The following is a 1,106,388-nucleotide window of genomic DNA, read 5'->3' as shown; positions in this document are numbered from 1 at the left end:
TACACCGCTGCCAAGACAAGTAACCACCTCATTTCCTCCCTGGTGGAATAATATTGTTATGGACCAGTGACTACTGAGTATATTCTATTCTTCTTCTTCTTCTCCTCCTCCCCCTCCCCCTCCTCCTCCTCCTCCTCCTCCTCCTCTTCTTTTTTTAACTAGGAGTGTTTATTATAGTTATTCAGCTCATACTCAACCATTGTAATTGGATGTATTGTGGGGACAATCATTTTATTTTCTAGGCCGCCTCATGCAGCCAAATCTGGACCTAACGCAGAGGTCCAAACATCACCCAGAGATCCTGTGCTTTGAGCTGGATGCAGAAATTCGATGGAATTTGGGGTTATATTTCTTGGTGAGGGAACTAATGTGTAAGAGAAGGGTGCAGATGGGTATTTGTTGGCTAAAAGGTGGACTGCGGCACAGACCACTAATTGTTCACTAGAATTTATTATTTTTCTCCTCCTTGAACATATGTCTCCCCAGTCATATTACATCATCCATTTTTCTTTGCAGTTAGTTAGGTACAGCCATGTGATTAGTTTTTACCATTGGTAAGGGAGTAGAAATAATGACTACCATTCCTGGTTCTAGGCCTTAAGACATGGGGTATTTCTCCCTGACATCCTCCAACCTCTTTCTCCTTCCAGTTTGATGAAATACAGACATGGGGGTGACCTGCCTTCCACCATGCAGATAACTATAGTAACCTAGGCAATGGTGCAGCAATAAGATGAAGCTATTTTTGCTCAAGATACACTCTCTATGCAACTCTCCATTGCTTTGTGTCCTGGAGGCTTTCTGGGCTCCATTAATAGCTCCCTGCCTTCTGGATTCTAGCTGGGAGGGTGGCAGGGGAGTTCAGTCAAGATATTTATTCCCTCTGCTGTCTCTGCTGAGTTGTCATAGGTTAGCTGCCTCTTTCTACCAATGACCAGAGCATCTATTGAGAGAGTCTCCACTTTATCTACTCTCTTCTGGTTCTAGTAACTGCTTCCACCCCTTGTTCCTTCAAACCTAGGGGACTCCCGCCCCCCCCCCCCAATCTCTCTCACTCCATTGCTAACAATGGAGTGTTGTACTTTTTCTTGTTAGTTTCTTTTCTACATTCCCACCATTGTGTCAATAGTCCCTTAAAAGAACTTCTCTCAACAGCCCTGTTTGAGTGTGCTTTCTCTTTCCTGCAAAATTCCTATCAGTGATCTCTCTGGATGGCCCCATCAAGGGTCGCTGCCTCATCAGTCACTTTCCTGAAAACTGCAAAATAAAAGAGAAATAGATCATCCTTTTTTTTAGGCACTGTATGTTTTGTTTTGTATGTTACAGTAGGTCAGCCTTACCCCAATTAATAGTGTTATATTTTTTTCTAGGAGTTTGTTCTTTTCATAAAAATTTCACATTTGTTGGCACAAAGTGTTTCATCAACCCCTCTTTTTATCTCTGTATTATCTATAGCATCTACATGTGTTATTTTTATTTCTGACATTGGATAATTGAGTCATTCTTTTTTCTTTGCAAGTCTCACCAGATGTGTATTAGTTTTTAATAATCTTTTTAAAGAATGAACTTTTGGCTTTTGTTTAATCTCTGCATTATATGTGGTTTTCTGTTTCACTTTTGACTATCATTACAAATTAGTCCAGAGCTTAGCATCTTAAAACAATCAGAAACTTTTATCACTATGCACAGTTTTTTGTAAGCAAAACAGAAATGGAAGTGTTTTTGTATAACCTAGCCTCGACAGTCACACATCACATCTAGAATATCCTACTGATTACACAGATCAGCCATATTTGATGTAGAAGGGAGCTGTGCAAGAGAATGAATACCAGAAATTAAGGATCATTGGGGGCCATCTTGGAGCTGTCTACCACATTGGTTTTTGCACTTATCTTTACTATTTTCTTTCCTGAGCTCAACCACCTCCTCTTCATCACCCTAGTATCCCTACCTGCATCTCTGACAATTTAAACAGAAAGACTGGGGAAGAAAAGGCAAAGGAATCATCAAAATGCAGCATCTATTGTGAGGGGCAATCCCTCTCCCTCCCAAGCCAAGTGAGGGAAGAGGCTCAAGATAAACACATAAAGATTGGAAGTGCCTACACGAAGGGACACTCTAGAGCTTTGTAACTTTCTAGGCCCTCACTGTGAAAGGACATATTGGTCCCTGGCAATGAGATCCCCCAAATCTCTCTGGGAGTTTTATCATGAAGCCTTTCCTAAACTGGCCTGGGAAGAAGGCAGGGCAAATTCTTAGGAACACACCAGGATCTAAATACACTTATTCTTCTCATCTCTGGATCTCCATGTCCCCCCTAGTCTGGTAAACTTTATCTAATTTGTAGTTGTAAGGGTTAAGGACAGAAAATAAGACATATTTTCCGAAACTGGCTGTATACATGCTTTTAGTTATTTTTCTCTGTGTCCCCCTAATGGTTAGGCTTCTCAAAATTAAAATCTGAGAACTGACTATAACATTTTGCTGAGTCATTCATCCCCTAAAGCAATGGAAACTGCAATCCTATTGTCTAAATCAGAAAGGGTTACATGGGCTAAAAATTTACCCGGCTACAAAACTTTTCAACAAAACTTACATCTAACTGAGCAAAATGACTTAGGAGATAAAAAGGTCACCCCAACACCCCATCCCCAGAAGAGAAAAAAAAAAAATTAACCAACCACTCCCCAGCAAAAGTCACAAAAAAGGAAGGGGGGAGGGGGCTTCCCTGGTGGCGCAGTGGTTGGGAGTTCGCCTGCCGATGCAGGGGATGCGGGTTCGTGCTCCGGTCTGGGCCGCTGAGCCTGTGCGTCCGGAGCCTGTGCTCCGCAACGGAAGAGGCCGCGGCGGTGAGGGGCCCGCGTATCGCAAAAAAAAAAAAAAAGGAAGGGGGTGGAGTGCTTGTGTATACTAAGTCCTGTTAATGATTTCCTAAAGGTTGTCCTGGTTTTTGACCAAGAAAGGGACACTTCTGTTCATTCTCATCAAACTAAGGTTGAGTTGGTCCGTAAGACAAGATTTCAATACAATACTGTTATTTATTTCAGCTTCTTTAGGGCCAGGTGTATGGAATGTTGCTTAATAAGTGTTTATTGAATCAACCAGAAGAGCACGTTTGAAGCAGCTGAGGATAACAGTCCTGAGGCACCATCTCCTGGGTCAGAGCCAAGCTGATTACAACACTTCAGATACAGATATCCCTACAAATAAAGACCTGTTACAAAGATCAGATTAGCCCTGCCCTGCCTTAAAGTAGGCAGTGTGGTCTTTGTCAGATTTTCCAGAATCTGATTTCCTGTGTCTACGTTGGGGAATGCGAGTTCAAGGAGGACTTTGGGCAGTCCCATGATGCCAATTCTTGCTTTTATCCATGGGCTGGGCACTTGATTGGTAGTTTGTGCCTTGTGCAATTGAGGGAAGAGAGGGGGAATTATAAATATTTGAACATTAGCTTTTCTCCTGGTCTGGACTGCAGGAGGCTCAGAACATCACAGTTGCAGGAGGTTAATTTTGCCACACAGTTACCAAGGAGCCCTAGGTGAGCTGGACACCTCACTTACCACAGCTCACTCATCTTATTGTAGAAAGAATATTGGGGGTGGTAGATAAAAAGAATTAAGAGGTTTAGTTTCTTGTTGGACTGTCACTATCTTGACTTGCAATTAGGTGGATATTACATAATCTCTCTGCTTCTTTACTTCTATCCATGAGAAAAGTCGGACACATTTTTATTGGTGTGTCCAATAAAAATTTATTATTTAGTTATTTTTATTGTCATTTACTTACAGTTCCAGTCATTATATAATTAAGGGTTTACTTTTACCAAATATGTAGACTTTTTGGAATATCTGGACTCTAGAGCACACAGTACAGAGCTTTGTGAAATACGGTGCCTATGAGAAGCTTCCCCTGGTACACAGAAGCCACAGAGCTGCCCTGAAGCACTGAGCCATTGTTGGCATACTCAGTGCTTATCCTGGGCTTCTCAGACAAAGCATTCTGGATGCGAAGTACCTGTCAAGAAAGATCATTCATTAGTAGACTATGAACAAACAGCCATCAGAGATGTTTTCCTTCCCAAATACTCCAGGAGTAATATGTTTCTCAGAAATCAATAAGCTAAAAATCCATACATCTTCAATCTTTTCTTTTTCTTCTTCTGATGAAAGTATCAGTGTCCTAACGATATCTAGTCAGTCAAGTGGACTAGTGATCTCACATTAGCCAAATTCCTCAGCAGATGGTTTACACAATTTTGATAGTTCAGACTTCTCTATAGAGAGAGGTAAGAACCGTGAATGCTCTTATCTAATCTTCGGTGAACAGTGTTGCTCCCTCTGTGGAAAGGTTCTTGCCTTTGACTGGGCATTCAGGATGAGGAGGGAAACATGGGACAAGAAAATGAAGGGACAACCAGTTAGCCAGCCAACCCAACCCAGAACCAGTAGATGGTAGTTTTCACAGCTGGACCCCTCCCTCAAGGAAGCATAAAGAATGCTTACTTTGGAATTCAATCTGACACTGTACTGTTATATAGTACTGTTATTGATCCACAGGATTTACACAGTTTAGTTTGCTAATCAGTAAATACATAAGTGCTCAGGTTTCCAAATAGCCTGGATGAAGTTCACTCAAATAGGGCATGATGTGAATTAAATTAGGATTTAATTGAGGATTAGGATTTCATGAGTCATGAGTCTATATCAACATCTCTTATTAAAATAGAATTTAGGGTTTTTTGTTTTTGTTTTATCTTGAGAAAGATCCTACAACTTTATCTCAGGTTTGTTACATGGAAATACTCAAGCTGGAACTCATGTAGAAAACATTAGCCTCCACCAAAAATAAAGGGTGTCAGTAATTATGAAGAAAGAAGTCTTATCTAAAATAAACAAATGATTAAACTTGAAAATGGAGACAAGAAAAAGAGTCTAAACAATTTTCTTATCATTCTGTGGATCGTATTTTCATTCTCTTAAAGCAGATGTTGTTGGGCATTTGTAGAAAAGTTATATGTATCACTTTGGGGGGCATATATCTGAGGCCAGGGTAGCTTAGGATAACAATTCTTCAGGTTCTAGTCTCAGGCTGGACTTTTGTTTCTTTTTATATTTTTTGATGTTTTGGGGTGTTTTTTTTTTTGTTTGTTTTGTTTTGGTTGTTGTTGGTTTTTGTCAAGAAATTGTTGACTAGGGAATTCTCTGGCAGTCCAGTGGTTAGGACTCCGGGCTTTCACTGGCGAGGGCATGGGTTCAATCCCTGGTCAGGGAACTAAGATCCCACAAGCCATGTGGCAGAGCCAAAAACAAAACAAAAAAAGCTGTGACTAATATGTTAATAAAAGAAACAAATCTCTTAAAAAAATTTTTTTTTAGACTAAAGAATAGCAATATTGGAAGCAGAATAACTGTATGTTCTACTTTACCCACTGGGCCAATTACCAGGGTGGGATTTGAGTCTCAATTTCCCAACTCCCCAAACCTAGATTCAAACATTCTCCTCTTTGTTCAAACTTTACCTTCTCAATGAGTCATAGCCTAGTCTCCATATTTAATAAGACCTGCCATCCCTCTGTTCACAGTAATCCTGATCCCTTTTACTGTTATGCTTTTTCTTCCCATAGAACTTACCACTTGCAAACTTACTATCTAATTTACTTATTTCTTATGCTTATTGTTCATTGTCTTTCTCCCTCCCTAACAGCAGGGATCTTTGTATGTTTTGTTTTCTGATTATTTTCTAAGCATTAGAATAAAGACTAGTACATTATAAGTGCTCAGTAAATTTTTGTGAAAAAATCTCTCCTAGTATGTGTGCCAAGAATTTATATCTGTATTTAAATTCACTAGAGATTTTTTTATTCTTAAGCTCAATGCTATAGAAATTGCAATGCTTTATTTCTAATGCCATATAAAATTCAATGGCATATGATATTATTTTAGAAGAGATTTAAAAGAACATCTATAAAGTGAGACATTCTTCAACACTATCATATATAATAGAACCTGCGGGCAAAATCTAATTTTGTTATGAGACTAGAGTCGTTTAAACCCTTTCATGGGAGCTTCCTGTTGGGCAGTATGAAAGATGTTTCCATATATGACTCTCCCTTTGCCTAACTTTAGGGCCTGCTCAGAGCCTACATCCTGATTGGAACTATGATATGGGAATCTGGGTCAATTTGAATAATCAAGCTCATATTTTCCCATGTTTCCCAATAGCAAGTACAGCCTTTGCAAGGATGGGATATGCTGTTTAGCACTGATGTTAAACAGTCACCAGGTGACTTGAAGGGGTTAATGGGCTGTATCTCCCCATCCTGCCCCAAATCTTTACTCTTCCCATATGCAGAATTTGTTCAGTTCTGGAACATCACATATGACCTGCTAAATTCTCCCAAGTCACCTCAACAAATTGATTGTTCTTGCCGCTTTTCCCATGAGCGTAGAGAAGTATAAGAACTTACTTCTGACCCTGGAGGATCCTCAGTATTATACATCAGCAGCTTGATGGCATTAGGATGGCATCCTGCCAAAATATCTCCCGTGTCAGGATCAACAGTTAAGTTATCCACTAAGGTGCCCAACTGGATTACCTTCCAACAAAGAGGAAGTAGTGAAGACATTGTTTTGACTTTCTTCCCTACCTCCTCCCTCCCACCAGCTCCTTCTGGCTCCTGAAATTAGATTTTTGCTACTGAATTTTAGAAGTGCAAGCATAATCTCACCAACATTCTTCTAAAACAGTCTCGTTTCCTTCATTCAGGGAGCGCATTCCCAGGTCAAGCTTGGGAACTAATGTAATAGAACACGTTGTGTGGGAAGACAGGGTACTTTTACCTTAAGTTGAGTTAAATCCCAGTTGTCATGTTTTTTCATTACATGAATGTTCTTATCCAGTACATCAGCTACATAGATATACCTTTGAAGTAAGTAACATTTACATTTAAGCAAGTAGTAATGAGAGATGATACTAACTTTTATTTTGGAGAAGAAGTATACAAATTCACAATAGCTCAAAGTGCCACTACAGTGCCTTTCTAAACTACAGTAAAAGATAATGGACTGGTATTTTTAATACTCTTGAAGTGCTTTAAGTAAGCGTTGAATATGAGATATGACCATAAGGTAATGGAATTGTGTTTCTAGCTGACATATAGGCTCAGTCTCATCAGTTATGAATCACACTTTATTCTTTAAATTGAATGGAGGTAAGTGGACCTCTCATAAGTCCAATAGAGCCTATACTTCCAGAAACTCATGCTTGAAAAGAAGTAGCAGATGATCATGAAACTCAGTCACAATTATTTTTAAAAAGAGGAAGAATACTTAGTGTAGTTTTCCACAGGGATCATCTCTATTTATTATGTCACCTTTACATTTAATATTCATGGTACTCTTCTTTTTAAATAACCTTCCATTTTAAAAACACTTTAAAAGAGTTTCTCATAAAATTTTATGCTGCATAAAATAATGTCTTCTCATAGAAAATTCTGTTGTAGTATAACAGTAAGTCTGAAACTTATACAATCCCAATGCCCAATCTAAGTTGGGTCTCCCTCTCCAATAAGAACTTTTGGGTAACTGAACTTAGTATAAGTGATTAAAGACCTTCTAGCTTCATAAGGGGCAGAGGTATTCTGCATTTATACTCTTTTCTAGTCACATAAGAGTCTGGAACAAGGACCTCATATCCTTGAGTCAAAATCCCTCATTTTGTTGGGGGACCCTAAAGTGCAAGAGGGCATGGTTGGCTTAAGATCACACATTTATTGTGAACCCTGGCCACGCTGGATCCCTCCACACATGTATTGACTACTTAAGCCTCAGGAAGTAAGCACTTCTTCAGGGAAGGAATCCATGAAAATGTCAAGGGTAAAGGGTTGGAATTTATAAAAGAGCTTACTTCTTGTCTGGTGAGATGGTGATCCCATTGGCAGAAATAAATCCTTTGGCCACCACTTTAACCTCTCTTGGACTGTAGAAAAGAATGTAAGTCCAGCGAAGATCCATGACCATCTCTAATAGTACCAAGAAGAAGTTGGTAAAATAGTGGTCTCTGGTGGCATAGAACTGTTCTGCTCCGAGAACCACAATGTCATTCACACTAAAATGAAAAAGAAAAAAAAAAAAGAAAGAGACAGAGAGAGGAAAAGAAAAAAAACCATGGGCTATTTAAAATCACTAAATCTCAAAGACCTATAAATTCATCAGTTTGAAAAAGTATACATGAACTAGTATGGATTAAAGGATTCCACAGAAAGTACATGACTTTTCATTGCCCTGATGGATTTTCTTTTAGCCATTTGTTATTTTCTCACTCCTCCCTTCCACAGAAATCAGCAAAAACAGACAAGTATACAAATAAACCTCAAATCTATATCTGTTGGCTTGCGACTGTTTTTTTTTTTTTTTTACAGGTGAAAGAGGGATTCTATAATTCCCAACACACTCTGAACCTGATAGAACAAATCTAGGTTTTTTTAAATTATTATTATTTTTCTTTAAACAATTGCCAAGACTGGAATCAAAGATAAATAGAAGGCACAACAGTTTTGCTCTGGTTTTATGTTATTCAGATTTTTAAAATTTTTTTGTTTTCTTTTTTTTACAAATACAAATTAAACATGAAAAAACTCTACTTCAAAAAAAAGTCTAACAGTTCAAGAAAAGCTTATCAGTTGCATTCTAGACATTTAAAACCTATCTCACAATTTAAATTTCAGTGGTAAAAACAGTAGGTTTTGGAACTGTTTGGTGATCGCGTATCCAAAGAAAAACTCCACTAACACCTTTTATTCCATTTTTAACCATACCAGAGAGAATCTAAATTGTCAATTTTTCCAACGGCAATTTTTCTGCACCAGAAGGTAGTCCTGACTCTCAAAGAAGAGACAATTTGGGTTTTTCCTGCCTTCAAAATGTTTATCAAATCCTGTACTTCTCCCAGGATTTTGAAACATGTAGAAAATAAGTAAGAAATATTCCAGTGAATGAAACATATCAAATGTCAGTAATAAGGAAGAAACATTCCTTTGGGGAAACTGTTAAAAAAAATCCAGTCTGTATATGCAAGTAAAGCAGGGAAATGCAGTCTTTTTTTTTCTTCTTTAAAAATCCATTTTTCCTAAAATATCATTCCACAAAATTGGAAGTGAAGGACTAAAATGGGGGTGGCGGCTAAGGAGCACACACCATTAACACAAAAAGTAAAATTTTACAAACTTAAGCAGTTTATGATAGACTAGGATCAGATTCCAAGATACCAAAGGTTGGCTGAAGAAATTTACCGTTTTGTGGGAGCTAGGGTTTGTACTGCTGCCTGAAGATCGGTGAAGAGCAATTCACTGCCTTGGAGCACTGCCCCTTCCCACTGCAAATCCTGGTTTCTGCACCATGCCTCCACAGGGTGGGCCTCTCATCCCACCACCCAGCCCACCTCGAGGGCCTCCAGGTCCCTGCAGGTGGTTATCTCGGCGGTCCCCTTCCTGGGCGGCTCGAGTCTTCTTTTCTTCCACATTCAGATGGACCTCACCTCTGAACATGATGGGCCTGTTGCTAAGCACCTTCTGAACAGGCTCAGAATCATCAAACACAACGAACCCAAAACTGGGTAATTTCCCACTGTTGTTAATATGCAGCTCCACCATATTCCCCTAATTTTGAAAAAAATCTTTAAGCTCTGATCTGTCCACCTCATGATCAGGTTGCCGATAAAGAGCTGGTCAGGCAGATCAGCTCGGTGCTTTGTGTCCTCCTAGAGGGGTGGGAGGGAGACGCAAGAGGGAGGAGATCTGGGGATATACGTATACGTATAGCTGATTCACTTTGTTATAAAGCAGAAACTAACACACCATTGTAAAGCAATTATACTCCAATGAAGATGTTAAAAAAAAAAAGAGTTAAAAAAAAAATGAAGTAATGTATGTAGCTTCCGAGATGGGAGTCTTTAAGAGGCAGTCCAAGATCCACCATGCTTCACTCACTCTTCCACAGTAACCAGCAACTTTTCTGATAAACGAGAGTGTGGTCCTCTCTTAAGGTTCTAAATGAGGACACCATAAAACTGACTCCCTGAATCACCTACATTGGATATGTAGCATGAGTATGAAAACAAGACAAAACTTTGTGGGTTTGAGCCATTAAAGATGCTAGGGTTTTTCTTTCCTATTATTGTAGCAAGACCCAGTTCATCCTGACCTTTATATTTTCTCTGCATAGGTGGGATTATGAGTGTTATTCTTTCTTATTTATGTTCAATACCATTGAAATTTTTAAATGAACAAGTCTCATTCGCACAACAATTAAAACAAAATCATTTCTATTTTGGAAAAGAAAAAAAGAGATGATGACTAGAAAAAAATGTAAAAAAAAAAAAAGATTGAACCTGTGTGTGTGTGTGTGTGTGTGTGTGTGTGTGTGAAACTTCTTTACTCAGCAACTTTCTAAAATACACAATATTGTCAATAAAGTTAATGTGTCACCCTTTCTAATGGCATTTATGATTTAAAAAAATTTTTATTTTATATTGGAGTATAGTTAACAATGATGTGTTAGTTACAGGTGTACAGCAAAGTGATTCAGTTATATCCATACAAGTTTACATTAAATTTAGGAAAGAAAAATTTGGATGAATCAGGAAATACTTTGAGGTTTTGTTGTACAATGACTCTCCCCATGTTATTGGGCTACTTGTCTTTTAGGTCTCAGCTTACGCAGTCCTTCTTCCAAAAAGTATTATCACCATAGATTAAGTTAAATTCCCTCATAATTTGTTCCATAGCACTTTGTTCTACCCTTTGAAATGCTTGGGTATGTGTTTATCAGGGCACCTCTCAAGGTCCTCTTTAGATCCTCAAAGCCACGCCTGCCCTATTCCAGCTGGCACTATTTCAACCAGCTCTGCATAGGATCTGACAGACTTTCCACAGTGTACCCTTATGGCGCCTTACCTCATGTCTGTTATAGGCCTCTTACTCCCATTTCCAGGCTTCCGTGTCAAATTCAAAGCACAGGATATCACCAGACTTGCCTTGCACATGGGTAAAAAGGTATGTGCAGGAATTAACACCCCTTGAGGCAAACCTCTGACTACTGAGAGATGGGGGGCGGGGGTGGATAAACTCCTCTTCCTTTCTTATCTTGGCCAGATTGTCTTGAAATGAGGTTTATGTTGCTTACTGGAGGGCAATCCCATGGTTTCAAGCAGTCAGTTGCACTTAGCAGTAGCTGGCTTAACAATGCATTTGCTATAGACTCTCTCCCATATGAGTTTCCTGGTGCTGCTGTAACAAAGTACCACAAACTGGGTGGCTTAAGACAACACAAATTTACTGTCTCATAGTTCTGGAGGCCAGAAGTCTGAAATCAAATTGTTGACAGAGCCATGCTCCCTCTGAAGGTTCTACCGGTGGATCCCTCCTTGCCTCTTCTAGCTTCTGGTAGCCTCAGGCATTCCTTGGCTTGTAGACGCATCCCTCCAATCTCACTTTCCATCTTCACACGCATTCTCCCCGTGTGTCCGTCTGTCTTCTTATAAGGACATCAATCATATTGGATTAAGGGCGCACTCAGCTCTAATACAGCCTCATCTTAACTAATTACATCTGTAAGGATCCTATTTCCACATAAGGTCATGTTCTGGGGTATCAGGGGTTAAAATGTCAACATATCATTTTGAGGAGACACAATTCAACCCATAACACTCCGCTTTCCCTGCCTCAGGCTGGTCTCTGACTTCTGCATCCTGGGCTGGCACTCCCTAACAAAGGAGCTGTGTCTTGAGTTTTCCCTCAGGCTGTGCTTTCTGAGGCGCTCTTCCCACAAGGAGATGTTATTGCATTTGACCCTCACAATCACCAGGTAGGTAAGTCAGGCCTTTGAGGGAAACCCCATTTTGCTGAGGAAAACTGAAGCACAGGTTAAGTGACTTGTCCACAGTTTCTCAGTCACACAGCAGTGGCAGTCCTGGTCCCCACTGAGCCTCAGAACCCAGCACAGTGCATCATGGGAAAAGTCAACAACTTCAAGTTCTCTTACTTCTTCTGCCTCTCCTTTTGTTGCCCCTAAATTCTATGGGGAGAAATTCAAATGTGTTGTTGCAAAAGAGAGCAAAGGAGAGAAGATGAACTTCCTTCCTTTTCTTTCCCTACTCTTCTACCTCATGGAAAGATTAACCTCTACTGTTTTAGAACCAGTCTTTCAGCGTTGAATCCATTTTATAAAAGATTCTTCACTGTTTGTTACAGGCTTGAAACAGGCAACCTAGCCAGTAAAAAACTTACAATTTTTCTCAAAGCTGTTCACCACAGTGATTAAGAGCCCAGCTTTGAATTCAGATGGGTCAAGGTTTACACCCTAGTTCTACCACTTACAAATTATGTAATTTGGGTAAGTAACTTACCCCAAACTGCTCTAAGTCTCTGTTTACTCATGCCTAGTACTAAAGGCACTTGTGAGAGTGAAAGGGAATTAGGGGTTTTGGCACAGTGCCTGGCACATAGTCAATACTTAATAAATGTGAATTTTTATATAGGCCTACAGGCCTTTTTTCAAATGTTACTTTAAAACTTTGATTGAACAAAGGAATGGTCCTTCTGGAGGCTGGTTATAACACCCAATGGGTATGGCTTTCAGAATACAACCTACCAGGACAACTAAAGGGTGTGGGTGTTTAAAGAGCCCAATAGCAGGTTCTGCGCTGTTGTGTTATGGAGGATGGAATTAGAGCAACTTTATAGGGTTAAAATGCTTTCAAAAAGTTGGAGAATATAAAGATATTCAATACCGAATACAGCAATTTCTAGTGAGGTGCTGGGCAGTGTCACCATGAGAACCTTTAGAAAGCTTTAGAAGAAAAAGCTTCAAAACAAAAGTTTAACAAAGGCTGTGAACTAAAGAAAACAAAGCACACAGCAGAGGCACAAATGAAATACTTCAATTCCATACCTTTTGAGAAGTTCGTGTTTTATAGTTTTCAGGTGTACCAAAGAACGTTGTTGCTCCTCAAATTTAAATATCTCCACAGTGGACTCCATGTGGGGATGGTTCACAACATAAAGATAAACAATTTGGTCTAAAGTGGAAAAAAGACATAATTTCCAAGAAGTTTGCTTCTGTTGCAACTATTATTACACCTAGTGTAGAACTTGGTCACGTCCAAGGATTTTTCTTATACATCTTGCATTTGATCCTTGCAACCCATCTGATAGGTAAGTCAAACAAATGCCAGAATCCTCATTTTATTGAAGAAACTGACACTCAGAAGGTTAATAACTCATCAGCAATTTCATCACCACCCAGTGGCAAAGCCAAGCCCACATGTTTCTGCAATGCTCCCTTCAGCCTCACCTGCACACCCTCTCTAACAGGAAGATGCAGAACTACAGTGGTACATAAACACGGATGTGGTTTCCCAAGGTGGCCCCTCAACAAGAGAAGTGGGTACAGCAAGCAAAGCTTTGCCGAGAATTCTTTTCTGTGAGAACTGCCTACATTGCAACACACGTTCAAGAAGTGTCAGGCCTGTGTAAATATTTTAAAATGAACATTTCCCAGGTAGAGAATGAACTCCTGACACAAGTCACCTACCTGAGGTTGCAGTAACGATATTTAGTTATTCATGAACCCAGTAGACGTGGAAGGTAAATACGAATGTAGAAGAAAATAGATTAGCCATTTTAGGTATAACCAACCTCAGGAATGTTCACCTATCTGTTCTCATACTGGAATGTGAACTGCTGTGAACAGGATTGGGGGCAGTACTCTAGCTTCTCAGAGTCCTGTTTTCTGACTTATAAGGAGTTCTAAGTCAGATGCACTCTGGAGTTTGAAAGAGCCTGGGCCCATGCTCCCATTCAGGATTTGATCTGCGTTCATCTCCCCAGTTCCTTTCTTGATGGGGTTTCCAATCATGCAGCGGGGCAAGCCAGAGCCCTGAGATGTGGGGCTTATACTCAGGGCCCCTGAACCACAAGGGCACCTTTACCTGAATTAAGGAAAAGTGCTCCCTCGCAGATGAATCTTTCTTTTGGTCTGACCCAACTCTGTTCCAGGGCACGGCAACTCTGTTCCAGGGACTTGGCAAGCAGAACCTGAGTAGCATTTAGCCCTCACATGGCCCTTCGACAAGACATTCTTGCTGGACACAGCATGAAAAATACATTGCTGCTCTGGCTTTACCCCCTTCTTAAGGCATCCTCTTTTCATACAAGAGATGCTTGGTGAGAAGACTTTTGTTTTCTGTCTTCTCATTCATGCCAATTTATGTGTAATGTTTTGGCCTTATGAATTAAATACATAATTAAGGGAGGTCACTAACAAATAAAATAAGTTGTCAATCATAACACACTTAACTTCTGAAAGCCTGATTATATGCCTGAGGATTAATCTGTAAACTGGTCCTATCTTAAAAAAAAAAAAGAAAAAACAAACCAAAACCAACCCTCACCTCCCCTTCCCCCGCTTACAAAAAACACAAAAAACCCAACTCTAACACTATCCCATGGAATAAAATAGCTCCAGGCTAATCTGATCACTCATTACACCTTCTCCAATGAAGCATCATATGTCTAGTCAGGTGTCAGGCAAAAAAGTGATGACTCTCAAATTATTTAAATAGAGCCAGGAGCCCAAATTTCACCTGAATTAAGGACGTAGGATTAGAAGTAAGACCATCTGGGTTCTACTTCTGGCATTGCCATTTACTAATGACAGAAGTGAAGTCACACTTTACTGCATGTCTCTAAACTCCATTTCTCCATCTATAAAACTATCAGTATCTGCGCCCTGCCTGACTCATAGGGTTCATTCATTTATTCATTTAACACATGTTCACAGAGCACCTAACATGCTGTAGACACTGTTCTAGACTCTGGGAATCCAGCAATCAACAAGTCACATATGCTTTTATGATGGTTACATTCTAGAGAAGAAAACAGGAAGGAAATAATTAGTAAATAAAAGAATATGGGAGTGGGGAGATATGCCTTCTTCATACAGTGGTACCCACTTGAAAAGTGACAGTTAAGCTTGGATCTAGAGATGAGAAGGAGCCCACTATAGAGCAATAGTGGGAGAGGGAAAGAATGTTGTTATCTTTTAACATTAATAAAAAGCATTAATTACCATTTTGATGAGTGCTAAAAGAGGAAGTTCCTTGAGAAGAAATAATAGCAAGGTTCACAGCCTGAAATAAGATGATGGGAAGGCTTCCCTGAGAAGGTGACATTTAAGCTGAGACCTGAATGATGAAAAAGAATAAGCCAGAAATAAATGGAAAGACATTCCAGGCAGAGGGAATTACAGATGCAAAGTCCCTGAGGCATTCAGCATTCTGCAGGACTAAAGGAAATCCAGTGTGACTAGTCCAGAGAGTCAGGGAGACAGGGGTGTCCACTGAGGCTGGAGAGAGCATCCAGATGCCAGAATATGTAGGTGTAGCACCTAGGAAACCATTCTGGAGATTTGGGGTTTATCTTCAGAGTGACAGGAACAATATGGTGAATTTTCACAAGGGAGTGACATGATCAGATTTGTATAAAAAATAATGCTTGCTTATAAAAATGGCTTGAGTTGGTACAAGAGGGAAAGTGCAATCAGGGACCACTGCAGAATCTAGGATAGACATGTTGGGGACTTGGACTGGGATGGTGCAGTGAGGATGGGGAGAGGTCAGCAGCTTGGAGAGATATTTGAGGGTTAAATTGGACAGAACTTTGTAACTAGTTGACTGAATGCGACAGGGAGAGGGGAAGAGTCAAGGTTAGGCCCAGAGTTTTATTTTGAGGAATAAAATATATATAAAGTGCTTTATAAACTGTAAAGCAATATAAAATTGTTAGGTACAATTATCTTTTAAAGAAGGGCTTGCTAGGCAAGTAAACATCATATATTAGATTTCAGGGGAATATTTAACCTACTTAGTAAAATAGTATTCAAGCATTTTAAAAGGTACCCATTTGTTTAAAAATGAACAAGTCTGTTGGTGCAGAGGAAAGAATGAAACATTGATCGGTTGGATAAGTGGATTGAGATAATTATTAGTCATTTTTTATTCATTTAAATCACTCTAGCAAATTTAACTTCACAATTAACAATGCCTTGTAACTTCAGTATGTATTTGGAAGAATTAAAACACCATTTATTTTAAAATTTTGATTTGCAACATTTCCATTTGGCCTTCCCTTCACGTATTAATAGTTACTACTAGTGAGGCTTCATTCTTATCTCCTACATGATCTGTGGACCCACAAATATCTAAAAATTAAGTTAGTCTGGAATTATAAACTATAAAGTAAAAACTAATATTGGAAATTATTGTTTTAAAGCATATACAGTGTATTCATAACTATGCTTTGCTTTCTACAATAGCTTTTTTGAGATATAATTCACTTGCCATTAAACGCACACTTTCAAAATGTATAGTTTAGTGGTTTTTAGTGTACTCACAGAGTTGTGCAACCATAACCACTATCTAGTTCCAGAATATTTTCATCACCCTAAAAAGAAATCCCATATCCATTGGCTGTCACTCCCCATTCCCCGCCCCCCCCCAAGTCCCTGCCAACCACTAATCTACTTTTTGTCTCTATAAATTTGCCTATTCTGCACATTTAATATAAATGGAATCATACAATATGTGGCATTTAGTCATTGAATTCCTTCACTTAGGATAATGTTTACAAGGTTCATCCATGTTGTAGCATTCATCAATACTTCATTTCTTTTTATCGCCGAATAATATTCCATTGTATAAACATACCACCTTTTGGTTATGCATTCAGCATTTCATGGGAATTTGGATTATTTTCACCTTTTGAGTATTAGGAGTAATGTTGCTATGAATATATGTGTGTAAGTTTTTGTATAGACCTATGTTTTCAGTTCTCTGAGGTATGTGCCAAGGAGTAGAGTTTCTGCGTCATATGGTAGATCTACCTTTAACATTTTGGGGAACTGTCAAACTGCATTCAAAAATGACTGCACTCAATCCCACCAGCAAAGTGTGAGGATGCCAGTTTCCCTACGTCCTTGCCAATGTTTGTTACTGTCTGTCATTTTAAATTATAGCCACCCTATGGGTGTGAAGTGGTATCTCATCATGGGTTTGATTTGCATTTCCCTAATGACTAAGGATACTGAGTATCTTTTCATGTGTTTATTGGCCATTTGTGTATCTCTTTGGAAAGATATACTGAGATCCTTTGTCCATTTTTTAACTGGGTATTTGTCTTTTTGTTGTTGAGATGTAAAAATTATATATTCTGGATATAAGCCTCATCAGATATCTGATTTGCACATCTTTTTCTCTTATGCTTTAGGTTGTTTTTTCACTTCCTTGATGGTGTCTTTTGAAGTTTTTAATTTTAACAATGTCTAATTCATCCATTGTTTCCTTTTATGTTGCTTTATAAATGTCACGAGATTATTTTCAAAGGGCCTTTAGTTTATATGTTAGATTTCTGAGAACAATATCCCAACTGGTTTTGATGGTCAGATGAGAAGAAAAGGGGGTAGGAGAAAGAGGGTGTGACCACAGTCTAGTCTCCCCCTCTTTAACGTGACGTTAAAAAATGTTTTGATACATATTTATTATCTTATAAATATACATCTTCATGGTAAAATAGCATCTTCCCTCCTTTCACATACATGTTGAAGAGTTGAGGATGAGTGGTTTGTATTTCCCTCATTTTCCCCTTATTCTTAAGCATTCAAGCTTTACCTTTGTCGATGAAAGTACTGATCCCATGTGGATTAAATGATGCTTTGTCAAAACCATCACTGATGTTTAGTGCCTGGACCCTTGGGTTTTGCTCATTTAAATCCATCAAGAAGATTTGTCCTGGCTCATCTGGTGCAAAGTTTGGCATGCCTGGATATTTTAATCCCTTTAAAATATAGAGAATAAGTATGCAAATATACACATATCAAAGCAACGTTTTCACATGGAAGCTAAAATCTCAAGGCCTAACAAAAATGTTCAAAGCTCTAAATTTCTTTTAGATTTCTGGGATTTTTTACACTGTCAGGTATTGCCATTATCTGATCTGAGGAATTACCAATGTCATCTAAGCCATTGCAAATGGGAATATGGGAAGAACCTATGTTCAATTTTTAATATATAGAGAAGGAATGAGACCAAAAATCATAATGCAAGAGACTAAGCTGTATTACTTTGTTTGAGTCCCTTGACCTGCCTGTACTACAGGTTTCTCATTTATAAAATGAGGAAATTAAAATATTTAATTGAGAAGGTTCTTTCTAGTCCTATTCTATATATAATGAACGCTCCTCAAAGCAGAGAGAGGGAGGTATGGGTTTATTGCACTGCTCCCATCCTACATCCTTTATATTATGTCATGACAAAGAGAATAATCAGCCAAGAATTAACAGAGGGTAACCAGTTTCATACAGTTTACTATTTCTGACCTATTTTGTTCCTACAGATATGTCCAAAGATTTGGATGTGAATCCTTTTCTCCAAATATTGTAAAAAGTTCATTCCAGTAACTTGAACAGTGGCTTTTTCTCCTGGAAGAACCAGGTGTTTATCAACCAATAATAGGCATCCTGAATGTATTGGGCCTTTGCTGCATCCCAGGTCATTGTGTCAAAACTTGGGGTTGGTTTATTCTATACCAATTACAAAACTCAGCCCACTTCCTCCCTGTATCCTTCCCCCATCACTCTGATGTATATCAACATCAACAATATTGTATCTATCTTTCCTTGTACCCTCATTTCCACTTATAATCAGTTTAAATTCTTTCCTTCTCTCCCTCTCTTTTCCCTCCTTCTTCCTTCTTCCTACTCTACCTTCTCCTTTGCTCTCCCTCTCCCCTTCCTTTCTTACATACACACACACACACACACACACACACACACACACACACACTCTTACTTACAATTATACTATTCTTGGCCCTTCCAATGTCCCTCCCTTCCCTGCCCCCAACCCCTGGGGTAGTCAATCTTCAGTTTCAAACAACCCCACCTATATCTTCAAGCTTTTCTTAAAACAGTTCTTCTATGCTTAAATCTTATGGGAAATCTAGCTTTCCCCAGACAATACTGGCCACTGAAGCCCACAGTGGAAGGTCTATTCCCTCTATCATTCCCTCTCCTTAAGTCACCACACCTAGAGGAGAGATCGGCATGTCCCTAGCCACAAACTTCTGCTTCCAGAGCTCGAATCTGCCATCGTCAGTCAAGAGCCCATCTCCTAAGGAAGACTCACTCTTTGCTTACTGCTTCCTTATCAAATTCTTTGCCACGTCCCTTTGCCCTGTTCTAGCTCTTATACTGTATAGGGCTAGTCTAAATTCTCTTCCTGCCCTTTCCTCCTCTGTCCTCATCCATCCCTCTTTCCTTCTCATTCTACACTCTTCCCTTGTAGCTCTTATTTATAAGGTTACAGGTATTTCTTCTATACCAGTGATTTTCAAATATGCACATTTCCCTGGAACCCCTCTTTGGAGCCCTAGCTTGCATCCCAACTTCTTCCTAAGGGCAGCTCAAAATCAAATGGTCAAAACCAGAACCATCTCTCCTAGAATCCTTGATCTCATTTGTATCTATTCTTCTCTGTTAAGGGAATCACTGCTCTCCCCAACATCAGGCCAGAAAATTGAGTCTCCAAGTCTACCCTTCCCTCCATAGTCAATTTGTCACCAAGTCCAGTAACACTGGGGGAAAAACGTCAGAGACATCTAATTCTTCCCTTTTTCACCTAAGGAAAATTAAGCCCAGAGAAGTGAATTGCCTAAATCACTCAGATCATTAGTTGTACAGCCTCTTTCTGCCACACCGTAAAGAAAGGTTTGACAGTAGAGAATATTGCTCAGGAAGGTAGCTCAAGGTGGAACACCACAGCAAGTACCGTGGGAGCTTGGGGGAATGTGAAGGCACTGACAGCTAGTAGAAGGACTGGGTGGTCTGGAAATGGAAATGATTTGATTGGGGAATAAGGGTAGGGCATGGCAAACAAACTTGGCCTACGTTAAGCATCATGATGAATGAAACTCTTCTAAGAAATGGCTTCACACTTGCCTGGTTTTCTGTTTAAGGCAGTTGGGTAAGAATCTGTGGCAAGTGATTGCAAGCAATTCTTTTGATACCATTCACTACTGAAAATGGTGAAAATCACCTGCATGTGCAGGCATCTTATTTCCACCAACAGACTACAGGTACATGTGGACAGGCATGGAACTCCTCCACTGCCCTCATTCACCAGTACATACATTCAGTAAGTAGTCAAGCACCTGTGTATGCCAGGTAGTATGTTAGGTGCTAGTGTGGCAATGTACATTCCAAAGTCCTGGTCTCAAAAGGATTGAAATCCAGGGAGGCAGCACTGAGCAAGTGTATCAGATACGGTGTGGCATCTAAGACCCTAACCACAGGGAACCTGTAGGACCATCAAAGAGCCTCCTTGCCCAGAAAGAGAGTGTTAGGGATTTTCCTGAGGAATTAAAGTGCCACCACGATGAGCCCTCATAGAGAACTAGGCGTTAGTCAATAACATTGAAGAAGGGAGTAATCTTGCAGGCAAAGAGCATGCCAAGTCCCAAGGTAAGGAAGCAACAGCCTGCTTGGCACCTCTAAATACACTAAAGATATCTATTGCACAGAATTACTCTCTAAATCAGCATCTTCCAAACATGTTCTAGGATGGCAAGAAAGGGCAGTAGGAGGTAACCAAGAACAAGAACTTCAATTTATTGCAGTACAGAAAGATTAAAAATAAGCAAAGAACATTATCCTTATCCTATAAGAATGAGTTGTTTGTTATTTTGCAAAAAGAGCTAACATTTCTCATGGAATTATTTGTGATGAAAATCTCTACTTTCTGAATAGCAAGAATTTAGTACACTTAGTTCTAGTGAAAATAGAAAAGAAACATATAGTAGGAACTACAAATATTATTTCCTAATAGCAAAGAAATCTCCTAGCTGTAAAGTAATTATTTTTAAAGGTCTATTTGGCATAACATTGAAAATCTAAATTGACAATAGGTAATTTAAGTCAACAAAGAAAAAGCTTTTCTAGACAGCTTTGTTTTATTTTTGGTTTTGGAGGAAAACTAAAGAAATAAAATCCCTCCCACTCACCCTCCCACCCTCACATGTACCACCAGCAGCAGCAATTTAAAATCCAAATGAGACCCTGACTATACTTAAGAATTTAGAAATTGGGGCCATTAAGGAATATTATATTATATTATATGCCCTGTTTCTGGCCAAAAAGATATAGATTTAAAAATTTTATGTTATTTGGTAGTATTTTATTGGCCAAAATGGAATATTAGAGCATGCAATTCCAGCAATCAGAATTCACATTGGAAATGTAGTCAATCTACTTTTTTCAAAATCCTAGGTCCCGTTCCAAATGCAACTGATTTAATAAGTACATGATAATTTTCAACATCTTCACAACATATACATTTTAATTTATTGAAATTCAGTCCTTCACATAGCTTCCTCATCATCCCAAACCTGTGAAGGTTGTATTGAGAATAAAATGCAGGTTTTTCCCTACTCCTCTTTGAAAGAGCTTCTCTTTGAAAGGCAAGGGATCCAAGATGGAAAATGCTCAGGATTTTGAATTGAGTAACATGGTTAACGTTCAATCCACAAACATTTACTGAGCTCCAAACATAGGAAGGCATGATGAGAGGAATACTAATTAGTGAGAAGATGATTTCCAGAAGCTGAGGCCCAGCAAATAGGGTGATGATGAGGATGAACAACAGCTGAGCAAATCTGGTGCCTCGTCTAGGAATCTAACGGAATTCAATATACATTTATTGAGACACTACTGGGTATATAACTGCCCACAGGGAGTTGCCCACCAAGGGTTAGGCAAGCCTGGCATTTCCGTGGTATCTTAATTAGCCTTCTGGAATCCCATTTTGGCTTTTTTAGTTGACTAGTTTACCCACGGGCAGGATGAATGTATAGGGATCTATCTGGCAGCTGTAGTCGGCAACATTAATGTACTGTCCATGCAGCAATTGACATGAGCATCTGAGGGACATGGAAAATACTCACACTGGAGATAAAAGCCAGCCCCCTAGGAAGTATGTCGATATCTTCAGAGCCATTTTCTGCAAAAGAAGCAGAGGATCAGAAAGATGCATGTACAAAGGCTTAAAAAGTAAATCTCACACATAGTCAAGACTTTGAACTTCTTCTGGAAACTACCTTAACTTTTTTAACTATTTACTTGGGAAACTATATTAACTTTCAGGACTGCCACAGGCATGATACACTCCACTAAAACCTGAGCCAGACTCTTGAAATACTAAATTCTTTTTTTTTTAGAAGTCCATTTTCAGGAGGAAAAAAGCAAATAACTATAAAACAAATTCATATCCTAGATTTATTCTTTAAATAAAAACTCTCAGGGTATGTCCTAAGAGATTCAGCTTTATTCCCCACAGAATACTTATCTACAGACCAAGTGATAACATTTGGAAAGTCCTCACTGCGAAGCTCTCTTAAAGGCCTTTCTGCCAAGTATTTCTCCTCTGCAACTTGTTGAGGCCTGAAAAATCTATCCTTCTCCTATCATACTGGGAAATTACTGAGTAACTGTTCTCTGTTATAAAACCAATAGATCTTAGGTTGAACTATTGGAAATAATTGAATTTGAAACATTTTAGTCAGATCTTTTTCTCACTGAGAGCTGGTCATGAGCATTTTTCTATGGAAAGAGGCATATGATAAGTAAGATATGACTAAGAACAGGATGAAAAAGGGGCTCTCGTAGCTTCTAGTAGAGAGATAGACCCACATATAATGTGAACCCAAGCAGGCAGCATTGAGGGTGAAATGAAGGCAATGGTTATTGAGTGTGGTAAACTGTAATTTACAAATATGGTAGAAACAGGATGTATCAAAGCCACATGCTCTTTTTTTTAATTTGAATTTTATTTTATTTATTTTTATACAGCAGGTTCTTATTAGATATCTATTTTATACATATTAGTGTATATATGTCAATCCCAATCTCCCAATTCATCCCACCACCACCACCCCCCCACCCCACTTTACCCCTGTGGTGTCCAAATGTTTGTTCTCTACATCTGTGTCTCTATTTCTGCCTTGCAAACCTGTTCATCTGTACCATTTTTCTAGATTCCACATATACACAATAATATACGATATATGACTTACTTCACTCTGTATGACAGTCTCTAGGTCCATCCACGTCTCTACAAATGACCCAATTTCATTCCTTTTTATGGCTGAGTAATATTCCTTTGTACATATGTACCATATCTTCTTTATCCATTCGTCTGTCGATGGGCATTTAGGTTGCTTCCATGACCTGGCTACTGTAAACAGTGCTGCAATGAACATTGGGGTGCATGTGTCTTTTTGAATTATGGTTTTCTTTGGGTATATGCCCAATAGTGGGATTGCTGTGTCATAAGGTAATTCTATTTTTAGTTTTTTAAGGAACCTCCATACTGTTCTCCATAGTGGCTGTATCAATTTACATTCTCACTAATAGTGCAAGAGGGTTCCCTTTTCTCCACACCCTCTCCAGCATTTGTTGTTTGTAGATTTTCTGATGATGCCCATTCTAACCAGTGTGAGGTGATACCTCATCGTAGTTTTGATTTGCATTTCTCTAATAATTAGTGATGTTGAGTAGCTTTTCATGTGCCTCTTGGCCATCTGTATGTCTTCTTTGGAGAAATGTCTATTTAGGTCTTCTGCCCATTTTTAGATTGGGTTGCTTGTTTTTTTAATATTGAGTTGCATGAGCTGTTTATATATTTTGGAGAGTAATCCTTTGTCCATTGAATCGTTTGCAAATATTTTCTCCCATTCTGAGGGTTGTTTTTTCGTCTTGTTTATAGTTTCCTTTGCTGTGCAAAAGCTTTTATGTTTCATTAGGTCCCATTTGTTTGTTTTTGTTTTTATTTCCATTACTCTAGGAAGTGGGTCAAAAAAGATCTTGCTGTGATTTATGTCAAAGAGTGTTCTTCCTATGTTTTCCTCTAAGAGTTTTATAGTGTCTGGTCTTATATTTAGGTCTTTAATCCATTTTGAGTTTATTTTTGTGTATGGTGTTAGGTAGTGTTCTAATTTCATTCTTTTACATGTAGCTGTCCAGTTTTCCCAGCACTGCTTATTGAAGAAACTGTCTTTTCTCCATTGTATAACCTTGCCTCCTTTGTCATAGATTAGTTGACCATAGGTGTGTGGGTTTATCTCTGGGCTTCTATCCTGTTCCATTGATCTATATTTCTATTTTTGTGCCAGTACCGTATTGTCTTGATTACTTTAGCTTTGTAGTATAGTCTGAAGTCAGGGAGTCTGATTCCTCCAGCTCCATTTTTTTCCCTCAAGATTGCTTTGGCTATTAGGGGTCTTTTGTTTGTTCATACAAATTTTAAGATTTTTTGTTCTAATTCTGTAAAAATGCCATTGGTAATTTGATAGGGATTGCATTGAATCTGTAGATTGCTTTGGGTAGTATAGTCATTTTCACAATGTTGATTCTTCCAATCCAAGAACATGGTATATCTCTGCATCTGTTTGTGTCATCTTTTCCAATTTGTATTCCTTTTATTTCTTTTTCTTCTCTGCTTGCTGTGGCTAGGACTTCCAAAACTTTGTTGAATAATAGTGGTGAGAGTGGACATTCTTGTCTTGTTCCTGATCTTAGAGGAAATGCTTTCAGTTTTTCACCATTGAGAATGATGTTTGCTGTGGGTTTGTCATATATGGCCTTGATTATGTTAAGGTAGGTTCCCTCTATGCGCACTTTCTGGAGAGTTTTTTAATCATAAATCGGTGTTGAATTTTTTCAAAAGCTTTTTCTGCATCTATTGAGATGATCATATGGTTTTTATTCTTTAATTTGTTAATATGGTGTGTCACACTGGTTGATTTGAGTATATTGAAGAATCCTTGCATCCCTGGGATAAATCCCACTTAATCATGGTGTATGATCATTTTAATGTGTTGTTTGATTCTGTTTGCTAGTATTTTGTTGAGGATTTTTGCATCTATATTCATCAGTGATATTGGTCTGTAATTTTCTTTTTTTGTAGTATCTTTGTCTGATTTTGGTATCAGGGTGATGGTGGCCTCATACAATGAGTTTGGGAGTGTTTCTGCCTCTGCAATTTTCTGGAAGATTTTGAGAAAGATGGGTGTTAGCTATTCTCTAAATGTCTGACAGAATTCACCTGTGAAGCCATCTGGTCCTGGAGTTTTGTTTGTTGGAAGATTTTTTTTTTTTTTTGTGGTACGTGGGTCTCTCACTGTTGTGGCCTCTCCCGTTGCGGAGCACAGGCTCCGGACACTCAGGCTCAGCAGCCATGGCTCAGGGGCCCAGCCACTCCGTGGCATGTGGGATCTTCCTGGACCGGGGCACGAACCTGTGTCCCCTGCTTCAGCAGGCGGACTGTCAACCACTGCGCCACCAGGGAAGCCCTGTTGGAAGATTTTTAATCACAGTTTCAATTTCACTACTTGTGACTGGTGTGTTCATATTTTCTATTTCTTCCTGGTTCAGTCTTGGAAGGTTATACCTTCTTAAGAATTTGCCCATTTCTTCCAGGTTGTCCATTTTATTGGCATAGTGTTGCTTGTAGTAGTCTCTTATGATGCTTTGTATTTCTGCGGTGTCTGTTGTAACTTCTCCTTTTTAATTTCTAATTTTATTGATTTGAGTCCTCTCCCTCTTTTTCTTGATGAGTCTGGCTAAAGGTTTATCAATTTTGTTTATCTTCTCAGAGAACCAGCTTTTAGTTTTATTGATCTTTGCTATTGTTTTGTTTGTTTCTATTTCATTTATTTCTGCTCTGATCTTTATGATTTCTTTCCTTCTACTATTTGGGTTTTGCTTGTTCTTTCTCTAGTTCCTTTAGGTGTAAGGTTAGATTGTTTATTTGAGATTTTTCTTGTTTCTTGAGGTAGGATTGTATTGCTATAAACTTCCCTCTTAGAACTGATTTTGCTGCATCCCATGGGGTTTGGATTGTTGTGTTTTCATTGTCATTTGTCTGTAGGTATTTTTTGATTTCTTCTTTGATTTCTTCAGTGATCTCTTGGTTATTTAGTAATGTAGTGTTTAACCTCCATGTGTTTGTGTTTTTTACATTTTTTTCCCCTGTAATTGATTTCTAATCTTTCAAGCATTGTGGTCGGAAAAGATGCTTGATATGGTTTACATTTTCTTAAATTTACCGACTCTTGATTTGTGACCCAAGATGTGATCTATCCTGGAGAATGTTCCATGTGCACTTGAGAAGAAAGTGTAATCTGCTGTTTTCAGATGGAATGTCCTATAAATATCAATTAAATCTATCTGGTCTATTGTATCACTTAAAGCTTGTGTTTCCTTAATTTTGTGTCTGTATGATCTGTCCATTAGTGTAACTGAGGTGTTAAAAGTCCCCCACTATTATTGTGTTACTGTCGATTTCCTCTTTTATAGCTGTTAGCATTTGCCTTATGTATTGTGGTGCTCCTATGTTGGGTGCATAAATATTTACAATTGTTATATTGTCTTCTTGGATTGATCCCTTGATCATTATGTAGTGTCCTTCTTTGTCTCTTGTAACAGTCTTTATTTTAAAGTCTATTTTTTCTGATATGAGAATTGCTACTCCAGCTTTCTTTTGGTTTCCATTTGCATGGAATATCTTTTTCCATCCCCTCACTTTCAGTCTGTATGTGTCCCTAGGTCTCAAGTGGGTCTCTTGTAGACAGCATATATATGGGTCTTGTTTTTTTACCCATTCAGCAAGCCTGTGCCTTTTGGTTGGAGCATTTAATCCATTCATGTTTAAGGTAATGATTGATATGTATGTTCCTATTACCATTCTCTTAATTGTTTTGGGTTTGTTTTTGTAGCTCCTTTTCTTCTCTTGTGTTTCCCACTTAGAGAAGTTCCTTTAGCATCTGCTATAGAGCTGGTTTGGTGGTGCTGAATTCTCTTAACTTTTGCTTGTCTGTAAGGCTTTTGATTTCTCCATCAAATCTGAATGAGATCCTTGCCAGGTAGAGTAATCCTGGTTGCAGTTTCTTCCCTTTCATCACTTTAAATATATCATGCCACTTCCTTCTGGTTTGTAAAGTTTCTGCTGAGAAATCAGCTGTTAACGTTATGGGCGTTCCATTGTATGTTGTCATTTTTCCCTTGTTGCTTTGAATAATTTTTCTTTGTCTTTAATTTTTGTCAATTTGATTACTATGTGTCTCAGTGTGTTTCTCCTTGGGTTTATCCTGCCTGGAACTCTCTGCACTTCCTGGACTTGGGTGGCTATTTCCTTTCCCATGTTAGGGACGTTTTGGACTATAATCTCTTCAAATATTTTCTGGGGTCCTTTCTGTCTCTCTTCTCCTTTGGGACCCCTATAATGTGAATGTTGGTGCATTTAATGCTGTTTCAGAGGTCTCTTAGGCTGTCTTCATTTCTTTTCATTCTTTTTTCTTTATTTTGTTTCACGGTAGTGATTTCCACCATTCTGTCTTCCAGGTCACTTCTCCGTTCTTCTGCCTCAGTTATTCTGCTATTGATTCCTTCTAGGGTATTTTTCATTTCAGTTATTGTATTGTTCATCTCTGTTTGTTTGTTCTTTAATTCTTCTAGGTCTTTGTTAAACATTTCTTTTATCTTCTTGACCTTTGCCTCCATTCTTTCCCGAGATCCTGGATAATGTTCACTATCATTATTCTGAATTCTTTTTCTGGAAGTTTGCCTATCTCTACTTCATTTAGTTGTTTTTCTGGGGTTTTATCTTGTTCCTTCATGTGGTACATAGTCCTCTCCTTTTCATTTTTTCTATCTTTCTGTGAATGTGGTTTTTGTTCCACAGGTTGCAGGATTGTAGTTCTTGCTTCTGCTGTCTGCCCTCTGGTGGATTAGGCTATCTAAGAGGCTTGTGGAAGTTTCCTGATGGGAGGGACTGGTGGTGGGTAGAGCTGGGTGTTGCTCTGGTGGGCAGAGCTTAGTAAAACTTTAATCCGCTTGTCTGCTGATGGGTGGGGCTGAGTTCCCTCCCTGTTGGTTGTTTGGCCTCAGGCGACCCAGCAGTGGAGCCTACAGGCTCTTTGGTGGGGCTAATGGTGGACTCTGGGAGGCCTCACACCAAAGAGTACTTCCCAGAACTTCTGCTGCCAGGGTCCTTGTCCCCGTGGTGAGCCACAGCCACCCCAACCTCTGTAGGAGACCCTCCAACACTAGCAGGTAGGTCTGGTTCAGTCTCCTATGGGGTCACTATTCCTTCCCCCTGGGCTCTGATGCACACACTACTTTGTGTGTGCCTTCTAAGAGTGGAGTCTCTATTTCCCCCAGTCCTGTCAAAGTCCTTCAATCAAATCCTGCTAGCCTTCAAAGTCTGATTCTCTGGGAATTCCTCCTCCCATTGCCGGAGCTCCAGGTTGGGAAGCCTGATGTGGGGCTTAGAACCTTCACTCCAGTGGGTGGATTTCTGTGGTATAAGTGTTCTCCAGTTTGTGAGTCACCCACCCATCAGTTATGGGATTTGATTTTACTGTGATTGCGCCCCTCCTACCATCTCACTGTGGCTTCTCCTTTGTCTTTGGATGTGGGGTATCTTTTTTGGTGAGTTCCCATGTCTTCCTGTGGATGATTGCTCAGCAGTTAGTTGTGATTCCTGTGCTCTTGCAGGAGGGAGTGCGCACACGTCCTTCTACTCTGCCATCTTGAACCACTCCTCACATGCTTGTCTTAAAATGTGATGTTCATACTCTTCCATTAAGAGGCTACATCTGTATCCTCTCTGCTTGAACCTGGGTAGACCTTCCTAACTGCTTTGACAAACAGAATGAAGAGGAAGTGATGCCACCTGACATACAAGGTAAAGTCATAACCAAACCTGCCACTGCTTTCTCTCTCTCTCAAGGCATGTACTTTGGGACCCCTGAACCTAAAAATAAGAAGTCTGGTATTTTAAAGCTACAGAAGAGAGACTGTGGAGAGACCACACAGTGCAGAGAGAGGTCTGGAGGAGTCTCACATGACTTCAGTTCCCAGCCTTTCAGTCACCGTAGCTGACGCAAATGGAACAGAGATGAGCTGTCTCCACTAAGCCCTGCCCAAACTGCAAACTCAGAAGCAAAATAACTATTGCCTTTTTATTTTTTAAAAAAACAGGGTATTTATTTATTTTGGCTGCGTTGGGTCTTGTCGCTGTGCATGGGCTTTCTCTAGTTGCAGCTAGCGGGGGCTACTCTTCGTTGTGGTGCATGGGCTTCTCATTGCAGAGGCTTCTCTTATTGCAGAGCACGGGCTCTAGGCGCGAGGGCTTCGGTACTTGCAGCACGTGGGCTCAGTAGTTGTGGCACGCTGGCTCTAGAGAGCAGGATCTGTAGTTGTGGTGCACAGGCTTAGTTGCTCTGCAGCATGTGGGATCTTCCCGGACCAGGGATCGAACCCATGTCCCCTGCAAGGAGATTCTTAACCACTGTGCCACCAGGGAAGTCCTATTGTCCTTTCAAGTCCCTAAGTTTTGGGGTAGTTTGTTGCACAGCTATAGTAAATGGAATACATGGGAAAATGGTTACCTAAGGTAATGGGTTATTAGTGTGTCAAAAGGCAATTGAGAGAGGATAGAGGAGAACAGGGGAAAGAAAAGTGGAACAAAGCCAAAGAAAATGCAAATTTGAATCAACAGAATAATAAACAATAGGCACTGAAAATTGGAGGACAGAGATTTAATTATATTGATTATGCTGAAGGTTGAAACTAATCCCCAACCAGTAACCTAATAATTACATTAATCAGAGCTTTCCATTTTCTAAGCAGTCCAGTTAATCAAGATTTACCTATATATGGTATTTTGATGGCCTGAAAGATTTAGTGCTTTTTCTACATGGAGTAAAATAGACTTTGGGAGAATCCAGCAAAATGAATAAAGCAATTTTAAAAACCATGTTGAATATGGGTGGGTTAGTTTTTGAACAAACTTTTTTCTCTCACTTTTTTTTTCTCTAAACAATCACTTCTTGGTTTCCTTTTGCCCGAGCTCCTTCCCACCTCCATCCTGGGTGTGGATACTCCCCAGGCTCTACCTGCCCTTGGCTGTTTCTAGGGGCAGAGTACTCATCCTACCTGCATCATTGACTCTAGCCCCATGGCTTCAGCTTCCACTCACATGCTCTTGATTCTCCAATCTCTAAATCAAGCCCAATTTCCAGGCCTCTGTATTCACCTGTATATTAGACATTTCTACCTGGCCTTTTCATTTCTCATACTCAACATGTCTCAAACTGACCTGGAAATTTCCCTCTTGAATCTGCTCCATTTTCTACATTTCAATTTCCGTGGATGACACTTCTATCCCCCAAGTACACAAAGTAGGAACCTTGGGGTTATCTTTGATGCTTTCCTTTTCCTTACTCCCCCAATCTAACTAATCACAAGGCTTTCAAGCTCTAGAACTCCCTCCTGGATTTCTATAATAGCTTCCAAATGGGTCAGCTTTGCTCCCCTACAACCGTTCTCTGCACTGTTGACAGTCATCTTTTTAAATTGCAAAGTTGACCTTGTTATGCCCCTGCTTAAAACCCACCAATGGTCCACTAGGGCTGGCAGTATATATCCCCAGTTCTCCACAGAATTGAGGCTCTGGTCTCAATTCTTGTGGCTCCCACTCTTCACTCTCCATTCCAGGTGTGCTGCAGTACTTCTGTCGGCAGTTCCTAAAATGTGCCAGACTTACTCACCTACATGCCTGAGCACATGCTGCTTCGTGCTTCTTGGCAACCCACACCTTTCCCACAACACCCTCACCTCCACTGGGCTGAGTATCACGGGCTCTTAAAGATGAGTTGGATGCTACCTTCTCGGGCTTTTCAACCTCTCTTGGCTTCAGCATCCATTTTATGTACTAATACAGTCACCTGTGACTGCATCCACCACGACAGTTTCCACACTTGGGCTGCGACCTCCTGCATGTGTTAATGTCCTACTAGAAAGTAAGCTTCCTGGAAACAAGGACCAGGTTTTATTCAGTACGGTATGCTTGCACCCAATATAATACCTGCCTTTTCACTGTAAAAGCTTTCAGTAAAAGCTGGTATGCTGACTAAAAATTATACACTGCTTTAGTTTCTTGAACTTTGTCTTGTCTTGAGGTTAAATTATTGACAAGTGTGTGTTAAGTTCTGAGTAGAAGATGTCCTGAGTTGTATACTCTCTGGTTTGGTCTTTTTATCTTCCATACACCATGTCGCATATCTCCCATGATAGCATTAACCACTTCAGTAATTCACCTGCAATAGGAGTGGGCATTTTCCAAAGGGACTATGCTTGTCTTTACTTGCTCTACCCAGAGGATAGGGAAGCTGGTGCTTTGCACTCAGATGTGAAAAAGAATTAGTAGCTGACTGTACTTTACTCCTGACCCTCCTTTGCCCTCCTCCCCCACCTACACTGCATCTGCATGATGGCCGAATGCATCTCAGAAACAGTGGCACCTGTGGGAGTAAGAGTCCCCAGGAACCCGTCCCTGAGTCCCCTCCACATACTCGTTAACCTGTGCACAACTAATCTTACTTAAAACCCCACTGCCAAGTCTAAAACAAGGCTTACAAATAGGCATCTACTGCCTTTTAATCTGTCAACCCTATTAGTTGGCATAACTTCATTTCTTTGGCCTCCAGTAGTTCTCTACAGACATCCTGAAAGAATGTCACACCAAATTACTATCAAGTAATATTATCCTCATTTCACATCTTGGAGAGAAGGTTCTGAAAGCCAGCTAAGAAAACAAATGGAACCTACCGTGGAGTAGAAACATATCTTGGAGAAGCTGGAAGCTATAGGAGGGAAAAGAGATGAAGGGGAAGATAGGAAGACACCACATACAATGGCTGTCTGTCTACTTGATAATCCTGCCAAGGGCAAGCTGATAAAGCTATTCATATTTCAAGTGCAGCTTTGATTAACCAAAGGACTTCCTAGTTAAGACAATCCTTGAGCCTCAAAGCCTTGGAAAAAGGATGAACTTAACACAAAAAGATCTTTGAGGTATGGTTTTTGGAGGTTAGAATTATTTCACCTTTCAACCTTTCTTCCCAGAAAGAATACTGGGGAAGGAAAACAAAAAAAGGAAGAGTTTGTTCACCAATAAAATTAACCACAAAACTCTAGGTCTTGAAGAAAACACAAATCAGAATTTTTCCCCAGCTCTGTTACTGCCTACCTACCACACCCTGCCTTCAATCCTTTAGTGTTTTCCATTGTTTCATAAAGCTTTCACTCTGGAATAGTTGGGTCTTGCGAGTATTATCTTATTAGTGAGGTTTATTTCAATATCTAGCCTGCCTTGTCTCGGTCAGCTCTATTTATTAATATTTCACCTTTTTGCACCTCAGATTTTCTGTTTTCTGCTGCTATCATACTTCCCTGAAGCTTCATAATAAAAATGTGCTGTCAGTAGATAAGAAAGGCAGTGTTACACAACAGAGAGTACAAAGGCATAGAAGAAAACTGCTCTGACTCATAATCTAGGCCTGTCACCCTCTAGTTCTGGACCACTGGGCAAGTAACTTCATTCTTCTGGGTGTCAGTTTCCTAATCTACAAAGACAGATGGCAGCACCCACCTTATAGGGTGGTTGTGAGGATGATGTAAACGTTTCCAAAGGACTCAGCAGAAAGCTCATAGACACTAGGCCTTTGATAAGGCAGTATTATTATTTTTAGATATATAGCAATATTGTCCTACTGACAAATGACCGATGATCATTCTCACTTGTTTAGTTCTACAAATATAAAATGTACACAGGCCAACAGACATGAGAAGCGAAATGACAGTTTTTTCTTCTGCTCTAGTTTTAACTTCTCAAGTCTGTTTGAATCATACAATCTGAGAGTTGGACTAGATATTAGAAATGATCTAGTCTAATTACCCCTCTAAATTACTTGGCAGGGCTCTTATCTTTTGAGAGATATATGTGTAGTCAATATGAATATTACTCCACAAGACAGTGAACAAATGATTAAATGTTATATTTCCTTATTTTTTAAATCAAATTCAATCTGACCCTGAGCCCACGTTCCACTAAATTGGAGGGAAATTCAACCTGAGTCTCTCTGCCAGGGTTGTGCAGATACCATAGGTGGTGAATTTTAAAACGACGCTGAATATTTGGGAAAGTCCATCTGGCCTTTATTCTACGCTAGTCACCACTGAATTACTCACTGCCAAGCCCCTGTGGTCCCTTTAACTTAGACAATTTTGCCACTTCCACGTCCTGCGTGTGTGCGCATATAACCTTTGCTCGGGCTGTGACACACGGTATAAAGGATCCAGCCTCCCTAAAGATACTTTCTAACCATTCCTTCCTAGGTCTTGATCTTCCCCCAGAATGGGCCAAAGGTCCTTGTTATTCAGAAAACCCACATATTCTTCTCCCATCTCCATCAGAATCCCTTGAAGGAGCTCAGGTTTTTAAAAACCAAACTGAGGAAGTAGTTTGTCATCAGTTCATTCTGCTTTCTAGCTGGCAGCACAGACCTCATCTAAGACCAGTGAGCACAAGGACCAGGCTACTTCTCTTCCTTTTTTAGAAGTTGAGAGGGAAAAAAGACAGAAAACTAAAATCAAAAGGGCTCTTATTTTTTCTGATGTATATATGTATATCAGAAAAAATATATACATATATATATATTAGTAACATATCTTGGAGAGCTATATAATATATAATATATATATAATCTCTCTTATGTCACAATAAACTATGCTTTCATCCTGTCACATACTGAAATAAATCACAGTCCCTGACCCTAGGAGGTTTACAGTCTGATTGTGAGAGAAAGAAAGAACACTGCTGGCTCTAAAATAAAGCATTTAGTAGGTGTCACAAGTGAATCATAGTTTCAGAGTGCTGTGAGAGTTCAGAGGTACGAGAGGAGTTTCCAGCTGATTTCAGCCAGCAGAGATGAAGAAATCATTGGGGGTAATCTCATGAGCAAAGGTGAGAAAATGAAAGAACACATTCCCAGAACGGTGAACAGAATCTAGCTAGAATTTTGTTTTTCTAGTAGTATTGTCAGGGAGAGTGAAAGACTTGGAGCCAGAAGAAGCAGTTGAGGCAGTAAGGAGTAAATGAGATCAGCTCTGTGTGGCGGCCCAGGAGAGGCCAACATATCTCACGTGAAACAGTGAGCGATGAGGGGACAACAAATGGTTGCTAAATTTTGAACTGAGTCTCTTTGACAATGCGGGTACCATGCTTAGGAGAAGTCTAGAAGAAGAGCTGGTTATAGGTGGGGGCATGAGGGAGGAAATGACAGAAAGGTAAAGTAGATTTCAGACGGGAAAAGAAGGCCTGCGGTTTGAGTGATTAGGGATCGAGCTCTGGATTTTCAATTAATTAAAAAAAAAACAACTCAGTTGGTTGTGAGGTTCTTGAGAATAAGGGCTAAGTCATATTCCTCTTAGTACTTGCAGATAAGTTTTGAAGGAAGTGACACTTGAAGTTAGGAATATCATCAAGGAGAGGGGAGAAGAAAAAAAAGAAGTGAGATAGGCAACAGAAGAAGACAGAGAAGGAAGTGAAATTTCACAGAAGGGACAGGAGCACAGTTCAGCAAGGGACCAACCAAAGAGTAGTCAATAACATTTTTCAAATGATTGAGAGATATCAGTAAGAAAGAGGACTGAGAAAAAGCCACAGATTTTGACATTTAGGAGACCTCTTGGAGATGTGGGATGAGGTAGCTTGGGTACAGCTGATGAGGCTGAAGGCTCAATAGGAGGGTTTAAGTAGCAGCAGCAAATTAAATTAGCTGGCGGCCTTTGTCAGGTGGATGGTACCAAGAAATTGTACTGTCACATACATACCAAGTCCCTCAATAAGGTGGCAGTTCTGGGGTTCTACTGGCTCCACTTCTCGATATGCATTAGTTCTTTCTCTGTAGAAGATAAAAACATTGGAGGTCAACGCACAACATCCAAAATCAATGTCTAAACATGGTCTTTAATCACCTTCATATGCATTAACTCTCTTTCTCATCATTTATGGATGATATCACAAATAAGTAAACATCTCCTTTTATTTATTTATATAATGTGGACATTATCTGGGTAATGTGCCTATATTACTTATTTAATAGTAAATAAATATTAATTTAAATGCACAAAATAATATTATTTAATGTGCTAAAGTATTGCCTATTATAAATCTGCACTTTGGTTCCCTTAACCCCCTATAGTTTTGCCTTTTGATCCCTGTGCTCCCCTACTGCTTTCCCAAATTCAACAGGGTATTTTAATAGCTAAACCCTGTAACTTTTGCTTTAACTTTATTATTTTTAAATTTTTACGCTAATTTACTTTGCAAGTATTTAAAATTCATTAAACTGACCACAATTTAAACAATTGGCCAAACTATTTCTGAATAGTGTTTTTGTTTCCACAGTGAAACATTCTTCTAAATACCAGGAATAATTTTACATTTTTATTAAATTGTATTCAGGAAGACTCTACACTTAGACTTATCCTACTGTCACTTTAAAAAAAATACTCCTTAGATCAGCTTTATAATTATTTTTTTTTTTATGATTCTCTCACTTGGGTGCATTGGGAGCAAATGTAACAATAAACTCTTTCAAGCTGAACTAGAAAGTATTATCAAAAGGCATTAGGCTCGGGAATTCCCTGGTGGCGCAGTGGTTAAGAATCCACCTGCCAATGCAGGGCACGTGGGTTCGAGCCCTGGTCAGGGAAAATCCCACATGCCGCAGAGCAACTAAGACCCTGCGCCACAACTACTGAGCCTGCGCTCTAGAGCCCGTGAGCCACAACTACTGAGCCTGCGTGCCATAACTACTGAAGCTGGCGTGCCTAGAGCCCGTTGCTCTGCAACAAGAGAAGCCACAAGGAGAAGCCTGCACACAGCAACAAACAGTAGTCCCTGCTCTCCGCAACTAGAGAAAGCCCGCGCAGCAGCGCGAAGACCCAACGCAGCCAAAAATAAATAAATAAATAAGTAAATTAAGAGGGAAAAAAAAAGGCATTAGGCTCCTCAGTAGATTCTAGACGTGAACCTCTGAGGAGACAACCAGTTTCTACTTAAATAAATAAATAAAAACAACCCAAAGACAATTGAAGGCAAGTAGAGGCTAATAGATCCACTCAGAAATGCACATCGTCACCTAACGTTTCTTCTTACCAGCCCAGTATTAACTTTTCCTGAGATATTTCTGGGATGGCTATCACCAGGAGATCTTCCAACTCAAAAGGTCAGATACCTACAAAATGCCAGGCTCCCCCTGCAGGTTTTGGCTCATTTCCCTGCCGTCCACCTAGCTCTTTTAGTCTGGGATGAGTTGGTAACCCAGTACTCCTCAGTGTGGAACTTGCCTTGGGCAACCTCTGAGTCAGCCAAAAAACATCCAGCTTATAGGCTGGCTCCCTACCCCAAGTTCAGCGCTTCCAAAAGAGTTAGTTTGTTCAGGAGCTGAATGCTAAAGGCGACCTGGGAAAGGGATGGGTGCGGGGCGGCATTTCTGCCCCACCATCTTAGGAAAGGCAAGAAGTCAGCTCACTCTATGTGCGCTTCTCAAGGGACAGTTTGCTAGGTGGGATTGAGGAATGGGGTCCCAAACTGCTCATTCTTACCCGCTATAGGAAGGCGGCACCGGGCAGCCCTTAACCTAACTTGGAAGAAGAGAATAGGAGCCGAGGATGTTCTCATCAAGATGCCAACTCACCTAAGCGTCATTAACCTCTCCCCGATTAGGGCCAGGCCGGCGCCCAGCAGGGTAAGCGCCACCAGCTTCCCCATGGTCTTGGGGCGCGACGCGCGAGCGCAGGCGCTGGGGAGGCGCTGCGGGCTGGCGCCTGCCCCGCCCCTGGTGGTGCCCACCTCGCCCGTCGTTTCCTCCCGGGCTGGTGCGCTGCCCGGGCGTTGGGCTAAGGTCACGTTGTCCCGCGCCGCCCCGCCCCGCCGCGCCGCCCCTAAAGGTTCAAGGCCATTTTTATCCGCGTGAATCAAAGCTACCTTTATGCTCGAGGTTCAAGGAAACATTTACTCGCGGGATTCTTTTATTCTTCAAAGCTCAAAGTACAGAGACGGGAGCCGTAGCCCTGGGTTAAGGTCTGGTGTTCTCTTGGCAGCTTTGGCAAGATCCCACCGGTTGCTGGGACGATAGAGGAGGCGATTTGCTGCCCAAAGCTGCGGAGTTCTACCTCATCTCCTCGTGTGGCCTGAAGTGGAAACCGGAGGGGCGGGGGAGCGCGGGGAGCTAGAGTTCAGAGCTCGAAACTTTGCGTTTGTGGAAGGCAAGGAGTAATATGAGACGGCGAATTGATCCCTCGACACAGGGAGCAGTGATAAACGGAAGGATGACGACCAGGTTGGAGGGAGAGGGGCGGAAGGTGAGGAAGACTTGAGTTTGGGCAGAGCAAAGTAGCATCTTCAAGCATGATCTGTTTTTATTTACCAACAGAAAGAAATAGTACTAGATCTGTTGAGTTTAACTGAGTAAATGTGTTTGAGAGAATACAGAACTGGAGATATTAAGGAAAGAAAAGGAGGTTTCTGACCTGTGGGATACATGAATATAGTCTAAATACGTAATTACTGTAGGATAATAAAGCCTTCCATTTATGCAGCACCCACTATGTGCCTGGGATTGTGCTTAGAACTTTGCCTACTTTTGATTCTCGGTACTTCTCTGAGGTAGGTAACATCCCAATTTTATAGGTGAGAAAACCAAGGCACAGGGTAGCTGTGTAACTTGCCCTAGGTCACACAGCTGGAGAGTGGCAGAGTCAGGCAGTCCGGCTCCAGACCCTGTGCCCTTCCTTAACTGTGCTGTGGAAGAAGGGCTGCTAGAGGAACACTGTAACATCTGGAGTTGTATTGATAAGATCATTATTTCTAAGATTAATTTTAAAAGAGTTCAAGCAGAGGAGGAATTGAATGCTGTTTTCATGAGGACATAGGAGGAGAGATATGAAGAAGAGAGGAGTGCTCCCAAAGCTGAGGGGCCAGGAGGCGTGGTGCAGGCGTGCATCCAGAGTTTAAGGCTCAGGCTACCTGGGTTCTATCCAGCTTGGATAAGGTGCTCAACTTTCCTGCCCCGCAGATTCCTATTTTGTAAAAGAATGTCTGCCTCATACGTGGCTTAAAATCAAATGTTATGATGAGAGCAAAGTGCTCACCACTGTGCTTGGTACATTGTAAGAAGCCAATAAGCATTAACCATCATTTAAATCTGAACCTCCTCCACCTGAGAGTGTAGGTTAATTGTAGGGAGAGACCCCCATCCCATTGATCACTGGGTCTTCCAGTGCCAGCCACAGGACTTTGCACTTAATAGTTAGCCTCTAAAAATTGATTAGATGGGTGGATGCAAGATATGGACTTGGGAGAAGTAAATATTGGGAGAATAAAAAGAAAGGATGATGAAATAGTAGTAATTGTTCCTATGTACTAAGCATTTTGCATGCTTTATCATATTACTTCTTATTATCCTCATTTTACAGATAAGGAAAGTGAGGCTTAGAGAGGTTACATGATAACTTACATAAGGTTACATAACTAAGAAGTGTCAGAAATTCCATTTGGATTGAGACCTACTGACCCTAGAGTACTTGTTCCTATTTCGCTGTGTTTGCTTGCTCCCAGCATAGCATGAAGAAGAGGGTAAGAAAAGAGATATATTCTTGGGCAATTGATTGCAGGTGCTGTGTCATCTATAATTTGTTTTAAATTTCTTCACGTTAGGCAGAGGAGTGTGTGTGTGTGTGTGTGTGTGTGTGTGTGTGTGTGTGTATTGACTTTAAACCTTAAACGTGGATAGTTATCATCTGAATACCATAATCAGTGATTCAAACCCCTAGCCTGGTTAGTTAGCATTAAAGAAGTCCAAACTTTGGAGATCACCATATCATGTATAACCATCAAAATCTGCATCTGGAGAGTTCACTCATTAACTCAAGAGATATTAGAGATAATTATTCAAGGTAAAGCTAGTTTTGTCCAAAATATGTGGATTAGCAAGACATATTGTGTCAATCTAAGCAGCTCCAGCTCTGCCTAGAGTAAGAACAAGAACAAGGAAGCCAGCATACTCAAACCAGTGAAGTGGGTTCTTGGCTGTCTTAGTCCATTCAGGCTGCTATAACAAAAAACCTATAAACTGAGTGGTTTAGAAACAAGAAACATTTATTTCTCACATTCTGGAGGCTGGGCAGTCCAAGATCAAGTTGCCGGCAGATTCAGTGTCAAGTGAGAAACTGCTTCCTAGACTGCTGTCTTTTTGCTGTGTCTTAACGTAGTGGAAGAAACAAGGGAGTTCTGTAGGGTCTCTTAAAAGGGCACTAGTGGGCTTCCCTGGTGGCGCAGTGGTTGAGAATCTGCCTGCCAATGCAGGGGACACGGGTTCGAACCCTGGTCTGGGAGGATCCCTACATGCCGCGGAGCAACTAGGCCCGTGAGCCACAGCTACTGAGCCTGCACGTCTGGAGCCTGTGCTCCGCAACGGGAGAAGCCGCGATAGTGAGAGGCCCGCTCACCGCGATGAAGAGTGGCCCCCGCTCGCCGCAACTAGAGAAAGCCCTCACACAGAAACGAAGACCCAACACAGCCAAAAATAATGAATAAATAAATTTTTTTTTAAAAAAAGGCACTAGTGCCGCTCATGAGCGCTCCACCCTCATAAGCTAATCACCTCCGAAGGTCCCACCTCCTAATACCATCACCTTGGAGGTTAGGACTTCAACATATGAATCTGGGGTGGGACAAAATGTTCAGACCATAGCACCAGCTCTAGAACACTGTTGTATGCTCTGTCCACACTATTGACCAAGGAAGATTCTGCTTTCTGATCTGAAGTGAGCTGAATCCTCCCTTCAGAACTTAGTCTCAGACTGAAACTTTCTGTCATGTGCTTATTGAAATACACAGGACAGAGCTGGGACTTCACTGACTTTACAGAACAACGGATCACAGGATGATTTTCATGCCTCCTTGGTAATAAACATTCGTGTGTGACAGATTTGAGTTTGAGCTTTGTGTTTATTGAAACATACTGTCTGGCAGTGAGATTGTGGGGAAAGGGACCCATAGCCCCTCATCCGTATCTAATCTTTGAAGGCTAATCTTTGAGTGTAATGGTCACTCAAACCCTGTCAAGAGGCCAGATTGGCTTGATGCAGAGACCACTGAGTACATCAGTGTCATAAAAAGGGACTTAGTGTCATCGAAAGAGCAGGACAAATGAATTCAAAAGTCCTGAGGTCAAGTCCCAGTTCTGTGTGGAAGTGACTCTTTAGTCTTTAGAAATCACCTATTCCCTCTGGGCCTTTCTTACGTATACAGTGGGGCTCCTCAAAGAACTAATAGGACCGAATGGAAGCATGTATGTCTAAACAATAAGTGCAGTACCTAAATCTAGTTAATCCAACACCATGGATAATCAAAGTACCATTCAGGGGGATGCAGAATGTACATACGTATCATCCTATGGTGGAAAAATTAGAGGAATTCTATGTTTTGCATGTGTATGATATGCATAGAAACAGTCTGTGACACAAACTGAAGAGTTGATACATGAGATTGGGGTCATGGAGATTGGGGAGGTCAGTGATCATGGAAGGAGACTTTGCTTTTGTTTTGTAAGGCTTATGATGTCTGAACATTTTAAACCATGTATTTTCATCGTGTTTATTATCATACAATTTTTAATTTAAAACGATCATTCGTATTAGTGAATCTTGACCAGGAGTGATAGAGGGAGAGAGCAACACATCACAAAAGAGAATGTGGTTATATCTCAATAAAGCTGTTTCAGAAAAAAGAGAATATGGATTTTAGAACATTTGAAAAAAAGAAATGTGCAGAACGGTGTATAGTCTGCTACCTTTTGTGAAGTAAAGGGGAAAAACAAGAATATGTATTTGCATCTGCCTGTATTTATATAAAAATATTTGAAAGATACACTTCATTTTGGAGTAATCCAAATTACTTTACATACAGGTGGTATGTAAACCCATTGGAATGAAAGGGAGAGAGGAAAGAGGAAAGCACCCAATTTTGGCCCTCAAGAACCATTACATTTCTATTTGGATGAGGTACAGGAAACAGCAAAGGAGTCAGAAAAGGGATAATGAGGGAAGAAAGAGGAGAATAGTATTGCAAAAGCCAAGGCAGAAGCGTGTTTCAAGAAGGAAGGAAGAGGAGAACATGCCAAATGCTGCTAAGAACTCAAGTGAGATGAGAGTGGGGAGAGATGTAATTGGATTTGACAGCACAAAGATCTCTGATGATCTTGATGAGAGCAGTTTCTGTGTGGCAAGAACAGAAGCCAGACTGTAGTTGGTTGAGAAGTGAATGGGTAATGAGTAAGAGGAGGCAGTGTGTGTCTCGAATAATTTACTTATCATGGCTGTATTAATTATGTGTTATGATGCACTAAACTATCCCCAAACAAGGTAGCTTAAAATACATTATCTCAGCATTGTTGTAGGTCAGAAACTGGAAGCAGCTTAGTGAAGTGCTTCTGGCTCATGGTCACTCGTGAGGTTGCAGTCATCTGAAGGCATTTCCAACATGACTCACTTGCATGGCTGTTGGCAGGATTTAGTTCCTTGCCACGTGGACCTTGCCACAGGGCTGCCTGAGAAATGTCCTCACAATAAGGCAGCTGGCTTTCCCCAGTGAGTGAGTGACCTGAGTGAGGGAGCAAGGAGGAAGCCTCTGCCTTTTATGACTGAGTCACATGTCACTTCTGTCTTATTCTGTTTATTAGAAGTCAGCCACTAAATCCAACCTACTCTTAAGGAGCAGTGCATTAGGCTCCTCTTTTGGGGAGGAATGTCAAATTTGTCGATAAATATATATATATGTATATATTTATTTATTTATTTATTTATTTATTTATTGCGGTACGCGGGCCTCTCACTGTTGCGGCCTCTCCCGTTGCGGAGCACAGGCTCCGGATGCGCAGGCTCAGCGGTCATGGCTCACGGGCCCAGCCGCTCCGCGGCATGGGGGATCTTCCCGGACCGGGGCACGAAATCGCGTCCCCTGCATCGGCAGGCGGACTCTCAACCACTGCGCCACCAGGGAAGCCCCTGTGGACATATTTTAAGCCACCACAGTGGAGTTCAGAGAAATGATGTGGTGGTTAGAAATGTAGGGTCAAGGGAGTGTTGTTTTTAAAGTGGGAGATGCAATTAGTATGTCTTTGTGCTGATGAAATCAGTAGGGAAAGATGAAGATGAATCAGTAGGGAAAGAGTTTGATGAAGCAGAAGAGAGAAGGGATAATAGAAAAAATGAAATCCTAAGGACAGCTGGAGGACACCTTCTCCACTTTAACAGTAGAGATAGGAGGAGATGGATGTAGCTATAGTGAGAGGTGTAGATTTGGTGGGGAAACGTGAGGGGACTCATGTCTGGTTGCTTCCATTTTCTCAATGAATTATAAGGCAAGGCCTTCAAGCCGAAGTGTGAGTAGATGAGGGATGGTGGGAAGTTTGAGGAAAAGGAGGTATAAAATTATTAACTTAAAAGGAGAAAAGCTAACCTGCTAAAGAAATTGAGGATTGCTTGACATTTTGAGTACCGAATATGAGCTTTGACATTCATGCAAGAGAAAGCATTCAGCTGTTTTGTGATTTTCCCAAATAACATATAGCTGCTCAGGTGCGTATGTGAAGTAAAGAAATGGTTTGAGTTTTGCCCCACAAGACATTAGAAAAGAAGTACAAAGGGATTGAGAGTATATTCAAGGAAGTGATTAAAGGATGGGAGCTAGATTGGACAAGGAGAGATGTTACGCAGAGTGGGGACAGTTGGAAAGGGAGAAAGTTCTGAGGCAGGCGTTGTCAATGAATTTGAGGTTGGAACAATTTCAAACATTTTAGAACAATAGCGCTACCCGAGCAAATGACTTGGAAATGCAGGAGGTGGTTGTTGGAGAGTCTGAGACTTGAAATAAAGGTCTTACAGTGAGAAAGTTTCTGATACAGAATATGGCCATGGGAGTGGATAGCTGAGGTAGTGGAAGAAAAGGGTATTGGGAGTGAAGAATCAAGGCACTAAGAAGGTATGAGTTGGAGGATTTATCCATGTAGAGTTTTAAATCACTGGGAAAGAAAATGGGATAGAGACTTTCTGTTTTATTAGATCATTGTACTAATTTCCTACAAAATAAATATTATCCTGATTTTGGAGATAGAAATTAAGGTAGAAATCTGTAAAAAGGTAAGGAATGGCTCTCTATAAACTGATAGAAAATAATTTCCAGAAAAAAAAAGAGAGAGAATGTAGAAGAGGGAGAAGGGGAGCTCAATAACAGAGAATTTTTTAAGAAATAGAATACTGCCTATCGATATTAATGCTAGAAATAGTAGAAGTAAAATCACCATTTGCAACTCCAATATAATAATAATTGGGCAAGAATCATTAATGGGTGCTAAAACCAAACAGACGAAAAGGTTTAGGGAGCAGAATATTCGCTTGGATCTATAAAAAGAAAGGACAAATTAACCCTGTTGATCTGGTGGTCACCAGCTTAATCAGTTGCTCAGATTTAGCATCACAAAGAGTGGAACAACCTGTGTTTATATTCCGATGCAATGCAATGTGAAGTACATGTCACTTATTCGTATTCTTGTCAAAATTGTTTAACCTGAATCTAATCAAGCCTCAAGTAACTTCTAATTTACAGGAAAGTGCTACTGAATTAAGGACTCCAGGAAGAAATAAATTCAGAACGTAGGTTATTCCAGAAGATATCTTGCTTGCACTGAAAAAAAGTGTCATGAAAAACAAAAAAACAAGGATAGAAAGGCTGTTTTACATGAAGAAGGATTTTTTTGTAAGACATGAGTAAATGTGAATTCTGATTCTTGATTGGATCTTGGATTGGGGGTGGGGTGGGAGATGGGAGGGTTAGCAACTATTAAAGGAATCTGGAGACCACTGAGAACATTTGAATCTGGGTCAGGCATTAGATGGCACCACTGATGCTGGTGGGTGTTATGATAACATTGTGGTTATGTAGAAGAATGCCCTCATATTTAGAAGATGCAAGCTGAAGTATGCAGAGGTGAAGTTTTATGATAGAAGATGCAAGCTCAAGTATGCAGAGGTGAAGTTTTATGATATCTCCAACTTACTTTCAAAGGGTGCAGAAAAATAAAAGCATCTTTACTTGGAAAGGTAAAGCAGAAGTGGCAAAATGGTAACTGGTGATTGGTGAATACAAGTGAAGGGTATATGGGCAGTCACTGAACTACCCTTTCAATTTTTCTCTGAGTTTAAACATGTCAAAAGTGGTACGGGTGGGGAAATTAGGTTTCTCTAAATTATTCTCTAATTTTTTTAATTAATTAATTTTATTTATTTTATTTTTGGCTGTGTTGGGTCTTCGTTGCTGCGTGGGCTTTCTCTCGTTGCGGTGCGCGGGCTTCTCACTGCAGTGGCTTCCCTTGTTGTGGAGCACGGGCTCTAGGAGCACAGGCTTCAGCAGTTGTGGCTCGAGGGCTCTAGAGCACAGGCTCAGTAGTTGTGGCGCGCGGGCTTAGTTGCTCCGCGGCATGTGGGATCTTCCGGGACCAAGGCTTGAACCCGTGTCTCCTGCATTGGCAGGCGGATTCTTAACCACTGCGCCACCAGGGAAGCCCTAAATTATTCTCTAATTATATTTCTATGTTTAGTTCCTTCTAATCACCCTATCTGCCTATCTGTCCATCTATCTATCATCTATCATCTATTTTCTCATTTGTTGAATCTCCTACTAGAATATAGGCATTGTATCTGGTTCATGGTTGTATATTAATACCAAGCTCAGGGCTGGTTACAGAAAAGTCATTCAGTATATTAAAAACTTTTTAAAGTGAACTGAAAGTTATTCTTTGCAATTATAAAAATTAGACTAGGCTCTTTTTCCTTCTTCTCTGCCTTCTGCTTTATGGAATAAAAATCTCGAAAACCAGAAGCAGAAAGCTAATAGAGCACTACTGGGATTCTTCCAGCCCTCCTCTCACACCCAAAAATGTTTTGTAGAAAGCCGAGGGAGTAAGGAAAACTACAGGTGGCCAGAGAAAGGAGGATGTGGGTGGTGTGCTGGTAGGTGCTGTTAATTCTTCATTGTTTTGCCAAGTAAATATTCATCAGCCTGGATAAGCTGTGTCTCTGAGAGAGCATTCAAACTGAGCAAATCTGGTCCAGAAAAAGGATCAGCCTTAGATTAGTTGTCAATAATAATTAATCCATACACAAAATGAGAAAAAGAAATAGTATAGCTTATATTTAATTTTCCTTGCTCCCCGTGTTAGGTATGCATGTTCACATTCAGCTGTTGTAAAAGAGCTGAGGTTTTGTTTAAAAAAAAAAAAGAAAAAAAAAGATACTTATTGTCACTTAACAGGATCTCAGATTTAAAAGAATTAAAATATACACACACACCCCCCACCTGAGACCTAAATCCACCTAGTGGTGGCCTATCCCAATTGCAGTTTCAGTCCTTTTGAATGATTGGACCTCTTAATAACCAACCAAATTGTTAAACTCAGTGTATGATCCCAGTAAGATCACCATAAATAGGTGCACAATATACTTATGAATCCCTCATGGCCCATAGAGGCCAAAAACCAGAGTTTATTTTTTTTAAACTTTTTAAAAATTCTAAGATAAATAATACATGTGCCTATTAACTTTTATTTACTTTTGTCCAAATAAAATTTCTAATAAATACAATGGAAAAAAGTCCATCTTATGCCTACTGTATTCTGGTACTTTTCGTGAATGTAGCTTTTTAGATAGGCATTGCTCATAGTCTAAAATCTAAAACATATGCTTCTTGGTTTTGGATCCCTAATGAATAATATTTAATATTGCTTTATTCACCTGTGACTTAATGTCTTCTCCATGAATAATGCAAACAGAGAAAATGATGATTTTAGCATGAAATACATCCAATATACATTAGTAACAGACTATATAAAAATGTAAATAAGAACATAGGCCAAATGGACAGGGGCCAAGATTAAGAATACTTATGCAATTTACATTTAAGTCTTTAAATGATCCATCGAAAAGCAGAACTCAAGTTGATAACTATAAAAACAGAAGAAACTATATATTAGGAAGAAGAGTAAATAACGAGATCCTCATTAGTTCCATGGCAGAAGCATCATGCAGCGGATAATGGTACAGCCTCTGACATCAGAAATAGATTGAGAGCCACCCCTTACCAGGTGTGACCTGGAACATCTGTGAAATGTTAAGAGTGATATAATATCAATACGTACTCCCTCAGGGCTGTAATTAGGATTAAATGAGATAATGAATGTACCACTTTTAATGCATTGTCTTTCACTTCATAAGTAAATGACAAATATTTTGATTATAATGATGCTAAAGATGGGGGAGCGTATGAGAAGTGAAGTGCTTTGGTAAGTTACAATGGAAAGAGACATGTGAAAGTCTCTCTTCAGGGTTTAAGATGAATTTACAGGAGGTACAGTGAGTGGAAAGAACGCTTCTCTATGAGGCAGACCCTGATCCTGTCATTGCTGGGATTAACCATGTGGGCCTGGATACCTGGCTTCATCTCACCTGATGAAGTTCACGGCTGTGTTCAATAAGGAGGTGGCATGACTGACCTTCCAGCTCCAACCTGTTATCTCCTCTTTGTATGCAAGTTGGGCTCCCATTAAGAAATAGAGCTGATGGAATACTCCATATTAATTGAGAATTCCAGTTGCCATATTTAGTTATTCTTTGTTTTATTTTATTCAAATAGTTTAGTTTTTCAACTGAGAAAAATTAGTATTGCCATGCCTGCACATCCCAAGGTAACCCCACAAAGAAGTGGCCACTTTCTCATTCTCCCGCTGAGGATATGCCTTGAGAATTAAGCACAGACAAAACATGGATTTTAGTTAGTCTTTAATATAACTCCAACTCTTTAATAGTAAACAAAGATGTAAGTACAAAACATCAAAACATGTTACCTATCAGTAGTTCTGAGTCACAGTGGTCACACTGGTGGAGCTGAGGTCACTTACATTTTAAGGAAATATAATCTACCCTGTTTCAGTGGAATTCATGCTCTGGCAGTTGGAAAGCAGGCTTATTTTATGCAAAGTGTATTCACTTTACTGAAAGCAGCTCTCTTCTCTCACCTTTACTTGGCAATTTAAAAAACTGTTCACTTTCCTTTTGCGTTAAAAGTGCTATGTGAACTGAAGGGGGGCTTTCATTACTGAAATAAATTTACTATACATGTCATACATTCCTGGGTCAACGTTGCTGGTTAAACTCCCCCAGAATTAGCAATTCATAGAAAATTGTTAAGAGAAGATAGCATGCCTGCATAGCAAAAGGACCATTTAGAGTTGACAATACAGGGCTCTGTGGTATAAAGTGCCTATAAGCAGCTTCCTATCATACACCGAGGCCACAGAACTTCCCTGGAGAACAGACCCGTTGTTGGCATAAACTGTAGTCACTGTAGGCTTCTCAGATAGAATATTCTGGATGCGGAGAACCTATTCAGGAGATACAAACGATTAATATAGAACCACCATCCACCCAGTCACTCAGTCACCAATAATCTTCCACAAAGACCCAATGATTAAGAGGACATGCTGTTGAAAATAGCAGTTACCAATTTTTTAATGTTTAAATTACTTTGTTAAACCTTCAAAGAAAGTACTTTCTTAAACCATCTAGTTATTGCATGCCAACACAGGATTGAGTGTTATTATAGTAATTGAGCATTAATAGAAATACTTCCACACTAATGTGCCTACTTTCTCACTGCTTTAGCATGAACAAAAGTAGTGACATGTGGAGAGCTGACAGTAAGCCAGGTATTTAAAAAATTGCCAGTATACCACACAAGGAGGGCACATGTTTTTATAAAAAGGTCTTTTGACTAGTTTCCACCATAATTTAATACATCAAAAGACTACCTTTCTAAAAGTGTTTGAACAATGTGAAATTCTGCCAATTATTGGCTTAAAGCAATTACGAAACCAACCACCACATAAGTTTATTGTATTATTAGTTTAAAAGGACTTGAATAATTAAGGTTGAAAAACTAAAAAATATAAACACCTCTGATGAGGGAGGATTGTTCGGGTCATAAACGAAGAGCTTCTGGCCATTAGGATGACAGCCTACCAAGATGTCCCCCGAGGAAGGATCAATAGATAAATTATCCACCAGTGTATCCAACTTGAGTACCTTCCAAATGAAAAAATGTCAATATCTAAATGCCATGAGAAATTTGATTAAATAATTTAGGGCTAAACTTTCTTGCCCCTATGCATATGGGGATGTTTCACCCATCTCCTGCTTCCACCCTTTAACACCAATATTGCTTAAAATAAATTTAATACACTGGTTTAGAGTCACTTTTCATTTTTCCTAAAATTAAGAAAGCTGGGGCAATAATCAATCTCTCTAAAAAATGAATTCCTTTCCCCTTAAAAGATGCACAGTGATCAGTTAGCTCAAGGAATTCATTCAAAGCAAAATAGGAAATTCTTAATCAATCTAAAATATGTGTTTTCAAGCAGGAAGAAAATAATAATGGTGTGGAACCCAATTTCTACCTTCATTTATTATTGAAAGAACTGACAACTTGTATAAATCTTCATTTCAGAATTCATCTATTAGTCTTTTCAATTGTGAAAATTCTTATTGGAATTCATCAGGTGCCGTCAGTACTTCATGGAATGGGCTCTAAATCTGATGCAAATATCCCTCCCAACACACTGCTGCATGTAATCAGTCAGTTCTTGTGATTGTGGGGAAACAAGAGACTTGGCCAGTTACAGAGAGGAAGCAGTGAAAAACCCAGAATAGTAACACTGGCTATTCTGTTCTAAGTGAGGAATTGTTATAGTATAACTATGTAATTTCAAGATTAATGTCTACTTTAGATATAGAAAGAAATATTTTACCTTCAATTGAGTTAAATTCATATTAGGGTGTTTTTCCAAAACGTGAATTTCATGAGCCAATATATCAGCAACATAGATGTACCTTTGCAGGAAGGACATACTGGTTAGAGCCCCAGGCTAATATAAAGCTTCATTAACACAGTATGACGAATAAGTCTTAATAACCTGCCAAGAAGTTAATCAATGATGGGCTCTCAAGGAATGCTTGATAAAGGTCAATTTTTATTTAAAAAGTAAGCTTTCAAAATCAATTCAGTGTTACTACAACAATCATGGAACTGTTAAATTATTTTTCAAAAAGTTTGTAAGGAAAAATAATATGGGACATCATTTAAAATATAAAGTCTGTGATATTTGCCACTGAAAGGACAGTAAAACAAATATTTGGTTTCAAAAAAAAGCTTTTACATTCTACAATATAATTTGATATTTCAAGGGATCATTTACATGTAGAAACATATGGTATAAAACAGAACACATTTTATTAGAATATTAATACTTAATATTTAATAAATATTTATTAACATATCGAGAAATGTAAGAGTTAGAAATAAGTATCTATTCAGAACAGTCTGGCTATATCTAAGGAGGGTGAATTAATGGACTGCTTCACGGTAATTTTTCTCATTGAATTGCCTGTTCCATGGCAACTGTTCTATTGAGCAATTATAGTGTGTAAAGCCATGAACTCAGTATTGTGACAGATATAAACATGAAGAAGACACATTCTTTTCTCCTGAAAAGTTTGTAGTGTGTTGGGGGTGATCAGATGGTTTAGACATATTAAACAAATAATACAGCATGATTGGTACCATAAGACATATTTCAGGTCTAGAAACTGAAGAAATCTCTAACTCCTAAAAAAACAGAAGGGCTTACAAAGGAAGGGGGCATCTGCAGTGGACATGGAAAGAGAGACTGGATTTGAGGATATGAGGACAAAGCACCTTTTAGGCAAAAGAAAACATGTGAACAAAGGCACAGGGGCAAGAATAAGAGAGGCAGTTTTGCAAAATAATGAGTTCTTGTCTAAAGCATAGTAAGTGTGGAAACAGTAGAAGAGGGAGGTTGGAACTAGCTTATTAAAGAAAGTCCAACCCATTAGCCTGCCTTGATTTGATAAGCAACTGGGGTCCACTGAATTTCTGGAATAACAGAGTGGCATGATAACAAATGGTCAGTTCAACAATTACTAACCATGTGCTTTGTGACTGGCTGTGCTCAGTATGAGGATTCAAAGATGAAGCAGACTGAGTTCCCTCTTTGGGAGATTTTGAAAGGGCAGGGGAATATAAAAGATGAAGTTGGCAACAGTGCGAAAAATGGAAGTGGACTGAAAACAAGTGGGAAGAAAGTGTAATACTCCAGCCAGAGAGGGTGAGAACCTGAACCAAGCAGGTGTCAATGGGAAGAAAGAGGGGGTGAGGGTCAGGGACGGAAGCACAGATAGAACCAGTGTGACCTGCTCAATGGCTGAATAGGAATGGTGAGAGAGATGGAGTTAAAGCTGGATGCCCTATTGTTATTATTTTTAGCTTGGGTGACTGGAAAGTTTGACTGTCATAACTGAAAGATGAGAGTTGAGGAGAAAAACAGATTTGGTGGGAGAGGTTGGATTGGGTCAGTTATAGACAATTTAAATTAAATGATTCTCTATTCATTTTTCTGTAATCAACAAGAAAGAAGAAATTGTCATGAAAATAGACATTTAGTTGTCACAGAATGCCAGATTTATTTCATGTTATATTTGTAGTAGTTTAAATTGTTCAGTGTGCTAAGGTAGTAAAAGGGAAAGTTAATAAAGACTTTAATATCCTTCCTATAGGTTACAGTTGGACATATAAAAATAGTGAGATAATTTGGGGGGGCAATTTGGCAGTATCTATTAAAGTTAACATTTAAAAGGAGCACCCTTTAAGTGAGTAGTTCTATTTTGAGGGGTTTGTTCTACAGAAACACTTGCACAAATGTGCAAAGAGGAGGCGCTCATAGCCCCACATTTAGCCAGTGCCCAGTGGGCATCTGAACCTAGGTCTATATGACTCCAAAATCTGAAGATTTAACCACTATGCTGTATGTAATTCTCCCTTGGGGGGTTTTTCCTTAAAAATATTTGGATAAGTTTCAGTGGTAAATGAGAAATAAAAAATGGTTTTTATACAGAAAAAAAACCCCCCTACATATCCATTTATAGAGAATTGGTTAAATTAGTTTACAATCATCCTGAAAATGGAATAATATGCAGCCAATAAAACAATGATATATTTATTTAAAAGGAAAACACCTACCTAATACTTTAATATGTATATATAAATATGAACCCATTTTATAAAAATTTACATTTATAAAATTAAACTCTACAAGGATATATACCAAATTTATATACTGTATATAAATATATATTTATATATTACATGTAAATATATAGTACATATATATATTTTATATAAAACATTATCTATTTAATAATATATTACATATATGTATTCTATATTGTAGTATTATAGTAATATTTGTAAATATTATATATAGTATATTTATCATAGACCAAAAATATCAAGTAAGCTATTTCTACATTGAAAAAAAAAAAAGCAAAGTAAAGAATTTGGCCCAGCACCTTGACTGAGAAGAAATGAAAATACTTCTATAAGAGAGCATACTTTTTATCAGGTGAAATATTGATCCCATTTGCTGAATCAAATCCTTCTGCTACCACTTTAACTTCATCTGGACTGTAGTAAACGACATTTGTCCAGTGTAAGTTCAAATATGTTTCCAAATACTTTAAGAAAGGATCAGAGAAATAGTGGTCATTGGTAGCATAGAAATGTGCTGGTCCAACAGCTATGATATCATTCACACTGGAAGAGAAAAATAACATGTGAGAGAATATAAAAAGCCAGTTGGTCTCAGTATTAAAGATTAAGTCTCCAGAAGGTTTACATAATATGTGCTTTAAATTTTTGGTGAGAGGTTTCCCAGGAAAAACTCAGCTAAAATCACATGGCTATAGTCATATGTAATCTACTATAATATCATTTGCTGGAGAACAATTTTTTATGGTACCAGGTAATTTGAAGACAGGTCATTTAGCAATTATGGCAGGTTATTATAAAAGGAAAAAGAACTTGGTGCCAACAGAGTGTGTTTTTTGACAGCAAGAAATGTAGGGTTTAACAACAATACGAAAAGACAGAGCTGTCCAAGGGAGAGAGCTCAGTGGAGCCTCATTGGCTGGTGAGCTGATTGGGCTGTCAATAACATTTATGTAGCTTCCATATTCTCAGTTGCTGGATTTTCCTGAGTTCCTTTGCTTAGTTATTAGTCAAACTAAGGTTGACTGTTCAATTTCTACCTGACTCACAAAGGCGACCTGCCAAGAACGAACAGGCGCTCAATAAACACTTGCGGAGAGATGAATGATGAAATTGCCATAGTGAAATGCTTCAGGTGAGAGATTTATATGCGAAAAACAATTACATTTTTAAAACCAATTAGGTAAGGGTGTTATTAAATTTAAATTCCAATTACCCTATGCAAAAATGTCTGAAAGAGCGGCTTTCTCCTTTGTTAAAGGAAAAACGGAGCTACAGGGAAGGTGGGTCCCCTCTCTGAAACAGCGCCCTAACGCAAAGGCTGCCTGGATGGTACTCATGCTCCTGTTTATTATGAATTGAATTTTTGGGAGAATGGTTGGCAGTTACACACTTAAGTCCTAGATAGGGAAGTAACAGAAATTAAAAATATTCATCAAGTTCAAACTTAAAAGATGCAGCTGAGCCGGGGAGGGGCACATAATTCTTTTTTAGTCACATTATCAACCAGCTCTATGTTCTTGAAATAGCAGTGACCCACTTCCAATTCTGCAGGACCATTGGCCCACAGCTACCTTGTGAAAACAGTTCTTGTTAGTCCCATACTAAGCATACAAACGCCATATAAAGCAGACTACGCTTCCTTGGCAGGACAGGTGTTATTACTATTCGGATGATGAGTCATCTGAAATGGGAGGTGACAGAAGGAAAAATGGTGAGGTTTGTCTTCTACTCTCAAGATGTCCCTGAAGAGCAAATCCTCGGTAGTCCAGCATTTCCTTATTTCTCAAGGGAGCCCACACAGAACACTGATATAGACTTTCCCTGCTCTGCAAGGAAACTATGTATACACACATACACATATAAATACATGTATTTGTTTATGTGTATATATATATGTGTGTGTATTTCAGCTCTTACAAAAGGTGAAAGGACCATCATAGGGAATATTTGAAAATGCTACAGATAAATCAGAGAATGAACAAAAGGACTAATTACCTTGGAAGAAGCTCATGTTTGATTGTTTTTAGATGCAAAAGAGAATTCTCTTCCTCCTCAAATTTAAAAATTTCTACTGTATTTTTGAATTCTGGGTGGTTTACAACAAAGAGATAAACTGTGTTATCTAAAGAATTGAAAGAACAGAGTTAATTTACAAGACATAACCATAGGACCTCTGGGCAGACACTGACATTTAAATACCACGAGCAAGGAAAGGTTGAATGTATAAGCTGTTAGACGACCTAACAGATCATTCTTCTTCCCCGTCTTTCCCATCACTGTCTGTCTGGTGTTATTTCTGATCATTGGTCCCCTGACCTTTAAGAAAGAGTGTTTCCCACTCCATATACAGAATTCATGAATAATCTGTTAATAGTTTAATTCACAAATATAGCTCTTTTTCAATGTAATGATAATAGATATTTGAAAAGGTTATGAAATCTAAACATTCTTTCAGGTGTTAACCATTAGAAATTTCTAAATGTAGTATAACTTACTGCCAGCTGAAGAGGCAAATAATGGACTTATTTGTATGAAGAATACAGAAGTAATTCATGAGTTAATTGTTCTCTTACTACAGATATGATCCAAATCGATTTTCCAGAGTCACTTGCAAACCACTGTAAGTTTTTTTAATGTTGGTAGCTCATCAGCTCTTACCATCGTCTATGAAAGTGCTGATACCATGTGGATTAAATGAAGCCAAATTAAATCCACGGCTGATTCTTAATTCCAGTGCCCTTGGGTTTTCTTCTTTTAGATCCATCATTAGTATTCCTCCAGGCTTATCTGGTGCAAAACTGTGGAGGCCTGGACATTTTAGACCCTTTTTAAAACAGAGGAAAAAGTTAAATATAAAGGCTTAAGTATTTTTATAGACTAGAGTGGCAACTATAAATAAATGATAGAGACTTTGGCTAAAGGTGGTGGCATAAACCTGCAAACACAAAGAGAGCAGAGAGGAAACAATATAAAAAAATAATAATTGGAAGCTGGGAGGCTGAAAGCTTAACAATAACTGATATTTCTGAGTTGAGGCAGAAGACTAAGGGTTTAGTCTCTTCAGAGGGTAACCAGAAGGTTGGTGGACTGGGAGATAACAGAGTTGAGGGCGGGGATAAGCCACTATCTGACACACATTCATTCTCTCCCCATTGTAACATGAGGTGGGACTTTGTCTCATTTGTTCACTGCTAGACCCCAAGGCCTGGATCAGTGCTTGGCGTGTAGTCAGTCTGTCCTTTTCCTACTGTTTCCAAATGTTGCTTTTATCATGTACTAGATCCCTATTTACATTTTGGTCTGTTTGGACTCATGTCTAAATCCTGTGATAATATGCCACTTTTTAATTACTATAGCTTTATTTATAAGATACAATATGTATATATATATGGCAAGTCCTCACATCCCACACATTGCTTTACCTTTCCAAAATAGTCTTAAATATTTCTGCTCATTTATTTTTCTGTATAAATTTCGGAAATTAAGTTGCTGTTCAAATGGAACCTTATTAATTACTGGTAGTAGTAGTAGTAGTACATTTTCTGTTTGTTTTTTCCTAGTGCATGGGAAAGCCATTGAGTTTTATATGTTCATTTTGAATACAACCCTATCACTCAACTCTCCTATTAGGTCTAAGAGTATGTCAGGTGAATCTCTTAGACTGTTCAAAAAACAGGTAATCACACTATCTGAAAATAACGTCAGTTTTGTCTTTTTTTCTACCTCAAATTTCTTTTTCTTGTTTTCTTGGGTTATTAAGAACTCTAGTAGATTACTGATGGTTACAGTATTTTAGGGCATTTTCTTCCTTTTCTAAACATTAATGAGAAGGCAGTTAATGTTGCACCACTAAGAATGGTATTTGCTGTAGGTTTCTGGAAGGTTTCCTTCTACTTCTAGTTTTTTTGGAGCTTTTAATCAGGAATGAGAGTTGAATTTCATTTAATGCTTTTTCAGCCCTCACTAAAATAATCGAGGTCTTTTCTCTTTTAAATCTTTCAAGTCATACTTTATGCAAATTTAAAAGAGTACCCAAAAAATCTCACTTTATGCACAAATTGTATTTAATAGAAATTTTCTCCAATTAAAAAATATCTATCAAAATTACACAACTTCAAGGCCCAACAAGTAGAATAAACTGCAATTATGCTATTGCTACATGGCAGTGCCAATTCAGTGGTTAATAATCTCTATTCTTTATTAATGTCCCATAAATGATAGGGTTTCAATGCTCAGGAAGCTCTACCAGGGATGTAATAACTCTCCAGAGTTATTGTAATACTCTCTATCATTTTAATCTGTTTTTTCTCTTTTTCAAATTTTATTTTATTTCCACCTGTGGTAAAATATACATAACAGAGAATTTACCATTTTCACTATTTTTAAGTGTACAGTTCACTAGTGTTAAGTACATTCACACTGTCATTTAAATCTTTTTTCTATTCTATGTCATCTAATTCCTCATTAAGTGTGATGTTAGTTTTGAGATGCCCCTCAAGCCTGTAACTGTGGAATAGGATGGGCTAATTGGCTACAATGCTTGGAAGAATAAACAAATGCTATGATGTAGGAGGTATTCATTTAGAAAGGAGTGCATTCTGGGGAATATTAGAGACAATGCTGAGTAAATTAAAAAAAAATCAGTAAAATGAGATTGTTTCTAAATTTGAAAAAAAGAAAAGAAAAGAAAAGTCATATAACCAAGGAAGGATAAGAGAAAAACAAGCAGAAGAAATTCTGTTGACTTGGCTACAAGATCACTGTGACTATATTAAGCCTCTCAGCTAAAATGGCTGTAGATGTCTTGTGCTTGGAGACCTCACCCCTCCTAATTCAGATTTATTCCTGTGGGGAGAAAATCTTGAAATAGGTGACTTCTGGATTACGCAAATCTCTGAAAACAGCTTCTCTGCAAAAAAAAAAAGCAACTGCCTTCTACTCTACTCTGGATATTTGCATTTTAGTTATGAATAATGTTGACTAGGAGTCTCAGTGCTTTTTCCTAAGAATATAAGATATGTGTGCAAGCATGTGCTTCTACACAAACCCAGAGTCCTCCTAGAAATGTCATTTTACTCATTGTGTGTAGGTAATTAACTAAAACTTTTTTTTTTTTTTTGCGTTACGCGGGCCTCTCACTGTTGTGGCCTCTCCCGCTGCGGAGCACAGGCTCCGGACGCGCAGGCTCAGCGGCCATGGCTAACGGGTCCAGCCGCTCCGCGGCATGTGGGATCCTCCCGGACCAGGGCACGAACCTGTGTCCCCTGCATCGGCAGGCGGACTCTCAACCACTGTGCCACCAGGGAAGCCCCTTAACTAAACCTTTTAAAGCCATAGTTTTAAAATTTAATATTAGGCTGGCCAAAAAGTTCGTTCGGGTTTTCCCGTAAGATGTGATAAAAACTCGAACAAACTTTTTGGCCAATCCATATAAATATCAATGTTTCTGCTAAAGTCTACAGTATTTCTTTTCTCCCTCTGTGGTAAATAACCAGCCACTCACAGCCTTTCATATAAAAACCATCAGGAACCTGAAGAGTGTTCTAACCCTCATTCTCATCTCAGCTGAGTTCTCTCACCTTTCTCATAAGTCTGACAACTATTTTATTAGTGTTGTGACTCTCTTCTGAAGCATCTCCAAGTTTTTCACATCTTTCCTGAGTCTCAGTGCCTGAAAATAATGGCTGCTGAGAGGGAACAGAATAACTATAGGCTGCCTTCAAAGTTGGATACTTCTTTCTCAAGAAAAACTGAATCCATGAAGATGCCAAGGTCCCTCACCTTGGCCCACGCCAGGGAGAAGAGAGAGGTGGTCAGAACTTCCTCCTTGGCCCACATATACAATTTTCTAATTAGAATGCATATTGGTGTAGCCTAGCATCACTCAGGCCAATCAATTTTAAAGTCTTTGTAATGTATGCCTGAAAAGGTTGTTATTTTTCAGCTTATAAAAATTAAGGCAAAAGTGAAGGGTATAAATAAGCTCAGTCAATGACATTCCACTTACGTTAGGCTATTTGGGGAAAAAGAAAGAAAGCAAAAGCACTGGCCTTTGTCTAGGAAAGTTGGTATATTGTTTGAAAATAAATAATAACAGCAAGAATACTAGTTTCAAATTGAATATCTAATGGAAAGGTAGATGCTGTATTTAAAATAGCATAATGTAGTATCAAATATCCACAATAATGCCCCAAATATCCTTTTTAATAACAAACTTTTAGAAGACAGATTGCATTGGAATATTTTAGTGCAAGCCAGTGGGAACATAAAGAGCAATAAATCAATTGGCAAAGACTTTTTCATCCCTACATTCAGAGGAGCTGGAGGAAAATTTCCAAGATCCTGTTTGACCTGTCTTTTTGTTTTTGAAACTGAGGAACTTTAAAAACAAGTTACTGCTCTGAAGGCCTCATCAAACTCCCTTGTACCTCCTCCACTGAGACTGGGGAAGGAAGATACTTACCACGCTAAAGAAAGCCAGACCATTGGGAAGTATGTCAATATCTTCAGAGCCGGCTTCTGTTAAGTTCAAGAAATAGATAAATGTCATGTTCGAATTCTGTGACTTGTTAGGTAGAGCTTTGTTTACTTTATCAGTATCTGCATCTTTCAGAATGGTTCCGATTTTTTCTTCCAAGGAACCACTCTCTTTAATAAACGTCAGTCTAAATCCTTTCCTGCAGTGAACTTCTGACTTTAAATGTTAGAGATTTTATGTCTACTCAAATCAAAGTCAAGTAATCACCACATTTCCAGCTATAATACTGAAAAAGTTGACATCTGTACACTCTTATGATAAACATCCAGATGTCTGTACAAAAGTAATTGACATCAGGGGAATATTACTTTCAGAATGAAGGGCTCATCTTCATTTAACCATGCAAATATTCTTGTCCCTTTCTCGGCTCACTCAATCGGAAGCAAACACAGACTCTCTCATTAACAGAGATAAAACACCTGGGATTATACAGTCCCTCTTTAAAAAACAATGCCTGCTTGTTCTCATAAGCAAAGAAAGCTTTCTGTTTAATCTTTAAATTTAGGCTTTAAATTACAGGAAAAAAACTAGCAAAAGACGATTAATGAAAAATACCATGCACCTAAGCCAGGTGAAACTTCTAACAGTGTCTCTGAAACAGGCTACAATTACTATTGATTGTTTATCGATCGTCTGCAGTACACTCCACACAGCACAGCAAATAATTAGACATAAGACCTTGCCAGTGGTCTCACTGTGTAAATTCCACAGACAGATAATAGACCCAAACACAAGAAAAGAGGAATAAAAATGGCTTAGATTAAGCCAAATCATGACACATGCTCTGAGTCCACAAAATCCAACCTTCCACTTTAAGCCCTCTCCAAAGGATTTCTCCACGATTATTTCTAGGTTGTCAGAAACAAACAGCATCTATCCAGCTATATGGACTTTGATTCCTGAGTTTGCATTTGGCTGGCCGCCTCCAGTGTTGCTGGCTCCATCATAGTGGAGAAAAGCAAAAAAAAAAAAAAAAAAAAAAGCCCAAAACTTCACTTCATAAAGATGACCCATATGCTTGCTTCTCAGAAAGAAGAGAGATAAAAGTTTAAGTATTGTATGCTTGAGTTCTTAACCTGAGGTCTGTGGATCCCTAAGTAACCACACATGGGTTTCAAAGAGTTTGTGAACCCTCTGAAATTCTATGCAATGCAAAGTGTCTTGTGTATGTACAGATAAGAACATTTTCTGTGAACAAGGTTCTTGGCTTTCAGCAGATTCAAAAAAAGGGTCTGTGATACTCCCAAAAGTTAAAAACCTCTAGATTCTAGTGCCATGGTGTTTCTCAACTGATAAAGAGCAAGGACCAAGGAACACTTCACCATGTATACATACACAAACACACGAACACACACACACACCTGCACACAGAATTCTAGTCTAAGTTCTGCTTTCTAGATCCATTGAGTAGGAGCTCAGTTAATTAAAATTTGTTGTTCCTGAAAAATCATTTAAGACAATTTAACTTCAACGTGCGCATGCTTACACACATAGACAAAGAAAAGATGTAGAAAAAAATAACAATTTTTTTTAGGTGGTGGGATTATGAGTGATTTTCATTTTCTTCTTTATACTTTTCTTTGTTTTAAAAATTTCTACAAATAATCATATTCTTTTAATAAGCAAGAAAAGAACAATGTTTTTTAAAAGATATATTCATGTCAACCACATTGCTGCTTCTTTCTGTTTAATCCCGTTGCCTAATTCCAAGGGAAAAAAGTCATATCTGTAGCTTTCTTTAGAATATTTTCCAGATCTACTCCCCGATCTTTATTTCTATAGCCGTTATGACAGTAGGCTTTTATCATCTCATAACACCTAATTTTTTTCTCCTCTAATTCAATAATAGAAATAGTAGTAGTGTGAGTAGTAACAGTAATAACTACTAACATATATTAAGTGTTTACCAAGAACCAGGCTCCTTATAAGTACTTTACATATGTTAATTCGTATAATTTTTGTAACTCTAAGAAGCAATATTATTATCTCTAATTTCAGACTAGAGAATATGGAGCCGTTGAAAGGTTAAGTAAATTGTTCAAGGTCACAAACTGGGAAGCTGGGATTCAAGTCTTTTGTTCTGACTTAAAAGTGCATAGAAAAAACACAACCTAGCATTTAATGAAATTTCTCTGTTAGAACCATCCCCTGGTTCCTCTCTGAAGACACTTTACTTTGTAAATCCAACTGTGGTCAGTTACATATGTTGGCTTCTCCCCCAAAATGTTTGCTTCCATGCCTTTCACCAAGATCTTCATCAATTCATATCCTGTACTTTTCTTTCAAACACTCTTTCTCTGGAAAGTCTTCTAACTTAGCATATCTGATTTTGATCCCTTCTTAATCCTTTAGCAATTATCTATCTGTGTCAGAGATGGCCAACTGCTCCCCAGTATCCATACTCCCCTTCTTTTTTTTCAGCTACGGGTACACAGCAACATAGCTACAGACATTTTCTACCCCTTCTTGCTGATAGAGGTGGCCAGTCATCTGAGTTCAGGTTAATGGGACATGAGAGTACAAGGTAAACTACTTGCAACTACTGGGTAAAATAAAATAAAAATATCCATGTAAATTTTCTTTCTACCCCTTCCTGCTGGGAAATGGCAACAAAGGAGCTCTAGTCTTGTACCAAGATGGAAGCAGTATGTTGAAGATAGCTGTGTTGCTTCATCAGCCTTTGTTCCAGAATGACCACATGGAGTAGAATCATCTAATCACCCTAGGTCATTTGCTTATCTTTGGACTGTCACATAAAAGAGAACCAATTTCTCTCTTCTCTAAGTTACTTATTGTAACTTTGTAACAGCAAATCAGCCGTTGCCATACCCAACAGAGTATCCAAAATGTAATGTAGCCTATTATTTTCCACGTTTTTGGTTCATTAATCAGATGTGTGTATTAATCACTCTGGGAGAAAATACTGTTTTGGGAAAAAAATTGCAAAAGTTATTTAACCTCTCTGAGCCTTAGGTCCTTATCTGCTGTAAAAAGAAAAAATATGTCTATATCTCACATAGTGGGTTTTTCTGTTTTCCTTTTCATAGGTAGATTGTAAAGTACTTGACAACAAGGGCTATAAACTTTAATGCTTTTTAAAAAAAAAACTCAAGCAGCAGTTATTATAAAGATCTTGACTGCCAAGTGTATAAAATCATTTATTAACTCAAGAGAAATAATCCATTCAAAATTTTGTTTTAGTCCAGGACTCTGAATGCCAGCATTTTCAAAGACATTTTAAAATGTTTTAAACTTTTAAATAGCTCTTTAATTATAATTTTTATTATTTAGACGTCGATATTATACCAAATGTTAGTTTCTGTCTGTTAGATACATTGGAAAGGAATACAAAAAAATAGAATAAATAGTGAGCTTACTTTCTGACCCCCTGAAGGCAGACATCCTGTATGATATGTGGTAGTGATTATTACTTATTAAAACAGAAAGACATGAGATGATATGATATTTATAAAGCACCTAAGAATTGCAAAGAGTTCATTTCTAGTCATGGTGAATGTAGCCTTATTTTATGTGTGTGTGTGTGTGTGTGTGTGTGTGTGTGTCTATGTTTGTCTTGATGGGGACTCGGGGGACAGGGGATGTACCTGTCCCCTTACCTCTTGGAGGGATTAGTTGGCCTCAACTGCATGGCTGCTACTGTTTCCAAAGTGGAAACTAAAAAAGAGAACCCCTCTACTCCTGCTGCCTACAAAGAGACACTGCTTTTGCCTATGGGAAAGTATGCCCTTGTTTTCCTTTGTAGTCAAAGACCACTGAATAAGCAACTGTTGTTAAAAACATATAACCACAAGCTATTATTAACCATTATGCATCGCTGACATAGCATTCAACGAATGTTCATATAGTGTATGCTAACCACAGAGCAAAAGCAAAGAAGGGGGAGAGAAAAAGCACAGTTCTAATGAGATCTAAAAATGTATCCCAAATGTGCTTCTAATCACTCATCGTCTTCGCTCTGTTGCCTTTTGAAGTGCCTCAGAGGCATTAAACACTTCACAAGAGGGGCCATAGGTGACATATTTCCTCATTCTTCCCAATTCCAGACAGCAGCTCACACACATCACAACATAAAGGTCACAAACACAGACAGATGCCTGTTCAGAATACAAATGTTGTTGGACTTGTTTTTCTCTGAGGTGCCCTCCATTCCAGTGAGTTGTAGCAGCAATACACTTGGCAGTTTGTCCAGTAATGTGTCTGGCTGTGCCCTATTGTCTACTCTGAGACTTGAATTCACAGAAGGTGGACTTCACAGGGCCAAGGGCTGTTTAATAATTTGACATTTATTAACTCAGTAGCAAAAGTAACCTCCGAGATCACTGACTCAGCCTCCCAACCTGTACAAGGTCCCTCCCAGAAGCCATCTGGCTTCTGCTTAGTGACCAGTTCCAAGGCGGCTCTTCGTGATTGCGGCCAGAAGGCAGGATGCAGTTGCTGGGTTTTTTTGGGACTCCAGACAACCTTAATTCTACGATGCTCTGCATTATCCAGCACAGACCTTTCCAATCTGGACAATCTGGTATTTGACACTGAGTTTGTATCCTCCTGCTAAGTGTTTGGGCAATAAACAAAGAGGGGAAACCCCAGGAGAAAGAAGTCAAGGAGTCTTGTGAAGGGAGATAGGACTGGGAAAAAGTACAGAAGTAGCAATGGGAAAAGGGGACAAGAGCACAGAGGAAACAGATGTGTACAGGAGGCGCAGTGCGCAGAAAGAAGCTCTGAAGTAGAAAAGGCTTCTCTGAAAACACATAGTTTCCATGAAATGGAAGCCTTCTTTGTGTGATACAGAAAAGGCTCACTACTTTGTTTTTGATAAAAGAGCATAATGAATCCTGTCTGGAGTGAATGTGGTTATAAACATGGGGTATTGAGTTTATTAGCATTGCCAACGCGAGAGCAATTTAGCAAAGACCATCAAAACTTTAAACATATGTGCTAACTGAACAATAATCCCGCTATTAAAGGTTTATCCTTCAGATAAACAAACGGAAGAGCTATATGTACAATGAAGTTCACTGACTTGCTTGTAGTTGCAAAAAACTATACCCACTCAAATGTGCATTAAGGAACTGGGTAAATAATCATGGTACGTGCAAATATTAAAAAGAATGAGGTAGATCTACATGTGCTGATGTGGAAATCTGTTCACACTATGTTCAGAATAAAGCAAGTTACAGAATATAATCTTATACTAAGATGCCATTTGTGAAAACCATAGATATAAATGTATATGCATATATTTGTTTGCATTTGCACTGGAAATAACCAGAAAGGATAAAACAGAAACTCTATCTCTGAGGTTATTTTTGTGGGAGGTAGAGATTTTTATTTATTTATTTATTTATATTTTATTGAAGTATAGTTGACAATGTTGTGTTAGTTTCAGGTGTACAGCATAGTGATTCAGTTATATATGTGTTCTTTTCCAGATTCTTTTCCATTATAAGTTATTACAAAATATTGACTATAGTTCCCTGTGCTATACAGTAGGAACTTGTTGTTTATTTTTTAAAAGTTTATTTTAACTAATTAATTTATTTTGGGCTGTATTGGGTCTTCATTGCTGCGCACGGGCTTTCTCTAGATGTGGCGAGTTGGGGCTACTCTTCATTGTGGTGTGCAGGCTTCTCATTGTCATGGCTTCTCTTATTGCAGAGCACAGGCTCTAGATGTGCGGGCTGCAGTAGTTGTGGCTTGCAGGCTCAACTGTTGTGACGCATGGGCTTAGTTGTTCCGCGGCACGTGGGATCTTCCTGGACCAGGGCTCTAACCCGTGTACCCTGCATTGGCAGGCGTATTCTTAACCACTGCGCCACCAGGGAAGCCCCTATCTATTTTATATATAGTTGTGTGTATATGTTAATCCCAAACTCCTAATTTATCCCTCCCTCCCTTTCCCCTTTGGTAACCATAAGTTTGTTTTCTATATCTGTGAGTCTATTTCTGTTTTGTACATAAGTTCACTTGTATAATTTTTTTAGATTCCACATATAAGTGATATCATATGATATTTATCTTTCTCTGTCTGGCTTACTTCACTTAGTATGATAATCTCTAGGTCCATCCATGTTGCTGTAAATGGCATTATTTCATTCTTTTTCATGGGTGGAGATTATGTTGGGAGATTTTTGTGTGTGTGTGTGGTACGCGGGCCTCTCACTGTTATAGCCTCTCCCGTTGCGGAGCACAGGCTCCGGACGTGCAGGCTCAGCGGCCATGGCTCACGGGCCCAGCCGCTCCACGGCATGTGGGATCTTCCCGGACTGGGGCACGAACCTGTGTCCCCTGCATCGGCAGGCGGACTCTCAACCACTGCGCCACCAGGGAAGCCCTGTTGGGAGATTTTTATTTTCTGTTTTATAACTTCTCTTCCTTCTGACTTACCTTCACCAGCTGACTCCTGGGCTAATGGTACACAGAATTCAGTGGCCACACATAATCCAGACCGGACAAAAATACAGACTTGACAAAATACAGAACACAGATGACAAAACGAGTTCAGCAAAGTCACTAAGCAGGCAAGAAGTCTAAAACATAGGATTGTACAAATAATTAATAAGTCACAGTGAGAGTAAGAGAGAAGAAGAAATACAGGGTGCATGAGATCAAAAGAGATTGACTGAAAAGGTTTTTGCTGATTTAATGTGACTTTTCCTCTGATAAACAGTAATTATGTGCCAAAATACTGTTAATGAGTTTTCTAGTGTTGTGGGCCAAGGAATGTAAGCTGTGTAACAAGCATTTTCTCAGACTTACCGATTCCTTTAATCAGGTGGCAGTTTGGAAGGTCTACAGATTCTACTTCTCGGGAGGCTTTAAGTCGATTCCTGTTAAAAAAAAAATCTATCTGTTTACATATTCCCTGCTTTGTAGCAGAAACGGTTTAAAGAGGCTTAGAGCAATACATAAAACACAGCATAAATCTAAAGCAGATAAAAGAGAAGACAGAAAACAAGGGTAGGAACATAAAATAGCACCAGAAATGAAGTTAAAATAAAAATGCAAATCACAAAGTTCTATATGTGAACATGGGTCGTAAAAGGAAGCCAATAATTCAACAAATACAACTTGGAATGCAAGTTCCTATGCAAATGTAAACACGGCACCAGGTCCCATTTCTCACAGCTCTTGTGTTGTGGGAAGAGCTTCAGATGTAGAACCAGAAGCCCTGTCTTCCTTCTGAGGACCCAGAGGGGCTATAAAATGCCCAGACCCTCTGCAAAATGACACAGTGACTGAAAGCAGGTCGAGAGAAAGTGGCATTGTTCAGAGCCTGGCTCACAGAAGACACCTCATAAATAGTTATTAAGAAACAAGTGGAGAAAGTCCCATCCCCATGACTGTTTATTGGGGTGAGAAGGTTGGAGAGCACCAACTACTGTAGCCAAACTACTTGCTGTTGTAATTTCATAAAAACGGAAGTGAAGGAATAATGAGAAAATGTTGAATTCTAATAAAGCATCTTCCCTCTTCCTTCCCACCCTGGAGTACAGGGCCACCAAGCAGGGTGGGCAAACACATCTGGGCTCTATTGTTTGAAGGCTTTCCCTCCTCTCACTGGCTCACCTTCTCTTTCTGTTCTCCACATCCACAAAGAATGACAAGCGTGCCTGCAGAGTAGCTTACATGTTTCAAAGTGGTTCACAGGTACCACACGTTTAAGAGACATGACAATTTGCCAGTTGTCTCTCTCCTATTCATGCCAGCTTCGGACTTCTAGACACCGAATATGGGGAAGGCTACTGGTTTCTTGGCGAGATGGAAGAAGCCGAGGCCTGGACAACCCAGAATTACCAACAGGTGGTGGCAACTATATATTTTGGCAATTCATATATATCTATATATCCATATACATATGGAAGTTTCCAATTAAACTGTTAATCAGTATGTATTTGGAATCATATAACTCAAATAACTGTTAAACTTCTTGAAACAACATAGCAATAAAGCAATAAAATAAAAATAAATGAATAAAATAAAGATATAGGGCTTCCCTGGTGGCGCAGTGGTTGAGAGTCCACCTGCCGATGCAGGGAACACGGGTTCGTGCCCCGGTCCGGGAAGATCCCACATGCCGTGGAGCGGCTGGGCCCGTGAGCCATGGCCGCTGAGCCTGCGCGTCCGGAGCCTGTGCTCCGCAACGGGAGAGGCCACAACAGTCAGAGGCCCGCGTACCGCAAAAAAAAAAAAAAAAAAAAAGATATAAAATATATTAATGTAATAGAAAAAATAAAGCAAATAACATATAAAAATTTAAATAAAGCAGTAAAAAAAAATACAAAAAAATCTCAAGTCTACGAGTCCCAGCAGTGATTTAAAGGCGAGAACAAGTACACTTAGCCTAACATAAGTTGTAGCAGTAACACTAGTGAGGAGGATGCTGCTGATAATCATGGGTGGTAAAAGGAAATAAATACTAAGAAGGGAGAACATGTATTGAGCCTACCACTGTTCTATGTGATTTACCTGAATGAATTCATTTAATTCTTAAAACAATCCGAAGAAGTAGGTACCATTATCCCTATCTTAGAGATGAGAAAAATGACTTCCCTGAAGTTCAGCACCCAGCCAGGAAGTTCCACCCAGAGGCTCTAATCTGCTGTTGTATTTTTCTCAGAAAGGGGAGAAGAGACCACGTTTCTGTCATAGCAGCAAGACTGCATGACCTTTGGCAGGTCAATTAATCTCTGCAGGCCTTAGTCTTCTTTATGTATAAAAATAAGGATGAGACTAAATGACCTCCAAGGTTTATTGACATTGTGTGATTCCAGAAACAGATGTAAATTTAAGCCAGTAGGTCACAGCTGAAGTTTCATCAAGTTTCTGTATCATGTGCTGGTTTGGGTGTCGATTTTATACAACTTACTTTTATGCCCATTTGACTAAACAAAGATGGGGTAATGTTGATTACCATCTAACTTTCTCAAAAAATTCTATGGATAAAATAAAATTCATATGTGTTTGGACACTTTGGTGTGGGGTATTTTTCAGAGTCAACTTAGGTTTGCATCAATGACTGATGATTACACTTTGTTAACAGGGCGATCTTCATCAGCTAGTTCAGTTGTACAATATCATCTCTAGATATGCAGACTGCCTGCTATTAAAACTGAAGAGTAACCCAAGGACTGTTACTAGTTAATCAAGTCATTTTTTCTTGTGTTTCCTTTATGATTAAAGAGAGAGGATTTTGCTTCCATCCTTTGTGGCCCATCAAGACTTTCAAAGACTTTCAGTAGAAAACTGCTAGGCTTTTTGCCTGGCAGAACTATCAGTTCCCTACTCATTAGTGGACTTCTGTACTCCAGAGTGGCAGACCCTATTAGCTAACAAACCTAAAGCCATTCACACCCCTTTCTTCCTTGCTCTTTCTCACTGCAGAAGCAGGCAAGCCAAATATTTGCTTCCAGCCCCCTTTGTACTTTAGGGGTAATCATATGACCCAGCCTTTTGGGAAAGATAAATTTATTACTGGTAGAAAAGGCAGACATAGGAAGAGAGCTAACTGGCAACACTCCTCCATTCTTCATGATTTGACCATATATGTGGTACTTGGGACTACAGCAGTCATTCAGCATCCTTAACACAAGTATGAGGACACAAAGCCAACAGTGGAGGATCAAAGAACAAAAACATCAGAACCTAATTTCTTGATGTGATCACTGACTCAATGGACAAGCTCTAGGATGAATGACTCACAGAGTTTGTATCAAGTGAGAAAAGCAAGCTTCAATACGTATAAGCTACCATTAATTTGATGTATGCTACTTGCAGCTAAAAGCACTCCTAAATGAGAACAGATTTAAGAAGTTTGGAGAATATACAAATGAAAGCTATACAAACTCTTTGGACTAGCAAATCAATAAGCCTACATATATTAATGCCAAAAACAGATAAATAAATAAGAGATACAAACACAAATAAGTCATATTTTTGCAGCAGCCTATTTGCTCCCTAACACTTTATGTCCACAGCATGCTTATGAACGTACTAGATCAGAGATGGTGTGGCAGTTGCCACTCTGTTGTCATGCAGACATTGCTAATCAATTACAGCACTCCTTCTCTTTAACTCAGCTCCAGCTTAGACACAATGTTCCAGGCCACCACTACTAGTCTATTAAAATGGACACTCTAGATGAAAGCTATTTGCTTTCTTTGTTCTAGGTTCCTTTTGTTTTTCTCACTTTCCTTTTCCTTTTCATTAGAACTTGGTTATTTTCCTTTTAGTTACGAGTATATGATAGGTATAATACAGGAAAGAATGCATACTGCCTTCCTTCAACTGAGCCAGTAATCATTCCTCCAATGACCCCCATCAGAAACAGGTACATCATGATTCTTAATCTGGGGTCCAGTGACCCTCAAAGAGTCCATGGGTAAAATTCAGGGGTTTCTGAATTCTGATGGGGGGGAAAAACACATCTTTAGTTAAACCTCTGACTGAAACTGAGTATTTCTTTTGATGATGAGTGTAGGCAACAAACCACTGAGCTTTCTACTAGCAGTACCTGTGACTCTGTCACTAACAGAAATTACATTGTTTCATCACATTTTAGTTGTTGTAGAGATCTCAAAATACCATTTATACTCATCTCTGCTTCACAGTATCTACTGTTAGGTATTCAACTACTTCTAGATCTACTTAAGGCTTTAATAAAGAAGGCCATGTTATTACATTAGTACATTAGATCTTTTAAATAGTTTGGCAATAGAATTTAAGTATTTAAATTAGTATTAACTTAGATAGTATTTCAGTTTGGTTTGTAATCCTATGTATTTTATTTTATGCATTTAGAAACATGATGCTTGCTGAGAAGGAGTCAAGGCTTCACCAGACTACCAAAGGGATCTATGGCACAAAAAAGTCTAAGAACCCCTGCTCCAACGTCATTGTCATCATAGGTAACTTTATTGAGCACTTACTACATGTCTGACATTGTTCTAGCACTTTACAAGAATGAACTCATTTATTTTTTACAGCTCCTATATGGAGCATATAGTACTATTATACCCATCCTACAGATTAGGACACTGAGGCACAGAAAGGTGAAATAAAAGCCAAGGTCTCATGTAAATAGTGGAGAATTCAGGTGACCTGGCTACAAAGCATGAACCCTTAACCAACAGTCATTACCATGAAATGAATCTCTATTTCCTTCACTCAGGAAAAGGCATTACCCATCCAAAGTGGAATGGGTCACGGGCGGTTACTGATTATCTTGCCTCATCGTGTGGTAGCAGTAAGGATGCACCAGTCTGGTGTGCCAATATACTTTGAGCAAACTGGGAACACAGTGTTACTACCAGGTCTGTTCCATATCTCACTGCCTTTGAACCTACAAACCACTGATGGGGCTTTATCTTTTACGTACAGACTTAAATTCAGACAAACTGGGGCTTTATTTTTCACAAACAGACTTGTAAAACCCCTTGAAATTCACCCCTTGGTCCCCTGTAACGCTCTTACTTAATTAAGAATGTGTGCTTAGGCTTGTAAAGCTGGGGAAAGTTTGCTCCAATGGCAGAGAAGAGAGGAGGCCATGGTGGAGCTGGGACAAACTGTACTTGGAATCAGAAGACCTGGCTTAGAGCACAGGTTTGGCACTAACTTCTGAACTAACTAGGCAGCCTCTCCAAGCCTCAGTTAATATTATGTATAATATAGGAAGGAAGACATATATGAAAACTGGAAGAAGGCAGGAAGGTAAAAGGGCTTTCTTTCCAAATGTCAGTAAATGTAAGTTTTAGTTTAATATAATGAACTGCTGACACTTTCAACACAAAGACCAGCGCACAGTAGTCATACAATAAATAAGGAGGATGGTGGCTGGAAACAAGTCTGCCCCTTCAGAAGTGTTCAAAAGCTGACTGGATAGCTAGCTTCTTGGTGGAGCTGTCATAAAAGGTGTCAAGCAACAAGCAAAAAGTTCAGATGCTTGTATTTGGAGTTCCTGCTCAGGCATAGGTCTCTGATATACTCAAGTCTCATGATTCATTCAAGGGTGTGTGCTTTGCAACAGGGAGCACTGGCCTGGGGACATGTTTGTATTTCTACTTTTTCCTTTACTGCTCCATGAGGGAGGAGTGGAAAAGTTGGGTATGACATGCCATCCTCCCCTGGGAACCTTAGCCAGTTATAGTTCAGAAGGAAGGAGACAACCTTGATTCCATTTATCCATGCAGGACATACTTATACTAAAAATCATTCACTGTTTACCTGAAATCCAAGTTGAAATTTAAGTGGGCACCCTGGGGGAGAGAAATAACCTGAGTGCCAAAGTGCCATCTCTAAAAATAGAATAATGAAATAGAAGGCAGCAGATGAGAGAAAAAAACAAACCAAAAACCTGTTTTTGAAGAGCCTTTCTTTATGTGGAGGTGGGAACATGCTGCTTTTCAGAATACTCTAAGGGTCTGAAAGGAGAAATGTTATGCATTTAAGCACTCCACCGAACTTTGTAAGTAGCAGGCACTTGATGCTCTGCACTCATAGGGTTGCCAGATAAAATGCAAGATGCCCAGTTAAATTTGAATTTCAGATAAATAACGAATAGTATTTTAGTCTAATTACATCCCAAATATTGCATGGGATAGGCATATACTAAAAAATGATTTGTTGTTTATCTGACATACAAATTTAACTGGGTGTCCTACATTTTTATTTGCTAGATCTAGCCACCCATCATTCACCCCAACATTCTCACATCAGCCACTATAAGGCCTCAACTGTCCAATGAGGTTACAACCCTATGAAGTCACTGCTCAATAAAGTTTATTATAGTCAAGTCTTTATAAAGAAAAGATACATTCAAATTTAAATCATCTAGCAGGTGCATTCTATGTAAATTAAATAAGCTTTATTTACTTTTTCTTAGGTTTGCATCTACATTTATCATTTAAAGGGATTTAAATTTAAAACCTTAAGGTTAGTAAGAAGAAAAAGTTGACTAATTGAGAAAACTTCAACTTATGGAAACACTGGTAGTTTGAAGTTTAGGGATAATTTAATGAGCTTGAGAACTTTAGTGGTCCTGCCTTTGAAACCAAGAGCTGGACAGATCATACAAAATCACCCAACTCAATAACGTTCTGCAGAGCAGGATGGTCATTTATACAATGTGAAAATTAAGCTCAACATGTCCATTTCTTACCAGTAAATGTTCCTCCTCCAACTCTGATGCTTCCTGTTGCATAGACACTGTTCCTCCTCCTGGCATCCCTTTATGAGCAGATGAAGCTGCAGCTAAGACAGCAGAGCTGGAAACTGTAGTATCACCTTGGCCTTACCCCTCATCCCTGGGGTTCCAGAGTTTGGGCCAAACTACTGCAAGACTTTAACTAGTTTCCCCATGTCTATTTGCTCTCTATTCTGGTACTTGTCAACTCTAACTGCATGTTAGAATTATCAGGAGAATTTTTTAAAATAAAAAATACTCATGCCTGGGCCCCACCCAGAGCAACAGAATTGGAACTGCTGGGGGTGCAGCCCAGACAGCAGGTCTCCAGTAGATCCCTAAGGCTCAGCCAGGACTGAGAACCACTGCTCTACTCCAATCCAGCCTCCCAGGTCATCTCTACACAGCCCAACTGGTTATGCTTTAGATGGTTTAAACAGGTTCCTGTTTAAAAAAATAAAACACATACAACAAACATTGCTAGTTCCCCTTGGCCTATCTATGCAGGCCCCAATTTTTCAACGTAGGTTTAACCATCTCAAAACCCTACTCCTACTGTTTTCATCCCTTAACTTTATGCTCCGCTCAAATCTAAACTTCCCCCGCCATTCCCTTTCTTCACGCGGCACTCTCCATCTGGGACTGCCTCCTTCATCCCCACTTGTGTTTCACCCATCCCTCAAGGCTAGTGTCAGATGTCTCTTCCTCCTGAACTCCACCTTCAGGCGTTGTAACTTCTCCTCCTTAAGCCAACAGGGGTTGGTTTGTACCTGTCCTGAACATCCTAATTTATCTATTTGATTTATTTCTCTCTTTCCCTTTAATAGGGTAAACTCTTTAAAGGTAAGGACGGTGCCTTACTCTATTACAGGAGGCTAAGAGTGCACAGCGTACAGAGAGGGTGCTCAACATTCTGGAATTCTTTCACATGAGGCTTAACATAATTTGAGTTGATAATTTAGAGACTATGACGTCTGATCACCCACGTTTTTTCCTTATAACTAAAACATGAGATAGACTAGGCGTGTCCTGTTTGGCATTCTGGCTTCTGTGTTCCCAGACGAAGAGATAAATAAGGAAGTGATGTAAGAACAATAGCTGAATATCTCAAGTATCTTTGATCAACCGTGCCAAGATTAGAGAGCAGAGGAAGAGTTTCTCAAACTCTGCAGGGAAGAGACGGAAAACAACTTTATTAAAGACGGAGGCTGGTTCGGGCAACAAAGAGAAGCAGCACCAATGACCTGAAATAAATCTTTATAATTAAAGTTTCAGTGAATGAGTAATAGTTTTGTTTTCAAGTTAAAGCACTAGGTTCGCCCCTGGGTAAATCGCAAAGTACTCGCTTGTCAACTTAGGTAAGAAAGACCTGGGTGCGCAGCAAAAGCTTACAAACTCGCTATGAAGTCTCGCGATTCAGCCCAAACTGTGCCGGGTTTTGGTGGCGGCTGGGGGTTGGGGTGGAGGAGCTCCGCCGGCCGAGGAGCAGAGCGATGCAGAGGTCCTACGTGGCCGCTGGCTCCGGGGTCCCCGCTCGCGCGCAGCCCCTGCCACCCTGAGCCTGGGGACCCGAGAGGCCCCCACCTACCTGAGCGCCAGGAGCCTCTCGCCCAGGAGCGCCAGCGCTATCCCCAGCAAGCTCAGAGACAGCAACCGTCCCATGGCGCGGAAGCCGCGCCGCCTAGCTCGGTCGGGCCCGGGAGCACTGTGGGCGGTGCCCGCGGTCCGGCTCTTGCGCGCGGGCCGCGCTCCGCCCCGAGGTCGGCGAGCCCGGTTCCTGCTCACAGGCCGCGGCGGCTCCGCCCTCGGCGCGGCCCTTGGCCTTTGTCACCGCAAACCTGCCTCTTGAGACACCTTCCCGGCAGTGGGAACCGTCCTATCCCGCCCCTGGTTAGGCCAAGGGCGTGACACTTTGAATTCCTTCACCTCCCTTCACTAACAGACAACCCCACGGGAATCTCAAGCAGGCTGCAGGCCTTTCTCAGTTCTCGATTAATCTTCGAAGACATTCCTTCCGTCCTAGTCCGGTAAGAAACTTCTGGAGGACAGTTTTAAATATATATATTTTTTAATTACAGGAAAAGATACTGGGCCATGTCTTGTAAATACGTCATGTTGGAATCACTACTTTTTATAACAGGATGTAGATGGGAGGAAGGAAACATTCTATTACGTAATGCTTCATCTAGACTAGAGACCTCAAAACCTGGACACTATTTTATTTATTTTATTTTATTATTATTTTTTTGTCAGTGCCCTGCGGCACGCGGAATCCCGACCGGGGATTGAACCCGTGCCCCCTGCATTGGGAGCACCAGGGAAGTTCACCTGGACACTATTTTTGCTCCAAACTCAGTTTATGGGAATAAGACAAGAAAAAAAAAAACCCACCAAAAGCAAACCCCATTTTAAAACTTAACAATCATAACGTGAATAAAGAAAGAAAAAAGTATAAAAGAGAACCTTCCCCATTAAGATTGAGACAGTTATAATATGAGTATGGCTGAAACAAGCTTCTCATGGTTGCCAGTACTTAATTGCCACCCTGTAGTATGTAGGCAGAAATGATCACAATTGCCAATTTTCAACAAACATCGGTTTTATTAACAACCAGTAAATAAAAGCAAATGCCAATTTCTCACCTGTTCTGCACCAAGAAAAAAAAGAGACTCCTCAGTTTCTGTATGTCTCTGATTCAGTCCTAAAGGATATTAGGTTATATTGCATGGTAGATAGCAACATAGTTGTACTTTGAAAGTCCTGGAGGCTTACCTTTTTTTATGTCATGAACCCCTCTGGCAGTAGTGAAATTATAGATGCCTTCGCAGAATAACATAAATGCATACAATAAAAGGTGTGGGGCTTCCCTAGTGGTGCAGTGGTTAAGAATCCGCCTGCCAGTGCAGAGGACACGGGTTTGAGCCCTAGTCCAGGAAGATCCCACATGCCGCGGAGCAACTAAGCCCCTGTGCCGCAATTACTGAGCCTGCACTCTAGAGCCCGCGAGCCGCAGCTACTGAAGCCCACGCGCCCTAGAGTCCGCGTTCTGCAGCAAGAGAAGCCACTGCAATGAGAAGCCCACGCACCACAACAGAGTAACCCCCCCTTGCCGCAACTAGAAAGAGCCCACATGCAGCAACGAAGACCCAATGCAGCCAAAAATAAATAAATAATTTAAAAAATTATTTTAAAAAGGTGCAGATTGCAAAGGAGACCAATTACATTCAAATGCAATTATCAAAGTAGTCTTTTAAAAGTTTGTGCTATAGTAATATAATAGTGTAATGTGTGCTACATTATTAACACGTTAAATAACAAGATCTAGCAACATTCTTTCAAATAGCGATGAGCATAAATGTTTTTTCAAGATGTCTGCAGCACTATAATGAAATAATGAACATAACTCTTATTTACATTAGTAACAAAGTCACAAGTATTGCTAATGCTTCTGAGATTTGATTTGTTTTCTACTTTCATAATTGAAGGAAATGTTAAATTCCTTTAGAAATCAAGACTTTTTCCCCTTCATTCAAGGTCATGAAGCCCCCAGATTCTATCCATGGACCATTTTGGTTAAGAATTTCACCATAGTTACCCTATGACTGGATACGTGTGGGTGGGATCTCTTCTCTAGGGACGTTTTTAATGTCAATCTTTGGGGACAGAGAAGAATCTCATATATGAAATCAGAATTTAGAATGAGGACCTAAAGAAGAAGGCCTGGGACTGTGGCCAGGGCTTCTGTATTAGTTCTGAGAGTCTTGTTCCAAGGTTTCTGGTTAGTGACTAGTATATAAAACTATTCCTCTTGGACTCTGGGTCAAGAGCTAGGCTCCTGTGTCTTCCAAATGTATCACAAAATGAGGAAACCATAAATTGTAAATAAGATTACCTTGTTGTGTGCTGTTCCCCTTTTGCTATTCCCAGGCTTTTAAAAAAGTCATGTGCTTAATAATTCATCCTGGTTTCAGCTGAAATTAAAGGGCCAAAGGTCTGTTTCTTTCAGGGTATACTCAGGGTAGCGAAATACAGCTTTTATGCTTACTTTCCCTTCTTGCCCGTGGCACTAATTGATTCTACCAATGTTTCTCACTAAGCCTAGACTTGTCCTCACATCTTTTCAAACAACGACAGAAGAAAAATTAAAATCTCTGAGGTAGCCGCTAACAGATTTCAATTCAGGATGAAGCCTACTCACCGTCCTGGGCCACCACAATGCCCTGGGGTTTAGGATAGAGGCATTTGTGGTAAAGAACCAGGCTTTCAAGTCCAGCAAAACCTGCCAAACCTCATTCTCAGAGAATCTTAGAGAATCCTCAGTTTAATTTTATTAACTCGACCAGTGAGTTCCCTCAAACTTGATCTCCTAATTCCTCCATTCTCTGTGTGAAGAGTACTATAGCTCCATTACTCTTCCTCTTTCTGAGTTGCTCTTGAAGCAACTTCTGCAAAAGTAACTCCATCCTTATCCCTATCCCTACCACCCTGCCAGAGCTAAGAATCACCTTTTCTCATGGCTGGGTGGGGAAGAGGGATGTTTTCTGATTTTGAAATCAGTAGCCTAATTTCTTCATCGTAAGAGGGTGGAGAAGCCTGATCATTAAATTTTATAGTATAGGGTTTCCCTGGTGGCACAGTGGTTGAGAGTCTGCCTGCCGATGCAGGGGACACGGGTTCGTGCCCCGGTCCGGGAAGATCCCACGTGCCGCAGAGTGGCTGGGCCCATGAGCCATGGCCGCTGGGCCTGTGCGTCCGGAGCCTGTTGCTCCGCAACGGGAGAGGCCACAACAGTGAGAGGCCCAAGTACCGCGAAAAAAAAAATTTACAGTATATATGGTTGATCACATTTTATTGTATAGCTTACCCATCTTTTGAGATAACTGGGATTGATAGGCTACACCAAGAACCTAACCCTCGGCTAATGTTATTTCATAGGAAAAATGGTGTCTGACTCCCAAATAACCATGTTACCCAATACAAAACAAACTTGTTTTGGAACTTTTTTGTATGCTGGCAACTCCTTACACTTGGTTTGAGAGAGTATTTCTCAAATAATGACATATAACTAGTTTGTAATTAGAAATTAATGGTTGTTAAGCAAAATTTCAGAAATAATAATAGCTTTTATCGATGCTTCTCAAACTATGTGTGGTGAAGGACAGGGTTTCTTTGCCTTTGTAAAGTAAAATGAAAGTGAATTACTAGAAAATGAAGTAAAAATTCAGACATACAAAATACAAGCCCAAATCTTTTATTATTTGATTCAACAGATGTAAAATGACTTTGTCAAATTCGTATAACAGTTTCTAAATGCTTACTCTCAAATTTTCATACTTATGTCACCATGGACCAGAAATAAAGCATTCACAGACCAAAAATGTTTCTTCAAACACATAAGTGGACTGCCTTTCATGATTGTACTTTTAATTCTTTAAAGTTCTTCGCAGTATATTATCATGTGTAATATTCCCAGTAATTTGTGAAATAGGTTTCTTGTGATTATTGTCATTTTATATAATATATGATGGGGCGTTGGTCCCTCCACATCCTTTTTATTTCCTTCCTCTCCTTACCTCTTTTTTTTTTTAAGGAGTCATATTTTTAGATCTTTTAACACAAAAATACATGGAAAAGGTGTTATAAAAGATAAGTATTATCAGTAAAAGAAAGATTTACTTTGTAGAGGCTTCACACTAGGGCTTCTTGGAGGGTAAAGGAGACTTCCCCACCACCAAGTCATTTTCTGAGAATTCCAATATACTAAAAAGTGAAGAAATGCCATAACAGAAACTTGTTGTATATATTTTAAAATATTTATAGTCAAGAAATTAACATTCTTCAAATATTAGGTTGAACAATATGAACTTGCTGTTTCTAGAGGTCAAAAACACACAAACGTAAAATAAAATTTTATGTGCTAGTCACAAGATAATTATGCATTTTGTAAAAAATATGCCTGGTTTATTACAGGAGGAGTGGCCCAGTAAAATGAATGAGTTTTTAAAATTCTGGATAAGAACAAGAAAGAGGAAGTGGAACCTGTGTTAAATCATCCTAATGTTCTTGTATGTGTGGGAAGAGAGCAGAGATACTGGATAACTTTAAACTTTCTTAAGGTAAGATGCTAAAAGGAAAAGAGCAGTGTGTAAGTTCAAAAGCAAAAAAAAAAAAAAAAAAAGAATGAGTTTTTTCAATTGTGTCAATGTATCTCTAGAACAGATGAATAAACAATTTTGAGTTAAAGTTGAAAGTTAACCAGATGGTCCACTAGACCCAAGCCTCTTTTCTACAGAGGGCTGTCAGATTTGCTGCCTCTCTTCCAGGAGCAGTTGGACCCCAGATGGAGAGGTCAGAGGGTAGAAAATGTTGGGAGAGAGAAAAGCTGGGGAGACCAGAAACAAAAACTCCCCATCTCCTTCAGAGGCTGACTCAGTATGGCCTGAACTCTATGGAAAAAGTTAAGATATGTTCTGTTCATTCCAGGAAATACCTGCATGTTTCCCATTGTCTAATAGCAATAATGTTTCTAGTTATCTATAAATAAACCATATGTGCAACCTCTTTCAGAGTAACTACCACAGCTGTTACTTATTGAACATTTCCCATTCCAACAGGCTTTTCATATACTACCTCATTTAATTCCTATAACAACCATGTGGATTAGTTACTGTTATTATCTCCAATTTGTGAGTTATGAAACTGAGGCCAAGGGTTAAGTATCTTGCCCAGGGTTACACACCTAGAAAATGGTGGAACCAGAATCCAATATAAGAAAATACATATTAAAAATTCCTTCTTTCTCAGGGGACATCAGTCTTCGTTTTATTAAGGGCTTCAAACTAATAGGATGATGCCCACCCACATTATGGAGAGTAATCTTCTTCACAGAAATAATGCCATTTGCAGTGACATGGATGGACCTAGAGATTGTCATACTGAGTGAAGTAAGACAGAGAAAGAGAAATATTGTTTGATATCACTTATGTGTGGAATCTAAAAAGAAATGAAAATGAACGTACTTACAAAACAGAAACAGACTCAGAAAATTTACTTATGGTTACCGGGGGCGGGGGGAAGGGTGGAGGGAAGGGATAGTTAGGGAGCTTGGGAATGACATATACACGCTGCTATATTTAAAAAGGATAACCACCTGTGGCGTTGCGGGTTTGAGGAGCTGGCTCGTGGGGGTGAGGTGTTTAGGAGCGTGGCCTCCCCACTCTTGTTGGGTGACATAACACAGACCTTGGGGCCAGATTTGCTGGGTTTGTGCCCCCACCCCAACATTTACACGCTCTGTGGCTTTGCACAACTCAAGTAGCATGAATCTCACTAGCACAGAGAGAAAGCTTCACTGAAAACTCACTACAGGGTGAGTGGTGGGGGAAGCCGGATTCCACGACAGCAGCAGCGGGGCTCGTGGCAAGAATGGCTTGCAGGCCACCCCGGGCAGTCTCGTCTTCCTGCAGCTTGTAGACCCTGAGGCTTAGGAGCTGTTGCAAGCACACAACGTTGAGAGAGTAAGGTGTTCTTCAGAGACCATCTGTACTGAATCCGAGACTGAACCCAGTGAAGACCTCTATATAAACGTTTAAGATTCTCGCAGCACATGCGGAGACCTACTCTTTCAGACACGAGCTGCTGGAGACAGCCTCATAGACAAATTGCTCCCAAGTCAGCCTGTTCTAGCTGAACAGCTATTGTAGACCCTCATAATCTGACTTCATAATGGAGACTGCCACATTCACTGCCGTGGGGCTGAAATGGTCTTGGTGCTCCAGCTGTGTGTCAGGCTTGAGTCTCGTAGGTGGGCGAGCCAAATTCAGGACATTGGTCTGCCAGAGATTTCCCAGCCCCACGTAATATCAATCATCGAGAGCTCTCCCAGAGATCTCCATCTCAACGCTAAGACCCAGCTCCACTCAACGACCAGCAAGCTCCAGGGTTGGACATCCTATGCCAAACAACTAGCAAGACAGGAGCACAACCCCACCCATTAGCAGAGAGGCTGCCTAAAATCATACTAAGTTCACAGACACACTAAAACGCACCACCGGATGTGGTCCTGCCCACCAGAAAGACAAGATCCAGCCTCATCCACCAGAACACAGGCACCAGTCCACTCCACCAGGAAGCCTACACAACCTACAGAACCAACCTTACCCACTGGAGGCAGACAGCAAAAAAAACAGGATCTACGAACCTGCAGCCTGCAAAAAGGAGACCCCAAACACAGTAAGTTAAGCAAAATGAGAAGACAAAGAAATACACAGCAGATGAAGGAACAAGGTAAAAACCCACCAGACGAAACAGATGAAGAGGAAATAGGCAGTCCACCTGGAAAACAATTCAGAGTAATGATAGTAAAGATGATCCCAAATTGTGGAAATAGAATGGAGAAAATACAAGAAACGTTTAACAAGGACCCAGAAGAACTAAAGAGCAAGCAAACAATGATGAACAACACAATAAATGAAATTAAAAATTCTCTAGAAGGAATCAACAGCAGAATAACTGAAGCAGAAGAATGGATAAGTGACCTGGAAGATAAAATAGAGGAAATAACTACTGCAGAGCAGAATAAAGAAAAAAGAATGAAAAGAATTGAGGGCAGTCTCAGAGACCTCTGGGACAACATTAAATGCACCAACATTCGAACTATAGGGGACCCAGAAGAAGAAGAGAAAAAGAGAGGGACTGAAAAACTATTTGAAGAGATTATAGTTGAAAACTTCCCTAATATGGGAAAGGAAATAGTCAATCAAGTCCAGGAAGCGCAGAGAGTCTCATAGAGGATAAATCCAAGGAGAAACACGCCAAGACACATATAACTCAAACTATCAAAAATTAAATACAAAGAAAAAATATTAAAAGTAGCAAAGGAAAAGCAAAAAATAACATACAAGGGAATCCCCATAAGGTTAACAGCAGATCTTTCAGCAGAAACTCTACAAACCAGAAGGGAATGGCAGGACATATTTAAAGTGATGAAAGGGAAAAACCTACAACCAACCAATGATCTCATTCAGATTTGAAGGGGAAATTAAAACCTTTACAGACAAGCAAAAGCTAAGAAAATTCAGCACCACCAAACCAGCTTTACAACAAATGCTAAAGGAACTTCTCTAGGCAGGAAACACAAGAGAAGGAAAAGACCTACATTAACAAACCCAAAACAATTAAGAAAATGGTAATAGGAACATACATATCTGTAATTACCTTAAATGTAAATGGATTAAATGCTCCAACCAAAAGACATAGCCTGGCTGAATGGATACAAAAACAAGACCCATATATATGCTGTCTACAAGAGACCCACTTCAGACCTAGGGACACATACAGACTGAAAGTGAGGGGATAGAAAAAGATATTCCATGCAAATGGAACTTATTCCATCCAAATAAATGAATTTGGTAAAGTAGCAGGATACAAAGTTAATGCACAGAAATCTCTTGCATTCCTATACGCTAATGATGGAAAATCTGAAAGAGGAATTAAGGGAACACTCCCATTTACCATTGCAAAAAGGATAAAATACCTAGGGATAAACTTACCTAAGGAGACAAAAGACCTGTATGCAGAAAACTGTAAGACCCTGAGGAAGAAATTGAAGATGATACAAACAGATGGAGAGATATACCATGTCCTTGGATTGGAAGAATTAACATTGTGAAAATGACTATACTCCCCAAAGCAATCTACAGATTCAATGCAATCCCTATCAAAATACCAATGGCATTTTTCACAGAACTAGAACAAAAAATGTCACAATTTGTATGGAAACACAAAAGACCCCAAATAGCCAAAGGAATCTTTTTTTTTTTTACCTCTTTATTGGAGTATAATTGCTTTACAATCGTGTGTTAGTTTCTGCTTTATAACGAAGTGAATCAGTTATACATATACATATGTTCCCATATCTCTTCCCTCTTGTATCTCCCTCCCTCCCACCCTCCCTATCCCACCACTCTAGGTGGTCACAAAGCACCAAGCTGATCTCTCTGTGCTATGTGGCTGCTTCCCACTAGCTATCTACTTTACGTTTGATAATGTATGTGTGTCCATGCCACCTCTTGCTTTGTCACAGCTTCCCCTTCCCCTTCCCCATATCCTCAAGTCCATTCTCTAGTAGGTATGTCTTTATTCCTGTCTTACCCCTAGGTTCTTCATGACATTTTTCTTTCTTAAATTCCATATATATGTGTTAGCATACAGTAGTTGTCTTTTTCTTTCTGAATTACTTCACTGTATGACAGACTCTAGGTCCATCCACCTCATAACAAATAGCTCAATTTCGTTTATTTTTATGGCTGAGTAATATTCCATTGTATATATGTGCCACATCTTTATCCATTGATCTGTCAATGGACACTTAGGTTGCTTCCATGTCCTGGCTATTGTACATAGAGCTGCAATGAACATTTTGGTACATGACTCTTTTTGAATTATGGTTTTCCCAGGGTATATGCCCAGTAGTGGGATTGCTGGGTCATATGGTAGTTCTATTTGTAGTTTTTTAAGGAACCTCCATACTGTTCTCCATAGTGGCTGTACCTATTCACATTCGCACCAGAAGTGCAAGAGTGTTCCCTTTTCTCCACACCCTCTGCAGCATTTATTGTTTCTAGATTTTTTGATGATGGCCATTCTGACCAGTGTGAGATGATATCTCATTGTAGTTTTGATTTGCATTTCTCTAATGATTAATGATATTGAGCATTCTTTTATGTGCTTGTTGGCAGTCTGTATATCTTCTCTGCAGAAATGTCTATTTAGGTCTTCTGTCCATTTCTGGATTGGGTTGTTTGTTTTTTTGTTATTGAGCTGCATGAGCTGCTTATAAATTTTGGAGATTAATCCTTTGTCAGTTGCTTCATTTGCAAATATTTTCTCCCATTCTGAGGGTTGTTTTTTCATCTTGTTTATGGTTTCATTTGCTGTGCAAAAGCTTTGAACTTTCATTAGGTCCCATTTGTTTTTATTTCCATTTCTCTAGGAGGTGGGTCAAAAAGGATCTTGCTGTGATTTATGTCATAGAGTGTTCTGCCTATGTTTTCCTCTAAGAGTTTGATAGTTTCTGGCCTTACATTTAGGTCTTTAATCCATTTTGAGCTTACTTTTGTGTATGGTGTTAGGGAGTGCTCTAATCTCATACTTTTACATGTACCTGTCCAGCTTTCCCAGCACCACTTATTGAAGAGGCTGTCCTTTCTCCACTGTACATTCCTGCCTCCTTTAACAAAGATAAGGTGACTGTATGTGCGTGGGTTAATCTCTGGGCTTTCTATCCTGTTCCATTGATCTATCTTTCTGTTTTTGTGCCAGTACCATACTATCTTGATTACTGTAGCTTTGTAGTATAGTCTGAAGTCAGGGAGCCTGATTCCTCCAGCTCCGCTTTTAGTTCTCAAGATTGCTTTGGCTATTCAGGGTCTTTTGTGTTTCCATACAAATTGTGACATTTTTTGTTCTAGTTCTGTGAAAAATGCCAGTGGTAGTTTGATAGGGATTGCATTGAATCTGTAGATTGCTTTGGGTAGTATAGTCATTTTCACAATGTTGATTCTTCCAATCCAAGAACATGGTATATCTCTCCATCTATTTGTATCATCTTTAATTTCTTTCATCAGTGTCTTCTAATTTTCTGCATACAGGTCTTTTGTCTCCTTAAGTAGGTTTATTCCTAGATATTTTATTCTTTTTATTGCAATGGTAAATGGCAGTGTTTTCTTGATTTCACTTTCAGATTTTTCGTCATTAGTGTATAGGAATGCCAGAGATTTCTGTGCATTAACTTTGTATCCTGCTACTTTACCAAATTCATTGATTAGCTCTAGTAGTTTTCTGGTAGCATCTTTAGGATTCTCTATGTATAGTATCATGTCATCTGCAAATAGTGACAGCTTTACTTCATCTTTTCCAATTTGGATTCCTTTTATTTCCTTTTCTTCTCTGGTTGCTGTGGCTAAAACTTCCAGAACTATGTTGAATAAGAGTGGTGAGGGCTTCCCTCGTGGTGCGGTGGTTGAGAGTCCGCCTGCCGATGCAGGGGACATGGGTTCGTGCCCCGGTCTGGGAGGATCCCATATGCCACGGATCAGCTGGTCCCGTGACACATGGCCTCTGAGCCTCCGTGTCCGGAGCCTGTGCTCCGCAGTGGGAGAGGCCACCACAGTGAGAGGCCCATGTACCAAAAAAAAAAAAAAGAGTGGTGAGAGTGGGCAACCTTGTCTTGTTCCTGATCTTAGTGGAAATGCTGTCAGTTTGTCACCATTGAGGACGATGTTGGCTGTGGGTTTGTCATATATGGCCTTTATTATGTTGAGGAAAGTTCCCTCTATGCCTACTTTCTGCAGGGTTTTTATCATAAATAGGTGTTGAATTTTGTCAAAAGCTTTCTCTGCATCTATTGAGATGATCATATGGTATTCCTCCTTCAATTTGTTAATATGGTGTATCACGTTGATTGATTTGCATATATTGAAGAATCCTTGCATTCCTGGAATAAACCCCACTTGATCATGGTGTATGATCCTTTTAATGTGCTGTTGGATTCTGTTTGCTAGTATTTTGTTGAGGATTGTTGCATCTGTGTTCATCAGTGATATTGGCCTATAGTTTTCTTTCTGTGTGACATCCTTGTCTGGTTTTGGTATCAGGGTGATGGTGGCCTTTTAGGAAGAGTTTGGGAGTGTTCCTCCCTCTGCTATATTTTGGAAGAGTTTGAGAAGGATAGGTATTAGCTCTTCTCTGAATGTTTGATAGAATTCGCCTGTGAAGCCATCTGGTCCTGGGCTTTTGTTTATTGGAAGATTTTTAATCACAGTTTCAATTTCAGTGCTTGTGATTGGTCTGTTCACATTTTCTATTTCTTCCTGATTCAGTCTTGGCAGGTTGTGCCTTTCTAAGAGTTTGTCCATTTCTTCCAGGTTGTCCATTTTATTGGCATAGAGTTGCTTGTAGTAATCTCTCATGATCTTTTGTATTTCTGCAGTGTCAGTTGTTACTTCTCCTTTTCATTTCTAATTCTATTGACTTGAGTCTTCTCCCTTTTTTTCTTGATGAGTCTGGCTAATGGTTTATCAATTTTGTTTATCTTCTCAAAGAACCAGCTTTTAGTCAAAGGAATCTTGAGAAATAAAAATGAAGCTGGAGGAATCAGGCTCCCTGACTTCAGACTATACTACAAAGCTACAGTAATCAAGACAGTGTAGTACTGGCACAAAAACAGAAATATAGGTAAATGGAACAGGATAGAAAGCCCAGAGATAAACCCATGTACATATGGTCACCTTATCTTTGATAAAGGAGGCAAGAATATACAATGGAGAAAAGACAGCCTCTTCAATAAGTGGTGCTGGAAAAAATGGACAGCTACATGCAAATGAATGAAATTAGAACACTCCCTAACACTATACACAAAAGTAAACTCAAAATGGATTAAAGACCTTAATATAAGACCAGACACTATAAAACTCTTAGAGGAAAACATAGGCAGACACTCTATGACATAAATCACAGCAAGATCCTTTTTGACCAACCTCCTAGAGAAATGGAAATAAAAAGAAAAGTAAACCAATGGGACCTAATGAAACTTAAAAGCTTTTGCACAGCAAAGAAAACCATAAACAAGATGAAAAAACAACCCTCAGAATGGGAGAAAATATTTGCAAACAAAGCTACTGACAAAGGATTAATCTCCAAAATATACAAGCAGCTCATGCAGTTCAATATCAAAAACACAAACAACCCAATCCAAAAATGGGCAGAAGACCTAAATAGACATTTCTCCAAAGAAGATATACAGATTGCCAACAAACACATGAAAGGATGTTCAACATCACTAATCATTAGAGAAATGCAGATCAAAACTACAATGAGATATCACCTCATACCGGTCAGAATAGCCATCATCAAAAAATCTAGAAACAATAAATGCTGGAGAGGGTGTGGAGAAAAGGGAACCTTCTTGCACTGTTGGTGGGAATGTAAATTGATACAGCCACTATGGAGAACAGTATGGAGGTTCCTTAAAAAACTAAAAATAGAATTACCCTATGACCGAGCAGTCCCACTACTGGGCATATACCCTGAGTAAACCATAATTCAAAAAGAGTCATGTACAATGATGTTCATTGCAGCACTATTTACAATAGGCAGGACATGGAAGCAACCTAAGTGTCCATCGACAGATGAATGGATAAAGAAGATGTGGCACATATATACAATGGAATATTACTCAACCATGAAAATAAGCAAAATTGAGTTATTTGTAGTGAGGTGGATGAATCTAGAGTCTGTCATACAGAATGAAGTAAGTCAGAAAGAGGAAAACACATACCATATGCTAACACATATATATGGAATCTAAAAAAAAAAAAGTTTCTGAAGAAGCTAGGGGCAGGACAGGAATAAAAACATAGACGTAGAGAATGGAGTTGAGGGCCCCAGGGTGGAATGATAAGCTGAGACGAAGTGAGAGAGTGGCATTGACATATATACACTACCAAATGTAAAATAGATAGCTAGTGGGAAGCAGCCGCATAGCACAGGGAGATCAGCTCGGTGCTTTGTGACCACCTAGAGGGGTGGGATAGGGAGATTGGGAGGGAGATGCAAGAGGGAGGGGATATGGGGATATATGTATATGTATAGCTGATTCACTTTTTTATTAGCAGCAACTAACACAGCAATGTAAAGCAATTATACTCTAGTAAAGATGTTTTAAAAAATAAAAACAATAATAAAAATTATAACCATCAAGGACTCGCTTTATAGCACAGGGAACTCTGCTCAATGTTATGCGGCAGGCTAGATGGGAGGGGAGTCTGCAGGAGAATGGATACGTGTATATGTATGGCTGAATCGCTTTGCTGTGCATCTGAAGCTGTCACAACATTGTTAATTGGCTATATTCCAATATAAAATAAAAAGTTAAACAAAAACAAATGAACAAAAAACACCTCATTTCCAAAACACAAAAGAAATAAAACCCCTCATTTCCACCCTGTTATATTTTTTGTTAATTGTCAAATTAAAAGATTTTTATTGCTTTGCTATTTATGGTAAGCAGAGGTGAATTAGCTATAGCGAGAGTTATAGAAAATGTGCTCGTGTCAACTCTCATGAAAGAGCATCTTTAAAATTGGGTTACTTTTTATACTTTTCCTCTGCCTGCTTGTACTACTTCACTTCACATTTATTGAGTATGTTCTGCATCTCTAAGCAGTTACTGGGAACTCAAAATAAAGGAGGCATACCTTCCTGCCTTGGTGGAGATCATAATCTAGTGGGAGAGGAGGCACCTGAACAAACATGTACAATGTTATCTGTCAAGAGCTAAGAACTTTGACTTTTATCCTGTATATGCTGCAAAGCCATTAAAGCTGTCATGGTTGGAGCACAGGTTGGAAAAGAATTTCCAGACACAAGGCAGAATGTAAGGAAGACAGAGTTTATTAAAGAGAAGGGTCGCTGCAAGAATAGCGGGCCGACTTCCTGGTAGCCAGGGAAAGTCGACAATGAGCATGGGTTGCTTGTCTGTTTTTATAGCCAGGGAATGTGCAAGTCATTTGCTGACTGGGCAGAGTATGTATACATTCAGTGTGCTGAGAGGGAGAAAAACGGGGCAAATATCTTTCCTTATAATGAGATGGGAAAGGGAGCGGGCATGCTGCTTGCGAGGGCCCTGGGACACTGCAGTGGTCACATTGTGACAGAGTGGTAGGAGTCCTGTAAGTCTTTGTTCTGGCAATATTGGCCCTTTGAGTTTATCTTCTTCTTTGTCTTTGGAACACACTACAAAAGCCTTTTAAGGAAGGGAGAAACAGTGTTTCACAGAGGTCACTCTGATGGCTGTTGGAAGGTGAGTTGGGTAGAGTCTCCTTCCTAAGTCTCCTTGAGAGAAGATGTGAACAAGGCTGAGGCCGTGGGGAGGGAGCACAAGGAGCAGGTTTAAGGAATTTCAGAAATTGAAGGGGTGGAAATAGGTGACTGATAAGACGTGGGGGAGAAGGAGGAATTGAAGGTGACTTGGGTTGTTCAGATGTGTAAATGGGGATACACTAACTGGGATGGAAGAGGAACAGATTGGGGTGGCATGGACAGGGGAAGATTGATGAGCACCTTTGATGTGCTCCAAGCCCAGGAGAAGATTGCAGACAAGCTTTTAGTGCTTAGGAATGAGGTCTTGTCTGGACATGGAAACGTGGGGTTCGTTAGCAGAGAGCACAGCAAGTTGTGTAGAGTATCTTCAGGAAGGGTTGAGGTTGTAGCCTGAAGCAGAGTGACATATGTAAAAGTCCTAAGTGGCTAGGAGGCAGGTTGAAAAGTAGGAAGTAGGATGGAGAATTAGACACTGAACTGAGCTTTAGGGATCACCTTAAGCTAGGGAAGGCAGATACTGGCATAGAGGTGATCATTTTCCTTTTCTCCTGAATCTGAATGTGGCCTTGAAGTTCTTTATACCACAGTGCTCCAGGCAGTCCTTCCCTGACCATAGAGAATGCAACCTATTTGCTATCTGGCCCTTTATACGGACTGGGAACAATGTGGACGGTGGAGGTGATAGAGGATTGGAAAGAAATCTCCAGAGTTATCTGTGCTTGGCATAATACGGCCCCTCTCCTGGCCTCTGTACCTCCATGGACAAGAGTGACAAGAGAGCCCTGGAACAACTCACCTCCTCACCTCCAATATCTGTTTCATCTCATTAGGCCCTTTATCCCTATGTTATGTGGTCACGTGGAGAAGCCCAGGCTTCCTAGTCAGCCTTCGTCCTGCAGACTCTTCCCATATAGCAGGGTACTTTCTCCCATCTCCCTATCCTCCCCCACCCCCATCTTCCAAAACACTTTTGTTGTGTCCTCTGAAACCCATAGTCAGTCATTAACAAAATCCCCTATGTTCTGAAACATTGTCTCTAAATAACTTTTCAACTTTCTGTGTTATCTACTGACCCCCCAACCCCAGGATACTTCCTCATCTGTCCTCGATGGTTCTGCCCCCGCTCACAATCACTCCCTTTTATACTATACTGCCAAAATGCTCGATGATTTTAACATCCTTGTGTGTAACCTTTCCACACTTACATTTTCAGTTCCACAATTGCCTTTCCTCCAGTGACCTTGTCTTTACACTACTTCGCTGCCTACTTCTATGGTTATACTTTAAGATTTTGCTATTACCACTAATCACAACAATTCTAAAATCTTACTTTTAAGATCTCATTTTCCAGCTACCATCTTTTATCTTTTAGCTCATTCCTTCTGGTACTCCACTTTTTGAAAAATTCTTTGACCTTGTTTGATATCTGACTTTTTAAAAATGGTTGCCTTTCACCCCAAACACTCCACTTTGCATAGTGCTGATTCTTTATAGTGTGCTTTTTCACTGAAATAGCTATATATAAATCCAGTGTAGTAGACTGTAAGTATATATGTTTTTCCTAAGTTCTGAGGGCTACCATATACTTGTATCTAGTAAGAACTACTGAAAAACAATTTTGATAATTTCGTCAAGTTGGTAAGTTTTCTGAAAAATTCATGATTTCTTCCTTTGAGTACCTTTTCCTGCCATTTATTCTTTGTTCTGGTGAACAGCTTTGTCATGCAGGCTGACAAAAAGGGGTGCAAGTGATAGAACTGGGCCTGCCACAGGAAACAGGAAGAGCGTCACAGTTTTAGGCGAGAGACTCAAAGCCCATTCAAGGAGACATCTGAGGAACAGAAGTAAAGATTAACAGATACTGAGATTCTGGGGCCAGCCCTTGACATTGTAGGGGACATCATGAACCTAACTGCAGCTTGGGAAGACAGGCCAGCATTTTAACAAGTGGAAGTTGAAAGCACCCATTTCTAGGGTCAGAGAAGGGACAGTGATGGGTGGTGGGAGAGGTCAAGAACTTTCTCCCTAGAGGCAACGCTAGAAAGACCAAGGCACTGCTCACTCGGTTGATGCTTCCATTTGCAGGGACCCCATCCCCTTTGCTAATGGACTATGTCTGTACAGCACAGGCAAGCAGGAGGAATTTAGATTTTATTTGGTATGTTTTATTTTAGGGGAATTGACACAAGAGTCTTAAGGAATTACTTTTGGAGACCTATTTCATTTTCTGCCTTTCATTTATTTTTCCTGCAAGCAGTGTTTTATTATTATCATCATTATTTTTTTTAAGCCTGTGCATTTTCTTTTCATTATTGTATATTTCACAGAAGCTCTGGAGCTTGAATTTGCCTGGCTGCCTTGGGGGAAGATGAGCTCACTTGTGGTGTGGGAATTAGGGGCAGGGCTCTTTCTTATTTCAAACACAGATAGTGGTTATCATCCATGTTTACTTAATATTTTATGACTTGAAAATATAATGACTGTTTACATGAAATATGATTAAATTGCAGAGATGGAGGGGGGGATGCTAAATTAAGTCCTCAGTATTCTTTGTAACCTTATATTTCATTTCAAGTAACCTCTCCTACATTCCAAAATTCAGAAAGTCGTGTGACTATTCTAAGTGAGAAGAAATTGAAGTTACTTGAATATCTTAAAAGTGGAAAATGAAGCCAATTCTAGCAACATGAGGCACTGCATAGAGGCCCATAGGTCATGAGAAATCACAGGAATTTGTCCAGGCCACTGGAATAATGGAAAATTCCTGGTGGAGGAAATTGGACAGAATTGAACAGTGAAGAGCACACAGGTGGAAGGGATGAAAGAGGACAGTGGGCTTGTGGGGCAGCAGCCTCTGCTAGACTCCAGGCTGGTGATCATCCCTGCGTGCTGACAGCTGAACTCCTCTAGTCCAAGGGCAGCTGTGGAGCTGACCTGGGACCGGAAGTTGTCCCCATCACCCCCACCCCCAGGGGGCTACAGAGAAACTCACTTAGGCCATCTCCTAAAGCTTTAGTAAGCAACCTCTTGCCATCAAACAGGGAAATAGCAAGAAAAAGCACTTTTTTCTTTTTGTGTTTTTCTTTGTGTTTTGTTGGTTTTAGGTTGGGGTCACAGACTGCATTAGTGCTTGCTAATTCTACCCCTGTTATTAACTAGAAAAGAAATTCCCTTCAATACTGAAGAAACCATTCAAAGCTTAAAGGAAATAGTGATATTGAGGAAAACTGGGAGTGAACAACTTGACAGATAAAATCAGTGACAGATAGATGGGTGGATAGATGCATGGACAAAGAAGTAGATAATGAATCTCAGAGTCCACTGGAATACATAGAACCAGTCTTTGACCTCTTCATTTCTCCCTGTCTGGTGTCAGTGATGTGTAATACATGTGATAGCCTCCTGGGTGGTCCTCACACCTCTAAACTTTGGAGTTATCTTTCTTTTTAATAGGTTTTTTAACTTGCTCAAACCCCATCTCAGGTAATGGGTTGCTCTAAGTCCCCCTAAAGATTCCTTGGCATGAAGTTCAGGGGCTTGGATCACCCTTCTTTCTTGTTTACTTGAAATTCTCCACCTTTGCTGTGTGTCTTATTTCCTGTGTCTCTTCTCTTCCCTCCACCCTGCAGTATGCAGCTACCTTCCCTTTCCTTTAATGATCTACAAAGAACCATTAAGACAATTAATACATTTGGCACTGAAGATTCAGGTAGCTGGGGGATGGAGAGTCACTTCACAGTACAGCCAAATAAACAGTATAAAAGTAATTATTAAGTAGCCTTATTCTACCTCTCCTTGTTCTAACTCCCAGTGACCTTCATCACTGGACATTTCTTTCTTGTCCTCATTTTTCCTTCCACCCAGTTGTCTCACCATTTTGCTGGGCCATCAGTCCATTTCTCCAGCATCTCTCTCCCTCTCAGGTTTCCAAGGGTAAAACCAGAATTCTCCTTGTGTTCTTATTGTTCCAGGAGAGCACTGAAGGATGTTTTTCTGTAATAATCCCAACTGGTCTTTTGATGATTAACATCCTGACTATGTGGGAATAGGAATGATCTTTATTGCCACCATTCCTAGACACTGTCCTCCAGCAGGGTGGCAGAGGAGAGCCACTGCTTACCTGGGGGTCCTGCAGAGTTCAGAGCTGAGTTCTGCCCAGGAGTCGTGCAGCTCAGGTGGATATCTGGAGACTTTCCCTCTTCTAAGGCTTAACATGTAGGAGCAAAGGAAGGTTGGATCAGATCATTCAGCTCCTGGCTCTGGTTTCTAGGTCAGGGTGGAACTATCTCCTGTGCTGAGCAAATTTTTACACATAATTTCAGCAAGGAGTTTTATGGTCATGTCAGATATTACTAGAGCTTTAGCCAGGAAAGACAATATGCATTACTGACCTATTTCTTAAGAAAAATAATAATAAATAAAATTTAAAACCCTATAATTTTGCAACCTAATAAACTTTTCTAAGAACAAGTTTTTAATGGATAGCAGCAATTTTAATTAAATATCTCATCTTTCAAAAACCTTTGTATACAAGCTCCAGTAATGCCGCTTTATTTTGCCTATTTGTTCTTCAAGAAAGGATCATACATGGTAATATTAAAAGGACACTCACCCAAGTACACTCTACTTCAATATTAGGGCCCTCCCAGTTTTGCTCTAGAATGAAATCTTTATGCCAAGGATTTTCACTTTCCCTCTGTTCTGCCTTCTCTTCCAGACCATGTCTCAAAGCCTGTCATTTCACATCCAGCCTGGCTGCAGGCTCTTTTCTAGCAAACAAACAAGAGTCTTAGCACCTCAAGAGGAATTCTACCTTTAGTTCTTTGAAAATAACAAGTTTCTTCTCCAGGCTACACTTGGAAAATATGGTCTTGTATGTCAGGAGCTCCCCACCCCAGAGCCTTTTTACAAGCATGCCCTCCTACTTTCATTGATATTCCCTAAACTATTATGTTTCACCTCTTGCCATGGTGATACTGACAAATCCAACAAAACTCTCAACATTAGTACCAAAATTACATTCAGAATCTTATTTGTATTTTTTAGTTTTACCCATTATATAAAGCCCCTCAAATAGGAAGGTGGTTGGAAATGGTAGTGTTAGGAGAATGGCTTTGTGTTAGTATGGAAGGAGCAAGGTTAACTCCTGACACAGACTCGTTTTGAGACAACATAGAGAGTCAGAAGTATATCGACCCCTGATTATTGAACCCAGAATGGGTACACATGACCTGACAAAGGATTTTCTTTAATTTATTTTTTCTTACACAAGCAACACATGTATGCTTTCACACTGCAGAATATTCAGATGTTATTGATAAAATTAAAATCTCCCTACCCTTTGTCCATGGGAAGATACTTTTCTTAGTTTCATATGTATTCTTTTCTTTGTCTATTATTTTCTTATATATGTACCTATAGAAACATATGGTATTATTGCGTGAGTGTGTGTTCATGAAGCAATATTGTCAACTAGTTTTTCTGGTGCCTTGAGGATGACTTTTTTGGCACAGAAAACACTCTTCAGAGGTGATGTTTGTTTTTAAAAATTGATAATTTATTAGTTATAGATTATGAAACCTGTATCTTATGCTTGAAGAAGAGATTACAAATCTTATTATTCTATTCATAGCAAATTTCAACAATCCCTTTAAGAGGTCTTTGATTAATATTAAGACCAATTTATAGAGTTAGGTATTTAAACTTCTTTATCCAAACTGTATTCATGAAACTAATATTCTGTTTCCTTTTAAAGTTCTACATTGTCTGATTTAACAAACAAAATTTTCCCGAGTAGTTAAATAGCTCGTATATGAAATAAATTAAACTTATAAATAGATGATTCTTAAATTCTCTTAATGTTCCATTAATATTTATGAAGCACAGACATTAAATTAAAATCACAAGCCTAAATAAATTATATAATACATTTTAAATTAGAACCACAAGATTGCTGTTCTAATAAAGCTATTATTCTATCAGACCAAATTTTGAATATTACAGGTATATGAAATATAAAATTATGCAAAATTCTGAACACTAAATTATTGAAAACAGATTTGTTTATCTTGACATTTATATATTTACCTTCAAATTTTCTTAGGGTTGAAAGATGCTTACTACTAAAGAAAAATTATGTTATTTCACATGATTTTGGGGGTTACTTTATTATATAATTTTGGGGTTGTTTTCTTTGCTTGATAGAGTTTTGCAACAAACAGAGGTTATAGAGTTGCATAATTGGATCACTGTGGCAATGATGATATGCATTGGTCCTTACTTACATGAAAAATTGTAAAGCCAAGGACTCCAAAACTTCAAGAGTAAGCTGGCCACAGACATAGCTTACATGCCTGGATTCGAGTTCTGTCATTACTGGATTAGTCAGGGTTCTCCAGAGAAACAGAGCCAATAGGCCATACATAGTTACATAGAGAGAGATTTATTTTAAGGAAATGGCCCATGTGATTGTGGAGGCTTGGTAAGTCCAAAAATCTGCAGAGTGGGCCAGCAGGCTGGAGACCCAGGAAAGAGGGGCAGTTTGAGTCCAAAGGCAGTCTGCAGACAGAATTCCTTCTTGCTCAGGGGATGTCAGTCTTTGTTTTATTAAGGCCTCAAACTAATAGGATGAGGCCCACCTACATTATGGAGAGTAATCTTCTTTACTCAAAGTCCACCAAGTTAGTTTCATTTCAAAAACACCTTCACAGAAATAATGCCATTTGCAGTGACATGGTTGGACCTAGAGATTGTCATACTGAGTGAAGTTAAGTCAGACAGAGAAAGACAAATATCATATGATATCGTTTATATGTGGAATCTAAAAAATTAGTACAAATGAACCTATTTACAAAACAGGAATGGAGTCACAGATGTAGAAAACAAACTTACGGTTACCAAGGGGGAAAGGTGGAGAGGGATAAATTGAGAAATTGGGATTGACATATACATACTACTATATATAAAATAGATAACTAATAAGAACCTACTGTATAGCACAGGGAACTCTACTCAGTACTCCATAATGACCTATATGGGAACAGAATCTAAAAAAGAGTGGATATATGTATATGTTTAACTGATTCACTTTGCTGTACAGCAGAAACTAACGCATTGTAAATCAACTATACTCCAATAAAAATTAACTAAAAAAAAGAAAAAAACCCACAAAAGCACCTTCACAGAAACATCCGGAATAATGTTTGACCAAACATTTGGGCACTGTGGGCCAGCCAAATTGACACAAAATTAACCTTTTAATTACTCACCATTTAAATCAGATTAGACTGTGAAATCCTACACAGGGGGCAACATCACTTGATTAAAGCTTGCATTCCTAAGGCTAAAATAAGTAAATGCAGTTCCATTTAACTCTAAAGATCTTTGAGCTTACATGAATCCTACCTGAATTCTTTTCATATGCTGTCTATCAATATTGCTTATCATTAGGCCTCATAAAACTCTTATAAATATTTAAATTATATCTCTGAACTTGAGGTCACCTACGTATATTTTCCATGTTACTAGTTCTCACAGGAGTACTTTATTCTTTGATACATAATATTCCTCTGCACGAATGTGCTTTAGTTTATTTAACTGACTCTAATTGATATTCAGATTTTTTGCTATCACAAATAATTATGCAATAAATAATCTTGCATGTGATTTCTTGTGCATAAGTATAAGTGTTTCTGTAGGGTAAATGCCTAGAAATAGATTTGCTGAGTCTTAGAGTATGCATCTATTCAGTTTTAATCCATTACTACACTGCCTAATTGTCCTCCAGAGTGGCTATACTAAGTTAACACAACAGCAATATGAAAATACCTTTCCCTCTAATCCTTACCAATCAATTGATGTTATTGGACATTTTATTTTTTGCCTGACTGTTGCATAAAAAAAAGTATTTCATTTTCCTTTTTATTTGTGTGCTTCTGAATCTTTGTGAGACCAAGTATCTTTTTGGATATTCATTTATCTTTGTAATTCTTCTGCAATTTGACTTTCTTATGTATTCATGGGTCTGTTTCTAGAATTTTTATTCTTTAACAAATTGATCTCTTTTTCTTATTGTGCCAATAATGCTATTTAAATCACTATAGGGGCTTCCCTGGTGGCACAGTGGTTAAGAATCCGCCTGCCAATGCAGGGGACACGGGTTTGAGCCCTGGTCCGGGAAGATCCCACGTGCTGCGGAGCAACTAAGCCCGTGCACCACAACTACTGAGCCTGCGCTCTAGAGCCCACAAGCCACAACTACTGAGCCCGTGTGCCACAACTACTGAAGCCTGCACGCCTAGAGCCTGTGCTCTGCAACAGGAGAAGCCACCGCAATGAGAAGCCCACACACCGCAACAAAGAGTAGCCCCTGCTTGCCACAACTAGAGAAAGCCTGCATGCAGCAACAAAGACCCAGTGCAGCCAAAAATAAATTAATTAATTTTTAAAAAATTTAATAAATCACTATATATTTATAATACAATTGCATATTAGATTGAATGAATTCTATTGCCCCAGCCCAGTTACCTTTTTAAAGCAAAAATAAAGATATAAATTTTATAATTAGCATGTAAAAGTTTATGAAAAATCCTGTTGACCTTAGATGTGGGATATACTGAATTTATAGATTCATTTTTGGAGAATTGACATCTTTAAAATGGCAAATCTTACCCTCTGTGAACTTGGTATTTATCCACTAATTTAGGTATACTGAGTAAAAGGAACAGTTGTAAGTAGGCCTTTAGTGATGTGGTGGTGAGGTGTGGGAAGAAAGGAGGTGTTCTATAGTCCTGTGATTAGGTCTCAGTCTTTTGGTGAGCCTCTGCCACTGCACTGTGAACCTCACCAGTGCTTCTAAGTCCCCCCCCCCACCACTCCCCGCTCTTAGCTGGGAGAGGATGGCTACAGGAGTCTGGAGTTGAGTGTTTCCCTTCCCCGGGTTTCTCTCTGGTAAAATAGTTTATTCCAAGGGCAGCCTTTGTTAAGAAGAATAGAATGCAATGACACATTTCAAAAAGGTTGCTTTTCCCCTCTCGCTGCTAGAAGCACAAAGGGATTTTTCTCTGATATTCACTGTGAGGACCTATTGGAGCTCCTAGTGATAAAATTCACAAGTGTGGGACAGCCCCCCATGACTGGGTCCCCTTGGAGTTTTTAACTTTCGTACTTGTCCATACTAATCCTCTAGCAAATCTTTAATGATTACAGTTCAAATTTTCCTACCATGGCACTGGTTCCCAGAGAGGCTGGAAGGCATACTAAAAGGCAAAAACACAGTTTAAAGAGACTGAACAAGCATCAGAACCAGAGTCAGATATGGCAGGAGTATTGGAATTATCAGACCAGAAATTTAAAACAACTATGACTAATATATTAAAGAATCTAATGGAACAACTAGACAACAGATAATGTAAGCAGAAGGATGGCAATCCTAAGAAAGAAGCAAAAAGAGTTGCTAGTGATCAAAATCACCATAACAGAAATGAAGAATGGCTTTGATGGGCTCATTAGTAGACTAGACACAGCTGAGGGAAGAATCTCTGAACTTGATATCTTAATGGAAACTTCTAAAACTGAGAAGCAAAGCAAAAAAAAGGAAAAAAAAAGACTGAAGAAAACAGAACAGAATAACCAGAAACTGTGAGACATCTACAAGAGATCTAACATGCATAATGGGAATACCAGAAGGAGAAGAAAGAGAGAAAGGAACAAAAGCAATATTTGAAGTAATAATGACTGAAGATTTACCACAAATTAATGTCAGACACCAAACCGCAGTTGCAGGAAGTGCAGAGAATACCAAGTCCTCTTCCCCTGCTTCAAGGAAGGACATGGTCTAAGGAGTAATTTATGCTCCAGAGTTCCCCTTGGAATCAGGCTGGGACTTCACATGAAATCACATCCTTTTTTGGCTTCTTCCCTTTCCCTGTCCTTCTCCCATTCGCTTAATGTCTCTAGGAAGCCTTTCTTTAATAAATCTCTTGTAGCTGAAAAAATAAAAATTAAAGTTTAAATGAATGTTGAAATCTACCTAAAGTTTTACTTATGTCATTTGACATAATCATATTGCTTTAACTTTTAATGTGTTAACATAATAAATTACATATAGAGTTTTTTAAAAAACAGTGAACTCTACTTCATCATTTTTTAAAAATACACTGCCAGATTTGATTCGCTAATATTTATTTAGGACTCTACCTCTATGTTCTTAAGTGAAATTGACCTCTAATTTTATTCTTGGGCAGGATTTGCCTTGTTTACATTTAGAGATTGTAATAGTCTTATAAAATAACTGTCTTCTTCTTTTGTTGTGTAGTATATGGTCGTATTTTGTAATGATCCATGGATTTTTGATAAATATTTATGTCTTTATTAGGTGCAGAATTTGCTCTGTTTCATATAAATTGAAACTTCTTAATGGTATTATTTAAGCATATATTTATATTTGTATTGCTCTGAACATTGTCTCTTCTCCATTTTTCCTAAAAGGACTTTTCTAATAGTATCTTCCAAAACTTCTATTAGATAAAATTTGGATCTTCTGGATGGATTGTTTGAGATTCTGTCTTCCTCTTCTTACTTTACATCTTTTTATTGTGTGTGTGTCCTGTATTCTGGAAAAAAATATTTGGGTTTTTCCTCCAGCTCACTAATTTGCTCTTTTTGTGTATCCCATCTGCTATTCTACTCATCTATTGAATGATTCATTTCAAAGATGAAGCCTTTAATTTACACGATTGCTGGCTGATTCTTTTTAAAGAATTGCTGGTTAAAATACTCTTGGAATATACTGTATCAATTAAGCTTAGAATAAAATTACAAGTCCTTAAAATGGCCTAGATTGTTCTAGATGATCAGACTCCTGTGGATTCTCTGAACTCTCCCCCCCTTGCCCATTCTGCTCCAAACACTTTGGTTTCCCTGCTATTGTCAAAATTTCAAACCCTCCACACACACATACCTGTTCCCCTCCCCTGCTTGCCCTATTTCCACCCCGCCGGGCGTTATAAGACTTGCTCCCACCACTATTCAGATCTCCACTCAAAGGTTACCTCCCCATCAGAGAGATAATCCCTGACTACCTTATCCAAAGCAGCACCTAATACCTTCAAAGACATATTCTCTCTCCCCCCTACTCCTTTCTTACTCTGCTTTATTTTTTTTAATTAATTTATTAATTTATTTATTTTTGGCTGCGTTGGGTCTTCGTTGATGTGTGCAGCCTTTCTGTATTTGCAGTGAGTGGGGCTACTCTTCGTGCAGTGCACACAGGCTTCTCATTGCGGTGGCTTCTCTTGTTGCAGAGCACGGGCTCTAGGCGCACGGGCTTCAGTAGTTGTGGCGCGCGGGCTCAGTAGTTGTGGTACGCAGGCTCTAGAGCACAGGCTCAGTAGTTGTGGTGCACAGGCTTAGTTGCTCTGTGGCATGCGGGATCTTCCCGGACCAGGGCTTGAACCCGTGTCCCCTGCATTGGCAGTCAGATTCTTAACAACTGCACCACCAGGGAAGGTCCACCCTGCTTTATTTTTGTCCAAAACACGTTTTGTGCTCTGATATTTTCTTTTGTTTATATTTTTTTTGTCTGTCTCGACCAGTAAAAATTGAAATGTCCATGATGGTAGCAACCTTGCCTGTTGTGTTTACTGTGGTATCTCCAGAAGTTAAAGTACCTGGTACATAACAGGGAAGCTGAGGAAATATGTGTTAAATAAAGTAGTGATGGTGTCTAAAGTCCAGTGCTGCCAGCTCTAGTAACTATTTCTTCACGTGTGCGTTCTTTCATGCATGGTACCTCTTTCTCATGATGCTGGCTAATCTCAACTGTTAAGTGGTCATGTGTGTATCTTTGTATTTGTGTTGCCCTGTTTGGCCATCCTGGGAAAGCTCCATCAATTTACTCCAGCCAACATATGGGGGAGGTTCATGAAATGATGCTGGGAGTGGACTGGCAGACTGCTTGCAGTCACTTGTGGGAGAGACAGAATATTGATTGGGGTGTACCTATAGCTACAGGAGAGATGGACACTCTTCATTCCTCTTGTTTGTGACCATTATTCCAAGATCCTAGTCCTTCCTTTCCAATGGAGGCCTCTACATGTGTTGTTGCTGTCTGAAGGTGGGCACCACTCTTGCTTGTTTCTTTACACAGGGAGAACCATGGAGTGGTTGACATACTTGACTTCTCCCGCTGTAGTAACCCTGTCATCTTTCTGTCCATTGTCCCAGGGCTCCCTCCTACTTCAAAGGTCTTTCAACCAAGTGCACGAAGCAGCACACTTTCCTTAAAAATAATTTTTTAATTTTGAAATAATTTATGACTCACAAGAAGTTGCCAAATAGTACAGAGGATTCCCATGTACCCTTCACTCAGTACAATGTATGTTATACGTTGTCAAAGCCAAGAAACTCATTCTGGCACAATACCATTAGCTCAGGTGCAGGCCTCATTCAGATTTCATCAGTTTTGACATGCACTCCTTTTTTTTAAAAAACAGCTTTACTGAAATTATGATTCATATACCATATGCCATACAATTCATATCCCACAAATTCACCCATTTAAAGTGTACAATTCACTGATTTGTCGTAAATTCAGAGTTGTAAAACCATCAACATAATCTAATTTTAGACCATTTTCATTACATCCAAAAGGAAAACCCATACCCATTAGCAGTCACTCTTGATTCTCTATCCTCCAGTCCTAGGCAATCACTAATTTACCTTCTGTCTCTGTGTATTTGCCTACTGTTTTCATCCATTTTGTAGCATGTATCAGTACTTTATTCTTTTTTATTGCCAAAAACCATTTCATTATATTGCTGTACCACATTTTGTGTATCCATTCATCAGTTGTTGGAAATTTGGGTTGTTTCCACTTTTTGGCTTTTATGAATGATGCTGTTGTAGACTGTGTTTATTTTTGGGGGGGGTAGTTCTATAAGATTTTATGACATAGATTCAGATAACTATCTTCACAACCAGGATACAGCAATGTTCCATCATTGCAGATAAAGTCCTTCATTTTATCTCTTAATAGTCACACACTTTCCCCAACCCTAACCCCTGGCTACCACTGACCTGTCCTCCATCACTGTAGTTTGTCACTTTGAGAATGTTATGCAGATGGAATCATACAGTATTCAACTCCTTGAGACTGACTTTTTTTTTTCACTCAGATAATGCTCTTGAGATCCATCCAAGTTGTTGCATGTGTCTGTAGTTTGTTTCTATTTATTGCTGAGAATTATTTCATAGTATGGGTATATCACTGTTTGTTTATTGATTCATCCATTGCAGGACGTTTGGATTGTTTCCTGTTTTGGGCTATTACAAATAAAGCTTCTATGAACATTACTTTATAGGTTTTTGTGTAAACATTAGTTTTCATTTATCTAAGATAATGTCCAGAAGTACAATTTCTGGCTCATGTGATAGTTGCATGTTTAGATTTTAAGGAAAATTCCAAACTGCTTCCCAGAGTAGCTGTATCATTTTACATTCCCACTAGCAATTTATGAGGATTCAGTTTCTCCACATCCTCTCCAGTGTTTGCTACTGTCAGTAATTTTTATTTTAGCTGTTTTAATGGGCATGTATTGGTATCTCATCATGGTTTTAATTTGTGTTTCTGTAATGACTGATTGTATTAGTTTTCTATTGCTGCCCTAACAACTTACCACCACTTTAGCAGTTTAAAACAGCACAAGTTTATTGTTTTATAGTTCTGTAGTTCAGAAGCCTGACACAGGTCCCATGAGGCTAAAATTGTGGTGTAGGCAGGGCTTCATTCCTTTTTGGAAGATTTATTTCCTTGACTTTTCTAGCTTCTAGAGGCTCCTGGCCCTCCTTGCATCTTCAAAGCCAGCAATATCACATATCTTTGACCCTTCTGTTGTTGTGTATCTCTGACCATAGCCAGAAAAGATTTTCACCTTTTAAGGACTCATATGATAAAACTGGGCCTACCTGGATAACCCAGGATAATCTCCCTATCTCAAGGTCCTTAACTTTTTTTTTTTTAGAATTTTTTTTTTGACATGGACCATTTTTAAAGTCTTTATTGAGTTTGTTACAATGTTGCTTCTGTTTTATGCTTTAGTTTTTTTGGCCCCGAGGCATGTAGGATCTTACCTCCCCGACCAGGGATTGCACCTGAACCCCGTTCACTGGAAAGCAAAGTCTTAACCACTGGACTGCCAGGGCAGTCCCAAGGCCCTTAACTTTAATCACATCTGCAAAGTCCCTTCCACCAAGTAAGATCATATATTCACAGGTTCCAGAAATTAGAAGGTGGACACCATTTGGAGGCCATTATTCTGCCTACCACATTAATGGTATTGAAAATTTTTGAGTGTACATATTTTCCATCCCCTTTGGTAAAGTGTATGTTCAAATCTTTTACCCATTTCTAATTGGATTGTTTGCTTTACTGTTGAGGTAAAATACTCTTTACATGTTCTGGATATGAATGTTTCATTGAATACATGATTTGCAAATATTTTCTCCCAGTTTTTGTTTTGTGTTTTTATATTCTTAATAGGGTATTTTGCAGAGCAAGCATTTCAAATTTTGATGAGCTCCAATTCAGTGATTATTTCTTTTATGAATCATGCCTTTGGAGTCATATCTAAGAACTCTTTACCCAACTCTAGGTCACAAAGATTTTCTTCATGTTTTCTTCTAAAAGTTTTATAGTATTACATTTAAATCTGTGATATATTTGTCCAGAAGCAACTAATATTTTCATCTTTCTGCATAATCAGGACTTTCTGAGCAAAAATTACTAGCAACATAGGCTAAAGTTTAAGCATTTTATTCCCATAAATTTCCCTGTATCACTGCTTGAGCTACATACCACAGATTTTTTAATTTAAATTTTTATTGAGATAATTATAGACTCACATGCAGTGGTAAGAGATAATACAGAGAGATCCCTCATACACCTTGCCCAGTTTTCCTCAATGGTAATATTTTGAAAAATTATAGTATAATATCACAACTAGGTTATTGACATTGATGAAACCCATTGATTTTATTCAGGTTTCCCCAGTTTTACTTGTACTCATTTGTATGTGTGTGTGTATTAAGTACTATACAATTTAATCACCTTTGTAGGTTCATGTATCCTCCACCACTGAGCAGTTCCATTACCACCACCACAAGGGTCCCTTATGTTGCCCTTTTACAGCCATACCTCTCTCCTTCTCATCCTTCCTTTCCCCACCTCCTCACAACCACTATTCTGTCTTCATTTTCTAAAATTTTGCAATTTCAGAAATGTCACATAAGTGGAATCATACAGTATGCAATTTGGGGGGATTGGCTTTTTAGCATAATTCCCTGGAGATTCATCCAAATTGTTGTATATATCAATAGTTCATTTTAAATTAATTGCTGAGTAGTTTTCCATGGTCAGTGTAACTGTAACAGTGTAAAAGTTTGTTAAACCATTCACCTGTTGAAGAACATCTGGACTGATTCCAGTTTTTGATTATAACAAAAAAGCTTCCATGAACACTCATCTAGAGGTCTTTGTGTGAGCATAAGTTTTCATTTCTCTAAGATAAATGCCCAGGAATGCAATTGCTGGGTCACGTGATAGTTGCATGTTTAGTTTTTTGAGAAACTGCCAAACTGCTTCTTGAAGTAGCTGTACTATTTTACATCCCTACCAGAAATGTATGAAAAAATCCAGTTTCTCCAGATCCTCGCCAGGATATGGTGTTGTCATTATTTTTTTTTTTTTATTTTAGCCATTCTGGTAAATATGTAGTGATAGATATCTCATTGTGGTTTTCTACAGTTCTGATGTGCTGTATTTTCATTTTAATTCAGTTGATTTAAAAAGTTTTTCCCTGGGACTACTTATTTGACACATGGATTATTTAGAAGTAGATTGTTTGATTTCTAAGTGTTTAGTGATTTTTTTCCTTTCTTTCTGTTATTGAATTCTAGTTTGACTCCATTATGATCAGAGAACATACTTTATGTGATCTTAATTCTTTTAATTTCTTAAGGTTCATTTTATGATCTAAGAAATAGTCTTTTGTGGATGTCCCAAGCACACTTAAAAAGAATGTGTGTTCTGCTGCTGTTGGGTAGAATGTTCTTATAAATATCAATTAGATTTCTTTGGCTGGGTATTGTTTAATTCTCTTAAATCCTTCCTAACATTTTTTTCTACTATTTCTACTACCTTTTAACAAAGGGATATTGAAGTCCCCAACTGTGATTATGGATTTCTCTATTTCTTCTTTCATTTCTGTAAGTTTTTGCTTCATGTACTTTGCACCTCCCTTTTTCATGTGTTTTAAGCTATTTATACTTAAGGTAATTATTGATATTTCAGAATTCATGTCTGCCATTTATTATGTGCTTTGTTTATTCTCTTTATTTTTCATTCTTCTGATTTTTCCTTTCTTGTCTTTCTCGGTGTTGCTTGAGCTTTTTTTTTTTTTTTTTTTGTATTCCATTTTGATTTATCTACAGTATTATCTCTTGAGTCTGTCTCTTCATTCAGTTTTTTTAAGTGGTTGTTCTAGGTGTTACAATAAGTATATGCAACTTATTGTAGTCTATTATCATCAGTATTTTACCACTTCAAGTGTAATGTGGATGCATCACCATTATTTAGGTCACTTTATTCTCCCTCTTTATAATATAGTTGCCTTAAAATATTACTTCTACATACACTGAGAACCATATCAGACACTGTTATAACTGTTAAACATGATTTTTTTTAATTGCAAGGGAAAATAATCTATTGGACTTGCCCATATAGTTTATCCTTTAAGTAGTTCTTTCTTCATTTTTGATGTTCTTTGTTTCCTTCTGTTATCATTTTCTTTCAGTATGAAGAATTTGCTTTAGCTATTCTTTCATTCTGCTGGGGATAATTTCTCTTAATTTTTTCTTTATCCTCTAATTCTTCTTATTCCTGAAGCATATTTTTACTGGATATATAATTCTGGGTTGACGGTTCTTTTCTTTCAGTACTTGAAAAATTTTGTATCACTTCTTCTGACCTTCATGATTTTTAATGAGTAACCAGCTGTTATTTGAATCATTGTTCCTCTGTAGGTAACGTGTTGATTTTTACCTGACTGCTTTCAAAAGTTTTTCTCTTGTCTGTGACTGTGATGTATTTAGGTATAGATTTTGGAGAGTTTATTCTGTTTGTGGTTTGCTCAGCTACCTGAATCTGTAGGTTTATATCTTTCATCAAAGTTGTGAAGTTTTTAGCCATTGTTTCTTTGAATTGTTTTCAATACTGCATTTTTTTTTTCTTTCTTTCTGGGACTTTGATAACATGAATCTAAGATCTCTTGTTATTATACTATAGGTCCCTAGGGCTCAGTTTATTCAAAAAACATTTTCCCTATGTATTTTTGATTAAATAATTTCTATTAAACTACCTTAAAGTTCACTGATTCTTACCTTGTATCTCCATTCTGTTATTGAGACTGTCCAGCGAGGTTTTTATTTAGATTATTGTATTTTTCAGTTCTAGAATTTCCATTTAAATTTTCTTTACATCTTCTATTTCTTTGCAATATTTTCTGTTTTTTAAAATTTGTTTCAAAATTGTTCACAATTGCTTGTTAAAGCATTTTAGACAGCTTTTTGTAAATCCTGCTCAGACAATTCCAACATCTGTGTTATGTAGATGTTGTCATCTATTGATTGTCTTTTCTCATTTGGTTTAGACTTTCCTGGTTCTTGGTATGACAATTGTGTACTGTACCCTGGACATTTTGAGTATTGTGTTATGAGACTTTGGTTCCTATTAAGTCATCTTCTTTAGCAACCTATTTAGGTTCAGAATGCATATCCTGTTACTCTTTTGGTGTACTATAGTTCAAATATCAGTTTAGTTTATCAAGACTCTGCCATGCTATTCTGATCTGCTCTGCTTCGGTTACCCAGATGACTGTACTGCATCCCACAATCTCTCAGCACTGTCTGAGTATATGGAAGGGTACCACCTCTTTGTTTCATGGCAAGTTTGGAAGACAGGGTTTCACCCTCTGACTCATGTGGCGAGGGTCATCTCCTTGTTACTACTGTGGGCAGAGTAGAAAACAGAGCTCTGCCCCCTTGGTCTGCCACTGCAGTGCCCAGTGTGGTAGGGGAGAGGAGTGGTGCTTTTCCTAATGTTCACCCCCACCCAGAACAGGCAGGTATGGTTAAGGAGTTTGTGTCTTGTTGGATCACCTTTTCCTGGTCCTCTGGCTAGAGAAAGCAGACTTTTCTTGGGGCTGTTTTCTGTCTGTGACTGTTGATGTTTCTAGGTTCTCTAGCATTCAGGCTGAGGTATTTATGAGGCAAGAAAAAACTCAGAGAATTTACTGCCAGGTTGTTCCTCAAGTTCCAAGGTCCCTAGCCACTCCACTTTATTTTCTCCTCCCTTTAGAGTCTTCTATAAGTGTCTTACATTTTTTCCCCAAGACTTTTGTGGTTGTTGTTGCTGTGATTAGTGGGAGAAATAAAATGGAATGTGTTTACACCATTTTGTCTGGAACCAGCAGTCTCCAGAGCAGCACCCTTCGGTTTTTTTCCTCATATTTAATTCCATTTTTAAAATTTTTCTAGGATTCCCCTGAAGTTACCCATTTATGTTTCCCTCTGTGGTAATGGATTTTAAAATCACACATCTTTTCTGTTATTTCTAGTTAATCACTATGGAAGGGAGAGCTTCCACATGGGATCAGTTTGTCCTCTAGAACAAGAGTATAAAGAACATTTGTTTCTGTGAATTTATTTTATGTAAAGGGCTTATAAAATATAAAATTTAAATTATTTAAAACTCTCTTAATAAATCCTGCTTATTGAGAATAACAAAATTACATGCAAAGAAATACTAATTTCAGCAAAAATATATGCATCAATTAATAAAGCATTTAAATGATTAAAACTGGGATTTTTTTTCTAGCTTTATATATATAAAGAAATACCACAGAGACAAAGTGAGCTATTGGATTGAGCTGCTTTTGAGAAATCAGACAGCTATTGATTGGTCAATCGTTGCTATGGTTGACTCCATGGCAACAGTTGAGATGAAAGGTGAATACAAAGGGAGAAGAGAAAGAACTTAGGTGAGAATCCCAAGTAAAACCCAGAGAAAAGAGAAAGAAGAAGGGTCTCAGGGGGACTTCTAAAAAGATTTGTCAGAGGTTTAAGAGGAAGACTGGAGGATCAGTGAGCTCTATATAACTACTGAGATGGAAAAAAAAAATAGTACCATTTTGAAAAGAACCATGGATTGATATTTGTCTTCAACTTAATCATCCATTATAATAATTACTATTACTTACAATTTTACCACAGAAATTAACATGGACTATTTGAGAAACAAAGGTAAACTATGACCGTTGTGGGCATGTAAGGATATTAATTAAAGTGGAAAGATGCCCTATTGCATTAAAGAGTTTATACAAATTATTTTATCTGATTAGTGTGAGTTTAAGACAGATTGATAAAAAGTTTGTAGCTTAGTTTAAAAAAAAAAACATTGACAGGTTTCACCATACTTGTAAGAATGTTTTATTTATTTACTTCTCCATAGCAGTTCAGTCCTTCACTATATAGTTGAAAGTATTAATTTAGAGGTTGTCTATTAAGTCTTTTTTAGTAAATTAAAAGCTAACACGTAACCTATACCAGAAAATGAAGTTTAATTACTTTAAAAATTCTGAATTATATTATTGGAACATAAATGCATTTATATAACTTTTAAGTAATTACAATAATATTAGTAATGAATAGTAAAACATTACCAAAGATTCTGTTGGATCTAAGTTAATAAATGAATTAAAATTATAATTTGTAGCTTGTGAGCAAATGGTGCTTGAAAACAACAAATGCAAATAGTGCTTGAAAACAATGCCTTAAATATCTCCCATATTTTGTAATTATTAATTAGCAAACTACTCTTTTACAGATTGGATCAAGGAAAGCTTCAATGCAGCTAATGAAATTATCATAAATTTGAAATTAGTCTGGCCTGAATTAATACTCTATTCTAAAGCTAGAAACTTGATTTACATTTTAAATTTTAAATGCTTTTCATTTTCTTTCTTCAAAACCTTTCCTCAAGTCTAACTGTTTTGTTAATAGTCAACCTTTCCCTCCATGAGACACATCAGTAGTAAATCGAATGAAATCAGGATTCTTTTCAACTCTTTGAGAACTCATTTAAATGACTGGTACAGGAGTTCTGTGCACCAGCTTTGAAGATATTTTATGCTACCAATCTTTACTTAAAATGATCTCAATTTACACAAACTAGGGAAAGGTAAGAAGTCGTATATTTATTGTCAATGATAAGTTATTTTTTCCAATATTAAATTCTAACTTAAATTCTATAAAGAACATCTAACAAAATCTTTAGTTCACTTGAAGGCTGGATGTGTGCTACCTTTAAAATATTGCTATATTCTATGTTTTCTGTTACAGTAAAAAAATTAAACAGTCCCTGAGAAGAATAAGAAACATAGTAATATGTATGTGTCAATTATATATCTAATAAAGCTGGGGGAAAATGCTAATGGTAAATTATGTGAAACTATAGTACTTCATTCTTTTCTGTTCCATTTCAAATATTATTTCATACCTAGTATTCCTACATACAAAATCATTATTATTATAGATATATTTTATTCTGGCCATACCCAGGTCACAGCCAGGCACAACTGGGGTGGACTCCTGGAGTTCCTAGCCTAAGTGCTTGATCCTGTGCTAGATACTGAGATGTCAACAATCAATATGATGCTGTCAGTCCAGTGATGGAAAACAGATATGTGAAAACATAATTTTTATGGAATCCAAAAAGCAACAATGAAGTATGTTCAAAATACTATGGTAGGGCTTCCCTGGTGGCGCAGTGGTTGAGAGTCCGCCTGCCGATGCAGGGGACGCGGGTTCGTGCCCCGGTCCGGGAAGATCCCACATGCCACGGAGCGGCTGGGCCCATGAGCCATGGCCGCTGAGCCTGCGCGTCCGGAGCCTGTGCTCTGCAATGGGAGAGGCCGCAATGGTGAGAGGCCCGTGTACTGCAAAAAAAAAAAAAAAAAAAAAAAATACTATGGTAGTGCAAAGGAAGAATTTATAAGCCTGAAGGAGTCACAGAAGACCTTCCAGATCCCAGGCCTTGTCTGCTTTCAAAGAAGTATCAACTGAGGGCAATTCTTCATGATTAGAATAATGCAGTTTAATTATAACAATGAGCTGCCGTTTTTTGAACTCTTATGTACTAGGCCCTATCCTATGCCAAGTAATTAATGTGCCCTGCTTTTGATATAATTCACACAACAATCTCATGTCATAGGTATTTTTATCATCCCCATTTCGTTGATAAGGAATCTGAAGTTTGGAGAGGTGAAATAGCCAGTCAAAGCCACAGAGTTCTTCTAAGATGTGGGGATGGCATAGTGGGGACCTGGGTCCAACAGGTAATGGCATATAGCAGGGGCCTCATTTAATATGTCAGAGTGTGAATGGTGACTGATCTCTGTATGGGGATTTGTTACATTATGACCAGGTTCAGGGGCGTGGATTACTAAAGGGTGTCTTTAGGAAACTAAGGAAGGTAAAAGAAATAAAAGTCAGTCCTGAGGATAGCATCCTAGAGCAATGGCTTTTGTGCAACAGTATAGCTTACTACTACCCCATGTGTGTCTGGGTTCAAATCCTACCTCCATCAATACGGCTTGTGTGACCTTAAGAAAGTTATTTAACCTCTTAACCCTTACTCCTCTTCATTAAAAATACATGAATTATTCTGTGTTAAAACTCAATAGTAACCGCTTAATAAACGTTAAAATTCTTATTATTGACCTCAGAGAGTGGGGTAGGATGAATTGGGGGATGGAGGTCACAAACCCTCAGAAATATTGTGTAAAATTATGTGTGGGTACATAGAATTATAGAGAGGATGGGAACCTATATCTACACACAAGTGTGCAAAAACATCATATTATGCAATAAACTTTAAATCAACTTAAACTTGACCCCAAGCCCCCATTCTGCCTTGGATGGCAGGAAATCCGAGCTCAGTCATTACTGATACTCTCCCAGCCCCATCCTTGGACAATACAAAGCTTCCTGAACTTTCAGGGAGGCCTCCCATGAATGGATTGGCAGGTTGTGCTCTGTACAACCTCAGGGGGACAATTCGCATCTCAAGAGGCTTGACCACATTCCTGAAACAGGAGGGAGGAAAAAATAGAGCATGAAACAACCCACCAATTAACATTTCAATAAATTATCCAGCCCCATGCATTTTTTTTTTTTTTTGAGGGAAGAAGAAAGTCCATACCTTTCATTAGATTCTCAAAGCAAAGAGGGAGTCTGATTTGATCCAGTAAAAGAGATGGGTGTCAAACCTCTGTGCTCCACAAAGCAGGAAAACATCACATTTGCATTGATTATAGACCCTTTTCATAGTGCTGACACATCTATGAGCTTTGAGTGGCCTCATTATTTTTTTATTAAATTGGGTCAGGGTGGGGGCCCCCCATTCAACCTAAATGCAGATGGGGTCATTGTGACTGAACCGCAATATACACAATAGGTAATAAATTCTGGGAAATGAAATCTGTCATCAGACCCCTCTTTCACACAACAGAAAACAAGATGGGGTATAACATTGGGACTTGAGGCAAAAAAGTCTCCAAGATAAAGAGCCAGAACTGCATTCATTGAGTTATAAAGCATTTGGGCGGGGGTGGGGGGGGCTCTTCTTTGGACAGAACAGGAAAGGGCCAGTATTGATTCAGTAAAAAGTATGTAAAACTACTGAACAGAAGACCATGTACGTAATGGAGGGAGTTTGTGAAATACACGATGATTTTGCAAATAAATGTGGACACCTGAATAGCCACTTCATTATCAGCCTCATCTTCAAATACAGGGGGAGAGAAAGTGCTTTCTGAGGAGTAGTAGAAAAAACACTCAAGTTAATGAAAGTCATATCTGTCATTTTAAGTGCTCATTACAATGGTTATTTTTACCAGCATTTAATTTTTATAAAATTCAATTCATCAGACCTAGATCCATGATTAATCACCTAAGTATGACTAGACAAAAAGGGGTACTAATAAACAGTAAGAGAATGTCTAAGTCCCATTTTTAGCATTGTTCTTGCACTAAGTAGTTTCCACTTCTTACATCCCATTGCCTTTGGAAGAATCTGCAAGTCCCTATTTCATGATAGTTCAGTTTAGTCTTTTGTCATATTGATTTCAGAGTTCTTTAATAATTAAAAAAAATCAATGCTTTCAGAGTTCTGACATGTTATACAATCGTACTTTACATTTTTTTATCATCACAAAAATATCATCCATCCATAGAGATAGCTGAAGATCCTTCACTAATGTGCATGGTGTAATACAAAGTACATGAAATTTGAGTTAGATTCAAATTATATACCCTGTTTCTTCATTTGTTAAGTGGGATTACAGTACCTACCTTGTAGTACCACAGGTAATATAAGTAAAATGTCAAACACAGTGTCAAGATACGGTCAGTATTGAATAAATAGTAGTTTTCTTCAAAGTAAAAGTACTAGACAACTGATAATGAAGACTATTTTATCTTGTGAGTTCTAGAACTGTGGAATTTTTGATCTGGAAAGGCCCTGAATACGAAATTTTATTTTACAGATGAGGAAACTGAAGACCCGAGGAGGTGAAAAGACTTGTTTAAGGTGAAATATCTAGCTTTCTCATTAAGTAACTGTTTGCTGAATGAAGGAATAACATTACATCATCATCAGAAACCAATTTCCTGTGTGCCAAGTAATGATCTATCTCTTACAATCATGGCCTATGACCACGTGTGACAATGTGGAATGTAAAATATGAAAAAGATTGATAAGATTTGTATGTATCTTCTTCTTAAATATATTTTTCATTGAAATTATTGAAATCTATGTATTAATTGCACTTCACACTTAACTAATTTAACTTGTCTATTTAGGTTAAAAATGGCATTGATTTATTGTTCTAATCAATTACCTACTTTTATAATTATTATATATTACATATTTAAAAAAAAACTAAGTCACACGTGGCATATTATGACAAACAGTAGGCCATTTAATTGCTGGTTCATTGTCCAGTCACAAAAAAATAGAATTGTTGGAAATAAATTCATTAGTATAAAATACAGTTAATTTGGCATATTTCTGATGTTCAGAAGTTAGTAAATTTTATTTTCTACTCTATCAGTCTTATCAGATTTATATACAAAAAATACAAAATGGTAGATTTCCATATAAAAGAAGAAGGCATTATGATGTATGAATTTTAAAATAGTGGTTTCCTAGAAATTGCACTGAGGCAGTCCTGCCTTCCTGGGGTTATTCAGCAGCACTTCAGCTTATATAATTACCACACTAGCCTGTCTTACAGAGCCCACAAGGCACCCAGATTGGTCACCATGGCAACAGATTCTGAATCAGAGTAGCCCATCCTAATACAGTGCACAGAGCTTCTTCTCGGAAAGTTTTTGGTTTTTGTTTTTAATTTTAAACACATTCCCCCAAATTACAGGTATACAATTTCTGAATTTTTGTTCTAGTTTCGTTATAAGTGTAATCTGACCATTAAATGTCTGGGCACACAGTTTCTTGAAAAGCGAAGAAAATATAATGCAGATATTTAAATACAGATCGCTTTTTCATTCTGGGCACCATTTTGAAAAGAAGAAGATAACATTTCAGAATAAAAAGCACCTGAAGAAATAGTTGTGGGAGGAAATTGACTCTCTTTGATCTTTATGTTGCAGTAAAAGCTCTTTTACGCTTATTTTTAAGACTCTTAAAATGCATAGATCTAAGCAAATAAAATACTGTTTTTCCATTAAAATTTAAAAAAATGAACAAACACATGTAGCAAGGGCCACATTTATAAACCTTGTGCAATAAAATTCTCTTTTTATCTATCAAGCAGAGAGTACACAGATTTGCTCAAGATTCCCTGTCTACCCCTGCACTGCCAGGAGGACAGTAAAGCCTTGCAGAGGCTGCATCAGCTGGTACTTTCTCATTTCTTGTTTGCTGTGTGGACAGGCATTGCAGCTGTGGTGACTGACGGTAAGAAGAAAGGCTGATGATAATTTTCGCACTTCCCCATCCATTAATTCATTTGAAACTAAAGGTAGGGTTTTCTTCCCTCTCCACCGCCCCCCCCCCCCACCAATTAGGAAAGATATTTATGTTTTATTTAAAATTCCTTTCTAATCTATCACCAAACAAGAGAAAGAAATTCACACATAACTCATAGTATATGACCCTGTTTACAAAGTAAGCTCAACCTTTTGTTTGTTTTCTTCTAGAGCTTTAAATTCAACTCCTATTTTATGCCATATTTCCATTTTCAGCCATCATTGACACCAGAGTGACTTGGTTCTTGATGGCCTCTTTGAAATGTCTCCTTTTTTCCTTTCCCCTTTGGCTCCATTCTTACTGTGTTTTCTGAAGTATCTATCCTGCCCGAATGCCAGCAGCCCTGTGACTTAGGGAAGAAGGTACATTTAATCCATTCTACAGAGGAACAGATGCTCCCTTCAACGAACGTGGCTGGCCTCACAGAAAACGGGGCTGGAGTCTGAGTCAGTTTTGATCCCCAGAGCTCCTGCTTCAGGGCCCATGTTATTTTCCCTTCTCTTTCCTGTGGGCTACCTCCTTTGCAGAACAATGTGGATTCCAGTTCCTGCTTTTCTAACTACTGGAAAGAGGAGGAAGGTCAGGAGTGGCCGTGTCAAGGACCCTTGACACGCTGAGGAGGCCCCCTCTATTTCCACAGCCTCTGGTATACTTAAAAATGAAGACATGCCAAAGTAGGGTTGTACTGAACTTAAAATATTTACACTTAGCAATTACTTTTGTAGGAGGAACAGAGGCCCTCCAATGCTGTTAGTGTATCTCTGTAAACACATGTATCTAACCTCATTTGGAAATATAAACAAATGTCTGAATTTTTGGCCTGTAATGAATTTGAAGTCCTGGCCCAGTACCCTCTTGCCTCAGTGGAGGAATGCCCCAACCCTCAACATGAACTTCAGGGGTCCAGAGGACAGTGATGGTAGCAACAGAAGATTTCAATTGGGACAAAGGTGGCAGGTTAATAACAGCTAATACCGTAGAGCATTTACTGTGTACCCAGGACAGTTCTAAGTATTTTATGTGTGCTAACATAGTTTGCTTTCTTAGACAGCTACTACTGTTATCCACATTTTTATACATGAAGAAACTGAGGCACAGAAAGATTAAATAACTTGCCCAAGGTTGCACAACTAGCCATGGTACAGAGTCTGTACTTTCAAGCACTGTGCTACTCAATCTCTTACTGAATGCAAAGCAGAAACCACAAGGACCAGAGGGGGAGTGTGAGTGTCCTCAGACTCACAGCAAAGGGTGGTGTGTGGTGTGTGGTGGTAGGAGCATGACACAATATCACTAGTAAAACTAGGCGGGGCTCAGCAATGCGGTCCGTTTTGATTCTACCCCCGTCAATCAAAAGATGGGGTGGTTGTCCCCAGGGCTGCAGGAGGTGGGGAAACAAGGTTGACCCCTGCACTCATATTCTCTCCCTATAGGCCATATGATGTGTTTAAACCGTAAGTGCCACTTTTCAGTGACACCTGGCATCAGATCTAGTTTCATAGGCGTGTGACTTGGGCAGTTGCCCAGAGCCCTGTGCTCTGAAAGATCCAGCACTTGTGTTAATCCTCTGTTGTCACCATCTTGAAAGTCGTAGTAATTTCTAAACAGGAGATCCCATATTTTCACTTTGCACTGGGCCTTGCAAATTATGTAGCCATTCCTGCGTGGAGTCCTGAGCAATCTGGAGAAGTCTGTACCTCCGATTTACCAGGAGAGACAAGGTTCTATTTCCTGTGATTCCTCTGGAACTGCAGTGCTGTAAATCTGCAGTTGCCTGTTAGTGGATTTGCATTTTACTGCAATGTAATGCTTGTCTTCACAGGGGAAAGCAGTCAGCTCTCACTAATAGGGGCTTTAAGGATGTTCTGCCTAGGTCCACGTGCATAACCTTGAGCAAAAAGGCTCAGGACAGACTCCAGATTCAACAGCGGGGCTAACTACAAGAGAGCCTCTTTGCAGAATGATAAAACATTAACACCTCAGCTAGATTTGCAGCCAGCCCCAAGCAGTGCTCCTGCAGACTCACACGGGTCCAACTGTACAATTTCAGCTCACGTCCTCCTGGAAATTTCTATTTCCCTCCTCACAGTGTTTGTAGAATTTAGCCATGCTATAGTTAAGTCAAGATTTGCCAGAACTTGTAGAGAAAATTCAAACTGCCTCAGTACAAGGAAGCTAATCTGATAAATCCTCCATTTCCTCTCTCAACCCTCCAGCAGTCTGGCACTAGAATAAATGATGGCTCACCAGTGGCGAGTTTCCATGGAATCAGTCGCTCCTGAGGCCTTTTCTGAAGTGAAGGGCAGTGAGTTGATTCTCTGTACCAGGGCAGTAATGATACCAGTGAGCAGAAACTATGTGGTGGTGGGGGGGGGGGGAAGGCAACTTCTCACAGAAGACAAAAAGGGAATTTTGTGCCTGTATCTTTCAGAGGAGCCAGAACCCTCATATTCAAGGAGATATTGGGGAGGGGCTGAATTAATAGTGATGGCCAACATCTTCTAGCATTTACTATGCCCCAGATACCCTTGTAAGAGCTTTACATATGTCAACCCAGTTAATCCTCCCAACAAGCCAACGAGGTAGGTATTATGATGATGTCCATTTTAAAGGTGAAGGACCCGAGGCACAGAGAGGGTAAGCAGTTAAGTCAGGAGAGCAGCTGCGCGGCCTCGGCCGTAGGAGCTACAGGTTCATCCAGGACAATAACAGGCAGTGAGGAGTTCCTGGCGGGGCCGGCTGTGTGCAGCTGCTGAGTCTGCGTCCTGTTTGTCCTCACAATAAACCCCCATTAATGAGGGAAGCACGATTGGTCTCCATTGCTCTTGCAACCTGAAAGAGCCTATAGAATACAGATCCTATTGTGAATGCTTTTGTAATTTGGAGGTTTCTTCTTTTTTTTTTGTAATAAATGGAATAATCAGCGCCTTAATGTATCCATAGGGAATTCAGGAGAGGGATGAAGAAGCGGCTCCTGTTTTTGAGGCATTTGCAATCATTGTTGGAGAGACAGAGCCAACAGATGGGGAACAATAGTGAGAGACTCAAGGGCTGGTGGAAGCGAAGGGTGTGGGAAATCAGAGAAGGGAAGGTGTTTACTCACTGACTATCAGGTTAGATGGGATGGGGGATGGAAAGAAGAAACTGGGTGGCTTTGGACACATTTCCTCTTTATACTTCACCTTCAGCAACTGTAAAATAAAGCCATAAATTATCTCAAAGACTCTTCTAGGATTTTTCAATGAATCCTGACCTTTTCTGTAAAGCTGGCTTTTTATGTGTGGTATTTGCTAAAAGCAGAGGCACACCTATAACAGATAGGGCCCAGACTGTACATCACATGATCAGGTTGATACAGTTTCCTGACCTCACGTTAGCTCCCAAGAGCATACGTGTCCTGAACTGTAGCCCATTAGCTTTTCTTGGCTATTCAATTGATTACCCCAGCCGTTTATATATATAAACGGCCATTTGTATTTTTCTCTGTTTTTTTGGCCAAAATATAAAAATAGGATATACATAGACTATAGCACTTAATAATATCTTATATGTTTTGATATTTTAAAGAAATAAAATTTATCACATGGGATAGTCAAGTCATCTCACTCATTATCATTTAAATTTCTTTTCTTGGGTCTTTGGTTTTGTATATTTCTTTCAACATTCTAAGTTACTGTAGCCCCCAATAGCTGGTTATGATCACTTAACATACAGTTTCAAATCAATGAGGTCTGTGATGGAAATAAAACAGATTCTAAAAACTCATTTTTATATTATATGCATACCATGTTTTCAACAGCAAATTTTTTTTTTTTAAATTCAGAACAAGCATGTGGTTAAGATAAAAATTATCTGATGTTCCCAATCATTGAAATATAGAAACCATAATCAGGGAAGGGCTTAGGAGGTATTTTTGTGGTATGATCCTTAGGACGAGGTAGCTTTCTCTAACCTGACAAATATTCTGTAGAGCCCATAAACTAATTGTTCTTTAAGTGTGGTCCCCAGACCAGCAGCATTGGCACTGAACAAATTCTCAGGTCTCACCCAAACTTAATCAGAACTTTGAGAGTTGGGGCCCAGCAGTCTGCAATGTAACAAGCTTTCCAGATGATTCTGAAGTACCTTAAAGTTTGAGAACCCTTATCATAATTCAGGCTGCCAATAGAATAGAATAAGTCATCAGTTATATTTAATGACTATCTTTACTTACATAGTTCTCCCTATGCCCAGCTGGATACAGAATTTGGACATAAAATTACAACCCAGAGTATTGGCATTCCTCAGTGATTCCCATCATTGGTGGGGTTTAACATGAACTGCTCTATTTGCATTCAAGGCCTCCTATAGTTATAGACCCAAATCAGGTGTCCAGTGTTATCTTCTATTTCTCCGGTTGAGATTCTTTTTTTATAAATGTATCTATTTATTTATTTATTTTTGGCTGTGTTGGGTCTTCGTTTCTGTGCGAGAGCTTTCTCTAGTTGCAGCAAGCGAGGGCTACTCTTCATCGTGGTGCACGGGCCTCTCACCATCTTGGTCTCTCTTGTTGTGGAGCACAGGCTCCAGACGCGCAGGCTCAGTAGTTGTGGCTCACGGGCCTAGTTGCTCTGCGGCATGTGGGATCTTCCCAGACCAGGGCTCAAACCCGTGTCCCTTGCATTGGCAGGCAGATTCTCAACCATTGCACCACCAGGGAAGCCCCGAGATTCTTTTTATTTTAGTAAAATTGGATTACCATTCTCTCCCTATGCCCTCACTCCCTGCCATGAGGGATAGTTGACATAGGTTAAGACTGGGAAGGGCCTTCAGTGAGTGGAGATATAGGGGAGAGCACATTCCTAGGTGGTGACACAGTGTAACCAAACACCTAATGTTTTTCGGTTTCTATCAAAATCCTATGTCAAATATCATTTCCTCTATGAAATCTTTCTTGAGCCTTCAATCAGAAGGTGTGAGCTCTTCCTTCCATAATACTCTCACAGTATATTCTGTTCTGCCCTGTTGTGTAGTCTGTATTTCTCATTTCTTTGATTCTACTGTAAGTTCTTGAGATCAGGGGCTGCATCCTGCTACTCATCCTGCTGCCACTCCTACCACTGTCAGACACATAAATAATAACTCTGTCAATAGTTGTTGAATTGTGGTATGCGGTGGCAGGACTGCCAGGCAAGCCCAGAGAGTCCTCTGACAGCTTCCGGCCAAGTCTGTTCACTGTATGAGTTGGGTGTACATTGCATGCCTGTCCCCAGATATTCCCTTGCAGGTAACTGACATTCATTCTTGTAAGATTTATAGAAAGTTCACAACCCGTGTTTCAAATACAAAATCCACCTAGGAAGGATCAAGAAATAAAGATCTAGAGGACAAGCCTAGCTCTTTTACCCCCTGGCGCTGTCAAGGGGCAGCCTAAGAGACACTAGAAAGGGCCGGGGCTGGGAAACGGGAACAAATCTTTGATTTCACAGTCTTGCCTGCAGCCTTGACTGACAGTAGCTGCTGCTTTCACCTCCATCTGTGGCTTCACGCCTTTTTAGAAGAGACTCAGGAAATCTCCTTCTCGTCTTAGAGGGAATATTTTCAGCCTAAGAGGAAAATTCTGAGCATGAGAAGCAAGCTTGCCTTGCTTTCCCACACCCAAAGACAGAGACTCATAAGACAATAACGGTCTGGAAAGAATCTAAAGACACACGGTACAAAACATATTTAGTTTATTATTTTAAGTGTTCTTCTTAATACCATCGCAGTGAAAACAAACAGTAGACCGACAACCACCCTCCCCCTCCAAACAACGTTTAACTTATATTTATGTATTTGCTAACCACTCACATCTTGAAATTCATTCTATAACATCATAGACCCATGGCAAATTCTGAACAGAGAAATTCATTGTAGGAAAATATGATCATAAAAGATATGGTTTAAGTGGATAAAACCCCCAAAAATTTAACCCATATTTATGATTTAATCTGGATCAAGTTTTATCTGCATTGGTGTAGGGTTTTTTTTTCCAGGGGATACTGCAGTTGTTTTTCCAGGTTCATTTACCGAGGAACACTGCCATCATGTGGCGTGGTGTGTTAAAGACAGCACATAAATGACAACTAACAGCATAGCTTTAATTCTCTCCAGAAAGATGTTCACAGCTTTTAAATGTGCTTTGTTGTTAGAAGCTGTATTTGTGGATTTCTTTCTAAGAGAGCACTCTTAAATATCTGCCGAAGGATGAACTCTGTGTGAGCTTTTGAATCCCCTGAATACATAGCAACCACAACAGAATATCACATATATAAAATAATAATTGAACACTGCTTGTTTTACAAATTTGTAAAGTTTTCATAAATTTATCCACTTTAAAGAGAGTAGGATGACTTTCTCGTGTGCACTAAAGTGGCTGCCTATTTTTTCTTCACACTGCTAAGTCCACTGGGGAGAGGAGGTATAAAATGAGAACTGTAGGGAGGCAGCATCAAAAACTAAAGTATGAAGCTTGACCCTAAGTCTGAGCCCCCACTTTGCCACTGATTAACTGTGGAATCTTGAGTAAGTCACACAAGCTATCTGGTCTCAGTACTTTTTTTCCTTAAATAAGTAGGTTTGATACACTTAAGTCAAAACTGTTTTCTAGTTTAAAATTCTGTGATTCTACTTGACAAGTAAGTAAGTTCTTGAAAAAGCAAGAATGCTGTTTTTCTTTAGGTAGATTATTTTCCTATGGTTTTCCTGTAACTGAAGCTTTGTCTGCATGACTCATCATGCAAAATTTTCTCTGTAAGAACCCAGAGATTATGTGTTATGTTCAGCAGTGCTCCAGAACAAACAGCTTTCACGCATTTTGTGGGCATTCACAGCTTAGTATCTCCACAAACATAAAATAAAGTTGAGGAATCTTTCTAATTGGTAAAAAGCTTACTGGCTTCTGAGAGCTGTAGGGTTTTTTTTTTTTTTTTTTTTTTTTTTTTTGTGGTACGCGGACCTCTCACTGTTGTGGCCTCTCCCGTTGCGGAGCACAGGCTCCGGACGCACAGGCTCAGCGGCCATGGCCCACGGGCCCACGGGCCCAGCCGCTCCGCGCCATGTGGGATCTTCCCGGACCGGGGCATGAACCCGTGTCCCCTGTATCGGCAGACGGACTCTCAACCACTGCGCCACCAGGGAAGCCCAGAGCTGTAGGTCTTAATAGACGTTCCAGAATGTTAGAAAAGACAACTCAGAACAGTCTGATGTCTTTAACACCTGAAAGGGAAGGGCAGTTTTCTTCCCTCTTGCTTTGTAAATTTGTCAAAATTAAAAAGCGGATGCAAATGCTGTGTATGTTCTGATGAGACAAAATTGTGGTAAATGATTCCCTCGAGTTGATTTTGTGATGTGTGTAACGGGGTGAGGGATGGAAATACAAGCTCTGCTGGGCGTTTGAACCATGCTGGAAGGGCATGTAAATGCAGGCCAGTTGCTAGGAGACCTGGAGCACAGAGTCAGTGCCCCCCTGTGTGCGCAGGGATGTTTTATCTCAAGAAACCTTGTCTTTCACAGTCAACGATGACATTAAATGTAGTCTGTCAAAATTCAGGTGGACCAGAGCTTGGTTATTGCTTGTGTCAATCCAGCCATTCTGTCATCCACCACTCATTAAGGGAGCAAATGAAAGAGAACAATGTAACATGGTGCCAGCGACCAAGAAGCCCTAGAAAAGCTCCGAGTGATGCACTACAAATTCAGTCTAAATACTCTCACATGGAAGACAGCTGGTTTGCTCGCCGATATTAATTCCAAGTGTGTAGTAGTGGCTAAAGAATGGCTTCAGCATTCCAAAGAGAAGGATGCCAGGCCACAAATAGAGTTCTAAGTGAAGATGTGCTTGAGAAGGATTTTGAGCCCTATTGCTTACAAAGCAATCATTTCAGTCATTTGTGGGATTTTTAAAAACAGATTTTATGCTAAACACACGCTTCCAGTTTGTAATTCCACCAAGAACTTTAGAATTGAGACGGTATTAAGAGTTCTTCCAGTGCCCCCAACTGGTTGAAGACAGAAACTGACCCTCTCTGCGGGCAAGGGCAATGGGCAGCCCATTCAGAGAATGGGGCACGGACGTCTGCCCTTGTAAAACACTGTCAAGCTTTGCCAATATCCAGGAGACCCCGAATTCAATGAGAGAAAAAAAGAAAAACTAAAGACTGAGGAGTGGGTCTAGTAGGTCTCATTTTGATTTAGAGGAAACTGAGTCATTGAGAGGTATTTTGAATTATTTGAAACACACACAGCTAATTATCACCAGAGCTGGCAACACAACCAGGTTTCCCAGTCCAGTGCTCTTTTACAGTAACACCAGGAGCTACTCAGGAGAGTTTTCTTTCTCAGGAGAGTTGTGATGTTCTGTTAGCTCTCACTGATATGAACGGCAGCAACAGTAATCCTGTAATGCTTCTGGAATGCTTTGCAACGTACAAATCACATTTATATACATTGTTTGGTTTGATTCTTTCAACCATGGAAATTGTTCTTATGAAATAGTATGCTTAGCACACAGACTTGATCTGCATTGTTACAAAAGTATAGCTGTAATGGTACTAGTTTGCAAGGTCTCTGTTATAAATCGTCTGCCATGCCCTGACATGAAGGGTGATATAGGGACCTTGGAGAACAGGGAATTGAAACCCTAATATAGTTTGAGAAATTTTTGTGTTTGCTCCACTTCAATACTGAATATCCACAAATAAAATGAAGTGTGTACTTTTCTGCTTATTTATGGAACATATAAAACTATCATCAATGATAAGCCATTTTTGAGAACTTAACTACCAGGCCAGACACACAGCAAATACAAAAATGCTGTTCTAAGTTTAACTTAGAGAATTGGACTTGGGTTCAAGAAGTATAAGAAATGAAATAAATGACATACATCAGTTACACTGTTAAGCTTTATTGAGCTTCAAAAATACCTGAAAAGAGGTAGAGGTATCTGAATCAGGATGGCCTTTTAGGGTCACCTCCTTTTCCTTATCTCAGGGCACTAGCATCTCCTGCTTCCGTGACCTAGAAAGCTCTCCCCCTAGATATCAGCATGCCTTGCTCTCACACTTCTTTCAGGTTTTTGCTCAGGGAAAGTGAGGACTTCTCTGATCATATATTTGAAATTGCCGTGCTTTCCAAGGCCATAACACCTTCCCAGGGCTAGCCTGGAAGTGGAGGGTGCTTTTTTTCACTTATTGGCCCAGAGGAACATACATTTTTCTGATCTATATACATGGGTGACTTATGAGCTGGCTGGGATCCTAGACTTTCCCTAGTTTATTATTCTCTATGGCATGTATTACCACCTGACAAACTATGTTTTTTTACTGTTTTTTTAATTGTCTGATTCCCCTATGATCCCTTCACTAGTAGACAAGCTCCATAAAGGTAGGGATTTTCTTCATGTGTTTACAGTGCTTAAGAAGAGCCCCAGCAGTGGCTAAGATGAACCCCTAATGACTCTCATTTCCTGGTATTCATGCCTTTCTTTTTCTTTCTCTTTTCCTTTTTTTGGCCACACTGTGTAGCTTGTGGCATCTTCCCTGACCAGGGATATAACCCGGGCCCCTGAAGTGAAAGCCTGAATCCTAACCAGTAGGCCACCAGGGAAGTCCCCCATGCTTTTCTTTTATCTTCATCTCACATCAAATCAGGGCAGCTCAGTGTGGCCAAAAGAATATGGTGGAAGTGGTGGTGTATGACTTCCTAAGTCAGGTAAGAAAAGGCATTGCAGCTTCCAACTTTCTCTCACGGGTTCTTCATTCTGGGGGAAGCCAGCTGCCATGTCATGAGGACATTGAAGCAGCCCCGTGGAGTACATGGACAGGAACCAAACTGCATGCACCAACTTGTTAGCTAAGTGACCAAACCGTTCTGAAAGGGGATCTTTTAACACCTAGCCTTTGAGTCTTCCAACAGAGGACTCAAATATCATGTAGCAGAGACAAGCCTTTCCCTTTCCCATAGTGTCCTGTCTGAATTCTTGACCCACAGAAACCATGAGAGATAATAAGTGATTATTATTGCTTTAAGGTCATGCATTTTGGGGTTACTTGTTATGTAGCAAAAGATGACTAATATAGTGCCTGGCCCATAGTAAGTTCCTAATCAATGTTTATTGAATGAAGAGGTAAATTAAGCAGATTTTTTCCTAGGCTACTTAGTGATCATAATACAATGCCTCACAAAACTCTATAAGAAGCCTTTGCTCCAATAGCAACATTGGTTTGGAGTCTCAAGGAGTAGGCTTGAATCTTGGATCCGTCATTTATTTGTCATTTAACCTTGTATAATTCACTTACAGTCTTTGCGTTCTTAGTTTTCCTAATCTGTAAACTAGAAATAATGAAGACAATTGTAATTACACCACTAACAGTCCCAGCAACCTGAAAGTGCCCTGATGACTTTATAGATCCCTGGATCAGAGCTGTCCTGAAACCCATGCTTTAACTGGAATTGTCCATTCTGTAAACTGATAAATCTTTTTTATTATTTGTCAGTTTCAGTTGTTGGTGTTACCTATAACCAAAAGCAATCTTTATACAAAACATTAACACTAACATATATGACACAATAGCAAACAAAACAAGATGGCATGTAATCAGTAAGATGCTGCATGGTAGACTTAAGTATAGCAGCTAAGAAGAAAAAGATACCAGATCAGCTTATCAACAATTTCTGTGGGCTGATGGCAAGGGCATCCTAATTCATCTGCCTAGGAAAGTCAGGGAGGCCCAAGGGGTTCTGTTTTCACAGAAGTTTTGGTTTCTGTAGGTATATCTTAGAAGCCTTGGCTTCTGATTTCTTCTCTGTGGTTGCCTTTGATAGGTAGTTGCTGGCTTAGTAGCAAATTCATGTTTAAATGCCTTCAGGGACCAAGGAGCTATTTGTGCTTCAGAGAAGATACTCCAAGTGGTCAGACTATGTTGTACACAGACATCAAGAAAACAAGCAGCCGGGCTTCTGTGCCTGCTGCCTCCCCTATAGGTCCTCAGAGAGTACAAGAGGGTCTTCCAGGCCCCTTGCACAATATCATCACCTTGTTAGAAGGTTCTTCACTTTGCTCCGAGAGGAGAGGACACTGTCCTGAGCATTTTGCGAAACACTAATAAAAAACTCTTCTTACAGGATGGGGAGTTTTTATTTTTAAGATCAGAGGAGACAGGAATTTCTGACGGGCCTGAACAGACAGAGTGAAATATAGTCTCTGTGTAATTTTGCCTCTTGAGGCCTAGAGAGACGGTGGCTTGAAGCAGTGGTCTGGATAATGTGGAAAGCTCTCAAATGTGTTTTATTAGCATTGGTCACTTTACTTCCTATATATTAGAATGACCTTGAGGGGTATTTTAATTAAGCTGCTATTTGTTTTCTAAGTGCAAATAATAATCTCTTAGTTTTATCCTCTGCCGCTCAGATAAATTGGTCAATAATTGATTTTTTAGCACAATAATCCAGATGACTTTCTCAATTTTCTGCATTTCTTCATGGAAATTTGCTTTGTTTTCTCAAAATATTCTGCAGAATTTGCATTTATTTATTTTTATAGTTATGAGATGGGACCGAAATAGCTTTGGTGGGAAAACTTAAAGTCCTTTCTTTAGGTCAGAATTATAAATTTGTTTCCAAACATTAAATCAATGCTTTTAATTTTCATTCTTAAATCGTGTACTTTGTAGCCCTCAGCCTTCAGGGCCAAGTCTTGATGTTTATCAACCCAAGGAAAGAAAGTATGAGAACACCCTAGGATATATTGGCCTTTGATAAGGTTTAAATCTCAATGCTGACTTTTAGAAATGCAATAGTTGTGAAAATCAGGCTTTAAGAAAATGAGGATTTTCTTCTAAATAATTGTATCTCCTTCTTTAGTATATCTAGAACCATGCTCAAAGGATTCAGGATCCAAAGTTTCTTCCACAATGCAATGACAGCCCTCCCACCTATGGAGGGAGATCAACAAGCTTGCCGACCTAGGGAGACAAAGAAAAAGTTAAAGAGGAAGTAAGAAGTCTAAAACTGGACCCTTTTAGTCAGGAAGCCTGGAAGTCTTGAGGGATTATGAGAAGAGATGTAGGTTGATGGAGGGGTCAGATGCCACGTTCTCATCCCTAGTCACACACTTGTTTCAGAGTTGAACGTTGGTAGAGCCATGGAGAGGGGAGGGGACTTGGTAACAAGATATGCCTGAGGAGGTCTGAAGATGCTGAGAGCAGTGACTCAGCATCGGGGAGAATGTAGACGCCCTGGAGAACCCCAGCCCTCAGCTTAGGTCCATGTCCATTCTGGCCCCAAAAAGATGGCAAGAAGGTGGCTATAGAAAGCTGCTGGTTCTTCATGGTCTCTGTATGAAGTGTGAGAGAGTGACAGTGTGCCTGGAGAGAGGACACAGAGTTTCAGAGCATAGATTGGACTAACATAGCCAGAGGCTGTGGTATTTGAGGACATCAAGATTGGAGGCAAATGACTAGGATCACGTTCTCCAGTGGTGGATGCCAGAAACCTGAATACACCCAGACAAGACCAATTTAGAGGAGCCACTCTGCTATGAAGATCAGGGAGGGTCTAGAGGACAATGAGTTCATCTTAGGACTGCCTCTCCTCTCATGAGGTCATATAAGCTGCATTCCTACCCCTGACTGATCTTCACCTGGTGTACACTGGTCTAGTCATACTGGTTATTTATGGCTAAATTCTCTTCTAATTGATTCTGGATGCTAAGTATTAGTATTTTGAATTAGTATTGCTCCTATACATATCCCATATTTTCAGAGGGAAATCCATATTGGAAATGACCATATTAGAGGGAAATTCAAAATTCTCAAAGATAGAGACTTTTATCCAAAGAGACTGAGGATTCACCTAAAGAGACTGCTAAATATTTGGATCAGACTAAGCATATCCAGTTGGACTAAAATTAAGTTGTCCTTCCCTTTGCCACTAAGTTATGTAGAAAACCCATAAGGGGGACCAGATCAATTAATTGCATATAAACAAGCTATATTATTTCTGTACGAAATTCAGTGAATTACAACTTTGTGACAGTTTCTAGTGTACAGGAGATTGGAAAGATCTGGGGACTTCATTACTACTTAAATCCATTAGCTTAATTCCACATGGGCAGGGATTTTTGTTGTTGTTGTCCACTGCAGTGCTCTGAATAAGTGTCTGGCATATTGAAGGTCTGAGTAGGTATTTGTTGAAGGAATTACAACTGTAACACGAGGCAAGCTTGCAAAGTGCCCTCTAAGAATCCCAATACAATTTCAACAAAAGCAGAGTGTCCCTGGTGTCATCCATCAGAATCCTTTGTTTTCAGCTCCCTCTAGGAATATTATGTTCCATGTTAGGCACCAAAATTTAAGAGGGACATTTATCAATCAACTAAAGAGGATCCGGAAGAGAACAGGCAGGACAAGAGAATTCTGAAACTCACCCCAAAAAGAAACAGTTGACACTACCTGAGGAAAAAAGTGATTAATGAGAGAGAATGCTATTTTCAAATGTTAGAAAGAGTATAATTGTAAATGTGTAATTGCATGTTCATAATTAGACTTAATGGGAAGAAATTATGAATAGGCAGATTTTGACTCAATATAACAAAGAAGCTCTGACTTTAACTTTCCAATAATGGAATGAATTGCTTTGTGAACCACAATGTGAGATTTAATTATGTATTATCTGATATTTCCTTTTCAATATTCATTGGTATTTGCCTCCCTCCCTCTCAACTTATTGTTTATCCTTGAAAGCAGAAAATGTAAAATTTGGAACGGTAAGGTTAGATTAAAAACTTTATTACTGTAAGAATTATGGAGCCTATTAACTGATCACCCATTATCTTAGTCCCTCGGGTCACAAGGTGGCAAACTCAAATATGAGAACATACCCTTGACTGTTGGGTCTATATCTCACTTGGGTTTTCTGATGTCCATCACAAAGTGAAATTGCAAATTTTGTAAATCAACTAAGATTTCATGAGGTTGATGAAAACGTTGGAGAACTGCCCAAATCACATACAAAACCATTTACTAATGGCAATTTGTCAGTGTTATTTCTGTTAATAATTGCATAAGAAAAGTTTGAGAGCGTGAGGATTTGACTGGTGTTTTAGAGGGAACTCCAGCCATTGAGTTTGTATGTCATTGGAATATCAAAGGATGAAGAAAGGCCCTTGGCAAATCTGTTGAAGCTCTTGAGTACGTTTGTAAATATGATTCTTTTTATATATTAGTTTGACAAAAACCATTCAAAAGGTAAAGTATATTGCTTCATGTCATTATGAAATTGAATCAGAAGAATTAAATATCTTTCTCCGAAAATAGTAAACATTGTATTTTGTGGTTCTATGAATTATACAAGTAACTGTCAGCCTACAAGTTAAATATTAGATGAAAATATGTTCCCTATAATTTTTGCTTTTCTTTTTCAAGATGAATTAAGAGAACCCCACCCCCACCCCCCAACTGTGAAATTCAGTCTTAATTTTAGGTAGTGTGAATTTTCGTTATCTTTTCCAGGACTAATTATCCTCCAATAAAGTAAAACTCTATGTCTCTGTTTCCTCTACCGGGAATACTTTTCTTTCTCTTAGGTTTGTCAAAAAGGGCCAAAACATATCCATCAATAATTGCTATACTTGAGTCACGCATGTGGACATAAAAGGAACAGTATCTTATTCTCAACCAAGCATAGTGCTAAGGACGTTGTAAATAATCAATGAATAATTCTTTATTCATTCATTATTCATTTATTCGTTCATACTGAACACTGAGGGCAGGAGAATGATTTAGTTCCTTACTTTATGGAATCTACAATTCTGTGCTTATGCTGCGTTACCAAGTTATCGTTATTAATACGTTCAGTGCAGAAATACATTTTTATCACAAATGTAATTTGTGCTCATTGTAGATGACTTCAGAAAATAAGAAAGAGATAAAGAAGAAATCAGATGTAATCTTAGCATTAGGAGATAAAAGCTGATGATATTTGGGAATTGATGCATGCGTACAGAGTTTTCTTCCTACGTGTGCATTTAGTACACATATTTATACATTATATAGATAGAGACAAATTATGTAAATATATACATATATTTGTACATTATATAAGTATAGATTTTTGTTTGTTTGTTTGTTTAATTTATTTATTTATGGCTGTGTTGGGTCTTCGCTTCTGTGCGAGGGCTTTCTCTAGTTGCGGCGAGCGGGGGCCACTCTTCATCGCGTTGCGCGGGCCTCTCACTATCGCGGCCTCTCTTGTTGCGGAGCACAGGCTCCAGACGGGCAGGCTCAGTAGTTGTGGCACACGGGCCTAGTTGCTCCGCGGCATGTGGGATCTTCCCGGACCAGGGCTCGAACCCGTGTCCCCTGCATTGGCAGGCAGATTCTCAACCACTGCGCCACCAGGGAAGCCCAGTATAGATATTTTTAAAGAATATTTATACTACATATACTATTTTATAAATTACTTATCTCATAGATATTTTAAAATCAGTATATATCTACCTAGTCATAATGACTGAAGGGTGTTTCATTACATGGATATGACATAATTTGTTTATCAAATTTTTTGCTGTCAGTCACTTAGATTGCTTCCATGTTTTTTACTATTGTTAACAATATAATCATCTATATATACATTTTTATTCATTTATCCATCCATTATTTCAGGACAAATACTTTACACTATGTTAAGCTTGAAATTTTATCTTCTTGAAGATTTAAAATTAAGAATATTAACAAAAATCTTAAACATTAAAAAAAGTTAATCTACCATATTAGAAGTCAAGATAGTCGTTGTCATTGGGGGTCAGGTGAGTGTTTGGATTGAAAAGTGACATAAAGGGAGTTTCAAGTGTACCTGAACGACTCTGTGGTTCGACCTGGGGGTTGGTTACAGGGGTGTGTTCATTTTGTAAAAATTGGACAAGCCGTATACTTATGACTTGTCACTTTCTACTTTCTTGTATTTGTGTTACACATCAATGAAATAAGTTAAAATACTATGTTACAATTTGCATCAATGTCTATATGCTTATGTAAATTCTAAGAATTGAATACTATTATCATTTTTAGTTTTTTTAAATTCATGTTGCTAATTATTCTGCAGAAAGTTTGCACCAGTTTTGACTCCCACAGAAAATATATAAAGTGTAATTTCTTTATGTTCAAATTAACATTTACTATCACAATTTTTCTAATTTGTAATGATTTGTACATTTAAAAATTGAGTATTTTTCTCTCTTGGAAAATTTCAAACTTACAGAAAAGCTGAAAAAATAATATCATGGTCATCCGTAAATCCCTCATTAGATTTACCAACTTTTAATTTTTTGCCACATTTGCTTTCTCTCTCTGTCTCTATTTACATACACACACACACTCACATATCTATACACGTATATATGTATACATATATATACACATTTATTTTTGTATTTCTGAATTATTTGAAAAGAAGCTTTAGGCATCATGACAGTTTACCCCTTAAGAATAAGAATATTATTCTGTATAACCACAATACTTTTACCACACCTTAAAAAATTAACAATAACTCTATATTATCAAGTAATATCTAGTCCATATTCATATTTCCACAACTGTACCAATATAGTCTTTTCTAACTGATTTTTTAAAATACAAGATTAAATAAAGTTTACTCAGTCATTGCATTTAGCTGTTTTGTCTCTTTACGCTCTTTTTACCTAAAATAATCCCCTACCACCATCACCCTACCCTGCTTTCTTTCATGATGTTGAAATTTTTCAAGTCTAAGTCACTTGATAACCTTCTGTTTGTTTTCAAATGTGCATGACCATGCTTGATTTTGCAGGCTCTTATTACAGAATTTTATAGGTTTTCAGAAGCACATGTATCAGCCACTGTAACAAATTTTCATTTGTGGCTATTGGTTAATCAGAGCAAGACATTGGATCTCCAGTTGAGCACCAGATGTTTTTACTGAGGGGAAAAAAAAGAAAAGTTAAGAGCTTTTAAATCTTACATTATTACTTTGATTGTATAAGAAATAATAGTGACATTTCATTCTCTGAAATGTATTGTGAGGGTTTTCCTTCGTATTGATACACTATGTTATTCAATGAATTAGTTAGTATAGAACCAGTTTAAAAGACCTGAGAGTGCAGTGACAGCCAAGAAGGATATTTTGAAGTTTAAAATGGTCCCTATATAAATAGAACGGATCAGCATAACTTTGGGATAAAATTAGCTGACAGTTTGTGGGCTCTCTAGCATGTGCCTGTTAGCTTGGTGCCGCTCTCCTGATAAATCACAATACAGCTTCCAGAGGGAGAGGAAGGATGGACAGCACGGCTGCCCCTATCACTAAATCTGCAGCTGCCAAGTTAGTTAAGAGAAATTTCCTTGAGGCTGTAAAGTCAAATGACTTCGGAAAATTGAAGGCCATTTTAATCCAAAGGCAAATAGATGTGGACACAGTTTTTGAAGTTGAAGATGAGAATATGGTTTTGGCATCTTATAAACAAGGTAAAAATTATAGGTGTAATTGTAAAATCGATAGAAAATGGATTTGTTTTTTTAATGCACAGCATTAGTCACCCAACCTAAACCGGTAGCTCTTACTATTTCTTTAAATATATACTTAAAAAATATTTCTAATGTAATCATTTCTTTCTTTTTAAACTAGACAAAATCATGAGCTGGTATATATATAAATATATTTTTTCTTCTCTTTACTTTCCTTCTCTTTTCTTTCTGTATCCCTGTGCCTAGAATTTGAAATCCTGGATAATCATATTTAGTAATGCAATTTTCCTCTATTTCTAACTTTATTTCTTCTTATAAGTACATAGAATAAAGAAACCGTCTCTAGATTATGGCTAAACAGATTGCTGAGATCTAATCCAGACAGTATGACTGGCTTGGGAACAGGCTGCCAGCCCTCTGTTAACAGGGCTACTTAAAGATATATCATCTCTACATCCACCTGGAGGAAGAAGAGGATTTTTGCCCCTATTTGAAGGGTTAATAAATGGGAAAGGCTGTACCGTGATACACCTTTATGATCCTTGTCATTTTAATGAGTTTTCAGTTCAGGCAGAAAAGCTGAAACCAGAAAAGCCAAAAAGTTAACTTTTTTCAGTGACTACAGTGATAGATCAAAATTGTAGATCTACCTAACATGGAGTATCTGCCTTATGAAGAACTAAGGATAGCAAAAATTAGAACTGAATTTTTTTTTTTTTTATCACGGGATTTTCTGGAACCCATGCTTAATAAGTCAGAAATAAATTAGAAGTGAGCAGATTCTGATTTCCCAAATCAGCTAGTTAATGGGAAATTTGAGTAGCGAGGCCATCTGGTAAGCGGACTGCAAACAAACACCATGTTCAACATCACTTCTGTTTAAACAAAATAGGTGATAAGGTCTTGTGTACAGCATTGAGAAAGAGAGATCTTTTTTTATGTTTAAAATACTTTCCATTTGTATATAAATCATCAGCACCATCAATCTTCAGAAATGAATACTTAATGGTATATATTTCTACATTAATTTACTATCAGTTCTGAAGGAAGGGTGGAATAGTTGAGGCCAGTTACTGTGTTTATGATTTTTACTTGAGGGTTTTATTATAAATTGGCATTGCTATCTTGATTGGAAAATAAAGAAGAGGTCTGTTTTTTAAAAAGTGGTTGATGGAGATTCTGTTAAGAAGAAAGAATGTATGCTATATGATCAGATTACTTTCATCTTATGGATTTGTTCAGTGAAAGACTGCCTGAATGCTTAATACATTTTTAAGGTATTTTTTAAAACTTATATTCGTGCCTAGCTTAAAATACTTATGTCCAAGTCAGCAGGTAATTTATTTGACCCTGAGCTGTGAAGACTGCCTTTTCTCATCTGAGCATGCCAAATTGCATAGATCATGTGAAGGTTCAGAGGTTGTGAGAAAGGAAGTCTTAGTGGCAGTTTCTGGAGAAGGATGCTGTTTCTCTTGCTTCCAATGGTGTTATCATCCCTGAACGAGAAAAAAATGCATTTTAAAATCCTTCTGTCAATATGAGCCGACTCCCTATGGTCTTCATAGAGCTAAATTTTCATTCATGCAAATGGGTGTTTTCATAGGACTGTGGGATGGGACTTTCAATTAGGGAGAAAGCAAATTACACTCTCTGGATTTGGGGGGTGAAAAAAAGAGAACAGTAACATTCTTATGCATGCCAGGTGGATGAATGGAAGAAATGTTAGGATTTGTGGCCATATCTTCAGGGTTTATGCAGGAAATCGTGTGTGTGTGTGTGTGTGCGTGTGTGTGTGTGTGTGTGCACGTACACGTGTGCGTATAGAAAGAAATACACTTACTCTCTGTTTAATATGAATATGGGTATAATAATCTGTCTCTTCAATCTTAATCCCAGATTGAAGCCTCATTTTCTTCAGTTTCTTCAGATATTTTCACATGGCTTCCAGCCTCATTATCAGACTTTTTATTTTAGTCAGGAATGGAAGTGATGCATAGAATCCTAGTTGCTAGCCAAGCAGAGTAGACCTAAGTGGTTACATCAGTTTCTAAGTCACAGAGGAATTCCCAGGGACTAGTGTAGAGCTGAGCAGGCTACACTGGTCATTTGTTAGTTAGAATTAGTTCCTTTCTGAATAATTCTAAGGAATGAGACGCTTTGTGGCCTTGAAGGGTATGTGACTAGATTAAACTTTGTGAGACTTTATTAAATCACAGCAGACTTTTTGGATGTTGAATGCTGTTGAATTGCTATGCATTCGTTTTTGATTTTTTTAAGCACTTTTCAAAATCTCTACAACAGAAAAGTGCACAATTCATAAGTGTGAAGCTTGGTTAATTTTCACAAAATAAACAAACATATGCAACCAGCATCCAGAAGAAGAAATAGAACATTACCTATTTACTTTTTATTTTTTTAATTTTTATTTATTTATGGCTGTGATGGATCTTCGTTTCTGTGCAAGGGCTTTCTCTAGTGTGGCAAGCGGGGGCCACTCTTCATCGCCCATGCAGGCTCAGCAATTGTGGCTCACGGGCCCAGTTGCTCTGCGGCATGTGGGATCTTCCCAGACCAGGGCTCGAACCCATGTCCCCTGCATTGGCAGGCAGATTCTCAACCACTGCGCCACCAGGGAAGCCCTACCTATTTACTTTTAAAGTGTGGGAATCTTCAGGTTTTAGTAATTTGGGGCCTACTAAGCAAGACAATGTGTAAAATCTAGAACATACTATGCTACCTTTAAATTTGCTTGTGTAATTAGTAATGTAATCTGTATTCATCATTTGTCCTGTGGAAGATCAACAGTGGTACGTTTAATCCCAAATAATTTTTGTTTCTTTTAGGACATAGGATTTTTAAAAGTGACCACATTTTCTCCCCTAATTATGGTATGTTTAAGTCAGTATGAATGCAAGTTTATACTTTTTGTAAAGGCAACTCAGAAGTCTGTTGGTGAAGAAATCAGCTTGGAATCTAAACATTGCAACCCCCAATCCACAATCTAAATGGTACACTAATAATCAAAAGTTGACCTCCTAAGCAAGTATAAAATATGGACTTTGTGAGGAAGGTAGAACAAAGTGTCTGGAAATTCACTTCTGCTTCCCCGTCTCATTGAGTAACTTCTCTCACCTGTGAGACAGAGAACAGATTTAGAAGCCAGCATCCAGATTCAGATGGCGAGCCCTGCCTAGCCCCAGCACCTAATAATGATTCTTAAAGTTTGAGACATCTCATTCTATTTTTTCAAGTTATTTTAAACTTCATAATCAAATCTTCAGATAAAATTATGTTTTATCCATTAAAAATATTTCTCTCACACTTTGTAAAGCAAACATTAAAAACATTCTGGTTGGGACTTCCCTGGTGGTCCAGTGGTTAAGAATCCACCTTCCGATGCAGGGGACGCAGGTATGGTCCCTGGTGGGGGAACTAAGATCCCCCATGCCGTGGGGAACGAAACCAGCGCACTATAGAGCCCTCGAGCCACAACTAGAGAGAAGCCCACGTGCTGCAACTAAGACCCGACGCAGCCAAATAATAATAAAATAAAATTTTTAAGAAAAGCCATTCTTTAAAAAAAAGAAGCATTCTGGTTGGCATTTGCATTATCTCCTAGAGAATGGCAGATACATGGGTCTGAAAAGTAAAAACAAGTAAGCAAAATTACATCTACCAGCTGACCACTTTAAAATGGGAATGAAGTGAAGAAAAGTTAAATACACGAACAACTTTTAACTGCCAAATGCAATTAGCAGTTGAATAGTCAAGGGATGTCAATGATACAAAGTTTGTTATGAGCCAAGCGCACAGTATTTATAGTGAAAGTGGGTCTCTAAGAAAACGCAAAGCTATTCATATTGGTTCTCACTAGGCCATCTCCATACGGGAAACGTGAATATCCATAAAGCTGTTTCCAAAGGTTTTTCAACCACACATTTGATTCTCCTTCAGATGCATGAGCCTTGGCTCATTAATGTTACAGGCAGAATATCATACTTATCTCTTTGGTATGGAATTCCCTAGTCAGCAAGGTTAATCAGCGTAATGCACCTGAAGTACTTCGTTTATGGCCCAAAGCCTCAGGTTCTTTGGTTGATAGTCATATTTTTAATTAAAATAACCAATGAATGATTTCACTGGAAAACTTTCTGGCAGGTACTCTATCTACTTTACTAAGTAGCAACTGCCTTCCAAATATCTTGAAAGCTCTTATTTTCACTCTCTTAATGAGTCATCTTCTTATCACCTAATTTTCCTCTTTACCAGAAATTCACTCTCCTACTTTCCTATTGCCATCCCAGGGTTCTTTTCCTTTCCTAGATGTTCAGATTTTTTTCTTTTAAATTTTATATTTCAAGCTTATTTTTTTTTCTCTCCTGGGGAAACTCTGAGATTTATCCTGAAAATATTAGCTATTAAAAAGTAGGTAAGAATTGTGCTCCAGCCTGTAATCCTTCAGGACTGTGTAAATACGTGGACACAGCAGAGCAAATGTCTGCTTATCCAGCCACGAGCAGTGTGTGTAACCTTTGGCTGTAATAACAGAGGCTTCTTGTGTGTGGGGTTCTTTGGACTCAGATAACATTACAGCTGATAACTGTGGCAGAGCCGAGCTTAGCTGAAGATTTACCAGAGATGTGTATATCCCCCCAAACACTGGAGCAGAATCAACCCTTCTTCCAAAAGGTGGCCCAAACACTTCGCTCCTTACTGTATTTCCTGAACCACGGGTTTTCTACTCAGTGACTCAGGCATATCTCTGGATTCAGATTTAAATTAAACACACACACACACACACACACACACACACACACACACACGATTGGTCTGTGTATTTTTGTAGGGGCATAACTCCTAAATTCCTTTAGAACTTTGCCGAGAATTGATATCGGTTTGGAGGTGGACTGCATATAGCTTTCAGATTTGGGGGAGACTAGGTATACAAACATGGGCACTTCCTGCTACTTAATCTCTGCAAGATATTTATCCTCATTTGTAAAGTGGAGGCTTTGTCAAGACCCCCTCTAGATCTCCTGCATGCTGATAATCTTCAATGTTTAGAAGGGGAAATTATAGAAACAGATTAAGTGTCATGGTCTGGGGAAGGTAAAAAGTAATGGTAGATGCTATAAACCCACATGGGTGTGGCCTATATTTGAGAGTTCTCTCTGGGATGTTTTCCTAGGAGAAAGAATCTGTATTTTCTTCTCAGTTAAGCTCATTGCTCAAGCAGAGCTCAAGCAGAAGGCATCACTGCCCACGGACTGCAGACCCAGGGTGAGAACCAAGTAGTTTACATTAGGGGAAGCAGTGCCTTCCTCACGTCTGGCCCCATCAAGGGCTTTGTTCCTGGGTTTTACTCCCTCCTTACAGTCCTTTGGGCAATCTGAGCACACAGTCAAAGGGCATCCTGGACTCTGCAGAAGTGAGCAGAGGGGGGCCCTTTGAAAGACAAATGCGAAGAATAAATCACATTTTGAGTTCTGAAGCCCTGGGACAATATTGCTGTGGAAAGAAGGGAGAGTGTACAAAATGAATCTGCCTGATTAGTTAACTGTATTTCTGTCATGCTGTGACCATTGGGGTTACATTTTGTAGGACAAATTTTGATCTCTTGACATACCAGTGTCGACACAAATGTGTTAATGGGTGCTGCATCACTGTGGTTTTTTGGCAATGGCATTACCTCAGGTTTGGTCCTCAGTGAGGGTAGGTGTGGTGGAAAGGACACTCCTGCTTGTTTCCACACTTGGTACACAGTGACCTGTGACCGTATCGTCATTTAAAGGTTGTGACTGGGGCTTTCCTGGTGGCGCAGTGGTTGAGAGTCTGCCTGCCGATGCAGGGGACGCGGGTTCATGTCCCGGTCTGGGAAGATCCCACATGCCGCGGAGCGGCTGGGTCCGTGAGCCATGGCCACTGAGCCTGTGTGTCCGGAGCCTGTGCTCCGCAACAGGAGAGGCCACAATAGTGAGAGACCTGCGTACAGCAAAAAAAAAAAAAGAAAAAAAAAGGTGGTGACTGTATGTGTGTGGCCTGTTTGCTGTGGACTGCTTTTGTCTCTTCAGTGGGCTTTCCTGCTTTGCAAGGGCTTGAATTATCCAGAAACTCCTCCCCACTACCCCCCACCAAAGTTCTGCAATGTAGCTTCAAGATACATTGCGACAGACCCTGATCTGTATCCGGCTATCTATTCTCTTCCTATCTCTCCACTCAGCTCCCTAGGGGCACCAGCTAAGGGGTCTTGCTGCCACCCACTCATCTACGTTCCTACCACCCACATTCCTTTCTAGGAGAGGTGAGTTGTAGGCGCAATTTCATTTATGAGGTTAGCTGAATTCCAACACCTGGCCATCTCTGAGCCCAATTTACTGGTTAATGATTATGATTATAGGACACGGAGATGAAACTGATTGAGAGGTCAAGGATGACCGATTCATGTAATAAACAGGCAGGATAGATTCTCTAAGTGCTCCTGGGAACTTAGGAGGAAGAAAAAAAAATCAACAAATATATCTCCATGTCAGAGATGTGACATATAGATGAATTCGGGATCTTCTTTCTTTCCTTATGATTTGTGAAGCAGGCTTGGCACTAAACCTATTCTACTTCCACAAAGACAAAGACAGATGGAAACCCTGCATTGCAGATATTCTGAGTCCATTAGCTTGGACTGAGGCAGACGACTTATGGCTCCAGCAGGCTGAAAAAGTGGCAGTTTTCTCATCTGGAAAATGAAAGGCTTGGACTGGATAATCTTCCCTCCAGCGCTAACATTCTGTGTTTCTTTGATTTTACATCAAAATGGTGTTTTCTTAATCAGCTCTCTGCTGCTTCCTTTCTGAGATCATTTTTCTTACCACTACAGAAGCAGACTTGAGTTTCCAATCAGTTGCTGCATAGAGCTGCCTAATCTTTGCTGTTAATTGGCAAGCAAAACACACTCCAGTTTTCAGATCTGGAACCAGCTTCTTTGCAAGAGAGTTAGAAGAGGCTGTCTTTGCAAATTGCTTGTAGAGGAAACTTGAGTATTAAGATGACTAAGTATTGGTGTTAAGTGATTCCTTCCTTATCAAAAGCAGGTTGCATACCATATAGCTTAAAAACTATGCTTGGAACACAGATTCAATGTGCACAGCTAAATGGAAATGTATATATGGATATATACAAATGTATTGTGTGTGCATATCTATTTACACACACAGGCACAGGGTTGATCCTCCCCAGTCCAGACTGTCTGTGAAACTATTTGTCTCTACCAGGGAAAATCCATATCACCAAATACCTTTCAGTGTCTGAAATCTGGAATTAGTATCTTAGAACTTAATTCTATTGTATGAATACAGATTCCTACATAAATTCAGATAATCCTAAGAGGGTCACACTTTAAACAATCCTCAGTCTATTAGACCTTAGTGTAAATTAACTTTGGATTTCTTTTTAAAGAACAACTTTGGATAAGGGGAGAGTTGGGAGGACGAGAAAGCAAAATGGCCCTAGAATTCTGAGTGAGATGAAAAGAGACTAAAGTGTGTGTGTGTGTGTGTGTGTGTCTGTCTGTCTGTCTGTCTGTCTGTCTTTCTGTCTGTCTAGGTTGGAGGGTGGGCCATAGAAAAACAAAATTCTGGTTGGGAGCATTCATTCCCTCAGGATTAATCAGCATTGTGCATAACCCTATAAATAACCTCTTTTAAAAAATATAAGTTTATTTATTTTTCGCTGCGTTTGGTCTTCATTGCTGTGCATGGGCTTTCTCTAATTGTGGCAAGCAGGGGCTACTTTTCGTTGGCAGTGCACGGGTTTCTCATTGCGGTGGTTTCTCTTGTTGCGGAGCACAGGCTCTAGACGCGTGGGCTTCAGTAGTTGCGGCTTATGGGCTCTAGAGTGCAGGTTCAGTAGTTGTGGCTCACGGGCTTAGTTGCTCCACAGCATGTGGCATCTTCCTGGACCAGGGCTTGAACCCGTGTCCCCTGCACTGGCAGACACATTCTCAACCACTGCACCACCAGGGTAGCCCTAAATGGCCTTTTTAAACTAAATTATTTTTCCTCCTGGCCAGGAGCACAACAGTTTATTTTAATTTTATTTATTTTTATAAATAGTAATACACGCATAATGTACTAAATTTAAAAGCTCAAGGGGAGCATTGAAGGATAAGTAAATCTATGTTCTTGTCCCCCAGTCCCCACCAGTGCAACCAGTTTCTTGTGTTAGGTGTTTATAAATATTTTCTTACCTGTTAGCCTTTATGCACGCTCTTCGGCTCCCTGCTTCTCTCATTCAATAATATATCTTGAGATTTTTTCCATACCAGTATACACAGAACCGCCCCCTTCTTTGTAATGACTGTATAGTGTTCCACTGTACGGATGTACATACTTTATTTAAACAGTCTCCTATTGATGAAGATTGAGGTTGTTTCCAATCACTAACCATTAAGAACAATGCTGTAGTGTAGTGCATGTTGTTGTCCTGGGCCAAGTTACCAGGATTTATAACTCCCAGGAACTTCATACTCTTCATAAAGAGTTCAATGCAAGTAGTGTTCCTGGGAGTTGTGTAATACAGTGGCCCTTATATGGCATTTCACACATGAGTGAATGTACTTGTAGGATAAATACCCAGGAGTGGTGCGTAGGTAGTTCTTTTCACTTAAATGAGAGACTTTTAATATCTAATCACCAGGCCCACCTTTAACGTGGTCATCATCCTCTGAGTGCCCTCCAGATGCTCAGTTTTGTTGCCCAGAAGTATTTACAATATTTTAGATTTTTCTGACCTCATCTAATCAGTGAAGAATACAACTTGTACTTCTCTTGTTCTGGCTGCTATACCCTATTAATGTAGCTAAAGATTGTATCAGCATTTGGGCAGCTTCATCTTACCGTTGGCTCATTTCTAGATTATTGTCAACCCAAATACTTAGGTTTTTCCTCAAATAAATTACCATTAAATCATAATCTGCTGGGACTTCCCTGGTGGTTCAGTGGTTAAGACTCCACACTTCCAATGCAGGGGACGTGTGTTCAATCCCTGGTTGGGGAATGAAGATCCCATATCCCACGTGGTGCAGCCAAAATATTAAATAAATAAATAAAGACGATCTTTCCAAAAAAAATCTAAGAAAAATAAAGAAACTCATAATCTGCTTACTTTGTACTCGCATAGTGGCATTTTTACAACCGATTGTAAAAACAAACTTCTGATTTATCCATGTTAAAATTTATATTGTTGTTTCCACCCTAGAGTCTCTTCTAAGCTGTTGAGCTATATCTACATCTTCATCTTGCCATTAAATATTTCATCTTTCTGTACCTGTTTTCCATTCTCCACTCACAGTGAGCTTAATGCCGTGGCTCTGGGTATTGACATTGAAAAAGGATTTATAAAGTTATCTTTGTTATAGCTTGTCAAAATGGCAATCATTGGACACTTGGGAAAAAGGGACTAGTTCAGTGTTCAGAAGTCAGAGGTAAGAGGGAAAAAGGAAAGAGAGAGAGGGTGAGAGGGAGGGAGGGTGGGAGAAGAGAGAGAGAGAGAGAGAGAGATTTTCAACAGCTAATGGGATTTAAGATCTCAGTTCTAGGAACAGCTATGCTTCTCCTGACCAATTAATCTGTGTATAGCTTGTGGGCATAGTTAATTGTGCAACACATCATGTTTTCCTGTTTATTTTGGCTGCTGGGAAGTTCAAAGGCAAATTTACAGTGTGGTTCTAGCATATATACAACACAGTTTATATTTTGGGTACCTATCTGACCCTGGACCTCTTTTTATTTTCCTTCCTTATTTTGCCTTCCTTATTTTTTCCTTTGCCCTTATTTTCTAGATCATTAAAAAAAAAATCTTGTGTAAAATTTGTAAGCTGCTATAAATTCTTCTTAATTCTTCTTCGGAAAGAGGTGTTGTATAAACTGATAGACAGGCAAATAAAATCTTGGTGTGACAAATTTTCTAAAGACATCAAATACATTCATACCTTAGCTTGACAATAGCAACAACTAGAGGGAAAAAGAACTGTGATGGAATGAAAATTATAAGCTTGTAAGTAACAGCTTTGGAATCATTCAAGACAATGATTGGGAGTTTAAAAAAATCTTTAATAAGAATGTCCTGTAAATCATCACGTAAAATAAAATGCAGTCACATAAATGAAGGTCTCAAACACAAATGCCTTGGACAGCCAGGAAGGTAAAGTAAATGAAGGACCATAATAGGGTCCTTCATAATAGGGAAGAGTAGAAAGGGAAGAGTAGAAAGCCCCTGTCCCATTTAAGTAATCCAAATACACTACTAAGCTAAACATTTGCAGATTCATCAGCCACTAGTTTACAACTTCCAAATCATCCCCCAATTTTATAAATGTGACGAAAGTAAAATACTTTGTAAAAATCCTCACTAATTCTCACAGGGAGAAATCCTAGGCCAAGAAGTTAAACTTTCTCTCCCTTTCTTTTTTCAGGTTATTGGTTGCCTAGTTACAAATTAAAGTCTTCCTGGGCCACGGGCCTGCATCTCTCTGTCTTGTTTGGTCACGTGGAATGTCTTCTGGTGCTACTGGACCACAATGCTACAATCAACTGTAGACCTAATGGGAAAACCCCTCTTCATGTGGCTTGTGAAATGGCCAACTTGGATTGTGTTAAGATTCTCTGTGACCGTGGAGCAAAGCTCAATTGCTACTCCTTAAGTGGACACACAGCTTTACACTTCTGTACAACTCCAAGCTCCATCCTGTGTGCCAAGCAATTGGTTTGGAGAGGTAAGTCTTTCTGGGTGGCTGACATTGTCATCTACTTGCCCAGTCATGGTTTTGAAAATTGGTGACCCTTACTTACCTCCGGCAATGTAGTACATATCTCTATTCATTAAGCCTAATTCAGGGGGCCCTAAAAATATGTAGAGAGATAGTTATGTTGGCCCCAGTCATTCAGTGATGATCACATTGAATTCTTATTACTGTTTTAATTGTAGGAGTCTCGTTAATTAACACATGTATTTAACAAATATTTATTAGCTTCTAGGATGTCAGGTAATGTGCTAAGAAAGTAAAAAGAGAAAATAGTTTCTGACTTCTAGGAGCTTATATTCTAGTAGGGGAGATGAATATTGATGAAATAAATTATAAATACATAACTGTAAATTGGGAAAGGAGCAAAATAAGGTGCTATGAAAGAGAACGTCAGGAGTAAACTATTATAAAATGTGTAAAACTTCTCTAAAGATACAATATTTAAGCTGAAACTTTATAATGAGAAGGAGCTGGCCATTAAAAACAAGAGCAAAGAAGAAAAGTCTAGGGATAGGGAATAGCATGTGCAAAGTTGCTAGGGGAGCAAAAAACTTGGAATATCCAACACATGGAAGAAGGCCAGTATGGCCAGAGTATCATGGGGGGGGTGGTGGTGGGAGGGATAAGAGGGTAGAGGGTAGTGCCGCCAGATGACATTGGATGTGTCAGATCATATATGGCCTGATGGGTGCCGAGTGTGGGGTTTAGAAATGGAGCCACTGAAAAGTTTAAAGCAAGGCAATGACACGGTTTAATTTTCACTTAAGATCATCAATATGGGGTCATTCATAAGCTGGGTTGGAGAAGGCCAAGAATGGAAGCAGGGAGACCAGCAGGGAAACTCTGGCAATAGTGTAGGTGGGGGAGATGATGATTTGCACTAAGGGGAAAGCTTGGATAGGAAAATTAGAAAATGGGTTTGCAATATGTTTTAGAATCAGAATTGGTGGGACTTGGAGATGGATTTGATATAGGTGGGGGTGGGGCTGGGTGACAGAAAAGGAAGTTTCAAGAATCATTGCTAGGTTTCTGGCTTTAGAAAATGGCTGGATAGTGATGCCATTTTTTAAGATGGGAAAACTTGGGGAAGAAGCATGTATGTGGGGAAGATCGTTATACCATTTTTTTTTAAGTTGGGTTTACAGAGGTATAATTTATATACCGTAAGTTCACTGTTTTTGAGTAATAGAGAGTCGTGAAACCATTCACCACAATTATCTCAAAAAATCCCCCGATGCCCTTGGTAGTTAATTCCCTCACTCTCCCCCGACCCCTGGCAACTGTTGATCTGTTTTCTGTCCCTTTAGTTTCATCTTTTCAGAATGTCATATTAATTAAATTATACAGTATGTAACCTTTTGAGGCTGGTTTCTCCAGTGTAGCATAATGCATTTGAGATTCATCAATGTGACTGCACTCACCAGTAAATCAGACCTTTTTATTGCTGAATAGTATTCCGTGTATAGATGTAACACAGTTTATTGACTCCCTAGTAGAGGGGCGTTTGGATTGCTTCTAGTTTTTGACAGTTTTGAAAAAAGCTGCTCTAAACATTTGCATACACGTTCTTGTATGGACATGTTTCATTTCTCTTGGGTAAACACCTAGGAATGGGAAGCTGGGTTGTATGGTAAGTTTATAAGAAACTGCCAAACTGTTTTCCAAAGTGCTTCTACCCTTTTGCATTTCCTCCAGCAGTGTGTAAGAGTTCCTGTTATCCTCCATCCTTGTCAGAACTTCGTAATGTCAGATTTTTAAAGATTGTTTTAGCCATTATAATAAGTATTAATAGCATCTCATTATGCTTTTAATTTGAATTCCTCTAATGACCAAAGACATTGAGTATGTTTTCATGTATTTGTCTGCCAGCTGTGTGTTCACTTTGGTGAAATATCTGTTCATTTCTTTTGCTGCTTTTTTTTTTTTTTTTTTTTTTTTTTTTTGCGGTATGCAGGCCTCTCACTGTTGTGGCCTCTCCCGTTGCGGAGCACAGGCTCCGGACGCGCAGGCTCAGCAGCCATGGCTCACGGGCCCAGCCGCTCTGCGGCATGTGGGATCTTCCCGGACCGGGGCACAAACCCGTGTCCCCTGCCTCAGCAGGCGGACTCTCAACCACTGCGCCACCAGGGAAGCCCGCTTTTTTTTTTTTTTTTTAATGGTTGTTTTCTTGTTATTGATCTGTGAGAGTTCTTAATATATTTTGGATACTAGCCCTTTGTCAAATACGTATTTTGCAAATATTTTAATTCATTCTTTGGATTTTCATTTTTCTAATGGTGTTTTTAAAAGAGCAGAAGTATTTAATTTTGATAAATTCAGTTTATCAATTTTTACCTCTTAATGATTTGTGCTTTCTGTGTTCTAGCTAAGAAATGTTTGATTAACCCAAGTAACAAAGGTTTTCTCCTACGTTTTTCTTCTAGAAGTTTTATAATTTCAGGTTTTACTTTTATGTCTTTGATTGATTTTGAGTTATTTTTTGCATATGGTGTGAGGTATGGGTTGAAGTTCATCTTTTTCATGTATGGATGGCCAATTGTTTCAGCATCATTTGTTGAAAAGATTATTCTTTCACCATTGAATTGTTTTGATATTTTTCTCAAAAGTCAATTGGCCGGGACTTCCCTGGTGGTCCAGTGGTTGAGACCTCACCTTCCAAGGGTGCAGGTTCGATCCCTGGTTGGGGAGCTAAGATCCCACATGCCTCACAGCCAAATAACCAAAACATAAAACAGAAGCAGTATTGTAACAAATTCAATAAATACTTTAAAAATGGTCCACATAAAAAAAATCTTAAAAAAAAAGTCAATTGGCCAAATATGTATGGGTCCATTGATCTATATATCTATTTTTTGCTAATCCTCCACTGACTTGGTTGTTTTATATCAAGTCTCAAAAGCACATAGAGTGAGTCCTTCTAGGTTAGTTTTAAACATGAGAGGTTTCAGACCTCTTTGAGACATCAAAGTGAATAAGTCAAGGATGCACTTGATATAAAAGTATATATTTCAGAAAAGAGCTCTGAACTAAAGCAGTAAGTTTAGGAGCCATTTGGCCTATAGATTGTATTTGAAGCCAAGGAAATCAATGAACTCACCTGAATAAACAGTGTAGAGAGATAAAAGAGAACTTAGGACCAAGCTCTGACAAATTCTTATGTTTCGAGGTTAGCAGGATGGAGAGGAGGCAATAAAAGAGAGTGAAATTATTCTAGGGTTTTGATTTCTCTTCCTTGTGATAACCACTTTCCTCTATAATTCTTTATTTCTAAGAATGTGTTAAAATATTCCACACTAAAAAAAAAAAAAAGAGTGAAATGGATTGATAAATGAAGTTGGAGAAAATCCAAGAGCATTTTTGGCATCAGAGAAACTAAGAAAAAGGCGGGTTCAAGAATGGGGGAGTGGTCAGCTGTACTGATAGCTACTGAGAGGTTTAATCAGATGTTCATTAGATTAAGTGACAGAGTTATCACTGACAAAAGTAGTTTTGATGAAATGGTAGGTGCAGAAGCCAGATCAGAAGATGTGAATGGGAGGTTAGAAACTAGAGATGGCATATGCTGACAACTGGTAAAAGAAATTTGGCTGCAAATGTGAGCATAAGAGTAGCATGATTGCTGAAGGGGGTTTGGAGGGGGGGGCGTTTGTCACAGGAGACTATTATCTACAGTTGAAGATAAAAGGAAATGTTTGGGGACTTCCCTGGTGGCGCAGTGGTTAAGAATCCGCCTGCCAATGCAGGGAACATGGGTTCGAGCCCTGGTCCAGGAAGATCCCACGTGCCGCGAAGCAACTAAGCCCGTGCGCCACAACTACTGAGCCTGCTCTCTAGAGCCCGTGAGCCACAACTACTGAGCCCGTGTGCCACAACTACTGAAGCCCGCACACCTAGAGCCTGTGCTCTGCAACAAGAGAAGCCACCGCAATGAGAAGCCTGCGCACCGCAACGAAGAGTAGCCCCCACCTGCCGCAACTACAGAAGGCCCCTGCGCAGCAACGAAGACCCAGTGCGACCAAAAAAAAAAAAAAAAAAAGGAAATGTTTGTACACTGAAGGAAATGATTTATAGAAAGCAAACAGTTGAAGATGCATGAAACAGGATAACTGAAAGGTCCAAATCTTAGAGAAGTTGAGATGGGGTGAAATCCAGAGACCTTGAGACACATCCTCCTTTTCATCAGGTGAGCCAAAGTAAAAGATGGTTTTAATGCCAGAGCACTTGTACATTTGGTTGTGGTAAGATGAGGGAGTCCCTATCTGGTACAAAGTCATCAGCCAAAATGAGAGCAGAAAGACTGGAAATTGGATGAGAGAGGGGAAGATATGGAAAGGTCATGGGGAAAGAATGGGAGGACATGCTTGAAGATGCTGTGGTCTTCTCAACCTGTGAGAACTAAAGGGAAAAAAAAAATCAACCCAGCTTATTCTCCTTCTTGCCTGCCCTGGGAGGAAGGGCCCAGTGCAGAGATGCTTGGAGAAGGACAGGCATTGATTGGAGCTTATCCACTTTACCTTCCCACATGGGGCCATCACCACCTTTCACATTTACTTATACATTTATTTTTAGATTTAGTTTTTTTAATCTACATTTTAACTAATTAATTTAAACTTTTAAGCTGTTTATCTTCAAAATTTTTGGAAAGTTAAGAAATTATATATTTGTTTAGTTATTGATCTTTTATATCACTACCTTTTCATCAACCATGGAATAACAGTGAGCTCCCGACCTCGTCTTTCCTCAGAGGTGTTACCACACAGCTTTCCCAGAGGACACAGTTATTCCCCATGTGCTTTATCCCTGCCGACAGAGGGAGGCCTACCTAGAGAAGGAGGAGTAAAGAGGTAGGAGGAGACTGAGCAACGCCCCCTGTAGGCTGACACAAGGAATTGGACTGATAACCCAAGAGGAAGAGTAGAAGGAAGTCTGTTAAAGATAACTGACCCTTTAGCACCACGTCATCAAAGGCTGAAGCCATAACAAGAAAGGTAAATTAGAGAACACAAAAATGTTTGTTTCAACATCTGTGTGGCAAACAGATTATAAAATTAAAAAGCAGTCATAAAACTGGGAAAAATATTTGGGACTATATGACAAAGGGCTCATATCCTTACTATGTAAAGAAACTTTAAAAATTAAAGTTAGGAGGGTAACAACTAAGAGAAAAAAAAAAAAAAACACAAAGGGACCAAGAACAGGAATAGGTATTTCAGAAAAAAAACAGGCAAGCATATAAACGACAAATAAAGGTAACATAATGAGCACTTGTATTGTAATCAGTAAAATGTCAATTAAAAATAAGAATTAGATGTTTTGTTGTGTTTATTACATTAACGAAGATATCAAAGATGATAGTACATATGTTGACAAACACGTGGGGCAGTGCTCTCACACAGGCTTAATGGAGTGAAAATGCATATGATTGAGGGGAATATCAAAAGCTTAAAACCTTTTTAAACTCAGAAATTCTGCCTCTAGGATTAGGGACTAATTCAGCACCTTTTGACTCAGGGTTCTCATTGATGTAGGGCCTCAAATTCAGACTTTGGATATATCTCTAAACAAGGTTATACACTGAGTCAGAGATAACTGATGAGAAAGAAAGACATTTATCGTGTAACAGAATTTTGCTTGGTCACGTGATCTGTAGTACACTAGAAATTGAGACTTCTCCTAATTCTATGAGAATCTTCAAAATAGTGGAGTTATAGTGTGTTTTGTTTTATATTTTTGCAATAAAAGCTTTGATTGGTTAAGAAATACATTTAAAATGTACCACAATTTTAAAAGATATATATTGGCATTTTTAATTTTTAATGTACTTAGAGTCTCAAAAAAGTTGCTTGATTTCTTTTTGCACTCAGAGAGTCATTTATATTACTGAAATACTTAAAAAATATTTTTATATATAATAGAAAAATTTAAGCTGTTACCTCCATACCATACAGACGTTAAAAATGATATTGTAAAAGAATGTTTATTGACATAGAAAGATTTAAAAATAAGTTCCTAGGAGTGTATGAACTGCGTAAACTTATTTTTCTAAAAATTATATATGATTATGCATATCAGAAAATAATATATGAATTATGAGTCAAACTTGATAGCATAAGTAATATTTAGCTGTAGCTAAGTAACTTCAAAAAAGCAAATTTGTTATGTCAGATCCTTACTCTTAGAATAAATTTTTTTTTAAGTGTGGTACCTGGAAAATTTTTCAAAACAAAATAAAACTGTAAATCAGGTAATTGGGTAAAATTTCACCCATTTTATGAATGGAGGAAAGGAGAAGAGAAGTGCTTGGAGGTAATCTTCTAGTCTGGAAATTCTAGAAGACTGTCAGCATCTTGCAGCCTTTCTTTTGCATTTTTATGTCTTCAGTTTCTTGGACAGTGCTTGGCACATAGGAAGTACTCAATAAATGATCTCTGACTGATCTGGGAATGGCTCCAGGAGCCCTGACTGCATGGAAGGGAACTACTGCCATCTAGTAAATGGAAACTGTTATGTTCACAGTTAATTAAATGCTGCTGTTGGTCAGTTTTACTCTCTCAGTCTCTAGGGAGATAGCTGAGGGATGAATTTTCTCTCTCCAGGATTATGTGGTAGGCACTTTGAGAAGTCACATACATCACTTTGTAGCTGGACAGAGGGAATGGAGACAGCACACAGACAAGGAAAATAAGTCAGGCTAAACATTAAACTCAGGACCAGAGAAGTCCATTAGAGGAAAACCAATGCCATGGCAACTGAAAACCGATGTAATTTCATTTGCTATTTAATGGGCTTTTTGTGGAAAAGTGCTCTTTGTGGAAAAGGCTAATTGAGGCCAAAAAATTGCATGCAATTTTCTCTTAAAGGATTTTCCCCTATTTTTTCAATGTTGCAGAGCCTGCTTTGTCCTCAGGCTGGATTTTGTCTGCTATTTTTTTGTTTGTCTTTCTACTTAATGCCCCCCATCTTCTGGCCTTTGTTTCCTTTGGTATTAGTATAATAGTGTTCATCAGTTGAGAAGGCTTATTTACCTCAGTGAAAATGTCCTTTCTGTGAATCCTGCATTTCCCTACAAATAAAGAGAGTCAGGTCAGGTTTAGCTGGCTGAAAAGCAGCATATTATTTCTACCTATTCCCTTTCGTAAGAGGAAAATGAAAGCTGCTTGCTTTTCTCTGCATGAAGCAAATCCTGACAGTTGGAGGAAAATTTGTTACTGCAGGAAAGCCATAAATATTCAAATGTTTCCTAGCAGAATGTAGCATAAGAGCAATGTAAAGGAGACCATGCCTTTTAAAAGACTGTCCCCTGCTACTTGGTGTGACAGTGGCACGAATTACCTGCACGTTAGGAAATTCCCTATTCAGTGATGTGAACACAGTAAGGCAAGATGTCATTGGACTTCACTTTGGCCAAGAAATAGATATGCCTGCTTGACAGACACCTCTCTCACCAGTCCATCACCTTCTGTCTTTCCATCTCTTAGGTTATATATTGTAATAGCACAAATCTGACCCTCCTAGTCACTTGCAAGTAACCTTGGGGATTTTTGTCCCATATGCTGTATGGGACATACACCTGTACAATAAGAATTTAATATTTTCTTTAAATTGACATTACTTACTTAATTTTAAAGGAACTTTTATATCACTATAAAAATTAATTTGTCACTATAAAAAATATGCCAAAATCCCTTGCTGTACATAGAAGGTAATAGTAACAGTAAATAATGGGCAATCAAATTCTTGACCTCTGTCAACCCAGAGACCTTCTTTTCTCAAATGGCAGAGAATGACTTTAAAAATCCTCATCTTTTGGTTGCTATTTTTTCTAGAAGCATTATCTTCAATTCCTCTGCTCTGAATGAATGAACTTGAAATTTGTTTGCAGGTTATTTCTCACATCCAGGCAAGCAGCAGGTGCTCCAGCCCAGTAAAGAATGTCCCATGTAAAATCATAGCACACTTGGGAAGGCATTGCCTTAAGCAGGGCTTTGTAAAGTTGATGGTCTATTTAGTAGTGAATTTTAGAAGCCTGCCCTTGAGAATCAGGAGTGGAATAAGTTTGCTGCTCTCACATCTCACACCTTTGTCCTGGAGGTCCTAGCTGACACAAAGAGAAAAGAAAAATAAATAAGATGGAAGAAGATTAGAAAGCAGGAAGCAAAACAGCCATTATTTCACACTATATGTTTGTCTAGATTTAAAAAAAAACAAGAAAATTTAAGGTCAAATGGTTAGAATTCATAACTGAATTCAGAAGAGGTACTGCATTTGAGATCAATATACAAAAATCAATTGTATTTTTATATACCAGAAAGAAGCAGTGAGAAATTATAATAAGAAAAGATGTATTTACCAAACCACAAGAAATTTAAGGGACTTAGAAAATGTATTCAGCAAAGGGTGGAAGAAATATAAAAATTGATTAAAAGACATTAAGAGGATACCACATTCAAGGTTTATTACAAAAAATGTGTTTCTTGATTACTTGCTCCTCAGAGGCAGCCACTTTCATTTCTTTTAGCTGATTAGTTTGATATTTATCTCCATATTGCTAAATAAATACCATTTATTTATGCATAAAATTGAAAAGAATAAGTAGCAACATAAACAGTTTTCTGATAATCTATTGATTTATCATAATGGAAGATGAGGATCTGGCTCCTTTTCCTCCCTGCCCTCCCCATACAAGTATCTTTCCTATCCTCCATCCTCACAATATAATGACATTATAGCTGTGAGGCTTGTACTAAACTAGGATAACCATTCCTTCTTTGTACAACATTTTGTGTTCCCTGAAGCTAATTGTCTTATTTTATTCATTTACTTATTTTTTTAATGAATCACCACTCTCTTAACCCCAAAAGTTTTGCCAATAGTTTTAATCTTTTCTGAAAATATTTCAACAGGTATCTAATCAGTTTTATTTTCTTGAAAAAAGTCCCTCCTGGAGACTTCAGATCTATTCCAACCACTGTCATCCTGAAATCTCCATTCTCTCATCATCCTGGAGTCCCTTTGCCTCTCCCTATGTTAGATGTCCTGTTCCTGGATCCTGGGCCTTTCTAGATCTCGGTTTGTTGCCTGTTTGGGCCTCCGTTAGTTGATTTCTGAGAAAGGGTGCAAGAAACTGCTCATGCACTTATTTCACCCTGACTTGGCACAGAATTCTAGATTGATCATCATTTTCCTTTAGAATGATGAAGGCATTTCTCCATGGCCGTTTTATTTCCTCATGGTTTCTTTGTGACTTATTATCTTCCTCTCTGAGAGGTTTAGGATTTTCTTTTTGTTTTTTGACATTCTGAAATTCCATGATGATGTGCCTTGATGGGTTGATTTTCACCTGTAGTACTGGGTTCTTTCAACCCCCAAACGTGCATGTCTCTCAGTTTTGAGAAATCTTCCATAATTATTTCTTACCTGAATTCTTTTCTTTTGTTTCCTGTATGCTCTCTTCCTTGAGTTGCTATTATTTGGATATTGTACCATCTGGACTGTTCTTCTAATTGTCTTATATTGTCTCTCCTGTTTTACATTGCTTTATCTTAATGCTCTACTTTCTAGGAGATTTACTCCCGATTATTTTTCTTAGTTTCTTGTTGTCTCTACCATCTTAAAGGTTTTCCTTAGATGTTTTATAATCTTTGGCTGTCTGCTGATATTTAAAATTGAGTGACTAAACACTGATTTGGAATCTACGTGTATGAGTGGGGTTAGTTGACTGTTGACTTCACTCTAGGGGATCTAATGGGACCTGTAATTTGAGGACTTGGTGACATATTATCTTTAGATATTTTTTCTTAGGCTGGTCAGATTCTCCAAAGAAATCTCTACCTGGCTTCTTTCTGGAGGGCCAAGGCCTGGTTGCCAGTATTCTAGGCTCCCAGGTGGGGAAGAGGACTTGGAATGCAAATGTGGTATACATGCATTCTAGAATGCTCTGCCTGGCTGAGCTAACTTCTACTCCTACTTAAGGCTTTAGTTCAGACATCAGTTCCAAAGATCATTCTTCCTGAATTCCCTTAAACTAAGTTAGGTCCCAATGTTATTCTGTATTCTCATAGCACATTGTAATTTTCCTTTGTGGCACCTATATTTTATTTGCTTAATCCTTTTAGTAGTGCTACACCCCTCACTAAACTCTGTTTCATAAGAACAGAGTTTTGCTCAGCATAGCCCATGCATAATACATATTGGTTGTTGATTGTTTATTGAATGTTCAATAAAGAACAAGTACTAGAACTAGGGAGGACAAGTGTGTTTGAACCAGGGCAATTCCATGACTGTTACTGTCAAAATAACTCTGCGTTATTCTTTTCCCATATGAAGAGAGCAAGCTGGGATGGAGGGAGAAGTCAGAAGTGTCAAATAGTACTGAGAAATCTAGTACATTGAGAGTTAAAAATTTTCCATTGGATTCAGTGACGTGGAAGGAGACTGTAGCAATCAATTGAGTGAAGATGCAGAAATCAGAACAGAGAGGACTGATAATGAAAAAGGATAGTCTGAGTGTGAACAAGACTTTTAAAGAGTTTGTGAAGAGGAGGCAAGAAGGCAGAGGAAGAGGGAAAGGTGCTGAGAAATGTTTTCTTCTTGATAACAGAAACCTGAGCATTTAAGAAACTGATGACAGAATTCACTAGGGAGGCAGATATTGAGGACAGAGTGTAGAGGAGAGATAGCTTATGGTATGAGGATTCTGAGAAGTTTGGGAAATGAGATCTAGAACGAGGCAGAGGGATTGACTCTAGAGAGAAGAACACCTGTTCTATTGTAGCTGAAGGCAAAAAATGAGAGAGGATGGGAGTTGACACTGGGTAGTCAGACTTTAAGGAAGTTTCCCTCTGAAAGGTATTTTCTATGTAAAGTAGAGGTGAGGAGATCTGAGAGTGAAAAGAGAGGGAAAAGGGTTAAAAGATTGAGGAAGTTAAAAAGGTTTTAAATTATTATGGTGGAGAGTGGGGAAAAAAGTTGAGTAGAGAAACATTGGCTTGCTGAGCAGTCTCAAGGACCCAGTGGAGTTTTTATGTTTGACTTTATGGTGGTACCGATCTTGTACAGGTGGCACTGCATCTGTAGTGATTTTTGCCATATAGTTTGCAGCTGCTTGGGTGCAGGTGCTGAGACAGTAGAGAATTGGGTTCACTCAGGATTAAGTTCATTCATAGCACTAGGCAGGCGCTATGAAGTGTTGGAGGTAGTTTAAAGTTTTGGCAAAAGAGTGATTGAAATGATGGAGAATGGAACTCAGCTGGATAGGAAGGGGAGGGAAGGAGTATAAGGACCGTCTAATGGACAAAGAGATCACAGAGAGGGGTTCTAATGAAACCAAGGTACAAAGATAGGCAGTTTTGGTCAGAGAATTGGATTTGGGAATTCGTGATTTCTGGAGACTGATCAGTTTCAGGGTCCATACTCAGTCCAGGTATGTCTACAGGTGGGAGCCACCAGATCGGAAAGGAGGAGAAAGTCACAGGAGAGAATGAGATCGAGAAACTGAGAGACAGGGCAGTAAGTGGTCATCCGAGTGATTGTTAAAGCCACCCAGAATTTGTGTGGAGAGGGATCATGTGAGTCAGGTGCCAAAGTCTTCAGAAACTGATGGGGAGATAAATGTATTCAGGAAGGAAGGTAGGTGGTATCGATGAAAAAACAGAGCCGCAAAGAAGCAGTGATATTCTTTTTATTTTTTCTTTTTTTCAAGAGAATTAGGGAAAAATTGGAAGCATCAGTGGGGAGTCAGAGATATAAAAAAGGACACCCAGCTATATACTGCAGGCCAGAGTTAAGCATCCCGCATCACTTCTTTCGGCTAGGAATAGGGCAAAGCTAGTTTGGTTGCCATGGTGACCAGCACCCTGTCTCTGGGCTCATTAATCCTGTGTTTCAAACTAAGCACTTAGCAATAGCTTCTGAATAAACGCAACAAAGCTCTGCATACTGAAAAGGGCACATTCATGTTAAGCAGGGGAGAAAGGTTTTAAATTTCATTCATTAAACTTGAGTAAATAATTTAATATCTTTGTGCATCAGTCCTCCTAGCTAATGAATAAGGATAAATGCTTAATGGAAAATCTAGCCTAATAAAGTTAACAGCATTGGCTTTACATATAAAGGAAATTGATGTTGCTGGTATATATGCATATGAAGGGGAAAATGGAAAGGAAAGAAACATATAAGTGTCTGTGATGTGGAATGTCAGGTACTTCAAAATAAAATGTCTCATTTAATCCTCACAACCACCATGTGAGATTGTTCTTATTATTCATATTATTCTCTTCATTTTATAGATGAGGAATTGGAAGCTCAGAGTAGTTAAATAAGGCCCCAGCTAACACGATTGGTAGAATTTAACCAGGCTCCGTTCTAACCAATTGGGCTCCAGGGTGGTCCTACAATGTCTTGCTGAAAATTGCATACTGCTTATTCTTCTGGGACTTTTGGCTAATTGAAAAATTAGGAGAAAAATTTGTGCTAAGGTGACTACCTATATAAAAGAGCAGTTTAAATGCTGTATTAGAATTGCATTAGCTTAAAAAAATTTCACCATCATAAGATGATTTTAAAGGCTCTTCTTGGAAAAAAAAAACCCGAAAAGATAGCTGGGCATATTAAACGTGTGTTTAATTGAAAGAGGTGAAGAGGGCTTCCCTGGTGGCACAGTGGTTGAGAGTCCGCCTGCCGATGCAGGGGACACGGGTTCGTGCCACGGTCCGGGAAGAACCCACATGCCGCGGAACGGCTGGGCCCGTGAGCCATGGCCGCTGAGCCTGCGCGTCCGGAGCCTGTGCTCCACAACGGGAGAGGCCACAACAGTGAGAGGCCTGCGTACCAGAAAAAAAAAAAAAAAAAAAAAGACGTGAAGAAGAAAACTCGCTATATGCAAGTATAGGTACATGTACATATACATGTTTCCATATATGCTAAAAAATAAATTAAAAAAAGAAGGTCTAGAGTTGCAAAGCAGATCCTTAACACAGAAGCTGATATTTTTCTTCTAAGTATAATGCCTTTATTTGGGTTTTCTGGCTTTGCTCCAACAAAGGTGTAGATAAGTGATAGAAAAAGATATATTAAAAATCCATTAATTCATTTTCCTTAAAATTAAATTCTTTCATTAAAAAGATAAATTTCTAATTCCTGCTTCTAATACAGCAATTTGATCAATTTCTAATTTGATCAATTTCTAATTCCTGCTTCTAATATAGCAAGGTTTAAAATATATGGAAACAACTGGGTACAAGTTAAATATCCCTGTCACGAAACTTAGCTGTTAGCCATTTCTTTTAATTCAAATACTGGTTGTTTTGGTCTCAACTATATGAATATCCTAAGTCTATTTTCTTAAATTTGGGCTGCTTACTGCTGCCCCAGACAATTCCCAAGTGTTTCTTCAGCAGGAAAGTGTTAATTCTAGCCCTCTCTCCCATTAGTATTATAGGTTTCCTTCTCCGACTGGCTCTCTCTACTTTAAATTCTCCTATCAAAGGCCATATGTGACCTGAGTTGTAAGTTTTCCGTCTGGATATTTTATCTTTGTTTTTATAACTAGCAGCATCTGAAACCAGAAATTGAAGGATGAAATTTCCTTGGGCTTGCACTGCTTTATTTTTTTTCTATCATCACTTCTCTAATTTGTTCTTACTTAGAGGAGGCTGGATCTTATTATCTTCTGAACAGTTTAAACACCATTTAGCAAAAGATATCAGCTTTATAAACAGAAACGTAAGTGTTTTCTTTGTAATCTCCATAAGTAATAATTTATGGAAGATAATCTAAACAATTTTAATAGGAGACTCCCAGGGCCGATTTGGAGGTAAAATGGTTAAATCAAACAAGAGCCTGGGGCTTCCATCTCAGTTTTCTATTAAATTAAGGAAGAAAACACCCAAATAGAGGAAGTGGCAAAAGCATCAGAACTGGAGGCTAAGATTCTAGCATACGCCAGCTTCCTGAAAAAGTTTCTACTAATTAGAAAGCTAATGGGAAGAGAATAAAGTGGATCCCCTCTTTTCTGAGATAAAACATCTCCCTGGCAGTCAGAAGAGGTATTAGCCAACCCCCACTGAGAGCCACTGAGGGCTGAATACTTGTGGGGAGGCCCCTAGAGCATCCTTTGCCTTGGTTCCTTGTGCCTTAGAAGTACCGGCAGCCCTCTGAAACTCTCTTCAGTTAAGAGGGCCATGCCAAGCAAAGCACCAAGTGGTAAAGGCAGGAAGTAAATCCACTTCTTGCAAGCAGAGTTGAATTAACCTGGGTTGGGGCGGGAGGAAAAGACTGTATAAGAGCCCTGGGGAAAGGTCCGCTTGAGCTTAATAATAATAGTAACAACAACTGGATATGGCATTTCTGTTGCATGCCTGGCATTTTATCATATTCTCATTTAATCCTCACAACTGTCCTATGAGAGCAATACTGTTATTTCCATTTTCAGGTTAAAGCACTGAGCTTTAGGCGAGTTGCTTAATGGTAAGACCAAGTTTTGAATGCAGGTTGACCTCAATGCAGAGCACCTGCTTTTTCCACTAGGTGGGGCTGCCTCTCCTTTGCTACTCAGAATCCTGCCAATAATGTAACTTAATCTTGAGACTGCCCAGTTGCCCTGTTCTGTGAATCTGTCTCCGCTGTAGGCTGGACATGTCAGTCAATAAACCAGCTGCTTCCTCAGCTCCTTCTAGAACTGCCTAGTTCACAGCTCCTGATGAAGGGAAGGCTTAAGTTGTTAAGTTCTGTAGCACTGGATCCTTCCCCACCACAGCCCATTAGACCAGAGGTGGTATTCAAGCCAAGGAGCTCAAATATGACTTGATATGAAAATAGGAACTCAAGTATAGTCTTAAGAGTGTAGGTTCTTGCATAAGATCACCTGGGTTCAAATTCTGACCCCCTTCCCCATTCACTACCTACGCGAGGGAGGGCAAGATTTAACCTCTTTGAATCTCAGCCCTCATTTACCAAATGGGGATACTGATAATAATCCAAGCTGATTCTAGGTCAAATAAGTTTGGGAAAATGCATGTTAAATTAGACAGATTTCCTCACCATAGGACTTTTCAGAATCCTTCATATGCTAATGTGAATTGTGACTACACCAAGGGACACAAATTTTACAAATTTATTTAACTACAGTGCTTTTATTTTTAATGAATATTACAGTACTAATATGCCACAGCACAGGCTTTGGCAAATAATGGCTTAGAAGAATGAGATTGGAGTCTGTAGCTAGAAGGGGAACTCACATTTGGTGCATCAGGCATTGCACTTAACCTTGTGTACATCAGTCTTCCCTCTAGTTTCCCATCTGAGGGCAAATTCTATTTCACTACAGTAGGCAGAATAATGACCCTCCAAAGAGGTCCACATGCTAATCCCTGGAATCTATAAATATGTTACCTTATATGGCAAAAGGGATTTTGAAGATGTGATTAAATTAAAAACCTTGAGGTGGGGAGATGGTATTGGACTGTCTGAGTCAGCCCATCTCCTTAAAACTGGAGAATCTTTTTTGGCTGTGGTCCGAGGAAATGTGACTATGGTAGGAAGGTCAGAAAGATTTCATGTGAAAAAGATTATACCCACCATTGCTGGAATGTGGGTGGGCTCTAGAAGCTGGAAAACCCAAGAAAACAGATTCTCCTACAGAGAACCACAATGACTCCTGATCTTTGCACACTTTTATTGGTTTTCCAAAAAACTGAACCAACAGACAGAGAGAGGGAGAGGAGAGATTTGTTTTAAGGAATTGGCTCATGAGATTGCAGAGGTACAGGAAAGTTGCAGTTTGAGACAAAGACAGTCTGGAGCAGAATTCCTTCTTCTTTAGGGATTGCAGTCCTTTCTCTTAAGCCTTCTGCTGATTGGATGAGGCCCACCTACATTGTGGAGAGTAACCTGCTTTACTCAAAGTCTACTGATCTACATGTTAATCTCACCCAAAAAACACCTTCACAGAAACATCCAGAATAATGTTTGATCAAATATCTGAGCATTGTGGCCCAACCAAGTTGTCACATAAAATTAACCATCATACCCACTAAGACCTACGTTAGATTTCTGACATACAGAGCCATAGATAATAAATTTGTGTTGTTTTAGGCCACTAAATTTGTGATAATTTGTTACTGTAGCAATCAGGAACTAATACATTCACCTTCTACCCATTATAAGGATTGCCATCAACTGTAATGCTAGTCATTTCCTATTGAGGACTTGGTCATCTGTCCCGCAGTTTTGGTGCATTTCCCTAGTTCCATCATCAGGGGTGGATTCCAATTCTGACATAGATTACCAACCCAAACTCAGCCACAGCTCCTGGACCTCCTCAACGCTAACAACCTTCATCCCATTCCGATTCAGCCATCCACTCACATTATCGCATCCTGGCTCTTGACATTGCTCCATTATTTTCACTTCCTATCTTTTCAGCCGTCACCCCCTCACTTACACCTTACCAGATCTTCATTGACATAGTGACTCCAGGTCCTTGCACCTCTCTCAATCCAGATGTCCCAACCCCATCTCACTTCATTTTTTCCCCTCCTCACCCTGGGCGTCCTGGTTGATGACTGGTACTACTGTATCACCAATGTTATTACTTGTTTGACACAGCAGGGTTCTTCTGAGCTAACACACACCTGAGCTAATACACCTAATCCCTGCTTACTGGTGACTATCTACAAACATATAAAGTTAAAAAAAAAACAGAGAGAGGCATGGACATATATACACTACCAAATGTAAAATAGATAGCTAGTGGGAAGCAGCCGCATAGCACAGGGAGATCAGCTCGGTGGTTTGTGACCACCTAGAGGGGTGGGATAGGGAGGGTGGGAGGGAGACACAAGAGGGAGGAGATATGGGGATATATGTATATGTATAGCTGATTCACTTTGTTATAAAGCAGAAACTAACACACCATTTTAAAGCAATTATACTCCAATAAAGATGTTAAAAAAAAAGTTCACCAATTACATCATTTTTTTTAAAGATTTCTTTTTGATGTGGACCATTTTTAAAGTCTCTACTGAATTTGTTACAATATTGCTTCTGTTTTTTTTTTTTAATGTCTTGATTTTTTGGCCGTGAGCCATGTGGGAATCTTAGCTCCCCGACCAGGGATCGAACCCATACCCCCTGCATTGGAAGGTGAAGTCTTAACCACTGGACCACCAGAGAAGTCCCCACCAGTTACATCTTGATTTTTAACTACAATAGTTTATTGTTATATTATCCTTAATTTTGAGACAATGCTGCTTGCTTTACTTGTTTGCTTTGAGAAATTTTATTTCCTCATTGTTTGTTACAGGAAGTTCAATTTGAATTAACTCATCAAACTATAACTGATCTTATTGTAATTAATTCAACAAGTATAAAGGACTCTTCAGATTCTCTTGGAGTTAGGAAAAATACATCTATTGTCTTCCTTTCATGGGCTATGATTGTAAAATAAATCGAGATTTTTATCAGAAAAACAAACAACAAAAAACCATTTAGCCACAGCTATGTAAATTAAATATATCAGCAAACTATAAACCAAAGAATGAATGAAATTTCTACTAATTACATCATCGGAGGGACTGGATTGGGATATACATTTTTGTGGAGATGCTACATAGTATACCTTCTTAAACAAAATAGGATAGGTGGCCCCCCAAGGGTTAGGGAAAGAAGTTGACTCTAATGTTCACTATCTGGCTTCACAAATTCCTCCTCCCCTTAACTTCTTCATCAGTCTATATCCATTGAGAATACAACTCACAGCATGTAACATGTCAGGAATTAGAGAAGATCTTGTATTCTCAGATGATTAGTCACTACCTGTCTTACAGAGCTCTCAAGTGTGAAGATGGTAACAAGAAGTCCAACTGGGGGTCTTTGAAAAATACACTGCCCCACAGGGAAGGAACGTTACCCTGACAACTCAGGAAAAGATAATTCTGCAACTGCTTTCCTGCAAGAAACAGAAAGATTGAAGCCCTCTGCTTAATTCCATCCAAAGTTTGAAGGGGACATGGCCTCTAAGAAACCTAAGCAGAGATAAAGGCAGAAATGCAAAGCGAGCTCGGGGCAATAATTTCCCCCATCCATCAACCCCAGGGGCTGTTCCAAACCTTTATGTAGTCATACCTCTAGTTTCACCAGCTTGGATACAGACAATATCACACATATGTGCTCCAGGGTAAAACAACTCTAATCCATTACAGACTGTATTAGCAGGAAGTCTCTCCCTTGAATACCCTCTCCTGGTACGACTCCCCAGCAGTGACTTACCTCTGTTCAAGCAATTGTTCTTTCTGTAAGCCACTGGATGTGGAAAGGTGTTCCCTCTGGACTAAGGGAATCCTCACTCATGGTCCAGTATGCTGGCTGCTCCAGAGAGGGCTTCATCACCAGTGCTTTGTTGCCCTGCAGCCACCGCAAAGGGAAGGCCCATTGTTCTTGACTAATTCTTTCTCATGCAGTTGGTTTCTGCTAACCTAACCCACCACTTGCTGCCCACCCCCCCCCGCCCACCTTATTCTGCCTCGGGAGTGGGGGTACCACTCCCATCAATACATCACCATCTCCCTTTCTCATTCCAGTCCTGCCTCCCTGTAGCCAGGGCCATTCACCTCCACCCCTGAGGCTGATCCAGGCCTCCCCTTGTTCTGAGGCCAGAGCAAACAGAATTTTGTCCTTGGACAGAGGAAGAAGTCATCGTTCACTTTCTCCTTTTAAAAAAAAAAAAGAAACCCGCAAAAGCTCAACAGTCTTCCCCAAGATTAACCTCTTTGTCAGTTGAATGACAATAGCAGCATTCATTTCCTTCGGTGAAAACACTATCCCAGTCACAAGATATGGTCTGATTTCATGAGCACAACAAGATGAGAGCAAAATAATATGATAATAGTATGTTTTCCAAATTCTGAGTTATTCAGTCTTATCTATGGTTACTTTGCTAAATTTTAATCACTGTTTTTCTTGGAATCAAAAAGATAAAAAACAAAATAAAAATAAGGTGACTGAGCTCAGTGCCTGCATGTGGATTGTTCACGTCTAGAAAGGTGTCTTTTCCTTAAGGCTGAGTAAATTAAAAATAAACAGAAGAATAAATAAACATGGGCTCTATGAAAAGAAGTCTGCATCCCAAGGGATGAGAAGCAATAATCGGAGGAGTTGGCTGATAAGCTTTGATATGAAAAAGATTCGCTTCAGGAGATAGAGGGAAATAGTTTGTGATATTTGCTTCCTCTTTTCAGTATGTTTTAAAAAAAATACAGGTAGCTGTTAAAGAAGAAGAAACTGGTTATGAGAACAGACTGTGTGATAAATAGCTTGGTTTAATGACCATTTATAAAGTCAGGCTGTTTTTCTACTCCTTCATTGCCCTTTCTTCAGTCTTGTTTTCTGGATTTGTTTCTCCTTTCCACGTTTAAAAAGCTGGGGGGGCCCAGGGCTCAGTCAGACACGCTTTTCCCATCAAAACTCGCCTTGGTGCTCTTATCTAGTCTCACAACTTCAAATATCGTCAAACGGTGCTCACTCCCAGGTTGGTATCTCCCAGCCTGACCCGCTCCTCTGAACGTCAGCTCACCTATCTGACTATATATAATCCATCTCCACTGGATGTTGAATAAGCATCTCAAGCTGACCATGTCCAGACTGTAACTGTGTTTCCAGTCCACCTTAATGCTCTCTGTCTTAATAAACGGCAACTCTGTTCTGTCAGTTGCTCAAGCCAAAAGCCTAGAAGGGATCTGTGTTGCCTCACTTTCCCTCACACCTCAATCCCGGAAGACCTGTTGATGCTATCAAAATGTATCTCTGGTCTGACCACTGGAAGTGGTATCTCCACTTCAAACCACCCACGATGGGACCACCTTAACCCAAGCCACCTTATTTCTTCTTGGCTACAATAGCAGACTTCCAGTAATTTTCCTGCTTTTACATTTTCCTTTTTTATAGTCTACCCTCCACACAGCCTGCTTGAGTAAGTAATCTTTACAAAAGGTGAATCAGATCATTTCACCCCCCAGTGCTTCCTCCCACATTTAGAATGTAAGTTAAGGTCTTTCCTGTGACCTTCTGTGCCTGCTTGCCTCACCAATGCTAGTTCCTACCGCTCCCTCTGTTACTCACCTCTTTTGATGCTGGTCTTTGCATTTTCTGAACAAATCAAGGTTGTTCTTACCTACCTCAGAGCCTTTTCCCTTGCTGTTTTCCCTTTGCCGGGAAAGCTTTTCTTCATGATCTTCAGGTGGCTTACTTCTTTGCTGCACGAAAGTCAGAGCCTTTCCGTGAAAAGCTTCACCTTCTTCCCTCATCATTCTCCATCACTTTACCCAGCTTTATTTTTCTTCACAACATATCACTACCTATAATTTTATCATATATATATATATGTATATACACATAAATATATGAGTTAATTTTTTGTCTATCTTCTTCGCTAGCATGTAAAGTACATGAAGTCAGGGACACTGTCTTATTTACTATGGTCTTCCCAGAGCCTCTAACAGAAGCTGGTACATAGTAGTGTCTCAACAAATATTTGCTGAATGAATGAACGTACCAAGCTCTAGGAACACAAAGACAAATAAAAATTGCATCAGTTCTCAAGGATCTTAAATCAAGGAACAAGACACCCAAACCTGTTGTTCCTTAGCACTCTAGATAAAATTTTTTACAGAGGAAGGACAAGTAGCACAGCCGGGGGGTAAGGGAAGGTTTTCTAGAAGACATGGCACAGGACCTTGAAGGAGGAGTAAAGTTAATTAGTCAAAGAAGAAATTCAAGTCATTTCAGGTCAAGGAAACAACATAAGGCACGTAGGCGTTTGCACAGAACTACAGGATGCTCAGTAATTAAAGCAAAGTGTGAGACAAAGGACAGCAGGATAGAAGGCTGGAGAGGTAGGAGCTGGATTTTGAATGGCTTTATCTCTCATGGCAAAAAGCTTAGACTGTATCATATAGAAAATGGAAAGCCATTACAGGATTTTAAGAGATAGAGCAATATGGTCAGGTATGCATTTTAAATACATTACTGTCAAATAAATAAATAAATTACTTTCAGAATTATGGAAGATGAATCTGAGCACATGGTAGCCTATGGGGGAAATGCAAATGTACAAACTAGGCAGTAGTAATAGGATAGGAATTTATAGTGTCAACACTTGGTGACTGATGAAAAGGGACAGGGGAGTGAGAAAGGAGGAGGAATGGAAGGTGAATTTCTGACTTTCAGTTTGATTTGCTGGAGCCATAGCATTGCTATTTATTGAAATATAGCTTACATGAGTAACAGGAATAAGAAGGAAAAGAGTTTAGTTTAAGACATGGTAAGTTTTAGCGCTCAATGGACTTCCAACTGAATTTGTTCAGAATGCAGTTGTAGATATAGATCTGAAACTCTGGGGTCAGCCCAAGACTGGTCATATATTTTTTAGCAGCTTTATTGTGGTATAATTCGCTTACGTAAAATTTATCCATTTTAAAGTGTGCAATTCAGTGGCTTTTAGTATTTTCACAGAATTATGCAACCACCACCACAGTTTAAGAACATTTCATCACCCAACAAGAAAACTGTACCTTAGCAATCACCCTCCATTTTCCTTCAACTCGCATTCCCCGCCACCTCAGTCCTAGGCAACCACTAATTTACTTTCTGTTTCTATGAACTTGCCTTTTCTAGACTTTTCATATAAATGGAATCATGCAATATGTGGTCTTCTATATCTGGCTTCTTTCACTTAGCGTAGTGTTTTCAATGATTTTTGAAGTGATGAAATGAAACAATGTATTAGTACTTTGTTCCTTTTTATTGCTGAATGATATTACATTGTATTTATATACCACATTTTGTTCATCCATTTACCAGTTGCTGGACATGTGGATTGTTTCCATGTTTTGGTTATTCTGAATAATGCTGCTATGAACAGTTACATACAAATGTTTGTGTGGACATTTGTTTTCATTTCCTTTGAGTAAATACCCAGGAATGCAATTGCAGTGTCATGTGGTAACTCTGTGTTTAACTTTTTGAGGAACTGCCATACTGTTTTCCAAAGTGGCTGTACCGTTTTACATTCCTACCATCAGTGTATGAGAATTCCCATTTCTCCACATCCTGGCGAACACTTGGTACTATCTTTTTTGCTTGTTTCATTGACGTATAGTTGATATACAATATTATATGTTACAGGTGTATAATACAGTGATTCACAGTTTATTAAAGTTATACTTCTTTTATAGTTATTATAAAATATTGGCTATATTCCCTATACTGTACAATATATCCTTGTAGCTTATTTTATACCTAATAGTTTGTACCTCTTACTCCCCTACTCTTATATTGCCCCTCCCCCTTATACTATCTGTTTTTTTGATCATAGCCATCCTGGTGGGCATAAGGTGGTATCAAACTATGTTTTTTTGTTTGTTTGTTTAAACAGAGAACAGGAGTATTTATTTATTTATTTATTTTTAAATTTATTTATTTATTTTGGGCTGTGTTGGGTCTTCGTTTCTGTGCGAGGGCTTTCTCTAGTTGTGGCAAGCGGGGGCCACTCTTCATCGCGGTGCGCGGGCCTCTCACTATCGCGGCCTCTCTTATTGAGGAGCACAGGCTCCAGACGTGCAGGCTCAGTAGTTGTGGCTCATGGGCCTAGTTGCTCCGCGGCATGTGGGATCCTCCCAGACCAGAGCTCGAACCCGTGTCCCCTGCATTAGCAGGTAGATTCTCAACCACTGCGCCACCAGGGAAGCCCCCAAGCTATGGTTATGATTTACATTTCCCTGATGGCTAATGACACTGAGCATGTTTTCATGTGGTTATCGACCATTTATATATCTTCTGTGTACAGATGACTGTGTATATACTTTGCCCATTTTTAAATTGGGTTACTTCTCTTTTTACTATTGAGATGTAAGTTATATATTCCAGATACAAGTCCGTTATATATATGATTGTTCGTATAATTTTGAGAGCCATCTGTTCATAAATAAAGTGAAAAGAGTAGTTATGACTGCTCAAGGAAGTTACATACAGTAAGAAGTGCAGAAACTGAATGATACCCAAGTGAAACAACACAATTTAGGAATTGAGGAGAAGAGAAATCATAGAAATATAGTGAAGGAATAGCCAGAGAGGGAGGAGAAAGCATCCCAGGGAAGTTGAAAAAATAGAATTTAAGAAGTGAGTTGTCAACACCATTGGATGCAGCAAAGGAGTGTAGTAAGATGAAGATTGAAAACTGTAGATAGGAATGATCAATTGGAAGCCACTGGTGACCTTTGTCAGAGCAGTGTAGTGGTGAGGACAGAAGGCAGGTTGTGTTGGACCAAGGGGATCATAGGTAGTAAGGAAGTGGGTGCAGGAAGCAGAGACCACACTTTCAAGAAGTCTGGCTAAAAAGAGATCAAAAGAAATTGGAAGGTAGTTAAACAGGAGAAAAGGATTGGGAGAAACTTAAGTATGCTTATAAGAGGAGGACAAAAAGTTGATGGAGAGAGAGCTGTTTGATATGGAGTAAAGAGATATTATTTGTGGAGCAACATTTGACTGTTGGGAAGATGGTCAGTCGCAAAGATGGAGTTATTTGTCTTGAACTGGAGGAGAGACCCCTCTTCCCTAACGTGAAAGGGAGAAGGTAAACGTCGCTGTTGACTCAGTCAGAACTGTTGTTTGTTTGTCTTACTGTTACTCACGGAAACTCAAGTCAGCTGCGGTAGAAATAAGTAGTGCTCATCAATATCTAGTTTTCTTCCCCTCCAGGCTCATGGAAGACTTTCTAGTCTAGTCCCCTTGCAGTTCAGCAGGATCATATATCCTTTCTGCCTAATGTAGTGTGAACAGAAGAAATGAGCCACTTCCAGGTTTAGGCAATGTAAAGCCCCCATGGGATATTTAAAACCTGTTTCTCCCCATGATGTTGTGATACTGGAGGAAACCTCAGGTAGAGATGGTGAAGCCAGAAGATCAAGGTAGCTTGGATTCTGAGAGGTCAAATAGAGGACATTGGTTCTGGAACGACAGTAGACAGTGTGAGAGTGAGAGATAAACTTTTATTGCATTCAGCCACTGAGATCTGAGTGTTGTTACAACACCATAGTTTAGTCTATCCTGATTAAGTCCTAGCCTAAGGAAAATTTAGAATATATTGGCAATCAAGAAAGAGTTGAAAAACTTCACTAAGGGAAGGATAGAGATGCAACTGGGCAACAAGAACCCATATTTCAAACTGAGTTCAACAGGGTAGAGGTGTATGAACCTTCAACAGGGAAGCCACTGCAAGAAGGACCAATGAGATATTTGGTAACGGTAATGCAATCTGCCCCAGAAGATTTAGGAATTGTGAGTGCAAATGTGTTGAATGCATCATCTGCAACGGTATTGCAGGGTGATGTCAGGACAGAGATAAAATAAAGACTGAGCCAGATACCTATGTCTTTGTTGAAAATGGAAGAGTGACTGGGAATTTGTGAGATCGCAGATGAAAAGGGATAAAGAGTAACTTCATTGGGTGACATAAACCTTAACTGATGAGGAGTTGTACACAAAGCTGAGAGAGTAATGGTTCAGAAGCACCGCTGTTGATCTAGAAGAAGGTAGTCCTCAACTCCAGACCTTGGAGAATGTGGTTATATAGGGATGGGGCCTTAGGGGAAATGGTGTTTCCTTTAAGATTTCATTTAAGATAAGACTGTGAAAGATACAGGAAAATATATTTGCCAAAGATTGTAGATTGAAAGGGCAAAATTGAAACTAGAACAAAGCAGGCTACTTTGGTGACAGTTAATAACAAACTTGACACTGCACAAAATTGCATCCTTGACAAAGAAGCAGAAGAGAAACAATCGCAGAACTTGCAGGGAAAAAAAGTCCTGAATATGAAAAAAGAAGTATAATCTTTGAATAACAGATGTTTCTAAAGAATGCTTACTGTTAATCATAAGTGAGACATATGTAAAACTCCTAGTGAGTGCTTGAAAAATAGCAGGCATTATTAATATTTTCATAAAAGAACACTGAACAACTGTGATTTCACTGCACAAAAGCCTGTGCAAACATGATTTTGAACTGAGGCAGGTGAAGTTCAAGCTGATGGAGATGACGGAATTTCAGACAAAACAAGTAGCTACTGAGGATTCTAAATTTCTACCTGAAGTTAATAAACTGAAGAAAATTCCTTCTCAAATCCTTACTATTATAACCCATGATAATGTTTTCTCCAAGTTTCCTTCTGTTCTCATGCATATTGCAGGCCACTATAATCAGTGAGACTAACTACTGTTCACCCTGTTTTAGCACTTTTTCTAAGAAAAGTGTAATTTTTTTTTTTTTTTTTTTGCGGTACGCGGGCCTCTCACTGTTGTGGCCTCTCCCGTTGCGGAGCACAGGCTCCGGACGCGCAGGTTCAGCGGCCATGGCTCACGGGCCCAGCCGCTCCGCGGCATGTGGGATCCTCCCGGACCGGGGCACGAACCCGTGTCCCCTGCATCGGCAGGCGGACTCCCAACGACAGCGCCACCAGGGAAGCCTGAGAAGTGTAATTTTTAAAGGCAATGTTAAAAAGAATGCCATGAGTAATTTACCACTTTTTCACTCATGCATTTGAGGATTCGGGTTTAAAAAATTGTGAGAGGGGGCTTTCTTATCAATGACTGTAACTTGATAGTTAGTGGGTGATGAAAATTTTAAGCAAAAATATATTTTATAGCTTTCAATACATAAAGAAATGTTTCCTTTTTGAATATGACCAAAACTTAAAAACAGGATAAAGAAAAAAATTCCTGTATGAAAACAGATAATTATGTGGAGATGAAATGGGTAGGTTTGGTTCCTGGTAAAATCAATAAAAAAAAACTGAGCCTAGATATATCTTTAATAAGACATCAACTTTCAACAATAAAAATAGTAAAAGTATACAAATAGGTGAATAAATATAAAGTAGATTGCTTGTTTTACTAAGCATAATACCTTCCAGGTCCATTCATGTTTTCACAAATGGCAAGATTTCATTATTTTTTATGGCAGACTAGTATTCTGTTGTGTGTGTGTGTGTTTGTGTGTGTGTGTGTGTGTGTGTGAGAGAGAGAGAGAGAGAGAGAGAGAGAGATGCTTAGTGAAATAAGTCAGACAGAGAAGGACAAATACTGTATGCTTTCACTTACATGTGGAATCTAAAAAACAAAACAAACAAATATAACAAAATAGAAACAGACTCACAGATACAGAGAACCTCCCCTGGTTACCACAGGGGAGGGAGGGGAGAAGGGGTGAAATAGGTGAAGGGGATTAAGAGGTGTAAGCTAGCGGTTATAAAATAAATAAGTCACAGAGATGCAATGTTTACCAAAGGGAATATAGTCAATATTTTATAATAACTTTGTATGGTGTGTAATCTATGGAAATATCGAATCACTGTTGTATACCTGAAACTAATATAGTAAGTCAATTATACCTCAGTAAATAAAGGAAGGTAGGAAACTTAACACTATCACTTAACACTATAACAAAAACAAACAAAAAGTAGATTGCTTATAAAGGAACAAAAAATTTGGTGGGCTCCCATTTCTCCATGATATTCAGTATTAGAAAAAGAGTAGAATGGACTTATGGAATATTTTGGAGAAAATTACCCAAGAATATTATTTTTAATGTGTGATGACAATTAAAAATAGTATCCAATATTTGAGTTCTTAGAAAATATGCTAAAAGGTGCCCTGTCTAAAAAATTTACTAGACACATGACTATTAACTGGATCATGGGATGTATTCATAAAACAATGTTATTTTTGTTTTCCAGTGTCTTTTTAAATTATTCAGAGGGTCTAGTTTCTCCCCTACTGTGGGAGGAAAACTCAGGTGGGTCTGTGTCTTCTCTGGTAACTCTTAGGTACAAAAAAGTTACATCGTCACTTTAAGTCTCACAAGTCAGTCTCAATTCAAAAGTTGAACATTCAGGGCTAATAATTCAAACTTTTTTTTTATTGGAGTATAATTGCTTTAAAATGTTGTGTTCGTTTCTGCTGTACAGTGAAGTCAATCAGCTGTCTGTATACCTGTATCCCTTCCCTCTTGGACCTCCCTCCCCCACCCCATCCCACCCATCTAGGTCGTCACAGAGCACCAACCTAAGCTTCCTGTGCTTTATAGCAGGTTCCCACTAGCTATCTATTTTACACATGGTAGTGTATATATGTCAATCCTAATCTCCCAATTCATCCCACCCTCCCTTTCCCCCTCCCTGTGTCCACATGTCCATTCTCTACGTCTACATCTCTATTCCTGCCCTGCAAATAGGTTCATCTGTACCATTTTTCTAGATTGCACATATATGCATTAATATACGATATTTGTTTTTCTCTTTCTGGCTTACTTCACTCTGTATGACAGATGCTGGGTCTATCCACATCTCTACAAATGACCCAATTTTGTTCCTTTTTTTGGCTGAGTAATATTCCATTGTATATATGTACCACGTCGTCTTTATCCATTCATCTGTTGTTGGACATTTAGGTTGTTTCCATGTCCTGGCTATTGTAAATAGTGCTGCTATGACTATTGGAGCATATGTATCTTTTCAAATTAGTGTTTTCATTTTCATTAGTTTCTTCATTTTCATATATACCCAGGAGTGGAATTACTGGATCATATGGTAGTTCTATTTTTACTTTTTTGAGGAACCTCCATACTGTTTTCCATAAAGTCTGAACCAATTTACATTCCCGCCAATGGTGTTAATTATAGTTTGCTTGGATATCGGGTAAGATAAGTACACCTTCTTCATCATTCTTCTTTCCTTCTCATTTTTACTTTTTTTTTTACAAAATTGATTTGTTCTTTACTCTTTGAAAATTATGTAAAAAATGTTTGAATTACATTGAATTTATAGGTTAATTCAGGAAAAATTTCCATCCTTATACTATTGAATCTTTCTATCCACAAACATAGCAGAACTTTCCATTTAAGTCCTTTGCCTTCAGTAAAGGCATTTTCTCCACAAAGATCTTGTTTATATCCTAAAAAATAAATATGGAAAACACAAACAATTCAATGAAAAATGGGCAGAGGCTATGAATAGGCAATTCATACAAGTGGAAATCTTGTTGCCCCCATAGACATATGAGAAAACACTACTGATAACCAGGGGAATGCAGATTAAATCAAAATATCACTTCATACCATCTAATTGGCAAACATTAAACAGTGTGACAATACAAAGTGTTGGAAATGATGCTGAACCTTTAAACTGTACCGATTGACATTTGAATTGACACAACCACTGATGAGTATAATTTAATGTAATGAAAATGTTTGTATACTACTACCCACTAATTCGGTTTCTCTCTCTAAAGAAACTCCTGCGTGATATGAAAGGTATTTGTTATTACGAAAAAGCTAAAACAACTTAACTGTCTTTAGTAGATGAATGGCTAAACTGTAGTTTAACTATGCAATGTAATTCTGTTCAGCAGTTGAAATGAAAAAATCAGCTCTCTGCTCAAAAACATAATGTGGCTGGTAAAAACAGGTTGCAAAAGTGAGTACAACTTACATGGTTTTTAAGAACACAAAATAATGGTATATAAGTTACTTATGGATGCATATGTGAGTAATAAAAGAACAAAAATTTAAAGGGAATGACAAAGTCAGCTTTAGAATAATAATTATCTCTGAGGAGAAAGAAAGGGAGGGAATAAAAGAGAAATGGGCTGGTTTTTTCCTGTAAAATTTTATCTTGGAAAACCAAAGAGAATATGTCAAAGATTAATATCTGTCAAATATGGGTATATAGATGTCTGTTATATTTTCTGAGATTTTCTGTATTTTTTTAATTCTTCCATAATTTGTAAAAAATCTTAGATTTAGTGCTGATGTAATAACAGATATTTAGATGTAGTAACACAGTAGATTTCTAACCTAACTGCATTTTACATATAAACGCAAAATATTTTTGAATTGCAAATAAATATGGAAATTTCCAGAAATGCAACTATGCTACAAATCAAGGCAAAACCAGACCAAAATTTATTTCCTCATTTTGGAATACCATTCATTACGGCAATGACATCTGTGGTATTTGAGTTACAATACAAAACACCTGTGTCAGTTCAGTGATGTAGCTGCTAGGAGTCCACATATGGATTCAAGCAAATAAGCATTTTATTGTGTCATCTAGTATAGTCAATAACACATTAAAATTTACACTATATCATTGCAATTTATATTATTTGTGGCAATCATAACTATGTAGCTAAAATTATTAGAAACTACTTTCATTCTGCCTTTACATGTTAGCTAGGCATTGGGTTTATTTTTAAAAGATTATGTATGAAGGTAGATGATATTATTTCTCGACTTCATCGCGGAATAGGAAAGGCATGCCTGAAAGGGTTGAGAGCACTGGTCTAGGCTCCTCCTCCATCTCCCCACTGACCTCCCCACTTACACACAGGCTCTGTGAGAAATCAAGTTCATTAGGACAGGGAGGGAGGCAGGGCGGGCTTAGGGATGAAGTAAAGATGTGGATTCCCTGAGTGTGGGAAGATGGAGAGGTGACAGTTTCTACAGAGACCTGCCCCCACTCTCACGTAGCTTTTGACGTGACAGAACTGTGAGGGAATGTGGATACTTTGAAGAGGATGCCTCTGAGGGCCAACTCTTAGGATGTAGGGAGTAGAAAAGCCCAGCAGAGGGAGCCACATGATGACTGATCTCGGAAGATCAGCCAAGCCAACAAATGGGCACTTGGAAGCAGTTTAATTTTATTGGGGAAAAGAAGTAAGGAAATGTGAGGTCTCATAACTAGGATTCATGAAATTGATTCTCTCTGTTGGAGGGTAATGAATGGATACTATCATACAGTACAGAAGAACAGAAAAAATTGAATGTTGACTGGCACTGTGTCCCTATATTCCTGGCTTCAGGAGTATCACAGTACCATTTCTGTGGCCAGCACCCACTCTTTCTGTGCAATTCTTATCCTATGTCCCCTTTTCATCATATTCTCAGTGCAACCAAATCTCTGTCTCCTTTGCCCACAGATTAAATCTGAAAAGTTCTTGTTCTTTATCAGGCAATGAAAATGAAAATTTTTCTCCATCTAATTTGCAACCATTTCAGACTAGTTCTGGAGTCCATCTTGCATAAATTAGAAGGTTCATGAAGGGCCTTCTCTCACTAAAATTTACTTTACCCCAGAAATAATTTACCCGTCTTCCCTAAAATGAAAATTGCTACAAATTTTGTGGGGGCATAGTTTACAGAAATGTAAAGAAAACTTTTTAGAGAAACAGACCATGTTCCTACATGAAAAGACTCTATGCTATAGGAATATCAATTCTTCCTAAATCAGTAAGTACACCACAATAAGTTCCACATGAATTAAATGTTAAACATTTTTTAAAATCTATTAAAAATCCAATTATAATTAATCTGGATAAGTTATGAAACCTCTGAGAGGAGTAGGACATTCTAATACCAAAAACAAAAGCAAAAACAAAAAAACAAAGGGAGAATTTGACCATATAAAGTTTACATTGTTGTATTAAAGAAAAATCAAAATAAACTGGATAAAAAATGTATACCAATTATGAGAGCATAGGCTTAAATATTATTTTAATGAATGACACATATAAATGTAAACAAAGCAGAAAGGCTTCAGAGTATAAAAGGACAAAAATTTGGACAATAACTAAAGAAGAAATGCTACTAGTTAATAATTACAAAGTGTTCAAACTCTAATAAACAAATCAATTCAAATGAAAAGAAAAAGAGAGACCATTTTTTACTTCCAAATAGCAAACATATTTTTTAAATTGTGTAACTACATACTGGTGAGTAAAATAGCACTCATGCATCAATGAGAGATGTATATAAATATAGAGAGATATAGATAAATATAACTTTCCTCAATTATTCATAAAGACCCTTAAAATAACTCAGATATTTCAGCTTAATGACTCTATTTTGGGGGAATTTATGCTAAGGAAATAATCCAAAGATTTACACACAAATGTATCAATTGTAGCATTAGTCATAAGATCAAAACTTTGGAAAAAAGTCTTCACATCCATCAGGAGGGTAAACTCACTATGGAATATTATGTCATTATTTTAAAATGATATTTTAAATGATAATATAACAATATGGAAATGCTTTATAATAGTAAATAAAAAGCAATATTTGTTTAATAAAAATATTAAAATATGTCTAACCTAATTGTTAATTAGGGAAATAAATATTCAAACAATGAGATATCACTATGCACCCATCTGACTGACTAAAATTAAATAGAATGAAAATACCAAATGTTGATAAGAACCCTCACACATGGCTTATGGGAGTGTAGACTGGTACAACACCTATTTGATACCATCTAATGACGCTGAAGATAAGCACACCCGATGACCCAGCAATTCCACTCATAGGTATAGCACCCCATGAACCCTGCCCATGAGCACCAGGGTACAAGAATGTACAAGAATACTCATGGCAGCAGTGTTTGGAATAGTCTGAAACTGTAAATGTCTGTCAGTAGTAGTATTACTTGTACTGTGAGATAGAACACAATAAAATGAACAAACAAGAGCTAGACATCACAACATAGATCATTTTCACATAGTGTTGAGTGAAAGAAGCAAGTCATGAAGGAATATGTGTTGATTATTACATTTATATAAAGTTGGAAAATAAGTGAAACTAAACTATCTTGTTTAGAGGTATATACAAGGGTGGTAAAACTATAAAGAAATTCAAGGACATGATTATCATAAAAGTCAGAATAATATTACCTCCAGCAGGATGGTGGAGTTGTGAGGTGGAAGGATAGATTGGACAGTAGAGGGCTTTTCCGGGTCAGGGAGTGTTTGATTTCTGGACCTGGGATGTGATTACATCAGTGATAGCTTTACAATATTTTTTAAACTGCACATATATATTTTTATATATTACGTAATGCATGTTATATATTATGGGTTGAATTGTATCACCTCCCTTCCCCCCAAAAGAAGATATGTTGAAGGCCTAATCCCCTGCAACTCAGCATGTGATCTTGTTTGGTTATAGGGTTGTTGCAGCTGTAATTAGTTAAGATGAGTAGAGCAGGATGGGTCCCTAATGCAGTATGATTGGTGTCATAAGAAGGCAGCCATGTGAAGACACAGAGACACAGAGAGAACCATGTGAAGATAGAGGCAGTCCTTGGACTGATGCATCTACAAGCCAAGGAACACCAAGGATTGATGGACATCACCAGAAGCTAGGAGGCAGGCATGAGCCAGATTCTCCTTTAAAACGCTCGGAAGTAGCCACTCTCATCAACACTGTAATTTCACTACCAATCTCTAGAACCGTGAACAAATTTCTGTTGTTTGTGGTACTACTTTGCAGTACTTTGTTACGGCAGCTCTAGGAAACTAATACATTGCATTTTGACATTAAAAAAAATATTTTTTTAAGTTCCCAAGCATTTATGTTTATGGTCTCTAATTTCTTGAATGAATCACAAAATCTAAAATAGAAAAGTAGTCAAATCATCCTACTTTATGTAGTCCCTGGAAAAGTTACACTCAAAGCCACAATTCAAATATAAAAATAAGGCTCTCCTATTCAGAAAAGGAAACTACGCAGTATATCTAGTTGTAGCAAGAGGTCAGGGATCCATTGTAAATGTCCAAGTACATTAAAAAATAAAGGACGTGGTTACTTCCAAGTTGGCCTATAAAATTTTCATCCTGACCCTTTGATTCCCTTTCTTACTGGAAATTCTCCAGCATCTGAAGTGACCCTGCATTAGCTTCTGGGAAGACATTCTTATTCATCGCATTTCACTCCAGAGCAAAGAAGTGCTGACCTGAAGGGAGATGTGACCCAGAACTTCTCCAGGGCGGAATACTGATGAACACAGAGGGCAGATTGTTGTGAGGGATGAGTTTTACTTATAATTCTGCTTCCTGAAAGTTAGGAGCAGAGATAGGCTCTGAGTTTACAGAGCAATGTGCTTTCAGAAACCTCACTGAGGGGTGGCTTTTTTCTGACACCGAGTAAGCTTGTAGGAGTATTGCCTTTCTTAAATGTGTTCCGTATGATCACAGGGTGCCATAAAAAAGGGCATAAAGGAGCAACACACAGAGAACAGATTTTTTAAATTAACAAAATGCAACATTATTTCTCTGTTACTTTCAAGTTTTCAAATATCCAAAGAGAGCAAAGTACAGAAAAAAATGTTTTAGGAAAATAATGACATAGAATAGCACAGTGGTGAGAGATTTTGAAGCCAGGCTGTCCGCTTTCAAACCTCTGTTCTATTGCTTCTTAGCTTGGTGTGGTTATTAGTCTAAAAACAAATTTCTTCATCTGTAAAATTGGGGAAAAAATGCACCTCCTGCAAAGGGTTGCTAGGAAGATTCCATGAGGCAATATGTGAAAAGCATGTAGCTCAGAATGTTGTACATGGCAAGTGCTTAATAAATATTAGTTGCTGGCATAATAATAATAATGATACTAATAAAAGTATTTCCAGATATTTACTTGAAGTAACTATAAAAATTTCCAGTAGAATTGATCACAGAATAGGCCCCCTGGGGTCACTTAGCTCACCCCAATTAAACTAGGCTGAGAAGGAAAATTTCAGCTTCTCAAGTTGACCATTCTAGTACTTAACTTCCCTATCAAGAAATAAAATTCACTCAGTTTCCTGGTCTGTTAGATAAGTGGGTTGGATTAAATAATTTCTAAGGAGATTTCCAAGCACTAATAATCTGTATTTCTAAACAGCATTTGTCAACCATAAATTGGACATGTTACATACAGTCTTTAATTGTCTTTCTTTTAATGAGTATTTTATTTTACTAGCTTCTATCCCTTTCCTTTCAAAATATGACCCTTAGTCTAGTTTGGTGGTCAAAGTGTTTTGTGTTTTTTGTTTTTGCCCCAGTTGTATTCCAAAGGAGCCTCACAGACTTCGGCAGCTTAATATTGTCAGTGTTCAGTCAGAGGGCTGAGCAATTTCCATACCACTGAAGTTCCCTTGGACCAAACATTTAGGTTTAATTCCCTTGAAAGAAAAGAAAAAGATGATTTTGAAGAAATCATCAAGAGACTGAAGACTTTTAAAGCCACATGTATGAACCTCCAAGATTGTGATATAACCTTCATTTTTAATGATATTTGCTTGGTTATCGGAATCACTTTGTATTTCCAAATCCACCTAGGGGTAGGAACTATAACTCTAGACAGTGCTCCAGCCTCCCAGCCGAAATCGTTTGCTCTCAGGCCCACTCTCCCATCACCTCAGTACATTTGCTGGTTGTCCAGGAGGTGGCGCTGTTGTTTCAAAGCAGTGGCTTCCATGGGGTCTAGAAATGGAACTTGGAAAAATGGGTGGTATACCGCGGAAGAGGTTCAAAGGGAAGCAGCGAGAAAAGGCCTGTTTAATGAACCTTGTGGAAAATGACAAACTATGTTTAAATAATTGTCTTCCTCATTCTCCCTTTCTAGGGGCAAACGTGAACATGAAGACCAACAACCAGGATGAGGAGACGCCTTTGCACACGGCTGCCCACTTCGGCCTCCCGGAGCTGGTGGCCTTCTACGTGGAGCACGGGGCCATAGTGGACAGTGTGAACGCCCACATGGAGACCCCACTGGCTATCGCAACCTACTGGGCCCTCCGCTTTAAAGAGCAGGAGTTCAGCAGGGAGCATCACCTCATCTGCCGCATGCTGTTGGACTACAAGGCCGAGGTCAACGCCCGGGATGACGACTTTAAAACTCCGCTCCACAAGGCAGCCTGGAACTGTGACCACGTGCTCATGCACATGATGCTGGAAGCTGGCGCAGAAGCCAATCTCATGGATATCAATGGCTGTGCTGCCATCCAGTATGTGCTGAAGGTCACCTCCGTGCGACCTGCCGCCCAGCCTGAGATCTGCTACCAGCTGCTGTTGAACCATGGGGCGGCTCGAATATACCCTCCACAATTCCACAAGGTGAGGCTGCGTCCTAGGGCACCAAGTGAAGAACTGGGTCGTCAGCAGGGTAATGGGGACGCAAAGGGTGGCTTGGTCTGAAATCTCCAAGTAACTCAAGCTTGTTTGAGGCTTGAGTCTTCGGGCTGCCTCTGATCCACAATCTGACATTCCATTTACACATATAACCCTAGCTATCTCGTCCTAGTCCAAGTTTGTTTGAAATCTGGGGCTGAGAGCAAAGAAGGAGAGCAAGGTAGCAGATAATTTTCCATGTCTTGTGTGAACACCAGTGAACTGGTAGTGGCTTCCTGGGGGACTGAGTGAAAAAGATCAGAAGGCCACTTTAGATCTGCAGGAGAGGTGAATGGTGTGGACACAGGCACCCTCTTGCCGTCTCTTAAGCAGAATGTCTGCTCTAAAGATGATTGAGCCTGCTCTGGAATTAGTTTGTAGACATGAAAGGGCCACTCGGTTTTCTAGTTTAATGAAAGCTAACATTTATTAAGAACTAATAGTCATATTTATTATAATGAATCCTATTTATTAAGCACACTGTTATAAGCATTTTACACTTCTTAATTTAATTTATTTAATTCTGTAACAATCTGATAAGGTAAATAATATCATCACCCCTATTCTATAGAGGAGGAAACTGAGGCACAGAGTAGTTAAGTAATTTGTCTGACTTCACACAGAGGCAGTGCCAGTATTCAACCTTGGTTCATTTGGTGCTAGTGTTTAGCTTTATAGTATGACACTGCACAGCCTTTATTTTAAACAGTATTTAATGATAATCTCTAGCAGGGCTAGCAGGGACCAGATATTACCAATACTGGCGTGACTAAGACATGGTAACTGTCCTCAATTAGCTTAGGATCTAGTGAGAGAGACAAACACATAAAGAGATAACTTTAATATTCCGTGGTAAATGACAAGGTGGAGGAATAAAGGGTTCTCTAGGCACATGGAAAAGAGAGAGTCTTGCATTAGGTTGATGACGGTCATTAAATTGGAAACCAAAATGCATTTCACCTTAAAGAAATCAAATGATAATTTACCTAGGATCTCACTCATTTAAAAAAAATTAATTAACATGCAGTACAGGAGTTTTATGTATAAACCAGCTAACTAATGTAGGGTCACAGAAAGCTAGTTGATAGAAATTTTACTAAATTCACAGCCAAGTTCTACCTCCTACCTTGGTAAAATGTCAGAGACTTGTCTGAAGTCCTGCAGTGTGAAGTTTAGTTGAAAGAAAAGTTCCACTAAAGAATTTAAGGGGAGAGCACGCAGAAAATTCCAGATAGACAACCCACAGAAAGTTCCAATGTAGACATGATGAGTTCAATGATTTATGTGATCTCAGTAAGGAATTTTCTCTTGGTTGTCAGTGTTTTAATGAAAGATTAAGTAATTTTTTTCCTTAAAATTTTATGTAATACTCATAATGTCCTGGAACTTTAATTTTATAGAAAATTTCAGAAGATTATGTTGATTAGGAATAGGATAACAAATAATAGTGTTACAATAATGTCCTTTGTTGAGCTCTAAATAGGCTGATACATATTATTTAATTTTATTTTATAATAATCTCTGAGGTAGGGGCTGGCATTATCCTCATTTAAAAGGTGATAGAATTCAGATATTTTCCTAAAGTCACACAGAGTAAGTGGTCAAACTCATTCATTCATTTATTTAACAAGTATTCACTGAGCACTACTTTGTGCCAGGAACTGTTCTAGGAGTTGGAGATAGAGCAATGAACCAAACAAAGGCCTTCATGGAAGACACTTTCTAGTGGGAGACAGTGGGAAAAACAAAACAACAAACTAATAAATATACTCTGATATGTTAAGTGCTCTGGAGACAAGTAAAGCAAGGTAAAGATAATAATAGAATGTGGGCTTTCTTTGGTGTTTATATATGTGCTGTTTTACAAAGGCTAATTAGAGAAAACGAGGATATGAAGGAGCAAGTCATGTGAATAGCTGGGGGTGGGCAGGGGTGGTGGTGGGGGGAGCATTCTAGATATAAGGAAAACCAGGTGCAAAGGTCCTGAGGTAGGAGAGGACTAAACATGTCTGAGGAAGCCAGAGTGCCTGAAGTGGGGTGAGAAAAGAGGAGGAGAAGTCAGAGAAGCATGAGGGTGATTTGCAGACCATATATATGACCCTGTAGACTGTGCTGATATCCTTGGTTTTTTATTCTGAATGAGAGAGTAAGTCACTGAAGGATTTTGAGTGAGGGAAAAAAAAGTCTGCTTTATGTTCCAAAAAGTTCCTTTTGACTGCCTTTTGGAGAATAACTCTACGAGGGAGAGGGGCAAAGGTAGTACAGTTATCTAGATAAGAGATAAGGGTGGCTTAGACCCACAGTGGAAGTGGGGTAGAGAGAGAGGAGAAGTGACCAGAGGACTGGGCTATGGGGCACTCCAACTAGAGTTTGGGTAGATGAAAAGGAATCAGTGAAGGAAACTATAGAAAGTCCTTGAGCTAGGAGGAGAATCAAGATGGAATGTTTTCCTGGAATCCAAGATAGAACATGAGGAAGGAAGATATGGAATCAACTGGGTTGAATATAGGTGGCATTTCAAATAAGATGAGGGCTAAGAAGTTGCCATTGGACTAGACAACATGGATTTTACTGGGAACCTCAGCAAGAGTTATTTTGGTGGATCACTGGTGAGAAAAGGTTAATTAAAGTGGATTCAAAGGAAAAAGGGATAAAAGGAAGTGAAAACAGTGAGGGGTTTGAGGCATTTTCTTGTAATGCAAGAGTAGCTAGAAGGGAATGATGGCTGATGTGTTTGTTGGCTGATGGGAGTGTTCTAGGAAGGGGAGAAAATTTGCTGCAGGTAATTATTGGAGCGCCATCTTGAAGATGGGATCTAGTGCACAAATGGAGGTGTTGGTCTTAGTAACACAGACAGTCCATCCATCATAGCAGGAGGGAAGGCAGCGCCTGTGTGCCCAGATGCAGGGCTGTTGGTAGATATGTTAATGAGAGTTTATATAAGTACTCTTATGATTGCTTCTATTTTCTCAGTAAAGAATGAGAAGTGGTTGGAGAAGAGGTTTGAAGACTTAAGGGCAAAGGTGAAGGTGTGAGATGTTTACCTTGGGGAGCAAATGGACTTGGGAAATGTAATAGGATTGCTGGGTGGCTCAAGCCCATTAAAAGTTAATAGTCATATGTTTGATTCAGAATGTGGTCTGTCTGACTCCTGAACCTAAGCCCCTAGATTTAGCAGTTTCTGCTGTGTTTTATGACATTGCCCAGGAAATGTATTTAAACCTAAAGGATCACAACACAAGAAAAGACCTAAAGAGGTCATTTTGTTTAATTCTCAAGGCTCTAGGCAGAAATAGTGCTCTTGTTGTATTTGCAAATCTCCATGAAGGCAGATTCTACAGCACTCCCTTCCTTGGGTGCCTCTTTGATTTTGGAACACCGCCCCCTCCCACCCCTGAGTCCCTCCTGAGTCCCTCCCACTTTTTTTTCTTTTTGGTAAATATTCGAAACTAATCCTCTGCTTCTTATTCCTGACCTGGAATAACTCATATGCATCCTATTAAATCCTTAAATCTCCGTATCAGCTTGTACCTAAGGCTTCTCTTTTTTCCCAAACCAAATTTTATATTTCTCCCAAGTTTTTAGCTGTTACTTGTTTTTGCCTCTGGATCTTGGTCAAGGTATGTCTGAAAAGGTCGAGAATTAGGACAACGCTTAACCCTTATATTTTCTCTATAAATTTTGAGGAAAGACTGCTACCTAAATGGCCTGAAAAAATATTCATGAAATCTACTGTTGAAGGTAGTTGTTTGACCTCAGTTGTTAATTCTCACCTTCCTTGCAATTTTCTCATTGATCAGTAGGCTTTGGAATTTTAAAATACTTTTTCATGCTAAGGTTGGATCGAAGGAATATTTTCTTACTTGAACTGTTATACATATTTCAGCCTTAGAAATAAAATCAAATGGTTATATTCTATGAAAAATTCAGCAACTTTTATTTAAAGTACAGTGATCCATAGCTTTTAGCTATGAATATCTACTGCTTAGTTTGCATCCATTTTCTGGATCATACACACTGGTATCTAGATTTGGCTGAAACAATAGATATTAACAATCTCTAGAGTGAGTATACAACCCAGCATTTTAAATTACATGTGAAGGGCTTCCCTGGTGGCGCAGTGGTTGGCCGTCCGCCTGCCAATGCTAGGGGACGCGGGTTCGTGCCCCGGTCTGGGAGGATCCCACATGCCGCGGAGCGGCTGGGCCCATGAGCCATGGCCACTGGGCCTGCGCATCTGGAGCCTATGCTCCGCAACGGGAGAGGCCACAGCAGTGAGAGGCCTGCGTACCGCAAAAAAAAATAAAATAATAAAAAATAAAAATAAATTACATATGAAATGGTTCCTATTTAAAAATGTTACCTCTGCTTTATCACTCATAACTCATTCATTCTAGACTTGCCATGCTATGCATGTCAAGAATAAAGAAGCATGGAATTTGGAGGGGGATGTCAAACAAATTTGGGTCCTGCCACTCACCTAAGAGTGTGATTTTGAATAAATTACTTGCTTGAGCCTAAATTTCCTTCCCTGTGAAATGGATATACGCTTATGCCTTGGCAATAATATGCAGACCAGGTCCTTCACTAGAAAGAAATTAATGTTACTCATAGCACACCACACATATACTCAGAGCCCAGAGGATGGTGCCAAACATTTTCTTACTCTTTCTGGGGTCACTGTCAGTCCTCACAAAGTCTCCCCCGCAAATCCTCACCTCAGCCTTCATCCTGCATCTATAAATATCTCTTCCTTGGACTACCTCCCCTTTTTTCTCTACCCACATCTCACTAGAGTGGTCATTCTTCATAGGGGGACTTCTAGAAGACAAACAATCGATCTCTTTCTAATACAGCTCACTTCATAATGCATAATTTTGTGTATATTTATGCTGTAAGGCTACCTTCCTTCCAGGGAAGAGGGTAGAGAAGGACAGAGGGCATGGATAATAATATCCTTCTCCTAAGGTTGTTCTGAGAATGAAACAGGATAATATTTAAGAAGTGTTTACCATGACTGCCCTGGCTGTCCAGTTGTTAAGACTTCACCTTTCAATACAGGGGATGCAGATTCAATCCCTGGTTGGGGAGGTAAGATCCTACATGCCTCACGGCCAAAAAAGCAAAACATAAAACAGAAGCAATATTGTAACAAATTCAATGAAGACTTTAAAAATGGTCCACATCAAAAAAATCTTTTTTAAAACAAAGGAAGTGTTTATCATTTCTGGTCATGGCAACCTTTAAACAAAAGATGACTATAACTGTTATCATTACATATCTGTTGAGCAGTAGAATCCGTGCTCCTGGGCCTGGTTTACCCACAGGGGCCTTTCCAACCAGGAGAGACAATGTGTGAGAATGCCCAGAGATTAAATGTTGAGTTTTACTCTGAAGCCCCCTGGTGGTTGACTATGGATGAAACAGGTCTCTGCAAAAGTAAGTAAAAGACCCTCTCCCCATTCCCCTGTAAGAGCCACTTAAGGGTTTGGGCTGCTGCTATCCTCCCCAGGAGTGTGGTGCTGGCGGGGTGGAGCCACAGGTGACTCTGGACTGTGGAGGGTGAGCCTGGTCCTGGAGGATTGCTTCCTCCTGGCTCACAGGTGAAGGGAAGCGGCTCCTACAAGGCTCCGCATGGGGCTGCTGATCTGGAGAGCAGCAGTGGTCAAGCTAGGAGCACACCTGCCTCCCCTTCCGAAGACGTTCCCAAGGGTGTTCATCGTTTCTCCCTCATCAGTTTTAGAGTCAACGTGGTCTTCACCAATCAGGAAGGATCTTTAAAGTTCCCAACCTCAAACAATTGCTTCTTCAAAGACATGCCCTCTGCCTGATTCCTAAAGATTTCTTTCACTTCCTTGCCAAACTTACTTGGCTAGACCTCTGGTATAATAGAATGAATTCCCTTCTGGGATTGGAGAGCACAAGCATTTGAAAACTTTACTTTTAGAAAGAAATCCTATCACAATGTTATCTGTGGAGCTGGGGAGTGTAACTATATTAAAAGCACTGAACTAGAGACATTGCCTTCGTGAACCCCTGCAGCTTATTGTGCACAAAGGATTGGTAGCTATTCTGGCCTCCCTGTGGCTCTGGGTAGCAGAACACTCCTCCCCTGGAGATGCAACTTCTTGAGGTTTGTAGGACAATTATGATGAAAAACTGCATTGAAAGTGAAGTTAGTGCTTTTTAAAGGCGTGCCAGACTAGGGGCAACAAGCCTTTAAATGGATTTTCTGTTCCTGCAAGAAGTCTTGCAAAAGTGAGGAAGGCCCCAGGTCCTGTTCACAAAGGCAGTTCTCTGAGAGATAACGGCGAGGAGGGGTAGGAACAGGGGCTTAGTAACCATGGATATGAATTCTAGCTTGGCCATTTACTTGCTGTGTGATTTTGAAGTCCCTTAATCTCTCAGATCCAAGAGAAAATGAAGAGAAAAATATCAACTTTTCAGGATTGTCTGAGGAGTGAGTAAGACATGTAAATCACTGAGACTAGTAGGTACTCAACAAAATCATTTCCTTTCCTCCTCCTCCCAAAATGTACTCTTGGTCCATTGTAGGAGTCTTTCCTACCAGCCTTACTTTGGTGGCTCTACTCTCCTGTAGAATAGTACACAATTATGTGTTCCAGGGAACACTCTATCCACAGTTACCATCTTCTCATTCAGTTCTGTTTTGCTCCTCTGAGCTCCTCTAGGTTGGCTGTATGCTAAAGAGATTTAAGATTCAGTTGGCTACTGGTGGATGGTTGGTACTTTAAACATTTTTGTTGCTACCCAATAGACTGTATAACAGAACTGGCCCCCTTCCAAAGGAAAACTAAAGAAAAACTATTCAATTTACTATGCAGATGCTATAAAGTGATTTAGAACAACTACTTCACAACCCGACTTTCCAATGAGAAAGTCATCTTTACGCAAGTAAATGACTGACTCATTTATCCAGAAGATAAAGTGATTTGTTCTCTTGTGGATGGGGAATTCAGTTTCCTTATTTACAAGGAACAAGGTCAGAGCTGAAGATGCTGTTTTCCAAATACAAAGCAAATTTGTAGAGGGTGTATTTCACTGAAAGCTGATGTATAAATTACCTAAGGGGAAAAAAAGAATTATAGGGTCTGCAATTGCTTTCCAAGGTACAAAAGGACATTTGATTTTTTTTTCTCTCAGCATAATTCAGAAGGAAGTGACACCCCAGGAACCAAGATTGGGTTTTCTTGTAGGGCAAGAAAGACGTTTTTCTAGGGGAGGGAAAGATATGTGAAAGTTTCGGGGAGGTAAAGGTGATTTCTGCCGTTGAACAGTTCTGTATATGAAGCCCAGGGTATAAGCAGTCTCTTTGATCATTAAGTACCTTTCTGCACACAAATATATCAATATAAAAGGGCAGAGGTAGCTTTAGATTTTCTCTGGTGAAGTGGCTTACAGGTGGCACTTGTACTGGAAGGGTGGCAGGGAGATTTATCTTGAATCTGTTTTCTAATTTATGCTTTTAGGGGTCAGATGATGAGGGGAAGGGTCTTAAGGTCTCTCCAGTTGCCACCACTACCTTTTGTCCAATTGTTCTTCTAGGAAGGGAGAATAGAGACCCCAGAGATGCACAGAAGGCGAAGGTCATTGAGCCTTTTCTATTTCCCAGGTTTACAGAGAAGCAGCAGAAGCTTCTGCCTTCTGAGTCCACCAGTCCTTCCTCAATTGATGGTCAAGGTTCCTGGGAGTCATCATAGAGTGATTATTTAGAGTTTGCTCTCTCTTAAGGGTCTCTTTTTGTTGTTGCCTGGTGAAATAATTGCTGAGGCCTGAAGAAGGCACGATCAGCTGTCTTCGTTCTGGAAGCTAGGCGTGTCGGTTAAGAGAGCTGGGAGTGTCAGGCTAAAAGGAGCCTTTCCTGCTGTGAGAACCGTCTTCTGTCAGCAGAAAATTTGCTAGTCAGTGTCAGCAAAACCTAATGTGGCAGTGGGAGCTTTGGACTTTGTGCATCTAAAGACTGAAGGTTAAGAACTACTCAATTTTTTTTATCCTAATGAAAGGTTATCTCCAGGTGATATATGGGAGTGTGCCAGGTGCAAATTGAAGCACCAGATGTGTGAAGTTGGGCTCCTGAACTATGAATGAATTATATTCCTGTATACATAACTTGGTTTGAGCTGTTTCTGAATAGGGGCTGGGAATAGGGTTGCCAAACCAAATACAGGATGCTCTATTAAATTTGAAATTCATCACTAATAAGTAATTTTTAGTATAAATATGTCCCATGCAATATTGGGGCCATATTTATACTAAAAATTATTTGTTGTCTGTCTGAAATTCGAATTTACCTGGTAACCTACATTATTATTATTTGCTAAACCTGGAAACCCTAGTTGAGAAGTAAATAATGTGTTACAGGAGGAGAGTGACTTTTAGCCACACCTCCTCTGTGTACAAGGTTTTGGCAGGAAGGGGGAGGTAAGGAATACCTAGGGACAGATTACCTGTATTGGGTAGGTGGGCAATGTGTCTTTAAACATAACCAGTGTGGTTTCCATGAAGAGTGAGTGTAGCCCGGGAATTAATGCAGAGCACAGGTCAGTTTTCTGAGTGGACACTTAAACCATGTGCAGAGCCTCATTACAAGCTTCTGACTTTCCCATGCTCTCTGTTTTCAAAATTCCAGTACAAGTATATTCTTGATTCAGGCCTTGGATTAATTTGAGCTGTCATCTCTGTCCTGGTAACTCTTAAATTTAAATCTTCATTTTGGATTACTCATCTGATTTCCAGCATACTTTTCAACATGGCTCATCCTTCTAGAAAGAATATATCTGGAGGTCTTTAGAGAAGGATGTGTATAGAGATCTGATGGATGCTATTTTCATATAATTAGCAACATCTTTGCATTAGAAAGGGAATTATTTCGAACTTTCAACAAAATCCAGCCTGTAATTACTATAATGATAATAGTAAAGAGTGGGGTTTTTTTAACATCTTTATTGGAGTATAATTGCTTTACAATGGTGTGTTAGTTTCTGCTTTATAACAAAGTGAATCAGTTATACATATACATATGTTCCCGTATCTCTTCCCTCTTGTGTCTCCCTCCCTCCCACCCTCCCTATCCCACCCCTCTAGGTGGTCACAAACCACCTAGCTGATCTCCTTGTGCTATGCGGCTACTTCCCACTAGCTATCTATTTTACGTTTGGTAGTGTATATATGTCCATGCTACTCTCTCACTTTGTCACAGCTTACCCTTCCTCCACCCCATATCCTCAAGTCCATGCTCTAGTAGATCTGAGTCTTTATTCCTGTCTTACTCCTAGGTTCTTCATGACCTTTTTTTTTTTTCTTCTTAGATTCCATATATATGTGTTAGCATACGGTATTTGTTTTTCTCTTTCTGACTTACTTCACTCTGTATGACAGACTCTACGTCCATCCACCTCACTACAAATAACTCAATTTCGTTTCTTTTTATGGCTGAGTAATATTCCATTGTATATATGTACCACATCTTCTTTATCCATTCATCTGTTGATGGACAGTTAGGTTGCTTCCATGTCCTGGCTATTGTAAATAGAGCTGCAATGAACATTTTGGTACATGACTCTTTTTGAATTATGGTTTTCTCAGGGTATATGCCCAGTAGTGGGATTGCTGGGTCATATGGTAGTTCTATTTTTAGTTTTTTAAGGAACCTCCATACTGTTCTCCACAGTGGCTGTATCAATTTACATTCCCACCAACAGTGCAAGAGTGTTCCCTTTTCTCCACACCCTCTCCAGCATTTATTGTTTCTATATATATTTTTTTTTTTTTGGTACAAGGGCCTCTCACTGTTGTGGCCTCTCCCATTGCGGAGCACAGGCTCCGGACGCGCAGGCTCAGCGGCCATGGCTCACGGGCCCAGCCGCTCTGCGGCACGTGGGATCTTCCCGGACCGGGGCACAAACCCGCGTCCCCTGCATCAGCAGGCAGACTCTCAACCACTGCGCCACCAGGGAAGCCCCTGTTTCTAGATTTTTTGATGATGGCCATTCTGACCAGTGTGAGATGATATCTCATTGTAGTTTTGATTTGCATTTCTCTAATGATTAATGATGTTGAGCATTCTTTCATGTGTTTGTTGGCAATCTGTATATCTTTGTAAAGACTGTTTCTTGTTCTAAATACCTGTACAATAGGATCTGTGTCTTTAAACCATTCATTTCACTGGTCCTTACTTAAGGATTAAAATAAGATCATCAGAATATATTTGAAAGAGCACTAAACTCAGATGAAGACCTAAAACCATGCTTTCTCTTACTGTGTGCCTCTCTGGGTTTCAATTTCCTCATCTCCAAGTTAGGGGGATTAGATAATTCCTAGGCTCCTTTGCAACTCTAACAGTCTATGATGCTCTTATGGTAGTTTATAAACTAGTGTTCAAAGCAATTAGTCAGCCTCAGGTTTTGTCTGTCTCTTTTGCATAGAGCTACATATCTGCCATCCTCATCCCAACTGCAGAGAAAAGAGCAGCCCCATTTGCCTCAATTTCCCAAGACCAAGGTTCTGGAAAAATTACCTGCCCACCTTGACCATCTTGTACCCATGGAGAAATCCTTCTAGTTATACTTTCCATATACTCAGAAATGCTGACTCTGGAAAAATTACCTGCCCACCTTGACCATCTTGTACCCATGGAGAAATCCTTCTAGTCATACTTTCCATATACTCAGAAATGCTGACTCTAACTCTGCAGAGGTCCCACAGCAATGGATGTCTAACTCCAGCCCACCTGCTTATCCCCTTAGGGAATTACTCTTTATTTAAGTAGACCTGGCTGAAAAAGCCATTGTCAGCAGGTCAGCTTTGTGCACTGTACCCAGACTATGTATGTGAATGGATCGTCTCATTAAACAAGTATTTATGTTGTGCCCATTTGGACCTAGCCACTGGGCAGGATGGTTCTGATGCCTTCACTGGTTTGGAGCTTCAATATACACATTTAGTCTGCAATGGCTTATGACTGCACTTTTTAAATTCGGGGACAATTAAAAGGAGTTGTGTGCTAGAGTTTGGCTCACAGTAGCTCACGAGAGCTGACTGTTAAATTATCAGGAATTTTGTGAGCTGATTGTTAAATGCAACGATTTTTAAAAATTAAGTCGTATAAACCTACAACATGGGGCTTCCCAGGTGGCGCAGTGGTTGAGAGTCTGCCTGCCGATGCAGGGGACGCGGGTTCATGCCCCGGTCCGGGAAGATCCCACATGCCGCAGAGCGGCTGGGCCTGTGAGCCATGGCCACTGAGCCTGCGTGTCCGGAGCCTGTGCTCCGCAATGGGAGAGGCCACAACAGTGAGAGGCCCGAGTACCACAAAAAAAAAAAAAAAAAAAAGACCTACAACAAAGTATACTAAAAACAAAGGTAATAAATATTCAAAACACACTACCTGCCAATTATTTTACTCTACATATCTATGCTCCTGATATTATTTGCATATGTTGGATCTATATGGTGGAAACACTATATAATGATGTTACTATACATATCTTCCCCACCATACATTCAGGGACCTCAAATAGGCCATGATGCAATTGTTTACACCACAGAAATCAGCAAATGCTACCAATCAGACCTTAACTTATTGCTTTGTTGATGTCTAGACTTCAGAAATTGATGGAGAAATGTTACTAATGTAGATTAAACTTAAAAATTTGTAGTGTGTGGTGTCTGTAGCTATTACATTGTGAATAGTACAAAAAATTGAGAAATATGCTTCCAATATTCAAAAAACTATTAAGCGCTTCCACATAGAAGTGACTTATGTCATTGATGAGTGAGTGAGTTTCCAATATATGTCTTCATTGTTTCACATTTGTGAAACAGTTACTCCTTAATGTAATAAAAATGTCAACCAATGTAAACATAGGAACTACATGCACGCTTCAATTGCAGACACAGGTTGGCTATGAATACAACTCATATCTATACAAAATTGATATAAAAATCAGTGATAGCATTCTTAGAGTACCAACTGGCTATATGGAATAGAAAATAAATTATATTGGGTATTTTATTATTTGTAAATTGAGGGCTTCACATTCTTTATATTAGCAAAACTTATAATATACTTATAAACATATATGCCTGTTGTTGAACATTTTCTAGTACACCATTGACTCAAACCTCTATTCGGTAGAGCCCCTTCTGGTTGCTCTATTTGTTGGGGCTGGCACAGTCCTCAGGTGAGGCCATGCCTCCTGAGGCCAGGCCATATGATCACCTCAATAGATGCAGGAAAAGCCTTTGATAAAATTCAACATCCATTTATGGTAAAAACTCTCCAGAAAGAGGGCATAGCGGGAACATACCACAACATAATAAAGGCCATATACAGCAAACCCACAGCTAATATCATACTCAACAGTGAAAAGCTGAAAACATTTCCTATAAGATCAGGAACAAGAGAAGGATGCCCACTCTCACCATTTTATTTTATTTTATTTATTTATTTATGGCTGTGTTGGGTCTTCGTTGCTGTGAGCGGGCTTTCTCTAGCTGTGGCGAGCGGGGGCTACTCTTTGTTGCGGTGCACGGGCTTCTCATTGTGGTGGCTTCTCTTGTTGCGGAGCATGGGTGCTAGGCACACGGGCTTCAGTAGTTGTGGCTGGTGGGCTCTAGAGCACAGGCTCAGTAGTTGTAGCGCATGGGCTTAGTTGCTCCGCGGCATGTGGGATCTTCCCGGACCAGGGCTCGAACCCATGTCCCCTGCATTGGCAGGTGGCTTCTTAACCACTGCGCCACCAGGAAAGCCCCTCACCATTTTTATTCAACATGTTTTTGACTTTTGGAGTCACATAGACCTGAGTTTGAATCCTATCTCTGTCATTTATTAGCTAAATACCCTTGTTTAAATTCTCTCACCCTTTGATTTTAAATCTGTAAAGTGGAGATAATTATAGGACTAACCTCATAGGTTGTCTGAAGATTTAGCAAGCTAAACATGCAAAGATTTAACACAGGCCCTGGCACATGATAAGTCCTCAAAAAATGGTAGCTGTAATTTTTTTCCTTCATCCTCTCTCCTGCCTATTAGGATGCATCAAGCTTCAGACCATGGTTCTCTACCTTTTCCGTTTATATCCATTTAGCGTATGATTGACCTAACCAGCACATTCCTTGATGATGCACAGATCTCCCTCTCCATCTTGACCTTCTCATTAGAGCATCCATCATGCACATTTTTAACTGACATTAGGACATAACATAAGAAATATCCTCCTGCTCATTATCTGACCGTCCTCAAATTAGTATGCCCTTCCTATTTCCTCATTTCCATCGGTGGTACCCCTATTTGTACTTGATCTTAGGCTTCAGAGTTGCAGTCTTTACTCTCTATATCTGATTAGTCATTAAACCCTACTTATTCTTTCTCACAGCTTCGGTTCTCGTGACTAATGGTGAAGCTAGCTGAGAAGCCGTTTGGTGCACTCCCATTCAGTCTCCTCAGGGCTCCCTGCCCTTGATATCCTTGTTTTTCCCTTTGTGCTTTTGCTCATGGTACTCAAGGGACACTGATGATCTTTAAGTTAGCCTCTTATTATTTACTGAATTATATTGCTCTGAACTCTGAAATACATATGTCTTTTATCTTCAACTGGGTTGTAAATTCCTTGAAGACAGAAGCAGGGCATAAACTCAGAATTACTGTCACAGTGCTAAACACAGTGCTCAATAAAGGTTTCCCAATGGAATGAATTGATTGAATATAACCCTTTCTTATTAAGAATACATAATAGCTTCCTATTGCCTATTAAGTCAATCCCAAGCTCTTCAGACTGGCCTTCCAGGTGTACTGTCAGCTGACTCCATCTTACCTGCTCTTAACTTTAGTTCTTTCCTGACATGGGCCCTTCATTCAGGTGACCTTGGTACACACACACACACACACACACATACACACAACTGGGTATTAAAATACTCATCCTTCTGTCTCAGTTTTGCCTGAAGTCCCAAGACATTGGGTACTTACCACCTCACATTGAAAAATGCAATGCTAGACCACCCTGGATGTTGGAGTTTGAGTTCAGTCAAACTCTTTCCCTGGAGGTAGGAGACAAGGTGTGTAAAAGTTCCAGTCCTCTAATGAAGGATTTGTCTTTCCAGTAACCAGTCCACCTAATGAAGCTCTCTAGGAGCCCCATTAAGACTCACTTCATTAGCATAATTGAAATGGTGGAAAGGAGCTCTTTGTCAAGAACCAGAGGCAAAGACCAAACATGTATTTCTTATTATACCACACCCACAAATACCTCCTTTCCAACTGCAGCTTGAAACAAGCCTAGGCTATGGGAGAGGAGAAACTTTTAAATAAAATTTGGAGTTTCAATTATTCAACTAAAATGGACATTTTTATTACTGAAATGACATTTTTCTCCTATCTAGAGTGACTGGAGTACTTTTTATTATTAAAAATTCAGTAGAGGGCTTCCTTGGTGGCGCAGTGGTTGAGAGTCCGCCTGCTGATGCAGGGGACGTGGGTTCGTGCCCCGGTCCGAAAGATCCCATATGCCGCGGAGCGGCTGGGCCTGTGAGCCATGGCTGCTGAGCCTGCGCGTCCAGAGCCTGTGCTCCGCAACGGGAGAGGCCACAACAGTGAGAGGCCCGCGTACAGCAAAAAAAAAAAGAAAAAGAAAGAAGAAAAATTAAGTAGAAACAGGTGTGAGCCCTGCCTGAGGTATCATGCCAGGAGTGGAGAAGGGTTCCAGGCAGTGGGTTTGTGTGAGCAGGAGAAAGCGATAATGGAGCTGTGTTTTTATTTTACCCTTTGAAGTACCTCTCTTTCAACACGACTGTTACATTTGCTGATGCTGCACATGTAGACAGGCCTGTAAGTGTATGCAGGCAGGCACACAACACACACACACACACACGCACGCACCTTTCTACCATTTAGGATCTACAGTTGAACTCACCTCCTCCAAGAAATCATTCCTGGTTAGCGCAATTCACTCAGCTCTCTCTCTTGGAATTTCTATAATTCCTCTTTTTCAAACCCTATAATCTAACACTTATGTATGTGAACCAACCATACATCTCCATTGATCTTCTCTTCTTTCATTTACGTGTTTTTGCTTCTCATTCTTACAGTAAGCCTCTCACCAGAAACCGGTGTGTTTTACTTTGGGGTATGTCTCATCTATTCCTCCATTGTCACTTAATAAAGGCTGCATGATTGATTAGTCAGATATGTCCAGATTTCATGGTAACATCAAAGGTTGGCTAAATATCCAGTTTAGTCTAAAACCTAAAGCTAAATCTTTCTGCCTCCTGATGGAAATGCTGGCCACCTCGACTCGGCTTTCCAGTTTTATTTGGTTAGTCAGTGAACTGTTGAACAGAGTGTGCTAATGAAATAACTAATCTTCATGTGATCTTTTATTGCTGATGAAGGTTAAAATACCAGCGAGGGTGATTTGGTACGTGACGTTAGTCCTCTTCAAGCACTGCACTGGGAAGACAGCTTTGGTTAACTTTCATGTTACTCTATAGTTTGTTTTACCTCATAGTCACCCATAGGCTTAAGTTCTTGGATTACTAACATTCAGCTTTTTGCTAATAAAATTTTCTGTAGAACTAGGAGAATTTCCCAGACAGCTGGAAGTGTATTTTGAGACCGGCCTCTCTCAAAATTGCTTTTACGAGCAGGGGATGCATTTCGTCAGGCCCCCACCCTCTTTGTTAGCACCTCTTTTTCACTTGCTCCTGGATGATGAAGGAAATTAGTCTTATGTTATTAATCCTCCCATCCACCATGGGGGCTGACAGTGTGTTTGAATACTCAAAGGCATGAGACTTCTCAAAAGCATTTCAGGGCTCCAAAGAGGCTTATCGGTCCATGAAGTCTTGATGTCTCTGTGCATGGAAAAGATGAATCATATATGTGCATTGAACAGATGAAACTCTATGGTGTCTCTGCAGGTGATACAGGCTTGCCATTCTTGTCCCAAAGCAATCGAAGTTGTCGTCAATGCCTATGAACATATCAGGTGGAACGTAAAGTGGAAAAGAGCTATCCCTGATGATGACTTGGAGGTAAAGCATCAATTCACTTCCTGTGGGTTTTGCTCTAAAGTACTTCCATAGTGCAATGGAAGTGCAGGAAATTCTAATTCAAAAAATGGGTTTTGAGAATGCTTTTAAGAATTTGAGGATGCTACACAAATACAATAAGACAAAGGGTTATAAAATGCAGGTGTGAGAATAAATAAATAAATAAATAAGTAGGTAGTGCTTAGGAGCATCTTGGGAGTTTCTCCATCTAAGGGCAAGTTGAACAGTTATATAAAGGTGACAGTTTTACTTTCTTCCCATCAATTTAGATGAATTTAATAATAAGAAGAAGAAGAATATTTGGGATTGTTCATATAGCATTTTTATCAGAAGTTTAAATTGTGTAGATTATGTCACTCCCTTTAAAAAATTGTCTATTATTTATATAGATTAATTAATATTAATAATTATATAGATTAATTAATTATATAGATTATTTCATTCACTTTTAAATAACCTGAAGTCTGTAATAGGCAGGTAACAGAGTATCAACAACTTTGTGATGAGTCATGCAGAAAGCCGTTGGCAAAGCTGAGTCCTCATGCTGCGTGTGGACTTTGCTGCCTTTGTGAACCAGCCCTTCCACCTAGCCTCATGTTCTTGGTTTTAGCTGTCACAGGCTGGCCCCAGCACGGGAGAGACGTTGGGCACAGAGTACAAAGCTCACTGGGCCTAGAGGCTAATGGCTTAGGTGCAGTCTTATTCTGCTACTTATTAGCTATCTTAGCTTTAAAAAGTTACTTAACCTGCCTTAGCTTCATTATTCATGTTTAATTTTGCCTCCCCATCAGAGACCGTGGAAAGTAGGGACTAAACACATCACTATTGATTTCTATTGACGTAAACTCTGAGGCTTTTCTGACTTTAACATGTGTTGCCTTCCTTTTCAGAGATACTGGGATTTTTACCACTCTCTCTTCACTGTGTGCAGTAACTCTCCAAGGACTCTCATGCATTTATCAAGATGTGCCATTCGAAGAACGTTGCACAGCAGATGTCACAGAGTAATTCCTTTGCTTTCCCTCCCATTGTCATTGAAAAAGTACTTGCTTTTAGAGCCAGAGGGAATCATTTATTAAGCCTTATGAGACAGGAGATCCCAATTCTAGATGTTTAAGTGGACTCGCTGAGTAGACACAGTTTGCATAAATAAAATGGTACTTGGGTTGATTATAACACTTCAGGGATTTAAAAACACTTTACAAACACTATGTCATTAATCCTAGAATATCACGGTGAGGGGAAATAAACGAGGTAAAGTTAAGGTAGTCTCAAAAACAAGAGCGTATCCAGAAGGTCCTGACATAACAATAATAATTAATATGTATAGTGCTCTTACTTGGTGCCTGCTATAATTTTATAAGATTTTTCATATGTTATCTCATTTGAAATGGGACCCAGGTTTTCTTACAACCAATTTCATCCTCTCCCTTATCAGTAATAAGTTTACATTACCGTTCAGTTGGCAAAATGCTAGGCTTTAGGATGGGCCTCTTAATCTTGGTGTCCTCCACCCACTCCCACTTAGCAGAAACTACTATGGCTAGTTTTGCAAACTCCTTTCCATATACTAAGCTCCTCAACTTACTTTTAGTGGAGAAAGCACGAGCATACTCAAAACAAAGAAATCTTTGAGTCAAATTAGAAATGAAAAACAAAGATCAGTCCACTTGAAAGTCAAAATGGACATTTGAACACTCTCATTGAACCAAAGACTGGAGATGCAAAGATGAGTCCGAAGCGAGGACTCCTGCCCTCCAGGATCTCACCATTTCGCAGAGGATCCGGACATGTAAGCAGGGAACTGCAGTGTCAAATGTCAGAGGCAAGAGTAGAGGTGCAGATTCATTCTTATTGCTTGCCTTTCAAAGTCGTGTTTCTGACATGAAGTGCGGTTTTCTTTGAAGCATGATGATAAAGAGTGAAGGGATTGTGTGTAGTAGAGAGATCTCCGGCTGCTATGAGTGTAAATGTAAATGTATTCACTTTAAGTTTCCAGGCACATGTACTTATTTTTATTTTAGAATGATTTCGTGCGTAGTGCTTTCCCAGACTCCCTGGGGAAAATATTGCACACTCAGTGGCACCCATGTGTGTGTGACAAGGAAGTTTAGGAAAATGTGTGCAAGGAAACGTGCGAAGGGAAAGACTTAGGTTGATTACTTTGGTCTTTTTATGTAACAGACTGACATTTCAGAGCATTTTGGCTAGAAGATAAGGGGCACTTTGCTGGTGATGGCCAGCTGCAGAAAGCACATGGAAAGACTTTGTGAAAATGGTAAAAGTTTGAGAAACTTGGAAAGACTAGTGTGTTAATCAGGTTTGTTAGCAGTTTGCAGAAAGAGAAACGTAGATGATTAACCTCTGGACCTCATGGTTTATGAGGCCAACTTCGCTTCACTTTTTGTTCTTGCTAATCACTTTTAGATAAGCTCATTGACTCTTAGCATTGCCTTTTAGAGGTTACAGCAGAAGTAATTAAGCACAAACAAATCTATTTGCCAGTTATGAGCAGGGGTTTTTTTTTTTGGTTGTTGTTGTTGTTTCTGTGGTGTGTGTGTGGTTCTCCATCTTGTTTAACCTTAGATGCTTGAGTTTGCAGTAGAGATGATGTCAAATATTCCACTAGCCTGACACGTAGACTCTGCTTCACATACTGGGATTTGCATATTCCTGGTGCCATGTAGGAAAAATCATAAGTGGATACAATAATCTTTCTGAAGTATCAGTTCTACTCAGATATTTTGGGAGAAATATTTTATACTAAAATAAGATCTGTATTATGGAATAGAATACTATATTTGTATGAACCATTCATATAAAATATGATCCTTCAAAAAACAGTTTGCTTACAGCAAGTGGTGTTAGAACACATTCTAGAATGCCAGTCAGAGGTGCTGGGAGAGGATGTTCCTTGCATGGGGAAGTAACATATCTCAGTTGGCCTGCTGTGCTTAAACATTCTGTGCTAATCTAGCATGTGGTACAGGACTACTTGCTTTGAATGGTTTATTTGTGGATTTAAAGTTATTTCTCCTCATCTTTGAACTTTCATTTAGGGGACTTAAATAAAGCTCTTCTCTTTCCTTTCATCTTTGTGAGTTATTTGCCGATAAGACTTTTTCCTAGCTGACTTTTCAGCAGTTAGACTGAAGAACTCTACATGATCCATTGCTTTATTCAACATTGGGAAAGAAAAAGAGAATGAGGAAATGTGCCTGTAAATAAATAATACTTTCAAAGGAAAGTAAAGGGTAAACACAAATAAAACACAGGCTATTGCTATAGGAACAAGAGTATTTTAATAATAATAAATTGCACTGAATCATACTCTTCCATCTGTCACTATCTCTGTCCTCCTGGGTTTCTAATTTCTTTTCATTCTCACCATTCAATCAACCATGGGCAGGAGAAACAGAGGAAATTATATCCTGATGATACCGTTGTTACTTTTTGTAAATAGTCACTTTAATGACTGTAGATTACATGGGAAGAAGAATCTTTGATATGAGGGAAAGATCACCCATCCAGTTTTCTCCCTTTTCAGGAGGTAGACACACTTGAGTTCTATTTTTTAATCACCTAGTGTTACATTGTCACTTTGTCCTTCCATCCTGAACCCAGCGGCTTCTAATAAAAAACACAGCAGTAAAAAACTGATTGTAAGGATGAGAAAAGTAACAAACCATTTGCAGTGGATCATCAATGTTGGAAAAATCAGCTGAGCCTTATGTTTTTGTTACACATCTGATTGTTTATGAAGAACTCTTGAAGTTTTGAACAGCACACTTTCAAAACTTTTTTGAAAAATCCAGTTATTCACTTATTTTCTTTGAAACACAGACACCATAGCTAATCTATGGAAGGAATTCATTGTCACTTCCTTTGGAGTATAAACAGATACACTACAGTTAGATGTTAAGAATTTTGGCTCCGGTGCCTGTCTATCCGGGTTTATATCCTGACTCTCATCCTTATTTGACCCATTATCTAGAGAAAATGACATGCTTGCTGCATGCCTCAATTTCCTCATTTTGGGAATGATAATGGTACCTACTTCATAAAACTTTTATATGATTGTTTTGAGGTGCAGGGGAGGAAAAAGTTTTGCCTGACTCTTTTAGGGTCCTTGGCTGGGTCAAAGACAGATTAACAGGAGGGAAGCATACAAATTTACTTAATATAAGTTTCACATGACATAGGAGCCTTCATAAGGAAATGAAGACCCTGAAGAAACAGACTTGAGTATTTTTATGCGAGGTTTGATGATGAGTGGACAGTTGTGTAGCAATATGATAGGTTAAGGAGTATGAGGTCAGTGTGGTAAACTGGGGGAAACCCGGACCTGTTCGTTAGGATTCCTCTTGGTGTCCGTTTGTCTTAGAAGATAAGGATGCTCCTTTCCTCCAGATTTAGGGAGGGCACTTCCCACAGGAGGGTTTTATGATTTGTTTCAGGGAAGAAGGGGAGGGGATTGTCAGAGTGATCTTCTTGCTTATGCTGTTTTCTTAAACTCCTTCAGCTTAAATTAGACACTGCGCCAAGGTGCTGTCTATGGGAACAGTGTGTCTGGAGCCCCATCAGAGGGTTAAATTGTTAGTACATTAAAGCACACAGAACAGAGCATGACATTCAGTTAGCTTTTTAATATTATTATTGTCTTTGTTATTGTCATAATCGTTATTATTTAGGGAGAGCTTTCTACCAGTGAGTAATGTTTTCTTAGAGTGAAGCTACAGCTAAAGGTGATGCGTGGTAGATTTCTGTTCACTTTGGGAAATACTTTTGGAGCTTCTTCTATGTGCCAGGCGCTTTGTTGGCTGCTGGGAATCAAAGGGGGAACAAGGCAAACCAGGTCCCTGACCTTCCTGGGCTTTTTTGAGGTGGAGGATGGAGACGGAAATAACATTGATGTGGAGGATTAGCAAAGAGGCAAATTGATTAATTTGTGAAACTTTGCCCTTTTGTAAGTGGGTTTATCAAGGATGCAATCACTCCTTTTACTATTTAATGAAGGCTGTGGAGTCACTTGAAAATGTATCCTGTGGATAAAGAGGGTTGATCAGCTGTTTCCATCTTCATGGAGGGAAGAGTAGGTGAAGGTTAACTTTGTAGCAGGAGGAGTATAGATTGGCAATGAGATTCCCAGCAGTGAGGGTTACTGCATATCAGAATGAATGAACAGGGAGGATTGGTGGATTTCATTTAATTATTCTTTCACTTTCAAGAATTTATTCAGTACTAATATGTGTGTGGTTCTGTGCGAAATGCGGAAGGAAGAGGGGAGTGTTGGTACCAGTTCACTGCAAGATTCACTTGTAGTAGCTCAAAGTTTTTGTTCGCTTGTTTGTTTTTTACTATGTAGTAAGAGTAAAAGGTATACAGTGGAAAACACAGGAAGAACACTCTTTGACGTAAGTTACAGCAAGATCCTTTCTGACCCACCTCCTAGAGAAATGGAAATAAAAACAAAAATAAACAAATGGGACCTAATGAAACGTAAAAGCTTTTGCACAGCAAAGGAAACCATAAACAGGACGAAAAGACAACCTTCAGAATGGGAGAAAATATTTGCAAACGAAGCAACCGACAAAGGATTAATCTCCAAAATTTACAAGCAGCTCATGCAGCTCAATATCAAAAACACAAACAACCCAACCCAAAAATGGGCAGAAGAGCTAAATAGACATTTCTCCAAAGAAGATATATAGATTGCCAACAAACACATGAAAGGATGCTCAACATCACTAATCATTAGAGAAATGCAAATCAAAACTACAATGAGGTATCACCTCACACCTGTCAGAATGGCCATCATCAAAAAAATCTAGAAACAATAAATGCTGGAGAGGATGTGGAGAGAAGGGAACCCTCTTGCACTGTTGCTGAGAATGTAAATTGATACAGCTACTATGGAGAGCAGTGTGGAGGTTCCTTAAAAAACTACAAATAGAACTACCATATGACCCAGCAATCCCACTACTGGGCATACACCCTGAGAAAACCATAATTCAAAAAGAGTCATGTACCAAAATGTTCATTGCAGCTCTATTTACAATAGCCAGGACATGGAAGCAACCTAACTGTCCATCGACAGAGGAATGGATAAAGAAGATGTGGCACATATATACAATGGAATATTACTCAGCCATAAAAAGAAACGAAATTGAGTTATTTGTAGTGAGGTGGATGGACCTAGAGTCTGTCATACAGAGTGAAGTAAGTCAGAAAGAGAAAAACAAATACCGTATGCTAACACATATATATGGAATCTAAAAAAAAAAAAAATGGTTCTGAAGAACCTAGGGGCAAGACAGGAATAAAGACGCAGACGTAGAGAATGGACTTGAGGACACAGGGAGGAGGAAGGGTAAGCTGGGACGAAGTGAGAGAGTGGCGTGGACATATATACACTATGAAATGTAAAATAGATAGCTAGTGGGAAGCAGCTGCATAGCACAGGGAGATCAGTTTGGTGCTTTGTGACCACCTAGAGGGGTGGGTTAGGGAGGGTGGGAGGGAGACACAAGAGGGAGGGGATATGGGGATATATGTATACGTATAGCTGATTCACTTTGTTATACAGCAGAAACTAACACAACATTGTAAAGCAGTCATACTCCAATAAAGATGTTAAAAAAAAAGGTATACAGTGGGTTTTTAAAATTAGATGCTATCTAACTGAGCTATTTTTCTGTCAGTCTGCCATCAAATAGTTGATTGGAAATGATTTTCAAAATTTATATTTCATTGATAAATTGCCTTCTTCCTATGTTTGGTCACACTTGTCACTGATGAGAATCAATGCATGAACTATGCAAAAACATCCTTCAAGAGGCAGTTGATTATTTTTTCTTTTCTTATTTTTTCCTTTTTCTTTCTTTCTTTTAAATTTTAGTGACACTAAGTAGATTAGGTGTGCTGAAATTTCTTCTTTAGTAATTGGTTTTCTCAGATAGAGGTATGCCTCAATGATATTGTATAACAACTATGCAAATATATGCTAATCCAGCCAAGGAAATGTAATAATGATGCTACCTTGTACTTTTTAAATTAAAGACACCAGGGGATTCGTTCTTAGTGCTTAATCAAGCACAGAAGAATTGACAAAACAGAACTATCATCGTGGGGCGTTTAAGGTGATTTTGAAGTAGAAGTTAGGTACCAGGGGTCTTCCTAAGGTCCAGGAGCCCAGACATTGCCCAGAGTCACAAGGGAAGACGTTTATTCACTGCCCCATATCAGATTTCAGGGAACCTGACCCTGTTTAACTGAGAAGAGGTGGGAACCAATGGAGATTATAATCAATTTAATTCAGGAAGAAAGACAAAAACCCATAGCTGCCTTTCAAAATACAAACTCTCTCTCTCCCCTGTTCAGGGTCCTGGCAGGATGACTTTCAGGGGCTGCATGAGCCGAACTCCTTTCCCCTGGCTTCTTGGTGGGTTCAGTGGGAAAACCAGCCAGAGACTGAAGAGCAGGAAGAGACAGAGATGGGGACACTTCCAGGCTCCTTCCCTGCTGAGCCTTCTCTTGATGGTGGCTGAATTCCTTTCTCAAGGCCACAGCTCCTGTTATGAGCCCTTCTCCTAAGCTACCATTCTCCACTTTTTTCCTTCAGACCTAGGGTAGTCAAGGCTTCCTCTTCTTGCCTCTGTCCCAGGTGCTTCATCATTCCTTGCTATCTACATTTCTATAAATATTCCTTGGTGAAATTCTCTTCAATCACCCCTACTGAGTACGCAGTTTATTTCCTATAGGGATCTTGACAAATGCACAAACACATATAAGACTGTGATAAGTCAGTGAGAGCTCAGTTGGTGGTCATAGTAAGTGCTGTCAGTGTTGAGGGAAGAGAGGGGTCACTGTGGACCAGTGGTCAGGCAGGTGGACTTGAGCTGTGAACTGAAGAAGGGTGGGGTTGGGTAATAATTTGAGTAAAAGTAGCACAGCGGAAGGGGTGGAGTTTAAGGTGAGTAGCCTCAGTGAAGGGTTAACGCTATAACATACAATGAGCATTCACTGTCACCGAGTAGACAAGTTGGACACAAGTAGAAGATGAACATTTGTTGTAGAGAGTAGAGAATAAGGTTGGCAGGACTGGGTGGGATCAAATTATGAAACATCTTGAGCCATGGGGAAGCAGCATGGGAAACCAATGGAATATTATTATTACCATAATTGTTGTTTTGCAACCCTATAACTTTTATAGTAATAATAATTATGATACAACTACATAACATTTATATGATATGATTTTCAGAGCATCTTATGAGGCTTAATGCAGATAACTGCCTTTACCATTAACCTCAACTCTCCTTCCATGGCAAAATATATATATACAATTCTGAAGATTTAGATGTGAAAAAAATCTAAACAAAAGATGAATAATCCCTTTTCTTACCATGTAAAACATTCCAATCAAATGGAATAATTTACTTGAGCAAAAAGGAATGATAGCCTTGCATTTTTTAATATCAAAAAGCTAAAGAATTTTTTTAATTGCATGAAAGAAAAAAGAGGAAACCTTTCTTCCAGGGCAAAAGAGGATGAAGGGACAGAGGCAACATTTGGAGTTCAAGCGCCATTTATAATTCTCGCCACAGCAGTGTTCAAGTGATAAATTGTTTACAGAAGCATTGACATAATTACAGTCCTTCAGGAGCCCCAGAGCTCCCAGGATTGCTGAAGTCAGAGGGACAATGAAAGGCCTCTTCTTAGGATGATCCATCAGAGAAAAGCTTAGGCAGCAGCGTTGTTTCTGAGTAACTTTGGCTGGTTCTGTGATAAAGATACATACAAAGAAACTGCAAAGTTTTGCTCCTGTGCATTAGCAATACAGTGTGACACAGGGGGGGATAATCTGAGTTTTGGAATTCAGTAGTTGGGTTTTAATCTTGATTGTGCCACTTAATAACTGTGTGAACTTGGGCCAGTTTCTTAACCTACGTGTCAATTTCTGTATTTGGATAGAAGTGATTAACTACCTGATTTGGGAACTAAATGAAATGATGCATGTAAAGCATCTAAAGTGTCTTGTGTATAGTTGAACCTTAATAAATGCTCATATGGTACATGCATCTTCTGGGTGGGACACATTGTGTGGAATACATCTGAGGACATATAGAGTTTCTAAGACATGCATGGCACGGACCACGGGCTTTTTATTGCATTTTAACTGCAATGATTTTTTCCTGTGGTACCAACTCTCTGAGGCAAACTGTTCCAGGCTGACTTCGTTAACGGTCCTTGGCTCTTGGCAGTTTGGCCTGAAGGAGGCAGTGTAGGAGAGTTTTCTCCCTGCCATGAATCAGAGCAGTGGAACTACCAGCAGCTCTCAATTCTAAAAATAAATTCAAAATGACTTGAAGACTTAAATACAAGACATGACACCATAAAACTTCTAGGGGAGAACATAGGCAAAATATTCTCTGACGTAAATTGTAGCAATGTGTTCTTAGGTCAGTCTCACAAAATGAAAGAAATAAAAGCAAAAATAAACAAATGGGACCTAATCAAACTTATAAACTTTTGTACAGCAAAGGAAACCATAAACAAAACAAAAAGACAACGTACAGACTGGGAGAAAATATTTATAAATGATGCAACCAACAAGGGATTAGTTTCTAAAATATACAAACAGCTCGATATCAAAAAAAAAAAAATCAAAAAATGGACAGAAGACCTAAATAGACATTTCTCCAAAGAAGACATACAGATGGCCAGCAGGCACATGAAAAGATGCTCAGGGTCGCTAATTATTAGAGAAATGCAAATCAAAACTATGATGAGGTATCACTTCACACCAGTCAGAATGGCCATCATCAAAAAGACTACAAATAATAAATGCTGGAGCGGATGTGGAGAAAAGGGAACCCTCCTACACTGTTGGTGGGAATGTAAATTGGTGCAGCCACTATGGAGAACAGTGTGGAGTTTCCTTAAAAAACTAAAAATGGAGTTAACATACTATCCAACAATCCTACTCCTGGGCATATATCCAGAGAAAACTCTATTTTGAAAAGATACATGCACACCAATGTTCAGAGCAGCACTATTTACAGTAGCCAAGATATGAAGCAACCTAGGTGTCCTTCAACAGACGAATGGATAAAGAAGATGTGGTACACACACACACACACACACACACACACACACACACACACACACACACACTGGAATACTACTCAGCCATGAAAAAGAATGAAATAATGCCGTTTGCAGCAACATGGATGGACCTAGAGATTACCATACTAAGTGAAGTAAATCAGACAGAAAAAGACAAATACCACATGATATCACTTATATGTGGAATCTTAAAAAATGCTACAAATGAACATATTTACAAAACAGAAATGGACTCACAGACATAGAAAACGAACTTATGGTTACTAAAGTGGAAAGGTAAGGAGGGATAAATCAGGAGTTTGGAATTAGCAGATACACACTACTATATATAAAATATATAAACAACAAGGTCCTACTGTATAGCACAGGGAACTATATTCAATATCTTGCAATAAACTATAATGTAAAAGAATCTGAAAAAGAATATATTTATATGAATAACTGAATCACTTTCCTCTGTACCAGAAACTAACACAACATTATAAATCAACTGTACTTCAATTTTTAAAAAGTAAAATTTAAAAAAAATGCAGCTCTGAAGAAAACTAAACCGGAAAGCTTAAGGAAGACAAAAAGGTCTGTGGCAACTTTCATTAATCTCCTGGTTACAGTTTCAAACAAACCTACTCTGCCCTTCATAGGAGAGAGATCTGGGAATCAGGAAGAGGTCTTAGAACCACAGTTTCTATCCTGTGTTTACATAATCTGGAAGAAAAATAAAATTGCATTTAGTTTCTCTCTGTGTAGCAAGGAAACGGACAGTTTCATTAGTCATTCCATTCATTTGATTTCATTTCTTTCTGTCCTACTTCCCTTTCTCTCTTTCTCCCTTCCCTTCTTATCTCTCTTCCTCATTTTTTTTTTTTCTTTTTTGCGGTACGCGGGCCTCTCACTGTTGTGGCCTCTCCCGTTGCAGAGCACAGGCTCTGGACGTGCAGGCTCAGCGGCCATGGCTCACAGGCCCAGCCGCTCCGTGGCATGTGGGATCTTCCTGGACCGGGGCACGAACCCGTGTCCCCTGCATCGGCAGGCGGACTCTCAACCACTGCGCCACCAGGGAAGCCCTCTTCCTCATTTTTGAGTGTATTTTTTGCCTCTGCTTGGCCAGGATCTCAGTGTGAGCCATGCAGAGGCCATGCTAGTGTATTCCTAGGGACTGTCAACCACTGATGAGACCAGTGTCTTCTGTAACTTTGCTTTGGATGCATGAAAGTGACACATAAGTCATCCAGAAACGGACAATTTGTACTTCTTTCTCACTCTCTAATTCTTTGATTTTTTTATGCCCAGTCTGAAAGCCACAATTATGGAAGAATTTGTTTTCTTTTTAACAATAGATTACAGGTTAGAGATCAGGGTCAAGCTAGAAGCAAAAACTACCAGAGAGGTAATGAGAAAATTTCTAAAACAAGACCTGCATAATTCTGGTCTGTCTGCCCTGGCAATGCCAGAGAGGGGGACTGATCACCCAGTCTGGGTTCCTAGCATCCCACGTATTGCTGCACAATCAGACAACTCTACCAGTGAGGTCTCAAGATACTCTCTTTTGGAAAAGCACAAGAGTTGCTTCTGGAGATCATGTAGCCGAGTTGCTGGCCACACAGACTAACAAACCAAGTCATCCACACTGGATTAGAATTCCTCTCTGCCACCCACTCCCTCTGAGACAATTTCTCTCTTTGCAACTAGGGGCAGTAATTACCTCATTGTAGAGTTGATGGGAAAGTAAATAAAATGAGCATGTTTAGTACAACGCCAGGCACATGGTTAACTTTTTTTTTTTTTTGGCTGTGTTGGGTCTTCATTGCTGTGCGCAGGCTTTCTCTAGTTGCAGTGAGCGGGGGCTACTCTTTGTTGCAGTGCGCAGGCTTCTCATTGCAGTGGCTTCTCTTGTTTCGGAGCATGGGCTCTAGGCACGCGGGCTTCAGTAGTTCCAGCATGCAGGCTCAGTAGTTGTGGCTCACGGGCTCTAGAGTGCAGGCTCAGTAGTTGTTGCTCCGTGGAATGTGGGATCTTCCCGCACCAGAGCTTGAACCTGTGTCCCCAGCATTGGCAGGCGGATTCTTAACCACTGTGCCACCAGGGAAGCCCACATGGTTAACTTTTAAGAAATGGTGATTATTATTATAATCATACCCTACTTGCCTTTTCCAGCTGAATTCTATATGTTTATAAGTAACTTGCAGACCCCACACATGCTGGAAAAGTTTAGACACACACACACACACACACACACACACACACATCTAGCAAACAGAAATGAATAGAACGTATGAATATATCTATTCAAGAATATGCCATCAGTATGGGTTGCAGCCCACAGGAGGAAATCTGCCCATTTCTAAACACAGGACACAACTTAATAAATCAAGATAGGCCCTCCTGCAATGTGTTGATATTTGAGTTGGTTTTCAATAGTCCTTACATTTTTTTTCTGCCTTGGGACAGGGCTGACTAACTCACTGAACATGTTCTTCCTCTATATGTATAGTTTACCTTTCTTATTTAGATATTATATGGTGCTTAAGTCTGAGGTCTCTTGAGATGGCAAAAGTGTGACATATCACTTTTCACATCTGTGGCAGGCAATTCTAACCAATCAAGTTATTCTCTCCTGATTAACCCAGACTCAGCCTCTGAGTCCTCCTCAACATGGTGTGTAGACTGCCAAGTGCTTGGAGTTGATAGACAAGGGGAAACTTTTTGTCATCTCTGGGTTCTATTCTCAAGGTTCTCACAGATTCATGGTCATACATTATGTAAATAAAACCTGGAAGAAGTAGAAAGCAGGTGATAATTACTGCCACAGGTTTTTTTTTTATTTGTGTGTGTGTGTGTGTGTAAGTATAGAATTTATTCAACAGGTATTTGTTGAGCTGGATCCTGTACCAGGTGCTGGGGATTCAAAGGTGAATAACGGTAGTCAAAGTCCCAGACCTCATGGGGCACTTTACTTTTTTATTATTATTATTTTTTTAACTTATTTATTTATTTATTTTTGGCTGCGTTGGGTCTTTGTCGCTGCTCGCAGGCTTTCTCTAGTTGCGGCGAGTGGAGGCTACTCTTCATTGCTGTGCACGGGCTTCTCATTATGGTAGTTTCTCTTGTTGCGGAGCATGGGGCTCTAGGCGCGCGGGCTTCAGTAGTTGTGGCGTGCAGGTTCTAGAGTGCAGGCTGAGTAGTTGTGGTGCACGTGCTTCAGTAGTTGTGGCTCGTGGGCTCTAGAGCGCAGGCTCAGTAGTTGTGGCGCATGGACTTAGTTGCTCCGCGGCATGTGGGGTCTTCCCGGACCAGGGCTCGAACCCGTGTCCCCTGCATTGGCAGGTGGTTTCTTAACCACTGTGCCGCCAGGGAAGCCCTCATGGGGCACTTTAAGAAATACTTGTGCTCACTCCCCACTGACTCTTTTGAAAACCTTAGTAAGCTAATTAGGTTAAGTGCCTCATTCATCATGCCATGTTGTATCATCAGTCTGCCTACTGTCTCCCCAACTAGGCTATAACCTTCTTAAAGGAAAGAACTGTAATCTCTTCAGTTTTTCAAAAGATTAAGGTAAAATTTACATATAGCAAAATGCACAATCTTTAAATATATAATTGGATGAATTTTTATAAACATATCTACCTGTGTAATCAATACTCTAATCAAGATAAAGAGCACATGTATTACCCCAGAATGTTCCTTTCTGCTTCTTTTCAGTAAATCCTCACCTCCCAAAAGCAACACTGTGCTGTTTCTAACACCAGAGGTTAGATTTACGTGCTCTTGAACTCCATAGAAATAGAATTATATGGTATATGCTCTTTGTGGTCTGGCTTCTTTCTCTCAACATAATATTTTGGAGATTCATCCATGTTTTTCCATGTATCAATAGTTTGTACCTCTTTATTAGTACAGAAGTACTTTATTGCTTAGTAATAATTCCATTGTATGAACGTACCACAATGTTTATCCATTCTCCTGTTGACAGACATTTGGGTTATTTCCAGTTTGGGGTAATGATGGATGATGGTTAATTATATGCGTCAACTTGGTTAGACTATGGTACCCAGATATTTGGTCAAACACGAATCTAGATGGTGCTGTGAAGGTGTTTTTTAGAAGTGATTAACATTTAGATCAGACTTTGAGTGTACTCAAACTCATTTTACTCCATATTATGGAGGCAGATTACCCTCCATAATATGTGTGGACCTCATCCAGTCAGTTGAAGGCCTACAAGGAAAAGACCGAGGTCCTCAGAGGAAGAAGGGATCCTGCTTCCAGACTGCCTTCAGATTCAGGACTGAAACATTAACTCTTCTCTGGGTCTCCAGCCTGCCCTGCAGATTTCAGACTCGAGAGTCCCTGTAGTCACATGAGCCAATTCCTTAAAATAAATCTTTCTCTCTCTGTATATATACACACAGCCTAGTGGTTCTGTGTCTCTGGGGAACCTTGACTAACTCAATAGACAAACTTACTATAAACATTCTTGCTCAAGTCTTTTTGTGGACATGTTTCCATTTCCCTTGGGTAAATATCTAGGAGTGGAATCGAAAGGTCAGTCAGTGGGCATATATTTAACTTTATAAGAAAGTGCCAAACCGTTTTCCAAAGTGATGGACATTTTTTCACTCCCATCAGCAATATATGAGAGTTCTAGTTGCTGCACATTCTTGTCAACATTTAGTGGTGTCAGCCTTTTTAATTTTAGCTATTTCAATGGGTATGCAGTGATATGTATTTGCAGTTTTAATTTGCATTTCTCTGAGAGCTAATCATGTTAAACAGCTTCTCACGTGCTTACTGGCTGTTTATCTTCTTTGGTGGACTGCCTGTTCAAATATTTTGCAATTTGTTCCTTTTGAATCTCAGCTCCTAGCGTTTAGTAGGAGTTAACATAACTATTGAATGAATGAAGAGAAGAATGTTACATTCTCTATCATCAGTGATTATTCTGAAATGATTATTAAATCTTTGTCTAGTTATTTATAATGCTTCTAAAGTGCTTCAGTAATGCCTGACACATAGTCAGCAGCCAGCATTTGTCAGCTGCTAGTACCATCCCTATTTTATATGTGTGGAATTGGAGATCAGAAAAGTTATGTGACTTAACCAAGGTTACCTGGTTACTAACTGTCAAAATCGCTGCTCCACTCTGGGCTTCTCAAATTCTGTAATTTCACTTTTTGACTTTTTTTGTTATTAATAGCTTGAGCATTTAAATATTGGATTCACCATTGAATGTGTTACTTCATTGATTCTTTTAACTATTACTTACGGCAAATCTAATATGGCAAAGTTAATGGTGCTAATCATTTTACTTGTTTTAACTTATTTAATTCTCACTACAACCCTGTGACGAAAGTACTTCTGTGTTTATTTTAGACAGTTAAACTGCAGTACAGAGAGGTTATGCAGTTACCTGAGATCACATAGCTAATTAAGAGGTATAGGCAGGATTTGAGCTCATTTGGTCCCATACCAATACCTATATGATTTGTTTTGCTTCCTAACCACTATACTATACTGTTTCTTATGACAAGAATAATTTTGGACAAGTTGAATTAGAGGGGCTAATGAAACAGCGGGATGGAGAAGTCCAATAGAGTCATGACACTTAGGAGAGAGTTCCTGGTGGAGGTGGGGGTCAGGGGAAGGGGGAGAGGGGAGTGTGGTAAGACTGGATGTTCAGTAAACTACAGTGCAAGACCATACTAGGAAAGATGTGTTAGGAGTGGTTAAAGAAAGTGCTGGCTATATTCAAAGATGAAGAAATTCCAGCAGTTGATTTCAGAAAGTTCTATGGTGGCCCCCATTTTTTTATAGACCTACTTTGTTTACAGGAATAGGTGTATAGGGCTTCCCTGGTGGCGCAGTGGTTGAGAGTCCGCCTGCCGATGCAGGGGACACGGGTTCGTGCCCCAGTCCGGGAGGATCCCACATGCCGCGTAACGGCTGGGCCCGTGAACCATGGCCGCTGAGCATGCGCGTCCGGAGCCTGTGCTCCGCAGTGGGAGAGGCCACAGCAGTGAGAGGCCCGCGTACCCCAAAAAGAAAAAAAAAAAAAAGAATAGGTCTATAATGATGATGTCTTTTGATCTGCAATAGTTTGTCCCTAAGATATTCCACAATATTTTGGCTGCTGTTTGCTGTTAAGAGTGCAAGACAAGTGGACCTGTGTTGCCTGCCCACAGGGCCTAGGAGCCCAATGCCATTCTGATAACCCCTTTTCTGTTTACTGGAAACCCCAGACACCCCCTCAGGGGTCCCTTAGGTCAGGCTGACTAATCCTTTCTTCTGCTCAGATTTCACTCTCCTGAAAAGGCCATGTGAGGAGCAGGGAATGAGTCAGTCCATTCAGGCTGGCAGTACCCAGGGATGGAGCTAATCTGCATTATTTTAGCCTCCACAGGGTGAGTAATCATGCCGAGCGGGAAGATCTAACCCTGGAAAACAGGTGCAAGTATCCAAAGGAGGCCTTTGTGACCATAATAGGACGTTAGCTGAAACTCAGTCTATATTTACTCCTTGCAACAGAATATTTATTAGACCATGGTCTACGGGAACTTTCAGGTTCCCTAAAAATTGATCTCTGCACCGATTATTTGGGCATCTCAGAAACACCAGGACTTGCACAGCAGATCTGAGCCCAAGTCTTCCTCCTGACAGTCCAGAGAGGCAGTAGTTGGCAAGGAGTGACTAAGCCAGGCCCTGCCTACTGGGCTGCACACACAAACATGTTTTTGAAGTGCTGTACACGCTCAGCAGGGAACACGCTGTTCTCTCTGGGAGGTTGCCAGAAACTTACGAGAGAGTCAGATCAATGCCAAGAACAGACACCAAGGCTTCTCTCCCCTCTCAGAAGGGGATCCTGTGTGGTGCTGGGTGGCCACCACCCCTCCCTGATCCTCTAGCCTTCCAAACCAAGCCTACAAACTGTTTCCCTGCACTTCTCAACACCTTGGTTAGGTTTTTTAATCTTTTTTAACGTCTTTTTTGGAGTATAATTTCTTTACAATGTTATGTTAGTTTCTGCTGTTTTTTAAATGATTGTTAGAGACCACTACATATCTTTGGGCCACGGTAATCATGCTATTCAAAGCCAAATGCAAATACATTCCTTGTACTTTCGTTCATTTTGCATCTCATAGCCTTGGGCCCTGGACCTTAGAAGCAGTGCCCCGAGGAGAATAACCACCAACCTGTCCCATTTCATACAGGTACAGGCAGGGTTTGAGTTGCTGCCCTCCCAAGCTAGCCCTCTGCTGTAGCTTTGGCAAGGAACACAAAGGTTACTTGAAATTCAACCAGTGCTGGTAAAGTGATAAGAAAACGTTTATCTTCTCTCAGAGGTACTCTTCCCAAATCCTCAGTGTCTCCATTTGGCTCAGCTCTATAAACAAATATTTTAAACTATGTTTTCCTCTATAATTGGCAAGTGTCAATTTTTAAGTAAGTATTTTAAAGTGAGTTTTTCATATATTTCCTATATTTGTATAGGGTATAGCTTCTTGTTGGAGCACTGTTTGCATAGTTCTCTAAGTTTCTAAGATTCAGCTGCTTTTTGGTTTACAGAATGCCGATCAATCTAGATACATTTACGTGGTGTCAACTACCTGAAATGTAGGCATTCACCCAATTCATCCATCCATCCATCCATTCACTCATTCACCCACCCAATACTTTTTCAGTTTAAAGTCCCTATAAGTAACTCACCAGCCTTATAAAGACACTGAAGTTGAGAACCTACAGTAATTAAGAGATGATAAATATCACACAGATCCTTATTGCTTTTTTTTTTTAACATCTTTATTGGGGTATAATTGCTTTACAATGGTGTGTTCTTATTGCATATAAAGCAACTGAAAACAGAAAAGCTCAGGGGAGAATGATCTGTGTAAAAGTTAAAGATTCTGCCATGGAGTGATTTCACCAACCATATGCAACTGCAAAATGTAGAAAGCCAAGCTCAGGCTGGGTAAGCTCATTCTGTTCTTAGGACCGGCTAATTGGTTTCACATGTATGTAGATGGAACCCTCCTGGGGCTAGATTCCAATATGGGGAGAGAAATGAGATAATTTCTCTGAAAGATACATCTGAGTCAGACAGAGGAGATGTTATAATACTGGGCTGTGGTTATGATCAGTGTTGGTGTGAGGATGACACTTTATTTAGGGAGATGTTGATAGTCAAAAAGAACTGAGTTTGAATGTCATTTCTCCACTTCCTAAGCATGACCTTGGCTATTCAGTCACATTATTTATTTATTCAATAAGTATTTATTGAGCCCTAGTGCCAAGCATGGTATGAGATGATGGAAATTCTCTTCCCCTCACAGCATAACACTGATTATTTTTTGAGTTTCACTCTAAGTCATAATAATACCTATCATTCAGAATTGTGTGGAGTTCGTATACATTGCATTTGTGATAAGGTACTGAGTGGGACTTTTCTTATTGTCTCAGAACTGGCATCTTGGCTCCAAACTTGGGGAAAAATAGATGATAATTAGTGGACAAAGAGATGATTGAGATTTATTAAGAGGCAAATTCATTCTGCTGCCTCAGTTATCACTCTCTACTCACTAATCTAATCTTGAGGGAACTACTGAATTGTAATCTCCAGCTTCAGAAAGAGTTCCATGTCTTTTCCTTCCACCCTTGGAGGGTGCTCCTTCTAAAATAAACCAACGGGTTTCCCCAGGAGAATGATTTGTAGAGATTGGGGACAGGGGTGCTGGCAAGAAGTTGAGCCTGGAATCTCATTTTTCAGTTGGATACCTACTTATGCAATGAATGGATTTGCTAAACTGCACTTTGTGCCTACGTAAGCAACGGGAAAGAGAATTAGGGAAAAAACTCAGGGTAGAGAAAATGAGCAGTAGGGGAATAGGGCATATTTCCATTATCTGGCAGGAAAAAGATGCATGAGACTTCTCTAGGTCAAGTGGATACCATGGAAATCTTGAATTACTGGTACCCCACCGTAACGTGCGACTAAGAAGAGACCCCAGCAGCAAAAGCTTGTAGAATGGATCATATAGGGATGGGAGCTGGGGGAGATTGGAAAAGGTCCACTGGAGCTAATTTCCCATGAGAGGTGGCAACTCAGTGAAGAGGCTGCAGAAGAGCCTTCCAGAGAATCATCAGGTGTCTCCCAAGAGGTACAGATTTGGATGGTTGCCCTGGGAGAGAGCAGAGATCACAGCAGCAACCGGTAAGTAAAAACATTTCCGCTCCCTTTGAGAATTCTGTCTCCCTGTCTTCAACACAGCAAAGGGCTCAGAAGATGTGTGGGGTGGGGAAGTGGGGAGATCATCAAGAGATGCCCCCTCTCCTTGGAAGTGGATGGCACTGGAGTATATCTTTTACAACCTGAAAAGTTCAGAAAACTGGCATCTGCCGGAGACGCCATAAAGTCTTGGGAAGGGGAGATTCGATGGAGCATGTTTCAAGGCAGTGATTGAAGAAAAATAAAACCCTATGGAGTTTGAATCCTGCTGAGTTCACAATGTTCAGTAAACTGCTGACAAATTTGAAGTGGTTAGCAAACAGTCAGTGCTTCACAAATGGAAGATGTCATTAATCCTAATCACCTAAAGAAAATAAATATTCAGAAAACCTCTACATGTTTCAATATCGAAGAGCAAGTAAGATGCTCAATTTGTATTTTTGCTTTAGGAGAAAGCATAATATGTTCATTGTGTCTTCAAGTTTCTGTTTTCCTCATGAAGGCCTTCTCAGGATGTTTTCTGGATTGTTTCACCACATTCCTTTTGCTATTTTAGGCATTTGCCTTCTTTGTCATTTCATAGACCCCCTCAGGGAATGAGAAGACCACAAAGGCCATCTATTCCCACCTCCAACGTAGTTGAAGATAAAATACTTTTAATTATTGAAAAAGTACTTCAAGTTTTTAAAAACAAAGTGTCTTGTGTAGGTGTGCAATAAAGCAATTTCTGCAGACTTAGTACACAAAGCGGAGACCGAGAGTCCTGATGTAGTGAAGCAAAAGGAAGAGGACACTGGGCTCAGCACAGAGGAGCCAGACAACTTCTCAGAAATGTGACAGCTCATGTGCTATTCAACACCACTTAGCGTCCATTTCCTCAGCTATAAAATGGAGATTTTGACAAGGACCACACTGAGTTAATTGTGATGATTAAATGAGATGATTATGGAAAGCATGGAACACAGTGCTAGGCACAGAGTTGATGCTCAAGAAATAGCTGTTTTCCCCTTTCCGAGTTTGCAGGGTCAGAAGACACCCCTGGGAAGAAGAAATAATGAGTTGTTCAGAGGAGAGAGAGAGAGGCATTGGGGAGAGGGGTATCAGAAAAAATACACTGAACATTCACTTGCACATTCAGCCGACTAGAACTGGTGGTCATTTAAGTGGCATTATTAAGAAGAGCCACAGAAAATCATGATGACACTACTGGAGCAGAATGACATACTGATATTTCATATTTATTTCATAATGTATTTTTTTAAGATTTTTTTTGATGTGGACAATTTTTAAAGCTTTTATTGAATTTGTTACAATATTGCTTCTGTTTTATGTTTTGGGTTTTTTTTTTTTTTGCCCACAAGGCATGTGGGATCTTAGCTCCCTGACCAGGGATCAAACCTGCAGCCCCTGCATTGGCAGGCAAAGTCTTCACCACTGTACCACCAGGGAAGTCTCTTTCATAATGTATTGATAACCTGGTATTAATACCTGTTGTTTATTTAAAAACTGTTCAGAATTCAGAAAATTTTTTAAAAATCATTGAAACTAAATATTTGGCAGATGTCACCTATAAAATGTATAAACATATAACATTAAATGAAACTTAAATTTCAAAAATATAAACATTAAACATACATTACCATTCTAATTTGAATTAATAGCAGGGGAAATGCAATAAAAAAGTACTTATACCAAATAAACTAACATTACAAAAAGTGAAAAAATAAATCCTGAAAATTGAAAATGAATTAAATTATTTGATTTTTTTTGCAGGTCTGATCTTAAGAACCATGTGTATCTATGGTGACATCTTTGATGGTGAGCCTATTTTGGGGCAAATTATTCTAGCCCCTAGGAATTATTTTTCATATTTTATACTAGCTGGAGGAATAGTTAAGAGACTAAATATAAACTAAATCCAAATTTCTTTCTCTCATCTTTTACCTACAACTAATCTTATCTTTATGTGCTAATATAGTTTAGAAATTTTTATTTTTTATTAAAGACTTTAATATTTTTATTGACAGCTGTAGTTTTTGTTACTAAGGCCCAGCGGTCGATTTGCAAGTTGCCTGGTTCTTAATTTCTGCTATGAAACAGCCTTTGTTCAAGCAAACAAAACAAATCAATCAAACAGATAAGGAGTTTCCACCACTGAACACTGATTGTTTTTGCTATCAACCTGACCCCATTCGAAGTGCAGATATTTTGAGGGTAAGACTGAGTCTTTGTTCTTTATAATTCTCTTTTAGGGAGACTCTCCTTTATATACTCAGGTTAATGCTAAAAAATAATTTTTAAAAATACTTCTTTCAAGAAGTAGAACTAGAAAGAATTTGATCTGGGAAAATCTGTGTTAAGACTTCCAATCTTTTTCACTCACTAGCCCAGACACCTTGAGAAATCGTAAAGCCTCCCTTTCAATGCTGGGTTTAACTCTCTAGGTACTTCTCAAGACGTAAATAATTCAGATTTCAGATTTTTTAAATACTAAAATAATGGCATCACCAACTAAAAGAGTGGTTCTTAATCAATAGCATGATATACTGGAGTTTTAGAATATTGCAATTCAACACTGCAGTCACTTAATTTAAATCATCTTGCTCAGAAAATTTTCCTTCATTAAGCTACTTTAGTGTCTAAATTTCATTTTTAGAGTAAGTCCACATCGATTTAAAGCAGCTGTTTACAGTATATCCGTAAAGACATGAATTCACCTCAGGTGTCCTCCCTTTAGTCATTAGTGACTTGGCATAAATTGTGTATCAGCCGAGTAGTCAAGAATGGGACCCAGACCAAGTCTGTTGTTTTTCAAGGCTGAGCAGTGGACAGAGAACTGCATGCAGGAGGAAGATAATTCCTATTGGAGGGTCGGACCCGCGGGGAGGTGCAGCAGATTGGCCCTGGAAAGCCTGGGGCTGCCTTAGGAAGACAAAGTGGGCTTAGAAGAAATGCTGATGCAGGCAGGGAAGCACCAGAGGGTGGACGGACACCTCCACTCTAAACCTCAAACCACGTTTACACTGGGCACACTTAGTGGCAGAGCCCTTGTATTAAGCATTACTGAGAAAATGTATCTTAAGAAAGTGACAGTCTATGCTCTTAGCGTGAGGAAAAGAGAAAATCAGACCTAATACTGTTATTGACCCTCCCAAGTCTGCCTCCAACAGGCGTCCTCCTGCTCTGTGTCATTGGGGCCAACAGAACGAGACCCGATTTGGATCAGGAGCAAAGAAAAGCTTTTTACTCTTTGATCAAAGAAAGAAGAGGTGCAAGCTTGCCCCTAGAACACATGCCCCCCGGGACAGGCCACGGTGGGTGGGTCTGCTTTACAGGGATCTCGTCAGCGGGGGAGGGGGCGGAGTTCTCAGAGGCGGGCGCAGCTGTGCTCGCTGCGCGAGATCACAAGGGCTGGGCGCAGCTTCTCTGCACGCGGCCTGCCGCCGCCATCTTAAATTGCAGTGAGCTGCACAGCGCTTCCGCACAGGACCCGGGAGCTGAGGTGTCCGTTGGCCATTTCTCGTGAGAAACTCTGGAATGAAGCGCCGAGTTTGAGGCCTCTGTACGTGAAACTAGACGAAGCGTGAAAGAGGAGGTTAGACCTTACCACCGAGATTCTGTCTTATTTTTTTCTGGGACCCCAGTGGGCTTTGCCGGTGACCGTATGTACAAATGAAGTGAAGAAATGCACAAATTAATATAATCATAGGAAACATTCAGGAAAAAATTAAGAGTAAATGAGGTTGGATAAGAAGTAATGAATTGGGGCTTCCCTGGTGGCGCAGGGGTTGATAGTCCGCCTGCCGATGCAGGGGACACGGGTTCGTGCCCCGGTCCGGGAAGATCCCACATGCCGCGGAGTGGCTGGGCCGGTGAGCCATGGCCGCTGAGCCTGCGCGTCCGGAGCCTGTGCTCCGCAACGGGACAGGCCACAACAGTGAGAGACCCGCGTACGGCAAAAAAAAAGAGGAAGTAATGAAATGATTAGTGAAGTATGGGTTTCTCTAGAGGGGAATATTTTGAGCCAGATTTTAAGAAGTTGGATGTGGTTAGCAAAAAGAAAATGTCTTTCTATACTGAGAGACTGCTATATGCAAAGGTGTTATCTTAGCCTGGGTTCCTGAGCAAAGAGTCTGAGGTTAATCTCATGAGCACATGTTTTCTTGTGGAGTGCAGTCCTAGGGGAGCAAGAATGAGGCAAAAAGGCAGGCTAGAAATAGATTTTAAAAATCATGTTAGGGAGAACTAGTTATAGGACATTCAGATGGTTGCTCAGTTACGCAGAACACCTCCAGAGAGAACTCATGAATTACCAGCATCTCAGAACAGGCCTCCATGGAAAGAAGGGTGAACAGGCTATCTACAGACTTCTTTCTGTATCCTGTTTCTCACCTCTGGTTTGCCAGTGTTAACTTTCCCATCTTCCCTCCGGACAGCTGGTGGGATTGGACCACCAGCTACTGGAGCATCTGTGGTTTCTGCCATGATAAAAGTGATGGAGGCCATATCAGAGCCTGGCCTTTTCTCCCCAGAATTTGCAGTGGAGGCTGAGTTAACCAGTGTTAAATGGTGAATCTTCAAGGTTTTATAACTACTGGAATGGGATGAGCCAGTCAGCCATTGCTGGCCTGCTCTTAATCAGGAATCAGGGCAAGCAGCACTCAGGTAGGGAACAGATGAGGCCACGAGGATGTGAGGAGACTTAGGAGGTAGGTCTGGTACAGGGATGAAAACGGATGGTGAAAAACCAAGCCTGTTTAGAGGGAATGGGTCCTAGGCAAATGGGTAATTTAGTGTGTCATTAGGGTGACATTCCCTGAAGGGCCAAAAGCTAGAATTTCATAAGTTGATTTAAGTGAGTTTGAGACTTTTGCCCATTTTGTTTTGCTTATTATGGCTGATACTATGGTTTTAACTAATAATCTTTTCAACCTCCTTCCTAAACTGCAGAGGCTGGAAAGCTAAAAGTAACACGTTTCAGACTCCAAAGCAGCTAGAGTTCTGGCTATGATTCAGGTTGTGCCAAAAAGACGCACTCGTGAAAAACGTGAATTCAGGACTGGAGGAAATGGGGCAGGAGGCATAAGACGCAGTTGTAGCAGGTGCTGGGTGTGTAGTCAGCAGCCATAATCGGACTTCCTATCGTGGCCCTGCTCCCAGGTGGCCCAGTTGTGTGGTGTGGCTTTGGAAATTTCTCAACCTCAAGACTGTTTCTCAATTAATCTGTAAGCCTTTTACTGCTCTATTAAAACAAAACAAAGCAAAAACCTCTTTTGCTTAAACCAGCTAGAGGGCATACTATTCTGAGGAAACAACCATTGCCACACTTATAATATTTTTTTAAAGCTTTGCCAGAGAAGTCTTGCCTCTCCTTATAAGGCCACTAGTCCCATCATGAAGACTCTACCCTCATGACCTCAATTAACTCTAATTACCTCTCAAAAGCCCCATCTCCAAATACCACCACATTGATGGTTAGAGCTTCACCATATGTATTTGGGAGCGGGGACACAAATATTCCATCCATTACACACAGACAGAAAACGAGGGAGATCAATTCTGGCCCTTAGATACAATGTCATTCAGGGCCCACAGTCATTAAATCTGATAGTCAGTTTTAGCACATATTCTTATAGCTAATACCCATGAAGAAACACAGAACCCTGAATGTACCTAAATGAATTTGACTTCTTGGACATCATCAAACATTAAGAGAACCTTAAAATGTGTACCATGTTAAGGAATTTATTGTTCAGAGATAAGGAAAGATGCAGTGTCTGTAGAGTTGTAATGCAAGGAGGAATTCCTGTCTTCCCTGCACACTCGGGAGGGGTAAACCTTAGGTCACTGCCTCAGCCTGTGTGCTCTGCATAACCTCTGATGTCCTTCTAGTAGACCTTGATCCCTTACTTTGTTTTATTGTGACCTCCTCTCCCCAGCCCTAGTCCTGCCTAGCCGGGGACTGAAAGGTCATTTTCAAGCAACTGCACACAAATGAGTAAAAACCTTGACCCTAATTTCATACTTTATCTAGAAGATGTGCTGAAGGTAATAAACCCAGAAGCATTAAATAATTGGTCTGCATTTAAAGGGCTTCTGGCTAAAACCTCAAAGCCAGACCTATCAAAATGCTCACAGAACAAAGGGGGTTTCTGAGTCCATTTCTAAGGATTCTCTATCCTTAGAAGGCATTTGGGTTTATAATAAAAATGGGGACTTCCTTGGCAGTCCAGTGGTTAAAACTCTGCGCTTTTACTGCAGGGGGCCCAGGTTCGATCCCTGGTTGGGGAACTAAGATCCCACATGCCATGTGGCGTGACGGAAAATAAAAATGGTTTTTTTTCCAATAATATTAAGAGGAAAAATCACTTGTGACTAGTACTTGATTGAGAGTGAAGCTATGTGAAAGAAGCAAAAGTGACGTCTGTAGTAACTAATTATTCAAAATGGTTTTTATTAACATTCCAGGGAATGTTTTCCTCACAAAAACATTCTCACCCAAAGCAAGAATGATTTTTTGCAAAAATCTCAACCAAAGATAAACTTCATATCATGCTGAAATTATTTATTTATTTATTTTAGACCTCTTTGATTTCTTTTTTAAAATTTATTTATTTATTTATGGCTGTGTTGGGTCTTCATTGCTGAGTGCAGGCTTTCTCTAATTGTGGCGAGTGGAGGCTTCTCATTGTCGTGGCTTCTCTTGTTGTGGAGCACGGGCTCTAGGCATGCAGGCTTCAGTAGTTGTGGCATGTGGGCTCAGTAGTTGTGGCTCGCGGGCTCTAGAGCTCAGGCTAAGTAGTTGTGGCACACGGTCTTAGTTGCTCTGCGGCATGTGGGATCTTCCCAGGCCAGGGATCGAACCGGTGTCCCTTGCATTGGCGGGACCAGGGAAGCCCCTTTGCTGAAATAATTTAAAAGATACGAATTGTTTTCTAGATCCTTACTAATCAAAGTATCGCCTATGGACCAGAACCATTAGCACCATCTGGGAAGTTGTTAGAAATTCAGTCTCTGGCCCTACCCAGACCTACTGAATTAGAATCTACATTTTAACAATATTCCCATGTGATTTGTAAGCACATTAGAGTTTTCAAAGCCCCATTCTTGATATTGTAAAATTTTTCATAAGGCCACTTGTTGAAATGATTCCATTTAGCATTTAAATATGTTATGGCAAATGTCCATTAAGGATCAGCAAATACTTATTTGTGTCCCTATCAATGCTGTTGTTATGTGGATTATTAATTTAGTCAATTTTTGTTGTTATCATAAGGAACTCTGCCTTTATCCAGTGGTATTTCTTGAGCTTCCCAAAGTAAGAAATAGTCCCTATTTTTTCTTATTTGTTCTTGTAGCTAATTGTTTTAATCATCTTTTTTGTTGTTCCTTCAGACTCCAGTGATGGGTTATGGTTTAAGGATTCTCAAAAGCCTTCTGAAATACCCCCAAAGTTGTTTTGGCATACCCAGAGGCATTTTCTCTGTTGTTCCTTGCTTACAGAACCATGATTTGGTTCAGTGTCATGATGTTTTTAGCCTTAGTCTAAGCAAATCATGATGATCTTATGTCCCTTTACCATGTACTGAATTTCCCATCCTCATTTTAACTAAGGGTGACTGAGATCTGACCAAAAAGGGATAAGTTGGAGGTTTATGGGAAAGCCTTTATTCCCTAAAAAAACAAGAGAAATGAAAATGTAGGTCACTGGTCCCTGGTGTTGCTTCTTTTAACCTAAAAGACAGGATGCCTTGTGCTGTGAGAGTCATTTGAAACCATGAAGTGATAAACATAAGGACAAAAAGTCAATTTGCTGAGAATGGTGGAAAGGAAGCGTAGAAAGAGCCCAATTCTTAAGGACAAGATTGGATCAACACTCATGTCCTGGACTCTACTTCAGAGTGTGGGTTATGGAAAAACAAAACAAAGCAAAAAGCAAAGCAAAAACCACTCCTGCCTCCAAACCCTATCTACTTAAGATTTTGTTAGTCTACTGTGTTGCTATTTGCTACTGAAAGTATTCCTAACTGGTACAAATAAGGAGGGCTTACTATAGTCAGGGAATTGCTCTGTAAGTGCAAAAGGTTTTGGAATTTTTGGCTCAGGGCACTATGTAGTGAGGCAACACAGAGGATTACAAGAGCTGGATTCTGATATTGGCCTCTACACCTCTTAGCTGTGAGAAACTGCAGCCTTGCTTTACAGAAACTTTGGCTTTGCTGTTTATAAGGTCAGTTTCAACTCCCAGTGCTTTCCTTTTCTGGCAAAAAAAAAAAGAGAGAGAGAGAACAAAAGGAAAGAAAAAGAAAATGGGTTAGGTTCTGTAGATTTTTCTTTATGTAAGTATATGAGTTTTCATAAAACTTTCCAGAGAGTCAGATATTTTCCTTGTTGTTCGTTGTTTCCTATAAGTTAGGCTTAATTACAGGATCTTCCCAGTAGCGTATTTTTGATGAATATAGTGATTTTCTTTCTCTTTGGGGGATGAAAGAGAAAAGTAAAGCTTTAAAAAGATTTTCTTTTAAAGTAACAGCCTTCTTTTCCAAGGTAAACAAAATTTTATGGTGAATCGTGACCAATCTCCTCATATATTTTAAATAAAGGATTTTAAAAAGTCACATCTAGGTCTTGCAAGGAAAACAGGAACATTAAAAGAAAAGTATCAAATTAGCATTCCAAGTATTTTATGTCTAGTAGATTTTAGGAAAATTTGCTGCTGACTTTTCAAACTGATAGGCTTTGAGAGTCCCTAGATAGCCACCAAATGGTTTTAATCCACCTAATGTTTTAAAAAATTTGTATTTGTTGCGAGCAATTCCTCTGTTTCTGTTCTACCTTACACTTCTCCCACACTTGCATTTGTTCCCCCTCAGAAGTACTAGCACTCTCTTGGTGCCAAAGCTGCATTAGGGTGAGTGGTGAGGTCCGTGATGGTGGGTGTTATGGATTGAATTGTGTCCCCACAAAAGACATTGATGTCCTAACCCCCATGATCTGTGAGTGCCCCCTTATTTGGAAATAAGGTCTTTGTCAATGATCAATTTAATATAAGGTAATTAGGGTGGGTCTTGATCCAATATGACTGTGTCCTTATACAAAGGGGAAATGTGAACATAGAGACAGAGGGAAGATAATGTGAAGATACAGAGATCATGCCATCTACAAGCCAAGGAACTCCCAAGGCTGCCAGAAGCTAGGATTGAGGCATGGAACAAATTTCCCCTCGCATCCCTCAGAAAGAACCAACTTTTCTGACACCTTGATTTTTGACTTCAAGCTTTCAGGTCTGTGAGACAATCACTTTGTATTGCTTAAGCCACCCAGATTGTTGTACTTTCTTATAGCCGTCCCTGGAAACTCATACAGTGGGGGAGGACCTTCACCATTGTGATAGAGGAGTTCCAGAGCAGTGCAGCGTGGAACCCAATGCTTAAAAAAGTTAAAGTCAAGGCATTTGTAGTATTTTTTAACATTTATCTTTTAAAAATATATTTGGTGGGAACTGAGCTAGAAAACAAATATGAGTGACAGAAAACATCCTATACTCAAAATTTCAAAATCGTATCTTTCTTTTACTGAGTTTCCTTACTCCTTAACTGGTTTATTGCCATATCACCCTGCAGAATAGACCACCAGTCATTCCCTGAAATTGGAGTCTCTTTTAAAGGTAAAAGTCAAAGGGTATTTATTTTAATATTTCTTTAACCCTAATTTCCCTAGACCTCTTCCACTTCTGCCTTTAACACTTTTGAGTCTTGCCTAAACTCATATTGGACCTCCACAACCTTAGCAAAACTCTTCTAGGAAAATCTATAACATTCCTTACTATCTGCTCCAGTGTATAACTTACTGTAAGGAAATTCTTTCTGGGCTCTCCTTGAAAACATATTTCAAAACAAAATGTGTTTGTTCTTGCATTATCTTTAGTAAGAGATTAAAAACTATGTAATAAGATAAATCTATGTCCACTGGGGGGAAAAGTTTTAAGTTATTCCCTAGTCTTCACTAGATAACCATAGTTCCTCTAACCCTAAAGGTTTTAGCTTTCAACCTTTATTCATTTGACTTTTTAGGCAGGGAGCCCTCGTCAATTTCTCCGTGTTAACATAAAAATCACCAAACTGGAAATGAATTATTAAGACATCAAGTAAAAATAAGTACTGTGCATGTTGAGAGGAAATCTTCCCACAGTAGAATTTCTAGATAGAAGTTAAAGTCCCTGTATGTGGAGCTCCTCAGATTAAAAGAGTATAGCAATTCTTTAATATTCCTTTTAGAAAGAAAGCACAAAGACACGATGAAACTATTTAGCATGCTATGTCAGCATTCCTTTGAGAAGAAAGAAAGAAAATATTATGTTTTGGGGAGTTCTTCAATTTAGCTCTACAAAGATTTTTAAATGGTTTGACTTTAAAAGACACTTTTTCAGAACTATAAAACTGCCTGTCTCCTCTCCAGACTATCCTGGACACAAGTGCAGTGCTAATTTTTATAAAGTGTTACTTTGATCATACAGCTCCTTGGTCAAATTGATTATGGCTTCCTACAGTTTTTCAGGTCATGTGTACACTTTTCAAGATCCTTGATAATCTGTACCCAACTTATCTATCCCAAATTTTATTTGACATTACCCCATCATAAAATTTATTTCCCTTGTTTTATTGGCTTTCTCTCCCTCTGTCAACTCTAACACATATGGGTTTATGCACAAAATGCTCACACACACACTCTGTATATATTCTGGCCTGGGACTTTTACTTACACTTTTCCTCTTTTCTGCTGTCTGCTTATATCTTTTCCTCCTAGCTAGATCCTAAACTTCTTGAAAAGCTTCATTTCCTTCTAGGAAGCTCCTCTGATGAACTTTACCTACATTGTCCATCCATTTTCTTATTCCTGCTGCTTATTTAAATTTATGCTCTCTGGTGCTTGGTTAAATACCACTTCATAGTGCTTTCTAATTTTTGTTATGAACATACAGCCTGCTATAATTTTTTAAGCTTCCTTTGCATCTTTCACAGTCCTGGACACATGATGGAGCATAATAAACATCAATTTCAACAGCTCCCTTTCCATCTCTCTGTAGAGAGCTGCAATGACTCAATGCAAGTCACCCATATATGAGGAATCTTACCTGGCAAAATGCCCACCAACTCCCTTCTCCTGGGTAGATGAAGGCAATCCGGCCCACTGGCAGCCACTGTAGCCATCACCATCCCTGTGGATCAAGAAGAGAAGAATCCCTATTGTTCTTTGTCATTCTTTGAGGCAAGACCCTCAATTTATCATCTTCTGTGTTCTGACCTTTATAGTATTCACCTCCTTTGACAATATCATTTCTTTTCCAAACTCTTTTGTTGTGTCTTCTGGAACTCAGCCCTACACACTGGCTAACTGAACATTTCTTTACTTTGTTACGTTCATACAAACTTGACTTCTTCCAAATCACTTCTCCTGAAGGTCTCCTGACACAGGTACAAGGGGGATAGAATGCAGGGGTACATGGTTCATGCCTTTCTTATGTCCCCGTGGCACAGCTCCCCCAAGCTTTCATGAAAAAGCCCTAAAACTTTGCAGCTTATATACCGCTGTCCCTCTATCTTACTCTCTCCCATCAGTCTCTGGGAAACCTCCCTCTGTCCCTGTCATACTGGAACGTGCTCCTTGTATTCCTCTCCACCATAAATCTAACATCATGCTATACACAAGACTCATAATCTTCATTCCCATTCCTAGAACTTCCAGTGGTTCTATTCTGTTCCTTCTTATCTCAGAAATAGTGCCATCATTCAGTTGGGTGTATAAGCCAGAAGCCTGGGAATCAGTCTCGATACTTTCTCTTCTCCAAGCATATTCAATCTATTGGCCTGGCCAAAAAGTGCGTTTGGGTTTTTCCGTTAATATTATCGTCTTAAAAAATTTTTGGAGGAGAACATACACTTTTAAAAAATTGAGATATAATAAGTTGTACATATTTAGAGTGTACAATTTGATCTGTAAAATATACATATATACTGTCATTACAATCAAGATGTTGAATATTACCATCATCCTCAACTATCCCTCATACTCTTCTGTCATCTCCTCCCTTCTGCCCCTTCTCCCACATCATCCCATCAACCACTGATCTGCTTTCTCTCACTAAAGATTAGTTTGCATTTTCTAGAGTTTTATATTAATAGCATCATAAAATATATACTTTCTCTTTTTTGGGGGGGGAACTATCTTCTTCACTCAGAATAATTATTTTGCGATTTATTCTTGTTGTGTGTATCATTTCTTCATTTCTCTTTGTTGTTGAGTAGCATTCCATTGTATGGATGTACTAAAATTTGTTCCATCCACTAGTTGACTGGCATTTCTGTTTGGATAGGACTGCTGTTTGGGGAGATTATGGGAGAAAAACTTGCTGTAAATATTCACATACAATCTTTACATAAATTCATTGCTTTTTTTCTCTTGGATAGATAGGAGTGGGAAGGCTGGAACATGGGGTGGATGTATGTTTAACATTTTCCTAAATGCTTATGCATTTCCACCAGAGTTCCAGTTGTTTTCCATTCTTGCCAACAAGTAGTATAGTTAGACTCTGCAATTTTAGTCATTCTGATATGTATATAGCTGTGTCTTATGTTGTTAATTTGCACTTCCTAATGACTAATGTTGAGCATCTTTTCCTGAGAATATTTGCTACCACAAATATTCTTTGATGAAGTGTCTGATCAAAATCACCCCCCTTTTTACTGGATTATATATTTTGTTATTATTGAGCTTTGAAAGCTTTTAATACATTTTGAATATAAGTCCTTCATCAGATATATAATATACAAATATTTTCTTCCAGTTTGTGGCTTATCTCTTTATTCTTTCAATAGTGTCTTTCAAAGAGCAGAAGTTTGTCACTTTGATCATGTCCAATCTTTCATTTTTAAAACGAGTCATGCTTCTGTGGCATCTCTAAGAAATCTGTTCTAACCTAAAGACACAAGGATTTTTCTCCTAGATATTTTGTAGTTTTAGGTTTACATTTAAGTCAGTATCGATTTGGAGTTAATTTGGGATATGTTGTGATTGAAATTTAACTTTTTGCGTATGGATATTCAGTCGCACCAGCTCATTTGTTAAAAGACTACTCTCCCTCCATTAAATTGCCTTTGCACTTTTGTCAAAAATCAGTTGTCTAGATATGTGTGGGTTTATTTCTAAACTCCCTGTCTCATCAGCTTTGTCTATTTTTATGCCAAAACCGCACGGTCTTGATTACTATAGCTTTATAATAAGTTTTAAAGTCAGATACTGGTTAGTCCTTCAACTGTGTTCTCCTTTTTCAAATTTGTTTTGACTGTGCTAGGACCCTTGCATTTCTGTATGAATTATACTTGTCAATTTTCATTGAAAAGCCTACTGGGATTTTGGTTATGATTGCATTGAATCTACATGTATATATCAATTTGGGGAGAATTAAATTTTTAAAATACTGAATCTTTTGATCTATAAACATGATATATATTTCCATTTATTTGGGTCATCTTTATTTTATCTCAGCAATGTTTTGTAGTTTTTCAGTGTGCAGGTCCTGTACATCTTTTATCAAATTTATTCTGAAGTAGTTTGTGTTTTTTTGATGCTGTTGAAATGGTATTTTTTAAAATCTTAATTTCTGATTGTTCATTTCTAGAATATAGAAATACTACTGATTTTTATATGTTGATTTTATACCCTGCAACATTGTTAAATTCACTTATTCTAGTAGAATTTTTTTTTTTGCAGATTCCATAGGGTTTTCTATATTGATGATCGTATCATCTGTGAATAAAGATAGTTTGATTTCCTCCTTTCCAATTTGTATGTCCTTTATATCTTTTTGTGATTCATTGCACTGGCTAGGAACATACAGCACAATATTAAATAGTAGTGGTAAGAATAGAAATCCTAGCCTTCCTCCTGAACTAAGTCCTTTCAATTTTAACTCCTCAATAGCCATTAAATCTTTCATTTTCCTCCATATTTATTACTACTACCTTATTTCAAGTCACTATATTCCATCATCAGGAACAGTATAAGCTAATCTCTTAATGCTTATTCTGCCTCAACTCTGGCCCAGCTCCGATTCCTTCTTTGTGGTGCAGCCAGAGAGCTACCTTCAAAGCTTAAATTTGATCATGTCCTTCTCCCTCCTAAAAATTAATCAGTAGAGTCCTGCTGCATCTCTGATAAAGACTGTTGCTGTTAATTTGGTCAACAGGGCCACATGTGATGGGCCTATGCTTACAATTTCTCAGGCTTCCATCTTGTCCCACTCTGTGTTTTGGCCACACTGGTCATCATTGACGGACCATGAGTCGTCTTAATTCTACCTCAGGTGTATGTTGTTCCTTTACTCAGGAACGCTTTCCCCAGTCTCTACTTTACTTAACTTCTGTTCATCCTTTCTTAGGGAAGGCTTTCCTAGCTGACAATGACCAGATTAGGTACTCTTTTATGTAAGATTAAAGTGTACTTTTTGTTTTATAGCCTTTTTTGCAGGAAAAAATACTTTTTTGCAGAAAAAAATACTGAAAAAATAATTTTTGTGTGCTCTTATGTCTATAGGGAATTCTCACCTGTCCCAACGAAACATATGGTCAAGGTTTAGGATTTTTTTTGCTCAAGGACTTTTACGTTGCTGAATTAAAAGAAGTGCTACTAGGCTAGAGAACTTAAGCTTCTTCTTGTCTTATTTTATTTTTTAAAATAGGCTTTATTTTTGTTTTTTTAATTTTTTAGATTCCACATATAAGCTATATCATCTGATATTTCACTTTCTCTGACTTACTTCGCTCAGTATGAGGAATCTAAAAAAGAAGAATGATATAAAAATGATACAAATGAACTTATTTACAAAACAGAAATGGACTCACAGACTTAGAGAAGGAATTTATGGTTACTGGGGGGAAGGGGTGGTGGGAAGGGATAGTTAGGGAGTTTGGGATTACATGTACACACTCTATACTTAAAATGGATAACCAGCAAGGACCTACTGTGCTACTGGACCTACTGCATAACACAGGGAACTCTGCTCAGTATTATGTAACAACCTAAATAGGAAAAGAATTTTAAAAAGAATAGATACATGTATATATATATAACTGACTCTCTTTGCTGTACACCTGAAACTAACACAACATTGTTAATCAACTATACTCCAATATAAAATAAAAAGTTAAAAAAATAGGCTTTATTTTTTTTAGAGCAGTTTTATGTTTACAGCAAAATCAAGAGGAAAGTACAGAGATTTCCCATATTTTATTTTTTAAATAACCATTTTATTTTAGAATGTTTTAAGTCTGGAGAAAAGTTTTGAAGGTAGTACATAGTCTCCATATACCCCACACTCAGTTTCCCAGTTATTAATAGGCTACATTTTTGTGGCACATTTGTCACCACTGAACCAATATTGATACATTATTGTTATGTTTGTACATTATTATTAACTGAAGGCCAATTAGAAACTAAGATCTGGGTGCTAGGTGTGCTCATTGCTATTGGGGTGTCATTACTTCTAGGCTCTCATAGCAGACAGAGAAAAGAAATATATGTGTGTATACTCACGTGTATATATATATGAATATTTCCAATATGTATCCCTCTGTATCACACTAATCAGGAGTTTATGTTTATATCTCTAACTCTAATCCTAATTTTCTTCCCTTGCTTATCTGTAACTTCTCACTCCAACAGTGAGAAATCTGCCTCCCACCATCATCTGTCATCCCTGTACTCAGTTGTTGATACATGTACAGTGGTTTCAGAATTTAAACCTTTATCAACTAGAGTACAGTTCTTATGTACTATTCCTTTTGCCTTTAGTCTTACAGACTCTATTTCCAAAGTCACTTAGAGCAGACCTTAGCCTCTACCCTCTTCAGTGAGGTTGTTTCATTACTAACATTAGTAATACAGTTAGATTTCTGCATCATATTCTGCACTCCATCCTGGAATTCCTCTGACCTTCTAAATGTTTTTTAAAATTTTGCATACATTAAGATTCACTCTGTGTGCTGTAAAGTTCTGTGGTCTTTGACAGAGGCATTCTGTCATGTAGGCACCATTACATACAAAGTAGTTTCATACAAAGAAGTTTCACTGCTCTAAAAAATTCTGTGCTTTACTTTTTCAACTCTCCCAGCCCCGACCTCCAAATCCCTGGCAATCATTGATCTGTTTACTGTTTCTAAGGTTTTGCCTTTTCCAGATGTCATATAAATAGAATCAGATAGTACGCTGACTTTTCAAACTGACTTCTTTCACTTAGTGATATGTATTTGAGTCATCCATGTCTTTTCGTTCATGTCTTAAGAGCTCATTCCATTTTATTGCTGAATAGTATTTCATCTTATGAATGCACCAGAGTTTGTTTATCTATTCACCTGTTGAAGGACATTTTGTCTGCTTCCAGTTTTTGGCAGTCATCAGTAAAGCTGCTATAAACATTTGCAAGCAGGTTTGTGTGTAAACATAGCTTTCGAATCAGTTGGTTTATTACCTAGGAGCGCGACTGCTGGACACATGGTAAGTCTATGTTTATCACTGTGAGAAATTGCCACCTGTCTTCCAAATTCCATAAGTGTTCCTATTACTCTACATCTTTGCCAGCATACAGTATTGTCAGTATTCTGGATTTTAGCCATTCTAATAGGTTTACAGTGGTATCTTGTTTTAAATTGCATTCTCCTAAAGACAAATAATGTTGAGTGTCTTTTCATATGCTTGTTTGCCATTTGTCTTTGGTGAAGTGTCTATTCAGATTTTTTCCCCATTTTAAAATGTGTTTATTTTCTAATTATTGAGTTTTAAGGGTTTCTTATATATTTTGAATAAAAGTCCTTTATGAAATACGTGTTTTGCAAACATATTTTCCCAGTCTGTGGCTTGTCTTTTTATTCTTTTAACAATATCTTGTACAGAGCTGAGGTTTTAATTTTAACAAAGTTCCATTTTTCAATTTTTTTTTTTTTCATGGATTATGCTTTGGTATATTTTAAAACTCTACCAAACCCAAGGCCACCTAGATTTTCTTTTATGTTTTCTTTTAGAAGGTTTACAGTTTTGTGTTTTACATTTAGTTCTGTGATCCACTTTGAATTAATTTTTGTACAAGATGTAAGATATATCTTAATTTTTTTTTTCATTAGAATGAATTCTAATCGTTCCAGCATTAATTGTTGAAAAGACTATCCTTTCTCCATGGAATTGCTTTTGCACATTTGCAAAAATCAGTTAACTGTATTTGTTTGGGACTATTTTGGGGGCTCTCTCGTCTGATCCATTGATACATGTGTCTATGCTTTTGCCAATACCACACTACATTGTTTATATTGTAGGTGTAGAGTCCTTAAAGTCTTGAAATCCAGTAATATAAGTCCTTCAACTTTGTTCTTCTTTAATCAGTTAATGTGATGATATGATTTTTCTTCTTTAGCCTATTGGTAGGGTGGATTATATTGATTGATTTTTCAAATGTTATACCAGCTTTGCGTACCTGGCGTGTGTCTCACTTGGCTGTGGTATATAATTCTTTTTATTTATGATAGAATTCATGTGGTAATATTTTATTGATAATTTTTACACTTATGTTCATGAGAGATATTGATCTGTTTTCTTTCACTGTCTTTATCTGGTTTTGGTTATAGGGCAATATTGCTCTCATAGAATGAATTAGATAGTATTCCCTCTGCTTCTATCTGCTGGAAGAGGTTGTTTGACAGTTGATGTTATTTCCTCCTTAAACATTTGGTGGAATGCACTAGTAAAATCATATACACTGGTGCATTCTTTTTTTGGTAGGTTATTAATTAGCAATTCAATTTCTTTAATGAATGTAGGGATGGATATCTATTCCTCCTTGTCTGAGTTTTGGTAATTTCTGTCTTTCAAGGAATTGGTCAGTTTCATCTAAGTTAATAAAATTTGTGGGCATGTGTTGTCCCACCTCTTTTTTTTTTATTTAAGAAATATTTGACTAGTCATTGGACTTACGTGGCACTGTACCAGAGTTGGGGAGGCTGGAAACAAGACACTGAATTTTGTGAGGTAGAAATAGCTGACTCCTTGGACAGATACAGTCCAGGTGGCAATTGAGTGACCTAGGCGTTTGTACACAGGAAATTGCCGGGAGATCGCTCGTAAAGATCTCCAGGTTCAAGCTTTGCACTGCAGGCACAGATCTCCTCCATCTCTTCTCTTCCCTTTACAGTCATCAGTCAGGTTTGGAAAGCAGATAAAACAGCAGTTATCTGCATAATCCCAAGGCCAAAGGGCCATAGTTGACTGTTTTGGACTGACTCCTGAATCATTGTACAACCCTGAAGGGAGAGAAACTCATATAATGATTTGGAATGGGGGTATGACATAGTATAGAGACTCAAAGCAAGTCAAATTTGACTTGGAAGAATAGAAGAATGTTATATTTCTTGAATTTTTTATGCTGCAAAATTTGTATATACTATACACTGATCCAGGTATAATTATACATTTTTATTTGTTATTTTAAAATGAATCTGTCTTTGCCCACTAGGCTCTAAACCCCATGAAGGTAGAGATCATGCCTGTGTTGCTTACCATTGTATCCCTAGAACATAGCTTTGTGGCTGGCACACGACAGACACCTAAGCAATGTTAATTGAATTTATCTATAAATGATGAGTGATTGGTGACTTCAGTGTCTAGTGGACTCGGTTTCATTCACTCGTTCACAAATACTCTAAACTTTATTGTCTCTTTATTTTCGTTTTACCTGTTGGACGAATTCACAACCATAGATGTATGTAACCCTCCATGTTTTCCCTGCCTGCATGGAAACCAGAAAACTACAGCCTAGTCAAAGAGTTAAGAAAAGTTTTTTCATTTCTGAAGATTTGTTAGAAGGCCAAGAAAAATATGTGAAAGAGAACATATGTGGTGCACAAAGCCTAAAATATTTGCTATCTGACCCTTGACAGGAAAAACAAACAGTTTCCTGACCCCTAATCCAGACTCTTGAGTAGGTGAGAGAAATCACACAACTGACCAGGTTAGTCAACAACCTCTCTCCTCTCCCCACTGTACCTAACTATATGTTCTCTCATAGCTTATCCTCCTACTCTCTGCAATTATTTTAAAGCTATTTTCTGTCCTCAAGCCTCTGATCACTTCATCTTTCCCTTCTCTACAGATAAGCTTTAACAACCAAAACGCGATCTAACTCACATGATTTCCTCTTATTATAATGGAGGACACGTTTTTCCCCCTACCTAGTGAAAATCTCCCCACCTGTGCTCTGACTCATACCTTCCTGCTGTAGTGGACATATGCTTTTGGTTTGCTACCATCCTTCCTTTCGGGGAAACATCTCTACTCATTTTGTGTTATCCTTCTCAGTCTATATGGTGTAAATTGGACCAATTATCACCACAACCCCGTTCCTCTAGCCCTGTGGGTAGGCACATGATTAAGCCTTGGACACTTAGAACATTTCACCCCCATGTTTACATGGGTTGATTCTGAAAACGGCACCTGACCAAAGCTGAGCCTGGAGACATTCCAAGTGTTGTCTTGGAATAAGACCCTTACGCAGGATTCTTTCCAGAGAAACTTCCCCAGTGATGGTCCTGCTGCCTGGTGTCATCCGAACTAATAGAACAAGACTGAATTCTGTTCGTAAGCAGAGGAAAGCTTTATTGTTTGATCAAAGAAAAGAGAGGTGCAAGCTCTCGCTCTAGAGCACACACTTTCCCGGACAGGTTGTAGGAGGAGCTGCGTTATAGGGTTCTTCACAGCAGGGGGAGGGGTGGAGTTCTGGCAGGTTGGGCGTGGCTCCACATTGCAGTGCCGGGTGCAATGTCTTTGCACACAGCCCTTGGCTGCCATCTTGAACTGAAGTGTTGTGTGCAACCTCAGGTGCAAGGCCTCTGCATGCGGCCCCATGTGAACAAGTGAAACTGGATAAAGCACAAAGGAAAAGAAAAAAAGGTCAGACTTTATTTTATTATCCAGATTCTATTTTTATTTCCCAGGAATTGTTAGTGGGCTTTGCCAGGACAAAACTTGTCATATGGCCCCCTGGAAATATTTATTTACATTCCAAAGGGTATTCTCCTTCTTTCCTGAAGGAGGATTTGTGTACATCAGGGAGCAAAGTTTTTTCTCACTGTCTCACAAAGGGAGGGAGTGGGAGACAGCTGTTCCTCTTCCAGATAAACGCTCATATTTTGGGGGGGTTCTTCACCTATAGTACAGATCCCAGTAAGTGTAATGTGACGTCTGGCTCTCACTGAATCACCTTAGAAGGGGGAAAGATTGGGGCCAGGGGAACTGATGTAGTTTTTACTGTAAGTAAGTATAAATAGTTTGTCCCTGTCCCAGAAATCTTGTATCTAACTCTCAGGATAATATGAATAAATAAAGATATTAAAACATATCAATATTTAGAAACCTAATTTCTGTGTTCACAAATAGACTATAATGTCCTTGAGCACAGGAATCGTTGTGATTCATTATGGTATTCCTAGTGCGTGGCAGCATGTGGTGCTTGAGAAATCTTTGCTGATTACTTGTTGAATAAGTAAGTGAATTGCCTCAATGCCTGAAGAATGGTTAAGTGTCATTCAGTTGAAAGCGTGAGCTGGTCTAACAACCCAAGCTTCTGATGGCTCTGCAAGTAGGTAGGGACTTCTGAAAATACTGTCTGAAGAAATACAGGGACCTGCAGCTGGTTGGTTAGGCTGCTTGCGATGAGGTCAGTGACCTTGGCCCTCTGCCTTGTAGACTAGCTATGGGTTACACATTTGCATGACCTCAGGCATCACTCTGACTTGTTGCTATCCTCCCTGAATTTCTCAAAGAAGGACTGTTTCTTCAGAGCAAAGGCTCTGAAGTATAGAGTGCCTTGAATCAAATCCCAGCTTTGTCCCTTGATAGGGACAACTTACCGGACTGCTTTGTGGCTCAGTTTTCTATCTGTAAAATGGGTAGGATAATACAGATGTTGTGAGGGTAAAAGTCCATTTATGCAAAAGAGTTAATACAAGGGTTGTTGGGAGGGAAAAATGAATTAATTAATGTAAAATCCTTAGAAAAATATCTCACATAATTCTGTAGAATTTTCTTTTTTGCCTACTTAATGTTCAATTTAAAAGGGGTCAGAGAGAGAAGAAAGAAGTATAGTGAAACCAATTTGTATTCTAATACATGAAATAAATATTTTCTGCCAATGGAAATAATAGCTTAAAAAGATCAAGTCAATATTATAACCAATAGATTATCTGTGGTTAAAAAATTGTTTCTTCAAGTTAGTGGCAAGTTTTATCCCTAAAATAATTTCCCCCAAATTAGTGCATGGTAAGTAAAATCCTGTGTGGAACTACCTGGACTAGGTGAAGATAAGAATCACATCTGACTCTAAACAGAATGCAGGATATATTTTCAGTTACAAAGAACTGTAACTGTAACTGTAACATATTCTACTTTCCAATATGCCAGGGAACTGTTTTCAAAGGCTTTTTAAAAATCGTGTTTTGTGCTTGCTTTTGTTATCATTTGGAGCTCTGCTTTCACAAGATGAAATATGATATTTAGAAGGGGCAAGAGGCTGCCTGGGGAACAACTGAAGCCTAATTGTTATTTTTATGGTTTAAGTCTCTTTTCATCCATTCGACAAACAATTATTGAGAGTGTACTTTGGGCAAAGTGCTATATGTTTGTTTATAATGTGCAGTGAGCTAGCTTCTTCTCCGTGTTCTGGGAGGTGCAGCCTTGTGCAGTGCTCTCAAAGGGACCTAAAAGAGTTAATGGATCTCATTAGCTAACACATGACATCACCATCCACCCAGTTTCTGGTTAGACAGCATTACCAAAGAGGTCAAGGTCTGCATTTGATCCCTTCCTGAACAGGTTTTAGCCTTACTCAGCAGTTTCAGGTCAATAGACCATACTTTGACCTAAAAATCTAATCCCAGCGTCATAATCGGGCAGTAGGGCATATTGGAGCAAATTTGTTACTATCATTGATATTTCATGCTCACGCTGTATGACTTCATGTCTGAAGAACAGTACTTTATTTTTATTGCTATCCACTTATTTGTATAGGAACTTAATAGAAGTTCCTTAATAGAAGGATCCAGTATCTAATACTTAAATAACATTATTGATAAAATAGCAAATATCTATATAAATTTTATTATGTGCCAAAGAATGTTATAAATGCTTTACATATATTAACTCATTTGAATTCTCACGGCATTCCTATAAGGAAGGTGCTATAGTATTATCCCCATTTCACAGATCAGAAAACTTAAGCAGAGAAAAGTTATGTAACTTCCCATGGCTATTAAGTGGCAGAGCTGGCATGGAAATATAGGCAGCCTGGCTCCAGAGTCCTACATGTCTGACCAGTATGACACTTGTGTGAAAACCCACTGTTTTCACTCATCAGCCAACATACCACAGATTCTCTCTTTAATTATTCAAATATTAAATTAATCTCTCATTTAAGAAGATTGTGCTGATTGCTGCACTGTATTTTGTAAATAAACTGACAGTGAGACATACGATCTTAAGATTTTAGTCCACAGAAATGTTTTGATCCTTTTACTATCCTAGTAAATGGCTCTTTGATGCCCCAGATACCACATCTAGACATTAGACTATATTTATTTGAGCTCCAATATACCTTTCCCACCTTCTCCCTGGATAGTTTCTTCATGGTCTTTTCCCCACCTCCCCTAAATTGTCCTCTTTCTACCTAGTCACTTTAGCTTGAAATCACCTTTCCTTCTTTAAATTTCTATAGCAGTTAATGTTAGTGAATATGCCTGGCTATGTATATTAGGAATTATGGCATCTCCTCTACTGTTGACTTGAACTGTTAGTAAAATCTTTGGTCATGATTCAACTTCTCACACGTTTGTGTCTCTTTAACTCTTCAACAGGACTCTAAGCTCCTTGGGGACACAGACCTAGTTTTAAGCCTGAAATAAAAGGTTTAAGTTAGTTTGTATGTATATATTATAGGCATGATCCATCTGGAAATAAACATGGATCCTTCCCAGACGGAGAAGAAGTGCTGAGGGCCCTTGATGTTATGATGGGTGACGTTGGTTTTAGATCAGTAGAATAATCTTCTCAATCAGGAATTATTTCATTGCTTTTCTCTGTTTTCCCAACTCATCAAAAATATATTAATCAAGAAATATTTTTGATGTCTACTATACATGAGACAGGCTTAACATCATGGTTTTCATATAGGTATGTGTAATTCATGGTCCTGGATTGCAGGGAAAACACAATCTAATTGGGTTTCTGGATTTTATACCTCTCTATAACATTTAACTAGCAACCTGAAGAATTACGTGCTAAATACTAAAATGGTCCTGACCACGTGAGAGCTTAGAGGAAGAAGTTGGGAGAGAAGGCACTTTGGACTGGGATGCTCAGTCCATGGAGGGGGGAATTTGAGTTGGGTTTAGAAGGTTGAGCAGCTTTTAGGAAAAAGGCAGAGAAGAGAAGAAGGGCATTTCAGGCAGGCATATTTACAATGATCAAAAGGAAAATGTTGGTTGCATGTTTAGAAGACAATATACTAAACAGTTCAGTAACAGAAGGTATAGGTTGTAAGGTTGATTGTGTAGGTTGGATTGTAGAAAACTATAAATATCAGATTCTTAGGCACTGGGAAGGCAGCAAAAGATTCTGAGCTTGACAGTGATATTATGCAAAGCCTAGTTTGGACTGCAGAGAAATTGGAGGCAGGGTATTCAGTAAAGAATTATTAGAAAATATAGATTCAAAAACTTCATTCATTCATTCATTCATAGATGGACCTAGAGATTATCATACTAAGTGAAGTAAATCAAAGACAAATATCATATGGTATCACTTATATGTGGAATTTTAAAAATTATACAAATGAACTTATTTACAAAACAGAAACAGACTCACAGACTTAGGAAACAAACTTATTGTTACCAAAGGGGAAGGGGGTAGGGATAAATTAGGTTGGGATTAACATATACATACTACTATATATAAAATAGATAATCAACAAGGACCTACTGTATAGCACAGGGAACTCTACTTAATGCTCGGTAATAACCTATATGGGGAAAGAACCTGAAAAAGAATAGATGTATGTATATGTATAACTGAATCACTTTGCTGTACACCTGAAACTAACACAACATTGCAAATCAACTATACTCCAATATAAAATTAAAATTTAAAAAATAAAGTTCATCACTGTTAATGTATTTAAAAAACTTTTATTCATTCATTCATTCATTTAGTTATGTGAGAGTTCATTTTTTCCCTTACAGTTTTATTGAGATATAATTGGCATACAGTACTGCATAAGTTTAAGGTGTACAGCATAATGATTTGACCTATATACATCATGAAATAATTACCACAATAAGTTTAGTAAACATCCATCATTTCATATAAATGTAAAATTAAAGAAATAATGTTTTTGCTTGTTATGAGAATAGATTCAGAGAATTTAGAATTAAAAGTGTCTTCCTTAAGCACTAGAATTCATTTAGTTATTTCACGTAGGTAGAAGAGAAAACTGGGACTCAAATAGGTAAAGAGAATTGCCTAAGAATATGGTATAAGTTTTTCATTTTTGTTTTCAAATTTTTATTTCATTTTCAGGTCACAGAGCTATAATTTCAAACATATTTTGTTATTCTTAAAAGTGAATTTAAAAGAAAAATACTGAGTTAAGGGCAATTCTGCCAAATACCGAAGTGTATTTTGGGGGCTAGAAACACATTAAAGGGCATAGTTTTAATGGAATTGATAAAATAAACTCAAGACTTTGCCATTTAATAGGCTATTTGTCTTATATGTTAAAGCATCCTTTTACATTTATGGAAAATAATATGCTCATAAATAATTCCTAGCAACCAGTTTGTGTTATTTTCATTACATTGAATAATAGCAGTAAACATGAGAATGATGTCTTTTAATCTGCTGATAAACTTTATTATTTCATTGCTGTATTTATCACTAAGACAGTTCACATCATTTTCACATCATTTAATAGATTCAACATGTTTTCAAGGCTACTGACATTTCTGTTGATTTTGAGTGGCTTTTTATGTTTATTTGCACTTTAGTAGGAACTGAAAAATCTCATTAAAAGACAGTTGCTCATTTCCATTAAGAGGCCATGAAATATGAATGGTGACATTTTTTTCATCTGAGTCCAAGGTGAACAAGAAGGAATAATACTAATAAAATCTGAAATACCAACCCATTTGCTCAAGAAATTTCATTAGTTAGTTATAACTTTTATCCATTATTTAATTTCTTTTGAAATATGTGATAATTTTTAATGGCCAAAGGCCACCAATGTAGAGCTACTTTAAACAAGATCAGTTGCAATTTTTCTGGCTTGGAAAAATATTCCAGAGTTTCTGCAATGTTGTAAAACTTTTTGAATACCATTTAAAGCATAAAATCTTACAAAATTTGATGTATGTTTGTTTAACACAGAGTTCCCATCTGCTTTTAAACGCAGGGATGCTGTTCTAAAGGCAGAGGTTTATTTATGTGTTTATTCATGTATCCATCCAGGAGATGTTTATTGAGTGCCTAAGTAACTGTGATGCAAGGTAAAAAGTGAAAAAATCCCCTAAAAGATGTATGGATAGCATGTTAATGGAGATAGAAGCCTACTGCTCTAAGTGTTCATGGTGGAGGGTTGGGGACCTCTTACATAAGCTCCTGTGAAATTATGAAAATTCCTCAATACTTTGATCAAGACAGACCAAAGTGACCTGGAGATTTCATATACATTTGCAGTGTTATTACACATCTAAGTGTAAGTACTGTACCTAAAAGCATAGTAGTAGAATAAAGAAATTATAAGGCCAATGCTTAAACTACTAGGTCACAATAATCTCTCTTTGCACATGTTATTGTAGTTAAGATCAAATGCTCTTACCATTTCGAGCCAAATTTGAAATTTGGGAGAAATGGTGTAAAGACAGTTTTAATGAAAATTCAGCCAACTTTGTTGAACTTGAAAATTTGTATCCTTTGGGGGTATACACATTGAGTCGAAAAGATGTACATGTCCATAAATGGAGAATTGTGGGACTTGAAGTCTTACAGTTTTTGTGGAAATGGGGATGAAGGTTCTGAGCCCGGGGCACATGCTAACCCCCTACCTCCCAAATTGCTTAATTCAAGGGAACTGTATAGCTAATCCCGTGTGTGTAGGTATGTGTGTGCTCTTGGGCTTCCTTTAGACAGTGCAGTACTTCCTTGACAGAAGAAGAAATGAAGGTAGTCAAGTGAACAAGCATGTCATTGCTGAAGGGCTGAAGGGCTTCAGTATAGGTTCTTTAGGGTCTAATGCCATAGTTGATGGCATTTTTTATTTACATATGATTATTCTGACAAGATTTTAGAATTTAGTTATGACAAACTTATTCTACTAATTTTATTTTATTCTAATTGCTTTTCTTTCTTCCCTCCCTCCCTCCTTCCCTTCCTTTCTTCCTTCCTCCCTCCATTCCTTTTATATTTGTTTTTTTGCAAAACTTTGCAATAAGGGCATTATGGAGGTAGGCAGAGAATGTTGTCTAATGATAAAGTAGGATTAAATTAGTAAAGAAAGACAGTGTGAAGATAGCAAAGATAAAACATGTCACCACTTAATTTAGTACTTCCTATCCTATTTCTACCCTATTATTATTCAGATATTTAATCTAGAAATTGTTTGGGAACCTAAATTATCTAGGTAATTATTTTGATACTCCACTGTATTTGCTATGTAAATACAGTCACTAAGTGAGACTCTTAAGTAAATTTACCAAAAAAAAATGTAGAGAGTGCATGCATTGGAAAAACAATTCTTGAATTTATTCATGTAGATAAACACACATTGTACTATGTGTTATTGGAGCATAACCAAGAGAGCAAAGGAGAACCAGAAATTTCTGGAATGCTATAAAGTATCTTTTGTTTAAAAATTAAGATTTTAAGGTTTTGTTTTTTAAAGGCTATACCCCATATGTAGCTAAATTAGACTTGGTGTAAAGTGAGGAAAAACTTTACCTCAAATTCTTCTTAGTACTTTCCATTAATTTGAGAAAAGAACTTTAAAAAAGATTACATCTACCATTATAATAAAAAATATTTATTATAAAAATTGTCACATTTCTCTGTACATAACCTAGACACAAAAACACAATTTATACATTAATAATTTAAGTGGGCCTGAACATTCAGTTTCCATCCACTAGGATCCTAAAGTTCTTCCACAGATTTCACAAATACCAATGTGGACTATTTCTATTTTATAGAACTCCATTTACACAGTTGATGTTATTGAGATACCAACATTTCTTTTTCTCTTGTGTTTTAAAGGTAGTTCACAGTGTTTGAGTTAACTATTAATCAACTGCTTTAATCTTTGGTAAATACAAGAATTTACGTGCAAAAATGTTTAAATTTTTGAAAAGTCAAATAACCTATTGCAAATAGTTCTGTGTAATCAATAAATGCATGAGCCAGAGTCTCACCATCAAGAAAAGTCACTTCCAGGACTTGTGATGATAACACCTGAAATCCACAGCAAATAGTTTGAGGCTTTTATGGCCACTACCAGAAGCACCACACCACTAGGCCATGAGAAAATTAAACACAAATGTTAAATTCAACATACAGACAGTGCTGATTATTTTACAAAACAGGAAGTGCTAGTTTTTTCGATATCCCGGTTTAAAACATCAGTTTGACACAGAAGAGTTTATTATCTCATAAAAGCCTATTATCTTGCAAGAGTGAGAGAACCATTTAAAGAAGCCATACTGTTTTGAAAGACACCAATTCATTCTCTCGCAAATAATTTATCCATGATAATATGGGTCATTTCTTGAAATAATTTGTGGGGAATATAGCAAGATGCTTGCCTTCTGCTTCCCTCTCTCCTTCCTTCCCATCTTTCTTCCCTCCCTTCCTTCCTACTTTCCTTTGTTTTTTTCATTTCTTCTCTAAGAGGAATGTGCTAGACTGCCCCATCAACCTGCATATTATACTTGAACTCCCCCAAAGTTCCATATGCATTCCAGCTTTCATGCATTAGCTCTCATTCACAATGATTCACAAATGAAAGCATCAGCATCGATAGCATGAAAACCTCTTACTTGCAGGCTATTTGTTAAAAATACTCTAAGAAGTATTTAAATTCTAATGTTCTTGAGCTGTTTGTTAATTACAAAATTTTATCAGACATGTTAATGGTGAAGTGTACAGAATATAATTAAATATATAAAAAATACATCTTTTTAAGCCTAGAAAATAGATGCCTTTGGATTACCACCACTGCAGTGTGGAGAACAGCCCTTCCTACTGAGTTAGGTTCTGAATGCATGATTTCTTTCCCTAACACTGGTTTTTCCAATCTACTTCTGTTTCATTTATAAACAAAGCAAGGTGAGATTTTGCTATCACTTTGGTAATTCTTCTCTCCCTCCAACCGCCAATGTCCTGAAATCAGTGCGTATTTTAAAATTCAACCAAGACAAGGCACCTGGCAATAAGTGTTCACTTCTTATTTGAGGTGTGAACAGGAAAAGCAGCATAATAAAGGCACTGTATTTATCAGAAGGGGCTTTCTTCTGAGTTTTTACATAGGCCCATGCCTTGGCTGCAACTCAGAATAAAATGTGTTGGCTCATTCCTCCTCATTCAAAGTAAGTGTTATTTCAGTCACTGGCTTTTCATCTCTAGAGTGCATAGATATATATGAAATGTATGTTTACATACATTTCTAATCATATAGTATAAAATAAGCCCTAGTCCTTTGAGTGATAGGAAAGTACTGGTACACTGACACTTGATAATCCATAAATACCAGTATCTTATAACATCAACCAGTGGCCTAAAATATCAGTCATTGAAACTGCTAGCCTACATCTTCACTTCTCACTCTTTCCCATTCTTGCTGATAAACAGATGGAAAACTGAGGCTTATTTCTTCTCCAGGATTTGATATAAACTCATACATTATTCTAAGTTAAGAGAATAAAGAGCTGGCCAGCCGTGAACTCCTGTAGTCCTGCACTGTGCTCGCCTGGGTCACAGAAAGGAGCTTTCTTCCTCTTCACATCAGTGTTCTGACCAAGGAGTTTTTGTTACTGTTGTTTGTTTTTGAGAAAACAAGAGTTCACACGCAAACATTCAGGAAGCAGCACTGGCATAGACCCACTTTGATCCCTTAAAGCGTCCTGAGAGTCCCTCCTCACACAGCCACGTTTTCCTTTGCCAGGTTCTTTGGTTCCTTGCTTGGGATACACCAGTCACCAGCCTCGCTGCTCGTCTGATAATGTTTGAAGGCTGATTTGTTAAAGACTGGGAGTGTCTCTATAGACTCAGAAGATAAAGCCTGAAAGAAAGGGGAGAAAAAAATCAAGCCAAAGAAATTATTCATCACATAATTTGTACCTGAAGTGATTATTCAAAATAAATTCAGAGGTAAGTATTCAAACATTCAAATACATTCTTTTAATTGATTTACTAATAAGAGCACACCAGAGTCCATGGTATGCTAGGCACTGTATAAAAGAAAACTGAAAAATAAATATTATCTGCACCCCATAGGGGCTGAAATAATATATATACAGTTATAAATCAGGTAATAGTATTTGTGTTCAATAGTTACACATGTCCCTTGTTTGGATATTGCTGATGCCATAGAATTGAATAGCAACAGGCAAATAGGTTTTCCAGGCAAAACCTTTGTATGTGTGATAAAGTGAGAGTCCTAACCTGATACTATTGATCTATTAAAATCTGATACTATAAATCTATAATATGTTAACCTTTTCCAATACTTGGAAGACATTTTTACTATTTAAGAAATGAATAACTATTTCAGGTGTTCTAAGACCATGCGGCAAATGGTCCCATTTTCCCTTGCACAAAAATGGGAGCCTAGAAGCTTAATGTTTTAGTTGTTAATAACTGTGAATATATTTTCATTTGAAATAGTTGGCAAATGATTAACAGCATCAGGACAGTGACCTTAAATAAATTGAGGCTTTATCAGAAATGGAAAAAACATGTACCAAATTTTAAAGTTTAAACAGGAAATGCCAGGCACCCCACTGATAGCTTCTGAGCAGTCAGCTTTCCTCTCCCTGGATTTCTAACAAGGTCAGCTTAAGGTCTTGAGTATCTTGATATCAGTTGTTTTCTAGGCTGAAATATTATTAGCGTATATGTATTTCCCACAAGTCCAAGTAAAACAAAAGTATAGCTATTCTTAAAGATGCCAATAGGATTTGCCTTAGAAAATTCAAATGAGCATCTCCTCACTCAGAAACTAATGCACTTCTTGGGAAACAATTTTGCTTCACTGAGGCAAGTAGCCTGGCCCACTTCCTTTTTGATACGTTACCACATTAAATATTAAATAATACATCTACACATACCAAATAGAAAATATAATGACTTGTGGTCATTATTTGCACTAACTCAGTTTGGGTATTCACTGTGGACCGTAGAACTCAGGGCTGTAAAAGAAGCAGTCTTTTCAGAAATATGATTTTTTTTTATTGGATTTAAAGGATACCTTTAAGTAGATGACAGCATCAGTTCCATATCCTGGCAAAGAGTAGAGATTTAGATCTCCTTGAAAGTACTTGGCATAGAGACGAGAAATCGGCAAGCCATAACCAAAACCAGCCTAGAAGGGAAAGATCAGTTATTGACAAAGCGGTGAACATGATCATAGGAATACAAAATGCTTTCTCACAACCCCCATGCCCAATTTAACTAAATTGATTAACTTGCCTAAATACTTCCTTGTAATCCTTGCTCTACATTTAGAAGTAGGTGGCTGGGATGAATTTAGCCATATAATTGATCTTACCAAAGGAGCATTCCGGGAATTATCCATTACAGGCGTTGGTGCAGTGGAGTACGTGTAACTAAAGAGACGGTCAATGATCCTCAGGGGAACACCACCTCCTCTATCTGAAATCTTAAACAAACAAACCAGTCATCAGAGCTACACATTAAAAACAATACACATTTGTTTATATAAAAATGTCTTTCCTTCATTTAAAAGTCACCTGGTGTACATGACTTTCATCTACTGTTCAAAGCAGAGAGCTTTATTATTATTGACTCTTTTAAAAATTCTCTTAAGAAAGACTCAAAAGAAAAACAGAGAATGGTTACCTTAATTGTAAGATCTTCTTTTCCCAAGACAACGATCACCTCAATTGGTGTCAGGGAAGGCCAATTTTCCTGGTGTTCAACTGTGGCCCTCATTGCATTCTAAAGAAAACAAAACCGTAAGGAATTCAATGGCAGGAGGATGAGGGACAGTAAATAACTGTTTTTTATGTTTAAAATGAAAGCAGCACAAAGGGTAATTCAAAGTTCTTATTTTATTTTTTTAAGTTAGTAGTAAAATAGCTCTGTAAATAGCCATTTATGATTGTGTCATGCAGGAGGTATAATGAAAAATATTCATTTACCATGTAATATAGCTACTGGGAGTAATGTCTAATGGAAAAACAATTCTGCTAGCTGTCAAGTTCTTATTTGTAAGCTTAATTTAAATGTAGAAATTGGTTTTTATAGTCCATTTCCTGGCTTTCTCTTTTCTGACTTTCCATTACATTTTACATCTAAGCACCAAAGACTATTACATAACAAATAACAGTGAATCATTGAACCAATTTATTGGCTTTTATAAAATTTGCTGGGAAAAGGTTGTTACTATTTAAAAGGATAGTAAATAATTCTAAATTAAATTTCAATTTGCGTTTGATTATCATCTTAACTTTTACCAATGATGGCAAAATAACTATGAGTTGGACCATTCAATTTAAAAGTAAATCAACAAAAAAGCATCTTTTGTCCTTTAACAGAGAAGAAGCTCAAACAAGTTTTCAGATAAGTAGATGAATCTCATACAGATAAAGTTTTGGTTTATTTTACCCATTTTCCTCTCTACCCTTCTTCTGATAGGTTATCTGCTTTCTGGTTTCTATATAATAATGTTAAGCTCTAAGCATTAGCTGAAGAGAAATAAAATAGATCAGATGTTTGTAGTACAATCACTACCTCGTTGCATTAACGTTAGAATAAGTTAGGAAACAGTAGGTTCTGGGAAGAGTTACATCAGAATTAGAAGAGGATTTCACTATTTTTTTTTTTTTTTTTGCGGTACGCGGGCCTCTCACTGTTGTGGCCTCTACCGCTGCAGAGCACAGGCTCCGGATGCGCAGGCCCAGCGGCCATGGCTCACGGGCCCAGCCAATCCGCGGTACGTGGGATCCTCCCAGACCGGGGCACGAACCCACGTCCCCTGCATCGGCAGGCGGACTCTCAACCACTGCGCCACCAGGGAAGCCCGATTTCACTTTTTTTGACGACTTCCTCCTCTCCAGTCCAGGGGACTCTTAGGAACCATCACAAAGCTTCAAGTGTTTTTCTGCCTTTTGGTGCAAGTACAGCGTTTCAGTTTGGGCTTAGAACCTGGGACAGGATTTGATTCTTAGTACCTGGCTGTCCCAGACCAGTAACATCCACATCCTCTAGGAGCTTGTTAGAAATGCAGATTCTCAGGTCAAGAGTATCAAAATCTCTGGGACAGGCGTAAGAATCTGTGTTGTAAAAGCTCTCTAGGTGATCCTAATGCACACTAGCGTCTGAGAAGCCCTACCCTACTGTTTTGCTATGGAAGGTGTGGACCATGGATCAGCAGCATCGCCTGTTCGCTTATGAGAAGTTACTAATCTCAGGCCCAATTCCAGACCTACTGAATCAGAATGTGAATTTTAACAAAACCCCCAGGTGATTCATATACACATTAAAGTAGATCACTGAAGAAACTGACTGTCCTTTGAGTATATTCTAGTCATAGGTTGGGACCCTGCCACCTCCAGTAATTCTGGACCTGAACCTCTGGATTTAGAGTTGGACCGGCCTATGGGGATGGAGATAACAAGGCCTCAGTCACTGAAGCATTCACCCCACGACCTCCCTTAATGAATGCATGAATGACTAGTGCTTTGTTGGACACCTGAAAAAATAATGGGAACAGGGAGCATTGAGATATAGTGACTCATATTGTGCATTCTCAAATACATGTTGATGCTACAGGAACTGCATGTACCCTTGCAAACATTAACTGTAGCTTCTTTTTGTTAGGACACAGAAGCATGCCTGGGAGAAGATAGTGAGGCTCCTGTTTAGTAGGGAATGAAAAAGGGAATAAAAATGTAACCAGGGCTTCCCTGGTGGCGCGGTGGTTGGGAGTCCGCCTGCCAATGCAGGGGACACGTGTTCCTGCCCCAGTCCGGGAAGATCCCGCGTGCCACGGAGCGGCTGGGCCCGTGAGCCATGGCCGCTGGGCCTGCGCGTCCGGAGCCTGTGTTCCGCAGCGGGAGAGGCCACAACAGTGAGAGGCCCGCGTACCGCAAAAAGAAAAAAAAAAAAAAAAAATGTAACCAGTTAACATTTAAAAAAAACAAAATTGCAATTATTGTGAAGTGTGTTACCTTGAATAGTTCAAAGAGCATATGATGAAGGTGAGACGAAACATACACAATATGAATTGGTTGGCCTGGAAATTTTCCTAGAAAAAATTAAGCTAATTTAGAACTGCTGAACAAATATTTCATTAAAATAAACTTTCATATCTATTTAATTAATATTTTAGATTTAAACAGAATTGGAATACTCCCCATCCTCCTCACTCTAAAGTCCTACCTTAGAAGCTTACCTTTAAACAGTAAACACAACTGATTATTCTTGATTATTAATGATTATTCTTGATTTTTATCAGCTAAACATAAAATCCCATAGGCTAAATATGCTTAAATTTCACCAAGAGGCTAAAGAAAATAGAAACAAAAACCTCATAATACTCTGAAAAGAAAAATAAAAGTATTATTCTTTGGTGTTCCAGGCCTTGGCAAAGTTTGAATCAGAAAACAAGGTCTGGCACAGTTCCCTCTTTATTTCATCAAACAGTTCAAGCAGTTTATCTACAAGTATTATGCAACAATGCTGTTAATGCTTAAAAATATTTTTCAGTCTTTATTTGTACTCCTACTTCTGGTTTAGCAATCCATTACATTTCCCTATCCCCAATCCATGAGTTAAGCTACTCTTAATTTGAGCAACTTGATTTTAATTCTCACCACCAACAAACATTGTTCCTGTATAACTATTACTTGAAAAAGATGTTTACTTTGAGTTGAAAGGAAGCTATTCCAATTTCAGTGTACTGTCTTGCTTTGAGAAGCAGCTATGGGATAAGATAAAAATAGTGCCTTGCATTCATCCTGTAATTACTTCATTCAGTGTGGGAAGACCTTATCCTTTTAGGTACCCTAGAGTTGAAGCTATTGAAGTATGCTCTGCTTCCAAAACAGTGATATATACTTATAGTGAAAATTAAAAAAAAAAAATTGGTAAGAACATTTAACATGACATCTACCTTCTTAAATATTTAAGTGTACAATATAGTATTGTTAACTGTAGGAATGGTGTTATACAGCAGATCTCTAGAACTTACTCATCTTGCATAACTGAAATTTTATACCCACTGAACAGCAACTCCCCATCTCCCTGCTTCCTTCAGCCTCTGGCAACCACCATTCTACTCTCCGCTTCTATGAGCTTGACTATTTTTGATACCTCATATAAGTGCAATCACAAGTATTTGTCCTTCTATGACTGGCTTTTTTCTTATAGTGCAATTTAAAGTGTTTTTGTTTTCAGATCTGATAAGTAACCTCTTTAGGAGCATATCTCCACTACCAAGTGGTTCCTCCAAATCTGACCTCCTTATTCCTGTATTCTGTAGTAAGCAGTCTTTCTTTGATCAAAGATATTGAAACTTAGCTGCTACTCTAAATCCTAAATTATCTGTTCAAACCATTCTTCTTTATGAATTTTCATTAGCAACTGAATATACTCAATTGGAACTTTCCAGTTGAGATAAAGAGAACCTTGGCTTCAAAAAAAAATGTGTACAAATTCTAGGCAAGTTCAGAAGGCAGAAAAGGAACACAGACATTGCTTTGTATTTACAAGAAGTAATCATACTGGGAGAACACTGAATTTTCCATAGATAAAAATATATTTAATTTATAGCTTACCATTCACTTGTGTGAGCTTTAATTCTGGAGATGTTAAATAATACTGATTACAAAGCATCTTGGAACACTCAAAGGCATCTGGAATGGAAGGGTTTTTTTCCATAATGATTAAGTGAATTTATGCCAAGTAAAATTTTCAAGTGATCTTCAGTGTATACACTACCCTTAATCCAAAATATTCATTAGAGTACAAGTTTATGTGTATGGAAAAATTAATTTTTAATATTTTATTGAAGAAAAAATGAACACAGTGCTTAAGTTATAGCTGTTGCTATAGGAATATGCGCACGTCAGATGTCAACTATAATCTATGAGAATATGGCACATTAGCTATTGACGTTTAGATTTTTTATAATATTATAAGTGAATATTTAAGCACTTGACTCTCAAAAACAAAGGACCTTCATTACAGTATTTATAAAGACATAAACGGAGCACTCTGAATAGTAATTCACTCAGAGTCACCTCAACAGTAGATGTGTCAATCAGATAATGTACATTTTCAATAAGGGAAATGCAGAAACCTAGAAATTACCTTGGACCACTGCTGCCACATCACAGTTTGGATCAATGCTTCCAATGTGGCTTGGGTTTCCTGTCTGTAAGTCACTAAATATAAGGACTGTTGAAAAATAAAAACAAAGAATATTGTTATAAAAATCAGGATAATAATGATTAGAACTACCTCTGAGAAAGAACGTGATCCACCAAGTAGTGAAATATCTGCTTAGAGTATGGCTTGTATTCTACACCCATACATAGATGGGTGTATACATGTATAGATGTATTCTATACATCTCTATATATCATGACCATGATGAACTAACTTACTGTGCTGGTTCATCAGCATCCGGGTAGAAATACGGTTCATGTAAAATCGATCCAAGAAATACTGAAGATTTTGATTGGTGGCTGGGTCAACTGTACAGGCATCTTTATACTCTAGGATTCCCTGTGCCATTGTAGGAACTACATTATGGTGTCTATTTCGAACTTCGATGAGAGTATCTACAAAACTAAGCCAAAACAGATTCATGGTTAGTAGAAGTTCAAATAAGTTTCATTAATTTATATTTCTTAGATTACGTCAAAGAAGGTAAAGCCTTTCTCAAGTACCCATCCAAACAAATCAAATCATACAACGTTTGGACGAAGCTTTATTAAGACTCTCACTACAGATTCTTTGACTACAGTAGAGGAGATAGCTTCACAAACAGATTTATTTTGCTTCTAGCTTACATGTAAAATATCAGCTCTATGAGTGGTAGGTTCACTCCAGTTGTTGACTAAGCTTTCTCTTTCAAAAAATAATTTAAAAAATAAGTACTATTTAAGATGGCTCTAGAATGCCACTGTGAAAAAAACTTCAAATTTCTTGTAAGATTTAGAAAAGAGTTTTATTTCTCATTCTTATAGCTAGAGACTGTCAATTACTCTGAAAGAAAATGTGTACTCTACAATGACACCAACGTGCATTGATATTATGTAACAGTAAATCCTTCTACAAATCTAATCATCATACTAAATTTAGAGTAAAAATAGATTTCCTTCTTTTAAAAAGTCCTCTACACTTTTCATCCTCAGCATCATTTCCAATGCCATAAGTCTCTATTGCTTTTAAAAAAAACCAACAAGCCAAAACTTGTCATTTGTAAGGGGGTAGTTATTTATTATTCAGGATACTATTATAAATTATCCTTTAAGTGAGGTCTGAAAAAAATCTGATGTTTAGAAATAGTCAAAGTTTTAGACACTTATTCTAATGCATAAAACTTACTCTGATAATGTTTTCTGGTCCTTTGGGCTTTTCTCGTGAAATTCCACCAACTCCATCAGGCTCTGAATATACCTGTAAAGCGACAGGTGGGCTTTAAGTTTTAAAATTGAATAGTCACTTACAAGTGGCTGAAAACAGATTGCTTTTTTCCAAATGATTTGAAGAGAGAACGTATTATGTTTAAAATTAAAACTTTCCTCCAAGACATTTGGAAAACATATGTCTTAGAAAAAAGAAAGCTACAAATTTAACCCTCAACTTGCTAACTTAAAATCTGTTTAACTATCCTAGATCACTATTCAGTTTTCTGTTTTGTTTGTCAAATGTCTTTATTTTTATAGCAAAAGCATTTAGAAATTACTTTTACAGAAAGGCTTCATATTTTTTTCCTCCTGTATTCATTCATAGGTGAATAGAAGTCTTGAAAGCAGCAGTAAATACTATGGATTGAATATGTTTCAGATTGCAATTGTTTAATGGGCGCATAATACATATATTTCTTAACTCAACAAACAAAAAGTTGTACAGTCAGTGGGTTAGGGTGAAGGTCTGGTGCATATCTGCCTCAGTGCATAACCTGGCTCTGTTCTCTGAAAATCTGCTCCTTTGGTTTACCTACCCTCTCTAAGTCAGTATCCTTATTTGCAAAAGGAGATAATTACTGACAGTGCTGGCTGTGTGCCTGGTACTGTTCTAAGTGCTTTTAAAATGGATTACCTCATTTAATTACACTCAGATATCCCTTTGAGACATATACTTTATTCTCCTCAATAATAGATGGGGGAATTGAGGCCTAGAGATAAGACACTAAGCAAGGATTCCACAACTAGGAAAAGAGGAAGGCATGATTTGATCCTGGGCCTGCTTTCTTAATTGGTTTGTAAGTAACAAAGATTAGGCCCTCTATAAGTAATAGTCATTTGTATCTATTTCTAGGACAGAATTCTTTTTGCAATATCAAACTGTCTTTTATTATTTTAAACAGAAACTAATATTGTAACTGTCAATTATTTTTCATATTGCCTTCTAAAATTATATTGTGAAAGTATCTACTCTTTCAGGGTAAAAATGTCTGTTATAGCTTTATAACTGCCCTTATGATAACTTACCCTAAATTAATAGAAAATACATCTTTCAAAGTATTTAAGCTTCAGACCACCTGTTTTCCAATTACGATGTTAATATATTGTAAGAATTCATACTCAGATAACTATCTTAAAACTAGAGATTGTTTCAAAATGGTTCACCACTTACCAGCTTTTAACTAGTTGCACTGAAGAGGTATTTACTAATCCTTCAGGGAGGATATAAATTTCCTTCAGGATATTGGCTAGCCTCACAGGCAACTCTTGTCTCAAAAACACAAAAGAGGTTCTTTCACATGCGTTTTCTGAACCTGTAATAAACAGCATCCATTTAGTTTTTGGAAAAAAGTATATCTAAATTATATATTTGAGTAGCATTAACTCTCCAATATTGAACACACATATATATATTACAAAATATTTAACCCTCAGTTGGGTAACTGCTTGTAGATAATTCAGGAGTAAGCATCTTCTTCTTTATTGTCTTTTTCTTTCTTTCTTTTTTAAAAAGTGACCAAATATGAGAATTATTGTTTTCTCTTTTTGATGAGGATTCACTTCCAAGAAGTCATAATATCCCAAGGCTCTTAGTATTCATAAAAGAATGCAGGATTTAGTCAAATCACAATGTCAGGGAGACAACATCCTTTGCAGAGTTCTAGATATGAAACTGTAGTGAAGGGAAAAGGGGAGGGGTGGGAGTCCTAATGTTTCCAGACTAGTGATAAATAATACCACATTTAAATCCTTGAAATTTTCTTTATAAGATTTGTGCAGAAAGTTTGTAAATATTTTCAGCAGTAATGCAAATATATAGATAACGTTAAAGCTAAAGAGACAAAGAAATCTTTGTTAGGAAATGTTAGGAATGCAGAGAGATGAACCCTGTGGAGGGGTGGAGGGTGGCTAAAGGATAAAATCTCGGTTAATTCAAAGCTACTTTATAATATTAGGAATCTTCTCCAAGAAGTACTATGCAGTGAAGGAGGGGATGAAGTTTCTAGTTCATTGTTAAATGGTGACTGAAAGCAAAAACTATTTTGACTGAAAACTTTGGAATAGAAAGGAAATAGAAATAGAAACAGAAACAGAATAGGAAAGATGAGCTCAAACCAACCAGCATCAGCGGGGCGGCAAGTGGCCTTGACCTGCAGGCACAAACTGTCAGAGAGAAGGCAAATCTAAGAAAGGCAAGGTGTGCTGGCTTCGAGGTTCCAGGGTTCAGCAGGAAAGCGCACCCCAGGTGTTTTAAGTAATGAGTCCAGCCCTCCCTACACCGGGTCTGAAAGTTAAGGCAGCTCCCCAGTCCCCGCCCGGGCTCTACGTCCCCGCTTACCGAAGTCCAGCAGCTGCTTCATGGACAGGGGGGACGGGCTGTAGCGCGAGAAATGCTCGACCTCGCGGGGTACCAGGGAGCCGGCGCTGCGCATCACGAAGCGTGCCGCCTTCATCTTGATGACCACCGTCCTGGCACGAGCTGGGGCTGGTGTGTGGGGTGAAGGCTGCGGGGAGCAGGACCTGGGGCCTTAGAAGGGGCGGGGCGCGTTCGGACGGGGAGAGCAGGTGGCTGGCAGGCTCGTGCTCCCCGGCCTGGGCTGAGGTTCGGGGGTGCTTCGCGGTGGAGGAATCGGGCAGTGAGTCGATGGAGCAGTAGGTAGCTTGAGACTCAAGTTCGTATCCTGTCACCACCCGCCGCCTCCCGAGGTTTTATTTGTTTCCCTGCACCACCCCCCCCCCCCCCCCCCCCCGCATCCCCCGCCTGCGAAGCTCCAACCGGGAGGAGCCACTGGAACTTGGAGAGCTTCCTGAGCTTGGAGCCGCGCCCGTCAGCTCAGATAAAGAACTTTGGGCCCCGCCTCCAGGACGCGGAGGCCTGGCACCCGAAGCTGTGAGGGGTAAGGGGACACCAGGAAGCCAAAGCGGCCGTCAGGAGGTACGTGGGCTCAAGATTAGCCATTTGTGACAGGACCCCGGACAGCGTGGGCTGGGGCCAGCCCAGACTCGACCTTGTTTACACGCAAGAGGCTGTCTCAATGTCACGCATTCCAAGCCAGAAGCTGTTTCCAAGAATCTTGGCTCGGAGATGTCATTGGTTCGTGCTCGGAGCGGGGCTTTTACAGTAGCTAATCAGCTGCGTGCAGAAGTATGGGCTTCTCTGCCATTGGACAGCGAAAAGAATAAACAGCCTAGAGTCCTTACAGCGTTTTCTCCATCGATGAATAGCGCAAGTCGGGAACTGGAAGTTCCTTTTGCGGGGACTTGAGCAGCCCAAAGTACGTTTACTTTTTCTTGTGGCGATAAAAAGCCATCAGTTTGTTTCCTTCCGGTAATACATTCCCTCCATTAGGCTTAACTCTTTTAATTAAAAACAAGATTTAAAAGGGACTAATTTGTCAGTTTGACTTTTTTTCTCCAGAGAATTTGCTCACTCTGTCCTCCTGTATGAAACGTGCTTTATCCAAATCTTTGCTTAAGACATTATTTTATACCAGTAAATGTCCACCACAAACTATGTGCTGCAAGATATCTTTCCTGATTGCCTCTCCCTGTGCCTTCTTACAAATATGGATTTTGTCACTTAATGACATTATATTGTAGCTATTTATGTTCTTGTTTTGTCCCTTTCTGAACCTCTCCCCTGAAAGAGATCAGGTTTGGGAACATGTCTGATGCATCTTTCTGATTCCTACTCTGCTTTGTTGCTACTCAAGCTTAGTTGTGGAAACATGGGGAAAGTTCCAAATTGCATCTCCACTTGGAGATAGGTTTTGATACCACTATGATTTATATCTTTGTATTCTGAATCCTTTTTTACATATGTGCATAGCTCCATGAAACCACAACAAAAATGTTCAAGAAGTCAAAAGACTAAATAAAACTCTCTGATGAAGCAATTTAAGGTAAAAAATCCCTTCCTTTTTCTTTAATATATCCTAAGAACAGAAGTAAAAGAAAAGCATTCATTTGCTTTTCTTACCCTGCGTGTGGGATCTGGAATAGGCAAAAATATATATTACAAAGAATTCTACTCTTTAATCTGCAGAGGAAAGGCAATGGAAATGATGCATTATAAGCAGGTTTAATTTAGGAAAGCCCCATTGATCACTTGACCTGACTCCCCCCCCGCAGTGCTCCCGTATGTGTGGTGGGGTGATTAAAGATCAGGTGAAGCCATATGACGTTCATAGAGATAGCTAAGGGTTAAATGTGAACCGAGGTCACCAAACTTGTATGCATGTCATCCCATCCAACAATATTTACCAGGTTATTCTCACAGTACGTTACATTCTTCTCTGTCATATGTCTATGACAGGAACTGGCAACAGTTATGGTAACTGGGCTGGGATAGACAGATCAGGTTGTGTACCCAGTTGGCTAAGGTGCTGTGTATTACCGTGATTAGAATGTGACCTGGAAAGAGAGTTTCATTTCTATTCTCAGGCTGACCTCAGAACTTGGAGGTGATCCAGTTGCTATAAAAGTAAAGGAAAGGGAATTACTTAGGAGCAATGGATATGGACAAATCTGCACATTCATTTGAGTAAAGGGTAGAGCTTCAAGAGTGCAAGTCACACTTTTGCCAAAGGACTGGGCATATGTCCAATGGAACAAAATGCATCAAGACCTAAGGAGAAGCCCATTCAACTTTTCCACCTCTAGGAGCATATTCCAAGGAAGCAACTAAAAATATACATAACGGGGGGCTTCCCTGGTGGCGCAGTGGTTGAGAGTCCACCTGCTGATGCGGGGTACACGGGTTCGTGCCCCGGTCCCGGAGGACCCCACATGCCGCGGAGCGGCTGGGCCCGTGAGCCATGGCCGCTGAGCCTGCGTATCCGGAGCCTGTGCTCCGCAATGGGAGAGGCCACAGCAGTGAGAGGCCCGCGTACTGCAAAAGAAAAAAAAAAAAAATATACACACACACACACACACACACACACACACACACACACACCAGGAACTTCAGAAGCCATGATGGAAAGATGAACAGATTTGACTACAGAATATTTAAAGTTAAAAAAATGAACAGCATACTTGGAGAAAATACTTTCAAAGTATATAACAGACAAATGATTTTTTAAGAAATGGCTATTTCAACACAGAACAAAATAGACATGATCTGTTCCCTCATGGAAGTTTTAGACTTGTGGGGGAAACAGGCATTACAAAAGCAGATGAACAATGAGGGTTATGAAGAAAATTCATATGAAGAATATAATTGGCTGTAACTACCTTAGATTTGTGGGCAAGGAATGTCTCTCTGAGAAAGTAACAATTATAAGAGGTGGAGCAGCCTTCCATTGGGGCATGAGAAGGGAATATTGGTAAAAGCATGTTGGTGAAGAGATTGAGGAAAGCAAGGCCTCAATCAGTATTTGGTCTCTGATGTTTCTTACAACTGGTGCTTTTAGAGGATACTAGGTATCAGGAGTTGGACTGGATGCATTAGTGGGTGCAAAACCATTTTCTCTCAAGTATCGCATACTAATAGTGGGTGATAGAAAACAATGGTCAATTTTTTTTTAATTTATGGGACTTCTGTTTAATCCCCAAAGCAAAAAAATTACAATCAATGCACTAGAAAACAGTTCATAAAAGAGATTTGATCAATGTGTCAAGCTGGTGGTGATGCTAACAGGGCTCAGGCGTGTTTGGAGGAAGAGCTATGTTGGAGGTCAGGGAATGCTTTCTCTGAGGGTTGGCTTTTGAGACAACCTTAGAAAGATGAGGAAGTTTTTGGCAAATTACTGGTAGACAATGTGGAAGGATGTCTAAGCCAGAGAAAAAGCACAGATGTACAAGCTAAGGATATAGTAGAGAAATAATGACTAGTTTACCAAAGTGGGGAGGAAATGCAACATTGGGTTATATCATGAAAGCCTTAAATGCTGGTATGAGGACTTTGCTATTCCTGGAGTAGGCAACATGGAACTGTTGAAGTCTTTTAGGCAACAAGCAATGAGCTCCCTGCACAAATTTGTTAGCAGCTAAACAATTCAATGCAACTAAACTTCACTGACCACCTATTATGTACCAGGCACTATGATAGGTGCTGGGGACATAAAAATGAAAATGGCATAGTTCCTTTCTTCAAGGATTAGAGAAAGACATGTAAATACAGTAAGTCCCCTACATACGAACGAGTTCCGTTCTAAGAGCATGTTCGTAAGTCCAATTTGTTGGTAAGTCCAAAAAAGTTACCTAGGTACCCAACTAACACAATCATCTATATAGTACTGTACTGTAATAGGTTTATAATACTTTTCACACAAATAACATAAACCCAAAAAATAAAACAGTTTCAATCTTACAGTACAGTACCTTGAAAAGTACAGTAGTACAGTACAGCAGCTGGCATACAGGGGCTGGCATCGAGTGAACAGGCAAGAAGAGTTACTGACTGGAAGAGGGAAAGGACGTGGGAGATGGTAGAGCTGAAGGATTGTCAGCAACAGGAGACAGAGGGCAAGCTGCAGTTTCACTCACACCTGACGTGATTGGACATGCGAACGCACATTTGCATCTTTGAAAGTTTGCAACTTGAAGATTCATATGTAGGGGACTTACTGAATCTAAAGAAAAAAATAGCCTGATGCATATAAAGTGTGTGTTGGAGTTGGGGGAAGAGCAAGCAGTCAGCAAAGACTTTCCTAGAAGAGGTGACACATCTGAGTTATAAAGGTAAAATAGAAGTCCACAGGTAAAGAGGAAAGATATTGGGGCAATGGAGAAAGGAAATGAAAAGGGCCATTTGTTGGTAAAATCTCTAGGCTCTGTCAAATCTGAGAAGGAAGAATGAAAACACCGTTCTCTGATGTTCTAAGCCTGTGCTACTGGGAGGGGGTGATTTCAGCAATAGAAGCTAGAAGTCAGAAGGGTCAGGAGGAAAGGATAGGTTGACTGAGGAGGGAGGAACACAAATGATGAATTTGGGAACACTTTAACGGGAAACCACAGGCGCGGCTGTAATTACTGGTGAAGGGAAGATGAGAACTCAAAGGCTATTAAGCCACTGCAGAGAAGTGAAGGTAGGTGAGTAAGAGCCTCTCCCCACTTTCTTTACACAGGGCTCCCCTCTACTATTAGCCTACAGCCATGTCTCACTTTTTTCTGTGCACAGTATTTCCTTCTGGAGCAGCCCTTGGTTTCATTCTTGGCCTCCCTACACTTATCAAGGTCAAAATCCCTCCCTTAACTAAAGCAACACAGAAGCAAAAGTGTTCTTCTTATTACTCTTTTTTTTTCTTTCCATCTGTAGCTCCAATGTTATCAGAAAAAAAGCAAGTGAATCCTGAAGCTAACACATCTTGACTTTACACTGGAAAACAAGAATTTTGCCTCAGCTCCAAATACAGGCTTAGAGTTCATTTCCCCCCAGAAATTTCTCAGTTGTGTTTAATGTTTGCATTTACAAAAAAATAAGAGAAGGTGAGCAAAGGAAATAAAAAATTAACTAAAGAAAAAAAACAGACATGTGGAAACATTCTGAGACTAATGAATGAGTAGGAAAATAAAAAGTCATAAGATAAGGCTTCCCTGGTGGCGCAGTGGTTGAGAGTCCACCTGCCAATGCAGGGGACACGGGTTCGCGCCCCGGTCCGGGAAGATCCCACATGCCGCGGAGCGGCTGGGCCCGTGAGCAATGGCCGCTGAGCGTGCGCGTCCGGAGCCTGCGCGTCCGGAGCCTGCGCCCCGCAACGGGAGAAGCCACAACAGTGAGAGGCCCGCGTACCAAAAAAAAAAAAGTAATAAGATAATGAGACATCATTGTTCTACCGTCAGGCTGGCAAATAAAAAATGCTGATAACATCTGATGTTGGCAAGTCCTGGGGAAATGAATGCTCTCCTGTGCTATTTGTGGAAGTGTAAAATTGGCAATATTTTTTGGAAGGCAATTGGCAGAATCTATAAAAATTTTAAGGAGAGTTACCTCTGTTTCAGCCATTCCACTTCTAGAAACTTATCCTACAGTTTTACTAACAGAGAGCATAAAGATTAATGTACAAGATTGTTCATTGCAGTTTACCTGTAAGAACAAAAATTTGAAAACAAATCAACTTGTCTACTCATGGGGGAATGGATAAATAAATAACACCCATGAACTAAAATACTTGCTATTAGTTGCAAGGTGTGCAGTTAGCTGACAGCATTCAGCTGCAGCACCTTTGGGATCCACATAGTATAGGAATCAGTGCTACACTTTTCCCCTGTAAGCCCCTGTGACGGATAAGCACCTAGGGCTGGCCATTTCTCCTCAATGTGGGACTTTGCTAATGGGAATCCTTTGCTCTGAGGACCTCTCAGGGTTGGCCGTGGTTTTGTCAGACTTGCATCATGGTCTGAGTCTGTCCCTGCTCAGTTCTGCTTCCCATGTCCCCTTTTCTTTCACAAGTGCCATATATGCACCACAATCTAAAAACTTTCCCTACCCAGTACTGCTTCCTCCCCCTTAGCCTTTCACAGGCTACCCATCAGCCAGCCCAGTTGGGGGTGCTGGAGCAAACATTTCCCATTAGGAGAGTCCTAGGGATAGAATAATTTCTCTGGTCCTTGAGTGTATAGCTGGGATTTACATACTTGGCAGTTGGCATCTGGAAAATTCCACAGTAAGTCCTTGGCCTATGGGGTTAGAACTGTCAAAGTGGGGGAAAGCCAAGTATAAGCTTCTGAAACAAATACGAAACAACATGGTATCCTGGTGGGATTGAGAGAGATTACTTCCATTCTTATAAGTATCTTAAGGGTGGTGGTTCCATCATATCTCCACTGAATTCATCTGTGGAAACTGGATGGTTCTTTGAGAATGGTTCTGGACTACTGTAAACCAATGGAGTAGCATCCCTGATGGAAACTGCTGTGCTGGATGTAGTACTTTTTCTAGAGCAGATTAATATGGTCCCAGGTACATATTATATAGTCACAGATTTGGTGAGTGTATGTTTTTGTTTCTACAAAAACAAACAGACAAAAATACCCAAAACCTCTTGCACTTTTGTCCCAGAGGACCTATACTGACATTGTCTATATATTGGAAAATTGTCCTCTATATTTGGCTAATTGTAAAAAGCATGTCTCAGACTAATATGTATATAGTATGGTCCAATTTTTATTTAAGAAAGAAAGAAAAAATAATAAAAACTGAATATTTGAATATGGCTTCTTATATGCATGTAAAGGGTCTGGGAGGGAATAACACCAAACAGTCATGGTATTGGGGGTGTGTGGAAGGAGAAACTCTCACTTCTTCCTTTATACTCCATATTATGTTCTCCACGATGCATGGCTTTGTGCTTTATACACTAAAGTGATAGTTCTTGGCCGAATGAACAGTGTATAAAGTAACACCACTCTGGGAAGGATTGTTCCCTGTCACTTGTTAGCCCGTACATTTTTCTTCTCCTACGGGATTTGGGGATGAAGCAACAGTGGATTGAAGCAGCTGGGAACTAGACCACTGCTATTTCTAACTATGCTACTGCCAATTCCAGTGGTCCTGTGTGACTGTGTTTTGCCTGAGTGCAACAAATTGGGAGGGTGAGGTGGAGAGAGCATTTATAGAAATAAATGCTGTGCAGTGGGTGGTGATGCTCCAGCCCTGAGTATATTGGTCTACTGCAACTGATCTGAAAGGTAGAACTGGGGCTCTGGAAAGCAGTGTAATCCTAGGCAACGTCAAAAGCCATGTGGATGAATTATCTAATTCTCTGTCCTCATAGTTCCTTGAATTCTTTAATCCCAGTGACCTTCACACCTACTCTATTTCTGTTACTTATTCCCGTGACCACTTCACATATCTGATTTTTGGTCAGGACTACCTTGCCTCTGAAAATATGAATGGCCCTGATCCCAACCCACTGTCTCCTCTTTTTCCATTTGGCTTATTCCCTTGCTCTCTCTAATCCTGTCATGGCATTCATGAAGATCTTCAGGTTTTCACCTTCCCTTTTGCTAACAGTATGTCATTCATCTTCTGTTTTCCATTTCTTCCCTATACACCCTAGATGCCCTGCATCATTACTTGATTCATTCTCACCTTTATCCCTTTCTTGTTCTTCTGTTGCTTCTGTCTTACTATCTCTTTACTGAGGAAAAGTCATCTTTATTTTATCTGTGAGATTTTCCCCTGTCTACTACACCATAGCACTGTAGGAGATAGTAAGCCCCCAGGCCTTCCCTAAGTCTTGTGTTCCAGGTTATATCCTACCCCCTGTCATAACACATCTCAGTGCAGGAGTGAGCCGTGGCCATCTGGTTCCACATGGTTTAGGCTAAATGATTCCCTGGACTCTGTGTTGTACTGTTGGACCTCAGAGCCTACCTGCACCAGTTCTGCCATGCCTCAAGTCGTGATTTAACTCAGGTACCACCTGACATTTCTTCCCCTCAGTTCATCCATCTTTGCCTAGTTTCTTCTCCAGATTGTTTTTTTTGTACCTCCCCGTCTGACCTAGTCTGTCACACTCTTTGCCCTTCTTCCAAATACTTCCCTTTTGCCTTCTAGAACTCAGCATTTGTCTACAAACTTCCTATGTCACCAATTTCTTCTCTAAATATTTTTATATTCTTGTCACAACCTGAGGACATCATGTCTTATGCAACCTCTTAAGTGTAGGTGGCTTTTTTCCTTAACTCAAAGTATATTGACCTGAAGGTGAGATGAGTGTCCTCCTCTTTCCACACCTTGTTTGTTACCTCTCTGCATTCAAAACATTACTCCTCTACTCTCCTTTAAAATCACAGGACTTTTGAAGACCAGGCATCGGATAATACCACCTACTACTTTTTTATCACTGCCTTTTATGGAGTAAATGGCTACTTCCTTGCCAGTATGATTCCTGTTATCATTCTTGTTGATTTCAACACTACTGTGAATGATCCATTTATCCTTTTACTGAAAGGATTCAGTATTCATCAGTCTGAATTCATCAGTCTCTTTGCCTTGTCAGTATCTATCTATATCCCACCTCAGCTACCCATTCCCATGAATACACCCTAGAACTTATCCTCACAAGTAATACTACCACATGTAAAATATCAAAAACTCCCTGTATACCACTTCCCATAGTCCTAGAGTATTTGACTCAGCCATCTTCTCACGTACATTACCTCAAACTCACTGAGACTCCAGTTTTGCCTTCCTTCCTTCCTCTTACGTCATCTCTCCTCCTCGTATCCAGTATGTACTCCATGGTCCAACACCATAATTATGCACTTGGGAAAACTCTTCTCTCTCTCTCTCTCTCTTACTAGGTGAACCAACCCTAGTTAAGCCATTTAAAATATATAGAGTGGGTACAAATTTCAGTCCACAAACGTCAGATGTGCCAGTGTTGAAATTTTCTGTAAGTCAGCTTAATGTCAATTACAAAGCTGTTTGGGTTTTTTGTTGTTTTGTTTTTAATTTTTATTGGTTGGTTTGGTTGGTTTAATTTTTATTGGTTGGTTTGGTTTTTTTTATTGGTATGGTTGCTTTACAATGTTATGTTAGCCTCAACTGCACAACAAAATGAATCAGCCATACACATACAGATATCCCCTCCCTTTTGGACTTCGCTCCCATTTAGGTTACCACAGTGCATTAGGTAGAGTTCCCTGTGCTATACAGTGTGTTCCCATCAGTTGTCTATTTTATACATAGTATCAATAAGTCTGTTTGGTTAATGGGAGATTTTACCATTCTTTCCCTCAGGGCTGCATCTATGTTCTCAGGAGCTCATATAGGCTGAGGTCTCAGGGCAGGTAGAGATCTAGTGCCTGGTGTCATCTAACCATGCTAGCTTCCAGTGAGATGTTTCTCATTATATGTGGTTCTAGATTGTTGGTTCATGTAAACTGCTACAATATCATCCCTCATTCCCATCTAAAAGACCTATTTGAGTCTGTTTCTCTCTCTCTCTTTCTCTCTCTCTCTGGCCTGTCTCTGCTCTTGGCTACATGGGCAACATTTTATCCTGCTGTTCCTGAAACATACTGGACCCTAGTCTCATACCCCATCTACCTCAGTGCCCCTCTGTTGTGACTGTACCATTTGGGGCTACAGGAAACTGTAGAAGGCTGATTCTTGCCTGGCTGCCTAATATTCCATGCAGCCATTTCTACTCCTGCTGTGTTCCTAGGGTCTTGGTGCAGAAAATGAGTTTCAAAGGCCCAGGCCTTGAAGGGATCTAGAGTATAGTGAATATGCAATAAATCACATCAAGTTTCCCACTGTTACCTCTCAAACTAGAAGAGATTCTCTGGTTTGGGGAGTACTGAAGGAAATAAAAGTTGAAGGAAACTTGACAACAGCCCAAATGAACCTTAAGAAGGAGTTAGTAGATAGATCATAAAAACCACACATAGGTTTTTAGGAAAAAAGAAAACATATATCTCAATTTCTCGGATCTCCCAAACTTGTATTAAGTATTTTGGGCTTCTTCTGTGAGTCATGGTTGAGCTGTCCAAATGAGGGAGGGGGTCATGGGGTAATAAGAAATGTAGGTGGAAAACATAGATGGTTAATATTTTGAATATTATATGCACAAACATATACATAAACATATGTATAAAGAAAATAGCCCAGAAGGTCCATAATGGTTATTTTTGGGTGGTAAAATTATCAGTATTTATGTTTGCTTTTTTTGTGCTTTTCCAAATGTTAAACAATGAAACATGTGTTACTTCTTAATTATGTTATTTCGAAAGTTGAAATAAAAACATATGTAGCAAAAGAACAGGCAGAAGAATTTGGCAGAGATCTGTTAAAATAGGCTTTCGACGAAATTGGAAGGCAGGATCATGACAGGGAATTGGGTTAATCGCTCTCCTGCCTTCTACTAACCCCTTGGGCATACCAAGAGGCTTGGAGGCTCCACACCTGAGAAGCCCGAATTCAGCTCTTTCTCTCCCTTATCCTTCCTACCCTTTGTCACCTGTAGACTGGTATCGAGCTACTGTCAGCTGAAACTTTGCTTCTGGTTCTGTGACTTGTTCCTTTTCTCTGATTGCTGATCATTGCCTACATTTCCTGAGATTATCACCAAACAGGATATTTCTTTTCCCCTCCCCCTACCCCTAACAGAGTCCAAATAGAAAGAAATCTCTTACTTGGAAAACTCCAAGTTTTGCCAAGGTCCAGCCTTGGTTTGTGTAGCACTGCCTGGCTGCCTTAGACAACCTTTTAGTGGTGTTCCAGATAATAAAAGGACACAATCAGGCATCAGGTCATCTGGAAGACAAATTTTAGAGGTCACTTCCTTTTGTCATTTCTTTGCTTATCCCAGTGTAGGGGATGGTCAACACTGTATAAACACCCCACTGGATATCCACTTAAAAATGGGAAAATTTTGTCATTTACACGATAATTCCATACTACCTGATTAATTCAATCAATTCATGTGTACTGGCCTGTTAGTATACGCAATGCATTAATATAGCATTGCAATGCTATGTGCTTAGCAGTAAAAAGACATACCCAGATGTTATACTAAAATTTTCTGTTTGTTTGAAAATGCCAATTTAAGCAAGTACATATTGTGCAAGTGGTTAGTCCCTCCCTCTCCAACTGTAGCTGACACCACCAATTGTAGATCATAACATTCTTTCCTATTTGGTCTGGTTTGGCTTCAGGATTCTTTCTGACACAGCACTCCAGAGATCAGAGAAGCAGTGAATCAGGTTTGAGAGATACAACCCCTTGTTATTCCTGGGCTAGGGATCCAAGCGACCTCCACGTTTCAGCCTCCCTGCCTCTACCCTTCCATTTCCATTTGGAAGGACTGTCCTTTAGTTAGACTGTCAAAGACAAATACAAAAAGCATTCGTTTAATCCAGCACTTTCACTTGCAGAGGAAAAACTGAGGCAGAGGGGACATTAAGTCACCTAAGTCACATAGATAGTAGGAAATACGAGTTTTCTAAATCTCAGTTTAAACGGAAATCTTTGCCATGCTATTCTGGGGCTTGGCAATTTTAAGATTTTTTTTCACAAGAGCCTTTCTGACCTTTTAGAACTAAGAATGCCTGTTTGCTCTCTTGATCCAAACCAGACACCTGTGTGAAACTGAATTTGAGGGGAAAGAAAACCCCAAACATGCTGGAAACTCAACAGCTTGTTTCTTCGAGGACACTGATTTTTTCTCTGGTGTCCTCTTATATGTAGGGTATAGGTTAGACTTTGCCAGAGAGGAAATTAGACCATGTTTAGCTTTAACAGTAATCACACAGACACATACTCCTTTCCCCTTTCAGTCCTTCCCTTTTGAAAATAAACTTGAGGATTTGACAATGCTGAGTTTGAGCAACCTGGTTATGTTATGTTCTCGGTAGATGAAGGGCCTTGCCGTGTTTCAGTAGTCAGTGCTGAATCCAGAAATGACACTTTGCTCTTTCTTTCACCCCTTCCACAGTAGGGTTCTCCCACCTCTGCTTTCAACAGATGGGTACCTCAAAATGTACTGTGTATTGGAGCAAAGGGATCATTTTCCTTTGCTAGGGTATGAATTCATAAATTCATTTCTTGTTTAAAAATAAAGTTACTCTGCCATGCAGTTTTCATCAGCATCGTGTTTGGAGGAAAGCGCCTAGGCCATCCTAGAGAAGCTAAGCCGATGCTGGGCCTCTTGCTGGCAGGCTAACTGGGTGAAAGGTTGGTCCCACACTCACAGCCTGAGCTGCCCTCGCCTGGCAGTGGAATCAACAAAGGAAGTTTAGTAGGTGAAGGGTCACCGCTGTGGACTGCAGTCACTTTCCATGCGTCATTCTCAGGCATCTAGTTTCTGTTCAGGGAAATAAAGCTCAGTAGGGAAAAGGTCAACAGACCAGAGGCGGCTCTGTAATAACCCACTCCTGCTGTGATGCTGTGTCCAAGGCAAGAGGCCAAGTGCTCAGGCCTCCTGGCCTTTAGGAATTCTGCTGCTCAAGTGGAAAAATAGAGATTGTAAAGTGCTTTAAAGACTATCCTGTACCAAATGTGGCAAACTGATACACAGCCTACTGACTGGCTAATTCATATTATGTAAAATAACTTTATAAGAAGAGATTCTTTTAAAAAGTATAGTGCAATAAAGGAACTTACGGTTTTCTTATTAGCTGCTCTAGACCACAGCAATGGGTCCTGATCCTGGCCACCCGGAGAGCTTTTACAAATGACTGATGCTCAGTACCAGTTGAATCAGAATCTCTAGCTGGGGTACCCAGCCATCTTAATTTTTATGGAGTATATCTAATGTGCAGCATCGCTTTAGAATCTTAAAAACATGGCCATTTGAAATGACTCCAGATAAGGAGAGAAGTTCTCCACGTTCTAGAGCAGTGCTTTTTAGATTGTGGGTCATGACCAATCAGTGGGTCATGAAATCAGTTTAGTGGGTCATAACCAGCATTAAAATGAAATTGAATAAAGAAAAACAGCATGCTTGTGATAAGAGAAATAGTGGGGGGACGAAACTTTTGTTTCCGATCTATCTGGGTCATGATATGAGAAGACCAGTATTCTAGAGTCTAGGAATAAAAGCTTTGCTGCCTTGAGCCTCCGCAGAATTGTTCTGATTCGAAGCAGTTGTTGTTTTAAATAGTTTTGTTGATTCCACAGGGTATTGTGGCTGTGAGTTGGGAAGCCTGCCATGATATTATTTTGAAAAGCGCTGTGCAGTGTTCCTCCCACATGGTTCCCAGAGTTAGTTCAGTATGAACATTTACTCTTGAAACATTACAAATGTAAAGGGAGGTCATGACCAAGATCTCAAGGTGAATTAATGATAAATTTGAATGAGAAAGAAATTGGTTGCTTACAAGTCTGGATGGAACCTTGCCAGTGTGAGCTCCACTCTAAGAAAACCAATCTGGGTAAGACACAGCCATGATAGTCCTTCTGACCTGTGGTATTATGGGGTGGTCACAGGCTGTCACTGACCATGCCTAGAATCAGCCAAATCGTAGGATTCATACTCTGAGAGGAAGGGGTGTCTCCACTGGAGACGATGAGTAACACAATAGAGGATGGTTAAGTTGCTATTAGAGAGCAAACCCAGAAATTGTATGGAGAAAATAGGAATAGTGATGAGGGGTTCGTTCCAGTTTTGGGGCCTCTTTCCCTGTTAATGTCCTTTTTTCTTCTTTCTGATTTTTCTTTTGAGTTTCTTTTAAGTGAGTGCTTCTGGTTATGCTACTTCCTTGTCTGCTAGTGGACACTATGTTTCAGGATGGTAGCAGTTAGAGAATCTATACCCTACATCAATTTGAAAGGAAGTGGGAGGCCACAGTGTTACTAGATGTATACATGAAATCTCTGAATGACTGAGGTGTCCACTTTTTATCTTGATATTTTGACACAATATTTCAGGAAACTCTTTTCTTCTGCTTCTGTATTGAGGAGGAAGAATTAATATAATATACTCTGTCCTTCAGAGAAACCTAAGTGTTTGATTCACTAGTTTCAATATTTTGATTTATGAAAGAATTGCTGAAAACCAATGACTAGTAGTGTTTACCCTTCTTTCTTAAGAACAGAAGATTTGCTATGTTCCTGCAACCAAAGGAATAATTAAAGCTAATTTCTCCGTGGACCTTGGAAAAATTGGCAACAAATAATGGATTTGTCCATCAAAAAATGTTTAAAGCAAACATCTTATCAGTCAGTGATCAGCTACAAATCCATTTAAGGCAGAACCAGACCAGCGATTTTTCTCATTAAAGTAGTGTTTAAACTGTTGTTTCCAGATGACATAGGAGACACAACAGACAAACAACACCTGCAAGAAGAATTGGTGAAGTACTGACTTCTCATCAGTCAAAAAGTTTACTAAGCAGATGAAAAGTAACTTGCCTTCACAGTGACATTTTCCTAGTCTTGTTTGTAGTCAAAGGCATTGTTCTTCCTTAAACAGTCAAACTTTAATTACTGGAAAAGGTTAGCATCAAAACCAAGAACATGTTGGTAAATTAGAGGTCACATCAGAAAAATAAATTCAGTTAGGTTTGAATGAATTTTTCATCTTGTCCCCACCTTCCTCCTTAACTCCTCTCCCTTACCCACATGATCACACTTCCTGTGTTCACATTAATTCTGTTAACACCAATGAGTGGATATTTTAACACAACAATATTTTGATCTCAGTAAATTTTACAATTCTGTCACTAACTGAGATGGTTCAGTTGAAAAAGGAGGCAGTATTTTATAACAAAGAATGGTGGGTTGAAGTCACGGGGATCCTGTGTTCATTTCTTTTGATACTCACTGAGAGCCCCTCAAAAAAATCATTTGATCTCTCTAGATGAGTTTCCATGTTGGTAAAGGTCAAGAGTTGTTGTAGATGACCTCTAATGTTCATTGCACTCTTGTTTGCCCATTATCACTTTTAAAATTCTCACTGAATGAGTCTGAGTAATTGCTGCCTTTCCCACATTGAGAAAAAAATCTTTGGCAAGTATTCAATTAGTATAAACTCCTTTTCTAAGCAGAGGCATTCTGACATTGTCTGGGACCGACAACCATCTCATTGCTGCTAGTTCTGTTCTCTGGAATATCTCAAAATAAATCCAGCCAGGGCTAGGCACAGGATTTTGGTCCGGCTCATTGAATGTTCTGTAATGGGGTTTTGAATCTTGAGCGAGGCTGCATCTGCAAGGACACAGGGGCAGGTCCTGCTCATCCATCATTACTGCTAGGGGCACAGGTGTGAGGACCGGATTTCTTCTGGGTGTAACCCCGGTGGGGCTTCTGGCTGCCCCATCCCAGAGCTCCCTCCATCTTTTCTGAACCTGATCCTCCCATGTCCTGTGGATTTTGTGGACACATTTCCATTCTGATTAAGACAGCCCTGGTTAGGTACAATCAGAGCTTTTAAAAATAGGTCTAGAAGCTGGCAATCAAGATGCTTGAGTGACTTTCCATGAAATTTCTCCCCATATTTGGAGGCAAATACCATTCTGCCTGTGTTTTCTTTTCCCCAGAATTTGGGCACTCTTTCTTTGACATTCCTGGTTCTTTCACCATCTTGTAGATCGACAGTGGTACTCACCTACAATGGTTCTCTTATTCTAAACACCATTCTCTTAATTGTGTAGACTAAGGTTGAATTAGCATTTGATGCCACAACATTATACTTTTGGTTGAGTTTATTGCCAACTAAAACTCCAAAATTTGCTTCCCTCTGTCCCCCACAAAACATGTATACACTTAATTGATTTTTCAAACTCGACAGTTTTTTAAAAAAATTTCATCAATCTTGCCTGTCCAGATCTCAGTGAATTCAAATTCCGTAGTATTGACTATCTTTTTTTTTTTTTTTTGCGATACGCGGACCTCTCACTGTTGTGGCCTCTCCCATTGCGGAGCACAGGCTCCGGACACGCAGGCTCAGCGGCCATGGTCACGGTCCCAGCCGCTCCGCGGCATGTGGGATCCTCCAGGACGGGGGCACGAACCCGTGTCCCCTGCATTGGCAGGCGGACTCTCAACCACTGCGCCACCAGGGAAGCCCAGTATTGACTATCTTTAAAAAGAAAACTAGTTTGTGTTATCTGAAAATTTGACAATCCTGTATTTGCCATTTGGGTAAGTTGCTTATGAGGAAGATAGAGGCAAGGACCAAGCTCTTCAGAAGAACCCTAGAAAACTGTTTTTGGAAGAAAATAGAATACCAATTTTGCAAGATGCAGCTGAAAATAGAGTACCATGCTCAAATACATGTGGAAAATGCTACATACTAAAATGCTCTTTTGAGACTTAAAATACATATTGGTGATTAAAATCTCCAAGAAACTTCCCTCCAGATTGACATTGATCAATGGATTTAGCATTTCCCAAACTGTGTTCCAGTAGATCTTCCTTGATAAAATAAGAAGGGCTGGCATAAATAAATACTTATTTACTCTAGGACTTTCAGAACCATATTTATGGTATTGTTATAATGTGAATCTATAGAATATTCAGTCTTTCTGCAATTTACTGGACTACAGAGACTTCTTCACAGAGCATCTTTCAAGACTGGTAAGGTAGGAATTCCCTGGTGGCACAGTGGTTAAGAATCTGTCTGCCAATGTGGGGGACACGGGTTCGATCCCTGGTTGAGGAAGATCCCACATGCTGCGGAGCAACTAAGCCTGTGTGCCACAACTACTGAGCCTGTGCTCTAGAGCCCACGAGCCACAACTACTGAGGCCGTGTGCCACAGCTACTGAAGCCCAGGCGCCTAGAGTCCATGCTCCTCAACAAGAGAAGCCACCGCAATGAGAAGCCCGCGCACTGCAGTGAAGACCCAATGCAGCCATAAATAAATAAATAAATTTATTTAAAAAAAGACTGCTATGGTAAATTTGGTAAAACCATGTCAGTGGATATTTTGGGGCTATGGTGCTTATATTGGCTCCATATCTGCCTAGATTTCCAACCTCAGACTTTGTGAATTGATATAATGCATGACGTGCCTCCACCAGTGCTATGAGCAAACACTAAGATCACTTTTTGAAAGAACCCATTTTAAAAATCAACTTTATTGAGTCAAAGTCAACTTTATTGTTATTCACATACAATAAAATGTGATCCTTTTAAGGGTACATTCTTAGAGTTTTTACCACAACCACGATTAAGATATAGAACATTTCCATCACCCCCAAAATTTCCCTCATGCTCTTTTACAGTCAGTCTGCTCTGACCCCTGGCCCCAGGCAACCACTAATCTGCTCTTTATTGCTATAGATTAAATTTCCTTTTTTCTAGAATCTCATATAAATGGTATCATACCGCGTGTACTTCTCTGCCTGACTTATTTTACTCAGCATGTTTTTCAGAGTCATCCATGTTATTGTATGTATTAGTAGTTCATTTTATTGCTGAGTAGTATTCCACTGTATGGATACAACACAGTTCGTTTATCCATTCATCTGTGATGGGCAGTAGGACTGTCCCTAGTTATTAGCTATTTGAAATAAAGCTTTTATGAACATCGTATACAAGTTTGTGTGTACTCCAGCAGTGTATGAGTTCATTTTTCCACATCGTCACCAACACTTGATATGGTTGCTCTTTTTCATCTTAGCTATTCCAGTGGGTGAGAAGGAGTATCACATTGTGGTTTTATTTTATTTATTTATTTTTGGCTGCGTTGGGTCTTTGTTGCTGCATGCGGGCTTTCTCTAGTTGCGGCAAGCGGTGGGCAGGCTTCTTATTTCGGTGGCTTCTCTTGTTGCGGAGCACGGGCTCTAGAGCACAGGCTTGGTGGTTGTGGTGCACAGGCTTAGTTGCTCTGTGGCATGTGGGATCTTCCTGGACCAGGGATCGAACCCATGTTCCCTGCATTGGCAGGCGGATTCTTAATCACTGCACCACCAGGGAAGTCCCTTTCATTGTGGTTTTAGTTTGTACTTCTCTGATGACTAATGGTGTTGAATATCTTTTTGAGTCCTGTTGGCTCAAAATGAAGTCCCTTTCATTGTACTTCTCTGATGACTAATGGTGTTGAATATCTTTTTGAGTCCTGTTGGCCATTTGCATATCCTCTTTCGCAAAGTTCCTGTTTAAATCTTTTGTCCATTTAAAATCTGGGTTGTTTGTCTTATTACTGATATTTAAGAGTTCATTATATGTTCTATATGACATATGATACACACATGTGTCCTATATGTTACATTTATATATGCATGCACAATGTGTTTACACACATATATATTGGATATACAAACTTATAATATTTTTGATATATATTAGATATTTTCTCCCAGTTTGTGGCCTGCTTTTTAATTTCTTAAACGGTGTCTTTCTAAGAACAAAAGCTTCAAATTTTGAAAATAATCCAACTTTTCAATATTTTCTTTAATATTCTTGCTTTTTTAGCCATTCTAAGGAATTTTTTGCCTTCCCCATGGTCGTCAAGGAAGAAGTGAGTTTTCCCCTTGTATTCTTGTATTGGCTAATTCCAGCCATTGGGTTAAGACATTCCCCCGTTCCCTTCCTTTCCACGGACTCATCATGAGTTGTCTGGAAAAGACAGTAAGCTTCCAGTTCTTGGGAGTCTACATCAGCTAATGTGACAGGAGCATGGTTAGGCCCTATTAAAAAGAACACAGAGAACATTTGTAATATGTAAAGCTCTTAGAAGAATGCTCTGAAAGGCCTTTCTTAACCACCTTATTAAATAAGTCTTCTCAAGTTACTTGCTATCACATCACCTTGGAAGTATTCTTCAGGGCACAATTATGTTTGGCAATCTTGTTTGTTTGTGTACCTATTTCTCATCTGACTTCCACATTAGACTCTAAGCTTCTCTGTCTTGTTCACATGTGTTGAATGAATGGATGAACCAGTAGAGACTAGGCTGCAATGTAGCTGACAGTATTGACATCAACTTGAGTTTTGTGGCTCCCAGGACTTCAGCCTCCAGAGCCTTCCCTCTGTCACTTTCACCCATTACATTTGTAAATACTCTATGGGGGTAAGGCCTTTGCATAGAGTTGCTAAACCCATTTCTTCAGGAGGGCAATCTCTCTAATCCTCACTTTAATGAGAATGAGATTCTCTGAAAATACTTACTATATTCACCCTTTCATGGGTAAGAGATGATTCAGGATGGGGTAATGGGGGAATTACTATGAAGATTGCTTCTTTCTGTAATTTCCTCTCTAGCCTTTTAGATGGGTAATTTACAACAGAATATTGGTTTTCTTAGATTGTTGCCTAGTAGCAAAGCAGTCCTGCTGGCATTGTAGGGAAGGGTTTCTTTTACTGGTGTTTATCATTCAGCTCCTGAAATTCACACTGGGTGAAACTTGGCATGACAGCTCTCAGCTCAGTTGCAACTTAGAAGAAAACAGATTCTGCTTTGCTTAAATTGTTTTCGATTGACTGAGTAAGAATAAATTAAAGGTTCTCATAGGTAATAGCTTTTGAATTCAATTAAAAATATCATCAGGCAGCTGCTTTCTTTTTTTCTGAAAGTACAGAAATGATTTTGAGCTAGTTAATTGATTTTCTTATGAAGTTTTTTGACTGACAGATTTAGTTTAATTCTTCCTCAACATTTTTCACTTGTAGCAATATAGGAATAGAAAATCGGAATCAGAAAAAAATTATAATTATCCTGCTATAGTAAGAATCTCAGAGTAATAACATCTTAAAGGTCAGTCAATTCATCTCTTCATTTGTTCATTCATTCGAGCATTGATTCATTGATCAAATATTTATCTCTTAATTTGGGCCAGGTTCACTGCACAAGTGTTTAATACTTATCACACTTGGGATTTTTTTTTTTTGTTTACAAATGACCCTAGTTTGCTAGTCTGTAAATTTCAAGCAAGCTGGGACCATGTCTGTTTTATTTCCTGCTGGATCATAAGTACCAAGAAGGATGGTGTATAGTAGACTTTCATTGAGCATTTGGTGGAAGAAAGAAGAAAGAAAGGAGAGAGGGAAGGAAGGAAGGACAGGAAGTTAGCAAGGGTAGGAGATTGTGAGATGTTCTGTATACTGCACTCCTTGGGCAGGAGGAGGCTAGGAACATACTCACCCAGAGGCTAAGGTTAGCCAAACTCTTCTCTTCTTTGTTCAGTACAGATCAAGGAAGATTTCACAAGATGTTTTCCCCCTTAGCCATGTCGGAAAATCATGTTTTCTAAATTAAAAGGGGAATTTGTTGGGTGTCACAGTATTCCTTAGAGAATTAGGCTGTATTCTTCTCTAGCTGTTGTAAGGGGTTTATAGTCAGAGGTAGGAGCCTCTATCTCCACCCACAATTTGCTGTGAGACTATAGGCAACTTACCTCATCTCTATTTTCTCACCTCAAAAAATGAGGATAATGATGACAGGAATACTTGTTTAGATTCACTGAAATGTGTATCTATGTGAATGCTTGACAAAAAGTAAAGTTATTTGAAAGTAATTTGTGCCAATATTATGGAAAAGAATTGTGACAATTCTGCTGGCTTCAACCCACAAAAGACTAGTTGACAAAAAGAGGCACTGGGAAAGAGGCTAAACCCCAGGCTGTACATATTATATGACCATTTATCTCACTATCAAAGCCAGTTAAAATTAAACTTTAATGCAGCAAATCAAGGTATAAGGGATGGAATGAGGGGGCATGAGGGGTTTTTGGGGTGCTAGCAGGTTTTATTACTTTACCTGGCTGATGATTAGAGTGGTAGTTATATGTGATAATTAGTTGACCTATACATTTATGTTTTACACTGTTTCTTTATGCATGTTATGCTTCAATAAAAAGTTTAAAATACGATACTGAAGATGATTTTTAAAAATCACCCAAAATTCAACCACTCAGGTGTAACTGCTATTAACATTTTGGTCTCTGCTCTTCTATTTTTTTTCTTTTTATATACAAGTAAATCTACATAGATGCCAATCTTCTCCCACCTACAAAAAAAAAGCCTACAAAAAACATTTATAAATGTAGAAACACACAGTTATACACATTCTATATTTTTATGTAAAGTGGGATTTTGCTACATATAGTATTGTTTTATAACTCATTTTTTAAATGAATATGAAAAAGATTTTGATGTTTTTCCTGATTACTAAAAAAATGCTCAATAAAAATGTAAATGATATAGAATATATGTAAAGAAGAAAGTACAATTCACTTTTGGCCTCATCACTCAGAAAAAAACGATGTCTTATAAATTTCCTAACGGGTATGACATCACAAGTTTTTCCCAAAGTACCTTAACAAAATAGAGTATCTGATTCTGTCCTTCAGATCCAATCTTGCAACTTAGTATAGTACAAATGTTGTTTTAAAGTAATAGGAGGCTTTTCTCTTAGGCCTAATGGGGTGTCTGCATCTGAGTCAAGTCACTGACACATGCCTGAAGGTGGCTCTTGGCTTTGTAAGTTCACAAAGTTAATATTATAATTAACTGTTATCTGAGAGTCAAATTCAAAAGACTAAAACTTACAAGATGCAAACTCCTATCTAGAATGCCATACATGCTCTCGCCTTTACAGCTGCTGGAACCCTCTGCCTGGAACTCTCTCCAATTACTTATATGGCTCTCTCTTCATTCAGATCTCTACTTAAATGTTCTCATATCCAAGGCCTTTCCTGACTATCCTTTTCAAAATAGCATACCTCACTCCCTGACACCGTGAATCCCCTCTTTTATGTTTCTTCTCGGCACTTACCATTATCTGATATTATATTAAGCATTTAGATTTTAGAATATTAGTCAGGGTTTCTTTGTTTTGTTCACTCATGTCTGGCACACAGTATATGCCACAGTGTATGCTCAATCAATTTTTGTAGAATAAATGAAGTGTTCCCAAACGTGTCACAAGTTAATCGCACCTTTTGCTCCTTCTCTACCTCTAGAAAAATATCTTTGGGAAATGTGATCAAGAGCAGGAGGTATTATATCACCATAAGGGTATCACCATGGAGCATGTACTTACCAATAAAATACGGTTTTATTCTATTGGTGTGATTTTAGAGACACCTTCATCAATCAGTTACCAATCTGAGGCTCATGAGGTTAGAAATGTTCTTGGAGCTCTTTTTAATATTTCAGAAAGTTTAATAAAACCCATGCGGTTATCCTTAATAAGACTATGGGGGGAAAATGAAAATAGATAATCCAGAGGTTACAAAACTTTCTCAGGTCACACTGATTTAGTAATTTTTGTGATTTTATAATACTATCATATTACTTCTAATAAATCATTTGAAAAATGGATTAACATTGACCAAAAAATAGTAATAATATAGGCAGAACAAACTGTTTATTGTTTAATGTATATGAAGCTTATTTGGTAGACAAAATCTTTTAAAGACTCCACTGACACTGGGTAGGAGCAGATGAAATAAATTTAGCCTGATTAGTGAAGCATTTACAAACTTACTTTAGAGAGAGAGGAAGGGTGGAGGTCCTACCTCTGCAGAATGCCTTATTGTATTATGTGACGATTTTGATGAGAAGCACTGTCAAAGGGTGACATTTTTTTTCTCCTCCTCCTAGTCTTTGGATTTCAGACTCCTATACACATAAACCAACCTCTGCAGCGGGTGCTTGAAGGTCTAGAGATGGTTTGAAGCAATAATTAGTTTCCTATAGTGCAAGTTCGGGGCTTTGCTTATTTTCATTAATAAGACTGGATTACAAAAAAGATAGCTTGTCACGTCAATCGCAAACTCCCTAAAATGGATAGCCAACAAGGACCTACTGTATAGCACAGGGAACTCTGTTCAATATTATGTAACAACCTAAATGGGAAAAGAATTTGAAAAAGAATAGATACATGTATATGTATAACTGAATCATTTTGCTGTATACCTGAAACTAACACAACATTGTTAATCACCTATGCTCCAATATAAAATAAAAAGTTAAAAAAAGAAGATAGCTTATGCTTTCCTTCTCATTTGGTGATAAAAATTATAGCAGAAATTAATGAAATAGAGAATAGGAAAACAATAGAGAAAAATCAATGAAATAAAAAATTGGTTCTTTGATAAATTAACAAAATTGGCAAAAATTAGCCTTGATTGACCAAGGGAAAAAGAGGACTCAACTTATTAAAATCAGAAATGAAAGTGGGGACATCACTACCAACTTTACAGAAACAAAAAAGGATTAAAAGGAAATAATATGGACAATTATATGCCAATAAATTAGATAAGTTAGATTAAATGGACCAATTCCTACAAAGGCACAAACTACCAAAACTGACTCAGTAAGAAATATAAAATCTTAATAGACCTGTAACAAAAGATAAATAAATAAATAAATTTAGTTGGTAACCAAAAAAACTATACACAAAGAAAAGTCGAGGCCTAGACAGTTTTACTGGTGAATTTAACCAAACATTTAAAGAATTAATGCCAATTCTTTATAAACTCTTCCAAAAAATAGAAGAGGAATGAACAAGTTCAACTCATTTTATGAGACCACTTTTATGCTGATACCAAATCCAGAAAAAGATGTCAGAAGAAAGGAAAACTATGGACTAATATCTCTTTTGAATATAGATGCAAGTCCTCAACAAGATACAGCAAACCAAATCTGACAACATATTAAAAGGATTATATACCTTGACCAAGTGGGATTAATGCAAAGTTGGTTTTTACATCTGAAAATTAATTAATGTAATATGTAATATTAATAAAGAACAAAGTACCACATGATCATCTTAATAGATGAAGCAAACCCATTTGACATAATCCAATACCCTTTCATGATAAAGGCACTTTAAAAATTAGAAATAGAAGGGAACTTTCTCAATCCAATAAAGGGCATCAGAGAAAAGTCCACAGCTAATAACACACTTGTTGATGAAAGACTGAAGACTTTTCCCCTGAAGTCAGGAACAAGACAAAGATGTCTGCTCTCATCACTTCTAGTATACATTGTGCTGGGGATTCTAGCCAGTGCATTTAACCAAGAAAATGAAATAAAAGGCTTCAGGATTGGAAAGGAAGAAGTAAAACTGTTTCTATTCACAGATGACATCATCTTGTATTTGGAAAATCCTAAGCAATCCACTAAAAACTATTAGAAGTGATAAATTCAGAAAGATTACAGGTTATAATATTAATATACAAAAATCAATTGTAGATAGGGGTAGGGGATTAATAGGTACAAACTACTAGGTATAAAACAAACTATAAAGATATATTGTACAGCAGAGGGAATATAGCCAATATTTTATAATAACTTTAAATGGAGTATAATCTATGAAAATTTTAAATCACCATGTTGTACACCTGAAACTAATATAACATTATAAATCAACTATACCTCATTTAAAAGCATTAATTGTAATTCTATACACAAGCAATGAATAATCTTAAAATGAAATGAAGAAATTTATTTACAATAGCTTAAAAAAGAATAAAATATGATAAATTTTACAAAAGAACTGTAAAACTTATACTCTGCTATCTGTAAAGCATTGTTAAAAATAATTAATGAAGATGAAAATAAATGGAAAGACATTTTATGTGCATGTGTCAGAAGACAATGTTGGTAAAATGGCAATACTCCCCCAATTGATCTACAGATTTGATGTAATCCTTATCAAACTTAGACTTAGTTTCTTTGCAAAAATTGACAAGCTGATCATAAAATTCATATGGAGATTTGAGAAAACTAGAAGAGTCAAAATAATCTTGGAAAAGAAGAGCAAAGTTGTAAGTTGAAGGACTTACACTTCCCAATTTCAAAACTTACTGTAAAGCTACAATAATCAAGACAGTGTGGCAGTGGCATAAGGACAGACATATAGATCAATAGAGTAGAATTAAGGGTCCAGAAATAAACCCTCCATTTATAGTCAATCGACTTTTGACAAAGGTACCAAAAAAAATTAAGTGGGGGAAAGAATAGTCTTTTCAATAAATGATACTGGGGCAACTGAATATCTGCATGCAAAAAAAAAAAAAGAAGTTGGACCTATACTTCACATCATATACAAAAATTAAGTAAAAGTGCATCATAGACCTAAATGTAAGAGGTAAAAATATAACACTCTTAGAAGAAAATGTGGGCATAGATCTGTTGGATTTGGATTTGGCAATGGTTTTTGAAATATAAAAACAGAAGTACAAGGAACAAAAGAAAAAAATAGACTAATTGGACTTTATCAAAACTAAAACTTTTGTGCTGCAAGAAACATAATCAAAAAAGTGAAAAGGCATCCCACTGAATGGGAGAAAATATTTGCAAATCATAAATCTAATAAGGGACTTGCATCTAGAATACATAAAGGACTCTTACAACTCAAAAATAAAAAGACAAATAATCTAATTTTAAAAATTACAAAGGGTCTGAATAGACATGTCTCTAAAAAAGATATACAAATGGTAACTCAAAACCATACATAATGGGATACCACTTCATATATATATATATAATAAAAATATGGGTAAGTTCTTGCTTGGGAGGCACATATACTAAAGTTGGAATGACACAGAGAAGATTAGCATTGCCCCTGTGCAAGGATGACACAAATTTATGAAGAGTAAGTATTGGAGAGAATATGGAGAAATTAGAACCCCCATATGCTGCTGTTAGGAATGTAAAATTGTACGCTTTGGAAAACAACCTGGAAATTCCTCAAAAGGTAAACATATAGTCACCCTATGACCCAGCAACTCCATTCCTACACCCAAGAAAACATATGTCCACCAAAAAATGTTGTCCATGAAAGATCAGAGCAGCATTCTTTTTTTTTTTTTTAGCATTCTTCATAATATCCAAAGAATAGAAATAACCCAAATGCCCATCAGCTGATGAATGGATAAATAATAAGTGGTATAGCCACACAATGGAATATTATTTGGCAATAAAAAGGAATAAAGTACTGACACATGCTACAAAAGAGATGAATCTTGAAAATATATTAAACAAAAGAGGCCATAAACAAAAGACCACATATTGTTTGATTGATATGAAATGTCCAGAAAAAATCCATACAGACAGAAGTAAATCAGTGGTTATCTAGGGCTGGGAGTGTTTGGGAAGTGATACCTAAAGAGAACATGGTTTCTTTTGGAGTGATGAAAATGTTCTAAAATTTGATACCTAAAGAGAACATGGTTTCTTTTGGAGTGATGAAAATGTTCTAAAATTTATTGTGCTATTGTTCACACAGCTCTGAGAATATACTAAAAACCATTGAATTGTACACTTTAAATGAGTGAATTGTGTGGTATGTGAATTATATTTTGATAAACCTGCTAAAAAAAGTTAATAATATATTAACTGTAGACTACACTCATTGAAGAAGAAATTAATGAATTGAAAGACAGACCTGAGAAAATCACTCTGAATGCAACACAGAAACAGAGAACATGAAAGAGATACATTGTTTGAGAATCTCTGTCATATATCTTAGTGGAGTGCCAGAAAGAGAATATAAAGAATAAAGGAAAAGAAGATACTAAAAAAAATTGATCATGGCTAAGTAGTTTCCACGACTTAAGATAGATCAAAAGCCCGAGTCTGAAGGAGCTCATGGAGAAGGAGCAGTTGCAGAATAGGCAAAAAGAAAACCTTAAATGCTGATCAACAGAAAAATCATATTGCTTATAAAGGAATGATATTTAGACTGACAAAACAATTCTGTTCAGTATCAGTGGGTGCCACAAAGCAAAGAAACGTCTTTCAAGTGCTGAGAAAAAAATTAGCTTTTACCTAAAACTCTAACTATTTAGCCTACCATTGAAGAATTAAAATAGAAACATCCCAGACATCTAAAAAGTAATTTTTACTACACATAGCTCTTTGCTTTTGAACTACTGATTGATCTAATTCAGCAAGAAGGAAATTAAACCTGGAAGAAATCTATGGAGTCAAGAAGCAATAGTAAACAACAAAATTGTACATGTGCTGAATAAAATAAGAATGTCACCGAGCCCCATCCAACCATCTTATATTTCATATCAGGGTATCAGACAATATGAGCAAACTTGATATTGAACAGATTTGGGGTCTTAGGCTATATTGAGAATCTTTTCTTCTGGCTTGAAAAGATTGAATTTTTTAAGATGGAACTGAGATATATTTAACATGTTCCTCAGGGGGTGTGTGTGTGTGTGTGTGTGTGTGTGTGTGTGTGTGTGTGTGTGTGTGTGTGTGTGTGTGTGTGTGTGTGTTTTTCAGGGAGACGCATGTCCAGTTTGCTAACAAGTCTTCCCTGCCTCCACTCAGGGAATTTATGGTCACAGAAGACCAAATTATTGAAATGCACGGATCAGAGCTGCCCCCATGGTTCTTCACCCACTCTCTCCCTTCTCCAGGTCTTACACTTCACTCTTCTCACTCCCATTCCCTGTTCTCTATCCCTATTGGCAGTGACCCCTTCACTGATTGCTAGACACTGGGTGAGGAGCAAAAAAGCTGTTTAGTATATCCATGTGGTGAGACCATTTTGGCGATTAGTTACATCTAATCTAGAGTCACTGACAACGATTCAACCTGAATTTTTGCCTCTTTATATACAGCTTGAATATGAGATGAACCGGCCACTGTTGGCCAGACTTTGGAGAAGCAAGTCTCCTGTAAATTACACAATGTACCTTGCTCAAAGTCTTGGAGAATACATGGATCATTGCTCTTCTAAAATGAATGTGATGCTGCTAAGTGCTTCTTCGGACCATCCACCAATTCCCTTTTGGGAAAACCCACTCTATCAGAGTCCAAGCAGGGCCTCACTGGATGGTAACTGTTGGTACAGTGAAGTATTATTCCTGCCTCAGTGACCTGATGTATTGCCTCAAGCTTCGTTCTCTTCTTCAGGTCATATTATTTACTTTTCCCTTTTATGTTGTGAGGGACTACTGCTTTCACAGCACACCGCGTTCTGAGCACTGACGTCAGTGAGCCAGTGGCTTCCATGCAGTGGCGGAGATCAGCACACAGTCCTATCTCTCATCCACTTGCACAATCACAAACAAAGTCAAGCAGACCCCTTTCCGCACTTGTGCTGTATTTATTCTTAGCACTCCACTGGGACTTGGCAACAACCAATGCAACTAGGAGATATTTTGTTTGTATTAGGTCAACAGTCATCTGAGATTTTCATCTATCCTGTTTGTTATGGAGCAGTGGTCCCTGTTCCAACATTCCATCCAAATCACAAATGGCTTGGATAAATCCATCTTGATAAATGACATGGAGAGCTGAATCACTGGTATTTATTTACTTTTGAAATTCACATTTAAATCAATATTAATAAAATGACATTGATGTGTGCCTACCAGTGCTATATTCTTTGTTAAGAAAATATGAATGCAAACTCTCAGAGAATCCCAGTTTCCCTAAACTATCCAGAGATGTGTAAATATGTAGCTGCTTAGAAAGGCCATTCTCACTGCTCTTATAATTTCGATTATTCTGAAGAAGGTGTTATTATTTTTTCAAATATAAAGTTTAGTAGCTTTCTCTTTGAAGGAAGAGAATAGTTAGTGAAATTAGGTATACTCTGTAGCGTGAAGTTAGGCTCTTCTTATTAAAGTTCCTGTGTAGATCTCTAACCATGCTTCGTATTTTGACTCTCACCAGTGTCTTCTCTTTAAAAATATAGGTTTCCCATATCAGATATCCAGCCTCCTTCATAAGTTCTAGTGTCTTTGTTGTGTAACACTTACTTTGTTGTGTAACCTCACTTTGTTGTGTGACACTTAATAATTTTCAACCTCTGGTATCTACTTTGGTCTTCACAACAATCTTGTGAGGCAGGGACACCAGATATTGTGTGCCTTTCCATTTTACCTCTGGTGTGAAATGTTTTTCTTCTTATAATTAGTGTAATTATAGTAAAATTAATTATGCTTTAAGAATTTTGCAATGCCCAGTGAAAACCAGGAGAAATGTTAAGGTGTTGTAAAAACAGACTCAGGAATTTCTAACTTAACAGTCAGAGCCATCCTACCTGTACAGTGAAATACACCTAATTGAAATAAACCAAGCTAATGGGAAAAAGGGTGGCATCTAGTAAATGCCAAAAAAGCCTGGAGCTACACATAAAACAATGCCCTATTTAGCTTCTTGGCCTCTTCATGTTTTTCATGCATGCCTCTCAGGCCACATGTTGATCTTTAATTACATTTCCTTTCTTCTCCCCGCCACTCCACCCCCTCCCCAGGAATAGTGTGCCTTATTTTTAAAAAGTTTTACCTACATAACAATTTTAAGATATAGGTTGTGGAGGCCTTTGAGTACTATATAAGTCAGGGCAAGTACCTGCTAGCTGCTTTAACAGTCAAACTTTAAAATCTCATTTACTTAACACAACAAAGAATTATTTCTTACTCTTGTCACAGTCAAGTGCAGGCCAGGCAAATTTTCTTTAGTGGTATCTCAGAGATCCAGCTGCTTCCATATTGCAACAACAGGAATGCAAGAATTCACACATGCTCATAACTGCCTTGGACCCAGAGAAGCCTTGGGCATCATTTATGCTCATATTTCCATTGGCCAGAACTGGTTATGAGGTCTCAACTCAAGTACAATGCTGAGAAATGTAGAGGAACATATTGAGTATTTGGTGAGTGCTAACTATATTCCTATGAATGTGCAGAATGATTTCGACTCACAGAAAATTAGAGCAGAAAAAGATTTTAGAAAACATCTAGTTTAATCTATTTCCTTATAGCATCAGAGGTTAGAGAGGTTGAATGACTTGGCCAAATTTGCACAAAGTGGCAGAGAGAGGAGTGATTATAATAAGTAATGTTTACTAGGCTCTTATTATGTGCCAGGCACTATGTTAACACATCTATGTGCCTTAACTCCCTGAACCTTCACACTGACCCTATGAGACAGACACTGTTCTTATCTTCATTTTAAAGATGAAAAATTAAAGCTTAGAGAAGACAGGTAAAACATCTCAGGTCACACAGTTAATAAACGGCAGAAGGCAGGTTCAAACCCAGTCTGCCTATCATCAAAATGCCAACATGTAGTCTATCACTTGATGGCCAGTATTTTTGTTCTGATTTCCAAATCCTTCTGCTGATCATACCAACAGACTACATGGTTTCGGGGTTAGGTATAGAAGTCCTCATTAAAGAATTATGCTACAGGAACTTTAAGACTGAAACTGCTCCAGTATCTCTACTTGTCTAGAAGACAGGTTGAAGTTATTTGTGAGAGCAGGGAGAAAGCAATGCCATAAACACAGGCAAATTACACTAGAGTATCATGGTGAAACTTGCTCCTGGCTTTGAATGAGGTTTTTCCATAAAATATATGAGTATTTTCTGTCATGTGAGAAATACCCAATACGTAAGAAACATTAACTTACACCTGCAGGGTGGATGAACGGCGAAAACAGATGTTGCAGCATCTGTTTAAGAAGCAAATACTAAATCAGATATCGTGGTCATTTCTTGTGGTTCTTGTTCTTCTATATGACAGCAATACTGGAAGTTTTACTCATAATTGTTCACATCTACCTATTTGATCAGGGAGTAGGCATCAAAGCCTAGAGTTTTCTTGGAAATGTTAGCTAGTGTATCATCAATGCAAAATTCTTCATTTCTAGTGAAAAAGACAAAAATAGATTTATAAAATTTTTTCTCATTAAGATTAAATTACGATGTGTTTTGCACAGTACCTGGTAAAAAGTAAGCACTCAATAAATGGAATCTCTTGCTATTCTTCTCACTATTATTATTACTATTATACATCTTAGCCTGTAAATCACTACAGAACCAGTTTTTCCTCACTTTCAACTTTGATGTTATTGCAAAATTCTTTATACCAGTACGGAATGAAAATTTCACTGGGGGGGGTGGTTCTGACATAGAATTACCCATTCTATTTATTTAACTGAAATGACTGCTTATTTGATTGACTTCACCATATTGCCACATTGCTTTAGACCCAGCTTGCAATTGGATGCCGCCAATAGGAAGGCATGGACCCACAAAGTTTCTAAAACATATGGACACAGGCCAGGTGAAATATGAGATAATTAACTGAGTATCATTCCAAACGAGTGTTTTGGAGGAAAAATAATTTTCTGTTATCTAGTCTTGATGAAATCTCCTGGGGAACGAAGCATGCTGTCCAGGAAGAATTAGTCTAGTTGCCATCAGAAGAACTGGTAGGAGTCCCAACTCTTGTTACCAATTTATTAAGTCCCTTACTTTCTTCAGAAGTGTCTGGGTTTTTTTTTTTTTTCCTTTTCTACTGTTAAGTGGGGTAGTTATTTTGAGAGTTTAATAAGATATATAAGGCCTAAAAAAATTCCATATTCATATAAAACCCCACCATAATATGATAAGTGAGGTCTAAAAATTCAGTTGTGTAAAATATAAAGTCATCTTATTGCATGATTAATGAAATGCAGGAAGTTCCAGGGTCCAAGTGTGCAATCCACACTACCCAGGGCCTGCTGAAGTTTGGTGTTTTAAAGTTTCCTATTTAACTGGCCAGTTTGGGCCAAGAGAATATTTGGGATTCAGAGGTCTATTTTCCTTTCCCGGCTTTCCCCAAATGGTTTGAGATTGTTTACTATTTCCTCTTCTGGTGTCACTCATTTTTTTCTTCCCACCCAAATAAACTTTAGCTTTTCCTGATTAAGAAAGGGCTGATCAGAGGATGGAAGTCAGTGCCAGTCATGTGCCAAATTCATCTTATGGGGCGATTTTCACTGTATTCCGTTAGATTTAGAGAGGTTAAGTAAGTTACCCATGGTCAATGTGTAATGGAGTAGAGAAAAGTTTGTTCTGCTGTTTGTTCTTAGGGAAAGCACTGTGTTTACTTGAGGTAATAATTTGATATGTTGTAATTCATGCTGTGCATAAACTGAGAGGAGGAATTGGCATTGTTAATGAAGGGATGGTGTGGCTTGGGGCCGGGGGTGGGGGAGGGTGGAGAAAACATAAAAATGAGAAAGCCAGAAAAGAGAGTAGGAGGAAAGGGACTGGCAGAATGCTGTGCTCAGAGCTCCTGGTAATCCCTGGATCTTCAATGTGTGTACAATATCCAAATATATACTTGAAGTCATTGGTATTCCTGTGGAAATCTGGGAAGGGGTTGAATTCCAAATCTGGGTTTCCACTAGGTTGATATGGGAAGAGCATAGATGAACACAGGCATTTAGGCCCCCTTCTGACATCTGAGCTGTTTGTGAAAGGTCCCAATACTACTTAATAAGATAATTACTCATGTCCACGTCATTAAAAATGTACACTAGAATCTCTGTGAAATGGTCTTAATTAACATCAGCTTTTGAATCTGGCTCCATATAATCTATAGAAAATCTTAATTTGTCTTCTGTTTGATCTAATTCTAGAATACAGTTAAGTTTTAAGCCTTAGAGCTGAAAACACCACTTTTCCTGAAATCCTTTTAGATTGGAAACTAAGCCAGAATTCACAACTGTTTCCTTCACTGCACATCAAATAAGCAGGGATCTGTTGAGTAGCATTTTAAACCCTTAGAATTCTTTGCATGAAATTGAAACTGCAGAGAATGCCATTTTATGGAAATAAATCCATCCCATGGCCATTGCATGTAAATTTTCCACTTTGTTCTGAAGCCATAAAAGGAAAATTAGGGCTTCCCTGGTGGCGCAGTGGCTGGGAGTCCGCCTGCCGATGCAGGGGACGCGGGTTCGTGCCCCGGTCTGGGAGGATCCTGCATGCCGCGGAGCGGCTGGGCCCGTGAGCCATGGCCGCTGAGCCTGCGCGTCCGGAGCCTGGCAACGGGAGAGGCCACAGCAGTGAGAGGCCCACGTACCGCAAAAAAAAAAAAAAAAAAAGGAAAATTATTTTCAGCTTTTCATCTACATGTAGTTGATACACAGAAAAAAATCTTATTTTAATAGCATATTAAATATTTATTGTCTAGGTTATTAAAACATTCCCCAAGACCAGTGGTTCCTGCTTTGCCCAAATACCCCCTGAAAGATATCACACATTTTCACTGGTAACCGTGACTTCCCAAGCCAGGATACTCCCTTAGGGATTGGGGCAGGCAGGGGAAGAAATGTGTCCATTTTTAAGAAATATGTGAAGAGCAGATCAGAATTTTCAGGGCTCTGTGTACAATTAGGAAGAGCTCCTTCTACCCATCTTGAGAATCTGACTGTTACGGGTTGAATTATGTCCTCCTAAATTCATCTGTGGAAGTCCTGACATCCCCATTACTTCAGAATGTGACCTTATTTGAAGATACGGCCAGTTTTTTTCTTGGTTTTTTTTTGCGGTACACGGGCCTCTCACTGTTGTGGCCTCTCCCGTTGCCAGGCTCCGGACGCGCAGGCTCAGCGGCCGTGGCTCATGGGCCCAGCTGCTCCGCGGCATGTGGGATCTTCCCGGACCGGGGCACGAACCCGCGTCCCCTGCATCGGCAGGCGGACTCTCAACCACTGCGCCACCAGGGAAACCCACTATTGACTTTTTAAAAGAGAAAAAAAGAAATTTGTGTGTTATACATAATTCATAGATCTCTGAGTCTTCCAGTATTCTGGGTACATGTCTTATTTCAGCTACATACCCTTGCCATGTAGCTTTGGGAAGTTCAGCACCTTCTTTAATACTCGTGAGGCTCCTGGGGTGGGAGAAGTGTATATTCTTCTGGCTGCTGGTTGTCATCTGTCCCTCAGAATTCCTTCTTCTGGCCTTGCCTTAGCCACCCATGCATGTTTCGTCACCACTCTTGCTGCCTGATCTCTCCCTTCTTCATCTTTGCTCCAAATGTGCATAAGCCACCTTCTCCTTCATTCCTCAAGGCAGCTCTACAACACAGCTGCTATTATCACAGGATTTTAATAAAGATTTGGGGATAATAGAAGGATCCCAGGACAGATGAAGAAGCTAACTGAATGGCTGACTTCACTATTCCTAAAGAACTCGGCCAATCCCTACACAGGGGAGTCTATCAGGGCCATTTTCTCTTTAGCCGCAAATGCCTCAGGTTGCTGGGGTCTGCAATTTTCCATCTTCCCACTTCTTCGTGTTTCCTGGGGTTCCTAATACTTCCTTCCCCTCTAGTTGCCAAGGGCAAGTCAAGAATCCCTGTAATGTTATAATGCAACACAGTTTAGCTCCTGCTTTTTCTCAGTTTCTTTCTTCCAGACTAGCCCACAAGCCGTTTTTGTTTGTTTGTTTGTTTGTTTTTTGCGGTACGCGGGCCTCTCACTGTTTTGGCCTCTCCCGTTGCGGAGCACAGGCTCCGGATGCGCAGGCTCAGCGGCCATGGCTTACGGGACCAGCCGCTCCACGGCACGTGGGATCTTCCCGGACCGGGGTACGAACCCATGTCCCCTGCATCGGCAGGCGGACTCTCAACCACTGCGCCACCAGGGAAGCCCCACAAGCAGTTTTTTAACAGAATGACAGTAAGACCCAGAAACAAGTCTTCCCAAATAAAAGCGGTAAATTCTGCAACTCATTCAGAACACAGCTCCAGTGTGTTTAATTTTTTTAAAAAAGGCAATTTTGTTTTCCTCATATATAAACAAAAGTCCAATTCTTTAAATTCGGCTTGGAGCTAGTTTAAGTTTGAAACCCAAGGAGTATTCCAGAGAAATGTCAGGACTTTGGATGGCCGTAGAGGCTGAGCCTGGTGCAGATAGATTTTTTAATGGAAGAGTTTAAGTTTAAACTTTAAGTTTAAACTTAGATTTTTTAGATAGATTTTTTATAGATAGGTAGATTTTTTATTTTTTATAGATAGATAGATTTTTTAATGGAAGAGCTTAGTTTAACATAAGTTTAAAAAACTTATGTTTTTTTAAACATAAGTTTAATATTTAAACTTATGTCCAAGCCAGACCAAAAGAAGTACATAAGAATTTTCCCCCCAAGGTACTAGAGAGAAACAAACACCAGAATTTACAATTATGATAACTTTACTTACAAATCTTATGGCTTAGGGGCTTCCCTGGCACAGTGGTTAAGAATCCACCTGCCAATGCAGGGGACATGGGTTCGAGCCCTGGTCCGGGAAGATCCCACATGCTGCGGAGCAACTAAGCCCATGCACCACAACTACTGAGCCTACACTCTAGAGCCCGTGAGCCACAACTACTGAGCCCGCATGCCACAACTACTGAAGCCCATGCACTTAGAGCCCGTGCTCCACAACAAGAGAAGCCACCACAATGAGAAGCCTGTGCACCACAACCAAGAGTAGCCACCGCTCACCACAACTAGAGAAAGCCCTCATGCAGCAACAAAGACCCAATGCAGCCGTAAATAAATAAATAAATAGATTAATTAATTTTTTTAAAATCTTGCAGCTTAGAGATGTCGTATTTGGTGAAATAAATAGACATTTTAGAATGAATTGAATATTTAGTCAGGTAAAAGAAAGGGTAAATAGAAGAATCACAAAGCAGTATTATTAATTAAAAGTCTTGAGTTGTACACTAAGACATTAAACTTTTCACACTGGGATTAGAAAATCTAGTTATTTCCCCAAGAGTTTGCACCCCACTCTAACTGGAGATGGAATAAATCCCCTGGTGTGGGAGGTAGAATTTGAGGGGATTTATTTCAAGTTCGAGGGCATTTGGAAAAAGCAGACCTTTGTTATTAATGCTCAAAAGCATCCAAGTGATATTTGGGGGGGCGGGGTGTGGGCGATGCTGATGATTAAGTAAAGCGATTACAAATGGTAGAGGAAAGAACTACCGATCCTACCAAACGTAAAATCAAAGCACTCTTTGGTGCCCTGAGTAGGGAATCACGTTTAAGCCAATAAGTAAACTGCAACTCAAACCATGATGAATGTGTTGAAATTAAAGCTCTAGAGTAAACCTAAGCAGCTGAAAGCAGATCGTTACCATGTTAGAACGTTTCTAAGGTCCTCAGTGAGAGGAAGGTAGGGAAGAAAAACGATCTTGAAAGTTATTCTGAAATTGGATTAATTTCCCATTCAAGAAATACAATTATATTCCCTTCAAAATGATTTTCCAAGTCAACAGTACTTATAGAACTCTTCACAGTACCTAGAAATGACACACTCTTTCGTACACAGTTCTTTCAGGAAATTGATCTTTATTCTTTAAAGACCAAACTTGCATCCAGCATAGCCAGGAACTCAGGGGCGGACATCTTTGTGAATAACATTTTGCTCTGTCTTTCCTGAGAACTAGCAGAGAACTAAAGCTAAAGAGTGTGGGTTTGGGACTGGGGCATGCCATGGGCCTCAATTCCACTGTGGACCCTTACTGCCAATTCCTGCCATTCTGAAAATGAGGTGTGCTTGGCTCCTTGCAGATAAAACCCCTTCATCTTTATAACTAGGACTTGTAGACATTTGCACAGTGGCATCAAACAAATTCTGTGACTTTGATAGTTTCCCATACACATGGTGTTTCTCAAGCCCCCACATCCTATAAAATGTCATTTGTAGAAACCTTTACCAGCACAGTTTTTGAAACCAGCTTTCCATCCTAATGCCTAAGACTCTGCCTGGATGGTGTTCTGGCATTCTGGATGGTGTGGCTGGCCAGCATCTAGGTTTTGTCCAGTATGCTGCCACACAGAACTTTTCCCTTTGCTCTACGTACTGTAGCCCCAGGTTAAGCAGTGCTCCATCCCCTTGCCAGCATGAATTCCGCAGACATTGTACCCCAGGTCAGCCCAGAGCTCCTGAGCATTCCTTTCGCAGAGGAGAAAATGATTACTTTAGCCTGGTTGGAACATTTAAGAAGCCAAAGCCAGCTCTGCATCTATCAGCCTTACGCTGATCTTGTGGCCTCTAGCTTTGGAATATGTGATTAATGCTTTGACTTATGCCACAGTTTTTTGACTTATGCTACCATCTAAGTCCCCATATTATATGACTCTGAGCTACATCTGGATCAGAGTTTTTATTTTGATTACCCATCTGCTACTCAATTTTCTCTGGGACTGACTGGCAGTACTGCTTCTTCCCACCCTTCTTTCCAGTGAATCGACATTTGTCCTTGGGTAGAAGTCTCCATGTCTGAGTCACTAATGCCCACTTCCTCCTTACGCTACCATAGCCAGCCCCATGTCGCTATCTCAGCTCATGGCAATGGCCTATCACTGTAGTAACTACACCTCCTCCTTGCGCCCAGAGTCCCTCTGGCTCTCTCTCTGTTCTAGACATCTCTGATTTTGCTTTTTAAAAAAGCAAATCCACATCCAGTAACAATAATATTATGTAAGCTATGTTGAACACTTCTGAAGTGTCAATACTGGGCTTATTATCTCTAGGTCTCACGATATCCCCAAGGTACGTCTCATTACCCTATTTTATCAGTGAGAAAAATGAGTCTTGGAAAGCATACAACCAGAAGGTGGTGAAGCTGGAATCAGGCTGGGTGGGGTCTGGGATCAAAACCAGAGCACCTCCATTTTACCAAGCTGCCTTCCTTTGAGAAGAGCAGTATATTATCTTTAATCATCACCAATATTATTAACTCTGTTTACAGGTGAATATATAGAGACTTAGGCACACCATGAGTGAGGAATCCAATATGTGAGTCACATTTGACTCTCAAAACTTTGCTTTTTCCGCTACAAGATGCTGTCTTTCGTAATAGCACTTACTACCTTATAAGTTATATACTGGCTTTGTAAACACTCAAATTTCAGCCTGCAACCAGTTTAAGTGCCCCTATAATAAAGTCTCTTGTTATTGCATCTGAAACATGGCTTAGACGACCACCTTCTTCCCTTCTGTTTCTCTGCCTCCTTCTCAGTTTCCCCCTCCAGTTGTCCTTGGAATGATTCATTTTTCCATCTTTTCGACAGGCATAGATTGTCCCTGAGGATGTTTACAGAACTTGAAATATCAGCCAGAATGCCAGCTTTAAATTACAGTGAGGAATGGAGCTATCAAGCTTTCTGGTGACTCATGTTTGTTGATCAGTACCCTCTCTCCTGTGGGCAAATCTATGTGGGATGTTAAATTTGTAATTGGGATATGGATTAACAAAATAAGAATTGGAACAAGAGAAATTAGCTGAGGTGACTGGGTGTGACAGCCTACAATGGTTCAATGCATCCATTTCTGCATTTGGAACTTTGCTGTCACTGGCCTGGGCTGGTTGAATCCTTGGACCAGGGCACTGACTCTCTTGGACAGTGCTACTGTAGAGTGTTGAACAGTTGTTATTGTGCTTGATATACTAAACAATTTTTAAGAATTTTAAAACTGAGATGTTCCATAAATACAAAAATATTTATGGAATATGTGTAAAGTGTAAAGAACAAATATGGTGAAAATCCACTTATCCACTGTCCAGGCAAGAAACAGAACATGACCAAGAATGTTGAAGTTTCTGTGTGTTCCTTTCTCTTCTGTGTCCCATTTCCTTTCTCAAATAACGATGACCCAGCATTTTATGTTTATAATTTGATTTCTTTTCATAATAGCGTTACCTTTTCCTTGAATTTCTAAACAACAGATTGGCTTTAAATGAATGGAATCATGCAATATTTATTTTTTATCAAACTTTTAAAAAATTCATGTTGTTTTATATAGCAGAAATCCATTAAATTTCTAGTCCATAGTAATTCATTGCAGTAACACACAACTTATTTATCTATTCTATTGTTGATAGGCATTTGGGTTGCTCAGAGTTTGTTGAAATAATAAATAGTACTACCAGGTACATTTTAGGGTATTTCTCTTGGCATGTATGTGCATGGATTTCCAGGAGTGGAATTCCTGGGTCATGGGGTATGCACATTTTCAAGTTTATTAGAATATAAATTGTGTTCAAAAGTGGATGTAGCAGCTATTGGCACTTCTATCAGCTGTATAAAATCCATCTTTTTCCCACATCCTCACAAGTGTGTAATGTTGCTAGACTTTAATTTCCATTGTGGGTGTGATATTTTATCTCACTGTAGTTTGAATTTACACTTCGTCATTTCTAATAAAGTTGAGCATCTTTTCGCATGTTTATTTTCATTTATGATTATTAATCTGTGAGTTCTTGTTCAAAATGTTGCCCTTTTTTTTGAATTGTTCTCTTTCTTGTTAATTGATTTGTAAGAGAGGTTTTTTGGTTTACATTTTTTTAAAAAAACATATTTTGGTGATTAATCTTTTGTGGGTTTTGTGTGTCAAAAAATCATTTTTCCCAGTTTGCGTATTTTCTTTTAATTATTTTAATATCTTTTGAATAAAACAATAGAATTTAAGTTTTCCTTTATTGTTTGTGTGTTTTAAGAAATCCTTCCCCATTTGGAGGTCATAAAAACACTCTCCTCTGTTGTTAGCTTTGCCTTTCTCATCTAAGATTAGTTTAATGGAACTGGTTTTTGAATATAGTGTGCGAGAGGGATAGAATTTTATTTTTCCACGTGTGGATACCCAAGTGTGCCAAGATAATTTATTGAAAAGTACATTCTTTCTCTAATGACCTGCTACACACCTTCTGTCATATATTAAAGATCCATATACTAGTAGACCTGTTTAAAACTTTCTATTCTGTTTCATTTGACTGTTCCATAATCAGACCCTCTGTCTTAATTATCATGGCTTTATAATAATTCTAAGTATGTGATAAAATAAGTACCTTTTCTTCTTCTTTTTCTTCTTGGCCCTTTGCTCTTCCCTATAAATTTTAAAATTGACTTGTCAAGTACCGCAAAATGCCTGTTGGGATTTTAATAGGAATATCATCAAAATCACCAACCAGTTTGAGAATAATTAGTGTTTCTATGGCATCAAGTCTTTTCATCCATGTACATGATGTATATATCTATGTTTACTTAGGTTTTCTTTGTCTTTCAGTAGAGTTTTATAATTTTCTTCATAAAGTTCTTGAACAATTTTGTTATATTTATTACTAGATATTTTATAATTTTGATGTAGATATATTTAAAAATTTTCATTTACGCTTGTTGAAATTTATTTTTGCATATTGAGTTTTAAATTTTGTAACTGTGCTAAATTATCGTATTAATTTTAGTAATTTATCTGTAGTTTCTTTTGGGTTTCTAACACACAGATTATATCCACAAATTAAAAATGACAGTTTCATTTCTTTCTTTCCAATTCTCATACCTTTTATTACTCTTTCTTGTCTGATTACTGGCTAAGCACTCCAGTACAATATCATACAAATAATGTTAGCAGATACCCTTGTCTTTTTCTTAAGCTCAAAGGGAATTCTTTAAATATTTCATAATTAAATACAATGCTAGCTGTAGGTTTTCTGTAGCTACCATTTGTCAGTTTAAGGATGTTCTCTTTTATTTCTAATTTATTTTCTTTTAATTTAGAAAAGGATGTGGAATTGTATCAGCTGCTTTTTCGATTTCTATTGAGATGATTATATTATTTCTCCTCTCGTTAGTTAATATGGTGATATACATTAATTTATTTCTTATGTAAAATCAAACTTGCGCTCCTGGGATTAACCAACTCATGCATTATCTTAACACTCACACACATACACACACACACTTCTGGATTGTGTTATTAATATTCTGATTTTTGTATCTGTGCTCATGAGCTGCAATTTTGTTCCCATGCTTCACTGGATTTTGTATCAAAGTTATAGTAACCTAATAAAGTGAGCTAGGGATATCCCCAATTTTCTATACACTGAGATAGTTTGTGTGAGATTGAAATTTTTTTCCTTGAATGTTTGCAGACTTATTTCTTCTTTGACTGTTTACTGGAAATTGCTGGCCCCACTGACTAGACAACGTTTTTATGTAGGAAGATTTTTAACTTCTGATTCAATTTTCTTTGTGGTTATGACTGTTTACATTTCCTATTTCTTCCTAAGTAAATTTTGGTAAGTCATACTTTTTCTAGAGGTCTATCCATTTTATCTGAGTTTTTAAATGCATCACATAGAGTAGGCTCTTAGCCTATTTACTATTTTTTTAATCTTTGAAGGATCATAGATTATTTTATTCCTAATATTGTTTATTAGTGTCTTTTCACCTTTTCAAAAATTTATCTTCAGATATCTTTGCCCATTTTATTTGTTATGTTAAAGAATATTGATATATTTTTACCCTTATATTTTTCCAGGCAATTTTTCTAGTCTCTTATAAAATTATTTCCTCTGTCAAGCAATGGCATTCAGGATTTGATATTATACTGGACACTTGAAAAATCACTTTTTCTCTCACAAGTACTTTAAATGCTTCTTAAGTATAAATTTGGATAGAACTCCACTTGGAAAAGGAATTAAGAAACCAGTTTAATTGAGGATTTAGGATATTAAATGTTCCCTTGTACAGTCTTAAGTAGGAGACAAATTGGGTGCTCATACAAACCTTTTACTTCTTTACCTCCATAAGCTTTTGCAGACAGGTCTGAACAGGTTGGTTTTCAAATCCTCTAAGCAATCTACCAGTACAAAACACAGCAACCATCAGAAAAGGACAAACAGAACCCTGGCTGCTTCAAACAGGGGGCAAAGATGAGGAGTGGCATTAGGTCTGAAGGTCAGAGAATTTATGTTTCCAAACTTATTTTACACTGCATTCCCTCACTTTCTCCCTGCTGGCTAATCAGAGCCATGTATTGGTATCCAGACAGGACCTGCACTTGTTTGCTCTGCTTCAATCCTCTCCTCTACCTATTCTCATATCTCTTTTGCCCAAAACATATCTATCCTAAAAATATATGATGTTCACCTGTTAGGGTTTCTGCCTAGCCTATGCCCCTCCTTCTTAGAGTTCCTTTCATCCTCTGACCACAGCAGTGGCTCCTGCCGCTTTGCTTGTTGTACACGATGCTTCTACTCTTACCGTTGCTAATACGACCAGGACTGACACCTGACCAAAGCTGAGACACTCAGATCCCCTCTTCTGGAGTTTGGAACTGGGATTCAGAAGTTTTAGTGAGTCTCCAATGGTCCGCCTTGGACCTGGGTGGTGTAGGCTTTACGGTTGAGGATGTCCTTCTGTAGGAACCACGCTCAGAAGTAGAGTAGCCATTCCATACATAGAAATGAAGATAGATGCACAGAGAAAAGCAAAGATTGTAGACCTTATTGACTGATGGGCTAGTTATAGTAACCTCTGTTGTTTGGCAACAGATTCTTGCTTCCAGTTTCTCATTAGGCTCAGCTGTACTTTCCACACTTAAGTTCCAAGAACTGCCCTTGTATCCTTGTACAGTAAAAGCCCCAACCCCTTTTTTTTTTACTTGGGCAAGTCAGGCAAGATTCTGTTTCTTGCAACCAAAAGAAATTTAACAAAAACATCTCCTCCATGAAGCCATTCTTTATTCCTCTTATTGAAAGAAAAATCTTTCTGTAAATGACTACTCAATTTTATTCCTCCACTCACTTACAAAATAGCCTATTTATAAAAAGCACTCCTATACTGCTACTTTCTATTTTTCAGTTGTGGACTTACATATTGACTTCCTGATAAGGAAGATGAGGACTTGTTTCTGTTCTTGGCCTCACTTCTTTCTCTTTATTTCTTTTTTTTTTTAACATCTTTATTGGAGTATAATTGCTTTACAATGATGTGTTAGTTTCTGCTTTATAACAAAGTGAATCAGTTATACATATACATATGTTCCCACATCTCTTCCCTCTTGCGTCTCCCTCCCTCCCACCCTCCCTATCCCCTGCCCCAGGTGGTCACAAAGCACCGAGCTGATCTCCCTGTGCTACGCAGCTGCTTCCCACTAGCTATCTATTTTACATTTGGTAGTGTATATATATATGTCCATACCACTCTCTCACTTTGTCACAGCTTACCCTTCCCCCTCCCCATATCCTCAAGTCCATTCTCTAGTAGACCTGTGTCTTTATTCCCATCTTGCCCCTAGGTTCTTCATGACCTTTTTTTTTTTTCTTAGATTCCATATATATGTGTTAGCATACGGTATTTGTTTTTCTCTTTCTGACTTACTTCACTCTGTATGACAGACTCTAGGTCCATCCACCTCACTACAAATAACTCAATTTCGTTTCTTTTTATAGCTGAGTAACATTCCATTGTATATATGTGCCACACCTTCTTTATCCCTTCATCTGTTGATGGACACTTAGGTTGCTTCCATGTCCTGGCTATTATAAATAGAGCTGCAATGAACATTTTGGTACATGACTCTTTGAATTATGGTTTTCTCAGGGTATATGCCCAGTAGTAGGATTGCTGGGTCATATGGTAGTTCTATTTTTAGTTTTTTAAGGAACCTCCATACTGTTCTCCATAGCGGCTGTATGAATTTACATTCCCACTAACAGTGCAAGAGTGTTCCTTTTTCTCCACACCCTCTCCAGCGTTTATTGTTTCTAGATTTCTTGGTGATGGCCATTCTGACCAGTGTGAGATGATATCTCATTGTAGTTTTGATTTGCATTTCTCTAGTGATTAATGATGTTGAGCATTCTTTCATGTGTTTGTTGGCAATCTGTATATCTTCTTTGGAGAAATGTCTATTAGGTTTTCTGCCCATTTTTTGATTGGGTTGTTTGGTTTTTTGATATTGCACTGCATGAGTTGCTTGTAAATTTTGGAGATTAATCCTTTGTCAGTTGCTTCATTTGCAAATATTTTCTCCCATTCTGAGGGTTGTCTTTTGGTCTTGTTTATGGTTTCCTTTGCTGTGCAAAAGCTTTTAAGTTTCATTAGGTTCCATTTGTTTATTTTTGTTTTTATTTCCATTTCTCTAGAAGGTGAGTCAAAAAGGATCTTGCTGTGATTTATGTCATAGAGTGTTCTGCCTATGTTTTACTCTAAGAGTTTGATAGTGTCTGGCCTTACATTTAGGTCTTTAATCCACTTTTATTTTATTTTTGTGTATGGTGTTAGAAAGGGATCTAATTTCATTCTTTTACATGTAGCTGTCTAGTTTTCCCAGCATCACTTATTGAAGAGGCTATCTTTTCTTCACTGTATATTCTTGCCTCCTTTGTCAAAAATAAGGTGTCCAGGGCTTCCCTGGTGGCGCAGTGTTTGAGAGTCCGCCTGCCGATGCAGGGGACACGGGTTCGTGCCCCAGTCTGGGAAGATCCCACGTGCCGCGGAGCGGCTGGGCCCGTGAGCCATGACCGCTGAGCCTGCGCATCCGGAGCCTGTGCTCCGCAACGGGAGAGGCCACAACAGTGAGAGGCCTGCGTACCGCAAAAAAAAAAAAAAAAGGTGTAAAAAAAAGGTGTCCATATATGCATGGGTTTATCTCTGGGCTTTCTAACCTGTTCCATTGATCTATATTTCTGTTTTTGTGCCAGTACCCTACTGTCTTGATTACTGTAGCTTTGTAGTATAGTCTGAAATCAGGGAGCCTGATTCTTCCAGCTCTGTTTTTCATTCTCAAGATTGCTTTGGCTATTCGGGGTCTTTTATGTTTCCATACGAATTGTGAAATTTTTTGTTCTAGTTCTGTGAAAAATGCCAATGATAATTTGATAGGGATTGCATTGAATCTGTAGATTGCTTTGGGTAGTATAGTCATTTTCACAATATTGATTCTCCCAATCCAAGAACATGGTATGTCTCTGCATCTGTTGGTATCATCTTTAATTTCTTTCATCTCCCTGGGTAGGTTTATTCCTAGGTATTTTATTCTTTTTGTTGCAGTGGTAAATGGGAGTGTTTCCTTAATTTCTCTTTCAGATTTTTCATCATTAGTGTATACGAATGCAAGAAATTTCTGTGCATTAATTTTGTATCCTGAAACTTTACCAAATGCACTGATTAACTCTAGTAGTTTTCTGGTGGCATTTTTAGGATTCTCTGTGTATAGGATCATGTCATCTGCAAACAGTGACAGTTTAACTTCTTTTCCAATTTGTATTCCTTTTATTTCTTTTTCTTCTCTGCTTGCTGTGGCTAGGACTTCCAAAACTATGTTGAATAATAATGGTGAGAGTAGACATCCTTGTCTTGTTCCTGATCTTAGGGGAAATGCTTTCAGTTTTTCACTATTGAGAATGATGTTTGCTGTGGGTTTGTCATATATGGCCTTTATTATGTTGAGGTAGGTTCCCTGTATGCCCACTTTCTGGAGAGTTTTTATCATAAATGGGTGTTGAATTTTTTCAAAAGCTTTTTCTGCATCTATTGAGATGATCATATGGGTTTTTTTCTTCAGTGTGTTAATATGGTGTATCACATGGATTGATTTGTGTATATTGAAGAATCCTTGTATCCCTGGGATAAATCCCACTTGATCATGGTGTATGATCCTTTTAATGTGTTGTTGGATTCTGTTTGCTAGTATTTTGTTGAGGATTTTTGCATCTATATTCATCAGTGATATTGGTCTGTAGTTTTCTTTTTTTGTGATATTTTTGTCTGGTGTTGGTATTACGGTACTGGTAGCCTCATAGAATGAGTTTGGGAGTGTTCCTTCCTCTGCAATTTTTTGGAAGAGTTTGAGAAGGATGGGTGTTAGCTCTTCTCTAAATGTTTGATAGAATTCATCTGTGAAGCCCTCTGGTTCTATACTTTTGTTTGTTGGAAGATTTTTAATCACAGTTTCAATTTCATTACTTGTGATGGGTCTGTTCATATTTTCTATTTCTTCCTGTTCTGTCCTGGAAGGTTATACCTTTCTAAGAATTTGTCCATTTCTTCCAGGTTGTCCATTTTATTGTCATAGTGTTGCTTGTAGTAGTCTCTTAGGATGCTTTGTATTTCAGCGGTGTGTGTTGTAACTTCTCCTTTTTGATTTCTAATTTTATTGATTTGAGTCCTCTCCCTGTTTTTCTTGATGAGTCCAGCTAATGGTTATCAATTTTGTTTATCTTCTCAAAGAACCAGCTTTTAGTTTTATTGATCTTTGCTATTGTTTTCTTTGCAACTATTTCATTTATTTCTGCTCTGATCATTATGATTTCTTTCCTTCTGCTATCTTTGGGTTTTGTTTGTTCTTCTTTCTCTTGTTCCCTTAGGTGTAAGGTTAGATTGTTTATTTGAGACATTTCTTGTTTCTTGAGGTAGGCTTTTATAGCTATCAACTTCCCTCTTAGAACTGCTTTTGCTGCATCCCATAGGTCTTGGATTGTCATGTTTTCATTGTCATTTGTCTCTAGGTATTTTTTGATTTCCTCTTTGATTTCTTCAGTGTTCTCTTGGTTATTTAGTGTATTGTTTAGCCTCCATGTGGTTTTGTTTTTTACATTTTTTTCCCTGTGATTCATTTCTAATCTCATAGCGTTGTGGTCAGAAAAGATGCTTGATATGATTTCAATTTTCTTAAATTTACTGAGGCTTGATTTGTGACCCAGGATGTGATCTATCCTGGAAAATGATCCATGCGCACTTGAGAAGAAAGTGCAATCTGCTGTTTTTGGATGGAATGTCCTATAAATATAAATTAAATCTATCTGGTCTATTGTGTCATTTAAAGCTTCTGTTTCCTTATTTATTTTCATTTTGGATGATCTGTCCATTGGTGTAAGTGAGGTGCTAACGTCCCCCAGTATTATTGTGTTACTGTCGATTTCCTTTTTTATAGCTGTTAGCAGTTGCCTTATGTATTGAGGTGCTCCTTTGTTGGATGCATATATATTTATAATTGTTATATCTTCTTCTTGGATTGATCCCTTGATCATTATATAGTGTCCTTCCTTGTCTCTTGTAACATTCTTTATTTTAAAGTCTATTTTATCTGATATGAGTGTTGCTACTCCAGCTTTCTTTTGATTTCCATTTGCATGGAATATCTTTTTCCATCCCCTCACTTTCAGTCTGTGTGTGTCCCTAGGTCTGAAATGGGTCTCTTGTAGACAGCATATATATGGATCTTGTTTTTGTATCCATTCATCAAGCGTGTGTCTTTTGGTTGGAGCATTTAATCCATTCACGTTTAAGGTAATTATCGATATGTATATTCCTATGACCATTTTCTTAATTGTTTTGGGTTTGTTTTTGTAGCTCCTTTTCTTCTCTCGTGTTTCCCACTTAGAGAAGTTCCTTTAGCATTTGTTGTAGAGCTGGTTTGGTGGTGCTGAATTCTGTTAGCTTTTGCTTGTCTGTAAAGCTTTTGATTTCTCCATCGAATCTGAATGAGATCCTTGCTGGGTAGAGTAATCTTCATTGTAGGTCCTTCCCTTTCACCACTTTAAGTATATCATGCCACTCCCTTCTGGCTTGTAGAGTTTCTGCTGAGAAATCAACTGTTAACCTTATGGGAGTTCCCTTGTATGTTATTTGTCCTTTTTCCCTTGCTGCTTTCAATAATTTTTTTGTTTGTCTTTAATTTTTGCCAGTTTGATTACTATCTGTCTCAGCGTGTTTTCCTTGGGTTTATCCTGAATGGCACTCGCTGAAATTCCTGGACTTAGGTGGCTATTTCCTTTCCCATGTTAGGGAAGTTTTCAACTAGCATCTCTTCAATTATTTTCTCTGGTCCTTTCTCTCTCTCTTCTCCTTCTGGTACCCCTATAATGCCAATGTTGTTGCATTTAATGTTGTCCCAGAGGTCTCTTAGGCTGTCATCATTTCTTTTCATTCTTTTTTCTTTATTCTGTTCCACAGCAGTCAGTTCCACCATTCTGTCTTCCAGGTCACTTATCCGTTCTCCTGCCTCAGTTATTCTGCTATTGATTCCTTCTAGTGTAGTTTTAATTTCAGTTATTGTATTGTTCATCTCTTTGTTTGTTCTTTAATTCTTCTAGGTCTTTGTTAAACATTTTTTGCATCTTCTTGATCTTTGCCTCCATTCTTTTTCCAAGGTTCTGTATCATCTTCACTATCATTATTCTGAATTCTTTTTCTGGAAGGTTGCCTATCTCCATTTCATTTAGTTGTTTTTCTGGGGTTTTAACTTGTTCCTTCATCTGGTATATAGCCCTGTGCCTTGTCTATCTTTCTGTGAATGTGGTTTTTGTTCCACAGGCTGCAGGATTGTAGTTCTTCTTGCTTCTGCTGTCTGCCCTCTGGTGGATGAGGCTATCTAAGAGGCTTGTGTAAGTTTCCTGATGGGAGGGACTGGTGGTAGGTAGAACTGACTGTTGCTCTGGCAGGCAGAGCTCAGTAAAACTTTAATCCTCTGACTGCTGTTGGGTGGGGCTGGGTTCCCTCCCTGTTGGTGGTTGGCCTGAGGCAACCCAAGAGTGGAGCCTACCTGGGCTCTTTGGTGAGGCCAATGACAGACTCCGGGAGGGCTCATGACAAGGAGCAACCCCCTGAACTTCCGCCGCCAGTGTCCTCATCCCCACGGTGAGCCACAGCCACCCCCCGCCTCCGCAGGAAACCCTCCAACACTAGCATGTTGGTCTGGCTCAGTCTCCCCTGGGGTCATTGCTCCTTCCCCTGGGTCCCTATGTACACACTACTTTGTGTGTGCCCTCCAAGAGTGGAGTCTCTGTTTCCCCCAGTCCTGTCGAAGTCCTGCAAGCAAATCCCACTAGCCATCAAAGTCTGATTCGGTAGGAATTCCTCCTCCCGTTTCCAGACCCCCAGGTTGGGAAGCCTGACGTGGGGCTCAGAACCTTCACTCCAGTGGGTGGACTTCTGTGGTATAAGTGTTCTCCAGTCTGAGTCACCCACCCAGCAGTTATGGGATTTGATTTTACTGTGATTGTACCCCTCCTACCATCTCACTGTGGCTTCTCCTTTGTCTTTGGATGTGGGGTACCCTTTCTGGTAGCTCCAGTGTCCTGTCAATGATTATCCAGCAGCTAGCCATGACTCTGGCGTTTTCACAAGAGGGAGTGAGAGCACGTCCTTCTACTCCACCATCTTGGTTCCTTCCTCTGTTCGCTATCTTAAAGAATCTGGATCATCTTTACTATCATTACTGTGAGTTCTTTTTCAGGTAGACTGCCTATTTCCTCTTCATTTGTTTGGTCTGGTGGGTTTTTACCTTCTTCATCTTCTGTGTGTTTCTCTGTGTTCTCATTTTGCTTAACTTACTGTGTTTGGGGTCTCCTTTTTGCAGGCTGCAGGTTAGTAATTCCCGTTGTTTTTGGTGTCTGGCCTCAGTGGCTAAGGTTGGTTCAGTGGGTTGTGTAGGCTTCCTGGTGGAGCGACTGGTTCCTGTGTTCTGGTGGATGAGGCTGGATCTTGTCTTTCTGGTGGGCAGGACCACGTCCGGTGGTATGTTTGGGGGTGTCTGTGACCTTATTATGATTTTAGGCAGCCTCTCTGCTAATGAGTGTGATTGTGTTCCTGTCTTGCTAGATGTTTGGCATAGGATGTCCAGCATTGTAGATTGCTGATCGTTGAGTGGAGCTGGGTCTTAGCGTTGAGATGGAGATCTCTGGGAGAGCTTTCACTGTTTGATATTATGTGGAGCCGGGAGGTCTCTGGTGGAGCAATGTCCTGAACTCAGTTGTCCCACCTCAGAGGCACGGGCCTGACACCCGGTCGGAGCACAAAGACCCTGTCAGCCACACAGCGTTCAGAGGCCTGAGCAGTGGGAGCTGTAGCCCTGACTCCATCAAAGGCCTGAGGCCCATTTGGTCCGCAGCAGGGAGCTGCAGGATGGGCACTGGGGGCTCCTGAGCAACCTTCAGCACTGTCTGCAGCCTCAGGTTGAGGAGCAGTAACCTCGGGAGCTGGAGCAGTCCATTCACCATGAAATTCCTCCTCATTTGTGACCTGTTTCATTTGTCTAAGATTAATAATTGTGTTTTTAAAAATTTTGCTTAATTTTCTATGTACCTGTTATTAATTCAGCCACTGATTTTCTCTGATAGAACTTTAAAACTCTTCTAAATATGGCAAACATGTCAGCTGCTCTATAAGTTTGTTTTATTTTCTTGGAGATGTCCCAATGAAGGCTCTTCTTTTCCTCTTCCAACATGGATCAGTTGCCATCTGCACAGTTATTGTCCTGAAACTTCCTTTTACCTCTCTCCCATATGCAATTCTGTTTCCTGGGTCTCAAGTTTTCTTCATTCTTGATTTTCTCTCTGATGGTTTGGAGACTATTCTCTTTAACCAATGTTCTAAAATTTCACAATGATTTGCCTGAATATATATCTCTTTTCATCCATTGTGTAGGATGTGTCCTTTCAATCTGCTAAATCATGACCTTAGTATTTGGAAATTTTCTCCTTGTATTTCTTTGATAGTGTTTTCTGTTTTCCTTTTTCTCTGTTCTCCTGTAGAATTCCTAGTAATTAAAGTTTGGACCTTGTGAGCTAATCTTCTAGCTTTCTTTTCTCTCCATCTTCCACTTATTTATCTTTTAAACTTAACTTTCTAGGAGACCTCCTCATCTTTATCCTCCAAGACTTCTATTGAATTTTTAAAGCTTTCTTTTCTCTTCATCTTTTTGAACTTCCATGGGTTCTTTCTTATTTGTTTAGTGTTCCTTTTTATAGCAACTTGTTCTTATTTCATAGATTAATATTTTCTCTTAGATCTTTAAGCTTATCAGTTGGGTTATTGTGTGTAGGTATGAAGTGTAAGTGTGAAGGGTTTTGTGTATAATTGTTCATAGCAGAGAGTTTGCTCAAATATCTGATGATCCTGTTTTTATACATTTAGGAACAAGTTACTATAAAGCTGATTGGTGATTAGAAGTTCTGTATGAAGGGAACAGCTTGCTGACTAGTGGGACTCCACTTAGGACAATGAAGCAAAAACTTGACTGTATCTTAAGAGAGTACCTCAGATTTTCTCTTGGGCTGGTCAGTTTTCCTAGGGAGAAATCTAATTTCCTGCTTGGGGGTATAAACATGATTGCCATTATTCTGGGAGTCCAGCAAGCTTTCCCTGAAAAACTCCTCTTTTCAGTTTCAGAGCCTTATTCTTGCCTTCAGTTATACCTGAAGTTCCATATTCATAGTCTTTTGGTCTTTCTCACCAAAGTATAAGTGTCTAGTCTTCTGCTCAGGTTGGGGACAAGGGAATTTAGGCTTTAGAAGCAAATCTGGGGATCTAATTGTTTCTCGTGCAGTCCTTCAACCAGTTCTTCTCTTTTCAGTCCACCACACCCAGGCTTATTTTTGATTTGGGTTATCTGTTTATTACTGAGCTGTAAGTGTTCTTTATATATTCTAGACATGGGTCATTTATCAGATATATGATTTGCAAATATTTTCTCCCATTCTGTGGGTTGTTTTTTCATTTTCTTGATGAGGTCTCATCAGACACAAAAGTTTTAATTTTGTTGAAGTCCAACTAGCTATTTTTCTTTCCTTGATTGTGCTTTTGGTGTCATGTCTAAGAACATATTGCCAAACCCAAGGTCACAAAGATTCACACTTAACATTTATACTTTCTTCTAAGAGTTTTGTAGTTTTGGCTCTTACATTTATGTCTTTGATCCATTTTAAGTGAATATTTTATATGGTATGAGGTAAGTGTCAAAGTTCATTCTTTTGCATATGGGCTACACAGGTGTCTCTGCACCATTTGTTGAAAACACAATTCTTTCCCCATTGAATGGTTATGGTATCCTAGTGGAAAATCAGTTGGCTAGATAAATGAGTTTATTCCTGGATTCTTAATTCTATTCCATTGATTTTTATGTCTGTACTTATGCCAGTGCCACACTGTCTTGATTATTGTAGCTTTATAGTAAGTTTTCAAATCAAGAATTGTAAGCTCTCCAACTTTCTTCTTCTGTTGTTTGGGCTATTTTAAGTTCCTTGAATTTCATATGAATTTTAATATGAGCTTATCAGTTTCTGCAAAGAACCCAGGTGGAATTCTTATAGATTGCATTGAATTTGTAGATGGATTTAAGGAGTTCCTCAGCTCTTTCTTCCATTTCTTCCATGAAATGATTCTTTTCTAGAGTGATATCTATGTCTTCTTTCCTGAGATTATTTTTTTCTTTTTTTTGGCTGCGCCACATCTTTTGTTGCGGCACATGGGATCTTTGTTGTGGCATGCGGGATCTTTAGTTGTGGCAGGATCTTTTTTTTTTAGTTGCGGCATGCAGACTTCTTAATTATGTCATTTGGACTCAGTTGTGGCAAGCATGCAGGATCTACTTCCCTGACCAGGGATCAAACCCAGGCCCCCTGCATCAGGAGTGTGGAGTCTTACCCACTGGACCATCAGGGAAATCCCTTTCTTGAGATATTTTAGGATGAGTGCAGAAAAAAATCAAGTTCTGTGACTTTAACATGTAAAACATTTATATAGAGTAGAAAATTGTAGGAATAGAGAAATACATGGTTTTTTAAATCTCATATTTTAAATTAGATATATTATTACATAATATTTTTGTAATCTTCAGTTTTTCCTAGGGACTGAATATGGAGCACAGAATTTGAAAAAGGGAAATTACCATATTTAATATATGCAAATCCTTTATTTTGGGGGGGGAACAAAAGCCCTATGTAAGAAAGAAGGATATATATAATTTTTAACTTAATTTTTATTCTGCATGAAGATGAAATAAACTTTTAAAATGTTCTTTTTACTGGAGTGGAATTCTAGAAACTTCATAAAGCTAGGCAAAAAGAATTATTTTCAAGAGGTAGTAAATATTATTCACACTTTTTTTTTTTTTTTTTTGCGGTACACAGGCCTCTCACTGTTGTGACCTCTCCCGTTGCGGAGCACAGGCTCCGGACGTGCAGGCTCAGTGGCCATGGCTCACAGGCCCAGCTGCTCCGCGGCATGTGAGATCCTCCCGGACCGGGGCACGAACCCATGTCCCCTGCATCGGCAGGTGGACTCTCAACCACTGCGCCACCAGGGAAGCCCTATTCACACTTTAATATTAATATTGTTGATAGTGATAACAATATTATTGTTATCACTATTATCTACATAACCCTTTTACAGTTTACAAACTAAGTTTACATACATTATATCTCTTCTGTATCTATATTTTTAATTTAATTTAAATTATTTATTTTTTTATACAGCAGGTCCTTATTAGTTATTTTATACATATTAGTGTATATATGTCAATACCAATCTCCCAATTCATCCCACCTCCACTCCCACCCCTACCCCTGCATTCCCCACTTGGTGTCCTTATGTTTGTTTTCTACATCTGTGTCTCTGTTTCTGCCTTGCAAACCTGTTCATCTGTACCATTTCTCTAGATTCCACATATAGGCATTAATATACGATATTTGTTTTTCTCTTTCTGACTTACTTTACTCTGTATGACAGTCTCTAGGTCGATCCACGTCTCTACAAATGACCCAATTTTGTTCTTTTTATGGCTGAGTAATATTCCATTGTATATATATACACCACATCTTCTTTATTCATTTATCTGTCAAAGGGCATTTAGGTTGCTTCCATGACCTGGCTATTGTAAATAGTGCTGCAATGAACATTGGATTGCATATGTCTTTTTGAATTATGGTTTTCTCTGGTTATATGCCCAGTAGTGGGATTGCTGGGTCATATGGTAGTTCTATTTTTAGTTTTTTAAGGAACCTCCATACTGTTCTCCATAGTGGATGTATCAATTTACATTCCCACCAACAGTGCAAGAGGGTTCCCTTTTCTCCACACCCTCTCCAGCATTTGTTGTGTGTAGATTTTCTGATGATGCCCATTCTAACCAGTGTGAGGTGATACCTCATTGTAGTTTTGATTTGCATTTCTCTAATAATTAGCGATGTTGAGCATCTTTTCATGTGTTTGTTCGCCATCTGTATGTCTTCTTTGGAGAAATGTCTTATTTAGGTCTTCTGCCCATTTTTTGATTGGGTTGCTTGTTTTTTTAATATTGAGCTGCATGAGATGTTTATATATTTTGGATATTAATCCTTTGTCCTTTGATTCATTTGCAAATAGTTTCTCCCATTCTAAGGGTTGTCTTTTCGTCTTGTTTATAATTTCCTTTGCAGCTTTTAAGTTTCATTAGGTCCCATTTGTTTGTTTTTGTTTCCATTTTCATTACTCTAGGAGGCGGGTCAAAAAAGATCTTGCTGTGATTTATGTCAAAGAGTGTTCTTCCTATGTTTCCTCTAAGAGTTTTATAGTGTCTGGTCTTACATTTAGGTGTTTAATCCATTTTGAGTTTATTTTTGTGTAGGGTGTTAGGGAGTGTTCTAATTTCATTCTTTTACATGTAGCTGTCCAGTTTTCCCAGCACCAGTTATTGAAGAGACTGTCTTTTCTCCATTATGTATCCTTGCCTCCTTTGTCATAGATTAGTTAACCATAAGTGTGTGGGTTTATCTCTGGGCTTTCTATCCTCTTCCATTGATCTATATTTCTGTTTTTGTGCCAGTACCATATTGTCTTGATTACTGTAGCTTTGTAGTATAGCCTGAAGTCAGGGAGCCTGACTCCTCCAGCTCCATTTTTTTCTCTCAAGATTGCTTTGGCTATTTGGGGTCTTTTGTGTTTCCATACAAATTTTAAGATTTTTTGTTCTGGTTCTGTAAAAAATGCCACTGGTAATTTGATAGGGATTGCATTGAATCTGTACATTGCTTTGGGTAGTAGAGTCATTTTCACAATGTTGATTCTTCCAATCCAAGAACATGGTATATCTCTCCATCTGTTTGTATCATCTTTAATTTCTTTCATCAGTATCTTATAGTTTTCTGCATACAGGTCTTTTGTCTCCCTAGGTAGGTTTATTCCTAGGTATTTTATTCTTTTTGTTGCAATGGTAAATGGGAGTGTTTCCTTAATTTCTCTTTCAGATTTTTCATCATTAGTGTATAGGAATGCAAGAGATTTCTGTGCTTTAATTTTGTATCCTGCAACTTTACCAAATGCATTGATTAGCTCTAGTAGTTTTCTGGTGGCATCTTTAGGATTCTCTATGTATAGGATCATGTCATCTGCAAACAGTGACAGTTTTACTTCTTCTTTTCCAATTTGTATTCCTTTTATTTCTTTTTCTTCTCTGATTGCCTTGGCTAGGACTTCCAAAACTATATTGAATAATAGTGGCAAGAGTGCACATCCTTGTCTTGTTCCTGATCTTAGAAGAAATGCTTTGTTTTTCACCATTGAGAATGATATTTGCTGTGGGTTTGTCATATATGGCCTTCCTTATGTTGAAGTAGGTTCCCTCTATGCCCACTTTCTGGAGAGTTTTTATCATAAATCAGTGTTAAAATTTTCAAAAGCTTTTTCTGCATCTATTGAGATGATCATATGGTTTTTATTCTTCAATTTGTTAATATGGTGTATCACATGGATTGATTTGCATATATTGAAGAATCCTTGCATCCCTGGGATAAATCCCACTTGATCATGGTGTATGATCCTTTTAATGTGTTGTTGGATTCTCTTTGCGAGTATTTTGTTGAGGATTTTTGCATCTATATTCATCAGTGATATTGGTCTGTAATTTTCTTTTTTTGTAGTATCTTTGTCTGGTTTTGGTATCAGGGTGATGGTGGCCTCATAGAATGAGTTTGGGAGTGTTCCTTCCTCTGCAATTTTTTGGAAGAGTTTGAGAAGGATGAGTGTTAGCTCTTCTCTAAATGTTTGATAGAATTCATCTGTGAAGCCCTCTGGTTCTATACTTTTGTTTGTTGGAAGATTTTTAATCACAGTTTCAATTTCATTACTTGTGATGGGTCTGTTCATGTTTTCTATTTTTTCCTCATTCAGTCTTGGTAGGTTATACCTTTCTAAGAATTTGTCCATTTTTTCCAGGTTGTCCATTTTATTGGCATAGAGTTGCTTATAGTAATCTCTTATGATGCTTTGTATTTCTGCTGTGTCTGTAACTTCTCCCTTTTCATTTCTACTTTTATTGATTTGAGTCCTCTCCCTCTTTTTCTGATGAGTCCTGCTAAAGGTTTATCAATTTTGTTTATCTTCTCAACCAGCTTTTAGTTTTATTGATCTTGGCTATTGTTTTCTTTGTTTCTATTTCTTTTATTTCTGCTCTGATCTTTATGATTTTTTTCCTTCTGCTAACTTTAGGTTTTATTTGTTCTTCTTTCTCTAGTTCCCTTTGGTACAAGCTTAGATTTTTTATTTGATATTTTTCTTGTTCCTTGAGGTAGGATTGTATTGCTATAAACTTCCCTCTTACAACTTCTTTTGCTGCATCCCGTAGGTTTTGGATCATCATGTTTTCATTGTCATTTATTTCTAGGTATTTTTCGATTCCCTTTTGACTTCTTCAGTGATCTCTTGGTTATTTAGTAATGTATTGTTTGGCCTCCATGTGTTTGTGTGTTTCACATATTTTTCCTTGTAATTGATTTCTAATCTCATAACGTTGTAGTCATAAAAGATGCTTGGTATGATTTCAATTTTCTTAAATTTACTGAGGCTTGATTTGTGACCCAAGATAGGATCTATGCTGGAGAATGTTCCATGGGCACTTGAGAAGAAAGTATAATCCGCCGTTTTTGGATGGAATGTCCTATAAATATCAATTAAATCTATCTGGTCTATTGTGTCATTTAAAGCTTCTGTTTCCTTATTAGTTTTCTGTCTGGATGATCTGTCCATTGGTGTAAGTGAGGTGTTAAAGTCCCCCACTATTATTGTGTTACTGTCGATTTCCTCTTTTATAGCTGCTAGCAGTTGCCTTATGTATTGAGGTGCTCCTATGTTGGGTGCATATATATTTGTAACTGTTATATCTTCTTGGATTGATCCCTTGATTATTATGTAGTGTCCTTCTTTGTAACATGCTTTATTTTAAAGTCTATTTTATCTGATATGAGTATTGCTACTCCAGCTTTCTTTTGATTTCTATTTGCATGGAATATCTTTTTCCATCCCCTCACTTTCAGTCTGTATGTGTCCCTAGGTCTGAAGTGGGTCTCTTGTAGACAGCGTATACATGGGTCTTGTGTTTCTATCCATTCAGTGAGCCTGTGTCTTTTGGTTGGAGCATTTTATCCATTCACATTTAAGGTAATTATTGATATGTATGTTCCTATTACCATTTTCTTAATTGTTTTGGGTTTATTTTTGTAGGTCCTTTTCTTCTCTTGTGTTTCCCACTTAGAGAAGTTCCTTTAGCATTTGTTGTCGAGCTGGTTTGGTGGTGCTAAATTCTGTTAGCTTTTGCTTGTCTGTAAAGCTTTTGATTTCTCCATCGAATCTGAATGAGATTCTTGCTGGGTAGAGTAATCTTCATTGTAGGTCCTTCCCTTTCACCACTTTAAGTATATCATGCCACTCCCTTCTGGCTTGTAGAGTTTCTGCTGAGAAATCAACTGTTAGCCTTATGGGAGTTCCCTTGTATGGTGTCATTTTTCCCCTGTTGCTTTTAATAATTTGTCTTTAATTTTTGTCAGTTTGATTACTACATGGCTCAGCATGTTACTCCTTGTGTTTATTCTGCCTGGGACTCTCTACACTTCCTAGACTTTGTTGGCTATTTGCTTTCCCATGTTAGGGAAGTTTTCAACTAGCATCTCTTCAAGTATTTTCTCAGGTCCTTTCTCTCTGTCTTCTCCTTCTGGGACCCCTATAATGCAAATGTTGGTGCATTTAATTTTGTCCCAGAGGTCTGTTAGGCTGTCTTCATTTCTTTTCATTCTTTTTTCTTTATTCTGTTCTGCGGCAGTGAATTCCACCATTCTGTCTTCTAGGTCACTTATCCGTTCCTCTGCCTCAGTTATTCTGCTATTGATTCCTTCTAGTATATTTTTCATTTCAGTTATTGTATTGTTCATCACTGTTTGTTTGTTCTCTAATTCTTCTAGGTGTTTGTTCTTTAATTCTTCTAGGTCATTGTTAAACATTTCTTGCATATTTTCGAAATTTGCCTCCATTCTTTTTCCAAGGTCCTGGATCATCTTCGCTCTCATTTTTCTGAATTCTTTTTCTGGAAGGTTGCCTATCTCCACTTCATTTAGTTGTTTTTTGGGGGTTTTATCTTGTTCCTTCATCTGGTACATAGCCCTCTGCCTTTTCATCTTGTGTATCTTTCTGTGAATGTGGTTTTCATTCCACAGGCTGCAGGACTGTAGTTCTTGCTTCTACTGTCTGCCTTCTGGTGGATGAGGCTATCTAACAGGCCTGTGCAAGCTTCCTGATGGGAAGGACTGGTGGTGGGTAGAGCTGGGTGTTGCTCTGGTGGGCAGAGCTCAGTAAAACTTTAATCTGCTTGTCCTCTGTTGCCTGGGGCTGAGATCCCTCCCTGTTGGTTGTTTGGCCTGAGGCAACCCAACACTGCAGCCTACCGGCTCTTTGGTGGGGCTAATGGTGGACTCTGGGAGATCTCACGCCAAGGAGTACTTCCCAGAACTTCTGCTGCCAGTGTCCTTGTCCCCATGGTGAGCCACAGCCACCCCCGCCTCTGCAGGAGACCCTCCAACACTAGCTGGTAGGTCTGGTTCAGTCTCTTATGGGGTCACTGCTCCTTCCCCTGGTTCCTAATGTGCACAATACTTTGTGTGTGCCCTCCAAGAGTAGAGTCTCTGTTTCCCCCAGTGCTGTTGACGTCCTGCAATCAAATCCCACTAGCCCTCAAAGTCTGATTCTCTGGGAATTCCTCCTTCCGTTGCCAGACCCCCAGGTTGGGAAGCCTGACGTGGGAAGCCTCAGAACCTTCCTGCCAGTTGGTGGACTTCTGTGGTATAAGTGTTATCCAGTTTGTGAGTTACCCACCCAGCAGTTATGGGATTCGGTTTTATTGTGATTGCACCCCTCGTACCATCTCATTTCGGTTTCTCCTTTGCCTTTGGATGTGGGATATCTTTTTTGGTGAGTTCCAGTGTCTTCCTGTCGATGGTTGTTCCGCAGTTAGTTGTGGTGCTGGTGCTCTTGCAGGAGGGAGTGAGCGCACGTCCTTCTACTCCACCACCTTGAACCAATCTCCTCTTCTGCCTCTATTTTAAATTAATTTATTTCACCACCACAACAAAGAAGCCCTTTTGTGTCTACATTACTAAGTTTCTGTAAACGTGTGTTTTGGAGCTGTTATCTTCTGTCTGACCTATAATATTGCAGCATGTGGAGCAAGAGTTATTAACCTACTTTGTACTATGGACCCATTGGCAGTGTGAGACAGGCTCCTACATCAGGAAAATATATTTAAAAACATAGAGTAAGATACCTACGATTACAAAGAAAGCCAACTACATTAAAATACTGCTATTAAAATATTAAAAACCACATTTGTAGTATAGTAATGTATGTATTTTTTAAGTAAATATTTTAAATAGCAAGATCTTGTGACAGTTCTGATAACTTCTGTGGTTTTGAGGTCGAAAAGAATGCAAACAATATTTTAAGATACCTGCCAAAAGTTAATATAATATGAAAATAACTATGATTTCTATTGGTGAAAAAGAAATAGATTTGTTACCTACATTCAAAATTGATGAAAATGCTAAATTTCAGTTAGAAGTTAATGAAAAGAATAATATAGCTTTTTTCCCATCCAAGTTCATGGACCCCTAAATTACATCCGTAGACCCTTGAAGAAGAAAGAGAAATAGGAAGAGAAATTTATTTTGTTACAAATAAGATTCAAGAAAATCTTAACTCATCACTACATTGCTCTGTGTATGTGTGTGTGTGTTTTAGATTGAACTTTGATATTTAGTTCATAGTCACAAAGTGGTTTGCACAGCCATAGGAAATACTCGGGCTGCTTTGCTTGATCTCTGTGAAACTGAGATTCTGGGAAAGACATAGTACACATTAATATCCACTAAGATGTTTGATTTTCTCAACTAATTTGTTACGCCATTTTTGTCAGCTAACTAGTTACGTCACCCAGTCAAAAATTCAACATCAGCAGTTAAAAGAGATGACTGGAAACCCAGGAAATGATCTCTAAATGTATCTTATATTACTGGTTGAAACACACTATTCAAATCTGCCAATTTCTTACCTCTTTCCTTTTTTAATGCAAACAACTTCTGCACTAAATAAATATTTATTCATTAACTAGTACAAGACCTAGTGCTGCCTGAGGATTTCATAGTCCAAATTCAAGTTTAAAGTCAAGGTGGCCTTGATTGAGGTAAAGAAAAATGTAATGACAGGGAGGAGCTAGTAGGCAAGAAACAAAATAAACAAAAATAAGTTCAAACCTTTTCCCAGTGGCCTTTATGAGCAATACTCAGAAGACACAGAAAGTGCTGAAATTTGGAATAGATCATGTTTTCCAGACAAAACCTTAGTTCAAATTGTAATATGCTTACAAACAAGCTGATTAACTGAAGAAATATAATTTTGTTTTATGAGGTCCCTCTGAATTACGTGTTTTATTGAGAATATTATGAAGGATATTTCTGTAGGGTCAGGATTAGAAGCTGCAAGTGACATTAAGAGGTAAATAAGGGCTTCCCTGGTGGCGCAGTGGTTGAGAGTCTGCCTGCCGATGCAGGCGACACGGGTTCGTGCCCCGGTCCGGGAAGATCCCACGTGCCGCGGAGCGGCTGGGCCCGTGAGCCATGGCCGCTGAGCCCACACGTCCGGAGCCTGTGCTCCGCGGCGGGAGAGGCCAGGGCGGTGAGAGGCCCGCGTACCGCAAAAAAAAACAACAGAAAAAGAGGTAAATAAAATTTTGCTTTGTTTTGCTTTTGTTGCCCTTCCTCCCTGTGTGCATAAATACAAAGTTAATCAATAAAGTACTTTTGAGAATGTGACGTAACAAGAGCATTGTGTAGGATTTCCTGGCTAAACATATCAACCTCTCTAATTTGTCCTTTGACCTTTATAATTTCATTCCTTTGGATCCTGAAGTATTTTTAAAAACATTACCATTTTCCAGATTTTTAAGTGTCTCTGGGAAGCATAAGTCTGAACACCTATTGTTAGTTATCATATAACTAGTAGAGGGTTAATTGATAGATAACTGACAGATTCTAGGATCCTGAGATAGCAAAGAAGTATCTGATAGGAAAGATACAGGGTGAGTATTCAGATGACTTGGATCAAATTCTTGGCTGCACTACTTTCTCTGAGCATTAGTTTACAAGTCTTTGAAAAGGTATTGATTATAAAATCTGCCCTTCATATGTCATAAGGATATTATATAAAACTGCACTGAAATGAATAAATGCTACTTGTTCTTTAGTGCTTTGTGTGGGTCATAGAGACAAGAAGGCAAATAAACGGTGAGTGAAAAACAATATTAATTTTTGATCATTTTGCCCAAGAAGGGTCGGCAGGGCCCATTTTGGGACTCAAAAGTACAAGAGAAATTTAAAATACAGTTTCTATAGGAAGTTTACACCTGGAGTGTATCATCTTTAATTTATCCATCCATCTAACCAAACTTCAGCAAGTATTACCAAGCACCTATCCCATGCCAGGTGTCTAAAGAGCAGAGACTCAGGAAAAAACTGTCATACACCTACCCCCCTAGTCTAGTTGTAGAAGTCCCAGAGTTATGGATTTTATTATCTTCATTCATCGACTTTTCCTCCATTCAACACTTTCAAACCACTGTTTCCCAAAATGTTCGGGCCCTGAATGAAGAGATCCTTCTCTGTCAAAAAACCTAAGGTTCCCTCAAGCCACGGAAGAGGTAATTTTTGTGAAAGAACTTAGAAAATTATCTGACCAATTGTAAATTCTTAACACATGCATGCAAGTGTTTATCATTTATTTATTTGGTGGGAGTGGCATGGAAAGTAGCATGAGTATCTGATATCTGGAGGGACATATGGCAAAGTGGTCGTAGGTATCCAGATTGAGAAATCATTAAAAACAAGCAATTGATCATTTTTATTTCAATGTCTCTTAAGGTGCCTACACAAAGGTTACAATAAAATTATCAAAATTAAATTAATTTTAATTACAGGAAAAATATCCAGTCCATACCACACATTGATCTTAGATGACTCTTCAAAACCCAATGTGTGAACACAATGCATTACAATGTTACACAGTTTGAAGAACACTATTTTAGCATTTTTTCTTTGTCTGTCCTTTCACTTCTCATTACCTTCACCTAGTCACAAAACTCCATTTGAAAAAGTGACACAAAATGTTAATAAAGCCACATAATCAGTGGAATGTTTTTTGTCTGCCTTTTGCATAATCAGAAATATTAGAAAGGGAACTATAGTAGGAATCAGGCAATTTCTGTGAGCTTGAGCAGGTCACTTAACCTCTCTAAATATCTGTAAAAATGACAGGACGTTTAACTTGCTTACCTACCCCATGAGGTTGTTGTGAAAATCAAATAAAATTATTCACAGGAAGGCTCTTTTTTTTTTTACCAAAAAGTGCCATACAAGTGTTGGATATTATTTTATTGTTAGTTTGATTGGTATCGTCTGTGCTCAGTCTGATATTTTGTTCAATGTGTATCGTCGTCATTGTACCCCTTTTAAAAGCTGCTCCATGGACTAGAAATAGATCTCCTTTTATTGATCGTTATATCTAACTGTCTAGTGGAAACGTAGTGCCATGTATGCTGGAGCTACCTCCGTCATGCCTAGGACAGAGTGGTGTAACCTTGTTATAAAGAGTGTCACTGCTCGCAGATTACCTGAGGACCCAGCCCTGTCTTCTGTCTGCAGGATGATTCATAGCGCCTGCTATAATGGGAGATTATAATGCTGCAATCAGAGAACAGAGCTCCCACTTGCATTACAGAGTAGGCCATACATAATTCTGTTCACAGGATGTACCATCTTCCCTTAATGGTCTGAATAATGTAGTAGCAGAACAACAGAAGAAAGTAATTTGGGAAATAAAACTAACCTGTTAGTAAGTGATGCATAACACTGATCGTTCCCAAGCTATTCTTTGTTCTCATTACATTTTTATCTTTCTAGGAGAGAAATTTACAGCAGTAATATGTATTTTATGTATGCAAGCTATATAACACCCTATAAAGAGTTTTTTTTATGAAATATACTTTAATCCCTAACACCTCTTAATAAAGTGGGAAGAGCATGGTCTCATTTTAATCTTATAGAAAGGGAGATACGTTTAAAAAATAGGTTAAAAACCTTGCTCAAGATTATATACCTCATTAGTAGTAATGGTGAATCAAACCCAGGCCTTTGATTCTGTGTTTCTGTTTTTATATTTCCCCAGCAGACATGCTCTAAAAGTTTATACAGCACTGTGAACATTCTGGATGGTCATTAACTATACATCAGAGAGTTCTGATTTGAAATAGCCTTTCTCCACCAATGGTACAATCCTGAGCAAATTAAAAGCAAAGTAAACACAATATCACACAAAAATAAAAACATCACCATAATTATTTTAAAAAATATTCTGTCAAAGGTAAAATTCCTGATTTTCGAGTTGGATATATATCAGTTCATTGACTAACGTATCAAAGTTGTTATCATCTGTTTCAGTTATTGTTTAATTACTCCTGTTCTGCAGGTGGTACAAAATGTACTCCTTTTATTTTAAGAGGGAGAGTTGCAGAAGATTAGCACTGAGCCCAAAGTACATTCTTCGTTTCCCCAGTGATAAAAAAGCCGCAGCCCTAAGGACAGTTCTGCCAGCTGAAGTAGCCAATTCAGCGAAAGGAGGAGGATTTTGTCTTCCAGTTTAGAGTCTTTATTATAGGTACTACTAAGGCAATCCCATTCATATTTATCTGTGAACTCTGTCCTTCCTTACGTGAGAGGGCAAAGCAGAGGCACTGCTTTTATGACGTCAGCGAAGTCTTTGCTAATGGCTATGCCCCATGCTTATGTAATATAAAGCAGTGCCAATGCTAGGGACATGGCAGAGAGGGTTGCTTTAAAATTGTAAAAGAAGTTTATGTGGAAAGGGTATTTTATGCATCAAGATACATTGTCCTTACTTTCACATTATGCTGCGTTTACACAGCATAAGTAAGATGGAGATTTGGCAATTATCTAGCTAATGTGATCAATGTTAATGGACAATCTGGTTAATTTGGCTTTTAAAAGTAGATTCTTAGCAACAAGAAGTGAAATGCCAAGAGAGCTCTTAAATGAATTTTCTTTAATTTTTAAGGTAAATTGCAGTTCCTGATTTTATTTTCCAATTACCACATGATGATTTCAATAGTATAGTTGCAATAATAACAGTTTATTCTTAAGGAGTCCCTTGCATTCAATTAGTTCAAAGTGGATTTGGTTATACTTAGGTTATCAGTTTCCATCCAGCCTCATGAAATGAATATGAGCTGCAAACATTGGTAACTCTGATACTTTTATTATCCTTATTCTTCTCTGAATTCTAGTTGTAGTAATTTCTGATTTCTTTGACAAATTTCATTTACTCTGTGTGTATGTGTGTATGTATGCGTATACCCTGACAATTCTTCATACATTTAAAAGCATAAAATTTTTAATTCTTCTTACTCTCAGCTAGACTTGTCTTCTTTCACTGTTGACTATATTGCTTATTTTTGTCAAAATGTTCACTCACTCATTTAAGTGAATATTTATTAGACACATGCTAATTTTATGCAAAGCCCTGAACTAGGTTTTTGTTTGACTCACATGAAATTGCCAACATACAACCACTTTTGACCCATAAAAACCTCAATCTCATATGGTTCAATCTGATATATAAGAGATTACATGAGTATTAGGGGAAAATGGCTAGCGTGAAGAGGGAAGTTTTTTTGGACATAGTGACATTTAGAATTTGGCTTGGCATTATTAGATTTCAAGAGAGGTACAGTAAGGGCTGTTCCAGAACATAAATGGGATGTACAAGAGTATAGAAGTAGAAAAGTATATAATGTGTCAGAGACTGGCAAGTTGTTGAGTTGGCCTGATGCCTGCGTAGAGTGAGATACAAGCCTGAAAAGAAAGCCTAGAGTAAGTTCATGTGGGGCTTACACAACAACTGGTTAAGGAGGCTGGGCTTTTTCTATTGAGAAATGTGAACTCATGGAAGGATTCATATAAAGGGCATTAAATAATGGAGGCAATGCCCAGAATGGACCAGAGGTAGAAGATCACAGAGCGGGAGTCCAGGAGAAAGGTAGTAATGGCTCAGGTGAGAGTCGACTAAGTTGGGAGATGTCAATCCTGTGAAAGAACTGTCAGGCACTGATTACACAGGATGAACAAAAATCAACTGTGATTTTTCATATTGAGAATGATGCATGGGAAAATAGTGCTGTTTCACAGATGACTATGGCAGAAGGAGGAACTGGTTCCTGAGAAAAGATTCTTCTTTTCAGAATAGAAAAGATAAAGGTGCAAGCAAATACATCCACATGGAAAGGTCTAACTCAGAGTAGAAGTCAGGAATATAGCATGGGAGAAGAAAATTTAACCCATACCAATGGATGTCACCAAACCAAGGGAGGAAACATACTAATAGAAAAGAATGCCAAAGATGGAAACCTGGATAATAACAACAGAACAACAACACAGAAGACATGAGGGAGACTTCCATTTCTGGGGCTAAGGCAGATCAATTTGTTGGGACTAATACCTCACTGAACTAGCGGTCTATATCAAATATAAAGAACTCCCACAACTGAAAATTCTGGATCCAATAATAATCTTTTAAAATCTTAAAGACATTAAAATAATAAAATAAAGAATTTTAAAATAAAGAATAAAATAAATAAAATAAAGAATTATGAGGCCTTGTGAGGAAAATGGGGACCCGGAGATTCAGTGCCATTGCCTTCAGGGCGTTTGCCAGTTTCTGCAAACTTGAACTTTGATTTTTGACATCAAGTCCCAGGGCTTGCTCAATGGGGAGAATCGAATAGGATCCCTCCCCACATTAAGCTGAGATTCCAAAGGGCCAGATCATTGTAGAAACAGTGACAAGAGGTAAACTCATGTACCATGACCACCCAAGATAACCCCAAGTGTCTGTATTGGTGGTACCTACCTGCCAGAGGGGAATAAAATCTTTCACTTTGAAGTTATGTTTACAAAGTGGTCCTTGTGCCGATTTGCAGTCTGCATTCACATCATTTAAGTAGTTCAAAAAATATCAAGCTGTGCATTTAGTTTAATTTTAATCTAAATTGGTCTTAGGCTAGTAATGCCTCTAGGATCCTGACAGAAGTATAAATGAAAATGCTTTCTGAAAGAAGGTACCTTCATTCAAGGTCTCAAAGATTCTCCACAAATAATGTTTCAAAGATACTATGCAGCCCACAGTCTAAAATCACAAAGCATGTAAGAAAACAAGTTATTATCCATGAGAAAAAGTGAAAAAAATAGCAGAAACAGAGACTTAAGACAGCAAATGAGAATTTTTAGCAAATAATTTACAATAATTATGTTGTAGAAGTTTAAATAAATAAAGGAAAAGTTGGCAAATACCTGCAGGGAATAGGAAACTAAAAAATTAGCATAGCAGATTTTTAAAAGAATCAAATATAACTTTTAGAAATAGAAATTGCAATAACAATTACTAACAACTAAATGGACAAACTCTTAAAACTCAACTACAAACAACACAGTTAAAAAGATCTGAATAGAAACCTCACCAAAGAAGATATACAAGCGCTAAATAAACATATGAAAAGATGCTCAACACCATTTGTTATTAAGGAATTGCAAATTAAAACAACAATGAGATAATACTATATACCTATTAGAATGGACAAAATCCCAATCTAGCAATACTAAATGCTGGCTGTCTAGGATGTGGAACAACAGGAACTCTCATATATTGCTGGTGGGAATGCAACATAATACAGCCACTTTGAAGACAGTTTGACAGTTTCTTACAAAGCTAAACATAGTCTTACCATACAGTCCAGCAACTGCACTCCTAGGTATTTCCCTAAATGGGTTGAAAACTTATGTCCACACAAAACCTGTATGCAAATGTTTATAGCAGCTTTATCTATAATTGCCAAAACTTGGAAGTGAACAAGATGTCCTTCAGTAGGTGAACAGATAAAATGTGTACTTCCATACAATGGAATATTATTCAAGGTTAAAAAGAAATGAGGTTTTATGTAGTGAAAAGACATGAAAGAATTTTAAATGCTTATTGCAAAGTGAAGGAAGTAAGTCTGAAATATGATATTTAGGAGAAGACAAAGTTGTGGAGATAGTAAAAAAATCAGCGATTGCCAGGGGCTCAAGGGTGGGGAGTGAGGAGGAGGGATAAATAGGTGGAGCATAAGGGATATGGGGGCAGTGAAACTATTCCTATACTACTGTAATGGAAGATACATGACATTATGCACTTGTCAGAACTCATAGAACTGCAAGACACGAAGGGTGAGTCCTAACGTGAACTATGGACATAATCACTCAAAGTTCATAGTTTACATTAGGGTCACTTTTGGTGTGAACCCTAATGTAAACCATAGATTTTGACAAATGTATAATGACATGTATTCGCCATTATAGAATCATACAGAGTAGTTTCACTGCCCTAAAATTCCTCTGTGCTATACCTATTCATTCCTTCCTCCCTGCTAACCCCTGGTAACCTCTGATCCTTTCACTGTCTCTATAGTTTTTTTTCTTTTCCAGAATGTCATATAGTTGGAATTATATAGTACAGAGCCTTTACAGATTGGCTTCTTTCACTTAGTAATATGCATTTAAGTTTCTTCCATATCTTTTCACAGCATAAAACTCATTTCTTTTTGATGCTGAATAATATTCCATTGTCTGAATGTATCAGCATGTATTGATCCATTCACCTACTGAAGGACATCTTAGTTGCTTCCATGTCTTGGCAATTACAAATAAATCTGCTATAAACATTCATGTGCAGGTTTTTGTGTGGATGTAAGTTTTCAATTCATTTAGGTAAATATTAAGAAGCATGATTGCTGGATCGTATAGTAAGAGTATGTTTAGTTTTGTAAGAAACTGACAAACTGTCTTCCCAGTGTCTGTCAATTCCCACAAGCAATAAATGAGGTTTCTATTGCTCCACATCCTAGCCAGCATTTTGGGGTTTTTTTTGTTTGTTTTGGATTTTGGCCACTCTAATAGGTGTGCAGTAGTATCTCACTGTGGTTTTAATTTGCAATTCTCTCATGACATAGGCTGTGGAGCATCTTTTTATATGTGTATTTGCTATCTGAATCTTTGGTGAAGTTTCTGTTCAGGTTGTTTGCCATTTTAAAATCAGGTTGTTTTCTTAGTGTTGAATTTTAAGTGTTTTTTATATATTTTGGATAAGTCAGATATGTGTTTTGCAAATATTTTCTCCCAGACTATGGATTGCCTTTTCATTTTCTTGACATTGTCTTTTGCAGAAAAGTGTCTTTTTCATTCATTTTAATGAAGTCCAACTTATCCATTCTCTCTGTCATGGATTGTACCTTTGGTGTTTTATCTAAAAGAACATCACCATACCCAAGGTCATCTAGGTTCTTTCTTCTGTTATCTTCTGGGAGTTTCTAACATCCTTTTTATCGGAGTTTAATTGGCATAGGAAAGAGAGAACAGATTAGAGACAATTTGGGGGTGCGGGGGGGAATGGCTAAGAGTTTTTCAAAAACGAAGGTGGGGAAAAAAGGTACTGGAGGAATAGAACCATTGACTATGCGCCCACTAAAAATTACATCTGTGGGGCTTCCCTGGTGGCGCAGTGGTTGAGCGTCCGCCTGCCGATGCAGGGGATGCGGGTTCGTGCCCCGGTCTGGGAAGATCCCACATGCCGCGGAGCGGCTGGGCCCGTGAGCCATGGCCGCTGAGCCTGGGCGTCCGGAGCCTGTGCTCCGCAACGGGAGAGGCCCCAGCAGTGAGAGGCCCGCGTACCGCAAAAAAAAAAAAAAAAAAAAAAAAAAAAAAAAAATTACATCTGTGCACGAATTAGGGGTGGAAAATGAGGAGCTAAATTGTAGAGACTGTTTTTCTCTTTTCCTATTGCTTAATGATAATGAAAGAGTTTTAACATCTGGTCAGGGATCCATTCACTTTCTTTGAGGGTGTTGAGAGAAACTCCAGGGGAAAGAAAAAGGCAGGGTAATCCAGTCTAATCTCTTTGTCAACTGGAACTCCAGATAAATACACTAATAATATTTGCTAAAGGGAAGGGTTCTTATCATAGAAAGCCTTAGCACAATGTCCTTGCTAAGGATCACTTAGTAAATAAACCTAGAATCTAGATCTAGGATGCATGGTTCCCTGAAGAATCTCACATGACGTATACAACTCTCTGGAATATAAAATGAAGATATTTCATGACTTAAGCACTCCTCATGCTGTATGAGGTAAACCTGCAAAACCTTATCTGAAACTTCATCTATTATTCTGGGTCAGAGAGAACATGTCTGATGTGGGGTAAAAGGACCCATGGAGCCACCTTTGATGTCCCAGCCTTCTGTCTGCTTTGTCCATGCCTCTTGATTGCCCATATCCTGCAGTTATTAGTAAAGTCTGTTACTGAACAAGCAGTCTTCAAGTGAGTCTGATTTGACAACGTGATCTTGTGTATTAGCCCACTCATATCAATAAAATCAGTAAAAAATCAATAAAAAGAGTTATAAAATTAAATGCATGGTGCCATAGAATGCTTTATTCATTGAGCCACGTTAGTAGACTCAGGTGAAATGAAATAGGCAGCAAATTGTTAGCCCTTAGAAATTATTTTGCAACATTCTAGGATCTATGAATATCTGTGTTAACTCTGTTATAAATCAATATACATGATATAACAACTTAAGAAAATACCCTAGAAAAAGATTGTAAGAACATATGCCAAAATATTATTAGTAGTTATCTATGGGTAGTGCCATATGCGGTAATACTTTTTTCTTTATCTATTTTCCCAAAATATTTTATAATTGCAGGCATATTTCCTGTCATAAATCATAAAAGGTAAACTTTAAAAACTATAATCAATCTTGTATGATGCAAATTTATTGCAACTATGTTACAAAGATACCCAGCAAAAAGACTGAACAGAAATACAGCATATGTTACCTAAGATTTTCTGGAAATTGTTGGGATTTGAATGATTTGTTCATATTTTTCAGTGTTTCTAAAATTTCTATAATGAGGATGAATTATCTTTGTAATAAAAAAAGCTAATTTTTGAGGGGAGTGTGCATTATGAAACAGATTTGAACAGAGTATTTCTCCCTTCATTCTGCTCCTTTTCAACCCAGTTATACCTGTAAAATAACAGTTAATGTTTAATAGGCATAGAAAATGTTCAAAGCTTATAGATTTCAGCATTAATAATGAATTACCTCAAAGCCACCAATTTCCTTTTGTTCCTATCAGATTCTCTAAAAATGCTGTTGATTCTATAATCCTATATATAGTTATTTATTCCTACATATACATATTTTATTTTGGCTATTTGCAATGATGAAGAAATTAGTCTCAGGATTTAAAAACATATCTTCTTCATCGCCACCTTAACAATTAGCTTTTTATATGTTTTCTTTAACCATTGTGATCAGTATTGAAGAAATGTGACATTTCTGGTTTCCATCTCTAAAAATATAAAGCAGAGTCTCCTCTCTTTCCTCTTCCATCATGCTCGTAGCACTACAGAAACTTTCTGAGAATAGTTAGTCCTCTGCTTATTTTTGTTTTCTTGCAAAGCAGTTTCAGAGAAATGGCCCAGGAATGAACTAAAATGTTCAGTCTAGTGCCAGAGCAAAAAGCATAGACTCAAGCACATGGAACCATACAGCTTTGCTCAGTTCCATGGATACAGACTAACCTTAGCTTGTATCTGCTTAAAAAGACAATGGAGGGCTTCCCTTGTGGCGCAGTGGTTGAGAGTCTGCCTGCTGATGCAGGAGACACGGGTTCGTGCCCCGGTCCGGGGGGATCCCACATGCCATGGAGCGGCTGGGCCGGTGAGCCATGGCCGCTGGGCCTGCGCATCCGGAGCCTGTGCTCTGCAGCAGGAGAGGCCACAGCAGTTAGAGGCCCGCGAACCGCAAAAAAAAAAAATACAATGGAAGTACATAAATCCATCACTAATCTTTCACTCATTTATTAATTCATTTATTCAATCAATAATCCCTAGCAACAAGTAGGGGGGCAGGATTCAGGGGCTGGATGACAGTGAGCAAGACCAACACAGCCTCTGATATTACTGAATCTTACATTTTAGTGGGAGAGGGGGAAATTAGATGAAGGTAGTCAAAAGGTACAAACTTCCAGTTATAAGATAAGTAAGTACTAGGGATATAATGTACGACATGATAAACATAATTAGGACTGTTGTACGTTATGTGTGAAAGCTGTTAAGAGAGTAAATCCTAAGAGTTCTCATCATAAGGAAAAAATATTTTTCTATTTCTTTAATGTTGTATCTCTATGAGATGATGGATGTTCATTAAACCTATTGTGGTCATCATTTCATGATGTATGTAAGACACATCATTATGTTGTACACCTTAAACTTATACAGTGATATGTGCCTATTATATCTCAATAAAACTACAAAAAATAACAGAAAATAATGAAAAAGTAATAATCACAAAATTAAGGATACATTTATAACCTGTGATGATGACTACAAAGGGTCTTATGGGAAAACAGTACAGGAGAACCTGATGTAAGCTGTAAAGTCCAGAAGGGCTTCTTTGGAAATGACATTTAACTAAGGCTGGAGGTATGAGTAGGAGCAGAGAGAATGTCTGAGTCAGAGGGAAGATAGGAGAAAGCCCTGAGAAAGGAAATGGTGTGGAGTGTTGGAGGGACCGTGGAAGGCCAGAGTAGTTGAACCAAGTAAGTAAAGGAGCCTGGAATGGAGGAGAGGCCAAGTGTCCAGGAACTCATAGATGTTGGAATTTTTATCCAAGATCAGTGAAGATTCATTCAAGGATGTTGATCACGGGAATAACCCTCCTGGAGAAATAAATAAAAATGAATGCCATCTTCATGTCCAAAGTAGCCTTATGTCAGGGTTGGAAACACTAGGTTCCATCTCTTTGAGGACATAACTGTATGTGGTCTATACAAACATCAGACATAAAGTTTGAGTCTATGGAATCAAGTACTTTTTATAATATGGTGGTTAAGACTTCAGGCTTTGAAATCAGACTGTCCTGCATCTGCCACTTCCTAAATGCATGACTCTAGGTGAGCTTCTAAACGTATACAATGGGAATAATAATTTGTTGTGAGAACTAAGTGAATAATGTATATGAAAGGTGAACACGGTGTCTGGTACATTATAAGTGATCAAAAATAATAGCTATTATTTCCTGACTCACTGCCGTAGGAAAAGAATAAAATCATCACACAGTGGACCTTAATGCTTCTTACATAAGCTAATGCTGGATACGTTTTTAGGGAGCTAAATTGTACTCAGTGTTTTCAGAGTAATAAGCCAAATACATTAACTGTTCTGAAAACAGATGAAGCCTGACTATTTTGACTAAATATATAGAGATAGAGTCTAGACTCTATCTGTTGATAGGACTTAGGGAAACATAATGAGAATCATCATGCCATAATAGAATAATACGCAAGGCTAAAACAAATCAGAAATTTCACAACATTGATGAAAAACAACTAATTTTATTGATGTCAGAAATACATTATTAGCTGAGTCTTCTTATGATCTTATGATGTTTGTTTCATGTTGTAACAACTTCCTAATAGTGTAATCAATTATGTCTTTCTGTTTTGCTACTGAAGCCTTTTCTTTCCTCCACCCATAGTTTAGTAAAATTATCAAGTGTCAGATAAAACTCTTTTTCTGTAGTTTTATAATATGCATTTGAAGCACTCATTCTTTGATGTTGTTGGGTATATAGATGAAAGGTCCTTAGAGGTACTCTTTATTCAAAGCCAGAGAACTATTTTCTATAGGATAGGTATTGACTATTTTGCCTGGTATCAAGCCCTGACTACAGATTTGCATAGTGTTAATGAAGTAATTCATGTTACCAGGAAAGCACCAATATTACTGGATAGTACACATGTAAATAAATATACAATGCCAGTGTGTTATATGGAAAGGAGAAAAGGACAAGCTATAAAATATTGGACTCTGTCCAGCCTGAGGACAGAGAACCAGATTAAATGTTAGAATTGTAGCGCTCCTGTTCATCCCCAGTAGTGTGGGAAGAAGTGATTGGACTTAACCAATGCTAAGACTGTCTTCATTTTATACTTCAGTTTTTAGAATCAGGGTGCAGTCCAGGGTCTGGAACACCAGACCAGACCGGAGCAAGTAAAACAAGTGAATCAGGTGAGCTGCATTAGGGCTAAGCTTGGAAACATTAGTATAGGGAGTATAGTGCAGGTTTGCAAATATCACTGATCACTACCCGTCCGTGGTTAATTTATCACTAGTCTTTGGTAAAATGAGAAAGAGAAAGACAATATAGTGAGTTTTTCATAGGATAAATTATTTAGGGGGTTTATTCTGAATTTGTGTCCTTCTGCTCTTACATAGCATAATGGTAGCAGAAGATGATTTTTAAAAAATTAATGGTCTTTACTTGGCAAAATAAAGAGTGGATTGGATTATATCGGTCTGCAAAATAGTTAAACATTGATATTTGTTTATTTAACGTGTCAAATCTAAAACTCTAGGATCCACTGGTATTGAGAACATGCAGTAATGGTCAGGAAGATAGGAAGTCAAACAGGCCATTAAGCCAAAAATCTGGAATGCCCATGAAGTCAGATTGTTCAGATACATACATTGGAAGCACTAAAGGTTGGAACCTGGAGGCTCTGGTGCAGTTCAGGCCTACAGGCTTAGGCTAGGACAACAGGCAAAACATTTTATCAGCAATACAGCACCATCTTATCAGAGCAGACTCTGGCTCTAGTGCTTGCGTAGGACTCTGGGGCTGCTGTGCCAGGAGCAGATCTATTGCAGAGAGAGACGTGGGTTACAAGGTGCGGGGAAACTAAAATGGGCCTAAGTGACCAGGGAACTCTGGACACTCAGGACAGTTGCTTTTTACCAACTAGCGTAGAAGTCTCTATACTTTCGCAACTGATACGGCCTTATAATTGACTGAATATCACCCCTATGTGTTTAGAATGGAGCATTCTCCCTTAAAAACCAGCAGGGAGAATGCCTGAGGGATTTCATAAGCTGGCATTACGATTTAGTATCAGCTCCTTTCCCAGACAGTTTTGGGAACCAGTCCTTAATGTTGAGCCTTACTTGTTTCCAAAGGAAGGTCTGGCTTGCGTTTGAACTAACTCCTGTGCTGGAGGATACCGTAGAAGCCAGTTTGATTCCATGATATTAGCCCTGTTCTTATTTACCTAACCATGGATCTAAACTCCCAGACGGACTCTGCCTTTGTAAATCATGAAGAAGGCCAGCTCAGTTTCCCCATTCTCCTTCCTCTCCAGGTACTAACCATGCTAGGTTTGACCTCATGGTTAATAACAAATAATTTTTTCAATGAGTCTTGTTTTTCTTTATTTCTAGAGGAAAAAATGAAGGCACAGGAGAATATGATCTGTCCCAGAGCCATTGGGATATAGCAAGACAATAGACTCCAAGGCCCTCGAGTACCAATGTTTATACTGCCTCCCACCAAGATCATTTTTATATTTAACTCCTCACTTTTCCCAGAACTGTTCGCCCTGTAGGAGCCCTCTTTGAAATAAACCACTATAATTGTTCAACTCATGTCCTGAGAAAAATGCCCTTCTCTGTAGCAATAGGATAACATTCTAGAAATTGTACCTATAATCTTTAAAGAGGGAGCCAATGATACTAAATTTACAATCAAATCTCAAATGGTCCTTCATTGTTCTGTGATTGCTGGGTTGGAAACATTCATGGTCTCTTCAAGGAATTATAATGTAGTTATAATATACTTTAATATCCTCAAATAAAAAGTTTAATATCAATGCATTATAATTAAAATGCATTATTAGAGAATCTCTATTTGCTTTTGCTATATCTAACATTTTTAATTGGCAACATATTTCTATCTCTAATTGCTCTTTCTCAGAATTACTGTATGAGATGAATGAAAATTATACTTGTGTACATCATCCTTTTTTAATAGGAAAGGAATGGAAATTCAGATGACTTGTTTAGATCACATAAATGAAAGGAAAAAGCTGGGTGTGAGAGACTTCTGCTTCTGGCAATAAGACAACACTAGAAGACCTGAAAAATCCTAGACATGTTGGATAGTTGACTCAAAGAAAGAAATGAAGTCCCTAGGTTCCAGAAATGTAGTGGAGACAGAAGACTAGAGCACTAAGCTGCTGCTGTGAGCTGATGCTGCAGCAGGGTGTGGGGTGAGTGAGGACCTTGCTCTTGGTAAACTAGAAGTCTGGCTTTAATATACACAAGAGGACAGTAGACAAAGGATTGGGCCTGTTTCAGGCTGAATGTTTGTGTCCCCCTGAAATTCATATGTTGAAGGCTTATCCCCCAATATGATGGTATTTGGAGATGGGGTATTTGGAGATATTTATGGTTAGATGAGGTCAGGAGGGTAGGGCCTTAGTTTGATCAGATTAGTGTCCTTTTTTGTTTGTTTGTTTTGTTTCGTTTTGTTTTGCAGTACACGGGCCTCTCACTGCTGTGGCCTCTCCCGTTGCGGAGCACAGGCTCCGGACGTGCAGGTGCAGGCTCAGTGGCCATGGCTCATGGGCCTAGCCGCTCCGCGGCATGTGGGATCTTCCCGGACCGGGGCACGAACCCGTGTCCCCTGCATCGGCAGGTGGACTCTCAACCACTGCGCCACCAGGGAAGCCCAGATTAGTGTCCTTTTAAGGAGAGACGTCAGAGAGCTAGCTCACTGCCTCTCTCTCTCTCTCTCTCTCTCTCTCTCTCTCCCCCCCTCCCTCCCCCCACCCCACCCCCTACTCTGCCATATGAGGACACAGCAAGAAGGTAGCCATCTGTAAGCCAGGAAGGGAACTCTCACCAGAACCTCATCATGCTGACACCCTGATCTTGTACTTCCAATCTCCCCAACTCTGAGAAAGTAAATTTCTGCTGTTTAAGCCCCCCAGTCTATGGCAGCCTGAGTAGACTAATACAGGGATCAAATAAGAAAGAAAGTTGGAACTACTTCCCACATAAAGCTGATATCCTGAAAAGACTGCATCATAAGTGAAAGGGTGGACTAAGAAATATATTTGTTCCCTAGCAAAGGGAGACAATAGATACATTCATATATGTTTCCACTTTGATTCTGGGTAGAGAAATCAAAACAGAAGCGTTACCTCTGATCAAACCTGTGCCTCAAATAGATTTAGAGTTTGAACTTAGCCTATGCAAGAAGGTTAAACTCTCACCCCAGGTTGAGGAATTAATATAAAACTGGCCCTAGGCCAAAAGTACCCCAAGTTCCTGCCCCAAACCAAACACTCTAAAGAAACACTCCCACAATACAGGTCATACAGAGTTCTCATAGGAAAAAATAGTCATGCTGAAGAAGAGAGCTCATGATAAAAAAACTACAGCCCACACAAGGAAAACATTCACTATGAGTGAGAGTGAGCAAAAACAGCAGAATTATCACCCCAAAACTTGAGATAATAGAATGATAATCTGAAGCAGAATATAAATTATGTTTAAAATGATTAAGACATGAAAGAATTGAAACTCTAAGGAACAAGCAAATATGAAAAAATAGATACATTAGATAAAAGAATAAGAAAGAAAAACATAGATAATTTTATTTAAAACTGATGAGTGAACAGTAGATTAGATATTTGAAGACTGGTGAACTGGCAGCTCTAACTAAGATCTCAAATAGAATGTAGCACTGGGAAATTATGAGATGGAAAAGGAAACAGATTCAGATTTAAGAAACATGGAAGGTAGAAATAGAAGGTCCCCGTACACCTATTAGGAGTTCCAGAAGGACAGAATAGGAAAAAGGGGGAAGAAGCACTCTTGAAAGGCTGTGAGAATTTTCCAGAAATGAAGAAATACATGAATCCATAGAATCAAGAACCACATGATTTCCAAAAACAATAAAAAAAAAAGAAATCTACACCTAAATACATTACAGTGTAGCTGTAGAACCTAAAATCTTAAAAGCAGCAACAAACAAGAGACACTTAACCAACAAAGGCACAAAAATTACACAAAAACAAAAATGTGTCAATAGCAAAAATACAGGTCAGAAAACAGTGGAATAATACATTCAAAGTGTTAAGGGAAAGTAACTATCAACTTATATTTGTATACTCAGCTAAATTGTTATTTGAGAATCTATTTCAAGCAAAGAACTAGAAAATTTTATCACTTACAGACCTTGCTAAAAAGAACTACTAAATTATATACTTTATAAAGAAATCAATTGAGTTCATGCAGAAGCAGTGGGATAAAAGAAACAGTAATGAAAATTACATTCATGAACATGTGGATATATCTAAGCATCAGCAATGACAATAGTGACAAATTTAAGGATATAAAAACAAAGCAAAACAGAAATACTAGAAAACTATAGAATGCAACCCCCCCAAGTTTGAAGTTAAAGCATTCTAAGACCCTTTTAATTTTCAGAAGAGAGTAAATATTGACTGCGTTTAGATATTGCTATGTAAATAATTCATGTTAATAGTTTAAAGATATCACTAAAGGATGAGAAATAGAATGTATAACTTTTAAATCAGAGGCAGTGACAAAGAAAACTATCAATTAAGTAGACTCCTGAAAAGGATAAGAAGAAACAAAAAAATGTGCTAAATAGAATGCATATGGTGGAAGAAATCAATCCATGTATATCCATAATCATAATAAATGTAAATAAATTAAATTCACTTGTTAAAAGAAAGAGTGGGTTTTTAAAAAATCAGCTCCACTGCTTGTAAGAGATGCAGTTAAAATATGACATAAAAAAGCTGAAATTAGGAAAAGTCATTCTAGGAAAATGCTAACCAAAAGAAAGCTGGTATCACTGTAACATATCTGACAAAATAGTTTTTAAGTAAAATTTAAAATGTATATATCAGGGAAAAAAGCACACTATATAGTGATAAGGAACAAAAACACCAAGAAGATACAAAAATTCTTAACTTAAAAATAACCCTAAAATAATAAAAATAATTGACAAAATTACAACAAAAAGTTGACAAATACATAATCATATTGTAAGACTTTAATGCAATTATTTCTGTAATTCATAAATCAAGCAAATAAAAAATTGTAAAGATTTAGAATGTGTTTCAAGAAATTTAACAAGTTCCATCTAATATACTTATATAGAATTCTATATCCAACAGTTAAAGAACACACATTCTTTTTTTTTTTTGAATTTTATTTTATTTATACAGCAGGTTCTTCTTAGTCATCAATTTTATACACATCAGTGTATACACGTCAATCCCAATCGCCCAATTCATCACACCCCCACCCCACCCCCACCGCTTCCCCCCTTGGTGTCCATACGTTTGTCCTCTACATCTGTGTCTCAGTTTCTGCCCTGCAAACCAGTTCATCTGTACCATTTTTCTAGGTTCCACATATATGCGTTAATATACGATATTTGTTTTTCTCTTTCTGACTTACTTCATTCTGTATGACAGTCTCTAGATTCATCCACGTCTCTACATATGACCCAATTTCGTTCCTTTTAATGGCTGAGTAATATTCCATTGTATATATGTACCACATCTTCTTTATCCATTCGTCTGTCAAAGGGCATTTAGGTTGCTTCCATGACCTGGCTATTGTAAGTAGTGCTGCAATGAACATTGGGGTGCATGTGTTTTTTTGAATTATGGTTTTCTCTGGGTATATGCCCAGTAGAAGAACACACATTCTTTTTAAACACTTATACATAATAATTTACAAAAATCGACCACATAATGGTTTCAAAACAAGTCTTAACAAACACCAGTGGATCTAGATTTCTAGATTTCTACATCATGCAGATATTTTAAATCTCAGTGCAGTAAAATGAAAAACAAATAGCCAAAAGACAGTCATCCTTCTCTGTTTAGAAATTTTAAAATGTACTTCTAAATAATTTATGGGTCAATGAAGAGACTGTTATGTCAAAACTTGTGTGTTGGGGCTAACACAGTCTTTTAACTCATTAATTGCATATATTTATATGTTTAACTCATTAATTGCATTATATTTTTATATTTAACTCATATATTATATTTAACTCATATAATTGCATTATATTTAACTCATTAATTGCATATATTAAGGGGAAAAGACTGAAAATAATTTTAGAACGTAGGGGAAAAAACACAAGTCAGCAGGCAACACAGGAAAGATGAGCTTTCCATTCTTTGTAAATGTGTGGTAGTGACTTACCCCTAATTGACAACTAAAGGCACTTGACCCATACCTACACTACTCAATGGTTAAACACTCAAGTTAGACTGCCTTCAAATTCTGGTTCTATCATTTATGAGCTATGTGGCTATGGGCACACTGACTTCCATTGGCCTCAGTTTTCTCATTTGTAAAATAGGAATCATAAAACATACGAAGCTCTCATCATCCTGGTATTTATTATCCAAGATTTTATAGGAAAATAAAATGTGTCATAATATGAAAGTATTGACTAATGAGTTACCTCTTCAACTGACCTCCCACTCAAGCACTTTGGCCCTTCCCATCAATGTAGGTCAGACTCTCACTGAGTGTACAAAACGTCTGCATTTTCAGATAACGGTAATAACCATTAGGAATCATAATGCAAATGACTGTAAAATCAAAATGCAAATGGTACAAATGATGCAAGATTCATGATGTCAATAAAAGTGGAAAAATATTTGAATTACACACAAAGCCACAGACAAATAATTGGCAGAGTTAAAAACATGTTAACCCTCCATGGGGGGAAAAAAAAATTAACCAGAACAATAATATGATAGGTATTTCAAAGAAGAATAATTTTGATATCAAAGTTCTGAGGAAATTCGTGAAAAACTAAAATAATTTTGCAAAATCAACCCTCTTTACAATCATGCTGAAATATAAATATAAAGTGAAGAATATTGTATTATGCAATCATGTAATTTTCTTGGAAAAATATGCCTTTCCCCCAAAAAACCCATTTGAATTATTCTTCCTTAGTTTTAAGAATTAGTGCAAACTTACAGTTATAATATATATGTGTTGTTGACGAAAGATAACTAAACGTTTGTCATAATGTTAATCATTTTTAAAGATAATATTCTAATCATTTCCCCCCTGTAATTTGCCATGAAATCATAAATTCCACTTCAACTGAGATCTTTTAACTGGTTTTTCCCAGCATCAATTATATTTTGATAAGAAGGACCTCATGAACCTACAAAGGAGGTTATTGTGAACCTTAATTAAGATAATTTATGTAATTACAATGTGCCTAGCCTATAGTAAGCATTCAATAAATATTAGTAATTAACTATCCTGTGCTAAGTCATCAAAAACTTTAAAGACCTCCATGCAGACTCTCAATGTACTTTTTCAACATTGTTGCCCAATATTGTCCTTCATAAACTTCAGATCTTGTCCAAACTAAACTCTTCTCCATCTTCCACACATCAACACAGTCCATCTCATATTCTTTCTTTGCCCCGAATATCTTTTCCCAAAATCTGCACATCTAGATTTTTCAAGGTTCAGCTTAAACACAACTTCTTGCAAAAGTTCTTTGCTAGCACTCCACTTGGAAACAATCTCTTCTTCCTTTGGATTATGTATTCTCATAGTAAAATGTATACCTCTGGGGTGGCACTTACCACATTTTCTCAAAAGGGGTTATTGATGTCTCGATTCCCTTACTCGACTGCAGTCTCTATTAAGAGCAGATCCCATGTTTGAGTTATTTTATTCTCATAGCACCTTGAACTTTGATTGGCACATTATATCCATTCATCTACCCATTCATCCACAGACATTTATGGAATGCCAAAAATAGTCAGTTTTTAATTACTGTGTATTCATTGAGTGAATGAATTCAAGATAGAGCAGTTTATTAAGTGAGCATAATAGGAAATTTTCTTTTGGTACTTGCCTGCAAGATCTCTTCCCAATCTTTTCTACACTATGAGAACATACAGTATCCTGGATATGTATCGTTCCAGAGATGCACTTGAGGGAGTAGCATGTGTATTCATTACATCACATATAACCTTTTCAGGTTTACAATCAATCTTGCTTGGAAGCCTGGTGTCATTTAAAAAGTACAGCAGTGTGCTGGAAGGAGAGACGATCTGAGCTGAGTACAGTCTGTGAATCCAAATACCCTATTTAAAAGTCCAAATATGAAGAAAGAGGATGTACTAAACACAAAATTTTCCTTCCAAGTGATTCAAAAGGGATGGTACATTGAAGCTTTGTTGGGTTTCGATGCATTGATTTTCTCACTACCTATTTTTCTCAGGTTTGTCAGGTACTTAAGAGTCTATTTCACGTTGCCGGTAGACTCCTTTTCCCATGCTTCTTAAAACTATTTATGATTAAATCACCCACATTGCTTCCAGGCTCTAATGATTCTCCTCCTGCTAAACCTGGTTTTTTTCTTTACTTTATTCTGTTTCTCACATCTTTATTTTCCATTACACTGCTTGTTTTCGGTAACCCCATCAATTTTTCTGTTTTTTGAGTCTGTACATTTTCATATTTGTTCATCTATTTGTTTATTCATACAGTTACTGGGCACCTTCCAGCATCAAAGAGTGCTCTGGTCAGAGTCAGTGTCCCTATGCTTAGGGAGATTGCAGTCTAAAGTGGTGATGGGAGACTGGGGAATGTAATTTCACATGACATAACGAGGAAGCACAGGGTACCACTGTGCATTTAATTGTGTAGGCATCTCTACCAAAATGCTGAAGAAGTACATTAATTATGGAGTAAATTTGATAGCTAAGAATTCTTAGAAAAATTGGTATTAGACTGGGATTTTAAGTCAACGATTGGTGAAAAGAGGAATTCCAGGTATACCAAGTAGAATAGCAAAGGCAGCAGGGATGTCAATTGCAAACAGGCTTAGATGGACATTATTTCTCAGTGTTGTCTATGGACCAACTGCATCAGAATCATCTAGAATGCTTAAAAAATATATGGACCTTGCCTTTAAATATATTGACCTGGAGTCTCTGAAAGTAGGTAAAATCTGTCTGTAGCAAGCACCTTGGATTATGTATAGGCATGGCAAAGTTGGAAAGCATTATATAGAGTAAGGGAGCAGTTATCTCTATACTACACAATTTAGCTGGGCACTTGACTGCCTAAAGACTATTTTCCCCAGCTTCTCTTGCAGTTCTGTGTGTCCATGACTTTAGATTCTGAACGATGGATGCTAATGGAAGTGATATGTGTATCTTTGGAGAAATGTTCTAAAGAGACAGTATACCTTTCTTATTTTTTTTTTTAGATTTTTTTAACATCGTTATTGGAGTATAATTGCTTTACAATGGTGTGTTAGTTTCTTCCTTATAATAAAGTGAATCAGCTATACATATACATATATCCCCATATCTCCTCCCTCTTGTGTCTCCCTCCCACCCTCCCTATCCCACCCTTCTAGGTGGTCACAAAGCACCGAGCTCATCTCCCTGTGCTATGTGGCTGCTTCCCACTAGCTATCTGTTTTACCTTTGGTAGTGTATATATGTCCATGCCACTCTCTCACTTCATCCCAGCTTATCCTTCCCCCTCCCTGTGTCCTCAAGTCCATTCTCTATGTCTACATCTTTATTCCTGTCCTGCCCTTCCTTCCTGCTGATAGAATGTGGATGAAATGGCTGAGACACTGGCAGCTGACATAGACCATGAGATAAATTTGGGAATGGAAACATACATGACATAAGAACAAGATAGAATGCTCTGGGGAATTGAAACAATGGAAGCCATTCTGGACTGAACTATCCCCAACTTCTTAGACTTGAATGAAAAATATACTTCTGTCTTATTTAAGCCAATGCTCTTGGGAGGGTTTTAGCATCATAGTCCTAACTAATATTCTACTGCAATCTGCAAATCCTCCTTCCTTCCTAATGGTGTTCAAGTGATTAGTTTTTGCTGCTCCTCGAGGCATATAACACTGTTGACCGCTCCTCTTCTTTCAAATACTCTCTCCTTTGGACTTCCGTGACACCATATCACCTGGGTTTTTATCCAAACTCTCCTCTGCCTCTATTTATTCCTTAAATCATAGCTCTCAACCATGGCTGTATATTGCAATCACCTGGGAAGTTTTGAAAGAATGTGGTGCCTAGGCCAGAGATTCTGATTTAATTGGTGTGGCGTGGGGTCCTGGCATCACGATTCTTTATAAGCTTCCTAGTGACTCTAGCATGCAGCCATGGTTCATAGACACTGCCTTCAGTACTGCTGGGCCTAAGGCCATTGTAGACTCTAAACTCTTATTTTCTGCTTTGCACGTTCACCCAGACCAATCTCATCTGCTCCTAGTTTCAGTAAGCATCTACATACTGATGACTTTCAAACTGATATCTTCTAGACCTCTCTCTTGAACTTCAGACCCATATATGTTACAGCCAATTGGACAGCTCCAATAGATATGCCATTGACAACTCATGATTATTGCATGCAATTTTAATTATTTCTTCACCCTCCCCTAAGTATTCTTGTTCCTCTTCCTGTGTTTACTATCTGTGTGAATAGTTATAAGAGTTAGAAATTTCAGCTTCCTCCCCTCTTCCCCTCATTCTCTTAGTGACTCTATATAATCAATTGTTAACACTTAATTTCTACATTTTAATGTCTCTCACCTTCATTCACTTCTCTCCATCTCCACTGCCATTTCCTGGTTAAAGCTACTATTATTTCTTGCCTATACTGGTTTCTCTACGGAGTCTTGCCCCCTTCCAATCCTTCTCTGCAAAGCAGCTGGAGTGAACATTTTAAAACACACACCCAATCATGACACCTCTTTGCTTAGAACCCTTCAGGGGTTCTAAGGGTTCCATCCCTTTGCTTTGGCATGGAAGCCAAATGTCTTTGCCTGGACCTCCAGATCCTTCATGATATACCCCTGCCTTACCTCTCTGAACTCACGGCTCATTATTCCTTTCCACCCTTATGCTGCCGTATAGGTATAGGGGATTGGTAGTTTCCTAAACTCTGTGCCCACCCCCCAGTTGTACTAAAACGTCCTGCTTTCTTAGCTGATTGACCAAATAGTTCCTAAACTTCCCTGGATGCAAGGAACTGTGTCTTTATTGACACTTGTTTATGTAGGCTTTTACACAACGTCTGGGGTATAGTTGACTCTACAACAAATATTATTGCCTACCTTCTATGTTCTAAATGTCATGGAGCTTACACTGTGGTGGACTCAATTAATATTTATGGGATGAAAAAGATTATTATTTTATATATAGGCTTGGAGAAGTTTGATAATTTACCAAGCATCACAGAAAAAAAAAAAAATGTGACCAAGGCTATGTTTGAGCCAGGTTTGCTGGCTCCAGATCTCATGCTCTTCCCACACTAACATGTACAACTTCTAAACAAAGATGATTTGTGAAGAGACTATAATAAATATGCCATTTAAAGCAAACCCCTCTAGTACTTTGAAGTATTTTCTAGCTTGTCATGGATTTCCTGTTTTTTCTAATTAGTCTGTGACCACTAACTTGCTTATAAAACAGCATTCTGAGGTTGTGTTCATCTAAAAGCAAAACAGTTGGTCAATTAAACCAATTTGGTAAAAAAGAAATAAATTTCTTGGAGGGACACCAGTTTTCTTTTTAAATAGTTAATTTGGCATCAATGTGGGCATAGCCTTACACTCCAGGAATGTTTTTATCTCTTTCCATTTGGACTTGGAATTTAAAAGTGTGGCTTTTCTTGTGCTTTGCTTCCTCAAATTACACAAAAGATGAACTATAGGTCACCAGGACAGGCAGCTATAGGAACTAGATAAGTAAAGCAAGCAAGTGGAGATGGTTCTGTGTAATAAATACAACAGCATATACATGATGATAAATGTATGTTGTGATTTTGAAAAGAAATGCAAGACAATGTGGATGGAGGGAAGAGATGAGTGCAGAAATGGTTGACCAAAAAGAAAGAAAGAAAGGAAGACCATATTCTGGGGAAGAGAACAGATGAAATAGAAAAATTTCAGTGGATTCTACTTATGCTCAGTTCAGGATAAAGAGAAAACCTTATCTTGGGGTGGCAAGGTGACTACAGCAACCATCTTGAACTGGAGCCTGGGACTGAGTATATTCACTCTGCAAGGAATTTCCTCTACAGGTGGAGGAGAAGCAGAGGAAAGGGTAGAAAAATCCACTCCTAAGTGGAATGAGTCATGTATGAAGCTCATTCTCAAACTTCCATGAAAGCTGTTTGCCCCAGAGTCACACCATTGGTGGTGACCATCAATATCTGGGAGAACAGCAACCCCAGATCAAGAAGGCATCATTGTCCTTTAGCACAGGGGCTGAGGGGTAGACCGAACCTAGATGCTTCCCAGAGGTCTCCTTTACCTAGAGGCAAGGCCTCAGAAATCTGAAAGGTAAAATGAAATATCTACATGGACTTATCAAAAAATCATTTTTTTCTTTTAGCCAAATGGGTTTGGTTTTCTGACACTGTCAATCGAAAAAGCTAGGGCTTTTTCAGTTGCCTCTAAAACTTATAAAAGATTGTTCAATCTTGCTCAAAACAAGAGAAACAAATTGAAATGGAAAGACATGCCATTTTTCAACTATAAGATTAACAAATCCAGGCATTCAATAGCATGCTATGTTGGACCTGCTGTGAGGAAGTAGGTACCCTTATACATTACTGATGAAGTATAAGGTGTTTGCAATGTTTACAAAGGGCAATGTGGGACTATTTGTTACAATTAAAAATGTGTGAACTTTTGCCCCAGCAAATCCACTTCTAGACATTTATTCTATTAATATATTTTCACATCTGAAAAACATCATATGATAAAGATATTCATTACAATATTGTTTGTAACAATAAGAGATATGAATCAACCTCTTGAGAAATATGAATCAGCCCATCAAGAGGTTAAATAAAGTATAGCACATCCATATGGTGGAACACTATAAAGATGTTTTTAAAAATTCTAGAATTTTTATTTTGACGTGTTATATTTCTAAGGTACGTTGTTTTGCCAATCAATTAATTTTATGCTATTGCTTCTGTAAAAAAGGAAGAATATATATTCATATATATGTAAATCTCTGGAAGGATATGCATGAACCTAATGAGTCATTACATATTTGAGGAGCAGGCATGGGAATTTAGCAGATGGGGGACAAGGTTAGAAGGGAGAATTTTTTTACTGAATATTCCTTTATTCTTTTTATTTTGGAGCCATATAAATATATTACTTATTCAAAACTTCGGTAACTTCCTTTTAAAGAAGATAATAGCATCGTAACTAATTTATCGGAACAAGGATGTGTGTAGAGATTCTGGCACTGAACTGTTGATGATATATATTGTCCTATCAGGCTTCTTCCACTTTCTAGAATTTCTGGTCTATTGCAGTTCTGAAAGATCAGGGCTGCAGTGCCCGAAAGAAATATTCCTTGATTAAGATGGCCCCTACAGGACAAACAGAGAATTTTTGTTACTTTGTTCCCCCTTTAAAGGGAGAAGAGTTTAGAACATATGCTTAAAGGGAGAAGAGTTTAGAACATATGCTTGGGGTTTCTCTTTGCTGTTGCTAGAAATAAAATTTTGATAATTGCTGATGTAAGCACTGCAAACAAAGCCACTTTATAGAGAGCAGATGGAGATGGCAGTGTGCTGAAGAAGAAAATATACCTGGATTCTGATGCTCTCCTTGTCACTCATGCCAAAAGTCCCTAACCTCTTCAAGCCTTAGTTTCCTCGCTTGTAGATAATATTACCATCTTTATAAATGTGTTGCATTTAAAACTTGCACCTGCTACAGGTCAGTGATGTCCAACCCCTAAAACAATCTCAGGTCCCCCAAACTCACTCCTACAGGAACTGAGCTCAACAAAGACCACGTCAAACAAAGAAAAACTTTCTAGAAGAAAGAACCAGAACGGCCAGATTATCTCATTAAGGCACTCTAAGACATAATTTGGGTAATATTCTAGTTATCACTATTGTGTTTCCCATTTTCTGCATTTACAGTGGAGTTTTTAATCATAATTATATTGTCCTTTCTCTGTCAGTGAATAGTCTGGGTATTTCTTGAGGGTGATTGATGTTATGATTTACTATAAATTGCTATAATATTTTATGTACAGTAAATATAATTATTCACTATAAATTACTATAATTTATTATTCACTATAAATTACTATAATTCTTGGGAGGAGCCAAGCCTAGATCCGACCAAGAATGCATATGACCTAGATATCCTAGATGTGAAAATTAGGTTGCCTTCCTCTAGCAAGGGGATGAGTGATTTTAGATTTTTCTGTAGATATGAGCATTTCTTAAGATGTATATATGGGAAGAAGGATAAGTTTGGACACGCTGCATACCCATTTCAGTACTCATTCATTTTCCTTTTTGTTGTACAACTCCAATCTTCCTCAAGATAGGCGTAACCCTAATCTCTGAACCTTAACCCTAAACTTCAATCCATATAGTGTGAGTAAACTTGACTCTATCTCTGGCTCAAAAAGAAAAATTGACTCAGACCTGGACCATCAGAACACTGTAATCTTTACACCCAAGAATATGAACATATAATCCAATTCAACTTAATAATAAGTGGATCTGGTCCAGAACTTTTTTTTTTTTTTGCGGTACGCGGGCCTCCCACTGCCGTGGCCTCTCCCGTTGCGGAGCAGAGGCTCCGGACGCGCAGGCCCAGCGGCCATGGCTCACAGACCCAGCTGCTCTGCGGCACGTGGGATCCTCCCAGACCGGGGCACGAACCCGTGTCCCCTGCATCGGCAGGCGGACTCTCAACCACTGCGCCACCAGGGAAGCCCTGGTCCAGAACTTTTTGCTAAACTTGGAGCTGTGAGGTTATAAGTATGAAACTGCCAGGGGTCACCACATAAAAGAAGGCTGTCTAAGACAGAGAGGAGCTAGGGTGGGGTAGGGCTGGGGGAGAGGGAAAGAGAGAGAGATCTCGAAATCCTAGAATATCCATGTCCAGTTATGTGAATAACGAATTTCTTCCTTTTGCTTCAGTTTCCATGAGCTGGGATTTCTAACCTTGTAAGTGAAAAACTCTCGACTAAATACACTGGGTTTTCAGTAAATGAAAAGCTGCTTAATCTCACTTAAAATGTGGGAAATACAACCACGCAGACATACAAGTTTTCACCTATCAGATTTACAAATGTCCAATATCTTGATAATTCCCTGTAATTGATCAATTTATGGAGAAACAGGAATTATCATACTTTGTTGGTGGGAGTATTTAGATGATACAATCCACGTGGTAGGTAATTTGGAAATGTTTATCAAAATTACAAATGCATTTACCTTTTAGCTCAACAATTTCACTTCTAGGATTTATTCTACAACTACACTTGTATGTATACAATGAAGAAACATTTATTCACTACAACATGGTTTGTAATAGGAAAACATCAACGTAAATGTCCACCAATAGGGTCTGGATAAATGAAAAAATATGGTACAGCCAAACAGGCGAATATATGAAGCTGTAAAAAAAGAATGAGGAGGGCTTCCCTGGTGGTGCAGTGGTTGAGAGTCCGCCTGCCGATGCAGGGGACACGGGTTCGTGCCCCGGTCCGGGAGGATCCCACATGCTGTGGAGCGGCTGGGCCCGTGAGCCATGGCCGCTGAGCCTGCACGTCCGGAGCCTGTGCTCCGCAGCGGGAGAGGCCACAACAGTGAGAGGCCCGCGTACAGCAAAAAAAAAAAAAAAGAATGAGGAATTTCTTTTTGGGCTAATACAAACTTATCTTCAACATATGTTAAGAAAAAAATTTTAAGTGCAGACATTTGTGTAATATATATAAACAGGCGGGAGAAAGGAAATATCTTTTCATATTTGCTTGTATGTGTATGGATGTCTCAGGAAAGAGAAAAAATACTGAGAGGAGTAGTTATCCATGGGGAAGGGGCAGTGGAACATGGGATTTAGGAGACAAGATTGGGAAGGAGATTTTATCACTGTATACCTTTTATTTTACTGTATTTAAAAAAATTCGGAACTACATAAACTCTTCACAAATGTTTTCAATGCATATTTTTTAGAAAGAAAGGTACAATAACAACACAGCAGAGTTCCGGAATTCTAAATTATATGTGAGGTGCCAGCGTGAAATGTCAGTCGCATAAATTGAAAGAGAAGGTTTTCTTCCACCTTCTAGAATTTCAGCTTTAAAGAGACCTGTGCTACACAGCTGAAAAGAGATATCCCATGGTAATGGTGGCACCTACAGGACACATACGGAACCTTTCATTTGTTTTTTTCTTTCTTTTTTTTTTATTCTGAGAGTTGGTGGTCGAGCATGAATGGAGGTGGTGATTGATTTTCCCTTGGAGTTCCTGAACAAAAGCAGTTTACTAATCACTGTATATTTACTGTCAGATACACATGGATATAAATACTGTCCCTATCATTTACTGTCTGCATAGCTTTAGGCAAAGGCACTTATATCTTTTAAAAGCCATAGTTTCTTCACTTGTAAAATGTGGCTGATTGTGACCTTGTTATATTGTTGCTTACTAATATTTTAAGTGAATTGTGTCACCTCAGGAATATCAGTGCTGCCCTCCAAATGGCCTGTGGTTGCTCAATGCCTAAGGCAACCCCAGGCCTCTGAACCTGCATCAACAGGAGGTTAGTTGCTAAATAAATACAGCCCACAGAAGAGGCTATGAGAATGCAGTCCTCGAGCCTCCCTGGCCAGCAAAGGAAGGGAGACTGGAGAGAGGGAGATTGAGAGAGGGGAAGAGTGAGAGAAAGAGAGAGAAAGCAAGTGAGGGCACCGTTTGAATCCTTGTGTCCAGGCATACTGGAAACTCTCGATTTATCCCTGATTTTTCAGTTGTAAAGACAATAAATCCCTTTCTCTAAAGCCAGATTGAGGGGTTTTTGTTTTTGTTTTGCTTGTAATTGAAAGACCCCTAATCATTTCTAATGCTGCATATTAAAAGTTGCTCAACCTCACTCATAATAAAACTATGAATTTAAAGTGAGATAGCGGTTTCCACCAATTATATTGACAAAAATTAAATTAAAATTGATCACATACTATGTTGGCTGAACTGTGAGGAAATATTTTATTTTACTAGTGAGAATGTGTTTAATCATCCCTAAAGAAGGTAAAAATCTATTTGTTAAACTGCAAATACATGTATCTTTGACCCAGTAATTACACTATTGTGTACTTTGTCCCACAGATACATATCCTCACCTGCAAAATGAAGCATGGACAAGGTTATTCAGTGCAGCATTGTTTGGAAATTCAAACAATAAGAATCAAACTAAATGTTCCTCAAAGGAGAATCAGTTTCATCCACACAGTTGAGGACTCTCTCTTAAAAGGAATAAATTTCTTTAGGAATTGATAATGGAAATCTCTCCATAATATATAGCTATGTAGAAGAAAAGAAAAAAAAAAGGAACAGAAGAATGTGAATAACTGGCATTAAAAAGGGAGGGGAAAGAAATCTATGTTCATAGTTGCATACATATTAAAATCTCTAGAAGAATAGACAAAAAAAGAATACCATCATAAATGCTATGTAGAGGAAATTGGTGGATAAGAGACAGGGATAGAGGGAGATTTTTTTCAAATAAGATTTTTATGTACATTTAAATTTTTGAAACCTACAAATGTATAAGCTATTCAAAAATGAACTAAATATAATTTCAGGAGAAGGGAACCCTAACTTATATGTTGGAGCTATAGAACTCTAAACTCGTGAGTGGGGGTCCTTAGACTGAATTGTATGTAGACTGGACTCCATCTTCTAGAATTTCTGATTCTTTCCAGCCTTAAGAGATCAGGCTGCAGGGCTGGAAAGAAATACCCTGTGGTTAGTAGCGGCACCTACAGGAAAAACAGAATATTTCAGTTTGTTTCTTTGTGCTTTCTGGGAGGAGGAGGGGATGGGTGGGAGAATATCAGAATAGTTTAACAGGGCACAGGGCAGGAATGGTGATTTTTCTCATCAGAGTTGCTAGTTATTGTGAGCATAATTTTTCATATAAGCATATTGAAAGCTTAGACTTAAGAGCTGGTTACAGATAGTGGGTTTGTCACTCACTCTTTGATCCTCCCCGGCTGTATGGCTGTTGGTAACAGCACTTAACATTTCTGAGCCATAGTATTTAGTCTTGTAAAACAAGAAATATGCTATATATATCGCAGGTTAATGCCTCATGGTGTTTTTTAAATTTATTTTATTGAAGTACGGTTGATTTACAATATTGTATTAATTTTTTCACAGCAAAGTGATTCCATTATACATATATATATTCTTTTTCATATTCTTTTCCATTATGGTTTATTACAGAATATTGTATATCATTCCCTGTGCTATACAGTAGGACCTTGTTGTTTATCCATTCTATATGTAATAGTTTGCATCTGCTAATCCCAAACTCCCAATCCATCCCTCCCCCCTCCCCCTTGGCAACCACAAGTCTGGTCTCTACATCTGTGACTCTATTTCTGTTTTGTAGATAAGTTCATTTGTACCATTATTTTAGATTCCACATATAAGTGATATCATATGTTATTTGTCTTTCTCCTTCTGACTTACTTCACTTAGTATGAGAATCTCTAGGTCCATCCATGATTCTACAAATAGCATTATTTCATTCTTTTTATGGCTGAGTAATATTCCATTGTATATATGTGCCACATCTTCTTTTTTTTTTTTTTTTTTTTTTTTTTGCGGTACACGGGCCTCTCACTGTTGTGGCCTCTCCCGCTGCGGAGCACAGGCTCCGGACGCGCAGGCTCACGGGCCCAGCCGCTCCGCGGCCATGGCTCACGGGCCCAGCCGCTTCGCGGCACGTGGGATCCTCCCGGACCGGGGCACGAACCCGTGTCCCCTGCATCGGCAGGCGGACTCTCAACCACTGCGCCACCAGGGAAGCCCCCACATCTTCTTTATGCATTCATCTGTCAATGGACATTTAGGTTGCTTCCATGTCTTGGCTATTGTAAACAGTGCTGCTATGAACATAGGAGTGCATGTATCTTTTTGAATTATAGTTTTTTCCCAATATATGCCCAGGAGCCTCACGGTGTTTTAGGAGACATATCTTGCTAGAGGAACTCAAAATCTGGCAAACAACAGCCTGTGATTATTTAATCTTTAAGGCAAACCTAAACACCCCAAGCCCATTCCAGCAGGGAGAGAGATGCTTATGTACCCCACAGAAGGGACTTCCTCCTCCATAGTCTCCAACTCATAGGGGCTGTGGAAATACAGGACAAAGGTGATGATTCCAGATAACAGGCCAGAGCAGTCAGGTTAGCTAAGGAGCTCACATTACCTCCAGGTCAGGGACACCTTGCTCTTCCTGTCCTGTGCATCCTGGACCAGAGACCACTTTATGCTGTTTCCCGTTCTCCTCCTTACTAAATGGGCGTTTTGTTGTTATTACTCTGTTCTTTCTCTGTCCTTTCATGTGTGCCTTTTGGTTATACAGGAACCACAGGTTGCTGGGCCAGGAGGAGCCACATCAGGACCTGACCAAGAAGACTGCACATCACCCAGAAATCTTGAACTTGGAGCAATAACCACATGAGTTGCTGTGCGGTTTCCCTCTGGGAAGGGGGTGAGTGAAGTTTCACAGCATGAAATTACGGCTTCGTCACAATTACAGCATGGCTGTTTTTTAAGGGGTGTGTGTGTGTGTGTGTGTGAATAGAAGGGTATGTGGATGTTGAGCTGTCAGAGGAGTGGATTACCACACAAATCCGCAACGTTCACCAGCCAGTGCCTATCGATTCTTCTCCACATAACACCACTTTGACCTTTCACTGGACAGCCAGAATCCCCACCTCTCACTCAATCCATCTAGTTTGGGGGGATTTGGGCTCTGTCACATGACTCAGGCCTGGCCAGTCAGAGCACTGCATCCCTTGTCCAGTGCAGGTCTGTGAGCATGGGGCAATCAGAGCCTGTTTGAGGAGAGGGTCAAGACAGAAGGAAACTGAAGCAGGAGAGGAAGGGGGAAAGGAAGGAAGTGAGTGAGCAAGACAGAAAGAGAAAAAAAGAGAGAGTGAGAGAGAGAAATCACAGGCCTCAGTAACATTTATGCCTTTGGATTAAGGCCCACTGGAAATTCTACATCTACCTCCAGACTTTTAGTCATGAGAAAACAAACATCTTCTTGCCGAGGCCATGGAAGTTGGGTTTCCTATCACTTGCAATCAAAAGGATTCTAACTCATTTAAATTGCTCTTAAACCAAAAGAGGCTCAAACTCACTTATAATAAAAGAAACAAAAAGTAAAACTGAGATACCATTTTTTTCACTCTCAGATTGATTGGCAAAAATCCAAAACACACTGTGTTGGCCAAGCTGTGGGGAAATAGACAATTTCATACACGGCTGGCAGGTGCATAAACTGGTATGAGCCCTGTGGAGGGCAATTTGGAAATGTCGGTAAGCATTGCAAATGCATATATCCTCAAATACTTTCAGATATCTTCACACACATGCAAAATGAACTATATGCAAAGCTACTTATTTTAGCATTATTTTTACTGGCAAAAGAACTGACTTACATACTCATCGCTAGAGACCTGAGTGGATAAACTTAGGTGCGTCCATACAGTGAGAATACTCTGAAGCTCTAAAAAAGAGAGAGAGAGAGAAAAATTTTATGTGTTGATTTAAAAGATTTCCAAGATATAGTATTAATGGAATAATCAAGATGGAGAAAAAATGTTATACTGTGCTATCATGCAAAATAAAACAAGGTAGTTTTTTAAAAATATGTTTTCTTGTATATGAATAAGACATACTCTGGAAGTACAAAATAAACTAATAACTGGTAACTTTTGGCATGGACTTGATGAAACGGAAGTTTTTTCCACTATATTCTTTTTACACTTTTATTTGTTTTTGAGCCATTATAAATATATTACCTGTTCAAAAATTAAATGAATTAAAAATTGAAAAAGTCCTAACTAGAACCCAGGAGCTACATACAAAACAATAAAAACAGGTTATGGATGCTGGCACTGAACTGCATAAATTGGATGCAACTTGAATCCTTCTAGAATGTCTGAGTCTATTGCAGCTCTGAGAGTTGTGCTGCAAAGCTGGAAACAGATGTTCTATGATGAGGGTGGCATCTACAGGACAAACTGAGAATTTTTCCATTTTTCTTTTGTTTTTCATTATTTTCTTCCTACTGACAGAAATTTAGTAGTGCATGGAGGAAGGGCAGTGAGAATGAATTTCCCACTAGAGTTTCTAGATATGAAGGTTTTGCTAATAATGATAGAGGTATTGCAAACAAAACTATTTTAATATAAGGTACACAGGGAAGCAGTATGAAATAGAGGGATAAGGGTAGACTCTTCTGGCTACAAATATTGGCTTTGTCACTCCCCAGCTGTATGGCTTTGGGCAAAGCCACTTCACATTTCTGAGCAATAGAATTTACACTTATGAAATAAGAATAATAATACTTACCTTATGGGGTTATTGCCTCATAACGTTTTAAGAGAGATTCACAGCCAGAAAAACCTTAAACCCAACAAAGAGTAGCCTGCCATTGTTCAATCTCCAAGGTCATTCCAGGCCCTCGAACCTAATCCTTCAGGAAATGAGATGCTAAACAAATGCAACCCATAGAAGGGGCATCCTTGCCTAAGGTCACCACCTCAAATGGGGCCGAGGAAAATAAGGAGAAAAGAGAACCTTCCGGAGTGGCCACATTATGACTAACGAGCTCACTTCGCTCTAGGGTCAGGGGTCTTAGAAAGTGTTCCAGGTCAGAGACCACTGTGGGCAATTTCCCATTTTCCTCTTTTTCAAATGGAAGGTTTTATTTCAATTGTCATTATCTCTCCCTATAAGTGTATAATGGTGAGTTATGGTCATTTAATCACAGTTTGCTGGACTACAAAAAGCCATATTAGGACCCGACCAAGAAGAATACTCATAACCTAGAGATTCTGGATTAGAGCAATAACTAGTTTATTTATGAGTTTGAGGTTGTTTATCTCATCTCCTTCTGGGATGAAGATGAGTACAGTTTTTACTGTGATTGGTATAGCTGCATTATTTTGATATGGGTGTCTTTAAAGATACATGCATGGATAGAAGGGTGTATGGTCCTGTGACTCAGGCCTGGGCAAATGGAGCAGGACATCCCTCTGTCCACAGTGATAGCTCAAGGACAGGTACATAATACAACTGAATTCAGTGAAAGTCAGACATAGGTATTTGTGCTGAGTTTGGAGTTTGAGGATGAAAGCCTGGTGCTGCCTGGGGCCACTACAAGAGGAGAGACTGTCTGAGAATAGAGCCAAGCAAAGGGAAAGTGCAGAGAGAGAGAGACAGAGACAAAGAGACTGAGAGAGAAAGATACAGAGGGACAGAGACAGAGAGGGGTAGGTCAGGTTTGATGACATCCTTTGAGTCCTTGGATCAAGGCATGTCTCTAGATATACTCACTGACTTTTATGTGAATCTTATTTCTTCTCTGTTGCTTAAACCAGATTAAGCTGAGTTTTCTACCACTTGAAATTGAATGAGTTCTTATAAACTTATATGAAAAGATGATATATTCATTCATTAAAAAAAGAAATACATAATACAACTAGACAGAGACAACACTTGTCGCCTACCGTATTGTCAAAAATCCAAACTTTTGATAGCACATGGTTGGACAAGCTGTGTGATAAAAGTCATTGACATGTAGGACTAGAGGGAATGTAAATTGCTACAATCCCTAAGTGGTGGGGAGATTAGAAAATCTATAAAAATTATAAATGCCTCTGCCCTTTGACCCAGTAAGTCCACTTCTATGAATTTATTGTAAACATACACTTGTACCAGAGAAAGACCTATGTTCTGGTTATTCTTTGCTTCTGCACCTCATCTCCATTTTCACTCTTTTTTTTTCAATAGAGGTTGACCTCTATTGAATGCTTCACACAGGTTCTTCTACCCTCTGACTTCTTTCTAGGTTGGATTAATGTATGGGTGGACCATCCGCAAGAGATTGGAAAGGAAAGAAGAGAGAGGTCAAGGTATGCATTCCACTGACTCCTGTTTTGACAAGAGTGATTCTGGAAGAGCTTTTGTTTCTCTGTCACCACCACTAATATCAAATGGCCTCTTCCATGGCTATGGCCATCACCAGAGTCTGATGCCATCAGTTCTTCCTCATCGTCCCTGTAGGCCAAATGCTGATAACACATTTCTGCTGCAGCTGATCTCTGGGTATTCACCATCTCTTTTCAGTTCCCTTAACTTTACTCATCTGTGATGGTTAATGTGCTTCAACTTGACTGGGCCACAGAATGGCTAGATATTTGGTTAACCATTACACCGGCTCTTTTTGTGAAGGTGTTTTGGAATGAAATTAATGTTTAATCAGTAGACTGAGTAATGCAGACTCCCTCTATAATGTGGGTGAGCCTTATCCAACCAGCTGAAGGCCTGAATGGAATAGAAGGCTGACCCTGTTCCCCAGGTAAGAGAATTCTCCTGCCAAAGGTCTTCGAACTAGAAGATCATCTCTTCCTCATTTTACAGCAGCTCCTGACCTTCAGACTCAAACTGGGATATTGGGTCTACAGATTTTGGATTTGCCAGGCTTCATAATCATGTGAGCCAATTCCTTGTAATAAAATCTCTCTCTCTCTCTCTCTCATATTTTAAGAGGGATGATGTATTACTTAGGGTTGTATATTTGCCCTCTCTTTCTCTCTCTCTCTCTCTCTCTCTCTCTCTCTGGAGAACCCTAACTAATACATCATCCCTCTTAAAATATCTCCGTCATTAAATCCTCTTCAGTTAAACCCCTCAAGTATGCTATTTCTTTCCTGTGGGGGCTTTGACTAATACAGTAATTGGTATCAAAAATGGTTCAAGGATAATTAAGGAAAACTGGAGATACTATTTAGCTCTTTTAGACTAGCAAAGAGGAAAACTACTAAATGGCTGTCAGTGATTATCAGCAGAGGTTTGGATTATGAGGGAACTTTCACATTTCTAAGCTATTCATGTTTGTATCTTTTAATGCTTGAATTTTTTTTCTTTTCTTTTTTTAACATCTTTATTGGAGTATAATTGCTTTACACTGTTGTGTTATTTGCTGCTGTATAACAAGGTGAATCAGCTATACGTATACATTTATCCCCATATCCCCTCCCTCTTGCGTCTCCCTCCCACCTTCCTTATCCCACCCCTCCAGGTCGCAAAGCACTGAGCTGATCTCCCTGTGCCATGCAGCTGCTTCCCACTAGCTATTTTACATTTGGTAGTGTATATATGTCCATGCCACTCTCTCACTTTGTCCCAGCTTACCCTTCCCCCTCCCCGTGTCCTCAAGTCCATTCTCTACATCTGCGTCTTTCTGTCCTGCCCCTAGGTTCTTCAGAACCTTTTTTTTTTTTTTTTAGATTCCATATATATGTGTTAGCATATGGTATTTGCTTTTCTCTTTCGTACTTACTTCACTCTGTATGACAGACTCTAGGTCCATCCACCTCACTTCAGATAACTCAATTTCATTTCTTTTTATGGCTGAGTAATATTCCATTGTATATATATGCCACATCTTCTTTATCCATTCATCTGTCAATGAACACTTAGGTTGCTTCCATGTCCTGGCTATTGTAAATAGTGCTGCAATGAATAATGCTTGAATTTTAAAAAACAAGAAGGATATATTGTGCAACACCTGGAATATAGCTAATATTTTATAATAACTATAAATGGGGTATAACCTTTAAAAATTGTGAATCACTTTTGTACACCTGTAACTTATATAATACTGTACATCAACTATATTTCAATTAAAAAAAAAGAATACATTTTTTAAAAATGGCTCAAGGAGGGGCTTCCCTGGTGGTGCAGTGGTTGGGAGTCCGCCTGCCGATGCAGGGGACACGGGTTCGTGCCCTGGTCTGGGAGGATCCTGTGTGCCGGCGGAGCGGCTGGGCCCGTGAGCCATGGCCGCTGAGCCTGCACCTCCGGAGCCTGTGCTCCGCAGCGGGAGAGGCCCACGTACCACCAAAAAAAAAAAAAAAAAAAAGGCTCAAGGAAACAAACCCTCAAAATGGGATTCCGAGATTCCATTGCCCATATCTTTGATAAGCTCACAGATATCCTCTCCCAGGGGAAAGTAGGATAATAGTAATCCCTGATATGTAGCAATATCATGATTACTCAAGATAGCGCTGTTGTAGGTTGCAGTACAAGTGAATGGCAAGGCAAGATCAAATGACTAAGGCTCTTAATTGCTCTGGCAACGATGGTGTTTATAGTTTGTGGCCTGGCTGCTCCTGACTGCCTTGGAGAGGTTACAAAAAGGAGGAAAAATCTAAGCTTAAAGACTTTTTTTTAATATATAAATTTATTTATTTATTTGGCTGAGTTGGGTTTTCGTTGCTCCGCGTGGGCTTTCCCTAGCTGTGGCGAGCGGGGGACTACTCTTTGTTGCAGTGCGTGGACTTCTCATTGCCCTGGCTTCTCTTGTTGCGGAGCACAGGCTCTAGGCACGCGGGCTTCAGTAGTTGTGGCATGCAGGCTCAGTAGTTGTGGCTCGTGGGCTCTAGAGCTCAGGCTCAGTAGTTGTGTCACACAGGCTTAGTTGCTCCGCAGCATGTGGGATCTTCCCGGACCAGGGCTCGAACCCATGTCCCCTGCTTTGGCAGGCAGATTCTTAACCACTGTGCCACCAGGGAAGTCTCAAGCCTAAAGACTTAAACCTTCAAGTCGAAGAACAAGAAGAAAATCAAAAAGCCTCAATGCTGGCCTACAGGGCACACATGACCAAAAATTAGGTCCAAAAACTAACCATATGTGTAACAGAGAAATAGCACTATTTAAATGTTCAGCCTCTTCAAGTTATCCCAAGGCAGTAGTTAATGAGGGTGGGTGGGATTCTGAGACCTAGAATAGGAATATTTGGAAAACTAGACATGAGGCTGAAAATTTGGAACACTGAAATCTCCTTGGATCTTCCTTGTCTGAGTAAGCAGCCCAGCTCTTTCCCAAGGAAGCTTGGCTTTCCTTTCATAAATTTCCTATGTTGACTTAACTTGGGACAGTCACCTCACAAGGGGAGCCAGCTCTTCCCCCACCCATCCTCACCATCCCTTATTTACTTCCAGATCCATAGTGAGAGTTAAATGCCAGGACAGCTCAAAGAGAGAAGAGTAAGGTCTTCTGCAGGAGGAGATAAAGTATACTTTTCCATTTGTATTAGCAGGAATCTAGGAAACAAACACAGGTATTGCTTCTGAGTGTGTTAGATGAAACATAAGGTTGTTTCAGGTCAAATGTTTTGATATGAATCCTCACAAAGGATTTGTGGTTTAGTGTGTTGGCTCAAGCACCTGGATGTGGTTCTCTGAAGCCTTGGCAATGGGTCTACCATGAGGCTGTGATGCTGGAATTTTTGAGCAAGATGTACAGGGCAGACTTCAAAGGTTAAGTTGATGAGAATGTTGAAGTGGATCTATTGTATTTATACATAGGTTGAAGAACCACCTCCCATCCTCAATCATGAGCAGCAAGAGAACTAGAAGACATTTATTTACTGAAGCATTAAGGAATGCCTTGATGAAGGGAGCATCAGCATCTTCGAAAGCAACACTGATTTATTTTTTTAATTGAAGTATAGTTGCTGTATAATATTATATGTTACAGGTGTACGATATAGTGATCACAATTTTTAAAGGTATACTCCATTTATAGTTATTATAAAATATTGGCGATATTCTCCATGTTGTACAGTATATCCTTGTAGCTTATTTTATAGCTAATAGTTTGTACCTCTTAATCCCCTGTATTGCCCCTCCTCCTTCCTTCTCCCCACTAGTAACTACTAGTTTGTTCTCTATATCTGTGAGTCTGCTTCTTTTGTTATATTCACTGTTGTATTTTCATATTCCACATATGATGTCATACAATATTTATCTTTCTCAGTCTGACTTATTTCACTTAGCATAATGCCCTCCAAGTCCATCCCTGTTGCTGCAAATGGCAAATTTTCATTCTTTTTATACTATTATTCCTTTGTGATATGTACATATACCACATCTTCTTTATCCATTCACCTGTTGATGTACACTTAGGTTGCTTCCATATCTTGACAATTGTAAATAATGCTGCCATGAACATTGGGGTGCATGTATCTTTTTAATTTTTTTTATTTTGAGGTATGCGGGCCTCTCACTGTTGTGGCCTCTTCCATTGTGGAGCACAGGCTCCAGATGCACAGGCTCAGCGGCCATGGCTCACGGGCCTAGCTGCTCCGCGGCATGTGGGATCTTCCCGGACCGGGGCACGAACCCGTGTCCCCTGCATTGGCAGGTGGGCTCTCAACCACTGCGCCACCAGGGAAGCCCCGTATGTATCTTTTTTGAATTATTATTTTTGGTGGTTTTTTTGGATATATACCCAGTAAGGAAAGTGCTGGGTCATACGGTAGTTCTATTTTTAGTTTTTTGAGAAACATCCATACTGTTTTCCACAGTGGCTGCACTAACTTACATTCCCACCAACAGTGTACAAAGGTTCCCTTTTCTCCACATCCTCACCAACATTTGTTATTTGTGTTCTTTTTCATGATAACCATTCTGACAGGTGAAAGGTGATATCTCATTGTGGTTTTAATTTGCATTTCCCTGATGATTAGCAATGTTGAGCATCTTTTCATGTGCCTGTTGGCCATCTACATTTCCTCTTTGGAAAAATGTCTATTTAGTTCTTCTGCCCATTTTTTAATCAGGTTGTTTTTTTTTTGATGTTGAGTTGTATGAGCTTTTTATATATGTTGGATATTAACCTCTTATTGGTCATATCATTTGCAAATATTTTCTTTCATTCAGTAGGTTGTCTTTTTGTTTTGTCATTGGTTTCCTCTGCTGTGCAAAAGCAAAAAGCACTATTTAAAAAGCTAGATTTAGTAGGCATGTTATAATGATGAGATATGCATCTATAGAATTGGTGCTGATTTCAATGGGAATAAGAAGATTCTGGGATGGTAGATGCCAAGTGGCTCTGCTTGACCATCAGAGATTAAATGGGAATGATTACTTTAATAAGTCACAGGGTCTGGGTGGTAATCAGAATATTTTGACTCATAGATCCATTAAATATCATGGCTAATTGGAGCTGGTAAAGAGGAAGTAGCAAGCACTATAAGTACCTTAGAAGATACCTGGTGCTATACAGTAAAACATAGAGTAGGAGATAAACCCCGTGAAAGCACAGAAGCCTGCTCTATGGATGAAGTTTCCAGCATTAACTGGTCTGGACATCTGTGTGAGATACAAGTTGTTACACTTGGCAACATCACTGCAAATGAATAGGGACAATATATAGTGAGCTTTGGGCTTCCCTGGTGGCGCAGTGGTTGAGAGTCCACCTGCCAATGCAGGGGACATGGGTTCATGCCCCAGTCTGGGAAGATCCCACATGCCGCGGAATGGCTGGGCCCGTGAGCCATGGCCGCTGAGCCTGCGCGTCCGGAGCCTGTGCTCCGCAACGGGAGAGGCCACAACAGTGAGAGGCCCACGTACCACACACACACACACAAATATATATATATATAGTGAGCTTCTTTGAAATTTAGTGCCAAGATATTCCACGTTTGGCTGCATTGCTCCAGACCCCCTTTTTGGGTAACCCATAACACCATCAGTTTTATTGGGGCCTAGAGCAAGAGATGGTCAAGGCCAAGGCCAGTGGCGTACTGGTCAGTGTTTAATAACCAGCTCTCCAGAAAAACAAAAAAGCCTGATTTGTAGCATTCGCTACCTTTTATGGTGTAAGTACTCCCATCACGGCTAATTCTGAGCTACCAAAGTGACATCAACTAGCTCACAAAATTCCTGAAAATTTACATGTTGGTTCTCACCAGCCAGTATGAGCTAGATCCAGCACACCATACATCAAGGCTAAGGTGTAACTGCCTTGCTCTTGGGACTTACCGTCCAGCAGACCCACTAGTACATGACAGTGACAGATAGGGATGCTATATGAATGGTCTTCAAGACCTGACATCACAGGGCAGATCTGGAGGGTTTTGAATGAAAGCCTCTTTGGTCACAACCTATTATCCATTTAAAAAACACTCCTGGCTTGCTACTGGTCCCTGGTTGAAACTGAATTTCTGACCAAAGGACACCAAGACGCTATGTTATCCAATCCCCTGACTCATAACCATTCTCTACTCTTCTATACCCTACTCTGAGCCCAAGCACTTAAGCTTTAAGTGTATCACCAAGGCTTCCTTTTGCCCTCTGGCTTCCACTTGGAGTTGACCAGTGCAAGGACACTGGAAGTCAGGAGGAGAGGGAGGTGAGGGGCTTATCCTTGCCTTCCCCTACTCCTTCCCTGCATAGCTGTGATTTTGGAAATGCCTATGTTCCTCTATGGTCACAGCTCCTGGCAAGGAGCCACCTTCCCCAGCTCCAGCTCTTGCCAGCCTCAAGTAACACAGTTTTCTTCTCTTTCACGTCAAGCTTAGGGATGGTAAAACAACCTCCTGTGGATTTTAGCTTATATCTGATCTTCACCATCCCTTACAGATTCCCTTAATCTTTCCCGTCCCTCTGTAAATCATTGCTTCATTACACTCTCAGCAGTTAATTTTGAACATATCCTCTGTTTCCTGCAGGACTCTGGTTGATGCAAGGACTAACAAAGAATTATTCATTATGGCTCCATTTGCAACAGGCAGTAGGGGGAAGTGCGCAGAGGACAGGTTTGGTCACAGAGTGCCTGCATTTGGGTCCTGATTCCATCACTCACGGTTTTGTGACCGAAGGCAAGTACTTATCCATTCTGTCTCAGATTATTCATCTGTAAAATGGAAATAACAACTGAACTTAATGGATTGTGGTGAGGATTACGTGAGCTGATATAAATAAAGCACAGAGAAAAATGTTATAAGTGCAAGATGAGTGATAGTGTGGTAAGAAGAATTTCTAAAAGGTAGAGAGATTATCTGAGTGGATCTGATCCAATCATATGACTCTTTAAAAGGAGAACGATTTCTCCTGCTGATAGCAGAAAGGGAAGTCAAAGGGATTCCAAGAGTGAGAAGGACTTGATGCCATGCCCCTGCTGGTTGGAATATGAGGGGCCATGTGAAAGGAATTGTGCTACATGTGGGATCGGAGAGTGGCTCCTGGCTGACAGCCCGCGAAGAAACCAGAACCTTAGTCCCACAACCCCTAGAAACTGAATTCTTCCAACAACCCAAGTAAGACTGGAAGCGGAGCCTCCAGGTAAAAGCCCCACTGGGCCAACAATTTAACTTTGTTCTTGTTGGTCCTTGAGCAGAGAACCCCGTCAAATTCACCTGGACTTCTGAGCTACAGAACTGTGGATAATAAATGGAGTTAAGTCACTAAGTTTATGGTAACTTGTTATGGCGGCCTCAAAAAACAAATATAGATTGCTATTTTTATTATTGTTAATAAAAGATAATAAACAATAAAACTGGAATCAACCTAAATGCCCATCAATAAATAATTGTACCTTTGTACAGTGTTTAAATTGTACATTTGTACAGTTGTTTAAAAAGTGTAAAGAAGCTCTTTATGCACTGCTATAGAAAGTTCCTATATATGTGTTTATGTGGGAAAAAAACCCAAAGTACAGAATAGTCTATATAATAGTCTGTATAATATGCTACCCTTTGTGTAATAAAAAGAAGCAAGATTATGAATTTATGTGTGTGTATGCGTGTGTGTGTGTGTGTGTGTGTGAAAACTCTCTGGAATGATACAGGAGGCTAATAACTGTGGTTACCTGCTTTGAGGGGTCATGAATAAGAACTGGACAGATGGGGGTGGCAGTGGGAGGGAGATTATTATGTACCTTTTTATACTTTCTGATCTTGGTATCATGTAAAATATTCTCTCTTCAAAAAATTAGAAAAGTCTTTTAAAACAAGGAAAAAATGCATGTTAGAGCTACAGAACTCTAAACACATGGGTGGGCTTACCAATATGAACTATCAGCCACGTAAATTGACTTCTTCTCTTTTCTAGAATTCCTGGTCTATCGCAGCCCTGAGAAATAAGAGCTGACGAGCAAGAAAGAGACATTCTACGGTTACGGTGGCACCTACAGGACAAACTGAGAATTTTGGTTTGTCAATTTCAGTTTTTCTCTGAGAAAGCTTGGAAGGAATGAATGTTGAGCCCCCAGTGGAAGAGCTAAGCAGAAGTTTTAATAAGGACTGATGAAATTATCTCAAAGACGTATTTACACAGGTCACACCAGGTAGGAAGTGCAGAGTAGTGAGATAAGTACAGATTGCAGAGCCTCATACACGTGGCTTAATGTTTTCTCTGTGTCACCTTAGGTAAATGAACTGCAGCCTCTCTGAGCATTAGTTTCTTCACATATTTAGTTTCTTCATACGCACAAACCTGGCCCTTTTGCACAGTTAGAGTAATATTAGAAAGAATACATGTAATGTGTGGCTATGGGGCCCGGCACATAGTTCTAATAGCCAGTAGCCAGTGTGTTCTTGTACTTTATGTATCCTTCACTGTCATTGCACTCACGAGGCTGACCTCCCTATAAGACTCACCCTGTTTCAACGCACTCCCCACTTTGATGCATGTTCAGCTTTTCTCAACTTTCCATAAGCAAGCACATCACACCAAGCACAATTTAGCTTTCTTGAATCTCTTAATATCAAACCTGCATAGCCTCATCTCCCCACTCCTCACTGCACTCATGATTTGGGGTCATTTTTTTAAACTCTTGGTGTGTCTGTTTCATTTTTCTGGAAAAATACTACGAATTATGTTTAAACATTTTTTAACCTAACTGACACTAACATGTATTTATCCACGTAATAAAATGACATTTTCTCCTTCGGGACCATAATTAAACTTGAGCCTGACCTTTCCTCACCTTCAGGGTATAAAGGTTCTTCGGAATCTCTGTTGGCCTTATGTCTATATGCACAGCACCACATTTTTAGAGTGACATGCTCTCGTATGTGTGTAAGGCTAAAGCAAAATAGAATCTGAGATCAAGAGCTGAGAGAAATTCATTAGTAATTTTATACTATGAATATATTTTAAAGGTTCTGTAATTCAGTAAGTAGAAATATTTACTAGGGTAACAAACTAGGCAGGAATGATTATTTAAAGAAAATAAATATAGAGTTATGTTTAAGCCTAAAATAGAAGGAGGGTAATTCCCTGCTCCCATGATGTTTAGACCAACCGAGAGAAGAGAAAACTAGACAGTAAAGGATGTGATGCTTATGATTGAAGTAGTGCAGGATCCAGAAAGAATTAAGAGAAAACAAGGGTAGAAAGAATCATGTTTCCAAGCAGATGGTGCTGCATGTCATAAATATTGTGATGAAGCTAATGACCCAAGGGGTTCTGGGCTGGTCAAATGATACTCTAAAGAGGCATTGCAACACTCCAGATGACGGGAATTACAGAGAGTGACTAGTCATGATTACTGGAAAATCTATGCTGTAGTGGACATAAAATAGGCTCAACCACAGAAAAATGAAAACATAATACAGCAAATATAGTAGTAATATATCATATTGATATTAATGATAAAAATTGCTAAAGAATTCAGGCATCAAATTAGAGGATCATAAACCACATGGCCATATATGGATATCGTGTTCCTTGATATTACTGAAGTTAAAAACAAAGTGAGGGTTGACATTCAGGTACCATAAAAGTCACTAGACAGAGACAGTCATTACTGAAATCAATATTTACAGGATGGAAAATTAGGTGACCCCAAACAACAGTTTAAGAGCTAAACTGCAGAAAGATTATAGAAAAGCAAAACAATACTGATGAAACTAGGATAGCCTGGGCATAAAAAATACATGTAAAATAAATTGTTGTTCAGACAAGCAGAGATGAAATGAAGAGCAGAACATTTATAAGGCAGGATCTCCCCAGGAAATAATTACAATTTTGGGAGCAACTAAAAGTACAGGTGGGGTGTAATGATATCCCAGTTGAAACAGGCACAGTTAGGACACAGACTGCTGAAAGATGTGGAGATTATTGCGTACCAGAGTAGACTTAGAGAAATAGAAGGAAAAAAGCATATAAGAAATCTATTAGAAAAGACAAGACAAGAAAAGATAAGAAAAAAACAAGAAGAGAAAAGTATAGAAAGACACCCCCACACACACCCACTGCAGACTTTATTACGGACGTGAAAAGCATTATATCTATCTTATGGACAGGCAACCCCTGAGACAGAACAACAGACCACGTAAGGACAAATGGCTGTCATGCAGCCACAAAACAAAGAGCCTCTGCCATTCCAACAACCAGAGAGAAGGAATGAACTATCACAATCAAAGAGACCAGGGAAAAGCTTAGAACAAGGATAAAGAGCAAACCTAGAGCTCCAAACTAGAGACTTGGCATTGTTTTATCTTCCCATATTAGAAAATGTTTTTCAGGCTTCCCTGGTGGCGCAGTGGCCGAGAGTCCGCCTGCCGATGCAGGGGACACGGGTTCGTGCTCCCGTTCGGGAAGATCCCACATGCCGCGGAGCAGCTGGGCCCGTGAGCCATGGCCGCTGAGCCTGTGCGTCCGGAGCCTGTGCTCCGCAACAGGAGAGGCCACAACAGTGAGAGGCCCGCATACCGCAAAAAAAAGAAAGAAAAAAAAGAGAAAATGTTTTTCTATTTAATCTATTAAAATGTAATTGAACTAAAAACGTTAGGATTACTAGATACGTGACCACAGGTATCAGGAAAAATGTTCTGGAAAATCAGAATAATTATCAGGAAATTATTATAAAAAAATTATCAAAAAATATCAGGAAAAATATTCTACAGTTTCAGGAAAAATGGCCAAGTATAAATAAAGGAAAAAGATAAGATTTAAAATGTTTGGAAGAACCACATCAATAGGAGTTTTGGTCAAATGAGATCTAACACCAGCTTGTTGCCTTACTGGAATTCATGAAGTATCCCTTAACACCAAACTCTGAATGAGTCATTGGAACAGACAGAATTAAGAAATTGCAAGATATTGGAGAAAACAAAATCAATTTAGCAGTATATATAGTTCTATTGGAGAGGCAAAATTGGTACTAATGACATTACTCACATTGAGTTGTGAAATGTCACAGTTTTATTCCCTTGAATAAAGTTTATTCTTGTAAGTTTTGTAGAATTTATTCAGTGCTTTTATTGTGGGAAATTTTTCTAGAAATTTGACCATTTCATCTAGGTTTTCAAATGCATTGGCATAAAATTTTGTTGTTGAGGTGGCAGCAGTCATGGCATCTCAGTGGTTCCTTTTTGATAAGTTTTTGAAAAAATTATAAACTCACAGGAAGTTGCGAAAATAGTACAAAAAGGTCCTGTATACCCATCACCCAACTTCCCCCAATAGTAACACTGTACAATGTGAAAACTAGGAAACTGATATTGGCGCAATACTACTGACGATACAGAACTTACTTGGACTGCATCACTCTTTACATGTACTGATCTTTTTCTGTGTGGGTATAGTTCTATGAAGTTTTTTTTTCGCTTTACCAGATTTTTTTTTAACATCTTTTTTGGAGTATAATTTCTTTACAATGTTATACAGCAGTTCTATGAAATTTTATCACTTGTATAGACTCAGGTAGCTGCTATCACAGTCAACATATGGAACTGTTCCACCACACAAAGACCCTCCATTGTTCTACACTTTTATAATCATACCCCCTCCCTAACCTCTGACAGTCACTGATCTGTTCTCCATCTCTATAATTTTGTCATTTCAAAATTGTATAAATGGGATCATATGGTATGTAACCCTTGGATATTGGCTTTTCTTCACTCAGCATGGTTAATGATATTGAACATCTCTTCATATGCTTATGTGCACCCATATTCCCTATTTGGTTACGTGTCTGTTTCAAACTGGATTTGGTGGGTTTTGTTTTGTTTTTCTAGCTGCATTGTTTGTGTTTTTACTGGTAAACTCACAGAGTTCTTTATATCTTTTGGATCCAAGACCTTTGTCAGATATGTGATTTGCAAATATGTTTTCCCAATCGGTGGCTTATCTTTCTAACCTCTTAACAGGGTTTTTCACAGAGCAAAAGTTTTTAATTTTGGTGAAGTCCACTTTATCAATTTTTCTTTTATGGATTGTGCTTTTGATATTATATCTAAGAACTCTTTGCTTGCCTTAGGTCACAAAGATTTTTTTTCTGAAAGTTTCCCTCTAAAAATATTATAGTTTCACTTTTTACACGTAGACTTATGTTCCATTTTGAGTTAATTTTTGCATAAGGTGACAGGTTTGCATCAAAATTCATTTTTCTTTCTATGAGGGTTCAATTGTTCCAGCACAATGTGTTAAAAATGCTGTCCTTCCTTCATTGCATTGGTTTTGCACCTTCGTCAAAAATCTGTTGGCCGTACTTGTGTAGGTATATTTCTATGTTCTCTATTCTGGTCTACGATCTATGTGTTTATACTTCTAAAAACTTGTCTTGATTACTGCGGCCATACAGTAAGTCTTAAATCAAGGTATTCTGATTTCTCTAACTTTATTCTTCTTTTTCAAAAATATTTTAGCCAACTCCAGTTCATTTGCCATTCCATATGAATTTTTTGTTAAGATTGGACCATGTCTACAAAAAGATTGTAAGAATTTTTATGTGAATTGCACCAAATCAATAGATAAATTTAGGAATGACTGACATTTTTACTACATTGAGGCTTCCAATTTATGAACATAGTGTTTCTCTTCATTTTATTGGTGCTTCTCTTATATTATCAACATTATGTACTTTGTAGCATATAGTCTTGTAACTCTTTTGTTAGACTTGTGCCTCGTATTTCATTTTTTGAGAGATTTTGATTGGTTTTGTTTTTTTAATTTTGGTCTCCAATTTATTCATTACTAATATATAGAAATATGATTGAGTTTTGGGTGTTGACCTTATATCCATTGAACCTGCTAAACTCACTTATTAGTTATAGGGTGTTTTTTAATGTAGACTAGGTCTCTAAAGACTATACCTGTGTGACAAATTCAGCCCATTGTCTGTTTTTGTAAATAAACTTTCATAAAAACATGCTAATTTGTTTATGTTTTGCCTATGGTTGCTTTCATGCTACAATAGCAAAGTTGAAAAGTTGTGACAGAGACCATTATGCCTATTTACAGCTGAAAATATTTACTATCTAGTCCCTTTCAGAAAAAGGTTGCTGACAAGGTTATGATGTGATATAGACAATCATGTAATATGCAAATAGAGACAATTTTATTTCCTCTTTTATAACCTGTATGCCTTTAACATCCTTTTCTTGCCTAGCTACACTGCTTAGGACTTACAGCAATATGTTGAATAAGAGCAGTAAGAGTGAGCATTCTTTCCTCATTCTCAATTTTAGAGGGAAAGCATTTGGTTTTTCACTGTTAACTATTATGTTAGCTGTAGGGTTTTGTAGGTGCTCTTCATGAGGTTCAAGAAATGCCTCTTTATTCCTAGTTTTCTGAGAATTTTGTTGTGAATCGGTGTTGAAAATTTTTTCAATGCTTTTCTGTACCAGTTTATATAATTGTGTGGGTTTTCTTCTTTACCTATTAATATATTGAATTACTTTCACTTTCAAGTATTGAACTAACCTTTTTTTTTCTGGAATGAATCTTACTTAGTTGTAATACACAATTCTTATACACATAAGCTATAAATAGTTTATATACATATCTTATGTACGTAAGATACAAAATTCTTATATATTACTAGATACAATTTGCTAATATTTTTTTACGGTTTTTGTGTTTGTAGTTTTCATGTTTTGTACTGTCTGTCTAATTTTGGTATGAGGGTAATACTAGCTTCATAAAATGAGTTGAGAGACGATTTCTCTTTTTTTATTTTCTAGAAAAGATTGTATAGAATTGGTGTTAATTCTTGTTTAAATGTTTGGGAGCAGTGTCCACAGACAACATCTTGGCCTGCAGATTTTTTTTCTGGAGCTTTTTAATTACCAAATTAATTTATTTGATAATTATGGGGCTCTTCAAATAGTCTGTTTCATCTTTGGTGAGTTTTTGTAGCTTGTGGTTTTCCAGGAATTGATTCCCTTCATTAAATGGTTGAATTTATGTGTGTACAGCCAATGGTAGGGTTTCCTTAATATCCTTTTAATATCTGCAAGGTTTGTAGTGATATTCCCTTTTTCATGCCTGATATTGGTAATTTGTGTCTTCTCTCTCCTTTTTCTCTGTCAGTCCTGTTAGAGCTTTATCAATTCCATTGATATTTTTAAGCAACCAGATTTTTATTTGATTGATTTTTCTCTACTGTTTTTCTGTTTTCAATCCATTGATATCCATTGTCTTAATTATTTTCTTTCTTCTGCTTGCTTTAAGTTAATTTTGCTCTTCTGTCCTAGCTTCCTGAAGTGGAAGCTAAAATTATTGATTTGAGACTTTGTTTTCTTTTTTAATATTCGCATTTAGTGCTAACAATTTCCTTCTCAGCACTCTTTAGCTGCATCCCACACATTCATTTGGATATTTTTATTTAGTTCAATGTAATTTTTTATTTCCCTTTAGGGTTCTTCTTTAACTCAAGGATGATTTTGAAGCATGTGGTTAAATTTACAAGGGTTTGAAGATATTTCTCTTTTCCTTCTAATAGATTTCTAGTTTGATTTCATTATAGCCACAGAACATATTTTGTATGATTCCAGTACTTTTAAGTTTGTTGAGACTTGTTTTAAGACCAAGGGTATGGTCTTGGTGAATATTCCATGTGCAATTGAAAAGAATTTGTATTCCGCTGTTGTTGGGTGGAGTATTCTATAAATATCAATTAGATCCCATTGATTGATGGCATTTTTCAGTTCTCCTATGTCCTTGCTGATTTTCACTCTACTAGTTATACCAGTTACTGAGAGGAGTGTTGAAGTCTCCACTTGTACGTTTATCTATTTCTCTTTTATAGTTCTGTCAGTTTTTGCTTCTTGTATTTCGCAACTTGGTTGTTTGGTGAAAACACATTGAGAATTGTGATGTTTTTTTGGTGGATTGACCCTCCTTATTGTGTAATGTACCACTTCTTTCTTCTTTGCTCAGAAGTCTACCTTATCTAAAAAGTCTACTTTATCTAATATTAATATAGCCACTCCCATTTTTTTATTAGTATTTGAATGGTATACTTTTTCTATCATTTTACTTTTAACCTAACTATATCATTATATTTAAAATGAATTTCCTGTTAATAGCATATAGCTTAGTTAGTTATAGTTTTTATCCAATTTCTTACTCTGTTATTTAAGTAGATATTTACATATTAGACAACATTATAATTTTTCTTTCAACTAATAATAATTTTAAAGACTCATAAGAAGAATGATATTCTGTTATATTTATCCATTTCATTGTTCTTGCTTTATTACTGACGTTCTAGGTTTTTTCTATTACTATTTTCTCTCTGTTGTAACAACTTCTTTCAGCAATTCTTTTAGATCAGGTCTGCTGACAACAAATTCTTTTATTTTTTTTCATCTGAGAATGTCTTTATTTCACCTTTTATTCTTGAAAGGTATTTTTGCTAGATATAAAATTCAGGGTTGATAGTTGTTTCCTTTTAGTAATTAAATATATTTTGTCACTTCCTGATGACCCCTGTGGGTTTTTTTTTATTGAAGTATAGTTGATTTATATATTTTTAAATTTTATTGAAGTATAATTGATTTATAATGTTATGTTAATTTCTTGTGTACAGCAAAGTGACTCAGTTATACATATAACTGTATATATATATTCTTTTCCATTATGGTTTGTCACAGAATATTGAATATCGTTCCCTGAGCTATGCAGTATGACCTTGTTGTTTATCCAGCCTATATATAACAGTTTGCCTCTGCTATAATGGGAGTTAGGGATTAGCAGTGACCTCTATAGTTTCTAATGAGAATTTCTCTGTTACTTGAATTGTCATTTAAAATATGTAATTTCTCTCTGGATCTTTTAAGATTTTTTTCTTCCTTGTTTTAGTTTTCAGAAGTTTGATCATGATGTGTATTAAAATGAACTTCTTTGGGTTTATCTCGTTTGTGGTTTACTCAGTTTCTTGAATCTGCAGTTTATGTCTTTCACCAGATCTGGGAAGTTTTTCACCGTTTTGGTTAAAAAATTTCTCATCCCAACATGTTTTCCTCCCTTTTACTAGGACTCTGATGATACAAATGTTATACATTATGTTGTTGTCCTGTAAGTCCCTAAGGTTCTGTTCATTTTTTTCAATTGCCTTTTTGTCTCTGTTTCAGATTGTGTAATTCTTATTGATCTATCTTCAAGTTTACTGAAGATTTTTGCATCTGTTCGTGAGAGGTATGGGTCTGTAGTTTCCCTTTCTTGTAGTGTCTTTATCTGGTTTTGGTATTAGGAAATATTGGCCTCATAAAATGAGTTAGGAAGTATTCCCTCTGCTGTTATCTTCTGAGAGAGATTGTATTGGTGTAATTTCTTCCTTAAACGTTTGAAAGAATTCACCAGTGAACCCATCTGTCCCTGGTGCTTTCTTTTTTGGAAGGTGATCAATTGTTGATTAAATAGAAACAGGCCTATTCGTATTGTCTATTCTTGTGTGAGTTTTAGCAGATTGAAGCTTCCAAAGAATTTATCCATTTCATGTAGGTTATCAAATTTGTGGGCATAAAGTTGTTTATAGCATTCCTTTATTATTCTTTTAATATCAAGACACTCTGTAGTTATGTCTCCTCTTTCATTTCTGATATTAGTAATTTCTTTCCTTTCTCCTTTTTTCTTAGTAAGCCTGGCCAGAGGCCTATCGGTTTTATTGAACATTTGAAAGAGCCAGATTCTGGTATAATTTATTTTCTCTATTAATTTTATGTTTTCAATTGTATTGATTTTTGCTCTAACTTTAATAACTTATTTTCTTCTACTTATTTTAGATTTAATTTGCTCTTCTTTTTCTTAAATATACAGCCATACTTAGAAAACTCTAATTCTGTAATATGATGGTGTGTTAACCACTTAACTATAGTATAAAGGTTAAAGAAAAAGAGTATTAAGAACAACTATAGCTACTATAATTTGTGACAAATATACAATATAAAAAGAGGTAAGCTGTGATGTCAAAAATATAAAAGGGGAGGGAATAAAAGGGTAGTTTTTAATATACAATTGAAGTTAAGTTGCTATCAGAATAAACTGGAATGTTAATCTATAAGATGTTTTGTGTAAGCATCATGATACCCACAAAGCAAAAACCTGTAGTAGATTCACAAAAGATAAAGAGAAGAGAATTTTCATCATGGAAAATCACCAATTCATAAAGGTAGACAGCAAGAGAGGAAAAAAGGAACACTGAAACTACAAAATGGCCAGAAAGCAATTAACAACATGACATTAGTGAGTCATTACATATTAATAATTACTCTAAATGTAAATGATTGAATTATCTAATCAAAAGGCACAGAGTGGCTGGATGGATTAAAAAACAAGACCCAGCTATATGCTGCCTACAAGATACTCACATCAGCTTTAAGGACACATATAGGCTCAAAGTGAAGGGATGGAAAAAGATATTCCATGCAACTGTGAACCAAAAGAAAGTGTGGGTAGCTATACTTATGTAAGCTATACTTAAAGTTACACTTGAAGCCAAAATAGTAAGAAGAGACAAAGAAGGTCATTATTTAATGATAAAGTGATCAACTCATCAAAAAGATATAACAATTGTAAATATATACACATGCAAGATTGGAGCAGCTAAATATATTAAGTAAATACTAACAGATCTGAGGGTAGAAAGAGACAACAATACAATAATAGTAGGGATTCAGTGCCCCACTTTCAACAATGGATAAATCATCCAGACGGAAAGTCAACAGGAAAACACTGGACTTGAACTATACTTTAGACCAAGTTGACCAAATAGATATATAAAGAATATTCCAACCAATAGCAAAGAACACACATTCTTTTCAAGTGCACATGAAAGCTTCTCCAGGATAGATCACATGCTAGGCCACAAAACAAGTCTCAAGAAATTTAAGAGGTTAGAAATTATATCAAGCATTTTTTCCAACCAGAGTGGTATGAAACCAGAAATCAATTACAGAAAGAAAAATGGGAAAATTGCAAACATATGGGGACTAAACAACATGCTACTAAAAAACCAATGGGTCAATGAAGAAATCAAAGAGGAAATCAGAAAATACCTCAAGACAAATGTAAATGGAAACACAACTTTCCAAAATCTATGGGATGCAGCAAAAGCAGTTCTCAGAGGGAAGCTTATAGTGATACAGGCCTATTCTCAAGAAATAAGAAAAACTCAAATAAACAACTTACCATCTAAAGGGATTAGAAAAAGAAGAACAAATGAAGCCCAAAGGCAGCATAATTGCAAAAATAGTAAAGATCAGAGATAAGAAGAAGTAAAATAGAGACAAAAAAAGGAAAGATCAATGAAAGCAAGAGCTGTTTTTTTTAAAAGATAAACAAAGTTGATAAATCTTTAGCCAGGCTCATCAAGAAGGGAAGAAAGAGAGGGACTTCCCTGGTGGTCCAGTGGTTAAGAATCCACCTTCCAATGCAGGGGACACAGGTTTGATCCCCGGTCGGGGAACTAAGATCCCACATGCCACAGGGCAATTAAGGCCCGCACGCCACAACTGAGACCCAATGCAGCCAAATAAATAAATTAATTAATTTAAAAAAATGGTTTAAAAAAATAATCATTTAAAAAAAAGAGAAGAGGACACACATAAACAAAATAAGAAATGAAAGAGGAAAATAACAGTTGATACCACAGAGATACAAAAAAATCATAAGAGACTATTACGACAGTCATATGCCAACAAATTGGATAAACTAGAAGAAGTGGACAAATTTTTAGAAACATACAGCATGCTAAGAATTAGGAAGAAACAGACAATTTGAACAAACTGATCACTAGTAGTGAAACTGAATTTGTAGTAAAAATACTCCTAGCAAACAAAAGTCCAGGAACAGATAGCTTCACTGAGGAATTCTACCATACACACAAAAGAAGAACTTAAACCTGTTCTCAAACTATTCCAAAAAAATTAAAAGGAGGGAACACTCGCAAATTCATTCTATAAGGCCACCATTATCCTGATACCAAAACCTGATAAAGGCAGTAAAAAAAGGAAGAAAATTATATGCCAATATCTTTGATGAATATAGATGAAAAAATTCTCAATTTCAACAAAATATTAGCAAACCAAATCCAACAATTTATGAAAAGGTTCATACACCATAATCAAGTGGGATTACTCCAGGGGTGCAAGGATGGTTCAATATTTGAAAATTAATTGGTGTGATACACATTAACAAAGGATAAAAAAAAAATCACATGATTATCTCAATCAATGCTGAAAAAGCATTTGACAAAATTCAACATCCATTCATGATTAAAAAAAAACCTCTCATCAAAGTTGGTATAGAGGGAATATATCTCAACACAAAAAAGGCCACTTATGACAAATCCAAAGCTAACTTCATACTCAACAGTGAAAAGCTAAAAGCCTCTCCTCTAAAGGAACAAGACAGGGATGCCAAAGCAATCTTGAGAAAAAAGAAAAAAGCTGGAGGTATCGTGCTGTTTGACTTTAGACTGTACTAAAAAGTTACAGTAATCAAAATAACGTGGTACTGGCACCAAAACAGACACATATAAATCAATTGAACAGAATAGGGAGTCCAGAAATAAACCCACAAACCTATGGTTAATTAATCTATAACAAAGGAGGCAAGAATATGTAATTTTAAAAGGACAGTCTCTTCAATAAATTGTGCTAGGAAAACTGGACAGGTACATGTAAACGAATGAGATTAAAACATTTCCTCACACCATATGCGAAAATAAATGAACAATAATTTAAAGACCTAAGTGTAAGACCTGAAACCATAAAACTCCTAGAAGAGAACATAGGCAGAACACTGACAACTTGTAGCAATATTTTTTTTTGATCTGTCTCTTAAGGCAGAAGAAATAAAGGCAAAGTAAACAAATGGGACCTAATTAAACTTAAAGCTTTTGCACAGTAAAGAAAACCATGAAGAAATGAAAAGACAACCTACTGAATGGGAGGAAATATTTGCAAATGATATGACCTACAAGCGGTTAATATCCAAAATATATAAATAGCTCATATAACTCAGTTTCAAAGAAAAACAAACAACCTGATTAAAAATAGGTAGAAGAGCTGAACAGACATTTTTCCAAAGAAGACATATAGATGGCCAACAGTGAAAAGATGCTCAACATAACTAATCATCAGAGAAATGCAAATCAAAACCACAATGAGATATAACCTCACACCTGTCAGAATGGCCATCATCAAAAAGAACACAAATAACAAATGTTGGCAAGGATGTAGAGAAAAGGGAGCCCTTGTACAATGTTGATGGGAATGTAAATTGGTGCATCCATATGGAAAACAGTATGGAGGTTCCTCATAAAACTAAAAGTAGAAGTACTGTTTGACCCAGCAATTCGACACCTGGTAAATATCTGGAAAAAAAAAATGAAAATACTAATTTGAAAAGATCGTGCTCCCCAATGTTCATAGTAGCACAATTTACATTAGTCAAGATTTGGAAGCAACCCAAGTGTCCATCAAGAGATTAATAAATAAAGAAGATGTAGTATATGTATTCAATGGAATATTACTCTGCCATAAAAAAGAATGAAATTGTGTCATTTGCAACAACATGGATGAACCTGAAGGGTATTTTTTATGCTTAGTGAAATAAGTAAGACAGAGAAGGACAAATACTGTATGTTATCACTTACATGTGTTGTTTAAAAAGTAAAACAAGTAAATTATATAGCAAAATAGAGACAGACTTACAGATATATAAAGCAAACTAGTGGATACCAGTGGGGAGAGGGAAGTGGGAAGGGGCAAGAGAGGGGGTATGGGATTTGGAAATACAAACTACTATCTAAAAAATAGATAAGCAACAAGGATATATGGTACAGCACAGAGAATTACAGCCATTATTTTGTAGTAACTTTAAATGGTGTATAATCTATAAAAATGCTGAATCACTATGCAGTGCACCTGAAACAAACATAATATTGTAAATCAACTATACTTTAATTTAAATTAAATAAATAGATAAATCGAAAATCTTGTCAGACAAGGATTAGGAAGACTTCAAACTGAATGCAAAGAAGACAGTAAATAGTTGTCAACATCAATATGACAGCAATGTTGAAACTGTCTGAAAAAAAAATTTTTAAAGCCATGATAAAATGCTTCAACAAGCAATCATGAGACTGCTTAAAATAAATTTTAAAAACATATAAAGCTTCAGGAAGGAAATGGATGGTCTCAGCAAAGAAATACAAATTGATAAGAGTAATCAAATTATATTGTTAGAACTGAAAAATACAGTAACAAATAAAAATTCAGTGGATTTTTATTCATTCAGTGGATGAGCTCAACACTAGAGTGGAGAGGAGAGAGGAAAGATCTGTGAATTGAACAACTGAGATTACTCCAACTGAACAACAGAGAAAAGTAGACTTAAAAAGTGAACAGAGTCAGAGGGACCTGTAGGACTATAAAAGAAGAGGTAACATTTGTGCCAACAGAGTTATATAGAGAGAGGATAAGGAAGGCAGAGTTGAAAAAGTACTTTAAGAAACAATAGCTGAAAAAATCCTGAATTTGGCAATAAACGTGTATCTATAGATTCATGAAGTTCTGTGAACTCCAAACAAGATAAGCCTAAAGAAATTCACACCAATATACATCATAAATAAATTTCTAAAAACTAAAGATAAAGAAAAAATGTTGAAAGCAGTCAGAGGATAATATCACCATACCTATAGGAGGAAAACATTCAAATGATAGTGGATTTTTCATCAAAAACCATGAAAGCCAGAACGAGGTGGCACCACACATTTCAAGTGCTGAAAGAAAAGAATTGCCAACCCAGAATTTTATACCAAGTGAAAATATCCTTCAAATGGTGAGGAAATCAAGACATTCTCAGGTGAAAGAACACTAAGAGAATTTGCCACTAGCAAACCTACCCTAAAAGAATGGCTACAGGAATCTCTCTAAATAGAAATGAAATGATAAAAAAGAACCTTCAAATATTAGGAAAGAGGGACAACAACAAAAAAAAACCCATGGTAAACAAATATATGGGTAAATACAATAGGTTTTTCTTCTCCACTGAGTTTTCTAAACTGTTTGATGGTTGAAGCAAAAATTATAACACTGTCTGATATGTCCTCTATGTTCAGAAAATATATTTTTTAAATTACATTATAAATGGGAGAGGAAAAGGGAACACAAAAGGAAGTAAGGTTTCTATATTTCATTTGAATTGGTAAAATGATGATGCCAGTAGACCATGATGGGTTATATACATATAATGTAATATCTAGAATAACCACTTTAAAAAGTATACCAAAAGAGATGCACTCAAAGACATGATCAATAATTCAAAATAGAATTCTAAAATTTGTTCCATTCACAAGAAGGCAGGAAAAAAATAGAGAAAGAAAACAGAAATAAGGGGAAAAAAAGAGTAAACTGCTGATTTTAATCTTAACATACAAATAATTACATTGACAGTAAATAGTTTAAATATATAATTAAAAGATAAAAATTTACAGATTGAATTATAAAACATAACCCACTATCGTCTGTCTACAAAAAACTCACTTCAAATATAAAGATACAGACTGGTTGAAAGAATAAACATAAAAGATACATTATGCAAACATTAATCAAAGGAAAACAGGAATGACTCTATAATACCAGATAAGATAGACTTCCTCTGAAAGAACATAACCAGAGACAGAGAGGGGCGGTTATATAACAATAGAAGGGTCAATCCACTGAAAAGAGATAGTAATCCTAAATGGGTAGGCACCAAACAACAGAGCTGAAAATTATGTGAAACAAAACCTGAAAGAACTCAGAGGAGAACTAGACAAACCCACAATTATAGCTGCAGACTGTTACACACTTCTCTCAACAATTGATAGAACAACTAGACAGAAAATCAGCAAGATATAGAACTCAACAACACCATCAACCAACAAGATCTAGTGGACATTTAAGGAACAATCCAAACAACAAAAGAAGAATACACATTCTTTTTAAATGCACATGGAAGACATACAAATGTCCTGGATCATCAAACAAACCTCATTTATAGCACTAAATGCATACATTAGAAATCAGAAAAGAAAAAACTTAAATCAAATTTAAGCTCACCTCAATAACTCAGAAATAAAGAGAAAAATAAAGAAGCAGAGAAAGGTAAATAATAAAGATAAGAGCAGAAATCAGTAAAATTGGAAACAGAAAAACAATAGAGAAAATGAAACAAAAGTAGCACTGCTAATACACAGAACAATTTGGATAAATCTCCCGGAAATTATGCTAAGTGAAAAAAAACTTAATCCCAAAAGTTTACATAATGTGTAATTCCATTTATATAACATTCTTGAAATGACAAAATTTTAGAAAAGAAGAGATTAGCTGTTAAAAGAGGCTAATAGGGAGGGGGTGCAGGCAGGAGGAAGTGAGTGTGGGTATAAAAGGGCAATATAAGGGGTCCTTTTGTTGATGGAAATGTTCTGTATTTTGAGTGTATCAGTGTCAATGTCTTGGTTACTCTACTGTATTATACAGTAACATTTTGCAAGATGTTCTAATCGGAGGAATTAAGTAAAGGACACATAGGAGCTCTATAACTTTTTACAGCTGCATGTGAATCTACAATTACCTCAAAATAAAAGTTTAACTGCAAAGGAATATATAATTATAACTCTCAAAACTCAATAATAATTGAACCAATTCCCCAATCAAAAATGGTAAAAAGATTTGAACATACATATCCATAAAGATATACAGATGGGAAAAAGGTACATGAAAAGATGTTCAACATCATTAGTCATGAGGGAAGTACTCATTAAAAGCACAATGAGATATCACTACATGCACATCAGAATGGCTAACGTTTGATAAATGACTGTGTCAAGTGTTGAGGAGGAGGCACAACAACTTGAACTCTCATCATTGGTCGTGAGAATGCAAAATGCCATAACCACTCTGGAAAACATTTTAATGGTTTCTTATAAGGTTTAACATCCTTATCACATAATCCAACAGTCCTACCCCTATGTTCACACAAAACTTAATCATGAATGTTTATAATATTTATTTATAATCACCAAAAACTGGAAGCAACCCAAATAGCCTTCAGTTGTGACTGCACAGTCAAACCATGTTACATCCATGCAGCAGGATGCCGTTGAAAATGAACAAACTCCTGAAAAAATGATGTGGATGTACTTCTAAGGCGTTAGGCTAAGTGAAAGAAGCTAACTCAAAAACTACAATACTCCATGATTCCATTTACATGACATTCATGAAAAGACAAAACTGTGGGGACAGAAAAATCAGTGGTGGCATAGGCTGGAGGTAGGGGAGGAGGTTGGACTAGAAAGTGACACAAGGGAATTTGGGGGGTGATGGAGGTGTTCTCCATCTTCATTAAGGTGGTGCTTACAAGATTGTAGGCATTTATCAAAGTTCATAGAACTACATACTAAAAATAGTGAATTTTACTTCACAGAAATTAAGCCTCCATAAACCTGACTTTTAAAAAAAAGTACACACACAGGGGCTTCCCTGGTGGCGCAGTGGTTGAGAGTCTGCCTGCCGATGCAGGGGACACGGGTTCGCACCCTGGTCCGGGAAGATCCCACATGCCGCAGAGCTGCTGGGCCCGTGAGCCATGGCAACTGAGCCTGCGCGTCGGAGCCTGTGCTCCGCAACGGGAGAGGCCACAACAGCGAGAGGCCCGCGTACCACAAAAGTAAGCACACACACAAAATTCCCTTGAGAGGCATTCCTCCCGTCCCCCAACCCAGCCCCAAGTTTGAAAAAGGCAAACTATTTCGTTATTTCCATCTGTGGAGTGACTTTGATTTTTCAATTCACCCTTCCAACTGAGGATTTACCCATTGGGGTCCCAGCTTAATGCAGTGGGGGTGCTGTCTGAATTTCCATCTTAGGAAGTCCTGAAGGTTTGCTTCCTGCTCTGATGTCCTGTGAGACCACCAGCCAGAAAGCTGGAGGTCACCGTAATTCTGAGATGCCCTTTGAGCAGGCTGGAGCCTCTGAATTCCTCACCTCTTTGATTAATTACCCTCTCCACTCCTTTTTGCTCTCTGAAATTTTCTGATACTTTCCTGCCTTCACTTAAAAATTTTCAGCTTTCAATTTCAGGAAATTAACTCTCCTGAACTAAATATTTATTTTTTAATATTTTATCTAGAGTTTTTTCCTAAGAAGTGATTTTTTAAAAATAGAACTATAGTATCCTACACTTTTACTTCATAGCATTTACAAAAATTGCAATTAGTTAAATGCTATTTGAGCGCTTTTAAAAAAATATCTCTCAAAGACTGCAAGTCCAGGGAGACAAAAATCACACCTCTCTCAGTTTCATTCCCAGTCATGTACATTGACTTTTGCCCATAGTATGTGTTCAAGCTGAATGGCAAATTTACATTGTAAAAAGCACTTGTATATTTTAACAAATAAATTACTGATCAACAATGCACATCAATATCATCACTTTAATCACTTATTTTATTCTGTCATTTCAGTTTCTGAGATATATTTTCTTTTACATACGAAAAAAATCATATTTATAGAAAATTAATTTCACTTGAGTGCATATGGATATATTTACCCTCCCTAAATAATTTCTAATAAGTGATTTTTTTAAACCATTCTGCCATTTTGCTAGAAATGGGTCTTTCCACATTATTAAGTAGGATGTATTTTGTCCGTGTAGTATAAGTGAAACAGCTGGAGATTGAAAACCAGGTTAGCACGCCTGTCTCCTGGTCTTCAATCTCCAGCTGTTTCACTTATACTAACCTTGGCTCTGCTCTTTACTAGCTATGTAACCCCAGACAATTTGCTCTTCTTTTTGTGTCTCTTTCATTCCATTTAGAAATGAAGAAAATGAACTAAATGCTAAGTCCTCTTCACTTTAAAAGTATATACTATTTTGATATTGTAGTATATTAGAAAAACTGCTGGCCTGAAAATCCAGAATCCTGAGTTTTAGATTTGGCCCTGCCACTTTCTAGCTTTCTGCTTTTAGACATGTCACTTTGCTTCCTGAGTCTTTTGTTTCTTCATTTATGAAATGAAAGTGCCACACTTTGGCAACTATACTTCAATACACTGTAAAAAAAAAATCACAATGTACAATCTAAATATATACAAGTTTTATTTGTCAATCATACCTCAATAAGAATAAAATAAAAATTAAATTAAAAATAAACTTAAAGATAAATTTTAAAAACCAAATTGAAAGTGGTAATATTTACCTCACAGAATTGTGAAAACCGAATTAGATATTATTTATAAAAGTGCTTGGCATATAAAAGGTAAGTAATAAGTCTTAGGAGCATCCAAGTATATGGAATTAAATGATCTCTAAATTCTTTTTGTGTTCCAAAAATCTATGATATCAACCAAAGTCAGCTCTTAAAATAAAAAATAAATAATTTTTAAAAAAGGTTTTGCTGCAGTTCTAATATGAGCTCTCTAGAGGTCTCTGTTACCAAACAAATGAACATGTTTTACTGTTGGTTGCGGAAGTTCACAAACTGAAGGTTTTTTACACTTTTGAGGCAACATAATTTGATTTTCTGACCATATCAATCTTTTCTCATTCATGTTACTGAAGAGGCATCTTCTTCTAATGCTTGCTAGCAACTTTGTACTGGCAATAGATAAGATGCTATTTATAACCATAGCATAATTTTTTAAGGTGAATTTAATTGTCTCACTCCCTCTATTTCAAAAACCCTTAGCCCCAGATATCACCCTATTTTTTCCAAACTAAGGTTATTAGTCAAAATAAATAATCAAACAAAAAAATGGAGAGGTGGTGGAAGAGGAAAAAAAGAAAGAAAAGCAAAATCCCAAGGCAATGTTTTTTTTAACCACTGCTACCCACAGAAGGCTATATATTTCAGGCTGTGCCCACATCACAAACACGTATTTAACTGAAATGAATGTTTCACAAAGCAGTAGTTATCTTTACAGAGGGAGATGCACTTTTATATTTTCTGTTCTATCCCATACTTTTTAATGGTGCTTTGACACAGTAGTTAATTCCATGAACCACTAAGGGATGCCACCAGTGGTTTTAAAAAAAGCTGCCTCAAGGGGTTGCAAAAACTAAAAAGAAGTGGTTTGGTGTACTGTGCAATATGTACTGACAGACCTCAAAAGACTGAAGTGACAAGTGAAAGTGGCAAACAATATGTACCATGTGATTCCATTTCTACAAAGAATGAGTATGCATATATACTTATTTAAAGAGGGTGGGTAGAATGCTGGGCTGGATTATGCCTTCTTTTCCAACCCAGGTTATAGTTGTCCATAAGGGAGCTTATATAAGATTTGGGAGGCAAAAGCAAAACAGCAGCCATTACTCTGAGAAGGTCACCGTGGTCAGATGTGTTGATGAACTGTGGGTCAAAGCTCCTTGTCCATCTGGTATTCCTGATCTCTGGCCCTATGTCTAATAGCAGCTCTGAGCTGTTCAGAAGATGCTTGGCTACGGATCCACAGGGAAGGAGTTACACAGAGGGAATAGCCTCCCATAGTCCCCTCCTGAGCCCACACTGCGGGTTGGACATGTCTGGCTGGCTTCACAGCTTTCCCTACAAGCTCCAGGGCTTGGCTTCCCCATCCCTGCTCCAGGCACCTGATCTCTGACTCCCCTTCCAGACTTTCACTTCCTCACTTCCAGCATTTTTGTAAGGTCTAATTCCTGCAATAAATGTCTTCTTTCCAAAATGTGCATCATGGTTCTGCTCCCGTGACTGAACCCTGAATGATACAGATACATATAAATCAGTTGATAGTAGCTACATCTGAGGAGGGGAATAAAACTGATAGGAAATATAAAGGAGGATGTAGACTTTTCTTTGTAGATGTCTAAATCATGTAAAGTTTTACCATAAAATTCATTCATTTATTGCTTACATGATCCAAAGAAAGGAGAAAAAGGAAAAAGATGCTTTTAAGATACTAAAGCACACTCAGACACAGAAAAGTACGAAGTAGAAAACAAAACAAAACCACCATTTTCCAAACCTTCTAGAATGGATGTAAGTGAATTTATATTCAGATAAGTGACTATAAAAGTGGTAGTGAAAAAAACAAACAACTGATCTAGACTTTTCAAAAATTCAGTATCATGGGGGGAAGGTGGAAACACTGTTCCAGAGCAATGCTTCTCAATTCTTAAGGCACATTTGAATCACCTGGGGATCTGGTTCAAAAGCTGCTTCTGATTAGGTCTGGGCAGGGCCTGATAGTTTGCATTTCAAACTCCTTTCCAGGTGATGTTGATAATACTCATGGATCACGCTTTGAGTAGCAAAGTTCAAGGAAACTAAAATGATATTAAATCCAACGTTACCTGTGAACCTAGGTTGGATATTGTTTCAAGAGGTCTGGGTGGGGGAGTAATAAAAGTATTTGGAAGACAATTAGGAAAATGAGAATGTGGACTGGATACTAGAAGATATTATAAAATTAATGTTAATTTTTAGGTGGACTAGTGTTATTGTGGTTATATGGAAGAATGTTCTTCTTAGGAAAGGCATCCTGAAGTATTCAGGGTAATGTGTATGATGTATGCGACTTTCTATGATTTATAGATAAATTTCTCTTGCTGTCAGAGAAAGGGAGGTACAGATATAGATATTTAATAATTTACTTTTTTCCTAGAAAACACAGATGGGTGAAGAAACAAAGACAGAGAATGGTGAGTAAATGACCCCAAATTGCCAGCGGTGGAGGTGAGATGTGACTTGCTCGTTTGGAAATGATAACATTGCCCTTTACCTGATCTCTGTGCTCCCGGAAAACTGCAGATTAAGAAATCCTCTCATCCTCTCGTGTTCTGGGAAAAGACTTACTGCAAAGAACACCCTTCCTCATATGACTTAAATAAGATGACCCCCCACCACCGCCTTGTTTACTTAGGACAAAGCCAGACACAAACCCTCGAAATTCCCATTCTTTGTCATAAAAGATTTGCTGAACTGTTTGTCCCCACTGAACAATTTGAACAAAATGCCCACTAACTTACCTCAACCAAACTTTAGTTAGGCTTCTGTCCTTCCCCAGAGCCCTGAAATTTGGCCCCAGGGGTTGCGCACTGGAATGTGGAATAATTCCTCCTTAACGACATCACCTGCTTAACTGTCTGATCTTGCCACCTGCTCATCTACTCCCTTAGTTCCTGTCCTTTCTGGCCTTGTTTATGCCTCCCCATAAAACAAACACATCTTTCTCCCTGACCATTGAGATGCTTATAGATCTTAGGGTCAGGAGCTCTGTTCTCCCTATTGCAAAGTCTCCCTCTCACTGTTGCAGTAGTCTTTTTGCTGTACGCGGGCCTCTCACTGTTGTGGCCTCTCCCGTTGCGGAGCACAGGCTCCGGACACGCAGGCTCAGCGGCCATGGATCACGGGCCCAGCTGCTCCGCAGCATGTGGGATCTTCCCGGACCAGGGCACGAACACGTGTCCCCTGCATCGGCAGGCGGACTCTCAACCACTGCGCCACCAGGGAAGCCCCAAATTTGCTTTTTATTTGACAGAAGTGTAAAGTAGGAGAGATACATTGATCTGCATAAGTAAGAAGGGAGAGAAGGAGGCAAAGACTGGGAGTTGCTGTGTCAGGGGAAATCTTGGAGCAAGGACACAGGAGTTCCAGAGGCCAAGTGCTACAAGGGAGAAAGGCCCTGGATTGGATCCTTATCACTGCCCAGGTGATCTGGTTTGTGGCTCTGCAGTATAACCTCAAAACTCTTGTATTTAGTGTGACTGGATTCATTTGGAAGGTAGTGAAGGGGCTGATTTGCAGCAAGCTGGGTGTTTGGCAGAAGGAATCAGTCCAGTGGACAGTGGCTATTAACAATACCAGTAGATACTAGTTACTGAACACTTAGAATGTGCCAGGAGCTGAACAATGAACTTTACATGCCTATTTCAAATCCATACAACTCTTAAAAATAGGCCTCATTCTCCGTATCTTACACCTGAAGGAACCACGTCTCTGAGGCTGTTAAATGGCTTTGCTGAAAGACACAGCTAGTGAGTGGGAAGTGACTTTCCTAGATTCCCTATATAAAAATGCTTTTGTTTGCAGTATTTCCATTGGTACTTATGCAAACTTCTTTGTCTAGCAATTCCGATGAGAAATCCATGATCAGCGGCCTTAAGCCATGCCCCAGGTGTAATGTTCTGCTCAGCAAAGATAAATAATTCGACAAATTCTCAGTCTGTCCTGCAGGTGTCACCCTTGCCACCAGATAGGTCTTTTGAGCTCTCAGAATTCATCTCTCAGTCGTGCAACTGATCAGAAATTCTTGAAGAAAAAAGACTGATCATGCCCTTTATGCAGTCTAGATTTCAGGATCACGACTCTCACACATAGGTTAGAGTTCCCCAGCTCCAATGAATTCGTTGAGTTCTCTCTTTTATATTTTCATTCTTAAGGCATTGCCTGTATTTTTGACTAGATAATACATTTACATGGTTCTTAAATTGAAAAGTATAAAAATGTACACTGAAAAATCTCTCTTCTACCACTGTCACCCATCTGCCAAGGTTTTATGACCCAAACAGAAAAACGACTACTATTAGCTGCTTGTGTATCTTCCCCAAGCAATTTTACACATATGCAAGCAAATGTAAGTATATATTACTTTGCCATATTGTTTTACACAGTATTATACAAGCTTTTCTGTAACTTCTCCAGATTAATATATCATATAAATCTTGTTAATTTTTTAAAAACTACATGATATTCCATTTTATGGCTCTATTATAATTTATTTAATAAATTCTCTATATTTTAGGTTGCGTTGATCTTTTGCCATCTAATAATAGCAATATTGTTGTTATTATTGTTATTGTCATTATAGCAGACACTCTAGGTCTGGCACTGTTCTCAACACTTTACTTATATTAACCCATTTAAGCCAAACCACAGCCCTATAAATTATGTTTTTATCATCATTTTATAAATGAAGAAACAGAAGCAAGGAGAGGTCAGATGATTGACCCATGATTTCCCAGCCAGTCAATGATGGACCTAGGATAGTAAATAGAAGAAAAAGGAGGTTCATAATACTTGGGGGTTGGAGCCCATTGAGTCTACAAATGAGGGTAAGGCTGGAAAGGAGAAGCAATGAAGTATCTCCCACCACCACACAGGAGAGGACAATCTACCTTCCAAAGATGATGTTCCTGTAGGCTGGGGATTTCCAGGTCTCAGGACCTAGCCCATTGTATGGACATAGATGTGCACATTTGTGTCAAAGAAGAGGCGCAAGTAAGAACCCTTCTTTTGGGATTCAAAGCAGAAGAACAAGAAACAAAATGCATCAGAGGGCCCAGGGAAGTCTGCCTGACCTCACAGTGCTTCAAAAAGGGTATGGACGCTGCTGTACAATGCACGCCAGGCACCAGCAGCCAGCCTCAGTAAGGACACCACCTTCACAACATCCCTGTCTTCTACTCCATGCTAGGGCCCAAACGGTGTTGCTCTTTGCCTCAGGTTTCTCTTCATCCATGTCCCACTATCTACCTTAATTACTCTGGGATCTATTTTGACGACTGTCATAGTCCGTTCAGGCTACTAAAACAAAAATACCATAGACCGGTGGTTTAAACAGTAAAGATTTATTTCTCACAGTTCTAGAGGCTAAAAAGTCAAAAACACGGTGCCGACAAATTCGGTGTCTGGTGAGAGCTGGCTTCCTTGTTCACAGATAGCCTTCTTCTTGCCATGTCCTCTCGTGGTGGAAGGAGTGACAGAGCTTCCTGAGGTCTCTTTTGAAGGGCACTACTTCCACTCATGAAGACTCCACCTTCATAACCTAATCACTTGCCAAAGGCCCCACCTCCTCATACCATCATGTTGAGGGTTAAGATTTCAACATATGAATTTTGGAGTGACACAGACATTCAGTCCATAACAATGACCCTTCAAACACCTTGAACCTTTGCCTTCTTGACCCCACCAACCTGCCTTATGCCACCTAAGAGGGACTGCTGCTAGCATATATAGTGCTTTTGGGTATATTAGAATCACAGCTGGATATATTATAAACTTGGCACCCAGAAAAAGAAAGCTGTTCCTCTTTCTCCCCTTTGGTCTTCATTTTTATGGAGTGAGCATGAGAACAACTTTGATACTGGCCACTTCTTACATGTGCAGCCTGGCAGCACCTTGCCTCAGGCCTGCCCCTCATACTTAACCATTTCCTGTTCAAGGGCTTTTTATTGATGCTGTGCTGCTGGAAGGTGGTAGGAAACTGCTGGACCTTCATGCATGTATAACTCATAAGTGACCTTCACTATTATGAGATGGGAGTCAGTGGATAAGTGTTTCTTTCTTTCCCTAGGGAGATAGTCCTGAGTTGCGTTTTAGGCAGCAAACTATATTCATTTTCTATTGCTGTTGAAACAAATTGCCACAAACTGAATGACTTAAAACAACACAAATTTTTTGTCTTGAGAGTTCTGTAGGTCACAAGTCCAGTTTGGCTTGGTGGGTTTCTCTTTCCTGGGCTCCACAAGACCAAAATCAAGGTATCAGCTAGTTTAGACTCCTTTCTGTATGTTCTGGAGAGAATCTGAATGTAAACTCATCCAAGTTGCTGGAAGAATCCAGTTCCTGGTGGTTGCAGGACTGAGGTTCCCATTTCCTTGCTGTCTGTCAGCTGAAGGATTCTCTTACCTCCTGTGGCCTCTCTCCAGTCTTTGCATAGTGGCCCCTACATCTCAGAAACAGTAACAGCACGTTGAACCCTTCTCACACTTGGAATCTCCCTGATTTGACCTTTCACCACCTCTTTAACCTCTTCCTGTCCATCTCCAGCCAGGGAAAGTTGTCTGCTCCTAAGGGCATGTGTGATTAGATTGGGCCCACCTGGATAATCCAAAATAATCTCCCTATTTTAAAGCAACTGATTGGTCTTAATTACATCTGCAAAGTCCTTTCACAGTGGTACCTAGATTAGTGTTTGGCTGAATAATCAGAGGGTGGGTGTTCAGAGGAACATCTTTAGAATTCTGACTGCCATGTAACCAGTCACACATTGTGGTGGCCAACTTGATAATCCATCTTTGTGTTAGCTCTCTATCTTTACCTGCTTTGCTCTCGCTGTCTCTTACCTTTGCTTCCTGGATCTCACTCCCCAGTAAGTATTGGCATTTAAGCTTTGTCTCAGACTCTGTATATTGGGGAACCAGTATGCCACCATGTGGCATGGTGATAACCTCTGGCAGCCAGTGGCATTTTAATTGCTAAGGTTCTCATCTGTGATTTAATGGAGTTAGTTACAGGTGGAAAGTAAGATTTGGGGGATGATACTTTGGTTTTAGCACTTGAATGGTAGTGGAATAATGATAATCATATGAATTGTGGAGAGGCCTTTTTTTTGTCATGTCTTTAAATTGAGTTTTTAATTTTGAGATCAATGTAGATTCATATGAAGTTGTAAGAAACACAGAGAAATCCAATGTACACTTTATCCCTCAATAGTAATATCTTATAAAAGAGCCAAAATATTGACATTGTCACAGTCAAATCTCAGAACATTTCCATTGCCACAAGGATACCTCATGTTGCTCTCTTACAGCCATATCCACTTCCCTCTCTCACCCACAGACTCCTTATCTCCTGGCAGCCACTAATCTGTTCTCCATTTCTACAGTTTTATCATTTCAAGAATGTTGTATCAATGGAATCATACAGTCTATAAAATTTGGAATTGTTTTTTCACTTAGCATGATTATCTAGTGATTTATCCAAGTCATTGTGTGTCAATGGTTTGTTTCTTTTTTAAAAATTTAATTAATTTATTTTTGACTGCGTGGGGCCTTCGTTGCTGTATGCGGGCTTTCTCTAATTGCTGTGAGTAGGCGCTACTCTTCGTTGCGGTGCACGGGCTTCTCATTGCGGTGGCTTTTCTTGTTGCAGAGCATGGGCTCTAGGCACGCGGGCTTCAGTAGTTGTGTCACGCAGGCTCAGTAGTTGTGGCTCGCAGACTCTAGAGCGTGGGCTCAGTAGTTGTGCTGCACAGGCTTAGTTGCTCCACGGCATGTGGGATCTTCCCGGACCAGGGATCAAACCTGTGTCCCCTGCATTGGCAGGCGGATTCTTTAACCACTGCACCACCAGGGAAGTCCCTGGTTTGTTTCTTTTCATTGCTCAGTAGTAGTTCAATGCATGGGTGTACTATAGTTTGTTTACCATTCACCCATTGAAGGATATCTGAGTTGTTTCCAGTTTTTGTTTTGATTTTTAATTTAGTATCATTGTGGCTAGAGGATAAATTCTCTAGTAATTTAACATTTAAATTGAATCAGATTAAAATAAATTTAACATTTAATATTTTAGGTGATCCCACGGGATTGAGCAACCAGTCACACATAGGGGAGAGCCAACTCAATGATGCATCTCTTTTTCTGGTTCTTCCTGCTTTATTACCATTGTCTCTCATTCTTGCCCCCTGGGGCATACTCTCCAATAAGGTATTGGCACATAAGCCTTTTTCTCAGGCTCTGCTTTCTAGTAAAGCCAGGCTGAGACACATGTCATTCAGTGTTAGCCTATTTTGGTTGTTAGCATAATCTCAGAACCTGTTCTGTGTACTAGTGCTTATAGTCAAATAGAAGGTACGTAGAGGCGGGGAATCTGTAAAGGACCTTCAGACATTAGTTTAGATGTTTTTGTCCTTGGTAATTCCTTGGGGCCCAAAGAATTACAGGAAATTATTAAAGTTAAACCTGCACTCTAAGAGAAAACGTACAGTATAGGACCTTAAAACAGGGCAACACAATAGGAAATTCGTTTTAGAAAAATCATCCTGAGATAAATGATTTAAGATATCGTATCTTTAAATTCTTAATTAAAGATAGAAAAATCATGTCTTGAAATCTTTAGAGTTAATCATCACGCTTTGCATGAACTCTGGAGAAATAAGGATTTGGTAGATATCGTGAACTGAACAAAAGCTTAACCAATAAACTGTACTTTATTTAACAGACTGGCTGGCTGGGATCTTTGGTTTTATATAAGTTTATTGTCAGATACTCATGAATTCAGAGAATAATGAGAAGAGAGAATTCATGTCTGGTAGAATTTTCCAGTCTTGAGAGTGACTCAGGTATTTCCAAGACCCAGCAACCTTTCATCAGCAGAAGGGGATAGAAACTATGTGAAACTTCTGATGTCCTCAGAAGGACTTTGGAGGAGCAGGGTTGGAACTGATCTTGATAAAGTTGCTGCTGCAACTTTGTGACATATGAGGAACCCACTGTTTCTCAACTGGGGATAAGCCCAGAGCCAGGGAAGATTTCTGAGTTCAGAATATTGAGAGCCTCTGGATCCTTCAGCAAGGGAGGTGGGAAGAGGTCTGAGAGCAGCCATTCTGAGCATTTGTGTTACATATTGAATTTTCTCAACCCTAACAATATTTCACATCAATGCCAATTTAGAAGTCTTGAAGTGGTCTCATAACAGCAGTACCTTCAAATAGAAAAAAACAAAGAATTAGCTAGGTTGATCCAGCCTGACAATTATATCTGCTACCTCCTCATAAATTAAAATTCTTAGATGTGAAGAAGTATACGGCAGTCAACGTTTAAGATTTATATGAATTGCGATACCTTTTATAGTATAGATGTATATCAAACCGCTGTGAATGTCCTTATGAGTGCCAAATTGGGCATGAATAGACAGCAATGGATAGCAGCTCAAGAAACTGAACTTTTTGGTCTTACGATTGGTCAAAGTTGAAAAACAGAAATGTAGGTGCTCCATTGCACTGCTGGGCTCAAATCTCTGATACTCTCTCTATTGCCATTTGGGATGGGAAAGACTTGCATCCTGAAGATTGTAGTATCTATCAGCAGCCGTGAATTCAGTAACCTAAAACTTTGACAGTCATCCCAAATGAGAGGGGAAGTCTGGCCAAGAGCCCAGCAAAAAGATTCAAGGTGACAGAAAGTAGTGGAGTCTTCAAGTGGGGAAACGGTAAATCTTCTCTAAAGGCCAGAAGCCTACTCTGGGAATGGCAGAAATTAACACTAATGAGGGTTTTTAGAAGGTATTGGAATGCCTTGTGAATGGGCTGTGGAAAGCACTGGTACTTTCTCAGTAGTATCACCTCAGGGTACTTAGGAAATGCATGGTGATTGTACCTCTGAACTTTGGCTAAACTGAAGAAAAAGGGAATATATACATTACAATTCTGTTATGTAGCTCACAGATTTGACAGGAAAGTTAAAGACCTTGGCTCAGATCACGAGCAGGCTTCCAGCAACACTGGAAAGCAGACAACATATCCAAGGTTGTACCCCAGGGTCAAGCTTAGCCTTCATCATTCCAAAGAGTCTCAAAGACCAAAAAACTACAGTAACTCTTCATCCAGGAAAAAAAAAAAGACAAACTCATAAATATATTTCCTAGTTCATGAAAACAATGCTACTAAGAAGCTATTTCTCTAGTTTCCTTTTCAATTTCTTAAAGTTGCACCAGCTTTCCTTTAAACTCTGTTTATGACAAGGGAACAAAATAATAACTTCACTCTCGTATATAACTAAATTAAGAGAAAACCCCAAGAGGTTGCTACAGGACCATATAACACTGAAAATCAAATACCTGGTCATCCAGGAAAAGTGCCAAGATTTCAGGTGGGCATACCTGACTGCTAGGAGAGAGCCCTAACAGTAAACTAATTAGAATCCATGTTAACAAGTAAAAGTTGAAGTGCAGTCTGTTATATAGACGCTTCTTACCCCTGCGGGAGTTGATAGAGAGGGAAAATACCTGGCTTCAGGACACTGACACCAACATCCATAACAGAATTGATACACTCTCGGTGAGGCCAAAGAGGAGCCCCTCTCACCTCTGTGAGGAGAAGTTAGAAGAGGAATGGTATCAAGGAGCAAGGTGAGAGTGATGTGGGGACCATGAACGCTCAACCTTGGGTAAGGATGGTATAACTATCACCCCAGCGAGGAGAGGAGGCCAGGCCTCTTCCATGGATCTAAATTTCAAGCTGCTGAAATTTAGACTTGTTGGACCTAATCAGTGTGATGCAGAAAAGCACAAAGAAAAAGGTGGGGCACTGTTGGAGATGGGTTGGTGGTTCCGATTCTGAAGCAGAGGACAAAGGACAGCTCCCTGTAAGGGGCAGAAAGAAATCTAGCTAGACCTAATCTGACCTAGGATAAGCTGGGTATGCCTCTGGAGGTCACTCTGCACCCTCTTCCTTCACCTATTTCTAAACCTTGAGTCAGACCTAACGCAGAGGAAGAGAAGGAAACTTTTTTAAAAGCAAAACCATGAACAAGAGTTAAGCTAAAATAAAATAAATTTAATTAAAAAAAAAAGAGTTATGCTAAGATGAGGTCAATATGGCAGTATAAACTGATTGATTTTTCACATGTACTCCATTTGCAGTACTTCACTCAGCCTCACCTCATCCAGAGTGGATCTGGATGAACCCGAATGATTGACAGTCTGCTTTGCTAAAGGAACCAGATTCTGGGAAAAGGGGTCAAAAAGGTAAAAATTACAAATCACTGACTGAAGGAGGATAGAAAGAGAGATGTTTTCCCCAAGGATTATTAAGGCTCGGGCGTATGGGATAGCCCTGTCAGCCTAGATAAAAGATCATAAATATACTAAGTAGCTGTGAGGACAAATAGAAGAGAGTAAAGGAGCCACTTCCAAATTCCTGTACTCCTCTGGATTCCTATGGTGTTGGAAGATACAGCGTTAATGTGAAATACAGAATATTTCTTTTCAGTCTATGTGTGTGTTTGACAACCAAGCAGCACAGCTGTTTAATAACTGACTGTGTCGCTTCTACTTCCACTATTAAGGAAGTTGTATTGGAATAATTGCCAGATATCCAACAGAAGATACAAAACATGCTTTTACCCTTCAGAGTATATGAGATTGTCTGTTTATACAGCTCCTGTCATCCTACATCTTACACTTGGTATTATTATTTTTTCCAAAACAGTTATTTGATTCTATTTTTGAATATTTAAAAATATGGTTCATAATATCTAGAAATTTACCAAACTCTAGCTTTAGAAGCTAAGGGGATGTGACATAGACAGCTGATTGTCCCCCAAACTCTAATCTCTCTTTTCTATACAATAGAGTTGTGGCTGGCCTCCCGTGGGCCCTACTAGAGACTACTTTTTCTAGCTGCTCTTTTAGCTAGGTGAGGTCATGTGACTGAATTCTTGCCAGTGAAGTGTGTATAGATGTGACCTGTGCCGTTTCAACATCTGAGCCTAAGACAGTGGACTTGCACGTCACTTTCTCACTTCCTGCAAGCTATAGGTCCCTCACCTGTGACTCAGCTTCCACTCTGCCGATGAAGACCTGCTCTGACAAAGCAACAGGGTGCAAGGAACTCAAGTCTCTGAGTAAGCACCTTGACCAGAGCTACCTAGAGCCCCCCAGCCTGGAGTGCTCACTCTACAGATATAATGTGAGATTAATATACCTCCATTGTCTTTAAACCACAGTATTTTGGAACCATTTGGTTCTACTGCCTCAGCCTTTGACCAAGCTTATAACACAGTCACCAAGTAGAGTGACTTGGCAGGTGGGAATTTTACTTTCCTCTGATTTTTTATTTGTAAATTAGTAACCTAAATGATTGACTATATATTTTTTTCAGTTTAACAAAGACATTGAAATTTTTTTATAGTCAGAAACTGAGTAGAGGTGCTTAGCACCTCTATGAATATTGAGAACAGCTCTTATCAGATCATAGAACCATCAAATTATATAACCTGGGCAGGATTAAATTAGAAGCTTGGGATTAACAGATACACATTACTATATATAAAATAGAGAAACAACAAGGTCCTACTGTATAGTACAGGAGACTGTATTCAATATCTTGTAATAACCTATGGTGGAAAAGAATCTGGAAAAGAATATATATATATATATATAAAACTGAATCACTTTGCTATGTACCGGAAACTAACACAACATTGTAAATCAACTATACTTCATATTTTTAAAAATTATATAAACTGGCTCTGAAAGTGATAAAAGAAATATACTGCCTTCAGTGAGGAAGTGACCTAACCAAGATCTCAAAAATTTGCTCAATAATATGTATCAGAGTGTCATTATCTTTCTACCTAACCCCTACCAAGGGCATGTACATGTGGGGGAGGTGCACACAAACACACACACTCTCACGTGGAAAGGAAAGGCCCCCATAGTTAGGAATTTAAAGAGAATGATCAAAACTCTGCATAAAAAGGTCAAAGCTCATCACACAAATGAAAAAATAAAAACTGAAAAAATAAACATAGAGTGAAGTTAAAAGTAGCCCTCTGCTAAGAGGCCGTTTTTAATGGTTAATTTCCACTGCCTCTAGAGAGTCTGAGCACATTCTCCATTGTCTTTGCAATGGTTAATCATTCATAACCAGTCTCATGCAATTTGCAGATAGGATTGGGATGTTTTTCTTCCTTAACACTCAGTGCTACAAAAGAGTCCATAAACATTGTTTGCAAAGCTGACCATGTTTAGGATTCAGAGTACGTCCCATGATTTTGATCACCACCATTGGTAAGAATAACAAACTTCAGCATCGGTGCCTGATTAAAACCTTCAAAGGGCCAGTGTAAAGCAAGGGGTGGAGTTAGACGGCGAGGGAGGGTAACTGCAGGCGGCATATAGATGTGGTAGTGGGAGGTCAGAGACCCAGCTAAGCACCGCCCCTAACAGGCTGTCTCAGGGACAGGAGCAGGTGGCAGGGAGGAAATGGCTGGGAGTGAGTGCAGGGGAGGCCTCTGAGGATGCGAGTGTATTATCATATTCTGCTCATTTTACCCAACCCCTCATATTTATTGTCTTGGATTTAATGTGATTTGTACCACCAACTCCCCAAGTTTTGATTTCTATAGAGACGATTATCAGGACGTGCATGCATGTGTGTGTGTTACTCTAGGGTCGTTTTGAGGAACTCTCCTTCTGACATGGGATATTATTCTTTTTTTCCCCTTCCTTTTGGTATCTCTTGAAGTAATTATGTTTTCCCATCGCCTTTTTGTGCAGCTTTCTTCCTTTAACACTAACAGCTCAACAGCTGCTACTGTTTTGTCTTATTCACCATCTCCCAACATCAGAAATAGAGAATTAAAACCAAGCAAGACAAGACAAAAACCAAATATCCGTGTAGACATGAAACTCTATAAGAACACAATTCTAAGAACATAATTCGAAATCATAAATAGTTCAGAAGATTTAATAATAAAGCTCACTATGTATGCGACGTTTCTCTAATGCTTCATACATGCTAACTCATTTAATTCTCAGGGCTGCCCAGTGAAGTAGGTACTGTTAATATCCTCATTTGACAAACGAAGAAACTGAGGCACAGAGAACGTAAGTAACTTGTCCAAGGTCAAGTGAATATTTATATGATTAGGCACCCTGGCCCAAATTCTAATTTTAAGGAGTCTGCGTGCAAAATCCAGTCATAGCAGTCCTGATAAAACCCCAAAGTAAGATACACGGAGGCTATATTGCAAGTGAAGCACTTGGGTTCTTATATCAAACATCCTGATTTAGGGTCCTGGCTTTACTCTTTACGTGCTGTGAGAGCTTGAACAAGTTACTTAACCTCACTGAGTCTGGGAATGATGATGATGAAATCTAACACATGGGAAAGAGCCTAGCGCATAGTAGGTGCTTGGAAGATACTTGTTGAATGTCAGTTGCCATAACAGAACAGCACATAGTGACAAGAGGAGCAAAATTGTGATTTATTAAAGCCAAGCCTGACTGCCTTTTTGCTCTTTCAACACCGCCTCATTTCTCCAACACTTGAGGTTTATGAATGTATCATATCCCTAAAGCATAAAATACACTGCTATTGCTTTGATGATTATGTTTCAACCAATGAAAATGGTCTCCCTTTCTCCCTTCTGCCACAAGTAGCATGCTCATTTACAGGATAGCCAAAGCTGTAAAGAATAGGTGGCAATTTATGAATAGTGGTTAAAATACTGATTTCCCCAATTTTTTTCCTGCCTTAAATAATGTTCATCCATAAATGATGCCTGATAGAATATTTGTAGAAAAAAATCTATATCTGATTTGGAGAAAATGGCTCAAAATGTTGGTTCTGATTCTGACCTTAGGCATTGTGGTATGAGACGTCTATGTAGGATTTCACACAGGAAAAAAAAAAAAAGGAAACCTAAAGAACTGTGAAATTCAAAGGGCCACTGAGGCTATGTATCTAGTAAGTTCTTGAACAGGACACTTTTATTTTCGTGAATGTGTCAACTCCACGTTATTTCTTCACAGATGGGTAAAATTCCTGGAATTCCATTGGAAAATGTTTAATGATGAATCTTGATGTTTGAAAATAAAAGCAAACCATAAGCTTCCCAAAGGAGATGGGAACATTTAAAAACTGTTAGTAAGCCAATTAACATCTATCCAATGTACAAAAGTGTTTGAAATAATAAGTGACTGTGTACTTTATCTTACACAAGAGCTAATCTCAAAGTTTACTGACTCCCTGTCTCTATTTTTTTTCTTTTGTTTTCTTTAGTTATGATTCTTTGGAACTTCTGTCAAATTTCCAACTTTTCTGGGAAATCTTCTGTCTCTCTTTTTTTACACTCCACTACAGAAATGAAACATGAAATATATTACTTGTTGGCTTTGTTGAAAATTACTTGGATGCCTATTTGTTGACCTGAAATATTTCAAAAGAGTTTTCTCAAAATACACATAGTTATCTATATTTGTAGTTCTTTGACTGTAAAGAAAAATAGAAAGATTTTCAGACTCTTGTTAACAATGGCTAATCATCCCATTTAGCATGCTCTTGTATGACCTTACTCCTATTTGACAAGTTAGAATGTTATGAAACTATTTGAACAGTTCAGCAATTTATCTCCATCAACCTGAGCCTTTGGTGAGGGGGAAAGTTTGACTTAAAAATGATGATATAATATTAAGAATGTCAAAGTGATGAAAGACATACTATAGCTTTAGGCAGCTTATGATATTTTATCTTCTCTCACTTTTAGTCAATATGGTAAGAAAACCTTAACAAGAAAAGATATTTTAAAAAGCGACCGTTAAATATAATTTCACTAACAAAAGATTAAATGTTGAAGTCTAATTTTCAAAATACTATGAAAAAATGTATTCATTACTGTTGTTAAATAGTTTCATGCAAAGTAAGAAAAGCAAAGCAGAAAGATGACCCCAAGGCTCGCTCAATGACAAATGGACATACAGCTAACTTTTTAAAATATTTATGAATCATCCTTTATCAACCTCAGACTGTTATTCAATATTTGAATACACATACATGTGTATTTGCAACAATAACGAGTTCGCTTCAAACTATCAATTTGAAAATCTTTCAAAATATGGTAGATACAACCAAGAGGCAAAGAAATGCTCCACGTGAACCTTAAGATCTTGTTCTTATAGGAGAATATTAAAACATTAAAGGCTTTCTAATGTGTTAATTGGTTTTCATGCTAAAAACTTATTAAGTGGAAGATGATCTCTTTCACTACCTTCCCATATTTTACAGTTAGGCCATATTTTTAGAAATAGTCTGGCCAATAATGTGAATTGTATTATCCTTTTGTTTCCAAACTGGTCCTCAAACACAGAGCGCAAGGAGAGACTGAAGACAGAGGCCACTCCAGATTGGCAGGTGGCAGTTTTAATAAGCAAGGGAACTTACATATGGCATTTGTCCTGGCGGCCACAAGATGAGTAGATCTCCACATCTACCAGGCAGAATCTTAAAAGCTGATATAGAGCCCTTAACTGGATTCGGTCACATATTCAGTCCAGATGGCCTCAACAATACATTGCTCTCTCAAGGCTGTGTCCTTGAAATGGCTCCCACTGTGGGAACAGTGAGCAGAATATGCATTCCAAGGACAAGGGACTGGGTGAGGAACCTACCATTGCCTGATTCCCTCCCTTCAGCTCTTGTGTCAACAGGCAGTCATGTCCTCTCAATGACCTCCTCCAACATACCCTCTACAAAGAATTTAATCTGAATACTTAGCAAATGTAGGAGAGCAAGGACCTGGAGGTCACAAGGGCACCCACTGGCCACATGGCTCTATCCTGTCATCCCTACCATGTGGGACACCTTCCTGGAGGATAGACAAGGGCAGTGTACATTTTCAGTTCCAGAGAAGACTGTAGCATATCATTATAAGATCCCTTGGGAAGGATTCCTTCATGGCTCATTGCATCTCAGTGGAACCAGAGCATCACAATAACCACCTAAGTGGTATGTGCCAGAAGTGGTGTGCAGGAAGAGCAGTGTGTGATAGTAGGTATTTATCCAGGAAGTGAGAGGGCACAATCATCTCTATCCATCCTCGCTCCATCCTTATCCTGACTCCTTTTTTAGCACTTCATGTATCCACAGCTTATTGTTTCTAATGTCTAAATTATACATCATACCCACTGCCAGATGATAAGATTTCAAGTACCTTTAGGGAATTTCAAAAGGAAGAAGGTTATAATATAAACCTCTATTCTTTTAAGTGACTGAATGCTGTTACTGGCCTATCCCTGGTATCTAACAGGCTTGTTGGAACACATAATGCATATTCATTGTAGAGTATTTAGAAAGTAAGGATAAATTCCAAAGAAAAAAAGTCCATAATCTTATCATCTAAAATAGCCACTGTTAACTTTTTTTTTGTGTAACCATTCAGTCTTTTTTCTATGCGCATCCACATAATAATAACAATGTCTAACGTTAATTTAGTGTTTACTTGGTGCTGATCACTATACCAAGTTCTTTATAAGCATCATCACATTCAGTTCTTATTAAAATCTTAAGAGATGGGCCCTATGATGCCCATTTTACAGGTAAAGACGTTGAGGCTTAAAGGTTTAAGCAATTTGCACAGAATCACACAGCTAGTGAATCATAGGCACTAGTCTTAACCCAGGTATGCCTGACTCCAGAGCCTATGTTCTTGACTTCAATGTAATCTGATTTATACATGCCTTTAATACTAGAAAATTGTATTTTATAAGGTGTGTTTTATAATCCCTCTTAAAGTATAACTCTATAATGAAGTAAGCATATGAAGGAAGAGGAGTGAGAAACGTAATATACGAAATTTGTATTCTAAAATACATAAAATATTTAGATTTCACTTCTCAAATGGTCCTGATATTCAGAGTTAGCACATGAGAAATAACAAATAATGAAGCACCGGTAAAAAATGCTCAGACTTTCTGGTTAAAGGCACATAGTATCAATGTATATTGATACATTGTAATTATTATACATATGTAATTATTTATTTTAAAAAACACAGATGACTTTTTTAAAGCGTTGGGAGAGCTATTAGGATCAATCTTTCCAAGGAGCAATTACAAGAACTATGAAAATATGTTTCTAGGAAATAATCTAGAGATGTAATTTATCAAAATTGTGGTTTAATTTCTTTTGGCAAGGTAGGTTATTTGATTCCTAGAAATAGAAATTTGAAATAACATGTAACGAGGTAGAACACAAGGAAGAATGTAGATACTGATTTCACAGCTGGAAAAAATAAAGATTTATATTTAGACACTGATGGAATGTGAATTTAAAATGACATAAATAATTTATGTTTTATAATCATTGGATTTTCCTCCATACATATAAGTGCTTAAAACAATTTTTTTAAGATCCAAAGATTTCTATTTTTTCTGTACAGATATTTTCATGGTTGTATTTAATGATTGATTGTTAAAAACATATGCATTTTGGCTTAGCATCGTCCTCAAAAGAAAAGCTGATGGAAGGAAATGTAAGGAGGAAGGGGAGGGGCAAAGACACATGGTGGCAACAGTGAAGGAGGTGGAAGTATGGGTGATTATAATACAATTATATTACAAATATAGGTAATTATAGTAGAATTGGTGTTGTACTTGGAAGTTATTCAAAAAGCATTTAGAGAAATCTAAAGCTATACAGCAGACACCTCTGAATTCATTCTTCCAAAACTGAAGGCAAATTTTGTGTGTGTATTTATTTATTGCAGGGTTTTTGCACCTACTGTATAAAAACATAAGCAATGTCCCTTGATGAAAAGTGTCCAGAAGACAAAAAGCAGGAGTTGCTTTAGACACTGGAATCACTGACTTCCCCATAAGTCACTCTTTAATTTCTAATAAATCTTCAGACACTAATAATGCACCTGTTTCGGGACATCTATTATTGTTTTGATTTGGCACAAACAGACCAACTTCAGTCATATAATAGAAAAATACATAAAATATATCCTACCTGGTATATATCCCATACAAAACTGTGTATGACATTGGGCAGTGCTTTAGTTTCCTCACAGGTTTTTATTTTGAACATGATGTAGAGCACATGTCATCCTAACTAGAGAACATTTTCAAGCATTTTTTCTCCTTTGGGACCCCTTCATTTTTAATAGCTGATTCGGATGGCTCATTTCTTTTCTGTATTTTTAGAGCCTTTGGACCACTGAGGTGGATTTTCAGTTTATCTCCTGCAACCAAGATATAATTAACTGAGGAATAACTTCCAGAGGAGATTCTCTGGCAGATGTGAGGGCATCTGGTGTACAAAAGTTCCGTTGGAACCAGTGTGAAGTGGGGCCCTAGGAGAGTGAGTCAGACAAAGGAGCCAGCTGAGGGACCCTGCCTGTATTCAGCACTAATGAATGACAGGTGCACAAAGGCAAAGGAATCTGTCTTGAAGGCTAGTAGTGACTCTAAGGTCTGACCTCAAGTCTGGTTATGTCAAGATTGGACACTGAATTTAGAGGGTACAAAGCTCTACTTTTTGTACTTTTCATGCAGGCTAGATTAATTATGGCAAACTATAGCTAAGATTTATTGAGCATTTATAATTACATGCTAGGGACTGTGTCAAGTGCTTCACATGGATTAACTCATTGCCCCTTTTTTCCTTCTAGGAGACGTGGGTCTTCGAGGAGTCTAGTAACGTGTACAAATATATAAAAGCAGTAAGTGGTAGACAAGTTCACACCCAGACAGTCTAATTCCAGAACTGGGGAGCTTAGCCACACCACTGTCTCTCTGGAGGCACTAAAGCAACCTCCTGATGGCTATAGCAAGTTAGGAATTTGCCCATTATGTTCTTTGGTAGCCATTTAATCTGTTCTTGAAGACCTTCTTTCAAACTTTGAAGCAATAGCTAGATTAAGAGGTGAAACAGGTTAGTTGCAATGACCAGTTTATAATTTGTCAGGGGTATGTGGGAACTCTCTGTACTTTCTGCACAATTTTTTTGTAAACCTAGAATGCTCTAAAAAATTAAGATCTATCAATAAACATAAGGTCTATACCTTTTTTTGTGCCTGTTTTCTAACCTCATTCTCAAGTGCATATCACCATATGTCAAAATTTGCATCTAACTAAACACAAACACCCAGAACCTCTTCAACAAGACCTTCCAGATAACAAAAATTCCCAAGTGGAATGCATTTTCTCCTTCTCGATCTCTCATGGCAAATGCTTTTAATTGTTCTGCTTTTCTTAGTCTGCTTGGTGTTAAAGCCAGTGGTGTCTTTTCTTTAGATTTTGAGTCTCTGGAATATAGAGACCATTTATTTCTTATTCATTTCCAGTCCCACACCCAATATCTGTACTATGCCTGAGTACATAATAAAAATAATTACAACTGCTTTTTACTGAGGGTTTAATTTGTGCCAGGCATGTATTTCAAGCTCTTCGTGATGAATACGATTGACAAATTTAGACCTTCTTAATCCTGGCCTGGATTTTTACAATGAACTTCCAATTGGTCTCTTCAGCCTTTGCTTGTTCCAGTCCCCTATACTTAGATACCCTCAGATGACTCTCCTCAAGCGTCATTTCCTGCTCAAATATCTGTAATTGTGGTACTCCATTGTCTGCTCTTCAGCATCCCTTAAGGCCCAAATCTGCTCCCCTATGAGTCTGTTATGCTCCAAAAAGCTGGCTCACTCAACATTTACTAAGTATACATAGTGCTTTCTCTTCTTTGGAGCTTTGTTTATGCCTGAAAATGTTCTCCCTTCTTCATTTCTACTGTTAAAAACCTTACCTACCCATTTCAAATATTATCCATATTCATAATTCTAATTTCCTCCTACAATCTCCCCCACTCATACCAGATGGGCTCTTATTTGAGTACTCTTAACACATTGTATGGCTTTGACCATTTCCTTATGGTTTGTCTTTAATTATATGTTGTCTTTATCTCTTTTTCCACCTTCAACTGGATTTTAACCTTACTTGTGAAAAGGGATTATATTCTCCTCACTTTTGGACCATCTGAAACTCCTAACATAACACAATGCTTTGCAGGTAGTGGACATTCATCAACCCTCATAGTGGAGAGACAGTAATACCAAGTGGGAATGTATAAGCTGTGAAGTCAGGTGGACACGGATTCTGACCTCAGGTGAATCAATCAGTAGCTGTGGAGTTCAGGCAAGGTAGTTAACTTCTTTGAGACTCAGATTCCTTTCCTGTGGGCGCGGCACTGTATCTGTTACTTAGCGTTACTGAAAAATTTTAAAGGAAAATATCTGTAGAGTTTGACATGTTAAGTGTCTAATACACGGCAGTGGCAAGTATTTGTTTCATAGAATTTTTCTTCTGGAATAGTTTGAATTCCTTCTAACTAAAGACATCTTAACTCTCTTTTTTTAGCCATACTTATGCTCGCAATCATTTGTCAGCAAGGCAAAATTGGAACAAGGAAGGCCATTTTATAGATAGGTATGATATCGTATTCCCAATCAGATCTATATTTATTTTGAAAATACTGTAGTACTTGTCAATTAAATAAATTCATGAATATTTATTGAGCACCCGTTTATGCATCAAACATTGTAGATATTGGGGATACCGCAGTGAATGAGATATAGTCCTTGCTCTCTACTTTCATTCTAATGTGTACAGTGACCCCACAGATATCTAAGAAACATGATGAAAAGCTTACCTAAAAATGGTGCCAAACCTGCATCAATTAGAATCCCCTAATCCATTTCTGGGCCTTAAAACTCGGCTGTTATGGCAGCTTTGGGGGAGTCCAAGAATGGTTACCCAGATTTTTATTAAAATTTTTTTCTTTTTCATATGTGTTTTTTAAAAAAATTGAAGTATAGTTGGTATACAATCGTTCTGAACCAAACTTGGGTCTGCTTGCCCGCGCAGAGTAAAGCCAACCTACTGACAGCTGGTTGTGGTGAAGGAAAGAAAGGTCAGCGTTTATTATAAGGCACAATACGAGGAGTCTGGGAAAGCTAATGCTCAAAAAGCCTGAAATCCCCAATGGGTTTCAGCAAAGTATTCTTAAAGGCAAGGTGAGGGAGGGGAGCCCCAGGGTACCTGATCAGCTCGTGCACAATTCTCTGATTGGTTAATGGTGAGGTAACAGGGCGGTGTCACAGGGGTTAACCTTCGGTTTTGAGGTTGTCCTTAGGCGCCAATAGGCCTGGGGGCTGCGTGCTCTTGGTCGTTGAGTAGTTAACTAGTTAATGTCTTCCACCTGGGGGTTTTAGCCTCTCTAAAACAACTCAGGAAATGTGCATCAGATACTGTTACCTAGGCACTTCACAGAGGAGCTAAAACAGAGGATATGGGGGAGGTGTCTGTCCCTGGGAAGGCCCCGTTCGGTTCTGCTTGGTTACACAATATTATGTTACAGGTGTGCAACATAGTGATTCACAATTTTTAAAGGTATACTCCATTTACAGTTATAAAATATTGGCTATATTCCCTGTGTTGTACAATATATCCTTGCAGTTTATTTTATACATGATAGTTTGTACCTCTTAATCCCCTACCCCTATAACGCCCCTCCCCCTTCCCTCTCCCCACTGACCACTAATTTCTTCTCTATATCTGTGCGTCTGCTGCTTTGTTATATTCACTAGTTCCTCGTAATTTTAAGATTCCATATACAAGTGATATCACACAGTCTTTGTGTTTCTCTGTCAGACTTATTTCACTTAGCATATGGAGGATATTTTGCTATCCAGATTTTAAAAAGCTAGGACTTTAAGAAGCAATGTTGTGGAGACAAGCTGAATATATATTTTTTCCTCTGGGAAAAATTAAGGCTAAATCTATAAGTCTTTGTGCGTAACAGATGGATCTAAGCTTTCTCTATTTCTGTTTAAATAACCTAAAGTAGTTGTCAGGGAGTGAAAGTTGTTCCATGTCGGCAGGAGCTCTCACAACACTGAAGCTCTTCCGTTTGCAGCCACTTAGGCGAGTCCTACCGGTGGCACAGGGGTAGACGGATAGACCTCCCCAGGTCCGCTGCTGCCATCAGCCTCTGGGCCGGAGCTACCCCGCTCGTCGCGATCCCGGGTGCGGAGGGCCCTCCCGCGGGAGGAGCGCGGGGCGTGGAGGGCGTGGGCCGGGGGCGGGGCGAGCCGCAGACTGGGAGCTCGCAGGGAGCTGTCAGTGTCAGGCTCCGGAGAGGGAGGAAGTGCTGTAGGTCCCGGAGGAGCGTGAGCCGAGCGGCCGGCGCAGCGTGAGACAGCACATCCTGCGCGCGCCGGGACCGCCGCCCTCGGGAAGCGCACGAGCGCCGCCGCCGCCGGGGAGCCGTGGCCGCGCTCTCGAGCGCAGTTCCGCCGCCGCCGCCGACCGCGTCCAGGTAAACGGGAGGGGGGGGTCGCGCTCCCTGGGCCAGCGCCTCCGCGCCCCTCCTCAACCCTCCCGCCCCCGGGTTGTCGGCTTCTGGAGCCGCTGGGCAGTAGTGCGGCCGCGGCAGCCGCAGCCGGACCTTGGCCTCGGCCCCCTCCCTGGGCTCCTGCATGCTCCGCGGCGCCCGAAAGCGGCCAAACCCCGCCCCCCCACACCTCCCCCGGCAGCGGCAGCCCCTTGCTGCGGCTCTCCCGGCTGAGCCAGGAGGTGAGGGCAGATGAGAAAGAGTGAGTAGTGGTGTCATCACCTTGTGGGCTGGGAGGGGCGTCCCAGTGCGCCCCGCCTCGGTTTTCTCCTGGGGAGCAGAAGGTTAGCGGCAGTGAAATCCGCACCCCTCAGGGCAACCAGCTGACGGCCCCCGAGGGAGGGGGGAGCTGCAGAGGGAGGGGAATGGATGCTGTTTGAGTACATTTTAAGCTGTCTGCAAAGCTCTTAGATGCTGTTGCTATCCGCCAAGTCGAAGGAAGCGAATATACTTCCAGCAAGGCATTAATTAAACACACGCAAGAAGGTGCCAGTTCCTCTCACTGCTGCAAAAAAAAGTGTGGCTGGGGGATGTGTTTTAGTAAACACCTTCGCGGCCGCGTGCCTCTCCTTCCCCCACTCCCACTACCGCATCGCTCTGGTCTTATAAATCCGTGCGTCGTCATCATAAGGTCAGTGACCCTGGCGACACTGATGGGAACTGAGTGTGCGGGAAGTCTCATGACTTGTAATAAGGATGAACAGAAACCCAGGATCAGGACAGGAAATTACTTAGGAAATTAGAGGCTCAGCAAACTGCAGCAGATGGAATATATTCGTTATCCTGGACTCGCCCGCATCTAGGTAAAGGGCAGAACAAGTAGCCAGCCATTTTCTTGCCTGGAATGCCTTTCAAATGAGCATTGTAGACTTATTGTAGTTCAGGGTTGTGCAAAATTGCTTCTGAATATTCCAGATTAGCAGAAAGCATAACCAACAGTAAGGCATGGTAGCTGCAGAAGACATCATATGGGTAATATTAGCACAGATAGGGGTGACTGCCTCTGTATACATTTTCACTACGGAAATTATAGAGAAACACGTTGATCAGTATTAGTAAATTTGAAATTTGCACTCAGTGCAAGTTTCGGCATGGAAAAAAAGGACCCAAACTCTGCTCTTCTCACTATGTTTCTTAGTAAAATAAAATCGTACATTGCTACCACTAAGTCATCAAATGTTCTCTTCATAGGAGCCAACTCCCAGTCTTTCTTAAGGTTTGAGGATCCAGTGCTCCAAGAGCCATTTCTTTAAAAAATCTTCTAGCATCATCATTGGTATGTTTAATTAATATAGTTGGGGGCCCAATGCAGGCTTTTTTCAGCCTGTGCAGCTCTGGGCCCCATTTTTGGCCCATAACATCTTCCACATCTCTCTTTTTCTTCCCTGTGTCAGGCACTGATGCACCTGCTTCCTCTCTCTTGGACCTCAGGGTTGCTGAGCTCCTGCACAGTGCCCTGGAGGAGAGGGATGGTTCAGCCCCTCCCCACACCCAGCCTTTCCTTCTCTCCTACTAGAAATAAGTCCTGAAGCTTTTTTGGTGTTACAGGTCTATATCATTAGGTACAATCACCGCTAGAGATATGGGCAGAGAAGATAAACTCAACCGACAGAAAAGTGGAGCAGAGTTCTCACAAGTGGTGGTCCCTGGCCCCTAGTTTCTAATGAACTGAGATAGTAAGAAGAAGTCATCAGGCATTTCTCATCATGTTTCATGTCTAAGAGGGGGCTCTATGAACTTTGTTCCCACCCCTCGTACTTCCTCAAAGATTCCTTCCAGAGTCTACATTTAATAAATGAGCCTTTTCCTTGACTCCAGTGCTGAGTCAAGTAATTCTTGGAGATAAAGCCTGGGTGCTGCTCTGTTCATATTCAAAACAACCATGTAGATGAGTCTTGTAAAATACATGCCAAGTTTTTAAACCCAGCCACGTCTCTTAGCACAGACAAATGTGTACAGGCTTCATCAACAGTTACATCAGTGGGCCACTTATCCTCCCTGGTCACCTTGTTTCCTTCTGTCACCTAATAGCATCAAATGTAAAGGTCACACACATGCATTGCAAACTTAAGTATATTCTTTCATCACCTTGTTCTCCCGATACTTTGCCCCATCAAATAAAACAAAGGTTGATAATAATATTCCGAGCACTTTAGCAGTGCTCAGTACATTTCCTAAATGTATTGCACTGCCTTTGCTGAATGTATTACATTACCAATACATGTACTAAAATGTACTGAGCACTTGACCAGGCATTGCACTTTAAACTACTTCTCATGTATTAACTTCTTTAATCCTCACAAAAACCTGATGAGGTAGATATTATTCGTAATCCTATTTGACAGGCAAGGAAACTAAGACACGAGGATGTCAAGTAACTTTCTGAAAATTGCTCGGCTAATAAGTTGTAGAGCCAGGGTTTGAACCTGGGCAATCTGCCTGTACTCTTCTATAGGACAGTTTATATTGGTTAATTTTCATATATTGAATACCAGGCTCTTATGTTATCTCATTTCAATCCCTATATTAATCTTATGAAGTAGACATTATTATCCATATTTTACATATGATGAAAAACTGAGTTAAGTGATATACTTAATACATAGCAGAGGTAGGATTCAAATCAGGTCTGACTCTAAAACCAGTAGTCATCCATTTTAGCTAGCGTTCCCTATGAGAAACGAAAAAGCTGAGCTTGTCTGTTTCTTTTGGGTGTGTTGCCCATTTTCCTTGTGAGCCATTGCAGTTTCTTTGAAGCCTTAAGTGTAGCCATACTTTTTTGCCAGTCGATTGGTAGGCGTGGATGATATGGCAAAACCAACGTAGGACCATAGCTCTTTTGAAGTCAGATATTGCCTTCGTTCTGTCTCCTTAATGAAACTAGTAATTCCCCATAATACTTTGTGGATCTCAAATACCATGTAAATAGTTGTTCCACTGATCAGGGATCCCTTTTACTAGAAACTGTTGCGTCTTCTACATTCCCTAGAAAATGTGAGACAGTATGTTCTTCTGGGGACTTTGCTGGGACCGTGAACTGCTAGGGTTCACTTCTTTTGAGAATTAACTAAAGTTAACTCCACTCTCATTACTCTGAAATTTATAAACCATTGCCCAGGTCCGTGTAAAAAATGAGTCCTCTTGACTGGGAGCTCTTCGTTGGTACCCAGTACTTGTTTCGTTTGCTTCTCTTTAGGAAGCCTGGCACCAGACTGTCAGCGTGAAGCTTACACTGTAACATAGACGCCACTACCCAGGTGCCAGCTGAGGAGCCACATGTCTATAAAGCATCTCCTGAGTCTTTGTTTAGAGGAATCTTCTTTTTTTTTGCGGTACGCGGGCCTCTCACCGCTGTGGCCTCTTCCGTTGCGGAGCACAGCCTCCGGACGGACAGGCTCAGTGGCCATGGCTCACGGACCCAGCCGCTCCGCGGCATGCGGGATCCTCCCGGACCGGGGCACGAACCCGCGTCCCCTGAGTCGGCAGGCGGACTCTCAACCACTGCGCCACCAGGGAAGCACTAGAGGGGTCTTCTTAAGCAGGAGTCATAGGCACCATGGAGGGCAGGCATATGAGAGTTTTCAGGTGGTCATCGAACCCGATATAATTGATGCAAAATTTTATGCATTTGTGCTAAATGCAGCTTTCTAGGGAAAGACTGGGTATTTGTGACTAAAAAGAGATTAAGAACCACTGGTTCAAGTGCACTGTTTAGGAACGGGGAGGAGCAGAGGCCATTCTGCTGAAATGCCTTGGAAACAAGGCAAACTATCCTGTTAGAACCAGCCAAGAAAAAATGTTCTTGGCTATCAGGACTTTGCTGGTATTTCGCTACAGAGGCATGCTAGAGTGCCCAGGTCCAAGTACAACATATACTCATGCATGCTGCAACCAGGTGAGGTCTCGAGGACCTCAGGCAGCCCTAGCATTGCTCGCCATTCACTAGGCACTTACCCTTTTCACACTTAGGGTTCATCGAATCTTCCCAACATCCCTGTAAGGCTGACATTTTTATCTGCATTTGACAAACAAGGAATCAGATGATTGGAAACATTAAGCCACTCGGTCAAGGCCACATGAGGCCAGTTAGTAGAAGGGCTGGGTTTCAAATGTAGGTTGGCCAGAGTCCAAAGCCTGTTTATTCTCTTCCCAACATATTTCATTGTTTCTCTATGTGGGACGCCAAAAAGTACTGTTTAGTGTAGCTTTTTATTGTGGCAGGACAGAGTTCCTCAAGAACACTCTCCCATGCTGATAGGAAAAGCCTAAATGTGTTATCAAACGGGAACAAGAAAATTAGACATTTCTCAGCGTGGCAGAGGATAAGTGGGCCCTGCTTTCCCTTGAGGTGTGTGCTCATGCCCCACACATCTGATTCTCAGGTGTGCCCAGGTATCTTGCTGAGCAGCAAATGCATAGCAGTCTGCACCCAAGCCCAGAGAATTGATTGGTTGGTTTTGCCGGGGTAGCTGCAAGACGTTATTCGTTGCAAAAATGAACTTACTTCAGAGCTGAGTTGTAAGCTGTGCGGTGTTCTGGGGCTTACTTGATATAGTGGCTGCGTCGTGATCTGGAACACTAACTTGGTACTTAGTCCTGGGGGGACCTCTTTTTACCAGATGACCTACGTGTCCTTTAGTTTTCGGTTCGTGTCAATCCGGCGATCCATTTTTGGGTACAGACCAGCTAATGCCATCAGTGTGGCAAACACATAAAGCAGAAATTTATGTTAGAGTCAAGAGCATTCTTTATAATAAAAACGAGTCTCAGGCACTGTAGAGGATGGCTGCCTTTGATCAGCAGATTGGCCTGGGAACAGACACCAGGGTGCTTCATTATGCTTCAAGCTTTTTTCTCTCCTGTAGCCTCTGAAGGTTTTTAAAAAGTTTACTGCTCCCTCACCCCCACACATTTTAGGTTGGTATCTAACATTTTTATTGTTAGTTTAAAGAATCACAATGAATGTAATTTCCATAATATTGTAAACTTTGACATTTACAAATAAAACGATGACATCATTCTTTGAATCCAAATTAAAATCTAAGTGCTATACCAACCTCTGTTTAAAAAGTACCTGAAGAAGCTCTTCAACAAAAGGGTATTTTTATACCCTGTGGTCAAGCATCACAGTAAGATTTGGGTTTCCTTTTTTTTTCCCCTGGTAATGGAGGTGGGAAAGGAGGCCCTGAATGATCGTACAACCACAGGTGTGTTCTCTGGTTGGTCAGTTTTTGGAAAGCCTACAGACAGAAGTTCTGGATCTCGAAATTACGATGTTATTAGCTCATAACAACATTCCTGCATGCTCTTTAGAAAGCCTCATGGATGCCAGCGGCACACAATGCCAGTTTGAAGAGCACATATTTATCTAGCACAGGTGCTGTGTGTTACAGGTCACTGCGGGGCCAGTGCCGGGAGTCGGGTCCATGGCCTTCGTCCGTGTGGCTCAAACTCAAGGTGGCAGGGCCAGAAAGAACAGCAGAGCCACTGGTCCCATCTCTTGCCCTCAGGCAGGTGACTGTATGCATAGTTGTCTTTCTTCTGTTTAGGGATTTACAGGAAGAGATCTGTCCATTCCAGTGTTTTTAGATCACTGGTTCTCAGCCAGGAGTGATTGTCCTTCCCAGGGGACGTTTGGCAATGTCTGGAGACATTTTTGGTTATCGCATTTGGGGAGAGAGGGTGGCTGTAGGCATCTGTAGTGGGAAGGATCAGGGTGCCGCTGGACAGCTTACAATGCACAGAACAGCCCAGGTTAAGAAGCCCTGCTTTAGATGTTCTGGTTTTCTATTGAAATCTTCCCTGCTGTAATTTAAGTCCATTTCTTTGGTCTTCTACAAGATAAGAAGAGCATAACACTTAAAAGGCAGCATAAGGGAAAGGAAAGAAAAAGCCTGCTATTCCACTGACTGCCTGTGTGAGCCTCAGTTTCTTCATCTGTGAAATGGGGATAACAATACTTGGCTTGCAAAATTATTGTAAGGATTGCAGATAATGAGAGTACTGGGTCCAATATGTGGTACATGCTCAATGCGTGGAAGATACTTTTTATTATTCAACAGCCATGATCTCACTCTCTAGCCTTCTCTTCTCAGGGACTTGTGTGATCTTGCCCTGCTTTGAACCAAAGGTATGCTTTTAACAAGTGAATTATGCTATGTACCTGCCTCCTTCCACGTCAAGACACGGGGCTCCCTGAGGCATCCTTTGTATCTTTCAGCAGAGGGTCTTCCACGTGGTAGATCTCAACGAGCTTTGTTGACCTGAAATATTAGCCAGAATAAATCCCACTTAATTTTCCTTTTATTATAAGATTTAATTCTTTCCCCCGTGGATTATTTTAGTGTGTTCAGTAAAACATTCACTTCCTTAAATGTAGCCGCAATTGCACGTCTGGGCCCAATATGGACGTGGGCTTGGTAATGCCTAGAATTCTGGAAGCCTTGCCTTCCTGAATCAGGATCACATTGAACATTTCTGCTGGGGGCAGGGCAGTCTTGAGGAAAATAATCTTTCATTCTAGAAGTGACTTGTAGGATGGTTTGAGTCTTGTGTTTTCCTTTAGGAGTCCCTTGGTCTGATTCTTTTGATCTGGCTTTGATCTGACACTCTGAGCAGGGCAGTACTTGGGTTCCTTTCTGGGAGGGGGAGGGGAAATTTTGATACATTTGTCAGATTTCTATTTTATGCTAATATCTAGAGTGAAACCAAGAGTAACACATGTATTTTAAATAGCTCTAATGAATAAATGATGACAATATTTTATATCCTTTGCCTATGGTTTCCCTTGTAGGGTACGATTTTCCCGCTCTAACTTGAAATAGTACCCATTTCTTTGTTTGACAAGCTGGAGGTTTTAGTAATTGAAACGGAATGAAGTTCTCTCCTTTTGAAAGTAGTTTAGATCCTGTTGTGCACATATGTAAGCCTTTAAAAGTTGATCGAGTTGTTGAATGTTATAGTGGGCCCATGTGGAGAGGATGACCATGGGATTCTGTCTCAGAATCAGCTTGTGGGATTTTAGTTGTTGCTGGGTTTGGGTGGCTGAAAGGGTAGAAGGCCCTGTGGGGAATGTGTGTTTTGACAGTGTCCCCTTTTAAAATGAAGCGTGTCTCCTGTTTCACCATCCCCCCCATTAGTATCAAAATAGCAAGGGGTTGTGGGAATTGGTGTGTATTTTGTGGGAGAAAGAATAACAGAAAACTTCTCTGCTTGTTTCCTTGAAAAGTGTGACTTTGTTCACTTTCAGAAGGTATAGGTTACCACTGGCTCCGAAAGAGGATCCTCTGTCTTTGAATGTTTTCAGGCTCAGAGGAAAGTGAGAGTCTATTTACCTAAGTTAAAATGCCAAACTAAATCTCCCAATGCAAATATGGACCACCCAGGGACTTTGTAAAGGCCAGGTTTGAGGTTTTGAATACAGATTTTCCTGCTTCCTCTTTTAAGCTTTTTAATATTTTTCGAATGCTGCTGAAAAGTAATTGGCATATCAAGCAAGGATGAAATCTCATATCTTTTGCCATGAACTTTAAAGGGGGGAATTGTACTCATTTCCTTTGAGAGCCCTTTGTTTTTCAAAATAAAGAAATATGAATTACTAAAATTTGAAGGCCAAGTTGTAGATTTCAGTTTAAAGTAGATAGAAAAGTTGGGTTACAAAACAGTTATAGGAGAGGAGAAGGATACTCTCTTCAAATGTTCCCTTTCCCAAGTACATTGTGCCTAGACAGAGCCATTTACCTCAGTAAACTGGGTAGAACTTTGCTTTGGGGGATGGGCGAGGGTATTGCAAACATCACCTCAGTTAGAAAACAAAATTCAACTGAGTAAATTTAAAAAATCTTATTGGGGGCTTCCCTGGTGGCACAGTGGTTGAGAGTCCGCCTGCCGATGCAGGGGACGCGGGTTCGTGCCCCGGTCTGGGAAGATCCCACATGCCGCAGAGCGGCTGGGCCCGTGAGCCATGGCCGCTGAGCCTCCGTGTCCGGAGCCTGCGCTCCGCAACGGCAGAGGCCTCAACAGTGAGAGACCCGCGAACCGCAAAAAAAAAAAAAAAAAATCATATTGGGTTTTTTTCAGCAAAATATGAATTGGGTAGCGTCCCATCTAGCAGATAGAAAGGAGCTCTGAAGAGCTTTACAAAATGAAAGACCGCTGTAGGCAGAAGGGAGCAAGAAAAGGAAGTTACTAGGGAAAGAGTGGATTGTTTGTGGCAAGGTCACGTTCCTTTAGGGGGTGGCAGGGTCTGTGAGGCAGGTTACCTGCTTAGTGCTGATCAGTAATTCCGGATACACCAGTTTAAGTCTCTACACCCAGGAGAGGTTGAAACTGTAATTAAGTGAGGTATTAAGACTCAGTGTGGTGATGTGGGTTAGCACAAGTGACTCTGTTTGGGGCCTGTTGTCTCTCTCTCTCTCTCTCTCTTTTTTTTTAATAACAATTCCTGCCTTTTGATCAGACTCTTAGCTTTACTGAGAGATGTGATCAAAATTTAAGGCATTAGCACCACTCCCAGCTACCGCTCTGAAGTTCTCATGTTTTTTTTTTTACTCATCCTCTCTGTGGTATTCACAGGTCACAAGTTCAAGTTCACATTTTTTACATCGGTCATTTTCTTTGCTTCTTTTCTGAAATTCCAGTCTTAGAGAAATCATTTGCTTGGTGGTTGGCTGCTGCGAACATGCATTTAAAGCTTTTGTGAGAATGCGTCGTGCCAGGGAGATTACTATGATTATTATACACAGGACGATTCCCAATGTCTGGAGTGCACTTCGGAGCCATGGTCCTCAAGACCCAACTGATCAAAATCTGTTAAGTCAAAGAAAGACCCCATTGAAGTAGTCACTTTCTTAAGCCAACTGACTTGCTCAGTGATCTTGTATAGCTGAGTTTCAACTTCCCCAGAAGTGTGAATACGGGTACAACAGGTGGTGGTGACCATAGCACAGACACCTAGTTCAGCTAAAAGACAATCAAGGGCTATCCTATTATCAGGACCAACCTTGGCCAGAGAGTCTAAGGATTTTTCTTGGGCAGCTCTTGCTTTAGAGGTGGATTCTGCAATGTTTTCAGGAGTCAAGGAGAGATTCTTAATCATAGCTTCATTTGTACTCACTCTGAACCAGGGAAGTAGGGACCTGCCAACAGAAGCAAATCCAGAATCATGAGCACCTTCTGGTAGGTCTTTTCTAACTCAATGATGTAAATTCAGGAGAGGTGACCAATGAGCTGTGTCAGCCTGTGAACAGTTAGGGGCACAGTTAGGTTACCTAAGAGGTATCGCCCAGTTATATGCCAGCCATCCAGACACTCGTAGGCCCAAGGAGAATAATAACCACTACAGACAAAGGTAAATCCTGAGGGGACACAAAGCGTTCCCGCTAACGTGGCACTGTTGATGAATTCATTCGAAGGGGTTGTTGAATTTACCCATTCAAGACAAGGGTCAGTTAGGTTTCCAGTGCATTTGGGAGGTAAATCTCCTAACCTGAAATAAAAAGTTGCTCTAAATTCCTTGCAAAAATGGGTGCTGCTGGTGAGATCTTTTCATCATTGGGGGAAGATCTGATTTAGATCATCATAAGAATGTGAGTGTGCAAATGTACTACAGTTTGTGTAGGTGTTTATGCCTAATTGGTCAAGTAGAGTTATCAGTGGAGAAAGTTAAAACAAGCACTGGCTATAAAAGTTGGACTCTGTAAGTGCCTTCTAAGGGGAGTCAGTTATAGTTTGTGGTGACGTTGGGAATAGAAGAATAATTGGTCACAGGGAGGACTAGGGGGTCTCTAGCATCATGGACAGATCAGAGATTTTGATGACAAATGCAACGGTCTGAAAGATTATCCCCCTTCACAATGGCCCGGAAGATAACAGATGGTGGCGTTATCTTTCCAGGCCAATGCCAGAGTGAAGGAAAGACAGGGAAGAAGAAAGGGGTATGAAGGCTTGATCTGGTGTTTGGTAGAAGCAGTCTATCTTGATGTTGGCTACTTCTCTTCCTAGTCAGTTTGGTTTGCAGGTCTCCAGTGTTTGTACAGGACCAGATATCAGGTGGAGCCTTCTTAAGCTTTGAGATATGTACCCAGGGATCAGTGCCTTTTAGTTTTGCAGTGGTGTCAGCAGTCAGGAGCACTTGGTAAGATCCCTTCCAACTGAGTTCAAGAGCTGTCTTCCTCTGATGATGTTTCCAGAATACCCAGTCACCAGGCTCCATACTGTGGCCAACAGGATCCTTTGAATTGGGATCTGGGAGAGCTTTTTTTTAATCTGTTGGTGATAAGGTTCAGCAGAAGACATTAAAGACTTACAATAGCTGGTCATGTTAATGTGAAATAACAAGGAATCAACAGAAAATTTGTACACAGTAGACACTGGCCTGCTGGTGACTATGTCACGCGCAGTAAGTTTATGTTTCCCAAAAGGGGTAATGCGAATAGCCAGCAAAACCAGAGTCAATACCTGAGGCCAAGGGACTCTAACAATTTGAGCAAGTTTGGAGGTTTTGAATTTGAGGATCCATTACTTCTCTCGTCCTTGCCTGATGATTGAGCGTTATAGGGACAGTGACGATTTCAAGAAGTTTACAAGGTTTCGTTAAAGCTTATATGATTTGTCCAGTGAAGTGGTTACCCCAGTTGCTGAAGATTGTGGAAGGTACACCTCACGTGGGAAACACGGTTTCTAACAGTTTCTTTGCCACTGTGAAGGCATCGGCTTTGCAGCAGGGGAAGGCTTCAATCCATCCAGAAAACACACACACAGTAAGAAGAACATATTGATAACTCATGCTAGGTGGCAGATGAATGAAGTCCAGCTGCAGGTGTTCAGAGGGTCCAGAGGGAGGAGGTTTGTGGCCTCTGGGAACAGACATAGTTTTTTCAGGATTATGGACCTGACAGGTCAGACACTGGTGGTAAACTGTTTTCATAATTTTATAGAAGGCCCTCCACCAGTGTTTATTCCTGATTTCAGTCATCTTACTTGCACCATGGTGGGTGAAGGAATGCAAAAACCGAAAAATGGGGTTTGCCAGGGAGTCAGGAAGAGCCAGGCACCATCTGGGTTTCCTGTAGCTCTGACCGGTCATTGAATTTACAACCATTGTTTGCCCATCGTGATTTCTCTGACTCAGAAGCAGGCTGTTGCCTGTTGCAAGGATGTCGGGGTGGCAAAAGTCTGGAACAAGGGCTCTTTTTTTTTTTTTTTAATTTATCTATTTATTTTGGCTGCGTTGCGTCTTCGTTGCTGTGCGCAGGCTTTCTCTAGTTGTGGTGAACTGGGGCTACTCTTTGTTGCGGCGTGCGGGCTTCTCATTGTGATGGCTTCTCGTTGACAGGACGTGGTGTCACGAAATGGGATGTTATTCCCTCGAGGTCTTGGGGCTCACCTTCTTCAGGTGGGGGTAGTAACGTAGCAGGATTAAGGACCTTATAATGTTTAGATGCAATTTAGGTGGTGAAAGCAGAAGGATCTCATAGGAGGTTAGTCTCTTTGCAGAGAAATGTTGAGTCAATTCAGAATTAAGAAGACCTTGGACGATATGTGGAGTTTGTAAATAAATGTCATTTCCTAGGGTTAAATCTGCTGAGGCTTCTGCTAACTTTGCAGCTACAGCCTTAGGAAGTTGGGATAGGTACAAGCAACTGCATCAGATTGTGTGCTGTGATAAACACTAGGCCTGTGCTTACCGTGTTCTTGTGTGAGCATTCTCCAGGGGTTGGTTCTCTCTCTCATGTACAAATAAGGGGAAAGGTTTTGAAGTTGGGGGCCCTGGGGCAGGCGGTTCTTGCAGCACTTGTTTTAGTTTGATAAAGGCCTGCTCATGTTTATCTTCCCCAGGAAATGGTTCAGGGACTGAGTTTTTAGTGAGTTCCTAGAGCAGGAAAGCCACGAGAGAAAAATTAGGAACCCATAGTCTGCAATAACCAGCCAGGCCTAGGAATCCACAAAGTTGTCACTTAGGTGTTGGCCTAGGGAATTCTTGGATTAGCTTAATTCTTTTTGGAGACAGCTGGATTCCTTCAGCGCTTAGATCATGACCTAGGTAATGAGTAGTGTCTAGAGATAATTGTAATTTTTCCTTGGAGACTTTATGTCCTTTTTTAGCTAACTGTTGTAGCAAGTAAGTGGAATTCTTTATGGATGCCTCTTTGGTAACTGAATATAGCAAAAGGTCATCTATATTCTTACTGTAGAAGGGTCGATTTCCTAGGAACCTGGAGGGTACATAAATTTTGGTGGAGCACTTGGGAAACATCAGAAGGGGCCTCAGTGAACCCTTGAGGCATGCCTGTCCAGGTATATTGTTGACTGTTCCAAGTAAAGATGCATAGATAGTGGCTGTTGGGGTCCCCAGGGATGCTGAAGAAGACAAAGCTCCACAACGGTGAGCCATCTTGAGTCTGATGGAACTTGTGACAAAGGATTTTGGGGAATGGAACAGCTGGAAAATGGGGACTCTCGTTAATAGCTTTCAAGTCCTGGACAGATCGCCATCCCACCCATTAGGTTTTGGGACTGATAAGACCAGGTGTTACAGGGGCTGGTACAGGGAATGGTTAGCCCCTGTGTGAATTGGTCTTCTGTTATTGGTACGAAGCCTTGTGTGGTCTTAGGTTTTAATGGATATTGAGGCAGTTTAGGAAGAGGTTTAGTTATGTTTCTCCGAATTTTTATAGGCTCTGCACTTCTTATTCTCCCAGTGTCAGTGTTAGAGGTAGCCCACATATTTTCAGGCACCTCGATTAAGTTAGAGGTCTTTTGCTGGAATTCCTCCTCTTCTGTATCAAGGACAGATTGTAAAGAACATAAAAGATCAGGTTCCGGTTGGTCAGGACATTCTAAGGTGAGGTCTCTATGAGAAGCAAAATTTATTATTAGCCCTTTTAATTTAGAAAGGAGATTGCTACCTAATAGATTGACTACAACTGTATCACATAGGAAAAAGGAATGTTTTTCAGTGAAAGGTCCCAGAGTCATTTGTACTGATTGAGATAGAATTTTATTAGATACCCACTGTGGAAACTTCTTTTTCACTCCAAAACATTTGTTGTCCTCTGGGGTTTAAAGTAGAGAGTGTAGCTCTGGTATCTATCACAATTTGGCAAGGTTTCCCATTAAATTTTAATTTCCCCATGGCTATGTAAAGGAATTACTGGTGGCAGTTTACCAGAGAATCTGTCGGAGTCCTGTCAACTCTTGGAGGGGGCCCATATGAGGGCCCTGCTTTGGGGGAAGATATGAGAGAATTTAAGTTGATGTTGAAGAATTTTTACAGGATCAGTGAGAGCAATCTTTTTTCCAGTACCCCAGTTGATTACAATTGAGACATGGATCCCTAGGCCAATGTTTTGATGATGGACCCTCTTGGAGGGTGCAGTGTGGGAGGCCCAGGTATTATTTTAGGTCTCTGGCCTTGGAACTATTGTAGTTGTAAAGGCTAATAGTTTGGCAGACTTTTGTTTACGGTCTTATTCCAAAGTCCTTTCAAAGTGCTCAGCAGTGGTCATGAGTTCAGGCAAACCAGTGGCCTCCTGTCCTATTTTCTGCCTTTTTATCAATCTGCTAATCTCAGGAGATAATCCATTTACAAGTTGGGCAACTAGAGCAGGTTGGGTGACATCATATATTGTATGGAACCCAGGATGCCTTAGGAAGAGAGCTTCCAGTTGGGTTTTGAAGTCAGCCACAGATTCATTTTTTGTTTGCATGTTTGAATAACAGGCCAATCATCGCGGGCAAGGAAGACTCTAGGAATGGCTATTAGAAGATCAGCTGCATTTTGCAAGCTTTTTCTGCTCCGTAAGGGGACCGTGATGAAGATCGAGGATCTCAAATATCATCAGTAGGGTTACGCCATCCTGCTTCTCACATACAATTTTGGGCTTCACCAGGTCCTACCAGCATGTGCACGAGCTGATAAAGATCTGGCAGCCCCAGATCATAGGCTCCAATGAGGACTCTAAATACTTCAGAAAACTTTTGGGGATCCTCGTGGGTTTAGGAAATTCTTTAATTATGGTCCTTAGCTTGGTCTTTGTCCGAGGAGTGAAAGATACCTGGGGAGGATCTCCTGCAGCCTTGGATGGGTGGTTTATTTTAAAAGGTGACTGTCCAGGGTGGAAAGGCAGTTTAGATAGAGAATTAGAGAGCATAAACGCTCAGGTAAAGGTGGATAGAGGGGAGCGGTGGGAGTTGCGTGTCTTACTGTCTTTTAGGTACCTCTTGCATCTTTTAAAATTTTTAATTAGCCTTTTGCAATGAATTTTTTAATGATGCTGTTTTGGAATCTTGAAGCTTTTTGGAAGCTTCTGCATACCAATTGAAATAGGTATCCCATTCTGTTTGTTGATTTGGGAACTCTTGCTTTCAAATGTACTTCTTAAATGAACAGTCAATCTAATTGGAACATTTCCTATCATGGCCATTGTAATTCTAGGTTGTTTTTAGTAAGATTTTGCAATTTTTGTAGATATATACAGTTTCCAGGACTATAGTTCTTAGAGAAAGTGAGCAGGTGTGCCAGAAGGTGGCATGCTCAACTCTGGCACTTAAAGATCCCCCCCCACCCTTTTTTTTAAACTAGTTAGGTCTTGGGTCTCTCTGAGCCAAATTAATACCTAAGAGGGATGTGCTGGTAGACCGGGGATTGTGTGGTGTTTTACAATGTACCTTGTTGGATGAAAATTTTCTTGGGTTTAGTGGGTGACCTAGTGTCAGTCTAGCCATTCTGTGACCAACTTATCTAGCACAGGAGTCTTAGAGTAAGGGAGCACTCTAACAGCTTTTAAGTTCTCAATCCAGGCCCATCAGTTTTGCACCTTTTGGCTTCTGAGATTCCATTAGCAATAGCCTCTGTCTGTATAAACGAGATAAACAAACGTGCGCATTAGCACACCAGCAGCACCAAAGACATGTTCCTGTGGACTGGCCTTGTGTGTACCACCAGCAATTCTCAGTGTGATACTGGAGACTGGGGAAAGGACTGAATCAGCAGACCCCAACAGATAGTGACTGCGGACTAGGATTCCAAATAAATGAGGAATTGCAGACTGAATCACCAGCAGTTCCCAACATGGAACTAGGGATTTTACTCAAATAGGGAAATGTGGATTGAAGCAAGGGTAGGGACTTGGGTTCCAGATGGAACTGTCTGCCAGCTGAAGGTGACCGGCTAAGCCCTGGACTGGAAAGTCAGTTAGATTGGGACCTCTGCACAAAGACAGCAGAGCTGAGAACTGAGAGGAACTTACAGCCCTCAGAGATGATGAGAAACAAGAGAATTCAGAGGATTTGTGGGTACCATGCCTGTGTTTCTCATCATCCCTGAAGCTGTGAAAAGTTTCTTTTGAATCCCACTGCCGCCACCAAGTCTGTTAAAAAAGAAAATTCAACTGAGTAAATTTTAAAGATCTTATTGGCTTTATTCAACAATTCATGCATCAGGCTGCAACCCACTTACCTCACTAGTGCCGATCAGGTAATTCCAGATTGACTAGTTTCAGATTCTGCTCCTGGGAGGGATTGAAACTTTAATTAAGTTAGGTATCAAGTTTTGGTTTGGTGACATAGACTTAGCACAGGTGACTCAATTTTGGGCTTGTTGTCTCTTTTTTTTTAACACCCCTTGACAATGTCAACCCCACCATTGCCTTCCTAAACACTGGGAAGGTAGATCTGGGCAGCAAGTGGAAAAGAATATTTTGTAAACTCTTTGGGGAAAATTCAGAATGAAAGTTACTTTAACCAGGACACGTGTTCTGACAACCATATGTTTAATAATGACAGTGCTTTCTTAGTCTTTACACCTGTTAAAGAAAAATTTATTCATAATACTTGTTAAAGAAATGGTAAGGCAGGCTTTATTCAGGGGGACTATGTGTCGTGATAGATATTAGGACCACTGCAATGGGGTTTTGCAACAGGGAGAAAGATTGTGCTCAACTCTGAATACAAGGACAGTTGGGAATTTATAGCCAAGTAGCCGGGTGGGGATCAGTGGATGGAAAGTTATTAAGAGGAAACATCAGGGATAAGGGCAGGGATTCAGGCTAAACGAACCTAATAGGATTCTTGATAAAGGCAGGCCAAGGTGATCAGCTATCACTTGGGAGGTGGTGGCGTGTGAGGAATCCCATCAGATATCAATCAGGTGCTGGTGTTCAGATATCGCGGGGGAGGGATTCTGGCTAAACTGACTTCTCAGGACTCTTGCTAAAATTGGGCTCTTGAGAACATGCCCACAGACTGGGCCTAGTTGAAAACCACTCGGAGGAACCTGTCTAGGCTTTGGTCAAGGACAGAGTCCAGTCTTTGTGACACCCTTTTCAGAGGGCAGTCCCCAGCAGGCTTGGGTGGGGGGTGGTAAAGGAGGGTACTGGAAGCTGTCAACACCAAATCAAGGAAGGTGAAAAGTAACCAGAATGCTGGATCATTGGAGTGTGTTGGGGCCATGGGAGTGCACTGATAGGGTTAGGCTGCATCATGATTCAATAAAAAACAACTCCCAAACCTGAGCGGAGGAGCATGAGGAAAGATTTTTCTCACTCGTGTTACATGTCTAGTGTGGGTCAGTAAGGGGCCCTGGTGACCACGTTCACTCAGAGACTTACGCTGAGAGAGGTTTCACTTGGTAAGTGTGCCCTAGTCCCTCACGTTTCATTAGCCAGAGCAGATCAGATGGCTGTCCTTGACTGCACAGGGGTTGTTAAGCCTGGTCCTGGAGGAGCGGAATAGGAATGTTTGTAATTAATCCGAATGACTGGAAGGGAGGGGCTTGCCTGAGTTCTGCCTACTCGTGCTGCTGACCACACCCCTAGGCAGCTCGCCGAGATACAATCACATGTGTAGTGGTTGCAACACGCAACTTCAGTAGCACCTGAAAGAATGCCCGTTTAGACTATAAAGTGCATTTGAATGGTTTCAGCATCATGAGTGATAACAGGGTCCTGGAATCAGTGGGCTTAGAAGTCTAGATTTTATGATAACGCATAAAATAAATATGTGTAGGGGTGAAATGTATCTTCCTTCAGTAGTTTTTCAATTCTAGTCTGGAACATTCTTTAGTACTTAGGGAGGGGCAACCATGAGCCAGACTTGGTGCTTCGTAGGCACGTGAAGATGAGCAAGGTATAGACCTAAGGGGCTGATGTCTAATCCGAGAAAAATAGGAAAGTTTAATATCCGTAACATAGGGTTTTATGTCATCACATATATCACATGGTTATTGTATAAGGTAAAATGTGGTAAATACCTAATAGAAGTATAACAGTGTAATGGAGGTTCAGACAAGGGAAGTTGTTAATAATTAAGTGAATAATCACTTCTTTGAATGTGTAGGCTGACCAGACATCAGTGTTAACCAGGCAAAACCATGAGTATTAATGTGTTATCTTCATTCTTCCTCTTTTGTTCTTGGGCCTGGTTTGATCCCAAACAAATTGTAACAGTGATTAAGAGCTAGTACGAGAGCGTGACCTCTGGGGCCAAGGTTCAAATCCCGGTGTCACTGCTTACTAGCTGCGTGACCTTGACAAGTTACTTTGCCTCCCTGTTCCTCATTTTCTTCATTTGTGCAGCAGGACTGGTAATAACAGTGCCTACTTCCTAGTGTTGTGGTGAGATTGGAAAGAATAAATCCTACTTAATTTTACATTTCTTATAGGGTTTAAATATTTCCCCCTGGATCATTTTGGTGCATTTAGTACAAACACTGACTTCCTGAAATGTGTCACTTGTTGAGTGTCTGGGTCCAGAATGAATGTGTGCTTGATAATTCCTAGGATTCTGGAAGTCTTACCTTCCTGAGTCCGGATCACGTTGAGCATTTCTTTCTGTGCTCAATAGATCAGGGTGAGTACGTTGTAAGGGCCAGATGGTCAGTTAGCATTTTCCTGGCCTGTGAGGCAACCTTAGTCCAGAGACCTGTAGAGTATCAAGTTGGCCTCTATTCTTTTTTTTTTTTTAATCAGTAACTTGTTCTTTTTATTTCTGGATAGTGTTCCAAGTATGAACATACCACATTTTGTTTATCCATTCTCCTATTGATGGACATTTGCCTTGTTTTCTGTTTGGGGCTACTATGTTCATGTGAGTTTTTAATTAATTACTCTCACGTGCCTATTTTAATTCTCTATTCAAATGAACTTTAACGAAAGTCACCCTCCATGGGTCACAGCATGATGAGAGAGGAAGAGGTACCAGCTGACCTTGACGGTCCTTTCAGCCCTGAGGTCCTCTAACTCAGCCTCGTCTCTAAGAGCTGCTATCGAGCACCTACCTGCACATGGGTTATGACAGCGTTTGCTCTGAATTGCAGAGCAGAGAGTGGTGGTTGCCTCATAAACAGAGACGTGACTCCTGCACCTGTGAGTTCACCAACAAAGACAACAGGTCTTATTCAAGTACAAGAAACACACCCATTTCTCTTCACCAGATGACATATATTCACGAAGGAAAGATGCTTTCCTATTCTACCCACTGGAAGCAGCTTGAGAGAAGTTGACCTTTATTCTGATCTTGGAATTCAGGTCTGCCGAGGACACGTTTCTAAACTCCCCCCACCCCATGATTACCTCCACCACTCCAAAGTCATGTTACATTAAATGCGAATGTGATACAAATCCACTGTGGCTAAATCCTGGAGGCCTTCTGCTTGCTTGAGTCCAGAAAGTTAAAAGGTCCATGTGCTTGGGCCCAGCACCACAGGTAAAAGCTTGGTGAGCTAGAGGCTGGGTGTGGTGGGCGGGAGACTGTGCGGCTCATGTTGGCCAGTTCACACCCTCTCTCTCTTCTGTTCTGGCTCTCCTCTTCCCCCACTACTCCTTGAATACAAAGTGGATGAATTTGAGGTGGTGCCGCTGAGAGCTTCTGGGCTGTAAGCAGGTGAAGGGATGGGCGTGGGGACCCTGTCTTTGGTAAGTAGGTATGAGGACACCTATCTATTGCAGCCCCAAAGGAGTGTTCATATCAGCATAATGGAGAGAACCGTTGATTGATTCAAGCTGTTCAGAAAAGAACTGGGCTGCCTATAAGGTAGTGAGTTCCCAATGCCCAGGAGAATTCAAACGTGCCACCTCCAGTGCAGATTTTCTGTGACGGGATTATTGCACCAATGAGAGGTCAGACCAGAGATTCCTCTGGTAAGCTCTACATTATTTTTTCTCCAAATTTAAGAAGCTCTGATTTTGTATACTAGATAGAGCCTTGCATCACTCTCATCTCTGGCCAGGTTCTGCCATTCCCTTGGGGCCTGCGTAAATAAGACGGCAGGTGCCAGACTGGAAAAATAAATACGACAATCTCTGTCTACTTCCTTTCCCACATAACTGTTCCACTTGTAACATTCGTTCATTCATTCCTTCATTTAACAGATATTCCTTAAACTCCTGCCAGACATTGGGAATGCTGTAGCAGTGTGAGGCCAGGTTGAAGAAAATGTAACAGCTTGTGACAACCATTAAAGACAAACAAACAAACAAACAAAAAACGCTTGCACAAGCTGGCCACATCATCATGCATGTGAGGGCTCAGTTTTTCATTTGTTCATTTATTTGTTCTTTCAGTAATCTCTTAATGTACCCTGATGATGTTCCAAGTCTGAGCCATCCTGCCAGCAGAGCCTAGATAAATATGTCCATTCAAAGGCATTTGCCAGAATCCCCAACTACCATATTCCTTTTGGAGTGTGAAGAACAGAAAACTACGCGTTTACTTGGGGAATAGTTTCCACCCTGAACGCTTATCTTATGCAAAGGATGTATTACAAACGCTAAGGTACCTATTTTGAGCGCTTAATTTCTCACTTTTTCATTATGTACAGCAAAGGTGTGATGCGCAAGGAAAGTGTTAATTCTCGTTGTTTGCATTACTTAACACATTTGAATAGATTGGCTCGGTTTAACATGGAAATGTTTGATTTTTTCAAGACCCTTACATATTTTAAAAATAAATATTTTTTTTCTAAAGTGAGGAAAGACCAAAGGGCAGAAACGGCTGACCTGGGTCAGTTAAGACCTGAGAGTTTTGCACCAAACACACATCTTTCCAGCTTGTTTCCCGTAGCACCCCTGCTGCCTTGGGCCCATTTGACCATACACCACAGTCCATTTGAACTGTTTGCCATTCCCCAAACACGGCTGCTGCTTCTTGCCCCTGTCATTTCATTCATGCTCACTCTCCTTCCACAGGAAATGCTTTCCCAGTTCCCATCTGACCCACATTTCCATATCCAGCTCTCGTGGCCCCTCCTTCTTGAAGCCCACTGTGTGCTTTGGTTTCTGCAAGCTGTCCTTTGTGCTTTAAACCTTTATCCTGTACTTGCTCCATTCTCCCTTGCGGTGGAGCTAGTGTTTTCAGAAGCTACCATATTATAAGCTTTTTGAGACAGACTCTTTTTTTTTTTTCCAGATAATTTATTCATTCAACAAATATTTATGGATAGGTTGATCATATAATTCACTGTACAAATCATGACCCTGCCCTTTTTTTCTCAAAAGAAATAAAATGGAAAATAGGAAGAAACAGAAGGATGGCTAATGTATTTAATGAACGCTTCCTAAGTCTGTTCCAGACACCAGAGATACAGCTGTGACCAAGACAGCCCAAGTCTCGGCTCTCAAGGGACTTTGATTTGGAGTAAAGAGGGACAGGTCATAAACAAGCAGTCAAAAAGTTAACCTTTAAAAGCAGATTTCCTTTGCTTATAGAAATTAGACATATTTATTATAGAAAAAATTAAATTCGTAGGCTCTTCTTGTTGTTGTTTTCTTCTTTTACATATTAGTATAATGGCAGTTAAGGAAAGTTGACTACTGGTGGTTAAGGAAGTCTAAAACCCAAACTTCCTGGGCTTGAGTCCTGCTTCTTCCAACTGGAATACTAATAAAAAGATTAAATGAGTTAACACATGGAAAAGACTGACAGCAGTGCCCGGCATATAGTAAGAGCTCAATTAGGAATATGTTACTTTTATTATTACCTGACAAGGGCACTACATTAATAAATCCTCTGAGAACCTGGAAATAAGACTGTTTTTACTGCTAACCTGTTGTCTCAAAAGCAAAGGGTAGTTTTCCAGGGCAAAAGGCTGTATTATAACTTTTTGCATAGATTAATATAGCTAAAAAATCAGACGTGCCCTTTGTTAGCCTTGAAAGCGTAAAGAAGGGAGAGGTACGTGGTAAATGTTGGTATTACCTATCCAAACACTCCCAGCAGGGAGGGTGTCTTAGCCTGGCAACTTAGCCCAGTGTTCCCCTCTGGGATTTTTTTTCCCCCAATTTTATTGAGAAATAATTGACATACATCACTATATAAGTTTAAGATGTACAGCATGATGGTTCGATTTACATACATTGTAAAATGATTCCAATAGGTTTAGTTAACATACATCATCTCACAGGTGCAATAAAAAAAGAAAAAAAAATTTCTCCTTGTGATGAGAGCTCTTAGGATCTACTCTCTTAACAACCTTACTATATAGCAGTGTTAACGGTAGTCTAGTACTTATTTATCTTATAACTGTGAGTCTGTACCTTTTGGTCACTTTCCGCTTAATCATTTGTGTAAGTCCCACAGCAGGCAGAACAGCACTTTGCACTTTATAGGGACTCAGTAAGTACCCATTAAGTTGCATTAACATAAAGATACATTTCGTGGAGCCAACTACTTGGGTTTCCTGGCTCTTATTAGCAAATTAGAAAATTTCGTTGATCAGTGTGCTTCTCCCTCCTTTACAAATGTATGGGGATCTTGCTCAGATACCCAAGGTATTCTCGCATCCCCTTCGATCAGGTAAATCATCCCCCTTCCTTCCCCTCCGCCCCCTACTTCTTTCCTGCAAATGGTCACTATGCAACATGGGCTGCAGCGGTGGGGAGAAGCACGCTCTGATCTACTGAAGGAACTTGGGGTCAGATGATTGTGTGTGCATATGTGTGGGTGCGTGCTCACGTGCTGAGAACGTGAGCAGGCAACACTCGTGGGCATCAACATTCTTATCTGTAGTCACCTGTCATGTTGCAGCTGTGGGGACAGAGGTGTGATCAGGGCCAGCCAGCAATCAGCTAGACAGATGGAGAGGCAGGATTAAGGTCTGAATCTTAGTTTTGTGGGTATAGATATTAGATTGTTCTTATGTAGCCAAAATCCTCCAGCAACTTAGTGACGACGTCACACAACCCAATGCAAGTGTAGGTTACGTAGTAGGCTACAAACATAAATGCCAACTTACTGACTTGCCAGGAGAAACCTAACTTCTTCCCATGGGATCACTGTGTCCTTGCTTATAGGTTAGTATTCTGCAGTCTCCTGAGAACTTGGGTTCTTAGGCCTTTGGACTCAGAGGTCCGAGCTGGGTATGGTTGGGACAGTACTAGCCTGTGGGCATTAAGGGTTATCCTGAAGGTTAAGTCCAGAGGTAATATGGGCATTGAAAAATCAAGCAGATGGTATAATTATGTAATACATTCAAAAGGACCAGGAAGGGAGGTAGAATCTGGGTGTGGCAATGATACAGCCATTGAGGACACCAGATCACAGCAAAAGGGTTGAGAGGGAGAGTCAGGGAGCAGACATAGGAGAATCGCAAAGCCAGTGGAACCTTGACCCTTTTTATGGAGAACAAGGCTGGGAGGCAAGGAAGGAGCTCACTCAGGCAATTTTTGAAGCCAAATTCGTTCATTCGTCCAACAGATATTTGTTGTCTACTCTGTACTGGTCACTATTCTGGTATTGGCAACACATTGGTGAGCAATACAGACAAAATCTCTGCCTTCATTGGAGCTAGGAGAAGGGGAAAACATGAAAAATATTTAAATATGTTATAGGATATGTTAGGTGGTAATAACACATAATGAAAAAAATAAGGCAATGGGAGACTTGGAGATGCGTGTGCAGTGGGGGGAGGGGTTTGCCCTTTTAAATAAAGTGACGACGTAAGACCTCGAGATGAAATTTGAGCTAAGTTTTGAAGAAGCAAATCTTTTGGATTTTTAGAGAAGAAAAGTGCATCAGGCAGAAGGAATAGTAGATGCAAAGTCCTTGAGGCAGGAGTGTACTTGACATGCTTGAAGAACAGCAGGGAAGCGTGCCTGGATATGAGATCAGAAAATTGATGGGGCTGGATTGGTAGGACCACGGAGGCCATGGCAGGACTTGGGCTTCTACTCTGAGATGGGAGCTGTTGGAGAGCTTTTTGCAGAGAAGTGACATAATTTGACTTGTGTTTTAATGAATTACCATTGCAGCTGAGAATAGACTGTAAAGCGGGGGGGACAGGCCCAGGGTAGAAGCAAGGAGACCGTTTAGGAGGCTTTTGCAATAATATGATGGGAGATGATGGTGGCTGGGATAGGGTGATGGCAGAGGAGGTGGCAAAAAGTAGACAGATTCTGGAAATGCTTGGAAAGTAGAGCCCAAATAATTTGCTACTGAACTGGATGTGGGATTTGACAGAAAGGGAAAACAGGGATGACTCCAAGATTTTTGGTCTGAGTTAACTGGAAGGCTGGAGTTGCCTTTAACTGGAGTGTGGAAGACCGAAGGTTGGATGTACATGGGGCCAGAGCACGGGGAGCAGTTGTCACAGCTGATGCTGCAGTGTAGCAGCCTGGCGCCATCGTGGTGACTCTCCTAACAGATGCACGGGAATGATGACGTCAACTGACTGGTCAGAGCATCTGTTTCCCTGGATACACTAGAGAAAACCTGATAAATTCACACCCCCTTTTCCTGTCATTTAAGACTTCATTCTCCTTTAACTGTAACAGATTTACAATTGTTCACTGCTAATTTATGTGGTGGTTTTGTATTACCTTTGGTCAATCCTAGCTTTGATGTTCTGGCACTGTGTGACGTTTCGACTTGGGAGATGTCCTGTCTTTTAAGATAAGGACTAGTTTATTGACATGTACACACTGCTATATTTAAAATGAATAACCAACAAGGACCTTCTGTGTAGCACTGGGAACTCTGCTCAATATATATATATATATTTTAAATTTTATTTTTTTATTATTTTTGGCTGCATTGGGTCTTCTTTGCTACGCACAGGCTTTCTCTAGTTGCAGCGAGCAGGGGCTACTCTGTTGCAGTGTGCGTGGGCTTCTCATTGCAGTGGCTTCTCTTGTTGTGGAGCATGGGCTCTCCGTGTGTGGGCTTCAGTAGTTGTGGCGTGCAGGCTCAGTACTTGTGGCTCACAGGCTCTAGAGTGCAGGCTCAGTACTTGTGGCACACAGGCTTAGTTGCTCCGCGGCATGTGGGATCTTCCCAGACCAGGGCTCGAACCTGTGTCCCCTGCATTGGCAGGCGGATTCTTAACCACTGCGCCACCAGGGAAGCCCTCTGCTCAATATTATGTAACAATCTAAATGGGAAAACGTATAACTGAATCACTTTGCTGTACGCCTGAAACTATCACAACATTGTTAATCAGCTATACTCCAATATAAAATTAAAAGTTAAAAAAAAAAGATAAGGTGTAGTTTAACTTTCAGAAAGTGATCATGCTCTAGTCCCATTATTTCCAAATTCTTGGGGACTACCTACCATTATTGTCTCCCACGCCCCTAAATGTTGTCACTCAAATCCAGGAAATCCCTTTTGTGTCTCTACTCTGCTACTTCTCAAGGCGATGACTGGGGGGCAGAGGTCTACTTGCAGTGAAGTTCAGTCAAGGAACGGTCAGGAATGGGGGCAGCCTAACAGGCAGAAAAGGAGATAGATGTGTTCATGTAAGTTCCTCCTTACTTTGGATATTTTGTTACTCCTTAGCATGGTCTCGAAAATGGAGATATAATTCTTCTTCCACTTTAATTTTTTTTGCCAAAATTGGTTTTCTTCAACAGCTCATATATACAAGCCTGACTCCTATTTTCACTCAAAGAGACAGATGGTTGAAACTGACTCTAGCTAAATTAAAAAAAAAGAAGTCTTGAATTTAAAAAATGCACATGAGTATCAGAAGGGTTTAATCCTTTAAGGACTAGTTGAGAAATCTGTTCTGAATACTGCCTCATTCCACTGAGTTATCCATTCATGTGCAGAATGCTGTGTGCAGACCAGGCTGGGGACTCTGCAGCCAAGCTTTTCAGATGGGTATTTGCTTTCTAAAAGGAATATAAAGGTTGTGCTGATGAGACAAATGGCAGACATCCAAATCCTAGGGTCAGTCAGCATTTGTGCTGACATGGCGTGCAGGAAATATGCCCTGGTCCTGCATTCCCGACAGTATTGATTTTCTGCACTCTTATGGGCATACTAGGGTAGCTGGAAAAGCGGGTTAATCTTTCTAAGTACGTCCACCTTGATGTGTTTGTGCCTTGAAGCACGCAGGAATTTATTTGGTATCTTTTTCACTTTCTTCCTCTGGTAGACTCAAATATTGCTGAGCTTGCTTTGGTCCTTCTGTGGAAGTGCTTCCTCTCCAGGGCCCTGCAAATGGATTGCAGGTTGCATGTGCACCCAGATATTAATCTCTTGGCCCTCATGATAGTCAGAGCCCGGGTCAGGCTTCTGTGGTAGTGAACAGCTTTCTCTGTTCACCTCAGCGTGGGTGTCATGCCATTGCAAAATATTGGCTGAGAAAAGACAAAGGTAGAGACAAGTTTATAATTGAAAGTTTATTGATTTTACAATTGATGTAGCCCAATATATTTCAGTCTCTTTTAACCCCAATTGACAATAAAAAAATACTATGTATATGTCACAGTGCATGTTTGTGTGTCCAAAGCCAAGTTCCATGAAACAATAGTTGTCCTTACTATGTGCAGTGTGCATTCTAGTAGTTCTAATATGTTAATCACAAACATTGCTCCCTATGACTACTAACGAATTTGATTTTGTAACATATCAGTAGGTTGCAACCCATGTTTAAAAAGGCTGTGTGTATTACACGCTAGGGATAAATGATCTAGTCTTGTACTTGGTTGAATCCTTGGTAATTCCTTGCTGCCTACAGAGAAGTTCAGACCTCTTTAAAGTATGGCATAGCAGGTCTTTGGCTGTAGGGTGCCCAGCTTGTCCATGTTTGCCTGGGGCTTTCCTGGTTGAAGTGCTGAAAGTCCTGCATCCAGGGAACTCCCTTATCTCTGTGCAAACTGGGACAGTTGGTCACTCAGCCTTTGGGATCTCATCTCTGAGAGGTGAGATCCACATCCATCCTCATCTTCCTCCATCTTCTTTTGCGCTGAGTGTCCCATTTATATCCAGTTACTTGTCCCACAGACTGGCCATTCTCTTTCCTATCTCCCTGCTTTTGTCCATGCTTCCCTCTGCCTGGGATGCACCCCTCACCTCCTGCTGTCCGCAGGTCTGGTTTTCCTCTGGGATGGTTTGTTAAGTCACCAACTCTGTGGAGCCTTCTTATTGCCTTCTTGTGAGCACAGTAGTGCTACAGACTATGTTGACTTGTAAGATCTTTAGTAGTCCTGTGTTTTTCTCAGCCGTCTTATTCTTTATCACCTGTAGAACAAACGTGAGAAGGGAAACTGCTGACATAAAGTGGATGACAACGGCAGAGAAAGAATACAAGGGAAATAGAATAAACCAGTACAGATGTTAAAGCCAATAGCGTGGGGTGAGGGAAGACGAGAAAAACATAAAGATGTGGGCATAGGCAGTAGTTAAGAGCCACTGGAGATTTTGGTTTGAATCTTGGCTTTTCACGTGTCAAGCTGTTTGCTTTGGTGGGAGGGTGGAGTGTTACTTAGCAGGTCCCTCTCTATGTGAGTTTCTCCACTCATCATAACTTCAACCAAGATCAGTCGTCCTTAAAATTAGGTAGGCTTAATTACAAATTTGTATTTTGTAGTTAATTTGGGAGGGTATTGAATGAAGTGGTTTGAAGATGTAGCGATATCTTAATAACTTATATTTTTAGAAGATTAAAAACAAATTGACTTTGTGAACATATATATTGAGAAAAATCTATTTTGACTTTATTATTTAAGCATTAAAATTTTCCTTCCCTTATTTTTATCAATGTGTCTTTATTTTATTTCCTTTAGTATGATAGTTTAAATTCGTTCTCATTTGAGAGTTGCAAGAGCCTCTGGGCAGCTTGAATTTGCCTGTATCCTCTATCAAGATAGAGTGCCCTCAATAGGCAGCCCTATTGGCCAGGGCTGTCTTTTTTGTTTTTCTTTTTAAACAAATATGAATTTACTACCTCCATGAATATTTGAAAAATGATAATATATGTATCTGAAACAAATAGATGTCATTTCATTTTAACAGGTAAAGATATGAGTGCACAATCTTTAGAGACACCAACATGCGTGGTGATGAAATTCACAGTGACCTTTTAGTATGTAGGACAAGTGATACTCACCTAAAGTAGTGACCTTTACACACACACACATATATATATATATATGTATTAGTCTATATATATATATATAGACTAATGTTTTTTTTTCTATTTATATAACATTTTTTAACATCTTTATTGGAGTATAATTGCTTTACAATGGTGTGTTAGTTTCTGCTTTATAACAAAGTGAATCAGCTATACATATACATATACCCCCATTTCTCCTCCCTCTTGCGTCTCCCTCCCACCCTCCCTCTCCCACCCCTCTAGGTGGTCACAAAGCACCGAGCTGATCTCCCTGTGCTACGCGGCTGCTTCCCACTAGCTAACTGTGTTACATTTGGCAGTGTATATAAGTCCATGCGACTCTCTCACTTCGTCCCAGCTTACCCTTCCCTCTCCCCGTGTCCTCAAGTGCATTCTCTACGTCTGCATCTTTATTCCTTTCCTGTCCCTAGGTTCATCAGAACCATTTTTTTTTTTTTTAGATTCCATATATATGTGTTAGCATACGGTATTTGTTTTTCTCTTTCTGACTTACTTCACTCTGTATGACAGATTCTAGGTCCATCCACCTCACTACAGATAACTCAATTTTGTTATTTTTTATGGCTGAGTAATATTACATTGTATATATGTGCCACATCTTCTTTATCCATTCATCTGTTGATGGACACTTAGGTTGCTTCCATGTCCTGGCTATTGTAAATAGAGCTGCAGTGAACATTGTGGTATATGACTCTGAAATATGACTTATTATGAAATTTGACTTATTATGAACTTATTATGAAATATGAACTTATTATGAAATATGACTTTGAATTATGTTTTTCTCAGGGTATATGCCCAGTAGTGGGATTGCTGGGTCGTATGGTAGTTCTATTTTTAGTTTTTTAAGGAACCTTCATACTGTTCTCCATAGTGACTGTATCAATTTACATTCCCACAGCAGTGCAAGAGGGTTCCCTTTTCTCCACACCCTCTCCAGCATTTGTTTGTAGATTTTTTGATGATGCCCATTCTGACTGGTGTGAGGTGATACCTCATTGTAGTTTTGATTTGCATTTCTCTAATGATTAGTGATGTTGAGCATTCTTTCATGTGTTTGTTGGCAATCTGTATATCTTCTTTGGAGAACTGTCTATTTAGGTCTTCTGCAGCCAGGGCTGTCTTGATTTAACTTTGCTGTGCAGAACATCTGGCCCCTTTATAGGGATGGTAGGCAAGGAGTCAAAGCTAAAGTTAGTCATGTCTGAAGATTTGCTTGTTATCAGTTATTTTAAAGATCAGCCCCACAGGTTACCCGAGAGTCGTTTATTTTTAGACACGTTCATTTATCATCTTGGCAACTCAGAGAAAACAGCTTCAAGTGCAATGGATGGCTCTGTTCTAAGCACTGATATTTTTACATCACTTTTAAGGAGAAAGCCCAACTATCAGCATGATGATTTATCCTCAAGGCATTTTGGGCTTCTAGATTGCTGAGTTTTTGGCTGAGATAATGGAGGGTGTCAATTATAAATTGAATGGATTTTGCTAAATAATCCTTTTAGAGTCAAAAAACAGAGATTAAAAATGTAAGCCAGGCAGGAGAACATTATATCAATGGGTATATGATGTACTGATTTAGGAAAAGATGGTACAATGGATGAGGCAATGCTAGGATTGTGGGTTTGATGCACGTGTCCTAATGGATGAAAGAAATCAATTCCCACCCCCACGCCCATGGAAATAAAGATTTGTTGCAGAATAAGGAAGAACTTTTCTGAGTTGGATCATTGAAAACCTTAGTGCACTCACCCAACATACTGATGATTAGAAAAATCCCAATAGTGAAATTGTGGAAAATCTCACACTTCTGTCTAATGGTAATTTAGCAGTTCAAGGGATATTCTTGAGCACTTACTGCTGGGCACTAGAAGTACAGAGATAAATTAGATGTGGCCCCTCCTTTAGAGGAGCTGTTGGTGTAACAGGAGGAGAGCATCGTATGCACAGAACAGAGGCACGCATAGGTGGAACATGTGGTTCATGTCTCAGCAGGCCAGCCTCAGGTGCTCTAGGGCCGCCAGGGAGAGTGCTCGGCCCAGTCTTGAGACCGTAGGCGGTCTTTCTGGAGGGGATGTGATTGAGCCGAGAGAGAAAGATGAATAGGCATCATCATGTAATGAATGGTGAGAAGAGCATTTCTGGAATTTGCAAAGGTACAAAGGAAGGAAACAGCTTGGTACGTGCCAGTAAAATGTGAAATAGGGAGAGGAGGCCTCTGTGGATCGAGAGGTGGGCAATAAGAGCATCTTAAGGGCCGTGATGGGGAGCTGGGACACATTTTGCAACTAAAAGGGAGTCATGGACATGTTTTAGGCAAGGGAGTGTACTCATCAGATTTGAATGACAGAAAGCTCATTCTGACTCCCTGTGGAGGATGGGGAGGGTCATCGCGGAGCAAGGTTTGCACGGAGACAGGGTTGCAGTTGTCAGACGAGTGATGTGAAGCCTGGCATTGGGCTGTGTGGATTGGCATGGATAGGTGAGGGCAGGCTTGTAAATACTAGGTGTAAAATTGGGAGGACTGGTGAAAATTGGCTGGGGGCGGGGTGTGGTGAGTTCAAGGATTTCAGGGCTGATGGAGGGAAAAACAGGATCACGAGGTGGCATTGTGGCACAACATGGGCAGCACTTGGATGGGACTGCATGAGAGGGGATTGCCCCTGATAGAAGGACACCCTCCAGGGGCAGCAGCATGGGGCCACCACCCACAAAGGGAAGAGGGAATCAGAGGGAGGCCATGTGTTCTGGTGGTGCTGCTTGGAGCAAGCGGCGGAGCCTGTGGATCCGAGAGCGCCGAAGGGCTGCTAAAGGTCTCTCATAGCCACAGCATTGTCCTATCTATGACTGGCAGATAGTGGGTGCAACTTTGCAGGGTATGCAAAGCAGAAGATCTCTAAGTGGCTAAAAATGTGCTTGTTTGAGCTATATTTAAAGCGATTGGACGTGTAAGAATTTGTGTTTGATGCTGGTGGGTGCTCAAATCTAGTGGTCCTAGCCTGATGAGAAGTGAACAACATAGAGGCCAGTACACAGGGGCCATCTTTAACCCATTTATATAGCTGCAAGTGTTTATTGAAAGTCTACTGTGAGCTCAGTTGCAGGCTGAGGAGCCACTGTGCAAGTGCTGAAGGGAGCTCACATCGGGTCTGTGGAGAAGCTGCCACATTGCACGTGCTCCCTGAGAGTGCTCGTTTTTATTTGCTTTGAAGTGCTTTCGAACCCCTAGGAGCACAGATACATAACCTCATATAAAGTGTAGTAGTGGTGGTAGCCTTCTTTGTTTGGCTTCTTTACTGGTACCTGGCCTAGGCAGGTGATACATCTTTCCCATCTATTTCAACCTGAGGTTAGGTGTTCTACAGAATCCTTTGTGTAAGGCCTCACTTCTTTCTTCACTCTAGTTTTCCTTGTGATATTGTCCAGAAGGCTCCCATCTCCTTTCTTCTGATTCTATTTTCCAGTCCCTTTTCTGCCCAGATTCTTTGGGACCCAATGCCAAAATATTTCTCTTCCAGTGTCCTAACTGTTCCATCTTTAGTTGTATATTCTTTCAAGGATGGTCCTTGAAATGCTCATTTCCTGAGCGTTTGATATCATCTGAGCGTTTCCCAAGGGAAGATGCTCTAAGAAATGAATGAGTGAATCTCTTAATTGAGGAACAATTCCTTTTCCAAAGAGAAGCACGTTGAGTCTTTAAATGGATGGAATGCGCTGTAGGGGTCAGAAATGACTCAAAATTTTCCAGAACTTTTGGCAAAGCTGACAATGGGTTTTGAGTCCTTTAAAATTGAAGAGCCCTCGTCTCTATTCTGTTAACTAGATGACAGGGCAGGTACCCTATGGATTGGTTTTTCTCTCTAGTATCATGGGCCTCTGTGCTGAGTGCTGGAGAGGCTCTCCTGTTTAATGCGCTGCAGTTGCCGGTGCTCAAGTTACAGCTGAGGCAGTACAATTTGGGTAGCTTAGAATCTTGATGAAAGTAGGGCTAGAGACACTATGCAAACACAATCTTAAATATAGCTCACAAACCCAAGAAGAGAGATACTAACAGCTTACTGTGGAAATATTGCCTGATTTCCTAGTCAAGAACCAACCCAATATGAATAAAATTAAGAGGAGCCTCGAAAACTCAACATAAATATTTAACTATATGTATATACGAAGATTTTTTTCCCTCCAAACCTGTTCTCTATTAACATAAATAGATCCTTCCTATGTAGATGAAGCTCTTGTGGTGCTTGGGACTACCCAGTATTGGCTTAGAGGTCTGGCTGGGAATTTCAGAGGCAAAGTCTTTTCTCCTGTCAGCTCTCCCATGCAATTTACATTTGCTGCCACCAGGTGGTGATAGAGAGTGATCGAAAGTAGACTGATCAGGATCCACCATAAGTGCCTTTTGTTTAAGAAGAGCGTTCTTGTGACTAAAGGGAGTGAAATCTTGAATAAGTAAACCCTGAAAAGGAAGCATTGTTTAATGAAAAATATTCAAGAAATAAAGAGTTTTGGTGTTTCCAGTTCTGACTCGACCACTTAATAGTTGTACACTTTAGATAAATGCAGCTCAGTTTCCCTGTTTATGGGTAAAATACTGGTACTGGATTATGTAATCGTTAAAGTTTCTTATCTTGAAAGAAACATGTGTAATTGTAATTGTGAAAGCAGCAAAATTAAAAGAATAAAAACTTTTCATATAACAGAGAAGCCTTCACTTTATTAACAACCATCTTAGTTCACTTCGCAAGGTGAAGAAGACCCATTAATTGTGTGTGTGTGTGTGTGTGTGTTATGGGGGGAGGAGGATGGGGAGTGAGAGAAGGCTTCTTAGTTTGTCTTCCTTACCTATTACCTGGTGTAGGCAAGTGAGGAATAAGAAATCCTTCACACAAAGTTTTATGGAACCTTTTCTTCAAGGCCTCATCTCCCTAAATCCAGTCTTTCTAATGATGTATCCAGATGTCTTAGATCTTCCTGGTATTTTTAAATCATTATAAATATATTTCTAAATCATTGTAGTTTCTTGACTCTAATCTGAATTTTCTGTGCTCAGTGATTTTATTCCTGTTATCTTTTACTTTTTCTTTTCTGCAAAAGAAAGAGCTCTAACCCCCTCTGTTTAGGTTGCCAATATAAACTCTTAGCAAAATTTTGTTAAGTAAATGTCTCTATAGACTTTAGAATCAACTCCATCTTATCAGAAGTAGATTACGACAAAGTGCGGTTTGAGGATCCCTGTGAATCCCAAGATGTGTTCAGGGGTCTGTAAAGGTCAAAATTATTTTCATAATGCTAAAATGTTTTTTGTCTTTTCCACTGTATTGACATTTGCAAGGACTGTGTGAAAGTGATGGTAGGTCAAACTGCTAGTACCTTAGCATGAATTGAGACAGGGCACCAAACTCCTAGTAGTGGTGTTGCACCTCACTGCCACACACTTGCAGCTAAAAAGACAAATAGTTTCACTTAAGAGTATCCTTCATGAAGCGGAAAAAAATACTAGTTACATTAAATCTCTAACCTTGAGCACACATCTTTTCTGTGTGACAAATGGGGGCATATAAGGCACTTCTGCTGCTTACCAAAGTCCAGTGGTTCTCTAGAGAAAAGCATTTGTGCAGTGTTTGAGTTGTGAGCTAAATTAGCTGCCTTTTTTCAAGAAACACTATTTTTTACTTGAAACTACAATTCATAGACAAACCATGGTTATTTAGGCTTGGTTATTTGGCAGAAATTTTCTCAAAAATCAATGACGTGAGCTTGCCACTTCAAGAACACAATTGACAATATTTGTTGCTAATGATAAAATTTGAGCTTCAAGCAAAAATTAGAGTTTTGGGAAACTTATATCTGCCACCATGAGCTGTACAGCTTTACCATACCTAAAGACCCTTCTGAAGAGTTTGGTAATGATAGTACCAAATGTGATTTTTGGATGTTGTACAATGGAATGTGTCGATATTTGAGAAGTCTGCATAATTTTCTAAATAATCAATGCATAATGTTATAAAATCATACATGAATAAAAGATTCATTCAAAGTTTAAAACAGACCAGTGGATTTTAATGTAACAAAGTACATAAAAGTTCATTGACTGGTGTGATTTCAAGATTGCAACTGAACTTTTGGTAACTGCCATTTGTTGATTTTTGGTGTAATATCAAAGAATATCCACAGTTACTTTGAGAGGCTATTCAGATACTCATTGTTTTTCAGAATACACATTCATGTGAGACCAGATTTTCTTTACAACTAAAATAGCACATCACAGCAGATTGAATGCACAAACACCTGTAAGAATCCAGTTGACTTCTTTTAAGCTAGATATTAAAAAGAGAAGTGAAAATATAAAAGAAATACCCTCTTCTTATGATTTTTTTTTGGTCTTGGAAAGTGTGCCTATTTTTTCATAAAAGTTTTATGTTAAGTAAAAGGTTAGTGTTGTTATTATAGAATTATTAGGTATTTAAAGTTTTATCAGTTTTAATTTTTAACATGGTTGATGTTAATAGATGTAACCCACATAAACAAAAGCTCTTTGAGGTCACTAATAATTTTTAAGAGTCCCAAGGGATGCTGAGACCAAACGTTTGAGAACTCATCTACAATATGAGTAGACGAGGCCTGGGCACCCCCAATGAGATGGATTTTATCAAAATGTTTGTTTTCCCAGTATACTGATGGCTGTACAAATTTAGCATATAACCCTCCCACATCTTTCACCAGCCAAGTCCTGAGATTTCTCTCACCCTCTTTTTATTGACAGTGTGATATAGCTGTAAAAATGGTTGTGGTCCCATTCATCCCTTGGCCTCCCGTCCAAGTGGAAGGAGGCAGCTATATTGTATAAGAAGCCAGGCAGGTGCAAGGACGTTGTGAAAGATCAAATTTCTTACATGTACCTAGTGGCAGATGAAAAGTTCAATAGCTGATAGTGAAGAGCTGACAGGAACAACTGTTTTTAGGCAGGAAAAGAGAACTTGTTTCTAGGTAGTTTTTTCAATGCGTCTGGAAACAGCTGGGCAATGACTTAAACCTCCTAGGATTCTGACTTTAAGCTTAAAAATACATTTGCATATGCCAGCATTAGAAATGGAATCTCAGACTGCTGCCAACTTAGACAACTGAAAGGAAATAGAGATCTAGAGGGTTGAAAAGCTAAGCCTCAGGAGGTTCTGTTGCTTGGCAGCTGTGTAAACAGAGCTAAACCCTTTGCTTCTCCTCTGTTAGACGCTTGGTTCTAAACAGGATCAAACCATCCCATGACCATATGTGCAGAAATGGAAATGAAGGTGATGGGTCGCATTGTTGGGTTCAAGAAAAGTCGAGCATTTTCCTTCCTTTATGGATGTGTGTGGAGTAAGAAATGTGAAGGAGATGCAGAGTGAATTGAGAAGAAAAGGGCAGGTGTGAGATGACTTCTGTTTTTACCTTCCTGAGTGTCCATGTCGTTCTCTCGTGTTTTCCTCCTTCCTTCCTCTCTACGTTCTTTCCTCTTTGAGGCTTAGGACCGTGAGACGTTTTTATGATGGAACAGCAGGAGTGACCCTCCCTGTAACCAACTTCTTAACTAGAGAAGAAACCATTTCTCCATGTGCCTCTCCATCCTCTGGGGGAAGTGGGTAAGATAGGGGAGGATGCCTGCCTGGGACAGCTTGATACGTAATCCCTATGTTCAACAGAAAAATGGAGAAGAATTTTACTACTACTAAATGACTACATTTAATTGTTCAAAAATATTTTTTTCTTTGAGTCACATCTCTTTAACCACGTGCATTCCATTTTATAACCCATTTAGATTGAGAAGCATGCTATGCCTTTAATGTATTTCTCACTGTAACTTTTTAATATTTAATTTATTTTTATTACGGTACGATTGACATAAAACATTATATTAGTTTCAGGTGTACAACATAATCATTTGATATTTGTACATATTGTGAAATGATCACAATAAGTCTGGTTTAACATCTGTCACCATACATAGTTATATAATTTTTTTTCTTGGGTTGAGAACTTTTAAGATATACTCTCTTAACAACTTTCAGATATGCAGTACAGTGTTATTAACTATAGTCACAATGCTGTATGTTACATCCCCATGATTTATTTGTTTTCTCACTGGAAGTTTGTACCTTCGCCCATTTCACTCATTCCCTCACCCCCAGCTCTGAGAACCATCAATATGTTCTCTGTGTCTATGAGCTTGATTTGTTTTGTTTGTTTCTTGTTAAAGTTCTTTTTAGGTTTAGATCCTTTGCAATGAATTTCGAGGGATGGTTTTGGATATTGAATTAGGGTGGAGTTGGGGGAAAGAGTTTGCTGGGCAAAAAAATAGTAATGCTAATAATAATAGTAGAAAAAGAGGAGGAAGCAGAAGGGGAAGAGGGGCAGAAAGAGAAGGAGGAAGAGGACAAACAACTTTTCTTAGGTGTTTAACATTTGCCAGGCACAGTATTAAGCTCTTGACTTATATTGATTCATTTACTCGGATGATAACAATGGCAGTTTACTGAGCTCAAAGATGGGCTGAAACAAAAGATGTGAGAACTGAAACACTTGGGAGGTTGGATGGAGATGAGTCATAGTGAACAAGGGGATATAAGGTGAACCAGGGGAAGAGAGGGAAATCAGAAGTAGGGAGTTTAAATTTGAAAAAAGTTACAGTTGGGAATTAGGGTATGGAGTCCATACCCTAATTGAGATTAGTAGCTGTTGAGATTTCTGTTGTCAGCTAGGGGTAATTTGCAGGATGAGAAAAGAAAAAAAAAAGAGGTGACATTGGATTGTACTCAGTGATAGCTGGAGAACCTGCAGGAGGGGGAGAGCTGAGATGCAGACGTGGGAGGGAATAGGAGCATGAATCGGGCAAGTGCAGGTAGGTTGTGAGAGAATGTGGGCAAAAGGAATGTCACCCTGGAAAGCAAATTCAGAACATGGGACTCTGCTAGGAGGAGAGCTGGGCAGGCATCATAAACAGTGCATCAGCTGACCCCGCCATGGATGGAGCTGGGGCGAGACAGCTGTAAGTGTTCCTAAGCCAGGGTAGAGTTGAGCTGTAGTTGGCTGGTGGGTGGGAGAGTAGGTGGATGATCAGACAGGGAGGCGATATACACCTAGAGGTGGGTTGGATTTATCTACTTGACCCCTTGCCATTTGTAAATGAAAGAGACCAGCTTTTTATGTGTGTGCAGCAAGGGAGCAATAATTAACAGCAGGTAGCTTTGACTCTTATTTTCTTAAACTGCGAGCACCAAAATTGCCTTTGCAATGACCTACATTAGCCCCAGGAAGCTCTATAACTCATGTCCTCCGTTCTTTGTTCCTCGATTTGCTTTGTTTAATGTGCAGGGAGATTTAGTGGGTCAGACTGGCAAGCCCCCCCGGGAAAGCCTGTGGAGTTCAGTGCTGACACTGCATTTAGTGCCACTATTTGAGCCATTTCACTGTGTGTGAAGCCCATTCATTGACTCTAATGTGTACTTTCCAAACCCTTTACAAGGTGTTCTCTTGAGATTTCTTATTCTCCCAGGTGTTGATGCAAAGTGTCCAGTTTGGAATAGATCCAAAAGTCAATAAGTGGAAGGTACTCTGTCTTTTAGACAACATGTCTTTTAATGTTGTGCTTCTACTGCCTTTAAAAAGTTAAGTGTTATTTGAAACGTCACTATATAACATAATTTTTTTTAAAGTTCCCTTGGTGTTATTGTTGTTTATTTTTAAAATACTGGCTCTATGGCTGGTAACACCAACTTAAATGACCAACATTGTCAGGTAAATTTATCAGTTTTAAGAAGACCTTTGCCCTTTGCAAAAATATACTGAGAATACACCTTACTTCCCACTGTTGAATGAAGTCCTTCGCAAGAAAATCACAACAAATACACGATGTTCTATTACATGGTTTGCTCTTTAACAACCATAATATGTAACTGAAGTCATGCCAGATACTTTTGATGGACTGGGAAAGGGAGATAAAAGGGAATGTGGAGGAGAGGGAAACTTCTTAGAGAATTCTAAAGTTTTTCTAAGAAGTCTCCACTGGCTGCTTTCAACATAGGATGACACAACTATTGCTTTAACAGTAATTTTTCTGATCAGACATTTCGTTTTTGACAGCAGAAAAATATCAAAAACATAGATCAGATTGGCCCCCATTGGGGAAGAATATATGTAACTTCTCAGATGCCTTCTGGAATTAGGTTCTAGTTTTCTCCCGTCAGGTTTTTTGGTGTTGAAAATTACTGGCTAACAGTGTTTTAGTGGTAAATGTTACTTTTATCAGTTGTATGGCTTCTCTTGGGGAAAAAATCAGATCTAACTGCTTGGGTCCATGTTATTCCATGTCAGCCATCAGATTGGAACCGAATAGAACTGCTTCCCACAGGCAGAATGTTTCCTCTCTGGCTGGCCTCAGCCACTGCTTTGTTTCCTCAGTTATCTACTTGGCACCTGTAAGGACAATGAATTTGTGACTCAGGTTTAAATAGGCCTTGGCAGGAGACTTCACGCTCCATTCCACAGCCCCAGTCCCCATCCAGCTTCTCAACCCACCTACAGTGTTGTATCTCTGCGTTCTTTCTGCTCAGAAGTCCTGTTGACACTTAAATTATGACACAGTGAAAGTTTTTTCATCACTTCCTTATTTGCCTTCTCTTCCCAGTTTCACTGACATCCTCTTGACAGTCTCAAAGTTGAATTGTTACTGAATCTTTCTCCTGTGCTTCCACATCTAAAGGCTACCAGGAGTCACGTCTTCCTTCTTGGCTGGGCTCTCTTCAGTCCACATTCCCAGCACATTCTGTCTCTACATTCACCTACCATCCCGGTGCAGGTGCAGTCGACCCAGATAGATGTTGGCACCAGCCTCCCCGCAGCTTGCGTATTTCTAGTTTCTGCTCCTATCTGTTTCCCAGGCAGGGACAAGAATAGGCTTAGGCAAATTTGTATTCTGTGTTTGTTTTGTCACTTTCTCTGCTGATTTCCCAACCCTCTTTACACCCAATGGAACTCACTCTTCTGTATTTTCAAGTCTTTGCCACTTGCCTCCACAGGTCCATTCTTACCAACTAAAGTTTGTATTTCTTGACTTGGATTCATCTGCGTCTCTTGTACACAGCCTGCTGGTTCTCTCTTCTGCAGGCCTTTGTGTGTCTCTATCTCCCTTTCCTGTGCTAGTTCCTGACCTCCTTCCATATCCAGTTCAAATTCCACTTCTTCCTTAAAGCTCACCCTCGCCCACTCCACCAGATCTTGATTATTCTCTTGTTCTGCATCCCCTCTGAACTTGAACCTTGGCGATCAGTGGAGTGTAGTGGTGCAGAGCACGGACGTGCTTGAATTGACGTCCTTCCATGTATGGACTGTGCAGTATTAGGTCTTGCTGAGTCTCCTTTATCTGAATTGTGAAAAAGGCATTCATAATAATATTGGTCTCCTCGGATTGTTGTAATTAAATTTGATAATAAATGTAAAGTATCTGGCACTCAGTAAGCCGATCTCTCAAGGAGCATTTCCAGCCACACCACATGCTCACAAAGTTGAGTTATGTACTCCTTGAAGGAAAGAATCTGGCTCTGCTCATCTTTGTACTCGATACCTTAGAGAATGCCTAGCACAGATTAGACATTCAACACATATTTGTTGAAAAATGAAGAGCATGATCGTGAATAGCAGAGATTGATTATCATGAGCATTATTGCTATTAGTTCACAAATCTTTGCCATCACATTATGAGCCAGAATGTGTATGGTAGGACAGTAGGAACACAGTACACTTCCCAACTGTGTGTATTCATCTGAAAGTGTCTTAGGGTGACTGCAGGTTCTTGATTACCTTGTAAAGACAGTGACAGTAAGTTTGAGGATTTTTCATTGCTTTGTATGCCTTTTTTTGCCTTCCCTCGTTTTGTCATCTACTCAGGGACACATTATATATTCATCATAGTTGCATACAAGTAATATGCAAATGAATACTCGTGACATTTATGGTTAGTTTTTTTTTTTTTTTTTTTTTTTTTACTTTATTTTAGGAATTTGGGTCAGAGAGGAGTTCTTCATGTCTCAGTGTCTCCATTTTCTTAGTTTCCAGTTGGGAGCAGAAAAGAGGCAAATATAATCATTGTGATTGGTGAGAATCTTCTCCAAACTCGTTTTATTTGAAATTTCTGGCACCATCACCACTAGGATCATCATCACCATTAACGTTAAAAATCTTCTTCAGATAAATGGTCCCAAGAACTTGCCATGGTGTTGTCTCCTCATTCATGTGTTCACAAGTATCTTTTGCTTTGAAAAGGGGAAGTGCCAGGATAAGCAATGTTGCATTCAGTATGCAAATGAAAGTCTTATAGAAATAGGTTTGTACTGGAGATGAAATTAATTGTGACAGTTCAGGAGGAGTTTCACAGGAAAAGAAGATTAACATGTTAGGTCTTCAGTGGCTGTCTTCCCTGATGCATATAATATTAGGCAAAATGAAATCTCCATGTGCCCAGTCTCAGTGGAGGAATGTTTGTTGAGCCCATAGAAATTTGAGCAGGGCATGTGTCTAAGAGTTTATGACAGCCTATTTTCTTTTCTCAGTGTGGGGATGAATTGGTCCATTGTCGTCTAAATTGGAAGTCATGGTGATGGTTCTTTTTTGATTCTCTTATTAACTTTTTGTTTAGTTGTTAAGAAACTTGTACAGAAAATGTGTTACTTATTCTGAAGTAAGTTGCTATTATTCTTCAGACCAGAATAGACTATAACACTGTAATTTTTCAAATATTTATGTATACGTGAAAAGGGAAGATTTTATATAGAGGGAGACCAGATCTGACTTATTTGATTCATCAGCAGAGGCTAAGGTATACAATCTGTTATTGCCAGAAAGTTCTATTTTCAAGCTTGATTTCCTTTTGAATGATTTTTGCGATGATAATAGAGAGAAGTTGTTTGTGTATATTCACTTCTTTTCCTCTTTTGCTCCAAGGAAACCAACATGTCTGACAAAAGTGACTTAAAAGCTGAGCTAGAGCGCAAAAAGCAGCGCTTAGCACAGATAAGAGAAGAGAAGAAACGGAAGGAAGAGGAGAGGAAAAAGAAAGAGGTAAGTACTGGGTGCTGGGGTGTTGGGGGGTAGGGGGAAAGGAGAATCACTTGATTCCGAGAGGCTGGTCAAACGGATAAAGAGGACCCTGTAAAAGAATGCTTTTACAATACCTAAATAACATGAGTGATGTCTACATACTGAAGAGTAGTAAAGTCATTGACATCTGCCATGTAGTGGCCAGGCACCACATAAACGGTAGATAGCATTTGGTCCAGAGGTCCCGAACCCCTGGTTTACCCCAGACTTGAATAGAACCCTGAAAGTGGCCTGTGATATCGCTATTGTTAGAAATTCCTTAACCTTTCTGTGTCTCAGTTCCCTGTGCTTAACATGGGAATAGCAGTGTGTTTATTTTGTCTGATCATGAGGATTTAAAAAGTTAATCTTATAAAGCACTTAGCAATACCTAGGATATAGTTACTACTTAATAATTGTTAATGTCAAGGGAAGGTTTTAAAAAAACTACTGGCCAGAACATTTTAGGAGAAAGATAGACAATGATGCCAGTGGATTACCATGATTTCTTTTCTTTTTTTTTTTTAAAGTTAAAAGTATTTTCCATCAATTTATTTATTTTTATTAAAAATTTTTTTTTATTGGAGTACAGTTGTTTTACAGTGTTGTGTTAGTTTCTATTGTACAGCAAAGTGGAGTTCCCTGTGCTATGAAGCAGGTTATTAGTTATCTATTTTATATATATTAGTGTATATATGTCAATCCCAGTCTCCCAATTCATCCCACTACCATGATTTCTTAAATGTATATTTTTTTCAGGGTAAACAAGAATCCTAGGTCTGGTAAAGGGAAAGCTGCATTCTTCTCCTTTGGTTAAGGGGGTGGATAGTATAGTAGACCCCGCTATGTGAGATGTTAAATCTAGAAGAGATTTTAGAGCCCTTCCACTAAGGCCCTTCTTTATGCCAACAAAGCAGCAGAAATCCAGAGGTGAAATGTAGCTTTTCTGCCTGCTAGACCCGAATCCAGGACCCTTGATTCCCAGTTCAATGCCTTGCTGCCATATCATGTTTTTTTCTACTGTCAGAATCCAACAAATAGTTTATTTTTAATTCTCCAGTTTGTTGTGGTGGTGTAGAAATAGCCCACATCTTGTACAAAAACCAGATGCCACAGATATTTTTGAGTAGTTTTCTAAGAAGGAAACTACATACAGAGTGATATGCTTGTGTGTAATACAAACCAGAGCTGCTTCCTTACTCAGAGTTTTTCTCTTTTTTCTTTTTTTTTTTTTTTTTTGTGGTACATGGGCCTCTCACTGTTGTGGCCTCTCCCGCTGCGGAGCACAGGCTCCAGACGCGCAGGCTCAGCGGCCATGGCTCACAGGCCCAGCCGCTCTGCGGCATGTGGGATCTTCCCGGACCGGGGCAGGAACCCGTGTCCCCTGCATCGGCAGGCGGACTCTCAACCACTGCGCCACCAGGGAAGCCCCAGAGTTTTTCTTTAAGCGAAAAGAAGAATGTGTTTTGATGCCTTACAAGCTAAGTGCTATTTCACACTATAAGGCTGGGAGAACAAGGTAAAAAGGTTTCTAACAATTATTTTCCAACAAAGTAAAACATAATTGAAGTTGTTCTCTAGCCTTCTGGTATCTTGCTTCTCTTGGTACCATTACACTTTGATTGATGTCATAGTTTATTTGTCCTTGACAGCGAGCGTAATGTTTTTCCTTCACAGATCTTTGCTGTTACATATGCAGTCTTGAGTGAAGTAGAGGTGAGAATTGACAAGGAATGGCTATTCATTTCCATGCAAAGCCAAAAAAAGCATTAAGTTATTATGCTCCCTTTCCTTCAGATGTCAACACTTACTGTAGTTTTAAAGCACCTGTTATCCTTTACTAATAACCGGTTTCCTTTTAAACTGACATTCTAATATCCAACTTGAATTCCAAAGAATTACCACAAAATGCGAAGTGATATGGGAAATCTGGTTCCAAATTATGCTGTCTGCTTCATCCTCATCATTTTACACATTTGTGGGGGAAATTACAGGCAAACAAGACTGGTAGAAACAGGCCACCCTTTTTGTTCCTATACCACGCAGCTTTGATGGGGATTTAGCTTGTTACGCAACAGACAGAGCCCTGGCAGACTGGGGACGGCAGGTGGTGGAGAGTGTGGAACACCTGGACTCTGGGCCTTCCTGGGCCTCTACCTAGTTCTGGAATTAAATTAAATTAATTTTACATAGTCTTAGTTTCCTCATTTCTAAATTGACAGGGTGGTTGAGGCCTGACTCTGCTCTTTGGAGTCCCATGGCAATGTAGAATCCCAGCCTCCCCTCCCCAGAGTCTCTTGATTTGAAATATCTAAATAGGACCAGATTTTGGGATCCACTGCACTGCAGCATCCTGAAGGTGTGTCCTGGCTTTCAGTCCTGTCCCTCTACAGCCACATCTCCTCCACAAAAGATCTTTCCTTCGGTCAGACTATGATGACTTGGTTTGTTCTGAGAAGCCAGTGTTGTCAGGCAGAGGCAGTAGAACTCAGTGGTTATGCAGAGGCTTTCAAGTTGAATGTGGCTAGGAAACCTGGCTCTGCCCTTCGCAGAATGGCCTTGAGTGACTTTGGGACTTCTCTGAACCTGGTTTCCCTTCTGTAAAATGGAGAGAAGAGTGGGTCCTTCCTCATGGAGTTGTGTGAGGATCCGAGGAGATGATGTAAAGCAGTGAAAGACGCAGAGGATCTGGTTGGTGAGAAACAGCTGTTACTCTGCCCCTGAGATGGGCCCTAAATGGGGCCCGTAGAACGGCTGCATACATTCGTCAGGATCAGTGCTAGGGAGGCCGTTATTCAAAAATGCCCCATTATTAGAAGGGTCTTATAATTCAAGGCCCCTAGTTTCCTGGGATGATGGCATTTTGTAGCTGAAAGAAACCTGGAAGTAATCTCTTCTGATCCTTCTTTTTCAAATGCTCTTATGCCCCTGGGGGCTAAGCCTCAGAAGTGGTCCCCCTTTATCTCCAGTCTCAGGAAGGACCCCCTCTTCCAGCCAAGCCAGTTGTCCAAATCAGAAACCTGGGGTCATTCTTTCACCACCCCTTCTCCAGCTCACACTGATCATGGGTCCTAGACAGGCACAGTAGCTCTCCCCTTTCCATTCCATCTCCTTTTTCCCTAAATCCACATTACAGGCAGACTCAGCTTCTTACATTACACCTTATGGGCCATGCTCTCTGTTGACAGGAAGTTTATGAACATTCTCTTCCCTTGGCTTTTGCTGTTCTGTTAACCATATGTCTTTCAGTTCTCATCTCAGATGTCTCTTCCTCTGGAAAGCCTTCTCTAATACCTTTCTCTTAACACATGACTGAGTTAGTCCTATACCCTATCCTTGACCTTATCAAATTATTTAGCACCATTTGCTTGTTCATTTGTCTTTTTCTCCTAATAGAGCACAAGCTTTTGGGGACAGGGTTGTATTTTTTCATTACTGAGTCAATGTCCAGCACAGATCCTGCCACACAGTAGGCCTTCAATAAAGGGTTATAGAATTAACGAGTGAATGAATGAATGAACACCTAAACTAGTTAGGGCAGGTCTGAGATGCTGGTCACAGACATTCTTTCCAAGGACCGGAATTTTTTTTCTGCAAATTTCCTTGGAAGCTTCAGATCCCGAGTCTGTGGAATGCTCTAGTTAACTGGCCACGGTCATTGACTCCTAAGTTTAAGATTTTCTAGTTTTTGTGTTGTTTGTAGAGTGTTAGAAATAGCCTTAAGCTTATAAGTTTGATATTTTCCAACTTTATTTAGACTTATATTTTAAATAAAACAAGTTTAGAATAAAAGGAAACGAAATGCTCTTTAATGCTAATCTGAGTGACAGTTTTTTGCCATGACTGAAAACTAGTGTGAATTGGGACCACCCAGGTTGGTTGTCTCTGCAGAATCCAGAAAACTGTGTACATGTATAACATTACACTCTCTGCGTCTTTGGATGTCAACTGCTTGCTTGGTTGTGGTATTACGGATGAAATCTGATTTTAAAATAAATATAGTGGTCACCATTTACGACACAGAGCCAATGTCATGAAAAATTGGCTTTAAAGCAATGAGGTGTGCTTAATGAGGCCACCCTGAAATTTCGTCCTGTCCTTGGCCGTCTGCCAAATTGCTGCAAGGTAAGATGGACAGAGGCTTCCCGGCCTTTCCTCACTTGTTCCTCTAACAGCTATGCAGCTGTTTTTGGAAAAATGACTGACAATTCTCAGCTGACAAATTTTCTTTCTTCACATACCCTCTCTGGGTCTCAGCTGTGATGCCTCTTCACAAACAGAAATACCATTTGCTGGGAGAGACACCGAGCATATTTTAAATCACTAGTATGCAAAAACTCCTTGTTGAGTCATTAAAATGTATTAGGACTCTGTAGTATTTACTTGGAAAAAACCAGAGGTTTCATGATTAGGGCTTGGTATAACTGCCTTGGATGAAGTAACACATTGTTTAGTTTAAGGTGCTAGTTGGTAACAGTTAGGAACTGCCTTTATTTCCAATAAGTCCCAGTTACCTAACTTTGCATTTTTCCTGGTCAACTTTGAGTGTTGATAGCTTTCCTAAGCTTCTGTTACTTCTAGATGGACATTTATCCTTACTAATATTTGTCATTATATTGTCTGTTTCCTTAAGAATTAAAAAAGGCAGAAGGCAGAGAATGAGTTGTAGAGACACCTTGTATCGTGGGAGTGACACATTGGAGGTGGAGTTTGGGTGTGCTATTTTTGCACAGTGTCTGGCCATGCATGTTGACACGCAGTTTATGTTCTAATATGTTTTTTGAATGCTTAATGATTAAAGTTAGGAGTTCCCTGGTGGTGCAGTGGTTAAGAATCCGCCTGCCAATGCAGGGGACACAGGTTCAATCCCTGGTCTGAGAAGATCCCACATGCCACGGAGCAACTAAGCCCGTGCGCCACAACTACTGAGCCTGCGCTGTAGAGCCCGTGAGCCACAGCTACTGAGCCCATGCGCCACAACTACTGAAGCCCGCGCGCCTAGAGCCCATGCTCCGCAACAAGAGAAGCCACTGCAAAGAGAAACCCATGCACCGCAATGAAGAGTAGCCACCTCTCGCTGCAGCTAGAGAAAGCCTGCGTGCAGCAACGAAGACCCAACGCAGCCAAAAATAAATATAAAAAAATAAATAGATAAATTTATTTTTTTAAATGATTAAAGTTAGAATAAATTAAAAAAAAAACAGATTCTGTGCCTTTCTGCACAGGACATACATGACAGAAGGTTATAGATATTATGCCCTAAGTTTATTCAAAGGAAGATTAGATGGATCTTTTTCTGTTCACTGTACATAAGCTCCATTAGAATCTCTCGCGTTCATCACCACCGGCATAAGTTTTTGTTGAAAGGATGAGGAAAAGTGGCTTTGTTCTGAGCACTGGGTCACTGGAAACTTAGATGACTCCTCCTCACAGTGGTGGTGTAAAGGGGCTTACTGAATGGACTATAGCTGGTGGAAACTGCTCTGAATGGTGTGTAATTCTTAGATTCTATAGCTATAGAAGAGCAATTACCAAAGGCAGAATATTCATTCATTCAACACATTTTTTTATTGATAATTGTGCATCAACTGTGTCAAGCCTTGAACTGGATGTGTGGTTACAGTGGTGAACAAAATAAACACGTTATCTGCTCTCAGTGAAGCTGACAGTCCAGTTATGGCTTAACTCTTCACTGTAAAACCATGCTATTCTGCATTGGCTTCCTGAGATGAATTTTGCTTATCTTCATTTTTTCATTTGTATTTTAGCAGTGGCAGCGATAATTCCCTTTTCTCTCATTTCCCCCTTTTCCTTCAGTCCTTTTTTTAACTTTATGGTATGTGAATACTGATATAGATCCTCACTCTGCAAGGTCCTTTTTCTTATCTTAGTTCTGTCTTTGCCTCTGTTGTATGCATAAGCTTTGGAACTTGCTAGTTTAAATGTTAAAATTGGGAAAGAACGTGAACTTTGATATCTTCCAAGATTAAACTGCCGCTTCACAATTTTGGGTTATATGAGAGTGCCTGAATCTTCTAGTATCCTCATTAGCCCTTATCGATCCCCATAATGGCAGTTTTCCCTCTGATGACAGGTAGACTTCAAACATATGACTGCATTTTAAGCCTGAGGCGAATAATAACAGAAGCCTTGAGCCTAGCACTATGTGCAAAGATGCATTTTACTTATAATTGGGGTGTAGGTTACCATCTGGGAGTAAGTCAAGGTTGCATGAACTCTTTCTGCTTTAGATGCCACAACAGAAATTATGCTTACTGCTTTGAAATGTACTTTGCACTCCTGAAAGAGGTAATGTGTCTGTTAGGGAGCCCAGCTTGCCCCTGGGGAGAAAGGTGTGTCTGATAACTGGATAATTGGCTTTTGACAAGCTCTAAGACAACTTCATGCCTGTAAACTCACAAAGCCTTGGAGGTAGCTGCACATCAAATAGGATGTTATCGTGTTTCAGATGTGGGGCAAATGCCTTGTCTTAAGTAGTCATTGTGTTATGAAAAAGAAAAGAGACCCGAGAATTCCCCCCAGAATTCCACCACTAACCTTCTTTAACCTGTATTTTGACTTGTTGCTATCCTATAAAAAGACAAACTGGATCTGACTATAAGAGGCTCAGATAAGATGTGTTTTTAAGATAGAACTTGGGGAAAGAATGTCTCTCTCCTAAATGATTTTTTGTTTTGTATTTTTCTACACGATAATTTTCTCCTTTGAGTTAATATGTATAATGGAAGCCTATGAAAATCAGAATTGGGCTTCCCTGGTGGCGCAATGGTTGAGAATCTGCCTGCCAATGCAGGGGACACAGGTTTGAGCCCTGGTCTGGGAAGATCCCACATGCCGCGGAGCAACTGGACCTGTGAGCCACAATTACTGAGCCTGCGCGTCTGGAGCCTGTGCTCCACAACAAGAGAGGCCGCGATAGTGAGAGGCCCGTGCACCGCGATGAAGAGTGGCCCCCGCTTGCCACAACTAGAGAAAGCCCTCACACAGAAACGAAGACCCAACACAGCCATAAATAAATAAATAAATAAATTTAAAAATTTCACGACATATGTCAATATTTAGAAAAAAAAAAGAAAATCAGAATTAAGCAACAATACTTACATCAGTATTGTTCACATGCTTTAATAAACATTTTAGCTTGGTTTATTTAAACCATGGTAAACTTAGATTACTGATATAATAGTGTATTGTACAGTAACAGATTTTCATAACTAGCTTTACTTTTTAGTCAGATCCCAATAATTCGTTGTTTGCATAATTCCAAACATGACCCATGAATATTACAAACACACTCATCAAGAACTGATCATATGTCTTCCCAGAAGGGACAAGGGGGTTTAAAAAACCAGACAGAATTTTTTTTAAAATCACATCCCAGTTAGAAATATTTTGCCGTGATGGTTTCTTCCGAAACTGAGTGAGTAAAACTTTTATACCCTGTGATAGAGACAGGAAAAAGCCTTCAACCAAAGGAGAAAGTACTGGGTTAGTGATTATTAAATGGAGCAGTTACAGTGTTTTTTCATCCTTTATACACATGATTATATCTATTTAGGGCTTTTGCCTGGTGTTTTCTGCCATGCATTTACCAGGTTCAGCCAGGAAAAGCATACCTTTAACTCTGTTATTCACTTTTCTTACTGGCATCTACTTTTTGTAGGCTGATATGCAGCAGAAGAAGGAACCAGTTCAGGATGACTCTGACCTGGATCGCAAACGCCGAGAGACAGAGGCTTTGCTGCAAAGCATTGGGATATCGCCGGAGCCCCCTCTAGGTACTTAAAAGTGCTTTGTGTTACTATTTCCTCAGATTTGACTTGTGTGGGATATACCATGTCCAGCATTTACTATTCTTTTACGTCTATTTTTGTTTTTATTTTGTAAGAAACGCTTTGGCTTATGGGTCAGATGTATTTATTTTTGGAATTGAGGGGGCTGGAAGGAAATAGGACAGGTTGTAGAGTTGTTAGCAGTTTGCTGCTTATTGGCTGATTCTGCAGTCAACCTTCTCCACTGTGTGTTATTTGTTAAATGAGTTGCCACATGGTAAATACAAGAAATCTCGAAATTAAGAAAAAAAAATTGTTCTTCATTTTCATTGCTGAATCCCTGCCTCTCTCTGCCAACCTAAATACTGTGAATCTGGTTATGAATTTCATAACCACCACAGACACAGTTATTCCATGATGAAAATAGAATGCTCGATGGTAAATTTGAAGGAAAACTTAGAAGGGTGACAGATTAGCAGCTAATTAACAAGTTTAAATTTCTTTGACTCTGTTGTATATCTTGGTTTCATTGCTCATCGGCATTTTTACTGCAGCACCCTTCCTCCAACTCATTCACTCCTAGTTAATTATCCATGACCTCATTTTATCCAGGGTTTGGATATTCAACTATTTGTTTTATTTGTGTTGAAGGTAACTTGTACATAATGTGTTTACTCTGTCACTTAACTATATATCACTCATGTGATAAGTTATTTTATTTTTCTTTATCCATTTGCTTTCCATACATTTTAGAGTAATCCTAGGGTGTCTGTAAAACTACGTGATATCCAATATAGTAAAACAAAAACTTTAAAAGTAATACATATAAATAAATGCAGTACAGGTCTCCTTTTATCAGTGGTTTGTCTTCTTTTATTTCCATCATTGGGTTTTATATTAAAATAAATTTTCATGTATTTCCATAATTACTTAACAATAAAAAATATCCCATGTACAACAAAATGGCAAGTGTTTATATCACTATAAATAAGAAAAAGAGCAATATATCATAAGCATACAAATTATTAAGTATTGCTGAATATAATTTAATACACACAAAACTAAAACACCATGAAAAGGCATTTTATACTCAACCTCAGTTTGTAGTAGGTAAAATCATATGTCTAACAATGATATAATAAACCCCAATAAGACGTTGATTATTTTGTTAGCTTCTTTGTGGTATGAAAGAGGTAAACTATGGGATATTTGAGTGATGGACCTTCTTTGAGGAGCTGACAGATTTTTTTATTACTTAGTTGACAAGTGATATATATTAGACACTTTGCAATTATATTTTTGCCTCAAAGTAGCCTTTGAAGTTCTGCTGCAATGTGAACACTGGTTAAACCCAATAGTAGAATATCTATTCTCCCCTAACCTGCATAAAGCCAGCAATTAAACCTTAAGAGCAAAACAGTTTAAACATCCCTAAACCATGACCAAATTCTGAACTACCCCTGCATCCCTGCCAAAGGGCCCTGGCAAGGGTGGACTCCATTTTCAATTTTCATCCATGTCTCCGACTGACCCTCTGACTTATTGCAGAGGGTAATCAGTGAATTAATTGTAGAACCACGTGAAAATTCCTAGTTACTTGACAGATCTGCCATTGTGTTATAGGATTTGGACAAAATAGTTAAACCCTTTACCTTATTGAATAAATAAAAGGAAATTGCACATGATTGAAACCAAATGGGAATCTACACTACGTATTGAAGTTTCTTTCTGCCCATATGGCTTCTTTGGCATGTGTGATACTGAGAACCCGTTCTCATCTGGCCTGCAGCCACCTTGGCTATTTGGGGCAGCTTCTATCTGAAGGACATTTGGCTTGTACCTGAAGGATAGAGAAAAAAATACATTTGCATTTCCTTTAGTTTTTTTCTTTTATTATCCTTGCTGTCAGACTTTCAGCTTGCACTGACCTTGATCTTTGAACTTGCTTCTCCTGTCTGCAGAACGGCAGTTTGCTTATGTGCACATGGCCGTGCTTTCTAGAGCTGCCAGAAGCAAAGGAACACAATTCACAAACACAGTAAACATTACAACGGGATGGAACTGTTAATTAAGTGTAAAAATAAAGCAGCCTGGCATTTTGCTTTGTTTTGAAAGAGATTTTTAAATTACCAGGTTCAACATTTACCCTTTCTCTATCTGTCACTTAGTCTCTCACAGCAAATGCAGTTTATACTCCGTGGACAATAGATATCCCTCCAAGTGCAGACATACAACAGCCTTTTCTGACTCCCTGTGACCATTTAAAATTATTCAGAATCACTTATTTTATAATCTTTTAAAGTTTTATAGACACCTCATTTTATTTTTTAATAGGTCACATCTATACTAACAAAATAAAGTGGAGAATTAGAAGTATCTGGATAGTTCATGCTAGAGAGAGATTTGACTTGAATTATCTGGGTAACTGTTTTGATTCTCCATGTTACTTTGTTAAGGTGGACATGGCCTTAGAATCCCTAAGTTAATTCTGTCTAAATTCATTTCAAATTTTAATTTCCAAAATATGAAAAATTCACTTGACTTTCTTCCTTTTCTTTTCTTTTCTTTCCTTTTTTTTTTTTTTTTTTCCTTATCCCATCTCAATCTCTCCTGGCCATACAACCACTTTAATTTGGGCCCATTTGTTTTGATTTGTTTGACGCTGCTCTTCCCCAGTGCAGTCGCTGCATTTTTTAACATGGGATACCTGTTATTTTCATTATTTAGTCCCAACCCCTATGTCTCCCTCCTCGAAATCAGTGAGCACTCCCAGTGAAGCTGGAAGCCAAGACTCAGGCGACCTGGGACCATTGACAAGGTAAGAATTTTCCCTTTACAAAGGCCATGGTGGGGTGTCAATAATACAAGCCCCAACCCCGGCCAAAAAAAAGGCCTGAAAACCACATCATTCTGTTGTACACTGTTAAATGTGCATGCATCTTCAACGTATCAGTCATTTTATGTTTACGTTTCTGGTGGCTTACTATTTTTGGTGGCATAGCATTGAACTTGAACCCTAGAAATGATAAACTTATATATTATCCTTCCGTGAATGGGCTAATTTAGCACCATGTACCTTGTTTCACAAACACAGACATATGTATTAGCTTAGGCCTACAAGAAAGCAGGGAAGGACCAAAGACAAATGGAATATATATCCAGCTTCTTCTTATTCCACTTTGGTTTTGGTTTCCATGAGAATCTTTACGACTAGAACACTGAGATGTTCTAACCCTAAATTTAATTTTTCAAAAGTCTTGTTTATTTGCTTAATAGAGTTGATTAATTTGAGAACTGGGTCCCCAAAGTGTTTTTATTATCATTACTAATTATTATAATCATCAGGATTGACTGCTCTGATTTTGTCAATTGCCAAATTTTTATTACACTAGGTATATTCCAAGATTATGTAATTAGCTTCTCAAAGCGGATATAGACATTCTCTAATTTGACCACTGAGGGGACATCCAAAATGTAAAGATGTAACGAGAGAAAGGAGAAGGCTCATTAATATGCATGGAGTCATGGAAACTTTCTTAATCCAGGTGCCTTCAGCAGGATTCCCACGAGGGTGCCTATAGGCAGGTGATAGACATGAGTGGGGAGGGGGCCCGTGGCAGCTGGTTAGCAGGCACTCCCTTTATAAAGGTCAGATGTCTCCTCACAGCTCAGGCTGGTTGAGCTCAGGTGGGAACATGGACCCAGTTCTTCCACATCTTTCAGTTTTTCATGAGAAGCTAAAAATTCAAGTATTTGTGCAACAGTCTCCTAAATGTTAACTGTTAATGACTTTGTTAAAAGTAGTTGTGGGCTAGATCTTGTTGACAGTTTGTGACCTCTCTCTTTGACTCTTAATTTTTTAAAAATCATGAAATATTTTAATAAAATTTCAAATAAAAGAAACAATCATCCACAACACCACCATTCTGAGAAATCAGCCTTTGCCTTGTCAATGTACCTTTCAATCCTTGTCTACCTGTGTACATTTCTTGCTACCATATTATGTTCCTGGAGGAGAGGTATACAATTTTGCATTTTTCTCTGTTAACACATTATCACAAGCATTATGTTCTGAAAGTCCATTGTTTCCAGAAAAGCGTAGGCAATTTTGGTAGAGAAAACTATGGAAATGAGAATAGTATTAGCCTGTGCTGTAGGCCTGTTTTTTGCTTTCTGAAACCAACGTGTAAGACTGAATTGATCTCACCAATATCTGCCTGTTGGTGTGTTTCGGACTTGAGTGTTTTGTTTTGATAGGGCCTTTTGAAACCAGTGGACACTGCTTTCAATTTGAGAAAAGTGAAAGTAGAGACTTTTGTGGGCACCAGGCTGGTTTATGTTAGTTTATGTTAGCCTTTGTGATTTGGGGTAGCACACGTCTTCTCTCATCTTTTGCTTTGAACACTTCAAAAGGTCTTTGAGGGGGAAAAACAGTAATAATAACACAGCATGTACCATCTAACATTTATACAAGAGCAGGCACAATATAATCACATTCCTTAGGGGGTCGTTGGCCTGTCATTAAGTTAATATATTTGCCTGTTTCTGTACAACGATGGTGTTGTGTCAGTGATGCTTAGTGTCAACGGGTGCAGTTGGCAGCATTAAATACTGTTACTGACTTCATAGTTGATGAGCCCTTTTGAAAACTTCTAGAGAAAGCTGACCTATGCTGTTAGCACTCTGGGGACAGCAGCAGTTATTCCTTCTGAGAGAACATCATTTCATTTCTTTCCACTTCTTACATGATTTTCTAACTTAATCACTTTGGAAGAGGTGCTGTCTACTCCTACCCCACACAAACTCCAACTAGCTTCAATTCTTTATAGGAACATTTTGGCAAGCGTAGGCAACTAGAAGTCAATGAGTATCTCCCTTGCTAAGTGCAGGTTTCATAGAAATGCAAGGAAACTGGCATTGAGGAAATGATGATTTTCAGAAAAACTAAGGATAAAATTGGCTTGAGACGGCATTAGGAATAACTTAGTAAATCTTGCCCTTGTTGTTGTTGTTGTTTTTTTTTTTGGCGGTACATGGGCCTCTCACTGTTGTGGCCTCTCCCGTTGCGGAGCACAGGCTCCGGACGCGCAGGCCCAGCGGCCATGGCTCACGGGCCCAGCCGCTCCGCGGCATGTGGGATCCTCCCGGACCGGGGCACGAACCCGTATCCCCTGCATTGGCAGGCGGACTCTCAACCACTGCGCCACCCGGGAAGCCCCTTGCCCTTGTTTTGAACTTAGGAACATTCCGCCCAAATTTATGTTTTTGCTTCCATGAAATATATATGAGAGTTAAATTTCAGAAGAATGTTATATTTCAGTTTTTAAAATTCCACTTGGAATGTCTTTTTCTGTAGAAGAAACATCTTTTGAAAACAGTTACTATTAACTCTAACACTTCATAAAACATGAGGCTGAGAAAAAACTTGGTAATTCCTAAGAATGTAACTCTATAGTCATAAATTTGCATATTTGTGTAGAATTTGGACCTTTTGAGAAATGGAAAATCTTTCAGAAGATAACTTAGGAGTCAAATCAACATATCTGGTCCTACCTAAAGGGGCACATAAATTCTGTCATTCATTTGCCAACATTTCAAACCAAAACTACAATTTTCTTTTCAGAGCCAAAATTGGGAAACATTTCTTATATAAGCCCTGTAAGTGGTTAATTTGGAAATGGGCATACTTAATGTACCCTATTATAAAGAGAAGGTTAGAATAGTGCTTTAAAAAATCAGGTATAACAAAATTTTCTTTTATTGATTTAGTAAATTTTCTAAATTGAGTGAATAGAGTAGATATATCTAATAATTTTTCAATTATACTAGTGTGATTTAATTTTTAAACTTACAGTGTCATTATTTGTGTTCCAATTTCTGCTTCTGTTATTATGGCCTGCTTCTCATTTACAACTTACATTTGTGGTGCTTTTCTCTTTCTCTTAATTAGTTTTTGTAGAACCAATTAATCATTGCTCATTTAAATATACTGGACAAAAGAACAAGCTCTTGGGTTTCAAAAAAATCAATTTATTAATAAAAAATTTAAAAGACTAGTTCTACAAATAAAAGTAGATGAAAAAAATCCTAAACATACTATTTGCAACTGGAATCCAACACAATATTAAAAGGATACAATGTTATGCTTGGGATATTGACTCAAAAATTGGGATCGATTAAATAATTCAAGGATATTTTAGTATAGGAAAACATGTTATCATAATTCAGCCTAGGAAAAGGTCAAAGAGGGAAAAGTAAATATTGCAGTATATTCTGAATTGGTACTTGCAAAACTTAAACATCTAGTCCCATATTTTAAAACTTAGTAAACTAGGAATAGAAATATTTTTCTCAATATGATAAAGAATATTAATTTCAAACCAACAGCTTACATCCTTTATACATGCAAGTGAAGCAGTAGCACTTTATAGCTCTTAAACAAGAATGACTTAGTTGAATACATGTCTCTCTTCCTCAGGGAATGTCAGGTCCTTGAGAGCAGGGAGTAAGTGATATTTGTGGTTTTATCCATATAGTAGGTATTCATTAAATGTTGAATGAATCAAGTATCCTCCTGCTTTTTACAGATCAGGGCACTGAGACACAGAGAGAATAAGTAATTTTCTCAAGCTCACACAGGACATAGCTACAGTGCTATGTTTGACCCTGGGCAGGATGATACAAGTTTCCACAATCTATACCTCAACCCTACATCAGCTCTAACGACAATTGATAAAAGTGATACACAGCCTACTCTGTTAGGTTACTGTGATTAAACAAATAAATATCTGTTAAGCCCTTGGAAAGGAGGCTGGCATATATTAAGTATATGTGAGTTTTAGCTATTACTGTTCTTTTTTTCGTACTTTGATTTAGCCCAGCCCTTAATCCCTAACCTTCAGGTATTCAACCAGAAATGAATCTAAGTAAGAATCATTCAGCCCACATTTATTCTTATTCACATGGATGGCTCACAGGGGACTTTGCACCAGGGCTTTTCTCATGTTTGGCTGAGATTCCAAAACTAAATTAGAGGCTGCACTGGCCTGTGGCAACTAGGAGAGTATTGACATCATAAAGTTTACTGTATACCAGAGCATAGGCTACACACTGTCCCAAGCCTGATTCAAGAGGAAGACTTTCAAAAGGATTTCAAGGGTAAAACGTGTCTCAGTGTGATAACGTATTGTGCAATCTCTTGTTACAATAACACCCATCCCGTAACCTCCTTAAAAAAACAGTCACAGGGGAGATTATTCATGCTTGTCTTTTGTGACAAGTGACATGGGGTGGACGGATAGTAATACAGTTGATTTTTGTCTTCCTTTTGGACCCTCTGTAGCCTTAACACCATCACTAAGTTCTACTTTCCAATCAATCAAGGACACTCAAGTACCACCGCATTTTATTTTTAATAATCTCTTATTATTATAGAAAACAATATCAGTTCATTTTATACAATTAGAAAATATAGACAAGCAAAAATAGAAAAAAATCATATTCCTACAGAGACTATGCATTAGCACTCTTAATACCTTAGTGTATATTCTTTCACACAATATATACGTCATCATATATACGATAAATGATATCATACTGTACAAACTGTTGAACTTACTTTTCTATTCAGGTATCTCTATTTTTCCATTTCAGTACATTTTCATCTTATCTAGTATCTATACCATCTTCAAATTTCCCCAGTTGCTCCCAGCATAATCCCATTATATTTAAAATTGATGCCTGTCTTTCCAGCCATCAGCACCTATTAACCAAAACGCTTACGTCCATAGATTTTCTCTAGAGAGGTGAAGCCCCTCCCAAGGGGACCTTAGATGTAGCAACAGAAGAAATGTCTTCTGAAACACTTAACAGGGGAACAAAGGTACAGAGTGGATTAGAGGTCTTTCAGGCTTCCAGCTTCATGTGGACTCCAGATCAGAACTGGGACAGATGTCTGCAGATCCTCTCCTGTTCAGTTTGAACATTAGGTCTCTATATAGTTAATATTAAGTATGATGTTGACAAAATACTTTGGGTAAAATTCAGATATTTGATAAACTCTGCCTTTCCCTGATCTGCTTACTGCCTAGTGAACTCTGAACTCACAAATAAGGAAATTAGAATAATTTATTCATGGTCAGCTTGTGCTGGCTGCACCTGGTCACCACTTTTCTCTTGTAATTTGAGGAGAGGAAAATGTGCTCAGGGACCACATGGGTTTAATGCCCGACAGAAAATCCTCAGGACTTTTTTTTTTTTTTTTTTGCTGTACGCGGGCCTCTCACTGTTGTGGCCTCTCCCGTTGCGGAGCACAAGCTCCGGAGGCGCAGGCTCAGTGGCCATGGCTCACGGGCCCAGCCGCTCCACAGCATGTGGGATCTTCCCGGACCGGGGCACGAACCCGTGTCCCCTGCATCGGCAGGCAGACTCTCAACCACTGTGCCACCAGGGAAGCCCAATCCTCAGGACTTTTAACTTCATCCACAATTGAACTCCATAGGATTCCCTGGCACTACCTGAACCTCAAAGGATTTTTAACTCTTTTTGGTGAAAACATCACTATCTTTCCCTGATGAATCAGAAGCTAAAGGGAAGACTGTAAGGAGGAATTTTAGTAAAGGTAGAAAAGTACAATTCAATAATGCAAAACCTTGGGGGAAATTTAATAAAGACGAGTAAGATTTTGTGCATCCAAAATTCCTTAAATGATCATTATGTAAAGAGAAGCCGACAGGATGCTACCAGCTAGTTGGACTTCAGGGAGACTGAAATCACTGATTTGAGGCTGATTAAAAGTCAGTCTCTTTGGAAATCAAAATAAAGTGTACACTCTAGGGTTTTCTCTTTATGTGGCACGTAGACTGATTAGTTAAAAATTGTTGATATCCTGTCACTCTGTCTCAGGCAGAGAGTGCTGTATATACCCATCTGGTTATAGTTATAGGGTAAATATCTATTTTTATCAAGGGGTTGCTGAGATTTCTTCTAGAGAGACTGCCTGCTTGACAGCAGGTCCTCTGTGTAAGATTTGGGGAAAACACATCCTTGCTCTGTGATGGGAAGTCTTGCATTTCTTTTTGAATTCAGCTCAGATGGACTCCCTGTATGGCTTAGTGTGGCCTGTATCAGAGCTCCATGTTAGGGCTTTAGCCAACAGAGGGAAGATTCTCACACAGTAAATGAAGAAAGAGGATTTTTAAAAAGAGCCTGGTATGAGTGTGTATTGCACTGTTCCAATTTTACTGCTGACACTGGAAAAAATCTTTATCATTGTCCTTGCTAGACCAAAGTAAGGAAATCATTGAGGCTGGGAAGTAAAACATTAACTCATTATTTAAATGTCATTCTTAATTAGTTGACATCACGTTAATGATTCTGACAGATTGAGTGATGTAATGGATTTTAAAATGTCCTTATTATTCACTGTATTACTTTTGGAAATGGCACTTAGAGGAAGAATTTGGGGACGACGTTCACTGGAGATTTTCTGTTTGGCACTGTGCTCACATTGGCCCAAACTGTTTTCTTTATCTGATTAGTGACGAGTGATTTGTTTGAAAGAGAAGACATGTGAACAAGAGTCCAGAGAAACTGTGGGACTCAGGGGAGCTCGGTATTCTGCCCTCGAGAGGTCTCTCCACCTTAAAGAGAAAAGAAGAAGATGACAATTTGAGCTCCAAGGTGGTTGCTTCAGGGACTAACAAAAGTTGCTAAGTTCAGTTGGTAGAGAAGGTAGCTGGACTTCTTTTCATTCTCAGCACAGACTAGCATTATGGTCAGCATTCTTTTCAGTTTTATGGAAGAATGATTGACATACATCACTGTTCAAGGTGCATAGCATGATGGTTTGATCTACATGTATTGTGTAATGATTAGCACGATAGGTTCAGCTAACACCCATCTTCTCACATGGGTACGATAAAAAGAAAAGAAAGAAAAAAAGAAAGAAGAAAAAAGATTTTCACCTTGCAATGAGAACTCTTAGGATTTACTATCTTAGCAACTTTCCTGTATATCATACAGCAGTGTTAGCTTTAATCATCACGTTGTATGTTACAGCCCTAGTACTTAATTATCTTATAACTGGAAGTTTGTACCTTTTGACCCCCTTCATCTAATTCCCGCTCCCCCACGCTTTGCCTCTAGTAACCACAAGTGTGATCTCTTTTTCTATGAGTTTGTTTGGTTTTTTTGGATTCCACCTATCATTGAGATTATACAGTTTTGTCTTTTTCTGTCTGACTTATTTCAATTATCATAATGTCTTCAAGGTCCATCCATGTTGTCACAAACAGTAGGATTTCCTCATTTTTTATGGTTGAATAATATTTCATTATATATATATGTGTGCACACCACAGCTTCTTTATCCATTCATGCCTTGAGGTCAGCACTTTCAAGATAGGCTGTCCTTCTTCAGTGTGGAAGTGAGCCTGAAAATTCTCCTGGCACCATGTGGTGACATTATGCCGTACAAGACTGAGTTCTGTGTAAGTGGCTTGGTAGAGATGAAGGGAGTTAGGCAGACATGCCCTGATTTATTCTCTCATTTTTTAATAAAGAAAATAAAAACTATTTCTTTGGGAATCAGCTTGCCCTCACAATTCACACCCATCTGCAGAAAAGGCAAAAGACCATTCATTTGTTCATTCATTCGTCACATTCATTCAGTAAATAGTTGAGAATTTATTGTATGACACACAATAAATGCTAGTCCTGCAAGGAATACAAAGATGGAGGAATTCTTCTTACTTCTAAAGATCCCACTTCCAGTAAATTGACATATTTAATTTGAAGCCATCTAAGGAAATGTTTCTATGTAGTTACAGCTCTTAAATATTTGTACTCATAGAGATGAGCAATAATGTCATAAAGCATTATTCCCAGATCATCTATAATTAGCTTGTATATTCTTGTGGGACAAGTGCTTTTGGTTCATTACTATCCTACCTAGAGTCTTGACACATATTAGGAACTAGGTAAATGTTTATTGATGTGTGTGTTTGTGTGCACGTGTGTGCACGCTTGCACAGCTTGCAAAAAACTGAATAGGATGGGTGCAGGATGAGTGGAGAGATGAGGACCCAGGTAATAGCAAGGTAGTTCAAGGTTGCTGGGCTAGTTGCCAGAAGGTGGACTTTACTCAAGGGGAACCACTGGCAGTGGTTAGAGGACTGAGGCACAAGGCGAGGATTTCTCACAGAAACAAGGCAGAAATTCAATTACTAGGATCAGGGCAAAAAGGTAGGGTAGGACTAACAGTGTGTTTGTCTTCATGCTGAGGCCCCTGGGCTTTGTAACAGTGCTTATTACATCCTTTAGACCATCTTCAGACTTGTCCTTAAAGCGTGGTACAGGGCTACTATTGAGTCAAATGGGTTGTAGGTTGGCAAAGAGAACTGAAATAAGAGGTGCAGGTATTTCTCCGTTCTTGTCTCATAGAGAGACAAGTTATTTGTGAATGAGGTTATTAAGGACAAATATATTTAGAGAGCAAGGCCTTTGAGCTGGGCCTTAAATAGTGCCTATGCTTTGGACAAGTAGAGGTGGGAGAAAGGACATTCCAGATAATGGGAGAGGCAAAAACAAAGGAAAATGGTGGGGGAAGGAAGAGTATGGGATGTAGAATGCATGTGAAGGAGGCAGTATGAAAAGAGATCAGAGTCTGGGGGGCAAGTATGGCCTTGGAGATAGTTCAGATTCCTGGCTTCCATATCTGGTGGCTATCTATTGAATTTACATGGCAGCTTATTAAAAACACAGATACCTAGGGCACAGGTCTGAGTTGAGATCTGGGCCACTGCATTTTTATAATGCTTTCAAGATTTGCAGACGAGTTTGGGGGAACCATTGGTCTGATAAAAAGGACCGAAGGTCTGAATGAGGACTGTGGCGATAGAGAAGGAAAGGAAAGACAGATGAGACAAGGAAGGGTGAAATGACTTTGGTGTTACAGATGGATATGTCCAAAAAGCATGTGAAAAGGTGGGACTTGGAGTTCAAGGGTGATGAGGACGTTGGGGTTATTTTTTGCTGAAGATAGATGGACATCTTTGGGATCACCTACAGTTAGAGCATAGAGGTGAGGGGAGAAGAAATAACCCTGGTTGGGGAATGTCTGTCTTTACGGGGATGGACAGAATAAGGACCCTTCCAAAGTTACAGTGAGAGAGGAGGAAAAGAAACAAGATTTTTAGGGTCAGGAAGACTAAAAGAAATAACATGCTATGAAGGAGAAACTAGTCACCAGAATCATAGAGATCAAGGCTGAGAAAGAAGAATTAGCCTTGGGATTTGATAATTTGGAGGTCATTGTTACCATCATCGTCATCATTTTTGTTATTATTGCTTGTGTTATTTTATTTCCGTAGGCTGAGTTCCTGGAAGTGAAACGAGTCCTGGAGTAATTCTGTGTTTATGATTCTTGCTCCATATTGGCATATTGCTTTCCCAAAGAACTGTACTAATTTAAAATGCCACCAGCAGTATATGAGCGTGCCTCAGCCGCATTGAATACTATCATTACAAATGACAGTTCTTTACTACTGCCTTCCACGTATTTATCAGACATCTCTTTCTTATAACCAAAACCAAAAAAAAAAATGTAAGAGCAAAGATATTCTTTAAGGGAAGAATATCAAGGCTGTCTACTCTGGAGTCTAAAAAAGATGGGAAGAAGAAACCACTAACTTGCTGCTGAACAGGAAGAAATTAACGACTCATCAGAGAACAAGGTTACACAAAACAGACATCATGTCTTTTACTCCTAAGTTATACTTTCAGCAGAGGGCCAGGGATTGTTTTGTTTTGTTTGTTTCGTTTGAATTCTCACTTCCCTCTATCTAATAAACTGAAACTGAGCAAATAATATTGGGCCAATGTAGGGAGAATTTTATTAAGAAGCTGGATAGTGACGAATTGTTAAAAGGTTTAAAATATAAAGTTCTGTTAGTCTTTTCATAGGTCACTGCGAGTTTGAAGAATTCTGGCGTTTTGCTTATTCTTTTTTTAAAGAAATATTGAAAAACAAATTTTCCCCAAATTATAAACTAACTGTTACATGGTAGGCCTTTTTAGATGAGATGCCAGAGCCTACATTGTGTGGCATGTTCAGGATCAAATAGTTGAATGATTATTTTCCATGGTGTGGGAAGCTCCTGTACCTAGAATTTTGAAACAAAGTTAGGAAATGTGACCTTAAACGGTGTGTCCAGAACTGCCGATCCAACCATGGGACCATAGAGCCATGATGATGCCAGATTAGGTAAGGAATTATTGGGTTATTCAGGATCTGTGCAAATTGCAGGTTCCATATGAAAGAGATCCTCCCTTGGGCCCTCAGAGAGCTAACCTAAGACATCAACGTACAATTGATCAGAGCAGACAAATACAGTTCTTAAAAATAAGCAAACAAAACCAAGATGGTTTCCCAGACAGGAACACTGAACAAAATCTGATTGACAGAATTAAAGAAAGATTACATTCATCAAAACAGGTTCTGTTGGTGATCCCAAGAAATTGGGGGAAATGGAGGCTCTGGCAGAAGTGAGGGAGGTATGTGTAGTGTTGCTGAAGAATGTGGACATGGGCGTAGGACAGGGAGAAGCCTTAATAATTAAACGTTCAGCTTCACGTGTTCTAATTCTAAAGATGCTGCTAGAGTTGCCTGGCTTCCCAGGAAGCTGGTCTTCAAGGGGAGAAGACTTTGTCAGGCTTGTATAATTGCTCAGCCTGGCAGTCAGTTATTGTTCTCATGACAGATTGGTACATCGGCATCTAAAATACAACTTACTAGATCTAGAAGTCTTATTAGAACTAGTAGACTAACTCAGCTGCCTAAAATAAACGAGGCACTGATGAAAAATGAGTTTATGTCCCAGTCCTGCTCCATCTTTCAAAAACCCGGTCGAATGGAATCTCTGATCTTTTCAAGAGGGAAGGTGTCTCCCTGCTCTGGCCTCCAAAGGATAATGAAAGTGTAGTCCAGTGCCTGGCTGGCTGGGACAGAATAAACACTCATTGAAAGGAAATCATAGCTATCATTAGTATTAATCTTTCTTATGGCATTTCCTTATTTTTTTCAGCTAACATTGACTGAAACTTTAAACTTTGCCAGGCCCTGGGCAAGTGATTGGAACTACTTTTTTCCTTGTATATATTATCAGTATGCATATCATTAGGTATAAATATTCATAGGTCTCATTCCTTTACTAAAATGTGAGATTCTTAAGTGCAAGTCCCATGTCCCACAGCATGACTGTGGTGCTTACAGGGCTTGTTTTACTTTCTGCCTTGTTCCGCGAAACTAGTTATATGTTTTATCTCCCCATAAGAATTGCAGTTTCCTTAGGAGTTCTTTTAATCCTCTAGCACAGTAGTTTACATATTAGGCTCTTAATAGGAATTTATTGAACAATTAAATGAATATTTTTATAAAAATATTCTGTCCCTGCATGCATTGATTGGTCCATTCCAGAGAGGACTGATAACTAGAACTAATTACTGTAGTAAACAGGGTGATTTCTGTATGAAAATACTTTGTGATAATATATTAAGTTCACATATATTTACTTACAATTTTACTACTTCTTTCATTTAAAAAATAAACTACCTGGCAAGATTTCAAACTGTCCAAGAAGCTGTGGGGAAACCATCATTTTACTTTCAATGATACAGTAAGTTGATGATAAGATGGTTAAAAAGTAAGAACTATGTCAGTTGGTTAAGGAAAAGTTTTCCAGCTGGAGAAGAGAAAGCAGAAGGGCAGTTTAATAGTCATCTGACGTTTTAACATATCAGGCAGAAAAGAACCCTAAAGGGCCTCTAGGCCTGCACCCTCCTTTTGCTAAGGACAGCAGCCTTTCCTGATGACACACAGTGGAGCCGAGCCCAGAACACAAGCCAGGACCCCTAGGCTGAGATGAGGCCCTCTCCAAGGTGCTGCTACCTACAGGGAAGTTTTTCTGCAAGTTTGCACAGAAGGAATTCAGCAAACATTTAATACACATTCCTAGGCTACCCTCAGAAACACATTGTTTATTCAGTGGACTGACTTTAAGTTCCTTTTCAAAGAAAAAATGCATTCTGCGTAAGTCTGACCACTCCACAGATAATAATGGGAAAAATGAGAAGAAAAAATTAGCACACTTGATAGCATCCTCGGCTTGACTACTTACCACACTGCTCGTTACTGGCAACGACTATGATTTCTTTTACTGGGGAACACATGCGTGACGGGGGTAGCGGGCAGGACTGTTGTGGGTTAGTGCCAGAGACCTCCTTTGTTGTTCTGGCTGAGTAAAATGCAAACTCCACACTGCGAATCGGTGGACTTCTGAAGTGAGTGATTTGAGAGAATCATCGTTTTTACTTCTTTAAGGATACAGTGAGTTCAGGTGAGCCGTCGGATAAATAACAGAATAGCTGTGACCACCTGGGAGCTGCCACATTCTTCACCTGCCTAGGAGGAACGAGAAAAGGCCAATAAAATTGTCCCATCAGAAACCTGAGGGCAAAGGAGCTGATCCCATTCCTTATGAGGGAGTGTTTCTCACAGTGATCCAGAGCCAGAGGCTGCTCCTCTGTCTATAGCCAAAGAAATATCCATAAAGATAAAAGGTTTGATCCCCAGTGATACGTGAACAGCAAGGACGAATCACTGTAATGGATTCGGTTACTTCCCCGATTTGAAAGGAGGTGACGGAATCAGCGTGCAGAGCCAGGGAGAGTTGCTTTCCTTGGACAGAGAATGAGTGCAGAGCAGTAGTTTTCACCGCTGGCTGCACATGAGAATCACCTGGAGAGTTTAAAAAAATCCAGATGCCTGGGTCCCACCAGAGACATTCTGATTTAATTGGTTTGAAAACGGCCTGGGCCTTAGGCCAGTCTTGAGTTAATCACTGGTTTAGATACTGATGTATTTGAGGATCAGTGATGCTTTCTGCCTGCTGACTAATGGAAGCAATAGTCTAGCCCCGTCATTCTCTAAAGGTGGTTTCAGGGTCAGCTGTTAGCATTACCTGGGAACTTGTTAGAAATGCAAATTCTCAGGCCCCACCCCAGAACTACTGAAACCAAAATTCCTGGGCTAGAAGATCAGCATCTGTATTTTAACAATCCCTCCAGGTTATTCTGATCCATGTTAGAATTTGAAAACTACTGATCTAAGTCCAGACCTTGCTACTCGAAGTGTGGTCCACAGACCAGCAGCATCTGCATCCCTTGGAGCTGTTAGAAATGTAGACTCTCAGGCCACCCCAGACCTACTAAATCACAGTCTGCATTTTTAACAATGTTCCCAGATATCTGTGCATTAAAGTTTGAGAAGCATTGGTCGAAGAAACAATGGCCAATTTGTGTTCTCACTTCAGGTGTCATCTTTCAGTGCATTTAGGTAAGAGGACAAGAGCATGACCAGAACTAATAAGGGAAGCTATGAAACTGCATTCTGATACTTCTACAGGAGGAGCTTAGGTGGGATCTTAACATGCGTGGGGCACTGACTCAAAGAAACATTGGGAGTAGTTATAGTGGATGTGGTATAGTAAGAGCAGCTACGGTTTATCAAATAATTACTTTGTATTTTATAGGTATAATTGCATGTAGTCCCTATAGAAATCCAGAGAGAGTCCATCCATCCATCCATTCATTCAACTAATACTGTATTATATAAACGTGTATGCCACGCATGGGTCTAGGCATATATCCCTATAATGTAGCGATATAGCTGCTCCTGTCATTATGAGGCTTAAGTCCAGAGTTAAACAACAAACAGTCATAAATAAACTGATGTATAATAAAATCATAGGTGAAGATACTTTATGAAGAAAGTAAAGCAGGATAAGAGAACGGGATGAAGAGTGACAAGGAAGTGTTGCTTGGGGTAGCGTGGTGAGAGAAGGAAAGCCTCTCTGGGCAGGTGACATTTGAGCCAAAAGACAGAAACAAGCAAAGGCACGAGCCACGCAGCTCTTTGGGGGAAGAACATCAGGGAAGACGCAGTGAGGGAGGGGGCAGCACTTAGAGATAAACTGGGGAGATAGCTACAAGCCAGGTCACGAATTGTCTCATAAGTCATGGGAAATCCTCACAGACAAGGAAACAGAGCAGGGCTTCTCAGACTTCAAGGTGCCCACAAATCACATCACCTGGGGCCTTATTACACTGTAGCGTGGAGTCAGTGCGTCTGGGTGAGACCCGAGTCGTGGCATTTCCAGCAAACTCCCTGAGACGCTCATGCTCCTGGTCTGTGGGCCACACTCAGAGCAAGTAAAAGGGTGCAGGGGTTGAGAACTTAAGCAACACGTCCAATGTCACACAGCTGGTAAGTCCCAGAGGCACAATTTGAGTGTCAGATGCCTGACCCCAAAGTCCCTACTGTCCATCGGTTGTCTACGAGGTAACTTTATGCCTGACTCACCTGTAACTACTTAACGTGCAGGGACTTTAAAGGTCCTGCCTGAGAAAGGTCCTTGTGTGCAGTCTGTTCATGGAAGAGCTACTTATCTCCTTTTATGTGATGGAGAAATAACAAGGGAAATTGATAATTATTGGTAACCTTGGTAACTATTGATACTTCGTGCTATCTCTTGTGAAATATTTAGAAGGTGTAAGATATCCCTGGCATCTTTAGAGACAAATGGTATTATTGTTGGTCACCATCTTGGTGTGATATATAAATAAGAAACAACAAAATACCCATGAGCCTCGAAATCTAATGCGTTGTATTTGCAGTAACTGACCCGAGGAAGCCAGTTATTCTCCTGGTTCTGCAGTCGTGTTCTACCTGGGCAGACTTCCCCAGATGCTCCTGCTGTGACCCATTCGAACCCTTGCATTTGATTCTCATCATTGCATGGGAGATGCTTGTTGCTCCCAGGTGTGACTGGGCTCTGGGGTATACATGAAGCAGTTTACATGCTGAAATCAATCAGGCTCCAGTGTAGAATGAAACAAAAGCAAAAAGGGTGTGTGTGAGTGGATGAATATTTGAATATTTAGCTCTGGGCTTCCTTCCATGAAAACAACCATAGCTTCCAATATCAAACAGTTGTTCAAAGGAAAGGACAGCCCCTCACTTTCTCTTGTCAATTGATATTCACGGGGTCTTCCTGGCTCCTGGGGGTTGCCAGGGTGACAAAGTGGGGAGATGTTCTGTGTATACATTGTATATGCCATTGCCTTGATGAATGACATGGTTTGGTTTGGTTTGTTTCCCTCCCCTTTTGTTAATTCTCTGTGTTCTTTTTTTCCTTTGTGCTGCACGATTAGGACCCTGCAGTGGGACACAGACCCCTCAGTGCTCCAGCTGCAGTCAGACTCAGAACTTGGGTATATGTCTGCTCTTTTGTTACTCCTTTTATTATTTCTTTGCTACAGTTGTGTTGAAATGCTGGAGCTGTTGTTGCTCTTGCTTTTTCCCTCTTTGTTGAATTTCCAGTTTGATAAGTTTATTTCCTTCTGTTAGTTTTCCTTATGAAGTTATGCTTTGAAGAAAGTCTCTTTGTGGAAAACACCACAAAAAGATGGCTTTTGATCTCCCCTTCTAATTCCTATGATCGCAAAACAGCCCTCCCCCAAAACAAAAATGACAAACATATCCCCACACCTCTGCTGCAAGGTGGGGCACGCAAGTTCTGTGATGGCAGAGATGATTAACTTAATCCTAACCATCCTCCCCTTGACTAACAAGTTACCTTAAGTTAATCCTTGTCTAAAATCAGTATGAAAATGTTGTATCTTGTTTCCTTTTCACTTTTCGGGGACTCACAGTTAGCATTTAATTTGAATCAAGTTTGAATGTGTAAAGATTCCTGTTAAAGAAACAGCAGATTTGTTCAATGCCTCAGTATTAAGAAATGTCAAATATTTGATGATGGGTAATGTCTCCTGCATCCTAAAGATCATTTTTTTTCAAGTGGAAGTCGTGTTAAAAGGTAGCTTCAGAATTGAAAAGTCATCCACAAAGAATAAAACACACAGGCATTTCCTAGAAACGTAGTTTATTTGTCTTATAGGGTTGGAGTTAGCTTATATTCACACTTGAGATATTTCCAGTGGGGTGCTTGTCCTAGCTGTGCTCAAGCTCAGGAGCACCGACTGTGTGCTGCTCCTTTCAGCTTGCTCTGGTGAATTCAGATCAGCCCGAAACCAGCCACGGTGAGGGTATTTACACCACAAAAAGTGGCAAATGCTGCAAACCAGGGCTTGCTCCCTTTCCCTCAAGCCAGTTATTGAACATTTACCAACACGCCACTGGGTACCTCAGTATGTGAAAAATTTTATTACAGTATTTTCTGAAGCTATTACGTTTCTTTCTAAATACAACCTAATGAATCCTGAAGTGGGTGTTTATTTATTTATTATTTATTTTGAATTTCTGAGATTCCTGGGCATGTATCTATGGGTTTCTGTCAATTTCAGTGCCTACTGTAGGCTTTCAAGGTTGAAGGGTCTCTATATGTTAGGTTAAATGCCATCTGCCTGTGTCCTTCTATGTATGCAAAAGTTCTCTGCAGACTCACAACACTGCTAAGGCAAGGTAATATCCTAACACTTCAGGTAACTACACTGTTTTTTTTAACACTACTAAATTTCTGGCTATTTAGTTATGTAGTTCATTGTATGTTTTATTTCCATTTGTGTTATTTAAATAACCAAGAAGTATGGCTTAAATCATGGTAAAAAACCCTGAATACATAGTATGTTACTATTCAGGAGAATTTCAGACTGTAGTTCTTCAATATTTCATTGTGTTTTTTTCTAAAAAAAGGGCTAGAACTGGCAGAGACTTTACCTTATGCACTTAAATTAACAGATTTTTTAGACAGATTGTGACACTGGTAAATTACACTTGCTTGCGTGGAACAGTTAGGAATTTTCCTATTTATATCTGTTTTCCCGGCAAAAACTCAGTTTTTTTTTTGTGAAGTTTTTTTTTTAATGAAGTTTTTTTATGAAGTTTACCTCAGGCGACAAGAGTTTTCTAGTGACAGTTTTATTTCCTCTTCTTGCTCTTTGGCATGGGGTTAACGGGCTCTGTCATTTGATTTTTTTTAACACCTTTATTGAAGTATGATTAATATTAAAGAAATGATACACATTTAAAGTATTCAAATTGATAAATTTTAATGTATACACATTCATAAAATTATCACCACAATCACGATAATAAGCATATTCATCATCCCCCAAAAGTTTTCTCCTGTGCCTTTTTCATCCTCGCTCCTGCTTCTCTCCACCCCCCAAACAACTGATATGCTTTCTGTCACTGTCCATTACTTTACATTTCCTAGAATGTTATATAAATGAAATCATGCAGTAGGTACTCTTTTGACTGACTTCTTTTACTCAGAATAATTATGTCAAGACTCATTCATGTAGGTGTGTATCAGCAGTTGATTCCTTATTTTTGTTGACTAGTTCATTGTATGGACATACCACAGTTTGTTTATCCGGTCCCTTTTTTTTCTTTTTTTAACATCTTTATTGGAGTATAGTTGCTTTACATTGTTGTGTTAGTTGCTGCTGTATAAAAAAGTGAATCAGCTATATGTATACATATGTCCCCATATCCCCTCCCTCTTGCGTCTCCCTCCCACCCTCCCTCTCCCACCTCTCTAGGTAGTCACAAAGCACAAGCTGATCTCTCTTTGCTATGCAGCTGCTTCCCACTAGCTATCTGTTTTACATTTGGTAGTGTATATAAGTCCATGCCACTCTCTCACTTCGTCCCAGCTTACTCTTCCCCCTACCCATGTCCTCAAGTCCATTCTCTATGTCTGCGTCTTTATTCCTGTCCTGCCCCTAGGTTCTTCAGAGCCTTTTTTTTTTTTTAAGATTCCATATATACGTGTTACCATACGGTATTTGTTTTTCTCTTTCTGACTTACTTCACTCTGTGTGACAGACTCTAGGTCCATCCACCTCACTACAAATAACTCAATTTGTTTCTTTTTATGGCTGAGTAATATTCCATTGTATATATGTGCCACATTTTCTTTATATATTCATCTGTTGACGGACACTTAGGTTGCTTCCGTGTCCTGGCTACTGTAAATGGTGCTGCAGTGAACATTGTGGTACATGACTCTTTTTGAATTATGGTTTTCTCAGGGTATATGCCCAGTAGTGGGATTGCTGGGTCATATGGTAGTTCTATTTGTAGTTTTTTAAGGAACCTCCATACTGTTCTCCATAGTGGCTGTACCAATTTACATTCCCACCAACAGTGCAAGAGGGTTCCCTTTTCTTCACACCCTCTCCAGCATTTATTGTTTGTAGATTTTTTGGTGATGGCCATTCTGACCGGTGTGAGGTGATACCTCATTGTAGTTTTGATTTGCATTTCTCTAATGATTAGTGATGTTGAGTATTCTTTCATGTGTTTGTTAGAAATCTGCATGTCTTCTTTGGAGAAATGTCTATTTAGGTCTTCTGCCCATTTTTGGATTGGGTTGTTTGTGTTTTTATTAATTGAGCTGCTTGTATATTTTGGAGATTAATCCTTTGTCAGTTGCTTCATTTGCAAATATTTTCTCCCATTCTTAGGGTTGTCTTTTGGTCTTGTTTATGGTTTCCTTTGCTGTGCAAAAGCTTTTACATTTCATTAGGTCCCATTTGTTTATTTTTTGTTTTTATTTCCATTACTCTAGAAGGTGGGTCAAAAAGGATCTTGCTGTGATTTATGTCATAGGGTGTTCTGCCTATGTTTTCCTCTCAGAGTTTTATAGTGTCTGGTCTTACATTTAGGTCTTTAATCCATTTTGAGTTTACATTTGTGTATGGTGTTAGAAAGGGATCTAATTTCATTCTTTTACATGTAGCTGTCCAGTTTTCCCAGCACCACTTATTGAAGAGGCTGTCTTTTCTCCACTGTATATTCTTGCCTCCTTTATCAAAGGTAAGATAAGGTGACCATATGTGTGTGGGTTTATCTCTGGGCTTTCTATCCTGTTCCATTGATCTATATTTCTGTTTTTGTGTCAGTACCATAATGTCTTGATTACTGTAGCTTTGTAGTATAGTCTGAAGTCAGGGAGCCTGATTCCTTCAGCTCCGTTTTTGTTTCTCAAGATTGCTTTGGCTCTTTGGGGTCTTTTGCATTTCCATAGAAATTGTGAAATTTTTTGTTCTAATTCTGTGAAAAATGCCAGTGGTAGTTTGATAGGGATTGCATTGAATCTGTAGATTGCTTTGAGTAGTATAGTCATTTTCACAATGTTGATTCTTCCAATCCAAGAACATGGTATATCTCTCCATGTGTTTGTATCATCTTTAATTTCTTTCATCAGTGTCTTATAGTTTTCTGCACACAGGTTTTTTGTCTCCTTAGGTAGGTTTATTCCTACATATTTTATTCTTTTTGTTGCAGTGGTGAATGGGAGTGTTTCCTAAATTTTGCTTTCAGATTTTTCATTATTAGTGTAAAGGAATGCAAGAAATTTCTGTGCATTAATTTTGTATCCTGCTACTTTACCAAATTCATTGATTAGCTCTAGTAGTTTTCAGGTAGCATCTTTACAATTCTCTATGTATAGTATCATGTCATCTGCAAACAGTGACAGTTTTACTTCTTCTTTTCGGATTTGGATTCCTTTTATTTCTTTTTTGTCTTTCATTGCTGTGGCTAAAACTTCCAAAACTTTGTTGAGTAATAGCGGTGAGAGTGGGCAACCTTGTCTTGATCCTGCTCTTAGTGGAAATGGTTTCAGTTGTTCACCATTGAGAACGATGTTGGCTCTGGGTTTGTCATATATGGCTTTCATTATGTTGAGGTAAGGTCTGTCTGTGCCTACTTTCTGTAGAGTTCTTACCATAAATGGGTGTTGAATTTTGTCAAAAGCTCTTTCTGCATCTATTGAGATGATCATATGGTTTTTATCCTTCAATTTGTTAATATGGTGTATCACGTTGATTGATTTGCGTATATTGAAGAATCCTTGCATTACTAGGATAAACCCCACTTGATCATGGTGTGTAACCCTTTTAATGTGCTGTTGGATTCTGTTTGCTAGTATTTTGTTGAGGATTTTTGCACCTATGTTCGTCAGTGATATTGGCCTATAGTTTTCTTTTTTTTTAACATCTTTGTCTGGTTTTGGTATCAGGGTGATGGTGACCTTGTAGAATGAGTTTGGGAGTGTTCCTCCCTCTGCTATATTTTGGAAGAGTTTGAGAAGGATAGGTGTTAGCTCTTCTCTAAATGTTTGATAGAATTCACCTGTGAATCCATCTGGTCCTGGGGTTTTGTTTGTTGGAAGATTTTTAATCACAGTTTCAATTTCAGTGCTGTGATTCCTCTGTTGGATTTTCTGTTTCTTCCTGGTTCAGTCTTGGGAGGTTGTGCTTTTCTAAGAATTTGTCCATTTCTTCCAGGTTGTCCATTTTCTTGGCATAGAGTTGCTTGTAGTAATCTCTCATGATCCTTTGTATTTCTGCAGTGTCAGTTGTTACTTCTCCTTTTTCATTTCTAATTCTGTTGATCTGAGTCTTCTCCTTTTTTTTCTTGAGTCTGGCTAATGGTTTATCAATTTTGTTTATCTTCTCAAAGAACCAGCTTTTAGTTTTATGGATCTTTCCTACATTTCTTTTTCATTTATTTCTGATCTGATCTTTATGATTTCTTTCCTTCTGCTAACTTTGGGGTTTTTTTGTTCTTCTTTCTCTAATTGCTTTAGGTGTAAGGTTAGGTTGTTTATTTGAGATTTTTTGTGCTTCTTGAGGTAGGATTGTATTGCTAAAAACTTCCGTCTTAGAACTACTTTTGCTGCATTCCATAGGTTTTGGGTTGTCGTGTTTTCATTGTCATTTGTTTCTAGGTATTTTTTAACTTCCTCTTTGATTTCTCCAGTGATCTCTTGGTTATTTAGTAGCATATTGTTTAGCCTCCATATGTTTGTATTTCTTAAAGTTTTTTTTCCTGTAATTGACATCTAGTCTCATAGTGTTGTGGTTGGAAAAGATACTTGATACGACTTCAATTTTCTTTTCTTTTTTAAAACAATTTATTTATTTATTTTTGGCTGTGTTGGGTCTTCATTGCTGTGTGCAAGCTTTCTCTAGTTGTGGAGAGCAGGGGCTACTCTTTGTTGCAGTGCGTGGGCTTCTCATTGCAGTGGCTTCTCTTGTTGCAGAGCATGGGCTCTAGGCGTGCAGGCTTCAGTAGTCGTGACATGCAGGCTCAGTAGTTGTAGCTCGCGGACTCTGTAGCGCAGGCTCAGTAGTTGTGGCACATGGACTTAATTGCTCTGCAGCATGTGGAATCTTCCTGAACCAGGGCTCGAACGCATGTCCCCTGCATTGGCAGGTGGATTCTTAACCATGTGCCACAAGGGAAGTCCAATTTCAATCTTCTTAAATTTAGCAAGGCTTGATTTGTGACCCAAGATATGACCTATCCTGGAGAATGTTCCCTGAGCACTTGAGAAGAAAGTGTATTCTGTTGTTTTTGGATGGAATGTCCTGTAAATATCAATTAAGTCCATCTTGTTTAATGTATCATTTAAAGCTTGTGTTTCCTTATTTATTTTCATTTTGGATGATCTGTCCATTGGTGAAAGTGGGGTGTTAAAGTCCCCTACTATGAATGTGTTACTGTCGATTTCCCCTTTTATGGCTGTTATTATTTGCCTTATGTACTGAGGTGCTCCTATGTTGGGTGCATAAATATTTACAACTGTTATATCCTCTTCTTGGATTGATCATTATGTAGTGTCCTTCTTTGTCTCTTGTAACATTCTTTATTTTAAAGTCTATTTTATCTGATATGAGAATTGCTACTCCAGCTTTCTTTTGATTTCCATTTTCATGGAATACCGTTTTCCATCCCTTACTTTCAGTCTGCATGTGTCCCTAGGTCTGAAGTGGGTCTCTTGTAGACAGCATATATATGGGTCTTGTTTTTGTATCCATTCATCCAGTCTGTGTCTTTTGGATGGAGCATCTAATCGATTTACATTTAAGGTAATTATTGATGTGTATGTTCCTATTACCTTTTTCTTAATTGCTTTGGGTTTGATTTTGTAGGTCTTTTACTTCTCTTGTGTTTCCTGCCTAGAGAAGTTCCTTTAGTATTTGTTATAAAGCTAGTTTGGTGGTGCTGAATTCTCTTAGCTTTTGCTTGTCTGTAAAGGTTTTAATTTCTCCATTGAATCTGAATGAGATCCTTGCTGGGTAGAGTAATCTTGGTTGTCGGTTTTTCTTCTTCATCACTTTAAATAATGTCCTGCTAGTCCCTTCTGGCTTGCAGAGTTTCTGCTGAAAGATCAGCTGTTAACCTTATGGGGATTCCCTTGTATGTTATTTGTTGCTTTTCCCTTGCTGCTTTTAATATTTTTCTTTGTATTTAATTTTTGATAGTTTGATTAATATGTGTCTTGGCATGTTTCTCCTTAGATTTATCCTGTATGGGACTCTCTGTGCTTCCTGGACTTGACTGACTATTTCCTTTCCCATATTAGGGAAGTTTTCAACTATAATCTCTTCAAATATTGTCTCAGTCCCTTTCTTTTTCTCTTCTTCTTCTAGGACCCCTATAATTTGAATGTTGTTGCAGTTATTGTTGCCCCAGAGGTCTTTGAGACTGTCCTCAATTCTTTTTTTTTTTTGCGGTATATGGGCCTCTCACTATTGTGGTCTCTCCCCGCGCAGAGCACAGGCTCCAGACGTGCAGGCTCAGAGGCCATGGCTCACGGGCCCAAACGCTCTGCAGCATGTGGGATCTTCCTGGACCGGGGCACGAACCCATGTCCCCTGTATCGGCAGCCGGACTCTCAACCACTGCGCCACCAGGGAAGCCCTGTCCTCAATTCTTTTCATTCTTTTTTCTTTATTCTGCTCTGTGGTAGTTATTTCCACTATTTTATCTTCCAGGTCACTTATCCATTCTTCTTCCTTAGTCATTCTGCTATTGATTCCTTCTAGAGGATTTTTTATTTCATTTATTGTGCTGTTCATCATTGTTCCTTTGCTCTTTAGTTTTTCTAGGTCCTTGTTAAATGTTTCTTGTATTTTCTCCATTCTATTTCCAGGATTTTGGGTCATCTTTACTATCATTACTCTGAATTCTTTTTCAGGTAGACTTCCCATTTCCTCTTCATTTGTTTGGTCTGGTGGGTTTTTGCCTTGCTCCTTCATCTGCTGCGTATTTCTCTGTCTTCTCATTTTGCCCAGCTTATTGTGTTTGGGGGTCTCCTTTTTGCAGGCTGCAGGTTCATAGTTCTGTTGCTTTTGGCTTCTGCCCCTAGTGGGTCGGGTTGGTTCAGTGGGTTGTGTAGGCTTCCTGGTAGAGAGGACTGGTGCCTATGTTCTGGTGGATGAGGCTGGATCTTGTCTTTCTGGTGGGCAGGACCGCATCTGGTAGTGTGTTTTGGGGTGTCTGTGAACTTAGTACGATTTTAGGCAACCACTCTGGTAATGGGTGGGATTGTATTCCTGTCTTGCTAGTTGTCTGGCATGGGGTGTCCAGTACTGGAGCTTGCTGGTCGTTGAGTGGAGCTGGGTCTTAGGGTTGAGACAGAGATCTCTGGGAGAGCTCTCACCGATTGATATTACATAGGGCCAGGAGGTCTGTGGTGGTCAAATGTCCTGAACTTGGCTCTCCCACCTCAGAGCCTCAGGCCTGACACCCGGCCGGAGCACCAAGACCCTGTCAGCCACACGGCTGTCAACTTGGTACGAGGGAAGCTTGCCAGTGAATTAAGGTGCAAAAAAGACACAAGGCATAAATACCTCAATCTTACATTTTAAGGTTTGTATAACTCTGGTGGGTAGAAATCCAGACTTGAATGAGAAACAGCACAGACTTTATGTTCCAGGCACTTTGCTCTGCTTTGATTTCCTTGTCCTCGAGGAGCACACAGTCCACAAAGGTATTGCATGCGGTGCCAACTCTCTGGTTCCACTTATCCGGTCACTTTTTGGTGTACATTTGGGTTGTTTCCAGTTTTCCCCATTACAAATAAAAATGCTATGAGCATTCATGTAGAAATATTTTTATGCAGTATGCTTTCATTTCTTTTGGGGAAATATCACCAAGTATAATGGCTGAATTGTATAGAGAATGTATATTTAACTTAAAATGTCAAACTGTTTTCAAAGTGGCTTTACCGTTATATACATTCTCACTAGTAGTGTATGTGAGCCTCAGTTCCTCCACGTTCTTGACAACACTTGGTTTGTTGGCATATAACTGTTCATAGTATATCTTACGATTTTTTTGTTATCTCTGTGGTTGGTTGTTATTTCATCTCTTTCATTTCTTATTTTGTTTATTTGGGTTCTCTCTCTTTTGTTCTTGATGAGTCTGGCTAAAAGTTTATCAATTTTGTTTATCTTTTCAGAAAACCAACCTGTGGTTTCATTGATTTTCTCTATTGTTTCTTCATCTCTATTTTATTTATTTCCTGTCTGATCTTTATTGTTTCCTTCCCTCCGCTGGCTTTGGGCTTTCTTTGTTCTTTTTCTAAGTCCTTTAGATGGTAAGTTATGTGTTTATCTGAGATTTTTCTTGTTTCTTGAGGAAGGTCTGTATCACTATAAGCTTTCCTCATAAAAGTGATTTTGCTGCATCCCATAGATTTTGGAACATGTGTTTCCATTTCCATTTGTCTCAAGGTATTTTCTGATTTTCTCTTTGATTTCTTCATTGAGCCTTTTTTTTTTTCTTTTGTGGTACGCGGGCCTCTCACTGTTGTGGCCTCTCCCGTTGCGGAGCGCAGGCTCAGCGGCCATGGCTCACGGGCCCAGCCGCTCCGCAGCATGTGTGATCTTCCTGGACCGGGGCACAAACCCGTGTCCCCTGCATCGGCAGGCGGAGTCTCAACCACTGCGCCACCAGGGAAGCCTGCCATTTTTTTTTTAGTAGCATGTTATTTAGTCCCCTGTGTTTGTTTTTTTCCCATTTTCTTTCTGTAATTGATTTCTAGTTTCATATTGTGGTCAGAAAAAAATGCTTGATATAATTATATTCTCTTAAATTTGTTGACACTAGTTTTGTGGCCTAGGATGTGATCTATCTTGGAAAACATTCCATGTGCACTTGAAAAGAATGTGTATTCTGCTGTTATTGGATGGAATGTCCTATAGATTTCATTAAGTTCAACTTGTTTAGTGTGTCATTTAAGACTATGTTTCCCTGTTGATTTTCTGTCCAGAAAATCTGTCCGTTGATGTCTGTGGGGTGTTAAAGTCTCCTACTATTATTGTATTCCTGGCAATTTCTTTCTTTATGACTGCTAGTATTTGTTTTGTATATTTAGGTGCTCCTATATTGAGGGCATATATGTTTTTTAAAAAAAATTTATTTATTATTTTTGGCTGTGTTGGGTCTTTGTTGCTGTGCGTGGGCTTTCTCTAGTTGCAGCGAGCGGGGGGGGCTACTCTTCATTGCAGTGCACGGGCTTCTCTTTGCAGTGGCTTCTCTTGTGGTGGAGCACGGGCTGTAGAGCGCATGGGCTTCAGTAGATGTGGCACGTGGGCTCAGTAGTTGTGGCTCACGGGCTTAGATGCTCCACAGCATGTGGGATCTTCCCGGAACAGGGCTTGAACCCGTGTCCCCTGCATTGGCAGGCGGATTCTTAACCACTGCCCCACCAGGGAAGCCCGAGGGCATATATGTTAACAGGTGTAATATCCTTTTTGTATTGATCCCTTTATCATTATATAACGTCCTTCTTTGTCTTTCTTTATGGACTTTGTTTAAAGTCTATTTTGTCTGATATGGGTATTGCTACTCCTGCTTTCTTGCGAGTTTTGTTGGCATGAAATATCTTTTACCATCCTCTCCCTTTCAGTCTGTGTTTGTCTTTAGCTCTGAAGTGAGTCTTTTGTAAGCAGTATATAGATAGGTGTTGTTTTTTATTCAGTCAGCCACCTTTTGTCTTTTGATTAGAGCATTTAGTCCATTAACATTTAAAGTAATTATTAAGAGGTATGTACTTATTTCCATTTTATTACTTGTTTTCTTGTTGGCTTTGTAGTTCTTCTGTGTTCTTCTTTTTGTTTCTTCCCTTGAGGTTTGATACTTTTCATTAGTTGTATGCTTCTGTTCCTTTCTCTCTGTTTTTGTGTATCGTAAGTTTTTGATTTGTGATTACTATGGAGTTCATATATGCTGACCTTTAACTATATGTACTTGTTTTAATCTGGTAGTCATTTAAGTTGAAACACATTTTAAAGGATCTACATTTTTTTTTTACTCCTCTCTCCCACATTTTGTGTTTTTGATGTCATATTTTACATTTTCATGTTTATCCCTTAACTGTTTATTGTAGTTATACTTAATGATGTTTAAAAATCTTTATCCTAGCTTATTTAAGTGTTTGATCTTTAGCATTTACTATATGTTTGCATTTACTAGTGAGATTTTTTTCTTTCCTATAGATTCTTCTTGTTATAGCCTTTTCTTTACCACTTAGAGAATACCCTTTAACATTTCTTATAGGGTAGGTTTAGTATTGATGAATTCTTTTAGCTTTTACTTGTCTGGGAAGTTCTTTGTCTCTCCTTCAATTCTAAATGATAATTTTGCTGGGCTGACTATTCTAGATTGCAGGTTTTTCCTTTTCGGGACTTTGAATATATCATGCCCCACTCCCTTTTGGCCTGCAAAATTTCTTCAGAAAAATCATCAGATAGTCTTATGGGGGTTCCCTTGTATATGACTCTTTGTTTTTCTCTTGCTACTTCAGAATTCCCTTTTTTTCCTTTTACTTTTGTCATTTTAAATTATGATATGTCTTGGTATGTGTCTGTTTGGGTTCACCTTGTTTGGGACCCTCTGTGCTTCCTGTACCTGGATATTCGTTTCCTTCTTCAGGTTTGAGAAATTTTCAGGCATGATTTCATCAAATACGGTTTTGATCCCCTTCTCTCTCTCCTCTCCTTCTGGGGCCCCTATAATGTGAATGTTGGTATGCTTCATTTTATCTCAGAGATCTCTTAAACTCTTCTCATTTTTTAATTTTAATTTTCTTTTTGCTGTCCTAATTGGGTGATTTCCATTATTCTATCTTCCAGATCACTTGTGCATTCTTCTGTATTGCCTAATTTGCTATTCATTCCTTCTAGTGTGTTTTTCATTTCAGTTATTGTATTTGTCAGTTCTGATCCTTTTTTATACTTTCTAGTTCCTTGTTAAAATTCTCACTCTGTTTATTCCTTTCCCTAATTCAGTTAGCATTTTTATTACTACTGCTTTGAATTATTTACCTGGTATATTGTTTATTTCTATTTCATTATTTATTTTTTTCAGGTTTTTTCTTTTGCTCTTTCAATTGAGACCAGTTCCTCTGTCTTATCATTTTGCTTAACTTTCTCTGTCTCTATGAAATTAGGTGAAATAGTTACCTATTGTAGTCTTGAAGGGGTGTCCTCATGTGGGTGTGTCCCTCTACTGTCTATGTGTGCCCGGTAGCTTTGGTTGGGAGCTAGATTCGATGTGAACACAAGTTATGTCTTTCCTCACGGTGTGCTGGCAGGTATCACCTTGGTTGGAGGTGGAGCTGGAGAAAGGGGCTTTGGCTGGGGTCAGGTGTGAGCCCGGGCTTACCATTTGCTCAGTGGTTGTCTCCACCCTATTGGGAGCAGGGTCAGGTCCCAACTTGCTGAGGCAGAAGCTCTGAGGGGTCAGGTCTGTGCTGGTTCTGTTCCCTTTCAGTGTGAGCTCTTCCTGCTCCCAGCACCAGGACTTCTGCCCCAGAGGGGAGCAGTGCTGGAACACGAGGCACCCGCGCAGGCTTTCGGTGTGATGGGGCACAGGCTGCAGCAGTGTGGCTCCACACAGAAGTTGGGGCTGCTTCTGACGCTCTGCCTGTGCAGTTGCCAGTACTGGCTGCCCCCACCCTGCTCAGACCCTGCTTTGGGGTCTGAGTCTTCTTTATCCTTCACGTCCATTCTCTTCCCTCAGTCTGTACCACTGCCACCCTGGTGTGGAGCTGTGCTGCAGGGCAGGCAGTGCCCGTGTGGGCCCTTCACATGTGTTGCGGCATGGGCTACAGTGGTCTGGCCATGACCAGAGGTCGGGGCTGCTTCTGATGCGCTGCCTGTGCGAGTGCCAGTAATGGCTGCCCCTGCCCTTTTCAGACGCTGCCTCAGGTCTGAGCCACCGCCGTGTCTGACGGCTGAACTCTCTCCTCAGCTGTGGCAGCCCTCGCTCCAGTGTGGAGCTGCCATGTGAAGTAAGTGGGGCTGGAGCATTAGCTTGGCTCAGGCAGGGGCAGGCACCCAGGGTAGTTGCAGTAAACCAGTCAGCTGCCTGCGCGGTTCCAATACGCCTTCTCTACCTTGCTTTGGGAGTAAGCACTCGTGCGTGTGCTCCTCATGCTTCACTTGTCTGTGCTTCCCACAGCCCTCCTGCCAGTCCCATTGGCCCTCCAACCAGCCAAGGGAGCTCATCTTCCCTGTGTTGGACCCCAGGGCTGGGGTGCCCAACATGTGGCTTGAAGAACTCACTCCCAGGGAGGATCTCCACCCATGTAATCTCCCTTGTCCTCTGAGCCCCCTCCCAGGAGTACAGGTCCTGACCTGATGACGTCTCTTCTTTTCCTACCCAATTCCATCTTTCTTACAGCCTTTGTTGTACAGGAGTCTTTCTGCTACTTTCCAGTGAGAATTGTTCCACATATAGATGTGTTTTTGATGTGTATATGGCGTGGGGTGAGTTCCACATCCCTCTACTCCACCCTCTTGATCAGCCAGTTATCTTTGAAAGAGATTTAAATAATAAGGAAAATATCTTACATGTTTACCCATGTAGTCAATACTTTTCTGATATCCTTCCTTGGTGTAGATCCAGATTTCCATCTGGCATCATTTTCCTTCTGTCTGGTAGATATCCTTTAACACTTCTTATAGTTAGGATCTTCTGTTAAGGCATTCTTTTAGTTTCTATGTCTTAAACGTCTTTGTTATATCGTTATTTTTGACATAATGTTTTAACTGAGTATAGAATTCTAGGTTGACAGTCTTTTTCTTCCAGTACTTCAGAAATGTTGCTTCATTGTCTTCTCACTTGCATTGTTTTTGACCAGAAATATGCTCTCATTCCTTTCTTTATTTCTCTGAGTATAATCTCTTTTTTTTCCCTGGATGCTTTTGCAGTGTTCTCTTTTTCATCGATTTTGAGCAATTTGATTATGATATACCTAGATGTAGTTTTCTTCATGCTTCCTATGCTTGGGGTTCATTGAGATTCTTGGATCATTGGGCTTATAGTTTTCAACAAATATGGAAAAATGTGTCCATTATTTTTTCAGAATTTTTTTCTATTCTCTCCTGGGGACTCAAATGACATATATAAGAGGTAACTTGAGGTTTTCCCACAGTTAACTTGTTCCATCTACTTTTCCTTTACTACCTGTGTTTTATTTTGGATAGTTTCTATTGATATATTTTGTCTTCACTAATCTTTTGTTTTGCAATTTCTAATATTCCATGAAGCCTACTCAGTAAATTTATAATTTCATACATTGTACTTTTCATCTCTAAAAGTTCTATTTGTGTCTTTTAAAAAAAATCTTGCATTGTTTCTACTCAAATTTTTAACACATGAAATACAGTTTTATTAACTAATATCCTCACTTGCTGTCCCATCATCTGTATTAGTTTTGGATCAGTTTCAATTGATTGACTTCTCTCTTCATTGTAGTTATGTTTTCCTTCTTCTTTGCATGTCTGCTGATTCTTGATTGACGTCAGACATTGTGAGTATTACTTGGTTAGGTGTTAGATATATTTGAATTCCTATACATCTTGAGATTTGTTCTGAGATACAGTCAGTTCACTTGGAAACTCTTTCAAGTCTTGTTTTTATGATTTGTTAGTTGGGACTGGAGCAGTACTCAGTCTATGGCTAATTAATTCTGCTATTGAGGCAAGACCCTTATGTGCATTCTATACAGTGCCCCATACATCTTGAGGTTTTCCTGCCTGGGAACAGGTGGGTGGGAACAGGCACATTCCTGTTCCTGTGTGAGTGCCCAGAACTGTTACCTCTAATTCCTTCAGGTAGTTCTTCCCTTGGCCTTAGGTGGTTTCCTCAGATACATGTACTGATCAGTACTAAGCTGAATCCTCAGGGGTATCCTCTGAAGGTGTAGGTTTTCTCTTTGTGAGTTTTGTTTTCTCTGTTATTTTGTACTGTAAAGTCTAGCTGCTGTGGTCTCCCTGGCCTCTTAGCTCTGTCTCCTCAACTTAATGAGTCTGCTGGATTTCACTTGGGTTCTCTCCCTGCATCACAGATGGCCTTAAAACTCTCAGTGCAGTGAGTATGGGGAATTATAGGACTCATCATACGTTTCCCTGCTCTCATGTATCCCTTTACTTCATTGCTTGACCTTTAGTGTCTTGCAAACTGTTGTTTCATTCAAACTGCTGTCCTTTTTTTTGATTGTTTCAGGTGGAGGATAAATCTGGTCTCTGTTACTCCATCTTGGCCAGGAGCACAAATGTTTCACTTTTGTATGCTTTGTATGTTAGCTATGTGATCAGCAAAAAAGTGGTAACATAGAGAAATTAGGGCGAAAAAAAAAATAGCTTCAAGAAAATTGTAAATCAAGTGTAACTCATTTTTCACCAGGCAGCTGCTTATGAAAGTATCCAAAATACTTTTATTTCTTATGCTGTTATAATGATTGAGTGAATTGAAGATGGTAGAAGTAAAAAATGAAATAATGAGATAAAAAGAGTAAGTTAAAAGATCATGGGATAGAAAGTTTATATTGACTGGGAAGTGAATAAATGTCATTGAAATTTGGAGTTGCAATGAGCAAGTTTGAGGAAAGGGTTAGATTTCAAATGTTTTTTGTTGTCTTATGAAGGGAACATACGGGCAAATGCCACCATGAGATTGTTGGTCTTTAGGGAGATGTGTTGAGTCAGCAAAAGGGGAGTCGGGGAGGGAGACAGAGATTCTCAATGATGAGCAGACATCAGTGAGTAATGAGAGTGTTTTGTGGCCCTTCACATCAAATTGTTAAGCTCAATAACATATAGGAATATTTAGTGGCTTCTGATTTTATTGAAGCCTCACAATTATATTTCCTCTATGTCTTAGTATATTAAACCCTTAGTAGGGTTTTTGAAATATTTGGAAGCAAAGCGAGAATGAGGAAAAACTGAAGCCGTGAAGGACTTGGCTGTTCCTTCCCTCAAGGAGGAACTTAGAGGTTCCTTCAGTCCTTGGGAGACTTTGTTAGAAGGTGGTGGTGACCTCTTCTTCTCTCAGCCTTCTCTTCTGCCTCTTGTTTTGGCTGAAAGAGAGGGTATTACTCCTGAATCCACCACGCACCATCCCATACTGCTGTGGCAGAACAGAGTGATCACTCTGTTAAGAATAGAAGTTAAACCAACTCTCTAAAGGCACCAGAGAAAACACATATCCTTCAAGATGGTGGTAGGTGTTTGAGAAAGTCTCACCTACCAGTTCTAGAGGTCTTTTCATGTTTTCAGGTTATTTTCATTTGCCTAGCAGAACAGTAATAATCTCATTAGCCTTTGATAAAGTAGGCCTCTTTTGCTTATTCTCCATGTTTTTTCAAATGTTCTTATGCATTATGTTTAGATCTCTGGTTTCAATTAATTTTTAAGGTTTCCCATGGACACAGTGCCTGCGATTTTCTTGAGAATGATGTGGATTGTATTTTTATCAAACTGACAGTCTCTGCCTTTTCAATAACACCTAATCACACTTTCTACAGAAATTAAAATATGAAATAGCAGTTTGGGGGTGTGTGTGTGTGTGTGTGTGTGTGTGTGTGTGTGTGTGTGTGTGTGTGTGTGTGTGTGTGTGTATCAGAAGGTAATGGTAAAATGCATTTTGGAATCTTTAAGCATAGAATGAATTCTGACCCATGAAAAACTTCAATAAATTGGTTTTAACAGATCCAATAAAAATTTTTTCACAAGAGAGGGAGAAAACACTTTGTTTACCTCTTATAATATTCCTTTATCAAGTCCCCAAACATTTCTTGAGAGCTGTTACCTGCTCGACTTTGTTCTCTACCCTCAAGAACCTTGAATAAGGGATTATGGGATATTTTCTGTTCCACACTTGCAGCTGGACTTTCATAAAACAATATTCCTTTTATTATTCCGTTTCAGAAAAATTAATATGGTCAGTTGGGAGGGATGTATGCTTATAGTTTGGTACTCAGTGACTTAAAGATTTCTGTAATTTTATAGCTTTATAAAGTTAGAAGTTACAACTTCTACAGAAGGTTTTTCATAAATATCAAGTCAATAAAAGGCCAATCTACAAAATTTTTATATCATTGCTGTCCTTTATATGCAATACTGGAGAAAACGCACTTCCTTACCTTCTGATCTTATAATTCTGAACTTTCAGTTTCCTTTGTAAAGTGGGCACTTGATAGCAGAACTCCCACCAATATTGCCAAGCTCTGTTATAACCATGACTATTTTGATTCTTCTCTCATCCCGGGAGTTTGCAAGATTTACTTGTGTGATGAAGTTTAAGGCAGACCCTTTAACTGTGCCTGTTGACTGAGCCAGACTTGACATTTGCTTCTGTTCAGGAAAAATGGTTTAGCTGCCAGACTAATATCTCTGCACAGTAAGAGACAAATATCATCGAAATGAGATAAATACTTCCTCAAATGATTTTTTAAATGTGAACATAGAAAATGGAAACTGATCCTCCTTGAGGTAATTGGAAAAGGTCAACCATCAAGCTGCTTCTCAGGCCTTGGAGAAAAGCACCCACTCTGAACAGAAGGGATAAATTGTGTGTGAAGGGGCTTCAGTGCTAGGCTCACGTCCTGCGTGTGGTACCCCGTCTCCACCTTTCCTCCGTGTGGTGTCCCATTCTCGAATCTAGGAGCCAGTCCTCAGTATGTCACACCTAATTACACCAGTATACAGTGTTGGGGAAACAAGTTGACCTTTTGTCATTTTTAAAAACTTCTTTCATATTTCATGAGTTTCTATGTCCTTAGGTCTCTATATGCTCTTCTTCTACGGATGCAGTATTTTCTCATGTGGCTCTAGGTGGGTGGTTGCCAGGACCACATTTTCTGCTTTGTCTTCTTTTCATAGCTTTGGTCTTAAACTTCATACAATTGGAAAACTCCTCACTATAAACTCATCCACTGAGGTACTCATTTTTATCCCAAAGCGAACTTTCTCGGGATTCCCCGATGTCTTCCAGTTACACTACTTAACTTTCTTCCCATAAGGCATGAAGCCTTGATATAATCCCCAATTTATTCCTTTTCTTTCACCTTCCATACCAAATGAACTGCTTTAATTCTTTTCCAACATCACCAAACTACAGCATTTTCTTTCTGTTCCCAGTGGCATCACCACTGAGTGCCTTCTTATCACCCGGGACCACGTTTCCACAAATCCAGTAGTCATTCCCACTTTGATTTAGTGTTTTGCCTGGATTCTTTGTTTAGTTACTGAACCCATCCGGCCTCTGTTTGTAGATTCTTTCTCAGTTCCCCGTTTTCTCCACCTCAGCTTCTGAGGCCCCACGCATAGACTCTGGTCGCTCGTTTGTCAAAGGGGGAGACTGAGACTCCATTCTTCACATAGTTGCCTCACTTTAAATGTCTCTTTGAAGCTGTCAGCTTGTTAGTAACTTTCAGTAATTCCTCATTGTCTGCAGCATAAAGTGCAAGATCTTTAGCCTGAGATTTAAAGCCCTCTAATCATCTGGCCTTAGTGTACCTCTCTAAACTGATCTTCCACTGCTACTCAGTGTAAAACTTCTATTCTGAAAACCTGGTCTTTCAGGCATAAAATGTGAATTCAGTCTTTAGATCTTTGCATATATAGCGCCTCCTCCCTGGAGCACCCTCCTCATTCCTTTCTACGACTGAGTTCTGCCTATCCTTCAAGACTTACACCAGGCCTTTGGTTCTCAGTGCAACTTGCTTCATTTACCCAAACACATAGTGATCTTCCTATTATACTCTCCTGTCCCACTGATTATGTGAATTGCTCATGTTGGCTCTTATTACCTTTCATTCTTATTTGCTTTTTGTTGTATATGTTCAATGTCCTCATCCTCTCTTTATTGTAAGGATCTGGCATGGTTCTGTGCTTCAGAAATGGTTTGTGGTTGCTGATAAAGATGTTGGCTGAAGTAGTTCCTGTGCCAGTTGTCAAGTCCTTTGTGGGTACCCACATAAAATTTTTGGACAACGAAGAAAGTGGCACCATTATCACTTTCACTGTCTTAAGGGGCTCTTCTTTGAGAAACCTCAAGGAATTTTATAAGCAGCACCAGGAGAAGAAAGTCACTGGCAGCACCATTTATGTGTGTTGGGGATGAAATACGCACATGCAAATAAGCAGGAATAAAACCCAGCAGAGTTGAATCTGGACCCAGTGCAGACATTCTTTTATTCCTTGGCCTTGACCTACTTTGGCATCTGGCCAAATAACTCTTTGTCTCTGGGAACATCTGCTCCTGGTGTTATCTGCTTGACTTCCAGGTTTCTTCCCTGCTCCAGAGACTGCCCATTAGTACAACGACCCCTCTTGTTTCCTGGCTTCTGATCTGAGCTCCTGACTCTGCCACCTTACGGCCCACACTTCTGCCACCAGGTTTAACCAGTGTATCCTCAACATTATAATTTCCAGTCACTGAACACTATGAGACTGCTATTCAGAGACCATTGTTGAGAGTCTTCGTGATTCTCAATTTGTAAAATTGGAAGAGTTTCTTATGCTTGGTATATTCTTATTGTGGCTTTTCTTTGTCTTCACATAGGCTCTTGTACTGTGACATTAAAACAGAAATTCTAGTGTGAGGGTAGTCAGCGTCCCAGTATTGGTGATGGGTTAGAAGATGAATCATCCACTCTGATACACATGCATCTGTGAGGATCAGCTGATGGCATCTGAAATCTCCACAGCAGCCTCTTGCTTAACACTTTAGTAGTCTGGAGCCAGATCTCCGATATTACTGGGTTCCCTTATGAGTCCAATAGAGATAGTACCGTAATATTAGTGCAGTTTCCTTCACTTATTTGAGTATGAAATGCAGGAACATCAAGTTTGCTGTATAGAATTCACTGTGGTCCAAAATTAGAGCATCAGAATATGAGTTGTATTGTGTCTAACTGATTCGGGAAGAATTTGATGATCCTAATGCCAGTGATGGATGACATGCTCAGGTGCTCTGAAGGCTTTCATGACCCCTGGGAAGCCCTCAGGTGATGAGGTGCCTCCTCTTGAATCTATCCTCCCACAGTCAGATTTGGCTCCTGCTTGGGGCCCATGGGCATCACCAAGGAGCAGTATTCATGACAAAGCCTTTCTCTGCTCCCCTGCTCAATCTTGCCACTGAACATTAAGAACAATTAAGCATGTCAACTGGATATCCATATGCAAAAGAATGAAGTTGAACCCCCCTACTTCACATATATGGAACATTAATTCACTAAATGTAAGAGCTAAAATTATAAAGCTCTTAGGAGACAACGTAGCTGTAAATCTTTGTGACCTTGGGCAGTGGTTTCTTAGATATTTCATCAGAAGCACAAGCAACTAATGAAAAAATAGATGAATCAGACTTCATTAAATTTAAAACTTTTGTACTTCAAAAGGCACCATCAAGAAAGTGAAAAGGCAACCCACAGAATGGGATAAAATATTTGCAAATAATATATCTGATAAGGGTCTAGTATCCAGAATATATAAAAATCTTTTACAACTCAACAATAAAAAGACAAATAACCAAATTTTAAAATGGGCAAAGAATTTAAATAGGCATTTCTTGAAGAAAGATATGTAGATGGCCAATAAGCACATGAAAAGATGCTCAACATCATTAACCATCAGGGAAGTTCAAATCAAAATCCCAATGAGATACTACTTCACACAAACTAGGATGGCTATAATGCAAAAAGACAGATAATAATAAGGGTTGACAAGGATGTAGAGAAATTGGAATCCTTGTATACTGCTAATGAGAATGTAAAATGGTCTAGCTACTCTGGAAAACAGTGTGGCAGTTTCTCAACAAGTTAAACATAGAATTACCATCTAACCCAGCAGTTCCACTCTTAGATATATACCAGTTCAAAAAGAATTCAATTCCAAGAGAATTGAAACCATACACCCACACAAAAACTTGTACACAAATGTTCATAGCAGCATTGTTCTTAATAGACAGAAATGGAAACAACCCAAGTGTCCACCAACTGATGGGTGGATTAAAAAGAATGTGGTATATCCATACAATGGGATATTATTTATCAATAAAAAGGAATGACATTCTGATACATGGTATAATGTGATGAACCTTAAAACAAACTAAGTGAAAGAAGTGAGACCCAAAAGGTCATATACTGTAATATTCCATTTATATGAAAGTAGACAGAAGTAGATTAGTGGTTTCCAGAGGCTGAAGGAGGGAGAATTGAGGGAGTGACTCCCAACGAGTACAGGATTTCTTTTGGAGGTAACGAAAAGTTTGTGCAATTACAAATGTGAGGTTATACGAGTTTGTGTATGTACTAAAAACCACTCAATTGTATACTTTAAAGGGGAGATTTTACAGTATGTAAATTTTATTTCAATTAAAAAAAATTAAGACAGCCTTGATCTTAAGTCTCTGATCAGAGAGCTCTGCGTTTTGATCCTTGCCATCCCAAACCAACCCCCACCCATATCTTTGTCGTGTCAAAATCATTTTCCTGGGCTTCCCTGGTGACGCAGTGGTTGAGAGTCCGCCTGCCGATGCAGGGGACGCGGGTTCGTGCCCCGGTCCTGGAGGATCCCACATGCCGCCGAGCGGCTGGGCCCGTGAGCCATGGCCGCTGAGCCTATGCGTCCGGAGCCTGTGCTCCGCAGCGGGAGAGGCCACAACAGTGAGAGGCCCGCACACTGCAAAAAAAAAAAAAAAAAAAAAAAATATTTTCCTATTTAATTCTTAAAGGCAGCTTAACAGTAGTTTCTTTGAAATCTAGTTGTTTTTTTTTTTTTTTTTAGCACTGCACATGTACGCATGAAACAGTGACTGCATATTTTCAGGTCACAGATGCATTGACATCAGAAGCTGAAGTTCTGTTGTTCATGGCTTTCAAGGGAATATAGGTCTTTTCAAAAATAGAGACAAAACCAGGGTATCCCACTTTGGTAGATAAATCTATGCTTTGCAAGTATTTATTCTCTGTATTATTAAAAATAATGTTTAAATATTAAATGCATTTTAAAATGTCAGTAAGGTTTCTCTTAAATTTTCCTTCATCTTTGAAATGGGAGAAGAGCCAAAGAGTTTATATTTATTAGAATTCCAACTGCTATGTGTATGTTTCTCATCCTTTTATTTGAGAGTAAGTCTGTACAACCCGTAACTTTCTTCCACGTTGGTAGACTTCATAGACCATGATGAAGTCGCGTTTTGAGCTTCATCTTCCTTGGATAATGAAACTCTGAAAGTAGCTAGGAAAGTCACGCTAACCTTCTGGTGGATAGGCAAAGACATTACAAGTAAACCAGAAAGGGGAATGGAGACAGTGATTCGTGTAAGGGAGTTTTTTTCTTCTTGTGATGCATAATGTCTGACTGAGGGCAAGTGGACAAACCTGAGTGAATTAGGCTATGCTAGTGGTGGATCATAGATCTCAACACCCTGAGCCCTGGCGAATAACCTTCTCAAACTTCAAATACCTTCCATTTTTGTTCTTTATCAAGACCTGATTTTTCTTTTCTGAAGAAACATTTCAACTTCGGTGCAATATGGCTTTGCTCAGCCAGCTTGCTCAGCCAAGTTGACAGGACCAGTTGGAGAAGAAGCCTCTGGGACTTTTAGTGGGGAGTCCAGCCCTGGCCCAGGGAGATGTGGGCCCCATGTCACTTTAGGACCAGGCCAGGTCAGCGAGTAAGGGATCCGTGGTTCCATTGCCCAGCGTCTCTGGGATCCCCTGCCTGACATTTTAGTTTTAGATCTAGGAAAGACCCTTGTGCCAGGCCCTTAATATTTTGCACACTGCAGTCTGATACTCATCCTCTTACCCTCTCATCTTTGTTCACCTTTGTTCCCAGCCTGTCTCATAGAACTTTATAAGCTTGGTCAAGAGATATCATCTCTGCTCTGTGGGACTGAGGCCTCATCTTCTAAGCTGCAGGATGGAGAGGCCCAAGTGAATCTAGAAACAATGAAGCTTCTATGTCTACACTCTAATATTTCTAAATCAGTGGTGCTCAGCCTTTAGTGAGTGTCCGAATCACCGGTGGGGAAGGTGGGGGTGGGTAATTAAAACACAAGTTGCTGGACCCTATAATTTAATAGTAATACCATGGCTGCCATGGCGTAGATAATTGAATTCTCAATTTACATTTCTGCATCATGGCTTCTTTCTCCTCCTTGCATTCTTCTCTTCTTCCTTCCCTTTCTTCCTCAAACATTTATTTAGTGCCAGCTCTGTGTCTGACACAGAACTAAGCCCCAGGGTACAGAGATAACTCAGGGATAAATAAGTAAGTTTCAGTCAAGTCAGACATGAGAAGAGGACAGTGACATGTAACAGGGGCTATAGTGGAAGAGAGAGAGAGAGAGAGAGAGAGAGAGAGAGTGAGAGAGAGTGTGTGTGTGTGTGTGTGTGTGTGTGTGTGTGTAGTGCCGAGGGATGAGCTTTGCAGGAGGGATGGTGGGACAGCGGAGAAGGTATCCCAGAGTCAGAACAGAAGAGCCTGCATGAAATTTAGAGCCTAATTAGAAGGAAAAGGAATTAGACTAGCATTAATTCTACAATACAATGTGGCTTTTTCCCCCCCTCCTTTGCTAAGTAGTTTAATTTGCACCCTTGAATAAAAGAATTATGAGCTGGTAAGACTGAGCAAAAATAAGAAACACAATGCTCAGTGTTCGTACTTTTTTTTTTTTTAAAGAAGATGTTGGGGGTGGGAGTTTATTAATTAATTAATTAATTATTGCTGTGTTGGGTCTTCGTTTCTGTGTGAGAGCTTTCTCTAGTTGTGGCAAGCGGGGACCACTCTTCATCGCGGTGCGCGGGCCTCTCACTATCGCGGCCTCTCTTGTTGCGGAGCACAGACTCCAGACGTGCAGGCTCAGTAGTTGTGGCTCACGGGCCTAGTTGCTCCGTGGCATGTGGGATCCTCTCAGACCAGGGCTCGAATCCGTGTCCCCTGCATTAGCAGGCAGATTCTCAACCACTGCGCCACCAGGGAAGCCCCGTGTTTGTACTTTTAAAGAAAATAACTACTATATATTTCCTCTTGTAGACATAGTTATATGATAATTTTGTCAGATGATAAAATTGTAGAAGTATCTTAGGGACGCTCAAAGTCTCTATCACAGGTTTGTATGAATGGATAGATCCTTGATCAGTTGAGACGTGCAGACCCTAAGGCTGGTCTGGGAGAGACCCATAAGTGGGGACACAGTTGGAGAACACACCTAAGAGGAAGGTCTTTGCCGTGGAAGGGCGCCACCTTCTGCCAGACTTTCTGGAACAGCTAGGGCTGGGAACAGTTGTGTGGTACTCACACCACTTTAAGCAAAGTTTTGAAAACCGAGAAGTTAAAGGAAAACCAAATGGACTCTCCCAGGCAGCCAAAACCTACCCATGTGCCATACAAAGAAATTAGGAGTGTGATTCTTACGTTTTACTGTCAGAGATAATCTTCGAATCTACTGTTTTAGAAAATCAGTTTAGAGCATTCATAAATCTGCCTTCTCTGATTTTTTGAAACAAATATAAGCATTATTATAATCAGTCAAAAAGATAGAAGTAGAGCTACCTACTATGTGCCAGACACTAAATTTAGTATTTTACAAGTATTAGCTTCATTTAATCTTCATAACAGTTCAATGATATGTACCCATTTTATAGATGAGAAACATGAGGCTTAGAGGGGTTTGTCACTTGTCCAAAGCTTTTACATACCATTCAGCTGGTAAATGACAGAGAGGGGATTTGAACCCAGTTTCTGTGTGAGCACGTGGCTTAACCATTATGCTATGCTGCCTCACTAGTTGGTTTCAGTTTGCCTTGTGGATTATCGAATTACAGATCAACTTCCCGTTGTCCAGTGCCTATGGCTGGTCACCCAGCAAGATAGGCCTACAGCTTACGCTTGCATCTTATTAGCAAGAGGCGCTGGAATCCCTGGCTGCAGGTATAGGTATTTCTTAATTGGACTGTGGAGATCTTTGGGCCTCACACGGATGCCCATGGAAGTCTAAACTCCAGGGTGATCTCTCCATGCCAGGTGTGACCCCATTTTGAATTGGTGGTGGTACATTACCAGCCCATGTTTCCTTTCCATCTCTTTGCCTAAGAGGAAGATGAACCTCTTGGGGCCTCAGAAAGATGCTCCAGGCTATTAAACAGCAGAGGGGGCTTTGTCTCAAGCAGTCCTGGGGTGTCTAGTCATGTTTTCTTTTTCAGATGCTTCAAGAGAGACCCATTTCAGGAAGAAAAACATACTTCTTTAACCCAAGAAGGACTTAAAATAATACCTGAATTTCTTGCTTTGAAACCTTGAGCCTTTTACCTTGTTTGGTAATTTTGTTTCTAGTATATTTTGTGTGTTTTCCCCTAATTCTGTGTGAGGAGGTTTGGAGGAAGTGCTGGGTCCCCAGCCTGACCCTCCTGTACGCTCTGTGGTCCAGACATCTGAGTGAGTGAGGCCCACATGGCCCAGGCCTGAGTGGAGCTTAGTGGGGCTGCAGAGACAGCCAGCTGGGCTTGTTTCTAAACCAGCCTTAGTTTGTTTGTATCTACTCTGTGCTCATATTAGGTTTTACATCAATTTTAGTGATTCATAGAAAGGAAGAAATTTTTGTTTTCCTAGAATGCTTAGGAAATTGTACATGGCAATTCCCAGCTGTGGTATGCATCTTCTTTCATTTTATTATTACTACTACTGAAAAAAATACACTGAGTCTGTGCCATTGCTAGTAATAATTTAAAAAGTAATATGGAAACGGTATGCTTCTATTGATCCTAGAGAGCTAGGGAATGTGGAATTGTGGCTAAATGGTTATGTTGCCTTTCTCTCTCAGAGAGACACACATATACTCTATTTCCTGGAAATTTTAAAGAAATATAGTAAAATATGTCTGATACTGATACTAAATCTATATACTAAAACAATGTTTCAGAAACTTTTAAAATATATATGTGTGTAAATTGTGTACATATGTATATATAACATATACGTGGCATGTGCATTATATGTATGTGGTACATAGACATTACCCATACTAATCCTAGTACTAAGAACTAGTAATATCTCCATTTTACAGTTGAGGAAACCGAGGCACAGAGAGATTAGGTAACTTATTCAAGATCACGCACATAGTGGTAAGTGTGGGCTAGTCTTCTGTGATTAGCGACCACTCTGCTGCCTCCAGGAGTGGATGTTTCCTGGGTGACGCAGGAGGCACTTCAGATCTGGGGGGTAACTCAGAGCTCGCCATTAAGAACCTCAGGTAGGAGTTTGACTTGGTGGCAAAAGCACTGGACCAGGACTCAGGCCAACAGAATTTCCTCCCTGGGTCTGCCATTTACGAGTTGCATATACTTGGGAATGTCTCCTACTGAATCTCACTTTCCTCATCCGTAAAATGGAGATGGTGATAATCTGCCCAGAAGCTTCATAGCGGTGTCATGAAGACAGTTGACATGATGGATGTGAAAGACATCTGAAAATTCTTGATGTGCTCCATAAATATTCAGAAAGGATTTTTTTTACATGGTCATGGCTCATTTGGGAATTCTAAACTAAAACTTTATCACTCTTAGCCCAGTACCCTTTTCACTCAATTTGTGCTATGTCAACGTATCTTTAAACAAATTCACATGCTGATCTGTATTAGTTTCTTTTCTGGAGAAATGGGAGATGTTATACTCCCCCTTGGAATATCATCCTCTCATTACTATTATGGAGAACAAATTACTCCACTAATCATCTCTTTTCTCTTCAGATTTGAGAAGCGTTACTTTTCTTCTGTCCCTCTTGCCTAAGGGACTAGAATCCTGTATTACAAATGAAAATTCCCTTTATAACCTTTAATCAAGAAAAATCCGAGTTGCTCAGAATGGAGGGGTCTCATTTGAAGTGGACAAGACCTGGTCTTGCAGATAGAAAAGCTGAGGGTCAGCCTGAGGGACCTATCTGACACCACCCAGCAGCACAGGGGCAAAGTGGGCCAAAACCCCAGTGTCCAGACTTGCAGCCCAGGGCCAGTTCAACTTCATGACGCTGCCCCTTGTACTGAGAAGCTGTGGGTATTTGGGGTTTGTTTGTTTTATTCCTGATAGATCTTCCGCAAGGAATGCCTTCCCTCTCTAAGCGTTTGTCCTTTGTTACTTTTAGACGAAGACTGCATAAGCTGGGCGTGTCGAAGGTTACCCAAGTGGATTTCCTGCCCAGGGAGGTAGTGTCCTACTCCAAGGAGACCCAGACTCCTCTGGCTACACATCAGTCCGAAGGTAAACTATGTCTTTTGTTCACTTTCCATATGATCTCTGGAGAAATTGCCAGGGAGTTACATCCTTCTTGTTGATTCCATGTCTTACCATAAGACATCTTCACAGGACACGAATATAATGACACACCAAAAGCTTAAGTCTCCTTTGACTCTGGTTTTGGAAACGCTGGAGAGGAAACCCAGTGATATTCCTCCAAAGGACCCATGAACTTTAAAATGGATAACTTAATGAGGCCACAGTTTGTCAACACTGTGTGAGGAGGGGGAAAATCACCGAAGGATAATGTAATAGAAACTTCTCTGAATTTTATTGATAAGAAGAGTGTACATTAAGATTCAGCATTTGCAGGAGTCAGCAAACTGTAGCCAACCACCTATTCCTCAAATTAAAGTGTTTTGGAATACAGTCGTATCCAGTCCTGCGTGTCTATATGACTGCTTTCTTGCTACGTGGTAGGGTTGAGTACTTATGACTCACATGGCCTGAAATCTTTACCGTAATCTGGTACTTTTCAGAAAAACTTTGCTGACCCCTGACTTGCTTTGCCAATTCAGATGGCAACACGCTAGAACTTCTTACCACGATTTAAAAAGACTTTCCATGCGATCTCCGTGTGCGTGAATGGGAATTCACTCCATGCCTCCTTCGTACATACCTGAAAATATCAAGTGGAAAATGTTTGTGCAAATCCCAATAAATTGTGAAAATACACTAATAAGAGAAGTTGAAGCTAATCAATCGAAATGCTTCCTAGAAGTCAGAAATTACACCAAAGCAAAATTACTCCAAAGCAGAAGCAGGAGATGTGTGCGCTTAAAATAGGATAAGTGAAGGTTGCATTGTTAGAGAATATAGCACTGTTTTTATAGCTAAGCAAATTCTCTTTTTACTTTGTTATTGTATTGTCTGGTGTGGTGAAGAGGATGTTAGCATTCTGGGTTCATTGTTGTTGTGTAGTAAATACTGAACAAAAGCCATGAAAATGAGAAATGATTCGCATTCCGTCCTTGGTTTACAGCATATATAAGTCAGTGCACTTTGGTTTGTGCAAGTTACAGAGCTTTTCAGTTTTGGTTTTAAACATGTAACATCAAAAGACAAGTGAAATTGGATTCCTTGAAGTAGAGCGCTGTCTACAGGCCTTCTGAAAACCTTTCTTGGGTAATGCTGTCTGGCGTGGTGATGATTCTTTGGTGGCAGGGCCTCTGTTTTTCACGTGATAAGAAATGAATTTTAGAAGCAAACAAGTAGCACCCTCTGGTGGTGAAATTTTAAACCAACTATTTCAATGAACTTGAGAACTGTATATTAATGTGGCAGAAAATACAAAGTTAGAAAAGCCTTTGGGAGTTCACCTAGTCTATCCTTGGGCCTCTAGGCAGATCAGGAAGATCATTAAAAATAACCTCGTCACCCAACCAAAACATTTGTTTGAGTTAATTTGCTGCCAGAGGTATTTGCAGAGCTGTAGCCTGAGGTATGTTTATTTAGCCCCAAATTTGACCCATAACATAAAGTTATACAACTGAAATAGGAGAAGGAGTGAATTATTTTTTGGAAACGTGTAGACTTTAGATATTGGAAATGGTACAGAAATATTTACAAGGGAAGATAAATTAAGGATGAAAAGGCATCAACTCTAAACTTTTAAACTGGAACACATCAAAAGGAGAAGCCTGGGCATTCCATTTTATTACTGCAGAGAGAGCTTGGGAGCCCTCATTATGCTGTGGTCCAAGCAGCATGAAAGAAGGAATTTATTTCTCAGCTCTTGGCAGAAGTTCTTTCTGTTTTGTTAACAGGACTCACAGAGGGTTTTTATGGTGATGGGTGTTTTGATGGTTCAAATTCCACAATACAGATTTGAACTCAAAGTGAGCTACCGTAGCTCTAGACAGTAAAGCAATCCCCGATGGGCTTAGACAGGAAGAACTTTGGATTTGAGTTCAGCAAATCGTCCTCTCAGCACAGATGATTCCTTGACCTCTGGCTGCCTGGTGTCGTCCAGCGGGGGTGGGTGCCCCACGCTTGCCTTTCACCTGCTGAGTGAAGTGGGGAGGCTCTACCACGTGGCGGGTTTGGATTGGCTTCCAATTTGGGAGCTTGGGCCATGGCAGTGTTTTCATGACGACTGCAGGCGTTCAGGGTCAGGAAACAATGAACTACTGAATTTCATGACACAATGAGGCTCTTGGATGGATAATACGTAAAGCTGTGGTGCGTGTAAGATCTGTTTTAGCTCATTATTGCCCATGGTGTATGAAGGAACGCTGATCATTTCTGAAGTCATTATGTGACTATGGAAAATTTAACAATATTCAAACTGTTGATCTCAGAGCATTGATCTGTTCTACATCTAATGGAGTTCTTATGCGTTCAGTTTTTGACATGTTCTCATTTTACTCTTGAAAATGAAAGGGAAGGTACTTTGGACTTGCCCAAGCTTAAGCTTCTCTTCTCCACTATGTACTATAATGAACATTCTCTTAATTTGCGATCGTAATGACCTGTTATGTATGAGAAACAGTCCAGAGAATGATTTAAGCCCTGGAGATTTAGGAATGAGGTCCGCACAAACACTGGTTTTTCAGTACAAGTTTAGATCTTCCCTCTCTGCTTAGGTCATTAGTTGCAGAGAAAGAAGGCTGAGAATAGGTAACAGTGATTTGGGGAGCAGGATATCTCTATCTCCGAAACGCTTTAAACACGTGCTTCTTATTCCCAGGTCATAAGAAGGAAAAAAATAATGGTTCCCTTCCAAACTACGTCTGCTTTGTGTTAGTAATATCTCGCTGGACTGACCGTGAGGTCCTGAGGTTCGTTAGGAAGCCAGTCTTCTGCATCTTTATTATAGTGGGAAAGTGACTGACCCATACTAGGCTCCCAACAGATGCTGTTGAATGACAAGGATGAGGCCAGACATCTTAGAAACGCCAGGTTCTGCAGTGACCCCTAGGAGAATGAGAACTTCTTAACTTGCTGGAAAAATGTAAGCCAATCTGGAGGGAGGAGGAGGAAACTTACATAACCTGTTGATCATTTGAAGAGTTCTCTGATCTTCCTCTTCTCTTCGTGATATCTTTTTTTTTTAAAAATTTATTTATTTTGCCTGCGTTGGGTCTTCATTACTGTGCGCGGGCTTTCTCTGGTTGCGGCGAGGGGGGCTCCTCTTCATTGTGGTGCGTGGGCTTCTCATTGTGGTGGCTTCTCTTGTTGTGGAGCACGGGCTCTAGGAGGCAGGCTTCAGTAGTTGTGGCTCACGGGCTCTAGAGCGCAGGCTCAGTAGTTGTGGCGCACAGGCTTAGTTGCTCTGCGATATGTGGGATCTTCCCGGGCCAGGGATTGAACCCATGTCCCCTGCATTGGCAGGCGGATTCTTAACCACTGTGCCACCAGGGAAGCCCCCGTGATATCTTATAAATGGGAACTTAGTGGCCCCGTGTTGGCCACCCGCCTCCCTTGACTTCCCTCTTATGCCTTGTTTCTTACATCCAAGAGAGACCAACCCACTTGCATTTTCCAAGGCACCTCATGCCTTGCAGCCTCATGCCTCCACAGGCTTGTACTTACTGTCTCCCGCCTGGAATGCCATCTCTTCTGTTTGCCTTCCTTCCAGACCAAAACCAAGGGACAGCTCCTTGGTAGTTCCACTTATGGTTGACGTCTCTCCTCGTACCATGGGCATAGTCCATCTTCCCCTTATCAAGCTATTATTTAATTTATTTAATATATTTAATTGTTACTTAAATGTCTTCCTTTTAGATTGGATCTCCTTGAGGACAAGGTGTGTGTGTGTGTGTGTGTGTGTGTGTGTGTGTGTGTGTGTGTGTGTGTGTGTTTTGGCAGTACGTGGGCATCTCATTGTTGTGGCCTCTCCCGTTGCGGAGCACAGGCTCCGGACGTGCAGGCTCAGCAGCCATGGCTCACGGGCCCAGCAGCTCTGCGGCATGTGGGATCTTCCCAGACCGGGGCACGAACCTGTGTCCCCTGCATCAGCAGGTGGACTCTCAACCACTGTGCCACCAGGGAAGCCAGTGTGTTTTGTTTTTTAACTTTTATTGGAGTGTAGCTGATTTACAATGTTGTGTTAGTTTCAGGTGTACAGCAAAGTGAATCTGTTATACATATATCCAGTCTTTTTTAGATTCTTTTCCCATGTAGGCCATTCTCTACTCAATACAGAATATTGAGTAGAGTTCCCTGTGCTGTACAGTAGGTCTTTATTAGTTATCTGTTTTATATATCGTAGTGTGTATATGTCAATTCCAATCTTCCAATTTATCCCTCCCTGTTTTACCTTTACGTTTAAAATATTTTTAGCCATAAGTTTATTTTCTACATCTGTAACTCTGTATCTGTTTTGTAGATAAGTTCATTTGTACCCTTTTTTTCAGATTCCACATATAAGCGATATCATATGATATTTGTCTTTCTCTGTCTGACTTACTTCACTCACTATGACAATCTCTAGGTCTATCCGTGTCTCTGCAAATGGCATTATTTTGTTCTTTTTTATGGCTGAGTAATATTCCATCGTATATATGTACCACATCTTCTTTATCCATTCTTCCATCGATGGACATTTAGAAGGTGTGTGTTCTTTACCTCCCTGCCCAACACAGTGCCTGGCACAAAGAAAGGGCTCAATAGATATCAGTGGAAGAAATGAAGAATGAAATGATTCTAGACGAATAAGAAAGAAGAGAAAATGCTCATTGTATTCTGGGGAGGATGGAATATGATCCATGCGTTAAGGCTGCACTGGTTTTATGGGGTTTTTAAGGAAAAGTCATGAGAGTGTGTAAGGAGGGGAGTTCAATGTTTCTATTTCCACCAGGCCTGTATTTCCGTCCCGAGGCTGGTGCAGGCATTACTGCCGTCAACATGACACAGTTATGAGAACTGAAGGAGAAAGTCACCAAGGCCACCTGGCTTGGCCCAGGAAAGAGCAAAGCAGTCACCAAGTTTGTACTGTGCAGAGATACTGTTTAGAAAGTACTTTGAGTTTGGAACAGGTGTGCAGGAAGGTTGAGGGGAATTCTTGGCTGCTTGAGGGGAATTTCTACCTTGGCTTCCCATCCTCTCTGGCATATGTTCAATATAGATGCTGCAAATATAGAGATAGTTTCCCAGGATAAACTAGTCCAGCACTGCCCAATAAAAACATAATGAGCCATTATTCATTTTGGTAATGTTTTATTTAACCTAGTATGTTTAACAATTATTATTCTAACATATAATCAATATAAAAATTATCAGTGAGATATAGTACATTCTTTTTTTATATTATATTTTCAAAATTTGGTTTGTATTTGACACTTACAGCATATCCCAATTCAAACACTAAATTTCCCTTGGAAATACTTGAAGTGTAATAAGATTTCATAAAATTGACAATTGAAAAAGTAAGTTCATATACCACTGTTGTTCCAAACATATTTGAAAGCTGTTCAATAATTGTATCAAATATTTGTTTTTAAGTTTAAACTTAAATTAATTAAAGTTAAATTTTAAAATGCAGTTTTTCGGTTGCATTAGCCACATCTCAAGTGCTCAATAGCTGCAGGGGGTTAGTGGCTCCTGAATTGGACAGCTCAGGTCTACCATGACCCCTCATGATGCAGGTCAGATGCTGAGACCCACAAGCCAGGCTGGTCTCCGGCTGGGCAGAGGGGCTTGGGTGAGGAGACCTCCCTGACGTGTAGAGAACTCCTCTAGGTAAATGATGACTTTGTAGATGCTCCTCCTTTTTGTGAAGTCAGCCATGTCCAAGCAAGCGTTAGATGATTGGACAGAATCCAAGTTGTACCCCCAGCAGGGTAAGTCCTCCAATAAGCCTCATCCTGTCATATTACAGGCAGTTGTGAGAACCCCTCTGGGTTCTCCCTTCATGGTCCGCAGTTTAGAGACTAGAATATTCACTCCTTCTACCCTGTCTTCATGCTGCCCAAAGGACTTCTAAAGACCGTGTATGACCGCCTTGTTAGTTATCTACACTTCTGCTGCTCCCCTGTCCTTCTGCATGAAGTGATGAGAGATCAGAATTAAGATTTGAGTTCTAAACTGCAGATAGTTGAATTCTAAGGCCTCCTACACCTTGGTGGTCCCAAGAACATAATTCTTTGATACAAAATTGCCCAATAAAGACATCTACTGTAGGATCTAAGTGGAAATTTTTATTTGGAACCTAAAGTTTGAAATCAGACAGTTCTTAGAGATATAATTTCCCAATGGAAGCCAATCCTGAAACACCTGGAGATGACTTGGGAGAAAACAGGGTATGGTGTCATAACCTTGACTCTCCAACTGGATATCAGTTTCCGGGACCTTAACACACTTCTCTGAACTTACTATTTAAAGAACCACGATGTGTTTTGTGACAATCCATGGTGGCATCTGAATGCAAATTAAAACTCCCTAGTGAAGATGACAGACCTAATCTTATTTTTAGCTTCTGTTTTTAAGATAAGAACTGACACTATTCCAGAGAGATAGTGACATCTGCCACAATTTGCTTCCTTAGAATATGCCTGCTATTTCCCTTTTGACACTTGGTTAAAGTGTTAATCCTCTCTCAGAACAAACTGTAGAGCCTCCAGGCCCATTGTTAACAAGATCAGGGATTTCAAGATCCTCTCCTGGGATATTAGTTTTCTTTAACAATGTTAATCTCATATCATCTTGGCAAGACTCTTGAAAGACAAAAAAAAAAAAAAAGGGTGGGGGGCGATCTAAGGAACATAGACATTTCAGACATTACTTTTTAAGTATTATTTGTATCAAATAGACAAAATTTTCTAGTTAAAAAAAATTGTTTTCTCTATCTCTCAGCCACCTTTCTAGCTATTGGTCAGGAGAGCTTTCATGGTTTAGTTCTTGATTTATATTAGACACTAAAATAGATATTGGCTTAGACTGTAGCTGGTCTTGATATTCCAGAAGAGAAGCCTCAGGCTAAAAGTTAATTTATTTTTAAAAAGTACTTAGTGAGAGTGCCAGAGATGGTACAATCAAATCTCAGTCAAATAAGCTCATTTTAGCCTAAATATTCCTTCCAATAAAAAAACAAAAGGGTGCTTCATGACAACTCAAAATGAAACCAGAAATGTAATAAAAAGATAAAATGCAGAGCAAGACTTGGTGCCAGTGGGCACTGTCTTATTTACTATACCTCTGTAATCTACAGGTCTATAGAGAGGGGAGGGCCATTGAGAAGACTAGCCCTAGAGCATCCTGTGAACTTTAGGCTCAATATGGGATTATATCTTGGCTACAGCACTGTACTAGAAAACAAACTTATATTTTAGGAAGATGGTTTGAGAATTTTGTTTAAACATGAGTGAATCAATTAAACAACATATCGCAATCTCTAGGCCACCAAGGGTTAATGTGCTTTGTAAACTCATGGCATTCAGAAGTGAAAGATTTTGCATAAAATAAAAACATTGTCCTTCTAATATTGTTTCGATGACTCCATCCCTTTAGTTTTTCATACAACTGGAAGGTATCTTTAAAAACCTCTTCAGAGCAGGAAGATGAATAAGAAGCTTAACTGAAGCTAAGGACCTGGAAGCTCATATTAACACAAAAGGGGCTGTGAGATTTTTGTCTGACTCCAAGGCTCACACATTGCAGGTAGATGATCTAAGCACGTTTTACTAAAAAAAGAACTAATATCCAAATTATAGACCTAATATCAAGTTAATATGTGATCATAGATCACTGATTGCTTCTCCCAAGTTCATTTATGTATCCAGTTTCCTTGATCTCCAAGGCATCCCTTCTCATAGGTCCTCATCCCTGGTAACAGACACATTGATTCTGTGTATCACCAGTGCCTGCATAGTGCCTAATGTTTGGTGTGGGAATGAATGGATGACCTGGCTTAGGTCATAGAGTTGCCTCAACTGTTCGCCTTATGAGCCAGATGATGGAAGAAATGAAAGAGAAGTAGGTCAAAGAGTAAGACCCTGGGAGGAGCTGCGCCAGAATTTATAGTTTCAGACACTATAAACTATGGTTAACTTAAGCAGGAAAGAGTTTGAGTAGAAGGATATTATGTAAATCACAGAATCAACCTGAAGGTTGAAAAGGCAGGCTCAGAAGACAGGCAGAGAAGCTAATTGTCAAGAAGATAGCCCAAACTTACAGTACGTAATATTTTCAGTAAGTCTGTGACCAGTGAACCTAGGAGAAGCATGCCAAGCAGGGGGAAAACATCCAGGATAAGCAGTTCTTCTAGTGAAGACAATTGGATTCCCCACTACACAATAGAAAAATGTGATCAACCTGGCTGGTTCAATATTGGGAGTTTCAGTTGATCTCTGGTTGGGCAAGTAGCCAAGGCATCTTGAGTTGGGGCAACTGTGTCCTTGTATGGCCTAGCTGTACATACTTGTAGCTATAGATACTTTATGAGTCCATTGAGCAAGTACTTGTGCAGCTGGACACAGGAGAATGACTGGCGTTGTAGAATAGAATGTATCAACTCTTCCGCCTGATTATTAGAAGCCTCCTTCACAGTGCATAAATTTTCTAAAAAAAAATTTTACTGCAGTATAGTTGATTTACAGTGTTGTGTTAGTTGTAGGTATACAGCAAAATGAATCAGTTATACATATACATATATCCACTCTTTTTAAAATTATTTTCCCATTTAGGCCATTACAGCATATTGAGTAGCATTCCCTGTGCTATACAGTCGGTCGTTATTAGTTACACAGTGCATAATTTTTGATTGTACATAAATATTCTGTCACTGTCAGTCTATGTTGAAAGGTCCCACCATATACCTCTTTCCTAAATCTTTTGCCATTGGTAGCCTCTACGTGTGACCTTTCAGTCATTGCTCATGGCTTAGTTTTAGATAGAGTGTTTTCTCAGTCTACTCTTCCAGCTCAAGTGGGAAACGAGATATGCTGATCAAAACTCTTTTCATCCAAGTGGAATTGTAGTGGTTTTTCTTTTCCACTGAACTTTAGGCCTACGCCTAAATGGAGGTGTCCTGTCAGCCGTCCACCTCTGGCTTTTGCCAGCCTATCACTTAGAAATTTCCAGAGTCCAGGCTCAAATGTTTTCAGACAGCTAGTCACCCAACACTTCTCTTTAGGCTGCAGGAGGAGTGGCATTGCTGCAGGAGTAAGAACATGAGAGTGAAAGCAGCGGGCTCAGGGAGATTGCTTGTCACAACTCAGTATATAGTCCTCATTGATGAGCGAGCTAGCGGTGGATCCACCTGACTTTCTGGCCAGGTGGATCAGATAGCGCTCCAGTTCATAATGCGTATTTTCCGTAGTCACCTGGTATCTCTACTTGGGTCTGCTTGTTGGGCAAACCAACACCTATCCCTCAAAAGGCTAGTAACATAGTAAAGGGGCTACACTGTTGCTCTAAAATCTAGGGACCTGTTTTGTGCTTCCCTTTTAGAGCTCTTTGATTTTCCACAGACCCTTTGGGCATCATTGGATCTGCTGGACCAAAATTTCTAGGTAATATAGCCATTTAAAAGTAGAAGCCTTTTTTTTTTTTTTTTTTTTAAAAGTAGAAGCCTTTTGAGTCACCTGGTAAATGGGTTGAATAAGTACATGCAAATGTTGAATATGTTACCTGCAAAAGCCAGAATGGCCCACCAAGTATGACAACTCTTACTATTAGAGAAACAAGATATTTGCCATGTACTTTGAAGTTTATGATCACTAGACCCATAGCAACTTTCCTGAAGTAGCAGATCTCTATATTTTCAAGTACTTTTCTCCCATCCTGTAGCCTACTTGTGTCTTAGCAAGGTATTGAAGGTACCAATCCAGCTTACTGTTCAGGTCTTGCTAGCATGATGCCCTGTGCTGAAGGTGAGACGATCAAGGCCTGTAGGTAAAGCCAGCTCTCTGGCTCAACCCTGATATAAGATGCTGAAGATGCAAAGAGAAATGAGGTGGGTCTTCTTTGGCTGTGAAGCAAGGCTTGGTATAGAGTGTGGCTTGGTGTGTGTGTGGGGGGGGGTACTTCCAGGCCTCCGTATTCTCCTGTATATTCAATTTTTCATTATTTCCTGATCAGTACTATCACTTTCACATAAGTGACTTGGTAAGGCTGGAAATTCAATGGACTTTATCCAGGCATCCACAGAATTTTAAATTTTCATTTGAGTTTTGCAGACATTTATGAAGACATTTATCACAACCAGAGAAATGCCCTGGGTCTATGCCTTGAGCTAAAATATAGAGATCTGAGCTTGTCCTCTCTTCTTTAAGCCGTCCAGTCTCATTAGAAGCAGCCATCTCACCCTGTAGCGTCTTTAAATTCTTCAGGCCGTTCACACTCTTCAATGGCAGTGATAATTTGATCCCTTAAATCCTTCTTTTCAGTGGACACTTCATTAAAGATCACTGCAGAAGAAAAATTATCTAGCGATTTGTTACGGCTGACAGCTTCCCATTCCTGAACTCTTGAGTTTTCATTTTCTTTAGCCCTTATTAGGGCGAATAACCAACACCAATTTCCTGAGTGACTGTCTTCTGATACTAATTTCTGATCAGTCTAGGTTCATGGTTGCCGACAATAGAAACGAACTCTGGTTAACTTAAACAGAAAAGGGATTTGTTGGAAAGATATTAGATACTTCATAGAATGGATTTTAAAAGTTAAAGGATTAGGTCAGAAATAGAAGGCAGCCCTAACCCCCAATGTGATTATATTTGGAAATAGGGCTTTTAGGCTAAAATGAGGTCATCATTCAGGCTAAATGAGGTCATCAGGGCAGAATCCTAATTTGATAGGATTGAGGCCTTATAAGAGGAGGAAGGGAGAGAGGTCTGTTTCTCTCTCTCCATGTGCACGCACCAAGCAAAGGCCATGTGAGGACACAGTGAGGAACCCTCTGCAAGCCAGGAAGAGGGCTCTCAGGAGAAACTCAATTGGCTGGTAACTTGATCTTGGACTTCCCAGCCTCCAGAACTGTGAGAAAGTAAATTTCTGTTGTTTAAGCCTCTCAGTCTATGGCATTTTGCTGTGGCAGTCTGAGCAGACAGACAGCAGCTAACACGGCAAGGTGATGCCTCTGAACTTGATCAGGTTGATAAAGGCGACCTGGACCTCCTGGACTTCCTGTCATTGGGCACTGCCGTTAGGCTCAGGATTTAAATTCTGTTGTCACTGCTGCCTTGAAACCCTCTACTTCTCCCTGCACCTTGACGGTGCTCCCTTGAGCTTTAAAGGGGTCCACTAGGCAGGCCTCGGTTACATGCGCTGAATTAGCTGTGAGGGCCAGGCAGAGGAATAACTGCCCAGCCTGGCTTCCATAATATTAGGGGAGGCCATGACTTTACTTTGATCTATTTTGGTATACCCTGCTCTAAAAGAGGGTGTTTGGATGCTGGGCAGCCAAAAATATATATTTGAAAAGTGCCTACTCTGGTGAGAAGCAAAAAGGGGAGGTAAAGAGAAAAATTGTATGTGTTATATGCCCAGGGCACTCATAAACATTATTGTTCTTGCAGTGTTGCTACAGAATTTACTCAGATTACAAATCTGAAGTGCAAAGACAATGCAGCTCCTTTATCTTGTCTTCAGCTGTCTATAATACTATTCGCTATTAGGGGAAAATAGAAAAAAGGTATGCAATAAACCTGAGTGCAGTCTCTTACTGTAAACAGTCTCAGTTGGTATGTTCAGTTAAAATTGACTGGAAGCGCTCCAGCCCTCATAGAACCTCACTCTCACCTGCTTTTCTCCCTGAGATCATGGCCAAACTGGAGGGGAGAGAGAAGAGGTTACATGATCTCATGGCCTTGGTGGAGTAGGGAGGGATGAGAGGGACTCTGGCCTCGGTCAAGTCCTTGGCAGTATGCTGGCTGACATCTGCTTCTCTCTGCCCTGACCTTTATCCACCTGGGCACTGGCACCCAGTGCTGGTGAACTTGTGTCTGTTCTTTTTTTTTTTTTGCGGGCCTCTCACTGCTGTGGCCACTCCCGCTGCGGAGCACAGGCTCCGGACGCGCAGGCTCAGCGGCCATGGCTCACGGGCCCAGCCGCTCCGCGGCATGTGGGATCTTCCCGGACCGGGGCACGAACCCGTGTCCCCTGCATCAGCAGGCGGACTCTCAACCACTGCGCCAGCAGGGAAGCCCGTGTCTGTTCTTTTGGCTTGGCAATGTCTCCAGGAAGCATGGGCCATTTTGCTCTTGATGACTTGGTCTCTTCTCAGCTTTCATTGTTTCTAGAACTTGAGTCAATGCCCTGCCTTCTGTTCAACCCCTGGCCGGGAAGTCCATGTCCAGCCCAGGCCATGTAGTCCTTTTATCCACCACAGCAGACCCTGTGGCAGACTGGCTCTCCATTGAGTTTCCGTGCCTCAGATGATCTGATGGAGGCTTAGGAGCGCTCACTGGTTCTTCTGTTTTATGCCAACCACTCCCAACAAAGCTGGGTTGTTGCCTTGTGGTGAACGAGACCTGTTGCATAGTGGTCTCCGTAGATTCCCAAATAAGGAATGTGGTTCCGTGGTTCCTGTGCTCATCTTTTTTCTTGGTTTATTAACACTCCTCCTTCCCAATGCTTCTCCTCAGAAAGTGGAAATCCAGATGTATCTGAAAACTTATCTCTTCTTCTTCTCCCTGAATGCTCCTTTTCTTGCCACTTATCTAAAAATAAACTCCCATGTTTAACTTCCCCCATAGATTGGGGAAAGAAGTGGACAGAAGGAGTGGATCTTTACGGGTTTGTTTGTTTTTCTTTTTTGATATTCTAAATGGTAAGGAAAAGAAATTTGGAATGGCTTTTCTCCCTCAGTTAATTCTGACTCTCATCGTCCTGTGGGGTTCCAAAATCCAGTTTTTGAGAAGGGAGCTGAATGTTACCTTAGCCATTTTATTTTCATTCTGCATCAAATTCTAAAGTCTCTACTAGCAAATGAATGCCCTAGGTAGACTAGGCTGCAGATTATTATGTTCAGAAAGAAAAATAGAAAAGCACATTAATACTTTTCAAACATAACTCTCACTGCTCATCAAAATGAACAGGATATTGTTTTTGTTCATCACTCTTGATCAATAATAGAGTCAAGAGACATCAGGATTAAGGAACATTACAGTGTATAACAAGCCTTTTATTCCTTGGAGAAATACAACTGATATGTTGACTAAGTCAAGAAGTATATAAAGTTTCCATTTCCAGCATGGCAACATGGAGTGCTCTGTGGATCTGCTTCCCAGTAAATTAGTGAAAATATTAAAAAAACCAAAACCAAAACACTCAAGTCTCTGGAAATGGTACCAATGGCATACAACAAATGAAAAAACATTTATTTAAGAAAACTTAACTAAAACTTGGTAAGAACAGGAAGAGTCTGCGGTGTTTGAACCACAGCCTACTCCTATGCTCCCTCTTCCCAGTTCAGCTTGGAGCAAACTCTTCTTCAGGTGGGTGCAGAAAAGAACACAGAGCTGCCTGTCCTCCCAGCTCCCAGTTGGAGGGCTACTGTATCTTCCTGGGAGGGGCAGGACTTTACAATCTCCGTTTCTGCCCCCAGATACCAGTTACAGAGCCTAAGCTTCAAGCAAGTGCAACTGAGAGGCGGATATTCTCTTCTTCAGCCTAACCCAGACTTGAGAAATAGGGACTTTACCTTGGGGGCAGCATGCTAAAAATACCGGGGCCCTAATCACCAGCTCGTGTAAAGCAGAGGTTCCATTCAGGGAGAGGCAAGCCAGATACACCAGAGGCTATGGCAGGACCCGACTCTGCCAAGCACCCAGCTCCGAAAGCATAGGTGTCACTCAGAAGTATGCCACTGTCCCCTCCCCCAGCTCCAGAGCATTGGCCCAGAGGAAGAAGTAGGCCATAAAACAGAGAGGTTAGAATCTCTTCCCAAAGAAGCTGACTTCATTTGCAATGGACTGTGGGGATATTCAAGCCTAACGACATCCTCAAAACAATGGAGGTTGTGCTATAAAGCAATTCAGAGTCAACTGGTAGATGCATACAAGATATAAGCTAAGTCACAGGCCAGCTAGTTTACTTGCCAGAGCCAGGGAGACAGACAACTAAGAAGAGCCTTCCTGGGATCAGACAAATCTCAAAAACTGAACTCAAAAACTATCTCTATAAAGGAGCCTGAGTTTAATTGGATCAATCTGTGGAGAAACTTGTGTCCCAGGGCACTGTTGACAACAACAGAGCCATCAGCCAGCAATTAATGGAACTTAACTGCTGGGTGTGGTCAAGGACAGGGACAGTTAAAGGGACTGCAAAATACTGTCCTCCCAAGATGACTGTGCAGATGCCCAAGGCTGCACCATCTGAGGAGCAATATCAGAGGCTTTACACTATGGGGTGAGAGGAGAGAACAGACTTCACCAAAATAATCCAGTCACTAAACAAATAAACAAGCAAGTAACAATAACCAACCCCTAGGGAAGGGAAAGGAGATCAACCAGTACCCAGACTCACTACAGTGTATTACCTAAAATAGCCAGTTTCACAAGGCAAAAGAAACTGCCTGTGAAAACAGATTAAAAATTTCAATATTTCATTAAATGGAGAATATCAGTAAACAGGTAGAAATTATTTAAAAAAAACAAAAACAAATGTAAATTCAGGATTTGGAAAGTACAAAAACTGAAAAGAAAGATTCATTAGAAGGCACAACAGCAAAAAAAGAAAAATGAAGAGATCCTCAGAGAAATGTGGGATACCATTAGAAGACTCAGCATACATAATGGGAGTGCCGGAAGGAGAGGTGAGAGAGGAAGGAGTAGAAAAAATAGAAAAAATACTCTAAGAAATAATGTTTGAAAACTTCTCAAATTTGATGAAAACTTTAATTCACGAACCCAAGAGTCTCAACAAACTCCAAGTAGAATAAATGTAAGGAGTTCTAGAAAAGACAGATCGTAGTATAAATACTGAAAGCAGAAAGTGAAAAATCAATTTTCACTTACAAGGAACTCAGTAAGATTAACAACTGACTTCTCATCAGGAACCATGGCAGCCAGAAGACAGTGGGATAACATATTTAAAGTTCTCAAAGAAAAAACTGTCAACCAATAAATGTGAACCTAGCAAAGCTTTCTTTCAAAAAATGAAGGTGAAATAAAGACATACCCAAATAAACAAGCACTGAGAGAATTTGCTGCTAGCAGAGTCACCTTATAAGAAACACTAAAGGAAGTTCTTCAGGTTAGGGGCAACTGAACCCAGATAGTAATTCAAATTCACAGGAAAAAACCAAGAGCACAGGTGAAGATAATTATGTAACCATAAATGACAGTGTAGGTGTATACTTCCTCTTTTTCTTCATTAACTGATTTAAGTAGCATTATCTAAAGTACTATACATATAATTATATTGCTGAGCCTATAATATATGGAAATGTAATATATTTGCTAGTAATAACACAAAGGAAGTAGGTTGCAAAGCTGCATTTGGCCTAAGGAAATGACTCCAAATGGTGATTTGAATCCACAGGAAGAAATGAAGAGAACCAAATATGAAGGTTAAATAACAAAAGCTCTAAGTATATCACTGCTCTCCCCTCAACTTCTTTAAAATATATAATGTCATATGAGGTAATAATTATAACAATGCATTGTGGGCTTTATAACATATATAGATAGATGTAACAATAAGAGCATTGAAAGGAGAAAGGGAATAGAGCTATATAGGTATAACATTTCTGTATTTCATTGAAATTGTTAGTATAAATCTGAAGCAGACTCTGATAAGGTAAGATGCATATGGTAAGCCCTAGAGCAACCACTAAGGAAATAACTTTAAAAAAATTTAGTGGGAAAAATATTAAAAATTAAGGTGTTATATTTGAAAATATTCACTTAATGTAAAAGAAAACTATAAGAGAATAATAGAAGAACAAAAAACGACATAAGACATACAGAAGACAAAAATAAAATGTCATCTATAAATCCCACTGTAGTATATTAGTGAGTGGTGGGATGGGGTTGGGTGTGGGCACCTTGATGAAACCAAATCTGCCAGATATGGACCCATAGGGGTCCTGGCTGAGAAGATACAGATACTGGACAAGTGCGGGTGATAGCGGAATGTAGTAGCAGTACAGGCAAGCAAATTACAACCAAAAGAGATAATGCAGTGGCCTGCAAAGAGATGTCCCAGGGTGGACTATAGCACCAGGAGGAAAATGTAGTTTGCAGTAGAAAAAGGTATTGGGAAAGTAGTAGGGGGAAAAAAATGGAGAAAATCCTAAGGTGGCAGAAAATATGGCCTGTGAAAGTAGCATAGTGTCAAGAATGTCTGAAGGGAGGTGAAAAGTTCTTTCAAAATGACAGTATGAAGTTATCCAAAATAGAAATATGTTTTATCTTGAGAGTCAACTGAAATCTGTTGGTAGTGACTAAGTGGATTGCTGTGTTGAGAAGGATTCTGAGACTCCATTCTACCTCATCTCAGTTAAAGAAGTCTTCTATGGGCGTGAGATGGGAAGTAAGCATGCCTTTTGTTGGCAAACACTGGTTAAAATTTAAAGAGTGTCAGGACTGGGGCAATGAGAATCTCAGAGTTGTTATCTTTTACATTTTATTATATATATAGGCTATGGAATAACTCTTTTGACTACCTTGTTATTTAAAGAAATTCTCCTATGTATTATTTTCCTTCGCTGATTTCCTATGGTCTACAGTAACTAGCATTAAAACTCCTGCATGAAGAGGAGACTTATATTTGGGGGATAGTGAGGAAGGGAAAAACAATTTCAGGGAAGAGGAGCTGCAAAAGTAGAGGAAGTGACCAAAAAGTAGAAAGAGAAGCATGGTCAGCTCTCGTGGCATAAAGCAAGAAAGAAAGTTGTAAACAAATAACTTGCCAAGGGCATGGAAATGGGGGCAAGAGAGCTCCATTTGGTCCCCATACATTTTAGACAGGCTGAGGGGTTGAAATCTGGGACATCCAGTTGAAGGCATTAGAAATTGAACCATATGAACTGGGTTTCATGAGGGAGGAGGTACTGTATGAGAGAAATGCCCACCTTTCCCTTTTCTGGTTTCCAGGAAGAAAGATCTTCCCTCAAAACTCTTGATTCTTGTGCCTTTCTTTTCTTCTCCTAATAGAGGTAGAATTGTAGGAAGGTTGGTGGACAATAATTGGCCAACATTTCTTGATTGGATGGAACTAATTTATCAGTGGTCCTTAGGAGGGGAAATTTGACCTCTTCCTACTACTGTCATCCTCACACCAGTTAGAGGTAGTGACGTATGTAAAAGTGCTGGCTCTGTCAGATGTGAACTGTCCCAGGGTCTAGAATCTGGGGGAAAGGTGCAGCAAGTTACACCTAGGTTACAACTGCCAACATATCGTTTATCAGTATTAATGATGATAATTTGGGCTTTATTTGTTTTGTCTCTTGTTTTATCTCTCAATTAATTCAGAACTTGGACAGGAAAGAGTGGTGCTATTAATCTGACCCTTCAAGACCCCAACATCTTGGTACATAGCCTCAAAATCGTATCCAAGCCTCCCACATAAGAGAATTCCATCAACTGAATGCATTTCCTGCCCACATCTGATGTTTCCTTCACTATGAAGCTCAGTTAGTATAATACTCCTGGCCTCTTGCCACCCCTTTACTCACTTCACCCTGCCCGCCCCCCAGCCTCCATCCCCAGAGGAGGTACAGTGACTTGTTTCAAGCCAGCTGCTCTCTCTTTTGGGGGAAGCAAGCTTACCTGTAAGCATACAAGTTACCTTTTGCTCCTCTGCGCCTTTGGTCATACTCAAGTCGCACTCCTCTGGGGAGGCCTGTCAAGTGTGGTCTTACCTGTAAGTGGGTGAATAAATCTGCCTAATTTAGGAGATCAATTAGCAGGTCCATTTGGCTTTCTCAGTAAGCTTTCTCACTCAGTCTTCATCAGTGATGAAAGTGTTACTTTGGCCTCGCTCCATTGTTACGTTTGCCTTATTTCTCATTTGGGTGCAATTTATTCAGTCCTCTAAGAAGCTCAGCAAGTATTAGGAAAATCATGGCAAGGTATCAGTTCTGGAGTGATCAAAGTACTGAAAATAATATTAATGATAGTAGGTAGCTAGACAAAAAAAAGAGTAACTGATGTTAAGGGGAGAGGTTTACTTTCTAGCTACGAGAAAAGAGCTCATTTATAGAAGTGGATCTCAAGGTCAGAGTGGAACCAGTAGTAAAGTCAACTTAATGTTGGCCCCTGAACTTCTTTTAATTCTCCATAAATGTGTGTCAGTGCTGGACCAGTGTGGTAGGACTAACCGTGCAAATTAGAAAGTGGTTTGTGAAGGCAGGGATCCAGGGAGGTTGTTATGCTTGATGACTTGTTAAAAAAAACAAACAACAACACAAAACCCCGATCATTATTATCACAGAGTCCTAATGTGAAATAAGATTTCCTATAAAATTGTCAGCACAGGATTCCAGTTTTGATAACAAGTCAGATGATTTTGTTGCAGGAAAACATGTATCTGATGGAGAACCTTTCCTTTTCATAAAATAAGGCCACTTTTGGACTGTGGGAGAATAGTCGATCTCATTTAACAGCCTGAAACTTGTGAAATTTGTTTTCTTGTAGTCAGTAGTGCAAGTGGCTGTTCTCACTGTGAGTTTAGCATACTGAAGGCTCAGGACGGTTTTTTTTTTTTTTTTCTGGTACTGGGAAGAAGGCTTGAGCCTTGGCTCAAAGAAAGTGAGGATAACTTTTAATCTTCTCTGCCTGGTTGTTCTCTAGTGTCATTTGGCAGGTGCTGGCAGCCCATTCACACTTCCTGATGAAGTAAGCATTTGGGGACAGGCATGTGGTCATGCATGCATGGTACACTGGATAAAATCAGTTCGAGGCAAGACACAAAATATGATGAAATGTATGTGAACATAATGAAATGTGTACGAGTTTGTAATTTATTAACTGTTCACAGGGGGTAAGATCTGTTTTGTGCATCATGGATCTTATACTTCCCATTGGTTCCATACCTGGCTGAGGACGCCCACATTAGCATGTGTTTTCCTATCTTCAGGGATACCATTGTAATTTCCTCCCATTCCTGTTTTCTCCATGGTAGCCTCTACTGACAGAAGCATCGTCCTTCTCTTAAACCACCATTTTAATTTGTTTGGACATCAAAAAAGTCCTATCTCCTTTCAGCCCTTTCTGTAAAAGGATGTTATGAAGATGAAATGAGAAAATGATTGGACGATGCCTTTCCTTAAACTATTATTTCAGTGATAGACATTGATTTTGCTGCTGGAGGCCTGAAGGAATATATATGTGATACCAATTCTCCCCTCCTAAAATGGACCAGGACAGTGTTCTGGCCAATATTGGGGATTTCTTAATAATGATGAGTTTGGGGATGTGCCTGTTTTCCCAAGAAAAAGAGGACAGAGAGAGTTTCCATATTTCTTAGCGCACCTGAATAGAGAGTTTGAGCAGCTGTTTCCTTCTCTCCTCAGTTCATGTGCAGTGGTAAACTCAGCACAGTCATCTAGCAGAACTACATAGTGTCCCAGTCATCTTCAGGTGCTCCAGACAAGCAGTGATTTGGGCTGATGGAGGGATTCTTGGGTGGGCTGGTGGTGATGCGTCTTCCAGTAACCATTACTAGAAGTGTCAGCCTAGGTAAATTCACGTTCATCTGGGTCCATTTTATCTCATTTTGTTTTAATTTAACCCAGATCTTGAGATCCAAGTGTTAATGTTGAGCATTAGTTTAGTGAGGTACGGTGAAACTTGAAAAGGAGGGAAAAAATGTTCCTTGCCACTCTTACAGAGACTGAGGAAATGGGACTTTTCCCCTCCCTCTCTATTTTGGTAATCTTTGGCTTGGCATATTTGGGCAAGAAAATGAAAGGTTTGCCTACATAGTTGAAATCTCTCGTCATATTATATCATCTGAAGCCTATTTGTATGTTGGGATCATTTTATTTGGTTTTGGTTAGACATAAAAGTGTTCTGTGGTCTCCTCTTTTTTCAAGGCCTTCTGGCTTTCAGTAAATTGAGTGATTTCATCCCTGTCCGGGTTTCCTCGTGAAATCTTGTATTTTTACTCAAATTACTTGATCAATTAGTTATGTCAGTTGCCCAAAATGTGCCTTTTTATTAATAGCACCTTTTATCAGCTCATTGGAATTAGACATTGCAACCATGGTCTGAAGCTGGCAACATCTTGCAATAATTTATAAATATTACTTTAAAAAATAGCATCACAATTGCTCATTCGTGAACTTTCTGGATGTGTCCCTGTGTGAGAAATTGCATTTGTGTTATTATTAGTTCTGACAAACTGGATTAGGTCTTGGCTATTGTTAAGTGGTTCTATCTGCCCTCAAATCTAGTGAGAGACATAGCATTTCTAATGAATTTAATTAAAACTGTATGCGGTTTATAGAGTTGCCTGTAGCCAGTATGCCATTCTTCTTGACTGAATGGAGTTTCTGCTAATGTGGAATGATGTTTTATATGAGAGAGGTTTGAAACTGCTTCATAGTAGCCCCAAGGTAGTTTCCGTGGAATGACATGGTGATGAAATATTAAAATTTAAAAAAACCCTTTCTACTTAAGTGAGTCATGTTTACACTAACTAATGTATGCATAAGTGTGTTAAATATGTTTGTTGAAGCTGTGAGAGACATGGGTTGTATTTCAACACCAGCAATATGTTCACAGTGAAAGATTTTTAAGAAATTCAAATCTGGCAACACTTTGGGAGATCTGCTGTATGTATTATTCTTTGAAGTATATAAAAAAATACCGGCCATTATGGAATTTCCTCTTAAAATTTAGTTCATTTGGCCAAGTGGTTTCAGTGATTCTCCCCTAACAAATAAGAATTATATATAAAGAAGGTTCTCAGCATCAATTTTAAACATAATGCTGGAGGATTTTCAATGATAGAACTTAATGTCTTTTTTTGTGTATTTAATGTCTTTTTAAAATATAAAGACATCTGCATTTTCTTAATATTTTTCAAGAATGAATTGTTTAATAAAATTTTATGGAGGGTGTCAGTGAAGCCCTGAGATTTAATAGACTCAAATTCTGATTCTGGAAATTGATTTTTGATGGTAACGATAAGAGAAAGGCAGGGAAGAACACTCATCTTGACCCATTGTCCCCCCATGTTTAGTCCTTTAAAATGGTAAAATACTACTGAGGAATGCAGTCTTTTATATCATCTCTATTAAATACATAATAAGATGTTTGATGATTTTGTAGAACGCAGTAGGGACCGCAGTTAGAAGACTTTGTAAGATTGCAGAGAGGAAGTGGTTCCATGACCATGGGAATCCAGGACTGTGGTTTCTTGAGAAGTCAATGAAATGGACAGTTGGCATGAACAGTGAAGAGAGGTTAAAAGGATAATAAAGGCAAAAACAGCTTACAGGCTGCATACACGGCACTGTCCTCTGTTACTTCTCTGAGCCTCAGTTTCTCCAAGTCAAGAAACCTCATAGGGTTGTAGTGAAGATCAGATGTAATTCATGTAAAAATAAAATTCCATCCAAAATGCTTGATATACAATACTTGTTATCAGTATTCATAAATCTTAGCTTAAAAATTACCATTTTCACACATTCTAACTAGATGTCTTAATGTTTCCGTGAAATATTTCACACATTTATTCAATATCACCAAATATTCTTTCACTTCTAGAACCCCTTTATTTTCTCCAGACCTGAATGGCATATTATTTTAGAATTTTTGTTCTGAGACATACACCTGGTCTTAGCTTCTCAAAACTAGAATCCTTTTAGGTAGCCATATCTCTTTCCAAAATCTCGTTGAGTTATAGGAAGAAAGACATTAAAAACTATTTATTCCTTGCACTTCATTTTGTCCCCTAATTTTTATGAAAATAATTTCTCTGTGAGCTTTCAAAAGTCATATTATGAATCCTAATTTTAAGATTTGGGTGACATTAATTAATAGTAGCAGCTACCATTTATTGAGCCCCTCCAACTTGCTAAGCATGACATGCTCTCCACATCGCTTCTCTACAGTCCTCGCTCCTCTGCCAAACAGATTGCATTATTCTACATTTTATAAAGTAACTAAGATTCAGAGAGCTTAACTTGAGGACAAATAACCAAGCCAGGACTCATACTCTGCACTTCCTAACTTTAAGCTTCTTCCCGTGGTATCACTGTGCCTCAAACCAGATAGCCTCTTTCCATTTGAAGAAAACGCATTTTTTTCAAGGCATTTTCAGGGTTGTCTTATGTTGACTTTAGTGAATTGACCAACAGTGCTGCTTGACTGACTGCCCAAACCCTCGCCAAGAAGGCAAAGTAGAAAAAAAGGTTGAGGAAACTCCAGACAATTGAGGCATGATAGGCAAAAAGGTACCTCGGTCTCACTGAAGAACATATGGAAGAGAGCAGCAATAGTCACAAAGAACAAGTGGGAAACATGCCCTTTATGAGTGATGGTATTCTGTTTCCATGGAAACTAGACATGGAGGAGAGAGTGCCCATTTCTATTTACTCAGTCTGTAAGTGTTGAATGTCTATGACAGGGCAGCTTTCAACAAAACATAATTCAAAAAGACAGCTCTGATCATGCCACCTCCATGCCTAAGAACTTTCCATGACTTCTGCCTATGTGCAGAATGCTATGTGGGCCCTCCAGAATATGACACTAACCTACTTAGTCAGTCTCATCTCCCACCCTCCACAACTCAGTCTCCATGCTCTGGTCCAGTGGTTCCTAACCTTGGCTGCATGTTAGAATCATGTGGGGAGCTTTAAAAATATACACATGTCTGGGCTTCACCCCCAGGAATTCTGATTTAATTGGTCTGGGGTGGGATCTTAAAATCTCTCCAGGTAATTACAATGCACAGTTGGGATTAAGGATCACTGCTCTAATCAAAGGAGATTCTGAAAACTATTTCAGCCTCCTGACTCTTTTTCCTGAGGTTTTCCCCTTCTCTTGAAATACCTTTTCTCTCTTCTTCCCTTCCACCTCCTCTTCTGAACAACTACATCTTTTAAATTCTTCCCATCCTGTAAGGCCCCTCTCGAATGCCTTGAAGCTTTTCTTACCCCCTGTCCACGTTAGTGGAATGACATCTCTCATTTAAACTCTTTACAAAATGTGCTTGTGCTCCTATTATAGCGTCTATATCTCCTATCAAAACCTCCTATCACCCTTCTTCATGAGCAGAAACTAGTTTTACTGATTTCTTTGCACTGAAGTCTTAATTAAAAATTAAATACATATATTTCAAATATTACAAAAAATCTTTACACAGATCCTTGGAGAAAAGAGTTAACATCATCCTCCCGTTTCTGATGATGTCTGTGTTGAGTCCGAGACTAGACTCAAGGTCTATCCCATAATAATGAAAGTTTTATTTTAGAGTCTGTGAGCCCCTGATAGGGTACTTAGAATGGTGTATGGGCCTGGTGTGTTATTCTCAGGAAAGCTTCCGTGGTTTTAATCAGAGTATCAAAGGTACCCATCTATGATCCATTGACTTAAGATTTACTGTTCTAGAGAATAAATCTTCCTAACTCAGCATGCGGTGATGACAGTGGTCCCGTTTGCTGTTCACTAATGTTTCATTTCTCTTTCTGCCATGCTAGCATAGCTTTGGAACACCCAGCTCTGTTTAGGTTGAATGCCTTCATGAAACTATCATTAGTCTAAAGACTAATAAAGCACAGCATCTGTCATTTGGATGATTAAATACTTTTTAAATAAAAAATAAAATCACATTAAAGGTGCTTTTGTTATTAGTCAGAAAAGTATGAATTTCCAGCTTGACTAGATGATAAAAGAATAGTGGCCCTGCCATTGTCCACCAGTAACTCACAGAAGAAAAGTGCTCACATGCATGTATGAGTGAGTGTGTGTGTGTGTGTGTGTGTGTGTGTGTGTGTGTGTGTGTGTTGTATGAGTGTTTTGCCAAAATATAGTTTTTCTTGGCCAAAAATTGCCAAAGACCTGGTTGTCTGCAAAAGGGATAAAATTAATTTCAATGGGCCACCTCTGAGTTTCTTATGTTTCATTATTTGTTGCTGAAATATTTAGGACTAAAACAACAGCAATCAAAACATGACTTAGTAGCTGTTAGAAGTAATTTTTCTATTCTTGGGCACAACATAGCTAGAAAAGCATCTGTCTTCTCAATTGAACTGATTTGTAATTCTAGAATGTAAGGGGAAAAAACTGGAAGGACCTCCACTTAAATCTGTAATTTTGGTAATTCTGAGGTAATATGATGTAAGGAATTTTGATCGGTGCTCAGTTCAGCATGGGAGATCTCCTTTCAAGGAATGAGAAATGCTTGGGAGCAGTAGTTGGAGGGAGCTACAATTGGAGTTTGACCTGAATAAATAGAAACAGCACACAAGAGACAGTAACTAGTGAACCTAGTAGAAATTAATAAGCTAAAGATATGGGTTAGCAATATATATATATTCACATACATGTTTACATATATATATATATACACACACATATATATACATATATATATATTTAAAAATAATTGCCAGGAATGAACATTAGACTTAATGAAGTAAAATACTAATGTGCCTTCCTATGAAAAAATGCTAGCATTAAAATTCAGAATTTCCAAAATCCAAAATTAGCAGGTGATGATTCACATTTTAAAAAAGGATCTTTGCTTTATATAAAAAAAATCTACTGCAGTATTCCATTCAAAATACCTCTTATAGTATGTTTAAATTGTCATTTGGTTAATTCCAGTGGTTCTCAAACTTTAGCATGCATCAGAATCACCTGGAGGGTATGTTAAGACCCAGGTTGCTCAGCCCCTACTCCCTTCAGAATTTCTGATTCAGAGATTTGAGGTGTGTTCCCCAAATTTGCATCTCTAACAAGTTCTCTGGTGAAGTTGATGCTGCTAGGTTGAGAACTTCTTGTTTATTAAAATTCCACCTGAACATAGCTTTAAGAAACAAATCTATAATGTAATAGAAGGTACACCTGCAAAAGATTTTTTTAATGGGTGTTGTGGGCTAAATTGTGTCACCCCCAAAATTCAGATGTTGAAATCGCCTAACCTCCAGAACCTCAGAACGTGACTGTATTTGGAGATAGGGTCTTTAAAGAGGCAGTGAAATTAAAATGAGGTTATTGGGGTGACCCTAATTCAATATGACTTAATGTACTTATAAGAAGAAGAAATTTGGACACAGACACACACAGAAGGGAGACCAGGTGAAGATACTGGAAGAAGACAGCCATCTATAAGGCAAGGCCTCAGAAAAAACTAACCCTGCTGACACCTTGATCTTGGACTTCTAGTCTCCAGAACTGTGAGGAAATAAATTTCTGTTGTTTAAGCCACTCAGTCTATGGTACTCTGATATGGCATCCCTAGCAAACTAATACAGATGGTGTACTTCAAAAAGGAATAGCTATTTAGAAAGCTTATTTTACCATTTTGTATTTGGGCTAAGGAAAAATCAGAACCAGCAGTAAAGTAAGAGAAGCAAACAGAGAGAAATGTAATCATAAAAGTGCTTGAGGGCTTCCCTGGTGGTGCAGTGGTTGAAACTCCACCTGCCGATGCAGGGGACGCGGGTTCGTGCCCTAGTCTGGGAAGATCCCACATGCCGCGGAGCAGCTAGGCCCGTGAGCCATGGCCGCTGAGCCTGCGCGTCCGGAGCCTGTGCTCCGCAACGGGAGAGGCCACAACAGAGGCCCGTGTACCACCAAAAAAAAAAAGTGCTTGAATTTGTTTCACCCTTTCTTAGTTTCTTAATAATATTTATATATTTTGGCACAGTGAGTTTTGAAAAGGGAGGGTTAAAAAAATAACTTCCTGGTTTTGGCTACTAAACACTAGCATATTTTAGAACTCTCTCATAGCAGGCTAATTTCCAAAGTAACTTACCTTTATTCATCCTTAAGGACTATGATTTTCAGAGAAAAAATTCACCTATTATATGAAGATAATTGGAGAACTATGTATAAGGCAGTATATTAATTACCACTTACAAATGGACTTGTGACTTGAGAATGTCTTGTTCATTTCTTGATCTTTTTCACTGGTTTTATAATCAGCAGGGAAGGACGGGCAGTACATGATGTCTGTTTAGGAGAAATATCAGTGATACTATATGAAAGGGTCCTTTGGGTATCAGACAATTGGGTTTGTAAATGTCTAGTCCTTGAAGAGTTTAAAAATGACACATAAGAAACATTACTCCCAATAACTCCCTTGAAGTTCAGTGTAATAAGTTGCCTGGGCTTTAGAGTCTCATAAATTGGCTTAGCTAAGAATATGAGCTTTACTCCTGTTTCTGTCCAGCGTCCATCACATCGCTGGCACTCCATGAATGTCAGCTTCCAAGCATACAGATTTAGGTATCAAAGACTGCTGATGGGGCAAAACCTAGAGATCTAGGAAATACCGAAGAATAGCACAGCCAGGCTCAAAAGATTTGTTTCTTTGACCTGCCAAAGCTAGTAATATCAATGGAGAATATAGTTAATATAGACAGATGTCAAACAAAGCCAAGTGGCAAGAACAGGAAACAAAAATATTACATGAAACAGCAATGTGCTGACTGGGTTGGGACTTGGAGAATTGGGTTTGGAATCTCTTGAAGCAGTCTGCCCTATGAAGGGTTGAAATAAAGATTTTTGAAGTGAAAGGAAAATTTATTTGGTGCCTCTGTGGATAACCATTTGCCAAATAATGTAGAATGTCTGATGAAGCCTGGAGTTTTGTCTTCTGCTGTTGCACGTGAAGAAATTTGCTCACTATTTAACATGTTGTGATTACCTGCCTGTCCCTTATCCATCCAGACCCAGCATCCTTGGAGACCCCACATTTTTAGCACTACAAGCATAGGGTGTACAAGTATGCCTCTTCTTCTAAATCTCATCAGTGACCATCTCTTCAGACATTCTTCTAGGTAATAATGATGTAAGAATCCTATCTTATTCTAGTTAGGACCTGAGGGCTTCAAAATGAAATCAGGGCTGGCTGGCCCTGGAGAAGGACTCCGAGTTCAGAGTCAGCTGGAGAGGGAGGCTAGAGAAACCATCTTCTGCACTCTCCCCTTCATAAGGCAGTGATTTGCAAGAAGAGCCAGCAGAAGGCACTAAGCCTCCACAGTCTATGAAGTCTTGGCTGCTGTGCTAATTATAGCAGAAGCTGGGCCACCTCAGGAAAACTAGGGCTGGCAATAGTTTGCTAACTGCAGAGGGCTGCTTTCTCCGGCAGTTCCAGACACAGCATGTAGGGGATTTAGATGAGACTAGAACAGGAAGACCATTGGCTAAGAATTGCCCGGTGAAGAGCTCTGAGCCCTAAACTAGTGTCATTTTAGCTAAAAGGAAGGTGTTCATGGAGAAGTGTTCCAAGTTAGAGAACATCATAAACCTCACAGCAAAATATGAGGCAAAGAGGTAAACTGGACGGGATTGCTAATATCAACATTAATAACAATAAATGTGGTAATATCATCGAATGTCATACTTGCTATATGTTAGCTCTTATACTCAGTACTTTAAATTCAGTGTTTCATTGAATCCTCGCAGCAACCTTATGAGTTAAATACCATTATTATTCCCACTTTCAAATCAGATAGCTGACAAAGAGAAAACAAGAAACTTGCCTGAAGTTACACAGCTACTAAACACTTGGAACTGGGTTCGCACACAGCTCAGTCTGAATCAGTATCTCATACTTTTTCCACTAAATCATATGGCCTGTAAACAAACACAGGAAAGGCCAGTGAGGGATCAGAAAGCAAGTTGCTTATTATTTCATAATAGGTTGCTACAGGTTGTGGTTACTACCAATGGCCGTAAGTTATTATACCTACCCTCCAGGAACCTAGAATGTCAATCCACGATGTTTCCCATCAATTCTGTTTGTTGTATTTAGCCGTATACAAAACCTTAAAAGTAAAGTTTGCTTTGTTTATATCCAACTGAAGGTCTTACTTTTAAATTTCTAAAACCTGACATATGTCAAATGTTAGTAAATATTGCTACGTGTACTGGTATAACATACTGAGAATATTGAAAATTACTTAGAAGTTGGATTTTGAAATACGTGTCTGATGCCATTGCTTCTAACTTGTAAGACCAATATGGAGAAGCTGTAACTTTTTCATGTTATTAATGGAGGTGGCTACACCAGGACTTTATCAGTTAAGAAGGGAAGAATGTGCCAGAGTCCTTGAAATTTTAGGAAAAAGGGAAGCCTTTAATTGAGTGAAGAAAAGTAGAATTTGAGTTATAACCTCTTCCATGGGCCATTTATGAGCACACAGTCATTAACATCTATCCCCAGTTTCCTAAGCCGGAAGCAGGAAAGGCAACAAACCAGAGAAAGTTCTGAGCCCCCTTTGAACTTTATAGAAAGGCGCTTTATAAATCCTAGGAAAATGAATTTATGTTATAACTTGTCTAGAGTGACTGAGTTAAAACTCTTTTGAAGATAGAGCCTGTTTGATATACTGTGTAGAAAATCACCTCTCCCCTGCCCCCCCACAAGCTGTATGGACCACTCTGGGTGGACTTGCTTCTTGCTCATGATTTCTTCTCTACATCCTTTCCCTGTGACCTAGCTTAAAAGTATTAAGAAATACACTATAAAGAGAAAGGAGACCCAAAGGGCAGGAAAGAAGAATCTAGCTCTTTGTCATGAAATGAAATGAGTACTTATACCTGAGTGTTGATTAAACAAGATTTTAATTAGCAGTGGACAGTTGTGACTTAATTGGCAGGCAGATCTGCTTTCTGTGCAGAGGAATATATTTGTATGTGTCCATTTTTTTTAATGCATTCCAAACCCTTACAGTTAAGTTGATTTCTTTTCCCCGTAATAATAATACGCTTTCAGTAGCGTGTCATTTTCTTTACCCTTGTAGAGAGATAACGTGCAATTAGGCAGTGATGTCAGCCTCTAACATTTTGGTGTAAAATTTTGGTCACACCAAAATACCAGGCTCCTTAACAAAGCTGGCAGACACGTCTTTTGGCAGCAGCTGCTCGCCATGTGATTTAAAACTTCCTGTCACTATAATTGATGTGTTTTTATTCTTTCCATTTCCTGAAGCCTGATCAGAATTAAAATTGCTGTTGGAATTTCCTGTCAAAGCAACTCATTTATTCGCTGAGCTCTGTACTTTGATTGGACATTGCCTTCAACAACAGTCAGGTGGAGATTGCTGAGAATTATCCTCTCCATGCAGGTTTGACGGCCATGCACACATCTGCAAATATACACAGATTGTCTATCATGTGGTAAACTTGTCCTAATAAAAACTCCACATACAAAATGTTAGTGATTTAAATGTCAAACATGGCCACCTGCTGGGGGCTCTGGGTTTTGTGTTAATTTAGGATGTCCCACAGAGTTTTCAACTGATGGTCTCACTGTTTAATTTGGATTCTTGTTCCAAGACTCCGTGGTATTTCTGATCTGTCCCTGGTGTAGATAACATGACTAAAATTCTTGAATTTTCCTAAACCCATTTCTCTATCTTTGCTGTGCTTCATGATCATGAGCTATTTACATATAACATCTTGAGGTGATTGGGTATGAAGGATGAGTGGTTCTATACTATACCCTAGCAGGCACTTGCTCACAGATCTGTGGACCAAGACAGCTACAAAAATTCAGGGTGTGGGTAAAACAGTAGGCAGTGGAAGGATCTACATTGTGCTTTGTTGTTGTTTTGTTTTATATCTGAAAGAAAAATCCAAAAAAAATCTGCCTTTGCAAAGGAAAGAATCCCTGATTTGCCTCAGTCTGAGATTACACAGAGTGAATTATTTATTTACTTCTAATTCGTGAATGTATCTTCTTTTTAAAATGACTACTTTCATATTGAGGCACGTAAAAGAGAAGAAACTTTCATGGAATTGAAAAGGAGATTGATTAAATTCAATGCCTTGAACAATAAGGACTGTTTCTCTTATCCTGGTGATTAGGGCCTAAGATTTCATCCTGGGAATGGGAATCTCTTTTAAAAAATTATTTCTTATTGAAAACAATCTGGCTACAAATATGCATTTTTTTTTTTGTCCCCAAGTAAAGGGAGGCTTTTAAAATTTGTGATTCTCCAAGCACTTTTAAAATATTTTACCTTCCAAGAATGTAAACTCTACACAAGTCTGGGACTTTGTTTTGTTCATTGCTTATTTGTATCACTTAGGACAGTGCCTTACAAATTATAGATACTCAATTAGCATTCATTAAATAAATGAATGAATTCCTTTAGACTTCTAAAGTGTCAAAGTGATGGAGAAGGGGCCATGTTATATCTGGAGGCACAGAGTCCCCAATCATAGCAACCATTCTCTGAAAAAGGGATCCCAACCCTGCTGGTTCATTAGAATAACCAAGGGAGCTTTAAAAATGAAAACCTGATGCCTGAATCCCTCCTTGGGCTATTAAATCAGAATCTTCTGTTGGCTATTCTTCAGCTAAAATGATGTGAATGTCTGATGTAAGCCTCTCCACACACCAGGCACCCTTGAGATTGAATCCTAGGCTTATTCCACTCCAGACTGCTGGGTCTGATCTGTTGGTCCCACCAAGCCAGAAATCATTCAGGATGTTTTTAATTTGTAAAATTGAGGCTCTCAAACAATACTTGAAAAACGAAGATGGGAACAGCAGTTGGTGGAGAGAGCAGAACTGTTCTCTTAGGCACATTGTGAGATGAAACAACAAACCAATTGAAAAATCACAGGTAAAGTAATGATGGTTTAACATCCACAAATCAGTCAAAGTGATACACCACATTAACAAAATGAAGGATTAAAAATCATATGATCATCTCAGTAGATGCAGAAAAAGCACTTGACAAAATTCAATATCCATTTGTGATAAATGCTCTCAACAAAGTGGATATAGAGGCAATGTACCTCAACATAATAAAAGTCATATATGACAAATCTACATTATATGACAAGTCAACATCATACTCAATGGTGAATAGCTGAAAGATTTTCCTGTAAGATCAGAAGCAAGACAAGGATGTCCACTCTTGCCATTTTTATTCAGTGTAATATTGGAACTCCTAGCCAGAGCAGTTAGGCAAGAAAAAGAAATAAAAGGCATCCAATTGGAAAGGAAGGAGTAAAACTGTCACTATGTTTTAGATGACACGATATATGTAGAAAACCCTAAAGATTCCATTAAAAAAAGGCTCCATTAGTTAGAGCTAATAAATTAATTCAGTAAAGATGCAGGATACAAAGTCAATACACAAAAACCTGTTACATTTCTATACACTAATAACAAACTATCAGAAAGAAGAGTTAAGAAAATAATCCCATTTACAATTGCATCAAAAAGTATAAAATACCTAGGAATAAATTTATTCAAGGACATGAAAGACCTGTATATTGAACACTATAAGACATTAATGAATCCAAAAAGAAGATATAACAATTATAAACATATATGCACCCAACATAGGAGCACCACAATACATAAGGCAAATGCTAACAGCTATAAAAAGGGAAATCGACAGTAACACAATAATAGTGGGGGACTTCAACACCTCACTTATGCCAATGGACAGATCATCCAGACAAAAAAATTAATAAGGAAACACAAGCTTTAAATGACACAATAGACCAGATAGATTTAATCGATATTTATAGGACATTCCATCCAAAAACAGCAGATTGCACTTTCTTCTCAAGTGTGCATGGAACATTCTCCAGGATAGATCACATCTTAGGTCACCAATCAAGCCTCAGTAAATTTAAGAAAATTGAAATTGTATCAAGCATCTTTTCCAACCACAACGCTATGAGATTAGAAATCAATTACAGGAAAAAAAATTGTAGAAAAACACAACCACACGGAGGCTAAACAATATGCTACTAAATAACCAAGAGATCACTGAAGCAATCAAATAGGAAATCAAAAAATACCTAGAGATAAATGGCAATGAAAACATTACGACCCCAAACCTATGGGATGCAGCAAAAGCAGTTCTAAGAGGGAAGTTTATAGCAATACAATCCTACCTCAAGAAACAAGAAAAATCTCAAATAAACAATATAACCTTACATCTAAAGGAACTAGAGAAAGAAGAACAAAGAAAACCCAAAGTTAGAAGGAGGAAAGAAATCATAAAGATCAGAGCAGAAATAAAAAAAGTAGAAACAAAGAAAACAATAGGAAAGATCAATAAAACTAAAAGCTGGTTCTTTGAGAAGATAAAATAGATAAGCCTTTAGCCAGACTCATCAAGAAAAAGAGGGAGAGGACCCAAATCAATGAAATTAGAAATGAAAAAGGAGAAGTTACAACAGACACTGCAGAAATACAAAACATCATACGAGACTGCTACAAGCAACTCTATGCCAATAGAATGGATAACCTGGAAGAAATGGACAAATTCTTAGAAAGGTATAACCTTCCAAGACTGAACAAGGAAGAAATGGAAAATATGAACAGACCAATCGCAAGTAATGAAATTGAAACTGTGATTGAAAATCTTCCAACAAACAAAAGTCCAGGACCAGGTGGCTTCACAGGTGAATTCTATCAAACATTTAGAGAAGAGCTTAACACCCATCCTCCTCAAACTCTTCCAAAAAATTGCAGAGGAAGGAACATTCCGAAACTCATTCTGTGAGGCCACCATCACCCTGATACTAAAACCAGACAAAGGTACTACAAAAAAAAATCACAGACCAATATCACTGATGAATATAGCTGCAAAAATCCTCAACAAAATACTAGCAAACAGAATCCAACAACACATTAAAAGGATCATACACCATGATCAAGTGGGATTTATCCCAGTGATGCAAGGATTCTTCAATATACACAAATCAATCAGTGTGATATACCATATTAACAAATTGAAGAATAAAAACCATCTGATCATCTCAATAGAAGCAAAAAAAGCTTTTGACAAAATTCAACACCCATTTATGATAAAACATCTCCAGAAAGTGGGCATAGAGGGAACTTTCCTCAACATAATAAAGGCCATGTATGACAGACCCACAGCAGACATCATTCTTAATGGTGAAAACCTGAAAGCATTTCCTCTAAGATCAGGAACAAGACAAAGATGTCCACTCTTGCCGCTCTTATTCAACATAGTTTTGGAGGTCCTAGCCACAGCAATCAGAGAAGAAAAAGAAATAAAAGGAATACAAATTGGAAAAAAAGAAGTAAAATTGTCACTGTTTGTAGAAGACATAATACTATACATAGAAAATCCTAAAAATGCCACCAGAAAACTACTAGAGCTAATCAGTGAATTTGGAAAAGTTGCAGGATACAAAATTAATGCACAGAAATCTCTTGCATTCCTATACACTAGCAGCAAAAGATCAGAAAGAGAAATTAAGGAAATAATCCCATTCACCATTGCAACAAAAAGAATAAAATACCTAGGAATAAACCTGCCTAAGGAGGTAAAAGACCTGTACTCAGAAAACTCTAAGACACTGATGAAAGAAATCAAAGAAGACATAAACAGATGGAAAGATATACTATGTTCTTGAATTGGAAGAATAAATATTGTGAAAATGACTATACTACCCAAAGCAGTCTACAGATTGAGTGCAATCCCTATCAAATTACTAATGGCATTTTCCATAGAACTAGAATAAAAAATCTTAAAATTTGTATGGAAACACAGAAAACCCCAAATAGCCAAAGCAATCTTGAGGGAAAAAAAAAAATGGTGCTGAAGGAATCAGACTCCCTGACTTCAGACTATACTACAAAGCTACAGTAATCAAGACAATATGGTACTGGCACAAAAACAGAAATATAGATCAATGGAACACGATAGAAAGCCCAGAGATAAATCCACGCACCTATGGTCAACTAATCTATGACAAAAGTGGCAAGGATATACACGGGAGAAAAGACAGTCTCTTCAATAAGTGGTGCTGGGAAAACTGGACAGCTACATGTAAAAGAATGACATTAGAACACTCTCGGGCTTCCCTCATGGTGCAGTGGTTGAGAGTCCGCCTGCCGATGCGGGGGACGTGGGTTTGTGCCCCGGTTCAGTAGGATCCCACATGCCGCGGAGCGGCTGGGCCCGTGGGCCATGGCCGCTGGGCCTGCGTGTCCGGAGCCCGTGCTCCGCAGCGGGAGAGGCCACAGCAGTGAGAGGTCCGCGTACCGCAAAAAGAAAACAAAAAAGTAGAACACGCTCTAAAACCATACAAAAAATAAAGTCCAAATGGATTAAAGACCTAAATGTAAGACCGGACACTATAAGACTCTTAGAGGAAAACATAGGAAGAACACTCTTGGACATAAATCACAGCAAGATCCTTTTTGACCCACCTCCTAGAGTAATGGAAATACAAACAAAAGTAAACAAATGGGACCTAATGAAACTTAAAAGATTTTGCACAGCAAAGGAAAGCATAAACAAGACAAAAAGACAACCCTCAGAATGGGAGAAAATATTTGCAAACAAATCAATGGACAAAGGATTAATCTCCAATATATACAAACAGCTCATGGAGCTCAATATTAAAAAAACAACCCAATCAAAAAATGGGCGGAAGACCTAAATAGACATTTCTCCAAAGAAGACATACAGATGGCCAAGAAGCATATGAAAAGATGCTCAACATCACTAATTATTAGAGAAATGCAAATCAAAACTACAATGAGGTATCACCTCACACCAGTTAGAATGGGCATCATCAGAAAATCTACAAACAACAACAAATGCTGGAGAGGGTGTGGAGAAAAGGGAAACCTCTTGCACTGTTGGTGGGGATGTAAATTGATACAGCCACTATGGCGAACAGTATGGAGGTTCCTTAAAAAACTAAAAGTAGAATTACCATATGACCCAGCAATCCCACTACTGGGCATATACCCAGAGAAAACCACAATTCACAAACATACACGCACCCCAATGTTCATTGCAGCACTATTTACAATAGCCAGGTCATGGAAGCAACCTAAATGTCCATTGACAGATGAACGGATAAAGAAGATGTGGTACATATATACAATGGAATATTACTCAGTCATAAAAGGAACAAAATTGTGTCATTTGCAGAGACGTGGATGGACCTAGAGTCTGTCATACAGGGTGAAGTAAGTCAGAGAAAAACAAATATCATATATTAACACATACTTGTAGAATCTAGAAAAATGGTACAGATGAACCGGTTTGCAAGGCAGAAATAGAGACAGAGACGTAGAGAACAAACGTATGGACACCAAGGTGGGAAAAGTGGGCGAGGGGAATAATTGGGAAATTGGGACTAACATATATACACTAATATGTATAAAATTGATAAATAATGAGAAGCTGCTGTATAGCACAGGGAACTCTGATTCACTTCGCTGTACAGTAGAAAGAACACAACACTGTAAAACAACTATAACCCAATTTAAAAAAAATAGACACTAATGAAAGAAATTGAAGACGCAAATAAATAGAAAGATATTCTGTACACATGGATTGGAAGAATCAGTATTGTTATAATGTCCATACTACCCAAAGCAATCTATAGATTCAGTGCAACATTTTAATCAAAATTCCAGTGGCATTTTTCACAGAATTAGAACAAATAATCTTAAAGTTTGTATTAAACCACAAAAGGCTCTGAATTGCCAAAGCAATACTGAGAAAGAAGAACAAAGCTGAAAGCATCACACTCCCTGATTTCAAACTATATTACAAATCTATAGTAATCAAACCATTATGGCATTGGCATAAAAAACAGGTACATAGATCAATGGAACAGAATAGAGAGCTCAGAAATAAACTCACAAATATATGGTCAATTAGAAGAAAACATAGGCACACAGGCAGTAAAGCTCCTTGACATAGGTGTTGGTGATGATTTTTTGAATCTAATACTAAAGGCAAAAGCAACAAAAGCAAAACTAAACAAATGGGACTGCATCATGCTAAAAATCTTCTGCACAGTAAAGGAAATCATCAACAAAGTGAAAAGGCAACCTGCTGAATAGGATAAAATATTTGCAAATCATATATCTGATAAGGGGCTAATATCCAAAATATATAAAGAACTCATACAATACAATAGCAGAAAAGCAATCTGATTTTAAAAAATGGGCAGATCTGAAAAGACATTTTTCCAAAGGAGACATACAGATGGTCAACATGTCATGAAAAGATGCTCAACATCACTAATCATCAGGGAAAGGCAAATCAAAACCACAATGAGATATCACCTCACACTTGTTAGGATGGCTATTATCAAAAAGACAAGAAATAACAAATGTTGGCAAGGATGTGAAGAAAAGGGAACTCTTGTGCACTGTTGGTGGGAACGTAAATTGGTGCAGCCACTATGGAGAACATTATGGAGGTTCCTTGAAAAATTAAAAATAGAACTACTATATGATCCAGCAATTCCAGTGCTGGGTATTTATCCAAAAAACAAAAACACTAACTTGAAAAGATATATGCCCCCACCCCCATGTTCATTGCTGCATTATTACAATAGTCAAGATATGGAAATAACCTATGTGTTCACTGATAGATGAATTGATAAAGAAATTGTGATATATAATCACAAGTTTATATATATATATATATATATATATGAATAATGGAATATTATTCAGCCATAAACAAAGAATGAAATCTTGCCACTCACAACATGGATGGACCTTGAGGGCATTACGCTAAATGAAATAAGTCAGACAGAGAAAGGCAAATACCATATGACTTCTCTTATATGTGGAATCTATTAAAAAAAAAGGCAAAAAAACCAAGCTCATAGATACAGAGAACAGACTGATGGTTGCCAAAGGTGGGGGACAGGGGTTTGAGATAAATGGGTGAAGGGAGTCAAAGGTAAGAAAAAAAAGTATGACTTGATTTTTTTTTCCCCAAAAAATTGATCTCTACCATAAAATCACTTGATAGTATGCTATGTGGCTAGTGTACAATTTACATTAAATGTCAATGAGAAAAGCTTGTAACTCCATCTTCTATTTTATCCTGTCATTAAATATTAATCATCTTTAAAAACTGACATTTAATAATTTAAACAAAAATCACTTAAAATTTAAAATAACCTAGCAAAAGAAGAACAAATGGAATTACTTGCTGTAAGTTAGAGGACAATATTATCTGGGATGTGCTCATGGTATCTGTTTCCATTGCTATTGTACTTAAGGCATTTCTTCTCCCTTGATAGTTCACTTCTGTGAGACTAGAACAAAAGCTTATTTTGGCCTGCTTTTTTTCTATTTGTTTTTGTAAAAGTATATCATAAGAAACACACAGGTTATTGTTTAAAATCCAATGTAATATATTGTGATGTCCACTATTAATAAGTATGGAATATAAATTACACACACACAAAGGAAAATCACAGGTAAGGATAACCTGACATGCGGAGTGTGTTAGAAACTACCGCTTTCATCTGAGGTCTTCAGTGTGTTAGAATATTCAGGGCAGAGGGAAGAAAAACTACATCACTCGTTTTTTTTTTTATTTTTCCTTAGAGCAAGTTTTGAATATTCTATTTTTTCTATGAATATCCCCCAGATATTTCTAACTCCTCATTATTATCTGACCTCTGCTCCACCTCTGTATCTCACTCACTTTCTTATTCCCGAAAGTTCTTGATTTTAGAACAGCTTGCAGAAATAGCAGGTAAACGATATACTTTTTTCATGGTAAGGGCTCATCTGTATTATGTACACAGAATATATCTGTTCCACAGAGCACATGATTTTGCTCTGACAAAGATCTAGAAAGAATGTACATATGCGTTTCCATTGGCTTCTCTGGACACGAGCTTGGGAAATTCATCTATAGAGCGTGCCTGAGCCTACATGGATTGGGAGGGTTAGCCTACATGGATTGGGAGGGTTAGCCTACTTTATTTCTAGTAGTACTCCATAGCCTGTGTTCAGCATACCCACTGGAAAGGAATCCGAGTTTGTGTTTTTCTTCAAATTTCCCTTCCCTTTTAATTCTTGTTTCCTTCTTATGACATTCTGCTGTTCTGTGCCACAAACCATTGCAAAACAACCCATACAAGAATTTTGCCTCCTTTTTGGCTAGGGTAGAAGGCTCTTTGTAAACCACAAAGCCACATCTCCAGGGAACAGTAGCTTTATTAATATAATAATCACCATCATCATGGACCAGTTACAATACACACATTGCTTTAGAAAGCAAAATAAGGACAACCTGGGGTTTGCTGGAGAAGCTGCACTTGAGGTTAGATGTGTACAGTTAAATTTGGAGTCAAGCTGAGGTCATTGCTAAGGAGATTTGGAATTGGAAATCTGTGTGGAAAATGGTTGCCTCGTGGAAGCTATCCGCTCACCAATAAAACTCATTTTGAATGATATCAGAGCAGGAAAAATACAAGGGTTTTAATCCCAAAACAGACTTGGGCTTTTCTTAAAGTCTTGGTTTATTTGGAAAGCAGGTTCTATGGTATTTAATCTTTGCCATCCATCCTCCATTTCTAAAAGAAATCCTAGTAAAAATGGAATGAAAAGTTTTATTCATACCATGTATCTTCCATGGGAATTTCAATGTAAACATATAGGGAATGAGCTGTACATTGTTAAAAGAATATCAGTTTATACTTCACTCTGGGTCCCTCCAGAGAAACTGAGTGTATTATTTTCCCCATTTTCAATTGGTATAAAAATATTAAATATTAAAAGAGTCTTTAATTTCCTCTTTGGTTGTTTCTTGGATGTAGAGGAGGGAGAAAAAGAAATGAAGTGTGACAAACAAACTTGGCATCCTCTCTTTTTAAGCAACCACGTCAGGTTGGATGCAGATGACTGGTGACAAAAGAGCCAGCCTAAGTGTGCTGGAGCCTCCGGGAAAGGCAGACTGCTGACATGGCAGCAGCTCCGTTTCCAGCTGATTTTAGGCCTAGATAACTATCCCTTTCAACTTAAATGGTGCTCTGCAGTAATTGACCAATGCCCAGTCGGGTTGGAGCAGAGTTCTTTTGGAACCTGTTCAGACCAACTTTGACTGCCAGTGGAGCGCTGGGCCAAAATCAGACTAGTTTCCTGGAGCCTGAGGTATTATACAGGCTGTAGTCAAAGGGACAGAGTTCTCTGAATGTTTAATAGAATGTACTGTTGCATCTGTTTGCTGTTTCATTTACCGTACAAAAGAATAATAACAAACAAATGAGAGCTCTACTGTATAGTCTTCAGTAGTCTTCAGGCTGAAGTAGGATATATACTCAACATCACTTCTAATAGCCCGTAAGTTCAACCAGTCATTTCATTTTACGAATAGTTTATACTTCTTTTCCGGGCAGCCGCCACCCCTCATCAAGCAGTTGCTCTTGAACTGTTTTCATTACATTGCCTCTATATGGACCCCATATCCTCCTCTTAATATGAAGCTGGCTTTAATTGACAAACGATACCATTTTGAAGATATTCCATTCTCTGCAACAGAGCTGCTTACTGATAGCGCTTACTGATGGAGGCTGTGGAACCTGGAGGACACAAGTGGACGAATGAAGCCTTGCATGGTTAGATGAGGGCCACCATTTGCTTCAGGGTTGGTTAAACACCTGGGTGATTTGGGCTAAAAGACCAGTCATTTCTTCATTCTGAATTTATACTAGAAATTACTGCTATATAGATTTGGCCTCAGTGAACAATGAGAACTGATTTCTCTGGTGAGCATTTAGGAGAGTAAGCAGCGAGAGTCTAGACTGATTCTCCAGCTCTGGTGGACCAGTGCATAAAATGACCAGCTTCTCTGAATCCACGCAAGCTGCCAGGTGGTTTGTTTAGAATAAGCAGTGCAAGCTTTGGTTTTTTTAGCTGCTGTCTGCAAATATTGGTATTTAAAAATGGCCCTAAAGTCACCAAAGAAAGTTGGTGAAATTCAGGTGGCTGCCTTTTACCCTTCCCCCCAAATGATTGTGTTTAGAGTATGAGCCCAGGGGATAATTGCATGCTGGCTTCTTGTTCTCTCACAGAATATTTTTCTGCCATTGAGAAGAACTGACATGGTTAGCATGTAGAAAAATACATGGAATATTAAACTAAAATATGTCTGTCTAGGGATCCATTTAGTTCCCCCCAAATAGCTCCTTTCTTTGTGAAGGCCAGTATGTTTATATATATTTTAAATGCCCCATTTGCTACACTGGTTTTAGCTTCTTGTTAGCATCACTTCTTGTTAACATGATGTTCTACAGCACAAGGCAGCTGCAGAAATGAAACATGTGTTGAAGAATTTATGCAGTGTCCTTAGTTCCTCTCATTAAGAGAACCAAGCCTCTAATAGGTGCATATTATAAGTTTGGTGTGTTAAGCAGTATGTTATAGCCATGCTTGACAGGAATCTTGTTTACATTCATATTATATATTGGGGAAACCATCGCATTTTAAGAAACATGGCATTTTTAAAGTAATATTTATACTGTGCCTCCATGCAGGGGAAACTTAGTCTTCTAAAAACATGATATGTTTTAAATCCACTTGTCTCCTCTTCCTGAGGAAATATTCCAGGGGCTTTCTCCCCAAAGTAGGTAGTTCAACATGTTCTTTATTTAGGCTATTAGAATTACTGCCAAGGAAAAACCCAGCTGCATGCCCTCAGTTTATTCAAACAATGGGCCATCTTATTTCAGTTTGGTTGAATTCACATGTGAAATTTTTACCGCACTGTTCCTTCATGGAGAACAGTATGAAAGCTATCTTTCTAGTTGGTTCGGTGTTTTTGTTTATAAAAAAGCACTGACTATTTCCAGGCTGACTCAGGGACCTTCATTTATGTCAGGAGCATTCTGAAATTGTTAACGGACATGAGATATCCCAGTGGCGCAGTCCCACTTGTACTGCACAAAATTAAAATATTCCACAGCCATATCTTGGTAGCAAGTATTCTTTGCTACCTTTACCCCCACTGAGAAGAAACTTGAAGTGTGGGACAATTTAATTAATAGTTAGTGTTTTGGTAGTAAGGCTACTGAAGGTGGGAAAGAAGAACACATCTACCTTGTCTCATTTTCACATTTTTTGAGCTTTGTTCAAACTGTCTTTCCAAAGTGCTTTGCCCTATTTTACCTTGATGCTTTAAACCTGTATGGAAAAATGTTCATTTTGAAGAGAGAGGCACCTTGTATTTTCTGAAGCATTCTTATCTACCCCCAGCAGAGAGTGGCAAGGCCAGTCCTACCTGGTTCTAGCTGAGGAGTAATCCATGCCAAGGGCTGGAACCCAGATGAAGTAAAGATGAAGAAAAGATAGAGAGCTGTGATAAACGGTGGAACCACAAACAAGGAGGCAGACTAGAGGAGAGACTTAAAAGTTTAAAGTGTTGCAGCCCATGGAAAACTGGCCTTCCTGTGAATGTCCTGTCAGAACAAGAAATAGCATTTTATTCCCACCACAATTCACAGTTTATTGTGTGCGTCCCTTTTCCAGACCTCGCTAAGTGCTTCGTATCCCTTATTTGATTTTTATCTTTGCAACAACTCGGTAAGTCTGATCCCTCCTCTTTGATAGATAAGAACCTGAGGCTTAGTGGGGTTGCCCAGCTTGTCCAAGAGCACAACCAGTAATAGTAGAGGCAGAATTTGAATCCTTCTTCGTTTGACTGTGAAGAATGGGAATATGCATTCTTGGCAAGGGGCAGTTAGTTGAATGTCAGAATGCAAGGCAGTAGTGGCAGTTCCTGTGGGAGAATTTGGCTTAGGGCAGAAAGCAACGCCCAAATTGCCTAGAGACAAAGGCAGCTGGAGAGTGGCAGCAGCGAGGTCCTGAGGACGTGTTGACAGATTGGCAACATTTTGTGGCTAGTATGAAAGATTTTGAGTCCAGTTTTGCCTTGCTATACTGGAGACATAGATACTATTTGGCTGATAACTGGGTTTGGTTAGCCCTTTATTTTAAAGCATGTATAGGACTTAGGCTGCCCCACATCTGGCAACTACCTTATGGTACAGTGTCATAAACGTCCGAATCCACACTATATCACTTCCAAAGTCCTGTTAACAAGGACCTGGACTGTAGCCAGACCTTAGGTTCCTGATCCCCAGGTCCTCTTTCCCTGGCCATCTATGGAGGATGGAGCCACCTGGGTTTAATGGCAACTGCCCAATGGACTGCTGGAAAGAGGAGGAAGTAATGTTTCAAGAATATACAACAATGAGCCATAAGCGATGTGCTTTGTCTGGGGAGAATTTTGCAAACAGTAGTGACAGATATCCAGCATTGAGAAATTGATTAGATTATAAGAAAAATGGCAGGAGACTGGAAGATGCAAAGATGCATTATCAGTCAGTGACAGGCACCAGATACAACAGAACATTCTTTTTGGATTTAAAAGTTGATTAAATCTAACTAGATTTAGATTCAGGAATGTACTTTTTGTACATAGAAGCGTTCAATGTGATCTTTAATCTTTGGAAAATCATTTTCTTAAAATCCTAAATCCCTGAAAAGACTTTTTTAGGAATATATGTATATACAGTATATGTGTGTGTGTGTGTGTGTGTGTGTGTGTGTGTGTATACACATATTCTAAAAAGTATTTCAGCCCAAAGAAGGAGATATCTGCCTACCTCTTGAATCTTTCCTTTTTAATCCATTGGCATGATACTTCCACACTGATTTCCCCAACACTTCTTTGTCACATCAATGTCCTATTCAGTAACTTTCAGAACTTTGAAATTGCCTGTTGCGTTGGACAAGGCAAAATTTCTTATCATTGAAATCAGCACTTTTCATAAACTACTTTCAACCTACATTTCAAGGTTCATTTTTACAGTTTCCCTATAAAAGTCAATAGTTTTAAACTATTTAAATAGGTCAATTTATTGTTTCTGACCTTTGTTTAAAATGCTATTTTTGCTTATAATGGCTCCACTATTTTCTTTACCTAGTGGATTGACAATAGGAGTGTAAAGATGATGGCCTAGAGTCATAAACCATGGCAGGCAACAGACAGGGTGTAAGTTGGCTTGGAAAGTAACTGAAGTTGCAAATAGCAGTTAGCTGGAGAGTGGTTGAAGTAAAGAGGTTCATGTGTTACATGTGCAGAGACAGTAGGACAGAACTTGGTCCACTGGGTCAGAAATTAGTATGGAATCAGTCAGTACCTTGGATAGCTCCCAGGACTAAAAATCTGAGTGCTGAAGGGTTCTGTAATTTGAGTTGTAGACCTACTCAGCTGTGGGCCCATACTCTCTGGGCCCTTTTTCTTAAAGAGGCCACTTTCTTTTTTCTCCCAGGCTTAGCAACTATAGATTCAGAGATTCATTCTAGTATTGGCCCTGCTTCTGGTCTGACTTGTGCCTCGCTGTCTCATGGGGTTCCTGATCATATGAAGGATTTATCTCCCACTTCATTGCTTGAGTCATTCTCTGGGGGCTCTGTCTTTCTTAAGGGCAGATCTTGGGACTGCACTCCTGCTAACGCTCCATTGTGTCCTAGTCTTTTCCTTTTCATTGATGACATTTCATCATCCTGCCAGCATTGTGAGCGGGTTAAAATTTTGCCCATCCTCCAATGTTAAGCCCAATCTCACCTTTGCTTCAGCCTCTCCACAGACCAGCCCAGTGTAAAAGGACCTCTCCTTTCTCTCAACTCGGTCACTTTGTAGTCTCCACCACTCACTTCAGTATTAATATATTGTCTCTTATAAGCTGTGTTTTAATCTTCCTATGTCTTAATCTGCTTGTTACTTAATCTTCTTCCTTGAGCTGTAGTTTCCACATTTGTAAGTGGGAAAACTGCATATGATAGCCATGAAAATTAAATGAGAGGTAGGTAAAAGGTCTTGATCACTTGATACAGAGAAGCTCAATTCTTATGCCTTTTCTCTTTTTTTCACACAGATGTAGCTCCTCTTCTATTTTACTGAAAAGTTTCTGATGGTTTTAAAAACACTTTCTTCAGAGGTTTTCCAACATGTGCTCACAGTGGGTCTCTGATCATGGTGAAGGATTTATCTGCTACTTATTCCTATGTAAGAAACAGACCTTTAAGCTTTATGCTTATATTTGGGGGGGTGGGCAGGGTAACATTTATCTTTTTGGGAATCGGGGTGAAATGAATTCATTCTTTTTTCTTTTATTTATAGAAAGCCACCTTATGAAGCAACCTGAAAGATCACAGTCCACTAGATCTCCAAGAAAATAAGATGCATGTGCCAAACACAGAGCCCTTAAGACATACAGTGGGCAATCCAGTCTTTCCGTAACTTGCAAGGGGCTAATTCTCAGAGACTACTAAGGGGGGGTGGGAGGAAGTCTCAGTAGAATAAGCCTGAATATTTATGAAAGAAAACCAAAGCCTTTTAGCTGGGCTTCCATCCCCTTAAACAATACCAGTCACAGAAATGTGGTTTCATAGTCATTTAAAATACAGTTTACAGAGGAATTAAGCTAAATCACTTAAGCTCTCCAAGCAGCTGTGCTTCCCAGCTTCCTTACTGAGATCTGCTTGCAGAGCATCTCCTTGGAAATCTGCAGCTCACTCAGAGACAGGGCTGTTGATCTCTGAGCTACTTGCTTTATCTTGTCCCATTCTTCTCAGGTAATGCAAGAACAGTGGAAAATATTTGGATAAAAGCACATATTCTTGCCCCACGTCTTAGTGTTTTAAGGGACATTGTTCTCATGAGGTTACGTAAGTGAGTATCTGATAATGAGTTAAGGTCATGTAATGAGTGCTTTCGTAAGCCATCATATGATTCCCAGCATGACTCCCTGCATTTTGAGAAGAAATGGCAGGCCTTCTGTCGTCCAGGAGAGTGAGCTGGCACTCAAAACCTTCTGCAGTTTGCCTGCCTAACCTCCCCTCAACTCCCACACGTGAGCCCTGTGCTCCAGCTAGTCTGGCCTCTTCACTCAAGTCGGCATACGTTCTTTTTCCCGTGCCTGTGGTCTTGCTGTTCCCAACTCTTCAATTGCTTTTCCCTCTGTTTAATTTTCCCCAACTCTAATCATTCCATTGCTCAAAGCCCAAGCCCTATATCCTCGCATGGATTTCCTAGTCTTCCCTAGTCCAAGTTCATGTCCCTGTTCTCTGGCTTTCACCATGACTGTGTCAGTTTGGTCCTTGTTCTGTGAATTCTTAATTAGAATGTAGTCTACTTGAGCAAAAATGTGTCTTTAACATTTTTGTCCTAGGAAATGTTTTCTATATTCAACACTCAGTAAATATGGTTTAACAGAATTATCAGGTAGAAAATTAGAAAAGCATAGGCAAATGGAGTTCAGTTCTTTTAAACAAGATATGCTTAAGATGAAGAGTAAAAAAAAGGAATGAAAGCAGTCTTGAAAAGTATGCAAGTAAAAAAATTCAAATAAACGTGATCTGGAGATTTTTGTAATGGTGGAATATTTTTTACTTTCTATAATTTGTATTTTAATAAATACAGAATGGTGTTGGGTCAAGTCAGTTAAACAGTCTGAGTATCTTATTTTATTTTTATTTTTTTTAACATCTTTATTGGAGTATAATTGCTTTACAATGGTGTGTTAGTTTCTGCTTTATAACAAAGTGAATCAGTTATACATATACATATATCCCCATATCTCTTCCCTCTTGTGTCTCCCTCCCTCCCACTCTCCCTATCCCACCCTGAGTATCTTATTTTTAAGGAAGAAAATAATGAAATATTCTCCAACCTTGTTAAAGCAACCACACGCAGGGAGAGTGTGTTTCTGATAACTCTTCTGAAGTTTTAATATGAATGTACACACTTTTGTGTATAGTTTCATAAAACAAAAAAGTATTTGTTTATTGGACTATATCATTGAGAACTCTAGTTCAGCAAGTAAGTTATTTTTCCACATTTCAGCCTAAAAGCAAGCATTTAGCAACCAAATAGTGATCTACAAATAGATTTGGCATCTATCCATATTATATTATAACCTTAAATATCTAATATTTTAAAAGCATTGGTAGGCACTATCGATGAGAGATAATGAAAGGAGTTTTGGGGAAAATAACGCAGCCTTTTGTGTCAGAAAGCAATAAAAAAATAACTGACTCATGGTGTTTCCACAGAAGGAAGTAATACACCAAATGGCTAAATATTACTGGTTAAACAACTCTTCAACTCTGATGTTTGTAGCAATTTTCTAACTGATCTGTAGGATTTAGGCCAGTGATCCGGCCTCTTTTAGGGGGTGAAAGGTTTTCTTCCACACCCAGATATAGGAGGGCATCCACAACCCTTGAGGGTTCTTAAGCAGCCCAGGAATCTAGGATTCCTGGATGTGATTCTCCCTGGTATCTGTCTTATAAAGAGTCTGCCAGGGTTAAATAACGTAGTGAGCTGCAGGGGACTCCCAGTGGAGTAGTACTGGAAAACTAGCATTCTGCACTATCAAGAGTCACTAGTAAAATGTACCTTGTTAAATGTGACCTTGACTTTTAAAAAACCAAAAGACTTCTTTTAAGACAAGACATAAACTGCATTACAAGAGAGGGAGTAGGGGTTGAGGGAAGGTCTATGGCACTGCAAGGGCAAAAAATTAAAGAGTAGGGCATAGCTCTCCAGACAGTGGACTGGGGCTGTTACTGGAACAGAAAGAAAAGGGATGATGCAAGGAATGATGAAATACCAAAGAGACTTGGAATAAAAACAATTCTAAGTGAAAGGGAAAGAATGGCAGGACAAAGGTTCGTGGGGAGGAGAAGAGGAGTTCAGTAACAAAACAGCAAAGTGAGCACAGCTGAAAACTCTAGGGACATTTGGGGTGGGGGGAGTCGAGCTCTAAAAATACCCACTTTTTTTTTTCTAGTAGGAATGAGGATGTTTTCTAACCACATCCTTGGCTGTAAGAACCTCATTGCAGATTGCATATAAGACAAAGATACGTGCAGATTCAGTTTGTCCCTTATTTATTTAATACGTGTTTATTGAGCCTCTTCTACGTGCCTCCCTGTGTGGGAGTTGGGGACACAGGGTGGGTGATACTGACACGCTCACATTCTCTGCTGTCCTGGAATGTGAACGAATTTGGATGCTGAACCATGAACAAGAGAGGAAGGAGAACGACCAGGAACTGGTAGAAGGAGAGGTGCAGCTGGAGTGCTTTGTATAAATACAAATAAATAACAGCACTCTCTTACTTACCACCCCCCCTCGCCCCCAGCCCATGACTTCAAGTTGCCCTTGAAATCAAATCTAAGCTCCTTACCATGTCCTTGAAGGCCTGCATTGCCCGGTCAGAGCTCTGCTCTCCATCCTTATTTCGTCTCTCTCTCTCTCCCTTGCTCACTATCACCCATCTTCAAGGGTTGCTGTTCTGTTCCTCCTGAATGCACCAAGTCCTTTCCCAACTCACGGCCCTTGTCCTGATTCACCCCACCCAACGTACCCTTTCTCTGGCTCTCAGAATGGCCCACTGATGTTCATCCTTAGGCCTCATCAGGACAGGTGATCTCACCCAAGTGTTGGGTACAGCTGGAGCTCAGCCAACAGTTAGATTTATGGGGGCAGACACAGTATAAAGAGCAGGCAAACAAAACTGGATAATCCCACAGTTGTCAAAAAATTAGGACCTGGCGGGATCTTGAAGCTAGGGAAAGCTCACAGGTTTGGAGGTTTGAACTTGTCAGTGACCAAAGCAAAGTGATCTGAAGCTGTAAGTAAAACAGGAAAGAATACCCTGAAGCAAATTCGAGTGAGCATCAGAATCACCTGGAGGCCTTGTTAGAACCAGGTTGCTGGTCCCGTCCTTTGACCGTCCCATAAGCTGCCAGGTGGAGCTGATCTTTGAGAACCAATACTCTTTTAAGAGGGGGCTAAACTACTATTAAGAAAAATTAGAAAAAATATATATAGCTAATGTTTCAAGGCCACTGAAACTAGTTATGAATCATCTATAAGGAGACCTCAGAGGTTCTAAAGGATAGCCCTCATCTCTAGGGCAAATTCCATGAACACGTAATCCAGGCTGTTTTTAAGGCTTCTCGTTTTGCGCTCATCATTTGAAAACCCTGATGCTGAGAAAGGAGCGGAGAGGCAGTTTTAGAATGAAGGTGTTACTTTGGTTTGTTCTGTACCCCGTAGCGTGAAGACCTGTGCCTACGGGTGACACGGAACCCCTCCTGTTCACGGTGTGCCATGCATGTGGCTCGGGTTGGAAAGTGCATCTTTCCTGCCTCTTGATTTGCAGTGGTGTGAAGAGTGCAGAAGAATGAGACTAGTCTTGTTTTCATCTTGTGAAGATTGTTTCACCAGAACATCTCCCTCAGGCAGCTCTCCAGCAGAAGGAACTGTCCTAACCAGGCACACGATCTTGCCCCTCTCTTTGGACCTGTGTGAAGTGAGGTGCCAGCCAGCTTTGGAGACAGGAGCCTTTGTCTATGTCAAGACTCTCATTGGCACCAGCCCTCATCAGGGGCTAACATCCCACAGCTGTTGTCCTTCCTCTGCCTTTGGATCAGCTTCTGAAAAGTGGGAGGATCACCCTGAGGGCAGGAGATCTGTGGGGCACAGACTAAGCTGGATTTCCTGTGTGTTCCTATTGTGGCCATGGGTTGGTTTCATGGATCCTTGGAAATAATAGCTACTCCCCCGTGTTCACGAAATGAGAACGAGTTTTGCAAATAGACGGATATTATTTGTGAGTTCTTTTGAAGTTGAACCTTGACCTTTATTCCGTAAACTGACCCTTGCCTCCAAGTAAGCAGTTATGATGTGAGAACTTGAAAGGGAGGGAATGAAAAAGAGTAATGAAAAAGAGCTTCATAAGGGATGTCAAGCATGGCCAACACACAGAATTAAGGGAACAGTATCCTAGCCGATCTTTGGGGTGATGAGTTTGACTTTCACTCTATTCACAAATAAAGCGATGGTTTATTAGCTCAGTTGTTTAGAGCTGTGCTGCCCGGTATTTCTCACATCAAAATTACAATATTTGTGTGGCACACTGGGGTAGAGGGAGGAGGTAACCCATCTTCATCCCAGGCTGAGGAGGTCAGTAGCTCACAACATGCTTGTGAGTCACACATGAGCCAGGAAGCTCTGATCTTGGGCAGAATCGGATCCACTTTCCAGCCTTTCGGCTTTGACTATGTCATGGCCAAAACTATATACACTAACCCAGGCGGCACCGGCTTGATAGGTAAGAAGGCTGATAGAAGCAGCTGACCTGTCACTCCTGGAAAAAAACAAATCAAAGTACATTTTATCTTACGGCCACTGTGAATCATGTTTTATTTCCTTAACCCACCAGGAAGCTCTGAGCCACTTCTAGCAGTTGGATAGGATGTGGTCGCTGTTCTTGTCCATGGCTTTATTATTTCCTTTCATTAGAACTTCCCTGGTTTTGTAATTTGGTTCTTTTTATAAGGCACTTGAAATCCTTTGTGTGGGTTGTGGATAAAAGAGGGAGCAAATAATTAAGAAAACTGTATACACACACCTTGCCAATATTGGGTCAGTCATGTCATTTTTGTATGCAGACAGAATATTTTCACCTATTAACATTGGCAACCGAATATGATATTAGTCATAATATGAAATGATGTTCCTTTTTAAGTGTGATGATCAATCTGCAAGATGAGAATGATAATTATCCCTTTGAAAACATCATATGGTCACATTAATGTTGGACTAGCATTTCAAAATGAAGATACCTGATAATTTATGAGTGTGTCCACTGGTGTGCAATTTGAGAATGAAGTCTGCCTGTCAGGAATTGGTGTTTGCATTAATTCCTCTTTTCCTTAGATTCCTTATGAGGTCTACTCTGTATTCTGTCCTCCGGGTGCTGGCTGTGCCTGCCTGCGGCATGTGGTTTTGTAGCCGATAGCAGTGTTGTTCAAGCAGCCAGAAGTCTGGTGATCACATCTTAAAAGGGAAACTGAGCAAATAAAATCACCCATGCACTTCTTTTAAAGTGACTCACTTGTTTTCTTTTTCATCAGAATGAGATTTTTGATTCAAGGGAAAATCTTGCAGCATTTTATTTGCTACTCTTCACCCTCTGAGATACATTGACCCTGAAATGAGTGAGCTCAGTTATATCCTGAATGAGACAAGTGAATGCACTCTGTCCTGTGTGCTATCATTTCCTTCCATGTTAGTTAGACGGTTAAGCTCTTCCTAATTCAGAGAGCATGAGATTTTGGCAGAGTCACAAAGAGAGCCAAGGAGAACACACACACGATCATAACAGATATAGTAACAGCTACCATTCGTTGAGCACTTACGTGCCAGAAGGCTTATACGTGTTATCTCCAATACAAAGATTCTGACAAGTATTTGCAGATCAGGCACTGGAGTATCAGAGAGGTTTAACTAACATGCACAGTCACATAGCTAGAAAGAGTTGTGATGCTGGGATTTGAAACTCCATATATCTCCAAAGCTTTTAATTTTCGATTTAATTTGTATTTTAAGTTATTAATGAGTATCTATGTTTTATTTCTATACACTTCTGAAAAAGCTACTTTTGAAACAATATATTGGCTGCTAAGTGGAGCCACATTCTGAAGGAGCCGGGTTAGACCAGATAATCCTTTCGTGCCCTTACGACTGTAAAATTATATAAACCAACCTGCCCGAGAAACTTTCAAAACATTCAATGTATGTTCTTGAATGCCTGCTGTCTACTGGCCTCTGGCAACTTGCAGTCAAGTAAGATCAGTGCATTCATAGAACAGAATTCCTTTTTGTCAATGAAATGAGATCAGAAAGTTTCACTTTACAAGCCTATAAAATTATATAAGACTAATCCCCACATTAACAAAATCAGAATATTTGTACTTGTCTGCTTTTCAGTTAGGTTAGAATATTTCTTTGCTTTAAGTTGGCATGTGTCAATAAAAAGGTGATTTCCCCCCGCATTCCAGCTCACAGGCAGAGAAACAAACTGTGCTTGGTAGTCTCTTCATTAGTGTGTGTTCAACAACAGAGAACAGTGAACTCACCAAAATGAAAGGAGATTGATTTGCGAAAGGAGATTGATTTGCCTTAGAGTAAATAGCCAGTTATCCCCACTGTAAGAATCAGTGAGTGGGCTAAGCTTTGGGAATTGATTTGTCTCTGGGACTATATGCTCAGTACTATAACATTGTCTCTGAACTGCCTAACAAAGAACACTTAGAAGTCATACCGGTCCCCATATTTTAAGTATTTATTTAAAAGAAACAAGCCGCAGATGGAAATGTTTCTAACTAAAAATTATCTTTCTCAAGTATAAAAACATTTCTCAAAATCAAATATTTCCCATATAAAGTCAGTTAGCTGTGGGCTTTGGGACTTTATTTCTATGGCCAATAAAAGCTTCTGATTGCCGAGCTTTTCTTTGCCTTAAATTTGAAACTGGAGTATGTAAGCAGAGCTTAAATATGAGTGGAAAAACTGGCTCAAATTATGTGAATTTCATAAATATCGCTGTGTGTTTATTTGTACAGTTTCCTCTAAAGGAGAAAATTTTGTTTAATATTTGGATCTGTTTATTTATAAAAACGATAGAATAATCAGTAGACATTTGTATTCTATTAGAAATACGTTGTTATCCATTTTCTTTATGTATTTTCTTTTCTAAGGGTCTAGTTTTCCTGTATCTTATGGTATTTACTTGAACATTTAGAAACAGCTACAATTTCACAGTTAACCTTCAATATGCAAGTATGGATCATTTTCCAAAACATGTCTGTACTGTTCCCTTGAACATTATCCTGTGTCTCTGAAACCCACTTTTGCCGCGTTGCCCCGTGTTAGATCCTGGACACTGCAGAAAAACAGCCAGCAGAGGGCGTTGCTGGCTTACTTTTTAAAGAAAACGGCTCACTGCCTGTTTTCAGCACTTTAAAAAACATATATGGAAATTATTTTTCTTGAGTCAAAGTAATCAAGATGAGAAAACTGTCTTAAATTTGTCAAAATTGTTTCTTCATGTCTTTTGCCATCTCATCTCCCCAAAGGCATCAATAAAAGTGGGCAATTCGTTTTCCTTCACACATCTACAGAGCCCTTAGCTGACCCACCGTAAGGATGAGTTCAGGGCAGCCGGGTGTGATTATCTAATTTTTCCATCAGCTTGAGGTTCTTATGTGAACGTTCTATTCATAGAGAGCCAAAAGAAGGGGAAAATAAGAACCTGTTTACACTTTCACTTGCCAACTAGCCTTGCCAGTTATCCCCTGACCTGGTACAATGATGAGGAAATATCTGTGCCACCTTGGCCATCCAGGGTGTGGACTGGGGAGGGGGTTGGAGGCCTTGATAGGGAGAGGTCAGTGGGAGGAGGGCACGATCTTGTAGACTCAGAGGCATTCTGTCTTCTGGGGGCGCCCCCTTACGCACAGTGGCCATGCTCAGGAGTGATCTGGGAAGAGACTTACCTCTCCACCAGCACCTTCATCCTTTGAGATGAACTACTGACAGTCCCTCGATATTTTATAAACTGCTATGCAAACACAGGTTCAAGTCAAAATTTCTACCCAACTCTCTCCCTAGTCTCCTTCCAAAGAAAATGCTATATCTAAGCTTTTACGGCAAAGAAATCCTAGAACCTCCAACACTTACATAGGTATCTTCTGCAGGACCTCCCCTCACCCCAGCCACCAGGAAACTTTCACAAGATGTTTAAGATGTTATGGAGAAATAGAAAATATCGAACTGCCACCGTAGTCACATCTGCGATTCACCTTTACGGTGGTGTCAGCCAGTGTCAAAACATCCTGTTAAAGTTCTTGGTGAACCTGAACTTTGCTTAATGTGTTTTTTCTTTGCCATATGGGCCCTGGGACTCTCTGTCCTTCATAGCTGGCAGGTGCCACTTTTGGCTGGCCCTGTAGCTGGCTGCCGTCGACCATCCTTCCACAGGATGAAAAATGTCTTCCATTAGCTCACGGCTGTGTTCTCCATGAAGCATCCTGCCCCTTGTCCTGGGGCTGCAGGAGAGCATCAGTCAAGTCCCTTAGATGAGGCCTCAGAAGACCAAGGGAAATTTGTATAATCCTGAACTGTAAACATGGGTCCAGTGGTTGAGGTATTAGATTTGCACATTTAAAAAACGTCTATTTGAGTATCTAAAGTAAACCTTTATTTTAAAGAGAAGCTGAGGCCCAAGCTGAGGCTCTCTGGGTGGTGTTCAGAAGGTCAACTGACCTTTCTGCCTCTGTTTCCCTTTCTTCAAACCAAAAAATAAAAAAGGCAGAAAACCTGACTTTTCTGTTTCGTAGGAGAATCAATCTAAATTGATTCCCAGGGAGAGGTCTAAGGTGCTCCCACCCTTCCTGGTGGAGACAGAACAGCTCTGGGTTCATGAGGGAAATTATGGAGGTGTGGATGGAGAAAGGCAGGAGCAGGGGTGTGGGGGTGTGTGTGTGTGTGTGTGGGTGTGTGTGTGTGTGTTTGTGTGTGTGTGTGTGTGTCTGTGTGTCTTTTAGCAGTTGGCTTTTTTGTCATGGTTTGCTGCTGTTGGCACCGTTAAGAGAAGTCAGGCTGAAAAAATTCCTTAGGAAGAAGAATGAACTATCTAGAGGTGAACAGAAGGTTTCTGAGGCCTTGGGAGACATTTACGTAGAGCTGATTTTTCTCTATGCTCCTTTGTATTGCTTATTTTAAATTCTTCATTGTTAGGACGGAGCTTTTGTTTGCCATCTCCCCACTCTCACATTTTTTCCTTTAAACAAATACCATAAATGTTTTCATTTGGGGGACAGCCTAGAATTCCTTGAGTTCATGCCTTTTCCATCTTAATAGGCAATGTACCAGAATTTAAATCTTGGGAGATCTTCTTAAAGAGACTGCTCTTAAAACCTTTTTACTCTAGCCTTAAAAGACCAAATGGTGGGGGCTTCCCTGGTGGCGCAGTGGTTGAGAGTCCGCCTGCCGATGCAGGGGACACGGGTTCGTGCCCCGGTCCGGGAAGATCCCACGTGCCACGGAGCGGCTAGGCCCGTGAGCCGTGGCCGCTGAGCCTGCGCGTCCGGAGCCTGTGCTCCGCAACGGGAGAGGCCACAACAGTGAGAGGCCCGCGTACCGCAAAAAAAAAAAAAAAAAAAAGTGGTGGGACACTGAGAAAGCTGTTACTTCTGCATAGTGCAGGCAACCCAGAAATATTCGTGAAATGAAAATTTAATTACTTCAGGCTGATTTTTTTTCAATCGTAAACTCAGAATTTTGATATATAGTCTTATATATTTATATAAGGCCATACATTCTTGTTTAATTAGCAATTAATTCTACAAAAATACCTAAATAGTATTTTCTACAAGTTACACTATCCCAAAGAAGTAAAATAAAATCCAGACATGGAATTTGATTATTGACCCAATGTCAGCAACCTAGAGGTTTTTTTTCCAAAGAAAGGGAAAAAAGCTAGTTCTGGATTGTCTAGTTAGAAATAGGCCATGTTCATTTCAGCTCTAAATGTCACGTGATTTCCATTCTGTTTTTACAAATACAGGTTAATTCCACAAACATAGGGTTAATTAGGTTTCATATTTATAAGTTTCATATTTGTAAACATTTAAAAATCAGCTTCTTTGCATAGCCAACACTCCACAGGAAAATATGTAAAACAAAGTAAAAGAGAAAAAGTTACGACAGTTACAAGAAAAGCTGGAATGGTCCATTGTCTTCATTCTGAGGAGTAGTTGGGCTCCAGGCAAGAATCTGATAGTCTACCAACTAAGGAACAAACTCAATGTCCTGTTTGTGTGAGCCATCGAAACCAAAGTTAAGCATCTGGGTTTGACATTTTAAACAGTACAAAATCAATATGAAAATTGGCATGTTCTTCCCATATATAATTTGGGGAAAACTGTTAGGTGAGAACAGGGAAGATGTAGTTACATTTTTAAAAAGTAATATTTAGGAGCAACATTTAGGAATGGAAAGAGCTCCCAATGGCCAAAGCTGGAATAATTTGAGCAGCAAAATAAATAGTAAATTGTTGGATTGGATTGGATTAGATTCATAACTCAAAGTTGAGTATTGGATTATAACTCAAAGTATAAAATACCTATTCACAAATCCATAATGATATAAATAAGTGATGGAATAACTAAATAATTAGGGAGAATAGACAAATCTCCCATACAAAAGAATCCCAAATAATTTCTGTAGATACTACATCTTCAAGGAAGTAGAGAGGAACCCTTCACTCATCGCCAGTTATGCACAGTAACCTCCTTCCAGGGAGTATGGTGTGGAGGGGGAGCGGGTGGTAGTACCCCAGCCAGGTGATCAAGGTCAACACCAAGAGTGATAAATCATATTGATAGCATGTACCCCACTATGATAGCACGGGAATGACACTTTATTTCTGTAGGCTTCCTCCCCCAAACACATAATCCCAGTCTAATCATGAAAAAACATAGAATTTCAGGGGCATCCTACAAAATACCAGACCCTATTCCTCGAAACTTTCAATGTTATTAAAAACATGGAAAGTCTGTGAAACTGTCACAGTCTGGGGGAGCCTAAGGAGACATGATGACTAAATGTAATGCAGTCTCCTGGATGGGATCCTGGGGCAGAAAAAGTCGTCAAGTAAAAACTAAGCAAATCTGAATAAAGGGTGGACTTTGGATAATAATAATGTATCAAGATTAGTTCACTAGTTGTGACAAGTGACATATTGATGTAAGAGTTAACGGTAGGGGAGACTAGTTGGGGGTATCCGAGAAGACTCTCTACTATCTTTGCAACCTTTCTGTAAAACTGAAACTATTTTGAAATGTAAAGTTTTTAAAAAAGTAATCCTTATTTTCATATATTAGCCCTACATCTCAATGTAATTATTTTCCTAACTCTGGGTTGATTTTTAAGAGATGACTTTAAATTGGATAAAACATGTTCTCCAAGCTTTACTACTTCATGTATTTATAATTGTTAAAGGTGCCATTTGTGGAGCTATGAATATCATGATTGCCTTTGCTTATAAAAGACTCAATATTCTACTTTATGAAAAGTGTTTATTAGGGACCCAAGGTATGAGAAAGTTTGCTCTCCATAGTTAGGACTACCATGACCACCCACAGGGGAGGGAACTCTGAGTAACTTAGTGGTGAGGGGCCACTTTAGCATTCAGTCAAGAGTTAGATAATTTTCAGTGGATCGTTTAGAAATAATAATAATCAAACGGTCTCTCTCATTCTCTGCACAATCCCTGCTAATATGATAGCTACCTTCAAAAAATCGTTTATATTATAGTCATTATCCAAATTGCACTGTATTTTCTTGCATTAATAAGTACAGTGTTTTCAAAGAGAGTAAAATATATTCTTTTTGAGATGAAGTAATGAATTTTTCATCCCCACATTGTAACTATTCATAAGAGATGTAAAATTTATCGTGGCTATTGATAAACCTATCAAAAAATTTTGAGGCTTTATTATGTCATAACTATAAATAGCATGCTATTGTGACTGCAAAAATTCAACTATATTACACATCTCTAAACATGCCATACATCTGTAGGACAAAGAGGCATTTTCTGGGAGAGCTCTTTTGTGTGGTCCAGTGGTCCCATTTCACATGCATTATCTTCTTTGTATTCAGAGGCTACCGCCTTTCACTGTTTCCATTTTAGCGTTCAGCTGCAGACTGGGACAAGGGTTTCTGCCTACAGTAATAAACACATGGTCTGGGTTTCATCCTTTAAAATCTTTATGGGATCTGGGAGCCTTTGAGCAGCCCGTGGGCTCCCTGGTTGTTATCTTGTCTTCAAACACCTTGGTCATCTTCCATAATGAAATCTCAGGAGCAGAATGTGCACCATGTTTATGAGTGTGTTAACTGACCAGTGACTCACGGGGTTGTCACAAAACAACTGATGACAAATACGTCATTTGCCATCTGTAAAGCAACCCTGTCACAATATGGTTATGAGCATTGTGATCCTACAGTTTCCTTTCCTTTAACCCAGTAAATCCTTGATTTAACTTCATGTTTTAAACACACACAATAATTTAAATTCTTAACTAGAACACACTTGAATTTTCCCGTTTAATCATTAAAAAGGCAAAACTTAATTTCATCAAGTGCAATCAAAGAATTTTTCGTAGTAGCAATTAAAAAATATGAAATGGGAATTTCAATGACACAGAATTGAACAGCTGCTATGTTATATTTTTAATCTTCATTCAAATCAAATGACAAATCAAATTTTTCTTCAGGAATTTTTTTCTTTTCTTTTTCAATATAAGTCGGTCAAAAGGTGGTTTCAGTGATTCCAAAAGCTCCTTAAACATGCTCCAGTCTATTTTGAAACGTGTTTCAAATGTCCCTCCAAAGTGAGTAACCTTTATATCTCTATAAGACACAGAAGGCAAAACTCTTCGGAGAAGGACTGATCGGTTAGCTTGCTTTGGCATGAGGGAACAGCCAAGTCTACTGAGCTGTTTAACTAAGGAAACCAAAACCTATCTTGCCTGGCCTGTTGTTCTTACTGCACTCCATGTGTGGCCTTTACAACAAGAGAAAGTAGGAGCCACACATGAAGTTCAGGCCCTTCTCACTCCTTCCTATTTCCATGCTAGGGGAGAAGGGCTATTTTCGGGATACCCAGACTTTCCCCACAATTTTATGTGTAAGACAGCGAGCTGGGACATACGTAGCAGATAGATATATAATTAACAAGATGGTCTATTTTTCATTCCATGCACGAACACGCTCCCTCCAATTTTCTTCCTTGATTTCTAGGTGTAGAAAAGCAGCACCCAGGCAAGCCGGGGCTCCAGGTTCTGAAAAATGTTTAAATACCTAGAAAAAGTGGAGCTTTAATTAATTAATTAATTTATCATTTTAAAAGCCTTCTTCTTTTCCCTATATGTATTCTTTCCTGACGATAAGATTGCGTTATCGGGTCTCGAGCACTGTTGTGTCTACAGACTCCCGTTTGAGTTTTTTATTTCTTCTCATCAAACCTCTCTCTTGACTCTAATCTCATAGCAGATTTTTCGTAAAGTTTAAGTTAGTCTTTTGACTTCAGGGTTTAAATTTCTTCAGGGGCCTTTTATTTTCCCACCTTTTTTCTTGATTGGGTCGGGGGAGGGGCGGCGGTTGTTCAGAGGCTTAGCTGTTCCTACACCAGGCAGGTCTGTACATAGTGCGACGTAAAGGTAAATCTGTGTTTGGGTCAAGACTTCAGCCCACCATTTTTTTTTATTTTTTATTTTTTGTGGTACGCGGGCCTCCCACTGTTGTGGCCTCTCCCATTGAGGAGCACAGGCTCCAGACGCGCAGGCTCAGCGGCCATGGCTCAACGGGCCCAGCCGCTCCGCGGCATGTGGGATCTTCCCGGACCGGGGCACGAACCCGTGTCCCCTGCATCGGCAGGCGGACTCTCAACCACTGCGCCACCAGGGAAGCCCTAGCCCACCATTTTTTAAAACTTAGAGTCAATTGAATAGTAAGGGAATTGCTTTATTTGAGATTTGAGTAGAATTTATTTGACTAAGATTGAGTAGGACAAGAACTTATTCAGTGTGAAAACCAAATGACTACTAGGCCATAGCTTATCAAACAATCTGAAAGATTCATTAATAGTATTTATTTTTTTAAAGAGAGATTCCTTACATTGACCTTGTAAATAGTCAGTGTACCCAAAGGAAGTAAAATGTTGGAAGAAAGCCAGTGACAAAGAACTTGTATTTTGTTTATTTTGCCATCTATGCCTCACAAGGTTTCTTGTGACGCTTAACGAGACAGCGTAAACCATGCTTTGTAAACAGAAAAGGACTATCCACTTGTAAAGTGTTATTATTATTACTAAATTATAGGTTGTGTTATATGGAGGAAGACTGTGCTTGAAGAATAATTTTTGTGGGGTAACAGCATTTTATAGCTTATTTGCAAAGGTTCTCTACACAGTTAAAACAATGGTATGCCATTATGGGGAAGAAATTTAAACTCTCATATCTGTTCATCATTTTTTAAATTGCCTTGAACAAGATGCACACATTTGGAAATTGTGTAACTTCACTGTACAAATGACATTTGAGTGAAGGGGGAAATTATAATGAAGTATTACTAATATATTTTTAATTCAGGTTGTGCATGACAGTTATGTATAGGAACTTTTTTTTTTTTTTTGCGGTACGCGGGCCTCTCACTGCCGTGGCCTCTCCCGTTGCGGAGCACAGGCTCCGGACGCGCAGGCTCAGTGGCCATGGCTCACGGGCCCAGCCGCTCTGCGGCATGTGGGATCTTCCCAGACCGGGGCCCAAACCCGTGTCCCCTGCATCGGCAGGCGGACTCTCAACCACTGCGCCACCAGGGAAGCCCCTGTATAGGAACTTTTAAGGTTGGCATGATGGCTATCAGGAATTGGCACCAGGATGGCATGGAAACAATTTTATATGTTCCTCACCTTTACACTCTTCACATTGGGCACCACTTTACAACTGTTTGCCAAGGAAAAACAAGAGAGGCTCATTGCTTTGCATTTGGGGGCTACTATTGAGAAAAATTTTCCCCGTTAGAATACGGTGTTATCAAGCTTGTTAGAGAGTACACGTGGGCATTGAATGGATGATTTCCAGAGCATCTCCCATTTCTTTGCATTGCTGTGTTTATGAAGTGAGCATAGTCGTCATGAGATCAGTCTTCTGTGTTTTGCATCTTGAATTGTCCTTTTGCTTTGGTGGTCCTGATCTACATTTTAATCTCTAGATCTGTGTTCCTTCTGATACAGTAGCCACTTAGGCACATGGCGCTATTGAACACTTGAAATGTGGCAAGACCAGATTGAGATGCACTCTAAGTATAAAATACCCACTGGATTTTGAAGACTTGGAGTGAGAAAAATGGAAACTATCTCAATAATTTTTACATTGGTTACATACTGAAATTATAACATGGTGAATATATTAGGTTAAATAGACTATATTATTAAAATTGATTTCATCTTTTGATTTTAATTAAAATTTTTTGTTTTTAATTTTGTTTAAAGTTTTACAAAAAAAATTAAAATTACATCTGTGGCTCACAGTATATTTCTATTGGCTAGTGCTGGGTCGGAGAATAACATCATTTTTCTGCTTTTGATGAGAATGAGGAAAGAAGAAACGCATTAGGTCAGACAGAAAAAAATGTTCAGTGTTCATTAAATTTCAGCTCATTTTGATGGAAGGCTTAGATTTAGATCAAGTTCTGTTGTTTCAAAGATAAAACTTGGAGCTAGCTGCTGGGGAAAGCTAGTACGGCACAGTGGCTCAGCTTGTAGCGTCTGGAGCCAGGGTATCTGTCCTATCCTGAATTGTGGCAGTATCAGCCCAGATGGCGTGGGCAGGAAGAGGGCCTACATCTTTGACCCGTTCCAAAGCAGGCTCTTCTGAGTCCCTCAGTTGACTCTAATGCAGCCTTAGCCAAACCCGTGTGACCACTGCAGACTCTTACACATCATCAAAGAACAGCCCTTCGATCTCACAGCTAGAGTGCAATTCAGCTTAGACTTTGGCAAATGAAAGTCTCAAACCTAATCCCTGGTGACTTAAGGTTTCTTTTGGTATTCACAAAAATGCCCTTTGCTTGTCCAATATGGATTGCAATATTTGCTTTAGACGCTGCTGCCCATCCCTTCTTTCTGAACATGTTCATTACCATTAGGATATTCTGGGTGGCTGCTAGGGTTCACATAAGTGGGGACAAGAACTTGCCAATTGGTTATCAATGTCTTGAGCTTAAAAATACATGTTTGGATTTTCACCAGAGTGAAAATTGGTGTCTAATCACCCCCTTTCCACCTCCCTTTTGATGAAAATCATCAAAATGTGAGATGAAAGGATCTAATGGGTTGTCTGAATGTTTTTTCCGGCCCCGTTGGAAATGATTGAGGCATTGGTTCTTCAACATTTCCTCTGAGAAAGCAATTCCAAAGGTTGGTGTCAACTTACAGCTTAGTAATGGACTAATACACATTATCCTGTATGCAACTCTAAATTATAGCCTGCCAGCTGTGATTCTGGAAGTTTGGAATAGGTTCCTTCCCAAGATTCTAAACAGAAATGGCTTTGAATGTTGTGGGCATGGGTCTGTCTAACCCTTCTAAAGGCAGCATGAATGCTGTAACATTTCTATTGATTTTTAACATTCAGCTCTCTAGAAAATAGAAAATAGCCAAAATTTGACAGGCAGTTTACAAAATGATCTGATCTTTCGTAGATGCAGAGCAAGAGCTGTATTCACAAGTGACATTTGTGCTTAAACTTGGAACATACCTTCCTTGTTTCTTCTTTTTTTTTTTTTTTTTTTTTTTTGCGGTACACGGGCCTCTCACTGTTGTGGCCTCTCCCGTTGCGGAGCACAGGCTCCGGATGCGCAGGCTCAGCTGCCATGGCTCACGGGCCTAGCCGCTCCGCGGCATGTGGGATCTTCCCGGACCGGGGCACGAACCCGTGTCCCCTGCATCGGCAGGCGGACTCTCAACCACTGCGCCACCAGGGAAGCCCTCCTTGTTTCTTCTTATGCCTGTTTTATTACATGGAGTGGAATTGCATTTTTCTAGATTTGAAATATACTTTGAATATTATTTTATCTACTTTAGTTTTTCTTTTTATCATTTAAATATTTATGACCCCAAACTCATAAAACGGTAGTACAAATTTCCAATTAAGTTATTTGATGTTTAACTTGATGTATAAATCAAAGAAATCCAAATTTAAACAAGGAGCAACACTGCACATATTTAATTGTCAAAGATAATTCCCAAGGGTATGGTTGAAGGGACTCTCTGGCATTGCTTCAGGATTTAAAATTGTCACAGTATTGCTGAAAGGCAGCTTGGTAATACTTATCATTATGAGCTTTAAAACAATGTACAAACTGAGCAGTTTCCTTTCTAGGAATTATTCCTGTGGGAAGTAATCAAGAATGAGAGAAAAGATTTAACTAAACTACAAGAATTCTCACTGCTGCATTGTTTAAAATATTAATAATAGAAGAATCTGGGGAAAGGGCATATGGGTGTTCTTGGTACTATTTTTATTTTTTAACTTACATGCTCATTTGAAATCATTTCCCAATAAAAAGATTTTTAAAAAGCCAGCTCTCAGATAAGAGGCAACAGAGGATAGCTGTCCTTATTTACTGCCTTCTGAAGACCAGAACTGATGCCAGCTGCTTTTTTAAATTTCCTGATCGCAAAATTAAAAACCTAGAAATATCTATTACTTGGGAACTAGTTACATAAATTAAGATGCCTGCATATGATGAAACACTATTTAGCTTAAAAATGACAGCTTATGATATACTTTTTTTTTTTTTTTTTTCTTTTTGCGGTACGCGGGCCTCTCGCTGTTGTGGCCTCTCCCGTTGCGGAGCACAGGCTCCGGATGCGCAGGCTTAGCAGCCATGGCTCACGGGCCCAGCCCCTCCACGGCATGTGGGATCTTCCCGGACCGGGGCACGAACCCGTGTCCCCTGCATCGGCAGGCGGACTCTCAACCACTGCGCCACCAGGGAAGCCCGCCTATGATATACTTTTAAGTGAGGAAAAAAATAAATAAAACAGGTTACAAAATAAACAGGTTAAAAAATGTATGTGAATGTGATTTGATACTGATAAAATAATATCTATTTTATACATACGCAGAGGGAAGACTGAAATGATTATGCCAGAGTATTAATGGTAGTTATATCTGGATGTTAGAATTGTGAGGGTTTAAAAAAATCTATTTATTCCTTCTGTTTGAGAAGGTGCAACAACTTTGGGTCATAGACAGTTTCCTGAAACTCTTTTTGAGTATATTCAAGTTTTCCTCCTCCCTCTATATGTGGTTAGATGAATAAAAGGTACATAAAATTGTAGTAAGGATAAAACACAGGCGAGGGATATAAGGAATTACTTTGTGATTCAAACCAACTTTTCTGTCTAGTAGTTGCCTTAATAGCTACCTTGTTGACCTTGATCTTTTATGATCATAATGATCCACCCACCCGCTCCTGACATGCTTTCAATGTAGATTCTATTTGACATCATTCCCCTGACATACTATCTTTAATTGCATAGCCAGGTATGGACTGTGCTGTTCAAAATACTTCTTTCATTTGTTATGGTGCTTTGGAATTGTAATCTGTCCTCTCATATGCTCAAAACATGTGACAGTACTATGACATTTTTGTAAAAGTATTTCCACAAACTCACCTCACAAACAGACTGTTGTAGTTTAATGGTTCTGTTTAAAGGTTATTATTGTGTGTGAATCTTTCTAGGCTAAGAAGCAAAAAGGTATTCATTTTTTTAAATGACGACATGGAAGTCTTGAAACATCTAATACAAATTAATTAACTCTACAGCCATTTATATTAGTATATACACACACATATATACACCTAGCAATTCATCCAATAGATATTTGCCCTGTCTTCAAGAAGCTTACAGTCTAATAGAAGAGGTAAATGGCCATACAGTGCAAGGCAGGACATAATAGTCTCATGAAAAGGAAATCTCAGTGCTAAAGAAGTATCACAAAAGAAGAGAGAAATGTTAGGAATAGGATCATGGCAGAGGTAGCATTTGTGTTGGGCTGGAAGGACATTATTGGGCTAACTGATAAAATTGCATACCAATGCTAGATTAGTTTAAAATATTATATTAATATTAAATTTACTGAATTTGATAACTGTTCTGTGGTATGTGCAAGTATATCTATTTAATTAGGAAATACACAAGTATGTGGCAGGGGTGGAGGTGACAGAGACAGCACAAGTAATTAAGTAAATGGGATAAAATATTAATAGTAGATGAATCTGGGTAAAGGGCATATGGATGTTCTTTGTACTATTTTTATTTTTGCAACGTATCCGCTCCTTTGAAATCATCTCTCAATAAAAAGTTTTTCAAAAGCCAGATTTCAGATAAGAGGCAACAGAGGATAGCTGTCCTTATTTACTGCCTTCTGAAGACCAGAACTGATGCCAGCTGCTTTTTTATTTCCCAAAATGTGGTTCATTCTAGTTATTTGTTGACTTCACCAAACCACCGCATAATTTCACACAACCCAGGATGGAGGGCAGCGGCGTCTGTTTTGCGGAACCCGAGGCCTGAAATAGCAGGAGGGCTGTGTCGTGTGGAGGGGTGGAAGCCGTGCCCGCCCAGCCACATTTGGCTGCTTTGAGCAGTTTGCTATCAGACCCTTCCTTGTGGAAAAAACAAACAGGACAAAGAAAATGGAGAGTCTGACTTAGAAAACAAAGCTTTCTGCTTTCCATTTGAACGTTGCCTTGCGTCCTCCCTCAGGATAGCACACATTTCTTTTTTTTTTTTTTCGCGGTACGTGGGCCTCTCACTGTCGTGGCCTCTCCCGTTGCGGAGCACAGGCTCCGGACGCGCAGGCTCAGCGGCCATGGCTCACGGGCCCAGCCGCTCCGCGGCATGTGGGATCTTCCCGGACCGGGGCACGAAGCCGTGTCCCCTGCATCGGCAGGCGGACTCTCAAGCACTGCGCCACCAGGGAAGCCCAGCACACATTTCTTTAAAGACATTTCCCAGATGACACTCCAGTCCCTTCCCTGTCATCATTATTAAATTGGAGCTTCAGCAAAAGCATGCCAAGTCCTCACCTCTGGTCTCCAGATAACGTCCTCCAGGTAATTTCTCAGTGTGGCTCAGACCCGAGCTCTTCACATACTTCACCGTCGCAAGCCACCTCTATTCAAGAAACACATTTTCCAGGGTGCTACAAATTTAAAGATCCCTCAGCAGGGTGTGAGGACAGTGAGAGTGAGGATGTTCCAGGAGAGGAAAGCAGCCCCACCTTAGCTCGAGGAGCTAAGAGCGGCAGCGGGGAAGAGGTGTGCCCAGTCCCCCGTCTTTCCCTGCTCCCACCTGGGAGCTCCAGGAAGCAGAAACACTGACGTTGATTCTCTTGCTCAGGCTGGGAAGCATGGAAAGACAGGATGTGGAGGGAAGGAAATCATCCACAGCCTCTCCTAGTATCTCCAGGGTGGTCACTTGGTCACTAGAGAAGCTGCAGTCCTGACCGAGGTGGGTTTGCAGCTGTCTTGAGCCTGCCCTGTGCCCCAGTGCTGCACAGGCTGTGAGGAGAGAGTCGGTGCCTGACAACCAAGGCTGGTCCCCGTGCAAAGACCTTCACTGAGCAGACAGGCCTCAGGGTTAGACCCGCCAGGTTCCAATAGTGACTCTGCTGCTTAGTGGCTATATAGCTGCGGGTGTTAGCGAGCCTCACTAAGCCTCAGTTTCAGCTTCTACTAAATGGAGATAATGAGAGTCCCCAGCTCGTACAGTTGGTGTCAGAATTAAATGTATCAGACTATGCATATCAAGTAGGAAGCGTACGTGGTGGTTATCACCATTGTTGTTGTGCTTGTCATGAGTATTAATGTTTGCAGCCTGGCTTCTGTCCTTTCTCCTTCCCTTCCTTCCCCAGACTTACTGGTGTTGCATAGTTGATTCAACTGTCTTTTAGAGATACGGCTCCTTTGAGGATGAGAGCCTTGCAATTGGATATGAGTAAAGTGCTCCTTGAAAAACTGTGAATTACTCAGCGAATACATAAAGATGAGCACCCCGGGTGGCGGGGTGATTGTTGTTTTCTAACATGATGTGTATCCTGCTCTTCCATCATCCTCCCAGGCCCTGAGCGCCAGTGGTACCCATGCCTAGAATGCCTTTGCCCTTTACTCAGTGCTGACTGAGCTCGTCGCTCAAGGTTGGCCCAGTGTCACCTTCTGTGGACGCCCCTCACCTTGAGAGCAGAGGAAATCACTCCCATAGTGCCGTTCACCTAACTCTTCAATAGCCCGGGCCATACCAAGTAATATGGTTTTGTTTTTTAAACTCATCTCCCCTACTTGACTCTGCATTTCTGGAGGATAGAGATTATTATAGTTATCCTAGTTGCAGCATACGCTGCTCAATACCTGTTGTATTGAGATTGTTTGTTGTTCTTATACATTCTTTGAAAGCAGAATAAGCATACAGAATAGTGCCCACATCAAGAGTATACAGCTTGATAGTTTTACAAAGTGAACATACCCAGGCAGCCAGCCTCCAGATGAAGTCTTAGGAGTAATATCAGGAGACAATTAGGAGAAATGTAGAGGTTCACCTTTAGTCTCTGCTCCCTCAAGATTTAACTACTGTCATGCTTTCTAACATCATAGATTAGTTTTGCCTGAATGAACTTTCTACAAATGTAATCATACAGTATGTACTCTTTCATGGCTAGCTCTTTTGTTTAACATTATGTTTGAGATTCATTCATACTGTTGTGTTTGGTTGTGTTTCATTTTCTTTCACGACTATATAGTATCCCACTGTGTAAACCTGTTTATTTATTCATTCTGCTGCCGAAGTTTCACTTGAAAGTAACTGTTTTGTGAACTAATTCGAATACGGATGTCTGCCTCTTGAGAAACATTTCACAAAGAAGGGATGACAGGACAGAAGGTTAAATTTATGAATGCTAGAAAGGCAGCCCTGATTTCCCACCCTTTGAAAACAGCAGTGACTAAAGGCTCCTGGTTTCCAGAGCTGACAAGGTCTTTCAGAAGCAGGATACCTCGGTTTCCCGGCTGCTCATGAATTCTTTTTTATGTTCTAACCGAGCTGGTTGCAAAATTGGTAAAAATCAGATAGGGCACTTTTGGGCAGGATGGCATTCCTGGGATTCTGTTTTGCTGTTAAATATTGGCATACAAATATATAGCTAAATGTGTTTTACTAATGATTGTGGTGGCATTAATTGTAATTACTTGTCAGTTTAACTTGCTGCTGGTGTCTTAATTTCCAACATGTCTGAAAAGGTTTTTGAAAGGATTTCACTAGCAGTCTTATAAGTCATTTGTCAATAAATGATGAAAAGGTTTGGTTGTTTATATATCGATGTTATCGTTTTAATGGGCAACTGTCTACATGCCACCCACCACAGAAATGCTTTTTCCTCCCTTTTTTTTTTTTTTTTTCTGAAGAAAGTGTCTAAGGCGGAGGGAGGTCTCGTTGCTATGGATATCTGAAATTTCATGTTTACATTTGAAGAGGTAAGCTGAAACCTTCGCTATTTGGTCTCCACCTGAGTGGCGTTCACATTCAGAAATTACAAGATTGTTATTGGCTATCTCGAGCTCAAGGACGTGGCTGAGCACTGGCAGTCAATTAAAACGTGGCTGGCTTTCAATATCAGAATTATGCAGCCTGTTTTTGTAGGATGCCCCTGAAGTCTTCACTCCCCTGCAATGTGTTTTTGATGTAAAAAGAAATATTTGAAAAGGAAACATAACACAGGGCAGCTTGTCCTCATTTACTGCAGAGGTTGGTTGCTCCGTGAGCTCTTTAGAGTGGGATTCTGCCCCAGTGTTCTTTGTCCTTTAGCTCTGCAGGCTCTGGGCTGCCATACTTTAATGTGCCCCAGAGAGCTGATAAGAGAACAAAGCCTTGGCAGGAAGATTGCTTCATGGGATGTTTATTGGGAAGAGCTTAGAAAAGTTTGCCAAATCAGAGTGTTGCTGCTTTAAGTGGCAGGTGAAATGATTTTTATTCTTTTAATTATTTTTCTTATTCTTCTAAAATGTCTTTAATTATACAAGTAATTCATGAATACATTCTCAATGTAAAATCAAAATCTAACAATGCAGTTAGAGAAAAATATCCCCTTGACTACTCCTCATCAGTTCTGGTTTCCTCCCAGTAGATAATCCTTTCATTAGTTAGTATGTATGATGCTAGATCAGGGGCCAGCAAACTATAGCCGAAGGGCCAATTCAGCTCCCTGCCTGTTTGTTTGTTTTTTTTTTTGCGGTACGCGGGGCCTCTCACTGTCGTGGCCTCTCCCGTTGCGGAGCACAGGCTCCGGACGCGCAGGCTCAGCGGCCGTGGCTCACAGGCGCAGCCGCTCCGAGGCATGTGGGATTTTCCTGGACCAGGGCACGAACCCGTGTCCCCTGCATCAGCAGGCGGACTGTCAACCACTGCGCCACCAGGGAAGCCCTCCCTGCCTGTTTTTGTAAATAAAGTTTTATAGGAGCACAGGCACACCTATTTGTTTACATATTGTCCCTGGTTGCTTTCACACTATGATAGCGGAGTCATGCATCTGCAGCAGAGACCATGTGACCCACAAAGCCTAAAATACTTACTAACTGCCCATTACAGAAAAAGTTTGCTGACCCCTGTAGTAGATATTTTTTCTTTAGCAGTTTTATATATTTAGAGTAATGGGAATTTTGTATGCAGTGTTCATATATACATATAATTTTATTTTTACATAGATGGTATCACATATCACATTTGTTCTATTCCTCACATTTTTTCATTTAACAATTTGCCTTCATGATCAGTCATCCATATCAAGACATGTTGCTCTATCTCATAATGTTTATTTACCTGTTGCATATTGTCCATAGTAGGACTGAGTTAAACTTATTTTATTACCCTCTATTGGTGAACATGGAGCTTACTTTCAGTTTTTTCCTTTTTTTCCAGCAGAAATTAGTCCTTTTATTTTATTTTTTATTTCGTTTAACATCTTTATTGGAGTATAATTGCTTTACAGTGGTGTGTTAGTTTCTGCTTTATAACAAAGTGAACCACCTATATATATACATATATCCCCATATATCTTCCCTCTTGCGTCTCCCTCCTTCCCACCCTCCCTATTCCACCCCTCTAGGTTGTCACAAAGCACCGAGCTGATCTCCCTGTGCTATGCAGCTGCTTCCCGCTAGCTATCGATTTTACATACATTTGGTAGTGTATATATGTCCATGCCACTGTCTCACTTTGTCCCAGCTTACCCTTCCCCCTCCCCGTGTCCTCAAGTCCATTCTCTAGTAAGTTTGCGTCTTTATTCCCGTCCTGCCTCTAGGTTCTTTATAACCATTTATTTTTTTTTTAGATTCCATATATATGTGTTAGCATACGGTATTTGTTTTTCTCTTTCTGACTTCCTTCACTCTGTATGACAGACTAGGTCCAAGAATGCAGCGATAAAACCTGGCAAAAAAAGTCTTTATTTTTCCCAACCCATACTGGAAAGTCATACACACAATATAGTAGCACATTTTCACAACAGAGAAGTTGCATGGTAATCATGGCTAATATAAAAGAAAGGGGGGGTGAATTAACTTGATCAGGGACTTAAAAAACATGACAGTGGGCAGTACTCAGGACAGATGTTTTATGTTTCCCATTGCTAGGCAGTACCTACCCTGGGAAAAGGCTGAGTGGAACTGAACGACATAAGAGGGCATTAGAAGTGTCCTTAGGTAGGGTGTTTGTAAGCTTGCCCTCACTTGAACTGTAGCCTGAGAAAATGTCAAGCTTACGGTGTATGTGTTAGAAATATGAAACCATTGAACATCAAGCTTCTAGGAACCTCTACAATGATAAAATGAGCCCCTTCAGTTTTAGATGAGGGCACTGAGCCCCACAAAGGTTAAGTGATTTATTCAAGGTCATAGTAGTAGGTTTTGATCATGACTTAGCCTATCCACTGACTCCAACTCCAGTGACCTAGAAGTGAAATACCTGATTTTCAAAACTCAGGAAGAATAAGACTTACAGCAGCACATCATTGGTAGGTTTTATACTTTGACAGCGTATTTGTATTTGTAGGCTTTTCAAATACATGATTTAAGACTGAAAATTCATGTGAGAGTAGTTTTGTTTCTGATAAAATGTTAGGTGTCATCCCTTTGGCCATCACAACAAAAAAAGAGTCCAAACTGATCCGTGGCCTAAACTGTTTGGAAGTTCTTGTTCCTGACAATGTCAAGCCCTTTGTTTGTGTACATTAAGGTCTCATTGGAAAAGAAATAGATATCCTCAGCTGAAGTCATTTTAGCACATTGATGTGACTCAGGGTTAATCCAATACAGAAACATAATATTTTCTAGACTTCTAAGGAAATCATTTCCTCTAGTAAAGCAAAAATAAGTTGATGCTCATGTGAATTAACATTTTTGGCAGCTTAGAAATGACACCAACATCTGGCAAAACCTGCATTTGCACAAAGACATGTCTTTCAAACATGTCACAATTTGTGTTCATAATAGACACACCATTTGAATCTAAGCTCTTACAGAGGTGACATGAAACTGCACTAAAGGTAGTGAAATGTTGGGTTTTTGTTTGTTTAATTTTTGTTTTTTCTTCCAGTTTTATTGAGATATAATTATACAGCACTGTATAAGTTTAAGGTGTACAGCGTAATAATTTGACTTACATCATGAAATGAACACAGTAAGTTTATGAACATCCATCATTTCATATAGTTGCAAAGTAAAAGAAAAATTAAAACAATTTTTTTTCCTTGTGATGAGAACTGTTAAGAGTTCTTAACGACTTTACTGTATAACATACAGCAGAGTTAATTATATTTATCATGTTGCTCATTACATTCCTAGTACTTATTTATCTTATAAGTGGAAGTTTGTACCTTTTGACCACTTTCATCCAATTTCCTCCCCCCACCCACAATCCCCCATCTTTGGTAAACACAAATCTGATCTCCTTTTCTATGAGTTTGTTTGTTTGTTTTGAAGTATAATTGACCTACAACACTGTGTTAGTTCCTGTTACAGAACATAGTGTTTCAATATTTCTACACATTCCAAAATGATCACCACAATAAGTCTAGTTATCATCTATCACCATACAAAGATGTTACATTATTATTGACTGTGTTTTCACACTGTACATTTCATACCCATGACTCATATATTTTGTAATTGGAAGTTTGTACCTCTTAATTCCCTTGTCTATTTCTCTCATCCCCCTCACCCTTCTCCCCTCTGGCAGCCACCTGTTTGTTCTCTGTATCTATGACTCTGTTTCTGTTTTGTTATGTTTGTTCATTTGTTTTTTAGATTCCATATATAAGTGAAATCGTATAACGTTTGTCTTTCTCTAATTTTTTCACTTAGCAAACACTTTTTTTTTTAAACCTCACATAATAAAATCAGGCAAATATTTAATGTTGACGAGACTCTCACCTTTAAGTTTCTCTTGCTATAGCCTCTCATGGCCTTTTCTTCATTATTCTTAGCTAGATTTATTTTGAGCCTGGTGGTAGTAAAAGAAGTAATACGAAATACCCAATACTCAGAACCACCTATTTCTTAATTCGTAAGTTCAGTCTAGGGTCACCATTGGTGCCAGTGGAAGATTTGCCTAGAAAACTGTCACAATCTGTATTCTTTACAGTAGAACACAAGAGATTTTTGCCACTGATAATTGTCTTTGTTTAAGTGCCAGTAGTAATTGCCTGGTTGTCTTGGAATAGAGAAAAAAGAGGGAAATGACTAGAGCAAACTCTGCTATTCAGTTTCTTGGCCTAGAAACTGTGTGGAGACAGAGAAAACAGACTGAAAACAACCATCTATGGTTAGTCTCAGTGACTGGAAGACGTGAAACAACGTTGGACACTTTGTCAGATTAATAGATGGTCACTAAGTATTTCTAGAGTTCCTGTAAGGTACATTATTAGGTATTAGGGGGTACGTATTAAATTACAGACAAGAGCTTTGTTTCCTAAATTATAGCCCTTACTAGGAAAAGCAAGGCAAACAAACCATAATCAACATGCAAGTAGGAATTTCTTCTTAGTAGGGTGAGGAACAACACTCGTAAGGCTTCATTATTTAAAACTGGCTGAACATACAAAATAATGAAACAGCTCATTGAAAACCAATCAGTTATATATCCACAAATAAAATGGTCTGATAAATAGTTCTTTCTTATGAACACAATTATGGTGTTTTGGCTACCTGTAGACAGAGAATGAAGGCAACCATTCATAGAATAAAACCAAAGTTATAGAATCAAATACTGAAGTCGTAGAACGAAGAACCCCCAGAACTGGAAGGGACTTTAAGGTCACCTAGTCAAATGCCAATATCATCAAAAATATTGTCCACTTGGTGGATTTTACTTATAAATTTTTAAAATCCCAGCCTGACTTCCCCTTGCCACTCCTTGAATTTTAAAGCCTTCACCACACACCGTCACTTGAGAATACACACCCTTTTTAATATTAGCATAAGAAAAATATAAGAAGGTAAATATACATGAAACTACAATTAAAAAAAAGTACACATAGCGTCTCAAAGTTTAAAAAAAACTGAAGTTCTTTTTTGTTTGCGTTTTGAAAAAAATCTCAGCTGAAGTATACAATATCACAGATAATCTATTCGTCCTCCCCATTAAAGGAGCTAATCAGATGTGACCACATATACTCCAAATTTGCCATGATGCTCTTCTCCAGTTACTAAATAGGCAAGCAAATATTAAAGTCAAGAATGGTGTATGTGCAATAAAAAGTTATTATAGGGAAGTAGTTACTGTGAAATTAGTGAAGTATATGTGTTTGCTGTATAAAATAAGGAAGCTAAAATGATTCGAGTATATACATGGCTGATATGCCGAGAAGGAAAGGGAATTGGTTGGGACACCAGAATGCCAAAATGGTAGCTAAGTTGTTAGCAAAATTATTTCCCTGGACTTGCCTCAATAATAGTCACAGATGGCTACAAGCTAAACAGTTCTTCTTAAAAATAAGATACTGGAATGTTCATAGACTCTGGGAAGTTGGCATTAAGATAGTGTCCAGATTTATAGAGACAACCACAGAAGGATGGGTTTTCATCTGTAGCTGGTTTTTCAGGTGAAATGGGGTGTGTTTAAAAAACGTATACCCAAAGCAGAGGCAAAAACAAATAGAAAAAAATAATCTGCAGGAAAAAGATATTCAAGCAACAGAAGAAAATTACCAAAAAAGGGTGCTATAAGTAATAGATTTTGAGCACTAAGACATCATTCTACCCTAAAAATAAGAATAAGATGATGTGAGAAAAAGCATGGAGAACAAGAAAGAATTTTATAAATTAAAAATACAGTAGTTCCATGAAGAAAAAATTGGACATAGCCAGAATATGAAACATTCTATAAGAATGGGAGTGTCTACTAAAAGTGACTGTTATTTTAAAAAAGGTATATGTGGGAGGGGTGGAACAAAGATTAGGGATAGGGCTTTATTAGGTTAAAAGATTCTAAAGAGGCATAACAACCAAATTCAGTGTGTGAACCTTTATTGGATCCTGGTTCCAAAAGAAAGCAGCTATGAAAGATTTTTTTTTTTATTTTTTGCGGTACGCGGGCCTCTCACTCTTGTGGCCTCTCCCGTTGCGGAGCACAGGCTCTGGACGCGTAGGCTCAGCGGCCATGGCTCACGGGCCCAGCCGCTCCGCAGCATGTGGGATCTTCCCCGACCGGGGCACGAACCCGTGTCCCCTTCATCGACAGGCGGACTCTCAACCACTGCGCCACCAGGGAAGCCCTATGAAAGATATTTGAGGGACTGCTAAAGATATATGCATATAGATTGGATATTAGACAATATTGGGATATTATTATTAATTTTTTTGGTGTGGTAATGGTATTATGGTTAATAGGACAATGTGCTTGTTTTATGAGATGCTTGCTGAAGTAATTTGGAATTAAGAATTAGGAAAGTGTGATGATATCTGAAACATTGTAAAAGGTTCAGCAAAATATTAAAACAAAAATAGGCAAAATTTTCATTACATTTTACTTTTTCTTTGTGACAGCAATCCATTTTCAATGTAGAAGAGATGGAAAATGTGGAAAAACAAAAAAAGAGTGTTTACAAACAACCATAAATACAACTTACCCCAGCATTGCTAACACTTTGGTGTTATGTGTATATATAGCTTTTATAGTATGTATTATGTACTAATATATTTATAACATATGTATACATACGTAACACACATACATATTTTTGTTTTAGTAATATAAATACATTGTCTTTTCACATTAAACATCTTGACCATATAATATCATTTTGATGGTTGAACATAGCGTTGCATTGTATGCATGAACTGTAATTTATTGTTCTCATCTCTCGTGAAAGGAGTTTTACTTGTTATTACTCGGGTACTCCTCTTCTTCCTTGTGCCTGAGGCTTTCCTTAAGTGTGCTTAACTTAGAGTATGTCTGAATTCCCTCTTGGTGAGACATTGGCAGTTTGTTATGTTTTCTTATCATATATACTGTCAATGACATTTTTCTCTCATTTACATTAGCCTAGAAGGGCAAAGAGCATTTTTATCTAGATTGGTAGATCTTACACATAACAAATTGGCTGCATGTCTTTGCTCACCGATACTTTATTTAGCAGGCTAATCTGATAAATTACCTATTTCTCAAATTATAATAACATTCATGGTGGTGGTGAACTTGATAAGGTTTCTGAGTCTCCAAAGACAGAAGCTGATTGCTTGCGGCTACATTGCAGTTTAGCTAATGCAATAAAGGATTGCTTTTCATAGTGAAAAGATAAAGACTGGGGGTAAAGGGGGTGGTTAGCGTATTAGGGAAAATGTGGAATAATCACATATGGCAATTTATGGCTTTGGGATGTAGAATATTTTTATTGTAATATCCTCATTTTAAATAAGGCCACTTGGCATCAAATAGACTCGGCTTCAAATAATGGCTCTGCTGCTTTTTAACCTTGGCCAAGTTACGATTCTCTCTGCCCAGTTTTCTCATCTGTAATACGAATCTTGAGGTATGTATGGAAATCTCATAGATCTGTTATAAGGATTTAATGAGGTCTATATTAAAAGCTTTTTGTCAACTATAAAGTGCTAGTGATGGTGGGGGAGATGTGGGTTGTAGCAGTAGCAAGAATTAGTAGCAATAGCATAAATAGTAATAGTATCGATAGCAGGAGAAATATTAGTAGTGCGTAATCCTACTGAGACATTTATATTTTAAGACAAGTTCCTTGTGGATAAAAGTTGGATCTTAATCAGATGCATTTCAGATAGCATCCTTTCACTGTAAATAATTTGTATATATTTGGAAGTAGAGGGGAAAAAAGAGGTATGCTTACAAAATTTTATAATGAAAATTAATGTTTATTCTGTATTTTATTATCTGGAAGGGATTTTATTTTATTGTAAAATGCAATAGCAGTTTAATAATAAAGTCTTCTAAATAAAGTATTTCTGCCAAACTTAAAGCATTTTCAGTCTCTACTCAAGATTCCTAATTTTGCAATAACTGTTTCTTCAATTTAAATTCATATTTGTTGTCATTCTTGAGTCTTGATTATAAAGGAGAAATTGCACTCCTTTTAAGTAAGTGTTCTGAAGGAGCCATATGTAAGACTAGCTGTCTCATGTGGTAAACTCACTTCAGAATATCCTTTTTTTCTTCATTTTAAAAGATACTTTTGGGAAATAGACATGTTTCCAAAGCATTAAATTGGCACTGTTCTTTTTCTTAACATTAAACGTCGGGTATCTTGTAACCCAAGAGACATATAATACATGAGAAATGAACACGTCTTTTCATAGTGGAGAATTAGTGGAGTAGATGTTTATTTTTTTGTTTTTAGTGAAGAATTAATGGGGTGTATGACTCATTCATTCATTCAATAAATATTTAGTAAGTGTCTACCCCGAGCCAGGCCCTATTCTAGGTGCTAAGGACACTATAGTGAACATGGCAGGCACAGCCCCTGCCTTCAAGGAACTTACATCTTGGTTGGAGGAAAGGGGAGAAATACAATAAATAAGTTAAACAAGTAGAGTATGTCAGATGGTGATTGGGTGTTATAGAGGAGAAAAGAACAGAGTAAAAGACATAGAGCTAGAGAAAGCCAGATGGAAGGAGGGTGTTCTTTTGTATACGATAGATAGCAAAAACATCACTCATCTGCTAAAGTTAGAACGGAGGCATGGAGAAAGGAACAGAGACAGCCCTGGATTACTGGAGGGAATGATTCCAAGCAGTGGTGATGCAAAGGCTCACCATAAGGTGCAGGTAGCAATCTTAGTGTCTTTGAGGGACAGCCCAAGATAACTGAGTTCTCTGAGTTGCAGTTTCCTCTGTGATCAAAATGGAAATAACAGTACAGTAGGGAAGGATGGTTTATGAGGATTAAATGAAATAGTGTGCGCAAAAAGCCCAGCACATAGTGAGTGCTCTGTCAGTCTTCAGTGCCTTTCTTTTGTAAATGTCTGTTCATGTTGATGTATGTGCTTGTCTGCATTATTATAGTCTCTCTTCCTTGAAAGTGATGTGTCTTTTAAGCACTAAGGCCAAAGTCATTACCAAATTTGTGCTACAGAAAACACTAAGGCAACCAACTGTGTTATACAGTAAAGATATCCATGAACAACAACTACCTGAAGCATGTCTTCATGCTTCACTTGTCTTTCTCAGGTCCTGCCACTCTTAATCCACCCCAGAGCCTCCTGCTGCTGAGATCTTCTCCTATAGATGGCAGGTTTTGGGGTGGGCTATGCTCAAGAGGGCTCCAGACCAGCTCCGTTCCATCCATCCCTAGGAAATTCATGCCTCCATAAAGGGGGGTGGGCCAAATTCTCCATTCTGTACTCCTTTAAACCCTGATCTCACTCTCCAGTTTCTTCTTTTCCAGCTTAGGCAGGCACAGGAACTAAGGCAGCTGACATGCTATACATAAAAGAATAGGAAAAATTTAGGAGCAGAATGGGGGTTTACACCTGAGAGGGAGAGAAGAGAGAAAAGAATGTAGAAGAACACTTCTCCAAGTATTATGGCAGTGTGGCTTAGAAGTTTTTAAGAACAGAAAAGACCAAAAAGCATCTTCTAAGAACAGAAAAGACCAAAAGTTTACATTGCTGCATTACAAATTCTTTTCATCTCCTGAAACCTTCAATAAAGTCTTCTACAAAACAGGTCCTTGTATATGGCTTCGTTTGGGTAGTAGTTAAAGAAAAGGGGTGAGTTCCATTTGAGGGTCAACATCAGGGCAGAAATGAATGAAAAGCCCTGTGATTAATAGTAGGGGGAGAAAGAACTCTGCAGAGGCCGGCAGCGGGAGCCAGAGATGACCATCTCTTCATCCTGGAGAAATTCTCAAAAGTCTCTCAAGGGCATTGAGCGTTTCAAGCCAATAGTATACTGATCTTCAGGAGGAGGATAACCTCAGTTGACAAGCACATGTGCATGACACCTGCATTGGACAGCATTCCAACAAAGACTCTGAACTCTCGGGATGGTAATATGAAAGTCAGGCTGAAACTGAAATTCTGAGAGGGCCTTTGGGCGGGCCAGATGATGGATACAGCAGACAGGAGATGTCCATATTTGTCAGTGTCCTTGGATGGACCAGTGCTCCTATCATTCAGCATATTCTCAAACTGCATTGCTGAGGTCCCAAGACCACACTCAGCAGTGGCCCAGTGGGAATGGCTTAGTTAACTTCAACAATTCACTGGCTTGGTCTTGAGTCAACATCTTTGATTCCTTACAACAGAAAGGGAGTGATTGGACTATTTGTGTCCAGGGCCATACATCATTTAGCTATAATATTAAAGCCAACATTTATTGAGTATATGGTGTGAGGAAAGGCTTGTGCCAGGCTTTTACCTGCATTAAGTCATCTAGTTCTCACGACTCTTTGAGGTAAGTACTGTTATTGTTGTTCCTGATGAGGAGGCATAATTTGACCCAAGTATAGGTTTTAGGAAACTGGAACACATGGAATAAATAAGAGAACTAAGGGGGAATTTTGTGAGGAGAAATGGGAGTTTGAAGAAGCAGCCAATTCAGCAATTGTTTTCCATTTTTCTTTATTATTGTTGATTTACAATAATAGTTTCAGGTGTATAGCATAGTGATTCAGTATTTTTGCAGATTATACTTAATTACAGGTTATTACAAGATAATGGCTATAATTCCCTGTGCTATACAGTAAATTCTTGTTGCTTATCTATTTTATATATAGTAGTTTGTATCTGTTAATCCCACACTCCTAATTTGTCCCTCCTGCCTCCCCTCTCCCCTTTGGTAACCACAAGTTTGCTTTCTATATCTGTGAATCTGTTTCTGTTTTACATATACATTCATTTGTATTATTTTTTAGATTCCATGTATAAATGATGACAGTTTTTGTCTTTCTCTGACTTATTTCGCTAAGCATAATATTCTCTAGGTCCATCCATGCTGCTGCAAATGGCAGTATTTCATTCTTTTTATGGCTGAGTAATATTCCTTTGTAGCTATGTATACACCACATCTTCTTTTTTATTTTTAATTTTTTAAATTTTTAATTTTTTATAGTACGTCCTTGTTGGTTATCTATTTTAAATATAGCAGTGTGTACATGTCAATCCCAAACTCCCAATCTATCCCTGCCCTGCATCCTTTGCCCCTGGTAAACATAAGTTCATTCTCTTCAGTTTGTGAGGTTATTTCTCTTTTGTAAATAAGTTCATTTGTCTCATTTTTTTTAGATTCCGCGTATAAGCGATATCATATGATACTTGTTTTTCTCTGACTTACTTCACGTAGTATGATAATCTCCAGGTCCATTCATGTTGCTGCAAATGGCATTATTTCCTTCTTTTTAATGGCTAATATTCCTTTATATTTGTGTACCACATCTTCTTTATCCATTCCTCTGTCAATGGACATTTAGGTTGCTTCCATGTCTTGGCTATTGTAAACAGCACTGCATTGAACATTGGGGTGCATGTATCCTTTCTAACCATGTTTTTCTCCAAATATATGCCCAGGAGTGGGATTGCTGGGTCATATGGTAGCTCTATTTTTAGTTTCTTAAGGAACCTCCATACTGTCCTCCATAGTGGTTGTACCAATTTACATTCCCACCAGCAGTGTAGGGGGGTTCCCTTTTCTCCACACCCTTTCCAGCATTTATTGTTTGTAGACTTTTTGATGATGGCCATTCTGACTGGTGTGAAGTGAGATATCACTGTAGTTTTGATTTGTGTTTCTCTTATAATTAGCAGCGTTGGGCATCTTTCCATGTGCCTCTTGGCCATCTGTATGTCTTCTTTGGAGAAATGTCTGTTTAGGTCTTCTGCCCGTTTTTTGATTAGGTAGTTTGTTTTTTTTGATATTGAGCTGCATGAGCTGTTCGTAAATTTTGGAGATTAATCCCTTGCCGGTGGCATCATTTGCAGATATTTTCTCCCATTCTTTAATAGCAGATAGCTGTTAGCTTTATACAGATGCTAGTGTCTGCGTCAGGCTGATAGGATGATGATGTAATTTCATTTACATCTGTCTAATGTTTCCTTTTGGACCATAAAGTCTCCCAGTTCATTTCTTCTCAGGTCCTAGGTCTTCCTCTGTCTTTGCAATTCTGCTCTGCATGGGAGGGTATGTAGCCCACTCCAGGCAAGAGTGAGATATGATGATGATGAAAGTTGGGAACAACTTGGGCTTTGTGGAGAAATAAATGAGGCTTGCATTTGAGTAAAGATCAAATTGAGGTGAACCAAAAAGAGAATGTGGTCAAGGTAAAAGAATTTGTGTTTAAAGCAGGTGTTTGTATTGTACTTAGGCATAAAATGTGGCTCTGGAGATCCATTTCAGGATCTGGTCTTATAGTGTGCATATAACTCTTCTTTGGAATTTATATATTCACTTATGCAAGTGCACTAATCCTTAGAACAACTAGCTACCCATTACTGCCCTAGGTGGGGCTGCTGAAGGGTTGGGGAGTGGTGCATACACCTTCTGGAAACACCATCTTTGGAGAAAGCTAATTTACTGCACATTTGAATGTTTGGCTTTCAATGGCCATTAACTTAAGCCTGACTCCCAAGAGTGGCTGGCTTTTAATGAGGAACTGCTTTCCTGCAAGAAAAATTCTTAAGATTGTTGGAAAAGGGAAAAGCAAATTCCGTGGAATTGTTAGAACTGGTTGATGAGGTCTGTTCACTAGCCTGACTGGATTTCCTTTAAATGCCAAGATGAAAGTCATTTAGCATGGAGCTCTCACCAGAGAGGATTTAAGAGGTTTTTGTTCTTGTTCTATACTACTGCCAGGAACTATAATTAGCAGGTAAGTGTAAGAGATGGAGATGTAGTTTTTTCAGTTGACATAAATACCCTCCTCTTTTAAAAACCTGCATCCATCCTAACCAAAGTGGACCTGAATAGTGGAAATCCAGATGGACAGATGTCTTCTATAAATCCACAAACAGTGCACCTGTTAGTTTTCTTTTGGCCTGAGGATTAATAAAGGGCCTTGGACTGGTTTGCCATTAATCTCTCACCTTTCTTTTCTTTTTTCACTAATCTTTTCTACAAAATACTTTAACTGGCGTGTTAGAAATCCTTGATTTTTAGATGTGCTCACTTTGAATTCTTTCCTTTTTTTTCCCCCTTGGCAAATGTTTATCACACTCCTAGGCAACTTGCTATTTCTGTCATAGAAAGAAGTGTCCCATAAAGGAAATGGGGAAAATGGTTGCTTAGAAAACGTAAGAGTCCTGTGAGACTTTTATATTTCTACAAGGATGCTTATTAAAAGAGCATTAGGGACATATAATGGTAAACACTTGCCATCCTTAGAATATGAAGATGTTACTCCTCACCCTTTTCAGGCATATTTTGAAAGTTTTGTTTTGCTTTGGTTCACTTTGGGTTTTTTTTTTTTGGTGTTTGGTTTCATTTGCTTACTTGTTTTTTTCCCGTGAACATGAATGGATTTGCATTAACTTATCCACATCTAATTCTTTTGACCAAAAATATACTTTCGTGCGGGAAAATCAATGAAAATGCTTCTTGATGTACCTGTTCAATATGTGCCATTGAGTCTTATATAAATAAGCAGCTTATGTTGCCAGTAAAGAATGATGAGCCATGAGTTTCCTTTATTATTGTTCTGTTCTGACATCTGCAGCTGTCACAGCAGATTTTGGCAAAACTGAATTAAGAGTCATGACCAGAGAGTCAACAGGTCAGACTCAGATGAAGAGACAAGTGAAGGATAAAGAAGCAAGGCTTTGGTCAGTTGGGAAGGGTACCAATGCAGCTACACCCATCAAACAGAAGTGAAAATCAGGACCAGTTCAGCCTAGAAACCAAAACAAAAGCAAACCAAAAAAAAAATGGCCAGCAATAAAGGCCATAACAGTTAACCCAATATAGAATAATCGTGACACAATAAAGGTTCAAATCGCCTCTACCTCGGGGTATGTGAAAAATTCATTACCTGTTGCAAAGCATCACTGTTTCTTCTAGTCTTTCTCTCCCTGAGCCTTGTCTCATAACTCTTCAAAATAAAATGGTCTATGGAGCTAAGAATGAACGGGGTTGAATAAAATAGGCCAGTGTTTTTTGGTGACAATGATTATACCTTTTAAAGTTTTCATAACTAGCACTTTACTGTTATCATTATTTTCTGCTCAGTAGACAGCACCAGTTCCAGAAGTTTTGTGATATAATTGAAATTGATTTTTTTTTTTTGCTAAGCAGCATATTTGATATTTCTTCAGTGAGGCTCCAGCTCTCCCCCCAGAGCCCGCCCCAAATCTGTGGTGAAGAAAACATGACTTCTCTCCATCTCGTCCTTAACATAGCCTTGGCTTTCCTCTCACAAAACTGTTAAGGCTTTAAAGGTCATGGACAGTATTTACAAAGGCTAATTAAGATGTGCTATGGGAGAGGCAGCGATGCTTATGTTTTTACAGTTATGATAAAACCAGGGGGTGGTCCAACTGAGGATCAATATGGGGTAGTTTTCTCTGAATTTGGCTTTTGAAAGTTTGCTTGGAACCCGCGAGGTTTTTTGTTTTGTTTTTCTTTTTCCTTTTCCTCACTACCAGTACTTGTCTTTTACAGTTTTAAACAATGCATCCAATATAACCTTTTTATTAGAGGTTAGGTTTAACATATCTTTTCTTACGACACAGTCTTAAGCTCATGCTTTACCCACTTTTCAAATGCCTCCAGCTCACAAAATGAGAAGGAAAATCTTTCCGTGACATGGCAGTATCGACTGCACGCCTACACAGCAGATTTTCTCTGTGTTGTGGGTTCGTGCAGCAAAGAGTTGCAGTTCTGAAGGGTTCCTTGTGTACGTGCTTTCATGCTTCTCGCCTTGGAGACTACACCGAGCGGAGGTCAGGAAGGACCCCACCCTGATGCTTTTTTTCTGTGTATGTTTCTCTGTGTTTCTCCACAGCCTCATGGAACATATTCCTTTCAGTTTCCCTCAGAATCATTTATGTTTCGTTATTTGAAATTGGAAAAAAAAAAAAAAAGCAAATTGACAAACAGGGTATTGGAATTGGTCACCTATTTGATTCTGAAATGGTGCTCTGTGCTCCAACTGAGTGAGTCTGATAATAGAGCATAAGAATCTTTCTTACTGTTTCCTCCCTCCTTTTCATCTTTCCTTTCATCTCCCATTTCTCTCTTTCCTTGTCTCCTTTCCTCCTTCCCCATTCTAGCTGTTTTAAGGCCAGTTTGCCCCCAGATCGCCCACTTATGTTCTTTACCTCATGATGGAATCTTTTCATCCTTCTGACTCTCAGATTTGTTCCCAATCGCTGTAAATGCATTTATCACTTCTGACATAAGGTGGTAGATTTTTTTAGCTTATATTTTCCTCCCCTTTGCAACTCCCTTCCTTCACTAATGGCGGAGAGTGACAACTAGTGATTAGAGGAATCTTGAAAATGCCACTGGGAGCTCAGCAACAAGAGATGCCTCATCAAGATGAAGACGTGCATTCAAGCCCGGATCCCTAGATGTCCCCTCCTCCACTCCTTTTATCCCCACTTTACTAGCAAAACCTGAGTAATCTCTTTCTATGTCCTGACCTGGAGATTCTAGCTGAAAACCTTCCGCAAGCCCAGGGGTACGCACTACCCCGCTCAGTGCTCTCTCCCTAGCAGCCTGTTTTGAAGCAAATGCTATGTTATTTCTCTACCAGGGAAAAAACCTTTTTATGTAAATGGAGATATAAAATTTGTAGATGCTACATAATAAGCTTTAAAGAAAAAAACCAACATTTCAGTGTATTTCCACTTTGCAGCCCTATTTCTCTTTCCCGTCCTTCCTCCTCAGTCCTTCTTTTAGTCATCGTGTTGCCCTTTCTTCAGTTTTGGCCTTGCTGAGGTGTGTGGTTGAGTTCAGAGCGCAAGCTTACGAAATGATTGATCACATCATACCTTCAGGGTCTGCTCGTCCAGCAGAGCTCTGTTTAAAACCTGGCCGCAAAACTACTCTGGTCTCCACGGGGCAGAATTGTGCTGGTCAGAGCAGCCAATGGCCTTTGTTAAGCACTAGCATGAATTATAGCAGTTGGTCCATGTCTTTACAAGTTCATGCATTCATTCTGCAAATATTTGCACGTACCATGTGCCTGGCTGTTCTAGCTTTGAGAACACTGCAGAGAACAAAGCAGACAAGTGTCCTTTCACACAGATCTTCACATGTTACAATACATTTTCCTAATCTCTTGGGCAATGGCAGTTTTTACAAGTGACTCTAACATCTTTTAGAAATAAAATCCCAAAAGTTTTAGTGGCTGTGAGTATTTTGTTCAATTTTATATATCTTTTTTTTTTAAGCAATAAATGCTGCAAAACTAAAGTGAAATACTTTTGTCTCTTTTTACGTTAGTGGAACAGCTTCTTGCAGTATGTGTTTTACTTTCTCTTCTTTCCCCATTGCCTTGCCCCTATCCAAAAAAAAAAGGCAAAAAAAAAAAAAAAAGAAAGAAAAAGAAAAAAGAAACATGTTTGGATTTTCACCACCTGGTTATGGTTAGTTCTTTATTTTAAAATCGCTTTCAAAACAGATCAGACATTACACTGTTAAAAACAATTTTCACTGTCGGCATTGAATATCATACTGTGCTTGTAGTAATAACTGATAGATATCTAGAATAATCTTCAATAGGACTGAGACTATAAAGAACTGTCAATCACCGAGTTTAACTTTAAACACAGATGATTTGAATTCACGTTAGCAGCGTGAGGAAGCCAAGAAGATGGAGTAGTGCTGGTTGGAGAAAAGATGATAGGATTACCTCTGCAGTTTGCCTTTCTTGCTGGTTGTTTGAGCCACTAAATCAAGGCAAAGTTTATGAAAAGCCTGTGGCTGGGGTCTCCAACTCTTTATTCCTGCTGAGTTTTTCCTCTTATAAATCTGCCATCAGACATAAGTGCTTTACTTGTGACTTAATTCTGTGCAAGCACAAACACCTAGGTTCAACACTTCGGCCAGGCGGCCTTGACTGTCTTGAGAGCAGCAGAGAGCCCATTAATTTGAGCTACTGCAAAGAAAAGGGGTTCACATGCTCTCTGGTCACCATTCACTTCTCTGGCTGGCAAGAGGGCAAGAGCACTGTGGGTGCGGAAAGAAAACATGAACTCCAAGGCAGTCATAGGGCCAGAACATTGAGGGCTAGAAGGGAGCAGCTGATTAGGGGGGAGGGAGTGGTAGGGCTTGTGGATTCAGATGCGTCATCCTTCTAGAAAGAAGCAGTTCCACTCTTTTCATATTTTTCATGCCACCTCTTTTTAAAAATTGGTCATTTAAAAGTCAGCTACACGTACACGCTGTCCAGACTGGGAGTCACTAGCCACATGAGGCTGTTTAAACTTAAAATAATTAAATACAGTTTCAAATCCAGTTCCTCCATTTTCAGTAACCTTACTCCAAGTGCCCGATAGCCACGTGGGGCTCGGGGCTACTGCACTGGACAGCACAGACAGGACATTTCCATCACCACAGAAATCTCTCTTGGCCAGTGCTGGTGTAGATGGTGTTTGTAGAATGTCTCTTGGTCTCTAGCCATTCGACACCTTTACATTGATCAGATACTTAAAAGATATAGGCAGTAAGAGCCGGATGCTACAATTTAAGCATGTTTCCATCTCGCATGTTCTGATTTTGTATCTTCCTGTTAAAGATTCATGGATAATTACTTTCTTTGCTGTCTTAAATGTCTTTGAATATCTATATATCAGTGCCTTGTAACATGTGCTTCCCAGAGGGTCTAGTCCACAAACTGTTAGTTATCAATCTACAGTGAGGGAGGGAGAGAAACTGAGAATATGCATTTAGACATTTTTGTAAGGATTCAGCATTGCTGCGACATCCAGTCATTCATCTTGATTGTATTTTATGAAAAGATCGGTCTGCGACAGAATAGAAATTTTTAAAAAAGAAACTGGCCCGGGCTTCCCTGGTGGCGCAGTGGTTGAGAGTCCGCCTGCCGATGCAGGGTTCGTGCCCTGGTCCGGGAAGATCCCACGTGCCGCGGAGCGGCTGGGCCTGTGAGCCATGGCCGCTGAGCCTGCGCGTCCGGAGCCTGTGCTCCGCAACGGGAGAGGCCACAACAGTGAGACGCCCGCGTACCACACACACACAAAAGAAACTGGCCCTTCACCACACAGAGTTAAGAAGCAAAGATGTATGAAAAGTTTCGCCTTTGGAAACACAGTTCATCTAAGAATTTCAGACAGGACTAGCTTAAATGAAAGGAGCAAAAGCTCAATTCAGAGTAAAAAATATATTAAATATGTAATTATTTGGCGTAACTGTGAACATAATCTGTAGTAGTTTTCTCATTCACTCTTCAATGTGTGTTAAGGATGTTAGTGCTGAATGCTCTTTTCTATAAATCTAGCTCCATTTTTTGTATAACCGTCTCTATCTCAGGGAGCTTAGACCAGAAGAAGGGGAGCGGGTGCCTGTTACCGAGAGTAATGCGGTGCTTGTTTATTACACTTGGCCAAGTTGGGAAGATTTGTGCTTTAGCTGGGAACAGTCACTACTATTTGAAAAGTATTACAGCATTTGAATTGAAAAAGGAGATACATGACTGTATCTCAGCACAAAGGATACATTTCTCTGTGATGTGAGCTGATACCTTATAACAAGAGGATCCTCAGCCTTGTCCTAGTTCCATCCCTGAGTACCTGGTCACACCTCAGTGCACTCGGCAGAAAGACCATGCATGTGGCAACAGGCATGGCACATGCATGTTGAGTTGCTAAGTAAATAATATGTAGCATTAAGTGCTTATTTGCTAGCTTCTCTGACTGCACCCCGAGTTCTCCAAGGAAAGGAGTTATATTCAGCCACCTTTATCTTCCTCAACTTGCACAGTGAATGCTCAATAAGAGTACACATTTAATTGGCTATTGGAACTACAAGATGCTATTAAGACACACATGTTAATGAGCAGCTCAGTCATTTAGTTCATTCAGTGTGCTACCAAATTACTACCTTGACATTTTCTTCATCTAGTTGTTCCGTAGTCCTGGATGGATTGAGTTTAAGTTCCAGCTAGGTCAATGACTTGTTACATAACCAGAAAAACCCTTATTCTGGGTTATTGCTATTCCTTACCTCTAAAATGATAATATTGGTTTGCATTAGAGATGATTTAATGGACAAATGATTGTAAATACTATGAAACAAGGCTAAAACAATTACTGCATGAAATGTTACTGCCAGCAGTTAGGCAGTATTCATTGGACCTTTTTGTAAAACTTTCTAGTGTCAGAAGAAGTTGGGAGTTGCTGCTTAGATTTTCAGAACGGTGGCAACTTCCTAAAACCTGGTACTTGGAATGTGAATCTCAGTGCAATCTGTTTGCCTCACCCCACTCCTTTATTTCTTTGATTCACAGAAGTCCCCCTAAAATCAGTACTCTTTCCCCAAAGAATTAATTGTTCAAGCTGTTTATTGTCTGCTGCTGCTTACTCATTGATTCAGGATTTCAGAGTTATTCATTATCCAGAAGCTCCCACTCGTGGGGGCTCGGGTCTTGTCTGGGAGTTCTTGACTGGGGGCCCTATCACTCCAAGAAAGGAGGAAGCTGAAACCTTGCAAACATGTGGGTCTTCTCTCTGCCCACTACCTTGCATGAACCGGAGGTGTCAGAATGGGGAAATGACTCTTGCAGCCTGAAGCTTTCATCTGGTTGTAGCAGTCAGGAGCTGGAGGCTCATTTTGAGCAACAAAATGTTTTGCTAATCATGGAATTTACGGGAAAGGACACATAGAGGAGTAGGTGCTGAAAGAAGTGAAGTTCTCCATCCTCAAGATCATAGAACTCATCCTTCTGGCCTTGGTCTCTAAGCCACATTCACACCCACATCAAATATCACCAATCATGAGAGCTTCTACTGGGAGAAAGAAGTGTAGTCTGAGTGTTACCCAGTTCATCACAATTGCAGATGGATATCTTCAAAGAGTGAGTGGATCTGGATACCATAAACCAGAGTTTTTCAACCTCGACGTTACTGGCATTTTGGATTGATTAAGCCTTTGCAGTGGGGGGCTGTCCTATGCATTGCAGGATGTTTAGCAGCATCCCTGGCCTCTGTCTACCAGGTTCCAGTAGCAACTGACCCCAGATGTGATAACAACCAGAAACATCTCCAGACATTGCCAAATGTCTCCTGGGCTGGGGGCGGGGGGGGGGGGGGGAGGCGGGCAGTGGGCAAAAACACCCTGAGTTGAGAACCACTACCATATGGAGACACTCATAGGATTCCAGATGTGCCGCCATTTCTCAGTAAGATTCAGTAACTTTCTTCTAGGAGTCTCTGGGAAAATGATTAAGGAATGTATACATTATGTCATAACCAAAAAGTTTATGTTGTATAAGCACTCACTTGTATGAGACACAGTTGAGTTCTAAACAAAGCAATCAAACTCTTTTCTCTAGACATAAATTTTCTAAGCTGATCAATGACAGTTCTTGCCATATAGAGAACCTGAAGATAAATCATATTAAAAACACATGAGTAGAAATTAATATTGACGCTGTCCTAAAATGTACCGTAAAAGACTTGTCTGTTAATTCAACATGCAGAAATCTTTATTGAGGATTTACTATGTGCCAGGCATTTGACCAAGCATTGGCAATCAGAGACAAATAAAACGTGATTACTCTCCTTTAGGAGTTTAGAGCATAATTGAGGCAGACATACAATCATCAATTACAAATAATACATGGCTAAGTTGCTCTACACAGAGGAGAAGCAGCTACATCAGGTATCAGGGGAAGCATTCTAGAGGAGGTGAAGTTGAAGCTATGAAGCTATGTTTTGAAGGATGAATAGGAGTTAACTGGAAGAAGAAGTGAACAAGGACACCCCAGGCAGAAGGAGCGATGTGTATGAAGATTCAGACAGGTGAAGCCACACAATATGGAGAACTATGAGAGGCTCTGAATGCCTGGGCAAAGAGATCCTATGGGGCAGGAATGTAAAGTGAAGTGAGAGAGTACATACCACAACCTGCAGGGCTTTGGGTGCTGAACCTGAAGCCACGGTGGAGACGCACTGGCAGAATTTTAGCAGGGGCAGGACAGGGCCTTTTGGCAGCTCCTTTCAGCAACATTGTAGACCTCAGACCAGCAACAGAGAGTCCAGTTAGGAGGCAGCAGCAGTAATTCAGGAGGAAATTAATAGGGACCGAAATCAAGGCATGGTTAATGGGGAGTGGGGGGAGGAGATCTTTTAGAGATTAAGCAGATCAAATCTATCAGCTGATTGGAGATAGGAACCTGACACAGAAGGGACGTTTCTGATGGATCTCAGGCTTCTAGCTAAGGTGGCTCAGTGGCTGGTCCTCAATCCCAAAGATAAGAGAATCCAGGAAGAAGAGAGGTTTGGGGGAGAGAACAATGAAACAGCATGATGGCCTGGTTCAAACCTTGAGTTCTGAAATTAAATTCGACCTGGTTTATATCCCATTTCTCTTGTTTACCAATTGCATGAACTTGCTTGGACTCAACTTCTCTAGGCCTTGGCTTCCTCACATCTTAAAGGAGGGCTGATAACAGTACTTACTTGGTAGGTTATTATAAGGTTGAAATGAGATGACCACCAGGAAAACTATGCCTAGCATTTAGTGAGTGTCAATTAATGTTAGCAACAGTGTGCAGAGTGTCTTTCGGGACTTACGCAGCGCAGCAACCCTGAGTCCACGCAGTCCAACCTCAGTTCAGAGCTTGTGCTCCTAACCATTCTAATATACTGCCTCCTGGGGGCAAGTGCACCTAGATTAAACGGTTGGAATATAGCCTGCACGAGGGGAGTGGTGTGATATAAGGAGAGCAAACTAGCAAGGGTTAAACCACAGGAGATTGTATATGCCAGGCTAGGGAGTTTGGCCTTTATCCTGTGTGGGGAATGAGGAGATACTGGGATTTTAAGCAGGGAGATGATATGTCCCAGTATTCATGTCCCAATAATCACTTCAGCAGCAGTCTGGAAGGGCTGAACTAACACCATAGGAAAGGGGGGGGTAGAAAAGTTCCCACCGGCCTTCTTTATTCTGGTTTCCCTCTTAAGTGTATTGAAAACTCAGTTTGTCAACTTGATTGGCTTGCTTCGATGTAAAGGGGAGGTAAAACAGTGATAGCCACTTGAGGTGTTCCAAGCATATCAGCATGAAATATCCTTTTTCTTAGTTGTTCCCTACAGCTGCAGATAATGTGTGTCCAGGAGGTTTCACTTTGCCTTAAAAGGCCAACACTCAACACTGCAAAGAAGGGAAGGACGTGCCTTTGCAAGTGGATAGGAGCGGCCAAGCCCGTGGGAGCACAGTAGGCTCTGATCCAGCTACTGAACTCCGTTCGGCACCGTCTAGACCTGTTGGAGTGATTTGGTCTAATTAGCCTGTCCCGAAAAGAACCTTCGAATTTTGATGGCCCATAGTTGTGCTAGCAGACTGCCCTCTGCCATGCATGGGCCCTAGGAGGGAGGGTTGGATGGCCCGCAGTGGCTTGGCCAGAAGCCACAGGGTGCTTTGATGACTTTGCATAATTTAATGACTTCATTCAGAAAGAGAGATTTGGAGTTGAGAAATGGAATAAATAAATGAGGTAGTAGCCATCTTGACAGGTGAAGCTTGCTGAGGGCATGTCAGATAATCCGCTGCTGAAACACATTTCTCCTTCAAGTCTAGTTGGAACTGGGGCTTTTCTTTGTCTCTGGGACAGTCTTGCTGCCACAACATGAGGTGTGGGGAGAGCAATGGGAAGAGAGCCAGCAAATCCGTATTCTAATCCAAGCCTGGCCATTAGCTGGCTGTGTGAACTTAGGGAGATTTCGACTATATGGATGGCAATAGCGCATCCGTTAGGTGAAAAGACTACACTAGATCGTTAGGAGGGAGGAGAAGGAGGAGGGGGAAAAGGAAGAGGAGGAAGAGAAGAAATTTCTACTTACCTGTTTTCTTAATCTAGTTCTCTGAGCATCGTGCTATGTGGTTTACACACACCGTCCTTAAATCTCACAATACTTCCATAGCTGTCTTTATGGATCTTTTCAGCTGTATGATTTTATGAGTCTGAGTTAATGTGAAAGCTCTAGGAATAAAACGGAATGGCAGAAGATGGAGACAAACTTTTCCTGTGTAATAGGAGGTAATGTTTTAAAACCTTGAGGCTGCCTCAACAGTGACCGAGGACAGGAGTAGGGATTGGCATGTGTGGTGGAAAAATCGATTTCACTGGAATACCATGATCGAATCGTGGTGGTCATGGTTTTGGTTCTTCCCCCCTGGTTGGTCCACCTGACGACTGCATTACAGCTAGGGCTGAAGCAGTAGCATGTCCAGTACATGGCTACCATACATTACTTATTTTCAATTTGTTATCCTGTTCTCTCTGCTCCATCAAAATTCAAGGCCTTAGCCTCGCTTCCAAGGTATCTATCACATATCTTCCAGCCTTGCCACCATTCTTGTCCCTTGCTCCCTTCTCACATGGCTTTTCTTCCCTTACCCTTGAATGTGTGCTCATTATCTCCGGACTTTACACCCTCCATCATGTACCTAGCCTGATTCAACACACAAGTAAGGAGTCCCTTTATGGGTGAATTATTAGACAGAGAGCTGGTAGTTCAGAGAGAACTTAATTTAATGCTCCCATGTTTATGTACCCTTAAAGATGGAAGTACAGGGTGCAGTGGGAGCCCAGAACACCTAACCTAAATAATATAGATGCTAACACCCTTTCCCCTACCCATCACACTCTTACCTGTCCTTTAAAGCCAAGATCATGCCTGCAGTAAGCACCGACTCCACCTAAATGCTTAATGATCCGTAGCTTACATGTGCTGTCTGTCTAGTGTCAACAAGACTTAGAGCCTTGGCAACTTGAGCCCTTATTTTGTATTCTGTTATTTGAACTGTGCTCGCTGCTTTACACGCATCCCCCAATTCTGCCACAACCCAGCGATAACTGTCTCTGTGGATCTTTCCCGCCCTTTGTTTCTATGATGAGCCCTAACTGGAATGTCGCCCTTCTTTTTTCTGTTTCATAACCTTCTTCCTACCTCACACATTTTTGTGCCATCGAGAAGCTGTAATTATTACTACAATTACCCTACCTTAATAACTAACATGTAATGAATGGCCCTTTACCACTGACAAAACATCTCTATCTCCATTATATCATTGTTCCACACGACAACTTTGTTATATAAGTAGCACAGAAATGAGCATCGCTGCTTTACAGATGAGAAAATAAATCTTCAAGGAACTAACCTATCTTTCACCTATCGTATAGCAAATGGTCATGAATAAGACCATGTTTTCCCTATGCTATCTCTGGGGAACATATGTAGGTAATTTACCTGCTGCAAAATTTCTGATGGGAAAATTGTTCGCTTGAGTCATGACACTGCTAAGTACCCAGGGATCCTTAAAAAGCCTCTTTTGACATGAGTTAAAGCAACGTGAATTCACAATGCTGCTTCTCAACAGAGCTGAGAATCAATTTGAGAATCAAATAGCAAATGTGTGTGACTCTACTTATCCTGGTACTTATCCTGGTATTTAAGGTTTTTCCATTACTTCCTCTACTGAACTTCCTGCCATTGTGCCCATCTTTCCATTGTTCTGTACTCATACATGCTCTTTCTTCTTCCGGAATGATACTCTGCATTCCCATCTCTATATCCTTGTGAAGACCTCACCACTCCTCAAGACCCAGCTCAAATTAAACTCCTTGAAAAAGCTGCTTCCCTTTCGTCTCTCCCTGCCCATACTCTCCCTCGAGAATAACTTTACCCCTGTGGAATTCCCAGAGCAGATCTCCAAGCATTCTCTCTTCTGATATAGATATTTACATACAGTGGCCATTTCCCTGCCCAAATGCCGGACCCTTGAGTTCAAGCATCTCTCTTGATTCATTTCTGTGGCCCCATAAGATGGAGCTTATGCCTTGCACGTGGTAGCTTCTCAAGAGCATGTGCCCAATTGTAACGAATAGAAGCATTATTATTAAAGGGGGCAGTTTAGGTTGGGTGAGGACACCCAGATGAAACTGAAATAGCTGAGAACAGGCAAAAAAATTCAGGACTGCATGTCCTAAACACTAGACTATTTTTCCATTCTGGATAGGACAATAATGGTCATTATTTTTGTTGTCACACTTTCAATCTCACACTCACATTGAGCCTTTGAAGTGAAATCTCTCCTAGTACCACTGAGTTGGTTCTTCTGTTTGAAGGGATATTCAATAGAAAGTTATGAAGTCTCTGGTGAAGTGCTGCTCAGTTCATTCTCGAGAGATTCAGATTCTTTTGACCAACTTGATGTTTCAACAGCTTGAAAAATGAAGGAATGAACCATGTCTGTCTAGACTGACCAGAAAGTAAAAACAAGGGGCACTTTGAAATCTGTGAATCTGACCACAACTGAGAGTTGTACTTAGTCCAAGTAACTGGAAAAATCAGTTTCTTGGATTAGGCAAATGCCTCCCTTAAGACTCTCAAACTGCTAGCTTTCTTCTTTCATAATTAATAGAAAATTATTACATTGACAGACAAGGGACTTCGTATTTGAGCCAATGGGAAAACTTGATGTTGAAACCAGGGGAAATAATTTAGCCCCAAATAGAGTTGTTAATGCCAGGATAAAAGCAAACAAATGTGCTAATGATCTTCCCTGAGAATTGGACTGTGATGAATTTTGATGTATTTCCAGATGGAAAATATATCAGTTCTCTCGGGGGTGGGGGTGGGACACCAGAACGAGAAAATGCTGAAATGGAAGTCAGCAAAGAGCACTCAGAAGATCCGTTTTTCATCTTCTAGAGAATGAAAGTGCTAAAGAGATAGAAAATTCTCATTTCAGGGAACCAGATCTGTGGGGATGTAAGCATCCATAACAAGGTCGGGGGAGGGGGGGTCCCTGATTTCCATTACAGGGACTGCCATCACTCTGCCAACACATGCAGTGCTGCCTTGCTGTCCTTTTGTGCATTCAGTCATCTTATGGTCCAACACGTATTTATTGCCGCCTACCACCTACCCAGCTATTTTCTAAGTGCTTTGTATAGAGCAAAGAAGAGACACAGTCACCGACATTGTAGAATTTCCGTGCTAAGTAGTAGGAGACATACAATAAATACATACATAAATAAATGTACTAAATCAGATAGTTATCAGTGCTATGATGTTTTTTAAAACTTAGGATAAGGAGAAAACAAGTGCCGTGTGCCAGTTCAGAATGGGCTGAGGCATGTTGCTCTGTTATGTAGGTTGCATAGGAAAGCCCTCACAGTCGATGTGACATTTGAACAGGGACTCTAAGAAAATCATGAGAAAGACATGTGAATATTTGGATAAAGAGTATTGCAGGTAGAGGGTACAGCAAGTATAAAAGCTATGGGATATGAGAGTTCTTGGCAAGATCAGGAAAAGCTAGAAAGCTAGCTCAGTTGAAGCAGTGTTGGCAAAGGGCAGAGTAGCCCATTTAGTAAGAGATGGAGCAGGGCACATCCTGTAGGCATAGTCTCGTACTGGAGGAAACGAGATTGTTCAAGTAGACCTCCCTGCAGTAGGTGGGAACACTTCTGAATCTACACATGGATTGTGAAGCAACCCACTCACTGTGCGAAAACAATACTGAAACTGGGATAGGCAAGAGAAGCTGGGGTCTGTGTGAATGAATATGGGTGGCAACTGTGCTCCAGAACTGCTTTGCCTCTTCCACGACGTTTCCTCTCCACTGGCTATGCTTATTCTTACCTCCAAACCCATTGAGACATCTCCATCCTTCACAGCTTAGTCCAAGCAACTGGGACAGTGTAGACACAGTTGAAACAGAATGGAATTTGTTACGTCAAAAAACTTGGGTTAAAAAATCTGCCTTTATAATTTAGTAGCTGTCTGACTTTCAGAAACTTATTTAACCTCTTTGAGTCTCAGTTTCCTCGTCAATAATAATAAAATGTTCTTTAAGTGTCTTAAGCCATGAAAGAATCATCATTAACCAAGGAGGACAATTTGTAATCAGTAGATGAGAAAACTGAGGCACAAGGGGTTAAGTAAGTAGTCCAAGGTTACTACTAAATGGTAGGAACAGGATCTGAACTTGAGCAGCATGGCAGCAGGACTCATGCATTTAACCCTATGCTACCTTGCAGGCTAGTGTGCATGCTAAAAGAGATCATGAAGAGAAATAGAGAGTACCTACAAAGTAGGTAGTCAGTAGTTACTAGTTCCTGACCAATCATACTTTTTTGGTTGCCAGTGATAGAGAAACCAACCCCAAATTACTTAAGCTGAAAAAATGTTTGTTGGCTCTTAATGAAGATAAATCTAGGCCCTAGATTCTAGGGACATGCTGGCTTCAGCTACTGTTCAATTTAGGTTTCAAACTGTTACCACTATCCATCTCTTGGCCATGCTTTATTTATTTATTTATTTGGCTGCGCTACACAGCTTGCTGTGTCCCCTGCAGTGGAAGCACAGAGTCTTAACCACGGGACCGCCAGGGAAGTCCCCATGCTTTATTTATTGATTCTTTTCAAGTTCCATATGGGGAGCCAGGACAGCTTTGGTTCCATTGTTAGTATGACACCCAATCCAATGGAGGAGAGGAGTCCACTTCCTTGATGGTTAGAGTAACCACGTGTCCTGTTTTGGCTAGAACAGTCACAGTGCAGTATAACAGAGAAGTCCACTTCCTTGTGGTAGGGGTGACCACACATCCTGGATTGCCCAGACTGTCCTCGTTTACACCTGCCAGTCCTGCTTAAATAGTAATTGTACCGCCATTCCCTCTGAGAAGTATCCCAATTTGGACAGTAGATGTTATGGTCACTCTGCTGATAGTCCAAAGAGAAATACTGAGATTCAGTCTCATTGGTCACTGCCTCAGATACAAAGTGTTCCTCTAAATCTTAGGAAGGATTTGCTTAGCTGAGACTGGGGAGGGATGGGTCCACCAAAGAAGAATAGAGAGACTGTTAGTCAAAGATGTGACTTGGTGGGTTCTGGGCGGTCAGAGCCACAACATGCATTGCAGTTCCCTTTTCTTCCTTTATACTGTTTGCTTCAAGTTAGCAGCAAGTTAAGGAAGTTTGGGAGTTGGAAAACATGAGTTTGAATCTTGACTCTGTTCTTCCTCTAGCTCTAACCTTGTTGACCATCTTCTTTTCTAAGCCTCATGTATAGAGAGAACTCTATACACGAGTTGTTAGGAGTATTAAATAAGCTAATGGAATAAAACCTTTACCACAAAGCTTGGCATATATGATTCAGTGAATTGTTAACTGTTGTTTTTCCATGATGCCTAGAACAGATCTGAGCATACATTAGGTAGTGAGCAAATACCTAGTGACCAGTGATCAGGACACCAAACAAAGTAAAGGACCATGAGCCTCACAGTGACTGTAGGGACTCGCTGGGTAAGTTTAGAGAAGAGTTGCTGGCAATGATGATGAGACCTAGTGATCAAGGACAGGAACCTTAAAATGTGAAATTGAGTGAAGAGATTTGTGATCCAGTTAAAACACTGGAGAAACCACTGAGAAAATGTGCTTTTTAGAACACTGGGGAAATGACATTATTAACATTTAAAACAGCCAAGAATATTTACTTAACACCCATATTGGGGCAAATAAATAGGAATAATTAATGCATCCTAATCCCAAAAATCAGAATTTTGGATGGAGAAGAAAGCTCAGACATGTACAGGGATGTGCTTTGCTTAACATAAAAACATATACATAAAGTAGAGCATGATAAATGTCATACTTTTAAACATGATAGTTCTTTGATTGGATAGAGAAAGTTGTTAAGACAGACTCAAGTGCTATGAAGGGTTAAATGAGGAAGAAATCCCTTACAACAAGGGTGAACAGGAGAGATTTGAGGAACTGGGTTGAAGTGTAGATGGATTTTACATGCGGGGAAGATACAAACGTATTCAAGGCCTTGAATATTCCAGGCAAAATCCTGCCCTTGTGCTTTTGCTTCCTCTACCTAGAATGCTTTCTCCAGCTATCCATGTAGCTTGACCTCTGAGTTCCTTGAGTCTTTTCTTCAAATGCCACCTCTCAGTAAGGACCTCCCAGCTACCTATGTAAAATTGTGATACCCACCACCTCCCTGTGTTGCTTTTCTCTTTAGCACTTGCAGCTCTCTAACGTACTGTAGACTTTACTGGTCTATCTTGTCAATTTTCTGTCTCCACCACTAGAATGCAAGTGCCATGAAGACAGGAGGTTTTGTCTGCTTTGTTCACTGCTCTAATTCCAGCACCTGGAATAGTGCTTGACACGTATTAGGTGCTCGTATTTTGTAAAGGGAAGGGAGGGAAAGAGTCTGCCTGAGGGAACAACATGAACCAAAGGACAGATAGAATGTGGTAGTTTGTGCAGCAATCACAGTGTCAGTGTCAGCTGACTGGAGTGTGTGTACTGACAGGGGTGAGAGGCGGTTAACATGGTAGAGGCAATTCAGCAGGAAACACACGTTGGAGTCAGACCCTGGAAGACTTGGAGACTAGGCCAAGGAATCCAGCTTTTATTCTGCATGTCATGGAAACTATCAAGGGCTTTCACTGGGAAATTTATATGAGCAGAGTTCTGTTTTTAGAGCATTAATCTGACAGTGTAGAGTGTCATACACTGTCAAGGGTAGGCATAGAGAGCAGCTGGAGGTAAGAATGCTAGCTAGGAGACCTGACAGTAAGCCACATGAACAACCATGGTGCCTTTACCAAAGAGAAGGAGGGAGAAAAATGGAGAGGACAGAGGCAGTTGTGCAAGTGAAGGGGATACAAAGAGGTAGAATTAACAAGATTTGATTCCCTTGTTAACAAAAAGAATGCAGAAACAGACTCACATAGAGAAGAGACTTGTGGTTGGGAGGGCGGGAGGGGGAGGGATAGACTGGGAGATTGGGGTTAGTACATGCAACCTATTACATATAGAATGGATGGACAACAAGGTCCTATTGTGTAGCACAGGGAACCATATTCAATGTCCTGGGATAAACTATAATGGAAAAGAATATGAAAAAGAATGTGTGTGTGTGTGTGTGTGTGTGTGTGTGTGTGTGTATAACTGAGTCACTTAGAGAACATGTAATAGTGGGATGACATCTATGTGCGGTGGTGGATGTGATGACTGCTCTGACATTAAATGTCAGAGTTGACAGGCTTAAAGATGAAAGGTACCATGTTTTCCTTATGAACAGTCTCTTTACAAGCAAAATAATGTTTCTAAATGGTTTCTACTTATTTTACTCTGTTTTTACTAGCTAGAATAACACAGCAGACATTTTAGTACCTGGAGTCCTTGAGATTTACTTTTTTCTGGGACATATCTATAGTTGCTGCTGAAAGTTAGGTATGATGACATCCCTGTCCCTGTGACCCCAGTGTTCTTTTTCACAAGCCATACTCCCACTGAGAGGAAGTGCAAAATTGCACATTTGAAGAAGTGATAGAGGAAACAAAGAGAAGGGTATGGGATTGTCCAAAATTAAAAGTAGGCAGCAAAAGGGATTTAAGTCTGGAAAAGAAAGTTAGGAGTTCCTTCTCCCTCTCCAAGCAGACAAGAATTGCATTTTCTAGTGTTTTGAATTATTGCCCAAAATGTGTGTGTGTGTGTGTGTGTGTTTATGCCTCTATACAAATAAACCTAGATATAGAATATAGAACCCGTGCCCTGTACAAGTCAAGGAGTCCCTATTAACTTAGAGTACAATGGGAGTGCTCTTTCTGGAGTTGTGCAATGATGGTTCTGCTTCCAAGGATGCAGAACAGAGGACCGATTTGAGGAGTGACTTGGCTGTTTGAAAATCTTCCTCCCAGCTCCTGCACCATTAATTTATTGGGGTTACCATTCTCTAATCCATTAGTATGAATTAGTTCACTCAACTGATCACGGCTGAAAGCTCCATGACTTCCTGAGAAAGCTTAGGAGATGGGGACCTGGAAAATATAAAAGAATAAAGGGAGGAAAGATGCGGGGGGTGGTTTCTGGCAACAAATTTGGCCTATTTCATACACAGGTGAGCTAAGGACTATTCTGCTCTGGGCAGTGCTGGAGAATTAATTGAAGTCAGCTAGTAATTGGCCTTAAATGTTGAGATGCTCTAGGAAATAGGGAGCCATTGATGGTTTTTAAGGAGGAAAATTTATGGAAATAGAGATCAATCACATCTTCCCATCCACAAACATCAAATGCTGAAGTTATCCATGGGCTCCTGCCTGGACATCTCTAGAAGGGCATTCCCTTCCTGGTCTCTGTCCTTCCACGCAAGCTGACTAATCCACATCAACTCAATTCAGCACACATTTACTGCACACACATTATATATCAGCACAGTTACAAGTTTCAGAAACAGCTGCTAAAAAGTACCATTCTCTGGCTTCCTCTCTTGTTTTGAATATTTTCTTTCATTTCCTCCCATTTGCAATGCCTTGTGTGACATTCCATCAGGAAGTAAACTTTCCAAGTACTGTCATGTTAGAGCCTTAGGAGAGAACTGATGTGGCCTAGAGTGTTAACAGGAGTGCTCTGTACGATGAGAAATGTATGTTTTCTTTACTCTGGCCAGATTTTTCTAGACCAGAAAGTGAAGGTTTTTTTAAATATTAGCATGTAGTATATTTAACAAAGTGCTTACTGAAAATCCCACAAAATATGTCTTTGCCGCATATTTTTGAAGTACGGAGGCGCTCACCTTGGTTTGTGTAAGCATTCAGTGGTGCATGCTATACTTTATTTTGGCCGCCGTGATACGTATCGGGAGGGTGCCTCTCCTTGCACTCTTGGTGAAATTGGCAAACTGTACATGAAGCTGGTCCAAGGATAAGGTGACTTGAGTGAGTTCTGTACGGGAGCCCTCGCTGTCTGCTGTACAAACACATGTCTACATTCACAGTACGATTCATCACGCCTACCGGCAACTGAAGCCAAATTCTTATCATCTGTTTCTTGGATTATGGCTATAGCTTACCTTCTAACTGTCCCCCTCATTCCAGGCTCTCCCACTCCCCTCCAGCCTCCATATTCTTAAACAAAATCAGACCTTGTCTCTTGAATTTTTAAAAGCCTCCAGTTTCTCTGCAGGGCTGGATGGCAGCAATAATTTTCATCAAAGGTCAGACCGCCCCTTAGATATACTAGAATATACATAAAGAGCTGGCTGGGAAGGAGATAAGTGAGGTTTCAAAAGTCATATTTAGCATCTCCAGTGCCTTGAATTCCTTTTGAAAATTTAAATAATATTTATGGATTAAATGAGGTGTATGTTTATTAAAAAGGGGGGATACTGATCTCCAGAAAGAAGTCCAAACTTGTTCTGTCATTCAAGGTCCTACATGGTGTGGTTCACACTCCCTTTCCAGAACAATCACCCATCTTGCTCTTGCTAGAGTTCATACTTGACGTTGATGATACAAACAAGCGTGGGTCTTTGAGGGACTTTTTGTCTGGTTCTGGAGATAAATGCGAAACCTAATTTCAAGTGGTCTTGGCTGTGTTATCATAGGGATACAAGGGGGAACAGTGGAAGGGGTCAATGTGTGGAACAATGGAAGGGGTCAACAGATCTGCTTGCGGGGAAGTGTTAAAGCTCCAGAGATGCGTCACAAAGAGTTAGTAATAATCACCTCCTGGACATTGGAGGGAAGACCAGGACAGGCAGAAAAAAATAACGTGCATTGACTTTGAGGCATGTACCTACTAGGATTTTGGGTGATTGTGCATTGTCCAAAATGCAAACTGAGGTAGAAGAGACAAGAAGTTATGGGGTTTTATACTGAAATTTATAGGAAACTACAGAATTTTTTTTTGGTGGAGAGAGGATAAACAGGTGTATATTTTAAATAAAAATGAAACTACTAGAAATCCAGAGCAAGACTGGCAGTAGTAGAAAGAACAGTCAAAAGGCTATTGTAATACTCCAGGAGAGAGATGGCAATGGCCTGGATGAGGGCAGTGCAGAAAAGACAGAGGTGGATTTAAGACAGATTTTTTTTTTTTGTTTTTTAAATCCAGTTCCCTAGCCACACTAGTCACACTTTATTTATTTATTTATTTATATTATTTTTGGCTGTGTTGGGTCTTCGTTTCTGTTCGAGGGCTTTCTCCAGTTGCGGCGAGTGGGGGCCACTCTTCATCGCGGTGCACGGGTCTCTCACTGTTGCGGCCTCTCTTGTTGTGGAGCACAGGTTCCAGACACGCAGGCTCAGTAGTTGTGGCTCACGGGTCTAGTTGCTCCGTGGCATGTGGGATCTTCCCAGACCAGGGCTCGAACCCGTGTCCCCTGCATTGGCAGGCAGACTCTCAACCACTGCGCCACCAGGGAAGCCCTAAGACAGATTTTGGAGGAGGAATTGAGAGGACTTAGAGACCCCATAAGCTCTGATGGAAAAGATGAATTAAAGGTGGTACTGTGATATACAACTGTGAACCCATGTGTAAGGTGGTACCATTAGGTGTGATGGAGAATGTAGTCAAAGGAGCAGATCTCAGTGGAAGGTGGGAGTTCTGCTTTGAACATGTCAAGTGTGAGGTGCCTGGGGGACATTCATGTTGGAATGTACAATACAGAATCTGAAGCCTAGAAAGGATATCTTGGCAGGAGACATCCATTTGTGGGTGATGATGGAAGACAGATGTAAATATTATCCAGAGTGGCATTTGATATGAGAAAAGACGAAGCCAAAGACAGAACTGTAAAGAATATCTTCATTAAGGTGAATTATTTTTTAAATCGAAAATAAATTTTAATTTGAGAGATTAACTGTGTTTTTCTATAAAAAATTTTAAATATGTTATAAAAAGAATCCCTATCTGAAATAGTCATACATAGACTTATATAAAAGTGACTAGGTCATTTGCTCGTAAGTTAAGTGCAATACATCTAAAACACAAAAAAGAAAAAAAGAGCTTTTGTATCTCACCAAGTCTGTTCACCAACAGTAGCACAGTAGTAAGTTTGATTTGGAATTGACTCTGTGTTCTTGCCATCCCTTTTATCTTTTGGAAGCTAGCGTTCTATTCATTTCTAAGCCACTAATTATTTTATCAGTTTCAACATTCACAATTTTTCACATTAGAATTGATGTATGTTATAGTTTAATTAGCAGTAATCAGTTTTCTTAGTGGTGCATAAAGTAATTGTGTATCTTACAGTCTTTGGCCTGTTCGATTCGAAGTCATATGGTAATTGCTTTGTTCTTGCCCCTTTCGAGAAGGATGTAGTGAAATGGCCCACTCTGCTCCCTGCTGTCCTTCTCCCCGTGACCTGACTTAGCGGTCCTCCATGAGGCCACAGCCCCCTTGTGAAAAGCCAGGAGCACGGTGTCAAGGGCTCAGGCCAGGCACTCGAACCCTCTTATCCTGGGGTTTTGCAGGCCCTGAAAGAGCCAGGGAAAGCGAGAACCCACTGACCTCATAAAACCCAAGCCCTTCTCTTCACAGAGGGCCACCCCATATCACCCGGGATTCTGGTTGCAAGCAACAGGCACCGAGTCCAATGGGATTTATTGGGAGGAAATCTGGTGCTGACACCACCTCTAGTGAGATTTATTGGAAGGAAATCTGGTGCTCACAGAATCAACAGGAGGCAGAAGGAACAGGTTTGGAAAAGGGCAAGACCAAGGGAACCCAGACCGTGGAGCTCTGGAGTAGTCTGGCCAGGATGTCAGACACTGCTGCATGTTGCCCCTCGTTAATCCTAACTGTCCCCTCAGCTTTGCCTCCTGGCTCCAGAGACAGAGCCCCTGTTAGGAGCAAAGCCCCTGTTAGGACACTGCCCAGATCCTGCCTGTGTCCTGGTCACCAGGAAATGGAGAGCAGGAAAATGTCTCCCCAGGACGTCAGGAGAATAAAGTAGGGTCCAGCAAGGCGCCAATACAACAGTAGTGCAAGGGGAATCCCACCCCCCCCCACAAGACAGAAAGGGATTTTGATGTTGTATTGCCAACAGTGACGAACGGTCCCCTGCACTTCCTTTCCAAAGTCTCAAATGTGTGAGGCCATCAGAGCAGCTCAACACTCAGAGGACTGTGGCGTATTCCAATGGGTGACATTGACTTCATTCTCAGCCACTCACTGGTGGAGGAAACTAACCTTTTGGGAGCTCATATAAGGGGTGAGGCCTTGCACTAAGTGTGTTATGTGTAATTGCTGCCAGGCATGCAATTACTTGTGTTTAGACATTGAGAAAACCTTAAGGAAGGAGAAGTGATGAGCAAACTTTTTTCCAACTAGAGAGAAAGAAGGCAACAACTGCAGACGGTAGAATTTGGGTGCTAAATAAAATAATGTCTAAAAGATGCTGTTGTTTGAAATTAGCCCCTTGGGCTGACAGGCAATTAACTTCTGCCAGTAGTTTATTTTCTCTTGTGTACCTGGTACAGGAAACTGTACATGGGTGGTGATTTTTTTCCCTCCAATCTCAGAGGAAATGTAACCGGGTATGAACTAAGTAGCACAACTCATATATCAGTAGTCTGTAGCGGTTCTACATAAATCCTTTTCTTTAAAGTTATTTAACTGTTTTGAAAATGGTTTCAACAGAAGTAATTCCAATTGCACCAGAAAGGAAACCAGAATCTTAAAGAAAAATATACTCTCTTTGCTGAGCAAGGCAAACATATCAGTATGCAGAGAAACAAACCAGTCTCTTGTGTTTTATTTCCTTAACAAATCCACTGAAACACTCACGTTCTGTCTTTAAAAGGATGATAGACAAAGAATTCTGTGGCCACTCAAAATTAATGCCTACAACTGGTTTGTAACTACTTTAAAAAGGCAGGTACTGTTTTTTAAATTTATTTCTCTTTTATTCACAGTATCTCATTATGGGACTTTGCACATATTATAAGAACTCATTTAAGAACTCATTGGAAAAAAAAAAAGAACTCATTGAAAACATACTCTCTGGGCAAGTATTTTGTATTTAAAGAATTAGATAACCTGCTATTTCCCCACCTACTTCAAAAATAGACTAACACACTTCTATCACAGTCTAGCCCTTTTTATTGCCAGGCCCTTATAGAATAATATGTTTCCTAAAAGCTCTAAGGGGCGCTTCTGTCATGATGTTGCTTTTGATTCTTCCAGGATTTTTTAAAACAAAAATCCTTATAGCTGAAAAAGGTGAGAGCTTGATACTATTTAAAGCTGACTAGCCAAAGTCATTTGGTGAAACTGACTTCGTTTTAAGAACTAGAAAATGTGAATGTACAAACTAGGTGGTTCTAATAAAAAGCACAATTGTTTTCCATAGTCAAACGAGCTGATAATAAAGTAATTTAGACCTTGACCTATTCCACCCTTTGGGTCTATGGAGTGAGATGGAAGAATCTATTTGTTGTTAGTTTTGCTTCCCCAAGATCTTCCCGTGGCTCACGCCTTAACTCCTTGAAGATTTTGCTCAGTGTGGCCCTTCCTGACCACTCTTATTTAAAATTTCACCTCTTCCTCCCCTTATCAGCATGCCAGATGTCCCTTTTCAGCTTTCTCTGTCCCCATCCCACTTACCTGACACAGTGTATGTTTGTTTATTTGTTTGTTTGCAGTTTCTCTCCCCTAACTCATGGAAGCTCCGTGACATGAGCACAGAATTTTTTTTTTTTTTTTGTCTGTCTTGTTCCCTGTCCTGTGCCTGGCACCTGGCACCTGGCACATAGTAAGGGCTCAGTAAATATTTTCTGACATACAAGCGAAGGCAACATTTGTTTGACGGTTTCTCTGTATGGATGTTTGCAACTCTCCTGGTGGTTTAAAAAGCAATTTCACATCAATACTTTTGTTTATTCTCACAATAAATTTGTGTTTTAAGACAGGGTTATTATCCCAATTCAGCAGATGAGGAAAAAGGCCTCAGAGAGTTTCTACGAACTATGTAAAGTCAGGGGCTGGCAAGTGGTAGACTCCAGCCTTGAACTCAGACCAATTACTTCCCTGGAAATGTTGCTCCCACGCAAGCTGCGAATCTGTCTGGCTGAAGGAATACAGCAATGCTTTGTAGTAAATGTTGCTGGTCAGGTCTCAGGAGAGTGTATTCCACAAGGTAAATAAGAATAGAGTGTGGGTGTAGCATATATAGTTTTGATAAATAAAGCAACCCATCTGTTTAGCTCTCAAGGGTGTGAAACCTGACTTCTCCTCAGTTGAGTGTTACATGCGCTGACCTCCGGGAATTGGGAGAGTGAACCATGCGATGTCCACCTCTGAGAGCCTCCACACACCCCTCCTTACCCTGCAGCTGAGCAGCGCACCTGCTGTGCTTCAGGCTTTTCTCCACGACATTTCTGTTTCATGACAGCTGCGGGTAGGGAGGTAGTGTGCGTAATGGTTAAAGATCAGATCGGATCAAAACATGCAGAACCAGACAAACCTTGAAGCTCAACACGGTTGGGAGTTTCTTTGGGGGGAATTACTGTCTCCTCACCTATAAAATTAGGTGGGTAGTACCAAGTTCGGATAAATAAATTAGATGATACAAGTAAAGCATTCGTCACTGCTTTAGTTGTTACTATTGTATATCTCATTATCTCTTCTACTAGATTATAAGATCATAGAAGGTAAGGCACGCTACTGACTTTATTAATTTGCTAGGGCTGCCATAACAATGTCCTATAAACTGGACAGTTTAAACTGTAGAAATTGAATGTCTCACAGTTCTGGAAGCTAGAATTCCAAGATCAAGATGTTGGCAGGGTTGGTTCCTTCTGAGGGCTATGAGGAAGAATCTGTTCTATGTCTCTGGTGGTTTACTGGCCAGCCTTGGCACTTCTCAGCTTGTAGAAGCATCCCCCAGTCTTCACCTTCATCTTCAATGGCATTCTCCCTGCATGTGAATCTGTGTTTAAATCTCCCCTTTTTATAAAGGCACTAGTCATGCTGGACTTGGTGCCTGCACTACTCCAGCATGCCGTCATCTTAACTAACTATATCTGCAATGACACTATTTCCAAATAAGGTCACATTCTGAGGTACTGGGGGTTAGGATTTCAACATACAAATTTGGGGAGGGGGACACAGTTCAACCCATAACGTGGGCTTTGTCACCTTTGCATTTGTTGTATTTACTTGTATTTAGTAAGTGCCAGGGAACGGCTGCTGAATCCACTGGATTTAAATACTTGTCTCTAGAAGGTTCAGAGATGGAGCTACTTCCCAGCAGATTAGTGGTTTTCTGAAAATTGCGTCTCCATCCAAGGTTTACCAGAAGAGGAAACTTCCCTCCCGCTAGTGCCTCACTGGGCTTTGTGTTAGGTCTTTGGGTCAGGAAGATACATCATGTCGAGGTGAATATTTTGTTCAGGACCTTCCAAGCTGGCTTTTAATGGGAAGATAGCAGAAATATCTTTATATATAAAGATTTAGATGTGTTATTTATAATTTAACACGTTAAAGGTCTATTTGTCTAAAGATCTGGGTAACAGTGTACTTTTCAAAATTTTAAGTGCACATTTTTGTCTCACGGGTATGTGTTAGTAATAATGCATTAGTAATAACTGTGTTAATAATAATGACAGTTTTCCTCAAAAGTGTTTTACATTCTTTCCAATATGTATTTAGTGTGATTATAAAGTAATGATGTTGGTTCCACAATCTACACACATGCATGTAGATTACTGTATTTCAGTATCTAAATTGCAATACTATATTTACATACCCATATTTTTAAAATGGATATTCCTTCTACAAATCACTTGCTTAATACAATCAACTTTTACAGCTGCTTTTCAGGCTATACATATTTGTTTGGGCATTTAAATATGCATATATAATGCATTCTCTAAGTGGTTAGAGCTGAAATTTTGAGTTACTATAAATCTCAGGATTTATTGTGATGGAAATGGGACTCTCCATAGAGCTTTGGATCTTATAGAACATCTGTAAATATCAATATTTGTTGAATGAATGGATATATGAATGAATGATGGGGGTGGAGGAAGTGAAGTCATTTCTTTTAAACTCCATTTGAGCCAATGAAATCAATATAGTACTTGAGTGAAGGTAATATATTTAAAAACCATGGAAGCAAGTTTTAATTTTTTATACTGTTTTATTCCATTAAGTTGGACTTTCTTGTGACACTTTGTCTTGCCCCTCCATCCTCTACACTGTGACTGATGATTTCAAGCACTCTGCACTGAAAGGGACCTCCAAGAAAGGCAGTTTGGGAGGAGAGAGAGAGTAGGAGCACATTTGCGTAGGGCAGGAAGGGCACTGTAACATCTGGCGGTGGTGGCCGACTGGTACCATTTGTTAGTGCTCATTAAATTCACATTAATGCATGAACTGCTCTGAATGTGTAAATGCCATTTCAGGTTGGTTGCTTTCTTCCAGGCCAATGGCAATGACTTTTGGGGCCCTACCCCAGGTTGTTTACTTGCCAGTGGCATTTGACCTGGGGTCAGACCTGTATTTAACCCTTTCCTGTAGGTCAAAACCAAATTAATTTGGTGAGAATGAAATTGGAAATGAGTCGTCTGTACAGCAGGTGTCCCCTGTGGAGAATGTGCTACAGGTGGAAACATTTTAAGATCTGTTCCTGGCCCATCTCCGAAGAAGCTTCAGAGGTCAGAGAGGCAATTCCAAGACATCCCATGTGGTGAGGGCCTGGAGATGGATGTAGCAGGTGCCGACTCGGGGCGGTTTTCTCAGAAGCGTGGGGTACTTTCAAAGAGGCCCTTTTTGGAGATAATGTATTCATGTATTCATGAACGTCTGTCTTGGGCATTCATCGTGGACTGATTTACTTAGAAGCCGCCCTAAATGATTGGAACTTTACCCTCTGCCCCTACCTCCCACCATCAGCCAGACACTTTGATTTGAAGGAAAGAATATAATGCATTTTTCTCTTTCTTTTTTCTAGAGGATGAGGATGATGAGGAAATGGTAGAACCTAAAGTTGGCCAGGATTCAGAACTGGAAAATCAAGACAAAAAACAGGAGGTGAAGGAAGGTATGGTGTGGGAGCTAAATTGCATCATCATTTTATTGCTGTCTTTTTTTTTTTTTTATTTTTTTAATTTTTTTTATTGCTGTCTTTTTAACCAACATAAGGGACTATAGAGGTAAGTAAAAATTAAACGTACACCTCCTGCATGGAAGGTTTTCTGTGATTGATCAATACATTACATTTAGCAACATAAACTGTAATCCTTTATTTTTTTGACTGACAGAAGCAAATAAAACACGAACCATCCACAAGTCCAGTCACATTTCCAGTAAAATTATTACTAAATAGCAGTAAAATAAGACACTTGTTATCAATTGACATGTTATCTAGTTCACGCCATCATATATTCCTAATGATAACAGTAAAGGATGTCACTAAATTCTGAGGTTTATTCTTGTGATCTACAGAGAAACATTAACCGTGATCATCACTATTAACTATACTATTACAAGTTTTCCTCCACACTCTGCCCATATCAGAAGGAGCAGCCTTTACATGCTCCAGTGATAACAATGACTAGTACTTATTAGGGGCTTACTAGGTACTTGGCTCTCTCCTTAACACTCCAGAGATAATATGTACCCTTTGCAACATCCTTTTGAAGCAGATACTATTATTTTCCCTATTTTATAGGTAGAGAAATAGGAAAACGGAGGCTTAAAAATGTACCCATGGATACATAATGTGTAAGTACACGATCCAGGATTTGGAATTGACTCCAAAGCCTATACACTTGCCCACAAAGCCATCCTCCTGTAATAGCACTGGATTTCAAAAACCAAGAAAGCAATAATGAAAAAAGAAAAGAAAGGGAAAGGCAAGAAATACTATAGCTGATGTTTCCCTAAAAATCTGATTTTGCGTCCCTTTGAGATTTTCAGCCTATGGAGAAAAAGAGAATTTTGAGATTGTCATTCGTATTGAGAAATGGAGTGTCCATGAGAATGGAGTGTAGATTAAAAAGATTCTTCCATATTTCCTACTAAATGTCCCAAGTTTAGAGCAATGTAAGTCTAATTAGAATTTCATTTGATTTTTAAATTTTCGATTTGCCCGTGGCTCTGGCGAAGTGCATGGCACATGGTTGTCCCCGGGGACTTTGTAGGAGTGGTCATAGGGACTCACTTCAACCTGCCCAGGCATTGAGTGAGGTGGATTACTGTCAAGTTCTAGGGTACGGCTGTAGGCAGGCAGTAGATTCAGCACCTTTAACAGTGGCGTCCACAGAAGGCACAAGTTCCTCTTTCTGAGAGATTCTAAAAGGATTTGATTGAAGCAAGTTCACATTTAAACCTCCTACTAAGAACATGTATATATTTAAGCTGGTGAATAGAATATCATTAACACAGGTGTAGCAAGAGACAAAATAAGTCAAAGTTTACTAAAATACCCTCACCCTCTTTTTTTTTTTTTTTTTTTTTTTGCAAAATATCCTTAAGATGTACTGGGTGATAAGAAGCCAGGGTGTATTTTGTGTGTCTTGGCACGGATTCCCTCGTGCCCCCCAACCCCAATCTCCAAATTCTCTTCTCTGGCAAAGCACTGCAACCTCCTTCTTAAGTTCTGAGCAAAAACACCCTCCAGTTTTAACTCTCACTCATGCTTCATGGAATTGATTAAAGTCCTGTTAAAAGTCCAAGAGAAGTTTGGAAGTGCATTTCCTGTTACTGCCGCGCCGTGCATCTTAAGTCTCTATTAATGGCTTTTCTGCAAATTAGCACATAATGGGTTAAAAGCATGTTTATGTTGGCATCAAACTCTCTCTGGCTATTTTTTTTTAAAGCAAGACAGTATTTTGCAAACTTTTTAAAGAATCTCTAGCAGATACAATCGTGGCGCCATTCATACAGCTGCATGGTAGTCAGGGCTGTGTCAGCACTTCCATAGGAACCCTGAGTTTCAGGGATTTATTACTTAGCCATAAACATTTGCTCTGGGCTGAAACTTGACATACACAGTTTCAAACCAGGGAACACATTTTTGAGAAATCTGGCCTTTTTTGGAGTTAAAAAAAAAAAAAAGTGCTGAGGGGGAGATGGGAAAAAAATCAGTGCTCGCTAGCTTTTGACATTTTTGCCCATGTGACATCAAAAATGCATTAAACAGTAAAGAAATATGGGTTTGATTTATTACTCTTCTCACTCTTTTTTCCACATCAGAGTAGGGAAAACAGCAGGTAGCTTTTAGCTTTTAATAAAATTTTAGGAAATTTCTATATGTGAGTGTCCTAGTATCTTCATGTTTAGAGATTTAAAGCAACAGAATTGGAAACGTGACTCTTGTAAATGCACATTAACTCATAAACCTCACATTAACTTCAGAGAAGGACATCATTCTTTATTAGTTTGGTTTTGTTTTCTTCCTCTTGTTTTTGAACTGATTTCACTGTAAAATTCAGTAAGAGCTACTGTCCCTATTTAATCTGATTGAATATTTAAGTTATGTGGGTTTACTTATTTATTTTTTAATCTTTTTGACATAGTCTTGAAAAATATTTAAAAGATGTAATTTTTATATTGAAATTTAAAGCTATATCATTGAAACAAGGCAAGACATTTCTGAAATGGATATTTTAAAAATTACTTTTGACCTAAAGATGAGATTGTAAGATACTCAATATAAATTGTGGATTCCATTACAGATTTTACATTTTTACAGAGAAAAAACATCCAGGAACTCTAGAAATCAAAAGATATAGTGTCTAGTAAATAGAGTAAATCAAAAAGAAATTGAAAAAGTACACATTCAGGTCAATAAGAAAACTTAAGAAGCATAGCAAATAGGATAGAATCAACATGAGAGACACATAAAAAAGTATTTTCATGTACAGTACCAAGACAAATTAACATTTCTATAATAAAAAGAATTAAAAGGAGACCCTAAAATAAAATTCATACTAGATTTTAATTTTGCAGGCCATGAATTCATAGAATTAGGCAGTTCTCTAAACTTTGAGTTTCATGACTCTAGTACATTGTTTTCGTACTTCTTATTCAAGCTAAATATAACTGTTCAGGTAAATTTTGGTAAGTTTGAAAATTGTGCTGTCATTGGCTCATATGTAAGTCATATCCATGTGTACTACTTTTCCTGAAGAATCTTTATTTCTTAAAAAAGGTCACTTTAAATGCATAAAATATTGTTAGCTCTTGGCAGAAATACTCCACGTTGCAAAAACAAACAACAAACCTGCTATAAAAGCAATTTCTGCTTAACTTGTAAGAAAAATCAAACATTATCATTGCCCTTGTTTTGCGCTGTTAGGCCTGTTGCTGTTAAATTACTTCCTACCTTTTTATGCAGAGAAGATGTTGAAAATAATTCTTTAGGTTCCAGGGGTAGGGAAAAGCTGAAGAAACAGAGATTTTAGGGAGAATTTGGGGTCTCTCCTGGAGTAATACAATTCTGATTTTAATTGTTTATGCTTATATTTTAAATTTTGTGGACTCCATTAATCAACTAATTTTTTTTTCATGAAATATGATGTCTGCAGAGGTTTTACCTCCAAATACAGATTTTGGTTGTGGTTCCTGGATACTCCATTATGTTTTCATTACATTGTAATAACACATCAATTTAAAGACTTTTAAATATGAGAGGTTTGGGGTTTTAGCGAAAATAACTATAGCTCTGTTTAACTCCTAAGTTGAATATTGTTTATGACTTTTAAAAAGTACTCATCTGCACATGCATCTTATTATTTTGTGCTAACAAATCATGTCATTTGATCCCTGTTAGACATCAAAGCTTAATATAAAATATGTTCTTTGTTTTGCTTCAGTAGCAATTTAATTTCAAGCCAAATATTGTATTGCCAAACATAATATCTGGAGACGCTACTGCTTCACTTACCTGAACTTGGCCTCTGCAAATACGCTTTGATCAGCCATTTATGTTTCTCTTAGAGAAGAAGTTGTATGTCTTGAAAGCTGAGATCAAAATGACAGTAAGCTACAGGGAAGAAAAAGATTACAGAAAATTACACAGGAACTGTTTTTTATTCAAGGTAATGGACCTGTAAGGAAATATACAGGTGGAATACAAGTAGCTCAAAAAGATAAACAGAGAATAGAATAGGTATTTTTAAAATGTAAAAACAGGAATAAAGGGAAAAAATTCGTATTTCTCTGCTTAATTTCAAGTGTGTCTCAAGTCATACATCAGCAGTGACAAAAGCCGAGTGAAGGTTTTAAAATAAGACATTCTTCTTGGTCCTGTAGCATCCTTGTTTAGTGAAGTTTATTTATTTATATAACAGTACTGACCAAAACAAAAGGACCCTAGCGTTTTCCCCTTTACCTAGTTACATTTAGTAGTTTTACTGTTTTCTTGAACTTATATCAGGGTGAAAAAATTCAAATGCCTAATTTATGGGTGTTTTAGAAAGTAGACTAGTCATATATAACTGCTAATTATTGAATGCTGAACTATTTGTCAGTATATTTAAGTCTTAAACCAGACTTAAAGTTTAGGTATCATTGCCTCATTTTATGGATAACACTGCGGCTTAGAGAGCTTTCATTGATAAAAGAATCCAAGCTAGCAAATGGCGGAGTAACTCTTGGATTCCAGGTTGGTTTTGTAGAGTTCTTGTTATTTACAGTTTACACATTGCCCACTTCACCATTTCTCAAACTAGTGTCTGTGCAGCATTGCTCAAGCAGATGTTGATGGAGGTTTTTGGAGAGTTCCAATACACATGGGCACATTTAGGGCTCTGGAAACTTCAGCAACAAAGAAATATTTCCGGCTATATTTAGGGCTGCTAGAAACACCGGGGTGAGCTGTATTTGGAGATAATCTTCTGCTGTAGTGGATGAATCATGTTTTTCCACTTCTCAAGGTGTGAATCAACTACGTCGTAATCATTCTAATTTCTTGTACAAATACAGACCCTGGAGTCTTTCCAGACCTCTCTGCCTTTCAGTCTGGGGCAGGGGAGGGGAGGCCAGAAGGGGAGAGACATTGTGAACATTAAAAGCTTGAGATCTACTTCCATGGCTCTGCAGGAGGGCTTCTTGACGGTTCAGATTTCTCAGGACAGTGGCTTCAAGATACCATTAATCAAATCAAATAACACTTCCATAAAACATTATGCTGTAGGTGGCTATACCTAAATGATTCATTCCTCTGACCATGTGGCCAGGTAGAAATCGGTCCTGGTTATGAGGGTGGTTGTGGAAGTGTTTAGGAAATCCTGTGGGTGAGTCATTCCACCAGGGACCCCTATGGTTTTAATGCACTACCCTCCTCTTGTAGCTTAAACTCCAGGAGCTTCTGGTCCTACTGGAAGGGTAATTGATCAAACATTTATTGAAGTCTCTCTGCACAAAAGTTGAACTGGGGTTCCTGAAGAACCACAAAGGTTCAGCTGACAGTTTCTGCCCTTAGGGATTTCTCACTCTGGGGGAGTTCCTAATCCTTCCTCTATAGTTTTATGTAAACCCTGCTACTGAAGGAACAGTTTATATAACCTAATCGTGACTCTGAGGTGAGCTGACTTTCAGACACTATGACATATTGCTAGTTACTTAATCTCTCTTTGCCTTATTTTGTATCTTCAAATTTAGTCTTATAAGCTTAATCATGCTGGAAAAGTAAGGCATAATAACAATTATGAGGTGTCTTATAGCATTTATTTGTTCCATGTGTTTGTTTAAAAGCAGAAGATATCTTGGGTAAAGGTGCGTTTGGAAGGACATGTTTCAGTTTTTGAGGAGAATCTATGTAACAGTCAATCAGCCTTATCAAGTAACTATCTAAAATAAAATGAATTTATCAGCAGAAAGAGGAAAGGTGCTATCTAGATCATTATAGATAGTTCTTAATTGTTTGGTATGCGCAGCTTTACAATCTGATATACCTGGTTTTATAGATTTCTCTATTATGTACTATTTGAGCTGTTTTTCAAGTTCAGTTCTAAAGAAAATAATGTTCAGAACTCATTGTTAAAACACACCAATCATTTTCATTTGTAATATTTTTCAACTCTTCAAAATAGTAATTAGTCCAGATATGAAATCTTTTTGTAAAATTGTCAGTGAAGACATCTGCAAAAACCTTTGATGTGAATTTAAGAGTAATTTAGAATTAATATTAACAATGGTTTATTTCACTGTGTCTTATCACTCTTTTGATAAGCAATGTCTTTCAAGAGTTGGATTCCTCTTGAAATGTTTTAATTATCCCTTTTTTTTTTCTTTCCCAACAATCTCTTTTACATAAATAGCTCCTCCAAGGGAGCTGACAGAGGAAGAAAAACAGCAGATCCTTCACTCAGAGGAATTTCTCATCTTTTTTGATCGGACAATACGGGTAATTGAAAGAGCGCTGGCAGAAGACTCCGATATCTTCTTTGACTATAGTGGTCGAGAGTTAGAGGAAAAAGATGGGTTAGTTTCTTGTGTGCATTTAAAAAAATACTGTGATAAGTTCTCTGTTGATTCTAAATTCACTTATGTTTTGAGTAGGCAAGTTCCAAGCCTAACAAATCAGAGGAGTATGAAATTCCAGAGCTGATCTTGCTGAACAGCTTCGACTAAGGGCTTTGGTTATGACTTCTGGCTTAGAGTTTCCTTGTAATTATCATGTGCTTCCATGAAATGCTTTTGAACTTGATATCTGGGGAACAGCCCAGGTGATAGAGACTGGCAGAGTCATGTACATTGTCCTCTGAGAAAACATAAGCAGCAAAAGGAGATTTGTGTTATATCCCGTAGATCTATTTTTGATGTCTAAGCAAACAGGAAGCCGAAGAAAATAAACATGAGATATGGGAGACCTTAACTGATGTGGGAGACAGCAAACAGAGACTGGCAACTCTTTCCTCTTTTGATGCCATAAGATTATGTGTATATGCCTTTTAGGAAATACAAGTGCCATTTACTTTCAACTAACCATTAGAAGTAAATGGCCCCAAATGACTTGCCCCGTGACTGCAGCATATGTGTTACGTTCGGCAGGGGCTGTCAGCCATCTTCGTGTGGATAATTGGAGGCGCTTTATGAGCTCTGTGAGAGATAGAGCTGGTTTTTAGCCACCAATTTCTTTTGGCCAAGAACAACATGAAAAGATGAGGTTACCTGCCTTTTTCATTAGACCTGACATTTTACTACTTCTAAAATTCAAATACATTGTCAAAGGCCAACCTGTCATCGTTGAAGATGCTCAAGGCAATGTAACCGTGGCTCTGAAAACAGTTTCAAAAGGGAGTTCTAAAAATGTTCTAAACAGTCGACAGCATCGTTAGACTCCATCAAAGAGAATAATATTTGGAATATATGTGTTCTATTTGTTTTCTTTTAAAAAGCCATTACTCTATGGCTCAGTTAGTTTTCTGAGTCCTCTTTCCCTCTGGGTGTCTGGCACAGCGTTATACTGGGTTCCTGGCAGATATTTGGGTGCACCTACCTCTTGCCTGAGTTTGCAGTGGTGGAGCTGAGGAAAGGTTAGCAGGGGGGAAAAAAGTCATGATAAGTCAGCTGCTTGGAGCCCAAGTACCTAATCTGAGGTCAAGTCACCCATTCTGAACAAGAACTATATAGGACAAGTGATACAGGGTGCAAAGCAATGGAATGAAGCAAATGAACAGAAAAAAAGGGTGAGTGTGGAAGAATTCCTGAACTGAAGCCCAAGGAGTATAGGCAGCTTTTTATGCAGATCCCATAGATGCTGACACAGAACAAGTATGACTCAATTTAAACACTCGGTCTTGTGGAGCGAATGCACGACCAGTGCAGAGTTCTTCAGAGGAGGTTTTGCAGCCAGTTGAATATCAGGCAGGTAAACAGTAGCCAAAGTGTAATCTTCCTCCACCCAGGTGATGTTTTGGTCTATGTTAAGTATCTAAGGTGTTTGGTGAATCCCTCACTCCCCGGCAGGCCTGTCTCACGGTGGAACTTTTCACTTGCTATTGAGCAAGGAGGCAACTGCCACCTTCAATCAGAAATTACAGGTAAAGAGAAACATGCATATCATTTCTGGTCTAAGGCCAGATAAGGTGATATTGATACCAAAGACTCTCCAAATGTGCTGCGCTTCCTTGCGAGCTGGGGAATTTCTTGTAAACTCTGATTCAAGGCAGAGCTTGTTAGGGGGAGGAGAATGCTTTAGAACTGCTCAAGATAGGAACCTGAAACAAATCTGACATTTCACACCAGGCTTGGAACAACATGTGGGAACCTTTTCTGGGCCAGGTTAGAGAGGGCTTTGCAGAAAGGAGATCACCTTTAGTTTATTTATGATCAGAGTTTGCTGTCTAGATCGATGCTTTGGCTTTAGAGAGTATTGTGCGCCATGCTCTTGCCATTTCATTCTTTCAGTATGAACACTAGAGATAAAGCCCCGTTTTGAAGCATCATATTTGTCTTTGATGTTTAAACCCTCCTAGGGATGTCCAGGCTGGAGCCAACCTTTCTTTCAATCGTCAGTTCTACGATGAGCATTGGTCCAAGCACCGGGTAGTCACTTGTATGGACTGGTCTCTCCAGGTAAGAATTGTTGCTGGGATGGGACAAACTGGACTTGTGTTCTCATGGCATTTGTATTTTAAAAAAAATAAGAGAGAATTGCTCCACTATTTTGGATGTGTTCACTAACTTGCAATTTTTTTCTGTGCCTGTTGGTTTTCTTTCTCATGTTACTGAAGTTTCAGTTTAAAATTTGCACTCTATTATTCATACACATTGAGTACTTACTAGGGACCAGACGAAGAGCCAGGCCATTCTGTCCATGAGACTGCTCTCACTAAGGTCACCAATGATTTGCTACTTGTCAAATCCATGTGAATATTTTTAAGCCTTAATCTGCCCTGACCTCTCTTTGTCATCCAGCTTTGTTGACTTCCCCATACTTCTAAAAATATTATCCTTCCACTGAGTTCCACAACTCGACTCTCTTTCAGTTCTCGAACTCCTCCAAGACTTCTTTTTCCTCTCCTACCCTCGTGGTCCTCGTGGTCATGCCCTCAACCTTTACGCTTCTCGACATGCTCTCTGTGGGAGATCTCTTCCACTGCTATGGATTCAACCACCACGTGGGCAGCCTTTTTCTATCCCCCACCCAATCTCCCTCCTGAATTCCACTTTACACACCAGACAGATCCATTCAGGTGTCCCATAGAATCTCAAACTAATCACTAACTCATTATTTCCACATGTCTGAAATCCTTTTTTGCTTCCTCTATTCTATGTTAAAGCCATCACAATATACCCAAGGACCTAAAGCAAAACTTTCGTCATTATAGAAACTTTCTCTCCCTTATCTCCTAGACCCGGTCTGTCACCAAGACTGTCCGTTTCGCCGCTCATATATTCATCATCTTACACCTGTAGTATTGCTAACCTTCTTGTGTTCTTTCTACATCCAAACTTGTCCACCTATAGTTTTCCCTGTAGACATCTAGCCAAATAATATTTCTACAAATGCAAATCTGATCACTTCACTCCCTGGATTAAAACTCCCTATTGCCTGCAAGAAAAAAAAAAATCTAAACTCCCTCGCGTAGCATTCATAGTGAAAGCAGGCAGATTTACCAAAAGCCAATTGAATGGCCTACTCAATTAGTGTATAATTTACCCAGCACTGAGTAGTTAAATAATGCACATAAAGGCACACAGCCTAATTGTGGTGGGGTCGGAATATGAACTCAGGTGGTCTGACTCCTGAGCTCACATTCTTGATCACCATGCTGCGTCCCCTCCTGTAATGACAATGACATAATAGCAATGAGGGAAATAGGGATGATAAGTACTGGGCATTTATACACAGTGCAGTTTCTGTTTTCTTATAGTCTATGCTTTTATTGGGAATAATTATCATGGCTAGCTTTTAATTTGTGTTTCTTATATACTAAGCACTGTGCCAGCTGCTCTGGAGGCATTGTCTTATTTCACCCTCACAACATCAAGTGAGGCAGCCACTGTTACTATTTTAATTTTATAGCTGAAGAAATTGAGGCTCAGAGCAACTAAGTATCTTACTAACTGTCACTCAGCTAGGATGTGGTACAGCAGGGCTTTGAACCCAAGTCTTTCAGCACTTCCAGGCATATGCTCTTTACCAGTGCCTCCCACAAAGGACTTATGAATCTGAAACCAAAAGAGGTTCTAAGGGCTGAGTGACGTAGGGCGGAGAGCAAGTGCTTTCCGGATTCAGTGGAGGTTGGAGTCTGTCTCTGGTTGGACAGGGCATCTTAGAAGACTGGGATTAGACAAATGGAGGGGAGAAGAGTGTGTTCTAGGCAGAGCAGTAAAGCAGGTGATGTGAAGAGCCCCATTTAGTCATGCTGAGAACAGGAACACTGAAGAGGAATGTAAATCCCTGCAACCAGACTGTCAGCAGCCACAAAGTGGGCAAGTGATCTCTCCCCTTGAATCTCTTTTTACATCCAAATGAGAGAGCACGCGGGGCATGGTCGTGCAGAGGCTAATACAGGCAGGGTGTGCCCAGCCACTTCCTGCCAGTGCGTGGGTGCTCTGTGAGCACGCGCGGGTGTGTGTGCAGAAAGCAGATTCCATGGCTGAGGAGACATTTAGCTCGGCTTGTTCACTCGTTCAGAGTCTGGAAATTACACAGGAACCTTATCTGACACATTCCTCAAAGGCAGGTTTCACTGATAACTCTCCCTGAGGAGGCAGCAGGGGGCTCACCCGTGGGGCTGGTCCCTGCCTGGCCTCAGCGTGTGGTGGGCCCTATTGCCTGTGGATAGGTTTGTTTCCACACAGGATCTTGTGTGTCGTTTTTGTTGCAGGAGGTGAAACTGGAAAGGGCAGAAACTCCTCCATAGAGAGACTGCATCTGTTTTTCCCCATTTTTGTGTAACCTGCCATCTACACTGTGGGGAAGGGGTTTGCATTTCTGAAAAATGTATTTTCTTTGGAGCATAAGAAACAGGAATTAGAGCCCTTACGTCATAACAATTTTGGGGTTCAGAGGACCAGGTTGACATACGTATGGAATGAAGAGACTTTCTGAGTGAATCTACATGCAATCCAATGATATTAAGAAAGAAGAAAAGGATAGAGGCATAGTCTTAGCGTCTAGTAGAGGCGTGTATGTTTAAGTTGATTATGAGTGGAACAGAATGGAACAGAGGGGAAAAAAGGAAGAAACGGTAAGATTCCTGCATAGCTTTGCTGTGACCTCTTGTACTTCTTAAACAAGAACACTTTAACTTTGCGATATTTGCAAAATATCTACCAAACATTATTCCTTGGAAGACATTTGGGTGCTTGGGGAATTATGTCAACTTTGCTATTCACTGAATATTGTTTAGCACAGGGGGTCAATAATACTATCCACATATCACATGACAGATTTGGCAGACATATACAAAACCAGACTTACGATCTCACTCCCACCATGTATATTCCTCTCATATGTAAGTTGCATCCTCTAACCTTGGAGTCATCCAAGATACAAAGCCAAGTCATTTTTTTTTTAATTGAAGTAAAGTTGATTTACAATGTTGTGTTAATTTCTGCTGTACAGCAAAGTGATTCAGTTATGCATATATATACATTCTTTTTATATTCTCTTTCATTATGGTTTATCATAGGATATCGAATATAGTTTCCTGTGCTATACAGTAGAACCTTGGTGTTTATCCACTCTCTATATAATAGCTTACATCTGCTAACCCCAACTTCCTACTCCATTCCTCCCCCATCCCTCTTCAAGTAATTTTTGATAACTCATTTAATTGCAAAACCCAATCAAATTTACGGTAGCAAAAAGACCCCCACTGCGATCAATTCAAATCCACTTACATGTGGAGTTGATACCTACTTTATGTCATGGCCTCCACTTTGTGCTTATATTAGGAAATAGCTTCCTAACTGGTCTCCCTGCCTCAATTCTCTACACTGTTGAGTCATTGTAAGTACTTTTCCAGTTTACTATTTGTGAAGATTACTTATTTGCTCTCAGTGTCACCTTGAGCAAATTACCTGACTTTTTTTGGCTTAAGTTTCCTCACTCATAAAATGATAATCATACCTAGCTCACATGCTTATTGTATTAAATGAGTAAATGTATTTAAAACACTTCGAGTTTTAAAACTGTCTAGTATATAAAAAATACTCAATAAATGTTAAAGTAGTAGTAGAATTAGTACTATTAGTAGTTGCAGAGTATGTCTCCCAGAGTGAAGTCTAAAATCATTAGCCTGTACTCGGTGACTTCTGTGAGGATGCCCTGAGGCATCTGCAGCCCTTGTATCTTTTTCATCTCTTCGTATCACCTGCCTCCCAGCCAGGTGCTACAACCTACTGTCTCCTGAATATGTTCTCCACTGCATTAGTCAAGAAAACTTTACCCCTGGCTACCTTCAGGAAGAAGGGAAATTTATTCGAGAGCTGCTAGGGTGCTCAGGGAATCCACGGAAGAGATGAAGAACGGGGGCTCAGGAGTATAAATCTGGGCAGCTCGAGAGGCTCCACCAATAAGATGCTGTCATAAGCTGACTGACTTGCCAGCCCATGGGTTCTGTGTCTCAGCTCAAAAGTTACAGTAGCCAAGCTAGAGAATGTGATTGCCCCAGCTGGGTCAGGTATGAACCCTGCAATGAATTAATTGGCCCTGGGAAGTTAGACACCTGTGTATTGAGGTAATCTCCAAAGATTGGGAGAATCACTGTGAACCAGGCAGGCACCCAAGAGAGATTTCCTGCATCAATATTTACCTGACTATACAATATTTACCCTCGTCTGTACTCTCCTCTCACTTCTCTCCTAATCACCTAGCCATTTAACAGGGCCCAGTCAAGTCTCATTTCTTCTCAGAAGTCCTTTCCAATATCTCTCCCTACCATACCCCATTCCAACTAAAGTAGTTATTTTCTCCTCTGTGCTTTGATAGAACTCCTTTTGTATCTCCATCTTAGCATATTCTGCTTTTATATTTGTGTTGTAGTTATTCATACATGTGTCTCACCTCCCTCTGCTAAGTGATGAGCTCCTATAAAGCAAAGCATGTTACTGTTGAAATTCATGTCCCCCATTTTACCTGGCACCAGTGCCTCTCATATGCATGGGGGGAGGGGGCACTTGACGCATGCCACAGTGGGCTGGAAGGGACATGGTCTTTGAAACCAAATAGACTTCAAGCAGGGTCTCACTTTATCATTTATTAGCAACTTAACTTGGAACAAGTTCCTTACCCAGGGACCCTTGGCTTCTTTGTCTGTAGAAGTGGGAAAACCATTGCTTACTTTAGAGAATTGTAAGGATCAAATGAGTGAACATGTTCCCCAGCCCAGTGTCTGGCACATAATGGCACTTAAAACATGTTGCTTCCTTCCTCGCCAATAAATGTCAGATTTTATTTCTTTATAAGAAAAAGCAGCTTGAGAGCAGATCTGGTAATTTCCGGGTAAAATTCTCCTAGGTTAAATATTAGATAATTCAGCCCCGTGAGTAATCACAAACTTCCTAGTAGGTAATATTCCCTTTAAGGTAATAATTTTAACCTTTAAAGTTTAAATAATCGTGCAGAGATTTACTACTTTTTATTGGAAAATAAGAAAATATGATTAGTCATGTTCAAACAAACATACTAGAGGAGACTTTGAAATCACAAACACTTTCAAGAGATAAGAGTTAATCAGTATCTTTAGGCCTTTTGATCCTAGTTATAGATATTTCACCAAAAGCATTTCACTGGTATTTTACAGAAATTCTCCCTGTTTTCTAAAGGAGTTTTAAACCCAGTAATGTAAAATATTTTTTTAATGAAAAAAGAAGAACTGCAAGTGGGAGCCAGCGATGAGACCCAGATGTGAAGCTGTGGGATATTATTCCAGACACATCTGGCTGTCCATTGGCCACTGTGGTAGTGGTGTTGATGTTTATAGAGTTGCCTTTTCACATGTGACATAGTTAAACTTCAGATGGGCAGTCTGGAGACTTCTGTGTTTATCTGGATGTTAGTTTCTTTCAATGGGCTTCGAATCAAAGGCCTTTCTTAACAGGCCTTTGATTCATCCCGCTGAGGAGTGTTTTCTAATAAAGAATGATTACTTTCCCCTGGTGGCCACATACGTGTGTGTCGTTGTAGGCTTATACTTTCTCTGTACCAACTGGCGAGTTGTAACTCTCTGCAGCTTTCTTAAGTTGAGGGAGCTCAAAGAATGACTACAATCACATAGAAGACTTAGGTTTAATTATTTTTGATAGAAAAAAAGTTGATGTTCAAATTTATACAGACAATCTTATGTTAAATATATGCAGTGTAGTGAAAAAGAAGGGAAAAATTACCTGTGAGCAAAGACTGATATGATCTGCTATAATCCTGATGCTATTTTTAACGGAGCTGCCTTATGGGAATCCCAGGTAGGAATGACATTTTCATGAAATGTACTCTAACTCCTGAGTACCTGCCATGAGATTCAGCCTCAGTTTATTTATAACACTCAGCATAGAGTTCATGTACAGTGAGTAGGTATTTCTACTCACTGTAGAGTCCTCTTTGTTATTTTACTACTTGTGTTTCTTTTACTTGAGCTTCTAATTGTTGGTGTTATTTAACAACAAAGGATTAAAGATAAGGTCTTGCCGCGGAGCACAGGGTTACTAACATAAGAAAGAGCATTTGTAATTCAACAGATTTTGGCACAAGTTTATTGTGCTAGGACTTACTGTACTCTGGATTCAGAGGTCAATAAAAACAAGTCCCTATACTCAAAGAGCTTACAATCTAGTAATAGACATAGACCAGGAGAAGCCGTAATACAGTTTGACAGGTGCTTTAATAGGGGGACACACGTAATTGCTAAGGGAGCTGCTGAGAGGCAAGGAGGGGTGGTGGATAGTTAGATAGGATTGTCTGGAGGACTTGGTGCCTGCATCGAGTCTTAACGAATAAGTTAATGATGTAACCAACACAGAAGAGGCATTCCAATGAGAGTGAGTATCAGACTCGTGGTACAGAGGCTGTACCTATGAACCTCAGAACTAGCCCAGTGAGGCTGGGTCATAGAGTGGGGTTGGGAGGAGGGAGGGAAGGTTGTAAGAGATTAAGCAGAGAAAGTAGAAAATAACAGATGATGAAGGATCCTATATGACCTGGATTTTATCTTGAAAGTAATGATGAGCCATTGAAGTATTTTAAGCAGAGGAGTGACTTAGCCAAATGTATGTTTTGTAAAATCATATTGACAAAGGATGAAGAGTGGAGTAGGTGAGGGTAAGGCATGGCGAGCCTGGAAGCAGGAAGCCATTTAAAAAACTGTTTTCATCCAGACAAGAAATTCATTTAGGAGCCCTTTGATCTTAAGGATAGAAAGAAAACATGCATTTGAATTACCATTGAGGAAGTAGTGAAACACAGTGTGTGAAGATGAGAAAGAGGGAGGAGTAAAAAATGAACGTGGAGTGTCTGGCCTGGACAGCTAGGTAATGTCAGTGCAAAGCACTAAAGGGATGAATGTCGGAAGAGGGAATGTTGAAAGAGCAGTAGGTTTTTGTAGAAGGTAGCAAGCTCGCTTTCCTATGCACTGCATCTGACGTGTCTGTGGACAGCCTTGAGAAATCCCCAGTAGCTGTAAAATCTGCACCTCAGAGAGAAATCAAGCCTAGAGATAAAGAGTTGAACATTGTCAATGTATTAATGCTTATTAAAGCTATTGATGAGTTCACGCAGGGACCGTGTGTCGATAGAGACAAATAAGGGCAGAACACAGCCCCCCTTGGAATATAGGTAATAGAAGAAACTGTAGGGACTGAAAAGAGTGGTTTGGAAGAAGATCAGGAGAGAAAGATGTCTTGGAAGCCAACACAGGAGAAAGGAGGGAGTAGCCCAAATGTCATATAACCCAGAGAGATCCAGCAGAGCATGCAGTTTAGTGGTCATTAGTGAGTGTGGCAGCACACGTGGAACGTTTGTTGGGAGTAGAAACCAGCTTGCAGTGGGTTGAGACGTGAGGTTGGTATTAAGTATGCCACAGCTTAAAAAGAAAGTGCCAATGAAGGTATGTAATATAGCATGTGTCTGTTGGAATAAGAATGTTTTCCTTGTGTTGTCATCTTGGCATAAGCCATCCTTGTGACCTCTTCCATCCAGTACCCCGAGCTGATGGTCGCTTCCTACAACAACAACGAAGATGCTCCCCATGAACCAGATGGAGTGGCCTTGGTTTGGAACATGAAGTTTAAGAAAACCACACCAGAATACGTCTTCCACTGTCAGGTAGGAGTCAGCAATGTAAAAAAACCTTATATCTCCTGTTAGACCAAATATAGCTCATGCTGCCTCGCATCTGTTTTATGTGGAGAGGAAGAACTGAGTTTAAAAATGGAATTGTTGACAACTTTGGAAAATTCCCCCACAGTAACCTAATGTCTGGGGAAAGTGGCAACCCTCTGCAAACAGTTCAGAAGCCTAGTTGGGGACTGTGTGTCATTTTCTTTCCGTTTAAAACAGCCCCCATGAGGATGAGTTTCTAAAGACCTCGCACTTAGGAAGAAATCCGGGTGTACCACTTCCTCTGCTTAGCAGGAACGTATGCTTGCCCACGCTTGTGGACACCCTCAAAACAGTACCATTTCAAGTTCCCTCCTCTCTCTGAAATGCAGTTCAATGGGATTTTGCCAATTTTAAGTTTACGGGTACCATCTTGCTTTACAGGTAATAATACTTTTGTAGCCAGTTTAAGGTAAGATTTATCACTATCTTTCTTGAATTGTTGAGAAATATAGATACTGTTTCCGGTTTGCAACTAGTCTGGGATATTTTACTGCTTGTATCTGCTGACACATTGGTCTTCTCTTCCATTCAACACAATACAGGCTGAAATTATGTCACAGTTGCACACACTCGGCTTTGCCCTATTGCCATGACTCTGCTGAAATAATAGGCCTTGGTAGTGGCCAATACACCAACCCCTTTATTAATGCCCCTCTCCTGTGATTATGCACAGGAAAATGCAAACAAACGGTTTAGCTCAAAGTTTCAGTTCCTCAAATATTATGATTCAGAGGTCCTGAGTGGCAGATTACTCTGAAAACAGATACATTAGTTGAAGAGGGTGGGTAAACCTGTTGATATTTGGAAGCTTAGTGCCATTTTATATCTAAGAGCTGAGTATCTTTTTGAACTAAAATATGTTTAGACTTTAGAACATTATCAGATATAATTTGGGGAACAAGAGCTGCTGGAGTAAAAGTCCCAGCTTCAACCTGATTGAGTAACCTCTAACTCTGACCATGTTTTTCTAATTTGCGATCTTAAAAACAAGAAGTCCTGGTCTGCATAGTAAATAACCTTTATTTTTGAACCTTTGAAATAAGAACAGTTTTTTCTTTCTTTTTTTTTTAGATTATCAAATTTGTCAGTCTGATATGCTCTTTCTGTAAACATAGAAGCACAAAATCCTAATTTTATTCAGTTTAAAGAGTTTTGCTGAATTACCAAGAAAATACTAAAAGGATTATGGGATAAGCAGAAGCACATTTTTTGAAAAACAGTGCCGTTTAAGCTATTTGGGTATTGTATAAAGCATATATTGAATTTTTTTAAATTTAAGAAGTGACACTATATTGTTTTGGTCGAAGTACATAATATTTATCATAATTTAAATATTTTATTATATTAACTGACGAAAGGTAGCCTGTGGTAATAACAATTTGATCATGTGCTTAATATCCATAACACTGCACAGCAGCAGGTCAGTAGGAACTAATAATGCTGAGTGAAGAGGCAACTTACAAAAGTCTTCGGAATTAACTGGAATTTTCAAATTATCTGTTTTATCACACAGTGGTTAATACAAGTATTGACTGAAAGGAGCATTCTTTCATCTCCTGGTATCTTTGGGATCATTTACTAAAAGCTTCATCAAAATGCATTTAACCTTATTTTTAGTTGCCCCCTTAAATGCTCCAATATATGTGTTTTAGAAGATATACCCTTGATTTTTTTTTAGAGTCAGAAGTACTCTGAATATCCTAACAAAAGATGCTGACTAAACTATCTCTGTATTCCCCAGATTCCTACTATTATCTTCACTTCATCTGGTGACCAGAAGCAGCTGGGGGTTCTAAACTCTACTAGCATTCTCACTGAGAAAGGGGAGAATTCTAATACTTTTAAACTTTGGGGTTAAGTGACATGTGCAAAGGAACAGTCTACTGATTTAAATGTTAATCACATCAAAATACCTTCACACCAACATTTAGACTTGTATTTGACCAAAAAACTAGGGACTGTAGCCTAGCCAAGTTGACACATAAAATTAAGCATCATACCTGGATTTCACCTCAGAGCAATCCAGGAGATTGCTTTCACAACTCCTAAAGTCCTACTGATTTCAGATCATTTTGGGCTAATAAGCAAATATACCTGGAGTGATCAACTTTGAAATTATTAGACCTTGAGTGGGAGCTTTCCTAAAGGTGAGAAAAAAACAATAGTTTGAGGACATGGGGAATGTCTCTGTGACATTGATCTCTGAAAATAAAAAACATATTTACATGTTTTAAGAATCTACATTCATCGTGGTAAGCTACCATTACTCCCCGGGTGAGAAACTGTGGCTCAGAGAGGCCATGAACCCGGGCAGGTGCCTGTAAATGGCAAAGCCAGGATTGAAGTCAGCTCATATTTACTCTGAAGCCTGTGTATTGCCTTCTGCTGCACTAGTCAGGAATTCAGCCAGTTAACACCACGCAGGTGTGTGGCATGGGGGTCTGGGGAGAAGTGAAGAGAGAAAAATGGAACAGAGATGTGTTTTCCATCTTACTTGATCATTGCAGTCACCTGGGCGACTTTAAGACCTCCTGATGCCTGCGTTTCATCCAGAGATTCTGATTTAATTAATCTGGGGCACAGTCTGGTCATTTTTACAAAGCTCCCAAGTGAGTTGAAGATGCAGCAATAGTTGAAAACCACTGGAATGTAGAGGAGAGATGAAGAAAGGGGATGATAGGTGATGAACCTAGTTGGCTTCTTTATTTGGAAGTATGGCCATCATTCCTTTTTCCCCTTTGGCCCAAACTAGAGTGGCGTTTTTTGCCTTTGTTACTCTGATGCCTTCCCACCTGACCCTATTTGAGAAATTTCCTACCAACTCCCTTCCCCCTCCCGCTTCACCTCACGTGGAGGAGGTGGAGACCTCCACGCCCCACCCCTCCTCCCACACATACTTATTTCCTTGAGCTCACTTATTGGTGGGATCTGCTTCTGTGGTGGTCAGAAGACCCAGAGTTGTTTTTCCAGGAGTGGACTCAAGACCCCATTGAACACGACCAACGTGCATTGGACAGTGCCCTTTCTTTTGGGATAATGACACACCTTGCTGTAGTTGATCTCCGTGAAGTTCGGATCACCTCCAGGTAAACATCAGTGGCTGCCAAAAGAAAACAAAAGTGCCGTGATACCGAGTATGACTGAGCTGTTGGGAGGCCAAAGCAGGGATAACTTAGGCAGCCAGGGAAGATGTAGGTGACTTAGTGGATGTTGGTGAGGTGGAGGGAAAAAGTAGTAAGAGCAGTTTGGTTACCGTGCACTAACCATGGTAGTGCAGGGGGGAATTTGGAGAGCCCACAGAACTAAAATAGACATGAGAAAAACCAAAACCGCCGCTCACTGACCTATCACTTTTCTTCTTGTATCCTTCCTGTTCGTTGGTGAAGCTTATTTACTACAATTGGTCCTTTCCAGACATTATCTCACTGAACTTGGGTAGAATGAATGTGCTGCCACATTCTCCTATGATGTTGCAATAATTTCAAAATTCGTTTTCTTAGTAAGAAAGAGGACTGGAGGTGAGGAGCTACGGGTGCCTTATGATGTTATCATTTTGGAAGGATCACATTAGCTAGCCATTTCTTGCTGATCTCTTGATTCTTCATATTTTTCGCCAAGTGTATAGTTGCAAACAAATCCTATGGCTCAGAAAAGCATCGTTTCAGGCCCTAGAAAACAAACGCACAAGACGCAGCTATCAGTTCCGTTTTCCTTTGCAAAGACTGACAGGCTTTTAGCCTAACGGTAAAAAGATTGCAGGAGGAAGGCTCCTCTCTCTCTACTGAGACTATAGCAAGGCCAAGTACCTTCCACTTTCGTGGGCAGTTTTCTGTCTTTACTAAACTGAATGTTTAGTGTGGGCTCTGGTCCTGCATTTTCTATTTTCATTTCAATGAGAGCCATCCGTACTTGGAAAACATCGGCAACTCTGCATAGAAATCAGCCACTCAGCCCCACCGCACCATCTGGCAGTGCTCCTGCTGTCTTCTGTAGTGGCTTCCACACACTGTCATTAGATTATGTGTCTGACCACCCTGCATTGCTTACCCTGGTGTGGTCTTTCTCTTTTAAATGCAATGGATAGAATCAGAAATATATATCTTAGAATTATCTGCATTGAGGTAAGTGGAAAAGCTATATTTAGAGGCTTGGCTTGGTCAGAGGTTTTTATTTTTTCCCTGATTTGGTTTCTTTGTTCTTGGCATTGGCTTTTTGAGGATTATCTGACAATGACCTGAAACTGACACAGACCTGCAGCTCTTCTGATTTCGGGGGCGGGGGGCGGGGTTGGGGGGTGGGTGGGTGGGTGGGAAGCAGAATGTGAAGTGAACGAGCCTCATTTGTGCCAGTGTTTAAAATCCTCAGCTGACTTTTCCCCCCATGTGTGGCTTCGCTTCTCATTAAGATTCTATAAAGGTTACAGGTGAGATTGCAGCTACAGCGTTAGCCATCCAGTGCTCGGTTTCGTGTGAGGTGCCTGCTGACCTCATCATCCCCACCCTTGCTGTGAGGAGTGATGGGAACCCGGGAGAGAATGTGGGCTGCTGGTGAGGGGAGTGGACAGAAAGGCAGGACTGGCAGCTCTGTTCCTAGCTGACCACACTGCTGAGTGACCCTGGGACAGTTGTTGAGGCATTGTTGTCATGTCGTGGAGAGAAGACTTCCCCTAGTCTCTGGTGGAACTGTGAGGTTTATTGCATTAAACTTGATTTCTTCTCCCATCAATTTTTGTTCCTCCCCCGGCTCAGACTGTGGGCTATAATCTAAACGAACAGAACAGCTATGGACACAAAGATATAAATTAAATGAATTTTCCTAGGTATATTATGACCAGCGAAGTGTTAGAATTTGACTTGAGGATTCTTTTTTTTTTTTTTTTTTTTTTGTGGTACGTGGGCCTCTCACTGTTGCGGCCTTTCCTGTTGCGGAGCACAGGCTGCGGACGCGCAGGCTCAGTGGCCATGGCTCACGGGCCCAGCCGCTCCGCAGCATGTGGGATCTTCCCAGACTGGGGCACGAACCCATGTCCCCTGCATCGGCAGGCAGACTCAACCACTGCGCCACCAGGGAAGCCCTGAGGATTCTTTTTAAATTAAAGGACAGGTGACATCCTTACGGCTTGACTGATTTTTTTTTTTTTTTTTTTTTTAAGAAGTCATTTTCTAAGCTTTTCTCTTCAATGTGGCAAGGAGTGGTTACTCCGTAGAGGTCGGAAAAGAGAAGGGATGAATGAATGGAAAGTTCTTTGACAACTAGGGTTATGTATTCAATATGAGTTCCTGGGATGACAAAGTGAGGGCACGTGATAGGTGCTTAGTAATTGCAGAATAAACTCCACAGACAAGGCCGTGCTAAGTAATGGAAGACCTAGTTTTCAAAGGCAATGCTGGGTGGACTGCAGGATGGAGAAACCCAAAAGAGGAAACCTCACTGTTGTTGTATAGATTGTGATACACATTTCAAAGTACACAATTATGGATAATTAAGGAATACATGCAACAATAAAGGTAGAATTAAACTCTTACATAAAAGATGCAGGTTATATGGATCAGACAAGAAGAGCAGCACAGCAGGGCTATTTTGCGTCTTTAGGAAAAAAGAAAAGGGAGTTTACACGTACATGCTGAAATGAAATGCAGACACTCGGAAACACTTTTTTTTATGCCGATTGAGTATGACTGGTCCGACGAGCGAGGCTTGAGCTAGACACTGATTGTTATTAAACCAAACAGCAGGAACTTATTTTTCTGTTTTGGCTCAGGAAGCTGGAAGCAGAGAAACTGCCTTGCCAGCTCTCATTCTTTATCTGCCTGCTTTCTAGAATCTTCTCCAAAAATTAAGAAGAAGCAAAACTGATCATTGGGACACACCTAGGGAGATTAGAGTTAGCAGCAGCATTACAGCCAACAGGTTGTATCAGAGACGATTCCTCATCTGGAAATAGCAGTGAGGGAGCTGTGTACCTGACACGTGACCAAGTGAGCTATTAGATGCAGGGGATGCCATGAGAGTCCACCTTTGAACACATTGTTTTTAAATTCAAGCTGAAGTTTAACATTATTACAAAGCTACCTAAGACTTAAGAGCGTTTGGTCCGCCCCATTAATGTGCAAGGGAGTTGGAGGCACAGAACCCAACATTGAAGATTTTATTCAGTTCTCGAAATGCCCTTCCCTCCTCTTGCCGTGCCCTGTGCTAAAACGGTCTGAACTGGGCTTTCTGTGGTTGTGCTTCATCGAGGAATTGCCCAGTAATTATTGGTGCTGTACATCGAGCTCCAGACAACAGCATGAGCAAGGTTTCCGGCCTGTCACTCCCCTTGTGCTCACCACCCTGCTACCTGGCCATTGACTGAGGTCACAAGAGCTTGGTCTAAGGGAAATGGGTGTTTTCAGGGGTCTGGGTTGAATACCAATGGGGTTCTCCTTACCTCTTAGGATTATTGTGAGGATAAAAGAGATAATATAGGTGTGTTAGTCTGCTCAGGCTGCCATAACAGAATATCATAGACTGGGTGGCTTAAACAACAGAAAATAATTTTCTGACAGCTCTGGAGCTGGAAAGTTCAAGATCAAGGTGCCAGTCATTTTGGTTTCTGGTAAGGACTCTCTCCCTGGCTTACAGACCACTGCCTTTTAGGTATGTCCTCACATGAAGATAGAGAGTGAGCTCTTCTGATGTCTTAATACCATCACAGGGGCTTCACCCTCATGACCTCATCTAAACCTAATTACCTCCCAGAGGCCCCATCTCCAAATACCATCACATTGGGGATTAGGGGAACATAATTCTGTGCGTAGCAGTAGGTGAATATGCTTTGAAAAGATAAAAGTATTCTCTTTACATTTGGTTGTTTCCCTATTACCGCATTTTAGTCCATCCCATGGCAGGAAGCTTAAACTTTGGTATTCTTATTTTCCTTGCTTGAGTATTTTGCAAAGCAATTTCACCTAACTTAGATTCATTCGTTCAACAGACATTTATGGGGTACCCAGTATGGCCAGGTCCTCAAGCAACAATAGGCTAGAGCTGAGAAGAGGCTGTCCCCTCTCCACAAGAACTCTTCAGTTTGCCCCCATCCCTGCCATGCCCTAGTTGTTTTCTAACAAGTACAAAATAATCTCAGTATTTTGATAACTGGTACTGTTGTATCGGTACACATGGCTGAAGTAGCATCCTTGCTATTTCTGCTTCCACCGTGTACTGGGTACAGATGCATTTGCTTCCGTGCCTTAATTACTTACACTGATTGTTTGCCTCAGGCACAGGCTACATAACGGAACCCACTGGTCTCTAACATAGCTCACATGGCTGCACTGAATTCTGTATAGACTCGCTGGCCACTTGCCACGCTGGACTCACTCTGTAGACCTTGAAGCAAGAGTAAGGAAGATGGGGCTGACCAGTGTTCTACTTGCAGCTAAGACTAGATTAGCATCCCTGTTAAGAGCTCTCTCTCCTAAAGACTTGGGTCCAGGCCCCCCAGGTGGGGCTTCCATCTTCCATCCTCTGAAATCTCAGATTGTGCTTTTCCTTTATCCTACATTTTAGGCAGGAGCAGGTTTAAATTATACCAGGTGGTCTAAAAGGAAAGAAGTCTCAGAAAGGCAGCCCTGTCCCTCAGAGGTGTGGGTGTGGAGGAACCCATTCCAGGAAAGGAAACAGAAGCCAGGAGTGGACTCTCATGGTACCCCAGATCATGTTAGCATCTGCCAGGAGTGTTCTAGGATGCCACCACCTCTGAGTGAGTGCCTGTGCGTTTTTTTGGCGTCCTTACATTCTAGGCACAGACTCACTCTGGATTTCAGGCCATCTACTTCTAAAGAATAGACATTTTTCCCCGTTATAAACTTGCCCCAAACCTTCTACTTTGTGTCTAATTTATTTCAGACAGTGGCTCAACAAAAAAGCTGACCTTTCCATTCTTTAACTTTTGAAATTATTTGAAAGCATTATTATCAAAGAGAATTTGTGGAAGGAGAATCATCCTTACTTCCGGGGAAAGTTTTTTTTAACCTTTGTTGTGACAAGTGGTCCACCCTTTGCTTTTAGCATGCTTACATCTGATTTATAATTTTTTTTTAATAAATTTATTTATTTTGCCTGCGTTGGGTCTTCGTTGCTGCGCGCGGGCTTTCTCTAGTTGCAGCCAGCGGGGGCTACTCTTCATTGTGATGCGTGAGCTTCTCATTGCGGTGGCTTCTCTTGCTGTGGAGCACGGGCTCTAGGCACACAGGCTTCAGTAGTTGTGGCACATGAGCTCAGTAGTTGTGGCTCACAGGCTCTAGAGCGCAGGCTCAGTAGTTGTGGCACATGGGCTTCGTTGCTCCGTGGCATGTGGGATCTTCCCGGACCAGGACTCAAACCCGTGTCCCCTGCATTGGCAGGCAGATTCTTAACCACTGCACCACCAGGGAAGTCCCTGATGTATAATTTTTAAATGATGTGTTCATTAGTAGCCAAAGAATTAAACGAGATGTTGCTTTTCTTAGGTGAAAGATTTAGCTTAGTCAGTTTTTTATTGTAATCTCATAAATGCATTGAGTTTGTCACATGCTACAGATCATTGTTGCCATAATCATTTTATATTTATACTTTTTGTAGTTGCTCTTCTCTAAAGTTGATAAGTTTTCTCCTTTTGACTTGTTTTAAAAAGTATTTCCAGCATCTATGTACAATAAGGTGTGTTCTTTGCTTCTTGAGAACGCTGTCTAGCATTATGTTGAATAGTTGAAGTTAAATGTATTCCTTATACAAAAAAAACCTTTATTTCTTTAAAATAAGTTTGTTTTAAATATGGTCTTCTGGAAAGAGAAAGGGACAAGAGCAAAAAGTGTCTGCACGCACACACCCAAGACTCTAAAATCCTAGTCAAAAGCTATATTTTATAAAAGAGAATTATAGTAATGTTGATGGTTTGCCAAAACCTCAAGCAGTGACAAAATCCACAGAGTGTCCTGGAAGGGATGCCTTTGCAAAACCATGCCTCTCCAGATGGTTTGGATTAGAGATGTTTAAAAACACATGGCAGCATTAGTTTGGTTTAGAATTCATAGTTAATTCAGTAGATAAAATAATGCAAATTTGAAACCCTAGCCTGTGTATCAGAAAAATCATCAAATCTTATGATTGCTCTTAGGGGAGGTTGGTATGTGATGTGTTGATTTTTTAAATGATCTAATTGAAATAATAAAGTTAAGAAGGAATAAAAAAGATTGAAAATACAAGAGTCTAAGGAAAAACTTTTCTTCTCTGCAGAATATTTATTCCTTTAAGCTGTCATATCCAATCAATTTGTATGGGATTCGACAGCCAATTGTCATTTCCTGAGATAAACTATGTAAAGAGGTTGTGTTACAGAGGCAGCATGAAAAAAAAATGGAGAAAATAATTCCAGAGCATGATGCAGAGAAAGACCAAAATGTCCTTAGAGTCCACAAAGTGTGGCCAGGATCCCCTCACCTTGCTAAGAGTAACAGATAAGCAGCTTATGCACAGGTTTTCCCTTGGGCTTACTCAGCTTTTCCCCCTGCACGTACTATTTCTAAAGGAAAGTACTCTTGGTCTACATTATAGTAAAGTATTTTGCTGTATATGTGGTTTTTAATCTTGGTAGGGACTCTGTGTGAACAGTGATGTCGCACACTGTGTTCTCTGGCACGAGATGTGTAACAGTTACCCCAGGGCCCCAAAAGGCTCCATCACTAAAAGCCCGGCTCCTACTGTCCGCTTCCTTATGTCTAAAATCAGCAGTATCCTACCCTCTGATCCCACAGCTGGGCAGCCGGCAAACAACTTCTGGAAAAGAACTTCTGTGTGGGAACGAAATTCATTTAGTGATGTCTGTGACCATGTGTGCTACCTGCAGCACAAATAAAAGCATTCAGCTGTGTTAAAATTGGCACTAGAAGAATGTTCATCCAAGAGCCTTTCAGAAAATACAGGACAAAGTTTCTACAAAAATAGAGCCAGAAGTTTTCAAACAACAGTTGCTGGGCTTCTAAGGGCTTGCCCTTAAAGGGGGCTCAGTGTTTCATTCCCCCAGAAAGGAACACATTTTGGCATTTTCTAGGTATAAAAACTAGAATTGTGGCTTTTAATGTCTGCAAAGAGCTCCACAATCAAAGCAAATGTGCTCCTTTAGCCGCACAGTATACACACACAGACACACACACCCTATACACACATACAAAGAAAAATGTCGGGGAGAGTGGGCAGGTTCTGTGAACAGAATCTGTGTGGGCTCATGGAGATTTTCACAATTAATTTAACTTTGTTTTAGTAACAGAGACATTGTATTAGCCAATCTTAACTACTGATCCAGGGTTCTGCATCCATACTCACTCAATATTTGGAACCAGAGATTGTATTTTTGTTTCATCTTCTAATAGTTTTTTTTTTTTTTTTTTTTTTTTTTTGCGGTACGCGGACCTCTCACTGTCGTGGCCTCTGCCGTTGCGGAGCACAGGCTCCGGACGCGCAGGCTCAGCGGCCATGGCTCACGGGCCCAGCTGCTCCGCGGCATGTGGGATCTTCTCGGACCGGGGCACGAACCCGTGTCCCCTTCATCGGCAGGCGGACTCTCAACCACTGTGCCACCAGGGAAGCCCTTCTAATAGTTTTTTAAATAGCTGGGATTTGCCTTTCCATTTCAGTCCAGTTACCATTATAAGATAGGCTAACCGTGTTCTGCTGTATTGGGTGGGGAGGGGATTGGTTTTCATTTTGTTTTTCGGGTGTTTGTTTCTCATATGAGTTAATATTTTGTCCACGAGATCTAGCAATATGTAGAATTGTAGAATCTCACGGTTTGGAGATACCTTCATGGTTTTCTGGACCAGTCACCTATTCATGCCTGAATTCTCTTGAATGATTCCTTCTTCCCCTGCCAAGTCATCATGTTGCCTTGCTTGAACATGGCTCACGCTCCTGACCCAGGGCAGACCGCCCCGTCTCTGGCCAGTGCTGCAGTTTCCCAGTGAGCTTGCTGCAGAATGACGTTCCACCCTAAAGGACTGCTCATCACAGACAGGCAAAATCACCTTGGAATGTCAAGGGGAGCAAGTCCGGGAGTGGGGCAGCAGGCTTTGGGTTGCTTTGGGAGTGGGAAAGCACTTAAATACAATACTGCCTGTCCTCCCCCTGCCCCAACCTTCTCATGTGTCTCTCCGTCTTTGTCCTCACCTGCTTCCTTTCACATCGTGTCATCAAAGACATTGACAACATGTGTCAATCTTATTGCCATTAAAATTCTTGAAAAGACTTCCCTTTGGAGGAAGGTGCTTAGGAAAAGCTCTCCCTGCTGCCCACCAACCGGGTTGTACCTGTGCTCTACCTCCTTCCACCTCCCCCACCTGCCAAGCCACACTTCTGATCATGCCCTATACCTGTTTCATGGCACGTGCAGGCTCAGCGGCCATGGCTCACGGGCCCAGCCGCTCCACGGTATGTGGGATCTTCCCGGACCGGGGCACGAACCCGTGTCCCCTGCATGGGCAGGCGGACTCTCAACCACTGTGCCACCAGGGAAGCCCCACGGCACTTTCTTTAATGTGGTCAAATTGTGAGGACTTGCTAAATTTCAGAACTCGATTTCACCTGATTTTCCCCTTTAGATAGCGAAAGTTGCTGTAACAGGCTTAACACAGACCTCCTGCCTTCAGAACATTACAATATGTTCTCCCCTTTGTAAGAGGGACATTTGAGCCAAGTTCTATAAAACATCACCAATTCGGACAGCTTGGAGAAAGGAGGCCAGTTCTTAAATCAGATATGGCTTGCTAGAGGAGACCTGGATAACTAAATGAATTTTTTGAAAAGCAAATAATCATACCCTTCAAACTATCCTTTGTACAAATAGTAATTTTCATATACATTAGGTCCTCTGATATGATATCTGCTGATTTGGGGCATTGTTACTCTTGGTGTTAGTATATTTTTATTTCTGTATGTGATAACCTGAACTAGTAAACAAACATTGGGGGCCTGATTGCTTTAATGAACAGTTAAAAAGGTTTTGTTGTTTGTATATGATGGTTTATATTGGGCACATATAAAATGCTTGAGGGACTTAGAAACTGTTTATTACCCCACACTATTCATTTCATTAGCAAGTAGTATTTTTCATAGACAGTATAAAGGGAAACCAGTTAGCCTCTATTATTCTGTAATAACTTCACAGCTAGTTAGGTAGTTCTTGTGTTCTAGAAACAATGTCTTCTCAGACCCATATTATTTCAAAACCCTTACGGATATGTTGTCCATATCATGGAAACTTATCCTTAGAGACTCAAGACTGTTGAATCTTGCCTATCAGTGGAATGAATTCAACCCATAAGTATCTTACATTGCTGCTCTCAACTTCAAAACTCCTCTACAGCAAGGAAGGATATAAATGAGCGAGAAAATCATATATTGCTATTTTACATAGTTTCCACTGCAAACCTTTAATGAGTATAGATGTGGGTAGTTCATATCCATAATGTTTGGGAGCATAATTCTGAGAAAGCAGAGAGCTGCAAAGTATGGTACATTGGGGAGAATGAAAGTGCAGAAATAGGGCAAGTCTTCTTGTTTTTACCTGCAGAATACAATTTGCCACACCCCTCAGTTGATGACAGGTCAGCCCAAAGAATAGCACTATAGCACTGTAAGCATCTGTACAGCATATATTTTTTAAAAGACCAGTGGGGGCTTCCCTGGTGGTGCATTGGTTGAGAGTCCACCTGCAGATGCAGGGGACGCGGGTTCGTGCCCCGGTCTGGGAAGATCCCACATGCCGCGGAGCGGCTGGGCCCGTGAGCCATGGCCGCTGAGCCTGCGCATCCGGAGCCTGTGCTCCTCAACGGGAGAGGCCACAACAGTGAGAGGCCCGCGTATTGCAATAAAAAAAAAAAATAAATAAAAATAATAAAAAATAAAAGACTAGTGGATTTTTGCTGCCTAGTTCACATGCATCAAGGTAAGAAAGATGATCCCTTGGAAAACAGGCAATATCAGTTAAAACAAAGTTTGGTATAAATGCTAAGACCTATATTAGAATTTTTTATGCCCAAAGCCTGATTACTTGGAGCCTGAATTCTATTCTGTCTCTCTGGCAGTGAGCCTGAGGGGCCATGATCCATTTCACTAGTTCAGCTAGTTCAGTTACCACCTGTGTTCCAACAGTGAAGTCAGACCAAGAGGAAAGGCAGCTCGCTGGGCTGCTCAGATCCGTATCCACTCAAGCCGCTCTATTTATTATTCCACTAGGGAATGCTCTGCCCTTGAAGGCTGATCCGATGAGGGTGGGATCGCAGGCAGCAGGTATGCCATGAACAACAAACCCATATTTTTAACATATGTTTAATTTGAGTAACTCTCCTCCTTTAAAATACCTCTTGATTTTAAATCCACATCCTGATTTGCCCACTCTTGTTACCATTTTCTGCTGCCTGTTCTGAATTAATCCTTTGAGGTGGTCATTCCCCGGAAAGAAAAAAGGAAAATGAGAACAGAGATGCAAAGTTGGGAATGTGAATGAAAGAGAATGGCAGAGGGAAGGGGATCATTAAGTAGAGTCTGTTTTCATGAGCTAGGTTTTCTTTGAGCTGTGGAAGACAGGAGAGGTAGAGGAAGAAGAGAAATACAAGGAAAAGGCACTCAAAAGGTTATCCGTTAATATCCCTACTGAAGAATGGAAATCATTTTTTGCAATAGAGCTCAATTTACAAAGATTATTTTCATTCTCCGTCGTGCTTCATCTCAAAGAATTGATATAATCTAAAAAGTGGTTAAAATTATTAAAATAGTTTCCATAGCAGAAAATTAAATGATTTTACTAACTGTCAAAGTCAGTGTTTAAACTGAGATAATTTGAATTATATTTTATATAGTGATCATGTCACTGGGATGTCTAAACATTCTTTGTAAAAGTAATAATCCCTGATTCTGATTTTTCATCAACAGAAAACTGACTAAAGGTTAGAAATATTAGCCACCAACTGCTGTTATTTGTAAAACCTGCAGCGAAGGCTGCTTTTCGTGAGGAATTCTGAGTTAATAATTCCCAGGTGAAGAATGTATTTTAACCCTTTAAGGAGGCTTTCTACATTTTTCTCAGGTATATTTTCAGATCATGAAACTCCTTCAAAAACTTGATTTAGATTATATTTTAAAGTGCAATAGCAATATCTTATGCTATTAAATATATTATCAAGTAGCAATATATTATGTTGCTTGATGTTGTCGAATTCATTGTCCCTATTTCTGTGTATTAATCTATCTGCCTATCAAATCCCGGGTTTTTCTAAGCCACACCAGACTGGTTAAATGAGGTCTTGTTTATAATATAAACTGTATTTCTATAATTCTCATCCCATCTGCAATTTGAGATTTCCAGGTTCTTCAAATTCTCTCACTTTTTTCCTGGAAGCTTCTAGAAGTTGCAAGTATGTGCATGAATAAGGTTCCACGGACTGCCTGTGACGCTGAAGGCAGCTGGCTGGAGCTCCAGCACCCAGGCCCCACCACCTTCCCCTATGCTCTGACCCCATCAAACATCTCAGGGGTGGCCCTCACTCCCTCCAGCGCGAGCTTCACAACCATGTGCTGGTTTCTATTGCTGCAGCATCATTGTTGCTGCCATGCTTCAGGGCCCTGAACAGTCCAGTGACTTCTAGAACTGAAGCCCGTCAGGTCAGGGCATGTTCCGTAAAGAAGGAGACAATGATTTTCTCCCCTAAGTGTGTATTCTTTGTGTCAAGGAAGCCTAAATACGGCAAGCTGGTACCCCACTCTCTCCAAAGTTCCTCATACATACAGTCTTTGTATTTTACCAGTAGCACCCTAATGCCAATAGAGTTCTGGTGAACCTGTCCCCATTAATCTGCTATTCACAACTACCCAGATGGTGAACACTGCTTAGGCTGAAACCTGACCACCTGTTTAATTTTATTTCAAGTTTGAAGTACGGTCATCTTTACTTCAATGATGGGACAGTCTGCATTTTTATGCAGAAGAATTCAACAGACACTTATCATGCCTAGCACCATGTAACCTGCCTATGAGGAATTTATCCCTCTTCGCCTGGGTCACAAGCAAAAGTGAGTGATCTGAGGTCATTGCAATCTACAAAACTGAAATAATTGGTGCATATTTTACTCAGAACACTCCCACCGTGGTGTCACCCGACTTAGGACTTAGTGTGAAAGGTTGAAAGTGGAGTGGAGATAGGAATGGTTAGGTTAGTGTGTGGAAAAGGCCTTTGGAAATCTGAGCTAGCTCGCCTGAGGAGGGAGGCGACCTCACATGAAGAATACCTACCTCCTACCTCAAGATCCTGCAGATGGTTTGGGGATGGTTGGTGAACCACAGGTATTCCTAAGGCTGGTTCCTATTAGACAGGGAAAGCTAGAAGCCTCGCTTTTCCTCATCCTTGCTGAGGAATGAAACCAATAAAGTCAGTTACTATTTAGACAAGGGAGTGAGTGCTGTTCATTTGGGAGAGAATGTTCCTGGGGAGGGACTGACCAATAGAGGCCACTGAACGGCTTTTGGGGCAGGGGGAGGGCACAGCTAGAGAGTAGTTCAAGTAACGCAAAAATCAATAGCAACTCTGTTAACATCATTTAAGTTAAATCTACCTAAATCAAAATCATAAGGAAAACCTTGCCTTTGCATATAAATATATGTATATATATTTTTGCATATATATGTGTGTATATGTGTGTACACACAGTCGTTCCACAAATAAAACGTGTAGTTCAAAATCTGGCACAATGACTATACACAAGACTGAATTCTATAGAAGAAAAGTTCCTAAGAGAAGTTTGTATTGCCAGATGCTTGGCATCATGCAGTCAAAACATTTTGAATGTGTTTTAAAATAGTCTTCCAGATGTGTGACAACTTGTTGGTAGCTATATAGCCCTTGTCTACATTTTGGAAGGGGGTGTGTGTGTGTGTAAAACTGAAGTCGTTTATTCAAATTATACAGGAAAATGAAACTCCTATTGCCTCTTCAGTCTGATTGCCTTAGAAGAAAGTTTAATTTTTTTTCTTTTGGCATTTCAACCAATTTCTTCAACTCTGCATTTGACCTGGCAAATGTAGACGCAGAACTTTCCACAGTACCTTGTATTTGCCATATGAAAGGTATTATTGCTACCAAGTTATGATATTTTCGGACTCTAAAGCAGCTATTTATTTAGAAATTCAACTTTATTTTGTGTTTGTCTTGCTTCTTGAGAGTAAATGTATATCAGTTTTCCCAGTTTCTTTGCATTTTAAAGCTCGTGTTTAAGAATATGGAATTAAATAAGGAAAAAAGAAAATGTATTACAGATTGGTTTACCTTTGAACTAGATTTTCCCATAGAAATTCACATTCTTCAGTGACAGCTATGTGCTATGTTAAACCAACCTCCGGAGGTTTAAGTGTGCAAACAGTAGGTGCTAAATCTTTTTTAAAATTAATGAATGAATTTTTGGTTGTGTTAGGTCTTCGTTGCTGCGCCAGGGCTTTCTCTAGTTGCGGTGAGCAGGCGTCTCATTGCGGTGGCTTCTCTTGTTGCGGAGCACGGGCTCTAGGCACGCGGGCTTCAGTAGTTGTGGCTCACAGGCTCTAGAGCGCAGGCTCAGTAGTTGTGGCGCACGGGCTTAGTTATTCCGTGGCATGTGGGATCTTACAGACCAGGGCTCGAACCCGTGTCCCCTGCATTGGCAGGCGGATTGTTAACCACTGAGCCACCAGGGAAGTCCTGGTGCTAAATCTTTAATGACCTACTGGAACTGCAGGAAAAATTGCTCAGGAGAATTTGCGTCTTGTGAGTCTTGTGCAGTTATTTCCTCTAGGCCACAGAGAGACATTCTGTTTGTACTTAAGATAATCAGTAAGTAAATCTGTGGACTTTGATATAATTTGGTATCTTTGCCAGGTTTAAAAGAAGAGAACGTCTGGGGTATCAAATTCTGAAGTGTTGTTTCACGTCAATCTAGTTCTCAATACTTATCTTTCTATCAACATGCTTAAGTACAGTGTTTGATTTCCAATTATTCCCAATTACTCTTTAACACCAGTTATATATGATACATTGATAGAACTGGGAATAGGGCAAATATTGAGTTGTCATCTCTTTCTGAATGCTACAGTTAAGTTAAAGATGACAGGGTTTCTGTAATTGTTTTGATTAAGAACTGGTAGAAGTTTGCCCAAGTGATAGCCTAACAGGCATAAAATGTCAGTTGCTTTAAAACAATTGAAAAACTTCAAAATGAAAATATGTAATTGTCCATCACTCAAGTTCCTTTAGATAACCTGCCAAAATCACCCTGAAACTTGACCTGCATTGGGGGAGGAGGGTTGGGTGACAGTTGGACGTAGATTATTGTCATATGTTTAATGCTGTGAGGACAAATTTGAAAAAGTTTTGACAGATGGTGTCTGAATCTTGATAAGATGGCTGGTAGCACCTCTAGTGGGAGAGTAGTTCCTTGATCGTGACTTAGATTTGAAGGATTCATTTTGGAGGAAGAAGATGCGCGACTCAGGGTGTTAATAATGACAGAGCTTGGGTTTTTCCTAGTAGGATTCCAGTATGCTCTGTGCATCTTTACTCCTGCCTGAAGATTACCACCTCCTCTTTTTTGTTGGTTGATTTGTCTGAAATGGTAATTGGAGAAAGGAGTTTAGTATGAAATGGGATGCAAGGGAAGTGGAAAGGCTATATCGTTGTGTGACAGTGAGCAATTCACGTAACTTGGTTGGGAAAAATCTGTCACAACGGATTATGTTCTCTCTACCAGGTGAAAGAGAGTTGGATAGAACCACAGTACGTTTTTACAGCCAAAACAGGGTGAAGTGCACATAAACTTGAATGAGCATGAAGGTTGCGTGTCTGGGAGGGATCAGAAATGTCCAGTATATACCTGTGACCGCGACTTTGGCTAGAGATGAGCCATGGAAATTAGCTAACCTTATAAATAATTCAAAGTGTTCAGCTTACCATTTTCTCAAAATATTTACAGGTTGATCAAATATTTATTGAACAATGTGGTAGGCAGAATAATGGCTACCTTCTAATACCGGAAAACTGAGTGTGTTACCTCACATGGCAAAAGGGACTTTGCAGATGTGGTAAATTAAGGCTGTTAAGAAGGGGAGATTGTCCTGGATTATCTGGATGTGCCCAGTGTAATCACAGGGGTCCTTATAAATGAAAGAGGGAGGCAGGAGAGTCAGACTTAGAAGGAAATGTGATGATGGAAGGAGAATCAAAGTGATGAGATGTGAGCAAGACTCAACCAGCCATTGCTGCTTTGAAGGTGGAAGGTGGCCATGAGCCAAAGAGTGAGGCTGCCTCTGGAAGCTGGAAAGATGGCCAGGAAACTGATTCTCCCCTAGAGCCTCCAGAGAGGAATGCAGCCCTGCCTCCCCCTCGATTTTTAGTCCCAACCTCCAGAACTCTAAAATAATAAATTGGTATTGTTTTAAGCCACTCAATGTGGGATAATTTGTTACAGCAGCAAAATAGGAAACAAGTACAAATACCTCCTAGTCCTCAGGAAGTGCCTTGGGCACAAAGCACAACACAGAAGAGAGAAGCACATCCCCTGCCCTTGGGAGTGAAGCTTACAAGTTCAACATGCCCATTTTATTTTGCCCATGAAGAAATGAAGCCTGATAGAATTAACGTGATTTTCACAGAAGATCATCTTGATTACCAGTCCATGGATCTTTACACAACAACATCTGTATCCTATGAATAGGAAAAAAACAATCCCATCCTGCCCCTCCCACACAAGTTTTGTGTGTTACCCTACAGGCTACTGTCCTCTGACCAGCACAGCAAACCATTTAACCCCAATCTAATCTCTTTTATTTGTGAAGGATCTTCTATAGAATAACAGCCCTGCTTTTGCATTCTGAAGAGCTGGGACTCTCTAAAGTCAGGAAATGAAGTGGAGGTGGCCTTTTCTCTAGGGCAGTGGCTGCTAACCTAAATGAGGAAAACTACTTCCGAAAGGAGGTGGGTCACACAGCTATAGTCCCAGGCCCTGCTAGAACTTGAGTTTCCTGACCCCTTTTTCAGTCTCTGCCCATTTTCCTTACAGACTCTAGGGTGCCTAGATCCAGCTGCTTTTTCAGAATCTGAACTGTGAATCGAGTCTGTTTCACTAAGTGACTTCCCAGCGCACTGTGTGGATTACGAAAGGAAATTAACATAGAAAAACTGTTCGGAAAGGAAAGGTGCTCTTGCTGCAGTGTTTGGCGGGTCTCACTGTTGGTGTCATGTTCAAGTGTAATAGACAGCCAACAACTGTGGATCTAATCAAATGGGGCCAGAAGCACATAACTTTTCCGCGTGGAGGAGCTATAAGAAGCATTCTCAAGTTTTGGAGTGGTGCATGTGAAAGGAATCAGGCGAAAAGCATTCAAAGGGAGCTGGAAAATCGGGCTTAGAGATCTTGTTTTTCAGGTCTGTTATAGTCACTTTGTGAAGTACTGCAGACAATTCATTATAATTTATCACACTGATACTCTTAGATTGGATGAAGCCCAAACACAACTGAGTTAGATGCATATTAAATTACCTCTTACTTAAAAGGAGGGTGGTCTCACCAGGGCAGGATGGAGTTCATTAGCAGCCTGAGAAGCTTTTCTTAACTCTTCATTATCTGGTTTCATATTGTTCCTGGTTCTCCAGGACCATGGGACGGACACCTTTCGTTTTTCAACTCTTGGAAAAGTACACTGGGTACTGTGTGAATCTTAGAGCCACCGGTTCCCAAGTCAAAATACTCATCATCACAAGTCTGTAAACAAAACTCAGATTACTGTGAAAACTGCTCCTATTCATCACATAAAATCATTTCTTTTTTACCTTTTTAGGGAAAAGGAGAAAATATATTGTCCTTGTGTTTTGGGGTTTTTTTGTTTTTTTTTTTCGGTATGCGGGCCTCTCACCGTTGTGGTCTCTCCCGTTGCGGAGCACAGGCCCCGGACGCGCAGGCTCAGTGGCCATGGCTCACGGGGCCCAGCTGCTCCGCGGCATGTGGGATCTTCCCGGACCGGGGCACGCACCCGTGTCCACTGCATCGGCAGGCGGACTCTCAACCACAGCGCCACCAGGGAAGCCCTTGTGTATTTTTATTTACACACTTGTGATAATTGACTGACACACACATTGAGTGTACTCTGTCGTATGTGTTTGAGAAGTATGATCACATTTCTTCTAGCTGACCAGTACTATCACCCATAGAATTCAGTGAAGGACAAGGTTCAGACAGAATTCTATTGACAGAAGGCTTTGACTGTGCCTCCAGATTCTTTTTCCGGAACTGAGAACTTCAAACTCCATGTAAATGGCCTTTAATTTGCGCATTCTAAGTCTTGAGAGATAGGATTTTTCCCCTGGGGGACAAAAAGGACAGAAAAATCTCAAGTGCTGTAAATTTAATCATTTGATCCCAAAAGAATTTTTATTCATACATTTTTGTTTGTCTCTGGGTTTGTTTATTATTTGTCCGTCTTTGAAAAACTAGCTCAGGTTGAACAATTGGGAATTGATACCCATTTATCCATTGGTCTTCTAAGTATACATAAATGTTATGTTAAAAGAGGATTTATCTCCGCTTAGAAATGAACCACCAGGACAGATTTCTGTCCCTTTCCACACTCTACTCACTCTCAGTCGTTGGGTTTCTTGTTAAACATCAAAGAATCTTTAGTGGAAAAAAGCATTGGTGTAGAAATTGGGGGATGGGTGAGACTTGGGATTGGGTGACAGTCACAAAAATCAGTTTACCCTTGTCTCTTGCATTGATCTTTTAGCAAGCACTTAAACTCAGTTTTTTCCTAGTCCTTTTCAGTACTTCAAAGTAGCAGTTTATCAATAGAACCAGCAAGCTAGACACAGTCCTAAGAGGTCATCTGGTTCATCTCCCTGCCTTAGGCATAAGCATATCTAAGTAATTCCAGGCAGATAAAAAGAGACAAAGACAGCTTCTGCCTTTGTACCACATTGCTTCTTGGCTGTAGGACCTCACTTTTCATTTGCTTCCCTGAGATCTGTATTCACCATATAGTTTCAATGTGAGCAAGCACCTCTTCTTGACAAATTCTTTTACCTTCTTAAATTTAGAATAATCCAACTGATTTCATGAACCGTCACAGCTGGCAAAAAAGCCACCACAGTAACTCAAAAAAAAAAACCATGTCAAGAGCCTCTGCGTAGTGGAACACTTTAGTCTTTTTTTTTTTTTAATGGTCCCCCTGTAATTTTTAACCTAAGTGGCTTGGTAATGATCTAATGTGGGATGTCCCATGACTCCTTGGGTGGATCCTCCAAATGTAGATTTATTTTATCAGCAGGGGGTTGTCGAGTGACGTATGAGACTGCATTTTCTTCCTCATTTTTGGACCTCCTGTAGCACAAAACCTGAATCCTACAAATTCAGAAAGAAATTGCCCACAAAGCAAGACACAGATCTGTCATGCAATTGTTTTTAGACCTTCTTGCCAGCACAGTAATTCTGAATCCGATTAGCCTATTGTTTGTTTGTTTGTAAAAAGAAAAAAAAAAAAAAAACCTGGTAACTGAATTCTGTTGAATTTTACAGCTGAAAGCCATTGTTGACTTTTTTATATAGCCAAGGAAGAATTCATAGACTAAGAAGCCGGCTCTTTTTTTTTCGTGACTTACTCTATCGAGGAGGGAGTAGGAGGCAGGAAGCAGGGGCGGGGCGGGGGGAGACCCATATTCCTGAATGCTGTGTTTGCCCCCTTCGAAAGGACTTAGTACTTTTTCGAGAGAAAATAAACTTAATTTGTGGCTACACTTTAAGTAAGATGGTTTGATGGTAAAAGTGGAGCAGTCCCAGCCCTGGATTTAGAGAAGTCGTGTGGCTGAATCCCTTAGCATCACTTTCATGTGGTTGGGTGAGCCATTCTCAGAAACCCCAAGCATTTTTGAAGATACTAAACTGGAAACAGTCACAATTCTTCCCTCCCTTTTTGCTATTAATGCTTCATGTTTTAACAAGCACTAAAGCTGATGCTGCCTACACTCTTTCCTGTCAAATTGGAACTCTTTTTCTTCTCTCTTGAATAATCTGTTCTCTCTAGTTCATACTCATGTAAATCAAAGGCGTAGATGTCAACACATGCCATATCCAAATATCAATTTCCTTTTTTAATTAGGCAGGATTTAGACATTTGATTTGAAGAAAGCTGGTGCTTTTTAACATATTAAACAACCATATATTCATCTCTTCCTATTCTTTTTTGTCCCTTTTATAAAGCAAAATTTTGCTTTCAGCTTACACCACGCCCCTATTCCAGTTTAGGCATAGCAACCTGGGTTTCATATTTCCCGAAAAGGAGACGCTAAATGGTTAGTAAATGTTTGGAAGTCTAGACTGAAAAAGCTTCTTTGACCTGAGCATGTTTCATTGAGCATTACTGTCAAAAAATGGTGCATCTCTCCACCTTGCTTTATTCACAGGAAAGTTTTGAAATAACCTAATGTATACAAATTGAATGTGGGTGTGTTATAATCCCCTTTCACCAACTGATCTCAAACTCTTGGATTTGTTGTTGTTGTTGTTCAAATGTTCTCTAAGACCTAGAATATCTATGTCTAGGCCTAATTACAAGGAAAAAAAAATCAAACCAAATTGATGGACATGCTAGGAAATACCTGACTGCCGGTACTCCTCAAAGAAGTTAACATTATCAAAAATAAGGGAAGTCTGAGAAACTGTCCCAGCCTAGAGAAACCTAAGGAGACATGATGTCTAAATGTAATGTGGTGTCCTGGATGGAATTCTGGAATAAGAAAAGGACATTGGGTAAAAACGAAGAACCTATGGATAAAGTTTGGCCTTCAGTAATATTGCATCAATATTGGTTCATTAGTTGTGACAAATGTACTCATACTAATGTAGCAACAGGGAAGATGTTAACATTAGGTGAAACAGCCTGTGAGGTGCATAGGAAGTGTACTATCTTTAGAACTTCTCTGCAAATCTAAAACTGTTATAAAAAGTTTATTAAAAAATTAAGAATGATAATTTTTGTGCTGATTTCTCTACAGAACTCTTACTAGCTGTGAGGATTGACATAGGAGTGAGAAACACTTTTCCTTTTACAAATAAAGTTTCTATGGGAAATAAACTTTCCTTTTACAAACAAGGAAATAGAAATTTCCTAGTTCGGCAAAGTAACACGTGGGTCATATCTAGTCTGGCACCTGGCACAAGGAAGGTTTTCAATACCACTGTGTTTGATAGTCTGAAGCAGTTACTTCCTAAGACTGGCTTGGCATTTTGAAGAACTTGTTACCAAGACTCTCCATCTTGCTGTTGGGTAGTTTTTTAGCTGGAATGTACACACACACACAAATTGTGTGTATAGGTCTCATTTTCACCTTGAATTTTTGGTATGTGTCTTGCTTTTTTAAAAAATTTTATTTTATTGAAGTATAGTTGATTTACAATGTTGTGTTTAATTTCTGCCATACAGCAGAATGACTCAGTTATACATATATATTCTTTGTCATATTCTTTTCCATTATGGTTTATCACAAGATATTCAATATAGTTCCCTGTGCTCTGTAGTACGACCTTGTTGTTTATCCATCCTATATATAATTGTTTGCATCTGTTAATCCCAAGCTCCCAGTCCATCCCTCTCTCTCCCCTCTCCCCCTCGACAACCACAAGTCTGTTCTCTATATCTGTAAGTCTGTTTTCATTTCATAGATACGTTCGTTTGTGTCGTATTTTAGATTCCACATATAAGTGATATCATCTGGTATTTGTCTTTCTCGTTCTTAGTTCACTTAATATGGTAATCTCTAGATCCATCCATATTGCTGCAAGTGTCATTATTTCATTCTTTTTAATGGGTGAGTAATACTCCATTGTATATATGTACCACATCCTCTTTATCCATTCCTCTGTCAGTGGACATTTAGGTTGCTTCCATGTCTTGGCTACTGTAAATAGTGCTGCTATGAACATAGGAGTGCATGTGTCTTTTCAAATTACAGTTTTGTCAGGATATACGCCCAGGAGTGGGATTGCTGGATCATATGGCAACTCTGTTATTTGGTTTTTTTGAAGAACATCCGACTGTTTTCCATAGTGGCTGCACCAATTTATATTCCCACCAACAGTATAAGAGGGTTCCCTTTTCTCCACACCCTCTCCAGCATTTTTTTGTCGACTTTTTAAAGGTGGCCATTCTGTATGTGTCTTGCATTGTATAGATCTTTAAGAGACTCTCCAGGTACAGGTGAGGATGGAATACATCTCAAAATTTTCACTGATTTGTTGTTTCTGAACTTTTTCCTTAACACAGGGCATCCCTTTCTCTTTTTTTTTTAACTTTTAAATTTTTTTATTGAATGAAAGATTCTTTAAAATCTATAGTGCTTTACAGTTTTTAGAAGTTTCACACAGATGATTTCATATAATCCCATAATAACCCTTTTTTCCTCCTACCTATATATTGCCCTCTCCCCACTGGTAACCATTAGTTTGTTCTCTGTATCTGTGAGACTGCTTCTTTTTTTGTTTTATTCACTAGTTTGTTGTATTTTTTAGATTCCACATATAAGTGATATAATACAGTATTTGTCTTTCTCTGTCTGACTTATTTCACTTAGCACGATCCTTACCTTTCATTTCCAAAATGGGACCATTTTACCCAAGAGGATCCCATCTCCTAAGGAACCTCTTATTTTAAAAATGTATGTGTATTTCATATTTCCTGAGTTGAGAAGAATGGGTTCCTGTGTCTGTGTCTCTAGGTAGGAAGTCTCTTTTGTTCGTTAAAGCACATGGGGGCACTCTCCCCTTTTCACAAGAGCTAATAACAGTTCGCATAATTATTTAGCGGTATAAACACTCATTTAAGAAGGTTGTATTGAAATGGCATTTTTGATCTGGCTGCATAGTGATAAGGTGAAAACAAAGCGTTTTCTCCCAAAGCAGTGACAGTGAATGCAGAGCTTGTTAGTAGTGACCCAACTGGTTTCCAGCTGTTAGCTGTTCAGTAGACTCCCATGAAATGATTATTTGGTGGCAATCAGTTCTCAGCAGGAAGAACCCACCTCATGGTAGGTCTCACCACAATTGGTGCTAATTAGTTCTGTTGAGTCAGGTGGTCGATCTCTATACTGGCAACAGAAGTCCAGCTGGAAAGGGGTTGGAGACTCCACGCCAAGGCCACTGTAGCAGACGGGAGCCCAGAAGCCCTCTCTGCCCTGTAGGGATGCATGAGGTCGTCTGTGATCACGAGTCCCGCGTCCCATGGCATGAAGTCAGAAGGGGGAGGATTGTATATCTCCAAGAGAAAGTGCACCTGCATTCAGTTCAGATGCAAGGTTTCACAGTATATTGACTTCTAAATCAGCCAGGCCATAGCAGATTTGAGCTTTGCCACTTAAGCCCATGACGTTACTTGCCTGAGTCTGGGTTTTCTAATCTGAAGAAAAAGAGGCAAAATTACCCACCTAATAGGACTGATAGAGAGATGTATACAGCGTGCTTGGCACTTTGTAGGTGCTCAAAAATTTGGAATGCCCCCACAAGTAAATAACCATGTAATCTAGTGTGACAGTGATAATGTTCATTAGCCCTCCTAATACTAAACAAGAAAACTCTCAGGTGTTCAGTGTCAGCTTGGAGCATGATGCTGAAGGGAACTTGGGACCTAAACCTTTAGTATCCCTCTCAGTGATCTCTTTCTAAGAGCCTAATCACTTAGGAGGGAAGGGGAAGCCAGGAGAGATGTAAAAACTAGCAAGTCAAATTGAAGGAAATTAAGCAATGGCACTTTGGCAGAGGAACTTTTATTGTATCATATGTGTCTCAGTGGGCCAGGTTGTGCAAATGGGTGCATGACCCCATGAAGGAAACATCCCAGGAATGGCCTACATGGATGCAAAAGGAGATTCATCTCACAGTGACCTTCAGCCATACTCAACTAATTCATTGTTTGCAGGTCCTCCAGATTTCTCAGTGACACAAAGCACAGACCTCCAAGCCTCTTCAAATTCTGATTCAGTAGATCCAGGCTGGGACCCAGGAATCTGTGTTTTTAATAAACTAAGTACTTATGTTCAGATAAGTTCAAGAACCATTGCTTTAAAACAGTACTGTTCACTTGACTGCACGTGGGAACTTCCTGTGCAATTTTAAAAAGTCTTGATGCCTGGGTCCTACCCCCAGAAATTCTTATTTAATTGGTATGGTTTGTGGCTTGAGTACTGGGGAATTTTAAATAGGTCCTCAGATGATGCTAAGGTACAGGCAAGTTTGGAGTAACACTGACTTAGAAAATAGCTTGAGGGGTCCATGCACCTGCAAATGATGAATAATAATCAGATGTAAAGTCACATCACAGATAAGTAAGTCCCAGCTCGACTCAGAAGTGTGAAATATGGGGCTTCCCTGGTGGCGCAGTGGTTGAGAGTCCGCTGCCGATGCAGGGGATGTGGGTTCGTGCCCCGGTCCGGGAGGATCCCACATGCCGCAGAGCAGCTGGGCCTGTGAGCCATGGCCGCTGAGCCTGAGCGTCCGGAGCCTGTGCTCCACAACGGGAGAGGCCACAACAGAGGCCCGCATACCGCCAAAAAAAAAAAAAAAAAAGTGAAATATGTTAACATAAGAAAAATCCCATTTCAGAAATCTTTCTGGAATCAGCGTGTAGATTATCCCATTGCCCTAGAATTTTGTTGTATTCAAAAGTTCTTGCACCGAAAGGACTAAGATTTAGAGCCTAAATTTTCCTAAATTGGCAGTGCTTGCAATATGAGTATGCCTGAATAATAATGTGGCATGAATCTCATCTTGGCTTTCACTGTAGAGTTATCTCTGGTGCTAACATTTCACAGTTTCCTCCTCGTCCTCTTCCTCATTACCCAAAGTCAGCAAATTGTCAGGACTTAGAATTGCCATCAACAACAGGAGCTATAACCAAGCATGAAGATCCATTAAACCAGAGAGACTCAGTGTCCCAGGAAGGAGCAGAGGGTTGTCAAAATAAGGACTCCAAAGAGTTAAAACATGTAACAAAAGGTGCAGTAAAACTTCTCGGAGACAATTTCTCAACCTAGATCATCAAGGCAGGACCTAGCATTACTATCAGAACTGCTTAGAAAAGATTGGTTGAGCAAAATGAAAACGTCTCTGGACCTTTGTTTTCTCTGGAAGTGTTTCTTCAAATCACAGAAGTCACTTCTAACTCTATATAGGGGCATGCAATATTGTTTATCGTCTTTAAACTGCATTACTTAATTCAAATCTTGCAACGGCCCCGAGGGAAGAGAGGCAAAGAAAATGCCCTGTTTCTAGGCAGGATAAGAACTCTCGTGCTGCTGCCATGAATTGAAAATTCAGGCGTAGAATGAGACCTCACTTTAATTAGGATGGCTACTATAGAATAAAACAAAATAAAAGCAGAAAATATGAATCAGCAAGGGTGTGGAGAAATTGGAACCTTTGTGCATTACAGGTAAGAATGTAAAATGGTGCAGCCACTATAGAAAACAGTATGAGAGTCCCTCGAAGATTTAAAAATGGAATATGATCCATCAATTCCACTCTCAGGTATACACCCAAAGGAATTGAAAGCAGAATCTTGAAGAGATAATCTGTATACAATTACAGTATTTGTAAATATTGTATATTTACAGTAACGTTATTCACAATAGCCAAAAAGTAGAAGCAACCCAAGTGTCTATTGACAGACGAATGGATAAACAAAATGTGCTATATGCATATGATGGAATATTATTCAGACTTAAAAAGGAAAGAAATTCTGTTATATGCCACAGCATGCATGCACTAATAGTAGTGCTACCTGGGTATAATAACACCTTTATGACATGCTAAGTGACACATGACAAATGTCACAAAAGGCACTCTGATTCCATTTACATGAGGTTCCTAGAGTAGTCAAATTCATAGAGACAGAAAGTAGACTGCTGGTTGCCAAGGGCTGAGAGGAGGGTGGGAATGGGGGATGCGTGCTTAATAGATACAGAGTTTGAGTTCGGGAAGATGAAAATGTTCTAGAGATGGATGGTGGTGATAGCTACACAACAATGTGAATGTACTTAACACCCCTGAACAGTACACTTAATAATGGCTAATAATTTTATGTTACATGTATTTCAGCACAATTTTAAAAATAAATAAATAATTTGCAAATGTGCAAAAAAATTAAGACTTAGAGGATGTATACAACTAGTAGGTATCAGAGCAGGAAGTCAGGTCTCGAGATTCCAAGTGTGTCAACCCTCCCTTTCCACCTCCAGAACCTCTCAGGGAGTAGAAACTGAAGAAGCTATTCGGGGGAAGTAAAGAGAATAATTATTTCAGGAAAGAGTGGTCAAAGTAGTCCAGACAGTTGTCCTGAAGATAAGAAATAAGGTGGTTAAGGTTCATGAGATAAGGATCATGTCAGCACACCGACTTTTCTGTTGTTGTTGTTGGAAGAGTTTTAATTATGGATTGAATTTTTATTCTTTTTAATTTTATTTTTCTTTCTTTATTTGAAGGATAGTTGATTGACAGTGTTGTGGCAATCTCTGCTGTACAGCAAAGTGACTCAGTTTTACACACATATGTACATTCTTTTTTTAATGTTCTTTTCCATTATGGTTTATCCCAGGAGATTGGATATAATTCCCTGTGCTATACAGCAGGACCTTGTTTATCCATTCTAAAGGTAATAGTTTGCATTTACCAACCCCAAATTCCCAGTCTACCCCTCTTCCTGCCCCCTCCCCCTTGGCAACCACAAGTCTGATCTCTATGTCTGTGAGTCTGTTTCTGTTTTGTAGATAGGTTCATTTGTGCCGTATTTTATTTATTTTATTTTTTATAAATCATTCATTTATTTTTGGCTGTGTTGGGTGTTCTTTGCTGCGCACAGGCTTTCTCTCGTTGTGGCGAGTGGGGGCTACTCTCTTCGTTGTGATGCGTGGGCTTCTCATCACGGTGGCTTCTCTTGTTGAAGAGTATGGGCTCTAGGTGCGTGGGCTTCAGTAGTTGTGGCTCACGGGCTCTAGAGTGCAGGCTCAGTAGTTGTGGCGCATGGGCTTAGTTGCTTCGCGGCATGTGGGATCTTCCCGGACCAGGGCCCGAACCCGTGTCCCCTGCATTGGTAGGCGGATTCTTAACCAGTGTGCCACCAGGGAAGTCCCATTGGTGCCATATTTTAGATTCCACATATAAGCAATGTATATGTATTTTTAAATTTTAGAAGTTTTTAATTAAAAAAATTTTATTAAAAAATCGCGATATAATTCACACATCATAAAATTCACTATTTTTAAGTGTACAATTCAGTTTTTTGCGTGTATTCAGAGTTGTGTAACCATCACCACTGTCTAACTTCAGAACATTTTTATCACCCCAAAAAGTTGACCCAGACCCATTAGTAGTCATTCCCCATTCTCCCCCAACCCCCATTCCTGAGCAACCACTAATCTTCCTTCTGCCTCTGTGGATTTGTCTCTTCTGGACATTTCATATAAATAGAATCATACAATATGTGAACTTCTGTGACTTCTTTCACTTAGCGTCCTTTCAGGGTTCATCCATGTTATAACACGCATCAGTAGTTCCTTCCTTTTTATTGAATAATATTGCATTGTATGGTTTCACCACATTTTGTTTATTCCTCAGTTGATGGACATTTGGGTTGTTTTCACTTTTTGGCTGTTATCAACAATGCTGCTATGAACATTTATGTACAATTCGAGTAGTTACATGTTTTCGGTTATCTTGGGTACATACCTAGGAGTGGAATTGCCGGGTCAGATGTTAACTCTATGTTTAATGGTTTCAGGAACTGCCAGACTGTTTTCCAGAGTGGCTGCCTCATTTTACATTCCTACCAGCACTGTATGAGTGTTCCAATGTCTCCGTAGCCTCACCAACAATTATGATTTTCCTTTTTTGTTTGTTTCTTCCCTTAGCTTTCCTGAGGTATAATTGACATGTAAACATTTAAAAATTATAGCTATCTTAGAGGGTGTGAAGTGGCACCTCATTGTGGTTTGCGCACTAACTTTTGTGTACTCGGCACACAGCCCAGGTCTAGGGACGCACGATACTGAGATGCACGAAAATTCCAAGGGATTTGAAGAAAGGTCATTGGAATGAGTGGTTTCTAATCTCCCAGAAATCAGATTTTAGAATCAGCTGCTTTACATTAATTTTTTTTAAAATACAAACTGAGTCAAGCAGTAGCAAGCAGGCTAATTCAGCTTTTGCTCCTGCACACCCCATTACTAATGGGGTGGTAACTTTCATAGATGGTTACTCGTAGAGTTTAGAAGAGTGACGTGTGTACCCTAGGATAGAGACTTAGGCATAGGAAAAGAGAGCTCTGAAAGAGGAAAGACCCTTTCCCTTCATCTCAATTCAAGTTAAATGCCCAACTCATGACTCATGTCTTGGTTTTTCCACCTTCACAACCTTCTACATTGTCAGATGCCTGGTGCTGCCTGATTGCCTGTAAGAGGTGTTTTGACAGCAGTGTTCTCCAATTACATTTGTTTCCATTAACATAAGAAATATCTTTGAGGGTTTCTTAGGTACTTGCAGAAATATATACTAGCTCACTAGTAGCCAGAAGCATCTGATCTGTCTGCCTCACAACCCTCTGACAGCTAAGCATTAGCTTTTAGGCAAATAAAATGTCAGCCACCATTAAACAGCATATGGCAACAATATGGCCATTCCCTCTCAAGGATTAACTTCTCCCCAGAAGAGATGGTACTTGAAATAAGAGATGCTTTTGAATGCAGGGCCCCTATCCCTCCTGCCCAGGCATGATGGCTGGGGAGCGGGCAGAGTGCTACACACAAAAGGACCCGGGCGACCAGATCAAATGTGAACCTACGGCACCAGCTGCCCAACCAGCAGTGACCAAAGGCTGTTTGCCCTGGGCATCTGGGTCTGTGGTTAAGGGAAAGTACCATCCTTAAGCTGGCCTGGATTAACTCTATAAAATAGAAAACAGCCCCACAGCCACTTAAAGAGGGCTCGGGGCCGACTGGAATTGAATGCAGTTGGTGTGCAGTGCGAGGAGGGAGACGTGGAGAATGGAGCCTCCGCCCGGCTCGTCTCTGTGGAATTCCCTTAGTGAGTGGGGTGAAATTAACTGCCTGGTCTCGAAATAGATGACGAGAGCGTGGGACCCTGTTCTAGTGGGTCAGCTCGTGTGCAAATGGCCATGTGGAAATATGGTTAAGGAGGAGGGCTGCCTTTGCACCAGGCAGTCTGTACAAGATTAGAAAATAAACAGTTTCCTCAGGAGCCTCTGGGTGCCCACGTCTGCGGAGGACACCAGAAACTGTCAATAGAGTTAGCCTGATCCTCCAGACATAGTCTCACCACCTTGCTTGTCCTGGTTTGGGGGAACTATAGTATGTAAAATAATCAAAATGGCATGCTCGTCCTATTGGAAATAGTGGTTCCTCGTGTAATAATGTCTCTGTGTTACTTGTATTGGAATATAGACGGTCAAGCTCACCACTTTTACACGAAGCTTTTAATAGGAGCTTATCCTATTTCTGGGGCCTGATTTGACCATCAACATGGCCACGTAAATGAAATCACTAGCTGTGTTAAAACAGTTCGACTGTAGTCTTGGGAAAACTTACTTTGATTAAACAGTCAGCATTGTCCCAAAATTCTCATCATCTTTATCATTATTTTTCCACTTATGTAAACTACTTGATTTGAATGTTTAAAGGCCATATGTTATTTTCCAAAATAATTTCAAGGCTCTAATTTTTTTTTTTTCTTTTTTGCGGTACGCGGGCCGCTCACTGTTATGGCCTCTCCCATTGCGGAGCACAGGCTCCGGACGTGCAGGCTCAGCGGCCATGGCTCACGGGCCCAGCCGCTCTGCAGCATGTGGGATCCTCCCAGACCGGGGCATGAACCCGTGTCCCCTGCATCGGCAGGTGGACTCTCAACCACTGTGCCACCAGGGAAGCCCTCAAGGCTCTAATATTTTAAAGAAAAAAATAAAATAGGTAAAAAGTTAAAACTACAAACTATATAGATATGTATTCTTACAGAGCCAAGAATAACAAGGGTAGGGAAGCTTCTTGTTTCCAATTTGTTTGTCTAAATTGTATTAATCATGTAATGCTTTATTTATGACACTGAATAACTGAATACAAAATTTTAAATGCCCAGGAGAGTGATGAAATTTTTAAGATAGCATTAGTATTATTAATGTTTTTCATAGAATATGTCTTCAGAAAATATTAATATGAGAACAACATAGAACAACAACTGTTAAATATGAGAACAACAGAAAGCCACATGTTTTAGTAGTGTCAGTCACTTTTTCTGGAATGCTTTTTTACTCTTTACCCAATAGATATAACTGACAGGATGATATCATCCTTTGCTCTTTATGCTGACAGTCAATAAATTCCATGACAATTGGCAACAACAACTAGATCAGTAGCTGTATGAACAGTGCAAGGTTGCAGGGATTTTTCTAAGACACTTTACTAGTCGCGGTTTGATGCAGACTTTCCAAATTAGAAGAGGAGCTGTCTCTGTCAGGACTGTAGTTGGGGGACTGTTCCCGTGTGTCTAAAGTAACCTAAACATTTGGCTGAAAAATTAAAAATTCAGTCAATCAACCAAGTGTTTGCTACCATTAAATCAAACATCAGGGTACTTTGAAACATCTCAAGAAATGACTAAATTCTAAACTTTACATGTAGATAATTGTGATCATACTGCCTTAGAGTTTCCATATGAATAATACTATGTCAAATGTGGCATACCCTAGAGATCTATTTTTAACATTTATACATAGTCTATAATACATAGAATATTTACTATAATTAACATACTGAGCTTAAAAAAATAAGTGCAATTGGTGAATCACAAATTCTCCATCATTTCTAATCTTTCAGATATAAAATAAAATAAGTATTTCTACTCTTTTTTCCTCATGGAGGTATCGTAAAGATTGGTTTTCAGCAAAACAAAGTAGACTCTAATGGCAGAACTCTGATGCTCCAAAGTGGTGTTACTCTTTTTTTTTTTAGCACCAATATGACTTTTTTAATTAAAGTATAATTGATTTACAATGTTGTTTGTTTCTGGTGTACAGCAAGTGATTCAGTTATACATATATATATATTCTTTTTCATATTCTTTCCATTGTTTTATTACAGGATATTGAATATAGTTCCCTGTTCTATACAGTAGGACCTTGTTTCTTATCTAAATTATATATAGTAGTTTGTATCTGCTAATCCCAAACTCCTAACTTATCCCTCCCCCACCCTTTTCCCCTTTGGTAACCATAAATTTGTTTTCTATGTCTATGAGTCTGTTTCTGTTTCATAATAATTTGATTTTTTATCAAATGTAAAGAGAATTCTGAATTTGAGATGGGGGTGCTTTTCTGACATTTAACGTTTTTTGAAATGATTTAGTTAGTACTTAGCACTGTGTGTTTAATGAATGAATGCAAAGTGGACACACTAATGAATGAAAAAGTAGGAATTAAGTTCTCACCTTGTGGTGTTGGATTCTGGTTGATCACCAACTATGTATTTCTGTTTTGTAGAAATACCTCCACTGTTTTTCTGTAGTTTAGTCTCTTAACAAACTGTGTAAGGTTTGGAGCAGTATGTGCTGAGATTTAAGTGAAACACAAAAGCAATTAAGTGGTTTAATTCTGGATTTTTCAAATTTAATGACATTCGTTTATCTATATCCATTGGAGAGCTTTGGTAAATTCAATTGTTGATACCACCTGGATAATTTTAAGTCTTTCTGAAGTTTCAAAGAAAATGTCTCCAACATAGCTCAAGCAGAAAAAGAATTTCATCAATTGAAAGCTCAGAATCGTTTCTGTGAGATGTGTAAAAACAAGAAGCTGACCAGCATTATTTTCTTTTTCTTTAATTCAGTACCATTATTGAGAGTTATTCTTGAACTTTATGAAAACCAGATTGGGGCACAAGCATGCTCCCCATTGAATCGTGCTCAAGGAATTGGAATTGAGAATCATTCAAACTAGGAAAACATGACATCGAAAAATAGTCTACATTCTTTATTGTACTTCAGAGAATCTGAGACTCTGAGTAGGAGCTAGCCTTAGGCTGATAGTAGATCTGACTTTTTTTTTTTAATGGACAGTTAGCTTCCCGCTCACAAAGAGGTTATCGTTTCTTTTTCAATGACTTCTTTGCTTTACTGGCGTAACAGTTAAACCGTTGATCCTCTCTCTGTCTCTGTCTCTGTCTCTCTCTCTCTCTCTGCTCAGAAAGCAGTGGTTTCTCACTATTGCCCACAGGAAACAGTCCACACAGTGCCTGCCATTCAAGGTCCACTCTTGTCCGGCCCAGGTGAACCCTTCAGTCACATTTCCTACTCCCTGCTTCTTCCATGCTCCTTCTCAGCCACACCAGACTGTGGCTGTTCAGCAGCCTCTGCTTTGGAGCCTCCAGTCTTGTCTTCCCATTATCCCGTCTCTCAGGGATCACTGTTTCTTTTCCTCTCCGCTTGCTGAACATTCCACATTTACATCAAGGGTGATGCATTCCCTTTCATGAGGTCTTTCTAAACCATCCCACCCTTTCCGCTCCCCTCTTTTTTCCCCTCTCCTAGCTAAACCAAACCTTTCTCACCACCCCGCTCCACGCCACACACACACACGCTCCTATGACCTAGTCATGGCCCATATCACCTTCAGGGCTGCTGCTTGTGTGTGCAAGTTGTGACCTGCATAAGCATCTCAAACCCAAGGGACAAGTGAGGACAGAAATCTACCTTCCTCCCCACTTGCCAAGGCGCACGCCCACGTGACTATGTTGTGCAGAGAGGCACCTTTTTTTATTCCATACAAAGGTGTGGACTAGCATGTAGGGACCAGCGGCAGCATGTTCACCGAACGCATGCTTTTTAGTTTTCTTTCCTAGGGCACGGGTTTGTCGAGGGCAGTGACTACCTTTGTATTCTCATCATGCCTGGTACGATGCCTTCCTTATACATAAGATCACTCATTGAATTTAACTGAAAGGGTGAAATGTGTTTATTAAAAACAATTACTTCTGTGTATAAATGCAACCATGTAAAGCACAACAGGAGTCACAGTGGACTTCTTAGCAAATGTGGAACAGCCAGCTTGTCTGATTTTAAATGTATCATGGCTCCTGCTCAGCTAAGTAATTTCCTATAAAATGTAGTGCCCGGTAGTCTTCTGTGGAATTTTAGAAACCACATTCATGATGCTATGACAGGCCATGGCAGAGTTGGACTGAAATCCGTTTCTGACTGTTAAAATAGGCAAAGAATAACATTAAGAATTGTCTGAAGTGGGCAGGATAAAGGTCAGGAGAATGCCCATGGGAGGCGAGGGAATTTGGGGCGGAACCAGTTGGATCAGTCTGAGATCAGTACACTTCCTAGAAGTCTACATTAAGCCAAAAAGAAAAAAAAAGTACCCAGTCTCAGAGTCCTCAGAGCCTTGCCAGCACTGTACACGGATGCAGACATGCCCTAAATAAAGAATTGTTTTGTAAAGACTAATGGAGAATTAATATTAATTCTGATGTGATTTTATTGATAAATGGGAAATATCCACAAACCCAAGCTTTACAGACCACAAAACATGATGTACGTAAGGTAGGGTTTATGCCTATTTGATGACGTGGCCGAGACTTCAGATTTCAAGTTTCAAGGAGTAAACATCGGCTAACCTCTCCAGGGAAATTCTGTGTCTGTGTACAAAATGTCCTACACGCTCTGCACTTAACATTTGCTCTGTGTTTTCCAGGATGTGCTGAGTTTGTGTGATGAGCAGTTTTTTTTCTTCAGGAAGAAACAAGCCTCCTCTAACCATTTCACACGATACCTTTCTCCTCTTCCCTCCCCCAGTCCTCCGTGATGTCAGTCTGCTTTGCTCGTTTCCATCCCAATTTGGTAGTTGGTGGGACTTACTCGGGCCAGATTGTCCTGTGGGATAATCGCAGTCATCGGAGGACGCCAGTCCAGCGGACACCCTTGTCGGCTGCTGCACACACAGTAAGTCAAGCTTTTGTCACATCCCGGTCAGCCATCCAAGCCCTGAAAGAGGGGATAACTGACAGAAGTACGGCTGTTGTTAGCAACTCCAACTTCGAAGTATCTAACTTACAGTGATTGCTTTCTGACTGACTAAAGGAAAGCCGAGTGGAAAGTAGATGAAGGAAGCACAAGAGTCCTCTGACTCTTAACGGTCTACAAGTTTTAACACATAGAAAGGATCTCTTTGGATGTCCCATAAAGCTACAGGGAGGATAGCTTAAAACTAAAAAATGCCACAGGAAGAAACCTTGGAAGAAGCATCTGTGAAATCGTTTTCCCAAAGAAACTCTTCACATTCACATTATAAGGTGGAAACTCATATTTTCAAATAGACCATAAAGAGTAAGCACTTTCTGTCTAGGGATGGCATATGGGACTTTTGCCAATAGGCCTTTTCCACTTGTGATTTGAGGGAGTGCTGTGACTTTAAATTCTGGAATGCATGGTGTAAGTCTCAACGATAAAGTCTACAGTGACAGTATAATCCCTAGGGTTAAAAGTCAACATCTCAAAACCATTACCCATAATTTAGCAGAAGAGTTTCAGTATAGTGTTCGTAAGACAACTAGTCTGTCATTTCCTTTAAGAGAATGACAGGTGTGTTTAGCAATTGTTAGGAGGAATAAGAAGACAGGCATGTCTCCATCAATCTCTGCTACCCTGACATTCAGGGGAATTGATGTCCTTTCTCTGAGATGCCCAAATTATGCCCAAGGATACAGCTCTGCTATTGTTTCAATTTCCTTAATGTGGTTGCCTCATTTGTTTCATCTGCTGACCTCAAAAACCATCTAGCTTTGAAAAAGAACTGCTAGCTGCTTTAGCCGAGACCACGAAGAGGAAAATTCTTCCACTCTTGTAAGATCGACGATGGGAAATGACAAATACCAAGTCAGCCTTAATTCTGATTGACTTGGGCCTAACCCACATGCAGGTGAAACTAGTTCTTGGGAATCTGGGAAAATTGCTCTTGCCTACCCCATTTCTCCAAACTAATAACAGAAAATTGTGACCCAAGAGGAGACGGGCTTGATGCAGGTGTTTGCTCAAGGAGCATGAAGCCATTTCTTGGCCCTGTGTGTATATCTGGTGCGTTTGTAAGCATACCTCCTGAAATTTCAAAAAGTTATAAATCCAGGTATCAGAACGTTTAGCACGAAGCTTTTGGGGAGAATCCAAATGCTGCAGGAGCTCTTCCAAAGTATTCATCTCTTTTCCAAGCAACTTAGGATGTGATCTTCACAACGAAAATACTGTTATTATCAAACAGAGTGACATTATTTATGTTAGAAAATAAAATAACAGTTTTTTTCTCTTTCGCTGTGTTTCGTTGAATCCACAGCTCAAAGAGCACAGTTAATTGTGTGCCTTGTCTTTCAACTTCCACTCATGCTTGGCTCATTGGTACCAGGATCAAAAGTGGTTAAGGAAAGAGAGTCCCACCACAGATTACTCACTAATTTCCTTTCACACCCACCACACATATGCATTTGGGACAACAGGAAATCCTAATTAAAGCAAAAACCTTCTGGCACACAGTAAGTTTATTCCTAAAATAAATAAAAACAATCTGGCTTCTATACTGGAAAAATGAGCAGTACCGTTGCTTTTTTCTTTCCATTAAGCAGAGTGATGTGTGTTTGTGTGTGTGTATAAGTAGGCATGCCCACGTGTCTGCTTCTGTTCTGGTTTCTTTACATCTCTCTTTTCTTTTAAACTGAGTTTTATTGCTCCTGAAAGCACAGGCCAGTAGTACTGATTAAAGCCAGGGAGGGGCTACCACACACATTCCTTCTCAGGGCATTTGCTCTCTACATCCTTCTAGATGCCTTCTTTCCCTACTACACCCACCCTTAGGAGTCCCGATCCATTAGGGTTTTGGAGATTTGTGTTGATGCTCTGTGGTTAACAGAAGAAACCCTGTTGGACTCTTGCTAAAAAAACACTAGGCAGATTTGGGGCTCATAACAATGTTTGGACCTTGCTTTCTCATTCTTCAGTTTCCTGAGTCTGCCATTTTCAGGCGACAGTGTGTCTCATCCATTCTTCCAGTTTATTTGCGTGCAGAGCTTAGAACGCCATGTGACTCACCCTCGAGTTTGTACTCTGCTGTACGTTCCACATACACCAGAGACTTGGGAAAAAGCATTGTCCACAGCCCCCCAACCAGTCAGTCCTTTTGGTATTTAGAGACCTGATCAGAAGAATATTTCGTTCCAGATCTCTGCTGTACTTACCACTGTCCAGGTTTCTGCAGGAACGTGGTGTGAAAAAGACATAGGGACTTGGTTGACTCTCCATCAGCATGGGTAAAAGAGGTGATGCAGTTGCCAAAACAAGTGTAAATCTTAAGATGCATTAATACAGGCATTTTTTTTTTATCACATGAGAAGTGACAATTCAATGCTCCCTGTATTTCTGTATTCAGTTTGTCAGAATGTACGTAGACGGTTATGTTTCATTCTCAGAACTTCACTGGAAGGGGAACTCGGACAAAATATAGCGTATTCAAAAGAGAGTGTCCAGATTGAGGAAGGTATTGAAAACCAGGTCCTCAGCGCATTTGAAGGAATTGGTGATGATTAGTCAGAGCAAGACAAGACTGGGGGGAGGAGGGGTAATATAAGAACAACCCGTACGTATTATTTGACTTGATGTATATGATGTCAGAGGGCACTTCACTGAAAGTATTTCCTTGAGCTTTCTTCATCCCCATTGGTAGAAGGAGGAACTGCCCAAGAATTAGTGCTAAAACTGGCTAAGAAAGGTGTTTAAGCAGAGTTTGGACCACCTCTTGGGAGAGGCAGATGAACAGCTATACTTATGGTTATTACAGTTCCTTCTGACCAGGAGTTTATATGATAATAGTTTGGGAACCATCCTTTATATAATACCAACTTTGCAATATTAGAGATTGTTTCATTGTTGTTGTGGCTAGGTATTATGGACAGTAACTCATCAAGAGAAAGACTCAGACTGTCAGCTATTTGCACAGAGAAGCATCGACTAAGTTGTGGTTTGGCCACTGATGGCTAAGCTGCCTGAAATCTAACCCAAATTACTGCTACGTTGTGCTTCTGCTAACCTTGCATTTAGTATTTAATGTGCAGCTGCAAATGATTTTAGCCTACCATTGAGGATTCTACAGAGTAGCATAACCTTCTTGCATTATGACAAAAGGTTAGAGCATCTTGCTTATGATTCCTGGGATGTTTAAGGGACCTTTCTCAAGGCCCTGGCCAAATCTAAGCCTCCGTACAACCCTAAACAATATTTTGAGAAATAAATCTATCATTATCCTAGGTTTTACAGCAACATAAAGAAACGTAATTTAATCTTACTCGGTTCCTTGTGCCAATAATTTCCACCACCGGTATCTCTCCCTCAAATCAAAGAGGCTGATGAATATTAACCACTTTTTATAAAGCATGTTAACAAATGTCTGGCACTGTGGCTATAACGCACTAAACTCCAGAGTTAGTTAACACTCCTTCCAAAAGGCAGTTGTTCTACCCTTTTGAAGACTGTCTTTTTCCGTCACTCATGGTGAGGTTAGAAGCCAGACTATGTGGTGGAGCCTCATTCAAGTAATACACATTCACCTCCCCGTGCACCTTCTGTCCCATCAATCCTCATTTGCTCCCGTTTGCTTCAGCTCCATTGTACTGCATCTGACCGAGCAAGGTGAAGCTTTCTGAGTATTTCCACTACGACGTGTTGCTGCCAGAGCTTTTAAAAAGAAATCAGGTTCAAATCAAAAGTGGCAAATGACCTGAGGCTTGTATTATTGTGGGATTATGTCACTCCTTAACCCTTGTTTTAGAGTAATGTGTTTGACACTCAGATGTAAGCATTTCCTCTTGGATCAGGGTTTGATCCTCCATGTTTATGTTTCTGCAGCATCCCGTGTACTGTGTAAATGTTGTTGGGACCCAGAATGCTCATAACCTCATCACTGTCTCTACTGATGGTAAAATGTGTTCCTGGAGCCTGGACATGCTCTCCACTCCACAGGTGGGTTTGTTTTCCCCTACACATAAAGCATCTTGGTTAAAAGAGATAACCTGCCTAATGGAACAGAGTTCCTAAAAGCCAAACTCTCACATCCTATAGGACCTAAAATCAATGTGTGCACTTGAAAGAGTGGTGCCTGTTTTCAGCAGCCTCCTCTTGAAGCCAAACCCATTTCCTTTACCGCAAATCATGTAATTATTGTAATACGTTAATCCTTAGGTCAGTTTCAAGTGAAAATGAAATAATCCATTTTAAAGCATAGTAATTATGGAAGTTGGCTGTGGTAGGAATTGTACTTACCCTACAGCATTGTTAAACAAATATAAACGGGGTTGGAACTCAGCGGAGCGATCCCTGATGGGTCCTTGCCTTGGAGAAAAGGTATCCCAGCAAAACAGAAATCCAAGCCCTCGCTTGTATCTGTAGCCTAGACAACTGCCTTGTGTGTTTGAAGAATTTGTCCAACCATCTGTTTTCTCCTCTGGAATGTTTCTTAGGGTGGCTCCTGCCATTCCTTGCTCAAAAAACAAGAAGTTGAAAATGAAAAAGTTCCAAGGTTTCCAAACTGCTCCTGATTACAGTAATGCGAGCTAAACAAAGGAGCAGAAGTGCAAGAGACCATTGGGGGGAGGCATCTAAGTGCAACTTTCAGAATATATGTATGTACACTCACACGGAAGACACCACTCATATCCACAGATAAATACACACATATCCACACTCTTTCCACATTTCTTGGGGAAAAAAGTACTTCACTGTCCTCCAGCTAAAAACAGAGAAGAATTTCCTGTTATAGCCTTTGACAATGTGAGGAAACATCAAGAAAATTGTAAAAGATATCTAGGATATACTTCTCAATTTTAACATTCCTATTCCCTTTCCTGGAATAACGATGCTGGAATGTCTCTGTCACAATTTTGGAAGACATTAGAAGTTTCAGGATACATAAGGAAATGTGGAAGCTGAAAGGAACCTCGCTATAAGTTTCCACAAAATACAGATGAAGAGAATACTAAGACTAAAGAAGTTCTTTTTATAATTTTAGTGTGGGGGGAGAGCTAATAAGTTCCTTACAATTTAAGTTCCTCTATTTTTGCTGATCTTTAACATTTATACAAGTTGGGAGTTGTGTGTGGGTGTTTTATAGCTTTGTCTTAAATTTCTCAGCAATATGTTGTTTTCTTTTAAAAGCAAACAGATATGAGTGAACCCTCTAATTAGGAATTTTTAATTGCCCATTTTGCTGATTAAATGTGTGTTTGTTTAGGTTAAAGCCAGTCGTACGGGGGCTACATGACCATTTTTATTAGTTTTGGCATGCCCGCAGACGCCTGTCTCTGTACAGAGATGGAGCATTTCGTGGCATGGCTGTGGATGGCAGGCAGACATGGGAACAGACAACAGTTGCCCTATTCCCTCTCTGTCCCAAGTGGGTGACCAAGAGACTGTACCTTCCCTCTGCTAATTTTAGCCATGGAGCAGACCCCCGGTTGGTCTAGGTTTCTGTATTACAGTGTCACAGCATCCCCTCACTAAAGCACTCGCTGCATCTGGATCTCACAAACTGCAGGCATGTCACATGACCACGTGGTCTGCGCTTCCCAGACTGTTAGCATGTGCTTCCGATTTATGGACTCCTTAGCTGCGATGACTAGGTTTATTTGTTTGCATAAAAAAAGACTAAACTTCCAAACAGAATGACATGATCCCCTAGAATGTTGTTTTAAAGTTACTTTAGGTGCACAAAGCAGGCTGTTTGATGTAAATAGCCAGAAATACTCAAGGATGTTAGTTATACTTAACTGTTCTTCACTGTCGTTAAACTTAATTCAGCAGAATGTCTTTTAAAATACACTTGAATTCCCAATTTTGAAAATCATTTTAGATAAAATAAAGACTCTCATTTACCATTTTAAAGACTTATTTAAACATTGTCTTTTGCAGGCTTAGAGCCTACACACCCAGTGTCTGCCCTTCATGAAATCTAGTCCCTGTTGAAATCTGGTTTTTATGACCTGAGTGACAACTTTCTGGTTTCAGTCCATGGAGGACACACACTCCTGCTTTGACAAACGTGCTTAGTACATCTGATATTAATACAAGTGTATTCTCACGAACAATTGATGTTGAAAATGTTTGTAAATATAAGGGTATTGTATGTTGTATTAGAGCCTGGGGCTGACAAGTGTAACCATTACAGTATTATCTTTAGTTTCTGCACCATTAGTTTCAAAATTCTCACCTGTCATCTCTGCCTGACTTCAGAAGCAGCACACACACTGATGAAATACAGCCGGCCTGAAACCAGAGATACACAGAAGCATGAATGTCAGGGGCAGTAAAGCGTGGTTTCTGGCACAGCCGGGGTCTTTTGTAACGCTGTGTGAAAAGCAAACAGGCGATTTAGTCAAATGATTTTTCCGTGCTATCTTTGGCATGGCAAGGAGTTGACAGAGGGGATGTAACCACGCCATGTTTTGGTAGGAGAGCATGGAGCTGGTGTACAATAAGTCCAAGCCTGTGGCTGTTACCGGAATGGCTTTCCCAACGGGAGACGTCAATAACTTCGTGGTTGGCAGCGAGGAGGGTACAGTCTACACGGCCTGTCGTCATGGAAGGTGAGTTTCTGTTTTCTTACCGATGACGTGTTCTTCATTTCCAAAAGTCTGTTATCGCTTTCTGGATTATAACCACCTTGCGTTATGAGAAAGGCATTTCTGAAGAAATGCAAATCACAGCCTCATGTCTTCACGATTTTATAGCATCCTTCTGCTCTAAGGATGCCATTTGTAAGCCTTTGTAAGGCTTTAGCCATTTGTAAGCCTTTGATGGTTCACATTGCCTGAAGGAAAAAAGTCCAAGCTTCTTAGCATATCATAGAAGATTCTTGATTACCCTTGACTACCTGCCCCTTCCCAGCCTCAGCCTTCAGGCTCCAGCCACGCACCCATCCCCCAATATGGCTGATCCCACCACACCTCTGTGAGTTTGTACATTCGGTTTCTCCCGCTGGGTCTGGTATTTCTCCCATCTTGGACTGGTTAATTCCCTCTCACCCTTCAAGAGCCAGAACAAAGGTCTTTCCACACTGAAGCCTCTCTTGACTCTCTTGGACAAAGAAAATCATTTCGCTCTTTATGTTTCCGTAGCATTTTCATTCCCTTCATTCATTCATTCTTTCAAGGAATATTTCCTAAGAACCTACCATGTGCCAGGCACCACCATGTCATAAGGATGCAGTAAGGAACAAAACAGACCTGGAGTTCATATTCTGGTTGAGGGTGAATGACAGTAAAATAATAAACAGGTGAATATGTGGTGTAAGATGATAAGTACTATGGAGAAAATTAAAGTGGAATAAATGGGATAGGACTACAAGCTGTCAGATAGGTTTATTGTTTTATATATTTTCATATCACTTCTACATTAGCATTCATCCCATTTTATTTCAACTATTCAGTCATCTTCCATTTTTCTCTTACTAAACTATTTCCATTTCGTCATTGGTTTCCTGCCTGGTGTGTGGCACATAGTAAGTGAGGAGTTAAAAATTTATATGGGGAATAAAGAATGACAACAACCAAATAATATAGAGAAGTGCCTTAGGGCCCTTCCTCTCAATCAGAGGCTGAAATAGTATGAGATACATAAGGCAGAATGAAGATCCCAGGTGATAAGAATCCTGTCTTGGTTGAGAGATTGGCAGGTGCTCCTGGAAAAATCTCAGGAAAAAGTGGAACTCGATAATTTAGACTGGGTTATAAAATTACATGCAAGACTTAATGAATGGACTCACAGCTTTTGAAAGGTTCACTGTGTTCACCTTGGTGTGTTATTTCTCTTTCACTTTAGTAGTTCTAATTCAATTCATTTTTCATCTCTTGCACTCACCACAGGCTATTTAGATTGAATGAGGAACCAGAAATTGTTCCAGGTTCATACTCCAGTGTATTTGTGATTTGTAGAAATAACAGGCATCCGTGGCTCAGCTATATGATTTTTCCATTCACACAGTACAGGCTGTGAAGTTCCTACTGTGCTCTCCACAGAAACAAGCAGTATTTTCCCTGCTCACATGAGTAAAAGATGACTAGGAAGATGTGCCTCATAATTCCATGCCCAATAGTCCTACTTCATAAGTATTGGCTAAAACCACACATCAGTTTTATGAAAGCATAGAAAGATCTGATAGAGTTGTTCATTCATGGAAACGTTCGCTGCACAACTGCTCTCAGCAAAGTGCATTGCTAGATGTTGCCAGGCATGCAGACATCATTTAAACCTGTTCCTATCTTCAAGAAACTGATGATGGTGGGAAAGGTAAGCACACAAACATCTGCAAGACGGGTAGAATGTCGTAAGTGGCATGAGAGAGGCACAGAGAGCAACAGTGGGCCAGACAGACTCACAGGTTTATCTACATACTTTTTAGAATCGACAGGGCACAGGTTCGGTTGACTTAGCCCAAGGCTTTAATTATCTGTGAGGGCTATAGAACATGTTCATTGATAACTTTCAGATTTTAAAAAATTTTCTCTAATGTGAATAACCATTTACATGGTGAATATTTTTGTTCTGTGGCTATTGTCCTTTTCGAACACAATCAGAAGATGCACTGTGGTTCAAAGGAAGGGTACCTAAGGTACAAACCACAAATCATTTTACAGTGAGCTTGATTTTGCTTTTCACATTGGTCCATCTATCTGAAATATAAAATACAGATCTCAGTAGAGTTGTAAAGTCGTAGGCATTGGGCTTCATAGTGATCTTAAGTGGGTTACCTAGGGCTACAGGGGAGAGGTGCGAAATTTCTGTGTTTCACCTAACATGGAAAAGGTGCAAATCCACTTCCATAAATTAAATAAGTTCTTTATTTTGCACCCTATAAACCCTTTCAGGATGCTGTTAAGAGCAAATGGAGTCTCACCAGGGGCCACTTCAAAGATCAGTTCCTCATGTTCTCTAGGACAAATGTAAATGATCACGTGTGGAACTGCTGTTAGCAGTTTGACCAGGCATAATTTTTGAGTGCCTGTTACATGGAACACATGCTGCAGCACTTGGCTCATGATTTCAAATTTTCCTTAGCACACTGACGTTTACTGGTGCTCCAGAAGCCTACATTCTTTAATAACTTAATGCATTCTCACTCTTTGTGACATAATATATGGATTCCACAATCCCTCTGTATTTGTCATATTTATAACCTTGTGCACGTGAATTTTTAAAATACAGCATTTTGGTATATTTTCTAATTGGGTGTGATTGTGTGCAGACTATTGTGGGATAATAGGGGCTGGGAACAATCCCAGCTTAGTTAAATAAACGACATATGTCTGTGGATAACTTTCAAACTGTATCGCCATTTCTCAAATGTGCTCCTGTTGGGGAAAAAGGCGTAAGTTTGCCTCTTTCTTTGCTGTTTTGTTCAACAAATGTTTATTGAGCACTTACTGCATGCTAAACAAGGCACCAGCCCTTACGGAATTTACATTTAGCGGATTTGTAAATTACTCTTCTGCTTTCAGTGAAAACATTTTCTCCATATGACATTTAAGTTATTTTGCCTATTATTTTGTGGTGACAAGGGTTTCCACAAAGTTTTACATTTTCAGGTATGTCAGCTTAGTTTAAGAACTTTTTCTCAAAAGGGTAAATGCATGTATTCAAGGATATATGGAGTTTTATAGCCAATAGGCTCCCTGAAAGGAGTTAAAATGGGAGTTGTGTCAAAGTCACCACGAGAGTAGAATCATCTTATTATAAATATGAAAGCTTTGAGATCTGAGTGTACAGTCGTCCCCTGGCATCCGAATCCACGAGGAATTGGTTCCAGAAGCCCTTGCAGGTACCAAAATCCGAGGATGCTCAAGTCCCTTCTATAAAACGGCACAATACAGTCAGACTTCCATATCGCGGGCTCCGCGTCTGCGGTCATAGAGGACCGGCTGTATGTGTTTTGCATCAAAGCAGCTGCAACCACAGTGATGGGCTTTGAGGCACTCCTGAAAAAGGGTTAAATGATAAAAATTTGATATTAACTTCTGAAGATTAAAAAGATGGTATCACCCTATATTGTCTTTTTAGTCACTAAGAGTAGTTTAGCATTTATTTCTCTCAGGGTAACCGAAAGTGGTTTCATGTCTGATGGTTTATGGCTGTGCTAAATCATGGAGAAGTAATCACGCAGAAACAAGCCTGGTTTTTGTAAAGTAATCAGTGCTTTGCGAAGGTCACTGAAACTCTGCTCTTGTGTGGTCTTTGTGCAGCAAAGCAGGTATTGGGGAAGTCTTCGAAGGCCACCAAGGGCCAGTGACAGGAATTAACTGCCACATGGCAGTGGGCCCAATCGACTTTTCACACCTGTTTGTCACGTCGTCGTTCGACTGGACCGTCAAACTGTGGACCACAAAGGTAAGAAAACCTTGATTTACATTCCCAGGAAATACATAGGGGAAGAGGACAATTTTGTCTCTTGGGAGTAGTTGTAGGGAACCTTTAGTCTCTTCCAGGAGACCTGGCATTAGGAATTTGTACAACCTTCTGGTGAATCCGACCTGCCTCAGAGCTAGTTAAGCCTCACTTTCTCAGTCCGTTTTATCTATTTTAACATATATAAGTAATACTGGAGAACACTCTAATTGTAAAAATTCAAACAATGCAAATAATGATAAAACAAGTCCTCCTTCACCAATACTAAGCCTGCCCCTGACATCGCCTTCATTGCCTTCCATCCCAGGTACCCTCTGCTATCAGTTTAGTGTTGAGTGTCCAGAGCATTGCAGTACTTACTCACATACATCTGTACCTATGGAAATACAGGACTTGGGACTTGGGTTTCTTGGTTTTGGGTTATTTTTGCGTTTTTGATGGTTTTTAAGCTAGTAAATGGCACCATCCTATTTGTGCTTTCACAAGTAATTCTGACCATGTTTGGGAGCAAGAAAAACTAGCAAAAGCCACCTGGAAGGAAGGTGCAGGAGTCCAGGGAAGAAATGACAGTGGCTTAGATCAGTAGTTTGGAATGGAGAGACGTAGATGGATTTGAGAATCATTTATGAGGTAAAAGCCACAGAAACTGGTGACTGATTTGATACAAGGAAGGTGAGAGAGGGAGTCAGCAGGAAGAAACCCAGGTTTAAGACTGGGGCAACTGGAGATCTGTAGTGGCATTCATTGCGGTGGAGAACACCCAAGGAGGTGCATGTTGCTGAGGAGTGATGTACGGGTCGTATTTAAGGTGTCTGGGAGGCACAATTCACAGCCTTCACTACGCAGTTTGATAATTGGGACAGAAGCAGAGGGAGCGCTTTGGGCTGCTCATACGGACCTAGTTGCAATCAGAACGTTTATTAAGTCCAAGGAGTGGACTTTAAAAGAAATGCTAAAACCCAATGCAGAGAAAGAGAAATATTTAGGAAATAAACAGGAGAAATGGAGGTAGAAAAAAAAGATTAAAAAGTAACAACCCAAGAAATAGGAAAAAATTAGAATTGTTTGCGTATAGGGCTTCCTGGGTATTAATGGAGAGGACTGTGTCAAGATGACAGAATTGGCTGTTAACTGTATGAAAAACAACCACACTTAGAAATTCACACTCAAACCAAGCTGAGAAACCTCAACTATGAGACTGACACAAATCCAAAAGATAACATACTCTGTGAGGAGACCAAAAGAAAACAACCATTCTAATACATTGTCATTGGAAATGCAAATGATACAACGCTAATGGAGGGGAATTTGGCAATATCTAAAAATGATGAATGCATATTTGCTCATTGACAGCAATTCCCGCTTCTAGGATTCTATGCCAAAGATGTACTAGCAATAAATAAGAAAAAGACTTATGCAGAGGGATATTTGTTCAAAGACTACCTTGAATAGCAAAACATTGGAAAAACCCCAGAAGTCCATCAATAGGACACTGGACAAATCAAAAGTATGATACATCCACATGAAGGAGTACTATTCAGATGTAGAAAAGAAATGAAGATGTCCATATGCTTATTATGAAGTGATCTCTAGAATATAGAGGTCACTATATTTTTAAATGAGAAACGTAAATAGTATGTTGTCACCATTTAATATTTACTTATATATTTTTTAAATTTAATTTTTATTTTATAGTTGATTTACAATGTTTTGTTAGTTTCAGGTATACAGCAAAGTGATTCAGTTCATTTTCAGATTCTTCTCCCATATGGGTTATTACAGAATATTGAGCTGGGCTATACAGTAGGTCCTTGTTGATTATTTTATATAAAGTAGTGTGTACACATTAATCCCAATCTCCTGATTTATCCCTCCCCCGACCTTTCCCCTTTGGTAACCATAAATTTGTTTTTGAACTCTGTGAGTCTGTTTCTGTTTTGTAAATAAGTTCATTTGTATCATTTTTTTAGATTCCACATAAGTGATATCATATGATATTTGTATTTCTCTGACTTCACTTAGTATAATAATCTCTAGGTCCACCTATGTTGCTGCAAACGGCATTATTTCACTCTTTTTTGTGGCTGATATTCCATTGTATATATATGTACCACATCTTCTTTATCCATTCTTCTGTTGATGGACATTTAGACTGCCTCCATGTCTTCGCTGCTGTAAATAGTGCTGCAGTGAACATTGGGGTGCATGTTTCTATTCGAATTATGGTTTTTTCTGGATATATGCCCATGAGTGGGATTGCTAGATCATATGGTAATTCTAGTTTTTGTTCTTTAAGGAGCCTCCATACTGTACTCCATAATGGTTGTACCAGTTTATATTCCCACCAACAGTGTAGGAGGGTTCCCTTTTCTCCACATCCTCACCAGCATTTATTGTCTGTAGACTTCGATGATGGCCATTCTGACCGGTGTGAGGTGATACCTCATTGTAGTTTTGATTTGCATTTCTCTGATAATTAGCAAAGTTGAGCGTCTTTTCATGTGGTTTTTGGGCATCTGTATGTCTTCTTTGGAGAAATGTCTATTTTGACCTTCTGCCCACTTCTTGATTGCGTTGATTGGTTTTTTTTTTTTGATATTGAGCTGCATGAGCTATTTGTATATTTTGGAGATTAATCCCTTGTTGGTCACTTCGTTTGCAAATACTTTCTCCCATTCTGTGGGTTATCTTTTTGTTTTGTTTATGGTTTCCTTTGCTATGCAAAAGCTTTTAAGTTTCATTAGGTCCCATTTGTTTATTTTTGTTTTTATTTTCATTACTCTAGGAGGTGGATCCAGAAAGATATTGCTGAGATTTATGTCAGAGTGTTCTGCCTGTGTTTTCCTCTAAGAGTTTTATAGTGTCCAATCTTACATTTAGGTCTTTAATCCATTTTGTGTTTATTTTTGTGTACAGTATTAGGGAGTGTGCTAATTTCATTCTTTTGCACGTAGCTGTCCAGTTTTCCCAGCACCACTTACTGAAGAGACTGTCTTTTCTCCATTGTATTTTCTTGACTCCTTTGTCATAGATTAATTGACCATAGGTGCATGGGTTTATTTCTAGGCTTTCTATCCTGTTCCACTTATCTGTATATCTGTTTTTGTGCCAGTACCATACTGCTTTGATGGCTGTAGCTTTGTAGTATAATCTGAAGTCAGAGAGCCTGATTCCTCCAGCTCCGTTTTTCTTTCTCAGGATTGCTTTGCCTATTCAGGGTCTCATGGGTTTCCGTACAAATTTAAAAAGTTTTGTTCTAGTTCTATGAAAAATGCCATTGGTAATTTAATAGGGATTGCATTGAATCTATAGATTGCCTTGGATAGTATTGTCATTTTGACAATATTGAGTCTTCCCATCCAAGAACTTGGTATAACTTTTCATCTGTTTGTATCGTCTTCAGTTTCTTTCATCAGCGTCTTATAGTTTTCAAAGTACAGGTCTTTTGCCTCCTTAGGTAGGTTTATTCCTAGGTATTTTATTCTTTTTGATGCAGTGGTAAATGGGATTGTTTCCTTAATTTCTCTTTCTGATCTTTTGTTGTTAGTGTATAGAAATGCAAGAGATTTCCGTGTATTAATTTTGTATCCTGCAACTTTACCAAGTTTGTTTGTGAGCTCTAGTAGTTCTCTGGTAGCATCTTTAGGATTTTCTGTATATAGTATCATGTCATCTGCAAATGGTGACAGTTTTACTTCTTTTCAAACTTGGATTTCTTTTATTACTTTTTCTTCTCTGATTGCTGTGATTAGAGGACTTCCAAAGCTATGTTGAATAAAAGTGGTAAGAGTGAACATTCTTGTCTTGTTCCTGATCTTAGAGGAAATGCTTTCAGCTTTTCACCATTGAGTATGATGTTACCTGTGGGTTTTGTCATATATGGCCTTTATTATGTTGAGGTAGGTTCCCTCTATGCCCACTTTCTGGAGACTTTTTATCGTAAATGGGTGCTGAATTTTGTCAAAACCATTTTCTGCTTCTATTGAGATGATCATATGGTTTTTATTCTTCAGTTTGTTAATGTGGTGCATCACACTGATTGATTTGCAGATATTGAAAAATCCTTGCACCCCTGGGATAAATCCCACTTGATTATGGTGTATGATCCTTTTAATGTATTGTTGGATTTGGTTTGCTAGTAATATTTTGTTGAGGATTTTTGCGTCTATGTTCATTAGTGATATTGGCATATAAGTCTCTTTTTTTGTGATATCTTTGTCTGGTTTTGGTATCAGGGTGATACCTCATAGAATGAGTTTGGGAGTGTTCCTTCCCCTGCAATATTTGGGAATAGTTTCAGAAGTATAGGTGTTAACTCTTCTCTAAATGTTTGATAGAATTCACCTGTGAAGCCATCTGGTCCTGGAGTTTTGGTTGTTGGGAGTTTTTTAATCACAGTTTCAATTTCAGTGCTTGTGATTGGTCTATTCATACTTTCTATTCTTGGTTCAGTTTGGGAGATTGTATCTTTCTAAGAATTTGCCCATTTCTTCTAGGTTGTACATTTTATTGGCATATAGTTGCTTGTAGTAGTCTTTTGTGATCCTTTGTATTTCTGTGATGTCAGCTGTAACTTCTCCTTTTTCATTTCTAATGTTATTGATTTGAGCCCTCTTTTTTTCTTGATGATTCTGGCTAAAGGTTTGTCAATTTTGTTTATCTCTTCAAAGAACCAGCTTTTAGTTTCACTGATCTTTTCTGTTGTTTTCTTTGTCTCTATTTAATTTGTTTCTGCTCTGATGTTTATGATTTCTTTCCTTCTTCTAACTTTGGGTTTTGCTTATTCTTCTTTTTCTAGTTGCTTTAGGTGTAAGTTTAGATTGTTTATTTGGGATTTTTCTTGTTTCCTGAGGTAAGATTGTATTGCTATAAACTTCCCTTTTGAGAATTGCTTTTGCCACATCCCATAAGTTTTGGATTGTTGTGTTTTCATTGTCATTTGTCTCTAGGTATTTTTAAAATTTTCCTCTTTGATTTCTTCAGTGATCCATTGGTTGTTTAGTAGCATATTGTTTAGCCTACACGTGTTTATGGTTTTCACAGTTTTTTTTCTTGTAGTTGATTTCTAATCTCATAGCATTGCAGTCAGAAAAGATGCTTGATATGATTTCAGTTTTCTTAAATTTATCAAGGCTTTCTTTATGGCCCAGCATTTGATCTATCCTAGAGAATATTCCACGTGCACTTGGAAGAATGTGTATTCTGCTTTTGCATGGAATGCTCTATAAATATCAAGTCCATCTGGTCTAATGCGTCATTTGAGGCCTGTGTTTCCTTATTGATTTTGTGTCTGGATGATCTGTCCATTGATGTAAGTGGGGAGTTAAAGTCCCCCAGTATTATTGTCTTACTCTCGATTTTCCCTTTATGGCTGTTAGCATTTGGCTTATATATTGAGGTGGTCTTATGTTGGGTGCATATGTATTTACAATTTACAATTGTTATATCTTCTTCTTGGATTGATCACTCGATCATTATGTAGTGTCCTTCTTTGTCTCTTGTAACAGTCTTTATTTTAAAGTCTATTTTGTCTAATATGAGTATTGCTACTCTAGCTTTCTTTTGATTTTCATTTGCATGGAATACCTTTTTCCGTCTCCTCACTTTCACTCTCTATGTGTCCCTAGATCTGAAGTGAGTCTCTTATAGACAGCATATATATGGGTCTTGTTTTTGTATCCATTCAGCCAGTCTTTGTATTTTGGTTGGAGCACTTATTCGTTTATGTTTAAGGTAATTATCGATATGTATGTTCTTATTGCCATTTTGTTAATTGTTTTGAATTTGTTTTTGTAGGTCTTTTTTCTTCCCTTCCTCTTTTGTTCTCTTTTGTGATTTGATGACTATTGTTGTGTTTGGATTGCTTTTTCTTTTTTCGTGTGTGTGTATCTATTGTAGATTTTTGGTTTGTGGTTACCATGAGGTTTTGATATAGCAGTCTGTGTATATACAAGTTTGTTTTAAGTAGCTGGTCTCTTAATTTCAAATGCATTTCCAATATCCCACATTTGTTTTCTCTTCTCATGATTGCTGGTTTTGATATCATATTTGTTTGTGGATGATTTCCTACTTTTACTGTATATTTGCCCTTACCGGTGAGCTTTCCTGTTCATAATTTTCTTGTTTCTAGTTATGGCCTTTTCTTTTCTGCCTAGAGAAGTTCTTTTAGCATCTGTTCCAAAGCTGGTCTGGTTGTGCTGAATTCTGTTAGCTTTTGCTTGTCTGTGAAGCTGTTGATTTCTCTGTTAAATCTGAGTGAGAGCTTTGATGGGTAGAGTATTCTTGCTTGTAGGTTTTTCTCTTTCATCACTTTATTTTTTTTAATTCATTTATTTTTGGCTGCATTGGGTCGTCGTTGCTGCACGCAGGCTTTCTCTAGTTGCAGCGAGCGGGGGCTACCCTTCGTTGTGGTGCGCAGGCTTCTCATTGCAGTGGTTTCTCCTGTTGCGGAGCCGGGCTCTAGGCAAGCAGGCTTCAGTAGTTGTGGCATGCAGGCTCAGTAGTTGTGGCGCATGGGCTTAGTTGCTCCGCGGCATGTGGGATCTTCCCGGACGAGGGCTCAAACCCATGTCCCGTGCATTAGCAGGCAAATTCTTAACCACTGCACCACCAGGGAAGCTCCCTTTCATCACTTTAAATATATTGTGCCACTCCCTTCTGGCCTGCAGAGTTTCTGCTGAATCAGCTAATAACCTTATGGGAGGTCCCTCGTATGTTATTTGTCGCTTTTCCCTTGTTGCTTTTAATATTTTTTCTTTGTCTTTAATTTCTGTCAGTTTGATTACTGTTTGTCTCAGTGTGTTCCTCCTTGCGTTTATCCTGTCTGGGACTCTCTGCACTTTTTGGACTTGGGTGACTGTTTCCTTTTCCATGTTAGGGAAGTTTTCAGCTATTATCTCTCCAAATATTTTCTCAGGTCTTTTCTCTCCTCTCCTTTCGGGCCCCCTATGATGCAAATATTGGTGCATCTAATGTTGCCCCAGAGGTCTCTTAGACTTTCCTCATTTCTTTTAAGTCTTTTTTCTTTATTCTGTTTTGCAGCAGTGATTTCCACCGATCTGTCTTCCAGCTCACTTATTCGTTCTTCTGCCTCATTTATTCTGCTATTGATTCCTTCTAGTGTATTTTTCATTTTGGTTATTGTATCTCTGTTTGTTCTTTAAAGCTTCCAGCTCTTTATTAAACATTTCTTGTATTCTCTCAGCCTGTGCCTCCATTCTTTTTCCAAGATCTTGGATCATCTTTACTATCATTACTCCGAATTCTTTTTCAGGTAGTTGCCTATCTCCACTTCATTTAGTTGTTCTTTATCTTGTTCATTCATCTGGAACATATTTCTCTGCCGTCTCATTGTGCCTAACTTTTTGTGTTTGTGGTCTCTGTTCCTCAGGCTGCAGGGCTTTAGTTCTTCTTGCTTCTGGTGTCTGCCCCCTGGTGGGTGAGATTGGTCCAGGGGCTTGTGCAGGCTTCCTGGTGGGAAGGCCTGGTGCCTACTCACTGGTAGGTGGAGCTGGGTCTTGTCACTCTGGTGACGGGGGCAGGGCCATGTCAAGGGGTGTGTTTATAGGTGGCTTTTGGCTCAGGACAACTTTAGGCAGCCTGTCTGCTGATGGATGGAGCTGTGTATTCACCCTGTTGGTTGTTTAGCCTGAGGCATCCCTACACTGGAGCCTGCAGGCTGCTGGGTGGGGACAGGTCATGGTGCCAAAATGGTGACCCCCGAGAGAGCTCATGCAGATGAATTTTCCCTGGGGCCTCCGCCACCAGTGTCATTGCCCCCCCAGTGAGCCACAGCTGATCCCCACCTCCCCAGTAGACCCTCTAAGACCCACAGGTAGGTCTGGCCCAGGCTCTTATGAAGGCACTACTTTGTCCTGGGTCCCAGTGCACATGAAACCTTGTGTGTGCCTTCCAAGAGTGGAGTGTCTGTTTCCCCCAGTCCTGTGGAGCTCCTGCACTCAAGCCCTGCTGGCCTTCAAAGCCAAATGCTCTGGGGGCTCCTCCTCCCGATGCCAGACCCCCAGGCTGGGGAGCCTGACATGGGGCTCAGAACTCTCACTCCTGTGGGAGAACCTCTGCCGTATAATTATTTTCCAGTTTGTGGATTGCCCACCTGGCAGGTATGAGATTTGATTATACTGTGAAAGCACCCCTCCTAGTATTTCACTGTGGCTTCTTCCTTGGCTTTATGTGTAGAATATCTTTTTTGGTAGGTTCAAGTCTTTTTTGTTGATGGCTGTTCAGTCAACTGTGATTTGGGTGTTTTCGTGAGAGGAGTTGAGCTCAAGTCCTTCTATTCTGCTATCTTGCCTCCTTCCCTAAATTAAATATCTACATATACATTTTTAAAAGTTGGAAAGATGAACCACACACACACACAAATGATTACTTAGAGACTGGAGGCTGAAATGAACAGCCATACTTCTTTGAATATACCTTGGCAGTTTGGTTTGAGAACTATGTAAATATTTTACATAGTTATAAAACAAAATAAGTTTTACAATTGGTTCTTTTTCATTGAAGTAACATGAAATCAGCTTAGGTGTGGCTCAGATTGGATGCAGAACCTTACAGTGTGGGACAATTCTAAATGACTTCAAAACCCTGCATTTTTGACTCTACATTCCAAACGAGATATATTTTAGGGATAAACAGGACTCCCCTCAAAAATCTTTAACTACTTCTAGTACTCATATTGCTGACGGTCATATTGTTACTGTCTCTTATACTGTTGCATTTGTATCTTGATATCGATGTTTGTGAGAGTTGATGTCATTGAGAATTCATATTAACAGCAGGGTTGAAAGGAGATGCAAATACACAAAGTCAGGTAAAAACTCTGTCATAATCCTAAATTGGAGTTGGACCTATCAGTAAGAACTCATGGTGTGTGTTACCTCTAAATCCAAAAGAATACATATTCACAGCTCTATCTACCAAAAAGTTTTAGAAACAAATGACCAATCCAATGGCATTTACTCTTCTGGGGTCCAGATTGTGCTTTCTAAATACCAGTTCCACTAAAAGAAACCAGAGATCCTGGAAGAAATTACTGATTCTAGATCTGGAGCAGGAAATGTAGAAAATGAGCTTGGAATATTTCATCATGATAGAAAACAAGGAAGCTAGCAAACGCTATGAATTTCTTGTCAAAGAGTTTGGAAGCCAAGCTGAATAAGCTTTTACTGTCTATAAGTAATAGATTGAGTTCATAATGATACTGAAAAAAGAAAAATAAAACCTCATTGGTCATCTTTGGAGAATATCAGGGAGACCAACTGATTATTTTAAAAACTAATAACTAGGGACTTCCCTGGTGGTGCAGTGGTTGAGAATCCGCCTGCAAATGCAGGGAACATGGGGTTCAAGCCCTGGTCCGGGAAGATCCCACTTGCCGTGGAGCAACTAAGCCCATGCACCACAACTACTGAGGCTGCGCTCTAGAGCCTGTGAGCCACAACTACTGAGTCTGCGTGCCTAGAGCCCGAGCTCTGCAACAAAAGAAGCCACTGCAATGAGAAGCCCACGCACCACAACAAAGAGTAGCCCCTGCTCACTGCAAGTAGAGAAAGCCTGCGTGCAGCAACAAAGACCCAACAACGAAGACCCAATGCAGCCAAAAATAAATAATTTATTTTAAAAAACAAAACAAAGCACTAATAACTAAAGGAAAGAATCAGTCATTCTGAAAGAGTCAAAGATTTGTTCTGTCTTTTCTGTGATTTGTATTGCAGGGTTACTAAGTAGTTGATGGGAGTAGTTTTTCTTTATAGACATATTCCAGCTATTATGGGAAGAAGAAATGATAGGATTTGAATATTATCATTTTGCAACCACTAATGATCTAAGCAATGGGTATTGCTGATAACGTCTTAAAAATAGAAACCACCTTCATAATTATGGAAGTATACAATACCACTTTTGAAGTAGGCTTGTCCCCCAGATCAAATCTGAATCTTATCAATCTACCAGATCTCTGAATTTAGAGGCAATAGGAGATACAGATGCAAAATGTTAAATAATACCACAGGGATGCAATCAGCCAACTCCAGACTGGGGAAATCTGTAAGACAGCTGATCTCATTTCAGCAACAAAACCAAAAAATTTTTTTCAAGGGAAAAGAAAGAAATAGAGGTGGAAGCTATATGCCAAAACAAAATAGAACAAAACAAACCTTGAGACATTTCAACCAGTCTCACAATATGGGTCCTGTATAAGATCTTGATTCAAGCAAACAGCCCATTAAAAAATTAGAAGGCTTTTAGGGAAATGTGAATATTGACTGAATATTTGTTGATAGAGATGAATTATTATTTTAGGTGTCATAATGATATTGTGATCATTTTAAGTGGTGTGACCTTGAAGGAGGTACACAGAAATATTTACAGAAGACGTTACATGATGTCAGGGATTTGCTTCACAATAATCGTTTGGGAAGGGGAGAGCTTGTGGTTGTAGGTGAATAGGATGAGCCATGTATTGATAAATATTGAAGTTGGATATTCTATTTCTAAATATGTTTGAAATTTTCTATAATAAAACTAAGAAGGCAAAAGAGGAGGGAGTGATCAACAGTAACAAATACTTGAGAGAAGTAGCATCGAGACTGTCACATGTCCCTTGTATTTAGCAACTCGACTGGTGCCCATGGCAAGTACAGTCCCATTGGCGTGCATTGAGAGTGGAACACAGATTAAGGAGGTAAGGAGTGAGAGGAAAACAGGAAGTGCTGAAGAAAAATCCAGAAGCTTGGCTACAGGGAGAGGAAGATGGAAAGTGGAGAGAGGGTTTTTCTTCTTCTTTCTATTCTTTCCTTTTTTTTTTTTTTTTTTAAGACTGTAGAGACTCTTGAGGATATTGCTGTTGTGGAAGAGCCAGTAAAGAAAAAGAGTAGAAAAAAACCTGTAAGCATAAGGCAGAGAGAGGATCCCAAAAATGTTGGAGTGAATGGGATGCATAGCATAGGCGGGGGTGAGTTTTACATTTGAGCAGTGACACCTTTTTCTGGTGTAACAGAGGAGCAGGAAAGGATGGGGGCAAATATACATGGTGTGTAGGTTTGGTGGATGAAAGCAGAGAGAACTCTCGATTGATTCTGTTTTCTCAGTGAGGTAGGAGATGAAGTGTTCTGCTGAGTGGGAAGTGCTGAAGGGAGCAGAAGGGAGGTGCTGAAGGGAGCAGGTTTCAGTTGGTCACAGAAGAGAACAGAAAGGGCTGATGAGGGAAACAAAGATGGACTCGGGCAGTGTGGAGGACCCAGTTGGGTTGGAGACCAGGATGTTTTAGTGGCATCAGTCTTCAGGGCTGACTTCCTCTGAGAGAGCTTGGCAGCACAAATATGGACAGGGATGAGATGGACAGTTAGTTGGACCCTGGGCTGGAGCTTTGCCATAATATGATGGAAGGACAACAGAACATAGGATTTGGAGATGTGGACAAGACAGTGTTTGATGTTAGACTAAGGATTCTAAGCTGGAGCAGGAAGGAAATGAAAAGAGAAAGAAAGTAGTACTTCCCTGGTGGTGCAGTGGTTAAGAATCCGCCTGCCAATGCAGGAGACATGGGTTCAAGCCCTGGTTTGGAAAGATCCCACGTGCCGCGGAGCAACTAAGCCCGTGCGCCACAACTACTGAAGCCCACGTGCCTAGAGCCCGTGCTCCGCAACAAGAGAAGGCACCGCAATGAGAAGCCCACGCACCGCAGCGAACAGTAGCCCCTGCTCGCCGCAGCTAGAGAAAGCCCACGCACAGCAACAAAGACCCAACACAGCCAAAAATAAATAAATTAAAAAAAAAAAAGAAAGTAAAGGGATTAGGGGGATTGGAAGGCCCTATAAGATCAAAGAACATTATGAAGACAGTAATTGGGTAAGAGAATTAGTAAATTTTTAGAAATTGTTAGAATTAGTAAATTGTTAGAAAATGGGATGTTTGGATTTAACATTTCACAACTGAAATAATTCCAAGTGATTAAAAAAAAAAAAAAAGGGTCCAGGATGTGGTCATGTCTGTAGCTGAAGTCCAGTGAAGTTGTAGTTCTCTGGAGATGAGGTAGTCACGGAAATAAAAGGTCAGGGTTCTAGTATGCTGTGTGCTTTGAAGTGGGCCAGGATAATAATGGCAAAATAAGAATAGAGAAGAAGATGGTGACCCAGGTGCTAAAGTCTTCAGTGAATTAGGAAGAGAGATCAAAAGAGGTAAAAGGTGGTACAGACAAGTGGCCTGAGCTTAAAAGAAGCAGGACTTTTTCCTGGAGGGCTGAAGAGCCATGAAACAGCCCTGGAGAGCAAGTAAGAAGCTGAGTGTCTGTCTCACTGTTGTGAAATAGAATACGCCGTGATGAACAGCTTCTACCTGAGGAAACGGCACTGGAGGTGATGGGTTTGAGACAGGCAGTCAAGGGAGTTTTCAGTGAGAAGGCTGAGAATGCAGGCACATGACTTTACTACGGAATGAGACACGGAGGGCATGGTGGAAACATCTGGAAAAGAGGGGGAGCAGTGAGTGGTTGGTTCAGGTGAAATAAGTACTAATAGAGATTTCTAGAAAATGCTATGAGAGAGACCACCAGAATGAGGAGGAAGGATGAAGAAAATGAATTCCAAACAGGATAATAATTTTGCACATTCTAGTGAGGATAGCATGAAGGGAGAGGGCATTAAAACACATTACATTGCCCTCCCCCCACGAAGTTTCATCTTTAAACCACAGACAGGGAAGGCTTCCCACTGAAGCAGAAGCTTCATTGGAGTAGTTTACCTGGCAAACCGTGGACCAGGTTGCATTCCTGGGAGCTGGATCAACAAATGTGCAGCTGTTTTCACCTAAACGGCTGAAAGCAGGTATCCGGTTAGGAAATGACATGCAGTGAGGCTGGGAAGATCAGTGTCTACTTGATTGTGTAGATTTATTTTTATTTTATAAACAGTGACACCTCACTTTATGAATGAATCAAAATCTAATTTTAGGGAGTTTTCGATGGAAGGTGATTCGGAGGGGTCGGGGAGGAGGGACCAACATTTATTGAGGTCATAGTGTGTGCTAGGCATTGTGCTAAATGTTACATACAGTGTTACATACGTTAGTCCACAAAGTCCTCACAGTAAAGTTATGAGTAGATAGTATTATTCCATTTTATAGAGGAAAAAGGCAGAGCTTAAATAACATGCCTGCTGTGCTCAGTGAGAAAGTGGGGAAACTGGGATTCGAACCTAGGTTTGTGTGACCCCCTAACATGTCCTTTTCCACACCAGCATACTAAGCCTAGAGACAGGAAATCCAGTTACAAGGCCAGTTAGATCATCCCGGTGAGAGCCATGATGTTGGCAGTGGCAGAAACAGTGAGCCTGTGCAGGAGAACACGAGTCTGAGCGAGAAAATCAAGCACACGTAATGACCAACTGACTTGACAGGGGAATCAGTGACGATCCTGATGTTTGTGCCTTTGGCATCTGAGTGAAAGAACGGTGGCGCCAGTGACTGAGACAGGAAATAGAGGAGGAGAAGCAGGCTTCAGTTGGGGTAGAAAATTAGCTGAAACTTTCTCAAAGGTAATTGCAAAAACAGCAGCTCAGGGGCAAGAGTGGAGTTAAAACTACAGCTATGACAGTGATCAGCATATAGTTAGTCATTTACTCCAAGGGAGAAAATTATGAATAGACTGTGGATGGAAGATGACAAGGGTGTAACCTTGGAGCTGATGATGCTGCAGCATGAGGAGGAGTACCCAGATCAAAAAGGCAAGAGGGGGCTTCCCTGGTGGCGCAGTGGTTGAGAGTCCGCCTGCCCATGCAGGGGACGTGGGTTCGTGCCCTGGTCTGGGAGGATCCCACATGCCGCGGAGCGGCTGGGCCCGTGAGCATGGCCACTGAGCCTGCACGTCCGGGGCCTGTGCTCCGCAACGGGAGAGGCCACAACAGCTAGAGGCCTGCGTACCGCAAAAAAAAAAAAAAAGAAAAAAAAAATGAAAAAAAAAGGCAAGAGGAAGGTGGTGTGGAGCTCAGTGAGCAATTTCAGTGGATCCTTGAGGACAGATTGTAGGTGGCAGCAGAGTGAGGAGGGAAGACAGTAGACATCGAAAATACAGACTGCTCTTCCAGCCATTAGGCTGCGAACTGAAGGACATCCAGTGGTGGCCAGCAGGGAAGGCTGGGTGGAGGAAGGATTTGGTTATTATTCTTTTTGAGAGACTTGAGCATGTTTGTGGCCTGATCACCTTAATTATCAACATATTTTAACCCCTTGTAAGAGGGGTAAAGGAAATAAACTATATGACCCTGGCCTCAGTGGATAAAGCATAGAAATACAACCATGTGTAGTAAATAGTTTTGTTATGGTCGGCTACCGTATAGGCAGTGGACGGAAGAGTCCAAATAAATAGTAGAACAAACAATCAGATTTGTCCCAGCCAGGGTGTGGGACAGGGCTTGGAAGATACAGAGTGTAGGTGCTCTACCTCTCCATGGGGAGGCCTCCCATGGGAGATCTTCCCATGTGAATTCCCACACTTAGCATCGTGTCCCTTTTCTCTATATGCCTGACATCTTCTTCCCTCCAGCTTACTGGGGGAAAAAAAGCAAAACACAGATACCCGCCTTTGACCGTGTTGCCCCTTTCCAATCCTGTTTATCTTCTGCCTTTTTTTTTCCTACCAAACTGCAGTTTTACCTCCTACACTGTCTTTATGCCCATGATCACCAGCAAACCTGCTCCTTCAGATAGCCCCGACATCTTTGCCTCTTCCAAGGTCATTTTGCCATTTTCATTTCCTTTCATGACTTCGCTGTTTCAATAATGTTGATTAGTCCCTTGGAAAATTCTTCTTTAAATATATCAATGAAGCTGTTTTTAAGAGAACAGTAAAAAACTGTATACTTAAGTCTATCCTTGATGATCCTTTTAAACAATAAAAAAAAGGCATTGCCTGAATAATTCTATTGACTATCAACCCCTACCTTTTATTGTATCTTAGCACATTAAATTTCCCATCCATCAAGAAATGCTGGAATTGATGCTTAGAAATAAAGTATGAACTCTTGGCTGGATTAAAACATCCATTATTCCTCTCAGCTTTTCTGTTTGCTGAGGTTTAGGATAATTTTTTTCCTGTACTGTAGTTTAGGGGCTGGACAAGTTATGAGTCTTTGGACTTTTTGTCATTGCATCCAGTTTGGAAAGTTTCAGTGGATTCCAGTTAAACATTGTGTTAATATTTATTTTGGTCCTGGTACAGCTTCACAAGGATTTGGGTTCTTGATACTATTCGTGTATTTGCCAGGTCAGCCCCTTCCTTTAGACCTCAAAGGTCTCGTTTCTGTCACTTGTGTTGATAATATTCTCTAAATCCTTCCTGCACTAGAACTTTTGGTCTCTAAAATGCAATTCCTTTATGTTGACTGGTCAGGTGTAGGGCCTGACTTAACCCATGTGTCAGTATGTTGGTATTTGATGTGGATCCTGGACAGCACCCTGGGGTGCAATCATCCAAGAACCTTTCCGGGCACACGTTTGATTGATGGAAATCACTGACTTCCTCGGAGTGTATCTTGACATTGTATAATCTGTCCTAGCAGTTTACATACGTCTCAGTCCTCTAAGCTTTTAACGAAGCAGTGACTCTGAGAACAAAATTTTCTAAGTGACTGAAGGGTGATGACTTTGCACAAATTTGAAAGATAATCTTCAATTTTCAAGCAATCCTGTGAAATCAATAAATATCACCTATTTCACATTTACATCCTCTGCCAGGGTTAAAATATAAGATGACTATCTTGGCTGGGTTTTTTCCCCTCCTAACTACTAGAGAGGAATGATCATTTTAATTTTTCATGAGTAAAAGAAATAGGAAAAATTTTGTTTCTAAGGAACAACATTGGTTATTACCTTTAAAATGGATTCGTTAACAATGATTAGGTGTTATAATAAATGTTAAATGTGGCTATATTGTAGATAATGCAACGATAAAAACAGCTGTCTTGCTCCCTGAGTCCCGTTTAGTATGTGTCGAATTTCTACCCTTTCTCTCTAAGACCGTGAGCTCCTTGAGAGTAGACCCGTGTTATTCCATCTGTATCCCCATAGTGCTTGGCACCTGCTAAGGCACTTAATAAAATATTGAATTAATACATGGATGAATAATCCCTGGATCTTTTAAAGATGTCCATTAAAGACATACTGGAGCAAATATTTAGTTAGCAGTGGTTTTGAGCAGTAAAATTCATAACCATAACTTATAAATATAATAATTAGAAAACTGAGGTTAAGCCCTAAAAATCCTATTAGGAAATATTTAAGAAACTATAATTTGGGGGAAAAAATCTAAGGCAACCATCTAGGGGTAGAGTGACCTCCTAATATTTGTCTTACAAAGTAGGTGATTAGAATTCCAATTAGTTTGTAAGAATGATCCGAAGAGAGGGGCAACCAGAGTGTGTGTCCTTACCCACCCCTTTCACTCAAGGTGGTGAGTATTTCTTCAGGTGATCAAGGGAAGAGGTTCCCAAACAAGCCTGACAGTCGCCCCTTGGTTCACTGCTACATGCAGGAACACTCTTTCTAAAGATACCTCTGGGAAAGTCTGACTCTTATGGGAAGTGATTCTCTCCAAAAGAAGGGGGCTCAGCTCTTCTCTAAATCATAGTTTATAAGAGAAATTCTTAACTCAAACTAAAGCAGTGGGGAGGGGATAGAGAAGGAAATGCAGTAAAGAAGCTTCTCAAAGTAGGTGACATCCAAGGTGAGGTTTGAAGGACTTAGGTAAAGGGAGAAAGGGAAGGGAATCCAAGCAAAAGGAACAGAGTATTCAAAGTCAGAGGCATGGAATAGTTGACACTCTAGCTGTGTGACTTTCGGAAAGTTACTTAACCTCTCTGTGCTGCAGTTTATTCATCTATCCAATGGGGATTAAAATACTACCTATCTCATAGGGTACTTGTGAAGATTAAATGAGTTAGTATACATAAAGCTCTTAGAACAGTGCCAGGCACAGGGTAAACACTATGAAAGAAGTAGCACTACTGTCATTACTATTAAATAGTGTTATTGTTGCTATTGTTGTTATTTGGATATGAAAGTGTAGGTGAACTGGAGCAGTGGGTTCAAGGTGACTGGAAGGGAATAATGAAAGGGTAGCAATTGAGGCAAAAAGCGGGGATGAAAGGCAGTCTGTGGTGCCATGCGATAGAGTGTAGACGTTCTTCTGGAAATGACAAGGGCAATGGCTTATAAAGTGGGGCCTCATTGCCTCTTGTTGTCATACTGAGTGAGACTGGGCAGTAAAGACATCTCACCTTCCCCTCAGGATTTTGAACCACAGGGTCAACCTCATGTTCTACATCTGCTACCGCTTCCTCAGATTACCAGCAATACTTGTGTTTCACATTAACCCCTGGATTCAGCCCATAGATCTCTCTTATCTCAACATTAGTTGGTTGAATTATTAATATACACTCTCACCATTCTACCACATTCAGTAGTAGCACCTCGAGTGACCAGAATGTTTACTTTTGCAGCCCTTCATGGGACTCCCCTCCCAATTCACTACTACACTGAAATATTCAGATGAAGCCCAATCATGATGATAAAGACTATAATGGTAGTAATCATCGTAATAATAGAAGTTGCATTCAACTGCATACTTCCATGTGACTGGCATTGTACCAGTGATATCAGGTAATACTAAGTATATTTTTGTAAACATACTGCCACGTGACCCCTTAATTGTCTCATCTGACCTTTCTGCTAGCTTGATGTTTACTTGTTCCTCTGTGGTATCTTCAACTGGACTTTTCTTTTTACCAACTTATTATTGTTTTTAAATTTTTGAGCCAAGTATACATTCTCGTCCTTGTCCTTCTTAGCTCCAAACTACCCTGTCACCACAGTCTTTTCACACCTGTCCCCTGCTTCCCACTGAGTCCTGACCTCTCAAAGGTGATTTAAATATGGCAAGCTAAAGAAAGCACATGTGAGGATTTTTCTTAGTATATTCTAATATCAGTTACTTTTACCATTTCTGGGTTATTTCTTTAACTTGTCTATTTAGTATGTATTGATACACTCTTTCTCAGAGAAGGATATTTCTTTGGTCATCCTTATCCTGTGTCTCATATATGTTAGTTTGCCAGTATTACACACAATATAGGATGAGTAGAATTTGACCATTAGGACAAATTACTACTGTATCAACTTGGGACAATACAAATTGGGAGATTGTTCTCATTCTTCTAGTACTTTGTAAAGAATAAATAAAAGTTTTGTAGAGGAAAAATAAATATAATTAATCTTTGGAAACTCTCATTTTTCCTTCCAAAGTAGAGTAACAGGCCCTCTCATAAATTCTGGGGAAACAGACCTCAGTGTTTACTCCTGGAAGCTCACCAGTGCTGTGGAAGTTTCTGGAGAGGAATGTTGTGGAATTGGCGGTAGAGTGAAATAGTTTTCTCTCCTGTCCTCTGTTCATTGGCTTGAACTAAACCCAAGTCAAAAGTCAGAAGCCTCTTATAAGTTGTCATTTTCCTTCTCACTTAGGACCTTCCTTAATGATTAAAAACGTAACTTTTAAACCAGATTTCCCCTTTACCACTCTGCCAGGCCCAGCTGCGTTAAGAGCTGTAATGGGTCCCCAATCGAGGAGGCTTATACTTGAGACTCTTGGCTTCCACCCACCTATGGAACCTAATTTATGCCTGACTGGCTTGGTTTTTCTCTCTCTCAGTTGCCCTCCTTTAACAAAATTTAGTAAATGAACTGAGGTTTGCTAGTCTTTTGCTGTTAAGACCGTTTTTTCAGTATTGCAATCCATGGACTGCCAACATGAAAGGTGTGTGTCTTTATATGTCTGTCAGTGTGTGTGTGTGATCTTGTTTCTTCTTTTTAAAGTATTTTGTGTGTATCTAGATCTGTACTAAATTACAACAGGCATGCGCTCCTTTAAGAATGCCCTCCCCAGTCCCCCAGAGGAGGCTATTTGAAAAAATAGTTCCTTGAGAGCAGAGAATGACCATGTCTTCTTTATCAAATTTATGACAAATTTTTAAATTTTTATTTATTTATTTTTTTTACGGTACACGGGCCTCTCACTGTTGTGGCCTCTCCCGTTGCGGAGCACAGGCTCGGGACGCGCAGGCTTGGGACGTGCAGGCTCAGCGGCCACGGCTCACGGGCCTAGCCGCTCCGCGGCATGTGGGATCCTCCCGGACCGGGACACGAACCCGTGTCCCCTGCATCGGCAGGCAGACTCCCAACCACTGTGCCACTAGGGAAGCCCCTATGACAAATTTTTTACCTATTTCTCTGAGGTTGGTCTCTCCCCATGCTCATTCTTCCTACATAATCCTCTTCCTAAAATAAAACACACCTTTCATTATGTAATCTCGTACAATACGTAAGTGTTTGTATTCTGTGGAATCTTAACAGGCATTTTTTTAAAAAGGCAGGGGAAGAGGTTCCATGATTTAAAAGCAATACAGAAAGAGTTAAAGTGAACAAGTATGTTTATCGGAGAGGCCTTTTTAACTTATCCTTCAGGAATGGGCTGATTTTTGCCATGCAAAGGTCCCCAAACTCATCTGGGTATGGGACTCATTTTTACCCAGGCATAGTGGGAGAACAGTATTCCTTGGAACATACCTTTGGAAACTCTGATGGACACCGCTCTACTTGCTCTCCTAATCATTTCAAACACCTCAACCTGCATTTCATGGTTTTCCACTCGCTTGGACAAGCATCTACCCATTAGTCCCGCAAGTTCTAAATGCACTCTTTCCAATTTGCATTTTCCAGTAATAATGTCAAACAATTAAATAAAAATATCAGTAAGTATAGAGATATTAATGAACTTGAATTTCTAGAGAGGGGAGAGAGAGAGAGGCTGAAAGGAAGGAAGAATTAAATGTCCAGAAATAGTATTTAGAGATGGAGGCGTGACAGGCTCTGAAAGCTATGCAAGGAGCTTTCCATGAAGACAGGTACGATGCCAGCACCACTTGGAATAATGATTAAATAAATATACCACTTATTTTCTTATAAACAGTCTTTATGTCCTTTATAGAACCAAAGTCCGTGGGTGGGAAACAAGAAAGGAGAGCAACAAGAAAATATGGCTTAAGTCATAGAAATCAGACCTGAGGAGTACTTTACAGACCCCCTATTTAATTCCCTAATATTACAGGAAAGAAAACCAGTGTGTAGAGAGAAGTGATTTAGATATTCTTTTAGTTGCATATTTTTTCCACCTCACATTGATTGTAATTGAGTCAGTTAGAAATAAGTGCATGTAAAAAAAATGATTTTAACATTTTGAACTGTGCACCTATTTCTTTTTACACACACACACACACTGTATTTTATTTGTACAAGAGATAAATAAACTGACACCAAGCATTGTAAATGGATGACCACAACAAAAGCAACAATGATTGCAATTACCAAACATGAAACACACTCGTACTATGTCATAATATTGACATTCAGTCCAGGAATCCTCCACTGTAACAGCTCCTTTACTTTGCAGTGAAAATTGAATTGTATATTTTTTGCCTCTGAGCCTTTGTGGGATTTTTCTTTTTTTTTATTCAAACACAGTCACAAAAATTATAATCATCCTCATCAGTTCACTCAGTCCCATGTAATTAATTTTTTTCATCTTGATCTTTTGCTAGCATTTTTATGCATTTATCAGTTTTCCATTAGAGTTCTGAAAATGCTTATTCACTCAGTTCAGTAGTACAGTCAGTTACCAGAAACCTGTACTTGTCGGAGTCTTTTCCATGAATTCCTTGAAGATGAAACCCTTTTATAGGAACATTTTTGCAAAAGCATCAGAGTACACCAGAACTGTCTGTAAATGACAAAAGACTTAAAAATGACCACGGTTAAAGATTTGATGAAATTTCATAATAATGCAATTGACAAGGAAATTTAGTTGTTCCTGAGATATACATTTTAAAGTAATAACTAGAATTATGACTTACATTATACCAGAACATATAAGATTTTAGAAATTTCATGTAATGTCTGAAACATTCATATTAACATATTTCCATACAAATAACCCAAAGAAAGTTTAGTATTAGTTTGTGTTTGTTTGTTTGTTTATACTGCAGGTTCTTATTAGTCATCAATTTTATACACATCAGTGTATACATGTCAATCCCAATCTCCCAATTCAGCACACCACCATCCCCACCCCCCTGCAGCTTTCCCCCTTGGTGTCCATACGTTCTCTACATCTGTGTCTCAGCTTCTGCCCTGCAAACTGTTTCATCTGTACCATTTTTCTAGGTTCTACATACATGCGTTAATATATGATATTTGTTTTTCTCTTTCTGACTTACTTCACTCTGTGTGACAGTCTCTAGGTCCATCCACGTCTCAACAAATGACTCAATTTCGTTCCTTTTTATGGCTGAGTAATATTCCATTGTATATATGTACCACAACTTCTTTATCCATTCGTCTGTCGATGGGCGTTTAGGTTGCTTCCATGACCTGGCTATTGTAAATAGTGCTGCAATGAACATTGGGGTGCATGTGTCTTTTTGAATTATGGTTTTCTCTGGGTATATGCCCAGTAGTGGGATTGCTGGATCATATGGTAATTCTATTTTTAGTTTTTTAAGGAACCTCTATACTGTTCTCCATAGTGGCTGTATCAATTTACATTCCCACCAACAGTGCAAGAGGGTTCCCTTTTCTCCATGCTCTCTCCAGCATTTATTGTTTATAGATTTTCTGATGATGTCCATTCTCACCAGTGTGAGGCGATATCTCATGGTAGTTTTGATTTGCATTTCTCTAATAATTAGTGATGTTGAGCATCGTTTCATGTGTCTCTTGGCCATCTGTATGTCTTCTTTGGAGAAATATCTATTTAGCTCTTCTGCCCATTTTTGGATAGGGTTGTCTGTTTTTTTAATGTTGAGCTGCATGAGCTGTTTATATATTTTGGAGATTAATCCTTTGTTTGTTGATTCCTTTGCAAACATTTTCTCCCATTCTGAGGGTTGTCTTTTCATCTTGTTTTTGGTTTCCTTTGCTGTGCAAAAGCTTTGATGTTTCATTAGGTCCCATTTGTTTATTTTTGTTTTTATTTCCATTACTCTAGGAGGTGGATCAAAAAAGATCTTGCTGTGATTTATGTCAAAGAGTGTTCTTCCTATGTTTTCCTCTAAGAGTTTTATAGTGTCTGGTCTTACATTTAGGTCTCGAATCCATTTTGAGTTCATTTTTGTGTATGGTGTTAGGGAGTGTTCTAATTTCATTCTTTTACATGTAGCTGTCCAGTTTTCCCAGGACCACTTATTGAAGAGACTGTCTTATCTCCATTGTATATCTTTGCCTCCTTTGTCATAGATTAGTTGACCATAGGTGCATGGGTTTATCTCTGGGCTTTCTATCTTGTTCCATTGATCTGTGTTTCTGTGCCAGTACCATATTGTCTTGATTACTGTAGCTTTGTAGTATAGTCTGAAGTCAGGGAGTCTGATTCCTCCAGCTCCGTGTTTTTCCCTCAAGACTGCTTTGGCTATTCAGGGTCTTTTGAGTCTCCATACAAATCTTAAAATGATTTGTTCTAGTTCCTTAAAAATTGCGATTGGTAATTTCATAGGGATTGCATTGAATCTGTAGATTGCTTTGGGTAGTATAGACATTTTCACAATATTGATTCTTCCAATCCAAGAACATGGTATATCTCTCCATCTGTTGGTATCATCTTTAATTTCTTTCATCAGTGTGTTACGGTTTTCTGCATACACGTGTTTGTCTCCCTAGGTAGGTTTATTCCTAGGTATTTTATTCTTTTTTTGTAATGGTAAATGGGAGTGTTTCCATAATTTCTCTTTCAGATTTTTCATTAGTGTATAGGAATGCAAGAGATTTCTGTGCATTAATTTTGTATACTGCTACTTTACCAAATTCATTGATTAGCTCTAGTAGTTTTCTGGTGGCATTTTTAGGATTCTCTATGTATAGTATCATGTCATCGGCAAACAGTGACAGTTTTACTTCTTTTCCAATTTGTATTCCTTTTATTTCTTTTTTTTTCTCTGATTGCCATGGCTAGGACTTCCAAAACTATGTTGAATAATAGTGGTGAGAGTGGACATCCATGTCTCGTTCCTGATCTTAGAGGAAATGCTTTCAATTTTTCACCATTGAGAATGAGGTTTGCTGTGGGTTTGTCGTATATGGCCTTTATTATGTTGAGGCAGCTTCCCTCTATGCCCACTTTCTTGAGAGTATTTATCATAAATCGGTGTTGAATTTTGTCAAAAGCTTTTTCTGCATCTACTGAGATGATCATGTGGTTTTTATTCTTCAATTTGCTAGTATGATGTATCACATTGACTGATTTGTGTATATTGAAGAATCCTTGCATCCCCTGGGATAAATCCCACTTGATCATGGTATATGATCCTTTTAATGTGTTGTTGGATTCTATTTGCTAGTATTGTGTTGAGGATTTTTCCATCTATGTTCATCAGTGATATTGGCCTGTAGTATTCTTTCTTTGTGACATCCTTGTCTGGTTTTGGTATCAGGGTGATGGTGGCTTCATAGAATGAGTTTGGGAGTGTTCCTTCCTCTGCAATTTTTTGAAAGAGTTTGAGAAGGATGGGTGTTAGCTCTTCTCTAAATGTTTGATAGAATTCACCTGTGAAGCAATGTGGTCCTGGACTTTTGTTTGTTGGAAGATTTTCAATCACAGTTTCAATTTCATTACTTGTGATTGCTCAGTTCATATTTTCTATTTCTTCCTGGTTCAGTCTTGAAAGGTTATACATTTCTAAGAATTTGTCCATTTCTTCCAGGTTTTCCATTTTATTGGCATAGAGTTGCTTGTAGTAGTCTCTTAGGATGTTTTGTATTTCTGCGGTGTCCATTGTAACTTCTCCTTTTTCATTTCTAATTTTACTGACTTGAGTCTTCTCCCTCTTTTTCTTTATGAGTCTTGCTAATGGTTTATAATTTTATCTTCTCAAAGAACCAGCTTTTAATTTTATTGATCTTTGTTATTGTCTTCTTTGTTTCTATTTCATTTATTTCTGCTCTGATCTTTATGATTTCTTTCCTTCTGCTAACTTTGGGTTTTGTTCGTTCTTCTTTCTCTAGTTCCTTTAGGTGTAAGGTTAGATAGTTTACTTGAGATTTTTCTTCTTTCTTGAGGTAGGCTTGTATAGCTATAAACTTCCCTCTTAAAACTGCTTTTGCTGCATCCCATAGGTTTTGGATCATCGTTTTTTCATTGCCATTTGTCTCTAGGTATTTTTTGATTTCCTTTTTGATTTCTTCAGTGATCTCTTGGTTATTTAGTAATGTATTGTTTAGCCTCCATGTGTTTGTGTTTTGTATGTTTTTTTTCCCTGTAATTCATTTCTAATCTCATAGTGTTGTCAGAAAAGATGCTTGATATGATTTCAATTTTCTTAAATTTACTGAGGCTTGACTTGTGACCCAAGATGTGATCTATCCTGGAGAATGTTCTGTGCATACTTGAGAAGAAAGTGTAATCTGCTGTTTTTGGATGGAATGTCCTATAAGTATCAATTAAATCTATGTGGTCTGTTGTGTCATTTAAAGCTTCTGTTTCCCTATTTATTTTCAGTTTGGATGATCTGTCCATTGGTGTAAGTGAGGTGTTAAGTCCCCCACTATTATTGTGTTACTGTCGATTTCCTCTTTTATAGCTGTTAGCAGTTGCCTTATGTATTGAGGTGCTCCTATGTTGGATGCATATATATTTATAATTGTTATATCTTCTTCTTGGATTGATCCCTTGATCATTATATAGTGTCCTTCCTTGTCTCTTGTAACATTCTTTATTTTAAAGTCTGTTTTATTTGATACGAATATAGCTACTTCAGCTTTCTTTTGATTTCCATTTGCATGGAATATCTTTTTCCATCCCCTCACTTTCAGTCTGTGTGTGTCCCTAGGTCTGAAGTGGGTCTGTTGTAGACAGCATATATATGGGTCTTGTTTTTGTATCCATTCAGCAAGCCTGTGTCTTTTGGTTGGAGCATTTAATCCATTCACGTTTAATTATCGATATGTATGTCCCTATGACCATTTTCTTAATTGTTTTGGGTTTGCTTTTGTAGGTCCTTTTCTTCTCTTGTGTTTCCCACTTAGAGAAGTTCCTTTAGCACTTGTTGTAGAGCTGGTTTGGTGGTGCTGAATTCTCTTAACTTTTGCTTGTCTGTAAAGCTTTTGATTTCTCCATCGACTCTGAATGAGATCCTTGCTGGGTAGAGTAATCTGGGTTGTAGTTTCTTCCCTTTCATCACTGTAAGTATATTATGCCACTCCCTTCTGGCTTGTGGAGTTTCTGCTGAGAAATCAGCTGTTAACCTTATGGGAGTTCCCTTGTATGTTATTTGTTGTTTTTCCCTTGCTGCTTTTAATAATTTTTCTTTGTCTTTAATTTTTGCCAGTTTGATTACCCTGTGTCTCGGCGTGTTTCTCCTTGGGTTTATCCTGTATGGGACTCGCTGCGCTTCCTTGACTTTGGTGGCTGTTGGCTTTGCCATGTTAGGGAAGTTTTCAACTAGCATCTCTTCAAATATTTTCTCTGGGCCTTTCTCTCTCTCTTCTCCTTCTGGGACCCCTATAATGCAAATGTTGTTGCATTTAATGTTGTCCCAGAGTCTCTTAGGCTGTCTTCATTTCTTTGCATTCTTTTTTCTTTAGTCTGTTCCGCAGCAGTGAATTCCACCATTCTGTCTTCTAGGTCATTTATCCATTCTTCTGCCTCAGTTATTGTGCCATTGATTCCTTCTAGTGTAGTTTTCATTTCAGTTATTGTATTGTTCATCTCTGTTTGTTTGTTCTTTAATTCTTCTAGGTCTTTATTAAACATTTCTTGCATCTTCTCGATCTTTGCCTCCATTCTTTTTCCAAGGTCCTGGATCATCTTCACTATCATTATTCTGAATTCTTTTTCTGGAAGGTTGTCTATCTCCACTTCATTTACTTGTTTTTCTGGGGTTTTATCTTGTTCCTTCATCTGGTATATAGCCTTCTGCCTTTTCATCTTGTCTGTCTTTCTGTGAATGTGGGTTTTGTTCCACCGGCTGCAGGACTGTAGTTCTTCTTGCTTCTGCTGTCTGCTCTCTGGAGGATGAGGCTATCTCAGAGGCTTGATGGGAGGGACTGGTGGTGGGTAGAGGGGACTGTTGCTCTGGTGGGCAGAGCTCAGTAAAACTTCAATCCACTTGACTGTTGATGGGTGTGGCTGGGTTCCCTCCCTGTTGGTTGTTTGGCCTGAGACAACCCAGCACTGGAACCTACTTTGGCTCTTTGTTGGGGCTAATGACAGACTCTGGGAGGGCTCACGTCAAGGAGTACTTCCTAGAACTTCTGCTGCCAGTGTCCTTGTCCCCGTGGTGAAACAGAGCCACCCCCTGCCTCTGCAGGAGACCCTCCAACACTAGCAGGTAGGTCTGGTTCAGTCTCCCCTGGGGTCACTGATTCTTCCCCTGGGTCCCGATGTGCCCACTACTTTGTGTGTGCCCTCCAAGAGTGGAGTCTCTGTTTCCCCCAGTCCTGTTGAAGTCTTGCAATCACTTCCCACTAGGTTTCAAAGTCTGATTCTCTAGGAATTCCTCCTCCCGTTGCTGGACCCCCAGGTTGGGAAGCCTGACATGGGGCTCAGAACCTTCACTCCAGCGGGTGGACTTGTGTGGTATAAGTGTTCGCCAGTCTGTGAGTCACCCATCCAGCTGTTATGGGATTTGATTTTACTGTGATTGTGCCCTTCCTACCGTCTCACCGTGGCTTCTCCTTTGTCTTTGGATGTCGGGTACCTTTTTTGGTGAGTTCCAGTGTCTTTCTGTCAGTGATTGTCCAGCAGCTAGTTGTGATTCTGGTGTTCTCGCAAGAGGGAGAGCACGTCCTTCTACTCTGCCGTCTTGGTTCCTCCTCCTGTGCACCTATTTTTATTTGAGTAGTGCTGGAATATCTTGCAATTTTCTCTTGCTTAATGATGCCTCACCCTATTGTCATAAAGCTATTCATAAAATAATTTTAATCATCAGGAAAAAAACCAGCACTTTAAAATAATGTAAATGTCTTTTAATGTATTTGTTTGTTGTTTCCCTCTTTTTATTGAGCTATGAGCTTCTTGAGGTCAGTGGTCATAGTTCACATCTATTCTATATTCCCCACAGCTTTCAGTCAGACTAGTAAATGGTTAATATATAACACAGGCTGATTATCTTATTGAGCAATTACATATAAATTAAATTAAGCCACTAGCAGTAATGTTGCTGATGAATGATAGGATAAACTCTGAAGTTTTATATTTACTGCAAATTTATTTTAATCCTCATTCAGGTGCCCCAGTGACTGAAACATAACTGCACCCCAAACACAAATGGACCTGCAAAGACACCTCTGTCCATTCTTAATTGATATTTTTGACAATCGCATTCTCCGCTTCTCACCTCTTTTCTACTCCATTGATTTTTGCCCCTTCTGTCCAATCAGTTGTACAAACATGAACACATGAATGTTTACATATCAACCTACATGTCATCATTGCGAAACATGCAAGAATGTAATAACAGTCTAGAATTTTTTTTCATATTCACCCAAAGTCCATAGTTGAAGGTTCATTCTTAGTATTGTACATTGTATGGGTCTGTACAAGTATAACATACAATCATAATTATAACATCATACAGAGTATTTCACTGCCTTAAAAATCCTCTGTGCTCTGCTTTTTCATCCCTCCCTCCCCGCACGCAACTCCTGGCAACCACTGATCTCTTACTGTCACCATAGTTTTGCCTTTTCCAGAGTGTCCTGTACTGGGAATCATATAATACATAGCCTTTCCAGATTAGCTTCTTTGACTTGGTAAAAACGCATTTAAGGTTCCTCTGAGTCTTTTCATGGCTTGATAGCTCATTTCTTCTTATCACTGAATAACATTGCCTTGATATACTACAGTTTATCACTTCATCAGGACATCTTTGTTGCTTCCAGGTTTGGCCATTATGAATAAAACTGCTGTAAGCATTCGTATACAGATCTTTGTGTGGGCCTTAGTTTTCAGTTCCTTTGGGTAAATACCAATGAGTATCATTGCTGGATTGTATGGTAAGAATATGTTTAGTTTTGTAAGAAACTTCCAAAGTGGCTGTACCATCTTGCGTTCCCACCAGCAGTGAATGAGAACCCCAAGGAGTCCCCCATCCCTCCCCACCAAGAATTAAATCTGCTGCCCTCCAGGACTGTTTGACCAAACTTGCTCTAAAAGAAAACGTTTAGGGCAGTGAAACTACTCTGCTACTACAATGGTGGGTACATGTAATACACTGGTCACAACCCATAGAATGTGCAACACCAAGAGTGAACACTAAGATAAACTGTAGACTTTGGGCGATAATGATGCGTCAGTATAGGGTCATCGATTGTAACGAATGTCCTGCTCTGTGAGAAACGTTAATAACGGAGGAGGCTGTGGGGCGGGAGTATACGGGAACTCTCTCCACCTGCCTCTCAATTTTGCCATGAACCTAAAACTGCTCTAATAGCTAAAATTAAAAACACAAATACAAAAAACCATCCTATATGTGGAAAACCAAACACTTCAGGAATGAAGTAAAGGTATATTTTAAAAATTAATTTTTATTAGAATATAGTTGACTTACAGTGTTGTGTTAGTTTCAGGTGTACAGCAAAGTGAATCAGTTATACATATACATACATCCAGTCTTTTTTAGATTCTTTTCCCATATAGGTCATTACAGAGTATTGAGTGGAGTTCCCTGTGCTATACAGTAGGTCCTTATTAGTTATCCATTTTATATATAGTAGTGTGTTTGTGTCAGTCCCAACCTCCCAATTTATCCCTACTCTCTTCCTTTCACCCTTGGTAACCATAAGTTTGTTTTCTACATCTGTGACTATTTCTGTTTTGTAAATAGGTTCGTATGTACCACTTTTTTAGATTCCACATATAAGTGATATCATGTGATATTTGTCTTTCTCTGTCTGACTTACTTCACTCAGTTTGACAGTCTCTAGGTCCATCCATGTTGCTGAAATGGCATTATTTCATTCTTTTTTATGGCTGAGTAATATTGCATTGTTTATATGTACCACATCTTCTCTATCCATTCCTCCGTCGATGGACATTTAGGTTGCTTCCATATCCTGGCTACTGTAAATAGTGCTGCAGTGAACATTGGGGTGCATGTATCTTTTTGAATTATGATTTTCTCTGGATATATGGCCAGTAGTGGGATTGCTGGATCATATGGTAGCTCTATTTTTAGTTTTTTGAGGAACCTCCATACTGTTCTCCATAGTGGCTGTATTAATTTACATTCCCACCAACAGTGTAGGAGGGTTCCCTTTTCTCCACACCCTCTCCAGCATTTATTGTTTGTAGACTTTTTGATGATGGCCATTCTGACCGGTGTGAGGTGATACCTCATTGTAGTTTTGATTTTCATTTTTCTAATAATTAGTGATGTTGAGCATCATGTCATGTGCCTCTTGGCCATCTGTATGTCTTCTTTAGAGAAATGTCTATTTAGATCTTCCACCCATTTTTTGATTGCGTTGTTTGTTTTTTTGATATTGAGCTGCATGAGCTGTTTGAATATTTTGGAGGTTAATCCCTTGTTGGTCATTCTTTCTCCAGCGATAGAAAGCAGCAGCGTGAGTAAAGGCTTGAAGGGCAGAAGGGTTCCAGTGTGCAGCGGGGATTGTGAACCCAGCCGACTGGCTGGAGCAGAGGGTTTTGATTAGGGGACGAGGGGGAAAGCACATTTGGAACGCGTGGTCCTGCCGTTTCAGCACTGATCTGCCCCAGTGGGATCAGATGGTGGTATTCATAGCCCCGGACTGTCTTGTTAGAGCCCTGGCTCTGGGATCTGTGGCGTGGAGGTACTTTCTTGATGTAGCTGTTTGTACTGAGCCTGTCACTAGCTCAGCAGGAGGTAAAAATTACTTGACAGTCTCTCCTGGCTCTCACCCATCCAAAGCGTGAGGGAGAGTAGGGGTGTCAGAGTGGGTGGGCATTGGGGAGAGTCCTTAAAAGCTGAAGCGTTCAGTGAGGGAGAGTGAAGGGCATTGAGAGGCTTACCCACATTCTGGGGCACCCGTGCCAGGCAAGCAGCCCCACCCCACCAAGGGGTCCCTGTGCCCTCCACCCCACCCCCATAGTTGACCTTTAATCCAAAGTGTTTGGTTCCATATGGAAATCTCTCTCTCCTCTCTCTCTCTCTTTCAATTTCTCTCTATCTCATTTTTTGCACCCACACACAATTATTATCAAAAAACACTTTGGAATTTAAACTCTCAGCTAGGGATCCTTTTCCTAAACAAAAAGCTACAATTTAATACATTTCTATCGGTTCCCTATTACATAGCAAACGGGAACCACTCGCCGTATGCAGTACAATCATTTAAGCTCATTTGACTTCTAAAGGCGAGGGCGATAACATTTTGGATTTCATTTTTGTTTGTCCTATAAGAGTATTGAGTTTTGGCCAAAACCCCAGGCCCTGGGTGAATGTGCTTCAGACCTCACTTTTTGTCAGGAGGCCAAGTGGACTTGGGAGAGAGGGTGGAGCTGTCTGTTCAGACATGATTTTTAGTTTTACCCTTTGCCTCTGGAGCCAGGGCCCTGGCCCGCATCCAGCGCACGAAGAGAAGATTATGGTATTTTCTACGTAATTTTAAGGAGCACAAACCCAAAGTAAAGTCAGGTGGTTTCACGTCTGCACTGAATTTTTCATGTGAAGGATTTGTCCTGATTCGGGTTTTCAGCAGAGCTGTATTTTAAATGATGAAGGGAACTGTATTCTTCTGGAGACAGGCATGTTTTGGTTGTTTGCTAATGACCTCTGGTTTTGCTTATGGAGAGTTTTGTTAACAAATGGAAATGTAGCAAAATAAAACACTCTCTTTCGTACTTTCTTTTTTTGCTTCCTTTTCCTTCTTTCTTAAACAATGGGAACGCTTGCAATAAGCTGTCAAAACCAGGCTATAGATATTAGTTATTGTAGCATCATTAATACTGTGTAAAAATAAATTAGTCACTTTGGCAATCAAACACATTCTTGTGATCTCCTGTCGGTGCTTTTAAACAGAGCCTTCCCCTGCTGTTTGATAGATCCTATTGTTAAGAGAAGAGGCTGTAGAGATGTATTCAAAAATTCTTTGAAATTTCTCCAGCCTCAGGAACCCATTCAGCAGGAATTAGCCTTTAAGGAGGCTGATAAGGAGAGCTCGGCAGGGGCCTGCCTGCTCTGGAGGTGAAAGGTTAACCCCAGGCCCTGGGTAAGAGGGCTCCGCTTTTGGACCCATGTCGTGCTCAGCTACCCTGCCTGCTTGCCTCGCCTTTTCCTGCCCTCTCACCCCATCCGCACCTCACCCTCCAGCTACCTTTTCTAAAAGAAAGGGACTTCGAGACGGAGCCTGCAGAGGGTGACAAAATTAAACCAAAATAAACTCTCATCTCAAGCACAGCAGACTTTGTTTCGGGGGCGGGGTGGGGGGGGGAACAGCTCTCTATCCAGGCAAAAGTGACGGGCTGAATCAGGCAGAATTGTCATTTCTGGTTCACGTTCAGTTGGGTCCCTGCAGTGGTTGGGCGTGTTGGTATCGAGGCAGCATCGAGTTTTCCACTCTGTGCCCTCCTCAGTTGTCCCAACAACATTGCAGAACTGGAGGCGCGAAGTAAAGCGAAGTTGAAAATTAATAAGAGGCTCTGCTGCCTCCAGAGAGGCTTTATATTCACCACAGGCCCTTTCCAGTGGAAGACACAGTAAAGCACAAAAGACTGCAAAAGAAACAGCATTCTGCCTTGTGCTCTTGGGGGCAATTCCATAAATGCAGAATCGTAGGGTAAATGTGCCCATGTGGGTGTGCCTTAGAAGCCAAGGAGAAAAAGAGAGCCTTCCTTCTCTTTTCCTTTGAGAGCTATATTAGTTTGCTAGGGCTGCCATCACAAAGTATCATAGATGGGGTGGTTTCAACAGCAGAAATTTATTTCCTCACCGTTTTGGAGACTAGAAGTCCAAGATCAAGGTATCAACAGGGTTGATTTCTTCTGAGGCCTCGCTCCTTGGCTTGCAGATGGCCGTGTTCTCCCTATGTCTTCCCTCTGTGCATATTTGTGTCTGAATCTCCTCTTCTTAAAAGGACACCAGTCATATTGGATTAGAGTCCGCCCATATGACCTCATTTAACCTGAATAACCTCTTTAAGGAGGCTATATCAAAATAGTCACGTTCTGAGGTACTTGGGGTTAGAACTTCAACGTATGACTTTTGGGGCCAACACAATTCAGCCTGTAACAAAAACTAAGGTTGTTTCATTATCACAGTTGACCCTTGGTTATGGACAGAGAAGTTAACAGTAATGAGCTTTTCTTGAGGTTCTTTCACACACACCCCACCCCTAGTGCCTGAAGGGCTCCAGTCCCTCCAAGGCTGGCTCCCAGGGGCAGTAAAGCCCTGAAGGACCCGTGGATGTTGAGGGAAAGTTGCAGGAACAGTTGATGCATTATGGTTAATGTGAGAAGTAACTGTGTTTGTTTGTTTGTTTTGGGGTTTTGTGGGGGTTTTTTTGCTTCCTGCAGGACTTTAATACATTTAATTTCCAGTTGCTGGCATTTGTGAATGTGATTTTTGCACGAAAATCATGGACTTATATTAATAGATTCATCTTTAAATGCCTGGATTTATAGCATAGAAGCTTCTTCCACAGTTCAGAAGTAACATAAGTAGTTATCTCTGCAGTTTTTTAAAATTAATTTTTATTGGAGTATAGTTGATTTATAATGTTGTGTTAGTTTTTGCTGTACAGCGAAGTGAATCAGTTATACATATATCCACTCTTTTTTAGATTCTTTTCCCATATGGTCCTTACAGAGTATTGAGTAGAGTTCCCTGTGCTATACAATAGGTCATTATTAGTTATCTATTTTATATATAGTAGTGTGTATATGTCAATCCCAATCTCCCAATTTATCCCTAGCCCCCCGCCTTTTCCCCCTTGGTAACCATAAGTTTGTTTGCTACATCTGTGACTCTATTTCTGTTTTGTAAATAAGTTCATTTGTACCCCTTTTTTAGATTCCACATATAAGTGATATCATATGATATTTGTCTTTCTCTGTCTGACTGACTTCACTCAGTATGACAATCTCTAGGTCCATCTATGTTGCTAAAATGGCATTATTTCGTTTTTTTTATGGCTGAATAATATTCCATTGTATATATGTACCACATCTTCTTTATCCATTCTTCTGTCAGTGGACATTTAGGTTGCTTCCATGTCTTGGCTACTGTAAATAGTGCTGCAATGAACATTGGGGTGCATGTATCCTTTCAAATTATGGTTTTCTCTGGATATATGCCCAGGAGTGGGATTGCTGGATCATATGGTAGCTCTATAGAGAAGTAAGTTTGTTGATGCTGAATCCAAAGACCTGTTTCATCATTATCACCGTGTTCAGAATACGTTTATTAACTGGTGCAGCGTATCTAGTCACTGTGTGGTGCTGATTTGGATTCAGGCTTTCTATGGTCAGTACAGCATTCTCTTGTTTTCAGGCATCACTCTTCTTCTCCAGACAAATAAACATGTAAGGATATTCCATGAAAAAGCATGTTGATCTCCTTCTCAGATCAATATCTCTCTCTTGCTCTTCCTCTTTTCCTCTCTCTCTCACACACACACAGACACACACACCAACTGAAATGTATGTATGTGTTAAAAAGAATCTCAGGTACATACTAATATTTTACGTCCCAGGATAAGTTTTGTTTGTTTGTTTTTTGCGGTACGTGGGCCTCTCACTGTTGTGGCCTCTCCCGTTGCGGAGCACAGGCTCCGGACGCGCAGGCTCAACGGCCATGGCTCACGGGCCCAGCCGCTCCGCAGCATGTGGGATCTTCCTGGACCGGGGCACGAACCCGTGTCCCCTGCATCGGCAGGCGGACTCTCAACCACTGCGCCACCAGGGAAGCCCATGTTTGTTTTTAATGAGGTAACATTCATCAGACATTCAATTCCCAATACCCTGTTCCTATAATACACAGGAAGGCCTGACTAGATTTCCTACTGTCCAAGACTAATTTTTTATTACTCTTTTTCATATCACCTTCCTCCACAAAAACAGTCCCCTATGTCTGGTTCGTTGCCAGTGGTTTACAAACATGCTGAAACCTTTGCCATGAGTGGGTAGTCTTCATCAGAGTTTACATTTAAGGTAGCAGAGTGGGGGGAAAGGTTTAAACTGAAGTAGCATGCTAGAATAAGAGCCGAAGGAGGATGCTGAATCAAAAACCCATCAGGCAAAGTGGAGGTTCAGCCCTGGGGAGACTAAAAAAGAATCATAAGCCCAAAGGATCAGGGGGAAGTTCAAGGCTCTGCTCAGAGGTGTCAGGCAGAGATGGGACTGCACCCAGATGCTGCCTGCTTCAGCATCCACTTTCAGTGCATCTTGTCTACCTCAAGATGCAGTGTTTGCCAGGCTCAATGCCACGTGTGAGATATAAAGCCACATAAGAGATTGTCCAAAATGTCAAGGATGTTACATCAAAATGGCAAGTGGGTGGTCTTAAAGAAGACAGATCTAGATTCAAACACCAGTAATATTAGGATCCTCTTAGAGGTTTGTAGTTTGTGATTGGATGGGTTGGCTTAAAGTATCACAGGCGTGTCCGAAAATTTTTCTTTTTTAAAAAAATTAATTAATTTTTGGCTGCATTGGATTTTCATTGCTGCGTACGGGCTTTCTCTAGTTGCAGCGAGCGGTGGCTACTCTTCATTGCGGTGCGCGGGCTTCTCACTGCGGAGGATTCTCTTCTTGCAGAGCACGGGCTCTAGGTGCGTGGGCTTCAGTAGTTGTGGCTCACGGGCTCAGCAGTGGTGGCTCACAGGCTCTAGAGCGCAGGCTCAGCAGTTGTGGTGCACAGGCTTAGTTGCTCCACGGCATGTGGGATCTTCCCGGACCAGGGCTCGAACTCGTGTCCCCTGCATTGGCAGGTGGATTCTTAACCACTGCGCCACCAGGGAAGTCCCGGCATGTCCAAAAATTTGGATTAGCTTGCCAAGCCCCTTGAAGAGCCAACATGCATCCAGACCAACCACTGCCATATTTCCCAGCCACTCCTCAACCTACCGTCTTAGCCTTTTGACACTTCTCTCTCCAAGACCATTGGTAAACCCCTAATTTCAAGTGTGCTGGCTTCTTTTTAGTACTCATCATGTATCATACTGTCTGCTACTCATTCTTGCAGCACACTCTCCTCTCCCTCAGCACCTCTCATCAATGATTGTTTGGCACAGGCTTCAAGCTTGCCCCTGTTTCAATTCCAGACCTACACTTCGGCTGCCGGCTTAAGTGTCATCTCCAGAGACTCAAATGTACCATGTTTAAAATACAAATCAGATCTTCCTCCCCTACTCTGCTGCTGCTTCTATTTTCTATCATTGAAAACGCTTGCATGAATGTTAGACATCTCTGAACCTGTTTAGCACGTAGCACAATGTTCTGCACGTTTATCAGTACCTATTTAATAAATGAGTAGCTTATTGCATTAAAAAGTCTTAACTCTATACTCAAGACTATTCATAACATGTCCTTACCTCCGACTCTATCCAAACCAAAACTATTGCCTATTATTCCTTAGGACAAATCCTCAGAGTCCACTGGGCTGTCCCCACTTCTCACCTTCCACCTGGGAATTCCATGCTGATGTCCACAGCCAGGTCTTTGTATGCTTTGCTTCTCCCCAACCCCTCCCCACCGACTGGCTTCCTTACCATCTGTCAAAGTCTATGCATCTTTCAAGGCCGGTCCCATCACCTGTCCTAGATAATACCTTCCTTGACCACATCAGACTAAGGTAACCACCAACATGCCATCCCTCCAGTCTCCGAATTCCTCTGGCACCTGACATCTGTACCACAGAATTTAGCACCTGGCTACCTACTTGTTCGCTTTCTTTGGTATAAACAAACCAGAAAGCCAGTCTCTCTTCCAGGGATTCACAGACATGGTAAATTCCTCCTTGAGTTTTTCCCAAGAATGTGTCTTTGAGGAGGAATTTATATTCTTTCTTTCTTTCTTCATATGGGGAAATCTACGTACCTCCTTGTGACACGATGTGTTTTCCCCTATGTCTTAGTTATCAGGAAATTTAGAGCTGATTCATTACCGGATTGTAATCGTCAGGATCCTAGTATTAGCTGTCTATTCTATCTGCCTCTGTTGTGTGTTTATTCTTAATTTTGCAGTATATTTAACTTGTAAGACAACATAAGTCCTTTTGGAACAAAACGAGAAAATAGGCTCCCAAGTGAACAATTTCTTCTTATTATTTCATAATTTTCATTTTCCTACCTGGATTTCAAGTCCTTATGAACAGTCAGATCTTGTATTTCTATTGATTTCCCCAAGTAGGAAGCATATGGTAGGTCCTCAATAAATCATTGTTGATGAATCAATACTTTTAGATATCCTAAGTGAAATAATGTACTTTGTTAAGGTAGGTTAGATTATTTTAAGCTGTGTTGGAAACACTTCCTAAAAATTACATAATTCTAACAAAGGGCCCTGAGTATATCTATTTCTGCTAGCATTTTGTTAAATGTTTAAAATATCAGAAGAAGGAAAACACAATAAAAATCAAAAGTTAAAGATTTGGCTATTACAGTATCTAAGCATAACACTTAACACAAGCAAGAAGATGAATGAAATCAATAGTTTACTGCCATTAACACTGACCGATGACAGAGTGCATTTTTTCCCACAAGCCCAAAGCCCTGCTAGCTGCCTCTGTGGTAAACAAGACATTCAGGTGGTGTCTGACTTATTTTTTCTTCCCTTATCCTCATTTTCACTCCCCCTTCCTAATATAAGGTAGCAAACATTAAAATCGGCTTTCAATAAACTACCTGTGCCAGTCACCAGATTCTTTTCTTCCCTTTTTTTTTTTTTTTTTTGGCGGGGGCTAGGGGGGAAGAAGGGGGTTCCTGTTTTAAGCTCACCCAGGGAGAATACTTTAACTTTGAAAGAAACCACAAGAATGTAATCATCAAGTCACAGCCAGACTTAGCCTGTGTTCATGCTTCCTGTCCTTTTACCCCTGCCCCAACCTGAGCCGCCCCCCGCTACCCCGCCAAACATTCACCCACCAACACGTAACTATAGCTGCTAAATATTTATACAGCCATGTGTGAATAATCCATATAAGTGCAAACACTTTTGAGACTTAAAATTCACCCAGCTGACTGGGCTTTATTGTTGTGCGAGAAGGGCTTGCTGAATCCTTTCTTTTGCTCTTTTAACCAGAGCGGAAATGTTTGCCTTTTCATTTCACGGCTATGCTGCGTGAGTTGCCCTCCCCAGCCTTCTCCTTCTAAGCACTAATGTTTGAAGAGAGAATGAGAATAACAAATAACAGATACAACTATCTACACAGTTATGAGATTCAAAGATACCTCCACCCCCGCCTCCTGATCTAACCCGCATGTCATGTCTGATGTTGGAAGGTAAATTAAAACTCATCTCTGTTCCCCAAAGGAGCTGTGTTTGCATCAGACCAACGTAGTTCCGTCTTGGGCAGCCTCATATGACCTCTTAGCCTTGCAAATCGTCCAGGGTTCATAATTAATACTAGGTTATTTTCCCATGCCCATCTTTAGTATCCTGAATCACCTCACCTCATGCTTAGCTGGTGTTTCCATTTTGAATAGAAGTTAATTTCAGTTTGGTTTAGGCAAAATAAAATAAGGTAAGCAAATCTGTTGCAAAGCAGGAAGCATATCAAATGTATTCCACGTCTGAACTGAATGTTTTGAACTTCTGCTTATGTGGGATTCGCTGTGCCAGTTCTCTCCACCGTTAAAATAAACACAACTGTCAGCTATCCTACTCCTGAATATAATATAAAAGATACATTGCATTTAACACCAGGAGACTCGGGTGCAGACCCACAAAAAACTTGCCTTGACCCTTTGAAAATGTGCCCTTCACATGTAGGTAGGACACATATATAACAATTGAATGTATAGGATATACATTCGATTGTTGAGCAAGTAGAATGAAGTATTTAATTACTTAGACAATTTTACCATTAGATTTTTTTTTTTTTTTTTTTTTTTTGCTGTACGCGGGCCTCTCACTGTTGTGGCCTCTCCCGTTTCGGAGCACAGGCTCCGGACGCGCAGGCTCAGCGGCCATGGCTCACGGGCCCAGCCGCTCCGCGGCATGTGGGATCTTCCCGGACCGGGGCACGAACCCGTGTCCCCTGCATCGGCAGGCGGACTCTCAACAACTGCGCCACCAGGGAAGCCCACCATTAGATTTTAAACCTGGGTATTTTGGTATGTGACTTCTCGAAAAGAAATGAAATTTGTACAGCAGGTTCTTATTAGTTATCCATTTTATACATATTAGTGTATATAAAATTCAAAAAAGACATGAAATTTGTCTAAATGTTATATTTACTAAATGTAGTGCGACCACTAATGTCAGATTAGCTCTGAGAACTGGCACGTGTTTACCTGGGGAATTTAGACATAAGTTATGAAGGGAGAATCAAGGTGTAATCCATGGATCTAGGTTTATAACTTTATCTTTTTAAATTTTTAAGAATTATATGTTTGTAAATTTATATATTTATATATATATGTATGTATATAATTTATAAATATATATTAAATATAAATTTGTTTACAATGGGGAGAGAGTTTATAAGCCAGATGCTAGAGTGGATAGAGGTGGACAGTTTAAGGACCAGAGTGGAAATATTCTGCCACTTAATCTACCCACTAATAAAATGCAGTTGTGCAGTTTAACCCGCAATAGGAACAAATAAATAAAGCTGCTTAAGCCTGCAAATATGTCTATACTGGCTCCGCCTTCTAACTTTTCAAGGCACGGCTACAACCACACTTCTAGCTGCTTCTAGGTCCAGCCCTAGGTCATCCCTCTGCACCGGCTAATCCTTCACACCAGTCTCCATCCCGTCCCGCCTGCCTCCTAATACAGGCTCTCATCCACCTGAACGTTATCTTCATATCGAATGTTTCTTTCTCTAACGTCATGTTGCATATGAAACCACTTGGCCGTGGTAGCAGTAGAATTGGGGCAGCAGTAACCAAAGAGGGGCTCTTCTGAACTTGCTTGCTTCCTTCTATAGCCACAGAGTCTGTCAGAGACAGACAGTCAGTCCAGAGGATGGCCACCCACATGGTACCAATGAGCCAACTGTCGAGTGACCGTCTCTGCCCTGCCTCCACTCAAATAAGCCCGGAGGCAGAACTTACCAAAAGAGCCCTAGCAGCTGAGGTGAATGCAAACAGCTCAATTCAGAAGAGCACCCCTGCTTGCTGAGTGTCTTCACAAGGATTCTGTACAGATTTGTTTCACTAAAATGCCTGTTTTAAAGGAGAACCTTTAGGTGGAGCTGATATGCATAAAACTCGTGCCAGTGTGGGGAAATAAATCCTTTTATGAATGAGGGAGGCAAAGCTGGTAGCTTTTTCCGTGGCTTGAAACACTCAAACGCTAGTCAGAACCTGTGAATATGTATCCATTCTTTTATATGGATTTATCCCCTTTATTGCTGGCGCCTCCTGGATTAGAAGGATTCTTCCATGCAAATAAGCCGTAGAGGAAGGTAGTGCAGCAAACAACACCTTTTATGTGGCTTCAGTACTTACTTAGCAAAACTTCTACATTTATAGAGAGGCAAATGCTAAATTCCTGGATTTCTATAACCTTCTTTGTAATTCTTTTAACTAATTCAAGTTAAAGTCCTTAAATGTATTTTTGGTTAATGTACACAAACAACAAACAGACCCACTGTACATCTTCTGTTAAGAATAGCTCATCCAAAGTGTTTATGCCTGATTCTGAATTTCTGACCATGGTAGAAGCAGGTAAAGATAGGATTTGGGTATCATGAGTATTGTTACAATATTAGCCACAGAAATTAAGATAAATACAGGATACTTTGTGCTTTAGAAAGACACTACATTAAGTTGCAAATAATGTTTTCCAGCCATAGTACCAAATTCGCAGCACTTCTTTTGGGCCAAGAAAGTTGGTGGTTTGGTTTGGTTTGGTTTGTGAGTTTGGGTTGGTTTGTTTGTTTAAGCACTTTCTTTTTATGGTAGAAGCATCCATTTTTGTGTGAGCTTGAAGTCTGGGGGTCCTTTGGTGGTTTTTTAAAAAGTGATATTGTGGTCTCACATTTTAATGTTTCCTGGAAGAACTAGCTGGCTATTTAATTACTTCACAGGAACCCACATGACAATTTTTGAAGGACATTTTCTTATTACTCATTGTTTAGTATTTTGGTCATCATTTTTCCCCCAACAAGATAGAGTTTTCAAGGTAAGATTCCATTTGTTTTCCTTTTATTTCAGAATAAATACATAGAAATTCTACTGTTAGTTGTCCACCCCGACCTGACCTACCCATGAAATACCCCCTTCCCCACTCCCCCGTCACCAAAAGAAAGGTCCATGGTTTGGGCAGGCTTTGAGAGCTAATCATTTACAGGCAAATGCAACCTCAAGAACCACAGTGTTTGGAGGTGTTAGGAGGCATTTTAACACAAATCTTCCTATTCACCAACCTGCAAAAAAAACTAAAGCCCATTAGGATGCCTTGAGCTGCCTGATAGGAGGGAAAAAAAATCATATAGAGGAAAATAAAACAAACACTATATTCCCTGGATGTGACTTTGGTACATTTCTAACGTCAGAAACAGAAATTCACCTCTCATGAAATCATTTTACAGTTAACTGATTGGAAAAATACGCAGCTCTAGTCATTGTCAGAAGTATACTTATAAAATCAAAGCTCAATCCAGAGATCGTCTTTATGGTAAAACGTTGATGGATGTTGTAACAGTTCATTTTTGAACAGAGTTCACTACCTGCCTCTCTTTTGTAAATTTAATAGTCTTTACCCCTTCTCTGGTCAAATAGGAGGTCTTCTTTTATTATTTCAGTTTTTCTCACTGAAAACTACCCTCATACATCTTTGTGTATTTTGGTGAAATACAAAGTAAAAAAGAATCACTATGATATGAATTCCACAGAACATCAAGGAAGATGGCTTTAATTATAATACTTAGTTTTGAATAACTCTTTGTTAAACTTTCACATGCTTTATTCCACTCAGCCCTTACCACAGAACAGAGTCATAGAATCACAAAGCCAGTGGGAACCCTTGAGGTCAATTGCTCTAGCTTTCCGTCTTACAGATGAAAAATAAACTTCAGATCCAAGAATGTTAAATTCAGTTTCCCAACGTCTGTAGTTTTTCCACTTCCTCCTGCTTCCTTTTCTATTCCATACTCCTTGTGTTATCCCCATCTATCAGATGAGTCCCTCACCCAAAGTTGTATAGACATTCAGTGAACTTGAACCTGGATCTTTGCCTCTTAGCATCATTTTATTCTGCTCTCTAATGCATGGCCTGCTTTAATCTCTGCTGGCTAAAGGCCTATTTCCATCCTGTTTCCTAGTTTTCAGGAAAGAAAGACTTCTGTTAGTGTCACAGGGTGCTGAGGGTGCCTGGAATTGTATGGGTAACATCTTCAGGATTATTAATAACCGATTCAGGAAATGAAACATTGTGCATGTGATAGTTTTGAACTCTTTCTACAAGTTACAGTGTGCTTAGTAAGTACTGGTTGAATTGATGGGGACAGCGAAGTGGAGAGGTAACAGATCTTTTGCTCTTTCTGTAAAGACCGAAGACCTTCACTGTGTTTCATAGAGGACCACACGGTTCCGGCATATAGAGGATGTGCTTAACAGCTAGAAAAACCCGAGAACCAAATCCAACACCACCACTTACAACCTTCGTGGCCTTGGGAAAGTTACTAACTTTCCTGAACTATAATTTTCTCTTCTGTAAATACCGTCTACCTTACAGAGATTTTATGCGGATTAAATTAGACAATGTGTGTATAGAGTCAGGCACACGCAAGCACCCAATAATGTACCCTTTCCTGCCCTTCAAGTCTGTCTGGGAGGTGACTGGTAGCCTGCTTCTCCGCTCTGTCTGAGAATCAGGGCATTAAAATCACACTGGTCGGTGTCTGGATATTTTAACATTTTGGCACAGTTCTGGAAACCCGTCTAAAACACAGGGCGTCGCAGCTTTATTTCATTGGCATGTGTCACACATGCCGTAGTCTGCGTTACAAGGCAGTTTTCCTTTTTGTTCTCTAACGGGTCTCTGATACCAAACAGGGCATCAGAAAAGAGAACACGCAAGTGAAGGGGTTTGTGTCTAGTGAAATTTGATTGTCTTAAAAAACGCTTTCTACGGTAACACATAGTGGAATGATATTTAATTTACTAAATGACCTTGAGTATTTTGCAGGGTTAATATTTAAAATCACCAAGCTTCTGTATCTTTAATATATATAAATGATATTATAGGATCCTCCTCAAAAATCATTGGTCACATTTGCCCCTACACGCTCCACCTTTTCAAAACTTGTAGTGTTCTAAAATCGGTGATAATGCAATAGCAAGCTATAACAACTTTGTAGATACAAACATATGTTTCAAAATTCAAAAACAGAATCTTTAGACCCTAATGCTTTTGATATATTTTGTTAATATTTCATGATATATATGTAAATTATGAAATGTTTTATATTAAATGTTTGAGACAAATTTTCAATGAGGTTTTCAGCTTACCCTCTGAGTCCCAACTAAGATAGAATGGAAGACTCCTCTATTGAAAAAACTGCACTTCATATTCAGAATAGCACTGCTTACTATTGTAAGAGTGGCATTAGCCTATGCCTATAGCATGTGCCGTTCTAAACGTGGGAACTGTTGCTTCATAGATGTCGGTCCCCTTGGTACCCTAAAAATGCCTTCAATCTCTACCAAGACTTCTTCATCCTGTGAATTTATCAAGGTTAGAGCAAAGCCTTTGAAAATATAAATCCTTCTCTCTGCCCCAAACATGCACAATCTGTAGCTTAGCATTAACTTGCACAGTGACTTCAGTCTTGGAGGTGGGAGGTGATAAGGGGGCTGAAGAAAACCTAGGGAATAATAGCATTTCAATACAATACTGTTAAACAGGAGAAAATTGGTTTTTCGTAAGATGAACAAGGCAGTTATTTCCAGATGTTTAAAAAGTAAAATCTCCAGGATATACTGGAGTTTTGACCAAGTTTCTTCAAAAGGAAGACACCAAAAGAAAAAAGGAAAGAAATAACACTAGAGATTAGCAGCGTAATTTGAGAGAATTAACATATTGAATAATATCAACTCCTTAGAAGATGACTGTTTAAAGCTAGATGGTTTTCTAATTGATCAAAGCAAGGACTGAAGATGAGTTATGTGTATTGAATGTATGCGTGCATCTATGTCTAGACCTCTGTGTACTCAGTTATACTATCAGCTGGGTTACTAAGAGAAGATACTGAGAACTGACTTTTTAAAGCATGTGTAAGTCTTTTCTACTCTTTGATTTTAAGAAAAATGCGTTACTCATATTCTCTAACAAATAGTGACTAGCTAGCTACAAAATCAAGAATTTGGGGCAGGAATAATCTTCTATGAAGACTTAGGATTTAATATTCACAAGTAGTCAGTGAAGGAGCAGCTACTCCACCCTGCCTTTTTTTATATTAATAAGGAAAAAAGATGATATAATCCTATTAATTTAAGGTCATTGGGTATTCAGATTTGCTGAAGGAAGGTAGTTTGAATCACCTCATCCAAGCAGTGAGAGGAAGGAAAAAAGCTACATAAATAGCAAATAGGCAGATAATCTTAGCTCCAAATTACAGTACACATATGGGATATCATGAACTTTTTGGCATAAAAGAGGTATAGGGTATTAAAATACAAAACTATAAGGCTAAATGTCCATTTAATTCTTTTTGAGATCTCAATGTCACAAGTTTGTTTTAGGTACTTCTTAAACTAAAAATAAGACCACACACACCACCCGCCCCACACATACAATGTCCCATCTAAAATCTTCCGTTGCTTTAATAGTCTTACAGTTGTGTTCACGTCTCAGCAACGCCAAAGCAAGATAATTCCTGGAAAGAGAAATCACGTATAGTCACTACCTTAACAAATTTTTGCATTAGGTTTAGGCTGTGGGAGTTTATTGTCTTCCCGTGATTTTTCTCACCTTGATTTCAGCACATGCATTTTGTGCATTTTATTTTCATTCACAGTACATTTGGGGAGTTTGCTCGAATATTTGGAGCTGATTCCCCACAGATACATTCTTTGAACATTTTCTGCAGAAAGTATTTGATTGTTCATATTGTATGTTACCGTTTTTTGATCTTATTGCTCTGGCCTGTACAGGCATTCAGCTGAACCCATGAAAGGAGTACAGACAGCTGACTGGATGAGGAAGACATTGGGGGAAAAAACTCCCATTGTTTAGATTTCTGTCAGAGGATATAAGAATGCTTAATTTCTTTTATCTCTAGGGCTTTCATTATCATTTAAATTTCATTTTACATTAATTGATCAGGGATTAGTAAAGCCATTATGCAGAAATTAGAATAAGACAAGCCAGATGGAATGAATAATTCATGAAGTCCAATTACGTTTTATTTCTGGTGTACTTTCAAACTTGCCTCTGACTTCTCTGCTATTTTGATGTGACAATATTCACAGGAAATCAAGAGTGCCATTTTAATTTATTGTATCCCTCCGAAGGGGAAGCATTTGTAGGCAGTAGGGGTGTGCTAGTGCATTTTCCGCAAAAAACACCGATTTCAGGGCTCTTAGAAATACTGAGTAATCTAGAAAACGTGGTCCGCCTCCTACGAAGGTTCAGGGGCATTGCATTGAGCCCCGCCAGTCCACCTGATTTGGGTGAACTGACCCTGGAGAGAGAGACCAGAGACTCAGAACCGTGAGATTTTTCACCTCCCAGAAGAGCTACAAATCCCTTTAAAGTATGTATCCCCTCTCCGCCGCAGAGGAGCCATTAAAGTATAAATTTGGCCTCGAGTTGGATTGGAAGCAGAGTTGCAGCTACAGAAAACGACCGCGAGGTGGCAGGCGTTGCCTTCAATGCCAAGGGTTCTGGGTCTCCGGGACCGCCGGGGCTTCCAGATCCTTCCCCGCGGGTCTGATCCCGGCAGGCAGAGCACGCCTGGGTTCGGGCCCTGAGCGACTCGCAGAGCATAGCCCGGCGAGATCTCCGAGCTCCTGGGCAGCCCCGGCCACCTGTCTGGAATGTCTCGCACGACTGTGTCTGAAACCGCCTTCCCCTGCCCGTCCCAGCCCCCAGCCCCCAGCCCCTAGCCCCTTAAGAGTCCCTCCCCGCCTCCCCCGCCCCCCTCCCCCCACCGTATTTACTTATGCCAGTGGACAGTTCTAGTAACATTAAAGCTGCGGTCCACCTTCTCGAGGACTTTCATCTCGGGACGTTTTATGACACTTTGTGAATGTGCAAAGTTTTTAATTAGGCTCGCTAGACAGCCCGAGGCAGCCGCAGCGCCACAAAGTCTTCACGGTCTCTCTGCTTTACAGCACAACAAGCCGCTCTACTCCTTTGAAGACAATGCAGACTATGTGTACGATGTCATGTGGTCCCCCGTGCATCCCGCGCTCTTTGCCTGCGTGGACGGGATGGGGCGCTTGGACCTCTGGAACCTCAACAATGACACCGAGGTGAGCGGCGGCGCAGGCGCCGGGCCGGGCGGGCTGGGAGGGGGGAGCCGTCGGCCTCTCTCCGTCTCCCCCTCTCTCTGAAATGGCCTTTTTTGGACAGACCCTCCAATTGCAGCTGGGCTGCCGACCCCCCATTCTCCGCTGCTGTGCAGGGTATTGGCAGATGCGTTGGCCCCAAATCACTTAATCTCACTTCATCCCTAAACCGTGGCGGAATCTTGGACAATTGACGACCCTTCTCTGCAAAGAGCAAAACCATACGTGTTCACGCCTTTTACTGCGGGAAAGGACACTCGGGCATATTTCAGGGTGTTGAAATAACTCTATTGGCAAACACTTGGAAAAGTAAGCTTTTGTGGACTTTGACTTGAGATTGGGCTTTTAAAAAGGGCTATTTGCCAGTGTTTGCTACTTGCACAATTTCTGTTTTAAATCCATAAAAGATGATTCTCTTGACCGTTTATGTTTAGATCTATTCTCCATTTGAAATTTACAAGGTGAATAATCCTTGACTAAGATACCGAACTCACAGACAGACTTTTATAAGTTTCAGACTCTGAACATGTATGTTAAACTCAGTATTTTTTCATGAGATTTTAACATGTCACATTTAGAGTCCTTCACAAGTGAAAAATGTTTTCAAAAAGCAATTAACACTAGGAAATAGTCTTTAAAAAATTTTTGCTATATATATTAATGTTTTAAAAATTATGCCACGTATATTTTTCCTTTTTTACACTTTCTCAAAATTATTGAGGTGCTAATTCAGGTAGCAGAGTTTTTGGTTGGGTTTTTTAAACGTGAATATTAAATGTCCTTCAGTTTAATACAATAAAATGGTCTCGTCGTCGTCTCCTGGTCTGTGATTCAGGGCAGCTCTCCATCAATAAGAATGGACAGGTAAGAAGAACAAGTGCTGAAAACTACATGTCAAGTGGAGAACGAGAGAGAGGTCTTTTGAAGTGTTCTGAGCAGGAAACAGCTCAGCCTTTTTAATTAGGAAGCCTACAGCTGGAGGATATGAGGAGGAACAGGCTCCCCTAGTATTTTTTCTGGGAGGGGGCAGGGAAATATCCTTCAGGTGTTATTATTGAGTCATTGTATCTTGCAAGATTGTATACATCTAAAACCACTGCCAAATAGTTGTCTTTTAAAAAAAACTTTCCATTTACGTCTATTTTTTCCTTTTGGCTACCAGAAGTGTATGACAAGGACAAGAGTTATGTAATGAAGCATCTTTGGAAATAAAGGGCGTGAATATGTGCAGTGCCCATCATTTCAGATGTTGAAATGTTTATAACATTACTGCTTTTATAGAAAGGTGTTATTACTCTACGATGTGATGGTTTCCCAAAGTCTTTCGTCACCGTTGATTAAAATCATATTGTTTCTATCTGCTAGAATAAACTCAATTCACTCTAAACAACCAAAAACACATTTTCCAGATTGATTTAGGAGACCCAGTCAGAAATCAGATTTAGTAGAAGTGAGTTCAGGTGATACTCAACTATGATGTAATGGAGTGTTCTACCAACTCCATAGTAATTCCTCTGTAACTCTTCTCGTTTAGTTTTGTGTTTTAATCGGCTTTTTAGGTAAAACAAAATTAATATCTGAGCATTGCCAAACGTGTTTTCCCTTCCCTCGCTCTAGGTATCAAGAGACAACCACATAAGTGTTTTATTGTTAACCATTTTTAAAAATGGTTACTTGGCATGCAGATCGTTTAGTTTTGCGGTGATCGTAGTTCTGCTTTCACAATAATAGTAGATACGTTGAGTCTGATTCAAATCCAGTAGTGAACTGAACACTTTTTAAAACACTCATTTTTGCCTTCTATCAAGTTGAATAACATTTTTCAAATATTTGTCCAATTAGGAATTAGATTTGTTTAAAAAAAAAAAAAACTGAAGTCTCAGTGTTTCTTTGTCCTTGTTCAAAATACTGTGCTTTTAAACCAGGTTATTCCGACTGCTCCTATGCAAGGATAGTTCATATTCACCTACTTCAGTGTCACCTCTACACAATGTAGTAAATTATGTATATACATCCTGTCTTTGCAATTAAAATGATTGAGTCTTTAAAAAAAATATGAAAATATATCTGAAACTGAGATACAAGAGTAAGAAAGCCAGAGACAATATATGGATTATTTTCATTGTAGATTCATCAACTTCTGAAAGCTCATTACTGGTCAAACTAATAAAATATATTTTTGTCATTTTCTTCATGCATTTGATAATTCTTTTAGCACATGTTATAGACTGTGATAGCCTTTTTTTAACCACTTATAATATCTATGAAAAGATATTTTTAAATGGTTAAAATATTAATTGTTCCAGTTTGCTACTTTACTTAATTCCAAATAAATAAAATTCTTTAAAATGTTTTAGGCATAATTTAAAATGTATCAAAAAAATCACTTTCTTTTGAGTATTATATTAAGATTAAATACTTTTTATTCAATTTTTGAGATTGTTCACAGATAAAATCTGTTATTAACTAGCGTTAGAGAAAGTAGGGTCCTGTATGATCTCTCTAAGTTATGGAGTTAAAAGTTAACTCTGAAACTCTATAGCTGAATCGCAGATTTCTTTGCTGAGTAGCACACTAATAATAAAGTGCATTGACAGAATTATGGCCCAAACTAAATTCACATTGTTTTGGCCTTTAAAAAGTTTGGTTAAAAATTCAGTCTCCAGCACTGCACAGCAGGTTCCTTTACTGTAGAAATTGTGTATTAAAAAAAAAAATGAGCTGGGGACTTTTGACATTTTTGCTGTCAATTGACATACAGTGATTTAAGCAGGTAAAAGAATTTTTATTGATTTCAAGATTAAGTTTAAACATAGATTCTTACATATGATGGAGTTTTTATTGCTATTTTAAAGATAGGTATTGGGTCAATAATATCATATAAACAGATGGTTTCAATTCCCTGAATAGCAGAATGCCAGGGGAGCTAAGGCACAGTACATGTGGTGTTTCCATCCTAATAGGACATGTTTATTAGACACAGGTCTTAAAACAGTGGCATAAGATGATGTTGGTGGCCCTCTTTTCACTATATATTTTTTTCCTTTTTTATTTTAACATTTACCTTTTTTCATTTTTAATGGGCTATTGTCATTTCCTATTCAACTTTCTTGTAGAAGGCTTGGAGATCTGATCTATCAGTTATAAACTTCCAACCTTCAAGATGAGTGTTTACACAACTGATGATGAAAAGAGGGGCAGACCCACTAAAATTCTTTTTCCAAATATTAAGGTTCTTGTAACAAATACTGCAGGTTCCATTTCAGCACCTCTGGTTCACTTTAATAATGATTAATATTGTAATTATCAACATTGTCAGATTTCAGGTGTTTATTAGAGGAGATGTAAGGCCTTTTCTACAAGTAAGTGCTACATTCTATCAGGATATCACCCTGAGGACATTTTCAGAGTTATGGAGAACTTCCTATACCTTGGTATTGCTAGGAGGAAGAAAAAAGGTGGGGGGGGTGAGAAAAGAAAAAAGAAAGGAGAACTTGCAGTTTTGCTTGCTTTTTCTTCTTCTGAGCATCCCCTCCCTGATGAGGTTTTGAGGGATCAATACATTTTTTTCCCCTGAAGACCCTTAATATGACTTTTTTCCCACCATATACCCCATTCCCCCTTTTAGAGTATCCTTAATCTTGGTAAATCCTGAAATCTCCCCCTCCATTGATCCATAAATCATGACCTGATCAAGAAGTATCACATTTAGCTGCTGTGTTTGTATGTTGTTTGTGCACCCTGCATAATCGGAAGAAATATTTATGTCACTCATTGCCCATTGACTGTGGAAGAAGACTCTCCCTCTTTTCCTTTTTTTGTGAAAGTGTCTCTTCTCTCTACTCTTTAATTCAGTGGAGCATATGATTTAAGAACAATGAATCCTTTTCACTCCTGCACAAGGGATATATAGTACTTAATGCACATGCAGGCAGTGGTGACTCATCCAGTTAAACGTATCGTTGTGAATTCGTATATTTAAGTTCATATTCAGAGATTCTTTGTCGTAACCCCTTTGGCAGGTTCCAACAGCAAGTGTGGCCATTGAGGGGGCATCCGCCCTAAACCGTGTTCGTTGGGCTCAAGGTGGCAAAGAAGTTGCCGTTGGGGACTCAGAAGGCCGTATTTGGATCTATGACGTCGGAGAGGTACATGTTATTTGGTTTGGGTGTTGATTTTGTTTTTGTTGTTCAGTTTTTTTGGTTTTGTTTTTGCTTGTATATCTGGTTTGAAGACCTAGTGAAATTATTGACAGCACCTTGTGGGCCCTGAGAGCCCTCTCGAGTGCGTTTGCAAATTTCCATTGACTTCGGTGGGAGTTTAGTGAGACTTCCTCAGGGCCTAATTTGGTCTTCCGCGTCCACGTGCAGGGCCGTGCGTCAGTTAGCGATCGGGCTTTCAGAGCGCTGTAGAATTCCCAGCCATCCTGTGATGGAGCATGGCACTCCCCCCCGCCCCCCCCCCCCACCCCGGCGTCATGAAAATGAAAAGTTTGCCAAATTCATCATGCGAACATTGAATTTGGAATTTGTTGTTTACTTTGAAAAGTCAAGCTTTAGTTGGTGTGTTCAATTAAAAGGTATATACTATTACTCTTTAATTAAAAGTAGCCAATTAAAAAAGCTGAGGGGAATCAGAACTTCATATCGTTTTCATGGTATTCAAAGTTATTATGTGCAGTGTGTACTTCTCCGGTTTATCCTGTTATATGACATGTAAAGTCATTCTGAATATCACGGTACATATCAAAAGAAAAAACTACATTTTTTTTTCATATAAATCTCCTTGAATATTCATACTATACTTAATGTTACATTATTATCAGTCAATTTTACAGAAGCATATCTGTTTGTTTTTACTCTATGAGAAAGTATTGACAAAAACCTTCATTTTGGTTAAAGAGTTTTTTTCTTAAAGACAAAGAAAATATTGAACTTTCAAGCAAAACAAGAGTGTTGTGTAAATTGTTTTCGTGTAATATGAATCTAACATTTGCATTCCGGGGGAAAATATACTGCATTTGTGTATATAATGTCCTAGACCTTGGGAGTGCTCTTTGAGTGCCTGGTGGATGGGCATAGCTGATTACACTGCGAAGGGTTCTTTATGGTTTCATCAATGAGCTTTCTGTAATTTTGGCAATCCTAGATGGTTTGCTCTACAATGGAACTTTTGATGATGCTCTATGGTAGAGTTGGTTGTGTTGAAACAAGCTGGATGGTGTTTGTGTGTGTGTGTGTACGTATGTGTTTTAATTCGGCCAGAGACAGAAACTAAATGACTTCAGAGATGGGAGTCTTCTGTTTGGGGATGTACAACTCTAAGGAGAACAGCTAGAAGAATCTCTTGTTTTCACTGCATGCCGTCTATTTCATTAGACTCCCCCCACCCCCGCCGTCCCCCAGCTGCCCCTCAACTACTCCTGATGTCATAAGCTGAGTCATTCTAACAGTGACAAAGACTCTGTTAATATTCATCCCCAGTGGTGAAGATGCAAATGGTCCAGTGACTACTGACGTAGTTTGGAGTCTTTGAGAAAGAGAATACCCTCTGAATTAAAAATATTGCCAATATTTTTAAAGCAATATTTTCTTCAATGAATATTTAAAATCAGTGCATCTTTTTCATGGTCTTCATCATCATAAAACCAAGCAACAAAAACACTTATTCTACATTGGTTCATTTATTTAAAAATTTAAAAGGTAGCAAAGAAGGAGAATATAAAGAAACAAAAGGTTTCTCTCCTCCTCTCCTTTGTTTAGAACAAGTACAATTGTAGGAGAGAAAATAGGTATGTGGAGACATGCTCAGAGACGAAATGGTAGAAAATAGATGAAATTTAAAAACTCTTTTCTCCACTTCCCTTACTTATACATAACGTCCCTTAATTCTCTTAAGATTATATGCAACATTAATTGTTTTATCCAAGAGGGCTGAAAAGCAGAATAGTCTAACAATCTGGTTTATTTAAAGTAAGGCATTTTGAAAAATCTGTATGCTGACCACAAATAATTTGTGGTCATATATTCATATATATGTAATATACATTCACACACACCACCTCTAGGCAATAAGAAAATACAACATAACATATATACAGAATTTTCTGCAATAAGGTGATTTTATAGCCGTTGGACAACATTACTTGAATATGACTCATACTGGGGGAGTATGTATGATTTTGTAGAAGTTGCTTTGGCTGATATATGGCTGCTAAAACTTCTTCCTAGGTTGTTGTCATCATTTCTAAGTTGTAAAGTGTTGTCATACTCATATTTCTCCTATCGTACCAGCAGATCAGGCTGGTTTTCATTTTAGTATTATTGCCCTTACTTTTCTAAGGGACATTACAGACTATGGAAATGTCTGCAACTCTAGGCCAGTCTCGCCTATTGTCTGGAGTCTAGACAGGCTATAGAAAAAAATCTCTGTGACATATAATAGGCCCCCAAATTTGTAGGGTTGTTTATCCCTACAAATTCACTACCAGGGGGAAAAAAAAAACGGGGGGGGGGATATACTCTTTTACTGAGAGTAGGTAATATTATAATCTTCGAGCCCTTTTCTGAACGACCGAAAATCAGGATAAGCTTATACGTTTGAACAGTTCTTTCTGTATTGTTTGATCCTAAAAAGTAACCTATAGCTCAGAAAAACTCAGACTTTACAAGATAATTTTGTTGTAAGTATAGTTTTTCTCTTAAATTTGTAAATACCTTACAAAAATATTTATATGTATTTTGGGGGAGAAATAAAGGGGTCCTTTTCTGTTTCTCTTTGCTTGCCTCTATAGCCTGTTCTAACTCTCTGAAGACCAACTCTGTAGAGGTTCCACATTCCTAGAAGGAAAGACAACTCCTCCAGCTGAGTTTAGCTGAAGCCCACTTCGGAGAGATGGTAGCTCATAGGCAGATGCTGCCATTACTGTAATTACTATTGTCTGGTTCACTGAACCTAGACCTGACAGAGCACAGCTGTCCTTAGAAGGGCACCCCCTAAACAGTGCTTCCCCAGCCTTCCTAATCACCTACACTGCAGAAAGCCAGGTGGAGCGCCTTCACGGCAACCTGGCCCATTTAGAATTTGAGGTCAAATCCAACGCTGGTGCACGACTGACGAGAGGGAAGGGGTTTAAACAGGAAGTGATTTTAAAAGGAAAAAAATACAGAGAAAGAAAAAATACGTCACTGAGGATCAGATTGCCAGGAGACAGTGCTACCATTATCTGTATCCAAAACTAGTCCTCCAGGCCCCATTAAAACAGAGCCCATCACCAGGGTCATGCTGGCCTTTGGACAGAAAACCTTGCTTTGTGGAACCCTCTAGGAAGAAGATGGAACACTTTTCGATAAGCCTTACAATACAATCTGTATAAGGAAGTAAATGGTAGTTTTTAGAGGACACTTCGTTGCTCCATTTTCCTCGGGACCTCAGTACATAGAACTCTGTCTACCGGAGGACATCTCACGTTCATTCTCCCATGGTTTACTTGACTGAGACCTCTGTTAGGCTGAGGAGAAGGGAGGAGGGGGCAGCAGGCTATCTTTCGTAAGGTCCTGTTTCAGAGCGAGGCTGGCTTCATGGTTGTCCCACCTGTGCCGTCTTGCAGGGCCCCGTGCAGAGGAGCCCTGAGCTTGGTTTAATGCTCTGTTGTCATTGTCTTCCAATTGTTAAGACATTTTTCAACAAGGTGCTCCATGTTTCCATTTTGCACTGGGCCCCTCAAATTCTGTATTCCCTCCTGTCCACAAGAGTATTGCTTTCAATACCACTCACAATGCAGATCAGAAATTTAAAATTTTGGCCTTGACCTAGACAATTAGGAAGAAGGAGAAATCTTTATAGAGCTATGGTTAAATGTAGTGCATGCCATATGATATTATTATTACCTATTCCTTAAGACTATTCAAAAATGTTGGATGAGAATAGCAATGACATTATATTCTAAATATCATATTTGGATATTTGGTGGATATTCTAATTTACCTCCCCACAACCCTCTTTTGATCACATCATAATTTTAACTGAAAGTATAATAGAGTTTTGGGAAAGATCTCTATGATGCCTACTTTAGGTGGAGTCGAGAGGGGCGGCCTTTCTCTGTCCACCTCGGTGTCAAGAACCTCCTGATAGAGGTTCTGTGACTCCTGTGACTGCCAATGGAGAGAGCTCCATTCAAGTCCAGGTAGACGTGCCTTCCTGTGAGACCTCACACTCAGCCAGAAGGGCGCTGCAGAAAGGGACTCTGGTGTCACAGTCGTTAACAGTCGTCTGCCTCATCTCCTGTCCCAGCCGAGGCTGCAGCTGCTGCAGGGAGTCCCAGCACAGTGCGCCCATGATCATGCCCTCCTCTTATGTACAGTTGTCCTCCGTGACTTTTAAGATGATGGCAGAGAGCAGTGGCTCGAATCCAGATTTACTGATGCAATTTATTATGAACTTCTGAAGGGGTAAACAGAGGATTGTGTATGAGCTCACTGAAACCATCAGACTGAGTCTGTCCATCCTTTTTTTTTCTTTCTTTCTGGTACATTTAAATAGCAAAGGCATGAGTAATATCTCAAGGTCTACGACTAAGGAGGTAAAATATAAAACAAGTGTTTTCAGGTAGGCCACATGATGCTTTGTTTATATAGCATACATTTTTGGTTGTTTGATTTGAGCATTGTATCTGGAAAATATACTGTACACGTTTATTTTCACAGATAGGGGTCTATTTTCTTTGCAGAGCAGGTGCTTAACTCCCATTAGCGTAAATGGAAGTTATGTGAATTCAGTGAAAGACAGAGAAGACCCCTTTTATTATTTGGCTATAATTTTAATTCTATTCATGCATCTTAAAAGTTACTTTTAAATAGACAGTGGTTGCATGCACCATTTAAATTTTCTAAGATCTACACTTGAAAATGAGCCTAGCTCTTGAATACGTTTCCAGGATTTTGCTCCCCAAACTGTGGGATGCAATCTGTTTGTTTTGGAGCTGTATGATCCCATTAAATTAATTGAAAGATGGGTAAGATAACAAGTCAGAAATTAACTACAAATATAACCTGAAAATGTTGAGTGTATTCTTCTTCAGAATACACTCAGAGACCTGTTCATCACTGTTGGATTTTTAAAAATGATGTGTGAACACACATATTCTTAAGAATTAAAAATAAAAATTACTCCCTGCTGTGGCTCTTTACCGAATAGCGAGCTTTTCTATTTATATATACGTACGGAGCTGGTTTTACCAGCACATGGGCCAGTGAGTATAGAATTATTCACGTGTCCTGATGATTGATCGTCAGCCTAGCTACCTGTCTTTCTTGCAGATGTGTTTTATAGCAAGCCCGTTGCCATTTTTAATGCTTCATTGCTGTCACACAGATGCAGCTGTCATAAATATCCCCTAACAACTATGTTTGCTGCTTATCTGAATTAGTTAGAATGCTGTTTGCAGCACCAGTTGTGAAAGAAGCAGTTTATCTTCCACCTCCTATTATTTCTTTTTCCATTAACCTCTTCTAGAGAAGACTGTTTTCAGTTGTGATGAATACTCATAAGTTTCAAATCCCTGATTGTTTTTACAGTAGTCAAATGATAAAATTCCAAAATCATTTCAGCCTAAAGTAGAATCTGAAAAATAAAATGGCAACTTAAAAACTAATTTGGGAGATGAATAAATCTTATCGTCCCAGCTTTATTTGCTTGGTATCCCATTCACTAATTACCTAAGGAAATGTGTATTAATCTCTAAAGTTTAACCCTGAGCTTTGGCAACATTTCATATAGCTTGTTTGATATGACTCTTTGGGGCCAAAAGAATGGCAGTCATTTTATTACAAATTTTAATAAATACAATAAATTTGACATTTGTCAATGTGTTAAAAAGGCCTTGAAAATTTTTTAGAAAGGAAAAAGGCAGGAGAATACGAGAGATCAAATGCAACTGCTAAAACCGTAAGCATGAATTTAAATGTTCATTTTTTAAAAAGATTTATTTATTATTTATTTACTTTTGGCTGCATCAGATCTTAGTTGCTAAATGTTCATTTGAATATATTTTAAAGCTGAAATTAAAAATTAGAATGAAAAGTTTACTTGGATTCCCAATAGGAAAAATGACCTGTGCAATATACTGTAGAATGATGGTCAAGGTATGATAATGTAAGAGGACTATTAAAATGTGCCTCAAACCATTCTCATAGCCGGCTAGAATAAGAATAAAAGCAAAGAGATTCCATGAGCCATTTTCCTTGCAGCTTAAATAGCAGTTCTACGTAGGAGCACCTGATAAACTGGAAGTACTGGGAGTCAAAAAGGGTTTGAGCAAAACACAAAATAAATAACAATACACGTATGGTTTTTAAGTCGATTACACGGAGGCAATAATTGTTTGTTTTGTGGAACGATTTCATGTTTTCCAGTAGGACAGTGCCTACATCAGTTTTCCACAGGAATTTGTGCTCTAAATAATCCCCCTCTGTGGGGAAGGGGGGAATGCAGAACACAAAATAAGTTAAAGTGAAATTTGGGGGTTGATTCAAGTAAGAGTTCCTTAATGAAAAAGAACTGCACTCGAAATCAGTCGGTTTAATTATTGTGCTCTATGAAAGCCATTATCCCCTGCTGATGACGAGCCTGATAGCATAGCTAAGCTCTGGGAGCCTCCAGAAGAGAAGGGCAGAGCTAGGCTCAGCTTACCAGAGTCCAGTTATAATCACCCAAAACACTTGTGTTTCTCATTAAATGAGTGTGGCCATAAGTTGCTAGACTCTTGAAGGTCTTTTAAGTAGTAGCTTATTCTTCAGTAGATAAACAATATTTTTATCTTTTGCTGATACTAAACACTTCTTTTGGTTTTTCCCTCCATTGCAAAGACTTTGGCATAAACTATCCTGTGATGCCGAAATCCAGATAAAAACTGAAAATCCAGATACTTAGTTCTGCCAGTAATATCTAGATATTTGATGACATAGAAGCAAAACATTTGGGATTTTTCAACTGGACTTTTCAGTTTTTACCCTGAATTTTTATTATCATAGCCACAAACCTGTGCAGTTAAGTCAAAAGCACAAAGGCATATATTTGCATGGGCAGATTTGGGGTGCTAATAAATATAATTATATAAAATAAGCTACTTTGAAATAATATATTCATTTCCATGTCATAATAAATTATATTTGAAATAAAATAATCTGATTAAAATGGACGATTATAATTTTAGTATTAACTTGATTTCTTCTAGGAAAAGTGTTGTAAAAAGAAAAGTGCTATTCCAATTAATGTTATAATTATCTTATAGTGAATGTAGTCACAGTGGCTTTTATTTTGATAATTACATATGTAAAAGACCATGATTAAACTAATTATTATATAAATAGTGTGCTTATTCAGGTAGCATTAGTGTATAAAAATGGATTTAAATATATTTTCAAGCCACTTTTTTCTGAATTGATAATACTTAATGACTTATATATTATGGAGTAGTTGATTAAGTGAAAACACTAATATCTAATTTTATAAAAACCAAATGTGTGCAGAGTAATCTGCAATATTCAATGAAATTAATATATTCTCATTTTGGTGATAAATGGTCTTTGACTATAAACCTTCTGAAACAAGTATCAGTTTGTATAATTAATCATCTTTATGATTCTTCTGTGGTTTCAAACTGTCGTCTTCAATAGCAGTTTGGATTTTGAAGCAGTCATTAATTATAGTGTTAATTTTTTTTATGTCTAACAAAATTGTGTTTAGTTTTAGAATTTCAAAACTGCTAAACTTTATCTTGAAAAATTACTGCTTAGAACGGTAGCCTCAAATCACAGCTTAGACCAGCCCGAGCATGAAGCTGCTTCAATCATATGTGAGTCTAGATTAACACTGGCCTGTATAGAAATGAAGTTATTTGTTTCTTCTGCGAGTATGTGTGTTACTATTGGTATATCTAAAATAGAATATGAAATCAAATATCTGCCTATACATGTTGATGTATAAATATTTATATGCCATACAGGCTGGACTTGCAAAGGGAGGAAGTGAATGAATCATTCTATTCTACTTTCAAGGAAGGTCTGCATGAATTTTTGAGAATGTCAGCTATCAGAACATCTTTCCCATTTTAAAACATGAATTATTGATCAACCATTTAGGGAATGTCAGAGCTTAACATCGTAGAAGAAAGTTTGCACTCTTACTTTTTAGGCTGGCCGATAAAGCTGATCGTGGTCCATTCCCCGAGATCTTTGTCCTCAACATTTAGACAGGATCTTCTATTTTTATTTGTCTTGGCATTAAAAACCCTTAGGAAAAAACTGAACATCTTCCAGTATCCTAAGAACTAGGCACCCTTTGACTGAGGGGAAAAAATCAGTCTGGCAGCCCTCCTTTGGCTTATCACATTCCTCAGTAGAGTTTTTCTGATTTTAGAGTGCCACATCCACAGAAACATAGGTACTTGCCAGTTGTCTATTTGAACAGGATAACCTGGCCTAGCACAGTGCCTGGCACATAACAGGCACTCAGTAAATAATTCGGTGAATGAATGTTTCACATGTGAAAGTTGAAGGTTAAGGAAAAGCTTAATGGTGTGAAGCGTTCAGAGGGCAGCCTCCACATTGGCTATAGATGAATGGACAGGAAAAATCCTTTGACTATATTTGCATGGTAAAAGATACATAGAGAATATATTTAGAAAAGAGTGCTTGTCCTTCCTCTCCAGTCTCTATCCCAGTCACTCTCCCCTCCTTTGCTTTTACCGTTTTTTTGTGTGGCTCCGGATGTGCGTGCAGGCTCAGCGGCCATGGCTCATGGGTGCAGCCGCTCCGCGGCATGTGGGATCCTCCTGGACCGGGGCACGAACCCACGTCCCCTGAATCGGCAGGTGGACTCTCAACCACTGCGCCCCCAGGGAAGCCCCTCCGTTGCTTTTAAAAGTGAGCAGTTGGTCACTAGAGGTAACAGAAGAGGAACAGTTTATTCAAATAGTCGTCAAACCACTGGAAAAATGCTTCTTTTTCATTTTGCTTTTTTTGGACACTATAGATATGGTAAATCATGAACTACATTATAAAAATACCTCTTTTATGCCCATTCAGTAGGAGGGAATAACATTTCTTTTATTACCTTGGTAAATGTTTTTAAGATGTTTAGCAATAAGCCTTCTTTTTGTCAAAACTGCTTAGATGCAGTGGTTGCTAGAAATTTACTAGAAAACCTATAGTAAATATCAGAAAGAGAAAGGATATATGTTTAGTCAGCTGGTATGAGAGATCAGTTTGAGTAGCATATGCTTTTTCATTTCCCTGTCAGTTTCTTGATCTTTTGTGTTATGGACAAAGAATGGTAGTGAAGTTTAAAAAGTTTATTTTCCATTGCTGCCCACCAGCCAAAGTTTTTAGCAATTTTTTCCATCTTTTGGACAGAGAAATAGATTGTTCTAAATAATAGAAAAATAATGCTGAAGACATTTCTAAAGAAAAGAGAGTGACAAGATTTTGATACAGATGTGAACAAGGTCATCTTTAAGCCATAGTGAATTAACTCTTTTTCAGCTGTGTGGGTTTTTCCCCCCTCAGGTAAAAACTTCAGAATTTTGCCACACTTCCCATGATGCTAAATTTTAACATGAAGAATAGTTCTAAATGTTCACTTTTTAAGAACAATGTTTAAAATTATTTCCTTCAGTGTTTGCTGGCTTATTGAAATTGATATAGACTCGTATTTGTTACTGTTTACTTTTGACTTTTATGTCCTAACTTAATTTTTTTCCTTAATTGGGTGGTAATGGATTTTTTAAAAGTATTGTTCTAACAAACATGCTATAAAGGCAAACACTCATTTAAAGATACTAGGAAGAGAACTTTAGCAGAAAGATCTCAAGCTTCATGGGTGGATAGAGGGTTCCCTTAGATGGGATTTTCAGAAAAAAGAAATTCTTTCTTAACCAAAAAATAATCAGATATCATCAGACTACCGTAGCTTAGCATGATGCTAAATTTCACAGAAATTTTGACCTACTGACTGGTAACAGCAGATGCTACAGAATGGAGACTAATGTAACTTCTACTTTCTGGACTTCTCTAAATACTAAGTTACCACACAGTATATCTTTTCGTGGTGGAGCACTGTAGTATACTTATGCGCTCTGTATACTGCATTCTGGCTTGGAATTTTGGTTCGTGGTTTCATCCATTGTTACCAGTGATGCTAGACTCTCCCAAGAGTTAAATACAGTGGAGCTTGGTCTCGTTCTGTTCTGGCAGCTGTTTCATTGCTTATGACCTCCCGCTTTGCTTCCTTCTGTGTGTGTGGCAAAGGGAAGTGTCCTAAAAAATACAGGCTTCCTCTGAACACAAATGTGTGTTTGTACACCGGTAAGTTCGCAATCTCCTGAATTGGGGTGCCATTAACAGTTGTACTTTTTAAAAAGCTTTTAGAGCTTAGAAGGGTTTAGCAGTTGTTCTGTGGAAACCCATGTTCACGTCCACGGTTTCTTTAAATGCATTAGCAACAAGAACAACAAAATCAGTGTGCATTACAGTGAAAAGGTAATTCGTAAGGTATCGTTTTAAAGAAAACTTTCATTTTTAGGTTAATACAGGAGCTGAATTGTGTATCTCTTTGGAATCCATGGTTAACGTAATTGTCTCAGACTTTTTTTTTAATGACTCCGTTTAATTGAAAGATGACAAAGATGCTGCCGAACCACACATCCTGGAATATTCATCCTGAAACCTGGAGTCCTACTCATTTCAATTTGCTTGGGTTCTCAGATACGTTAAGCGTGGCACACTGAAATTACAGAATGCCTTTCTGTCTTAATTATCCAAGATATTTTTAAAAAGTAACCTGCTTTTATACTAGGCAGTGCCTGAGACAGATACTTTTAACATAAAAAATACAGCATTGGGCTGGTAGGAGTTACTGCAGATAATGCAGCTATTTAAAATCAGCTGCTAGGTACTATAAACCCTTTAAAATTACTAACAAATGAGGGAGGCTTGACTGAGGACTGTTTAGAATGGTTAGCCATGTGCTTATAAAAAGGGACACATGCATGATATTTGTGTGCTTAACCCTGGTTATAAAAAGTCATTTGATTTTTATAACAGCATGTTCAGTGGTTACAAGGCCTTACAACTTGAGCTAAAAATGTAGACTCCCACCATAGAAAGTGCCATGAAAAGGAAATAGCTTGGGCTTCCCTGGTGGCGCAGTGGTTAAGAATCCGCCTGCCAATGCAGAGGACACGGGTCCGAGCCCTGGTCCGGGAAGATCCCACATGCCACGGAGCAACTAAGCCTGTGCGCCACAACTACTGAGCCTGAGCTCTAGAGCTCACGAGCCACAACTGCTGAGCCCACGTGCCACAATTACTGAAGCCCATGCATCTACAGCCCATGCCCCACAATAAGAGAATCCACTGCAATGAGAAGCCTGTGCACCATGACACAGTGTAGCCCGTGCTGGCTGCAACTAGAGAAAGCCCATGCACAGCAATGAAGACCCAATGCAGCCAAAAATAAATAAGTAAATAAATAAATTTATAAAAAAAAATTAAATAGTTTGACAAAGCTGTATTGGTCATATTTGAAAAATGAAAAAGATGCATGTGTATGTGTATATTTACAAGGAATAATTATACTTGGAATTTGATTTTTAAATTAACAAAACGTCCTCTGACAGGATTTTTCTTGTGATCTGAAAGAACCCTTTCCCCACACCCAGTTCGTGAAACTCAGTCATACATTTAATAATAGCTATGTAGGAAATGATTTGTATGGGTTCTTAAGAAAGCAAATATGATCAAATCTAAGGTGTACTTCTAAAAAATGCAGTGCTCTATGTAGGTGAAAAGAAGAAAATGGAAGAAAGAAAATAGGTAAGGAAGCGAAAAAAGGAAAAAAATTGGAGGAGAGGGAATTAACATTAAGAAGGAAAAATATAGGGTGAACAACATCATTTATCTGGGGTTTATAATGTGCCAAACACTGAGCTTAAGCTTTTTATATTTGGGGGGAGATCTTGTTTAATATTCACAATGGTCCTAGGAGTTAGTGGAAAAATTCCTTTTTCTCACAAATGAAGTGAAGATGTTAAAACATACATTTCCTAAGGACACCCAGGAAATTATTGGCAGAGCTGTGAAAGAAACCATATCATCTGGGTGCTGTCTGAGGTGGAAAAAAGTCAACCCTGGCTCCATTCTCAAAATCTAGTTATCGTGCAATCTGCGCCTCCCTTTAGGTACACAAGAAGCCCAGGAAGCCCAGGCAGGACACCCAGTGGTTAGCCTAATTAGTTATTTGGCGATGGGGTAGGGCAGGATCTAGGGGCATACTCCATTCCATTCAGGAGGGTGGGAGGCAGACCCATGACACAGCCTCAGAACTAGGGGGATGAAGGGGGAGGATGAAAACGATCAATTTTCATGAATTTTTCCACAACTTTTGCACGTTTCCTTTTTATTTCTGACCTTTACATCTTCCAGGAATCTTAGAAGATTAAAAATATTTAGAATCTTTTAGCAGGTGACTCAAAACACATTACCTGCCTGCCATGGTATGCTGGCATTTCCTAAAGGGGTAAGGCTCCTGATTGCCCACACTGACATGCGGTAAGTTACATGGTCTTGAGCAAATCATTCAGCTCCCTGTCCTTCTGTTTCCTGTCTGTCAGAGAGAGGTCTGCTTCTTAATGTCCTCACATAGCAAAATTAGAATTAATTCTTAAAGCAAAACCACAAAGATGATATCGAATTGATACGTATGCCACTCACATATGTGATTTTTAGGAACATGTTCAATCTGAGTAACTGTTCATAGAACAAGAATGCATGACTATTCTGTCTTGAACTCACAGTACTTTCTTCACTTAGATTACCTTTCTCATCCTCTCCACATCTCTTTTGATAAATGGGTCAGACACCATCATCCCCATTTTACAATTGAGGCAATGAGAGGTTAAGTGCCTGACCATGGCCAGTAACCAAGATGAAAGCAGGACTTAAGTTTCCTGTCCAAATCTAAGGCTCATTTTACCTCCTCCTTAGGGCCAAATTACTGCTTCACAAACTACCTTTGGCCTTAGTTCCCTTCCTTGGCTGTAAATGTATGGTCATATCATATCTATAAGAGGCACCTACTCTTAGAGCTAAGATTTTGTTATCTCAGGAATTGGCTCCCTGAGTGCTTTTGACACAAAAATGCTTTATACAGTTAGCAAAAAGTTAGAAAACAATCATCCAATTGCGAAGGGGGGTGGTAAACTGGCGAGTGGTGAACCCTGGGTAAAGCAGTAGAAGAATCTGAGTCACCTCTGACCTAGGATGTGGACATTGGTGGATGAATCTGAAGGCCCAAAATGTTTCCAGATCCAATTTGACTCAGGACAATACTGGTCAATTTTTTCGGGCCCTTTTTTATGGTAGTCCCTTGATATAACTATGGGCTATTTCCTTCACAGTGCTTCTCAAATATGTTTTTTAAATTAATTGAAATTGTTCATCACCATTAGACACTTGTGAATATTCTTCCTATCAGAAATTTAAATTGTTTGAAAATTATTCTAAACTTATTTTCAGGGGGAAAAAAAACCATAGTGATGGTCTAGATTTAGCCTTAATGCCTTGACAGAAACCTGAAGAGATGCTGAAGCCATGTCATTAACATGCCATTTGCTTCCCTGCTACTCGCTTGACACACAACACATACCAGGAAACGTTGCAGTTATCACTGTAAGAAGGTAAATTTTAGGTTACTCTACTCACTTTCTGAATATCAGTAAAGTTTTAAAAAAAAAAAAAAAACCTATGCCAGTATTCACACATTTTGACCTAAGAAAACACCATAATTAATATTTATAGTCATCATATGCCAAAATGATTCATCACTGTATCTTTAGTCCTACCACAGTGCCTGCCATATAGCTGGTACTAAGTCCATGATGACTAAATCAGTATTGAATAGATATATATATGCTAGTTAGAAGGGCATGACAGCAGTCTTTCTCTTAAAGAAACGAGCAGAGTTTTTTAATCCTACTTAATGATTAAGGTAAAATTGGATTAAAAGTCTCCTAGAGAAAGTTTCAGGTGCACTTATGCTCATGAACTTATTTTCTAGACATTTCTAATAAGAGAGAACCAGGTGAGAAGAGTCGGGAACTGCCAAGGGTAAGAAGGACACAGTTCTGTCCAAACAGATGCTGTTTACAGCCAAAGATGTAAAATGAAAAGAGTGGTGGTCTTGTGTGTTAGGATACCTGTTTGGTCTTACCTACAAGTAATTCAGATGCCAAAAATTATTACTTTGGGTGTGGAAACAGCCTGTGAATACACATTCAAGCTAAGATTATACTTAATTAACTCTAAAAATGGGGCAGTGTGCACCTCACCTTCTAACATTATGATGATCTTGGATTGTTTTTATAGTCAGCTAGATGAAAAAGTGTGATAGGAGGAGGTAGACAAATTTAAGTTTCTAGAAGCAATTGTGTTCTCATCCTGTTCTAATCAAGAATTTTGTGTGTGTGAACCAAAACAAGCGAACTTTTCTGTGAAGTTTATGGTATTCTAGAGAGGAAAATGCTTGGCAGAGCAATTTAAAAAAGAAAAAACAAACTTCTAATATTTTCCCAACCTAAATGAAACTTTCACAGATCAAAAAGACAAGATATGTTAGAATACTGTGAAACATTTTTTGAGGGTGCATCTGTATTTTTAAGGACAAATATAGTACTATTATTTCCATCACCATGGAAAAGGTCAAATGTATTGCAGTAGTTCCACAGTAGGGTATATTTTTATCAGAAACTTTTAAATTTGATAAAATTCATTCTTAGATTAACATATAGAAATCTGTTGCATTTCTTTACACTAACAATGAAATATCAGAAGGAGAAAGTAAAAATCCCATTTAAAATAGCATCAAAAATATAAAATACCTACCAGGAATTCCCTGGTGGTCCAGTGGTTAGGACTCTGTGCTTTCACTGCTGAGGGCCTGGGTTCCGTCCCTGGTCAGGGAACTAAGATCCCACAAGCTGTGGGGTGCAGCCAAAAAAAAAAGTTTATTTATTTATTTATTTATTTTATATATAAATAAATATATTTATATAATATAAATATATATATAAAATACCTAGGGATAAACTTAAGGAGGTGAAACACGTATATGCTATATAAAACCTATAAAACACTGATAAAGGAAAGTGATTCAAAGAATGGAAAGATATCCATGCTCTTGGATTAGAATTAATATTGTTAAATGGCCATACTATCCAAAGCAATCTACAGCTTTAATGCAATCCCTATCAAAATACCCATGACATTTTTCACAGAAGTAGAACAAATCCTGAAATGTACATGGAACCACAAAAGACCCAGAATTCTGAGGAAAAAGAACAAAGCAGGAGACATAACCCTTCCAGACTTCAGACTGTATGACAAAGCAACAGTAATCAAAACAGCAATGGTATTGGCACAAAAACAGGCATAGATCAATGGAACAGAATAGAGAGCCTAGAAATAAACTCGCACACCTACGGTCAATTAATCTGTGACAAAGGAGCCAAGAATATACAATGGAGAAAAGACAGTCTCTTCAACAAGTGGGGCTGGGAAAGCTGGACAACATGTAAATCAATGAAATTACAATATCCCTCATACCATATACAAAAACTCAAAATGGTTTAAAGAACTAAATATAAGACATGACACCATGAAACTCCTAGAAGAGAGCATAGGCAAAACATCCTCTGACATAAATCATAGCAATATTTTCTTAGATCAGTTCCCCAAGGCAAAAGAAATAAAAGCAAAAATAAACAAATGGGACCAAATCAGACCTAAACTTCTATAACAGCAAAGCACAGCCTATGGAATGGGAGAAAATATTTACAAATGCTGCTACTGACAGGGGGCTAATCCAAAACATACAAACGGCTCATACAACTCAGTATCAAAAAAAAACTGAACAACCCAATCAAAGAAATGGGTAGAAGACCTAAATAGATATTTCTCCAAAGAGGACATAGAGATGGCCAACAGGCACATGAAAAGATGTTCAAAATCCATAACTATTAGAAAAATGCAAATCAAAACCACAACTTGGTATTATCTCACACTGGTCTGAATGGCCATCATCAAAAAGGCAAAAAATACTAAATGCTGGGAGAGGGTGTAGAGAAAAGGGAACCTTCTTACACTGTTGGTGGGAATGTAAATTAGTGCAGCAACTATGGAAAACAGTATGGAGGTTCCTGAGAAAAAATAAAACTAGAGCTACCATATGATCCAGCAATCCCACACAGCAATCCACATACCCAGCAATCCTGGGTATATATCTGGAAAAGATGAAAACTCTTAATTGGAAAAGATACATGTACCCCAATGTTCATTGCAGCACTATTTACAATAGCCAGGACATGGAAGCAACCTAAATGTCCACTGACAGATGAGTGGATAAAGAAAATGTGGTGTAGATACACAGTGGAATATTACTCAGCCATAAAAAATAATGAAATAATGCCATTTGCAGCAATATGGACAGACCTAGACATTATTATACTAAGTGGAGTAAGCCAGAGAAAGATAAATATCATAGTATCACTTATATGTGGAATCTAAAAAATGATACAAATGGATGTAGATACAAAACAAACAGACTGGCATAGAAAACAAAGGTACAGTTACCAAAAGGGAAGATGGGGGTGGGAAGAGATATATTAGGAATATGGGATTAACAGACAGAAACTACTATATGTAAAATAGATAAGCAACAGAGATTTACTGAATAGCACAGGGAACTATATTCAATACTTTGTAGTAATATAAAATAGAAAATAATCTGAAGTATATATAATTGAATCACTTTACTGCACACCTGAAACAATTTTTAACTCAACTATACTTCAATTTTTTTAAAAAACCTCAAAGATTTTACTTACAAAAGCCTTTAAATTTTGTTTTATTAATGGTAAATATTAAAATTACTACTTTGATTTCTTTAACAAATAAAGGAACGAGACTTCCAAAAAATTTCTTTGAAAAGTTAGATGTGCAATTTTATATGTCATCAGTGATACTCAGTTCTGTCCCAGACTGTATCTGGACACATATTCAACCCTTAATGTTTCATAATTTTTATTAGAGTTGTTTCTTAAGTCTTGCCGTTACCACTACATGAAACTATGTAAACACATTGACCTGTTTTGTTTTAGTATAGTTTCTATACATTGCTATCAATAAAACATTACATATGGTATCATATAGTAACTTAAATTTGTGCCATTTTAACCAATAATAAGTACAGTGTTAACGTTTAGAAGCCAAACCCCTCGAGTATATCACTTTTACTAGTGAGATCTGCTTTTTTTCCCCAATATTTAACGTTACATGAAGTTACGAGGCATTTTAGATTTAACTTGATTCTCACCTTATATGAGAAAAAGTTATGTTATCAGGATTCGCTTTTGTATCTTCTTGGGCTTTTTGTTTTGTTTTTGTGGTTCTTTCTGGGAGGGCTTGGTCAGGAGCTGGAGAAAAGACAAGAAAGGGTGGACCTATTCTTTCATATAAATACGTTGCCAACCTTTTCCTGCTCATACTTTTTGTTAGCTCTTTGTATAATTTGAGGACTTCATTTCCCCAGTGCAGTATTTTGTAAAATTGAAGAGAAAAATGAATAGTGGAGCATAGGAAAATAACTCAAAGTAGAGAAAATGAACTGAGCAAAGGGGTAACAGTGCCATTCAAGACTGTTGTGAACTTGTGTCACTGTCTAAAAAGGAATTTGGATTCATTTCAATAACTAGGGAAGTACTTAACCATCCAGAACTCACTCATACGACTAAATGAGAGTTCTTGTTAGTACTCCGTTTCTCCAAATAAGAAATAACAAAGAAGTACCCAAAAAAAAGTTGTTAAAAGAAAAAAAAACTTACTTCTCCCACCTGTATATCATTTCCAGAATTAAATCCTTGAAACATTTAACCTCAGGACAGAACACTAATTGAAGGACGGTACTTTGTAGGATGATGATGCCACCCTCCAATAAGTTTTCTTGGATAGATCGTATCTGACGATATCATCAACTGTAATAAAAATTTTAAGTTCTAGGGGCTTACCTGGTGGCACAGTGGTTGGGAATCCACCTGTCAATGCAGGGGACACGGGTTCGAGCCCTGGTCCGGGAGGATCCCACATGCTGCGGAGCAGCTAAGCCCGTGCGCCTCAACTACTGAGCCTGTGCTCTAGAGACTGCGAGCCATAACTACTGAGCCTGCGCCACTGCTGAGGCCTGCGTGCCTGGGGCCCGTGCTCTGCAACAGGAGAAGCCACTGCAACGAGAAGCCCGCGCACCACAATAAAGAGTAGCTCCCGCTCACCACAACTAGAGAAAGCCCGCACACAGCAGCAAAGACCCAATGAAGCCAAAAATAAATAAATAAAATTAAATTTTAAAAAGTCCTAAATGTCTGGCTTGATATAGTAAGAAATTTTTCAGCTGTAAAAGTGATCTCAAAGTTTGGATTTATTTGCTTTTTTATTTTGGAAAATGTATATTGACTGGGATGATTGTGTGTTATTAATGTTTATGGAATATATGGATAGCATGTGTAGCACTAGTATCTGTAGATGGATTACATCATCTTACAGGGTAGTCTTCCAAGAAAATGGCTCTATAGTCGAAACAAATTTTATTACATGAAAACCATTCAGACTTGTACTTGATCCTGCTTCTCATCTTCAAATAATTCTTTTTTATTCCAAACACTTGCATGATACCTTTAGACAATTCATTTTTAGATGCCATGTAGAGAAATCATTATCCTTTAAAACACCTAAGAAAAATCCATACATGTAGTTTGTGTCAGGTGGGGTTAATTTTCTCCTTACTGAACTGTGCACAGGAGAAGACATTTTGGGGAAATTTTATAATCCCTCTTTTTGGTGATTCAGTGTAGCATACTGGCTAAGCCTGTAATTACTGGAACCAGATGACATTGGCACTGATATTTGCTGGCTATGCAACCTTGGCAAGATGAGTTAATCTTTCTGTGCCTCAATTTCTCCTTTCGTAAAATGTAAATGCTAATATTATCCTACATAGGATTGCTGTGAGGAATAAGTAGAATACATGTAAAGTACTTAGAGCAGACCTCTTGGTAAATCTTAGTTACTATTATTCATTGGCATCATCATATACGATCTTGCTGGAAAAGCCAAAATGTCATATTATAGTAGTAAGATTTCTTTGAATATGTAAGTTATACTCTTGTCATGTATATATTGGCACGTTAGCAACACTTTTTAGAAAAGGATCAATAGCATCGACTTAGGAAGACAATACCACCGTTATTTCAAATTCCTAGTAATGCAGTTTTTGTCATGTTCGCTGTAATTCTGGTCTTCTTACTGCAAGTGCTTTAACTTGGGTACTGTATGAACTATATAGTTTACATAAATTTTTAATGTTTTATAAATCCCACGTGCGATTTTGCTTTTGAGAGTGACATTATTCTCTTAAATTACCAGTTTAAGAGCAACGCTTCAGAGATCTGATTCAAGGAAGACTATCTGATTTCCTTACATTCCAAGGGAATCATCTGTTTCAAGAAGAACAATCATGCAGGCTTCAAGGCTTTCAGCATGAAAGATATCTTGTTCACCATTTTCCGTTAATTTGTTTTGCAGCTTGCAGTTCCCCACAATGATGAGTGGACCCGATTTGCCAGGACGCTCGTGGAGATTCGTGCGAACAGAGCTGACAGCGAGGAGGAAGGCACCGTTGAGTTATCTGCCTAGTGGAAATGAGCCGTCCCCACCTTGACCTTCTAGAGCTCAGCATCTGCAGTCATCAAGTCCGCTTGTATTCAGTGTCCATTCAGTATCAGTATTGCCGTGACCGTTTGGGTGCCATGTTGTGCCAGCTTTGCTCCAAGTATTCCAGATGTATACTGTCCACTGACCTGAAATTCGCCAGAGCATTTCTGTCTTTATATTTCTGTCTCAAAAGTGGGGATGGGGAGGTAGGAGCCTTTTTGCGTTGAGTTGTTGCCTTTTAACTACTTAGTAGCTGTATTTAATAGCTGGAAACCTCTGGTTAAATTTGTGCTTACACGCACTTCTGGCATAGTCCTATTAAATCCATATGAAGCCAGATATGATTAGGTGCAGATGTGGTGTCATGCTATGGTACAGGGCCAAAGACTTGAGATGTGGCGTTTTACACGGTGACTCACATTATGAATGGATTTACTAGAAGAACATTGCTGCTCCTTATTTATTGTGGTGTGCTGCATGGAACATATTTATTTGAAAGCATTAAAATAAACGATCCTAGAGCATGTGCATAATGAGAGGACTGCATTGTCTCTCTGTTGCTGTTGAGGTTACATTAAGTTCCAAATAACAATTACAGTATGCCGGTTCCACTGAGGACATGAAATCTTTAGAGGTTTGTTGCAGTGAATGGAATGAATTTTAATGCCTATTATTTCTAGGTACTTTAACAATATTTCAAATATAGTTGATCATTGATATTTGTCATTCAAGCTAACCCAGTCTGACAAAAGTCTGTGGTTCCTAAATATGACACCAGTATTGCCAATAAAATGTTCCAAACCAGGTCTGCTCTAGTGTGGATAAATCCTTTGCTTGGGAACTGCCTGATTAAAATTCTGCTGTGGCCAGCGGGTAGGGGAGATACATTAGGGCTATGTTAAAGATTGATAATGAATTTATAGGCAGCCAACCTGGCTGGACTTAAACCAAGACTCTGGTTTTATTTTTATGAAGGAACATGTGTGCTATTTCTGGAAAGCGTTTTCTTGTCTCCTTCGCCAGAGCCACTCTAACCCAAAGACTATTTCAAGTGTTGGGAGTAGGAAGAACAGGTTAAGATGAACAAATACCAACTGTTCCACACATTTCATTATTTTTTAATATATACCAGAAAATTACATTTATTACTGTTGGACTAGGAAATATGTCTAAACAACTTTATAGGATTTTGTTTTTTCAAAAGGTCATTTCTTGCCTAGAGAGAATGAAAATAAATAGTGGCTGAGTCATGAAAAACATTTGAAGACAGTCTTTGGCTTTTTAGGAAGAGAATTTCCATGGTGCTTTGTTGGTAGGGATTCCTTGAGCTATGAGATTTCTTTTAATTTTGAAATAATGATATGCTTTTCTCTAAGTGCTATACAGTGTGTTAATATTGAAACTCTTTAAAAACATTAAATTTTTAAAGCTAAAATATGAATATCTAAAATACGTTTAAAAGCAACCCAATGAGACAAAAGACCTGTACTCTGAAAACTATAAGACACTGATTAAAGAAATCGAAGATGACACAAACAGATGGAGAGATATACCATGTTCTTGGATTGGAAGAACCACATTGTCAAAATGACTGTGCTGCCCAAGGCAATCTACAGATTCAGTGCGATCCCTATCAAATTACCAATGGCATTTTTCACAGAAATAGAACAAAAAATTTTTTAATTTGCATGGAGACACAAAGGACCCCCTAATAGCCAAAATAATCTTGAGAAAGAAAAACGGATCTGGAGGAATTGGGCTCCCTGACTTCACACTATACTACAAAGCTACAGTCATCAAAACAGTATCGTACTGGCATAAAAACAGAAATATAGATCAGTGGAACAGTATAAAAGCCCAGAAATAAATCCGTGCACCTATGGTCAATTAGTATATGACAAAGGAAGCAAGAATATACAATGAAGAAAAGACAGTTTCTTCAATAAGCAGTGCTGGGAAAACTGGACACCTACATGTAAAAGAAGGAAATTAGAACATTCTCTAACAGCATACACAAAAATAAAGTCAAAGTGGATCAAAGACCTAAATGTGAGGCCAGACACTGTAAAACTCTTAGAGGAAAACATAGGCAGAACACTCTTTGATATAAATTGCAGCAACATCTTTTTGGATGCACCTCCTAAAGTAATGGAAAAAAAACCACAAAAATAAACAAATGGGACCTAATTAAACTTAAAAGCTTCTGCACAGCAAAGGAAACCATAAACCAAATGAAAAGACAGCCTACAGACTAGGAGAAAATAGTTGCAAATGACGTGACTGACAAGGAATTAGTCTCCAGAATTTACAAACAGCTCATGCAGTTCTATGTCAAAAGAACAACCCAATCAAAAAATGGGCAGAAGATCTAAACAGACATTTCTCCAAAGAAGACATACAGATGGTCTAAAAACACACGAGGGACTTCCCTGGTGGTCCAGTGGTAAAGAATCCGCCTTCCAATGCAGGGGATGTGGGTTTGATCCCTGCTCAGGTAACTAAGATCCCACGTGCTGTGGGGCAACTAAGCCTGCACGCCGCAACTACTGAGCCTGTGCGCTCTGGAACCCGCATGCCACAACTAGAGAGAAGCCCAGACACCACAACGAAGAGCCTGCCTGCCTCAATGACAGATCCCACATGCCGCAATGATGATCCCACGTGCTGTAACTAAGACCCAACGCAGCCAAAAAAAAAAAAAAGCAAACCAAAAAACAAATGGCTAATCTTAAAAAAGGAAAAGCACCTGAAAAATGCTCAACATTAATTATTAGAGAAATGCAAATCAAAACTACAGTGAAGTATCACCTCACAGCAGTCAGAATGGCCATCATCAAAAAGTCTACAAACAATAAATGCTGGAAAGGGTGTTGAGAAAAGGGAACCCCCCTACAGTGTTGGTGGGAATGTAAACTGGTACAACCATTATGGAGTACAGTATGGAGGTTCTTTAAAAAACTAAAAATAGAGCTACCATATGATCCGGCAATCCCACACCTGGGCCTATATCCAGAGAAAAACATGGTTCGAAAAGATACCTGCACCCCGATGTTCGTTGCAGTACTATTTACAATAGCCAGGATATGGAAGCAACCTAAATGTCCATTGACGGACATTTAGAGAAATAGAAATAGATAAAGAGAGAAATAAAGAAGATATGGTACAAATACACAGTGGAATATTACTCAGCCATTAAAAAGAATGAAATAATGCCATTTGCAGCAACATGGATGGACCTAGAGATTGTCATACTGAGTGAAGTCAGACAGAGAAAGACAAATATATCGCTTTTATAGTGGAATCTAAGAAAAAGGTATAAATGAACCTATTTACAAAACAGAAATAGAGTCACAGATGTAGAAAACAAACTTATGGTTACCACAGGGTAAGATAGTGGGAGAGCTAGATTGAGATTGACATATACACACAACTGTATAAAACAGAGAACTAATAAGGACCTACTGTATAGCACAGGGAACTCTACTCAATACTCTATAATGACCTATATGGAAATAGAATCTAAAAAAGAGTGGATATATGTATAAGTGATTCACTTTGCTGTACACCTGAAACAACATTGTAAATCAACTATACTCCAATTAAAAAAAAAAAGAGCTACCATATCATCCTGCAATCCCCTCCTGGGCATATCTCCAGAGAAAACCATAATCCCAAAAGGTAGATGCACCTCAATGTTCACTGCAGCACTATTTACAGTAGCCAAGACATGGAAGCAACCTAAATGTCCATTCACAGAGGAATGGATAAAGAAGATATGGTACATATATACAATGAAATATTACTCAGCCACAAAAAAATGAAATGATGCCATTTGCAGCAACATGGATGGACCTAGAGATTATCATATTAAGTGAAGTAAGTCAGAGAAAGACAAATATCATATTGTATCTCTCATATCTGGAATCTAATTTTTTTTAAAATGATACAAATGAATTTATTTACAAAACAAACAGACTTATGGTTATTAAAGGGGGAACGTGGTGGGGAAGGGATAAATCAGGAGTGTGGGATGAACAGACACATACTACTACATATAAGAATAGATAACCAACAAGGACCTACTGTACAGCACAGGGAACTCTACTCAATATTCTGGGATAACGTATATGAGAAAAGAATCTAAAAAAGAATGAATATATGTATATGTATAACTGAATCACTTTGCTGTACAGCAGAAACTAATACAACATTGTAAATCAACTATACTCTAGTAAAATTTTTTTAAAAAGCAATCCAATGAAAAGTACTGGGAAAAAAATTTTCTCAAACATATGCTAAAGAACCTTAGAACAAATCAATAAGCCATGAGCTGTTATAGACCAAAGTCTGAATGATTCAGTGAGTGAGGACTATGAAAAGTGCTAAGGCCAGTCACTTGTAATAGGCACATGAAGAATTATAAGAGCTTGTATATGGGTATATCCCACCATGGTAGCTAGTCTCCAAGACAGTCTCCCACTTCTTGTGTGGTGTTTCCCCATCATGAACCTGGGATGACCTTGTGTAATGATAGAATATGTGGGAAGTGATACTACGTGGGGTTCAGGACAAGGTTATATGAAGACATAGCTTCCTTCTGGGTCTCTTGGCACACTCACTCTTAATTCCCCAAGCCATTGTGTAAGAAGGGCAACTACCCTAAGACCTCTAGGCTGTACAAAGGCCTAAGCTCATCACGAGTGGCCATGTGAATATAGAGAAAGATACCCAGGCAGCCCACAGCCATTCAGGTTCTCCCAGCTGATGTCCCAGATGGAATGTGGTAGCCATGACAATTTGCCTCTAAGATCTCGTTGCAAAGAACATAATTGACTGACAGCTCCAGCTGCTTTGCTCTAAAATACACCAGCATGTTTGACCAATGTCATGTTTGTCAGCCAAGCCTGAGCATACCAGGGATAGTAAGGCAGGCCTGTTCCTGGGAGATGTAAGAGTTCTCCGAGGAGAACTCAAAGGAGTTCTCAAGGACTCCCTGCCAGCATTGCTAAAACTTTCTCGGAACTGTACTTCAGTCTAAGACTAATCTTTGCTTTCCCTTCCCTCCTTTCCTTTCCTCCCTCCCTTCTTTCCCTCTCACCTTCTTCGGGTCAGATTGACACCACTCTCTGATGGCTCTCCCAGCATAACCTGGCTGGGGACATGTGACCTATTAAGGAGTAAAGAGACTAGACACCAAAAGAGTTACAAGAATTAGCACGTGCCATTAGGGGCCAGGATATGGTCTAATTTAGGCAATGTTCCATGTACACCTGAAAAAATGTGCATTCTTTGTATGTTGGGTATGTGGTTCTAAAAATGTCAAATAGATTAAACTGGCTGAGAGTATTGTTTCAATCTTCTATAATCTTACTGTTTTCTATGTATTCTATCAGTGACCAAGAAGGAGATATTAAAATATCCACTTATGGTTTTGAATTTGCCTACTTGTTCTTTAGTTCTCTCCATTTTTATTTTTGCATTTTGAAGCTGTTACTAGGTACATACATATTAAGTTTATTATATCTTCTTAATAAACTGACCCTTTTATTATTATGAAATTTCCCTCTAGTGTTTCATTTCAGCCCGAAGGGCACCCTTTAGCATTTGTTGTAGGGGAGGTCTGCTAGGATAAACTTTCAGCTTTTGCTTATCTGGGAAAGTCTTAATTTCTCCTTTATCTCTGAAGAATAATTTTGTCAGAAGCTGAATTTTTCATTGACAATTTTTTTTTTTTCCTCAGCAGTTTGAGTATCTCATCCCACTGCCTTTTGGTCTCTATGTTTCCAGATAAAGTGAGTTGCTTCTTTCTTGTAACTTTTTTTTTTTTTTTTTTTTTGTGGTACACGGGCCTCTCACTGTTGTGGCCTCTCTCGTTGCGGAGCACAGGCTCCGGACGCGCAGGCTCAGCGGCCATGGCTCACGGGCCCAGCCACTCCGCGGCATGTGGGATCTTCTCGGGGCATGAACCCGTGTCCCCTGCATTGGCAGGCGGACTCTCAACCACTGCGCCACCAGGGAAGCCCTTTCTTGTAACTTTTAAGATTCCTTCATCAGCTTTGGATTTTTGACAGTTTGATTATGATGTGTTTAGGTGTGGATCTCTGAGTTTTTCCTACTTGGATTTCATGGAATTTCTTGAATGGATAAATTAATGTTTTTCATCAAATTTGGGAAAATTTTAGCCATTATTTCTTCAAGCATTCTTTTTACTCTTTCTCTGTCTCCTCCTTCTAGAACTTCCATTGTGTGTATGTTGGCATGCATGATGGTGTCCCACAGGTCTCTTAAATTTTCTATCTTTTTTCTTTTTGTTTTTTGGACTGCATACTTTCAATTGATTCTTCATGTTTTCTTCTGCCTATTCAAATCTGCTATTGAGCTCCCTATTGAAATTTTCATTTCATTTACTGTGCTTTTTGACTCCAAAATGTCTACATGGCTTCTTTTTATAGTATCTATCTATTGATATTTTCTATTTTGTGAGACATCATTTTCATACTTTCGTTCTTTTTTTAAAAAATTTTAATTTATTTTTATTATTATTTTTTAAATATTTATTTATTTGGCATCGGGTCTTAGTTGTGGCACATGGGATCTTCACTGCGGCATGCGAGATCTTTCGTTGTGGTGCACGGGCTTCTCTCTAGTTGTGGCGCACAGGCTCCAGAGCATGCGGCCTCAGTAGTTGCGGCATGTAGGCTTAGTTGCCCCGCAGCATGTGGGATCTTAGTTCCCCAACCACGGATCGAACCCACGTCCCCTGCATTGGAAAGAGGATTCTGAACCACTGGACGACCAGGGAAGTCCCCTCCTTTCATTCTTTAGACATGGTTTCCTTTAATTCATTGAGTATATTTATAATAGCTGATTTAAAGTCTTTGTCTAGAAAAATCCAATATCTGGGCTTTCTCAGGCAGTTTCTATTGACTTTTTTCCATTGTATATGCCATACTTTGTTAGTTTTTTGCATGTGTACTTTTTTGTTGTTGAAAACTTAATATTGTAATATATCCAGTAATTATAATACTGTAATGTGCAACTCTGGAAATCAGATTTTTTCCCTCCACAGGATTTGTTGTTGTTGCTGCTTATTGTAATTGTTGTTTATTTACCAAATTTTCTGAACTAATTCTGTGCAGTCTGTATTCTGTGTATGTGCAGCCTCTGAAGTCTCTGTTAATTTAATGTTTAGCTAATGATTGGCTCCTTACATGCCTGGAGCCAAAAAACTCTTCTAGTCTATGGCAAAGGACTCTGTATGTCTCTCTGTTGAGGTGCATCGTCACCTATCAGCCAGGCAGTTTACAATTCTGCATTGGCCTTCACTTCCGGTTTCTACAGAGCCTCAATGACAACAGGAGGTGAGATCTTAGGGCCTTCTTAGGACTTTCCTGAGCATGTGCACAGTTCTGAGTATGTGTGTGTGTGTGTTCGTCCAGATTCCCAGGGGTATGTCAGAGCTATTCATAGCCCTCAAAGATCTCATTCCCTAGCCTGTCCTCTCAAGTTTTTTGTTAGTCTGTTGATTATCTTAACTGTTATTTATTACCTCAGCCAGCAGCAACTAGGATATCAGCCTGTGAATGTTTTGGACAAATACCCCCGCATCAGGAAGCAGCCTTAGTACTACACCAGTTCCAAGTTAGGTGCAATAAAGACATGTATTTTGTCTACCAGGGAGGAACCAGACAGGTCAGAACAAATAATTAGAATCCTTTGTGAATGAAGTACTTTCTGCTTCCTGTCGTACTGGGAATGTGAGCTGTTATTTTCAGAGCTGCTGCTGGACTACAGAGGGGGGATGGGACTAGAGTAAGTTCAAATGACACAAAGTTCATGATTCTTTCAGAGAATCTGGGTTGTTCTTCAGTCAGTGTTCCCTTAGTTGATGCAAGTCTTTGGTTAATTTCCAGAGTTCAAGAACAAGAGTTGATTTTGACTTTCAGCCCGTTTTTTATTGCTTTTATGGAAGGGCAGAATTTGGAGTTTTTTAGTTTGCCATTTTGGCTGATGTCATTCCCACCCTTTTATTTTTAATCTTTTTAAGTCTATATATTTGAAGTGTGTTTCTTGTAAACAGCTTAAAGTTGGGTCTTTCTTTTTTTTTTTTCTAAATACAGTCTAATAGTCTCTGCCTTTTAATTGGAGGATTTAGTCCACGTACAATTAATGTAATTTTTGGCATGGTTAATTTTTTATTTTGTATTAGTAATTGTTTTTTATTATTTTTTTTAGTAAATGTTTTTTATTGATCCCATTCATTCTTTGTTCTTCTATTCTTCCCCTCTGCCTTCTTTTTGATGGTCCAAATAATTCTTAGTATTGCATTACAGTTCATCTATTGACCTTTATTCTTTTTAGTGGTTTCACAAGAATGCAGTATGCATGTTTAACTACTAACAGACTACCTTCAAATGATGTAACAGAATAATACATTTACCTTCTCTCTGTCCTTTGTTCCTGTGTTGTCATGTATTTTCTTCTGTATTTTCTATAAATCCCACAATACACTATTATTTTTGCTTCAGTGAATAGTGTTTTATGAATTAAAAGTATTTATAAAATAAAGATAATTCTAAAAGGTTTTAAAAACTACTTACTTTCACATTTTTCTTTTCTGGTTCTCTTCATTTCTTTCTGGAGATCTGGGCTTTCCATTTCATGTTATCTCTCTTCAACCAATGAAATTCTTTTGGCATATCCAGTAGTAAGATTCTGCAAGAGAATAATTTCAGTTTTTGTGTGTCTAAATATGTCTTTATTTTGCCTTTGTTTATGAAGGTTTTTTTTTTTTTGGATATAGAATTCCAATTTGACAGTGCTTTCTTCATTAAGAATGTTTTCTAAAATCTTGACTCATCTAAAATATTTTTGCCTAATCCAAGGCAAAAATAGAACTTTTTGACAGATAAGATAAAGATTTTCTCTTATGTTTTCTTATGAAATATTTACAGTTTAAACTCATATTTATGTGTATGATGCATCTTTAATTAATTTTGTGTATGCTGTGGTTGTGGGCTAAGGTTAATTTTTATGTATATGCATAGTTAATTTTCCAGCAACATTTGTAGAAAAGACTATTATTTCCCCATTTTTTAAATATTTAAAATGTTATTTTCAGATACTGTTGGTACTATATAGAAATACAGTGGATTTTTATATACTGACTTCGTATCTTGTGGTGTTGCTAAATTCATTTACTACTTCTAATTAATGTTATGTAGATTTCTTAAAATTTTCTTCATATGCAGTTGAATACTGTTCTACTTCTTTTTCCCCAGTGTATTTATTTATTTATTTATTTATTTCTTATCATGTTGCACTGCCTAGGGCATTGAATCATTCACGTAAAGTATCATATTAGCTATAGCTTTTTTTTTTGTAGATGCCCTTTATCAGATTACATTTCTTTTTATTTCTGGCTTGTGAGTTTTTTTTTTTTAAATGGGTGTTGAATTTTTCCAAATTCTTTTTCTGAATCTAATTTAAATCATGATTTTTCTTTTTAATCAGTATAGTATATATTTTTTTAGTGTTATACCTAACTTATATTCTGGTGATGAACCCTATTTGGTCATAAGGGATTGTCCCTTTTATGTGCATCTAGGCTTGGATTTTTCTTTGGGACAAGAGTTTTTAACTAAGAATTTGATTATTGAAATAGTAACAGTATCTCTTTTTCAGTGACTTTGCTAGTATATATCTTTCAAGAAATCTATTTCATCTATGTAGTTTAATTTATTGGCATAAATTTGTTCATAGCATTCCCTTTTAATCACATTAGTTATTTTTGTTGTTATTTTGTTTTTGTCTTTTTCTGATCAGTCTTATTAGTGGTTTCTAAATTTGGGGATTTTTTTAAAGAAACATTTTCATCTTACTGTTTTTTTCTATTGTTTTCCTGTCTTCTATCTCATTGATTTCTGCTTTTTATTATCTTCTGCATCTTTGGGGTTTAATTTGCTCTTCTTTTTCTTGCTTTAAGGTGGAAAATGAGATAATTGTTTGAGACCTCTCATCTTTTCTAATGTAAGCACTTAATAGTATATATTTCCCTCTAAGCACTGTTTTAAATGCATTGTAAAATATTTTTTTCATTGTAAAATTTTTGATATGTTATATTCTTTTCATTTAGTTTAAAATATTTCCTAATTATCCTCGTGATTTCTTCGTAGACTCAAGTGTTGTTTGGAACTATATATTTTTCAGATATATGGGGAATTTCCAAGTATCTTTTTTTTTAATTAATTAATTTTTATTTTGGGCTGCGATGAGTCTTTGTTGCTGTGCGCGGGCTCTTCTCTAGTTGCAGCAAACGGGGGCTACTCTTCGTTGTGGTGCACAGGCTTCTCATTGCGGTGGCTTCTCTTGTTGCAGAGCACAGGCTCTAGGCGTGCGGGCTTCAGTAGTTGTGGCACGCGGGCTTCAGTAGTTGTGGCTCGTGGGCTCTAGAGCACAGGCTCAGTAGTTGTGGCGCACAGGCTTAGTTGCTCCGCGACATGTGGGATCTTCCCGGACCAGGGATCAAACCCGTGTCCCCTGCATTGGCAAGTGGATTCTTAACCACTGTGCCACCAGGGAAGCCCCTCCAAGTATCTTTTAGTTATTCCTTTCCAGTTTGATTCTGTCATGGCCAGAGAAGGTTATGTGTGTGATTTCAATCCTCTTCAGTTTATTGAAACTTGTTTTATGGCCCAGATTATAGTTAATCTTGGTAAAATTTATCGTGTACTTAAGAAGAATGTGTATTCTGCTGATGTTGAGTGGAGTGTTCTATAAATATGAATAAGGTCAATTATTTGATAAATTTGTTCAGGTTTTCTATATACTGTAGATTTTCTACCTGTTATATCAAGAGGAGTGTATTGAAATTTGGAAGTAAAATTGTGTTTCTTCTATTCTTTAATTTTGTTAGTTTTTGTTTCATGTATCTGAAGCACTGTTATTAGGTACATATACATTTAGGATTTTGTGTCTCTGTGATAAATTGACATCTTTATCGGTATGAAATATTCTTCTTTATCCCTACTACTAGTTCTCTTTCTAAAATATACTTTGGCTGATATCAACATAGCGTACTCTAGCTTTTTTGAAATCTGTGATTACATGACATATCTTTTTCTGTCAAGTTACTTCCCATCTATCTGTGTTTTTATATTTAAAGTGAGTTTCTTTAGATAGCATATAGGTGGGCCTTGCTTTTTTTTCCCCCTCAAATCTGATCTCTACCTTTTAATTGGAGTGATTAGGCCATTTGCAGTTAATGTAATTATGAATATGGTTAGGTTTAAATCTACCATCTTGCTCTTTTTTATTTACTCCATCTGTTTTTTTATTTATTTTTTCCTCTTTTCCTGTCTTCTTTCGGATTTTTCTTTTTTTAAGGTTTCCACTAATGTCTTATTAACTAAATCTGTTTGGTTTTCATCTTCTAGTGTGCTCTGGGGTTTATAACATACATCTTTTACTTACTACACTTTACCTTCAGATAATAGTATACTACTTCATGTATAGTAGTAGTAGAACTTTTTGACAGTGTATTTTCATTTTCCTTTCTTCTTTTTACATTTTACTTCTTTGTACATTTTACTGCTATGTATGCTATAAAACTCACAATACATCATTATTGATTTTGCTTTAAAGACTTAATTATCTTTTAAAGGAATTAAAAATTAAAAAGTTAATTATCCATTTATTTTCAATTCTGGAACTCTACATTTATTTGTATAGATCTAAATTTCCATCTGATATCACTTTGGTTCTGCCTGATGACCTATCATTAACATCTCCTTTAGTGCAATTCTAGCTGCCCGGTGAATTCTCTTACTTGTTATCTACCTTATTTTGCCTTTGTTTTCAAAAGATATTTTCACTGGGTGTAGATTTATTGGTTGGCCTTGTTTTTTAAATACCTTAAAGATGTTACTCTGGCTTTCTGTCTTAAATAGTTCCCAAGTAGAAATCTTCTCTTATTATCATCCTTCCTTGTAGGTTATGGGATGTTTTCCTCTGGCAACTTTTAAGATTTTCTATTTATCATTTGTTTTCACCATCTTCATCATGATATACATTTCTGTTGGTTGATTTTTTCACTTTTTTATGGTTTATATTTTCCTTATTATGATAGGTGAGTTTTTAATTAAATTTGTTATAGTGGGTTGTGGGCTTTTTTTGTTATATTGTTTGAATTAGTATCAAATTGTGTTCTGACAAGCAGTTAAATTACTTGGAATCAGATCTTTGTGAGGTCTGCTTTTAAGCTTTGTTAAGGGCAGAGCCGCCTTCATTGTAGTTCTTATTTAGTGCTATTCATAATATGACATTTTTCTGTGGATTCTACCTGATGTTCTGTGTATTATGGAGGAATTTCTACTCCTGCTGGTGGGAACACAAACTCTTTCTTCTCTGTGAACTCCAGAATTTTTCTGCTTCTTCCTTTCCAGTGGTTCTTTCCCAAGTTTGCTATCGTTTCCTCCCACAAATGCACAGATCAGTACTCAAAGATTGGGGAACTCTCTGCAAAACTCCAGAGCTCTCAGAGCAGCTCCCTCCTGTTTGGTAGTTTGTCTTAAAATTCTAGCTATCTTGGCCCCCCGATTTCTGAGCTCCAGCTTTTCAATTCGGGGAGACGGCTGGGCCCTGTCTTGGTTCCCCTTCTCTGCACAGTGTCTGGAACCTGCGCCCAGGCAGTAAGCTGGTGCAATGGTAGGTCTCATCTTGTGTGTTTCCTTTCCCACCTCAGAGTTCACAGTCCTATTTTGCCTCATATTTAACGTTTTAAAACTACTGTGTCATATGTTTCACCCAGTTTTCTAGTTTTCCCTACTATTCCATCATGGCCAGAAGCAGAAATCTCCCAAAGGTATAATTTTTAAGGTAGAAAAAAGTAAACTAGAGTTTACTGTCTATAGAGGTTAAAGCATTTATTTAATAATTACTTCAGGGCCCTGAAAATAATGATTATTTTGAAATTTATTGTTAGACAGCTTTGATAAAAGATAGTGGTTATCCTTTATAACCAACTCATGTCAAATGCCATTATAATTTGTAATAACTTAGCCAGATATGTGTGGTGTTAGAAGGGTTAGTTATTAAGCCAATCAAGACACTTTCTAAATGGAGTAAAAGGAAAAAATGCCACACTTAATTTCAAGTCCCAGAAAAGGACAGAAATGATGGTTTCTCTACTTTCACTCTCAGACAAACTATTTAAAAAAAAGAAAGAAGTCACTTACTTTATAAGTAGTGGTCACAGGTAACTTGAAGTTCTAGGTCAAGTGTGAACTGCTTCTTTAGTTCAGAAGGTGATGCATACACTGCATAGTGAGGCTGGACAAAGGCTGAGACCGAAAGTGTGGAGAAATCTCTGCTTTCACTGTAATAAAATTCAACAAACATGGGCAATCGCTTCACTTCTGTCTTCAGAAGAAAAAAGAATGCCTGTTTCAATTTCCGCTATCCCCAATCTTTCTTATTTCTTATGTTACTCTAACAGAGTGTAAGCTTTTTATAACACTGGAGCTGGCCCAAATGAAGAGGTCATCAGAAAAAAAGCAGCCTCTTACATGGAGTGGCTAATTCTCCATAAATTCTCAAACTGATAAAGCATATCTGTATACTTAGAACTTACATAGGTAAATTCTGCTTCAAAACAGAAATTCACATTTTGAAATATATCAGTCTTTTGAAAAAGGAATATGACATTTTAATACACGTATACATATATATACACACACATGTATATGTATTTATGTTTTTATATATATGTATTTATATGTGTATGTGTATATTTTATATATATATATATATATATTTTTTTTTTATCCCTTTTGTCCAGGAGAAAAAATGCTATAAATTTTTGGTGTGGGTTAGTCAGTAATTTGCTTTCATTTATTTAAGAATGGGTGAGGGGGCAGCAAAACGCAGTGGTAGATATCCGCCTTTAACTTTAGGGATAACAGGTAACTTGTTGGGAATAGAGTAAGGCTTTTCCACCATTAGGCGTGATGGAGATTTTATGTCCAAAAGTAATTCCAGCAAATCCCACATTCTGTAAACTGTCTCCATTCCCTCCAGACACACTTTGAAGCCAAGTACCCATAGATATTTACTTTTAAGTTGGTTTTCCATTATTTCCAACTTTTGTTGAAGAACGTCATTTTCTAATTATAGTAGAGATTTTTAAGATGGTCCAATTCAGTTCACGTCATATCACATTGCACTGTAACAGTTTGTAAATTTATCTCTGCTTTTTCCACGTTACCTTCCAATTTTAAACCGGTGGGGCAAATACTTCAAGTTTACCTTAATTCTCTCTTTACTGACTTTAATAGGCTGTAAAATAGTTTAAGATGAACCTCAAAAGGCTTGTCAGGATTCACCAGGTCCTCAGGCTGTGGAATTCTCTGATAGCAAATGCACTTACAATGGTAAATAATCTGAGATCACCCTTCCCTTCTACTCTAAGCTAGGAATGATACATCTGATACTGAGAACCAGGGGACAATAAGAAATTCTGGGCATAGACTATCATAAAAACTTCCTGTACTGAGTTTTGTTGAGAAATCCTCATATGGAACAGGGCTTGGGGGGCCATCAGACCTGGATTCAAATCTTAGCATTCTCATTTGCTAGCTGAGACCACGAGCAAGATACTTAACGTCTCTTGAGTCTTGGTTTCCTCATTTGTGACACAGGGAAAAGAATAGTACCTACTTCAAGGGACGTGTGAAGGATTTAATGAGAGCATGCCTGGCATGTAATACTCATATTTAGTGAGTTCTTCCTGGCCAAAGAACTCCGGGGCGGGGCGGGGGGCACAGGATTACTTGTCCCCTTCTCATTTGAAAGCAGCCCAATAAGACACCAGAGCAAGAGCTTGGCTAAGTAGCAAAGGATGGGGGAGGGGGTGATGGGAAGTAAGGAGCATGTTATAATCAGTCTTCTTTCATTAAGTTGTGTTTCCCTTTCTCCATTCTGTAGGACAGACAGATAGCATATACAGCGTGCTTGCCCAAGTCTGCTCCGAGAGCTTAGTCCATTTTTAAATCCCCTTAAGAACTGCTCACAGCAAAATCAAGCATCTTCCAAAGGGGCAGGAGCCCTGTCCAATGGAATCAACTCAGCAGTGGGCACCGGAGCCCTGGTGGCCAGACCAGTGTGCAAGGGGTGTGTCTGGGCCCTCGAAGGAGCAAACCTCAGACAGGCACAATTAGTGTGTCTTCTTAACTCTCCTTCTAAAGTTATTCGAGGGGACTGTGGCTTTGCCTTGAGCTAACCCCCCTTAACAGCCGGGAATCTAAAAACAAACAACATTATTTTATTAGGTTACCCCAGCAGATGAAAGCAGAGTGTTCCATTTGGACTTTTCGGAGTCAATTAATGCATTAGCTAAAAACAAACCCTTCCGAAAGAGAGTTCCCGTTGTCCTCGGCAGCTTCTAAAGGGAAGCGCGCCACGGTGCTCCTAAGGACACAAACGTCAAGACAGCGAAGAACAGAGAATGAGTTCTAAATAATTAACACTTATTGATAAAAACTGTTTTTTAATGATATAGCTCAACCCTAATGTAACAATAATCTCAAAGGATATGATTTTTTAACTCTTTATTTTTAACCATGACCAGGAAATTTAAATATCATATAGTTTATATGAAAGTTCCTGACTCAAAGTAACCAACTAATTAAGACCAATTTAAATAAATAGTTGTAGTTGCTCTAATAAAAGAAGTACTTATGACTTCTAAAGTAACTGAACAATACATAAGACTATAATTGTTTTCAGTTATGGTTTTAACTCCAGCCATTAAAACCACTACTGAAAAGGCCTATAAAATAGGAAGATAATAGAGATTACTCATTGGGAAAAAAACCCATTTCTCAAAAATCCATCCATCCATCCATCCATCCATCCAAATAGTAAGAGTCTACTAAAAGTTCCAGGCGCTATGGAACTAGCATCAAAGCACAGTCCCTACCCTTATGGAGCCCAATCTGGGCTTTCAAGCTGAAGACTGCCACTGTTTTAAAAGATAGAAGTGGCAATGCTTTTTGCTGCCTCAGACCTTAAAATGAAACCATTAAACACCCCCCTCCGTCGTCCTCATAACATCAAAAACAGAACCCTTTGGTGAGGGTTGGGTTATTCCCAAAAGGTAAAACAAAAGGCACGCCCCCTTTGTGGGCAGTACCATTTGTGGAAAGAACATTTCACTGCTCTTACCAGGGAACGCGTCTTCTAAAAATCTTCGGGAAAATCCACATCCTGAAAGCATTTGATTACCCTGAATTTAAAACGGGATTTCTGCTCAGTGGCAAAGACACAAATTCATCCCCACAAGGATGGCTTCTGCGGTAAAAAGCACATGATGACCCTTAGGGTTTATCCAGAAGGTTGACAAATGGGGCCACAAGACAGGATTCACCAAATTCCATTACTGGAGATTTCCCTGCCTCTACCTGAAGAATTCCAAGGTGCCTTGCCGAATACCTAGCCAGGGGAGGTTACAAAGTTTCAAGCACAATTTGTTCCCGGTTTTTATTCCCTGCTCACTGAGTTATGTGCTGTTAAACATTTCCAGAAGACTGTCAAAATGTAAGCATCCTGAGGTTTACATAGGCCACACCATTAAATAACATATAAGCACAAAATTTTAAACATTGTTTTCCAGCAATGGTAAATATTTCAGCTAAGTAAAAACTGAAGCTTGAAATGCAATAAGCATTTAAATGACTCCTTTCTGTGCCAGAATTCTTATTTTCCCCTGTGCAACCCCGGCTGCTTGGGATTAAGGCGACCCCAGGGAGCACAGCGAATGGTTGTGGGTTATGAGGTGTAGCATGAGCTTGGCGACAGCATGCCACCCAGCCTCAAGAAACCCAGCCACGACTGGAACCCAAGAATCAGTGTGTTCATTCTGTGGTCAGCTCCACATTTTTTCCCCTCCTAGAAAAAAAAAAAGCTGCTACAAAAGTCAGGCCTCTTCCCCAACCCCAAGCAATCATGAGGTGGACCCAGGGCAGAGGGAGACACTCCAGCGCGCTGGCCGGGCAGGGGGGGAGGCTGGTCCCCATGGGTGGGAGTTACACGGCTCTCGGTTCCTCAGCATTGAGGAAAAGGAGCAGCTGCAGAAACGGCAGCCACGGCACTGCCAACGTATTGTGCTGTCACTTCAGGAAGAAGAAAAACCCAGAACAAATTTGACGTGGTTTTCACCACACGGTGATTGCAGTTCTATTCAAGGATGTCACAGTCACACCACCCACTGAGCACAACTCAGATGGAATTAGGCCTCCTTCAAAGTGTCTCAAGTCACTGCCTATCCCTGAACAGAGTGAGCCGAGGATTTTAAAGAAACACAGTCCTGTGGCCCTATCTCCTCTGGCTTCCTGGTACCTCGGGTTTCTCATGTACTAAAGAGAATCGCCCTCAGCTACAGGTACGTCTAAGGGAAACCAGGACACTCTCCCAACAAATGCAGCATCTCTTAAAGAAGCAGGCAGGGCAGTGCACCACGTCTGAGACGTGGGTCAGTGTTTATACAATGAAAATTCGATCTTCTATAAAATTTCAAGCACGTGAAGAAAAGGAATGCAGTGATTTACACTGGGGGACTTTTCTCCACATTCAAAATACCAAAGCTTGAGTGCTTTGTTATTGTAACACCACCTAAATTTCTAAGACGTATTTGGAGTCTTGTGACTGGTCTTTGAGATTAAAATATAAATACCACTTGTCACTTTGAGCAGGGATTAGGGGTGAGTTCAGGGAGACGGAGGGGTTTCTCTTTGGTGTTCGCCAAACCAAAACCATGAGGGAGCCATGTATGTATGTGTCCTGTCTCTGGTGAGTGTAACAAAGCTTTTGTTCACTGAAAAAAACGAAACAAAACAGACTCATGGATGGTGTCCACACTTTCCAATTTTGAACAATAACTTTGAATGCCAACCTGCTGATCTACAGCAAGACAGGAGACTGAGAAATGGCTGTGCCGTCTGGAGGTGAATTTCGGAGAAACAGAAAGTTCCAACTCACTGCTGATAAGTTACCCAGCAGCTTCCTCAGGAGCACGACTGCAGCCTAAGGAGAGCCCTGAGGTCTGTTCAAGACTAACACCTTTCCACCAGTCATTACAGTGCTGGCCAAATATTACCAAAGGTCAGACACAGTGGTATATGGTTTTGGTATGAGGAAAAGTCAGAGAAAATGAGAAAATACCATTGCCATTTCATACCAGTTTTCACGCCCAACTGCCAGTGAAGCTTTACATTAATTCTCACGGTAAGAAACTGCCAAAAGCACCGAGAACGACTAGAACAAGTGTCAGTTTGCTAGGTTCCTCGCTCGTCTGGGGTTAAGTGTAGTTTCCCTTATTCACGCTGAACGCTGGCATACCGAAGACAAGGGTACACGTCACCTTGAAAGACGAGGACATATCGCGCCACTACGAACAAATCACCCTCAAAATGAAACACAGAGAGTCCAATGATGACAATTATTGCGGTCATTCGCCACATGACATAACAAGAGCAAACAATTCAGTAGCTTTAAAAATAGTTTATTTCCTTCCTCACAAACACATGAGCCTTCTGACCATTGCGCAAGGCACCACAAATTAAAAACTTACATTGCAATGTAGTTTTCTTCCATGATTCAAGATAAAATGGGTTTTAAAAGCAAATGGATGCCAATTACAGGGGACTGGGAGGGGGCGAGGGTAGGTACCAGTAACAGGGAGGCACGCGTTTTTCTACAGTGTTTATTGAAATAGGCAGCAGTCAGCACATGTGCTTCATATGAGCGGTTCCCCCAAATGAGGAGAGATGCTGCATATCCTGGTTTCTCCATCTAGAGAGTACAGTGCCAACAGTACTTTCGCTAAAGCACAAAAGACTTCTCCCTAGTAGTCTTAGTACCAGTAACAGAATATGATTATTAAACATCTTCAATGTGGTTTTCATTACAAAAAAACATGTTTCACATAAAAGCTTCATAATGTAATCCAGAGACAGAATTAGTGCATGCTTAAAACGTGAAGCCAGGCTGCCTATTTCTGATAATGTTTTCATTTCTTCCAGCGTTTTTTACTTTCACAAATATGCACCCAGTTTCCTACCAGGTTAAATAGACACACGGAACACTTCTGCTCTGAGCACCATGATTCCCTCTCAATAGCCTCATTGGGACTATAATCCTAATCCTAAGGAGAACGGTTCTAATTTGTATTCAGACTTGCTTCTTCCTCCAAATCCGGTTAGTGTTGACCAAATCCCAGCAAATGTCAGACACAAAGGTTTGTGAGCAGAGGCCCAAAGAATAATTATGAAAAATTTCACAATGATCTAGGTTATGAAACCACACGGAAAATAAATGATTTCACCTTATAAAAAGCCTCGACTTGAATTTAAACAGGAGATGGAAGTGAAAGGAATGAAGTGTTGCTTCAATCCAAGCTGGGGCATTCTTCATTGCAGTAACAACAAAGCCACAGCAATAGCGCAGGGACGGTCCTACGGGCCTCTACCAACGGCTTGTGAGGTAGATGGCTTGAAGAGAGGTAGGTAGAGCCCAAATTTGTTTTCAATCCCTGCAAATGTCGCAACTGCCAGTTTGTAGCCCCCAACGTGATCGGGGTTGGGAGCAGGCAGTGTGACCCTGGATTTAGGAACTGGCTCTGCTCCCATGGGCTTCCTAAAAGGAAAGGAGAGAAAACAGAGCGAGAATCTGAGTTTTTGTTTTGTTTTTTAACTTGGTAAAAACAACGCTCAAAAACTGCTGAAGTCTGGATCAGAGAGGAACTGTGGAATTCTAGTTAGCTGTATATTCCCTTTTGAAATGAGTTTGATAACATGACTTCAGTATTTTCCTACATCTTTTCTACTTCACCATAGGGACTAAGCAGACATACCTTTCTCAATGACAACAGAGTATCAGAAGCAGCTGAAATTTAGCAGGATACTTACACTCCTCCAAAATCAACGTAGAACCATCGCTGCAGCAATTCATAGGTCAGCAAAGTTACACCAAACTGGGGGGAGGAACGAAACACACGAGCTTTGAAAGAAATAAGAAATAACAGATGCAATTAGATTTTAAAAATTCACCTGATACCAAAGGTTTAGTTAAGAGCAAATTATTTCCATACCGCCAGCTCCTTTCCACAAAGCTTTTGGGCCTTCTTCCCGAAGGATCTTCCTAAAGCAGTCTATCACTCCGCTGTAAGTGGTCTGGCCGGCCCGGGCGGCCACCTGTAATCGAGTCTTGATAACATCAGCGGGGGTCACTAGAGATGCCGCAGGCATACCTGCAGGAAAGACAACACCTTCGCAGTCCGGTCACATTCTCCCTATATAAAAAGAACTGCCGGCCGTGGAAAGAAAGTTAAGAATCAGATGAAATCAAATGCCTCTTTGCTGTCCCCTCTGGGAAGCACAGCTGTGACTCTCGTCCGCAGTGAAGGAGGCTCCAACACACCTAGAGGAGCACACGCCTCGTCTCCAGATCACCAACCTCCGTTTGTTACGCTTATATTCTTAAACAGTTTGAAGGAATTATCAAGACGGCGACTTCGAGTGGTTGAGAACAAACGGAGAAAGATTTTGTTTGTTTGCTTGTTTTTTCTTTTGCTTTCCTGTGGAAATCAGAGTTACCAGGTCTGAGTTTTCAGAGGTAAAGCTTGTTATCCGTCTCCTCTTCCTGCTTTTCTGGCAGTCACTGGAGGTGCCTTGTCACATACACTCAACCACCCCCCACCTTCCAAACCCTCACCTCTTCATTTACATCAGAGAAAGACTTTACTGACAGCTAAACAAACACTGTGTGTGTGTGTGTGTGTGTGTGTGTGTGTGTGGAGTGACCTGAAGGGGAGGCGCCCACAGATAACACTTCAGGATTCCTCTTTCCTATGACTGACATCTCCAGAAAACATATGACAGAGAGCTTAAAATTTAGATTGGCCGATAATCAATGAAAAAGAAACAACAACAACAACAACAAAACCCTCCCAAAATTACCAATGGGAAATTTTTCTACAGTCATTTTATCCAAACTGGGGCAGCCCATGTTTAGACTTTTTAAAAGCGAGACTGTACTCAGAAGACACTGTCTCTTATGGTTTTATTACTTTTCCATTATGAACCTATTCCAAACCAAATTGGTCAAATGCAGATGCATAAATCTCCTTTGCTTTTTTTAAGGCTTAATAATTCTGTAAGAATTTCTGTCCAAACCAGCGTGGTCTGGCTCACAACTCCATCTCATCCTTCTAACAGACAGCTTTAAAGTTACAGTGTGTGCGTATGTGCCCGGGGGAAATCTGCAGAGTACACGTGTGCATTTATATCACTAAGCTGTATCTTTTCCTCTTCCATCTATACTAAGCTCCTCAAACATTCATCTGAACCGTTTTTATAAAATGCATCACGTTTCTGCATGTGAGAAAGCTCACTTTATATCCACTGCTTCACTGGATAAGTCATACTGAATTTCCTATTAGCTTAGAGGAATTATTTCAACTTTGAGCCAGGAATTTATCCTCCAACATAATGGAAGGAAACATGAAAAATGCTTAGAAACCCACTGTGTTCACACCACCAATTTTGTTTCACTTCCTGGTTTAGAAAGAGTTTAGCAAGGCTGTCTGCTTTAGACACGCAATAAAATCCTCCTTACGACGGCGGGCAGGCATGTCAGAGTGTGAATGTGAAAGACACACAAGCGATAAAATGGGTAAAAGGTTTCCTTCAGTTAGGGCAGGTTTCATAAATAGCTACTTGTTATGAAAAAAGAGAGAAGTATTGGGGAGGGCAGGGAGGAAAGACATTGATCAGTGAAATAAAAATGCCAAGAGAAACGTGTAAGATGTTTAGCAAGTTGTCTGGTAAAAAGTGATTGGTGTGTGTGTTGGCGGGGGCGGGGTACTGGAAACATGGCGGCCTGCGCACGACTCTCATCCTCTCCACCCCCTGCTCCCACCTCTCCTAGGAGGCCAGCTGCCAGGGCCTCGGAGGGACTGTGGATATCCCTGTGGACAGGGGATTTGTGGTGTGGAGATTTGCTAAATTCACCTGGAGGACAGCATCAGGCTGCTCCAGAGCAAGGCCAGGAAAGCAGCACCTACCAGGAAGAGCTGGGCCACCGGAGGTGTGTTGATCTGGGGGGTCAGGGATGGCAAAGACTCTGAGCCAATTTGCCTGGTCTCTTCCGGCTTGCAAAAGGGTAAAGACAATGCTGAGCAAGAGGTCAAGTCTTGGGACTTCCCTGGTGGTGCAGTGGTTAAGATTCCATGCTCCCAATGCAGGGGTCCCGGGTTTGATTCCCGGTCAGGAAACTAGATCCCACATGCACGCCGCAACTAAGAGTTCGCATGCCACAAATAAGGAGCCCACGTCTCACGACTAAGACCCAGTGCAACCAAATAAAAACAAGAACAACAACAACAAAAAGAGGTCAAGTTTTCTCTCTCCCCAAAGATGGGAGAACAAGACAAGGCAGGCAACAGGGAGGCAGCTTTTAGGTTCCTCAACAGGAAGGGGACTGCTGCCCAGCTGGTGCTTCAGAGATGAGACAAATGGTGAGACCTTGGGGCCACCTGCTACCTGTGTGACTGGAACAACTTGGGTGTTCTCCAGCCAATAAAAAAATTATAACTCTTTAAGGGGGTGCCCAGCAGCTAGAGAGTAGAAGGTCATTTACAACAAAAAGAAAGCATGATTGGCAAAACACAGCTTTGGTACAAGGATATGTTGTATAACAGGGAATACGGCCAATATTTTACAATAACTACAAATGGAACATAACCTTTAAAAACTGTGAATCACTATACTGCACAACAGAAACTTATATAATATTTTACCTCAAAAAAAAAAAAAAAACCCAACCCAGCAAAGACCAATGAACAGATATGACTAAAAATACAACTTTGGGGTAAGTCAGCCTTAATTTTCACAAATATCCTGTTAGTATTTGCAAAAAAAAAATGTGCTTCTCTGTTTATGGGACACAGAGTTAATATCTATGTATTTTGGATCAAGGTTAAGTTTGCCAGAATCCCTTTGCACCCTCATCTATATTATCTACTTGATGTATCAGTTTCTAAGAAAAGTGTAAAGATTTTCATTTAGAAAGAGAAAATACCACATTCTTGTCATACTTTTTTTTTTTTGCGGTACGCGGGCCCCTCACTGTTGTGGCCTCTCCCATTGCGGAGCACAGGCTCCGGACGCGCAGGCTCAGCGGCCATGGCTCACGGGCCCAGCCGCTCCGCGGCATGTGGGATCCTCCCGGACCGGGGCACGAACCCGTGTCCCCTGCATCGGCAGGCGGACCCCCAACCACTGCGCCACCAGGGAAGCCCTCTTGTCATACTTTTAACTTGAGGTTTTATAAGACGATATTATGTTGATAATACAGAGAGGCTTCTTAGTGAACTTTATCTTTTCTAAGTGTAAAATATGCCTCTGTGCTTCTGAATGCTATGTTTAAACCCTGAATTCCATTTAGTTTGACATTAATATTGCTACACTTGCTTATGGTTGGTATTTGCCTGGTACATATTTTTCAATCCATTCTCTTTCCATCTTTCTATGTCACTGTTTCCTCGAATGTCAGATGACTAGATTTTCTTTCACAACTTGGCTAAAAGTGTTTGTTTTTACTAGCGGCACTGAACGCATTCAGTTGTGGCTCGTAGACTGATTTCTGCCATTCTGGGTTAGTTACGGTTTTCATTTTCTCTGCTTCTAGGTGTTTCCCTTGTGATTTCCACCCTTTCCTGACTAATTCAATTTGTCTAAATATCATAAGCGTTTGTTACACAGGTGTGGGTTACAGTGTGTGCAACGAATGAGCACTGACATCTCTGCAGGCTGAGGTGCCCCCTCCCTTTGTCTCCCTTTCTATTACCTGCCTCCCAACAACGCTTCTTGTACAAAAACACATAAGCCAAGGTTAGCAGTCACTCAGACCGACTCTTGGGTTTAACTTTTATCTGCTCTGTTTCATATATCCCACAGTGTCCTCTTTCTTAAGTTCACTTTTCATTTTGCCTCCGAGAGGTCTGTGAGGGGTACCTGTGAGTCCTGGCTGGGAGGGACTACCCTGCTTTGGCCTCTGCTCCTGAAGGCAAGCGTGCCTGCTGGGAACGTAACTGCATATCAAGACCTCCTCTCCTCGGCGTTTTGACGGAAGCCAGCACCGCAGATGAGAAGCCAATCTTCCATTACTGATTGGTTTTCTCTCCTCTTTCTCTTATTGCTTCTCCCTGGACAACTCCTATTAAACAGATGTTAGACCTCTCGGATTCATCCTACATATCTCTTAAATTTTCTGTTATTTTTCATCTATGTATTTGTGATCCATATTCTAGAGCTTTTTGTTTGTTTTCTCCCATGACTTTATTTTCCATGTGTCAAATTTGGTGTTTTTTTTTTTTTTTTATGGATTTCTAAGTTTGGCAATCTTTTTATTAACTTTCAAGAAAGCCTCCTTACTGAGTGTTTCTTTCAAATCTGAGGACCCTAATTATAGTTCTTAAAAGTTCTCCTCTGTTCCCTGAATTGCCTGTTTTCTCTGTAATTCTTCTATTTACTTACCTTATTGCTCCTTGTTGTCTGAGGGGACCCCTGGCTGTCTACTGACATTCAAGTTCAAAGGACAGGCTGATTTGTGCTGTGGACAGCTTTCCACCGCACTCTGGGCCAGCCTCACCCACAGGCCTCTCTCCTGAATGGAGAGAGTTTGTGAAATGGGTGAGGCCCGTAACTGCATGCAGGGGCTAAGATAGGCTGGCAGGGCAGGGACCTTCCAAATCCTGCAATGCGGGGTGCTTCACTCTGGAGGTAGAAGGAATTATTTTCTACCCCTCTTTGGAAGAGCTGCTATTAGTTCATTTTTTTCTTCCCCCCCCTGCATCTGTGGTAAAGGTCTGGAATTACCATTAAGCCTTGCCCTGATTTATTTCAGTTCTTTACAATCACCCTCTCCAGGCAAGTGTTCCCTTCCCTTTAGAATACAGCTCTGGGCTTTTAGCCTCCGTTCAAATGTTGCCTGAAGTTCCATATAGAAAGGAGAAGAGAGAGGAGCAAGCCGACCTTCCCGCAGTAAATGCAGTTCCTTAACTCTTGTTAATTATTTACCCTAAAACCTCCCCCAACACTCAAGGCATTTTATCTATTGTTCACTCTGAGGTTAAAATTATCTGGTTTTGCTCTTAAATTAATAAAAGTAATTTCTCCTGCCGGTGTTCTGGGCTGTGGCATTTTTCACTTGTTTCAGGTTTTGGTTCCTATCTTCTGAAGGCTGGTGCTAACAAGGAGTTTTGTTTGTTTGTTTGTTTGTTTTGCGGTACGGGCCTCTCACTGTTGTGGCCTCTCCTGTTGCGGAGCACAGGCTCCGGACGCGCAGGCTCAGCGGCCATAGCTCACGGGCCCAGCCGCTCCACGGCACGCGGGATCCTCCCGGACCGGGGCACGAACCCGTGTCCCCTGCATCGGCAGGCGGACTCTCAACCACTGCGCCACCAGGGAAGCCCAATAAGGAGTTTTTTAACATGTATTTTCTACCATTTTAAGGTATTTGGGAGGAGAGATGGATCAACATGCTCAGTCCATTACCTTGATCCAACCTCTCCATTACTTTTTTTTTTTTTAAGGATCTAAGAATTGCTTTTAAATTATCTTAAGCTTTATGTCCACATAATTAAAAAATTGTTACATTTTATATAATTATGTGCCAATGGTACTTTTCTCTTAACTTAATTCTTCTAATACATTTGTAAAAGCATCATGATCAGTCACACACATAACTCTTTTAAAGATATTCCTGGGGCTTCCCTGGTGGCGCAGTGGTTGAGAGTCCGCCTGCCGATTCAGGGGACACAGGTTCGTGCCCCGGTCTGGGAAGATCCCACATGCCGCGGAGCGGCTGGGCCCGTGAGCCATGGCCGCTGAGCCTGCGCGTCCGGAGCCTGTGCTCCGCAACGGGAGAGGCCACAACAGTGAGAGGCATGCGTACCGCAAAAAAAAAAAAACAAAAAAAACAAAAAAAACAGATATTCCTGAATTACTACTTAGTCTAAAGCTAATTAATTCAAAGACAAGATCACACGACCATCACTGCAGTCTGACTTGTTCCTCTACCTCACCCCTCTGACAAGATCATCTGGGATGAGCGGTCACTCTATAACATTTGAGAAGTATTAGGTATCCTTCATTTGATATTATCCATAAACCATATTGCATTGCCCTTCATTAATCAAAAAAGTAACACTTAGAGTGAGTCAGAATTTGATTCCTTAATTTCAGGCCCCTTGCTTCAACCCTCACCTTCTGACACATGAGGCACTTCGGCTAATGAACATAAATTTAAATATCTGTTGGTCTTAACTCGATCCTGTGAATTAATGGAGATGTTCCCAGCATCTAAAGATCTTCCCAGTTTATCACTAGATACATAGACCTAAAAAAATTTAATATTCTCTATGTTTTAAGATACTAACAACCACCTGTTAAAAAGCTGTATATTACTAAAGCAATCTAACTTTAAATCAAATCAAATTTTTGGAGAAAGTAAGGTAATACTTACTGAATAACTGAAATTCCTGTCAAAACATAAAAGGTAAAATCATGTTCACTGAACCCAGATCCATCTTACGTATAATAGTATTGTTCAACAAAAAATATACGTATCCTGGGCTTCCCTGGTGGCGCAGTGGTTGAGAGTCCGCCTGCCGATGCAGGGGACACGGGTTCGTGCCCCGGTCCGGGAAGATCCCACATGCCGCGGAGTGGCTGGGCCCGTGAGCTATGGCCGCTGAGCCCGCCCGTCTGGAGCCTGTGCTCCGCAGGGGAAGGGGCCGCAGCAGTGAGAGGCCCGCGTACAACAACAACAACAACAACAACAAAAGTATCCTGTGTAAGAGAGAAACTGAAATATAAAATATAAAAATCATATTTTATATTAAAATGTGTATTTTATATAACATATAAAAATAGCATTAAGACATTTCTTATAATAAGTTAGTTAAGTCAATTACTGTTCCTCGTAGCTTATTTTGAGATCAGCTTTTCTCCTTTCTCTTAATGACAACAAAGATCACTCTGGCCCTTGGACCTACCTCCTGGGCTTCTGTGCATACCCACCCCATCACTGTGTCCTCTCCTGAGGAAATGCCTTTCTTCCCCTGGTATCCACAAGAGGAACATGGGGGTCTGATCTGGCTTGCAACCAACAGCCCACACATGTGTGGTGCATTTTGTGCTCACTGCCCTTCTTGATGGTGTTGCCCTGGGCACGCTTCTGACCACAGTCCTCTGCCCTTTCCATACTGAATTCAGCTCCCTGGCTGAGCACACCTGCAAGGCTCTACACTCAGCAGATGGTGGCCCTGCTTCCTCCCAGGACATCAGTTAACTGCTTATCACTGGATATACATTTTTATGTTTATCTTACTTAAAAAAAAAAAAATTACTAATCTTCCTTATTAATTCTGATACATTTTTAGGCATTTTAATTTGGATTTTCAGGTAAACAATCATTTTCAAATAACGATAGATTCATTTCTTCTTTTCTAATATTTATGCCTCTTTCTTCCTTTTCATATTCACCACATTGACTGGAACCTCCAAATAAGGCTAAAAAACTGGATAACAGAAACATCCCTAACTTTAATGAGAATAGAGGTTATGACAGTTGCCATTGGCTTCTGATATCTGTTATGAAATTAAGAAAGTAGCTTAGTTCTCATTACATAGTTTATACAGGTTTGTGGAAGATAAAGACCATCAAGCTTTGTGGCTTATCTGTCCTTTCAAGAAAAATCCAATGACAAAGTCTGTCTTATGTTATCCTGTCTTACAGGGAAGGGGAAGATGGGCAATAAAATGAAAGTAAACGTTCTATAGTCAGCGTGGCAGTTCGCTCCCAAAGGGGCCTCAGTGATCTTCACCTGCTGGTGTTCACACCTCTGCCTCCGCATCGTCTTCGTGCATGTTACGGAGGGCTGATCAGTAGGACTAATAGGACGGTGTGGAAACGAAGGAGTGCGACTTACAAGGCTTGCTCATAAAGACACTGCGGCTTCTATTTGCTTCCTCTTCTTCTCACCTTCCTCCCCCAACTTCTCCTGCCCTGTCCCTCCCTCTCCCTCCTCCCTCTCTCTCTGGTCTTGCTCTGGGGGAAGCCAGCCGCTGTGTCATGAGGACACCCAAGGACCTATGGAGAGGCCCTGTGGCAAGGAACTGACGGTCCTGCCAATGCTGTGCGTCCTGCCAATGCCGTGCGTGCGACTGAGCCGTCTTGAAAGTGCGTCCTCCGACCCCAGTCAGGCCTTCTAGAGCCCTGGCTGACGTCTTGACTGCAACCTCATGACAGACTCGAGCTACAGGTCCCCAGATGAGCTGCTCCCAACCCACAGAAACTGGGATAATAAACATTTGTTGTTTGAAGCTGCTAAGTTTGGGGTAACCTGTTCCGTGGCAACAAATAACTAATACAGAAGGTATGTGGAAAACAACTCTGAAAGACAACAGGATGGCTAGAGGGCTAAAATAATAGTAGAATGGGGATGTAAAGCAGTTCAAACTTTCAAGAAGGACAAGGCAATGCCTTAAAAACAATCATAAATTTTTTTTTTTTTTTTAACCAGCAAACTCACTTCAGAGAATTTATTTCTCCCAAGAAAACAATCCAGGATAGGGGGACAAGCCTTATGCACAAAGATGTTTTTTAACAATACCATGTATTTAAATTTTTTTTGAAAAAAAAGTTTGTTTTCTAAGATTGAAGGTGATGTAAGTATGCAGCAAATTAAAAATTTTGTTTCCAAAGTTTTAAATGACATAAGAAAATTAACATTATTATTGAACATTTAAAAATACTTATTATGTGCCGGGTGCTTTCCTGGATCTTTATATCCATTAATTCACTTAATCCTCATAATAATCTTACAAGACTAAGACTATTCTTATTTCCATATAGAGGTGGAGAAACAAGCCGAGAGGCATTAAGTAACTCATTCAGGTCATACAGTTCTCAGCAGGGAAACTGGAATTTGAACCCGGATAGTCTGACCCCACAGCACATGCCATGAACCATTTTGCAGTGATGGTGAACAATGCTTCAGAAACGATGCTAAGTGAAAACCACATACCCATAATGTGTTAAAAACCGTCCAAGGGGGGGAGAAATTAGCAAAAATATTAAATGGTGATTTTCTTAGAGTCATGGAATAATGGATACTGTTATCTTATTTACGTGTTCCGATACTTTCCAAATATTTTACAATGGTCAATATTTTCATAATCCAACAAAAAATAGAAGACAATAAACTTTAAAAGAGAAAAAAAATCCACTCATAATTTCTACAGTTCTGACAGCACGGATCACCCAGGAAAACTTGTACCCAGAGACAAAAATTATGTCTGGGTAGCTATCTTCTCCAAGGGAAGAGTTAAAAGCAATATTTTTGTGGTTCAAAGAAAACAAAGCTTGGAGAATGTCCTAGACTTTGAGCTTTATCTTCTGATGTTGCAATTGAGTTTTGGAGTGAGTTACAGACAGATTCTCTTGGATTCAACGTAATGATGGATAACATGTACTGAGTATTTACTCTCTGCCAGGCTACAGGCTAAGTCCTCCACATGGGTGCTCTCATTAGAGCCTCACAACCACTCTCTCCAGTCAGTACAATTACCATCTCCCTTTATGGCTGAGGAAACCAAGCCCGGGGAGCTTAAGTAACTTGCCCAAGGTCACATACTACTAAGTGGTATGTTAGTTCTCCCCAGTAGGTCCTACCTGATTTCAAGTAAATGACTGGAAATAAGTTGTATTATACCCTTTTGATTCAAAAGATATTATCGTTTATACATCTGTAAATGACATATAAAGGACACAGTGAGTGAGTCAACAGCCAAACTGGGATTAAAACAGGGAATTCTATGGTTGAGTCTTGAGATCATGCTTTTATGATTTAGGTAGAGTGGTCTCACTGCTACTCATACGAGGCTCCCTGAGCAGCCAGGAAAGGACAGCCCTGCCTCATACACCAACATCACCACCTTTGAAGAAAAGGGATTCACCAAGAATTACAGAGGAGCTCCATGGGTTCCCGCCTCCAGGGCTCCCCAGGCTACAGGCAGGACACGGGGCTCACAAAATAGCAAACAACTTCTCAAAGCAGGGGGTAGTTCTCAAGAGGCTCAAGCCACATGTCTGATGAGAACAACACCTGTATCAAAACTGTCTGGACCCAGGCACCCCATGACTGCCTTAGGGTCTGTTAACTCATTAAATGTTTGTCACCACCTGGAGAGCTAATCCAGATTGTTCTAGCCTTTAGGGTCTCTAAACAAGGAGAAGCATCAAAGAATGAACTCATTCCTGCTGGGGCTATAATCAAATTTCCTCTAAGGATTTACACTGGGAATGTAGACGCCAACGTCTGCATCTATTTTCTTCTGTTGATACTTTCACTGTAGCACTATAGAAGATAGTCATTTCTCTCTGAGATTCAAATACAACCCCCACCCCGAATCTTACAACCTTACACAGCTAGCAGGAATCAGCTTTCTAATAGACCCAAGCTGTTTCTAGTTCTATTACATTTCTTTTCTCTCAATGACAATAACTACTGCTTAAATTCTGGACAAGTTTTATGTACTATTTTGGTTAGACACCTTTAAGGCACAAGTATTAACATTTTTAAAAACTTCTGACTGAACAGTTCTTGTTCTTACACCATGAAGTGAAACTATGAAATGACATGGAACCTGAACTGGAATCCAGCAATAGTACAAACGCACCAACTTTTAACGAGCTTTTTTTTGGAGTTGAGAAATTAAGCTTGTCTAATAGTCTAACCTGCCAGAAGTAAGATTCATTTCTTTCCCTTTCACTGTAGTAGCTCTTCAAAGCCATCTAAAGCCATCTCACGTGTACCCTGTCGACAGCGATAAGCAAAAATTCCAGTGCCGTGGCACAGGGGGAACAGAGCTCTGAGGACACTCACCGGCTATGGCGCCAGCGAAAAGCAGGCTTCCGGGGCTAATCTGCCCATCTTCATTTGCAAGGGAAGCCTTCACATGAGCATAGCATGGGAAGTAGATGGCCGAGAAAGGAATGTCCCGCAGAAAGCACGCTTTGGCACCCTGTACGTTTGAAAAGGAAGAAAAACCACATGAAACACATATCCCATTCAGAAGATCAAGCTTCTCTGGAACTTCCCTCAGAACAAAATATTCCTGGAGAAGACCGAATTTGTACTTAACAAGTTGAAAGGGGAACAGAAAAAAACATATATAACCCAAGTTCTGCAAGTAATAAATCAGAATCTTGTATTTTAAAATAAAACATTTTACTGTGTGGTATAAGCGAGAGGGGAGAGTTCTTGTTTATTCTAATGGTAAGATTTCGATGAAAACATTTTCGGAACTCTGCCTGCCACATCCTTTTAAATCCCTAATTGATGGCAGGTCGCTGGCATTTCAAGGAGGATCTGTTCTCAGAAGATGGGCAACAACAACCAAGATACCTCTGTGTTTACACACTGGGAAGTGGACAAATTATAAAGGTGGTAGGGGAAGGGGTTTGTTTTTCACATTGTTTGAGACTCTGATGAAAATGCTGGACTCTTTCCCAGAAAAAATTACACATATGTAAAAAATTAGACACCTTTTCAAGGGGTTCATGGATTCCCCCAATTTATTCATATACTTAGCCCGACTGCCCCAGGGTTTATGAAACATTGATAAATGCCTGTCCTAAAGCCTTAAAATGTTTATAATAATTCCTATATATTTAAGAGCTCTGTGTAGAACAATTAGCAACTAAGGCAAACTCTTCACCAAATAATTTCTGGTGCCAAAATAATGCCATGGGGAGGGCTTGAAAATTGATGTATGCCCAGAAATACGATATAAAATTCTAATGAAAACCACAAGACATATACCGTGTTTTAGGCAGGCTAAACCCACCTACCTTCAGAAGCCCCCCTTTTCAATACTTAACGATTTAATACCATTTCTTTCACAGATTTCTAATGCCTAAAAATTTTCATCAAATTTAGAGATTCTTCAAGGAAAATAATGAATCCATCCAGATTCCACAGATCTAGCCAAGCCCAGCGACATTTATTGAGGTCTAGTGATGTTGGCTCTCGGGTATTTGCCTGATGCCAGCCTCCAATCTGTCAAAGTTCCTTAACACTACACATCTGTTACTGCAGCCTTTGCTTTTCTGACACCCGCATTACACTCCTGACTCACACTGAGCTTGCGGGTAATAAAGCCCTTAGTCTTTTTCATATGAACCGCTATTAACCTAGGTCTACTGTAACTTAATTAGTTGTCCTAAACAAGTAACATAAGCAGGGCTTTGTGTTTAATCCTATTAAACTTCATCCTAGTTTGGCCCATCCTTCCAACCAGAACAAATGCTTGGAATCTGGATTCTGTCATGTTGGCTGTTCTTCAATCAACTCACCCATGGATGTGTTAAGCTGCCTCTGGCCACTTTGAGTACAGATCCCCCATCACGTATGGCCAATCAGCCCACACTTCTGTTAACACCCAAACTGTTAAATGCGTAACTGAAAAGAAGAACTACAAAATTCACCACACCCAAATTCCTCATTTTATACATGTGCAAATTGGTGCCCAGGACAGTTAACCTATCAATCGCAGGTTTATTAAGGGCCTTGCTGTTGGCTTGCTTAAGGGACCTCCTTGGAGGCAGTGCCAGAGACAGGTCCAAAACTCAGGAGGCTCGAGTTTTTTCCACCTCTCCCAGTTTTTTCAAAGGGAAAAAGTACAGTATAGCACCAGTATCCATGTAGCGTCCAATCCTTTCCTGATGATTTGTTTTTCAAAAAGTTATAATCCAGGGAGTTACTGTGTAAGGGTAATACTATCACTCATTTGTTTGTCTATTTTTACTTCCTTTTCCTTATTTTGCCTACAAACCTTCCCATAAGTTCTGTTCGCTATTTGCTCACATGCAGAGTCTGTCCAGGAGATATTCAAATTAAACACCAAATGACCAACTCATATTAAGATCAGTTAAATCTTCTTCATGTCTGGCTCCTTCAATATAGTAAAAAAAAAACTTGCCATATTACTGACTTACTAAACAAATCACTTAGGAGTAATTTTTAGGATGATAAAATTCCTCCTTACACGAATCCTGCTTTTAACTACATCTATTAGTTTTTACTACAGACCTCATCTCCCAAATTTCTGCATCTACAGAACTTCAGTCTAGATGCTCTGCTCATTTTTTTTTTTTCTTTTTTTGCTGGTAATATTTTCCGTTTAACATGTTCTTCCCCCCGATTAGAAAACAGTAAGTGCCTATCACAGACAAAGTAAAGTATTAAAAATTTAAATTGCCCTTAATTTTCACCAGCAAGAGATAAACACTGCAACCACCATATATGTTTTGCAGCATCGCCTTCAACAGTAATATTACCAACCGTTCCATAGTCGGGGTCATGCTTCTGTGGTTCAGTTATGCTTTTCTTCTCCTTAAATTCATGCTGTCCAGTGTTTTGGTTTTCTTTTTTGTGGGAGGGTGAGGGGGCGGTATGGCCTAACGTCTCCTCAGCCACACTGCCTAAATTTCTTTTCTATACACTGTTTTAAAAGCTCCACCATCATCATGGTCTTGGCTGTCCTGTGGGTTAGGCCCAGTATTGCCACCCTTGTCAAAGCTCTGTAATGACCTCACTTTCCCATTTTCCTCTCCTGGTCAGCCTGATTCCTCTCAGGTAAAGCTACTCGATGCCCCATTCATCTGATCAATCAAGGCACACGTATCACTCTACCTCGTCTTTGATAACTGCTAAGCTAGGCACATCAACCTCTTAAATACCTCCTCTTCATTCATTTCAACCCAAACACCACCCTTTCCAAGTAAGTAGAAGATAGACGAGGAGTAGATTCCACATGGCTCCACACTTTCTCAGTGCTGTAGATCTGCCTACGTCAGCGTTGCCTATTTCAGAGTGTAGGCGACCAGGAGCCAGAAACTACTGCCTGATTTAATTTAGAAAACAACAAAATCTTGGGCTGTTAGGGCCTAAGACATGTTCCTGGTGACACTGATTTGGCTTTGCCAACTCCCACAGAAAACACCACAACTAAAGAGAGAAATGAGAGGCTTCGGGATACACTGATATGTGACCTGAAATTAGAAACATCCCTGTGACACAAGAAGAGTAAGGCCAAGTGAAGCAGCAGCTGGGTTCTCCCAAGAAGGAACTCTGCTTTCCTGAAATCATGACAGTAAATCATGTATCAGTGTGAGAATAGGAGCCTAATAAGAGGTGTGATATGCTTTAAGAGATGTCTGAGAACAGTTCCAGATGACTACAAAGAAAAATGACTTGATCAAAACACAGATGAACAAACAAACAAAGAAAGACCACATCTAAGGAAAAGGCGGAGCTACACTGGTCAGAAATATGCTGCATTTTTCCTACCAGGGATCAGACAATGTGCTTAAATAATTTACGGATGCTGGAGCCAAGGTGAGACTCTGTAAGACATTTCTGGTTTCTGATTATCTGAAAAACAGGAAGGAAAAGGAAAGTGAAGGAAGAAAGTTACCTTGTGGAATGGCCACCATCTCTGCTTCACAGAGGCAGGACCATCTAGCCAGCAAGTGAAAACATTTAGAAACTCTAATTTCCACCGAGCAACGTATGAAGCAGCCCTGGGACCTGCGAGAGGTACCCTCCCCTCTATGGCTGTGTGGCTGTGTAATGAAAGAGCACTGGGGGAAACAGAGCTCTGAACCTTCCTCTCCTGTCAAAATGGCCAAAGGTTGCCTTCTTCGGGGCAGGGAGGGGGACAGGGGTTTAGGACTACACGAGGAAATAATTATTAAAGTCCCATGTAAAGTATCAAGTCCAGGACAAGCGTGAGGGCCGGTGGGGATGAGGAGGTCTGTGGTCCCTGCCTCTCCTGGAGCCTGCATCCTCCCACAGCCCAGCACCTGCTCAGGCATCTCCCGGCAGCACATCACTTCTCCTGAGTCATGAGGTGTCTCTCACACCCCAGGCATCAAAGCCCAGTTCCCAAGGAAAGCTAACTTTGCAAAGGGTTGAAGAAAAAGGCACAGGCTTATTAAATTTTCCTGCTCTCCTCCCCCCCTCCTCCCCCACCCCCGACTTCCTCCAGGCCTAAGGCACAAAGGCAGGTGCCAGTTTGGCACAATGAAAAGGGAGACAGGATGTGAGAAAGGCATTTAAAGTTCCAACAGTGAGAATGTTCCCCAGATTCCTTGATAAATCCTTCACTTCTCAGTGAACACCCATCCTCCAGTCCTACATCAAAACATAAACCTGTTTGACTTGAATTCTACTTGCCCCACGTACCATTTTTACCAAGTGATCAGCCATTCTGAACAGGCAACTTTATAATAAAGGGGAACATTCCATGCTGCCCAAGAGCCTGCGTCAGCAACACAAAAAGAAGTACTTTGGCCATTAAAAAATTAATAAATGACGAAGTGTGTACCACCTAAAATAAATCTTTAAAAGTTCCTCTCCTTAAGAAAAATCCCCACATTTCCCTGCTCTAGGCAGCCCTGCCCTTGGACATTCCCCGGTTGGCCCTGAAGTTCCTTTGTACACACAGTAAAATCACTTGGGGGAAATTAATAAATGAAAAATGCAATCATCTGATCTCTTACTCTTCGTTAAAGCACTCTTTCTCCAAAAAGGGGAAATTATTATTATTATTCTTTTCCTTTTTAATAAAAGGCCCACTAATAACAGACAGGAACAATAAAAGGCATCTCAGGGGAGACCTATATGTGAATAAACTTGAATCAAAACTCAGATCTAGTTTAATTATCAACTCTGGCTCTGTTCCAATTCCATATCCCTCCAAAGTCTCTCCGTCACCATTCTAGTTAACGTCTAGGAACTTCATTTAACTTCAGTGGTCCATGGTGCACACAGGCCAATTAGACGTGTTTAGAGACGCTGGCCACTGTATCGCCATGGCAAAGGAAATATCTGCTTTACTTCTCATGCTTTTTTGGATGTGGACACTATGGTGAAAGCCCAAAGGAGCTTTAATCAATTCTTAAGTTGCTGGAACCATCCACCCAAGCTGACTCCGGCAGCTCTGTCTGGCATGAAATTGTCAAAAGATAAAACACAACAGGATTTGTGTCTTACACACATACACTGCTAACTCCAGTGTCTTTTTCCTTCTTTTAAAGCTCTTCATCTTGGATGGTATCACACCTGCCCAATCAATCTGAGGGAAAAAAACCATCCTGAAGGATGGTGGTTGATAAAGAAGTCAGGGCCAGGGCAGGTCTTTTCACATGCTAATTCCTGCTTACTCTAGCTGTACCTGCAAATACAGCTTGAAACAGACTATTTCTAATACAGGGGAAGGTAATTACACTCACAAAGGCACCTCTGTGTCAGGGCTGGGCACCAGGAGCCAGCAGGTCTGGGAGACAGAGGCTTAACAGAGACTCCTGCAGTGAATGCACATTGTCTAGCATGGGGGAAAAGGCCAGACCCGGCGGGGGGGGGGGGGTACGGGACGGACCCTGCAGCATTCAAGACAACAGTGGTGCACCTTGTCTGGGAAGGTTATTTAATGCTTCTGGCACCTGTAGTCAGAGCCACCCCTCTTTTCCTACCTTACAGGTTTAGAATTTATTTGGCATGTATAATTGTATATTTTGATCCTGGAGCTACAAACAATGGGCAGCATGTCATGTCTTGATCCCTTAGCATTCCTCTTCGTTTCTCCCAAGCGAGTTAACCCTTGTATACACAGCCTGGCAGCACCTCTCCTGCCCAGGCAAGGGACAGTTAGGGATTTGAACAGGGTGCATTTCAATATCTTGCTGAGAAACATTACTGGTGCCAAGCTCCGTTATGTTGTGTCACTGGCGTTAAAGCCAAATCAACCAGTCAACAATTGGAGACTCCATGTAAGTGACACTGAAGTTACTTCAATTTGAATATAAAATATCAATGCCTACTACTTGCTTTCTTTAGTCCAGGGACTTTTAGATTATTGGTGTCTCCCTAATTTCATTGCAATTCTAACAAAAGCACCTTGGTAACTCAAGGTTTTTTGTTAGGAAATGCCACTCCTGTGCCAGGTCTAATTCTCTACTGTTCTACTATTACATGTTGCTTTGCCATCAATGACGCTCATCATTTAGATGGACTGGAAATCCAGTAAGTGGCTCAGAGTTTTATTACATGGAATTTTGGTCTCTGAGAAGCTTTGTCCCCTTCACAAAGCTAATCTGTAAAAAACGTCCCATCTTTTCCATTTTTCTTTTCTTTCCCTTCTTGCTGTCTTTCCCCCCAACTTCTCCCTGCTACCTATTTGCAAGTTGCATGGTTTGTTTCTAGTCCCAAGGTTTAGACACTGAAATTTTTACTATAAATACTTAACTTACAGTCTGTTATCTTTACCTTCCTCCTATATAATACTTGCACATTAGACTACTTAAATTAGAAGCAACCCCTCCATCTTACCATTGTTATGGACTTTAATTCTAGCTCAGATAACATTAAGCATTGTAATTACCATCATACATGCATACATATACGTGTATGTGTATACACACACACACACACACACACACACACACATACATTTAAATTCAGACAATGTTATTTAGACTAAATATTTACCACTTTTCTTTGCTCTTCATCCCCTGTTCCACTTCCAAACTACCATCTGGAATCACTTTCCTCCTACTTGAAGTACATTCTAGAATTTCCTTTGGTACGGTTCTACCAGTGATATGCCTTCTGAGTTTTGCTAGTCTAAAAATTGTCTTTATTTTACCCTTGTTCCTGGAAGACATTTTTACAGGGTATCGAATTCTATGTTGAAAGGTTTTTTCCTCTACACACTGAAGATACCATTCAAATGACTTCTGGCTTCCACGGTTCCTGTTTCTAAGTTAGCCATCAGTTCAACTGTTCCCCTTTAAAGACAATCTGCTTTTCTCTCTAGCCACTTAAGAGCTTCTCTTCAGCTTTAGCGTTCAACAGTCTCATTCTGACTGTCTAGCCTGAATTAATTTTATTTATCCTGCTTGCGATTTGCTGTACTTCTTGAACCTATGGATTGATAGCTTTCAATGGTTCTGGAGAATTTCCAGCCATCATTTCTCCTTTCCTCCTGGTTTTCTTTTATACCCATTAGACCTCCTCACACTTTCCTGTGTCTCACTCTCTGTCTCTCTATTCTGAGTAATTCTCTAATTCTCTCTTCAGCTGTGTTTAATCTGCTGTTAAAGCAAGAATTTTGAAATGCTGAATTTTAAATTTCAATCATCATAAATATATTCACCTTTTTAATTTTTAAAACAAAAACATTCACTTTAGAGCTATGATAATTTTTAAATTTTAAATCTTTGGAGGTTTAAAATGCTGTCAGTTGTTTTTGCCGTCTCTTTTTAAAGTGCCTTGTTCCCTTGTGTGATTTGAGACTTTTGTTTATGAGCTGCCCATTTTCCTTGGAACATTATCTATGAAAATTCTTTAACATCTGGGCTGAAGGTGGGTTCCTCTTAACGAAACTTGTGTTTGCTTCTGCCAGGGAGCTGGAGGCACTACCAATTCAAGATTATTTAAAATAAATTCCCAGCTTGAGAGTTTTCATATCACTCAAGAAATATAAATTCAGTCTGCAAACCTATGTGAGACAAGCTTGGAGTTCCTGATTCTTAGGGGTGGGTTTTCCCCTCCCCCTTCCCTCTCCCTCCACTCAGAAACAAAGCAATTTTCATTGCTGTCCAGATAGTATGAGGGAGCATTAAAAAAAATTTTTTTATTGAACTACATTTCATTTAAATATTGTATTAGCTTCAGGTGTACAGCAAAATGATTCAGTTATATATATATATATACACACACACACATATGTGTCAAAATGTATCATCTTAAATATGGATCTATATCTGAATTCCGCCACTCCACATCAACAGGATACTGCAGGAGCAAGAATACAGACTTTGGAGTCAGAGACCTGGGCTCAGATTACTGCTCTGCCACTTAGCTACCTGATGTTGGGCGAAGTTCTTAAAATCTCTGTGCCTCAAGTTCCTCTCCAAAGAAAGTGAGTAATATTTGTACTGACATAAGAATTAAATTTAAATTCAATGATGAATATAAAGTACCTAGTATAATACCTAGCACAAGGATCTTCAATAAAAAGTGGTGATATAAAGACAATTACTATTATCAACGAAAAGCACACTGTCCTGTCGGAGGGGAAAACAGAATTAGCTGATATAGTCTTTAAACAACTGGCAGCTGGAGTGTGACTCCTATATGGTTTCATACCTGAATCACAGGAGAGCTCTACATTTATCAGGCTAAGAGCAAATCTTTTATTTGGCAGAAGACCTAATCCTATCAAGTAAGCTTAAACTAGTTTGCTAAACTGATCATACTCCACATGGGACTATGGCTGTCACAAGACATATCTCCTTAACTTTACAGTAGATGAACATTTCTCAAATTAGCCATCTTTTAAATACAGAACTTGGTCACAATTAGAAACCAGAGAAATATAAGGACAGATTAGTAGAAATATATCTATCACTTCTGGAAAATATATTCAGAGCCCTCTATGAACAGTGGAGTAGGAGCATCACTTTCAATACTTCTAAATATAAAGAACAGCATATTAGGGCTTCCCTGGTGGCGCAGTGGTTGGGAGTCCGCCTGCCGATGCAGGGGACACGGGTTCGTGTCCCGGTCCGGCAGGATCCCACATGCCGCGGAGCAGCTGGGCCCGTGAGCCATGGCCGCTGAGCCTGCGCGTCCGGAGCCTGTGCTCCATAACGGGAGAGGCCCGCGTACCGCAAAAACAACAAAAAAGAACAGCATATTATATTCCAAAAGATGAACTAAAATAAAAAAGAGCTGTTGAAACCAATCCTGCAGGCACTTAGCAAAAAACAAAACAACAACAAAACAAAACACTAACTGGATAAAAATGTTTGCCTCTAGAAGGTTACCCACAGCATGAGGCTAGGAGGCTAATGTTTTACTATTACATACTTTTTTATATCTGAATTTTCTTCTCTTAAAAGCTATACTACCTGTTAAAATTAACTTTTGAAAGAACTTTATGGCACTAGAATTATTCTCTCACCTCCCTTAATATTGATCACTTTGAAGGCAATAAGGCCATACTCATCTCTGTAACTCAGCACACCTCAGAGTGTTAGCCCTCAACAAATATTTGCTGGATGAATGGGAGAATGATAAATAATTAACCATTTTTTAATATTTTAAAGAATATTTTCCAGCCCCCTTCAGCACACTCCATTTCTTCCAGCACTGTTCAATAAAAATAATATTTTTCACGATGTCTCCTTTTATTTGCTCTTCCAAATGTAGGTATCATTACTATCCTCTTTTACCAATAATGCATTTGAAACACAGGGACAGAAAGGTTTTTTTAAGTCTTTTTTTTTTTTCAGTTTTTTTTTTTAAATGCAAACTTCTAAGCAGAATAGGGACAGTATTACATCATTTCCAATATTAGTCACAAGTTCACACCATGTTAGATATAAAACCTGGCCGCTTGAGGTACTTGATATCCTTTCATTAATTTCTAAAATAACTGTCTTTTAATAAGACAAAATGCCCCAAATGTTCATTTTACAGCAGATATTTATGACAAAGTTATCAGGAAGGCACAAAGATTTTTTTTTGTTTTTTATTTTGTGGTACGCAGGCCTCTCACTGTTGTGGCCTCTCCCGCTGCGGAGCATAGGCTCCAGACGCACAGGCCCAGTGGCCATGGCTCACGGGCCCAGCCGCTCCGCGGCACGTGGGACCTTCCCGGACCGGGGCACGAACCCGTGTCCCCTGCATCGGCAGGCGGACTCTCAACCACTGCGCCACCAGGGAAGCCCCACAAAGTTATTTTTCAAAGAACACAAATCGCTATCATTTGGGTAGCAGCTTGGCTCACTGTCAGGTTATGTGGCTCTCTGCAGGGCACGTGAGGTTTGTACTGCTATGCTGGTTAATGCAAGAGTTAAGGAAACAGAAGGGCCCTCTTGCCTCGCAATGGATAAAATCATTTTAATTCCTATAATTTAAAGAGTTGATATCAGATCTAAGGTAACATGTGCTTATTCTAAAAAACAAAACAAAGCAAAATTGAGCCATTCTAACTAACATTTTTTAAAAGTATTGGGTACTAAAAGGAATGAGGAAAAAATGATCATATAACTACCCTGACCTAAGCTATCACACATTCGTGCTGTTTGGTATCCTCTCAAATCTTTTCATCTCCATTTTCCTAGCACGCTCGCATCAACAATGACACCAAAACTGCCAACTGCTCCATATCCGTGGGTAGCATAGAACCTTGTCTTTGAACTTCCCTGAATTATCTATCAGACACATGCTCTCTCTCATCTGGCTCAAGATATCTCTAGGTGATAACTCATGTTTCAAAGAGAGATTGCATTGAGTTTGAAACCCAGCCTCCCACTTCCTTACAAGGTATATGACCTTAGAAAAATTACCTAAACCCATCAAGCCTTCTTTTCCTCAACTGTAACTTGGAGCTAAAAAAACAAAAAAACAAAACTATCAGCATCAGTAGGCTGTAGTAGGGATTAAATGATGTAAAGTGTATACAGCTCTAAACATGGGGCCTAGCACAAAGTGAGCCCTCATCAAACATTAGCTCTAACGAGCTTGCACGCCCATGCGAACAAACACAGGCTTCTAAGCCTGGACCCTGCCTCTGTCCCTCCTAAAAGTCCTAGCACCATATCTGATCTTGCTATATCTTCAGATGTTTCAAATCCTTCCATTTTTCAGTGACTCTTTTTTCTGTCTACAGACAGGCATGGTTCTTCCAACAAATTAAAACAAACCACAAATCTCTCAGCCTCTTCTCCCCTGTAACGTTATCCCTCGCCTCTACTTTTTCTTCCAGTTGCTGTATGCTTTCACTTTTGTTTCTTTCACGGTAAAACCTTTAGGTTGAATGGTCTGTATCGGCTAATATTTTCTCAACCAGGTTTCTGCCTCTACCATTCTCCTTAAACTGACTTCTTAAGGATAACCAGTGGCCTCCATCTTTAAATTCAAAGGCCTTTTCTTGGACTTCAGTCCCCTTGGTCTGCAGCACTAGATACTACTCAAGTTCTTCCTCTTCCGCTTACATCTCAGCTCTCTACCAGCTCCCACAGCACTGTTTCTTCTGGTTCTCCACCTGACAGCTGCTTCTGCTCTTTTCTCCCCCATACTCACTTAACTCCTGCCACCCTAATGAGGGTAGTTTTTGAGTTCCATCATTGGTGTCCCATCAGCTTGGGGATCTTACCCACTCCCATAGCTTCATGCAGGTGGATGACCCTTAAAAGACTGTCTAAAGTTCCCATCCCTCTGACAAGGCTCTAGTCCTACATTCAACAGGGCAGAGTAAGAAGAACACCAGACAGGGTGTCAGGAGACAGTGTCAGGCCTAGCTGTGCCCTGCCTACCAATCACCTAGCTGATTCTCCTAAGACTTCTGGGCTTCGATTCCTCAATTATAAAGGTAACACCAGACAGAAGGTCTTTTAAGGTTTCTTGCAGCTTCTCAAATATTATGAAATTATAAAATTTACAGTATCACAGTCCATCCAGGTGCTCAGGCCAGAAATCTGGGCTGATTTAATCTTCCTCTTCTTTTCACCTTTCATCACTTTCCAAGACTTTGTGAGTCTAACTCTCGCACATCCTCTACATATATCCCCCTACTGCCTCTCCCCACCGTGACGCCCTGGTTGAGGTCACGGTCATCCCTCCTCCCTGCCATCCCCAGTCTGTATCTTCCTAACTGGCTTCCCAGCCTTCTGTCTTGCTCTCCCGTGTGGCACTCTCCACACTGACGCTGAATTACCCCTCCTTAAACACAAACCCTATCATGCCATTTGTCTTTGCCTTCTACCTGGTTAACTATGACTCATCTTTTAATGCCATCTCCCCTTCCAAAGCCCCCTGGCTTTCTTGCTATGAGTCTGCTCCATCCCTCTTAGAACTCTGTGCGCAGCACTCTGACAGCCCTTCTCAACTGCATGTGTTGTATTCCAAGGGTCTCTTTACTTGTCTGACCGCCCCCATGAGATGGTAAACTCTTTATAAAAACATGCACTATAATTCACTTTCATTTTCCCAGTGCCCAGGGCAGAGCTTTCCAGGTGAATAAATGGAGGCCTCGGAACCTGGGAAAGCGATCTTTCATCTAGTTGGCTGTTTCCTTTATGTTTGACCTCCCCAGTATCCTGGTCTTCTGTGGTCATTACTCGTCAACTTATTCTCTCTCCCTGCTTTCATATCATTGCTAGTAACTTGGAAACACCTGGCTTTTGCTTACCATTTATTTGCTCAACAAATATTTATCAAATGTCTACTTATGTGCCAGAAGCAGTGAGTAAGCTAGGTCTTTGGTATCACAGTTCACTCTGGATGAGGGAGAGACAGAGACAGACGGAACTATCAGATGGTGATGGGTGCTACATAGAGACCTGGAAGAGGGGGATGTGACAGCAAGTGACCTGGTGTCCTTCTGAACAGGCATCTGCTGAGCTAAGATGTGAGGGGAAGAGCCTTCAGGCAACTGAAAATGAGCGGATGAGCCTGGAGTATCTGAAAAGGAAAGGTGGCCAGCATAGCTCGCAGAGTAGGGGGGCGGTGCAGAATGGAGGGTGGAGAGGACGGGGCCAGCAGGGATGGAGCTGGGGTTCTAGTCTAAGCGCAGTAGGTTCTAGTCTAACTGCTAGACAGTTTTTCACCAGAGACACAGTTTCTGTAGGGCACACTAGCTTCTTATTTCCTCTGGTTTCTACTCAAATATCATCTCCTCAGAGAGGCCTTCCCTGGCCACCCTATTAAAAGGCAACATCCCAATTCCATCCAGCCTCCGCCCTTCTCCATCCCCTCACCCTGCCTCCTTCTTCTTCAAGGTTCTCAGCTCCACCTGATGTCATATATTTGGTTTCTTGACGGCTGACTTCTACCCACCAAAGTGAGCAGGGGCTTGGCTTTTCACAGTGACATTCTAAATGGCTAGACCAGTGCCAGGCACACAGTCAGACCTCAAGAGACGTATATCCAGTGACTGAATTAACCTGACTTACATTTTAACTACATCACTCTGGCTGCTGTGGGGACCACGGATCTGACGGAGTCAAGAATCAAAATAGAGAAACCCATGAGGAGGCTTTCATAGAGGTCTGGGTGAAAGGGAAAGGTGGATGAATCAGAAGAGAACCGCCACTCGGGTGGTTGTAAAACCATGTAGTGTCCCTTAGTGATAGAAAATTAGCATGGCACGATGTCCTCAAAGCCATGACTAAACAATTGTTTTCTTCATATGGGGCCATGAGCTCATAAAAGCAGGTATTTTTAAAAGCTGCTATCTTGAGAAATTATTCTTACGTACTTGTATGCTACCAAGATAAAAGTGATAAACTGATGAAATCTGACAAAATCTACTAACACCAAAAAATGCACATGCCCCTTGACCTAACAAGTTCATTGCTAAGAATTCATTGTATATACTCACAAAAGTATGTCACACTATATGCAGGGATTGCTAAGAACTCATTGTATATACTCACAAAAGTATGTCACACTATATGCAGGGATGTTCACCCTGTCATTGTGATGTCCCCAAACTAGAAACAACTTAAATACCCATCAATAGGAAACTGCTTTAAAAACAAACAAACAAACAAACTTAAAAGAAACTTATATACAGTTATTAAATAAAATGAGAAAAGAGAATTAAGATATATTGTGTGTTTAGGAGGATTCTGTTTTTGTTAAAACACAGATACACCATTGATGTGTGTGTGTGTGTGTACAATTTTTGATAGAGAAAAGGGAGAGAGGGAGGAGAGAAATAAATACAGATTTAAATAGAAAGGTTTTCTTTTCTTAAAGATATATAAAAAATGTAAGCAGTGGTAATCCTTTAAAGAGAGAATAGGGTGGTAAGGGGTAAAGAGAAAATTTTACTTTAAGACATTTCTGAATTATATCATTGTTTTGAAACATAAACTTGTATTTTACTTTAAAAGACCAAACAATATCCCTTTGAGATAACTAGCAGAATAATCAAGAACATGTGTCATCACCTGCTTTCTGATATTATGAACAGTAGCTCCAATGATTCATTTATATACACACGATGAATGAACACACATACACACCACGCACGTATGTGGATGAAAATACAACTGCATGTGAAGCCTGTGGATATGGAGGGCCAACTTATTCATTGTACTACGCCATTTTATAGAAGGGGCTTGAGCGTCTGTCCCCCACGGGTACCAAGGGATGACTTTCTCTGTCAAATGCAGTGGGACAGAGGCCTTTGATTCGAAAACAGTGGACAGAGCTCATATTCCTTGGTGACCTTCCATGCTTTACATGGAAATGTTTAATTTGTGATTACACAACCTGATAACCATTTTCAACAAAGCTTGATGGATCGTTGCCACTATTGCTTCACTGACCATTTTTCATTCTTAAAAATAGCCACGAACTACTCCATTGCTTCAGAAGCATGCATGCACCATTTAGTCTATCTTAGCTGTGCCGCCATTTAATGTTAAATAAGTTCTATTCCACTCAGAAGGTATAATCTTTCTCATTGAAGCTCTGTTGGCTCCTAAGGAAAAGGTACCATTCAAAAGTAGATGTGTAACACTTTCTTAGATAAGAATTTATTTTACTTATACTCTAGGGGCTTATGTAATAAAACAAAAGTTACCTAGTGAAAGGGAAATACCACCTCACATATTCTTAAGAAAAGTAGTACCTGTTGCAGATTTTAAAAAACTACATTATATTCAAACAGCTCTTTCAAAGGCAATTAATTATCCTGCCTTTACTTCAATCACCTGCCTACTCTGGGCTATAACAATGTCACTATAATGGGGGGTACTTTGTTTACAGAGTTCACTCTTTCTGCTCTAAACTATTTCTAACTTTAGGAATGTGAAATGTTTACCACATCCACTTTTTTTTTTCAGTTGTAAATGTATTTCTAAAGCAAGTATTCTAATTACCTTTTACTGGAAAGTTGCAGAATAGTTGGGTATTTTGCAAGTCAATTTAGGAGAAAAACAGAAAGCCTGGTTAAGTCCAATTAAGTGAGGTTGAGCACTGCAGGTCTAAACACACAGACAGAGCCTACACTCAACCCTTCCTGGGTCCCGCATTGTCATGTTAACAACAGCAAACAAAGGGTCCAAGGGAGGGAAAATGAAGATTACCTGTCCCACCTTAAACTAGGATAGAAGTTCTCTTTTTCAAGACCCACCCAGAGGGACACATACCAGATTTAAAAGTATTAGTCACCACAGGTCATTCGCATTTTTCTACCCAACCAAGACTAGAAACAGAGAAAAGCTTTATCACTGAAGAGCGCTATCTGGAAAAACAACAACAACAACAACAACATAGTAAACTACATAGCAATGTTAAAGCTGTGATGCCCCTAAAAGGTGGGATCTAGAACCACTAAAGTGATTTCTGACCATGGAGGGGTGGGGCAAGGTAGGTGAGCCTGGAGAAAGGAAACTCACAAGAAACAAAACCTGAGGTTAGAAGGTGGGATAAAACGAATGAGGATAAACTACAAAAGCTGAGGTTAGAAGATGGGATAAAACGAATGAGGATAAACTACAAAAGCTGAGGTTGGAAGGTGGGATAAAACAAATGAGGATAAGCTAGGGTGGTAATACAAGACCAATCAGACTGAGTGGAGAGGGGAACTCTGCTGAATCAAGTCCAGCCTCGCAGGTCTCAGGGAGTTTAGCTGATGATACCAATGGCCAGCAGAACGGAGGAGACTGCCTGCCAGGTCACTCTCTCGCAATGCAATCAAGTTTCCAGAAGCTCAAAGCTCAAATTGTTAGTGACTTCACCTGGTAATTACCAAGACACCAAAAGCAGTGTTTTGAAAGGCAGCACCCAGGCCTGTGGAATGCCTCTGAACTAGATTAAACCACCAGGCTAGTAATTAAACTAACTTTATATGGGAGAGGTCTCTTGCTCAAACTTGAGCAATCCTGCTCATTTCAGGAAAGCCATTTTAGTACAAAAGTGGAAACAAGAAACTTCTGAGCCTCAATTTCAGCTCAGATACCACCGTTGGCACCTCTATTCTCCTAACTACAAAATTAGGAGACCAACTACTTCCAAGGGGTGTTAAAGGGGATTAAGATTATGAAACACTGTGAAGATGAAAAGGACTAAAACTCAGTCTTGTTTCGTTTGCAGGTAGTTTAACAGTCTCTGTTTCTGTGTCAGCAAACAAGTTTTTACCATTTTATCCATCTAGACATTTCGATAGCAGTCACTGCCACAGTACCTAAGTGCTTTTTACCAGACAACCCACTGAAAGACTGCCTGGCAGCTTGTCAAACTGACATGCTGCGACATCGTGTGATAGTCTGCAAGAGACTAAAAATGCAGAACAGAAGAGGATTTTCCTTCAAATTGATGAATGCTATGCCTCATGACAATACTGTTTATTTCTTACAGCTGGATAACAATTTGGTAAATGAAATAGCTATCGTGTTGTGTTCCACCGCACAATCACCTTGAGCATTTTAAGTGCTACTTTAAAAAATCAGCATGCTTATTCCTAAACGCTACAAGATGCCTAAATCTAAGGCAAGGTTCCCCCAGAAAACTAACCTCAGAGAAGAGGGTGTCACATAATATTTGATCCTCACAGAGTCTCAGATCTTGGGGTACTCTTCCAACCACTTGACCTTGAGAAGTACAGAGCTCTATTTGGGGAAGGCAGATTTACCTGAAACAACCTCAATTATTACTAACACTGGATGTTCACCAAGGTCACCTAAAAAACTGAGTTAAAAAGAAAAGGGTAAAAAAGTATTCCTGGGGAATACTTTTACAAATGCTGTGCTGAATGTCAGAGCAAGGCATTTAAAGTTCACTCTAAAAAGCAATATGTTACATATGGGACCATTATATATCCATTCAGGATAAATTGGGAATAGAAAAGAAAGAAAGCAACTGTTGTAATGTTATGTGTCTGTGGGACAAAATTTCTAGGGGCAATATTGCCCAGAGTCCAGAAGTGACTTCCTCTTGACAGCTTGGAACGAAAATGAAGACAATGGACTTTCCAAAACCACGTGAATGGCTGATTTAAAATGTGAATTAAGTGGTGATCAAGACGCTGATTCAAAATTCACATGAGAAACTTGAATAAAATATTTCTTGATATGTGTGTATAGAAAAAAGCAATATTAATTTTATGTAATGTGATTTTATATATCTATGTGTAAATAAATGAAAACCAACATTTTAAGTAGTTGTTTGACTTACCTTCCTATATCCCTAAAGGTTTACTTATTCAAGTTGGCCATGAAACTTTTTTTTTAATCTTCTCATTGAAAATTGGTGAACACCTAATGTCTGATGAAGCCTTATAACAGGGCATATGTGAAGCTAATTCTAGTTCATTACAACTTCTTTGGTAGAAGAGTGTAAATGACAAATTTCAAGAATTTTCTATAATTTTGGTTTTGCGATCATTCTGAAAAACTGTTTTCTAAATGATAAATGGTTAAGATGCAGAATAATTACGAAAAGGCACACATAGGGATAGGTTTGGAACGTACAGGATCGGAACATAAATTCCTGATCTGGTATGGGCTTCGTGCGCGTGGGTAAACCGAGCTCAGCCCATCTCCCGAAAGACGGTGCCCTGTGACCCTGGCAGCTATCTTTCATAGACAACAGCACTGAGAATTAGGTTTTTATATCAGTAACAGACCCAAACAAAACTCCACCCAGTGCTGCGGCAAAGAGCTGTGCACTGAACAGTGTCTGTGGGGGTCATGTCATCATACTCATCCTTGATTTATGTTTTCTAAGGACAGTTATTTGGCAGATGGCAGGAAAGGACACCTCCTTCTAACTGGCATGAAGGTACCCTATGAGCTCCGGCAGAAGATCTTCTCTAGGTATAGAAATGTGAGGAATCAATTTCATGCCTATGAGCAGTTACTAGTTTAGGAGATGAGCATATACTCAAATAAATGACTGAAAAGAGTTACCTTGTAGATCCCAAAGAAGCCCAGGTCCCTTAGGACAGACAGAGCACTGACTCGGGGACCAGTGGTGATCTCTCCAGCCACCTGCAAACGGATCTTGACAATTTCCAAAGGATTTGTGAAAATCACCTGGGAGGCTCCTGCCTAAAAGGGAGAAAAAGAAAAGATTTAGTATAACGCGGGGTGGTTCAGTAAGAGATGAGTGATTCTCTTCAAAGGAGCTCAGAATATTCTATTCTCAACAGACTGTAGTTTCAATCCTTGTCCCATCAATTAAAACAGTGATTATGAGTTTGAATCAAAACACAGTTACTGCCTGGGAGGACTTGGATCAGGCTCTATTTCCTTCATGTGGAGGGTGAAAGAGAGCAAAGACCAGAGACTTGGCCCAACACGGAGAGGCTTCTGTTGGCCTCACCCAAGTCGTCACACGAAAATGACAAACATTCCTTGAAGCACAATCAACCGCCGCCACAGGACTCAAAGCCAAGCACACAAAGGCAGCCATAACATGAAAGTCAAGTGGTATCTAAATAAAGAGACACGAATCTGCCTGTCAGAACAGGAGGGGGGCAGAGAGGACACAGGCTCTCGCATGATGTACTTCATAACTCTCTCAATATTCCAACAACTGCCAGAGGACATGCAAACTTAGATGAAAGCTACTTTTTCTTCTCTTAAAAAATCAGATCGCTCATCAAACACCGTTTTATGGACTTACGTATTATATTTACATATTATCTGTGTATAGAATTGCTCTTTTCATACAAGATAAATGTCAAAGTAGTAAAAAATATGCATTAAATCAATTACAGCCCAAACTGTGAACAATGTGTGTTCATTCCAGCAAATGGCTGGGAGCCTCACCTCTAAGATCATCAGTGGAAATCTCCAAAGTGCACACTGTAAGGGGAATTTTAAGCTAGCTATTTTGAAGCTAAGCCTATATTTATTATAAGCAATTACATTCTTACTGTACTTCAACTTGTTATTCCTTGTCTCAAATATATTTTTATATCATCTAAACTAAGGCTGACACAGAACGTACTTCAGAATCTTCATTATACAGCGACGTCACCGAACCAGACCACAGACATGGTGCTGACATTGACAGCTTAGCAGATGCTATCATGGTAACATGCACAATTTGGGTCAATATCATACCAAACTACTTCTCGCCAGATCCTCTGATCCTATCAACCAACGCGCGTGCCTTCACAAAATGGCTTGTGCTAATCAAAACCAGCTGTAAGGATGGTCTTTAAAGTACAGTTTAATACCTGGAAATAAAAATTAGAAACATAAACATGCACTGGGAAGGGATAGATTAAATGCATTTGAGGATGCTCCTGAAATGAGATATTATGCAGCCAATAAAAATAAGGTGGGAAATGGTCAATACACATCGTGAAGTAAAAACTCTCAGATGCGTAAATGCACGTACGCCTCTCCCGCTGCTATCCCTGACCATCATGTAGAAGAGAGACACCAATGTAGTGCTTTTGAGGTGGTAGGGTTACAGATTTCTTTTCTGCTGTGTTTTTTGTTTCTTCTGCATAGATCATGTGTTACTTCTATAAAGAAGTCATGTAGCAGTATTCATTTTTATCTAATATGAGAAGCAACGTTAACCAAAAAAAACCAAAGAAAAATGTTCATCCTTTTAACTCTCTCAATCAAATCGTTTTTCCATTTTTACCAAATTGATACCTTAGTCAATACACATTTGTTCCTAAAAACAGACTAGGATTTTCTCTCTCTCCACACATTCAAACTATGGAGAAGGCAGTATTCCCCTGTGTTTAGACTGCCACAGACTCCCTCTCTGTACTTGCTTAAATCATGTTTCACCCATCACCTTCATCTCTCCTGAGTGACTCTACAGAAGTGGTAGGAAAAACCTGGGTTGTATTCACGAAAAGGCCCACAAAAGGCCCTTCTAAAGTGGGAAGGGGAGGCTGGTGTGTTCTTCTGGTCCACACGAAGCCATTCTGCTTCCACTGCTCCCAGGGCTCAGAAGAGCCATGCTTTGCTCCCAGGCTGCTGTGACCCACAGGCAGGTGGGAAGACCAACCCCTGCAGCCCTTGAGTATTTTGTGAGTTGGCACCTGCGTCTTTCCAAGCGACACGGGGGGGGGGGGGGTTGCTGATGGGAGCCATAATGAAGAGATGAAAAGGCCCTGGCCTAGTAACAGCACTGAGGGTACAGTAAGGATTATGTCTGTGCTTCTGGACCTGAGTTCTCATGTTGTGAAAATGAATACAATTTTAAAAATTGTTTCATGGGGCAGAAGGGCTGGGAAAGATTCGCTGAGTTGGAATTAACCTGAGGCTGACTTTTAAAAGCTCAAAAGTGGGTAAGACCGTGTCTACCACGGGTAGAATGGCGAGCAGTCAGCGTACACATATATGGATCTTCTTGAAGAACAGAACAGGAATGCAACGCACACTCACCAAGTGCTGCCAACAGCAGCTAAGGGGCAGTTGAGTATCACATGTGACAAGTGATCCTCAGTCACTACTGGTCGTACCATCTCACTTGTTACGAGGATCAAAGAGACGGCCAATGCACAGCAGCCAGCACGGGGCTCAAACACATTGGTTTCCTCTCCTCTAGCTCCTAAACTGATGGCTCTCCTCCCTGGTGGCATGTTACAACTGCTTGCAGAGCTTTTCAAACATAGTGACTTCTAGATCTTACTCCTGATAAATAAGATTTCTACATTTGCCCCTTCCTATGTGATTAAAACGTGTGGTGAGAGTTGAGAATCATTTTACTTCACTGCATCGTCTCTAGGCTGCCTTTCAACTCTGAGAGGCTGCTTAAAGGGCTTAAAGCTGTGATTTCTAATTCTAGTTTTCTACATTCTTTCAGAGGGTAACATTTGTATGTTTTACATCTGACCTCGTAACAAACCTTTTATACATCTCCAAGTGGTAACATTATTAAAGGGTATGATTGTTAGGTATAGAATTGCTATCTTATTCATTATCTGATATCATAACTAATACCCACAAAAGTTAATATTATATACAATAAAACAAGAAATTATACTCAACTCCCTTGACTCCAAGCCAATTGACAGATACCAATCTTTTAGCATCGCACAGTGAAGTCTGTCTAATCACTAAGGATGAGGCAAAAGTTCCCTTCAGAGAGCTGCAGGGAACAGAGGCAGTGGGAAGAAAGAGTGCAGTGATACTACGAAAAAAATAATGTCGCACTAGTTACCTCTGGTGGGCTCAGAAAGAAAGAACCTACAGACTCAAAGTGGCACATTGGAGAGGGGCTGAAGATGAATCGGCTCTTTGGAGTCAAGCTGGAAGGAAATGAGAGACTCCAAGGCACCAAGAGAAGATGCTTATCATCAGATGCATGATGTCTGGGCACCATCGTGACTTGATCGCTGAGCAGTGCACTACTGCTGCTCTTCAGTCTCCTGGTCTATTATCCATTCACAGTACCTTACCCACGTCCCTCCTCTGCAGAGATCAAAGAGAGCTGAATCTGCAGACAGTGGACAGGAACACCTATTGTGCACGTGACGTCTCTGTGTCCCTCATCACTTGAAGGCTCTGGCTGTGTGAAGACACTGCTTTTTGTATGTGGGCAATTTTGTCACAAATCATTTCCCTGTGACTTTCTGGAGTCTGTGACAAGTAGGCCAGGTGACGATTTTCCATACAGGAACTGGCTCCGTGTGGCATATTATGTTTACAGTGGGGAGACTGACTTGTCTTCAGGTTTCTCAGTATCGTCTTTGTGACTGAAATCTTAGTTGCTATCCACTATCTGGATGCATCTAAAGAGAAACACATATACCTATTGCAGGCTCACTTCTCCTACTTGATCGTTCGTTCATATATTTATCCACCAAATATTTATAGCAAAGCAATCATGTTCAAAGTTTGTCCTAGCAACAATAAAGACACAAGATGAGTGAGAAAGAATTCCTGTTCTCAAGGAGTTTGAAACAGGAGTAGAGATAATAAATATTCCTTAAGCATCCATCATAGGCTATTAGGGTGTTGCTTTGCATGTATACATATCTTCAGTCTACTCAAAACATATGTTTTTCCAGATTTTACATAAGAGGAAACTGAGGCATAGAAAGATTAAAGCAACTATTACGGGCTGCGCTGTGTTCCACCGAAATTCATATACTGAAGTCTTAGCCCTCAGTACCTCAGAATGTGACTGTATTTGAAGATAGGACCTTTTAAAAGGTAACTAAGGTAAAATGAAATCCTATGAGTAAGCCCTAAACCAACGTGACTGGTGTCCTTACAACTAGAGGAAACCGAGATATACAGAGAAAGGACCATGTGAGGCAGAGTAAGAAGGCGGCCATCTTCAAGCCAAGAAAAGGAGCCTCAGAAGAAACCAACCCTGCTGACACCTTGGTCTTCGACTTCCAGCCTCCAGAAATGTGAGAAAATAAACTATGTTAGGTCACCCAGTCTGTGGTATATCTGCTATGGCAGCTCTAGCAAACTAATACAGCAACTTACCCTTAGGGCTACACAACCAGCAAGCAGAGGAAAGACTGAGTCCAAGAAATAGACTCCTTATGAATACAAAAAATGGCACGTGAGAAAAGATAAGTGAGATAAGAGCTAAAGTCCAGACACGTTGCCATGGCAGTTCAAAGGAGGGAGAGATTTCTGCTGACTTGGATAATCTGGGGAGATTATGCATCAACTGGTGACTGAAGTGCAATTAGGATTTAGGTGATCCAGGCAAGGAATGACACAAAGCGACAGTGACAAGAGCTTGCTACACTTAGAGGGTAAAGAGACCCAGCACCACATCTGCCCAAAGAGATTTTAATTAGAATGATTATGATGAGATCAACATTATCGTCCCGTAGCATTTACTGAGTACTTACTACGTACCAGGCATCGTGCTAAGAGCTCTGTAAGGATTTTCTCTTTTGGTCCTCATAATGTCGTAAGGTAGGTAATATATTATTCCAGTTTTATAAGTGAGCAACCAAGGCTGAAAAGAGGTTACGTAACTTGCCTGAGGTCGTCACACAGCTAGGAAGGTGCAGCCTGGGTTCAAAGCTATACCTGCTGGATGCCAGAGCCTGAGCATTTATTTCCACTGCTTATCGTGGCAGCATGGAAGAATCATTGCTTCAGATGGCCTGGAAGGGGTATGAAGGAGGATGGTGAAAAATAAGACTACGGGGGCCAAACCACGGAAGGCCTGGAATGCTACACTCAGGAATGGGGCCGCCTTCCGGGGAAGTGCCTCTGTGTGTGCCTGTGGTGGGAAGAGAGCTGGCAAATGACGCTCAGGAGCTGGAGGGTGCTGTGACTAGTATCTATGTCTCAGAAGGATGACCGGGCAGCAGAGGGGAGAGTTTATTAGGAGGGAGAGCCCTGGGGCAGGGGTAAAAATTAGGGTTTTAGCAGACTAGGTGAGAGCGAAAGAAGGCCAGAATTAGAACAATTACATTGGTAATGAAGTAGGGGGTGGGCGGATGCAACAGAGATCAGCAGGGCTTGGATGCTGAATGTGGGGCAAAAGGAGTGGGTAGGGTTGAAGAAAGGAACAGAGTTTTTGCATATATGTAAAAGGGGGGAACAAAAGAACCTAAAGAGACGACACATCCAGAAGGCCATAGAAGGGTGAGTTGGGAATTAAGGACTGAGACGCAGATGAGGGCGTCACCCCACATATGTGCCAACTGAAGGCGGGAGCTTACATGGGGTGGGACGAAGACGAAACAGCAAGAGTGGAGACCTAAGAAGTGATGACAGTCTTCTGCTATACACCACAGTGCACACTGATGCAGGCTCAGAAGTCAAGAAAGGGGCTTCCCAAAGGGAGAAGGCGGCCAACAACGGCTGCTGACACAAGGAGGAGGTGAAGCCCAGCATACGGGGTGATCTGTGATTGGGGATGGGATGCTGAGTAATTAGAGAGCTCCTGTAAGCCACATTTCTCCAGGGAAGTGGAAAAGAGAGAATGATAGTCATTTATGGAAGCAAGCAAAGTAGAATGAAAATTTAGGGAATTAAGGAGAAAAGATCTACGGAGAGTGAAAAGATAAACAGAACCGGGGATAATTGTGTTTCGCTTAAGCAAAACAGCACAAGTTCTGAGTGGAGGAAGAGGAAGAGTGGAAGACAGTTTTGTAAAGCTGGCAGATCTGCTTTAATGACACATGCAGAGCTGTGGGATGATTTTGTTTCAGAGCAGAAACTATTAGTCTTAGTCTTACTATACAGGCTTCAAAGATAAAGAAAATAGAATCAAATGGATCAGGATTTGGCATAAGGAACCACAACTAAAGTTCTGAAGCGTAACCAAATCAACAACAAAAGGGCCCTCAGGAGCAACAGTAAAATTATACTCTGGCTCTCAAGTAGAAGTTAGGGTGAAGTCAGTCTGATTTGCAACACAGACAAGAGGATGAAGCAGCCAATGACGTCTAAGGATGAGCCCAATGCAATTGCTCATGCCTTCTGTCCCTCAACTCGAAACAGGCTGTTAGATGCAGCACGCAGCCCGTGTTTAAACAGTGTTTAAAACAGGCTGTTTTATCTGTGCCCGCCCCAGGGTACCCAGAGCCATGGGCAGCTCCACAGTGGTTCTCTAGGTTCTCTATTAAGAGCCGACTGTATGCACAGGACTGTAGGTGAGCAATGATTCAGTTTGGCGCCATGTGGACTCTTACCCAGGCTATTATCAGGTACTGAACAAGAATATTTTATTGCCTACTTGTATTGAATACCTGCATCAGTGTGACAAAAAATTCTGTAGCATTAAAAAAAAAAAAAAAAAACAGAGCCCGACATTCAAAAACATTATATATCTTTAGAGGAGAAATATGAAACTGCTACACCAAACAAAAAACCTTACACATTAACTTTTTTCTTTTTTAACAAGTGGCATTAACAAGAAATAACCTAATATGAGATGTATAGAACTGAAATGAAAAAAAATATAGATTTTTAAAATACAAAGGGCATACAGATTGAATACTAGAGAAACAAGTATTGTGCTTAAACTGGGAGACTCAATGTTATAAAGGTGTCATTTGATCTGTAAATTAATTTTAAATGCAAATGTAAAAAATGTCAATTTCCTATAAATGAATGTAATAGTCCAAGGTTGTAAAGGTGTCAATTTTTTCATAAACTAATTTAAAATTCAGAGCAGTCTTCCTAAATAAAATCCCAACCAGGTTTCATGAAGATGTTTGAAGATAGGAATATTCTGAACAAAAAGTCACGTGGAGAGTCCTGTGCCACATTAACACGCATTTACAGTGTCGGTAACTTTTAAAATTTAGCCAAGACTAGAGAAATGAAAAGATCCAGATATGCAAATGCTTCAGAGACACTGGAGTCCATCAAGAAATATGTAAGAGAGGTTTTCTCCCGGGTACAATATCACTGATTTTCATCAGACGCATCAAGTTTTTCTCTGTAGATTAGTCAATAAATCACGAGGAAGCCCGGCCAACAGGAGGTAAAATCCCCCAGTCATGCCAAATCTGAATCCTCGAGGAATATTTCAGACTCAGAAATGTATAGCTAGTGACCTATTTTCCATTTTATTCAAACAGGCTCAGAAAATAATTACACTACTGTGGGTTTTACCTAAATATAGCACAGTGGTTCAGCATAGGAGCAACTGAATCGGAGAAACCTGGATTTTAATTCAGGCTTCATAATTTCCTTGTATGTGACCTTGGACAAATTCTTCAAACTTACTGAGACTTAGATTCTTTATTTATACCAAAGAGATGAAAGCATTTCACAGACTCATTGTGAGGACTAAATAAAGTAGCAGGTACCACAGCGAGCACAGTACCTGACACAGAGCAGCTGCTTGAGAAATGGGGGGCACCGCTGGGAGTCAGTATGGCCCATGGTTGACAGCCTAGGCTCTGACACACTTCTCAACCTACACACTCCAAACTTATTTCACCTGTAAAATGGACACAGGGACATTAATGCTCTTCATGCTTTCAATGTGCCAACTCCAGAGGCAGGTATATAGGAGTGAACAAAACTGACAAAGATCCCCACCCTCAGGGAGCCCATATTCTAGCTGTTATTTATAGGATTATGTGAGGAGTAAATGGAAACAAGTATATAAAGCACTGATTCCAGTGTCTAGCACACCACAGTGCTCAATCAGGGGTACTGATTACCATTAATAAATACATGACGAAACTCTGTTTAGGTGAATTTAGTTTAGCAAACTCCTTCAAAGCCAGGACAATTGAGTTTTCAAATTTTTCTTTCCCTAGAAACTTGCAAATTAAACTTTCTTTCTGAGGAAAGCACAGTCACGCTGAAGACTGGTAGGAAGCAGCTGTATCAGGTAAAAAAGGAAAAAAAAGGAAGAAAAGAACTCACGTGGCACTTCTCTGGTGGCGCAGTGGTTAAGAATCTGCCTGCCAATGCAGGCGATAAGGGTTCGAGCCCGGGAAGATCCCACATGCTGTGGAGCAACTAAGCCCATGCACCACAACTACTGAACCTGTGCTCTAGAGCCTGCAAGCCACAACTGCTGAGCCCACGCACCTAGAGCCCGCACTCCACAACAAAGACAAGTCACCGCAATGAGAAGCCCGTGCACCGCAACAGAGAGTAGCCCCTGCTCGCTGCAACTAGAGAAAGCCCGTGTGCAGCAACAAAGACCCAACACAGCCAAAAATAAATAAATTAATTAATTAAAAAAAAAGAAGAACTCACGTAAGTCAGTGATGGGTGATGTCGTAGAGCTCAACATAACCAGATGGTTTTTATTTAACTTAAATTCATTCAATTTTATGTAATTAAATTCAAGATGACATTCAATAAATTGTGGGTATTTTAAATTCTGAAAATTTGTTACTGAGAAATGGTTAATAATCATGTCCCGGTAAAAATGACAACGGCCAGATAGATAACCCGCATCATTTATAACACCATGTTTGTGGACTGATCTCTGTTCCATTTAGGTGTGGGCTGCCCTCGACACTGGCAAGCCACTTTGGAAATGTGCACTGCTAGTCACAAAAGGGACCGAGAGAGAGACTAGATAGGATACAGTACAGAAGATTCCCCACTGCTGAAAATGACGCACCGTGCACTCCTTCTAACCAGGTAATACGACCGCTAGAAGGAAAAGGTAACATAATCACCCTTAACGTTCCAGATCAAGTCCTAGTATTTGGACTTTAAAACTATCCCAAGTGGATGCTAGACACCTCATCTTGCCACCAGTACAAATGAAAGTGCACATCTCCATATGACAGTTCTAGCTGTGTGAGTCCTGCCTAAAGTCCATGGTCTTCATAAATTCACCTTTGCATCCAGGAGGGCTGAGAGCAACCGGAAAGGGAAGCAGGGCTGTGGAAGCTACAACTATGTCAGCATGAAGTCCGAGCACCAAGCTTCTCAGGTGAATGGCACTCTATCAACACAAAGCATCACTCTTTCCAAATGCTCGAATTTTTCACATGACATGGTCCTCAGGGCTTGAAGTAAAATATAGGTTTTTTCTTCTAATACCCCTAATGGGCTAGATAGATAGTCTGCAAAGAACCTGAAACGTGGCTTCTATCATAGCTTTTGCTCAGTGCCCAGGTGCTTCTGTAAGCTTGATTTTTTTCTTCTCTATCTCCCACTTTTGTCACCCAAATTCCTTTTGCCGTATTATGTAATGATTAACTTCATCGTTAACACTTCTGATTCTGCATAGTTAACTTTACTGAGGGAAGTGATACTTCTTTCTTAAAAGGAGAATTTCAAGAAATCAAATATTTAGAAAGGCAACATAATCCAGAATCTTAATGTACTGCCCAATTTCTCTAAGTATTCCAAGAACAGTGATCTTCACAAAAATGATCTTAACATACTTTAGGTCCAATGACTGTGAACAAGTAAGTTTTAAAGTTACATGGGATTAGGGAATTCCCTGGCGGTCCAGTGGTTAGGAGTCTGCGCTTTCACTGCCAGGGCCAGGTTCAATCTCTGGCTACGGTACTAAGATCCACAAGCCACGTGGCATGGCTCCCCACCAAAAAAAAAAAAAAAAGTTACATGGAAATTAAAAATGACTTGCCAAGGCCGTCTGCTCACTATTACAATCACGGGACATACCAGCAGCCTAAATACATGATCTAAAAGATCTGTTCAGGAACCCCAGTTCATATTTCCCTATAATCCATTTCTTCTCACCTGTTATGAACTAAACAAGCCTTTCTCTAATGCTTCTTGACCAACCAAGATACTATCCTCGAACATTCTCTCTAGGGACTGGGGGGGCCATCAAGTCAAAAGAACTCACAAGATGGAAAAGCCCTTATGACGCCTGCTCCCTCCCCCACCATTCTCGGCAACAGTCTTGAGAATATGCAGAGAATACTAACAGTCTTGCATGTAACAACAACAACAACAAATCCATTCTGTCATCAATCTGCTGTCCACAGAAAACGTAGCAGCGTATTTTTTTAAAAATAGTGTTATTCCTGCTATATTTTAAACTAAAAGCATTAACTATAACTGTAATTTAATCACCTCCCTTTAATTTGAATTCACATGGTAGATACTTATAGCTACTTAAAAAATTAAGTGGCAAAATGTATACGAAGAATATGTATCTTGATATTCTAATTATGCTCAATTGAATGTACTTAGATTTAAAGTGCTTTTCACAAGTGACATGTGCTAAGAATATCTAATTGCACAGTGACATTCTAAAATGTGTGCTTAAATGTGTCAAAAATAGATTAATATGAAGATATGGAATTTAGGTTTTTTTAAACTAAAACCCAAGTACTTTATTTTGATTATTTTGATACAAATAAAATTGTAACTACAAAAAAAGGTCTACACTAGTAAATGTCTAATGATTTACATTACATACAAAATGAATACTCAAGTGATAATGGAATGTGATATTTGAATAAATTGGAAAACAAAGATTTCTTGAGAAATCTAAGCTTCAACATATTTTCCATTTACTCTCTACTCCAATGTTAAATGGAGACACGAAAATAATTTGTACGCAGTGCGGGTATTCTCACGGTCTATAAAGATCACATGTACAAAACAGATATTCTGCAAATACCAGTGGGTGAATTAAATTAAAACACAGTGCCCAACAGCACTCAGCTACTGTTCACAAACACTGAAGACAGGCAGGCGCTCAGCAACCTCACAGAGAAGCTGGCAAATGGGGCATGAGGCCGAGATGCCACTCACTCTATCAAGCTCTGAAGGGAAAGTGTCAGACCCAGTGCCCTCACGAGGGGTCATCACCCTGCTTCAGTCAAGAACTTGAGTCCTTATTGCAGTTGAGAAAAGAATCTTTATCTTTACCCCTAGTGTTATGGGCTGAATTGTGTCCCTCCAAAATTCATATGCTGAAGACCTAACCCTGTACTTCTGATGTGACTATATTTGGAGACAGGGCCTTTAAAGAGGTAATTAAGGTAAAACGAGGTCATATGGGTGTGCCCTAATTCAACATGACTGGAGTCCTTAGAAGAAGAAGAGATCAGGATAAGGACAACACACAGATTGAGGGGTGACCATGTGAGGACACAGTGAGAAAATGGCCACCTGCAAGCAAAAGAGAGAGGCTTCAGAAGAAAATCAAACCTGCAGACACCTTGATCTTTGGACTTCCTGCTTCTATAAGTGTGAGGAAAAAAAATTTCTGTTGTTTAAGCCATGCAGCCCGTGGCATTTTGCTATGGCAGCCCTAGAAAACTAATACACCTAGTTAAACTGACTAAATGCATGCCTCTAAACACAAGGCAGTATGGGATTTTCTCCTTTGATTTGATGTATAAATTAAGCTCTTAAGTAAAAAAAATCTGTGACTTGACTGTTCAGAACTTTGAAAATAGATTCTCACCACTTAACTGTTTTTGAGACAGATACCACAATAAAATGTCCTATTCTTAATTTCTTAACTACATGGTAAGACAGAAAAAGGGTACTCTGTTTACGTGTTTTACGAATACTAAGTTTCAAATTTTCAACTTCATAGGGTTTTAACAGGCCTACAGAAGCCTGGCCAAGAAACCAAAGTGGAATCTGTTCGACTGACATTAAAAAGTAATTAAGTTACAGAGCTGTCAAATACGTTCACATTTGGGCTCTGCCTGTTATACGTGTCTATTTTGACTACTACTACCAGAATTTCTTAATGATTTACAGACCTTCAATATCTAAAGGATCTTAACTGTATGAAAGCTGTGACCGAATCTTTGTTCATACCTTCATATCGTAACAACCCCCTCCCCTATTCATTAGAAAACCAGAAGGATGGTTCAGCGTTTGAACTGTGTTGAGTCAAATAACTCTGAGACCTTCACAAAGAAGGGGAAGGGAGGAAAACAGAAGAGAGACATCTGGCTGGCTCAGTGTCTATCACGAGACGGGCTTGCTTCTAGTAAGATGACATTTCTGAGCCACCAAAGGCAGCCCTTAGCCAGGGAGGCCAGTGCTATGAACCCTTACTGTCACCAGATACCTTGTATTTTTGCTCCAAGTTCAAGTAAAAGTGTGAAGAAAGAACTTTTCATAGAAGCAGGCAGGCCACAGAATTCTTATCGCAGCCCAGTGCCTTAGTCCTATCCCCCAGAAGACTTACTGGGCAAATTATGATGGAGCAAAATTATTTTCATAATCCTCCAAAATCCAGAGTTTAATTAAGGTTCACTCTTGGAGTTGCATCTTCTATGGGTTTAGGAAAATGTTTAACAACATATTACCATCATTATAATATCATACAGAGTATTTTCACTGCCCTAAAAATCCTCTGTGCTCTGCCTATTCATCCCTCCCTCCCCCCAACTCCTGGCAACAACTGATCCTTCTGCTGTCTCCACAGTTTTGCCTTTTCCAGAATGTCCTATAGTTCAAACCATACAGTTTGTAGCAGTTGTAAAGGTTTTTGCTGAAAACATAAGTTTTCAACTCCTTTGGGTAAATACGAAGGAATGCAATTATTGGATCTTACTATGAGAGTATGTTTAGTTTTGTAAGAAACTTCCAAACTGTCTTCCAAAGTGGCTGCACCATTTTGCATTCCTACCAGCAACAAATGAGAGTTCTTGTTGCTCCACATCCTCACTAGCCTTTGATATCGTCAGTGTTCTGGATTTCACCCATTCTAAAAGGTGTATAGTGTGGTATCTCACTGTTGTTAGTCTTTTTTTTAAAGCCACTCTTTTAACGATTCCTTCATGATTCTGACATAACTTCACGTTAACCATTCGATAAAATCTTTTCTACTAAGACCATAAGCAATAATGAATAAGTTATACCAAGAGCCCCAAGTTGTTTGTCTTCATCCTGTTCTTAAGGTTCTGCATATATTTGTGTGTTAGTTTATTTACCATTCTTAGAAATGAAGCCAAATAAAATAAATAGAAGCTTTTTGGCTCCTTTCCTGAGTGACCAATGAAAACATTACTTGTGAAACATCCTGGGTATGTACATATGTAGGCATGTTACAGCTATTCCCTAAGGTCCATCAATTCCTGTGCGCTGCTGCAATCCCTGGAGGCACTGTGTCTTCATTGCCCATCTGTAACGAAGGTAACAGCAACAGAGTGTATCAAATGACTACCCTACGTTTACTGCCCTCATCACCAACACCTTCTAGTCAAGCATTTATTCATTCCACAACTATTTTTAAGCCTCTCCCATGTGTCAGACACAGGCTAGATACAGAGCATAACAGTGAGACAGGGGTCCTGTCCTGCACATTGATAGATGTCTCAGTTCTGTCAACATTTACCCAAGGTCCCCAGGATACAATTAGCTTTCAGCACAGTTACAAAGGAAAAGCTCAAGTGGCAAAGCAGGACCACATGTGACAAAGACAACAAGTCATACATAATACCTGATATAGTCTCTAAGCCTTGCAGTCAGTAGAGCTGGAAGTCAGGGATAAAGCATAAGTACAGATTAAGAAAACTTATGATATGAGAATTGAAGAATTATGGGCAGTTTCTTTTGCTTTGTTTTCTACCCTAGCTTTAATATGGTTATTTTTTTCTTAATAATCACAATTATAACATATGTTGAAAGACAGAAAATGTTTATATGATCTTGACTAAAATATGTACGTTTGGGGACTTCCCTGATGGCACAGTGGTTAAGGCTCCACGATCCCAATGCAGGGGACCTGGGTTCGACCCCTGGACAGGGAACTAGACCCCACATGCATGCTGCAACTAAGAGTTTGCATGCCACAATTAAGGAGCCAGCAAGCTGCAACTAAGAAGCCCACAAACCGCAACTAAGGGACTCACGTGCTGCAACTAAGGAGCTGGTGAGCCATAACTAAGGAGCTGGTGAGCCACAACTAAGGAGCCCACAAGCCACAGCTAAGACCCGGTGCAGCCAAATAAATAAATACATATTAAATAAATAAATAAAATAAAATATGTATGTTTGGCACTATTTTCGTTTGTAAAAATACAGAAATGAATGAAAAGTATTTTAAGTAATGTAAAGCTTATGAAACAAGGATAATTTAATTCACTAGAATCTTGTTGGAAGTCATCTATTAAACTATATATTACCACTGGGGGGAAAACCCCTTACAATATGGTCTTACATTTTGGGGGTATGCAAAAAAATCTCCCAGAGATACTCCAAATAATAATAACAAATTTGAAAACAATGTAACTAACCATTAGCTTTTCATTAAACTACAAATAAATTATAATGATGTTATGCATTAAAAAAATAACCTTATTTCCATAGCATCATTATAACACATAATAAATCATGGCTACTTGACACGTTACACAGCAGCAACCTCACAGAAATTCAACTTAATGACTGAGTCTCATATCATTCTATATTTATTAAGTAGGATATGTGCACAGAGACTTTCACAGAGAAACTAAAATTCTGCCCTAAGAAAACTACACCATGAAGCCACATCTCCACAGAAAGCCCTGGGAAGAGAAAGATCACAAAAGTACGACTTAAATCCACTTGAGGCACTCTGACTCACACACTTTGATTGCCAGAGCATATGTGTTCATTACATGAGGAAATTTTCTTCCTGGTTTGATATGACTGCGTTTGAAATCTCAAGTGATTTCAAGCTCAGACATAAGGAATAAGGCTTTGGGTATATTTTATAACAAAAGTACCTAAACTACTATTCACAGGATACTTACGGAATTCAAGCTAAAACCAAAATGGTACAAGAAGGGTTTGAACACATTTATAAATAGTTGAACCAAATGGATTTGTTAAGCAAAGTTATTAATATCTGGGTGGGTCATGACTACTGCTCTACAACCGGGCACACAAAGATGAGGACTGCCAATCAAATTTCCTCTCAAAAATTAAATGAAAAACAAAACAAAACTGGGCAATTAGCTAGGGCTGAGGATGAAAAGAAGCTGAAGATCATACTGTACGGTGAGAGCCCAGTTGGCCAGTAAAAACATCACGGGAATTCTTGAGGAAGTGAACACCATGAGGACGAGAAGAAATGGATCAGCGAAGTAAAAAGATGCACAGAACACTGACAACACCAAATGCTGGCAAGGATGTGGAGCAACAGAACTCTCGTTCCCTGCTGGTAGGGATGCAAAATGGTACAGCCACTTTGGAAGACAGCTCGGAGGCTTCTTATAAAACTAAACATACTCTTACAGTAAGATCCAACAATTGCGCTCCTTGGTATCTACCCAAAGGAGCTGAAAACTTACGTTTTCAACAAAAACCTGGCACAAGGTTGTTTACGGCAGTTTTACTTACAAGTGCCCAAACTTGGAAGAAACCAAGATGTCCTTCAGTAGGTGAAAAGATAAACTGTGGTACACTCAAGAGAATATTACTGAGTGCTGAAAAGAAATGAGCTACGAAGCCATGAAAAGACATGGAGGAACCTTAAATGCACAATACTAAGTGAAAGGAGTCAATCTGCAAGGACTACAAAACTGTATGGTTCCAACCATAAGAAATTCTGGAAAAAATAAAACCATGGAGACAGTACAAAGATCAATGGTTGCCAGGGGTGGGGCAGGGAGGCAGAGCACAGAGGATTTTCAGGGCAGTGAGAACACTCTGCATGATATTATGATGATGGATATATGTCATACATTTGTCCAAGCCCGTAGAATGCATGACACCATGAATGGACCCTAAGGTAAACTATGGACTTTGAATGACTAACGTGCCAATGTAGATTCATCAACTGTAAAAAATGTACCACTCTAGTGGGGATGCTGGTAATGGGGAGGCTATGCACGTGTGGGGACAGGGGGTATACGGGAAATCTCTGTATCTTTCTCTCAAAATTGTGAATCTAAAACTGCTCTTAAGAAAGTAAAGTCTTAAAAAAATATGCAGAGAGATGCAAAGTCCCTGTGAGAGAGACCAAGAAGGCCCAGAGAAAATAGAGAAAGTTGCCAGTGCACAGAGCTGCCTCAATTCTCAAGCGCCTTTGATTTCATTTCATGTACACCCTTCAGGGAGACTTTCATTTAGTTATTGCTTTTCTTTAGTGAGTTTCTGCTCCCTTCAACCAAGAGCAATGTGGGACAGGAATGGGTTCCAGAATCAGCAACATGTCTTCTCCTTGGAGAAGACATGTGATTAACTATGAAATCTTCATAAACTGGAGGGCAATGAGGATGTTCCCATCCTAGAGCGCTGCTTATTGAACCCTCCAGTGGTAGTTTAAAGATTCTTGGCTACTCTTCTCATTGAGAGGTAGAGTCTAATTTCTCTCCTCTTGAATCCGGGCTGGGCTAAGTGGCTTGTTTGACGAGTAGAATGCAGAAGAAGTGCTATTGAAAGCTAGGTCATAACAAGTTTTGCAGTTTCTGCCCAGGACTCTTAGGATGCCTGCTTCTGGGAAGCTTTCTCTTAGAATCAAGCTGCTGAGGTTTGAAAAGTTCAAGGTACATAATAGAGGAACGTAGTAGGTGCTCTGCAACACAGCCCCAGCTGCTCCCAGGCAACAGTGAGCATCACCGCCAGCTCAAGTGTGAGCCATCCTGGACATCTATTCCAGTGGAGCCTTCAGATGATTCCAGCCCCAGCTGCTGTCTGCCTATCACCACATGGAGATCACAAAGGAGAACTGCCCAGGTGAACCCAGTCGGCCCACAGAACCAGGAGAGATAATAATAAATTGCTGTTTGAAGCCACTAAGTTGTTTGATGACTTGTTATACAACAATAGATAACTAGAACACCTCTCCTCCTCAGTGATAGAGAAACGCTGAAATCATATTCCCATCAGGGAGAAGAGGAGGAGCGGGGACAGTAAGGCAGGTAAGGAGCGTGTGTATTGGCAGTGGGGAGGGTTACAATTTTAAATTTACTCAGTATTCGTCATGAGTTTAAATGGTAGGATTGAAGAAATGACTTTAGCGAAGAAACTCCAAGTTACATAAAACTTGGTTAAATAAATATGCCATTCCAACTATATTTATATAAAATCATATAAATCCACACATCTATAAGACATACTCACTGTATGCCAGCCACATTACAGCATTTGAAAATGATATTCCCATTTACTATTCTTTTCTTCCAAGCAAGGCACTAGTAAGAAAAAAATGCAAAGGCATCAGTATGGGAATCATTGGGTCTATGTTCCTGTAGCATTGGGTCAGAATGAAACATCCAAAAGCAAACATTCATCTTGCTTAGGGATACACTCAGATGTCACAAAAAGTATAAAAAAACAGGCATGAGAATAAAAAAAAACACCAATTTCAGGATAGTTTTATCTCTTGGGAGATGAGGGAGGAAAAAGCTATTGGGACAGGTAAACACAAGAGGGCCTCTGGCTGCATTTGTCAAGTTTGACATCTTAAGCTAAGTGGCAGGCACATGGTGTCTGTCTTTTTGTTTTTCAAAAATCATAAAAATTAACTGCAATTGAACGTAATGCAAAAGAAAAAAAAATGAGTTATAAAAACGTTCTTTAAGGGCTTCCCTGGTGGCGCAGTGGTTGAGAGTCCGCCTGCCGATGCAGGGGACACGGGTTCGTGCCCTGGTCCGGGAAGATCCCACATGCCGCGGAGCGGCTGGGCCCATGAGCCATGGCCGCTGAGTCTGTGCATCCAGAGCCTGTGCTCCGCAATGGGAGAGGCCACAACAGTGAGAGGCCTGCGTACCGCAAAAAAAAAAAAAAAATGTTCCTTAAAAATGGTATCTGATACATGGCTGTACAAACAAGCAAAACATACCATGTGTATGAGAATCACCACAATAATGGGAACATAGGCCACAATATTAGGGTCACACTTACTTGCAAGGGAGAGCAATTAAGATTGCTCTTCATGCCATGTTTTTCCATGGTGATATTCTCACCAATCCCTTTCAGAACCAGTGATGTGAGCATGTCAATTATTTTCCCCACTTAAAATGAATATAAGCTCCCATAAGCATTAGATATATTTACACATATACCCACACCCAAATGCACATGTATGTATCTCGATGGAAAAATTACCAATGGCATTTTTCACAGAACTAGAACAAAAAATCTTAAAATTTGTATGGCGACACAAAGGACCCCAAACAGCCACAGCAATCTTGAGAAAGAAAAACGGAGCTGGAGGAATCAGGCTCCCAGACTTCAGATTAAACTACAAAGCTATAGTCATCAAAACAGTATGGTACTGGCACAAAAAAAGAAATATAGATCAATGGAACAGGATTGAAAACTCAGAAATAAACCCAAGCACCTATGACCAATTAATCTATGACAAAGGCGGCAAGACTATACAATGGAAAAAAAAGATAGTCTCTTCAATAAATGTCTGGGAAAACTGGACAGCTACACGTAAAAACATGAAATTAGAACATTCTTTAACGCCATACACGAAAATAAACTCAATATGGATTTAAGACCTAAATTTAAGACCAGACACTATAAAACTCTTAGAGGAAAACGCAGGCAGAACACTCTTTGACATAAATTGCAGCAATATCTTTTTTGATACGTCTCCTAGAGTAATGGAAATAAAAACAAAAATAAACAAATGGGACCTAATGAAACTCAAAAGCTTTTGCACAGCAAAGGAAACCATAAACAAAATGAAAAGACAATCCACAGAATGGGCGAAAATATTTGCAAACAATGCAACTGACAAGGGATTAATCTCCAAAATTTACAAACAGCTCATGCGGCTCAATATCAAAAAAATAAACAACTCAATCAAAAAATGGGCAGAAGATCTAAACAGACATTTCTCCAGAGAAGACATACAGATGGCCAAGAGGCACATAAAAAGATGCTCAACACTGCTAATTAGTAGAGAAATGCAAATCAAAACTATAATGAAATATCACCTCACACTAGTCAGAATGGCCATCATCACAGAACCTACAGATAATAAATGCCAGAGAGAGTGTGGAGAAGAGGGAACCTTCCTACACTGTTGGTGGGAATGTAAATTGGTACAGCCACTATGGAGAACAGTATGGAGGTTCCTTAAAAAACTAAAAATAGAGCTACCATATGATCTAGCAATCCCACTCCTGGGCATATACCCAGAGAAAAACATAGTTCGAAAGGATACATGCACCACAATGTTCACTGCAGCGCTGTTTACAATAGCCAAGACATGGAAGCAACCTAAATGTCCATCAACAGATGAATGGATAAAGAAGATGTGGTACATATATACAATGGAATATTACTCAGTCATTAAAAAGAATGAAATAATGCCATTTGCAGCAACATGGATGGACCTAGGGATAATCACACTAAGTGAAGTAAGTCAGAGAAAGACAAATATCATAGGATATCACTTATGTGTGGAATCTAAAAAAAAAAAAAAAGATACAAATGAACTTACTCACAAAACAGAAACAGACTCACAGACTTAGAGAAGGAACTTATGGTTACCAGAGGGGAGGAACAGATTGGGAATTGGGGATTGACATGTGCACACTACTATATTTAAAATACGTAACCAACAAGGACCTACTGTATAGCACAGGGAACTGTGCGTGATACTCTATAATAACCTAAATGGGAAAAGAATCTGAAAAAGAATAGACACATGTATATGTATAACTGAATCACTTTGCTGTATACCCGAAACTAACACAACATTGTTGATCAACTATACTCCAAAATAAAATTAAAATAAAAAAGAAAGAAAAATACAGTGGATCCATTATCAAAGGACTATTGTTCAGAAAGCATGTTGACTTGTGTTTCCAAAAATTATTATGGAATACTATTAATTTTTATTGGTACACAAATAATTTTTACTAAATACAAGCTTTATAAGACAGAGGTTTATCCTTTTTTGACATATTTTTCCACCCACTGAATATCATTTCTTTTCTTTTCATTTCAATGTAGATTTTCATGCCAAATAAATTAATCATATTTATATCTTCCCTGAAACCAGTCGTGGCACCATTTGTATTTCCTTATTGGACAACCTTAAGATCAACGGATCAAAAACTAAAGATCCCAGTGCCCCCAGGAGTTCAATCCTCTATTCCACTAGAGGCATAGAAGACTTACTTTGCAGAATTTAAGGACTGTAACCTACAGACCACATGGTATTACATATGTTATTTTTTCTTAAAGTAGCAGCAACACTGCAATCACAACAACGTACTCAGAGGTAACATGTCAGGTTTAAAGTCACTGGGAACCTAACTGGAGATGGGTAGTGGTGACAGGCCCTCTGTCCTCTGCCCCATTTACTGGGAGCCTCCACCGTTGCTGACAGTGACCACCCTAAGTCACATCTCCCTCCAGGGCTGAGCTCTTGTGCAGGGACACCTGAGGCTCCAGGTCTTTGTCAAAGACCTAAACTCCTACAACTTGTCAAAACTGTTGTCAAACAAGTTGTCAAAACTCCTAAAACTCCTAGTCTAATTCAGAAAGTAGAAAACCAACTTATGTAGAAAACACAAACCACAAGACACCTTTCAGAATGAGAGTTTATAAACCCCAGTCTTGGCACCTACTGCAGCCTTGAGCTGTGCTGAATATATCACCACTGTTAAGTGTCAATCTACAAAAATGCTCAGAAAACTGGTCAAATTTTTAACAGTGCTCTAAACTAGTGCAAAAAGTAAGTTTCATGCTAGATTCATCCTTTTACATACACCAATGAAACAAGAGTATTTAACAAGAGTTTTTTAAGCTCTTCAGTCACAGATTTCATTATATCAAAAATTAATGAATGAGATCAATTTTATTCTTTTTCCTCCAACATTTTCCTTCAAATTTACTATCATTCTTGTTGTTTTTCTAAAGAAAAAAAATAATAAAACAGGCCTTAGTTTAGCTAGGAGACGATTAAGGTTAGCAGACAAGGACCTCCTTGCATCTTTTCCCTGTTTTTGTAGAAAACAGATTATAAAATAAACAAAAAAGCCATCTTCAAAGAAATCAGCAGTTGAGGTTATAAGTGCAAAAGTTAGCCATATTCCTAATTCTCGGTGATAATAAAGTAAGGTGAGCTCCCCGGGGACTTAAAAGGCAATGCCTGGCAATGCTTGGGTGAACTAAGGGGAACTGCCCATGCAACACTACCTTTTAAACCCTCTGTAGTCCTAACTGGACAGTGAGGCAGAGGTACTCACAAGGACTCTCTAAGGAGGTGTGTGACTGGCTCTGAACGACAGGGACAACAACTCTGCCAGAGCCTGCAGAGAAAGATGCTGCTACTGCTTTAAAAACACATGCTGCAATGGCACCAGCCATCCCACTACTCAGAGATCTAAAGGACCTGGATTGTTTGCCACCAACAGAATTGCTTACCTGAAAAATAAACTCTTACTTCTCAAAGCAATGACTCAGGGGGAGGGAGGAGTAGGGGGCAGTCAAAAACAGGAGACTTGAAACACTGAGGACCACTGACTCCTTTGAGATGAAGGATGGCAAACCTCATTTCACAGATATTTTAAGTAGCTGTAAAGCCCCAGTGGCTCCAATTTTAAGCCTGTGTTTAGATCAGGTTTGAAAAGGGCTGCACCACTTTGCAATAACGAGGCACCGCGTCTGATGCCAATCGGTGCTTTGTGTTTGGAATGGGCGACCACATACGAGAAAACAAGACCACCTACAGCAGACGATACGTGCCATGACCAATCTCCTTGGCACCCAGGGCTGTGTGCAGGCAAAATGCTTTCATTAAGAAGAAAATAACCCTCAAGATTATTGCCAAAATCTTGAGTAGTATCATATAGTTAGTTTTCCATTTTAAATTCTTACAGAGATATGTAATCATGTCTTTTCAGAAAGTTTAAAACCTGACTTCTAAAAAAAAAAACAAACCCACCTGACCTACTGAAATGCCCTACTCTCTCGGGACCCTTGTAATAGCTTCAAGGATGGACTTAGGTATAGCCCATGGTTATGCCTATTGAAAATCAGAAAATCTAGTTATTCAACTGGAAACTACAGTTGTTTTAAAGGACGAGTACTTACCGGCAAGCGCCATTTCTGCAACTCCTAATATTCTTCTGGATTATTATTGTGTGCCCTTTTTATTTAGGACATTAAAGGCTCCCTTTTTCCACCCTGAATGCTCCTAAAGTTACAGGACAAGGGGATCTTACCTGGCTGTCTCTGACAGGTCAGTGATCAAACAGAAAGTCAGGCTGTAGCCAAATTCCGTCCATCTCTTAAGAATTACCAGGAGCTAGGACTCTGTAGCTCCTGCTACGTTCAGGGAACCCCATTCAATGTTAGGACAATAAGCCCTCTCCAGACAAAGGTTTAATATTCTCGGGTGTTTTCCCAACTTCTAAACTCAAGGACTTTTCAAGAAAAGATCATTTTATGAACACCATTTCCTGCACAGAACAAGTGAATTTAAAAAAAAAAAAAGTGACCTCATCTTTTGTACAAGAAACACAGGTGTAGATGGAAAATATACCAATTTTTATTGCCCTAGTGATCAAAGACCATTTATTTAACCAACCTTATCTTTAAATAGCACCAGTCTTTGTATAAGAGTTTAACTTACATAAGGTATTTACATTCACGTGAACAAACCTGTACATGAAATAAAACAAGACATGACGTTTTGCTGAGCTCAAGAACAAGATGCAGGTTGTTCATCCATATAAAGAAATACTCGTTCTAAGCATTTCTGACAATGCGGAGCGCACTCAGCCAGTCACCTCCCACATCCTTCTCCTGGAAGCACTGGGGAACTTGAAGAGTTGCTGGCATTTGTGAAGTAAAGCAAAGCAGAGAGCTATGGTTGCTGACTTCAAACTACAAATTTCAGTGCCTGACCCAGCAGAGGGTGCCATGAGGAAAGAATGTATGAAAAATAAACTCTAAAATAGGTTAGCAAAGATCTGTTCAAAGGTCAAACACTTCTGCCACAAATGGCTTCTCCTGCAGAACCAACTGCTAGCAATGGCGAATTTAACAGGCATGACTTAACAGGCAGTAAGACCAGAGACGTTTACCCTTCCACCTCAGGAGTGGTCCGCCTGTCTAGGAGAAGCCGAGGTGCCCTAGTAGACTCTGCCCTTGAACGGGACCTGTGGTGAACAGAAGCCTTAGTCCACACTTGTGTAGCACGGTCATGATATGTATGTGAAACAAGTCTTTTCAATGTAGATATCCGCAAAAGGTACTTACACAGCCTCCAGCAAGAATTTCTGCTGCGAGTGGGACTGAGCCATCTTTGCGCGTAAATTTATCCCTCACAAAATCATTCACCTGGAAGAAAAATATTTACAGAAGCTGATGAAAAATATAGAGAAAGCCATTAAACACATATAAATATACAACTGTAAATAAATGTTACTTTTCTCTGTCACTGTATTGGAGTAATCATAAACTGAATAAATGAAGTATCTTAAGAGTTTGCTCTTAATAGCATATACATAGTTACTGAAAGGTAAAATATATAAATACGTATTCCTGATGTTTCACGGAGAAAACAATTAAGAGAGGTGGCTTACAAGCTTAATTCAAATATGTCCTGCCATTACAATAGCATTAAAAGAGAGACATATTAACAACAGAGACTAAATTAAAACATACATTTTATAACTTAAAAACTGTTTTATAGGATTTGATTAAAAAATCACTTTCAAGTTTTCCAACAAGATTTAATCTAAAACAGCATCATCGAGACAAATTTGGCTCAGCGGATCTTTTAGCTTAGTAGAAATTCAGTATTTAAAAAATTTCTCAAGGATTCTGAGAGAACATCAAGAGCATTCATTAATTAATTAAGTATAACATTCTCAAAAGGGTATGTACTACAAGCAATTTTAAGGATCAATCAAAAGATTAGCTGTCCCAAGGTCACATAATAAGATGGTAAAAGAAGAATTTCAGGACCAATGCTACACAGCCCAATCCAAAAGTGAAGTTTAACTTTCTGGGACTTTATGACCTTGGTGATGAAAATGCAATTATTTATCCATTGCACAAATACATACTGAATACTTACCACCTGTCAGACAGGAGTCAGGCACTGGAGAACCAATATGATGGAGGATCAACTTAAACTAGAACTCAGACCCCTAAACATGTCACTTCGGCAAATGTGTACAGAATACACCCCGAACACGAATTCTGTAAATAGCATGTGTACTTGAACAATATGTTTTGGAGTCAGAAAAAATCTGGTTTTGAATTCTAGTCTTCCTACTAACGACCTGTGCAAACACACGTAAATACTTAATCCCCGTGGGCCTCACTTTCCTGACTTGTAAACTGTGGGTCACACCTTGCTTGAGATTAAAACAGTAACAGATAATACATGGAAAGCACCTAATATGGTAGGTATTGAAAGAAATTTAGCTGCTGTTGCTGCCACTACTATAGTGATGATGACAATGATGATGGTGGTGGCAACCACCCAAAACCTTGTTCAAGTATATTATCACATTTTCAGATGTTCACTGTTAAATGGGGAATAATAAAAAGCTATGTGTGGTGAGCACCTCCATGTTCAAATCAGTTAGCGCCTCTGAGGAAACACAGACCTGCTGTTTCACATAATAATCTCTGCTAGATTCCTGAGTGTGTGCAAACTCCCTTCATCGGAAGCATCAAATCAAAGACTTACTGTAAGTTTTATGGCCTTCTCTGGGGCGACTCCCAATAACTGTGGCAAGAGACCTGAGAAACAACAAAAAGTAGAAGCATATTAAGTAAATTAACATTAACTAAACACATCAACAGCTCTAAAGAGGGGGATCACAATGTAAAAACTGGGGCAATCTTTGCTGCCACTTTCTGCTCTTACCTTGAACGAGAACACTTGAAATGGAATGTTTAGGTACTAATGTCTAAGAGCTACATCAGGCCTGAGTAAATTCCCCCTCACGTTCTGGATCGTTTGCACATTGGGTAAATCAACAGTATTAGTGATACAGGAGATCTCATTATTCCACAGATTTGCTTTTTTCCCTCCCGCCTCTTAAATCAGTGGACTTTAGTGAAAATACTCTTTTTCTCTAACGCCTTTCTCAGCTCCTCCCCCCCCAACACACTGCCCACGGTTCAGCCATTCATACATTTAGCAACTATGACTCTGTGACAAGCTCAAGACAAACGAGGCTCCCTCTGACTGGTCTCAGATGGAAGGAAGGGAGAGGCCTTGCTGAAAAATTTGGGGAAACATGCATTGCATTTCGGGAAGGGGAACAGACGGGGCAAAGACAGCAGAGTGGGAACAAGCCTGGTGTGCTCAAAAATGAGGGAGAGTGTCAGTACATCACCTCGCAGGAGGCAGGCACAGGGAGAGGCATAGGTGGGGCCCGATGCCACGCTGCAGACCCGGACCCCGAAGCCCGATATATTCCAAGTTAGGTAAGAAGGGTTTCCATTAGGAGGAGAGTGATGTGCTACCTCATATTTTCAAAAGACCACTCTGTGGCGCAGAAAACAGGGTATAGTGATGGGTGTGTGTGTGTGTGCGAGTGTGTGTGTGTGTGCGAGTGTGTGTGTGTGTGTGTGTGCGTGTGTGTGTGTGTGTGTGTGTGTGTGTGTGTGTGTGTGTGTGTGAGACTGGCTCTGACTGCTAGAGCTCAGTTTTTAGCACTAACACCTGGTACAGATGAAGACGGCCGAGCTCAGTTTTGGACACGATAGGTGGAGTGGAAATTAAGAATCAGGGCACAGGAGGAGGTGTGGTCTTTGACAGGAAAGGGCCACTTCTAGGAAAGGCAGTTATGACAGTAGTGGACCTACATATTTGAACTAAATAAAAAAGTTACCTTTTTCATCTGTTCTAAGAAAATCAAATCAAACACAGATGCCTTTCCTTGGAAACACTCAGTAAGCTAACCCCAAGGATCAGAATCTACTGTTGCCGTGTCATGCTGCTGTCCTTGGGAGGGTCTTCATGGTGTTATACGTCACCAGTAAGTACACTTTCCTAATTCACTATATTAAAAGGTCCACCCTCAGCCTCTTTGGAGAGACCAGCTCTGCCCACATCATCTTCTTTTTTTTTTTTTTTTTTTGCGGTACGCGGGCCTCTCACTGCTGTGACCTCTCCCGTTGCGGAGCACAGGCTCCGGACGCGCAGGCTCAGCGGCCATGGTTCACGGGCCCAGCCGCTCCGTGGCATGTGGGATCTTCCCGGACGGGGGCACGAACCCGTGTCCCCTGCATCGGCGGACTCTCAACCACTGCACCACCAGGGAAGCCCCACATCATCTTCTTAAAGAAACAGCCTACAGCCAAAAGTCACTAGCTCGAGGGATGTGTGCATCCAGCTTGCAGATGTGTTTTGCTGAGTAGCACAGGTTTTAAACATAATTTGAGATTATATAGATAGATAGATAGATAGATGGCTGAATGGATGACTAGACTGATCAACTGATTGATTAATGGATGTGACAGCTCTGGGCCTCCTTCTGACATCACAGCAATCTACCTCCAGTTGGGTGAGGCTCTGCCCTTTAGACAGGACCCAAGCATCAATTCAGCAAGGTCCCCGCCACGCCCTAATGCCAGCATGGCAATAAGGACAAGTGCCAATTATCGTTCATCATTTCTTGCTCTGTTGATATCCTCACAATAGAGAAATATCTCTCTGGGCTTATGGCTTTACAAAAAGGGAGAAACTAAATAGACCAAGACAGCTTCATGTTTTAGGCAGAATTGGAGAAAGCTCATTTCATCGTAAAACTAAATGATAAGGATGCTGATTCTAATCAAAATTTCCTCTAAAAACAGCCAACGTATCGTTTATTATGTGTCAGGCACCATTTTAAGCACTTTACTAACTCATTTAATCCTTAAAACCACCCTGTAGAGTGGAAACTGAGGCATACAGAGATTAAGTAATTTGTTCTCAGTTACCCAAATGATAAATAGTGAGACTGGGATTCAAATTTAAGCCATCTTCCTCAAGAGTCTATGCCTTTAGACAACACCCAACTCTGTCCTCTGCCTGACAGGCAAATGTGTATTTGCCTTTCACAACCAGCCTCATTTGTTCACTGATATAACTAAGCTGCCTGGATCCTATAAACAGTTGGGTTTGCAACGTCTTCTCTAGGCAGCCATATTTTGAGCCTATTTCCTCCCCAAGGGCAAGACACCTAAAAGATGTACAGCCAGTGAGTTCAGCAACCTGGGCCCTGTGACCCGGCACCAAGAGTAGAGCTGCCCAGTCAGGACCCTTCTCCCAGGAGCGTGACAAGGTGATGAGTCAGTCAGCACAAAGGAGCAAACTGAGACGGTGCCAGATGGAGTGGGGAAAGTGGCCAGCTGAAGACGTGTGATAATGCCACAAGGAAGTAGCAACTATGACACGAAAAGGAAGAAGACTGGCAGGAGAAAATGTGTAGCAAATAGAATGGAGACACCAGAGAGAGAGAAAACACACAGCCCATGAAAGGTGCACAGGTGGGAGGGACGGCCTTGACCATCTTCCGGTCCCACGGAGGCCAGATTCCAGTGAAACTCCTGCCCTGGGATCCCTATGAGATCTCGGATTTCCTTCTCTCTCATGTGAACTCTTACCAAAAGTTCCCCTATGCCTCTGCTAGCGTGAGTATGGGCTATACTCTTTTTTTTTTTTTAATTTTTTTTTATTGTGGTACGCAGACCTCTCCCTGCTGTGGCCTCTCCCGTTGCGGAGCACAGGCTCCGGACGCACAGGCTCAGCGGCCATGGCTCACAGGCCCAGCCGCTCCGCGGCACGTGGGATCTTCCCGGACCGGGGCACGAACCCGTGTCCCCTGCATCGGCAGGCGGACTCTCAACCACTGCGCCACCAGGGAGGCCCGGGGGCTATACTCTTTTTAATCTAAATGAACCGAAACAGCACAGAAAATGTGAATATGGAACCATCTGGGCAAAGCAAACGTTCTTATTCAAAGTAAGAATTCTCTCCTCCTAAACTATGCTCACTTATTAATCCTTTGCTTATACCATGAGATAACATCTATGAGGAGAAAGGCTTTACTATTACTTTATGAAAGTACAACATTAATTTCTACCAGTAAAATCCAGGGATAAGCTGGTTAAACTACATCTTAACATTTACAATTTCCATTCTACTCTCTGCATTCAGGTCAAGTACCAAAATGTTTAGTTAAATATTTACTTGCTAGATGTATTACTCTCATCATTAAATTGTAGACCAAGCCATGGATGGGTTGATAGCACTGTGATTTAAATGATGATCTCCTGTCTCTTTAACTACCCTGTGATGGTGTTTTTTTTTTTTTTTTTAACATCTTTATTGGGGTATAATTGCTTTACAATGGTGTGTTAGTTTCTGCTTTATAACAAAGTGAATCAGTCATACATAAACATATGTTCCCATATGTCTTCCCTGTTGCGTCTCCCTCCCTCCCACCCTCCCCATCCCACCCCTCCAGGCTGTCACAAAGCACCGAGCCAATATCCCTGTGCCATGCGGCTGCTTCCCACTAGCTATCTACCTTACTGCGTTTGTTACTGTGTATATGCCCATGACTCTCTCTCGCCCTGTCACAGCTCACCCTTCCCCCTCCCCATAACCTCAAGTCCGTTCTCTAAGAGGTCTGCGTCTTTATTCCTGCTTTACCCCTAGGTTCTTCATGACATTTTTTTCTTAAATTCCATATATATGTGTTAGCATACGGTATTTGTCTTTTTCTTTCTGACTTACTTCACTCTGTATGACAGACTCTAGGTCTATCCACCTCATTACAAATAGCTCAATTTCGTTTCTTTTTATGGCTGAGTAATATTCCATTGTATATATGTGCCACATCTTCTTTATCCATTCATCCGATGATGGGCACTTAGGTTGTTTCCATCTCCGGGCTATTGTAAATAGAGCTGCAATGAACATTTTGGTACATGACTCTTTTTGAATTTTGGTTTTCTCAGGGTATATGCCCAGTAGTGGGATTGCTGGGTCATATGGTAGTTCTATTTGTAGTTTTTTAAGGAACCTCCATACTGTTCTCCATAGTGGCTGAACCAATTCACATTCCCACCAGCAGTGCAAGAGTGTTCCCTTTTCTCCACACCCTCTCCAGCATTTATTGTTTCTAGATTTTTTGATGATGGCCATTCTGACTGGTGTGAGATGATATCTCATTGTAGTTTTGATTTGCATTTCTCTAATGATTAATGATGTTGAGCATTCTTTCATGTGTTTGTTGGCAGTCTGTATATCTTCTTTGGAGAAATGTCTATTTAGGTCTTCTGCCCATTTTTGGATTGGGTTGTTTGTTTTCTTGTTATTGAGCTGCATGAGCTGCTTTGTGATGGTGTTTTTAAATGACTAATAAAAAACAGCCCACAGAGCCAAGTGACTACAGCGTTAGATGCAACCACTTCAGCCAGGCTTTTAAGCTATCGAGTTTTGTATTTCTCACTATAAATTTAGTAATGCACTGTGAACAGCAGAGAGCAAAACAAAACAATAGAGAAAACCCTGCTTTTAAGACTATATATAGGGCAGCAAATATTTATTTGTTCAGCAAACATTTACCAAATGCTTTCTGTGCCTGGTACTGGAAGAAACTGGGATGAACATAGTAAGGTCTGTGGCATCCCCTGGAGCCGGTGTCAGTTCAGAAGAAAAGGGAGCCCTAGGTGTCTCTGTGTGCCAGAAAGGAGACACACCACCTAGAAACAGAGTGCTGAGTATCACAGCCCCGGGGCACCAAAGTACTATGGGAACACAGTGGAGAGAACCAGTTATTCTGCCTGCAGGAGGGAGAAAAGCATCAAAGAAGAAGAGATACTTAACTTGATTCTTTAAGGATAAGCAGAGGTTCACTGGAGAAGAGAGACATGAGTAGAACAGAGGGCAAGGTGATCCAGGCAGAGGGGACAGAGCGTGAAAAGGCACCAACATTTCTCAAGACCGTGGCACAGTCAGGGTGAGGGCGAGGTCACTGGAGGCTGTGGTGAGATCACTGACATTGTAATAAACAATGGTAGCGGCGATAAGGACAACAGCCAGTGCATGCCAGGCACCTCTCTATGCGCTTTATGAATCAACACATGTAATCTACCACAAGTACCAATCTACCACAAGTAGTCAATAACAATAACTCAGCACATGTTATTTTTATCCCATCAACAGATGAGGAACTGAGGCAGACTTCTCCGAGCCCGTCCAAGGTTGCTCAGCTGTTAGGTGGGGCAGTGGGGTTCCACCCTAGGTGGTCTGGCTCTAAGGGGGCGCTCCTGGCCGGTATACTGCACTGCTTCTCCCCAGGCCACACTAAGGGGGTTGGAAAAAATTCTGTAGACACATGGGGTGACTTTTAAAGAGTCAAGTTCAAAAAGTAAAAAGTTCTGGAGGCAGGTGAAGGACAGACGGTAAGGGCAGAGACCCAAGGCACGAAGAGTAATTAGGAGGTTAAAGTAATTTAATCTAAGGCCCTGAGTTCCACTGTATTAAGTGAGTAACTTCAACCCAGTAAGAACAAAACCAAAGTACAAATCCATTCCTAAGACCTGGGCCAGATGCTGGCACTCAGTGAGGTACTGGCTAAGTACCATTCTTGTGGTGACAACCCTGGCAAACTAGGGAGCAAAGGGTAGCTGTGGATGACAATCTGAGAGCCAGGAGAGATGTGGGCCTTGACACCATTAGTTGTGGGCAAGTGCCCGTTGGGAGGGGAGGGGCCCTGACCTGCAGGACAAGGAAAGTCAGAGAGGTGGGAATTTCAATAAACCTCCTGGTTCCTTGACCTCAGAGGGAGGAAGGGTAGTGTGGCCCGGTAATGCCTTAAAACAGCCAGTCTGGTGAAGACACTTCAACGCCATCACACTGGAGTTTAAAGCACATGTATGTTTGACGTCTGGGTAACTCAGCAGAAAAATTAGGCTTCTAATACAAGATGTTTCTGTTGGATTCTGGAAATTCATTTTAACCATTAGAAACAGAGAATGGATGTGCGTGTTGTTTCTAACTTGTCAAAACAGCAGTCTGTTTTCCAACTGCCTCAAATGAAATTTATTAGTGTGGTTAGTTTTCTAATCTTCTCATTTTAGTTCAGCTCCATCAGCACATATGGCAATGCTTCCTTGGCAAACTTCACCAGAAGGCTGCTAATGCGAGAAAAGATTTACAGGGTACAATATTAATACAGTATTTTGTCTTGAGATTTCATGGGGTTGAGATATAAATCACACTATCCCCTCTGATTCCCAACCTTCATGCAACCCAATGAGAAAGCACTGAGCTGGAGGTGTGGGAACTAAGCCCATACCACGAACCTCCACTGTAGGCTTCACACAGAACCCCCAAAAGGAAGTTCCCGAGAGCAGTGTGCTGATCAGAGGGCTACTACGTTTTTAGAAATATAATTCTAGAATCTCAGAGTTAGAAGGGACTACGAAAGAGACTCATTAATAATGCTGGCCTAATTAAAGCTATTTGTTTCCAGTGGCTCGGCAGCAAAATGAATGGCTTGGAGCACGGGCCACGGAGGTAGACAGACCTGGGCGGGAATCCTAGGTCTGCACCTCTTTTGTGCTGAGTGATCTTGGGGACATTATTCTTTGAACTCGAAGTTCCTCATTAGTAAACCAAGGATGCCAATTACGACTCATCGGTTTATTATGATAATGATATCACTAAATGTATACAAGGAGCCAGACACTGTTCACAACCTATATTATGTATTCAAAACAGGTGATGAAAGTTTCTTTCTACCTATTTGTTCAAGGCATACTCTTGATTATCCTCTTGCTTACAAGAGGCAATTCATCCTGAATAACGCTCCCAGCCCGGAATTAGGTGACTATGGCAGTATGGGAACTAGGGAAGTAGGTTAGGAGTACAGTGCTGTTTGCCATGGCATTATGCCCATCCTTAGAAGAGCCGTCGCCAAGCAGCGAGGGCACACGCGGTCTGACAGTGTCTAGCAGCACCGCTTACTTTAGGCAAAGATAAGGAAGCAGTACAGACATAACACCACACCTTCAACTATGTTTTCAAGCTAAAATAAAATGTTTCAGTTAAGAACTAAAACAGTTCTCAACCTCTGATGATAAGCAACTTTTTACCATGTAATTTCTCCTGAGGAGTAGAAGAGCCGGGCGATTTAAGAGCATGGAGTCTGGAGCCAGGCTGCTGGGTTTGAACTTTGACTGTTATTTAGTAGCTGGGTAATTGTGGTTAAGTTACCCAACCTCTCTGTACCTTAGTTTCCACATCTGTAAAATAGGGATAAACACAGTACCATGTGCATGGGGTAGTTTCGAAGATGAAACAAGTTAATATACACAAAACCCTCAGGAGAGTGCCAAGCACATAGTAAGTACTACAGAGGTGTCTTTTTGTTCTTCACCTTCATCAGCATCACTATCCTCCCCTTCTTCCATGGAAACTGGGCTCTAGAGAGACTAAGCAGCTTCTCCCAAGTCCCTCACCATTTGGTGACCGTGTTGTGGCACTGAGTTGAATTCGGGTCCGTGATGCCTCCCAAAGCAGGGCTCTTCGGCCCTGGAATGCTCAGCTTTTTCCTGTGCACTCTAGTGGATTTATGGCGCCAAAAAAGGCATTTCTTTCCAGCCCAGAATGTTCTGAAACTTTTCTCTGGGAGCCGGCTCACGCTGGGCTAGCAGGCTGCAGGGCTGGGCCCTTTCACACAGTAAGAGGAGGGCGGCTATGTGGTGGGCACGTACATCTGCCTCCACGTCTCTCTCTCCAGAGAATATGAGGCTCTCACAGGAGAAGGCACTGACCTGCAGAGCTGAGCTGCAGACTATAACCTGGTGGACAAGTGGGAGTCAGGGCTCAACTGGGGAACGAGGCTCAGAGAAAGCAGCGGGTCAGAAGCCGGGCTGAGGGTCCACAAACAACTGTAACCGCCATGCGGCAGCTGTCCCAACAGACCACACTGGACAAGACACGGAGGGGCACAGATGATGTCGGGCCACAGCAAGGGAGAAACCCATCATTCAAGCAGCATTTCTGTCTCAGGTCAGACAGAAAACAAGTTCAAGAGTGGCCAGCCCAGCCCTGAGAAAGGTAGCTTAAAGCACGTAAGACAGCATCCAAGGCATCCAGGGCAGAGACAGGCAGTAGAGCTTGGTAGGGGATATTAATGCATAAAATACTCTTACTGCTGTAGCTGAAACCACATCTAGCACTTTTCTATGTTATCTAGTTTCAACCCAGAGGCAACCCCTCCGATGTTAAATTCTTAGCCTCCTGACCTCACCGTGGAGGCCCCTACGCTTGTCCCCATCTTCCCAGAGAGCCCTCCTTGCTTTCAACATCAGATTAACCTTCATTCTGGAGCTATCAGCACTCTGTGTGCCCTGCCTCACAGCTTTTCTTCCTGCTCCTATTTCCACGGCCTTCTCTCTTCACTTGTTCAAGCTTTCTTCTCCCCCCACCCCCCTCCCCGCCCCGCCCCTCCCCTGTGTCTGTCTGCTTTTGACTCACACAGCCCCCAAGCACGAGGCACGCCCCTCCTCTCCCAACTACACTATCCCCTTTCATGGCCCTCATTACTATCCAGTTTTCCACCAGCTCTCAGGATATCACTCCAAGCTGAGCGTACAGTGGAGCTGGGGGCATAGCAGATATTAAGATTTAAATGCTTGTTTATCTGGGTTAAATATTTTTGCTCAAAATGTCAAGAACCATCTATTATTTTAGCTATGGCTCAGGAGATGCCTTTGGGAGACTGATTGTTAAAGCATGACGGAATGATACTGTTATGGTCTAGAAAAACCTTGGTTCCTGTGACTCCTCTATTTGGAGGATTTCTAGAAGTGAAGGTCATTGGGAAGAAGAATCATACCCTCTCCTCCTTCAGGTTTTCACTCTGGTATATGGCAACTTTCAGGGTCTTGGTTATCTTCTCTTCTATCTAAATTTCCTTGCTGCTGAGATTTAATCTATTTCCCTTGTCTCAGTCTCAGCATTGGCAGTAGCTGGTAATAAATGATCATTCTTGAGGTCTAGAACTAATTCGTTCACTAATTAATCTTCTCTTCTCCAGGTTACGTCTAGTTCCATCTTTCCCAATTTTCTAAGCTCATCACTGTTCTCATTCGGCCCTCTCAAGCCTCTGACAATACTCCCACCCACTTTAGTTCCAAGTCTGTGTCACCTCAGTCTCCCCTTTTAATGCTTTGTGCTCACGGGAGATTTCTGGAGATTTGATTACCCAGCTCAGGAACTGTCCAAGTCTTTTGCTCATTTTCACTTGATTTTCTATAACCAAGTATCTGCTTTTTGATCTACTCACAGCTTAACACCCTAAATGAAAATGTGCAGAAATGGCCAAGAAAATACGACTCAAACCAAACCATTGTGCACTCATTAGAAGCTTTGGTGGACACGAATGGACACCATGACTCAGTGAAGTGTACAGATTCACTGTGGTTTGTGCCAAGATGCATGGCTTCTTAAGTTATGCAAAATAGACCTGTACAACCTCCAATTGCTCTATTTTGGTGATAGAATTTTTAAACTTATTTTTATCTACAAGAATTAAGCAAGAAGGAATCTCATTGTGGATCCACATAATTTGGATACTGCCTTCTACAGAACCATTAACCACCCAAGAGACATAGCTTAAACTAGCTATCTGACAAAACTTCCTGAGATATCACCACAATATCCTCTAGATGTCACCTTGAGAACATTCCAGGATGGAAGACGACTGCTTTTGCATCACGCAGACAACCCGAAATAGACACATTTAAAACTCTGCAAGCCTGGTCAATGGGCTGATTAAAAAAAAAAAAATTTTTTTTTCTTTTTTTTTTTGCCAACTGCCTCAAAGACTAAGTAGTACTCCAAATTAAGTTTAATTCACAAAGTGATCTAATTTCCCTTTCTGGCAGATTTTCTTTTTTTCCCATGAACAGAAATAAAAACTAAAACCTTCCTTTAGGAAGTATTTCTCCTGAATCCATCTTTCTCCCCGTGGTCCTCCCTCCCCATAACATTTTCCAGTTTCTAAGGGTACTCATCTCATTACCTGAAGCATCTGAGAGAGGAGAGTGTAGCAAAAATTTAGAGGCAGAAATTAGTTATTCCTGGAACGTTAAGAGCATTTAATTATGGATGATTACCCAATCAATTGTTTCTCTTTGATATGCCAAGTCTACAGCTAGCCAATAACTGACTCGTTTGGTCATGTAGTTCATTCAAACCAAATGAGCTGTCAGGTAATTCATTAAGGATTTTAAACACCTGAGTGCATTAAATCAATCTGGAGACTGGGGAGGAAATAGAGGAAGACTTTTACAAGTGACTTCAGGGAGATCTGGATTTTCTTGGGTGTTATTTCCTGTGATACAGATAGACTTAGCCTAAAGGGTCTGAATTTCAAAAATTACAGAAAAACCTAGGAAAATCAATAATTTTCTTATAAAGAAAGTAGTCTGCATTATAGAGAAGGGTTGCAGAGTCAGTCTCATAGGATTTCTAAGGGGATCACGTCTAACAACCAAACTTACCCCCCAAAGATAAGAGGCTCTGAGAGACAAAGAAGCAGGGAGCTGCACAGAAACATGGAGAGAAGACCTCACCAACTCACAACACTAAAATACCTAGGACTCAGCATCAACTGAAGACAGTGCTAAAAATCCCCATAGCTGTTATCAGTCACCTTTTGATGACGGGGCCGTGATTCAAATGTGGTCCCTGCTTATGATGGGATAACTTCCAGGACCGCGCACAGATGCTGGCAACTGCCAGAGAAAGGACAGAGGAAAACAACTCGCGCCGAATGAGTTCTTCAAAAAGAGCCTTCGCTCTCAGAGCTCCACAGGGAACTATTTCTAAATACAAAACCGCTTCCTTTAGAGTTCCGTATTCTTGTTGTAAGAAAGAAAAAAAAGAGAGGGAGAGCGATGCTACATTAACCTTGTAATAAGGATGCATGCTGCAAGCACCTTCTTTCAGGGCCAACTGCCAACTTTTCCTCCAAATATACATAAAGATAGCTTTACAATAGGGGAGAAAACTTACTTATGCAACATTCCCAAATTATACTCTTCGGGAAACATTAGCAATTATATATGTCTTGATGCAGAAAAATTACATGTTAAGCAAAATTCCATAACAGGAAAAAATAGGCTCAATATTTTGAAACATGTTTATAAATTAGAGATGTACTCTGTCACCTTCTCAAGTATTGCTAGGTGGAGTGTGAACAGCAGCAATTCTAAATTCTCAGAATTAAAATTTAACTGTTTTCCCCTGGAATATTAAAATTTTAAACAAAATTACATTTAATAAGAAATTTATCGTCAAAGAATCACATGCTGGGTGTTTTATATCTTGACCTTCTACACGAAGGTTAGGATACTGATTCTCAGAAATAGTTGGGGTCTTTTTTGTTTCTATTATAATTTTTGGCTGTTAATGATAGTTTCCCGTTTTCATCAGATCCCTCTCTTGTCCAATGATAAGCACTTACAAATATACAGTTACACACAATTACTAATCAATGACTATGTGCAAGGCACTAAAGGGAATTAGTCCCCAACCAATCAAGAATAGGAATAATTCATTTATGAAGCAAGACCGTATATCATTTTTTCAAAAGCCTAAACTGCCAATCTCTGTGCTCTCAAGATCCAAATTACGAAACAGAAACTAAACAAAGCTTTATAGCACATCTTTTGCTCTAAAATTGTCTACTAGAAGAGATAAGAAGTCAGGGAGAAATGAACACAGGTGACTCCTAGCACTAATCATCTTATATTCACACTCTACTTATCATCCTCTGACAAGAGAACGCCTTAGGGATCAGGCACCCAAAACAGGTTAGATAAATGGCTCTTTCTAAACCAGGAAAAGGATGAGGGGCTGCCTCTTTGGTGTTCAAAGGGAGCCTCCACGTCTGCCTGACAGGCCGGCTTACTCCCCATCCCTGAGGAGTTAAAACCAGTTCTGCCAGTCTCACTGATATAACTGAAACAGCATGAGGTTTACCGGACGGCCCACAGTAGCTCACTACTCAGGTACGCTTTAAGCTGTTTTGTCCATGGGGTCAAAAGGATAGGTTGAGGAAGGAATTCAAGATGCGACCAAGAATCAAAACCCACCAGGTGTGGTCAAAGAGGAAAGAGAAGGGACTCAAAATTCAAACAAATCAGGTCAAAACAAGCATGTTAAAGGCATTCAGCAGGACAAACATTATGTCTCACAATTCTAAAGGCACCCTTGACATTTAATCCAACACCAAGGGAAGCCCATAAAAGTAGTGTGTGAAGCAATGCCAAGGCTGAGACGTTTGTCCGCTTTGAGGCTCAAAGCTCTGCCCACAGAAAACAACCCACATGAACAGGTAGCAGTAGCCTTTGCCTGAATCACTGTGTGACATTAACCTTGTACTGCTCGGGGAGACATTTCGGGAGACATTTCACTTGCGAGGTTTGTTGTCACCAGGAGGGAAAAGTATTTCAAATGAAAGGCAGTGACCCTGTAAGGGTCATCATCAATCACCTGGGGTCAAAGACCTTCCCAATTGTGAGAAGACGCAGGGGGTGAGGGAAAGAGGGCAGAGGAAAGATCAAAAGGCCTTTGATGGAGGTTATCTCCCTACACAAAAGAACCTGCAAAATGGAACTTCTCTGGGGTTTGAAACCTCCTCATTGCTAAGGTGAGAGATTTCAAGAGGGGTCTTTGTTGTTGTTTTATTTTTAACTTGGGTGCTTAAGAGGAAGACTAGAATCAGCAGATGGCAGAAGAGGCCTAGAGGCATGGGCTCACACGGCTGCTTACACGGCTTCAAGGTCTGTCTCTGCAGAGTACTAAATACTATCTCCTGGTAGGGGAAGGGAGGGAAGACCCCGTCAGCTTTGCAGTCGCCATATGGCAAAGTGGCTTAGCTGGAACTGCCTCACGATACTGGATTTTAGCTGATGCAAATACAGTTACTTCTCTTCTCTCTGTAGAAGGCAATCACAGAGGGAGTGGCTGGGAAGTTAAGTCATGTCCTTTAGGCCAGTGCCGGTGGGCAAGCAGTCAGGGTCTGTGGGATCCTTTCCATTTGTGATGACATACTTCTTGCTACTGTTCTTGTTGATTAATGAGCCTTAGGTGATTACAGAAGCAGCTGGATAGAGAAGGACTGCCTGGCTAGAGTGGTATGTGAATTAACTTCATTGGGTTCAGAGTCAGAGGAAGGGAAAGGGGCAACCTTAACTCAGAAAGAGACAGTCAAGGAACGAGCGCTGCACTGAACCCCTGGGTACTGGCCTGATAGACATTTTTGTGGAATATTCGAGGAGAATCATTAGTCCCAAGTAGGCTCTGTCCTGTCCCCCAGCTGCCTTTCCCTGTTAGGTGGTGAGTAGAGTTAGTTCAAGAACACAAACAATACAAGCCTTTTAAAAACTCACTAGAGATGGTTATGAAAATAATTACTTTTAAGAAATAAAACATATGGCAGAGCAATATAAATGGCTTTCAGATTATGGGCTGTTTTGATTAGCCATGCCCTAGATGCCTCCAGCCTACGCCCATTAGCATGGATAATTGAGAATCTGCTGTATTTCCATTTTAACACAGTCTCTCTAATACATTTCAGGCATTCAGATGGAAAAACCAAACCTCTGACTACTATTTCCCCTTTCATGAATTTAGCACATGGCACTAACCTCTATACAGTCCAAAGAAGCCTTCATAGCGTAGCACTTTCTTAAAACAGTCCAAGCTGTTTTTATACATAAGTTCTCCCACAAAAGAGCCAGTGGATCGCTGGTTCTGCATTCGAGTTTTTACCAGATCGATAGGGTACACAGCAGTGGCTCCAACAGCTAAAATCAAGGAATAACAATATTTCAGAAGAAATTAAGGTCAGAGGAAAGGGGGAGTTGGTTAACATCAAAGAGAAGATGTGGATGGAAGAAAAAAACAAATTTTGTATATACAAGTTTTAAAACTCTCTACACCCTTAATAAATAACTGGATTTTCATTCAAGTCTCTCCCAATAAAAGGATATCACAGACACTTCAAATTTTAAAATGCACATCACTACAGCCTAACCTCATTATTAACCCGTCTCTAGAAAGCCTGTCTGCAGATAAATAAGAGAATAAAGTCACTTCTAAGTCCCTGATCAGATGTAGGTATGAGGAAAAAGTTCCCTTTGCTATTATCCTATCACACAGATACAGACTGGTAACTAGCTCAGGGAAAGACCAGAGGAGGCTTTGTCCTTCTGTATTTCAAGGTGGAAAATCAGAGGAAAAAGAGGAATAACAAAAATGAAAAATTTGCACTCATCCATGACTCACCTCCAGCAACAGAACCCAGACCAAACCTGTAGGCCGACTCTGCAACTTGTAGGAGAATTGGTCGAGATGAATCGACTGAGGCCTTCTTCTTTGCACGCACAGGAATTGCAGAGTGAGAAAACAGGAGACAGAAAGGAAGACAGAACAAAAATGAGCACATACTATTTTTTAAAAGTTACAACTGGGTTCTAAACTCATGATACAACTAAAATGTCAAAGAGGAAAGTATGATTAGATTTTGTAAGTTCTTATTAATAAAAAGTAATTATTGCTATTAATTTTTAAAATCAAGTTTGAATATAATAAAAGCTGTTATGTGCCCCCAAAATGTTATGAATATGAACCCATTTTCAAATGTTCAATTCTCATTAGTGATCAAAGAGATACAAATTTAAAAACATTAATGAGATATCATTCTTCATCAATCAAATTGTCAAATTGGTAGGTTTGGGGTTTTTTTGTTTGTTTGTTTAATGGCAATATCCAACCTGGTAAGAGATGATAAAAAAACAGAGCTTCTCAAATCTGCCATTTAATCGAGCATAAACTGAAGGGAAACTTGGCAATACACACCCAAACCCTTAAAATGTACCTGAACTTTGACCCTGCAATTCTACTTATAAAAAGCTAGGCTAGAAAATAATCATATATATAAACAAGGATCAAGCTACAAGAATATTAAAAAGCAGTACTGTTTTAAGAGCAAAAACTCTGAGAATACCTAAATGTCCAATAATGGAGGACTGGTTAAAAATAATGCTATAGCTTTAAAACAAAATTGTATGTCATTAAAAAGCAATATTGTAAAAGATATTTGATGCTCAGAAAAAGTGTTCATAAGGTATAATGAAGCAAAAACAGGCTAAAAAGAATATGGTGAGTAGACAGGTATTCATGGTATGATTTTCTTTACCTTTTAAAATGCTTGAAATGTTTCATGATAATCTTTTAAAACCAGTGTTAAAGACTGTGTGTGAATATGCTATTTTTTAAAAAGTTATTTTGGTATGTATATGCATATAATAATAACACTAACATTTTGGCTATCTCATCACCCAGAGGTATCCAAATGTTTACAGTGGCTACAACTAGGTGGTTGTACTACAGGTGATTTGATACTTTCTCCCCTTTTTTGTCCATCTTTTCTAAATTCATACTTCAGGCCAGTCAGTTGTTGTATTATGATTGTTCTTTTGACCTATTATTCTTACAGTGTTTTTGATGCCAGAACATTTCAGAGTATTTCCATTCTCTGTCTACATAAATAAAATAGCAATTTTATGTCACACAGAGCTGTCACATGAGGGTGGCATGTAGCTGGTGCTTAATAAATACCTGTTGAATGAATAAATACATTCAGTAACACTTGTTTTTTCAAAAGCCACGATAATTAAGATCAGTGAACAATGAAAATAATGACCAATCCCAGCTATCAACCCACTGAGTTTTAGTTGCTGTCAATGTAGCACAATTCTAATCCAATGAGATAATTTGGAATCTCCTTCAAAGTTATTTAACTGAAAACAGCTTTACATAGAAATATTCATCTTTAAGAAAGTAAAACATCTCTTCTGCAGATTCCACGGGGTGCATCCAACGCTATCTCCGTATAGATGGATGATTTCCATCTATATCTGTTAACCATAGTAACTTCATTTTGACAGAAGCATCCGTTGGAAAGGCACTGTTTTATTTACACGGATATAAATATGCACTACTTAGAAAGGTGCTGGCATCAAAACAGTGAGTGAAAATACTTTGAAAATAATAGGTTGGTGGGGAGAGGAACCTACCACTATCTCTAACTCATCCAAAGACAAAATAAATGAAATCCCAGACTTTCATTTAACTTTTCTAAAGCTAGAAATGTGGTGTGCTCACAAAACGACACAAGACAGACTCCTCCTCCTGCACTCTGTGGAGGATAAATGTTGGCACCTAGCCTACCAGGTAGATGACCTCCATTGCTTGAGAGTGTCGATGTTGTCAGGCCCACTGGGGTTCACATAGTAAAGAATATTCCAGGCAAGCCCCCAGTGAATTGCTCTAAACCTCTAAGCAGCAGCCAATCATTTCCTCCTATAAATCTCATCAATCTCATCTAACCCTTTCATGGCCAGGATCCACAAGCACCCATCATCTGAAACTCTCAAAAGCTGCAGAGTGCGTAGAGGAAAACTTGTGGGATACCACTGCCAGCTGGAGAACAGGAGGAATCTTTTAAAAAAAAAAAAAAAAAAAATTCTCTCCTTTTTCTTAATCCCCAAATTTCTACAGGAGATAGTAGCACAGAGACGAAGAGATCATCATCTGGTAAGCAGTGTTTAAAAATCAAAGCGGGGGAGAGCGGAGCTGCTTCCACCTCTGCACGTGATTATACAGTTCTCTCTCCTGCACTCAGGGAAATCGGCTTCCTCTTTTAACGGCAGCCAGCTGGTTTTCCAGAGGTGCCTAGTTACGGTTTACTGAGTGCACACCCACCGTTCTGAGTTACACGCTGCACACAAAACCTGCCGCTGCCATCGGGTGGGAAAGAGCTGAAAGGAGGGCGTCCTGGCCCGAGGCCTGCCCGTCCTAAAAATGCAGCCCGCATCAACCCATTGTGGTCAAACTGGCGTCTCTGTACAGACCCGGAGCTCCCAGCCAAAAACTGTTAAGTCTCACAGGATTCGGAGATGGCTTTGCCTTAAAGGAGGTATTTTTCTAAAACGATGCTCGTCTGTGAGCGGATTTATTTTACAAACACCATGTAAGCACAACACATGCTCTGGAGGCTTTTATTCTATAACCCTGACCTATAGAAAGCCGAGTAAGAGTTAAATGTAAGAGGTCCCAGGTCTTCGGTTTCTGACTTCCACAAATTCAAGAGGTTGGTTTCTGTTAACCATAAAATAAAATTTAGCATTCCTCAAATTGTTTCCACATAACTTATGAGTCCTTTCACAAAGAAAATAGGTCTAAAAGCCTTCAAACTATGACTCCAGACTAAACAAAATTATCTCATTTTGATATTCAGAAAACCGGCAGGCATGGCAGTTGGGCGATGCCCTGATGAAGTACCTCTCTGTGGGGCAGAGCCCAGCTTTCATTTCACAACACGACGCTGGGACGGTGACACCAAAACGGGACTCCAGTCCCACCTCTCCCAGCACAAGATTGAGGGAAGAAGATCTTCTGCCTCTTTTGGAAGGGTTAGGCTTCTAAGGCGGTTAAGAAATCACCCCATCTTTCACAGGAAAAGCAAATGCCAATTATCTGTTTCTCAGAATATCTCTAAGTAATTTCTCTTTCCAGTCTTTTGAAATGGTCTGGATTTTTGGTGCAAAACAAAGAAATGGTAGGTCAGAGACCAGTGTCCAAAAGGCAACTGCACGTGAAAAGGGGTTGGGTGACCCTATCAAAGAAACACCAGGAAGAAAGTGTGCTCCCTTTTACCCACCTGCCTCTGGGCCTCGGCCAAGTTGAAGGGCAGAGTTCCCTCTTCCAGAGGAGCGATCCGTTCAATGTCGGCTAACGTCATACGTCTAGAGGGAAAAGCGAGCACAAGCAACAACAAAATACAAATTTATTAAAATTTACATTATGGAATTTTAAAACGTTTCTTTTCTTGTTTCCCATATTTCAGAGTCATCTTTAATATGGCTTCTTTTTCTCCAGGTTTGCTGCGGTCCTCCTACCCCACCTCCTAACCTCCCTTTATTAAGCTAATTAAAAAAAAAAAAAAAAAAAAAAAGAGCAACTTACCCCCGTGGCTCATATAAATCTGCTAACTGAAACAAGATGTCAACTTCCATGGGTGTAACCTGACCAAATTTCTGAGCTGCCAGAACAAACTCCTCTGCATGGAAAAAGAGTTAAAAGGGAAAGATTCAAGAAGGAATAGCCGCTAAATGCAGCATTAACTCAAGGCACAGGAATGAGCGAACATCACCAAACTTTATTATTAACAGTCATAGAATTCAAGTCAATCCAAACAGGGTAAGAATTTTTGCAGTTCTTTCCTTTATCTGGAAAAAGTGTACAGAATAGTTTCTCTAATATTGACTCTAAAAGCTTGGTGTCATCCAAAGGCTTTGAATAAATGACACAGGAAGCCATTCAAATTGCGGGTCAGGGAAAACCAGGAAGGAGATATGAAACTCAATATGCATAGGTCCCAGGACGTAATATTAATGAAGCTGTGGAATTCCGAAGGGAATTCTCTGTTTAAAAAAAAAAAAATCTCATTAAAATGCTGATATCTTTTTTTTTTTTTTTTTTTTTTTTTTTTGCTGATATCTTGATCAGAGATAGTCAATCAACACACACTGTCAGCAGTGTAAGTTTATGGAATTCCTTGTGTACTTTTGAAGGTCACTTTAGAGGATGCCAATTTAGCTCAGGTTTTAGTAAGATTTGAAAACATTTAAGAAACTTTACATGGTTCCCCCATTCAAAGACCGTCTTGGGTTTATTTAAAATGTGCTGAAGATTGTTTTGTCTGATCTAAGGGTGGAGAACACACATGTACCATATGGTTAATATGTGTCAGTGGGACAGAAAAATTTATAACATAAACTCCTAGTTGTCTTCTTTACCCTAATAATAACTCACCAAGATAGTTGCAGGCAAGAATTCAGATTCTCACTTACCCTTAGTCACCTCTACATCTTTCCTGTTGCCAGCCAGAGTGCTGTAGATCTTTCTAATGAGTTCCATGTTGTTAAGGAGTGAATTAAATCCATTAAAATAGGAGAAACTAACTTGATGGGACGTGGTACCTCCAGCAGCCTCAAATAAGTTGAAAATAAGGGGGGGGGGAGAAGAAAAATAAACAAAGCATTTATAGAATGAAGAAGATTCAGAAGTATGTACATCAAATGCTAGTTTTGGCAGTAATCAAGAAAGCATGTATAGAAAGAAATGTTTATAAGCATTTTTCTTTCACATTAAAAAAAAGCTATAAATGATTTTTAGAAGTAACTGCAACTAATCATGACCAGAACTTGTACTCTCCACAAAGTCCTAGAAAACTAAATACATGTGTAGGATTATAACAACAGAACCAGTAGTAATTTACAGAGTTCAAATTTCAATTGGAAATGTTTTATAAGTTTGTTTATTTCATCTAATGAGCAATCCTTAAAAGCTTAGACATGCAAAATTCTATTATACACATGCACACATGTGTATACTTATACATGCAAAACTCTATTATACCAACACAAACATACTAAGAAAACTGGTCAATCTAACATTAGTATCATGATTTGTCATGTTACTTATAAGTAGTAATAAATCAGCATTAAGTACAGACTTTATATTGGTAGGATTTCTAGCAAACAAGCATATTATGGTAAAATTATGAGATGTCATACGCTTTGATGAGGGTTAAGACTGGTCAGAATTCTGATAATCAGAATTTGTAAGAAACCATAATTCTTCACGGGGACAAGGAAAACAGCATGTCCATTATGAATGGAACTTCAGTTTGAGGTTTCAAATATCTTGCCTTCCCTAACAAGGCAAAATATTTTTATTAGGAAAGCACTTCTTTATAAGGTAACAACCACATAAATCTTCACTTACTACTTGTTTGAAATAGCTGATGTGAGAGCTGGGATAGCGAAGGGGGGGCCAAGAAAAGGAGCGAGATTAACACAGTGCCGGAGTGGAAAAGGCCTTGTCAGATCACCGCATCTCCAAAGAGAGAGACCAGAAAGAAAAAGAGGAAAAATGAAAAGCTCCCCTTATGGTAAGCACTGGGGCAAACTCAGGTGATGGTGAAAACACTCAAAAAGTCCTCTCCCTGGGATTAACAAAGGAAGAGTTACCATTGCATAAGGGTCCCAAATCTGGGGGATCATCACAATTGCCTAGGAAGCCTCAGAAATTAGATTCTAGGACCTTACCACCTGTGGATGGTGAATGGGTAGGCTTGGAAGAGACCTCAGAATCCGCACTTTTTTTTTTTTTTTTCCTTGCGTTACGCGGGCCTCTCACTGTTGTGGCCTCTCCCGTTGGGGAGCACAGGCTCCGGACGCAGAGGCTCAGCGGCCATGGCTCACGGGCCCAGCCGCTCCGCGGCATGTGGGATCTTCCCGGACCGGGGCACGAACCCGTGTCCCCTGCATTGGCAGGTGGACTCTCAACCACTGCACCACCAGGGAAGCCCAGAATCCGCACTTTTAATAACTATCCCTGATGATTCTTAAGCTCCGTGACCAAGGCTTGGGAACCACCACCACAGAATGTTCCAGGACACCCTCAGGGTCCATGAAGGAGCAGAGTGGCTGGACATCCACTAGGAGGGAAGCTCCACGACACAGGACAGCAAGGCTCCGCCCACTGCATGTGCCAGTGTCGCCTCCACACACATGCTGAATGAATGAGTGAATCCAAGGGTTAGAGTTCCTGTTCTGCTGACACCTCAAACATATCTATGCGCACTACCTGCTTACAAAAACCACTTTGCCTTGGAGAACAGGTAAAAGCAAAGATCAGCATTTGACATACCTCAAAATATAAAGCAAATTAATATGCGATTATATGTCTGTTTTTCCTTTTTAAAAAAGCCAGTTAATACATTTCTTTAAGATAGTCCATATCATCCACGTAACAAGTTAACCTACCCACTAAAACTGGCAAAGCACTCTCTGTAAGTTTGGTAATGGATGCAATATCACTAAGAAAATAAAAAAATGTTAGTGTTTAAACATAATCTGTAAGATCTGCTCTTACAATCCCTTATTTACTGAGCTTACACCAGGTAGAATAAGCTATTTCATTATGGCAAGTTACAACCTAGGAGGAGGGATAAATTGGGAGATTGGAATTGACATATACACGCTACTATATATAAAATAGATAAGTAATAAGGACCTACTGTATAACACAGGGAACTCTACTCAGTACTTTGTAATGACCTATGTGGGAAAAGAATCTAAAAAAGAGTGGATATATGTGTAACTGATTCACTTTGCTACACACCTGAAACAAACACAACATTGTAAATTAACTATACTCCAATAGAAATTAAAAAACAACTTACAGCTACAAGACATTCTTCTACAAAAGGTGTCAAGACATGAGGGCGGATGGTGACCATGATGTCTCGGAAGTCAATGGCTGTGACCTTTCCAGTCCTGGCATTGTCCCTTTGAACAAAGGCTTGCTTCGCATGCTCCAATTGTATTTCCTGCAAACAAAGAAGGTGAAGTACTTCATTTATGTTTCCCATTTACTACCAATGACTGCTCAATTTCAAATCGGAGTGAAGAAATATATACATTATATCTTGATTTACTAAGCCCCACACTTGTTCAATAGCACTCCCAAGTTATCTCCTTCCAAAGAGAGAACTTTGTTCAGACTGGTGAACATGTCTTGAGAAAGTACATTCCTTCAATTTCTTACCCAAAGAAACCAAATCACTTCCATGTTCTGCTCTAGTCCAAAGACACAAGGAAAATAAAACCTAGAATGAAGCTTGGCAGGCTCAAAGGTCTGGACAAACCTTGCTTAGGGGACGCAGATGATCAAAGGAAAAACACCTACAGGGACATTAACCTCTCTCCAAAGAACAGAGAAAAATGTTTAACGGTAACTTGGTTCACACACATGTGATGTAACAGCAGATTGAAAAGGGTGGCTCTGCTCAGGAATATGCCATTCCTCGACACTGTTGGTATTTGGGGTAGGTTAAGCCTTTGTTATGGAGGCTGTCCTATGCATCCCTACCCTCTTTCCACTGGATGCTGGTAGCCCCTTTTCCGCAAGGCCATGGCAATCAAAAATGTCTCCAGAGAGGACCATATGTCCCGATTGAGGACCAATACTCTAGAATTAGGGACTGGATGGTACATGCATCAGAGGTGGCAAAACTGTGGCAGTGCCATTGGATATGTGTTTTAATTCATATGATCTAAGGACAGGAAGCCCAACCTTAGATTTCTATTGCTATTCTCAGGGGATAAGTGTATCAAAAAATAAAACACGGTCTCCCGTCAAAACCCATCATGTGCTATGTAGGAGAAGCATCCCTTCTGCAGAGAGTATTATATTCTCTTCCTCAAGACACTCTGTCCATTGCCCAAATGGGCCCTTAGAGTGAGATCTAATGTCTATGAAATTAAAAGGCATCCCGGATGTGGCTTTCAGGGACTTTAAATTATTTAAATTTAAAAGTTTTATTAGATGATACTGAGGAATTAACTTTTTTTTTTTTTAACTTTGGTGAGATAATGACTTACAGTTTTATGAAAACTAACTGTCCTCATGAAGTAGTGCAAACTAAAGTGTGGGAGAAATGACATGAATCTGAAAATGCCTTGATGTACCCTATCTCCCTTCTCTTCCCACAGAGAGGTGGGGAGATAAAGGAAGACTATATTGATAATAATTGAAGCTGTATAGTGGGAACACAGTGGGTCATCATATCTTTATCCTTACTTTTATGGGGTTTGAAAGTGTCTACAATAAAACATTTTTAAAGACAAAACAATAATAAGAATCAGAGTTCTTATCCTATTCAAAAGCCTCTTCTCGGTTATAGCATCTGCCAGTGTTGATCCGGCCTGGAACTCTCGTCTGGGACCCTCATCTTTCTAGTATTTCTTCCACTCGCTCCTTAAATAGGAGGCACGTGTCAGCCCTCTGTCCTCAGGTCTTCTCACTCAACTCTCCTAGGCAAAGACCTCCCCCGCTAGGTCTTCTTATGAGATTTCTTATAAGGCTTGACTCCCAGATCCAAGCCTCTCACTCCTATCTGCTGCGCCAGAATTTCTAACTGCTTAGTGAATATACTCATGGGGGTATCTTGTAAAGGCCATAAAATTACACGTCGCTAAATCCGCTACTATATGTCTCCCACCCAGCCCTCAAACCTGGTCCTTCTCCCATGTTCAAAGCTTAATTATTAGCATGTTGTTTTCCCGGTCACTTACCCTAGAAACCTGTCATTTTCAATTTTTCCAGCTTCCTTTCCCCCAGAGTAAACCAGTTACTACATTAAGCCACTTGGACCTTTGAAAGTTCAGTCAAATGCATCTTTTCCTTTTTATTCCTGACCACTGGTTCAAGGCCTCCTCAGACCACGGCTGAATGGCCACCATGGGCCCAACTGTCAGTCTGGCACTCCTCTCTGACCTCTGCATCCACCTTGCACACATCAACAGCTGCCTTTCAGCATCTCAAATCTGACTTCAGTCACCCTCAGCTGAAACCTTTCATCGTAAAGATCTATCTCCAAAGCAAGGCTCTCCAGACCCTACAAGGAGTTACTCTCAGCCTGGTCTAGGGCACCCCATGCCCAGCATGGACAAACTTCCACACATCCGGGCCTTTGTCCACACTCTCCCCTCCACCTGGCGGAGATTATAGCCTTCTGCTCTAGCTCCTGAAATCCTACCACTTGGTGGCTCAAATGCCACCACTTAGGTAAATATAACCAGGCCTCCTAACTGAAAATAACTGATCTGATCATGCGGCCTCCTGCTTGAACCGCAATTATAAGGCTTGTCTTACTCCATCCTACATTATAATCAGTTATTTACATTCCTGTCTTTCCCCCGCCTTGCCAGGAAAAAGAGACTGTGTCCTGCTCATCCTACTTACGGTGTGGGCAGAATGCTTTAGATATAGCAGGTACTCAATAAACCATGGACATAATCTTCAGTGACAGGTACTGTATAAAACCAACTGAGTGGACAAATTACAATGTATTGAACAAAAAGGGGTCCTCTGTACAAGTGTCTCCAATTTAAAAGGAAGGATGAAACCAACTGTTAAACACCCTGTAGTGAAAAATGACCACAGTATGTATTCAATTGAAAGTAAACGAACACAGTCTTTGAATCACTAGACCCACTGCTAAAGCTATCGCAAGCCAAGATTACTCTCAACAATACCAGAAAGTGCGTTCAGTTATTTACCACTTCCCCTAGTTTATAACTGAAATAGTCTCGGGGCTCCTCAGAACATTATATCAAAAGCAGTATCAGTTTCCGTGGTCACTCCAACTCCTCAGAGAGCAGGAAGCCGGAACACTAAGACCAATCCATCCAGAATGTCTAACTGGGAAACAGAAACCCAAGTGGGGATGATGCTCCCACTGCAGGACAGGGGGTGAGTCTGTAATGGGGACAAGTGGCATCACTACGCACTTCTGTGCACGATTAAACATCTAGTAGCAGGAATCCCGCAATCACGGTACAAAAGCACTTCTAACCCTAACAAAGGACAACTTGAGAACACATTTCCAACAGTTCTTAAAGATTGGGGACACTAAATTCCATGAAAAACAAGGTGGATCCAGGTAGTTCTCTAATAGTCGAGTATAGTAAAAACGTTTAGTTATGTGTCTCCCCAAACTTAAAAGTAGCTTACTGAAGATGGGGTTGCCTTCTGAAGAACATCTGTTTATGTCATGACTATTTCTTCTTCTGGATGAGGAAATGAAAACTATTACCTCAAATGATAAAACAGCCACGATAACAGCATTTTGTAAGCATACATTACCTGCCAGTGTTCTGAAGTACTTTGTAGTGATAAACTGATTTAATGCTCACAGCAACCCTATGAGGCAGGAACTATTATTAACCCCACTGTAGCAGTTGAGGAAACGAACGTCTCACTGACAGGAAGCAGCAAAGCTGGAATTCAAAGCCAGGCAGTGCCGCTGCACTGACCTTGCTCCTAATACCCCACTACACTGCATGGGAAGCCTGGATAATGCTGCTGTCAGGAATTTGATTACAAAATATTATTTGACACATAGGAGTCTTCATAGCTATAAGAAGATAAACATTCAATTTGCTTTTGAAGTATTCCAGTGCTCTAGATTTTTCTGTAGCCTATTTTCACGAGAAAACAATAAAATTCCCCAAACTTTTTCATTAAGGCAAAAGTCTCTGATGCGCTCTCAAACACCAGGATTGTCCTCCTAACAATAGCAGAGACCATGGAGGAGAGAAACCAAATCTAAACGGCCTTCTCCCAGCCTTGCGCACGACCTCAAGAGATTGAGGAGGAGAAAGACCAATAAGGAGGCCTGGGGGGGAGCTAACATACAGGTACTCTATAAATACTTAATTCAAGAATGAATGATCTCTGAAACAAAGAGCCAGGCTCACTACTCACGGTAGACTGACTTAACATCAAAGCTCTCCATTGGCACCTCTACAGCTGTTTAAGGAAAACCTAACCCTATTCAGGGCTACCAAGACAGTGAAGCATCCTAGATCTGAGCCCAGAGGGGTAAAGCTGGGACGCGAGCTTTTGGTATGCATGGTGTCTAGAGCATGGGTAGTTACCGTTCATTTCCAAAACGAAAGGGACCAGAAAGGAGAAACTCGTCGGAGAGGAGAACAATGGGAGACGGAGACGCAATAGTTACGTTCAAATATTTAAAGGTTTAAAGGACTATCAGGTAAAAAAGAAGTTAGGCTGGTTCTCTGTATTTCTTAAAGAAAAAAAAAAATCAATGGAGAGAAGATAGAGGGATCAGGTTTCAGCACAAAACACAGAAGTATTTAACCTGACTATTCAGCAATGAAATGGGCTACCTTGCAAAGTAGGGGGTTCCCAGTCACTGGAAATACCTGTTCAACTACTGGCTGAGAAACATACGTCAAGGAATTTTATTTTTTTATTTTTTCATATTCTATTTTATTTCATTTTATACAAGGGGTTGTGGAAGCAATCTGTTATAATGACAAATCTGAAGTTTGGGACAGGAATGGGCAGAGTTCAAGTATCAGTCATGGCGCTCCTTGCTGGGAGGGCTTAGGGAAGTGTGTTTATATCTCAGAGCCTCAGCAACACCTGACTGCACCGAGTGGTAAAAACTAGACGTCACGTGCGACCGGCACTTAATAAAAAGTAGCTTTGATTTTGGTCAAGGTGAATGGTTTAAAAACCTCTAAAGTCAGTTCCAATATAAGTTCTTGGAGTCTTTAAAAAAATCACCTAGTAGGTAAGGAACAGTTCTGCTAAGTCATTCTGAACCAACAACAGGAACAGAGACAAAGACCAGTTAGGGTGGAGGATAACAGTAACAGCTGAGTGCCTGAACACTTCTACAGGCCAGGGGCTCTGCCACGAACTTCAAAGACAGGACTTCATTCAAGCCTCACAACAATCCTGTGAAGTGATAACACCTTCATCTCCCAGAGGCACCCGAAGCTTAGGGAGGTTAAGTAACTAGTCCAAGGTCACACAGCTAGGAGGTGGGAGAGGCTGAGATCCCTACCAAAGTATTGTCGGATTCCAACCACTAACGTATGCTGCCATGGGTAAAACCATAAGCAAGGGGATCATAAGTGATCTGGACAGATAACTGGAAAAGAGATTTTAAGAAAAGTTTGGGTGGTGATTTATATATAAAAATGGAACAAGAGTTTCTTAAAGAATTCTCACCTTGGATGATGGGAGAGATAGGAGAATCTACCACAAAAGAAAATACTTAAGGGGAAAGAGATGAGGTAGTTGACCACGGGGAGAAACTTGGAGTGAGATAAGCTTTGCCTCCAGCTACAAACAAAAGAAAGCCAGAGGTACAGGTCGAAATGTAAATCTGAGAAATGCAGACAACAGGATTTTAGGGGGAAAAAAAACCCTCAAAGGCTAACATTTACTGTTGTTAAGCGCAGGCTATGCTCCAGGGACAGCTGCATTTTCCTGCTTCATCTTTCAATAACCTTATAAGGTGGGATTACCCACCACCTCCATTTTGTAGATGGAAAAATTAGGTAAAGAGCAGCTGAGGGTCGTGTGACGCTAAGGATGAAACTGGATATGCAGCCAGGCGGTCTGGCTCCAGAGCCATATCCTTATCCTACGTGGACTGCCCGTTCCTTTTAGGGGAAGGCCTACCAAAAACCAAAAGGGAAAAAAAAAAAGTTGTAAAAATGGATGAGATCATCCTACAATGCATAGGAAGAGCAGGCAGATGACAAAAATGGAAGCAATACCTAAATGAGTACAGACAATAAAATCGATGGCCTGAGACCCTGTGGAAAACCCAGAGAGCTGGAATGAAGGCACGGCTCTCCCGAGAGAGCTCTTATCAGTAACAGGCCACAGGGCGCTTCCTAAACGCTGTTGATGGAGCCAGGAAGGACTGTAAAGAGAAAGGGCTCTCCTTCACCTAAGGCCAGGAGGTCACAAAGCAAGGAGCTGGACGGCCACCTCTAAGGCTCCAACACGTGAAAGGAGGCCCAGTTTCTCTTTACATTTGCCAGTGAGCTGTTTTCTGTTCCCTCTATTCCGGTACGGGATGATTAATGGACTAGGCTTCTACTGTAGCAGTTTCCAACTACTCTAACACACCCATTCAGAATGCTGCAGGAGGGGAAAAAAAAAATCAAACTCTTCAGAGTTGCTAGCTGTACAGAAATACACATATATAGGGGTTACACCACTTTTGGTTTAACATTCATGCTTCTAAGAGTTCCAGGCCTGTCATTTCCTTAATAATCTCCAATTTTCAAGTGGGTACATTCTGAATGCAAAAATTCTCTCCACCTTTATTCAGACGCACAAGTTCGTGCTTCAGCCTGAAAACAATTTATCAGGAACCAAAAAAAAAAAAAAAAAGACCAACAGACCCTCAAAACAAGCAGCAGATCCAGATGATTTATATTAGACTTATATTATAAAGCCAAGAACACCACAAAACACCCCTGACTACTTTGCATTTTTGTGTTTTGTATAGTTTTGAAATTAAAAAATATATATCTAAAACTTTAATAACGGGTTATCAACAAAGATATAATTCAAAAGAATTCCTTTTTAGGGGTGGTGGTAGAAGAATTCTGGGGAAAATGCAGGTAATTATTTATGAAAATGAGGAATAAAAATGTATAAAGAAGGTTTGCTTATAAAATATGCTATTATATTTGGCCCTATTTCAAATAAATTCTATATTACATCAAGTATCAGGACCTCTACCATTTAATATATAAGTATCATTTTCATAATCCTATGCTAATTTAGAGGAAAAAATTCTAGTTAAAATAAAGATCCACATATTTTTAAACTGAGTGAAAAATGGAACTTGGCAATGCAATAGGTAGAGAGATAAGTAGTTCCCATTCTCAACATTTTTCTGTGCTCCCCACATTCAGTCTATGCAGTCAGACTTCCAGAGTTCAGCGTGAAATTTCATCTCCAATTCACTGGGTGGGGTCTCTAATTAAAAGGGTCTTTAGTAGCAGTGCCGCACGTGACACTGCACACACAGCAACACCTTGACAACAACCAGTACAGAGCTTTTCCATCTCAATTTCCTTGCTCTTCTGATTCAACGTTAAACTTCACAGTGGGTAACAGCTATATGGTGTGTTCATTTTCACCAGGATGTTACTGTAAAAGCCTGCACAACAGGCTACTCAACAAAACAGCTAGCCGATGAACACCACGGACACAAAAGCACAATGAATTCTGATTTCCTTTGCCCAGAGAGCAGAAAGTGCGGTGCGAATGAAATGAATCCTGTGTCTAATTCTCCAAGTGACCAGGCTATTCCCCCATCTCTGGTCACTCGGCGCCAAACTAGCAGTGGTTTCCATTTGGACACAAAACACAATCTCATCTCTTGGAGAAGCTGAGGGCAAAACAACATTAGCTGCCTTTACTCATTATTTCACTTTGGAACATCAAGTGGTACTGTATTTATGAAGCAGTACCAAAGCTGTATCACAGACCCCATCTGGTCCAACTTAAAATCAACATAAAAATCACACCCATGTTAAGAATGCAAATATAATCATGGTCTCTGGCTACTAAAGATCCAGGGTCTAGATATTTTAACTAATACAGATGGCAAGTTGGGGTACCCGGGGGGGGCGGCACAAATGGCTTGGGTTACTCAATCCTAAGTAAGGACTTTGTTAGTGGTCCACTGACCTGTTAAAACAATTGTGGCTTCAGCAAGTTCTACTACAAAGGATTGTTTTTTGTTAACACCTGAAATGCTCTTTCAATTCCAAAGCTTGAGAATTTGATGTTGCCATGGTTGAAGGTTCTGTTTTCTTTTGTTTGGTGGTGATGTTGGGCTGGCAGGGGGAACAATTCCTTTTTTAACAACACAGGCTTTTGTGCTGAAAGTTTTGCCTTAAACCAGGATACCCTGACATACATAGTCGCAACCCTATGACTCAGAACAGCTCACTACTAGGAGCAGCAAATCTCTGGCCTTCAGAGGGACACGCTGGTGGTGGGACACCACCAGCACCTGGGGCTGCTGACTTACAGAACTCTGCTCTCTAGGGCGCAGAACCTGAAAACCAAAATGTCCATTTCACACAAAAGACTTGGGTTGGTCTGTATGCCATTGTTGACCCATAGGCCAAAATACTGGTTGGTTTGATTTAACGAAAAGAACCAAAACTGTTCAGTTGCCTTATTTGCATGCATATGCTTTGGCATCCAACAGGGCTAGCTTGGGGCTCACGTGATCTGATGACAAGGGTCCTAACAAATATGAATGGCTGGTCGGGACACCAGACACAGCTCTGAGTCCCAGGTTCTACTCCTAGCTCTACCAACTACGATTCACCTCTCTGGGTCTCATCATCCATCTCCTGACGAAAGGAGGACCTGAATAAAGTTATGGTAAAACACTCACACCCTTGTGATGAGGACTTTCTGTTGGATCAGACAACTTCATTCTTAAACTCTATTTTTTTTTTTTTTTTTGCTTTACAGGGGCCTCTCACTGTTGTGGCCTCTCCCGTTGTGGAGCACAGGCTCCGGACACGCAGGCTCAGCGGCCATGGCTCACGGGCCCAGCCGCTCCGCGGCACGTGGGATCTTCCCGGATCAGGGCACGAACCTGTGTCCCCTGCATCGGCAGGCGGACTCTCAACCACTGTGCCACCAGAGAAGCCCCTTAAACTCTATCTGATGAGAAGATATTAGAGAGGATTTTTAGTCCCACTCCCTCCCAAGCCAGCTATCTCATTTCTTGGCTAACTAATGGAATCCCACCTTCAAAATCTGGCCTCGTCACCAATTTAGAGCGTGGTTGATTTGTGTGTGACTCTTCTTCCTACAGTAAGAGGAGGAAGGGCTCTGAAAACAGAAGAAATTTCCTGGCTCCATGAAATGATCAGTGGTGATTACATGCAAAGCACTCCTCACAGGCCTTCACCAACATGTCCTCCATCCCATCCCCCTGTGCTCCCAGTCTTGGTAAATCACCACCATCCTCCCACTTGCCCAAGCCTAAAATCCAGGAGCGAACCATGAGTTCTGCATATCCTTTACTGTCCCCATCCTAACAGATCACCAAGCCTGGACAGGCCCATGTCTTGAACTTTTCTTGAACCCATTTTCTTTAGCTCATCACCATCACCATCCAACCCAAGCCATAGTCATTTCTCTCTTGGATTGGAGAATGGCCAGATGGTCTCCCTCTCCCAGTCAGATCCCTCTCCATTTGACTGTCCACACAACAGCCAGAGCAGTCCTTCTGAAACACCAATCTGATCATGTTTGCCTCTCCTAGCTCCCCATCAGCCTTAGGATGAGACCTGAACACCAGATTCTGTGCTTTTAAACAGTCAGGGTTTTGTCATCTAGACCAACGTTTCTCAACATGGGGCCCTCGGACCATTTGGAACATCACAGTTCAGGACGCCTGTTTGAAAGGCTATTTCTTAGGCCCTATCCAGACCTACTGAATCAGACCCTTGGTGGGGACAGAGGCCCAGGGCACCACCTTTTAAAATCACTTCAGAAACATTTTACACAAAATTTGAAAACACTGCTACAGATTTAGGAAAAGTAAAACCAACTTCTATTCCACCTGTCTCATCTTGAACAAAAAACTCCTCCAAGCTTCTACATGCTCATCTTTCATACAGAAACAATAGCAACTGCTTAACACCTAAGGCAACTGTAAAGACCAACACAAGCCAAAGCACTTTCTAAGCTGGAAAATGCTACAGGAGAGGTAGTTAACAGCAACAGTTTTCTAGTTAACAAGCATATCGCATTGGGAAGTAATCTGAGACTTTTCTATCCTGAGACCAGAGCCGTTAGAAACTCCTATGTGTAGATGATTTTTAAACTGTAATAATTATATGTGAAATATATACCCATGATTATAAACCATTATCAAGAAGTAACTGGAGGGGAATTCCCTGGCGGTCCAGTGGCTAGGACTCCACACTTGGATCCCCGGTCGCGGAACTAAGATCCCGCAAGCCGTGCGGTGTGGCCAAAAAATAATAATAATAATAAAATAAAACTGGAAACAACCGTAACACGTACCCCTACTATGGCTTTTTTTTTTTTTTTTTTGCGGTACGTGGGCCTCTCACTGTTGTGGCCTCTCCCATTGCGGAGCACAGGCTCCGGACGCACAGGCTCAACGGCCATGGCTCACGGGCCTAGCCGCTCCGCAGCATGTGGGATGTTCCCGGACCGGGGCACGAACCCGTGTCCTCTGCATCGGCAGGCGGACTCTCAACCACTGCGCCACCAGGGAAGCCCCCTACTATGGCTTTTTTATAATCATATCTGGCAATTAATGGCCGGGATCAGGAATGCTAAATGTCCAGCAATGCATGACTGTACATCCCCATTCAGAAACATGGCCCTTTCCAGGAAGAGAAACTAACTTCATAGCCATGGCCCTGGAGACAACATAGTGGAGTATAGTGGTAATGGCATCATATTTTTTAATCCCTCACATGTCTGTGATCTTATGGAAGAAGTTAAGCTCTAGAACAGCGGGTCTGTACTCTTTTGGGGTACTCCTTTGGGACCCCATTGAAAACCATGAGCATTTCCCCGTAAAATTACCTGTAAATGCAAAATTTTACCCTAGAGTCTGTTTATTCTTTTGTATATAATAGGAAATAACTATAATTACCTCTCAGGGTATTGGGGGATGCTAGCATCAGAAACAGGATATTTAAAACCACTTTGTAAATTATAAAGGTTGTTGCTATTATGACTTCTTTTTTTGAGAGTGACTCTCAGTACCGACTCTACAGAATAATTTGGCATAAAAACTTAAGAGGCTTTTCTTTCACTCTGTGCTCACAACTGCCTATGACTCCCATCCAATAAGAAAAAGGTAATGGATTTGAACAGACACATCTCCAGAGAAAACGTACAAGTGGCAACAAGCACATGAAAAGATGCTCAACATCATCAGTCATTAGGGAAATGCAAATCGAAATCACAAATGAGATACTGCTAAGAGACTCTAAAGTAAAAGGCCTCAGACTCTTCATCCGTAAAACGGGTCTGTTAAATAGACCTTATTGTAGTATCTGGCCCTTTAATTTTGTACTTTGGACGGCTGCTCTAACCACACTTTGAATGTTGGTTTCGGGTTTACACCTGCCATAAGGGTTTATGCTACAAACCCTTAAGGATTTTTGTATAGAAGAGCATCCTCATAGGGTATACATTTTATATCTGTTTGCAGTTGTGCTTTTTGAGCTGTCAGGCGAATAAACATAGGAACACGCGCCCAGACTTGTACATTATAAGCATTTCAAAAGTTGTTACCTCTGCACCTCTGAGCCTTTTGCACAAGGCCTCTTGACAAATCCCATATCCTCAGCAAACATTAGATGCATTGGGTGGCTTGCCTCATGCGAGTAACAATCACAAAAATACTTCAAAACAGGGTAGAGAGTTCTATGTTAATATCATTTATGAACAGGAGTTCCAGCAGGTATAGAATAGGAAAATTTCTCAGAACTGTTTTCTAAATATACTGTTTTCAGTATATTAAAATCCATTTTTCAACTAGTAACCATAAAATTAGAGCTTTGCCCTAAGAGCTGAGAGTACAGATATGTTGGAAAGGCTTATAGACTATTTTAATATACACACACATACGCTGCAACGTATAAAACTATATTCACATTTACACGTACACACCATCACTCATGCAGTTAAGTGGAGATGATAGAACCCGGCACAAAAAAGATAGCAGCAGTGGATGCAACAGTATTAAGGATGGGGGTAACAGGACTGTGGCTCCACTCCCTTCTGAAATCCTTCCCTACCAAGACTCTACAAGGGAGCCTTTGCATCCCTGCTACTTGCTTCAACAATATCATTTAGATACAAACAAGACAAATTTAGCTCCAAGTATATCAAACTGATTCACCACTTTATGAATTTTATAACCAAAGCACAGAAAACAACATTCCAGCTCAGCATCCAATAGATGCCCACGACCGGCACCAACCACCTCAGACAGTACCCAGACGAACATGTGAACATGTGGAGCCCTCACAGCCATGTGGTGGCTTATAACAAACTCACACCAGCTTCCGTATAGTAAAATGTTTTTTAGGACTTCCATGGTGGCGCAGTAGTTAAGAATCCACCTGCCAATGCAGGGGACACGGGTTCAATCCCTGGTCCGGGAAGATCCCACATGCCGCAGAGCAACTAAGCCCGTGTGCCACAACTGCTGAAGCCTGCGCTCTAGAGCCCACAAGCCACAACTACCGAGCCCGCGTGCTGCAACTACTGAAGCCTGCGTGCCTAGAGCCCGTGCTCCGCAGCAAGAGAAGCCACCGCAACGAGGAACCCATGTGCTGCGACGAAAAGTAGCCCCCCCTCACTGCAACTAGAGAAAATCCTGTGCGCGGCCACGAAGACCCAACACAGCCAAATAAATAATTAATTAAAAATAAAATAAAATATTTTTTAAATGAAGGGGAAAAAAACTGACCTTGCAGAGAATTGCACTGCTCACCAGGCACAAACACGTGCACATACATAAGCACAGGTTAACACACAAGACTGTGAGGCTGATACCTTCTAGGCCCTTCAGTGGGATTGACCGGTGTTTTCGACAACAGGCTCCTTGAGGTCACAAGCACTGTGAAGTTGACCCTACGGCTGGCTGCTCCTCTTCCTCCTCAGGTGGCAGGCAAGTGGCATGCATGGTGGCAGTTCTTTCACGACCTTGGCACCAGCCAGGGAGCTGGTGCCTGTGTTTCTGAGCCCTGCTCCACAGCAGAAAGGAGGGCACATGCTTGATAAAGTAAGAGCCCCAAACATAGGAGATTACGTTTACTTACATCTTTAAGAAGGTCCCTGCATCCAGAAAAGAGCCCCAAAGAACGAAGTATTTGAAGTTGAGGTCTGAGGCTCTACCTTCATTCAGAAAAGACTTCAAAGGAAGCAAAGGAAGCATTTGAATGGGGGCAGTGGGACAGTGACCCAATGGTAGACACCAAAACTGGCATTTCATCGGCATTCATAGCAAGTCTATCATGATACATCCATTAATTCCTTTAACTCTGGGCCTGGAGTGGGACACAAAAGCAAAGCCCTAATTACCTACCAAGACCGTTTTAATCTAGTAAAAGTTTAGCACTTGCGTTCTGGCTACAAAGTCAAAATTGTCCCATGCCGGACACTGAGGGATGAGCGTCTTCACCAGTATAGAACGGAGTCCAGTACAAGTGAATGCCGCACAAGCTGCAGCTGGGAACCTAATCAGTAATCCCTGAGTCATCTCATCTTTGCCTCTGGCTTGTCCATATCTTGAGGAAGGCCTAGAAGCAGCTGAGTGGATTACAGCTGACTCAATTCGGCATAATTGATATTTGCTTAAAGGGAAACCTGATCATCCTTACCACTGCTAACATCCCATTAAGACTAAAAGTTAATTAGGCTGTGTTCCATAAAGTCAATTGGAGGCATCTGTCTCAATAGCATTATTGTAATTATTCCTCATCAAAATGAATACCATCTCCTACTGCAGCGCGATGTCTTGTATAAACAAGAGCACAAACCTAACAACTCCATTCTCCACCTGAGTTATTTAATCAGGTTTATGTTTATATAGAACTGCAAACGGGAATTCATAGACATGAACACATTTTAAAATAAATACAAAGGCATGTTTAAGACATCTTGTTTTTTAAGTTTTCAAAGACTGGGAAAATAAAAGCAAACTACAAAGCGTGACAAATTTTAGATATCATAACGATACCAGTGAAAGTCAAAAAGAGAAGCACCTAGTAAAGTCAACCTATTACATACACTGTGCCTAAGAATGGAGACCACAAAATGCTGAGTGAACGAGCACTGGGCACGGTGCACGTGTGTCCCTGTACCCCCCACCTCCGCCCCACAGCTGTGCTTCCAACCACTCCTCAGAAGACTCTGGCAAGGTCACAGGTGCACGAAGGATGCAGGGCCACCAAGATACCCACTGCTGATGTTACTAGTAACAAAGAAGAGAAGGTGTTTAGGGTAGGCAGATCGGGGAGGGCGGGGCCAAAACAGGCAAAGGAGATGAAGAGCTATAAACCTACAGTAATAAAATAAAGAAGCCACGAGGATGTCATACACAACATTAGGAATATGGTCAATATTGTAATAACTCTGTATGGGGAAAGATGGTTACCAGACTTATCATGGTGAACATGTCAGAATGTATGCAAATGTCAAACCACACCTAAAACTAACATAATATTGTATATCAACTACATTTCAATTTTTAAAAAAAAGAAGAAAAAGATGGTTTCCTTGGCAAATTTTTCCTCAAGACCCACGACTTAAACACAGCAAACTAATTCTCTTAAACAAGCCTTTTAAATATTATATTTAATAAAATAAAATTGTTAGAGAAGCAAAACAAATGCATAAAAATCTGAAAGAAAGAGTGGTTTATCACATAGACCTATACATTATCTAGATATTGATCTCTAGTGACTAAACAATATCCGAATCAACACAGTCTTAAAATTATGCTTCAGGAGGAAAACTAAACTATGATCATATTTTGTTACTAGCCTTCTGTTAGTATCATCAGTGGCCTAGTGAAATTATCACGAAGCAGGGAGGGAAGAGAGGAAGTCAGGAGGGACTGGGCCAGGGGCGTCCCAGAGATGTAGATAACTCCCACAGAGCTGAACCCCGGATACGGACAGCTAGTGCTCTGAACAGTGACTCTCTAACTTGGCAACACAATAGAAGTGCCTGAAAAGCTTTAAATACCCCAAGGCCCAAGCAGTCCCTCCCTGCCCTCCATCTCACACACACACTCTCCCTCTCTCTCTCTCTCTCTCTCTCTCTCTCTCTCTCTCTCTCTCTCTCTCTAATCTCTAGAGATGGGGGACCCAAACAACAATAGTTTTTAAAGCTCCCCAGGTGATTCCAATATGCAGTCAAGGTCTAGATCCAGTGTCTTGGCTATAAAAAGGCCTCAGGTGAAATGATGCTATGGTTAGATGCTGATGATGACACCTGTCCATTTCCCAAAGGAAAACAAAATATTGGTAAGTAGTGGCGGAACCAGCCATAAGCCGAGAGTTCAGGTTCTGATTGTGTCCCTCCTGATTTATGTGACCTTTCAGCACATCACTTGATTTCCTGGGTCCTCAATGTGTATTCCATTTAAGCAGGAAGCGGTTTTGCAGAGTCTGTAAGAGTCTATCTAATCCTATAGTTTCTACATACTAATAAAGAAATACTTCCAAATAGGATGGTTTGGCCAGGGTTAGCAAATGTGCATCACGATCCTAGTTCTACCTATTCACTCTTTTAAGCTTTTTATAAGGGCTAGACCCACCAGTAAAAACTGAGTGAATTCCGCATATGTCAGGTGTCTTTTTCTTTCTTTTCCAAAGTGTAGTTGCACAAATTCTGAATCCCAGTTAAATGGAATACGTTGATGAATTGTGGTCTGTCCAAAAACTTGCTTAACGTCCTCTGAAAAGAGAAAGGAAAGGTTGATTAAAACAAAGCAAATCGGGTTCTTCCTTATAAAACCTGTTATTAAATGGATATTGCTACTTTCTTTGTATAAAAAGTAACTCAACTTTAAAAACACAGATTATAAAATCATGGCAGAAATAGAACTGGGAGTCTCATGAAGTCAAAGTTAATAATGCCATCCAATAAAAGGAAAAAATCAAGAAGTTACACACACACAAAAAGCCCTAAAAGGCAGTCACAAACCAAAGTAATAAGCTAAATCTCATATCGTCATCTGTTTTGTTTCAACAAATATTATTTTCTAGGCACAGGGGATATAATTCAATCTTTAGTGGCAGGAAACACACATATACATACAGACACACATAGAACACTACACAAGTCTTAAATATAGTCCTCCTCAACAAGCTGTTAAAATGTTTTTGAGGATTTAGAAATCAGTTAGATATAAATCTTGAAGCATATATTCAACAGCACTAAGACTCTATTTAAGCTGTAAAAAGTTCCACTGTTCATCAGGCCACACTTAAGGGTAACAGGAAGAACAGCCAACAGCCCCATCCTTTAACTTTATCCTGCACACTCTGGCTTGACAGACGTTCTCAAATGGTCGAAATAATCCCCTTTTAAGATGGGCTACCAAATGTACTATAGTATCGATTCTTCCCCTCTTTTTAGCCTCTACCACAAAACTGTAAGAGGACTGACAGAGAACAGAAAACAACAATATGAAAAACCTTACTTTTCTAAAGCTTCACGTTCTTATTTACTAGTCTCTCCGCCTCCCAACATGAGTGTATGCTTGGAGGGTAAAGGGACACAAATTATATTAATGAATTTGTCCTGGCCTTCACATCTTTAAATATATCTACCAACCCTGCTCGCTTTTATGAGCAAACTGTGCCTGCTACCTTGTTTTTTTCCCTTTGCAACTATTTAAAAAAAGAGGTAAATTCTTTAATTCTCTAAAGGGTGCCAAAAACCTTGGCACGTGTTTCCACGGTTTCCCCCAAATTTCCTACTTCCATCCACCCTTACACTCACAAGTTTTTATTCCATGCTTTTAAAGTTTCCAGAAATTTTAAAAGTCTTGCCATGAAGAAACAGTAGTGCTGCCATCAGTATAAGATTGGGTGTGTATCTGCACGAAGAATGCAGTAAAAAATCAGCATTATGCCAGGCATAAATTTTATAAAAGATGGCAGAAAACCTCAGGCTGGCCCTGATAAGGATAATAAAATAAGAAGTTTTTAAGCATAACCCTCAATTTCTTTGAATTTATTCTATCTTCTCCACTTTTAGGAAAAAAGAGAAAAAAAAGAGAGAAAGGACATAAGAAAAATGAAGTGAATCAAGAATTGAGGATCTGAGTGGGGAGTGATGAATGAAATGAACTAAGTAGGAGGAGACTCAGCAAGTTTCTTTTTGGCTCTAAAACCTCTGAGAAGGAATTACCGAACTGAAAGTCCAATTACTTGGGTTTAAATTCTACTACTAATAGTAGCTAACATTTCTTAGGCACTAACCATGTGCTAGGTATTATTCTAGTGGCTATATGTGATAGAATAGATATTAACCTAGATAACCTGTAGCTCCTTTCCCATTCTAAATTTCTATGCCTCTGTATGAAGCAGGCCCAGGATAGATTCAAGGAAGGCCCACAATCTTCTAATCAATCTTCTAATCAAGACCAATAAATGATCTAATGAGAAACGATGTTCAAATGACAAAGATGTGACCAAAAGAAAAAAAAACACACCATTTTTTACTCTATAAAAAGTTTCTATACTATAATAAAATTTTAGAGAAATATACAAACAAAAATGACTTGGTGGCCATTTTTCTGCCAAGCTGGTGAAATAAAGATTCCTCTCTGCCCAGCATTCTGGTAAAATAACCTTTCAATGCAATAATCATGGGATAGCTGTCAAAAACGAGGTCCTTCCTTTTCTTGACCTTTCCTTCAACATCCTATAGAAAGTAACAGAAGGTGTTAACCCAGTATTGGAGACATGGGTAGATGGAAGGTTAAGTAAAAGTCATAAAGAAATGATGACTCTGGAGAACAAAAAGTCCAACACTGGAAATCTTGATGAAGTTAGTGATAGAGCTGGAAAGACGGAAGTTCATGATGAAGTTTGGTATGTTGTAATAGAAGAATTCAGAGGTGACAGGACATGAGATCTACGTGCTGTGTTGCATTTGTATGTTGAAGCCATGGCCCCTAGGACTTTAAATATGACTATATTTTGGAGACAAGTTCTTCAAAGAGATAAGTTAAAATGAGGTCGTTGCGGGGGGGTGGCCTAATGTCATATGACTGCTATGCTTATAAGAAAAGTAGATTAGGATACGGACAGGCACAGAGGAAGACCACGTGAAGACACAAGGCGAAGACTGTCATTTACAAGCCAAGGAGAGAGGCCTCAAAAGACACCAATCCTGCCAACACCTTGATCTTGGGACTTCTCGCTTCCGGAACTGTAAGAAAATTCATTTCTGTCATTTAAGCCACCCACTCTGTGGCACTTTGTTATGGCAACCCCAGCAAACTATTACAATGAGCAACAGGAACTCCCACAGCAGTGACGAGGAAGTTACCCAAAAAGACCCTCCGTATCTCCTGCTACCACCGTAAGCAAGATGAGAGACATTTACAAAAGCAGGCATGTTATAAAAAGGGTGTGTCAGCTGGAAGTAGTAAAAATGTGTTTTAGGCTAAATATATGCAAATTACATGTATTAATACAAAGAAAAGTAACAGAAGGTATTAACCCAATATTGGCATATAAAGCTAAGGCATTTATTATCCATTTTAATATTTATATGGTATAAAACTATAAATATATATAATAAATTTAGGTTACTCAAAACTTAGTAAATGAATTTAAAATGTGACGGACTCTAAGCAACAATCTTATTTTTCCTATAATTAACTATCATTCACTGCTTACCAGAGCTCTGACTTTAATTCAAAACTGTGAACTTTGAACCTTAAGTCTAGAGCTTTCTCCACTATTCCATGAGAGCTTGTCTCTCTTATGCAAATGCCTGCCTGAAGTACTGAAATTTAGTCCCCCTGAAGTATAGAGCTATATGTGATCTCTAAAACACGTTTCAACTGTACAAACTGTCAATCCTACAGACCTGAACTACTGATGTGTTTTTAAAAAGATATCTCTATATAGTATTGTATAGGTATGCAGATAGGTCTGTGTGAGTATACACATTAATTATACATCTTTTCTTTCTACATAGATTATTAGCACCTTCAGAACAAAGGCCATATTTTTCACATCTGCTTCTCCCCTTGTGCCTGCACAATGGTGGGCATAGAGCAACTATTCACTAAGTTGTGGTTGAACTTAAATGAGGAAGAAAAGGTTTACAATAGTGCAACAGGTTAAGGACAGTGGTATTAACCCTTTGAGGCACTACAGTTTCCACCCTACTGAAAAGCCATTTCAACAATCATTTCCTAAGATTTTAGTGAAGTACAAAGAATTGTCAGTCTTCCTTATTAATGTCTCCAGCCCCAGGCCTAGGCTGATTCAAGTGAACTAAAGAACCTGCATTTTAATTAGCCTCCTGGGTTTTTCTAATTCAAGGGTCCAGAACCTCATTTTGAAAAACGTTGTTCTAAAGATTTATAGAAGGGTTTTTAAACTCCCCACTGAAACGGACAAAAAAATACGAAAGGAAGGAGGTAGGAAAGATTCTCCAGAAGACCTAATGTCATGCAGTAAGTGTACACACAGGCCCCTTGTAGACCCAAGGGGACATGCAAGTTGCACAATCCAGTGACTGACATTCACTTCATGGCCTATGTGACCAGTGCTCCCTGGAGTTGGACAGTTTACAAACTACACGACCCTGAGAATGAGGTCCATTTTCAGTTCTCAGCCGTTCTAACACACTGGCCACTGTAAGAATGTCAGTCCTTAGTTAGCCAGCACAGCTGGGAGCACTGTATTAGGTCCTGCGGGAAGTAGGAGGGCAGGAGAAGACACGGTGCTGAATCCAAGTCTAATCCACAAGAAATAACTAAACAACACATCCAAACAGTATACTGGATTAAGTGCTAAACAGCAACAGTTCCTCTTGGCAAGGAAACACAAGTTTAAGGAAGGATGCATTTACAACAGTGGGAGAAAAAAAAGCTTTCTGGAGAAGGTAAAACTTGATCTGGGTCCTAAAGGCTGTGGAGGATTTATTCAGATGAACCTGTGAGCGAGTTTTTCAGTAAAGAGCAACAGCATGAAGAAGGGTTCATTTCTTTTGAAGTGAATTAAGGGTCCAATCAAAACATATTGGACCAAAGCCACTGAGACAGGACAGATCCTGGTCTAGGCACTTACAGATGTTGGCATCACCTGCCAGCAGCAAATATTATTTTCAAACCCTAAGGACTTGATGTTACATTTGTGGTGAAGAAAAGGTTGCTACGGGAAGAACAGTTGGTCATGGAATTCTGCAGAAAAATAAGACCTGGAGTTTTTTACCACTTGATACAATCTCTACAAAATTTATTTTTCACTCTCCTAACTTACCTAACAGAGGCTTGAATACTCAAATATCATAAGATTACCAAGTCATTCTACCTGGACAAACCAAATGATATGAGCATTATTATTACTGATAAAGAGGAAAACTACCAATATTTCTATAGTCATTTTCAAGGCTAATCAACTCTTTTAAGAAATTAAAATATTAAATTTTGTCACTCTGGAACTCTCACATTTTTTCTCTGAAAATATTTTATAGATTCTTAAGTCTGAATACTTCATCCCGCTACAAGAAGTCATTCGGGAGCACTGATTTTCCGAAATGCTTGGCCTCAACATTTTCCTGTACATTCATGAAAACAAACATCTCTAAGCCCAATAGTCACAATGGGTTCTGGAATTTCCCCCCTCACTTTGGAAGACACTGTAATATCATCTCAGGTTAATATTCTCTTCTCCTTTTAGGAGGCTCAAATAGCTTTCTCACTTAACATTTGATTGTTTTAACATTTCTCCATGCCTTGGTGAGACAATGAGAGGTAAGAGTACTCCTTCCATCATATAGTTGGAAAATCAGAAACTAAAAACCAAAGTGATTTTCAAAACTGCTCTGTACTCTCACTTTCATGGAAAATTCCATGAGCTTTACCATAAAAGACTCTAGGAGTCCATCTTAGAGTCATCCTATCACTAAATCTTTACCATTCCCTGAGCTTTTCAAACCTAACTTCCTAACTTGCAGTCCTGGAGAGGAAAGAGAAAAATGTTTTACGCTTTTTGGTCCCTTGGTTCCGTGAAATAAGCAAATTAATAAACAAATAAATACGACTATAATTCATAAGGCACCTGCTGATGGCTTTCAAATAAGCATCACTTGGCAGATTACTAACTTAAAAAAATTAGAAGGTCTCTCCTAGTCTAAAGCACAAGGTCTTAAAATCTTACCCCCAGGTTGAGGTCATGTAGGCAAAGAAGCAAAACTGAATTAGCAATGAAATATAAATGAAGCACTAGATATATATTTTGGATATTTAAAATCATAGTTTTCTTAGCTCAGCCAACTCCTCCTGAAAGTAAAAACAAATTAGAGTGCTTATCTCAAAGTATAATCATTGTTATTTCAATATGTGCCAAACAAACTATGTTTGGAAGGTCTATAGTTCCCATAATATCACCAAATAATGGTGATAGTATTTAAAGCAAGACTTCACCAAATAAGCTCAAAGAGTCTTTGGGCTTATTTTTGGGGACTTTGCTTTCTCCACAAATGTTTCTAGCCTGAAAGTCTGCTGCACTTTTTTTTTAAGATTATAAAAAGATAATTACGAAGTGGTAATCGTTTCTTACCTAAATATAACCTCAAAAAGTCAACTGATTTCCCCCAATAAGTTTCCCAGGCTACACAGTATGGTTGCAGTGGAAACAGTTGTGATTTTTAAAAGCTGGGTCATAGATGACATGATCTTGCGTATTCAAGGTCCTAAGGAATCCACGTAAAAACCATTAGAACTACTAAGTCCAGCACTGTTGAAGGATACAAGATCAATATACAAAAATCAACTGTATCTCTACACACTGGAAGTAAGCAACCCAAAAATGAAATTAAGAAAGCAATTCAATTTACAATAGCCTCAAAAAGAATAAAATACTTAGGAAAAAATTTAACAAAAGACATGCAAAACGTGTACTCTAAAAACTATAAAACACTGTTGAAAGAAATTAAAGATGATCTAAATAAATCCAAATTCCATGTTCATAGATGGGAGGTCTTAATACTGTTAAGATGGTAATACTCCCCAAAGTGATACACAGATTCAGTGTAATCCCTATCAAAATTCCAGCTGGTGTCTGCAGAAATTGACAAGCAGACGTTAAAATTCATATGGAAATTCTAGAGACCCAGAATAACCAAACCAATCTTGAGAAAGAAGAAAAAAGTTGTATTTCAAATTTACCTCAAAGCTACAGTAATCAAGACTGTGTGGTACTGGCATAAAGATAGACATACAAGACAAATGGAATAGAACTGAGAGTCAAGAAATAAACCCTTACATTTATGGTCAGTTAATTTTCAACAAGGGTGATAATTCAATAGGGAAAGATTAGTCTTTTCAACAAATGGTGCTGGGACAACCATGCAAGAAGTAAGGTGGGACCCAACCTCACACCATATACAAAAACTAACTTAAAAATGGAGCAAAGACCTAAATATAAGAGCTAAAACTGTGAAGCTTTTAAAGGAAAATGTAGGCATAAATCTTTATGGCTCTGGATTGGAAAATAGTTTCTTAGATATAGTATCAAAAACACAAGCAGGGGCTTCCCTGGTGGCGCAGTGGTTGAGAGTCCGCCTGTCGACGCAGGGCACACGGGTTCGTGCCCCGGTCCGGGAAGATTCCACATGCCGCGGAGCGGCTGGGCCCGTGAGCCATGGCCGCCGAGCCTGCGCGTCAGGAGCCTGTGCTCCGCAACAGGAGAGGCCACAACAGTGAGAGGCCCGCATACTGCAAAAACAGAAAAAAACAAAAACAAAAAAACACAAGCAACCAAGGACAATAATATATAAATTGGACATCTTCAAAATTGAAAACTTTTGTACTCCAAAGGATACCATCGACAAAGTTAAAAGACAGACTACAGAATGGGAGAAAAGTTTTGCGAATCACATATCTGATAAAGAACTCTAGAATATATAAAGAACTCTTGCAACTCAAAAAGACAATTCATCTAATTTTTAAAATGGGCAAAGGATTTGAACAGACATTTTTCCAAAGACAAAATGGCCAATAAGCACATGACAAGATGTTCCCATCATTAGCCTTTAAGGAAATGTAAATCAAACGAGATATCACAATGAGATACCACTTTACCCCCACAAGTAGCAAGTGTTGGTGAGGATGTGAAGAAATCTGAAACCCTCATACACTGCTTGTGGGAATGTAAAAATGGCACAGTCACTTTGGAAGAGTTTGGTAGTTCTTCAAAAAGTTAAACATAGTTACCATGTGACCCAGCAATTCCACTCCTAGGTATATATCCAAGAGAAATGAAGATATATGTTCACATTAAAAACTTGTACACAAATGTTCATAGCAGCATTATTCACAATAGCCAAAAAGTGGAAACAACCAGAATATCCATTAACTGAAGGATGGATAAACAATATGTGGTATATCTATAACAATGTGACATCCTCAATAAAAGGAATACAGTACTATTACATGCTACAACATGGATGAACCTTGAAAACATTATACTAAGAAGCTAGTCATGAAAGACCACATGTTGTATGATTCCATGTATATGAAAGGCAAATCCAGAGAGACAGAAAGTAGATTAGTGGTTGCTTAGGACTGGAGGGGCTAGGGGAAAATGGGATTGGGGAGTGAGGATTGCTAAGGTACGGGGTTTCTTGCTGGGGTGATGAAAATATTCTAAAACTGATGATGGTTACACAAATATGTGAACAGACGAAAAAACATTGCATCATACACTTTAAATGGGTGCATTATATCTAAATAAAGCTGTGTTTTTAAAAATAACCTGGAACCCTCAAATCTGCTTCCTACTAATGAGTGATATTAGGCAAATTACTTACCCTGACTCCATTCTCTCAATGTGTAAAACGGGAGTAAAATAACTCGAGGGTTGTAGCCAAGTGTGCCCAGTACAATGTTCTAAACATAGCAGGTGACCATTAAAATGGTAAAATTCCAAAATCTAACGTCTTAATTATAATGAAGATTGTTATCTGGGCACCAAATATTTACAAAAGATACAAAAAAAAAAAAGAATCAGGCACAGAGTGATTGGAAATATCATAGTTTACACATATCTCAAAAAGCAATAATTTTCCTCAAATACTTAAAATCATCCTCTTTTAGCTCATATATTAAAATTCTGAATGAAAAGTGATAAAAAAACTAAGTAATTTTCCATTATGTTTCTGAAAGTATGAAATTAAGAAAGATTAAGAACCACCACTCTTTACTTTGAAGATCTTTCAGATACTAGAAATATTTAATTGGCAAATTACTTGCACATGCCATTAAGTGGTTAGACTGAATTTGTTTTTACAAATTCTATGGCCTCTTATTCCTTAACCTCTACCACACTATAATCTGAAATCATCGAGGTCTTCACTTATGCAAATTTTTACTTTCTATGTTTTTGTTTCCATACAGAATAACTAAGTTAATGCACTTTAATTTCCAAAAGATTCACTCTTTGAAGCTGCAAATCAAGGAAAACAAGTTTCCCATTAAAATAAAAAAGGTTCATCAAGCTACATTATTTCAAACACTGAACCACAATCTCTCTCTCATGGATCCTAAAAATTTCATTAATACAATAAACACAAAAAGGATGTTTCAGTTAAACCCGAAAGTAATCCATCCCTCTCAGAGGCAAAGGGAGAGTTGCTGAACAGTGCCCTTTATTCTTCAGCAGCTTCACTGGGGTGCTTTTTCTAATGTGTGCTAAATCCTCAAAGAAAGTTGTGGTTTCGTTCGAAGGGAAATAATATTTCACCCTGCTGATATGGTTAACAACAGCTTATACAGCCATCGTCTTTTAAGCAGGGAGCACAAGACAAATTGTTGAATTCGGAAGTTAAATAGCATAATGGAGTAAGTGGATACAGACCTATCTCTACTGCCACATGGGCCAATATCAAGGTTTGCCATTTCAAACCCTTTTGACAAGTGCCTTTTTCTATTAATCACAGTTAAGGGTCTGAAGAGGAAAGAAGTATTCTGGCTACAATTCAGACTTGCTCAAGGAAGTTCTAGGGGGAAAATGGGTGCCATTAAAACAGAGTAAGTACAGAATAAGTACTTCACACACTCAGCTCTTCTCATTAAATTGAGATCTCTATAAGCCCCTGTAAACTTTGTATTATTATTACTATCATTCTGAACATGCGGGTACAGTGGTGATAAGTATCTTTCAAAAAAATGAGCACACAGGCAGACACAGCGCTTGCGTACACACACACAGTCGAGCTGAGCTGAATATTATTTCGAAGTCATATATGGTGTTGGTACATGTAGAAATTAGGGCTAACTTAAACCTCTTCCAGTTCTGTATGTAGAGAGGGATGGGACTACCCTGATATGAGGTCACGTGGCATTCTAGAACAGAACATCACCCATCTAGTAGTGCTGGAAGACAAAGTTGTGGTTCCTACGATACCAGTCACCGTCCCCTCTCTGTGCCTCTTTCCACATCCATGAAATAAAGCCATAAATGACACCAGCCGTTGTTCAGCTGCAGTGTGAAACGCGTTCCCTTGGAGAGCTTGTTCAAAACACATTCCCAAGCCCCACGCCCAAATATTCTGATTCAGCAGATTTGCGATGGAGCCAGGGAGCCTGCAGTTGTCATGAACACCCCCCCCCCACGTTATTGCAACGAGAACTCGTGCTCTGCCTTATTGATAAGAACCCTTCCTATTCTAAAGCCTAATGGATCTATAAATCCTCAAGATTAATTCGCTATGTAAGTCATCATGGTGAATGCTGGTTAACAATGAAAAACGTTACAGGCTGGCAGCTACTTAGCGTTCGATATTAATCTTCTATCACATGCACTATCTAAATCAAACAGCAAGAGAGGCCAACTGAGATGTTTTCAATCTATCTGCCAGAAAAAAGTTATTTTCAATTGGACAGAATAAATCATTAGCAGTCTTTCATAAAATCAAAAGTAGGTCAGGGCTTCCCTGGTGGCGCAGTGGTTGAGAGTCCGCCTGCCGATGCAGGGGACACGGGTTTGTGCCCCGGTCTGGGAAGATCCCACATGCCGCGGAGCGGCTGGGCCCGTGAGCCATGGCCGCTGAGCCTGCGCGTCCGGAGCCTGTGGTCCGCAACGGGAGAGGCCACAGCAGTGAGAGGCCCGCGTACCGCAAAAAACCAAACCAAAACAAACAAACAAAAAAAAACCAAACCAAAACAAACAAACAAAAAAAGTAGGTCAGTTAAAATGGTGTTTGGAGGTATACAGCAGACTGCGGTCACTGTGCAGACGTGTAAGCTTGCTTTAATCGTCTGTTGTGTTAATTACTGTTAACTTTCCTTACCACTAGAGAGGAACACACCAAAAGACTCCAACTCTTTGAAAATTTTAAAGCAGTACAAAGAATCCTAATTCATTCCCTAAATGCAAGTATAATATCTCTATTGTTTAAAACACCAATTTCCTAAGCTAGTTTCCTTAGACGGATGTTATCAAAAATAATTTTCTTGCAAAAGCATTAACATACATTTAACCCTACTTAAATGTTCAAGAGCAAATGTACTACAAATGTACACCCACAGTGATCCCTTATTAGTATAAAACTGTTTTATTTCAATTAAAATGTCTAACTATCCACCCCCAACATATACCTAAACTGTAATTTTCTCTGAGAACTTCCAATACATTCTTGATTTTGTTTCCTTTATCAACCTATCAGAGCAAAAACAGCCTTGCAACCGTTGGAAGAAATCAGTCATTAGCAGCAAGGTTACAGCAAATTTTCCAATTTAGAAAAACTATATTTTTATCTCCTCTTATACTGAAAGAATAATGGTATAATTTTACTATTTTTAAGTGAGCAGTACTGTTTAAAATAGTCAAATTTTCCCAGTGCTCCAAGTTTTAGGATTTACCGTTAGCTTTCTGTTCTCCACACCTTCTTTCCTATTCACAAGTTCTCTTCTCCCTTCATCTTACACACACACACACACACACACACACACACACACACACACACACACACACACACACACACACACACACACACACACACACACACACACACACACACACACACACACACACACACACACACACACACACACACACACACACACACACACACCCCCCCCCCCCCCCCCCCCCCGGGGCAGACGTCCCCTGATTCGACCTCTCCATACCGACAGTCTTCTAAAGAACGTTTACCCTTCAGGCGGTTATTCACTAAGGAGTGGCTTCACATAGTTATTGTGATTTTCTCTCCAATTGACATTCCTCCACCTTCTCAACAGGCCTTCCCCCCCCCCCACTCCCTCTTTTTAAAATGGGGTGATGAAGTAGCAAAAAGTACAATATTTTAGCCATTTGAGCATAGATGATTCTCAAATTATCCCACCAACTGGAAGTGCTCTCTGATACCACTATCTTTCAAAATTGAAGCCATTATGGTCAATCGTGCAAATCCGTATTTAGCTTTTCGTAAGTAGTAGATTTTTGACCCAATGAACTGGAACAGCTTCTGCACAGTCTCTAGGATCTCATACAAGACACTCGGTCCCTGGGCACACCGCAGTCCTCATCAATGCTGAGGTTATTTCCTCTCAAAACTCACACTGCTCTTACTCAATATTCTCATTCTCTATTGGAATGTGTCTTAAGAAAATATACGTGGGTCCCCCCAAAATATGAAATAAAATCTACTATCGGGCAATAACGTCCTCTCACCAAAATAACCTGTTGTTTTTGTGAAACATCAAAATCAGAATGAATATTAACAAAGAACTTTGCTCAAATAATTGGTCCTTCTGACTCTCAGAACCATTTTCCCCTCAGTTATCGTTTTGAATATTTCATTTTCCAAGTGTCTTTACAAAGGTATTAATAAATGACCTTCTTCGTAGTGAGCTTTCAAAAATTATGGCTAAAGTTTTGTCCTCTTCTACTCCGATACCTGCATTCCTCTAGTTTTTTACATTTATTATTAAATTTGAGTGTCTACCTTCAAAACTTATCTGCGTACTTCTAGCTCTCATCATTTTCTGCAACTTGAATCAGAATGACTGAAGCGGGTTGTTTCCACATAGTTCCTTGTGTCATCTAGCCTGTCCGTTTTCCCAGAGCATTCCAATTCACTTTCATCACAGCAGGTGTTCCTGCACAAAATCCAACTGTGAACCCAGGAAGGGCCCCTCCAAACACCAATATACACGTCAAAGAATTAACTAGAGAAGGACATTAGAAATCGCTTCACTAGTTCTGTGGATTCTGTTTACGTCTCACATACAAAAGAAAGGTAGGTTCTGTTCAAATAGTTTGTCAAAGTTAATTTACATTTTCTGCAGGACTTCTCAGAGCCTTCGTAGACTAAAACTTTGGGGCCTTATGACTGTCTAATAGGAGAATCCTCTCTCACACAACGTTAACAGGAGACACCACTTTAAAGCACCCAAACTCACAATATCACTCAATAGTTAAGATTAAAGGACAAGAGGCCACAGCAGCTTATAATACAAAATCAATACTGTGCTCGTTTCTTTTGGATTCCAGGCCAACTGACAGAGCCGAAGGAGCAAGGCAGCCAACTCTCCCAGTGTAGCTCAGGGCAAAGACTATTTTACAATTGAAGTTTTTAAACAGCAATGCTAGAAAAGTATTAAATAAGATATATGTCTACTCATTCAGCTGTCCCTCTTCAAAAAGCAGTTCCTACCCTTTGGCAGGACTCCTTTCAGACTTGCTAAAGGCAAATGCTCATTTAGACAAAACACAACTAACAACTGTGGCCATTCATGGACTTCCTAACACTTATCTAGAACCAGAAAGTTGAGAATCCCTGTTGCTAAAGGTCAATGAAAAATTGCAGGCGGACACACACACACACACCCCACCACCACCACAATAATGACACTGGGGGCTTATGTTCACATACTAAGAATGGAAGCTTTACAACTGCATATAAAACATTTCATGAAATTTTGTTCAAGAGTAATGAAAAAGATAAGTCAAAGGAAAAGAAAAACATGTGACGGCATTAAGCAAATAAAAATTTTATATTTCCACTTGAGGAAGTATTCTGGTATACAACATACTCTGAATTTTCAGAAGGTCAATTGTGACTTACGCTAGACAAAGGTAAGATTCAGGTCCTCCACTACTATTGAGTTAGGCTATTACTGGCGCCTACTGCAGACACAACTACTGAAGAAATATTCATAAATAGGAATAGTTAATGTTAAATTAGCATCATGAAAAAAACAATCACTGGTGGATGCACTAAATATATCAGATTAACAGTTTCACTAAATACACACACACACACACTTTCTTAAAATTCCTAACAATAATGCTTTGCTTTCCCAGCATCAACAAATAAGAAACTTGCGAAAATGGAAGTGTTGGAAAACCACCCTGTACCAACTTGCTCAGAGGGCAGGTAAGTCCTTTCAAACCCTGACTTTCAGTTCTTCCACTCACAAAATGGGAGTGATCACCCATTTGCCTGTTTCACAGCGGTATGGGAAGCTTACACAAGGATCACAGACACGTCTGCCTCTGGCTTTGCCCCACTCCAACCAATGCAACAAAACTCACCTTTTCCAAGCATCATTCGCATCCCGTCCCTGTCCTCTCAACAACCCTGCAGGACTCCCAATTGCCTCTCCTATCAAATTAAAACTCCTGCTTAGAGGGCTGTGGTGGGTGCACCATCACATGGGGCCCTGGCTCCCAGCACCCACATTTCAATCAAGGGTCTCCTCTACTATCCTCAACCTGCACAAAGGCCAACTCTCCTTCCCCTCCCACCACTCTGTCATTCCCCCTCCACTCAAAATTCTGCTCACATCAAAAGATAAAGCCTCCTGGGTAAAGCTCACAACAAGTGCATTTCAACAAATTCCTTGGACGTCTCTGTAACCAAGGCAAATTTCTACATGTACTGAGAACTCTAATCCAGGTACATTCTTCCTTATAATTACTTTCCAGTACGGTCATATAAACAAAATCTTAATTCATTCGTGTATTGTTCTTTACTTCTTCATGAAAAATTATTAAATCCCTCTAATGTCTGATAAAAAGACTGAAACCACAAAGGATGAATCAGCACCTATCTAGATTACAAAGGCAGGCCGTCCTCACAGAGCACAGCCATCACCAGAGGGAGGCAGTGTGGAACAGTGAGTAACGCTTGGCCGTCCTCTGGCTGCTACCTTGGCTCCACCACAGGCAACTCCAGGACCACAGACAAGTTACTTAACCTCCCCAAGGCCATTTCCTCATAAGAAAAATGAGAATTATAATAGTACAGACCTCCTAGGTTCTGAGGGTTAAATAATCAATTACATATAAAGCACTTAGCTCAGGGTGAGTTCAGTAGTAAGTGATCAATAAACTTCAAGATTAAAATGACAGCTATATCCCTTCTCTCAAGAGATCATGTAAAACCACATGTCATTGGAACAGAACAAACTCAGTAGCTACTACTGGGTCCCTCTTCTTTCCTTTGATCTCCTTTTTACTACAGTCCGTCAGGAGCCAAGTCATATAGGATTCACCCTCTGGAATGGCCCTGGTGGGGTCCAGTCCAGGCCTGCATTACCCCTGCCTAGACTGTCGAAGCACCTCTCAAGTGACCATCACCTCCAGACCCTCTAGCTCCATCTCCTGCAATACACAGCCTGTATCACGTCACCTTGGTGCACAGACTCTTCCAGGTCTGCTTGGATAGCTTCTATCCCTCCTCTCTACCTAGCCTGTTTTACCTTGTAGATAGAGAATATATAGTATGATGTCATGTTCTACTTGTTTACTGTCTCTCTCCCTAAAACATCTGATCAGGACTTTTTAGTCTTGCCACTGCTGTATCTCCAGTCCTACAACATAGTAAGCATTCAATAGACACCCCTATCTTTCCTTATTCTTCTAACTCACTCATCCAGTTAAATGGCTTCAAACACTATTTTCTGATAACTACCAAATTTCTATCTCCCAAATTCCACACTCAGATATCTAAGTGCCTATTTGACATCTTCACTTAAATATCTAAAGGCATCAAACTAACACATCCAAAAGTGAGCTCCTCTTCTTTCCCCCACCATCCCCAAGCCTTCAGTCCTCCAAGTTATCAGTTGATAACTCCACCCTTCCAGTTGATCTGGCCAAAGAGTTTAGAATCTTTCTTGCCTCTTCTCTCTTTCACAGGCCATGTCCAACCCATCAGAGAACCCTATTGATTCTCTCTTCAATATATCCCTAACCTCACTCCCACCCAAGCCACCATGATGTCTCATTTGAATTATTGTTCTCTCTCTTCCTGCTCTTGCCCTTCTATAGTTTATTCTCAACCAACAGCCAGAATGATGCTGTTAAAATATAAACCAGATCATGACAATCTCCTGCTAAAAACAAAAACAAAAACAAAAAACCCTGCAATGGTTTCCCAGTTCACTTACCATCAAAGTCAAGTCCTAACCTTGGCCTACAGGGCCTTCCTTGATCAGATCCATTACTTCTCTGAGTTCCTCTCCTACCAGGACGCCCTGCCTCACTCAATTCTCATGAGTCCTCCTTGCTGTTCCTCAAATGTGCCAAGAACACTCCAGTCTTCCAACCTGGGCAAAGGTCATTCCTTTCACCTGGGACAGTCTCTTCCCCTCCTTCTTCCTTATTCTATATGATCAATTGCCTTAGACTTCTTTCAAATTTGTGTTCAAAAGTCACTTTCTCAATGAAGCTAACCAAACCATATTAGACACAAAGAAGAGAACGTTCTTTGTTTCACAGCTCATTGCAAATATCCAAATATCACCACAACCTACCCATTCTACTAAGTGTCTTAATCCCTAGTCTTATCATCAACTTGTGTATGCTCCTGTTAATACTCTGGTGGAAGGGTCAGCAAACTATGTTCCACTGGCCACCAGCTGTCTTTGCAAATTAAGTTTTATTGGAACATAGCCACATGCACCCATAGGAACAGCAGAGTTGAGTAGTTGTGACAGAGATCCTATGGCCCACAAAGCCCAAAATATTTACTATTTGGCGCTTTACAGAAGAACTTTGCTGTCCCTGATCTGAAGCCCGTGCTCCACAACAAGAGAAGCCAACTCAACTACTTCGCAGCAACGAAGACCCAACACAGCCAAAAATGAAAAAATTATTATTTTTTTTTTAAAAAGCACTACCAATAAAAGAAAATGCTGGTAATTTGTACTACATTAAAATTAAGAACTTACGTTCCTCAGGACTCCATGAAGTGGAGTAAAAGTGCAAGTCACAGAGTAAAAACATCTGGAAATATACAACCCACAAAGCCCTTGTATCTAGAAAATAGACACATAGTAAAAAAAGGATACTCAAGTGGTCAATAAACAGTTTTTTAAAAGTTGTACAACCCATAAGTAATGAGAAAAATGCAAATTAAAGTCACAGTGTGAGATATCACTAAAATGAAAGTAACTGATAACAGCAAGTGTTTGCAAAGAAGTAGAATAACTAGAACTCTCATACACTGATGGTATGAATGTAAACTGGTACAACCACTTCGGAAAACTGTTTGGTAAGACCTACTGAAAGCTAAATATATACATTTTCTAAGACCCAGCAATTCTTTTTTTTTCTTCATTTATTTTATTTATTTTTGGCTGTGTTGGGTCTTCGTTGCTGCGCGTGGGCTTTCTCTAGTTGCTGCGAGTGGGGGCTACTCTTCGTTGCGGTGCACGGGCTTCTCATTGCAGTGGCTTCTCTTGTTGCGGAGCACGGGCTCTAGGCATGTGGGCTTCAGTAGTTGCAGCACACTGGCTCAGCAGTTGTGGCTCGTGGGCTCTAGAGCGCAGTCTCAGTAGTTGTAGCACACGGGCTTAGTTGCTCCGCAGCATGTGGGATGTTCCCGGCCCAGGGTTCGAACCCATGTCCCCTGCATTGGCAGGTGGATCCTTAACCACTGCACCACCAGGGAAGCTCTCTACGACCCAGCAATTCTGCTCCTAGAAATGCCTACACATATGCACACCCCAAAATACATAAAAGAATGTTCAAAGCATATTTGTAGCAATCAAAACTGGAAATGTGCAAGTGTCTATCAACTGTAGAATGAGTAAACGTATTAGGGTAAAGTTATACAATGGAATACTACACAGCAAAGAAAAAGAACAAAATAAAAATACACATAGCAAAAACATGGATGAATCTCACAAATAAAATTTGAGCAAAAGTGAGAATGAAAGAATAAATCCTGTATCACTCCATTTTTATTAAGTTTAAAAGCAAGCAAAATCAATTGACGGTGATAAATATCCCTTGCTACCATTGGAACAGTAACTGGGAAGAGACCTACTGAGTGTTGGTACCATTCTCTTTCTGATCTGGATGGTGGTGAAACAAGTATGTACACCGTGCAAAGTCATCAAAATGTACACTTAGGATTCGTGCATCCTTCTGCATGTATGCTCTACTTCAATAAAGTACACTTGAAAAAATTAAGAGTAAAAAATCACTGTCATATAAAATAGGCTAAAAATGCAAATGAAAAGATTTAGAACAAAATACTTTTCTCTCCAATCACACAGAATTGCAAATTGCTAAGCAGAATTTTCTACTTACACTGATATCATGTTATACACCTGTTGGCATCATAAAATGCACTTACAAATACCGGGTATCAAAATAAGAAAACATGGTGAGAACAAGAATAGTGGAGATATGTTTTCCCTCAAAGGAAACAGGAGAACATAATGAACTAGATATCAAAGGAACAAAATTGGCCTCATCAAGATCTTTTCATTGTAGCAAACACAGGGAGTGATCAGGACATGAAAATACGGTAAACATAAACAAGGCCTCAGAGAACAGGGGGCAAGGCTTCACTGAAATGCGACACTGAAACGCTCCATCTGATTTTTGTTTAGTGTGTATCAGAATCAGCATTAGTGGGAGCACTGACACTGCCGGCTTGTTGACAAATACCGGTGCTTACTGGACTTAGTCCTAGAAGCCCTGCTTCAGATGAGCTCTTATGTGGAAACCTAATATGTATACAGATAAAGAGTGTAACTGCTCTCCTCTGGATGAAATGCAAAGCCAGGAGACATAGGGGATCTGAGGCCACTTGCCAGCCTTCCCTGCAGCCCATGGGAAGGCCCCAGATGACCCACTGTTTAGTGCAAGCGCAGTGCTCGCCCCGTGACCACAGCTGACCATGCCAACCTGGGAGGTTAAAAAAGGAGCCCTTCCTCTCTCGCCACTCCATGCCTACTCCTCCCAAAGATGCACACTCAGGAGGGCAACCTTCTGATATACAAAAGGGTCACTCTTGAGTGAAGGATTTACAGGGAGCTGAGGAAGTAATCAGAGCAAAGAGTGCCACTGTGTGTCTCTCAAACAGCTTCATATGGACAGAGAGCCAGGGCACAGATCTGGATTCCCTTATAATACTGTGGGCTATGAGATCAGGATTGACTAGGAAAGTCCACTTTTCTGCCCAACTCCATTTTTTTAAAAATTTCTTCAACCCCATTACAAGTTTCCTGAAAAATGTACTTATTTGTTAGCTTCTTCTAAAGGTACCTGCTGACAAAACACTCCTAAGGCTGCCACACCTCCCATATGATTGTGTTTACTTGGCAAAAGCCTGTTGTACACAGCACTCACCTCCACTGAATGACTCTACCCGACCTCATGAAAAATGTTAAGTCAGCTATCATTTTGCAATTTGATGGTCATTTGAGTATCTTCTTTGTACTATGAATAGCTCTTTCAGTTTAATCCTAAATGGGGATTAACAGCTCAGAAAAGCCCAGGCTATATTTTATTACACCCACAGGGTGAGGACGCCACTGGCTCCTCATAAACAGATACAGGACATACCCTGTTTGTGTTTTGTGAGACAGGAAGATTCTGGAATAAATTACCTGCAGAAGGCAGGGTATCGAGAGATGGGCTATGCACTCTTCCACCACAGTCACATGCAGCTGAGGACAGAAGCAGAATCGTAGCCCCCTGGAAGCCCCGATGTCTTACGCACTCTCGTATGTCTTCAGAGATGGGACAGTGTTCAACACAGCACAGATAGTAAGCAAAATTCCCAGCTACCTGACCAGTGGTTAAACTGCAAGTTAAAATAAAGGGCTTCTCAAAGAACAAGAAAAGGAAGGAGAAAAAAAAGGAAATCCTCCTTTGTTCTCTCACATTATTTCTTTTAGTAATATTATTTTTATAAAGGCCTTTGTTTTCCACATGGCCCGTTTATGTGCAATAGTCCTGGAAGGTAGGTTATTACCCTGATTTTGTAGATAAGGAAAATAAGGCTCAGAAATCGGAAATGACTTGTCCATTAACCAACAGCTAGAGAGAAGCAGAAACAGTTGTCATGCCACGTTCTTTCTACAATTCACAGATGACTCCCATCTCCCACATTCTGCTGCTTTACCTGTTCTTTTCTCCTAACCACACTAACACACACACAGCCCTCCCAGCACTGGCAAAGTCTCTTGCTTCTTTCCTCCGCCAGGCCAGTGGTGTGCTGGTGGTAACATCAGCCCCGCCACTTCATGCCCACGACGGAAGACTGATCGGAGTCGGGAAAATGCCGGAAATCCGTTCCTCAGCCCCCCATCTCCAATCCAGCTCTCTTCCAGCCCTCCCTCCAGATTTGCTGCAGAAAGGAGGAAGACGAGAGAGCGAGCACACCCGTGCTGAGCTCACGCAAACTTACAGGTTCCCCTTGTTGTTCACCCCGAGGAAACGTCATCATAACGTTCTCATCAAACTGACTTCCACCGGGTAAATCAACACCACCATGAGCTAGCTGCTCATTTATTATTTGGAGGTTTTAGTGGGAACATTTTTATTGGTATTCCCACTAGAGGAACTGGGTGATGGGAGAGGCAAAAACTAAAATTATTCTAGGGATTTTAAAATATCAAATAATCCTCGTGAAGTATTAACGGAAAGCATCTGAGCTTCTAGAATACATGAAAGAAAACCAGGTAAATATATGTGTTTTTGCCTCTGCCCTGGCTGATCTAGCCTTAAATAACAGTCATGTCAAGTGAACGTTGAGGAATGGGTGGGGGAGGGGAAGGCTGCCTTACCTATACTTTATGTAGTTATTATCTTCATTTCTGATAAGGAAAATAAAGACCTGAAAGGATAATTAACTTGACTCAGAGACAAAAATGGCAGAGCTGGGAGGAGCTAAGTCTCTCCAATTCCAGAACCATCCAGAACAGATGGTGCTCTATTACACCATCTGTATTTCCCCCATCTGTACATTCCTCACGACGTACAGGTAAGACAAGACCAAGAAGTGTGAATAAATTAGAGACAAGGAACAAAGACATTTAAAATGGGTACATTACCCATTTCCCCTGAAATGCACAATCTGTGTGCCCCAAAAGGGCTCCAAAATTCTCCACAGCAATGCTTTCTACACCGGGTTCACACGCACAGATAACATACGCTGGACACGGCACAGTCCGAGGGAAATGTGGTGTCTTCTGCCCAATGTATCTTCAGTAACCAGTTTACTTTTAAACAAGAACATACCACTGCCCCACCATGTCCTGGTTTTCCCTTTCTCCTAATGCTTAGGAGACTTCAGGGTGTTCCGCAGCTTGGCGGCTGAGCCCCATGAAGATGGTGCTGCGTCCCCCAATAAAGGCGGGGGCAGCACAGCAGACACTGCCAGCCCAGCCAGAGGGAAACGTGTTATTGAGAAGAACAGGGTTCTCCACGTACCGCTCCAAATTACCATCTCGCGCGCTGCCTCTGGACTCCAGCTACTCCATGAGGACAAGGTAAGGACACAAGGTACTGGGAACATGAATCCCTTCTGTTCTTAGGCACTTTATTAACGTCTTCATTCTAATCCTGGAAAGCACTACTGACTGTGAAGGGAATGAGGTGGACGGTCAAATCCTGTCTCTCACCTTCTACGACCCTGTGACTCAGTCGTGCTCCATCCTCCCTCACCTTACAACGAAAGCAGAGCATCTAAACTACTAAGCCAGAAACTTAATTTTTCACGAAGGGAGACTTTTTTTTCAAGAACTGGAGCCTCAAAACACCGAGATATCTTTGTTAAAAGGGATAGGCTAACTTCTTAAAACCATTTCCATACACTTCATTCTTGGGAAAAAAACCCAAACCGCTCACACAGGTCTGCACTTCCTTAGGTGTGCACACACTCACGCCCCTTACCAAAAGTGACTTCTCCTTTGCCAGCTTTGTCAAACAGCTGGAAGGCCACCACGAACAAAGCATCTGGGGCACACAGGACAGATTCAAACGCCACAAATTCTTGAAAGGATATTAATCTGCAACACAAAACAAGCACAAAGCATAAAGTCAGTAGCTTGTGGAAGATAAAAGCATACACAAATATACACTAAGGGAAAAAAATAAAACGTCACTGTCAAAAAATAAAATTCAAACCTAAAAACATGTATAAACACTTAGCATTTCCTTTTACATAGAGTGGACGGAAATAACACAGAGAATCTAAAAGACACGACAGATTTGAGGATATGGTGACACATTAATTCTAAAAATAAAGCTTAGACACTTTAGATTAATATATGGTTGTTAACAACAAAACAGACCAGCTCAGTCATTCATTAATACCTTCCTACACCATGTAAAAATGGTTCACAAAGATTCATTCATTACTGATATCCACTGACCACATGAGGATTGAACTAAAGGATGATATTGGGGCAGGGGATAGAATATAGATAAACTGGCCACGAAATATGACCCCAAGGTACTTTTAGTCTGGTAAGACAGATAACACTAGTCTAGAATATTATACAGGAAAGACAAATCATAAGACAGGAACCAAGATGATGATAACAGAATTTTGGTAGGAAACCAAAGAAAGCTTTGTGGCAGAGATGGAATGTGAGTTGGGTCTCGAAAAATTAGTGAAATACAGGTATGCAGTAATGGGCATAGAAAGGGGGTCACCTTAGGCAGGGGAAATGCCTGCAGAAAGGCAGGTGCAAGAAAGCTAGGGAGTGTGCAAGGAAAATGTGAGGAACTAATTTTATCTGGACAGAAAAGTACGTAAGAGAACACTGTGAAATGAGATCAGACGTTCAGAGATACAAGTTTCTGAGCAAGGTCATGGTATGATTACATCTATCCATTAGGAGGTGCAGAACAGGCCACAGATGTTTTGACTTCCAAGGAGTAAATAAATCCACAAAGGCTGTCTTAGAACTACGTTCTTTGCCACTATTTTGTATTTTAAATGTACAAATATTTCAATGATACATTGGGATAGTCCAAGTCTCGAGGATATAGAAGGAGAAAGAAAACAGAAGTGCTTTCCCATGTTTCACAGAACACTTAATTACTTTTAAAATCTTATAGAGAGAACACATTTTTATAGAAAGTAAGTGCTACAACGTTAACTTAGCTATTTCCCAGAATGTCACCTGATTATAATAATGCCACAAAGAAAGGAAAACTCTGGTGTGTTCATTACATGGTCTCTATGTCATTCACCATCCAAAAACACATCCTTCCGAACGCAGGGGAACATTCAGGAACGGCACGTATTACAGAAGAACACCTGCCCAGAACATTTTCTCCTCGGCTACAGAGTCTGTCTCACTGAGAATCTTGTGTGTGTGAGCAGGACCAGGGGCAGGTGGGGATGGCAAGGGAAACACATATGAGTGGAAGGTTCCCGGCTGGCCTCAAGGAGCTGACAGCCTGCTGGGGGAAGGAGAGGTAGTCGCGTGCATGTAACCCTGCCAGAACACGAGCTGAGTATCAAAAGTAAAAGATAAAGTATCAAGGGGCACAGAGGAGAAGTGATTTATTCTTCCTTAAGGAATAAATAAATAAATAATAAATTAAGGAATAAATCTAAGGAAATTAAGGAATGCTCCACGAATCTGTGGCATTTAAAGAACAAATTTTAAAGCTGAAAAGATCTTAGAGATCAACTCCTTCCACCTCCTCATTTTACTTTTGAGAAAACTATTAGAAGTTATGGCTCATGCACAGTGAAACAACTGGCTTCTGGCATTTTGGCCTGAAAACCAAGTGTCCTGGTTCCCATTTGACCGAGACAGAATTCCAATCGGTATGGGAGGATGGAGAGAAGAGAGAAGGGTAGGGGGAGGACGATCCACACTGAGGAAAGAACTAAGTACAGAGGGCTGTGCTGTATTTAGAGAAGGACAAAGGTGTTACTGACCCTGCATCTAATGGTCCTGCTGAGTAAAAGAGTGGTTGAGCTATCATGCCAGCCACCTGTAAAGGCCTTTAAAGGCCGGTTATAGAATCCTGACCTTTTTTTTTTTGGCAGGCAGTGAGAAGTCACTGGAGGTTTTTAGGGTTAATAAATACCAGGTTCATATCTTTATTTTAGAAAAGGAACTGCTGTGGAAGATGAATTTAACAGAGGAAAGACGAGACGTGGGGAGACAGCCTGACAGCTAGAGACAGCAGGGGTCTAAACCAGAGCCGGAACACTAGGATTGGAGAAAGGGGAAAAATGGAGAAATACAACTGAGGCAGGAATGACAAAACTTGGTAGCAACTGGAGGTCAGAGGCTGACAGCCAGAAAAGAGTTACTCCAAGACTTCTAACTTAGATAATTGAGTGGGATGATGACACCACCACCAAAGATAAATAAAAAAGGAAAAAGAAGGGAATTGTGAGAGAGTAAGACCAATTCTAACCGTGTTAAATTGGAGATACCCATGGAACAGTGAAGTATGGTATCCAGCAGGAAGCCAAAAGAACTAGTGTGGACCTCAGGAAAAAGGTGAATATGGGGTTGAACTATGTCCCCCCAAAATCCACGTTGAAGTCCTAACCTCAGAATGCAATCGTTGCAAATGTAATTGGTTAAGATGAGATCCTACTGGAGTAGGGTGGGCACCCAATCCAAAATGACTAGAGTCCTTATGAAAAGGAGAAATCTGGACCCAGACGTGCACACGGGGAGAGCGCCACGTGAAGATGAAGGCAGAGATCAGGGTGATGCTTCTACAAACCCAGGAATGCCGAAGACTGCCAGCAAACCACCCGAATGAAGCTAGGGAAGAAGCATGGAACAGGCCCTCAGAAGGAAGCAACCTTGCTAACACCTTGATCTCAGCCTCTGGAACTGTGAGACAATAAAATTCTTTGTTTTTTCTTTAAGCCACCTAGTGTGTGGTGCTTTGTTATGACAGCCCTAGCAAACTAATATTAATACACAGGCCAAGATTGGAAACACAGAACTAGGAGTTTTTAAACAAAGGCTACTTAATGCTGTGAATGAAACCGCCCAGAACCATTTCACTTAGGGATGCATGCTCGCCCAGCTCCAGACCACTGAAGCAGCAGCACAGAGGAGAAATGTGTTTCTGATTGGCTGCTTTCTTCTCGCCACCACTCCTCACACCCCAGGACCTCCTAAGAGCAGCACCAACAACCATACAGCCACACACTCATCAGCTGAACTTGCTGCCAGTGTATCAATCGATAAATTATCTCTGCATAGACGGTGGGTGAGTTAAGGCGAATCACACAGCGTGTTATGTAGAACCAGGACATTTCTTAAATGTAATGATCTGAATAAAGGAAGGCTTAAATACCAGAAAAAGAGAATCTCATCTCTCTCAAAATGGTATGAGAAACCTGAAGGCCATCTATATTGGTGAACAAATCCTCCTCTGGCAATGTCATTGTGGTTTCATAACTGTAACTGGCCAATGAATGCTCCGGTATTTTAGGCATGTTACAGATACCAAAAAGGTATGTAATTTGGTAATCCTGTTAGACACAAGTATTATACATCTATGTAGGAGGTATACAGATGAACTATGAAATCATAATGTTTTACTGTTCATCAAGATCATTTTGGATTTTCAAGGTAATCTGACTAGAAGGCTATCAGAATAATTATATAGTACTATATTCATTTACAGCGTGATATCTAAAAACATTTACATAGGTATACATATTTTTTGTGTAAACAGTATTCCAGTCTTGCTTTGCAGATTTAATGGGTATTAGCGTACGTTACAACAAAGGATACCAGCTTAATCAAGTTCAGACCTGGCTGGTGAGCTCACTTAGTTCCTTTTCTGCCCTCAACTTCCCAAACTTCTTGGACAATGTTAGATGCCCTCTAAAATAAATCACACAACTCTGATGAGCTCTACATCTAGCGTCTAAGAGGAACAGTCACGATATGACACTAATGCTCACCTGCAGCAACTAACAGTATGGAGGTTCCTTAAAACACTAAAAATAGAACTACCATACAACCCAGCAATCCCAATACTGGGCATATACCCTGAGAAAACCATAATTCAAAAACAGCACCACAATGTTCACTGCAGCTCTATTTACAAGAGCCAGGACACGGAAGCAACCTAAGTGTCCATCAACAGATGAATGGATAAAGAAGATGTGGCACATGTATACAATGGAATATTACTCAACCATAAAAAGAAACAAAACTGAGTTATTTGTAGTGAGGTGGATGGACCTTAAGTCTGTCATACAGAGTGAGGTAAGTCAAAAACAGAAAAACAAATACCGTATGCTAACGCATATATATGGAATCTAAAAAAAAAAAAAAAAATGGTTCTGAAGAACCTAGGGGCAGGACGGGAATAAAGACGCAGACGTAGAGAATGGACTTGAGGACACGGAGAGGGGGAATGGTAGGCTGGGACTAAGTGAGAGAGTGGCATGGACATACATACACTACCAAATGTAAAACAGATAGCTAGTGGGAAGCAGCCACATAGCACAGGGAGATCAGCTCAGTGCTTTGTGCCACCTAGAGGGGTGGGATAGGGAGGGTGGGAGGGAGATGCAGGAGGAAGGAGATATGGGGATATATGTATATGTATAGCTGACTCACTTTGTTATAAAGCAGAAACTAACACACCATTGTAAAGCAATTATACTCCAATAAAGATGTTAAAAAAAAAAAAGTACATCTACGAGAAAGTGCACAAACCAGTGGAAAAAAAAAAAGATTAGGGGAGAGTAGGTTTCCAGCTACTCTATTTCATGGTTCTGACACGAGCAGAGATTTTTTTAAGCAAGTCATTTTTGTTCTCCAAACCACCAGAGCTATTGTTCTTCTGAAAGACATTTATAACAGCAGCTATGTTACAAGTCCTTTAAAGTCTCGGTAAAACAGCTACAGCAGTACATACTGCAGTCACATACTGAGCCAAGGAGGAAAGGATTAAAAGTGGAGTGCCTCTGGACATTATGCTTAGGATGATGTAAGATTACATGTCTACTATGGACAGAGGAAGATACTAGGATACATACCAAAATGATGTCAGTGCTTTTTACATTAGCATAACTGTAGGCTTCCTTCCCCGCCCCTTCTCAACTTTGCAAGGGAAAGCTCTCAGCCTGGAAAGACTTATAACAGAGAATATAGATGGAAAATTATGATATTATAGAAAAAATGGTAGGTAATATAAGAGAACTGGAGATAAATTACTCCATGAATTCAGAGGATGGAAAGATTATTGTTATATTGAGAAAAAGGAGGAGATGGAGAAAGTCTGTGAAATTAGGAACACGTGACATCAGAGGGAAGATGTGACCATGTGGTCATGTAACATCAGTCTTGTAAAAGAGGGGAGATGATCAAGTAGAGATGGCAGGTGGGGAAAGGAAAGGCCATTGACTCCAATTCAGCACCTGCTCTATGTGCTGAGCACAGGCCAGTGCTGGGAACACATAGATGAAAAGGGCAATTTCTGCCCCAAACAACTGGAGGTCTGGGGGAGTAGACGGTGAGCCAGGAACCAAGGAAGGAAGGCTGGAGATGAAGAGGCACAAGAAGTGCAAGTGTGCTGGAGGGAGGGCAAGCACAAAGGAAGGTATGGAGTTCCTAATGGCAGATAAAATCTAGAACTTTTAGTGACATGATGAATTTGGGCTTCAGACCCTTCAACCTGGCAGAGGAGAGTTAAATGAACTGGAGGGAGAAGAGCCTGGAGTTGGGGAGATTGTTGGTTGAATCCAGGGAAGAATCATGAAGATCTGAAGGAGAAAGAAAGGCTCCTTACGACACGGGGATAGAAGTTTATGGCACTACACTCTCCGGAGGACAATCCAACAATACAGCAAGAGTCCTGATAACGCCCACACTCCTTGACACCACAGTCGCACTTCCAGGAATTTACCCTAAAACATCATCAGTGAATGTGTGCAAACTTTTCTTTTCTCTACAGGAATGTTCAAGCAGCATTGTTGATAACAGTGAAACAAGTGAAAACAACCTCAATATGCAACAATTCATGACTGATTAAATAAAGGACCATTCAGACACTGACAACTGTCCAACCACTACAAACTGCAATAAACAAATTCATGTTATTAAGTACAAAATCAGTTACACAAATGTATGTAGAAAAAAAGCCTATTTTGTGAAAAATAGACAAAAATCGTATCTTATACACACACACAAAGAGTTTGAAGGATGAACACCAAAGAGTTAGTCATGGGTGTATCTCCAGGTAGTTAAAATACTAGAAATTTAAGGTTTTTTCTTTTTGCTTGTCCACATTTTCTAATCTTTTCAATAACACACATATTGAATTATTTGTGTAGTAAGAAAGAGAATAAAAATTTCTATGAAACAAAACAGCAAGCACCTTAAATTTGGGTAGTGGCAGAAGGACTGAACAAAATGGGTGGGGGTAGGGAGAGCTGAAAAAAGAAGCAAACAGTTGAAAGACTCCCACTCACTCTGGCCATCCAAGGTGGATAAGCTCCAGTTCTCTTCCTCCCTGCTGTTGCTTACTCTCGCTCAGCAATGGCTTGTACCCTGTGTGGTCCCTCTCATCTCCCGCCTGGCTCCTATCTCCAGGCCAACTCCCGTGGCTATGAAAGTTTAAGCAACTGCACGTAAGGAGCTGATCTGTTTAGACTTTAGGAAGTTTGGTAATAGACAGTGCAGCATCTCAAAATCCAATTACCACTTTTACTTAAGGTTCCTAACCATAAGAGTGCTTCACAAAAATAACTTCTCCTTATAACCTTCTTCCGTGTGTTACAACAGAAGCCAAACAGCTGTCCAGGAATAATGGCAGAGATGAAAGTAAAATCTAACTCCAAAAACTGGGCTCCAACCACCAGACCACCCAGGTTCAAGTATCTGTGAATGTCAAGCGAAAAAAACAAAAAAAAACAAAAACAGAACTGGGCTCTCCTGTGATGGCCAGTTTATCAAAACAGTTTTGGCCTCCATGACTTTAACATCTTTAATAGCTTTGGGGGGTTTCCAGTTCTTTTATCTCCCTCCCAAATGCCCTGGAAATATTCATTGTTCAGGGCCCCAAACATATATGTACCCCGCACTTAGCATACGCCAGGCAATGCCCTAGGCGCTAAGGGTACTATGAAAATGAATAAGATTGACAGAATCCATGTCCTCAAGGAGTTCCATTCCAGTGGAGAAGGCAGACAATGAGCTCAAACATACCTACATAAAGATGAGATGGTTCTAGATCAGATAACTGCTGTGTAGAGGACAAAATTGAGAAATACATTAAGATAGTGCTTCTTAGCCCCAGAGAGCCTACCTAATGGGTATGAGGAGGGATCAGAGCAACCATCCGGTTTTTTTGTTGTTGTTGTTGTTTTTTAACTTCCCACCCAGCCAAACTTGAGAATGATGGAGATAGGTGGTGAGGAAATGCCTTCTGGGGGGTGGTATTAAGATCTGAATGATGAAAAGGAGGAAGCACGGGAAGATCTGGAGCAAGGGTATTCTGGTGGAAGAAACCTCAGTGTGAGGTCTGGACCTATGACCAGCCAACCCTGCCAAGTTCCATGGCACAGGGAGACACCTGAGTGGCTGGAGAGTACAGGGGTGGGGGGCAGGGAGAGAGACGGGGATGAAGGAGGGTGCAGGGCATACAGGCTGTGTGGATTTCATTCCAAGCACACATGGGAAACAGCCATGTTGGAGGGTTTTATGCAGGGGGGTGATGTGAGCTCCTGGAAAGAACACTCAGGAAACCCTGGAGCACGAGTCCAGTTGGAAGTGGCTGCAGTTGGTGGGACCGGGGTCATAGCAGGAGAGAGAAAAACAGAAGTGATCAAATCCAGGATACGCTCTCTAGACAGAGCTGGGGGGCTTGTCCTAGAAGTCAAAGCACACAGTTTTTAAAGCCCAGGAGCACATCATGTGTGCCCTTGGGATGCCTGGTGCCTGCAGCCGCCAGAGAAGCAGAGACTCTGAGGCCCCGAAGTTACTGAGGTTACAAAAACCGCTACTTAGGCAGATGATGAAAGAGGTCATAAATAAAGATTTTATTTAATATTCCAGTTGATGGTCAGTGAGCAAACAAACTAAGCCTCAACGGCCCTAATTATGTAAATTTAACGCAACTGTTCTTAACACATTCTAGAAAGAGACAATAAGTTATTACCTCATTTTATATTCTAAAAACCATCAGTAATAAGGTAGAAGGAGGCTCAAGTTGTAGTTTTCCCTTGCCTAACGGGCAGCATGATCTTGCTGGGCAAGTTGGAACAGACCCCCTTTCCTGATCTCTTACAGGTGCTCTCTCCAGTGCTTTTCACGCTACAATCCCATTTTCTTCTGTCTTCAGTCAGAGGGAGGATCCGTGTCCAGCCTGGCTCCGGCACCGGCCTGGCGTTCCCAGGAGTGCATCTGTCCTGAGGCCAGCTGGGTTCCTCAACCCTACCATGCATTCAGGTTCAAATCTCACTGCAGCGTTCGCCAAGGGGCTATTTAAATTCAATGGCTCCAATGAAATCTGACAGCTTGAATGTTGTTCAAACAAGCAGGCTACTGCCTGGCTTTAAAAACCTATTAAAGATTTTATTAGCAATTTTACTGTATTGTTATCATAAATTTAGCTTATAAATACCACCTCTGCATATATCACTGCTCCCATATTGCCAAAAGAAGATAAATATAAAGGCTCTTGTAATTACGAGCTTAACTCGGTGAGTGATATGCCCATGCTTCCAGATCTACCTGTCTGGCCACTGCTTTGCAGTTCATTTCAAACAGTATTTGAGCTGCCCAAGGCGGACTGTGCCAACTGCTGGCATTTATACAGGGTGTTCTTCTACCTCTAATACTTTCTTCCTTATCAGCGGGATCAAACATGTCGAGCAAGTATGATCCATCCCCGTTCTACTTCACTTTTGCTAACAGCTCTCTCAGTTACACACTGAAAAGTGTCTTTCACCTACACATGCTCTACACCCCATTGCTTCTTTCCTTCCCTGTTAAATAATACCGCCCAAGAACTTCAGGAGAATCTGTCCCTGTGTCCAGCCACCTCCCCCAACCTCCCATCTTTTAACTTTGAGTTATAGAAAAGCTTTAATCATGAACAATCCCCACAAGAGTGAGGCTGCATCAAGGAAAAGAACCACCACAGGCTTTTTAAAACTAGAAACAAATCAGATTCTCTATCTCCATAAGACTCTATACTGTTATTTCTTCAATATATCATTATTGTAAAAAAGTACCTAAAAAAAGCTATCTTATATTACATTGTTCCTATTCTGAATAATTACCAATATTGAGTTCAGTAATATGTACCACAGATACTCTTTATTACATCATGGGGTAAACAGCATTTTGAGATCTATCCAAACACTTGGGTTTTTGTTAATAGAAAAGTGTACTCTGTCGGTAGGAATGTAAATTGGTGTAGCCACTGTGGAAAACAGTACGGAGGTTTCTCAAAAACTTAAAAATAGGGCTTCCCTAGTGGCGCAGTGGTTGAGAGTCGGCCTGCCGATGCAGGGGACACGGGTTTGTGCCCCGGTCCGGGAAGATCCCACATGCCGCAGAGCGGCTGGGCCCGTGAGCCATGGCCGCTGAGCCTGCGCGTCCGGAGCCTGTGCTCCGCAACGGGAGAGGCCACAGCAGTGATAGGCCCGTGTACCGCAAAAAAAATAAATAAATAAAAATAAAAATAGAACTACCATGTGACCCAGCAATTCCACTCCTGGGTATATATCTGAAGAAAAAGAAAACACTAATTCGAAAAGTTACATGCACCCCAATGTTCATAGCAGCATTATTTACAATTGCCAAGATACGGAAGCAACCTAAGTGTCCATCAACAGATGAATGGATAAAGAAGAGGTGAGATATACACACACACACACTCACACAAATATACATACACAGTGAAATACTACTCAGCCATAAAAAAGAATGAAATTTTGCCATTTGCAGCAACATGGATGGACTTGGAGGGTATTATGTTAAGTGAAATAAATCAGACAAATAAAGACAAATACTGTATGATACCACTTATGTGGAATATAAAAAATACAACAAACTAGTGAATATAACAAAAAAGAAGGAGACTCAACAGATATAGAGAACAAACCAGTGGTTACCACTGGGGACAAGGAAGGGGTTAAAGGCAATATAGGGGTAGGGGATTAAGAGGTACAAATTATCATGTAAAAATTAAGCTACACAGATATACTGTACAACACAAGGAATATAGCCAATATTTTATAATAACTATAAAAATAAAATGTATACAAAGTTACTAAAAACACTATGAGCAACTCATTTTAAATTGGGGATTGCCTTTAATGGGGGAAAAAGTTGAAAAGGAGAAAGACCAGTGGTGAAAAAAGGGAGAAGTAGTTATAAACCATACTGGAAAATCCACTTGGGTAAGCAAAGTAGATTTTTTTTTTTTTTTAATCTAGGTTTCCTAGATCTTCCCTTATTCTTTCAAGGCTGGATGAGAAGGCTTTCAACATTATTAAAATGGCAAATGCCAAAAAATAAAAATAAAAATAAATTTTTAAAAAAGGGACTTCCCTGGTAGTCCCGTGGTTAAGACTCCATGCTTCCAGTGCCGGGGGCATGGGATCCCTGGTCAGGGAACTAACATCCCACATGCTGTGCAGAGCAGCCAAAAACAAATAAATAAATAAAAATGAAAATAAATAAAATGGCAAATGAAGAAGGATAACAGGGAGATAAACTGCAGATAAGCCCGATAAATCAGTAACTGGAAAGCCAGCAGGCAAGTAAATTTGTTAACTAGCATTTTTTAAGGACCACCGTACACTGGCCTATCACTGCATAAAGTAGCAGGTTAGCTGTTAGATTGCCACTAGAAACCAGTTACATACTTTAAATGCTTCCCGTCGAGTACATGCTGCCAAACCCTTTGCATATCTGACTTCAGTCTCCAGTTTGATTAGTTTAGAGCCGAAAAACACAAAAGCGCCCTGCACTCCAGAGACTATGTGAGTACCTACGGCACAGTAGACAGCTCAAGGAACAACCTTCGCAGGCCCGTACTATCTGTGGGTGTTCTTTGCCCAAATGGCATTTTAAAACACAAAAAATTGATTGAGTTAAATCATTTTGTAATCGGAACACAATGCCTTTCTCAATGCGTTTTTCTGGAACTCTGAAGCAAGGTGACGATGATTAAAATGATATTCGGAAACAAGTAAGAAGCATCTAAATAAGCACAGACACACAAAAAGTGACAAGAGCAAATGTGCTACTGTCTCGCATCTGCCAATGCAGTAACTGTCCAGCTAGGCACTCTGACTAAAAAGCAGTAAACTAAATTTTTAAAAAATACATGAAATCAAGTTTTACTGATTGCCCTTTGAAAAAACATTATCAGTTACTCAAATATTTTAACATTTTCTTTCACTTATAAAACTTACATTATGGATACACGCAAAAACCTTTTTTGATGTGATCAGAACATAAGCCCTTAGCAAGCAAAAATTCAATGACTGAAATAGCCTTTATCATATTTTTTTAAATAAAATTATTTATGGTGTGGCCAAAAGAAACAGAAGTACATAGGCTTAAGCCAGAATATCACACGCACACAAAAAAAGCCAACATTAATATCTGCTGTGCCAGCTGAATTCAAATTAACCCAATTTTACATGTTAATTAAACCAGCTATTTTCTTCTTATTGTATTTTTGCTTCTTAAATAGTAGAGTCTACAAGTGGTTCCCAACAGACTTGTTCCAATAACAATGACGTATTCATTTACTTCTATTATGACCATACAATACAGTAACTGAGCAGTAATTTTTCACAGTCAATTACATGTGTGGTTCTTTACGCTTAAAAATGCTGAAATAATGTATACTACAGAGCCATATGCCTGAATCTCTAGTCTGCCTGAGGCAGTTGCCTGGGTAACACATTTTCTCTTTGGTTTAGCATAACCCTTCGTTGAATATCATTAGGTGTCATTAAATAGCAAACATGAACATGAACTTCAATACACTACTTAGATAGAGTCATTTTACACATGTAAACAAGTGCTCCATCATTTATAAGAAGCTTAAAATAGATTATGGTTTTCTGTATTTAAGACCATGAAAAAGAAATCTTAAAAGTGCCTACGTGTTGATTCCAAATTGAATTTGCAGAAATCTCTCTTATATTAACAAGAGAACTCAGACCAAGTTTCAGGGGCAACACTTCTCATCTATACAGTCATAATATTTCAGTGCAAGCAAAGAAGGCTTAGGTTTCTAAATTTTACCTTAAATTTACTCAAAGTTGTAAAATAACTGCATCAATTCCATCTCAGACCATCAAATACTTTTACTCTCATTTCTAACAAGGAGAGAGAAAGCACTCAAGTTCGGTAACAAAATTAATTTAAAGAATAAGATCCTTAAAATCAAGGCACATAGTAAGAAAGAAAAAGTATGGGATAAATCATGCACTATCTAAAATATTTTAAATTTAAAAATTTACTGATGTGTTCTATAGTTTAGAAGTGGTAATATGCAGTTTATACAGCATGTTCTAGAGCAATGCCTGCATGAAGAATGGCAGCTGTCCCCAATAATCTCCATCAGCCCTCCATCCAATGCCGCCCCAAATACGCATCCTTGTCTAAGAAAAACAATGTACTTGGCCCCACAAACATAGTCTCAATGCTTCGAGTCTCCTCCTCCCCACCCACATTCCCAAGCAGATTATCGCTCCTAAACCATGGAATTACGATTTTCTGAGACACATCATAACTCCATGTAAGCCTAATCTCTCAGCCTGTAAACAATAACAACTTGTCCTCTATCACCTGCATCACAAAGGGCCTCTAAATCTGCAATGTTAATTTTTTTTTGCGGTACGCGGGCCTCTCACTGTTGTGGCCTCTCCCGCTGCGGAGCACAGGCTCCGGATGCGCAGGCTCAGCGGCCATGGCTCATGGGCCCAGCCGCTCTGCGGCATGTGGGATCCTCCCGGTCCGGGGCACGAACCCGTGACCCCTGCATCGGCAGGCGGACTCTCAACCACTGTGCCACCAGGGAAGCCCCTGCAATGTTAATTTTAAAGGACACATGCAGAAAGAAAATGAATCATCAAATGGCACGGCCATCTCTAACGTGCTTTCTCACCTTTCCCAGAAAAGGAGAAAGGCAGGCTCCAAAACGCTGGAAGTGGGGCTGGGGGTACTGATCAAGTAAGGTTCAGGAGGCAGCCCCAAAGCTGTCCTCAGTCAACCTAAGAGTAAAGAGACAGCTCGGCCAAGAACAAATAAGTTCTTAGTTGTGAGGCTTGAGGTACCAGAAAGAACTATGATGATGAACTGGGATCTTTTTTCTCCTTCCCACATCTGTTTCCTAATTCAAAATGAGGAAGAAATGGCCACACAAAATGGAATGACTTAGCCTCAGGTGCCATGCTTACACCTCCCACTGCTCCACAAATACTCACGTAACTGAATAAAACTTCAAACACCATGTTCAGTCCAGGGGCTGAGGTGTGGTTGGCAAGGAAAAAGTTATTTGATATTAAATGTATACCCCATTTTGGTTTCAACATTCTGCTCTGAAATGAGGTAAATCATGAGAAACAAACTGATAGCACAGGTAAATCTTTAAGCAAAACATGTTCAAGATATACTGGGATCAGTACAGATTCAGTCACATCTCTGATGCCTCTATAACGATTCATGTTCTAAATGATTATCTAAGACACTCTAGGATTTCAAATGAAACTTAAAAATTAAAACTAAATTGTATAAACTGTCATTGCTGAGAAAAGTAGCCTAAAAACTTAAGAAACATTACTAATGAGAACTGACACAAAAAGCATTTTCTGCTTACAATATTCTGATTAAGTAGTAGTTCTGGATTTTACCCAATACCTACAATAAACAGAATGCTATTTCCACCCCTATCCTCGATACAGATTAATTTAAATTTTACTACATGAACATAATTCACTTAAGAATTGGCACAAGATCTGGTAAAGAAAAATGTAAGTTTTTCATATTTAATTATGTTTTGCTATACAAATAATCACTAACAAAACACAATAAATACACCTATTAACACAGGCCACCCATGAACGTAGATTCTCATTAAAATAACCAAAAGCATTTATTATAGCTATGTAAGCCTGCTCTACTTAGGTTTATAGTTTATTTTACTCTCTGGAAGAACCTATATAAATTCCAAAAAAAAGGCAAGAAAAATTTTCTGTCCAATATGTTGCCCCATCCTATTCTATACTATCTCTGCATTCATTAACAAGTCCTATTTATAAAGGTCTCATAATAATAGCAAGTTTTTTTTAAGCAGGCAATTACAACACAGAAGAGCAATTGTAAAAAAATAATAATAATCAAAATTAGAAACTGTTGGGAGTACTTTTATATTTTTGCAAAAGCAAATTCAGCTACAAGACTTTTGAGACTCTTTTGCTTTTTCTAGGTACAATTACTGCTAATTGTGGAAAAGCAACATCAGTATTTTAATGCTTTTTCCTTAATTGGTAACTTTTATTTCCTGATTTAAACTAAAAAACAAAACAAAACTCTAGAAGAAAGCATTAATCAGGAAATCATAAAGCCACAAAAAGAGGTTTTCCATGTTCAGCGAATCCCAGGTACTTTCAAGGGAGGTTTTCCCTAGATGGAAATGCAACCCCCTTAGTGAATTTGTAAAAATTGTATTCTAAGTTAATAACTGGAAGAATGGTGTGAACTAAAATCTATTAAAAGAGGAGAGACGTGGCTGCATTTATTCGACTCTGCTGAAGAAAGCTGTGACTCACCAGACCATAAGCAGGGAAGAGAGAGGCAGAGACAAACGGTCCCCAGCTAGCCAACTCTTTGGCCTTCACAGGGTGCTGAAGGGGAGGGGCAGGAGTCTCAAAAGGATCAAGAACCTAATCATATGGGTGTTTTTCTCAATACAAAGAATCGCTCACAGTAATTTTACAAAAACAAGAATGACCCCAGACTACTGTGGTACCAGCCTATTTGGAGAGGATAAACGTGAAAACAGGATAAGAAAAAAGATTAGCTAAAAGTTTCAGCACCTGTTACAGAGAGAGATGGCATAAAATGTCATAGAGTTCCTAGGAAAAAATGAAAACCAGGTGTTTTAATATGTTGAATTTCAATATGGAACCAGAAGACAGCCTGAGAATTCCATCCCCCATCAGCTTGATAATCATACCTCCCACACTCATAGCACTTTATGTGTCCAATCCATTCAAATTCATTTACTAAATACAGAGTGCTCCTGTGTGCCAGCCGCACTGTCTAGGATCTGCAGGTTCAGCAGTGAGCCAAATAGACAAAAATCCCTGCCTTCTTGAAGCTTCAGCCCAGTGTGTGTGAGAAGGCAGAGGGGGAGACAATAAACCAATTAATAAAATCCTTATGTGACCAGATAACCACCATGAGATACACTGCCCTATAAGGAGAAAGGCATGTTGGGGGTACAATTTAAAACAGCACGTTCAGGTAAAGCCTTCCTAAGAAGCTGTCATCAGCACGAAGACCTACTTCTTGGGGGAAGAGGAAGTGCGCAGGCATTGCGGTGAGACCGCACATGGTGTGTTCACGGTGCAGCAAGAAGGCCACTGGGGCTGGAACAGACTAAGTGGGGAGAGGAATTGTAGGAGATGAAGTAGAAGGGTGAGGGAAGGAGAGAGTGGGCACAGTAAGGCCTTGCTGGGCACAGTAAGGACTTTGGCTTTTACTTGGAGTGACATGGGGAGCCATAAAAGAGTGTGAGCCAGAGAGTAACACGACCCAACTTAGGTCTTAATAGGATCACTCTGGCTGCTGTGCTGAACAGACTGCAGGGAAGCAAGAATAGACGCAGGGAGACTTGTTAAGAGGCCATTACAATAATCTCAGCGAGGGATGGTCATGCCTCTCAGCAAAGGTGGTAAGAAGTGGTCACCTTCCAGATACAGAGTAACATCCCTCCATAATGCTACAAATGGAATCAAAAGACCTAAATCATGTAAAATGAAGAGTCACTTTATTGGGAGTTCAATTATTCACCAGGAATGAATCCACAGAACTAGCCACCTGGGGGCCATGTGCCAATCACCAGCTGTGCTGAGCCTGAATTTGCACCGTTACAGGGTTAATTAGTGACACTTTTAATATTTTCCCTTTTTTCTTTTTGCTCATTTAATATAGTTTTCTTTTTGAAAATGTACATTTAGATGAACTTGCAGAGAAAATTCAAATGAAGCAGGGACTTCCCTGGTGGTCCAGTGGTAAAGAATCCACCTTCCAATGCAGGGGACGTGGGTTCGATCCCTGGACCGGGAACTAAGATCCCACATGCCGCGAGCCACAACTAACTGAGCCCACGTGCCTCAACTAGAGAGCCTGCACGCTGCAACTACCGAGCCCGAGCACTCTGAACCCTGCGTGTGACAACTAGAGAGGAACCTGTACGCCACAACGAAGAGCCAACGCTGCAATGAAAAGATCCCGAGTGCCGCAACTAAGACCCGATGCAGCCAAAAAATTAAGGAAAATAAATAAATAAAACAAATATTTAAAAATAAAATGAAGCAGAACTACAGTAGTATGTACACTTGCTATCCTGCTTCCCCTTTTAATCATCTTTACCAGCAGCTGGTTCATTGCCAACTTTTCTGGTGTAGGTTGAACATGGACTCTATGTTAGAAATCAATCTGATGAGTCTTCTACTAAGCATCTCTTGGTGGACTCCTGGATGGGAACTGGTTACCACAAAGGCCAAGGAATGATTAGAAGCTTGAAATTTTCAGGGCATCCCCTATTCTCTAGAAAGGGGAAAAGGTAGTATAGCCATTTTCACAATGTTGATTCCTCCTATCCAAGAACATGGTATATCTCTCCATCTCTTTGTGTTGCCTTTGATTTCTTTCATCAGCATCTTACAGTTTTCTGAGTACAGGTCTTTTGCCTCTTTAGGTAGGTTTATTCCTAGTTATTTTATTCTTTTTGTTGCAATGGTAAATGGGATTGTTTCCTTAATCTCTCTTTGTGATCTCTGTTGTTAGTGTACAGCTACATGTGAAAGAATGAAATTAGAACACTCCCTACCACCACACACAAAAGTAAACTCAAAATGGATTAAAGACCTAAATGTAAGGCCGGACACTATAAAGCTCTTAAGAGGAAAACATAGGCAGAGCACTCTTTGAGATAAATTGCAGCAAGGTCTTTTTTGACCCACCTCCTAGAGTAATGAAAATAAAAACAAAAATAAACGGGACCTAATGAAACTTAAAAGCAGGGCTTCCCTGGTGGCTCAGTGGTTAAGAATCTGCCTACTAATGCAGAGGACACAGGTTTGAGCCCTGGTCCAGGAAGATCCCACATGCCGCAAAGCAACTAAGCCCATGCGCCACAACTACTGAGCCTGCATGCTACAACTACTGAAGCCCACGTGCCTAGAGCCCATGCGCTGCAACAAGAAGCCACCGCAGTGAGAAGGCTGCGCACCACAATGAAGAGAGTAGCCCCCGTTCACCGCAACTAGAGAAAGCCCACGTGCAGCAACGAAGACCCAATGCAGCCAAAAATAAATTGAATAAATAAATTTATTTTAAAAAAAGAAACTTAAAAGTTTTTGCATAGCAAAAGAAACCATAAACAAGAAGAAAAGACAACCCTGAGAATGGGAGAAAATACTGCAAACAAAGCAACTGACAAGGGATTAATCTTCCGAAATATACAAACAGCTCATGTAGCTCAATAACAAAAAAAAAATCCAATCAGAAAATGGGTGGAAGACCTAAATAGACAGGTCTTCAAAGAAGACATACTGATGGCCAACAAACACATGAAAAGATGCTTAACGTTACTAAGTACTAGAGAAATGCAAATCAAAACTACATGAGGTATTATCTCACACCAGTCAGAATGGCCAGCATCAAAAAATCAACAAACAATAAATGCTGGAGAGGGTGTGGAGAAAAGAGAACCCTCTTGCACTGTTGGCGGGAATGTAAATTGATACAGCCACTGTGGAGAACAGTATGGCAGTTCCTTAAAAAACTAAAAATAGAACTACCATATGACCCAACAATCCCACTCCTGGGCATATACCCAGAGAAAACCATAATTTGAAAAGATACATGCACCCCAATGTTGATTGCAGCACTATTTACAATAGCCAGGACATGGAAGCAACCTAAATGTCCATCAACAGAGGAATGGATAAAGAAGATGTACTAAATATTACTCATCCATAAAAAGGAACAAAACTGGGTCATTTGTAGAGACATGGATGGACCTAGAGACTGTCATACAGAGTGAGGTCAGAAAGAGAAAAACAAATGTTGTATATTAACGCACATATGTGGAATCTAGAAGTATGGTATAGATGAACTTATTTGCAAAGCAGAAATAGACACACAGACGTAGAGGATAAACGTATGGATACCAAGGGGGGAAATGGGGGGGTGGGATGGATTGGGAGATTGGGATTGAGATATATACACTACTATGTATAAAACAGATAACTAATGAAAACAGACTGTATAGCACAGGGAACTCTACTCAATGCTTTGTGGTGACCTGTATGTGAAGGAAATCCAAGGAAAAGGGGATATATGTATACATGTGGCTGATTCACTTTGCTGTAGAGCAGAAACTAGCGCAACACTGTAAAGCAACTATACTCCAATTTTTAAAAGGGGGAGGGGTTAGATATGCAGTTAAATAACTGATCGTGAGGCCTCCATAAAAATTTCAAAAGTACAGGGTTCAGGCAGCTTCTAGATTGGTGAGCACATGACAGGGCTGGGAGGGTGGTGTGCCTGAAGAGGGCATGGAAGTTTTCAGATTCAGAATGAACTACACTACTGACTTGCCTGGGTCTCCAGCTTGTACATGGTGGACAGTGAGAGGTCTCAGCCTCCATAATTGCATGAGCCAATTCCTCCTAATAAATCTCTCCCTCTCTCCCCACCCCCAACTCCCCTCCCTTTCCTCCTCATCCCTTTATACAGTTGACCCTTCAACAACATGGGTTGAGAGGAGCCTAAACCAAGATGGTGGAGTAGAAGGATGTGCTCTCACTCCTTCTTGCGAGAACACCAGAATCACAACTAACTGCTGAACAATAATCGACAGGAAGACACTTGAACTCACCAAAAAAGATACCCCACAACCAAAGACAAAGGAAAAGCCAAAACGAGACGACAGGAGGGGCGCAATCATAATAAAATCAAATCCCATAACTGCTGGGTGGGTGACTCACAGACTGGAGAACACTTATAGCACAGAAGTCCACCCACTGGAGTGAAGGTTCTCAGCCCCACGTCAGGCTTCTGAACCTGGGGGTCCGGCAACGGGAGGAGGAATTCCTAGAGAATCAGACCTTGAAGCCTAGCGGGATTCGACTGCAGGACTCTGACAGGACTGGGGGAAACAGAGACACCACACTTGGAGGGCACACACAAAGTAGTGTGTGAATCAGGACCCAGGGGAAAGAGCAGTGACCCCAGGAGAGACTGAACCAGACCTACCTGCTAGCGTTGGAGGGTGACCTGCAGAAGAGGTGGGGGGCTGTGGCTCACCCTGAGGACAAGGACACTGGCAGCAGAAGTTCTGGGAAGTACTCCTTGGCATGAGCCCTCCCAGAGTCCGCCATTAGCCCCACCAAAGAGCCTGCAGGCTCTAGTGTCTGGTTGCCGCAGGCCAAACAACCAACAGGGAGGGAACCCAGCCCCACTCATCAGCAGTCAAATGGATTAAAGTTTTACTGAGCTCTGCCCACCAGAGCAAAAGCCAGCTCTACCCAACACCAGTCCCTCTCATCAGGAAACTTGCACAAGCCTCTTAGATAGCCTCATCCACCAGAGGGCAGACAGCAGCAGCAAGAGGAACTACAGTCCTTCAGCCTGTGGAACAAAACCCACATTCACAGAAAGACAGACAAGATGAACAGGCAGAAGGCTATGTACCAGATGAAGGAACAAGATAAAACCCCAGAAAAACAAGTAAATGAAGTGGAGATAGGCAACCTTCCAGGAAAGAATTCAGAATAATGATAGTGAAGATGATCCAGGACCTTGGAAAAAGAATGGAGGCAAAGATCAAGAAGATGCAAGAAATGTTTAACAAAGACCTAGAAGAATTCAAGAACAAACAAACAGAAATGAATAACACAACAACTGAAATGAAAAATACACTAGAAGGAATCAATAGTAGAATAACTGAGGCAGAGGAATGGATAAGTGACCTGGAAGACAGAATGGTGAACAGAATAAAGAATAGAATAAAGAAAAAAGAATAAAAAGAAATGAAGACAGCCTAAGAGACCTCTGAGACAACATTAAACGCAACAACATTCACATTATAGGAGTCCTAGAAGGAGAAGAGAGAGAAAGAACCCAAGAAAATATTTGAAGAGGTTATAGTCGAAAACTTCCCTAACATGGGAAAGGAAATAGCCACCCAAGTCCAGGAAGTGCAGAGAGTCCGATACAGGATAAACCCAAGGAGAAACAGGCTGAGACACATAATAATCAAATTGGCAAAAATTAAAGAGAAAGAAAAATTATTGAAAACAAGGGAAAAACAACAAGTAACATACAAGGGAATTCCCATAAGGTTAAACAGCTCATTTCTCAGCAGAAACTCTACAGGCCAGAAGGGAGTGGCATGATATACTTAAAGTGATGAAAGGGAAGAACCTACAACCAAGATTACTCTACCCATTAAGGATCTCATTCAGATTCGATGGAGAAATCAAAAGCTTTACAGACAAGCAAAAGCTAAGAGAATTCAGCACCACCAAACCAGCTCTACAGCAGATGCTAAAGGAACTTCTCTACGTGGGAAACACAAGAGAAGAAAAGGACCTACAAAAACAAACCCAAAACAATTAAGGAAATGGTAATAGAAACACACATATCGATAATTACCTTAAACATGAATGGATTAAATGCTCCAACCAAAAGACACAGGCTTGCTGAATGGGTACTTGTTTTTCAAGACCCATATATATGCTGTCTACAAGAGGCCCACACTTCAGACCTAGGGACACATACAGACTGAAAGTGAGGGGATGGAAAAAGATATTCCATGCCAATGGAAATCAAAAGAAAGCTGGAGTAGCAATACTTATATCACATAAAACAGACTGTAAAATAAAGAATGTTACAAGAGACAAGAAAGGACACTACATAATGATGACGGGATCAATCCAAGAAGATATAACAATTATAAATATACATGCACCCAACACAGGAGCACCTCAATACATAAGGCAACTGCTAACAGCTATAAAAGAGGAAATCGACAGTAACACAATAATAGTGCGGGACTTTAACACCTCACTTACACCAATGGACAGGTCATCCAGAATGGAAATAAATAAGGAAACAGAAGCTTTAAATGACACAATAGACCAGATAGATTTAATCGATATTTATAGGACATTCCATCCAAAAACAGCAGATAACACTTTCTTCTCAAGTGCGCAGGGAACACTCTCCAGCATAGATCACATCTTGGGTCACAAATCAAGCCTCAGTAAATTTAAGAAACTTGAAATCATATCAAGCATCTTTTCTGGCCAAAACGCTATGAGATTAGAAATGTATTACAGGGGAAAAAAACATAAACACATGGAGGCTAGACACTACGTTACTAAATAACCAAGAGATCACTGAAGAAATCAAAGAGGAAATCAAAAAATACCTAGAGACAAATGACAATGAAAACATGACAATCCAAAACCTATGGGAAGCAGCAAATGCACTTCTAAGAGGGAAGTTGATAGGTATACAAGGCTACCTCAAGAAACAAGAAAAATCTCAAATAAACAATCTAACATTACACCTAAAGGAACTACAGAAAGAACAACAAACAAAACCCAAAGTTAGCATAAGGAAAGAAAGCATAAAGATCAGAGCAGAAATAAACAGAAACAAAGAAAAGAATAGCAAAGGTCAATAAAACTAAAAGCTGGTTCTTTGAGAAGATAAACAAAATTGATAAACCATTAGCCAGACTCATCCAAAAAAAGAGGAAGAGGACTCAAATCAATAAAATGAAAAAGGAGAACTTACAACAGACACAGCAGAAATACAAAGCATCCTAAGAGACTACTACAAACAACTCTATGCCAGTAAAATGGACAACCTGGAAGAAATGGACAAATTCTTAGAAAGGTATAAACCTTCGAAGACTGAACCAGGAAGAAACAGAAAATATGAACAGACCAACCACATGTAATAAAATTGAAACTGTGATTAAAAATCTTCCAACAAACAAAAGTCCAGGACCAGATGGCTTCACAGGTGAATTCTATCAAACATTTAGAGAAGAGCTAACACTCATCCTTCTCAAACTCTTCCAAAAAATTGTGGAGGAAGGAACACTCCCAAACTCATTCTATGAGGCCACCATCATCCTGATACCAAAACCAGACAAAGATACTACAAAAAAATTAAATTACAGAATATAACTGATGAATATAGATGCAAAGATCCTAAACAAAATACAAACAGAATCCAATAACACATTAAAAGGATCATACTCCATGATCAAGTGGGATTTATCTCAGGGAGCAAGGATTCTTCAATACATGCAGATCAATCAATGTGATACACCATATTAACAAATTGAAGGAAAAAAACCACATGATCATCTCAACAGATGCAGAAAAAGCTTCTGACAAAATTCAACACCCATTTATGATAAAAACTCTCCAGAAAGTGGGCAGAGAGGGAACCTACCTCAACATAATAAAGGCCATATATGACAAAGCAAACATCATTCTCAATGGTGAAAAACTGAAAGCATTTCCTTTAAGATCAGGAACAAGACAAGCATGTCCACTCTCACCACTAATATTCAACATAGTTTTGGAAGTTCTAGCCATGGCAATCAGAGAAGCAAAAGAAATAAAAGGAATACAAATTGGAAAAGAAGAAGTAAAACTGTCACTGCTTGCAGATGACATGATACTATACATAGAGAATCCTAAAGATGCCACCAGAAAACTACTAGAGCTAATCAATGAATTTGGTAAAGTTGCAGGATACAAAATTAATGCACAGAAATCTCTTGCATTCCTATATACTACTGATGAAAAATCTGAAAGAGAAATTAAGGAAACACTCACATTTTCCACTGCAACAAAAAGAATAAAATACCTAGGAATAAACCTACCTAGGGAGACAAAGTACCTGTATGCAGAAAACTATAAGACACTGATGAAAGAAATTAAAGATGATACCAACAGATGGAGAGATATACCATGTTCTTGGATTCGAAGAATCAATATTGTGAAAATGACTATACTACCCAAAGCAATGTACAGATTCAATGCAATCCTTAACAAATTACCAATGGCATTTTTTACAGAACTAGAACAAAAAATCTTAAAATTTGTATGGAGACACAAAAGACCCTGAATAGTCAATGCAGTCTTGAGGGAAAAAAGCTGAGCTGGAAGAATCAGACTCCCTGACTTCAGCCTATACTACAGAGCTACAGTAATCAAGACAATATGTTACTGGCACAAAAACAGAAATATAGCTCAATGGAACAAGATAGAAAGCTCTGAGATAAACCCACGCACATATGGTCAACTACTCTATGGCAAAGGAGGCAAGGATATGCAATGGAGAAAAGATAGCCTCTTGAATAAGTGGTGCTGGGAAAACTGGACAGCTACATGTAAAAGAATGAAATTAGAACATTCCCTAACACCACACACAAAAATGAACTCAAAATGGATTCGAGACCTAAATGTAACACTGGACACTATAAACCTCTTAGAGGAAAACATAGGAAGGACACTCTTTGACATAAATCACAGCAAGATCTTTTTTGATCCACCTCCTAGAGTAATGGAAATAAAAACAAAAATAAACAAATGGGACCTAATGAAACTTCAAAGCTTTTGCACAGCAAAGGAAACCATAAACAAGATGAAAAGACAACCCTCAGAATGGGAGAAAATATTTGCAAACGAATCAATGGACAAAGGATTAATCTCCAAAATGCATAAACAGCTCATGCAGTCTCAGTATTAAAAAAACAAACAACCCAATCCAAAAATGGGCAGAAGACCTAAATAGACATTTCTCCAAAGAATACATACAGGTGGGCAAGAAGCACATGAAAAGCTGCTCAACATCACTAATTATTAGAGAAATGCAAATCAATAATACAGTGAGGTATCACCTCACACCAGTTAGAATGGGCATCATCAGAAAATCTACAAACAACAAATGCTGGATAGGGTGTGGAGAAAAGGGAACCCTCTTGCACTGTTGGTGGGAATGTAAATTGATACAGCCATTATGGAGAACATTATGGGAATGTAAATTGATACAGCCATTATGGAGGTTCCTTAAAAAACTAAAAATAGAATTACCATATGATCCAGCAATCCCACTATTGGGCATATACCCAGAGAAAACCATAATTCAAAAAGACACATGCACCCCAATGTTCATTGTAGCACTATTTACAATAGCCAGGTCATGGAAGCAACCTAAATGCCCATCGACAGACGAATGGATAAAGAAGATGTGGTAAATATAGACAATGGAATATTACTCAGCCATAAAAAGGAATGAAATTGGGTCATTTGTTGAGACGTGGATGGATCTAGAGACTGTCATACAGAGTGAAGTAAGTCAGAAAGAGAAAAACAAATATCGTATATTAATGCATGTATGTGGAACCTAGAAAAATGGTACAGATGAACCAGTTTGCAGGGCAGAAATTGAGACACAGATGTAGAGAACAAACGTATGGATACCAAGGGGGGAAAGCGGCGGGTGTGTGTGTGTGTGTGTGTGTGTTTGTGTGTGTGTAATGAATTGGGCAATTGGTATTGACATGTATACACTGATGTGTATGAAATTGATGACTAATAAGAACCTACTGTATAAAAAAAAAATTAAAAAAAAGAAACAATGTAAAACTCAATTTAAAATTTGAGTGGAAGGGCTTCCCTGGTGGCGCAGTGGTTAAGAGTCCGCCTGCTGATGCAGGGGACATGGGTTTGTGCCCTGGTCCAGGAAGATCCCACATGCCGCGGAGCGGCTGGGCCCATGAGCCATGGCCGCTGAGCCTGCGCATCTGGAGCCTGTGCCCTGCAATGGGAGAGGCCACAACAGTGAGAGGCCCACGTACCGAAAAAAAAAAAAAAAAAAAAAAAAAAAATTTGAGTGGAATAGCAGAAAAAAATTGGCTTTTTAAAAAAATTTCTTTTCTTTTCAACCCAATAAACTTCTGCAAATCTGCTAGTATCAGGATTCAAAAATCCAATTTTTTACAAAAGAAAAATCAGTTAATTTTTTGAATAACACAGTGAAATGGTGGGGGGCCTTGATAGTGAAAAATTTCTCTATATATTTCACAGATCCAAGAATTTTAGATAATCTAGATAAACTGAGATGTCCATTCACTGAACTAATAATTTTAGTCAATACATTACAATTTTCTACTGTTTTCTACTCTTATAGTCTATGTAACTGTTCATATTTTAGAAATGGTATAAGGTAACTGGGCAAAGTTCTCTTTCCATTTATTAAAGTTTTTCAAATTGTTTTTTTCTCTGGAATCTTTAGTGTATATAAGACAGTTGCTAAATGTGACAATCTGTTACTGCCTGAAAGTAACGAATTTGGAGAGACTTTTATTTGAAAAAAAAAAACGAAAACAAAACACGGGTTGAACTGCTAGGATCCACTTATACATAGTTCCCCCACCCCAAAAGTAAATACTACAGTACTACATGATCCAAGATTGGTTGAATCTAAGGGTGCAGAACTGCAGATATGGGAGAACCGCAGGAACAGAGGGCCAACCATAAGTTATACTCAAATTTTCGACTGTTAGGAGGGTCAGTGCCCATAACCCCTGTGTTGTTCAAAGGTCAACTGCAGATATGCTTTATTAATTCTGTTTCTTTGGAGAATCCTAACTAAAACACACACACATGCACATATACTATATACACTGTAGCATATACAGTAGTAAAGAACTCAAATACTACAGTATATATACACTATAGTGAGAGTTTACATGGCTGGTTTGGGGTATGAAGGGGGAGAGAAATATGAACATGAATATGCATGCATACCAATTTATTTATATTTGGGGGAGAAACACCCTGTGGAAGAAAAATACAAAAACTAAAGGAAAAAAGGGTAAGCTATAAGGGGGAGGGTGGAGACAGGGGGAAGAAGACAGGCATCTCCAGCCAGACTTCTCTGAGTATACCTTGCCTCTATTATATAGTTGTGACTTAGGAAACATTTGTTTTATATATGCAACAATTAAATTAGATCTAAAAGAAAAAAAAGCAGTCCCTAAAAATTGAAAACAAACTGAAATGAATGAACCTAACCATATACATCAAGTTGGTGGCAAAACCGCACAGAGAAATGAATTATTTCAAATAACCTTAGAACACAGTATTTTCATTGTATATACTTAGTGGGATGCAGTCTAAGAACAAATAAAGTTGAAAAGAAATCTTAAGCTTCCCTCAGTATCTAACTGTCAGCATCAATACTGGTGTTTTTATTTTGAATATATCCTACATATTGCAAATATGTAATTCTGTGATGTTGCTGGTAATCAAGATTTTCAGTGAAAGAATAGAGATAAATTTTAAAAAATCAGAGACTAAACATATTTTGACTTTAATTTTGTCCATTTAACTTTGAAATACCAGTATAAACTGAAGACTTTTTCCTCCTTCTATCCACTAAAGCCTCAAAGCAGGTCTCTATATATAGCTGCCCATGAAAAAGAATACAGCTCCATGGATGTGTGGCTGAGTCCAGGTCTGGAGCAGGAAATACATAGAATAACATCCTGCTTTGCCACAAAGCAAGGAAATACTCCAATACTGATGGAGCCTATCAAAAAGGACAAAGGAGAAAATATAAAAAGGTTCCCACTGGCCAAAGATGAGATACATACAGTTGATTAAAACATGCCAAATACAACCCAACGCAGGAGCACCGCATTATATATGGCAAATGTTAACAGACATAAAACGAGAATTCAACAGTAACACAATAATAGTGGGGGACTGTAACACCCCAGTTACATCAATGGACAGATCATCCAGACAAAAAATCTATTAGGAAACACAGGCCTTAAATGACACATTGGACCAGATGCACTTAATTGATATTTACAGAGCATTCCATTCAAAAGCAGCAGAATACACAGTCTCGTCAAGTGTACATGGAACATTCTCTAGGATGAATCACATGCTGGGCCACAAAGCAAGCCTCAGTAAATTTTAGAAAACTGAAATCATATCAAGCATCTTCTCTGAACACAATGCTATGAAGCTAGAAACAGGATAAAAAAAAAACTGTAAAGAAACACAAACACATGGAGGCTAAACAGTATGCTACTAAACAACCAATGGATCACTGAAGAAATGAAAGAGGAAGTCAGAACGTACCTAGAGGCAACTGAAAATGAAAAGACGACAAACTGAAACCTATGGGATGTAGCAAAAGCAGGTCTAAGAGGAAAATTTATAGTGATGTAAGCTTACCTCAGGAAATAAGAAAAATCTCAAATAAACAAACTAACCTTACGTCTAAAGCAACTAGAGAAAGAAGAACAAACAGAGCCCAAACTTAGTTTCTTTCTTAGGAAAGAAATCATAAATATCAGAGCAAAAATAAACGAAATAGGGACTAAAAAACAATAGCAAAGATCAATGAAACTAAAAGCTGGTTCTTTGAAAAGATAAACAAAATTGATCAACCTTTAGTCAGGCTCATCAAGAAAAAAACTATTTTCTTTTTATTCATGTGGGCCCATGTGGCAGAGGGCCCACATGAATAAAATCAGAAATGAAAAAGAAGTTACAACCGAAACCACAGAAATACAAAGGATCATAAGAGACTACAGCAAGCAACTATACACCAATAAAATGGACAACCTGGAAGAAATGGACAAATTCTTAGAAAGGTATAATCTCCCACGGCTGAATCCAGGAAGAAATGGAAAATATGAACAGACCAATTACCAGTACTGAAACTGTATCAGTAATTCTATAACTCCCAAAAAGCAAAAGTCCAGGACCAAATGGCTTCACAGGTGATTTCTACCAAAAATTTAGAGAAGAGTTAACACCTATCCTTCTGAAACTATTCCAAAAAACTGCAGAGGAAGGAACAGTTCCAAACTCATTCTATGAGGCCACCATCACCCTGATACCAAAACCAGACAAACATATCACACATAAAAAGCAGATTATAGGCTAATATCACTGATGAACACAGACACAAAAATCCTCAACAAAATCCTAGCAAACCAACTCCAACAATACACTAAAAGGATCATACACCTTGATCAAGTGGGATTTATCCCAGGATGCAAGGATTTTTCAATATCTACAAGTCAATGTGATATACCACATTAACAAATTGAAGAATAAAAACCATATGATCATCTCAATAGATGGAGAAAAAAGCTTTTGATAAAATTCAACATCCGTTTATGACAAAAAATCTTCATAAAGTGGACACAGAGGAAACATACTTCAACATAATAAAGGCCATATGTGACAAACATCAGCTAACATCACTCTCAACTGTGAAAAGCTGAAAGCATTTCCTCTAAGATCAGGAACAAGACAAGGATGTCCACACTTGCCACTATTATTCAACATAGTTTTGGAAGTCCTAGCCACAGCAATCAGAGAAGAAAAAGAAATAAAACGAATCCAAATTGGAAAAGAAGGAGTAAAACTGTCACTGTTTGCAGATGACATGATACTATACATAGACAATCCTAAAGATGCCACCAGAAAACTACTAGAGCTCATCAATGAATTTGGTAAAGTTGCAGGATACAAAATTAATACACAGAAATCTGTTGCATTTCTATACACTAACAATGAAAGATCAGAAAGAGAAATTAAAGAAACAAGCCCACTTATCATCGCATCAAAAAGAATACAATACCTAAGAATAAACCTACCTAAGGAGGCAAAAGAACTATACTCTGAAAACTGTAAGAGACTGATGAAAGCAATTGAGGACAACACAAACAGATGAAGAGACACATCGTGTTCTTGGATTGGAATAATCAGTATTGTTAAGATGACCACACTACCCTAGGCAATCTACAGATTCAATGCAATCCCTACCAAATTACCAATAGCATTTTTCACAGAACTAGAAAAAAAATTTTAAACTTGTATGGAAACAAAAGACCCTGAATAGCCAAAACAATCTTGAGAAAGAAGAATGGAGCTGGAGCAGTCAGGCTCCCTGACTTCAGACTATACTACAAAGCTACAGTGATCAAAACAGTATGGTACTGTCACAAAAACAGACATATAGATCAACAGAACAGGATTGAAAGCCCAGATATAAACCCACACACTTATGATCAATTACTTTACAATGAAGGAGGCAAGAATATACAGTGGAGAAAAGACTCTTCAACACTTCTCTTCAACAAGTGGTGCTGGGAAAACTGGAGAGCTACATGTAAAAAAATGAAATTAGAACATTCTCTAACACCATATACAAAAATAAGCTCAAAATGGATTAAAGACCTAAATATAAAACTATATACTTCATATATACTTTTATATATATATATATAAACTTTTAAAAATTTTTTTATTATTTTCTTTTTTGTGGTACGCGGGCCTCTCACTGTTGTGGCCTCTCCCGTTGCGAAGCACAGGCTCTGGGCACGCAGGCTCAGCAGCCATGGCTCACGGGCCTAGCTGCTCCGAGGCATGTGGGATCTTCCCGGACCGGGGCACGAACCTGTGTCCCCTGCATCGGCAGGTGGACTCTCAACCACTGCGCCACCAGGGAGGCCCCTATATACTTTTATATACTATAAAACTCTTAGAGCAGGGGTCTCCAACAGTTGAGCCACACAGCAGGAGGTGAACAGCAGGTGAGCGAGTGAATCTTCATCTGCCACTCCCCATCGCTCACATTCCCATCTGAACCATACCCTCAGCCCCCACCCCCCATCTGTGAAAAAACTGTCTACCACGAAAGCAGTCCCCGGTGCCAAAAAGGTTGGGGACCACTGTCCTAGAGGAAAACATAGGCAGAACACTCTTTGACATAAATCACAGCAGTATCTTTTTGGACCCATCTCCTAGAGTAATGGGAAAAAAACCCAAAAATAAACAAATGGGACCTAGTTAAACTTAAAAGCTTTTGCACAGCAAAGGAAGCCATAAACAAAATGTAAAGACAACCTACAGTCTGGGAGAAAATATTTCCAAAAAATGCTACTGACAAGGGTTTAATTGCCAAAATATACAAACATCTCATACAGTTTAATATCAAAACAACAACAACAACAACAAAAGCCCAATTAAAAAATAGGCAGAAGACATAAATAGACATTTCTCCAAAGAAAACAGACAGATGGCCAACAGGCACATGAAAAAATGCTCAATATCACTAATTATTAGAAAAATGCAAATCAAAACTACAGTGAAGTACCACCTCATACCAGTCAGAATGGCCATCACTAAAAAGTCTACAAATAATAAATGCTGGGGAGGGTGTGGAGAAAAAGGAACCCTTCTACACTGTTTGTGAGAATGTAAATTAGTGCAGCCACTATGGAGAATAGTATGGAGGTTCCTTAAAAAACTAAAAACAGAGTTACCATATGATCCAGCAATCCCACTCCTGGGCATGTATCTGGAGAAAACTCTAATTCAAAAAGATACATTCACCTCAGCGTTCACTATTGTAAACAGTAGCACTATTTACAATAGCCAAGATGTGGAGGCAACCTAAATGTCCATCAACACGTGAATGGATAAAGAAGATGTGGTGTACAAATACAATGGAATATTACTCAGCCATTAAAAAGAATAAAATAATGCCATTTGCAGCAACATGGATTGCCCCAGAGATCATATTAAGTGAAGTAAGTCAGAGAAAGACAAATACCATATGAAATCACTTATTTGTGGAATGTAAAAAAATGATACAAATGAACTTATTTACAACATAGAAATAGATTCTCAGACATAGAAAACAAACTTATGGTTACCAAAGGGGATAGTGGGGGGGGGGGGGGGGGGGCGGGAGGGCGGGGAAAGAGATAAATTAGGAGTTTGTGATTAACATATACACACTACTAAACATGAAATAATTAAACAGTAAGTTCCAACAGTACAGCACAGGGAACTATACTCAATATCTTGTAATAACCTATAATGGAAAAGAATCTAAATATATATATATATGCACATACATATGTATGTGTAACTGAATCGCTTTGCTGTACACTTCAAACACAACATAATAAATTAACTATACCTCAATTTTTAAAATATACCAAATGCTTAAAAGCCCTTTGAGTTCATAATACTCAATATAAAAAAAGGCCCCCATTCCCACAAAAAAAATAACACACAACTCTTTGAACCTTCAGAAGTTATTACAACATCAACTCCTGATGCTGAAAATTGGCTCAGATGAAGGAACTAATTTGGTTGACTCCCATTTCTAACCCAGACCTCTCCCCTAAAATTAATCCAGATCCCAACATCTATCAGTCTCTGTCTCCAATTACATGTTTAATAGACACCCGAATATTATCATGTCCTAAAGAATGCTTAGTTTTGCTTCCAAACCTGTTCCTCCCTCAGAATCCCCTCAGTCACTTAGATTGTTCCTTCCTATATCTCATATCCAATCTATCAAGAAAATCCCAAATCCAATCACTTTTATCATCTCCACAACTAGCCCTCTAGTCCTACTATCTTTTTTCTTTTTTCCACTCTTGCCCACTTCATTCTATTCTTTGCAAATCAGCCAGGGAGATCCTTTCAAACCGTTATTCTGATCACGTCAGTCAGTGCTCAAAACTCTCTTGTGACTTCTCCCTCACTTGAAATAAAATACTACAGTACCTTTATAATCTGGCTCCTGGATACCTTTCTGACTTCTTCCACTTTCCTGTTCATCACCAGCCTCTAATCAAACTGGTTTCCTTGCTTATCTCAAAGATAACAAGCACACTTGGGCTTCCCTGGTGGCACAGTGGTTGAGAGTCTGCCTGCCGATGCAGGGGACACGGGTTCGTGCCCCGGTCCGGGAAGATCCCACATGCCGCGGAGTGGCTGGGCCCGTGAGCCGTGGCCGCTGAGCCTGTGCGTCCGGAGCCTGTGCTCCGCAACGGGAGAGGCCACAACAGTGAGAGGCCCGTGTACCGCAAAAACAAAAACAAAGAGGTCTTCCCGACCACCCTATCGACTGTAGTACCCCAGAGCGCATGGCCACTCACCATCTCCTTCCCTTGCACAAATAGATACAGCCACCTGCCTCTCTATCACATATGTCTATTGGTTTACGCTGTCTATTTGCTATATAAGACTGCAATGTTTATCTGTTTTGTTTAGAACAGTGCCTGGCACATAGTTGGTGTCAATAAATATTTGTTAAATGAATTAATAAATCTGAAATTGACATATTTTTAAAGTATCAAGGTTCTCTCAGGTATAGAACACAAGGCCACGCTATCATATATCCTTTATTACAGAGACTCTATAATAAATAATATAAACAAATAATATAATAAAGTTTCTCTAGAATTTCTATGAAAGTTAAACAGTTATCTTCTTTCACCTCTTATTTTTCCTGACTGAAGATCCCCAAATCTCTACATCAGATTGCTATGGAAGCTTTACCCTCCAAAACCTTCATTAAAGTCTGAGAATCTCACTCTGTTTATTAGGAAGTGACTCATTGACAATTATGCCACAATCAAAGGGAAAGTTAACAGGCACTATCTCCTCACATTTCACTTCAGGAATTCCTCACAGCTTAAGGCAAGACTTTTAATTTAAGCAACAGCCACATCCTGTGTCAATGACACTGACATTTGTAGAGAAATATGTTTGCAAGTAGCCAGGAAACAGAGCTTACATTTGATTTCCTTTCCTTTAAAATCTTAGATTTGAATTTTAAACACCTATGGTACAGGTAAAGCAAAACCAGACAACCAAACAAGGCAAGGGGGAGGGAAGGAACAGTATTTGCTCTTCAAACATTTTCTGAGCATCCTGACATGCTGGGAAGAAGGGTTGGTATTTTCAGTTGGCATAATAAAGGTGAGCCTTCTGAGAATATGGTGTGCACTGGTACTTTCAAGGTTCAGTCTGTGAGAAATAAAAGGGGAAGAGTATACCAAAAAGTATTCCTGGCCTAAAAAATAAAAATGTGAGGAATGTGAGGACAGTTTTCCCTAAGTTTGTGGGTGTGGATGATAGCTGGGATAGCTCTCATGAAGGTTTTAGGTCCACCTTAAGTTGGTCAAATAATCAGTCTTAGGGACTAAGAATTTTGCAAAGGGAATCACAACTTCTAAGCAAAGACATATGCAAAGTTCTCATTCAAAGCTCCATTTTTTTTTTTGCAGTACGAAGGCCTCTCACTGCTGTGGCCTCTCCCTTTGCGGAGCACAGGCTCCGGACGCGCAGGCTCAGCGGCCATGGCTCACGGGCCCAGTGGCTCCGCGGCATGTGGGATCTTCCCGGACCAGGGCACGAACCCGTGTCCCCTGCATCGGCAGGCGGACTCTCAACCACTGCGCCACCAGGGAAGCCCCAAAGCTCCATTTTTAATATTCTTCTCTAAACACACAAAGTTCCAGAGCAGATTGGGCACAAACCAAAGAGAATTGGGTCCAAATTCTAGTTCCAGCACTAGATACATGACTTCAAGAAAATTATTTAAACTTTATGATTCTGCACCTCTCTCTGTAAGGTTAGGGTTGGCAGAGGTAAAAGTACCTATTTTAAGGACTTGTTATGAGGATTAAATAAGAGAAAGGGTGGAAACTGTTAGCACCAGATCTGGAACCCTATATGTGCTCGGTAACTCTTTGCTTCTTTCATCCTTTAATCTAACCATCTAGGATAAAGACATCAGCAGAGCTCTAATCCCACAGAATATTTTTGCTTTAAAAATTCTTCAAGTAATAAGATTGCCCCTCCCCAAGCTTCCTTGCCTCTCTACAAAGATCCCTATCTCCCAGCAGGCACAATCTGGAGTTCATCAAGACTAATCTCATTGTGCCCTTTATCCTGTACATGTCGACAGCAGCCCGCCAGCAGCCCCAGATTCCCAGCTTACCCTTTAACACCCACACCTAATCCCCACAGGGGCTCTGCACTTTCCCTATTCTGTCACCCACCATCTCCCAGAAACCCCTCCCCACTGTGCCCTCTAGAATTCACAGCACACGGTGAGCAAAATCTCATCCTCAATCCCATCTCTGAAGGGAACTCCTCTCAGAGGAGTCCTCTAAATATCCCTTCACCTGTTTGCTGTAACCAACACCTGGCTCTTCCATGTTCCTGAAGCAGCAAGGGGCTTTCCTCTGCAGTCCTGGGTTGCATCAAGCTTATAAGCAGGGGAGGTGTACTCCTTCCTTCCCATTGCCTCTCCCAGACCATCCCCCAGTCCTTCCTTCCTAACCCCCAGTTTAAATACTCCCACCATATAACTAGCACTCAGCACCCCAACTTGTTTCTATCACCTAATAACTCCAGATTCATACCTCCTCCCTAACATGTTTTAACTCCTGATTCATTGACATGCTCTCCAACCCTACTCCTACCTTAATTCTCAATATTTTCAATAATCTGAAACACCCAATGATCTTTTCTCCATCCATTCTCGGTCACTCAGTCCGACAGTGAGACTCTAGACTGCCATCACCAGTAACTGCAGTACCTCCTTATTCTCAATTTCATGCATCTCACTTTTTGGCCACTACCTTCTAGCCTTCCTGCTCACTCCCTTCTATACCCCAACTTCAACAATCTTCAATCTCACTGAAATCAACAATTCACTGAGCCTACCACCTTCTCACTGCCTGCTATTCCGATGTCCTTTCTTTGCCCCTTATCCAGATTAAATCTATAGTCAATCATTGTAATTGCTCCCCTGCATGCCCTTACCTACTCTGGGTTAATCAACGGCCAAGCCCCCAACCTCGGTCATAGCCAACACTTCCCGCTCCATGCCAGCAGGTAAGCAGCTGGCCTCGGTAGCTAGAAAACAAACAGCCACACGAACTGGTCTCACTTTGAATTTCACGACCACAAGCCCTCAGGTGGGACCTCAAGTGGGTCCAACCCAGCAGCCATGCTGTGTTCCTTTATCCATTCACTTCTAAATGAATATGTAGTATATTCTCCTCTCTCCTCAAACTGACAATACCTCACCTGCATCCTCCGTCTCATCTATCTCCCAGAGAAAAACCAAGGAGATCAGAAGAAAACTTCCCCCAAATCCTACCACCACATCTATACAACACCTCTGCCCCATATAGTACCTTATCTTCCATTTTTCTAGCTCAGTATTTTTCAAACTTTCAAGTCTCAGGACCCCTTTACGTGCTTATGAATTATTGAGGATCCCAAGGGGCTTTTATTTATGTGGGTTGTACCTATCATATTTACTGTGTGAGAAATTAAAACTGATAAATTCTTAAAATATTAATTCATTAAAAAGTGAATAATCCTATTATATGGCAATATAAATAACATATTTATATGAAAAATAACTATTTTCTAAAACAAAAAAACGTAGTGAGAAAAAAGCAGTACCATGTCTTTGCAAATCTCTTAAATATCAGACTTCATGGAAGACAGCTGCATTCAATCTGCTGTAATATGTTTTTCTGGTTGAAGGATATGAAGGATTTCAGCCTCATACAGATTCACAGTTAGAAAAGGAAGGAGCATTTTAATAGCCTTTTTAGATACTTGTGGATATTCTATGATACAACACCAAATCCCAACAAGGGATAGTTTCTTAAAGATTAGCTGCAATGTGGAATCTGAAACTGTACCAATGAACTTTTCCCACTTGTTACATTAAAATCCATGGGTCTATCTTGCACTTTGAATAGACCTTTGACTCATACATGATTCTCTAACACCATGTACTGGTCAACTGGAAAAGATGTTTCCCTCAGTTATGCAGATCTTCCAAACGCTGGCACATTGCATTATACTATATTGAAAAACCACATTATTACTATCACCACTAATTATATCGGAAAAGGCTTTAAGTATCAGAAGGCTGTCCCGTGAAAATTTTAATTCTCTCAAAAAGTGTGTTCCATTTAAAAAATGACTGACTCAGTGAGCACCTGAGTTGCTTTTCCTCTGACAACCATCACAGGACAGTAACCAGCAGTCTTTATGGATACTTCGCACTTAGTCACTCAGAATCTGTAAGTGACATGTATTCAAGCGTGAGATTTAATAAAAAATCAGTCATTTTTACTTCTTCAAGGACACTCTGAAACAGAATTGGCATCACTGTTCCTACCATGATTGTGAACACGTGTGAGTGAAGCATACGATGACCGCTCATACTGCTGGGCTTGGGGTCGCTGCTGAATCGGTGCTAACCAGCAGTTCTATAAACCGTGCCTTTTAAGACCATCAGTTCAAATACAACAGGACAAAAAAAGGCAGATGATGTCTTAGTATTTTTATGTAAACAGTTTGGAACCCACGGACTCCTTAGAAAGGTCTCTGAGACCCCCGGGGGTTTACTAACCACACTCTGAGAGCAGCTGTTCTAGATGAACTTTCCATGTTACCACAAGAGGCCACCTCCCTCTCAGAATGTATCAGAATTTCCTCCTTTTCTCTCCTACACTGTCAATTCTCCACTCTCTGTAGTCATTCCCATCAGCATGCATTACACTGCCCTCTACCCATTTTAAAAAGACCCTCCCTTTCACCTCCCTTCCACCTCCAGCTATGGCCCATTTCTCACCTTCCCTTGAAATCAAGTCTCCAAATGAGGGCCTGGCTTGGTTAGTAGGAGAAGGGGAAAGAGAAGCAGGGCTATCCCTACATATGAATGAGGAGTGAAATCAGCACCTACTCACTAATCAATGCTTTCTGGAATTAAGAAGAAAAATAAACCCAGGCACCTGACACTCCTAAAGGTTTTCTAATATACCAGCGACATAATACAAACCTTTTTAAGAATTCTTTTTAATTTACTCTGCACAGACAGCGTCTAGCCACCACATTGCACGCCCCCCCCCCATGATTTCAGACATCAAATATTAACACAAAGTGAGTAATGCAAAAAGAAAGGGGGTTAATCAGACACTTTGAGAGAAAGAAAAAAATGACACTGATTCAACGAGAGCTGCTAATGAGGCTTTTTGTTTTGGGAGATTAATTTGGGAGTCTGATGACTAAGAAGAAAATTTAAGCTTCTCAGGTGACTGCTGTTGATTAGTACCAATTTTTTTTTTAATTAAAGAAATGCCTTTGCTTAATTCTACAGTTTATGAATTTCAGGTGTTTATCTGAACTCTGTGTCCACCCCAGTAGTGTAGAAAACTTTCCTCATTAGCAGACTGAAAGACCTCCTCTTATTGATTCTGGATTGTGTTTGACAGATGATGAGCATTTCAGACTGTGAACTGCTGATGTTTAAATACATTATCCTAATACTCTTTAAGCATTGCCAATTGTAAACCTCATTAACTCCCAGCATGCGGCCAAGGCCTGGATTTCATCGCGACAGCCTCGCAAAGTGAAAACAGGTATATAAAAATGCTTTTATCATCAACAACCTTATTATATCCTCCTTCACCTTGTGAAGTATTTAAAGGAGCTTTTTTTTCTCCTTCTCAGAAGGATAAATAGCGAACATAGGAAAGGCAGAGAACACACTTTATATAGCCACACATTTTAAAACCTGAGATTTTTTTTTTCTCTTTTCTTCTTTGACACCCTTATTCCTCATGCCTCAAAATGGGAATTGTCCCAGGATTGATTCTCTGTACTCTGAAAAGACTTATTTGTGGATGACGATTACATTATCATTTTGATTCAATGAGGAATAGGGGCTGACAAGGTGTTAAGTTGAATGCGTCAGCTTGTCACTAAGAAATCAGGATTTCACTTTTGTGTATGACTGAAATTTTTCATAATTAAAATGTCCGAGAAAAAGAACAAAGAAATCAGGATTTCTGAAATTCCCTTTTTCAAAAGAAGAACCAACTTTTGTTTTTGCGTGGAGTGCAAAGAGATTCCACACTTGAGATGGAAAATAGCAATCCTAGCAAACAAATTAGATACCAGAGCTGCCCAGTGCCCACCCCACACAGACAGGGGTCGGACCTGTAACAGGCAGAGAGCATCTTGAGCCCAAGAGGCCAGGCAGCCAACACCTCCGGCTTATTCAGGCCATGCTTAGTCTTTCCACGTGAGGCCAGGTACTAGTCAAATTGCTTTTGAGCCCCAGCCTCTCTAATGAGACTTCAGTTAATGAACAACAACTAGAAACAAACATGTTGGCGAAGCTCAAAGGGACACACACACACACACAATTTATTTTTCCCTTGCTCTTAGCAGATAGCTATGTGAACGATGTATTAAAATTGCAGTTAAAAAAGCTTCATTCCCATTTTAAACAAAAACGTAATGACAACCAAACGTAAAAGATATCTCAAAAATTATACAGACAAACCCAACATCTCCCTCCTCCGAGGCTCAGAAAATCCTCCTCACCCAGAGGTCCACCTACAAAAGGCTTCCAGGCCTGGGCACCCTCCAGGAACTTCACAAACTGATTATACTCATATTAAATCTATTAAAACAGTGGAATGCAGGGAAATCTAAACACAACAGGCTATTAGAAGGGAGAGTAAGGACTGGTGAAATCAAAGAATATGAACAGCGAGGACCACGTTTAACAGAGGCAGATCGTGCCAATCCCCAGACTCACACGATCCTTTGATGGCTCTCCATTGCTCTTACGACAAAGACCCCCAATCCTTAATATGAAGTACAAGTTCCCACACAGTCTGGCCACCGCCTACCACCAACCCCCGCCCCCCATGCCCTGCACCTTCCATGCTCCAGGCCTGCCAGCCCCTGCATTTCAGAATGTGACTTTGCAGCCACTGTTCCCTCTGTCTACAATGTTGTCCTCTGTCCCCCACCTCTTGTCACCTTCCCAACTTCCATGGCTCAAATGTCACTCGGTGGAAGTCTTTCCTGACCTCCCAGTTGGCATGAAGCCCCCTTTGCTATCTCTCACACCATGTCTCTCCTACATAGCACCCATCACAACATCAGTTCACATTTGTGGTTCTCTGATTAACACCTGTCTGCCGCACTAAATTAGAAGCACCAAGCAGGCAAGCACTCTTTTTCCCACTCGACATGGTATCCTGCACATACAGAACAGTGCCAGGCACAGAGATGAGGTTCTCAAACAGCTGCTGAATGACTGAGTGGACAGGCCTCCACAAGATTCTCCCAGCGTGGAAGGCTGACCAAGCCACAACCTCATGAGTCATTAAATTAGCGTCAAGAGGGCTCCAGAAAGACAAGGTCCCTTTGCCAACAAGTCCGTAAGTTCATGCAGTGCACAGGTGTTTTACCTCCACGCTAAAGCTCAGCCCAACACTAAACAGAGCTGAAGCCTTCCGGAAAGGGCCATCCCTCAAGGAGACAGTCTACAGCAGGGGTCTCTGCCTGGAAAATGCCTGGTTCTAGCCAAAAGCTACTATTGAAAAAAAATGCTCCCTTTTGGTATTAGGCTGGTTGGTCTCTGTCCCCCCAAAATTCTTCGCAACTACAGGCCTTCTCATTACCCAAAGAAAATACCTATGTGAGGGTACTCATTTCCTAGGGCTGCTACAATCACTGACCACAAAGTGGGTGGCTCAGCACAGCAGGAATTCGTCCTATCACAGTTCTGGGGACCAGACATCTGAAACCAAGGTGTCAGCAGAGCCATGCTCCATCCAAAGGGAGATTCTTTAGGGAAGAAGCATTCCTTGCCTCTTCCAGCTTCTGGTGGCCCCAGGTGTTCCCTGGCTCGTGACCCCATCACTCTAATCTCTGCCTCTGTGGTCACAATGCCTCCTGCCCCTGCCAGTGTTGTGTTCTAATCTCTTCATCTCAAGATCCTCAATTTAACCACATCTGCAAAGACACTTTTTCCACAAGGTCGCATTTCCAAATTCCAGGGATTATGATATCTTGGTATCTTCAGGTGGCCATAATTGAGCCTCCCACAATGAGCAACCTAGAAATCTGAACTAAAGCTTCCATTTCCCAACACTCCTGGGCTTTCGTAACATAAGGGGGGCAAAAACTTCTCAGGACATTTACCTAAGTTTAGTCAACAAATTGATGCAAAACAGAGGCCAGATATTGGACTAGACACCGGAGATAGTAAAATATGCAGGACCTGGACCTTGGACTCAAGAAACCACAGCTGGGGGACCAGTACTTAACTAAAAATGAGTATTTCAAATCACCATGACATCTGGGCCAGCACAGCTGTCATTATTTTTAAATCCTAAAGTTGTCAATTTACAAATAGCTTTTTAAATTTTAATAAAGTTATACACTAAAATCCCTCTGGCTAGTCAAGCTAGGAGATCACACCCCAAAAGAGCCTGACCAGACCAATGGCATGTCCTCCAGCACTTCCTCATTGTTCATTCAGCGTGTGCCGTTGTGCTTTTGTGGGCCACTGCGTGGCTTCTGTCATGTAATTTTTTCAAGGAACAGTAGTTGATTTGGGAGGATGATGTGTGACTTGTGGAAAGGTAAAGGAAGGGGAAATGAGGGCATTCACCATTTTACACTGAGAAAAGATGTATGATTATATCTATTTTTGAAGTAAATACTGTGGAGCTGCGTGTCAGGGTTAGGGAAAATAGCACAGGAATATCTGCATGGGTCTTAAACAGTGGTCCTATGCTACTAGCTCGGTCAGCTTAAATACCGGAGACAAGTTCTTCAATTGCTCAGTCCTTTTGGCAAGAATTATCACAATACATACGGTGAGCTATAAAATATTTCTACCCTTAGACCCAGGAATCCCTCTCTTAGTTCTTTCTAAGGAAGTAATTAAACAGAGGGAAAAATGTCATATACATGAAGATATTCACTCCAATAGCATCTATTATAGAAAATAGAAACTGAAATAACTCTATAAGGGCATGATTTCATAAAGTATGGTATATTAATCTGATAGAAAATGATGAAGCTATTTAACACTGTTCATATGAACAGCATATGGAAATAGGAAAATTGATACAGTCGAAAAGATTATAAAAGAGAATTACAATTAAAATGAATTCAAATTATGAAAAACATTGATACAGGTTAACAAATTATGGAAGATACTAAAAAATTCAAAATATCTGGGAAGCTGAGAAGGTTATGGGTGATGGTTTTCCCTTTTCCCTGAGCTATGCACTGTCAATACTGCAAAAAAAAAAAAAAAAAAGAAAGAAAGAAAAGTTACTCATAGGGCAAAGGATTGAGACCATTTAAGATTTTCTCTGTCACAGTAAAATGCTAAGATTTAAGATAATAAAAAATCATAAAGAAAATGTCAAGGTAAAGAGGATTGTGAGATTATGAGAGAAGAGGCAGCTCAGAACAGTTGGGAAGGCCTAGGACTAGAGCCAGACAAGCCTGGGCACCTTTTGGTAGCAAACTGCTTGATCCCTCAGTTCTCATCTGGGAAATCAGGAAAAGAACGCTAACGTTTCATATTTGTTATAAACTCTTGAAAAAAATACATGTTATGTTACTTTATATATGTTAAATGCATGTTACATTGTTGACGTCTAATGAATTTAAGCGTCTATTTCTGAAGAGTATATGTAAAAAGAAATAGGAAAAGCATGTGTGTTAATGGGGGTGGGATGGAAAGGAAGCAAAGTACATTACAAGATACTACAATTATACAAAATTAATGCATCTAGGAACCAAAATGTTCACTGAGAGAAAGAGGTACAAAATAGAAGAGAAGGAAAACTCCTGTAAATGTTAAATTTAAATAGGAAATATCATTATGAACTTTTTAAAAGTATATTTCCCAGCTCTTTCCACTGAAAAGTTACCCTGGTAACAACGAGCCAGTGCTTAGCTCCTTGTTTCCAAGCACCAGTCCCAAACGAAAGGAACCAGGACTTCTTTGAGAAAAGAGTAATTTCCCGGTCAGAAGCAGGACAAATCCAAAGCGAGCCTGGAACATCTTATTTACCAAAAGCAAAGAGTACTCAAAGGCTGAGGGTACAAGCCAGCTTAAAGGGACTCCCATTGACCTCACTGGGACAATCTGAACAACTCAGAGAACACAGTAATAGATTATAATGGACTGAATTTAAAATAAAGAATTCCATGAGTTTATACTGATATAAAAAATTAAGAGAGAAAGAAAAGGGAGTGGAGGGAAGAAAGCTTTTCTTTACTGAAGAATGGCAGACAACAAATAGAGGACAAACAAAGAGTTAGAAAAATCACTACTTTTCAAATATCAATGTAATAACTGATTCAGCAAAGGATCACCATGGATGCCAAAATGAGTGGGTCAAAGGCTGCTTGGAAAACAGGATACCCATCAATGCCGGGACGAGGTACCTCCTGAGGAGATACAATAGGTAGTAGAATCTTTCCTAACCTGCACCCAAAATCTATCATGAATCCAAGTCATGAGGAAACAATCAGACAAGTCCAGAATGCGGGACCTTCAACGAAATAACTGGACCTGGGTTTTAAGTCAATTTCATGAAAGAACAATAAAAGGCAAGGCTCTGTTCTAGATTAAAAGATATACAACAACTAAATTTAATACAAGAACTTTGATTAGATCCTGGATTTAAAAAACAAAAAGCAATGAGCCATTTGAGGTGGGGAGTGAGGGGAGAGATCTGGTACATTTTTAAATAGACTGGATATTATATATTTCACACCATTGTTAATCCTCCTAAGTATGATAATGGTAAGAAGAATGTTCTTATTCTTAGAAGACAAACACTGAAGTATCTTGATGCCTGCAATTTATAGTTAAATGGTCCAGCCAAAAGAGGAAATGTGTGTGCATGTGTAGAAAGTGTATGTGTAAAAAAAAAAAAAAAAAAGAAAGAAAAAAGGCACACAGGTGTTAAAAATGTTAACAGTCGGGCTTCCCTGGTGGAGCAGTGGTTGACAGACCGCCTGCTGATGCAGGGGACATGGGTTCGTGCCTCGGTCCGGGAGGATCCCACATGCCACGGAGCGGCTAGGCCCGTGAGCCATGGCCGCTGAGCCTGCGCGTCCGGAGCCTGTGCTCAGCAACAGGAGAGGCCACAACAGTGAGAGGCCCGCATACCGCAAAAAAAAAATAAATAAATAAAAAATAGTTAACAGTCAATCTAGATGAAAGGTATCTATTGGGCATTCACTGAATTCTTTCAATTTCCTGTAGCTTAAAAATTTTAACTATCAAATAAGAAAAAAATGATCTTAAACATTGAGTCTGATAATTCATATTGCACATGAGCTTGGTCACACTTCTTCTGAATCTTGTAAGCACAGAGTATGTGGAAGCAACCAAACTTTACTCAAAAAAAATATATATATATATATATTTGCTAGAATAAATCTATGTTCTGTCTAGCTTTAGCCTGAATGGACTACTGTGAAATATACCTCTGCCTCACCCTGCACCTCACCAGAGAGGTCCTGTGAGGGAAGGAAGACCTGCTCATACATGACATTTTCCTATCAAGCAAAGAATCCCACCTTGGGGGGGTAGAAAACAGAAGTAGCCCAAGTAACTGCTACTGGAACAGAGACAATATAATCCAGCAATCTGCCAGCATATTACAAGACGTATAACTGCCAATTTCCTCCGCACTCCCCTCTTTGCAAGACCTTCACTTTAGAGGAGGTTACTTCCATGCATGATGGAACAACAGGTGCATAAGCAAGAAAAGGAAGGTGCTGGTAAAACTGAGGGCATTCGCACTGCAGCGCTGGAGTTTACTTTGTTTGCATCTCAAACCCATGCATGCGGGAAAATCAGACACAGGACTGACAGAGAATGTTCAAAGCTAAAGAACACCACCCCAGAATGGCAGGTGGTTTAATCTATCAAAGCGGGTGCTGGCACGTGGCAAGGCCAGATGGCTGGATCTACTACAGTTTATATACAGAAGGCTACTTCTTATATATTATACTTGGTTATTAGGGGACACTGGCGGTCGTATTACCAATATTTCAAGAGTCCAAAATTTTGCACTTAATGGTAAAAGCCAACTGCATTCTTTTTGTTTTGTTTTGTTTTGTTTTGTTTGCGGTACGCGGGGCTCTCACTGTTGTGGCCTCTCCCGTTGCGGAGCACAGGCTCCGGACGCGCAGGCTCAGCGGCCATGGCTCACGGGCCCAGTCGCTCCGCGGCATGTGGGATCTTCCCGGACCGAGGCAAGAACCCGTGTCCCCTGCATCGGCAGGCGGACTCTCAACCACTGCGCCACCAGGGAAGCCCCAACTGCATTCTTATACAACTTAGGAATGACTCATTTTTAAAAATGTAAACAGAAAAGACTGGTAAGGGAAAAAAAATCCAAAGGCATTTTGCAAAGTGTCCTATTTAATTTTAGATGGTCCAGTGTCTCTCTTCCAGCTTGGGCAGAATGCCCTTCTTGGGGATTTGGAATCATTATTCTGTCTGTTAGATTTCGAGCATTTAATCATATGTGACATTTAAAAGTTACTTGAGCAGAGAGAAAGACTGTAGAAAAGTTCACAGAGCTATGTTTTAAATTTACTCACAATTTTTACAGTGGCCTTCAAAAATACCAATATACTACATACACTTGAGTACATCTTCACACCATTCAACTGCAAGAGTTGTGAAACTATAAACAGTTGTTTAAACTATGTCAAGAAATACACATATAGAATCCCCAACTGTGATAAGAACACTGAAGGAAATGTTAAGGGTATTATTTCTAAAATAACGTATTAATTGTAATAGGGAGAGAAAATGCTCTTAAGAGATGGGAAGGTAAACACTGACTTCCTAATCATTAAAGCAACAGAAAGCTGTTTCAAACAAAAAACAATTAAACGAGATAATTAAAAATAAACATACCCATCTTTGGTCTGATCCACCACACCACTTAAAAGTTCCACAGTCTTTGGATTAGGCTGGCTTCCTCCAAAAATATTCAAATATCGAATGACGAAGTCATTGGGAGACATGAAAAATTCACCATTTTTTTCAATGTTTGCATACTGTTTAAAAAGAGAGAGAAAATATATTTTGTTCTCAAAAGTATATAACCAATATGTGAAAAAGCGGAGAATATTCAATGGATAAAATATCAGACATGACAATATACTCTTTACAAGGACAGTTATTTCCCATCGCTCCAAATAAAAAGCAAAACCCCATTAAGTTTGCCGAGTTTTATTTTTATACCAGCGGTTCTCAACTGCAGGCAGCTTAGCCTGACTGTCCAGCTTACATACACCAATGTCCCCAATAGCCAAGCACAACGCACAAGGACGAGCCTTCTCTGTACGTTACCTGACTTTCTGGGGTGGAGTTCTCTAGCTCTGAGCTGCCTCTGTTTTCGCGTTTCCTCACAGGGGACATCTGGCAGTGTCTGCTGACAATTCTGATTGTCATAACTTGGGGGGAGGGGCAGAAGCAGAAACTGGCATCTACTTGGTACAGGCCAGGGATGCTGTTAAATACCCACAGTGCACAGGACGACCCTCCACCCCAATAACAGAGTCACCCAGCCAACTGTCGACAGCGCTGAGCTTGAGAAACCCAGGTTTACAGAAATTTAGAAGGACAAATTTTGTCTTGTTCTTTAGCAAGAACATACAGTTGTTTTTTTTAAAAAAAAGTAGAATTCTGAAATCATGAATGAAAACAACCCAATTCTTTTGCCCCCTTTCCTGTTTCAAAGGCAATAACATTGAAAAAAAAAAAGGATAAGCTGGAGAGCAAACTGTTAACAACATGGCTGCTGGGAGATTTTATGGAAGCAGGTAAGAAATGCTGCTGTGGTTAGTGTCCTCTCCATTCTACAGCAGAAATGGTTAACAAGAATAAGGTGGCTGGATTTCCCTGGTGGCCCAGTGGATAAGACTCCACACTTCCACTGCAGGGGGCACAGGTTCAATCCCTGGTCAGGGAAGTTCCATGTGCCGCGCAGTGTGGCCAAAAAAAAAAAAGAGATTAAGGTGGCATGTCATGCTTTTTCACAGCGTCCCCCCAGGTCTTGCCTGCAAGACGTTCCAGTTTACATAAGTGGAACCTGCTCATTTCTGTTCTGTGGAGGACCGGGGGCTGTGGGAAACGCTGAGAAACAACATGGGGGTCACACATATCCCTGTGGAGCAGGGGAGGGCCTCTTGATCCTTGGGATCAAACAGTGATTTGGGGGGTGGAGAGATGAGGACCATGAACTACAAGAAGAGAGCTAGTTGGGTGACAGCAGCCACAGTGATGGGAGAGCACAGTGAACAGAGGTGCAATGATAGCATCTCTGTTCCCTCTGTAACTGCAGTTAATCCCAGTTAAAACTGTTTTAAAAAGTCACTTGTCGGGGCTTCCTTGGTGGTGCAGTGGTTAAGAATCCGCCTGCCAATGCAGGGGACATGGGTTCGATCCCTGGTCCGGGAAGACCCCACATGCCGCGGAGCAACTAAGCCCATGCGCCACAGCTACTGAGCCTGTGCTCTAGAGCCCGAGAGCCACAACTACTGCAGCCCGCGCACGTAGAGCCCATGCTCCACAAGAAGAGAAGCCACCGCAATGAGAAACTCGCATGCCACAACTAGAGAAAACCCACGCACAGCAACAAAGAACCAATGCAGCCAAAAATAAATAAAAATAAATTAATTTTTAAAAAAGTCACTTGTCATTTCTACATTTCAGTCATTCCAATGTGGGATAAGCTCTTGGTTAGATACTCAGTTATGAGCTTTAGAGTCTGTCGGGCCTGGGCTGCAGAGAGCTCTGCTTCTGCCTCTGCCTCTAACCACCTGGAGGGCCTCAGGTAAGTAACTAAAGCTTTCTGGGCCTCTGGCTCCTCACCCGTAAAATGGGGATAACAACACTACCTGCTCTTAAGGTTGATACTAGAAATAAATGAACAATCATGTAACGCACTTAGCACAATGCCCTACACACAACAGGTATTTTATAAATGATCTAGATTATTGGTTTTTGTTTAACATTTTTTAGCACAGTACAAAAGAAAAGCTCAAAGACAGCCCACTAATCCTACTATTCTTCAGTTAGCAATGAATTTGGCTTTTTGCAAACGTAGAAGGATTATACTTTGATTTTCCTAACTGAGGCAAAATAAGACTGAAATATAAAGGAAATGTCACTTCTAATTACAGCAATCCTATGATTTAGAATTATACCTATGTTTGCTTATAGTAGTGAATAATTTATTTATTTAAAAACAGTTTAATTTATTTTAAAAAGTTTAACTCTTCTCCCATCAGTAGACATTATTAGATTACTGGATTATCTCCAGTTTTGGGTATTTTTTAAAAAGCTAAGGTAACCAGCTTTGTATGTAACATTTGTGCAAATTCCTGACAAATTTCAAAGGCTAGGCTCCCGGAAGAGAAATTGTTGAGTCAAAGGAGAGCAGCTTTAAGGGTCTTGATACTTATTAACACACTGCTCTCCAGAAAGATTGTATCAATTACAGTCTCACCAACAGTGTGAGAACATAGCCTTTTCCCCCTTTGTCTATCATACTTGTTGTAAATATTTTTCGAGTTTAATATTTTTATATAATTGAGGCTGTAGATTTTTATCTCCTTTGCAATTTCTTCCATTACTTCTAAGTTTAGAAACTAGTTCTTCCTCATCTCAAGACTAAATATTCACCCACGTTTTCTCTTAGCTTTTCTTGAATAGGTTTATCTTTTACCTTTAAGTTTCAGTACATTATTGGTACTTTGTTTTTCTATGTGGTCTGAAAAAGTATCCTCCACCTTGAGTCTTTTCTACTTACTCTCTTGGTTGTCCTAGGATCATACATCAAATCATTCTCTCTTCCCCCATTTAGGATGTAATGTTTACCACATACTAAATTATCATATGGTCACCAGGGAAAGGCTTGGCAAGCAAGTCCATCTTCAGTACCACTTCTGATCGGTCGTCAATGGCTTCCTAAGGTCAAGATGTACTCTGACCAAACTCCATGGGAGAATGCCAGGATGGGCTGACAGCTCCTGTCATCACTACAGCAGGAAATGTTTCAGGTCTATCCTAGGCATTGACCTGTCTACTCTTGCAAGATTACATGCATCTTAATTGCTATAACTAGAGGGAAAGCTCTGCCAGGACAGGACTTTTCTCCTTTCTCACTGCTATATCCTCAAGTTCCAGACTGTCGCCTGGCAGAGAGTGAAACATGTTCAATAAATATCTGCCGAATGAATGTGAACTTACAAAACAGAAATAGAGTCATGGATGTAGAAAACAAACTTATGATTACCAAGGGGGGAATGGGGGCAGGGATAAATTGGGAGACTGGGATTGACATATACACACTACTATATATAAAACAGATAACTAATAAGGACCTACTGTATAGCACAGGGAACTCTACTCACTACTCTGTAATGACCCACATGGGAAAAGAATCTAAAAGAAGAGTGGATATATGTATATGTATAACTGATTCACTTTGCTGTACACCTGCAACTGACACAACATTGTAAATCAACTATACTCCAATAAAAATTATAAAACATTGCATTACTTTTCTCCTGCAAGTCTTCTTGGCCATAATCACTCTTTGATTTTTCCCCAAATGATCTTTAGAATCACTGTCAAGCTACCGACCCCAAAAAAAATTCCACTGAAAATGGAAATTAAAACTACAATGCGATACCACTACTCATACACAAGATAATTAAAAATAAATAACCAATGTTTGCAAAATGTGAAGCAAATGTAACTGGTGAAGCACTTTAGAAAACTGCTTGGCAATATCTACTATAACTGAACATACACGTAAGCAGAGACCCAGCAATTTCACACCAAAAAACAAAAACCCCATGCTTTAGCATTTTAATGTCCACAGCAATATTATTTTGATAAGTATGTTGTCATTTTGTTACTTGTTTTCTGGTTGTTTTGTATTATAGTTGTTCTCTGTTCTTTTCTTCTTCTTTTAGTCTTGTCCCTTGTTGTTTGATGATTTTCTTTAGGGATATATTTGTGTTCCCTTCTCTCTAGTTTTTGTGTATCTACTGTAGGTTTTTTGATTTGTGGTTACCATGGAGTTCATATATGTTGACCTATAACTATATCTACTTGTTTTCAACTGATTAAGTCATATAAGTTCAAACACATTCTAAAAGATCTACATTTTCTATTCCTCCCTGCCACATTTTGTTTTTGAGGTCATATCTTACATCTTCATGTCTATCTCTTAACTGTTTATTGTAGTTTAGTTAATTTTACAATTTTTGGCTTCTAGCCTTTATACTGGCTTATTTAAGTGGCTGATCTACAGCCTTTACTATATACTTGCCTTTACCAGTGGGATTTTTCCCTTCCTGTAATTTCTTATTGGAGCTTTTTCTTTTTCATTTAAAGGCGACCCTTTAATGCTTCTTGTAAGGTCAATTTAGTATTGATGAACTCTTTTAGTTTTTGATTGTCTGAGCAGCTCTTTATTTCTCCTTCAATTTTGAATGATAATCTTGCTGGGTAGAGTATCCCAGGTTGTAAGTTCTTCCCTTTCGGCACTTTAAATATATCATGCCACTCCCTTCTGGCCTGCAAAGTTTCTGCAGAAAAATCAGCTGACAGCCTTATGGCAGTTCCCTTGAATGTGACTTTGTTTTTCTCTTGCTGCGTTTAAAATTCTCTACCTTTACCTTTTGCCATTTTAAGTGTATGTCTTGGTGTGCGTCTCTTTGGGTTCATCTTGTTTGGAACCCTCTGTGCTTCCTGTACCTGGATATCTGGGAAGTTTTCAGCCATAATTTCATCAAAGACCCTCTCTACTCCTTTCTCTTTTCTCCTTCTGGGACCCCTAAAATGCAAATGTTAGTACACCTGATGTTGTCCCAGAAGTTCCTAAAACTATCCTCACTTTTTACAATGTTTTACTTTTTGCTGTTCTTATTGGGCAATTTCCATTACTCTATCTTCCAGATCACTTATATGTTCTATATCACCTCATCTCTTGTTAATTCCCTCCAGTGTATTTTTTTTTCATTTCAGTTATTATATTCTCCAGTGCTGGCTGGTTCTTTTTTTATATGTTCTAGTTCTTTATTAAAATTCTCACTGTGTTCATCTATTCTTTTCCCCCGTTAAGAGTCTTAGTACTAATGCTTTGAACTCTTTATCAAGTAAATTACTTATCTCTGTAATGCTTTGAACTCTTTATCAAGTAATATTACTTATTAGTGTTTTTTTCCAGGCTTTTTCCCTTGTTCTTTCATTTGAAACGTTTTCCTCTGTCTTCTCATTTTGTTTAACTTTCTCTGTCTCTATGAAATTAGGTGAAACAATTACCTCTCCTGGCCTTGAAGGCATGTCCTTGGAGCATCCACATGCAGTCTGCACGTGCCCAGCGGCTTTGGTGGGACAGAAAGATCTGATGTGAGCACGGGCTGCATCTTCTCCAGGGTGTACTGGCAGCTACCGCCTTGGTAGGAGGTGGAGCTGCAGTTGGAGGGGCTAGAGCCAGAGCCATGTGCAAGCCAGGGCTTCTCCGCTCAGTGGTCATCACAGCTCTATTCGGGGTGGGAGCTGGGTTTCTCTTGGGTATGACAGCAGTCTCTGCCTTGGTTTGGGACATGGCCAGGGCCTGAGGGCTTTAGGGGTGCATTTCTGTGCAGGTTTCACTCTTTCCCCCATGTGTGTACCTTGGGTAGAGGCTGGATCGGGGCCAGAGGGGTTGGATCGGGGCCACAGCACTAAGCTGGTCCCACCCCACAGCAGCATTATTTTGAATAGTGAAGAAATGGAAAATAACTCAAATGTCAACAGTAGAATATTTAAATGAACTGTGGTATATTCACACAATGGAATAAACTAATACCAACTACACATGACAACATGCATGAATCTTACAAATAAAGCAAGAGTGAAAGACACTAGACACAAGAATACATATTGTATTATTCTATTTATATAAAGTTGAAAACCAGGCAAACTAATATACGGTGGCGGACAACTAGTTACTCTTGGAAGGAGCGGGTATTAACTAGGAAGGGCGTCAGAGGGCTTCTGAGGTGCCGGGCACCTGGGTGTACTCACTTTGTGAACATGCATGGAGCTGTATGTTTATGATTTGTGCACTTCACTTAACCCTCAAGAAACAGCTGACATTTAAAAATCTCAGATATTTTACCTGCCTCATTTTTTTAGAGGTGATAAGTCATCCCTTAAATGTAAGAACATGTTAATTTGGACACAAAGAACACAGTTTTCTGCAGTTTTAAAAATCAGCTCATCACCAAGGCTGGGGTGGTCTGCCTGTGATTAAAGTAAACATGTCAAAGGTTTTCCTTAGATTGATAGAAAGAGGGTCCCTGTCAGGGGAGTGGACTATACCTTACAGCTACCACATCTTTGAAATGTTATTTAATCCTTCTTTGGTAATAGATTTTACAAATGACCTGAAGCTTCTCTCCCTTACAATTTTTGGAAGTTTTAATATGATTAAACATATATACTTATAAAATGGGAAGGCTTTTAGGATTCCTTGCACAACCTAGTATAATACTAATTGTGATGGTTAATTTTATGGGTCAACTTGACTGGCCAACAGGTGCCCAGGTTAATCATTGTTTCTGGGTGTGTCTGTGAAGGTGTTTCTGGATGAGAGTGACATTTCAATCTGTGGCCTCAGTAAAGTGGATTTTCCTCCCCAATATGGATGAGCTTCATCCAATCCATTGGGGACCGAATAGAATAAAAGGTGGAGGAAAGAAAAATTCACACCTTTTATCCTTCCCCATTACTTGAGCTGGGACCTGTCTTCTCTGGCCCTCAGACTGGGATTTACATCATCAGCTCCCCTGGTTCTCAGGCCTTCAGACTGGGACTGAATTACAACACAGGTTTTCCTGGGTCTCTAGCCCACAGACAGTATATCATGGGACTTCTCAGCCTCTAAAATGGATGGTGTGAGCCAATTCCTCACAATAAATCTCATTAGATAGATAAATAGCTAGAGATGGAGATATCTCCTACTGGTTGTTTCTCTGGAGAACCCTGACTAATAAGCCAACTGTCAACATGAAGACGCACCACCAACACCCAATGAATACAGTAGCAAAGGAAAGGAATGTGTCACTACACTGTCTGCTCAGAGGCCAGGGGGCCTCACTGGCCTGCTCACCACTGGTTAAACAAAATAGTCTATCAACTGTGAACACACCAGAACTATAATCATCCAGCCACCCATGTTTGCCACAAATCATTCACATCTGAGGGCTGAAGGGCAAATTCTCCTTGACTGTTTTCTCGCCACAGAGAAATGCTGTGCACACCTGATCACTACGTCTGACCATTCTTCACCCTGATTCCCTGTTATAGGGGTGGAATAAAGTATAATTAAGAATTTGCATATGGATCAAGTATTTTATGTTATTAACGAATTACTATTAATTTCATTAAGTGCACAGTGATATATATTATGGCCATGAGGGAAACTGTTCTTATTATTTGGAGCTGTATGCCAAAGTATTTCGGCTGAATCATGGTGACAGCTAACTTACACTGAAATATATCATTAAATACATATATGAAACTATATGACAGATATTAATTTAAATTAAGTGGTGGTTATGTGGGTGTTTACTGTACTACTCTATTTTCTGTATATTTGTAAATTATAACAAAAAATTTTAAATACAATTATCACAAAGTTAATACAGAAAAATATGTTACTGTTGATAAAAATTTAAAAGAAGATACAATTTTTCAACTAACAAGTTGGCAGAAAGGTTTTTTACTGCTGCTGCTGTATTTTTTTAAATAATCTGAGTTGACGTCATAATGTGGAGAAATGAAAACTTCCATACTCCCAAAAACGTGTACTGATACAATCTTCTTGAAAGGCAGTCTGCCAAGAACCAAAAGCCTTAAAGTGTTGTAAAGTGTTGTAAACCCACTCTTTAATCCAACGATGCCACTTCTATGAATTTATCCTAAGAAAATGCTAGCTATATGCAAAAATGTAGTTTCAAGGGTATTCATTACAGTGCTGTTAATGACAGCAGAGCAGAGAAGACAACTAAACATCCAATAATAGGGAGTGGCTAGATAAATTATGGTAAAACAGCCATATACAGTAATATGATAGCAATAAAAATAATGCAGAAATGCTTTCAATTATAGGAAAAGGTATTCATAACATCTTAGGTGAGGGAAAAAATGGATACAAAATGGTATTTCCTGTTAAGGAAAATAATTATATTCATATACAGAGACAAAGAAACAGGGAGAGGGAAATGGATACATGTATATATAAACATATAGACATAAATATATATGGATCACAAGTTACATTTCTTTATACACATCTGCCTTTTAACTTTTCAAAACATAGGAACTGTTTTGTCATAAGAAAAGTTTTTCAAAGAAGGAATTATTTTTCCAATTTTGCCTACAAACATTTTTTAAAGTATATATTATGCTTTTGTTGACAAAGAATAAAAGATCAGTCATTTTCAACCAAATGGTCCTTCAAAATGTCTTTAACTTGCCCGTTCTCCATTCTCCCTGCTACCAAAACCCTCATCAAGTTATTAGGGTCTCACACCACAATTACATCCGTCGCTGCCTAACCCATGGTCTTGCTGCACCAATCAAATCTCAGACCCACACTCCATGTCGCTGGATAACTCAGAAAACCTTCAATGGCTTCCTATTGTTTAGCAGAAATAGCAAACTCCCAATTCTCTTTCTAATTTTGTCACCCACACACTGTAATACTTGGCAGACTCCTTGGCACAGAGTTGAATTTAAATAAACATTTGAAGAATGAGCAGGAATCCTTCAATCTGGAGGCTGTTTGCTCCCAAACCCACCTCCAGGCCTTCCCTCCAATGTGGTCCTGTTTCCCAGAAGCCTCGGCTGCCCTCCTCAGTGCCTGCCCAGCTCCCACGCGACCCTGGGGCTCCACAAATTCCCTCTCCAAGGAGCCTTCTCTGACCTCTCCCCACCACAGGGACTGCTCCCTCCTCCCATTTCCTGTGGCATTTGCTTTAACCACACAAGTGACCCTTGACTGTGCTGACTTAAGATTTTTTTTTACCTTCTGCATGCCTGTAAATCTGGTCTCCTTTTTCTGCACATCCCACTCACTGCGAATTTCCATGGGGTTTTATTTAAACTGTAAGCACTCAAATACACACCTGTTTAACATGAAACAGCACGGAAAGTGTTAGGCAGAGGAAAACCCCACGTCAACGTTTAGGTTAGAAACAAAACTGACTACACCTAGACCTCAACTTCTACATCCAGACAAAACATTACCCGCCACATATCACTAGAAAAGCCTGCATAAAAAAATTCAAACACCTTAGGCTGGGGATGCTTTATGCCAAGTTCCACCCTGCCTACCATTCTAGTACCATTGCCTAAGCCCCTAGGCTGCAGGCCACTGACACACCTGGAGCTCTTAGAGCTCTTTGCTTTGGTCATGCTATTGCCTTTGCCTGGAACAGTCTTCCTTTGCTCCACAACCCTCCTCCACCTTCTCCATCTGATAAATACCAGCTCAGATATCACCACCTCCCGCAACTTTTAATGACCCTCTCTAGGAAGATTTAATTAGCCCCACATCATCTCCCTGCTAATTAATGCTACATAATGCAGATCAACCATATTATTTTTTTACACTTAAACACACACACAGTGAGATAGTTAAGGGCAGGAGCCATGATTTATGCATCTTTATATCCCCAACACCTGACACTGTACTTAACATACAGTAAGCAGCTTCAAAAAACGAAGTGGAATTGATTTTAATTCTTTTCAAAAAACTAAAATAAGCCAGAATTGGGCCCATTTTAGCCCACCAGGACCCCTCTTTCCTTATCTGTTTTGGTTCTGCTAGCTCTCTCTGCTCTTCACAGCTGCCACTCCCCTGTTACCAGCACATCTGGTCCAAAGGGTACAGTGAAGCTTCTCTCCACCTCCCCTAAGCTACAGAAGAATCATCTAACTAGTTTAGCAGAGAGAAGGTTGGGATATTTATAAATAAGGAAAGTCAGGAAGAGTCATAGAAAGTCAGCAAAGCAGTCAGGTTTACAGCATGCTCACTGCTGATCCGCGCTTAACTGAAAAGCCCAGCCCCAGCAGAGACACGCCTGGTCCAGCCCCCAGGCGCCTCTCTCCCTATTCTTCCCCCATAACTGCGTCTGCGGCAGAGAGTAAACAAGAGCTCCTCAGCGTGCGGAGCCAAGGTGGATTTGTGTTGGTACCACACTACCCAAGCCTGATGAGATCACCCGAACCTCTGCCAGATCCACAATCCCTTCCAGAAACTGCTGACCACTGTCTTCTTCGGGGACAGTTGCCCCACATCATCCTCTCGGACTCTAAGTCATATGGAACTCTCACTCAAAAGCCACGTAGTCCCAGCCACGCCAAGAGAAGGCAGCACTCCCCTATCTGGTCCCAAAGGTTCCAGCCCAGCCTTCCGGCCCGCTGACGCAGAAGCCCCACAGGTGGCTCTCCAGAACTCTGCAGGGACTGCTACCCTCCTTGGGTCTACCTGACCAATCTCATTTGTCTGCAGTAAAGACTTGCCTGCTACTGAGATGTGGCAGCTGGAAAAAAGATACGTTGTTCCAAAGCAGAATCTTAACCCAGCCTCACCAGCCACCACGTGCCATCAAAGGGTGGGCACGGCTTTTACACGGAACCTTTGCACTGGATCACATCAAAAGACCAGTAAGTACCCAAGATGCACCATCTCCTGAGACACTCTAAGTTGTTCCCATTTCCCGTCAGAAGGATGCCCACAGCTATTGCTGGTTTAGAAGATGGGAAGTACACAGATCCTGAGTTCAAGGAATGATGATGACTTTGCCAGCTAGAGTTAACCAGTTGTATGCATCTCTCTAGGCTCCTTAGCAACCCACTCACGTGCTCTTCTGCAAGTGGTCTTCCAGAATTACCTCATGAGAGTAGACCTTAAATACACACCTTTAAAATGTCTATGGTTCACTCATACACACCTCAGCCCAATCACGGGGGGCCCAACGTGCACAGCAACAAACACTAGTCTAGGTGAGAAGGAAATGTGTTTCTGTTTTCTGGACTTTCGTTATCCAGAATTCTTTTCCACCTTAGAATCTCTACACTGTATTGACCTTTCTGGGCAAAAAACAAATTTATAAAGAATTCTGCTTTCTTATATATAATACAATCCACCTTATAAATTTTTTTCTCATATTTTGCTCATATTTTTAACCATTTTCTCTTGGAGTCCGTCTCTTTTTTTGAATTATTTAATTTCAAGCATTTACTGAATCGATATCTGATGCACATCACGTGCATATCTAATGCATATCACTTTCAAATAAGTTTTTTCATTGAATCTTTACGAATTTTTATGACATTATGAAAATGTTCATATATCAATATATACAAAGTAGATTGAATAGTATAATAAACCCGATATTCCATTTCTCAATTGCAAAAATTACCATCATACTGCCCACTTATTTCTCCTACCTCACCAAAACTGGGTTATTTAAAAGCAAATCTCAGATATCATAATCTCATCTGTAAATACTTCAGTGTACATCTCTAAATGAAAAAGACTCTATAGTTCCCATATTCGGAATACCATTACCTGGCCTAAAAAATCAATTAATAACAATTCTTTAATATCAAATAATCCTATCAGTATTCAAATTCCTTGATTCCTCAATTTTTTAATAGTGACACAGTTTGATGAGGAAAGTGATGCTCACAGAATTAATAACTTCCTAAGCCATATATCTGACACACAGCAGTATAATAAGTTCCTCACTCGAAAGCTTGATCCTCTTTATATATAGCACAGCTACCTTTTCACCATGTTTAGAAAAGGTCCACATATATATTTTTTAAAATTTTCTTTACAAGAGTGGCCTTTTCTTTCTTTTTTTAGTACTTCATTGCCAGTTAAATAACCTTAAAAGTGGTCCAGTGTTTGGGACCTGAGGTAGGCTTTTATTAGAGTATTAATCACTCAGTGCCTAATATCACAAAGTAGGTGCAAGCGTAAGAAACTGAGGAAGTAAACTTGTGTGCTGTCTGTTGTGATGTAGTATCTATTATTACTCATACTGGGGCCTCCTCAAGGGCACCACAGTTGAAGTAAAATGATATGATGAAGATGATGATGATAAGAGCAACAACAATGCTCTAAGGAGAGACAAGGCTGGTCCCCTTTGGATGAAAGAAGGATTACTAAGATGTTTACGAAGAGCTTTAAACTTCTTAGGAGGAAAAGTATTAGTATCATCAAACTGCACAAGTCAACCCTGGAAAGGTAAATGGGTTGTGAGACTAAATCCCTCCCCACTCCGGAACAGCCCCCCCCCCCCACCCCGGGCAACTCTGTTTCAATACCTAATACTGTGTGAGACAAAAGAAAGTAAAACATAAACAATGCAGCCATCACAAACAGTCGCCTACAAGTACCTGATACATTTTTAGAAATAGATATAACTGTAAAGGATCTCTTTTACACGTCTTAAGATACTTTGCGGGATTTTTTTTTAAATATAACAATGAAATTAAGAGCTGCTCAAAAATAATCTTCAAAGTTACAGAACACAAATCAAACAAAAAACAAAACAGATTCCTTTATACTGACCTTCAAAAATATTGTTCTAAGTTCGGCTGGATCTGCTCTCTTGGTTAAAGCCACCTATAAATAAACATAAAAATGTTTGTATTATTAGAACAAAGCTGAGAAATCAAGCTAGCAGACGGAAAGAAAATAAACTCCAGGTTAGAAATCAGTGGATTTCATTTTTACACTTAAAGCACTAAATTTCCCCAGTGCATAAACTACTCTCTGGATTTTAAATTAAGACTCCTTATGTGGCTTCTAGAATGATAACATTCCGTGCAAGAAACCAGTAAAGCTCCTAATATGTAGTGTTTAATATATACCATTGTTTTTCCAAAATGAGTAAGAAAAAAAGAAAAGTTGAAACAGATTTGTAACCACCTGGCATTTTAAACTACACTCCAGAGTGACCCACACCTTTCATAGGCCAATATTAAAGTACAACTTGTTCGTTAACTATGTAAGAGAACATAGTTCTTAGAGAAGTTAGTGAGCAAGGCAAACAATATTAACAGAAGGGAATTACTTCCCACAGTTCCACAATGGACAGGTGTGAATGCCCAGCTATCTGGTCATGCCAAGCAGTCTCCTCCTCTCCCCTACTTTTAAGAAACCAGAAGTCTCCAATTATACAGCACTGAGAAATATAACCACTGTTTTGTAATAACTTTAAACGGAGTATAATCTATAAAAAATGTTGAATAGCAACGCTGTACACCTGAAACTAATAATGTAGATCAACTATACTTCAACGAAAAAAAAAGCCTAAGTCTCCATATGTATGACTATTATTTACCACATTCTAGAATACAAGGGGCTATGGTTAGCTTTCAGAGCAAAGTCTGACAGATTAGCTCAGAATAGGTGTTGTGCTTAATTCTCCAGCCCACAAAGTCCAAAAACATCATTGGGGAAAAAGAAGACAAACTTGAATATGGCTGCCCCAGGCCAACACAAAAGAGTCCTTATGTGGAACCAAACAGTAGGCTTATTCAGCGTCCCATCACCCCATCCTGCTGGCAAAAACCGTCAGGAGACTGAGTTCTCACCAAGCACAGCGTCACCCCATGATACAGCCAAGGAGGGGTTCCTGGAACCACCCCAATACTGGAGCCATGTCGCTATCCATGGGGAGATTTATGCAAATTGTTCTAAATCCTTTCTGTGTGTTTGCAAAGGCTCTTCTGAGACCTTTGGACAATGGGTTCTCTGTCTCGAAATATGTAACTGCCTGAGCTTCTTGGCCTGCCACTGTCAGGAATAATTTTATTAACTAATCACTGGAATAGGAGAGGTAGTTTTCCTGAAACCAGTTAGTTGGTCACCTTGTTTCCCAAAGCAAGACTGATAAATCTTAACTTCAGCTGAGTACTTGTAACCACCAATGCTATTTTTATCCAGAAGAATTTGTAATCTCTTTAAAATCCTCAATTAGTGAGTGTTCTTTGCTGTTCAATTAACGAGAAGAAAAGAGACTGCTAACCGACCTATGATTGATGATAGTGCTAAGAGTCTCAGAAGATCCCCTCCCTTTGGGTCTATATTCTGAGAAAGGTGGCGTAGGACAAACACTATTGGAGAAGATGAGCCAGCATGAAATGCCTCTATCCTCTCCTTTAAGAGCAAAGAAATTCCCTTCGAGTTCTACATCTCAAGACCGTAACAGTTTTTTAAAAGGCCTATGGTGACCCTCAGCACTTAATTGGGTTTCCTTTTAAAAAAGCAAAGGTAAGTTTCCACAAAGTGAACTATTCTTGCTCCATCTGAATAACACATCCTTTAAAATCAAATTAATTCACCATGCCACATACTTCATAAAGCCTTCCCTGGGCAACACAGTTTCAGAGTGAACTTCCCCCGCCCTAAACTCCCACAGCGTTCTTTTACTTACTAATCCCAAAATGCACCACCAGGACTACACCTCTGTGAGAGAAAGAAAGCTTTCACTCTGTAACTCTCCCAGGGTGGAAGGCACAGGAGAAAACAATCCATATAGTGGCCCAGCACTTTTAAGTCAGGTCACCTGATGTGTACAGAACACTTCATAGTTACAGTTAAGTTACAGTTACACTTAAGTTACAGTTAGACATGCCAGCGTTCTGAAGGGGTACTGAGATGGAGGCTACCTGGTGGCAAAACCAGGAGCTAGCAAGTTCTGTGAACTGGAAAAAGGGAGCCAAGAAACGTAGCCTCCCTTTTTAAGCCAACTCAGAACACCTGCTCAGCAAGCGCACGTTGCATCACCTGACAATCCTTAGTTCATTGGGCTTCTCAGAAGATTCATGAAACTCTAGATTTTTTCCAAAAGGCTGATTTTCATTGTTTTATATACATGTATATATTTCTCATATACTAACAGCATGTAAATATTTACAGATACTATTCTTACAATCTGATTGCCTGATTTGCTTTATAATTACTCTTCTGAATTTGCGTTTATAAGAATAGATGCCACCATTAAAACAAAATATTTATATCAAGAGATTTAAATAAAGTAATTTTCAAACATAGGGAGTAAATCACCGAGAAGAAAAAGGATTATTGGCAGATGACTATGAATTACCACCATTTACTACTTAATTCAATAGAGAATTTTATACAGAAGCACGTAACATTCACACCAAGTGGAGGTTAAGGGAGAAGGGGGGGAGAACTGGAAAAACTATGCAGTATATGTTTTTCCATAAACTGGGAGTAGTTAACCTTTGTTTAAAGACAGTATAGAAATTTCAGGTCAATTCCCCAAACCTATGTTCCACGGGGCAGAATCTGAAGAACACTGAATATGTAAAATTTTTGATAAGAGAAACATTATAAATAACAGCAATAGCATTTGCAAAACACATATACTAGCTAGGTACATCCCAAATACAAAAATAAAAACAGCCAAAAATAACATAACTTCAATGACCGGTTTAAAAGGGGGGCAGTGGGAAGTATGGCAAGGAAAACCAGAGAGATAAAGTGTGAATTCTGTGCTCTGCAAGTGAACCTTGACTGATACAATCAGTAACTCTAAAAGAAATTCCCCCAAAACACAGTTACCATTAACTGGAGAAGAAAAAAAGAAAGAGAGGTCTCATCACATTTAAGAAAAATAATTCTTCATTGACTTCAGTGAGTCACTCATTCCTCATCCTACAGTTTCCCTACATTCTAATAAACGAAAAGCAGATCCGAGCTTCAAGAAGGCAGAAGAGTAAGACGTGGAGATCACGTTCCTCCCCACAAATACATCAGAAATACATCTACGTGTTTAACAACTCCTACAAAACACCTACTGAACGCTGGCAGGAGACCTCAGACCTCCCAAAAGGCAAGAAACTCCCCCATGTACCTGGGTAGGGCAAAAAAAAAAAGAATAAACAGAGACAAAAGAATAGGGACGGGACCAGCACCAGTGGGAGGAAGCCGTGAAGGAGGAAAGGTTTCTACACACTAGGAAGCCCCTTCGCGGGCGGAGACTGCGGGTGGCGGAGGGGTGGGAGAAGCTTCAGAGCCACGGAGGAGAGCACAGCAACAGGGGTGCGGAGGACAAAGCGGAGAGATGCCCGCACAGAGGATTGGCGCCGACCAGCACTCACCAGTCCGAGAGGCTTGTCTGCTCACCCGCCGGGGCGGGCGGGGCTGGAACCTGAGGCTCGGGCTTCGGTCAGAGCGCAAGGAGAGGACTAGCGGCGTGAACACAACCTGAAGGGGTTAGTGCACCACGGCTAGCCGGGAGGGAGTCCCGGAAAATGTCTGGAGCTGCCGAAGAGGCAAGAGACTTTTTCTTGCCTCTTTCTGTTTTGCAGTGCGCGGGGAGGGGGGGATTAAGAGCGCTGATTAAAGGAGCTCCAGAGACTGGCGTGAGCCGCGCCTAAGAGCGCGGACCCCAGAGCCGGGCATGAGACGCTAAGGCTGCTGCTGCCGCCACCAAAGAGCCTGTGTGCGAGCACAGGTCACTCTCCACACCTCCCTTCCGGGGAGCCTCTCCAGCCCGCCACTGCCAGGGTCCCGGGATCCACGGACAACTTCCCCGGGAGAACGCACGGCGCGCCTCAGGCTGGTGCAACATCATGGCGGCCTCTGCCGACGCAGACCCGCCCCGCACTCCGTGCCCCTCCCTCAGAGGCTCGCCGCGCACTACGGGCCCCTCCCCCGCAGGCTCGCCACACACTCCGTACACCTCCCCCCCCCCCCCCCCCCCCCCCCCGCCCCCCGCGCCCCGGCCTGAGTGAGCCAGAGCCTCCGAATCAGCTGCTCCTTTAACCCTGTCCTGTCTGAGCGAAGAACAGACGCCCTCAGGCGACCTACACGCAGAGGCGGGTCCAAATCCAAAGATGAATCCCGGGAGCTGTGTGAACAAAGAGAAAGGGAAATCTCTCCCAGCAGCCTCAGGTGCAGCGGATTAAATCTCCACAATCAACATGAGGTACCTGCATCTGTGGAATACCTGAATAGGCAACGAATCATCCCAAATTGAGGAGGTGGAGTTTGGGAGAAACGATATACATATGTTTTTCTCTTTTTCTCTTTTTGTGAGTATGTGAATGCTTCTGCATGTGATTCTGTCTGCATAGCTGTGCTTTTACCATTTGTCCTAGGGTTATGTCTGTCCATTTTTTTGGTTTTTCTTGGATTCTTTAGTATAGTTTTTAGCGTTTGTTATCATTGGTGGATTTGTTTTTTGGTTTGCTTGGTCTCTTCTCTCTTTCATTCTTTCTTTTATTTCATTACTTTAAATTTTTTCTTAATAATTATCTTTTATTTTTTATTTTAATAACTTTATTTTTTCTTTCTTTCCTTTTTTCTCCCTTTTATTCTGAGCCGTGTGGATTACAGGGTCTTGGTGCTCCGGCTGGGTGTCAGGCCTGTGCCTCTGAGGTGGGAGAGCCAAGTTCAGGATATTGGTCCACCAGAGACCTCCCAGCTCCATGTAATATCAAATGGCAAAAGTCTCCCAGAGATCTCCATCTCAACCTAAGACCCAGCTCCACTCAACGACCAGCAAGCTACAGTGCTGGACACCGCATGCCAAACAACCAGCAAGACACGAACACAACCCAGCCCATTAGCAGAGAGCCTGCCTAAAATCATAATAAGGTCACAGACACCCCAAAACACACCACCAGACATGGACCTGCCCACCAGAAAGACAAGATCCAGCCTCAGCCACCAGAATACAGGCACTAGGCCCCTCCACCAGGAAGCCTACACAACCCACTGAACCAACCTTAGCCACTGGGGGCAGACACCAAAAACAACGGGAACTACAAACCTGAAGACTGCTAAAAGGAGACCCCGAAGACAGTAAGTTAAGCAAAATGAGAAGACAGAGAAACACACAGCAGATGAAGGAGCAAGGTAAAAACCCACCAGACCAAACAAATGAAGAGGAAACAGGCAGTGTACCTGAAAAAGAATTCAGAATAATGATAGTAAAGATGATCCAAAAATCTTGGAAATAGAATGGAAAAAATACAAGAAACGTTTAACAAGGAACTAGAAGAACTAAAGAGCAAACAAAAAATGATGAGCAACACAATAAATGAAATTAAAAATTCTCTAGAAGGAATCAATAGCAGAATAACTGAGGCAGAAGAACGGATAAGTGACCTAGAAGATAAAATAGTGGAAATAACTACTGCAGAGCAGATTAAAGAAAAAAGAATGAAAAGAATTGAGGACAGTCTCAGAGACCTCTGGGACAACATTAAGTGTACCAACATTCGAATTATAGGGGTCCCAGAAGAAGAAGAGAGAAAGAGAGGGACTGAGAAAATATTTGAAGAGATTATTAGCTGAAAACTTCCCTAATATGGGAAAAGAAATAGTTAATCAAGTCCAGGAAGTGCAGAGAGTCCCATACAGGATAAATCCAAGGAGAAACATGCCAGGACACATTTAATCAAACTATGCAAAATTAAATGCAAAGAAAAAATATTAAAAGCAGTAAGGGAAAAACAAATAACATACAAGGGAACCCCCATAAGGTTAACAGCTGATTCTTCAGCAGAAACTCTTCAAGCCACAAAGGAGTGGGAGGACATATTTAAAGTGATGAAAGGGAAAAACCTACAACCAAGATTACTCTACCCAGCAAGGATCTCATTTAGATTCGATGGTGAAATTAAAACCTTTACAAACAAGCAAAAGCTAAGAGAACACAGCACCACAAAACCAGCTTTACAACAAATGCTAAAAGAACTTCTCTAGGCAGGAAACACAAGAGAAGGAAAAGACCTACAAAATAAAACCCCAAACAATTAAGAAAATGGTAATAGGAACATACATATCGATAATTACCTTAAATGTAAATGGATTAAATGCTCCCACCAAAAGACATAGACTGGCTGAATGGTTAAAAAAACAAGACCCATATATGTGCTGTCTACAAGAGACCCACTTCAGACCTAGGGACACATACAGACTGAAAGTGAGGCGATGGAAAAAGATATTCCATGCAAATGGAAATCAAAAGAAAGCTGGAGTAGCAATTCTTATATCAGACAAAATAGACTTTAAAATAAAGATTATTACAAGAGACAAAGAGGGACACTACAAAATGATCAAGGGATCAATCCAAGAAGAAGATATAACAATTGTAAATATTTATGCACCCAACATAGAAGCACCTCAAAACATATGGCAAATGCTAACAGCCATAAAAGGGGAAATCGACAGTAACACAATCGTAGTAGGGGATTTTTTAAAAATCAATTATTTATTTATTTTTGGCTGTGTTGGGTCTTCGTTTCTGTGCGAGGGGTTTCTCTAGTTGCAGCGAGCGGGGGCCACTGTTCATCGCGGTGCGTGGGGCTCTCACTGTCGCAGCATCTCTTGTTGCAGAGCACAGGCTCCAGACGCGCAGGCTCATTAGTTGTGGCTCATGGGCCTAGTTGCTCCGTTGCATGTGGGATCTTCCCAGACCGGGGCTCGAACCCATGTCTCTTGCATTGGCAGGCAGATTCTCAACCCACAGTAGGGGATTTTAACACCCCACTTTTACCAATGGACAGATCATCCAAAATGTAAATAAATAAGGAAACACAAGCTCTAAATGATACATTAAACAAGATGGAGTTAATTGATATTTATAGGACATTCCATCCAAAACAACAGAATACACTTTCTTCTCAAGTGCTCATGGAACATTCTCCAGGATAGATCATATCTTGGGTCACAAATCAAGCCTTGGTAAATTTAAGAAAATTGAAATCATATCAAGTATCTTTTGTGACCACAAGGCTATGAGACTAGATATCAATTACAGGAATAAATCTGTAAAAAATACAAACACATGGAGGCTAAACAATACACTACTTAATAACCAAGAGATCACTGAATAAATCAAAGAGGAAATAAAAAAATACCTAGAAACAAATGACAATGAAAACATGACGACCCAAAACCTATGGGATGTGGCAAAAGCAGTTCTAAGAGGGAAGTTTATAGCAATACAATCCTACCTCAAGAAACAAGAAACATCTCAAATAAAAAACCTAACCTTACACTTAAAGCAATTAGAGAAAGAAGAACAAAAGAACCCCAAAGTTAGCAGAAGGAAAGAAATCATAAAGATCAGATCAGAAATAAATGAAAAAAGAAATGAAGGAAACAATAGCAAAGATCAATAAAACTAAAAGCTGGTTCTTTGAGAAGATAAACAAAATTGATAAACCATTAGGCAGGCTCTTTATGAAAAAAAGGGAGAAGACTCAAATCAACAGAATTAGAAATGAAAAAGAACAACTAACACTGCAGAAATACGAAGGATCATGAGAGATTACTACAAGCAACTATGTGCCAATAAAATGGACAACCTGGAAGAAATGGACAAATTTTTAGAAAAGCACAACCTTCCAAGACTGAACCAGGAAGAAACAGAAAATATAAACATACCAATCACAAGCACTGAAATTGAAACTGTGATTAAAAATCTTCCAACAAACAAAAGCCCGGGACCAGAAGGCTTCACAGACGAATTCTAGCAAACATTTAGAGAAGAGCTAACACCTATCCTTCTCAAACTCTTCCAAAATATAGAAGAGGGAGGAACACTCCCAAACTCATTCTATGAGGCCATCATCACCCTGATATCAAAACCAGACAAAGATGTCACAAAGAAACAAAACTACAGGCCAGGGCTTCCCTGGTGGCGCAGTGGTTGGGAGTCCGCCTGCCGATGCAGGGGACGCGGGTTCGTGCCCCGGTCCGGGAGGATCCCACATGCCGCGGAGCGGCTGGGCCCGTGAGCCATGGCCGCTGGGCCTGCGCGTCCGGAGCCTGTGCTCCGCGGGGGGAGAGGCCACAGCAGTGAGAGGCTCGCGTAACGTAAAAAAAAAAAAAAAAAAAAAAAAAAACTACAGGCCAATATCACTGATGAACATAGATGCAAAAATCCTCAACAGAATACTAGCAAACAGAATCCAACAGCACATTAAAAGGATCATACACCATGATCAAGTGGGGTTTATCCCAGGAATGCAAGGATTCTTCAATATACGCAAATCAATCAATGTGATACACCATATTAACAAATTGAAGAATAAAAACAATATGATCATCTCAATAGATGCAGAAAAAGCTTTCAACAAAATTCAAAACCCATTTATGACAAAAATCCTCCAGAAAGTAGGCATAGAGAGAACTTACCTCAACATAATAAAGGCCATATATGACAAACCCACAGCCAACATAGTCCTCAGTGGTGAAAAACTGAAACCATTTCCACTAAGATCAGGAGCAAGACAAGGTTGCCCACTCCACCACTATTATTCAACATTGTTTTGGAAGTTTTAGCCACAGCAATCAGAGAAGAAAAAGAAATAAAAGGAATGCAAATCAGAAAAGAAGAAGTAAAGCTGTCACTGTTTGCACATGACATGATACTATACATAGAGAATCCTAAAGATGCTACCAGAAAACTACTAGAGCTAATCAATGAATTTGGTAAAGTAGCAGTATACAAAATTAATGCACAGAAATCTCTTGCATTCCTATACACTAATGATGAAAAATCTAAAAGTGAAATTAAGGAAATACTCCCATTTACCACTGCAACAAAAAGAATAAAATACCTTGGAATAAATAAGACACTGATGAAAGAAATGAAAGATGATACAAACAGATGGAGAGATAGACCATGTTCTTGGATTGGAAGAATCAACATTGTGAAAATGACTATACTACCCAAAGTAATATACAGATTCAATGCAATCCCTATCAAACTACCAATGGCATTTTTCACAGAACTAGAACAAAAAATTTCACAATTTGTATGGAAACACAAAAGACCCCAAATACCCAAAGCAATCTTGAGAATACCCAAAGAAAAATGGAGCTGGACGAGTCAGGCTCCCTGACTTCAGACTATACTACAAAGCTACAATAATCAAGACAGTATGGTACTGGCATAAAAACAGAAATATAGATCAATGGAACAGGATAGAAAGCCCAGAGATAAACCCACGCACCTTATCTTTGATAAAGGAAACAAGAATATACAATGGAGAAAATACAGCCTCCTCAATCAGTGGTGCTGGGAAAACTGGACAGCTACATGTAAAAGAATGAAATTAGAACACTTCCTAACAGCATACACAAAAATAAACTCAAAATGGATTAAAGACCTAAATGAAAGGCCAGACACTATAAAACTCTTAGAGGAAAACATAGGCAGAACACTCGATGACATAAATCACAGCAAGATCCTTTTTGACCCACCTCCTAGAGAAATAGAAATAAAAACAAAGTAAACAAATGGGACCTAATGAAACTCAAAAGCTTTTGCACAGCAAAGGAAACCATAAACAAGACCAAAAGACAACCCTCAGAATGGGAGAAAATATTTGAAACGAAGCAACTGACAAAGGATTAATCTCCAAAATGTAAAAGCAGCTCATGCAGCTCAATATCAAAAAAACAAACAACCCAATCCAAAAATGGGCAGAAGACCTAAACAGACATTTCTCCAAAGAAGATATACAGATTGCCAATAAACACATGAAAGAATGCTCAGCATCATTAATCATTAGAGAAATGCAAATCAAAACTACAATGAGATATCATCTCACACCAGTCAGAATGGCCATCATCAAAAAATCTACAAACAATAAATGCTGGAGAGGGTGTAGAGAAAAGGGAATCCTCTTGCACTGTTGGTGGGAATGTAAATTGATACAGCCACTGTGGAGAACAGTATGGAGGATCCTTGAAAACCTAAAAATAGAACTACCATACGACCCAGCAATTCCACTACTGGGCATATACCCTGAGTAAACCATAATTCAAAAAGAGTCATGCACCACAATGTTCATTGCAGCTATATTTACCATAGCCAAGACGTGGAAGCACCTAAGTGTCCATCAACAGATCAATGGATAAAGAAGATGTGGCACATATATACAATGGAATATTACTCAGCCATAAAAAGAAACAAAATTGACTTATTTGTAGTCAGATGGATGGACCTAGAGTCTGTCGTACAGAGTGAAGTAAGTCAGAAAGAGAAAAACAAATACAGTATGCTAACACATATATATTGAATCTAAAAAAAAAAAAAATGGTCATGAAGAACCTAAGGGCAGGATGGGAATAAAGATGCAGACATAGTAGAGAATGGACTTGAGGACCCGGGGAGGGGGAAGGGTAAGCTGGGACAAAGTGAGAGAGTGGCATGTACATATATACACTACCTAATGTAAAACCGATAGCTAGTGGGAAGCAGCCACATAGCACAGGGAGATCAGCTCGGTGCTTTGTGACCACCTAGAGGGGTGGGATAGGGAAGGTGGGAGGGAAGGAGACGCAAGAGGGAAGAGATATGGGGATATATGTATAGCTGATTCACTTTGTTATAAAGCAGAAAGTAACACACCATTGTAAAGCAATTATACTCCAATAAAGATGTTAAAAAATAAATAAATAAATGAAGAGCAGTCATTATAAAAAAGTTACTGAAATATAAATTAATATACAGACAAAATGCCATGTTAAGCATTCTTCAAAGCACAACCTTACTGTGTAATCAACTCTCAAATGTCCATATCACTCAACAGTTTACTTATAAAGCACCAGACACCACAAATGTTAACCTGCTGAGTAATTATGCAAGTGGGTAATTTCAGGGATGCTGGAGATATTTATCAGAACGATTCAGTAGCTTGTAAAATGTTGTAGACAAACATTAAACAGTAATAAAGCCATCACCATTAAAATTCTGTATGAAGAAGAGTACAGCAGTTAAGAAATGAATGGTGGTATTTTAGCTGTGGGTTCTGTTAGGTCAAAATAACTTTAAATGCTCTAATTTTAGATTTTATTATTATTGTTATTAAGCTAAAGCTAACATTCCAGTAAATGTTCCCAAGACTAAAAATTTGACAAGAGGCAGTGTAAGTCTTTTCTGAAATAGACATTTGTCTGTTTATATTTTCAACTCCTTATGGTGAAAAAGATGCTTGCTCACCCTGTCATAAGCAAACATCACCACGTTTAGAGTAAAGATTTGGGTTCCAATGTATTGCTAACTTGGTGATCTTGGACAAGTCAGTTAACATCTCCAAGTTTTAGTTTCCTCATCTATAAAAAGGGCAAAATGACAAAATCTACGTATCTGTTTCATAAAGTTATCTTAAGGATTCATTAGAATGAAGAAAAAGTGCTCTGTGAATCCTAAAATGATACATAAGGTTGGTAGTGATTAATAGCTACTCTTAAAAAATGTAAGCTGTAAACACAGTTATATGATATTTCTAATCCCCAATACGAAAGGAAGACGAGGAGGTAGGTCCAACATGTATCCAACTTAGAAATAAGCAATAAAAGGTAACAGGCTAAGGAGAAGAACAGTATATTAAAATTCTATTGGATGATGACAGTCATGTTGGGAAGCCTGGAGAATCAGCTTAAGGCTAAGGCACCACCAGTGATGCCCAAAACTATCCCAGAATCACCTGATGAGAAACGTACCTCCAATCCCACAACAAAAGCAGGTTGCCTAGGCTGCCTATCATGTCAGCCGAAATGGAAATTTCACACACAAGCTGCTTCCTTGTGTTGCCGTCTTCCAAATCAAAGTCACACATGAGCATCCAACTGGCAAAGCTAGATCACATGCTTGTGCCCTAGCTGCAGGGAAAGATGGGAACTGAGTTTTGACTCATATGTTCTAGCAGGCAGGCCTTGTAATGTGGGGATTTTCTCCATTATAGGAAAGGTAGTCAAAAGATGATGGGGAGACTTCTGGTTTCCAGTCCAGCATGTAAGGGGCTTAGAAGTTGCCAGACTGTCCTAAAAATAAGTAAAAAGCTTAAAAATTGAAAAATCAACTACTCTCCCCAGATCCATCAGAGGAGTGATGTCAACAAGCAAACCACTGCCCGCAACATGGAGAAACAGAAAGGGAGAACCAGAGGATCACAATGACCAATTGTTGGAGGCTCAGTGCGGACAAGAAAAGACTTAAAAAACTCTAGGTGGACCTAGACATAGTGGATTCCCCACACTTTTGTGAATGTTACCTCCTGGAACTCAACCTGGTTCTCAGTGAATGTCAGAGAAAAATCACCTGGCATTTCCAGTAGGAGGAAAGGAAAAGGAACCAAGGTGAAATGCATCAGAGCATTCTGTTCTTTATAAGAAGGTCTGCCTCAGAAGAAGTTATTTCAGAGGAGTCTAAGCCACTGGAGTAATACCAGAGCCAGCTGACCACAGGGAAGGCAAATACCCAACTCCAGCCACCTCCAGCCATCCTCTCCCACCTGAGGGGAAGAAAAAATTGAGAAACACTTGTGAAGTACACTGTCCAGGGGCACAGGCTCTCTAATGGACTGAGACCTAGTCATAGGACTAGGAACACTTCCTTTCCCTCCACACCCTATGCCCACATTACCAAAGGACTAGTTATAGCAGTTCCTTTTATCCAGTACATCATGTCTGGCTATCAAGAAAAAATTACAAAGCATACCAAAAAGCAAAAATACACAATTTGAAGAGACACAGCAAGCATCATAACCAGACTCAAATATGTCTGGAATATTGAGATTATCAGACTAGGAATTTAAAACAACTATGATTAATATGCTAAGGGCTCTGATGGATAAGGTAGACAACATGCAAGAAGAGATCAGCAATGTAAGCAGAAAAATGGAAATTCTAAGGAAGAACTAAAAAAGAATGCTAGAGATAAAAAATACTGTAACAGTGATGAAGAATGCCTTTGCTGGGCTTATTAGTAGACTGGATACAACTGAGGAGAAAATCTCTGAGTCTGATGATATTTCAATAGAAATCTCCAAAACTGAAAAGCAAAGAGAAAAAAAACTGAAAGCAAACAAATAAACAAAACAACAACAAAAATACCCCACAATATCCAAGACCATGGGACAACTACAAAAAGTGTAATATACGTGTAATGGGAATACCAGAAGGAGAAGAAAGGACCAGAAGGAATATCTGAAATAATAATGATTCAGAATTTCCACCCAATCAATGTCAGATACCAAACCACAGATACACAAAGATCAGATACACCAATGAAGATAATCAAAATCACTTTAAACATCAACGTCCCAATTAATTAAAAGACAGATTGTTAGAATGCATCAAAAACATAAGACCCAACTATATGCCATCTACAAAAAAACATTTTAAATATAAAGACACATAGAGATCAAAATAAATGAACGGAGAAAGATATACCATGCACACACTAATTAAAAGAGAGCAGAGGAGTTATATTACTTTCAGACAGAGCCCATTTTAAAGCAAGGAAAGTTAACAGGGATAAACAGGGGCATTATTTAATGATAAAGGGGTCAATTCTCCAAAAAGACACAATAATCCTCAATCTAACAGAATAGAAAGCCTAGAAATAGACCTTCATAAATACAGTCAACTGATCTTTGACAAAGGATCAAAGATAGTCTCTTCAACAAATGGTATTGTACATTGATATGCAAAAAATGATTCTAGACACAGACCTTACACCGTTAACAAAAATTAACTCAAAATGGATCACAGACCTAAATGTAAAACTCTTAGAAGACAACAAAGGAGAAAACTTAGATGGCCTTGGGGCTTGATGATGATTTTTTGGATATAACACCAAAGGCATGATCCATGATAGGCTGGACTTCAATAAAATGGACATTTCCACTCTGTGAAAGACACTGTCAAGAGAACGTAAAGATAAGCCAACACTTGGATAAAGTATTTGCACAAGAATAGCCAATAAATGGGGCTTCCCTGGTGGCTCAGTGGTTGAGAGTCCTCCTGCCGATGCAGGGGACACGGGTTCGTGCCGGGGTCCGGGAAGATCCCACATGCCGCGGAGCGGCTGGGCCCGTGAGCCATGGCCGCTGAGCCTGCACGTCCGGAGCCTGTGCTCCGCAACGGGAGAGGCCACAACAGTGAGAGGCCCGCGTACCGCAAAAACAAAAACAAAAACAAAGAAAGAATAGCCAATAAATGACTGTTACCCAAGATATACAAAGAACTGTTAAAACTCAACAATAAGAAAACAAACAACTCAATTAAGATTAAAATATGGGCCAAAGACATTAACAGACACCTCACCAAAGAAGTTATACAGATACCAAATAAGCATATGAAAAGGTGCTCCACATCTTCGGTCATCAGGAAAATACAAATTAAAACAACAATGAAATACCCCTACATACCCACTAGAATGGCCAAAACCCAGAACACTGACAATATCAAATGCTGGTGAAGATGTGAAGCAAAAGGAACTTGCACTGTTTGCTGATGAGAATGCAAAATGGCACAGCCACTTTGGAAGACAAATTGGAGGTTTCTTACAAAACTAGACATACTCTTACCATACGATCCAGCATTCATGCTGCTAAGTATTCAGCCAAAGGTGTTGAAAACTACATCCACACGAAACCCTGGATGGATGGATGTTTACAGCAGCTCTATTCCTAACTGTCAAAAGCTGGAAGCAACCAAGATGTCTTTCAGTCAGTGAACAGATGAACTGTGGTTTACCCAGACAATGGAATATCATTAAGCACTAAAAAATGAGCTATCAACCCATGACAAGACATGAAGGAAACTTCAATGCATATTACTAAGTGAAAGAAGCCAATCGGAAAAGCCTACATACTGTATGATTCCAACTATATGACATTCTGGAACAGGAAAAACTATGGAGACAGTAAAAAGATCAGTAGTTGCCAGGGTTTGGCAAATAGGGAAGGAAAACAGGCAGAGCACAGACTTCTGGAGCAGTGAAAAGACTCTGTATGAAACTATAATGATGGACACATATCATTATAAAATGTGTTCACAGACTGTTCAACATCAAGAGTCAACTTTAATGTAAACCACGGACTTTGAGTGATAATGATATGTCACTGTAGGTTCATCAGTTGTAACAAATGTACCATTCTGATGGGGGGATGATGATAATGCGGGAGAGGTTATGCATGTGCGGGGGGCGGCCAGGAGGAGTACAGGAAATCTCTGAACCTTTCTTTAAATTTTGCTATGAACCTAAAACCACTCCAAAACAATAATAATAAAGTCTATTTTTAAAAAAGATCATGGGTAGCCAGGACCATCAAGATGAAACTAAGCAGGGAGAGTCACTAGGCACACATCTGTATAATCTCCCTTTCTTTGAATCCTTGAAGTAGGTTGGATTCTTTCCCTTTGTAGTTGAGAAAACTGCAGGTCAAAGAGCTGATGGGCCCCAGGCCCCATGTCTTTCCCCCAGGGCCACAACCTAATACAGTCAAGTTGCCTTAGACCAGGGCTTCTCAACTTTGGCCGTACTGTTTTGGGTCAGATCATTCTTTGTTATAGAGGGCTGTCGGGCACATCGTAGGATGTTTAGCAACATCCCTGGTCTGTAATCACTAGCTGCCAGTAGCAACCCCTTCTCCCAGATATGACAACCAACAGTGTCTCCAGACATTACCAAATCTCCCCTGGGGGCAAAACTACCCTGCCCCCAGGGGAGAACCACTGCCTGAGACAGTGCCACTCCACTTGCTCGTTCATGCAACACGATCGCCTATGGGAAGCTTCCGATGTACCAGGCACTGAGGGGACAACGCCAAATAACCAGAGACCCTGCCCCCTGAGGGGGAACAACAGACTTATCAACGAGTGGTTGGTACAAAGTGTGTGATGCTATATGCTATCACAAATCAGAGTGCTAACTCTGGTTAGCTCTTGGAGTCAGGGGTGGCAGAGGTAAGGTCTTGGAGCTGGGTTATTTATTACTGATTACAGCAGTTCACACTGACCAGTTAACTTTTACTGGGCCCTTAACTCTATGCTAGGCATGTGCTAAAGGCTTTATGCCTGATCTCACTTAAACATTACTAAAACTATTCAAGGTGAAAAGTCATTAACATCCCAGTCTCCAGATGAGGAAGTTGTGGCATGTAAGACACTTAGTCTTAAATGAGTAGTAGTAAATCACGGAGCCAAAAATAACCCTAGAGCCCAGGTCATCTTCATACTAATTATACTACCTGGAGGATGTGCCAGGAATTTGGCAATCAAAGATGGGGACTTTAAGCTATCCTTATGAATGGTGCTACTGGACAACATTACAGGTGAAAACCACTTAAAATAAAGTTTTTCTGATTTGGTATTATACATAAATACCCGTGGTTCAGTGGAAGCCAGATTTACCTAATGGAGAACATTATTCTCAGTATTATATGCTGAACTCATCTCAGTTTTTTTAAAGCATCAAGGTTACAGTGTAATTAGCAACCAGCTGCAATTGTAATTACCACTCCCAATATAATTTGTTACACATTAGCAAGTGTCAAATTACTACTGCTCCTTAAATGAATAAAAACTGATTGTGCTGTTCTGAAGACTGGGGTGTATGTTCCTGATGGGGAACAAAGGAATATAAAAAGTATATGACATATTTATAAAGGGCTGAAAGGTTCTACTTAGGAGATCACAAGTTGCTGGAGCCCAGATAACGCCACAGAAAGGTAAAATGGCTGAGAGAATAGCTAACTTATTAGACGCAGAGAAGAGAGAGCAGCAAATCAAAGGACAACAGAAAGTTGCTTTCGCTAAATAATACCTCACCTGTTCAAAATTCTGCTGTGTATCAACATCATATAACTGAAGAATAGTCAAGAACCCGGGAGGAAGTTAAAAGAAAATGCACAGGAGCCCTCTGCACAGCCGGGATCCTCGTCCCAAAGACTGGGCACAATTTCACTGGAGCAACCCCTCCTCTTTCCTCTCCCACGATTTTCAACATGACTCTGAGCAAGCGCTCTGGTTCCACACCCCTCTGGAAGCCCACACTTCTGTAAAGCTTACTATGTCCAGGCCTGGCTCTGAGCTTTAGAAACATGAGCATATTGACCCTCCCAATAACCCGGGAAGTAAAAACAATCATGCCCTGTTTACAGATGAGGAAACTGAGGTAGACAGAGGTAGAGTAACTTGCCCAGAGCCATAATTTGAACAGAGTCCATGATTTTAATCATATGGGATCATGACTTTCAGAAGGAAAAAAGAAAGAACAGGAGATTAAGAAAGCAGAGAACCTAGAGATTAAAGAAAATTAGGTCATATCAACCAATTGCATTGCCTGGGCCTTATTTAGATGACAATTCAGAAAACAATTTTAAAAAATTGTAAGACAATAGGGGAAATATGTAAAATGTGTACAGAATAGATATTTGATCATATTGAGGAAGCACTAAATTTTTTTTAGATGTGACAATGATATTTTGGTTGTGCATTTAAAAAATCTTTTTTAGAGGTACACAGTGATATTTACAGATATGATGTTGGGGATCTGCTTTGAAAAACTCAGAGCGATGAGAGGACAAGAGAGGGTGTAGTATAAATTAAACGACATCTGCCATAAACTGATAATTACTGAAACTGGTTAGAGAGGGACATGGGGGCTTCGCTGGTGGCGCAGTGGTTGAGAGTCTGCCTGCCGATGCAGCGGACACGGGTTCGTGCCCCGGTCCGGGAAGATCCGACATGCCGCGGAGTGGCTGGGCCCATGAGCCATGGCCGCTGAGCCTGCGCGTCCAGAGCCTGTGCTCCACAATGGGAGAGGCCACAACAGTGAGAGGCCCACTTCAAATAAAAAAAAAAAAGAAAGGGACGTGGGAGTTTGTTACACTGTTCTAATTTTTTATGGAAAATTTCCATAATGAGAAGTTTAAAAAATGCTACTATTTTTTTAAGGCTTAAGTCAAATGCCAATTCCTCCTGGAAGATTTTCCAGATTCTCTAACCAGGTTTCCCTCATAGAATGCTATTTACACCTTTTATGGACTTTGCAAATGGACGTCTGAATTCTGACTCTACTGCTAACCAGCAATATGACTTCCTATTTTCTCACCTGTTACAGAGAGAGAGTGAGTGAGAATCAGGATTGAATGAAAGTAGCATACTCTGGGACAGAATCTAGCAGTGCCTTGCTTGCCAGTTCGTTGTATCCTTTCCATATTCATAGCGGCCCAGCTGACTGAGTCATCAGTGGACAGCTGAGCCCTAAGGGAAGGCTCTCTTGGCTTTCCGAACTAATCAGAGCTCCTCTTAAGAATCTGAGCCAGCAGAGGGTCTGGGCTGAGCTGGCAGTAGGTCATGCTGGCTGATGAAGTGGCACTAGTGAAGGTTTATGACCTCCTGGGATTGAACAACAACAACAAAAATTAAACTGGTTTCCTACCTTTCATCTGACATCAAACATGAGTGGTTTCTTATGTAATACTAAGAGGGAAAGCTGTGTTTAAACATGATAGACAAGCCAGAATGCAGAAACCATACAGGAAAAGATTAATTAATGTGTAACATAAAAAGTTCTAAAAATCAAAAGTGCGTATGAACCCATTAAACACCAAACAACTGCAAAAAATAAACATATAAATAATGTGTAACAGGACAAAAGGCCAAGGTTCTTAATTTAAAAGCGCTCTTAGAACAAGTCAATATGAGAAGGCAAATAACCCAATGGAAAGCTGGGCAAAGGTCAAGACCAGGCTCTTCTTAAACTGCTGGTGGACACCAAAATGGGCTAACAGAAACCTCCAAGAAGCACCATAAGAAAACCAGGAGCTGGGCTTTTACTCTGGAACTGAGATGCCCGTCTCAGTTCACAATGGAAAGAAAGTGGAATCTTGAAGCGCAGAGTCAACATCAACCTGCAATAAAATAAGTTCGTGAAGACACACAAGGAATGAAAGTCCTTGCCAGTGGGCCTGGGAGAGTCAGATAAGAGACCGGATATATCACCAGCCTTTCCTGTCAAGCCACCTGGAGGGTGCAGTATGCTACTGAGACCAGCTGGTCTGAATCAGCAGACATACTGTTGGGACCTGCTGGGAATGTCTCGCTATAATGCAGCTAGACCTTCTTAGTCAAAAGGAAGCACATTTCTCCAGGAGCGTCCTTCTGAAGCAGCTTCTCTGTAGTCATGGAGATTCATCTACCTTGAACAGCCCAATCCCTGCTGAGGTTTACTCCGCAGCTATGATTCACCATGCGCTCTCCTGGGGGCTACCCATGCACAACTCCTCAAGTATTCCAAATTATTAGTTTTTTTAGTTTAGTGAGGGATGGAGGGGCTTGAGAAAATGGTTATTAGAAAAAGAGAAGTTTCCAACAAACCACACGCATGCAGCAGAAATCTGCTCGCTTTCACGTTGCCATGGGTGGCACCCCCAAGTAAACGAACAAGTCAACAAATGGTGTCTGAATGTTATGTAACAGGTACTTTGAGGTCCCTGTCATCAGTTTAAAATCTAGTGGAAAACATAAAATATAAGAAACAGCAAGGACCATTTTCCTTCAGAACATCAATATCACTATCTCACCCAAGACAATTTAAAAATGATTTAATATCTGTTATGGGCTGAACTGTGTCCCCACAAAATTCATATGTTGAAGCCCTAAACCCCCAGTACCTCAGAATGAATCTGTATTTGGAGATAGGATATTGAAAGTAGTAATTAAGGTAAAATGAGGTCATTAAGGTGGGCCTTAATCCCTTAAGACTGGTGTCCTTATAAGAGGAGGAAATTAGGACACAGACACAGAGGGAAGACCACGTAAAGACACACAGAGACAAAGGCCATCTATGAGCCGAAGAGAGAAGCCTCAGAAGAAACCAACCTTCTCAACACCTTGATCTTGGACTTTTAGCCTCTAGATTTGCGTGAAAATAAATTTCTGTCGTTTAGGCCACTCATTCTGTGGTACTTTGTTATGGCAGCCCTAGCCAACTATTACAGTATAATTTAATATAAACTCTTTATTCAGGTTGCTCCAACAGGGCCATTGTTTTATTTATTTTGGATCCACGTTCAAGCGCTGCATTTGGTTGTCATGTCTCTTCGGGAGCCTCCTTTAATCTAGCCTTTTCATTCATAACACTGGCATTTTTAAAGCCAGAGGTCTTACAGAACGTCCTATTTTCTGGATTTGTCTAATTGTTTCCTCATGATTAGATTCAGAGTCAACATTTTTGGCAAGAAATCTCTAAAGGTCACGTTGTATACTTCTCATGGCATCACACCTGTGGGTGTGCCATGCTAGCTTTTCCCTCCTTCTGATGATGTTAAATTGGATCACAGATTGAGGCCGAGCCCTCCCTTATAACGGTACTTTTTCCCCTTTGTAGTTAGTAATTTATAGGGAGATACTTTGAGACAGGGAGAATTCCAACAATCTTTTATTGAAGGTTTTAGCATCCACTGAGGACACGTGCCTGAATCCATTACCTGCAGGTTGCCAAATAATTTGTCTTCTTTTTCTAATTCTATCATACCTTCTACTTGATTAGTTGATTCTTCAGTAAGTAAGAATTTTACTTCCCCACCTCCATCTCACTTGGACTCTTTTTGGGAAAGAATAATAGTCATGGAATGATTAATTTTTTAAAAAAATTCAGTATGTTACAATCCAGTTTCAATTGATTTGTTTTTATTGTGATAAAACACATAAAATTTAACATTTTAACCATTTTTAAGTGTACAATTCAACGGCACTGAGGACATTCACAATGTTGTACAACCATGAGAACTATCCATTTCATCATCCCAAACACAAACTCTGTGCCCACTAATTAATATCCAATTGATTTTAATAGCCCCTATTTGCTGTCACTGTGATACACACTCATTGTAATATATATGTATATATACATACATACGTGTAGACACACAGGCACACGTGTGTGTTTTTAAAGGATGAACAACACAATGCACCACAAAGAACAATTGTGAATCTGAAAACGTAGCCAACTAAAAGAAACCATTACGCAAAACGCCGGTGCAGCAGAAAGGCAACATCCAAACCCACTCACCAAACATAACAACGTAGGAAACAACCAGGAATTACGTGCCTCCTGATGGGCGTATCCAGTACCAAGGATCCAGTAACCTGAGAGAGGCAGCCAGCAACCACCTAGGAAGTATTCTAGCCAAAGACAAAAAATAAAAAAAAATAAAATCTTAAACTTGATCAAGCATCCAGACCTAACTATCAATTGTCAGGAAACACTAGGGACAGACGAACATCAGGGGGGTGCAATCAGCAAATTCCAAATTGTGGGAAACTACAGGAAAGATGACCCAATTCACTCATCAAATAAACTTCAAGGAAACACAAAAAAAGATGGGTAGTCAAACCTATAGATTAACAAGAGTTAAAAGACAATATCGACCAAATGCCATGTGCAGACTGTGTCTGAATCTTGATTAGAACAAACCAACTATAAAAACTAGGACATGGGATTTAACATCCTTACAGATACTTCAAGGAATGAGGGAATAAAACTAAGACCGCTTTCCCTAAAACTGAAGGAAAGAACTAAAAAAACAAACAAAATCCGCCCACCAATATAGAGGAATGACAAGAAACATTCTTGTCTCTGACTGAGCTCTAAGTGAAACAAACAAACAGGCTCCCTTTTTTCCTGCTACACTGTTGCCATAGCTTTATGGCACAGGATCTGAACAGGGGTTGGACATGTCACATTTACAAACCGCTGTGAAGGATATGAGAAGGGAATGGCATGAGGTAATACTGGAAAAGTTAGACAACAGTCAAGACCAAAGAGGCATAAACTGACCAATGAGATTAAATATTATTCTTTAGGCATAATGAAGCCACACTGTGCAGCAAGGTAGATTAAAGAGGGCAATGTAGTTCAGTGGTTATGTTCATGGACTCTGCAGCCAGGCTGCGTGTGCTCCAGTCATAGCTCTGCCACTTGAAAGGTGTGTGACCTTGGGCAAGTCATGGAATCTCTCTGTGCCTCAAGAGACTTAACCACTCTGTACAGATGAGTTTCCCCATCTGTATAATGGAGACAATAATAGCACTTACATGCCGTGGGATTGTTGTGAAGATTAAATTACTTCACATACAGAGTGCCTAGAACAGTATCTGGCTTGTGTCAGCTGCTGTTGTCACTGTTATTTGCGTAACCTTTCTGAACCTTAAGTTTCTCTGTCAAATGAGGTTATGACACCTTCCCTGCTGTCTTGCAGATGATTATAAAGATCAGATAATGAAGCTTGGGTCTTCACATTATCTGGTCATTTTAATCTCTGTAGACTGTGAGTTCCTGAAAACAAATCCAATAGCTTACTCGTTTGAGGAAGCCCAGCACTCAGTATAGGAGCTGGCATGCAGTTGGAATCAATAACACACTTGAATGCACTTTTTAAAAACTGTTAAGTGCTGTGCTCATGAACAAAGGACTGCTCTGAACAGGGACACAAGGGCCAATCTTACAGGCTTCCTTTGACAGTTCTGGGCAGAATGGAGAGGAAAGTGCAGAGAAGAGACCAAAGGCAAAACCAGCTTGGAGCTATGGCAGTGCTGGACCTAAAAAGGAATGAGGACCTGAACATAAATGGAGGAGATGGGACACACCTGCTCCAGGGAATGAGAAGGGTTTGACTGACCCATCTCTTTGCCCATATCCAAGTTCCTGCCAATGGTGTCTCTCCTGGTTGCCCACCCAAGTACTTAGCGAACTAACCAGAAACTTTAACTGGTAGGAAAGTTAAACTGCAGCTAAAAGTAAGGAATGACCAAGAAGATGAATTCAATTCTAGTAAACAGAGTTTGGAATATCTTTGAGACAAGCCAGTTGAGATTTCCAACAAAAAGTCAAAAACGCAAGGCCAGTGCTTGAGAGAGCTGCCCGAAGGGGAGTACCATGAAGTATCACCTGTCAGAAGGAAAAGGATCTGAGGCAGAGGCCTGGGGAACACCAACATTTCAGGGGAGAGCAGAAGGACAAAAAGAAGCCGGCCAAGGAGAATAAGTATGAGTTAAGGGACCAAGCAGGAGAGGGCACATCATGAAAGCTGACAGAAGGTGCTCCAGGAAGGAAGGAGTGGGACACGGGGTCCTGTGAGGCCAGAGATAAGGAGGACGGGCCAACAGTTTCAGAACAGAGGTTACTGGTGACCCAAAGGAGAGAATGTCAAAAACTAGAATAGGCATAAGTTCATTTTCAGGAATTTTAAGTACAGGTGGGTAGTAAAGAAATGGAGACGAGTACAACCCTTAAATAATAATTCAGAGACACCATCCAAAATAATACCCTGGCCCCAATGGAATCAAAATTAACCCGAAGAATCCTAAAATTCATACTGGGTTTTATCACTATGTATTTAATTCTGCAGAAAGTTGGACTGACTTACAACCAAATCAAAAAGTACTGTACCCTCAGTTTAGAAAGGCAGCTACATTTAATTACACAGTAATGAGAGTTCCAGACCAATATTCTTTAAACTTTAATGTGTCTACAATCCCCTGGGGATCTATGTAAAATGCAGATTCTGATGCAACAGAATATTTGGGATGAGTCTACAGATGCTGCAATTCTAACAAGCTCCCGAGTAAAACCAATGTTCCTGGTCCTTGGACCATAAGCTTCTAATAGCAAGGCTCCAGGAAGGGACCACACCACTCAGAGAATCTGATTACTGAAGCAGCCAGACTGTCTAGCCATTATGGTGACTATTTAGTAGATCATGAGCTTAAGAAAAGCACACCATCTGTTGTTCAGGTAGGTCAAATAATACCTATGTCCCTAGTTTTCAGTTAGGTAGAAACGTCCCACAGTCTCCAACAGACATCACTTGACAGTCCCTATAGCACTTCATAATCCCCAAAGTGCTTTCCCATGTTATACTTCATTTGCTCATCACAGACGTCACAGATAGGCCCTGTTTGCTTCACGGGGATTCTGAGCGCCCAGAGAAGTCAGACTTGTCCACGTTCTCACCATCAGTGGAAGCACTGGACCTGTAATCCAGGTTCTCCTGCCTTCTAGTCCAGGGCTCTTTCACTAAACCAGAGCTACTAATTTAAAATTAAAAAAAAAAAAAAAGTTCTTGAAGCGTTTTCCCACATGAGAAAGGGGTGCTGACTGAGCAGCTGGGTGTCCTCTACATCTCAGACTACAACTGTGGCTGGGATCAGACAGATACAGATCATGTCTAACTCAGGAAAACTACTGAATATGAGCCCAGGTCTAAAAACCTGTTCAAATCAGGCTTACGACGAGGTTCAGGACATGCTACCCCAAAATGCGGCACCTTGGCATATTCAGTATCTTAAGCTGAAGGAGTTTAAGAAAACAGCAGCAACAGGAAGGTCACTCTGACCATCCCCACACACAGCCCCAACCTTCTTTCCTGAAACAGGTCATAAACTCCCCTACAAAAGGTACCATCCCTGTTCCAGGAGGAGAGGAGACAATCATCACCAAAGATGGGGAAGTTGGGGCCAAAAACCCTGCACACACAAACCTTGTTAAACCCACCCTTATCTTCCTAGTTACTTCTTCACCATTTACTTCCCTTTTGTCTTGTCAATTCTTTACAAATTTATTTTTCATTGTCCAAAGGGTTTTAAAGCTTTCTGCTCTGGTCACTTTCATTCTCTTGTGAAGGTTCTCATGTACACATAAAAATTCAGCAAAATTTGTATACTTTTCTTTTGTTAATCTGCCTTTGTCATTTTAATTTTCAGACCCAGCCAGGGACCCTAAGAGAGTTGAGGGAAACTTTTTCCTCCCCTACACTTACTTAGACAATTTTCTTACAAATTTTACTGTCTTATGTCTTATGCAAAAGACATTTTACCATAAAACAGTAATTGTATATTGAAATATCTGACTTTCATATCAAGTCAACAGTTTTCATGGAAAACATGTGGAAACTGTGACTACATGTGGAAATCAAGACAAAGCTACCAGCCTAATAACAGCCATTAAATAGAGTGGTTTATTTACGTTGAATTGCTAAGAATTTCAACACTGGTAATTTTGCTATGTTGTCAGCACCTAAAGTCAAAAGAAATCACCAGGCCTATATTCACTCATGCAACTACAAAGCAAATTTCCAAAGGAAATGGTGAGTTCGAGTACACTATCTTTTAAACGTTTCCAACCAACAAACCAGACCACCACTCTACAAATCAGCCACTGGGAATAATTCTGAGCTAAGAGACCAGAGCCACCATTGATGGGGTTGACTTGACCTAACAAGAGGGTCTGGTTAAACAGGCCATGAAAAACAGGGTTTGCTCAGTTGCTATTAAGTACTTTGCCAAGGGAATTACATCACTGTGACAAGGGCACATCCCAAGCAGAAGCAACCACACCAGCAGATTCACACAAAGGGATCCAAGAAAACATGGTGGGAAGGATAAGTGCTATGAAGCAGCCAATGATGGGCAGGGTGAGTAGGAATGGACCACGCTCAGCAGAGCTAATCCTCACAGATAGTGGAGAACACAGGAAGGAATGCCTCCATCTAAGAACTCAACAAAAGCAGAGGCTGGGGCTTCCCTGGTGGCGCAGTGGTTAAGAATCCACCTGCCAATGCAGGAGACACGGGTTCGAGCCCTGGCCCGGGAAGATCCCACATGCTGCAGAGCAACTAAGCCCATGCACCACAACTACTGAGCCTGCGCTCTAGAGCCTGCAAGCCACAACTACTGAAGCCCACGTGCCTAAAGCCCATGCTCCGCAAAAAGAGAAGCCACTGCAATGAGAAGCCCGCGCAGTGCAATGAAGAATAGCCCCTGCTCGCCGCAACTAGAGAAAGCCTGCATGCAGCGACGAAGACCCAAATGCAGCCAAAAATAAATAAAATTTTTTTAAAATGTGTTTCCACTAAAAGAAAAGGCAGAGGCCAGTCGTAGGACAAAAGGTCAAAGAGGCCGAAGGAGTCAGAGCAACTCCAGCAATTACAGAAGAACTTGATATCCAGGAAGACCTGCTCCCTGATTTTCTTACCCTACAGGGCTTTCAACCCTTCCCATCCCTCTCCCCACCCCCAGTTCTCTATTTGCTAAACAACACTTGTAAAGCCCTGTGACCCAACTGGGGAACATTGACAACACATGGGCACCCAACTAGGTTAGCCAGGGAAAAGGCTGCAAGACCAGGGTTACCTTGCTCTTTGCAACACTTCCCCCCTCAAGCACCTACACTGATACAGAAAACCACTGAGACTTACAGAAGACAAAAGGAGCTTTCAATCAATTTGGTGATAAAACCCATATTCTAGGATAACTACAAAACTATATAAACTTGATGCCTAAGCACGAAGGTGAAACGAGGCAGAAGGACTGTAAAGAAATTGTCAAGAAAGAAGACAACTTGTAGGGACCCCTATGTATCCTTCCTTTGAATTGACACACCAGAGACTTGCATTGATCTCACTGCATTCCTTCCTTATTCCAAGAAGGAACCATCAGAGGATCAGCTGAAGCAAAGAGCAGGAAAACCGCCTAGAGCAGTGGCTGGCAACCTCAGAAGCAGATTTGATTCACTTGGGGAGCCTTCAAAAACCTTGAGGCTCAGGCCACACCTAAGTCCAATTAAATCAGAACCTCTGGGTGAGACCCAGGCATCAGCACTTTTATACCAGTCCAGAGGACTATAATGTGCTGAGAACCCCTGGACTACAATAGTGCAAAAAGCAAACGGGTTTCAAGGGAACTTGGACCAATTACAAACTTTCCTAGGACTCCATTTCTTCACCTGGTAAAAGGGAACAAGATTAACGAAGGGAGGAGTGAGGAACATTGTGTTATGTAAACCCCAAGGCCCATCCAGCACCATCAATTTAAGAAACCCTAAATCCAAACATCAGTGGAAGCACAGAAACTTACCAGCATCATGGCTGCATAAAAACAACTCAAACATTCTTTCCTTCCTGTCCAGTACAAAAAACTAATCTGTTTTATTATACTATTATTATACCATCAAATACCTAGCCATTTTTACCATATGGGAGAGAACACCTTCAACCTGAAGAATATCCTTAATAAACTCAATCACATTTTATCCTCAGTAACAAACCTCTGAAGAGGGTATTATTATTGATGAGAAGCATGAAAAACATGGAGGTTAAATATATAGCCCAAGTCCTAATTAGTGAACACTGGGTTAAAATTTTTACAAAGGTAAATGACAGTGATGATAGTTGCACAACTCTGTGAATATACAAAAAACCACTGACGTGTACACTTTAAATGGGTGACTTTTATGGCATATGACCTATATCTCAATAAAGTTGTTTAAAAAAAAAGTATATGACAATTTCTGGCCTGTGCAATCTGGTTCAAAAACCACTTAACAATGAAGCATATACTGAGTGCCAAAGCATTCTACAGATACAAACTACTGGACTGGAATGATCAGGAAATACACATGCCCATAACTGATAACATGTGAATTCTCACATGCACCTCTGCAAATGGAACTTCTTTTTAAGGCCTGGGCAGGTGAGGCAGAGACTCTGAGCACAGACTGGCTGGGTTCAAATCCAAGCTGTATTGCTTATTCTCCGTATAACCGTGAGGAAATTACTTAACCTCTCCAGACCTCAGTTTTCTCACCTGTCAAATGAGGACAAAAATAGACCACACCTACTTTTGGTATTATGAAACATAAAGGAGTTATTATTTGTAAATCACTTGGGAAAGTGCCTCGCACACAGTAAGCACTGTGTAAGTGTTTCTCAAAAATAAAAGTCTGGTTTACAGTTACAAGACCTAAATAAATGTCTTAAATAAGAGGCATCTAATTTCCCCTCCCAAGCCATCTCCCCCTTCTCCCATAAATTCTACTCTCCATTATGCTAAACTACCAGGCAGACAATATGGTGGACAGGGTAAGAGCACAGACCCTGGAGCCAGACTGGCTGATTTGAAACCCAGCTTCTTCACTTTTTAATTATCAGATCTTAGGCCACTTACATCACCCCTTGGTGTCTGAGTCTTCATCTATAAACCAGAAATTATAGTATGTAACTCATAGGACTGTTAGGGGCATTAGGCGAGTTAATAATGAAAAGCATTTAGAACTGAATCTCACATCTAGTAAATAGTAAGTGTTAGCTACTCTCCAGTTGATTTTATTACCTGCTATCCCCTAAACGCAGCAGGTGCTCTCACCTCTCTTTCTTTCACTTGCTGTTTCCTGTCACTGGAATGGTCTTCCCTCTTCCTCTGACTATTCCTTTTGAAATACCACTACCTTTCAGATGCTCCCTCCCCTCCCCTGACAGAAACGGGCTCCTTCCCTGATGCTCCCATAAGCCCTTGTTATGGCACTAACCCTACCTGGGGCACTTCCATGAGAGGATTTAGCCTGTGGTATGGTTGTGGTTTTCTTGAAGGTCCAAACGGAGTCCAGTTCATTTTCATATCCTTAGTTTATTCCCGTTTGCAACATTAGAAAGAACACAATACACACAATTCTAAACGATCACGGCAACAACTCAGTCAACAATGGAATAGCAATACTAAGTATATTAGAACTACAGACCAAATTTTCATGATTATGAATGCTTTAGCTTGTCTCCAAATGTTCTTCTTTTAGTTCTAGGTTAATTTCACCCAAATTATTGGAGTCCAGTTTTATACCTGAACATCTCTCACACCTGAACTCCAGTGAGCAATCTCTTTTAACAGTTTCGCCTAGTTTAATTTCGTCATTCTTAATGGATAATAAACTCAACCTGTGACGAAAAGGGAACGTTGACTACAACTACAAGAAAAGGATAGCCTCTCTAACACTACTTTTTAAAAATGAATTTTTTATGGAAATATATAAAATAGAATTTAAAAAACTCATTTTCATTTCAATACAGCTTGGAAGTTTTTTAAAGAAATACTCAAAATAACACTAGTAGTACAGGCAGACCACTTATCATCTACCATCTACCAAGGGAAACCATAGGATTATTCCTACAAAAGGCGGCAGCAAGAGAATTGAAGTTTTCTAAGTTCATCTCAAAACACCAAGTTTCAGATCAATGTTACTTCATGAAAAAACAAATACCTTTTGCATTAAGTAGTAACCATCAAGCAGAAATCAAAATAAAAGCAGACCAAAGAACAGATTCTCAGCCTTCCTATTTATACTATTTAAAGGAAGAGGGACATGAAAAATTACTTACGTTTGAATAAATAAAAGGGAATTCCCTGGAGGTCCAGTGGTTAGGACTCTGCGCTTTCACTGCTGAGGGCCTGGGTTCAATCCCTGAACAGGGAACTAAGATTTGCAAGCCACACAGTGTGGCCAAAAAAAAAGAATAAATAAAAGACCAGTTTCTGATTCTGGGCACTCCAGGATCTTAGGCACTCCACTGAGATGGGATTCTCTTCTAGTCAGGTTCCTCAAGTTTTAAGAGGGGATGTCAATCCTACCCCCAGATTAAGATTGCTAAGCCTATGGCTCTGTGTTCAATATGGAATATCTGTGCTCCAGGAAAAAGCAAAGAGCATGGCCTTGAATTGGGGCTGCCCAGCACTGCCTAATAGAGGACAGAATCACCTCACCCTAATAAGAGTCCAAAGGCAACTAAATAAAGGGTATTCTTGGACTAAGGTGGACCAGCACAGCTCATTTGGGGACCTACATTTACCACCCTTGAGCTAAAATGAGAAACACTATAAGAAATGGCCTTATGGAATCCACAAACATACATTTGTGGTCATGAGGTAGTTTTGAATGCAGTTTGCTCACTGCATATAAAAAGAGATGGGGGACTTCCCTGGTGGCGCAGTGGTTGAAGAGTCCGCCTGCCGATGCAGGGGACACGGGTTCGTGCCCCGGTCTGGGAAGATCCCACATGCCGCGGAGCGGCTGGTCCGTGAGCCATGGCCACTGAGCCTGCGCGTCCGGAGCCTGCGCTCCACAATGGGAGAGGCCACAACAGTGAGAGGCCCGCGTACCGCAAAAAAAAAAAAAAAAAAAAAAAAGATGGGGAGAAACTGCCCTCAGATAGCAGAAAAAGGAGACCTCTCTCCCAAGTAACTGACCTCACTGATCACTTCCTCTTTGCTTTGGCTGCTAGAAAATTCAGTCACCTCTAGCAAGTACATACATCCTTATTTTCCACTAACCTTAGTCCTGGCTTCAATCTTATTTTCCCTTTATCCTGTTTTTCTCATCTACTTTGACTTGATTTTGATATGTCTTGTTGGTTTATAAATATATGTATATATGACATGAGCCATCAGAAATCCTGAAAAGAGGCAAGTTTAAATGAATAAATAAACAAAAACACAAGTTCCCAAAGAATAAAAATGAAATGTTTCATTTTCCCTGACTCTCACTACTTGGCTAAAATTCAACTGCACTTATTGATATGAAGTGACAGTTTAATAAAAATACAACCAAAAAGTTAAACCTCCTTCATGTCATTTATTTTATTTCAAACTAGTTAATCAGTCTTATACTCCATTTACATGCATACTCCTCAATTTAAGTTCCTCACTTTATCTCCAAATTAAGTAAAATTATTTAACTCATCTATAGACATAAAAATGACAGTAAAGTATGGGTATCTACTCCCACCTACTCTCCTGGAAGAAGTCACCTTGAGGGTGACTTGTACTTATTGCATGCAAATTTAATGCAAAGAAAAGGTCAAGGGCTATTGGGTTTGAAAGGGCTGATGTAGGTTCCAAAAATGAATCCCAGTGATCCTCAGGGAATCTAACTAGAACAGTTATATACATACCCATGTGTCTGCACATGCATACCCAGAGCACACTCCTTAGGATGGAACTCAGAGTCATTAAGGAAAAGAGAAAGGCCACTTAGGCCACATAATCTAGGAACACCGAAAAGCCTGCAGATTTCGGGACGCTCGGAGAAACTTAAGTCATAGAACGGCATTTAAATTGTCTGCTTACAATTTCCATTGCAAATGTGATTAGTTTGCTCAAATAAATAGGAATATGATGTGTTGGCCATGTTTTCCTCTTGAGGGTTATCACAGAGTTTTGATTAAGGACAAATGTTTGAAATGTTGGGTATATTTAAGTTCACTGCACTTAAAATGAGCTAAGAAGTTGTATAGGCTTGATTAAAGGGCTGCCTTCATGAACTTAAAATTAAAAGCAATAAATTCCAATGATTCAAGTGATTGGGACTAAATATGGTATTCTGCCAGAAAAGTTGAAATGGAGTCCCAAGAAGCTGAAATGGTGTCCAGGTTTCAAGAAATGGTAAAAGAGGAAAGGTCAAGCTGTCGGAGTTCCCTTTCCTCTGGGTTAGTTAATGAGTCACCTTACGCAGAATTCCTTTTAAGTAGAACTTCACAGGAGTTACAGGCTCCCAAGACAATCTGTTTTGTCATTTCTAAAAAGAAGCCTCTCAAACGCTTAGAGGCCGGTATGTAAGTGTTGTCAGATGCGGAGAGAAGGACGAGAAGCGGGGGGCCTGGGGGGATGCGGGTGCTTTGGAGTTTTTACGCACACACGCCCAGGCCAACTCTCTCAAGCAGTCTCCAAAACGGAAGTTAAGGTGACTTCCCCACCCGTGAGAGGGCGGAGCCTCTGAAACCGAATGGGATTAGGCTTCTGCGCGGGCTGTGACCCCCGGGAAGCAGCTCGGGTCAACAACTACCAGGGTCAGGAGCGCGAGTGCGCTGGGGTAGCAGTACGGACCTGCAGACCCCGAGCACTCCCACGCCCCGGGACGCGCTCGTGTCCGCTCCTGCTCACCGGCTTTGGCTCGGCACTGACTCCCCGCCCGGGCCAAGTGGGAGGGTCCAGCCAGCAAAGTTCCTGCTGCAAGGTCGGGCCCCGGTCCCCGTTCTCCGCACCGGCTGTCTGGGCTGCCCGGGAGAGGCGGGCACCTCCCTCCTCCCTCTGCTGCAAGGTGGAACAGCTGCCCCGCGCCCCTTTCTTTCTGCTTTCCCGGTTGCACCAGCCCGGCACGTGAACGCCCGGGCCCCTCGCGCCCCCCGGGGCAACCGGCCAAGGGGCCGACGCTTACCTTGGAGGCCGCCATGCTTTGCACCGGGTGCGGGGGGCTGCGGGAGGCTGCGGGACGCTCTCACTGGCTCGCTGGCGCTGCGGGCCCGGGCCGCTCACTTCCAGTCCCGACGGCGGCGGGAGCGGCGATACAGCCTGGCAGCGTGCGCGCCCGGCCTGCCTCCCCACGCCCTCCCGCCGGCGCGGGTCATGCGGGCGCCGCCAGCCCATTGGCTGGGCCCGGCCAGGGCCGCCGGGGCGCGCGTGATCCCGATGGCCTCTGCCCTTCTGCCGGGGCGGGCCCGGGTCTGGGGGCGGTAGACTGGACCCGCGCACGTGACCCCGGCTCCGCTGTCCAGCAGCCGCGACTTCTGTGGTGGGGCCGAGGGCGGGTGGCGGGGTGCAAGCCTGTCTCTTGGGATCAGGTGGCCTCACGAGGGAAGCTGTTGGCTTCGGCTGCTTCTAGGGGCTGCTCCAGGGCCCTCGAGACCCACAGGCGGGGCACACAGCCTGGGGAAGTTGAGAACTACACTTGGTGCCATGTGTAGCCAGGTGTTTCCTTTCAAAGGGGCTCCTGTCTGCTATAAGGAATCCCGAAGCATTGACTGGTCTATCGGAAATAGCAAAATAATGTCTCTGGCAAGTCTACTTTTAGGTCAGATCTGGCAAACTCGACTGTATGTAGTGCAGAACATGGAGCTCCTTCATTTCAGCCCTGCATAGTAGGGCTGTAGAAGTCAAAGACACACGCCCCAAAATAGGCCCTACTAAAATAAACAGGTCAAAATTTTAATCGAAAAATCGAATGTATAATCAATCCCCAGAGGTCTTCTTCCTCTTTATAAGAATTTCATTCATTTGTCCCTGCTACCAAAATTTATAATTAAGGCAATGGTGGTCAGTGAAAAGGGCTTTAAATGTTTTGTGGATTATGGATATAACCTATCAACAAAAGTGTTTATTACTAATCATTTTAATTAATTAACACTGACTGAGTGCCTACTATATGCCAGGCACTGTGTTAGGAGTTGGAACCCCAGAATGACTTGAGAGATGGTCCCAGCCCTTAAAGAGCTAGTGGGAAAGCGGGCACACAGTTAATGTCCATATAAACTGTTAAGGCAACAACCTTTTCCCAGGGCACTATGGGAATGCTGAGGACTGGGGAAGCCTCTTAGAGTACAGGATGCCTAAGCTGTGGATGTGCATCAGTCCAGTGAAGTGGAGGGGAACGGTTTTCCAGCCAGAGAAAATAAGGAGGGGAAGCAGGAGGTCCAGAAATTGCTGAGGAAACACAGCAAGTTATGAAAGTGATTGGTCATGAAAGGTAACAGGCTGTGGAACTGGTGGAAGTAGAGTCTGAGCAGGCAGGTTGGGACCATGTCTTGGAGGATGTTGGGTGCCATGTGAAGGGTGTGCACCTTAACTGAAGGGCTTTAAGGGAGGTGGCGTGGCCAGGGTTACAGTATAGATGGATCCCTCTGCTTACAGTGTAGAGAATGGGGTAAGACCAAACTATTGGAATATTCAGATAAGACAGGCTGAAGGCCTGAAACCAGAGATGGGATAGGGCTAGAGGAACATATAGGACGTAAAATTAGTCAGCGTGGTGCCTGATTATATGTGGGGGTGGGAGAGAGAAAGGAACTCACCCAGTCTTACACAGTGGCCTCTGGTGTAGATGTTAGAAAGACTCCAGCCATCAGTAATACAGGAGGAGTGTTTTGAAGTGTGTGCCTCTTCTCTGTAAGGAGAGTGTATGTGAAATATACAAATGACGTTGTAAAATCCAAAGAAAGAAGCATTTCAAAAAGGAGTGATTTGTTAACATACTCTCAAGAAGTCTAACAAAGACCCAAAAGCCTCAAATGTGTTCATAGGCAGCAGAGAAAGACCATGAAAGGAGTGAAAGAATAAAGACAAAAGCAAAAACAGGAGAATTGATAAAGAAAAGGATAGTGCGGGACAAGTCTAAAGCTCACTTACAGGGTAGCCCTGGCTGCTATAAAGGATTTTAAAAGGTGCAGAGAAAATACCACCTCATGTAACCAAGATCACATCGTATACTGCATATCTATTTTTAAGGGTATCACTGAAGCTCTCCTTTTATAATATAAATGAACTTTAAAAAAACTTTCAATGTTGATAAACATATATATGACATAAAATCTACTCTCTTAACCAGTTTTAAGTGTACAGTTCAGTAGTGTTAAGCACATGCACGTGGTAGTACAGCCAATCTCGAAAACGCTTTTCATCTTGCAAAACTAACACTTTAAGCCTATTAAACAACCACTGTCATTCCTCCCTCCCCCCAGCCCGTGGCAGCCACCATTTTAGTTTCTGTCTCTATAAATGTGACTACTCTGGGTACCTCATAAAAATGGAATCATATAGTGTTTGTCTTTTTATGACTGGCTTATTTCATTTAGCATAGTGTCCTCAAGGTTCATCTGTTTTTTAGCATGTGTCAGAATTGCAAGACTCTTAAAGACTGAATAATAGGGCTTCCCTGGTGGCGCAGTGGTTGGGGGTCCGTCTGCCGATGCAGGGGACGCGGGTTCGTGCCCCGGTCAGGGAGGATCCCACGTGCCGCGGATTGGCTGGGCCCGTGAGCCATGGCCGCTGGGCCTGCGCGTCCGGAGCCTGTGCTCCGCGGCGGGAGAGGCCACAGCAGTGAGAGGCCCGCATACCGCAAAAAAAAAAAAAAAAAAAAAAAAAAAAAAAAAGACTGAATAATATTCCCTTAACTTTTATAGAAAAAGAATCAAGAGTCTGTAAATGTTTTCTAGAAATCTTGGAAAATTCAGGAAATCATAGCAATGACAAGAAAATCACTCACATTTCTTCCACCAGTTAGCGACTGTTAACATTTTACTGTTGTTTTCTTCAAGTCTTGATGTCTTCATATGGGTATGTAGAGAGAGTCATATTTGAATTTAAATACAAGGAATCACATTCTGTATGTAAGTTTTTTATGGCTGCTTCAAAAAGTGACCCACATACTTGGTGGCTTACAAAAACAGAAATTTATTCTCTTCCAATTATGGAAGTCAGAGTTTCAGAGTGAGTCTTAAGAGGCTAAAACCAAGGTGTCGGCAGGGCTGTGCTCCCTCCAGAAGGTTTAGGGGAGTATCTGTTTCTTTGCCTTTTCCAGGGGCTCATGGCCCCCTCCTCCATCTTCAAGGCCAGCATACATAACATCTTCGCTCTCTGACTCTGCTTCCCTCACATTGCCTCTTCTGTCTGTGATAGCCCTCTGCCTCCCTCTCATAAGGACACTTATGATGGCATTTGGGGTCCACCCAGATAAGCCAGGATAATCTCTCCACCTCCATATGAACAACGTATTCACATCTGCAAAAAAGTTTCTGCCATATTAGGTAACATTCATAGGCTCTAGGGATTAGGATGTGGACATTTGGGGGGAGCCATTAGTCCACCCACCAAACCTACCACACTATGGATGCAAATGTAACCACATATGAATAAAAGTGTATTTCAACCTACATTTGGAGTCAGACTCAGTTAATTAAGCTTTCTTCTTCCTTCTAGAATTCCTCAAAATGTGAAATTTTTGAAAAGTTAAACTGTCAAAAGCCCTGAAATAGGAAGGATGCTCCTTGATTTCCACATGACCTATAAACAATGTGAAACATCATCTGAAAGGATAAAGTATAAGTTAGCTGGGTACCTGCTACTTTGTCTTGTCCTGCCAGGCTTAGGTGCCCTCCTAATAAGTGACTTATGTCATACTTGTCCTTCCTGTCCCCAGACCACCCTCTTCCCTACCGTTTAAAAGTAGCTGGCACTGAATTTTGACTGAAGGGGCCATGTTATGGGTTGTGTCCCCCCCAAAAACATCCCCATGACCTCAGAATGTGACTTATTTGGAGACTGAAGATGTAATTAGTTAAGATGAGGTCATACTGGAGTAGAATGGGCCCTTAATCCACTATGACTGGTGTCCCTATAAGAAGACACAGAAACACACCAGGAGAAGCCACGCGATAAAGGCAGTGATTAGAGTGACACAGGTGCAAACCAAAGGACACCAAGGGTCAACAGCTACCACCAGAAGCTAAGAAGGATTCTTAACCACTGCGCCACCATGGAAGTCCCAACAAGAGAAGCCACCGCAATGAGAAGCCCAAACACCGCAACAAAGAGTAGCCCCCGCTCACTGCAACTAGAGAGAAAGCTCATGCACAGCAATGAAGACCCAATGCAGCCAAAAAAAAAAAAAAAAAATTTAATGGGCTTCCCTGGTGGCGCAGTGTTAAGAATACGCCTGCCAATGCAGGGGACACCAGTTTGAGCCCTGGTCTGGGAAGATCCCACATACCATGGAGCAGCTAAGCCTGCGCGCCACAGCTACTGAGCCTGCACTCTAGAGCCCGCGAGCCACAACTACTGAAGCCTGCGCGCCTAGAGCCCGTGCTCCGCAAAAAGGAAAGCCACTGCAATGAGAAGGCTGTGCACCACAACAAAGAGTAGCCCCTGCTCCCCACAGCTAGAGAAAGTCCATGCAGAGCAATGAAGACCCAACACAGCCAAAAATAAAGAAATTTATTCATTTATTTATTAAAAATAATAAACAGTTGTTAATCAGAGAAGGGAGGGAATGCAGAAACAATGGAGGAGCAGTCAAGAAACAGTTGTAGAGCTTTGGAACACAGTCCTAGTTCCTCCTGAAGGAATATACATAACAATATCTTTGAGTTCTCCTGTAGGAACTAAGGCCCCAACCAAGGTGGAAGATGGTAACTTCAGGCTCAGCACAAGATTCCTGGAGCACCTCCCTGTTACCTCACCACCAACCAGTCAGAAGAAAGTCACACACCCTGCAGCCCTCACCCCAGATTTGCCTTTAAAAACTTCTCCCACAAAACCATCAGGGAGTTAGGGGTTTTTGAGCATGAGCCACCCATTCTCCTTGCTTGGCCCTGCAGTAAACCTTTCTCTGCTCCAAACACCAATGTTTTGGTTTGTTTGGCCTCACTGTGCATCAGGCACATGAACTTGTATTCAGGAGCAGCATTAGTCTCCTATTGCTGCTATAATAAGTTACCACACACTTAGTGTTTGAACAAGGTCTTACTATATAGCACAGAGACCTATAGTCAATATTCTATGATAAACCATAATGGAAAAGTATATTTTAAAAGAAGAATATATATATATATATATATATATGTATAACTGAATCACTTTGCTGTACAGGAGTAATTAACACAACATTGTAAATAAACAAAACTCAATTTAAAAAAACCACAACAACATAAATTTATTATCTTACAGTTCTATATTTCAGAAGGCCAAAAAAGGGTAAAATAAAGGTATCAGCAGGGCTATGTTGCTTTCTGGAGACTACAGGAGAGAATCCATTTCCTTGCTGCTTCAGCTTCTAGAAGTCATCTACGTTTCTTGGCTCATGACCTTCCTTCACCATCTGCAAAACCAGCAACAGCAGGTCCAACTCTTCTTGAAACCGTGCAACTCAGATTGAGACCTGAACCAGGGCCGGGACTCGAATCCAGCCAAAACCCAGATTGGGACTTGAACCCATGGGCCAGGACTTGAACCCAGCCAGAACCCAGATTGGGACTTGAACTACAGTCTTTTAACTGAGATCACACACCTGGTCTCAGGACTTAATGAAGCTCAGTTTCCTTCTTTTTTTTTTAAATTTTTATGTATGTATGTATGTATGTATGTATTTATTTATTTTTGGCTGCGTTGGGTCTTCATTGCTGTGTGCAGGCTTTCTCTAGTTGTGGGCAGCAGGGGCTACTGTTCGTTGAGATGCATGGGCTTCTCACTGTGGTGGTTTCTCTTGTCGCGGAGCACGGGCCCTAGGCATGTGGGCTTCAGTAGTCGCAGCATGTAGGCTCAGTAGTTGTGGCATGTGGGCCCTAGAGAATGTGGGCTTCAGTAGTTGCAGTACATGGGCTCAGTAGTTGTGGCACGTGAGCCCTAGAGTGCAGGCTCAGTAGTTGTGGCGCACAGGCTTAGTTGCTCTGCAGCATGTGGGATCTTCCCAGACCAAGGATTGAACCCATGTCCCTTGCATTGGCAGGCAGATTCTTAATCAATGGACCACCAGGGAAGTCCATGAAGCTCAGGTTCTTGATGTCTTGTCATAGAAAGAATTCAGTGAGGGAGAAATTGATAGGTAAGAAGTGGATTTATTTAGAGAGAAACACACTCCACAGACAGAGTGTGGGCCATCTCAGAAGGCGAGAGCAGCCCCAGGGTACAGGGCTGTCAGTTTTTATAGGGGTGGGTAATTTCATAGGCTAATGAATGAGAGGAGTATTCCAGTTATTTGGGGGAAGGGGCAGAGATTTCCAGAAATTGGGCCACCACCCACTTTTTGATCTTTGATGGTCAGCCTCAGAACTGTCATGGCACTGGTAGGTGTGTCATTTAGATGCTAATGTATTACAATGAGTGTATAATAAGGCTCAAGGTCCACTGGAATTCAAATTTTCCACCATTTTGGATCTAGTTAGTTTTAACCAGTTTTAGTCATGTCTTATGGCTATGTCATTCTTTTTTTTTTTTTTTTTTGGCTGCGTTGGGTCTTCATTGCTGTGCACAGGCTTTCTCTAGTTGCAGTCAGCAGGGGCTACTCTTTGTTGCAGTGTGCAGGCTTCTCATTGTGGTGGCTTCTCTTGTTGTGGAGCACGGGCTCTAGGCACATGGGCTTCAGTAGTTGTGACGTGAGGACTCAGTAGTTGTGGCACATGGGCTTAGTTGCTGTGCGGCATGTGGGATCTTCCTGGACCAGGGATTGAACCCATGTCCCCTGCATTGGCAGGCAGATTCTTAACCATTGCACCACCATGGAAGTCCCTATGTCATTCTTTTAAAAGTTGTGCCCTGCCCCCTTCCCTCCTGTTTCATTCTCATATCACATCACTCTGATTTCCTCTTCTGCTTTGCTTTTTTACATTTAAGGGCCCTTGTAATTACATCAGGTTTACCCAGATAATCCAGGATAACCTTCCAATGTTAAGGTCAATTAATTAATTTGTTGAGGCTGCCATAACAAAATACAACAGACTGGGTGGCTTAAACAACAGAAACTTCTCTTGTCACAGTTCTGGAGGCTAGAAGTCTGAGATCAAGGTATCAGCAGGGTTCATTTCTTCAGAGGCATCTTTCCTTGGCTGTAGATGGCCATCTTCTGCCTGTGTGTTCATATGGTCTTCCCTGTGTGCATATCTGTGTCCTAATCTTCTCTTCTTATAAGACACCAGTCATATTGGATTAGGGCCCACCCTAATGACCTCACTTAACATTAATTACCAATTTAAATGCCACATTTAGCCTCAGAATGTGTTTATTTCCAAATATAGCCATATTCTGAGGCACTAGAGGTTAGTATTTCAACATATGACTTTTGAGGGGGAGACAATTTAGCCCATAGCAATTAGCAACTTTAATTCCGTCTGCTACCTTAAGTCTCTTTCGCCATGTAATGTAACCTATTCACAGGTTCTGGGGATAGAGACGTGAGCATCTTTGGGGAGCCATGATTCTGCCTAACACACCTTGTACTGATAATGCTCTCACTGGTGTAGCAAATCTAGAGAAATGAGAGTTCTTAGAGTAGAATATTTGGTACCTTTTACCATAGTCCCACACAATCCCAGTAAAGCAAAACTGACTACTCGGGGGGATTTACATCAAAAGTCTTTAAAGAGGATAAGCCCAGTTTCTATGGCGCAGAAGCAGAAAACCTCAGGGTCTTGCACCAAGTCCAAGTCTGTGTTTGTGAATCTGGCTGAGGTTCTCTGGGCCCAGCAATCCACTCAAAGTAGTGGCGAATCAAGCTTAGGCCGCCTTGGCCCCTCAGCGTACTCAGGAGGGACGTATCAGAAGAGGCAGGTGCTTCAGTCCGCCAGTGTCTGACCAGCAGGAAGGAGCAACAGCCAGCGATTCATACAATGAGTTCTTCGGGCCTGGCCACCTGCAGCATTGCTTCCAGTGCAGCAATTTCTTTTGCAAGAATTCCTGAAACTACCAAGAGCTCTATAATTTTTGAAGAAATCAGATGCTCAGTAAGACAATCTTACCAAAACTGGTTTAATGAGACCTATGTTTTTATTTAAAAAATAAAGCAACAGCAATAACAGTAAAACTCTATACAGATCTTATTTCTCTTTTGTATTCTTCTTTACCACAAATCACAATGTAAAAAAGTTGGAGTGTGTAGATTCTACCACTGGCTCTTGTTATTATTTCCTTATCAATCTCTCTCTCTCTCTGTTTGTCTAACTAGCTTCAGCTAGCATGGTGAGTTAGAAATCAGATAGATGGGGCTTCCCTGGTGGCGCAGTGGGTAAGAATCCGCCTGCCAGTGCAGGGGACACGGGTTTGAGCCCTAGTCTGGGAAGATCCCACATGCCACGGAGCAACTAAGCCCGTGCACCACAACTACTGAGCCTGTGCTCTAGAGCCCGTGAGCCACAACTACTGAGCCCGCGTGCCACAACTACTGAAGCCCGTGCACCTAGAGCCTGTACTCCACAACAAGAGAAGCCACCACAATGAGAAGCCCGTGCACTGCAACAAAGAGTAGCCCCCGCTTGCCACAACTAGAGAAAGCTCGCGTGCAGCAAAGAAGACCCAATGCAGCCAAAAATAAATAAATAAGTAAATACATTTAAAAAAAAAAAAGAAATCAGACAGACTATTTGAGTCCCAGCTCTGCCACTTATGGCTGTGCAACACTTGGTCAGTTATCAACCTCTCTGAGCCTCAGTCTCCTTATCTGTAAAAGAAAAGTAAAAACACCCATTTTGCAACGTTGCTAAGATATTGAATTGAATGTATATAAATCATATGGTACATAGGAATATGTTACAAATAATAATAATAATAGAATGAGAGGGTCAGAGCAGCTGTCTTCTGAGATTCCTTCTAGCTCCGGTAGTCTATAATTCTATTGTACGTTACTCCTTCTAAGAGCATTCTATCACACAAATGAAGACTATTTATGCCTAGGCTCACTGTCTCAGAATCTTTTAAAGGTAGGGAAGTATAGAGGTGGGGGAAGAGAGGGAGGTAAATCAATTTACAAAGATTGGAAAATCGACTTTCGAAGCTGGAGACTGAAACTCCAGTGAGGCAGAGAACGTGAAAGCACTTGAGTATTTAAGAACAACCTATTAGCGTTAGTTCTCAGTTTCCAATTTGAAGAGATTGGATCAAATCGGTCATGTCTGAACTTGTTTGTCAGTTGGACACAATCACAAGTCCAGCTTCAGGGCCACTAGCCTTTGTGGTGCTTTATCTTCTTTCCTGCCACTACCGCTTGAATCCATTAGGGATCCACTGCTAGAAATAGAGGCCCTCACATTCAGCCCCCAAGGACTCTTGCAGGTGGCAGAGATAATTCTGTGTGTTCATATGGTCTTCCCTGTGTGCATATCTGTGTCCTAATCTTCTCTTCTTATAAGACACCAGTCATATTGGATTAGGGCCCACCCTAATGACTTCACTTGCAGGTGGCAGAGATAATTCTCTTAAGGTCATAATGCAGCAAAGAAGATCTTTAAACATCAACATTAAAATTAAAAAGAAACTCACCATATATCAAAAGATGCAGGAGAATCCAATTCTAACTGAATGTCTAGCTTTTCTGTGTAAGACTCCATGTAACATGCCCCGCCCTTCCTCTTAGGTCCTCCCACCCCTCACTTCCTGACTGCCATTGGTTCCTCTGCAGGCTGTTTTCTTGCCCCAGGGTCTCTGCACTTGCTTTTCCCTCTGTCTGGAGCTCTGCCAGCCCTTCTTGCTGACCCTTTTTCTCATCCCTCAGGTCCTCAGGGACCTGCTCTGACCTCCCTTCTGAAGCAGGAAACTCCTTGTTATTCTCTATCTCTGCATCCTGTCTGTGGCCCTTTTGGCACTTATCACGGTGAGTAATTGTTTCTGTTTGTTTGTTTTCTTAACTTTGGTGTGAAAAGATGACTTGGGAAAGGGAAACTGACCTAGATGGGACAGGTAAATGGCCTGTTCTGGGGTAGATCCTGGAATTTCTGCTAGTAAGTGACCTTATTCATTAGCTCTATCAACCTTGTGCAAACAAGTGACCTAAGGCCTGATGTAATGGACTGAGGGTCAGGAGATCTGCAGTTCCAATCCAATTCTGCCCCTTAGCAGCCGTGCCACCATGGGCAAATCACTTCTCCTCTCCAGGACTCAGTTGCTTCACCAATGAAATGAGCGCACTTGATTTTGAAGAGGCTCAATCAATGAACATTCTCCTTGTCCTGATTTGCTTAGACAGCCAGCGAGTCAGCCATCCATCCAAGCTCAGGCATGAGGTAGAAGAAGAGGAATGTTCTTACTCTGGAGAGCGTGGGATGGGTGGTATCGATTAAGAACAGTGATGGCCTCTGTACTTAAGTTCCAAAGTGTCCTTTAATAAGGGAACAGAACTCCACTTGATCCAGTCCCCACCCTGGCAAGATTCAGATAGGTGACTGCCTACTCTGGGTGGCAGAACCACAAAAGGCCCCAATTTCCCTCAGGGTGTGTGTCACAATCTGTGACAGGAAATTTCCTCTAAAGCCCCAGGTTAACTGTAGATAGCTGTCCTAGTGGAGCCGGTCCCAAAAGCTACCACGAGGCATTTACACTTTTGGAAGCCCCAGGCTAAGGGACATGGGACAGAAGTTGTAGAGGGAAAAGATGCCTCCGGATCTTTGCTGTCCAATACTATAACCACAAGCCACATGCGCTGCTGAGCGCTTGAGACATGGCTGGTGTGAACTGAGATGTGCTGAAAATATAAAATACACATTGGATTGCAGAGATTTTAGTATGGAAAAGCAGATATAAAATGTCTCATTGAATAATTTTTAAATTTATGACATGTTGAAATAGTAATAATTTAGACATGTTGGGTTAAATAAAATATATTCTTAAGATTCATTTCATATGTTTCTTTTAATATCTTTAATGTGGCTAATAGAACAATTTTGATTAGTTAGAGGCTCGCATTATATTGCTCTTGAATCATGCTGTTCTAGAGCTAGAGTTACGTGTGTGTGTGTGTGTGTATGTGTGTGTGGAGAGAGAGAGAGAAGGTGGAGGAGTTGATGCAGCAAAGATTGATGGAGGAGATGGGAGTGAGTCACAAAGACATTTTGCCTAGTATATCCCCAATTTGCACTCATTTGCCCCATTAGGCAGCCAGCTTAGAAAAATTTGGCAATGCCAGGGCACAGGCTGGAGTTCCCAGGGGTAGGAATTCTAGGGATTTTCCATATATATGACTTCACATGAGGATAGGGTATGATGAATTGGGTAGGAGGGGCAGGCTGGAGTAGGAGGCCAAGGAATCAGATGGTGTTACTCCCCCTCCCACCCCTAAAAACTGCACTGCCCAGTGCACTTCACACTGTGAGGAGAGTTACAAATGGAAAGGAGAAAGGCTAAAATGAGCCCCATGGTGAATTAAACAAAGATTGAACTTCGTGTAAGTTATTTATCCCAGAATAAGATTCTGATTTTGATTCTATTGTATAAAGGAAATTTAAAAAAATATTTGAATAGACTATAAGGGATTTTTGACAACATAGAAGACAACAAAGAAAAAAAATCATCCATATTCCCCTAACCCAGTTTTAACTACTTTAATATTTTAAAGTAATTTTCTTCCCATTATTTTCTTTGTATGCATGAGTGTGTGTTATAATGATGTGTTATGTTACTGGGGTAACATAATTTGTGTATCTTACTGTCTCACTTAACAATATGTCATAAAAACTTTATCATGCTATTAAGTATTCTCGAAAAACATAATTATGAATGGCTCCCTAATACTATATCATAAGAATTTACCAGCATCTCAACCACTCTCTTATGGGTGGGTGTTTTAAGTCATTTATCACTTCTATCTAGCATAAGTAGAAAATGATAAATACATTTGTACATCAAATTTTTAAGTTTCTAAGGAAAATTGAGTAAGTTTATAAAAGCCATTATGGAGAATGCAAAGGAAGAAAATGAGAGTTAGTCTTTTTTTTTTTTTTTAAATGGAGGGCGTCAGTGAATCAACTTTGTAAGTTCTTTTCCTACTCTGAACTTTCATGGCTGACTCTTTAGAAAAATATTCCTCTATTTTTTTCATTCTTCGGGTTTCTTTTTTTTTTGTCAAAGACAATATGGACAAGTATTTCTAATTTTCTATACTGTAGATGATTTAGAACATACTTTGACTATTTGGCTTTCCACGTCTCTTTCAGAAATATCTTTCCTTTCTACTGCCTGCAGACCAATTCTTGGTGTCCTAAATTTCATTTTAGAAGGACGGGAACACACAAAGGCAAATTTTTAAGGTACATTAGCACTGAAAATGGGAGGGGGAAGATGGCGGAAGAGTAAGACGCGGAGATCACCTTCCTCCCCACAGATACATCAGAAATACACCTACATGTGGAACAACTCCTACAGAACACCTACTGAACGCTGGCAGAAGACCTCAGAGCTCCCAAAATGCAAGAAAGTCCCCACGTACCTGGGTAGGGCAAAAAAAAAAAAAAAGAATAAACAGAGACAAAAGAATAGGGACGGAACCTGCATCGGTGGGAGGGAGCTGTGAAGGAGGAAAGGTTTCCACACACTAGGAAGCCCCTTCGCGGGCGGAGACTGGGTGGCGGAAGGGGGGAAGCTTCGGCGCCGCGGAGGAGAGCACAGCAACAGGGGTGCGGAGGGCAAAGTGGGGAGAGTCCCGCACAGAGGATTGGCGCCGACCAGCACTCACCAGCGTGAGAGGCTTGTCTGCTCACCCGCCGGGGCGGGCAGGGCTGGGAGCTGAGGCTCGGGCTTCGGTCAGAGCGCAGGGAGAGGACTAGCAGCGTGAACACAGCCTGAAGGGGGCTAGTGCACCACGACTAGCCGGGAGGGAGTCTGGGGAAAAGTCTGGACCTAACGAAGACGCAAGAGACTTTTTCTTCCCTCTTTGTTTCCTGGTGCGCGAGGAGAGGGGATTAAGAGCGCTGCTTAAAGGAGCTCCAGAGACGGGCGCCAGCTGCGGCTAACAGCACGGACCCCAGAGACGGGCATGAGACGCTAAGGCTGCTGCTGCCACCACCAAGGGGCCTGTGTGCGAGCACAGGTTACCATCCACACCCCGCTTCCGGGGAGCCTGTGCAGCCCGCCACTGCCAGGGTCCCGGGATCCAGGGACAACTTCCCCGGGAGAACGCACGGCCCGCCTCAGGCTGGTGCAACGTCACGCTGGCCTCTGCCGCCTCAGACCTGCCCCGCACTCCATGCCCCTCCCTTACCCCGGCCTGAGTGAGCCAAAGTTCCCGAACCAGCGGCTCCTTTAACCCCGTCTAGTCTGAGCGAACAGACACCCTCCAGCGACCTACACACAGAGGCAAGGCCAAATCCAAAGCTGAACCCCAGGAGCTGTGAGAACAAAGAAGAGAAAGGGAAATCTCTCCCAGCAGCCCCAGGAGCAGCGGATTAAATCTTCAAAATCAACTTGATGTACCCTGCATCTGTGGAATACCTGAATAGACAACGAATCATCCCAAATTGAGGAGATGGACTTTAAGAGCAAGCTTTATTATTTTTTCCCCTTTTCCTCTTTTTGTGAGTGTGTATGTGTATGCTTCTGTGTGAGATTTTTGTCTGTATAGCTTTGCTTTCACCATTTGTCCTAGGGTTCTATCCGTCCGTTTTTTTTTTACTTAAAAAAATACTTTTTTCTTAGTAACTATTTTTTATTTTATTAACTTTATTTTATTTTACCTTATTTTATTTTCTTTTCTTTTATCCTCTTTCTTTCTTTCTACTTTTTTCTCCCTTTTATTCTGAGTTGTGTGAATGAAAGGCTCTTGGTGCTGCAGCCAGGAGTCAGTGCTGTGCCTCTGAGGTGGGAGAGCCAACTTCAGGACACTGGTCCACAAGAGACCTCCCAGCTCCACATACTATCAAACGGCGAAAATCTCCCAGAGATCTCCATCTCAACACCATCACCCAGCTTCACTCAACGACCAGCAAGCTACAGTGCTGGACACCCTATGCCAAACAACTAGCAAGACAGGAACACAACCCCACCCATTAGCAGAGAGACTGCCTAAAATAATAATAAATCCACAGACACCCCAAAAACACACCACCAGACGTGGACCTGCCCAGCAGAAAGACAAGATCCAGCCTCATCCACCAGAACACAGGGACTAGTCCCCTCCACTAGGAAGCTTACACAACCCACTGAACCAACTTTAGCCACTGGGGACAGACACCAAAAACAGTGGGAACTATGAACCTGCAGCCTGCAAAAAGGAGACCCCAAACACAGTAAGATAAGCAAAATGAGAAGACAGAAAAACACACAGCAGATGAAGGAGCAAGATAAAAACCCACCAGACCTAACAAATGAAGAGGAAATAGGCAGTCTACCTGAAAAAGAATTCAGAATAATGATAGTAAAGATGATCCAAAATCTTGGAAATAGAATAGAGAAAATGCAAGAAACATTTAACAAAGACCTAGAAGAACTAAAGACGAAACAAACAACGATGAACAACACAATAAATGAAATTAAAAATACTCTAGAAGGGATCAATAGCAGAATAACTGAGGCAGAAGAATGGATAAGTGACCTGGAAGATAAAATACTGGAAATAACTACTTCAGAGCAGAATAAAGAAAAAAGAATGAAAAGAATTAAGGACAGTCTCAGAGACCTCTGGGACAACAATAAACACACGAACATTTGAATTATAGGAGTCCCAGTAGAAGAAGAGCAAAAGAAAGGGACTGAGAAAATATTTGAAGAGATTATAGTTGAAAACTTCCCTAATATGGGAAATGAAATAGTTAATCAAGTCCAGGAAGCACAGAGAGTCCCATACAGGATAAATCCAAGGAGAAACACGCCAAGACACATATTAATCAAACTGTCAAAAATTAAATACAAAGAAAACATTAAATGCAGCAAGGGAAAAACAACAAATAACACACAAGGGAATCCCCATAAGGTTAACAGCTCATCTTTCAGCAGAAACTCTGCAAGCCAGAAGGGACTGGCAGGACATATTTAAAGTGATGAAGGAGAAAAACCTACAACCAAGATTACTCTACCCAGCAAGGATCTCATTCATATTTGATGGAGAAATTAAAACCTTTACAGACAAGCAAAAGCTGAGAGAGTTCAGCACCACCAAACCAGCTTTACAACAAATGCTAAAGGATCTTCTCTAGGCAAGAAACACAAGAGAAGGAAAAGACCTATAATAACAAACCCAAAACAATTAAGAAAATGGGAATAGGAACATACATATTGAGAATTACCTTAAATATAAATGGATTAAATGCTCCCACCAAAAGACACAGACTGGCTGAATGGATACAAAAACAAAACGAATCTATATGCTGTCTGCAAGAGACCCACTTCAAACCTAGGGACACATACAGACTGAAAGTGAGGGGATGAAAAAAGATATTCCATGCAAATGGGAACCAAAAGAAAGCTGGAGTAGCAATTCTCATATCAGCGAAATAGACTTTAAAATAAAGACTATTAGAAGAGACAAAGAAGGACACTACATAATGATCAAGGGATTGATCCAAGAAGAAAATATAACAATTGTAAATATTTATGCACCTAACATAGGAGCACTTCAATACATAAGGCAAATACTAACAACCATAAAAGGGGAAATCGACAGTAACACATTCATAGTAGGGGACTTTAACACTCCACGTTCACCAATGGACAGATCATCCAAAATGTAAATAGATAAGGAAATACAAGCTTTAAATGATACATTAAACAAGATGGACTTAATTGATATCTATAGGACATTCCTTGCAAAAACAACAGAATACACATTTTTCTCAAGTGCTCATGAAACATTCTCCAAGATAGATCATATCTTGGGTCACAGATCAAGCCTTGGTAAATTTAAGAAAATTGAAATTGTATCAAGTATGTTTTCCAACCATAACGCTATGAGACTGCATATCAATTACAGGAAAAGATCTGTAAAAAATACAAACACATGGAGGCTAAACAATACACTACGTAAGAACGAAGTGATCACTGAAGAAATCAAAGAGGAAATCAAAAAATACCTAGAAACAAATGACAATGGAGACACGACGACCTAAAACCTATGGGATGCAGCAAAAGCAAATCTAAGAGGGAAGTTTATAGTAATACAATCCTACCTTAAGAAACAGGAAACATCTCAAATAAACAACCTAACCTTGCACCTAAAGCAATTAGAGAAAGAAGAACAAAAACACTGCAAACTTAGCAGAAGAAAAGAAATCATAAAGATCAGATCAGAAATAAATGAAAAAGAAATGAAGGAAGTGATAGCAAAGATCAATAAAACTAAAACCTGGTTCTTTTAGAAGATAAACTAAATTGATAAACCATTAGCCAGACTCATCAAGAAAAAAAGGGAGAAGATTCAAATGAATAGAATTAGAAATGAAAAAGGAGAAGTAACAACTGACACTGCAGAAATACAAAAGTTCATGAGAGATGACTACAAGCAACTCTATGCCAATAAAATGGACAACCTGGAAGAAATGTACAAATTCGTAGAAATGCACAACCTGCTGAGACAGAACCAGGAAGAAATAGAAAATATGAACAGACCAATCACAAACACTGAAATTGAAACTGTGATTAAAAATCTTCCAACAAACAAAAGCCCAGGACCAGATGGTTTCACAGGCGAATTCTATCAAACATTTAGAGAAGACCTAATCCCTATCCTTCTCAAACTCTTCCAAAATATAGCAGAGGGAGGAACACTCCCAAACTCATTCTATGAGGCCACCATCACCCTGATACCAAAACCAGACAAGGACGTCACAAAGAAAGAAAACTACAGGCCAGTATCACTTATGAACACAGATGCAAAAATCCTCAACAAAATAGTAACAAACAGAATCCAACAGCACATTAAAATAATCATACACCATGATCAAGTGGGGTTTATTCCAGGAATGCAAGGATTCTTCAATATATGCAAATCAATCAACGTGATACACCATATTAACAAATTGAAGGAGAAAAACCATATGGTCATCTCAATAGACACAGAGAAAGCTTTTGACAAAATTCAACACCCATTTATGATAAAAATCCTCTAGAAAGTAGGCATAGAGCAACTTTCCTCAGCATAATAAAGGCCATATATGACAAAGCCACAGCCAACATCGTCCTCAATGGTGAAAAACTGAAAGCATTTCCACTATGATCAGGAACAAGACAAGGGTGCCTACTCTCACCACTCTTATTCAATATAGTTTTAGAAGTTTTAGCCACAGCAAGAACCACAGAGAAGAAGAGGAAATAAAAGGAATCCAAATCGGAAAAGAAGAAGTAAAGCTGTCACTGTTTGCAGATGACATGATACTATACATAGAGAATCCTAAATATGCTACCAGAAAACTACTAGAGCTAATCAATGAATTTGGTAAAGTAGCAGGATACAAAATTAATGCACAGAAATATCTGGCATTCCTATACACTAATGATGAAAAATCTGAAAGTGAAATCAAGAAAACACTCCCATTTACCACTGCAACAAAAAGAATAAAATATCTAGGAATAAACCTACCTAAGGAGACAAAAGACCTGTATGTAGAAAATTATAAGACACTGATGAAAGAAATTAAGGATGATACAAATAGATGGAGAGATATACCATGTTCTTGGATTGTAAGAATCAACATTGTGAAAATGACTCTACTACCCAAAGCAATCTACAGATTCAATGCAATCCCTATCAAACTACCACGGCATTTTTCACAGAACTAGAACCAAAAATTTCACAATTTGTATGGAAACACACAAGACCCTGAATAGCCAAAGCAATCTTGAGAACGAAAAACGGAGCTGGAGGAATCAGGCTCCCTGACTTCAGACTATACTACAAAGCTACAGTAATCAAGACAGTATGGTACTGGCACAAAAACAGAAAGATAGATTGATGGAACAGGACAGAAAGCCCAGAGATAAACCCACTCACATATGGTCATCTTATCTTTGATAAAGGAGGCAGGAATGTACAGTGGAGTAAGGACAGCCTATTCAATAAGTGGTGCTGGGAAAACTGGACAGGTACATGTAAAAGTATGAGATTAGATCACTCCCTAACACTATACACAAAAATAAGCTCAAAATGGATTATAGACCTAAATGTAAGGCCAGAAACTATCAAACTCTTAGTGGAAAATATAGGCAGAACACTCTATGACATAAATCACAGCAAAATCCTTTTTGACCCACCTCCTAGAGTAATGGAAATAAAAACAAAAATAAACAAATGGGACCTAATGAAAGTGCAAAGCTTTTGTACACAAAGGAAACCATAAACAAGACAAAAAGACAACCCTCAGAATGGGAGAAAATATTTTCAAATGAAGCAACTGACAAAGGATTAATCTCCAAATTTTACAAGCAGCTCATGCAGCTCAATAACAAAAAAACAAACAACCCAATCCAAAAATGGGCAGAAGACCTAAACAGCCATTTCTCCAAATAAGATATACAGACTGCCAACAAACACATGAAAGAATGCTCAACATCATTAATCATTAGAGAAATGCAAATCAAAACTACAATGTGATATCATGTCACATCTATCAGAATGGCCATCATCAAAAAATCTAGAAACAATAAATGCTGGAGAGGGTGTGGAGAAAAGGGAACACTCTTGCACTGCTGGTGGGAATGTGAATTGGTACAGCCACTATGGAGAACAGTATGGAGGTTCCTTAAAAAACTACAAATAGGGCTTCCCTGGTGGCGCAGCAGTCGAGAGTCCGCCTGCCGATGCAGGGGTCGCAGGTTCGTGCCCCAGTCCAGGAAGATCCCACATGCCATAGAGCAGCTGGGCCTGTGATCCATGGCCACTGAGCCTACGCGTCTGGAGCCTGTGCTCCGCAGCAGGAGAGGTCACAGCAGTGAGAGGCCCGTGTACTGCAAAAAACAAACAAGCAAAAAAAAAAAACCTACAAATAGAGCTACCAGATGACCCAGCAATCCCACTCCTGGGCATATACCCTGAGAAAACCATAAGTCAAAAAGAGTCATGTACCAAAATGTTCATTGCAGCTCTATTTACAATAGCCAGGAGATGGAAACAACCTAAGTGTCCATCATCGGATGAATGGATAAAGAAGATGTGGCACATATATACAATGGAATATTACTCAGCCATAAAAAGAAACGAAATTGACTTACTTGTAGTGAGGTGGATGGACCTAGAGTGTGTCATACAGAGTGAAGTAAGTCAGGAAGAAAAAGAGAAATACCGTATGCTAACACATATATATGGAATTTAAGGAAAAAAATGTCACGAAGAACCTAGGGGTAAGACAGGAATAAAGACACAGACCTACTAGAGAATAGACTTGAGGATATGGGGAGGGGGAAGGGTAAGCTGTGACAAAGTGAGAGAGTGGCATGGACATATATACACTACCAAATGTAAAATAGATAGCTAGTGGGAAGCAGCCGCATAGCACAGGGAGATCAGCTCGGTGCTTTGTGACCACCTGGAGGGGTGGGATAGGGAGGGTGGGAGGGAGGGAGACGCAAGAGGGAAGAGATATGGGAACATATGTATATGTATAACTGATTCACTTTGTTATAAAGCAGGAACTAACACAGCATTGTAAAGCAATTATATTCCAATAAAGATGTAAAAAAAAACTGAAAATGACTCATATTAAATATTAGACATGGTGAAATCTAGTGTTAAGAACTGTAAACGTTCTGAGATTTTAGTCTGCTTGCAAGCTAGTAAGTTTCATGGATGCTGCCAGAAGACGTGAGACTCACAGTAAAGCAACAGCCAGAATATCAGCTTTGGTTTTCCTATACCCAAACTCCCACAGCGCAATGCAAAGAGGCCACATGATACCTGCACAAGCAGAGGGTTGCATTACAGGAGGGGAACCCTAGTTACGGAAACTGACTCTTTATAAGGGACAGTAAGTATGCTGTTCTGTGTCCAGGAGCTTCCAAGGCCCTTTGTTATACAAATGTCCTGATAAGATAATTTGGAGCAAGGCCATCAGAGCCTCTGCTCATAAGATGTGCAAAAATGCAAGAGACCTGTGGAGAATGTTCTTTAAAATGAGCATGAAGATGGTATTAGGAAGTAGTTAGAGTGTATGTGTACATTTAATTCATGGGGCTGTTGTTATTTTCTTCAGGACCAAGCTGAGGTCTCTTTTTGTCTGGCACAATCTACTTTCTTTCCATATTCCTTAGCCACAGAAGTGAATGCCTTTGCAGCTTATGCAGAGATTTCTCAGTAGGGCCATCTGCTTGCATCTGGATACAATAGTTGTGGTGTCCACGTCCCTGAGGGCAGTTAGGGCAAACAATCCCAGCTCTGCCAGCAAGACTTCAAGAGTTTGTGAAACATATTAAGGGGCCCACTCTCTGCCTCCTGCAGAACAGAGTCGACTAGCACCCCAGAACCCCCTTATGATCCTTACAATTACCTACATCCTGTGGATATGGCTGAAATGATCGCCAGAAACAGTCTAAAAGGAGGTCTCACCAAAAAGAAGATTTTGTTCCCTAAGGGAAAACTCGTCATAACATTGGCATGAATAAGTTATGAAAAGCCTTCACAACTGAGAGAGACATAATCATCATTCATGTATAGCAGACTTGTTTATTCTGTAAAGATTCATTTCAGTTGATTAATTATCAGTATCTGGTGGGGGTAACAAGGCTGCTCTGATGAGAGAATTATTGAAGTACATGCTTAGAATATTTATCACTGAGTACATATTGTATAAACTTAGCATATTTATCATTTTCTTTCTGGATGGGCCTATTCCTCCCCAAAATATATCAAACAGTACTGCCATGTTGTTGGCACTTTGCCCTCCAGATATAGACCCTATTCTTTCTAGAGAAATTTACTGTTTTTACATATAATACCAACTTTTCCTTCTGTTTATTGTACATGATAGTAAGATTATTTGTTGATTCCCAACTGTATGTCAAACACTGAGATAGATGCTTTAGAAATGCTTTTTCCTTTAATCTCCAGCACCCTTGTGGCTGATATTATTATTATCTCTTTACCATAACTTAAGAAAGTAAGGTTTAAAGAGACTAGGTCACTTGCCTAATATCATTTGGTTTATGTGTAGCCAGGCTGGGATTCAAACTACTCTCTCTCTGCTTACTGATTTGGGGCTCTCAATTACCACGTCGGGCTGTTCTCCCCCCTGGTTCTTAGGCAAGACCATTCTACTGGGAGTCCAAAGACCTGGGCTGTGATCCCAGGTCCAATAATGTTATCTTTGTGACATTTTTACCCTGTTTAGGTCCCAGATTCCCTACAGGCTTGTCTCATCTCATTTACCTCTGTAGCTTCGACGTCTGATTCTCAAATCTTTACCTCTTTCTTTATCTCTCTTCCTGAGCTTCAGACTCATAATAATTACTTATGTATTTGCCTTCTGGTCATTAATACTTTAATATGTCCAAATTGGACACTATCCCAACCAATTCCTCCCCTCTGATCTCTGCCTCAATGAATGGCACCATCAGCCACCTTACTCCCCAAGCCAGAAAAATGGAGGTCATCCGTGACTCCTCTCCTTCCCTCACCCTCTGCACCCGTTCAGCCACTGTAGGTTCAAGTGCTGTAGATTCCTTCATGTAGTTACCTCTGCTCTCTACACCACCACTGTGGTAGTGCGAGCAAGACCACCTCTTCCAGGGAATTTCTACAGAATCTCTTACCTGGCCTCCCTGCCTCCAACTTCACTCTCCTCCACACTGTTCTCCTCCCTGTGCCCAAAGGGAAACCTAAAAATCCAAACCTCATCAGGCCACTCCTTTACTCAGAATTTTTAAATAGTTCCCCAATGTCCTCAAATAAATTCCTAGGACCTTAACGCGGCTTACTGGCTCCTGTCTACCACTTCAGCCTCATCTTTTGCCACTTTCCTTACTGCAACCTCTGCTTTAGTCAAGCTGAACTAATTTCAGTTTCTTAAACTCTTCCCCCACTCTCTTGCCTTGGTTCTTACCACGGGGAAGATGTTCTTCACACCATGGGGAAGATGGTCCTCTATTCTTACTACTCTTTCACTTTCTTCTAAAATGATTGCCTTCTAATGCCACAGGGAAAGGAGATAGTAGAGCTTCAGAATCTAGTCCCATTTGGGACTACCCTTTGCTTCTTGCTTTCCTCACATGATGGCTTAATTTGCAGTATTGATAACACCTACCCTGCTCAAAGGAACCAAGTCCTTTATGTTCCCTCTTTACTGAGCATCTCAAATATTTGAAAATATAATTGGATCATAACAAACATATAAAGTAGCCCTGAACATTTAAATAAGCAGTTTCCCTACAGGAAAAACTTGATCTCTGATTGATTATGTTAACTGATGACTTATGGTTGGGGCGTAGTAGGCTCAGCAGTTGCCAGCAGGCCTAAGTCGCCAAGGATTCATGATATCAAGTGTTACAATAAGCTTGACACCCATGTACATATCAAATCTGAGGCTACTATTTGCTTATTGCTATTAAACCTAGATATTTATCATGCTCTTAAAACTTGTCAGAGACTCTCAGACATCATGAGTCTTGATGTAGCCACATGGAGCTATATGAAGCCCCACTGTTTATGGATAACTTTCTTTTCCATTTTCTCCCTCTTGTGACTTTTTCCAACCTTTTTTCAGCATCAGAAAAATGTATTCAAAAAATTATAAACAGCAGTTGGTAATCAGTGCATAGCAGCTTTCTGTGTATAATACAATCATTAGGTGTACATTAGACATTTGGCATAATCAGAATACTGTAACAGAACTCTGTCAAAGTACCAATGCCTCCCACACTGAAAATACACAGATCAATTTTGCAACCCTTATGAATGGGGAGCAGTATAACAGCTGCATGATGTTTCTCTAGGACAAAGTTTAACTGATTTTGCTTATCAAATTCTAAAGGAAGACAGTATACATACAAATGTGTTAATACCAATTTCTCTTACATGGTGTTAGTATCCTTTAATCTCCTCCCTACTGAAACTGTATTCTTGATGCTTTTAAGCTAAAGTTAAGCATGATTTAAAATCATGTCCGTAGCTGGCACTAGAGCATTAGTGAAAGAAATTTTATGTTGTTGGGTATTGAGCATGTCCCAATTAAAACTAAAATTTGTTACTTAAATGAAATATCCAGGAAAGACTAATCTATAGAGACAAAAGTACATTAATGGTTACCTAGGGCTAAGGGTGGAAACAGGGAGCTACTAAAAATGGGCAGGAGGTATCTTTTAGGGGTAATGGAAATGTTCTAAAATTGGATTTTAGTAATGGTTGTATGACTCCATAAATTATTAAAAAATCACTGACTTGTATATTTTAAATGAGCTAATTTTATGGTACATAAATTATAGCTCAATAAAGTTTCCTTTTTAAAAAACCAACTATACTATAGTGAACATCCTTATACTCATATCTTTGTGGTCCCATGTAAGTATTTTCATAGAACTAATTCGGAGATGTGTAATTGGTGGACCAAAGGGATACTTATTTAAATTTTTCATAGAAACTATCAAATTGTCTTTTTAAAGAAAATTATCTATCTATCTATCTATTTATTTATGGCTGTGTTGGGTCTTCGTTGCTGTGCGTGGGCTTTCTCTAGTTGTAGCAAGCTGGGGCTACCCTTCGTTGCGGTACCCAGGCTTCTCACTGCGGTGGCTTCTCTTGTTGCAGAGCATGGGGTCTAGGCGCACGGGCTCCGTAGTTGTGGCTTGCAGGCTCTAGAGCGCAGGGTCAGTAGTTGTGGTGCACAGGCTTAGTTGCTCCACGGCATGTGGGATCTTCCCGGACCAGAAGCCATGTCCCCTGCATTGGCAGGCGGATTCCTAACCACTGCACCACCAGGGAAGTGCCCTCATTGACTTATATATTCTATGTTTATGCATATTAATTTTTTCCTATTATATTCTGAAATTCTTTTTCTAGTCCAGTGGTTGACAAACTATAGCCCACATGCCAAATCCAAACCACTCTTTGTTTTGAATTTTTCATGTTTAACTTTTTATTTTGAAATAATGATATGTTCATTATAAATGTGAAATTGCAAAGATAGTACGGAAAGATGTGTACGCTTCACCCAGTTTCCCCCAATGGTTACATTTTACATAATTATAGTCTAATATCAAAGCCAGGAAATTAATATTGGCACAATGTGTGTATGTCTACACCATTTTATCACATGCTTACCTAGATTCATGTAGTTACCACTTCAAGAAAGAGAGAGAACTATTTCATTATCACAGAAATCTCCCTCATGCCACCACTTTGTAGTCAACCATGTCCCTATCTCCAACAACACTTAACCCCTAACCACTAATGTGTCTCTATCTCTATAATTTTGTCATTTTGAGAATGTTATACAAATGGAATCATACAGTCTGTGACCTTTGAGATTGACTGTTTCACTCAGCACAATGCCCTTGAGATCCATCCAAGTTGTTGTGTGTATCAGGAGTTTGTTTTTTTTATTGCTGAGTTATAGTCCACTATAGGGATGTACCCATTATCTGTTTTTAAACGGCTGACAAACTCAAAATAATTTTTACATTTTAAAATGGCTTTTAAAAAAATCAAAAGATGAATAATATTTTGTGATGTGAAAATCATATGAAAGGCAAAATACAGTGTTCACAAATAATAATATATTGGAACACAGCCACACCCATTCGCTTTTGTATTGTCTAATTTATGGCTGGTTTCATGTCACAATGGCAGAGTTGAGTAGTCATGACAGTGACCACTGTCATGATGAGGGTATAAAACCATAGAGAGGGAGGGCCTTGACTTCTCCCAGGCAAGTCTCACCCACCTTGCTGCCCTGGATGCTTGACTTGTTGGACTTCTTCCCATAGTTCAGTGGATTTTCCATTTACTTAAAACCTTATTTTCCTTTGCTAAGTGAGAGATCTTGAGCATCTTAAATCTCTACCATAAATGATTTCCAATGCAACGTTATTTCCCTTTACATAAAGGATACAGAACTTATTGTGGAAAGGCATAATTCTGGCATTTCAGGGCTCTATTCTTGCAGGAATAGCTTAACCAAAAGCCTAAAGCGACTATAGCACAGCACAGCAGAGAGGCAGTATAGTATAGTGAAGTCGTGGATCTTAGGAAGGTTATTTGACCCGTATGAATCTCAGCTTCATAACTGTAAAATGAGAATCATCATAACTACCTATGTTCCACAATATCTTTTGCCTTTTCTCTCATGTAAATGAATTTCTGCTTTTTAGCCTGGCCTGAGACTGCCCATAATGAAGTCTATATTACACAGGTAGATTTAGCCATGAGGCTAATCTTTGGCAAACAGGCTGTGAGCAGAACCGATGTATGCGAGGGGTGGGGATGTAGATGGGGTGGACAGCCATTTTGGACCGTGGATGAAAGTAACACCCTAGAGATGGCTGAGCAACAAGTAGAAAGCGTCTGGGTCCCTGGAACAGAACCATCATACCAGTGCTGGGGCACCTACTTCTGGACTCTGACATTGAAAAAAGAGAACTATCTACTATATTTAACACCCTGTAATTTTGACCCTCTATTACATGAGTCTGGACCTTTCATCTAAACTGCCCAGCCTCTCACTGTTGTTGTGAGAAAAATTCTTTTTAATTAAAGCAGATACATAGAATGAACTCTATAAATATGACTTTCCTTTCCTTCTGTCTTCATTACTCATTTCTGTATTTGCCACAAAATAATGTACAGAGCTATACACACAAAAAGCTTTCAATACATAGTTATGATGAATTGAATTGAATTTAGTAGCCTGAGATAGGAACAGATTCCAGCCTTCACACACACTTACACACTTGGCAAAATATATACCACGGTTTATATTTCTAAATGAGAGAGGCTGACATTCATTCACCCGCCTCCGTTGGAAGATCCCCACTGTTAAACAGCCTGAATTCTTTTGCAAGCATTTGAAGTTGGTTTCTATTGCCTTCTGAGAGACCAGGAATTACATACCACCTACTGCGCCTACTGAGGTTCCACGTGGGTCTCAGCAGGCGAGCCAGAAAGGCTGACTGAAGAGTCACTGTGTTCTCCGGGGGCGGCTGTGCCACGGTTAACAGTAGCCCCCGGCCACTGCCCATCATAAATTACGAGAGCTCTTCAAGGGGTCTATCCTTCCAAGCATGAATCCACAGACTATTCTCCTCAAATTTCCCACCTCTCCAAAAGGAAAATGACCCTATTATAGATTTCTGGGTAGCTGCCAATATAAATGGGGGAGATATGCCATATTTACTGAGACCCTTCACTCAATGGGAAGGTTGGATTTTCTGAAAGACTCCAGCATATGAGGAGATTACAGATGATAACTCCCATTGCACAGCTCTGGCTTTAGGACTGGGACTGCTACCTGATTTCTTCATATTTGGGAAACAAATGAAAGGAGATACATCTGCCCCCGCACTTAATAACAGCGTTTAAACCCTCTAAGAATCAAAGGATTTGATCATTCTTTTTCCCCCTCAGTTTTATTAAGAAATAACTGACATACATCACTGTATAAATTTAAGGCATACAACATGATCATTTTGATTTACATATATTGTGAAATGATTACAGTAGGTTTAGTTAACATCCATCATCTCATATAGATACAATAAAAAGAAAAGAAAAAATTTTTCTTCTTGTGATGAGAACTCAAGATCTACTCTCTTAACAACTTTCCTATGTTCATACAGCAGTGTTAATTATATATATCATGTTGTACATCACATTCCTAGTACTTATTTATATTATAACTGGAAGTTTGTACCTTTTGACCACCTTCCTTCAATTCCCCCTCCCTGACCCTCACCTCTGATAACGACAAATCTGATTTCTTTTTCTCTGAGTTTGGTGTGAGTTTTTCTTGTTTGTTCACTTTTGCTTGTTTGTTTTGTTTTATTTAGATTCCACATGTAGGTAAGATCATACAGTATTTGTCTTTCTCTGTCTGACTTATTCCACTTAGCATAATGCCCTCAAGGTCCATCCATGTTGTCACAAACGGCAGGATTGCCTCTCTCTTTATGGTTGAATAATATTCCATTGTGTGTGTGTGTGTGTGTGTGTGTGTGTGTGTGTATGTACACACACTACAATTTCTTTATCCATTCATCCATCAATGGACACTTAGGCTGTTTCCACATCTTGGCTATTGTAAATAATGCTGCTATGAATATGGGGATGCAGATATCTTTTCATGTTAGTGTTTTCATTTCCTTTGAATATATTCCCAGAGCTGGAATTGCTGGATCATAGGGTGGATCTATAACTAATTTTTTGAGGAAACTCCATACTGCTTCCCTAGTGCTGTACAAATTACAGTCCCACCACCAGTGCACAATGGTTCCCTTTTCTCCACATCCACACCAGCATTTTTTATCTCATCTTTTGGATGATGGCCATTCTAACAGGCATGAGGTGATATCTCATTGTGGTTTTAATTTGCATTTCCCTAATGACAAATGATGTTGAGCATCTTTTGATGTATCTGTTGGTCATTTTTATATCTTCTTTGGAGAAATGTCTATTCAAGTCCTTTGCCCATTTTTTAATTGGATTATTTGAATTTTTGCCATTGAGATGTGAATTCTTTATGTATTTTGGATATTGACCCCTTATCAGACACGTGGTTTGCAAATATTTTTTTCCCATTTCATAGGTAGTTTTCTCACTTTGTTGATGGTTTCTTTTGCTGTGCAGAACCTTTTTAGTTTCATGTAGCTCCATCTATTTATTTTTTATTTTGTTGCTTGTGCTTTAGGTGTGATTTCCAAAAAGATCATTACCAAGACCCATGTCAAGGAGATTTTTCCTGTTTTCTTCTAGGAGTTTCATGGTCTCAGGTCTTACATCTATGTCTTTAATCCACTTAAGTTAATTTTTGTGAGTGGCGTAAGATAGGGGTCAAGTTTAATTCTTTTACATGTGAATATCCAATTTTCCCAGCACCATGTTTTGAAGAGACTGTCTTTTCTCCATTCAGTAGTTTGGCTTCCTTGTCAAATACTAGTTGACCATATATGCTTGGTTTTATTTCTGGGCTCTTGATTCTGTTCCATAGGTCTATTTGTCTGTTGATCATTCCTAATTATTCCTTTCATTCACTGGTGAGAATTCAGAATATGAGATTGAGTATTTTTGTGTGTTGGGTTAGATGGAAGAGAAATAAAACAAAGCATTTTTATGTGTTAAAGAGAAAATCTTGCATATATGTTTAACTGCACAGTTTAACCTTTGAGAGGTAGAATCAGCTGCCTTTCTAACCAGCTTGGCAGTGAGGTGTTGGAAAGAAAACAGTGAAAGTTATATTGAGAAAGGTCCAGTAGAAAATGAACAATGAGGGATTTTATACTGATATACAGCATTAAAAAAAAAGAACATAGGCAAACAAAATTGCCCTAACAAATATAGCTCATCCATCTTGACCACAAAGAAAGAATCATTGTGTCTTATATTTCTGCCTTCTTATGGTACCCTCCCCAAACCACATTTATGTTTTTAGTTGGAGAGTCTCCTAACTAACCTCCAAAACCCTTTTTCTGGCTGGAGTCCATCTCTTGAAGGAAAATAGGCAAAGGGAAACTCTAACTGACAGAATCTGGTTTGGCAAATCATTTCAGCACTGAGCAGAAATTATGGATTTAGGAGTGGGGAAAGGAGTGGGGAGATGTGGGAAGGAAGGAGAGCTCTTCAAAATAAGATAACTCAGCTCTAGAGGATCCTGATGAGGAAATGTTGAGAAACCATCTAGTTCCGTAAAAATTGCTCTTGAGTATTGAGAAATGAATCAGACTTTTAAGTTATGATTTATTGAGCTATTATCTTATGCCAGGCATTACACTAAAGACTCTTGTATACATTTTCTCATTTATAATAATTATCGCAACAACCTGTGGCATGGATCTCATCATCCCCATATTACTAACAAGGATATCAGGTTGGAGAAATTAAGTACCCCAGGTCACCCTGGGGAAAGAAGTGACAGGATTCTCAACTAAATGCCTTGAGTCTAAAGCCACTGCTCTTCACCACTATGCCCCATCATGCCTTTCTTCTAAACCACAGACTTCTAAAACATTGCTATTCTATTTGCATTTTAATTGCTCAAACAAATCCTACATCACTATTACCTTGTTACTTCATGTGATTGGATTGATATCTCCTGGGTGTCAGGAGCTGTTCATATCTCTCTTCGTCTGGATGCTTCCCATGTCCCTGGACACAGTAGATTCCTAAGAACACATCAGAATGAATACCATGTTCCTGCTCTCTGGTGTTAGTAAGTAATGTCAAACAATTTTGACAACATCATTAGTAATTCTTTGACTCAGTGGGACAGGCAGTGGGCTCAGTCTGAGGGCTACCCCTCCTCACCTTGTGGTGTTTATATTACTGAGGGAGTGGAGTGGTATGGAAACAACTAACAAACCAATCAACTGAACAACAAAGTTTCAGCTAGAGAGAAGTATGAGAAGGAAATAACGTAAGTGACTTGGTGTATTAGTTTCTTACTACTGCTATAACAAATTACCACACATTTAGTAACGTAAAACAACACAAAGTTATCATCACTCAGTTCTGGAATTCAGAAGAGCCCAAACTGGATCTTGCTGGGCTAAAATCAAGGTATTGGCAGGACTGTGTTCCTTCTGGAGGCTCCAGCAGAGAATCTGTTTCTTTGCCTTTTCCAGCTTCTAGAGGCCATCTGTGTTACTTGGCTCATAGTTCCTTTTTCTAATATTTTTAAAACCAGCAGCACAGCAGCTTCAAATCTCTTCCCTGACTCTCACTCTCTTACCTCCACTTATAAGGACTTTATGATTATCCTGGATAATCCAGGATAATTGCTCCATCTCCTTAATTTAATCACTTCTGCAAATTCCTTTTTGCCATGTAAGGTAACACATTCGTGGGTTTCAGGGATTTGGATGAGGACATGTTTGGGGAGCCATTATTCTGCCTACCATACTTGGTGAGGAGTTTCATAGTTGAGATGGATAGGACAGATGTCAACTTGGAGGAAAATATTACTCTTTTATTTTGGATTTTAATTAGCTACAAGACTCCTACTAAGACAGATCTTTAAAGACCTTTCATGACTTCTTTTTCCTGGTCTGGTGAGAGACAAACACAGATGTTTTGGTCAATGACCATAACTGTGGAAAGAATGAAGTATAGGTATGGAATACTTAAGGATGAGAAACAAGGCCAGCAATTCATTGGAAGACTTATTAAATGTTGTCAGTACATATCCTTATAAACTTCTGCCAACTCCCTACATATCCTCATTTTCATGAAAATAAATAAAATGAATTCCCCACAATCTTTAAAGGAATATGTATAATACTCTTTCACCTCTTCTTAGTCTAGCAAAAGTCTAAGTGATGAAACTATTCAGTAGGGGATCCAGAATTGAATTCTGGCAGCTCGGCTCTATAGCCTGCATCTCTAATCACAAAGTTATTTATTTTTATTATTGTTGTTGTTGTTTTGTATTTCATGGACCATTTGGACCATCCCATTTAATTGCATGATTTCAACTAATATGTGTGTCTAAAGATGATGGGTCTGAAGAAGGGGGAGACAGTTACAAAAAGCTTCCAGCAAAAAGTGAGCCCAGACTTATGTCCTAAAGAATGAGGAGGGATGAGGTCAGGGAAGAGGAGATACAGGGCATTTCAGGAAGAGTGTTTAGATGACTCAAAGACCTGTTGGCTTCCATGAATTAGTTCCCCTTCCTGCCACAATTGTGCCTGATCAAATGCTTCATTTACAAACCATAATCATAAACTTTCATTGACAAGCACTTTATTCACCAGAATTCCAAGGTGAGTTAGGACTGGGAGGTTGGCCGGGCCTGGCTGGTCCACTAGAGAGATACAATTGAAGCCTAGAATTTGACTGCACTTCTGAGTGTAGGCACACATCTGCAGTGTCACAGGGTGGGGATACACATTTTTGGAAGTCAGTGAAATGTGAAAGAGGAAGACAATGGAAGGCCTGGCAATGCCCAGTGAAGGTGCTTCCACCACTCTTCAAGCCTTTACTCAAGTTACTCAATTCTAAACCATGAATGTGCCGGGATTCCTCATAAAAGGCAGCAGAGCAACTCTAGGCAGCAACAAGTTGGCTCTTGATGGAGGAGCAGAGAAAAACAGGATCTGAAGGTAGGGAATTAGTACAAATCATGGGGAAGCTTGGATTTTCAGGAGCCAGAAAATTGTGGGTACAGAATAATTTACCTAAACATTTGAAGTCCTAAATAACAGTTGCTTTTTCAATGATTGTTGATAATTCTGCTTCCTGCCACGGTGAGATCTTAGGCAAAAGACAAAGACTGACAAATTCTAGTTTTTCTTATTTTTACATTTGCAGCAGGAGAAATGCTCTGCTTCTCTCTTTCAAAACCACTCCCTTCTTATTGGGTCACAAATTCTAACAGTGATATTTGGCTTTCAAATTTTAATAGTATCATTTATTAACCACATTAAATTAAATATTAAATTAGAAAAGCAATGATCATTTTAAAAATTCAAAGGGGAAAGAAAGTTTTGGAGAGAAAATTACATTTGGACTCTTCAGAGGTAATCACTGTTTAAATTACTTTTGTATATTTTCAGACGTTAGCTGAGCATAACTAGCGTGTGTGTGTGTGTGTGTGTGTGTATGTGTGTGTGTATCTGTGTGATTTTTTTTAACCAAAGGGGTTCAAGTCAAGGATCTACAATTTCCTGTATCACCTAACAACATTTCCTGTCTGAATGTAATGTAAATTCAGACATTTACACATTCCTCATTATTTTTTATTTTGTTGTTGTTGTGAAATTTGCCACATATATAAAAGAATATATAAAATGTATGTGAAAGATTGTCCCAAAACTGATCTGGGAAAGAAGCTTTTTGCATGAAGTGATTAACAGCATATTACAGGGATTTTTTTTTTGCGGTACGTGGGCCTCTCACTGTCGTGGCCTCTCCCGTTGCGGAGCACAGGCTCCGGATGCACAGGCCTAGCGGCCATGGCTCACAGGCCTATCCGCTCCGCGGCATGTGGGATCTTCCCGGACTGGGGCACGAACCCGTGTTCCCTGCATCGGCAGGAAGACTCTCAACCACGCTCCACCAGGGAAGCCCTACAGGGATATTTTTAACTTTCTATTCTGAAAACATTTCAAAATTAAAAAGTTGCAAGAATAATACAGAAATACCCCTTACCCAGATTAACCAACTTTTAACATTTTGTCACCTTTGTTTTTCATTTTCTCTCTCTCCATTCTATATATAATTACTTTTAATGACTGTTACTCTGATGTGCCTTAGTGCTATTCTTAAATCAAGGATTTTCTCATAGACATCCATGCACAATTATCAAATTCAGGGCATTTAACATTATTAACATATTAAAAATCCATATTCAAATATATAGTCCATATTTCATTTTTGTCCCTATTATGTCCTTCAGAACAGCCCCCTTTTCTCCAATAGCAGTTCAGGATCCAGTCCAGGGTCACATATTGTATTTATTTGTCATGTCTGTTTATTCTCCTTTAATCTAGAACAGTTTCTAAGCCTTTCATTGTTTTCATGAAATGAACATGGAGAACATTAGGCAATTATTTTATGAATATTCCTCAGTTTGGGATTTTTAGTTTTAGAAGCCAAGTTAAAAGTTTAGTAAGGGACACATATTTGGGACCCGAATAATTAGAAGGAGGGAGAAATGGGGATTTGGATCACCAAGGATGAATTTCACAGAGCCCAAAATATATTATAGGCTCTGTCCATATTCCTACCCATTACATTGACCTCAACAACTATGCCATTTAATAACAAAGAGGAAGCTAACATTTATTGAATGCCTACTGTTTGTTAGGAACAGTGATAGGCGTTTTATTTCCATTATTCGTCATAGCAACAGAATGAGATAGCTAGTATTGCTTCTACCTCATAGTCGCAGGAACCTGGGATTGAAATGTTTAGATGACTTTTCCAGATCACACGCAATAAGTGGTGAAGCTGTTCCTCAAATCTTGTCCTCAAAGCTGGTCCTTCCATTATACCATGGCCTCTACACTTGATCTTAGTCAGAAGGTCAAGAAGTGATACCATAGTCTCTAAAATGCTTTTCTTCTGGCATAACTGTTATGGATCCTTAATCCCTGGAACAGACACTACCCATTTTTTTCTGAGAAATAACTGGCCTCAAGTACAATCATTCTCAGCTGCATTTGACTTACCACCAACTGATCATGTCCTTTTTCTTGAAACTTGTTGTTCACTTGGTTTCCCCATTTCCCTGTATGTAGATAGGACCCAGGGCTCTCCTTGGGTCTCTGCTCTTACCTAGTGTCACTTGCTCCTTGTTGCTCCTACCTGGCCTCTTGGATTTACATGTCATCTCTGTGCTCCCAACTCCCCAACTTTTTATCTCTAGCTCATACTACTCCCTTGAACTCCCAACGAGTATATTCAAGTGTCAAATCAACATTTCTACTTTGGTAGAGGATAGGCACCTCAGACTTAGCATAGCGAAAAATGAACTCTCAATTCTGTCTATTTCAAATCTTCTTTTCCCATAGTGTTCCTTATTTTAGAAAATGACAACTCCAATTTTCTGGTTGCTCAATTGGAAACTTTGAGTCACTGTCGAATCTTTCTCTTAAAACCCTCATTCAATCCATAAGCAAATCCTGTTTGCCTCACCTTCAAAATATATCCAGAGGTTATCTACTTCTCACTACCTTCATTCTTGCCATCCTGGTTCAAGCCACCAACACCACTTGCGGAGGTCTTGCAGCGGTCCTCAGTCTGTCTCCCTCTGCCTGTTTTTGCTTGCCTTTAATCTATCCTTACCGCAACAGCCAAAGTGATCCAAAAACATAGGTCAGATCACATTCCTTTCCTGCTGATGGCATCTCCTACTCTTCTCCCTGTTGCTCATGGTCTTCCAGACACTCTGGCTACCTTGCTGTTTCTAGAACATGCTAAGCACAGTCCTGCACTGTGCCTTTGTACTTGCTGCTCTCTCGACCTGGATTTCTCTCCCTCCAGAAACCCATTGGCTCACTACCTCATCTCTTTCAGGTCACCTTCTCAGTCACACCTTCCATGAATACCCTTATCCAAAATGCCCTTACCCCAAGTACTCCATTCTCCTTTCCTGCTTAATTTTTCTTCTAATCATTTAGCACCATTTAACATATTCTATGAAACTCATCTTTTTTGGGGGTGTCTGTCTCTCCCTCTAAAATGGAAGGTCCTTGAAGGCAAGAATTTTTATCCGTTTTGTTCAGCGCTATCTTCCCAGTCCCACTACAATGTGCCATATGCTAGGCACATTGTAGTGCTCAATAAATACCTGTTAGAGAAGAATGAATGAAAGCCTGAATGAATTCTTTAGCTTACTCACAGATTGATTTTTTTTTTTAAAGGGTATTCATTTGTTGGGAGAGTTTCCAAATATCTGTCCATCCAAGTATCCAGCTTAAGAAAGTTTAAATTTCTCTCCCTTTTTGAATAGGTTGTGAATCATATATAGCTATAGATGAATTATATAATTTCTAATTATAAAAATAACAATTATTGTAGGAAATGTGGAAAATGCAGAAAAAGAAAATGAAATTAACTTGTAATCCAACCACCCAGAGACTGGTAACATTTTGGTAAACTTCCTTCCAGACACATTTAATTTCAGTGATATTTTATTTTCAAGTTTCCTTATCCCCGTGACAAGAAATGGAACAAACAAACCGAGGAACTCAAAGCTGACTGTGGTTTCACGCTTCTAGCAAAACGCCATCCTCACAGTTCATTAAGAGCCACAAGTACTTCCATGGAATTTTTGGGTGCTACTATTTTCCTTTTCCAAGAAAGCATGCTATTATTTGGATATTTAGGTTACCCAAACTTCCACTGAAGGATCTCCCTTCTAAAGTAACCTCAGAATTCCCAGAAAACTAAATGTTTGGAATTTTGGAAATTCAGGTTGATTAATATTATGACCAACTCATTGGACTAAAGGCCAGAAGCCTGGGATTCTAGAACCGGTTCTACAACTTTCTGGCTGTAAGGCTTTGGGTAAGTCACCCAGTCTTAGCTACAGATTTTAAATTAGAAAATGGAGATAATAATATCTGTGTCACCTTTTACTGTAAGAATCAGATACAGTAATGGAGACATAGTTTCAAACCTGAAAAGGGCCACAGAAGTTTAAGGGATAATTGTAATTAAAATGTGGTAGAACTTGGGACAAAAACGACATGAGCCAGACATTCCACAACTCCTAACAAGCCCAGGGGAGAAAACTAATCAGTCCTAGCAAGATTTCCCATTCTTGCTCTAATGCTTTTCTAATTAAGCATATGTGCTTTTCCCACCAGAACATGGACTCCTGAAAGAGAGAAACTTTCCTCCTCATTCATTGGTGTATCCCTGTTATTTATCACAGTGATTCTTAACATAAAAGATTTTTAAAATGTCAATTAAAAAAATAATACACCACAGTAAACTTATTAGCTAGTGTTGTGAGTGCTTTTACATATATTAATACAGACACAGCAAAATATAGTAGAAAGTAACCTAGGTTGAGAGCCAGGAAAACTCTGTCCTAGTTCAGCCTGTTGGTAACCAAATATGAATTGGCCATGTCAGTTTCCTCAGCTGCTGGTGGATCTGCTGGTGGACAGGGAGATACCTAATGTCTCTCTCAGCTCCAAAATTCCATGAACTTTGACCTTTGCAATATAAATGTAGTCTTTGGTGAAACTACTTTTTGAAAAGAAGAATTGAGTAAATCATTAGCTTAATCTATACTTGCCTTAAAAAAACAAGGTCAGTTCTCAGCTCTGTGGGTTAGTGTTTGGAATTTGTTAAATCATTAACAATAGATTGTTTACTGTTTAGAATTTAACAATACTTTTTGATGTTCCCTAATTATCATGCATGTTTTAACATGAGTTCTGAACTATTTCTCTGCCTAATTAACGCTCATTGAAAATTTGTTGAATTTTAAAGAAATATTTGATTTGCAAAAACAATTCATTGACCCAGTAACCTTCAGTATTTCACACACAAAAAAGCACAAAACATTTTTAAAAACAATAAGGTAATGTGAATGAGAGATGAGCCTTGAATGAAATATGGGGAACATTTGGAAAACATCATTTTTTCAAACTGCTCTCTGTTTTCCTCACAAATTCCTGCTGGTGGTATTTATTCTGTTATTTTCAATGGTCATTTATTCTCTTATTTGAAAGTCTATGAAATATCTATAACCCCACAAAGTTAAGGAAATCACTTTGGATTATTTCTCATTACATCATATTATAAACAAGTATTTCTTGAGCCTTAGTCAGAAGACCAGATACTGTGGCTTTAAAACTACACTACACTTTAGATAACAGAACAAATATTTTCAACTAATTTGTTTAAAAATTTAAATAATTTTTTTAAAAATAATTTTTAACTAATTATTTTTAAAGCAAATTGAAATCTAGGATCATTAACTTATGAAAACTACTCAGTATCTTTACATCATCTATCTATTGTTACAAATAAATAAATTGAGCAGGAGCAATATCTGACAAGGAGATAACATACATAGTAATTGATTCATGTCTGGACAAGAATAAATATTTTAGCCAAGTAAAACAAAAGAATCAAAATTAGCTGAGTTGTCAAAAAGCATGGGAAACTTGTTAAAGTAATATTTGTTGCCTTTCTTAGGCAATATGCAATTACACTCAGATCACTGCTTACCCTAGGTTAAAATTTTACATATTTTTACCTTTTCTCTGTTTCTACTGAGAACATTTAAGTGGACTTTTTTATAAATAAAAGGCCTAAGAATGTATTTTGTCCTATGCAGTTGGTGCCCTTTTCATTTTGTTGATAGTTTCCTTTGCTGTGCAAAAGTTTTTTAGTTTGATGTAGTCTCATTTGTTTTAGTTTTGCTTTCGGTTCCCTTACCAGAGGAGACATATCCAAAAAAAATATTACTAAGACTGATGTCAAAGAGCTTACTGCCTATGTTTTCTTCTAGGAGTTTTATGGTTTCAGGTCTTACATTTAAGTCTTTATGCCATTTTGAAGTTATTTTTGTGCATGGTGTGAAAAAGTAGTCTAGTTTCATTCTTTTGCATGTAGCTGTTCAGTTTTCCCAACACCATTTATTGAAGAGTCTGTCTTTTCCCCATTGTATATTCTTGCCTCCTTTGTCATAGATTAATTGCCCATGTAAGTATGGGCTCATTTCTGGGCTCTCTATTCTGTTCCATGGATCTATGTGTCTGTTTTTATGCCAGTACTATACTGTTTTGATAATTGCAGCTTTGTAATATAGTTTGAAATCAAGAAGCATGATACCTCCAGCTTTTTTCTTCTTTCTCAAAATTGTTTTGGCTATTCAAGGTCTTTTGTGTTTCCATATAAATTTTGGAATTATTTGTTCTACTTCTGTGAAGAATGCCACTGGTATTTTGATAGGGATTGTACTGAATCTGTAGATTGCCTTGGGTATTATAATCATTTTAACAATATTAATTCTTCCAATCCAGGAACATGGTATATCTTTCCATCTGTTTGTGTCATCTTCTGTTTCTTTCACCAGTGTCTTACAGTTTTCTGAGTACATGCCTTTTACCTTCTCAGTTAGATTTATTCCTAGGTATTTTATTCTTTTTGATGAGATTGCGAATGGGATTGTTTTCTTTTTTAATCTTTTTGATAGCTCATTGTTAGTGTATAGAAATGCAAAATGATATATCCAATAAGGGGTTAATATCCAAAATATAAAAAGAACTCATACAACTTAACATCAAAAAACAAACAAACAAACAAAGAAAAAAACCCCAAACAACCCAATTAAAAAATGGGCAGAAGACCTGAATAGACATTTTTCCAAAGAAGACATACAGATGGTCAATAGGCATATGAAAGGATGTTCAACATCATTAATCATCAGGGAAATACAAATTAAAACCACAATGAGATATCACCCCACATCTGTCAGAATGTCTATTACCCAAAAGACAGCAAATAACAAGTTTTGGCAAGGATGTGGAGGAAAGGGTACCCTTGTACACTGTTGGTGGCAATGTAAATTGGTGCAGCCACTCTGGAAAACAGTATGGAAATTCCTCAAAAAATTAAAAATAGAACTACCATACGTCCCCGGAATTACACTCCTAGGCATTTATCCAAACAAAATGAAAACACCATATAAGAAAGATACATGCACCCCAATGTTTTTAGCAGCATTATTTACAATAGCCAAGATATGGAAACAACATAAGTGCCCACCAATAAATGAATGGATAAAGAAGATGTGGTATATATATATACAATGGACTATTACTCAGCCATAAAAAATAATGGAATCTTGCCATTTGTGATCTCATGGATGGACCTGGAGGGTATTCTGCTAAATGAAATAAGTCAGACGGAGAAAGACAAATACTGTGTGATTTCACTTATATGTGGAATCTAAAAGACAAAACAAATGAACAAATATAATTGAACAGAAACAGAGTCATAGATACAGAGAACAAACAGGCAGTTGCCAGAGGGGAGGGGAGTAGGAAGAGGAGAGAAATAGGTGAGGGAGATTAAGAGGTAAAAACTTCCAGTTACAAAATAAACGAGTCATAGGGATGAAGTGTACATTGTGGGAAATATAGTCAATAACTATGTAATATGTTTGTATGGTGACATATTATAACTAGACTTACCATGGTGATCATTTTGAAATGTATAGACATATCAAATCACTATGTTGTATACCAGGAACTAATAGAGTATTGTATAATAAAAAAGAAATGGTAATAGAGAAATCATGGCAGAAACAGAGGAAATTAAAAGAAAAGTAAGAGAACACTCAGCTCTGTGAAAATATATTTGCAAATTTGGATGAACAGAATAACTTTCATTTAGGAAAATATAATAGCAAAACTGATCAGAAGATATAGAAAAACCTAAAAAAAAAAATAATGATGTCCTTAGAAGAAATAGAGAAAATCAACAAAGAAAAACTCCAGGGCCATTTGACTCTATGGAAAGTTATGCCAAAACTTTAAAGGAAATACAATAACAGTATTATTTAGATAGCCACAACATTAAGAAAAAAATAATCTCTATTCCAAATTATTTTTACAAAGTGATACTGATTCCAAAATCTGACAGATTATATAAAAAAAGTCCTATTGACCAATTTCACTTATAAATATTGTACTAAACTCTAAAATAAACTCTAGCAACAAAATTGAAGATTAAAACATCATTAACAAGGGGAGTTTATTTCATGAATCAATAACATTTATATATTAAAAAACTATTAAATTGAAAGAACTAATTGGAAATATCACATGATCATCTCCATAAATGTTCAACAGGTACCTGACAGAATCCAGCAATGATTTTTGACAAAAACATTCAATTAAGAATAGATGAATATTTCCTTAACATGATATAAATATATATTTGAGCCCACAATTAAGGGGAAACACTGCAGCCATGCTACTCAAGTTAGGAAGAACTGACTTTAAAAAGTCAGCTCTGCATCATCATTTTAGGGTAACCTTGTAATGGAGGTAATAGTACCATCAAATAAGGAGGTGTAAAATTTGGAAAGAGAGATAAAATATCCACCAACACAAGAAGTGATAAATAAATCTTGGAGTATCTGTACAAATGAATACTAATCCAGCAGTGAAAATGGATGGATTACTGCTGTACCTATTTTTATCGCTGAATCTCAAAAACATAAAGTTGTAAGCAGCAACAAGAAATACACAGAAGAATGACTATGGTATGAGTCTGCTTACATAAATATCAAAATAGACACAACTATAGTGTTAGGCAGCAAAATTATATAATACAGCAAAGGAATAATTAGCACAAAATCCAGCATAGTGGTTACTTTCAGGGGAGGTGATTTAGACGCTGGCACACAGGGATCTTCTAAGGGTACTGATAATATCCGATTTCTTAAGCTGGGTGGTTGATGCACAGGTTTTCATTTGTTATCGTTTAAGCTCTATGTTCATCATACACGCTTTATATTTGATATTTTCACAATAAAACTAAACTTAATTTTTGATTTTTTTTTTTTTTTTTGCGGTATGTGGGCCTCTCACTGTTGTGGCCTCTCCCGTTGTGGAGCACAGGCTCTGGACGTGCAGGCTCAGTGGCCATGGCTCACGGGCCCAGCTGTTTTGTGGCATGTGGGATCTTCCCAGACCGGGGCATGAACCTGCGTCCCCTGCATCAGCAGGCGGACTCTCAACCACTGCGCCACCAGGGAAGCCCTAATTTTTGATATTTTTGCTTGTAATTAAAATAGAAATTATATTGATTATGGGTGTACTTGTTGTTTTAGTATTTTGACATTTAAGAATGTCAAAATTATGAGGAAATCAATACATGTGTACCATAGATTAGCAAAGAGAATTTAGCTGTGAAAATAATTGTGAAGGCTATCTCAGATTTCCAAGAGCTGAGTCACCAGCAGGGGAAAGGAAGATAGAAAAAAGCTAAATAGGAATATTAAAGATGAAACAAGCAGGATAAAAATACTCTTGCCGGAGAATAAAAATCAGTGAAGTTATTGAGAATTATAGATTTGTTGCCTTTATTTATGTTTTTAAACTTTTTTCCCTTCTAACTTTTTCATGCATGAATATTTTAATATGTATATCTGAGAAATAAGAACTCTCTTTTTAAAAAATACCAATAATACACCTAAAACATTAACCATAATTCATCCAGTCAATAGTCAAATTTCTAAACATCATAAATGTAATAAATACTTTAAAATGCAGTTAAATAAGAATCCAAGTAAAAATTTACATATTGCAATTGATTGGTATATCTTTTAACCTGTACGTTCCCCTTCGTCTTTATTTAAATTGCAATTGATTTATTTAAGAAACAGTGTTTTTTCCTTTACTTACCCACAGTCTGGTTTTGCTGATAGCACCTCCATGATATTATTTGACATGTTCCTCTGTCATTTGTAGCTCCTGTAAATTAGTATGTTGATCTAGTGAGGTTCTTCTCAAAGGGTGGTCTTGGACCACAGCCTCAGCTTTACCCAGTGACCTGTTAGAACCGCAAATTATTGAACTTTACCCCAGGCCTACAGAATCAGAAACCCTGGGCTTTCAATCCCACAATCAGTGGTTAACAAGCGTTTCAGGTGACTCTGATTCTGCTGATGTTTTAGACCAGCTGACCTAGAGGGTTAGTCAGTTTCAGGTTTGATATTTTTTGTCAAAGCCACTTTATAATTGTGGTGTGTTCTTTTAAAAGGCATTTAATATCTGATTGTTTTTCCTTTTATGACCATTGATGCTCAATGCTTAGATATATGAGTATATTAAAGATTACAAAATGGAGACAGTCTAATTCTATCATTCCTTCATTTATTACCTGAAAGCTTTCTAAAGAGAAATAGCCTTCATCTATGATGTAGTAACCCAGTGTCTTTAAACAATTTCAAATCCACCGAATTTGAAAGAACAGCACAATATACTCTTTACTTGGATTTGCTAATTCTTAATATTTTACAACATTTGCTTTTACCTCTCTCTCTCCACACACACACACACACACACACACACACACACACACGTCTGTATATACACTTGAAAGCAACTTGCAGACATGACCCTTTACCCCTAAACACTTCAACATGTATTTCTTAAGAATGTATTTCTTATATCTTCTACAAAACCACCCAAGATATTTAATAACGATCTATCTAATATAGAGTCCATATTCAAATTTCTCCAGTTGTTTACAAAATAATCTTTATTGTAGTTATTTTTGATCCAGGATCCAGTCAATGATTATGCATTTACATATGGTCGCCATATCACTTTAGTTTCCTTTAATCTAGAATAGTCCCGTCTCCTGTTTGTCTTTTATGGCATTAACTATTTTTTAAGGGTCAGAGCCAATTCTTTCAGAGAATGTCCTGTAATCTAGATTTGGTTGTTTTCTTGTGAATATGTTCAGGTTAAACATTTTGGTGAGAATACTATATAGGTTGTATTATGTACTTCCAATAGCATCCCATCAAGAGTAACATCATGACGATTTGTCCCTTTACTAGGGATGCTACATTTGACCACTTTGTTACGGGGTAACTGCTAGATTTTTCTATTTTAAAAGAAGGAAACTTCAGTTTATGATTTAATTTAAATAATTACATTTAACTTAACAGCATATAATGACAATACTTAAAGTGACTTATTATTATCATAAAATGGATTTAAAATCCAGCCTATAACCTTCCAAAGAGCATTAATGTACAGAATACAGCCTACTCTATTTTTCTAAGCATCATGAAAATTCAATCAGATCTCTTCTTGGCAGGAACTCCTCAGCTGAAATTTTTGTTCTTGTTCTTTTCTATCCACTAAATATATATTTAATAATGTGAATGTTTACAGTCTGTTTTCTAAAAAAAAAAATTACAAAAAGATTAGATTATTTCAGACTCTCAAGGGAAAGGAGAAAAAGATTTCACTTATAGTCACAGAATATATATATATGTGGTAAATTTTCAGCCTTTAGAGGAAATAACTTCTCTCTTCTTGAATTCTCAGTATTCAAAACCGAAATTCTTTCCTTCACTCTGTATATGTTTCAGGTAATTTTTGTTATGACTAGTAAGGAGGACCAGTGTCGTGTATATTGTAATTCATACAGTGAAATGATTCCCTTATTCAACAAAGGAGCTTTGGAAAACATCCCTGTTCTTGCATTACTTTGATGTTTGAGGGCCACATCATTTAATTAATCACATCATTTCAGATGTAAGTTTGTTTTGATTTCCAATTCTGCCTCACATTTTCCTTAGTTGTTTTTCTATACTCATCTTTCTCTTTTCAGTCCTTCCTTGAGCATTCTGCATGTGTGAACACACGCTAGTGCACATGTGGGCACAGGCTACAGAAGAAGAGTGACTGCTTTCCAACTGAATTACCTGACAAGAATATTTTGCATTGGGCTTCCCTGGTGGTGCAGTGGTTAAGAATCCGCCTGCCAATGCAGGGGACCCAGGTTCGAGCCCTGGTCTGGGAAGATCCCACATGCCACGGAGCAACTAAGCCTGTGTGTCACAACCACTGAGCCTGTGCTCTAGAGCCCATGAGCCACAACTACTGAGACCAAGTGCTGCAACTACTGAAGCCTGTGTGCCTAGGGCCTGTGCTCTGCAACAAGAGAAGCCACAGCAATGAGAAGCCCACACACCGCAACGAAGAGTAGCCCCTGCTCTCCACAACTAGAGAAAGCCTGCGCGCAGCAACGAAGGCCCAACCCAGCCAAAAATAGATAAAGTAAATTTTTTAAAAAAAGAATATTTTGCATTGATTGTGTATTCATATATTTGATAACCTTAGTTTGTAACTATTTCTATTAATATTGTATACACTACAAGATATCAGGCTGCATCATCACTGTCTTTAATAATACAAACTAGGGGACTTCCCTGGTGGTCCAGTGAGTAAGACTCCGTGCTCCCAATGCAGGGCGCCTGGGTTCTATCTGTGGTAAGGGAATTAGATCCCCCATGCATGCTGCAACTAAGAGTCCACATGCCACAACTAAAGATCATGCACACCACAACGAAGATCCCGTATGCCGCAACTAAGACCCAGCACAGCTAAAATAAATAAATAAATAAACATTTTTAAAAAGATTAAAAGCTATGCTGGTAGAATTAACTTTCACGAACTTACTAGAAGATTATATATATAACTAACCTTGTCTCACACTTTTGTGTCATGGGAAGGCCTTGGTTACAGCTGAATGCCTTCAAAGTCCAACACAGCAGCCACATTTTCTAATTATCCACATTTTCCCCAGGCTCTTATGATATCTCCCTTTTCTGTTCTCTACCTCACTGTAGTCTATATCACCTCATCCTGTGGTCTTCTGGGTTTCTTGCAAGTTTGTAGACTGGCATTTGAGATTAGAAGCAAAATTATTTTTTATTTAAGGATACCAGGCCAGTCATTTCAAATAGAGTGTATTATTTGGCCTGCAATACTATTTTTCATGCCCCATCACACTTTTCTACATGGCAGTGGAGAAAGGAAATGTAGCAGGAACCAATCTGGGCCAAAACTACTGTGGGACAGCCGTGGGAGGGCGGAGAAGCAGTTCGCTGGGACTTAGCACCAAGTGCCGTTGGCTGTCTGACACAGGCAAGCAGGGGTCCCCAGACTTTATCTGATCTCAGGGGTCTGTGAGAATGGGACCTTGCTGATCTGGGAATCTCAACACCTTGGCACTCAGTCCATAGTAGGCTTCTGATGCCCCAAGACCACCTCATTCTCAGAAGCCTCTCCCTCAGATTCCACAGGGTGGCTGCCTTCCACTCCTCCAGCAGCCCTTGCGGTGGTCTTGAGCGACATAAAGCTCCGGAGTGTTTGCTCAGCTGCTGTGGGTCTACTTGCTTAAGAGATCTAGGCCAGCAGGGAAACCATACGGCAGTTGTATCCAGTAAAATATCTTGCTCTCCATGGCAGTAAACAAACTTGTATTCTATCAATGTGAATAGCATAACTTTTAAAATTTTCTGGGTTTTGGTAAATATGCTCATTTATAAGCTGATTTATTTTCTTGACTTTCTATTTATCCCTATTTATCTTGACTATCTATTTATCAGGGATGAATGCTGATCATCCTTCAAGTCATTCTTTAAAAGGGAGCCAGAGACCTTTAGAAGTATTTATTCTTAGTATTCTTTCAAATTTTTTTTGTTAAATGTCTTTCACAATGCACTATAAAAATACAAACAGTCACCACTCTCTCCTGGCATTTGCCAACACATTGCTGTCTTTTTATTTTTCCTTTCTGGTCAAGTTAAAGTCACTACTTATGAGAAAAACGGGCTTTATTTTTGTTCAGAAGGAAAATTCAGTGTCAACAAAAATGGAACACAAAGGAACTCACTCCTTTGTTTATATTTTGACGTTTAGTTCCTTCTATAGAAAGGACAGCCTGACATTGGCATATTAACATGATTGCAGAAAAAGACATTAAAAACACAGACTTTATTACCAATTTTGACATTTTTTATTGAATAGAAGAATCGTATATATAATAAAGAAGAATCGTATATATAATAAATAAGCCTCCAGATTCATTTATTTGGTTGTCAATGGAGCTAATAAAAATGGAAATTCTCTGTTTTATCAACAGTTTGCCCACTACACCTGAAGCGTTAAATTAGTCACTATGCCATGATTTTTATTTTAAAAAGAGGCAAATTTTAGGGACTTCTCTGGTGGCGCAGTGGTTGAGAATCCTCCTGCCAATGCAGGGGACACAGGTTCGAGCCCTGGCCCAGGAAGATCCCACATGCTGCGGAACAACTAAGCCCGTGCGCCACAACTACTGAGCTTGCACTCTAGAGCCTGCGAGCCACAACTACTGAGCCTGTGTGCCACAACTACTGAAGCCCGTGTGCCTAGAGCCCAAGCTCAGCAACAAGAGAAGCCACTGCAATGAGAAGCCCACGCACCACAACGAAGAGTAGCCCCCGCTCACCACAACTAGAGAAAGCCCTTGCACAGCAACAAAGACCCAACAATGAAGACCCAATGCAGCCAAAAATAAATTAATTAATTAAAACAAAAAAGAGAGGCAAATTTTAAGTGGAGATAAGTAGATTTATGGGTCACATTTTTAACTACAAAGTGATAAAATTATCAGTTTGTGGTCTATTTTTAAGCTCATACAGGGAATTTAGGGTGTTACTTGGAGGTAAATACTGAAGATAGGTGAGCCACTGTTAGCCTGGGTTTCTGAATGATCATCATGTAAGCAGATTCACCAGCTGGCAATACTTACTTCAGGCTGGTACATGATCGAGAAGGCGATTTGTTTCTTTAAGCCACTAATTCTTTTTGTGTGTGTGTGCGTGGGGATCTCTTTGATGCAGAAATTTAGCCTTACTCTCACTAACATAAATGTGTATATGTGCCTACACTAGGCAGGACACAAAGCAACTGAATAATAGCACTCCAAGCTCTTCAGGCATAAAATATGACAGGCATATTTAATGATATTAAGTAGGAAGTATGGTGCTATCCATGCTTTTGCATATTGAAGGAATCTCAAGTAGAAAGTAATTCCTCCACAACAAATGTGAGTTTAGACCTTCCTGTCCCACTGATGGGTAGTGAAGATGATAATCCTGATGAGACTGAAGATTCAGACAGCTCAGGCTAGACATACTGAAACCTGCACAGAACTGTGTGACCAGTAGTAATTGGCCTGAAGAACCATTCTGAGTGTCACAAGATTCTGAAAGTGGGGGAAGTAAAAACAGTTATGAGAACACACTGTGAGGTATATACTTTCTAGTTCAGTAAATTTATATAGTTCTCTTTGCAGAATGTGAGTTTGGTCATTGTTCAAAAATCAAAAATCATTTTTTGTCTTCTTATCGCTTTAAGATATATGTATGTGTGTGTATGTATATATATCGTATCTTTGGCTCCTGAATTACTCTATTTCATTAAGGGTGTGATGCCAAGTGAAGGTGAGAAAAACAGCAGCATCTCTTATAAATTTCTCTTTTAACCTGATTTATTTCATCTGAAGCATAGTACAGATAACGCCAGAATTATTGCTCCTTTAGGTGCAGACAGGACTAGATTATCTGGGGCACTCCACTACTCCCTTTTCAATTTCTAGATGAAGTAGCTCAGGCAGAGAGAGAGGGGGGCAATTTGCCCAAGTCTCCCAGTGTACCAGGGCAGAGCAGAGGCAAAATAAGCCTCAGCGTGTGTTACCCAGCTGGATCTATGCACAGATAAAATAGGTATAACAATGTGGGCCAATGCAGTATAACATTAAATGATCTTGAAGAGCCAATATTCTCCCATCATTTTGCCAGGATAGCTGAAGTATCTGATCCTAATGAAAGACATGTGCACAACCCAAGATATCACATTAAACAGAAACCTGCTGATGACACACTGATACACATTAAGGATTTCAGGTTAGCTTTGTAATGCTGAGAAAGAAAGTACATGGAAACAAAAGTTTTGATGGTGACGCGGCGATGCTAAGAAATGTTGTGTCTGGAATAAGGATAGAAGTATCTTCAAAACTAATTATGTCAAATGTACAAGGTTTTGGGAGGCCCTGTACCCCTGGAAGTTGGGGGCTCCCCAAAAATCTCGATAAAAGGAGACTGGAATGGCAGCATGCCAATTATACAGTTTTGCTTAGGGACAGACTTTTATATAACCAAAAGACTCTTATACAACCAAAAGTTAGTATAAATGTATTTTCTGCATTTCTCGTTGGACTTAACATGAAAGGAGGGGATGAGATTAACCATGGTTTATGGCACTAGTGAATTCAATTTACTCACTTATATAGGACTTAGGAGTTTATGAAGGTTTTAACATGGTATCTTAAATAATCCTTTCAATAACTTTTGAAGGAAGCATTGTAATTATAAGTATTTGTGTTGCATTGATTCATTTATTTACTAAACTAATATTTTTTGAACACCTATCAGTGTGCCAGGCAGAGATGCCACAATGAACGAAAGAGACAAATATCTGCCTTTAGGAACCATAGACAGGTATGGAGACCCTCTTGTTTATAACTTTGGGCCTTCAGCTACCTGCAACTCAAAAAATGTCAAGACATTTGCGAACAGAGGTTGGTAGGAATGATTTCCTTTTAGAGGACTATTGGAGACTAGCGGAGAGCGTACACCATTTAAGTGATCTGGAAAGCTTCAAAGTTAGAGGAAGTGGATGTGGGAAATGCCAGCGAGGCTGAGGTCTTGAATTCAATTCTGTCCAAACTAAGATTATTACCCTTGAAACAGATTTGTTGCAATATGGTTTAATTCACATGCCAGTACTAATAATCTCTGATAGCTCCCTATTTCTGTTTTATTATTATTACCAAACTTATGTTACCATTCAGGAGCTAGTGTTACACCATAGGATCATTTGTAAAGCCAAACTGAAGGTCTTCAGACACATGAGACCTAGGAATGTGAAAAGCCAACGCCAGTCTCCTGGAACTAAATAAACCCACAGCTGAGCTCAGACTTGCAAAACCAAAGCAAGCAGAGCAGACAGCCCAGAATGGAGTAGGCCAAACACATTTCCCAGACCTGCAAAGCAACCAGCCATCATCCACCAGCAGAGAGAGGCTTTGGTGAAACGGGATGCAAGCAAACACTCAGTAGCTCCTCAGCCCAGCAAGCCCTAAACCAAAAATCTTCATGTCTAACTACATGACGTTCCTGTGCGACCTATTAACTGAACAAGATGCTATTACTTCAATAATAGAGCTTAACAACAGCAGGCTTCAGTTTCCACCAAGATTCAAGTCACTCCTGGTAGTTGAAATTAGACTCAACTGCAGTACCTGCGAAGCCTGAAAGAGTTAATGTCACTGCCTCAGTGACAGAGATTGACAAGTGCCCCCTGGGCACATACTAACATTTTATCAAAGTGTAAACTAAGCTGGACAGTTGTGAGTGTTGGCTTTGAGTCGTATTTCTCCTCGCCTTTTTCCTTCATTCCCCTCATTTGGCTCAAGGGGTGTGTGTGTGTGTGTGTGTTTGTGTGTGTGTGTGTTGCACGTGCCATGGACTCCTTTGCAGTCCGGTGAAGCATATGGAACTCTTCTCAGAATAATCTTTCTAAATATATAAAATAAAACAGCATGGTAAAAGTAACCAAATATGATGACATACAGTTATCAAAATATTTAAATAAAAGCAAATTCATGATATGGTATTATATGTGTTGCTTTATTAATACATTAAACAAGTAGATCTAGGATGGATCTACAAATTGCCATAATTTCAAAGTAGTGGTGAGCATAGAAGATATTTTGAAATGTTGCAACACTGTAATGTAACATAATGGGTGATAGCTACAGGTATTCTTAATACTACTGCGGTTTGTTGCTGATATTCATAAATAAGGAGATGCTAAATTTCTATTGGAGGTTAGTAAAAACTAAAGCATATAATTTATTTTCTATTGTTTAATATAAAGATATTTAAACAGATATTTAAAAGATATGTAATTCGTGTTATATAAATAAAAATGGAGATATATTTTTTTCCACATTCAGGCTCCTGGCCTCCTGAATTTTATCCTGGACTCCAGGTTAAGAACTGCTGGTTAATCAGTCAAAAACTTTCTTCATCTTAGACTAGAGGTTGCAAACTAGTAGCCTATGGGCCATATCTGGTCCACAGATATATTTTATAAGAGTTGCAGTGTAAAATTCTCCGGTATTTTATATATAACTATCCAAATCTGCAGCTTCCCTTGAAAAACTAGAATATGTGACAATACTGAGTTAAATACTACACGGCTATCAGCTGACCTTGTGATGCGGGGATTATCCTGGATTATCTGGGTGGGCCCAACATAATCACGTGTCCTTAAGTTCTGAAGAGAGAGGCAGAATATAGAGAACCAGACAGATGGCAGTGTGAGAATGACTATGCCTGACATTACTGGCTTTGAACTTGGAGGAATAGGGCCACAAGCCAAGGAATATGGGTGACCTCTAGAACCTGGAAAAGGCAAGGAAACAGATTCTCCCCTAGAGCCTCCAGAAGAAACCAGCCCTGCTATTTTGATTCTAACTTAGTGACACCCATTTTAGACTTCTGACTCTCAGAACTGTAAGACAATAAAATTGTGAATGTTTTAAGCTACTAAGCTTTGGTAATGTATTACAGTAGCAATTGGAAACTAGTGCAAGTGCCTAAGAAACATATTGAAGTTATCTATTTAGGTCATTCTTCACCACAAGATTGTAAGCTTCTTGTGGTAAATCACTAAGTCTTATTCAATTAAAAAATTAGTACCTACAAAGTGCTTAGTACAAAAGAAGCAGTCAAAAATTACTTGTGGAATTCAGCTGAATGAATATTTCATGTGCCATATTGATCTGCATGATGATTAGTTGATTGATGGTGGTTTACCACTATTTGTTTTTTGCTTTCAGACAATATAATTATAATCACAATCAGGCAGTTTTAGAGATGGAAGGGACTTCAAAATATAGAGTCCTTTTAAAAATCCAACAAACTACTTTATGTGATACTTCTCTCTAAAAGTAACCTGCTTTTCAATATTACTTTGTAGCACTCACTGTTTCATTTGTTGACTATTTTATTTGGTAAAGGATTATTTCTTATCTACAGCCAAACTTTGCTTTGTTTTCACTCCTTTCAAGGTCCTAGTTAAGCTATGTTAATCTTAGCTTAGTTAAGCTAAGCCCTCTGGAGCAACCGAGAATAATGTGAATCTTGCTTGTATATGATAGCCTTTCAACATGTGAAAGTAGCTATCATGAAGAATCCTATTATTACCCCTATACCTGCATACATTTTGTTTTATAATTTGGACAAATAATCCAAATGTCTTTACATTTTTCTCACGGGAGCCCCTTTCCATTATGCCCATTCTCATCTGGACACAGTTTCTTGATTAATGATCCTCTTAAAACACAGTGCCTAATATGAAACACAGTTTCCAGATGTTGTCTAAATAGTGCAATGGCAAACCCTGTTATCTCCCTTGATTTGTCCATGATGCTATGTAGCCTGTATTACTTTTGTAAGGAGAGGAAAGCAGCCTATTAATTCATATTTGGCTTATCGTCAACTAAATTCTAATTTTTTTTCATATGTTAAATTGGGCTTTCTCAGTCCTACAGTTGTACCATTGATTATTTGAGCCCAAGAGCACAAAATTCATCCATCCCTTTTCAATATTATTGTATTTGTATTTTTACTTTCTTTCAGCCTAATGAACTAATTTAGAATTGTGATTCTGTCATGTAAAGTATCAACAGTTTCCTCTCAATTAAATTCAACAAACATTTATTGAGCAATTACTAAGTGCTTAGCATTGCACTAAATGTATTCGGTCATCTGCAAAATTAATAGCATATGTTGCTATCCAAGTGATTATGAATTTGATGAACAGGAGGGGGTTAAGAATAGAGCCCTTCTTGCAAAATCTCAGTGGTTCATTAATCAACATCCTCTGGGTATTGTCAGATTTGAATCATTCTAACCACATAACCTTATCCAGTCCCCATTTCTTCACCTTGTTCCTTATCCTGAAACTTTGTCAGATACCTTTTTGAAAGCCAGATGCTCTATATTGCTCTTATTCAATATATGATGTCATATGTTTCAACAAGGAAATGCATTTAAATGTGGTACTTTCATGCATCAGAGCACCCAGCCCTGAGTGACGTATAGTAGATCAGATGAAGCTTCTCTCCCTCGCTTTCTAGTCCTTCCTTAGATAAGTTTCAAACAAACAGAAGAATAGGAAATGAGGTCTGAAGATATCAGGAAATAAAATCTTATTTGCCTGGAAAGCCCATGTTTCCTTTCAAAGAAGGAAGAGTTTGGGGCTGGAGAGACTGACAACAGAAATAAAGTGGTTGATAGAAAGGGATATCTAAGTGGGATTTCTGTAAAAGATATGTGAAGAAGTAGGCTTGCCAGTTTTGGTTTGTAATTTTCCAAGCAACCCCAAAGGGTTTGGCCAGAGATGGCTGCAGAGGGCAGCGCGGCATGGAGGGCCTTGTATGGAGTTGTCTTAGCAACGAAGCCCTTTTGCTGCCTGACTCAGCGAGGCAGGAAAGTGAGAGCAGCTTTGAGGAATGTGCTGAACTTTGCAAGAGGTTGGTTTCCCACTCTCAGGAAAGTTAAATTAAAATTTCCTCAGTGTATGTGATATTCTTATTCCTAAGCCTTTTGGTTTAAAAAATTGGCTTGAGCAGTGTTCTGACAAACTGGGGGTGGTGAGGGACCTTAACGACGTAACCAGACGGTTCGCAGTAAGTGCTTTGTCCAGCTCTGAAACCAGTCTTAGTTACTATGCCATGTTACGAGCCCACCCTGCCCTGGCTGCCCAGCTATAGTGGAATATTGACTGGGTGCTAGGTCTTCAGCCCACCTACCACTCATTTTTTTCTTCCAACCGCCAGAGTGACTTTTCTAAAGTGAAAGCCTGCTCCTGGTTCAAAATGCTTTGATGATTCCCATTGTCTTTAGAATAAGAGCTAAACTTTTTAAGATGGCATTTAAGGCCTTAGAACATGTTGCTCATACCTCATCTATGGTCACTACCCCACTTTAGCCTTCCTATACTATTGTATTGTAAATATTCCTCTATTTTGTAATAATGATTTCAGAAGACAAACAAAGCCTCTATTTAAATGCCTAGAGAGCTGCGTAGGATTCATAAAGTTTCTATCCATCATAGCAATTTATGCTAATGAAACGTTCATTAGATACCCACAGTTAATTGGCTGGGTCAGAGTGCTTCTGTAGCTATGTCTATGGAGGGCAAGTGATTTCACAAGCTCCATGCTTGTTGTCCATGAGCATTACAAATATTACAATATTACAAAACCAGGAGCTTGATTTCACTTCCATCTTCTCCAGCTCCTGGCCCATCATTCAAAACCATGCTTAAATGTGCATTTTCCACAGAGCCTTCCATGTTCCTTTCAGCGAGAACTAACTCTTCAATCATTAATGTTTACTTTAACTTATCCATATTTTTATCTAGGAAACCTGGGCAAGTTTTTGGTTCCTCTAATTCCTTTATTAAAAAGAGGATTCCTTGAGGAAAGCGTTCATCTTAGCACTTTGCATTTAACCCAGGTTATACTGGATTAACAAAAATATCATTTACTTTTAACCAAGAGCTCTATATCTTCTATGAAATAGTTTGTTTTGGATGTTACAGCTTCCATTGACTATTGGTTAGGACTGTGATCCATACATATGGTGCACATAGACCAACTTTTTCTCTTTTTTAAAAAACAGTCTACCTCTGCTTATTTGTCTCTATTCTCATTCCAGCCACACCTAACTATTTTGCCTGCCTTCAACTCCATGCCTTTCTTTATGCAGTTTTCTCTCTTGGAACGCTCTTCTTTCCTGCATCTCTGTCAAATTCCTACCTAGCTTCAAGGTTAAATGCGATCTTCTATGAAGCCATCCTGGTTTACTGATCTGAGTATGATCTCCCTTTCTTGACCTCCCTCATCCTGCCCCCAGTGTCATTTATTTATACTGCTCCAGGGTACATGCCTTTTCCTGTTATTGGTTTTCATTATTTCTGTGTGCCTTTTCCTTCCAACTAAATTGGAATTTCCTTCAAAGCAAGGTCTCATCTTATTTATTGTGTCCATTATATGGCTCCTAAAACAGAGCCTGGTGCAGAGTAGGAGACTGACAAATATTTGTTGAATGAATAAAAAAAAATGACAGGTGTTACAAAAGCCTCTGTTGAATTGAACTAATCATATAGATTTCCAGCCACTGAATGACCTGGATATTTGTTGAGACTCCACTGAATCCACATAAGAGCTGCAAGCTGTGATCAATTCCTTGAGATCTTTCTTCTCTTGAGACGGTCAGTCCTCAACAAGAAGAATGAATGACGATAACTTTGGGGGCAGCAAGCAGAGCATTAGACTAGGAAGACAGTATACCTCTCTACCATTTCCTCCCAGATTACTCCTGAGGGCATGGGCGAGCTAGTTTACTTGATGGTCTAGGGAGAGTGGACACTTCCATGCATCTCTTACTGAGAGGAGATAGTCATTTTCTTTTAACCTTCCCAACTCCCCTTTTCAGGCTGGAGCTTAGCCACAGCAGGGTCCTTGCACAATAATCCATCCTTAGATTTTTAGGAGAGGGTGTGGTCAGAAAAATTTCCACTTTCTTTGGTTTGGCCATAAAAAAACCACGAACTAATATTATAGAGAGGGAAGATGAGTGAGAAAATAATCATATGAGCAAGATGGAATAATTAGAAAATTTGTCGGCAATATCATTGTGAACTGGATCATTATAGAGATGGAGGATCTCACATTTTTCTCATTTGAACAAAAACCCTTCTTTGCCCTGGACCAGATGGCTGTACTTACAGAATGAACACTTGGCTTGAATTGCAAACTAAGTTAAAGATTATTCTAGCAGTACTTTCCGCTGTCTCTTTATTTTTTCACTTTACTAAGTTTCCATATCAGAAATATATACCCTATATATTAAAGAAGCAAAGACAGGACTTCCCTGGTGGCGCAGTGGTTCTTCTTCCGCCTGCCAAAGAAGGTGACATGGGTTTGAGCCCTGGTCCGGGAAGATCCCACATGCCGCAGAGCAGCTAAGCCTGTGTGCCACAACTACTGAGCCTGTACTCTAGAGCCCATGTGCCACAACTACTGAGCTCTCGTGCCACAACTACTGAAGCCTGCATGTCTAGAGCCCGTGCTCTGCAACAAGAAAAGCCACCGCAATGAGAAGCCCGTGCACCACAATGAACAATAGCCCCCACTCACTGCAAGTAGAGAAAGCCCACGCATAGCAACGAAGACCCAACAAAGCCAAAAATTAATTAATTAATTTTAAAAAGAAAAAAAGAAGCAAAGACAACATTCTTGGTGCTGTCTTCTTTCTTTCTTTTTTTTTTTTTTTAAACATCTTTATTGGAATATAATTGCTTTACAATGGTATGTTAGTTTCAGCTTCACAACAAAATGAATCAGTTATATATATACATATGTTCCCATATCTCTTCCCGCTTGCGTCTCCCTCCCTCCCACCCTCCCTATCCCACCCCTCCAGTTCTTTCTTCACCTGTGAGGGTTACACATGTGTTGTTCACTTAGTGATTCTTCGTCAACCTGTACACCTAGGATTTATTCACTTTTCTTTATGCATGTTATATTTCAATAATGAGGTTTATTAGAAAAACTAAATGTAAGACTGAACAGCAGAAAAGAAAAACTAAAGAGCTAAATAATGAGCTAAAAACTGGGTCAACTGTCCTTACAGAAGAGAGCATAAACAGCAAATAGGTAAAAATGTGCAAGAGAAGTTGGGAGACTTGGATGAGATATCTGCAAATTTTAAAGCCTGTTTAATGATGCATGGTTCCCCTGGGCCAGTCTGAAGGAATAAAATAGAGATAATGAAGGAAATCTTCAAGTAAATGACAAATAAATAACACCTGAAAAAAAAGAGCTCTTAGATTGAAAGGTAACACCGTGTGCCAAACAGGATGAACAACCTCACAAATTCGCACAAAATTATGACATTTTCATACTTAAAAGATTTTAAAAAGTTGCAAAAGCTCCTCCAGAGAATCAAAACAGATAACCCACAGATTTCTCATTTGCAGTACTGGGTAAGAGAAGACACTGAAGCAAAAGCATCAGAGAATTGAAGGAAAAGAACTTTTGACTCTAAAATTAAGATTTAACCATAGTCAGTAAGGGTTTCAAGCATTCAAGGTATAAGGCACATCAATAGCCTACTGAAAAGAGCTTTCTCTCTTGCTGGTAGAGCCCTGTTTTTACTGAGGTGTACATTCTTCCTCCGTGTGATTCAGGGATGAGGCAAGACAAATTCTCTCACCCTGTTCCCTTAGGTAACCGAGCAAAAAGCTAGCTCAGTGAGGAGAACTATGAGATCTCTAGCTGACACCAGAACTGGAAAGAAAACTCCTCCAGGTGGCTGTTGTCCTGCTTCCACACATCCTCACCATCAAGACCAGTGCTCTGACTGAAAACTCCTGTTGCTATAGGATTGGTTAAGTATTCCTGCCCTCGCTTCTTTATACATGCTAAAGCAGCACAGGCACCAGCTCTCTGCCCCAGGGCACTACCCATGGTGCATCCTGCTTTGCCTGGTTCAAGAACTCTCTTATGGGGACTAAGTGCATTCTGGAAATTTCTTCCTGTAAGTGTTGTCCAAAAACCAAGTGTTATCTATGTCCCAAGTTGATAGTGTTGTTTACCCTACCTTCTGGCCTGACAAAGGGTAAATCTTAATTAGTCTATACTAATCATAGTAATCCCATTCCCCTTGACAGTGGTTAGTACACATAGAAAGGGCTGGGTGACTCATCACCCATTGAGATACAATCTCAATGATGAGCAGGGAAATGTGTGAAATTTAATGCAAAGCATAAATAAGAATGAATATAAAACAAACCTTTGTGAGCACTTAATTATAATATCCTGTAGAATTAAATAAGTGCTAAACAAGTTTTAGACGATGTGCTATGGGAGAAATAGAGGGATTGTTTTGGAAGTTTAAAGAAAGCTTCATAGAGGCTACAGCACGCAAACTAGGCCTTGAAGTCTGTGTGAGATTTTAGGACAGGAGAAGGCTGAAGAGCAGTCAGGGCTTTAGGAACAGGGTGAAATGCATGGGAAGTTGGGGCCTCAGTGAATGGTGAAGACAGTAATTGCCGTTCTGAGAAGCTTCAAGTTCAGAGTATTCTGCCTACAATATGCTTCAGAAATAAAAAAGAAAATATTATCACTCCTCTGTTACCAAAATGTAGGGCATACATATCTTTCAGTGTGGCAATTCTGGTTTCTGTGTATCCAGAAAAAATAACAATGGTGAAAAGGGTCAAAGGAAGGGCACCTTAAACCATCTGAAGGGCAGAGGCACTTCTGGGGATATGATGATAGACCAGAAAATGAGGGGTTTTCCGACTGTACTGACAGCAAGAAAAGCAAGAAAGCTTTTGGAGAGATTTGCAAAATTTCAAATGAGTATGGAAACGGTAAATATGACATCGTGCACCAAAGAGTTTTTTATTTTAATGGAGTTAGTGAAATAATCCCTGAAAATCCTACTGAATTAAATGTAAGAAAATAAAGACAAAAACAAATAAGTAACCCAAAATCTATGTTATTTTCCCAGTTCTGCTACTTATTAGCTGTGTGACTTTGGCAAATCAATTAATCTGCACCTCAGTGAACCTTAGTGATAAAATGCCATCTCCCTGATCTACTTTACAGGATTATCTTGAGGATCTGAGCAGACAACGTAAGTGATGGGGGATGGAGAAAAATTTTAGATTCTGTGGAGGCATAGAAGGAACCTGGCTCTTTTAGAACATATTTTTGAAATGTGTCAAGATTGTTTGAGAGATGCCCAGGGATGTCCTGTTGGAGAGTGGAAAGTACAGTTTCCAGGGTGACTGTAGCACAGAATGCAGGAAGCCACCAAGTTTGGTTCAGACAAACTACTAGTGTGGGCACGGAACCAAGTTGGAGGTAGGATTGGAGACACATATAGAAAGGAATTCTTAGAGTTTTTAATAGTATGGGAGCTATGCCAAGACTTGCAGCTTTGGTCTGGAGTCTGCAATTAAGGGTGAACTTAGAAGGCAAAATGAAATGGAGGAAAGAGCCTGAACCTTTTTTGAAGCTGTAACGACATAATTTGCATGTTCAACTCCAGAGCTTCCACCATGCCACAGTAAAATTGTTTATGTACTTTCCTACATTTATGAAGCTTGGCAAAGGTGGCGGTGGACAGAGCGTCTAAAGAGAAAGGCAAAGGGTAAGCTCTCAGGCCCATGGCATGGGCAAGGACATGAGAAAATCACTCCAAAAACGGCAACCACCCAAATAGCCTCCCTGCCGAATTTGTCCCTGGAGCATTTCTCTCTCCAGACCCCACTCTGGAAATGGGGCATGTAAACATACTTGGGAATTCTTAGAGGCACTTAAAATTATCTGCTGGTTTCCCACCTCTAAAAAGACTAGACCAGTTTTACTTCTACCTCTGGGTTATTGTTTTTTTAATTGTGGGTGTTTTGACTGTCACACTGATTGGGGGCCATTCATATTTACTGGGCAAATGTTAGGGATGTCAATGTTATGCAAGTTCGGGGCAGTCCTGCACAAAGAATTGTTCTGCATTCCATATATGACTTTCGTATGTCCAGCTGGACAGTCATGAATGTGGACAAACTCGTGCATTATTTGAACTGAAAATCTAACTCCATTTTACATACAAGCACAATATATTTCATTACAGCTTCAACATATCCTAAACTTTCTAAGAATAAAACTTTATACTCTGTCCAGAACTTTTTTCTAAGTTGTTCATTGATTTGGAAATTTGCATAACTGTTGGAAAATTGCAACATTACTCAAGGGATTTAGTTGTCTATATAACACACTTGTCTTCGTTTGTATCTGTAGTTGTTGAATTGAAGAGTGACTCTCCCTCTAAATGCCAGCTTCTGACTACTTTATTATGTCTTTCAATGTAGTTATTCCCAAGCAAATTGGGAAACGTATTACTGGAATATATATCATTTTATTAGAAATTATTGTTCTTTTATTTCTAATTTATATCATGCTTAAGGCATTGTCTTGATTTTTAAAAAAAGTAATGGGTGTATATAGGTTATATTGCCTATGAATTTCATTTTACGATTTTAAAGGGGGATTAACAAAATATTTGTGAAAGGTGGTGTTTGTCCCATTGGGATTGAGAAACACTAGACTTTTTTATCACTAGGTGATTAAAAAAGGGAGGAGTCATGAATGTGGGTTGTGTAAAATGCCCATTGCCTACACATTGTACCCCTCCTCAGTTTAACTGAAGGAAAATTACAAGTATTCAGGTCAAGGAGGGTCAAAAAATGTGCTTTTGAGGTTGACCGTAAGTGCCTCAGTGTCAGATTTTTCAGTCGTTTGGTTTTAAGAGAGGAGTTTGTCAGTTCACAGTACCAGAAGATCTGAAAGCAAAATAAAAACAAAATCCAGAACCTCTTTGGCTTCTCAGTCAACAAGGAAAGACTTGCAAGTGCTCAGAAGATGGTAAGTAAAGCAAAGCCCCATAAGATCAAAGACCTCTGCTTTCCTTTATGGAGCATTAACAAGCTCCAGAGAACAAGGGCTGCAAATAAGAAGAAAATAGATCAAAATTCTGACTCTTTACAGGTGAAAGTTTGCTTTTTTTAGAAATGACATTTTGATACATGCTACAATATGGATGGACCTAGAAAACATTATGCTTGGTGAAATAAATCAGACACAGAACAAATACTGATTTCAACTTATATGAGATACCTACAATACACAAATTCATAGAGAAAGAAAGTATAGAGGTGTTACCGGGGCATTGGACTAGTTAAATAATAACTAGGAGCAGAGATTTTTTCTTTTTCTTTTCTGGCTGTGCCACGTGGCTTGTGGGATCTTAGTTTCTGACCAGGGATGAAACCTGGGCCTACAGCAGTGAAAGCACCGAGTCTTAACAACTGGACTGCCAGGGAATTCCCAGAGCATAGATATTTTTTATTGGAGATGGTAAAAAAATTTTGGGTATAGATAGTGGTGATGGTTATACAACATTGTGAATGAATTTAATGCCACTGAATTGTACACTTATGAATGGCTAAAATGATGAATACTATGTTATATATATATTTTTACCACAGTAAAAAAATTAAATCAAAAAACAAAGTTTGCCTTTTTTAAAAGAAGTTCGAACTCCAAATATAGTTCTATTTCTACAGTTTGTAGATTTTTAAATCCCATGTCTTCCCACTCACATCTTTTCTTTCCAACTCTGTAATATTAAGCCATAAACACCATTTTATTGGGGGGCTGGGGGAAGAAAAAGAACAAGTTCTGTGAAGGAAACTTTCACATTGCTCTTTACTCTCAGATCTTCAAATGCCACTTTTAAAATAAAGGAGAAAAGATTACTGTTTGACATATATGGGAGATCTATTGTGCCCCAAATAAATATGAATGAATGCAAAAGGCCTTAAACTCCTTTTCTTGGGCGGTCTTGCCTGCTCCTCCCTTTGAAAGCAGTTTAATTTCTCTGAGCAGTCAGAGGCTGGGGTCTGTGCTTGCTGACACATTCATATACACGACCGTTTCCTTTCAGCAGAAAGAAAAAAGGGTATAAAAAAATAAAGTAATCTGATCCAATATCTAATTTGGGGGTTTAGTTTGGTTTTCTAATTTTTTTTTAACTGAAAGCAGTTTTCTAAAAATTATCATTTTTCCAGATAGTTTTTCTCATGATCTTTTATCGTAAGAGCAGATTTCCACCCTGTGGACAGAGAATCAAGAAGACACAAGCCTAAACAGGGCCCATAAGTTCTTCTATCACATTTGGAAGGTGGAGGGCCAGGCTGATTTGTCCTCCCCACTCTCCCCTCATGGGGCTTCAGTCTCTCTAGGCCTGTCTATGACTTAAGTCAGGCTTCCATGGGCCATGTTATATTTTTAAGTCCCTTATTTTGTGATTGAGAGGCTGCTTTGAATACCTATCTGCATAGGTTTGTTAACCTGTGAATGAAAAATCTCTCTCTATCTATCTAAATGCATATCTCTATATCTCTCTCTCTATAAATATATACATAATATTAGCCAGAGATGTCAAACCTCTTTGTTCCAGCAGTCGAGCTGCCAGGTGGACCATTAAATCTACATGGATAGGCAGACAGGCTTCGGCTGAGCACTGCACAGAATCCCCGACCTGGGCGTTTCCATCAGAGGTCAGAGGCCAACTGAAGCAATATCAGCCTCTAGATCACCTGGCTAGAGCAATAGAAACTTCAAAAAAAGCCTGCCTTCCTGGAGACATCAAAGTTTTTTTTTTTTCCTTTTTTAATTTTGTGGGTAAGGCAAATAATAGAGTCTTTGTGCTTTATCAGAAAAGTTAATGAAGTTTACTTCTTTAGAACTTGGAGTGAATAGTAAACAAAATTATGTTGTCACTCTCCCTGGAGTACATCCCAGTGCTGTCACATTAAGCAAACTTATTTCTTCTCATGGGACCACAGTGCCTGATGGCTTGTGCAGAAAGAGCTAGAGAAGAGGAGGATACGATGCATTTGGAGCCATGTGTGATGGGAATGACAAGCAGAATCAGCTTTTTAAGTGTTTACAATTTTAAGACCTTTAGGGAGACTGACTTCGGGCCATGCTGTGTGTCTGTGGGGACTTTGTTCTGAAATGTAGTGAGATAGCCTCAGCCCTCAAGTCTCTTGCAGTCAGAGGACAGGCGGCTGGGCACCGAGGAAGGTGCGGCACTTCACTAGGGCACAGCACTACATTTTGAGGAGACTTCAGGGAATCTCACCGGACCACGGCCTGCTTGGCCTGGACTAGACAGGTTTAACAAAGGCAAGGGAGGAGAAAGAGGAGCCTAGATAGCACCATAACGACACACCTCTCTTCTCCCCTGCTTCCATTCTCTGCTGCTCCACGCTTCTGCTGACAGCCTCTGGAGCAAAGTCGTTGCAGAGCATGATGACGAGCTGCCAACAGAAGGAGAGGGCATGGAGCAGGCTGGTCAAAATCCCTAACCCAGAGTTTGGAAAGTTGTCCCCCAAATGGCAACAGTTCTTTGGGAGTAAACAATTTAGTTCATTTCGAGGAAGAAATATTTATGATTAAACATGACAGGTATAAAACGCTGGGAGAAACAATTTTATGGGCTGCAAGAAAAAGAGAGAGCGTTTACCCCTGCTCAGAGTGTTAAAAACCTTTCTCCCCCCTGTGGTCTTTGGCAGCAGATGGTACTCACTGGCAGGAGACCTGGTATTGCTTTTCCCTAGTCCCTAGTAAAGTTGCTCTGGACTCTGGCTGGCGCCCTTTTGGATCGTCACTACTGACTACATTTCAAGTGGCACGTGGGGTGGGAGAACTGGGTTCTCTTGTGGTCAAGGAGCATTTAGAAGAGCAGCAGAGGACTTCCCTGGTGGCTCAGTGGTTAAGAATCCGCCTGCCAATGCAGGGGACAAGGGTTCGAGCCCTGGTCCGGGAGATTCCACATGCTGCGGAACAAGTAAGCCCGTGCGCCACAACTACTGAGCCTGAGCTCTAGAGCCAGTGCTCTGCAACGAGAGAAGCCACCGCAATGAGAAGCCTGTGCATCGCAACGAAGAGTAGCCCCCGTGAACCGCAACTAGAGGAAGCCCGCGCGCAGCAACGAAGACCCAGTGCAGTCAGAGATTAAAAAAACAGAGCAGGAGAAGGAACAGCCACGTCAAGGCCTGGCTTGTCCATGGGACCTGCTTTTGCCAGGAACCACGGGACGCCCGACCCCAGTACAAGGAAGGCCACATGGAGAAGCTGGCAAAGGAACTGGCCATCGGCAGGGCAAAGGAAGCAGCTTCTGTGGGTTTTCGAAGCAGCCACACTGTCAGTGTTACACAATGTGATACGATGGGGGGGGAAAAAGCGGTCTTTCTTGCTTTTCCAAATTAAGATAGCCTTTCCTTGAAAAATTAATAAAAAATAAGTTTTTTAGAGTGAAAAATGATCTGGAGCCATTTGTCCATTAGCCGATGAAATAAATGGCATATGAATGTTCGAAAGGGAAATGGATAAACTGCAGTTTGACTCAGCTCCCTCCAAATGCTGAGACAGACAAGCTTGTTTCATCCTGGTCAGGAGCATGTGGTTTGATGGTCAGAGGACGGGCAAGGGAGTCAGAAAGTCTGGGTTGCATTCCCAGCTTTGCCGCTGACTCACTGGGTAACCTTGACCAATGGTTGCACCCTCTGTGTCCCCATCCAGAAAATGGGGATTTAATGACAGCCCCTAGAAAGGAATGTTTGAGCAGTTTCTAGGTACATGGGGTTAGATATTTTGAGGTCCCAGGCAGGCGAAGATGGCAAGATATCCAAACTTAATTTTCTTGCATAGGGAATCATGGTTGAGAGCTTATAGAAACAATTGAGGTTGAGAACACAATAAATCCCCATAACTGTCAGAGGGAACCTTTGATATATGGGTTTAAAAACTCTCAAATCTTTAAAGCCACCCCGTCACCTTCCAAGGTTTCATGCTATTGGACTCTGTGAATTTATTTGAAAACAATTTAAAATTAAATTCCATGGCACTGAGTCATCTCCTGCCAGCCACTAAATACTAAGATGAAAATCTCTTGTGACATTTAACACAATGGCTGTTCAGAGGTCTTGCATTAGATATTGTAAAGACTTTCATATTTTGGTTTGCTGCCTTCCATAGGAATCTTAATAGTTTGAAACACTGCTAATTATTTTCAGCCAGAATATGAATACCTCAGATTTGGGACAAAGACACTCCTCTTTCACTGGCTCTGTTCTTTGCTTGTCCTATAGAGATTCTTTCTTGTGAGGAGCCTAACTAGTGCTGTGAAAATAGTAACTAACAGAACAAGTGTCAGGAATCCTGCATTCTTGTCCTGGCATTTCTGTTCTGGTGAATAAGTAACTTAGTCCATCTAGGCGTCAGTTTCCCTGTTTGTAGTATGAGGGTGTGTCTCAAAGCTTTCTGTTTTTGCTGTTGCCATAGACCCCTTCTTTCAAAAGAAGCATTATGCATCATTCTATGATTAAAAAGATGGAAAAGAGGGACCTCAGCCCTTCTCTGCTCTGCTGACAAGCCCAGGTCAGCAACTTTGTGAAACCCAGCATGAATACCACTGGCTAGAGTCTTTCAAGTCATTTTCATATATGAGAATCTGTGGGTGAGAAGAGAGAGGAGGAATTGGATATGTTTACAGCCAATCAATGCACGTTAGTAACAACTGCAGAATCCAAAGATGCCTATTTTTGGGTTTGGTCCAGTCATTAAAAATAGAAGGCTTTCTACAGATTTAATGTGATGTAATGTAAAATAAACAAATGGGACCTAATCAAACTTAAAAGCTTTTGCACAACAGAGGAAACCATAAACAAAATGAAAAGAAAACCTATGGACTGGGAGAAAGTATTTGTAAATGATGCAACTGATAAGGGGTTGATTTCCAAAGTATACAGATAGCTTATACAACTTAATGTCATAAAACCAAACAACCCAATCAAAAATGGGCAGAAGATCTACATAGACATTTCTCCAAAGAAGACATAAAGATAGCCAACAGGCACATGGAAAGATGATCAACATCGCTAATTATTAGAGAAATCCAAATCAAAATCACAATGCGGTATCACCTCACACTGGTCAGAATCATCAAAAAGTCTACATCATCAAAAAGTCTACAAATAATGAATGCTGGAGAGGGTGTGGAGAAAAGAGAACCCTTTTACACTGTTGGTGGGAATATAAATTGCTGCAGCTGCTATAGAAAACAGTATGGAGATTCCTTAAATAACTAAAAATAGAGTTACCATATGATCCAGCAATCCCACTCCTGGGCATATATCTGGAAAAGATGAAAACTAATTTAAAAAGATACATGCACCCCAATGTTCATAGCAGCACTATTTACAATAGCCAAGACATGGAAGTAACATAAATGTTCATCTGTAGATGAATGGATAAAGAAGATGTGGTACATATATACAATGGAATATTACCCAGCCATAAAAAATAATGAAATAATGCCATTTGCAGAAACATGGATGGACCTAGAGATTATCAGACTAAGTGAAGTAAGTCTGACAAAGACAAATATTATATGATATCACTTATATGTGGAATCTAAAAAATAATACCAATGAGTTTATTTATAAAACAGAAACAGACTCACAGACATAGAAAACAAATATATGGTTACCAAAGGGAAAAGAGGGGAGGGATAAATTAAGAGTACGGGATTAATAGATACACACTACTATATATAAAATAAACAACATCCTACTGTATATTAGGGAACTATATTCAGTTTCTTACAATAATCTATAATGGAAAATAATCTGAAAAAATATGTATATATAACTGAATCACTTTGCTGTACACCTGAAACTAACACAGTATTGTAAATCAACTATACTTCAATAAAAAAAAGAAACTATTTCAGATAAAACAAACTAAGCTGAAATTTTAAAAAGAAGGTTTTAAAAGTTTGGATGAAAGCCACTTTGTAGTCCCCTTTTTGATATGTCCATGACCTATACTCACATAAAGTACCTGTATTTACTCTCATTTAACTATAATGCCCCATCCTTTAATCACTCCTGATGAATAAAATTCACTGTATTTTGTGCAAAGAATTTTTTCCTGACTTGAGTGGTTTCCTTTAAAGAAACAAAACCCTTATAAAATATTTTCTGTTAAGAGCTTCTTTTTCCTCCAAAATGAAAATAGCTTAAAAACTATTGAAGATATACATGCTTACTTTCATAGTTTTTAAAGATATTAAAAAAATTATATAGCATATAAAGTAGAAGAATAAATTTACCTGTGATCCCAGGTACAACTGCTGGTGTACATCAGGTACAATTGCTGTTAACATTTCCACATATTTCTTTGAGGTCTTTTTCTATGCATACACTCTGCTACATATCATGTAAAACATGTTTTGAGAAAAGCAAAAAAATAACCTCATACATTTATTTATGCAACTATAGATATCCTGAATACATACATATCCTGAAAAAAAATACATAGACATACACACACATATACATATTTCACTGTCTATAGAGATAGATTTCATCATCTTCAGTGGTTATACAGTATCTCAATTCATGAATGTATCATCAGATTTTTTCACTGAAGGACATTTAATTTTTCCAATATTTGCCTTTATAAACAATAGTGTGATGAACATTTTTGTACATATATTTTTGTGTAGTGCCCAATTATTTCTATTGAATATATTTCTTAAACTGGACTCAAACTGTACACACATGTGCAGTTTTAATATTGGCTATGAGAAAAGTTGGTACAATCTATAGTAGTAAAATGTGGCATCTGGTATGGAAATACCGAAAGGTTTGGATTTTATGAGAAAAAAGAATGACATTGTTTCTTGAAAATGCTTTTGTATTGACTTTAAAATGCTTGGTCTTTGTTGGTTAAGGACCAAACTGAATGCTCTGAAAGTAGTAATAACTGACCAGAAAAGTTCACTTAAGAAAAATAGTTACACAACCGTATGATTGGGTCCCCAGCTGGAATATTTAGTGGATTTCTAAGGCTCACACTATTTTGAAACTTAAGGAATACAAATACCTTATCACTGTTCATTGAGAATAACTCCCTCCTTCATTCTTTTATTTTTTAAATATTCACATGACCTATATTTTCAAATGATGATTAGATTCAGACAAAAATAGGGTTAAATTGATGGATAACGGGGAAAATATTTAATCCAGAAGCAATTATACCACAACATATCCCTCTCTTAAGTAATCTTAGGCTCAAGAATGAGTTGCCCCTGAAAGATGAAATTAAATTGTTTGAGACCATAACGTTGATATTATTGAACAAGTTAAGGAAGAAGTACTATTATTTTTGTGTTATGAATTCATCTACTGTGCTGTACAATGATGGCCTGTCACTTTTTTTTTTTTTAACATCTTTATTGGAGTATAATTGCTTCACAATGGTATGTCAGTTTCTGCTTTATAACAAGGTGAATCAGTTATACATATACATATGTGCCTATATCTCTTCCCTTGTGCATCTCCCTCCCTCCCATCCTCCCTATCCCACCACTCTAGGAGGTCACAAACCACCGAGCTGATCTCCCTGTGCTATGCGGCTGCTTCCCACTAGCTATCTATTTTAATTTGGTAGTGTATATATGTCCATGCCACTCTCTCACTTTGTCACAGCTTACCCTTCCCCCTCCCCATATCCTCAAGTCTATTCTCTAGTAGGTCTGTGTCTTTACTCCCGGCTTACCCCTAGGTTCTTCATGACCTTTTTTTTTTCTTAGATTCCATATATATGTGTTAGCATATGGTATTTGTTTTTCTCTTTCTGACTTACTTCACTCTGTATGACACACTCTAGGCCCATCCACCTCACTACATTTCCTTTTATGTCTGAGTAATATTCCATTGTATATATGTGCCACATCTTTATCCATTCATCTGTCGCTGGACACTTAGGTTGCTTCCATGTCCTGGCTATTGTAAATAGAGCTGCAATGAACATTTTGGAACATGACTCTTTTTGAATTATGGTTTGCTCAGGGTATATGCCCAGTAGTGGGATTGCTGGGTCGTATGGTAGTTCTATTTCTAGTTTTTTAAGGAACCTCCATACTGTTCTCCATAGTAGCTGTATCAATTTACATTCCCACCAACAGTGCAAGAGGGTTCCCTTTTCTCCACACCCTCTCCAGAATTTATTGTTTCTAGATTCGTTGATGATTGCCATTCTGAACGGTATGAGAAGATATCTCATTTTAGTTTTGATTTGCATTTCTCTAATGATTAATGATGTTGAGCATTCTTTCATGTGTTTGTTGGCAATCTGTATATCTTCTTTGGAGAAATGTCTATTTTTGTCTTCTGCCCATTTTTGGATTGGGTTGTTTGTTTTTTTGTTATTGAGCTGGTTGTAAATTTTGGAGATTAATCCTTTGTCAGTTGCTTCATTTGCAAATATTTTCTCCCATTCTGAGGGTTGTCTTTTGGTCTTGTTTATGGTTTCCTTTGCTGTGCAAAAGCTTTGAAGTTTCATTAGGTCCCGTTTATTTATTTTTGTTTTTATTTCCATTTCTCTAGGAGGTGGGCCAAAAAGGATCTTGCTGTGATGTATGTCATAGAGTGTTCTGCCTATGTTTTCCTCTAAGAGTTTGATAGTTTCTGGCCTTACATTTAGGTCTTTAATCCATTTTGAGTTTATTTTTGTGTATGGTGTTAGGGAGTGTTCTAATTTCATACTTTTACATGTACCTGTCCAGTTTGCCCAGCACCACTTATTGAAGAGGCTGTCTTTTCTCCACTGTATATTCTTGCCTCCTTTATCAAAGATAAGATGACCATATGTGAGTGAGTTTATCTCTGGGCTGTCTGTCCTGTTCCATTGATCTATCTTTCTGTTTTTGTGCCAGTACCATACTGTCTTGATTACTGTAGCTTTGTAGTATAGTCTGAAGTCAGGGAGCCTGATTCCTCCAGCTCCGTTTTCTGTTCTCAAGATTGCTTTGGCTATTCGGGGACTTTTGTGTTTCCATACAAATTGTGAAATTTTTGGTTCTAGTTCTGTGAAAAATGCCAGTGGTAGTTTGACAGGGATTGTGTTGAATCTGTAGATTGTTTGGGTAGTAGAGTCATTTTCACAATGTTGATTCTTACAATCCAAGAACATGGTATATCTCTCCATCTATTTGTATGATTTTTAATTTCTTTCATCAGTGTCTTATAATTTTCTGCATACAGGTCTTTTGTCTCCTTAGGTAGGTTTATTCCTAGATATTTTATTCTTTTTGTTGCAGTGGTAAATGGGAGTGTTTTCTTAATTTCACGTTCAGATTTTTCATCATTAGTGTACAGGAACGCCAGAGATTTCTGTGCATTAATTTTGTATCCTGCTACTTTGCCAAATTCATTGATTAGCTCTAGTAGTTTTCTGGTAGCATCTTTAGGATTCTCTATGTATAGTATCATGTCATCTGCAAACAGTGACAGCTTTGCTTCTTCTTTTCTGATTTGGATTCCTTTTATTTCCTTTTCTTCTCTGATTGCTGTGGCTAGAACTCCCAAAACTATGTTGAATAATAGCGGTGAGCGTGGGCAACCTTGTCTTGTTCCTGATCTTAGTGGAAATGGTTTCAGTTTTTTACCATTGAGGACGATGCTGGCTGTGGGTTTGTCATATACAGCATTTATTATGTTGAGCAAAGATCCCTCTATGCCTACTTTCTGCAGGGTTTTTATCATAAATGGGTGTTGAATTTTGTCGAAAGCATTCTCTTCATCTATTGAGATGATCATATGTTTTTTTTCCTTCAGTTTGTTAATATGGGGTATCACATAGATTGATTTGCATATACTGAAGAATCCTTGCATTCCTGGAATAAACCCCACTTGATCATGGTGTATGATCCTTTTAATGTGCTGTTGGATTCTGTTTGCTAGTATTTTGTTGAGGATTTTTGCATCTATGTTCATCAGTGATATTGGCCTGTAGTTTTCTTTCTTTGTGACATCTTTGTCTGGTTTTGGTATCAGGGTGATGGTGGCCTCGTAGAATGAGTTTGGGAGTGTTCCTCCCTCTGCTATATTTTGGAAGAGTTTGAGAAGGATAGATGTTAACTCTTCCCTAAATGTTTGATAGAATTCGCCTGTGAAGCCATCTGGTCCTGGGCTTTTGTTTGTTGGAAGATTTTAAATCACAGTTTCAATTTCATTACTTGTGATTTGTCTCTTCATATTTTCTATTTCTTCCAGGTTCAGTCTTGGAAGGTTGTGCATTTCTAAGAATTTGTCCATTTCTTCCAGGTTGTCCATTTTATTGGCATAGAGTTGCTTGTAGTCATCTCTCATGATCTTTTGTATTTCTGCAGTGTCAGTTGTTACTTCTCCTTTTTCATTTCTAATTCTATTGATTTGAGTCTTCTCCCTTTTTTTCTTGATGAGTCTGGCTAATGGTTTATCAATTTTGTTTATCTTCTAAAAGAACCAGGTTTTAGTTTTATTGATCTTTGCTATCACTTCCTTCATTTCTTTTTCATTTATTTCTGATCTGATCTTTATGATTTCTTTCCTTCTGCTAACTTTGGGTTTTTTTTAATTCTTCCTTCTCTAATTGCTTTAGGTGCAAGGTTAGGTTGTTTATTTGAGATGTTTCCTGTTTCTTAAGGTAGGATTGTATTGCTATAAACTTCCTTCTTAGAACTGCTTTTGCTGCATCCCATAGGTTTTGGGTTGTCGTGTTTCCATTGTCATTTGTTTCTAGGTACTTTTTGATTTCCTCTTTGATTTCTTCAGTGATCACTTCGTTATTAAGCAGTGTATTGTTTAGCCTCCATGTGTTTGTATTGTTTACAGATCTTTTCCTTTAATTGATATCTAGTCTCATAGCGTTGTGGTTGGAAAAGATACTTGATACAATTTCAATTTTCTTCAATTTACCAAGGCTTGATTTGTGACCCAAGATATGATCTATCCTGGATAATGTTCCATGAGCACTTGAGAAAAATGTGTATTCTGTTGTTTTTGGATGGAATGTCCTATAAATATCAATTAAATCCATCTTGTTTAATGTATCATTTAAAGCTTGTGTTTCCTTATTTATTTCCATTTTGGATGATCTGTCCATTGGTGAAAGTGGGGTGTTAAAGTCCCCTACTGTGATTGTGTTACTGTCAGTTTCCCCTTCTATGGCTGTTAGTATTTGTCTTATGTATTGAGGTGCTCCTATGTTGAGTGCATATATATTTACAATTGTTGTATCTTCTTCTTCGATTGACCCCTTGATCGTTATGTAGTGTCCTTCTTTGTCTCTTGAAATAGTCTTTATTTTAAAGTCTACTTTTCCTGATATGAGAATTGCTACTCCAGCTTTTTTCTGATTTCCATTTGCATGGAGTATCTTTTTCCATCCCCTCACTTTCAGTCTGTATGTGTCCCTAGGTCTGAAGTGGGTCTCTTGTAGACAGCATATATATGGGTCTTGTTTTTGTATCTATTCAGCCAGTCTGTGTCTTTTGGTGGGAGCATTTAATCCATTTACATTTAATTATCGATATGTATGTTCCTATTCCCATTTTCTTAATTGTTTTGGGTTTGTTATTGTAGGTCTTTTCCTTCTCCTGTGTTTCTTGCCTAGAGAAGTTCCTTTAGCATTTGTTGTAAAGCTGGTTTGGTGGTGCTGAACTCTGGCCTATCACTCTTGACAACATAGAAAAGAGATCCACTTTGATCTCTAGAAAGTTAAAGCTGCAGGCAGGAATCAGTGTGGATGATAGACTTCCTGTTTCAGACTCTCAAACACAGAAACTCCAGGACAGGAGGAAAACCTATCCTATAACAAATGGGAGAGTTACCTTCAACAGAAACTGCCCTTCTATGTAATAAACACCTTTCAAAATATGTAGACAACTGGAGAATCTTATTTCGAGCAACACTACTGCCATCACCTCAAAATTCCACATCTTTTTCAGACATTAGAAATATAAATCAACTGGCTTAATTTGAAACCTGTGACTCCTTTTTAAATTTTATTTATTTATTTTGCAGTATGCAGGCCCCCCACTGCTGTGGCCTCTCCCGCTGTGGAGCACAGGCTCCGGATGCACAGGCTCAGTGGCCATGGCTCACAGGCCTAGCTGCTCCACGGCATGTGGGATCTTTCCCAGACCGGGGCATGAACCCGTGTCCCCTGCATTGGCAGGCGGACTCTCAACCACTGTGCCACCAGGGAAGCCTCCCTCCTTTTTTTACATTAATTTTTATTGGAGTATAGTTGATTTACAATTTTTTGTTAGTTTCTGCTGTACAGCAAAGTGAATCAGTTATACATATACCCATATCCACTCTTTTTTAGATTCTTTTCCCATATAGGTCATTACAGAGTATTGAGTAGAGTTTCCTGTGCTATACAGCAGGTCCTTATTAGTTATCTATTTTATATATAATAGTGTGTATATGTCAATCCCAACCTCCCAACTTATCTCCAATCTCCTTTCCCCCTTGGTAATGATAAGTTTGTTTTCTACATCTGTGACTATATCTCTGTATTGTAAATAAGTTCATTTATACCATTTTTTAAGATTCCACATATAAGTGATATCATATGATATTTGTCTTTGTCTGACTTACTTCACTCAGTATGACAATCTCTAGGTCCATCCATGTCACTGCAAATGGCATTATTTCATTCTTTTTTTATGGCTGAGTATTCCATTGTATATATGTACCACATCTACTTTATCCATTCATCTGTTGATGGACATTTAGGTTGCTTCCATGTCTTGGCTATGGAAGTGTTGCAATGAACATTGAGATGCATGTATCTTTTCAAATTATGAAACCCATGACTCTTAATGAGACAAGTTAGTGAAAGGAATAATTAACAGCTGTCCACAAATATTCAAAGCACCCATCAGTCTCTTCTGAATAAATGGAAAGGATAACAGATAAAGCCTAAGAAGGTGCTTTGTGACTAGAATTTGCCATACTACTGTGAGTTATTATTAACACGTTTAAAGAAAAGTTGAAGAGACAATGGCTAATTTGAACCAACCTATTAATCTAGAATTACTTATGATGGAAAAGAAATTTTTATAAATGGAATTAGACACAGGCTTCAAGAATACCAGTGCTATAACAAAGAAGAGGCTAACTGATTGTTTCTCTCCATCTTTATTCTACCTCTTCTCAGTCCCCTACCCCCCCAGAATACAGGTTTAAGTTTAATCTAGAGCTTTAAATTAGATGTTAGAAATATTTTTTGATGATGCATATATTTTAACTACTGCAATGGGACTATAAAACAACATATAAAATCAATTTCCCTAGAAAATGTTTAATAAAAAAGTTGCTATTATTGGTCTGGGTTGGTTTGGTTCTTAGAGAGACGTGAAAAGAGGGGATCCTGAAAACTTTTCAGTTCCTTGAGTCTGTACCATACTTTGGACTCTGCCTCACCCGAGTGTTAGGAAGTCCTGCGCAATTACCCTCTATGATTCTGCAAATAATCTCTATTTGGGAGAAAGTTTATTCTAATAATGAGTGGATATAGCTCAGATGTTTATCTCCCTTCATTTTCCCAACATCTACAGAGAGGTATTCTGCCTCAGTATTATGATTTACTTTCTCTTCCTGATGATATCATTGTAGCCTACTTGATTTTAAAGATTTGTTTATACACTTTTACACACACATTCATTAATAATGGAAAATAAAAAAAGATACATTCATACCAAGTAATTCTGCCTAAGGAAATTTGAGGTTTTTTGTGTGTTTTAACCTGTTGACCAGAGCTGGCCATTTGCATGAACTACAAAGGCAGCCACTGACTACAATGATTGGTTGAGGGACATAGATCCAACACATTATACCCTTATCCTCCCTGTATTTGTCAAATTGCCTGAAGATTTTAACATTAGGATAATTCTTGAATGGCCTTCTTAAGAACCCAAGAGTTTGAATTTATGTGGGAGAAGAAATATACTACTTGGTTAATGTAGCAGCCTGGTTAATTTATATGGTCACCACAATATTTCACTAGGCAGAGAACAGATCTCAGAGGGAAAATGAAGTCAAAGACAAGAATTGAAAGGAAGTTGATAGTATAACTGTGGGAACAGAGGTTCCTGCCCTGGCCCAATCCTGGATGCCCACAGAAAGGCTTGATGTTAGGTCTTACTTGGCCCTCCTGCCTAGTAAAGAGTCTGGTGCTGAATGAATAAATAAAGGAATGAATATGTGGGTGTCAAGGTGAGAGGGTGTTTAATAAGTGTTGATGGTGGAGGCGGCCTCATAAAAGTGAGAGTACCTAGATGGGGGTGGTATGGATATATAGGGAATAATTTAATTTTTTTAACAGTGCCTCTCAAGATCTGGAATTTGTTTTGGGAACAGTCCCCCATAGCAGTTGCTTCTTGTGGGCTTTTCTGAGGGTAGAAGTGGCAGGGTCCTCTTTTATGGCCTCTCTTTCTGTATACTAGCCCACAGTGTCAGCCATATTTTCCTCAGGGACATTGCACAGACCACCACCAAAGAACTCAGTCCTCTGTCCAGTATACCTTGTTGATGGGGACATCAATCTTCCTCATAGTTGTTCCTTCCAGGTTTTCATAATAAAAATGTTCTCAGCTATTTGGGCTAGGATGTTTTTTTCCCAGACTAGATGCAAAAATACCTCTTTGCCCTGGGCCTATCTCATATGTCTTTTCAAAGCAGCATGGGGGGAGAAAAAGACTTAGAAGATATTCACAGTATTTCACAGTAAACTCAAACCTTTCTGATGTGGGTTCCTGACATCTTTGGCTGAACTGAGCAGCGGGGGGGCAAGGAGGAGGTAATGGTGGTCAGGTAACTTCCAGCACTCAACCACCATCCTGTTTGGGTTGAGGGCCTCAAGTAACACACTTGGTGGGAGGCCTGGGCTGAGCAGGATGAGTCTTCCTCCCAGGGAGCCAAGGAGAACATAAGATCATTGTCAATAAGGTTCAGGGGCTGCTGCAGAAGGCTTGGGCAGTGGCTGTCCCCAAATACCCACTGCCAGGGAGTCCACAGAGCAGCACTGGCTGTGACCTCAAAGGGATGGAGGAAACTGCCACACTGGTCTGGGGTCAAACTGTGTGTGGTGACAGGGAAAGGAATGTGGACTTTGGCTGAGTGAAGAGAGGAAATATGGGAACCTAGGGAAAGAGCCACCTGAATTTGTTGAAGATTTACCACCAGCCAGGGAGGGTAATGTTTCTTGACCCTCAAGATGTGGTTTAGGAAGCCCCAATCTATTAGCTGCTTTGAGAAGTCTCACTCTCTATTGGGTACCATCTCAACAAACAACATGAGCTCTTTAGTCGGGGACAGAACTAATTGTTGGGTCCATTCCATGGAGAGTCAAGGTACATCAAAGGAAGAAGTCATTTCATAAGCACACAGATTTGTCCTTGACTTGGATTGCTGTAAAACTAAGTTGCAACTAGAAATTACAGAAAACTCTCAAAGGGGGAAATTACTTAGTAAAGTCTTAATTACAGCTGTGAATGGTGGAATCCAGCAGGTTGGATTAGGAACAGGAATATCTGGGATGGAGCCCATTGTCTTCCATTTTCTAGTTGTGATGGATTTGAGTAAGTCACAAAACCTGAGTTTCAGTTTCATTCCTATAAAATGAGGATAATCATTCCTTTCCTATGTCTCTCACAGTGTTGTTGTGAAGGCCATAGGTGGAAAACATTCTTTCAATTCTAAAGTTCCATACAAGTGCAAAGATTTATATTTGTTAGAGATCAGATACCTTTCCTCCCATTTCCTAAACGCCACTCTGCCACTGCACAGAATACAAAAGGTTGACTCACAGTAAATACTAAAACAAAGAAACAAAAAAAAATCATGCAGCTATAGAGCAAATATTGTGATGGAATGATCTCACATTGCAACAAACAATGGGACAGTCCTAGTCCTATACAGTTGGAGTTCCAAAGCCCAGCTAGTTGCATGTTATTGTCAAGGCCTGCATTCAGAAAACTTCAACATTTACCTTTATTTTATTATTATTTTTTTTATAACTTAACCCATTGTTTCTTAGCTGATTAGCACAGACATAAACCAGAAAAGACTGCTCTGTGACCTCAGAAGTTTGAACAAATAATACTCCATCCAGGCTGTAATTACACAAGAGATATAACAAAGACAAATGTGGACCATTTGTAATAACCTCTGAATGTTGATATGAAACTGTTCACGTCCAGCTGATTTCTATAGAGAGTAAAATAAAAAGGAATCAAAATATTATGTACTAGTAATATGAGGTAAGACTCTAAGAAGTATAATTCAACATCTATTACTGATGGAAATGCTCTAGGAATAGAAAAAAAACGGAGAAAACTGCATTGTTAAAGACCTTAAGTCCTTCAGAGCTGCCTTAAATCCTTTTTATAACAAGACAGGACATAAACCAATGCAGATAGACACACATTAAAATATGTCCAGAATTCTTCCCTGCACATATTCTTAGTGTATTTCTACCTGGCCAAAAGGAATACAGAATTAGAAAAAGTGGCTGATGAAATAAATCTCCACAAGGGAACCAAATAATCATTTAGTCCAATAACTGAAGACAAACATTAAAAGAAGGTGCTTTTTTGGTTTGTTGTACCTCTATTGCTCTTCACTGCCCCCCACCCCCCCACCATAATAGTAGTTTTAGGGGCTTATCTTCTACTTCTCTTTGTTTTACGCGTCACTGTCATACTCTGCATAACTGAAATGGCCACTGGGACTGGGAATGCAGGGGAATTCTGAAATGAAATCTATAAGAACTACTTATACAACTCTTAATCACCCAATTTAATTGACCTTTCAAATAAATGTCTAGGATTAGGGGAAGAGTTACTTAAATTTAGACTCAGCAGCATGATGAACTATATTATGCAGTCATTTAAATAAATGAAAAATATTTATAATATAATGTAAGGGAGAGTTAGTATAATTCAAAATATGATTAAACATTATCTGAAATCTATGTACAAGCAGAAGGTAAACTGTAGTAACATATGGGGATTTTGGTCATGTGTTTACTGATAACATTACCTTTAATACTATTTTGGAATTGCATTTAAAAACATTAATGTTGCTTTTTTTTCAGTCTGAAAAATGGTTGTTCAGCTGCCATTTTGATCCCCATAAAAAAGAAGAAGAATCCAGGACCTCTTCAACGTTCGATTTAGTGTAGATTTTTTATTTTCTAATACACTCTGAAAGATTTTGTATTCACGTTGTTTAATGTTTTTCTCTGAATGATGTCCAAACTAGTTGCGGCGAGCAGGAGCTACTCTTCGTTGTGATGCGCAGGCTTCTCAATGTGGTGGCTTCTCCTGTTGCGGAGCGTGGGCTATAGGCATGCCAGCTTCAGTAGTTGCAGCATGCAGGCTCAGTAGTTGTGACATGTGGGCTCTAGGGCACATGAACTTCAGTAGTTGTGGCTCGAGGGCTCTAGAGCTCAGGCTCAGTAGTTGTGGTGCACAGGCTTAGTTGCTCTGTGGCGTGTGGGATCTTCCTGGACCAGGGATCGAACCCATGTTCCCTGCATTGGCTGGCGGATTCTTAACCACTCTGCCACCAGGGAAGTCCTGCCTGAATTTAACAACTATTTAATCTATTTCTCTTGAATACTTTACTAAGCTCTTAAGAGGCACATATGTAATAAGTTTTTTGGTAATATGCACCACGATATCTTTCCATTTCATTTAAATTTGATTTTTAAAAATTAATTGGCATTTCTAAAACACTATGGAAAGTGCTGATGAAGAGAGAAACGAGAGCAACAGTGAAAGAAACTGATAAATTGCTCTTATGTTCCTGAAAATCCTGCATTTTCAGATTCAGTCAAAATGTAGTGAGAGCCTATGTACCATAACAGGCAGCACACCTGACCCATTGAATGACTTTTCACTCAACTTCCCAGACTCTATGGCATTGGATTATTTGCTCCATTCTACAAAAGGGCACACTGGGGCTGAGAGAGGTTCAGTCATTGACAAAAGTCACAGAGCTGGTGAGGGGCTGGATTTTAACTCCAGTCTTCTGATTTCAGATCTAGGGCTCTTTTGATCAGAGCTTGCTCTAATATATTGAATTTGATAAATTCATCCTTTTTACCTAAATAGGTTTTTCTTTTAAATTCAAGTAATATTCCACAAAATAATCACATCTCAAAGTGAATAAATATAAAACTACATATGAGAAAGGCATATTTCTATTACAAAATAGATGGTAGGACTAGAAAAATGAGGTAGCTAAGATGGTAATATAATCACAAAGGACTCTGATAGAACTATTTGATTCTTAAATCAAGGTATGCCAGAGTGAGTGTAATGTTACCTGACCCACAGGTTGTAGAGTAGTTTCTACCTGGCCAACATAAGTCTGGGCATGATTTCTTAGCTCTGCTAGTTATTGTAGGACTCCAGGCAGACAGATTAAAATAGGGATCTCCTGTCTAAGTAGGGAAAATGGTACTGCTCAAAGGGGTGAGATGAGTGCCTTCTCACTAGATGGGGCTTCTTGGAGCCATGAGGACTGGGCTGTTAGTTCAGTGGCCTAGTGCTTTGGACAGGCATGAGAACAGGAGGAGGATTCAAGGATTCAAGCCAATCCAATAAAAACAGGAAATAAAATATTAGTATGAGATGGTAGATTAAAAAAAAAAATACCCCAGAGGACCAGTGGGTAGGACAACTGGGTTTTAGTTCTGGGCCTTTCACTAAGGAGGTGGGTAAGTTTGGATACATTACGTGACCATTTTGGACTTCTATTTTTCATATGTAAAATGATGAAATTGAATTACATGATCTACTATCTCTCCCAACTCCCATCTCTCTCCTTATGTTGTATTTTGCCAGGAATTCCTAATTTTCCAGTAGATCCAAAGATTCAGGACTGAGGGAAATCTAAAGCCTTTGCTCACTGGGGCATTTCAAGGCTCTGGGGAAAAGCATCTGCTTCAAATACTGATAGGCAATTTTTCTTTACTCATGACAATCCTGGTTTGATTGGATCATCAGTAACATTTTGAAAGAATTGGAAATTTTATAAACTTTTCCTCAAGATGGGCTCAAGAAATGCTTAAAATAAACAAATATCATGGAGCTGGAGAAATAAAAAGGACAACTAGTAAAAAGAGACCTTCTATAGATAAGACTGGACTCAGGTCAGGCAGAAGTCCTTGGAAGAAGATATAGGGGTGAGTGGAAACCAGAGAAGGATTCATTCATTTATTCAACATACTGGATACGTACCAAATTCAAGACTCTGTGCTGGTTAGTTAAGACATAATATTCGATTACAGATACTGTTTTCAAGGACTTTTATGTTCAGAGGTGACATAAAAATATACATAACTAACAGTAATACAGGGTAGAAAACATTGTTTCACTAGAAATAGAAGTAAAGATAGAAGTGCCACTATGATCACAATGATGAAGGCACAACACCTTCTGATGAACAAAGATGTCAGGAAATGGCATTTGAACCAAAAGTGCAGTAAAAGCTCACTGAAAGGAATCTAGGTAAAGGAGGTGAAAGACAGATGCAACTATAAACCATAGAGAGTAAACGTACTAATTCTGGGCCACTTAAAACTGTTTAGGATCCAACCCAGGGCAGGAACCCTCTGATCTCCCTGGCACCTTGCATCCAGCCTGCCATCCTTGGATCCTGAACTGTACTGTGAATGCAAGCAGAGCTTCTGTTTGTTTGCTTGTTTTTTTTGTTTTGTTTTTGTTTTTTTAAATTTATTTTTATTTTTGGCTGCCTTGGGTCTTTATTGCTGCGTGCAGGCTTTTCTCTAGTTGCAGCGAGTGGGGGCTACTCTTCTTTGCGGTGTGTGGGCTTCTCATTGGGTGGCTTCTCTTGTTACAGAGCTCGGGCTCTAGGCACGCGAGCTTCAGTAGTTGTGGCACTCGGGCTCAGTAGTTGTGGTTCACAGGCTCTAGAGCGCAAGCTCAGTAGGTGTGGCTCATGGGCTTAGTTGCTCCGCGGCATGTGGGATCTTCCCGGGCCAGGGCTCAAACCTGTGTCCCCTGCATTGGCAGGCAGATTCTTAAACACTGCGCCACCAGGGAAGCCCAGAGCTTCTGTTTTGAGATCATCTGGCTATTTTGATCAGGTGAGTATACTACAGTTTTATGAAAGAAAGTTATTAATCTTTGCAATGATGTATTGAAGTGGTTAAAAGTTTAGAGCTGTCAAATTCTAACATACCTCAGGATTAGGTTTGAAGGAAGGCTTCCTTTTTTCCAGTTGTCTAAAGATGGAGCCAGATGCAGGGTGATTTAGTAGTAAGAGCCCAGGACTCAGAGCCAAGTCCCAGCTCCAGACCTCACTCAGGGTAAGACTTGATCACATCACTTATCACTTTGAGCCTTAGGTTCATTATCTGTAAATGGGGTTTATAGAACTGCTCTGTCTACCCTACTAGATTCTTATAAAAACCAAATTAAATAAGGTTTTAAGTTAGTACTTTCGTCTTCTTTAATAGCAGGCATGTGTTGTGTTCATCTTTATCTCTTTAAACCCTAACCCTTAACGTTGCATATACCAGACCCTTGACCAATCATGTTCCATTGTGTTGTGTTGCCCTTTAAATAAACCACATCAGGCCCCTGCTATGCCCTGGCTTGGGAGTGTGGATTTGACTGTCCCAGTGGCTATTTATCCCTTTGGTCCATCACACCTGATCAAGGTGATCTTCTCTGATGAAGTACAGTGTAGTCTTTTTTTTTTTTTTTTTTTTTTTTTTTACAGTGTAGTCTTCCATTATATCATGCTGTTTTCCTGTGGTCACCATTCATCAACACAGTGTCATTTGTCATATAAAAGGATTTGCTATTCAAGAGCCTGGGGTCTGTTCTGTGTTAGCTAACAGTTATCCACCATGGGACGGCTAACAATACCACTCAGCGGGAAATCATGCTTTAAATGATTTGTTTTATTTTAGTCATGTCATCCTGTGTAGCTCTGCATTGCTTTATCTGGGCTATGGAAATACTTTTGAGTGTGAGTGGTCAGAATCAAGCAGTGTTCTCTCACTTCATCGAATGTGGCACATATTCTCTCCGGAAAATCCTACGGACATTTTGCAGACCTGCTTATCTCAGGAAGACTGAAGTTTTTAGAAGGCTGCTCTTCCTATTTAGGGGTAAGTGGCAAGGGGAGGAAATGTTTGCTACTGTTTGGATTGTGTTTTCTTAGCTTGGCAAAGGATTAGAACTTAATGGGATTGATTAATGACTCACACACGGGAGACAAGGTCCAGTAGTTTGGGCTGAATGAGGCTGAGTGCCTATTTTGCTTTTCACTCTTCCAGGACCTTTAGCAACTGTAAAGTATCCACTTCCCCAGTTTACTCTTGGGGGTAGATTAGACCGAGAAGAAATGTATTTTGAGTAGACTTCAACGTACCTTATCTGCAGCTCTCTGGGGAATGTCACCTCCAAGAGAATGATATGTCTGATTTCATAGAGACAATGGGGTTGAGCACTTAAACTCTTTTGAAATGGCTTTCCGAAATTATCTCATTTGATTTTATGAGATTTGCTTCCAGAACTTTTCATTTGGGAAGGTTAGACTATCAGACTGACTTGGTGGAGAAGCCAGCACCTTAGCAAGAAGATAAGACTCAGGATATAAGTGCCCAGAGGTCTGGCACCACTCACCAGCCTGGCATGCCCTACTATAGTGGCTGGGCGTGTTTCTGTCCACCTTTCCACAGCCCCTTCCCAGCTGAAGTGCAAGTCCCTTAAGAGTAGAAACCAGATCTTACCCATATTTTGGTTCATCTGTTGATAGTGTTTCAATGTGTTAGCTGCTGCTGCTAATGAGTGTTTTCCTTATTAATGTATACATGTATGCAACAAATAATTGGACATATTCTAGGCAATAAGGTTACGGATGTGAGCCAAACCAAGCTCCCTACCTTCATGGAGTTTGCTTTCTAATGGTGGAGAAAGCCTTCCATGAACAATCAAATTAATATTCAATCTTGTATCAGGTTGCTATGAGTGTGATAAAAAAAAATGAAGCAGATTAAAGGCATAGAGAGTCACAAGGAGCACTGTTTTAGATCAGGCAGCCAGGAAAGGTCATTTAGAGGAAGTGACATTTGAGCAGGGGCCTGAGTGGAGAAAGGAAGGGAGCCATGTCGATGTGTACCTAGGAAAAGTGCTTTCCAGACGGAAGGACAGAGCAAGTACGAAGGTGGTATAGGACTGTGGTTAAGAAAATGGTCTCTGGAGTTTGGTTGACTAGGTTCAAATTCTGGCTCCTCCACTTATATCTCTGCATGAAATAATTATGATGACAACTGTTGGTGTTCTTTCAGTACTCACCACACATCAGTTACAATGCTAAATCTTTTACATAAGCTTTCCTGTTGAATTCTCACATGAACCCCACAAAAGCAGTACTATTATGGATCCTATTCTACCAACAAAGAAATGAGGCAAAAAGAGGTTAGTGAATAGTGGAGCCAGGATTCAATCCCTGCAGTTTGACTGGAGAGACAGTAGTTTTAAAACAAAATAAAATGTGGGATGAGCATAGCCAGATGTGGGAAAATTGGGACACTTGCCCTTTGTTATGTCTCTCTCTTCGGCCAGTGACCTCTTTTCTTCCAACACTGCCTTGGGCCTTCTGAACTGGTTTGGGAGTGGTGTACCCATATGCATTACCATCTCTTTTTCTGGACTTTTCTACACAGAAATTATTCCTGGTTCCCACACCTTGGGGAACAGCCATCCTGGTCTTAGTATAAACTGTCAAATTAAGTTCAGCAAAAGTGCCAGTGGGAATTGTGATTTAGCAGAAATAGCAGGAAATGATAAGTCTTGGCTTTGCAAGTAACCAGCTGTGTGACCTAGGTCAAGCAATTGGATCTCTGAGCCTCAGTTTCCTCCTACATAAAATGAATTGGTACTATTTCTACTCTCTTCTCACCTAATATTAAATATTATTTCTCCTGTAGAAATCAAATGAGGTCACACGTGGTAAAGTAAAATGTAAGCTTTATTCGAGGACAGCATATTGTTGTACATATGCAAACACATCCTGTGATGTTTAATTTCTTGATTATTAGAATATGTTACTGGGACAAACTTCTGGCCTTTTTTCATATATCTGTTTCTGATGTCATACTTTACCCCTCCTTCCAATTCTTCAAATTTCATTGCTCAGAACAATGAAAATTGGTCTTTCGCCAACAATTTACTTTAAAATATTCGCTTCTTTAAAAACTAAAAATTAGAGCAGTTTGTACCTTTTGGAATTGAAGCTATTTGACTCTATAATATCAGACATGTGTATTTATTTTGTTGTACAGAAAAATCTCTGTTAACCAGAATGCTAAGAGGATTAAGAGGTTTTAAATAACTTATTCCTGGTTAACTAAAAGGCAAAAATGCATTAGAAACCCCTTTCTTTTTTCATACTGTAGACAATATTTTTGAAATACATCATTTACTTCTCTGATTTAGGAAGTAGAGCCCAATGAGGATAACCAAATCTCTGTGTGTATATGTGTGTGTGCTTGTGTGCATATGAAGGCAGGGGGTGGGGAGAGAGAGAGAGAGATTATTATTATATTTTGGAGAACAGAATTGACACTTTGAACTTCTCTGTTCAGTGTACAACACTATATATACAGTCACAGGCAACGTAAGAAATTGAATTAACGAAGAAATAACCTTTAGAACATCACTTAGAATAATGAAGACTCATTACAAATTAAAAAGACGTTAATAATAAAATCTACATAGTGGTTAAGGGCTTAGGCTCAAAGCCAGTCCACTTGGGTTGGAATCCTGGCTTGGTTACTTAGTAGCTCTGTGGCTCTGGATAAGTTACTTAACTTCTCTGGGTCCCTAATGTTCTCATCTGTAAAATTAAGATAATAATAATAATACCTACTTCATAGAGTTATTCAAGTAAAGGCAGTACCTGATGCATAGTAAGTGCCCTATAAACGTTAGAATTATTTCTGTGTTGTTGGTGGTGAGCACTTAACTATGTCTTTAACATACTAATCCACAACAACTCTGTGAAGCAGGTACTATTATTATCTTTATTTTACAGACGAGAAAATTAAATAGACAAAATGAGTAACTTGCCTAAGGCCACTTAGCTAGTACCCATGTGGCTGAGAACCCATCCCACACCTGTCTGGCTCTAAATCCATGGTCCTAACCTCCATCCTTAGCCACTTTGGTCACATATTTCCTGATCTCAATCCTTCTTATCACCTATCCTATTTTTCGTTATTTACCTTTGTTCTCAGGGTTAGAATAAACAAAGCATTTATGAAATGGAATGGCACTGAAAAATCAAAATTGAGATCTGATAGTTTGACTGCATTTAATGAGGGTTTTGGGGCATTATTTGTTAGTGAACATGGTCATTTAAATAAATCACATATTGGGAGTGGCCTTGAATAAATTATTTTAAAATTAATATTTCTTTTGCATCAAACCTACTAAAGTCATCACAAGATTCACCTAGAGGAATTTTATTCTGTTTGGCTTTGGGATGCTTGGAAAATTTTTTTCAGTTAATGTTCTGTCTTAGAATGTATTCTTCCAGAGGTCCAGGTTAAACTCTCAATGGTGCCTAGAACACCCACTTGGGTGCATATTAACATTATTTGACGTGGGCGATGGATTGCTTGACAGATGTACCCTGTGAAGATGAGAGGATGGGGTGAAGAAAGGTATGCATGATCAAGTCTGTCTTTTCCAGTAACAGTAATGGGTCATGGCTGCATTTTGAAGGGAAAGGGAAAATTACTTTTCCAACCCAGAGTATAAAACTATGACTCATGCTGGAATTGTTCCAGAATGCTGGTCAAATTATCCAGATTGACAACTAAAGCTTAAAGATCTTGGGAAGACAATGTAGAGAGCTGAAATGCAGGGACAGACACATGGGAAGCTTAGATTCACTGGAAAAACATGAACTGGTTTGAGAAAAAGAATAAGAAAAGCAGAGTGTATAACATTAAAAAAAAAAATCAAAGAAATGCCTTTAAAATAACTTTCCTGATCTCCTTAGATAATGCTAGGAACTCCAAACTCCCTACCCAGCAAATTAATGGGATATCCAAAGAAAACCAATCCCTCCTTGTAAACAAAGTGGAAATTTCCTTCTTTCCAAAAGGGCCCCAGTCCCAGCCATAGAGGAAGCAAGGAGACGAAAACACATTTCTGCCTGAAATGACCTCCTATTTTAAGAAAAAACAACAGCCTCAAAAGAAGGAAAGGAAAAACAAAGTTCCACCCAGAAGGAAATTGTATGTAAACAGCCCAAAGGGAGACCAAGACTGAGAGGGCTGGAATACTGAAATAAGCAACGAGCAAATGCCTCTGACATTGTCATTAGCCTCTGACAATATCAGAATCTGAGCTTTGAGACAACTGCTTTGTGATTGAAAAAAAAGTGTTGGGGTAAGGGAGGATCTGGACAAAAGCAAGCTGGTTGAAAGGTCCCTTCTGAAGCCGTGGAAAGTTTGATCCTTGAAGTTTGCCTACTTTTTCAGGACTCTGCTAGTGTGCAACCTGGGGGAGCTCAGCAACCACAAAGTGCTGGCTATAATTTTCTGCAATTTGTCACATGCCCTCTTCAAGCCCTGGTGAGATGGTTTCCTTTTGTTTTTAAGCTGCGAATGGTAACAAGGTAATTCAGGCAAGATAAGAGCAAACTGGAACCTTCCTTCAGTTCATCTAAGCCTGGAAGCTATGCTAGCCCATTGGTGTATTTTAATTTTATTTTTTTCTGCATATGTATTCGGTTTGGCCCACACAGCACTCATTTTCCCCTCTCTTTTTGGATCCAACATTCAAAAATCAAGAGATTCCAAGTCAAAATTGGATTTCTATTTACTCTTGAAAAATCTGGTCACACGGGTCCCAGATTCCTGTGGGGTAACATCTGAAGCTGAATACCTGCTGCCCCTGCTCACATGAGCCTCCACAGGACACCCTGATAGTCACCATTGTGCTGGCTCTACTCAGTTCTGTCACCTCTTTGCCCCACCCACGGAAACTTGTGTTGGGTTCTAAACTTATCCATAGACATTTTTAGGAGTATCCGCAGTCTAATCCAGGACTGCAGCAGCCTGCTAAGAAGGATTCTAAGGCCGGCTGGGCTTGGCACAGGAGTTACGATTAGTTGTTGATATTCTCTTTGGCCACAGAGGGAGTGGGTGGCAGCACAGATGCCATGTATTTGTCCTCTCTGGTTAGCTACATCTCTGGTTTAAGCCTGTATCTTGCCTTTAAACAGGACCCAGCCTGCTTCTCAGTGCACTCTCTCCATAAACATTCTTGAAACCCAGTAGTGTTCATCTCATCTCAAAACCTCTAAACAAAACCTTATGGAATCTCATTGACTCTCTTGAAATTTCATTATTCCCACCTCCTTTCATAGGCCCTCAGCCACTTTACAAGCAGCTCCTGGTATAATTCAAACAGAGCTCCAAATAAGTGAAAGAGAAAGCACTGATAACTTGTTTTAAGATGATATGTGCTATGGCTTCTATTTATCTACCTACCTACCTATCTATCTATCTATCTATCTACCTATCTATCTATCCATCCATTTAGACTCCCAGCTGCCTGCCATAGGACTCTGGCCTGCAGGTATTCTCTCTTCTTCTCTAAGTGGCTTTTCACATCCTCACCATGGCTCTCTATCTACTGTCCCTTGGCCAACCTCTACAATTAATGGAGGCCAGTACCTAACCAAACCTTTCACACAAAATGGCCCACCAGAAGTCCAGGGGTGGGAATCTTGGTGAGCTGCTTTTAAAAGACCTCTGACCCTTAAATGAAACCTCTTTGGTGCTTTTATGGATTCTGTTGTTGTACCCACAAAGACCCTTAAGAATAATGCCTGGAGCCACCTGGTCCCTGCCATCATTGAAACCCAAAGGGAGGAGCCCCACAGGCGAGGAACTGCTCGCTAGATGTCTTGAAGTTGCTTGTATTTCAAAAGAATTCAGCTTACCACCACTGTGGCTTTTAGCCTCTCTAATAAAGCAGGTTTTAAAAAGCTAAAAACGTAATCTGCCTTTTAAATCTTCTCTTCCTGCTGAGTCTAAATGGGGTTGCAGCAAAATGCCTGGCCAGCATTAGAGTTCTCTGAAGCCAATCAACTGAAATAGGTTTGCTTGGGGGATTTGAAATATATTTGAAAACACTGCAGGGGTGGCGCAAAATAACTGAACAAAGGTGAATTACATGAAAGGAAGAAGCAGGTGGAGGTTTATAAAACTAAAGAATCACTTGTATATTTTGGAAAATCAGTAATTGAGACAGGGATGCTGACCTTAGAAGTTCATCTATCTGATCATAAAAATGGTTTTCATTTGGCATTAAAAAAAGATTGTGATAATGAACAAGGCTTCAAATACACAGCCCGGAATAGCCAAGGTTGTGTAAAATCCTTGAAGAAATACCTTTGTATCCAAAGAGAAGCTGAGGCTAAAACAGGTCACAGGCAAGGACGGGCATTACTGTGATGTTTTCTCAGCAGCTTTGAGTAGGGCAGCATCATACATTTTCTTCATCCTATTGAAAATGTGGAGTACCCTGAGAGTTGATTTTTTGGTAACACAAACTCTAGTTTGCTCTTGTATCCCATGGAAAAAAGAAAATCAAGGTAAGAATTGCCACAGCAAAATCACTATAGACAAACTGTATTTTTTGTGAAGACAAAATTAAGATTGTGGCATGCGACACATTGTACTCAATAATTTCCTGAAAGGTAATGTACCTATGGATCAAAGTCATTTAGAATAAGGATGACTTATAGAGTAATAAATGTAAACTATGGGTTATCCAACAACATGCAAATTTTCTGATAGGGCAAATTTGGGTGACTGCCCCCTGCCAAGGGACATCTCTCTAAGGCCTTAAGAGAGGAACGAGACCAGTTTTCCGGTAAATTTGCAGGTTGGATGACATGAGTTGTCTTACAATTTTACTTGGCCAAAGTGAGTTCTATATTTAAGGAAGAGGATAATTTAGCAGTGCAAAATACTCTGAAAATAATACATTTCTCTGCAAGAGGGTCTTTAATGTTGCTTTTCCTATATTTTCCTATACTTTGACTCTGTATGGAATATGTAGAGAGTGGACAAAGTTGCCAGAAGTTCTTGTTCACTTTGTTGGATGATGGTACGGGGGTACAAACTTGAAAATGCAACTTTTGCCAGCACACAATTGCTTATTACCCTTTGAAGGCCAACATGTGTGCTGAAAGAAATGCCTCAGAACACTTGAGAAGGTGGATGCATATGAGTAAATTGCAAGGGTTTGAAGCATTGGTTTGGATAAGAATGGAAAAATTCAGTTGCTTAGCCAAGGCAGTTCCAAATAACTTTGATCTGGATATCTCAGGAGAATGAGCTTGTGCCGTCCCAGCATTTTCTGGTTTTGGCTGGGAAAGCATATAGTAAGGAAATAAATACAAAATAAAACCCAAAGTTTTTAATGGGTTTTTAGAACTTCCACTTCTGGCTACAAATGGGAGACAAAAGGCAAATAGATATTGTTTTAAAAATGCTAAGCCAGGCCTTTTCTAACCTCAAGAAAACATTGGGGTTTGATTAGGTTCAGATTTGGGGCAAGTTTCAGGACAGTGTTTGTTCTAGCAACTTCCTCCCCATCTCTGTGGAAAGTGTTGGTCTGCTGTGGTTCTGGAAGCCATGCTCTGAAGGCTCTAGGCTGGGGCATCATGAGACAGGCTCCAAAATCTGTCATTTGTGCCTCTGCCCACGCTTCCTTCAGTGTGTTCCCTGGAGCCAGGCCTCCCCAACTGTATGAGCCTTTTCATGACTAAGCAGAGCCCAGACCTCTTCTTGTCTCAGCGCTTTATGGTAGAATCTCTCTGTTTACCTCCCATCTCCAGGCATCTCTTGTGTTAATCCATCCCTGGTGCCTCAGATGAGCATTTGTTCCATTTCTGCCTTCAGCTGAGCTTCATTTCACTTCTCTATCTAAGCTGCCCTTTGGATTCAGGGATATTTCTTATGTTCAGTCAGCAGGTACTTTTGGGTGTATTATTCATTTAGCTCTGGAAATCCACTTCTATCTGGGAGATATTTTCTAGAAGGAAAGATATTGATGTCTCCTGTGAAATAAAAGGAGGACAGAGAGGAAATTAATATGTTGTGAGAATCAAAAATGCTCCAGGCTTGGTTGAGAAGCTTAGTCAAGGATCTCATTTAGTCTTGATATCAATATAATATATAACATCTTGTTGTAAATATCAAAAGGGATAATTCATGTAAGATACTCAGAACACAGCCTGGCACATAGTAAGGAGTCAATAAATTTGAGTTATAATGATTATTTCTTAACTTTTTTCCTAGAAAGGAAGGGACTCATTAATCTGTTCATTTCAGTCAGGATCTCCTAAATTGGCTTGCTATTTTTAGGGCTCCATAAATGTTTGCTGAACATGACTGAGTGAATGGACTCTTGCCAGAAGTATCTTGCTACTGTTGCTGACTTTCTGGTTAACTAGATATAATTTGCCAGATTAATTTATTCCCCTTTAAAAAACCATAGTTTTGAAGAAGAATCTGACATCAAAATGGTTGAGATAAGAAAAAAATTTCCCCCTTATTTCATCTTTGTTTATTTTTCTTCACCTTATGTTATTATCCCTGAATTCTAATGAGCCATATACTTCTTATGCTTGGATGAAATATAAATATACTACTTAGATATAACTGTTTGATAAACCCAACCAGGGAATGCAATGTTTTGCAGACACAGAGACTAGGTTGAAATCAAGCCATGGGAATAAAAAAGTAAGAGTGTGAGAAAATAGAATATTGCCTGAAAAACATTATGATTGAGGAAGCCAATACAGGCAAATACTGCAGGAACAGCAAGGATTTGGAATGCATTTTTTAGCTGTAACTGGGGCAACATAGAATAATGGCAAAGCTCAAATCTCTAGCACTTACTCCAAATCTTATCCAGTTTTCTCATCTGTGAAGTGAAAAAGTCATGTAGGTGAACTTCATAACTTCCTAACCCTAATATCGTATGATTTTATTTAATAATAATAATTTACATGTATAGATTTTTCACCCTTTGAAAACTCTTTTACATTGTCCTACTAAATATAGGGCTACTACACTAGTAGGTGCACATAAATTATTTGATAAAGAAGAAATACAAAGGCCCAAATCTATATATTATTATAAAAAATGTGATGCACCTAAATCTGTTGAATAACTTGTCAATCACAATGTCAAAAATAAATTTAACTTATTATTTAGCCACCCAGGATGTTAGAATGGAAGAGGCTCAGAAACCACGGAGTCACCTTCTTTATCATAGATGATGAAAAGTAAAAGAACAGGCTCAAGGTCACTTGGCTTCTGGTTGAGATCTCAGAACTCCCAATAGGCTATTCTTTACTCAACATCAATGTCACTGAATTGATTGCTAAATTGATTATACCAACAGTCCCATGCAACTCAGACAATCTTCTGAGCAAAATAGAGACATATAAGTAGTGAAAGATATTAAAAGTCAGAGAAGGAAGAAATTTTGCTATAGAAAAATGTCTGAGAAACTTAAGTGATTTCTGCTTAGTATCATTTTATCTTACAAAGATGTTGGCTCATTTGTCACCTACAATCGAAAAAGAGCTAGTCTCTAATGTTATTTTTGCTTCTTTTTTCCTTCAAATCTACTGTTGGAATGTTTAGTGTTTACATCTTTACCTATACTCTCCTGAACATATGTGGTGTCTCACTTTGTAAAACCAATAACAGAATTCTATATCTCCTCATAAATTAAATGTTAAATATAGAAGCTTTTTTTTAAAACTAATGTTATACCAGTTTTGAATTTATCCTCAAGAGTGGAATGCCAGGGATCAGAACTTTTTAATCCTTAATTTATTTTTGTGCTAGAAAACTAACATAGTTTTATGTACTGACATCTAAAGTTTGAATGGCACATTAGCATAATTTTCAAGATTTCAACATGAACACCTATTTTATATATTTTTTAGAAAGACTGCAAAATTACTTCTCTTTTTGGGTATGATAAATTCCTACTGCAGCATGGAATTTCTGTTAAAAAATCTTTTGTAGAATTCATATGCTAAATATCAAACTAGGTAAGTGTCAAACTTTGTAGAAATATAAGGAAATTAGTGCTTTCAATTTTATTAGCACATAGAAGCAGGAATCCTGTGGCACACATTTGAATACTAAAAAATTTACAGTGGTGTTAAAGTAAGAGGTATTTATCAAAACTCTGGGATATACAAATCATTAGGCTAGGAACTTGAGCTACTTCTTCCCCTTAAAGGTTTATCATCTAATATAGATCAAGGGTCAAAAACATTTTCTGTAAAGGGGCAGATGGTAAATATTTTTGGCTTTGCAGGCCATATAATCTCTGTTGTCAACTACTGTAGAATGAAAGTAGCCATTGACAATACACAAAAGATGAGAGTCACCATGTTCTAATAAAACTTTATAAATGGACACATATTTGAATTTTGTATTTTATTTTCATGTGTTACAAAATATTATTCTTGCTTTGATTTTTTTCAACCATTTAAAAATGTGAAAACAATTCTTAGTTTGTGGGCCACACAAAAATAGGCAGTGGGCCAAATTCGGCCTGTGGGCCATAGTTTACTGAGCCCTGTAGTAGATGTGCATACAAAATAAAATAGAACACAGGGACTAGTATGCTATGATGGAGGAAACATATGCTATGGGACTACAAAATGGGACAAATTAGAAAAGACTGTAATTCTAACATTTTTATGGAAATAATCATTTTGCTTTCATATTTCTTTGAAATGAGATTTACATAAGGTAAAATTAACTTCTTAGAAATTAACGATTGAGTGGCATTTAGAATATCCACAGTGTTGTGCAACTGCCACCTTTATACAGTTCCAGAATTTCTTCACCCCAAAAGGAATCCCTGTCCCCATTAAGCAGCTGCTCCTCATTCCTCTCTTCTCCCAGCCCCTGGCAACCACCAATCTGCTCTCTGTCTCTGTGGGTTTACCTGTTCTGGATATTTCATATACATGGAATCATACAATATGTGATCTTTTGTGTCTGGCTTCTTTTACTTAGCCTTTCTAGGTTTATCCACATTGTAGCATGCATATATCAGTACTTCATTTTTTATGGATGAATGATATTCCATTGCCTGTATGTATCATGACTTGTTTATCCATTCATCAGTTGATGGATATTTGGGCTGTTTCCACATTTTAGTTAGTTTGAATAATGCTGCTATGAACAAGTTTGTACATGTATTTGTTTGAGTATCTAAGTTCAATTTTTGGGGGGTATTTACCCAGGAGTAGAATTGATTGATCATACAGTAATTCTATGTTTAACTTTATGAGTTAAACTTTATTATCAAATTGTTTTCCACAGCAGTTGAACCATTTTATATCACCCCCAGCAAGGTATATCCTCACTAACACTTGTTATTTCTGTTTTTTTTAAATTATAGCCATCCTAGTGGCTGTGAAGCAGTATCTCATTATGGTTTTGACTTGCATTTCTCTAATCATTAATGATGTTGATCATCTTTTCATGTGCTTATTGGCCATTTGTATATCTTCTTTGGAGTAATGTCTGTTAATGTCAATTTTTAATGCTCATTTAAAAATTGAATTGTTTATCTTCTTGTTGTTGAGTTGTAAGAGTTCTTTATATATTCTGGATATCAGACCCTTATCAGATATATGGTTTGCAAATATCTTCTCCCATTCTATAGGTTGTCTTTTCATTTTCTTGATAATGTCCTTTGATACACAAAGGTCTTTAATTTTGATGAAGTCCAATTTTTCATATCTTTCAAACTTAGGTGCATCATACTGTTCAAATCTCCAATTTTTATAGCTTAAATTATTAATAAAAATCATAAAGACCAAATTACTAAATTTTATATCCTTATCTAGTTAGGATCTAAGAGAACGTCAATGGCATCACAATAACTAATATTTACTGACCATTTGCTGTATGCCAGGCTCTGTGCTAAGTATGTGATACACAGTATCTTATTTAATTCTCACAGCACCAACCACTAGGCATGGAGAAGTCAAGTGTCCTGGGCAAGGTCACACAGTTATTGCATAGAAGAGGCAGCATCAAACCCAGGCAGTTTGGTTTTACCACCTCATAACTTTTTCAAAAACGTTTTTGAATGTCCATTTGCATATGAAGAAGAGGCTAATGTTATCATTATGTCTTTGGTTGACATGTAGGGGAATAGGAAATTGAGTTTGGCATTTCAAAAACATCTGATCAAGGGAGGACCAAATCGTACCAGATCTCTCAGGTAATTTGACAGTAAGAAAAAGCTCTGATTATGTCATTTCTTTGTTCAAATTGTTTCCGTAAATAGACAATGTCTTCTGAATAATAAGCAAACAAAAACCAGGATTAATGAAATATAGTATGTGGCAGTGCTTTCAAATATGTTATTTTGTTAGAACTCTATAAGTAAGTATTGATATTTCAATTTTGCTAAAGAACCAGTTTTTAAAATGTTAGATTTGTCCACGAGGCCCATCTCTCCAAACTATTCAGCATATTCACAGGTTTCTATGATCTCAAAGGATCATTATATCTTTATATTCTCTACTCCCATTAGCATGAGTCAAGGAAGACTAGACTTTCTCTTATGCTCCCATGGCTTTGTTTTCTGTGTCTCTTCTGTGGGCAGTTGTCATTCTCCTGTGTCTACCTATACTTCAATGCTTAAGTGAAACATCAGTTCATCCTTCAGGTCTTCTCTGATCCTCCCAACAAGAATTCTCTTTCTCTCTTCTGAGACTTCATGACATGCTCTGTCTTTAGACTCCTATTACTGACTGCATTTGTATGATCAGAGGTGGATTTTCTCTCTTCTACTGGACCAAAGTCTCCTAAATTCTGAATCTTATTTTAACCCCATTGGTGCCCTTCTCAACATCTGATCCAGTGTCTTGCCTTTAATGGTTCACTAGAAATAAGAAATACCTCATCAACTGGAGCCAGGCCCTAGCCTAAACATTGGAATTCAGTTCTCATTAGTAAGAGCTATCATCAGTGCAGTTTAAGAGAATGATTGTTATAATTGAAGTGTATTTTGAAAATGTTTGTATTAAAATACTGGGTACTCCAGACTTCAGACAATACTACAAAGCTACAGTAATTAAAAGAGCATGGTATTGGCACAAAAGCAGACCTATGGATCAATGGAACACAATAGAGAGCACACCTATGGTCAGTTAATCTTCAACAAAGGAGACAAGAATATACAATAGGGAGAAGATAGTCTCTTCAGCAAGTGGTGTTGGGAAAGCATGACAGCTGCATGTAAATCAATGAAGTTAGAACATACCCTCAAACCATATGCAAAAATAAACTCAAAAATGGCTTAAAGACTTAAATATAAGACATGACACCATAAAGCTAGAAGAGAACATAGGCAAAACATTCTCTAACATAAATCGTACCAATGTTTTCTTAGGTCAGTCTCCCAAGGCAATAGAAATAAAAGCAAAAACAAATAAATGCAATCTAATCAAATTTATAAACTTTTGTGCAGTAAAGGAAACCATAAACAAAATGAAAAGACAACCTACAGACTGGGAGAAAATATTTGCAAATGATATGACCAACAAGGGCTTAACTTCCAAAATAAGTCGTACAAACAGCTCATACAACTCAATAACAACAAAAAAAACCCAATCAAAAATAAGCAGAAGACCTAAATAGACATTTCTCCAAAGAAGACATACAGATGGCCAATAGGCACATGACAAGATGCTCATTACCACTAATTATTAAAGAAATGTAAATCAAAACTACAATGAGGTATCACCTCACACTGGTCAGAATGGCCATCATTAAAAAGTCTACAAATAACAAACGCTGGAGAAGGTGTGGAGAAAAGGGAACCCTCCTACACTGTTGGTAGGAATGGAAATTGCTACAGCCACTATGGAAAACAGTATGGAGGCTCCTCAAAAAACTAAAAATAGAGTTGCCATATGATCTAGCAATCCCACTGCTGGGCATATATCTGGAAAAAACTATAATTCAAAAACATATAGTTCCCTTATGTTCACAGCAGCACTATTTACAATAGCCAAGACATGGAAGCAACCTACATGTCAATCGACAGATGAATGGATAAAGAAGATGTGATATATGTGTGTGTGTGTGTGTGTGTGTGTGTGTGTGTGTGTGTGTGTATAATGGAATATTACTCAGCCATAAAAAAGAATAAATGCCATTTGCAGCTAATGGATGGACCTAGAGATTGTCATACTGAGTGAAGTAAGTCAGAAAGAGAAAGACAAATACCATATGATATCACATATGTGAAATCTAAAATACAACACAAGTGAACTTATCTACAAAACAGAAACAGACTCACAGACATAGAGAACAGATTTGTGGATGCCAAGGGGGAGGGGTTTGGGAGAGGGATGGATTGGGAGTTTGGATTAGCAGATGCAAACTATTATATATAGAATGGATAAACAACAAAGTCCTACTGTATAGCACAGGGACCTATATTCAGTATCCTGTAATAAATCATAATGGAGAAGAATATGAAAAAGAATATATATATATATGTATAACTGAATACTTTTCTGTACAACAGAAATTAACACAACATTGTAAATCAACTATACTTCAATAAAATAAAAAATATTTGGTATTCATTCATTCAGTCACTCAACTATTTGTTGAATATGAATAAAACAGCAAATTCCTATTTAATGAAGCTTACAATCGTGTGTGTGTGTGTGTGTGTGTGTGTCTCTCTGTGTGTGTGTCTGTGTGTGTGTGTGAGAGAGAGAGAGAGAGAGAGAGAGAGAGAGCGCTAACATAAAAAAATAAACATATGTCAGTTAGTAGTAAGTGCTTGAATATAAAGAAAACCAGGTGCAGGGTTAGAGAATGATGCTGGGAACTGGGTGATGGGGAGTCTGGTCAGGAAAGTCCTTTTTGATAAGAAGACATTTGAGAACTATAAAGGAAGTAAGGGACTTAACTGTGGATACCTGGGGAAGGACATTTCAGGCAGAGAAAGAGTTCAAGGACTTGAGGCAGAAAGCTGGTTGTGCTAGAGTGGTGGGCGATGAGGTCAGAAAGGTAGGGGGAGGCCATGCTGTGAGGGTTTTGTAGGTCGTGATAAGGAGTCTGGAGATAACCACAAATGGGCAGGAAAACTAGGGGGCGGTTTTGAACGGAAGAGTGACATGATTTACCTGATGTTAAAGGATCATATAGGCTGCTGTGTCTGATTTCTTCATTGACTGTGTCTCCTCAATGGCAGGGGATGCCTTGCTTATCTTTTTGTCCCCAGTCACTAGTACAATCAGAGTCCTATTTAGTATTCATTAAATAAGTGCTCACTGGATAAACGTTTACAAGAAATACTGACTGTTGGAAGGGCTGAGAAAAGAGCTTAAAATAGAAAAGTTTCCCGAGTTATCACAACTCCAATAATACAATTTACTTCAGCAAAACATTCTAAGGCCTTTTGTATTTATTTATTCAGTGGAGAGTTGTTTTTCTTTTTCTCAATATTAATGCCCAAACTAAGGCTTTTCCTGCAATAGCTGAGAAAGTTACAGCTTTTCTTCATAAGAGTCTTATATAATTATAATGCTACACAAGTTTTGAATACTGGGCCAAGGGAAATACACTGGGTTCTAATCTTGGCTCTGTAATTCATTAGCTGTGGGACCTTTGAATGTGAAATAGTCACACATCCATTTGTTTGTGAAACACCTATTTGTTGAACACCCACTCACTGTCCTTGAAGTCAAGATGCTCACAGTCTGAGCAAGACAGATGTAGACAAAGATAAAGAACCCAGGGCAGTGAGCTGGCTGTGGTGGAGGTATGCATGGAGTGCTTTGAGATTAACCATCTTATCTCAAGTTCACCAGGAAGCTAAGAGAGAAGGGAATCGAAGGCAGGGGCATGTGCAAATCGCTGATCATATAGAAGAACATGGTGTGTGCAGGGACTTGAAAGGCATTTGGGAGGTGGCTGGAATAGAGTAGCAGAGGATAGGTCACTTTTCTCTGCCAGCATCTCTTGGGTAAGTCACACCTTACCCATTCCAAGTGGGCTTTGTGTGTTTTTTTGTCACTGTGCCAGGTTTGTGTGTTGTCACTGTACCAGGCTTGCTGGCCACAGGATTGGACAGGTCATCTAGGATGACCATTCATAGTGACTTAGCCTCCTGGACCCAGGCAATTTTCCCCTCAGTTTTATTGAGAAATAATTGACTTATACCACTGTATACATTTAGGGCATATAGCGTGATGGTTTGATTTACATATATTGTGAAATGATTACCACAATAGGGTCAGCTTACATCCATCTTCTCATATAGATACAATAAAAAGAAGAAAAGATAAAAGGAAAAAAATGTTCTCCTTGTGATAAGAACTCGTAGGATTTACTCTCTAACAACTTTCCTATATATCACAGAGCAGCCTTAGTTATTGTCATCATGTTGTTGACACTACACCCCTAGTACTTCTTTAACTTATAACCGGAAATTTGTACTTTTTGACCACCTTCCTCCAGTTTCCCCTGCTCCCACCCTCTGCCTCTGTAACCACAAATCTGGTCTCTTTTCTATAAATTTGGTGTGGGTTTTCTTGTTTGTTTGTTTGTTTTGGTTTTTTGTTTAGTCTCTTTTTTTAGATTCCACATATAAGTGAGATCATATAGTATTTATCTTTCTCTATCTGACTTATTTCACTTAGCATAATGCCTTCAAGTCCATCCATATTGCCATTTTTTTATGGCTGAATAATATTCCATTGTATATATATACGCCAACTTCTTTACCCATTTATCCGTCAATGGACACTTAGGTTGTTTCCATGTCTTGGCTATTGCAAGCAATGCTGCTATGAACATGGGGGTGCAGATATCTTTTCAAGTTAGTGTTTACATTTCCTTCGGATATAGTCCCAGAACTGGAGTTTCCGGATCACAGGGTGGTTCTATTTTTAATTTTTTTAGAATTCGTTGTGCCGTTTTCCATAGTGGCTGTACCAAGATACATTCCCATCAACAGTGCACAAGAGTTCCCTTTTCTCAACATTCATGCCAGTGTCTGTTATCTCTTGTCTTTTTGATGATGGCCATTCTAACAGGAGTGAGGTATTATTATGGCTTTAATTTGCATTTCCCTAATGACTAGTGATGTTAAGCATCTTTTCAATTATCTGTGGGCCTTTTGTATATCTTTTTTGGAGAAATGGTGATTCAGGTCCCTTGTCCATTTAAAAAATTGGGTTATTTGGGTTTTTTTTGTTGTTGTTGTTATTGAGCTGAATGAGTTCTTTTCTTTTTTAAGATTTTTTTGATGTGGATCATTTTTAAAGTCTTTATTGAATTTGTTACAATATTGTTTCGTTTTATGTTTTCGTTTTTTGGCCCCGAGGCATGTGGGATCTTAGCTCCCCAATCAGGGATCGAACCCACACTCCCTGCATTGGAAGGCAAAGTCTTAACCACTGGACCACCAGGGAAGTCCCTGAATGAGTTCTTTATATATTTTTGATATTAACCCCTTATCAGATACATGGTTTGCAAATATTTTTTCCCATCTGTACGTTGTCTTTTCACTTTGTTGTTGGCTTCTTTTGCTGGGCAGAAGCTTTTTAATCTGATGTAGTCCCACCTGTTTATTTTTTTATTTTGTTGCTTGTGCTTTATGTGTCAGATCCAAAAACTTATTACCAAGACCCATGACGAGGAGCTTTAGTTCCATGTTTCCTTCTAGGTCTTTCATGGTTGTAGGTCTTACATTTAAGTCTTTAATCCATTTTGGGTTAATTTTTATGAATGGTATAAGATAGGGGTCAAGTTTCATTCTTTCACATATGGATATTCAATTATCCGGGCACTATTATTGAAAAGACTGTCTTTTCTCCATTTTGTATTCCTGGCTCCTTTGTCAAATGTTAGTTGACCATACAGTCAACTTGGGTTTATTTCTGGGCTCTCAATTCTGTTCTATTGGTCTACTGACCTGTTTTTATGCCAGTACCATATTGTTGTGATGACTATAACTTTATAGTATAGTTTGAAATCAGGAAATGTGGTGCCTCCTGCTTCGTTCTTCCTTCTCAGGATTTCTTGGTTATTTGGAGTCTTTTGTGGTTCCATATAAATTTTTGGAGTGTTTTTTTTTTTTCCTACTTCTATAAAAAATACCAACTGAAGTCTTGATAGGGATTGCATTGATGGCTTCTTGTAGTATTGATATTTTAACAACATTCATTCTTCCAATCCATGAACGTGAAATATCTTTCCATTTATTTGTGTCTTCTTCAATTTCTTTCATTAATGTCTTGTAGTTTTCAGAGTAGAGATCTTTCATCTTCTTATTTAAATTTATTCCTAAGTATTTTATTGTTTTTGATGCTATTGTAAACAAAATTTCTTTCTTTTTTGTTTTTTTTTTTTTCAGAAAATTTGTTGTCAGGTGTAACAGTCCTGTGAAATTCACTTAAGGACACTGGGGGAGAGTATCTCTTCCTTCTGATGAAGAGTTGTAAGAATGTGAGTTTGGGTGTGACTATAGTTGTGTTTTTGTCCGAAAGGTGAGAACTTGTTGGAGAATTAATCACAGCACTGAAGGAAGGAAGTTTAAGAAATAGGGATGTATATTTGTATCTCTGTCTATCTGTGAGTGTCTCTGTATGTTCTATCTATTATCTATCCATCCAGAGAGAAAGAGGAAGGACAGAGAGAGAGAGAAAATGACATAAGTTGAGCTTCTGGGTCCAGTCAAGATGAAATCATCCATGTCTGCAGGTTTCCTAGATTTATGAATCAATAAAAGTCCCCTTTTTATTCTTGATAGCTTAAATTATATATCTGTTGCTTGTAGCTAAAAGACTTCTGATGAAAACCACAGTTGTAGAAGACAAGACTACAGAATTACCTTCAGTTTTCTAATTTAAAAAACTTGGGACATTGGTTGGTATCTGACAAAAGCAGTTTATTGTCAGGACACCACTGTTCTGAGTTAATAACTGGGACACTTCTCACTGAAGACACCTCTGGGGTCTATATTCATTCTTTTTCAGATTTTGGCTTATTTCTGCAATCCTTTCCATGTCCCCTTTCTCCTTTGCTTATGCATAATTTTTATTTCCTCTGCTTGTACATAGTCTTCAGTATACGTAGGGTTGCCCCAAATACAAGTACATCAGCAACTTTAATATGTCCATCTGACTTCCTCTTTACTCTTCATTTAAATAAAACATTATCAAGCCCCCATTATGTGCCAGGTACTGTTCCATGTGCTAGGCATACAGTGATAAACAATATAGGCAAGGTCCTTGCCCTAATGAAATGTACTTTTTGATGGGAGAAAAGGTCAATAAGCAAGCAAAGACACTAATAAATAAGATAGATTGTGATAAGGCCTATGATGGGAAATAATAGGAACTGAATAGAGAATAAATGGGGGTGCAAATCACTTCTGATGGATGATCAGTGAAGGCCCTTCCTGTAAAGGTGACATTTAAATTAAAAATGATTTCAAACTAAGCATTGCAAAGAGTTGAAGGCAGAATATTCCAGCCAGAGGGACTAGCAAGTGCAAAGTCCCTGAGACAGAGAGAGCTTGATGGGCTCCAAGTACTAACAGAAGGTCAGTGTGGCTAAAGGGATTGGTATGAGTCAGGTTGGAGAGGGATGCAAATTTCAGATCATGCAAAGCCCTGGAAATCAGTACAATGAGCTCTTTTTTTTTTACTTTAATAAACAGTATTATTATTTGTAGTATTTACACACATACTCTTCCATGGTAATGTTAAAGTTACCATTTTCTTCAAATGCCCCTCAAAATAACACACTCTGCCTTCCTAAGTAAATCTTGGAGGGGAAATTCACTGAAAGTGATCAGCTCATGACTGGGTCCCATGTCTCTCTCTTAACTTTTTTTTTTTATAACATCTTTACTGGAGTATAATTGCTTTACAATGGTATGTTGGTTTCTGCTGTATAACCAAGTGAATCAGCTGTACATATACATATACCCCTATATCCCCTCCCTCCTGCGTCTCCCTCCCACCCTCCCTATCCCACCCCTCTAGGTGGACACAAAGTGCTGAGCTGATCTCCTGTACTATGCAGCTGCTTCCCACTAGCTATCTATTTTATATTTGGTAGTGTATATATATCCATACCACTCTCTCACTTCGCCCCAGCTTACCCTTCCCCCTCCCCGTGTCCTCAAGTCCATTCTCTATGTTTGTGTCTTTATTCCTGTCCTGCCCCTAGGTTCTTCAGAATTTTTTTTTTTATTTCCTATATATGTGTTAGCATATGGTATTTGTTTTTCTCTTTCTGACTTACTTCACTCTGTGTGACACACTCTAGGTCCATACACCTCACTACAAGTAAGTCAATTTCATTTCTTTTTATGGCTGGGTAATATTCCATTGTATATATGTGCCACATCTTCTTTATCCATTCATCTGTCAATGGACACTTAGGTTGCTTCCATGTCCTGGCTATTGTAAATAGAGCTGCAATGAGCATTGCATTACATGACTCTTTTTGAATTATGGTTTTCTCAGGGTATATGCCCAGTATTGGGATTGCTGGGTCATATGGTAGTTCTATTTCTAGTTTTTAAAAGAACCTCTGTACTGTTCTCCATAGTGGCTGTATCAATTTATATTCCCACCAACAGTGCAAGAGGGTTCCCTCTTCTCTACACCCTCTCCAGCATTTATTGTTTCTAGATTTTTTGATGATGGCCATTCTGACCAGTGTGAGGTAATACCTTATTGTAGTTTTGATTTGCGTTTCTCTAATGATTGGTGATGCTGAGCATCCTTTCATATGTTTGTTGGCAATCTGTATATCTTCTTTGGAGAAATGTCTATTTAGGTCTTCTGCCCATTTTTGGATTGGGTTGGTTGTTTCTTTGTTATTGAGCTGCATGAGCTGCTTGTAAATTTTGGAGATTAATCCTTTGTCAGTTTCTTTGTTTGCAAATATTTTCTCCCATTCTGAGGGTTGTCCTTTCGCATTGTTTATGGTTTCATTTGCTGTGCAAAAGCTTTGAAGTTTCATTAAGTCCCATGTGTTTATTTTTGTTTTTATTTCCATTTCTCTAGGAGGTGGGTCAAAAAGGATCTTGCTGTGATTTATGTCATAGAGTGTTCTGCCTATGTTTTCCTCTAAGAGTTTGATAGTGTCTGGCCTTACATTTAGGTCTTTAATCCATTTTGAGTTTATTTTTGTGTATGGTGTTAGGGAGTGTTCTAATTTCATTCTTTTATATGTAGCTGTCCAGTTTTCTCAGCACCACCTATTGAAGAGGCTGTCTTTTCTCCATTGTATATTCTTGCCTCCTTTAACAAAGATAAGGTGGCCCTATGTGCGTGGGTTTATCTCTGGGCTTTCTATCCTGTTCCATTGATCTATCTTTCTGTTTTTGTGCCAGTACCATACTGCCTTGATTACTGTAGCTTTGTAGTATAGTCTGAAGTCAGGGAGCCTGATTCCTCCAGCTTCGTTTTCCTTTCTCAAGATTGCTTTGGCTATTCAGGGTCTTTTATGTTTCCATACCAATTGTGCAAATTTTTGTTCTAGTTCTGTGAAAAATGACATTGGTAGTTTGATAGGGATTGTATTGAATCTGTAGATTGCTTTGGGTAGTAGAGTCATTTTCACAATGTTGATTTTTCCAATCCAAGAACATGATATATCTCTCCATCTGTTGGTATCATCTCTAATTTCTTTGATCAATGTCATAGTTTTCTGCATACAGGTCTTTTGTCTCCTTAGGTAGATGTATTCCTAAGTATTTTATTCTTTTTGTTGCAGTGGTAAATGGGAGTGTTTCCTGAATTTCTCTTTCAGATTTTTCATTATTAGTGTATAGGAATGCAAGAGATTTCTGTGCATTAATTTTGTATCCTGCAACTTTACCAAATTTATTGATTAGCTCTAGTAGTTTTCTGGTAGCATCTTTAGGATTCTCTATGTATAGTATCATGTCATCTGCAAACAGTGACAGTTTTACTTCTTCTTTTTCAATTTGTATTCATTTTATTTCTTTTTCTTCTCTGATTGCTGTGGCTAAAACTTCCAAACTATGTTGAATAATAGTGGTGAGAGTGGGCAACCATGTCTTGTTCCTGATCTTAGTGGAAATGGTTTCAGTTTTTCCCCATTGAGAACGATGTTTGCTGTGGGTTTGTCATATATGGCCTTTATTATGTGGAGGTAAGTTCCTTCTATGCCTAATTACTGGAGAGTTTTTATCATATACAGGTATTGAATTTTGTCAAAAGCTTTTTTCTGCATCTATTGAGATGATCATATGGTTTTCCTCCTTCAGTTTGTTACTATGGTTTATCACATTGATTGATTTGCGTATACTGAAGAATCCTTGCATTACTGGGATAAACCCCACTTGATCACAGTGTATGATCCTTTTAATGTGTTGTTGGATTCTGTTTGCTGGTATTTTGAGGATTTTTGCATCTATGTCCATTAGTGTTATTGGCCTGTATTTTCCTTCCTTTGTGACATCTTTGTCTGGTTTTGGTATCAGGGTGGTGGTGGCCTTATAGAATGAGTTTGGGAGTGTTCCTCCCTCTGCTATACTTTGGAAGAGCTTGAGAAGGATAGGAGTTAGCTCTTCTCTAAATGTTTGATAGAATTCACCTGTGAAGCCATGTGGTCCTGGGCTTTTGTTTGTTGGAAGATTTTTAATCACAGTTTCAATTTCAGTGCTTGTGATTGGTCTGTTTATATTTTCTATTTCTTCCTGGTTCAGTCTCAGAAAGTTGTGCTTTTCTAAGAATTTGCCCATTTCTTCCTGGGCAAGGTTGTCCATTTTATTGGCATATAGTTGCTTGTAGTAATCTCTCATGATCCTTTGTATTTCTGCAGTGTCAGTTGTTACTTCTCCTTTTTCGTTTCTAATTCTATTGATTTGAGTCTTCTCCCTTTATTTCTTGATGAATCTGGCTAATGGCTTATCAATTTTGTTTATCTTCTCAAAGAACCAGCTTTTAGTTTTGTTGATCTTTGGTGTCATTTCCTTCATTTCTTTTTCATTTATTTCTGATCTGTCTTTATGATTTCTTTCCTTCTGCTAACTTTGGGGTTTTTTTGTTCTTCTTTCTCTAATTGCTTTAGGTGTAAGGTTGGGTTGTTTATTTGAGATAGGATTGTATTGCTATAAACTTCCCTCTTAGAACTGCTTTTGCTGCATCCCATAGGTTTTGGGTCATCGTGTTTTCATTGTTATTTGTTTCTAGGTATTTTCTGATTTCCTCTTTGATTTCTTCAGTGATCTCTTGGTTATTAAGTAGTGTATTGTTTAGCCTCCATTTGTTTGTAGTTTTTACAGATTTATCCCTGAAATTGATATCTAGTCTCATAGCCTTGTGGTCAGAAAAGATACTTGATACGATTTCAATTTTCTAAATTTACCAAGGCTTGATTTGTGACCCAAGACATGATCTATACTGGAGAATGTTCCTTGAGCACTTGAGAAGAAAGTGTATTCTGTTGTTGTTGGATGGAATGTCCTATAAATATCAATTAAGTTCATCTTGTTTAATGTATCATTTAAAGCTTGTGTTTCCTTATTTATTTTCATTTTGGATGATCTGTCCATTGGTGAAAGTGGGGTGTTAAAGTCCCCTACTATGAATGTGTTATTGCCCATTTCCCCTTTTATGGCTGTTAGCATTTGCCTTATGTATTGAGGTGCTCCTATGTTGGGTGCATAAATATTTACAATTGTTATATCTTCTTCCTGGATTGATCTCTTGATCATTATGTAGTGTCCTTCTTTGTCTCTTGAAATGGTGTTTATTTTAAAGTCCATTTTGTCTAATATGCGAATTGTTACTCCAGCTTTCTTTTGATTTCCATTTGCATGGAATATCTTTTCCATCCCCTCACTTTCAGTCTGTATGAGGACAATGAGCTCTTGAACTCTGAAGAACCTCTAAAATTTTTAAGCATATAAGTGACATGATTTATTTACATTTTATAAAGCTCACAATGGCTGTCGTGTGGAGAATGGATTACAATGGGGCAAGATTGGAAGCAGGCAGACCACGTTTGAGGATATTGCGAAGTAGGCAAGAGGTGATGGTAGCTTGGGCCAGAGGGTGGGCAGTAGAGTTGAAAAGAAGCAGATAGACTAAAGCTATCAATAGAACTGGAAGAGCTTGCTGAGAGATTGGATGGAGGGAAAAGGAGGACTCAAGGATGACTCCTACGTTTGGCTGAACAAACAAGTGGATGGAAGTGCTCTTTACTGAGATGGAGAAGACAGAGAAAGGGGCAATTTGAGAAAATGTCTCAATAGTCTATTTTAGAAATGTTGAGACTCAGTATGAGTTGTACAACAAGGTCTGTATTTGACAAATTACCTTACCTCTGTTGAGAGATACATCAAATTGGCCCAGTTCATCTTTTAGAGTCTGGTCACACTAGGTCATTCATTGTCTAGCTTATGGTCTGATTTCCTTCCATTAAGTGCTTCCACCTTTCCAATCAGGTGAGGCCATGGAGGGATGTACGTTCATGTAATCCAATTGATAGTTCTGGTAAACACACCCATACACAGTGATAAAAATGTCTGCCTATTCTATCTCACAGGGTTATTATGGGGGTTAAATGGGGGATTCGGTAGGTAAAAGCACTTTGTAAACTCTAAAGGTAATGAATTTAAAGGACTTTGAAAGCTGTTTAATTTACCAAAGCTAACATTTATACCAATTTTACTAAATCAGTTGAGAAATTATAATAAACTTTTATTTAACCAGACTAGTTATTGCCAAATGCCCAGCAAAAACTCACTTACTTTTGTGCATAGTGGAATGTAATTTAGCACAAAGGCTAAATTGGGTCCATACAACTCCGAATAACAACTTGAGAAGAATTACTTCATATTTATTGAGGAGTAAGTCACCTCTAACACTCTTGCCAGCCTGGTGTTGTGTTGGTACAAGGCCCATTTATCATTGGTACTCTAACATCCTGGTAAAAGTGAGAGTAGTTGCTTAAAACAAGAATAAGGAGTTGTTTCACCACTTGTCCCTCCCTTTCAGACCACTATCCTGGAATTCAGCCTTCCTTGCTGCTAATCTGTGGCCTGAATTCCCTTAGGTCCAACCTTCTCTCCAGGGCTTGCTTCATGGGCATGTGACCTGTGCCACTGCACATGGCCCTGTGCCCAAAAGTGCCCACACTTGTTTTATTTCTCTGCTGTCTCTGTTTTGAAATTCTTAATTTTATCTTTGAACTTGTGTTTCATGCATGAAGTCTGATGGGACAATAAAGCATGCACTTGAGCAGAGGGGGTATGTGCAGTGTAAGTCCCATGCTTCCTAGCTGTCCCATTTGTAGGCAGTGTTCACAATGACCCGTGGGCATGGAACTCTGGTGCACTCATGCAGCATGGGAGTTCAGCGAAACTCAAAGCAAGTATAAGGTAAGTGTGTTACATCAAGGACTGAGCGGCAGAGCTTGTGGGCAGGGTGGTATGCTAACAGCTCCCCAAACCACACTTTCTGTTTAAAAGAGAACTTGTGTCATACACAAGAAGGCAGCAGTGCTGTTGTAGGAAACAAAAACAACCTGGGAAGCCTATCATATCTTCTTTTCCTCATATTACCCCTCTGTGTCAATGACTTATGCTGAACATGATGGCACAGAAGGAAAGGGAAATATGGGGCAACCCAGAGTTCCTTTTCCTTTCAGTCTTATTAGTAAGCTGAAGGTAGAGTATGTTGGTAGAATATATGCATATCAAGAAGTAAAATAAAATAATTAAGATAGTTCTGTTCAGCATTTTCACTATTCTGGTAAGAACAACATACCTATGCCTATAATGAGTTACTTTAACAGATTTAACAATATTTTATAATTAGGATGGTCCCTTTTAAATTAGTGACTTTGAAATTAAATTAGTCACTTTGAAGTGACTTCAAATTAGTATTCTCTTATGGAATCAAAATGGTCCTTCACAAATTCTAAAGACACTGTTAATTTGCTTTATAGATTCTTTGTTTATTGACAATTTGAAGTTGTAAATCACCTTATTTTAAAATTAATGAGGTTTAATTTCAATTTTACTATACTCTTAATTTCTTAATGAATCACCAAAATGGAATCATATAAAAAAACCTACATCTATAACATCTGTTGGAAGGAAGACTCCTTCCCTACTCCAGTGGAGGGAATTCTACTTGGGAAACACACCTGTATTCCTGCCCCCTCCTACTGCTCCCTTGAGGAGTGCCTTAATCTTATTCCTGAGTTTGGAAAGTGAAGTTGGACATGTAAAGCCAACTCTTTCCTCTCTAGCATACAACCACCAGCAGAAGCACATCTTTGGCTCAGCTCCTTGGTTTATGCCAGCAGTTTTCCCAGGTGATGTGGTCCAGACACCGGGTGGGTAAGTTTTTCTAATTCTGGGGTTTAGTTCTATTAGGAAGCCTGCCTGTCTGGATAGAAGCCATACTCCTACAACAACCACGTTCTCTAATATGATGTTTTAAACAGTATTAAATTTTGTTAATTCTTTAAAATATTGAGGTAATTTCCCTTGAAAGTGTAGTAAAATCTGAATTGAATTCTATTAATTTAAAATAAAGGTAATATGAGTTCTAATCCACCTTACCCTTTTGACTTATTTCTTATTTGGTTCAGAACTCAAGAGGGTAAGGGAGAGTACTAGTTATTGGGCATCTTGAATTCCAACAAGGTCCATACTGTTACCTCTAACATTGGTGACAACTTCAGGAAAACTATGAGATGAGATAGGATTAGTTGCCTTCATTTTTGTTTCCACTTTCATGTTCCTTTTTTATCCTTTGTAGTTGGTATAATGGCTTAAGCTTAGAAGAGTTTTGCACAATGCTCCCAAGGAGAAAAATAAAGATAAAGTAAGTGAAGCTCTGAAATATGCCATGGGGTAGACAGACCAGGGCCTGTGGACTTCTGAGAGGAAAGGCTTGCACTTTCCTCTCCCAACTTTTTGTAGGAATGAGGAGACCAGAAATAGCAAATTGGTTCCGTGAAATATCTCAGCCTCAGACTTGGTCTCAGTCTCAGTCAGATTCAGCCACTGTCTAGAGGTGGAGGGAATGTTCTACACAGAATTTACACTGAAAATGGAAGGTCCAATATTAGAACAGTCATATTATCTTAGCTTAAATTTACTCTTTGGCAAAGTCAAGCTTGTCAAGTTGTCCTAAGATATTTTCTAAGATCTATTATGAAAAGTAATCCTCATTCCAGCCTCGTTCATCTCCCTGCAACACAAAAAGCTACAAATGAATCACCCAATTCCATCACTTTTTAAAGACAGTCTCTATCAGTAAACATGGAAATGAGAATAAATTCCAGAATTATCCTCCATCATCCTGTTAAATCAAATTTTCAAACAAAATTGATTTGGCTTTTAAAAGTCTTTGAATTTAAAATTTCACAACCAACTTTTCTTTGGCAGAGAAAGCTCTGTAAGGACTAATGAGCTCCAGATAGCTTTGGGGGTGGTCAGCGGGTGCTCCATGGATTCTGTAAAGTCCCACCTTGGGTTTCCTCTTTTAATGATATCCAAAATAGACCCATTCATCTATTTTTAAACTTTCTAAAATTAGCAAGAGAAAAACAGAGTAGCAAGCCAGAGCCATAGGCTACTTCATTACCTCAGTTATTAGCCTGACAAAATAAATGACTTTCCATTAAACTGCAGTGACAGCAAAGGAGGAAGGTTTAGAGGTCAATAGCTCCTGAGATACATATCCCTAAATGTAGCAGTTCTCTAGGGACTGTTGGAATTAACTGCTGACAAGCTAATTGCTCTTATTACCTAATTAACCAAGTCTTGCTTCATTAGTAGCTTGTCGCAATTGGACAACATTTTCAAGGATATAAAGATCTACCCAATAATAATTAGTAAACAACTGAAATGAAACCAGCCTCCACTTGTTGACAAGATTAATTGAATAATTATTGTTTCATTGAGGAGAAAAAGAGCAAGGAAATGTAGCTAGGGAAACTGCACCAGTCTTTCCTTGGGCACAATTTCCTCAGAAACACGTGAAAGCTTTCTATTAAGAAGTGCTGCTGAATCTGATCGACCCAAAGAATCCCAACATGGAATGTAATATTGAATTTGTTATGATTTATTGGGTTTTAACTATTTTTTCAATAAAGGGTACTTTTTCATATATACACTTAACATTTGTATATATCATTTAAAACACTAACCATATGGATAGATTTTAAACAGGTATCTAACAGATGCTCTACACAAATATAACTTTGCAAAACCTAATTGATTCAGTGAAGCAAATTGTACGCTGAAACAACTTTTGGCAAATATTTCAGAACAGTGTGTTTGGTTTAGTTTGACTTAACAGCTGTGATTTTTGAAATTGTTTAACTGATTCTTGAGTACTGAGAGCAAAAGACAAAAATTTACAACAAACTTCCATGAAAATTCTTTTTTTGTATGGCATAATTAAGCACTTGTGTGGATTTTAAAGTCTGAAAATTGGTCACTGTGGACGGTCCGTGATTTCTTTGTACTTGAGCCTGTTTCTTTCTTGTCAAAAATGATTTCAAGCACACAGCTCAAACTGTCAGTAAAAAAAAGAGTCCTGGCTGTCTTAGACAGGATAGTTCTCTCTGGAGACTTGATAGACTGTTAGTAAAAACCCATTTTAAAAGGTCTGGAAATTTGCCGACCCCTGTATCAGTGGGAAATAAGATCTCCCAGATGACTACGGGGATGTCTACCTGTCTTACTACAGGAGGAAGAGGGGAATCTAACACTTTCTTCCAAAATAGGCTGACATTACTGGGCAAGCTTGAAAGCCGAGGGGAAGCTTTGAGCAGGGAATCTAGAATTTGGGTGTTCAACTACCTCCAAGTGACAACTTTAAGAAGCTTACCTAAGGGGAATTTACTTTATTCCAGCAAGTTATACCAAGGCAAGGAAATGGTGACAATGTTAATCCGAACAGTGGCAGCAGCCATTTAATAAGCAATTGGTAGTGCTAGGGACTGTACATGCATTATTGCAGTGAATCCATGCAAGGATCCTGCAAGTTTTCTCTTCTCCCCAGTTTGTAAATGAGGAAACTGAGGTCAGAAAAGCCAGGTGTCCTTTAGAAAGTCATACAGCTGCTGAATGGAGAAAGTAGGAATTGTTTGGTGAGAATGTCAGCCAAAAGACGATCTATGAGAAACAAGGTTATATAGAATATAGATGACCTAGAATCAAACAGTCTGATTTGGGGAGAAGAAAAAAAATCAAGGGGGCAGGGAGGGATAAATAAGGAGTTTGAGATTAGCAGATACAAACTACTATATATAAAATAGATGAACACAGGCCTTCCCTGGTGGCACAGGGGTTAAGAATCCACCTGCCAATGCAGGGGACACAAGTTCGATCCCTGGTTGGGGAACATCCCACAGGCTGCAGAGCAACTAAGCCCGTGCGCCACAACTACTGAGCCTGTGCTCTAGAGCCTGCAAGCCACAACTACTAAGCCCATGTGCTGCAAGTACTGAAGCCCGCACACTCTAGGACCCGCATGCCACAACTACTGAGCCTGTGTGCTGCAACTACTAAAGCCCACGTGCCTAGAGCCCATGCTCCGCAACAAGAGAAGCCATCGCAATGAGAAGCTGGTGCACCGCAACGAAGAGTAGCCCCGGCTCGCCGCAACTAGAGAAAGCCTGCACGCAGCCAAAAATAAATAAAATAAATCAAATCAAATCAAATCAAATAGATGAACAACGAGGTCCTACTGTATAGCACAGGGAACTATATTCAATATCTTGTAGTAACCTATAATGGAAAAGAATATGAAAAAGAATATATATATATATATATATATATATATATATATATATATATAAAACTGAATCACTTTGCTATGTACCAGAAACTAACACAACATATAAAATGATTTATAAACATTTTTAAAATTTTATTTAATTTTTGAATTTTATTCAAAAATTTTTTATACAGCAGGTTCTTATTAGTCATCGATTTTATACACATCAGTGTATACACGTCAATTCCAACCGCCCAATTCATCACACCACCATCACCACCCCTCCGCAGCTTTCCCCCCTTGGTGTCTGTCTATACATTTGTTCTCTACATCTGTGTCTCAGCTTCTGCCCTGCAAACCAGTGTACCATTTTCCTAGGTTCCACATACATGCGTTAATATACGATATTTGTTTTTCTCTTTCTGACTTACTTCACTCTCTATGACAGTCTCTAGATCCATCCACGTCTCAACAAATGACCCAGTTTCGTTCCTTTTTATGGCTGAGTAATATTCCATTGTGTATATGTACCACAACTTCTTTATCCATTCGTCTGTCGATGGGCATTTAGGTTGCTTCCATGACCTGGCTATTGTAAATAGTGCTGCAATGAACATTGGGGTGAATGTGTCTTTTTTCGTTTTTAACATCTTTATTGGAGTATAATTGCTTTACAATGGTGTGTTAGTTTCTGCTTTATAACAAAGTGATTCAGTTATACATATACATATGTCCCCATATCTCTTCCCTTTTGCATCTCCCTCCCTCCCACCCTCCCTATCCCACCCCTCTAGGTGGTCACAAAGCACCAAGCTGATCTCCCTGTGCTATGCGGCTGCTTCCCACTAGCTATCTATTTTAATTTGGTAGTGTATATATGTCCATGCCACTCTCTCACTTTGTCACAGCTCACCCTTCCCCCTCCCCATATCCTCAAGTCCATTCTCTAGTAGGTCTGTGTCTTTATTCCCGTCTTGCCCCTAGGTTCTTCATGACCTTTTTTTTCCCCTTAGATTCCATAAGTATGTGTTAGCATATGGTATTTGTTTTTCTCTTTCTGACTTACTTCACCCTGTATGACAGACTCTAGGCCCATCCACCTCACTACAAATAACTCAATTTCATTTCTCTTTATGGCTGAGTAATATTCCATTGTATATATGTGCTACATCTTCTTCATCCATTGATCTGTTGATGGACACTTAGGTTGCTTCCATGTCCTGGCTATTGTAAATAGAGCTGCAATGAACATTTTGGTACATGACTCTTTTTGAATTATGGTTTTCTCAGGGTATATGCCCAGTAGTGGGATTGCTGGGTCGTATGGTAGTCCTATTTTTAGTTTTTTAAGGAACCTCCATACTGTTCTCTATAGTGGCTGTATCAATTTACATTCCCACCAACAGTGCAAGAGGGTTCCCTTTTCTCTACACCCTCTCCAGCATTTATTGTTTGTAGATTTTTTAATGATGGCCATTCTGACCCGTGTTAGGTGATACCTCATTGTAGTTTTGATTTGCATTTCCCTAATGATTAATGATGCTGAGCATTCTTTCATGTGTTTGTTGGCAATCTGTATATCTTCTTTGGAGAAATGTCTATTTAGATCTTCTGCCCATTTTTGGATTGGGTTTGTTGTTTTTTTGATATTGAGCAGCATGAGTTGCTTGTATATATTGGAGATTAATCCTTTGTCAGTTGCTTCATTTGCAAATATTTTCTCCCATTCTGAGGGTTGTCTTTTTGTCTTGTTTATGGTTTCCTTTGCTGTGCAAAAGCTTTGAAGTTTCATTAGGTCCCATTTGTTTGTTTTTATTTCCATTTCTCTAGGAGGTGGGTCTAAAAGGATCTTGCTGTGATTTATGTCTTAGAGTGTTCTGCCTATGCTTTCCTCTAAGAGTTTGATAGTGTCTGGCCTTACATTTAGGTCTTTAATCCATTTTGAGTTTATTTTTGTGTATGGTGTTAGGGAGTGTTCTAATCTCATACTTTTACATGTACCTGTCCAGTTTTCCCAGCACCACTTATTGAAGAGGCTGTCTTTTCTCCACTGTATATTCCTGCCTCCTTTATCAAAGATAAGGTGACCATATGTACATGGGTTTATCTCTGGGCTTTCTATCCTGTTCCACTATAAACATTTTATATGTTTATATATATACAACAAACAAAATCAACTATATTTCAATTAAAAAAAATCAGTTCATCTGGGCTAGTGCATTGCAATTTCACATCTCACTGAGAAGCTATGTTGTTCATGGGCCCAGGGCTTAAATTTGTGCTCACTAGGAACCGAGAAGTGCTTGTGATATCTTTTCTTTGTCTACACTAATCTCCATCCTCAGATGGAAGAGCTTTCCCGGCTTCTACATTAAGAGCAGCAATGGCAGTGGTTCAAGGCAGCCCCACAGACAAGTAGAAGCTGAATTTCAGTAGACGGGGCCCCAAATGTTAGAGCAAAGCTTAAAAGGGGTGAGGGACAGAAAAAATTGTAGCTGGCAGGAAAGTCCATGTGCTGGAGAGGAAAGAACAATAGACTGGGAATCAGGATACCTGGGTTCATGCTGGCCTTGCCCCTCTGACTAACCCTGGTGAAATCATTTCAGAGCCATGTGATTCTCAGCCCAGGTGGAACCAGATGACTCTCTCTCAGTAGCTGATTTTAGTCAACACAAGTATGCGAGGGCAACAGGCACTTAGCTGAGGAAGTTAAAGGACTACCATGCAGAGGTCAATCCTACATAGTAAAGACTGCTTTTGTCCCCAAATGCCAATAACATCTTCACTGAGAAACACTGAGCCCAACCTCCAGATTCTCCATTTGTACATGGAGGGAGTGGCATTTCCATCTTGAAGTCCTTACTAAGAAGGTCAGGTCAGTGCAGCAGGTGGGCTTCTGGTGGGGCTTTGCGACATGACCAGAGCACATCCAAGTGGCTCTGTTTTACATCTTGGGTTTTGGGGTGAGCCTTCATTTGAGGAAAGGATTCTCTGATTTAAAAGAAGTTTGAAAATCAGTGGATTAGAAGACCGTAAAGCTGCTTTCTATTGTGGGTATTTGTGAGTAGAGGAAACTTGAGGCCGAAAATGAGAAATAGGAGTTCTAATGGGAAAAGGAGTCAAGTCTGATAAGATCTGGGAGAACAAATGGCCTGGCCCGGCTGCACACTGAGTCTTTGATTGGCTGACAACCCCATGGGTCACAGCCTTAGAGTGGTTTGACATCACCCTTTCAAATGCAGGTACAGTCTCACTGGATTAGTGGCTAGAACTGGAAGATCCTCCCTCAGTCTCCTCCTCATTGTAATAGGATTCGGAGAAATTCTTGTTGTAAGTGCACCCTGTTACAAAAAGTTTTATGCAAATCAAAATTTAAAAGTTGAAATTCATGTTCAGTGCAAAGTAGGAGCTTGTAGTAATTCTCCCCTGGAAAGTGGAGAATCTTTCTTTAATGCATGTAATTACCTGCTAGCTGCTTTATCTATTTATATTGTATTTCCTTAAAGTGGTGGATGGTCATGTTACTTATGAAAGCCCACGCATTGCTGGGTTGCCCTTCAAATAGTTCATTCCAAACAGGCTACCTAAAGGGGACTATGTCTTTTATTTTTCCTCAGAAACACTTCAGAAAAGAGAACTAAGAAAATGGAAAGTGATCTTGAAAATGGATAAATGTAAGAAATGAGTGAAAAATTTTTATTATCTACAAGACAATATCTTTCTCTCTCTCTGTCTCTCTTTCTTCCTTTCCTGTGGTAATTCTTCTCAGTAACAGGATATGAATTATCAAAATATCATACAAAATTGATCATATGTTCTGTCTCTTGCAGCTCTCCAGCAGAACCGAGGAAACTAATTCCATTTAGAGGCTGGAGTGTTATACTAGCAGTCATTGTTTGTAGGTGAAAGTTTAAAAGGCCACACTGTACAGAATAATGTAAATAAAGAAATAGACATAAATAGAAAATGCCCATCTATGCAAGCACGGGAAAGTATTAAGGGTTTGGTGTCTCTCAGAGCACTCTGTATATGGTGCTCCATGAGGAAGTGTAAGGCAGGTGAAGTGTTATATGCTGTCCTTGTTTATGATCCTACTAGGGAAACAAGATGTAGCCACATAGGAGAGATAAGAAACACCACAAGGTGGGGTATTATCATTCAGTACATTTATTGAATACCTCCTAGGGGCAGCATGATATGCTTGGAAGTAAGAAGTAGTACTGCCAATGTGGCTTAGTAGTACTGCCAAATTCTGCCCATGGCAGAATTTGAGTTTGGGCATGCTGGTCACATGGTGAGGATGTGGTTGTACCTCAGAGAGCAAGCTGCAGGTAATAGAAGAGGCAGTTACATGCTGGGCTCTGCTCCCTCGCTCCTATCTGGAAAGTTCCTTCCATCATTCACATCTTCCCTCAACCCTACATTTGTTGATACGACCAGACAAGAAATGCATGTGGGAGAGGGACCAAGTTCCAAGTGTCTAGAATGACTGCTAGTGTTCTTCATGTCCCCCAGGTTTCCAAGACTTTCATAGGGAGGGAATGTTGAGTATGACACAAAGCCTCTGCATGGCCAAGCCTGCCCAGTCTGCCCTATTGTTCTCAGCTTTGGACAAACTCAAGTTCTTTTGGCTTGTGAGCTGATTGCAGCATGGCCACCCCAGGGGCATGTGTTAGAGCCTGTTGGATTGTCCCTGGTTGCCTCATCAACTATCCCAGTGCTTGACCCTTTTGGGACCTAACACAGGTGCTCTGAGAAGTTGAATTTTGCACTAATATTCTTGTTCCTTATACAGAGAGCAGAGAGGCACACAAGTCTTTCCTCTGTCCTGGAAAGACTTGAAATAAGACAGAGTCAATAGTTGCATTTTCAGGGAAACCCATACAGTATAACCTCCCCAGGCTCCCAGAAGGGCAATCTCCCTTATCAGCTCAGTAAGCCCAAGAATCTGTGTTCCAGCATTAGAGCTTTTTCCATTTAACTTAAGACTCTATTTTTGGTCAAAATGAAGAAGCTTTAGGAAGTGGTTACAAATCTTACAAAAAGAAATAACATGTGAAGACTTGGCTTTACTGTGAGACTGTATTTATCAGTTATTCATACCTTAGCAAGAACTATTTACTCTTTCCTCTTAGAGCAGGTTTGCCTTCCACCCTTTCTCTCATGCACACACATGCACACATACATGCACACACACTTTAGTTTGGCTGATGGGGTACTCACTGCATGGTTACCAACTCTTCTCAGGACCACCTTCACCTCCCGAATCCAAATGAGACATTCCCTGTGCATTCTTTCTTTCGGGACAGGAGGGACAAACCCAAAAACACAGGATAACCTTGGCCTGAGAGACATGTTGAAGTTGCCTTCGTACTTCCCAGCTGCAGAATATGTCTGCGTGGTTACTAAGATGCTGAATGAGCTGGAAATCACAAAGAGAAGTCTAAGGATTGGGAACTCCAAATGGACATTTTGACTTCTGCAGTGTTTTCCAAGATATGTTTTATTTGTGTGACATTGTTCAGAAAATTATATTTCTGTTGACAATTGCATGGAAATATTTGTAAAATTTAACAATGAAATTGATTGGTTTTAATGGCATACACACCCCCATGTCCCTGGGAGCTCATTCTCTCCGCAAAAGTATTGTTGAAACATGGGGCATGTTTCCAAAAGGAGTGCTAGACAGTGCTAGAACTTGCAACAGAAGCTAGATAGATCAAACTAGTGTGTGTTAACGGTTAATTGTGCCTCTCAGCACGTGCACACACGCACACACACCCCTTTAAGTATTGGGTTAATTTACTTATAGCACCTTAGCTAGATCTTGCTTTTTCATCAGATTCTTGCTGCAACTGCTAGCTGGGTTCCCAGGACCTGTGGGAGCCCCATTAGCTGCCTTTCCATAGCTTCCACACAGCAGGCCAATCTATTATTTTATCAGCATCATTCAACCTCACAAAAAGATCTGTTTCTATGTGGGCAGATACTCTAAGTGCTGATTTCAGACCAAGGGCTGCTGCTCTGTTAGAGTTTTCTCTCCATATGCCTGAATGCAGGGCCCCAGAAATGAGGAGATGAATGGCAATGCAGACCTCAGCTCCAGCAGATGAAATAACTGCTTCACAACTTTCATTTGCACAGAGGTCAAAAACAAAGAGTGAAAGTGGGCCCTCAGTGAAGAAATATAAGTGTGTTATAAAATATGCTTTGCTATAATAAGAGGAACAACCTGGATTGACACAAGCAGATTTTGTCCTCACTGATTTTTTTTTTTAATTCACATTTTTTAAGAGAGCAGCATGCACTTGGTTATGTCATGCTTTCCAATTGATTTCTAGCTTTTGAATAGATTTTAATTAAAATTTTTTTTTTGTGGATTCTTGACTTCTTTGCATGGTGACCACTCTTTGGTAGAAATTGTAATTAGGTAACTATGGATTCTAATAACTTGGGCTCACAGAATAGATGTCAACTATATACGTTCTTAATTGTTTGAATATGCTTCCCTCTATCCAGATCAGCTTAACCTGTTGCTGAAGGGCCCTGGGGTGGGGATTAGGGAGGTGAGGGGGTGGGGAGTGAGAAGGCTAGCAGCCTTCAGCTTTTTCCTCATTCTAGCACCCCAAAGTGGAAGGAGCTGCGGGTTTAGGAGGGCGAGTTCACTTCCCAACAAGCCCAGGTGTCTCCAACTGTTTGCAGCTTTCTTTCTTTAGAATGTGGATACTTGATGCTTCTTTATTCTGGTCAATTTAAGGGCAAAAATATGAGGTCACCTTTTCATGTTGCCAAATTATTTGGGAATCTTTTCATTTCTCTAGTTTTAAAAATCAGAACATTTTAAATAGCATTAAATACACCCGTTCCTGAGAGTTTTGCTAGAAATTGCTTTTAACAGTTTTTGGTATGGTGCTTTTTATGGGAGAAAGTCTTATTCTTGGTCCTCTTTTTCAACTTCCTTCTATAGTTAAGCTATTAATTTATTAATATTCTTCATCCCCTTTAAACTTTTTCTTTTTCTTGAGGTATAGGTCACATATAGAAAAGTGCAAAGATCTTAAGCATACAGGTTGATAATTTTTACATACGTATAAACACAGGGAAGCACCGCAGAGAATAACAGATATTTCCAGCACCCCAGTAGGCTTCCTCATTCCTCTCCCCAAAGTAACCATTATTCTAAACACTATCATAAATCAATATATCCATTTTGTTTGTTCTCAAACTTCTATAGATGGAATCATCCAACATGTGCTCATTTGTGTCTGGCTTCTTTTGCTCATTAGGTTTCTGAGATTCATCTATTGGCATGTAAAAAGTTGTTTGCAAATATATAAAGAGTTACTGAATATATTATCTTTCTACCAAAGCTGAAGAAAATAGTTGAGTAGAGACTGTAACCAAAATGGAATTAATCAGAAGAGAGAATTCAAGATAAGGAAAGATGACGAGGACATAGGGAGGGGCAAAGGAGGAAAATGTATTTTCCCATCTATCTAAATGTATAATCATTATACATAATGCAAGGGCTAAGACAATGATCCTGGAATAGAGGACATGTGCTGCAAAATATAATGCTAGTCTGGAACTAAACAAAGTACTAAATCTCTGTACAACCTAGGTGGAAACAGGAGGAAAGGAAGAGAAAAAAAACATGGGAAAAGACTCATTTGGGAGGGGGAATATAATGTCAAAAGAAAATGTGTTCTAAAGAACATTTCTTTAAAGAAAGGAGTAAAGAAATGAAAGACCAATGCCTTGTTGGAGAGAAAACAGTTGGTATCTACTTTTGTGTAATAGTTGAGTAAAAGGTGCTCGCTTATGACCTCCAGGAAAGGGAAAGTGAATATTTATGAATTGAAAAATTACAATGGCATTTTTATTTATTTATTTTTATATTATTTAAAAAATATTTATTTATCTATTTATTTATTTTTTGGCTTAGTCAGGTCTTAGTTGTGGCACACAGGATCTTTCCTTGCAGCGTGCAAGCTTCTCTCTAGTTGTGGTGCACAGGCTCCAGAGCGCATGGGCTCTGTAACTGTGGCTCATGGGCTCCAGAGCGTGTGGGCTCTGTAGTTGTGGTGCACGGGCTTAGTTGCTCCACAGCATGTGGGATCTTAGTTCCTTGACCAGGGATCGAACACACGTTGGAAGGTGGATTCTTAACCACTGGACCACCAGGGAAGTCCCTACTGGCATTTTTAAATAACAGGAGATTGTGGAGGTAGGGAATAATTAAGACAATAGAAAAAATCCAAAGACCAAAAAAAGTACAAATAAATAAAATAAAAAGAAACAAATAAAATCAAGAATATGAACTTTATGTAAATAGATTGAATTCTCCATTTAAAACCAGGCTAATTGGATGTACTGTTTACAAAAAATATCCAAAGAAAGTGACAGACTTCTGGTCGTAGTCAAGATGGAGTAAGAGTACCACAGGCTATCTCTTCCACTGATTCCAACTGAAAATCTGAATAGACTACAAAAAGCAATGAAGCATCTGAAAAATTTGAGAAGTAACAATAGCAAACTTATGGGGAGGAAAATGAAGAATGACCAGTAAGGGTGAGTTTCGTGATATCTCCCCACTCAACAAAATATTAACAAATAGAATCCAGCAACATATAAAAAGGATGTCACAATAAAGTGGGATTTATCTTGGGAGGGAAAGGCTAGTTCAACATTTCACAGTCAATCAATGTAATTCACCATATTAACAGACTAAAGAAGTAAAACTGCATCATCATCTCAAGAGATCCAGAAAAAGCCTTTGACAAAATTGAACATCCATTCATGATTAAAAAAAGAAAAACTCTCAGAAAAATGAGAATAGAAAGAAATGTCCTTAACCTCGTAGAGAACAAGATATAAGTTTATTAAAATTCATTTAAAAAGAAATGGGAAGTTTTAATGGAACAATTACATTAAAAGAAACTGAGAAGGTGACTAAATAGCACCCATTGACAAGATAATGGCTAATTGTACTTAATCTTCTCAAGTTATTTAAAGGATTTTAGACCAGTATTTCTCAGTCCTAAAGACTCACTAGAATCACCTGTGGAGCTGTTTTTTAAAAATTTAATTTAATTAAAAATACTGTTTTCTGGTGAGTCCCAGACTACTTGAATCAGAACCTCTAAGAGACAGGTCTGAACATTAATATTTCTCTAAAGCTCCCCAGGTAATTCTAATGTGCAAACTAGGTTTGCCAACCATTGTTCCTGTCTACTGACAAAGATGACAAATATAGTTCCCAAATTATTTTATAAAAACAGCTACAATTTGATACCTCAAACCAATAAAGAAAGCTAGAGACAAGTTGTTTATGGATATAGAAGAAAAAATTAAAATAAAATATTAAGATATAGAATCGAGTAATATATCAAAAGATACATTAACTTTGTTGGTGTAACTGAACCATTTGTTGATGTAATTAATTATATTAACTTAATCAAGGTAGAAAGACTATATTATCATATATATAAAGAAATTTTACACATTATCATATATAAAGAAATTTGATAATAAAGAACTCTGATTAAGCAGTCATTCTAAATAAAAAATTCTAAGAGAGCAAGAGAAAAAATTATTTTTGTGTTATAAAAAACATTTACCAAAATCATTTAGATGGTGAAACATAGAGCCCATTTCAATTTAAACCAGTAAATAGATAATGCAAGCTACTATCGTTATTATTCAATATTGTCTTGAATATTCTATAGCAGTATGCTCAATTTTTACTGTGTACATGAGTCACCTGGGGATCTTTAAAATGCAGCTTATGATTTAGCAGGTCTAGGGATGGGGCTGAGATTCTTCATCTTTAATAAGCTCCTAGATGATGCCAATACTATTGATTCCACACTTTCAGTAGCCAGATTAGCAAATGCAATAAGACAAGAACATTGAATAATCATCATAAATATTAGAAAAGGAAAACAAACTAGCTTTTTTTGCCAATTCTTTGAATTTATATTTAGAAAATCCAAGAGACTATAGTAAAAATGCTAGTAAAATTTAACAAGATACCTGAATATTTGATAAATATTTAAAAAAATAGCTTTTTTTCTGTGCTAGCAGTAAGCACCTAGAAATAGAAATGGGAAATATATCTCATTCTCAATGGAAACAATTTAAACTATCTGGGAATAAACTTAACAAGAATTGCACAAGACCCAATAAAGAAAACCATATTGAATGACAAAAAAAGCAAATCTGTAGGTGTCAGGTTTAGGGTAGGGAGAAAATAGTAGGTTTTAAATATGTTGAGTGTGTGGTGCTGGTGGAATATTTGATTAGAGATATCAAGTTGGCCGTGTGATATATGAGTCTTGTCTAAGAGACATGGATGGAGATGAAGGTTTGGGGGTTGTTAGCACTGTAGATCAGGAAATCCGGAAAGGTCCATCAATAGGTTTCAGGGTGTCCATGAACCTCCTAAAATGGTTTGGAAAAATTTCTGCTTGTGCACTTGTTTTTAGGGACAAGGCCCAGAATTTTCATCAGATTCTCAAATGGACTGATCACAAATTTAAAGACTGCTGATATTGATGGTGATTGAGGTTATAGGAATGGGTGAAATTACTCAGCAAAAATGTGTAGAGTGAGAAGATAACCAAGGATGGAGCCTTGTAGTAGAACAACACTTGTAGGGCAGGTAGAGGAAGATACTGTGGAATGGACAGGTATGTAGTAGGAAAACCAGGAGAGTGTGATGTTATAAAAATTAATAGAAGAAAGTGTTCCAAGAAGGAGAAAGAGGTTCACAGAAATCAAGTAAGTTAAGAACAGAACCCCATCCACTGAATAGCAACAAGGAGTCATTGGTAACTGGTAAGAGTAGTTGCAGTGGGTTGGTTAGAAAACTTAGTTGGAAGTCAAAGCATAGGTTTAAGGATCAGCCTCAGGAGGGGAAACTCTTCCACTGAGACAGAAAGAAGAAAAAGACAAGGATAGATTTAGTTAGTCTTGTAGATCTGAGAGTGGGAAGCTAAAGAAATTCTCATAGGATTGTCTCTTCATTCTTCCTAAAGTAGGAGGTGAGGTCATGTCTTAAGAGTGAGATAGGAGGTTTGAGGCATGTTGCCTGAGAAGACTGATGAAGTTTTAAAATTATTACTAGTATTTGACAAGAGGAGATTGCTGACTAGGAATATATGGTTTATAGGCAGTGCTAGAAACCAAGTGAAAATCAAAGATCTAGAATATGAAGGGATACCAATATGCACTGTGAACTTACATTTTCCAATACTGCCTGGTAGATCATAGAAGTTAAAGGTGGGGTTTCCTAGGATAGTGTGATGGGAGGATATGGGGCAAGGTTGTTGAGAAGAGTATTATGAGAGGGGTGACATGATAGATCATGAGGTGTAGACTAAGTAAAAAATAAAGTAGAGACAGGAGAGAAATGAAGTCCAAGGACAGGCATAGCAGGAATGAAGGACTTTAAAGAGCTGAAAGTAGCTACTATACATGGATTTTAATTGGGATCTCTGGAAGAGACTTGGGGTGGAGAGGACCATTATGATACAGAGGCCAAAAGCTTTGATTAAGACCATAACCAGGTGGGTGGTTAGTGGTGGATGGTTTAGGAGGAACTGATGATATGTTAAACAACATGAATCTCAAATGACAAACATATCTTTTAAACTTAAGGACTGGGAAATAATGGTTTGAAAAATGCACTGGTGAGTGAAAAGAATGCAAAACCCATGCCTTAGAGATATGTAACATGGTATTTGGGAGAGAGCTATGGAATATGGCATACGGGAAGGTGGCCCTTGAAAGGGCAACCAAAGAAGTAGTGGCCTTGGGAGATGCACCAAATTTTAGTAAAGCAAGGAAGTATAGGAAGTGTTCTGTGTAGCAGCTGAGGGTAGAAGGGAATCTGTTTACTCTGGAATAAGGTACATAGGGTTTTGCAGTGGGATGGTTTGGAAGGAAAGGAGGATAGAGGTTGGGTCAGAAGAGAGGAAGCACAGAGCATGAAGGAGTGAGCTGACCGGATAGCTGCCTGGATGTGTGTACATTTTGGGGTGGTGACCAGGGATGGCAGGAATGATAGGCACAGAATATTTTGGCTTCCACAGACCTGACAGAGTCTGCTTTAGGGTTGTATCAGACATGGTTGCTTTTTTTTGGGGGGGGGGTATGCTTTTTTAAAATTTTATTAAAAAATTGTATACAGGAAGTTCTTATTAGTTATCTATTTTATACATATTAGTGTATATATGTCAATCTCAACCTCCCAATTCATCCCCCCTACCCCGCTTTCCCCCCTTGGTGTCCACGTTTGTTCTCTACATCTGTGTCTCTATTTCTGCCTTGAAAACTGGTTCATCTGTAACACTTTTCTAGATTCCATACATATGTGTTAACATACGATATTTGTTTTTCTCTTTCTGATTTACTTCACTCTGTATGACAGTCTCTAGGTCCATCCATGTCTCTACAAATGACCTAATTTCATTCCTTTTTATGGCTGAGTAATATTCCATTGTATATATGTACCACATCTTCTTTATCCATTCATCTGTTGATGGGCATTTAGGTTGTTTCCATGACCTGGTTATTGTAAAGAGTGCTGCAATGAACATTGGGGTGCATGTGTCTTTTTGAATTATGTTTTTTTCTGGGTATATGCCCAGTAGTGGGATTGCTGGGTCATATGGTAATTCTATTTTTAGTTTTTTAAGGAACCTCCATACTGTTCTCCATAGTGGCTGTATCAATTTACATTCCCACCAAGAGTTCAAGAGGGATTGACATGGGCTGCTTTTTAAGATAATTTTTCTCTGACAGACTGTAGCTTGCTTTGTAGATCTTGAATCATTGTATTCTTGCCTAGTATTTTCTTTAAATTATAAAGATGTTCTTTTAAGGCTGCCAGTTAACAGATTTTGACTAAGGACTCAAATTCTGAGTGTGAGATACAGGAATTTATAAAGTGATAATCAGACTGAGGATCTGACCTCATGGAGCCTATTGACTAGATTCTACATGGGAATCTGTCACTAAACAAATGTGTTAAATCCTACAGGAGTTTCCTACAATGCATATTATGGAAGTGTATCATATGGTACTCAGCCTTGTGTGGGATGGGGAATGGTCTCCTCTAGCTTATGTAAAACAGGTGGTATAAAGAAGTAAGAAGAATATTTGTTCTTTAGACAGACTGACCTGAGGCCCAACTTATTACTCCATCATTATTTCTATGTAAACCTGAATAGGTTTTATTAAACTCTGAGCCAAAGTCTTCTCATTTCTGTATTGAATATAGGTTATATCTTGCAGGATAGCAGTGAGTGCTAAGCAAGTTAATGTAAATATAGCAATAGGTATAGTAGTTAGCACATGGTAAATAATCTAAAGGTTAGTTCTCTCTTTCCCTAGAGAACTTCCTATAGGTACTTCATCAAATACTACTAAAGTTATAAATAAAGAAATGTATCCTATTATTATGTAAACTATCTCTTTAATATTATTGTATTTAGATTAGGAAATTATCTTACCCATTTAGTTGACTGAATTTTTAAACTAAATTAAGCATATGGTGGAACATTATCTGATGAAGTTGGACTGGGAAATTAAAAAAAAATTGTATGACTGCTACTCTGTTTTTCCTATAATATGAAAATCTTAGTAAAAAAAAGCTTTGTTTAGGATTGCCATGGGATTTGTTTCTATTTTTCACTTAAACTCTGTTGATTTGAGGGACCTTCAAGATGGTGGAGGAGTAAGACTTGGAGATCACCTTCCTCCCTGCAAATACATCAGAAATACATCTACATGTGAACAACTCCTAGAGAACACTTACTGAACGCTGGCAGAAGACCTCAGATCCCAAAAGGCAAGAAACTCCCCACATACCTGGGTAGGGCAAAAGAAAAAAAAAAACCACAGACAAAACAATAGGGATGGGGCCTGCCCCTCTGGGAGGGAGCTGTGAAGGAGGAAAAGCTTCCACACACTAGGAAGCCCTTTCACTGGTGGAGACACGGGGTGGCAGTGGGGAAGCTTCAGAGCCACGGAGAAGAGCGTAGCAACAGGGGTGCAGAGGGCAAAGCGGAGAGAATCCCACACAGAGGATCGGAGCCGACCAGCACTCACCAGCCTGAGAGGCTTGTCTGCTCACCCGCCGGGACGGCTAGGGGCTGGGAGCTGAAGCTTGGGCTTCGGAGGTCAGATCCCAGGGAGATGAGTGGGGTTGGCTGTGTGAATACAGCCTGAAGGGGGCTAGTGCACCACAGCTAGCCGGAGGGAGTCCAGGAAAAAGTGTGGAACTGCCTGAGAGGCAAGACACCAGTGGTTGTGGGTGCACGAGGAGAGGGAATTCAGAACACCACCTAAACAAGCTCCAGAGATGGGCACGAGCCATGGATAACAGCACAGACACCAGAGACGGGCATGAAACACTAACGCTGCTGCTGCAGCCACCAACAAACCTGTGTTCAAGCACAGGTCACTATCCACACCTCGCCTCCTGAGAGCCTGTGCAGCCCGCCACTGCCAGGGTCCCGTGATCCAGGGACAACTTCCCCGGGAGAACACACGGTGCACCTCAGGCTGTTGCAACATCACGCCGGCCTCTGCCGCAGCAGGCTCGCCCTGCATTCCGTACCCCTCCCTCACCTCCAGCGTGAGTGAGCCAGAGCCCCCTAATCAGCTGCTACTTTAACCCCATCCTGTCTGGGCGGGGAACAGATGCCCTCAGGTGACCTACATAGAGAGGCGGGGCCAAATCCAAGGCTGAACACCAGGAGCTGTGGGAACAAAGAAGAGAAAGGAAAATTTCTCCCAGCAGCCTCAGGAGCAGCGGATTAAATCTCCACTATCAACTTGATGTACCCTGCAGCTGTGGAATACCTGAATAGAAAACGAATCATCCCAAAATTCAGGTGGTGGACTTTGGGAGCAACTGTAGACTTGGGGTTTGCTTTCTGCATCTAATTTGTTTCTGGTTTTATGTTTATCTTAGTTTAGCATTTAGAGTTTATTATCATCAGTAGATTTGTTTATGGACTTGGTTGCTCTCTTCCTTTTCTTTTATATATATATATATATATTTTTTTTTTTTTTTTTTTTTTTTTCCTTTTTCTCCCTTTTTTTTTTTTTATGCGGTATGTGGGCCTCTCACTGTTGTGGTCTCTCCCGTTGCGGAGCACAGGCTCTGGACGCACAGCCTCAGCGGCCATGGCTCACGGGCCCAGCCACTCCATGGCATGTGGGATCCTCCCATAACAGGGCACAAACCTGTGTCCCCTGCGTCAGCAGGTGCACTCTCAACAACTGCGCCACCAGGGAAGCCCTCCTTTTTCTCCTTTTGTAAGTGTGTATGTGTATATCTCTTAGTGTGATTTTGTCTGTATATCTTTACTTTTACCATTTGTCCTAGGGATCTGTATATCCGTTTTTCTTTTTCTTTTTTTTAGTATAGTTTTTAGTGCTTGTTATCATTGGTGGATTTGTTTCTTGGTTTGGTTGCTCTCTTCTTTCTTTCCTTTTTTTATCAGTTTTTAATTTTTAATAATTTATTTTTATTTTAATAACTTTATTTATTTTGTTTTTCTCCCTTTTCTTCTGAGCTGTGTGGCTGACAGGGTCTTGGTGCTTCAGCTGGGTATGAAGCCTGAACCTCTGAGGTGGGAGAGCTGAGATCAGGACATTGGCCCACCAGAGAGCTCCTGGCCCCAAGTAATATCAAACAGAAAAATCTCTCCCAGAGATCACCATCTCAAAGCTAAGACCCAGTACCACTCAACAACCAGCAAGCTACAGTGCTGGACACCCTGTGCCAAACAACTAGCAAGACAGGAACACAACCACACCCATTAGCAGAGAGGCTTCATAAAATCATAATAAGGTCACAGACACCCCAAAACATACCACTGGACGTGGTCCTGCCCACCAGAAAGACAAGATCCAGCCTCATCCACCAGAAAGCAGGTACCAGTCCCCTCCACCAGGAACCCTACATAACCCACTGAACCAACCTTACCCACTGGGGGCAGACACCAAAACAATGGGAATTATGAACCGGAAGCCTGCTAAAAGGAGACCCCAAAGACAGTAAGTTAAGCAAAATGAGAAATACACAGCAGATGAAGAAGCAAGGTAAAAACACATCAGACCAAACAAAGAAAGAGGAAATAGGCAGTCTACCTGAAAAAGAATTCAGAGTAGTGATAGTAAAGATGATCCAAAATCTTCAAAATACAATGGAGAAAATAAAACAAATATTTAACAACAAACCAGAAGAACTAAAGAGCAAACAAATAATGATGAACAACACAATAAATGAAATTAAAAATTCTCTAGAAGGAATCAATAGCAGAATAACTGAGGTAGAAGAACAGATAAGTGACCTGGAAGATAAAATAGTGGAAGTAACTACTGCAGAGCAGAATAAAGAAAAAAGAATGAAAAGAATTGAGGACAGTCTCAGAGACCTCTGGGACAATATTAAATGCATCAACATTCAATGCATCAACATTCAAATTATAGGGGTGTCAGAAGAAGAAGAGGGGAAAAAAAGGGACTGAGAAAATATTTAAAGAGATTATAGTTGAACACTTCCCTAATGTGGAAAAGGAAATAGTCAATCAAGTCCAGGAAGTGCAGAGAGTCCCATACAGGATAAATCCAAGGAGAAACATGCCAAGACACATATTAATCAAACTATAAAAATTAAATACAAAGAAAAAATATTAAAAGAAGCAAGGGAAAAACAACAAATAACATACAAGGGAATCCTCATAAGGTTAACAGCTGATCTTTCAGCACAAACTCTGCAAGCCAGAGAGGAGTGGCAGGACATATTTAAAGTGATGAAAGGGAAAAACCTACAACCAAGATTACTTTACCCAGCAAGGATCTCATTCAGATTTGACAGAAATTAAAACCTTTACAGACAAGCAAAGCTAAGAGAATTCAGCACCACCAAACCAGCATTACAACAAATGCTAAAGGAACTTCTCTAGGCAGGAAACACAAGAGAAGGAAAAGGCCTACAAAAACAAAAACAAAACAATTAAGAAAATGGTAATAGGAATATACACATAGAAAATTACCTTAAGTGTAAGTGGATTAAATGCTCCAACCGAAAGACATAGACTGGCTGAATAGATACAAAAACAAGACGAATCTATATGCTGTCTACAAGAGACCCACTTCAGACCTAGGGACACATACTGATTGAAAGTGAGGGGATGGAATAAGATATTCCATGCAAAGGGATATCAAAAGAAAGCTGGAGTAGCAATTCTCATATCAGACAAAATAGACTTTAAAATAAAGACTATTACAAGAGACAAAGAAGGACACTACATAATGATCAAGAGATCAATCCAAGAAGAAGATACAACAGTTGTAAATATTTACACACCCAACATAGGAGCACGTCAATACATAAGGCAAATGCTAACAGCCATAAAAGGGGAAATCGACAGTAACACAAACATAGAAGGGGACTTAAACACGCCACCTTCACCAATGGACAAATCATCCAAAATGAAAATAAATAAGGAAACACAAGCTTTAAATGACACATTAAACAAGGTGGACTTAATTGATATTTATAGGACATTCCATCCAAAAACAACAGAATACACTTACTTCTCAAGTGCTCATGGAACATTCTCCAGGATAGATCATACTTGGATCACAAATCAAGCCTGTAAATTTAAGAAAATTGAAATCGTATCAAGGATCTTTTCCAACCACAAGGCTGAGACTACATATCAATTACAAGAAAAAATCTGTGAAAAATACAGACACATGGAGGCTAAATAATACACTACTAAATAGCAAGAGATCACTGAAGAAATCAAAGAGGAAATCAAAAAATAAACAAATGACAATAAAAACACGACAGCCCAAAACCTATGGGATGCAGCAGAAGCAGTTCTAAGAGGGAAGTTTATAGCAATACTATTCTACCTCAAGAAACAAGAAACTTCAAAAATGAAAAACCTTACCTTACACCTAAAGCAATTAGAGAAAGAACAAAAAAAATCCCCAAAGTTAGCAGAAGGAAAGAAATCATAAAGACAGATCAGAAATAAATGAAAAAGAAATGAAGGAAACAATGGCAAAGATCAGTAAAACTAAAGGCTGGTTCTTTGAGAGATAAACAGAATTGATAAACCATTAGCCACACTCATCAAGAAAAAAAGAGGGAAGACTCAGTTCAGTACAATTAGAAATGAAAAAGGAGAAGTAGCAACTGACACTGCAGAAATACAAAGGATCATGAGAGATTACTACAAACAACGATACGCCAATAAAATGAAGAACCTGGAAGAAATGGACAAATTCTTAGAAAAGCACAACTTTCTGAGACTGAACCAGGAAGAAATAGAAAATATAAGCAGACCAATCACAAGCACTGAAATGGAAACTGTGATTAAAAATCTTCCAACAAACAAAAGCCCAGGACCAGATGGCTTCACAGGCGAATTCTATCAAACATTTAGAGAAGAGCTAATTCCTATCCTACCCAAAGCAATCTACAGATTCAATACAATCCCTATCAAACTACCAATGTCATTTTTCACAGAACTAGAACAAATATTTGCACAATTGGTATGGAAACATAAAAGACCCTGAATAGCCAAAGCAATCTTGAAAAAGGAAAACGAAGCTGGAGGAATCAGGCTCCCTGACTTCAGACTATAATACAAAGCTACAGTAATCAAGACAGTATGGTACTGGCACAAAAACAGAAATATAGATCAATGGAACAGGATAGAGAGCCCAGAGATAAACCCACGCACATATGGTCACCTTATTTTTGATAAAGGAGGCAAGAATATCCAATGGAGAAAAGACAGGCTCTTCAATAAGTGGCACTGGGGAAACTGGACAGCTACATGTAAAAGAATGAAATTAGAACACTCTCTAACACCATACACAAAAATAAACTCAAAATGGATTAAAGACCTAAATGAAGGGCCAGACACTATAAAATTCTTAGAGGAAAACATAGGCCGAACACTCTATGACATAAATCATAGCAAGATTCTTTTTGACCCACCTCCTAGAGAAATGGAAATAAAAACAAAAATAAACAAATGGGACCTAATGAAACTTCAATGTTTTTGCACAGCAAAGGAAACCATAAACAAGATGAAAAGAAAACCCTCAGAATGGGTGAAAATATTTACAAACAAACAACTGACAAAGGACTAATCTCCAAAATATACAAGCAGCCCTTGCAGCTCAAAATCAAACAAACAAACAACCCAATCCAAAAATGGGCAGAAGACCTAAACAGACATTTCTCCAAAGAAGATATACAGATTGCCAACAAACGCATGAAAGGATGCTCAACATAACTAATTATTAGAGAAATGCAAGTCAAAACTACAATGAGGTATCACCTCACATCGGTCAGAATGGCCAATATCAAAAAATCTACAAACAATAAATGCTGGTGAGGATGTGGAGAAAAGGGAACACTCTTGCATTGTTGGTAGGAATGTAAACTGATGCAGCCACTATGGAGAACAGTATGGAGTTTTCCAAAAACTAAAAATAGATCTACCATACAACCCGGCAATTCCACTACTGGCCATATCCCCTGAGAAAACCATAATTCAAAAAGAGTTATGTTCCACAATGTTCATTGCAGCTCTATTTACAATAGCCAGGACATGGAAGCAACCTAAGTGTCCACTGACAGATGAATGGATAAGGAAGATGTGGCACATATATACAATGGAATATTACTTAGCCATAAAAAGAAACGAAACTGAGTTATTTTAGTGAGGTGGATGGACCTAGAGACTGTCATACAGAGAGAAGTAAGTCAGATAGAGAAAAACAAATATCATATGCTAAAACATATATATGGAATCAAAAACAAAAAACGTTCTGAAGAACTTAGGGGCTGGACAGGAATAAAGACGTAGACGTAGAATATGGACTTGAGGACACGGTGAGGGGGAAAGGTAAGCTGGGACAAAGTGAGAGAGTGGCATGGACATATATACACTACCAAATGTAAAATAGATAGCTAGTGGGAAGCAGCCGCATAGCACAGGGAGATCAGCTCGGTGCTTTGTGACCACCAGAGGGGTGGGATAGGGAGGGTGGGAGCGAGATGCAAAAGGGAGGAGATATGGGGATATATGTATACATATAGCTGATTCACTTTGTTATACACGAGCAACTAATACAACATTGTAAAGCAATTATACTCCAAAAAAGGTGTTAAAAAAAAAAACTGTTGATTTTGCCTATATCCATATGTATCTCATTAGTGACACATGTAAGTGTAAAGATGACCCAACATTTACCAATAGTTGCATTTGAAAGCTTCCAATGTTTTCCAAGGGAAGGTCAGACAACCATTGTTATTCAGCACCCAGTGTAAGTCAAGAACACCAAAGTAACTGTTAGAAGACAAAGTTATTCCCTTCAGTATTTCACCATCTTAAACCTTAGGCTAAAGAAAATCCCCAACCAAATAGTAGATCAATTCATTTTTCTTGAGTACAAAGTATTATTAGTGGTCCTGGAAGTGGCCCCCAGTCAAAATAGCAAACAGAAAGAAGCATGGGAACATGTGACAGAATTCCTTATTCAGAAATGCTATAAAGGGATGTGACAAAATTTCTAATAACTCTCCAGGCTTTGTTGCTGTGTTCCCTAAATTATTGTGGAGAGGGCACATGTAAATTGGCCCTTCATAGAGGACTTAAATAGGATTGTAGCTGCAGGCAGAGCCTAGGCATTCTTATCCAATATCTATCTCCTATCCCTTCCCGATAGAACCCGATTTTGAAAGTTTATCCTTTGACCCTCAGTTCCAGAGAAAGGTTTTGTTTTGTCTAAGCCAATCAATATTTGACAGTTCCCTAATGACTGACGAAGGGGTACATGGCTTCACTTGGCTCAAACAGACTGCGGCTGTGCTCTGTGCTTAGAGAGAGGTTTTCTATCTGTTCTTGATTTAAACAATGGAGCATATGGCATGTTACACCAGAAGGTACCCAGTGTGAATGAGGGGAACCAGCCTAAGATGAGACCAGGGCTGAGGATTGCAGAACACAGAGAAGGAAGGAAGACGGGTCCTTGATGAGCCGCTGTTCATGTTGTCTTGGGGCCTGCCCCACTTTTGAATTTCCAGTTATATGAAATCATTAGCCAGGGTCAGTGGGAATCAGATATGTTTCATACACAGATTATATTAACTAACACATTGAGTCAATATCCATGGCACAGCTTTATAGACATTTGGCTGGAGAATATGATTAAGAGCGTAGGTCTGTAGCTATTGCAGTTTCATGGGAAAACCATGGGCCTTGAAAGGGGACAGACCTGGGTTCCAATGTTGGCTCCTCTATTTACTTGTTGTAGGGTCTTGGGCCGGTAGCCTATCTCTTTGCTTCAGGTGACTCACATGTCAACAGTAAATTATACTATATCTATCTGATAGAATTTTAAGGATTAAAATGTCAGTGAGATAAAATTACATAGTGACTGGCACATAGTGAATGGGCAAAAAATGGTAGCTAGTAGCTAGTATTAGCTACTTAAAGAAATATTTTTTGACCCAAGTCTCATTTCTTTGATCCTTCCTATAAAACTTTGAAGAAGTATTGCCTAAAATCGTTCTTCACTTCCTCAAGTTCAAGTCTATTTGTAGCCTACTATAATCAGGTTTTAGTTTCCCTATCAAGGTCATCAAATCCACTGAATTCTTCAGGTAGTCATCTTCCTCTTCATTTCAGTTGCACTTGACTCAATTGACTAATCCCTCCTTTTCATAGTACTTTATTTTCTTGGCTACCAGAACACCATCCTTTCTTGAATTTCCCCCTGCTCTGTTCATTGATTGCACCTTTGCTGGCTTTTCCTCCTCTGTTTTCCTCTAAATTTCAGGATATTCCCAAGCTCAGTCCTGGCCCTCTCTTCCTCCCTCTCTGATCTCCCTGTGTGACAATTCAGCCCCCAAGGATTTATCTACCATTGGTTTGCTGACGACCTTCACATTCACACCTCTAACCCAAATCTTGCCCCTGAATTCCAGGTCATAAATGCAGCTTCCTGCTTGACATCTCCGCTGGGATGCCTATTTTTCTCTCTTCTCATGTAACCACCCTAGTGCAGCCGTCATTCATCTTACCTCTGCTATCATAATAGCCTCTTAATTAGTGTCTCCATTACAACTCTGGCCACTCCCCACACCACCTCTCTCCATTTTCTACCCAGCAGCCAGAATGATGAAAAAAAAAAATGCAATTCAGAACATATTCCTTAGCTGGTTAAAATCCTCCAATGCTTTCCCGTAGCTCTTGTGATAAAATTCCAAACCCTAGCAAGGCCTACCAGGCTGGGCCACTGCCTTTCTCTCGACTCACCTCGTATCCTTCTCCCTCTTCACCACACTCCAGTCACTGTGGTCTTCTCTTGTCCTCAAACGGGCCCAGCTTAGGCCACTGCATTTGCTTTTCTCACTTTCTGGATTGCCCTTCCAATGGCTGACTTCTCGTCATTTAATTCATTCAGTCTCCAGCGCAAAGATTACTTTTCCAAAGGAACCCCATAGCCACTGTCTATCACTTTATCCTGCTTCATATTTTTCACAGCACTCATTATGCTCTAAAATCATCTTGTCATCTGGCTCCCTCATTACAGTGTAAACTGCTGTAGAGCTGAAATCATATCTTTCTTATTCACCACTCTATTTCTCTCACTTAGAATAGTGCTCAGTACCTACTAGGTGCTCAAAAGTTTTTACTGAGTGAATAAAGGAATGAATGAGTAATAATAGTGTTTAACTAACATTGAACTGCATTTGGTATTTTGTGGAGTCCTTTCACTTTCATTACCTGGCATCATCCCCATGATAATCTGTGAGGTAGGTATTATTGTTAAATTCATTTACAGATGAACTGAGTAATTTGGTGCCCTTTTACCTCCACATCTAAAAGAGAATAGGTTGCATTTTTTTAAGTCCTCAAAGAAGAAGAAAGTCAAGGAACCTTAGTAAAATAATATAATAGGCTAAGCTAACCATCTGTGAACTTTTGCTTTTTGTTCTTAACCAAATGTTAGAAATTGAACTACATGTGTTTCTAGCCTGAACACTACAAACCATTCAAACAAAATTCTCTCTATTATTTCTGGGTCCAGATGCAAGAGGTCCATGGTAGTCAATGCTCTGTAATTAAATGAGATTTCAGGCTGAGCTTCTAATCCCCTGAGACACAGAATGTGCAGCTGTACTAATAACTCGGCCTATTATATGGAAAGCCAGCCAGGCCCTTATTTCTTTATGTATGTCCACACATATACACACACTCACACACATACATTCACATTTATATTTTTAAAGCCAACAACAATCTAAACACAAGGTTCTCATTCTGTCTTTAAATATGGGAAATAATATTAGATTAAGTTAATGTAATCACTAACATCATGTTCTGAAAATTGAAAACTAATGCAGCTTTGTTCCACACCCCCAAACTGCCCAAGAAATCAGAATTTCCAGAATACTCAGACCCATACTTTTCAATGATAAAATATATGTACCACACTTGGAGTAAGGTACATAATTTAATATTTTATTGTGTTTGATTTACAGGCTTCCTCAGTCCTTATTAAATTTCAGTTTTCACAATTGAGGAAAGGCCTTAAAGAAAACATACTTTGTGGTTAAAGATGTATCCCACATGTGCTGGGCGGGCAATTTAAAAGGCCTGTTAACTCTTCTCTGAGCCTTCACAGTGCTGCTGAAAATTCTGATTGCAAAGTTCAGGTGAGTAGGGCTGAAGCAGAAAGGGTCAGTGTTCAGATTCCAGGCTAAAAGTAATGCTTATTTCTTTGAGGTCTGATGTTACATCAATATCTACCCCAGAGCAAAATCTGGTATGCAAAGCTTTGGAAAATTATATGAAAGTGTGTCTTTTATCTTTTTTTTTTTTTTTTTTTTTTTTTAAAGAAATTTTAAGGGGGTGGGGAGAGTGATTTGTTTCTGACAACTTTGGCAAGGCTTTCACTAAGCACACTTTCAGGGCTTCCCTGGTGGCGCAGTGGTTGAGAGTCTGCTTGCCGAGACAGGGCACACGGGTTCGTGCCCCAGTCCGGGAAGATCCCACATGCTGCGGAGCGGCTGGGCCCGTGAGCCATGGCTGCTGAGTCTGTGCATCTGGAGCCTGTGCTCCGCAACGGGAGAGGCCACAACAGTGAGAGGCCCGCGTACCGCAAAAAAAAACAAACAACAAAAAAAACCTAAGCATGCTTTCAGAGCAGCAATTCCCTAGCTGACAAAGGCCTGGACGTGACCTCAAATATCTACAGCTTGAGAAATGTTACACGGAGCCACAGATGACTTCAGTCAGGAATTCCAGGTCCCGATGAACAGGTACCTCTGGAGTTTCAACTGTCAGTGCCGCTTCCTGAAAGCACTGCCTGCTCCAGGGACTCTGGCCACTGAAAAAGATTCAAGCTATGGAACTGAAATCACCGAAGAATAAAAATACCCTTTTGGTTTTTCCAAACAAACAGTCCCTGCTAATCTTAATCCAACTCCAATGCCACCTAACCTTGAAGATGTTTCCAAGTCTCTTATCCCTGGGGAACTATGCTCTCATGCCTCTCTTGCATCTTTGCATTTCTATTGTGTCAGTGATCATATTCTGTCCTACCCCCTATTCCATACAACAGGGAACAGGAGCCTTTGCCCTCTACTTTATATCCTCTGTCTCATCTCAGAGTCACCTTTGATTCTTTCTTCTCCCACAATGACTCCATCTCATCAATCATTAACACTTCCTGATTCTCTTTTCTCAGTATCTCCTGAAAACATTCACTTCTTTACAGTCCCACTGTCCTATCTGAGTCTGAGCTACCTCCAGGTCTTGTTTTATCATCATAATACTCTAAAACGTTTTCCTGACTCAAGTCTTATCTCCGGTCTGCCTCCTCTTGCCCATTTATTTCTTGCTCTGTAGCCAGAGTGATTTTTTTCTAAAATGCCTGTTTATCTGATCATCTCATTCCCTTGCTTAAAATTTTAGTATCATCCCATTGTCCTAGGGATGAGATCTAAACTCCTTACCATGGCTTACAAGGTTCTATCTCTCCCTTCTAACTCTTGTACTATACACTCCAGAGATACTTAACTCCTATTAGTTCCTCCTTTGAAGACTGTTGGGCCCTTTCTTGCCTCTGAGCCTTTGCCTATGCTGTTCCCCAGTACTCTCCCTATGGCTTCACCTGGCTAATTCCTACTCATGCCTTTGTTCTCACGTTAGATACAACTTCTACCTGGACAGCATCCTTGACCTCTATTTCATCTTGTTCTTTTCTAACACAGCATTTTGTCTTCCCCTAGCACAGCACTTAGACTTTATTATTCTTTTTCCCCTTTAGACTAGAAGCTCCCCAAGCACAGAAAGTCTATGTACTTTGCTCTTATATCTTCATCACCTAGCTCAGTGCCTGGCACGCAGAAAGGCATTTAATAGCCACTCAATGAAATATTAACCTTTATCCTTCCACACAATTTGACTCAGTGCCTTGTACATAATGGATGCTCAATAGCAATTGATGAATCAGATCAAATTGACACATTGCTCAAATTATCTGACAGAAAATGCAGGTTGTTGAGACACAGTAACACAATTAGCTGGTTTAGGAACTATTAAAAGGTTATTTTCTGAAAAATGGATTTGACTCTGGTGATCAATGACCTTTGACTACTAAGATGACCAGAATAAGCAGACCATGATATGGTTGCTGAAATCATCTGGAAGATATTGGTGTTTGATTTTTACTGTCTGTTTTGCAACTCCATCTATTGCCTAGAAATTGGTCACTATAGGGATTGGTAGGAATTAAAAATGACCGTAATCCTGATTATAATACCTACTAATAGGCATTTACCATGTCCTTTACACGCATCAACTCAATTAATCCTCACAATAATTCTGAAAAGTAGAAACTGTTATTATTCTACTTTACAGATGAAATAACTGAGGCTGAAAAAAGTTCAATAACTTTCTTAAAGTCACACAGCTGGAGAGTGGTAAAGACAGAATCTGAACCTCAGAAGTCTTATTTTGGATTCCATGCTTTAAAATATTATACTGTATTGCCGCTACTTTTTGCTTCAATAACTAACTAGGGACTTAGATTTGGGGATATATGAATTTATGGGCCGTGCAAAAGCCTTAGGAGTCTTTTGTGTGGGCAGCATACATAATGCTTAGGAAACAAGGTCAGCCTCTTGTCATACCTGCTGGTCTTGATTTTAATAAAGCTTTGCAAGCTAGTCGTAAGAGAAATGGGAGCAATTTGGAAATAAATTACTTCCATTATGCTGTAGGATCTCCTATATACTGTGGCACTTAGGAATTATTCACAGATGTATGTTTACAGTTAAAAAATCAACTACACTGTGCTCAATTATATGGGGGAAAGACTCTAGTAAACAGTTTTTAATTGGATTGAAATTAAGATAAATTTAGGATAATGAAGGAAAATGTCTTAACAGCAAGATTTATAGACTGTGTGCAAAACTCCCATTGGAAGTGAAGGAAGTCCAGTATTTTGAAATGTAAAATTTACATTCACTTGAAGAAAAAAGATTATGTGTACAATCTATTTCCACGTAGTCATGAAATTCTTTCAAAACAACCTAGGTTACACGTGGGTCCTTCAACAGACATATATGAGCATTTGCTGTGTACGAAGTCCTATGCTAGCTACTATGGGAGAAAGAAAATTCTCTGAAATCTACAGATTTTACACAAGTTACAGATTTCAAGTAATTTAAAACCTACTTAGTTTTAAGACTTCTCTGTTAAAGGGAATACATGGTGTAGGCATAAATATTCATAAAATGAGAGAACTAAGTTATTAAGTGTTCTTTTGGAAGAAATGCTGCCTTTGGTAAAAGAGGAAATGAGATCCTAGAAGCATATACATCCTGAAAGAAGAGAAAGACATGGGATTTATTTTTTTCCTCCTTTAATTCTAGGGTTTAAATGCAATAAAATGTATATGGAACATCCTATATGAAGTTTAAAAAACTAGGTTCTTTGAAAGCATTAGTAATATGGGGTGGGTTTTGAAGGATGGCACTAAGTCTACATTTAAAATCATATAAATGACTTGGAATAAATCATGGTATATTTTAAACCCATGCTATTCAAAGTGTGGTCTGTGGATAAGCAGCATCAGCAGCACTTAAAAGCTTGTGAGAAATGCAGAATCTCAGGCCAACCCCAGACCTACTGAATCAGAATCTGCATTTTAACAAGACCCCAAGTGAATCTGTATGCACATTAATGTTTAGAAGCATTGGTCTAAATAAAAAATCTGTGGCACAGAAGATGTTGCATCTTTGCTCTTTTTGCAATAATCGTGTGTCATCATATCTTCTCTTTTTTCTCTATTCCCATCTGCAAACCATCTCCTTCCGATAAACTGATTTTTATCACCATCTCCTAACCAAAATTTAAGATTTTCTGTCTCTACTGCTTTTCACAAGAACTGCTCTTTACCTGAATGCTTTCTGTTTTCCTTTACACTTAAGCCATCTAGACTATTTGCATTTCCAGAATATGCTGGGCTCTTTCACAATTTCTGCCCAGATTTCCCTCCCTATCCTTATTTTGACCCACTTGGCCTTCAGGACTCTGTGAAGACTTTTATGTACCCTTCTTACTGTATTCTAAAATCTTTTTTCACTTTATTCTCCTAGTACTTGATAATATTTCTATGTGATAACACTAATCGCATTGCAACGTATTGTTAACATGTTCTCTTTCAGTACACTGTAAGTGTCTCAAGGGAAGAAATGTTTTAGCTGCTTTTGTAGCCTGGGTGCTTAAAAATGTTTGCTGAATGAGTGCTTTATTTGCAAATTAAAAATTATGCTTGCCTATTCTGTCAAACACTGGTCAGTGAACTAACTATAAGTATAAGGAAGAAAAGGAGCCAAGTCTAGGATCTCTAAAATGTTATCAACAATGCTTATACACAACACACATGTGCACACACACACACATACACACACACACACACACACTATTTGACCCTAATTTATTGATATATAATAAGCGATACAGCTTCTACAGGAAAAGTACCTGACTAATGTCAGATGATCTCACATTTGACAGGTACAAGTCAGATAATGCTAAAATGCATAAGGAGTAGCATAACATGGGTAAATTGTAAGATGACTTCCTATAGTCTTTATCATGGGAGTCCATGACACTATTATAGTTTGTGATCTTAAATCAAGTTGGATCTCTTTTTGTATTGTAATTTCTCCATCTGTAAACTGCTTGTTACCCATCTATGGGAAAAAGGACAGTATGGGTATTAACCTCTGATAACACCCTAGAAATATGTTCAAGTCGCTATTGCAGATTTTTCTGGAATATTTTTCAACTTTGGGACACCTAGACTGAAGGGCAAGATAATTTTTGCCAAGTCTTACTAGGAATTTCTGGTTAGATATTTTTTTTTCTCAATTGATGCGAGCACTGGTCGATTTTTATAGGATATTGTTGCTTTAGGAAGATATGGAAGATTTAAAAATAGACTTAGCTTATAGTAATCAAAACTGTATGGTACTGGCACAAAAACAGACACATAGATCAATGGAAGAGAATAGGCAGCCCAGAAATAAACCTACACACTTATGGTCAATTCATCTATGACAAAGGAGGCAAGAATATACAATAAAGAAAAGACTGTCTTTTCCATAAGTGATACCAGGAAAACTGGATAGCTACATGTAAAAGAATGAAATTAGAACATTCTCTAACACTATATACAAAAAATAAACTCAAAATGGATTAAAGACCTAAATGTAGGGCTTCCCTGGTGGCGCAGTGGTTGAGAATCTACCTGCTAATGCAGGGGACACGGGTTCAAGCCCTGGTCTGGGAGGATCCCACATGGCACGGAGCAACTAGGCCCGTGAGCCACAACTACTGAGCCTGTGCTCCGCAACAAGAGAGGCCACTAGAGTGAGAGGCCCGCGCACCGAGATGAAGAGTGGCCCCCGCTTGCCACAACTTGAGAAAGCCCTCGCACAGAAACAAAGACGCAACACAGCAAAAATAAATTAATTAATTAATTAATAAAAACTCCTACCTGCAACATCTTCCTTAAAAAAAAAAAAAAAAAAGACCTAAATGTAAGACTGGAAACCATAAAGCTCCTAGAAAAAAATCATAGGGAGAACACTCTTTGACATAAATCATAGCAATATTTTTTTGGATCTGTCTACTAAAGCAAAGGAAATAAAAGCAAAAATAAACAAATAGGAACTAATTAAACTTAAAAGCTTTTGCACAGCAAAGGAAGTTATTGACAAAACGAAAAGACATCCTACTTAGTGGGAGAAAATATTTGCAAATGTTATGACCAATAAGGGGCTAATATCCAAAATATATAAACAGCTCATACAGATATTTCTCCAAAGGGACATACAGATGGCCAACATCACTAGTCATCAGGGAAATGCAAATCAAAACCACAAAGAGATATCACCTCACACCTGTCAGAATGGCTATCACCAAAAAGAACACAAATAACAAATGTTGGTGAGGATGTGGAGAAAAGAGAACACTTGTGCACTGTTGGTGGGAATGTAAATTGGTGCATCCACTGTGGAAAACAGTATGAAGGTTTCTCAAAAAACTAAAAATAGAGCTACCATATGACCCCACACTGGGTGTATATCCAAAAAAACCAAAAACACTAATTCAAAAAGATTCATGCACCTCAATGTTCATACCAAACTTATTTACAATTACCAATATATGGAAGCAACCTAAGTGTCCATCAACAGACAAATGGACAAAGAAGAGGTAGTGTATATATACAATGGAATATTACTCAGCCATAAGAAAGAATAAAATTTTGCCATTTACAACAATACAGATGGACTTGGAGGGTATTATGCTAAGTGAAATAAGTCAGATAGAGAAAGACAAATACTGTATGATATCACTTATATGTGGAATCTAAAAATATAACAAGCTAGTGAATATAACAAAACAGAAACAGACTCACAGGTATAGAGAACAAACTAGAGGTTACCTTGGGGAGAGAAAAGGGGAGAGGGGCAACACAGAGGTAGGAGATTAAAAGGTACATACTATTATGTGTAAAATAAATTATAAGGATATACTGTACAGCACAGGGAACATAGCCAATATTTTATAATAACTATAAATGGAGTATAACTTTTTTTAACATCTTTATTGGAATATAATTGCTTTACAATGGTGTGTTAGTTTCTGCTTTATAACAAAGTGAATCAGCTATACATATACATATATGCCCATATCTCCTCCCTCTTGCGTGTCCCTCCCACCCTCCTTATCCCACCCCTCTAAGTGGTCACAAAGCACTGAGCTGATCTCCCTGTGCTATGCAGCTGCTTCCCACTGGCTATCTATTTTAAATTTGGTAGTGTATATATGTCCATACCACTCTCTCACTTCTCCCCAGCTTAGCCTTCCCCCGCCCTGTGTCCTCAAGTCCATTATCTACGTCTGCATCTTTATTCCTATCCTGCCCCTAGGTTCTTCAGAACCATTTTTTTTAGATTCCATATATATATGTTAGCATATAGTATTTGTTTTTCTCTTTCTGACTTACTTCACTCTGTATGACAGACTCTAGGTCCATTCACCTCACTACAAATAACTCAATTTTGTTTGTTTTTATGGCTGAGTAATATTCCATTGTATATATGTGCCACATCTTCTTTATCCATTCATCTGTCGATGGACACGTAGGTTGCTTCCATGTCCTGGCTACTGTAAATAGAGCTGCAATGAACATTGTGGTACCTGACTCTTTTTGAATTATGGTTTACTCAGGGTATATGCCCAGTAGTGCAATTGCTGGGTTGTATGGTAGTTCTAATTTTAGTTTTTTAAGGAACCTCCATACTGTTCTCCATAGTGGTTGTTTCAGTTTACATTCCCACCAACAGTACAAGAGGGCTCCCTTTTCTCCACACCCTCTCCAGCATTTGTTGTTTGTAGATTATTTCATGAATGTCCATTCTGACTTGTGTGAGGTGATACGTCATTGTAGTTTTGATTTGCATTTCTCTAATGATTAGTGATGTTGAGCATTCTTTCATGTGTTTGTTGGCAATCTGTATATCTTCTTTGGAGAAATGTCTATTTAGGTCTTATGCCCATTTTTGGATTGGGTTGTTTGTTTATTTGATATTTGGAGTATAACCTTTAAAAAGTTTGAATCACTATATTGTACACCTGTAGCTTATTACAATATTGAAAATCAATTAAACTTCAATTTAAAAAGACTAATAATAATAAAAAAATTAAACTTAGCTTGCAGTAGAATGCAGTTAGGGAGGTAGAAACTGGACTCAACATTTTGTGTAATATTATTTGGATCAGAGAAAGCTATGAAGATTAGATTACCATTCAGATTCTGGCTGTTGGGTTAGCATTCCAAGATGTTCATGTATTTTTAAAAATTGAGATATAAATGACATTCAACATTATATTAGTTTCAAGTGTACAACATAGTGATTCAATATTTGTCTATATTGTGAAATGATCACTACAATAAGCCTAAAATGTCCATGTATTTTTTTCTCTTTTTTAAGTTAATTTTTATTGGATTATAGTTGATTTATGATGTTGTGTTAGTTTCTGCTGTATAGCAAACAGAATCAGTTATACATATACATATATCCACTCTCTTTTAGATTCTTTTCCCATATAGGTCATTACAGAGTTTTGAGTAGAGTTCCCTGTGCTATACAGTAGGTTCTTATTAGTTATCTATTTTTTATATATTGTATATATGTCAATCCCAATCTCCCAATTTATCCTTCCCCCCTTGGTAACCATAAGTTTGTTCCCTACATCTGTGCCTCTATTTCTGTTTTGTAAATAAGTTCATTCATACTATTTTTTTAGATTACACATATAAGCAATATCATATGATATTTGTCTTTCTCTTTCTCACTTACTTCACTCAGTATGACAATCTCTAGGTCCATCCATGTTGCTGCAAATGGCATTATTTTGTTTTTTATGGCTGAGTAATATTCCATTGTATATACGTACCACATCTTCTTTACCCATTCATCGTCGATAAAATGTCCATGTATTTTTGAGCAACCAAAATTAAGGGGAAAACAGATCATTTAAAAATGTCTGTATGAACAGAAGTTTAATATTTTTATTTGCATGAAATAAAGATCTTCAAAAGATATGGGGACAAAAGACAACTAGATAACTCAATGTAAGATAGCAAATGTCTTTGTCCGTTCAGGCTGCTATAACAAAATACCACAGACTGGGGTGGCTTATAAACAACAGAAATTTACTTCTTACAGTTCTAGAGGTTGGAAGACCAAGATGAGGGTGCCAGTATGGTTGGATTACAGTGAAGGTCCTCTCCAGGGATTAAGACCATTGACCTCTTGCTGTGTCCTCACATAGTGAAAGGGGTTAGGGAGCTCTGTGGGGGTCTCTTTTACAAGAGCACTAATCCTACTCACAAGGAGTCCCATCCTCATGACCTAAGCACCATCTAAAGGCCCCGTCTCCCAGTATCATTACACTGGGCATTAGGATTTCAAAATATGAATTTGGGGGAGACACAAACATTCAGATCATAGCAGCAAACAAACAGTAGAGGAACAGTACAGATAATAACTCTTGGTTTCTGTTTATGATAAAATGGCAGATGTAGGTATCTTTAAAAGTTATGATAAGAATGACTAAAAATGCTGGATACAATATTAAAAAGAAAATAATTTTAAATGCATAGCTCAACTCGCGAAACCATAAAGAAAATCCTTAGAGAAAAGCATAAGTCCAGAGAAGTGAGGGAACATTGGTGTAGGTAGTTGCCTGGGGGGGTGGAGTCAGAACTTGGGTTTCCAAAGGCTGGAATGAGGGACAAGTGCCAAAGTCAAGGGCACACCCAAGGTGAGAGGTATAATCAGATATCAACTGTATAAAGTCTGGACCTCCTAATACTGGGTAAAAAGGAGGAAAAAACACCCCTTAGAGAAAGAGAGTGAGTAAACTCGCTTGTCTTTCTCTCTGTTCTAGGTAGAGGTGATAAAATATGTTTTCTAAAAATTCATAACCAGAAGGTTGCCCTCAAGTGGATTTGGAAACGTTACTTGCACTGTTCAACTTGGGAAATTAGTTTAAAATGGTTCACTTGTGAAGGTGCCTCTAGGGACACAGCAGAAGTCAATGTATATTCTGAAGAAGCTCATCTTAAACCTAGGCCTCAAAGAATTACCATTCCAAGGAACATGAGATCACATGTAAGATTCAAAAATATATGAGGAAATAAGTCACCATTAGAAAGTTAGCAGAAACAACAAAGACTACAGATATTAAAACTACTGGATAAATGTATAAAATATTTGTGTGAAATACATGTAAATAAATGAAAGAGCCTATTAAAACTATGGTCCAAACACAAGAGACTATTAAAAGTACCAAGCTGATTTTAAAAAGAACAAATACAATTTATAGAAACTAAAAATATAATAATTAAATTAGATACACAATGGAATAACCATTAGATTGGGGAAAAATTAAGGGAAAATTATTAAACAGAAACACTAACTGAAAAGACTATCAGAACACATATTGGACATAGATTAAAAATATGAAAACTTTGATGCATTGAGTAAGGAGTGCGGACACACATCTACTGGATGCTTCAGGCAGAGGGTGGAGAAGCAGCAACATCTGAAGTGACAACATCTGAGGATCTTCCGGAATTGTGGAATAACAGGTCACATAAAATATGAGTTAAAGTAAACCCCAAGCAGTATAAATGAAAAGTTCTACATTAAGACACATTTTAGAAAAACCAAAGGCAAGAGAAGATCTTAAAAGCAGAGAGAGGAGATAAATCAGAAAGGCTACACAGTGTAATGGTCAAGAATGTAGACTCTGCAGCCAGACTGCCTGGGTTCAAAGCTAGGTTCTATAGATGATGAGCTGTTTGCCTCCTTTCCTCATCTGTAAAGTGTAAGGACCTTCCTCAGAGTAGAGGAAGTGGTAGATGAATTTAAATGTACATAAATATAGCTGAAAATAGTCCTTGGCACATTGTAACACTATAAGCTTTAGCTATTATTTTTTAAATTCTTATTACCTATACAGAACGAGGAGGAAGATGGCAGAAGAGTAAGACACGGAGATCACCTTCCTCCCCACAGACACATCAGAAATACACCTACACGTGGAACAACTCCTACAGAACACCCACTGAACGCTGGCAGAAGACCTCAGACCTCCCAAAAGGCAAGAAACTCCCCACGTACCTGGGTAGGGCAAAAGAAAAGAGAATAAACAGAGACAAAAGAGTAGGGACGGGACCTGCACCAGTGGGAGGGAGCTGTGAAGGAGGAAATGTTTCCACACACTAGGAAGCCCCTTTGCGGGCGGAGACTGCAGGTGGCGGAGCAGAGAAGCTTCGGAGTCGCGGAGGAGAGCACAGCAACACGGGTGCAGAGGGCAAAGCGAAGAGATTCCCGCACAGAGGATCGGTGCCAACCAGCACTCACCAGCTCGAGAGGTTTGTCTGCTCACCCGCCAGGGTAGGCGGGGGTTGGGAGCTGAGGCGCGGGCTTCGGTCGGAGAGCAGGGAGAGGACAGGCGGCATGAACACAGCCTGAAGGGGCTACTGCGCCACAGCTGGCCTGGAGGGAGTCCGGGGAAAAGTCTGGACCTGCAGAAGAGGCAAGAGACTTTTTCTTCCCTCTTTGTTTCCTGGTGCGTGAGGAAAGGGGATTAAGAGCGCTGCTTAAAGGATCTCCAGAGACGGGCGCAAGTCGCGGGTAAAAGCGCGGACCCCAGAGACAGGCATGAGACGCTAAGGCTGCTGCTGCCGCCACCAAGAAGCCTGTGTGCGAGCACAGGTCACTCTCCACACCTCCCCTCCTGGTAGCCTGAGTCTGTGCAGCCCGCCACTGCCAGGGTCCCAGGATCCAGGGACAACTTCCCCGGCAGAATGCACGACGCGCCTCAGGCTGGTGCAATGTCACTCTGGCCTCTGCCGCAGCAGGCTCACCCCGCACTCCGTGCCCCTCTCTGCCCCCGGCCTGAGTGAGCCAGGGCCCCCGAATCAGTGGCTCCTTTAACCCAGTCCTTTCTGAGCGAAGAACAGATGCCCTACGGTGACCTACATGCAGAAGCGGGGCCAAACCCAAAGCTGAGCCCCCGCAGCTGTGAGAAGAAAGAAGAGAAAGGGAAATTTTTCCATGCAGCCTCAGGAGCAGCGGATTAAAGCTCCACAATAAACTTGATGTACCCAGCATTGGTGGAATACCTGAATAGACAGTGAATCATCCCAAATTGAGGAGGTGGACTTTGAGAGCAAGACATATTATTTTTTCCACTTTTCCTCTTTTTGTGAGTGTGTATATGTATGCTTCAGTGTGAGATTTTGTCTGTATAGCTTTGCTTTCACCATTTGTCCTAGGGTTCTATCCATCCGTTTTGCTTTTTTTTTTATTTTACTTAAAATTTTTTTTCTTAATAATTACTTTTTATTTTAATAACTTTATTTTATCTTACATTATTTTATTTTATCCTCTTCCTTCCTTCTTTTTTCTTTCTTTCTTTTCTTTTCTTTTCTTTTCTTTTCTTTTCTTCCTACTTTTTCTCCCTTTTATTCTGAGCCGTGTGGATGAAAGGCTCTTGGTGCTGCAGCCAGGAGTCAGTGCTGTGCCTCTGAGGTGGGAGAGCCAACTTCAGGACACTGGTCCACAAGAGACCTCCCAGCTCCACGTAATATCAAATGGCGAAAATCTCCCAGAGATCTCCATCTCAACACCAACACCCAGCTTCACTCAATGACCAGCAAGCTACAGTGCTGGACACCCTATGCCAAACAACTAGCAAGACAGGAACACAACCCCACCCATTAGCAGAGAGGCTGCCTAAAATCATAATAAGACCACAGACACCCCAAAACACACCACCAGGCGTGGACCTGGCCACCAGAAAGACAAGATCCGGCCTCATCCACCAGAACACAGGCACTAGTCCCCTCCACCAGAGAGCCTACACAACCCACTGAACCAACCTTAGCCACTGGGGACAGACACCAAAAACAATGGGAACTACAAACCTGCAGCCTGCAAAAATGAGACCCCAAACACAGTAAGATAAGCAAAATGAGAAGACAGAAAAACACACAGCAGATGAAGGAGCAAGATAAAAACCCACCAGACCTAATAAATGAAGAGGAAATTGGCAGTCTACCTGAAAAAGAATTCAGAATAGTGATAGTAAAGATGATCCAAAATCTTGGAAATAGAATAGAGAAAATGCAAGAAACATTTAACAAGGACCTAGAAGAACTAAAGAGGAAAAAAGCAATGATGAACAACACAATAAATGAAATTAAAAATACTCTAGAAGGGATCAATAGCAGAATAACTGAGGCAGAAGAACAGATAAGTGACCTGGAAGACAAAATAGTGGAAATAACTACTGCAGAACAGAATAAAGAAAAAAGAATGAAAAGAACTGAGGACAGTCTCAGAGACCTCTGGGACAACATTAAACATACCAACGTTCGAATTATAGGGGTTCCAGAAGAAGAAGAGTAAAAGAAAGGGACTGAAAAATATTTGAAAAGATAATAGTTGAAAACTTCCCTAATATAGGAAAGGAAATATTTAATCAAGTCCAGGAAGCAAAGAGAGTCCCATACAGGATAAAACCAAGAAGAAACACACCAAGACACATATTAATCAAACTGTCAAAAATTAAATACAAAGAAAACATATTAAAAGCAACAAGGGAAAAACAAAAAATAACACACAAGGGAATCCCCATAAGGTTAACAGCTGATATTTCAGCAGAAACTCTGCAAGACAGAAGGGACTGGCAAGACATATTTAAAGTGATGAAGGAGAAGAACCTACAACCAAGATTACTCTACCCAGGAAGGATCTCCTTCAGATTTGATGGAGAAATTAAAACCTTTACAGACAAGCAAAAGCTGAGAGAGTTCAGCACCACCAAACCAGCTTTACAACAAATGCTAAAGGATCTTCTCTAGGCAAGAAACACAAGAGAAGGAAAAGACCTACAATAACAAACCCCAAACAATTAAGAAAATGGGAACAGGAACATACATATCGATACTTACCATAAATGTAAATGGATTAAATGCTCCCACCAAAAGACACAGATTGGCTGAATGGATACAAAAACAAGACCCATATATATGCTGTCTACAAGAGACCCACTTCAGACCTAGGGACACATACAGACTGAAAGTGAGGGGATGGAAAAAGATAGTCTATGCAAATGGAAACCAAGAGAAAGCTGGAGTAGCAGTTCTCATATCAGACAAAATAGACTTTAAAATAAAGACTATTACAAGAGACAAAGAAGGACATTAGATAATGATCAAGGGATCAATCCAAGAAGTTATAACAATTGTAAATATTCATGCACCCAACACAGGAGCACCTCAATACATAAGGCAAATACTAATAGCCATAAAAGGGGAAATCGACAGTAACACATTCATAGTAGGGGACTTTAACACCCCACTTTCACCAATGGACAGATAATCCAGAATGAAAATAAATAAGGAAACACAAGCTTTAAATGATACATTAAAAAAGATGGACTTAATTGATATTTATAGGACATTCCATCCAAAAACAACAGAATACACATTTTTCTCAAGTGCTCATGGAACATTCTCCAGGATAGATCATATATTGGGTCACAAATCAAGCCTTGGTAAATTGAAGAAAATTGAAATTGTGTCAAGTATCTTTTCCTACCACAATGCTATGAGACTAGATATCAGTTACAGGCAAAGATCTGTAAAAAATACAAACACATGGAGGCTAAACAATACACTACTTAATAATGAAGTAATCACTGAAGAAATCAAAGAGGAAATCAAAAACTACCTAGAAACAAATGACAATGGAGACACGACGACCCAAAACCTATGGGATGCAGCAAAAGCAGTTCTAAGAGGGAAGTTTATAGCAATACAATCCTACCTTAAGAAACAGGAAACATCTCGAATAAACAACCTAACCATGCACCTAAAGCAGTTAGAGAAAGAAGAACAAAAAACCCTAAAGTTATCAGAAGGAAAGAAATCATAAAGATCAGATCAGAAATAAATGAAAAAGAAATGAAGGAAATGACAGCAAAGATAAATAAAACTAAAAGCTGGTTCTTTGAGAAGATAAACAAAATTGATAAACCATTAGCCAGACTCATCAAGAAAAAAAGGGAGAAGTCTCAAATAAATAGAATTAGAAATGAAAAAGGAGAAGTAACAACTGACACTGCAGAAATACAAAAGTTCATGAGAGATTACTACAAGCAACTATATGCCAATAAAATGGACAACCTCGAAGAAATGGACAAATTCTTAGAAATGCACAAGCTGCCAAGACTGAAACAGAAAGAAATAGAAAATATGAACAGAGCAATCACAAGCACTGAAGTTGAAACTGTGATAAAAAATCTTCCAACAAACAAAAGCCCAAGACCAGATGGCTTCACAGGCGAGTTCTATGAAGCATTTAGAGAAGAGCTAACACCTGTCTTTCTCAAACTCTTCCAAAATATAGCAGAAGGAGGAACACTCCCATACTTATACTACGAGGTCACCATCACTCTGATACCAAAACCAGACAAAGATGTCACAAAGAAAGAAAACTACAGGCCTATGTCACTGATGAACATAAATGCAAAAATCCTCAACAAGATACTAGCAAACAGAATCCAACAACACATTAAAAGAATCCTACACCATGATCAAGTGGGGTTTATTCCAGAAATGCAAGGATTCTTCAATATACGCAAACAATCAATGTGATACACCATATTAACAAATTGAAGGAGAAAAGCCATATGATCATCTCAATAGATGCAGAGAAAGCTTTTGACAAAATTCAGCACCCATTTATGATAAAAAACCCTGCAGAAAGTAGGCATAGAGGGAACTTTCCTCAACATAATAAATGCCATATATGACAAACCCACAGAAACATCATCCTCAATGGTGAAAAACTGAAACCATTTCCACTAAGATCAGGAACAAGACAAGGTTGCCCACTCTCATCACTCTTATTCAACATAGTTTTGGAAGTTTTAGCCACAGCAATTAGAGAAGAAAAGGAAATAAAAGGAATCCAAATCGGAAAAGAAGTGAAGCTGTCACTGTTTGCAGATGACATGATACTATACATAGAGAATCCTAAAGATGCTACCAGAAAACTACTAGAGCTAATCAATGAATTTGGCAAAGTAGCAGGATACAAAATTAATGTACAGAAATCTCTGGCATTCCTGTACACTAATGATGAAAAATCTGAAAGTGAAATTAAGAAAACACTCTCATTTACCATTGCAACAAAAAGAAAAAAATATCTAGGAATAAACCTACCTAAGGAGACAAAAGACCTGTATGCAGAAAATTATAAGACACTGATGAAAGAAGTTAAAGATGATACAAAGAGATGGAGAGATATACCATGTTCTTGGATTGGAAGAATCAACATTGTCAAAAATGACTCTACTACCCAAAGCAATCTACAGATTCAGTGCAATTCCTATCAAACTACCACTGGCATTTTTCACAGAACTAGAACCAAAAATTTCACAATTTGTATGGAAACACAAAAGACCCCGAATAGCCAAAGCAATCTTGAGAATGAAAAATTGAGCTGGAGCAATCAGGCTCCCCAACTTCAAACTATACTACAAAGCTACAGTAATCAAGACAGTATGGTACTGACACAAAAACAGAAAGATAGATCAAAGGAACAGGATAGAAAGCCCAGAGATAAACCCACGCACATATGGTCACCTTATCTTTGATAAAGGAGGCAGGCATGTACAGTGGAGTAAGGACAGCCTCTTCAATAAGTGGTGCTGGGAAAACTGGACATGTACATACAAAAGTATGAGATTAGAACACTCCCTAACACCACACACAAAAATAAGCTCAAAATGGATTAAAGACCTAAATGTAAGGCCAGACACTATCAAACTCTTAGAAGAAAACATAGGCAGAACACTCTATGACATAAATCATAGCAAGATCCTTTTTGACCGACCTCCTAGAGAAATGGAAATAAAAACAAAAATAAACAAATGGGACCTAATGAAACTTCAAAGCTTTTGCACAGCAAAGGAAACCATAAACAAGACAAAAAGACAACCCTCAGAATGGGTGAAAATATTTGCAAATGAAGCAACTGGCAAAGGATTCATCTCCAAAATTTATAAGCAGCTCATGCAGCTCAATAACAGAAAAACAAACAACCCAATCCAAAAATGGGCAGAAGACCTAAATAGACATTTCTCCAAAGAAGATATACAGATTGCCAACAAACACATGAAAGAATGCTCAACATCATTAATCATTAGAGAAATGCAAATCAAAACTACAATGAGATATCATCTCACACCAATCAGAATGGCCATCATCAAAAAATGTAGAAACAATAAATGCTTGAGAGGGTGTGGAGAAAAGGGAACACTCTTGCACTGCTGGTGGGAATGTGAATTGGTTCAGCCACTATGGAGAACAGTACGGAGGTTCCTTAAAAAACTACAAATAGAACTACCATATGACCCAGCAATCCCACTACTGGGCATATACCATGAAAAAAACCATAATTCAAAAAGAGTCATGTACCAAAATGTTCATTGCAGCTCTATTTACAATAGGCAGGAGATGGAAGCAACCTAAGTATCCACCATTGGATGAATGGATAAAGAAGATGTGGCGCATATACACAATGGAATATTACTCAGCCATAAAAAAAACGAAATTGAGTTATTTGTAGTGAGGTGGATGGATCTAGAGTCTGTCATACAGAGTGAAGTAAGTCAGAAAGAGAAAGACAAATACCGTATGCTAACACATATATATGGAATCTAAGAAAAAAAAATGTCATGAAGAACCTGGGGTAAGATGGGAATAAAGACACAGACCTACTAGAGAATGGACTTGAGGATATGGGGAGGGGGAAGGGTAAGCTGTGACAAAGTGAGAGAGTGGCATGGACATATATACACTACCAAACTTAAAATAGATAGCTAGTGGGAAGTAGCCGTATAGCACAGGGAGATCAGCTCGGTGCTTTGTGACCACTTAGAGGGGTGGGATAGGGAGGGTGGGAGGGAGGGAGACGCAAGAGGGAAAAGATATGGGAACATATGTATATGTATAATTGATTCACTTTGTTATAAAGCAGAAACTAACACACCATTGTAAAGCAATTGTACTCCAATAAAGATGAAAAAAAAACAATTTAGTATACGGATTCTCTTCCGCCCTTTAGGCATTTGTAAGAGCAAATATCCCATTAATTAAAATCTTGAAATATTTATAAAGAAAAAAAATTACTTATACAGAAGAGACATCTGAAGAACGAGACCAGAAGAGAATGAAATATTATCTAAAAACTTCTGAAAGAAAATAATTATACCCAGTAAAATTACCTTTCAAGAAGTCAAAATTATCTTTCAAGAAGAAAATAACTGCATCTCCAGTAAAATCATGTTGAATTAAAGTCATTTCGAAACCAAAAAATGAGTTCACCACCACCATCTTACTAAAGAAACTTCTAGAAAAGTTACATCAGGAAGAAAGAATATGGCCCCATAGGAAAGCCTGAAATGTGAGAAGAAATTGTAAATAAAGAAAATGCAAACATTCCAATAAATCAAAAAAAAATCAACTGCACAAAATAATTATAAATGTTTAACATGTAGAGGTAAAGAAGTAAGGTAATACACAGCAATAGCATAGCTTTTGTCTGTGGGGTGGTGATAATCAGGAAGGGAAACATTATAAGGATCTTCTATTCTAAAAGAACATAAAGATATTAGGTAACTTTGACTTAAACACTCATGTTAATATTTACAGGAAAATCATTAAAAGAATAGGAATAGTATGTATAATTTTCATACTAATGGAAAAAATAAAATGAAAAAAAGATTGAATTCAGGCAGGCAAGGAGAAAACAATAACAGAAAAAGGAGAAATAAACCCAAATGATAAGATGGACAAAATGAGAAGATAGTCTAAAAATATCACAGTTCAAAATAAGTGTAAATTGGTTAGGCTGTCCAGTTAAGAGGTAATGATCATAATACTGAATTTAAAAATGAAATCCAGTTCAGTGATGCTTTCCCAAAAGGCACAGCTAAAACACAGAAACATTTCATCAGAAATGTTGAAAGTTAAAGGATAGAAAAATATATAGCAACAAATACTATTTAAGAGAAAGCTGGTGTCATGATATTAATATCAGACACAACAGACTTTAAAGAGAAGGTAAAAAGTATTACTAGAGATAACCTACATGATGATGAGTGATTTGATCTACTAGGAAGTTCTACCCCTTCCAGATAGATACTGATTAGTGATTATTAATGATAATTACATAATTAGTGATTAATTCACTAGAAAAGCTCTCTCTCTCTCTCTCTCTCTCTATATATATATATACCTAGAAACATACATTCGTTTCATTGAAAGGAAATTTTTATAAAACTAAAAGTGGAAACTGTTAAATTCACTTCCACAGTGAGAGATTTAATACATGTACCCATTTCAGCAACTGATAAATCAAAAGACAAAAAAATGACAAAGTATATAGAAGAATTGAAAAACACAACACATGCGATAGAATGAACTTATATAGAACACTTTGCTCAACAATTGGCAAATACATGTTCTTTCCAAGCTCACAGAAATTAATAAGAAATGACCACATGCTAGGACAGGGAGGACTGGTATCACACATTCTGCATTCTTTGATCACAATACAGTTAAGTTAGAAATCGATATCAAAAAGATAAAGTGCGTACTTGAAAGTGAAAAACCACCTCAAATAATTTATGTATCATAAAATTAACCTAATGGAAACTAAAAGACACTTGGAACTGAATACTTAAAAATACTAAATATCAAAACTTGCAGAAAAGCTGTACTTAGAGGGGATTCCCTAAGTACAAGAATTTCCTAAGTGCTCATATTGACAAAAGCTAAAGATTAACGAACTAATCATCAAACTAGAGAGATTAAAAAGTAGAATAGTGAAATAAAAAAGAAAATAGATGGAAAGAAATAATAAAGGTAGGGTGAAAATTAAGAAAATAGAAAAAAGTCAACAATGTCAAGTTTGGTTCCATGAGGAAACTTTGAAATTGAACAACAGTGTGGCTGGGTTTATCAAGAAACAAAGTAAGAGACAGATCAATAATATAAGGAATGAAAAAAGGGACATAACTGGAGACAGTGTTAGAGGCACTTAGAGGAGGCTACACAGCATTTTGACTCAGAGCATAGGCTGAGGGATCGAAGAGATCTGGCAATGTGATCTTGGGCCAATCTCCTGATCTCAGTGACTCATAATGATAGATTATGAAGATAAATAAAATAGAAAAGTATTAAAACTTGGCACATAAAAGCACAGTGAAAATTAGCTATACATTTTATTGTTTTTTTTTTTTTTTTTTACCATTGGAATCCTGGAGCAGTACCACTGGGAAACTTTACTGGTTTGGGTGTATAAATAGGGTGTCAACAGAAAGAAGAAGGGCTGCACAGGGAAGGAAGGACATTTCAAAGTGGGAACAGGATGAATATGTGAGCAAAGGCAGAGAAAGGGAGGCACAGGGCCAGAGCAAGCCTTACATGTGGAAAAATCAGTGTCAAATGCGTTTTATAACATTGGAAACTTAGGACGCTCACAGAAAACTATTTGTATTTCTTGGTAACACTGCCTGAGAAAACATATCATCAAAAATGGGTTTGCCTACTTCTTACCTCCATAACCCCTCACTGTTTTCCCTGTACACTCTCCAAGCACACTCACTAGTGCAAGCTTCTTGATCTGGGGACAACAGCTCCAGGAGGATTAGATTTAAACAGTAACACAAGGAAGAGAATCCTGGGAATTCCCTCTTGGTCCAGTGGTTAGGACTCTGCACGTTCACTGCCAAGGGTGCGGGTTCAATCCCTGGTCTGGGAACTAAGATCCCGCAAGCCACATGGGGGGGCAAAAAAAAAAATTATAATACTAAATTAATAGACTCAGGGGGTTGGAGCATAGAGAGATTGTTAAAGCCCCCTCTCCCCATTCAAACGGAATTGCACCTTAACTAGTCCATCTGATGAGAACCACACTTCTAAAGAAATGTGGTTCCAGCAAAGGAAACCATAAACAAAAGCAAAAGACAACCTACAGAATGGGAGAAAATATTTGCAAACAATGTGACCGATAAAAGATTAGTCTCCACTAATATGTATAAAATAGATAACTAGGGCTTCCCTGGTGGCGCAGGGGTTGAGAGTCCGCCTGCCGATGCAGGGGACATGGGTTTGTGCCCCGGTCTGGGAAGACCCCACATGCCGCGGAACGGCTGGGCCCATGAGCCATGGCCTCTGAGCCTGCGCGTCCGGAGCCTGTTCTCCGCAACGGGAGAGGCCACAACAGTGAGAGGCCCGCGTACCGCCAAAAAAAAAAAAAAGAAGAAGAAGATAATAAGAATCTGCTGTATAAAAAATAAATTAAATTAAATTTTAAAAAAAAGATTGGTCTCCAAAATTTACAAACTCATGTGGCTCACTATTCAAAAAAACAAACAACCCAATCAAAAAGTGGGAAGGAGACCTAAATAGACTTTTCTCCAAAGAAGACATACAGAGGGCCAAGAGGCACATGAAAAGATGCTCAACATTGCTAATTATTAGAGAAAGGCAAATCAAAACTACAATGAGATATCACCTCACACCAGTCAGAATGGCCACCATCAAAAAGTCCACAAACAATAAACGCTGGAAAGGGTGTGGAGAAAAGGGAACCCTCCTACACTTTTGGTGGGAATATAAATTGGTACAACCATTATGGAGAACAGTATGGAGGTTCCTTAAAAAAGTAAAATTAGAACTACTATATGACCCAGCAATCGCACTACTGGGCATATACCCAGAGAAAACCATAATTCAAAAAGACACATGCATCCCAATGTTCATTGCAGCACTATTTACAATAGCCAGGCCATGGAAGCCACCTAAATGCCCATTGACAGACGAATGGATAAAGAAGATGTGGTACATATATACAATGGAACATTACTCAGCCATAAAAAGG

At 39.6% G+C, this 1,106,388-nt stretch overlaps 6 protein-coding genes and 2 pseudogenes across 32 annotated transcripts; 4 read left to right on the top strand and 4 right to left on the bottom strand.

Annotated features, from left to right (window-relative positions):
* Positions 1-3,029: 3,029 nt before the first annotated feature.
* On the bottom strand, positions 3,030-36,900 carry LOC132431034 (serum paraoxonase/lactonase 3). The gene is made up of 9 exons (XM_060020510.1): positions 36,713-36,900; positions 34,842-34,912; positions 22,049-22,104; positions 17,722-17,887; positions 12,948-13,074; positions 7,906-8,106; positions 6,840-6,921; positions 6,467-6,595; positions 3,030-4,014 (listed from the first exon to the last, which is right to left on the bottom strand). The coding sequence occupies exons 1-9, from the start codon at positions 36,784-36,786 to the stop codon at positions 3,856-3,858; spliced, it is 1,065 nt and encodes a 354-aa protein (XP_059876493.1). The 5' UTR covers positions 36,787-36,900; the 3' UTR covers positions 3,030-3,855.
* A 9,781-nt stretch (positions 36,901-46,681) lies between these two features.
* Positions 46,682-72,774, bottom strand: LOC132431033 (serum paraoxonase/arylesterase 2). 4 transcript variants are annotated; one of them, XM_060020507.1, is made up of 11 exons: positions 72,577-72,688; positions 70,965-71,056; positions 70,161-70,227; positions 64,568-64,638; positions 57,716-57,771; positions 53,911-54,076; positions 53,248-53,374; positions 51,595-51,795; positions 48,935-49,016; positions 48,084-48,212; positions 46,690-47,512 (listed from the first exon to the last, which is right to left on the bottom strand). In XM_060020507.1, the coding sequence occupies exons 3-11, from the start codon at positions 70,199-70,201 to the stop codon at positions 47,354-47,356; spliced, it is 1,032 nt and encodes a 343-aa protein (XP_059876490.1). In that variant the 5' UTR covers positions 70,202-70,227; positions 70,965-71,056; positions 72,577-72,688; the 3' UTR covers positions 46,690-47,353. The 4 variants fall into 4 exon arrangements, with proteins under 4 accessions (XP_059876492.1, XP_059876490.1, XP_059876491.1 ...); XM_060020509.1 differs by lacking the exons at positions 70,161-70,227; positions 70,965-71,056 and having other exon boundaries at positions 46,682-47,512; positions 53,248-53,338; positions 72,577-72,774; XM_060020508.1 differs by lacking the exons at positions 70,965-71,056; positions 72,577-72,688 and having other exon boundaries at positions 70,161-70,338.
* Positions 58,780-207,899, top strand: ASB4 (ankyrin repeat and SOCS box containing 4). 10 transcript variants are annotated; one of them, XM_060020502.1, is made up of 9 exons: positions 72,903-73,015; positions 76,959-77,104; positions 110,531-110,574; positions 111,821-111,963; positions 140,017-140,316; positions 174,829-175,319; positions 191,313-191,426; positions 192,335-192,448; positions 207,863-207,899. In XM_060020502.1, exons 3-9 carry the CDS (start codon positions 110,531-110,533, stop codon positions 207,875-207,877), a joined length of 1,221 nt encoding a protein of 406 aa, XP_059876485.1. In that variant the 5' UTR covers positions 72,903-73,015; positions 76,959-77,104; the 3' UTR covers positions 207,878-207,899. The 10 variants fall into 10 exon arrangements, 8 of the variants coding, with proteins under 8 accessions (XP_059876482.1, XP_059876481.1, XP_059876485.1 ...); XM_060020499.1 differs by lacking the exons at positions 72,903-73,015; positions 207,863-207,899 and adding an exon at positions 58,780-62,330 and having other exon boundaries at positions 192,335-194,530; XM_060020498.1 differs by lacking the exons at positions 72,903-73,015; positions 207,863-207,899 and adding an exon at positions 66,221-68,715 and having other exon boundaries at positions 192,335-194,530.
* On the top strand, positions 180,387-181,505 carry LOC132431346 (leucine-rich repeat-containing protein 27-like; annotated as a pseudogene).
* Positions 207,900-210,407: 2,508 nt separating the features above from the next.
* On the top strand, positions 210,408-737,198 carry DYNC1I1 (dynein cytoplasmic 1 intermediate chain 1). 15 transcript variants are annotated; one of them, XM_060020483.1, is made up of 24 exons: positions 210,408-210,774; positions 212,563-212,607; positions 342,277-342,405; positions 345,778-345,841; positions 352,450-352,599; positions 362,086-362,149; positions 374,623-374,659; positions 391,916-391,966; positions 436,025-436,141; positions 443,841-443,955; positions 446,677-446,767; positions 462,219-462,278; positions 489,270-489,385; positions 596,178-596,267; positions 602,494-602,656; positions 604,654-604,753; positions 612,324-612,449; positions 648,431-648,577; positions 652,520-652,633; positions 655,118-655,251; positions 658,903-659,047; positions 704,600-704,740; positions 708,799-708,924; positions 728,463-737,198. In XM_060020483.1, the coding sequence occupies exons 4-24, from the start codon at positions 345,787-345,789 to the stop codon at positions 728,571-728,573; spliced, it is 2,253 nt and encodes a 750-aa protein (XP_059876466.1). In that variant the 5' UTR covers positions 210,408-210,774; positions 212,563-212,607; positions 342,277-342,405; positions 345,778-345,786; the 3' UTR covers positions 728,574-737,198. The 15 variants fall into 15 exon arrangements, with proteins under 15 accessions (XP_059876466.1, XP_059876465.1, XP_059876464.1 ...); XM_060020481.1 differs by lacking the exons at positions 210,408-210,774; positions 212,563-212,607 and adding exons at positions 240,182-240,291; positions 287,976-288,071; XM_060020482.1 differs by lacking the exons at positions 210,408-210,774; positions 212,563-212,607 and adding an exon at positions 226,823-227,340.
* On the bottom strand, positions 237,932-250,430 carry PDK4 (pyruvate dehydrogenase kinase 4). The gene is made up of 11 exons (XM_060020504.1): positions 250,141-250,430; positions 248,974-249,115; positions 247,720-247,791; positions 246,774-246,958; positions 246,478-246,564; positions 245,943-246,020; positions 244,335-244,411; positions 242,002-242,100; positions 241,691-241,801; positions 241,391-241,504; positions 237,932-240,202 (listed from the first exon to the last, which is right to left on the bottom strand). Exons 1-11 carry the CDS (start codon positions 250,253-250,255, stop codon positions 240,059-240,061), a joined length of 1,224 nt encoding a protein of 407 aa, XP_059876487.1. The 5' UTR covers positions 250,256-250,430; the 3' UTR covers positions 237,932-240,058.
* On the top strand, positions 275,658-275,758 carry LOC132431440 (U6 spliceosomal RNA; annotated as a pseudogene).
* A 13-nt stretch (positions 737,199-737,211) lies between the features above and the next one.
* On the bottom strand, positions 737,212-951,737 carry SLC25A13 (solute carrier family 25 member 13). The gene is made up of 22 exons (XM_060020496.1): positions 951,514-951,737; positions 919,248-919,301; positions 906,506-906,648; positions 861,498-861,613; positions 839,915-840,054; positions 824,399-824,545; positions 822,000-822,138; positions 821,113-821,206; positions 820,808-820,892; positions 817,369-817,456; positions 816,729-816,887; positions 802,744-802,796; positions 801,300-801,380; positions 777,711-777,851; positions 759,598-759,736; positions 748,735-748,893; positions 748,553-748,643; positions 746,824-748,280; positions 744,813-744,938; positions 743,923-744,056; positions 741,827-741,966; positions 737,212-737,306 (listed from the first exon to the last, which is right to left on the bottom strand). The coding sequence occupies exons 1-18, from the start codon at positions 951,526-951,528 to the stop codon at positions 748,100-748,102; spliced, it is 2,025 nt and encodes a 674-aa protein (XP_059876479.1). The 5' UTR covers positions 951,529-951,737; the 3' UTR covers positions 737,212-737,306; positions 741,827-741,966; positions 743,923-744,056; positions 744,813-744,938; positions 746,824-748,099.
* Positions 951,738-1,106,388: the final 154,651 nt, after the last annotated feature.

Source organism: Delphinus delphis, chromosome 9 (genome assembly GCF_949987515.2).
Source record: "Delphinus delphis chromosome 9, mDelDel1.2, whole genome shotgun sequence".
Classification (NCBI taxonomy): Eukaryota; Metazoa; Chordata; class Mammalia; order Artiodactyla; family Delphinidae; genus Delphinus; species Delphinus delphis.
This window is presented reverse-complemented; position numbering and strand designations above follow the sequence as displayed.

Coding starts and splice junctions, on each gene's coding strand:
- LOC132431033 (XM_060020506.1), bottom strand. CDS start 72,650: ATGGGACGGTTGCTGTCTCTGAGCTTGCTGGGGATAGCGCTGGCGCTC. Junction 54,077..57,715: donor GTCTGGCTTTCTTTAGCGTG/GTAAGTATCTTC, acceptor TGTTTTAAAAAG/GGTCTAAAATGTCCAGGCCT. Junction 53,375..53,910: donor CAGCACTTTCATAGACGATG/GTAAGAGCTGAT, acceptor TCAATTCTTTAG/ATAACACAGTTTATCTCTTT.
- DYNC1I1 (XM_060020483.1), top strand. CDS start 345,787: ATGTATGGGTGGACCATCCGCAAGAGATTGGAAAGGAAAGAAGAGAGA. Junction 489,386..596,177: donor GGCTACACATCAGTCCGAAG/GTAAACTATGTC, acceptor TCTTTTTTCTAG/AGGATGAGGATGATGAGGAA. Junction 652,634..655,117: donor ACATGCTCTCCACTCCACAG/GTGGGTTTGTTT, acceptor ATGTTTTGGTAG/GAGAGCATGGAGCTGGTGTA.
- ASB4 (XM_060020499.1), top strand. CDS start 110,531: ATGAGGAAACTGAAGACCCGAGGAGGTGAAAAGACTTGTTTAAG. Junction 140,317..174,828: donor CAAGCAATTGGTTTGGAGAG/GTAAGTCTTTCT, acceptor CTCCCTTTCTAG/GGGCAAACGTGAACATGAAG. Junction 175,320..191,312: donor ACCCTCCACAATTCCACAAG/GTGAGGCTGCGT, acceptor GTGTCTCTGCAG/GTGATACAGGCTTGCCATTC.
- LOC132431034 (XM_060020510.1), bottom strand. CDS start 36,786: ATGGGGAAGCTGGTGGCGCTTACCCTGCTGGGCGCCGGCCTGGCCCTA. Junction 13,075..17,721: donor CAGTACTTTCATCGACAAAG/GTAAAGCTTGAA, acceptor TTTCCACTTTAG/ACCAAATTGTTTATCTTTAT. Junction 4,015..6,466: donor AGGATCCTCCAGGGTCAGAA/GTAAGTTCTTAT, acceptor CTTTCTTGACAG/GTACTTCGCATCCAGAATGC.
- PDK4 (XM_060020504.1), bottom strand. CDS start 250,255: ATGAAGGCGGCACGCTTCGTGATGCGCAGCGCCGGCTCCCTGGTACCC. Junction 246,565..246,773: donor GATGCTGATGAACCAGCACA/GTAAGTTAGTTC, acceptor ATTTTTCAACAG/TCCTTATATTTAGTGACTTA. Junction 242,101..244,334: donor TGCTCTTTGAACTATTCAAG/GTAACACACTTC, acceptor TGTTTTCTTTAG/AATGCAATGAGGGCCACAGT.
- SLC25A13 (XM_060020496.1), bottom strand. Junction 861,614..906,505: donor GTGGATCAGACCAAAGATGG/GTATGTTTATTT, acceptor TTTGTGTTGCAG/ATTAATATCCTTTCAAGAAT. Junction 816,888..817,368: donor TCTGGGTTCTGTTGCTGGAG/GTGAGTCATGGA, acceptor CCTTGATTTTAG/CTGTTGGAGCCACTGCTGTG.